The following is a 1,147,056-nucleotide window of genomic DNA, read 5'->3' as shown; positions in this document are numbered from 1 at the left end:
AGCGCAGCAGAGGAAGCCTGGCATACTCTTCCCCCGTACCTCCGAAATATAACTCAACTTGTGCCTTTGAGAACATTCGAGAAATAGCCTCCAAACAGGAATAGTACCAAGATTGCAACGTGACTCACATTTGAAAGGCCATCACTAGAATTTACTATATCCTCTACATCCCTCAATCCAGGCCCACCCCCACCCCCTGCGTATATAATGAATCCACTGTTTTCTTTGAGACATCTCCATCTTGAAACCCGCAATAATCGACAACCTGTGATTCAGAATTCCTACTGACACACTTAAAACAAGGTTAATCTCCATCCCAACCCCATCCAGATGTTTCTGTAAGGCATACATCCGAGTTATCACTTCTAATTTGTCTTCCCCAAGACCCTTCGTGGGTTCAGGCATCGTGCAGCCAAGACTTCGCAAAGCGGTCTCGCCGAAAGCTTTTTTTACTCCCAAAAAAAGGAACCAACAATCAATGGAGCCTTAATATAGGACCAGACCTTCTAGCAGCAGGTCTGCTCCCATCCACGTACAAGGCTTCGCGTGGCGCTGCACGAAAAATTTCTACCTATCTGGGGGGGGGGGGGGGGGGGGAACCAGAGAGAGGGAGAAGTTTACGTTTCTCTCCCCCCGTACAGGGATAAAGATGGGTAGTCCCAAGAGTCACAGCATTATCGCTCTCTCGGAGCACTGAAAAGGGCCCTTCCAGCCACGAGGGAACAGCAATTGGGCCCTTTCACGCAGTCGCTTTTTCCTCGTCCCATCGGAAGGGCACACAGAGTGACGGGCCTACCCTCTTCTACCTCCTCGAGCCTCCCAGAACATTCCCTCCCCTTCCTCCAGCCCGGCATTTTCCGCAACCCCGACAGACGGAACAGAATAGTGAGCCTAGCCAAGCGGTAGTCAAGCTGGAGGCATCGCGGGGGGGGAGGGGACAGAAGCGGCCTGGCCGATACCTGTGCTGTCGGCTACGTTTCCCACGGAGGCCGCCATAGTTCCTGCTCTCAGGCGCCCCACCGATTCTCTCAGCCGTCAGGGTGCACCTCCTGAAATGGCGGCTGCACGGGGAACGCTGACTCTGGGCGGGTGCCGCCGGATCTTCTTTTCACAAAGTAGTCCCTGCGATATAGAAAAATGACATCCGGACTGTAAGAAAGCCACGGCGGAGGCAAAACATTAAGTCCGGCGCGTTTGCTGCGCCTTATAATCCTGTGTCGTTATTTTGCACTGGCTCTAACAAGAATTGTTTTAATGTGAATAAACGACGATTAGTTTTTCCCCCTAATGTTCTTCCGCTAGATCGGCTCTGCGACACATTAGCGCAACACACATGCGCCTCAAAGGCCTTGTCTCTCCTCCCCCTCCAAGGCTACATCCGGGGCGTCATGGCGAGACGGCTTCGTGGAGACTGATGGGAAAGGAAACGGCGGGAATTCGACAATGGCGGGGCCTAAGGGCAGCCAGGTCCTCTCGGTGAAATGTTTACGGGACTACTGAGGAAGTGGCGAGATCTTTTTAGAGGCCTGACTAAGAGTCAGAGAGAAAACAAAATATTAAAACTGCGCTCAGTTTTGTTAGGCTCAGAAAGAGACTAAATGGTGTGTCCCCTCCCTCGGAGGAGCCATTACGTTCAGACTACGAATCTAGTTTCAGGCGGGTAGACGTATCACTTGATACTAATAGAACAAAATTCGAGTCCAGGAGCACCTTCTACCAACATTTTCCATGCTATATAAGCTTTCGTAAGTCAGCTCACTTTTTCAGATCCTTATCTGACAGTTTGATCTTTCATTCACTAAAGTTTATATTCCGGGAAATTTTGTTCATCTTTAACGTACTACTGGACACAAGTTTTTTAGTACTACTGTAACAACCAGGGCATACACAGCCAATGTTCCTTCTAAGCTGAGTTAGCGTGAGCTAGCTCACAGATTTTTAGCCTCCAGCTCACACTTTTCTTAGCTCAGGAAGGATGACCCCAGAGCACACTATAATTTATGCAGTAGCTCACAACTTTAATGCCAGTAGCTCATAAAGTAGAATTTTTGCTCACAAGACTCTGCAGTTTAGAGGGAACATTGCCCTACTGTTGCCCCCGTTGTGTATGAAAGGAGTTGGGCAGCCCAATCCAGAGAACCGCCGTGTAGCCGCACTCAAGTGCAGAACTAGCATCGGTGGCCATGGCTCCCAAAGGGGAGACAGCACAGCACGCCACGCTTGGAAGGGGAAGAGCAGCCCAATGAGTGAGAGAGAACCCGTTGCCATGGTGATTCTGCCCAGGTGCATGCCATTGGCCTGCTGCCGAGGCAGGGGTGGGGGAGGCACAGGCTCGCACGGGACCACAGGATTGGCCAGCACCTTGCACGAGACTAGGTGAGGGGGTGGAAACCCCACGACTGAGAGGCCATAAGTCCCCCCCACTCCTGTCAGAGACTGCCAATGGTGGGCAGAGGCATGCATGGACAAGCAGGAAGTCCCAATGGCTAGAATGTGTGTCTGGGAGCAAGCAGACCAAGTCCAAAAGACACCACCACCACTCGGAGCCCCCCCCCCCCCCGGTGCTGCCTTGCTGCCACCCTCTGCTTTGTGCAAGGATCACCTCCCCATGGGGCCACAGAACTCAGAGTGCGAGCCACTGGGCATGCATCCACTTCAGCAGCCCCCCCCCTTAGTGCCCTGCGCACAACAGCCCTGTGGGTCAGGTAGGCCATCAGCCCGGGCAGGCTGAGGGGTGGCACGCCCTTCCCCTGTCCAGCCACGCGGGGGGCAGCATGACAGCTCATAGCCCATTCCCCTCCCCAAGAACCAAGTCTGCCCACCCTCCCAGGCATTCCCTCAGAAAGGCCACTGACGAGGGGGGTGGATTTGCCTCGGGAACATGCAGCAAATGCCGAGCAGGAGAGACAACAGAGGGCACAGCTCAGACTATTTTTCCGGAACAGAATGCAACAGTTTCCCTGGGGCGCACTGGGCAGTCTCGCCGTGGGCGGGGCTCCATTCCGAGTGGCAGGCAGAAATAGCTGAGGGAGTGCGGGGGAGGGGGCATTGGAGCAACACACGTGGAAGCCTCTGTGTTGGAGTTACACCTGCAAACAGAGACAGAGATCAAGAGCACCTGCAGGGGCAGCAGCTGGAAGAGCAGGCTGTGTTTCAGCCAGGCGTTCTCTTAAAGGGACAGTCTCTGCCCCACCTCCCCGCATCGGGGCAGCTCCCACACATCCTGCCCCCTTCCCCCCATGCCCTTCCATGGGTTGGGAATGCGGCAGGGGGCAGGCAGCAGCACAGGGGAGTGGGCTCAGCAATGCCCCCTGCCGGAGCCCACTGCCTGGTTCAAGTGCCAGAGACGCTCGCACACCAAGCGGTCGAGAGCGAGGGAAGGGTACAGTGGAACTTACCCAGGCATGGGCGACAGTCCTCGCTCGCATGCAGAGCCTCCGCAAGCCCGGAACCTGTGGAGACCTGGAAACGAGCAGTTAGCCCCAGGGGAGAGACCTCGCTCTCCCTCGCACAAGTCAAAGATACAGTCAAAGCTACAGCATAGTACAAACCCCATCACCAACATGCTTGCCTGTTCCTCGCTCTAAGTTCGTATGGCAGGGAGCCAGCCAGCAGAGCCTTCCACCATGCTCTCCTCTCCCTAACAACTGAGTTGTGCGAGGCAGATGGAAGTATTTCTAGGAGGGGGGGACCATGATTGGGCGCCGGGGAGGGGGCTCACCAGGCCGAGGCACGAGGGGATTGGTGAGGCAATCACGCTGCTCCCTAAGGGGTTTGCGAGCTTCCACAGTGGCGGAGGCGACCTTTGTTTTTAGTTTCAACGAGTGCCTATGGGACATGCCACTGTTTTTGTAGACATAACGTTCCGCCTCTCGGGAGGGCATGTTATGGCCCAGACTGCTCAGGAAGCCGCCTAAGCCTGCCGCGCCCCCAACTCTACCCCCTTCTCGACCTGAGCGCCACGCTCCGCCTGACTTCCGCTCACTCTCGGGCTCAGCCCCCAGGTGCTGCTGCTCTCAGGCAAAGCGGCGCTGGGGCAACCCCCTCCCTACATAACTCCCCTCTACTGTGGTGGCGCCGGTCATACGTCGGCACAAATGCTTCTGGCACCCACGTAGTGGCAAGTCCGCTCTCAGAGCGCTTTCAGCACCCCCCCCCCCAATTGTGCTGTAAGGCAGCAAACCTAAATATATTTACTATTAAGTTTGTGTGCATACAGCCTGCAGTTTGACTAGTAGTGTGTGAAGAAACTCAAAGCAGCTGTCTAGTGATAAGGGGCTCCCAGGAAGGCAGAGAGTCCTGGTTCTCTTGCGAAATATACTGGCATTCCAAGTACCACTTTAAAAAAATTGATAGGTTTTGGACATATTCGGGGATTAATATTCCTTTAAGATTGGGCGATATTTTTAAGGTCAACCATCTTTTTATTAAAGACATCCTTAATCTGCAAAAGAATAAGAATTCTTCCATCATTCCCTGGAACGAAAAAATTCAGATTATTAAAACTTTTATTTTTCCCAAATTTTTGTTTTTATTTTGAGCCATTCCTATTCTTATTCCCAAGGATTTATTCACTGGTTGGTGGCGTTCGTTCTTAAGATATATTTGGAATAAGGGCCTATCTAGAATAGGGTACTCTACCCTTATTCGTTCTAAACTCTCAGGTGGCTTGGCTCTTCCCAACTTACACAAATTTTATGAAGCTGCCATTTTAGGTGGTCTTATCAGATACTATAATTTTGCTTTGTATCCAGATTGGAAGGTTCTGGAAGAAACTTATCTAGGCAACAAATCATTTCACTCTACATTATGGGAATCTCCAAAGAACAGATCACCACATATCCCATCCAATCTTTTTCTTAAAGCTATTGTTCAGATTTGGGACTAACGTTGCCTTTCTCACCTTCTTTAAAGCGGAAGGGATTGATTTCATTTAATTATAAAGGACTGCTTGAAATTGATACCATTGATTTGCTTTCTTACCAGGTGATTTGGCAACAGGATGACTTAATCAATTTTAAAGAGGAGGGTTGGCAACAAATCTGGTCTTCCCCTTCATACACTTCAAATTCATTGAATATTCAATTGCAAACACAAAAAATTTTGTTTAGGTGGTACCTAACACCCCAGAGATTGAGTCACATTGCGATAAATCAATCTTCCAAATGTTGGAAAGATTGTGGAGATGAGGGCACGTTCATTCATTGTTGGTGGTCGTGCCTGGTGGTGCATTCTTTTGGGGCAATGATTGTAGCAAAAATCAAAGATATCACGGGCTACAGTTTACCCTTAAGATGGGAACTCATTTTGTTAGACTGCTGGAAAGGTATTCCTATCACGTCACTCAACAAATCCCTGATATCTCTTACTAACTGCTGCTAAAATGGTGTTGGCTCAATTTTGGAAATCTCCCAATATTCCTTTGGTTAAAATCTGGTATGCAAAAATCTGGGAGGTTTGTGCAATGGACAAGATAGCTGACGGCTTACGTTGTACAAGTGACCCAGAAGACAACAATTCCCTGATGTACAAGTGGCTTCCGTTTCTTGAGTTCTCTTTTGGCCCAGTAGATCAAGTGCGTTCACATATACCTTATAGATACTATGATATTATCAATCTGATGTCATCTGGATATGATCAAAATAGTTATCTATTAATTCAGCTGCCAATTATGTATTTGTTTTGTTTTTATTTTGTGTATATTATTTTATTGTTTTTGCTTATTCACAAAGATTGGTGATACAGTCATTGATTGCCTTGTATTTGCTTTTATTAAGCTCAATAAAATGTTTTTGAAAATTTAAATATATATATATACTGGCAACCAGCCCAGCCAAATCATACATCCTCCTTTGGGTAACAGCAGGCTGGATCCACAAACAAAGGACACATAATACTAAGATCAAACATGAAACGGGTTAAAAGATCCCTTACCACTTTCACCTGCTGGTTACATAGGAGGAAGGGTAGTGGGTAGCAAGCAAAAACAACCACACTGGCTTTTTAAAAAAATGTTTATTTACATTTGGGTCAAGTTTTTCAACATATGTAAACAAAAACCTGTAAGCTGAAACAGTCGCAACTGGAAGTAAAAAGGCTTAGTTGGCAAGTAGTAGTAGGATCAGTATACATATCAGCCATTCAAGGCTCATTGTGGTTGCACCATTTTCAGCTACAACAGAAATAACACTAGCTACATCACACACACAGATATTGTATTTACATGTGAAATTATGCTTTCAGCAGGATGCCCTCTATGTCAAGTCATCTCATTCACTTGTAATACATGTGCACATAAAAATGAATGAACAAGAAGTCTCTTAGCAGCACTGGCTGTCCTGAATAAGGAAATCTAACTCCTAAAATGGGCTGGGGACTTCACATCATACACTGATGAGCTTATTCATCTGAATCCAAATCACTGTCTCCTGCAATAGAATGGAAGTCTTCGCTATCTTCCTCATCCTCCGAAAGATGGACTTGACTCAACACACTTGGACCACACCGCTGTTCTTCCTCCTCCTCCTCTTCCTCTTCAGAGATCTCATAACCCCCAATGCTGCTGAAACTGGTATCTCGGGTATTAGACTTTGGATCTGGTTCCTCATAACTGCCATAACTAGAAAACACAAGACTCGTGAGACTTTATTTTATAAAACAGGCCTAGCACTTTACAACATGAGGAAAAACTGCTGCATGGAATGTGGCTATCTAGCAGGATCTGTGACATTTATGTATTTATTACTTGTAAAATGAGTGGTAACAAGACAGAACTCTCTCTAATTATTATATCTTTTTACTTGTAATGTTCAGTGCAGTATGAACAACGATTCTTGTCTAATCCTGCGCAGTAATGCCAATCCTCCATTCCTGAGATGCATATATAAAACTTAATTTTCCACACTGCTATGCATGACTAAACAAAAAACTAAGAAAAAAAGATCATGACGATTACCATTACAGAACACTTGTGCATAGACCTGACCCTCAAAGGCATTACTTAAGGATCTTTAAAAATGTTTAAACTTTATTTATAATTCTACAGGCAGTACCCTGGGGAGGGAGAGAAGATCAGTGTAAAGAATATTTCAAGATCCATGCACCATCAAGTACTGCTGTGATCAACACAGCACTTACATTATAGAAGCAATGATGTTCCTTAAAATCCAGCAACATGCATTCAGGTATAGCATTACCATCTTGTATTTAAGATAACTGTGCTCTCCTTTTTGGCTTCAACAGTGTACTTGACAATAGTTACCTTGCATTGCTATCCTCCATGGCATGTGAAGTCTCTCCTCCAGCTCCCTCATAGGACATCATACTCTCTTCATTATCCATGCCCATCCGTGTGTTCTCTTGAAGGACATGAGGCTGCTTAGGTCTCATTGCACTGGATTCCACATCTGAATCACTCCCACTTTCACTAAGCTGAATAGCTGTTTTAACACAACATCAAGTCTGAAGGTTAATCATGACACAACAACCCAGTTACTATCTTCCCCTCGCTGCCCTGAGCCACTTGTGGGAAGGGCAGGATACAAATCATAAATAAATACAGAGAGGTACTATGACATGCATCTAGGGTTGCCAATACCTAGCTGGGGACAGGGGATCCCCTCATTTGGAGCCCTTCTGTCCATTTCAGGGTTATCAGAAAGCAGGGGGTGGGGAATAGCTGCTGGGTGCTCCATTATATACTTTGGAGACTCGTTCCCCATAGGGTACAATGGAGAATCAATCCACGGGTATCTGGAGCTCGGGGGGCTGTTTTTTGAGGTAGAGGCACCAAATTTTCAGCATAGTTGAAAAAACTCCTCAGGACTCAAAAAGATTGGACCAGGAGGCCCAATTTTATGAGCTCCAAAAGACAGTGCCCCAAACTCCATTATGTTCAATAGAATGCAATGGCAGCTCACCTGGAACTCACTTCAGAGTTCCCTCTCCAGGAGCCTCCCTCCCCTTTCCTGGAGCCTTCTGGTAAGTTCCTTGCCCAGTTGTTGACCTCACCTGGCAACCCTACCACTATACTGTCTCTGCAGTTTATAATTCTTTAAAAGCTTGCTAAATACCACAGATCCACAAAGACATACTAGAAAAATATTCTTATGTCAAAAAGAACAGCAATTGATATAAATTGTTTTACATTGAGCAGACATGAGAGGAAACAGAAATATTAATTTTCTGGTGGAAAGTGCCATCAAGCCACAGCCAACTTATGGTGACTCGATAGGGTTTTCAAGGCAAGAGATGAACAGAGGTGGTTTGCCATTGTCAGCCTCTGTGTAGCAGGCCTAGACTTCTTTGATGGTGTCATGCCCGAGTAATGACCAAGTCAACTCTGCTCAGCTTCCAAGATCTGATAAGATTAGGCTAGCCTGGGCCTCAATATTCTTAATACATTTTGAGTCAATATTTCTCCCAGGAGCTCAGGACAGCAAACATAGTACATTCTAAAGGGATTAAATACAGTCAAATCAGCCTTCCACAGAATGATCCATACGTGGCTGTTGTACTGCTTTTTTGCCCCTCCTTCCCCCTTTATGCTGCATCATTTACTGACTGTATGTCTCTACTTCAGTGTGCTCTAACTGCAAAATCCACTTTATGTGACATAGTATATTGTTTCTATTTCATGGGTCTTTTAGTTTGCATAATCCACATTTATTGCATTGTCTGTTGTAATTCTTGTTTTGCATTGGCTTTTAAACCTAATCAACCTTGAGTCTTTACGAGGAAGGCAAACAAGAAATGAGGGAAACAAGCACAGGCAGGTTACAATAAAGACACAAGCCAGCCTGAAACTCAATACAATACAATGCCATATTTGTCCCTTCTGTACAGTTCTACTGAGTCACACCTGCCATCAAGCTTGGGCCCCTTCTAGTTTCAAGCCCTCCTAAAATGGAAAGCAAAGGTGCCCTTCAAACCTTCTCTAGTAAGCTGCTCTAATGACCACTAACTTCCTTCTCAGTCTTAAAAGTCAAAAGAGTTACAACTTACATGAGAAAGGGTTATCACCTTCTTCATCACTGCCATCATCATCCTCTCCATCTGACATGAGCAAGTCTTCATAAAGCACACTGGCTTGTGGCTGCTGCGCTGAGCCTTCTTCTTCATCTGCAAGGTCTCCATCTCCATCTTCCACTTCCTGTCATAATAAAATGATCAGTCGTAAAATGATGAAGGATGCACAATATGGGTGTCTACCAATGACATCATTCACCAGCAAAGTCAATCTCTTTCTAAAAACTGACGGGTTTGGGTTCACATTCAGACTGCTGACATCACTCAGAAATACCCTGCACTGCCACAGCTTCTACCATGAGGGCAGAAGTTAACCAACAGACTACAGATGGGATCAAATATACTCACTGGGGCTGGAGTCTTAGGTTTCCCATCCTCATCCTCATCAAACCCTTCAATATCTACGTCAGAGTCTTCCTCGCCCAGCCTACCTCGGCCCTGCCGCATCTGAGTGAGGAACACAGAGACAACACCATTGAGGAAGATACAAGCACTTACGAGACAAAAGATCTCTCAGGCAGGCCACAGTGAAGAAATCCACAATGGATTTGTGGCGTGCCCTGCAATTTCCTGAACTGTACATCACTGATTCTTCCTCTGTCACTCAAATGCCTTTCTATACTCCTCCAAGAAAATTCCAGTGTTACATACCTTCAAGACTAGCACAAAAGCAAGTCATAAGGCTTAAAAAACAGGGGCTTCTATGACAATGTGAACAAACTTCCTTTTCCCCAGCCTCACTGCCATCTCTATAGGGACACAGCTCCCTGGAATGGCACAAGCCACCTTTTCAGGAAAACAGGTTCATACTGATATCTCATTAAATCTGCAAAAGAACACTAGCTGATCCAATAATTGACAGACTAACACAACCCTGTACTTTCTATGTCTGTTAAGTATGTAACTCCAGCCACTTCCAGTCACACCACATGTACTCTCAACATGTTAGAAAAATAATTAATCTGTAATTATTCAGGACATGTTTTCATATTTGCAACCCTTTAACTCCATGAGGTGCCTCTCCCCAATTTCTCTACAACCAAGGCACCAACATTATGGCTACTGCAACAATCACTAATTATTCTCTATATTTGTGTTGTGCATATTTTTATGCTCCACTAAAAACCCAGATAGGAATCAAACAGCAGGTTTCACTAGGGTACACAGTTGCTTGGTAAATTCTTCAGTACAGCCCTGACACAGATTTTCATTTAAATGGCTGCCTGACCACCCAAGTAGACTACAGCCTTCTGCTCCATACACAGGATAACATTTTTCTTTTTAGAAATGTTATCCTCTTTCCATTGTTTATAAAAAGAAAATAGAGCCCTTCCTGTTGTAGCAAAATCATCGCTGCACTGCCTCCATAGACACCCCAGTTTCTAGCATTTTATCAAATAGTTTGATGACAAACTCTTTTCTGAGAGCAATTCCAGTATAGCACCATAACTCCCACTTGATTTTAAAAGATGGTGCAAATGCTATATTTCCTGTTGCAAGATTTCTGCACAGGGTCTACCACTGACCGGGGAAACCAACCTACTTTTTCCCCACCCAGTCTTCTCCAATTATTTTTAATACTGCTTGCTTTCTGACCTGCATTCCCCGCTTCTCAGGGGTGGTAGTGGGAGTGTCCATAGCAGACAAATTGCTCTCATCTTGATAGACCGAGGCATCACGGGACATGCTGAGAGAGGTATTGGTGTCATACAGATCTGGTGGCTAAAGTACATTTTAAAAAAATCAATCAATTTCTCAGGAATTAATAGTCGTATGGAGTCTCTCAAGATATGGTCAGATTGTGGCTGTTTCAGAAATACGAAAACTCACTTCTTTCATCTACCTAATATTACCTATTTCTACAGCATTATACTGTGAACAACTTAAAACTGTTGCATTCACAACAACCCTGTGATTTAGGCAAGATAACCCACTGAGATGCATGACTGAGTACAACATTGTCCTTCTGCTTTGATCAGGCCTTGAATATCTTATGAAACATAAGTCTAGTTTCTTCTCAGAGTGCTGGTGGAAACTGTTGCCTTACTTGCTGAGACCAGCAACATAATGGACAAGGTCTCTATGACATGGGAAAAATGGCTTCAGTAAAAGAAAAAAACCTAACACAAAAGGTCTCAGATGAAGATGGGTAACCATGTTTGTCTGCAGCAGTAGAAAAGAGTAAGAGTCCAGCAGCACCTTAAAGACTAACAAAATTTGTGGTAGGGTATGAGCTTTCATGAATCACTGCTCACTTCTCAAATAACAGCTAGAACAGGAGTGTCAAACATGAAGTTTGGGGGCCAAATCAGGCCGCCGGAGGACTCCTATCAGGCCCTTGAGCAACTGGCTGTCATCTGCTTCCTTCTCCCTATATCTTGCTTCCTTCTGCATAACAGCTTGCTTTGCAAGGCTTGCTCAACTGCGCAGTAACAACAGAGCAAAACCTCTATTTTCTCCATTGGCTGAGGCTCCTCCCTTGGGGAAGAAGGGGCAGAGTGAGAGCTTGCTTTGCTAGACTCCTCCCACCCCCAAATACAAAGAAAGCATCTTTAAGACCAATGAGTGCTAACGTTTTAAGCATGTTTTAAGTTTTTTTAAAAAAATGTATTTGTTGTTTATCTGTGTTCTTTATAAGATTTATATCTCTGCTATGTAATCTTAAATAGGTACACACACGGCCTGGCCTATAATGGCTCGGCCCAATCCGACATGGCCCGGCCAGGTCTCATTTATGTCAGATCTGGCCCTCATAACAAATGAGTTTGACACCCCTGAGCTAGAATGTAAGTCCATCTATCCTATATATTGGGAAGTGGAGTAATTTCAGATGCCAAATAACATTAGCAGCCAAATGGCAATAGCAGAGTGTGACTGGATTAGGTGTAATATGCAGCGTGATAGTAGCCATGGAGAAATCAACATCGGTAATGAGACAGGAAACCTATGTCTCAATTCAGTCCAGGTAGATGCATTGTCTTGAGCTTCGTTATCAGTTGCAATTCAGCAGTCTGTCTAATCTCCCTTTAAAATTCCCTTGTAAGATAACTGCTGCATTTAGGTTAACAACAAAATGTCCTTGAAGGTTAAAATGTTCCCCAGTGTTGCAGTTTCTAATGTCAGATATATAGAACAGATGGACTCACACAAGAGCAGTGACTCATTGAAGCTCATACCCTGCCATAAATTTTGTTAGTCTTTAAGATGTTACTGGATGCATACACTTTTCTACTATGAAAGGTCTCTTAAGACTTGACCACCATAATCTGGTCCTGCCCATATTAAGAAATGGGTTACAAAACCTCTTTCCACCCTCACTGTCAGGGTTGGTCTCACTAGCACAGAGTCCAAAAGATTATGAATCTCCTCCAGTATAGGTCATAAAGTGTAGGTGTTAGGATGGTAAAGTTGTGTCTTCATCCTTCTTCGTGCTGCTTCACCTGATACTTCGGGAGTTATGAGCACCTCCAGGGTAGACTCCCTCAACTATTTCACTGATGAGGAGAAGAAGGGTTCATGAAAACTCCCATCTGTTGGTCTGATTGCTGATGTCTATATGATCTGTTCTCAATAAATCCTATTCTCAGTGTATTAGTACACAAGTGTCCACTTGTTAATTTTTACTCTCCTCACTTTTACTTGGTAATACTGGGCAGGAATTTGAACCTGCCTCTCACACCTAGTATTCATATTATGTTGCTGCAGTGCACTGAGCTCAGATTACATATATAGGCTTTTCAAATCACCCAAGCTTTATAGATACAAAGGGGGGTAAGGTGACTGTGTTATGCAAGGAACTGTAGAAACTGGTTCATCCCTAACTGGCCTACATGCAGTTTCCTCTGATCCAGTGAGGCTACACAGACAAAGATGCACTATCATGCTTATTTCCTCACTGTATTATAAAAGGCATAAAAGATTTTTCATCAAGGAGCAGAGATATGGGGGACCCTCTCTATAATATAGGGGAGGGGTAGCAGAGCACGCACTTGGCATACAGAAGGTCCCAGATTCAATCCCCGACATAGCCAGTTAAAAGGATCAGGTTTTAGATGATTGAAAAGACTTCCCATCTGAGATTTTGGGCAGCCTCTGCCAATCTAACTAGACAATACTGACTTTGATGGACCAATGGTCTAATTCAGTATAAGGCAGCTTCATGTGTTCAATGCTGTCTGTCTGTGTTTAAGCAAAGGTCTCTGCTCATAAAACAGACATGATTATTTGGATATACCACAATACTCTACCACCTATGTGCACGCCTGTTCTCATTCTTCCTTTGCCTCTTCAACCATTCCCCCCCCCTAATTTTTTTAATAGAATAAGTTACAGGAAAGGATCCAACAAGTACATTCCTGTTGCCAACAAGCAGGAGGAAAGTGATCTGAAAAATGAGACGTCCTTTTCTTTGGAAGTCTACATTGCTGGACTAAAAATTAGTTGGTTTCCAATACAAAAACAAACACAAATCTTTTAAGTTGATTTCAGTACAAGGAAACATACAGCAACTTTCAACACAAGAAAGAAGAGAAAACTGAATGAGGATGCAGCAATGTTTTGCTCAGCATGACTGTATCTGCCAAGCACCACCCACCTCAACATTTTGTAACATGGGGAGATTGCCGGGAAACAGGATTGAAGAGGTACCTCTGTTCAGCCTAAGTAATGTAAATGATTCTGTGAATAGGAATAAAAGCAGGACAACAAAGGTCTGTCTGCTTCAGTGGGAAACACTAAATTGAAAGCCCAGTTTGCCTTTTTATCAAATCAGCAAAGCAAACAAGCAGAACTCATTCAAATGGAAGGAGTCTGTACTCTTTAGAAGGATCCTGACATCTCTACAGAAGTTTTCATCTGGTGCAAGAAAGCCTAAATTAGAACAAAAAGGCAGCAACCCAGTGTTCAAAAAGGAGACAGAAGACAAGCACTTGGCATAATTCTGGCACAGTGGAGGAGAAAAGAAATCTCATAACCATATGCTCAGATGGGACAAGAAGTCAAAAAAGGTGTTTGGAGGTGAAATTATAGAGACCAGACAGGGCATGGTTCCAGTGGCTTAGAAAGCATGCTATGCATCTTAATGAAAGGACTCTTTCTCCCCAAACACACAACCTGTTTACTGGTGGAAGATACAGATAGGATTTAACAAGAAAGACCTCATTTCTGTGGTAAAAAAGTGTTTCCTCACTCCAAAGCACCTCCACAGTTCCTAAGGTCCAATCCTTTAAGAGCAGAAGAGGGTCAGCTGGTATTGGAAAGGCTCACCTGAGGAGTGTAGGGTCCAGGTGTCATGGGGTCAAGGCTTTCCAGATCCGCCTCTTCCAATGCTGCTTCCTTTGCAGTAGAGATATCCCTCTCAAGCTGTGTCAAATGCTCATCATACTAAGAAACCAAAAAAGAAGCATTTGGTAGAATTGCTAACCACCGCAAAAAGCTCTGGGCAGGTTCAGTACATAGTGGGCTACTCACCTCTGCCAGGGTCTGGTAACAGATATTTACTATTTCTTGAGCTGTTTTTGTGTATTGGCTGTCAGGCCCTGAAATGAAAAGCTCACCTTAGAACCAGCTAAAGACCTGACCAAAGCAATACTACCTCCTTCAAACCCTCATCAATGGTTGGGTTTTTTCCATTACTTAGAAACTGGAATTCATTTATAGGCCACCTTTCTTTCACCTGGCAATTCAAGGGGGCTTACATAAAGGGTTCTCAAGCGGTTTCCCACCCAGTCCCCGAACAAACCCAGATGAGCTTAGCTTTAACAAGGCTGCTGAACCATGGATCAGAACACAACCTCCATAATACCTGTTCTGACCAACCAAATGACATATAACAGTGTGCAAGCTTTTGAGTTTACTAGAACCCTTCATCAGCCTGGGTATTATTTAAAAAAATAAAAACTGTTTTTAAAGGTATATGCTATACTATGTACCTTCCAACCAAACCCTAGGAATAGTTTCACTTCCTTTCCTGAGAACTTTCTTCACAAAGTCTGGAAGCTTATACTAGCAAGAGCCTTAAATTCTGAGCCCCATCAACTCCCACCTCTGCCTCCACATCCCAATCAGCTTTAACAATCCTTGTAATTTAACCAAAGTCAACCCTCATCTCTGTTTAAGGGTTGAGCAATCAAGCTAGGGCAGTATGACCAAGATGCCCAGATGGGAAGGGAGAGCTTCCCTCAGTGACTACCTTTTAGGTCAAGATACTTTATCCAAGGCTACAGGTGCCACAGGATTAAGTGACAAGAGCCAAGCTCAGATCTTGCCCTGGAATTTCTTCAAGTCAAATGTACACTGTACTGAGCAAGTAACACTTCTCACCATTGTATTTTATACTGTTGGTAAGGATCAGGTTCACATCATCCAGGAAGATTTCACGGTTCTGATATTTGTGTTTAGAGATATTCTGGAATGAATAAATAGGACATAAGTGTGAAATGTTGGAGAAATCTGAAGAAGGCAACCTGATGTGTTGCCTTTGATCTGCAAAAAGCCCTAAACAGAAAAAAGACCCCAACAGACATGGGAGGGTCTTCTCTATATCCCACAGTCTCTCAGTGTGCCCTTTCATCTGTGAGAGTCCTCATCATCCCTACTGAAATGTTGAACAGAACCCAAACTGTGGCTTTCACAACCAATGTGTGCATTTGCATCAGCCACTCAGTGGACTAGGTCCCTGCACCAGTGTGGAAGTGGACAGGCCTAGAGGGCATGGCAGGAGGTAGTTGCCTTTCTTCACTGTTTCAATCTGGAAAAACCACCACCTCCAGTCAGCAGCAGAAAGTTACACCAGCAAAAAAAAAAATGTTGTAGCCCACGGTTGCCCTTACAAGCCAAAAACTCAAGTACCACCCACCCCACCCACCCCTGGTGCAGACACACCCAAACAGCCCAGAGGAAGCCAGGATGCAACTACAGACACAACAAATCATCTGCCTCCCCTGTGGTAGCCAGATCCCCTCCCCCAGCCTTACAACAACCTCGGCCTGAACTCATTAGGTACAGTATGCAACATAGGACTGTCTCAGAGCTCCCTGTGTGGACTTAGAGCGAATGCTGTGGCACTTTGGTAGTGAGAAAAGTAGAGAGGGCACTTATCACTACTGGGTGAGCCCTCAGTGCAACCATTCAATGGGGAGAGCAAAGTCCATGCTGTGTGGCTAACATGTCTCAATGTGTAATCCTATCTCACCTCCTAAGGCTCTACTCAAAGGGGTGACCATGCAGTGACTGGTAAACGAGGGTAGGGAACGCATACCTGCTTCCTTGTTCCCCTTGCATGAGGCCAGGTGCTACCCCAGTAATACCACCTCCCACAATCAAGCCCAGCACAGTGTTCACACAGGGGTGGGCATTATCCACACCCTCCTGGCACCGTGGCCCCTGCCATGCAGTGGGAAAAGATCCCAGGAAAGTATCACAGGAAAACTGCGGGGGGGAATGTTTTCAGCCCTGCATTTGACTTGTAGATCATTCTTTTGCTTGGTAACTCCCCCCCACAGCAGAGGACAAACGGGTCTGGCAGCTGCCCCACTCTACTTGATGGAGCAGTTTGCCAAGCGACCATTGCATCCATTCACTTGTAGGATCGCAGCCTGGTGTAGCTGGAGTGGATGGATCCTTAGCTGTCACTGAGCACTTCAACACAGGGCAGGCAAGTGTAGTTAGATGTTACCATCATCTAACTCAGGGGGATGTTACCATCATCTAACTACCTACCTCTTGGAGTGGGCTACAACACCACTGCACTGTCAGCTCTTGCACCTGTGATTCCACCCCACTGAGATGCATACCATGCCAGGGAAGGCTTAGTCTGTCTCCCCATGGCCCCAGAAAGATGTCAATGAGTCATGAGACCTTTCCATGATTTGCATTTCAATAAAGGTTGGGTTGTGCCACAACCATGTCTCTGTCTGGTTGTTGGTTCTGACAGCTGGACAGGAGCTCTGCTCCCCACTCCCGCCCCATCAGTGACTCCTCTTTAGGGATATCCAGTGACAAATACAAGATGGAGGGCTCTGACCCAAGGATGCCTATGCTTGGGGGGCTGTGATTGGTTGTGCAGGTGCCACTGGGCCGCCATTGTGGTCATCTGCCAACACAGCAGGGGCCCCACAGCACCTCCAAGGCAGGCCTCACAGCTTGGTCCCCTTCCTCACCTCACTGGCTGCTGTGCAAAGCGGGGATGGGCTGGTGGGTGGTCTGGGGGAGGGGGGTCCTGTCACCCTGGCAAAAGACATGTGGAGGAGGTATTGCTGAGAAGGCAGGGGATTGTAGGGTCCCCACAGTCTGGCTGTGGGGGGAGAGCCAGTGCAGCGGGCATACCTGATGTTTTTGGAGGGATCGGGCAGCAGGAAATGGAGAGGGCAGTGGCAGAGGAAGTGGACAGCTGCCTGTAGTGGAGGACTCAGAGCCATTACTGGAGTCCACATCCATCTCAGCCCATCTCCCCCCTTCTATCTTCCCTGTAAGTGGCAACAAAGCTGGAGTGGCTGGAGACACTGCCCTCAGCTAAGCAGCCAGGAGGCACCCCCCTCAGTATGCAGCAGATACCTCCGGCTGGGCATACTTCTCATCCCTCTAGGCCTCCTTCTTGATGCTTACAGGCTGTGGACCTGTTTGGGGTCGCCACCAGTGGAAGATTGTTGGGGCCCATGCCAACTCTGCCAACTGCCCTGTTATTGTTAGGCAAGTCTCTGTTCCTTTACAGGGGTGGGTGTGCTGCAAACAAGGCCCTGTTCTTCCCACCCCTTGCTTGTGATGTGTGCAGGGCTGGATCTCTGGACCGACTGGCCTGTGACTGGTTCTGTCTGCCCTGTCCATCACAGCCCTGCTGTCAAACCTCATGACCTGTACAGGACATGACAGCTTGGTTGCTGGGGACACTGACATGGTTCCAGTATGTGCAGCCCCACTTCTTGGTCTTTTCCCTGACTCCCAGTCTCTGCTGAAACTCTTTAGGGAGCAGACTAGTGGCTCCACCAGCACTCAGCTGCTGCAATGCAGGCTGCCCTTATGACTGCGCTCCTAATTTAACAGATTTTTTAAAACATAACTTCTGGTCCTCAATGGAGCCAACAAAGTGAAATTCAGGAGCTCAGGTTAGAAATGTAAAGCTTTTCCATGCTAGGTTAAATTTCTACATGGCAGTTCTACTCTTGGTATTTTACCTGATTTAAATGCATTCTCATCCATTCCTGGACCTTTTTAGTTCAGTGAGCATGCACAGGCCTTTCTTTAGCTGCAAAGCATTATGAGATGTGACATGAAGCAAAATTGCTGCACCTTTTGTATTACCCACCTTGCGAATTGTCTCCAGGTCCATTGGGTTGACGATGACTTTGTGGTAATCTGGCACAAATTTTTTGTTAACAGGATGGTGAAAGGGCCAAGACTGAAAGTAAGTAACAGCAGATGAGAAAGTAACTAAGAACCAGCTCTTTCAGAGCGAATATATCCCAGATCAAGCCAACTGAAACCACAACAAACATTCTTTGCCAGTATCTGAAAGCAAATTCTAGTGACCAGTGTGTGGATCTGTTATATGTTCTTAACAAAAGCTAAATGTGGACTAAGACAGATCCAGTACCAGGATATTATTTTTCTAAAATGTTATCTCTCCTCTTCCAAATGCTACCATCTGAAAGATGACCAACAAAATCAAATTAAAACAATACAATCCAAACTTCAACAGAAAAATCAGCTAAACTGACCAAACCAATAGAGATGAGACCAAACCAATAGAAAGCAAAAATAGCAGACAGTCTGGAGGCTACTGGCCATTTGTCAACATCTATTAAGCAGAGTTGCAGAAGTATCTGGACAGTTTTTTGGGCAAAATCCAAAGAAGAAGATGAGGCCCAGTGAGTCAAAAGACAGCCACAGCAAAAGCCAGATGCTTAATAAGGAAAGAGCCATCTCTCAGTTATACACAGGCCTCAGATTCAGCAGGAGCTCAAAGGAGCACTTCTTCTGAATCTTTCTGACTGTTCCCCCTCTTCCTCCCCACCTACCTTGTCCATTGAATAGTAGGTGCAGCTGCATACCAGTCCCTGGATTAGAAGAGCACGCAGGAAGGCAGCCACCAGGGGCTTTGCCACTCTCCCAGAAGCCCACATTAACTCCTAGAGAAGCCCATGCCACCCTTTCTCCACTTCTTATGTGATTTTGGGTGGTGGGTGGCTTGCTGGTCTTTTGACCGGGGGGGGGGGGGGGGGCGGGGTACAGGACCCAAGCAGGCCTCGCTCACCCGGGGCTCTCCTTTCTTGCATTGGGTAGCTTTTGACTGGGGGGCATGGAATATGCTAATGAGCTATGCTAATGAGCTCCACCATCTATTTGACCCCTGGTTATACAATTTGGTGTTTCAAGAAAGAGACTACAGCAACCCCCCTTACAGACTCCCTCCACCCCACCCTCCCACAGACACACTTACATCAGGAACAGCCATCATCTTCTGAGTAACAATGTTGTCCAGAATAAAGGAAAAGGCTACTTGGTCATCATCATCCAGAAGGGGGTTAATTGCCTTCTCCAATCGAGCCAGTTTATCTTCCTTCTGAAATGAAGCCACTTTAGGATAACTCCCTTAAACTGCTTCCCATTTGGCAATATCCTGTAATTTTTTGCTGCTACAGTTACTAGCTGATATTTTAACACTTTAAACTTGGTTTTCTAACCAGTATATATTCCCCATACCATGTTCTCCTATTGCCTAATTTTCCAGCTGTTTTAGCTGGTTCTGTGTAAGCCATACATTGATCAACAAAGTAACCTTATATTTCACACATACCCAACTTTTGAAAAAGTTAATTTAAAACAAAAATAAACTTTGAAAATATTACTATTTTGAAGAAGAGTTGGGTTTTATACCCCTCTTTTCTCTATGCTGAGGAGTCTTCAAAGCAGTTTACTATTGCCTTGCTTTCCTCTCCCCACAACAGGCACCTTGTGAAGTAGGTCGTGCTAAGAGAGTTCTGAAAGAAAAACAGGTTTCCTACCTGTAACTGATGATCTTCGATGGTCATCTGTGCATTCACACTCATGGGATGAAGCGCCAGCGCCGATCCCTGATCAGTAACTCCAAAGTCTGGAATTTTTTTGCAGTCCGACCCCGGTAGGCATGCGCAACAGCCCCAGTGTGCATGCCCATGCGGTGGGCGCAAATATCCCACCAGTTCCTTCCCGCCACCACCTATCAAGAGTATCATGATCGGCAGCAGAGGGGAAGGAGAACGGGTAGTGTGAATGCACAGATGACCACTCGAAGAGCATCAGTTACAGGTAGGAAACCTGTTTATCTTCTTCGTGGTCTCTGTGTTTCACACTCAAGGGAGATTAGCAAGCTAGGCTTATCTGGAGGAGGGAGCTGGCGGTTATGCAGAATTAGCTGCTTGAAGGACCAGGGTACCCAGCTGTGCTCTCTGATGCTTCCGGACATCCAGGGCATAATGTCGCATGAAGAGATGCCCAGGCTGCAGCCAAGGAGATGTCCCCCAAGGAAACACCCTTCAGAAATGCTTTGGATGTAGCCACAGCCCTAGTGGAATGCGCATGGAGCGGCCCTGGCAAGGGATGCTTAGCCAACGCTTAGCCCCCTGCCATGGCTAGGAGGACAGGAAACCAGCTCTGTCTCAGCCACCACGGAGCAACTAGGATGCACTCCGGACGCTCCTGGGCCAATTTGTGAAGCACTCTGGTGAGAAGAGGCAAGGGTGGAAACAGGTAGAGGAACTTGTTCACTCACAAAAATAGAAGACCGTCCCCTAGGGACCTTGGGTCCGTCCCTCCTCTGGAGCAGAATTGTTCGCATTTTCAATTGTTTGCCGTGGCAAATATGTCTATTCTGGGATGACCCCAATCCCGAAACAGAGGTTCGAGGTATCTCCAGTTCATCTCCCATTCATAATGGGAAACCTCCCCCCTGCTCAGGGAGTCCATTTGAACATTGAGCTCCCCTGGCAGGTGGGTGGCTACAACAAAAGGTCTGGGAGGCTATGTAGGTCTCCCAAAGCTACATTGCCAACGCACACAGCTTTCTGGACACAGTCCCCCCTTGATGGTTTATATAACTTACAGCTGTCATGTTGTCTGACATCACAGCTACGGTCTGACCAGATCAGGGATAGGAATGACCTTAAGGCCAGATGAACTGCCATGAGCTCCATGAAATTGATGTGATGGTGAGCCATTGATGGGGGCCATGGGCCACCTATGCAAAGATCTCCTAGGTGCGCTCCCCATCCCCACAGCGAGGCATCCATTGTTACCGTGACTGAGGGGAGTGAGAGATGAAATGGAGCTCCTCCGCAAAGACTGGGCTTCATACTCCACCAATCCAGAGAGCATAGCACCAGCGAAGGAATTTGCAGAATCTTGGATGGAAGATGTCTCACCGTATTGTAATTCCTAATGAATCAGAGCTGAAGGATTCACATCATCAACCTCGCAAAGCGCTGAACATTGGTAGTAGCCACCATGAGGCCCAAGAGACGTTGCAGAACAGAAGCGCATCTCATCGTCTGAAGGAGTTGAACCAGGGAGATGATATCCAACGCTCAGGAATCTGGAAGAAATGCTAGATGCTGGCTGGTGTCCAGAATCACTCCTATAAACTGAACTCTTTGTGCTGGGATCAGGTGAGACTTCTTCACATTCACCAGAAGTCCTAGTGCGCTCAAAAGGTTGAGAATCACTTGTAGATGTGTTCTGAGAGAAGCTTCAGACACAGCAACCACCAACCAATCGTCTATATAGGGAAAAAGGATGATACCATGGAGATGAAGGTAAGCCACCACAACAACCATGGTCTTTGTGAAGACCCTGGGGGCCATGGAGAGCCCAAAAGGGAGCCCCTGGTATTGGAAATGGTGCGTCCCAATGGCAAAATGAAGAAACCTCCTGTGACTGGGGAGGATGCTGATGTGGAAATAGGCATCCTTCAAGTCCAGGGTAGCCATTCAAACTCCTTTGTTGATGAGTGGAAGGATGCTTTGTAGAGTCAACATTCTGAACTTCTGATAAGCGATGAATTCGTTCAGGCCCCTCAGATCCGTGATCAGACAAAGTTCACTGTCCCGCTTGGGAACTGTGAAATATCTGAAGTAAAACCCCTGACCCTTGAGATGATCGGGAATATCTTGCTGAGAAGATTTTGAACTTCCTCCAGTAGAACAGCTGTAGGGTGTGTAATCACCAATCTGGGATGAGAAGGGGGCTGAACAAATTCTATTGCATAACCCTCCTGTATGATGGACAAGACCCACTTGTCGGTGGTGATCTGCCGCCATGCTTGCAGAAATCTGTGGAGGTGGGTTGGTGGGAAAGAAGGGGGGATGCCAAAGTCAAAGTCCCTGTTTGGGATTCCTGCTAGTCTTAGACTTTCCCATCTGAGAGGAGAAAGAAGAAACCTTGGCTTTCCCTCCTGCAGTGAAGGAACTCTTGGCCTCATGCTGTCCCATGCGCAGCTTCCACGAACTCAGGGGATTTGGTGTGGTAGGTCGGTGTGGTAGGTCGATGGCGAGGAAAAGGCGCTCTTTGCAGATGGTAAGCCTGGGGCGTCAATGGCAATCCTAGTCGAGGTTTGCTCAATGTCAGGACCATTGGAACGTGCCGGCTTCCTGACCAACTTCGGGGCCGAAGTTGGCATCGATGAATCTCAGTGACCTGGTGGAGAATGTGCCGAGACTCTGGAGTGGTGCGAGGCCTCAGAGTGCTGATCCCAGTCTGGGTTCTGAGGAGGGTACCAAGGGTATGGTGAATGACAGCAATAGCCCCCAAATGGATAAGCCCACGGTCGTGGGTCCCAGTTGGGCAGAGCATGCGGACATCTAAAAGGGTCTGAAGTCTCCCCAAACCTCTCAGGCTGGAGCATCAAGGGCATCTTCGGTGTCAAGCGGTCCCTCAGCTGCGAAACTTCTAAGTCCGATGCCGAACTAGGATCGCCGCCCTCCTTCGAGTGCCAACCATTCTGTAGAATCAACCTCCTGGTCAGAGCCGGAAAGGGAGGTGTGCGGAACATCCGTCGGACCCGAGGGGCTCTTAGGTTGAATCAGTGAAGCAAGGATTTTTTTCCAGAGGCTCCCCTGAAACGACCACCGGGTCCTTCGGTGGCAGAGAAGGGGTTTGCCAATCTTGGCGCCTATTCTTCTCCTTATGTTTCCTGGGCTCAGCGGAGTGAGAGTCCCGGGCCCCTTTGGCCTTCTTGGCTGGGGTCGATGGTTCTGACTGGGATGCCGAGCCCACGTGCTTGTGGGGGCGGTCAGCTCCCTGGAGTGGTTGGCTCGGTTGGCTCGATAACGAGACTGGAACTGATGTCAATGCCAGGGTGGCCATCAAAGCACTGGTCGATGCCGATGTCGACATCTGCGGTGTGAGAGCCGGTTTTAACAGTGCCACCGAAAGCCTTGCAACTCAGTTTTTTCTCGTCTGCTTGGAAAATTTCGAGCAGTGATAGGATTCCATCCGATGACCTTCCCCAAGGCACAGCAGACAAAGAGAATGTCCGTCTGGAGGAGGAATTTTGCTCCTGCACTTAAGGCACCGTTTGAAAAACCCCCAATGCTTTTCCATAGACAGGGATGGCAGGAGAAGGGTGGGGGGGGAAACCCCGAAGAGTTGAAACAACTAAACTAACAGTCTTTTTTTTTTTTTTACAACAGGAAACGAAGAACGAAACAAAGAAACCCAGAGAAGGAAAAGGTAAGTGATTACCAACCGGAGTGATGATGAACGTGTATATCCGACGCGGCGGTAAAGAAGGAACTGGCGGGATATTTGCACCCAACGCATGGGCATGCACACTGGGGCTGTTGCGCATGCCTACCGGGGTCGGGCTGTAAAAAATCCCGGACTTTGGAGTTACCGATCAGGGATCGGTGTTGGCTCTTCATCCCATGTGTGTGAAGCACAGAGACCACGAAGAAGATCTGTGACCGACCCAAGGTCATCCAGCAGGCTTCATGTGAAGGACTGGGGAATCAAACCCGGATCTCCAGATTAGACTCTGCCACCCTTAACCACTACACTATGCTGCCTCTCAGAAGAAGCACAGTACATACTGGTTTGAATTTTCATTGTAGTTATAAGTTGCAAGCAAGGTGATGTTCCACCATTGAATTCTGCCATTTATGGAAATAATTTAAAAATCCTAAAACCCAGCTTTGTGATCTGTACTATTAGATTCTGCTTTGGGGGGGGGAATGTTTGCAATGTGTAGTAATCTGCACTCAGCTTCTGATGCTCTTCCAAACTCCTTATCCTCTAGTCCTTCTGGAGGTACATATGCACTGTCCCTCAGAAAATTACTTCCATCCCTCCGTATGCAGCAAGCAAAAGAAGTCTAAATAAAGACATTATTCACAACCTGTATGGAAATCTATTGGGGAGAAACCCAGATGTCTGTGAAAGACAAGATGCGAACTACAAATAGCAAACAGACGTTCAACTCAGCCCTAAAAATATCCTGAACTGAAAAGCCCCAAAGCTAAAAATTTCTTCTCTCTCCTGCTGGGCTGGCCCATCACCCTCCACATTCTGTCTGGCCCAAGACTTGCCTCTTTTAGCCTTTGATCACAGAGGTCCAACATTGACTGAGAGATCTGAGTCAGAGAGTGCTTTGGCCCTGCAAAGAAATATTCATGGTGGAATAGCTGATATGATCATTACATTTTGTTGACAGATTTAAATTTTATATGTTTAAGATTTAAATTTATATGTTGCTGCTTTAATGTTGTGAGCTGCCTGGAAGGCCCTACTGGGCTGAAAGGCAGAACATAGAATCAACATTTTTCCCAGCCACAAAAGGTTTGGTCTAGACAGGAACATCTTTACACATTCACACACTTGAAACAGAACACTCCCTGCAGTTCAGGCACCTATGTGGAGCCTGAAACAAAGATGGGCAAGTGTCCCAGGGAGTCACTGAGAACCAGGTGAAAACTGAATGAATGACTCTCCAGGCAAGGCTCAGTCTAAGTGCTACACAGCTGAAAAGGAGAAAGAAGGCTGCTTGAAAACTATTCAGACAGGAGATGCAAGGTTTCTCAGCATATTGAGACAAAAAGAAGAAAATAAAGAGAGCAGGAGATGTTGGCAGATGAGAAATACTGAAAGGTCATCAAGGAAGCAACTGGGCATCCTATCCTAATGACAGCAGGGGAAGAGCTAGAGGGACAACAAGGACAGAGAGGAATGCCCTTAATATTTGGCAGCCTTACACATGAACCCTTACATACACATAAGCCCAGTCACCCCCATTCCTCGCCCCTCCTCCTTTTTCAGTGCACCCAGAGAAAGCAAAGGGTTCTGGTTCCAGCTATCCCTATCAGTATATCAAATGAGGATTTTACTACTTTTAAAGTTTTGTTGTGAGTCATCTCCAATACAGGAGAGAAAATAAATCACCACAAAAGCACACACCATTATATGTCGCACTGTTCTTCACAATCAGCTCCACGTGTTCTCGGAACTCCTCACGGGATGGATAGAGGCGTTTGCGGACATTCTCCCGCAGTGTCTGCAGGTCCATTGGTTTTGTGATGATCTTGTAATAATCTTTGACAACCTTCCCATTAACAGGTTGGTGGAAGGGGTAAGTCTGAGGAAGAGAGAAGAACTTCTAATCTATGGTGCTAACTACACTTTCATCCTGTTCATCAGCCAAATATTGACTCCCTCCCTCTGTTGGCCTCATTGATGGCAGCTAAAAGTTAGAGGGAAGGAAGGATAACTCAACTGGAGATGGGTCCAGGCATGGTGGGAAGGGTGCCTGTCTGCTTTTCCCTCCTCCTGGTGGCTTCAGCCAAGATGCTAATGACATCACCCAGAGACCATTTCAAGTACACAGTCTATATGTGATAAATGTTATATGCAGATACTTTGACATTTTCATTCATTGATATTACCTTGGTTAGCACATTTTATTCATAAGTTAGATGGTGAATCGCAGTGGAGGACAGCAAGTTCTTTATAATTTCTGGTAAAATGTTTGAGTGCATGGGTTAGGGCGGGATATAGTGGTGAGGCACTGTGTGGTACAGGAATCTCTGCTTAACTCTAGGAATACAGTTTTGGGATCTAGCCACTGTAAACCAGGGTTCAATTTCCCATAGACATGAACAACATCTGTAAAAGGGGGCCGTTGAAAGTTGCCATCTGAGGATTACTGGGAAAGAAAGAAAATCTGGGAATTCATTAAGGCTAATGGGCAGACAAATAATATCTTCCACTTTTTAAAAAAGTAACCAAAATCTTGCCCTCAAAATTCCAACCACTAGCTTTGGGAGCTAGCTTTAGCTGAGAAGAATCAAGGATTCCTCAAGGTCCTTCAGAGATCTGGACAGCATATAGCTCTATATGCCCACATACACCATGGCTGTAGCTCAAAGGACCAAGCTCTTACATTGGGAAGATCTCGCATCTCATTAATAATGCCTTCCAGGACAGAGGACAGTGTCACCATGGGGTCCGTGCGCCGCCGGTGGATGGATTTGTGAGGCCGCTGAAAAGACAAATACAGCACAGGGTTCACACATGCTGGACACTGAGCTCATCAATACTTGTAAAAAGGCACATCTGAGGTTTCACTCTTCCTTTACAGCTTTTGCTTCTATGCAGTTAACCCCAATCCTGAGGAGGGCTTAAAATGAACCAGTTCCTTCAATGGTCTGCAAGGTAGAGAGCAAGGGATACTGCAATAAGTAAAAGACTTACATTTAAGTAGTCACAGTGAACAGTGGTTCCAACTCGCCGTTTCTTCTTTGGTGGAAGCTGCTGTTTTGGAAATTTCAGAACCAAGGACTTCCTGCGAACTTCATCCGCACTTTAAGTGAAAACACATAGAGACTGCATTTTCCACTATGCTCTGGATGAGACTAGGTCAAACGCAAACTTCAGAGAAACCTCACATTTTTATGGGATTGTTCTGGAAGACAAGGAGTTATACTTGCCTTCATGTGCCCTGTAACCCAACCACCAAATGAACTATTCATCCCAACAGCATTATGAGAAATGAGTATTCTTTCTATTTTACAATGGAAAACCAAATTTGAAAGATTGATTTGCCCAAAAGATACCCAACAAAAGATCACAGCTGAGATGGGATTTCAACCCAGGTTAGAGTCCAGCACCTCTGTCAGTGGAACGCTGCTGCACCAATCCATGGCACCTCGACACTCCTCCTCACCTCTCAATCAGCTGTTTCCCCAAGACAATCTTGGTCCCTTCCACTTTGATCAGCTCCTCATTATCATTGGGAATGACAGTCTTCTCCAGTTCCTCTTCCTGCTCCTCTGTCATAGCCACAGGATTGGATGGTGGAGCATTGGTTTGGTAGTAAAGAGGGCAGAATTTGTTGGTTCTCATATGCCCAATGGCACCACAAGCACCACATTTTAACTGCAGCCAAAGACAAAATGAACAAAAAATCAAAGTTTGCACCAGAAAAGTAAAAGTACAGAACAAATGCTAACAAATGTACAGAACAAATGCTAACAAAAAAGTAACATCAGAATTAGAAACGAATTTTGTTACAAAGCACCAGTCTTAGTGACAAGTCATTCATTGCCATGCGTACTTCTAGTCAAAAGTCATTTTTAAATGTCGAACATTAAAATAAAGGCTGTATCTGCATTAAGAAAAAACTGCATGAACAGACACACATCCAGGATGTGCCAACCAGTGAACAACTTGTTTGCTTTTGGCCATGAGACTGGTACATACTTGAAGAAGTAGATTCTGATGCATGGAAGCTCATATGGAAATAAATATTAGTCTCTGAGGAGCCACTGGATTCTTGTGTTATTTTGCAAGGATGGTCTAACGATTATGAGTGTGGTTACTGCCTTATAAATGAAGCTAATGAAGCAGATATGAATGCTAATTAAGCAGATCTGAATGCTTGTTTATATGCATAATTTATATTGCTTCTCCCTGGGGAGGGGGAAGGAACGCTGTCAAGTCTTGAACCTTTGCCCACCTGAAAACATGCTTGGTTCTCAGGTTTCTGAGACTTCAAGAGCAAAAAACCTTTGAAAACTACAGCTCAAAATCATCAATATTCAGGCTGGCTGGGTGCCCAGTCACCTCTGCTCTAGGGAACAGTTGTGCCTAGGTGTCAGTTTTGCATACAGAAGGCCACAGGTTCAATCCCCAGCAGCATCTTCTTCAGTTAAAGGATTTCAGAAGTTAGGAAAGAGCTTTCTTTGCCTGAGACCTTGGACAGTTGTTTCTAGCCAGCTGACATTATGTTAGTACATGCTTATTACCTTCAAATCTGGTCGTTCCTTCATCTTCTTGGGTTTTTTTTCAGGAGGGCCCTTCAGCTTTTCCTTCTCTTGGTTTCGCTTGAGCCTCCTCAGCTGCTCCTGGATTCGGCGCCTCTCCTTCCGCATCTCCTCTCGATGCTGTTCATCAAAAAGGGCAAACTTCCGGCTGGAAAACAAAGATCTCCACACATGCTTAACTTTCCACTCCCAGTCCAGCTTCATATGGCTTTCTGTTTTTGATCTCAGAACTAAACATGTGTTGTTTTTAAAGCTGGATCTAGAACAACCCCTAAAATGAGCAAACTCCTCATCTTGCAAGGCAAAGTCATCCATTTAACATTAGTTGACCCTGTTTCTCACCAGCCAAGATTCAATCCCCAGGGATAAGCCACAATAAAGAATGAACCCCTCAAACAAATTCAGATGTGACTGTGTAAGCACAACTGGCAAATGCTTAAGAACCACAGAAAACCACCTGGCCCCATCAGCCAAGCTTGTGAGCTCTGGACAGAGATGGACATGCAATGCTAAAGCAGGAGTTTTTCCTCTTCCTGCATTTCACCTCTCCTAGAGACAGTCCCACTCCAACAACTGACCATTTTCTAACAGGCAAAGGAAATACAGCACCCCACAAAGCTCTTACATGAACTCTTCATCTTTGGTGGTCCGTATCCTGCTGTATGCATCAATGACTGAGGGCTTGCGAACTGTCTCACATCTTACATATTCCTTCCCATCCTCATCACGAAACGTGCGGTAGATTTTTAGACGCCGGCCCGTGGCAGAGGAGTTGAGGCTGGTCACTGAGGCAGTGTCATCATCTTTATGAGAGCCTCCCAGATTGCTGGGAGCAGAGGCTGAAAAGACAACATAGCAGTGTTTTCTGAGTGGAAAACCAAAGTACAAAGATGGCCAAGTCTCCTGGATACTACTGCTCAGTGCTAAGGCAGGCCTCAGCTCTGGACTTTCAGGAGCCTCAGTTGCAAGAGGCAACAAGAACCAGACTCACATCTCCCGGGCAGCTTTTCTCAATGTCATTCAGCCCTTCAGCTGTGTGTCTTGTTTATTTACCTCATGTATTTGTGGCTACTTCTGTTCCACTCCATAAGTTTCCCCTTCCTGCAATTGTCAAGCCCCCTTTATGGAATGCCTCTTCCTTTACAGTTTGCTAATTAATCCACTACTGATTAGCATTCATACACAACTGGATGCTAGAAATCCTGATTTTAAAAAGCTTAAGCTGGGGCCTATTGCACCTTCCTCCCTGGCACTGGCTGCCCTAACCAGGCAGCTAAACACTCACAGAGTCCTTTCTTGTCCCGCCTGTCTTTCTTGGTCCTTTCCTTGTCATTGCCACTATCTTCTCCAAGCAGCATCCTCTGCAGCTCCTTCCTCTCTTGCTCCTCCCTTTCCCGGGACAGTTGGGAGCTGGTCTTCTTGTTCTGAAGCATGTTTTCTATATTCTTCCCCATCTCCTCAAAGTCACTATCCTCGGCAGAGCTGCTGTCTGTGTCAGTTGATAAGATCTCAGTCGATTCCAGAACCCTGAAACAGTGATAGAATCAACTTAGTTCACAGTACAAAGGCATTGAGCCATAAACACGAGAATGAAAGAATGAGCAGGCAAGCACCAAGCCAGTATTCAAGGACTCCTATGGAGCCTTTGGGCTCCCATGCAACTAACTCTCATAAACACCTCAAACTTTTCTCTCATTGGGAAACAGAACTCCCTTGCTAGTTTGGTATCCCCCACTCCTTTTGACTCTACAGCCAATAGTCTGATTTGGAAGAGAAAAATTGGAAATGCATATTTTAAATAAGCAAACCATCCTGATCAATCCTCTTATTGGAGGATCATTAATGCAGCTTCTCCTACGCTTCCCTGGGTTTAGCAAAAGTGCAAGTTATTTAAAAGCAAAACAAGAACACATATACATGATTAAAAATAATCCCATCTACTTCTCTACCAAACCCTCGGCTTTTTCCTATTACCTAAAACATCTTAAATTTCTTCTAGAAAATACATTCACATTTGGACTTCCAAATGTCTTCAGTGGGAAGGAATTATACAGTTGTGGAGAAGGTATCAAAGTGGTCTTCCAACATATCCTGAGTGTCAGAAAGTGGTCAAGGTTGGTGAGTGATCAAGACTGGACAAACAGGAAGATGTCTCCCCTGGGTCTGTGGAATCTCAGCCATTCACAGATTACAAAACCCAAACACTGTGGTTGGAAGAAGCAGGAGCTTAAAAATCAGAACTCACTTGTTTTGCAAATCAAAGATGCGCTGGCACTCTTCTTTGTACCTCTCTTGGTGTTCTGCCACAGAGAAGCGAGACCCACGGGCAAATTTGCTCATAGGCCCCTCACCTGAGCGAGCCTGCTCTGTGGACATGGTGCGGACAACATCAATCACTTCCCAGCGGGAAAGTTTCTTAATCTATGGAGAGAGAAATTTGCTCACTGTAAAAGGCTGCTGAAATTGCTTCAGCGGAAGGGTGGATCTAAGAGAGCTTCTGTCCACACACACCTCCTCTTCAGGTACTCCAAACTTGCGAAGAAGCTGCTTTGCATTTTTGAGAGACAGGCGCCGGAGATCAGCATCTGTTCCAGTCACCGTCTTCTTAACAGGTTGTGGCTCCTTGTCATCCTGCTTGAAGAAGAACACCACCATTCCATCTATTGGCTCAGGGGAAGAGCCTCAATGAGAAACTCTGGCCCTTTGGCCACACAAGTGGCCACCCCTCAGGGGATACTTGTGAGGTCTAGAGACTCCTCTTTTGCTCAACACACATTAAGCTGCCTTATACTGAAATAAGATGATTGGTCTATCAAAGTCAACTGGTCTCCAGGGCCTCATGCAGAGGTCTTTCATATTGCTTGATCTTTTCCACTGGTGATGCCTGGGACTGAACCTGGGACCTTCTACCTGCCAAGCAGATGCTGTACCACTGAGCTACATCCCCTCTCTCCTCTTGCCTATCAATAAGTGGTAGCAGCATGTCCTTCAGTATTTGCTCAGCAAGTGCTGCTGACCAGGCCCTGTTTCTCTTGTTCCCAGCCTGGACCCCTCGCCTACCTTCTGTTGTGTTGGCTTGTTGGGGATCTTTACATAGGAGAATCCTTCTCCACAACCAGTGGGATCTGCCACTCCAGTCACTTCCAGGAGACATTTACCCTTCATTGCTGCTATGAAGGCCCGAGTGGTGTTCCAAGGGGCTGTGCGCACCTAAGGAGGGGAGGAGGAAAAAGCCACAATGCTTCAGCTGGAGTTTCATCCCCATCTGACACACTGGTCTTGCCCATTTACTGCCAAGTCCTAAATCAAACCGTCACACTCCATGGTTTGGCCTCTACCTCATCATCTATCTTCATCTGGAAATCTTCCTCATTTTCTTCTTCGGGAGCAAAAAAGGATTTCTCCCCATAGCCTGCATCCTGCAGAACAAGGCAAAAAAAGGAATTTGTTAAATCATTCAACAGTAGCTCAATCAGTTCAAGAGGACCAAGAACAGCTTAGCTCACACAGGATTTATACACAAAAGAGGACTTTCACTCAGGAAGAGACTTCTGCCCATCAATCCATTCAGATACTGAAAGACTCTACTTGCTGTTGTCAGCACCACCTTTCTGTTGGAGGACAGTAGTCCCAAAGCTAGTCACAGCTGTCTTCCACAGAGCCTACTCAGCTCCTTTTCTACCCTCCTAGGAACACACTCAAGAATGTTATGAAGCTGTTCTCCCTAACTAAAACAGAGGTTGCTCTATGGCTATGAAAACCAAATCAGATGCCAAATGTGTGCCAACTCAGCTGAGAAATACCCATCTTGAGTATTGCAAAAAGAACATGGATGCCCTCCTCCACTCAGCCTTTCTGATCACTGAACCTTGAAGCACACACAATCTGTATGAATGGACTAAAGTCTGCCTGCCCACTTCATTCCACTTTACGACAAAAGACGTCTCTAACTATGCTTGTGATGAGCTAGACTTACCTGGAGAAGTGATCATGATTGGTAGTCTTTCAGTACCACAAATCCTCCTAAAGGTGGGACTGCAGGACTGAGCTGACCTTGAGATTTTTAAGCATCTTGCAAGCACTAAGGTGACTGGTAAGGCCAAGGAAGTGGATGAACCACACAAGCTCACCTTCAAGCGCTGTTCTGCTGAGATCATGCTATAATAGGCACAACACTGCTCCGGTGACACCATCGCTCGTATCTCCTCTTCTGTCGGCAATCGGAAATCTGGTTTCAGAACCCACCAGTTGGAATCCATTCCTGAAACAAACAGCAGCCTCCACTTAGCCATTTTAGCAATGCCAGCAAACATTCTCTCTCCCCCTCCTGGTCACAGGAGGAGCAAACAACAGGCACTCCTCCAGTAGCAGACATAGTTGAAGTGAATGAGTGATTCTACACAAATGCTCATTTAATGCGGATTAGTGATCCTGAAACATTTTTTGAAATTACCCTTCTTTATTGACACGGTAGTGAATTTTTCCCCTCTCCAACTCTTGGAGGCTTAATGGTGATGCACTACATTGTGTGTGGCTTTGACCATTTGTTTTTCAAAGCCATTTTCATTACACAGGCTTTCAACAGCATGAGAGGTTCAACTATTTTGGAACCATTCTCTCTTACACCAAGCAGCCATCTCTTATGGGATTTTTTTGTAACTTGATAAAGATATATAGAGCACACATTGTGGCAGGATGTACACAGGTATCAGTTGTGGCTTTTTTCCTTTGAAACACGCAAGTGAGAAAGGAGGGTGTCACTTTTCATGCATTGTACAGGTTAAAAACTGAAATGTAAGTAAAAGTAATTTCCTGCAGGCAAGAAAAATGATGGTAGCCTCAGTAGACCCCTGTGCCTTGGCCCACCATACTGGACCTCTGCCTACCAGTGCGCTTGAAGTCTGCACAGAGCTTCAGCCGCTTCCGAATACTGCTCTCTGAGTGGGAAGGAAAGGCTTTCTTGATGTCCTCCATGCGAATCCTCCGGGGTCGATCTCTGCTTTTCCAGAACAAACGATAGATGAATACCTAGTAGGAAAGCCAAAAGGAATGGCTGAGATGCAAACTCATTACAATAATGAGGCTGGATAGGACTAGCCCTTCTCTAAAGCAGACTCCCTACCCCCACCCCATGCCTTTTCTATTTGAACATCCATGTCTTCCCAACTTAAGGAACCATTCAGTAAATATCAGTCTAGTAGCCTGAAGAAAGTGAGCCGTGCTACTCAACTGAAGTGCAGGACAAATACTCTGAACCTGCAAGCCTGTTTCAGCTTGTGGGAGGAGTGGAAAACTCCCTTTGAATCTCAAACACACTAGCTCATCCAGCAAATTAACACAAAACTCTTTTACCAGCCTGTCCTCAGACCTGCATGTCAGAGGCAAAGTTATTTCTAGTGTGTGATGAAGGTAATCCAGCTAGCATGGCTCTTTTCCCATCCTGGCTAGGGAAGACAGAGAGAAGGAAAGAGCACCTCTGTGTGAACAAACAGCAGAAGCTTGAAAAAGGATCAGAACCGATTAGTGGACATCCTTTTACCAGGAGGAACTATGTCCTGCCTAGTTTGACAAGCCCTGCCTGTGCAGTGACTGGGAAGAATAGCCTGATCTCAGGGGAACTGCATCTTGTGTAATTCCCGTCCCCGCCCCCCAACAAACCTGCAGGAAGTCTCGAATATGAGTATTGGCTCGTTTGGAATTGGGACCAGGAACTTCAAAGAGACAACACTCCTGGCCAACCACAAAGATATCCACCAGCTCCCGGATGTAGTACCCTTGCCGTGTCCGGATAATTAGGAAGTCTGTTTCAGGCATCTTGTGCAGATAGATCGGTGCCCGGAAGAGATTGTTTTCAAATGCCTGAGATGAGAGACGTGGCCATGTTAATCAAAGACACCAGTAACAAGCAAAAGGGCAAGTCTTTCAGCCCTACAGAGGTCTGTTTTTGTTGTTGCAGTGCCTTGGAATGCCCTTCCCATTTTGACAATAGAAACCAAAACTTTAAATCCACCAAGAAACTGAGACAAGGCAACCATAAAGAAGAGGAGGCAGGATCCTTTCAAGTATTTAAACTCTGGCTCCAAGCTATTAATCTTCCCTGTCTCAAAACAATGGACCTGTGAATAAGAATTTCGGTTCGCCGCTAGAGAACACATGACTAGAACTGGGAGGAGTTTCCTCCCTTGCAGAGAATCTCCTGCAAGCTAATCTGCATAGTCCTGGCAATTCAGGGCAAATGGGAGAATTAATCCATTCTTCAAGACACCTTCCTTCCATTGCTGATGGAGAAAACAGTTGGATGCCAACAGTTACTCCCAATTCATCATGGTAGATTGTTTATTCAAGGGGACTGGTTAAACATATGGAGCAAAGGTCCATCAGTGGCTATTAGCCACATGGTATAGATGGAACTCTCTGTCTGGGGAAGTGATGCTCTGTATTCTTGGTGCTGGGGGGGGGGGGCAGTGTCCTGGCCCTACTGGTGGACCTCCTGATGGCATCTGGTTTTTTGGCCACTGTGTGACAGAGTGTTGGACTAGATTGGCCATTGGCCTGATCCAACATGGCTTCTCTTATGTTCTTATGGTGCTTTCTACTGCATTCTAACCACTGATCAAAATGGCCTACCAGTGCCAAACCAACTACTCTCATTTTAGTGCTTCTGCCCCTCTAGGACTTCTGCAAAGGAGAGCACTGCTACTCCACCTCGCTTCAATTCTCTAGGACTGCAAGGGGAGAGAAACAGCCAGAAAGCAGAGCTCAAACTATTTTCATACACTACAGAACTCCCAACAGAAACAGATGTACACGTGTAGAGATTCTCCACTATTTCCTACGTGGAAGAGTACCATGAAATAGCTCTTCAGGCAACAGGGCAGTATAGGTAATTTAATTCGAGCAGAATAAGCACATGTAGTTATCCACACTCCTTCTGAACATCTTTGCCTCTCCCAGTTTGCACTGGGAATACCCCAAAGGACACCCAAGTGCAATTCCAAGTCCTCAAAGAAAAAGGCAGCTGGTATCTCACCTGAAGCAGCTGGCCTGGGTGGAGAGAGCCTAAAAAGGGAGAGGTATGGCAATACACGGTCTCCCCGTATTTACAGTCTGGGGCCCCAGGATCCTTGCCTGGCTTCTGTTAGGAGCAAGACACAGTGAGTTAGAAGCCAGCCTCATGCTGCTGAAGCTCAAACCCAGACACCAAGCAGAAGCCTTCGACTCACCCGCTTGTAGTAGTTCTTGATCTTGGTTGCCATCCCCACTTGCATCATCAGGGGGGCATTCTCCTCACTGTACTCTGCCAAGATGAGGTCCCCATCCTTGCCAGTGAGATCCTGGGGAGTGCGCATGAAGAACATCTCCCCACCTCCAGATGCCTGCCGCTCCTGTTCTCTCATCTAAGCAACGTGCAGCAGGGAAAAGTGTCAAGGAACCAGAGATAAGTCAGGACCATGCACAACAGCAGGAGTCCCTCTCTCTCAGCCCCAAAAGAAAGAAAACAGTTGGGGAGGAACGGTCAAGTGAGCGACCACAGCAGAACCAGACAGCTGGAACTTTACCTTGGCTTTCTTCTTGATGTGCTTCAGTAGTGGCTGTACCGAGTGGGCACCAGGCTGGGACAAGGCTCCGAAGGAATATTTCTTTAAGGGAGGACGATGAAACTGGCGCAACTTCATTGGGCCCATGTGGGTGGGGAAGAAGGGCTGGCGCAGCTCCACTGCAGGGATAGAATGCTACACCAAGGCAAAAGACACATGCTTGTTCAGCACAAAAAAATGGCCACCGAGACAGTGCTGTGGCTTGATAATTTAATTTTATAATTGTGGTAGGCAGGTAAGGAACTGAGGAAAGAGGAATGCACCCACCCCAAAGCTCCTCTGTTGCCCAGGTTACCACATTCTGCAGAACCCCAACAGAGCAAAATCCTAAGATTTGTGAACATCCAATTGCAAGGAGGTTTTACCAGGATGTGCTCATAGAATCTTAGCCCATTCTGAAAGGCAGGTGACACAATTTGAGGCTGTTTCCATGGCATCGTTGTCACAGCGCTGAAGTTCTGCACCCAACTCCACATTTCCTGCTTGCAGTTGCTCTCCTACTAGTCCTAACCTGGATGATGTTGCCTCCAAAGGTTCCTCGAAGCCCCTGCTGCTTTGGATAGTAAAATTCATCATTGGAGAGATTCCATGGGTCCTTCACCTCTGGCTGAGACATATTCTAAATTTAAAGCATAGAGAAGAGGCAGTGTGAGAAATCTCCTCCCTCTGACCTATTCCTACCAAAAGAAAATGAAACCCTCCCCCAGACCTGTTGAGGCTCTTCCTTAATTACTCCTGTTTTGCCCAAAAGGATCCGACTCTTCTTCAGAGAAGATTCTTTCTTGTTCTCCTTGGAAGGAGAGTTCAAGGTCATCTCTTCCTTCTCATCAGGAATTTCTAGGAAGGAATAGATGGCAAACAACATGCATTCTGAATATAGGCCTTGGAGATCTCTATCTTTGCACCTACTACACAACCAAAACTTACAAGAATGGGTTAACTGGTACAATTACTTTTAAAATAAATCTTAACTGACAATGGGAAGAGGTTCAAGGGACATTCCAAGCATAAGGCGATGCTCTCCCCACCTCACAGGCTCATTTACAAGGCAAGTTCAGCCCCCCATCGCTTGTTAGTATATCAAACTATCCTCACCAGAAACTTAACCAGGGATTGGGGGGACGGGACAGTTTAACTGTCATTACTATCTCAAAGGAACCTTAGGAACTGCAGTTTTCTGAGGCTGCTGAGAATTCTATCAGAGATCAGCCACCTCACACAACTACATTGTCCAGAATTCCTTGAAAGAAAAGTCACTTCCTGAAAGGCAAGAAGCAGGCACCTCATTCAAGTCCTCAACAGTAGGGCGCTTAGGAAAAATTTTCTTCTTTATTGGCTTCACGACTTCTCTACTGAATATAAATTCAGGAAATGACACCAGAAAGTAGCTGGAAATCCAGCCAGCTAGCTGAACCTAATTTCTCTTAGGATGACCCCACCTCCCATTCATGCTGCATGCTCCAGCAAGCACTCCATGACTTCCCTTCTCTTCCCAGCAGCAGAAGCCAGCCAAAGAAACAAGCCGGTGCTACGTGCAGACATACCCAGGATAATATTTTCATCATTAGGGTCGAGGGTCAGAACTGGTGGTACCAAGACTGTCTCCATTGCCTCATCATCCCAGATAATGTTGTCCTCCCAACGGCCATAGACCAGTTCTTCATTATCAATGGGGAAGATGGAGAACCATGGTTTATCTTCATCTAAGAATGCTGCAATGACATAATAAAAGCACACTGACAGTGTCCAAATACACTAGAGACCTTGAGAAAATTTCTATTCCAAGATGAGGCCTGGCACTCTCTCCCAAAGGCAGACTGCCCTGAAAGTTCTCTACCAGTTCCTGGGTCAGCAGAAGACAGTAGCATTACAAGACCATCTTGCTGCCCAAGATCTTGCTCCATCTACCCAAAACTACAATAAGGATGATAGTGAAAGACTTCTCCCTACCTTGCTGTTCAGGGAGCTGCTTCTCTTTGCCCTTGGCAATGCCCAGGACTGCTGCCACACTGGGCTTCTGGACCAGAGGAACAGGCAAATTGAGTAGGGAGCCGCTGCGGTTCAGCCCTGACAGTGAAAGTTAGAGGGCATTCAACAAACTCAGTAGCTGTAAACCCAAATTCAAAAGGGTTCTTAACTGACTGCAGGCAAAGATAAGACTGCATTTCCATTTAACAAGGAGTCTGCCTTACTTAAAGGCCAAGGCTGCTCAGATCAGAACCAGCTTGTCCACAACATCTTAGGCAAAATAACCCAGAATACCTTGCTGGGCATTGTAAGCAGTTGCGTTCCTGGTCATGCTGGAGGGCAGCCAACCAGCCAGACTTGCTCGCTGTGTTTTGGTCCCCTTGTGCTTGATGTCCTCTCCGTTCCAGATTACATCATCTTCCCACTGCAGCTGGGTAACCATGAGGAAGTGCTCATCCGCCAGCAGTTCATCCCTCTCACCCTCAGGGTCCTGCAAAGGCAGAATGCCACCACCTTGAAGGTTTCAGAAACTCATCCTTATACTTGCAGAGAGAAAGAAAGAAACAGCTCCCCCTTGGGGACTTCTTCCCAACTCACCACTGGCTCCTCCTCCTCCTCTTGGCACTCCTTCAGCTTGAAACCATAGTCAAAGCCACTACCATCTTCAGGGATGCCCAGCATGTCATACCAAAGCTGGGCAGGCCCATAGCGCCATTCAGCCACCTTAGGCCTGGTGTCTGCAACTTTATCTGCATCTCCAGTAGACTGAGAGAACTTGGACTCCACAGGTGCCATCATGGTGATCTGGAGGACAAGGGGGAGTCAAAGAGTCAAAAAAGGGAGCTGGAAGTATTTGCAAAGGATAACTGCACCAAGTCAAACTTAGCATTTGTCTGACTGACAACTGGAAGTTTACCACCCAGCAAAAACCAGGCCTCCTGCTAGGAAGAGAGCCACTGAGGCCTGCAGAGGAGCCTCCATCTTGCCACAAGCCAGATAGAAAACCCTGTCCTCTGTCATCTGTAAAAACTTCTCATTGGTTTCCTGGAGCAGCAAGAGATCATGCGGCATGAACCCTCCCCACTTTCAGAGACTCACCTCATCATCTGAAAGGCACTGTTCCGGGGGTGGTGGAGGAGCAAACTCATATTCCCAGGGAGATTTGCCTTCCACACCTGTCTCAGCTGTGGCTTCTCCCTCCTGGATTTGTACTTCTTGAGTTAACTCCCGGTGCTTCTTTTTACGTTTCCTACGGGCGCTACGCCAGACAGATGGGACATTTTTCCCAGGGCCAAAGAGACGCAGAAAACGCAGCACCTGAGAGGGAAGAAGAGCTCAGTATGCAAGCAACAAGGATGTCAGAGACAAGGAAGTTCTTTGTCTCTCACTGCCATTCTGGACAATTGGAAGAGACTAGCTGGGAGGGTGGCCCTTCCCTTGACAGACTAGCTGGACCTCAAGGCTAAAAAATACCCTGGCAGCCAGGGGACAGCAGATAACTCTGAAGAGGAACATAGAAGCAAGTTTCCCACTGAGCAGATGCTGAGAGAGACCTACTATTGCTCTTGGACTTCAAAGGTTCAAGGAGGCTGCATCAAGGAATGCACCTACTGATCTGAGGCCTGACTAGGACCAGCCTTGTCTAGTTTAGCTCCCCATGCTACACATTACTTATGGGTAACTCAGGTTTGTGAGAAGAACTAGGGGATCTTTTCTAATCTTTTGATAGGAACTTCCAATTATGATACCCCAGGAGACAGCAGTAGATCCCTCCCTCCCTTCCCCTAAGGACAGACTGTGGTCAAATGCTTAGAGCAAATCCCAGGAACATGACCAGGACAAAACAGGAAGGGACAGACTTCCCTACAGAGCCACCTGCAGGAACCAGGCCTAAGATTCCCTCCTCCTGAAGCCCTACCTTGCCAGGCCTGAACTCAGGGAACAGATCAGTGACACAAGGCAGTTGCTTGGTGGCATCACGCTGCATGATTCCTGCAAGCGGCAGAGTGAGTTTGCCTTCCTTGGACTCTGCCTGTCTGGCTTCCTGGGATCCAGACTCTGATTCAGAATCAGAGGAGCTGCTGAAATCCATCTTCTCTGAGGCAGCAGAGGAAGGAGCAATGATGGAGGGCAGAATGATCCCGTCCCCATCTTCGGACCCTGGAAGAGAGCAGGCCTCTCTCAGCACAGGAAGACCATCTGCACTTCACCCTCAACAGCACAGAGCCAAAACCAGGGCTGTGCAACAGGGCTGAGGCCCATGCAGCATCTTGAGAACTTTCATTTGAAAAGGAAGACAAACAAGAGTTTTCAGCCCTTGAGGTGTTTGGAAAAGATTGGGAAACTTTCCATATCCTGTTTTTACACACACTTTTTGAAAAACTATGGCAGCGTAGCCCATTGGCCAAATAATACAACCCCCATGCTGCTGCAGCTACGCCCATGAGAACCCAAGCAGCACAGGATGCCGTCCAAGTGCACATCCAATCAGCACCCTCCTCCATGCTGGCTCTGCAGTACCCAGTTTCAGGAAATTGCCCCACAACCCCTGAAGTAGGACATGTGGCACAGAATGCTGTCTGACAGCTCCCTGCCATGTAGACTTAGAGCGAGTGCACACCTACTTTGGTAGAAGGCACAACACAGACAGAGCACTCAGCACCACTGGGCCAGCACTTGGCAGGTAAACGCCATAGGGAGAGCAAAGTCCACACTCCATGGCTGACCCCAGATTTTGACCCCAAAAGGTACACCAGCTCCTCTGCCAGTATCTTAAGGGACAGCTGTGCACACACAGGTAACTACAGCATTCCTCCCCAACCCATTTGGCCAGCAACAGTGGCCACAAGCCACAGTGGCTACAGTCCCCCAACCCAGCAGCCACGGGGTTCAGATGCTGTCAATCATGAGCATATGACGTCCATGCCTCAAGCAGTCGAGAAACACCTGGGGCTGCTGTCAAGGAGAGGAGGCCATGGTGTTTGCCATGTACTGGGCTGCTCTCATTGACAGCTGCTACGCCCTGTCCCCATGCTCTGAAGCTTCTGGTGGTTGGCACGAGCCACCAGTCAGAGTGCTGGGCAATCCCACTAGATGGCCATATGAATTCATTCATATGAACAGATATCCCCAAAGGGACAGAGGACTCATTCTCATGACACACAAGGGTCCAGATGTGATGCTGACCCAGGTGGGGAAGTGCCAGATGCAACCACCCTGAGGGAACTGACAATGACACTGGAGTGCAAGATAGGGGCAGCTGGAATGGTAAGGGCAGAACCAACCCCGCCAGGACAAAAGAGCAGTTCATTACAACAACGAGCCATTGACTGCCACTCCACCTTCTTCCCCCCCCCCCCCAGAGTGCATATGCTGATGCTACAGGGAGAGTCCCCAGGAACAAGGACACTGAAAACACGAGGGGGGAGCCTTCCAACACAGTACTGTCCACACAGCAGCACACAGAGGTGGGGGGAGTAAAGGTGCCCCCCCAGCCACAGGTACATACTGCACAGCATTGAAGTGCTGGGCTGGCCAACACACCTGGGTAGAGGGGAAGCTGGGATAAAGCACCCCAACAAGTTTATGCACCAACACAAGGACACCATGAGTGGTTTCGCCAGTCCATCCAAGGGATGCAGCTCCAGGGTCCATCTGCAGCAGAAGCCAACATACTGTAATGGGCAAGTGACCAGGTCCAGTGGCATTGGGGGCCCACCCCGCATTCAGAGACATGGCCAGCAGTGCTCAGTACCATTGATCAGGCATGGACACCCCCAGAGGGCAATTCCCTAGGAAGGTTCACTGGGATCACCCATTACCCAAGTGCTCCGGTGGGGTTTTGTTTATGCAAATAAGAGGATCATTTGCCCAACAGCGGCAGCTACCAGACAACAGGAACAGCCATTGACACAAATAAAGGAAAACATGGTCAGTTCCTGCACCTGCCATCCTGGTGGCCCATCCTCAGCATGGCAACCACAATGTTAGACACCACTACATGTCCCATGCCATGTCCCTGCCACTGGTGGCATTCCTGGGCCCAGTGTCTACAGAGCTAGGAGCATCCACTGCTTTGGGTGGATGCAAGGATCCTGCACCATGGGAGGATTGCCAGTCTTCATGGATTTCTGGTTCTCCCCATGACCCTTTTCTCCATTACGTTTTCAAAAGTTACAGAATGGCTAGCCAGCTGGTTGTCTGACTGACTCAATGCCTTTCCTTCTCAAATGGTGGAAATTCCTCGCTCCGAAATCACTGTTGTCCATTCCCCTTTTCAGAGGATCACTGCTTTGTGGGGGCAGGGAGCGGCTCCCCTGGGCCACAGCTGAGGGATGTCCAGGGGTCCAAGGGCACACTACTCCATGCCATTGACCTTGCTAATCCCCCTGATTAGCAGAGGCCCCAGACACAAAGGCTCCATCCCACATTAGCCCTGTGCAGGGCCAGCTAAGCCCATGTGCAGTGCTGTGTATGCAGCACTATGGGGAAGCAGTCTGCCCTGGCAGCATATGACACACCCAGTACTCCAAAGGCATTGCTCAGGTACGGGAGGGCCCAGGTGATCCAGCATCCACTTTCTCTGTAATGGGGTGGCCTCCCACCATAAGTGGATCACTGGTGCAATGGCTAATCACCATCTGGCTTGGGGGAAAAGGCACTCCCCGAGTGCCAACACAGTCATGTGATCACCTCTGCCACAAAATGTGTGCCTGGATCATCTCCTGTGATCCTGTAGCTAAGAACCTCAAGGAGAGAAGGATCTTCTGCAAGACGGGGATGCCACTGGGAGCAGGAGCTTGACCCTGGAGGGCTGGACCCACCTTCTTGCACAGAGCCTGGATGGTGGCCCTTATGCAGTGGAAACAATCAAGGCAGATGCTGTCCAACAGACAAATGGTGCTAGGTCAAATGCCCCCAATGTAGTCACTATGACAACTAGATGTAGAGCACTGGTAGCAAATGGATGTGGCATACCTCTGGAATGGGTAGCATGGGCAGAAGGGGGCACCAGCCTGCCGGCAGCTGGCCAGGCCCTGCAGAGAGAGGGATCAACTTTGACAAATGTGACAAGAATACTGGGCTACCCAGGAGTGTTTGGCCAGAGACCCAATCACCACATTACCTACCCCATCTCTAAATGGCTTGGTGCCTGACATCCACAGACCGCTTCAGTTGGCTCATGGCCATGGTAAGGGCATGGGGGGGCAGAACAGGAAAGAGGAATATGTGTCTTTCCACAGTATGTCAGTCTGCCTCCACATTCCCCTGTGTGTGAGTGTCATGGCAGCTGCCACATCAGATGGAGGCGAAGGCCGCCACCAGCCGAACTGGACCAAGGCTGAGAAGGTGGAAGTTGGTGGTGGAACATGCAAGCATCACCCTAGCCACTAAGAGCAGTTCCACCACCTCTTGGAGCCATGTTTTCTGGCACATGGCCACAGAGCAGATTCTGTGCTTGGACATGCCATTCAAACAGAGTTGACCATCTGAAGCACTGGAATGATTCCTCCGGCCCCACACAAAGTGTGTCCAAACCCTCATAGTCAAAGTCATCCCTTATGAGTGGGCAGTGGAAGAGGGTTTGCCCGGAGCAGAGGCTGTTATGCAGGTGGTATAATCTCCCATGGTGATGGAAGGCCACTGTCTTGAGGTGCTGTGTGGAAAGTGTGTGGAGTGCTCCTCCTGCCTGGCCCAGGTGCAGGTCTTGGGACATTTCACCCACTGCCATCCGAGGCCAGCATTGTCTTCTGATGGGCTTCCTTCCTCCCCACAGGCAACTCACAGGGTAGGGATGCTGTCATGGGGCATACTGGGACAGCCAGACATGCAGACCAGAAACAGAGGAGGGTAAAGGGACCCTCCTAGAGGCATCAGCTGCTGCCAAGGTGCTTCCTTTTCCCATCTACTATGCCTACCCCGGTGCCCATATCAGTATTCCCTGATGTTTGGAGCTAATGTCATCAACCACCTATATGCCCTGATCCCAAGAATCAGCAATAGAAGCCTCTGTAGTCCTCCAATCACTGGGCATCATGGGGTCCCCAGGCCCATCAACTGAGGGAGAGCCAACTCATAGAGAGGACTCAGTTTCCTCAGATGCAGCAGCCCTGCCATGCCAGACAAAGGGGAAGAGAAAGGTGGCAGTTGTGGGACATCTCTCCCTGGGCATGGTGTCATGGTTGTTAGGGGAGGATGGGGATCCTGGACTCTTGCTTTTACCTGCTGCCAATGTTGGTGGCTACATTGCACATACTTCTGTGTTTGGTCTGGTATCAGGTATATATGCCTCTGGCCTGAGGGGTGCCAGAAATTTCAAGAGTAAGAGCAAGGAAAGATTAGACCAATTCATGGAAGACAGTTCTTTTCAAGGGGTGTTAAATGGAACCGTTATGAGCAGGATCCCAAATATTGCGGACAAACAGCAGGAGTTAGTTATCAATATCATTATGCAGTTTTGAGTATCCCAGAGGCTACAGACAGAATATCAGGAGTATAAGAATCTTAGTAAGATCCTGCAAGATATTTTTATATTCTTAAAGATGTGCATGTACATGCAAACTTACTTCTGTGAAAGCAGTCTGACACTTTTGAAGGTCAATAATGCAACTAGTGATTCAAAGGTTAAACTAGTAGCTGAGCTTCAGAATGTAACGTCAAGGGCTGCTCCTAACAGTATTTTTTTCCCTTTCAAAGTTATGGCTCAGACGATAGCTCCTCTATTACCATCACCACCCAACACGCACAGCTCTTCAGTGTAACTCATGAATTCTTAGGCTTACAGGCCATTCCTGGGGGAGAGACATACCAGAGGCAGATAGATCCTTTTCATCCTCTTTTTTTGCTGGGACTGGAGGCGGGGGTGGTGGAGGCATCAACTTGGCATCGATGTCTTCAGAGTCAGCATCATAATCATCATCATCATCATCTGAGATGGACAAAAGAAGGAACTCAGTGAGCAGTCTTAACCTCACAGCACAACTTGGGATCATCATCTTTGCTATGCTCAGATAGCATGAACATTTCTAAAAGACTAGAGCAGTTAAAATCATTCAAGATTGTTTCCATTCCATACACTGTTACCAATCCATACATTCAACTATTTGCAAAATAAAAGCTTGAAACAGCAAGAGGGGACAGTAAAACCAAGGTACATTTTCTTTTCTTTTCTTTAATACCCCATTTATGCACAGTTTACGGAGCTGAGATCTCAGTCTAAGGAAGAGGATGGTTTGGAGCTAAGATCTCAGATTAACACAGAAGCTCTGGCAGTTTCAGAGCTAGGTTCAGAGACTGGGCTGAATCAAACAGTTATAAAATACACAATGATTCACTACACAAACCTATTCCTTTTGATTCTGTGCTTCTCATATGAAAACAATTTCTAGATAGTTGTGGGAAGTTAGAAAAGGGGCAGGGTCCCTTGAAGGGAACAGAGTCTCAAGGTGCGGGGGCAGAGTATGTAAGTGGGCCTGTCAATAGCTGGAGGGTGAGAAACCAAGAAGCCAACAAGGTGGAGATTGCATGTTAAGAAAGAGAGCAAGAAGACCAACAAACGATCTTTGCAGGAACTCGGCATCCCAACCCCTTATTTCCTTATTAAAGTTAAAGGATCTTACAGGAGAAGAACAACAGAAACAGGTCAAAGACAGTGCAGCCAAACAGCAGAATAAGAGGAAGCAGATAGACTGGACACAGATCCATCCACATCGACCACCAATTACCTGTTCTCTGAACTGGCTGAAGACTGCCCATTGCCTGTCGGTACCTGCGGCTCTCATCTTCAGCCACTTCATTAATATCAGAATAATCAACAGCATCCTCAGTGCTCTTAACCCAGCCTGAGGGGGGGAAAAACACCCAGTCAAACACTTGCAGACCTAACACAGAACACCTTTCTCTCTCTGCTCATGTTTGTTCTGCTTTGCACAGAGTAACTTTACAAGCAAAATCTCAATTGTATCCACTCCTGCAAATGCTCATGATATAGAAAGTCAAGCACATTCTTCTGCTTAAGATATCGAGGTTGCGCTCTTTCCGCTGCTTAGCCAGCACCTTCCTAAAGAGGAAAGAGATAGTGGCTAATTGATGGGTGAGATGCTTAGAAAGAGCTTAATTTGTGCTCAGGCTCTCTCCCTGTTTGCAAACACTTAGGTCAAGGAAGGTAAAAAGTAAACATTTGTAGTGAAGGATAAAGTGTTCTAACCCAGGTCTATGAGACACATTTGCTCCAAAATAAGTGTTCCATGGCACACATTTGCTCTGAGGCCCTGAACAAAGGGTCCCACTAGACAATACCACTGCACCATTTTAAAGCTTTACTTTAATTTTTTTTAACTTTTCAAAACATTGTGAGTGCCTGATCATGCTATCCCTCCCCTCCGCTCCTGGAGCAATTTTCAATAACTGAAATTTCTTGCTTTGAGAGTTCAGGTTTTCAAAGTGCTATAGCAAAAGTCACCATCACACTAGTTTAAGAGGCCAAAGATACATATATATATGCTGGCCCCACAATTAGCATATATATGAGAGTCAGCATGGAGCCACCATGGACCAAAACTTTATTTTTTCCACATACATACTCAGCCAAGGAGGCCAAAGAGTTCCTCACCTTCCTCATCCAGCTGGGTTCCATCTGCCTCAGAGGAATCATCTTCACTAGCTGTGATCTCAGTGATGAGGCTCCCCAGACCCAGTGCTCCAAGTCCTGCCAAATGCTTTTTTGATTCCTGTGGGAAATCAAAGAACAAGTTTGGGGCAGGGAGAGAGGGGTCTTGGGACTTTTTTGAGTATTTTAGTTAATGGTTGGGAATACACAGGTGAATAACATATGCTAGCCATACCAGCAGATAACAAAAACTCAGAAAGTTCCATTAACAAACAAATGGAATTGAAACCTACACAAGGTGAAAGTCCATAAACAACAGTAAATGGAAATGTGCCACAATTATCCTCTTCCCAAGATTCTGGAGAGTGGCTACCACATGACAGAATGCCAAGCTAAATAAACCAGGTCAGCCACACTGGTGTAAGACAGAAATTCATTAATATTTGGGGAAGGCCCCAGCTTTGTACACACAAAAATCCAGCAGAGGTCTGGGGATCTCCAGTAAGAAATTCCAAGACAGCGCATCTCAGCAGCTGCCCCCTCAACCTGAAAGCAAGCAGGCAGCATAAAGATTTGCCAACTCCAGATTTGAAAATTAATGGAAATCTAGAGATGGAGCCTAGGGGGGGTTTAAATTGGGGAAGGGGAAAGCTCAGCAGCGATGTGATGCCATAGCGTGTATAATCTAACCGCCGTTGTCTCCAGTCTGAATTGATCTCTGAGATCTGAAGCTCAGTTGTAATTCCAGAACTCCGGGCCTCACTGGAGATTGGCAACCCTATGCAGTAATCAGGATCCGAGTCAGCATCGGGATGCTTCATATAGATCGGGAGAGGGAGACGCTCAGTCTTGCTTTTGCTTTACATCTAAGCCCCGACGACATCTGATGATGTTCTGAGATAACTTCAGGTTCCAATCACCTACCTGGTCGAGCAGCCCTTCGCCTTCTAACTGCCCCTGCTCATTGATATTGCCAAAAAGGAAGCCAGCCAAGGAAAACGGAGTAGGCCGTTGCTCGTCGCAGCCGTCCCCCGCCTCTTCCTCGCTGTCGGAATCAGACATCCTCAAGCCAGACCCGAGCAGCTCAGATAGCAGCCACCACCATATTTATACCGGAAGCAGAATGACCTTTGGCAGCAGCAACCATAGAAAGCATCTAGAATAAGGGACGGAAACCGGAAGTTACGTCACGGGGCGGCGCTACTCTGCTGCTGGGTACGGCCTTTAGGAGTACCTTATTCCGCCCTTTTAGCAACTGGCTGTCGTTCTTCTTCTGGGGGATCTTGGCGGTTCCGCCTTAGCTGCTTTCATAATCCTCTCCCTCCTTCCGTAATACATGTGAGATTTCCAAAAAGGAAAGAGCAGCACACCAGGCTTCAGTTGGCCCAATGAGAACACTCAGCTACCACTAAAAGGGCAGCAAAATACAGGTCTCCCAACACACACATCACCCACGCCGCCCTTGGGAGGCTTTCCACGGGGCCTGGAAACATGACTGGAGTCCGCTGGAGGACAAAAACCCTCACGTCCTTTAAATGCAGGCCAATTGCAACAAAGAGTGGAGCGATAGCCATAAAAACCGCGGAGACTAGGAAGGCAAATAATCCCCGCCCCCGTTATTATTGTGGGCCTTTAAGTAACTCCTGTTGCGTCAGTGAACGTTCTTGTTCGTTTTAATAGCATATTCCATCTATGTGCCCCCGGAGCAAACCCAGTTTTTAACTGCCCTAGCCTATTCCTTGCCAGGCACTAGCGTGTTAATCCCCTCCTATTTAGATATATAATCAAGTCCGTAAGACCACCAGTTTCTGATGATGAAATGGGGAGAGAGAAGCAAGGGTGTGCTTGTAAAGGAGTTGCATGGATTGCTGCTTAAAAAGGTGCTTACCCATGCTCTAAAGGGGCATATTCCACCTGTAAAAAGACCCTCTTGAAAGACCACACAATAGAACATAACAAGAAATTAAAGCATTGTCTTTGGTTTTTTCTTTGTTTATTACAATTTAATTCTGTATAATTTAAAAAATAACTTTGTTAGTTGCCATACAAATTTGTTTTTACCTATAAAATCAGTTGCCAGTGTATGTTTCAGTACCACACAGTCTCAAGTTCCCTTCACACATTAAGGCACATGAGGCCCACCCATCCCCCACTTAACAACTCAACCAGGAAAAAAAAATCTCCTCCCCCAGAGCCTGCAGCACCAAAATTTATTTCTAAAAGGCGAAGAATAAAGGCTTTGCTAGGTTTTAAGAACCATAAATTCTACACGAAGCTGAATACCAAAAGCTATCGGCCTACAAAGTTTAGTTTGTAGAACCTCTGGGGCTCAGAGCACCGCAACCTAATAAAAACAGGAATGATTCCTCTGGTAGAGAGATTAAAAAATAACTCAGTAAAAACTGGTGAGAGCAAATTGTCGCTAGCTGCATTCTTTAGTACTCAAAAACAGTATTTTCCTCCACCGTATACCCTGAGAATGGTTAGATTGAGGGCAGAGAACTCAAGCAAGAGTGGGTAGGGGTGACATTTCATTTATAGAAATTGTGGTGGAGTTGGCATCAAATCACAGAACTGCAATTTTTTTTCATCAACAACAAGAAAGATGCTGGATTTATACAAGTTATTGGGCCAACTTCATTACCCATCTGATCTGCAGCTATACAATAAGAATAGTTCATGGGTAGCAGAATTCCAAAGTGTCACATTTTGAAAAATTCAAATTTTGCTCAGCACCAACAGACATAGTGGCTGCCGCTGGAATCACTATTTCACAAGACTAATTTCATGGCAGAATCAGCTCCAAACAAAGCAGTGGCACTCTATTTCTTAACAGTTCTTTTCCCTATGGGTTGCACCACAAAAGTGATGCTCATAATACTTCTCTCTAGAACAGCCATAAACACATTTGTTCAATTAAGCAAGCTGTGGCGCAGAGTGGTATAGATGCAGTATTGCAGTTGGAACCCTCTGCTCACGACCTGAGTTCGATTCCAGCGGAAGCTGGTTCAGGTAGCCGGTTCGAGGCTGACTCAAGTCTTCCATCCTTCCGAGGTCGGTAAAATGAGTACCCAGCTCGCTGGGGGGAAAGTGTAATGACCGGGGAAGGCAATGGCAAACCACCCTGTAAAAAGGTCTGCCATGAAAACGTTGTGAAAGCAATGTCACCCCAGAAGCGGAAATGACTGGTGCTTGCATAGAGGACCTTTCCTTTTTCCTTCCCTTGGCCAGAAGAAAAAAAATATAAAGCATTTGTCAACAAAATTTTAACTCAACTGCAGGTTTCAAACTTGGTCTTGAGTTCCGTAATGCCACTAGATGAAATCATTAATGAAAAATACAGATTCATGAAACATATACTTTCATAATTATTTTTCAAAAAGGGAAAGTTAATATTTCAGTCAAGGTTAAACCTGGCTTATTATATGTATGTATGCATTTCTGTAGGTTATCCAAGTTCATGGGAAATTTAAAACCATAGTAACAAACTAGTGCAGCATTTTTAACACCATTTACACCTGAATTTTTAAAAGACAAATCCTATTTGGCAAGAAGTTACTAACCACTACCAGCAGAAAAAAATAGCAATCAATGAGCAGACATAGAAATCCTGCTATTTGCAGAATCTGTGATCCAGTGGAGGGGAAGGGAGAGAGAGCGAATGAACAATCCAGGGCATATTTTTGTTTTGTTTTTCTCCTACACTGCAGGCTGACTGATGCCACTGAAGCCACATACAAGAAGATATTTGAAGAACAAAAGCACCTGTAGTGAAGCTGGGTATGGTAAATATCCAGCAGTGCCAGGTACTATTATATGCATAATTACTTACATTCTCCAGTAGAACAGGCATGCTGTTTTTACTGAGGGGGCTAGTGACCAAGCAGGGATGCAAATTGGGACTGCTTCCTAGAGCAGGTGGGGCAGGAGTATGATCTTACAATAACTGAGAATGAAAATCTCATTCTGCTCCACAAAGAGCTTAATCTTAAAGGCTGTAAAGAATAGCTTTCATTCATTGATATGGCTCAGGGACAGCCTCCAAAAGTAAACTCACACTTAAGAACTGCCAATCTCAGATCTATTCCATTGTGATGCAACAAATGTCACAAAGAGAGACAGTGCTTGGTTGATGTTATTAAGCAAGCCTCTTTATGAGGGGCTCATCCCTCAGTGTCTGATGTCTATTATTTCACATGGTTTTAACAGTGAACTTTTCTATATCATGATCAAACTTTAGCATACCAGGATTCATATGCCATATTTGTACGGTATAACAAAATCACTCAATTATGGGAAAGGCACAGCCTTGTCTACAAAAGACAACTGTTTGGCAACTAATGGCTAGGACAAAGCAGCAACATAAAAAAAACCTGATCACTGTCTCAGTCAAGAAGGACTATTGTTTCTGGTGTGGAGAAGGTGTTTGGCTATGAAGATGTCTCCCAGCTGTAGAGATGAGAACTACATAGGCAGAGGCACTGGAAATCTGCTGGAGAGGCTGATCCTTAACCTTGAAATCAAACTGCTCATTTCAGTCTGCTGGATCTGGTACCTGAACTGCAGGAGTATTTGCTGCAAGAAATTCTCTTTAGAGCCATTAGTGCAAGATGCAATAAGATTCAGACGGAGCCTCACAAATATCCCAAGCCCTCAGTCTTTTGAGTCACAGTCCTTGGTGACTACAACAAAAGGCACTTCTTTGAGTTCTTCTTTGTCACAGGATACAACACTGCCCGCACAGATTCTGCAAACACTTCTCGCACCCCCTCCTGGTTCAGTGCAGAGCACTCTAAGTATTTGACTGCTCCAATCTGTTTGGCCAATGAAACCCCCTGCTGTGGGGTGGTGGGAGCCAGGCCCTGCTCCTTCAGCTTTTTCACCATCTCCACATTACTTCTCAAGTCCCGCTTGGTGCCAACAAGAAGGATTGGCACATTAGGGCAGTGGTGGGATACTTCAGGGTGCCACTTGTGCCGCACATTGGCAAATGAAGAAGGGCTTCCAATGGAAAAGCAGATCACAAACACATTGGTTTGAGGGTAGGAGAGGGTGCGCAGCCGGTCATACTCCTCCTGGCCTGCAGTGTCCCAGAGATTCAGACTAACCATTCTGCCGTCCATTGTCATCTGAGCACTGTAGTTGTCAAACACTGTGGGGATGTATTCCTCAGGGAAGGCATTGGTGGTATAGCTGATGAGCAAGCAGGTCTTTCCCACAGCACCGTCTCCAACAACCACACACTTTATCGTCTGCATTCTTTTGCCCTGAAGGGAAAATCCTGCACAAAGAAAGGAAAGAGTCAGAAAAGTCAGAGAAATAAAAAAGAAAAAGCAGTTTTAACAACGTTGCTGGAAGAGTTACCCATATCTTACAGAATACATACAGAAACATTCATGTCCATAAGGTAAATAAGCTCTTCTTTCAAAAGGAAGTCTGACAGGCCAACCAGGAATGAGCTATAGGCAATTTCCTGTAGATTAATCCAAAGCCATGATCTTTTCTGGACACCCGATAGGTAATCATGCTGAAAGTCATAATTTGTAGGGCTGAAATCTGCCTCAATATTTAGCCTGCTTCTGAACAAAATATTCTGGTTTCATTCATTGTATTTAGAAAACCTCAGAGCTCAGTACCTACCTATATTGTTCCAGCATCTGACTATGCTGCTAGAAAAGTATTGCTGATAATAAAGCTCAACCCCCAAACCAAGCACCAAAAGGAACAGCCTCTACACTCTATAGCAAAAGTTTCTGCAACATTCTTGGGGGGCCAGTCCTATCTCTGCGTCTCCAGCAGAGATTCTAAAAGTTCAAAGCAAGAAGTAGTATTCTATTTTGTTCAGTATCCACTGGATACAGGCTGTTCTATTCCCATTAGTGCCTCCAATCTCAGGTCTATTCCAGTATTCCAAGACTAGCAAGAGCTAAGAATGTGGTACCTGTAACGAACATTTAGTTCACTTTCTTTCAGAGCTACAACCAGGGACATGGCAGCCTTCTATGAATACACACAAAGAACTATTAGAAAGAGGCCCAGAACAGATTATTCTCAACAACTACGGGACAGGCAGGAATTAATGGGGTTTGAGCTGCAACAGAAAAAGTTCATATTAATATTTAAGGCCTAAAGTCCAGAAATGAAGCAAAGCTCAGGGCAGTTACTGGGAGAAGTTTTAGATTCACCAGCAGAATTCACTGGCCTGCAGCACTTCAAATCTAACCTCCTGTAATGCAGCTCCAAGTACTTTCAAAATGGACTTTAGAGGGCTGGATTTCACCTGTAAATATCAAGCCAAATATTACATGCTCTCAGACTGGAACTCCCAACCTAGCCCATACATGTAGGAACTTGTTCGCGTCTTTCTTGACAAGGCAATGGTTTGCTCCCAAGATACCATTTCTTGCTGAGCCAGAAACCAGCCAAGAGGAGTACATTGCCCACTCCAGGAAATTAACAACTGCACCTCCTAAAACATGTATTAGCAGGATAACTCTCCAAAGAGCAACCTATCAAGCTAATTGCTCTTTACATCAGATCCTCTCCTTTACTTAGCACTTCTTGTGGTCCACTCAATCTATAACAATTTTCTTGGACACCATGTCATGTTGCTCCTTGAGCTTTGTATTCACACAACAGTAGCCATCCACATTCAGACCTTCCCCACCCTAAATTTCCACCATTATGTCCTGAACTTCCCCAGGATCTTGGCCAGCATTTTGCACTAGCTGGAGATGACTAATCTGTACAGTATTAAATTTTGGTTAAAGTAATGAACCAACTGGGGGTGGAACGCAGCACGGTACAGCCCAATCTGTCATCTCTTGGAAGCTAAGCAGGGCTGGTACTTGGAAGGGAGACCACCAAGGAAGACTCAGCAGAGAAGACTCTACACTTTTGCTTCTCACTTTCCTGGAAAGCCCCTTGCTGGGGTCACCACAAATCAGCTGCAACTTCATGATATTTTACACAATTTGAACCAATTTATGCTGCCGCACCCAAAAAGTGCCTTCAGAAGGTAGATGTGTTAAGTCTACAGCAGAACATCTAGATTCAAGTCCAGTAGCATCCTGGAGACCCAAGAAGATTTTCAGGGTATATCTGAGAAAGGCAACTTCGACTCTGAAAAAAGTTTATACCCAGGAAATCTTGTTAGTCTCTAAGGTGCTACTGGACTCAAATCTAGGTGTTATAAGGCATGCATCTGTCAGTGAGGAGAAGCAGCCGCCAGCAAATAGAAGAGGCCATCTGTGTGATCTAACAAGCTACAAGTAGAATTTGGGAATAAGCACTGTCCAGTTGGGCCTGATCCTCATCTCAGTTCCTACTATCTACAGCTAAGAGGCCTTAGGCAGCTGGGATGGGAAACATCTTTCTCTGCCAGAGATCTTGGAGAGTTGCTGCCAGACAGGTCAAAATGGAATGACAGTCTTACTCAGATCAATTTCTGGCCTCACTTCCAGCGCCTTGCTGGATATGAATTGGACACTGGAGCTTCATGGGGATATCCATCTTTGCTGACATGAGGCATGTTTTTTTTATATCACCTTTTTTTTTACTGTTTTTATCCTTTGATGGGTCTTGTAAGCCTCCCTGAGCCCACTTGTGGGATAGGGTGGGGAATAAATTAAATATATCCCATATACTTATTTATTTCATATACACTGAGCTTTGTAGCAACAGCTTCAGATCGTGCTGGATTCCTCATCTGATGAAGTGTGCCAAGAGCACACGAAAGCTTATGTTCTAAATAAAAATTGGTTGATCTTAAAGGTGCCACTTGACTCCTGCTTTGTTCAACTGCTTCAGACCAACACAGCTGCCCGCTTGGAGCTTCAGACACGTTATGGAAAGTTTGGTAGCCTACCCTGCCTTATGGGGCAGGGTCTTAAAACTAGCACATTTTGCATAACAAGCTTTACGCTATTATTCACTTTGCCCAGCAAATGGCATCCAGCTCACAAAGCTCAAGGAGACCTCCAGCGTCCCAATGGGATACCGCAAAGAATGTGCAAAGCAAACCACTCCGAAACACCAGGCTGCATGAACAGCAGCAGTTATTTCAAAAACTACATTTGAAAGTAAATTTTTGAAAAGCATCACAAGACGTTTGCTTTCTGTTTCCTGTGAGAGGAAAGAGAGCAAAGCAGGGGGAGGGAGTAGGGCACCATAGTCTCTACTCAGGATCAAAACACTCCGGGTTTAGAACAAAACCAAAGTCTTCCTGCTAATGTCAGCATGCTCACTGAAGTCAATAGCTGAAGTTAAAAGGCTTAGAAGCACAGATCACCTGGCATCCCAAACACCCTGTCTCCCAGGCATGCAATTCTATTGTAACAGAAGCTGCCACACCCGCAGGGAAAGACAATGACAAATCCTATGAGGCAGGTTTTAGTGTAAAACCATCTCTTTACCAGCACTATACTGGGAAATAAAGGCAGCAGCTGCCAACATTTTGAAGATTTACAGACACCCTTCAGCAAAATTGTCTCTTTGTTAAGCATGGTCACCAGCTATGCTCCCCTCATAAAAACAACTTGTTTTACAAGAATCCACCCATGGAACTGCCCAGGTCTTCATATCACTTTGGAAGAATATGAAGATTGGGACAGTCATTTATAAAACACCAGGCTGAAGGAAGGTCTGCGTCACCTGCCGAAGCAGAAGTACTGTCCATTCCGCGATATTCAATAACTCTATGGAGACTATAATTCTTGTAAATGAAAATTAAATCCAGAGATGATCTGATGGTACCAGCATTTTGCAAGAGTTGCCAGTATAGGATTCCATTAATCCTCAAGATAATTATATCTGCCAGAAGGCAGAGAAGGGAATAAGTCACATAATAAAGATTGTGTAATACCATTTCATCTCCATGAGAAAAGCAAACTATAAGTGAAGTATGTAAATAAATAAATAAGGCTGCAAGAAAGCCCAAGCTTTGAGAAGAAGCCTGAAAGAGTAATCAATTCAGTTTGATATGCACAACTGTGGACTATCTCAAACTGAATTGGTTACTGCATTTGATAGTCACAGTGGACTATCAAATGCAACCTACTCAAGCCAGGCCCAGCGCCCTTCACTGATCTCACCCTCTAATACATACCCATAAAGAGGGAATCACAGGACTCATTCCCTCTATTTAAAGCAAAAAGCAATAGAAAGATACCCTCATAATGAAACAGAGCCCTGCACCAGCAGACACACAGAGTGTGGGTGGTTTTTGCCTCCTGCCCTTACACCTCCAAATACAGACTTCAGTAAGCAGCCAGTCGCAATCACCATGCACATCCAACTCCATTTCAAGGCACAGGAGCAAGCCACTCTAGTCAGTTGGCATTAGCAGCTCTAGCGGATGGAAGCCCAGCCACTCCGCTCCCCCATGCCCCATCTTAAGATAAAAACATAACGGGTCTTAGGTGGAGCTCACCAATGTAGGAAAACAAGGCGGTAGAATGCTGAGTCAGTAAGTCAGCCTAAGCCATTTTAAACAGCAGGTAGGGGATTCCTGACTTTGAGCGCTCCTTTTCTTAAGAAAATTCCCTAGAAATAACAAACGAGCACAACAGGAAGAAAGGGTCTACTCCCTCTTATCTGGGCAACACTGTAAGCAAGCAGGGAGTCTGTTAATACACAGAAGCCGTTCCAAAATGTGACCATCCCCAGCAGTCGGTTCTATTCCCCGCGACATTCTAGTCCCTCCAATCCAAGTTCCTGTACGCGGAAACCAAACCTTGATTCGGTACTTTGGGATACGCCTATAAGCCACATTTTAAAAAAATCAGGCAGCCCCCACCCTCGGCCCGCCCGTAGCCTTCAGGCGAGGCAGACTCCTACCCACAGCCGCTCCGATGGCACTACGGGGGTGGGATATGTTACCCACCCAACCCAGCCTTACCTTCGGCCCCGCGCGCGATCCCGGTTCCCGCAACCGGCCCAAGCGAAGCAGTATCCGGCAGTCAGAACCCGCCCACTCCCCCCCCCCGGCCTTCACAAAACGCATGCGCCTTCACCCCTCCCTCTCCATAAGGCTATCTACCATCCCTTACGAATGTTTCTGGGAAATGTAGTTCCCTAGGAAAGCTACGGCGGCCGAGAGCGACTCATGTTGGAAAAGCCTTTTTGTGAGTTTAATTTATTTCGAGCATCCCACGCTGTCAGTTACGAAGCCGCTTCGAGAACCTTTTATTAAAACCAGAAATAAACCAATAAAAATACATATTTAAACAAGCAAACCAATAAATCTAGAATTACAGGAATGCTGGGAATTTCCACCTTCCTTTCGCTATTAATAGGTATAATATAGTGGGTTCTATGCATGGCAGAGTCTTGAAGTGATAACAAGCTCACATAGTAATCACATAGTAAAAGGTTACAGTACAAGACTGGGGATGGGGCCTACTGGCCCAACTTATATACATCTCTGGATTCCCGTGCTAGCACATCATTGGGTCATTCAAACCAGTGGGGGGTTGTGATTGGTCTAGGGCTGCAGGGGTTTGAATTCTGCAGCCTTTGTTCCCAAGTCCCCAAGCTCAGTCCACCTGGCTCCAATGAGCCTGGCGGGAACATCCAAAGTCTCCCCACCCCCTTAGTTCACAAGCCCTAGTAAGCATAGTCTTTAAGGTACAAGGGCTTGTGGTGCTTTCGCATCGACCGCCTGAGCACTGGAGTTGGCCGTGCAGTTTCTGCGCCCAGCGTTCCTGGCGGAGGTCCTGGTTCCAAGGAGAATTCCACCAGCTGGACTGGGTCCTCTGAGGTCTCTGGCGTTGAGGGTGGTCCTGTCTGTTCTGCTGGAGCTTTCACAGGTGTAGCTGCAGGCTCTTCTGCTTCCTCCAGCTCAGGGGTTGTTTCACTTAGAGCAGGTGCTGGGGTGGTTGCGTTCTCGTCCTCGTCTCCCCCCCCCCTCCCCGGGCACCTCTCGCGCATAATTGGTCAATGTGCCACCTTATTGGGAACCCCCCTCCCCCCTCTGAGATGGCTTTGTACATTACGGCCCCTAGTACACGGGATATGGACATATGAAGCTGCCTTATACTGAATCAGACCCTTGGTCCATCAAAGTCAGTATTGCCTACTCAGACTGGCAGTGGCTCTCCAGGGTCTCAAGCTGAGGTTTTTCACATCTATTTGTCTGGACCCTTTTTTCGAGATGCCAGGGATTGAACCTGGGACCTTCTGCTTACCAAGCAGATGCTCTATCACTGAGCCACCATCCCTCCCTTGTGCTGGTATCCATGCTGGCCCTCCCCCAACGTTTTTGGCAAACACCAAGTCCCTGTGTCAAACCCCCAGGAGGCCCGGACCGCCTCTGACACCTCTTGCAGGTCAGGCACGCGGTCCGGATGCATGCGATCCAGGAGGGTTGTCAGCCACAAGCCCATGAGGAGCTCTGCTGTGCTGCAGCCGGTGACCGTACTGGGGGTGGTATGTTGTGCCAGGAGGCACTTGGCGAGGCGCGCTTCCCACTCCCCATATATGATGCAACGGAGCATTTCCTTCATAGCCCGCACCATTCTTTCCACTTGGCTGTTTGTGGCTGGGTGGAAGGGGGCTGACCTTATGTGTTTTATTACATTCCGGCCACAGAAATCCTGAAACTCGGCCAAGGGGAAGGCCGTCCCATTATCGGATACCAACGTTCCTCAACAGTTCCTCGACAGCTTCCAGGAGGTCATATAGGTTTTGGCAGCTTGGCTTGCCGATACTACCTTTCCAAGCCTTGTCCCCTGACATAGGCCCTGATTTGCATACAGAAATCCTAGGTGTGATCTTTGCTGTCTCACATTAAAGGAATTATTTTTGCAAGGTGTGGGAATATTTCACTGCCAGAGACCCTCGAGCTACTGCTGCCTGCCAGACAAGACACCAGTGAGCTAGATAAGTCTCGCTGAATAGAAGGTAACACCATATCCTGTTAACACCTCAACACCTTCAGCCATCCTCTTCCACAGAACCAAAATAAGAGAAGGGCATAAAAATCTCTCACTGCCTATTGTACTCTACTAAGGGTCAGGCCCCATTTCATGAATAGTTGCTGTTGCAGCCTTTAAGGGTGATCTGAGTCCCGTTTTGACCAAGGAGAGAGTTGCTGCTTTGGAGACTCTGCACAGAAACAGTAAAAGCACAAATCATCCAGTGCTCAGAAGGAAGTTGCACTGCATCCAGTGCAGCTTTCATTCCAGTTGTAGCAGGTGAAAAGAGAAGAGACCAGTAGCACCTTAAAGACTAACAACAATTGTGGCAGAGTATGAGCTTTCATGTGTTGTGGAACCAACAGGGTATGAGGAGGGCCTGGCATGACTTGGTCCATGGGGTCGCAAAGAGTCGGACTCAACTGCGACTGAACAACAACAACAATGAGCTTTCATGGTCTAACTCCAGTTGTAAGCTTGCTCCAGGGGTCAGTGAAACTAGCAACTTATTGTGGATTTTCTCCCCACTCACCCCTGAATTCATTGTAAGGAGCTGCCAAATGCACACCCTTGGAACAAATGCCTTGTTCTCACTCACCAAAAACACATTATCACTGGCATGTTTGCCAACCACAAGCAGAAAAGGTGTCCTGTCCATTTAATAGAGGTTTAATGGGATGTTATTTACTTCCATGCCCTGCAAAGCTTCAGCTGCCCATTTCTACATATTAAGCCTGTTAACGAGACAGGACATTTTCCTCCAGCCTTGAGGAAACCTAGTTACAGAAATAGGGAGAAAGGCTATGATTATAGTCATACTTGACTTGTGGCAATTTTTAAGTACAGATGGAAGCATATATTGGCTTATGGCATCTAGGCTCATTGAAGTAGGAGGTCATATGCTTGGCAAATCAGAGGCAATGGGCACAATTCCTGCATGGGTGTCAGGAAAATAACCATTTCAGTTTTACCTCCTGCTGGAATATGTGCTGCAAGTCTGAATTTGTGGTCCTGGATGTTCCTACTTCCACACTGGAGATGAACAAGTTCAGATTCAAATATAGTTTGAACACTTAAAATTTTTCTGGCAGGGCTGCAGACTGGATGGCAATTTAAACTTTAAAAAAAGGGATTTTAATCTTTCTCAAAGCAGCCAACCTTCCCTAGTACCACCTTTCCCATAAGTCAGAGGAAAACAGAACTTTCTATTAGCCCTTTATTTCTAGCCTGCCAGTTATCTGCTTACATTGAGGTCTCTGTAAGGCAGATAACCAGCAGGTTAGAAATAAAGGGCTAATGGTAAGTTCTGTCCTTGTGCATTTGGCAAGACTGAGACCATTGTTCATGTTTTATTATTCTTGACCAGTGGTGGTCTTCATTGTGAGAATTTTGGTTTTTCCCCTTTTTGAGCAAGTATCAGCTTGCCATTGAACCTCAGGTAGTTCCCTTTTTGTTGACTGATGTTAGTCCTGCAGTTGCATCATCTATGGCCCAGTTATCGGCTATTATAATATCTCTGAGACATTCTCCTGCTCAGTGTTAATGTGACAATCTCACAGTTTTACTAGTGGCATAATTGTCTTTTATCCTTCTGTAATTGTTATTGATACTTGGACTGTGATTTTTTTGTATGGCTTGAGACCTCTGGTAAGAGGAGCTTATTGTTGATAAAGGAAAGGGAAGTTCATCTAATGCTGAATTAGATGGGGAGGCTGAATCTCAGCATATGGCCCTAATGGGCTATATGGTCTTGTTTCCTCCATTTCTGATGGAGCTGCCCAAGAGGCAGCTATGGCATTGTCAGCATGGTAGTAGTTGTCTGATGAGATGGGAGACAAAATCCAGAAGATGCTGTCTGGGAAGAGGCCACTTGCTTTCATTGCATCAAGGCAAAAGAACAAAGAGCCAATTTGAAGGGGAAAAACAGAAGATAGATATTTATATAAATAAGAGATGAGTCAAAACACCAAGATACATATTTATAGCCAATGCAGAGCATGGCCTATGAAGAAAGCAGGATGTTGTAACAATGTTGGACATATGTGCTCAATACATTTTTAACAAAAGTTGGTTCTTTTTAAATCAGTGTGCCTATTCTGGCCCTTTTTGGTTGTGTCCACTCATGCAGACATCCACTGTAAACTTTTGGATTGTCTGTTACCAGATAATTGTATTACCTACCTGCAATATCCTTCTAGGACCTCTAAGAGCATCACACAATGCACTCTGACAAAAGGATGTCATGGACTCAATTTCTCTTGTTTCTAACCAAGCTGTTCTAATTTTCAGGGTATGTAAAGCAGCAATGTAAGCCTCACAGGGGGTCACACAACCAGTTCCCTGAATGAGCAGGTTTGTAGCTTAGGAGTGCTGCTAGATACTGGCTTATGGTTGGAGGCTCAGGTTTTTAATAATTTGTTCACTTTAATTATTTGTATGCTATTTTGTGTTTATCATGGTTCAGTTTGTGAAGCATCTTGACCCCAGTTCCCTGGAGAGGTGGCATGCATTTTCTAAATAAACACTGTCCTTTCTATTTATTTACAAGCTGATGCATTTCACTACCTCCATTTTACTACCTCCTTCCTCCATCTTGAAAACTGTTAGAACTGATGGAAATTTTCCGCAATGACATTCATAACAGCCCCTACCTCTACTCCTTCTGAATCCCCTAGAATTCTGACAACATGCCATGCAAACTTGTTTTCCAACATTTTGTTTCTATCCAAAATCAATGTAACTATGTGTTGTGTTCCTGCTGTAAGAAAGTCCAGTTATGCCAGGTAGGGAAAGAAATCAAATGGACTCTGGCAGCATGAAGTCAATCCTGCAAAGAAAAAGAGTCATGGAAAAACTAGCATGTGCACACACAGCCCAGCTGGCCAGTTTTACTCCCCATATAGTCAAGCTTGAGTAAAGAAAGTGGTAAGGATAAAGGGTTGCAGCAAGTATTCTGTGTTGTCCCATAATAAACAAAACTTTTATTTCAAGGGTAAGAAACAGCTGCACACTGAGAGGCAAAAAGGCTGAGACATTTTAGGTGACCGTTCCCACCATCCCTAGCTCTCCCCAGCCACCCCCTTCTTCAACAGGCTAGGAAGCCCTAAAGATCCAGCGAGCGGAGGAACAGTGGGTATTTCTGCCAAACAGGAACCACTCCTCCTGCACCACAGAGCTGCTTGCCCTTCTGTTTTGTTGCAGAGTAATGCCTTAAAGGGGAAATAGCCATTATCTCTTGCCCTCAGCCTCTGAATCCAGGGGCTACATGCACTCAGCTGCCATTAGAAACTGGGCTGGAAAGGGTCATGCCCTGGCCTTCCTGCCACTGCTCATCATCTTCATCTGACCAGCTCAAGCTGTCGTCTGACTCCTCCTCCTCTTCAGGAGCTCCTTTGACTTCCTGGTTTTCCAAGGCATCTGCATCCAGCTGTTGCTTGGCTTGAGATCTGCTCTGTGGGTGCTCCAGTCTGGCCCAAGTGACTGGGCTGTCCTTTTGCAAGGTAATTTCCACCTTGGAGGGCACCATTGTCACAGAGCTTTTCTCCACGTTGATGACCTGGAAGCACATAAAATGACTCCTGACCTTTTGTCAGCAAGAAAAACAAAACCTCTAAGTCGTGATCATTTGGGACAATCCTGTAATGAGACACAGTGGCCCAGCAGCTCAAGAATGACCACAACAGCAACACAAACAAGGACACTTGCATCTGCTGGGGAGCCAGCTCAAAGATTCTCACCATAGCAGAGTCTTTTCATTCTCACTCAGTGGAATTGCAACTGTTAGGGGGCTTTTGTTTCTGGCACAGCTCCAACAGCTTCATAACTGGCTCAATAGGTGAGGCTTCCTCTCCATCACTGCATGTGCTATGACCACAGCCTCTTCACAACCAAAGACATTTTTAAAGTAAGGACAGAGACAAGGAAATTAAGACTTACCCCCCAGAGATCCAACTCTGCCTGGAAAACCTTGTCTCCCTCAAAGATAATACTGATGTCAAGCTGTAAGGAGTGGGGAGAAGAACACACATGAAAACTGTCTCCTAGACCACTGGTCCATCAAGGTCAGTATTGTCTATTCTGACTAGCCAACTCTCCAAGGTCTCAGGTGAAGGTTTCTCACACTGCCTGCAACCTAATCACTTTAACTGAAGATACTGGAGATTGAACCTGGGATCTTCTGCATGCAAAACAGATCGTCTGCCACTGAGCTATTGCCTAGGAAAGAGGAAGGAACTTCAGTAATCTGGGCTATATTCTAGGCCAGACATGCTGGAAGAGCCCTTCCCCATTGCCAGTCTCATTTGGAAGAAGACTACAGTGGTTCACCAATATAAATTCCCCATGCAGATGAAGCACCACCCAGGCTTCCTCATGGCACAGCTAGCATCAGTCGGTCTCCACACTTACCACAGTATGGTTGGCCTTCACAAGGCTGAACTCTGGCAGAGGGGTCTTGGCATAGACAGTTACCACCACTTGGCTGCTGGTTTGGTGCCAGTCTTGCCGGCAAGATACCAGTTTCTTGTCCTGTTGCCAAGAAGAGTCAGTTAACAGTCTAACTCCACTGTCCAAGGATCTGGCATCCTTACTAGGTGCAATGCTACAAGAGAGAAGATCTTCTGGCCCACCAAGCTGCAAAGAATACCAGTATAGCTTTTCCACTTTCTCACCTCTGAGCCACAAAGTGTAGTAAAAGAGACCTTCTTTCCTAACTACAAGTTAACATCTGGGGCGAGCACATGGGAGTGGTCCAGCCCCAGCCTCTGGTCTTGCTCTGTTTTCCTTGACATTCCTGTCTTGATCATTTCTCTTCTGCAGCCACCACTGTTGTTCATCCTGATGCCATTTTGGCTAAAAGTGTGTGTGTGTGTGTTTGTCAGAGAGAGACTGGCCCAATGTTACCTAGCAAGCTTCCTTGGAAAGTAGGGATTTGAACCAATACCATAGCTGTCATGCAACAGTAGCTCTATAATAGGAATTTCAAAAGAGGATAGGAAGCCAATACACACACAGTGACATCCCATTCCCAAGCAACCAAAGATAGAAATGGAATAAATCCGGTAAAGTCTGTCTTAGAATACGGAGACAGCCATCCATGGGCTTTAGTAGCACATCAAACAGGTCCTCTCCCAACCCTGACCCAGAGGAGCTCATAGGGCAATTCCTCACCTGCTTCTTCAGCCAGGTGTGCTTCCCTCTGCTGCAGCCTTTCTGCTCCAGGAATGCAGTGAAGTCTGTTGTTTTAATTGCACAGCAGCTCCAGTACTTCATGCTGGGAAGGATCAAAGAACCCATATTGGAAGGAAGCACAGGAATGAGGCAGAGGGTTTGGGCTTGAGAATTAAGCCATATCAGCCAGAGGAGTAGGACTGTGTGGCAGACTGAGTACATAGGACACAGTGCAGGATAGAAAACCTTGTAGTGACTCTTGCTGTCTGCTCAGTGCTCTTACCCCAAGCAACATAAAGATTGCTTTGCCAGCTTAATGGAAGAGGCTAGGCTGGGAGAGAAATCTCTGCACTGACATAGGGGTCTGTCCTTGATAGACAGAGTCCAGAAGCTCCAAGCTTGGTCACTGACTTGGGCAAACCAGTTGGGAAAGACAGTGAAGATGAATGGAGAAGTATCTCCCTCTTACCCCTCATGGAAGACAGGGATCCCAGGGTGGAATATGCAGGTCTCTGTATTGCTCTCTTCCCCCTGATAAACCTGAAAGACCAGTGAGGAAGAAAGGTCAGTAAAGCAGTTCAAAAGGCCCCTGTGCCATCCCAGCTGAAGAAGGCCCTTCTCTCCTCCCGCACATCACAGTCTCTGCCTTGACAATGCATTTTTTAAGGCAGTCACCTGGTGCAATCAACCACCAATGCACTGACATAGGGGTCTGTCCTTGATAGACAGAGTCCAGAAAGGCTCACTTTGCTGTCTCAGAGACAAGAAGCAATGCTTTCCAGTACAAGGCTTGCCTCTCAGCCTGGAGCTAGAAGGGAGGATTCCGATGATGGAAAAGTGCAGCCTCCCTGGGGAAGCAATTCCAAGGCCAAGAGGCCACAGGCAGATCTAGAAAGAGTCTACAAGAGGAGCAGCAAAGACACAACTCACCACCTTGCAGCCAGAGTTCTTGCAGGTCGTGCCAAGGTTCACCTGAAGGATAGCACCTGTGACAGCCAGAAACAGACTTAGGCACTTTGGAAGACCCCAAATTACAGCCCCCAAACTCTAGCCAGATACAACATGCAATCCACTCATTAACGTACATCCCCAAGATTTTCAGATCCTGGACCAGGGAACTAAGCACACATTCTCTCGGTCCTAAAATAGGCAAGTACTGGGGTATGTCTGCATATGAGCCCAATCTATAATATAATCAGTATTCTATTTCTGAATCCCAATAATTTACATTTTCCTCCAGCAGGGAATATAGTTGTTGTGAAAAAACAGGTTGCTTACCTGTAACTAGTGATCTTCGAGTGGTCATAGTGTCAGTGTCAGTGGCGGCTGGAAGAAACTGAGTGGGATGGGCGCTCCTCCTCCCCCCCCCCCCCCCCGCTCCAGGCATGCGCAATCGGTGCCTGCTCCCCAGAGCGGGAGGGAAGCACGCCAAAAAGCGCTATAGGCGAGCTATTGGAGCTCCGAGGTATGGATCCGTTGCCTGCGGCAAGACCCATGTGTGGGACTGCACAGAGACCACGAAGAAGATCAGAGAGGGACCCTCAAGCAGGGGACTTATTGTGCAGTTACATTATCAGGCTGAATCCAGTCCTGGCCAGTAGAGGTGTGGGCTAGAGTCCCAACCCCTCCCTCCTCCCAGAACCAAAGGCTCTGGTTCAGCCAGCCACATTTGCACAAGTACAATGTGGAGGTTTGGTCCCTTAAGCCTGCAATCTCTCAAGTCTGCTTTCTTATCTCAGGAGGATACACCCTTCAGCTTCTCCTTGAGAGTACAGAAAATGACACACTAATCCCAAGTAGAATGCCCTTCCTTTCCCAGTCTGGCCTCTTTCTTCCCTTCTCACCGGTGCCCACAGTGCCTTGCACTGTTGGTTGCTCCTTGGATGACAAATCCAGCTTCTTTAGGGCCTCTTCTAAGGACCCAGATACCTTCACCGGCAGTAGCTTCATTGGTTCATCTGGACTGGAGAAAGTCAACAAGAGAGGTTGGGAGAGCCTTTGAAGGCTAATACCTAGTACCAGACTTCAAGCCAAAATAAGTGCCAATCGGACAGGAGCCCTGTCACTCCCCCACACTGGCTCCCTCTTCATGCAAGGTAGCATTGGCTTATGGAGCTTTCTACCACTAGCTCAGATGGCTTTTAAAAAGTAGTCAAATTCCTGGAAAATAATGGATCTATCAATAGCAATTAGCCACAACCCATAATGAAACCTTCCCAATTCAGTTTCAGAGGGGAGCTGTGTATTTTGTAGTAGAACAGTTAGATTCAAGTCCAGTAGCAGCTTAGAGACCAACAAGATATCCAATGAAGGAGGATTTAACTCTTGAAAGTTTATACCCCAAAAATATTGTTGGTCTTTAAGGTGCTACTAGACTTGAAATCTAGCTCTTCCCAACTCAGAGGCAGTCTATCCAGGATCCAGATGGTTGGACAGAGAGAAAAAGGAAGGACTCTAACCACACTCTGTCTTTGGGCTTCCCAAAAACATATGATCTCAGAGCTGGTTTTGCATGGACCATTCCTACAGGCTCACCTGGGCCTCTCACGCTCCATCATTTCTGCTGACTTTGGCCCCCGGACAATGATCTCAGAGCTGGTTTTGTTTTTTGGCTCAGGCTCCTCAGGCTCTGGGGGCTTCTCATTGCTGTGATACCCTTTTGTACAGCCCTTCAAAACAAAGTGCACAGAGTTGGACCTTTTCCTTCCAATCTCATAAAATAAGCAATCTCTGTTAAATCAGTGAGAAATGTCCTAACAAATTGACAAAATCTCTTTGCCTCATAGTACATTCACATATCAAAGTACTGCACAATATTAACATTTTCAGGATTTCAAAGCTGTGAGAGCAGGAGATCAATCTGCAAGTTCGTTAGTGACTAGATATACATGCAGGATTACTTCCCTCTGTCATGATTATATTGCAGGGAACACCAGCTCCTCTTTTGATATAGCTCTTCACCTTGCACCAGCTACTTGCTCTGCATGATTGTGGAGGCTCAGTACTTTGCCCATAGAAGATCTCAGGGCTGAACCCTGACATCTTCAGTTGCATTGTTACAGAATCACTGGCAGCTGCTTCTTCTCTGCCTGACAGGGTTGACCCCACTGGAGTACACAGACCAATGGCTTGACTTGGTAGAAGATGGCATTTTCAACACTTAAGTTAGGGGACCAGAACCATTGTGCTGTTATCCACTTCAAAGTAATATTTTTCCCCTGCAGATGGGAGTGAAGCTGAGTCAGAATATAAATAAATGTAAGTCACGTCATTAACTACGCCTGAGTTTCCAAGACGGGACACAAATTCAAAAACCTGATTACAACTGCTGATTTGGCAGAGATTAGCTCCTAACCTCAAACAGCATGTAGGAACCAGAGCAAAGCCAGGCAGATCACATGGGAGGACAATGGACCCAAACGTACCTTTATGGAGAGGAATTCGGAGAAGTCGGTGGTTCGTTTCTTGCAACAAGACCAGCCCTACAGACAACAACTCAGCATGAGCATCCCATTCCTCAATACTGAAACCACTAATATGGTCGCCAATGATGACTGGAGATGTTCTTCCGGTGACTAGCAGGGAAAGTGCTTTTGGGGAAATATACCAGCAGCTCAGGACAGCTACGAATACCTCGTTCCAAATGGTACCAGGCTGTGTTTTGTGGAGCAAAGGAGAAGCTACTACAAAAACACTCCCTACCCACGGCTTTCCCCCTGAAAAAGCCCCTTGCCAGACAGTGCTTACTTTTCCTCTAGAGACGTTTTCAGTTTTTAAAGTTGTATTAAGTTTTCATAAGAATGAGAAAAAAGAGGGTACAGGGTATAAAGAAAAACAGTGAATATATAAACAGAAAAGAAGTACATTCTGCATATCTATGCTTCGTTCACCATAAAAGAAAAAGGCCATAACGTATTTCCATAAATTCAAAACAGCATCCAAATTATTCTAAGTAATCAATATATGATATGAGTATTGTAAGTTCACACTTAAACTTATCTAAATTGGATCATGTTCTCAATAAGTACATACTAAGTAAAACTGGTTATCCATTGCATTTTAAATCAACTAGTCTTAATCTCCTTTAGGGAAGTTAGAAAGACAAGCCTCGTGTGCTACTCTAGAAACCCTAGCTGGACATCCTTGTGCAGACACTACTACAATCCCTCCCTTTCAATTCTCACAGTTATCCCTAGCCCAGCATCCATTAAATCCTACACATCCCCCCCCCCCCGAAAATTCTGCTCAGAGAGCCTCAGTGGAGTTTACAGGCCCACTCACCTTCAAGACATCATGGAAGATAGGGAAGCCTGGGTGATGGAGACAGGAATCTAAGAGCAGAAGACAAAAGAGGGGAAGCAGCAATTTCAGCAAAGCTCTGTCATTCTCACCACCTAGACTAGCCCCTTGGCTTTTCTCACTGATAAAGACTAAAAGAGTGTATGAAAAAATCCCAGGCCTCAGAGACAGGCAGATTACAGCCTTGGAGGCGCATCTACCCAGGGTTCCTTTTCATTCATAGTGCTGGAAATGGAAGCACAAAGAGCCAGCTCCAACTTCAAGCTTCCAAAAGCGGACTGAAACCCATATGCAGTGCTCAGGGTGAAGAATCCTCCTGCGGCAGGCTCTGCAGCAATTAGTGGTGGCATCTTCCTACATAACTGTTTCTTCTTCTTTGCTTACACAGCATATTAAACCAGTTTCAAATTTATTTAACTCCCACAGTTCCCAGCTAAGGACCTCTGAAACCAGGAAACCACACTTCACATTGGTTTGCATTTCTGCTGTATGCTTGCTCCCGATTTACTCTCTACAACCCTATGTTCAAGAGTGGTAGACCATCTGCTTTGTATGAAGGTTCCAGGCTCTGTCCCCAGTAAAAGGGGTAGGTGATGTGACAGTAGGTGATGTGAAAGACCTCTACCTGAAATGCTAAAAAAAACACTGCCAGCTTCAAGTATCTACATACTGATGTGACAGCTCAAAGGGGAATGTGCCAGCTTCAGCAACATGCTAAGTTTGTGGCTTTGAGCATGGAAAGAGTGTCCCTTTGTTCACCAATGAGACTCTATTCCTGCATATCTCTGCATCATTTGTTATACTCTGTCCTGTAAGCTACTTTTGGTGGTCTTGTAGCTGCTGACAACCAGAACACAGTCTGCATTCTAGATGCTCTTGGGCTTTTTCTTTTGTGTTTGATTTTTTCCCAAAAAAATATGGACCTTTACAAATGGGTATCAGCCTTACTGCAATGGCTTTTAGTGAAAAGCCTTCTACTTAAGCATTAATTATTGTGAGCAGAAGTCCTGACTCTGCCCATGTGGAGTTCCTCTGTCTGGAGCAAAGCTGAGCCAGTTAGACTTTGAGCACCTCACTTGAGTAAGGAACCTGCCAAAGAGGATCAAAGCCCATTCAAGTGTCTCTTCATCTCTTGCGCAAGCGACATTCCAAAGCTGACATGCCTTGGGTTGGGGGAAGAGTTGAAAAGCTCATGTTTAGCGCCCAGTCTATCTAATCCCCAAGCGTGAAACAGGCAGCTGCCACAACTTGCCAGCCAGCAGATCCACAGCCTTCCAGAAGCCCCAGATGTCAATGCTAGAGAGAAACCTAAAAATGCCCCCCAGTGCAAAAAATAAAGCAGAATTTTGAAATCTGAGATATTGTACAGCATACACTGCCTCTGCTACCTTTGCTATAGCGACTGCAGGTGAAATTTGTGCATGACCACACACTCCCAGCATTTCTGGAATGCAGATTTTCTGCCTTGGAGAGAACCCCCTGCCCCCCCCCCCAGATGTGTGACGACTGTGATGCTAGAAATTTTGGTTCCTCTGCGATGCTAGAAACTCTACAGATGCTCAGAAGCACTTCTTACTCTTATGGCATTGTTGTCTGCACCAGATGATATTATCACCCTATCTTAGGGCATCAGCAGATGTTGCAGTGTGTACATTTGGAACCTGGGTAACAAAACTATTTTCCTCTGGGAAAGCCTGGCAGAAGCATTAGTTGTCTCTTTTATGGTTTCCTTAGCACAAATTCCTGCTGTTTTAACTGCTGTGTGACAGGCAGAAATTTGACAGGGTAATCTCAGTGCATGTCCCAGCAGGTTGGAAGACACAGTACCTGCTGAATCTGCTACACATGCAATTACTAAAGGCACAGAAGACCTATCAGAAGAAGAAAAATGGCTACACATAACAGCCACACTTTAAGTATTAGAAACAGTAATCCAAGCATGTACACTTCTTGACAATAAATTGTAATTCCCGGCAAATTCACAGCAAGGCATTGTGGGAGTTCAGAGACCTGCCAAACAGACCAGCCGTTCCCCAGCCTTAGTCCCTGCTTACCCTGGGTGTTCTTCTCTGGGTCAAACCTCTGTCCACAGCCCTTGTTATAACACAGCAAAGCCATCTCTGATATGGTGCTCACAAAGCCAGCTCCTGTTCCCAAGCAGAATAGGCCTCACTTCAGGCAGGTAACCCTGTCAGTCAAAAGTTCTCCGTGACAGTGCAAGAAATCAGGCTTGGCTATCTTTAGCAGCAGCCAAGGGGCGGGCTTGAAACTGGAGCCTAACCCAAAAATGGGCATGCAACTGCTAGGCCTTCTAGAATCATCTGGTTGCCCCCAGGGAGAAGGAATGTCACGTGGTCACCCTCCACGTGTGACATGGAGTAGCAAGCACACTGAGAATGGATCTGTTTTTTTCCCTTTTCTCCATTAATGATTCAGAGACTGGGTTTTTGTGGTTGTTGCTTTGCCTTGCTTACATTTTTATTTTACAAATGCATCACCAGCTAAAGCCTGCATTTGATTCTGCTTTTTGTTTTTCAAGTGGGCACAGGAAGAAGATGCTGTTTTTACTTTGGCATGAAATAAAATCACAAAGCTTATTCTAAACTCATTTGGGGCATTCCTGCAGCTGCCTTCAAATTGACAGTTAGTTGGCTGTGTTACCTATCTGTAGGCCTATAGGTGCCTACATAACATTTGCAAGAGACTTAAAAGCTTTAATTGCCACATATGGAAATGTTTCAGAATCACACAGACTTGCTAGTTGAGCACCATTCCAGAGAGACCCTTTTGATTCAGTCTTCCTGCCATTTCAAGCCAACTGTGGGAATGGGCATGAGTGACACAAGAACAAGCTGTGAGTGAAAACAACCCATGCATTTTGGGGAGGGGGAGTCATCCCTACCTAAACATCACCAAGCAGAATTGGGGCAAATGGCAAACAAAAGGTGGTCGGAGAGGGACACTGGGGAATCCAGAGGCTGGCAGAAATGTTCTAATTTGTTCATTAACCATAAGGAGACAATCTTCTAAGGGAGAAGTTCTGGAGAGAGATATAACACAACTGCAGAAACCAAATCTATTTCTGCGTTTCCTAGGAACCCACACAAAGCTATACATTTCCCAGTTCACTGTGTGAACTTGAGAGAGAACAGAAAGTGAAAGCAATGAGCTAGTCCCCATTTCACAGGGGCACGTTCTGTCAGTGGCACAAAAATATTAGATATAGACCAGCAGCTGAGACACACACTTTTATTGTACTAAAAAAAAGAAGGTCAGACTCTTTCAAGACAGTCACCCATGTGATATGGAGGTAGGGAAGGCAATGGGAGAAGGATGCCTTTGGTCATTTTCCATCACATACCTCCCCCAATAAGTCCTGCTGTTCTGGGGGGCGGGGGGGGAGTCTTTGTTACTGCAGGTCTTCAGGACATATGCCAAGAGAGGAGAACTCTGGGCTTTCACCCCACTGACATGCCCTGGAATCCAAAAGGGCCTGTTCTCGCTCTCTCTCAGGCCTGGCACATCCTCTGAGAATCCATTGAAAGGGCTTGGCTGTAAGCAGTCCCATTAAAAAGGGGGAAGTTCAAGTGCTGCTCCATCCTGCACATGAGTCCCTTACTCCAGAGACAAGACACTGTTGTCAGGTTGTCCTTTCGGCCAGGCTGGTCAGCTTTTTCTGGGTCATTTCATAGGCGAGGAAGAGGGCACCGTTGGAGGGCAATGCTCGGATCACTGTGGGCATGAGCCCACAATAAAGAGCCATCACGCCTGCAACATAAATACAAGGCAAATCATTAAGACCAGGAAGAAGAGAGCAATCTTCAGAGAGAAGAAGAAAGGAGAATAATAATAAGACGATGATATTGGATTTATACCCTGCCCTACACTCCGAATCTCAAAGTCTCAGAGCAGCTTACAATCTCCTTTAACTCTGACCACCACCACAGACACCTTGTGAGATGGGTAGGGCTGAGAGAGCTTTCCTAGAAGGTGCCCTTTCAAGGACAGCCCTGCGAGAGTTATGACTGACCCAAGGCCATTCCAGCAGCTGCAAGTGGAGGAGAGCAAAATCAAACCCAGTTCTCTAGATTAGAGTCCGTGCACTTAACCACTACACCAAACTGGCATCCACAGACCCAGGTATAACCCATTCCTCTCCAAACAGACAACATTGATCATTTATTTTTATATTTATACCCCACTTTCATCTCCCAGGAGGACCAAAAGTGGCTGAAACATTGTTCTTCCCTCCTCCACCAGCCCTGTGATGTAGGTGATCTTGAGAAAAACTGATTGATCCAGTGTCACCCAGCAAGCTTCCATGGCAGAGTAGGGATATGAACCTGGGTTTCCAAGATTCCCAGTCCAAGACTAACCACTGCACCGTGCTGGCATTAAAGGAGACCAGGCTTATATATAACACTTGCCTTCAGTCCGTAAGATATGCAGGAAAGAAAGCAGAAAGCCGTCTTGCCGCCCAGCCATAGATAGCACCTGAATTCGAGACTTCACTGAATCAATGGGATAGACAGCCAGCCAGAAGGCAGCGCCACCAATTCCACCACTTACTGTGACAGGGAGAGCTCCTACAAAACAAGGTTGTCCATGCTGGTCATCAACAGTTGTCAAATGGATGCTGCAGCCACACATAAGGGCCAGATCAACTCTCAGAACTTTCTGGAAATCCCCAGACCTCACAGAATGCTCCAGACTCATAACAGTACTTAGTTCCCCACATTAGGAAGAAGTGAGAGTTTGCTTGGCTGTCCCCTAAGCACATGCTCAAGGCTTGAAATGCCTTGGAGTGGAACCCTTCCAGTGTCTTCAGGCTTCCCTACTGGTTCCTAGGGCCCAGTATTATAGGTGGAACTGCAGAAAGGCCAAGCAAAAGAGCAGAGCAAGGGAGAGAGATGTCAGTAAGAGGTCGTGAGCCTTGCAGGAAAGTATTGGCAGAACACCAGGGTTCTAGCTGTGGTTCTCAGCGTTACCAGGTTCAGCCAAGAACAGACAAGTATTTATCAAACATGCACATAACCCCTTGGGTAGACAGCCATTGTATTGCCCTGTCAGGTGGCCACGGGAGCATGACCTCAGTGCTGTACCTGAGCAGGTATGTTGGAAAGTGGTAAGGGAGTGCCAAGACCCTGCTCACCAATTGCTTCCCAAGGGGTTACCTGCAACCATAAAGCTATAATCTGGTGGTCACCATCAATACTCCCTCTAAACTATGGGGTCTTGTGAGCAAAAATTCTACTTCATGAGCTATTGGCATTAAAGTTGTGAGCTACTGCCTAAATTAGTTTGCTTTGGGGCTATTTTTCCTGAACTAAGACAAAAATGTGTGAGCTGGAGGCAAAAAACTGTGAGCTAGCTCACACTAACTCAGCTTAGAGGGAACACTGGTCACCATTCATCTAGAAACAAGCCATTGTTGGCAGATGAGAAAGCTGAGCAAACAGTGGCATCACAACCACTGTTTGCTGAAGCCTTTGATATCTAGCCAGGAGAGGACTGCTACCCCACATCATTATAGAGCTACTATGTGACCACCATCAGAAAAGAACTCGCTTATATTGCAGTGGTACAGCACCACGTAATGGTTTTAGATTGTAACTATATTTTATTAGTTTTAACTTGTAAATATGAATGTGGTTAGCCGCTCTGAGTCTGCTTGCAGAGAGGGCGAGATAGAAATTTAAAGTAAATAAATAAAATAAACCATGGCTATAACAAGATCAGGCAACTCCTAAGGAACTACTAGAGGCAAAGGGCTTGCAGCAGAGGTAGGGAGACCTTCCACTTGAAGATCCTGGGTCAAAAGACCCCAATAGGACCTTCTTGCTGAGACTGAGAAGCAAGTAGCCAGCTCCCCATCTAGATCAGTGTCCCTATATGGACCAAGTTATCTAATATTCTGATTGGGACAGGAACTGTCAGCAGAGTTCATACACTTCCTAAAATGCTGAGACTTCCAGGCAGGCAGGCAAGCAGCAGGCATGGGAGCAATAAAACTAAGTTAGAATGGAGCCTCAGAGCATTACCCAGCACCAACTAACCACACATAAGGGCCAGATTAGCTCTCAGAACTTTCTGGAAATCCGCAGACCAGCATACCATGCATAGCAGCTTCCCAAAGAAACACTCAAATACAACCCTGGCCTTGGCTTTTGAGGCAGTGCTTAGAGCTGAGATTCTCAAATGCTAAATTCAGTGTCCAGTCTATTCCCTGCTTACATGTTGCAACCGCAAAACACTTACAACCCTCCCCCCTTTTCTTAGAGCTACCATTGTCAACTCTCCAAGCAGAAGCCCAGTTTCTGTGGTTTAGTGCATTTCTTCCAATAAGAACCCCTGGCCCAGCCTTGTGTCTTTCCAACTAACTTCCTCCAATTCCTGAACAAAACAGCAACCAGGGTGCAATCATCAGCCAGACTTGCTTACCCAACTCCTCCTTTGATTGTCCAGCCTGGAGAAAGAAGCTTCGACTGACTTCATAACCCCCAAAGAAGAAGAAATAGCCAGGCACCTCCCGCAGCCATGTACTGGTTAAGCCTTGGAAGAAACCTAGGGGACCTTCTGATCGAAAGATGGCTTTAATCACGGTCCACGTAGAGCTGCAAAAATGAGGGGAATCCAGTGACTCATGAACAATGTGGAGGAAGAAAAAAGCAAAATCGAATGCAAATTTAAACAAAAAGGAAGCACTTCTGCTTGCAATGAAAGATTTATTTGGGGAACTCATCGACACAAGATGCATTGAAGGTCACAAGGTGACTCTTAAAAGTTGTACAACTTCATATAAGAACATTCTATTGACAACTTTTAGTTGCCGCGCCTAAATAGAACCTCCGTGACTTGTCTCTGAGTACCTGCGCTGTGAAAGAGCTGTCTGTCCTGTAACTTTCATTTCATGGAGAGCTTGCATCCGGCACTTCACTAACTCTGTGGGGCATAGAACCATGGAGGAGAAGACGGAGGAGAAGGAGCCAGCAATCGCACTGTGCAAGTCACTGTAATAGGAGAAAGATCCTCAAAAAGAGAAAAACAGTTGCTAAACTAACCCACCCCTGGTCCATACTAAGAGCAGCTCTGAATCAAGAGCCTTGAGCCTCCTAAGATCCCTGTTGCAGGCTGTCTTTTGCCAGCCAAAAGGAGCCAGCACTGTGAAGGATGTGCTTGGAGATACCGCCACCAGACCATTTCCCCTTCGGGTTCTGTGAAGACCACTTTACATCAGCGCTACCAAGCTCATGTGCAAGAAGCTTCCCTACCTGAGCTCCACAGTGTTGCCAAGTCCAAAGAGCTGCCTCACCAACTGCTGGCAAAACCCATAGCAGGCAAACAGCACCGCATTCTCAGCAATGTTGGCCAGTAATGCTGGGGTGGTACCCTGGTAGAGACCATACATGCCCTCCTGCTGGTAAGTCTTGACTGAGCAGTCGAAGAAGCCCCGGTACATGGCTGGAAAGGTCTGCATCTTCACCTTGATGGTGTCAAAGGGCTGCCCACTTACCACACAGGCTACACCTCCTGCAAGGAACCCTGTCAGTGCCATTTGCTTCCAAAATCCACTGCAATACATACCTTTCCAAATCTACCACCAGAAATATAACTGGATAGAAAACACCAAAAAATGAGAACCCCTGACTTCTCCACTCACCCCACATGATGGACCATTTTATAAGCAACTGTGATTGACCCTCTCCTGAATGGGTGCATTTGGGGAACAGGGACACTTAAGGGATAGTCAGCCATCAGTTTGGCCAGAAAACCAGTTTGAGAACATAAGCAGAGGTGGTGCCAGCAAATCCTGTTGTCACAAACTGTTACTGTCTCTCTGCTTCTGTCACTTACAGAGCTGACACCTGGAGGCAAGCTTTAGCCCAAGGCTGCCCGTTGCTGACCTCTAGCATGTTGCAGGCAGCACATTTAATAACGCAGATCACAGCCAGCATGGAATGAGCCTTCTTTCAGCCACTCGAGCAAAGAGGATGACAACAATGTTACCCTGGTTAGATGAAAGGTCAATGACAGCCGACTCATCCCAGACCCACAAGAGTCCCTCCCCATCCTCTACTTTGGAACTCAGTCTTCCAGCATTCTTACCCAAGTCTTATATACTTTCTGTCACCTTGCAGTCAGTGCCCAAGGTCTCCAAATCCACCATGACTGACCTGGTCTCTAATAAGCTCCATCAAAGAATGTGCTCCATTTACCAGTCCCCCACCACTAAGACTCACCAGCAGCCCCTGCAGTGAAATCAATAAGCATTTGCACCACTGGGTGGACTCTGGCTTGTTCTGAAGGCATCTCTGTGAAGGCAGTAAAAGTGCAGGGGTCCAAAGCGGATTTCCAGGCTGGATGGGATGGAAAGATAGTTAAAGCCAAGCAGGGGTTAGCAGATTCAACCAGCTTTCTCCCACTGTCTCTTAAATGGTTTGTTCCCAAATTGAAGGAAGGAGAGGGGAGAGCAGTACTGTGAGTAACAGGGCTATGAATAAAGGATGGAAGAAGACAACACCTGCGACATAAGGAAGGTGCCAGAATGTAGAGGTGAGCCAAACATCCCCCTGGGGTGGATATGCAGCTAATGGAAGAAGCCTGGGGGAAGTAAAAGGGGTGGGGCATGGCTATTCCATTCTGCTTCAGGCTCCTGATGCTATAAAGAGGTGGAGGAAATGGGGGAAAACTTGGCCTTGATCCCAGTTATTGTGGAGAAATGAGGGTGGGGAAATTTAATCAAGTATTGGTCCAGGAATGGCACTCTGCTCCCACAGCCCAGTCTTGTGGGATTGATGACTACATAACAATGCTGTCTGCAGGGTACTGGAAGAATGGAAGCAGTCAATTTCTGTCCTCAGTAGCCTAACCTCAGACCAAGAGATGCTCTTTGAGTTACCAAGGGAAAACCCAGACATCCACAGGTGGAACTTTTCATTACCTGGTGTTAGGCATGATCAGCTGCTCCTTGCAGTAGTTCAAGCTACTCTTAAAGGGCTACTTACATGGTAGGTTCAAATACAGGCACCCCTACACACTTTTTAAAGGTTTGTGTGTGTGTGTGCGCGCGCTTGCATGTTCAGAAGTCATGGTGACTTCAGGCAACCCCCAGTGGGGCTAGGATGGGTTGGCCAAACTGGGGCTCGGGAGCCACATTTGGCTCTTTCACGCATATTGTGCGGCTCTTGAAGCTCTCATTGCCCTTTCTGCTGGCTTGGAGAAGGCATTTGCTCTTTAAATCACTTCTCCAAGCCAAGCCAGCTGGTGGCTTGGATAATGCACTTATCGTTGCTTTCTTTCCATCTCTCCCTCCTATCTATTTGCTTTCCTGCCTGCCCTCAAACATCTGACATTCATGTCTTGCAGCTCTCGGACATCTGCCATTTATTCTATGTGGCTCCTACGTTAAGCAAGTATGGCCACCTCTGAATGTTTCAGAGAGGTGGCTTGGATATTTCCTGCCTCTGCATCCCAGCCCTCGTATTCCTTGGAGGTCTCCTTTCCAAGTACTTGCCAGGGTTGGCCCTGCTTAGCTTCCGAGATCTGACAAGATTGGGCTTGCCTGATCAGAGCTATCCAGATCAGGGACCCTACAGACCTCTTGAAGACTGCCATTTTCATCTAGTAAGGTTTTGGCCACTCTGTGACAGAGTATTGGACTGGATGTGTCATTGTCCTGACCCAACATGGCTTCCCTTATGCTCTTAGCAAATACTGATGGTAAAGTTGTATTGACCCATTTGCCTTGTTCATTTTTTTTTCTTTGATTCAATTTCTATCTGCCCTTCCCATGAATGGGCTCAGGGCCAGTTACAACATAGGTTTAAAACAAATCAATCAGTTTATGAAACTTTAACCTATAATGGGATGGCATTCAGAACTATTTATGCTATTTCCATGGTGTCCCAATGGTATTAAACTAAAAGAAAAGATTGTATGTGCTTTACTCTGTGGTAATAAGACAGTATAAGACTAGTAACAGATGGTAACAGGACGGGCCAGATACTATTTGATGTTCACCTCCTCACCCAAAAGCCTGGTGGAATAGCTCTTACAGGCCCTGTGGAACTGTAAAAGGTTCTACAGGGCCCTGATCTCTAGTGAGAGCTTATTCCACCAGCTGCTCCTTGCAGTAGTTCAAACTACTCCTAAAGGGCCATCTGAATGGTAGGTTAAAAATGTCCTGGTTGAGGCCAGGGGGACGTCTTTTGGGTCAGGGGTCACCAGTAAGCGCAAAGCTTGACAGGGCACATAAGGGGAGAGACGGTCCCACAGGAATGTTGGTCCCAGGCTGGCCAAAGCCTAGAAGGTTTGTACCAACAGCTTGAACTGGAGGTAGAATTCTATCAGCAGCCAGTGCAGTTCATGGAGCAAAGGATAAATGTGCACCCGCAGGGATGTTACCATCAGCACACACGCTGCCTCATTTTGCACTAACTGCAATTTCCAGGTCAGATACAAGGGTAGGCATGCATAGAGTGAGTTACAGTAGTCCAGTCTGGAAGTGACTGTTTCATGGATCACTGTAGCCCAGTTGCGGGTGAAGTATGGCACCAGCTGCTGCACCTGCCACAGGTAGAAAAAAAGCTGATTTGGCAACTGCAATGACCTGGGCTCCATAGTGAGGCATCCAGAATCACCCCAAGGCTCTTCTGCACTGGAATCAATAACATTCCACCCCCCCCCCCAGCTGGGAGCCATATTTCCACATCCAGTCCCACACGGTCCAAGTACAGGACCTCCGTCTTTGTTGGGATTCAACTTCAGCTGGCTCTGCTGCAACCAACCAGCCACAACCCCTGAAGCCCATTTGGTAACTGCCCATTTAAAAACAGATGATTTACCATGTTTGAGTACTTTATATCAAAGTTATGAAGATGGATCTCTCTCTTGCACATACACAATTACCTTTTTGAAGTGAAGGTATTTGTTTCTTTGCACGTATTCCTAATACACAGAAGTAATTGTGTCCTGATACATACTGTATGTGGTTACCAGAGAATCAGACTGAACTATTGAGAGTTTACATAAACAGAACGGGAAGCTCCACCACTCCCTTGGGAATGTTGCAAAGGGAAATCTCCTGCTTTAGTAGGCTGCGTTGTGAATCTTCATGTTCTGTCTCTGAGGTTATCTCTTTGCTCACTCCAGACAACAGGGGTCCAAGAGGAGTTGTTGAACTGTTAGAGACACATCCACTGCTGAGGTTTAACCTCTACCCTGCATTGTGATGAGATCAGACCCATGCCAGAAGACAAAAGCTATGCAGAAAGATGATGCTTCTGTGGAATTAATTCTCAAAAGTCAAGAAATCTTGGATCATATAGATCACAATAGGAGCGACAGAATATGATTTGCCCTGGAACTCTGAAGAATATGCAGCTTTTACTACAGGAAATTTAACAATAGGTTACTACTGTGAGATTAGAGACTCCACTAAGAGCTGGCAGTTGGGCAATGACAAGAATGGATGACAAGGAGTGAATGTGTATGGGGGTGGGAGTCCACTGTGGACCCAGGATCCTCTGCAGGTCAGAATCTTACCTCCTTCCCAGGAAAAAAAAGGCAGAAGTTTTTTTAATCACACTGCCATATCCAATCAGACTGACTAACGTTTCTGAATTTTAGGTCCAGCCCGCCAAAGGAATTTTGCATAACAATGCACATAGAAAACTTGGGTTATAAAAAGTGTGTAGCATATAGGCCAAATAAATATCCCTAAAGCCTGTGTTTATCCTCCTCAGAGATCCTTGGAAGGCTGAGGTTAGCCCGGCTGTAAGTCAGAAGGGGACCATGATTACCATCATGCAGCTGAACTCTGCCTGCCAAGTTTATGCATGGGTGAAATTCCAACTGTTGATTACAGCTTCCAACTGCCTCATGCCAAGTCACCTCAGCTACCCTTCCTGCTCATCACGCCTTTCTCTTTCATGCCAGCTTTGGAGAACACCAATTCAGTTTCTGTGGTGGCTCGTCAGCCAACCTCAATGTACTGGGTGGAAGCTCATTCAGATGCATTACTTGTTACTAGGGGTCATTTCACAGAAAAAGAGGTGCCAGAGCTCATTAGCACAACTCATTGTATAATTCATTTGCATATGCCACAAACCACTGACATCACCGGAAGGTGTACTAAATTTTATCAGCTTAGCATCTACCTTAAAATGCTTCTTGACATAATTGTCATAATAAAACCTTACTCCCATCGTACTTTTTAAATTACTTTCTCCTGTGTGGCCCGTGATATGAAGATTTCCATCTGTCTGCTTTATATTATTTTGGCTATTTTCCCATTTTTGTGGGGAAAAATATTAGAAAGTTTGTCAAATCTTAAGAGGGTTTGGAGCCCATAAACAAGCATTTGGGATAAGGAAGAGCACAATAAAATTTAGATGTTCTAGAGCTCCACTTCTGTGAGCTCAAAATGCCCAAAATGAGGCCAGGTTGTTACACAGATCAGGGCAAGAGGGATGTATACAAATCATCTCCATTTAGAGGAGCCAACACCCTTGTTAACAACTTGCTGCTGTACTATTAGTTTGAAATGACTGGAGTAAAAAAGACAGCCCCAAAACTTATTGGCTGCCATATTCTTGGATCTCCCCTGCTCCACAGTGCCTACAATCGAGCTATACCATATCTCAATTGTAGGCACTGAGAACTTAATATTTCCTTCTCTGTAACTGAACCGTTGACAACACTAGCCCCCGCCCCACAGCCCAGAGTCTTGAGAAAAATTAAAAGATACCTACATACCAAGTTTTAGCAGCCAGTAGCTCTGCGAAGCAAAAAACTCACAAGCTCCATAGCTGACAATGCCTGGAGGCCGTATGAACTTTGAGCAGTTCTAGTGCCCCTTCCTCTGCAACCTCCTAGCACACCCTGTTTATATAGGGCTGAGGTTCTTGCGGAAAGAAGTCATCCAGGCCGTTATCTTGGATTATGCTGTTTGCAATAACAGGTCCTGACTGGCTGATTGCAGCTTCCCAGTACATTTCTAGATAGGAGGCAAGCTGCTGTGAAGTTGCTTCAGCAGTCTACTGTGAGATCTGGCTTGCCTTACACTGACCTCTAACAGGAGGTTCTTTGTACCCAAACAGCCCAACCCCCACTATGCCCAGATAGGTCATCTCTGAAGTACCAAGCTGAGGATTGTAGAGAGACTACTGACCCAGCCAACAATGTGGCCAATGCTTGGTGCTGAGGTATACTTTAAATGGGAGGTATAGCACCAAAACTGCTTCATTTATTCAGGCCAGAGCATTTTCCCCCACTATAGCAAAGAGAGGACTTTGCAAAAGGAAGCTTGCTTCTGGCTCCAGTGGTCCCAACTCTTTATTTCACAGATGGACCAGCTCTTGTTCCTTCCAAATCAATTTATCCACCCCTAGAGAAAACCATTTGAGAAAAGGCTCCTTACACATGGGGAACTTTATTAATTCTCCGGCAGATTCTGACAGAGAGCCCTGACTCCCATGAGGGACCCATCCAGAGGGTCATGTGTGACATCTTTCTCCACCCCCATCTGGACCTTAAGGTTCCACATGCAAACTTTTCTTTTAGCTGACAGTCTATACTTCCTTTAAGCAGCTCAGTGCAGTCTAGGTGCCTTTCTCCTCCTTCACTTTTATCTGCAAGTGAAATGCGTCAGGCAGAGAGCTGCTGTCCCAAGGACACTTAGGAAACTTTAGGAACGAGAGGATTTTAACCTGGATATCCCCAGTTAGATATTAACCACCAGATGCCATACCATTTTCTCTGAACCCAACAAAATTCACAATGCAGACATCTGGTAAATACTAGAGCTACCAGCTCAGTCAGTAGTCAAGAAATCAGCTTTACAAGTGCAGGAAGAAGGCTGAAACAGGAGTGGGTACATCTTGAAAGCACAGAGCCTTAGGCCTCACGATTTGGCTGCCATTTCCAACAGGTCTAGAAAGGCAACTGCTTCGCTCCCTCTAGTGACAATAAACCAGAAGTGCACCATCCCATGAAGCAGAAGAGACCACGCACAAGATGAAAAAGGCTTAAAATCCCTTTTAATGTGCATTCCTGAAACAGTCTTCAGACAAACTCAACCTGTTAGTAGACAATTACAGCTCAGGTTCACACAAAGTCTCATACTTCTACACAAGACAGGCAAGGTTAGGTTATACAAATTGTTTCAACTGAATCTTTTTAACAGGAAACTGTAGTATTCTCTTGTCCAACAGATTTTATTTTTTCTACCAGTAAAAAATAAAGAATGGTACAACACATTGAATAATTCATCCGCAAACCACCACCACTACCTGCCCCTCCTGCCTGCACCAACCAGCTACAGTAGAGAAAAATGGTCCAGAAAAAAAAAGTAAAAAGCTACACGTTTTTTTAAAAATCCCCCCTCCCTCTACATGATAAGCCATTTGAAACTACCCACGTGTACATACCTACAGACTCTGCCCTGGCACTCTGAAGACGTGTTCAGAGGGCTGAGGTTAAACAGGGAATCCTGCAACTGCAGCTGGGAGGGCTGAATCTGTGCCGAGGTGCTTGGGAATGAGAGACAGCAAGGTCCTAGTCTGGTCTGACACTACACAGTTACTGAAGCCTCCTGGGATCCATTTTCACATTGTGGTTTGTAGGAATGCGCCTTGTGGCATATTTACTAAACCCTTTACAAAGTCTGGCTGTGTACCCCTTGCCAAGGCCAGCCTCTCTGAGGAGGTGGCTGAGGCACTGTCAACCCCCCTCCCCCCATTAGTATCGGCGACGCTTATTTGGACCAAAATCTCCCCCAGGAGCTCCTCTGTTGAATCCTGGTGCATTTCCTCCCATAGTTCCAAGTCCTTCCATTGCACTGCCCTGGCCAAAACGATCCGTAGGTGGCGGTGGAGTCTTGTGTTAAGAGAGGAGGGAAAAAAGCTTGAGTTAGAACACCCCTTGCAGCCCACTGCTACTCTACTAACTCTGGAGCCTCAAGGTTGTGAGCTCTTCCCTATCTTGAAATACCCCATTAGGAAAATTTAAGGATATAGAGGAAGCCATTAGTTCTTAATGTCTGCATTTCCCATGGACATAAAAGCAGAACATACATAGAAGCCTCTCTGTCCTACCTCTAAAGACAAGACATCATACACTAAAGCTCTGCCCGAGAAACCTTGACATTTGGAATAAATGCTCAGGATCAGGGATACCAATGCCTTGTTTCAGATAGTCAGCAGAAAGCACTAACAGGAAAATGGGAAACCTGCAGCACCCCCCTTCCTGTTCTGGGGCTGAAAAAACCACTACTTGCCCCCCCCCCCCATGGCAGAAGACAGAAGCTGCAATGATAGGGCATCTACATGTTCTGACAGCTGTGTCCCTGTTTTAGTCTGGGCATCACAAGGCATTAGTGGGACGCATCACTAGGCAAGTCTGTCCCAGAGTGCATCTGAAGTCTGCTTGAGACATTAGTTTCTGAAAGCCCATGGCAGCTGGAAAAACTGAACTGCTTTGTTGGCAGGACATGTGTAGTGGTTGGAGTGCTAGCCTAGACCTCAAGCTACCATGTAACTCATGAGATGACCATCTTTAGCCTCACCTATGTCACAGAAGAAAGAGTGAAGAGCAGACTGTAAGCTGCACCAAGTTCCTCTGAGGAAAGGTAGGATAAAACATTGTGCCTAGTTAGAAATGTACAATAGAAATAGGCACAAGCAATGCTTGCCAATACAATTGTGCAATTCTTTGTGGGTGAGAGATCAAAACTGGGCACTATCCCTGAATGATGTGATCTAACTACCTTTGTAGACTTCCACAAAGCCATTTATTCTATTATGAAGGTACCTTTGTCTGGACAACACAAATTAGTTTGTAAAAGAAAAGGTGCAGATCTTTAGTTCAGAAGTGTTTCAAATCAAATCTAATTGTAATTCTTATGAAGCCTGATTCTTTGACAACATTACCATTCCCATGGCTCCATCAGGAATCATTGGACCAGGACCAGGTGCTGGAGGTGGTCCTGCTGGAACACTGGTGCCCCCCATTGTCCCTCTGTTATTCATGCCTATAGCACCTGGAGAAAAAGCAAAGGGAATTTCTGGTATGCATGAGGTGGGCTGCTGCACACTGAACACTAAGCAAGGATCCTGCAGCAGTTTCCTTATTGCAGATGGTTACCGCCAGGGTCACCTACATCCTTTTGGCCACCTAACCACCATTATTTCAGGCACTATTTATGCCATTTTTCAAAAGCTCATAAACTGACTCCAAATTAAGCCTACCAATTAATACCACAGTTATATGATAAAGCAAAGACAGTTAAAGATTCAAGTGGGTAGCCGTGTTGTTTTGAAGCAACATAATTATGTTTGAGTCCAGTGGTACCTTTAAGACAAATACAGTTTGATTTGGGGTATAAGCTTCCGTGTGCATGCACACTTCTTCAGATAATTATATTAGCAGTTCATTCTGATAAATATGTATTCTGTCAAACCACAGATCAAATGAAAGAAGGGAACTCTTCAAAAATCATTAAAGAGAAACAGAATTTTGCACTAATTGACCAGGGTAAGTGGGTGGAGAAAATAAATCATTCTACAGCCTCAGGGCAGCATTGCAAGAGACCATAGTTTTTACCTCCCACATAGCGCCTGACTGGAAGAATACACCTGGCATAGTCGACTGATAGAAGATCTCCAACACATGCAAGTTGCAAAATGAAAAGTGTTTTAGAAATGAATTATCTGCAAACTTACTAGCATTCAATGGGAAGTCTGAGAAAGCATCTCAGCCCAAATAAAAAAGATCAAGAACTACCAGTTACAACTGTACCCTTCTTGAACATAACAGCAGCTTACCTCCCATACCCATCTGTCCCATTCGCATATCTGGAGGCTCCCTCTGAAAGACACACAAATCTAAGTGATAACTTTGTTTTACAAAGGCCTCTCTATACTCAAACCACTAGAAGGGTCTATTAAAGCTCTAAAGAATGGGCTTCATTGAACTATAGCCCTCTGCCCAGATGAGAAGCCAAGCCATACCACTTACTTTCCCCTTCCGGGGCAAGAAAGAGCATCACCTACCGCATCAGAAAAGGACCCCTTGAATCCTTCCTGCTGTCGCCTCATCATTTCCTCCTGCTGCCGCCTCATGTCCTCTTCACGGCGTCTGCGCTCCTCCTCTTGCCTGCAAGGGAAACTCCCAAATAGTCTCATGGAGTGGAGAGCCATCAAAAGTCAGCTTGCTTACACTCATTCCAGCATAGTTTTCTCTGAAGGACACCCTAGTTAGTACTCAACAACCTGTACAGTGAGATGCACCAGGCAGTTGTTCTGGCCCAGAACTCCAAACACACCAGTGGAGACAGCTTCCTCCTTCAGAAGCAAGCTACATAGGACCAGAGAAGAATCCTACAGGAGGTAGCCTGGTCCGACATGTCCAACCGCTGCTAATCACCTACATCCCAAAAACAGAAGAATGATACAGGTACTGGTCAGGTAAGCTGAAGGGTCATCCATCTGGGAGATAGGGCCACATATGTAAGCCAGCGGCATATTCCAAGCTATGCTATGAAGTAGCTGCAGAGTATTTAGCTCTGCAGGAAGTAAATTGCAAGCAACAGACCCACACTATACAGAGTAAAGACTAAAAACACCCTGCTTTCACTGCAGGACTGGCTTAGTTCCCTTCCTACTCACCTAAGTTCCAGCTGTTTACGCTTCTGCACCTCCTGATTGTGCAGCTCCTCCATTCTCCTCAGTTCTTCCTGGCGCCTCATTAAGTCTGGAAAAAGCAGCCATAAGAAAACAGTTCCATACTCTTTTGCTACTTGAACCATTTCATTTGCAAGATGTCTCCAGCAGCCAGCCAACCAGCTATGGCACGCAAGTACAAGTGGTACTCACCTTGCCTCATGAGCATGACCTGGTGCTCGTGACGAGCTGCTTCCATCTCCATCTCCAGTTTCTCCCGTGCCTCTTTGATATTTCGGTCCACTTGTTCTTGCTGCTGCTTCTCCATCTCAATTAAAGCCTTCCAACGCATGGCATACTCATATTCAAAAGAGCCTGGCTGTGCAAACCGAGGAGGTTGCTCACGCTCCCTGAAAGATGGAAGAGTCTAATTCACTTAGGGAACAATCAGCACTTAATAAGAAGCACAGGATGGGTTGATAGCAGCCAAATGCCACGTTTTGAGTGCACTACATGTTATGTGCACTTTTAGGGAGAGCAGACCAGAAGCCTGACTTTATCTGTACAATGCTTTACTATGTCTATATAACAAGCTCTTTTGTGACAAGGATGCACAGACCAGTACAGTGGAAACCTAATAAGCATGTATCTGCCAGCTAAGGACTGAGTTTGAAGAGCCACCTCTTTTATTAAGAGGATAGCTAGCTACAGGCCCCCACACCTCCCCTCTCCTCCTTTCAGCACTTACTTGTGATACTGCTGATTTTTTATTACCAGTTTTTCTGGCAAACCTTCCTCATCATCATACTGTTCCATAGGCTCTACAGTAACAGGCCGAGGGAACCTGTCCAAAAAAAAGAGTAGAAATTTCAAATGACTGCTAACTACTAGTTTTGCTGCAAGTTTAGTTAGGAGAGGGCAACCACCAACTTCCCTAAACTAGATGACTCAGGGTAGCCTGCTTATCAGATCTCAAAAAATAAGTAGGGCTGGACTCTGCTTAGTACTTGGATGGGAGACCACTAAGGAAGTCCAGGGTTGCTACACAGAGGCAGGTAATAACTAACCACCTCTGAATGTCTCTTGCCTTGAAAACCCAATGGGTCACCATAAGTCAACCGCAACTTGATGGCACTTTTTACCACTACCAACCACTCCTACCAAACTTGTAATTCTTCAGTGTGAACAAAGGCAGAGATCACATAAACACCACTGTGATTGAATAAGAGCATTTCCCTGCCCCACTTAAGTCCAAGATTCCTCACACTTCAAACTTACGTAGTTATCAAGAAGGAACCTTCACTGCATCTGTCAAGGGCTTTTCTAGCAGCTGGTTTCCCTGAAAATTCCACAATGCCTTTTCCAGAAGGCCTGCCTCTGTCATCCACAATCACAACAGCCCTCTCCACTTGGCCAAACATCGAAAAGGCCTCTTCCAGGAGCTCATTAGATACAAACTGAGGCAGGTTCTTGACAGTCAGTGAGGCACTATGGCATGCAAAGCGCACACGCAGCTGCTTCCCACGCAAAGGCATGTTGTCCAGCTCCACCTTGGCTATCTCAGCAAGGGTTCGGGTTTCCTGTAAACAAAAGGTTACCATCCATTAAAGCCCAAACCTACATTTTCCAGAGCAGGACTTTTTTTTTCAAAAGCAGGAACGCAGCTCTGGTTGCCTTGGTGTCAGGGTGTGTGGCCCAATATGCAAATGAGTTCCCATTGGGCTTTTTCTACAAAACAAACCCTGTTGCAGCTCATGTAGCAGAAAGAGCAAGCAATGTTCTTGCCATAAAAAACGTATTCCTGAAGAGGAAAAGGAAGACTTCAGAACATGCCAATAGTATACCAGGTTTGTTACAAGGTACTGGTTATTACCTTTAAAGTCCTATATGGCCGAGGACCTGCCTACCTTAGGGACCGCCTCTCTCCACATGTTCCCCAGAGAGTACTTAGACTGGGATCTCAAAATCTGTTAGTAATTCCCGGGCTGAAGGAGGCCTGATTGAAATCAACTAGAGACAGGTCCTTCTCAATCATAGCCCCCTCCTGATGGAACCAACTATCAGATGAGGTGAGGGTCTTGCGGAACCTGGTGCAGTTCCACAAGGCCTGCAAGACTGTTCCCTTCCCCTGGCATACAATTGACTGGCACCAGTATTTAAGAGCTGTGGAAGAAGGCCATCGCCATCAGAATAGCACCAACTTAATAGTCTGTTTTAATTGTTTTAATCATTGTTATTTTATTGCTGAATGTGTATTTTTAAATACCTATTAATTTTATTGTTTCTGGGATTTTATGTTGTAAACCGCCCTGAGCCTGCTTCGGTGGGGAAGGTGGGGTATAAATCAAATCAAATAAAAAATAAATAAAAACAAAAGAACAAATGACATTAAAGGTAAAGCAATTCTTTTAAGACAGTGACTAAAAGTAACCCAAAAAGTCACCAGAGTAGATGCTGGAAGATGTCTGAACTAACTAATAAGAAACACAGGAACAGGAATCCTGAGTATTTATTATTATTTATTTATTACATTAAGCTTATATCCCGCCCTCTCCGCAAGCGGACTCAGAGCGGCTCACAACATTACATTACTACCATTAAAACCAATAAAACATAATTACATATTTAAATTATTTAAAACCATTTCATGGTGCTGTATTAATACAATACAATATAGGCGGTTCTGAAAATTCGGTGGTGACCACCGGTACTCTACATTGTGCTCTATATGATGTCCAGTAGCGGCTCTCTCTCAGTTAGATATCGAAGGCCTGTCGGAACAATTCGGTCTTACAGACTCTGCGGAACGTAGCCAGATCCCGCAGGGCCCTTATGGCCTCCGGGAGAGCATTCCAGAGTTCTGGCGTTGCCACTGAGAAAGCCCTGGCTCAGCTTCTAAAATTTTCCAGACAGACATTTATTGGGATATATATTTTTGGAGAGGTTTAGCCAGAAATTAACATTAAGCTAAGGCAAGGGTGGCCAAACTGCAGGTCAGAAGCCACATGTGGCTCTTTCATGCATACTTTGTGGCTCTCGAAGCTCCCACTGCCCCATTGGCTGGCTTAGAGAAGGCATTTGTTTCTTTAAATGCATTTGCCAAGCTAGCTGGTGGCTTGGAGAATACCTTTAAAGTTAAAGTTGCTCTCTTTCCACCTCTCCTTCCCCCCACCTATTTGCCTTCCTTCTTTGCAGCTCTCTAACACCTGATATTCATGTCTTGCAGCTCTCAAACATCTGATGTTTATTCTATGTGGCTATTATGTTTAACAAATTTGGCCACCCCTGAGCTAAGGCTTCACACATGAGGGAGACACCTTTAATACTAGTATCTCATCAAGTTGCCACTTCTTTCCCTTTTTGATTCATTTCTTTAAAACAAAGTCCAGATGGGTGAAGATGTAGCGTTCTCCACAAGAAGAAACAACACTCCAGTTTGTTTCAACAGAACAAGACAATCAACATGTTCTATAGGATCTCTACTTTAGAAAAAACGAGGTAGCACTGTTTTCACAGAAGAGAGCACTATATGCTCAGAACATGCCATTCCATGCCACCAAGGTCAGGCACACATACAGTAATCTCAAGCAACCAAATCTTCCAAAGCCCACTTATAGCCACTCACCAGTCTGATAAATCCAAAGCCTTTGTCCTTATGAATGAATACTTCACCAGCTTTTCCATATTTTTCAAATAGCTTCCTCATCTCTTCCTCTGTGATATCAGGAGGCAGGTTGCCCACAAAGAGACGACTTCTCTGGGTAAAGGTTTTTTCTCCAGGCTTTCGGAAATTCTTCAAATCAATTGTCAGGCCTTCATCTGAGGGGAATAAGGTACAGAATCGCTCTACAAAACGGGGGAACAAATGCAAGTGTTAACACATTCAAGAGCACAATCAGAATAATTGCCAAGTTTTCCAACACATCAAACCTCTAAATTTTTAACAGTAGCAGCAGATTAACACGTAAGAGATCCTGAGAGAAAACTGCTAAGAACCATAATCAAGTGACTATACGCTTGCAGCCTGTCCAAAAGGGGGAAGTCTGCAGCCACCCTCACCCAACAGAGCAACTGTTCTACTTGGCCACAAATTAGTGATGCAAAGCCACCTATAGGACAGCCAGAACATTGCAACAGCTGAAAGAATAAGATCATGACAACAGACAATTAGCAGCATCCATAGGAGAATGCCAGTGGGAAGGCATTACCACTCACAGCAGGAGGTAGAGCCTGGGGCTCAAAAGTCTACAAAATTGACAACTATGAGGATGAATTCAGATACAATCAAACAACCCCATTTACAGCAACACACCATTCAGTGCCTTAGATCAATTACTGGCTAACCTAGCCCAAGGTTATTGTGCTGAATACTTGAAACTGTGTACATACTGCTGTGATGGCAGAAAAAGAGATTCATGAGGGGTGCAAGAGCTCAAAATGCCAGATGCAACATAGCAAAAAAAGAAAGAACACACGTAAGCCCTGTTTGAGAAGGAAGTCTAGAGTATTCATTAAGCCCAGAGAGAAGCAACAAATATTAAAAAGAAAATCAACTGGTTCACAGGATCCACCATACAAGCACTATTACAGCTATCCTGTACACCTCCACATGCATTCTAGCACCATTTAATTCAGCTCCTAATTTATGTGATGCAGAACTCCTCTTAATTCAACAAGATGCACATTCTTAATTACTAATAACCAAATGTGATGCCTTAACTGCTCTGGTCACAATAATCATCTAACAAATTTGTTACCCTCATCACACCCAGAAGTCAGCTTATTAACACAGCATTTCTAACTTTCATGGCTGATGAGGAACATATTCCACACTTTCAGAAACAAAATCATAATCCTTGGTAACCTGGGCCACGCAAAGTGCCTATTCAAGGCTACAGAACGTCACTTCCAATGTGTTCATTGATACTGCTGATTTAAAAGTACCACCCCACCATAACGATAAGATCACTTCCATTCAGGCTTTTTGTCTATTCTGAAATAGTGTACTGACACATTTCTCATCAACCATGCACCTTCAAACCAAAAAGCACAACCAACATATAGAAACTACAACTTCCACCAAGGTCTGGCACTATTCAAAACATCTTCTGCATCTCACACATGGAAGCAGGAAAAGGATACTCTAGGCCAGTGGTCCCCAACCTTTTTGGCACCAGGAAACGGTTTTGTGGAAGACAATTTTTCCACGGACCGGTGGGGGTGCTGGGGTTTTTGCTGCCCCAGGTTGCCCCCACACCCCATCCCTGCCACCCATGGTGGTCTTTAAATGAGGAATAGGCAAAGGTCACTGCCGCGCTGCCCCTTCCGCCCACCCAGGACCTGGGTGAACGAAAGAGGTAGTACTTTGGAGTGAGGTTGTGCTGTCTCTTTTGTCCGCCTGGTGGGCAAAAGGTGCAGTGCAGTGTGTCTGCCTCATTCTGTGAGGCAACGGATCAGGGGTTGGGGACCCCTGCTCTAGCCTACTCCTGAAGAATCTGGTCTCAAATGGTATGTCAAAAACTACTGAGAGGTCTTCTGTGATTTTCACTCCACTAGGAATGGGCAACTAAGCTTATATTGAGATCCATGGGCCCAAGAGCCACTGTACAAAATTCCAAATGATTCTATTAGCACATTAGATAACTAAAACTGGATGCATGTATATGTACATATATATATTTATGTACATTTATTTAGTATGTGTACATATGGGCACAGTGAAAAAAATTGCAATGTATACTCATGAGTCAAAAGCTTCACAGGTTCAAAAATCTATGATCACAAGATGCTAACATCAGAACATGTAAAGCAAGGAACGTCAATAGTCTATTTTTCCAACCGTGCACTCAGTAAGATATAAAGAACTACACTAACATTAATCCCACCCTCCAAAAAAGAACATTAACTGGCTACGGAGACTCTTCCTACCAAGCACCCACTCACTTTGGTTGTTGGCCTGCTGCCCATTAGCTGGGGCAGGCTGCTGCTGCTGCTGTTGTTGCTGCTGTTGTTGCTGCTGCTGGTGGTGCTGATGTTGCTTTCGGGGAGTGTGATTCTGCTTCTCCATTGCAAAGCCCTTGTTGCCCTGCATCTTTCACTCTGGTAGGAGAACAAGCATGAGAACAAGTAGTGGCTTTACAAAAGAATGAAAACTCATACCTGAGTAACGCCTGTTTGACATCAAGTAGGTTCAGGTTTAAATTTCCAGAATCTCCTATTAAAAGAACTCGGTGACCAGCACTTGAAACCCGCAAAGCCACTGACCCACTCAGTATATGAGGCAGACCTTTAACTGATTCAGTTCAAACAATTTAACCAATTCTCAAGAAAAAGCACAATTACTATTGCTTGCAGAAAAATGGACCGTTGTGGTATTATTTCTTGCAGCAAAATGGACCGTTGCGGGGAGGGATGGTAGCTGCCAACTGGTTCCATATTCGTACAGGACCCCGAAGCGCCGCTTACAAACGGATGAAACAAAGCTAGATCAACTCCGACTAGGACCATTCGATTTGTTCATAGAGGAAATTCACCGCAGCGGCAATTCCATGACCCCCACCCCCTTCCAACCCATCTCCAGAACAGGATGCTGAACAAACCCGACAGCTACTGCTAGATTAGAACAAATGCTTCTAAATAGGCTTCGTTTCTTCCAGACGCGTGGGATAGCCTAGACCGGCCATCGGCGCCTCTGCTTCTAGCAACAGCGCGGACCAAGGAACGAAGGGCGGGGCCAAGGGAGCTCCAGGCCGAGTGGCGGCGGTGGAGACGGCCGGGGATCAGCGCGGAGGAGGGAAAAATGGCTCCCCCCACGCGGCCCAGGCCTTATATCGCGAAAATGCAAGAGAACCTACCAAAGCCCACCCGCTCCTCCACAGAACCTTCCAGAGACCCCCAAAGGCCTCCTTACCTCAGAAAAGTCGCTGACTGAGAAAGAAAGCGGCGAAGCCGGGGGGAGGGGAAAGAAAAAAGGGCGCGCGCGGCCGGAAACGTCCGCTAGAGCTTGCTGCGTGCAGCTCCGCCCGCCCCTCTTACTGCCTTATTGGCCAAGAGACTTCCCCTTCCCTTTCCGTCCAGTAGCCCGGAGTAATGCCTATCAAAAGTCGACTCAGAGACGGATAGGCTTTGGCGCTCCTGATTGGCCGAATTCTCTCCTCACGGCCCGCGCAAATTCCTGCCAATCAGACGCATACAGTTAAGGTTGGGTGAGAGACGAGAAAGGGACAAAGGGGCAGGGGGGAATTGAAAAAAAAAATCTGAGACGTGACCGCATCGGTTTTCCCGCACGCGCAGTGTGCTGCGCGTTGCTTCTTAAAGAGACAGGGAGCCGAATTACGGCTGCCGAGACGCAATAGCTCTACTACTCCATCTCTGGCCGCCATGTCGGAGGAGACAAGGACATCGTGGGGAGCCTGCTTTTTCATGTGATAAATTTTTAAATAAAGCATATATGCAAATTAGTGGCACTAGTTCTGGAATAGCTTTGCTTGGTATTGGCAACAGGAAAAAGGCCCAAATCATGCAGGCCAAGCCTGTGTGTGTTGACTAAGCGCTGGTGTGTTCAATGGGATTTAGTCCCTAGTAAGTGTGCATAACCATTACAGCCCACGTATTTATCTTGCCATACCACACTGAGAGAACAAAAAGCAATGCCAGTTTGCCCATCAGCGTATGTTCAAGGTGGGGGAAATGAACTAGTCAGTTGAAATACTAAAGTTACATCGTTGGTAAAAGGAGATCCACAGAGATCCAGAAAGTTTCAGCAGGCCCAACGGGAAAAAAGCTGCATGCCATAAATCCAGACAGCAAAGGTTTGCACAATTATTTATTAGTTTTTTGTTCTGAGCACAAACCAGTTTTTCTCAAAGGAATATTCATCCCCCAGAGGCTTACAATCTAAACAAATAAGCTGCACTTACTTGGGAGTTAGCCCCATTGAACTTGGTGGAAGTAGAAATGCGTAAGGTTAGCAGGACAAGTGACTGTCTACAACAAATGTTTGTATAGGCTTTTCCTGTGTGGGAGTACAAAAACATCCTCTTGAAAAAGCCTTGACCAATTGCTTTATTTGGTTTTTTATTTTATATTTTCTAGATCTGTATAGCCCAGGCTAGCCTAATCTCATCAGCAAAAAAGGCTAATGCAATCTTGGGGTAACATCCAAATCACAATATGTCATAGTCCCACTGTGCACTGCATTGGTCAGGCCGCACCTAGAGTATTGTGTGCAGTTCTGGAGGCCTCTCTTCAAAAAGGATGTGGACAGAATGGAGTAGGTGCAGAGAGAAGCTACTAGGATGGTCAGGGTCCTGAAGACCAAGCTCTATGAGGAAAGACTTAGGAATGTTTGGCCTGGAGAAGAGGAGGTGGAGACATGATTGCTCTCTCATAAGTATTTGAAAGGCTGTCACTTAGAGGAGGGCAGCAGGGCCATAGCCAGCTGGGGGGGGGGGGCACAGGGGAAGTGCCCTCTAATCCCCACCCAAAGCTGCTCTTTGCTATAGCCCTGGACGGCAGAGAGCCATTCCTGTCAGCAGCAGAGGATACAACTCACAATAATGGGTCTAAATTAAGGGTGGGAAAGTACCAGCTGGATATTAGGAAAAACATTTGGAATCAGCTACCTAGGGAGGTGGTGAGCTCCACCTCACTAACAGTCTTTAAGCAGCAGCTGGACAAACGTCATAGATGCTCTAGGCTGATCCTGCATTGAGCAAGGGGTTGAACTAGATGGCCTTTATAGTCCCTTCCAACTCTGATTCTATCCCAGAAGCTAAGCAGACCTCAGCTAGTAGTTGGATGGGAGACCTCCAAGGAATACCAAGGTCACAGTTCAGAGGCAGGCAATGGCAAACCACCTCTGAGTGTCTCTTGCCTTGAAAACCCCAAAGAGTTGCTGTAAGTCAGCTGTGATTTGATAGTAAACAATAACAGACCAATCTAGCACCATCTGGAATCCAATGTATAATATAAGAGAGAAGTATTAGGACTGCTAACACTCTTGTTTCTCTTTGTTGCTTTTCAGAGGTCATTCCTAGTCTCCTCCATTGCCTACTTAAGATTTTATCCAAAACATGCCTGGCACAAATCTAGAATGTGGGCAGCAAACACTAAGGGTACCCAGGAAGAGGAAAGAGGGTAAGTCCAGGTCAGCGACTGTCTATATCTTCTGCCTCAGCCAAACAGCCTCGGAGGCCATAGCCATCACAAGCACATACCCTTGCTGTGCAAATATATAATGTGCCTGCAGCAAAAAGAATAGCTCCTGTATTCCATTAAAACAATGGGTTTACTGGGTCTGTATAGAACTCATGCCAGGTTAAAAGAAGATTTGTTCTCTCTTTACACACAACTGGCTACCCCCACCCCAGGCCCAGTCAAACTGTTGTTCTGAGGACCAGATTCTAGACAAAAGGCCAATTTCCTGCTCCCCAGGAAATCTACATAGTCTTGCCTTTTCCCCCTAATTGTTTATATATATGCTTCATTTTTAGTCCATTTTGTAGAATTTATTGTTTACAATAACCCCAATATGCCATATGCCATTCTGCCATGCAGTGAAGCCCTACCTAAACCCTATCCTTATATTTCACAATTCTATATTGTCCTTGTTTATCCCTGTTTCTGATTTTCCTCAATCTGTTCCCACCCAGATAGGTGTCCTAGCTGGATCACCCTCTCAAGAAAAAAACACCTACGGGGGAGCGACATGGTCTCCAATGCTGAGATCCTTGTATGATGCGTTTGGCATGAGGATAATTCCGTCTCCCCTCCCCTAGGAAACTCTGGCCTGCCTTTCTTGTAAAGCCGTTCCCCTTGCCAGAGCTCTGACCTACCCTTATTACATCTCCAGTGACAGCTGTGTAGACCTCGGTATTTCCAAAAGGGCAGTTTGCAGTGCCATTTCCCACTTGCTCGGCCTGGATGCAACATTTCCTCCTGCTGTGCATCTGCGCATGCAGCAACCCACTCCCCCCCCCCTTCTAGAGCTACCACTGAAAACAAACCTCTCTAGAGAAAGCAGCAGGAAATGCATGCCTGGAGGCCATCGCAACAGGAGGCAGGAGAGGCCCTGGCAAGGAGAAAACCTGATTGTGAGCGAAGGGGCATGTTAGATTTTCAACAGAAAAAAGGAATCATGCCTACCCTCCTCACCCCTCCCATATATAGGACAGATCTGCCTCTATCCCTATGCTATCCAGGGATACCATACCTAGCTTGTGCAGTTAGATGCAAGTCCAGTAGCACCTTAGAGATGAACAAGATTTTCAGGCTAGAAGCTTTGAATGGAGCTTTGGCTCTTGAAAATGTATACCTTGAAAACCTCTAAGGTGCTACAGGACTTGAATTTAACTGTTCTGCTGCAGACCATCATGACTGCCGTTGAACTAACAGCAGTAAGGTTATTTTTTTGGCCATCTTCTGGGCTTGAAGCAGGGGTCACTGGGGGTAGGGGGGAGGTACTTGTGAATTTTCTGCATTGTGCAGGGGTTGGACTAGATGACCCTGGAGGTACCTTCCAACTCTGATTCTAAGAGGAAAGAGGTGCAATTTGGGTGTGAAGCAAGCACCCTCAGATGAATTCTTTTCCTTGCATGCACACATCTGTCTTTCTCCTATCTTTCTGCATGCATGCTCCTGACCTGGCTGATGTTGTTTGAAGATCAGGCAGGAGTCTGGTGCCATCCCAAACTGGCCCTTAGCAATCCTAAGTGAATTTGACCATGGCTGTCCTGGCAACCTGACTCTTCCAAGCCAGTTTGGTGTAGTGGTTAAGTGTGCGGACTCTTATCTGGGAGAACCGGGTTTGATTCCCCACTCCTCCACTTGCACCTGCTGGAATGGCCTTGGTCAGCCATAGCTCTGGCAGAGGTTGTCCTTGAAAGGGCAGCTGCTGTGAGAGCCCTCTCCAGCCCCACCTACCTCACAGGGTGTCTGTTGTGGGGGAGGAAGGTAAAGGAGATTGTGAGCCGCTCTGAGACTCTTCGGAGTGGAGGGCGGGATATAAATCCAATATCTTCTTCTCCAATGTGTCTTACTCAATTTCCAATTTTTATCTTCCATAGTGTCAAAACTTCCTTTGGAATAGCTGCCAACTCCCTTCTCCAGCACTGCAAGTTCCATCTGGCTTGTATGCTTCAGGAACTTGGAAACTGAAGCAGCAGCAATGTTCAGAACATGACTTGCACCCTATTCTATAGGTTGGGTCTGCATTTGGCATATGGTTGTGATAGTCTCTCTCATGTCCTCCTCCCAACTAACAGTGGCCATTTCCAATGCTCACCAAAAGCTCCTTTTTCAAGCACGCCATGAGCTTTCTCAAGTGCCTGTGTTGTGCACAGTGTGTTCACCCACCAAACTCCATGTAAAGACTGGCTTTTTGCAACCCTTTATGCCTTTGGGAAGTATCTACATCAGTTTTAGCTAAGGAGTCTCTGAACATTTGTAACAGAAACACTACACATTGCAAGGGATGCTAAGGCATGCTGGGGGCAGGAGGTGTCTGTCTAGTCCCTTTGCCCACATTACTGCCCCATGTAAGTAGATCATACCCTAGAACACACTTGGCAGATGAGGAGATTTCCTGGGGTGACAGAGGCACTTCTCTTAAACCAAAGATTTGTCCATTTCTGATCTTCTCAGAACAACCCTGCAGTTCCTCAAAATACTAGAGTAACAACCAACGATATAGGCCTCCAGAGGTATCAAATAATAACCCCTGTACAACTATACATAATAACCCCTGGCACAACTATAATTCAGTAAATAGAATTTTCAAATATTTCATAATATATTCCTCAAAATATGGCATTAGAACTACAAGAATTATTAGAACAAAATTGTTAACAAGCTCAGACTAAACTCCAGAGCCATCCCAAGTTGACCCTGTACAACAACCTTGTAGGGGAAGACAGGATTTCCCATGCATTACGTCTGTATGATTACATGACACTGCATTATACCAAGATGGGTAGCTGTGTTAGTCTGCAACAGTGTAACAGAATAAGAGTCCAATAGCACCTTAAAGACTAACAAAATCTGTGGTAGGGCATGAGCTTTTGTGAGTCACTGTTTACTTCTTCAAAAGTGATTTTGTTAGTCTTTGAGATGCTACTGGACTCTTATTCTTTTCTACTGCCTTATACTAAGTCGAACTGTTTGTTTCATCTAGTTCCCAACCCTCCAGAGCCTTAGAGAGGGAGTAAAGAGAAGGAAAAGAGGAGAAGAGGGCTGTAGCCTCAGTGGAAGAGCGTCTGCTTTGCATGCAGAAGGTCTCAGATTCAATCCTGTGCATCTCTAGTTAAAACAGCACAAGCAGCAGGTGACATGGAAGACAACTCCCTGAGACCCTAGAAAGCTGCTGCTAGTCAGAGTGGACAAGACTGATCTTAACAGATCAAGGGTGTGTTTCAGTATAAGGTAGCTTCAACGTGTTCAACAATAAAGCTTTTCCAGGACAGCAGAGATTTGAACCAAGGATTTCCTGCTTGTAGCTCAGTGTCAGTAGCACTGAATCTGCATTAAGTGTACATTGTACATCACACTGCAACACTTCATGGCTGTTCATTGCTCTCTGTATCAGTATTTTTAATTCAGCCCTTCCCACAGGCAGCATGTATGATTCTCCCTTTTATCCTCACAACAGCCCTGTTGAGTAGCTTAAGCCAAGACTGTGTGATTGGCCCAAGGTCACCTAGCTGGAGTAATTTTAAGTGTATTCTTTCCTCCAAGGAGCTCAAAGTGTCTTACATAGGTCTCCCCTCCAGTTTATTCTCGCCACAAACCTGTGAGGTGGGTTCATGATCTGAGAAACAGATACATGGGCCAGTAGATGGCTTCTACGCTTGATAAAGACTTTTAAACTAGTTCTTTGAAAAAGAGGAAAGAAGGATTCAGACAGTTTAGCTAGGTTGTAAAAGCTAAGATTCCAAATGGAAGAGTATATCAAAAAAGGAAAATAGTTTAGTAAATCAGTGGCTCCCAACCTTTTTGGCATCAGGGACTGATTTTGTGGAAGACGATTTTTCCACAGACCGGTGTGTGTGTGGGGGGTGCTGGGGTTTTTGCCTCCCCAGACTGCCTCTGCCCCTCCCCTCCCCCCATGGGGGTTTTAAATGAGGGGTAGGCAAAGGTCACTGTTGTGCCACCCCTTCTGCCCTCCTGGGACCCAGGCGGATGAAAGAGTTGGTGCTTCGGAGTGAGGCCACGCTGCCTCTTTCATCTGCCTGCGTCCCAAGCGGAAGGGGCAGCGATGCTGCTCTGCTTTGCTCCGAGGCCGCCTCCCCTGCAAGGCTGAGCTACCTCTTTCATCCACCCAGGTCTCGGGCGGGCAAAAGGTGTGGTGGGGCTGCTTCACCTCACTCCAAGGCTGCCTCTTCTGCAGAATGAGGCAGAGCAGCCCCACCGCCCCCTCCGCCCACCTGGGACGCAGACAGACAAAAGAGGCAGTGAGGCCTCGCTCCAAAGCACCACCTCTTTCATCCACCCAGGTTCCAGATGGGCAAAAGGGGTGGTGCAGCAAGGGAAGGCAGCCTTGGAATGAGGCTGAGCTACCTCTTTTGTCCACGTGGGTCCTGGGCGGGCGAAAGGGGCAGTGCAGCGCCTCTGCCTTGCCCCATGGCCCGGTTGCTAACAGGCCACGGACTGGGACCAGTCCGCAGCGCAGGGGTTGGGGACCCCTGGTTTCATTTATTTGTATTGTGTTATTTGTATTTATTTGTTCTCTGTTTCCAGAAAAACATCTTGAAATGTATGACTGAGGGCATATGATACTTTAAAGAACAAAGCTGTAATTTTGGATATTGTGAAAAGATTAGCTGGGTTCTAGACAGAGTTGTTAAGAGTGGTCTTGCTATTAAATGTTTTTAAAAGTTTGTCTGAGTTGTCAGTACTTGTCAGAAATTAATATGTAGATGGAAAATATACTATCAACTGCAAGCTTACAGGGAAAATATTGTACAAACAACGATGCTAGGTAGTGGTATTCTTTTTTATGGGATCACATAGGGCTTAGTTTACCATAACTTACAAAGGAGGGAGGGAGGGAGGGAGAAAGCAATGGATAGCCTATTGACCCTTCATTGTGCTCTAGGGAAGTGTGAGTCTCCTGTATATTTCTATTTATTTTATGTCAAACATTTCTAAGCTGCTTTTCAACTCAAATCAGGATCCCTAAAGCAGCAAACAATAAAAACATCAAGATTAAAAATCCATATAAATACATAAAACAATTAACACAAACCACACTAACAAGAGGGTCAACAAACATCAGTGAGGGAAGAAAAATTAAGACATTCTAATTATTATTAAGGCCCACATGGCTCTCCACCCTGCCATTGTACCTGCCCTGAAAAATGCTGTGAGGAAAGGAGAGATTTCCATCCAAGTTTCAAGCAAGGGCATGGTTGGAATAAAATAAAGGAGCCATCTATAGCTTACTTTTGTGTTGCTTTACTCATTCCTCCTCTTGTGAAAAAACCTTTAGGGGTCAACCATCTCTCATTCTGAACACCAAAGCTGGGCAAGTAGCAGATTCTCCACTTGTCTTATCAAATGAGGGAGAGCTGAGTTCAAATTCCTGCTCTGCCATAAAGCTACTGGGTGGTTTTGAGCCAATCATTCTTTCAGCCTAGCCTACTTCATAGGGCTGTTACAAGCTTTAAAGGGGGGCGGGGAGAACCACATACATTTTTTCCTTGCAAATCAACCTAACATTCAACTAGTCCATTCCAATCACACATGACAAACAGTAGCATGCCAAACTATGTTGCTTGGCACACAGGGCTGGTTCTCTGCCTGTGCAACTGAGGCAAGGTCCTGAGGCACTGGCAGAGCTGCTATGACTTGGCTTATTCCCAGTGTATCTATCCAAGGACAATTCCCACATTTGCCAGCACACCAACACCTTTACTGGTAGACATCACATTTTTGTTGTCACTTGGTCCAAAAGGGCTACCTAACCCTGTGATAAATGGATTTTAAGGTAGCAAGAACCTCTGCAAGAGCAATGTTGAAAATCTGTATTTGGACTGCATTTTCATCACCAGCCTGCAACTGTAAGAAGCAGAAAACAAGAAGCCTCCATGCTTGTTGAGCCACATGCCCCATTTCTGGTTACTGGGTGTGTGTGAAGGGGGGGGGAGCTGAAGGAGCTCATATTATGCTGGAAAACGGTGGCAGCAACTGGGGCTCTGTACCTTAAGGAGTGAGTGGAGATACCTAGTGAAGGAAGGGGTTCTGGATGTGAGGGTGCTGAAGAGCGCCTCAAGAGCCGGGGAGGGGAGGCAGATGTTAAGAGCCCCAAAAGGACTTATTTGCATCCCTTGTTTCTTTGGCTCCAATGCAACATCTGCATTGGGCCGGCTGGAACGCACAACAGATCGATCTTCCCAGGTCGTCTCTGCTTCCTACCCTTGTGAACAAACAGCCAGTGCGGGGGGGGGGGCTCCAAGAGTCACGTGTAGGGGGGGAAAGGCTTGGGTGCAATTCCTGGCGTGGTGGGTGATGGCGACCGGTGGCTCTCGGAGGATCTTCGGGAGAAGAGGCTGTTGCAAAGGGTCAGATTCCAGACAGGATCTGGCGGGAGGGATTCTCTGCGTAGGAAGAGCAAAGATCTCCGCGCGTGTGCTTGGCCCGGTCTAGCAAAAGCCAGTCGGGATCGGGGAGTGTTGCGACGCGTGTACGTGTGAACGCAACTGTAGATGCTACTGTATGGTGCAGAGTAGGCTCGTTGAGAGGGGTATTGAAACTAAAAATTAATCATTCTGGCATTTCTAGGGAGGGGAGGTAAAATGTGGGGCTGGAAGGAGGAGGTGGATTTGGAAGCGATCCACGATGGGGCAGCCCCCCTCCCTGCAGAGGGAGGCGCCGCGGCGCCTTTCTAGGCGGGGGCGCTGCGAGGGGGCTTCTCCTTCCCTCCCTGCCGGGGGTCTTGGGGCGGCCCCTCTATCCCGCGCCGTCCGGGGGCGGTGCCCGTGCCCCGTGTCCGCCCCGCCCGGCCGCGCGCTCGCCTGCTCGTTCTCTCTTTCCGTCGCTTCGGCTGCTGAGGCAGACCCTCGGGGCGCGCCCCACATCGGTGGGTAGACAGGTGAGGGAACGTCGGCCCCGGGAGGGCGCACGGATTCCGTGGGGGGGGGGGGAGCTCCTTTCCCCCTTGAGTTCTCCCGGGATTTAAGAGGCAAATCGGGGAGTAGATGCCCCTCACTCGTGCCCCTTGGCCCCCACTTCCCCTCCCCCACTCCACCCGGTGGTGCTCCGGATCCATGATCCGCGACCCACGTTTTCTACCTCCCCTTTCCGATCCCTCACCCAGAAACTCCTCGCCAGGTTTTGCAGCTTGCAGAGGCGCCGAGGCGAGTCTCGCGAGCCCAGGCGCCTGCACAGCCAATGGCAGAGCTGGTCCCGGCCGCTAGGAGCTAATCGCCGTGCCGCCCTTGCTCGGCCGCAGCCAATGGAGACCCTCCCCGACCTCCCCCCTTGCTCAGGCTGCGGCGCGCTGAGGGCTCCGAGCGGCGCCTCCATTTAAAGGGGCCGCCGCCAAGTCGCGACCCGAACCAAACCTCGGGTGGGCGCCGTTCTGAGCCGGGTGGGTGGTGGGGAACTGGAAACGGTGGGAGTAGGTGGGGGAGACGTTCAGCATGGCGTCTCGTGCGGAGGGGGAGGGGGGCCGAGGCAGGTGAGGGCCGGGCGGGGCTGCGGGCTGGGGGGGGCGGCCATCGTGGGTCGGGCGGGGGAGGGGCGGAGGAGGCAGCCCCATACCGAGAAGTAGAGGGGCGGGGCCTGGCCGCGGAGGTGGGGCTGGTGGGCGGGGCTTATCAGGGGTTGGACTGCCCCCGGGGAGGAAAGGATCCTGCAGGCACTTGGTGGGAAGAGGGCGGAGTTGGGCGACGTTCCAAGGTTGGGGTCGGAACAGAGTGCTCCAGGAGTGGTCCGGCAGGCGCTCGCCGCTAGTTGGGAGGTGCTCCTGGGCTGGGCCAAGACTCGCTGGCGCCGTTGCAGCGAGATCCTGCAGGTACTTGCTGTGACGGAGGCGGAGCTCCCGAGCTCAGCCTGTCCAAGACTCGTCTGATATCTTGGCAGGGAGGGAGCATGAGCGGGAATGGGAAATCCTGCAGGTACTTGCTGTGAAGGCGAGGAAAAGATCCCTGGGGAACTGAGCCTTACACAGGGAGGAGAGCAGGACGAGTCTGCAGTGATGTGAGGGTGGATTATGTTGGAGGGAGGAGATCCCGCATGTGTTTGCTGTACGCAAATAAGCTAATTATTTGAATTGGACAGGCGGGCAAATTGTTTGCAACGTGTAGATTTTGGGGCAGGCCCATGCTGGGGAAGGATACTGCAGGAACTCACTCAAGAAGCAAGAGCTAATGGGAGAAGACAGTCTGGGCTGTGTCATTTTCTGTGGCAAAAGGGTAATCTGCAATTATAATGTTAAATCCAGAGTATCTCAAGGAGGGATTCTAAATATACTTTCAGAAAGGGGAGGATCTAATGGCTTGGCCGAAGTTGCATTACCTTCAAGAGGAGAGGATCCTGCAGTGTGATCTCTGGATTGCACCAGCGAGTGATCCTGAAAAGAAAGGATAAGGAATAGGGTATGAACTGTGCCAGGCATCAGCCTCACACCATTAACTCCTTGGAGAGAGTGACTTGCAGTGGGCACAACTAGTTTGGGGGGTTCTGTAAGGAGGGACTCATCCAGGTGCTTGCCAGTATGAGGGGGGAGTGACCTGATCTGTGCCACAGATCTTGTAACAGAAATTCTGCTTTCTTATGGGTATTCAGGAGCTGAGAAATCTTTAAAGGCAATCCTGAGTAGGGCACAACTAAACTATTAGCTCACTTCTCTTGGCACCACCCAATGGATAATGTTTGATACTGATTCTGCCTGCTGCCATGTCAGCCCATGGAGGGCTGTCTGGATCTGATCTTTGTTATACAAATGGGTACCCTGATGAAGAAGCATGTGGCTTAGATGTCATCTATTTTTTTTTAATTTCCCCCTTTCCTAGTAATAACAGCACTGGGCTTCATGTGCAGTTTGGTAGTGCCACCCTTTCCTCTATTTTGCAGATTGGGAGTTGTTGGCCTTGAGATTTAGATATAAATTGGGACACCAAGAAAATGTCAAGAAATCTGCTCCTTTACTCCTGAAAATGTCCCCCTCCCATGTAGCATCAGTGATGGACTAAACTGGGCATTGCTGTGCGATTCTGTGCAGACTTACTCCAATATGAGCTCATTAAAATGAATGGGTTGGAGTTAGTCAACACTGGATTGTTCTGCCTGTGAAATGAACTGGTATTAGTGGGTCTGCTGTATTGGTGATGTGCAGGACAAAACATTGAAGAGGACAGGAGGGCTTCTCTTGAATGTGTTGCTAAATGGAAGGGAAGGGAGGAAAGACTTGGTCATTATGGAGGCAGAGTTGGGAGGGAAATATCTTTGCAGATGTGCAGTGCAGTCTGTGTTGTGTTCCTGTAGTAAATGACTGAGTGAGCTTTCACATGATGCAGTTAAAGGACACTAAAGCAAGTTTCACAGAAGTACAGAATCTTTTTTTAAGACTGCAAACATCAGATAAAAATCTGATAATTGTAGTATATTTGAATTCCTTTTAACTGCTAGTTTATATCATTTTGCACTGCATTCTTTTGCTGCTTCTACAGTGGCCTCTGTGCATTCAAAGAGACCTCTGAAAGATTCTCTGGGGGCCAACTCCTACCTGCTTTCCTTTGTACAGGTAGCATAAACAAGTAAGCTTTTGCTGGCATTGTACATCCTGCAAACATGTTTGTGAGTCCTCAACTCTGCTTGACATTCCAGCATCCAATTGAAGTAAAGGTTCTGTGGTCTTGGGAAAGTGGTCCCCAGGACTGGACTCTGGCAAGAGGCCTGGGCTGTTGCATAGCACAAGGGTCAGATCTGCACTTGGAGGTTTGGTTGAGAATACTACCCATCTCTACATATTCCTACTTGTCCCAGGACAGGACAGTGCTATGATTATACTCCAAGGAAGTACAAACAGAATTCTTCACTTGGAAACGTTCACTAAGACAGAGGTTGACCAGAAATGCAAATCAGGTAACCCATTCATTGTTACACTTGTCTCCCTGAGAGAAAACACCATTATTCCCATTTTACAGACTGTGGAACTGTGGTTCCCCATTAACTTCATGCCAAATGAACTTTAGTCAAACCATTTATATAATGATAATTGTCCATATTCTGCATGACATGGGGCAAGTGTCCCCTATATCTCAACCAAGGCCTGAATTTGTGGTCCTTCTAGCCTCACTTTCCCTACAATACTATTCAGATTAGACTGACACGACACAAAGAAATAAAAAGCTGTAGTCTTTCTGATCATATGCAAAGGTAGCTTGCTGAACAGGTTCTCTTGTTACCTCTTAAGAACCACTTGGGCCTTCTGTGTGCTTTGTTAATTCAGGAACCAGCTTGTTAATGACCAAAGGCTGTATCAGGAACATGCTTTGAGACCACAGCTACCTGGCATATTTCAGATTTACACATTTGGGTTTTTTTCTAGCTTTCAATGGCTCAGGGCTAACAACTTCACTTACAAGCAGTCCAAATTATTTTTAAAATCATCTTCTGTTATAGGCAACCCATCAGGTTCCTGGTGATCAAAAAGTTGTCCGAAGTGCGGAGGGGTGCGTTGCATCACTTCTGGGTGGTGCTTTGGCTTGGCCCGCTATGGGCTTTGAAAGGAAATGTCACATTTTGGGAACAGTGGTTGTAAGTGCCCCTTGAACTGAGTGGAAAAGGGGTCACTAAAGTGCTCTTTTGAGTTGGCTGTCTGGATTGTGGTGGAACCCAATAATGGAAGCATCTTCAAAGGACCTTATGTGCCCATGATGAGTTCACTCTGTTCATTGCCTTTATGAGGGTGATAAGTCAAAGCTAAAAGATCTGATGTACCTTCATAGCATGTTCAGGATGAAAAAGGAAATATTCTTTTGTCTCAGCATTCCTCTGCCTTGGTATCTTGGTGGCTGTATATTTTTCCCCAGCTCTGCCTTTTCTGAAATTGTACCATGCAAATAATATTATTTAAAAACCTGGTTCAATCTGGGATGGAGGTACAGTGGGGAGGGTTCCCAACACTCTCAGAATTGCTACGTCTTTGGAACTGGTTTCAGGTGGTAGAAATGATGTCCAACTCCTTTCCTGCCTGCCTTTGATTAGGAGTTCCATTCTGGTTTGGGTTCAAAGTAATAGACTTTATGATTGACCTTCATCTGTGAATTTAATTAGGATTCAGTTTGACACCCTAATTCTAGCAGGTGATTTCCTCCAGGTTTGTATTTTCTCGGGTGGTGTAAATCTTTGAATTAGTTAAACATGCTAATGTTATTTCCTATTTCTGTCTCCTAGTCACTGGCTCTTTCTGAATGGATCCCAATGAATTTCCTGGCTCCCTGGGGCCACTTTCTCTGCCTGATAAGCCACTAATAGGTGACCTGCCTGCAGACATGGAGTTTGGAGAGGATCTGCTGGCTTCCCAGACAGCTTCTGTCCCACAAGCCTCAGCTCTTCAGCCCCAAGAGATGGAGTGGGAAGCTTCCAAGCAAGCAACCTCAGACAGCGACTTGGGCCTGGATTTAGTGAAAGCAGATGGCTTGTCAGACCTAAGTAAACCCAATAGTGTGGGAATGGGTAAATCTGATCATTTGGCTATCTTGGAGAAGCCTAGCATCTTAGCTGGCTTGAGAAAAGAGAAGGAGCTGGTGGCTCCTAATAAGTCAGAGGATCTGGACAGCTTGTATAAGGCAGGTGGTTCTGTAGATCCAGAAGATGGGACTGGGGACCCTTCTGCACCAGGGACGGAGGCCCTGGTGCCAGATGCTTGGAAAGAGGAAGGTGTGTGTAAAACTGACCCTGAAGGCCCAAAAGATGAGGGTCTGGAGAGTGCAGCTTCTGTTCCTGAGAACCATGCCATGGAATCTCCTGATGTTGTTGAATTGAGCAACACCCCACCTTCACAAGAACTAATGGCCTCACCTGTCAGCTCACCAGGAAGCCAGCGGCTGGCTAAGAAAGCCCGGTTAAAAGCCCCAAGGAAAAGCTCCCCATTGCGGAAAGAGGAGGCATCCACAGAAGAGGAGAAAGAGTCAGTGCTCAACAGTATGCCTGATCCAGCTCCTGAGCTGGTGGGAGAGAGCCCAGCTGAAGCAGAGAAGGAATGTGGCACTTCTCAGAAAGACGCTGCCAAGCCCAAAGCACAAGAGGCAGCACAGACACCATCCCTTCCAGGTGGGTATGAGTAACAGAGGTAGTCTGTAGAGCATGGCCCCTCTTCTCCTTTCTTGCTTCTCCTCTGGTGGCAAACTGGAGGAAGATGGGGGTGGAAGATGCCACTTGCTTTCCTTTTGGAAAATACTTTGCAGCTCTCTTGTTCACTGTCCCGACCTGCCTTTGATGGCCATGCAATGTGTTAAGGATCCAGCTGTTCTCCTTTCCCTCACCAACTATTTTCTCCCACTGCTGCTTCTCTAGCCACAGCTGGAGAGTCCACCTAGCTTTCCTGAGTACAAGTTGTAAAGAAGTTTCCACTCCCCCCAAGTATTTCTGTGCCGTTTGCTTCAGCACTGCAGCAGTTTCCCCCCATTTTTGTTTATGCTTTCATGTCATGATTGTCACTAGCCATAGCCCTGGCCACAATTCTTTTGGAGTCTCACAGACAGCTTTTGGGTCTCTTTTGTGCTTTTCTTGCAGGGGAAGGTGCTGGTGCAAAGGGAAGTGAGCAGCCAGTTGAAAAGGTAAGGAAGGAGGAGACACAGGTGATTGCTAGCCTCTCTACTAAGACTCTTAACACTTTCCTCAATTCCTTGCCCATATGCTGCCTTTCTAGAAAAACCAGGCCTCCCATATGCCATGCTTCTGTGTCACCAGCCATCTGCGCTGCTTCTCCTCTTCCTTTTCCTTTCCTCCCCATAGTTTAGATCATGAAGTTGTGGGCTGGATTTATCTACCTTTTTTGTTCAGTGCTTAGTATCCCTGCGTGCTCAGTAAATAATTGCAGTTTTAGGGTTTCTCTAGGCTAGGTGCCTTTGGCTAGTCTGATGGTTCATTGGTGTTTTCCAGGAGCAGAAGAGGAGTGAGCGAGCCAGGAGGTCAGAGGCATCCCGACCTGAAACAGTAAACTCCTCTGAGAGCAGTAAGTTGCCCCTCAGCCAGTAGTCTTATGTTCAGCAGGTACAGGCAGCTCACAGAGTCTGAATATTGGTTCACCAGAAGAGGAGTCACCTAAAGCTAGTATGGTATAATAGACAAATAGTTGGACTGGGGAGCTTTGAGTTCAAATCATAGATGATCGTGGTTCAACCATTGTCTCTCAGCGTAATCTACTTCACAGGGGTGATGTGAGGCTAAGTGATGGGGAAGGAACCATCTATAGAGTTCCAGACTCCTGAAGTGGAACAAAAGTACAATGCAGTTGTATTGATATATGATACTGAAGGGAAAGGCGGGATCTTTGTTGTAAAGCATCTATCCAAGGTAGGTAAAGTGAAGCCTGCCTTTATGTGGAAGTTGGTATTGATGATTCCTGATGGTTCAGGCTTCAGGAGGGCTGAAGAATGACAGGGTTTTTTTAATGGGTGTTCTGATCTCCTCTAAGGCCTCTTTCCCACCATTGTGTTTTTATTTAATTCTTGTTTATTTCATGGCTATCCCATGCTCCTTCTATCATGGGACTCCAGGCAAGTTACCACAGGGGGACCTCCCAAGAGATTTCTGAGCCAGCCCTGCTTAGCTCTAGCAGGAAGCTGTGTTCTTTGCCTTCTCGCCATACCCCAGGACCATTCTGATCCCCCATCTCTCCTGCTTCCTGCAGTCCCAGTCTCTGATGAGGATTCAGATGCCATGGTAGATGACCCCAATGATGAGGACTTTGTTCCCCATCGCACTCGGCGCACCACTCGCATGTCTCTGCGCAACCAAATGGCCCAGCGGGCTGCCCGCTCCACAGTGACCAAGATGACTTGTGCCAACTGCCGGACGCCACTGCAGAAGGGCCAGACAGCCTATCAGCGCAAGGGGCTCCCTCAGCTTTTCTGCTCCAGCACCTGCCTCACCACCTTTTCTAAGAGACCACTCAGCAAGAAGAACTGCACCTTCTGCAAAAAGTGGGTGCCATTGCTGTCTTCCCCACCCCTGCCGCCATTTGCTGCCCTTGGGCTCCTTGTTCCCTATCTGCTGCAAATACCCTGCCTCCCCTGCTTGCTATTTGTCTGGTGTCTTTGGCCTCCTTGTTGCCTTTGGTTTGCTGGGTTGGGCCAAGGTGTGGCTAGCCCTCTGTCTGATTGATGCCATTCTGTCCACAGGGAGATTTGGAACACCAAGGAGTCCGTTGTGGCCCAGGTTGGCTCAGGCAGCTCTTTCCATGAGTTCTGCACTTCTGTATGCCTCTCGCTGTATGAAGCGCAGCAGCAGAGACCAGCACCACAGACAGCAGAAGCCTCAGACACTGTCCGCTGCAGTGTGTGCTACAAAGCAGGAGAGGTAAGCATGGCTAGTTTCTGAGGTGTTGTCAGGAAATGAAGGGCTTGGCCAGTAGGAAAGCAGGAATCTGCATAAGTCTGCTGTTGCCTGTAATTCAAGACCATCACCTTGCTATTGCTTTGCTCAGTGGCAGAGTCCATGCTGTGCATGCAGAAGTTTGCAGGTTTAATCTTGGCATTTCCAGTTAAAGGTTCTGTGGTTAAGAGGACTGGGTAGCTGGAATGGAATTAAAGCTGGAATTAAAAGGACACTCTGTCAGGCAGATTGCAAAATGGTAGCTGTGGAGTAACATGTCCAGTAGCATTTGGGGGCTCTGTTGGTGAGTTGATTGCATGAGCACCAGTAGGCAGCATCCCACTTTGTCAAGGCCCTCCAAACAAGCGGGAAAGAAAGGAGCATCCAAGGACTGGAGAGAAGAGTAGGTTAGAATGGAGTTTTACATACCACATGGGAAGGAAGTAGGGCTGTTAAGAATTGGATTGCATTCAATTTTAAATTGATTATAGTTCAATTTGGGGTACATAATGCTGTCTGGGCTTTACTGATAACGGAGATTTGAAATACAGTAGGCTCGAAGAACTTGCTGCCATAGCTGCTAAGTTCCAAACATGGGATTTGATTTTTATGCTGGTTATCAAACGTTCAGCCGTTACCTGGCCTTCTCTTACTCTGCCCTGCCACTTGGATTAAAGCTTGTCATCCCTCCTGACCTACCAGCTATCATGCCTAGTACTTGGTACCCTTCAGGTGATGGAGACCCTTGCTGATGTCCCCTCTACCTGTGAATGATTCTGTCTCATCTGCAGATTCAGCATGAGGTCAGCAACGGAAATGTGGTGCACCGAATCTGCAGCGATGCTTGCTTCACCAAGTTCCGTGCCACCAAGGGCTTGAAAACTAACTGCTGCGACAACTGTGGTCTCTACCTTTACAACAAGGGGATGCCGTTGGAGTACCTCTTCCACGAGGGACAGCAGAAGCGCTTCTGTAACACCACCTGCCTCAACAGCTACAAGAAGGTGAGGCTGGGCAGAGGCAGAGAGGCACCTCCACACAGCTCTGGCCTCTGATTCAAGGTGAAAGCAGAGGGCTCTCTGAGCCAGGTCCCAGATGAACTGGCCAGTGAGCCACAAGCCCCAGTCATCTCATCATATCATCTGCTGCTAAGAGTTCTTGGGACCTGCAAAACCACACAGGCTGCATTATATTAAAAAGGTAGTCCCTTGTGCAGTCGTTTCCAACTCTGGGGTGATGTAGCATTCCATTTGGAATCCAGAGGAAAAGGCTCAGAAAGAATCCAACCCCTGCCCCCTTGTGACTCATGAAGGTCTACACATTTTCTTCTTTTAACAGTGCACTAGTGTTCTCCTGGAAAATGTTTTAGGAATGCCTTGGCTTGGCTGACAGTTTGTCCCTGTGTAGAGTTGAATATTTTGCAGGTTCAGAGCAAAATAGGCTGGAAAGGGGGCCTGGCAGCCACTCTGCTTTTTTCTCTTTGCAGAAAAATACCCGGGTATATCCATGCATGTGGTGTAAGACGCTCTGCAAGAACTTCGACATGCTGTCCCACAAGGACAGGAATGGCAAGATGGGCCTCTTCTGTTCCATCTGTTGCACCACATCCTACAAAGTCAAGCAAGCAGGCCTGACAGGTAAGAGGTAGTGGAATCCCCTAACAGTTCTGCAGTCTGTGGCAGATTTGTGTGGTGGGGGAAGAGTGTCCTGAACATGAGGAAGGAGAACAGGAGGCAGCTGGATTGCCACCTGTGCTAGAAAGGTCACTCTACAGCACATGGGTCAGGCTGGGACCTCTTCTACTGGAGCAACTTGCTCCATTTGTTAACAGTTGGAGCCATGCTTCTGGATGGGTGATTCTGGCTTAGCAGGATTGCTCACAAGGGGGCTTAGATTGAGAGGGACTGAGGAGCTGTTGTCTGGGAATTGTCGACAGGAGTCCTGACTTGGGTGGGGAGAAATTCCAAACAGAGTTTCCGGTAGTGTGTCTTGAACCAATCCTGGTCCTCCTTTCTTTGCTAGATTAGGGTCTTATGTCGAGCCTGGGGGAGGAGTACCACATGTCCTTCCTCATCAGCCTGGCCCCTCTTCCTGCCTTTCCTTTCCCCAGGACCCCCTCGACCTTGCAGCTTCTGCCGGAAGAGCCTGTCTGAGCCCTGCTACTACAACAAGAATGAGCAGGTGGTGTACCAGTTCTGCAGCCCCAGCTGCTGGACCAAATTCCAGGTACATACGGAGGCTCTGCCACCGTCACAGTGATGGGACCAAACCCAGGAACATGGGTTTTCTGCATGGCTGCGATCTGGTGCATCCATCAGACTCCTGAAAGTCTCTGCTTTCATAATCTTTTTAAAAAGGCTTCTAGCACTTATTGTTTGCTGATAAAAGCTTTGGAAGGTGAAGGTTGTGTCTGCTAAAACTCTAAGGCTAAAGAAGATGGAGAAGGGAAGAGGCGGTATCACTCTTCAAAGTTGCCCACACTCTCCCAGAGTTACCCCAGCCCCATATTGCCTTGATCTGCATTCTTGCACTTAAGACAGAGCTCCATGCCCTGTGTATAAAATTCAGCTCTTCTTGTCTGTTGGCACTATTAGTTACTAAGAGCACATACCCTTTAACTCCTCGGTGTCAGGTTTTCCTGTCTTCTTAGCCCTTTGCTGCTCTTTCTTCCAGTTGCCCCATCTGCTTGTTTTTACTCAGCCCCTCCTGCAGCTGAGTAAAGTTCCCTACCCTCATTCCACCCCAAACAACATTCTACAACCAAATCTTCTCCCTCAGAAGTTACCATGTTTGTGAACACTCTGACGTCACAGCAGTTCAGCCAATGGCTACAGATGGGTTGGGGAGGGCGAGGCTCGCTTAGCTAATTCTTAGCTTATTATATATTTATATATGATGATGTCTGATCTGTCGTGAGGGTTGTTGTCTCAAATAAACTGTTTCTGCTTCTGCTGATGCCGAAGAGAATTTGTGTCTGCTGTCCAATAAATCAGTCAAATAACATTTGTGTGATTTGCATAATTTATTCTACTCGCAGACTGTTGGTCTTTTACTTCCATTGTCCATGGCCAAACCCTGTTCCCTCCCAGGAGCAGCTGCAGCAGCTGGACGTCCCCTGGGAAGAACCTGTGTGGGGTGCCTGCCAATTACTGTTCCCCTCCTTATGGAATGGGATTCAGTCACCCCTCAGTGGTGGGGAGAGGGGAGGGCTTGGAGGGTGCTGTGGGGAGTCAGGGTAGAGCTGGGCCTGGTTGGTGGGAATAAATGTGTATGCTGTGGAGGAGGAGCAAGAACACTTTGGTGGGTGTGGGTCTGGAAACTTGGGCACTCTGAGAGCAAATGGGAGGCTGGGTAGGCAGCTCCAAGCTGGGCACAGTGGGCTTAGGTGATCCTGTGCCCCCTTCTGAATCTTTCTCCCCTTCCCCTTCCCTCACAATGCAGCGCACCAGTCCAGAAGGTGGGATCCACTTGACCTGCCATTCCTGCCACAACCTCTTCACTGGGAAGCCCGAGATCCTGGACTGGCAGGTGAGGGGGTTGCAGACAGGAGGCAAAGGAATTGCCCGGGTGGGAAGAAGGAAAAAGTTCCTGGGTTGTGCAGCTGTTTGGAAAGTCCAGGAGGTAGCTTCCCCTCAAACCTGCTCTCTGTCTCTGCGGAGAAGGGGCAGGCAGGTTTCGTTTGGGGAAATGGGTGCCCAGGCCTGCCACTGGTCCTCAGACTGAAGGAATCCAGTTGGCTCAGCAGGGCCCTGCTTCTCTGCTGCTGGAGACCCATCCTGGTGTAATCAGTTGGCTGAGCATGCTCCCTTCCCCCACCCCCACCCTGGCAGGACAAGGTCTACCAGTTCTGCTGCAGAGACTGCTGCGAGGACTTCAAGCGGCTGCGTGGGGTGGTGTCCCAGTGTGAACACTGCAAGCAGGAGAAGCTGCTGCATGAAAAGATCCGCTTCTCGGGGGTGGAGAAGAACTTTTGCAGCGAAGGTACCTGGGGAGAGCACGAGCCGGGCCTGTGACAGAGAGGAGGAAGGGGCCCGGCAGCAAAGGGGAATCAGGGATGAGAAGAGGGTGGAGGGCTATCCTGCTGGGGCCTGGCTGCCCGGAGAGTGCCGGCCACCCTGCACGGCTGCAGCCTGCCCCCAGCACCAGCTGGCCTTGCTGTGCCTTGCAGGTCCTTGCATGTGGTGGGCTTGGGCCGAAGGTCCTTTGGAGTAAACTCTGCTTAGAACCAGAGAGGTGAGCGATGGCGAGTCCCTCCCGGTTTTAGTCCCACCTTGGGGGCCAGTGCAGGATTGTTTGCTTTCAGGCTGCCTCTGCGTTGCTGTGCTCTGCTGTTTGTTCCTCAAAGCTGCTCACCTTTGGGTTCCCTGCTGTGACGAGGGGGCCCACCGTGCCCCCCTGGGAAGGTTTCACCCATGTTGTTTCTCCGCAGGGTGTGTGCTTCTTTATAAACAGGATTTCACCAAGAACCTGGGCCTCTGCTGCATCACCTGCACCTACTGCTCCCAGACATGCCAGCGGGCGGTCACCGAGCAGCTTGAGGGCAGCACCTGGGACTTTTGCAGTGAAGACTGCAAAAGCAAATACCTGCTGTGGTACTTCAAGGTCAGTCAATGGGCAGCTCTGTTCCAGCCTGGGCCAGTTGGGTAGAGGGTGCTCTCTGGCTCTGCTGTCTTGCTAGCTCTCTGCATTACAGCCCTCTGGCGGGGACTCATGTCTCCCTCATGGAGACCTTAGTTTGCACTTCAAACTCTGCCTTGTTGGAAGTCAGATTAAATTGTGCAAGTCACACATGCACAGAACAGCCAAACTTGCTTTCCACCTTGATCAGAAGTGGTAGTAGTTGGTTGAGGTGGTGCTAGGTCTGACCAGGTGGAGTGAATAATAATCCAAGGGTCATGGAGAAGGGAGAAAAAGGAGAAGTCTGGGAGTTAGCCACTGGAATCCACTTTTCCAGTCTTGGCGGGGATGGGCTATAACAGCAACTGCTTTGTCTTTTATAATTCCTCATTCCTGAAGAACTAGAATGTTTTCTCTATGTTTGCAAAGAAAGACTCACAGGGGTCCAGGAGATTCCATGCTACACCATGTCCTGAGCTGTGCAGAGGACTTTGCGGCTGACTGTCTCTTTGTCCCTCTTGTTGTGGATTTTAGGCAGCTCGGTGCCATGCTTGCAAGCGCCAAGGGAAGCTGTTGGAAACCATCCACTGGCGAGGTCAAATCAAACACTTCTGCAACCAGCAGTGTCTACTGCGCTTTTACAACCAACAGAATCAACCTAACTTAGACACACAGAAAGGGCCTGAGAGCCTGCTGAACAGTGAGTAGCCCAGTGCTTTGGCTAGCCCAGAGCGGCAGGGAGCTTGACTGCAAGGGGGTCTGCTAGAGCTGCTAGGGACTGATTCTGCACTGGCCCCTGGGGGAGGGTTGGATGGGACCGCGTAGGATTGCCCCCGCCTCTCCCTCCCTCCATTGCTAACCTCTCTGGTTCTATGACACACAGGGCCAGCCAGCCAGGATGAGCCGGTACCAGCGCTGCCTGTAACTCCCGTTCTTAACAGGGAGGCTCCGATATGGCTGCTATGGGTGGCTCCATTCTCCAGCGGAGAGTTCTGTGTGGAGGGCCAGGCTTGGCCTGGAGTGCCAGGGCCGGCTCTTCCCCTCCTGTTCCTCTCCCCAGAATCAAAAGCTAAGCAGTATTGGGCCAGGTCAGTTCTGGGATGGGAGACCCAGAGGCACCCAGGAGAGAGGGATGATGCTCCTGCAGTGGACAGGGACTGTTGTGCTGGAGGTGGCATCTAGTACCTGAGGCAGGTGCTGATGGCCCAGATGCTGCCAGAGAGCCTGGTGGGTACCATGCAGTGTCTCATGCTGGGAAATGGGCAACGCACCAGGATCGTTTGGGTTATCATGTTCAGAAGTCTTGTTTACTGTGTTGGGAATTGGTCCACACCATTCTTCTGTGCCCCCCTTTCCCCCAGTAGAACTTCTGTGCCCCAATTGGCAGTCTGTGTGTGGCATCCTCAGACCTTCTCAGCTGGTCAGGACTGGGTGTGCTCAGAAATCAAGATCTTTGCCGTAGTGAAAAAGCTGAATGCAGTGACTACAGTATAAATTACACAAAGTTTGTTAGGCACAAGTTTGGGAACTCTTTTCTTTTTTAAGGATAGCTTTGTTCTTAGAATACTGAATTCACAATTTATACTTTCTTTTCTTTTTCTTTTTGAGCTTGTGCAAAACAGCAGGGGTAGACACAATCCTGGCTGAAGATATTTCAAATGTGTAAAAGGGGTCACCCTGAGAGAGCTCAAGGCAGTGACTGGGTGAGGCACCGATGCCTTCAGCTCTTGCGTCTTTCTTGACTTAGACCACCCTGTTATCTTTTGTTTTGTTTTCTTCTCTTTTTCTGTGGCCCTACTTCCAGCCAGGATAAGGTGAGCAGCCGTGGGCTTCCCCACTTGAAATGTTGAGGATGGATGAAAAGAGGTTCACTAGACAGGAGGGTCTCCTTTTGCCTGTTTTCCCCACACTGCAAAATCAGGATTGTGAATCTGCTCCCAAGCCCTGCTAAACATCTTGCCTAGGTTTTTCCCAAATACAGGTCAGGCATCAACTCTGGGGATGGGCTGGCACATACACAGCTCCCCACCCCCCTTCAGAAGTCAGGGCCATGGTCATAGCCCCATTGTCCTGTTAGCAAGTGAAAGCTGTTCTGTAGGGTTTCCTGCCTTCCAGACTTGGGCAGGTCACGACCAGTGAAAAAGCACCTTATCTCTGAAACGTTTCCTTTCAGGTCAAACCCCTGAGCCAAAACAGCCCTCTTCCACCCCAGCAAAAGTAGAGACCAATACGGTGAGTGGGTGGTTTAGAGGGTGCAGCTGCCTGCTGGCCTGCTTCATAGTGGGAGGTTGCTGTTGGTTTAATCCAGGCTCGGAGGCTGGTGGGAGGAAAGAGCCCTGCTTGCTTTATTTGCAGTTTGCAAGTGCTGTGGCCTAGCCCATGGGAGCATGGTTTGTGGAAGAAGGTGCTGGGATCTCTCTCAGCACCAACTGCTGATGCTTGTTCTGTCTGGATCCATGTCTTTGCAGGTACCTGCAAAGAACACTTCTGCCCCGGCCACACCGGCTGCTCCACTGCCATCTCAGTTGGTCACACCACGGAAGAACAAAGCTGCTATGTGCAAGCCTCTTATGCAGAACCGGGGGGTGTCCTGCAAGATAGAAATGAAGTCCAAGGGCTGTCAGACAGGTGAGGGAGGGCAAGGAGAGGTCAGCTGGGCTTCCCAAGGGCTTTGACCTCTGCTCTGTGGGAGTGGTGGTCCTGCTGAGCCTTCAGCAGAGGCTGGCTTTCTTGAGCCCTTTTGTACACACAAGCTCCCCTTCTTTTGCTTCTGCTCTCTGCTTGCAGTACAGTTAATTGGATTGACATACAGTAGTTCAGAGGTTGAGGTGGGTAGGAGGATTTAATATCAGACATTCAGTCTGACCACATTCCCACTCTCAAGAGCAAGGATTCATTCTGCTTGGGAAAGCCATGAATGCAATACAGTCAAGCCCCACCCGGAGTACCATATCAAGTTCTGGGCAATGCACCTTAAGGAGGATGTAGCCCAACTGGAAGACGGCAACAAAGCTGGTCAGGGATTTGGAGAACATGTCCTGTGAGAAAAGGTTGAAGGAACTGGATATGCTTTTAGACCAGGGGTGTCAAACATATGGCCCAAGGGGTGCATCAGGCCCCTGGAGGGGTCCTGTCAGGGCCACAAGCAAATAAAAAGTACGTTTGCAGATACAAATCTGAACAGCATACTCAAGATTACTACTGCACAGATATTATCTCCAGTTTTTGATGCAGTCATTCAGAACAAGAGATGTCAGTTATCAGACTGTTAAATAAACAAAATATTGCAAGAGTGTTATTGTTTTAAGTTTTTAAAAAATCTTTAATTGTGTTTGTGTCTGCTACATTTCTTGACACACAAGGCCTGGCCCAATAAGGTCCCATTTATGTTAGATCCAGCTCACATAACAAATGAGTTTGACATCCCTGTTTTAGACTGTAGAAAAAAAGAACGCACTGTTCTGATAGCCGAAGGGCTGTCACATAGTAGAAGGGCTGTCACAAAGACTTGTTCCCTCCTGCTCTACATAGCAAGACTGGGTCTAGGTGTAAACTACAGGGGTGTAGGTTTTGACTGAACATTTGGAGGAACTTCCTGCTTGTAAAACAGTTTTGCTAGTGGGGGCAGATGTTGCTCCCTCAGGGGTTTTAAAGCAAAGACTGGATAAGGATGCTCTAGCTATGGATTCACTACATTTCCTAGAGACTAAATGGCTGTAAGACCTTCCAAATTCTTTGTGGGGAACGGAGTCTCCCCTCAGGGAAGACTAATGGCTTGCTATTTGATCCTGACAGAGGCTGACTGGAAGCCCCAGGTGGTTGTGCTACCCATCCCCGTGCCGATCTTTGTGCCTGTGCCTATGAACATGTACTGCCAGAAAATACCTGTGCCTTTCTCCATGCCTGTCCCGGTAAGTGTGAACCTGTCCTTTTCCTGCTCTATACAGACCATCCTTTACTGGTCCCCTGCCCCTTTGATGTGTTTTTCTTCATTTGAAGGTGCCTGTGCCAATGTTCCTGCCCACCACACTGGAGAGCACGGAGAAGATTGTGGAGACTATAGAGGAACTGAAGGTGAAAATCCCATCCAACCCCCTGGAAGCCGATATCCTGGCCATGGCTGAGATGATAGCAGAGGCAGAGGAGCTGGACAAAGCCTCGTCAGACCTTTGTGGTAGGTCCTGGGACAGTCTTGCTGATAGCCACAACTGCCTGAGCTTTTATTACCTTCAGAAGTCAAAAGGGAGAAAATGAGCAGTAGTTCTGTGCAGTATTGCCTCTGTTCAACCCACATGTTTAAAACCTTGTACCAAAGAGAGCCTTTGTGCTTTGCATGTGTTTGTTCTGTATATGTTCCTTTGATTGAGATGTTGTTGGAGAACTCTGCTATGATGATCTCTCTCCCTCACAGCATTTCTCTTTATTTTTTTCTTAGCTGAGCATCCGTTTCTTTGTTTTTCTCTGGCTGTCCCACCCAGTCATTTGAATGTATATTGGTAAATGCTGACCCAGCCTAGAAAACTGAGACAAAAATCCTTCTTTTGTCCTTGTTTGATAATGGCACACAAAATGCTGATGGTAAATTAAAACTAACAAACTGTTTTGTTTCACTTTGATGGGAAATGGTCAGGTAGGAATCAGGTTTAGGATTTATGAGGTGAACAGTCAACAGGAGTGAGGTAACTTTGTATAGAAATAGACATCAGATACTTTGTTGCAGACAAGTAGCTGTTTCTGTTATTCAGTCTTTAAAACTTGGAGAGAGAAATTTCTTGGCAGTTTCTGCTTACGTAAATCAGCATAAGCTTCTTGGTCTCACAGACTCTAAAATTGGTGAATTCAGGAACATTCACACAAGCTCGTTTCCTTCCTTATCCATTGGCTAGGGATCACCCCCATCTTCTAGGAGCTATTTTCCTCAGACTTGTGTGAGGGGAAAAGGAGTCCCTCAAAGCCTCACCTAAATCAGCCATGCAGCAAGCAAACAATTCTTCTGTTCTCAAAACAATTAACTCTGTTCTTTTCATGTTGCAAAGTGAAAGTAGCTGAGTCAGGGTGTGGTAATATACTGGCATATAATCTGCTTTCCTGAGGGGCAACTGCTTTGGGGAGTTATTACTGGGATATCTCAAATCCAATTTTTGCCAAACTTGGAGGGCAAGTGGAGGAAAGCCTGCTGAAGATGCCTTTTTTTAAAAAAAACAAAAACTGAAGATTCCTTGTGAGTTTGGTGTCTCTAACTCATGAAGGAGCTGTTCTAGCACCTCCCAAACCAAATGAACCACAATTGGTTTGGGAAAATGGTGGTTCATTTAAGTTCATGTTTTGTGCAATCAAACAATGAACCAACATGAACTACCATTTTCCCAGTTCATGCTCATCCCTCACACACATACAACCAGTGCTCCACCAGTTGAATACTGGATCAAGTTCAGGGTTATAATATAAACTTTTAAAGCTCTGTGCAGTCTGGGACCAACATATCTACAGGAGAGCCAGTTTGGAGAGCCAGCTCCCAAACCCTCTGCCAGGTTTTCAGGGGTGATGCCCAGTCGGCCATTCATAAACAGATATAGCGGGGTGTCATGTGCATACTGATGATCACCCCCCCCCCCCTTCACTAGAAGTCTGAGAGGCAATTTGATGTGGTGGTTAAGAGCGCAGACTCTTATCTGGAAGAACTGGTCTTGATTCCCCACTCCTCTACCTGCACCTGCTGGAATGACGTTGGGTCAATCATAACTCTCTCAGAGCTTTTCTGCTTGAGAGCAGTTCTCAGAGAGATTTCTCAGCCCCACCTACTTCACAGGGTGTCTGTTGTGGGGAGGGGAAGGGAAAGGGAAAGGAGGTGGTAAGCCGCTCTGAGACTCCTTCAGGTAGTGAAGGGAGGGATATAAGTCTTCTTCAATAGGGATGGGCTATGTGTCCCACTTCCCTAACTCAGGATCCTCCTTGATCCTCTCACAGTCTGCTTTGCTTTCTCACTGTTAACTGTCAACTCTCCACTGCCACTCCTAACTGCAACTTTCAACTGAAGAATTCCATTTGAATTCTCTGTTACTCAAAGTTCTCAGACTAGATTACAGCATCAACCATTTACTGTCCATCCATCTGCTTTCAAGACTCCTGTGTTCAAATAATTTTACTTAAAGCACAAGAATAAAAAGGAATAAAGATCCTGAAAAGAAGAATTAGATCATGGGTGTCAAACATATCAACCAAATCAGGCCCTCAGAGGACTCCTATCAAGCCCCTGAGCAATTGGGTATCATCTACTTCCTTCTCCCTCTCTCTTGCTTCCTTCTGCATAACAGCTTGCTTTGTAAGGCTTGCTCAATCACACAGGAGCTACTGAGCAAAGTCTCTCTTTTCTCCATTGGCTGAGGCTCCTCCTTTGGGGAGGGAGAGTTTGCTTTGCGCAGCAAAGCTACTGAGCCAAGCCTCTCTTCCTTCTATTGGTTGAGGCTTCTCCCCCTCCTGGCCCCCTGGGAAAGGAAGGAAAGAGCCAGAACTTCCTTTGCCCAGTTCCCTTGATCCCATGGGATCAATGCAAAGAAAGCACCTTTAAGACCAACGAATGCTAATGTTTTAAGCCTGTTTTATTTTAAGTTTTTTTTTTTAATCTTTAATTGTGTTTGTCTATGTCCTTTATAACAGTGGTCCCCGACCTTTGTGGTGCCAGGGACCGGCACCAGGGCCAGCCCATCCACCACGGCCCCAGGGCTGGCAGGGTGGGGGCACCAAATTTGGCCCTGCCCACGATACCGCACAGCCTCCCTGCCACCCACCCCCCGGCGGCCGTGCAGCCTCCCCGCCCTCCCCCCATGGCGCTGTGCAGCCCCATCTTTCCTTGCGTGCCTCTACCACCACTCTCCGGTAAGGCAGAAGAAAGGGCAGTGAAGCGCCGCCTTCCCCGGCTCCTTAGGGCTGACCCCCCCTTCCCGTGCCGATCTCAGTGGGAAAAACCTTTGTAGCAGCGGACAGCAACCCGCTAAAGAAGCGCCGCTGCCCTTGTCTCCATCTCACTTCCTTCCCATGCCCAGGAAGTTTCCCCAAAAGTTTATATCTCTGCTACCTAATCTTAAATAGGTACACATATGGCCCAGCCCAATATGGCTCAGTCCAACAAGGTCTCATTTATGTCAGATCTGGCCCTCATAACAAATGAGGTTGACACCCCTGGATTAGATGGTTGGCAAGAGCAGCAAGCACCTCAGTAAAAGATGTTCCTCCCTTGGTCGTAATACATTCATGCCGGTCCTTAGGAATTAGAAATGGTCTCTTCCATGCTTGCAGGGGAACTTCTCATTCATTTGTAGCTCTGTGGTTTGATGGGGCAGGAACCATTCATCTGGGGTGTATCTCTCTAACTTTTGTCTTGTCCTTGAGGACGCTTCCATAGACACTATTAAGGGGCACCCACCTGACCTATTTATGTGTTCACAGACCTGGTGAGCAACCAGAGTGCTGAGGGCCTTTTGGAGGACTGTGACCTGTTTGGGCCAGCTAGAGATGATGTGTTGGCAATGGCGGTGAAGATGGCAAATGTGCTGGATGAGCCGGGTCAGGATTTGGAAGCTGACTTCCCCAAAAGTAAGAGTAACAATAGTCTGGGGCCACTGGGCTTGAGAAGTGAATCACCGGCCTCTCCTGAAGGAGGAGGAGGTACAGTGAGGGAAATTCATGAGCCCTGGCTAGCAGCTCCCACCCTAGGAAGAGTAGGTGGCATTGCCTCTAAAGCCTTCTGCAGAAGATGGGCATGTAGCTGTGACCTGTAGAACTCACAAAAAGGAGGGAGAGTGGTCAGTGGCTGACTTAATTGCTCTCTTTCCAGTTGGTGTGGTCTGGGTCAATGCCCACCAGGGAAAGAAGGAGCAGTGGATAGGTGCATTATGGGAAGTGCTTCACTCCACTCTGTATGTATAGTAGAGCTTGTAAGCCAAGGCCTTGAGGGCCACATGCATCTGAGGAACCTATTATAACACTGACCCTCTTTCCTTGTTCCCCACCAGATCCCTTAGACATTAATCCCAGTGTGGATTTCCTCTTTGACTGTGGTCTTGTGGGTCCAGAGGACGTTTCTGCTGACCAAGATTTGCCTCGTGCCATCCGCAAGGTGAGTTTTGCCCGTCCTCCCAACCTGGTGGACCAACTGGGGAAAACAGCATTGTTTGCTATGACTCTAAAGTGGACGATGGTATTTAATATCCCACCGTTCCATTCAGAAAGGACTCTCTAGGTTGGTGTAAAGTGGCACCACATTACAATAAAACAATGCAAAGAAGTTGCAGGAAAAACCATGAATCTGTTCTTTTTCAGCCTCATTTAAAACCACTTGCATAAAAACCCAAAGCTTGCCCCTAAAAACAATCCATAAATACTCTTTGGTAGCCAGCAAAGGCTCTCCTCAAGTGTATGGTAGAAGGGCAAAGGAGGCTAGGGAATTCTGCAGCTGTGGCACAAGTCTAGAGAATTTCCCCTTCTCTCTTGTAGCTGTTGACTATACTTTGAACTGGGGGTACAGAGAAGGACCTCTACTTATGGCCTTGGTGCCTGGGCGAACCTTTGTGGGAGGAGGCAGTCTTTGAGCTCTTGTGGTCCTCCCAACATGGACAACTTCAAAGGCTACAACCAGCCATCTGCAGTGGGACACAAAATAAATGACCAGTTTAACTTGAACACAGTGGGAGTAATGTCCCCAGTGTCTTGTCCCTACCGTCAGTCTAGCATTTGGGACAAACTACTGCCTCCACATGCTTCTCAAAGGCAGCCCTCCCCCATGCAGTGTGTTAAAATTATATTATGGTGCAGTTTGCTAGTAAAGGACTGGAGAGTCCAAGGTGGTGCTGTGAAATCACCCACTGAATCTAGGATCGTGAAGCAGCCAGCAGATGGTAAACTTAAAATGAATGATGAAGAGAACGTAAGAATATTAGAGAAGCCATGTTGGATCAGGCCAGTGGCCCATTCAATCCAACACTCTGTGTCACACAGTGGCCAAAAAACCACCCAGGTGCCATCAGGAGGTCCATCAGTGGGGGCCAGGACACTAGAAGCCCTCCCACTGTTGCCCCTCCCAGGCACCAAGAAAACAGAGCATCACTGCTCCAGACAGAGTTCCAACAATACACTGTGGCTAATAGCCACTGATGGACCTCTGCTCCATATGTTTATCCAATCCCCTCTTGAAGCTGGCTATGCTTGTAGCCTCCACCACCTCCTATGGCAGTGAATTCCATGTGCTACTCACCCTTTGGGTGAAGAAGTACTTCCTTTTATCCGTTCTAACCTGACTGCTCAGAAATTTCATTGAGTGCCCACAAATTCTTGCATTGTGAGAAAGGGAGAAAAGTACCTCTTTCTCTACCTTCTCTATCCCGTGCATAATCTTGTAAACCTCTATCATGTCACCCCCTAATCAAGGTTTCTCCAAGCTAAAGATTAGCCCCAAGGAGATAATTTCTAGGTGCCTGTGATGACAGGGCATGCCAGAATCACTCTTCAGTGATGATGATTCTGGCTGCAGCCTTCATGAAAAAAAAGGCAGGTAGAGTGCATGTGAAGGGGTTGTGGCTCAGTGGTAGAGCACCAGCTTTGCACACAGAATGGTCCAAGATTCAGTCCCCAGGATCAAGCAGTAGCTTGTGTGAAATGCATTATATTGAGATCCTGCTAGAATAGATTATACTGACTTTGATAGACCAGTGGCCTGCCTGAAACTACCTTCTGTCCCCACTGTAGGGCCAGAAGCGTCTGGTTCTCTCTGAGAGCTGTTCACGGGACTCCATGAGCAGCCAGCCCAGCTGTACGGCACTGAACTATTCCTATGGTGTGAATGCCTGGAAGAGCTGGGTGCAAGCCAAGTACGCTGGAGGCGAAACGAGCAAAGGTGATGAGCTGCGCTTTGGCCGTAAGTATGGGTTGAAGGTGGCAGTGGTTGCATAAGATGGGAATGTCAGAGGTAGTGGGTGGATGCTAGGAAACTGATGTCTCTCCCTCCCAGCCTAAGGCTGCCTTTTGCTGTTTTCGCAGCCAAGCCCATGCGAATCAAGGAGGACATCCTGGCCTGCACGGCTGCAGAGCTTAATTACGGCTTAGCTCAGTTCGTCAAGGAAGTCACCCGGCCCAATGGCGAGCGCTATGAGCCCGACAGCATCTATTACCTCTGCCTTGGCATACAGCAGGTAGGAAGGCCCTGGCCCTCACCCATCAGCCCCCCACTTGCCAAGGAACAACAGGACCTTGTCGTGTATGTCAGCATCAAGCAAGGGATTTTTTTGTGGCTTTTCCAGTGGGCTCCTCTGTAACTGGGAGCACCATGTGTCGGAAGTCTGGCAATTACCACATTTGCAATTACTTTTGCTATAGCTGTGTGTCTGGGACTAAGTTTGCATTCCCTGCTTGATTCTGTACTTCTCCCCCACTCTCGCCACCAGTATCTGCTAGAGAACAATCGCATGGTGAACATCTTCACAGACCTCTACTACCTGACCTTCGTGCAGGAGCTCAACAAGACGCTCAGCGGCTGGCAGCCCACCACGATCTTGCCCAACAGTACGTCATTTGATGGGGCATAAGCCTGTTCTCCTCTTCTGGCACTCTGGGATTCTCAGAGGACCTTTGGAAAGAGAGCTAGCCTGATGCTGGGAAAGGGTTAGCAGGCAGTCAGCTGTCCACAAGAAAGAAGGTTGTGGTCCCCCACCTCCACCCCAGCTTGTGTGGAAGTCTCTAAATCAACCTTTATTCCAAGCATCCTCATTTCACACCCACACCTAAAGCTGATCCTGTTTAGGATTAACCATTGTGTGCTGTACGCTCGCTGCTCCTTTTACAGTCCTACAGTCCCACCCTCAGCAGAGTTACACCCTTCTAAAACCCCTTGAAATCAGTGGCACTGTTAATGTCTCAGGCTGTTTTCACAATAACTCCAGGAAGGGCTTTGTAATCTGCATTTTTATAGGGTGACCACTAAGGCTTAAGGATGAGCTGTTAAACTTCTGCTTAGAATATGCATACAGCATAGAAAATACAAATTTTACATGAGCCATAGAGCCAAGATAAAACATTTAGGTTGGGTTCCCCTTTCCCTGGACTGTTGAGAAATGACCCACTGGCTTCTCCCTACCTGTTTCTGGCCATGCACCTGTGCGCACACAGCCACGACCAAACAGGTGAATTGTTGGTAGTAGGGGCAGGTTAATTGCATCAGATCCAAAACGGAAGGTGTGCCCTGGCCTGGAAGAGGCTGCTGGCTTAGCCAGACTCCTCCTAATGTAGTTCAGCTCTGCAGGCTGTTCAGTGCAGTTCATCAGAGCTCTCTCGCCTTGTGGCCAGCTGTGTTCTGATGGAGGTGGTTTGGTCTGTATGTTTGCAGACACGGTCTTCTCACGTGTGGAAGAGGAGCACCTCTGGGAGTGCAAGCAGCTGGGTGTCTACTCCCCATTTGTGCTCCTCAACACTCTCATGTTCTTCAACACCAAGTTTTTTGGGCTGCAGTCGGCCGAGGAGCACATGCAACTCTCCTTCACCAACGTTGTTCGACAGTCGCGCAAGTGCACCACGGCACGGGGCACCACCAAGGTGGTGAGCATCCGCTACTATGCTCCTGTACGGCACCGGAAGGGGCGAGGTAGGGAGCGCTTTCTGCATGCGTGCTTTTTCTGCCCATCGGCCGTGGGGGCAGCCCCTGACCCAGCTGTCTCTCTCCTTGCAGATCCTGGCCTCGGCAAACGGAAGCGAGAAGAAGAAGCGCCGGTCTTAGAGCAGCGAGAGAATCGCATGAACCCACTGCGTTGCCCAGTCAAGTTCTATGAGTTCTATCTCTCCAAATGGTGAGGGGCTGTGGCCAGGAACCCCATGTTGTTGACTGGGGCCCTTAGGCAGGTTGTTGTCAGTGGAAGTGGAGCAAGGAGGCTGGAGGCAGTGCCATGGCCATCACTGCTCACCACCCTCAAAGTGGGCGTGGGCAGAAAAATAACATGTCCACAAGGGCATCGATTGTGAAGGGCGCAAAAAGTAACAGTGGCCACTTGCAGGGCATTGTGGGTGTGGAAGCATCCAGCTTGAAAACCAGCTTAGCGTGAGCAGCACTAAGCACACTAAGAAGTGTGTCCAGATAATGTTGGGAGTTGGGACCTCTGTGCTTCTGCATGGCCGTGTGGCATCCATTCCCTGACTAGGAGTTGCTTTCATAGGCTCCAGAGTCACAAAGAAAAGTGTTGTAGAATTGAAGGCTTTGGCTAAGCTCCTGCCAATGGCCACCTCTCTGTTTTCCACCCGGGTGAGTATTCTTGTCTCTCTTTTTCTGGCCGCAGCCCCGAGAGCCTTCGAAACCGCAACGACGTCTTCTACCTGCAGCCGGAGCGATCGTGCATTGCTGAGTCGCCGCTGTGGTACTCGGTCATCCCCATGGACAAAAGCATGCTTGAGAGCATGCTGAACCGTATCCTGGCCGTGCGTGAGATCTATGAGGAGCACAGCCGCGGGGGCGGCGGTCTGGATGACGATATGGACTGAGCCGGTGCCAGCCTGGCCGGAGGGAGACTGTGGGGCCCAGCGCTGCTCCAGCCAGAGGGCAGGGGATGGGGAGGTGTGACTCGCTACCCCTTCCCTGCCTGGGGGTTACAGGCATGTAGGACTCTTCAACACGCCCCACTCCATGCTAGTGACAACCTGCTCCCCTGAAGGGCCAGCGCCTCCTGCCCTTTCCCCTCTTCTTCCCATGCTGCCTAAGAGTGCCTGCTTGCCTGCTCCTTCTCCCCTGGCCAGGGTCTTCTTCTGCAGCACCAGGCTGGGAGGGGGGAGCTTAATGGATTGTTCTTTGGGGCTGAGGAGAACATGGAGAGCATCCTGGCTGGTGTTAGGCCCTTGGAGGGGAGCAGCTCTGTGGGCATGAGCCTTTCCCTGACTAGGGGAGAGGGGGCATCGGCTCCTTGTGTGCACATTCTCTTGCTTGGGGCTTTCTTCTCTCCTGTGGGTGTCAGCCCTCCCCCTTCCCCTCCCAACAGCTGGATACTCTGTGTGTATGCTGGGGGAGCAGGCCCTAAATGACATCTGGACAGTCTCCTGCCCCGCTTCCTCGAAGCGTAGCTTGCCTCACCACCCCATGGGGGGGCGGTGGCTGCCCGGCATCCCCTCTTCTTCCCCGTTTGTGTGTGTGTTGCGTTGAGCTCTGAGCTATGGCTGGTGGTGGTGCCGTCTGTCGAGCCTGTATATATTGTTCTGGCCCAGCCCCTGTCTGTATCCTTGTCACGAGTGAGCCAATTGCAGGTCTCATTGTAGTGATACCGGGGTGTTAGGACCTGCCCCGTGTCTCTCTGGAAACCATTCATTTCAAATAAAGGCACAAAACCTGCAAGCTGTCTTCGCCTCTCTTTCGGCAGTAAGGACAGCCTGCAGCTTCTGCTGATGAGGGAGTGCTGATTGGCTCCCTTTCTCACAGCATCGGAGCCTGTGAACCAGTCAACATCCAAGGGCAAGGGGAAGGGCCATGGCTCAGTGCTAGAGCATCTGCTTTGCATGCAGAAGGCCCTGGGTTTGAGACTTGGCATGTGCAGTTAGAAAAAAGGATTTGGTAATGTGAAAGACCTGAAAATGAGACCCCGCTTTTCAGATTACTGTCCCTTGATAGACCAATGATCTGATAGACTCGTGCAGATGAGAGGCAAGTTCAGTCTCTGTCATAACTATCCTTCTTTTGCTTCCCTGTTTGCAACTTTGGAGCCCATGGAGAAGTTTTCTCTTGCTGCTTGGGTGTCCCTGTCTGTTCCTGACCACTAGGTGGCAAAAGGCTCTGCAGACCTCATCCTAGACCCAGGCATGAACCACATGCCTAGCACTCTCCCCTGCTGGCTTTGCCTCTTCCTTCCAAGGGACAGAAGGGATGGCTCTTGCCACATGCTCTTAAAAAGGGGGGGGGGGTTATGGAGTGTACCAGGCAGACCATTAGTTCTGAGGTTCTGCGCTTAGCTATGAGACCAGCCCAGAAAATTCCTTTGAGTTGGGGAGACCACCACTGCAGTCTCTACTCTTGTCCCTCTACTCAGTTACTGCTTCCTGCCTTGAAAGGGGTGTGGACAGACTGAAGCAATGACAGGGCTCTTCTCCCTCCACCCCTCCACTTCACTTCTTCAAGGGTCCTGGCTTCTGCATCTCTTTTTCTCTAGTCAGGCAATGGGGAAAGGCTCAGGGGTTTGGGCTCTAGGCTGATTATGTCCATTGCACTGTCTCGCTGTCTTCTAGCACAGCATCCGGTGGGCTAAACAGCTAGATCGCTGGGCTTCCATTTGCTGCCGGTCTTGCTGTACTTGCTGTCTTGTGTCTGGCTTGCAACCCAAGCGGGGCTGTCATTCACCATTCCTGCTCCAGGGCTCTCCCCCTTAGCGGCCTTGTCACCAGCCTGCAAAGAGATACTGTGTGGTGGAGTGGGGCTGCCGTGTCTGTGGGGGTCAGGACCCATAGCCTCTTCTGCACCTGCACTGTGTCTGGCTGACTGCCTCACCCTGCATTTGGTGAAGGCCACGTGGTACATCTCTACTATGTTGAGCAGGAGTGAGAGGCAGGCCACAGCCAGCATGAAGAGGATGAAGATCGTCTTCTCAGTGGGGCGGGAGATGTAGCAATTGACTGTGTTGGGGCAGGGCCAGCGGTTGCAGGTGTAGAGAGGTTTCAGCTCAAACCCATACAGGACGTACTGGCCCAAGATGAAGCCCACCTCAAAGAGGGTCTTGAAGATGATGTTGCAAATGTATGTCCTCAGAATGGCCCCTTGGAGGCGGATCCTACCTTGAGTATCCCGAATGGAGACCTTGGTGGGATTAGGCTGTCCTGTAAAGGAGCTACCCTGAGTTTCCTGGCCTTCTTGTTCATTTTGTTCCATGCGCACCAGGTGCAGGATGTGGCCCAGGTAGATGAGACTGGGTGTGGAGACAAAGATGATCTGCAGCACCCAGAACCGGATGTGGGAGATAGGGAAAGTCTGGTCATAGCAGACACTCTGGCAGCCAGGCTGCTTGGTGTCACAGGAGAAGTTGGTCTGCTCGTCCCCCCACACCTTCTCTGCAGCAGCACCCAGGACGAGAATGCGGAAGATGAAGAGCACCGTCAGCCAGACTTTGCCCACCACTGTGGAGTGCTCTTGCACACTCTCCAGCAACCTTCCAAGCAGGTGCCAGTCCCCCATGGGCACCGGATTTGTTTGCCCTGAAAGAGAGGGATGAGCGTATGCCATTAGAGGCATTGAAGCACCTTCTGTTAACACAAAGGGAGCAAGGTGCCAGGAGGGGCAGGATCTACCTGTGCTGAGCCAGCTGACCTGGCTCATTCTGTCTTTGTTCTCTGGTTGTCCCCATTGTGTCTCTCAAAGCCTGAGTTTAACCTGACCAAAAGTAACTGAGGCCCCAGGCCTGGTTAACCAGTTACTGACCCAGGAGTAGCAGCTCCACCTCTTTCCTGTATTTAGCTCTGTTGCCCCTGCAGCATGACCAAATTGCATTACCTGCACCTAAGGGGAACATACAGGGACCATCTTGCCACTGTCCTATACAAAAACTGAAATTACTGCAGGAATGCAGCTGAAGACCAGGGCCATTGAGGCAAGGACAAGAAAATCCCTGCAGCAACTGCAGCAAAACTCACCACTTCCAGCTTCAGAAGCACCAGCAATCAAGCAGTTGTGATCCTCTCAAGCATCTCATGTCCAAAGAGCATTGGGGGGCCCCCTCAAAGGAAGCTCAAAGCAAGCACCCACAAGTGCCTGACCAGTTGTTCCTGTTCGTTGGTACCACTGCCGGAGAACTGAGCTCTTGAGTCTCTGTTCAAGGCAGGAGGCTTTGTTGCCATCAGAGCTTTGTTGCTTATTGGCTCTTGCCATGACTGACCGGCACAGTAGCCACTGGGGGTTGGGGGCAACCTTCTCTGCCTTTATTTTCGGCCTGGGCACTTTGCTAATTATAACCCCTCCTGCAGGGTGAGTGTACATGGTACAGGGGTTATATTTAGGTAAGTGCTCTCCAGCTCGCAGGACCTTGGAATGACCTGCCTCTGGCTGCATGTGTGCTGTTGGAGGGTCATCTCCTTGCTCTGGCTGGTCCAGCATGGAAGCCATGGCGGTCAGCTCTCCTTTACTGCTGAGTCCTTCCTCTTAACCTAGAGGAGCATGACATTGTGAGGTTGCACTTCCTCTAGTAAGAGCCACATAGAATAAACATCTGAGAGCCACAAGACATGAAGGAAGGAAGGAAGGCAAATAGATGGAGGAGAGGTGGAAAGAAAGCAACTTTAAATGCATTCTCCAAGCGGCTGTCTGGCTTGGCTTGGAAAAGTGATTTAAAGAGAGGAATGCCTTCTCCAATCCGGCTGACGTGGCAGTGGAGGCTTCAAGAGCCACTCAATATGTGTGAAAGAGCCACAGTTTGGCCACCCCTCCAGTTCAGTGACCATGCTGCCAGCCACTCTCCTCTGTGATCCCTCTTTTGGGCCATTAGCAGAGGTAGGTGAGTGGCTTGTGGTGAGTGGCAGTAGCAGGAACTGTGAACTCTGGCCTTTTTGTTGTTCCAAGGGGAGGTGTTTCCTGTGCCCTTGCATAGCTATTGGGCCTGCAGAAGTTAGAGACTGCTTGAAGCAAACACAGTCAAAATGTTTTAACAATGGCCACATGGGATTCTTATCCACCTGCTGTGTGAACCTGACACTGTAACTTGTCCTACTTGCATGCATACCAGCAATTTGAGTGCTGGTACCCCATCAGTCTTGCTTCAGGTGTGCTAGCCTTAAAAAGTGGCACATGTATGGATGGTAAAGACTAACAAAATTCAAAAAACATAAGTTGTGCAATACCATTTTATTACCTCTAATAAATACCTCCATGTGATACATACAAAGTGCAGATGGGGGCTTTCATCCAGCCTGATGAAGGCTCCTGGGAAACTCAAAAGGTTTGTGCACTTCTGTTACTTTAATTGGCCCTAATCTAAAGATATTACATGGCTGTTGTTTTTGGAGTGGTTCTATGGATGCATATGGCATTCTTCCATAGTGAAAATGTGAACAATTAAAATCATTTGCAAAAACAGCTGCTTGGGAGTGCGGTCAGAGATTCCTGCTGTGTGTTAGTGATGTCCCGAGCACTAGCCAATCAGGCAACTCGAGCTGGCAGCCACTTTTCTGAGTCATGTCAAAAAGCTCCCCAAAGGTACAGAATGATTTTTTTTCACCCTTTTAGTGTGCTCTCTGACAGAAAAATGTAAAATTTGGATTGTTGAGTACAGGCAGAGCATGTCCACTCAGGCCCCACTGCTCTCTAGTACTGGCTCTGCTTCCCTATATCCTATCTGAAGGTGCAACCCTAAGAAGCTTTATTCTGAAAACATTCTTTACCACAGGAAAGCAGCTTTACCACAGGAAAACATTCTTCAGACTGAAAGCCTGATTTTCATAGTCAGCTGGGAGCATTCTCCCTCCCTCCAGAGAAATTTGAATTGTGGCAAGTTTGACCAAGGAGTCCATGAAGGGAGATTTGCTCTCTTGACTTGTAGCTGAATGTGTGAACTGCCTGTGTTTGAAACATCCCGTGTTCAAGGTGCCTGTGGTGTTTGGAGTGTGTGATATGGTTCACACGTGCAAAATACCAGAGTGTTGCAGCCGTTGAGGTGTAACATGCCTGTGTGAATTCACCCAAAGCTAGAACGGAAGAGGGGGGCGCAATTATGCTCCTTGGAGGGGTGATGTGGAAAGGAGTTTGCTGGATCAGCATGTTACTGTCTCTGCTTCATTCGTTCATGTTCTAATGATTTGAACACTAAAGGGCTTTTGGAGAGGGCTGTATACACTTTTTTTTTAAACCCAAATACTTGTCTCAGTCTTCATGCAGCACCACTTTTTCCACGTAGGAGGGCTGGATGCCTCCTTTTTACCTCAATTGCAGAAAAATGGCTATTTTGCAAATGCCCAAAGCTTTGCCAGCTGTTAGGCCTTCCTAGCCTACTAGCGCACAAGATTTGCCCTGTAATTCTTGCAGATTCCTAGCCACATTGCCAAGGAAAAGAATAGCCACTGCTGCTTACAATATGTGAGTGGGACCAGCAGCTGCTAGCCTGCAACTACATATGGATGTGACAGTGTAATGAAAGTCCCAGGGGGGTAGTATGAGCACATGCTGTCCCTCCCAGACAGCAGCGCTCCTTCCCAAGCTTCAGACGGAGGATGCATGTGTGCCCACCTGCTTATTCTCTCTACTTCAGTCTCCCACTGGGAGTATAAGCTTGTCCCACTTACCACAAGTCTTTATCTCTTGGTATTTTAAGTTACAGACAAGAGCCCTAAAGACAAATGACTGAAGGCAGAATTGTAAAATCAGCCTTTAATACTGACTGCTTCGGTACAGGGATGTGTAACTTGAGAGAAGAGCTGTTTGCTCCCGCCCCCAACTTGGCAACCTCCCCACCCTTCCCTTGCCGAATGAGAGCAGCAACCAAGACATAGGATTGGCCCCTGTTTTTACACCTGCACCAATGGCAGAAATTCAAGAGGGGTTCCTTTCTGTCATTGCTACCAAGGCAAATGGCTCTTCTTGAATTTCTCCCTACCCTGCTGGGGAGAGACACAGGAGCCCTGCTGGTGGGAAAAGATTCCACAGAGACATCTTCTTTTGGTGCTTGTGCTATGCCAGCCCAGATCCAGGACATAAAAGATGGACATTAGGTGCCAGGCTAGGGCTTTTTTTTTTTTTAGCAGGAACGCAGTTCTAGCAGGCTTTTTTTTTTTTTACAAAAAAGCCCTATGTGAAACAATGGTGTTATCAGGGAGTGTAGCCTAATATGCAAATGAGTTCCTGCTGGGCTTTTTCTACCAAAAAAGCCCTGTGTCAGACTATAAACAGAGACTGAAGTAGCTGATCCATAGCCCTGTAGAAAGATGGCAGGAATCCTTGTGATTTATTTCTGTTCTGTGAAATTCCAAAATGTACAGTGTGGAAATCTAAATTTTGCTTCCTGAATTTACAAAGCAAAATTATATGCAATGTAAGATTATTCTGATTCCTCCCCCTCTTTTCCTTTTGGAGAAGATTAGGATGAGCACAAGGTGATGTGGGACACAAGGAAGAAAGGTTTCTTTGGAAGCTCTGGTTGGAAGTCAACATGCCTGCCCTATTCTCCCCAGGCAGCATGGGCTACAGAGGTTAAGTTAAAATCTCCTTGCAAATATTCTGCAGCTGGAAAGTTCTGCAACTATACAATTCTTATCAAATCCATGGAAGATTGTGCTTCTAGGCAGCTGGCAGGCTGACAGCAGGGAGCTAAAAGAATAATCAGGGCCAGTGATGGAAATGAAGGCTGGTAGAAGGGCCTAAGGCACTGCAAGGAAACTTCATAAGAAAGACCCTGCCAGCTCCCACCCACAGCAACTCACAGACGTCCCACATTTTCTTCCCAGTCTTGGTCTGCTGCAACCAATCACCACCTCCATGGTCCCAATACCCTTAGCAGGCTGAACAGCGGTCAGTTTTTTCTTGTACCCCTGAATTGCGACGGAGAATGTCCTTGAGGGAGCTGTCTTGTTCCGTCAGCAGTTGGTTGATTTCATTCTGCTTGTACTCAGACAGCTTGTGTCCCAGGAAGGAGCCCTTCCCTGAAGATGGGTTAGGGTTTTGGTGGCTGCGGCGGGCACATGCCCGCACCAACAGGTACACCAGTTCAACCAAGTTGAGGACAATACAAATACCAGAGGTGGTCAGCATGAAAACAGTGAAAATTGTCTTCTCCGTGGGCCGCGAGACAAAGCAGTCAACATAGTTGGGGCAGGGGTAATCGTTGCATTTGACCAAACGGACCATCTGATACCCAGGATAAATGACATAAAAGATGTACATGAAGGTTCCTTCAAAGATGATGCGGAAGGCCACGCTGCAAACGTAAGTCCACCATAGGGACCCTGAAATGCGCATCTTGTGTTTCTTGACCTCTTCCAGGTGCTTGGGATCTCCATGGCCTGTCATCACTAACAACTTCTTCTCCTGGTGCTGCTGGTATGCCACATGCATGGCCACAAGCAAAGCCGGAGTTGTCACCAGGATGAGCTGCAGGGCCCACAGGCGGATGTGGGAGATGGGGAAGTAGTGGTCATAGCAGACGTTCTTGCAACCAGGCTGTAGCGTGTTGCAGGTGAAAGAGGCTTGCTCATCTCCCCAGACACTCTCAGCAGCTACCACCAGCACCATGATGCGGAAGATGAACACTACAGAGAGCCAGATGCGGCCAACGGCTGTGGAGTGGCGGTTCACACCAATCACAAGGGAATAGAAGCCTTCCCACTTCATTCTTCCTCACTCCTGCAAAGAGAAGACAAAGTCTGGTCTGGTCAGAGCAGTCATGCCAGGAGAGGGGGCAGGGTCACATGCTGCTAATAGCACAAAGACAGTAGGAGCACTTGGCTTCAAAAGGAGTATCTTCCAAAATTGCCTGTTTCCCTCCTCCCACACCAATATGCCAAGTTCTAAACCTGGAATCAGCATTCATGCTAGTTTCTGTGCCTGTTTTTTGTCCTGTTTGAAACTTTCTTTTTTCCTAGGCCCTTAATAATACTGCCATATATTAGCTGTGATGTTTTCCCAACTCATACAACCATGTTTTTTGCATTGGTTTTGACACAAGCCAACTTTTGTGATTTTTTTTAAGGGGCCATAACTTTGGGGTAGAACAGCTGCTTTGCATGCAGAGGGTCCCAGATTCAATCCCCAGCACATCTAGTTAAGTGGATCATAGACAGCTGCTGCCAGCTCAAGTAGATAATGCTGATCTTGATAGATCTATGCTCTATCAGTATATGGTCAGTTGTCTGGCTCACTATAAAGCAGCTTCACGTTGGGAACTGTTTTTACCTGCCCAGCTTATATTTTGAAAAAAAATATTTTGGGGTGAGGTATTGTGCAAGGAAATGTAGAGCTGCAATTAAGATGACTGCAAGAATGTGGGGTATGTCTACTCATACTGAGTCATCCTTAACACATAAACAATGGTTTTGCCAATGCATCGTCCGGCTGCAGCCAGAATGGCATAGCAGCTTGATGAAACCAAACAACGGATCTGACAGAATCACTGCAAATGGCTCCCTACAAAGAACAGCTCCCCACATGAACCAGAGGTTCAGTTATGTTCAATGTTCCCTCTAAGCTGCAAGAGTCTTGTGAGCAAAAATTCTACTTTGTGAGCTACTGGCATTAAAGTTGTGAACTGCTGCATAAATTAGAGTGCTCTGGGGTCATCCTTCCTTAGCTAAGACAAACGTGTGTGGGCTAGAGGCTAAAAACCTGTGAGCTAGCTCACGCTAACTCAGCTTAGAGGGAACACTGGTTATATTGTACATGATCCAACCTTAGAATGGCTGGTGGGGTGGTGGTGGTTGATTATAATTCAGACTGCAGCACCATGGGAGGGACAGCATTAACATTTTTTTTTTAGGGGAGGGACAGTGGCTCAGTGGTAGAGCATCTGCTTGGTAAGCAGACGGTTCCAGGTTCAATCCCCGGCATCTCCAACTAAAACGGGTCCAGGCAAATAGGTGTGAAAAACCTCAGCTTGAGACCCTGGAAAGCCACTGCCAGTCTGAGTAGATGATACTGATTCTGATGGACCAAGGGTCTGATTCAATATAAGGCAGCTTCATATGTTCACATATTTACTCAGCAGAAATAATTCTTCCCTTCCCCAGGCTACTTTAGTTCCAGTAACAGGGCCTGTGCTTTTTCTGTAGCTGCTCCCACATTATGGGATAGAGTCCCTGACTCCCTGAGGAAGGAAGGGGGTCCTTATTCTTGAGAGCATTTGGGTGGTACTAAGGCTGTTGTAGTCACGAGAGCTTTTAATGGAGTGTCATTTGTATGCATTTTATTGCAAATTGTTAAATTTTTCTGGGTTTTCTTTTTCTTCAAGTAGGGGAGGATGGGAGATTTTAGTGTTGTTTGAGGTTTTAATTAGTACATATAAGCTACCCTGCCCTGAATAGACCAGGGTATTCCAATCTTGTCAATTCTTAGAAGCTAAGCAGGATTGGCCCTGGTCAGTATTTGGATGGGAGACTACGAAAGGTCACTCTACTGAATCAGGCAATAGCAAACCACCTCTGAACTTCTCTTGCCTTGAAAGCTGCGACTTCACAGCAAAAAAAGCCACCTTGACCCATGAGGAAATAAAAGTCTTAATAAGGGCTGTTCTTTAGGGGTAAAACAATACAGTGGGAGATCTTACAGGTCTCAGGTCTGGTTGAGCACCAATCTGACCATTCTTTCTGCCCCAAATTTTATTTAGATCCACCAGGCAGTAAACTGAAAGGCTGGTTCCAAAACCTATAGTTAGCTGCCTTTGGCAGTCTGCCACTGTTCCATTCAATGCAAAGCAATGCAGCTTCAGGGACATCTCCTCTACCTCCCACTCGCCTTTCTTACCACCTCCTACTGTTGCTATGAGAGGCACGTGCAGTGCGGAAGAGCAGGACGTTTGACGAGAGGCCCTGCATTCCACAGTGGACAAAGTGGCGCTGAGGTGGCTGCTGAGGCCTTGGGCTGGAAGCTTTTCAGGGACTCTGGATCAGCCCCTGCATCTAAGCCAGAGTCTCCCAGAGGACAGGATCTATTTGGCAGCAGTGAATCTGAAACATGCCTGCTCTACTGCAGCAGAGGCCAGCCAGAGTCCTCCCTCACTTCTGAATGGCCCTTCACTCTGGGGAGTGAGACGGCCAGTCTTGCACTTTCCCTGCCGGGAGGGTTTCTCCTCTGGGCAAAGGCACAGCAAAGTTGCAAAAGAATGATGGTCACCTGCCCTAAACATTCAAGAAAAGCCGGCTGCTGAGCAAAGCATTGTAATTCTTCACTTAGCGTGGCTGTCACAGTATAATGACCAATATGTTGAACTGTGAGACAGGAAGCTTCACCCCGCCATAAACTCATTCAATGGCCTCAGGCAGCCCTTTTCACCCTGCACATGCACATGCACCTTCCAAGTACCATAGTTGTTATTCCTAAACAGATTTCCCAGCTTCTGAGAGGTTGTACATCCCAGCAGCTGGGTCAGCACAGCTCTTGCAACTGCAGAATCAGGCCCAAAGCTAAAAGCTCTCCAGACAGAAGTCATGCATACACACACACACACACACACACACACACAGAGCTTACACAGGCCACCACTTCCATCAAACACAGGATTCCAGCAGGGGCTCCCCTACCTCACCCCCATTTTAGACTGCCACCTGCTGAGCCTTATCCACTCACCAAGAGCTCCAAGGCTGGCAGTCTGAGTGAGGTCAGACAAGGTCCCACAGCCCAGACATTACCTTGCAGTGGGGAAATGGATTGTTCCTAAAGCAGCTGCAGGCTCCCTCTATACAGGCTCATGTTGCCCGGCCGACTGTGCCCGCTCTTTGCCGCTGCTCAGCACCGGGGAGTCATATGCTGCTTTATAAACTACTTTGCATACAATGAGGCCTTTATTGGTTCCCAAACAACGCGCTTTAGAATTCAGGTCCACTGCCCGGACTTCCGCCCACCCTTGCCAAACAAAGTGTCTGTGTGTGGCATTCCAGGCTGTCATAGCCTGCACCAACACCTGGTTCCAGGCTCCACCAGGGGTGAGGAGGACCCCACACAGTGGTCTCTCTCCCTTTTGTGCCTTTTTGGGGAAGAGTGTCTAGAGGCCATTGTAGAAGGGGGTGGCTGGTGATCTTGAGCTCTTGGCAGGCCAGGCTTGGGCTGATGCCCCAGACATGCCTTGGGGAAACACAGCAGCAACCGGGGGGTGGGAAAGAAGAGTTAAGAGTCAACTGGCCTTTACAGGGCTGGGAGTTAGAGCGTTTAATACAGCGTCAGTTGCCTTGCCATGACGCTGCTGAGCAGCAGCTGGAACGTGTTTTTCCATGGAAAGGCCAACAACTTGCATCTCTTTCCGGGGTCCAGAGCAGAGTCAGTGCCGGAAGCTGGTGCCAAGCCTGACAGAGCACAATGGGACCCTCAGTTCTTTGTGTCCAGGCTGACCCTGCTCCAGTGCATCCTTCCTCCTACATGTACACACACACACACTCCATCCTTCCGTGTGGAACCAACTCCAAGTACAGGGCTGCCCAAGGGAACAGAAGGCTGGAGGTACTGGCCACAGAAACTCACATTGGGAGAAATGAGCAAACTGAAAACTTATTATGAGACAAAGGCCCCCTTCTGAGAATATCCTGCCAAGGCACAGGGAGAAGAACCAGGAGCACCCATTGGGACCAGCCAGTTCCAGGCAACTCTAAGTTACCAAAAGACGTGGAGGCTGGGTGAGTCATGGGCTGAAACCTTTTGGGGCAGAGCAGAGGAAGGGCTGGTAGCAGAGGACAGCTCCCACAGCCAGTACCTGGATGGGGCCCCAAAAGGATTGCACAAAGAACTGGTGAATCTGCCACTCACCCTGAGGACAAAAAGGGCAGGCAGAAAGCTGACCAGAAAGGTAACCATTAAGCCAGTTCAAACACAGCCAGCCCAAAGGCCCTTGGGCTTGAGAGCAAAGGTCCACAACGACCCTGTCCTATTGGTCTCTGGCCAGACCTCCCTTTCTTTCCAGAAGTAAGGAAGAGGCCACTCAGCATGTGAAGAAAACAAGGGACACTGGATGCGTGGTTTCTTTCAAGCAAACAGGGATAGCAATTGGGAGCAGAACCATTGCAGGGACATTTAACTCTTCACCCCCTGTTCTATTTCCCAGATAGAAATCCTGCCCCCAGAAAGAAGCAGCTGTGGGGGGGAAGGAGACAGCAATTATACCATACCTATCTTCTGAGGGAACATTTGCCTGTTGTTCTGGATTTTGCACTCCCATTTCTCTTACAAAGCCTGGTCCAGGTATTATGCCTGTCTTCCTCTCCCCACCCCGCATTGTGCCTAATAGCAGCCGGGTGAAAGAAATCATTCTATCTAGGAAATGAAGGATCAGCTCCCCATGACTCCCCAAATTACACACCCTGCCCAACCACCATTTAGCTGTAAAGCCAATACCTGGAGCATGGATTCCATATCCCAGGGGTGGCCAACGGTAGCTTTCCAGATGTTTTTTGTCTACAACTCCCATCAGCCCCAGCCATTGGCCATGCTGGCTGGGGCTGATGGGAGTTGTAGGCAAAAAACATCCGGAGAGCTACCGTTGGCCACCCCTGCCATATCTGATGCAAGATATGGCCCAGCCCTCAGCAGTGTATGGCCGCCCTTCTGTTCTAGATGACTGCTGCTTTGAGGTCTGGCTCAACAGATGATGATGACTGTGGGCCTCTGCCCAGCTGTCCTGCAAACAGAGGTGGAAGCAGCTGGTGGGTGTGGTGTACAAACCGAGATAGTTAATGACCATGCCACAATGAACCAAAACCACTGCAGCCCCCGCCTCCCCGATATCAAAGTTTGCTTAGTGGGAGAAGACTTAGTGGGTGTGGAGTGGCACAGCCTGACATCAAATATGGTAGCAGAAATGGTTCTCCAGCCAAGCCACCCAAGCGAAGGAGGGCACTGATGCAGAAGCAAAGGCTTCACTGGCTCCTAGTCATTGACTAGCAAGCTTAGGCCTGCTCAAGTGGTGCGAGGACCTGAACCATGCCCGCTGCAGCAACACCACAGCAATGGACTCAGCCAGCAACAGCATAAGATAAGTTGCCGAAAGCAACACAAAATTTTATTTAATTAATACATTCATTTACACCCCACCTTTCTCCTTAATAAGGACTCAAAGCATCTCATATCCTCCTCCTCTCTTCCATTTCATCCTCACAGCAACCCTGTGAGGTAGACTGGGTTGAGAATGTGTCTGGTCCAAGATCACCCAGCAAGCTTCCGAGTGGTGTTTCAAACCTAAGTCCTTCCAGATGCTAGTTTGGCACTCTTCTACCATACTGGCTCTTCATCATCATCATCATTTTATTTGTATCCCGCCCTCCCCGCCGAAGCAGGCTCAGGGCGGCTAACAACATTAAATTAATACATTGAGTACAATAATGTTCGAAGCAATAACTAATTTAACAAATTAATTAAAATTCTAAAATTAATAAAATTAGTAAAATTAATAAAATTGACATCCTGGTGCTATTAAACCAATGGTAAGTTTTTTATTTTCCTTAGCAGTCTCTCTCTTTAATCAATGCAGGCCATCATAAAAAGGATGGTCTTGCAGGCCCTGCGGAACTGCTCAAAGTCCCGCAGGGCCCGCGTTTCTTCCGGGAGCTGGTTCTTGAATGAGCTCTGCTCAGTAGTGCCATCAACAAGTCTTGGTAAAGTGGCAGAAGTCCAGGAGGAAGAGTCAGTTACCAGTAAGCAGCTCCTTAGAAGCCCCACAAGGGCTCCCATTAAAGGCTTTTAGGATACACTGGGAAAAACAGCCAGAGCTGCTAGGGCATGTGGAGCCACAGCAGGGCCTGTGGTTACAGTTGCCAATCCACAGGTGGGGGCAGGGGATTTCCCAGTTTGGAGGTCCTCCCACCGCTTCAGGGTCATCAGAAAGTGGGGGGAGGGAAATGTCTGATGGGCACTCCATTATTCCCTATTGAGACCAATTCCCATAGGGTACAATGTGAATTGATCTGTGGGTACCTGAGGCTTGGGGTGGGGCTGTTTTTTTTTTAGGTAGAGGCACCAAATTTCAGCATAGCATCTGATGCCTCTCCTCAAAACACCCTTCCAAAAAGATTGGACCAGGGGGTCCAATTCTATGAGCCCCAAAAGAAGGTGCCCCTATCCATCATTATTTCCAGTGGAGGGAAGGCATTTTAAAAGGTGTGCAGTCCCTTTAAATGTGATGGCCAGAACTCTCTTTGGAGTTCAGTTATGCTTGTCACAACCTTGCTACTGGCTTTATCCCCAAAGTCCCCAGATATTTCTTGAATTGGACTTGGCAACCCTACCTCCAGCCGCCATATTTTGAGGCCTAATTTGAGTGAAGTCTCAGCAAGAGTGTGTATGGGTTTTTAAGGAAAGAGGAGCTCTCCCTTCAGCTGCTCAGTTTCTGTCCTAGGCAAGCCAAATTCACACCCAGGAACGGGGGGAGGGGGGGATTCTGCCATTTAAACCTCTATTCCATAGATTTCTGATATTTAATCATTTATCCAATATGAAGAGCTCCTCAAAGACCTTAGCGCTGTAAATCCTGCCCACCCTTTCCCTACCTCAGGTGTTCAAGCAACTGGAATTTGTTTTCTCTTTTGAAGAAGGAGGGAAGCGGAAAGTCTCCGCTTGTTAAAATCTGGGTAGAAGCCCCAGGCCAAGCGCAGCGCCCCACTGGAGTAGCCGGAGCGAATCGCTCTCCCTGCCCCTCGCCACTTGGCTTTGAATTTGTAGAGCCGAAGTGAGCGAAAAGAAAATCTATTCCAAATGGACATTTCAGCTACCAGTTTGAAACTTGTTCTTTACTAAGAAAAAATATCGGATTGCAAGTTGCAAGCCGCTCGCCGCTCGAATTCGTTGCCCAAAGCAGCGAGGGATTTTGCAGAGCGGAAGATTTTGGAATTTACAAGAAGCACCGCTCTCCGCCCCGCCCCGGTCATGTCTTTAAACTCGCCACGTTCCCAGACAGCAGAATCCCAGTCGAGCCTGCCTGGCTGATCGCCTCCTCTCCCTTCACGCTCACCTGTACGAGAAGCGCCGATACAGCAAGAAACCACCAGTTCACCCTCCTCTTTTCGAAGACGCAGCCAGCGAGGCAGGGACCTTTATACCTGGGCTGGTCCCTCCCCGTTTCTGCGATCCAAAGAGAGGAGAGTTCGATTTGCCCACCCGCCCCCCAGCTTCTTCGCCACCTCTTGCCGATACAAACACTTCAGGAACGTAGCACCTGGGTGTGGGTTAAGAACCGGCAGCTCAGCCTACAGCCACCCCTGGAGGCAGAGGGCAACCTCGGGGCTAATTGCCTGTCTCTAGCAGTCGATGCTTCTCCCTTTCCCAGTGCTCAGCCTAGCCTATGGTCATTTGCGATTGCAGCATGATGTGCCCTCTCCTCTCTGAGTAGTGCCAGCCCCAAATAGGAGAATTTCTGAGGATTTTTTGTGCCCCCTAATCAGAATTCCACAAATCACCCCTGAAGCAAGCAAGACTGGGAAGTCTCCAAAGCCTCTTGCCAAAAGTCAACTGTGTCTTATAAACATTAACTCGTGTACTCGGACGTCCTATTCCAAGGTCCCATCAGCAGAGTGACACAAACAGCTGTGAAGCAACCCAGAGATCACAAGACCCACAGACGCCACTGCTGCAGCAGTGGCTTTGCACCACATCCCTCCCAAACACACAACCAAGGCATGGCCCACCAAATGACGCTGCCGCCACTCCCCCCAGCTGGTCAGCTACTGCTTCACATCCTTCTCAGGGCCTCCAGTTACTGAGCCCAGCAGCTGGAACCCAGTACAAAGAATGGCAAAAACAAATGCCAGGTTTCCATTGGCCAGCTACCCTTCCGCAGCATCAGTGCTTATTCCAAGACCCTGCTCTGAAATCAAAGGATTCTTCTAGGGCATTAAAAACATGACTAGGGAATGTTGCCTGAGCATGTGCAGAGTGCTTTCCCCTTGGCTTCCAGTCACATATATAGGACTGATAACAGATCTGCTCCAAAGAGTTGGGTTTCCAGTCAGCTATGGATGCATCTCTTACAGAAAGACCCCAGCCGGTCACAGCTCCCATCCAGAACTATGGATGCACATGCAGCTTTTGCTATGACCCAAAGGCATAAGGCCTTTTCAGAGCTCCAATGGACTGCACCCCAATTGCTGCTGCTTGGGAGACCACTGGGGAGTAAACCTGCCTCCTCCTGCTCCGAGATAATCAGTGATGGTTCTGAATGGACCTGCGTGGAAAAATTTCTTCCCTTCCAAGAGAGAAGAGGTTCCTCAGGGATTGCACAGATTCCTCAATCCCTTTGAGGGGTGGAAGTGCACCAGCTATTGGACATGCCCTGCAGGCAGTATCAGCAAGCCTCTCCTCTTAACACTCTACATAGCACCCTCCACCCATCTAGCGACTCCAGTTGCACAGGAGACAAAAGTGGTTCTTTGACATGCTTCACTCCGCCCTGCAGAGAACGGGTAGGGCATGCTGGGGTGGGTGCTGCCAACCCAGTTATCGCTTTGGCACAGCTCACTCTGTACTCACCGAGGCACTGGGAGAAAGTGTAAGAGCAATCAAAACACCCAGCAGCACAAAGCAACCTTGCAAGACCTGCACAAAGTGGTGGACACACTCACTGCAGGCCACAAGTCCAGCAGGAGGTGCAAAAAGGAGCAAGAAGGCAAGGCTGGAAATGGGGGGCGGGGGTGGGGTGGGGTGGGATAGAAAGAACCCACTAGTAAAACCTGTCTGAAATCCCCAAATCAGAGCAAGGCACACTCAGGAAGAGAGTGCATATTAGAATCAAAAGAGCTCAAAAGAGGGATTTTGCAATATGCATTCTCTGTGTGAAGTTACACTAATTTCCTCATGCAGAGGTTGCAACCCTTCATGCTTACCTTTGCAGCCTTACACCTGCTTTTTAAAAAAAGCTGAGATTAGGCTCATAGCATGGAATTTACCTTTTTTACACCACTGCTACACAGTGAGTCAAAGGCCACAACCCCAAGATCTCTTTCCTGGTCAGCCAGTTCAGACTCCTTCACAGTACATGTGATATTGGATCCCCCACCAGTGTATCACTTCATATTTCCTGTTAATTTGCGTTGTCTGTTTCTCCACCTTTTTGAGCACAAGGGCCTTTTTGAGATAGGAAGTCTATAACCATACTTTTGAGAGATCATTTCTGTGCTCTTCAGTATTTGTATTTCCAGGGAGTAGCTGTGGCTCAGTGGTAGACCATCTACCTGGCATGTAGAAGATCTCAGGTTCAATCCCCAACATCTCCAGTTAAAGGATCTGGCAGTAGGTGATATGACCTGAGACCCTGGAGAGCTGCTGCCAGTCTGAATTGACAGCTCATGCTGAATCAGACCCTTGGTCCATCAAGTCAAAGGGAGCTTTGTACGTGTGTGTGTTTACCTTCCTGAGTAAGAGGACGCCACCAACAACCTCACAGCTCTGTCACCAATCCCAGGTCACTGATAAGTTCAACAGCACAGGTCCCCAATACAGATCTCAAGGGAGGCTCCACTGCTTGCTTCCTTTCATTACAAGAACTCATCATTTGCTCCTGCTTTCTGTTTCCTGATTTTAAGCCCCTCATCTGTGAAAGGGACCCATCCTCTTACCCCAAGACAGTTATGTTTTCCCAAGAGGTTTTTTTAGCCAGAAGCTTTGTCAATTTTTTTTTTAAGTCTAGCCCAATCTCATCAGATCTCAGAGGCTAAGCAGGGCTGACCCTGGCAAGTACTTGGATGGGAGAGTACCCTGCACACGTGCCTGGTAACATTCTCAAAGAACGCTTAATAACTAATTGACAGTAGCCAGTGTAGTGGTTAAACTAGGATGGAAGAATGAGGCCTGGGACTGAATTCCCACTTATCTGTGAAATGCAAAACAGTCTCTCTGCTTGACCTACTCTATAGGGGATACAATGGAAGGGAACTGTATATGCCATCCTGAGTGGCTTGGAGAAAGGTGAGGTCAAACGGTGAAGAAAGAGGGATGCAGCGGGACTTCCTTTTACAGAAACCAGTTCCTGCTATGTTAACCAATTTACCTGGGACAAAGGCTGCATTAACTGGCCTATAATTTCCTGGATCCCCTTTTTAAAATGGTGGTGTATTAACTATATCCCAGTTTTCCAGTAAAGAAGCCCACCGTTTTGGAAAGTTGTGCATTTTTGTAACAGCAGCAATTACATTTTGAGTTTCTGAAAGGTTTGTGTTATCTGGACCTGATGATGTTAATTTTCAATTTATTTAGCCCTAGAACTAAATGTCACTTCTCACTTCTGTTTTGTCAGGCACCACCCCTGGTTCAGTCACAGTTATCTGATCAATGTCTTCACCAGTGAAGCTAAATGGAAATTAATTTAAACTTCTCTAGTATTCTCCCTCTTGTGCTTAACAATGCCTTTCCCACTTTCTGAACACCTCCTTGGTGCTGACTTTTAAGAAATGTCAGGCCATGTGCTCTTTAAATTATTTTTAAGTTGCATTGATTTGCGTTGGAGTCCTTTTAACATTTCCCTAGTTTTTAAAGGAAGCCTTCTTGCCTTTTATAAGTTCATGGACTTCGTTAGCCATACCAGCATCCTCTTAGGTTCCTTCATCACTTTCCTGATGCAATATAGGCTTTCTTTCTCAATTCCTACTCCAAGGGCAGAATCTGCATGATCCTGTGCACTGCCTGGAGCAGCTGCTGAGTGCATGAAAAGACACTCTGCATATATTCTGGGGGGAACTCAGTCACTACTGCACATTTGCAAGGACTTCTCAGTCTTTGAAAAGGGAAGAGATTCCAGCCAGAACCCAGATAAAACCTTTTTGGAAACAATTATAGCAAGGTCATCCATCCATCCACATGAAGGACAGCAGATCACCTCATTCTCCCCCCCCCGCCCCCAGCTGCCACTAAATGAACCCACTGATGAAAAGAATGACCAGGAGCAATGTTCCCTCTAAGCTGAGTTAGTGTGAGCAAGCTCAGATTTTTAGCCTCCAGCTCACACATTTTTCTCTTAGCTCAAGAAGGATGACCCCAGAGCACAATAATTTATGCAGGAGCTCACAACTTTAATGACACTAGCTCACTTTAATGACACTAGCCCTCCCCACTCCAACGTCACAAAAGAGAACGGCTTCCGGTGAGCCATTAAATGAGGAAATAAACCTGCCAGGAATAGGACACACCTGTAAGGCATAAATGTTATCTTCATCATGACTTAGAAGAAAGTGTTTTTTTCTTATGAACTCCTCTCTTTATCTGGGACCTTTTCAGAGATGCTTCCTGGCTTAGTCATTTTCTGTTGCTTTGCTTCCCCGGCTCTTAATCCAGGCTATAGGTGAATTTAGGGTTTCCTCACTGCTTAAGGGAAACCTGATGCAATTGAGGAAACTTATCTCCAAAATAGGCAGCATTACTGTGCACACACTTGCACAAAGTCAAGAGGTCCTGCCACACCTGCCCCCTTGTGCTCAGAGCTGCAGTCAGAAAGGCCCAACCTGGTGAAAGGAGCCTGGTTATGGTTTGCCCCCAACCTACCAGATGTTAAGGGGAGCCACACACAGGAGAATGAGTTACAAGGGGACACAGATGACTCCAAGTGGGGTCAAGTCTGACATCCTAAGAGGAAATCTTTAAGATATAACTCCTTGCCTCATTTCCAGTCATGATTTTGCAATGGAGGAGTGGGTATGCATGTGGACTAAGCATTCTTTACCCATACATTTCCTCCCCAGTCTCAGCCCAGCCCAGTCTCTAACCAGAGGCACTGATGCCACCTGCTGGTGAGCAGTACAAGAAGCAGGCAAAGCCAGTACGTCCAGTCCAAAGAGCATCCCTCCCTTTCAAGTATTATTTATTATTTCATTTAATTTCTAGCCTGCTCTCCTGAAAGCAGCTCAGAGCTTCCCTTATAGAAGATATTTAAATGGTCAATCCCCCCCCCCCTCGATTTGCTCCCTGTGCCTAGATATCAATGGGGTGCCTGTTAATGCTATGGGGCAATTGTTCCCCCACTCTGTTCCTGTAAATTACTAAATTACTTACAGATGTTTAATTTCAAGATGTTCCCCCCTCTTTTAAAAGGATAGTACCCCCATTCAACAGATGATCCACTGGCCAGCCACATAGAGAAAAACAAGATGCCAGGTGGGGAAGGGGCACACAGCAGCCTTCATTTACCCTGTGTGGCTCCAGCCCAGGGGACTCTACTGGGACTTGCCTGTTCCTGCATCTCATCCCCTTTGCAGGTTAAATAGAGCCATTTCCAGCCACTGCAAAAACAAAGTCTGTGGGAAAAGAAAGCACCTGAGCGTGCAAGAGTTGTGTAAGATGTGGGAAGTCCAAAGGTCTAGCTAGGCTTGAGCATCACTGCAACACCCACTTTGCCAAAATGCACCAGCCAAAGTCTGCTCTCCAGCCTCTACCCAATAAAACAAGTCTCACTGATGAAAAATTTAATTTCTGCAGGAAAATGCCCTTGGCACTCACTAAGCCAGACTCTGCATACCCACCCAACCCTGGAACTCAGAATCGTCCCCTCTCCAGGCCTAGTCAGTGGGATCTTTCTGTGGATCCTCTGCCTTGCAGAAGATCCTCAAAGGTGGCCTAATTCTTGTCTCTTCACCCATGGAAGCGCTGGTGTCTAAGGAAGCCAAGAGACTGGACGCCTTTGTAGTGCCTGTGTCCATAAGAAAGTCAAATGCAGAGTCAGAGGTGGCTTTTGAGAGTGAGTCGCTGTTCTTGGTGATTTCACTTGAGGATCTCCAGGGAAGCATCATCCTTCTGGCACATGAGCTGCTCCTCCTGGCGGAGAATGCCAGCATGAGCAGGAACCCACTCAGTGGGTTCAGAATAGCCTGGAGAAAAGAGACCAAATGAGCAAGGGGAGCACAAACAGCTTAGAAAGAGGCAGGTCTTCCTACTCTTTCCCTTCCCATAGAAAGTTGCTTGGCTTGCTTGCCTGAGTAATCTATGCACAAAGACATCCTGATGCAGCACAGCTGGCTCACCCCAACCCCCTCTGTATGGTGTGTTGCAGTTGTAAACTACCCAGATGGGGTTACTCTTTGGAGGATACTCTCTCAAGGCAGACAGTGGTCAGTTTTCAGCCCTGTGATTCTACAGCTGCTTGATAGCTCTGGCAGAGGTTGTCCTTGAAAGGGCAGCTGCTGTGAGAGCCCTCTCCAGCCCCACCCACCTCACAGGGTGTCTGTTGTGGGGGAGGAAGGTAAAGGAGATTGTGAGCTGCTCTGAGACTCTTTGGAGTGGAGGGCGGGATATAAATCCAATATCATCTTCTTCTTGATGGGAAGGAGAACCTATGAAGACCTAACCTTGGGGGTTCAACGCTGACTCAGAGGAGGAGGGAGAAGAGTCCTTTAGGCTGTGGGGGTGGGTGGGTGAGGGTTCAGAAGATGCACCTGCAAAATCATTTTTCTTTGCCCCATTTAGGCCAATTTTCATTCTTGTCTCAAGTATCCAAAGATCCACAGAGGCTGTACTAGAAACACTCTGCGTCATTGTTGCGGTTACTGACACCAATTGCTCTTAAGTATTCAGAACCTTGGTAGTGAGCCACTGAAGAGTTATTGGCTACCCTGATCCAGAGAAAATCTGTTCCCTGACAGGGAACACCACCACCACCACAAGAGCTCAAACAGTCAGCATGCAGTTCTGCTGCTTGGAGAACAAGCTGTTTTCTCCACTCCATCAAGCACCCACTGCCAGTGCAGCCCAGCTGAGTCCCATTGCCCTGCATGCCTCTAACCCACCATGGCAATCCAGCAGGTAAGAGCAGCTATGCACAGCAAGCACCAGGTCTCCTGTCTCCATGTGGATCCTGACTGCAGCAGTAAAAGCATCTCATGCAGTATGTTTGCTGTCCAGCTGAAAGGAGACAGGAAAGCAGGTAGCACTGAGACCCACAGGCTTCTCCTCCGCCCCTGCTTGATCTGAGCCACTAGAAATAGACACCCCCCCCCATTTTATCAACTGGTTGTCATCATGCGCAGACACAAGGTCACCAGCAGGGGGAACATTTGCTCCTCCAGTGTCCCATTTCTTCCCATTATCCACCACAAGGCAGCAGTCAGGGCAGGAACTCAGGAATTTCCCAGATGATTTAAAACACAACATACAAGTGTTTTACTCCCACCAAACACCTTTAAGGAAAGCTGTCCCCATGTATGGATAGAAAACAGCAAGCCAGCTGCCTGGATTGTTGCAACCCCCCCCCCCCACCACCACTTGTTTCTCATAGGGTTGCCAGGTCCAATTCAAGAAATATCTGGGGACTTTGGGGGTGGAGCCAGGAGCACGGTTGTGATGACAAGCATAACTGAGCTCCAAAGGGAGTTCTGGCCATCACATTTAAAGGGACTGCACACCTTTTGAATGCCTTCCCTCCATTGGAAATAAGGAAAGTTGAGGCACCATCTTTTGGGGCTCACAGAATTCGACCCCCTGGTCCAATCTTTTTGAAACTTGGAGGGTGTTTTGAGAAGAGGCACTGGATGCTATGTTGAAAATGTGGTGCCTATACTTAAAAAAAAACAGCCCCCTTCCCAAGCCTCAGATACCCACGGATCAATTCATCATTATACCCTATGGGAATTGATCTCCATAGGAAATAATGGATTGCCCAGCAGACATTTCCCTCCCCACTCCGTTTTCTTATAACCCTGAAGTGGGGGGAGGGTCTCCAAACTGGGGGATCTCCTGCCCCCACCTGGGATTAAGGACACACCCACCTGGGAATTGGCAACCCTAGTTTCCCATGGTATATTTTTCCCAAGTTTTTGATCTTCCTTAGATTCTTATAAGGTCAAACAAATACAAGGAGTTTGGCTTTTCTACAGCTATTTGGTGCAACAGCTGAGTACAGCCTCGATGGTGAGTGGCAGTGTGGGGATCACAGAATACAGCAAGAGCTTGCATACAAGTTTTGCACGAGGCCTCTAGCAGACAACTAAATGGCAGACTGGACTGGGTATTTGGGGGGAAAACAATCCTTTAAAAATTCAATAAAATGCCCAGTTAATGGAGAGGGAGAGAAATGCACTTGGCTGACAAGTGGTTATAGATTTTAACTACCTAAAGCAGGGTTGTCAAACATGCGGCCCGGGGGGCTGAACCAGGCCCTCAGAGGGCTCCCATCAGGCCCCTGAGCAATTGGCTGCCATCTGCTTCCTTCGCCTTCTCTCTTGCTTCCTTCTGCATTGCAGCTTGCTTTGGAAGGCTTGCTCAATTGCACAGGAGCTACAGAGCAAAGCCTCTATTTTCTCCATTTGCTGGGGCTTCTCCATTGGGGAGGAAGGGGGGATGGAATAGCTTGCTTTGTCAGGTTCTTTCAATTGTACAGCAAAGCTACTGAACCAAGCCTGTTTTCCTTCTGTTGGCTGAGGCTCCCCCCACTCCTGGTCCCACTGGGAAGGAAGGAAAGAGCCAGAGCTTCCTTTGCCCAGTCCTCTGGATCCCATGGGAGAGATACAAAGAAAGCACCTTTAAGACCAACAAATGCTAATGTTTAAAGCACATTTTATTTTAAGCTTTCATAAAATCTTTGTGTTTGATTGGCCCTGTTCACACAGCGTGTTGAGTCCGTGTTAAACTGACCCGGTTCTGTTCCGAATATCTTTGTTCCAGATATTATCGATCAGACTGCCATACTGCAATTTGAATCACTCCGTGGTGAAACCGTCTTCTGCCGTCCACACGGCACCATGCAGTTATTTTCCCCTCCCTCCACTATTATGTGCATGCGTGCACTATGCACATGCGCATAGGTTAAAACATTATGTGGTTATGCACACGTCGCTAAGTAGTAAAAAAATAGCGACCGTAAACTGGATGTGTGAGGCTCCTTTTGCTCTGGGACAGCCTTCAGACATCTGGAAGTTGGTTAATATCACAGCAGAACTATCCAGACAGAGAAAACTACAAGGTGAAACCGGAGAACTCAAAAAACACCGCAATGGAGCAGGTAACAAAATAATCCAGTTCTGAGAAGGACTGGGGGGGGGGGGGGGGGAGCTACCAAGAGTTAATACCGGGAGGCAGATGTTGCTGTCTGGTCAGCCACTTTAAATCCGGAAGGAAACAGCAGCGACATCTGATTATACTGTGCATCTGAACAGGGCCTCTATGTCTTTTATAAAGTTTATATCTTTGCTACCTGGCATTACATTTTATGACATACATGGCACGGCCCAACAAGGTCTCATTTATGTCAGATCCAGCCCTCATAACAAATGAGTTTGACACACCTGACCTAAAGGATTTGGCAAGGCAGTGGGAACTTTTTAAATAAATGAGGACTCCTCCTCCCCCCCACCTTTGAAACAACAACGTAGGCATGAGGAATGGGGCTGGGGAGGATCTTGATGCTGCCCTATACCTGGATCAGCTGACTTGGAGGGTGAAAGGAATCACAAACATGCACTCCTCATATAGGAGTTTGATTTTCGAAAGACACTATCCTTGAAGGAAGATGTCGTTTGGGTTTTAAAAATATATATATACATACATACTGCTGAGAGTTTGTTGCTCTGACTACTTAGGTTCTTGATTTTATTGTAACCAACTCTGGGGTATTTTTAATTGAAAAGCAGGGTGAATATATTTCCCAAGAACAAATAGACAGAAGTAACATCTGATTTCCTCACCACAACTGTCAACCACTGTACTTTTTCTGTTTAAAACATCTGGAAAGCTTTTGATTATTGGAGACAAGATCAGAAGGGTCCTTTTATACCAGGAAAAGAAGGCCATCGAGATGCCAAAAAATTTCCGGCGAAGCTGCAGCTCCTGGCTCCATTCACTGGCTGTGTACATCCCTGTACCCCTCCGCAGCAAACCAGGTACTGTGAGACAGGAACATCAAAGCAGTTATAGTTATTTCAAGGGATAGCCCACTGATGCAAAGACCAACACAACTTAAAATGCATACATCTCCTTTGGAAACACCTGAGAGAAAAATGGCAAAAAGAAAAACTCTTTTGAACTCTTCAAAAGAAAACTCCATGCAACTTTGCATATTGCCAGGAAGCAGGAAATGAAGGAACATTACTATTTTGGCAGTCCTCAGGTGCACAACCCATGGATGCTCCCTTTCACATGTTGAAGGATAAAGAGCACAGCTTCTTTTCAGTTCCTTTTGTGCAAAGTCACCATGTCCAAGTAATCCTTTTTAAAAAGATGACCAATTTGGCATACGGAGCAAGATGCTATTAACAGCAGCCAGTTCAACCACTTTCCCTTTCCTAACAATCCAAAATTATCCCCAGGCCTGCTCTATAAATCAGATAGATACCAGTGGCAAGGAAATAACCAGGGACAGGATCCTCTACATTGCAAACCTGTCTGCCTTCTAATACCTGACAGAGGCATTCTGCTATTAGTCCTATCTCTGCAGCAGCTTCAAGCCGCTGCAGCTGGTTGCTTAGTCCAGTATTAACATTCTTTACAAAAAAAGTGGCAATATTTTTGTTTGAGGAGAGGTGCATTTGTTTATCTGTATCTGGACGGGGGGATCTGGAATGTAGAAGCTTGTTTGGTGCCCTTCTTTTGTTTGTATCTTTGCAGATATTTCACTACAGTTTTAAAAATGTTTCCACTAGTTGTTGTAAGTAGTCTGGAATTGAAAATAAGGAAGGGCATAAGTAGATAAACACCACTTGCATTGCTTTTCCGTTATTGATCAAACACACAGTTCCAGAGGAGCAACGGCAAGTCTACCAGGGGAGGGGGATCTTGGAATGTCTCCACTAGCTGAGTAAGATCTGGGCTGAACTTCAGTTTCCCTTCCCATGAAAGGTATTTAAGCCTGGATCAGGACAAAGGCTGCATGGTATAACCCAATCTTGTCATATCTTGGAAGCAAAGCTGGGTTAGTACTTGAATAGGAGACTACTAAGAAAAACCCTGCAGAGCAAACCACCTTTGCTTCTGACTTGTATTGAAAGCCCCTTGCGGGAGCCATCGTAAGTTGGCTGCAACTTGATGACACTTTACACACACACACACACCCCTCACACACACATGCCTGGATGGTAGACAGAGGCACATGTCAGACCAGTTTTAACCCATTCTTTTCAGCTTGACGGCTCTGGGCCAAGTGGACCTGGAATTATATCATATATTTTTGTTTGCCTAAATTATATTTCCTTGTACGCTGCTTTGAAGTCAGAGAAAAGTGGCACAGAAACACTTAGCAAAATCCATGATTAATTACACCGCTAGGAAAATTTTTGGCAGCAGTGATTGTAGACACACTTTCTCTAAACTGGAGTTCAGAGCTGAAGTCAGCCACCCAGCAGAAGTGGGGCTTGGTCCTAGACTGAATGCTATTCCTTTATTTATCTGCTGTCTCATGCATTTATATCTTGTCTTTCACAAAACTAACAGAAGGGTAACACTAGCATGACATGCATCACACTCCTGATAACTGTTATGCAGAAGAGCTGGAACTTTCAGAAAATGTTTCTTATTGGCTGATCAAAATAGTAGCCAATTTCTCAACAAGCCACCCTGTTCTCACCATCCAGCTGCCTCTATTCCCATCACCCTCCAACTTTACAGGTTCACGCTGAACTTTGATTAGAAGGCAGCAAACCTGCCAGCCACCCTGGAGTTTCAGAAGCAGCATGTGTGATGGCAGCAGGAATAGTGGCACAAAGTGTGGCTTACCTGCCTGGAGTGTCCTGGAAAAAAGCACAGGACTTCCCAGAAACACCAAGGTGAGGGCAATGTAGGTAGCAGCATAACGGAGGACTTCCAGGACTTGTGCCAGTGGGTGAGGGGAACCGTAGCTGGGATAATAGGAGTTGAGCAGACAGTTAAAAAAAAGAAAACAGGTTATGTGGGATTTGCAATTTGCACAAGCTTGCATTTATTATAAGACTGGGTTTTGGCCCAGCAGGCCACAAGACACTTGTAATGGAAAGAGACAGGCCGTTTAACTATCACAGAGTGTGCTCCAGAAGGGTCCTTTCTCCCACAGAGCCTACAAAGAAAGCTGAAAGAATGGCAGCTCTCAGCTTTGGAGATGTACCCATATCTTTGAGAGAAGAAAGCTTCAGAGCCAAGTGTAGAGAGCTCAACTCCAGCTGCGGAGGAGGGTCATCTTGTAGCGTTACAATGTTTGGACCCTGAAAGGTGAAGAAGCAGGCACTGCAGCATGGGAGACTTCAGGTAGCAACCAAATCTGGCCAGGGCCTTCAGGAAGCTGGCTAAGGGGTCTTTAGAGTTCAAATGCGGGGAAAGAGAACACTCACTCATTGGCATAGTATCAGGCAGCTGGGCAACAAATGAATCCTCCCTATGCAAACATTTTATGTGGAAGTTAACACACACACAGGTGTTAACTATCTTTGCCAGTCCTGGAATTCCCCACCCATTACAGGTGGGTAACTAGATTTTCATAACCAATAAGTAATCTGTTCATCTTTCTTGCTGGGCTTTGAATTTTACATCATAATATTTAACTCTGTACTTTCATGGCCTATTGACTCAGCTTTTCATTCCTCCTGCATAACACAGGAACGTAAGAAGAGCTCTGTCAGATCAGACCCACGGGCCATCTAGTCCAGCATCTTATCTCACAGAGAAGATGATATTGGATTTATATCCCACCCTCCACTATGAAGAGTCTCAGAGCAGCTCACAATCTCCTTTACCTTCTTCCCCCACAACAGACACCCTGTCAGGTGGGTGGGGCTGACAGGGCTCTCACAGCAGCTGCCCTTTCAAGGACAACCTCTGCCAGAGCTATGGCTGACCCAAGGCTATGATAGCAGGCGCAAGTGGAGGAGTGGGGAATCAAACCCAGTTCTCCCAGATAAGAGTCTGCACACTTAACCACTACACCAAACTGGCTCTCCAACATGTCTGCCTACTTACCAAGGGTGCATTCATTGTATGTGAAGAAGCAGGCACAAAAGTGCACAACAGTTTATGCTGGAATAAAATTTCATGAGTTTTCATTGGGCTAAATGTTGCGCCTCTAGCTTGAGTCGTACACACTCATAGAGCACAACACTAAAATCCTAATCTAACTTGTGTTCCTACTTTACTCTTTCACATTTAATCAGCACCAATCAAAAGAAGGTTTGTAAACCACCATAAAAAGCAGAAGTAGTGGCAAACTTGTTTATGCACTTCAGGCAAGTTGAATATTCCTCTGTTCCAAATAAGTCTTATGTATAGAAAACCAGCTTGTCTGGGAGACAGGCTAGGAAACTTCTACCTAAAAAGCACAGGGAGACTTACTTGTATGGAGGAAAATTCAATCATAAAAGTAGTAGCACAGTCCACAGACATGTCTACTATCTGTTGGCAAGAAACAGGACACATACATTTACATCTTTTCCTCAGCCCTCTTGCAGAGGGTCAACCCAGTTTCTTCTCAACTTAGTGCAACCTATTTTGGCAAAAATTAGACATTTGGGTCAATAAGTTTTATCTTTGGTTTGGTCTTAGAGTGACCAAGTACCTTCTCTTTCCAGTTACATTTTGTTAATTACTGCCTGCTTATAATCTCCTGTTGCACCACACCAACCTTTGTGAAATCTGTTTGTCAACTTTTGGGAGACGGTGATGGGGGAGAGAAACACTTACCAAGCATCTGCAGGAGACATCAGCAGTTGAATACCTGGAAGACAGTGAGTGGCTGGCACACCCCAGCAAAACAGATAGTAGATTTTCAAGGACCTTGGTAAGATTGTAAGAAAAGACCAAAAATGTCAGAGCAGGGACCCAGCTAGTCTAGTAGCCTGCTGAATACACATCAACCCATGCAGATGCCTTATACCCATTCAGACCACTGGCATATTTCACGCTGAGGTCTTTCACACACCCTGTTACCTGATCCTTAAAAAAAGGTAAAAGATAGTCCCCTGTACAAGCACGTCATTTCCGACTCTGGGGTGACAGTGTTTTCACAACATTTTCATGGCAGACTTTTTTACGGGGTGGTTTGCCATTGCCTTCTCCAGTCATCTACACTTCCCCCCAGCAAGCTGGGTACTCATTTTACCAACCTCGGAAGGACTGAAGGCTGAGTCAACCTTGAGCCAGCTATCTGAACCCAGCTTCCACTGGGATCGAACTCAGGTCATGAGCAGAGTTTAGGACTGCAGTACTGCAGTGTTACCACTGCGCCACGGGGCTCTTATTACCTGATCCTTACTGAGGTCTAAATTTTAGATCTTCTGCATGCAAAGCAGATATTGTACCACTAAGCCTGACCCCCCTGCTATTTCCAACAGTGGCAACCGATGCCTCAGGGAATTCTGGAAGAAGGGCTGCTTCTGCACACAGATGATTCCCCAATGTACCTTTCATTGCTGTTGCAAACATGGCGGCATTCATGGTGGCAACACACCTTTCCCTGCACTTTCCTTGCTACCGCCATCCTGTCTGTCACCACCAGGGGGCTTCTGCCAGCTTTTTAAAAAAATCAGATTGGCAGTAGCAGCACCATAAAGACCAACCAGAAGGTGTAAGCTTCCAAAAGTCAAGATCCCTTCATTAGAAAAAAATTAGTAATAGCCAGAGCACTATAGTATCAGAATGTTGTAATGATCCATTTCAGCAATATCCTAGTTCCCAGCTTTCATTTTTAAAAAGTAAATGTTTAGCTGTTTTAATTGCAGAATTATAAGAAGAAATATGCAGCTCAAGTCTTTCCCTTTATAACTGCACAACCAGAAGGGCTAGAGTAGGGGTGACCAAACTGTGGCTCAGGGCCACATGTGGGTCTTTCACGCATATTGAGTGGCTCTCAAAGCCCCCAGTGTCCCATCAGACAGGTTGGAGAAGGCATTTCTCTTTAAATCAGCAGCTTGAAGAATGCATTTAAAGTTGTTTTCTTCCCACTTCTCCCTCCCCCATACATTTTCCTTCCTTCCTTCCGCTCTCAAACATCTGATGTTTATTCTATGTGGCCCTTCCGTTAAGCAACTTTGACCACCCCTGGGCTAGAGACCTTTATAAAAATGTAAACTGAGGACTGGTACAGTATTGCAATAGGTCACTATAAAGTAACACTATAGTGATCTATGTATTACCAATTCAAAATACTTTGAAAAAGTCTAGGCTATGTGCATGGCAACAATAGGGGCTGAGATAAGAAAATTGTCACATACATGGGCAGAACCTGAAAATCTGCATACCTTTCCATACACAATGTGTCCAAAGCATGTGCAGCTTTTCAATGTGTGCAACCTTTTCAAAAAGATCTATCAAATCAAATATGGGAAATGTCACACACCAAAGCCAGAGACAAGACATCAGGACAACAAGCGGACACCACCATCTACACGCTCTTGGCAACAGCACTGCGGCCAGGAGGCCAAGCAAAACATCCGTGTAGAAACAGACATGTACAGAAATGTAACAGCCCAGCCTTGTCATTTCTCCTCAGAGTATGTTGGTAGTGGTTGAAAGTGCTGCCAAGTCACAACTGTCTTATGACACGCTGGTGCGGTTTTCAAGGCAAGAGATGTTCAAATGGCTTGCCATTGCCTGCTGCCGCATCATGACCCCAGTATTCCATGGAGGTCTCTCATCCAAACACCAGTCAAGACTGACCCTGCTTAATGTCTGAAATCAGACTAGTCTAGGCTACCCAGGTCAGTCATATGGTAGTCAAAGCTAAACTGCCCCTGAGCATGGAGGCCCTCAGAAATGTATCCAACTTCTTTCTAAAGCCACCTGAGCCAGTAGCCCTAACCTAACCATACATCATGGTGGCAAACAATTAGGCCCAGCATGAAGGTGGGCTATAGGTCTTTTATCCCCCTAACTCCAGCTCTCAAGTCATGGGAATTAATACTAACAAAGTGATTCTGGCGGCCGTGGCCTGCCACAAATCTCCTGCAAGAAGTGGCATTTCCAGCCTGAGGCAAACTCCTGGTTGCTCCTCACCAACTTCTACAAATCCACATAGTGAAAATTCCAAGTTTCTTACCTGCGGCCTGTCGGGTTCCGCAGCAGCAGAAAAGCCTCCAGGGAGTAGCAGAAGAAGGCCCAGAAGTGGAAGGCAAACCAGTACTGCACCCAGGTCTGTTGGGACAGAAATCGTCGAGAAGAGATTACGGCCCCCCCCCCCCCCCGCCATCGCGGCCAGCATTTACCCGGCATTCAGTGCGAGCACTCTTTCTAAAACAAGCCGCGGTTGTTACCATTTTCTCGAAGAGAAACCTCGGGGGAGGGGGGCGCCCACGCAAGAGATGAGGCCTCCCCTCCTCCAAGCCCCTCCCCCCGTACCCCTTACCGAGATCCCGACGCACAGCAGAGAGGCCATCCCTGGTCCAGGAGGCACTGCCAGCCACAGCACCGAGCGGGCCAGGATTCCTAAAGGGAGAGCCACGTGGTTAGGGCTCGGCCCGGTGCTAGTTTTGGATACCCTCGTCCGCTTCTGAGCGTCACAGTTTAAGATCACAGCTCCCTTCCGCAGGCTCAAGACGCAGCAGGGACAGCTCTAGTTCATTTGTTCTTCGTAAACTAGCAGCTCCCCTTAAAGCTCAAGCCTGTTTGGAAGCGGCACCTCTTCTAACTGGCGCAGAGGGTGGGGCAGGCTTGTGCCTTTAATTTGGATCTGCCGCCCCACGGGAAATTTGCGCCTGAGCGCCCGAAGCCCCGGAAACGGCCTCTCGCTCGTTAGTCTTCAGCCGCTCACCCGCAGTGCCGAGGCAATTGCTGGCGAGGGTAGCTGCCCAGAGGGTCCGCGCAGCGATAGGTGAGCCGTCAGAAGGGCGGCAGGAGGAAGGCCGTGGGTGCCTGCTGCAGAGCGCTTTCAGCCCAGCCGCCCCGACCAGGCCCAGCGCGGCGCTGCCCAAGCACAGCCAGTCCCAAAGGAGCGGCTGGAAAGCGCGCAGCGGATCCACCCTGGACGGCGCGCAGCAGAAGAGCTGCGCCCGTGGTGAGGCCATGTAGCTGGAAGGAAGGCAAGGAAGAGCAGCTGCGGAAGGCTGGCCGGCTGGCTTTATCTGGGAGGCTGAGCGACAGACGGGAAGCTGCTGGATGGAGGCACGTCGAGGCAGGGATTCAGCGGCCCAGGGAAGGCCAGCTGTAAGCGCGAGTGGATGGGCTGCAGTTGTAGAGCCTTCTTGTATTGCCTGGTCCACCTGCTTCTGAAAAGGATTCTAAGCCTCCAACTCTTTTTTTTTTTTAATTCCTAAGAGAATGTGCTGGGATTAAAATCCTTCAGAAAGATAGCACGCGGTCTAACTTTATAGATTCATTCATTGTTGCTCACAGGAATTCATACCTATATCCTCACAACAAGGCTAGGCAGGCCGGTAGCTAGGATTTCTTTATTGGGGGGCCTTGAAAAAAGTTGGGGAGCATTAAAGGAGAGGGCGGGCAAGACAGCTGGGTCCAATCCACCCCTAGGAAAGCACTGGAAGGCATCAAACCCCCCCCCCCCCCCCCCACTATGCCCCTGCATGGAAAGCATTTAACACCTACACGGAGGTTCGGTTTTGTGTTGCATGTCCCCCCTTCTCCCTCCCAGCAAACCATCTTCCACCCATTTGGCTGGGCCATCTCATCTGTCCCCGTCGCACCAGGCAAACGCTATCGTGGAGACAACTACACTTTCAAAAAAACACGGATCATTCTGCGGGGGGAGGCATTTGAGGAAGAAAGATGGAAGCGGTGGGGAGCGAAAGTTAAAATCTGGAAGGTATTCAGCAACGGCTCCCCCCCCTCCCGCTCCCATGGCCAGGAGAGACTCTGCGGCTCCTTCTCCGGGGAGGGGGGGGGCTGCCTGCCTGGTGCGCATGCGCCAGTAGGTGGTGCCAGCCTGACTGAGCGGGAACTTCGCTCTTAACGTTCATTTTGCTTTGTGTGACTGTCGCCTGACAATTGATAACTGCCTTGCCTCAATTCCAGCAATACTGAATGATGGCGGAGTACAACGCCAAAATAAGGGAGGTGCAGAGAAGACTCAAATGGCAAGATGCCAGAATCGATCACTTGGAAGCTTGCCTCAGTGCTTTGGAAAGGAAAGGAAAGGTCCCCTGTGCAAGCACCAGTCGTTTCCGACTCTGGGGTGACGTTGCTTTCACAACGTTTTCACGGCAGACTTTTTACGGGGTGGTTTGCCATTGCCTTCCCCAGCCATCTACACTTTCCCCCCAGCAAGCTGGGTACTCATTTTACCGACCTCGGAAGGGTGGAAGGCTGAGTCAACCTCGAGCCGGCTACCTGAAAACCCAGCTTCCACCAGGGATCGAACTCAGGTCGTGAGCAGAGCTTAGGACTGCAGTACAGCAGCTTTAACACTCTGCGCCACGGGGCTCATATTCAATGCTTTGGAGTGGGGGCTAAACTCCCAGTATTACCCCCCCCCCCCGGAAACCTTTGGAGCAGGAAAATCGGGAGCACCTTCATCTAGCCATGGTTATCCCCATCACTGGCAGTCAAGACAAAATACCCCCTACCCCACTTGGGCCACCAAGGGGAGCCACCCCTGCCACCATCATGCAGTAAGCAGCACACCCCCCCTGCACAATTTGAATTGCAGGGGAGGGAGAGGATGACTGAAGTGACAGCAGGGAGGGAAGGCCATGGGTCAGGGGTTCTGCTAGAAAGTTGGGAGCAGGGCCCCCAAGGCCCCCTGTAGCTACAGGCCTGGAGGTGGGTTAGGCTGACAGCTATGTGGACTCAGTAAGCTTCTCTTTATGTGTTTTATTAATATTTTTTCTGCTTTTGTGTTTCTACCTTCACCTGGTCCATCAAGACAGCTAACAGATTTAAACCATAAATAATAAAAACGAGAACAAAAACTTTTTTGGGGGGTTGCAAATTAACAATAATCCATTTATTGTAGACTTAAATGTTGTTAGCAAAAAGGAAAGTTACCTAAAGTTGGAACTTAAGCTTGCTTGAGAGGGCTGCAGGTAGAGTTGATATAATGAGGGAGCATTTGACCTGTTTACTGACTGGTTTGAATGTTGGTCATTTGCATTTTTTGAACTCTTTTCTGTTTGAGAACTGAGTTGGGGTTTCTGTTTATTGACTGAACATTGTTGTCTGTTAGCGAAGTTATTTTTACTTTATTTTCTGCTACGTAATTACTTCTTATGTTTCTCTAGTAAAAGATAATTCTTATTGTTTTTAAGCTCAAACCACACATGGTGTCAACTTAATTTTGTTCACTCTGCTAGTATACTTCAGAATCTCCCTGTTTATTTTTAGAAATAACCAGTAAAAACATATTTAAAAATTTAAACCCATTTAAAGTACAGATATAATAAAATATGTGTAACATAAAAAACCAATTAAAAAGAGTGCAGAAAGGTGGGATAACTGAGTGAATGCCAAACGAATAAGGCAGAAGGGGACAGGTGAGTCTCTGTGGAGAGAGTTTCAGAGTTTTGGTGCCACGACTCAAAAGGTGCTCTCTTGGTTTTCCACACACTCACCTAATCTCAGAAGGCAAGGGCACCCAAAGCAGGGCCTTGGAAGTGACTGCATCAGTCGGGCTGTAAAACTTGCTCATAACAGGTATATAGAGGCCTGATTTATGAGGGTTTTTTTAACCAGCCCCAGGCTGCCCTTCCCATCTGAGAGATCCTGGAAAACTCTTGTTTGCCACTTTGAAGTAAACACATTTAAATACACATACTTGCTTTTTTTTCAGCATCAATCTTCCCTGCCTCCATTTTATCCTTATAATATCAAGACTCTGTGGGGTGGGTTAAGGTCAGGAGTGAATGGCCCAAGGTTTTCCTTCAAGGTTCCATGGTAGAGATGAAATTAAAACCTGGGTCTCCCAAATCTTAGTCTGACACTTCACTGCTACAGCATGCTGGCTCTCCAGCATGCAGGTAATGATGGAGGGCATTTGAACCTAACCTGTGCCACCTCTGTCCTGAAGCATGAAAGGCATGTGAGATTACACAATGATGAGAAAGCACTTTGCACATGCTCATATGAAGTCTTCTGTATGACTGCCTTGCGTACTTGAGTCTGAGCATTTTTGCTGCAACCACTGAGTCTGCACAGAGCCAGCTGACTGCTGCATAGGGTGGGAAGAAGCCTTTTGCAAGCTGAGCCCCAGGAACAAATGGCAGAACATCATACAGCTTATTGTTACCAATTTGGTAGTCGTTTTATGGATAAAACTGCTTGCATCAAATCCAGATCAGGCTGCATTAATGGCAGAAGCACTAAATGTACCTGAAGTTTCTGCTTTGGAGGTTCATATAGATAATTTTCAGTTAATTCAGCCAGAGGAGAGGGGAAACCTACCACCTGTCCATTAGGCCTATGCCCTTCATGGCTAGTGAAATCTGCCAGGGAGGGACTGACAAATTGGATGATGCTGGGTATTAATCATTCCCCACAGGAAGCCACTGTGCCTGCAGTGTTAAAAGAGGTTATACTCAGATCCCTCCTGAAGAAACTAATTAGTTAGCATGGAACTAAAGAGTTATAGATCAGTATCTGTCTTTTTTTTGGTGATGGGGGAGAGGTCCTGGAAAGAGTGGTGCTCAAGGCAGGCATTCTTAGATGAAATCAAGTATCAAGGGCTGCTTCCGCATGGGGGTGATTTCCCATTGTGGATTCATTGTTGCTGTGAATGCAGAGGCATTTTCAGTGGTGATGGAGCATCCACATAGGCACCATCCTGGTTTTCCCTCCCCATCCCCTCACACCTCCCCATTCCCCTTCCTCCTAGGTTCCTGGAGAGGTGTTCATTTGCTTTTTAAAAAAGATTACTGTGATATATCTACTATCAATTTTTAAATGGTAAAATGTTCTCCAGTAGCAGGGAAGAATGGCAGGTTCAAGAGGAAGGAAAATTATACTAGATTTGGATGGAGTGGTCTGGAATCTGCATCTTTCCACCCATATGGAGGCTAACCCATTTTGACTCCACTGTTTCTGGAAAAGTCAGAGCAAAGCAGGTTCCAGAAATATCAGAGCAAAGGAGGGGAAACTGAGGAAAGAGAACGGAAGGGGGGGTGTCATATATGGATGCTTTGGAGGGGAAACAACCCTGCAGTTTCTCGAGCAGATCTTCCATGTGTAAGAAGCCTGGATCCTTTTCATTCTGGATTCAGTCCTGATTATGGCACAGAACCTGGATTAGTCACTCTTAGATGACTTATGTCAGCTGACCAACAGGAGGCATATGTCTCCATTGGTCCTTCTGGATTCCTTAATACCGACTTAGCAGGAAGGAATTGGTTTATAGGATCCTGCAAGGATCAGTCTTGTCCAGGTGCTTTTTAACATGCACGAAACTGCTCGTGGAGGGAGGTCTGAAGATTTGGATCCCAGGGTTATTAGAGTGCAGTGCTACCTCTCCTTTCCATCTAGAGAGGCAGTGGGAATGTTAAAGCTGATGTTGAGAAACAATGAAGAATGAGGTTAATAAACTGAAATCCAGACAAGACTGAAGTGCTAGGGATGAGGAGGCTGATCTCAGAATGAGGGTTCTGATGCTGAATGAGATTATATTCTCCTTGAAAGATTAGCATGTGGTTTAGGAGTACTTTTTTTGCCATCAAGTCACAGTATACTTACAGGGTCAATATTGTCAGTAACTTTTTGCCTCTTACTAACTGAAGCAGCTTTGCCAGCTTGGACATTTCCTGGAGAAAGCTGGCCACCATCTCAGGTGCCTTAGTAGCATCTATACTATACTACACATGGGGCTTCTTCTGAAGATGGTTCAGGAATGCCACTTAGGCAAGCCAGATCTCAGAAGCTAAGCAAGTACATGGATGGGAGACCTCCTTGGAATACCAGGAGCAGGAGGCAGGCTATATCAAGCCACTGCTCTGAACATCCTCCATGCCCCAGTAGGGGTTGCCAGAAGTCACCATGACTTTCAGGCATGCACGCACACACACACATTTTTTTAAAACTCACTTGGTCCAAAATGGAGCATCAGGGATCCTTATGGTGACCGACCAGAGTCATTAGTGTCAAAAACATTGGCTTATTTGTTTCCCTATCTCAATACAAGGTGCTTGTTTTGTTCTTTAAAGCCCCTCATGGCTTAAGGCCGGACTACCTGAAGTACTTCCTCCACGCATATACCCGTCTGACAGGAGGCATGGATTTTCTGTCATTATCTATTGCTGCCATCCATTGTTTTATTGCTTTTATTGTTTTATGGGTTTTACATTGTAAACTGCCCTGAGCCCACTCATGGGATAGGGCAGGGTATAAATTAAATAATAATAATATTGATCAATCAGAGACTGAGATCAAACCAAGGGGACTTTCCTCTGGGTCCCAGCCTCAGTGTGGAGGTTCAGCTGGCAGGAACCCAGGCCAGGGCTTCTTCAGGTGCTCCCAGCTGTAGCACATCTTCCCTCAGCAGCTGAGAACAGCTGTTTCTATAAAAGTTTTCAAGGTGAGTCTTAAGTCTGGCCTTTTCAGGAAGACTTTTGAAGTGGATCACAGTGCTAATGGAGTGTGTTCGTGCACGCATCAGCAGATGGTTGGTGCTACTGATATATGAAGTTTAAAGTGGTTTTAAATCTATTTTGCAATGTTGTGAACTGCTTTGAGTTGTTTTTAGCTGAAAAGCAGTCTGTAAATGGATGAAATAATAATAATGGGCATTGAAAATCTGTTCCTGGGCAGAGCTATGGCCCAATTGCAAGCAGCAGATCCCACTTGGCGCACAGCCAGATCCAGGAGACCAGTTGCAGGAGGCCACTGGATTGGGTTCAGCATCACCTCAGAGTCTAGGCTTGCTGGTTAATTAGAGAGTTGCCCTTTCTACACTGGGCTTAGCACGCTCTCAATGTAACCAATTACTGCTGGGATAATTAAATTTAATGCAGTAATTTGTTATCTAAATGTCTCTAATTGCATCTAAGTGGTAAGGAAATGGGCTTTGGTGCTTTGGTCACCTGGGGGAAGGAATTGACTCCACCCCCTCCACTTATTTTCATGCCTTCCTGGGGGCTTGGGGCCAGATAGGAGATGCCACCCCAGCTGTATATACAAAGTTCTTAAAGCAGAACACACAGGGCAGGAGGGCCTGGTGGAAGGTGTGTTGCAAGGGATGGTTCATCCTGGCATCTAAAGATGCCTACAGACCACATGGACCTGGAAGTCCTCTGGGTGGTGATACTTGTTGCACCATAAAATACTGAATGTGCCTCTAGGGTTGCCAGTCCCCAGGAGATTCCCTGGTTTGGAGGCCTTCCCCCAGCTTCAGGGTTATTAGAAAGTGAGGGGTGGGGGGAGAATGTCTGCTGGGCACTCCATTATACTCTATGGCAACCAATCCCCATAAGATATAATGGAGAATCAATCTGCGGGTACCTAGGCTCGGGGAAGGGCCTGTTTTTTTGAGGTAGAGGCACCAAATTTTCAGCATAGCATCTGGTGCCCCCATATTTCAAATAGATTGGACTTGGGGGTCCAATTCTATGACCCCCAAAAGAGATGCCTCTGTACTCCATTATTTTCAGTGGAGGTAAGGCATTTAAAAGGTGTGCGGTCCCTTTAAATGTGATGTCCAGAATTCCCTTTGGAGTTCAATCATGCTTGTCACAACCTTGCTCCTGTCTCCACCCCCAAAGTCCCCAGATGTTTCTTGTGTTGGACCTGGCAACCCTACTCTAATCCACTGCTGCTCTGAAAGGCTGAACTTTTAATGTTTTGCTCAAAAGGCATACTTCTTGGCCTCATGACTGCCAAGAGAAAATCTACTGTGTGGCCAGCTTTTGTTTTATGCCACTGATTTACGGATTCTGGCACCCTGGAATTCCTCAGTAGCTCAACATGTTCATAATGTTAGGCAGTCTTCTGTGAAAGACCTCTTGCTCTGCACAAAATTGGCATATGCCCTCTTAGCAGTGCATTGCTTCAAGGCAGTGTTGTGTGTGCCCTTTTCAAGTGGGGCCAATGGGGAGGCTGATGTGGCCAACGTACCACCTGAAATAGCATATGCCTCTGTTAGGCAAAAAGGGGTCCCTGCCAGCAGCCAGTTTGGAAGCCATGGCAATATGCTGCTTGTGCTGGTAATTGGTAATGAGTTTCTCTCACTGTCTCACTCATATTTAGTGTTGCAAGGAGGAGGTTTTACTGGGTAGTATACGAAGAGGAGAGCCCAAGAGAAAGGAACCAATCTCTTTGTGCAGCTTCACGTGCAATAATCTTCCTTTTGGAAAAAAAAATATTCACAAGACATACAAACCAACATATGAGAAGAAGACACATCTTCTTTGGATTAGAAGGCTGATAAGGGACTGCCCCAAAAGGAGAGGCTTTCATTAAAAGCTATCCCTGACACACCACAGGTCCTGTGGGCAGCAAGCTTGCCACCCAGTCATAGAGTAGTCGTTTTGAATGCTGGGCTCTCGAAAGGCCTGAAAATGCCACAGGAAATCAGGCTTTCTCTTGTGTATCAGAAAAAGGTTTGCAGTAAGTTGACAGTCTCCAGCTTTCTGGCAGTTCTCAAGAACGTTGGGCTGCCCAAAGCATGTTGAATTTCAACATCTGTCAGTGCTACCCCAAAGGTCAAACTAGGTATGCTTTACCCATGTGTCAAGACTGGGGTTCTGCAGAATTCTGACAAGTTGGGGAGAGAGAGTTGATTTTTTCACTGCCTGCACTCCCCCACCCCCAACATGTGCAACCACAGCCTTTTTAGGTGCTTCCAGTAAACCTCACTAGAAGAGATATGCACAAAAAGTGTGTGTGTGTGGGGAATACAGGTGGTGGGGTGGTGGCAGCTGGTCTTTCTTTGCTCACCTATGCTGCGCATTACCATTGCCTTCCCCTCAACACACACGCACCTTCCTAGGAATTCAGCATGAAGTTGATTAGTGCTGCATCACATTGAGTTTCAGCCAAGAATGCTATTTCTTTAAGAAGCAGGGCTCTAAAGACAGCTTGATTAATGAAGCTAATTAGTCTGAGTGGGGGAGCAGGCATATGAACATATGTAACTGTCTTATCCTGAGTCAGACCACTGGGCCATCCAGCCCTGCTTTGTCTTCCCTGACTGGCAGCTGTTTTCCAGGGTGCTGGCCAGAGAAAGGCCATTCCCAGATGCTTTTGTCTACATACCACTTGGGAATTTGAGGGGGTAGGAAGAGAAAACAGACCCAGGAAGGCCTGGAATAGTGCTCAAAAAGCGTGTTCAGTTTCCATTTGTGGGTTCTGATAGTGTGTCTTTAAAAGATATGGAACAGTCAGAAATCCGGCAGATAAAGGCTTCCCTATCCCTTCACCTCCCATGGTGAAATCTTCACCTAGTGAATGGCTACCTGCCTTGCTGTCACAGCTGAAGCTAGATATCAGCAAGGTCTGTGTGCAAACTCAATTGTTAGCAATTCCATTGACTCCATTCTAGGCAAAAACTCTCAACAAATGTCAATATACTGCATTAGTGCCACCTACCTTTGAGAGCAAGGTCTCCCTGGGATTCTGTTCAGTCTAGGACAGAGAAGGAGGCTTGGATGAAACTCTGCCACATACAGATTACATCTTGGACCCCTCCCTTAATTAACTGGGGGGGATGCTGTGCTCCACTTACAGATTCTTCCATTGTATAAAATTCCTGCTTTGTCCATAAAGGCGAGAGAATATAAGTTTTTGCTAGTCTTTTAACACCTTGGATTGCAGGGTAGTTAAAGGGTAACCATCTGTAATAAAGGTCTTCAGGTAAACACCTGCCCCATTCCCTTGGTCTCTGCATAGTGGGGTTGGAAGAAGACACCATTCTGCTTCCTCTCATAGCATGGAGAAGATGGGCTGAATTAACAGCTGCCAAACATCACTGTTTCCATGGCAACTGTATCAGAAATAGACTGTCAATCTCTATTCAAGTTTGCCCTAGGGCTAGTCTACGTGTTACCTTATTATCCACATGGGAGGCCACAATTCTCTGAGACCGGTGGGGCTGTCTAGTCATGGCTTGTCGTTCAATGTACCAGTGACAGATGCTTGAGGAATGTTTGGTGTTAGTTGATGTGGACACTTGCCACTGAATTAGGGCAGAGTCTCTGGGGCAAGCTGTGGCTCAAAAATAATACAGGCCTGCTGTGGGAGAAGCAGATGTCTCATCCCTGCTGAAATAGTGGGATCTCAAGAGTTCCTTAGTGTATGACAGAAAAAGGAAACTGTCTGCTACCAAGAAAAACAAGCAGACTTGCTAAGGGAGGATTATGAGGCGAAGCAAATGGGAAAGGGGTTCACAGGGGGCTATGGGGTCGGCCACGGGGAATGCACAGAGAGGAAAAACAGCAGAGGAGTTGGAGCTAGACTAATAATGAAGCATGGGTCATCAGACAGCGAATGGCCATGCCGGGGTAACTGCACCTATCCTTCAAGAGTTCTACAAAATAAACATAGTTCAGTTCCATGCAACCACTTTTGATTTTTCCCGCAATGCACCAAGTGATGTCCTGTGCTAATTTTGCTAGTTTCCTGGTCTGCCAGACCAGCTCAGTTAAAGTAAAATTGTTTCTCTGCTTACCTCAGTTTCAAAGTAATCTAAAGTAACCTTCAATGTGATCTGTCAGTCCTGTGTTTATTTTAAAAAATTAAATGGTTTTGTTTCATATGCTGAAAGTGACTTTCAAAATGGAAAAAGAACCAAGGCTTTTAAAATCCGAGACCCATACCAATCACCAGCCAAACCCAGACTCATGTGAGATGACAAAGTTGAAAAAGAGGCTGCTTCCACAATTCTGTGTGCAGCTCACTGCGGCTGCAAATGCCTAGGCATTCATTATGACAAGGGAGCACTGCACTCACAAGACAAGAACCTCCCCCTCCCAACAGTTTCCTTGCTTTGACTTCCACAGCTGCTATTCCCCATCACCCCCACTAGAGGGAGACTTGTAAAAATCAGTAATAGTTACCATGCTACAGCAATCTCGCAATCTATTGCCATGATCTAATTGCTTTTCTGAATTCCCAGGTTTCTTTCTTTAAGTCTCTAGTTGTAGAGATGCTTCAACATGATCCATCCAAAGTGTATTGCCAAAACAGGGTTAATTATGGAGGGGATACTCAGTTGGTAACAACCACTTTGACATTTCACCTTTGGAATTTGAAACTGGATCTCACAACTTTGCAAGCACATACAGAAGTTTGAAATTCCAAAAACAAACAGACTTGCATTGTGGAAGCTAGATATGGTGTGACTGTTGTAAGATTTAAGATGAAGAAATATCCTTGCAGGATTGTTACATTTTAAAATAAATATCCCCAAGGCATGAGAACACCAGACTCTGTGGCGACAGCTGAATGATTCTGCTGCTGCCCTATGAAGCACTTGGTATGTCATTTAAAACAACAGCATTTTTTTCTCTCTGTCCAGTAAAGCTTGCCTTCTTACCCAGCTCTCCCTTGTGAGGTTTCCTAGGACAGAAAAGTTGGACACAATCCTAAATGTTCCAAAGCCTCACCTTGTTGTGCCTTTCTTGATTTCTCAGCAATGCTTAGGGTTAAAATTCTCAGATTCAAAAGCAACTACTAGGCAGGACTAGAGCAGGGGGGTGCTGGTCTTCCTGAACCAGCAGGATCTCCAGTGGCACATCTGGACATTCAGAATCTACAAAATGTTTGCCATTCACAGGTTTGTTTTACACAACATTTGGCAAAAGATGCAGCCCTCTCTGTGGGACAGCAAGCAAATGGCACCAGCAGTCTGCTTTCTCTGGGGGCTGCTCCATGGCTTGACATCCCCATAGAAGTGTTCTGGAAAATCTCCAAAATACACTTCCGCTCCAGCCCTTGCACAAATCATGGTCTTATTTCAGGTCATATTTTTAGCAATCCCAGGTCTATAGGGAATTCAGTGTATTGTAAAAGGAGAGCTCCAAATTCTACAGCTATCAGAATTTATTAATATTAGCAAAGCCATCCAGTGCAGTCCCAGAGCACGAAAGCAAGTGTTTGGGCAGCCAGATGGGTATGCCCGAGGGGGTCACTTGGTTATTATTAGGTACAGATTCAGCACACACCAGTGATTGGCACACAAAGTGAGAAAACGGATGGCGTGCGCTTCTGCAGATGGTACAGCTGCGAGAATGTCAAAGATCAAGGCAGGATCCTCCACCTCATTGCTGCTCACCCCCACTACAACCCCGGCCATGTTACTGAGCAATTTTCATGGGGGAAGAAAGAAACAGACTCTTTTTTTCAGTTCCACCAGATGCCCTTGCTATGGTGGGTTGACTCTCTCCATCCTGCCTAGCCCCAGTGCAGTCTTTTTCCTAAGTCCCCACAATCCCCCTGGTTCGTTTCTCTGAAGCTGGGTACCCAACTAGTCCTTTCCTATTTACAGCAATGGCTTATGCTCCTCCCTGTTCTACATATACATACACAGCTCCGGCCAACATCTGCATGCATGCACCGTTAGCCCAGCCTGGCTCCCTGCCCCCAGCCCCTAAGCAGGCGCAGTGGACCATGTGCTTGCTGGAAAAGGACTCAGCCCTCCATTCCTGGTTGCCATGGAAACGCCATTAGAAATTGCATTAAAAAGAAATGAAACTGGCAGCTTCTTGGCTGGACACAAAAGGAGACGGGGGAAGAGCATCTGTGTGCATACGGAGTGGGGATCCCCCACGCACCCTTGAACTGATGCAAGAACAGCAGCAAATTGAGAAGCAGCACCTGTCTGAACCCAATCCAGACTCACACACAGCAGCTCTCTCTCCCAGCATGGAGGGATCAATTTTCTCTCTTCCATCTGAAGGTCACCATTTTTTAAACAAAACATATAGAGGCTCAGTGCTTTGTCAGGTGCACAGAAGACACAGACTCAACAGGTAATGTATTTACTAGCACGACAAAAGGCTTGGCATATGGAGAGTGGGCCATAATGTGGACTGCACTGGAATCAAATTCCCTTGACTTCAGCACTATCCTTCAGACAAAAGGCATTTGGGTTCTGCTCCTGAACTAGACAGCCTCCATTTGAAGGGTTATCCCCATTTCCCCACCTCCTGCTTGCTGGTATTAGTGGTTCTTTCTAGGCAAGCAGAAGCCTCCAGCCATTTTGCTGGATATGGGGAAATGATGTGGTGGTTGCTAAGCAACTACAGGATGCAATGCATGTCAATTCCTGGAGCTTGTAAAATGAACCAAAACCTAATGGGGATTTTTTGGGGGAATAAGGAGCCACAATGAAATTTCTACACAAAAGTCACTTCTGCATAGGCATGAAGACTATGCGAACATACTCAGAACTGATTATCCTACATTCTCTTGGTTTGCACACAGCAAATTACATGCATGTGGAATCATCATGTACTTTTATCCACATACAGCAATCAGAGAGATTCCTAAAGAGAAGCAAGAATTTTGCATGCATGGGTCATCCTGAAGCATATCACATCATCTTTTTTTTTTTTAATCAACAGTATTGTATATTTTATATTGGTCAAAAAGGGACCTGTTTTATGGAACAGGGGCAGTTCTGGCTAGGATCTGCTGAGCTTTCTGAAGATGGTTTTCTGTTGGTTAGAGTGCATTTGCTGGTGCCCTTCACACTGTACTCTTGGCTCCTGCTGCAAGAAATGTGGGACGGGGGGCTGTGCTCAGGTACATCTCTGATTGTGACATGCTTGGGGGATGCAGGACCTCTGAAGGGACAGCTTGCTGCTCATCAGTGCCAGCCTCAACCATTGGGTACCTCCAAGAGGCTACCTTGGGAAGAAAGACATTGGGGGAAGCAGTACTAAAAGAGCAAATCCCTAGAAGCTGTCTTGACTGACCTTGGGAAAAGGAGGGCTTAGACTACATACTATTTCAGAACTGCTAGAGGTGGCCATCCCTTCCTGGATCAGACCCCAAGTCCATCCTCCATTGCCTGCCTAATCATCTGTGCTGCTCTTGAGCCTTACCTTAGTGCAGTTAGATCTGTGCTGTTGCTGGCTAAACAGCAGCTAAGACATTTGACCCAGGGGTATTTGGCAAGCACTAGGCTCATTCCTGAGAGCAGAATTCAGCATCCTGAAACAGTCTCTCTCTCTCAAATAGGTCTCTTGTCCTTGGGGCTGAGAAGACAGAGCAATGCTCAGCAAGAACTCAGGATCTAGTAGGGGAAGCTAAACAGGAACATAAGGGCCCTCCGTAATGAGTAGAGAACATTTTGCCAAGCTGGCACATGAAGGTTTCCTCAGTGCCAGATAATTTGTACAGATTGCAGGATCCACTTTTTAAAATGTGGCTTTGTTTTATTCACCTTTAGCAGTCTTGGCTAAGCAATGAGTCCTCATTTCCTGAAACAGTCTCCTTCCTCTTCCAAGCTGTGGTGCTGCCTTCTTATTGTCTTATGACCATTTTGCTTTATTTGCTGCCAGACTAAGAGCAGCTCTCCAAATTGGAATAATGCCATTTTTAGCGAAGGGATCATTCAGAAACTGCTCTCCATCCAACAAACAAGGTACTTTCATACCAGCTCCCTATCCCCCATTGAAGCAATGAGATTGAACATGAGATCCTGTCCTGGAGATCCTCTCTGGCTGGAAGTGATTTGGGGGATCAAGCATTGTTCCCAACAGATTCTAGAGATAGTCCTATGAAGCTGCTTTATACTGAGTCAAACCACTGGTCCATCAAAGTCAGTATTGTCTCCTCAGACTTGGCAGCAGCTCTCCAGGGTCTCAGACTGAGATCTCTCACATCACCTATTGCCTGTTCCTTGTAACAGGAGATGCCACGGGTTGAACCTGGGACCATCTGCATGCAAAGCAGATGCTCTATCATTGAGCCATGGCCCCTCCATACTAGTCAAGGCAGGCCCCTATAGCACCTCTGCACAGTCAACAGAGGGAAGTCCCTCACTTAAAGCAATATACACCATTGGTCAATGCATCCCAGTATTGTCTACTCTAACTGGCAGCACTACCTGAGACAGCTTAAATCTGAAATACCAGCAACTGAACCTGAGACCTTATGTATGCAAAACAGGTACTCTGTAAATATACCAGTACCCTTCCCCAAACTCCTTCCCAATGCTCCGCTGCTCCCTCAAGAATCAGACAGGACGGCAGATGGTTAAAAATACCCCCTCCGTTTTATTTGGAATTCTTTACTCTGTGCAGGTGATTGACAGGGCTTAAATACATTCTCAGCCAGAAACTCTCGCCTTCTGTCCTTACTTTTGTAGGTAGGATACTGCCCTCTACAGGAGGGCTGCAGCAGGGACAGGGTGGGGGGACATAGCACAGAAGGGTCCATCACAACCCCTTCTGGATACTTGGGCTGAGGGGCACAAGCTATAAGGCTTCTGACCAAGCCATAGCAAATCCTTTTGGCTCTGCCCCCACATGCTCCCACAGCTGCCCCAGAACTCCGATTTCTGCTTCTCCAACCAGACAGACCATCTCCTGGAAACTGATTCATGTGTTCTGGGCAAGTCTCATGGGGCTCCTCCTTGCTGTTTATCCAGGGCAATCTGGTACAAACCAGGCCCAATTCCTGCCCATAAAGGACTCTGCTACAAGTTTGTGACCTCTGCTCCCTTCCTTAAACTCCACCCCATATCTACCAAGCCTGATGGCTGGTTATTAGGTTGCCTGTCACTCAAAGATTAAGAGCCATCTCCACTTTTCATCTTTAACACAACTGACAGGCCCCTCCTCCATACCTTCCAGTGGACAAGACTGCCCCCTAAAGGAATGGGTTTTGCCCACGGGCCTCCTGATAAGCTTTGTGGAAGCAAAGCCCCTCTGCTTGATATCTCACGCCCCACTGCATCCACACCATGCCACTGGCCTCCTCCAGGGTTTCTCCTCATCTCCACTTGGGCCACACCCAGGTGGTACAATGAAGAAACTGCAGCACAATCCAATCCAGAAAGAGGAGGAGGAAGAGGACATGGGAGGCAGCCAGCTGGAGGTCAGAGTAGGTCATGGGCTGGCAAGGAAGCAGGAGAGGATCAGGCTGGCAGGGGAGGCTTGGACAACCTGTGAAAGGACTGAGATTTGGCACAGCAGGTGGTGAGGGTAGTGGAGTAGCATGGCCAGAGCAATGGGGGCATTGGGAGAAGGGATCCAGCTCTTCCTCAGATCCAGGTTGCTTGGGTAAGACCTACAGATATGAATGGTGGCAGATGGGCATATCAAAAATACAAAAGGATCTTATGTCCGGCTCTGGCCTGCTGCCCACCCCGAGCGAAGTCTGCTGGTTTCTCGGTTTGGCACAGGTCGATGCTGGAGGGGCTGGCAGCACAGACGTGGCTGATGTGTGTGTATGTATGTGTGCGCGTGTGTCTGTCTCACTGGCTTTATCAAGAACACTTAGTTTAAAATCTTTACAAAGGACCAAACATGGGCATCTCCGTTAGTGTTTAAAGAACTAAAGATCTGCTTTAAAAAATCTCTTTTGGAAAGAAAAAACAGACATAAATTTTCTCCGCAACACGAAGAGCGGGAGGGGGGGTTGGGGCAGGGGGAGTAGGGGACCAGACAGCATCTGCTGGACCCAGCACCAAGTCCAGGCTCTCCAGAACCCTTCACCAGTACCTCGTGAGGAGGGGCAGACCACACCTGTCCGGTGCTCCCCAGGCACAGTGCCAGCAATTCCTAGCAGCCGTCTCTCATGGTGACTCGGCCTGCAAGAGCAGTTTCCATGGCACTTTGATTGGTAAATCTCTAGCGATGACAAGGGAATGACAGCTGGATGACCATTAGGATGGTGCCTGTTAGAGCCCTGTCCCCAAACAGGGTCAACGTGACTCCAGAAGGCCCTCCTGGGAGCCTCCTCCAGGACAGAAAGCCTCCAAGACTGCAGATCTCCTCCTGGGCAGGGTATGGTTGGACTCAGGAGCAAAGGGTGGGGTAGCTCTTGGAGTGAAGTTAGCCTCCTTTGCCCTTGCTGGGCTGTACTCCATTGGGCCAGGATGAGTCCCACTGCCCCTGCTGGGCACTAGGAGAGTCAAAGCACTTGATACAAATGAAACCCCCAAAGAGCGAGCCGGAGGAGCTTGCCATGTCCGCCCCCTCCCCCCGCAGCGCCAGGTCCAGTGAGCGTGGAGTATGTGCATGGGAGTGCAGGGCGCTTGGGCAGCTATACCCGCGTTGTGGAGTGTGAGTGTGGGAGCCCCGTATTGCTGAAGCTGGCAGCAAAGGTGTTGTAAGGGTGCAGGGTCTGCAAGCCCACCAGGGAGTTGGGGATCATGGTGATCGTGTTGGGCGTCATGAGCGGAATGTCATCCGGTGAACGGCGCAGAGTGAGCGTGTAGTCAGGTAAAGCGGTGAGACGGAGGGCATCATGGGGTGGCACGGCCTCACAGTCTCCATGGTGAGTCTGGTTCGCCTGCAACGAGGGCATCTCCTCCTCCGGCGTGTGGCCAATGTCATTATTGGTGGTGGCACGCTGCGGGCTGGGCTGGCGGTGGGTGTCTTGTCGCCGTTTGTCCTTGCGGTAATAGAGCGCAGCAAAGGCCAAAACGTTGAGGAAGAGAAGCGAGGCCCCCACCGCGATGGTGACGCTCAGCTCGGTGGAATAGTCGCGGGGGTTCTCAACCAGGAGGGTGCCTGCGCCGTCCTGCTCCGGATTCCACTTCTCCTGAGAGCCCTCGCTGGTGTAGGCAGTGGAGATGGCTGGCCGCTTGGTGCTCCAAGTCTTGCCGTTGGGCCGACGCGTGATGTGCGAGTTCTGGGTGGTGTCAGGCGGCGGCACCTTGGTGGTGGTAGATGTGTAATGGAACATGTCATGCAAGTTGTACAAGTGGGGGACCAGGTGTTTCCAGAAGGCAACCTTGGTGGCCCGGTAGTGGTCGCGTACCCGTGGCTTGAGGCCAATGTGTAAGTAGAGCTGGTCACGGGGGTTATATTTGGACCAAGCCACCTCTTCAAAGCGGTTGGCCTTCGTATGGATGAATTTGGTGTCTTGGGGCACAGGCTTGTTTGGGTCCCTGAGGGAAAGAGAAACAGAGGAAGAAAACCACATGCAGCAATGTTTCATGGCCAGTGAGGTGCAGTGGCAAGATGGCTGGACTAGGAGCTGGAAGAGCCAGGTTCAAATCCCTGCTCTGCCATAGAAGCTTGCTGGATTGCCTTGGGCTAGCTACACACTTGCAGCCTCCTCCATCTCACAAAGCTGTTGTGAGGCTAAAATAGAGGAGTGGGAATGGGAAATGACATCAGCCCTCTTGAACTCCACTGGGAGAAAGGTGGTGTGTAAGTGAAGCAATATATACCAATGTGATCCTCCAGAGGGCAGAAGGCCAATACCCAGGCAGTCAAAATCCCAAAGGAAAGACAAGCATACAAGCTGTGCATATTTGGGGGAGATGGAAGCAAAACAGACACCAAGAATGCCAAATTTTTGCTGCAGCATGTGTTGCTTTCAAAACAAACTTGTGAATATAGCTAATCTGAATGACAGGCCCTGTCTTTCTTCTGAATTACCTACTGGATAGACACAAGTCTAGTTCTGGGAACAGGCATGGATGCCTGTGTAAACTCTCTAAGCATACCTTATTTTAACCCCTGAAGTGGCTTTTCTGCAACAGCAATGCTATAGCTCATCAGCCAACCATGTGATATGTACAAAGCAGGGAGGTTTAGTTTTGCTGTGGCCCATCCCTTTAAACAGACTAGGCTAGATGTGTGATTTTGCACAGGAGCTGGCAGTGGGAACCTGCTGGAGTAAACAGCCTGTGCATCTTAAAAAAAAAAATCCATGTTATTCCAACTCCTACCTCTTCCTTACTTGGATTCTGGCTAGCATAGCCAGGTGGAGGGGGGTCAGCATCCCCTATGCAGTGGTCTAGACAGGCAGAATACAGAAGAGCTGGAGGAAGAAAACCTACCCTGTCTTGGCAAAGTTAGTCCAGTAAGTCATGACCACAGCACTCAGCATGACGTCATTCTTGGAGAAGTTGCAGGGAAAGAGGTCGGTGGGGCCAATCATGGGAATCCCAAAGACGTAAGGCACCTCATCCCCATGGGCAGCATCGGACCAGGCTGGTTTCATGATGCTCTGGCAGTGGTGATAAAAGGCGTAGAAGTAAGTGGGGGAGCCATAGCGGGCATGGAGGTCAGCAGTCACCACTGATGGTTCCACCCACTGGTGATCAGTGAAGAGAGCCACCAGTGTCTTGCGGCGTGTCTCAGGGTTGTCCCGGTCAGCCCAGTCAGTGTACATAAACTTGATGGTCTCGCGCAGAGTGTCTTTGCCCTCAGGGTAGCCGTACAGGTTGTCCACAAAGTTGGAAACAGAATAGTCGAAATCACTGCCTGAGACCCCGTTCTCTTGGTCTACTACTGACTCCACAAACTTGAGGCCCTCGCCCTGATTAACGCCCAGCATAATGTCATAGTTGAGAAACTCGCCTTGCTCCATCAGGATTTCTGGGTCATCTGGGATGACATCCCCATCAATGACGGGCCCAAAGGCCACATGGTAGCGTGCTGGCTGGATGTCCTGCTCCACGAGTTCCTTGGCACTCTTCTTTCGCAAGCAGTCCACCATGTCCACTGTGTCCAGGACGTTGCAGCCCACCTTGTCGGCCAACATGCTGGTGTATTTCACAGGTTGGTAGTTCACGGCCCAGCTTGACAATGCTGAGCCACTCTGAATAATGGCTCTCTGGAAAAGGCCTGCAGGGGAAACACAGGCAAACACCAGACATGAACAGTCACCAAGCTGAGTCTAACAAGCTATCCCATAGAGTAAGGAAACCCTTAAGGCACCTCATTTTCTTACCCATCAATCCTAACCTCTGTAAGAAAAGTTAAGATATACAAAGATTAGGCTGCCTGCAGACTTGTCTTAAAGGTAAAGGTAGTCCCCTGTGCAAGCACCAGTCATTCCCGACTCTGAGGTGATGTCACATCATGACGTTTTCATAGCAGATTTTTTAAGGGGTGGTTTGCCGTTGCCTTCTCCAGTCATCTACATTTCCCCCCAAGCAAGCTGGGTACTCATTTTACCAACCTCGGAAGGATGGAAGGCTGAGTCAACCTTGAACCCAGCTTCCGCCGGGATCAAACTCAGGTCTTGATGCGAGCAGAGAGCTTGGACTGCAGTACTACAGCTTTACCACACCATGGGGCTCCTAAGACTTGTCTTACCTATGACATTTCTGAGAACCCAGGAGAGCTCCTTCTTCTGCTAAAGCATTCCAGTAATTCACCAAGACAGGGAAAGAAGAGAGCCTGAATGGAACAGCTAGACTGTCCCCTCTTAGCAGAATCAGGCCAGTGTCGCCTTTGTTCTAGGCCTTGCTGGAGGCAGTTCATTCTGGGCCTGTGGCATTAGCATAAGCCTGCTCCGATGTCCATTAATCCATCGCCAGCAACTCCTATGCTCTGGCAGAGCTGAGTCCCATTCCCACCCAAGCCACCTGCCGCTGTGAACAATCCAATGAGGGATGGCTGGCACAAGCCTAGCACTTTCATGGGAGGCTGCTGGAGACTGACAGTGAAAGGGTTAAGCCTGTGCCACTTAACCCTGCATATTCCAGTTAGCACAGTCCTCACTTCCTGCCCAGCTGGGCCCCTGCTCTGTGCCAATGTGGGCTCGGAGAGCAACACATTCCCCAGTGGCACAAAGAAGCCTTTTTGCTGGAGGGAACATGAGAGGCAGGGGACGCTGGGTCTAGGAAGCGGGCCCACAAAGGCCTTGGGGCTGGCAGAGGAATGCTGGGCCCTGCGCCAATGCCTCTTCCAGGCGGCTTGTCCTTGGAATACAAAAAGGCCCCAGGAAATGCAGCCTCTGCAGCTGAGACAGGAGGAAGGGGGCAGGGGGCACTGTTCCCCCAGCAGCAAAAGGCCTAGGATCTTGGCCTCAGCTTTTTGCACAGGGGCCTTGCACATGCAGAGAAACACGGGAATTCCTACTCATCACACCACCCAAAATGAAGGGGGGAGAAACGGCTACCCTTTTGCAGGAGTGGGAGGAATATCTATTTTTAGTTGCTTTCTGCAAAAAAACCCCCAAAAATCATCCAGCAGTGTCTTTGCTTAATGTTAACAGGTTCCCACGTATGTTCCTCTAGTTCACTAGTGAAAAATGGAGAGGGGGAATCAAGTCAAAAGGATTGCTTTTCCAGGACCTTGTCACTGAATCAGCCAGTTCTAAGTAAGATTATGCATCTGAAAAATGTAGTCAGGGCTTTCTGAGGTCTGTCGCAGCTCATCCTAGCAAGTGTGGTGTATGATGGCCAAACTGTGCTCCTATTTCAGCACTTATCTCAGCCACACTCTCACTTCAGCAAGCCATTTTCTCAACCCCACAATTTCAGTGTAGGATTAACACCACCAGCCTATTTTACAGGGCTGTTGTAAAAACTATAACATGACAATTATATAAAGTGCTTTGAGCACACACAACACTTCTGCATGTGGCCCATTCTCCTCGAAGTCTGGGTTTCTTGGTATGCACCTCCTAGATGCAAGGGGCTCAGCAGTGAAGAGAATGAGCACTGACCTGTGGAAGACCCTTGTCCCCATCTAAGTTTAGCAAGGAATTTAATGGGTGATCTTCTCCCTCATCCTCTGCTCCCCTTCCAGTATGAGAACAAGGATTTACAGAGCTTTGGTAAAAATGACCAGCATGTGCATATAGTGTTTAAACACTCAGAAACACACATATATACCTGAAATGTTACTTTATTATTCCTCATTCATATTCCTTGCCATGACTTATTCCGGCCCACTGCCCAGTTGCTCATTTTAGCTGCCTGCACAAAACTTGCCTTCCCCCCCTGCCTACCTGCTGACCCAAATGCCCCTGCTTCAGCCGCCTGCCTACTGCACATTCTTCAGTAGCTGATGCCTCACAAGTTCATACCCTTCCTAATGGCCATGACCCTGCAGGAAGTCAACAGGATCCACCTAGAGCATGACAGTTGACCAACAGGCATACAGCACCTATTCATGATGGCCCTAAGCAATGTTCCCTCTAAGCTGCAGAGTCTTCTGAGCAAAAATTCTACTTCATGAGCTACTGGCATTAAAGTTGTGAGCTACAGCATAAATTAGTATGCTCTGGGGTCAGCTTTCCTGAGCTAAGACAAAAATGTGTGAGCTGGAGGCTAAAAATCTGTGAGCTAGCTCAAGCTTAGTGTTGAGAGCCAACACAGGTTGTCTTTGTTCCATATCTTGCAAGTGCCAAGAGAACAGGTCCACTTATCCATCATCTGGACACAATCATTGCCAGTCTAGTATGATGTGGTTCATTAGCACTAACAGCAGAGAACAGCTCAGGCATTCCACCCCCTCTCCCCCACTTTCTTGCTTACCCGCCCATTCATAAGTTACGTGATGCATCCCCTCTCTTGGTGCTTGTTTGCTGTGACTCATCTTGGGCCTTTGCCTGGCTGGATTCAATCCTGACATCTTTGTGCCATTCCTGTATGCACATCTTTAGTCCCACTTATGGCACTCCATTTCCTGAAAGCTTGCCCTTTTATTTTCAGGTAGTTAAAAATCTCCTTGTGCAACTATCAGGGTCTCACAGGATTCTTCTGGATTGTCCTTTGCATCAGAATAGCATGTGGGAATGTCTCTGAAACTGTTCCTTTGAAGAACCGCCAGCTGTCTCTGGCTCCCCTCCCCTACTTTGTTTTTCTATTTACAGGACCCAATTCACCAGTTCAGTGAAAGATGTTCTAGGTCCCAACCTCACAATCATGGGAAAGTACAGAGCAACATGATTTGCACATTTGTGTGAAATTCAGCATTACAGTTTCACCTTCTCCTGCGGCTTCACTAGAGTGACATTTGCGCTTCCCAATTTCATTTTGATTGTTTTGACTTTCATATTCTGTACAAGGCATCTTTTGGGTTGTATGTTTTGCTATTTTCTCAAAAACCACACCTGCCAAAATGATCTCATGATCACCAAGTTGTCCAACTCTCTGTCAGATGCAGAATCCTACCAAAATGCTATGCTTGCCCAGGGACAGCTGCACCTTCACTGTGCTGGTGGATACTCTTGAATACACCAGTGGAAATGCTAATCTGGTCTACCTTTTGATGGGGAGACTATAACTATACTAGTCCAGCCAAATGCTTCTCTAAGCTGCTGCTGAAAGCCTGCAAGAATAAGGTTTCCTCATGCCCCTTGGTAGCCTTCTCCAGTACTTTCCTATGCTTATGTTTGGGAAATGCTTCCTGAGGTCCAACCTGTAATGTAGTCTGCTAGTAATACAATTTACTGCACAGAAATCTGCAAAACTCCCAGGTTGCTACTTTCACTGAGCTCACAGAGACGACGATTCTAGCACACAGAGGACCACATACTGGCAGCTGATACACAGTGAAATTCTCTTTACTGCTCGGTAGGATGATACATGTAAGCAGGCTACCCCAGGATAATTTGATTGCCTGTGCAAGCTCTCTGTTCACATCCTACAAAGTGGTAAGGAGAAAAAAAATATGTAGATGGGTTTAAATGGTCAGTATCTTCCCCTCCCCCCAACAACCCATATTGTTTTCCCACTACTGAACAATAAGTGGTTGTTTTAGTTCTTAATGTAGCTATTTGGCATTTTCATGGCTGGCTTATTTTGCTTCACTGCTCACAGGGACCCTTGTCCCAAACAGGCTCAAGTTTGCACCCTCCAGCCTTCTTGGTCTTTGCAGTGGCCAACAGGAGTTGGTTTTGCTAGGGTAACACCAGAAGCCAGGGTCTCTCTTTTAATGTAGTGAGACAGAAGAAAGCATTCCAGTTCTGCCCCTCTCTGCAAGGACATTCCCAGGCTACTAACAAACCCACAGCAGGTCACCTTCTCCCAGGGCCTCTTCTCCTCCCCTGCCTGGCTCAGAGGGTCTGTGTATTTATCCTAATTTAGGGGGCTGCCACATGGCATGCATCTTCCTGCCAGGTTAATTATCAAGCAAACAAAGGCTTGATCCCCATCTTTAGCTATAAGCTTCTCTCTCCCCCCCCCCCTTTAGTAGGCTGCACAAAGAACCAAGGGAAGGAGTAGCAACCTTCCTCCCACACACCGATTAACAAGGATCTATAGGGCAGCTCTAGGGGCAGGCCTCCACTCTGCAGGCAAGAATACACTTGGAGCTTTAACACATTAGAGCAATGGTGAGAGGATGCAGTCCCGGATGAGCTGAGTGCATGCAATGTCTGAGCTCCCACCTTCTCTCAGTGCACAAATATGCCACTCCCTCCCTAAGCATTCTAGATGATCCTTGATTAATATAGCCATCTGCCCTTGCTGCACACTCATCTCATTAATTCAGCTTCCATTTATATATTCCACCAACACACACAAACATGCATACCTCCGAAGATCCCCTGTAGCGAGAGACACGCTATTGGGTACAGAAACAAGAATGTGCTCATCCTCCCACTTGCAAGCCTTCTGTCAAATGTAAGACAGAGGAATGGATGAAGCTGCCTAGCGCTGAGACAACCCACGGTCTCGCCAGCCTAGGGCTGTGACTGGCAACAGCTCCTCAACGAAGGAAGGTCTCTTTCAGCCAAGCAACCCAGGAGCCTCTTAACGGGGATGGATTGAACCCAGGTCCTCATGCATGTAAAGAAGAATTCCTTGAAGCTGTAGTGGTTTCCTGATGATTTCACCATCAGTCCCTGGAATGGCCAACTTCACTAGGCAAGGGCATCATGTGAAGGTTAGCACAAGGGATGACCCACAGGCAAAGGTGGAGTCTCCCTAAGCATGCAGGGCAAAAAAAAAAGTTTTCAAATTTAAAAAGCTCCCCCTTCAGTAGCTTGATGAGGACCAAGCGAGTTCATTGTCCTTGAAAATTTGGAAGCAGCTGGGAGTTAAAGGAAAGGGGGAAACAGAGGGAGAAGAGAAAACTGGTTTGTTCAAACTTGCGGGGGGCGGGTAGGTTTCCAAATCATTTATCCCTTTGCAATATTTTGCAGGTCCCCAACTTGTATGCTCTGCTGCTAAGCCCTGGACCCTGCCCATAAAACCTCCTCTTCTGTAGCCCAGGCTTCATACATAGTAATGGCCAACATCCTGCATCCTATTCTTTTATCTTCAATTACAATCTATTTGTCATTTCAAAAAAGCATACAGACACCCAAGGCAAGGGGAAAGGAGGGGAGAGGGGAAAGGCATCTTTCGCTCTATTTCCCTATAGCTTCTGATCCACCAATCTCAATTCAGTCAAGGAAGCAATCAAATTAACAAGACTGAAGTATAAGCTAGTTTAGTCAATTTCAACCCCTAGGGAAAGGTTAAAATACTCTTGAAGGGTGAGGGGAATTGTTGAGGAAGATGCTGCTTTTTCCTAATTTTATCTAGCCTTTTAAAAAAGGTTCTACAATCTCTGATTCAGTAAGTAGAATAAATACTGAGTCTTTACTGTGTTAAATTGAACAAAGTTAATCACCAGTGGGGGACTATCACCAATGAGGTTACTGACACTGTCCAAGAGGGGCCAGTGTATACAATCCAGGGGCTGTTGTTCTGAGACAGTTCCAGCAAGGAACTGTGGTTCCCATATTGTGCCTGGTGACCCAGTCTTGAGTTCAGTTTGCCACTTTCTGGTAGTATCAGCCTCACCACATCTAGTTAACTTGAATCTCCTACTGCTTAGAAAGGAAGGGGGGCCATCCAGGACAGGATTTATATGCAGGCCAGAGAACACAACCTTTAGCCTGGGTGCAGACCTTTTATTATTAATAACAACAACAGCATGCAGGTACTTTGTTTCAGACTTCTTTAGCTATAGAGAATAAACTTCCTGCACCATTTACAAAGTCACTAGGAATGGATGGATATGACCTTCTGCTGGCAAGTGCAAAGAACCAGAAGCATCTCACAGTAGGCTTGTCCTACAGCTTGTATCCTTAGTTTTGAAAAATGCCTCTGCATCAGATTTAACCCCTCTTGGCCTTTTGCCATTTCATGGGCAATCAAGTTGCTTCTCATCATTGCAACGACTTCTCCCCTTAGGCTAGTTTCACAGCTGCCGGTTCATGGCGCTGTGCTTCTGTCCTGCTGGATACGGCTGTGGCTGCCCCTACGCCTTAAGAGTTTCTTATGTTCTTTTCAACTAATGTCTGATGGGAATTTGAACCTGTCCAACCACTCAAGCCACCCTCATGCCTGGTTTTTGTTCTGTTTTGTTTCTTGCTACATAAAAAGTCCTCTCCCTGTCCATCCATCCTTTCCTGAACACTCAGACTGGCGATGTACTATTTTGCAAGTAGAGTTTTGGCTTCAGTCTCCTAAAGAATTGTCCTTATTAAAATACATGGAAACTTTTTTTATAAGACATCTCAGAAGTGGGGTGCCCTGAAGCTGCAACTCAGTTTGGACAGAACAGAGGTTATGATAACTGGAAATGCTGAAGTTCTAAAGGGAATTAAGGAAATATTTACTGACCATGAGGAAAGCTTTGAAGCCCTTTTGGATTCTTCATCATTATTTGGAGAATGTTGGGGTATTTGCACACCTTCCTTCAGTTACATCTTATCCATAAGTTATCCTTTCTTCTGGATGCAGCCAACCTAGCCATGAAGTTGTGCTACTGTAATCCCGTGGGTGGACTACTGCAATGTGCTCACAAAGTGGCTACCCCTGAGGACAACTTGGATGCTTTAGCCAGTGCAGGCTGCAGTTTGCCCACTTACAGGTACTAGACATCGTGAGCATTTTACACTGGTATTATAGGTAACTGATGATGGCTATCAGTTTGCTTAGAGGGAAGATGTCATGGTATAGCCCAGGGGTGGGCAACGGTAGCTCTCCAGATGTTTTTTGCTTACAACTCCCAACAGCCCCAGCTATTGGCCATGCTGGCTGGGGCTGATGGGAGTTGTAGGCAAAAAAACATCTGGGGAGCTACCATTGGCCACCCCTGGTATAGCCTGATCTCATCAGAATTTGGAAGCTAAGCAGAGTCAGTACTTGGAAGAGGGACCACCAAGGAAGTCTCTGCAGAGGAAGGAAATGGAAATCCATTTCTGCTTCTCATTTGCCTTGAATGTCTCTTTCGGGGGTTACCACAAATTGCCTGTGCCTTGATGGCACTTCACACACACACACACACACACACACACACACATGAGTTTGCTTCTATTAAGTGCCAATTTTTCCTGAAAAGCACTTCATGACCTGACCCACATATACGAAGGACCACCTCTCCAGGCATCAGCCTATATGCCAGCTTAGACCTTTCCTCCAACTTTTTTTACTTCTCATCTTGGCCACAGCTGTACTATCATTGCACTGTAGCTATCACTTGCAACTGGATTTTCCTGTGTGGACAAGACAATCCATAACAACAAAATTGCTGCCTCAGGAGACAGGGCCAACCACAAAATGTCAGGGAGAGTTATGCAGAACTCTCATAATAATAACTCTTCAGTGTTTAAGGCAGAAGCTCCATTCAACCTGATGCTTTTTAGTCTGCATAGCTGACCAGATCTCCAGCAGCCAGTCAGAAGCCCTGCTGGGTGCCAGCCACACCTGGCCCTGCCCACTTTTAAAGAACATCTGCCAAGCACAAAGGAAGGTGTTGGCAGCCACCATGGCACCCACGGGCACCATGAAAGGGACTGCTGGCTAGACATAGGTAGACCAATGGTCTAACTCAGTATAAAGCAACTTCATTCTATAATTTTCAAAATAAATTATTAGTTCCTCTCTTGCCTTTCCTCTGCCTCCAAATTGGAGCCTTTTAATTTTAAAATATGCATTAAAAACAGAGTGTGTGTGGAGGGGAGGGCTTTGCACCACTGTGCTGCCTTCAACAAGATTCTTTGTTAATTTCATCTGCCATTTGGAAGATAAACTCAGACACATCATGATCCCAGAACACAGTTAATTCACAGCACTTCATTATCTCACTCCCACCCTGGGAAACACTTTTCACCAACTGATGTATGGCAAGAACATGGGTGCAGATGCACACAAGCAAACAAAAATAATTAAAAACAAAACAAAACCTTGAATCCTGAAATTCCAGGAGGACAAAATGCATCCAAATGGTAAAGGCACAAAGATAAGAGCCAGCTCTCTACCTGTGCTTATATAGCCTGGCTTTCAGTTTGGAATGGGTAGAGAAGCCCAGGAATTTGGAAGAGGGGGTTAAGCCTCTTTCCAGCCACCCTAGTAGATACAGCACTGGCAGACTGAGAGTGAGGGCTGTCTTCTTACCTTCAGAGTGGTGTGATAGGGTGAGCAGGCTGACACAGGAGGCACCAATGCCCGAGCCAAAGACAGTGATACGCAAGGGATCGCCTCCAAAGAAGACAATGTTTTCACTGATCCAACGCAGTGCCTGGATCTGGTCAAGCAGCCCATAGTTGCCCTTGGCAGCCTGGTCCCCAGTACTCAGGAACCCTGTGGGCAAGAAGATGGTGATCAGGTGAGAGGCCACTAGCTCCAAGATGACTCAGACTCATCCCCATCCTCCCTTCTCCCACATAGAGCACAGGATCACTCCCTTTGAGATAAAGGTAAAGGTAGTCCCCTGTGCAAGCACCGGTCATTTCTGACTCTGGGGTGACATCACATCATGATGTTTTCATGGCAGATTTTTATGGGGTGGTTTGCCATTGCCTTCCCCAATCATCTACGCTTTACCCCCAGCAAGCTGGGTACCTTTGAGATAGGGCCCCATAAAAATCTGTTAGCAGAAGCAACTAAAAATGCCCTCAGGAGTATATCTCATCCAGTTGGGACCCTAAAGTACAGGAAGGACTGAGGCACAGGGGGCTTTGGCAGCCTGGTGAGCTCCTTTTAAGGTCAAAGATGATGGAAGGGTCGTGCTCAGTTCAGGTTGACTTTTGGAGCCAGCTGTGAGGGAAGAAGGGTCCCTCAACCTTTGCTCTGAAGCATAATGTATAAGCTACACTACTGGTTTTGTTGGCTATTTTCTGCAACTGCCTAGTCATTTGTGGAATCAGGTCATCTTGACTGACCATCACAAGCACAATCTGCCCTCTTCCTCAGCCCATAGTCAAAAGGTTTGCAGTGGGTGAGCCATTTAAAGCATCTGTGCCAGAGGCAGGGATAGAAAGCATCTGCCTTCAAAAAAGGGGCAGAATATGCACGGGGTCCCTCCATAGGGACATCTCCTTCACATCATAGGAATTTTGATACTTGATAATGTTTGATACTTCATGCATTTTGAATTTATGCTTTGTTCCAAGCTTCTCTCAATACTGTTTAGTAGAGTGGCATATAAATTTTTAAATGCATAAACAATAATCTGAGGCCAGCTCCACCCTCCTTCCTTGTGATGTACCAGAGGGGTAGGAAGGAAATCAAAGGTCTTTTGGAGTTGGGCCATTGCAGACTGAGAACAGTATAGCAAATCATTTCCAAGCACAGCTAGGAGCACTCTGGCTCTTACCGTGCCAAAATGCATTTTCTCCTGGGAGGTTGGCAAGCAGCAGAACTCCATTTGGTGTTTTAAAAGTTCTTTTTTCCTTCTGGGCTGGGAATAGGCCAGAGGGAAGTCAGTGCAATGCAGCTTATCTGTATACCTATGTTAATAGATTTAGCTAGAGACCATGGGGTGGGTCAAGGCTTCTCCGCTCCTCCTAGTGTGGAACAAAGATTTGAAAGACTAGAATGCTAGATAGTCTCCCAGAATATTCTCCAGGCAAGAGCTGGAGGAAATGCTTTTCTGACCTGGCCTGACCAGGTCAAGTGGGAAGGGGAAACATAGATAATAACATCTTATTTCAAGAAGAAAGCAGTCTCTTTCTTTGGGATGCTGCATTGAGGGAAGAACTCCGAGGTGGGCTCTGCAAGCAGGCAGCCATTTTGACTGTGTGTTCATCTGGAGAGCTGAAAGGAGCTTCAAGGTATTAGTACTTTGTAGAGAGCTAGAATTTCTTCAAAATAAAGAGCCTGTCATGTTTTAGCAGCTGGTAGGACATGTATACAGAGAGGGACAGAGGATTTGCATTTTTTACCAAGTTCTTTTGTATTCCTTGCTCAGATCTGATGTTGTACTGGAAGTATGCTTGCAAACATTGGGCGTTTTCGCACAGGGCTTACCCCGGAGCGACGTCCCTCTTCACCGCGCAGCATCTGCGCGGATTTCGCACCAACTGCTCCGCAGAACCAGGAAGAGCCGCGAAGTGCCGCGGCTTTTGTGTCGCAAATGTAAACCGCCAAAAACCAGTTTACATTTGCGACGCAAAAGCCGCGGCTCTTCGCGGCTCTGCAGAGCAGTTGGTGCGAAATCCGCACAGACACTGCGCAGCGAAGAGGGACGTCGCTCCAGGGTAAGCCCTGTGCAAAAACGCCCATTCTCTTTTAATAAATACTTCGTAACTTTGAATGCTGACAGTGTTCCCTGTATCATATAGACCTCCACTGTCTCAAACATGTTATCTGAAGAGGGGAGGAGGGAGCAGAAAATTGGCATGGCTATTCTTCCAAGGGCACCTGAAGCAGTAATCTGTGCCTGTAGTGACCAGGTACTGGGTAGTGGGAGACACTGCAACAAGACCACTGAATGGGAAAGGGAAGTCCTGTCCCTCTCAGCAAGCAACTCCTTGAAAAGGGGCAGGTGGTGGCAGGCTACCCCAAGAATAGGAGAAAAGCCTTTTCAGGAAATTGGGAACCCCTAGGAGGCCAAAGCCAGAATAGGCACAGTTGCCCTTCTGCCACTGAGGAAGCACACCTTGCATGAGACCAGGATACAGAGGAGGGAGGAAACCGATAGTGCTGCAGGACAGAATGGCAAGAGAACCCTCCAGCAAAGCAGACTAATTCTGTCTGGGGAAGGAAAAGCCCGACCTCCCAACCCATTCTGTGGAGCATTGTCCCAGGGAATTGGCAAAGCTGCCCCATGGTGCTCGCCTATCTGTGGTGGGGCTGCACCCTTGTGGGGACACGGAATACTCCCATTGGTGCAGCTCATTAGCGGCACTCGCTGAGCAGCGCAGGAGGAGGAGATGGGTAAACATGGTTATTCAATATTTAACCGCAGATCAATATTTGCTCTTCACTGTGCCAGGATGTGCAAATGAAACAGAATTCCCAAGCAAGGACCGCAGCTCTGCTGCTCGACTGGGCTTTGGTGAGCGGGAGAATTATGCTGGAGATCAGGTACAAGTAGGTAAGAGTGGGGCCAGAAGGAGCTCTGGTGAGAAAATGATCACATACAGATTGGGGGTGGAATTAACACCCACAACCCAGCATGGGGCAATTCTCAACAAGCACAGAAATGTCTGAGTATGTCAGCAAAGGCCAAAGTCAAGAAATCAGAAAGGGGCCATGTTCTGCTACAAGGTGGACCACCCACTCTGCAGGCCAACTAAGGTCACCTGCTTTACTCATGGAGCTGTGTGTCCAAGCAGCTCCAGGACTTGTATTCCCAGCCACCTCATCCCCTGCTAGGGTTGCTGCCTCCATGTGGGGCCTGGAGATCTCCTGGTATTACAACTGATCTCCAGACTACAAAGATCAATTCCCCTGGAGAAAATGGCTGCTTTGGAGTGTAGACTCTGTGGCATAACACCTCCTTGAGATCTCCCCTCCCCAAACCCTGCCCTCCCCAAGCTCCACCCCCAAATCTTCAGGAATTCCCCAACCTGGAGTTGGCAACCATACACCACCATCTAGTGGCAACTCTGGCCCTGCACCCCCAGCCCAACAGTTGTCTTTGGCTCCATACCGAGCACTCCAACACGGTAGTTGAGGGTGATGACGATGACGTTGCCGTAGCTGGCCAACACACTGCCGTCAATCATGTTGCCTGTCCCTTCCATGTACGAACCACCATGGATGTACACCATTACTGGCTTGGCTCCACTGTCTCGGATGTCTGCAAGGGGGAGAAGCTAGAGAGAGGACTCTGACAGAACTTCCTGGGTACCTCCAGCCCACTGGGGCTATTTGTAAGGAGTGGGGGAAGAGGTGTGCTCCAGCTCCACTCCACCCCCACCCACAGAACTCAGCCAACAGAGACCCAAGGCCATTGCTCAGCCTGGGAATTTCCCATCTCTCAGGGGAAAGCACAGCTCCCTCCCCACATAGCAAGGCAGCCAATGTGAGAAGACCCTGAGGGATTGCAGGTGTCATGGGCCAGTCAATACCCCCTTTCCAAGCCAGGCCCAGGGGAAGAACACTCCCAACACTGGTCGACAGAGAATACAGAGACAGGGCCTCAGGACATTTTTGCAATTGTGTTTCCTGAGTGGCTGGAGAAACTGAGCAGAAAGATGCACCTTGTGTTCTGCCCCTCTAGATGACTGCACAGTCTTGAGATGCTTATGCCAATCACAGACGCATAAGAGGAATATAGGGGGAGTAGGTTATGGGGAATGCAGAGACATTGTCCCCTCTTGCTGGGGATGAACGGATGCACTGGGAGGGTACAAAGAGACAGGTCTCAGAAGTGGAAGGAAAGGGCTGATGTGGTTGGGCTGCCTCCTTTTGCCAAGCAAAACTCCTTTTCTGCCCAGATCCCTGCCAGCAAGGGGACCCTTTTTGGTTTGCACCAGCTAGATCCTGTCTTGCTCAGTCTTCATGTCTCTCTCTCTTTCTCTCCCTCTTAGCAGGTGCTGGCCCTGAAAAACTACACACCCCTCTAGAACAGCCTGAACTGGGAGGCGGGAGGCTTCTGTGTGCCTCCTCCACCCCAATAAGCAGCTCCAACCCCTACAGTACTAATCAGGTCTACTCCAACAGCACTGCCTAGCCATGCTGAGCCCATGCTCTCACGGTTGCCAAGGTGGGACAGGCCACCAGGCCCCATTCATACATAATTGTGCCCTGAGTGTCAGAGTGGAAAATAGCCAGGTCCACAGATCATCCCAAGGATGGAATTTTTGTCAATAGGGAGAAAGTACTTATCGTGTTTTGTATGCCAACCTAGGAAAGCACAGCAAAACCCTGAAGAAGTAGGGCAACCAAAAGAGCCCGTGCAGGTGTACCCAGACACCCATTCCTGACATGTCCAGTGCCCCAGCACAGCCACAAAGTTAGCTCTTTAGCAGAGAAGCAGTGGCAGGCATGCATCTGCCCTCACAAACAAGAACACTGGCTAAGTACACTCCTCAGTATTTAAAGAGCCAAAAGGGCTCCAGTAAGGTCATAGCTCAAGGTGGCTGGATAGCGGGAATCTGTTTTGCCTGGAAAGGCCAGGTGCTGGGAGGTAGCAGAGAGCAGGCAAATGTCAAAGCCCAATCATCACCACTCCTGACCACCAGCAACTCTTGAGGAGTTCAACCTTTGCCTTCTATTCTGCATGCTAAACTGACAAGATGTCATTTGGTTGTCAGGTACAAAAATGACAAAACCACAGGGAATCCCACTGCTCCCACGATGCTTGCTTCCAGTAATGTGGACAGGTGGTGGATTTCAAGCAAAGATGCAAGTTCAGTGAGTTCCCATCCTCCTATATCATTGCATTAAGGACTTCCCTTAAACGGCTTCTAATTCTGACCCCTCCGTGGAACAGAAAGCACCCACTTGGCTTTCCTTCCCTAGGCTCTGGGATTCTGGGGAGACAAGACACCTACACTGACCTTTCAAACTCCAGCTGATGCTTCAGTGCCCTGATAGGTGTTTGAAACACCTAGGGATTTGATCCAGGGACAAACCAGCTGTCTTGCTGCTCCCTAATGGGAGTGAATCCATCTCAAGGAAGACAGCTAGGACTTGCAAGGGTTTCTTCCTGGCATGTTCTGCATTTACAGTTTCTTGAACTCGGTCTGGATGGCATTTGCTCAAGGTTAAATAACTCTGATAAGAAATTGTTGACCTCCTAACAAAAATATGCAACTAAAATTAGCCTCCTTGAAGATCCTGAAAGATTGGTAATAAGCAAATTTAATACCATTTTTTAAAAAGGGGGTTTCAATGGAAAGCAGGAAATTATAGACTAGTTGCCCTAACATTTGTCCCAAGTAAACTGGTGCAAACCATTATCAAAGGCAGATTTGTTAATTATACAGAAGAACAAGAGGATAGAAGAAACCAATTATGCAAGGGATAATTGGTAAAGAGACTCAAAACAAAGTCTATATTGTAACGCCACTGTACAGATCTATATGCAGAAGATGCATTTGGAATGCTTGGGTGCATATCAGGTTTTCCCCCATCTGCAAAAGGATATGGTAGAACTGGACCCAATGCAGAAAAGGGAGACAAAAACAAGTAAGAGGAAAGGCTTAAAAATCTGAAGTATTCTAGTTTATATATTTTAAGATGGCCAGTGAAAGGGGAATATTAGAGGTCTACGCAATTATACAATGTGTGATGAATGTGAACACCAAGAATGTTTCTTCCAGAAACAAAATGTTTCACACAATGCATAATTAATCTATGGTTGTGGCATCTAACTTAGTCTTTAAAAAATGATTAGACAAATGAATATTCCACTGTTGACTTTTAAGACATGTTGGATAAATGGAACTTCCAGTATCCCAGTTGCTTCAGAGCAACAGCAAGGGGAGGCTTTTACTGCCTTCAGTCTCTGTGGACTTTATGGGAACATCTGAGTATCCATTGTTAGGAAACAGCAAATTCAATGAACTTCTGACTGATCCAACAAGTAGAACAAAGCAGAAGTCAAGTAGCACCTTTAGCTAGTGGGGTTTAGAATGCAAAGTGGTACAAAGTTAAAATCTAATAGCAGAACAGTAGAACTAACAAATTCAGAAAACATTTGATCTGGGTTGCATTAGCATGGGAAACCAATAAAATTCTGACATGTTACTGTTTTATTGGTCTCCCATGCTAATGAAACCCAGATCAAAGGTTTTCTGAATTTGTTAATTTTACTATTCTGCTATTGGATCTTATTTATTTGATTTGATTTATATCCCGCCCTACCCCACTGAAGCGGGCTCTTAACTTTGTACCACTTTGCATTCTAAACCCCACTAGCTATTTGTAGCTCTGCTCACTGTACCTCATTCCTCGTCTGAAGAAGTGTGCATACACACAAAAGCTTACATTCTGAATAAAAGTTTGTTGATCTTAAAGGTGCTACTTGACTTCTGCTTTGTTTTACTGCTGCAGATCAACACGGCTGCCCCCCTTGATCCAACAAGGCTCTTCTTCAGCCCAGAGGCTTTTTATCCACCTTCCAAGTAGCAGTTGATAAACTACTTCACACTATCCTGGCTGGAGCTCTCTTATTATTCAAACATGATGCCCATCAATCCAGAGAGATGCTTATCTGTGATTATAACTGATGGAGGAGGGAGGAATGAATTCTTTTGTGTTCTTTGTAGAGCAAGTTAACACACAAGGAGTGTTGATTCCATTTGGAGGCAGCTCCATGGCACAAGGGGTAACAAATCCATAATATCTGCTTACATAGCAGCTGTCTCCAGTAGGTTAATGGACTAATACTGTCAAAAAGATAATAACAAATAGATCTGAAATTATTCCACACGTGATTTCATTCTCCTAACAAGTTGGCCACTGCCCCGTACATTTTGCAATTCATAAACCTCCTGAGGGCTTAGCAGTAACTCACAGACTAGGGGGAAGCCCTGGGGCTGTCTTTGACCTCTCCAGCACCCTCAACACAGCTCACAGCCATGCTGCAGGACACCTTCACTCTGGGGTTGTCCAGTCAGCTGCACAGGCACACCTACACCAGGACTGCATCAGGGCTGCACAGAGCTGCCCATTCTCTCTTTTGGGGGGGTATTTTTGTATTTGTGTGTGTGTGAGTGTGTGCACCTGGAAGTCATAGCAACCTCTGGTGACTGACTCCTACTGGAGGCACTGAGGATATTCAGAGAGGTGGCTGAATAAATCCTGCCCCTGCCTCCTGACTCTGGTATTCTAAGGAGGTCTTCCCATCGGAAGTATTTGCCAGAGTCAGCTGTTCTTAGCTTCCAAGATCTGATGAGATCATTATGAGATGGCATATCTTCTCCTAGAGATTTTCTCTGATGGATGGACTAACTACTCTCCTATCACACCAGCCTTGGGAAGAAAAAAAGGGATGACTGCCTGCCCCACCTCTCAGGATCAACAATGCCTTGTGGGGTGTATGCAGTTGCTCCTCCAGCCAGCAATCCTGAGCAGGCACTGACTAACTCTGCCTCCAAAAGGGAACATGGTGCATACATCCAAGGGATTCAGGCTTGGCACCCAAGAACCATTGCTCGTTCTAGGGAGAGGCCAGAAAGCATAGCACAGAGCGGCACCAGCCTCCTCCCTCCCAGGATTCAGCCTAGTTCCCAAAAGTGGCAGAGAGAGAGAGAGAAAGAGAGAGAGCACGTGAGCAACAGGAAAGGCAGTGAGAGAGACATGTCACTGGCAGCAGGTTCTGGGTGCTCCTTGCCTGGGCTGTCCCCATCCCTCATGCATGCCCCCTGCAAGCCAGCAGGCCCCTTGACCTTCAGGAGCCCAGACCCACCCTGTGTGTGGTGGTGATGGTGGCAGGAAATCCAAAGGGGGAAACTTCTTTTGTCCAAATACTTTCTGTCTGATAACTAGTGGGGAAGAAGACTGGAGGAAAAGACCGAGCCGCATACCCCTTGCCTCGCTTTACAACCTGCTCCCCGTGCTACCAAAGAGCCCAGCCCATTCCCCCAAGCGAGACAAGGCCAGCAAGCCCCTGAGTGACCATACCACAGCTCCGTGCCCCCTTCCCCCTCTCCCCACCCCATGGAAGAGGAGGATGAGGGTCACCGTCCCCTTCCCATGCAGCCGCTCGGTAGCACAAGGAGACAGAAAGACACAAAGAGCTGGGGACTTCCTGGGATGGCAGCCAATGGAGAGTGCGCATGAGAGAGCGTGAAAGAGCAGGTTCATGCAGCAACAGCCACCTGGCGCACACAAATACCTTCATCTTCATCCCCGTCATTATCCGCTAAGTCCTCGCCCTGTTTCTTAGCGCTGGAGCCTGGGGACCAAACATGAGGAGACAGAACAAAAAAAGAAAGAGAAGAAAGGAAAACAAAAACAGGAAGAAAAAAAGAAAACAAAAGAGAATTCAAAAATAGCATGATTGCAGAGAAGGTGGGCACGTTACCTGGGAAGTGCTTGGGATCCGCTAAGCATAAACTTGCCCAACTGACCTCCGAAAGCAGCACTGGGAGGGGGACTGTCCACAGCAGCTTCCCTTCCCCCGTTCCTGGGGGTGCTGTGGGTAGCATGAGAAAAAGGAGGAGGCAGCCTTTCTGTTTCAGGGTGCCCATTTGGATGGCAGGTGCAAGGAAGGTGGGAGCTAGAACCCATGGGGCTCTCCAGCAGCCAGCTTGCTGTCTCCCTCTTCCTGGGCAGGAAACACCAGAACTGGCAGCCAAGGTTAGGATGGCATCTTGATAATGCCAGCCAACAGCTCCCAAGAAACTGATGCTAAGGAACTGGCAGAGTTGCCTTCGCTTAGGGAGGCAGCACAGACTGGTGATTTGTGGGCAATGGGGCATGCTGCTCCGTGGCCAGGCTGGGGAGCTAAATGCACTGAGTGACTGTTTACTGGCACACATGTGGTGGGGAGAAGACCCTTGACTGCCCATTGCTGCAGGGTTTGAACACTGTACATGCACAATTCCAATCTCTACAAGTGGACCTCTCTGGGGTGTGCATGTGTGTATGCACATCAGTGTGAACATGCTGACATGCATGTGACGATGGTAGGCTATTCTAGAAAGGGACAGAGTGTACAACATCCCACCTCTACAAGGTCTCTCTGTCCATCTCCTCGTTATTCACCCCTTGGGTGTTCATAAAGATGAGACCAGATAGCACTTAGCTTTGGGGGCAAAGAGCACATGAAATCTGCCATCAAGGAAAAGCATTTAAGTTGCTGTCCCTTCAAGGAAAGCAGATAAGTGACTGTTTAAAGGGATCAGGACAGGGCAAGCCGCTTCTCCAGACTGGCACCTGAAAAGTTACGGGGGTCGCTCTTGGCAAGTTGATGCTTGCAATGCTAAGAATGGCTTCTAGGCTTGACTGCCTCTCATCTCAACATCCCTTATCTGCTCTAGAAAGCTGTGAGAAGCAATCATACATCCTAATTAGCACAGCACCTTCATTCACTTCCTGATTGTTTTGAGGGGTCACTTTTGATTGCATCCCTAGAAGACCACCCAACACAGAGCAGTTCCCTAGCTTCCCTCTCCTGGGCTAGCCCAATCTTTCTGGATGAAGACAGCCTAGGTAGCTCTGCCTGAATTGGCAGTGAGCACAGGAAACAGCTGGAAGTGGACCTGTAGTCTTTTTCATCTGCTAGCAATTGCTTGCTTGAAAAATGCACATTGAAGGACATTCAATGAAGAGTTGTCATGACAGAAGAGCACCTGGAAGTGTAGTCCGCAAGGCTTCTGCCCAGAACTAACCTACCGTTGTCACCTTCTAGGGACCAGTGACCTCCCCCTTTCCACCAAGAAGACAGACAGATAGAAGGCAGTGCAAATATCCACACAAGAGCAGAGGCCAGCATGCCTCCCCACCCTACACACAGCGGCCATGGTGACTTCAGCCCCACTGCCCTGGCTGAAGGAGGCCACCTACGCCAAACTGCATATCGGCCTTGAAGCAAACCACAATGATTCTTCAGGCTGCTGACAGTCAGGGCCAGAAACAGGCCAGGGTAACACCAATGGCGCTTTCTCTTTCCAGAAAGCTGCAAAAGAAGGGCTGTGCATTTGCCCCCAAAGTCTGCATGATTCATCCCATGCAAGGGGACCTGCACAGGAGTGGTCACTAGGCAGGCACTAAGACTCCACAAAGTCGGAGGGAAGGAGATAGGCTGGGGTGAGAACAAAGCTTTGCCTGGACCAAACAAAGCTCTCCTGTCTCTGCTCGCTCAGATTCCAGGCCTGCATGGTAACCATGGAGACCAAGGCAGACTCTGTATTTCCCATTCAGAAGCACAGAATCTCTCCCCCCACCCCCGCCCCCAGGGCCCTCTATCCTGCCATTGCTGGGGACAACAGCACCTTCTTCCCGCCTCTGCTCCCTACCCCCACCCCAGGTTAGAACTGCAGAGGCGGTAGAGAAATTCTTGGGAGGTGTGTTTCCCTCCCCACCCCTTAACCATCCCTCCTCACATCTCCACACCCACCCACAAGCTGTGCCAGCACATGGATCTGTGTGATAGCTCCAGAAGAAGCCAAGGAATTGCAGGAATTCTCAAACCTCACCACATAGGGGGAGAGTGTGCTACTTCAGGAGACTGGCATTTTGATGGGTGGACACTGCTGTGGTGCTGCTGCCCCCCCAAGACTCAGCCAATCAGAAGTGGGCTGAAAGGAAGGAAGACAAGAGGGCAGCAGCAGTCACACAGGAGAGACAGACATGAAGGGCCCAGGCCTGTGCAACCTGGGAAAGGTGGGCTGACACCATCAGAACTTTCTGGTGTATTTTGAGCATGACATAAGAGGCGCTAGACGGGCCAAAGGAAGCTATCAGGCTCATAAAGTGGTGTGACCCACACCTGTTATCATATGGGCCCAGGGCCTCAAGAACTGATAATTCCTTGGCATTCAGAACAGTCTGTGTATATTGAAGGGTGCAAACCCTCCTTGGAAGCAGGCAGAAAGAAACAGTGTAATGTCAAAGTCCCTTGCCAAGAGCTGCAGTTAACACACTTGCTCTTCCCCAATGTGAATGCTGCATAGACAAAGAAGATGACCAACTGATTCCAGTTAATATAATGTGTCCACACCCCTCCCACATAGCTAGAAGAAGGGTATCTGTGTGTTTGAATGCAAGTCATGTAGAAGGTGACTCTTTAAACAGCTCTCCTGGGTACTTCGGTTTTGGCACACAATGGTGGGTAAGTGCAACCAGAAAGCTCTTGAGCTGGCACAGGACTTTGTTGTTTTTTCCAGCTTGCAGACTGATAAGCAAGACATGCAAATCTTAAAAAAAAAAAATTCCAGAACAGAACACATGAGAACAAAGAGTACAGGAAGCAAACTGGGAGTCTTGGACAGACCCTAGCCACCAGAAAGCTTCTGCCAGGGCCCGCAGTCAGAAAAGCTAGTTAACCAAGGTGCAAGAAATCTGTATCACATTTTTATCTTACTTTTCCTCCTGGGAGCTCAGGGTGGTTGACGCAGCTCTCCCTTCCTCTGTTCTTTCTTAACAACCACCCTGAGATTGGCAGCGAGTGTGTGACTGATTCAAGGTCATCCAGTGAGCTTCAGAGAGCCTAATGAGAATCTGAAGCTGGGTTTCCACCAGTCCTTAGTCCACTGCTAACCACTGCACTTAAAGTAGGAATGCTTACTTTTTGAAAAGTGATCTCTTCTACACCTCTACAGATAAAGAAGACCATTATTTGCAGCCACGTTGCCTCAAGATAGAGGAGGGACTGAACCAATTTGGTTCCTTTATAACTTTAACTTCCAAGCCAAGTCTTCCCCTCCCAGTCCTATCTCAGTAAGAGTCAATGGGTAATTAAACATTCTCATAATACAAATAAATCATCATATGCTGATGAGTTGTCCCTCCCCCCTCTTGTCAAAGTGTTCTCATGACTAGACTGATCATTGCAATAACAATTAGCAGTGCAGAGTAATAACCACACCATCTCTCAGATCTAGGCTGAGATGGAGCATCTCCGCATATGGGTAGCAGCATCAAAGTCCAGCAAGGGGATCACTTCTACTATGCTCTCCAGCCTCTGCACTAAGCCTACAGTTCCCCCCACTCAGCAGAGATGCCACAAGACCTGTTTTACCCCATAAATAGGATATTTCTGTGTATAATTATGCCATACATTTAAGGACCTCAAAAAGGATGCTGTATTTGTTCTGCAAAATTTGTTTCCTATACTTGCAAGTCCAAGAGCAGTAACAGTCAAGCTCAACTCTGTGCTGTGGCATCCCCTGAAGGAGACCTCTTAGGCACCTTCTCAGCTTTAAAGTTGTACCTGTCTGGTCACAGCTGGTGGGCACATCCAAAAGACTTAAAACTGTGAGTGTCCACCCTGCCTTGGTTGAAGGGTAATGGAAATATCCTGACAATATCTTTTACCCAAGCATTCTCCATCTGGAAGCTGGCACTCCATCATTAAAGCTGAGTTGAGCACTTGCCAAGTAGGAAGGAACAGGGTGTGCAACCTATTCTGGAGCTCTGTGGATCCATGCCGATTTGGCAGGTGTTTGAGGGACCAAAAATCACTCTAAGGGCCGGCACTGGAAGACTCTCAGCTCTTCCCTTCCTCACTTTCCACAGTGGGTAGAATGGAGCGTAAAGAATTTGGGAGCAAGGCAAAGTCACTGGAGCAGCTGGTTGCTAGCATCGTACAAGACAGAGTGGCCTGCCCAAAGACCATGTGGACCACTATGGGGCAGTCTTAGTGCTTGGAGAGAACCTGTAGGAATAGCTAAGACAGGAAGCAACTGGTATGGCTAACCAAGGAGCCCAGAGGAGAGGAACCAGCGAAGGGGTAGCCAGCCAGTTTTCCTCAGCGAGTCAGCCATAGAAAAGAGGAAGATGCTCATAGAAGCTCAGGACTGATCAGTGGTGGGATCCATGCTGTACATCTATCCTGTAGTAAGAATGAGGACAGGACCATTCGAAGAGACCCCAGAAGCAGGGTGGACAAGGAGAAAGTTCTCTCAGTGGTGTACATGAAAAAAAGAAAAGGCTGGTTGGTGCAGCTCAGTGTAGGGATGTCAGAGGGCATGTTCGCACACTGAAGGAACTTGAACCAATGCTCTATGAAGAAGCAACGCCAGGGCAGAGATGGCACACAGAGACAGGCAGTTCCCATGGCAACTAGAGACAGCCATGTTCTGGCCACATACCCTACATACCAAGTGGGGGGGGGATACCAGCAAGGCACCATTTTGTTTGGACAAATTTCAACAGGCCCTCAAACAAAGTTCCAGAGCCAGCTGTTCTTTCACCTCTATGGGACCTCTTCAGGATGCCACTATACAAATGGATTAGCAAAAAATGGGTTCCACTGTACAACATTTTAAAAGACAGAAGATGGAAGCTTGGCCCTGCAAGTGGGAAGGAGAACAGCAAAGGGACCTCACTTCTCTGACCACCCCAAACAGTCCAGGGATACCTGTGCCTAGCTGTGAAGGCTGGAGATCCTACAGCTTTTGCTGATTCTCGCCAGAGTGGGAAATTTCCCCTTGCACTGACAAGGGAGCAGCTCAGGAAGCTCCCGAGAGGCAGATCAGAAGACAGAGACAGACAGACCCGCAAGGAACCCCGTCGGGAGGCCCTCCACCTCCCCCCGGAGAACGAGGAGGGGGACGCTGCAGCAGCATGGGGCAGGCCAGGCGCCCCTCACTCCCACTCTCTCTCTTGCTTCTCTCTGTGCCCCTCTGCCAAGCCCCGGCTCGCTACCTACCTCCTTTCCTACATATTTTCTTGTTGGGCTTTCTGGCGCATTCCTTGGAAATCCGTTTTACTGTAAAATGAATAAAAGACTACAAAATAACAGGAGGCTCCAGGACGATGTGGGCATGCAATTCCATCCTCTTTCCCGCTTGCCCACCCGTCCATCCATCCACCCCCAATAGCCCAGCCCCCAGCCACCCTTCCCGCCCTTGGGACTGACCACAGGGAAAGGAGAGGGGGAAAGGGACTGCTGCCCTGGGAGGAAAACTCTGGAGCCAGGTGTGGGCTGGGATGGGAGGGAAGTGGTAGGCATGAAGCCCCCCCACCTGGCCTCTGGGGGAAGACGGGGAGGGGCAGGGGTTGCCAGCTCTCCCCAGTGCTGCTGTGCAGATAAGGGGCTCCCCCATGCCTCACAGTTCTCTATAAATGGGCTCCCCTCCCCCCTTGTGGTGAGTCTGGGAAGGCCTGCCTGGTGCTGCTACTTACCATGTCCAGAGGGAATCCCCTAGAAAGGAAGCATTAGAGAATGGCATCCAGCCTCACCACAAAAGGGCCAGGTCCCACTGTGCTGTCATCCAGGCAGGCCCAGAGCTGCCCCATGCATCACCTCCTCACTTATCAGGCCCCAGGGAGAGAAGGAAGACCTGCAACTTGGCCATGGGGGGGGCAACCCTGCTGTCCCAGTACGAAAGAGCATGTTCCTCCCAGCCAGTTCCTGCCCCACCAACTAGCGTTTGAATCTTCACAAAGTGAGGGGAGGGAGGGGAGACAGAGAAGGGAGAGGAAAGGACAAAACCCCAAAGCAAACTCAAGACAGAACCTGGCCCTTGGTGCCCCCAAACCAGCCACTCGCTGTGAAGGTCTGAGGTCAGCCGGAGAGTTTTCTCATCTTTTTGCAACACAAGAGAGGAGCCCCGTGATGATGCCATGGCAGGGGAGGGGCATAATGGGGAGAGGCAGCGCACATGAGAGAGAAAGAGCAGAGAGGCAGAGAAAGAGAGAAACAGATAGAGGGAGAGACAACAGGAGGGCACAGGGCACAAGCAGAGTGACCAGAGAAGCATCTCCACAAAAGACGGCATGCGTCAGGCAGGGAAGGGCAACGCTGGCATGCTGCAACCGCGTGAGACCAACCACTGAGAGAGAGAGAGCAACGTGTCCTGGCAGCACCCCGCTGGGGACTCACCATCCTCCGTGGGGATGTAGATGTTGAGATACAGGCAGTCCTCATTTGGGTCTTGTATGTAGGTGGCCACAAAATCCAGGTTCGACGTGAACCAGATGGGTAGCATGATCTCTGGCACAGCCGTGTGGATGTTTTGCGGACACACTGGGGAGAAGTGGGTGGCGTTCCGTATCCCTGACCAGGAGGATGGTGGCTCTGGGGGCATGAACCGCTTCTCCCCAACAGGAGGCGCTGCATAGGGCACCCCCAAGTACTGGTCCACAGGGCCCAGGATTTCACTGGGCAGCGGCACCCGCACTCCACGGAGCTTCCCGTAGTGCGTGTTGACAGTGGGCGAATACACCTGGCTCTCCATCTGCACCACGGAGGAGGCAAAGCTGAGAATCCACAGGGCCAGGCGCACTTCCCAGCCAGCAGTTGCCTCAGGCACTTGCAGAAAGGGGAAGAGGGGCGGGCATTGGAGGATTGACCGCCACATGGTCTGGAAAGGGCAGCACTGGCAGCCAGGCCTCAAGCAGACTCCTGGGGCTCACAGAACCCCCATGATGGAGAGGGATCGTCTTCCTCAAGGGGAGCTGGCAGGCAGAGCAATCCTAGGGGTGACGGGGAGGTTTCTCTTCAGAGCCTCTGGGCTGCCCACAACAGCTCCCTTACAGAAGGAGCAGCTCTTCTGAGATTGGCAGCTCTGTAGGAGAGGGGGGGGGAAGAGAGATAAGAGAGGGGAGGGTTAGGAGTGATGGGTTTGGTTGGGGCAGCATCCCCTCCACCAGCCAAACTAAGCCATAGTACAGAAGTCCTGAGAACATTAACACACAGCTCAAGGAACCCACAGCAGACAGACCAAGACAAGGTGCTGCATGCCATCCCCATATGGGGCTGCTCTATCACCACTTTGAGAGAGCCAGTTTGGTGTAGTGATTAAGTGCACAGACTCTTCTCTGGGAGAACTGGGCTTGATTCCCCGCTCCTCCACTTGAACCTGGTGGAGTGACCTTGGGCCAGTCACATTTCCGAAATAGCTGTTCTCTCAAGATAAGTTCTCAGAGAGCTCTCTCAGCCCCACCTACCTCACAGGGTGTCTGTTGTGGGGAGGGGAGGGAAAGGAGATTGTAAGTCACTCTGAGACTCCTTGGAGGTATAAATCCAATTCTTCTTCTTCTTCATTTTGCCCTAGAGTCTCTCTGATTGGAGCCCACAAGCAACAAATGAGTTGACCTTCCCAAGAACAATGAGAGTTTGCAGAATCAGAATAGGCACAGAACCCTTGGGAACAAAATGCCCAAGGTGCCATACAGCTGCCCTCCAAAGTAGCCCAAGACATAAGGACGTAGACACTCAGGGTACAACCCCACATGTTATGAACTTAACTTGCTTGAATAGGGACCTCCTCCACAAAGGAATTTTGGGAATTGTAGTTCTAAAGAAGGGATTTGTCTACTCAGCACCCACAATTGCAGAAACTACAATTGAGAAAGAACATAACAGTTCAAGGGACTGTAGTGTTGTGAAGGATGAGAATCCTCAGACTCAAGAGACTAGTTAGTGACCCTGCATATCAGCATCCCACTGGCATCTAGACTGCTGCTGCTAGAAGCAGGAAGCAAAGTAGATTGGGGACTGTGAACCCAGTCCTGCAAATATCTATATAAATGCTGGAAAACTGCCTGGAAATTCCCACTCTGCTCTCCCAGGGATTACATGATTTTGCAAGCATTGTACTTGGGATATTCTCAGCTAGTGATGTGGCGAGAAATGCTCAGATACTGTTAGCCTTGTTTCATATGCTACAGAGCTAATTCAGTTTAAGCCCCCTAAGGAAGATCTAAGCTAAGCCACCCAAAAACAGAATCTAAGAGACCTGGAAGGTATCAAAGAGAGGCTCCTTCTGAGAAAAAACACAACAAAGCCGCAGCTCTGAGCCAGGCAATCTGACACAAAAGCAGACCCAGGCAGGTTCTTACCCAGCTCATATCTTGTTTGCAAGTTTTACACAGAGGAGAAATCTCACTCACCCACTGATTGAATCAATATCTACCAGTCCAGCATCCTGGATCACTTTTTATAGAACAAATGGGGTTTGTTATTCAGGAGGACCACACAGCTGAAGTACTTGGCTTCTCGCTTTCAGGTGTCCAAAGACAATCAGCATTTCACCCCCTCACTTAAAACTATTCTGGCGACCCCTGACCCCAGTCCCCCCCCTCATCAAATGAAGTGGTCTCCTTCAGCATTCTGAACCAATCCAAATCAGAGGTTTGCAATTTCCATTTTCCCACATAGATTTTGGATAACAGCCTTCCCTTTTAAAGCTCTCTGCGGGCGTGAGAGGTACTATTGTGTGTCTTTTTGCATTAAAGATGTGCAGTTGGGAGACACATATTAAGAGAAATGATATATTTTAGACACCTTCACCTTAGAGGTTGGAGTTTTCATGATGCACAGGGCTCTTAAGCAGACAATGGCTTTCCTCAGGGCTCCTCTTAAACCCTGCCCCCAGTCTATAATGTGGAGCCATATTACAGAAGCCTGTACTAACTTCTCTCTCTAAAAACCCCTTTTTAATAGTTTGTTTACATTTAAATTTCATAGTGATGGTATTTTTGGAGACTGGCAGAAACTTGGGTTTCTGTTAGTTTTATCTGGGATTTGTCATCTATTCCACATGTTGTTTATTTTGCAGATTTTACAGAATACTGGCCTGCCTTGCAGGGATGTTAAAAGGTTTACTAACACAGTGGGTGTGAGGTGCTCTGATCATCAAGGGAAAAAAACTCTGTATAAATGCTGCCTTTTATTGCTTCTCCTATGACTATTACCAAGAAGGATTTCCCTGGGCCCCCCTAAGATCAACCGCAGTCTGCGGGGAATCTCTCATTTCCCACCAGTGACATGCAGCCTCCTGGTGGAAGCACTTGCCCCCTAACTGGCACATTATCCTCTTCAGCAGCTGAGAAGCAAGGGAACCAGGTCAGTGTGACACACAGAAGGAAGGTGATGCCAGAAGTCACAGGAGGTGGCCTTCACATGGCCACAGCAGCCCAGGGCATAGCAAGAGGGAGCCTCTCTGAATTGTGAAGCGCTGCTGCAGGTGACAGTCTAGAAGGGATGATGCACAGAGCAGGCAGCTAGACCACCAGGCTGCTTGGAACAGCAGGGCTTCCCCTCTCCTTGCCCAGAGTCATTCAGCAAACCTCTCCCTTCAGTACAAGTCTTGCAAGGATGCAGGTGAAAAGAAGCCTCCCCCCGCCCCCAACTTGCAGCAGTACATGCAAACTGAGCCTCCACCATGTTGGGCAAGATGGTAGCTGAGGCATGGAGCCCGCGCACCCCTCTCACTCCACTGTTTCAAAGCAAAAAGAGACTGAAAACCGACTCACGCAGGACCACTGCAACTGGGACGGCTCTGAGATGTGGGTGGGAGGGAACCTTCAACCCCCTTGAAGGAGGCAAATGACTCTTGGGAGGCGCTCAGGAGGGCTCTGCTGAGCCGGCTTCCAATTACTGGAGCATGAAACAAGGGCCTGCTGCAGAGGCAGCTCTCTGGGCAAGCTATACTTACTCACATCGAGAGCAACTCACGTGAAACAAAAAAGAGGAGGAGGGGCATAAGGGAAAGAGATGCAAGAGATGAAGGGCACCCACAAAAGCCTGTGCAACCAAGGAAGAGACAGCTAAGACTGTGCTAGCAGAGCCTGCAGAAAACCCAGAATAATATCAGGGAAGGATGCACCACCTCTTCAGCTGCCATGAGGTTGGCCAGAAAAGCTGAGGCACTTCCAAATGGGGCTGAGAAAGCACAGAGCACAGTGTTATCACTGCCTGAATACTCACAAGACACACAGCATCTGGGTCAATTCAAATGGTGTGGTCCCATCTAAATAGCTGCAGCAACATCAAACCCTCATGTCTGTGGGTACCTTTTCCTAGAAAGACTTCCCATGGGCCCACCTCTGGCTTTGAGCTGCAACTAGAAGTTTGGACAAGAGTGTGGAGGCAGAAGGGGTGATAAGCCACAAGATGCCAGCAAGCAATTCCAGCCAAGGGAAAGGGAGCTGGGCCAGCAGGACACCAGGCAGCACAAGACCCGTGATTGTTCCGCTAACTGGGCTAGACTTGCTCTTTCCCAGCAAACTACATTTCGCGGTTTGAGTGTGCAGGAAAAACCATTTCCTGGCAACAGGACTATGTCGCCTGGGTGGGTTAGTGATGGCCACACTGTCTAGTCCAAAAAACCACAGAGTCTGGAGAAGCCCTAAAATGTGGCATCGTCTGCAAATTTTACTACTTCACGGTCATTACTTAGTATCTGAAGGGCTGGGGGAGAAAGAGGTTGACTGTGAGGGCCCCTTGCAAGAAGAACCAGCTGTTCAAGCCAGGCCTTTGATTAATATCTTGGCGGCGGCAGTTGATAAACCACAGAAGGATGTTCCTCTTTTAATGCTGCTTTTCCTTAATGTTTCAGAATTAACTTCTCACTTTGCATATAATTCTCATAGGAGCACCAACACTTTCATGTGCTTCCTAGTCCCACCTGGTACCAGGTATCACAATCTAGTGTGATGTTATGATGCCCAGGTAGAAATGAGGAGACAAATCCACACTCAGTCATGATGCCCACTGCCATGACTTTGGGACAGTCAGTCTCAACCTAACCTACCTCACAGGGCTTTGTGAAGGTAAACTTGAGGAACCATGTATTCCATCCTGAGCTCCTTAATGGACATGCAGGACATGTAAGATTCTGCTTTTCAGCTACAGCTGAAAGAAGCAACCAAGCTCAAGTTTTTTTCTGGGCTGCTCAAGACAGGAACTCTCTTCTTCTGTTGCTCACATTGATCTGAGAGAATCCCAAGAAAGACGGCCAATGAAGAAGGCTGCTTCAGATTCACTGTCCTCAGTCCAGTCAAGCCCAACATACTGGTACGCCAACATGGAAAATGGCCTATTGATGCTTAATTCCCAGTTCTTGGGTGAGTTCAAGATGGCTAAGCAAAGTGCCTAGGAATAGGTCTTCGTCAGATCTTATGTTTTTACATTTAAAAAGCAGTAGACTGCAAATTTAAACATTGGCAACTGTTTGTATGAAACCATGGCCCCATTGCTGAAATTGGCCACAGGGGAAAACAGCCTCCAAGAAACAATTACTTTGTTTATTCATTATATTTATATCTTGCCCCTCTTTTTCTAAAGGAAAATGAAGCCTATTCAGTGTAGTGGTTGGACTAAGACAGGGTAGCCAAACTGTGGCTCAGAAGCCACATGTGGCTCTTTCAGACATATAGTGTGGCTTTTGAAGCCCCCACTGACCCATTGACTGGTTTGGAGAAGGCATTTGTCTCTCTAAATCACTTCTCCAAGCCAAGCCACCCAGCAGCTTGGAGAATACATTTAAAGTTGCTTTCTGTCTACCTCTTTCTCCCTCCTTCCCTCTCCCATCTATTTACCCCCTCCTTTCTTCCTTCCTTCCCTCTCTCATCTATTTTCCTCTTCCTTCCTTCCTTCCTTCCTTCCTTCCTTCCTTCCTTCCTTCCTTCCTTCCTTCCTTCCTTCCTTCCTTCCTTGTGACTCTCAGACATCTGACATTTATTCTATGTGGCTCTTATGTTAAGCAAGTTCAGCCACCCCAAGACTAGGATCTGGGAGACCCAGCTCTGAATCTCTACTCTGCCATAGACTTTCACTGGGCAACCCTGGGCCAGTCACTCTTGCTCAGCCTAAACTGCCTCATAGAGTTGTCATGAGGTTAAAATGGAGGAGAGGAAGACAATGTTGTAAGCTGCTTTGGGTCCCTATTAGGGAAAGAATTGTGGCATAAGTATTTAAACAAAAAAGAAAATTAAATTCAAGGTGTCTTATCAAAAGATATATGAAACACCAATAGCTGAATGCAATTCAAGAGAAGGGGCTTGCTGCCCGTCCCTCCCATACCTGCAGAAGTGATATTTGGCCCAGGCAAGTTGATAGAACTGCACTCTCTCTTCCTGCTAAAGCTGTGAAATTCATTTGGATGGTCAGTGATACCACCTGCATGTCACTGGGGGGCCTCTTTATGCAGCTGAGAGTCAGCTGAGGTTAGGATATCCTAAGACAGCAAAACTGTATCAGGGTTCCAAGGTGGTTCTACTACACCCCCACCAACTGCCCTGCTTGAGTCATACACTGGCCACCTGTGTTGCTTTACAAAGCAGTCAACTCCCATCATTCCTGCATCTCAATCGGGGCATCTCCCCTTACAGAGAAGAGAGAGGAAGCCTCCATTCTCCAGCGTGTACCAGCAGCCTCGAGATCCCCAGTTTCGATGAACCGGCCTGATGTACATGGAGCCGTCCAGGCCTGGGCAGGGTTTAAGGCAGCCTGACCCTAGATCTCTGTGTGTTTGCACATCAGCTGTAACCAGATCAGAGGCCGAGAAAGAAGCAGGCTGGCAGGCCAAAGGGAAGTGAGGAACTGGGATGCTGGCTTGCATGAATGGGGGACAGGGGGGATGGGACAGGCACTTCATGGAGCCGGTGTGGTGGAGTTTTCATGGCAAAGTGGGAATCTGAACCTGGGTCTCCTAGATCCTTCTCCAACATTCTAAGCACTACACCAAGCTGGCACTACAGAAACATCACATTAAAATTTGCACCCACTCATGTCTTTAAAATCCTCAAAGGCTTTCTGGGACAAACATGCTTTTACCTTTCTCACACTAGATCTCTGCCTCAGTGCTGCCGGATGGATGCAAATGGTCCCTTCTTGGTGACAGCAACAGGGCATTCCTCTGGCTCCTCTCAGCTCCATGAGGCAGGATCGCAGAGAATCCTGCCCTTGTCTCCAAGCCTTGGCACTGGCACACAGTGAGCAGCTGCTCCTCTGCCACAGCGCCAGGCCCTGCCAGGAACAAGCCTGGGCCGGGAAGCAGCTATGAGCACACGGAGGACTCTCTCTCCTTCAGCTGGGTGGCTGGAATCCTGAATGGCAGGGAAGGAGTTGCTCAAAAAAACCCACCTCAGACACCATCCTGGCTCGAAATAATCAGACAAGGCTTACCTCCCACGTGTGTAACTGTCACACCTGGGTGGCCCTGTCCTCTCTCCTTTGATGGCTTGCAGAAGAGCTGCCTCAGCGTGGCATTAGCAAAGGACCTGTGGCTAAGGACAGCCAGAGGGCTCTCCCTCCCTAAAGCAATCACAGAATCAGAGTTGGAAGGTACCTCCTGAGTCATCTAGTCCAACCCCCTGCACAATGCAGGGAAGTCACAGATACCTCCCCCCCACAAATCCTGGAGACCTTGAACCAAGTGTGCCCGGAAAATACAGGGTGAGGAATGAGCAGGAGAGCTGGGACCAGCCCAAGGATTTTTGGCACCCTGGGCAAATGACTTTGCCACACACACACCCAGTATTGTAGGGAAACCCCCACACCATCCTTCCTCCCCACACTGCAGGGAAGCTACCCCGACTCGCTCACTCTGCCTTCACTGGGGCTGGGGCTTGCTGCAGAGCCATGAATCCTCAATGGGGTGGATTGGGAGGCACTGGCAAAGTGCTCAGCCCCCCCGCCCCCCCCAATGACAGGAGAAGGAGCAGTAGGCGTGGCTGGCATGGCCATGGCAAACCTTGACACTCTGAGTGGGTGGGGCAGCAACAGGGCTGATTTGGGCACTCCTTCACCTCTGGTGTGCTAGGGGATCACCTAGGTCTGCCCAGTGAACAGCCTGCCCCAGAGGAGAACTGTACAATAAATGGAGGTAACAGTCAATACCTAACATCAGCATGGCCCCCAAGGATACAGCCTGCCTCAACCCGGAGGGGTGGATGAAAGCAAGGCTGTGCAGGGCAACCAGCAACACTTCCAGGCTCTGCTCTCAGGAAAACCCTTCTCTATCCCTATTGATGATGGCACTGCTGACAGTCTAGCCTGAGGCATGCATGAGCAGAGCCTCCAGAAAGCAGGTCCCATCTCCTCTGGGGGATGATGTATTAAGAGGCAGAGCAGCTCAGGGCTCTGGCCCTGTACTGCAGACAAGCCTATTGCACAGACTGTGGAGAGCACATTGCTGAAAAGTAGGTAAGAACCCACCATTCCCTCAGAGGCACTGGGAGCACAACCATCTACCGTGCCAGCATCTATCAATGGGTAAAAAAAATCAATTTCTCAGAGAAAATGTACTCCTCTTTCCTCCACTGAGCCATGCGTGCAACATCATACAAGAAATAAACAATTTGCAAGAAGCAACTGCAGCAGTACCTCTAGCACCCCCCCTTCTAGACAAAATTTTATCTGTGAATATCTAAGCAACATAAAGTTCTTCTTGAGGCATCATGAGACAGCCAGTAGCAGGGGTCTAAAAATAAGCACAACCACCTGGAATTCTCAGCTTTTAAACAGAGAAGCAGGTTTCTAGCTCTCAGGGTCTTAAGAGTAAAGTGTCTCACAATACAACAGCCTTGGAAGGTTTTACCATCCTAAGGCAGGATTCTATAGGCAGAGTTTCCTTCCCCACTGCCCCCATTCCACCCCAGCATTAATCCACAGAGTCCAGACTGCAAGTGGTAGAAGGAGAACACAGGCACAAGCAAAGAGCCCAAAGGGCTATACAGACAGAGTTGACTCAAATGAGTGAGCGCATGACACAATCTCCCATAAGAGAATGCAATGAAAAGTTCAGAACTGCTCAGCTAAGTCACCAGAAAGGCGAAAGGAATTGTTAAACCTTGAGTGCACCACAAAACACATCTACCAAGTCTAGCCAAGAGGAAATTTTATTAGGAAAACCCCCCAGCAGCCAAGGATATGATTCATGCTGGACCTGCTTCAAGATACTTTCAATCCAGCTTGCATTCATCTGCACCTAGGATGGATATCGTCACAGATTTGGAGTGAGCCCTGCATGCATCACTGCTGGAGTCATGTCAGAAAACCAGAGCCATATTGTCCCCAGTTAAAGAAAAAACAACAAAACCACTCCCACATTGCCTTTATGGCTGTAAGTAGCAATCCATGCAGTCCATTCTCAATTCCTATGGAGACTACAGACAAATTCTCATGAACGACAGGTGAGATGCTTAACCAGTGGTCTGAGTTTCATCATCTCAGACTTCAGATGGATGCTCCCATGAATGTATGATCCTTCATTCATGTAATCCCTCTCTCCAAAGACTGGAAAGTAGGATGTCAAAGAGGGCTCCAATCTGGTCTTCTCCCTGACACTCTACTTTTCTATCTGGGAGGGGTCTGACAAAGAGCAGTCATGTGTACCCTGCCCACTAGCAATCTGAACAGCCAGAGCCCAGATGCAGACTTGCTCAACTGCTGCCTTCAAGAACATACTGGGCTTTAGACGAAAAGCTCAGGAGCTGTTGTGCTAAGGTTGGCTTCCCTGCATAGTGAACAGGTGGTAGCTGTCCTTTCAGCACCACACCATCTTGTCTGCCCCAGAAAACACAAAGGAAGCTCTGTATAGGAGTCCCTGTATAGGAGAAGAGGTTGCGTAGCAGTGGTGTGTGTTTCTTTAACCACTGTCACCCTAACCCATATTTGTAGTAAGAGAATAAGTATTTCTGTGGCTGGCATGAATCATGCAAATCAGACATCTTTGAATGTATTTGCATTGTGTAATTTATTCTGTTCCTGCTAAATTTCCGAAATAAGTGAAGAGATGCAACAGATTACTAAAGCTGGTGCAATCTAGAAAGATTGGAGAAAAGGCTTCCATCTGGCAGCACTGCATACTATCTTGCACATTCCTTCTTGCTAATGAACCTGGATCAACCCATTGAGCAGGAGGGAGAACCTTGCAGGGTTCCCAAAATAAAACACAAAGGATCATGAAGAACACCAACTGTGATTTCTAAAGCTCTTACCAGTAGAGGAGAATGGAAACACCATAGAGACCCATAATGATGTGGGGAGAAACTGCAAAGAACCATTGTCAGACTCCAGAACTCTGAGGCTCAAATCCAGTGCCTTCACTTTCCAAAACCTGGGAGGAGGCAATTGTTCAACCACCCTCATGTATGACCCAATCACGTTACTGCATCCCATGGACAAGAGGTATGTACTTGTTAAGGTCTGGGCTCGACAGACAAGGAATCAGGAATGAGAACTTCTGGTCAATCAAGGTACTCAAAGGAACCTTCCCAGAGGCTTCCTGCAGAAGCTACTCCTCCTGTGTGACATAAGGCTCCCTGGGGGTTGTTCAGCCAGCTGGCAGGCAGGCAGGCAAATGGCATTGTGCATGCAGCCAGCAACCTGCTCAGATTTCATGTAAGAGTCTCAGCATGAGTCCTGTTCCTCACCAGCCACAGGTTGTCTACAAATTGAATTTCACACTTGTGTGACCTTGAACCAAACACAAGTGGGCCAAGGGAGCTAACATTGCAGCTTCCCAAGAAGAACCTGTCGGCATGCTTGCTCCCTACCACCTGTGCTCTCCCCTTTTGCACACCTACCAACTGCATGCGGTTCAAGACCACAAGCATGTTTTGGCCTCAGCTGACCTGCCAAGGTGGCATCAATGCTTGAGCAGAGGTTTTCCGGACTGCTTTCTTGTTCATATTCAAGGCAGGGGACAGAATCATCTCAGATGAGAGCTAACAACTTCACCTCTCTTGATCTTTAGATTCACCCATCTTCTCATCTCAGTTTACACAGCAAGGATTGCTCCCAAGCTGCTTCCTCTCCCTTCCTCGCCCCTTGATCAAACCTGAAAGAGCCAGTATTGACCCATCTCCAAGCTTTACAGTGGGAAAGGTTGCAGGGCAACCTCTTTCTGCAAAGGTTGTCTTACAGAAAGTGAGGATCTCTGGAAGTACAAAGGACTCCACCCTTGCCTGCCTTCCTGTTGTGATGCTAGGCTCCAGCCCAGAGATCCAACAGAATGGGGAGTAAGAAGTAACCACTCTTTCCGATCATGGCCCAAGGGGTATCCAGCAAACAGAACAATGAGAGCCAGGCAATGTGGACAAAGTCCAAAATGACCACCGTCAAAGTAAAAGCAAGACTAAGCTGGCACATTGTATAGCCTTGTCAGGCCAAGAGACACATAGGCTGCCAGGGTGGGCAAAGTCACCTTGGGATCTGTGAGGATGTCGTTGTCTTGAGAACCTTTCATTTTGCATCCTTGAGAGCCTTACCCAAAGCACAGATCTGTAAGTTCATGGCTTTTGCCATTCTGGCTCCTGGAACACAGAAGGCCTTTTAGCTCACCCTCTCTCTGAACTGCTGCAGGCTCTGTGTTGCAAATGCAGCTTCCAATGGACATGGGAACCCTACAGTACTTGCTACCTTTTATGCACAATGAGGGATGAGGCAGGGAGTGCGCATGCCCAAATATTACTGGCAAAAATAACAGGCAAACTGGCACTTAGACTCAGTGAAGGCTCACTTTTCCAGTGCCTCTACCAGCCTTTTCTCATGCCTTGATGATGCCAAGCCTGCTTGTTCTTCTGAACTACGGCAATTATCTCTGACATCTGGACAGCTGCCAGCCTCAGGCCCCCACTCAGGTGAGGTTTTGCTTGTTTGTTTTAAACAAGAGAAGAGCCTTCACTCCAGTGGAATCACCATCACCAACATGGAACTAAGTCCAGGCAAAGTCTCCTTTCCATATCAACAATGGTTGCTTCTTTTCCTTTTCCATCCCTCTTGCAAGAGTCTGCTACGAGCACCAACATCCAGATAATTTGTTGTTACAGCATTCCAGCTGCATGTAGGACTCGACCACACATGTGAATGAAGGGAATGCAGGAAAATAAGCAAATGATTACTATCTGTGAATATGCTCTATGTTCACAGTCTTCACATATGCAGGGACATAGGGAAGAGTTCACACATTGCATGTTCATGTCTCAATGGCGGCAACAACCAAGTGATGATTTGCACTTGCAAATGGGCTATCACACCCCAAACATCAAATATAAAGTTTCCATGTCAAGCACCAGGACTTGTGATCTGCAGAGAATGAGACACCACACAGACATTCCAAGTGACAAAGTCCTCCGACTGAGGAGCCAAGCTAAAGTAAGTGGCTTTATATGACTAGATGGGTTCCTGTTAGCCCCCCTAACTTACCTGACCACTGCTGAGTTGGTAGCTGAGCTTCAAAGGACCAATTTAATACTGTAATCCCTCTTTTGTTTAGTAGTACCACCTTCAGTAGTACCACTGTGATGGTGCTAAAGAGCAACAGTGAACAAGCCAGCAGGAACCTTCTCTGGTACATTTCCAGAGAGTGACACACTGAGTCCCTGCTGCACAGATTCATAGTCCAGGTCCAGCACCGACCAGCACAGTCGATTGAGAGCCAACAAGGAGAAGTACATGTATGTGTAGACTAGCCCTGAGCTATCATCAAGTTACCAGCTTACCTATATAGCAAAGTCTCTGGCCCTGGCAGCATTCTAAATGAAACCTGGCACAGAATTCACAAGCCTCTCAAATTTAATCCCACCCCCACAGCCCAAATAACTTGTTTTTGGCATTGCACTTAAAAGCATTTGCCCAAAGGTCCCCATATTCAAAGTGTGGGCATTGCATGCCATACAGGACCCCCTTCACCTCCCTGATGGCTTCCAGTCATATTTTACATATCATGCTGCAGTGCTGTTCCACAGTCCGTGTCTCTCCTTCAGCCTCCACATCACTTAAACTCTGCCAGAATCCTAGTAGCGGGGCAGACATGCTAACAAGCTGGTTTATATAAAGCACACAGGTAAACAGATTTTGCATGCATGCATGCATAAATGTGTATGCCCCAGAGAGGTCAGTGACTATATCATACAGCACATGAATGTATCTAGCTGGTTCTTCATATAAGGCCTAGTTTATTTGTTATGTCCAATGTATCCAGATGGGTTTTAAATCACTTCTACTTATCATCTATTCAGCACATCTTCATGTTCAAATATTTCTTTAATCCCCACAACATTCCTACAGAGTAGGCCAGTATTATTATTGCAGCTAGGAAACTGAGGCAGAGGGACAGAGAGAGAGAAAGTAGCTTGGCTAAGAATATATAGTGAGTTTGTGCTGAAGAGAGATTTCAATCAGAGACTACCAACATGCTCACCACGGAGGCTCTTCATGCCATAGGACCATTCCCGTGGAGTGCCATTCATGTGCCCATAGTTAGGGCAACTTTCCATAGAAGCATGTATTTTGGAGGGCACGCCCTGGCTGCTGCACACAGCTGCTGTGACGTGGAGCAAATTTAAAGGTGCCTCTGCATGGCGCCTTGCAACACATCAACCAGTCCTTCCCCTTCGGAGGCAAAGAGATAAGCTAAACTCTCAGGCTGAATGCTCCACAGCCATGAAGACTGTATGGAGGGAAGCTTTGCCTCTCTGGAGAGCAAGCCTGAGGGAAGAACAGTAATGCTCACTGTATCCAGCCCTCAGATATTTGAACAGGCATCAACAGCCCTTCCTGGCACATACCAGTTCAGACTGCAAACAGGCTAGAATAGAAGCTAGCAATCAGTGTGCATGACTGGTTCCTGCTACAGACTTCAGACACTCCCATACACATGGTTGCTCCAGACTCAGACTCATTTCTTCCCACAATGTCACCATCCCATGGGGAAGCAAAGACACCAAGCCCCAACAAGAGACACATCAGACACTATGAGCTCTCACTTCCGCCCTTGTTGCTCACACTGTGGCCAGTGGAGAAGGCAATAAGGGAAAGATGGAGGCCAGGCAAGCCTGTTGGAAAGGTTCAGTGGACACACTTGGTTGCCTCATGAGAGCTTATGGCACCAGCATGCCTGTGCCATTGGGCAACACAAGGTCTTTTGCTTTGATTCTCCAGAGAAGCCTGTTTTCCTGACAACACAATGGGAAGCACAGCCAAAACTACAGCTGGCATGGGACACCAAAAGATACTCCATTCACAGAGAAAGTTTGGATCAGCATCAAAGAGGCACCACTTGGCTACTGAAACTTAATGGCAGTTCTAGAACACGGCAAGCAGTAAGGAGGACTGGAATATGTCTGAGCAGGTACAGAGTCCCTTGCCTTCATCTCTGGGAATATACTGCCAATGCCTAATGTCTGTGGGGGAGGAGGACAGAAGGGATTCCAGGCAACAGGAGACCTTTCAAATAAAAGTCTGACTAAATGAGATGCTAGGAGATCAGTGGCTGAATCCTCCTGGGGATCTTGAAATGCTAATATAGACCTCAGAGGGACATGATTTGGATCAATGCCATGCAAGGCGGGGAAAAGGGGACAACTTCCCTTTGCTTTGCTGATTGAAAGTGGCCTTTTACTATAATTACTCAATAAAAAAGAAAAAAGACAGGTTGTCTGTCTTTTTCCTCCTTAAGACTAATTACAGCCCTGGGGAAGGGGTTCAGTAAAATTGTGTGGGGAGGGGGGGGAAGAAGTCCATTTTGCTCTCCACATTGCCTCATTCTAAATGAGGCTCTGTGTGGCTGACGCTGGCCTGTTAAAAACCTTGGGAGGAACCCATCTAGTATGACAGTAAAGACTGCAAAGTTACTAGATCATAAAAATGTGTTGGGCTTTTTTTGAGCAGGAACACACAGGAATGCAGTTCTAGCTGGCTTGACATCAGGGAGTGTGGCCTAATATGCAAATGAGTTCCTGCTGGGCTTTTTCTAAAAAAAAAGCCCTGTGTGAAACCATGGTGAAGTCAGGGGTGTGGCCTAATATGCAAATGAGTTCCTGGTTGGCTGGTTTGCTTACATTCCCTGTTTCAGCCTTGTTAACAGGGTAAAAGAAAGAACACAAACATAAGCAATCCTTTTCCATTTACAAGTGTTTTACCCCCTGGTCTTCTGGAGCTTATTCACGCTCACCACTGGTAACAAGTCAGTGGAGATGCCCAACTGCAGAGCATAGCTTTCACTCAGGATGGACTGAGCCCTCTTTTACTCCAAATGGATCACTGACTGGCAGGGCTTGAATACAGGACATGGGAGATGTCACTGGCATAATTAGTGGAGGTTTGGACACTTCTCCCTCCTCCCAAATGCTCAGCTTCAACTGCCTCCCAGCCAAACATATATCTGAAACTGTATATGACTTCCTGCCACCAACCAGTTGCCTCCTGGTTCTTGCTTGTTTGGACTGCTTGCTTCCATGAATTATCTTTGTGGTCTATACCACAAAACTCACTCTTGTGCCCACTCAAGGGTACTGCCCCAACCTTACACTAAAATGTTTCTTAATGAGTTATTCAAGTTCCTGGGAAATGTCAACAGCCCAGCCAAGTTAGGTGGAAAACCACAATTGGTCACAGATACCCAATTCCTGATGCTCCTGGGATAACAGGCTTCAAATGTGAAGGTAAGTGTGGCCCTTCTCCATTGTCTGTACAATTCTGCACTCCACGAGGGGCTGCAGTTGAGAAAATTCTCAAGGGGAAGAAGACACCCAGTCCTTACTTCATCCCAGAATCTGCAAGTGGCAGTAGGTGTTCCTTCTCTTTTCTACTTCATCCACTTATAGGGAACAAATGGGAAAGAAGTGTTTGAACATGAATGCATGAAGCTACTTTATACTGTCAGAACATTCTGCTATAATTAAGATCAGCACTGCCTGCTCTGAATGGCAACAGCTCTACAGGTTGAGATCCTTTGCATCACCTGCTGCTAAGCAGAGTTTCCACCACTGAGCCAAGGGCCACTCACTGTAACTAGAAAGTTTCAGAGAGTAGCCATGTTGGTTTGCAGTAGAAGAGCTGGTTTAGAGTCTAGTAGCACAACCTTAGAGACTCAATAAAATTTCAGGCGTGTCAGGCTTTGAGAGTTAAAGGTCCCTTCTTCAGCTCTGATATCTGATAACAAGAGCTTTGACTCTTGAAACCTTATACCCCAAAAAAGTTTTGTCTGTGTTAGTCTCTGAGGCGCTGCTGAATTCAAATCTGTCTCTCCCTGTAAACTGGAAACTCTCCAAAAAGGAAACTCAGAATAAGAAGCTGGCCCAGAGAGAGCAAAATAGCGTGACCCAACCTAGGCTCACCCAGGGAGATGCTACAAAGAGCATTCAGGGCTCCAAAGTGAAGGCAGAGCCAAGCCTTCCTTTGCAGATGGGCCCACCTGGGCCAGAAGCCAGCAGCTAGGGTGGGCACTGACAGCAAGACTAACACCATCTTCTTTTCTTGATTACGAGGAATACTTATGGGTGCTTTCACACAGCGGTGGTTTGCAAGTGGATTCTGCTATTCTTTCACAGTGAAAATCCAGTTGCAAAGCACATTATGTGTGAATGTGTATGTGTGAATGCACCCGATGTGTCTGCTTAGGCAAGTGAATTCCATGCAAGCTACTTTCAGAAAAAAGGGCAAAATAAATGTATGCTTAGCAAATGCACTTCCCAGAGACAAGTAGTTCTTATGGTGTCCTTGCTTCTAGAGATCCTTCAAGCTGAAGAAGCATTTTTCATCCTAAATAAAAGTGGAGAATCAAGAGCAAGTTACTAGCCCTTTAGCAGGAGTGAGGCAACAAGCTCAGCATGTGCCCAGTTTGAGAGACAGAGCACATGACCAGGCAAAACAGGCCATGCAAAAGAGCTACTAGCAGAGCTAGCCTTGGCCTTCCCTCGGTCTCTTAGGGGACAACAGAGCAATCCTCTCCACAGGCTCGACCAGATCAAACACCCAAGTGACCCGCCGCAGCCAGGAACTGCCAGGCACATGGCCAGTCTGAGGAGTTGCGGCTCCCCCAATTCGAGCGGGAATGTCAGGTCACCGTGGGAACAGCCCTGAAGCTGCTGCACAGCCCTTCTATGAAACCAGTCCTCGGAGGGCAGGGATCAAGGACCTGCCCTTCTGCTAGGGGTGCGCACGATGCCCAGTTCTTCTCCTACTCCCAGCTCCAGCCCTGCCCTTGATTCAGTCGCCAGCCGCACAGCAGCCCCCCGCCTCCGGCCCCTCTCCAAGGCACAAGCCTCAGCGCCCCGCATGCCGAGAGGCCCGCTCGCCAGTCCCGCCAGCCCCCACCTGCTGCGGCCATCCCCACCACTGGCCGCCTCCTTGGGGCAAGGGCAACCGGGCCCTCCCAGGCTGGCCTCCACGCGGCCCGCTTCGGCTTCCCCCAGCAACTCCCGGAAAGGCCCGTCGGGCTCCCTCCGAGGAGCTTCCCGCCGGCTGCGGCCGCCTGGCCCCGGGCACAAGAGGAAGCCCCCCTGCAGCTGGCGCGACGCGAGGAAAGCAGCGCCCCCCCCCCGCCCCCCGCCCCGGCGGCAGGCCTGGCCCGCACGGCGCCCCAGCCCATGCCCGCTGTCGGGGCTCGCCAAGGAGAAGCGGGGGGCGGAGGCAGCCAGCCAGGGAGGAGGGGCGCGCCGGGAAGAGGCCCGCCCCACACCCGCCCCCCCCTGCGCGCCGCCGGCGAGAGCCCCCCCCGCCCCCCCCAGCCCCCCCGCCTTCCCCCGCTCCGGCTGCCGGGAACGCGCCCCCCACCCCAGGCAGGCAGGGAGGGAGGAGGCGTGCGCGCGCCTGGCCGGGAAAAGACCCCCCCTTCCCCCCCCCGCACCTCAGCCTCCTTGTGGGGCCTTTTTTGAAAAAAGGGGGGGGCCTCTCCGTGCAATCCTCCTCCGCACCGTCTCCATGGCAACGCCACCGAGAGCGGCGGCAGCCCCCCCGCCTCCTCCGCCCCCGCCCGCCCGCCCAGCAGCCAGACAGCGGGCACCGGGGGGGGGGGGAGCCGCCTGCTGCAGCCCGAGGGAGGGGCTGCCTGACACCGGGGGGGGGCTCGCGGGAGGGGGTCGCCTCTGCCGCTCCGGCCGCGCGCGCCAGCCCCCCCCCCCCCAGCACTCACCCGGCCACAAGGCGCTGCTGCTGCTGCTGCTGCTGCCGGGGCGACGGCGGAGGAGGAGGCGTGGGCGGCAGCCGGGTGGCAGCCATGCCGGGCACCAGCCAGACCCGGGGTGCGCGGGGGGGGGGGGAGGCGAGCGAGATCCTGCAGCCGTCAGAGCCGCCCCGCCGAGCCCCGCCGGAGGCCCCGCCCCGCGCGCAGCCCCGCCTGCTCTGGGCCGCCACCAGGGCCGCGCCGCGCGCTTCTCCGCCTGCCCGGACCCGCGATCGCGCGCCGCGCCCCCGCGCCCAGCAGCAGCGCCCCAAGCCCTTCGCCGCCTCCGCCCCGCTGCCCCCCCTGGGAGAGCCCGCCGGGCCGCCCCCTCAGCTCACCTGTGTGGCTGAGCCATTGGCAGGGGGACCTCCGTGGAGCAGGAAAGCTGCCCTCCTCCCTCCCGCTTCTTCCTCCACTGAGCCCCCCCCCTCAGCCCTGGCCTCCATGCCACCCCCTCCACCCCCCCCCCCCTTCATCCCACTGGGCTGAAGAGCAGCAGCTAGGGAGCAGTGGCGGGGCTGGCGCACTCAGGAGGACCCCTGGCTGTGCCCCTCCTCTGCCAGGAAGCTGCCTTGCCACAGCTTGCCCCTCTGGGAAGGGCTCCCTCAGGGCTCACCTTTGCTTCATGCTGTCCCAGAGAGAAGCATCTCAGCAACTGAGAGGTGCCTACCAGTTGCCCCAAAACTGCGGAAACCAAAACTCTAGCTGACCAAATGCCAGCGCTTGTTCAGGGTGAGCTTTAGGTCACGCATCCCCAAGCGAGTCTCCAAGCCCTCCCTCCATTCCTGACCACATGCCTAGCAGTGCTAGGAGAAGTAGGGAGAGAGGCACTCCCAGCCAACTCCCAGACAAATGTCCCATTTGCCAAGCACATCCCCACATGGTATTGCAAAGCTTGTGGCATTTACAGTTGCTGTCTGAGCTAGCCAGCCAAGGTGCAGTCAGACATCCCCACTAACTACAGTTGGGGGACTAAAGATCTGGGAGCTACACAGCCCCTGAGACCCCCTACTGGGGGTGCCTTGGGATGAAAGATGGAGCTTCCTTCCCACTTGCCACTAGTGAGAAATGGCAAATGTAGCACTTTCACCCTCTGGTGGCTGGAAAATGGGTAGTCGGTTGCAGGCAGAGGGATGCATCTCTTCTAATGCCCTAAGTTACATTCCTAGCCACTTACTCAGCCTCTTCACTGTTTTGTTATTGACTCCAAACAAAAATGGGGACTTGCCTGTAGCAAGGGAAAGATCCAGAGACCTCCTGAATCCCACTGCCTTGTTCCAGAAACACACCAGTACTGACCCCAGGCAGGCCACCTTAGCCAAGCGGCAGGAAGAGCAACGAGGACTCTGTCATTCCATGAAAATGATTTATGAGGCAGAGGGGTGCGTGTTAATACTCTAAATCACTGTGACCAGGATGAAATTCAGGCACAAACAATCTTGCTGGGTAGGTGATGTCACCCCCTTTCCAGATAGTAGGATCAAGATTGCATTTAGGAGAAAACCAGGGTTTTAAAACCAAATGTTTAGAACAGCCAGAACAATGGATGTTCACATCCGGAGACAGCACAAAAGCAATTTCCAAATCCACAAAACACCCCTCGGTTGCTAGAAAGAATATGGGAGGGGTTTTTTGTCAGGACAGAAAGGGACTGTGCTCAGCACCCAAAAGGAAGGTGCAGGATGTGATGTGCAGGAAGGGTCACTTGGCTCAAAGTGTGGCAGATCCTAACTGCTTACAGTTGCAATTTCAGGTCAGCAAGAAGGATGTGTCGATGTCAAGATAATGAACATGGCCTAAAGTCGCTAACCCAAGAAGACTTGCTCCACCAGCGTAAGCATCTAGCTGTTGTTTCTGGTAACAACCAATTAACCTTCTCTTGTCCATTTCCTGCTCTGTGGATTGAATTTATCTGGACTTCATGTGAAGCTGTGTTCTGTGATCCACAGTTGAAAAGTGCAGGTTTCTGCCAGCAGCTGCGTTAGAAGTAATTGACTCTCTGGAGCAAAAGGTTTGCAGTCTTTTGTCCTGATGAGCCTTCCTAAGTCTGAGAAATGCCTGCCCAGCCTTGAAGAATCCAAAACTAAAATAAAGAATAAGCAGACTTCTTCATTCTCTCCCCTTCTCCATCTTACCTTAGGTCTGAAGGCAGCCGGAAAGAGAGAGAGCTAGACTGTATATGGATCCAAAGCTGTTTTCTCAGCTCTCAAAGGAGCGAAGCCAAACAAAAAGAGTGACTGGCCCAAGATCATCCAGCGAACTTTCCTAGCACCAGAGTGGGGATTCAGTCCTGCGTCTCTCGCACCCTGGTTCAACACTCTAACCACAAAGTTAGCACCTGATGCTTTTCCTGACTAGAGATCCAAGCCATTTTAGGGTAACCTCCAACCCCCAGACAACTTTTAAATCCTAGTGCCATTCTTCTTTGCTCCAGGGTCACCCGCCAGCACAATTTTCTTGCTTTCTGCTCTTTGTTGAATGAGGTATCCCCATCCAGAGTAGCTCTTGTTAGGTTCTCTCTCCTCCAATAGTAATCATAGAGGCTGAGGAATCTTTCCTGGCCACAAATGAACTCTGTTCCCTTGCAAGTTGTATCCAAAGGTAGTAGAAGGTCACAACCTCACATGGAAGCCACCAGGAAGCTGGTCTACATGACAGCATTCCAAATGGGGGCAGCACACACACACTTGTTGGTGGGAACACCATCCCCTAAGCCATATTGCAGCTCTGTGAAAGTGTGAGGTATGTGCTGCCTTGGCATGTATTTGCCAGACATTATTGGGGCAACACTTGTGTGCACCTGCAATGTGGAACTGTGCTATGTGGAAATGCTCCTAGGTAGCGTGCCTGTGGGTGCTATCAGGTTTTTAATGGCCAGAACATTTAATCTCAGATGTCTCAGAAGAAGGTGAGGGTCTAGCAAAGCTTCTCCTGGAGGTCTAGCAGCAGGCTGCTGAAATGCATTCATTTGGTTTGCAGGGCTCAGCACCAACCAGATGACTTCAAGGTCTCTGCTTGTTCCTGCTGGCTTCCTCTTTCCCCAGCACCAAGATGACATTCCTCGGCATTCCAGGTCTCTGCAGAGTCTCCTTCCTTCCCAGTACATGGGGCTGGAAAGGAAAGGCCAGGAAGGCAGTGCTATTCCCTTCCTCCCCGCATAAGCCACGGCTTGCATGGCAGGATGCAGGGGAGCAGAGGACCCTTGATCTTTCTTTCTGACCTGATAGGTTGTACTAGCCTCTGCAATCTACTGAGCCCCTTCTAGTGCTAAATATCACCAAGGCTGCCTTTGCTGTTCTGCCGGCCCGAGCTGGCTGCCCTGGGCAGACCAGGGTCTCACCTCCTTGCACTCTGCAAATAGATTCTGCCTGTGCAGCAGCAGCAGCAGCAGCATTTGCTGCCTCCACCAATCACTGGCCCTGAAGTCAAGCCCCAAGTCCCTTGCAAGGTGTGCTAGCTGGCTATCAATATCATCTCCTCCAAAACTTAGGCCACTCTGCTATAGCAGAGTTCAGGAGGCAAGTGCTCCCTTGGGGACAAAAAGCCATTCTCAGACATCAGCCACAGCATAAATTCAATGTTCGTGCAAAGCCTCCCCTCTCTTTCACAGGCGTGTAAAGACAGGAGCAGCCCAGGGCTGAGGCAGGTTCAGACCATTGCAGTTGTCTACAACCTGATCCTACCAGAAAGCTGCATTACCCAATGGATCATGCCCAGTACACAAGAGGAAGCCACTTGGTCACTTCTGCAGTGTTAGGGAGAGATCTTCTGGAATATGTGAATGTGAAACTTGGAGCTTTCAGACAAACATTGACAAATTGTAGGGCAGGGGGAGGGTGACAGAGATGTTCTGAATATATACCACTATGTGGAAAGAAAGGAACCAGCCTGCTTTAGTTTACATAAATGAAAATATGGAGGAGGGTCTTGAAGGGAATAGGCAAGCATGTGGAAATATCTAATGCCATTGCTAAGCATTTGTATAATGCTTTCAGTGATCAAAGCCATTCAGACACATTATCTTACTAGTCTGCTCTCCAGCCGTGTAAGGTTAGTCAGTATTATTATCCCCATATTGCAGATGGAGAGTGAGGAGCTGAGTCTGAAAGTGCCTGCCATAAGGCCACTAAGTAGGTTTATGGCAGAGGAAAGGAAAGGTCCCCTGTGCAAGCACTAGTTGTTTCCGACTTTGAGGTGATGTTGCTTTCACAATGTTTTCATGGCAGCCTTTTTACGGGTGGTTTGCCATTGCCTTCCCCAGTCATCTACACTTTCCCCCCAGCAAGCTAGGTACTCATTTTACTGACCTTGGAAGGATGGAAGGCTGAGACAACCTCGAGCCGGCTACCTGAAAACCCAGCTTCCGCTGGGGATCGAACTCAGGTCATGAGCAGAGCTTAGTACTGCAGTATTGCAGCTTTAACACTGCGCCACAGGGCGCAGAGGCAAGATTCAAACCAGAGAGTTCCCAGAGCTGCTACACTGTGCCAATTTCTCCCCTTAAATAAAAGCAAGACCATCTGAGCACCCATTGCCCCCTTCACCAAACAATGAACAACTCAAGTGAGGTTGAATGTTGGGGAGAGCATCCCAACAACAAGAAACGGATTTCAGATCTCAGCTGTCAGATTTCATACCTGCCTGTGGTGCTGTCCAAGGTGCTGGAGTCTTCTCCTTTCCCTTTGGCTCAAGGTGCTCCTCCTTAACCCTTCTCTTCCCAGTTGTTGCCAGAGAATGGCCTGGCTCAAGGCTTTTTTTGTAAGAGGAGGAACTCCTTTGCATATTAGGCCACACCCCTGATGTAGCCAGTACTCAAAGAGCTTACAATAGGCCCTGTAATAAGAGCCCTGTAAGCTCTTCGAGGATTGGCTACACCAGGGGTATGTGGTCTAATATGCAAAGGAGTTCCTGATACAAAAAAAATTCCTAGCCTGGCTCCTTTTGCTCATAAGCATCAGAACATGGGCAGCAGTCATGTGGACACACACACATACTCAGGAGTAAATTTCACTGGAATCCAAGAGATCTACTTTTCAGTAAACCTTTCCAGGGTTAGGATGCTGTGCGGGGCCTTGTCCCTTGGGGGAAAGTGTCACAGAAAGGCTCCTCTGGGTAAATGTAGCACTTGTTAATTGCTGTTTCCATACTCAGCTGCTCCCAGAAGTGGGTGCTTCAGTCTCATCTGACTGATGCTGTGGTTGCCACTTCACTGCTTTCCTTAAACCCAAACACAGGCACAGATTTTTCCTCTGACAGTTGTTCATACATTGACTCATTGTAACCACTAGAATGCAAGATTGAGCTGGCTTTCCAGTGAGTGTGTTTTGCCCATTTGGTTTGATCTAAGTGCAGACTAGAGATACTGCTGTGTTGGCCCCAGAGAAAGAGAGATACAGAACAAGTAAAGCAGGTGTCTTTTTACTGGATCAACTCTAGTGGTTGAGTGAAATAAAGAAAGGGATCCTGAAAGCTTTGGAGGCACTCTCAGGTTATTCAAAAGCAAAGGCAATCAGAGCAAAGAAGGCAATCAATAGGGATCAGACAGACACAGCTCTACGTGTTTTTACAATTTGCTCTCATAACGATTTCCACATTTTGCTCTGTACTTGATGAAAAAAATGACATGCAGCTTGAAAGTTGGGCAAAATGTTTCAAACGACCAGAGCCTGTATAATAAAAAGAGCCACTTTGCTTCTTCTGTCTTTCTCAGATGTGATAGGTTTTTATTCTGTTATTCATTATTCTCTGTCAAAACAAAGACTCCATGAAGCTCAAGAGGGACAGGAAAAAGAGCTATGCCAAATCTTAGAGAATCACATTTCTGGACAATGCAGGCGAGGCAGTGGTGCTTTTCATTGCATTACCTCCTAGCCCTCTCCTTGCAGGGTGCTTCCCCACCACACACACTTTAAAGCATTTGATATGTTGTCTCAGCCAACATCACCTAGCTCACTTACAGCAGAATTTAACTCTCCTAAGTCCACTGGAAGCTGACATGCCATAGTGGATAGAGTGCTGGACTAGGATCTTGGGAGACCTTGGTCCAAATCACCACTTCTACCATGGAAACTCACTGGGTGACATTGGGCCCCTCACATAATCTCAGTTTAGCCTGCTTCATAGGGCTGCTGCCGTGAGAAAATAGAGGAGTGGAGAATAATGTTCTAAGCCACTTTGTATGTCCCAGCACCTGGGGAGAAAAGTGGGCTATAAATAAATGCAGGTAAGTCAATGGATTTAAAAGGGTGTAACTCTGTAGGGCAGCATCATCATTTTACATTTCAGATAATGGAGGGTTCACTCCAGACCACACAACAAGGTTTACAAGATTATGCATGGGATAGAGCAGGGGTGGCCAACGGTAGCTCTCCAGATGTTTTTTGCCTACAACTCCTATCAGCCCCAGCCATTGGCCATGCTGGCTGGGGCTGCTGGGAGTTGTAGGCAAAAAACATCTGGAGAGCTACCGTTGGCCACCCCTGGGACAGAGAAAGAAGTACTTTTTTTCCTTTCTCATAATATGGGAACTAATGGTCATTCAATGAAATTGCTGAGCAGTCGGGTTAAAACTGATAAAAGGAAATATTTCTTCACCCAAAGGATGATTAACACATGGAATTCACTGCCACAGGAGGTGGTGGTGGCTGCAAGCATAGACAACTACGGGAGGGGATTGGATAAACATATGGAGCAGAGGTCCATCAGTGGCTATTAGTCACAGCGTATTGTTGGAACTCTCTGTCTGGGGCAAGTGATGCTCTGTATTCTTGGTGCTTGGGGGCGGGGGCAACAGTGGGAGGGCTTCTAGTGTCCTGGCCCCACTGGGGGACCTCCTGATAGTGCCTGGTTTTTTGGCCATTTTGTGACAGAGTGTTGGACTGGATGGGCCATTGGCCTGATCCAACATGGCTTCTCTTATGTTCTTATTTTCTCTTAACAATGCAGCAGTCTTTTGCATTGATACTGGCTGAGGGTGGTTGTGGGGGCAGTGGGGAGCAGCACAACAAGGCTGCCAATGACCCCAGTTTGAAATGGGAGACATTTCCCTGCTTCTTCCATTTATTTATGCAGTCCAGTGGCTGTTCTCCTTGAGCTCTGAGTGACATGCAACTGTAAAATTTAAAAGAAATCCAATAAAATCTGACAACAAACAAGAGAAGCCTAAATTTAAACATATTAAAACATAATCCTAAAGTTCAACCAAGCTGTAAACTTGCCTGCTGAAATTCTTTAAAAACCACTTTACAACATGTGCTGCATTTCAGGAAACTAACAGCTGCTTCCCTTGGTGAGGAGTTCCAGAAGCTACTGCCCTGAGAGATCTGAAGTCTCACGGATGCTTCTGTGAGTAGAACCTTCAGGACATGGAGAATGGGGCTCCTCAGAGAAGGAGAGATGCCTGTCTCTCAAATGTGAAGGGCTCAGCAGTGAAATTGAAGTTTAGAAATTCTTCCTCCTACTGCTATCCAAATGTTGCCTTCATTTTGGTTGTTTTAAGGATGGTTTGATAATCAAGCTAGCTTGGCAGGTCTTTGTGGGTTTATTAGCTACTTTTATTGCTTACGCAGCTTTATCTGAGAAGCAACCTAGATGGGAAGTGGAAAGTACCATCAAGTCACAGCCAACTTAACATCAGCCCTGGAGTGCTTTCGAGGGAGGAGACAAATGTAGGTGGATGGCCATTGCCTGCCTCTGCTTAGCAGCCCTGGTTTTCCTTGGTGGTCTATCACCCAAGGACTAACCATCTGTAGAAGAAAAAGAATGTCACGGGCTGGGGCCAGGCCAGGCGAAGTCCAGGGGCAGTCCAAGGTCTGTAGCTGGGTAGCAAGGAGGGTCCAAAGTGCCAAAACTGAATCACCGTCCAGGTATCATAGGTCAGAGGTTCAGAAGCCGAAGTCAGGGGGTCCAGAAGCCGAAGTCAGAAGCTGAAGTGGATGCTAGAACGTCAAGTAAGTGACTAGTTGCTTCCACAAAGCCTTCTCTCAAAGCCCACAGCTATATAGCCCTCTGCTGTCTGTTGCCCATTTGGGCTAATAGCCGACTCAGAGGGCAGCCAGGATCCTGTCTCTTCAAAGACATCGGCGAAATCTGCATACTTCTGAGGGAGCTGAGGACCACCACTCGGGATGCCGGCTGCTAGAGTGGTGGGAGGAGTCAGATGGGGGCATGGGTCTCGGAAGCGTAGTTCCTGCTGGGCCCAGTCCACGATGGGGTTGTGCAGCTTCAGCCAGGAAAGGCCTAGAATCAGCGGGAAGCGAGGCATGTGGGCGACATCAAACTGCAGCTGTTCTTGGTGCTGCTGGACGTGGAAGGTGATGGGACAGGTCTCCTGGGTGACGGGGCCAGAACAGAGGAGGCGCCCGTCAATAGCCTCCACCAGTGTCGGAATCTCTTTTGTCTGCACTGGGATCTGGTGCTGCTTTACAAAGGCGGCATCTACAAAACAGTGGGCCGCTCCCGAGTCCAGCATGGCATACATGAACAGCCAGCGTCCATCGGGCAGACGGAGTTTGACTGGTAGCAGGAATGGGCCCGGGGTATCAGCCTGCTGTTCGGAGGACCCAGCTAGTCGCCCCAGGCTGGAGGGTCCACTTACGCCTGGGGCTGCCCTTTTGGCGGCGGTGGCAACGAAGGTCCGGGTATCCAACGCTTAGCAGGGTAGCCAGAGGCATAGTGGCCTGCCGTGCTGCAGTAGAGGCACAGATTCTGCGTGCGGCGTCTGGCCTTTTCTTCTGGAGTCAGGCGGGGTCGAGCAGCTCCAAGCTGCATAGGCTCACCCTCGTCTCTGGTACTAGCTGGGGATGGAAGAGGAGCCAAGTGGCACGGCGCAGGGAGCTGGCGCCCTCTGGTCTTGGCTTGGCGGCGACTTTCCAGGCGGCCATCGATGCGGAGGCAGAGGGTGATAAGTCCTTGGAGCGTGGGTGGCTGCTCCACCCTGGACAGTTCGTCCAGGACTTCCTCCGCCAACCCTTCGGTAAACTGGTCTATCTGGGCAGCCTCATTCCACGCCAAGTCTTGGGCCAGGAGCTTGAATTCGGTGGCGTACTGAGCCACTGAGGATTTGCCTTGTTTCAGGGCCCTGATTTTCCGGTTGGCTGTAGCTGCTTGGACTGGGTTTGAGAAGGCAGCAGACAGGTGGGCCTCAAACCCCTGGTAATCAGTCAGCAGGGGAGAGGACTCAACCAGTAGGGGTGTGGCCCACTTGGCCGCCTGCCCCTTTAACAGACTAATGATTAAACACACCTTTGTTTTGTCATTGGGAAAGTCCCGTGCTCTTAGCTCGAAGTACAGCCGACACTGCGCCAGGAAAGCAGGAAATTCTTCCACAGCACCCCCAAATCTGTCAGGTGGGGAAACTGGGCACTTGGCTGGAGCACTGGCCGCAGGTTGTTGCTGCAAGCGCACTACTGCCTGTGTCAGCTGCTGTACCTGGGCTTGGAGAGCAGCCAGTAGTCCTGCGGTTCCACTTGCTTCAGCATCCATCCTGTGGAATGGGTGTTTGTGGTGGTGGAAGCAATCTGTCACAGGCTGGGGCCAGGCCAGACAAAGTCCAGGGGCAGTCCAAGGTCTGTAGCTGGGTAGCAAGGAGGGTCCAAAGCACCAAAACCAAATCACCATCCAGGTATCGTAGGTCAGAGGTTCAGAAGCCGAAGTCAGGCGGTCCAGAAGTCAATGCCAGAGTCACGGGGTCCAGAAGCCAAAGTGGATGCTAGAACGTCAGGTAAGTGACTAGTTGCTTCCACAAAGCCTTCTCTCAAAGACCACAGCTATATAGCCCTCTGCTGTCTGTTGCCCATTTGGGCTAATTGCTGACTCAGAGGGCAGCCAGGATCCTGCTGAGACTCAAGCACCCTCACTCCTAGAAGGGCCAGAATCCTTTCAAAACTCAGGGCTCAGGGAGCGTCTTGCTCGTGAGCGTGCCGCCCTCCTCCGATCCCTGAGGTCCTGATGAAGGCGGTCACGCACATGAGCCTCCCGAGAGGGTGAGGCAGGGGCACTGGTGCAGGTGGCAGGGGCACAGTTTCTTCTGCAGGCTCGGCTTCTTCTGCAGGGCCTCCAGCACCCATGACAAAGAAGAAGATGTTGGACTTATATTCCACCCTCCATCCTGAATCTCAGAGTGGCTCACAATCTCCTTTATCTCCCTCCCTCACAACAGACACCTTGTGAGGTGGGTGGGGCTGGAGAGGGCTCTCACAGCAGCTGCTCTTTCAAGGACAACCTCTGCCAGAGCTACGGCTGACCCAAGGCCATGCTAGCAGGTGCAAGTGGAGGAGTGAGGAATCAAACCTGGTTCTCCCAGATAAGAGTTCACCCACTTAACCACTACACCATCCGTAGTGACTGAGATCTGACAAGAGCAGGCTAGCCTGGGCCATCTAGTCAGATCAACCAAGGCTACCTCCCCCACCCTGTAGTTTCTCATATATCCATAGCAGGACCCTGATATGTGCTACACTAGTTGAACTTAACATAGGTGTGTTTCAGCCCCTTTACCTGGACTGTTTGGGAAAGGCCCTGAAAACCACTTTCTGCTGGTGGTTTCTGTTCTGGCATTGAGGAAAATGAAGCTGCAAACACAGAGGAGAGGCAGTTTGTGTATGCAGGTGGGCTCATGCTCCAGCCTGAACCCCGGGGAGGCTGCCCTCAGTGAGCTAGAGCAATTCATCCTGATTAGCGGCTGCTATTTGCAGGGATAATTGTTACATAATTATTCTGAGCGCTCAGAACCACAGCACGTATCTGGTCTCCAGGCTCTTCTTCACTGCTCTCCCTGAAGCAAGAAGGGGAAATTCTGCACAGCGCAAGGGAAGTTCCAAAACAGGGAAGCATTCTGCAGACAGTGCAACTGATGATGTGGCTGGGCCAGGGTGGCCATTCCTGCCTGCTGCTGCTTCTAAATGAAGCTGCTGGAAGGGTGAACATGAAACAGCCACTAAGGGTTCCTTCCCAAACAGCATTTTACAACAAACAGAACCTACTGGCCTTGAGCAGTATTGAAAAGAATAGAATTCAAAGCAAGGTGGCAGAGCCCACCTTGACACCCAGAAGAGTCAGAAATCCAGTTTTCCAAAGACCTAAAACAGAACTTCCTGTGAGAACCTACAAAGGCCATGTATTCAAAAAAGTAAAAGTCCAGGATGGGGCTCCAGAATCTCAACCACCCCCTCTCTGCTGGTTGCCCCTGGAAGGACAGCCCTTGCCCTGTGTGAGATAGGTGGGTGCCACTCCTGGAAGGTAGCTGCTTAAACTTCTGATGGTCACTGTGTGTAGAAAGCCCAAGCCTTGGATAAGATGGGTGTGAGTTGTGGCATAGTGGCAATGGGACATTGCTCATTTTGTCTTTGCCTTGTTCCATTGAGAGGGCAGGCCATGGGTGGTTAGTTCCGCCCCCCCCCCCACGGCCAGCATAAGGCGTGGGGAAATTGCCTCTGTTGCCCATTGGCTAAGATCATCCCCGTTGAAAGGCGATTCTTGTCTGTAAAAGAAGACAAGTCTGTAGTTCAGCTTGCAGATATAAAAAGACCTGCTAGTCTGCAGGTGGAAGGAATCCAAGGGACAACCCGCTTCTGTAGACTTTTAATGTGGGTCGCACTACATAATCATATCTTACTGTGTTCCATCAGTATGTGCAACAGTGAAGTGTGTTTTTGAAGCATTCAGTACTTTGAATTTTGACAAGTGCTTTGCATCTTGAAAATCCTTCCAAAATGGGTTTAATTGAATCACTCACAAGCCGAGTTCACTTTTGTAAATCCACTGTTCCCAAAGCCCATTAATTTTGACATCAGTGCTTCAAAACAGTCATGCGTGCAGCCTCTCCTGGCCACCTCCTGGAGAGCAAGAAAGCATCACAAAATGTGTGACTGTCCTGGGATGTGGATCCATGGTGGATCCAGGAAAGTATATTCAGAGGGCCTTGCCCAGCACTCACCAGTTGGTTTAACACTTATTTTTAAAACGTCTAGGCTGCTTTTCCAGTCAAAGAATACTTAATACAGCTTACCAAAAAATTATAGAACACAATAATGTGTTAGAAACAAAATCATAACTAATTTTTATTTAATATTTAGATAATGATGGGGACTATAGTGGCATACAATGTAATATTCCCTCCTCTATTTCATTCTCACAACAACAACCCTGGAAGATAGGTTAGACTGAGAGTGTGTAACTGGTCCAAAGTCACCCAGTGAACTTCCATGGCAGAATAAGGATTCAAGCTTGGATCTCCCAGGTCTTAGTCTTACACTCTAATGCAGTGGTATCCAGTTCTTTATGTACGGTAATTGTGGAGAAATGCCTTTGCTCCTGGAGATGTGGAAAGCCAGCTTTAAAAGGTTCTGTCGCTGAGCTCAGAGACAAGCAGGAAGGGTGGGGGAATTTAGCCCTTGGCATTACAGCAGCATCTGGGCTACCTCTAAAGAGATGCTAATGGAGGTACTTGAAGAGACAATGGCCACCCTTCTCCAGGCAGGAAACAGAGTGGGGAGAGCATTGGGGTAGAGAAGCCCCAGAGACCATCTCCAGGAATGAGCTGGAGATTTCCCAGAATGCTTGGGGTTTCCCAGAATGTCTACCAGAAAGGAGGCTTCCTGGGGACAACAGGAAAAGAAGCTTAGACCTGGGCGGACTAGGTAACAAGGGGTGGAGAGTGATGTAAAGTGGGTGGAGTCAGAGGATTAGTAAAAGTGCTTGCTCTGAAGAGCAAAGGGGGCTCTTCTCTCTTGGAGCTGGGACTGGAAGACAACAGACTGCTACTCTCCAGCCAGTGGCCAGCAGCCATATTTGACCATGTGGCTGGGCCTGGCTAGATACAGGAAGCCTGAAGCAATGAGGCATCATTAGAAGATTTTGTAACTTACTAAGCTTAGATGTGCCTGCTCTGCTTAAACATCTGGTAGGGCAAATTGTTAAACCAGGGACAGAAGGATGCATTTCAAACCAACTTTTATTTGCTCTTCTGGTTGCTGATTGTGTGCTGTGCTAAGATTATGCTTGTAACTTTTTATTTTTTTAAAATAAACCTTTTACTATTTTGAAGGCTGGCAGTAAAGCTCTGTACCACATAGTTCCCCAACCGCCTTAGACCATGCTGCTGTAAGAGGGGAGTCCTGGGAAGGGGAAAGGCATGCCATTGGCAAGGGTGCCAATCCTCCAGGGGTCTCCCAAAGAAGGACTTTGGTCTCTGTGATAACCAGGTGCTGGGTTGACAGAGGACCTTGAGGCCAGGCCTCAGAACTAGAAAGGGGGATTGGGAGTCCTGTTTCTCTCAGTCAGGAACCCCTAAATTGAGCAGGTGGTGGCAGCACATTCTAGTGGCAGGAAGAAGAATAGCTCCCTCCAGGAATTGGTAACCCAAGAGGGAGCCGATGGGACTGGGTCTGAAACTTGCACATTGGTGTGGGCAAAGGACTGGGTTCTGCTGAAGAATAAAAGAATACTGGCTATAGAGGGTGCTGATCTTTCAAGAGGATGGCACTCTTATATCTGGTACCAGGCCACCACAAAAAATAGTTGTTTCTTAGACACAAAATCAGGAAGGCTATTTATAGAACATGGCGGTGGATTAAATCACAAATCTACAAGAAGGTGCCGAAGTGGCTATCACCAGTAGAAGCATTGATTCACCCAAACCTATTTACGTAAATGGGAAGAAACACATACCTACCAAACGTTATTAGATAATCAAGGGACCTGAAGATTGAGGAAAACCCTCAGCTAGATTGGTGGACAAAGATGCAAATTCAATCTAGATATATGAAAGTTAAAGATCTAGGTTTTGCAAAGAAATGAATGTAGATGAAATATTAAGAACATAAGAGAAGCCATGTTGGATCAGGCCAATGGCCCATCCAGTCCAACACTCTGCGTCACACAGTGGCCAAAAAAACCCCGTGCCATCAGGAGGTCCACTAGTGGGGCCAGGACACTAGAAGCCTTCTCACGGTTGCCCCCCAAGCACCAAGAATACAGAGCATCACTGCCCCGGACTGATACTGATGAGAAACTAATTTTAAAAATATACAACTTACTATTAGGGATGAGAATGCAAGATGAAATTATTAAAGAAAGCATGGGCAAATGGATGCAAAACATTGGCCGTGCTATAGAGATATCAGATTGGAAATAGTTTTGGAAAACGAATATAAAAATGACTAGATCATCCACCTTTAAAGAGAATATATATAAGGTGATGTATAGGTGGTATGTCACTCCAGAGAAATTATCAAAGATATACTCGAATACCTCAAATAGATGTTGGAAATGTCAGAAGGCAGTTGGGTTGTTCTACCATATGTGGTGGCAATGTGAGAAGGCAAAGAGATATTGGATCCAAATTCATAGCTGGCTACAAAAGATACTAAAAATAAGCATAAAACATCTACCTGAGTTCTACCTACTGAACATATGTCAAACCTCCATTTCTAAATTGAAAGCTAGATGTTTAGTGCATGCAGCTATGGCTGCGAGGATTGTATATGCAAGACACTGGAAGATGCCACAGACACCTAAGAAAGAAGAATTTGTTCAAAAACTGCTCAAAGCGGAAATGGAACTACTTTCAGTAAAACTGAACGAGGGAAATATATGGGACTGTAAAGAAGCATGGCAACCTTTATATGACTGGTTGAAAATGGATTGATAGGTGAAGAATAAGAAAAAAGTAGAAATAAGAACATTGGGGTTAGGTTAAAGAAGAAACTGTAAATATGAATGATGAAATATGTGGTAAATAACAGACAAGCTCTTATTCTCCATTTTGTTGTTGTTTGTATTTTGTGTTGATTTTGTGTGTCTTTTTATGTTTCTTTATGTATTCATTGGAACTAAAAATATTTAAACAAAAAAAAGAAGAATAGCTCCCTTCGGGTGTTGGCAACCCAAGAGGGAGCTAACAGGACTGGGTCTGAAGGTTGAATTGGGCCGGTTCCGTCACAATAATGATAGCTACTTTTGAATATTGAAAAGTATCCCAGGCTACTCCACCACCACACCTTGTTATCAAGTTTTATTCTGCCTTAGAAACTATGAATAGTACCAGAAATGAAAGTATCAGCTTAGCAGATTCCCACCCCCCCCCCCCCTGGATCTTTTAGGGGCTGCACAAGCTATTCTGCAGCAGGCAATGAGCTACTGGTAGCTCACAAGCTTCCTACTGTAGACTGCCACTCTAACCACTACTTCATGCTGGCAAAGCAATAACAAAACACTTAAATCCAAGGTGCATCAACTCATATCTCAAAAATCCTCAAGGGCTTGTTGGGAGAAAAATGTTTTTACTGACTACTGGAAGTTCCAAAGAGATGATGCCAGGTAAGTCTTCTAGAGCAGAGAGTTCCAAAGGGTGTTTGGAGATGAGAGCAGAAGAAAACAGGAGAAGCAGTGGTAAGGTGACTAGATCCAAATGTAATCCTGTGGTTGTCAAGGTGGCTTTAAGGAATCCATAGCCTGTTAACACATCAATGGCTATACAATAATCTCTATGCATGTATCTGATTCCTCGGAATTACAGATTTTGCAATACTCTCAGAACCATCTGGGTTTTTTAAGAAATTGGGTAATAATCCTTGGTAAAAATAGGGACTTTGGGCAAGAAACTGTGGTTTTCTGCTATAAGATTTGCTGGCAGATTTGAAACTAAAGCTTGTTCATGCCTAGAGTGACACTGGGCAATATGTGGAAAAAACCCAACAGTTTACCCCATTAATATGTTGGCTTCTAATAACTTATACACATAACAAAAACTGAGAAGTCAAAATTTATTAACTGAACTTTATCCATTGTGGCATAACCAAACAGTGAATTGTGTTTGCGTTTTTCAGATATCACTATGTTCAATTTGAAAGTTATAGTATAAATGCTCACACATTATCTTGGATCCAAGATTGTCTCCTTTGGGAAATTCTGCATTCAACTAAAGACAGCTTTTTCATTGGTACAGACAAAAACAAGACATTCCAGGAGCATTGACTAACATGGATCGACTGTCAGGAACTGTATAAATGCCAAGTCACTATAAAAGGGCTGATTTGGACTGTGTTGATAGGGAAGAGATGTTCATATTGTTGAGCTTGTCTCCAGTCCTTCAGTTTCAGTCTTTTGTTATTATTACGATCTGAGATCAGCAGTCAAGAATATCAACAATGCATAATACACATCAAATACATAAAATAGATGTACAATCAATAGAAATAATAAAGTGACTAAAATACTAGACCATGTTCTTCTGCTGCCTTATGGATAATTTTGTTAAAACAGTCAGCGAGAAGTATAAAAATAATTTGATCTACCTAGATGTTTGGACAGAATTGTGGTAATGTATGTGTTCTGAACATCTTGGTAAAATTGGCAACGAAAGAGGACATATTCAGTTGTTTCTACCATTCCAGACTGACATGGTATATGTGCATATCTCCCTTCAGGAAGGGCAGATGGGATGACATTAAAATGGGCCAGAGTGAAAACTCTGTGGTGTTTGGGGAATTCTAACGCAGGGCAGCCCAATCCAGACATATGTGGCTGCCGGCCACTCAGGCGTGGGCGGATGTATGGCACCACTCATTGGCTTCCAAAGGGGAGACGGTACACCATGCTGGGAGAGGGAAGAGGGGCCTGATGAGCAAGAGAGAACCCATCGCCATGGTGATTCCACCCAGGTGCATGCCATTGGCCCACTGCCGAGGCGGGGGTGGGGGAAGCGCAGGCTCATGCGGGACTATGGGATTGGCCAGCCGATTGCAAGTGACCGGGTGAGGGGGCAGAAAACCTGCGCCTGTGAGGCTGTCAATCCCCCCACTCCCTCCCGCTGTCAGAGACTCTGCCAATGGCAGGCTGGCGGGCAGGGGCATGTGCGGACAAACAGGAAGTGATAAGTGCAGGAGTTCCCTATCCTAGACAGTGGCTGGAATGTGTGTCTGGAAGCAGCCAGACCAAGTCCAAAAGACACCACCACTGCCACCCAGAGCCCCCCACCCCTGGTGTTGCCCTGCTGCTGCCCCCTGCTATGTGCAAGGAACACCTCCCCTGGGGGTTGCAGAACTCAGAGTGCGAGCCGCTGGGCATGCATCCACTTCAGCAACACCCCCCCCCCAAAGTGCCCAACGCACAACAGCCCTGTGCGGTCAGGAAGGCCATCAGCCCGGGCAGGCTGAGGGGCAGCACCCCCCTCCTCTCCCCAGCCATGTGGGGGGCAGCGTGGCAGCTCATAGCCCATTCCCCGCCCCCAAGAACCAAGTCTGCCCACCCTCCCAGGCATTCCCTTGGAGAGGCCACTGACTGAGGGGGGGGGGAGGGTTGCCCCGGGAACGTGCAGCAGATGCCAAGCAGGAGAGACAACAGAGGGTACTGCTCAGACTTTATTTTTCTGGAACAGAGTGCAACAGTCTCCCTGATGTGCACTGGGCAGTCTTGCCGTGGGCGGGGCTCCATTCCAAGCGGCAGGCAGAAGCAGCTGAGGGAGTGGGGGGGGGGCAGTGGAGCAACATGCGCGGAAGCCTCTGTATTGGAGTCCCACCTGCAAAATGGAGACAGAGATCAAGAACACCTGCAGGGGCGGCGGCTGGAAGAGCAGGCTGGGTTTCAGCTGGGCGCTCTCTTAAAGGGACAGTCTCTGATGGCGGCAGCACAGGGGAGCAGGCTCAGCAAATGCCCCCTGCCGGAGCCCACTGCCTGGTTCAACTGCCAGAGACACTCGCACACCAAGCGGTCGAGAGCGAGGGGAGGGAGAGGCTGGGGGGGGACAGTGGAACTTACCCAGCCATGGGCGACAGTCCTCGCATGCAGAGCCTCTGGGAGCCCGGAACCTGTGGAGATCTGGGAACAAGAGCAGTTAGCCCCAGGGGAGAGGCCTCTCTCTCTCTCCCTCACGAGTCAAAGATACTGTCAAAGCAACCGTGGAGTGCAAAACCCATTACCAACGTGCCTGACTGTCCCTCACTCTAAATCTGTATGGCTGGGAGCTTGCCGGCAGAACTTCCCGCCAGGCGAACCTGTCCCTAACAACTGAGTTGTGTGAGACAGAGCGGAAGTATTTCTAGGAGGGGAGGGGCTGCGATTGAGCACTGGGGAAGGGGCTCGTCAGCCCGAGGTGCGAGGGGATTGGCGAGGCAATCACGCTGCTCCCTAAGGGGTTTGTGAGCTTCCGCAGCAGTGGAGGCGACCTTTGTTTTTAGTTTCAATGAGTGCCTATGGGACATGTTGCTGTTTTTGCAGGCATAAAGTTGCGCCTCTGGGGGGGGGTGTTATGGGCCAAACTGCTCAGGAAGCTACCTAAGCCTGGCCGTGCCTCCAACTCCACTCCCTCCTCTGCCTGAACACCGCGTTCCGCCTCACTTCCACCCACGCTCAGGTGCAGCCTTCAGGCGCCGTTGCCCTCAAGTGGAGTGGCTCTCGGGCAGCCCCCCCACCCACGTACGTAACTCCCCTCTGCTGTGGCAGCACCAGTCATATGTTGGTGCAAACCCTTCCTGCACCCATATAGCGGCTTGTCTGCTCCCAAAAGACTTTCCGCCCCACCCCCCTCTGGATTGTGCTGTAAAGGTAATTTGATGGAACTAAATTTTTGTACAGTTCCCCACTGCTGAAGAAGAGTGGGCTTGTGATCTGTCTTCTTGAAGGGTGGTGTCCCATAATCTCTGTTTGATTGGTGCTCCAGTTCCTGAGTGACCAAAATACAGTAAGTCTGTGCGGGAGAAACTAAATTGCTTCAGTTTGTCCTCTATGGTTCTCACCAAGGGAGAAGAGGTTTAACTTGAGCCAGAAGCACATAGCTTGGAACCAGGCACATATTTCAAGTGGAACCAACCCTGCTTCTAGCCTAAGCAGGGTACTGGGAATACAACGAGGTACTCCAAATAAGGATCTGAGAATTTGGATTGGATTGCTTCTAGTTTATGGCAGCCACTGTACAGGCATGTCTGTGAACCATACATGAGCTGGGGCACCCCCTTGCCCAGAAACCCTTTCAATGCATGCAATATGGAACCCCTTTTTGTGAAGAAGAATCTGCAGCTGCTCTTTGGGCAGACTCAGTTTCTTGAGAAAACTGAACTGTCCATGCTCCAGATGGTTGGAACACTATACCTAGGTATCGGAACACTTTAACTTGTCTGATGTTTGAAAAGCCTTTTAGGGGAAAACAAATTTTGGTCTTTAAAAATTGATTGTTAAATGTTCCTCTTTGCAGTAAGCTACAAGTGCCCTGAGGGCGACTTGGGAGTCATGACTGGATAAAGTATACACCCTGGAGTTTATATAGAAGTTAAATAATAAGGGAGCAAGGATGCAACATTGCTTCACACCCCTCCTGATTGGAACCAGTGGAACAGATGCCCTTGTGGGTTGCATCTCACTGGCAAATAGTTGTTCCCATGTATAAGGGCATGCCATCTGTGATCTATTGTGGAAGTCTCTACTTTTAGCCTTAATCTGTCACATAAGAGACTATTGAATGCCATCTTATATTCAATGAAGGCTTTGTAAAGTCCCCAAGAGGCCCGGCAGTAGTATACTTCTCCACCAGATGATGCAGAATCAGGCACTGATCCATTGTGGAGTGACTGCTTCTGAAACCTGCTTGTTCCTCAGCTAAGGTGTTCTCCCTGTCAAGCCAGTTCCAAAACTTCCACTATAGGTGTTTGGCATAAAGCTTACCCACCAGAGAGAGAGAGAATGATGATGATGACGACGACGACAGCTGGACCCTGCTCTCTGGGGTTCTGTGCAGTTTGGTCAATTTGTGTGAAAATAGTGGTGAGGTCTGGTGCCCACTATTTGATATCCATTTTGATCAGCTCTAGAGGGATCAGATCACTCCCTGGGGACTTCCTCAACCTTAGTTAGGTGGCCTTTGCAGCACAGAGTGCAGCTATGTCAATGGCAAACCCTACTAGCTAAGGATTTTAGGATGGAGTTGCCCATATATTGTATACTTGGAACTGCCAGTTGCAACAATTATTAGGAAAAAATATATGTAGTGCTGTGTGTAGCCTGTCACAGATATCCTGAGGTTTTCTGTCTGCAAATTCCCTTAAAGGTCAAGTAATCTATCTTGCCATCTGATCTTTTATATCATAAACAAAGGCCTGGATCAGAGGACCCCAGTTTGTTTTTACTCCTGTTCCTGTTCATTCAGGCAAGTGGGCGGAAGGACTTATTATCAATTCAGGCACACATCTGCAATTCTCCCCTTAACCAGCATCTGCTGCCTGGATGGGCCAGGCAGGTTTTTCTGCTGCAATGTTATGCTCTGGCATGGCTGCAGCTGGAGGCCAACCCAGCAGGGGAAGCAACTTGAAGCCCAGGTGCGCTCTCTCTCTCTCTCTCTCTCTCTCTCTTAAAACTCTTGTGAACTTCAGCAAACAAAGGTGTCTTCCTCTGTGATATGAAAGCATTTGTCCCAAATAAGGTCTGATGTTAAAAATGATTTTTAATCTAAAAATTATGTTGCAGCTAAAAAAAAAAGAATAAAAATCCCAGTGTGTTTAAGTATCCTTTTCCAAGAAAAGACCCCCTGTGTCTGATGGTGAAAATTCCCTTGAGATCCCATCAAGGGTTTGTATTACTTGCTTTGATCACAAGATAATGTTTAGATGTGATGTCACCCGTCGGTCGGTGATGACTTGGTGCTTGCACAGGGGACTACCTTTAGCTTTAAGCTTTGCTCTTGTTTTATTTTCTGCTGTTGTATATTTACTCAGATAGCAGGGAAAGGTTCTATGAACATGTACAGAAACCTCTCGTGCTTGCTTGGTAAATGGCTGGCATGGGCCACAGGCTGTGAAGCTGACCTCCCAAATTCCAGGACTGTATCAGATTTAAGCACTACTCATGTGCTCTTCACATCCATTTTTCTTGGCTGCCAGCTCTGAACATTAGCACAGTGAGATGGTGCTCCGAGTGGTTCCCTTTGCATCTAGATCTTCACTGACGTTGATACAACCAATGAGCTCTCTTGTGTGCCTTCAGTATTCTCAAACAACAGGGATCTGGGTACATTTCATAACCCAAGCTGGAGACTGATTTTTAAATACCAACATACTGAATCTAAGCTCCCCAAACTAGCAGGTGGGAAGTGCTTCTATTTTCAGACACCTCTAAGCAGAGCTCCTGGAATCCCTCCTTCTGTCCTCTTCCATAGCAGCCTATCATCTGCGGTCCTCCCAGCCTCTCCCTGTCCTGAAAGCTCACAGGCCTGGCCTAGCAAGATTACAACTGCATCCCTTCCAAGAACTCAAATGCCCCTGCCTATTGCTGAGAGCAGCTGCTTGGATTGGAAGGGCAAGGAGACGGCTCCGAAAGCAGCAGGGAACAAGATTGTTCATCCCTGCTGGCTTTGGCGCAAGCAGCATTTAGCAGCAACTTGGAGGAGCCAGGAGTTAAGAAGGAGAGGCTGGGATCTGTCATTCTGGATTAACACAGTAGCCAGCTGGTGTTAATAGGCGAGGTATCAACCTGCACAGACAGCTGAGCTGCCAGAACCTGGCCTTTGTGTGTCAACCCAGGCAGGAGATAGGACTGCTCAGTATTGTTCAAATGGACCTTGGCATAATCTTAGGGTTAGCGATTCTGTCAGAGGCATTGAATGGGATGAATGTGGCATTTCGTGAAAGCATGGATTCTGCCGGACCCTAGGAACTGGGGATAGCTGGGAAGAAATAGCTTGACATCCTGCAGCAAAGGGGAAGGAGGGCACCTGAGAACCATCTGCCTACATGGCAAGATATTCATCTGAATTATCTGCTTTGCACCCAGAACCTAACGTATCTGAATACCACAGGTAATCCTTCCCATGCGATTATCACAATATGAGAGATCAGGACATGGGCATGCCACGTCCCCTTCTGCTGGAAGGAGGGATTTTGACAGCTGGGATCTGATCAACTCAGGAGGCAGCTTTTAGGCAGTGTGGATTAGCCAGCAGGCAATAGTTAGCCTAGATTAGCTCTTACAGGTTAGCTAAATCCTGATTAGTTCATGAGGGTCACTGAAAACTGGCTTAGCTCCTGATTTAAGCTTTGTGTAGACATATCAGATACGGATGAAAAGGGCAACAAGGAGAGGCTGGGCTCTGATGGATCCTGGACTCTGCTTGGTGCTAGAGGTGTGACCATCCCCTCACCTGGCTTGTTCTGATGAACAGAGTGACATGGGACCCCACACCTAACAGGTAATATGGCCCCTGCAGGCATGTTAAGACCTGGACTGTTTCCAGTCACTCCTCCAGAGAAAACAAAGGAGAACATGTTCTGTTGCAATGAAAATGCCTTGTGGGATTAGATAAAAACCTGCACGGAGACAGCTTTGGAGGAGGTAGGGTTTACTTCAGCCCTAGGGCTATTAAGCGCTATTGCTGCTGAGGCTACCTTGTGGCTAGACTGAGCTTCTTCCCTGTGTGACTGAGTTCCACTGCACCTCTAAGGTCAGCTCCTGGCTTTTATGCCATCCAACTTTTGACTGCACTGGTATCAGAAAGCTTCCCCTCCCACTGCAACTGAGCAGCTCCAGACTCTAATAACAGCTGGGCTGTTCAGAGATGCTTGCTGATATTTAGGTCTCTTTGCACAGGCCAGTTTTAAGTGTGGCTGGCAGAAACTAATTGGATTCTTTGGACTAGAAAAGCTTGCCAGTGTGCTTGATTCTGTGCCCTTGTAAACCTCACTCAACCTATCCATTTGCACATAAATATATTTATAAAGAGACCATTAAGTCTCTGGTGCAATATCTCCAAGGGAAACTCACCTAAAGTAAGTTGTTCTGAATTTCCATTGTTCCGGGAAGGGTGAGTGCAAAATACTCTGCTCCTGTCAAAAGTTGAAGGGTATAAGCTCTCAATTTCCTTGTCTGTTTGGCAACAGCTTTTGCTGAGCCCTAGGAGGAGTTGGCAGGGACCAAAAAGCACTTAGGAGAGTCTCATGAAACATCCAGGTTTCCTATTCCCAGGCCAGGTGCTCCTCCTATACACACATCCCTGTTTTGGTTGGAGCTGGCCCCATAGCAACAGGATTGAGCAATCACAGACAAGGCTTTGGAGGAAGAGCACAGTGTGGTGGATCCCGGCAGAGGAGGATGCTCTTGGATCCAGAACGTGATTGAAAATGACGGGTGGGATATCCATAGGATGCAGACCTGCACACAGCTGCTTCCTCTCATTAGCAGAGGAATAAATCTCCATCAGCTGTGATCGGGTTCATGGGCCCAGGCAGACTTTGCATAATTCACAGAAAGGATGACCCTGAACTCAAAAGCTGCAGCACACTTGGGGCTGACATGATAGTGGGAATTAAATGGCAACTGGATCATGCTGGGAAATCCACTCCCTCGATCTAATTAGCCCACACCTGCAATCTAATTATGACAGCCGTTTAGCTGATGCCAGGGATATCTTGGGCAGCAAGAAGGCAGCTGCCTTGTACCCTGCATCCGAGTCAGACCCAGCAGGGCACTGCTTATGTTTTTAGCCTCAGAGTCATTAGATCTAATAAGGCAGTACAGAGGCATGCAAAGGGTTACTTCTTTCCCTTTTATGATGGAGCTGTGAAAACTGCAAGACCTTTGGTATCTAGTTCTGAAAAGAATCAATTAAAATTAGGGCTTAGCTTATCTCAGAAGCCCCCAAGTTACTTTTGTTAAATAATGTTGAAAATGTTTACTTGCATCTGAGCATCTGGCAGTTTGCTATTTGTTAACTGCAGCAAAAGCCATCCTGGCCAGGAAGCTGGGGTGCTAATCACCTGCCTTCTCAAGGTCAGCGGGAAGAAAAAAGTTTGGAACGTAATTTTGATGGAAAGCTGGCCCATCAAAGCTCAGCTGTAAGGCAGACACTGATGCAAGTTTGGCTCTGGGTCAGCTAAGGGGTGTGTGTCTCATTTATCTGCATGTCACAAAGCCATCTAAATTGATTGTTTTGTGCTCCTGAGCAATGACAGTTCTACGATACTCCATTTCTCTTTATCTAAAATCTTTAGATATACTAAGTCATCCGTGTGGATATTTATGACTTGAGATTTGTGATTTCTCTTTCTTCTTAAGCAAAATTTTGACTAGTGTGTTTTATATTGATCTGCCCATTAAAAGTATGATAGAACACAGAATGAGAAGTCCTGCAAAGAGGAGGTTCAAGGAGAAACATCTCTCTGTTCAAGGAAGTAGCTGAAGAATTTCCAGAGATGGGCAAGGAACTGCTGGACTCACTGGGAATGTGACTGAGAACAGCCCGTGCATCCATCCTGCATCCACTTGGGCCAGGTTCAAGTCCACATGCCCCACCACGCTCTAGAGAAGAGAGGCAAAAGCTTTGCTACTATTGGCAAGTTCATCATCTTCCCTCTGTTTGGTCACTGGCTGCCTAAGGCACAAAGAAAACTCTTTGGTAGGCCACACGAGTGTCTGGCGTATACCGGTATCATTGTCTTTTAAGTCTAATGGAAGTAGCTGAAAGAATGGCAGAGCAGAAACCTTACCGGCTATTCCTAGAGTATGGAGCAGCTCTTTCCCAAGTAGCAACAAGAAACCTGGCATACATACCAAACAGGGGCATGATAGACCATTTTGGTGGGAGCAGAGAACTGGTCCCCCCTCCACCCCCCCCCAAATCAGCCAGGGTTGGGTCTGGAGGAACTGGCAGCGCCAATGAGTTTCAGTTTGCTCCCAGCACATTTTATTTACCTTAGATTTTGTCAAGTACAACCTTTGTCTCTTCTTCACTTTTGTTTGCCAGCATGCCAATATCTTTACAGGAAGATGTGGAGCAGGTCAGTTTCAGCCTTGATCCCAAAAAGTTGGGCACTTCAGCTCCAAGGTCTTAATAGCCATTAGCAGATTATCTATTGTTTGAGCATAGCTGTAATCAGGGGTCATTTTGTAGAAAAATAGGTGGTAGAGCTCATCCAGGCACTGTTATGCAGCTGCACATACTATTCAATGGACAAGGAGGTGGAACTCTCAGAAGGAGGTGGAACTCTCAGAAAGGTTCAAGAGCTATGCTCCTGTGAGCTTCCACTGAATCTAAAGCCTGGCTGTAATTCCTTCCCCAGTAAGGGAAAAGATGCTTTCTCTATTTAAAAGGCACTTAACGGGGATCTTAAAACATGAAGAATGCCAGCGGACATAAGACAAGAATACAACTCTTGCTACCAACTCTTCTCCCAACCCCCTCACAAGTACTTCAAGAGTAGTCAAAAGAAATAGGGAAGGTTTTGTTCAACCATCCTCGTGACCATCACTGTGTACATGATGCTAACTTGCAAATATCAAACTACAAAACAGAACATTTGTGACAGCCTTAGTGTGCCCTGACAGAGTGATGGGACCAAAAGGCATGACGGACCTTGACCTGGATAGCCCAGACAAGCTTGATCTCATCAAATCTTGGAAGCTCAGAAGGGATGATTCTGGCCAGTACTTGGTTGGCAGACCAGCTTGGAATACCAGGAGAGCAGGTTAAGGCTTTATTCAGCTATCTCTCTGAATATCTTCTGTGCCCCAATAGTCACCAGATGTTGCCATGATTTCCAGGTGCATGTGCACGTGCACATGCACACACAAATATAAAAATACAAACAAAATAAAAGGCATAACAGATGACTTGTCCATCAGTCCTTGAGCTGCATTCATTTACAGGCACATACCTAGGAACTCAGGGCCAAGGGGAGTTCTCCCTGCCACCCACAGCAATTCAGACACAAAAGCTTCTGGAAAGTATGCTCTCTGTATTTGTCTCAGGACATCTGTGGTACAGGGTTTCATCCGGTATAAATAAAGTATAAAATCTTACAATTTGTTTTGTCATTATTTTAACAAAAATACTAAAAACCTATTAAAACCTGAAATCAAAGTGGGAAGGGAGACTCTAGCAATCACACGGGTTTTGGAAACACTGGTAGAAAGTGGAGATTTAAAAACACTCATTCGGCATGATGCCTCCCCCCCTCCCCCACCGTTGTCAGGGCGCTGCTGCAGTGCAGGAGCCCCAGGGAGGACGAGGCTGATCTATGGGTGGCCCCAGCCAGGCAGAGACCATCTCAAGTCCACACCGAGGCCTTTCTCCTTGCTGGGCCTCAGTACCGTCCAAAGGGGTTGCTGCTCTGCTGGGGCTGTGTATCTGTTTAGACCAAACACAGAGTTAGAATCTGAGAATGTTACCGTGCAGAGTCCATGACACGCAATGACACGGCAGGGATACATGCTGTTCTGCAGCACCCGGAGTCAGAATAAAATGCACAACTCATTTGGGGGAAGGTGAGCATTCCTTGGTGCCAGACAAACTCCTGGAATGCAATCCGTATTTCTGGTGTGCATGCTATACACAAACAGGTATGCCTCGCTGCATGTACTGGGAGTGTCTGGCAAAAGGCAACGTGAAGCAGGAGGGGGAAATTGAGGATGGCCAGATCAGGAAACAGCTAGCTACAAAACCCCCAAACACTCCTCGAGGAAAGGACTGCCATCTTGGGGCAGGGGGAGAACAGCTGATATCCACTTTTCCCCATTACATTCTCCTCTCCGATCTAGCCAAAGCAGTGATGCTCAGCTCCCTGAAACACAAGTCCCTTTGTCAAGTGGTGGAGGTGAGGGTAGTGTGGAAGCTACTCTACTTCCATCAGTATGTAGCAGAGCATACCCTTCAGCTAACGTGAAGCCTTGCTACTGATCAACTGGGGGGATCCACCAAGCGCTGCAAGATGCCACAAAGGTTGCTGCTAGCCAAAGGGGATTTTTTTTTGCTCTAACACAAGCAATTTCACCATTTATTTTTTAAATATATATATTTTGCAATCTGCCTTGAACCTCCTCAGTGGAGTCTGGCTCAAGATCCCTTTCAAGCAGTTCTGAAAGGGAAGGGACAGCATGCCAACACACCTCCTTCCCTCACACTGCTGTCCCAAGGTTCATTTTTTCTGGAGCACAGTCCAATGTCTGGGCTAGCCTTGGGGAAGAAGGGTGCCGACCACAAACAAAAGGTACTCCACAAAGCCCTTTCTGAGTTGGAATGTGAAACAATTGCATGTTGATGTCGGGGATGTCTTTTGGTGCATCTCAGCCTGTCTTGTGTGTGTGAGCCAAACAGTGTGTGTGCCCACAACTGATTGTTTGTGCAGAAAAAGCAAGAAATAGGGGGCTGACCCAGGGCTGGGTCCTGTCTTAAAACCCAGGAATGGAGTGGGGGGAGAGGCCTCACTAGGGACTCTGCTTTGGATCTCTGAAGACAGCCTTGGCTTTCATGGTACCCTTTCCCATCCAAGCCTTTTAAAGAGAGTCTTCCCGAGTGACAGCTCAACTTCTTTATCTGTGAAGAAGTCCTCACAGTCCCAGCTCCACCCCCTGCCCAGTTCACCATTAATGTGGGAAGGGGCTCTGCAGCACCCAGGGTGCTGGGGGAGATGGGACCTGGGCCTTACTGGAAAGCTGCTGCTGGAGCTGCCGGACCAAGGCAGCGGTCTGCTGCTGCTGCTGCGTCTGCTGGAGGCCCTGCCGCTGGAACTGCACAGAAAAAGGAGAAAAGCTATTAGGGGAAACCCTGGAAAACAAGGACAGCTTTGCAAAGAGGAGGGGAGCCAGGGCCCATACCTACCATAGGCTGCTGAGGAGCCAGCGCCTGCATCCCCAGCCCAGGAGGCTGGCCCTGTGCTTGTGGCTGAGGGACAGCAGGCACCTGCGGCTGCTGCTGGGGTTGCTGTGGTGGAGGTTGTGATGGCTGCTGCTGCTGCTGCTGTTGTTGCTGCTGCTGCTGTTGTTGCTGCTGCTGTTGCTGCTGCTACAAACAAAGCAAGAGGACAGCATTAGCAAGACTGCAACGGCCATGCCTCACACCGGTTGCAAGAATCCAGGAAATTACAGGATGGGGAGCAATCTCCAGACACTGGGGGAAGGTCTGTTATTGCAATGAAATGTGAACACTTTGGGGAGAGCTAAGAGCAAGCAGTGAGGCCATGCTAGATTTCCATACTGTGCTGTTATCCAAGGCATCCAACTGTATGTGATGATGGCTGCTTTTTGTTTGCAGAGATGGCTGGCTGAAACCTCTATGGACAAAGGCAGTATATTTCCAAGTACCAAATGGCAAGGGCAAACAAAAAGGGCCAGGGCTGTTGCTTTCAGGCCTGGCTTGTAAGATTCCACAGGCATCTGCCCATCCATCATTGGAAACAGAATACCAGCTTGAATGGACTGAATCTCAGTCTGATCTAGCACAGCAGGTCTCATGTACTACCTGAAGCCAAGAGAGAAATACGTTTCCTCTCACTCGAGCTCCCTTCCTCTTCCCATGTCAACCTTCATTGAATAGGGCTATGAAGAAGAAGAAGTAGGACAGAAGGCAGGTAGCAAATTAGGGGTTAACAGCTCAGCTCTACTGAGGCCACATCGCATCAAGACCCAGATTACATTTCAGGCAGCTGCCTCTCAGCTTGTGTTCAGTTCACATATAAAAATTTCTTCTGTCAGAACCAGCTCCCATTAATTCCCAAGACCATACAAATAGGGCAGACAGCCAATGGGGTTTTTTGTTTAAAAGCAAGAACAAGTACACAGGTTAATGTCTTCTCCCAGAACAGAAGAGGACAGATGAGGTCAGTACAACACCAATAATGGTCAGATACCCCTGTTGACCCACTTCTATTTTTAAACTCACTTTATTTATTTCTTTTCCGGCTTTGGAGGAACTCAATAAATAACAAGAAATCAAGACACAAAGCCTTAAGAGAAAGCTCAGCTACACCTTCAGCCTGTTCAATAACCAGGAAAATATAATAGCGCAAGAATGGGAAGAACATTATTACAGCACCTGAGCACAGAAGCCAGATCCAAATTCAGTGTCGTATGGACTTAAGTGAAACCCTCCAGATGCAGAATTTTCAGTTTGATTTCCATAAGAAAGAAAAGATTGGGAGGGACAGTGATGCCTGCTGTAAAATCGAAGCTATGCTTTCGTTTTCTCTTGTTCTGTCTCCAGACACAAATCTGCGTGTAGCTCCTTAACATGCACAGAAAGGTAAGAGCCAGAAGGGCCCATGGCTTGCACCCTGTGGCGCTGGACAAGCTGGTCTGCTCAAAGAAGGACCAGCCCACTGGTATGTTTTTCATCTATTATACTTCATCTACATTTTTCATTTTTGTTATAAGCAGCTCTGGGTTCCTTCAGAGAGAAAAGGGGCAAATAAATAAGCTAGGTAATTATTCGGGAACCAATTTCCAAAAGACTGTTAATGCTTGCTTGGAATTTTAAAGGCCCACAAATTAAGACTGTAGCTTCATCCTGAAAAATGGTTACCAAATGCCTGGGTGCAGGATTGTGGAAAATCCCTGGCAAATTACACCACTGCCTTCATAGAAGGGATCTGTGTGGATCTGCAGCACACCAAATGAGCCACACCCAAACTGTGAATCCTAGGAACGTTTTCTTTCACTGTCCTTAAAACAAAATTTCCTCTGCACATCACAAGACTGAAGAACTGAGAATCTTGTGGCATTTAAAATCTCAGGCCTCTGAGACCACTGAACAAGGAACATTGTTTTGACTATCACAAAATCCTTGTGCCAAGGCCAGAGATTCCTGGAGTTTCTGTGGGAGAATCGTAGCAAAGAAGCTGATATCTTTTCAAGGAGCCAGGCCAAAACGTTTTTGTTCACCAAGGCTTTTAATTAAGAGGTTGAGCTGTTAGTACTATTTTTAGTCTGGAAATTGTTCTTTTAGCCTGTTCTTTTAGCCTGTCAGTAGCCTGTTTTTAGGCAGGCTGGGTTTTAATTAATATCTTTTAATTGTTTGCTTTTATTATTTTTATTTTGTAAGCCACTTCAAGCAGCTTACATTTTTTTCTAAATAAATAAATGACAAAGTAAGAAAGAAGCCAACCTGACCACCCAGGGAGTCCAAGAACTGAGGCTATGCTTTGGCTTTTTCTGCCCAACTCACCCTCAGCATCTGCTGCTGTTGTTGCTGTCTCAGATATTGCTGCTGCTGCTGCTGCTGCTGTTGCTGATCTGGCAAGAGCTGGTTCGGCCGAATCCCTGATGGGACACCCTGTGCACTCATATGGTTTATCCCACCCAGCATGGGAGTTTGCTGCATTGATTGGTGAGGAAACCTGCATGTTAAGATAAGAGGGGAACATGCAAGACTGGGCCTTGGAGTGACAAAGTTAAGATAGGCCCCATCCTCCCTTGGTTCAAAATCAACTGTGCATCCCCCTCCAGCCTCTGACAGTACCTCTGTGCTGTGCTGAGGGTGTGTCCATACCCAGGGGCTTGCTGATGCACATATCCACTGGGTCTCTGCATTGGCCTGACGGGGTCAAGGAAGGCAGCATTGGCGCTTGGATGTGTGTTCTGATAGGTCTGGCTTGAGTAGGCTGGGGGGACCATGGTGCTGGACTGGGAGGGGTGTTGCTGGAGGCCAATGTGGGAGACATAAGGAGTATAGCCCTGCAGGAAAGAAAGTAGCATCCTATATCAAATCACTCTTCTTTGCCAGTACAGACCGACTGGGGGGGGGGAATCCACAACACAAAATGTAAGCTACCAATCAACTGTATTTATTTATTTACATGCATAAGCACCACTTTCTGTCCAAATAGGTACTCAAGGCAATGTCTTTCCTCCTTTTTATATGTACACATTTTATTGTTACAATCAAAGAGGCTTGTGTAATGTGGAAGGCTTGTTCATGATAATCGTGATCATCTTATTCTGAACACAAGCAGCAGCTAGAGAGCTTTGTTATTCTAAAAAGTAATGAACGAGGAACACTGAATTGGATGGAAATTGGTTCCCTCTTCTTTTGCATGTGAATAGCCAAACAAGTTATTTGCAATTTTCTGTGTTCAGAATCTCATCAACTCCTCTGTGCTCAGCTGTGAGAATTCTTGCTGCTCTGAATGTATTTATGTGACTCGTTCGATGGACTCGGTGATATTTTTGTATTCATAAAAAACAGAAACATCTAAGGTTCCAAATTCAAATTTAAACCCTCAATATGACTGTGCTAGCCAATGGGTGGTTTGACACTGCATATGATAGCTGTATGAAAAAAAGACACCCCATCCCTCTACATTTATGACTTATTCGGAGCCAAGTACACCCTTGAACAAATCCTTGCCTTGAACATTCACACTGTGGGGATGTGAACACAAGCAGGACAGACTTAGACTTGCATTTCCTCTGCAGGACCAATAACTTCTGAGGGTGGGGACTGGATGCACCCAAGAGAAATCAGAGCCAAGGAGGATGAGCATTAATCAAGTCAATGAGAACCCCCCACCCCTCCTCCCAAGCATACTTTTTGCTCCAAATCTCCAGGCATCATGGATGAGGCACATCATCCCTACACTGGTTTTATTGTCATGGCTTCCCCCAAAGAACTCTGTTGTGAATTGTTGTGTCCTAAGCATCCTGAGCATTCTTCAGAGGAAGCCAGCTCCTCCTAGGCTTCTTTGAGCTATGGCAAGTAAACAGACTGAGAACCAGGGCTTTTATGGAGCAGGAATGCACAGGAAGGCAGTTCCAGCTGGCTTGGCATCAGGGGGTGTGGCCTAATATGAGTTCCTGCTGGGCCTTTTCTACAAAAAAGCCCTGCCTGAAACACTGATGATGTCAGGGGGTGTGGTCTAATATGCAAATGAGTTCCTGCTGGGCTTGTTCTACCAAAAAAGCCCTGCTAGGAACTATAACAAGCATGTCATGTGCCTAGAAACAGACTTTGTCCAGTGAACAAGGAAACACATCATTGTAGCAACAAGAAGTTTAAGCAACTCATCTAAATGTAAAGCAAGAATGAGGGTAGTTAATAGGAATCCTAAGAAGTGTCTGCTCCCCATTTTCATATATTTGGGCAACCCTGTGCCAGTTTCCCCTGAGAAAAATGGCCGTATCTTATCTAAAGAGGCCAAAGGCCCTGGGTAGCAATTTCAGATCGGAAGGTGGTATGGAACGGACTTCCCAGGCTCTGGGGCTTGCCCATCCCCCGCCTCAGCTTACCTGTGACGGCTGCACAGCTCCATAGGCTGGGGCTGGAGTCATCTGGCGTACGGGCGGCTGCCCCAGCATCCCCTGGCTCTGCTAGAAAAACAGCAGAGAGGTATGGCTAAGTGTCGGTGGTCCTCCAGACCCTCTGTCCCCAAAACTCTTCAACCATCCCTCAAATCTCCCAGAAGCCTTGACAGAGACAACAGGAACATTTTGGTCTGCATTTCCTGCCACCGTTAGGAAGCAGCAGGACCAATGACTCTTATCCACAATATTCAGTTAGGAGTCCTCATGCTGCATCTGGGAAGGAATCCCTGTGTTCAGCATTCATCTTAGGGTGCAAGGATTCCTCTTCCACAATGGATCTTTCTGATCCACATGGCTTGCTCCCTTGGCCTCAGTGGCAGAGCAAGGCCAGAGAAAGAGTGGATTACTGTGTTCCCTTCCCTCTCTTGTGACCAGCCAGGGAATGCAACATTGAATCCTCACCAGCTTGGCCTGCAACTGTTGGCGGAGAAGCTGCCCTTGAGGAGATGGCTGTCTGTAAACACCCGGCTTGTAAGGAGGATCAATTCCCATCATGCCAGCCATGCCTGAGGGCAAGACCCCAGTGTAGGGGGGGCGGCTTGGAACCACCTTGCTCAGGGGCATGCGAATAGGCCGGTAAGAAGTATCCAGCCGAGGGCCACCTGCAAAGAGAGAGAGAGAACATCAGGAACATCTCATGTGTACAACTAACCTAATTCAGATATGTACTTTCTGTGCAAAGTTGGGGTCCAGAAAGCCCAGCTTCATTTGTTGATTTAATCCCTGTGCCCAACAGCAAACTGGCTGGCCCCTGTGTAGATGACAAAAGACATGTAAGGGGACCACCGCCAGAGAAGGCAGGAGTCTCTATTACCTGGGGGATGCTTCTGGTATGCAAAAACTCATGATTTTGTAAACTGATCAAAAGGAAATAAAAGCGAAATAGCCTAATGAGGACTGTGTGTGCCAGAAACCATGAAACTTTAAGAATTTCTACTCTCTCCAAGGACAGTTTTGCACAAAGAGGTTTTCAGTAAAAACAGATAATGCAATAAAAGTTGTTAAAAACAAGGAAACAATAAAAAACACCATAAAACACAGTGCAGAACATCACAAAAGATCAGAGGTGAACAGAAGTGTATGTCAGCATAAAATCAAGCAGCATGATATACCTAAGGCTAGCAAGAGGTCAAATAATAGAGCTACTGAAGATCCTAAACAATCTAGAGTTCACCAATACTTGGGAGAATAGCCTGAGTTTTACTTGGTGCCAGCAAGTCAACAGGTTTGCTGCCAGGCAAAGGGCAATCCCTGGCTAGTCTCTGGATGGGAGACTTCCAAGGAATACCAGGGTCATAGCACTGAGGCAGACAAAGGCAAACCACCTCTGAACATCTCCTGCCTTGAAAACCCTATGGGTCGTCATACGTCAGCTGTGAGTTGATGGCACTTTCCATCACTAGTGGGAAGTCCACAGGCAAGGTGCCATAACAGAGGAGGTCTTGTCTTTTGGGGCTACCCACTTGTTCAGAGATCCTCTGAAGAAATCCTCAGTACTCAAGCAAGTTCATGTCAGAGCTGGTGATCATTTTGATACCCTGGTCCCAGACCTTTCAGGATTTTAACTCTAAGAACCAGCACTCTGAACCAAGCCCATAGGAGTGAACAGGCAGTCTAGTGAAGTTCCTTAGGCACTGGCAAAATAGGATGCATGTAATCAGGATCCGAAGAGCCCTGTGGTGCAGAGTGTTAAAGCTGCAGTGCTGCAGTCCTAAGCTCTGCTCACGACCTGAGTTTGATCCCTAGTGGAAGCTGGGTTTTCTGGTAGCCGGCTCGAGGTTGACTCAGCCTTCCATCCTTCTGAGGTCGGTAAAATGAGTACTCAGCTTGCTGGGGGGAAAGTGTAGATGACTGGGGAAGGCAATGGCAAGCGACCCCGTAAAAAGTGTGCCATGAAAACATTGTGAAAGCAACGTCACCCCAGAGTCAGAAACAACTGGTGCTTGCACAAGGGACCTTTCCTTTCCTAATCAGGATCCACTGGCAGCTTCTGGGTTACCAAACTTGCAGTAGCATCTAGCCAGGATGTAGCCATAACAGGAACAACCACTGTCAAATCTAACTCTGCAAGCCAGTTCAGGTTGATTTAAAGGTCCTTCAGCTAACAGATGAGACTTAGGTATCCATGTGAATGTACAGATCTAGAAGCTGCAACCCAGCTCCTTTGAGGGAATACAACTCTGTCTGGAATAGGATTAAATCCTGGCTTTACCACTGCCTAACTGCACCCCAGGTTGGCTGAGCTGCAGTTTACTGGCCTTCATTTAACCAATTTCTGCCTCCCAGCACCCACTTTTGCATTATATAGACAAACCTGGCTTGCAGAACACATCAGACTAGCAGCACCTTAGAAACCAACAAGGTTTTTGAGCATAAGGTTTTGAGGGTCAGAACTCCCTTTGTCAGACAGCAGCTCTATCAGACAGACACTTCCTCAAATCCTTTATTAGCATGAAGTATTATTGTTGAAGATATGGGGACTTTGGCAACATCTGGAGTATTCTGATGCAGGCAGAAGGAAGAAAGGGAGTGTGATGCAGAAGCTGGAACAATGGGTTTGGACGCAGGCAATAAAGGTTCAAATTCTTAAGCAACCAGCCCTTTTAAGCAAACCACTGCTTCTCAGCCTCATGTGTTGATCAGAGAGAAATAAAAGAGATACAAATCAGAAAGAACCAAATGTTCTGTGGAAATAACAGGTTAGCTACAAAGAGACCGTGGACATCAAAACAGAAACCAGGATACTGGAAGCGTGAACTCTGCACAAACCAACCTAATAAATGACCACTCAAAACTCACTTAAAAAAAAAACCTTAGCTGCTTCTTTACATGTGGTTTCCCATAATGCTCCATTGCAGCAAGGAACCATAGTCTATCATGTGTTCTGTGCAACAGTGACCCAGACTGCACAAGCGTTCAGAATGCAAATGTTCCAATATAAGCATATACAACATGAACTTAAATGCAACATACAAAATACCCCTCACCATCCAGAGCTCCCTATCACTGCCTAAAAGTGGATGTGGAACACCCTCAGTCCTCGACTACCTTGCCAAGCATGCAGCTTGGTGTGGCTTCCAAGAACAAACCCAATCATGACTGTAATTGAAGCATTGATGAGATGAGCTTAGTACTCTTGAAGGAACTCTCAGGTGTTCTGACTTACCTGCTGGTAGAGGCTGGTTCTGGGCATAAAGACCTACTGGCGACTGCCCAAAGGCCAGCCGAGACATAGAGTTCCCAGTCGGATGGTGCAGGAGCTCTGTGGGCATGCCACCTGCATAGGAGACTCCTCGACTTGCGGTCATCATGTAGTCCTGCAAGGAGAAGGCTCTGTGAGAAAGCAGCACAAACAGCAGAACCAGTAGAAGTGCCCAAAGGAGCCATATCAAGAATGGAAGTGAAGGAAGAAAAGGCAAGCGAGCCAGCGAGGGGCAACTCTCATAACTGAGAGCAAGCTGGCCTAGGGATATGTACCACCCATTCAAAACTACAACTTAATTTTTTAAAAGAAGCATTCCAGGAATGAACCTGAGCCCAAGGTGAATTCAAAGAGAAAGAAAGAATGGTTGTGTGACTCAGGAGCCTTCAGATCACATCATTCTTGTCTCAGTGTGAGGTGTTTAAGTTGTCACCTTTGATATGCAGAGGTAGAGGTAAACACAGATGTGCTACAAAACACAAGTGACCTGCAAAGAACACATGCAAGTGTGCCTGGGTCCACAGCTACAGCATCATAGGATTCTGAAGCTACAAAGCAGGGGTTGCTGTTGAATGCAGTAGCCAACCAATTTGAAGCAGGGGTGGGAGGCAGGTGTTCAGCTACAATGTGGCTGCAGAGGGAAGCCATTCAAGCAGCACAACCCTTGTTGGTTCCAGCAAGATTGGGATCTGGTGTGACCCTGCCCCACCTCCCTTTTCACCTCATTCTTGCTGGCAGTTTGGGCCCTTTTCTTGTTCTTGCTTGGCTTCTTCTTGGGCTCTCCGGAGGAGCTGGCAGAGTTGGTGCTGGCTTTCTCCACCTTGACTGGCTCTAGGGCTTTCTTCTCTGGCTCCAGGGCCACAGGTGTGGGGGGCTCTTCCTCCTCAGGGGGCAGAGGCAGTGGCTCCAGGAAATAACTGCGGGGTTTAGGCTTCAAATGTGTGTGATACAGCAGCAGCCTCTGTTGCTCTTCAAAGCGGGACACCTTGCGATCCACCCGCACTGTCCCAAACCAGCCCCAAGATAGTGGGGCAGAGTGCTTCAGGCCTTCAAAAAGGTCCCAGGGAGAAATCTTCTGCTTGGTGGATACCTGCAAACCCTGGGAATGAGGAGAGGAAGAAGACACAAAGATCAGCCAGGAAAGACCACAAGAGCCTGTTCCTTCTTGCTCCTGGGGACCATCCCTTGCTCACTAGTCCATACAAATTGCTCTGCATCATCACGGAGCCTTTTTCATTCTCCTAAGGACTTTAGCACAACTCTATTTATTTCTATGATGTCTACTTACACCCAGCCAGACCCCAGGGACATTCTTCCTGCAGTTGAAAATGGAACAACGTATACAGTAAACAAGGAATGGGACTGCAAGGGCTACTTGCCTCTTTCTTGAAAATGGAGTCAAAACCAGCGATCTTGTTTCCTTTGGTGTCAATAAGGGAGCCCTGAGGCTCACAGGTGATCACATCCCGAGTTTGCTTGGGCAGAGGAAGCAGCTGGCGTACCTTCTCTAGACTGTCAGACTGACGGTCACCCAGCTCCTTCTGCAGAAGAAAAGAGGCTTTTTGTGAGGAGAAAGGTGCTTCCCTTTGTATTAAGCCAGCACATCTCCCTGCATGTGGCTTGACAAAGGGGACCAAAGAGCCATTTAATCCATGTCCTCCATTCACTCTTCTGGGCAAAAAGTGGAAGTGGGAGAAGAATCAGTTCCTTTGCCTTTGACTTGCAGAAGAGGAATAAGCATGCAAAAAAAAAAACTACATACAAAGCAGTTCAACGTGCATAATGCAAACAGATTGTAAGACCCTTCTGAACTCCTTCCCTGTGAGGGAACTTTCCCTTACCCGGAGCTTCTTGACTAGGTTCATGTAGGCACGCTTGTTCTCCTCCATGCTGCCCTGTGAGATACTGGACATGTCTGCAGCCAGCGTGCCATTGATGAGCACACTTAGCATGTCCAAGACTGTGGTGAAGAGCTCGCTGCACGATTAGAGCAAGAAAAAGCAGGAAGGAAAGGTCAGTCAAGAGCGGGCTCTGTGGTCCCTCTGCCCCAGCCCTGACCAGTTTTTTCAAATGGTGGAAAAGCTGCCAGCCCCGTGCAGTCCACCCATGTCTTATTCCCAACACAGGGCCAAACATGGCAGGGATTTCTCCAAGGACCAAGCCCTCAGCCTTTCCATCTTCAGCACCGAGATCAGCAGCTCATGTGTCCCTTTGACATAGCTCTTCTGCCCAGGATAGCTTTCACCCTCAACACCCCCACTGTCGTAGAGGACTCAAAGTGAACCTGCAGGGTTAAGGCACTTCCCATAGCCCAGCATCCCTGGGAGGTAGCCACACCAAGCAAGATCATTCCTTTTCAGCTGCTAAGAAGTGTGGGTAACTGCTATGGGGGAGACTGAGAGGGTGCAGCAGAGTGGTCCTTCCTCTCCCCAAACACTCACTTGTTGGATTGCATGTCAACAGTGCCACTGCTGATGATGTCCAGGAGAAGCACAGCCCACTCGGTGGTCTGCTGGGTGCTGCGCTGCACTGTGTCAAACATGCCCCCCACCTGGCAAGAGGGGGAGAAGAGGCCAGTGAAAGAAAGAAGAAAAAGACATTGGATTTATATTCCGCCCTCCACTCAGAATCTCAGAGCAGCTCACAATCTCCTTGATTTTCTTCCCCCACAACAAACACCCTGTGAGGTGGGTGGGGCTGAGAGGGCTCTCACAGCAGCTGCCCTTTCAAGGACAACCTCTGCCAGAGCTATGGCTGACCCAAGGCCATGCTAGCAGGTGCAAGTGGAGGAGTGGGAATCAAACCTGGTTCTCCCAGATAAGAGTCCGCACACTTAACCACTACACCAAACTGGCTCTACAGCTGAAGCCAGCTTAATGACTGCAAGTTCTGTAGGAAGCCTGGACCAATAGAGAGGGGGAGACGGGACCTCCCCTCCTTAGTGAAGGAGGCACCTTTCATGGCAGCACCCTAGAGCAGGGGATATTGACAATCCAGCTCCCCTAGTTAATCAGCTACTCACCAGATTAAGTCGCAGTTTTAGGGCTTCGTGCATCAGCTGCTTGGCCTTGCAGTCATCCTGGTATTGGTCTTCTCGCCAGTTGGTCACAATCTACAGGACAGTGAAGAGACAGAAGCCTGACAACTGACCCCTTCATGGCTGGGATCATGCCCTATGGATGCCCAGCACTACTTTCATACAAAATACAGAGATTGTGTCCAGAGAGGGTCAGAATAATACCATGTCCTTTGCACATCCCTGTAACTGGATTCAGGAAACAACACACAGATCTTCAGGGCTCTAAGCCCTGTATTCAAATAATGCCCAGGCTCAGCCCTGGTCTTAATGACCTAACAGCAGGTGAGACAATGCTTCTGAAGATAGCTGAATTATCCCTCCCACATGACCAGGTAAACACTTCACTGAACACACAACTGGAAGTTTGCAGGATCTCCAGGGCATATTCCCAGCATCTGAATTTAGAAGTCAACACCACCACCCCTTTCAGTTTACCTGCTACCCTCAGAGAGGGAACATGAGACCTCATTAAACTTTGGTCTGACCAAAGTGCCTACCTGTTGCACCTGGCTGTACAAGGAGGTGAGGAGGCCTTCCCGCTGCTCATCCTGGCCTTTCAGACACGTCAGCACCAGGGACAGGAAAGGCTGCTGGCTCAGCAGGGACATGCTGCAAGTGGGAAGTGAAGGTATGTGAGCAGTGTTGGGCATAGGCTGGGAGTCGATGCCTCCCCACTCCCCTTCCTCTGACCACCCCCTTCTCTGCATCACTCACCTTTTTTGCTTCTGGCGGTCTCGCTCTTTGCGAGATGAGGAGCCCAGATGCTGCCCTTTCTCCAGCTCATCTCCTGCAGCTTTCAGCACGTAGCCTTGCACGGAGGTGGGGAGCTTGGCAATGAGAGGAGCCACTAGCCACACGCCCGATCTCTCCAGGGAGCTGGGGGCAGGCAGACAAGAAAGACGTGTCAAACCATTCCTGAGACCCTGCAAACATCCCCCTTCTCCAGCTTTCACTCTGCGCTTCTGAACACAGACCTGAGGATGGGCTTGGCTTTGGTGCTGGGTGGCACCGCGCTGGTAGAGCTGGCGATGCTGACAATGCCATTGCTGGTGGAGTTGGTCTCGGCTGACTGCTGGAACACCTCGATGGTTGCCTTGGCAATATTCTCCAGCAGAGAATTCATTTCCTGCTACAAAAGGGCAGAGCGCATATTTGGACACTCTGACCCGCTCTTCCAAATTTGGCACTAAGTTCTGTATCCTGCCCAAGTTCTGTATCCTGAGCTGGTGCCTGAGTTGGTGCTTCTCATCAAGGCCCTTTTGGAAGAGAAACCTCCAGACAAACCAGAGAGGCAGCCCTAAAAAACTCTTAGCCCAAGTTAGCCCAAGTTTGCCCTGCCCCAAACACTGCATTTTTACTTACATTGTTTGCCGTCTGCTTGATCATGAGCTGAAGCTCAAGCAGTGACTGCCGCATCGTCCACTGGTCCAGGTTCTGCAACATGCATAGAGAAGTAGCCATCATCCATCTGCCTGCTGCAGGAACCACATCTGTCCGTGTCTCTCCTCCACTGACCAGAGTGTGAACCTGAGTTTCCTGGCACCCTTCAAGGTTTCACCCAGACCAAACCAGCCTTCCCTCATGGCCCATTCACCCACCTGGCCTTCTCCATCAATCCTCACAATAGGTACAGTGCAAAATCTATGTCTTTCATGCAAAAAAGGTTATCATCAATTAATGTAGACTTTTGAAGCATTTGGGCTGAACTGACGTCAATTTCTGTAGGTTGTATAATTTCCACATACTAGGCAAAGATGAATATATTTAATTACTTTACATGTTTATTTTTAATTCTATTTGTTTGGGGTGGGTGAAGGCAAAGAGATATGCCGGAGTGCTGAACTCCCTACACTTCCTTCATACACTACTTGATATCTTGTTCAGGGCCTTTTGCAGCTTTTGATATTTCCAAAACTACTTCCCAGTCACTGGAGGACTTGAGTCTCTCAAGAAGTTGAATTGTTTACTCATTGCGAACCCAGAACAGAGGGGCAGGCATTACAAAACACACACATTAAAACAAACCCTTCCCTACAGGATAAACTTCCCCAGAAGCCAATATCTGAAGGAGAAACTCCAGTGACTCAGGACCTGTAAAATGCGCTTGATCCTCTGCCGCTGGGGGTTCTCGCCTTCCTCGTTGTCAAGCAACCGGTGTGGGTAACAGATCAGCTGCATCAGCCTCTGGGCCTGCGTGCTGCTCAGGACGGGATCCTGCAGGTCATTGCTGTCTTCACAAAGAGATTTCAGGCATCTCTCACCTACCCACTCCTGCAGGCAAACAAGGCACATGGATAAAAAGGAACGCAGGTATAATGGTACCCAATTTAACCTGTGAGACTCTAGGCCTATGATGATCACTCTGCAAAGCCTAGAACCCACCCAGCATCTTCTGACATCTGCACTGCCAGCTGCTTCACATGCAGGGAGGCATGCTGAGATGACAGAACCCACTGAGGACTAATCTGTGGACAGGAAGATAACATACTGCGGAGATCTGTTTAAAGACATGCCAGGCCTCACTCTAACTTTGGACTACATCAATAGCTTACTCATCAACTTGCCCTACATACTTTTAGGACCAACAAAGTTTTATAGAGAATGTAAGCTTATGTGTGCTAAAAACACACTTCATCAAACAATGGAATGGTATGCAGTTAGCAGTGCTACATATAGCTATACGTAGCACTGCTAACTGTACCCCATTCCATTGCCTTATGAAGTGTGTTTTTAGCACATGAAAGCTTACATTCTCTATACCAACTTTGTTGGTCTTAAAGGTGCTACTGGACTCCAACTTTGTTCTATTGCTTCAGACCAACACGGCTGCCCACCTGGATCTATCTGCCCTATATACATCAGTGAATCAAGAAGGCTACCAAAACCATGCAGCCAGCAGCCCTGTAACATGCTCCACCTAGCCTAACTACTGCATTGGCTGGATTAAAGACAGAAAAAACCCATCTCCTCCCACTGGCCTCTCTCTCTCTAGCCATAAAAGCAGACATATTCCCTAGAAGAAGCGTTTATACAATGGAAAGCAACAGCAGGGGGTGAGGGGGAGCCCTGTTCCACTCACTTCCAGAGGTTTAACAGGTGTCCTCAGAGATGCCTAGCACAATCGAAGAGTCCCAGCTGCAGCTGTGACTTGTCATCAGTACCATCACATGAAAAGACAGAGGCACAAAGCCCAGCATGCTCACCTGCTGGCAGATGCTCCTGAGGACATACTTGGCATAAACATCCAGGCTGGCTGTCTCTATGGAAACCATCCTGCTTGCAGGCTTCTTGTCATCTTCCATGAGGTCATCCACCCCTCCCGGGTGGGAAAAACCAGAGCCCTTCAGTTCAGCATCCCCTGCAACCAGAACTCAGGCTCACTCGGAGCAATGACTCACACAAAAAAGTCCTACTCACCTGCATTGCTAGACTAGGCAGGACAGGATAGCCAAATATCACTCATCTCCATCCCCATTCCGGGCCTCCCCACACTTGCCAGTCTATCAATGCACATACCCAGCACAAAGACAGCTTTCAAGACAGCAAAGACAGCACCATCCACAATCCGGTTCTGGGAAGCGGCCAGCAAGTGCCGATCACAGGAGGAGCGGATGCCCACCGAAGGCTTGCCTACAGGGAGGTCAGAAAGAAAAGAAGTCAGGAAATGCTGACTGTGCAATGGCAGAAGGTCCAGCCAAGCAACAAAAGTATCCAATAGCAACACTCCTTGGGGGCAGCTGGTAAGCAAGGGAGCAGTCTGTACGCTGGTCAGATCCAGCTGTGGTGCTCAGCAGCCCAAGGATCTCACATGCTGAGAGCTAAGGAAAGATCTTCCGCATCGAGTCCAGCATCAGGTCCCAAAGAGCAGCCAGCCAGCTGCCCCTGGATAGTCCTCAAGCAGGGCAGGAAGGCAATGGTCCTCCTTTGTGGCTCCCTCCCTGCATCTGATATTCCCAAGCTAAACAAAGGTTTTATTTAGCTATCATGTCTCAGAGGCATTGGCAGACCTCTCCTCTGTGTGTCTGGCTTCATTTAAAGTCATCTATACCAATGGCTACCACCACATCATACAGCAGTGTATTCCATAAGCACTGAGTGGTTGTGAAGAAGCACCACATGGCAAGTCTGAAGAGAAGGCAGATCAGTGCCTGATCCTCCACTAGAGAAAGAAATTGGCTAAACTAGATTGGGAAGGAGGTTGCAACCAGTTTGGGGAAATCAACTATGGGGCAGCAGGAATGCCAGTAGCTGGAGCTCTGCCCGCACCAGGAGGTAGGACAGAAGTGTAAAATGGTGGAGGTAGGAAGAAAAGAGAGAATGCCAGAACTGAGACAGAACATGAGTGCAGGGCACATGAGGAATGCTTTGCCCTGACAAAGTGGAGAGGCAGAGAAAGTTGGGCTGGCAGCAGGAGGTCTACATATCAACTCAGCCTTAGGAAACGTCACTGGAGCCAGCAACATGAGGACAGACCCAGCAGAGCATGCTGGTAGACAGTGGCCACTTACTGCTATCCTGCTGGCATGGGTTCAGCTGGGGGGTCTTGAAAAGATGCAGCAGGATCCGACACGTCAGACGGGCTCCAGGCTCAGAGTCCTGCTCACTGCAGGCTGCAGACAGAAAGGCAAAGACACTGTCAGCAACTGAACTGAGCTATGCTGCACCTTCAGGTTGGGCCAGGCCCTTGCCAGAGGACAGCCTGTGAAGCCTGAATGAGGCCCTCTTTGGCCCTCCTTTCCCCTGCAAGGGTCCAGCATCTCAAGGCTGGCACTCACCAGCATTGAGCAGCGAGGGGATGGCAGCGCAGCGGATCAGGTCCTCAAGAAGAAGACACTGGCGAGCAATGAGGATGGCCACAAATGTGGCAAGGGAGTCATGGAAAGACAGATCACTCACCTGCCAAAAAGGAGGAAGAGAAGAAGGGCACAGCTAAAAGACTGTATTGCTCACCTGGAAGTAGCATTTTTCAGCCATGGTCCATGTATCCTGCCACAGCTTCTAGCAGGGAAACAGTTCCAAAACAACAACCCTCCTCTGGGTTCTAGAGAAGGTACCCACCATGTCATTAGAGCTTTAAGTGGTGAGAAAGGCTCTATAGAGATGAGGGAGAGAAGCTTTCCTCACCCATTTCAAGTCACCACTCACTGAAAAGTAAGCTAAAAAGGGCACTTTTTAAAGAGACACACACACCCCAGTTTAGTTCATTCTCCCCTTTTATTTTATAATCTATAATCATTTAGTTCTTCTTTCAGGGGGTTGGGAAACTCTGCTGACAGTCCCCAATAACTGCATTCATCACCAGCTGTCTTTCTTTCCTGGACATTAATTACTAGGATGAGAGAAGTTGAATACAAAGTGAGGCCTTAATGGGGGTCTGCACATGTAACAGAAGACATGGCTTATTGGAAGACTTTGATCTCTAGTAAGCAGGGAGGCTGCAAAAATTCAGGCCAAAGCGCTAGGAACACACAAGGCAGGAAAGGCTGACATTTCTGGCTGAGCCAAGGAATTTTTCAGGGGAACTAACTGTTCCTCACATGGGATCTTTCTACAAACAAACATATTGCTCCATGTTACTGTACTTTAGCAATGCACACTGCCAGTCTGGTCAACCCAATCCTTGGCTTCCTATATGCCACCTCTTCAGATTAACCCCACTTTGTCATTTGCATGCCATCCTACGCTTCCCCCTTCCACATATCCTTCTCAGAATTCCAGGTCTAGATGGCCCTTACGTCCACGTTGCAGAGGAGATCATTGAAGCCACAGGTCCCATTGTTGGAGGAGCAGCACAAAGCCTTCAGTACACCCAGCCACTCAGCACTGAGTGATTTGCAGTAGCCCGTCAGCTCAGCACACAGGATTGCAATGTCATTGACCCTGTGCACAAAAAAGAAGCATTGTCAGAGCACCTGGCCACTGGGTTGGGGCTAATTACAACCTAGGGGCCCCCTACATGTCCTCTGGGTGGTCCCCTCTGATCCCAGCTCATTCTGGCACTCACCGATCAGGGTCATGGTGCCCAACACACACGTGCATGAGTGCATTGCACACAAAGCTGTAGCGGTTGGCTGGGTTGTCTGTGAGGCTCTTGCCCAGGTTGGTGTAGGTGAAGTTGTGTGCCGACGGGTTCTCAATGGTGTCAATCATGAACAAAGGCTCCCACAGCATGTTTGAGTCGGACGGCTCCACGTTGCAGTAGATTGTGTTCTTCACCTTCGAGCAGAAGTCACTGGTATGGAAAGAAGGTGGATGAGAAGCTTCAGCAAACATGGTCCCTGCTAGGTTCCCTACACTCAACAGCAGCATCTGGACACATTCTGTTTTGGGTGATGTGGGCTAGCATGGCCTAGCATTGCTCACTTCCAGAATCTCCCTTTGAGAATCCAGCATCAGAAATAGGTGCTTGGCAACTTTGTCACCAGATGTTCATGAAAAAGAAGTAAGATCAGCAATCCTCATAGCATCTGCAGGATCTACATAAGAGAGGACTGAAACTACTATACAGGCATAGTACTTCTTGGTAACACACCCCTATGGCCCTACAGGCTTCCGTCTTCTCCTGATGCATGGGATTTGGCTGCTTACACAAGATGCCTTGAGATATTTGCTAGGGAAGGGCTTTCCTGAAGCATATCTTTTCTCTGCTTCTGGCACACTGGGGTCTACAGGCTCCTGGGACTGGAGGATGAAGGTAATGGCTAGCAGCACTGGGTCGGCTAAGATGGTCTTTGACTCCGAGCCTGCTTGAGCCTTGGAGACTGCCATGATTTAAGTGATGGTCCGATTAAATTGATAATCAAATTAAATCAGATGTATTGATATTTATGTCTGGGCATGGTTGGCTTGCAGCTTTGCATCCGGTGTGCCAGAAGAGAGGCATAGAGGTCCTGGTGTCATAGAGAGCAGATAGAGGGAGGAAGAGCGAGGTGATCAAGACAAAGGAACAGAGTAATCAAGACACATGGATGACTGCCAGTTCAGATTCAAAAAGGGAGTTGCTGACCATGCAGTTTTATTTCTTCCCCCTTTAAAAAGGACCTCCAGAGGAAGGCACAGCCTTAACAAACAGCCCTTAGCATAAATAACAGGATGTGCTGATTCTGCCACTTTGCTCAACCTCAAATTCTGCAGGGGACCTTGCTGAAGTTTGAATTTTGAAAGGATAAACAAAAACGATAGTCAACTATCATAAAAGAAAACAAGGCTAGGACTCCTTGCGGTAGGTGACCACCAGATGAGGATGTAATGGCACTGGATTGAACTACACTGTTGAGCCACATCCCCACTTTGATGGAGACCAACAGGACAAGATCAGAGGGGATGGCTGATAATCAGGACTCTTGCCTCACAAAGACAACTAGCTACTGATTAGAATGGCCATCTAATCAAGTATACTTGTGTACTAGCAAAAGGGAATCTTTATAATGTTTAAGATGTAACATTAAAAATCCTATGGTCTCTGGATTCTTTCTCTTTTTTCTTATATGTGATATTTATGGATATTATAATTAACAGAAACAATGTTAAAGAATGTTAATTTAAAAATTAACATTGAAGGGAAAACAACAATAGCTAGTGGTGTTCCAAAATACATTTGAGTGAATCAGGGAGTATTTATGTAATTACATCATACACTTAGATTGCATGGTCACTAAAATATTTAAAATACTAGGTTCTTTCTTTAACAATCCACCTACCACCAAGCAGTGGATAGATAACTCACTGGGCTTAGCGGTTCTAAACTGAGAACATCTTTGTATCAAAATTCAGCCCCACAGCCGGAACTGTGCTCACCTGAAGAGCTCTCCAAATTTACTCTTGAGGTGGCTGCAGGATGTGTACAGGTCATAGAGGTAGGCCAGAATACAGCGCTCCGCAGAAGATCCATCAGAGCGGTTCATGCCATGCTTCACCACCCCACACAGCCTGGATGGGGAAAAAAGACGTGGCAATGGAAGTAAACACAGAATCAACCCCCCGCCTTACCTCACTCCCAGTCTAATCCCTGGTGGACAGCCCTACCCCAAATTCTAAATGCTGAAACCTCCACACAGACAAAACCCCAAAGGGCAAAGAACCCTGATAGCATTTAGAAAGAAATCCCAAGCACACTAGCATTTAATAAATAATGGGGAGGCGACCACCATCTCACCACCCTGCAGCATTGACACCGAAGCCACTCAAGTACAAATTTAAAGCACCAAAGAATTATTTTATATCATCGTCAGATGCAGAGATCAACAAGAACTAAAACCCACCATATGGATCCTAGTGACTGTATTGGAAATTATACAATATTTTTAAATTGTTTTGAACTGTTAAATTGTTTTAATGATTTTATTGTATCTTGTTCTTAATATCATGTTTTGTCAATTGTTGTTAGCCACCCTGAGCCTGCTAGGGGAGGATGGGATATAAATGCAATAAAATAAAGAAATATATAATACAATTTGGGGCTCCCTTATCCCCAAGCTGCCTCATAATCTTCAGAATGACAGGCATGGCTGACAATGATCCTGCCCTGCAGCAGTAACAGCAAAGATGGCTTACCCTTCGAAGACTTGGGCCATCTGGTCCTGGTTGAGAATAAGGCAGGAATGATAATGCCGCAACACGGCCACGATGCAGAGGCACAGACTTGTGGTGTAACTTCCCACCAGGTCAGAAGATTTCAGTAGCAGCTCTGCCTCCACCACACTCAACTCATTCAGTAACTACGACCAATAACAGAGAAGATTCAGATGAAATGGGAGAGGGGTTATAAGTGACGGAGCCAGCTGGTTCGCTCCTCCCATCACTTTTGTCTATCAAAAGAGGCAATGAGGTAGGAATCTGCCAGGAAGTTGCTGCAGAGTGAAGGCAGTGAGGCTCTAAGGGATCTGAGTCAAGTCCCATGAAATATAGCTGTGAACTTATTCGAGGTCTACAATCTTTAAAATGTGAACAAACCCGTAAGACATTTTTTATACTTTTCTTGCAAGAGCACTCGAATATGCAAGCAGTTTATGAATATCATTTGACTGTGCGTTTCTACCATCTGACCACTTGGTCAGCTCTTCTTCAGCCTAGACAAGGGCATTTCAGGTATACAACAGACATCACTCTGCCTGAAGAGATGTGGAGGGCATCACCACACTCTGTCTCTCATAGCCATGGAGTTCCATGAGTTTCTGATCCAAAGGGTCTCTGTTAAAAGCTGAAGGAGTGGGCAGGGAGCTTATAGGAGGCTGCTGTGTACTTTAGGCTTTCTGTGTTTGTTGTTGCAATTAGGGTGGTAGATTTTATTGTTTTACTGCAATTGGGGTTTGCATTTGTATGCCACCTTGAGTCTTCAGAGAAATGTGAGATATAAACATTTAATTAATACACTGGCATTAATTTTTTTATTCTAATCATACTATCCCACTTTCATGTTGCTTTAGTTGAATATTTTGCTTCCGTCTGAATGTGCTGACATATAAGCTCTACTGGACAAGATAAAGAGGGACCCTTTAGACCCAATGGAACCCTTTCAGCTTCCAAAAGTGGCCATGCATAATAAATCTAACCAACCACAAACGCTAGGGCAAGTACCACAAAAGCAGACATATTTTTACTACATCTTCCACCAAGTTAGGTATATCTAAAGCTATATATCACTGTCCAGTTCCCAAGATGCATACCTGGATAGCAAAGTCAATAAGCCCACTGATGTTGAGCGAATACTCCATTAGATCAAAGATGAACTGGACGTGCTGCACCAGAGGCAGGTGGTATGACATCCCTAAGGCAAAGCTGGTGATCTGCTCCAAGACATTGCGTGATACCTGCATGGAAGAACCATGACTCACAGTTGCCTGGTAGCAAACTGCCAGAACACACGTGAACAAAGAGAGAAACACACAGCAGGGGGCAATATCTTGCCTACAAGCCACATACCTGAGAGGTGACAAGGTGCTGGTCAAAGTGAGAAAGGTGCTGGAACTTAGCAAAGATGTCCTCTGCAGTTGGGAAGGCCTCTGGCTTATTCCTCTTCCTTTTTTGGCCTTCTTCTCCCCCTGTCAAGCCAGACAAAATCCAGTAGGCCATTTGGTTTTTCCCAAAGGACAAACCACACCACCCTAACCTCCCAACCCTCCCCCACACAGATTGCCTCAAGGGTCTACATACAGGATATGGGATTTGATCAAGGCTGGAGGAAGGCATTCCACAGACCTGTCTCTGCTGTGCTCTTCCTGTTTAACACTTTCAGGATGTCTTTGGTTATCTTCTTGATAGCATGACGAGCCTCATCACGCTGCTTCCCAACACCAAAGAGGACCACCAGCCGTTGGTTACACTCATGACTACTTGACTCCTCCTGAGGATCCAAAAATGGAAAGAGAGGCAAGGGTCAGCCATTGCCACATTGGGAGATTTCCCAGCATCCAACACAAGATGCCCTTCCCTATCTCAGAAGTTCAAAGAGTGCCAAGGACAGGGCATGTAAAGCACTGGGGAGGAGGGGAAGATACCAATCTTGAGGAGTTAGCATCTGTCAAATACTTTTACCAACTTTCTACATTTCTGCATCTCGCTGATCTTAATTTGCCTCCTCACTAGAAGAAAGCAACCTGATGACACAGAGATGCAACAGGCAGTCTCCTCTTATGGCAGACAATTCCGCTGTGCATTTGCATCAAGAGTAATTAAGACAGGCAATCACATTTTATCCTGCCTTTTCTCCAAGGAGCTCAAGGTGGCACAAAGGCTTCTGCTTTCCTCACAACAAGCCTGTGAGATAGGATAGGCTGAGAGAGGACAACTGGCCCAAAGGCCATTCAGGCAAGTTTGTGGCAGAGCAGAGAACTGAAACCAGGTCTTCCAGATTCTAGTCCAATACTCTAACCACTAGATAAAACTGACTGTAATGCCCAATGCAGAGGTGCAGCAGTACACCCCACCCCCAGATGGAAGCAAAAGAGGGCAGAACAGTGAGGAACAAATTCAGGAGGCAGCTTCTTCTTTAGGTAGGTACTTGGACAGAAGAGCCTTTAATTTATTTCTCCAGGCACACTATTTTCTCCTGGCTCACAGTGATGCAAGCTCTGTCATGAAGCCAGGTGATAATACATATTAAATGCATGTCACATATCTCCAAAACTAAGAGATGGCAATGGGAAAGTGAAAGAATATAATCCCCAAGGAAACAGTGAAGAGGAACTCCTATGACATTACACACTAAGCAGACTGCCTTTGAAGCCACAATGGTTTACTATGCTTTTAGAGGCCTGAAAGGACCAACACAAAAACAGACTGAACCCAAAGTCAACAGTTCAGAAAAGGTAAGCCAACCAATTTTACTCCTATATATCACACACAAAACCCTGTTCTGATGCTAACCAGCTAACAGGCTGGTTTCTTTCCTACCTGAGGGATGGGGAAATGTGTAGAATACTGGATGTGCCGTGGCTGTTCATAGAGTGATGCCAGCAATCCATCTGCAACCCTGTCTTTCAGAAGGGAAAGAGACTTGCTGTCCTTCTCAGAATCCAATTTCTCAGGGGAAGGGCTGGCCTTGGATTCGCAGTGCATGGGAGGAGAAAACATCTAGGAACAGAGAAGCAAGAACATTTAGTGAAGTGGCACAAAAGCAACATTACCAACAAGTCAGCTCAGGAAGGAGTCCAGCACATGACCGTCAATCAGGCCCACATGCCCAAGCAAAACAGGACTTTCCTTCACAGCATGCTGAGAACCAGGGGTCACCTAAGGACAAGGCTGGCCAAGCTCTCAATGACTTGTTTTTCTGTCCATCCTGACCATTTTTGCTCTGCTGACTACAAGAGGGACACTGGCCATGCCAGGTCCTATCCTTCATCCCTGGCTTCAGCAGCCTCCTCAGAGGTGTAAATAAAAGCGCTTCAGTGATGACAGTTCTTATGGATTTTCCTTCTCCACTAGTCACACAAATCCAAAGACAGTGGCTCCCTCTCAAACACTCCTGCATATGCCTGTGAGAAAAACTGCCAGGCACTCTGCAGAGATACAACTATAGAGTCTGAAGTGCCCAGCCAAGGGGACTTTAATAAGGTTGTACCGAGAAATCCGTCTTCTCCACATCATCAAAAATCACACTGGAGCTCTGGTCAATATCCATCTGGCACTCTGACAAGCCCATGTCCTGGGAGAAAGACAGGACACAATGCAGAGTCATTCCACTGCCACAAGCAATACACAAGTTCCCAAGAGTCTGACATCATGCCTTTCCTGACATCTCACCTCCAGTTTGATGCTGCTGTTGCCCTCTCCCTCCTTCCTGTCATGTTCCTCAGTGGTGTCATCGAATGGCGAGGGGGGACGGGGCCCATGAACATCCAGGGCCAGGTCACCTCGGGAGATCAAAGTGCACATGTACATGTTGTGAGAGAAGACATCATGTCTGATCAGCTCACAGAACAGCAGGACTAGGTTGAAGAATTCCACCTTCTCGTTCTCATTGCTGGGGTCACCTGCCAAGAAAGAACGAACAGAAAACAGGTGAGCAAGGTAGCAGCCCTGCCCAGCTCAGCCCACTCCTGAGCACCGCTCCAGGCTGCCCAGCTCCCTCAAGCACTACCCTCATGAGAAGCTAAGGCAGGTAGGGCTGGCACACTTCCCCTTGGCTCAGCATAGCCCAGGAGGCCCTGAGAGGAAGCACAGAAGAACCCCTACTTAATACGGGTGCCTGGGTATCCAAGAACTGCATGAGGACGTCCTGAAAGACAGGAGCGCTGACTGCTGACAGGGAGCCTGATGAGATGGAGCCCTTCTCATCCACCACTTCAGAGTCACCACATCTCTGAGAAGAGGAAGGAAAAAGAAAGAGGGTTAGCCCCTTCTCCCACTACTGTCTGTCCCTCTTGGAACAAATTCACATGCACACACAATCTGCAATGGTCATACAGACAACATTCACCTCACCACACATAATCTCTTAGAAGAATGGTAGAGGCAGCAAGGCCCCTCTTGCCTAGTGCTTTAGCTCCAACCCCCCCCACCCCTTCACCATCATCTTCTCAAGGACGCTGAGCTCATAAGGCAGGACAGGAGGCTGCCCAGAGGCAAAGAGCAAGGGTATTCATAGCTGCTGCAGAGGATTAGCAGGTATGTTCAAAAACTGCCTCCATGTTTTAGATTAATACTTAATTTCTAGGGAACTGACTAGCAAACTAGGCTTCTTGAACAGGCTCCTCACCACAAGCTTGCTATAGAACCTCTTCCAGAAAATATTCCCACAAGGTCTAGTTCTGCTCCACACCCACAGACTTGCACTTGCCTCTGCCTCAATCTCCGATTGCCGCTTCTCCAGCAGCTTGGCCACGACCATGGCCCTGTGGCGCCCAGACCGCTTGTGGCTGACAGCCCACTCACACAACAGAGCCACCACGGCATCGTCATCAGGGGTGATCTGTCAGGAAACAGGTTGGGTGGAGACTGAGATTCCTAAGTCTCCCTTCCTCCCACCCATGCTCTTGGGAGCATGGTATTTCCCTCCCCAACCTCTATAGTCTGCAAAGAGCTCAGCCAGGCCATCTGATCAACATGCACATTCAAGAGCTGTAGCTTCACCAGTCACAAAATGGACACCGTGCAACAGGATGAAGCCGGCACTAAGAGTTTGGCTAGAGTAAAAGGGTCAAGCCCCTCTTTTCAGACATATCCACAGTTATCCAGTATTAAATCCTCAGACATCAGTTCCTATTTCTTTGCTGCTCCATGCTGTTGCTCATCAACAGAAAAGACCTGGATCATTTTTCCCTACCAACCTCAACCGATGAGCCCTTACCTCATGACTGTCTTTGTTCAGCCCCAGGCCAAATATTCTGTTGTACAAAGAATCCAAAGAGTTGCTGAAGTCTGATCTCTCAAAACTATGACTGTCTAGGACCTCTAAGGTGTGCAGCACCCGGCCAATTGTGAATCCTAAAGAACAAGAAAGCAATATCAGATACAGAGAAAAAGAGCAGAGCATCCCCCAGGTACAAGAAAAAACAACCAGGCTGCCTGGAGAGTATAAAGAAGAGTTTGTAGCTACAAAAGACAAGGAGAATGAGAGACCAACTTGCATGAACATCCACACACAAAGAGTAAGCAGGGATAATTGGAGAGCAACCTTGGAAAGACGTGTGGGCAAAATTACCTGCAGTGGTTTCTTGGCATTTGTCAAAGGACCATCGCACCTCCACTGCCTGGCCCCGCTCTTTTATCTGTTGCTCAATCTCCCGGAGCTTGGCTCGGACCTGACAAAGCAGCAACATGAGAGAGATGGTGTGAGAGGCTGTATCTTTCAAGCATGCTGTCTTAGTAAGAATGTTCAAGAACAGATGAAAGACAACATAAGTGAGGCTGGCATGAATCTCTTGCAGCTCTACTAGTCACAGGACTAGAGAGAAACATGAGGCTCTGATTTCTGCTGCTTACCTGCTGCATGAAAGCTGAATTGGCCCCAGGCATGGGCAGGTTGGAGGGGGCAATGGGCAGGTGGTCAAGTGGAGAGCCAGTCTTGATCCTGCTGTCAGTGAGGGAGTAATGCCAGACCAGGGCACTTGGGCAACACAGGACAATACTCTGCAGACAAAGCAGATACACTAAGCACACTCAAGCCTGACTGCCGGAAAGTTGGCAAGGCTTCTATCTCCCTCCCTCCTTCCAGTCCACATATAGATTTCACACCCGTTTCCCAGTCCTCCCTAACTGTTCCCGGAAAGAAAGTGTGCCTCTCTTAACTGCCTCTGATGTACCAACCATGCTAGCTCAGTCCGCAGGAAATAGTTCACTTAAGCCACTCTGCTAAAATTATCATGCCAGATGAAGTTTAGATCTTTTTAGACTTGCCTTAAAGCCAACTTCCTGTTAAGCTTATTTTGCTTATGTCTAAACTTCCTAGGACAGCATACATGTTAGCTTTTGTTTCCTGCTGAGTGGCTGTACATAACCCATGCTCACGACCCCATTCAAACTTGCCTGGAGGATGCAGCTGAGCCCAAACACCACCGGGCGGTGCTGAGGGCACAGAAGCAGGTCACTGAAAGGGCTGGGGGGTGGGTTCCCCGAAGCAGGTTGAGGGGTAGGCGTGGAAGGGAGCGCATTGCCTGCTTGTGCAGACAGATGGTGGGGAGGGTGCCCACCAGGGCCATCCAGCAGCAAGGCAAGTCGCCGGGTGCAGAAGTAGGCCAAGCGCCTGGACAAGTAAGCAGACTGCACAAACTCCCCCGAATACTGTTGGGAAGAGAGAAAAGAAATCAGATCAGTGCCAAGTTAGGACACTCTCTTGGTCCAAACCAACTCAGCACAAGTAAAGCTGTCAGAGCATCCATGGGGCAAAAACCATCCCTTCCAATGATTTTTTACTACAGCAGAAGGAACAGGCTCACCTGCAGCAACAGGGGCAAGAGAAGCTTCAGAAGTTCATCTTCCCCAGGCCGAATCTTCTCAAAGCACTCAAGCACCCAAGTTAGGAACTCATGCCGGTCCAGCATCCCATCCTGGAAGCAGAGGGGGAGAGCTGAGCAGAGAGAAGGCAGCCAATTTGTGCTGGCTCCTTTGGACTCATCTCCCACTTGAGAGAAGACTAAATTCAGCCCTGCTAAAGGAAACAGACTCCTTTTCACCTCCCCTCCCCTCCCCTCCCCATCTCACCTGGAACATGAACATAGCTAGCTTTTCATTGTAGTCCCACTGCTTCAGAGCGTGCTCCACTTCCTGGGGCATGGGACCAGAGGGGGACCCAGTGGCTTGCCCCAACAACTGCCGATAGAACTCGGCAATCTTCTGCAGCTGCTCCCACAAATACTTGGTTATAATCTGAGTCCACTCTGGAAGGAAGAACAGCTGTCAGTAGAAGACGAAGGGAAGGAGAAAGGAGAAAGGTAGGACCTGAGGAAGTGGGGAGCCAAGCACACTGACCCTTGCGACATGGTGGGAAGAGTAAAGAAAGTGAGGTGCTGGATGCCAGGTCAAGCTGCGGACTCAGGGACCAAGATGCAACGCTAGAGGCACAAGCTGGCCTCATCCTGGCAAAAGGGGGAGGAAATGCCAACAAGCACCAGATGAGATGCAGCAACTGAAAGCAGAAAGCTTCAAGAAAGCCAAATCAGCCCTGTCTGTAAAACCCTGTGCAAGCTGCAAGGAGGCAGAAGCTCTTACCACTGAATGGGTCGATGACGTGCCGTTTCTTCACCTTGGTTTCAGTGATGGCTGCATAATACGCACAGGTCATTTTAATCAGCCAGGCCGCTCTCATCACAGGCACAGTATGCTTCGCCAGGTAACCAAAGACCTCCTCTTTTTTACTGAAGATGGGCACCTGCCAGAGGATGGAGTATGAAGGCTGGAGTCAAAAGCAGACAAGAGAAACTGTCCCAAGTCAGCTGCTTCACTTGGAGGCAGCTGGTGGTTGGATGCAAACCAAAGAGAACAAAGATCACAACATCCTCTTTAGAGCTAGTGGCTCCTGGGCTGTAAGTCTTCTCATGGTTTAAAGCCACATCACTAGGTCCTTCCCAAAACTTCACAAGCCTCTCCCTCCTTTCTACATTCATACCCAATAATACAAAATTCCTGCTGCTTTTTCATTCTGCTCCAAATAGTCCTCATTTACCCTTCTCCCACTTAGCCTGCTCCTTCTTCCCCAGCTCAGCCCATGGCTCTTAACCCCTTCTGATCTTGGAAGTCCACAGATGGAGCAGAGGAAGGAAGCAACAGAACCAAGTCCTCATCCCGTTTTTATTCTGGCATTTTACTTGTTTATAGATTTGCACCCAAACTTTCCTTGTACACAAGCAGCACACACCACAATGAAAGCTCCACTCTAACAAAAAAATCTAAAAGTTAAAATCTAAACACCAAAGTAAACATCAATACTTATGAAAAAACAATAATCTTTCATGAATGTAATCATAAACATCAAAGGACACCCTTTACAGACTCAATACTTGCTTAAAAAGGTCTTATAACATGTATTAAATCTAACTTTTAAAAACTAATATCAACTTTAATATAAGAACATTATAATAAAATGTATGAAATCTAATATAGCAATGCTGCTTTTCTAATCTCTGTTGGTAGTTAATTCCATAAGGCAAACACAGTCTCAATACACTCACTCAAAAGGACTCAGCTCTCACAGTTGCAGATGTCTCAGTAGGAGGGGAGAGAAAGACTATTGGGCGAAACTTGAGAGGGACTTAGGCACACACAGCCAAGTGGATACGAGACCAACGGGAAGTCTACTTTGAGCCATTTGTTTTCCAAACTGCATAAGAGCTGCACTTTGTGAAAGGGATGGATCAACCAGCCTGAGCAGTTCAAGGACAACATTTTACTACCAGACCTCAGTTCAGTTTTTTCTACACTAGAGCATCCCCCTTTTTTTCTTAGCTTCTTATGCACCTTACCTTTTTAGCAAGGTGTGTGAGTGGCTTGGTCCCGGACAGATCATTGAACCAGTTGTTGATAGCACTCTGGGAACGTGCAGTTACCAGCCAGAAGCTATCCTTCTGGTTCACCTGTGGCTTCCGACGGCCTGTGTCAGGCAGTGTGTTGCAGCGCAGTTTCTCAGCAATAATACTGCTGAAGTTTGAACTGATCTGGAGACAAAGAAGAGACTATAAAGCTTGGGACTCTGTTTTAGCAATCCAAGATTGGCAGAGTTACTGAAATACGCTCACGTACTCCTCTCCAAACTGAAATCTCCTTGCCTGAAGCTTAAGTGTTAAAACTCATTCAGACAACACCAGAACAAGTTCCCTCTCCCACTTCAGAAAATAATTCCTAGGTTTTCCTCACATGTGAAAGATCGTCTGCCTTCCTGAGAAACACACAGGTTACATGATATGGCCATGTTGAGCACTGGCAGAGTCTGAAGACTCTGTTTGAAGACAGTAATCCAAGCTGCTAGCACCCATAACTCCCCACACCTATCCCAGCCCTGACAGCCACCCATCACATTGTTTCTCCAGCAATCATCTCACCCCTAGACCCTCAGAAACCTGGCTCCCCCAAACAATACGTGTTAAGAGAACAAAAAGAAGCAGGTAAGTTTTTGTCATGGTAAACAACTGGGAAGTTTTCGTTTAACAAGAGTTCTATTTAAACATATCCCCAGGAGAACAGGAATATTCTCGGTAGTTCATATTTCTGCAGCAATAGAGTACAAGTCTTGCACGTTGCAAAGTTAATTTCTGGGGGGGTTTTGGGTGTACATGGAGTGGGGGATGGAAAGGATACAGAACTCATAATCAGAAATATTGATTCTCTCTGTTCATAGTCAAGAAATAATTTGTGAGTTTGAGGTAGACGCACCACCAGAATGGTCAAAGCCCTCACCTTGGAAGGATTGAAGTTGACATTTTTGGCACTGCCATGTTCATCCCCAGAGACAGCCGGCTGGTTGTTGAAACCCTGCTTCACGTTCAGAGCTGTCAGTTCATCCTGCAGGAAAAAAGAAAAGAAACTCTCAAGATCAGAAGCTACTGAAAACCACAAAGGGATGGCTGTCTCCAGTGCATTGCACCCTGCTTGGGAGCATTCCAACAAGGCGGAGGTATGTAGAAGGCCACTATCAGAACACAACCCAGGAAGCTGATTCTTACATTATTATATTTGACTTCCCCCACACCCCACCCCAAAAAGGGCTAATCTACAGAAGATGGATCTATCAATTCTAATCAGCACCATAATGGCTAAGGTTTGCATTTCTGATTAAAAGAATTTTGGCCCATGAAAACACAAGCAATAATAAAATTAATATTGCATTTCTCTTCCATTATGATAAAAAGGAAAGGAAGGAAAAGTCCCCTATGCAAGCACCAGTCGTTTCCGACTCGGGGGTGACATTGCCTTCACGTTTTCACGGCAGCCTTTTCAAGGCAATAGACATGTGGAGGGAAGTCTCCTGCAAGACTGCTGAATGGGAAATGACCTATTGATCAATAACTGAAGACAACACAAGTTTCTCAGGTAGTATCTGCTGAAGTAACTGAGAATGGAACCTCCATGTCCAGGGGCAATATATCTGATATTTCAGTGGAGGGCAGGGGAAGGTCGTCAGTTTGCCACCTACTCTGGAACTGAGGAGCTGACTATTACATGGCTAGTTACTACTGGGCCTCATACCGGCTGACCCACTGCCCATAGAGGAGTTGGAGAAGTAACCTGAAGGGCGGGGGCGTGACCTTCCAAAACCTGGCCCCCTCCTCTATCTCTCCAGCACCATGGCCAAGGCCCACAAGGGCATTGACCCCTTGACCAGCGAGGACGCCCTTCCTCCTCCCAGCAGCAGGGGGCACCATGTTTCTCCTCCGTAGGGGGCGCTTCTCCCCCGAAAGGCTCTTGCCCCAACCCCCCCTCCCCCCGCGAGCTTCCAGCCCCACCTCTTTTTGCTTGGGGTCCTGTGGATACACGTCAGGAGGGCCCAGGCGCGGCCGCTTGAGAGGCCGGTGCTCGTAGCTGAGGATGCCGAAGGCCGCCATGGTGAATGGGGCGGGGCAGGCAGCAAGAGGGGCGGCGAGGCCCAGCCGGGCCCGCGCCTGGCCGCTGAGGGGGACCTCGCAGGCCCAGCCACAACAAGGGCTGGCGGAAGTAGCCGAGCCGCTCCCGAGCGCTCCCGAAAAATACCGAGCGGGGCGGGGGAAGTAGGAAAACTACCGAAGCTTTCCGAAGCTGGGCTCGGGCGGGAGATCGAGCGTTTACGGAAATTGACGAACTCGGGAGGGAGGACAGACGGAAGGGAAATCCCGGAACCAAATATCGCGGCAATGGTTGGAGGGAGCGCAATGGGAAATGGAACACCCTCTTTGTCGGAAAATGCCAAAGGCGAACGATAGAGCCGCGCAAAGCCTTCCCTCCGGATTCGCGACTCACACGGAAATCGACGAGCGAGGACAGAGTTGGCCGAGAGGGCGCTTGTTTGCAAGCCAGTATCGCCCTCTGCAGTTGGATTGGGGTCTCTGCAGCGTCATTATAGCTGGAAGATAGATCCCAGTAGTTGGTCTGAACTTGAAGCAATAGAACAAAGCAGTAGACAAGTGCACCTTTAAGACCAACTAAGTTTTATTCAGAATGTAAGTCTGCTTAAGAGCATACGAAAGCTTACATTCTGAATAAAACTTAGTTGGTCTTAAAGGTGCACTTGTCTACTGCTTTGTTTTGTAGCTGGAAGAAAATGAGCTCTCCTGTGGGACGATGGCTTTGAGGCTTTTGTATTAGCTGTGAATCAGTAGGATTTCTGGTTTTATGTATTGTTAATACTTGCTAGTATATTTTTGAATGTTCAAAAATATAGAGCAATTTCAGAAAAACAGATTCTGAATTAACGCCAAGGAAATAAATGAACACTAAATAAATAAACAGAAATAAACAATAAACAGCACCTGGTGGACAATACTAACTTTAATACATGACGAAGGTAGCCTGGGATTGCCTTATGGCTTTTCTGTGGAAAGTAGGAAGATGAATATACGTGGGGTTTAGGGTTGCCAGGTCCCTTCTAGCCACTAGTGGGGCAGTAGGGTTGCCAGCTCCTGGAGATTTGGGGATAGTGTCTGTGGAGGACAGAGACTTTGGTGGGATACAATGCCATAGAGTCCATTTCCAAAGCATTCATTTTTTCCCAAAGGAATTGAATAATTTGGGAGTTTTTTACAGGTTCTGATGGCAATTTGTGCCTAGAGTAGACTGTTTGATGAAGGTGGTATTTGGGTACAGATGGAAGTGGTGAAAGGTAGATATGGGGCTAGGAATTGTCTAAAATGGCCCCCACTAGACAAAAGTGCTTGCAAATTGCAGTTTATCTAATTCTGTAGCATTGGAGGAGACGATTACTCAAGGGCCCCCGTTACTTCTACTTCCTTTTAAATTTTATGCAGAACCAGATCAATGAAGGGCAAAATTACACTACTGTTTAGAGGAAGAGAAAATTGACTTGACTTCCATCACTGAAACTTGCTTGGTTGAAAGAAAGCAATGTGGTGTTCTGTTCCAATTGACTTTGCCTCATTATGCAGTCTTTCAATAACTCCTCATTGAAGATGGAGTGGTGGGGGGGGAGGTAGCTATCATCCTCCGCAAGTGTCCTTTTGCAGACTCCTGGAAAAAGCTATTCATGGCACTGACACTATATTAATCACATTGGGGTGTCTAAGAATAGATTATACATTCTGCTGGTTTACCAGCTGCCTCATTCTCTAGTGCTGGGGTGTCAAACATGCAGCCCAGGGGTCGAATCAGGCCCTCGGAGGGTTCCTATCAGTCGCCTGAACAACTGGCTGTCATCTGCTTCCTTCTTCCTCTCCCTTGCTTCCTTCTGTATCACAGCTCGCTTTGCCAGGCATGCTCAATCGCACAGCACAGCTACAGAGCTAAGCCTCTCTTCCTTCTGTTGGCTGAGGCTCCTCCCCCTCCTGGTCCCCTGAGGAAGGAAGGAAAGAGCCAGAGCTTCCTTTGCTCAGTTCCCTGGATTGCATGGGAGAGTTACAAAGAAAGCACCATTAAAACCAACAAGTGATAATGTTTTTAACATGTTTTATTCTAAGTTTTTTAAAAAAATCTTTAGTTGTGTTGTGTCCTCTATAAAAGATTACATCTCTGCTCTCTAGGGTTGCCAAGTCCAATTTAAGAAATATCTGGGGACTTTGGGGGTGGAGCCAGGAGTCTTTGGGGGTGGAGCCAAGAGCAAGGGTGTGACAAGCAAAATTGAACTTCAAGGGAGTTCTGGTCATCACATTTAAAGGGATGGCACAATTTTTAAAATGCCTTCCTTCCATAGGAAATAATGAAGGATAGGGGCACCTTCTTTTGGGGTTCATAGAATTGGACCCCCTGGTCCAATCTTTTTGAAACTTGGGAGGTATTTTGGGGAGAGGCACTAGATGCTATACTGAAAATTTGGTGCCTCTATCTCAAAAAACAGCCCCCCCAGAGCCCTCGATACCCACGGATCAATTCCCCATCATTCCCTATGGGAATCGTTCATAGAGGTGCATGATGGCTCTGGGGGCGGGGCCTCCCCCGCCGGCCAGCTGGCTGGGGGATGGGGGAAGCCTGTAAAACCGGGGGATCCCTCTCTGGTACCTGGGGATTGGGAAGCCTACTGCTCTCTGGCATTACATTTTATGACACACATGGCCTGGCCCAGCAAGGTCTAATTTATGGCCCTCATAATAAATGAATTCGACACCCCTGCTCTAGTGGGCATACTATCTGAACTGGCAATGCTAGTGGGTGTGGTACTGAGATACCTAGATTGATTGTACGGGGGGATTTCAACATTTATACCCAAGGGTTCCTTGCCAAGGATCTTTGGCTGCCATGGGCCTCTCTCAAATGGTGACAGGCCCAACACATTTTTGCACTGACTGTTTGAAGGAATGTACTATTGGGAGGATGGAGTCTGCCCTGTATGATGTTCTTATCACTATCTACTCAAGACAAGGATGAACATAGTTTCAACATCCCCATAGTTTAGCATCTACCGACTCTTAAATCTGAGACTTTATTGTCTCAGGAATATGCAATTAGTGGTTTTTCATAGAATAGAATTATAGAATCACAGAGTTGGAAGGGACCTCCAGGTCATCTAGTCCAACAACAACAACCTTTATTGGCATTATACACTAAGAGGTATACAGGAGATATTAACACACATCACCTTTGTGAAATTCCTGCATTGTGCAGGGGTTTGGGTCATCTAGTCCAAACCCCTGCACAATACAAGAACTTCACAAAGGTTTTTTGTTTGTTTGTTTTTGTTTGCTTGTTTTTTGCTGATCAGGTCTCTTGGAATATGTTCTGATTGCAGTGCCAGATTAAATGCCATCTGGCCTATTCATGGACCATTTTGATCCAATTACTGTGAGGGATGTTGACAGGTTCCTGGGATCCGTGAAGGTGACCACTTGTGCTTTGAATCCTTGTCCATTCTGGTTGCTGAAATAATGTAAGGACCACATTAACAAATAATTGATGGCCAGCAATGCTCCCTCTAAGCTGTGGAGTCTTGTGAGCAAAAATTCTACTTCATGGCATTAAAGTTATGAGCTACAGCATAAATTAATTTGTTCTAGGGCCATTTTTCCTGAGCTAAGACAAAAATGTGTGAACTGGAGCTAAAAAGCTGTGAACTAGCTCACACTAACTCAGTTTAGAGGGAATACTGATGGCCACCATAAATCAGTCACTGACTCAGGTAGGCTTCCCAATCCCCAGGTCCCAGTGGGGGATCCCCCGTTTTACAGGCTTCCCTCCTGCCCCCAGTCAGCTGGCCGGCGGGGGGAAGCCCCGCCCCCACAGCCACCACTTACCTCTATATTTCCCGCAGGTTAAGAATCTGGAATGTAGAACAATATTACTGGAATGTATTATTAGCACCAAATTGTTTTTAAAATGTTTTAATTGTTATATTGTTTAAGGTTTTAATTAGTTAATGTTTAATATTTGTACATGTTTTTACTGTTGTGAGCCGCCCTGAGGCTGCTTCGGCGGGGAGGGCAGGATATAAATCCAATAAAATAAATAAATAAATAAACCTGCAAACAGGTCCCCTTTCAAAATGCGTATGTGTGTATGTGCCTTTAAATTTGAGCAGGAAGTACTTCATGGAGAAGGGTCAGTAGCAGAAGCTCTTCAAAGCACAGCCCCTCCGTTTGTTTTGCTTTCATTTACAGCAGGTAAATGGGTGAGTATGAGTTTGTGTGTGTGTGAAAGAGAGAGCAGCGGTCCTCCCCCCTCTTCAGGGTCATCAGAAAGCGGGGGGAGGGGAGGGAAATGTCTGCTGGAAACTCTGTATGGTGTATTATTCCCATAGGAAATAATGGAGAATTGATCTGCGGGTATCTGGGGCTCTGGGGGGACTGTTTTTTGAGGTAGAGGCACCAAAGTTTCAGTATAGCATGCAGTGCCTCTCCCCAAAGTATCCACCAAGTTTCAAAAAGATTTGACCAGAGGACCCAATTCTGTGAGCCCCAAAAGAAGGTGCCCCTATCCTTCATTATTTCCTATAAAAGGAAGGCATTTTAAAAAGTGTGCTGTCCCTTTAAATGTGATGGCCAGAACTCCCTTGGAGTTCAATTATGCTTGTCACACCCTTGCTCCTGGCTCCACCCCCAAAGTCCCCAGATATTTCTTGAATTGGACTTGGCAACCCTAGACTCGGGGCACCTTCCCTTGGGCATTCAAAGAGTCAGTTATCCATCCACTACTTAAAACCCCATCTCTCCAGAAAAAAATGATGTGGTCAATTGTTGCCTTATCTGTAATCTGCCCGTGGGCCAGGTGATTGAGAAAGTGATGGTGAACCATCTCCAGACCTTCTGGATAGCTTGTTTTCTGGACCCCTTTTAGTTTGATTTCAGGTTGAGCTAAGGGATGGAGATGGTGCTTATGGCTTCAGTTGATGTTCTTTGTCTGAATGTTGCTCCACCTGAATTGCTCTCAATAAAGTAGACTGTGCCATCTTGCTGAAATGTTTGGAGGAAGAAATAGATATCAGAGGATGTTCTTGAATGGGTTTAAATTCTTATGGACACGACTCTAAGGGTTGCTGTTGGAAAACAATTATCATCACTGTGGGATTTATCATGTGGTGTTCCACAGGGAACAGTCTTGTTCCACATGCTATTCAATCTGGACTTCTGGGGTTGGAAAATGGCGAGCTGAGTTGCTTTCCCTAACGGGGGCAGGCTAGCACTTCTGTTCAGGGTAGTAAAAGGCAAATTAATGCCTTCTGCCTACATTGATCTTTTTTACATGTCAGTTCTGAAACAAACTCGTGCTAGGTCTGCTTCAATAGAAAAAATGCAAGTCCAATTAGATGCAATGGAAGCTAGGATAATGAAGGGGGTGAAAGAAATGATAACTGCCTCTAAAAAATAAATAAGAAAGAATATTGAGGACTCAAAAAAAGAATTAAAAAAAGAAATAGAAAATCTCAGAAATGACACTGTGGTAATAACAAAGAAAGTACAAGAAGTGGAAGAGAGAGTGAAAACACATGACTCCACCTCGTTAAAATTACAAGAAAAAGTGACAATTCATGACTGCAAACTGATGGAAACTCAGATCTGTCTGAGAGGTGTACCTGAAGATGAAGAATCAGACCTGAAAGAATACATAATAAAAACAATTGCAGAATTTTTGGAGGAAGATCCTGAAGGGAATAGAAATATGTATGACTATATGTATAGAGTAAATTCACTCTATGCAAAAAAGAACAATCTGCCAAGAGATGTGGTCATAAGATTTACGACAAAAGAAATGGTGGGAAAGATCATGAATAAAAACTTTGAAATGTCATTGATAGTGGGAGGCAGTAGAATAAGAATTATGAAAGAACTGCCAAGACAAGTGCTGATAGAAAGGCATATAAAAAATTGACAGAAAAATTATGTGACAATGGAATGAGGTACAGATGGATAATACCTGAAGGTTTGAGCTTTGAACTTCAAGGGAAAAGGATTACAATCACAAATACATAGGAACTGCGTAGATTTTATGAAGAAAATAAAGAATTTGCACCATAATGGATTACAAATTGATATCTTGGAATGTAAATGGACTAAATCCACCACAAAAAAGAAAGGCAACGTTTCATTGGATAAAAAAACAAAATTGTAATATAGTATGTTTACAAGAAGTGCATATTAGACAAAAGGATTATAAATTTCTATGGAATAAACAATTGGGACTAGAATATTTTACATTGGCTGAACAGAAGTGATGAAGTGACCTATGAGCAAATTTTATTGATGGGGGACTTTAACGGAACAATTCAGAACATGATGGATAGATCTGGGAAGAAAAAAAAATGATAAAGAAGGGAAATTGCCAAAGTCTTTTTTTGAATTGGTTAAACAGGAGAGTTTGGAATATATATGGAGGAAGTTTAATCCTGAAGTACGGCACTATACCTTCTTTTCAGCTAGACATAGCTTTTCTCTAGAATTGACATGTTGTGGGGTACTAAAGATTTGGGACTTATAACAAAGAAAATAGAGATATTACCTAAAATAGGAGCTGATCATAACCCAATAATGTGGATTACAAAACTGTCGAAAAAGTCAAGAAGATGGAGATTAAATGAAGATTTACTACAAAATAAAGAAATAGTGACATCTCTAGAAAATGAAACCAAAGCGTACTTCCAAGTAAATGACAGAGAAGATATAGAATTTCAGATGGTATGGGATGCCTGTAATGAGAGGATTACTAATGATATTGAAGGCAGTAATGAGAGGATTACTCGCTCTCTCTCGGCTTGGCTTCGCGAACGAAGATTTAAGAAGGGTGCAATAGTCCACGTCTGCTGCAGGCTCGCTGGTGTCTGACAAGACCAATGCGGGACAGGAAGGTCCGGCCACAGTGGCTGCAGGGAAAAGTCTGATTTAGAGTTGGTGCTGTAGCAGTGCGATTCTTCCTCAATCTCCTTTTGTCCTCAAGACCAGCTATTGGTGGTCTTGAGGACAAGTGGGTGGTGGATGGTGTGCCTCCATGCTTTGCGATCTGAGGCTAGGTCAGACCACTGGTGATGGTTGATGCGACAGGTGCCAAGGGATTTCTTCAAGGAGTCCTTGTACCTCTTCTTTGGTGCCCCTCTATTTCGATGGCCGGTGGAGAGTTCGCCATACAGGGCAATCTTGGGAAGGCGGTGGTTTTCCATCCTAGAAATATGCCCTGCCCAGCGCAGCTGCGTCTTCAACAGCAGTGCCTCGATGCTGGTAACCTCCGCCCGCTTGAGAACTTCAGTGTTGATCACAAAGTCACTCCAGTGGATGTTGAGGATGGTGCGAAGGCAGCGCTGATGAAAGCGCTCAAGGAGTCGCAGGTGATGACGGTATAAAACCCACGATTCGGAGCCGTAGATGAGGGTTGTCATCACAACCGCTTTGTAAACATTGGTCTTTGTGCCTTTTTTCAGATGCTTGTTGCTCCACACTCTTTTGTGCAGTCGGCCAAAGGCACGGTTTGCCTTTGCCAGCCTGTTGTCGATCTCCTTGTCGATCTTGGCATCTGAGGAGATGATGCACCCCAGGTAGCTGAACTGCTGGACTGTCTTCAGAACTGATTCACCCACAGTGATGCAGGGAGGGTGATAATCTTCCTGGGGTGCAGGCTGGTGGAGAACTTCTGTCTTCTTCAGACTAACTTCTAGGCCGAATAGCTTGGCAGCCTCTGCAAAGCAGGACGTCATATGCTGCAGAGCTGATACCGAGTGGGAGACGAGTGCAGCATCATCAGCAAACAGTAGCTCTCGGATGAGTTTTTCCATTGTCTTGGAGTGGGCCTTTAGTCGCCTCAGGTTGAACAGGCTGCCATCGGTGCGATAGCAGATGTAGACACCATCGTCATCATCTAGATCTACTGCGGCTTTTTGAAGCATCATGCTAAAGAAGATTGTAAAGAGAATTGGCGCGAGAACGCAGCCTTGCTTTACACCTGTGCCTATTGGGAAGGTCTCCGAGAGGTCGTTGCAGTGTCTGACTTGGCCTCGTTGGTCTTCGTGTAGCTGGATGAGGCAGCAGAGGATAGCAGAGGATTACTAATAACATTGAATAATAAAGACAAGAGAGCAAAAGATAAACAGATGTTGGACATTCAAAATGAAATTAAGAAAAAAGAAGATGAATTAAGGAAAAGGCCAGGGAAAAAGAAAGTTATAAGGGAGATTACAATATTGCAAGCAGAAATGAGACATCTGTTAAATAAAGAATTGGAATGGAATTTGAAGAAATTAAAACAAATATTTTGAGGGAGCGAATAAACCTGGAAAATATTTGGCCTGGCAATTGAAGAAAAAGAAAGAAAGTAAAATTGTAGCTGATGGAAGAGAGATGGTAGATCAAGAAGGAATAAAGAGAGAAGTTTTTAAATATTATGCTAAACTATTTAAAGGTGTTAAAGTAAAGAAGGAAAAGATGGAAGTGTATTTGCAGAGGGTTAAAATAGCACCCTTAACTGATTATATGGAAAAAGTTTGAATGATCCAATTGAAAAAATAGAAATTGAAGTAGCGATTAATGCAATGAAAATTGGAAAGGCACCTGGACCAGATGGATTTATGGCAAAAAATTTTAAAACGTTTAAAGAAGAATTAATACCGAAACTTCAAAAATTAATTAATGTGGAGTATAAACAAATTTATTAGTAACATATGGTAGCAGAATTATATCTACAACTTATAAAGAGCTTAAAATAAAAAAAAAATCGTTCTACCCCATATCTTACTTTCCTCCCACCCCTCCCTCCGCTACTTGACCCCCGCCAGTGTTATTTTAAAAAAAAAAACAAATATTCAAGGTACCTTTAAACTATAAAAATCTTAATCATCAAAAATTGTCCAATGTCCTTTTATTTTCCACTCTTTCTCTACGTATCTTCTGAATTTCTTCCACTCCGCATTAAAAAGTTCTAAATCATAGTCTCTTAGTTTTCTTGTTAATTTGTCCATTTCACTCCATGACATAACTTTTGTAATCCAGTCCCATTTTTCTGGTATTTTTTCTTGCTTCCATAACTGCGCATACAATGTCCTAGCAGCTGAGAGCAAGTACCATATTAAAGTTCTATCTTCTTTTGGAAATTTTTCCATTTGTAATCCCAGCAGAAAAGTCTCTGCCTCTTTGTTGAATTCATATCCCAGAATCTTAGAGATCTCTTGCTGAATCATCTGCCAAAACATTTTAGCCCTTTCACAAGTCCACCACATATGGTAGAAAGAACCTTCATGCTTTTTACATTTCCAACACCTATCTGGCATCTTGTTATTCATCTTTGCTATTTTTTTGGAGTCATATACCATCTATACATCATCTTAAAACAGTTTTCTTTAATACTATGACATGTTGCGAGTTTCATAGAGTTCTTCCACAGGTACTCCCAAGATTCCATCTTTATTTCTTTATTTACATTAATTGCCCATTTTATCATTTGAGATTTCACTACTTCATCTTCTGTAGACCATTGTAAAAGTAATTTGTATACTTTTGAGATTAATTTCTCATTGTCTCCAAGCAGAACTCTTTCCATTTCTGTTTGTTCTTTCCTTATTCCTTCGGCTTTAATATCATTCTCCATCAAGCTTTTTATTTGTTGCATTTGAAACCAATCATATTTATAACTCAGTTCTTCTGCAGTTTTCAGTTCTATTTTCCCACTTTGTATTTTTAGTAACTGGTTATATGATAGCTGTTTTTCATTAACTGTTTTAGCTGTTAACTTTATCACTTCAGCTGGCACTATCCACAAAGGTCTCCTCTCATCACCATATTTCTTATACTTTATCCACACATTTAATAGATTACTTCTTTTATAATGGTGAGAGAAAAGACCATCCATCTTCTTTTTTCTGTAATACAAATATGCATGCCAGCCGAATTTTTCAAAAATTAATTAATGTGATAAGAATAAATGGGAAAATACCAAATACATGGAAGGAAGCAGTAATTTCGTTGATTCCAAAGGAAGATAGAGATGTCACTAATGTAAAGAACTATAGACCAATCTCATTATTAAACAATGATTATAAGATATACACAAGAATCTTAGCAGAATGGCTTAAACAATATCTAATAAACTTTATAAAGGAAGACCAAGCGGGTTTTTTCCCTAAAAGGCAAATAAGAGACAATATTAGAACTGTTGTAAATATTGTAGAATACTATGAAAGACATCCGGAGAAGGAAGTTGCATTATTCTTTGCGGACGCAGAGAAAGCTTTTGATAATTTGAATTGGGACTTTATGTTTGCAGTAATGGAGAAAATAAAGTTTGGGGGAGAACTTTATAAGAATGATAAAAGCAATTTATACTGAACAACGTGCAAGGTTATGTATAAATGCAGATCTTACAGAAGAAATGAAAATCAGCAAAGGTACAAGGCAAGGTTGTCCGCTTTCACCATTGTTATTTATAATGACTCTTGAAATCTTATTGCTGCAAATACAAGATGATGAAGAAATTGAAGGAACGAGAATTAAAGGATTTTCCTATAAATATAGAGCATTTGCAGATGATATAATGTTTATAAATGAAAATCCTATGCAAGTAACACCTTTGTTTTTAGCCAAAATACAAGATTTTGGAGAATTGGTGGGATTTTATGTTAATAAAGAAAAGTCAAAAATTTTGTGTAAAAATATGCAAGTAAGTAAACAAAAGGAATTGCAGAGATTAACGGAATGTGAAGTTACCCCTAAAGTAAAATATTTGGGCATGGAAATAACAATGAAGAATATTGATCTGTTGAAAAACAATTATGAAAAGTTATGGCGTAAAATGGACGAAGATATGATAAAATGGAACAAGCTTAATTTGTCATTGCTTGGTAGAATAGCTGCAATTAAGATGAACATTTTGCTGAGAATAATGTATTTGTTTCAAACTATTCCGATTGTGAAAGACAGTAAACAATTTAATAAATGGCAAAGAAAGATTTCAGAATTTGTATGGGCCGGGAAAAAAACCAAGGATTAAAATGAAAGTTTTAACAGATGCTAAAGAAAGAGGAGGATTTCAACTACCAGATTTAAGATTATATCATGAAGCAGTTTGTCTAGTGTGGATAAAAGATTGGGTGACGCTGTTGAATAAAAAACTTTTAACGTTGGAAGGTCATGGAAACAAATTCGGCTGGCACGCTTATATGTACTATGGAAAGAAAAAGTTGGATTTTTTTCCCTCATGATTATATAAGAAATAATCTACTAAATATTTGAATGAAGTACAAGAAATATGGCGATGAGAGAAAACCACTATGGATAGTGCCAACAGAAGTAATAAGAATAACAGCTGAGACAGGAGAGGATAAAGAGATGTCATATAATCAATTACTAAAAATACAAAGTGGTAAAATAGAATTGAAAACTGCTGAAGAGTTGAATAATAAATATGATTGGTTTCAAATGCAACAAATAAAAAGTTTGGTAGAAAGCGATGTTAAAACTGAAGGAATAAGTCGAGAACAAACAGAAATGGAAAAAGTTCTGCTTGGAGATAATGAAAAATTAATTTCAAAAATCTATAAGTTAAAATGGTCTACGGAAGATGAAGTAGTAAAATCTCAAATGATTAAGTGGGCAATTAATGTAAATAAAGAAATACAGATGGACACATGGGAATATTTGTGGAAGAACTCTATGAAACTCTCAACATGTCAGAGTATTAAAGAAAATTGTTTTAAGATGATGTGCAGATGGTATATGACTCCTAAAAAGTTGGCAAAGATGAACAATAAGATGCCAGATAGATGTTGGAAATGTAAAAAACATGAAGGTTCTTTCTACCATATGTGGTGGACTTGTGAAAGAGCAAAAAAGTATTGGCAGATGATTCAACAAGAAATTTCTAAGATCTTGGGATATGAATTTAACAAAGTTACAGAGACTTTTCTGTTGGGATTACAAATGGAAAAATTTCCAAAAGAAGATAGAACTTTAATCTGGTACTTGCTCTCAGCTGCTAGGACATTGTATGCGCAGTTGTGGAAGCAAGAAAAAATACCAGAGAAATGGGATTGGATTGTAAAAGTTATGACATGGAGTGAAATGGACAAGTTAACAAGAACCTTAAGAGACTATGATTTAGAAGTATTTAAGATGGAGTGGAAAAAGTTCAGAAGATACGTAGAAAAAGAGTGGAAAATAAAAGGACATTGGACAATTTTTGATAATGACTAAGTATAAGAGGGAGGAGGATATTAATTTTGGTTCTTATTAATTAAGGGAACCTTTACTATTAAGATTTTAAGTATATAACACCGGCGGGGGTCAAGTAACGGGGGGAGGGGTGGGTAGAAAGTAATATATGGGATAGATTTTAAAAAGTAATTATTAATGATGTAAGAAATTGAAATTTATTACCATATGTTACTAATAAAATTGTTTGAAACACATGCTATTCAATCTGTTGCGTAAATCCCTTAGGAAAAATCATTCATAATTTTGGAATAGGATACCAGCAATGAGCTGCTAACACTCAACTTTATATCAAAATCTCCAGGCAGTGCAATAGGGGTCATAAGCCACTTCTTGACTGCAGTAGTCATGGACTGGAGTCCTATAAGAAGAAGAAGATATTGGATTTATATCCCGCCCTCCAGTGGTGGGATTCAAATAAATTAACAACAGGTTCTATGTCCTAATGACCATTTTAACTATATCAAAAGATATACCGAAAGGTAGTTTAATAATTCATGCATTAAATACTGCAATAAGAACAGTAAAAGAGGTAAAGACAACTAGATTATGTTTAAAGAAAGATTTATTGAAGATATTTCCATATTGGGAGTTCTGGCCCTCACATTTAAAGGGATGGCACACCTTTTCAATGCCTTCCTTTCATAGGAAATAATGAAGGATAAGGGCACCTTCTTTTGGGGCTCATAGAATTGGACCCCCTGGTCCAATCTTTTTGAAACTGGGAGGGTATTTTGGGGAGAGGCACTACCGTCCTCCACTATGAAGACTGCCCATTTATACTCACTCTCTATTTCCTATTACTCAGCCAGTTTTTGATCCACAAGAGGACCTGTCCTTTTACTCCATGACTCTCAAGCTTTCTAAGTAGCCTTTGATGAGGAACTTTATCAAAAGCTTTCTGGAAGTCAAGGTAAACAACATCTATTGGGTCCCCTTTGTCCACCCCCTCAAAGAACTGTAACAGGTTAGTGAGGCAAGATCTTCCCTTACAGAACCCACCCTGAGTCTTCCTCAATAACCCGTGTTCATCAATGTGCCTGCTCATTCTGTCCTTGATAATGGTTTCTAACAACTTTCCCGGTATTGAAGTCAGACTGACTGGCCTGTAATTTCCCGGAAATCCTCTGGAACCCTTTTTAAAGATGGGGGTGACATTTGCTACCTTCCAGTTTTCAGGAACGGGGGCAGATTTCAATGAAAGATTACATATTTTTGTCAGAAGATCAACAAGTTCAACTTTGAGTTCAGCCCCCAGGTCAGATGGTTGACACCCCGGCTTTGCAGAACGAAGTGTCACTCTGGCAATGTGAGCTTAAAAGGCTGGCCTCCCTAAAAAAGCAGTGTGCCAACCAAAGCTGGTTATACAAGCTTGAGCAAACACGGGTGGAGGACTCACATGTCCAGGCAGAGGGTTTTTTTACCATCACCTGAAAGCTACTACAGTTGGGGCTCCCAAACGCATGCCACAGAACCCATCTGAACAGATCAACCGTTGGCTGGGGAAAAGCCCAGCTATCAAGCCTTGCATACATGGCAACACGCTCCAATATTTATCTCTCTGCAAAAAGAAAAATCTGTCACCTAATTTGACTGCCATTTGCAAAAAAACCAAACAAGCCCGACGCCCCCACAAGCGTTTGCAGCCCACAGACCTTCGCCTACTCATCCTTCCAGGAATGAAAGTGGGCGGGGCTTCCTGACTCCACGAGCGCGCACGAGCGAGCGGAGCCCTTCTTTGCCGAGCGGCATGCCGGGTCTGGTAGTCTTTCGAGCCTCCTGCCTGCTGCGCTACCGAGCGCAAGGACTACGAGTCCCAGAAGGCGCCACAGTGGTTAGCTTCAGCTGCTTTTTCCTTGGCACCTGGGTTTTAATCACACGTGGGAGTGGTGAAGCTGGAAGGGGCTGGAGGGAGTGAGACGCAATTCCTGGCAGGGCGCGCGTCTAACTTGTTCGCTTGGGCTTTTTTGCAGTCTGGTGGGGAAAAGAAACTGGTGAGTTTTAGGCACTTAGAGGGGAAAGTCCCCGTTGATCTGAGGGTGCCCGACCAACAAACGGTTCTATAGAACCGATAGCGCATTAGGTAACGGTTCCATAGAAGTGGTGCGAACCTGCTGAATCCCACCACTGCTGCCCTCCACTCCGAAGAGTCTCAGAGCGGCTCACAATCTCCTTTACCTTCCTCCCCCACAACAGACACCCTGTGAGGTAGGTGAGGCTGAGAAGGCTCTCACAGCAGCTGCCCTTTCAAGGACAACCTCTGCCAGAGCTATGGCTGACCCAAGGCCATCCCAGCAGGTGCAAGTGGAGGAGTGGGGAATCAAACCCGGTTCTCCCAGATAAGAGTCCACACACTTAACCACTACACCAAACTGGCTCTCCATAAGCTCTCTATAAGCAAAAAGCTCTCTATAAGCAAAAAGTGTCTCCTGTAAAGCCACTGGCCATGGCTTTGCTTGCCTTCAATCTTTTGGGGAAGTGGAATGATATAATATAACCCAGTTTTGTGAGCTCTGGAAAGCTAAGCAAGGTTGGTATTTGGATGGGAGGTCTCAAGGAATACTTTGCAGAGAAAGGCAATGGCAAACCACCTCTGCTTTACACTTGCCTTGAAAACCCTATGGGGTCACCTCACCATGGGATGACACAGATATAGGCACTCTTTCTGGGCTTTTTTTGTATCAGGAACTCTTTTGCATATTAAGCCACACACTCCTGATGTAGCCAATCCTCCTGGAGCTTACAGTAGGCCTTGTACTAAGAGCCCTGTAAGTTTTTGGAGGATTGGCTACATCAAGGATGTGTGGCCTAATATGCAAAGGAGTTCCTGTTACAAAAAAAGCCCTGCCTCTTTTACCAATAAGTTCCTTCTCTCATTCAGGCAATTCACTCTGTTCCTTTTAGTATCAAGGGGTCTAGACTGTCCAGCAGCACACTATGGACAAACTTCTAAACACTTAAACAAGTTCTAAGATTTTAAAAGGGAGTGGAAAAAATTTAGAAGTTATGTAGAAGATGAGTGGAAAGTAAAAGGACATTGGACAATTTTTGATAATGATTAAACTTTAAAAGAAAGAAAGATATTAATTTTAGTTCTTAGGAATTAAAGGTACCTTTTAATGTTAGTATTTTGAGTAAATAACACTGGCGGGGGTCAAGTAACGGGGGGAGGGGTGATTAGAAAGAAGCATATGGGATAGATGAAAAGAAGTTATTAATGGAAATTGTTACCATATGTTATCAATAAAATTGTTTAAAACACTTAAACAAGTTCTAATTAGTAAAATAACAACTGTTTTCCTTGTAACTTATCTGCCAGTTTTCCTCATCCAGACTTTCATCTGTCTGTCTCCCACACATTAATACAGTAGGGCAGGTGTGTTGAACTTATCTATATACGGGGCTGGATCTGACATAAATAAGACCTTGTTGGGCCGAGCCATGCCGGGGCATGTGTGTACCTATTTAAGATTAGGTAGCAAAGATATAAACTTTATAAAGCAGGGGTGGCCAACGGTAGCTCTCCAGATGTTTTTTGCCTACAACTCCCATCAGCCCCAGCCATTGGCCATGCTGGCTGGGGCTGATGGGAGTTGTAGGCAAAAACATCTGGAGAGCTACCATTGGCCACCCCTGCTATAAAGGACACAGACAAACACAATTAAAGATTTTTTTTTAAAAAAAACCCTTAAAATAAAACATGCTTAAAACATTAGCATTTGTTGGTCTTAAAGGTGCTTTCTTTGTATCTCTCCCATGGAATCCAGGGAACTGAACAAAGGGAATCTGGCTTTCCTTCCTTCCCCAGGGGACCAGGAGGGGGAGGAGCCTCAGCCAATAGAAGGAAGAGAGGCTTGGCTCAGTAGCTCTGTTGTGCAATTGAGAGAGCCTGGCAAAGCAAGCTCTGCCTCCCCCCTTCCTCCTCAAGGGAGGAGCCTCAGTCAATGGAGAAAATAGAGGCTTTGCTCTGTAGCTCCTGTGCAATTGAGCAAGCTTTGCAAAGCAAGCTGTTATGCAGAAGGAAGCAAGAGAGGGAGAAGGAAGCAGGTGACAGCCAATTGCTCAGGGGCCTGATAGAAGCCCTCCAAGGGCCTGATTCGGCCCCCAGGCTGCATGTTTGACAACCCTGCAGGGGGGGGGTTGAAGTGGGGAAGATAGGAGACATTGGTGTCAAAAAAAGTTAAGCAAAGTTTCCAAATTGCAGCATATGTGGTTGACTGAAGAAGTGCTTTGTTTGCATGCGTTGCTAGGAGAGAAGAGACACTGGTTCTTTCCAAAGGATTAAGATAGGACTGTTAAACAATTGAATACATCAGACACCTTTGGTGCACTTTTGCTGGTTTCCAGGAGTGGAAGTCTCAGGGATTGTTCCATGCTGCAGACTCTGGATTATGTACATGAGCGGAAAGAAATCTCATGTAAGCAGAGTTTCTTCAGTTCAAGCATGTGCTTATATCCATCCTCTCGATAGCTCCAGAGCAGGGCAACCAGCAGATAATTCTTAGCAGCCAGCTCTTCCTCTTGTGCCCACGGATGCCAGCTTTTTTTACTGGCCTTGCTCCTATACCTCTCATAGAAGCTTCTCCCATAGTTTTCCTCTCCATGCCAGGAAAAGCTTTGCCTTCTAATAGTTTGCATTTCAGGATTCTGTTCAAGGCTAAGGAGCAAATACCAGAAGGACAACATGACAATCCCAGTCCTAGCCTGGTGTGTCACATAGTTATAATTTTAATCATATATATTCATGTTAACCTGTGTGGTCTTATGTAGTTTCATTACCTATATAAGGATAGGTTCAGTTACTGGTCGGGCAAAGTACCAAAAGTTCAGGGCTGCCTTCAGTCAGTTCATTATTGTAGCTGAAGAAATATTAGCTTTATTGTTCTCTTGATACGAACAGTACTATATTTATCCTTTTTACCTTGCTTTGAGAATTTAATGAGAACTGTGGAGATGTACCTAGTTCACCTGGTATTATTCATTAGCACAATACATTTAGGGACGATTGATAAGATTTAGAGGACAATCATGTGTTAAAGTTAGAGAAACTTATTTCTGTTCCTAATTGTCACCTTCTCTTTTTTAAAAATGTCATGTAAGGGTCTAATCAGGCTTTCTGATGGTAGCTTCCAGTAAAAGGAGACTTTATACTTGGTGAAGGTATCTTGTGTGCTGGGCTTCCCATTTTATATAACATTTTCCTTATCAATTTAAAACCTGATCTGCCATAATCTTAGGGAATTGTAATGATTATGTACCTAGCTATGTTTAAGAAATATTAAGAGATCTTATTTCTTATTACATGCATTTTATGGACATGTAGGATTAATTTGCACCTGTTTGTATTTGTCAAATTCTTGCCTGATAAAAAGAATCATGCTTTATTCTAAATAAAATCATTAGAGAAGTTCTCTGTTTGTTCTGCTGGCAAAGGATCTGGCATCCAAACTATAACATTTCATTGTAATATTTTTCTTTCAGCAGTCTTGCTTAGCAGACCCTAATTGGGGCTTCTGCAGCTGTGTACAGCTAATGAGGCTTTAATTCTCCAAGAGCTGAATTCACTGTAGAGCTGTAGATTGGGTAGAAATAAAATCATTTATCATGCTGGGAGACAGAGGTGGCAGGTGCATTTTATCATGCAGGAATGAAAAAAAAAACTCTGCAAAGAAAGTCTCCAGTTTATTTGCAGCATTCCACAATCACTCAGGTTCAGTTTGTCTGGCTCCCACCCAAACAAAGGAGAAGGATAACTGTTATGACCTCCAATTCTTGAACCCATCACTGTAACTATTCTTTGGTCTACAGTTAGCATTTCATGTTGATTTGATGCCAACCTGCTGATGATAATCAGAACAAAGAACCACCAGGAAATGAGATAATCTGATGGTTCCAGTAAGAACCGATTAAACTCATCTTGTGCTTTCTTATGGTTTATTGGAATGGTTCAGTTGGTCTTTCTAAAAATGTGGTCTTTATCCTATACATGGATGCATGTTATAATGAAACCTGGAAATAGAAAACTGTGTACCAAGAAATGGTGGGAAGGGAAGAGCTATGCTATGGAGTAGAGGTTTTTCCCATAAAGACCCCAAATGTAATGTCTGGTTGTGTATATAGCTTCTCTTGGACCAGTGGGTTGCCTGCCTCCAGGTGGGGCCTGGAGATCTCCCACTTTTAAAGCTGATCTCCAGCTGGCAGAGATCAGCTCCCCTGGAGAAAATGGCTGCTTTGAAGGGTGAACCATGCTGAGGCCCCTCCCCTTCCCAAATCCTGCCCTCTCCTGGATCTTCCAGGTATTTTCCAACACAGGCATGGCAACCCTATCTTACCAGGCTATATAGAACTCCATAAACAACAGCAGAACTGGGTGGAGAAAACTTCCACCTATTAGGATCATCTGTCTAATAGCCTGAGGACTGAATCTAATATAGATTTTAAAAAACTGCCCAATTGGGCCAGTCAAAGCTAGAATTTTTTGTTGTTGTTCATTCGCACAGTCAAGTCCGACTCATTGCGACCCCATGGACAAAGTCACACCAGACCCTCCTGTTTTCCACCATCCTCTAAAGTCTGCTCAAATTCATGTTTGTTACATCAGTAAAGCTGTCCAGTCATCTCATCTTTTGCTGTCCCCTTCTTCTTTTGCCTTCTGTCTTAATTTAGGATTTAGGAAACCTCGGGATTACAGGGGAGGGGGAATCTAACTGAGAAAGTCCCCCAGATGTATGGAAAATATTACTTGAAGACACCTCCCCTAAGTAATGGCCTAATTAAGCCTGGACATGTTCTTTGCCCTCTGTGGGGAATGAATCGAAGACAACTGAGCATAGGGTTGCCATGTGCCTGCTTATGACAGAAGGGTTCCTGCTGGTGGGCCTGACCTTGACCTCCAGACCTACCAGAGAAAAGTTCAGGGGCAGAATGACTTTGCACAATATGCAACTGAAAACCCAGATGGCTTATTGAGCAATGCTCTGACCATCCCTGAAAACTCCATGGAAAGTACAGTCAGAACCTGAGACACTTACATTCAACTGGATGTGACACCACATGTCATGTGATGTCAGTTTTACTCCTTGTCCTAAAGCTCCTGGGCCTGGCATCCTCCTGGGCCTGGCATCTGTTCAAAAGGATCAGAAGAAAGTTTAGGTCGCCCGATCTGGCCTAAGAGCTCAGAGTAACTAAAAGGGGAACATTTGGACGAGGGGGAAGATTTCTCAGTTCTTTTCTCTCCTGGCAATTCTTCATGAGCCACTAATTGATGTAATTCTTAAAGATGAATGAGGCCTCTTAGCAGTGTGGGACAAGAAGTCATAGATGCTGTAACTTGCCTGACACAATCACAAAATTGTCTGAAGCGACTTCTTTATCTGGAGGTCCTACCTCACCATTGGAATGTCTGCAGGCAGAGGAACAGAATGCAGCCAGTTCATCCCTTACTAAGTCCTTCACTCTTCTTCTTTGCCTTACTGCAGAGCAAAATTAAGAGCTCAACTGGCCTCAGTGGTCAGGAAGAGAGTGTGGACAAAACTCTCCAACAGTCAGAAAGAGACAGATTCATGTATTTATTTGCTTACCTTCCTTTCTCCCACGCATCTCTGGACCCAACAGTAAAAGAAAAAACATTAAAACAATAGATATAAGACAATGTAAAACCAATCTAGAAACACCTTGTGTTCCTAACTGCGGGATGTTTCCCCTTTGCCTAGGCTCAAGCTGCCCCAAAGTTTCTCTAGAATAACTGGGTTTTTCAATGTCATGGAACTCTAGTAGAGTAGAAACTCCACCCTGACCTATTCAAGAAGTCTATTCCAAGGCATGGGGCAGCTGATGAACAGGCCTTAGTCAAGGGCATTGCTGGGAGGGATAAAGATGGAATCCTGCAAGTTAAAGGGAGAGGAGACAGGCTCTTTGCCATGGGAGACCTTCCACCAGTAAACATTTCTTCCCACAGCTGCTCCTAGCAGTGGCTGCAGAAAATATATTGCCAGTGGTGTACATGGTTTGACAACATGCTGCTCTAGGAATCACCAGAAACTCTATGGTTTTATCACTGAGTTTTGGGAGATGCATATACCAGTGTGTCCTAACTTCTTTTTTTCTGGAAGTGATGCCCTTCATGCCCCCACAACCCAAAGACAGCCCAGGACAAGGCTGTATTCCTGCTGGAGCTCCACAGTGACAGGCCTCCTGAGATACCTGTAATATCAACAGCTGGCCCACAAGCACAGTATGGTAGTACCTAGGAGTGAGTGGGAGCAGCAGGGGGCAGGATGTTCCTCTACTCTGCCATTTGCTCTTGTTGTCTCCTGGAATAGGCTTTCAGCCTGCAGCTTGCCCAAATCTGCTGAAAGTTTCATCCGTTGACTGGGGAATATTCAGTCCCTCTAACACCACCTACTTCATCACAGCAAAGTGCTGGGGCTTTCCACAGGAAGCCATAACAGGCGGAAGTTGAGTATTGTTGGGCCCGTGATCAGCCTCAAAACCACATCCCTCCTGCTTGGTCTTCCATTCTGCATGTGAAGCTCTTCTGCACAACATCCTTCTCTCTGAGCCCAGAACAAGAGGGATGGATGTCTCCAAGGAATCCAGGATATTCCTGATACTGGCCCTGCTCTTCGCGGGTCCAGACAAGCAGACCACAGCTATTCCTAAGCCTCAAGGTAACCTTCCCTACACACACGCAGCTCACAGAAAAGGCAGAAGGGTGGGTGAAAAATGAGCCTCATGGGAAGGGCTTAGGGCTTTCTATCTGAGCATACCCACAAACTCTCAGACTTGGGCCTATTCAACTGCAGTAGTGGATGGCTTTCTTTGCATTCGTGTCTGAATTGACATATCATGAACACACAAAGCTGCCATATACTGAATCAGACCATTCGTCCAACAAGGTCAGTATTGTCTGCTCAAAGTGGCAGTAACTCTCCTGGGTGACTTGGGTTGCCAGCTCTGGGTTGGGAAATTCCTGGAGATTTGGGAATAGAGCCTGGAGAAGAAGATGGAGTTTGGGGAGGGGAAGGAACTAATCAGGGCTGTGATGTCATGGAGTCCACATGTCAAAGCTGCTGTTCTCTCCATTGGAACTGATCTCTGTGGTATGGAGACCAGCTGTAATTTCAGGAGATCTCCAGGTCCCACCTGGAGGGTGGTAACTCTCCCAAGGTCTAAGGCAGAGAGGTCTTTCATATTCCCTACTATCTGATCCTATTTTTAACTGGGGATTGAACTCGGGACCTTTTGTGTGGCAAGCAGATGTTCTACCACTGCACCACAGTCCCTCCCCAGTCCTCAACACTGCCAGCTTGGGGAATGCTCCCTGAGTTGCTGAGAAGAGGTCCTATGGAAACTATTGCCATAGCTGGCTGCAGACCCAAAGGCCTTTCTGCTGCAGGTCCCTGACTGTCTACTGTGGCTACTGAGGGAAAAAGGGAAAACAAATGTTTTCCAAAACAAAAGTTGTAAGGGAGGGAGGTTGGCAATGCTATAACTTGGGATCAGGAAGGCCCCTCTGAGCTAATCCTTTTTTCTTCCTGAGTTGACTCAGTCTAGGGCTTCCTCCGTGATATAGTAAGATTAACTGCCTTGTGTGATAAAACCCATTCATGGCACAAGCTGCCTGGAGAGAACAGGAGTCTCCCTGTTGAGGCTTTTAATAAAATGGCAGGCAAGCTCTGGGTAGCCTGAGGAAGGGCAGCTACTTTGGAGCTGTCCAGGAGGGGAGCAAGGCAAGCTAACCTGAGATGGGATGCTGCTGAGCCACCCTTGATTATTAGCCAAATCCAGAGTGCAGAAGGCTGAGCTGCTCCAAGGAATGGACAACAGCCTCTACCTTCTTGCTTGGTGTTTCCTGAGCAGGATAGGATGTGGAGGGGTAGAGAACAACATGCATCAAGCAAGATCTCTGATAAGAGTCCTCGGAAGCTCACTCAGCCCTGCTGGGCTCTCTTTTCCAGATGTGACATGCACAGTCTATAATGAAGACTACATGACCTGTGAGTGGGACAGCAGCCAGAAACCAGCCTCCAATTACTCCCTGTACTACCGGTATATTCCTTTACTATGTCATCCTTGGGGCCCCTTCACCACTGCCCGTCTTCTGGGACTGCCTTCTTCTCAGGTCCAGCCCACCCACCCCCCATCCCTTTGCTGCATTTCTTCTGCTCATGCAGCAAACTTCATCAGTAATCAACCATCAGCCACACTCCCACATCTGGGTTAGACTCTCTCTATAACACAAAGCAGGAGTCAAGTGGCACCTTTAAGACCAACCAATTTTTATTTAGAACATAGGCTTATGTTCTAAATAAAAATTGGTTGGTCTGAAAGGTGCCACTTGACTCCTTTGTTCAACTGCTTCAGACCAACACGGCTGCCCGCTTGGATCTATCTATAACACAAAGAATGCCACTGGTACAGGTGTCCTCTGGGGAAATATGGCAGCCTTTTGATAGAACATGCTATGCATCTGTGGATCACAAAGTGTCAGTGATCACAATTAGGAACCAGCAGATACATTTAAGGGACTCATCCTTGGTGGCTGTGATCATTGTTGAAGTGGAGGGGAATGTTTCAGCATTCTTTTTGCCCAGGAAGAAGAAGGAAGAAATAAAAATGCATCTGGTATGGTTGCCAGATTCAACAATGCAACAGCCAGTAAAGAATCTTATTTCTTGAAGCTTCTGTAGCTGAAGCAACTTCACCTGTCCAAATTCTATGAGCTTTGAGAGACACCCAACCATTGGAAGTCTTCTCTGCATCTCCATTGCTCCATCTCGTAATGAGAAAGATTGAGCTGAGGGTTACTCTTGTACAGTGATTCCATAAAATGGTGCCCAGATAGACACCACAGTGCCTGGTATTCTCTTCTGGCACTTGTTTGCTTCTTGACTCTTAGGAATTAAATCCAGATGGTCTAGAATTGAGCAGAAAAGAAATAAATCAGGGCATTTCAGATTACACTCTGCCAGTGGGCTGAGCCATGCCAGCCATTTTGTGGTGGTGCCTACTATCCTTTCTTAAAATTCTAAAAGTGCCTGCAGGTTTTAGCAAGGTTCATATCAGTCAGGTATATTGCAGCAGTGCACCTTCAGCTTGGCCAGAGACGCAGATTTTCTTATTAGCTTGAAAACTTGCATTAATAGTATTACTGTGGGGACAGAGAGAGAGAGTGGCTTCACCACTCTTATGCTAGCCAATTTGTGGTGGTGCCTACCAAAGTTCCCTCTAAGCGACAGAATCTTGTGAGCAAAAATTCTACTTTGTGAGTTACTGGCATTAAAGTTACTGCATAAATTAGTGTGCTCTGGGGTAATCCTTTCTGAGCTAAGACAAAAATGTGTGAGCTGGAGGCTAAAAATCTGTGAGCTAGCTCACATTAACTCAGCTTAAAGGGAATGCTGCCTACTACCCTTCCTTAACATTCTAAAAGTGCTTGCAGGTTCTGCAAGGTTATGTATGCCTGGCCTTGTTCAATGCAGAGCTGCCCATAGAGACTACTTGGAAGCTACAGTCTTCGTGGGCAAGTCTGCTTCCTTTTAGATGGGGATCCCCGTGGGTTGCCTGTAACAGAAGACTCACCCCAGCCTTCTTTCACCCCTTCCCCAGATCTGGAAAAGATCGCGTTGTAGAGTGTCAGCATTACCTCCAAAGAGATGGTGTCAACAAGGGATGCTGGTTCAATGGCAGCCAGATCGATATTTTTCCTTCCTTCTATGTTTATCTCCATATAATCAACAATGGCAGCAGCCTCTTCTACAGAAACAGCACCATTCAACTGCAAGACCGAGGTATGGTGTCCTAGATGACTAAACCACAGCATGGACCATCGTTCAAGAGGAATGAGACCCAAAATCATGTCCCTGCAGTACTGGCTTCCACTGTCAAGGCTGCAAACTCTCCTCCATGTCTTAAATGCACCACCAGTCCCTGAGGCAAATGTCCCCATTAAGTTTCCCAACTAACCCTTCTTGATTCTCACTCTTGGGTAGGAGTCCAGCAGCTGAGGTGTAGCAGTTTGCTGTTGCTGGAGATGATGGTTGATAGTCGTGGCCATTCCATGACCAGACATCCATACCAAATACAGCATATGTAGGCACAGATTCCAGAGGCTAATGGTTACTTGATTTAAAACAGTACCCCCACCAAATTGCAAATGTTTTCCCAATTGCAAAACCAAAAGCAGTAAAAGAAAGAGAATTCCCCCCCACCAAATGTTTTTTTGTGAACAAAAATTTTTATTTTGCAATATATTGAAAAGTATTCTACTATCAAAATCTAAATATAGTTCTTCAATACATTACACAATTTCTTACCCCTCCCACTCTCCAAATTGTGACCTCCATCGGTATACAAAACAAATTAAAAACCTTTTAAAAGTAAAAATTCACATATATAGAAACTTAACTAAAAGTTATTATTCACTTAACTTTATCTTAACTCCAATATAACTACTATTCTTATTATTTTACTCATTACTTACTTCTTAATCCTCAATATTACAGATTTAATCAGATAACCATAATCTATTCTTCTTTGCACTTTTAAAAATTCAATTATTACTTGTTAAACATTAAACATATATTTCATAGTCCTTAAATCATCACTAAAAATTATTCAAATCTTAATCTTATCTTAATTCACATAACTTTACTATATAAACTCAGCTACTTATAAAACAATACTCAGTAATCGCAGTCCTTTTTCTCTTTTAGAGTTCAGTTAATATTATCAAAACCCACTAAATGTCTCTTCACCTTCCATTGCATCTCCACATAGTTTTTAAATTTATTCCAATCTTCTTTAAAATTCTCCAAATTATATTATTTTAAGATTCTAGTAAGTTTGTCCATTTCACTCCAGTTAAGAACCTTTAAGACCCAGTCCCACTTATCAGGTATTTTGTCTTGCTTCCACATTTGCGCATACAATGTTCTTGCAGCTGAAAGCAAATACCACAACAATGTCCTTTCTTGCTTCGGGAAGCTTTCTATTTGTAATCCCACCAGAAAAACATCCGGTGCTCTCTTAACATTATAACCCAAGATTTTCAATATCTCTTGTTGAATCATAGACCAAAATTGTTTTGCCTTCTCACAAGTCCACTACATGTGGTAAAAAGAACCTTGCTGTTTTTTACACTTCCAACACCTATCCGAAACATTATTGTTCATTTTTGCTAGTTTTTTAGGTGTCATGTACCATCTATGCAGCATTTCAAAACAGTTCTCTTTTATGTTATAGCACGTTGATATTTTTGTAGAGTTCTTCCATAGGTGTTCCCACATCTCCATTTGTATTTCTTTGTTAAAATTTATTGCCCACTTAATCATTGAGGTTTTACCACCTCCTCTTCTGTAGACCATTTCAGTAATAGCTTATAGATCCTTGAAATCAATTTTTCATTTTCACCCAACAGCACTTTCTCCATTTCTGTTTTTTCACGTCTTATACCTGTACTCCTGATATCTTTCTCTACCAAACTTTTAATTTGTAAAAATTGAAACCAATCAAATTTATCTTTTAGCTTAGCTCTTCCACCGACTTCATTTCTATTTTGCCTCCATGAAATTTTAGCAGTTGCTCATAGGTAACCCATTTCTCTTCCTGTGAACTTTGAGACAGCTTTATGACTTCAGTTGGCTCTATCCAAAGCGGTTTCCTCTCATCACCATATTTACTATATTTTTTCCAGGTATTCAACAAAGTCCTCCTTATATAATGGTGTGAAAAAAACCCATCCAACTTTCCCTTCCCATAGTACATGTATGCATGCCAACCAAAAACATTTCCATGGCCTTCTACTACCAATAGCATTTTGTTAATCAAAGTCATCCAGTCCTTAATCCAAACCAAACAAACTGCATCATGATATAACAATAAATCAGGTACTTGAAAGCCTCCTCTTTTTTCGCCTCTGTCAGAATTTTTATCTTAATTCTTGGTTTTTTACCACCCAAATAAATTCTGAAATCTGTCTTTGTCAGAGATGGAATTGTTTCTTATCTTTCACTATTGGAATAGTCTGAAAGAAAAACATAATTCTTGGTAGAACATTCATTTTAATTACAGATATCCTCCCCAACATGGATAAGTTCAATTTATTCCACTTTAGCATATCCCCCCACCAAATGTTAATGGGTAGTAAGCTAGGACAGCTCCTGCCTCAACATTCAGATCTGTCTTCAAGGGTCCCTCTGGTGAGTACTCCTGTTGACTGAGGTGGAGCAGGGCTTTCTCTGTAGTGGCACCTCAGCTGCCAAACTGCCTCTTTCCCCTCTGTCCACCGGACACCTTACACTTCAGATGGAAACATTGCTTTCTTTTCTGGCCATTTGGTGCAGGGGTGCATGCATACACTTACATCATCTGTTGCTGTGTATTACATTTTGGCCAGGTTATTTGATGTTTAGTTGCTTCTAAATAAATTTTATGTCCCATGGATGGATGGATGGACATATGAAGCTGCCTTATACTGAATCAGACCCTTGGTACATCAAAGCCAGTATTGTCTACTCAGACTAGCAGCTGCTCTCCAGGGTCTCAAGCTCTTCTATCTATCTTCTATCCATCTTCCATCTTCCATCTTCATCTAATGTATTTTTTGCAGTGGTGCTTTTTAGGAAATTGTTGATGCTTGCTTTTATCATTTGGTACTTATACTGAAGCTGGTTTTATTGGCTTTTGATTTATTTTTTTACCATTTTTTTTTGTTTATTTCTGACCTATCAGGTTTTCAGGTTCAGGAGTTTGTTTTGATATGCAAGAGAATTTGAACACTTGAACCTGCAGCCTGAAGTGGTAAAACCCAGAAACAGCTTTACTACTTCATCTGCTGTTTTGATTAGAAGAACTGGGCTCAAATTGCATTGCTAGGCAGATCAGCTCAGTGCGAGACCTGTCAGCTTTAGGGTTGCCAAGCTCCAGATGGGGCCTGGTGTTCTCCCAGTGTTATAACTGATTTCTAAACTACAGAGATCAGTTCCCTGGGAGAAAATAGCTGCATTAGAAGGCAGGCTCTATGACATTATACCCCAGTGAGATGCCTCCCATTCCCAAACACCACACCCCAAACTCCACCCCCAAATCTCCAGGAATGTCCCAACCCAGAGTTGGCAACCTACCTACAGCAGAGCCAAAGAAAACTCAGAAGGCCAGCAGAAGCAGGACAATCTCATGCAGAAACCAACATTTTAGATCTGCTGCAATTTGGAAGGGAGTATGGATAAAAAGCTCCATAAAAAAGCAAATTGTGCTGCAGCAGAATTTGGTGGCAGGAAGGGAAACCCAGAAGTTTCCCAACATCCATACCAAGAAGCATGGTCAACAGTACGTTCAGATAGGGTTGCCAGCCTGCAGGGGATGGCTGAAGATCTCCCAAGGTTACTGATCTCCAGGTGACAAAGATCAGTTCACTTGAGCAAATGGCCACATTAGAAGGTGGACTCGCTAGCATTATACCCCTTTGAAGTCCCTCCCCTTCCCATGCCTGCCCTCTTCAGGCTCCATCCCCAAGATGCCCAGGTATTTCTCAACTTGGAGCTGGCAGCCCTACTTAAGATGTGAAACATTCTACTTTTCTCTCTTCTAGTGAAACCCAATCCACCTATTAACCTCACCATCCAGAGCTTAGGAAACAACCAGCTGCAGGTGACTTGGGGTTCAACATACAAAATCCCAGGCTGTCTGATGCATATGGTGGAGTACCAGAGCAGCACAGACACCAAACCAAAGGTACTGACTCTCCTCCCTGTCCTGCTGAGAAGAATTGTGGGGTGGCAGAGGAATGGTAGCTGGAAGCTTTCACAATGGGCAACCAAAGCCAACTGGGCCTGCAGATGGCACAATCATCTCCAGCCGGGACCTGGTGATTTTCCAGAATTACAGTTGATCTCCAAAAAAACAGAGATCTCTATTTCGGGAGCAAATAGCTGCTTTGGAGGGTATACTCCAGTTTTAGGGCTGGCTGCCTTGACTTGACCACGTTCAGAGCCTTCAGCTTTTGCCTCCATCCCAGAAAGCTTCTGAGTAGTGGCAAGCCCTGCAGTGGATGGGAAAGAATTCCCACTGACATTTTAAAAAGCCCCCCCCCCCCAACTTTTAAAATCCTGGCTATGGCCCTATGCTACTCTCCCCAAGTTCCACCCACAAATCTCCAGGAATTTTCTAACTTGGAGGTGGCAATCCTAGATTCCTCCAGCGTAGGTAATACTAATGTCAATGGGGGAAAATAAAAACCCTGAAAACTTTCAGAAAGGCAATGGATTCCCCTTTGCTTGTTTTAACTCTTTAGCTTAGTAAGAAATAATTGGAGGTTGGCTGAATCTTGGTCTTTAGAGGGAGATTGATTTTAATACAGTACAATGTATTAACTTCCCAGAAGCATCTGTGTTCTTGTTGCTGAGTCTTCTACTCAGGACCAGTAGGGGACCTGTGAATATTTGCAAGGCAAGGAACATGTGATCACACACACTAAAAATACACTTTCAATCCACTTTCAATTTACTTTCTGTGAAATGGCAAAATCCAGTTGGAAAGTGCATTGAAAGTGTATCTTCCCCTGTTAGGCCCTCGTGCTCCCGTTGTGATAAGTTGCATGCTTTCTCCTCTAAGCTCCCTTCCCCAGCCAGAGCCAACCAACTGATCAGGGATCTGGGCTTGAGGCAAAAAGTGTTCCAGATGTGCTTTCCTTCATGAGCCATCCTCTAGTTAATGAGAGAAGGCTTGCAATGGAAATACACTTTCTGCTCTAAACTAACTCTGTCCAGTTTGCAACTGAGATCTTGCAACGTAGTTCATAAGACTTCATACAGCTTATGTTTTTTTTGCTTGCGTTCCCCCCTTCTCTTTATTTTTGGGATTTTTCTGCAAACCTGGGGTTTTCCACAGGTCTGTAGAAATGTCTTGTCTTTCTGTACGTTAATGCATTGTGTAGAGGTTTTGATCTGCACTCAGAAGCCAAGTTCAGGATTAGATACCTGATGTTTCTGAGCTGAAAGGCCACAACTGAGGTTGGTATTGATCCCTAAGTCAATGCTACACGCTCTTCAGCCTTTGTCCAAATTGGAGGAGTGTTTTTCTATGTTTTAGGTGTTTCCGGAGATAAAAGTACATCTCTAATATTGCCAATCAATATCCTCCAAACAAACACAGAAATCTTGGTTTCCTTTAACATTCACATATCTCTGTTCCATATTGACCAGGCAATAATCTGGCCGTTTAGAACCTACAACACCTCATAAAGCACATGGCCCTCATACTCTTGCCTGCCTCTTGACACCTCATTACTGTCCCATAGAGCCCCTGGTGCTCTGCAAACCCAGAGCAAGTGAAGGTCAAAGAACAAGTGGGGACAGAAGCTGCTGCTTACTGGATTAGTAAAGGGAACTGCTGCTTTCCATACCTCTTCCATGTTGCCTTCCAGAACTCACCAACAGAAGAGATGAAGTTCATCTTGCCCAGTGTGGATCCAAAGAAGAACTATACCTTCTATATAAGAAGTAAATTAAATGATAAATGCGCCACCACTGACCTTTGGAGTCTGCCAGCCGGCCCTGTCTTTTGGGGGGGAAATTCCCCCAGCAAAGGTATGAATGGCTTTTTTGGAGGGCAAGGAAAAAATTGTATTAATGATATCGTAGCCTGATTTCTAAAAAGCACCAGCAGAGTTAGGCTGCTACACACCTCAGAGGGTTGCCAGATCCAGGTTGGGAAACTCCTGGAGATCTGGGGGTGAAGCCTGCAGAGTTCAGGGACCTCATTGATGCCATGAGTTCCTCCCGCCAAAGCATCCATTTTCTTCAGGGGAACTGATCGCTGGAGGCTGGAAATAAGCTGGAGGCTGGCATCCCTAGGAGTAAAGTTGCCAACAGGCCTAGAGAAAAATGTCTTGTTCCTTTAATAGAGGGTAGTGAAGCTTGTCATGGTATGGATGTAAATAACACCACCTAGAACTTGCTGCAGATCAGAGTGCTATTAAAGGGACAGGTAATGGAACCAGTTTAAAAGTTGTCAGCCTTAGTAAATACTTGCCATTTATAGCACTTTTAATGTTCTGCGCACGTCACACACTTATCATATATCTAATTTTGAACCTGGCCATAGAGTGTGGACTAATAGATTCATAAAAGGTAGGGAGATATAGGGCATTTCTTTGCAGGCAGGAGCAAAGACCAAAGATTTTTTTTTCCTGAATTTTGTTTTAAAATCAGGGCATTAAAAACCCCCACTTTTGGTTGTAATATATTTATCAATATTACCAATAAAAATATGGTTAAATAAAATTAAAAGAAATCTCTAAAACAGCAGAAACAAAGCCTATTGCTTTAGGAAAAGAATGCTCACTAAGCTCTTAGTTGCCGTTTTGGAGGCTGATAGACAATCACAATAATACTGCTAAGCCTTCCAAGCTTTGATTGCTATAAAGAAAAGCTAAAGGGAAGCAGAGGTGTATTTGGTGGGCACTCTGCAATGGCAGCTTGGTGCTGGTCCACATAGAGAAGGAGAGAACGCTGAATCGACAAACAGATAAAGTTAGATTGGCTGATGGGTTGGAAGGAAGCAGAAAAATAGAAGAAGCTATTGGACCTGACAGGGAAAGGAAAGAGGAAATAGGGAGAGGGAGGCAAAGAAAAATGAAATGTCCACTGCAAATCCTTGTGGCTCCCCCACTAGTTATCTTTCAATCCTTACAACAACCTTGTAAAGTGGGCCATTTTATTATCCCCATATTGCGGAGAATGAGGCTGAGAAAAAGTGGCTCACCTAAGGTCACCTAGGGAGTTCATCACAATGTTTAAACTGTTGACTTCCTGAATCATGGATCATTCTCCCAGCCCTGATGCTATTCGGTGTAATGTTAACATATTTATATATTGCTTTCTCCAAAATATTGCTTGCTTGGGGCTCTGCTACTCCAACTTCCAGCCTTGGCTGTTCAGGCAGTGTCCTTTCTCTACATTAAAAGTTCCTATCACTACAGTTCCTTTTTGAGGCTTCTATGTTTGTATAACATGAGGCCAAGAGAGCTGCATGCCATACACCTCAGCTTCTCATCTTATGGGTTTCCTGTACAGGACTTGTACGCTGAATATAAATTAGGAATAATTGATTCCAGAGTTAGAATTCAGCAGCTTTGTAAGTGGGTAGGAGCTAGGAGGCAGTGGAGGGAGCAGCTGTTTTTCCCTCTTAGTGAGTTCAGTGGGAATATTTTGACTTACTCCAGCATGACAATAAGCTGGAGTTGGAGGTGGAATTCAGGTTGTGAACTTAGTATGCTAAATCCTGATCCACCTCTGACCCCACCCCCTTACGTCACCCAGTTCTGGCCCCTATGCTGGCAGAATTGTGTCAGCTTCAAGGTTATGCTGCTGTAACATTTCACTTCTGTTGTGGTGGGGATACAGTGACAAATCTTCAAGATGCACTAGGTTGTGGTCTTTGGTTGCCGCTCCAGATGGTACAGAACCATTAGACTGAATGTTCATTGTGTAGGGGATGCAAAGTGTACATGCAGGGCAGATTTGCAAAGGTACCTGCTGAGGCAAACAGCAGTCAGTATTAGCTAAGGGGATTTGCTGGGTGACCTTAAGGCTGCTTGCAGTTCTCAAAGGGGCCATGCACTGCCTTGCCCTATCACTGACCTTGCAGCCATTCTTTTGGTCCTTGATGCAAGCAGCAGCAGCAGCTGCTCCGGGGCTGGTTCAGATCAGGAATGGAAATGGAGCTTGTGCAGCCAGTGTGTGGGAGTGTTGTCTGCAGGAAGGCCAGGCAGGGAAAGAACAATCTGAGTATGTGGCTAAGGGGTGGGACTTAAGAGGTTGCCAGTGTGGGTAGCCACAGCGAAAAAAGGATGACCTTTTCATGAAGGATTGCTTTTCATGCTGCTTTTTCTCATGTGGTTTTGAAGCTTTCTGATAATATCAAGCAGCCTTCCTTTGGGTTAGAGCTGGTTGCAGAACATGGTAGCAGTCTGCTGCTAAGTTTAAAAAAAATTCTCTCCTGTTCTTTAAGCTGTGATCATTTTGTACTAATATATATTTGACCACTCTGAATGTCTCCACTTATTTTGAAAATGATGGGAAGTAGAATTCTGTATCTGAAATTGCTTCTTCCGTGAGAAAAAGAAAGGGTACGTGCATCTTTGATGCCTGTGTGTGTGTGAACATCAAATACAAAGCAGAGTTGATTCCCTGGAATGTCACATTGCATGGACCCTGAATGACTTATCTGAAAGAAGCACTGTCTCCACCTGCTGGGGCTATACAGAGTGTGCAACTTTTATGATCCATCTCTGACATTCTGAATTACAGATCCCTGTTTATTTATTGTTTGCTGGCAAGCAGCAACAGGAACAACAGCAAGCTATTATCCTACCTCAGGCATGGAAAGCACCAGATTTTATGCTGTAAACAGCCAAAGTGCTCAACGGGACTTATAATATAGTGAGTTCTATGCATGGCAGAGTCTCGGAGTAAGTGATAACAAGCTCTTTAATAGGAATCACATAGTAAAAGGTCATAGTACAAGACTGGTGTTGGGGCCCACGGGCCAAACTTATATACATTTCTGGGTTCCCGTGCAAGCACATTATTGGGTCATTAAAACCGGTGGGGGCTTGTGATTGGTCCTGGGCTGCGGGGGTTTGAATCCTACAGCCCTTTGTTCCCAAGTCCCCCAGCTCAGTCCGTATGGCTCCAATGAGCCAGGCGGAAACACCAAAGTCTTCCCTTGATCCACATACATAACAGGACTGGACCGTAGTTGGACTGCATAGCTTCCAGAGCAAGCAGGGTTTCTTCCAGAAATTTTTACTACGGGGTTCCTGCCAGTGTTTTCTGCATCATTGCTTGAACTGTGGATTTAAAAAGGTTTTGGGGTTGTTGGAATGGTGGGACCAAAATTCATATTTGGTAACCCTGCGGGCTTTTTCTGAAGCAGGAACTCCTTTGCATATTAGGTCACACACCCCTGATGTAGCCAATCCTCCTGGAGCTTGCAGTAGGCCCTGTACTAAGAGCTCTGTAAACTCTCGGAGAATTGGCTGTATCAAGGGGGTGTGGCCTAATATGCAAAGGAGTTCCTGCTACAAAAAAAGCCCTGCCTGCCACAGAGATTTGGATGGAGTTTCAGGCATGCAGGCCCAGGTCTGTGGCATTTATTTGGTATGGTGAAAGGTGCTGTACAGAAAACCATAGGCTCCAATACAGCAAGCTTTAAGCTCTTTTTGCGATTGCAGAAGGCAGAAATCCCCATGTGAGGTTGGTCCTGTTTCTCATAGACCCATCTCTGGACTACTCTACTTTGCAGGCACTGAAGACAAGACCAAGTCCATGTGGTTCTGGATCCAAAATGTCCTGTTCCCTATTGGCTCCTTTTTGCTCCTGCTCCTGCTCCTCTTAATTCTGATGCGCATGGAGAGGTGAGCTGAGTAAACTGATCAGCCCAGGGGCTGATGATGTTCAAGGATTGTGCTTCTTGGCAATGGAGTAGACAGGAAGAGGAAACCAAGCCCCTCCCTTGGTCTTCAAGTCAGCTCACTAGCAAGGCCAGCTGCCTTCCCATCCCTCTTCATCCTTCATTCTCTACTACCTGACATGGCTCAAGGGATATGTTCTAAACTCCACTAGCTGTTCTTCCTAGGCCAGGGACTCCCATTTTGGTGCTTGTTAACACCATGGAGCCTGCCAACACCTTTTTTTGTGCTCTCCAAGTGCTTCTAGAAAGTGGGTAGGGCCAAGTGAGGCTCTTAACTAGTGAGGGTTCTTATTGGCCCCTGAAGATTTAATTGATTGTGCCATTTTTTTTAAAAAATGTTGCATTGGCAGCAGCTATTGCCACAGCACAAGGATTCTTGCTGCATAGTTAAAGGTAAATCACAATAGCCTTTTTGTGGTGGGTGCCACCTCCTGTGGCAGCCATTTTGTGGCAGTCATTTTGTGGTTCTGCCCACCATTCTATCTCAGAATTCCAAAAGATCTCACAGGCTCAGAAAGGCTGGGTACCCCGGCCTAGACTGACTAGTAAGGTTTCAAAATGCCCAGAATGGCCTGACTAATATATTTATTTATTCAATTATAGTCCACCTTTCTTGCTGAGATTCAAAGTGGATTACATAGAGTACAGAATGAAGAAGAAATTGGATTTATATCCCGCCCTCCACTCTGAAGAGTCTCAGAGCAGCTCACAATCTCCTTTACCTTCCTCCCCCACAACAGACACCCTGTGAGGTGGGTGGGGCTGGAGAGGGCTCTCACAGCAGCTGACCTTTCAAGGACAACCTCTGCCAGAGCTATGGCTGACCCAAGGCCACTCCAGCAGGTGCAAGTGGAGGAGTGCAGAATCAAACCCAGTTCTCCCAGATAAGAGTCCGCACACTTAACCACTACACCAAACTGGCTCTAGAATGCTACATGCAATAAAACAACACAATGGATTATAAACCAAATGGCAATGTACTAAAAACAGCACATATAATAATAAAGCAGGATCACAAAATTAGAGAACAATGCAATAGAAATACTAATCTATAGGCAATGAACAGCACAAACGAAAATTACCTAGAATTTCACCGACATCACCTCTAGGAAGTAACAACCAAGTAACATGAGTAACAACCAAGTAACATGAGTAACAACCTAGTAACAACCAAGTAACATGAGTTACAGGTAGTACAAATGGAAGACACTCAGTTTACATTTTCATTCATGAGAACAATTCCAAAAGTATTTTTTTAAATCCATATAAACAAAAAGGTGTTAAAGAGGATGCACTAATTGCAGAATGGGGGGAGATTTGGTTTTCTGGGGCAGATCAAAGGCTGGCTACAAGACCAAAAATCAGGTCCCTGCCAGCCAGGCCCTAGCATGAGGGGTCTACATTTGCTCTGCCATTCAGCCCCCCCCCCCCCCAATTTTTTATAAGTGAAGCGATAGCTTTTTCTACGTGTATCCCATCATGGGCTGAAAACTAATCTGACTTGCTACTTTGCTGAAAGGATGGAACTGATTTTTGTGAATGAGCTGTAACAAGTAATTTCTCTAGATTTACCAATAATGTGTTTTCTTGGTGAATAGCTACCCCTTTAGATCTTCAGGGAATAATCCTTCCCTTAGCCTCTGCATGGAGGATGAGGCCTTTGCAAAGAAAAGCGGAGAGGGAGTTGCAACCTATACTGTGAAAACCCTGCAGCTATGCCACCCCTAACCCACTTTCTCTTTTCCCAGGGTATGGCTGGTTCTGATGCCAAGAATCCCCAACCCTAGCAACAAATTTGAGGAGCTCTTCACAGCCTACCAAGGCAACTTCTCAGTAAGAACCTTTGGGACTCTTTCCTGCTGTTACAGGGGCCCAAAACAGAGGTCATTGCCCTGCTTAGGTGGTGGTGGAAAGTGCAGTCAGTTCATAGCTGACTTTGCCATTGCCTGCCTCCACATAGAGACCCTAGCTTTCCTTGGTGGTTTCCCATTCAAATACTACCCTGGGCCAAACCTACTTCGCTTCCAAGATTTGATGAGACCAGGCTAGCCTGAGTAGGATTGTCAGGTTCCCCCTGGCTGCCAGTGGGGGATGGGGGAGTAGGGTTTCCAGATCCAGTTTAAGAAATTCCTGGATATTTGAGAATAGAGCCTGGGGAGGACAGGGATATCAGTGGGGTACAATGTCATAGGGTCCACACTCCCAAATATCCATTTTCCCCAGGGGGACTGACCTCTGTAGTCTGGAGATGAACAGTAATTCTGGGGGATTCCCAGTTCCCACCTGAAGACTGGCATCCCTAAACCTGTGTTATCCTGGTCAGGGCATGCCTTGCTTAGGAAGGGTGCAGAACAAGCTTCAAAGAGAATTCAGTTGATTTCAGTCTCTGATGTGAGGCTATGACTGATCATGGGTGTCAAGGCAGCAGTGTGGGGTGGTGGGGTGGTGTGGTGTGGGGGGGTGGAGGGGGAGATTTAAACCCCCTGCTTCTGTACCATGGTCCTGAACTGAGTCACAGCCATGAACAACTGCTGTTTACAAAGAAAGTATGCTGGGGGGTAGGGTTGCCAGTTCTGGGTTGGGGAATTCCTGGAAGTTTTATGCTCGAGGGTGGAGCTTGGGTAGTAGAAACCCAGCAGAGATGTGTCCAGTCCCCAAGGCTGCCACTTTCTCCAGAGGACCTGACCTCTGTAGTCTGGAGGTCAGTTGTAATTCCAGGAGAACTCCAGGCCCCACCTCAAAGTTGGTGACCCTGCTTGGGGAGCTTCAAATACAGACTTCCCTCCATCCCTTCTAGTAAGGCCCTCAGTCTCCCTGTTGCCATGAATAGGCCTCATCGCAGTCTCAGGCTTCTGTGTCACATGCCATCTTAGACAGGCAAAGAGAGAAGATCTGTAGATTGGTTTATTTTTTTCCTATGTGCTAACAGAGGGAAAAAATCAATCAATCTACAGAACAGGTTCATCCAGGAAACTTCCAGGGGAGTCAGGTGGGGAAACCTCAGGGACAGGGAGAGGTGTATTCTTCTCAACAGGCCTTTTCTTTTTCTAGGAGTGGGCCGGGGTCACCAAGGATGCTGTGGAGAGTTTCATGCCAAGCTACCGTGAAAGCATCTGCCATGTCACAGAATTGCTCCCTGGTGGGGGATATTTGCCCCTGAGCAATGACATTCTGGGCAAGGCCGGGGAGTTGCCTGGAGTTTCTGTGGACCTCGTCTCCAGGATTGACATTGACTAGAGCCTGTAGGACCAGTCACTTGCAAGTCTGGGATGTTTCCTAGCTAGAGCTTCTGTTATGGTTCTCCTCAGACATGCTTTCCTCACAGTGCTACAGTCACTGTTAATGGTACAGAAGACTGGACAAAAGCAGGTCTGATAATTTCTGCAGAACATCTATTGGCTTTGTTTCACAGCAGTGTATTCACTGGTACACCCTTGAGATACGTAACTATGAATGAATGGCTTTATGCCTGGAAATAAATCTTACAATACGAAGAACAAACAGAACATAGATTTACTGCAATTATTTCTTTTATTTCAAATTAGAAGTTTTATTTAATTTCAATTATAGGGAAAGGGAAGATTTTACAGGGAAATATGGAAAAACAGGGTTGGAGGAAGAGGACAAGCACCTCTCTTAATTACATTTTCTTTCTCATTACATATACATCTGATTCAATCATCATACCATCTATATATTGTTTACGATTAGTATTTTCTATTTTGTCTCTCATAACATTTCTACCTCTCTATAATTCTTATTTTAACTTACAAATACACATTTCTTACAATTGCTTCATCTTATTCACTATATTATACAGTACTCACTCCTTATCTTATATATTCTTTATGTACACATATATTACTTCTTAGTTGTCTCAATTTCCATGATTTGCTGCAATTATTTCTGTGGGACTTTCATTCTAGGCTTTGAGGTGTTTATATCATGCTTTCAGGGGTACCATATTTCAACAGAGCAATGTGAGTTTTTATGTGATTGGGCTGGGATACAAAATTTTCACTTGATACCTGGAATAAACAAACTTCTGGTTTTTCTTCAGTCAGATAAAACTGTAGAGGTTGGTTATAGGGGTGAATAATAATTTTGGTACAAAAATATATTGCTTTAGAACAGACAAAGAGGCTTTTAGTTTCGGCATGTCTATTTTAACATTAATGTTTCTCTAAGCTCTGCTCATGACATGAGTTCAATCCCTAGTGGAAGCTGGGTTTTCAGGTATCCGGCTCCAGGTTGTCTCAGCCTTCCATCCTTCCGAGGTCGGTAAAATTAGTACCCAGCTTGCTGGGGGAAAAGCGTAGATGACTGGGGAAGGCAATGGCAAACCACCCGTAAAAAGTCTGTCGTGAAAGCAATGTCATCCCAGAGTCAGAAACGACTGGTGCTTGCACAGGGGACCTTTCCTTTCCCATGGGACTCCATCCCACTGCCTCTGTGATATCTTCCATTCCTCACAGCTGCGATTACTCCATAGATCTTTTCCTCACAAGGTTCAAAAAGATCATCTTCTGTAGGCTTGTCTCCCCTTCATGCTTGGCCTCAAAGTCCTGCCTTCTAGTCATACACTGCCATGCATCTTCTTCCCAACCCTTCATGACAAGTGGAAGTCATGAGAGATAGCTTGGAGGGAAACTGGTGATTTGGGCAATCTGGAAGCAGTTTAGCTTGTAACTGGACAATAAGCTGAGACTTATTAGCTAGGCCAGTGTCAGCAATTCTGTGAGGAAAGAGGAGACCCAACTGGCTCTTCAGGCCACCATGATTCCGCTGGGCTGAAATCTGCAATGCGTCAACAACTGTGATGCTGCCATGGTCAGGCCAGCAGTTTTCTGTATCAGCAAACTGCTATAGTAGCCCCCCGGCCAGGATTCTGGGTCAAGGCTGCTGGCACCTTATGATGGGAGATCTTTAAAGGGAGAGTTTAGGTAACTGAAGCATGATTGAATAGCAGCTAGGGAGGGAGTAGGAGTTGTACGTGTAGGGCTAGGAAGATCATTAGCTGTAACCCCTTCCTTCCCATGGGTTCCTGACTAGGGCCAACTTTGCCGTATCCATCTCCACCTTCCATTCAGTTGGCTCATTCAGGCTGTTGCTGAGACTCAGCTTGACATTTATCATGATGTCAGTGAGGGATATTGTTCCGGCACTGATTGCTTGTTTTGCTAAAATCCATGCTGGCTTTATCAAAGTGCCATACATCTGCCCTGGACATATTTCAGTGGGTTCACAACCACAACAAGAAGTAGTCTGTCTTTCCATGACATACACCCACATTCTTCTCATATTTTAAAACTTTCCTGATGTAGCCACTGTAATCTTGCCCAAATCTGCAGTATTTTTCCCCTGGAGAGAGCTGATTACAATTGCAATGTTTATTCTTCAGTTCTCTTCTGCTCTTGTGCAGCTAAGAGTCACAGATGATTGTCCCTGCCCTCCTCTGTGGCTATTTTCTCAAAAATTTAACCAGGAGGTTTGGCTTCCCAGGTACAGGGTTATGTCAAGCAATGTATAGGACTGCTGGCTCCCATTTGAATGTGTCCAAGACTTTCTGTCTTTGTGGGAGGACCTTTCCCATGTGTCCCCCACTGAGGTGAAAGACTAGTAAAAAGTAGATGGCCAAAAAAAAGAGGGGGAAAGAACTTACTCCTGAGTAGACTTAGGTTTGTCTCCACTCCAGATTTTATAAGAATGCAATATATTGACATTATAACTAAAATATGAAAGCAATCAGTTGTCTATGCAGTTTCAAGACTACAAACCCCATGATGCATTGAATTCACACATTCATCCCCTGTCTTCAATTAGAATGTTTTCTTGCCCTCTACTCCCCATCTCTACATGTTTCACCCTGTTGGGCATTCTCAACCTGATGCCCTTTTTTTCTTCCCATTTTTGCACTTGTCTGCTGGTCCTCCCAGTCCCTTGACCACAATGTCACTCAGGAGATCTTTCATCTGGATATTTACAAACTGCAAGCTGGCCTTTGTGAATAGCTTGGCCTAGTACCTTTTATTATCACCCTCCTGCTCTGCTTCCATTGCAAACCCTGTGCTTTTAAGGCCCTAATCACGGTTTGGTTTGCCCCAATAAATCTGGGACTCTTAGCATTCCTATGTAAACTTTATCAAAGTTAAGTTAATCATGACTCTGAGGCTGAGTTAATCACCCTTCTCCCAATGAAGTCCAACTGTTCCTTCCAACAGTGGCCGGATAATGGATGGCTGCAGAAATTGTGCCATTGCTGCTCTCATGGTGTTCCATATTGTGAGGTTACAAGATGTCACAATGACCCTGGGGCTGCCAAACATGCAGAGCTCTCCAGCAGTGCAACTGGAGCATGTTCATTACCATAAAACTGTGGCATGTTCATTACCATAAAGCATGGAGGTAAGGCAAGAATTGGCAACAGGACGCCATAGACATGGGTCCTTGGCTAAAATGTAAGTGAGGAAGGTATTTAGCAGGCTGCTGGGGATGGAAGTTTGGACATAAATAGGGCACCCTCTGGCAGCTGGACTGCCCCCTTCTCTTACAGAACACAGCTGGTCCTTCCTTCCCTAAATTGGTGCGTTCACAGAAGGAATTGTCAGGGCAGCCTGCAACATCCCATTTGAAGAATGTAACTGCTTACCCAGCTTCAGGTTCATTTTTAAAAAATGCTCATTAGTCATGTTATCACCACTGTACTCTCCCCCCAGCACCTTAAGATACCATGCTCTTGTGCTGATCTGAATGCTACACGTCTGGATCTGCTTCCTGAAAGACTGTTCCTTTCCATCCCACTTTCCTCCTCCATCATCACCCTCCCCACACACGCACACATTTTTTACATTTATGTAAACTTCACATTGGAAATGAATAAAATTTTTATCCTGGGAGGGAAAAAAATCTCAATGCCTACCCCGTCAATAGTAACCCAGAACATGTGACAACTGTGGACATATTGCACAGTGTGGCACTGCCTGGGAAGCTACCTCTGGCTACAGATGGAATAGCTGGGGGAAGCAGGGGCCCAGCAGCCATCTCAGCTCCTTCTCTTGCAGACAATCAACAGTTCCTGGCCAACATCAACTGCTCGTTCTTACTATTAATGCACTACATACGAGACAAGGCAGGACTCGAGAGAACAGGTGAGATGACCATAGGATTACAGAGACTTTGCAGGGTGACTGCTGGAGATCTGGACTCGGAATGTGAATTTAGAACCTAGGAACAAAGTTTCCATACAGCCCTCAGCACAGCTGTTGGTGGATCAGGTCAAGATTGTAGGTGCAGGTTGTTGGTCTACAGAAAAATTCCAGAAATTGTAATTTAAGACTTCTTTTTTAGGACCAACTGGAAATATATCACATAATAGCAAGCTTTCAAGCATCTCAGAACTCCTCATCAGACCGGATCAGTGGTGGTGGGGGGAGGATAGGGAAAACAAAATTGATTCATGGTATGATAGAGGCCTTTCCACCATGACCTGAAACATATTTTCTTCCCATCTTTTTTTTGGGGTGGGGGGAGTGGTTTGTAATGAATATCCAGTCTGATGAAGAATTCTGGGGAATTTGCAAACTGGTATTGCTGAATGATATTTTGGTTGGTCATAATGAAAAAGTTATTCAATTATACTTGGGGAAGTATCACATTTTTGCTGGTGTACAATGCCAGCACTGGTGACATCAACACACCAAAATTCTTTGGAGGATTGTACACATCTGAGGAATGTTTTATTGTTCTAAAAACTGAACATACAGAAACAGGAAGTATTGGGAGGATATAGAATTTCAAAGCTTACAGACAGACCAGGCTTCTTTTACCTGCAACTAGAAACAGCCCACGCTGGCTTTGTGTAATTGCCCATGGGGATATCTGTGGGTGGGAGAGATAACAGGTGCAGTTAGGGAAATGAAGTTAAGGGCTCTGACTGTCCATGAAAAGGCTTTCCTGAAGCTGTACTTTAATTGCTGAGATTGAGACTAATGCCAGATTGTGCTGGCTGGAGGTAACTGAAGGCATAGATCAGGGTCTGGGTCTATGGATGATGATTAGCCACTACAGCTGAATGGAACATTTGTGTGTGCAGGCAGTATACCAGATGATGAGAGTGCATAGCAGGGTAGATAAGAGCAGCCATGCTGGATTAGGCCCATGGTCTGTCTAGTCCTGCATTGTGTTTTGCACAGTGGCCAACCAAATGCTCTCTGAAGGCCTTCATGAAGAGGAAGGCTGACCTCAGCATGACCTGCTCACAATGACTACATTCTGTTGGAAACCTTGATCTGATTCAGTATGTCCAGGGCTTTTTTTTTTTCTGGAAAAAGAGGTGCCGGAACTTTCAAGAAGGAAATGAAGGAGAAACACACAGGTGCCCCTCATGAATTTTAAAACTTTTTTGGAGAATTTTGCTTCCACTAAGAGGCTCCCGAACTCCATTCCGCCACATTCCCCCAGAAAGAAAGCCCTGAGTGGCCATGGTTGGCTCATGCTCTCCCTCCCTCTTCTCTTGTACACAAAATTCCTTGATCATTTTCTCTTTGACAAAGAAGCAGAGAAGAGTTTGGTTCTCCTGCTCATTTTATGAAGTAAAAGAGGTCAGCAGTTTGACAGTTGTTCAAGGAATGTCAGTGTCATGCAGGGCTTTTTTTTTTTTTTTAGCAGGGAAGCAGTTCTAGCTGGCTTGGCATCAGCCTAATATGCAAATGAGTCCCTACTGGGCTTTTTCAACAAACAAATCCTGTGTGAAACAATGGTGCCATCAGGAGGTGTGGCCTAACATGCAAAGGAGTTCTTGCTGGGCTTTTTCTTTTATTTTTCTTTTTTTTTAAAGCAAGCCCTGGTGTCATGTAATTTGTTCTTGGCAGTTCATTTTCCAATAAGAATTGTGTTGCATTATTTCCCTGAGTGCTCCATTTTGAAATGGCTACCACTGATGGAAGGACTGATCGGCCTGCTTAGATTTTGAACTTAGCACTTGCAATTGTTTAAAGCAAAGGACTTAGCTAATCACTTTGGTCATATTTTTAACTCATTAAGGTTTCACACTTTATTTCTTATCCTTAGGTCAAGGCAGGTGGAGGTCCACTGGTGAATCACTGATCAGTTCCTGGTGGTCACCTGATTTTTGCTGGTGCCTGGATTGATAAGTCGTCTTCTGTTTACATTGTGTAGTAACCACTTCTCCACACATTACATTTGAACTGCCTTGCCATAAAATTGTAAAACTCTGTAACACAATACAATCATTTTTTCTAAAATAAACAAAATTAAATTAACAAGGCAGCAGTTAAAAACTAGCATGACATGTAAAAAGCCAGAGCAGGGTTTGAGATTTTGCTAGTACTTGGCAGTCTGGGTGATATGGGGTACTGTGAAAAATGTTGGTCTGATCCTGGAAAACATTTTGTTGATTCTTAAGCAGGTTCAGGATCTCTGAATGCAGATTAGTTGTGCCTCAAGAGATTGTGAGGATGTTCTCTCGCTTTGACAGGCCTTGGAAGCACAAGTTAAAAGAATAAAGACTGAGCAGGTGCCCTGAGAGCTTGAGGGTGGTGCAAAGTCCAGAAGAAGCAGAGAGACAGCCCAGAAGCAATAATCCACATCCACACACCATCCTTTTGATTATTTTCCAGAGCCCATTGACTTGTGTGAAGAAAATGGAACGCTGAAGCTGCTTTTCCTGGTCAAGTTTCCAGAAGACAGTGCCAGCAAGTTCCTCACCCCCCGGGGAACCTACTACATATGTAGGGTAGAACGTGGTGGCTCAGGTAATCACAAGTAGCTGGCCAGCAAATCATCATTGCCCTAGCCTCAAAGCAATTTGTATGAAACTGCCTTAGTACTTGTATTAGTCAATCTAGCGCAATAGTCTCTCCTCTGACCATGACTTTGCAGGGGTTCAGGTACATAAAGTTTTCCCCAGTACCTTCTACTAAGAGTCTTTAACTGGAGAGCAAACCTGGAACTTTCTGTATGCAATGCATGTGTGCTATTCTGAACCATAGCCCCCTTCTTCTCAAAGGAGGCATACACAGATTTCCTACCTGAGGGTTACCAACAAAGTTGTATGCACACAGGCACCCATTTTAAAATGGAAAGCTTTTCTCCTCCCTCCTGAAGTTATAAGGGGTAGAGACCACTGACCTTCCCTTGGGATTCGTGCTAAGTATGGGCAGGGGCAGATGCACAAAAAACAGATCCCAGCCTGCCTGACCAGGGTGATATCCCCCTAGCTGTTACAATAATATATGGTAGGCAGATAGACATTTTAAATATGTGCCTTCCTTAAATGACATATTCAACTTAGCAATGGTCATTCCTCCTATGCCTCCTACCCCTTGGTAACTAACACAAGATGTTCACACAGACACCTACCTACCTGTCAGCAAGAATGTGTTTGGCTAATGCATGCACACTTTTTAAAGGACTGATCATGCCACATATGTGATTGCTCATTCATAGCCAGTCCCTTTGCTCCTTTACTTGTTTTGCCTAGAGGAAACTGGTCTTGCATTTATGTCCAAGTGTCTGCAACCTCTCTCTGAGCAGCAAAGGTCATAGTTTCTAGCTTGTGATAATCTATCAGAGGCACTAATTCCTTATCTCAGTGCTTTTGCTAAGGAGAAATGTAACAGAAGTATGATCTTGACACACATGAATGCTTCCAGCAGCTTATGTGAGTCTGTTTCCCTGCAGGAACTAAACAAGAAAATGCCTACCGAGCTTTCCACCCTGTATTCAAAAACCCGCCGACGGATTTGATTGGTAGGAACCTACAGGGCTAAGTCTGTGCCAGGGTTCTGCCTTGGCATCCGTTTCTCATACTAGAGCTCATGCCTGGGGCTGATGAAGAAAGAGCAGATGCAAAATACCCTGAGCAGGTGCAAAGTGCATGTCCTTCACCAGTGAGCATGTACAGAGAGTTGCCCTGCCTCAGGAAGACAGCTTTCAGAACAGAAGTGTTTCTGGACAGATGTGAGCATCTCTGAATCTCTTCCTCAAGGAATCTGCCATTCTGGATACTGAAGGGTGAAAAGGGGACAATCAGGCCACTGAGCCTAGAGTCAGAGGGGAGCTGACACTGGATTTGACACAGCCACCAGGTCTGTCCACTAGAGTTTTTTCAGGGGGAGGTCAGAGCTAAATGAGGAGGGGCTGCATCTCATGCCAGCTCCAGGAAGTTGCTAACACTGGATAATCTTTGACTGATCCAGAACCAGCTCTACATCTTCTGTTCTCCTGAGGGCTAGACTAAACTGGAATTTGTTGCCCTCTAAGGCAAGCAACTCTCTGCCTTCCCCAGATGCAGTTCTTGGTCTGTAAAGTGGAAATAATAATGTTCTCCTGTTGTAAAAACAAACACAACGAAGACTGTCAATGTTTTGGGGAACTAAAAGTACACTATATCCATAAGAGGTCATAAAGTGATAGGCTTAGGTGCAGTAGTTAGATGGATGGACTAGAGCCTGGGAGACTTGGCTTTGAATCCCCTCTGTTGTGGAAGCGTGCTGTGTAACCTTGGCCTGGTCACTCTCTTTCAGCCTGTCTACCTGACAGGAGTGTTATGAGAATGGAAAGGTGGATGTTGTAAACTGTCCTGGATCCCTACTGGGGAGAAAAACGGTATAAATATCTAAATAAATAAGAGTTACATGCTGTTGAATATTTTTGTCTTGTTTTACTTTGTCAGCCATCTTGAGCATTCTCTGAAGCAGCAGCAAAGAAATTTCTCAAATAAATGAATGTGTGGGGGCAGGGTTTTGGTTTTTTTTATATGTAGTCAGGGTTTTGTTTCAGCATCCCTGTTCTTTTTGCAGACTCCTTGCGCAACCAGTGTGACTTTCTGGAGAAGAGCCGCCTCAAGATGCTCCGTAGCCAAGATGGCAAGAAGCCCCCCACTATGGAGTCACTCCTGTCTTCCATGGCAGGCCAGGTGGTGGTGAGAAGTTCACTGCTGTGCCTCTTCAATCCTTACAACTGAACTGGTGCTAGGGTTGCCAGGTCCAACTCAGGAAATATCTGAGGACTTTGGGGGTGGAGTCAGGAGCATGGGTATGACAAGGATGATTGAACTCCGAAGGGATGCAGTGCAAATAAATACACCAGTCTGTTTTTCCATGAGCCAGACATTGTCGAAGAGCATCCCAAAGCTCTCTAAATGGTCTGTCTGACTCATCGCATCTAGAGCTGATAGATCAGTTCCATCCAGGATATCAATCTTCCTTCTCAGAGGCTGACCAGTGCTGATACTAGGTTAAGGCTGTAGTACTGGCCTATACAGAGAGGATACATTCCCTGGCAAGTACTTGGATAAGAGACCTTCTTGGAATATCAAGACTGGGAGTCAGAGGCAGGCTGTATCAAGCCACGTCTCTCAATGTCCAAGCCTCACTTGGGGTCACCAGGAGTCAACCAGGACTTCCAGGCACACACTTGTGTGCACATACACAAAACACTAAAAAAAACCCACCCTCATATAGTAAGTAGTGTGATACTTTATTCCCTCTCCATTGTACCTCCTGTTCCTGCTAGACATGACACATGACTGCACGATGGTGACATAGAACAAAAGTGCTTGTTATTAAGAAAGCCTTTTTTTGTTCCTTCACTGAACCAATTTCTTGTGTTTTCAAATTGACACTAAAGAATTTGAAGGTGTTATTTATTTATTTCACCACAAACTTCCTTAATGTAAGTGCTATGTGTGTGTGTTCTGAAGCTAGCAAACTTGGTTGTTGAAAAGGTATGTTTGTTTCCAGAGTCTGCTGTGTGCAAATATATTTGCAATGTGATGTTTCCATCCCTTATTTTTAAAAGAAACACTGCCTAATTCAACATTAATTTATATGTATTAGAAGTGATTGCCCAAAAGTATTTGGATAAAATAATTGAATTTTTAAAAGGTGTGTAGTTAATCACTGGAATTCTCAGTACACCTTTTTACCATCCTTTTTCCCTGGGAACCACAGTTAAAGGGAACACATGCCTTTTAAATGCTTTCCCTTCATTGGAAATAGTGGAGGATGGGGGCACCTTCTTTTGGGACTCATGGAATTGGATCCCCAGTCCAATCTTTTTGAAACTTGGGGATTTTGGGGGGGGGGGCAAGGCACAGGATGCTATGCAGATAATCTGGTGCTTCTACCTTAAAAAAATAGCCCTCCCCCAAGCCCCAGATACCCACAGATTGATTCTCTATTATACTCTGGGGGACTGGTCTCCATACAGTATAATGTAGTGTCCAGCAGACATCCCTCCCCTCGCTTTCTGATAACTCTGAAGTTGGGCGGATAGTCTCCAAACCAGGGGATCCCTTGCCCCAACTGGGGACTGGCAACCCCAGGATTTGACCACTGTAAACTATGGACTACTTGCTGCTCCTACTGGAGCATAACAGAGAGGCAACCAGGCTGGCATGCCTGTGATCAGAGGGGAGACTGACTGGGAAGTTGGCTGAAGTGCAGGAGAGAGGACTGGATCTAGAAAGGCAGGAGGTCAAAAATAAGCAAGGCCTTCCTCCATTTCTGCCATTCCTTGCCCATCTATCCTGCCTGGGACTGGAAAGCACAGCCAACTTGAGATTTAGTGGGCATGTTAAGTTCTAGATAAACTCCTACCACCCCTCCTGTTCCAAATCCAAATCTCTAGGAATTTCTCAACCCAGATTTGGCAGCCCTACAGACACCATTTGCAGGGGCCTTGGGGCAGAAGGACTGGAGTCTCTGGAGAGATAGTAGATAAATTTTCTAAACAACAATTGTCCCGTCCGTTTAGTAGAAACTTATTTGGATGTTATATACCAAGTGATATTATTTGTCCCCAGGCCCTGAAAAGCTTCAGCTGCCCATTTCCACACACGAAGCCTCTATTAAATTAAGAGGATATTTTACTGTTGGCAACTTTAAAAAGGATCCAGGAGCTGCCTGTATTTTCTTGCAGGAGAACTGTCTGCTACAAATTTACACCAGTTGCCTACTAACTTGGATTCTGCAAGTGCATGCTGGGTTGCCAGCTCTAGACTAAGAAATATCTGGAGATTCTGAGGGTGGGGTTTGGGGAGGGGATATAATGCCCTAGAGTCCACCATACAAAGCAGCCGTTTTCTCCAGGTGAACTGATCTCTGTTGCCTGGAGATCACTGTAATCCCAGGAGATCTCCAGCCACCATATGAAGGTTGGCAACTTTAAATAGTGCAGTATTCCCCTATTCTAGGGTTGCCAGGTTGATGCTGGAAAATACCTGGAGAATTGGGGGGGGGGTGGATTTGGGAGAGGGCAGGGTTTGGGGAGGGGAGGGGCCTCAGCGGGGTACAAGGCCATAAAGTCCACCCTTCATAGCAGCCATTTTCTCCAGGGGAGCTGATCTCTGAAAGCTGGAGATCAGTTATAAAAGCAGGAGACCCCCAGACCCCACCTGGAGACTGGCAACCCTGCCCTACTCTGTTGCTGCTAAACTGTGGCTGTTTGTCATGCAGGCACTGTGGCCCAGCCAGTCTTCTGGTTTGTAGAGTCGCTTTCTCCTTGCCTGCCCAGCCCTGCAAAAATAATCAGGTTGTCACTATGGCCTATACAAGCCTTCCAGAATGGGTCTCCTTCTTGAACCAGCCCAAAAGAAGAACCAGGACCACACTCTCTGTTTGTGGTTCAGCCCCCATGACCTTTGCCTTGAAGAAAATGATCTAGTACCGTGGGACACTTCCATCCTACCCCCACCCCCAGGCACAATGGCTTTCTGGAGGCACTGCCTCTGAGCCCCAGCCCCACTGACGGCCCTTGTCTTTTCTGCTCAGGGAAAAAGCACTGGGAAGGCTGGAATAAGTGTGACAGGTGGCACAGATGAAGATGGCTCACCTCGTAAGTTGACTGGAGCTGCCAAGGCCAGAATAGAGGCCAGCAGAAAGGACAAGCATCGCTGATAAGAATCGAAACATGGCCAGAAGGAGCTGGGAGAGGTCTGTGGGGCACAAAGGCTGGACTGCCAGGGCTCACCGCCATCCTCTCCCATGTGCTTGAATAAAAGCACCTTTAGTTAAAAGGGTGTTGCTCAGGCTTGCCATCTTCCTAGGGATGCTGGGAAAAAGTACTTTTGGAGCTGAGAGCGGATTGCAGCTGCCTTGTCTATTGAACCCATTTTGCATTCAGAGCTGGAGCCCTTCTGTTTTTAAAGCTGATGTCACCAGGGAGGCTTCTGATTGGAAGCTCTGGAAGGAAGCTGCAGCAGAAAGTGGATTTGCCAGAACACGGTGAAAAGAAGCTCCCAGCAAATAGCACTATTGGGGGGGGGGCACACACTGATGGACAGTTGTGAGGCCTGTACAGGCTTGTGCATTCCCTCCTCCCGTTGATGCATGCCGGCTGAGCCAGTTTGGTAGCCCTTTCTCCTTGCAAAAACAGTCAGGGTAATCTAGTGGCATACTGGGTCATTATAACAAAAGTGTGTGTGGGGGGGACTGCATTTCCAGTGCCTTAGAAGTCCAGCAGTGGGGAGAGAAAACAACACAGGGATTAAGATGCAACAAAAGCAGAAATTCTCTTGGTCATTTCTTTGTTGTATTAAATCAGGCAAAGGTGCTGATTTATGGTGTCCTAAGAGGAATACTTAGATCAGAGTCTATGAATATGAGAGGCCTGTTGAAATGGAAATTAACCCCCAAGAGATACTCTAATGTTAACCATGTCAGGACTGTCTGTCTTGATTTTCATGAAACTAGAAAACAGCACAAGTGGGAAGACTGTAGTGTCCTGGCCACTTTAAAATAATGGGTGCAAGTGCTTTCGGGTTATGCAGAGCTCTTTAGCATGTCTAGATTAGGGTTACCAGTTCCAGGTTGGGAAATACCTGGAGATTTTGTGGGTGGAGCATGAGGAGGGTAGGACTTGGGAAGGGGAGGGGTTTCAACAGGGTATGATGCCATACATACAGCCCATCTTCCCAAGCGGCCATTTTCCCCAGGTGAACTGATCTCTGTTGCCTGGAGATCAGTTGTAATCCAGGAGATCTCCAGCCACCACCCAGAGGCTGGCAACCCTAGCAGTTGTGTCTGTTAAATTTACAGGAATCCTGGCTTAGCATGGGTGTGTGTCTCATAATGCAACAGAACAATTGATGCACTAGGGCCCATGACAGGATTGACAGTCTTCAAAGCTGCATTTCCATTTTTATGCTAGATTTTTTCTCCATGCTACAGTATTATGCCAAAGAAATGGGTTGTCACTCCAAAGGGATGCAAGAGTGGGGATTTATTTTTCTGCTTCTTCATAAAGTCCCTTCTCCCCTTCTTTTAAGGAACAACCCTTTAATGACTACAAGTTCAGGTGGCAAACATTGCACAGTTGTGCACAGTGCTGTGCAGCCAACCCCCTCCCAAGCAAGCTGCTACCCAATTTGAAACATGAGCTCAAATGGCACACAGGAAGGGACAGCCAAAACAAATGGCTCACAAGGCATTCCTGCAATGGCTGTTTGGTTAAGAAGTCCTCAGTCCATCCACATCTGTACAGCAAGCAGTTGCTGTGGGGAAGTTTACTGCACTGTGCTGCACCACAATTTGAATCAGGATTACATCTGTCCCAATTGCCAGATATCTTCAAATCAGGTCTTGGTGATGAGGGACATATTGCTACTAACTCCTGCATATTTTTTAAAATCTTTTAATTTTTTTAGTAGCATGTGGTTTTATGTACACAATATTTTGCATATGGATTGGAAGAGTGATTGGTGAGAGGGTATACAGTGTACTGTTCCCCCCCTCCACACCCCTTAGTTTAGATGTTTGCTTACAATGAACAGAGGGGATTGCGCAAATTGTACCTGCCTTATGTGCTGGCTTTACAATTATATGCATAATCTTTTGTAATAATTCATGTAAAGGGTTTTTGCCATGTTATAACAAACCATACTTCTGTACCTTCCATCATGTAATTCCAGTACAGAATCAAAGCTTGTTTTGCTGCTGCCCTTACTTCAAGTTGCATGGGCTAATGAGGAGGGCTCACAGTGGACAAGGACAGTGAGTTCCTGGGGGTGGAAAGTGCAATTCCCAGGTTCAGAAGCAAAGCCTGATTTGAACAGCAGGGCCTTTGTACATGTCTAGAGTGTTTCCATCCATATGCATTTGTGCTTAGAAGCTGAACTTCTAGATGAGATCTGACCTCCAGGACTGTCTGTGCTAGGTTTGCATTATTCCCCCCCCCCCATCTGAATATTTCAAGGGTTATCATCAGTGAGAGAAACGGAGGTGGTTAAAGCAGCTATGACTCTAATTTTGCTGCTGGTTACAGGATCCTGGAAACCAACCCCCCTCCCCGGAGTATTTGTACAGATGGTGGAAGTGGAAGGAAATACTTCCCGAATTGGAATTAGTAGATTGTAATAAAACTCTCAGGTTACCACTGGTATCTCGTCTCTTTTTGCAGACTACCATATACAATTACAGTAATATATACTGTAACCAAAAACAATAGCATGCATCACAATGCATAACATAAACTAGGACATATAAAATAACCAAAATACCTCTTGCTAAATTAGGGTGGTGTTTTGGTTGCTCCAGCTCTCTACAACTTGGCCCTCTCTTTGGAGGCTGCGGTCTTATGCACATTTTACTCAGTAGGAACCAAATACGCAAAAGAAATTTACCAGCGTCGTTCCGGTTAAAGAATAAATACTTCTAAAAAAATACCACACGGCTCCCTTAAGAGCTGTCAAGGGACACCACGCTGGACCCTTTGCTCCTCCCCTTTCCCTTGAAATAGGCGGAGCTCCTCCATTTGACAGGCAGGTAACTTTCCGCTCGGGCCCACGTGGTCTTACAAGAAGCCTGCCGCAAGCATCCATGAGCCCAGCCCCTCGCCCTCGATTGGTCGAGAGTCTTCTCCCGTCCCCGCCCCCTTTGAAGTGGTTGGCTGGCGGCGCGAAAGAGCCACGCCCCCTGGTGGCTTGACTCTGGCTGGGCTGTCCGGACTTGCGAGCTTCGCCGGTTAGTTGCAGCTCCGAGGTCGGTAGTTGGTGCTATCTATGTAGGGAAGGGGGGGTAACCCGGCAGGCCAGTGAAAATGATCCTCTGCCCCCAGAGCACGGAGCATCCCCGGGGAAAACAGTGCCAGAGGCTGCAGGTAAGCTCGATCTGCTGCGAAAGCACCGGGCGCTGCCAGCAAAATAGACCGCCGGGCAAGGCAGGGGCTCAATCATTCCCCTCCCCCCCCTTACTACTACAGAAAACTCCCTTTTTACCCCGGCCCCCAAATTCCAGCACGTCCATTCAATGCCTCCACCCCCCCCCCCCCCCGCACCTTAGTCTCCAGCCCTGGCACTCTTGCACGGAAGAAAGCCACGCCACTGAATTAACTGAATGGCGTTTGCTTCCCAGTGAACAAGCATCGGGTCTGGCAGCACGCCCCCTTCGCTTCTCCAGTCCTGCCAAAGGGCTCGAGGGAGCCCCCCCCCCCCCCCCGCGGTCCCGCACTGCCACTAGGAGCGCTTGCAAGTCCTGCAGCTATAGCTGCTTGTTCACCATTCCAGATTCCTGCGTGAATGGAAGGTGATTCTTTATCCCGCTGGCTGAGAGGGGGGTGCTCTAAGGTTCCGTCCCTCCCCCTTTGCTTTGCATCTCCAGAGAGGCTGCAGGGGCGGGGAGGCTGCAGTAGCTACACCGGCCCTGAGGGAAACTTTGGGGGTGAAGCCGGGGGGCGTGCACGCGCGGCTACAAGAGCTGTGCGGGCCGGCTCGGGAACGCTGCCTGTGCGCGCTCGCCCTCCGCTCCCTTTGTCCTGTCCGAGGCGGCAGCAACAGCGGGGATGCGGGATGCTCCAGCCTCCTCCTCCTCCCCGCGCTGCCAATCAAAGTTGTTTTTCTCTCTTTCCTCCTGCGCTTTGGCGGTTGCGCGGCTAGGGGGCGCTGCGGTTCGCCTGCTGCAGCTGGGGGGGGGCCGCGGGGAGACAATGGACCGGCACCGGCCTGGCTCGCTCGCCGCATTATTGGGCCAGCTGCTGCTTCTGCATGGAAGAGGGGGCGTGGCTTTCCCCTTTCTTCTCTCTCTCCTTCCTCTTTATTTTTTTTCTTTTGCTCTGGATTTCTCCCGGGACAGGGACTACCCCCCCCCCCAACATACACAAAGTCTAGGGGCTTTGGAGCATTCTTTTCCAGCTCTGTTGGATCTGCAAGGGAAATATTCTGGCTCCCACTGGATGGTGTCTTTGTCCTGTACTCCCCCTCCCAATCACATAACCAGAGAGCCACACAGAAGTAGCATAGGATAGAGCAGGCATGCCACCTCTGGATCCATTTTGCAAAGCCCAATTATAATACCTGTGTACAAAGTCAAAAAACAATTGGAACCAGGCTGCCCAGGGATGCCTCTCATTTTTTTAAAAAACTGCCCACCTTGTTTCCAATCTGCAACTGGTTTTGAAGATTCCCGTCCTTTCAAGAAGAGTGGTCACTCCAGAATTGATGTCCTTTTAAGAGAGGGAAGGTTCAAGGTGGGGAAAGTGAGTGTTTACTTCCCAGCCCTGCTTTTTTTAAAGGGTGCACCGTACTGAGTTGAGGAAACTTGCCCAGAATCGCAACAGGCATTCTTTGCTGGTGGTGTGTGTTTGCTGGAGTCAAAAGGGGGTGCAGAAATGGGAGGCAAAGTCCCCTATTGATCTCCTAGCAGATGTTGCTGCACAGCTGGAATTCCAGGGGGGGGGAAATCTCTCCTGGCTGCTATGGGGAGACGAGGTGAAGGTCTCTGAGGTACCTGACCGCTCAGGCTCTGGGGCTTCCCGAGTTTGTGTTTGTTCAGAGCTCAAGAATGTTGCTTTAAGGAGTCTTAAGGGGGGGGGGGGAAGGCAGCTTTGATAGGTGGAAGGGGGTGATTTTCCACCACCTTCCTTCTCTTTGAGAGCCCCAGCTACAGCCAATGAGCACCGTTTGTTTCAGTAGGTGCTTTCGTGAGCCAGAGCTTCTTCGGATTCCAGAAGAGGAAATAACTCTGGAAATTCTTCTAGAGTGAATTAAAGAGTGGGGAGAGGGAGAAGGAGGTGAGGCAGGTGGCGCTCTTGCCTTGGCCTCCTGCAGGCAGAGGCAGAAGAGGGCTTGGCTATCACCAGCAGTTGCCTAACTTGGATCAGCAAGGATGCCAGCAGTGTACCGGGGGTGTGGATGATAGCCATCTAGGTGTGCTCCCCCCAGTCTGTGCAAGAGGCAGAGAGCACTTTTCACGTCCCTGTGCCTTCTGCTTGTACCTGCTGGAGCCTACAATTCATGGCCTTTAGAGGGTCTGGCACGAGTCTGGCATTTTCAGATATGGGGCTTCAAGGTGGCCTTGAAACACTTGATAGGGCTTGGACCCTTCCCTGGAAACCTCTGAGTATGGTGCAGGATGGTCCCCATTCAGCTTGAGAAGACTGGCTGCAAGGATGATAAGGGGGGGAACTGGGTGCAGCCACCTGAAAATGATCCTGGGCTTTGAGGCAGGGGCTTTTGTTTATCCTCCAGTCAACTGCCTACTCTGTGTAAGAAGCCTGGTGATTTGCTTGAAGTAGCACACTGTAGGCAGGGCTTTCTTGTAGCAGGAACTCCTTTGCATATTAGGCCACACACCCCTGATGTAGCCAGTTCTCCTGGAGCTTACAGTAGGTTCTGTACTAAGAGCCCTGTAAGCTCTTGGAGGATTAGCTACATCAGGGGTGTGTGGCCTAATATCAGGACCGGATCTACATGTTTTTTGAGGGGGGGCAAAATTCAAAAATGGTGCCCCCTTATGGGCCATTCTATCTTATGGTCCCATAGAGTACAATGGACTTCATACCCAATTTGGTGCCCCCCCTCTGTCGGCGCCCGGGGCAAGCACCCTCAACCCCCTTCTAAATCTGGCCCTGCCTAATATGCAAAGGAGTTCCTGCTACAAAAAAGCCCTGACTGCAGGTATGACTCCTGTATTGCATACGGAGCCTGGCAGACCATAAAACTTAGCTTAATTTTTCTGAAAGAAGGGACAGCTAAGAACCTGCTTCAAGTAGTGCAATAAAAATCTAGTAGGTGAAGTTGCATATCGAGGGGAGAACTGAGTAGAGATTCCAGGGAGTGACTGGCAAGGGAGCTTCAGGGCTGTGTGTTATCCTTCTCCTCTCCTTAATGAACGCAGCATAGCATTAGTGCAAATGAGTGCAATTGTTTCATTTATATGCAGAACTTTTTATAATACTGCTCCAGCAACTCTTCTCAAACCTGTGTGGGCATAAATTATACCTGTGTCATTTATAACCTGCACGGGATGTAGAATCCCGGTTTTGCTAGTGCAGAATCTGGGTGTCCTGCATGCGGATTTCAGCTCAGAATTTATTCATTTCATATCTGCCTTTGTCCCAGACCTAAGGTGGGTAGCAATAATATCAAAACAATATGAAATGATTTAATGTAACACATACTAATGCACCACATTAAAAACAAAACTAAGAACAGCATGCACCAACTTAGCAGGGCATTTCCACTTTGCCCATGCTGCCCCAGAAGCTTCCTGGAGCAGCTCTGTTTTGCATCCTCTCTAGAAAGCCAGAATGTACCCTCCTCCCCACCACACTTGCCCTGGTCAGGTCTCCCTTTCAGAGGCAAATTATTCTTTGCTATCTTGAGACACTTTCAGTGATCCCAAGGCTTGCTGTATGCTGTTTTGGTTCTTGCAAACTGGCTATGCTCTGGACACTTCCCCCACACAAGAAAGAAAACTGCAAAAATATTTCTCACTCTTTTTCAACCCCCCCCCCTTCCCCCCGGGCAGGTGGCGAAGATGAGTACCAGTGACAAGGAGCGAACTCCCCAGTTGCTCTTTGTGAAAGCCTTGGCCAGCAGGGGGCGCCTTGAGGCCATCACACAGCAGATGGGCTACCACCCGCAGTATCTGGACAGTTTCCTCCGGATGCAACATTATCTGCTGCACATGGATGGCCCCTTGCCCTTTGACTGCCGCCACTACATTGCAATCATGGTGAGTGCCAAGATATTCCACCTGAGGAGCCTTTTCAAGAGCTGATCCAAAGCCTGACTGTCCACTGGGCAGGCAGCTAGCTGGGCCCCCTGGAGCTATCTGCATGGTACTGTTTTCGTTTTGCTTGCTGCAAACATTGCCCATCTTCCTCTGTTGTCATTTGGAAAGCTGTTCTGGATTGAGATCTCTTAGGCAGGCAGAGATTCCAAGGCCTGTGCTGATAGAGGGCATCACAGTTCCTGTGTAACTGGGACATGCATGCCAGCTCCCTTTTGGTCACCTCGGAAGGGGTCCACGAGGGTATTCCAAGCAGTGATAACATTTTTAATTGACATCATTTATACCCCATTTCTTTTTCCCAGTGGGGACCAAAAAGGGGTTACACTGTTCTCTTCTCCACCACTTTAGCCTCACAACAACACTGTGAGGTAGGTTAGGTTGACTGTGTGTGACTGGCCCATGATCACTCAGCAAGTTTCCATGGCAGAGTGGGGATTCGAACCTGAGTCTCCCAGATCCTAGTCCAAAAACTATGAATGCTGCACCACAGAGAAGGGGTGTGTGTGTACCTGAGAAAGAAATTGCTGAGCTAGCTCCCATGGGAAGGGTGGATGAGACTATCCTGGGCAAAGATGCTTGTTCAGGGTGCTTTTCCTCTTTGGTCACGGGCCTGGTGGGTCTTGCCTCTCTCTTGCAGGCAGCTGCCCGGCACCGGTGTCGGTATCTGGTGAATCTACATGTGCTGCAGTTCCTGCGGGTTGGCGGTGACCCTCAGTGGCTGAGGGGGCTGGATTGCATCCCCCCCAAACTCCGCAAGCTCAGCGAGATTAACAAGATCTTGGCACACCGGCCGTGGCTTGTAGGCAAGGAGCACATAGAGGTAATGGCCGTGAGCCGAGCAGGAAGGAACGGGGGTGGGGGAGCATCCCTTCCTCCATCCTGTTAGGCTGTCTGGACAGTGGGGTCAGCTGTGAGCTCAAAGGTGGCTGTTACCACCACCCCAGCCACTTAGGCAGATTTGATGTTGGAGCTGTGGTGTATCTAGACGAACTCTTACTATATAAAACGCTGAGTTAACAGGGGTAGAGTTTGCTTTAATATGCTTTGCCAGCTTTGCAGTTTTCCAGCACCTTTGCTGGGGGGCAGGGAGAGGTGGGCAGAGGGAAAGTGCCTTTTTTTGCTCAGTGCTGCAACATGTGAGTTTTATCTCAGTGCAGAATCTGGGGTGCTAGACTGGTCTGGTGGTGGTGCTCAGCACTCGTCTCTTTCCCTGTGTCTCTTTGCAGAAGCTGCTGAAGATCAGCGAACAGAGCTGGTCCCTGGCAGAGCTAGTCCACGCAGTCGTGCTTCTCGCTCACTACCACGCACTGGCCAGCTTCGCTTTTGGCTGTGGCTGTGAACAGGACATGTGTCCAGAGGGAAGGGGCTTGTTGAAGCTCACCGTCCCAGGGAGCCTCTGCTTCTGCGAAGTGGGCAACGGCTACAGCCAGGATCTGCTGCATCTCAACCGCAAGCGGGTCCGTCAGTTCAGAGAAATATTGGGGGGGTGGGGGTCTGGGAAAGGGAGGAGCTGGGGCTTGACTGACAGTCTGTGTCAGGCTGTGGGATGCAACAGTCCCCCTTGGGCTGCATGGCAGTGGCTGGAGGGGAGGGGGGAGAGCCCTTCCCAGGTTCCTAAATGAATGGTGCTTTGTCTGTTTCTCTGTCCTCCAGTCGCTGGATTCATGTGTGGAGCTGGAGTCTCTAAGAGAGCGCATTCACAGGCTGCAGGTGGAGAGTGAGACCCAGGAAGAGATGAGGCTGCCTGAGAGGGAAGAAGGTAATGCCTCACGAGGTCTTTGGAGCTAGAGATATGAAAAATTCTGGAAGTTTTGAAGCCCACCTCCACAATGATTTTTTGTTTGGTGTGTGGTGGAATCAAATATATTGAATACTTTCCTATCACAGCTAACCCTTTTTTCCTGCTTTAACAACATAAAATGTATCCTTTAATATTTAGTGTATAAAATTTTATTGGTGTATTTATTGAATTTAAAAGTATAAATGTCTTGTTTATTTCTACAAGAAAAATTGCAAATATTGCTCTGACTTATATAGCTCAGGCAAGCCTGATCTTGTCAGGTCTTGGAAACTAAGCAGGGTTGACTCTGGCAAGTACTGGGATGGGAGACCTCCTTGGAATACCAGCAGCTGGGAGGACAGGGCAAGCTTTATTCAGCCCCCTCCCTGAATATCCTCCAGGCCCCCATTAGGGATCAGTCTCCAGAGGGTGCCATGACTTCCAGGTACAGACAGACAGACACACACATACAAAATACAAAAAGAAAAATTGCAGATATATCTAATACTAGATTAAGAGAAAGAGCTCCATGGCGCAGAGTGGTAAAGCTGCAGTACTGCAGTCCTAAGCTTTGCTCACAACCTGAGTTCAATCCCGGCAGAAGCTGGGTTCAGATAGCCGGCTCATGGTTGACTCAGCCTTCCATCCTTCTGGGGTCGGTAAAATGAGTACACAGCTTGCTGTGGAGGAAGTTTAGATGACTGGGGAAGGCAATGGCAAACCACCCCATAAAAAGTCTGCCACGATAACATTATGAAAGCAACATCACCCCAGAGTCAGAAACAACTGGTGCTTGCACAGGGGACCACCTTTACCTTTTTTTTTTTTTGATTAAGAGAGAGGGCTGCAAACTGTGCTGCCTTAATACACATTTTAATTTGTGCTATCTTTGAAGTAGGGGAAATTCCCCCCCCCCCCCCGGGTTGTCACATTGTATTTGAGGCTGCAGGGCCTCAAATGTGTTGCAGGAAAATGCACAAATGCTGTGGTGTGTCTTTCTCCTTTCCAACATGCCTTTTGGTTGTGTGTGTCTTTTAGGTTTGGATGGAGAAATTTTGGGCCCTGCAGATCTCTCCTGCTACGTTCAGGACCCCAGCTTTGGATACCAGGACTTTGCTCAGCGTGACGAGAACCAGACCCAGATATTCCGTGTCCAGGTGGGTTTTGCTGCTGTTGCCTGCTTGGGAGGGGCTTGAATGGCCACAGTATGACTGGGGGAGAAGAGAGGAGGCTGAATCTGGCTTTGCTTGGACCTTTCTTCTTCCTCCTTCTCCTCCTCCTTGCTGTACTGGAGGCTGCTTGTTCCACCCTGACCTTCCCCTTCTTTGACCTCCTTCTCACTTTTCCTACCTTCCTTTCTTGGCAGGATTACTCCTGGGAAGATCATGGCTTCTCTCTGGTGAACAGGCTGTACTCGGACATTGGGTATCTGCTAGATGAGAAGTTCCGGAAGGTCGATGGCCTCCAGAGCTGTGCAATGGCCAAGCGGCAGGGCTGTGATCATGCCACATTCAAGCGTGGGATTTGGAACTATATCCACTGCATGTTTGGCATCAGGTACATGCCTCTCTGTCTTCTGAGGCCAATGTTTTGCAGTTGACAAGGGTGACAGATTTAGCTCACTAGAATTTCTGCACGTTGCCAACTTGCAAAGTTAGAAAAGGATCCCTCACACCCATCTAGGCATAAAGAGCCGCACACCCACTGTCACTATTGCCCTGCCAGTCCATGGAATACAGATCTACGGAGCTGCTGATGTGTGATAGTGTTGTGATAGTAACACTGGCTGACTCAAGAAAGCAAGTCAGTCTGCAAGCAGGGAATGGCAAAGGGTAAACTTGCCCTTCCTCCCATCTCCACCCCACTCTTCTGAGTCTTTGCTGCACCCAAATAAGAGTTTGTCTATATGCCTTGGCTGTGAGGGGACAGCCTGGCACTTTGCAGAGATGAGAAATATGGAATTCTCTCTTTTACTTAACTCAAGGGAACACTGTTCATTGATTGCCTGAGCTCTGAATGAAGAAGAGACAGGCAATATCCCTGCACTGTCTTAGCATATCAGAGTCTCGCTTGTAGCAGAGTATGTGTGCATAGGTGTGCCTTTAAAAAAAAAAAGGTGAGTGCGGGCTTCATTTTCCTGTCACTTACTCTGCAGGTATGATGATTATGACTACACAGAAGTGAATCATCTCCTGGAGCGCATTCTCAAGCTCTACATAAAAACTGTGACCTGCTCCCCAGAGAAGATGAATCCTGAGATGTTTGAACGCTTCTGGAAACAGTTCAAGCACAGTGAAAAGGTGTGTGTGTGGGGGGAGGGAGGGGGAGAAATTTGTGGTGGGCAGACCTGGGATGTGGGGCAGGGAATTTGTGGTGGGCAGAGGCCTGGGGCAAGTTGCATGGGGTGGCATGATTTGCACCTTTGCAGCTTCCAAAATATGGATGTGTTCATCGCAAAGGTGATGGAGCAGCAACAGCAAGGCAGCATCTACATTTGGACAGTTTGGCCCAGCTTGGCCATTCTTCTGTAAACTGCTGCAATCAGAATTAGGTCTGTACAGCACTTAATGTAGAAGCATATATTCCTCTTTGGAAATAAAATCCAGCAATTCCAGGGCCCGTGGGCAAAACCCATGTTTACTCTGATTACTATGTAAATATTCATTCAGAAATGCTATTCCCCTAAGGTTCTGCTCCTCCCCGCTGCTGTTCCTTCACATTTTGCTCCTCTGCTTCACTGCCACTTAACTAGTTTCTGTTCTCCCGCAAGTGGCTGCAGCAAATCCTGAAATCAATCCATAATTCGAAATCACTTGGTAATGAAGACCAGTTCTTGGTTAGGGGGATTGGGCAGGGCATTTTTTTGTAGCAGGAATTCCTTTGCCTATTAGGCCACATACCCCTGATGTAGCCAATCCTCCAAGAGCTTATAGGGCTTTTATTAGAGGGCCTACTGTAAGCTAAGAGCCCTGTGGCGCAGAGTGTTAAAGCTGCAGTACTGCAGTCCTAAGCTCTGCTCACGACCTGAGTTTGATCCCCGGTAGAAACTGGGTTTTCAGGTAGCCGGCTCAAGGTTGACTCAGCCTTCCATCCTTCCGTGATCAGTAAAATGAGTACCCAGCTTGCTGGGGGGAAAGTGTAGATGACTGGGGAAGGCAGTCTGCTGTGAAAATGTTGTGAAGTCTGCCGTGAAAATGTTGTGAAAGAAACGTCACCCCAGAGTTGGAAATGACTGGTGCTTGCACAGGGGAGCTTTCCTTTTCCATTCCTACTGTAAGCTCCAGGAGGATTGGCTACATCGGGTGTATGGCCTAATAGGCAAAAGAGTTCCTGCTACAAAAAAAGCCCTGGGGTTGGGTGGGCGAGGTACTGATTCTCTTTGCGCTCAAATTGACTGCTAAGCCTTTTCTCTCCTTAACTGTAACAGGTAAAGTTCAATTCAGGAGTGCTGCAGTTACTACAAGCAAATGGGAACTAAGGAGGGAATCAGCTGTAAATCAAAGGAGCAAAATTTCATCCGCAGTTACCTTGGCTGCAAAGAGAAAAGCAGTAATTAACCATCCCTCTCCTAAAACAGGAACTGATAAGTATTTATTTGGGAATACTGTGGCCACACTGAGTGAATAGGAACTCTAGTTAGACTAGGTGAGTGTGAGAGACGACAGAGGAGAATGAGCTGGTCCAGATATGTTGTGGGACACCATGCTGTTGCAGCAGCTGAAGAGTGCCTCTTGGCTTGTGTTGTGCATGCACAGCAATGCTAGAAGCAGAACGCCAAGCTTTGACCAAAGAATGGCTGTGATCACACACACTTAATAACGCACTTCCAATCCACTTTCCCACTATATCTTGCCAGTTCACACAGTAAAATTCAGTTGGAAAGCGCATTGAAAGTACATTATTTAGTGTGTGTGATTGCAGCCAATGCTGTCTCCTTTAAGGGTAGTATGCAGGAAGCAGTCATCTCAGAGAAGTGGACATCTGGTATCCATCCGTTTGCAGGGCATACAGTCTTGCTTTTAACTGTTAAGCATATAGGGCTTAAATACCCATCGTCCTCTGGCCTGCTTTGTTCGCCTTCCCTCCCCCCTTTCCTTCGCGACAAACTCTGCCATCTGTGGCTCTCAATATACTGCTTAGCAAAGACTAATCTGTATGCTTTTTTTCCTTAAGAGGTTGGCTTCGTTTTAAAGACCTTGGGCCAGAGTGGGGGAATTGCTGTCCATGAATATTTTTTCTTCCTTTAAATATTTTAGTCCATTTCCCCCCCGCCTAAACAAAGTGGGCCTCAACGTGCCTCTGGGTTTGAGGATGTTGAAATGGGTGATGGTACTTTTTTGCCTTGCCTGATAAAATATCATGCTTTGATCAGAGTCCTTGAAATTCTCAATGTGCTGTGATATTTTCATTGTTTCAGAACAGTACACCAGAGAAGGACATCTTACTTATTTGTACACCACTCTTAATTCTTAATGTCTGTTACTGCTGTTGAGTGAGGCAGGAGAGACTCCTAGAACAGGATTAGTGCTTGACAGGGCTTTTTTTTGTAGCAGGAACTCCTTTGCATAATAGGCCACACACCCCTGAAGTAGCCAATTTTCCAAGAGCTTACAGGACTCTTAGCACAGGGCCTACTGTGAGCTCTTGGAGGATTGGCTACATCAGGGGTGTGTGGCCTAATATGCAAAGGAGTTCCTGCTACAAAAAAAAGCCCTACTTGAAGGTGTCAAGTGTATGAATGAGTGTGTCTTCTCACAGATGGTTAGGAGGCTTCCACATTGGTGCCTTTGTCCAAGTCAGACTTCTGCCTTTCTTTCCTTCTTAGGTCCATATGAACCTTCTCATCCTGGAGGCCAGGCTTCAAGCTGAATTGCTGTATGCTCTTCGTGCGATCACTCACTACATGGTCTCCTAGAAGGGGTGCTGGTGGGACCCCTTTGGGGCTGAGGACTCATGCACCATGGCATTCACCCACCATGTTTACTTGACAGCATTCCCTTCCCTTGTGGGGTGTGAGGAGAGAGAAACTCCCCTCCATTTTCATGTGCAATTTCCAAACTGGGACTCTGGGGAAAGATAACTCTCAAAGGTTGTGTGTGCAAGACATTTGTGTCCAGTTTGGCAATGTGGGAAGTTGGGCTCCCCTCCCTTCTGTCCATCCCTATGGGCAGCTTGGTCTGCCGAAGAGAGTGGCTGGCCACAATTTGACCCCCCCCCCCTTTCTCTGCACAGGGCAAAGTAGCCAGAGCCACCTCTTCCATCCTTGATCCAGCTGCAGGAGCTCTGTCTGCTAAAACATCCATTACAGTATTAGGTGGGCCTGTCCCTGCCTCCTCATGCCATTCTTGTCCCTTCTTATTGTGCCAACTTAACCCACATTGGGAATGGCTCAGCTTGCTCTTGGGCACTCTCATGTTGGGTAAGGTGGGAGGAAAAGGTGGTGTGACTTATGGCTTCTTGGAAAGGTTCTGGTCAGCCTTCTTCTTGGTCTTTATTTTGGTCTAAAAGAGGGTATGTATATGTATGTGTGGAGGAAGTATGTAGAACTCTTTGCTTGCAGGAGCTCCTGCCTGTCACTCTGCAGTTCTCTCCCTGGTTAGAGCCTTCCCACTTGTCCTCCTCACTAGCTGTTTTCTCTGGCCAAAGTCCCCTGCCTGCTCAGCACACAGCCCTTTAACCCCTACACACCCCATTTGTGTTTGAGCTGTAGTTGGAGGGAGCAGCTTCAGGCCCCATTCTACCCTGATATCAACACAGCTCCCTATCTGACATTTTCTCTGTGGCTTCTCCATACTTCCAGTAGCCAGCAAAGGGAAAGGGGGGTGTCCAAGGGTTTGAATATGTGCCCCCAGTGACTTTTTTCTTCTTCCAAGGGTCTGTTGTGATAACATAAGCTACTTCTGTGATGGCTTCTTGTAATCTGTGCTCTCGCTAGGAACTCTCTGCCAGCAGAGAATTGGGGGGGGGGGGGGGGAGACTGGTGCTCTATTTTTAATGCTGGCATGTGCCACTCTGCAAGTCCAAGAGAATACTCCCCTGGCCGGCATGCTGCAGCGGTGACCCTTTTTGTGGGTAATTGTGCATGCACATAGCCTGGATCACAGCACAGAAGCTGCATCTCTAGGAAGGCTTGGGTTGGGGTGGGAGTTGTAGGGGCCTGGCAGAGGGATGCCAGAGGGTCACTGCAAAGCGGGGAGTGGGCTTGTCACACAGGGCATCAGCTAACCTGTTTACTGTGTAAATGTTTTTTGGGGCGGGTGGGGGTCGGAACACCGTATGGGGAAGAAAGTCAAAGCCTATTTTTGCTATAAATATAACTGTTTGACACGGAACCAGCTCAGTCTTGTCAGTCTCTGGCTGTTGTGCCTTCAGCTTGGTCAACAGAAATGCAATGGTGGGTGTTAAAGGGCTGGGCAAAGCTGATGGAGATATGACACCCCCCACGTGTTTTGTGTAGCAAAAGAGATCCTTTAACAACAACATCAGCATATAGCATTAAGGCTCATTCCTGGTATGCTGTTAAGCTAAGCAGAGCCCGAGCCCAGTGGGAAACCGCCTGGAAGACCCATCTCAGGACCAAACAGACTAATATGCAAGTGCTGTTCGTGATCACATTTCCACTCTTGGGCTTCAGAGCACCCATTTGGTGCAAAGAAGAAAGGCTCAGATAAAGATAACCAAAGATAACCTCACCTTCTGGGTAGAGATTAGAATGCTTTGTTTGTCTGAAACATTTCTTTCACCTTTCCACCCAATTCAGGGTCCCATGGTAGCAAACATTTCAGGCTCTTAAAAGACATAGAACATTTAAAACAAACACACAAGCAGGGAGAAGAGCTAGTTAGGAAGGGAATGGCAAACAGAAAAAAGAAGTGTTTGCTGCTGGTGGAATACAAGGATAGGAGGGGACAGAGAAGCCTTGCTGTGAAGGGCCTTCCAGTGGTTTGGTGGCATAGCAGAGAAGCTGCTTTCCTCAGGGTGCCATCCCCCACCCCCACCCAGCCTCAAATAGCAAAGGCACCCGAAACAGGTCCTCTGAAGATGACTGGGGTGGTCAGGTAACTTCATATAGGAATGTGTGGTCCTTTGGATGTTCTGGCCCTAAGCCATTCAGGGCTTTAATGGTCAATTCCAGCACCTTGAATAGGGCTCAGAAGAAAACTGGAAGCCAGTGTAAACGGAACAAGACTGGAATGTTATGGTTGCTATGATTCTCTGCAGTCAGCATTTTGTACCAATTGTAGCTTCAGGATAGTCTTCAAGGACAGCCCCACATAGAATGCATTGTTGTATTCTAATCCAAGTGTTTCCAGGGCCTGCAGGAGCAAGATCTTTTTTGTGCACAGGACTGTCCACAGGTCTCACCACCTAAAGCTGATGAAAGGTTTCTCTGACCACTGTTGCCACCTGTTCATCCGTATCCCGGATCCGTTAACATCCTCAAGTTACAAACCTCCTCCTTTGAGGTAGTGCAGCCTCATCTATAACAGGAAATATTCCAGTTCCTGGGTCAGCTCCTCTGTTTTGTCATGATTAGTCTTCTCATCCATCCCATAGATTTTCTGAGACCTGCTGGAAGCATGACATAGAACTGAGTGGCTACTGCATATTGGTGGCAACTTACCCCAGAGGAGTAGATCTCTACATAAGAGAAAATATTGGATTTACATCCCCCCCTATACTCTGAATCTCAGAGTGGTCACAATCTCCTTTACCCCCCCCCCCCAACAGACACCCTGTGAGGTAGGTGGAGCTGAGAGAGCTCTTACAGCAGCTGTCCTTTCAAGGACAAAGCCTGTGAGAGCTATGGCTGACCCAAGGCCATTCCAGCAGCTGCAAGTGGGGGAGTGGGGAATCAAACCCGGTTCTCCCAGATAAGAGTCTGCACACTTAACCATTACACCAAACTGGCTCTCTGTGTTGAATCCATGGCTCTCTATGTTGAAGCCATGTTGAATCAGGCCAGTGGCACATCCAATCCAATGCTCTCTGTCACATAGTGGCCAAAAAAGCCCAGGTGCCATCAGGAGGTCCACCAGTGGAGCCAGGACACTAGAAGTCCTCCCACTGTTGCCCCCCTCCCAGCACCATATCTGGATAACTTCTCACAGTGGCTTCATGGAGTTGTTAAAAGCACAGGAGACAAGATGAAACCTTATGGATCTATAGACCAAGGAACCAAGCAGTAGTCCTGCAACACCACATTCTGGAACTTATGTGTGAGGCACAACTACTCAGTACCAGTGTCATAAAGGAAGTCCATAACTGATAGTCACGAAAGCCTATGAGAGGTCCAGTAGAATCAACAGAATTGCACTCTGTCCATCTCCTGATGCAGGTCATCTGGCAGGGCAATGAGGCTGTTTCAGTCCCATAACCGGGCCTGAAACCAGACTGGAATGAATGCAAACAATCTGCCTCAATCTGGAATTCCCAAAGCTGGCCAGTCACCACCCTTTCTGTCAAGATTCTCACATTTAGCACTTAAGTTTGTGCTGGCAAACCTGGGAAACTTTTCCAGAGTCAAACAGCCTCTATTTGCTTGATGTTATCAACTGCTGTGCAGAACAGAGGTAGCTGCCAGCTAAATGGTGGGGTTTGACAGCAAAGTCCCCGTGGCCTTTCTGTCTGCTTGGTAAGAAAATGTCACTGCAAATATGCTTTGGGACTGAAATAATGCGCGAGGGTTCTGTTAGCTGTGCTTTAGTGTGTCCAATTAGCCATGATTGGGGGACTATTTTCTCTCCACTACAGCAGATACCTAAAAGCGTATGCTGGTTGACCTCATAAAAACAAATTTCAGCATCAGGTACTTAATAATAATAATAAACTTTTATTTATATCCCGCCCTCCCTGCCAAGGCAGGCTCAGGGCGGCTAACAAGACATGGTAAAACCATGATACAATAAAACAATATATAATATAATTAATAATTTAAACAGTAAAACCAATAAAGCAATATAACATTATAATATAATCAAATTGTGTATAAGATGGCTCGGTGTTATTGATGTTATCAGGGGTTCCGTCTCAAAAAGCTAGCTGGAATCTAAGTACCTGCCAGTTGCAGTCAGTGACCTTTAGCTCTTGGAGGGGGAAATGTCACTCTGTTTACTACTTTAATAATTTTATAAATCTCAATTGTACACCCCCTAAAAAACCATACACAAGTTATCTGAGGAAAACTTGAAGGAACTAGGTATATTTAACTTGGAAAAGATGGTCAAAGGGAGACATGTGAAAGTTCTTTAAATACCTGAAGGGGAAACTGGTAGAAGATGGGGAAGACCTGTTCACTGCTGTCCCAGAAGGCAAGATAAGATCGAATTGGCTTGTTACAAAAGGGCAAGTTGGTGAAAATTTATAACAGTAGTTTGACAATGGAACCAATCACAGGGGGGGGGGGGTGTGGGGAGATTTTGTCACTTTGAAGCTCTTCAAGAAGAAACTGGACAGCCATCTTTTGGAAATGCTCTGGCATAGGGTTTTGTGGGTCTCATCTTTCTCCCTGAGGCTTTGAATGCATTTCTAAACCAAGTTTAGAAAGATATCTGACCCCATGACCTCTTCCTTCTTTCTCTCTCTAGCTTTTTGCAGGGGGTTTCATGTAGCTTTCCTGGCTGGGAATGAGTGAAAGTGATAACAGGCCAAATGAAGTGTGAATATGCATTCTCTGCATGACCAGTATTTGCAAGAGAATATTCATGTTTTTCAAGTTCTAAGAGCAGCTTGACACCTCCCCACATACATTCCACGGAAGTTGCAAAGGACTGCAATGTTGCTTGAGGTTTCAGAATGAACTGCAAAGAAATGCAAGTATAGATGCAAAGTCCATTGCAACAAGATACCTAAAAGTGTATTTTACCAGTAAAATATGCTTTTTAGAAAATGTGTGCACAAACTGTTTCTCAAATCCCTCTAATGTACACCATTGTTCCCACCCCTGGTTATTTTTAATTTATATTAAGCACAGGTCTAGCTACAATTCCAAACTTTATACTCAAAACATGCATCTTCCTTTCCCAGGTAAGTCCTCTCTTCGCTTTGCACTTATATGCACGGAAAAGAGCAGGTGCACCCATTGTAGTCTAGCAAACAGTTAACATTTTAAATGGGATAAAGAAATCATGTACCAAGAATTGCCAATAGCATTTGAGGGAATCAACGGGTTTCTGCAAAGGGCATTTCCGTATTCTCAGTTCCCGCCTTTCTCTGGACAGCCACATCCTGGAGAAGGGCAATTGCAGGGCGCGGTACAGGCCTCAAGTTCAGCTCCAAGTTCCCCAGCCAGGCTCCGCCCGCCCTCCTCCATGAGATGCTCCCCTCGGGCCTTTTTACAAGGCTGCGGGGGTACCCGAGAAGAGCTGCGCTTGGCGAGCTGTGCACGGGAGCAAGTTCCCTAACTGTCCAAGGGGACATGGGAGTGGGGGGAGCTTCTCAGGTCTTTTTCTTGTATTCAACCCCTCCCCGTAACAGTGTGGAGGAACGAACCGGCTGTGCCTTGGACGAAGTGGTTGACTGCAGTTCAGGCCGTGCAAGGACGCAACACAAAAGTTCGCTTCCTTTCAAAGAGTCGCGTTCCTAGTCCTTATGCTGCCGGGGGCAGGCGAGCAAGGGCGAAGGCGGACTTGGCGCTTCGTACTTCCGTCCCCCTGGTGCGCTCCCGACTGGACTGCGAGTCTCTCCCGCCCCGAGAGGCTGAGTCCGGCCCCTTCCCCCATTGCCATCTCCGCCCTCCGGCCGGCCCGGCCCCTTCAAAGGAGCGCTGCTCGTTGGCCTCGCCGTCTGGGGGCTGGCGGCGCCCCGCCCGGGGCCATGTTCAGCCGGAGAGGTAAGGGGGCGCGGGGGAGGCATGCAGACGGCTGGCCGGGCCGCTACAGCCAACAGACGGTTCCCGGGGCAGCTCTTCTACTTTGCTCGAGTCAGGCGGTTTCTTTGCCTTCGTCAGCCACAGGCATGTGTCTGTCGCTTGTTCCTCCCTGTGGAGCGGGTGGCGCGACAAGAGGACATTCAGCAGCCGGGACAGTTTAAAACTGCTTATCCTGCAGCCGTGGTTGGTAACTTCGGCCGTCCCGTCTTGGGCCTTCCCCCGCCCCCCGGGAGGGACCCCTGCGCTGTGCAATTCAGCCGGCACAACAGCACCAGCTTGGAGATGCAGGGGCGCCTCTTGACTCCGGGAGAGAAGTTGATGCTCTCCGCGGTTAACCCTTTCTCTCTCGCTCCTTGGTCACAGTGTCGCTCCGTGCTGTTGTGCCCTTTGCAGGGACAAGGGAGCTCTGGGCAAGAAGCAGCTTCTACCCTCTTCTGACCGTTACGCTTTCACGGGCGGAACTTCTCCCCCGTGGAGCGGCGTCCTAGGCTGGCTCAGCCCAGCTAGGCAGACTCTGGAATGTAGCCTAGGCTGGCTTGTATCTGGCAGCTGCAGAAACGCTTCATGGAGGAGGCTGAGCTGTTTCGGAAGTTTAGCTGGAGTGAGGCTTCACCCGGTTACTAGAGTGTTGTTGGTCTGCAGGCCTGTCCCAGGGGCATTCTCAGGCTACCCTGGATGACTGTTCACATGGCCGCAGCATTGCATTATGCCCCAAGTCCAAGGCAGTGGTTGCTAGCAGTAGGTGGTTACTAGCAGCAGCCTGGACTTTTTTGGTAGAAAAAGCCCAGCAGGAACTAATTTGCATATTAGGCCACCCCCCCCCCCTGACATCAAGCTGGCCGGAACTGTGTTCCTGTGCGTTTCTGCTCAAAACAAGCTCTGCTGGCAGCCATGGAGACAATTCTTGCCAAATTAGACAGTTTTGAAAAGTGCTTCTCTTTCCTTTGGTCCTGGTGAGGAGGGTCTTGATAAGACCAGTTGATGATTTGGAGGCCCCTGACCAGAGCAGACACAGGATGCTTGTTTAGGAACTGGACCCCTGCTGGGAAATAGGCAGCTCTAGGGCAAGGGATGGGCCTAGCTGCCTGCCTCATTGCTTCCACCTCCCTCAGGGGGCCTTTTACAATCACCCTTTGTTTTAGGGCTGCCTCCCTCACAAAGGGAAGCCCTGGTAAATTGGTGTGAGGAGATGGGCCTTGCTGGGTCAAGCCATCTTGTTGACAGCAGAATTTAGGTTACTATGAAGCAGGGCCTGCAGTAGTTTCCTGTTCTTTTGACCCATAGCTCCTGGTGCTGATTTCAGCACTTCCCAAAAGAGAGATGCTTTGGGCTTTTTGTAATATTAAAATTAAGAAGCATGTGGGGTGAGCAAATAGCAATAAAAAGCACATTTTGTGTTAATGTTGCAGAGTAAGTAATAAGAATGTAACAGTTGTTTCCAGGTTCACTCACTGCTAGAACTGAAGGGTCATCTCATGAAATTGATTAGCAAGGTCAGGGGGTCAGGGCAGACCAAATGAAGTAACTGTTTCACAACATCCACAATTAACTCCTGGAAATCACTAGATGCAATGATGGCTGCCAGTTTTGCCCTGGAGTTCATGTAAAATCCCCTGCACAGTTTTTAAAGTGGAAATCAGACAATTGAGGCTGCATCTAGGAGGAAAAGGGTAGCTGTGAAAGAGTCACTTAACACTTCCTTGGCTGGCCCTTTTTTACATTAAAGATAGTTCCCTTTAGAATCATAGGCTGCAATTACACATACTAAATAATGCATTTTCAATCCTCTTTCAATGCACTTTCCAACTGGATTTTATTCTGTGAACTGGCAATATCGAGTTGGAAAGGGCACTGCAAGAGCATTATTTAGTGTGTGTGATCACAACACTAGAATCATAGAATTGGAAGGGACCTCCAGGGTCATCTAGTCCAATCCCCTGCACAATGCAGGAAGCCTACAAATACCTCTCCCCCACACACAGTGACCTCTGCTCCATGTCCAGAAGATGGCACAACAACAACAACAACAACAAAATAATCCTCCAGGATCCCTGGCCAATGTGGCCTGGAGAAAAATTACTGGCTGACCCCAAAGTGGTAAACAGCATTTCCCTGGGCATGCAAGAAAGGGTCACAAGAACCAAGCAGCGATGCAACCTCTCCTGCCCTCCCACTCATGATCTGCCTAAGCTCACAGAATCAGCATTGCTGTCAGATGGCCATCCAGACTCTGTTTAAAAGCCTCCTAAGAAGGTGAGCCCATCACCTCCCAAGGAAGCCTTTTCTACTGAGAAACCACTCTTTAGCTGTTTTCCTACCACAGATGAAAAGACCAGTGCCTATATTCCCTGCAGAGAGAGAAGATGTTTGTGCAGGAGAGGTTTTGGATAGGAAAAACTGCAAACAGAGGATTAAGCAACCATCCTTCATCTGCTCTGAGCTTCAGTCTTAAATTTAGTGCATTTTGCTTTTTAAAAATGCGTTGGGGAAAAGCTATACATAAACCCCTGCACTGTGTACTGTGGCTATGAGATGGCTTAAAAACATGTTTAAGACAAATTCACAGTAGAGGGGTCTATCAGTTATTAGCCAATGTAGTTAAATGGAACCTCCATATTCCAAGGTAATATTCCTCTGAATTGGCAGATGCTTGGGGGCAGACAACATGGGCGCTGCTGAGCTAAAGGATGCTGGGTGATTTGACTGCATCTGGTTATACACAAACTTTTTGCTTTCAAGCTCTGACCTTATCTTGACAGATACGCAGCGGGCTGTGGAGATCCTGGCCCGATACCAGGGGATCTTGCAGTCTCCGGAGGAACAGCCTCTGCATGAGTCAATTGGAAAAGTGGTGCACGTCTTCCAGAGTGAGCTCTTCCAGGCACTTCTGGGTAAGGGAGGCCCCCAGCTGCAGACAGCCAGAGCACCTGCAATCATTTGAGGTCATGAATGGGGTCAGGAAATCTGTCTGCCTGGTAGGACCCTAGGGAAGGATCCACCATGGCAGTCATACAAGGACTGAGCGGTTTCCATGCAATTTACCAGAATGGTTATTATTGACTAGCAATTGATCCATCAAGTTTGAGGAAGAGGAGGATAGAATATTTTCCTCACCTGGATTCCCCATTCATTGGCACATCTGCTCCCCAAGTGGAGTGGCTTGCAGTCAGGGCTTTTTTTTTTTAGAAAAAGCCCAGCGGGAACTAATTTGCATATTAGTCCACACCCCTGATGTCACCATTGTCTCACACAGGGGTTATTTTTGGTAGAAAAAGCCAAGCAGGAACTTATTTGCATATTAGGCCACACACCCTGATGCCAAGCCATCCAGAACTGCGTTCCTGCTAAAAAAAGAGAGAAAAAGCCCTGCTTGCAGTAGAAATGAACTGTGGCCGGTGTTCTCTCTAAGCTGAGTTAATGTGAGCTAGCTCACAGTTTTTTAGCTTCCAGCTCACACATTTTTGTCTTTGGTCAGGGAAAATTGGCCCCAGAGCAAACTAATTTATGCAGCAGCTCATAACTTGAATGCCAGTAACTCACAAAGCAGAGTTTTTGCTCACAAGTCTCCACAGCTTAGATTGAGTATTGTGGCCATTCATTTATTTAGTGGTGCACTTGGGAACACCAGTGGGATGGCGGCTAAAAATTTCCCTTAGTAATATTCTCCATTTACGGAATGAATTTTTGCTCCTATCTGCTTAGCCCTCCTTCTTTATCTGCATAGCCTGGCTTCTGCTTGTTAGTCATGCTGAAGCACAATGGAATGTTTGTAACTGGCTCATGCAGAGCTGCCTGTGTTCAGGATACATTACAGAGTTCCTTGACACTGAACAATAGCTCTTGGCCCTCTGGAAGCTTACAGCCTAAATTTCCAATGTAAGGAAGGCAAAAAAGATAGAAGGAAGGGCATCAAAAGAGGCGGGAGCAAACACCAATCCATGGTCTTGGGTTTCATTTACTGTTGGGGTCAAGCCAATGCCTTCATTGAAAAAAGTTTGAAGGGAGCTGAGAGTATCCCAGGAGAAAAAGGACTTGTAATTTCCCAGGTTGCATCTCTGTACTTCATTTTTCATAACACCAGGACTGAGCAGGGAGCTTCACTTAGCATAGAAGCCTTATTGGAAATGAAAGGGCCTGCCAATTGACACAGATCACCTGGAGAGAGGGTGCATCTGGGAAAGAGGCAGACTATTTTTCAGGGTGGCATGTGTGTGGGGGTCTTCTATGCAGTAACTGTGAGGCCCAGATCTGCTTAACTTCTTATGGAACCTCTTGAGTTGGCTGGGCGAGGGATGTAGCTCTGCCTGATTCAGACAGAGACATGAGCGCACGGGGGCAGGATATGTCTGGCTGGAGTGAAACAGCCCGCAGCTGCTGCTTCTGCTCAGGAATGTGAGACCCTGGCCTTGCACACAGAGGAAATGCCTGGGCCTCCACCTCCCTCCTCCTCCCAGCTTTCCCTGGCTGACTTGGTTGGGCGCCAGGCGGTTCCCTTTGCCTTGCATTAGTAACAGCAGTGGTGGGTCTGCAGACCATCCCCCCAGCCTGAAAGTGGGGGGTCTGTGTCCCCTCTGCTGGCCAGACCTGATCCTGTTCTAGGTGAGCCCCCACAAGGAAGGCCTGGCTTGCTGATTCCCACTACAGGGTTGTTGGGTGGGTGAGCTCTGCACACATATACAGGCTGACCCATTCTGGAGTGGGATCTGGCTGAATTTTATAAGGGAAAAGAGTTGTTCACCTCAGCTGAGGGTTGGAATCAGATTTTGCATCCGATTTTGATGGAAGAAATTGAGGAAGGGGGCAAGAGAATAATTTGTATAAGTTTAACAATAAATAGTGTCCTTTGCAACTGCAAACTGCAAGAGCAGGGATTTCCCTTGGAGTCCCTGCTATTTACAAATGTTGAGCAGCAGTTGTGAAGGGGGGCGGGAAATCCCAGTGAGGTACTGCTCTGGCTACTGGCTTGGCTGTTTCGCACTGTTCTCTGAAGCTTTGTGTGCAAAGCCCATCAGACTTGATCAGTCTCCCAACTGACTGTCAGGACTGTCAGGACAAGCTCCAGATCCTATATCTTTCGCTGTGTTCGTGTGTGTGAGTCCTTGTACTGTATAGGCTATAGGCAGGGAAGGGTCTATCTAGGCTGGCAGAGTGGCTTTTCTCCTATCCCATGGGTGTTTCTTGGCCTGTCTTTTCAGATATCCAGGAGTGTTACGAGCTGAGCTTGTTTTCTGCTGGTAAACAGGATGGAACGCCGAATCTGGAACCTTGTACATCTTGGAACCAGCACTATGCAGGCACCAAGGGCTCTTTGGATGACCAAAGCCATCACAAACTTGCTCTGCAGGTGAGAGGGTGGGCTTCTCCTGGGATCACCCTTGAGTTCCCCATCTCACCCCAAGCTCTGCTGAAAATGGAGCTTCTGCAATTTGGAGAAGCAACACACCGCACCACCTTCCTGCTTGGTCTCACCACCCCACCTGTACGGATTGAATGGTTTGTTTTATTCCCCAAGTAAGAGGCTGAGCTGAGCTAGGTCCCTCTTGTCTCTGGTGGTTCTGCTCCTCTCTTCTGTTATTATTTTTGCTGGCTGGCTTTTAAATGGGGAGCCTTATACCAACTCCTCTGCTTGGGTTGGTTAACATCAGGGATATGGTTGTCAACTGGTCTGGAGAAAAATGTCCTGTCTCATAGAGGCTTGTTTGCCTTAATGCCATGAAACGCTTCAACGGCTCCTTTCCTTATACTAAACCTCTATTTAGAGGGCAAGACCATCTTTCTACAGACTGACTAGTAACCCTATCTGGGGAAGCTTGAAGAGTTGTTCTGGGGATTTGGGGTGGCCCCGGTATGGCAAACTGTCCAGAAGCCCTGGAGCTGATGGCTGTTTTCCTAGGCTAGTTCAATGAGACTCTTTTCTCTGTTTGTTTTATTTATTTGCTAAGATTTATCTATAGCTGTGCTTTCTTTGGAGGTTAGAGTAAGAAGTTAAAAGTATAAACTATCCTAAAGTCACTTGCAGCATCCCAAAAAACCTGCAGTGGAAGAGTCTAACTTTTTGCAGCCTCACATCATAAAACCTCCATGAAAGAGTGGGGTCTTCATCATTTCCCATAGCTTAGTCTTTCTGGTGGCAGGATGACATCTTAGGGCAGTGAGTTCCACAGCTCTCTTGTTGACACTCACCTTCGCACATCTTGGGGAGATGTTAATATTTTCATTACTTGTGTCTGATGCTGCTCATGTTCTTGACAGCAAGTTTCTGCAGCTCGGTCTGGGTTCAAATAAACCATTTATTCCTTAAAGAGAAGCTGGGAACAGATGACAGAGTGGAAGGTGGGGTGCTGAAGTGAGTTGCTGTTGTCTTCCTGCACCAGTTCTGCAGGTTTTGTACTGCTTGAAAAAGAAAAAGAAAAAACCTGTTTGACCTGGGACAATGGCAGGATGAAAGAAATTAATGCCTTGTCTGATGCTTTTGTTACACCACTTTTAACTCTCTTGAAAAACAGTTGCCTGTTTCCAGGCAGAGTTGGTTGCAATTTGTAAACTGGTCACTGGAGGGCACCAAAGGCAACCCTCTCTTTGTTAAAAAAAACAACAAAAAACTATAGATGTCCAGGCCATGCTGAATGGACTGGCTTGCCCTTTTTCAAAGCAGTGAGAAATACTATCCCACCAGATCAGCACTTATTCTGTGTTAAAACTGGGGGGGGGCTGAGAGCCCTGCTGCTGGACCCTGGGTTTATAGTACAGCTGCCATTTCCCAGGATCCAAGTCTCCCTCCCTTGTCTCGATGTAGAAGTGGGTAAACAGCTCCTACTGGAATGCTCTGTTGTCTGGATTGGTGACACACATTCTCTAGGCGACTTCTGCCCGTTGAAAGCACTGTAGAGAGGGTGCTGACAGTCACACACTGCAGAACTCACTTTACTTCTGTGCTGAAAGAGCTGCTAGCTTGGCTACTAGCTTGGTTCTGGGTATGTCAGGGTGCTGCTGTTGACCTTTAAAGTTCTGCAGGATATCTGGAGGACATTCTTTCCTCATATGAACCTGCCCATCTTTTGTGGACAGTCCGTTCTCCTGGTGTCTCAACCTTTAAGTGGGTGGTGCCTAGTACCAGGGCCTTCTTGGTGGTGGTGCCCTGATATGAGATTTGATTGGCATCTCCTTTGTTTTTGCTTATATGAAAACTTGGTTGTTTCAGGTTGTTGCTATGGTTATGATTTGGTTGCCCTATGGATGCATCTCCTCCTGCTGGGTTTGCACACTAGTATGGCCACTGTTTATAGTTCTTCTACTAGTAAATAGTTTTACTGTGTTTTTATTTTTGCACAATGATTGCTTTTAAATAGATTTGTGAGCTACTTTGAACCTTGGAGGAAACAGCATATAAATAATCATTAGAGAACAAGCTTCATTTCCCTTTTATAGTAGAATCACCATGTTTTGTTTTGAGAAGAGCAGCTCCTTTGATCATCTGCTGGAGGTGGTGCCTACAATCTGCCTAGCACTACTTTTACCCCTGCGTAGTAGCTGTGTCAATGGCCTTTGCATTGCCTGGCCTGGGCTTTTAAAAATAAATTCAACCTTTGGCTAGGATTGTATGCATTCTGTGATTCTGCACAAGCCAAAAAAATCCACACAATTTGGTTTCTGAAGTAGAATTCAGTATCCTGAACATCTCAACATTCTTTTAAAAATATTTTTTAGATATGCTAGAAAAGATATGCTTTCAAAAGTGGGGGGGGGGGTGAAGTGTGATTAAATTTTCAAATCCAGACGAGTCAATGGAATTTCCTTTGGGGAAAGCGTTAGTGCCCTGTGTTACCTTTTCATGTGACTATCAGAAGCAGAGTAAGTTATACAAAGTAAGGAAATACATGCAAAATCCAGCTTTTCTTGGAGCTTTTTTGTTTATGTTAAAGCATGGAGTAGTCTTGCCTGTATTGCACCGCACTGAACTGGCATGGTGCTGTGGTTGAGATACAGATCCAGGAACTTCCCTGGTGCGAATCCTGCCTTTGCCATGAACTCACCAGGTGGCCGTATGGAAGACATTGTTTCTCAGCCTCTCCTTATCTGCAATAGGGGGATAAGATTGGCATACCTTACAGAGTTGTTGTAGGGGTTAACAAGATAATTATATGACTTTGTTTAAACACTTGAAAATGCTGCATAAATGCTGAGCATTGTATTATTTTTGCTCCAGGTCAAGGCTTGAATTCCCCTCTTCCCTTTCCCCGCCTAGGTCATACTTATGAATTGAATGGAGCTTTTGTATATGCAATGGGGGGGGGGGTGGAAGTTAATCCACTCAGTTAGTTCAGAGCTCAAGGGACTGATCCTCTGTGCACAGCACAAGCGTGGCTTCTTGCCTGCTGAGCCATGTGGCCATTCCTGTTGCTCATGTCCTTGAAGAGCCCTGCTCTACCAAGTCTCTAACAGCTGCCGGTGCTATGTGGGGGCAGCAATAGCCTGCAGCCTAGTCATGATACATGCTTCTTGCTTGCAGCGGAAGCCACTTCCCTCACCATGGTTTCTGGGCTTCTCCCTGTGCCTTCATCATCCTGTCTCATTTCAGGGAGAGCTACAGGGGCGAGCTGCTTGGAGCCAGGACTTGGGGCAAGCGCCACGGCTGGTGAGAGTGACCGAGAGGAGGACTGAGCCGCCAGCCAGAGTGCACAGCCTGGTGGTGGGCATCTGCAGCACTTTACCCAAGGTGAGGCTTAGGACAGAGGAGGGATGGGAGCTGGATGGGGGAGAGGTTAGTGCTCCATTTGGGGTGTTCATATTGGCCTCTCTAAATCCCTTGCCAAAGCAGCAGCACTGCTACATTGTGGGTCTTCTGCCTCCAAAGGAGCTGTCTGTGGGCTGGCATGCTGGTTAAAAGAAGAGGGCTGTTCATGGCAGTGTGTTTGTGATCGTACCCTTGCTCAGCAGCACAAATAAGCACCAGGGGCATTTCTTCAGACCGCCTCTCTCCATATGAGCCCTATAGGAATTTATGATCTATCAATCAACATCTCCTGGTGGTCCCCAGCCCTAGCTAGGGACAGGGCTTTTTCTTCCCTGGGTTCCACCTGATGAAATGAGCTTCCATTAGAGATCAGGGCCTGCAAGATGGAGCTCTTCCACCAGGCTTTTCGTTGAGGCAGTGGTTGCCCATTTTTAACTGGCCTCCCGTCCAGTGACATCAGATCCAAACAACCACCTGGGATCCAATTGATTCTTGTAGAGGTCTGCTAAGGCATCAGTCATGTGTTATGCTACTTGCTGTTTGTAGATATATTTGTTGATTTGTTTAATACTGTGAATTTTATGATGGAACCCACCTTGAGCCTCCTTGCGGGATGGGCAGGATGCAAACTGAATTAGACAGACAGACAGATATTCAACCCTAATGGAAGTGGATGGAGACTACACAAATGCTGAACATGCCTTTCAGAGCCTTGTGCAGGAGAAGTTCTAAGCAAGTGCCTATGACTACTTCAGTCTTCCTTGTCATGAATTTCTCTGGAGCAGGGGGCAAACAGGAGAAATCTCCCTGGTGCTCATACCGTTGCTCACTCCAGAGCTCCCTTTGATTCAGATCATTGATAACTTCCTGTCTGCATGGTATATGTGGGGGTAGAGGCCCAGGGTTGCCCTCAAACATGCAGTGTGCATTTTTAAAGTAGAGATCCATTTATTTCATTGATACCCCACCTTTCTCTCCTGTGGGGACCCAGAGTGGCTTATATTGTTGTCTTCTCCTCCACTTTATCCTCAGAACAACCCTGTCTTGGAGGTTAGACTGAGAGAGAGAGAGGGACTGTCCCATGGTCACTCAGCAAGCTTCCATGGCAGTGGGTACTGAAACCTGATACTGTTCTGACATTCCATTGAGAGGCTGCATCAGTATTTCTGAAGTCAGTGTTACTCAGCTCATTCGGAGACTCTTGGATTACAATTAGTATTACTACAAGAACAGCATATGCTGGATCAGATCAAGGGTCTCTTTCTCTCTCTCCCCCCCCCCTTCAGTGGTGGCCAGCCAGATGTTCCTGGAAAGCTCACAAGCAGAGAAGGGTGGAAACACAAATCCCCTTTTGCTTCTACCAACATCTGGTAGTCATAGGAACACTGGTTTCACCCCTGAAGAGAGAGTGAGAGAGGGTTGTACTGTTAAAGCAAAACACAAAGTACCTTTACGGTGGATATCCTCCCAAAGATGCACATTTTTCTTCTTGCCTCAATGCATCAAACTGTTCCAAGCATGAAAAGTTATTCATCACAGGCAAGAATTTATGGTGATCTCTGGTAAGCTACAACACAGAGTAATTGCTGACAACTTGAAAGGTCATTTGTGAATTATCTGTCAGGGCTAACAGCTACAGGGAGACTTACCCTTCCATGAATTTGTCTGATCCTTTAAAAAAAAGCCATATAAGTTAGAGGCCACCCCTCCATCTTGTGGCAGTGGATTCCACATGCTAATTATGCATGCTGTGTGGCATTTTTGGCAGCAGTGCCATGTTTTGAGTCCATTAGGGAGGTAAGGCGCTTGTACCCAGCAGGATGGATCTTTGTTCAAAGTGCTGGATTTGGAGAGGGGAGCCCAAAACTGATGGGGCACATAACCAGTCAGGTTGTCCTAACTAGGCAGAAAATTCATATACTGTTACTATGCCCACTTTACTTGATTTCGGAGCAGACACAGGCAAAGGTAGAGGGCATTGACTGGGCTAGGAGAGACCAGGGGATGCGGGGTTATGCACTTGGAGGTGGTGAGGGATTGGTTCTTAGGCAACGAATGGATCCCCAAAGCTTTGCTGAATCACGTGGGCTCATTTCCCCTTCTGACATGTTCCTGCTGCTGCCTAGCAACCCAGCTGCTGTCTGCATCAAGCCAGGAGACAGGCTGTGGCTGGGCCCAATCTGCGAGCCCAGGCTGAAGTGCGGGGGGAAGGGGGGGAAGGAGAGGGCATTTTTGTGATTTGGGTCCTGGGAATCCTTCATATGTGTCCAGCTCCTATATCCATGTTATACTGGCGGCTGGCTGAGGCAATCTAGTGTCCAGGTGAAGGAAGCAAGGGACAGCATAGCAGCCATTTTCATGAGGCTGGATAAGGATTTTCTTGTGTGCTGTCTTTGTGCCTGGAGGACTGAGGGCATAACTTGCCCCTCACCTGTTGGCACAGCCAAGCAAATAAGGCTTATGAATATGTTGCCTGATCCGTCCTTTTCTCCTTGCATACCATCTCCTGACCCTGGAGCTTACAGCTCTTGCCAATATATGGGACCTGAAATTTCCAAGATGTAGTCAGGGGTGTGCACTGATATGGTCCCTTGGTACAGAACCAAAGAGATAATTCCAGGCCACTTGCAGCCACGAATGCCTAAGTCAGGGAGGTGATAGCAATAATTGCTTGTGTGTTCTCCTATCCAAAGGCAAGGAAGAGAGTGAGAGTTCAGCTGTGTGTCCAGCCTGGATGTGCAGGGGCAAAGACAACAAGGCCCTGCCCTGTATTTCAAGGCCTGCTAGCCCCAGTGCCTTGCTGACAGATGCTTTCTGGGCCTGGTAACTGGGTGATTGGTGAACTGTGTTCCCTCTAAGCTGAGTTAGTGTGAGCTAGCTCACAGATTTTTAGCCTCCAGTTCAGACATTTTTGTCTTGGCTCAGGAAGGATGACCCCAAAGCACACTAATTTATGCAGTAGCTCACACATTTAATTCCAGTAGCTCACAACTTTAATGCCACTAGCTCACAAAGTAGAATTTTTGCTCACAAGACTCTGCAGCTTGAGGGAACATTGTTGGTGAACTGTAGTTTTGTGTTGGTTTATTACAGAGCAACTAGCAGTGGGGAGCAGGAGGCGAAGGTATCTTGAGTTCTGAGCAGGAAACAGTGTCTGTGAGAATTTGATTAGGGGAGGGACTGTGGCTCAGTGGTAGAGCCTCTGCTTGGGAAGCAGAAGGTCCCAGGTTCAATCCCCGGCATCTCCAAAAAAGGGTCCAGGCAAATAGGTGTGAAAAACCTCAGCTTGAGACCCTGGAGAGCCACTGCCAGTCTGAGAAGACAATACTGACTTTGATGGACCAAGGGTCTGATTCAGTATAAGGCAGCTTCATATGTTCATATGTTCATATGATTACCTCTTAGCAGCCATTATTCTTGCCCATGACTAGATTTACTGTTAAGCAAAGTATTCTGCATAAGAGGCTGCAGTGAAATGGGGGCTGCAGCTATGGGCTTAATTATCTTGACATTTTCCCAGTGTAGTGCAGGAGCTCAGTGAAAAAAAATACTTCTCTTCCACCTACCAGCTGCACATTGCTGGTGGAAGTATGTTGCACAGGGGGACTTGCAAATTGCCTAGGAGATGCTGTTTCATCCTGCTCAGGTGGAGCAGATATGTCCAGCTGAGGTTAACCCACAGAGAGTTTGAGAAGAGCTACTGCCTGAAATTTCCAGTAGAAGCAAGAAATGCAAGCAAGTCAAAACCAGCTAAGGAGAGCAGATTTTCTTCACTCCATTTAGTCTGTTCCCACTGAATCGGCTGTCTACGCACAGTACGTGGGCCTCTGCATTGATGCATAGCAGCCTTTAGGTTATTGAACCTTTTTGAACTGGTTCAAGATTGTCGCCAAGAACTTGGATAAGCTAGTCTAGTGCAGTAGTAAAGCCTCCAGTTCAAATCTTGACGCAGACTTACACACTTTCACACACACAATAATGCACTTTCAACCCATTTTCAATGCACTTTGCAACTGGGTTTTACTGTATAAAATGGCAAAACTCACTTGCAAATGGTTGCCAAAGTAAATTGAAACTGTAGGCAAATTTCTATGTTTCAGACTTTCATCTGCAGTAAGGGGATGATAAACCTGCTTTTTAGGGTTGTTGTAAGGATTACAGTACAATAATCATAGAATTATAAAATTGGAAGGAACCTCTAGGGTCATCTAGTCCAACCCCCTGCACAATGCAGGAAACTCACAAACACCTCCCCCTAAATTCACAGGATCTTCATTGCTGTCAGATGGCCATCTAGCCTTGTATGTGAAGCACTTCAAATGTTTAAAAGGGTAAGCATTCAGGGCTGTTGCTATCTTCAGCCAAATGTTGCTTTCATTTTAGTTGGAGTAAACAAGTTGACTTCTCCTAAGGGAAGTATCCACAATGCCATGGAAAGAGACTGAAAATAATGCTCTTATTGATGGCATCTGTGTAGCTCACAGAGCAAAACATTTTAAGAAAAGTGTGTCAGAGGATTCTTCTAAGCCTGATGGCATTTTCACCATTAATGTGTAATTCTGTGCAGATTTACTTGTGAGTAGACCCCCACTGTCCTCAGTGGGCCTCCTTCTGAGCTGTGTGAGGCAGTGCTGTATACCAAAACACATTCGCATGAAGCTGCTTTATACTGACTAGTGGTCTATCTGGATTACTGTTGTCTACCGTGGCTGGAAGCAGCTCTCCAGGGATTCAGGCAGAGGTTTTTCACTTCACCTGATCCTTTTAATAAAAGATGCCAGAGACTGAACCTGGGACCTTCTTCATGCAAAGCAGATATATTACCACTGATGCACAGCCCCCTCCCCAAGTGCCTCCCAGATGATTTGCAAACTTCTGTGTGCTTACAACTTCAACCTGCAATACAGAGCAGGTTGTTCACTATTCTGTGGCCCCACTTGATAATAACGCTTGCTGTTATATAGGTAGAATGCAATTGTTCATTGTGCTGCCTGTCTGTTAGATTATCTTGCTGTTCATGCCACCAAATCACAGCAATTGCTTTGAGATAGTGGCTGTTACTGCCTGGATGGGTTGTATTCGGCCATGGTTTAATACAGGATCCTCCCCGTATGGCATACAACAAGATGGGGTAGGAAGGGCAATATGGGCATGGATAGGACAAGGTAAAGTAGAAAGGAGGGGGCTGCATTTATCTGAAGCTGACTTTCCTTAATAATGAAGCATGGCTTGTGGGTCAGGAAGATGGGGGGGAGGGTTCTCCTGAATATTTTTGGCACAGGGCCTCCAAGCCCTTTAATTCCATCGCTATCTCTTTCTCTCTCACTTCTCTTTCCCCTCCTGCTCTTCATGAGGAGCAGAGAGCTTGCAGCTGCAGAGTTATAATTAAACTTGTACAGATGAAAGCCTTGGCCTAACACCTCCCCCCATGTATCTCTGTGGCACCCTTCCATAGCCAGTCTTCACTTCCTTAGCTGGGAAAGGAGCCCCCCACCAAAAGTCCTTGACAACCCTCCCTGAAGAAGGGGGATTAAAAACAGAGCAGTGTGAGCTTAGGCTTTATGGGGGAGGCGGGGGGAGCCACTGAAAATCAAATGGGAAGTCCATTTTTAGGATGCCGCAATTGTGGCTCACTGCTGCCTTTCATGGCATACAGAGGTCATGGGGTGGGCAATCCACCCAGTTCATCTGTCTCTGTTTTCTGGTTTGGAGGGGAGGCACCTTTTTGTGAGCAGATCCCCATCCCAGGAACTTTCTCTGACAGATTTTGGGCTTCTAGTGGCACAGCCTTGCCTGTCTGAGGCTGAATAGGCTTCTGGCACCTGCCTAAAGCTGCAGAACTATGAGTTCAAGATGCTTATTGTGACTTCCTTTCCATTCATGCTTCTGTGGTTGATTCACCAAGGCTGAAATGTGAATGAAATTCTCCTTTCAGCTCCGGGTGCATGCATCTTTGCTTTGTGTATCTGCATGCCATTTTTGTGACTCTATTAGTTCTTACATTACAAGGAGGATATTGCATGTTCTGCTGCAGGCAGCTTCTGGTTCTGAGCATTCACATCATCATGGCTTAGTTCCATGTTAGAGGGAAGCTCTGAAAATGCAGAAGCGGGGGAGCAACCTTCTATCCCTAGAACGCAGTAGCAAAAAGTTTTCCTTTTGTAAGCAAGAGAAAGCCTGAAATGGTTTCTAGGGCTGTGGTTCCTTTAAAAATCAGCAGCGAGGCTGACTGCTGCAATTCCAGTACATCAGCTGATTGGCTGGGAAGTGAGTAGGCAGGGAGGAGGGGGGGAGCAGCCATTCAGAAATCTGCGGCATTGGTTTCCCTGTTTAAAGGGGACTGAGCAGGGGTCGGGGTGAAGGAACAGCCTGATTCTCTCATTGCTTCTCCTCCCCTCCCCTTCGATTCACTCTTGGCTTGGCTGCTCCCCCAGAAGCCTTGCTGACATCGCTGCTTGGGTCTTGCCATTCTGAAGTCCTAAAAGCAGAGTACGGATGGGGATGGGGGATTCGAGATCTGTGGGGCTGCTCTGAGATTTTCAAAGCTGAGAGGCCAAGATCCAGCTGGCAATAGGAAGGGTTGGTGAAGGCAGCTGCAGCCTGAAGGCGCACACCTTTTTCTGGAGCCTGGCCAGAGATGTTTTTTTGGTATAAAGGAACCAGGATGCACTTACAACAATGAATCTGTTGGCCATTGGCTGACAAAGGCTGTGCTGCTTTTGGTATGTGCTAGCAACAGTATAGGAAGAAGGTGGTGATAGCATGGAGATACTTTTGCTTTCCCCGCTAGCTATAACCAGAGTCAGGAGGCTTCCAGATTTTCAGGCTGGCTCCTTAACATATAATGTTTATTTCCTGAAAAGGAAGACAGAACCTTTCTCTCTCTGTTTGCACTCCTTCCCCCCCCCACCCTGTGACAATGGCCACATGCCCTATGGATGGGCACAGAAAGGGTATGAAAGGGCCCTTCTTTGGGGGATCTGATGTGGAGTGAAGTTCCTCCTTTCTCTTGCTCTGTGTTGCAGTCCTTCCACCCTTCGTGGCCCCCTTTTTCCCAGCATCCCCACTGATTGCAATGTTCAGTAGTGCTGTGATGTCCATGTTGAGGAGGACCTGCAGTCTGAAGCGGCTGAATATTTTGAGCATCTAATGGGCTGGGGAGAAGCAGGCTGGTTCATTCAAAGTGGTATGATCTGGCACATGATGCAGCTGCCTTGCCAAAGCTAAGTGGGTCTGGTCTCTTCCCTCAACTTCTATTCCCCTGCTTTGGCATAGAGGACCTCTTTATGCAGTGTTGTTTTGATTTTTCCATTTTGTTACCACATCTATCTAAGAGCATTTGGGGTACAGGAGGAATTGACAGAAAGGCCTTTAGAGAAGGCCTGGCTGGTATTCTGAGAAAGGAGGTGTCCTTTTACATGGCACTTGCTGCAGTTCATAATCTTTCCACCACCACCGCTTTTCTGAAATAAAGAACACAAATGATTCAATCAAGGCATAAACGGGCTTTTCTGGCTAATGCCTCATAACCCAGCAGGAGTTAAAAGTATGGTTCACACATTACACAAAGGTGGGGGAAAGTGGAGGCATGAGTGAATCATACTTCCTCTATGCAAAGTGGGGGCTGCAGGTCTCCATCTTGGGGGATCCACAAAATCAAGGATCTGCTTATGTACCTTGATATAAATATAACTTGTCAGCCCGGCTTCTGACATTACAGTGGAACTATGTAGAACAGAAGGGAGATGCTTTGCTGGTTTAGCTGCTCTTCCTGCTTCCATGGAATGTATGAACTGGGTCTTGGGCTCTTAATATCATGCTGAATTATCCCTTCAGGAACCCTGTTTTATAGCTAGTGAAAAAAAAATCTTCAACCTGTTCATGTGGATAGGCTTCCTTATTAATCTAAAGCAAATATATAAAGTTGGCATTGTTCTCCAAATGAGAAAGACAGAACAGGCAACTGGTTGCACTAGACCCTAAACGTTTGAATCTGGGAGTTAGGGCTTTCTAAAATACTAGACCCTGTGCAGGATTGGTATCTTAAAAGGCTTGTGTTGTGGTTACAGAGACTTGAAGTATTTCTTCCAGCCCTGCCTCTTCTTGTCTTGATAGTCTGATTTTAATTGTTGAACTTGTTGTTGATGATGCATACAATAGTGTGAAAGCTGGAAAAGCCCATCTTTGTGTGTGACTAAAATGAGTACCCAGCTTGCTGGGGGGAAAGTGTAGATGACTGGGGAAGGCAATGGCAAACCACCCTGTAAAAAGTCTGCTGTGAAAACGTTGTGAAAGCAATGTCACCCCAGAGTTGGAAATGACTGGTGCTTGCACAGGGCAGCATGTGAACAAGATAGGCTGGAGTGTATGTGTATGCAAAAATATCTGTACTAAGCATAGAAATGCCTCTCCCTGATTGCGAGCAGGCAGAACTTGACCTTTGGGGGCTCAGCTGACAATTTCATTGACTCTGCATACTCACACAACAAGCTTGGACCAGATCAGAGTTCCGTCTACTCCAGCATCCTTTTTCAGAGGGGCCAACAAGCCTCTTGATAAGCCCTACATGCCAGGGCCCCACACATACACATGAAGTTGCCTTCTCCTGACTTGGACTGTGGGTCTGTCAAGGTCATTCTGACTGTTGTGTCTCTTCAGGGCCTCAGGCTGAGGTCTTCTGCTTCCTCATCCTTTTATCTGCTGGAGATGCTGAGAACTGAACCTGGAACCTTCTGAATGCAAAGCAGATATTTTACCATTGAGCCATCTTCACCCGCACCCCCGGCATCTGTAATAAACAAATAAGCAACCAAGGGTTTAGGGCTACCACAAAAGCTTCGGGTAATTGTGTGCTCTAGGACAGGATTAGAAATGAGGGTGCTTTAGGATATTGATAACCTTGCTGGATCAGACCAAAATGTCTCTGTCTCACTTGTCATCCTGTTTCAAACAGTAGCCAGCCAGATGCCTCCAGGAATCCTATAAGCATGACACCAGCTGCCCAATGTTTGCTTTCCAGTGACTGGTATTCAGAGATATATTACTTCTGAACATGGTGGCTCCATTTAGTTATTGTGACTAATGGCTGTTGATAGACTTCCTTATCCTCCACAAAGTTGTCTCCTGCCCTTTCAAAGCCATTTAAGCTATGAGCTTTAAAACCTAAATATTTGGAATGGGAATTAAACACCACCACCATGGCAGGTACCCTGGTACATGTAATCACTTCCCTTCCCTCATTTTAAAGTCAGGGTCCTGTTCTGTTAATTTTTTAGAGTCTCTAGGCCATTTGAGTGGTGGTATGCTAAGGCAAAGCTTACCTACCCTGTAACATGTAAAGTTGTAATAAAGAAGAGGAGCATTTGAACATGTGCAGAATTTTTGTCACCATTAAGTAATCAGAATCTGTCCATGATCATCTGGGGCTGCGGTGCTGGACTTCAGAGTGTGTAGCTGTTGAGGCAGCCTTCAGACTAGATAATTCTATCCATTTACCCACCCTCCCTCCAGGTAGCTCAGGGCAGTGTATTTGTGTTCTCTCTCCCTCATTTCATGTAAGGCTGAAGGAGGTTAAGTGGCCCAGAGTCACCCAGAAAGTTGCACAGCTGAATGGGGATTTGAACTCAGATCTTTGAGAGCCTAGTCCAGCACTAACTAGTACACCACATTGCCTCTCTCTCTAGCTTGCTTGCTGTACCATACTGTTTAGAACATACCCCACTGTCAGACAGTCCTGGGTTTTTAAAAGCACCCGCGGCTGAATTGCCTTGCCTTGACATAATGAAGATGTGGGATGGATGGACTTTTTTCTCTTGAGGAACTTGTGCCCCCAATACCACAGTTACACCTGAACATTTCCCAGTTTTGCATGTAATAATGAGTTGTTTCAGAGCCTGTTTCAGAGCCTGCCTCCTTAGCCATTCCCTGTCATTTGGAGAGGGTAGAAGCAAATGGAGCAGGCTCGGCCTTTCATACATCCCCGTTGCCCTCTGTAAGCTCATGCATGGGAGCAGAACTTAGTCATTAACCCCAGCTAATTCAGCAAGAATGTGGGTGGGACTGGTCACTCTCAAGCTTTTCTGTGTCTGTCCTGTGTGCACCTTCCATGGTGTGTTTGTATGAATAGGGGTGTGCTCTGAGTGTGCGTGTGCGGTGGGTATCACACTGCCTCTGTGCCTTTAAGGGCCTTCTTAACATTCTCAGTGCTGCTGCTCTGTGCTCTGATTGGCTGAGGGATGGAGAACAGGGAGGCTGGAGAGAGATGCTCTCGTCTTCTCTCTTTCCCGACTAGGGACCAAAAGCAGCAGCATCCTCTTCCTCTGGCCCTCTAGGTACAAGAAGCTTCCTTTGCCTCCCCCGCATACGCCTGCACACCAGGGAAGGGATTTGCCTTGCCGGCAAATCCATGCAGCAGCCCACAGGAGGGGGGAGGCTGCTTCTTCAGTGAGCCCCCTCCTCTTCCCTCCCTCCGCCGTGGCTACAGCTTGGCAGGGACCGAGGGGCAGGGCGATGCAGCGCGATGCGGTAACGTTTTGCCTTTGGAGATAATAGGGCTCTCGCTTGCAGTTGCCCGCACAGGGGACGGGGGTTGTCCCCCCCCCCCCCGCATTGTTTCTGGGCTGTGCGTAGGCTCTGAACACCAAGATGCACAAGCATCACCACTGCTGCCGATGCCCGGAATGCTATGAGGTGACACGCATGGCGGCCCTGCGGCGGATGGAGCCCCCCACCTATGGCGAATGGCAACATGAGCAGTATGGCTACGGGGGATACGGTTCGCAGACGCTGCCTTCCCAGGGGGGTGCCACCCCCACTGCCAGGAACAAGGGCAAGCTGATCCCCACATCTCGTGACAACGTCCCTCCTGCCCCCCCTAAACAGAGCCAAGGCAAGACTGGCACCCCCAAGATGAACGGGAACAGCCCAGGCTGGTGGCCTGAGTGCACCTGCTCGAACCGTGACTGGTATGAACAGGTGGGTGCTGCTTGTGAGGATGTGTGGGGCCACCATGCCTTGAGGGGAGGGAGGGAGGGAGACGGGAGGAAGAAGCATGCTTGGCAGAAAAGCGCTCCAGGCACGATCGGTGTCATGTTGGACAGAAGTGGCAGATGCCTCTGAGCCTTGGCTCACCAGGGCTCCTGGGCCAGTCACAAATGCTTTTATTCCAGTTTCGTTGGATCGGTGTACCTGGGCTTAATTATCTTTTGCCTTGGCAGTCAGTTGTTAGAAATGTCTGCAGGGGCCAGACGTGGTCTCTGTACCTTCTTAGTGAGGTGCCAAGCATGGCTTCCCCGCGGCAGCTGCTGAAGAGGCAAGGTACTCCAGCCCTCTCCTTACCCCTGTTCCTTGAGTTATTATATAATCCCACTGAGTTTTCTGCCCCCTTTTCTGGTACTGCCTTCCATCTTCATGGTGGGCCTGGAAGCCCTCCCTTGCCAGTCTGTCGGCTAAAACAGAGAAGACGCTCCTCCAATGAACCCCTCTCAGCCAGCTGAGAAAATGGATGGAGCCTGCATTCAAGGCAATAAAATGGAGGCTGGGTCCATCCACCTTGCCTGAGCCTGCCACGTTCCCGGCTGCCACCTCCCACTTGAGGCTGGCTTTGTGCCTCTCATCACTAGCCTAGGAGCATCACAAGAGGCAAGCAGATGGGCCAGGCAGATGCACCCCGACCCTCTCTGGCAGTGCCAGCCAGGTGTTGAGTGCTTTCCATCCAAGATCGGAGCTCAGTCCTCCTCCTCAGCTATGTGGTTCCTGAATTTCTCTGTCAGTTTAGAAGCCTGGCATTTCATTTCCACCCTACCCCCATCCCTATGTCCCTTTTTTGCAGCCTTGGGCAGCCAGAGGTGCCAGGAGGGCCACACGGGGCTGCTTGATTCTAGGCCCCTCCCCCCACCATTGCTGTCAGTCGGATGTCAGGATGTCCAAACATCCCTCTCAAGATGGCAGTAACAAGATTGGGGGGGGAGGGGGAGAAGAGAACAGCTCCTCTTGGTTTTGCTGTCCAGTAGAGCAGTGCTGGTCTGATAAGGCAGCCCTGGAAGAAGGAGGAAAAGAGGAGAGCAATGGCTAGAGAGAGAGGGAGAGACAGAGAGCCGTCATTGTCTCTTTGCAGGGCTGCAATTGCATCCGAGCGGGGTGAAGGGGGCTTTTGTGGTTTTAGAGGGAAGAGGCTGAGCTGTGTCCCAGAAGCACGGGTAGGGCCAGCAGTGCCTGCTTAGGGGGCTCGTGTGTGTGTGTGAGTGAGAGAGAAGCGAGGTTCTGCATGCAGAATCTGACATGTGAGTGTGTGTGTGAGCATGTGCTGGATCAAGGCAGGCAAAATTGCTCACTGGAGTGTAGGCAGAGCAGGCACACAGCAAGAGTGCGAGCAAGAAGGCTTTCCAGCCGGCATTGCCTTGGACAAGGAAGGAGCCAGGGCCAGGGAGCCCTCTCCTTCGCATGAAGCTGACAGGCAGTGGGGAACAGAGCCTGGGGGCAGTTGCTGACATTACCTGTAATTGTTTGTCAAGCGTCAGAAGGGCAAGAAGGGGGGTGATACCCCTCAAGCAAAGGGGGTAGGTGGAGTTTTGCCCCTTGCTGCCCCCTTTCTCCACTGGCATGCAAAAGGTGCTCCTTGGTGGAGGGACATTTCCAGGCTGTGATCTGATTGCCCTTGCATGCTGTGAGCTTTGACACAGAGCTAGAGCCCCCACAGGTTCTCTTGTGCACAGCACAGTGCATGTGCCGGGCCCCTTGCCCCACTGCTTATGCTGCCTCCTCAGTTTTCCTCCTCACTCATGCCTGGTTATCCTTCTCTCCCGCCTCACTGCCTTCTTGGCTTTCCTTTCTCATGGCGTGCTGTGATGTGGAGCTGAGACATTTGAGCAAACAGTTGAAACAATCAGAGGCGGAAGGTTCTGAAAAAGCAAGGTAGCTGCTAGAGGTCTTTATTGCCCTGAGCCTCTATTATGCTCTGGATGTTAACATGGCTTCTTCAAGGGTGGGGGGGGGGGCAGTCAACGAGGCAGAGAGAAGCTCCTTCCTGTTCTAGAGCAGTGCTTTTCAGATTGGAAGAACTTATCTCTGTAGAATTCTGCAACAAGGTTTCAAACCAGGTTACCTGGAAGGAATTATTAGAAATTAATACTAGTGGAAGGGGGAAGCTTGTCCCAGGCTCTGGTCCTTCAAGGAGCAGCTCTCATGGTAGCTTCAGGCCTTATTGGGTCTGGGATGCTGTTGCTAGGGAACGCTCAAGATTCCATTCCCCAGCCATCACCAAGCCAACCTGGGGGGTGTGGAGGCGGTTGGCAGGGAGGACTGACTGTTTCAGAAGGAAGGGGCAAAGGGATGGGTGTGTGCAGGTGCATGCAGCCCTGACCTGAACCCTGGGGCTGGTCCCACATTCCAGCCCTGAATGTGGCTGTTGGAATGGTACACCCCCATTGACATCTGCTAATGTTGTCCAAGTTAGTGGTCAGAGGGATAGCCACAAAAGGAGCAAGCTGTGTTGTTTGAAAGGCAATCCATCCAGTTTGGCCCATGACGATTTTGAGAGCTTGAGTTGCAAATGTGTGCTTGGAAAACCACCCTATAGTGGGCTCAGACTAGCAGGGGTATATACATTTTCCTCTCATTCTTAGTCTCTCCAGCAGTCTTTTATTCTCTCTTGAATCCCACATGGTAACAGGAGATGAGGCCCCAGAATCTACACTACAGGGAAGCTGCAATCTGGTGTAAGTAGTTAGGTTAGGACCAAGAAGACCCCTTTTTATCATAATCTCCTTGACAGGGTTGTTGTGAAGATAAAATGGAAAAGGTGATAATCATGTATGCCACCATGAACTGCTTGGAAGACGGGCAGGGAAAAATGCACTAGGGTTTGTTTGTTTTAAAGGATCTCATATTATAGTGCCTTTCAAAGAAGATGGAGATGGGGCAGGATATGTGCTGCGGTCATGTTGAAATTCTTGCATGATGTTCTTGGCCTCCATGCCCTTGTTTGTTTGGCCCTCCAAGGTAACTGCTTGGTTGCTGTATGAAACATTGTGAACCACTGGTCTGATCCAGCAGGATTGTCTTATGTCTTACATTAAAACCATGGGAATTTTAAAATGGAATTGGACAGCTGGTAGCCAGTTGGCAAATCTTTTAAAAGGGTGGGGAAGGAAGCATGCTGTAACACTGAATTGAGGACGTGGTGAGGGCTCAAAAAAGCTAGTTCCTGCATTGTGATAGTTGTGTGTAAATCTATGACGTTTGCTGTTGAAGCGGGGAGCACCTTGTCACTGGTTTGCCTGGTGCTCCAAGTATCAAAGGTCCTGAGAGACAGGGTGTGTGAGAGAGCAAAGAGGAACCCCGGGACTTGAGGCAGAGGAGGCCTAGTGGGGTATCTTAGGACTTCTGACAGTGACTGGCCTCTGAGGTGCCTTGAGGCAAAAGGAGTGGGTGGCAACGGAAGGAATGTGACATCAGAGACTGGGGCGGGAGGAGAAGGGGATGAGCAGAAAGGGGGATTTCTGGGATGAAGCCAAGAGCAAATGGGGAGGGGAGTGGGTGGGCAGTGAGTGGCTGGCTGATGACCTGGAGCTGGGGTGGGCTGGTGATGGTGGGCTTGCTGCTTGTGGAAGGTTACTGTGGGGATGAGAGGGAACCGTGTGCGATAGCATGGGGACAGAGAAGCTGGAGGTGGGGAGGTTGGCAGGGTGAGGTTGCTATGGCTACTTGCTGTTCTATTCAGGGGAGAAATTGAGTTTCATCCTGGCACTGGAAGGTGGAGGCGGAGGAGGTAGCTCTCAGCATAGGGAGGGGAGAGGGGGTGGTGGAGTGGAGAAAGCAGCAGTGTCTGGAGGTGGCGGTACTGGGGGTGAGTGGGTTGTGATTCCTGGCTGGCATGTGTGAAAGCCGGGTCTTGATTCTGGGGAATGTCTCCCTCCTTGGGCGTGGGATGGCAACTCTGCAGCAGACAAGATGACAAGCCAAAGGGCAATATGATGGACTATCCAGCTCTCTTTGAGATGCTCCGGCTTCTCATGTGCCGAGCGGGTGTCTGCCACGTTGAGGTTGCTCAGTACTGACAGTGAGAGAATGGAACTCCCTGACAGTTTCCTACCAGTGGCTTTTCTTTAGCTCTTTCAGTGGGACAACAACAAAGGCCTGAAGCCACCTCTCTTTTCAGGCCCTTTGGCACCCCCAACCATATCCCCCTGCTCCATATCCTTCTTTTCTGCTTGATCTGAAGGAGATACATTGGGTGGGCCTGTTATCCTCTTACCCTTTTCCTTAGGCTGGGGGTAGCATATCAACTAAGGACCCTTGCTGAATATCAGGACCTATGTCTCTCCCACCACATAGACAGGCTGTTTCCAGTTCTGTAAATCAGAAACAGACCTGGGTTGAACATTTTTCCTCACATAAGAATTTTTGTTCTCTTCTTCCCCCCTTCCCTGTGCTGTCCAAATTCTCTCAGGGTATTGACTGGGCTAGATAATCCCCTATAACCTGCCTGTCCCCCCTCCCCCACACTCTCACCTTACATGGTGCTCTCTAGGCTATCCCCAGTGCTGCTGCCATAGAGCCAAAAGCATATGTACATACAGTACAAGTTGGCTCCACTTCACCACTTCATAGCTTGCCGTCATTCCCTGTGCTTCACTTGGCTGAGAGACATAGAGAGGCTTCTTCTGTGCCATCTTTTAACCCCTTCAGATTGCAGCTATTTGTCCCAATGCTCAGTCTGACTGAAAATTGTTCATGGAGAAACATCACCAGATCATCAGCCAGTGTTTGGTACCTTTTAAAATTAATAATTGTGTAGTACTTTCAATGTGCTTGGTAACATTATTTTGAAGTAGAACAAAGTTTAAGACCAACCCTGAACTCTAACTTTGTTCTGTTGCTTCAGACCAACATGGCTACCCCCCTGAATTATTTTTGAAAAGGCATTTACCCTCATAAATTTTCTGAGAAAGAAAAGGTAGATAATCCAGTTTTTAACAGAGAGAGATCTGAAGCAGGGGACTAAGCAAGGGAGGCACAGGGTGTGAGCCCAGTCCCACAGGTTCATATCCAGACCTTGGCTTGCTGGCCTTCACAGGCTTTTGAGATCTCTCCCAACACACTATATGAATAAGTTGGCTAGGGTATCTCAGCTGAACTGCTCTTACCTTCTCACATAAGAACATAAAAGACATGCTGGATCAGACTAATGACCCATCTAGTCCATCCTGTCTTACACAGCGGCCAACCAGTTCCTCTGGAGTGCTGACAACAGGGCATAGAGGCTGAGGCCTTCCCCTGATGGTGCCTCCTGGCTGTGGGATTCAGAGGCTTAGTCCCTGTGAATGCGGAGATTCCCCTCAGTCACCACAGCTAGTAGATATTGATAGACTTATCCTCCATGAATCTAATTTCCTTTTAAAGCTCTTTATTCCTGTGGCCATCACTACATCCTCTGGCAGTGAATTCCGCATTTTAATCACTCTGTGTAAAGTAGTATTTATTTTGTCTGTTGTGATCCTACTGCCCTTCAGCTTCATTGGATACCTTCGAGTTCTAATATGTTGGCAGAGAGAAAATAATTTCTCCTCATGCATAATTTTATAAACTTCTGTCATGTCCACCCTTAGTCTTCTCTTTTTTAAATGGAAAAGTCCCAGACTCTTCAGCCTTTCCTCACAGGGAACTTACTCCAATCCCCCTAATCATCTTGGTTGCCGCCGTCTATACTTTTTTCCAGCTCTGCAATGTTCTTTAAGACATAAGGTGCCCAAAACTGTACATAGTATTCCAAAAAAGGCCACACAGACAATCTATATGGAGGCATTACAATACTGGCCGTTTAATTCTTAATATTTTTCCTGATAATCCCTAAAACAGAGTTTGTCTTTTTTACCACTGCAGCACACAGGGTTGACACTTTCATTGAGCTATCCACTGTTACACCAAGATCTTTTCCACTCTTGGTTTTAGTAAGTTCAGACCCCATTTGTCTGTACTTAAAGCTGAGGGTTTTTTGTCCTCATGTGCGTCACCTTGTATTTACCAACAGTGAACTTCATTTGCCACATTGTGGCTCACTCACCCAGTTTGTGGAGATCCTCTTGGAGCTCTTCACAGTCATCGTTGGTGTTTTCAGCATCCTGAATAATTTTGCGACATCTGCAAACTTGGACACTACACTACTCACCCCTTGTTCTACATCATTTAAAAGTAAATTAAACAGTACTGGCCCCAATACCTATCCTTGTGGAATCCCAGTGCTCCCTCCATTCTGAGAACTGTCCATTTATTCCTACTCTTTGCTTCCTATCATTTAAAGGCATCATTGAAAGTCTTCTCTGATTCGATTCTTGTTGCTCCAATAGTTGCATAGGGGTTCTATGGATCAGTTGGTAGGCCTTTGGGGTTGGGAGACAGGATATCAGAGCTGTGCTTAATCTTTCTTTCTGCATTCCTGCTGGCTGATAGTATGTCTAGGGGGAACCATTTTAAGTACCTATCATCATTATTATTCATTTACAATAAAAGTGTTGGTGTTTGATCAGGGGAAATCTCGTCACACCCACATATGACCTGATTGCAGCAAAAAACAAAACAAAAAACAACCATTTCTGCCAGTATCATTCCATAGCCTTCCAATGGGCTTTTTTTTGGCAAAAATAGTAATGGAAGAGGAATGTTCTAGGAAATCCTGGGAGAGCTGGTTATCCTGCCTAATTCTTCTGCACTGGATTCTCACTTTTCCTCAGGGGATCTCCTTTAGGGCAATGGTTATGGTATTAACCTTCAAAGCAACATGCAGCCTGGAACCAACATATCTGTGGGACTACCTCTCCCTCTATGTGGTGTGAAGAGCTCTGCTGGTAGTCCCTGGCCCAAAAGATGCCTACTTAGCTTCATACAGGGCCAGGGCATTTTCCATCCTGGCCCCAGCCTTGTGGAGCATGCTCCCACTTGAGATCAGGACCCTGTGAGATATAGTGCAGTTTCAGGGCCTGCAAGACAGAGCTGTTCTACCAGGCCTTTGGTGATGTGGTAGACCCCTGACTTTCTTTATTACTTTGTATTTCTATCCCTCCTTTCCTGAAAATGGGCTGAAAACCTTGGCTTCCCCTGACCACAGTGCCTGGGTGAACTAGGGTTGCCAATCCCCAGTTGGGGGAAGCCTAGAGTTCCACAGGACAAAGCAACTTATACAACAACACAAAAAACTGTGGAAAATAAATGAATCATGAAAATTACTTCAAAAATATAATTAATTAATTTTTAAACAGTACAACATCACATAGTATTGCATATTATCAAGAATTCATGAATACAAGGTATAAAGTGCAGAGAATAAATTTTCCAAAGTGCTTTCAGTTAATCATGTCCATTGCTGACTTACGCTTGAAGACTATTCACCCGACTCCGCAGGACAAATAAAGTGCCAGTGTCAACCGTGTTACAAATGCAGATAGTTCTTGTTTTTCAGAATTTTTTTTTATTTTAAGACGTTACTTTAGACTTTCATCCTTTAAAGAAGTTTGATATATAGTGAATAGTCATCAGCCTCTAACAGTAAAGCCTGTAATACTGTTTCAAGTGTCTTCATCTGAGAGACGTATTCCTCTTATCTGTAACCAACACAATGCATCATTCTAACATGTATTTCAACACTTCATACAATTTATCTGAATCATCCAGGGCATCACAACTCACCAGCACCCAGCATACCACATTCCTGTGACACTAGCCAAGGGGGAGGGAAATGTCTGCTGGGTACTCTATTACACCCTGTGGAGATTGATTCCCATAAGGTGTAATGGAGAACTGATCTGAAGGGGGGCTGTTTTTTGAGGTAGAAGCATCAAATTTTCAGCATCGCATCAGAACACCCCCCAAGTTTCAAAAAGATTGGAGCAGGGGTCCAATTCTATTGACCGCCAAAAGAAGGTGCCCCTATCCTTCATTATTTCTAATTGAGGGAAATCATTTAAAACGTATGTGGTCCCTTTAAATGTGATTGGCAGAACTCCCTGTGGAGTTCAGTTGCACTTGCTTCTGGCTCCACCCCCAAAGTCTTCTGGCTCCATCCCAAAGTCCCCAGATATTTCTTGAGTTGGACCTGGCAACCCTAGGATGAACTGCCCTCAAGAACCATCCTGGCATCTGCTAAATGGGCTCTCTTGTTAGTTTTTAATTACCCTGCACCATAGATAGTGTTGTACAGTATCACTTTTAAAAATTTGAATTTGTTATACATTGTGTTTATTTGTACAGTTACTTTGTTGAGACCCACCCTGAGCCCACTTGCTGGAAGGGCAGGATATAAATCCAATGATAAAATAAATAAATAAATGCTGGATGTGTGGAGAACTGGTGTGGTGGAGTTTTCTCATTTGTAGGTGGTCAGTTCCTTCATTGCTTTTGGTGGCCATGTTTTCCTAGCACTGTTACACTTGTCAGAACATGTGAATTCTGTTTAAAAGCCACAGCCTGGGGTCTAATCTGTGCTCCACAGAGCTGCATTGCATCCCTTGAAGCAATTTTTTTTAAGTCAGCAGTGCCACATGTAATGTTATGGTTGGAATGTTGGATTAAGAAAAGGGAGAGCCCTAGATTCAGATCTCCACTCTGACATAGAAGAAAGCTGGATGATTGTACCTACCTCACAGGGTGGTTGTTAGAATAAAATGGAGGAGGAAAGAATAATGCAATCCGCTTTCAGTTCCATTGGGGAGAAAAATGTGATATGAATAAATAAACATTTCTACTTGTGACCCATTATCACCTTTAGATCTTTCTGAAAAGCTTTTAGAACCTTATCATTAACAGAATACATTTAATTTCCTCTTCAACACAAATTTTATTCTGATTGGATTTCAGCTTTTTATTTTGTGAAATGTAAGTAGTCTGGCTGGGGGCTATAAAGCTTCTAGGCTTTATATAGATCCTTGATTGAACCAAATGTCCACTCTTATACAATTATGAATAAATATTTATATGATTTTATACTTTGTTTTAATATCAAAATTCCTATAATATTTCATAAATGGGCCACAAAAATCACAGTGTAAAGTGTCCCAGAAATTGATTGTACACTTGTCTTGAAAAATTCTTTTAAAGTCCCAACTTCATGTGTTGTGTATGTGGACCAAAGTGAAGACTGATATGGGTGTGCCTGCCCAGGCTTATCGGAGCCAGAAGGACTGAGCTTGGGGACTCGGGAACAATGGGCAGCAGGATCCAAATCCCTGCTGCCCTGCTCCAATCACGTGTCCCCTGCTGGTTTGAATGATTCAATAATGTGCTTGCGCGGGAACCCTGAGTTGCATATAGTTGACTCTGTGGGACCAGTTAGCCAGTTTTAGAGTGCAGCCCTATACTATGCTGTACCTAATAAAGAGCTATGATCACTACCACCTCACCTCTTCATTGCATTGAACCTACTATATTATACCATGCTTGAAAGGCAAAAAGTGCTTGTGCTGGTAATATTCAAATAGATGTTCTTCAGTGGGTAGAGAAACCCTCTATGCTTCATCCATGATTGCCCGTGATTCTCCTGTTGTGGTTTCTGTATAGATCCTAGCAGTTGTATGTCAGTAAGAACAGGAAACCATTGGTGCTTTTTTAAAAATTGTTCCAGTTTATCAAAGTTTTGGTGTAGTGGTTAAGAGTGGCAGACTCTAATCTGGAGAACTGGCTTTGATTCCCCACTCCTCCACATGTAGCCAGTTGGATGACTTTGGGTCAGTCACAGTTCTCTCACAGCTCTCTCAGCCCCACCTACCTCACAGGGTGTCTCTTTTGGGGAGAGGAAGAGAAGGAGATTGTAATGCACTCTGAGACTCCAAGTGAAGGATGGGCTATAAATCCAACTCCTCCTCCTTCCTCCTGCTGTTCTGTAAACTTCATGGGGTTTCTCCTGATTTTGTGTCTTTTTTTGCACATGATCAGCATTGAGCCCTTGAGGGGAGGGGGGGATGATGATGATGATAATAATAATAATCATCATCTCTACCTCATTAAGAAAATTTTGACTTTGATACAGACTATTGTCAAATTCCATGTTGGGAAGGACAGTGGCTCAGTGGTAGAGCATCTGCTTGGTAAGCAGAAGGTCCTAGGTTCAATCCCTGGCATCTCCAACTAAAAAGGGTCCAGGCAAATAGGCGTGAAAAACCTCAGCTTGAGACCCTGGAGAGCTGCTGCCAGTCTGAGTAAACAATACTGACTTTGATGGACTGAGGGTCTGATTCAGTATAAGGCAGCTTCATATGTTCATATGTCCAGTTATATTTTCCCACTTCGACATGATAATATTGATTGCTGTTTTCAAGCTAGCAACCCGTTCCTGTTCATATATATTCATTAAAAAATCCTGTTGATTTCAGAGGGGATCTTCAGCAATGTAAGTGTGCATCGGATAAGCCAACTGTTGCTGCTTTTTAGGTGCACTTTTGTTCCCCTACAGTTTTTGTATGGTTTTGAGAAGAGACTATCAGGATCACACCAAGAGGCCCAGCTGTCCAGCATTCTGTCTTTTGGCAGATATCTCTTGTATCTCTCACACAAAGCCTAAAGGTGATGGCTCTGCCCCCCTCCTCCCCTGCATTTTGTGATTCTGAGGTATGCTGCCCTGAATGTGGAAGCTAGTGTCTTTTGTATTGTGGCTAATAGCCACCAATATAGATATTTTGCTGATAGGTTCTGCCTTCTGCTGTTCTACCAGGGTCATCTTCAGCTAGGTTTGACACAGTTCCCTCTTCCTCACCTCTGTTGGGTTCTGTCTTATGACACAACTTCCTGGTGGCAAACATATTACAGTTTTTGTTAAGTACTGCCAAACTGGCACAGGAAGAAACATTGTGGGTCAAACAGATCCCATGTGCCGCTGGGGCTGCTATTGTGTGAAAGGAATCACAATGAGATCTAGCTAGGATGACCCCAGGCACATAATTTTGGCCTGGGAAGTGAGGTAACACCAGAAGGTCAGTCTGGTGCCACTGTTGAATAGAGTTACTGTCTTCCCACAGTGTCATTGAGACAGGCCACTAGGTCTTTCCTCTGTGCCACTGATTACTAGCCTTCAATCTCTCTCTCTCTGCCTTAAGCCCAAGATATTTGCCTACCTTTGTTTTTTTAGCTGCCAGCATCAAAACCTGAGGCACCAGCCTCATTATTCTTATCTTATTCTTGAGTTCTGGCACCCCCCCCCCAAAAAAAAATGTTTTTGACCCTTCCTCCAAGTAGCTCAGAGCAGCATGTACGGTCGCTGTTTAATTTGGTCCTCACATCATTTCTGTGAGGTAGGTTAGGCTGAGAGACAGTGACTGGCCTTGATCATCCAAGAAGTTTATGGCCAAGTGGGGATTTAAACTTGGGTGTCCATAGTTCTAATCCAGCACTTTAACCACTATCACTGGGAGAACATGAGGCTGCTGCCTTCAATCTGTTGCTCTGTCCCTTTCATTGCTCTGTTTTTGCCTTCCTGCTGACCCATGATCCCTGAACCTCTGGTCCAGATCTATGTCTTCCCCATCCCTAACAGCAAATTATCCTTGGAGCTCTTTTAGCAAGAGTCCTTGTAGAAGCTCCCTCTAGGGCCCACTTTCTTTGTGGCTCTACTGCAGACAATCTGTTCAGTAGCCTGGAAACCAGGCCCCAGTGGTGAGCTCCACAGGGTCCTGAGTGCAGCCCCGAGCTACACTTGTAGAGAATGAATGAGCAACAAGAATGGGAAGCAATGGCCTGGATGGGAAGGAATCTGACAAGCCCATTTAGCACATGGTTTGTTCCTCAGGGACCAACCTGTTCCTGTGAGGCAGCATCTCTTCCAGCTGCTGGCAGAATCCAGGGCAGCATTAATCAGCCAGCCTCTGCCATCCAGATAAGAGTTACGTCCTTTCTCGCAACCTCTTTTGCTGCTTTCTTCACACATTTGATCACCCGCATTTGATCACCCACCCTCCTGTGACTGCTGTTCATGACTCGCAGCTGCACCCTTCCCCCTCCTGTGAATGTAGCAGCAATTTCTCATTGCCCTGTGGTTTCTTTCAGCTTTGTCTTCCTTGAACAGGTTGTGGCATTGGACAGCTCCCCAAAACAAGCGGAAGGGGAGCAATAGCCTTGTATTGTGTCAAAGAGCATGTGAGTGGGGCCTAAAACACCCAAAGGTTTATAAGATATGTCAGGCTTCCCCAGCGAGGCAAGAACCTTCCCCCCCAAACCTCCCCCCCCCAACTTGCAACCTGCTGATTTAAACCTGTGTCTCTCCATTCCTAATTGGGCACTCTAGCCACAACTCCACACCAAGAGAACATGAGTTTCCTGTTTCTAGTTTGCTTTGCTTTGCCTTCCTCCTTCTGTTTGTGTCTTCATTGGATCAAGGACATACACTCACATGAGTCTGGTGCTTCTCCACAAGCATTAGTAAAGGTGCTGCTATGGGCTTCCTTACTATTGGGGACGTGGAAGGATCCTTTTGTGAATAGCATGGGCGAACTCTTGCACCTCACTGCCTCTTGAGGGGAGGAAGAAATAGTAATCTAGAGCTTGAGCGTGTGACTGCACATAGTTTTAGGAGAGCCATGACAATCTATGTAGTGTGTTTTTATCCCACCTTTCCTCTAAGGTAGCATATATTCCTTCTCTGTTTGTCCTTACAGTGGAAATATAGGGGAAAAAACCACTGTAAACCTGGCTTTCTGGAAGTGCAGGTAAAGAAATAAACAGTCAAAATGTCTATTAAAATATCAATTTAAAAAAACCACTAAAATTGCATCCAATAATATCATCAGTCAGCCGGTGAAATACAGGACAACAACAGACTCCTAAAAACAATTACACAACAAATCCCCAGTACAATTGTTATTCTGCACTCTCATGCACAGTCCCAAATGCCTTCCTGAATATTCAGTCTTGTGAATCCTCTCTGGAACAACAACATGGTAGGCCTCTTTCTCTTTGCATCCAGGAAACTATTCCATAAGACATGGGCAGTGACTGAAGATACCTGCAAATGGGTAACAGATGAGTGTGCCTTAGTACATAGTGGGACTAATTCTGCTGTGTACACAGTTGTCACATAGGTTTATACCGTCATAGAGGGGGTCTATGTATGTGGGTCCCAGGCTGTAAAACGGTTTAATGAGAAGCACTTGCATTTTGGATCCAGGAAGAAATTGGCAGTTTTTGCAAGATTGTAAAATGGAAGTAATAGGTTCCTGGCAGCTAATCTTAGATAACAAATGAGCCACTGCATTTTGTAGTAGCTAGAAGTTTCCATGTAGTCTTCCAGGGCAGCCCTATATACATTGTCAGAATAGTTGAACCTTGATGGTATTGTAATGTAGAACAGTGCAGTTGTGTCAGCTTGTCTCTGAGTAGGGGGCAGCATTCAGGCTATTTTCAGCTGGAAAAGTACATTTTTAGTCACTATCAATATATCTGATTCTCAACATGGCTAAATCTGTGAATGCTTAAATCCAGATATTGGAGCCAGAAACAGACAAGACAGACCTTTCTAGAAACCTGAAAAGGCCCTAGGTTTTTAGAAAAAAAAATCTGAATTCTGAATGAAAAGTCTATTGGGAAGTTAAAACCTGGTAAAATAACAGAAGCAACATGTAGCTTTAAGAAATGAATGTTCTCAATGCCCATTGCTAGGCAGCCGTAACAGTATTTAATTTCCATTCTTTATTTATCATCCAGAGATAAAACAAACCACAACAGTATTGCCAGCCTTCAATCCATAGTTCTGTCAGTAAAAGGCAGGGAGAGGGTGGCCACGGCCCTTTCCTGGTCTGTTTTGGCCTTTGTCGGATGATTCATCTGGGCCAAGTTCAGCAGCCACTGGGCAACTTGCTACCATGTGAGTTGTATGACTCACTCAGGCCCAACTGTTTGCTACTGTTCAACACCCCATGGAAGCCTATGTGGTATAGTGGCTAGAGTTTCAGGCTAGAATCTGGGAGACCTGGGTTTGAAACCACAATCTGCCATAGAAGCCCACTGGGTGACTGGGAGCCAGTCACACATTCTCAACTTAGCCTACCTCACAGGGTTGTTGTGAAGATAAATGGAGGAGAAGAGTTAATGTAATCCACTTTGGGTCCCTATTGTGAAGAAAGGTGAGGTATAAATTAAGCAAATAATAAATATAGCTACAGATGGAGTGTGATAAAAGTTTGATTGGTTGGTGTGAGTGAAGGAGAAAAGGAAGCAGGGAAAGGTGATGAGATGGGGGCTATCAGAAGGAAAAAAGGAAATGTTGTGGGCAGGGGGCAGGGGGAAATTGAGGTGCCCCCAAAAGTCCTTGAGGGTTTACCACCATGGACCCAGCATCCATAATCGCACAAGAATTTTCCACAGGGACAAGGAAGTAGGAAAAGGAGAGATGCATTGTGAGTTCTTTCAAGAAAGGGGAAATTGAGAGGGAGGAGAAAATAGGATGTTCCCTGCAAGTCCTTCAGATCCTCTGCTTGTACTCTTTTAATATCAAAGCAAGATTTAACAGACCTCCCAAGCTCTTTTTTGTAGAAAAAGCCCAGCAGAAACTCATTTGCATATTAGGCCACAGTCTGTGACATCAGCATTGTTTTGTACAGGGCTTTTTTGTAGAAAAGGCCCAGCAGGAACTAATTTGCCTATTAGGCCATACCCCCTGATGCCAAGCCAGTTAGAACTGTGTTCCTGTGTGTTCTTTCTAAAAAAAAAAGTCCTGCTCTTAGTTAAATCTGTCAAAGAAAGCTGCACTACATTAGTTCCTCTGAAGGACTGATGCCTTACTGACTACCATCACCTCCATCTTACCAGTTTCAGTCTCAGTTTATTGTCCTCTCAGTTAGGCTGAGTGTGTGCGTGACTGGCTCAAGGTCAACACACTAGTTTCATGGCAGAGAGGGGATTTGATCCAGGGTCTCTAGTTCCTAACCTGACACTCAAACTATACTATATTGTTTTGTCCTCCGGAAGAAAGCTCTTTTGTTTCTTCTGGTTCTTTGATCCATTGGGTATTTAGAGCTGCATTGTGCTTTTTGGAGCTGCTGTAGATACTTCTTGTTATATTAACATGCTTAATCATTTTTAAATGATGTTTTGAATTGTTTTTATTGTAAACTGCTTTAGGAACAATTGTAGAATTGGGGACAATTGTAGAAATTCGGGTAGGGTAGGAATTCAGAAATAAATAACTGAATATACTTCCCCGGAGGTTTCCTGCCTTAGCTGTAGCTCCATGGGAAAATGCATGGTTTACATGGGAAGGATTTCTAATCTAATCCTTGGCACTGACAGTTTTTCAAAACAGTCTGAGATGGATATCTGCCCTAGATCAGGAAGCTAATGAGAGAAGACCAAGGTAAGCAGACTATGGTTTGATGTGGTGTAAAGCATCTCCTTGTATCCAATGTCTAGCAAGCCCTTGGAGGTGGGGTTCATATAGTAAAGTAGGTTGGAATCCCTGCAGTTCTCTCCAATTTTGTACAAAAGATGAGCTGGGGAAATTTGTGTGTTTACTAGCAATCTGTGTGCAAGGTAGGGGTTGTGCCATTCCTAGCTTTATGGGTAGATTGGGAGAAGAAGGTGGGAGGGGATGTGGAAGAGCTTTGGATGCTGACAGAGAGAGAAGAGCTTGGATGGATGAATGAAAGACACTAGTTTCTCTTTTTTTTTCAGGCTAGCCCATCACCCATCATTGTGAATACAGACGCTCTGGAGCCAAGTCTGTCCGTAAGTACCCCCCTTGCTTTGTCCTCAAGAGTCCCTGCTTACCTCTGCAGAGCTCTGCAAATGGCAGAAGCTCTCCTTGCTCTGCTCTCGATCCTACAATAATCTTTATGGAACCCCAGACATAGCTCTATGAAATGGCAAATGGAGTGTGTACAAGTGCAGGGTGGGGTGTCTTGCCATATCTTCATTAGAGCAGATTTGGACTCTGTCAAAAATCTGCAGTAAGCCTGTGTAAGAAGAGGTGTGATCAGACTCCCTCAGGTGAAGATACTTCAGTTACACTTGCCATCAACACCAGTGTGTTATTGGGATAGGGGGGCATGGGAATGGTAAACCCCAGTTTGGCTAGCCTGTCTCCAGGATTCTGTGCATGCCACTCCCCTGCATAGGTGCATTTTACATCCCATGGCTTCTGGTCTTCATCTTCTCTTACATTCTGGTCCTCCAGTTATCAATCTAGGAAGGAGAAAAACTAAACAAGATGCAAATGTGGTTAACATGAAGTATTTTTTTCTTTTGAAGCAGAATTTGCAAGGAGTGGGGGAAGATGGGATTTATTCAGAACTCAAACAAATATGACTTTGAATGTTGTCTAGTAACCACAATCAAGGTCCCTTAAAGATGGCCCATGCAATGGTTTGCTCTTTGCTGAAATTGATTAAAAATTATTCAGACCTTACCGCTCAACCCAGTGGCACCAGGACCACTGTGCTAAAAATCCAGATTAGTCTAGCAGGAGCACTTTGATCAGCAAGTCCTGGGAAGGGTGCAGAGTGTATATGTGTGTGTGTGGGGAGGAGGATGTCTGCGGAGCAACTCAGTTGTGATTGCACCACAAATTGTGGAGCATAACAACTAATTCAGAATCTATAGAAGGAATCAAGGCTATTGTGTCTGTCAGTTTATCTAAGACATCTGTCTGCCTCCACAGGTGAATGGCAGCGACGGGATGTTCAAATACGAGGAGATTGTCTTGGAAAGGGTGAGTGAGGTGACTTAGGAGGTCCTTTTGTTGAAAAGCAGAAACATTTTCTCATCCATCCACATAAGCATGAACATTCTGGGTCTGTATATTCAAGGGAGGGCTCACAGACAGAAAGGGATTTTTCAGATAAACACATAACCATTCATTGTGGAGATTTGGAAAACTGGAGCCTATGGTCTTGAACGTTGTTCCAAAGATGTTATCTGAGACTGTGCTCTTCAGTGCATGCTGGGAGAATTGGCCTTTTCTGCCAGGATTGCTGGCTAAATGAGGCTCTATCTTTACACAGATAATCGCTTTATTTTAACAACACTTCAACATCCTTGAATTGTTGTATTACTTTCATTAAAAGAGACCTGTCTGGTCCTGTGTAATCCGCCTTTGCATATCCATCTCTTTCCAGGGTAATTCTGGCCTCGGATTTAGCATTGCTGGGGGCATCGATAATCCACACATCCCTGATGATCCTGGCATTTTCATTACCAAAATTATCCCAGGTGGAGCAGCAGCCATGGATGGGCGGTTAGGGTGAGTGCCAAGACATAGCATAAGCCCTGAGCCCAGGAAACCAGGCACAGATACCAGAAGTAAATGGTGGTGGGGAGACAGGACAAAGTGGTGGGTGGGGCTGGGATGTATCTCTGAATTTGTCACTGTTGGTTGTGTCAGCTTATCTTGATGCAGAATGCTGTAGAACCATTATGGGGTGCATGAGGGCAACTTTTTCTTTTTGCTGCCTCAAACTCCCTCACAGTCTTCTCTTTGCCTGTTCTGTATCTACCGCAGGGTGAATGACTGTGTACTGAGGGTGAATGAGGTAGATGTTTCTGAGGTAGTGCACAGCAAGGCTGTGGAGGCGCTGAAGGAGGCGGGGCCTGTGGTGCGGCTTCTTGTGCGGCGAAGGCAACCCCCACCAGAGACTATAATGGAGGTCAACTTGATGAAAGGACCTAAAGGTGATGCCTTAGACTTAGGTCTTATTTGAGGTTGTTCCTTTCTTGCATGGCTAGGGGTGGATAAACCTGACATGTCAGAGTGCTCATGGCCACCATCGTGAGATCAGACCAAAACCTTCAGAATGGAAAGGAAATAGTTTATTTATTATTTTAATTTTGAGGGAGTATGTGTGTGGTTGGTGGATGGAATGCCATATAAAGCAGGATCAAAGGTCAGAAGTAACACAGGTGTGAGACAGGTGTGAGACAGGATCAGGCTAAAGGCTATTTGAAGACAAAGGAAAGAAATCATGAGAAAACTGCTACAACTTATGTAGCCTTGGTAGCTGAGCTATCATGGGGTGGGGGGGTCAGGTTGGGCTATACGAAGCAACTCTCCAGCTGGTAATGTTGACCAGCTTCCAAGGGGATCGGCAGGTCATGTTACTGCCCTTGGGTGTGAGGCTGTTAAATATTTTCCAAACATGTTTCCAGGCCACATTGGTCTTGGTAAGACAGGACAGGGCCTGGGTGCATGTGCATAGTTGTAAGATTGGAGCATTGGTGGTAATATCAATATCAAATTGCTCCTGCTAAGAAAACCCTCCAGCCTAGCTACCAGCCTAGCTATGCCATGGTGGAGTGCTCTAATCTGATCTTTTCTTTCCAGGACTGGGTTTCAGCATTGCTGGGGGCATTGGAAACCAGCATATCCCAGGAGACAACAGCATCTATATCACCAAGATCATAGAAGGTGGGGCAGCCCAGAAAGATGGACGGCTGCAGATAGGTGACCGGCTTCTTGCGGTGAGCACATGACTGACTTCGCTGGGACTTTAGGGTAGGCAGCATTGTGGATGTTGCCTGTTGTTAGCTGGAGACTGGACATGTGTTCATCTTTGGAGACCCTTGAGGACACCCTAAAATGTTGATGGACATTTCTTTGGTCAGGCTGTTAGTAGTGCCACACCTCCAGCATCTAAATTGGCTGTTTCTTCCCCTCTTCCCTATGCCTTATTCTCTTCAGGTAAACAACACCAACCTGCAGGATGTGCGGCACGAAGAGGCAGTGGCTGCACTGAAGAACACCTCTGATATGGTGTACCTGAAGGTGGCCAAGCCGGGCAGTCCTCATCTCAATGACATGTATGCTCCACCCGACTATGCCAGCAGTATGTATCTGCCTTTTGCCTGCTCCTTGCTCAGCTGTCATTGATTTTTGCTCTCCACAATTCTCATTAGTTCTCAGCAGTGCCTGTCTAGTCCTTGAGTTATCAGCTTTACCTGCCTGGCACTAAACAGTTGCTGACCTGTCAGTTCTTCCCCTCTGCCATTGCCCATTTGGCACAAAAAGATGCCAGTATTTTCCTGGGAAATGAATAAGCTTGACTGTGCTGGAATAACCCCAATTTCTCCACTTCTTCCCACTTTCCTGTCTGTTAATTTCTGAAAAACGAAATGCTGGAGCTCCAAGCCATGTCCTTTAATTTGGAAGCCTAATCATAGATACCAGGGTCTAATTATGTTTGTTCAGTGGTGAAACAAAACCACTCACCATATGTTCAGAGTCATCCTTTCCACCCTTTCTTGTTACTTCAAAAGTTCTAGGATTGTGCAGTGGTGCTGAGAAGCTTTCGGGCTACTTGTTGAATTCTAATATGCATTAATCACCACTGCTCTTCCTTAGTTGGGCCCTCTGGCCACAACTGCTCACTTTCCTATAGCTGTAGAAGAGAATACAAGGAAGAGTTGGAGGGGCACATGGTAGCCCCTGGCCTTGGTATAACTATATGTGGCGAAAACAAGAGAGTGGAACAGGGATGAGAAGACCAAGGGACTACCTGCTCTGTCTTACCTTCCATTCTCTTTGTCTCTGTAGCTTTTTCTGCTTTGGCCGACAATCATATAAGCCATAATCCTGGTCTGGGCTACATGGGTGGCATGGAGAGCAAGCCAGCCTACCCTGCACCACCACAGGTCACACCTGCTCGATACTCACCTGTGCCACGCCATATGATTGGTGATGAAGATTTCACCAGGTGAGCCTCAATTGCAAATACCATTCCTCCATTTATGTCTCATCTCTGTAAAAGTTATAAATTCATAATTCGTGGAGTCTAGCATATTGTTTCCTTCGTGCCTTTTGGTGGGCATATGTGCCACAACTGCTGGCTTGGTTCATCTGCAAGCATTGGCATGCAGAGACCTGCCCCATGTGCTGTTTGCCCATATCTCACTGCCTCTCCCAAAGCTTGGTGTTCTGACTCATCCATTGGTGCCTCTCTCTGGCTAAACTGGCAATGTCAGAATGCAGGCAGCTGGCTGGACCTGGGAATGGCTGTGGGGATTTCAGGAGGAGATTGGGACCCTGGTGAGCTGTGAATTACAGAACATGAAAATCTAAGCATTTTGACCATTCTGTTAAAGGGGGGGGGGGAATCAATCAAAATGTGGTGTGCCCCAGATTGTTCATTAAGAGCTGGATTTTGTGGCCTTCATGTATTAATGCAAACCAAAATGTATTCATAGTCTGAGTAAAGCCCTACTCCTCTGGTCAGGAGGAAAAGAAAATGTGGTAAAGCCCCCTGCCCCTCCCACTGAGGATTCTGTGGGGCCTCTCCTCTGTGTTCTATCTGTTATTTGTAATAGTAACAATAATAATAAATATTTAAATATATATTACTGCACTAATCTTTCACAAGAATGCTGTAAAGTAGGCTACGGTTATCATTCCTAAAGGGTATCTGGGGTGCTGAATCTGAGACAGAGATCAAGCTTTCTTTGGTTCCCCTACCCCACTCACTGAGGTCATAGTTGAGGTGAGATTTGAATCAAAGAGTTCTAAATTGGCCTGTCTTGTGTTATTGGCTATAGGGATTGCTGTCATAGTATGTGAAAACAAAATGGAGTTTTATAACCATTTTAGCAGATTTCATGTAGCGAGTATAAGTTTTGAGGGCTGTTGGAGCATGAGGTACGTGAAGTGAACTCTAGCCCACTTCATCCATCTGAGAAAACAAAGTGAAGAAGATATCTATCTGTGTGATGAAGGAGGTTCTCATCCACAAAAACTTCTACTACACAGAACCTGTCAGTCTTGAAGATGCTGCAAGACTCCTTGTTTTTGCTGCAACAGGTGAACACAGCAACCCCACTAGAATTTGTGACAATGCAGGTTAAGTGTTTTGAACATATTTAGATAAATACTATGATGCTGATCATGAAATACTGCTAAGCATGTGTATGACCCAACAATATGCTAGGTGCTTTACAGAGCCCAGAGGTGTAAAGGCTCTTTCACGAAATGTTTTAGGTTCATAAGAGATGGATAAGACCAGAGGCATGTGGATAGAAGAGAACTTGGACTGCTGATGGGGATGAGCTGAGCTTTTTTTTCTGGGGGAACTCAGCAGAATGGAGTTCCAGAACCTCTTGTGGAAACAAAATTCTCAAAAAAGTGTTTAAAAGATCATGATGGGCACCTGTGTGTTGCTTCTTCATCTCCCTCTTGAGAGTTCTGGCACCTCTTTTTCCAGAAAAAAATGCCCTGGGGGTGAGACCATGGAGGAATCAGCAAGGGAGAATTCTGGAATTAGAAATGGCTCTGTTAAGAGGAAGGACCTAAAGGAGCAGGAGGAGGCAACAGATTATGTGAGGGGCAAACCCTGAAATACCAGGGCATCATGCATCCTCTTTGTGTCTCGCTGTGAGAGCCAGTTTGGTGTAGTGGTTAAGTGTGCAGACTCTTATCTGGGAGAATTGGGTTTGATTCCCCACTCCTCCACTTGGACCTTCTGGAATGGCCTTGGGTCAGCCATAGCTTTCATAGAAGTTGTCCTTGAAATGGCGGCTGCTGTAAGAGCTCTCTCAGGTCCACTTACCTCACAGGGTGTCTGTTGTAGGGGTGGGGGAAGGTAAAGGAGATTGTGAGCCGCTCTGAGACTCTGAGATATAAATCCAATATCATCTTCTCCCACAACCTGAAGACTGTATGGTAGTGCCAAGCAGTAGCCACATGGGGGCATTGTGGCACTTATTGGGGGATCCAGAGGAAAGACAGGGAGCTGAGGCATTTGCACCTTGTCATGACCCTAAAGTACCTGGGCATCTGGCCAGGTAGCTGCAGTTTGTTTTCCATTTGGAGGCAGGAGAAATTGGCCCAAGCTCCTAAGCACAAGAAAGTGGTAATCCAGGGAACCAATTCACAGTAATTGTCAGTAATTTGTGGATTGCACCAGCAGTTCTGCATGCACACCAAATCCTGGATAAGTAATGTGCCTGTTATTTGAGATTTGGTCCCCTTCAGTAGCATTAGGATAAATAAGTATTAACTGGAATGGCATGGCTTTTTCTCAGCTGCAGCAGTAGGAGTGCTGTGCTTCCAGTGGGTGGGCACAGGGCAAGGGATTTGTCAAGTTTAGTATCAGAACCTCTCCACCTGTTTTGTCTTCTCCATGGCACAAGAGCTGTTGGGGAGGGAGGGGTTAAGGTCTTCTGGCAGGTCTTTTGCAGTCCTGTCAGTGCTGAGTCTGGTTCATCTCAACATTTCCTTGACGGCTGCTGCAGCCCCACAGCGAGGCAGGGGGAGGGCCAAGAGAAGCTGAGATAAAATATCAGCTGCATAGCCCTTTCCATCCCAGTCAGGCACAGGGGAAAAGCTGCCACCATGATCACAGTCAACGTCTCGTCCTCCATGTCGTATGGGAGACGTCCTGCTGCCAGCTTTTCCAGACAGCAACCAGCTTTCAGGCACAAAAAGGAGATCAGGTATTTTGGCTCCCGTGGTTGGTCTCAAGGGGCTATGATGCCCTTCTTTTGGCAGGGTCTGGCCCAAGACTGAGTTAGTAGCCCCTGTATGAGTTTGATGCTTCTGGGGCATAATGCTATCTTCTCAGGAAGGCGTGAGACTTCCACCAGAAGAACAGGGCACCTGCAGTTTGGTGTTGGATAGCCAGAATCTCACAACTGCATGTTCTGGGAAGTTTCTCCTCTTCCACCTTCAGGTGCCCAGATGACAAAAGATACTGGGCTAGTAAGCTATGGGGATGTGAGCAGGAAAGTTTCCTGCTTTGGGACAAGGGAATGATGGTAGCATGGTATGATAGAATTGATCTTTGTGTAATACTTCCTTGGAGCAGGATGAAGGCGTGGATGGCAGTACTGAACCCATTGCTTGTGTGTGGCTTTTCCTTCACTGGAAAAGCTCAGCAAGGCCAAGGAGAGCAGGTTGTTTCTTTCAGAATCTCTTATAGGCTGATAGTGGAGGAGGTTTTCAAAACAAGGGAGCTATGGCTTTTTCCTCTTTTGCCTCCAGCTCCAAAAGGACTCCACCTAGTAGCTATTAGTCAGTAATTTCCCTCCACTTTGAAACTATCCTTAGACACAGCATCTTTCCTACCCTGTCTGGCTCCTTTCCTGCCCCTCTGGCCAGCAGAGGCAGAATTTATTCTGCAAGACAAACAACAGTTTAGAAGTTTGTGTTATGCATGCAGGGCACAGAACCCAGCTTTTCTCAGCGAATGAATATTTTGGAAGGAAGTGTAGACTGCATGCATCACAAGAGGTATGAAAATACAGGATTACAAGGTCTGTGCCCATAAAAAAGAATATTTGCCAGCTCCAGCGTGGGATCCATTCCCTAATCTTGCCTGAGGATACATAATGCCCTCTGGTCGAGGCAGAGAGATAGGATCTGGCATTGATAGGATCTGGTAGAGATGGGATCTGGTATTGATCTGATATTGATAGGATCCATCAAATGTGCAGCCCTGACCATTGCCTTGGCAAGACTTTTAACTTACCTACAGCATTCCATGGTTCATTTTCCCTACTAGAAATCTGTGTGCCATCCCAAAGCCACATTTGCCCCCATTTCAATCCAGCTTCTGCCTGAGCCACGGGACAGAGACAGTGCTGGTCACTGTCATGGATGATCTCTTGAGACATCTGGATCGGGGTGGTTTGGCGGTGCTGTTGCTATTAGATCTGTTGACTGCATTTAATACAGTCGACCACCAGCTACTGTCTTGCCGCCTCGCCAACACAGGGATTCAGGGGTCTGCCCTTCAAAAGCTTACCTCTTTTCTCCAAGGCCAGGGACAAAGGGTGCCTATAGGAGAGCAGTCATCCCAGAGGCATCCACTCATATGTGGTGTGCCTCAGGGAGCAGTTCTCTCCCTGATGTTATGCAGATGACATCCAGCTCTATCTGTTGATGGAAGGCCAGTCTGGCTGCACCCCGGAAAATCTGGACCTGGCACTGCAAGCTGTGGTGAAATGGCTCAGGTAGAGTTGACTGAAACTGAATCCATTGAAGACGGAGGTCATGTGCCTAGGTCACGGCAGTTTAGGAAGAGAGATCCCTTTGCCGACCTTTGATGGGGCACCTTTAGCACCAGCTTCGAGGGTTAAGAGCTTAGGGGTGCTCCTGGAGCCTTGACTGACAATGAAGGCCCAGGTAGCAGCCACTGCCAAATCTGCATTTTATCATCTTAGGCAGTTGGTTCCATACCTGGAGCTCAGCGACCTGGCAACAGTGATCCATGCAACAGTCACCTCAAGATTAGACTACTGCAATGCCCTCTACATAGGGCTGCCCCTGACGCAAACCCGGAAACTGCAACTGGTGCAAAACGCAGCAGCCAGGTTATTGGAGCTACCTCTACGGGAGCACATTCAACCTGCACTGGTGATGCTGCACTGGTTGTCTATAGCATTACGGGTTCGCTTCAAGGCGCTGGTTATGACCTTTAAAGCCCTATATGGTCAAGGACCTGCTTACCTCTGGGACTGCCTTTCCCCATAGAAGCCCCAGAGAGCACTAAGATCAAGTACTCAAAATCTTCTTGCAATCCCTGGGCCAAAAGACTCTCAGCTGGCTGCCCCAGAACAAGAGCTCTTTCGGTAGCAGCCCCTGCCCTCTGGAATGCTCTTCCCGAAAATATCAGGGCCCTGCGAGACTTGCCACAATTCTGCAGGGCCTGCAAAACAGAATTGTTTAAATTAGCTTTTAACAACTAATGGGGAATGTGACCACTATACCACAGCATTGAACAACACTACTGAATGCAGCGTCAAATACAAATTAATAATACTGATGCCATCTTGGATTGTAGGACAAAAACTGTATTGTATTGTATGTATATAATGAATTTTTAATGATTTTATTGTAATTTATTTTAATAGTATGTATCTTAATCTGTTGTGAGCCGCCCTGAGCCCGACAGGGGAAGGTGGGATATAAATATAATAAAATAAATAAACTGAAGCTAGGCTTACACTTATATCATTAGTTACAAAAGGCCATACAAGGAGCATCTGGGGTCCATTGTGTGTTGTGTAGGCTGTCTTGGAAGATAGATAATCCACAAGGGAAAAGTGTGTTAAGTCTCGCTGGTCACACAGCTCTGGGCCAGAGGAGCCCTCAAGTCTGCCCCAACTGTGGCTGGACTAATCTTTTCATGTCTTGTCTGTCCTTTCAGGGAACCTCGGAAGATTACCTTGCATAAAGGTTCCACGGGTTTGGGCTTCAACATTGTAGGTGGTGAGGATGGTGAGGGCATATTTGTCTCCTTTATCCTGGCTGGTGGTCCTGCTGACCTGAGTGGAGAGCTGCGGCGTGGAGACCGAATTCTCTCGGTGAGTGTGTGCATCTGTGTATCCTTGTCTCTCCACCCCAGGGACATAAGTGAGATGTTGTAATCCTTTTAAAGGCTATATATGCAGAATGAGAACATGGCCTTGATACAGCAGTGGCAGGAAGGGGGGCCCACATATGCTCAGAGTCATTCCCATTTTGCTCACTGCTGCTGCCATCTGCATCTGTCACATCTGTACAAAAAGCACAGGCATCATGGCAATTTTGGTCCCCTTCCCCATCCCCCTGGCCCTGAGCCCCACCTTTTTCCTCTGTTTCATCTTCCCTGCCGAGCTGTGAAAGTGAAAAAAGCAACATAACCTTTAAAGGGCTAAAAAATGGTGTGTGTGTGTGGGGGGGGGGTTATGTTGACACACAGATTTTAGAATGGCCATGTGCCATTCTAAAATCAGAGCTTAGTTCTGGTCCCTACCCATAGTGGCTATAGGTAGACGCTTCTCAATAGACACTCCACCTGCATCCAGCCTGCAATTTCCCCTTTCAACCAGAGAAAATGAGGTTTTTATTTTTTCTAGATTAAAGGGAGACAAAAAGGGCACAATGCGTGGATGTTCCCATTTACTGCAGGGGCTTTCCACTGCACATGTGGAAGCAACCAAGATGATTAATGTGAGTGGGGGAGTCTATTTGCAGCCATATCTCCCAGGTTTTTGGAAACAGCTCCTGTATTTGGTACAACTCAAGCTGAGGTCTCAGAATCACTTCCCCTCCCCCCTTCCTCTAGTCATTCTTGGAGGAGACTAGATCAGAGAGATTATACCCCAGGCACTAAGGTGTTAACCTGCTTTGCCTACATTGAGCAGCTCACCCAACCGGTCTGGGTAAGCCCGGCCCAGGGTGGTGGAAGCTGTTTCCTCTTTGCCAGAAAAAAAAAGCCGAATCTCCCGGCTGAATATAAACGGAGTCTGCCCCGAAGCACAGTGCTTGCCCCTTAAATGCACTGATGGAGGAAGCCAGTACAGATCCTCCCTTCCGGGAAGAAGCAGCTGCACTCTGCAATCAGGTGTGTGGCTTTTGCTTCCTGATAGGCTTTGGCAGTTCTCTGGACACCTTGGTATCTGACAGAACTTGCTCTGGTATGTGGGACCGGAGGAGCTGTGGCTTGCAACTGTGAGGCATCAACAGTTGGCATGGCCATGGTAGGATAGTGGAGAGAGAGATGATCTTTTACAGTGGGGAATAAGTGTACAATGCCATCCTAGGGAAGGTGGTGGTGGTACCTGTTCAAGGTGGCTGATGGGGTGAGGTCTGTTTGCCCAGGTGAATGGTGTCAACCTTCGGAATGCAACGCATGAACAAGCAGCAGCAGCACTGAAGAGGGCTGGGCAGACGGTCACTATCGTGGCTCAGTACAGGCCTGAAGGTATGCAACCCTACAGGGAGTCTTATGTGCTTTTCACAAGAGCTTTTCCTTCTGATCACTGGGGTTTGATGGTGGGGGGCAAGGCAAATTCTGCTGGAGTTGTGATGAGAGAGACATCCTTTTAAGGGGGGAGTGTTGTCCTTCTTGCTTGCTAAGTGGGTAGAGTTTGGGCAGATATGTGAGACAAAGTAGTCACAAGCCAGGCTCAGCATCACAGGCAGAATGAAGCTTGGCATAAGCACATTTCAGAGAAGACAAATTCCACTCTGGAACTTTGCAAAGGTCAAATACTTGACAACAGTAGTAGCAAGCAGAACTGGTTAATCACCATGGGGTGGAAACGGAAATTCAGTCTGCAACTAGGCCACTTGTTGCTGGCTTCCAAACAAGATTTTTATGCTGACCATACCGGACGCTTTGCTTATTATCATCTCCTGCCACATTCTTCTTGTCAGGAACTCTGAGACTTCCTCCTGGTGTACCTCTGCTGCACTATCAGGGAGCCTAGAGCCACTTGGAAACACATTCCATTCTGTTCGTTAGCAGTATGTATGAACTTTGTGTTATGTGAGTGAGTGGTAGAGAGGGGTCTTGCTGCCAAAGCCTAGGGTAGGATGACTGGATGGCACAGGTCCTGGAAGCAGTGGATTCAATCCCAGCTTGTTGCCATTGGGCTGTATGATGTGGCTGTTTGACACAGGTTCTTTGCCTTTTACACAGGCAAGATATTATTCCTCATTGTAGAATTGTAAAGCATTTTAATGCTAAAATGTGTATCAGAAATATGAATAAGAGCAATAATCATGCTGACTTGTTTTGGGTAGATGTTGGCAACTGAACCCACTTGTTTTGTGGGTGCTTCACAAGCTAGAGTCTGTTGCCCTTTTGCACTTGTCTTGGAAAGATCTGCAAACGATCTTTACATTTTTTTTTTGGCCACTGTGTGACACAGAGTGTTGGACTGGATGGGCCATTGGCCTGATCCAACATGGCTTCTCTTATGTTCTTAAAGGTTTTGTATGGCAGCTATCGGCTGAATAACTCCTTGTGAGGCAGAGAGAAGGGTTAACACATTTTCCCCTATCCAGGACTATTGTGCATTGACCAGCAGGCCTTAAACAAAGAGCAGCTTTCACACTGCTGCACCTGTTGCATTTGTGCTTGTGGTTTAAACTGTCCAAGACTCAGGCCTCTTATCAGGAAAAGAATTTGATAACCCTTGGTGCCCTCTGAATGTATTAACACGTTGGCATTCATTTTTCTTTCTCATGGGCGGTAGTTAAGGCGCAAGGACCGGTATGTAAATTGAGCCGGTGTGATCTGCGGTGCATTCATAGAGATAAAGAAAGGGATTATTCGCTGAGGGGCGCGCGGGGCAGGGCTAGAGGAGATGGGACTTGAAGGGAGGACCGGGTTGGACAGACGCACGGGGTGACTGGCTTAAAGGGGTATTTGTGGAGCTGCAGTGTGTGAAAGCGCAGGCTGTAGTTGGGTCACCGTGTATTTGGAGGCTGCTACTTGGCGAAGGCAATGCGGCCGCTGCTTGAAGGAGAGGCCGTGCTCCGAAAGGGAGGTGCCGGTACCGAATGGACAGAGGCGGAGCTACAGTAAAGAGTTAAGCCCGAGGCAGGGCAGACGGTGCTGATAATGGGGGTGGGAGTTTGGCTTCGTGTAGCGTGAATGCTGATTGAATAAAGGAGCCAAGAAGGCGGGCGCTTGGGTGAGGAAGCCCTGGTAGCGATTGGCCGAAGTCCGATCCTTGAGGGGCGGTGCTTGGTTTCATGAGTACGGACTCTGATTGGGTGGAGAGGAGTTAGAGGGCTGGTGGCAATTGGGCGGAGGAGGGGCTTTGGGGGCGGCTGTGCTGGAGGCGATTGGAGGGAGCCGGCTGTGGAGGTGGTATTGTGGCCTTCCCGCCCGTGTGGGCGCCGTTGCTTTGTGTGGTGAGGGTTGGGCGGCCGGCCGGCAGGATGGGTGAGGGGTGGAGTCATCAGGGTTACCCTTGAGCCGAGCAGGCGCCAGGTAAGGGGCCGAGATGCAGGTAATTGGATACGCCGCGGACGTGGATATGACCCCCCCGGCAGATCCCGAGGGGCGTCGGTAGTCCCTTCTCGGTGGGGAGTTGCTGCTGAGAGGCCGACCGGGCGCGCCCCCTTCCCTCACTCTCCGGAGTTGTGGGGAGCAACTGAGGGAGGTAGGCCGCCTGTGGATTTCGAGGATAAGGCTCTTAGTAGCGGTCATGGCAGGTCGGGCGCCTCCCCTTACGGTGGTGTGGGTTTCCTTGTGTTCCAGAGGTTCGATGGGGTAGGGGGTTGTGAGGGGGTGCAACCGCGGAGGCGGCCCTGTGGTTCAGATGCACTCTCGCGGGCCCTTGGCTGTTGGACAGAAGGGATGTTTTCGCCTTGGGTCCTGCTCTGCCTACGAAGAACCACCCTTCCTTCCGTGTATAAGGAGGACAGGTGTCGTAGGGAGAGGGGCGGCGCCGTACCGTGACCGGATTTGCACTGAGCCTGTCAGCTGCTTACGTTTCTTTCCTTCAGGGACGGTGCTGTGAGGCAGTGGTAAAGATTTGATCTAAATGATTGTCTGGCTTGAAGGTAGAAATGGGCTGCCTGTCTAGGAATAGGGGCTTGCTCACTCCAGGAAGGCACAGGTGATTGCCGTTTAGCTGCCTAACCTCCACTAGTGAAAACCAGTTACTGCTAGGTATGAGTGGTTAGGAATGGAGAGGGTGGCTGGATCAGCCAGGGAGCTGTCTGTTGCAACATAAAACGAAATGTGTGCTTTAAAGTTGCATGAGGGGATTGGGAAGGTTGGCAAACAGAACTGGCCACACTAGGCTGATTGGCAGCTGCCAAGGTAACTAAGCCAGAGAATCTCTCCTGGGGAAACTTGAACAGTTAGACTTTGCTGTTTCTAAGCTTTGCCTGTCAGTAGCTACTGTTGGTTATCTGTTGAAGGGTTCAGGGGTTTAAATTGGCATTCACTGAGAGAAGTTGCCTGGTATTAGCTTCTTGACATTGCCACAAGTAAAAGATATTCTTGCCGCTGTTGTACTTACTAGTGATATGTCTAGTATATGCAGGTCTTGCCATTTTTTGAGCCCCCCCCCCCCCCATTAAAGCATACTTTTTTGAGGGTGTGAAAGAAATTCTGCCAGAGCAGCAGGCACACCTGATAAGCACAAAAGTTGAACAGGGGAGAACCTCCAATCAGAGCCTTTGGTTGCTTCTGTGTGGGCCATCTTGTGCAATTATCAGTCAATGCAGAAAGGAAAGTTGGTCTGCACTCTTGTATTTCAGGGTCTGTTTGCAAAGTGAGATTTACAAAAAGTAACCTGAGCCATGCTGCAGGTTGAGTAGTTGCATTCATAAAAAGCAAAGCTATTGCTCTGTCAGCACCTGCTAATGTTGGACATCACAATATCTGGTCCTCTTGAACTGTTTAACATATATAAGTGACAATCCGCTAGTACTTAGGCTCAGTGTGGAAAGGAGTGGTGGTTGTTTTTAATATTACCCTGAAGGGAACAGTGCCACAGGCATCTGAGAAGAGTTAGAAGCCTCAGAACCAGGTATGCAAATATTCAGGACCTCCTTAAACTATTTGGTAAACAGTTCTGGGCTAGTGGATACCAGTCTAAATTAAAACCCCAAACTGAAAAGCCTCTAGAGCAGCTCTCCCTGTGTAGGTCAGATGGCAGAGTTCAAGCAGTTATTCATTACTTCAGACTATGTTTTTGGGACTAAGAGCAAGCTGGATAAAGTTCTGTTTGCTGGCAGCTTTCAAAGATGGGAGAGAGCAAAAATCTGAATATTAATTTTCTGTAGTTATGTGTTTTGTTTCTTTAGTGGTTTAGAGTGCCTACATTTTTCTAAACACTCAAATTAGAAAAATTAAGAGGAGCACTTAAGCAGTGACCAATATCAAAGCTGAAGATAGCTCAGAAAATAATGAAGTTACTGAGAGCAAAATAACTTGATGCATTGATTTGTGGAGTCCTTCTCCTGGTTTCTTTACTGTGTTTTGTTTTCACCTGATGTAAGACTGAATTAAACACTTTATTTTAACCTGTATCTGGCAGTAATAATATAATTGCTATAGAAATGCCAGCAATTTTATGAAGAAAGCAGAGCTTTTATAGTTCTCTTCACTTAGACTAAGCATCACGCATTTAGAAGCTTAGCTGTTTGGTACAAAATGCTCATTCTGATGCCTCTGCGGGACCATCTGCCCTTCTAGATGTGGCTGGGATTTACTTAAATGAAATTGATGTGTAATTCTGAAACTTTAAGCTTATCAGAGGATGGTCTGAGTGCCATCTCCTAACTCGACAGGCAGCCAGTATCTTGAGGATGACAGGGAAGTACAGAGGCTGTTTGAACCCATAAGCTCTTCAAGGCCTCCGTCTTTTGCTTAGTTAAGTAATTCTGTGATGGTTTTGCAGATGTAGCTGCCAATGTTTCTTGGAGATTTACCAGTTTGTAAGGAATAGGCATGATGGATAGTCTCACACTTTCTTCATCTGAATTTGTGCTTGTTTTAGTTCTTGAATTTTACCTAAACTTGCTGTCATAAAACCTAGTTTGATGCTGGTAGGCTAGTAGTTCTGCTTTTAAAGAAAATTGCCAGTATCAAGGCTCTTGATGGCAAGCAATTTCAGTCGTTGTCACTGAAATGATGTTCCATTGCAGGCAGTTCTTCTTCTGCTCACTAGTTCAGGTCTTTAATTATGACCCTGCTGAAATGCTGCAAGCTGGAGAAAGGAAGAGGGGATTAACCCTGCCAGTCAAAATGTACCTTGCCAACTCTTGAGCTGACCAAGTAAAACTGCAGTGGCTAGTGTGGGTGGGATACTGGATTCTTGCCTGTTGTGAAACATTTATGTTCTAGTGACAACATGGAGCTTAGCGTTTCTACCTAATACTGGAACTTGGCGGCTAATTAGAGGTTAATATGGCAACTGATTCCATTGCTGGTTGAGTTTACCATAGAAACAAACTCAGTAAGAGAACTGAGACTGGGCTCAATGGAAATGGAAAACCTTGTGGGATTGTATCAGGCTATTAGCATGAGGTTCATTTTATCAGTAGGGGTAGAGATGCAAACAATAGTCCCATGGATTTCAAATCTCACAGCATTCTGAACAGAGAAGTCTGAGACGTTTATAAATCTTCTAGGAAGGACTTGAAGCAGATTCCTCCTGGGTGGGATAGGAATAACAACATCCCAGTTCTTGAATTCATTGATGTTTTGACAAGAAGTTGGGCTTTTCTGATCCTTAAAGCTCTACAAAATTATTTATTTGTTTTTATTTGTATTATTTTTTGTATTATATATTCGTATTAAATATTAAATAGTCATATCCTTCCTTTTATGCCCTCATCTGGGCCACCAAAGCTGATTGGTAAAACATGCATTATAAATAAATCTTAAACTATTAAAACTGAACAAAAACACATCAATAAAACCAAAGCTAAAATACACATACAAAAAGATAAAATGTAGAGCAAAAGGAAGAATCTTTGAGGGAACAGGAGATGAAACAAAAAAATGTTCACACATTGGCAAAAGATGGTGACAGAAGGGGACATATAAGTATTCCCAGGGAGAGAGTTCCAGGCTTTTATTGCCACAACTGAAGGTGTTGTCACAGATTGCCATCCACCTAATCTGAGGAGGGAGGGGCATTTGAAACAAGGAAGATAATAGGCTCTTAAGGAAATAGGTGGTCCGATTATGTTAGTTGTCAGCGCCTTGAATTTTGCCTAGAAACAGACTGGGAGCTGCTGTAGCTGGGTGAAGATGGGAGTGATATGGTTCCTACAACATGCTCCAAGAAACATCCTGGGTGCAGCATTCTGCACCCTTGGAATTTTCTGAACACTTTTCAAGGGCAGCTTCATGTACAATAACCTAATCTAGATTAAACTAGGGCATGCACTTCAATGGTATCTTTTCTGTCCAGGAAAGGCTGCTATAGTGTACTCCTCAGTGGCATTGACTGCCACATTATTATACAACAGTATGCCTGGATCCCTGTTCATTTAAAGGGAGTGCAACCCCATCCAGAATGGATCATGCTTTTAAGTCCCAAGTCAGACCTTCTGCTCACAGATAGCAGTTCTGTCTTGTCAGAATTGAGACTGCATAATCTAATGAGAGGGGTAGATGTCAATTTTCTACCTTCTTTTCTCCATAGTTAAGGGTCGCTTTGGGAGGTCTGTGGTCTCTGTACTGGAGTTCCCAGGACCTACATTTAGTTGCTTGTGGGAAACTATAATGGGGTGCAAATTATATTTTAAAGTGTTCTGATTTTCAGTATTATTCTGTACTGGTTGAGCTTGGGGATAGAGCAGGAGGGTTTATAGATCAAAATGATCCTTTATGGTGTTGCTCCATTTGTTTGCCTTAGTTGTTTATATCCTACAGGAACTGGTTTTCAAAGCAGCTCACAAATAAAATTTCAGAATTAAAAACATCTAAATGTATAAAAACTCAGGACAAGCAAAACAGGAATTTAAAACAGTAGTAAATATTTTAAAGGACATTGCATTTAAAAGTGTACTGCATGTAGAAGGATGTGCATGTGAAGGATTCATCCCTTTTTAAAAAACTGTAGCAAGGAGCACATCACAGTGGAAACCAACAAAAATGCCCGGGGAAATTTGTCTTCACAAGGTGCCAGGCAAGCAGGTAGAGGGGAGGGTGTTCCAATGGAAAAGGCCTTGTTTTTTTCTCTTGTTTTATCTCTGAAAAAACAGAGTTGGGCACCTGAAGTTCTTAATGTTAGGCATGTTGATCAGTGTACTATAGTCACAGGTGTTAACTATTCCTGCTGGGTAGAGGGTAACCAGTCTCTACTTATTCCTGTACTGTAGCCTGCTCTTGTTGTACTGTAGCCTGCTCTTGTTGGAAGAGACTCCGTTTTGGCTTTTGAGTCTGAGTTGCCTTACCCCACTGTCATAGCATGCTGTTATTCTAATGCTCTTTAATCCTTTCTCCTTCTCTGTAGCCTGCATTGTTGCTTTTCTGTTCTTGCTTTTCTCCAAGCTTCTGCTGTCACTAGGTTCTAAGATAGGGGTGGTAAACATGAGGCCCATGGGCCACATCTGGCATGCATAGGGCTCAAATCCATCCCCTAATCAACTTCTTCTCCTGCTTCCTTTTCCAGGACTGCTGCTGTCCAATAGCTTGCTTTTTCCCAGCTCCCTCAGTGGCTGTTTGCGTCCTGATTCTTGCCTGCCCCCCCGTCTCTTACACACACTGTGGGAGGGAGCACACAGAGCTCCATAGCTGCTTCATTTGGGAGAGATACAAAGATAAGATAGCCCCCCCCCCCCTGTCTCTCTTGCATGCATGTGTGCACACGCACACAGAGCTTCTGCTTCCTTCTTCGGGGCTTCTTCTCTTTTGGGGAGGAAAGAGAGAGAAATAAAACAGCTTCAAGACCCAACATTGCATTGTTCCAGGTATAAGCATTCTCCTCCTCTTCCTTGCACAATGTACATTTTGGCTTATTCTGAAAAGTTTAAAAAAAGATTAGATTTCTCTGTTCCTATCTGGATTTTTTTTCCTTTCAAAAAGACCTGGATTAGGAATTAGAACACCTGGTTATATCTTGGAGAGTGGAGTGATTTCAGATGCCAAATGATAATGAGACAGGAAAACTAGCTCTCAATTCAGTCTAGGAGTTGTTTTGAGTTCCGTTATCAAATGCAATTCAGCAATCTTTCTTTCTAATTTCCCTTTGAAATTTCTTTGTAAGAGCTCTGCTACTGTTAGGTCAGCAACTGAATGTTGTGGTTGCTAATGTCAGACTTGTGTCTGTTTATTCTTTGCATTCTCCTGGATGGAATTGAGACCTAGGTTACCTGTCTCATCACCAATGCTGGTATCTCCATTCCTACTATCTCCCTGCATATCACACCTAATCCAGTCAAGCCTGCTATTGTCATTCACCTGCTGTTGCCATTTGACATCTGAAATCACCTTTATAATAAAGTTTATATCTCTGGTACCTTGTGTTACATTTTTTATGGCACGCATGGCTCAGCCCAACAAAATGACATTTATGTCAGATCTGACCCTTGTAGCAAATGAGTTTGACACCTGTTCTAAGGGGTTTATCTGATAGGCACTGTACCCTGCCACATGGCCTCTGCAAAGTAGATACCTGCCAAGTTACAGTGCCTGAATACACTGAATTCTTTTCGTCATTCTAGGATGGAATGAGCCAATTTGGGGCCCTTATGGAGGTTTAATGGGGGTTGATCTTGTACAGCTGGAACTCTGAAAGGACTAGTCCAAGGCTGATAGCATATGTTAAGTATGCTTCATTGCTCACCCCCTTTTCATACTGCTGTTGAAAGCCAGAAACCTGTTCTGTCCTACATGACATTGGCATGGATAGCACTTGACACATGATGTGGATCTACTAACAGTGGAGTCACTAGGAACTGTTTTACTTCAAGCAAGTGACTTGTGCTAATCTTGCCTGTGGTTAACCTATTAGTCTTCTACCTTTTTCTGGCTTTTCTGTTTCTGCTGAATATAATTAGTGCCAGTAACCAAGAGAGTCGATCGTAATTTGAAGCAGAAAGGGGGACTGAGGTCTGTTGGCTGATCTTGAAAAAGGAAACGCTCTTCCTCTCCTGCTTGTTTGAGAATGTCAAGAGAAGTCCTTGTGAGGATGCTCATGTTGCTCTTAACTTTCCTAGGGACTGGACTGTCTCTGTTAAAGTAATTGCCATACCTCCATTTTAATGTTCTGTATGTTGCTGGGGTCGCGTGGAGAAGGTATTTGTTGGGCCAAAGCACATGTCACACTTCTGGTGTACAGCCATTAAAATTTGTTTTCAGTGGTTGAAATTTGTTTTCATTGTTCTGTTGGCTTCTGTGCTGGAGCTTAGAACATTGTGTGGTCAGCAGGAAGTTAATGAGGATGAACTCTGCTAATGATACAGGAACAAGATGACCCAAACATAGGGATGGTAATGTTTTTTTCCAAGCTCTGATCTGTATCTTGGAGAATCCTTTGCAGTATTGGTCAAGTTGCTTTTCTCTTTTAGATGTGAATTGCAGAGTTTTTCTGTATCAATGAAAATATACTGCTGATCCATTTAAAATATATCATGCTATGCTTTCTTGTTGCTAGTAATCATTGACTAACTGTGTCATATCAGTAATTTTGTGTAAAGCCTGGAGCATGCAGATAACCAAGCCAAGAAATTGTAAAAGAACTCTCAATGAAGTAAATGTGTAGGGTTAATGAGGTGTGATGCTGAAACTCTGTTAAAATATATCAGTGATCCTTAAAAAAATAGGATATAAATATCCAAAGTGAAGCAAGTTTGTAAAAAGAATTTACAACTTTTATTTTGATCCTTTTCTTTTCATTTTCTCACTTGTTATATGTCTAAAGACTGAGAATTAGGTTAGTGACTAACGCTGTTTGAAGAAGTTCCACTTGTTAACAATGGACAGTCTATTCAGAGATTCCATCTGGTTAACATAAGAACATAAGAGAAGCCATGTTAGATCAGGCTAATGGCCCATCCAGTCCAACATTCTGTGTCACACACATACACACACACACACACACACACACTGTGGCTAATAGCCACTGATGGACCTCTGCTCCATATTTTTATCTAACCCCCTCTTGAAGGTGGCCATGCTTGTGGCCGCCACCACCTCCTGTGGCAGTGAATTCCACATGTTAATCGCCCTTTGGGTGAAGAAGTACTTCCTTTTATCCGTTTTAACCTGTCTGCTCAGCAATTTCATCAAATGCCCACGAGTTCTTGTATTGTGAGAAAGGGAGAAAAGTACTTCTTTCTCTACTTTCTCCATCCCATGCATTATCTTGTAAACCTCTATCATGTCACCCCTCAGTCGACGTTTCTCCAAGCTAAAGAACCCTAAGCGTTTCAACCTTTCTTCATAAGGAAGGTGTTCCAGCCCTTTAATCATTCTAGTTGCCCTTTTCTGAACTTTCTCCAATGCTATAATATCCTTTTTGAGGTGCGGCGACCAGAACTGCACACAGTACTCCAAATGAGACCGCACCATCGATTTATACAGGGGCATTATGATACTGGCTGATTTGTTTTGAATTCCCTTCCTAATAATTCCCAGCATGGCGTTGGCTTTTTTTATTGCAAACGCACACTGCCTTGACATTTTCAGTGAATTATCTACCACGACCCCAAGATCTCTCTCTTGGTCAGCCTCTGCCAGTTCACACCCCATCAACTTGTATTTGTAGCTGGGATTCTTGGCCCCAATGTGCATTACTTTGCACTTGGCCACACTGAACCGCATCTGCCACGTTGACGCCCACCCACCCAGCCTCACTTGGTTTCCAAGTGTTTAGCCAAAAGTGATGCTTCCTTTGCAGTGGTGAAGCCTGGGGCGGGGGGAAGACTTTAAAAATAAAGGCTTAGTCTGCTAGTACACCTCTGCTGGATATACCCTGTGCCAGGAAATGGACAAGGGGAGTGCAACTCTGTTAATTCTCCTGGATTTCTCAGTGGTTTTTGATACCATCAGTATCCTTCTGCCCTGACCTGGATAGCCCAGGCAAGTCTGATCTTGCCAAGATCTCGGAAGCTAAGCAGAGTCTACTCTGGCAAATACTTGGATGGGAGACCTCCATGGAATACCGGAGATGGGAGATGGGGACAGCTTTAATCAGTCACCTCTTTGAATATCCTCCATGCCCTCAGTAGGGGTCAATCACCAGAGGTTGCCATGACTTCCAGGTGCACGTGTGTGCACGCACAGATTTTTTAAAAAATCATGGTATTCTTCTGGACTGTCTTTTGAGACTGGGGCTGAGAGCCATTGTTCTGCAGTGGTTCCAGTGTGACCTCAAGGGTAACCTTCAAAGTGTGGTGCTGGGGAGACTGCTGCTTTGCCCCTTGGCCTATATGGAGTTCCCCAAGGTTCCAGCTTGTCCCTTGTGGTTTTGAACATGTATGTAAAGCCCAGTGGGAGAAATCACTCCAAGATTTGGGCTGAGCTGCCACTAATATGCAGAATGATGCTAAGCTCTATCTTACACTAGCCACAGGTCCCAGGAAGGCTGTGGAAACCGAACAGGTGCCTGGAGGCAGTTTTGGAATGACTAAAGGCTAACAAGCTGAAATGTGATCCCAACAAAATGGAGATCCTACTGGTGAGAGGAGGCTCTAATCCAGGAAGTGAATTATCTTCTGATCATCTTCTTGGTCTCTGTGCAGTCACACACTGGGTACTGCGCCTGTGCCATGCCCTTCTTTGGGAAAGTTCCAAAGCTTCACTTTTATAGCGAGCTTTTCCTCAGTGCAGATGGCAACAGTGAAGTGCGCATGCCCCAAGCTGAGGGAAAGCCGCATCCCACCTCTGTTCCTTCCTTACTGTCTGCCAGCTGGTTGGGAAAACTTTTCCTCCGGTCTTCTCACTCTTCACTCACATGCTGGGTCTTCTTTGATTGGTTTCCTTTTAGCCAGCACCCACCATCCTCGTTGTTTAGCTCGCTAGTCACCCAGTGTGTGATCTGCACAGAGACCACGAAGAAGATAAGCAGATTTGTAGCTTGGAAGTGCTTCTGGACCCAGTTTTCCTGTTGAATAAACAGATTTTAGTGGTAGCCAGGGGTGACTTTCACTAGCTTTGGCTGCTGAGGTGGTTGAGGCCATTCCTGGGCAGAAAAGATTTTGCCACTGTGGTACATGCCTTGGTAACCTAGATTACTGCAGTCTATTCTATGCCAAGCTGTCCTTGAAGACTATCCAGAAGATATAGTTGGTACAGAATGTTGTGACCAGATTGTTGACTTAGAGTCAGTCAAACCGTATCACTCCAGTCTTGTTCTGTCTGCTTCCAGGTTCAGTTCAAGGTTCTAGTATTGACCTTTAGAGCACTGTAGAGCCTTGCACCAACATACTTTAAGGACTGCCCCCCCCATATGAACATACCTGTATTCTCCAATCATCTTTGGATCTCCAGCTTTGGTTGCCCCCACCATCTGAAGCTGGGGGGGGTGGCCCAAGAAAGGGACTGTATTTTTAATAGCTTAGATGTTTTTTAAAATGTTTGCCACCTTGTGGACCCTGATGAGTTAAAGGCAGCATTAAAATGTTTTAAATAAATAAATATTTCAAAGAATGAAAAATACAATATTACATAGGAATTTACTCTTGTATTCTAGGTTTTTGACCTTGTGCAGTAAAAAATTAAGCTGCTCTGTAGCTATGAAAATCAGATTCAACAATCAACAAGCCAGAGCTTTTATACAGATACAGCAGGGCCAGGAACTGAAATGTTAATAAATGATAAATATGACAAGACTTGACAAGTGCCTATTTGTCAGCCATATTTATTTTCTTTATTATAATATACTAGAGGTTGAGCACAAATTGTTGTCATGATTGTTTCTTACTGGCATAGTATTATTGTGCTACACAGTTTCCCATTGTTTACTAAGACTTGGAATAAAACAGTAGGAGTTGGTAACACTATCTGCAACAGTGACTTCGTGTGTGAATGAATAACTCACTCATGAGGAAGCAAATGCAGAGAAAGAAGGAATGCAGTAGAACAATCTGGAAAAAACATGAGAGTGTCCAGAACTGGTCAGGTGCAAAACCATCTATGCTGGTAAAGCAGATGGTGGCCACTAAGCTTGGAGGTCCTTATCTAACATGTCATTCTTTGGTATTCCCAGAGGCAGGAAAACACTTCTGCCCTGAAAACTGCCTCTGCCTTAATGCCTCTGTATCAGCAAGATGTTGCTGTAGGATTGTTGATTGCTTTCTCAATGAAGTGTATATTTCAGGAATTGAAGGAGTTCTGAAAGCTACCTCAATTCTGTTGAAAAATTGTTCACTTGGAGAATCTTTGCTCTCTTGTCTTTGAATGCATATTCTATGACCATTCTGTCTGTCCATTCTGGTCCTTCTCAACCATAGGGTTGCTGCCAAGACGACACTGAGCATTATGTTCTGAAGCAAGTTTTTTTGCTCTTAGGATTGTCCTCTGGAAATATTTGAATTGGTCTCTGCAGAGTTTTGTCATGCTTTTGTGTCCTTTAAATTATGAGCCAGGAACTTTGGATCTGAAACAGTGTGTCTGTATCTAACAAGGTGATGGGTGGATTTTTGTATTCTCCTGTGCTAATTGATAACTTCAGCAAGCCATAAACTACTCATTCTATGTTTTGTTTTTGTCCATTCACATCTTATGTCTTCAGTGTGTATACTGAGCAGGTTGATGTTATACCTGCTAAAATTGTATTCTTTGATGTGGCTATATATGCTCTATTGCCATGTGTGTTGTTTGCTTGTAGCTCAAAGGCATTTTCGGTTAGTAGCGGTGACAATTCTATGGAATGTCCTGGGGATCAGCCAGAGTTTCATATTCTCACATTTGCAAATAAAACTTAGCTAAGGTTTCTAAACTTCTGGAAAATGATTCAGTGGTTGTGTTGTTTTCATAGAAGAGAAGAATAGGACTTGTTGAACCAGTTTCTATTAGAAGAAACAGAAATCTTGGTGTTTCAGAAAACAGTCTGTTTTCAGTTGTCACAGTGATTGCTTTATTTTTTTGAAGTTGGGCTGTGATAGAGATATGATAGAACTGTTGGTATGCTAAACAAGGGTAAGCCCCCTTCCCTTTGTACCTATGTACACATACATCTTCCTACCAAGGATAATGTGTCATACATATGACAGAGTTGACACTGATAGGCTATCGAAGTTTCTGCCACAGTAAAGCTGTTAGTCTTTAGACTACCATGATACCCTCGAGTTTTTCTAATTGCCCTTTCCTGAAGGTTAAGATAAGCAATTGTATGCTGATTTGTATAGTTGATCTTTGTGGGATTAAATATCAAGGAAGAATCACTCAGTGTGAACTCACTTAGACCTATAAGTAATTTCTGCAGAAGCTGTATGTCTTTTGCTCTTTTTTATAATGTATGAAATTGTGAAAATTGAGGATTCCCTTGCTGTGAGCTTCACTGAGCTTGGTTTTGATCCAACAGATTAGAAAAGCAGAAAATGTCTTCCCTTCCTTTACAGAGCTTTACACCCATCAGGAGATGGGTGGAGTTTCAGATAGTAGAAACATCCTGTGCAAAGCAATAAATAAAGGGTTGGAGATGGCCCCAGAGCCTGTAGCGAGCTCTTCCTTGCTGGTGATGTTCTCAGGGGATGTGATGTACATGGAGTGGGCCATTTCCCCCAAGTTTTTTCTGGCCTGTAGGGCTCTAGTGTACTAGCTGTAGACTCAAAGCTACTTGCTGTTTTGAAACCAGAAAATGAGACCCTCTTGGCTTGTTTGTGAGTGCAGTAATCTATTCTACAGAATGTTCTTGGACAGCTCGGAAAGATGCTATTATTCATAATCAGATTGTCTGTTCCATTTGAATTTCTTTGATACAGATCTTCTGATTATAGCTCTTCTAACTCATATATTTATGGTTTTGTATAATTTGGGTATATTTAGGAGGCTGGAGGATGAATATGAGGGGGAAAGAATGAAGGAGTAGAACCTATAGTAGATGCTTTTTTCAGACACTGCCTTTATTTAGATGTATTTTTTTTACAACTGAAGAGGGTACAAACTTGTAGTGGTTGTTATTAAAGGCTAAAGGTCTTAGGCATTTGCATATATTAGATACTCAGCTCTATGAAATTCTTTGCATGTAGCATCCTAGTGAGTGAGTCTCCTGTCTAAAATGTTGATCTGTTGTAGACTCACTGACCTAGTAGCAAGTACTTACTACTGCAGACCAGGCAAACACTACTGCACTGTGGAACATCTGTAGCTCTCACAGCATGGGCATTTGCTGAGGCATATTGGTTGGACCAGCTATTTTTGCTTACCCTATCTGGTTAAAATAATGTGTTCCTGAAGGAAGTCTCTCTTAATAACTGTTCTTCTGTATTTCACTGGAGCTCCCCTGCAATCAGCACCTGGTGTTCCTAGTGGTTAGCTAGTGCTTGTAAGATGCTGGATGTTTTACAAATACAGAAATAACACAGCTGTTTCACCTAGAAAGAAGCAGCTTCAGTCTCCAATTGAATGGGCAGATCACAAGGCCTACTCCCTAGAATCCCTCATGTAGTGTGGACACTTCTTTAACTCCTGTCCTTTAGGGCAGACTAAGAATGATGAGGCATTTAAATTATTTTTATGTAAAAAGTTGTTTTTACACTATTACCAGTAATATACCTTTTGTGATGTACAAATAACAACATAAGGGACGTCCTGCTGGATTGGATCTAGTCTACCATTCTATGTTTGATAGTGGCTCAGAAGCCGGGTGTTGAAGCTACAGCCCTTTCTTGTCATTTCCACCAGCAGTTGGTATCCAGAGACATACTCTATCTGAATATAAAGGATCCATTTAGCTGTTGGAACTAAAGTCATTGTTAGACCTACTTTCTGGGAATAACCTAACCCTTTAAAGTTGCCTAAACTGATGGCTATCACCACATTCTATGGCATAGTTCATAAAATTGTGAACTTCATAGATAATTGTGGGATGAGTGAAGAAATACTACTTTTGTGCTCTGCTTATTTTGCTAATCAGCATTATTGGGTAATCCTTGAGTTTGGATAAGAGAGGAAGAAAAATATTTTACTAATTTTCTCAGCCAATGTATAATTTTATTTTTATCCCACTCCATGGCTCCCTTTTTCTTAAATGAAAAGGCCCCAAACTAGTGGACTTTGATTTGCATAGGTATTGTTTTTTTATTTGATCCTTCATTTGAAGATCTTGTCATGGCATGTGATTTCCCCCATTTTTTCCTCACAACAACGTGGTGCAGTAGATTAGACTGAGCATGTGTGTGGCTTAATTTCATCCAGCAGACTTTATATTTGTGTGGGGATTTGAACTGGCAGTACCTGTTACACTGGCAATCGCTATAGTTGTTTTTTTGCACCTTTTTCAGTTGACTGTCTTTTGGGGGGGGGGGAATGGGATGATCAGAACTGTGCAGTATTCTAAATGCTACTGCACCATAGGTCTTACAGCTATTGTTACTAGTTTACTATATCTAAAGCAAAATGGGTGGCTCATGCCATTTACAAAGCGGCAAAACCAGACCATACACTACAGGGCTGGAGTTCCTGAGAATTGATGAAGGGATGTTTTGGCCTGCTCAGGCCTCTACTAACATAGTATCCTGGAAAGGGGAAGTGCATTATCCCTCCCACAATTCCCTGTTAGCCCCACAGTTCCCTTTTTGATGTAAGGTAGATGGCTACCTTCCAGTCAATAGATCAGTATACAATTGACAGCCTGGAAGATTTCTGCATACCTGATGAAACCTCTAGATATGTAGAAATTCTTCCAAGTTATGCTCCTGTCAGCACATTTTTCATATTGTGTGCACTTTCTGAGCCAGGGATGTTGTAACATAGATTAGCTTCTGCAGTATGCTGCCCATTAGGTTCAGCTCTGTTGTTCCTTGATAACAAATAATGGGTGAATTGTCTCCTTAAGGCATGTTTGTGGATGGGTTAGGGGTGAACTGCTTCCTTATACCTTGTATACCAAATGCATGTCTTTAGCTGGGTAGAAACTGGGTGGAAATGTAGGAAAGAGCAAGCATCCAGTAGCACCTTAAAGACTACCAAAATTTGTGGCAGGGTATGAGCCCCGTGGCACAGAGTGGTAAAGCTGCAGTACTGCAGTCGGAGCCCTGTACTCATGACCTGAGTTCGATCCCAGCGGAAGCTGGTTTAGGTAGCCGGCTCAAGGTTGACTCAGCCTTCCATCCTTCCAAGGTTGGTAAAATGAGTACCCAGCTTGTGGGGGGGGGGCGGAGTGTAGATGACTGGGGAGGGCAATGGCAAACCACCCCGTAAAAAGTCTGCTGTGAAAACGTGAAAGTAACGTCACCCCAGAATCAAAAACGACTGGTGCTTGTACAGGGGACTACTTTTACCATTATGAGCTTTCATGAGTCTCTGCTCACTTCTTTGGAAGTGACTCATGAAAGCTTGTACCTTGCCACAAATTTTGTTAGTCTTTAAAGTGCTACTGGACTCCTGCTCTTTTGTGCTGCTACTGATAGACTAACATAGCCACCCACCTATCTGAGTGGAAAAGAATATTGCAGGTAGGCTGCTTCCCCAGTCTAATCCTCCTGTTGATTGCAGAGTACAGCCGCTTTGAATCTAAGATCCATGACCTGAGGGAACAGATGATGAACAGCAGCATGAGCTCAGGATCTGGCTCACTCCGGACAAGTGAAAAGCGGTCTCTCTATGTCCGGTAAGTAAAATGTTATTTTCCTACAGGTGGCCACAGAAGGGCACTTTTGAAAGTTTTCCTGAATATGTCACTGGTAGATGATCAGCTTTCCAATTTGTTCATGTGTCTCCTTTCATTAATAAGGTGGCTTTGGCTTTTATATTGCCTATTTGCAGCAGTGTGACTTCTTCCTGCGGCATCTGAGCAGTGATTTGGTTATTTTGGGACGAGACGCTTACAGCCTTGCTGAAAGAGATCTTACTTTCCTGAATAGGAATTCTGTAGACTAAAGTTAACACAGATCCTGCAACCTTTTTGTGGCAGCACACCTCATTTTCAGAGTGTGATCTCTGTGTGGCTGTCCTGTGAAAGTCAAACTGAATTGAATGGATATTGTCATTTTTCTAAAAGGAGAGCACTAGTAGATGATGGAGGTGCTGTAGCCCTTAGTTTTGCTGGGGTTTCGCTATGCATGACAATCTTTTGTGAAGAGAGGAGTCTTCTCCTCCCTGGAAGAGGGATGAACTCTTAGTAAGATTAGTGCTGTGACTAAATGAACAGAGTTAACGTGTAAGGTGAGCCTGAAATTGCAGTGCTTTTCCTTTTATCTCTTTTCTTCCTCCTTGTCTGTACCATATTCAGACAAGCTTGCAAGGGGATAGGTGTGTGCCCAGAGAACAGCTTCCAAGCCAGTAAATCCATTGCTCCAGGAAGACTTTTTTGATATCATTTGACACAAGCTTGGTGATTTAAAATTTACTTTTTTATAATTTTTTTTGAGATGTCAGGCTTGGGCATTCTAACCCTTTTGCAGTAGTGTTTAAAAGCACTGGTGAGTTTTATGGCTGGGTGGTACTGGAAGATAATTTAAATAGGCTTGTACTGCTTACAGCTATTGGTAAAGCTTCCCCACATACATAGATGCCTTGACTAACTTTCTCAGTTGGGTTATCTCAAACTGGTTGCCCGTTCAGTAAAGGTTTTTCCCCTGCTGAATGTTAACATCTTGTGTAACTTGATTGTTCTTGTGGTTGAGATGGCACTTTGAAAACCCTTTTGCACTTGGAATAAGAGGCCCAGCCCTACTGGGTGGGGTAGTTTCGAGTACAATTTAACTGAAACTAATGGAATGACCTGTTGTACTGCAGGTAATGTTAATTACAAGGCTTATTACAGAATACTATTGAATTGTGAGGTAATCCCACAGTGCACATTATGACATCGACAGTGGTCTTGTCCTGGATGACTTGGCCGGAGAAGTCAATGATTTCTAAGCTTGACACAAAAATTTGCCATCAGTACTTGGAATTTCCTTGTGATTAGAGAACTGCATGTGGGTGCCTGTGTTCAGAAAACAGGGCTGAAGGTGCCCCATCTTGTGGCAGTCAGTGGAATTCTTTGAACAGAAACAGATTGAAGCATATGGGATGTAGGTGGACTGAGGATACTATGTGTGATGTGGCTTAATACGAGTGGCAAAGCCTTCAACTCTAGGATGACTAGGTTTGGCAAGGTGCAGACACTGTTAAGTCAGTGGAGTCAATCTTTTTTAATGTTTATTGGTAATGTTAACCTTTGCTGCTTCAGAAAACATGTCTCAGTCAGATTTTGAGATGCGCAGCTCTAATTCCCTTGCCTCATAACTCACTGAACCATTAAATAGAGAAGGAAACACCTTGCTTTATATCTCAGTAAAATATGGGTGTCTTCAACATAGCAAAGTTGTTGGCTTGATTGTGAGTGTTGGGTAGTTTCAGCTACACACTTCCTTTGATGGGAGATAATGTTGTGGTGACTGTTTGTGGTGACTGGGGAGATGTTTCCACATTTCTGTGGTGGGGGACCCAGTGGGCTGGGAAGTCCTTACTGGAGCAGGGAAATTCCTTCTGCCTAGGGAGTGCTTTTGCTTCTGGTGGTGGAAAGTGCCATCAAGACTTATGGTGACCCTGTAGGGTTTTCAAGGCAAGAGATATTTAGAGATAGTTTGCCATTGCTTGCCTCCACGTCATGATCCTAGTATTCCTTGAAGGTCTCCCATCCAAATACTAGCCAAGGCTGACCCTGCTTAGCTTCCAAGATCCTTCAAGATCTGGATAGCCTGGGCTGTCCAGGTCAGGACTCCCTAGCTGTTGGATAATCTGATTTCTTAGGCTATTTTTGTAAAACTCTAATATTGAGAAACCATAGTGCAGGGTTCCCCAGTGTGGTGCCCATGGGAGACATGGCATCATCTGATACCTTTCCTGGCACCTGCCAAGTGTTTTTTAAAAGGAGGTGGGCCAGGTAGGGCTTTTTGCCCAGCAAGGCTTCCAGTTGACCTCTGGAGATATGATTGGCTGTGCTGCTTTTTCCAAAATGTTGCTTTGGCAGTGGCTTCCACCACAGCACAAGGATCTTCACTGTGTGACTGAAGGCAAACAAAAGCAGGCATTTTGTGGCTAGCTTTGCCTCCTGCAGCAGCCATTTTATAATGGCCATTGTGTGGCTATCCCCACCACACTGTCAGAATTCAAAGGTACCTACAGTCCCAAAAAGGTTAGAGACCCCTGCCATAGTAGAATCCTAAAAGTGGACGTGACCAGCAGCTCATTCCCAGAATATGAGTCCAATTTGCTGCCATCCAAATTGCTGCTTGCCTTTCTGCTACAGCCAAATGTTCTAGCACTGAATGAAAGATCTTGAACAATCAAAAGGTGTAACTATCCTTTCATATGCCTGAAGGCATCCAGTTACTGGATGGATGAGAAAGTATCAAAAATGAAAGGTTGAGTTGAATGGAAGTCTTATCTCATGATCATTGCTCCTGTCCAGAGCCCTCTTTGACTATGACCGAACTCGGGACAGCTGCTTGCCCAGTCAGGGTCTCAGTTTTTCTTATGGAGACATCCTACATGTTATCAATGCCTCAGATGATGAATGGTGGCAGGCGAGACTAGTAACACCTCATGGAGAGAGTGAGCAGATTGGGGTCATCCCCAGCAAGAAGAGGTGAGTTGTTTGTTCTCCTGTCCAGGCTTTGCCAATACTTTCCCCTAGCAATACCCACTCTGACCAGGTATCTCCTTCAGGTGTGCCTGAAATGGTTGAGAGGACCTGGTAAGGGAGGTGGGAGGAGGGAGGTTTTAATTTTGCTTTGTGCTGATTTTTTTTTCTCAAGCAAGATGAGCTTTTCTTTGTGCCCTAAAGGACAGAGGAAATTCTGCCCAATAAAGAAGATTACTTGTGGCTGTGAGCTGTGCTCTATTTAATATAGAATCAGAGAACTGCAAGGAAGAGCCACCTGATGCTTTAATAAACTGAGGGTGGGGAGATCCATGTAAAATGGGATCCAGACTTGGACTATATAATCTTTATTTTTTTCTTGACTTCTGATCAGAGTGGAAAAGAAGGAAAGGGCACGGTTGAAAACAGTGAAATTCCATGCCCGGACTGGGATGATAGAATCCAACAGGGTAAGTGCTGGTCAAGGGGAAGGGGAGCAGGTGGGGGGGGGGTGAATGAGACTAAGCCAGGCAGTGTAAGCATACTCCCTCCAGGGTGGAATGTCACCTAGTCCATTTCAGGTGAGAGTGGAAGGATCTGATCTGAGGCTTTATAACTGGAATTTGTCTAGAAATCCTTCAAGATAATACCTCCAGTTGGTTTGTCTTTGGAAAAGCAACAGTACCTGTAGCCTTGTTTTTTTGCTGCCCTTCCCATTGGCCTTGCAGCAGCCTGTTTGCAGCATCTCCTTCTGGGGGGCATGGGATACTGTAGTGGTGGCTGATAATGGGAAAAGCTGAGGTTGGGTGGCAGGGAAGCCAGTGAAAGGGCAGAGTGTGAGTTACAGTTTCTGACAGCATGGGGGGGAGGCTGTTAAAACACACCTTTGTTGCTGTGGCCATGTGGATTGGTTAGTCATCTTCCACCATCCCTAAAACCCATTTTTCTCTGTGCTTAATTTTCCTCTTGCATCCCGTTCACATGTAATTTCCATGATTTCATTTAAGGGGTAGCTTCCCTGACAGTGATCATCATTGTCTTTTCATTTTAATTTTTCTTGCATGCTTTAAACTCCATTGTTTTGTTCTTTTGTTTGTTTTTATTTTTCTGCCCCTCCTTCCATCTTCCATCTTTTTCACAGTCGATCAAAACGAAACGTAAAAAGAGTTTCCGCCTCTCTCGAAAGTTCCCATTTTACAAGAGCAAAGAGAACATGGCCCAGGAGAGCAGCGGACAGGAACGTAAGTAATGGCTGCCCTGCTCGAATGCCAGCTTGGGAGGCTCCTGTGGCTGCCATAAGGTGATGAGTGACACACTGCCTCCAAGAAGGGCAATTCCAGCACATCCAGCTAGGCTTTGCTGACTCCTGCAGTACAGTGAGGCCTGTGTCTTCCCCAGGATCTTCAGGCCCTGTCTTCTGTGCCTCTCCCAAGAACAGCCTCTTGGAGTGAGCATTGCCTTCAGCCTGGCTATGCTGAGAGGATATAACAGGACGTATTCCTGCTGCCAGAATTTAGGCTAGCGTGAAAATATGCACTATGGTGAACCTTGTGGCTTCTGGCGATACTGACCACTTCTGGTACTGCTTGCTCTCCCTCTGCCTCTTCTGTACTAGTTACATTTCCAGACCACCCTTGTAACGCCTGTACTAAACTATATAGATGTCCACATTTTCTTGATGTCCTGGTATTTGCCAAACATTCTTTTTTTCTATACTGCTATAGGCCAAGGCCTGTGTAAGGCTGCACTTAATCGGGTTTCTCCCAGTTGACTTTTTGGGAGAGGCTACTCCTGTGGTCAGAACAGCACCCTTCAGTGCCCTATCTAGTTCTTTGCCTTGTTCCATAACTAATAGATGCAGACTAAACTGACACAGTATAGTCAGATATCTGCACACATGCAATATACATGTTGGTTACAGCACTTTGGCTGTCCTTGTGTTGCTAAGATGACAACAGAATTCTGAAAAGGGTGTGACTCCTAAATGCCATCATTGGTTGCATGCAGCAAAAGCATCCAAGGGTGCAAAGTGGAGTCAAACAGCAACCCATGTACAAGGCTTGCTTGCCGTTGCTTTACTTGATGGAACAAAAGGTGGAATGTCTTAAAAGCAAAGTGTGCTATCAAGTTGCAACTGACTGACAGCAATCCCATGAAGTTTCACTTCAAGGCAAGAGATGAGCCAAGATGGTTTGCCATTGCTTTCCTCTTACAAGTCTTCAAAAGGGCTCTTACAGTCATAGTCCAGAATGTCCCCACTTGAATTCTGTGGATCACAGGGCTGATCTTTGGAACTTACTTCTTTCCTTGTTTTGTGCCTTCAGTAGCGGTGTGCTCACTGCAGTCTGCAGCAAAACAGGAACCCACTAGAGAGGGGAAGACTAGGGCTTCAATTTGCAAGTGTTATTCCTTGGGTTTTGGTGCAAGTCACTGTGATCAGTGTGTCTTGTTGCCAGTTGCTCCCTGTCTAGTCAGGTCATTTAGTTTCAGAAGAAGGGATTTGATTTGCTGACACCTGAGACGGGCATTCTGGCAATTACAAGGCACAAGGTCCTTGCTTCAGTAAGTGGAGGCTCTTGTAGTTGGCTGTATGTAGGACTTTGCTGGAACAGGTATTTACCTGAGTCAGGCAGTAGATCATTTGAACAGTAGGCGGGTCTCAGATGTGCCCACAGATGGTCTGGGGCTGGCATGTTGTGGGAACTAAGGAATGTCAGGCTGTTGGACTTTGGGAGAAGGTGAACTCGGGGCTATGAGCGGGGCAGCTGCCAAGAGATGCTGCAGATGTCCTATTCAAAGGGTTTGGGACATAGAGGGCTTTAGAAGGGTTGGCCGGGAGCTTTAACTTCACTTGCTATTGCAGCTCTCAGCCATTCTGCACTCCTGTCACTAATGCTGTCCTGGCTCTGTCTCTCCTCTCTACTCCTTCCTTTCTTTCTCTCTCTCTCTCTCTCTCTCTCTCTCTTCTCTCCTTTCTCCCTTCCCCCTTCTGGCTGGCTGTGAATCAGGACTTCCCTGGGTTAAGTGACGATTATTATGGCGCAAAGAATCTGAGTAAGTGGAATTTCACTACACATGTACACTTTCCATTGATAGCATGTGTGTGACTGGGAAAGTAGTGGTGTGCTTGAAGCAACCACATGTTGTCTGAGCCCAGCTATACTATGGCTACTTTGACCTCCATAGGTTAGGCTGCCTGCTGCAGGGTGAGGGATCCCAGCCCCATTAGCTACTTCACGTTGCTGCAAGCTTTGTGAATCTTATCATCGATAGAGAGAGTGCCACCCAAGTGTAATGCGGGCATGTGGCAGAAAGGCTCAGATCGCTGACATTACTTTTGATTGGGGTCCAGTTGCAGGACGTTAGGGAGGGAGGAGGTCCCAATAGGGCAATTCATTTTCCTGTTGATATTATCTGTGAATTCCTCTTCTCTCATACTGTAGAGATGGGAATACTTCCAAGCTGTGGTATCTTAGGCAGCTCTGTAATCTGTCTTGACTTCACCTGCATGTTCTGCCAGCTCCTCCCTCCCTTTCCTCTTTTTCCTCCTCCCCACTCTGTAGTTCCCAGTGGCAGGATGGTACCTTAGAGCCTGACAAATTAAGCCAGGCTCGGAACAGGGCTTGTATTGTTTGTTCTTCAACCCTCCTGGTGCCTGGCCTCCTCTGGTTATGTGCATCTTGGACATGAGCTGCTGAGGGAGGGAAGTATGTGTTGCCCAGACAAGAGCTAGGCACCAGATATGGAAAACAAACAGGCCTAGCTGTGCATATGGCCCGGATTATCTTCTGTTAATGTCTCTAGGTGTGGAAGGGAGAAGAAGTGCCAGCTCTGTCTGAGCTGCTTGTTGCAGTCTTTGAGGAAACCCTGTCTACTGTGCTGTGGGGGCTTAGTGCATGTGTGAACTGTCTGTCCAGCTTGCCTGTGTGTGGCTTTTCTCTCCCCCATGCTGCTTGTGGTCATCAGCATTTGGTGTCTTTATTCTCCTCTTTTAATATCTTCATACTGAATTGCAGTCTCTTGGTTGCAGAGGGAGTGACGTCAAACACCAGTGACAGTGAAAGCAGTTCCAGTAAGTGTCCCTCCCCCTTGTCCCAGCCATTGTGTCCAAATATCTGGGATCCTCTGCTGGCCCCTATTCTGTTTGATGTCTGTTTGAAAGCCAGGTCTTGCTTTAGACTAGTTATGTAGGGTCATAGTGCATTCTCTACCGTGGGTCTAAGCCACAGTTGAAAGTTTCACTGCTGCTTGTGGTGGAGCATACCTTAAATCCTCAGCTATGAGAAGGTGACTAAGATAGACAAGTTTCACCCAGCAGTGGTGTTCCCAGATTACCTGCATTCTCAAGTAGTTTTACAGTCAGAAAGCTAAGCAAGGTTACTTTGGGCTTCTGTGCATGCAACCGTCTCACATACACTGGAGGAAACGGTTATTGCTATGAATCTATTCAGATAACTAGAGAAGCTTACACTGGATGTGGGGAAAAACAACCCTATTCCACCTTGACATAGGGCATGCTTGAAACTTGTTGCCCCTTTTCTGCTGCCTTGGGATGAAATGAGTGCCTGTAGTCTACTCTCCGTGCCTGAGAGAACAGCATCCCTTGGGAGCTGCACCCCTTTAAGTTTGGACAAGGTGAAATGTACATCATGAAGGGAATGGCCACTTCCTGTTGATTGTTACAGAAGAATGACTGCTGTTGCCTGGGCTGAGATGGTTGGGAGCCTGATCATCATTACATATGTCACTCTGCTGCAGGGGTCCCCAACATTTTTGAGCCTGAAGGCACCTTTGGAATCTTGAGACACAGTGGCAGGCATCACTATAAAATGTCGGTAACTGAAGGTGGAGTCAAGCACAAAAATGGCTGTCACCAAAAATGAAGCCAAGTACACATATACCAGAGGAATTGGGATGGGAGATATAAATGTACACAGAAGAAGCCCAAACAGGAATAGCAGGCACACAGAAGATAGACCAATTGGGGTGGGGAAAGGGAGGATAAAGCACACAGAGAAAAGAAGTACAAGGAGAGAAAGGGGTGCTCTGATGCTCCCCGTCCTGCACAGCTGATCTGGTGGTCTTTTTTCCAAGACACTGGCTCTTCTTTAATGAGCATTAGTATGAACGCAGTCAGTCACAAAGGTTCTGCGTTCACAATGTCCCCACTTACTGTCCTGAAACATGTGGTTGGGTGATTGGGGATATGCCTGTTGGGGAACTCTGTTCTGTTGTTAAGACAATGAGGGAAGGGGTGCTTTAGGGATAACTGATAAAAGGGCTTGACCCTCTTTCCCTCCCAACTCTTTCAGAAGGACAAGAGGACACAATTCTGTCATACGAACCTGTGACACGGCAAGAAAGTAAGTTGGGAAGTGAGGGTTTTGCTGTGCTGCCGTGGGTAGTTCTCCATTTCAACTCTGAATTACCTCTACTTCTCCCTGCATGGATAGATGGTTCTGCCTTGCAGTTGTGGAGAGGTAGCTATAGGCAGAGTTAGATGCAAACCAGAGTGCTCTTAAGAATGTTGTGGCTGTCTTTGTAGTTCACTACGCAAGACCCGTGATCATTCTGGGACCCATGAAGGATCGAGTCAATGATGACCTTATCTCAGAGTTCCCTCACAAATTTGGCTCCTGCGTACCACGTAAGTGCTGACCTTCCAACTCTTTAAATGATGTAAAAAGTAACATTGACGATTGTATGAGGAGGGTGGGACAGCTGACAACTGATTAGGTAGTCCTGGGTTTTTGTAGTTTATTCTGAATTATCAGGTTATATAGCCAAGGTCAGTCATATCTACTGATTGCTGGAAAAATTAAGAGACTTTTGATCCATAAGGGTGGAGGAAGAAGAGATATTTGACCAACAGAAAGGGCTGATGAATTGCTGGGCTGATGCTTTCCTTTCCAGACACTACCAGGCCCCGGCGTGAGAATGAAGTAGATGGTCAGGATTACCACTTTGTGGCATCCCGGGAGCAGATGGAGAAGGACATTCAAGACAGCAAGTTCATTGAGGCAGGGCAGTTCAATGACAATCTCTATGGGACCAGTATTCAGTCTGTGCGGGCAGTAGCAGAGAGGGTAAGTGTGTCTGTTATCCTAGATGTAAGATGGGTGCAGCCTGTTTAGGCCTTTTGCCATAGTCCTTTCTGCTCATGTCCTAGGTTTCCTGTAGTTGTTGCCAGAGCTGGCTGTTCACACAACCAGTTCTTACTAGCTTTGGGGACTCTAAGGCATTCCGAAATTTGTCTCAAGATTGTTAAGGATGGAAATGGACTATTTATACAAAATATTTATATACTGATCTCATAATCAAATAGTTCTTTCAGCAACTTGCAGATCTCAAACTGGTTTTGTAAAAAAGAAAAGTAGCAAGTATTAAAAAATTGTGGCATTGAGAATTAAAAACAAATTAAGAGGCAGCAGCAACAATAATTAAACCATTAGAAGCCTAGAATAAATCTTTCTGTGGTACATAAAACTCTGCAGAGCAGATAGATCTTAGGATGGTATTCTATTACTGAGATAGTTTCACAGAAAAGGCCCTGTTTTTGTAGCTATTTAGCTTGGTTTTGAAGATAGAGATCTTAACTGCCACCTCTGAGACTATAGGAGCAGTTAATTCTTAAAATATACATGTCCTAGACCATTTGAAGTTGGTTTTAAAGGTAAGAACCAAGACTTTGAATTGCATTCTTAAACTACTAACCCATGAGCTCTTTCAGAAGCAGTGAAATAGGTACTTCTGAAAACTGCCAACCGGTAACCTAGCTGCTGCATTCTGAACCCGTTAAAGTTTATGGTCAGCCTTCAAAAAGCAGCCCTGTGTACAGTATATTGCAGTAGACCAGTTTGCCTGGATGTGATTAGAACTTGAGCAACCATGGCCAGATTCTACTTTTCCAGGAAGGGACACTGCTGGCACACCAACTGAACTTGGTTGGATGCTACATTTAGTAGTTGATTCTTGGGACACTATCAGAGGTTCTGAAGCTTCTGCTTCATGGTTTAGAAATGGTCAAGCAGCTTTAGGCATATGGACAGCTCCTTGACTGGTCTTTTATCTTTGCCATACTATTGAGGTGAACAGTGTCAGACACTGTTCCCTCTTGCAGAATGGAAATTGCTATGTTGTTGAGGAGATAAATAATAAAGTGTTCTATAAATTGCAATTGCTATGCAAGGGTTCAGTGATAAAAGTTATCTTATTTCATCCTAGGGGAAACACTGCATTCTTGATGTGTCCGGCAATGCTATCAAGCGGTTGCAGCAAGCACAACTGTACCCAATTGCCATTTTCATAAAGCCAAAATCCATTGAAGCGCTTATGTGAGTAACCCAGAGGCCACAAATCTGGTTACCCTGGAAACTGCTGCCTGGGTGAAAGGGGTGGAGTCCTTGAAAGATGAACAGACTACCTTGGAGTTATGAAAAAGGGGAATGCTTGCATTCTGGGCTGTCCTCTCCTTTTTCAGGGATAAGGGGATGTTGCGTGCTCTGGCAGCAGGAAGCCTATTATAGATTAGTGTCTCATTTTGTGGCTTTTTCTAGAAGGCAGAGCCACAAAATGAGAGCTTTCTAGTAAACTTGTGTTCATTAGATGCTCTGCTGGGAGGTGAAGGAATCCAAGATCCCTATCTCCAAGCAGCTTGATCATGTTAGCTGGTATTGGTGATGTGGCTGCTGGCCAACTGTTGTTAAGCAAGTCAGAATATGACCTGGTGGTATGTTCCATGGTCCTAAGCTCCTTTCTGTTTTGGAATTTGAGTAGAAGGGGGATGAGTACAGAGTATAGGCTCCTCGGTGGCATTTTTATTGAGCTGCTTGCACAGGAGTTGCTTGTGAAGCTATAGGTGCCCTTCAGTTTCACCTCATAGATTGTCTCCTCAAATAATATTAGGCCTGTGTCAGATTGGGTGTATTTGTACTGAGGTTCTTATCTCTGCTGGCAGGGAGATGAACAGGAGGCAGACATATGAGCAAGCCAACAAGGTCTTTGACAAAGCCATGAAATTGGAACAGGAGTTTGGAGAGTATTTTACAGGTGAGAACTGACTGGTATTAGTGACTTCAGCTTGCTTGCACCTTACTGTGGGGCTTGAAAGGGGTTAAAGGAGACTCTTAAGGGAGGGCTAAAAAGGAGGAAATGTGCTAGGGCTGTGCAAGGGTTTGATGATGCTGAAGTAGTAAGGATGCCTTGAAAAGGTGGGGAAGACTGACTCTCATGCCACCATTTGCATGTAGAATATTGAATTATTGGGGGAAAATGAGGCAGAATTACCCATATGCAATCACTGAACAGTTTGGCCTGAGGCTGAGATGCCCACTGAGGCAGGAGCTAGTGGTGGTTAAAGAAGCCTGAGGAATGGAATAACCCTACATTTCAGAGCAGGGAGCAACATGGAATAATAGGGAGGCTTCCGTGTGGTGGGAAAATAATACAAGCTGAATTCATTTGGATCAATGCTAGCAGCTTCTGAAACAGGCTGTCTGGACTGTCTCCAAAGTTGAACAAATGATGATGAAGCTCAAGTTTGTGTACCATCTTAAGGCTAAGGTGCCTCCCGCAAGGAAGCTATACTTAATATGAAGTGCTTTATTGCTTGGTGTCACAATGGAATTGGTATTTTAGTTGGGGAGGGCAGGGGCTATTGTTTACAGCCTAGAACTGAAAGAGCATGTGGCTTGCTCCATTTTCCAACTTGGAACAGAATTATTATTTTTACTATTTTGCTTCTTTCAGCCATTGTACAAGGAGACTCTCTGGAGGAGATTTACAGCAAAATCAAACAGATAATAGAGGACCAATCTGGGCATTATATCTGGGTCCCATCCCCTGAGAAACTGTGAAGTTCCACCCTCCAGTCCACTTCCTTGTGAGAAGATCAGAGACCCCTCCCCCAAACCCTCTGCCCCCCAGCAGGGGAGTGTGAATACTGTTCCTCTCCCTTTTTTAGATTGTTGAGAATTCAGTTTTCTAGTCCTGTTTCTTTTTCTTGGGATGGACCAATCTCATTCATCAAGTGACTGTCCCTGCCATTCCTGCATGGACCTTCCTGCTGTTTCCTTAGAAACGGAAACAAAACCCTATTTGAGAGTTGTGTGGTTTTTTTTCCTTTTAAATTATGATTGGTAAAACCAAGAAGCAAGATGGGAGGTGGCAGCTGAGGACTAGCCTAAAGAGCTGCCAAAGCAACTGAATTGAACAGTGACTGCCCGTTAGACATACTGAGGAATGTGGCACATGGGGGCAGCTTTCCGAAGAGCATCGTGATCACCCAGCACTGTGACCGAAGGAGAGGCAACAGAATGCATATATTTATCTGTATATGTAGTTATATATATATATATATATATATATATATATATATATATATATATATATATATATATATATATATATATAATATAATATTTGGACTCAAATGTGAGGGGGTGTTTAAGTGGTACTTTGTTACTGCAAGAACCATACTGCTGCTGTGTCTCAGCCATTGGGCGTGGAAACCATTGTGGAAAAGAGCAAACATAACGGTACCAGGTGTGTATTCCGTGCTTTCCTAACCCAAGTCTGTGGAGAAGGCTGCATTTGGGAAGAACAGAGGGCTGGTGCTGTGACTGGAGCAACCAGAGGCCTAGAGCCCCAGGTGAACACAGCAGCTGATCTGGTTATGAGAAAGCAAATGGATTATGCTACATATTGATTGCACATTGTTTTATGTCACCTGATGTGTTTGCATGAGAGGCTTTTTGGGTTTTTTTAAGCTGGTGTTAAACCAAAATCAAGTTTGTGTTGGTGTGTTGGCCTTTTCATTATTCCAGGCTTTTGATTTTAATAATGAACCGAACGGGTATAAAATCCAGTTTTTTAACTTATTTTTTAAGATTGTTCCATTGTAAATAGACTCCAGATCCAACCTACAGACATGTGGAATGAGTGCACTGGCTGTTCTGTGTTGCGGTGGGGTCGTTTCCCTGTAGAAAGACTAAACTTCATCCCACTGGCTTGTTCTGTCTGGTGGAAGAACACTGAGTTCCATGCAGTTAGAAGCTGGAAAAAGTAGCAGACAATGGGAGGAGAAGCTGTGGCTTAGAAGGACACAATATCCCAACCACATGATAGAACTGAGAACAGACTTGGGGGGTGGGGGCAGAATCATGTGGCAAATTCTGGTTGCATCACTTGATGTCCTTTCCAACAAGCCTATTGGGCTGATCTTCCTGTTTTGCTCTTGTGCAGAATGCCCACAGCACGGATAGTCTCCCCTCCCCGACCTCTGCAGTTTTTCAAGACAGGAAAGGAAATTGGAATTCAGAAGGCACTCTGGTGTGAGGCACAGACTGTTAGTCTTCCATGGACTGAGACAGCTGCTTCTGGGAAGCCTTGAAATGTGCTCATCTGAGTAATGTCTATCAGTATGTAAACTACGGAGTTACAAGAATCTTATTTGATATACTGCCTCAAATCATTTGGATTGGAGACAATTTTGGGGTTTCAAGCAGTCCGAGTTTGGTACAACCCCCTATTAGTCAAAGGGGGGAGATTTTCTTTGATTTCCTAGTCTAACCCTCTTTTCCAACCTTGAAGCAGGCAATTGTACACCTGGTTTCCATGGAATGAACACAATGGCTGCTATGGGAGAAGACCCAAGCATTCATGGTCCTAATCCAGTCAGTAGGACCAATCCCCAAATTGTAGCAGGTAATGCTGCCTGCCTAGCTGGTAGGTAGCTGTGTCATTCATTCAGTGTGATTTGTGCACAGACCCTCATTGTTAAATGATGAGTGAAAATTGTCATCTTGTGGAGATTCATTCTGGTAAGTGAGAAGCTGTTTCCACATCCATTGGTGTTCCAAGAAGCTTCGAGTGGAGTTTTGGTAGGACTGAGGCTGCTACTTGCCAACAGGACTACAAAGGATAAAGACAAGGAAGCTGCTGGTCATGTATGTGCCTCTGGTGGAGGGAATTTGGATGAGGGTCTGCCACCTACTTCCTCTGCTCAGCTGGTGCTGCCAGGCACACTCATAAGAGTTGGCCTATGCTCAATAGAAGCAGCTTCTAAGGTGGCCAGTCTCCAGGTTTCAACTCTTTTCTTTTCTAATAGCCTGTCACCTTGTCTTCTAGGCACATGGAGGAAAAGCCTATGTACTCCATGGCGTAGCTGAAAGTATCAACCATGACACTAGTTGGTTTACCAGTGTTTCTTCCAAGGAGACATATATTTTTAATAAACAGAATGTTGCAATGAATTCTTGTCTGCAGAGGTTTCTTATAAATTGAAGCTTTGGCTGGATTACAAGGAGAAACAGGTGGATAGTACACTTCTAACTGGGGAGGGGGGCAGTGATTATTAAAAGTTAGGGCTAAGAATACAGGACATTGGGTTTAAGAGCAGGAAACTATGGTAAATCATTTTCTTCTGTTAGGGAATGCTGTTCTCACTCTGAAGTCTGTTTGGAGTAGGCATTCATGGTAGGCAGCCTCTGAAACATCTGTGTCTCTGGATAGCACATGGATTGTACAATTGTAATATTGTGGTAATGCTTGGTTTTGCTGAATCAGGTGGCTGCAGTTGTGGCAAATACAGCTTACCAAGAAGTCTTTGCATAATTGCTTTACAAAGTGATTGCCAGTAATAGCCAGTCCGGTTAAGTAGTTTACCACCTGATAAAGTGCTTGCAACAAATGGCTGATTAGTTGCTCAAAGTTCATTTTTTGTTAGCATCTTATGACCTAGAGAGTGTACACCCTAAGCCAAATGCTGAAGGCAGAAGCACTTATGACCAGTGGTCCCTCTAAGCTGAGTTAGCGTGAGCTAGCTCACAAATTTTTAGGCTCCAGCTCACACATTTTTGTCTTTGCTCAGGAAAGATGACCCCAGAGCACACTAATGTATGCAGTAGCTCATGCCTTTAATGCCAGTTGCTCACAAAGTAGAATTTTTGCTCACAAGACTGCAGTTTAGAGGGAACATTGCTTATGACAGGATGCTTTTAGGACAGATGATACCTATTTAAAAAGCTGTGACATGTGATGTGAGTGAAAACATCTTGAATGCTTATTACTCTCCCTGAGTTACTAGCTCTTGTTTGAGGGTTGCCTCTGAATATGTACGTTTGAGAAATTGCATTCTTGTTGTACAGAAGTGGACAAAGTTAAACAAGCCAATAAATATTTATATGGCAAGAAAAGTTTGGTGCCCAGAGGCTGCAATGCAGGCCTGGGCTGTTTTGCTCCTAGTACAACTTTTCCAAAGCAGCATTTTGCAAAACAAGTTTGCTCTCGGTCAAAGTGTGGGTTTGTATTTTCTTCCATGATACAATACCCTCTTTCTCCGGAGCGGCACCAGCTCTGCATTCCATGCTGCCTGCAGTGTCCAACATTTGGGGGGAAAGGGAGTGCTTGTGTAATGCCCGTTTTCCTCTTCTCCTGTGTGATGCCTGTAGAACTCTGATCTAGTAAGATGGGGATGAAGCTGCTGGTTTCATGCCTCCTTTGAAAGGAATCTCTTTGTGCTGTCGAGCTTGTCCAGTACCTCACTGTAAAGGCCAGTCATCTATAAGCAGAAATTACTGAGCATGATTTGAAAAATCAATGTAATGCTTTCTAGGGTCTTAAGAACATAAGAGAAGCCATGTTAGATCAGGCCAATGGCCCATCCAGTCCAACATTCTGTGTCACACAGCGGCCAAATATATATATATATATATATATATATATATATATATATATATATATATATATATATATATATATATATATATATATATATACACACACACACACACACACTGTGGCTTAATAGCCACTGATGGACCTCTGTCTTGAAGAGAAGCTGCCTCATACCATGTTTATCTCCTGCTACTTTCTAGGATAACTAGGCAAAGAATAATCCCCTTCCTATATGTTTACTGTCTCATGCTAAATTCTACCAATGCATAACACTATTTCTAAACAGAATGGGCAAACCTACATGTAGTAATTGTGCTTTTCTGAATTCAAGCAAATGCAGTTACCTCAACCTCAGTCATGCATATTTTCTAAATAGTCACAGCTAACAGGCCTTCTAGAATTACAGCAGATAATCAACTCTTGATTGTGTGAAAGCCTATAATCTCTTTCCCAAGACCTTCCAATTCTAGTCCTGCTTTTAAATCATTCCGCCCCTCCCTTAAAGACTGCTTGACGGATATGGATGGGTACTCCATACATACAAAGGATTGTCCTTGTCTAAAACAAGCAAAACAATTTGTTCAGACATATGTTTGTTTTCAGAGACTGCTGCCAGTGCCTCGGTGCATGTTGCAGTGTTTTCCAGGTCACTTTGTTCAGTGTACTGAAACATACTTAAAATGTTTCTGCATTAATTGTGTCTTACCTGGCTCTCATAGCTGCTCTTCAGAGTCCCCAGATGCCCCAGGAAGCGGATTCCTAGGCCACACCATTGCTCTGCTTCTTTGTACCTGCCAGTGCTGTAATGGTATATTCCTGTGTTCCAAGCTCTAGTCATGAGCCAGATAATCTCCACCTGTGGGTAACAGGCCTGTAACACCTGCCAGTAAACCAGGAGGATACAACAGTGGTCAGGTCCTTCAGACAAACCTGCCTGAAAAATGGCTCAGTTACTACTGTAACTATTGAGAGAACAAGTTCTAAATGTAATCTTGTGATCTATTTACAGAGGGAGCCTGTAATTGCCAAATTAGATGTTTAGGGAAATCTGACAAGAGCTTGGCCCGTCTGAAGTGGTAGACATGCTAATAGGCTAGGATTGAGGAAGAGGGAATTCTGCTTGCCCAATGTAGCCATCTACTCTTGCTGCCATCTGCAACAGTAAACATCAGCTCACACCTACAGAAACATATAACACTGAATAATCAAAATATATTGTGAAGGCTTAAATGTAGTATACAGTTGGTGGTCATGTTCAAGGCTTGTAGGAGAAATCCACTAGCTAGGGAGTCCCAACTGCCTGGGATAAAAATATTCTGTTCAAGTAACTTCAATATCATTCCACATTCAGACCTTCTGTCCAACTTACTGTGTTGCCCAAAATCCTCAGAGCATCTTCAAAGTAGCCCCATGCCTCCTCCAGCACATGTGTGTCTGCTTCTGTTATGCCCGATGGAAGTGAAAGGGAGACCAAGCTGTGCAGACATTTGCTGAATAGCAACAGAGCAAAAGGAGATGTCTTGGAAGTACAACAATAATGCTTCCCTGCCTAATCTGCAAAGCAACGAGGCCCATGGCAGACAGCTTGGTACCATGATTGTGTGTTTCTGTGTAGTTGTCAGTCTGATACCCCTTCCCCACAGCTCAGGACAACAAAGCTTCACCATCAGGAAAGCCAGTGCTCTTTTCCAGGCAATGTCCATTTTAAAGGGGTACCAATTGAAAACGAAATAGCCATGGCCCTACTTAAGAACGGCCCATTGGACTTACCGTGAGGGGTCCTTCTCCTCAGAGGTTCGGAGGACATCTCTGTGGGTTATTCCTACTATTCCTTCAGGGAGGCAGGAACACTTTTTTTTTCAACTTCCTGTTGGCGCCTTCGGAATAACCCCGCCCTCAGTTGTGGGACTCCGAAAGCAGTGTCGTCTTCCCTCTAACTAGAAGGACTATAAACACAACTAACAACTCGTTTTAACATGTAAACTGTAAACTTGAACTCCGATAATACTGAAAGTAACACAGTACAAGGGAGATAGGCTATAGAAAGAAACCTAAGCGATGAAATGAATCTGGGAGTGGCGAGATGTCCTCCGAACCTCTGAGGAGAAGGACCCCTCACGGTAAGTCCAATGGGCCGTTCTCCCTCAGAGGTTGTCGGACATCTCTGTGGGACCTATCAGAGCAGTCCCCTTTAATCGGGTGGGTCTTCATCGCTGACCTCCCCCAGAACATGCAGTAATACCTTTCTCCCAAATGCTGCATCTGCTGATGCCATGGAATGGATCTTATAATGTCTTATGAATGTAGACGGAGAGGACCAAGTAGCAGCTCTACACACCTCTTCGACTGAAGCCCTATTCAGCAGTGCCGCGTTTGTGGAGGCACTCCTAAGAGAATGTGCCGTGATTCCTCCAGGTACCTGTAACCCTGATGCCCTATATGCTTCGCTGATACAGGCCTTCAGCACTGCACTGATGGATGAATTAGACATCTTGTCTCCCACTCTTGGAGGAGAGATGTTGATGAACATGGATTCAGTTTTTCTAATTGACTCAGATCGTAGAATGAAAATCTTCAAGGCCCTGCGCACATCTAACGTATGCCAGACTACCTCCTTTGGGTGTTTGGGTTCTGGACAAAAGGTGGGTAAGTAGATTTCTTGTGAGCGGTGGAACCTAGAAGCAGCCTTAGGAATGAAGGAGGGATCCGTGCGCAGAACCACCTTTTCTTTGTGGAACACGCAAAGACCCGCCTTCACTGATAAGGCCCCCAGTTCCGAGACTCGACGTGCAGACGTGATGGCTACTAAGAAGAGAGTTTTCATTCGCACCCATTTTAAGTCCACCTCTCGAAGGGGCTCAAATGGCTTCTTGGTAAGCGCTGATAAAACGGTATGGAGCCGCCAAGACGGAAAGCGATGGACTGTCGGAGGAGATTTCGATTTTGCCCCCTGCAAAAATAATTGGATGTGTGGATGTTGAGATAGCCTATACCCTCCAACGACCGGTAAGACAGTGGACAGGGCAGCTATCTGCCTTCTCAGCGTAGCTGGTTTTAGCCTGGACTCCAGGCCCTCCTGTAAAAACGCTAGTATCTCCGCAATGGAAGGGGAAAGCGAAGGAACCTTTTTCCTACGACACCATCGGACAAAGGCCTTCCAGGTGGTGTTGTATATGCGAACTGTGGAGGGCCTTCTTGATGCTAGCATAGTGTCCATCACCTCTGGAGAGTAACCTAGATTTCTGAATGTCTCCCGCTCAATCTCCACGCGGTCAGATGAAACCACCCCGGGTCGGGGTGCCACACCGGACCCTGATGAAGCATGTCGGGAGGAACTGGAAGTGACATTGGAAGGTCTATTGATAGCTCTGTCAACATTGAGAACCACGGACGCCGTGGCCAATAGGGAGCTACCATGATGATTTCCGCCTGTAGAGCTCTCACCCTCCGCAGTACTCGAGAAACTAGAGGGACCGGAGGAAACGCATACAAGAGACCTGGAGGCCATATGGCTGTCAAGGCATCTGTCTGTTCGGCTTCTGGATGGGAGAACCTTGTGAAGTACCTTGGTAGTTGCGCATTTGTGTTTGAAGCGAAAAGATCCACCTCTGGTAGACCCCAACGCTGGCATATGAGGTCGAATATGTCTGAGCTGAGGGCCCACTCGCCCTCGCAGATTTCCTGTCTGCTTAACCAATCTGCCTGTATGTTGTCCTGGCCTCTGATGTGTTCCGCCCTTAGAGAGGCCAGATGTTTTTCTGCCCATGTCAGAATTCTTGATGCTTCCCGGTGCAACTGAGAAGACCTGGAGCCCCCCTGGTTGTTCAGATACGCCTTGGCTGTGATATTGTCCGTTCTGACAAGCACATGCTTCTGGAACAATTGGGTCCTGAATGCAACCAGGGCTAGACGAATGGCTCTGATTTCTAGCAGGTTGATGGGAAGCAGACTCTCGGACTGAGACCACCTGCCTTGGACTGGCTTGTCCTGAAGAGAAGCTCCCCAGCCCCCCAGGCTGGCATCTGTGAATACCTCCAGGTATGAGGGAGGATGGAACAACTTGCCCTGGCGAAGATGAGACAAGTCCGTCCACCATCGCAAACTCCTCTTGACTGACAACGGAATTATCAGATTTATGGCCTTTCTCTCCATTATCTGAAGTTGAAATGGTCGTAGGAACAGTTGAAGAGGCCTGGAATGGAATCTGGCCCATTGAATCATGTCTATGGTCGATATCAAAAGTCCCATTAGTTTGGCAAGCAACATCAGAGGTGATGATTTGCTCTGGATGACCCTGGAAGCCAAATCCTTGATGGCCCTGGCCTTGGACAGAGGTAGAAATAGCGAATTGCAAGTGGAGTCGATCATTGCGCCTAGGTGCTCCAACCTCTGACTCGGCTGAAGTGAACTCTTTTCTTTGTTCACCAGGAATCCGTGAGACTGAAGACACTGAATGGCCAGAGTTGTCCCCCGAAGGGATTTCTCCTTGCTGTTGGATCTGACCAAGAGGTCGTCCAGATAGGGGTGAATGTGAATACCCTGCTTCCTCAGCTGGGCTATTGGGTGAATTAACATTTTGGAAAAAACTCTGGGCGCTGTTGACAGGCCAAAGGGTAAGGCCCTGTATTGGAAGTGCTGATTCAGTACCACGAACCTTAGAAAACGACGATGAGAAGGGTGGATAGGGATGTGGAGATAAGCTTCGGTCAGGTCTATGGAAGTGAGGTACTCCCCTGACAATAGAGAGTCCATAATGAATCTCAAGGTTTCCATTCTGAAGTGACGTACTTTGACATAGCGATTTAGAAACTTGAGATCCAAGATGGCCCTCCAGTCGCCATTCTTGGGTATGGTGAAAAGGATGGAGTATACGCCTTTCCCCTTCTCCAACCCTGGGACTAGTTCGACTGCTCGAATGTCGATAAGATGCTGAATTGCTTTTGAGGTGATGAGACGTTTGTGCTTCTGCTTGGGGGAAGGTGATCTGACAAATCTGTCTGGTGGAATGCGGTGAAACTCTATTGAATACCCCTCTTTTACAATTTCTAAAGACCATTGGTCTGCCTGAGAGGCCTCCCAGGCTTCTGCAAAGTGGAGTAGTCGAGCTCCCACCGGTACGTGACCGTAGTCATGCCTGCTTGGACTTGCCCTCTCTGTCAGGCTTGTCCATTTTGGAGAAGTTATTACGATTGAATTTGGAGCCGAATGAGCCTCTTTTGAAGGAATTCTTTGGTGTTTCCCAATTAAACTTCTTTGATTCAGAACGATATCTGGCCAAGGAATGTTGGGTCCGAAAAGACTGAGGGCCCCTCTTTTCATTCCTCCGAATGGATTTGGGCATGGCCTTCTTTTTATCCCTAGTCTCTACTAGGATCTTGTCCAAAGCGTCCCCGAAGAGACGATCCCCTTGAAAGGGATAAGCTGCCACTGTGGATTTAGAGAGGAAGTCAGCTTGCCAAGCCCTAAGCCACAGGAGGCGTCTAGCCACAGTAGCGGAAGCCATTGTTTTAGAGGCAAAGGTCAGTATATCTAAGGTTGCGTCAGCTGTGAATGACGCTGCCTTAAGGATGCGTGAGGCGCCCTCTAACATGCGTCTGTTGTCCTCTGGTAACATCTGGAGTAACTTACGTACCCAAACAATGGACGCCCTGGAGACCAGGGAGGCCGCGGAGGACGCCTTGACTATCATGGCCACAGATTCGTACAATCTCTTCAAGGTTGCCTCAGCTTTTTTGTCCAGGGGATCTCTAAGAGAACCCTGGCCGTCCTCTGAAACCAGTCCCGAAGACTGTAGAGCTGCTACTGGGCCGTCCACAGTTGGAGCTTGTAACAACTCATTGGTATAGGCAGGCAGTGCATATAACTTCTTTACTAAGTGAGGAAACTGCTTAAGGGAAGCTGGCTTTTCCCATTCTGCTCTAACCTGCTTTTCAAAGTATTCTGGAAAAGGGAAGACTTGTTCAGAAGCTTCCCCCCTGGGCAAGAACTCAGAATTACCACTGGTTCTTGACTTAAACTTCTTAGATTTAGCTACCTTGATTTCCTCATCAATAGGGCCCTCCTCAATTTCTAAGGCTGAAAGCGTTTTGGCTAGAAGGAACTGGTAATCTTCCTGATGGAAGAAACGACTAGCCTGTTCAGGAATTTTAACCTCCTCCTGTTCCTCCTCAGAGAAACATTCCCCCTCTTCCCTGTCTTCCTGGTCAGAGTCAGATGCCATAGTCTCGAGCTCTAAGGATTGGGAAGACTGCACTGGGGCCTTTCGCGCTGCCTTAGTGGGCCAGGAGAAAGAGCGGGGAGGGTCTGCAGGAAAGGTTGATCCTTGAGGGAGAAGCCCCAGCCGGGCGCAAAAGGAGCCCATTTCCTCCTGCATAGCTCTTCTAATAAAAAGCATAGCCTCTGGATTCAGAGGGTTGCCCATTTGTACGTTACCCCCGTCCTGGAAGCCTTCGATGCGCGGTTGCAGGTAGTTCCGAGTCTCCGGAGTGCCTGCTCCTGGGGGTTGGAAGGTCTGAGAGCTACGCTCCGCACTTCCAAAATGGCCGCCGCTGCTTGCTGCCGCCCCGAGGGACGTAGCCTGGGCCTTCATTACGCGCCGTTTCTTGGCGCTGGCAGCTGGCTCGTCTGCGGCCGCGTCAGGAAGGGCGCGAACAAGCCGCAAAGGCAGGTCGGCTCCTTCGACGTGAGTCGGCGCTGCTAGAAGCGCGGCGCGCGACTCTCCCTCCTCGTCCGATAGGAAACCGTCCCTACTACAGGCCATTCTAAAACGACCCAGAACAAGTTTCCTCGGTAGTCTTTGATCAGCAAAGGCAGAAGGAAAAGGAGGGATAAGTAGATATGGAAAGGAAAGGATATGGAATGGAAATTGAGAAGAAGAAACAGAGAAAAAAGGCTGAGCCTAGCCTTGTGCTGCTGCTCCCTGTAGAGGCAGGAACAAAACTGAGGGCGGGGTTATTCCGAAGGCGCCAACAGGAAGTTGAAAAAAAAAGTGTTCCTGCCTCCCTGAAGGAATAGTAGGAATAACCCACAGAGATGTCCGACAACCTCTGAGGGAGAATGGAAAGGCAATTCATAGCCTGACTTGCAATCTGCTGCAAAGTAGAATCAATTAAGCTGTTGCCCGTAGAGCTGTCTCAGGTAGAATAACAGAAGAGGAACTATACTGCTGAGACCTGCTGTAAACAATACTAGGGAACGAACACTGGAATTTACTGTGAATGCTGCTTGTCAGTGGATGAGAGAAGTAACCCAGCCAGGATTCCTCCCAGTTGCTCCATAAACTGGACCATGCAAATCAGCTGGGTCTTATTCCTAGCCAGTGCAGGGATGAATCTCCTCAGCTTGGTGGCGTATTTAGATAGGTAGGCAGGAAAATTTATGGTATATGATCAAAGGCCAACATTCTATTCTGTGTCAGTGGAGGTAGGAATCCAGGCTAGGACTTTGAGTAACAGTGCATAGATCCTGAGTAGGTTGATTTCCTGTCAAATAACATAAGGAGAAGACTGGCCAGTACACTATCATTGTGAAACTTCCATCAACAGACACACAAGTGTCCAGTTTCTAATACTGAATAAAGGTAAAAACTAAGGTCCATAGAGTTGCCTTTCAAATGTATTCTGTAGAGGTGTTGAAAGTTGCCAGTGTTGTGCCTCTTGTAGAATGTATTGCTAACCTAGAGAAATGCTGATGCTGCAGGGATATCTCCAACAATAGCCACTACCATGGTTAGTAAAACGAACCTCCACATCCAGAGGAAGTAAACCTCTGAAACCCAGTGATAGGAGACCTTGGCCTCTGGCCCCTGTTTGTTGGCTCTCTAGGACAACTGTTTGGCTGATGTATAAATTAGGATGCCAGACTAGATGGACCATTGGTATGGTCCAGACTTAGCAAACCTCATGTTATAGGCCAGAGAGATCAGCAACATGATCCATCTTGTGAATGTTGACAACCACCAGATAGACCACTTTAAGGGACAAGTTATACAGAAACTTAGTATGGGTGGTTCAAAGGTTGCTTTACTGAGGGCTTTCAGGATCTTGTGAATATCTCAGGAAGGATACCTATGAACTGCAGGTGGCTAGATAAGCACCAAGCAGAAAGCTTTCTATGTGTGGAGGTGGTGAAAGAGATCTGACATCCTAGACAGACTATAGAGTTGCAATCTGGATCTTGATCCAGACCAAACAACAGGGAAGTTAATGCTACTCTAGTACCAGCAGGCTGGTGTGCAGTGTGCATGCAATACCAATGAATAAATCCTTGCTGGTTGTTAAACACATGAAATTTGTAGAATGTCTATGTAAAGCTAAGATGGTTATTATCAGTGACTTGCAATAAACACTTCTAGCAATCTCTGCTGAACTTCCAACAGAGAGCTGAATCCCAGTAAAGAACAGGGTCCTGTTGCAGAAATTTGTGGAATAAGGTGGAGGAAGAAGTAACTATATGCTTGTATTGTTTCTGTTTTCTTACTGTTTTGGCTAATTCTAAGCCAGAATTGTTTACTAGGATTCTGTTTGTTCATTCTCTGAAGTCAGGATTGAAGCAAGCATCCATAATAAGAGGTGGAGAGCGTCCTGATTATGGGCGTGCTGAGAAAACAGGGTCTCTTTTCTACCTTCTGAGGGACTTCTGAGATGCTAGTTCAAGCCAGGAGAATGAACCCATTGATTGATATATATGGCAATGATAATGGAGCAGGGAAAATGCCTATTCCTGAACAGGTAAGATTAATAAATATCCTGTTCCCAGCCTGGGGATCTGCATCTCTTAAGGACCATCTTTTCCCACTTGACCCTTTGTGGCAGCAATGCTCATCCCAGCAAATTTTTTTAGCTGGACATACTGCAGAGCCCTGAGGTCTGTCATGGTCGAAGTAGTGCATATTTTTTGTGGCTGTGTCAGTGCTGTGGAACAGCTTGCTGGAACTTGTGAGGAAAACTCCCACCCTCTTGCTATTTAGAAAACAATTTAAAACTGAATTGTTCAAGAGGGCTTTTAAGGTTACTTTGATGTGGCTGTCATTTTCTTAACATACAGTCAGAAGTTAATGTAGTTTTAATGGCATATTGTTATTTTTAAATATACTGTTTGCTTTTTGATTTTGTCATAAGCTACTCTGGATCCATGTTTAGAAGAAGGGTGGGATAAACATTTTGAATTGCAGATATTTGTCTTTGTCTTCCAGTTTTGTAGCAACAGTGGCTACAACAGTTGCTGAGATAGCCTGCCAGAGCAGTTCTTGGCACATTGCTTTATGTTGGAAGACTCCTGCTGCTTTGGTTCCTGTTCCTAACACTAGCTTATGCCTGCAAGGCTACAAAGAGGTTATCAAGGCCTCAGGAGGACACTTGGGTTTGTTGCTATGCACCTCAAGAATATGCCAGTGAGCTGCTTGCACTGTAAGACATTGCTCCCTTCATCTTACAGCAAGGAATTTTGTGGCTGGTAGTAGACCTGTTACATGCCTTAAATTGTGCCTCTTCAATAAGACAGGCTGCTGACATCTTCAAAGGATGCTGCTGTGTGAGCCATTCTTAGTGAGTAGAGTGGGTGGATCTGCTAGGAGTATGCTAGAATAACTCAGGTTCCTGTGGGAAACATTAACTAAAATCTGCTCTGGAAAAAATAGAGGCAATTGGATGAGGATAACAAGTTTCAAGAAGGATTTAAGGTAAAAAGAACTGTGCTGCAAAGCAGATATGACTGGAACAGGAACATAAGTCTCAGCAAACTTGCATGGTCTGAAGCACATGAGATGAGCAACCCAGCTTATCTTCCCTTCTTTACCAACAGAGTAGAAAAGATTTCACTACGCCAAAATTATCTCTTGCTATAAGTTCTTTGTTCTTGTAGGAGCAAATGGACATATAGCCAGGATACACTCTACAAAGCTAATGGGTCACAGAGCCATCAGCTGGCATCACTCCTTCCCTAACAGTCACTTACCTGAATGTGACTATATCAGTGGTCTGCTGTTTCTTGAGAAGAGTCAAAACCATCTTGAGGGCCCTTTTACACACAGAGGGGTAGTGAGCAGGTGACTCCATGGCCAATGCTTGAGAAACAAAAGTATAGGGTGGAAAATCACTCCTAAAGTGTAAAGTTCTTTGCATTTGCTAACTGATAGATGCCCAATGAGTAAATGGCTGAAGGTATAGCAGGAGGTTTCGGAGGCTGAAGGCATTCCCTCCCATTTCCTTCTGTAAGACTGACCTGCTGAGCATCTCTTGTCATAACTACTTGATGCCTTGAGCATCAGCTATACTCAAGATGTCCATCTACAGAACTGGGGTAGGAAGAGATTCCCTGGCAAAGCACCAGTCACTTCAATGCAATCTACCTCCTTACTTGAATGGTGTATCTCTTTTCCTCTCCTTCCTCATCAAGTCATCTTTCGGGGCCAATCTGCAATAAGGCAGGCTGTAGCCAAGTAACAGACAGGACAGCAAAATCTTTTGCACAGAAGCTGTGATATTGGGCTTGATGCAATAGTAGCTTAGGGGCTATGTGGAACACATGCGCAAAGTGCAAGTTGGCTCTTACATGCAATGGTTTCTAGTGTCTTGATCTCTACTTCTGGAAGCTCCCAAACCTGATCCAGCAAGCTGCCCACTGACAGATCATTCAGCTTGGCCCGGGCTTCGAATTCATAAAGCAGCAGCAGTGTGTCTGTTGGATCTTTGGGGAAATCACCTTTAAAGAAAAAGAGCCATATTTTGGCTGTTTCACTACATTAGCATATGCAGTTGTGAGAGAAATGCAGATTGGCCAGAATCAAGGGCTCCAAGCTTCATACTATATGGGCAGTAGGAAAAGAAAAACCCACAGGGGTACAGATTTTGCTGAGCTCATTTACGCACAAGCTTTGGATTGATATACAGCATTTGCACCAGCACAGCTTGTCCTACTAGAAAGGAAAATGAGACCACTTAAGTCAGCAGATTCTGGTTATTGTTAAGGGTCAAAAGGGGGTGTGTGTATGTATACATATTCCTGGACTGTGTGGGGAAATACACTTAACACATTTCACAGTACGGACACATCTACCTTACATGGCCTTGCAAGAGCAAATCCAAAGGCCAGAAGCTTATTAGTTGGCAGTAAGCTACCAAGCTTTCCCAGCATCAATGTACTTTCTCATCTGTCTCTGTCACATCTGCAGTCCTGGTTCTGCTATCTCAGTAGCTACAATTAATGTTGACAGCAACTGCAGATTCAATAATGTAAAATGCATTAAAATAAATTTTAATTGGATCTCTCTCTTCTGCAGAATGTACTGGCATTTACACCAATTACATTGCATTTCACTTAGTCCAGGCTGCTAATTTCTGCAATACTCTTCCATTCTCAGTGAAACTCCAGGGCACAGGTCATGCGAAAGACTGCACTAAAAAGGCAGCAGGCTTATCTAAAAACATTTTAGTGTCTCCTGTCTGAAGCAGCATCTCATCCACAGGTGCAATTTTGAAGAGAATTTTTTCAAAACAGGCATGCTGTCCTGGATTTACTACTGGCAGTTTCTTGGCAAATGTTTCAGGGTCAAATGTTTGATAGTCTCTCCTATCCCACGGCTGCCTTTCTTTTCTCTTCCTCCACCTCCTTTGGGGTGGCTGTTACAAGACAATACCAGTCACCCCATGTGCACTGCTGTTTAAGCGCAGTGAAGGGAAACTTACTTCTGAGTAACTTTCTAGAATCAGGCTCTTGATCAACACTCTCTATAAATAATTCCACACTCTTCCCTCCAATCTCATCTGTGTGCTTTCATTCTTCCAAGCTTCAGACTTCTTTGTTCCCATAGAAGACTCCATCCCCATTCTTAGCAGATAGGAGGGACTATCATCATTTCCCAAGCCTGTATACAGGTATGTGGTTCAGTCAGCATCACCTCTAATTGCAGAATTTCTGGCTCACCTGTTTGCTTCAGGACCTTCCATATCTCCCTGCATGACTGGATGTGTTTAAGAGCCTGAGTAAGCAATTCAGTCTGTTTTTGGAAATGAATACACAAGGTTAAAATATTTGCTGTCCAGGGAGACTCTCCCAATGCCCTGTGCACATAGCAAGCCCCACCTTTGAGTAATCAATGCCTATTGTATTTCTTTGATTTTGAAATGCTATCACTACACACCAAATAAGTAGAAGGAATTGCAAAATAAAAATGGGAGGAGCTAGGAGATGGCTAGGCACTTCTAGAGATGGCCTAGAGTTATCCAAGTATCATTCCAAAACTAATTTTAAGCAGGATGCTGGCAACTGTCATCTCCACATGGAATCAAATCACATCAACTCCAAGTTGCATTAACCCACTAATGTCATAAAACTGAGCAGCATAAGAGTCTCACTCATCCAAACTCTACCTGATCGATAGGCAACAAATTGTTTCGGCCCATGTCCAGATTAACGGCAGCAGCCATGAGCAGGCAGGTTCTCTGGGCAAGCAGGACAGCTTTATCAGGTGGGCAAAACTGGGAGAACTGCAACCAAAAATGGAAATGAGAATTCTGCCCATTACGACAGCAGAAAATTGGTCATTTTGATTTATCCTTTTAGTTAAAAGCCTGTGGCTTTGAGTTCAGATATTTTGCTCCAATGAATCTGTAGCTTTCTTTTCCCCTCTCCCTCCTTGTTTATGGAGCTCAATTATTTATATTGCTGCCACTGGAGCTGGCCCTCAAAGGCTTCTGGGTTTCTTGTTCTTACATAAAGATCTCAGGCTGACTGTGATGCTTGTTGATGAGGGCTCCTAAGCTCACTAAGGGATGTCCCAGTAAACCCTGTCTGTAGTAATCTCCCACATGTGGGTAAGGGTCTTGGTTTTGCTTTTCATTATTGTTGTGCTGGACTTGAGTTTAGGCACTGAGGGGGAGTGTTTCTGTGATCTAAGGGTGCTAGGGGTCTGCCTAGCACAATCTGTGATCTAAGGGATCTATGGGTCTGCCCCTGCAGCTTTTACTGTTCGTAAGAGTTTCTTTGCTGATTTAACAATGGACTTGGCTTTGTTATTACTTTGAGAATACTCAGGTGATGCTGTAATATGATCAGAATTCCACTCCTTAGTGAATTTCTGGAATTCCTTTCATACAAACTGGGTGGCACTGTCAGAGGAGACTGTATCTGGTATCCCATAGTGCATAAAGTGTACTTTTAAATTGCATATAACTGTTTTGGATGAAATAGCTGGTAAATAGGCTACTTCCCCAAAATTTGAAAAGGAATGTACTATATATAATCAGATATTCCTTGTCTGCTCCTAATTTTGCCCAAGGTCTCTCTGGAATATTAAATCAAGATGGGTCGGTACCAGTAGAAAAGAGGAAGAAGTGAGCAGTGATCACAAAAGCTCATACCCTACCAGCAGCTCTGAGACTCTTTGGAGTGGAGGGCGGGATATAAATCCAATATCTATCTAAATCTAAATTTTGTTAGTTTTTAAGGTGCTTCTGGAATACTAATGTTTCATTAGGTTGATGACTTTCTAAGACTTACACATATCACATTTTTCCATGGAAGTCTTTTAACTGCTCATTCATTCCTGGCCAATAAATGGTTTCTCTGGCCCATAACAGACATCCTTAAATTTCCAGATGGGATGAGTGTACTTTGTGCATGATTCTGCCCATGAGTTTCCAGTATTGGTGCCCTTCCTCTTTTGAAGCTAATGCCATTCTATACACAAAGCTCATACTGCATCTGGCAAAAGTTCTCTCTTTTAGAACATGGTCTTTTGTTTCTGGCCACCCTTGTGGTATCATTAGTCTTCGTCTCTGGAGTATAGTATTGTCTTCTGTTTGCTGTTGAATTTCCCTCAGCCTTTGCTGTGAAATGGGCAGGTACTATACTATATTGTTTCTACTTCTGCTCCTACTGAGCCCTCTGTGGCTGCTTCTGGTAAACATGCTCATCTTAGGGTTTCTGCTAGGACTAGGTCTCCACTAAGGCAGTAGTTAATCTGTATCTCATACTTCTGCAGACACATCATCATGTGCTGTAGACATTCCGGTGTACTGAGTAAGCGTTTTCTTATATATATTCTAGAGATTCATGGTCAGACTATATCTTCCTTGTGCTCATAAGCAATACTCCCTTTAGCTGTGGAGCCTTGTGGGCAAAAATTCTACTTTGTGAGCTACTGGCATTAAAGTTATGAGCTACTGCATAAATTAGTTTGCTCTGGGGTCATTTTTCCTGAGCTTAGACAAAAATGTGTGAGGCAGAAGCTTAAAAAGTGTGAACTAGCTCACACTAACTCAGCTTAGAGGGAACACTGCCCATAAGTATACTTTTGAAATTTCTGTTTCAAATAGCTTTTCTATTTTAGCATAGCTCTTTTTTGTTTCTGATAAGACCTTGCTTCCAAATACATCTGGAAAACTTCCTTGTAATATGGAAGTGCCTAGACCTGTCTCTCATGCACCACACCACACTTTTTGTGGGTTATAATACTTCAGAACAGGAGCAGTTGTAATTATCTCCTTTACCGTTTAGAAATTTCTTGTTGGTCAGGCCACTCCTGCATCACAATACGTCAGCTGTCTCAGATGTTTGCAGTTTTCTGAGAGTTGCTTGTAGGATATGACTAGGTAGTTGGTAGTTGGTCACCCTCAGAAACCTTTGGACTTCCTTGACATCTTGAGGTCTCGGCATATCTCGGGTAGCTGTAACTTTTTCTTGGTCTACTTTCAGGCCTCTTGAGGTCAATAAATGTCTAAAGTGCCCTGGGCTATCCAAAATGCCCTGACCTGGATAGTCCAGGCAAGCCAGATCTCATATGACCTCAGATGCTTAGCAGGGCTGACTCTGGCAAGTATTTGGATGGGAGACCTCCAAAGAATGCAAGAGTTGGGAAGCAGAGGCAGGATATCAAGCCACTTCTCTGAATGTCCTCCATGCCCCAGCAGGAGTCACCAGAAGTTGCCATGACTTCTAGGCACAGGGGCACAATACACACACGTGCACACACACACAAAATCCAAAAATATCCCCCCCCCCAAATGTCCAAAGTACAGGACTTCAGTGACACTCTGTCCCAAATCAATTTTCCTTTATCTGCATCTATTTTTTAAAAAAATTCTATTGGTTTGTGATCATGATCCTTCCCACACTATCAGCACATCATCAGCAATTGCTTTAATTCCTGTCAGCCTCTCCAAGGCCTATGTCAATCTGCTCTGAAATACTTCAGGAAACAGACTGACACCGGTTGGCATTCTCAGCTAATGGTACATCCCAAAAGGTGTGGCAAATGTTGTTAAATATCTAGATTCTTCATCCAGCTGAATATGTCAGAACCTGTTTATTACATCGTAAACAGAGAAGATTACTAAGACAAATCTGTCAAGATGTCATCTAGTAGGTAGGAGAAAATGGCTTCTTTTAAGCGCTTTTTTAAAGGGCCTTGCATTTATGCATATCCTTAATTTATTGGAAGGCTTCTGCATCACCACCATTCTGCTTATCCAGTCTGTGCTTTTCTCTTCAGTAACTTAATGGATATCACACTGCTGTCAATCTCAGTTTTATAAACACTCTCAAGTTGTCCATCTCTTTTGAACACACCATTGAATTTCTTTTGTATCTTCTGTAGACTCCATGTTCTTTGCTGTCACTCGACTGTCCTCCTTTAATATGTTGTGATATTGTACCTTTAGCAGATTCATAGCTTGTGCTGCTGTAGTGCCTAACAGTGAAATACTGTCTGGTTGGTACAACCACAAACTCTACCCTGTATTACTTGCCTGCTCTTGAGTTAGTAATTTTGAGTTAACATTGTCTCAATGGCAGGGTCTCTGAGAGGAATTTTATGAAGTGGTACAAAAACATTTTTTTTCAAATCCCCTTTCCAGCTTCATTAGTCATCATTTTTAAAAAATCCACAATGGTTTTTTAAGCATATGACCAAAAAAAGGTTAAAAACAGGCTTTGTATTTTAAAATGAGCTTTACTTGCTTTTTTTGTGAAAAATTTCTAATGACAGCATCAAAAGTAATTGTTCTGGCAATGTTTGATTCAATACGCAGCCTGGCCAAATACACAAGATGTTCTTGAGACACTGTAGACCTTTAAAAAATTCTTAAATCAGTTTAAGTTTGCTAAATGATCTCTCTGCAGTCACTATTGTTGCTGGAATTATTAAAAATAATTGGTAAGCTGATACAAAATTTGGAAACAGGTCATCAGGTCTGTATTCTGTTAATATGTTCAACAGATCCAGTGGTTTTAACTGTACATTTTCAAAATTTGCCTTATGTACTGAAGGTAAATGCTGCGTTTGTCAAAAAAATTGTGAGAATACATTTTCAATGGGTGATTTATAATTTGTTCTTTTATATCTAAAAAGGGGAAATTTCATTCCTGATCACGTCTGATGACTGCTATGTTGCTTTTAAAAAACCCTGAGCCTAAACTTATAAAGCTTTAAAAAGAATAAATCAGTGACAGTGTAGCCTATTAATTAGGGGAAAGAATGAGAACATACCTTCAATTTATCTGTCCAAAGTTGTTCTTTAAAGATGGAATTTAAATGTGTTAATACATCAAACCTTCCACTACAACAGTAGCTACCAGCTTAAACATTCTGTCTGCCTGACTGGAGAGTGGAGAGTTGCTTGATCTTCTAACTGGTACATGCTCTGCTAGTGGAGAGTCGTGAGAATGCAATGTAACAACCAGGGGTTGTTTTGTAGAAAAAAAGGTGGTGGAGCTCATCCAGGGATTGTTATGAAGCTGCACCTACTATTCAGTGGACAAGGTGGGAAGGGGAGGTGGAACTGTCAGAAAAGTTCAGGAGCTGTGCTCCTGTGAGCTCCCACTTAATCCGAGGCCTGGTAACAACAATGTAAAGGATAAAACTATGCTATGTTGGCTAACAACAGAAGATATACGGTAAATACTAGTCTTCATATGCAAAGTTTTTATGGGGCTACAGAAAACTCGTAGGCTCCCTTTGGGCCTCTTTCGGCCTTTCAGCCCCTTCGAGGTCCAAAGGCCCTGGTGTGATGCACCTACTGATTCTCTCCCCCCCAATAGGGCCTGCTCTCCTGCTTCAATGTAGTGTGGTTATGCATAGTTAACATACAGTTGGTTTCTTCCAGTGGAATGCTGGGATTCACTAGATACCTCAGGACAATGTTACAACTGGTAGCACAGTCTAATTGGAATTGTATCATTTTATCCCCCAAAACCATGGCTGCATACAAGTGCTTCTGGTGTCTTGCTAGATTTTTCTGTACCACATTCAGTGCTTTTTTTGAGCCAGAACACACTGAAATGCCATTTTGGCTGGCTTTTGTTTCCTACTCTTCTGGATCATCCTGGCCACTCTCCTGGGTTCTCGCAGGGGTAGCCAGTCATGAAGGGGCACTAGAGATTTCAACTCTTGGGATTCTGGAGACTGTCTCTCCCCCTTATAGAGGCCACTGGCAGTAGCCCTTTAGCTCCTCCCCTTTTGGCTGTAGCCCTTCCCCCCTTTTGCTATTATGGGTTCTCCCAGTGATGGCAGGAGGGTTGGCAGCCCCAAACTTGGATGTTGGCCTCTTGTCTCTATGGGGTGGGGGGGTCAAGGTCCAGAGTCAATCCCCCCAGGAAGGGGTCAAAGTGGAGCTGCATGAATGTCAGGTGGGGGTTCTCGTACCTGTGCATGCCCTGGTTGGTTGGCGGGGGGAGCTGGATGGAGGTCGCTGGCTGAGAAGTGGTTGTCAGGATACCCTGTATCAAGGCCAGTGGTCAGTAATTGCCCCCCCCCCCGCGCAGGTTGCTGTGGGCACAACCAATAGCAGCTCTGGAAGCTCCTTAAAGGGAACTTGTTGCCATGGGTGGACTATGGGGGTCTGGATCCCTGGCTTTTCAGTCCTGCAAATTTCATAGGTGTGCATAACATTTGAGGCAGCACCTTTGCAGGGAGAAATTTTTACTTCTTTCACTTCCAGCAACCCTCCCCCACCCCCATCTCTTTCTATCTTATGGTTAGTGGGTCCTTTTTAGAAATTTCCCTAATACAATCATCAAGATATCAAAGGACTGTGTGGGTTTAGATAAGAAAGGATTGCTTAGTCTGCTGCAATCATTGTATATGCAGGAGAAAAGACTTATATCTGTTTTTACCTGTGAAACAGAAAAAAACCCACACTGTTCCCCCCCGATTTAGGCACAACTTCCTGGATTTAACCCCCTTTCCCTTTTTGTATTTCTTGCTAAAGTTTGTAGCTTCATCCACCCATCTGATTTAACGCTTCTGTAAAACTGAGATGGCTGCACACAGCATAAGTAACAGCAGGATTCCTTGTGAGAAATAACCTCGCATTGAAGTTCTCAACAAAAATTCATTCATGAAGCACAGCTAGGAAAAGAATTTGTCCTAGAAAGAAATCTGCAGATCTGAGGTCACTGAATTTCCAACTGCAGTGTGATATCAGTTTCTAGAAATAAACAGGTTGCTTACCTGTAACTGATGATCTTCGAGTGGTCATCTGCGCAGTCACACACATGGGTCTTGCTGCAGGCAACGGATCCATACCTCGGAGTCTCCAATAGCTCACCTAGAGCGTTTTTTTGGTGCGCTTTCCGCTCGCCCTGGGGAGCAGGCATCGACTGTGCATGCCCAGAGAGAGCGGGAGGCGCCATTCCCACTCAGTTTCTTCCAGCCACTACTGACAGTCTACAAAGGTAAAAACCAAGGCAGAAAAAGCCAGCAGAGGGGAAGGCTGGGTGGGCGTGTGTGACTGCACAGATGACCACTCGAAGATAATCAGTTACAGGTAAGCAACCTGTTTATCTTCATCGTGGTCTCTGTGCAGTCCCACACATGGGTGACTAGCCAGCTGAAAGTCAAAGGGAAGGTGGGTACTGGCAAGAAATTTTTTTTTCATACTTACAATGTATGTATGCACTCACCTGGGGTGATTTCAGTGGAAGATGGACCTGAGGACCGCTTGGCCGAAGGAGGCGTCCCGTCTGGCATGAACGTCCAAGGCATAGTGCGAGACAAATGTGGATGGCGAGGACCATTATGCAGCAGCACAGACGTCCTCTAAGGAGACGCCCTCCAGGAAGGCCGAGGAGGTCGAGACTGCTCTAGTCGAGTGAGCCTTAAGGCCTTCAGGTAAAGGTTGCTTAGCAACTTCGTAACACAACCAGATTGCAAAGGATACCCACTTAGAGAGTTTCTGGGTAGAAATCTTGCGTCCTCTTTGAGGATTGCCATAGGCCACAAATAAGTTAGGGTCCTTACGGAATGGTTGTGTACAAGAGAGGTAAAAAGACAAAGCTCTTCTGACGTTGAGGGTGTGTAGAGCTCTTTGTCCAGAGTCCTTAGGATTAGGAAAAAATGTGGGCAACTAAGTAGAAGTTGAAAGATGAAATTTCGATACAACTTTGGGTAAGAAAGCAGGATTCGCTCTCAGGACCACTTTGTTCCTATGAAAAACTATAAAGTGGGTCAGAACCGAAGGCACACAAGTCACTGGCCCGCTTGCCAGAAGTGAGAGCAACCAACAGGGCAGTCTTCCAAGAGAGAAGATTAAGGTCCACAGTGGCCAAGGGTTCAAACGGAGGTTTCATAAGTTGTGAGAGAACTAACAACAAGCTCCAAACTGACACAATCGGTTTGATAGGAGGGTGAAGGTGTAACATGCCCTTGAGGAATGATTTGGACAGTCGATGGGAGAAAACAGTCTGACCATCAGTAGGCTCGTGGAAAGCAGAAATGGCTGAAAGGTGAACCTTTAAAGAAGAATAGCTGAGCCCCGACTCCTGTAGAGACAGCAGGTATTCCAGGATCGAAGTGAGAGGTACAGACTCTGGATCAAGTTGTTGAGAGGATGCAAAGGAGCAGAAGCGCTTCCACTTGCACTGGTATGAGCGCCTGGTAGAAGGTTTTCTAGCATTCAGGATAACTTCCGCTACTCTCGGTGGTAAAGATGTGGCCGAAGCTCCAAGCCGTAAGTCCTAGAATTTGGGGGTTGTGGTGCCATACCTGGCCGTGATCTTGGGTGAGGAGATTGTCTGCCAGGGGAAGGTGGCGGTAAGCATGATGGGACATTTGAAGGAGTCTCGTGAACCACTGTTGCCGTGGCCACCATGGCGCTATCAGTATGCAGTCTGTACCGTCCTAAGCAATTTTGAGTAGAGATCGGGTAATTAGAGGGGTTGGTGGAAAAAGATAATGAAGAGGACCCCTCCAGCTGTTGCCTCTCCTGGTATAAAAGAGAGGGCATTTCGAGTTGTCTTTCGTAGCAAAAATATCTACTTTTGGCGTCCCGAAGCATACAAAGATGCGATGCAAGTAGCGTGGATTGAGGGACCATTCATGGTCGTCTATGCGAATCCTGCTGAGAGAATCGGCCAAGACATTCTCTATCCCTGGAAGGTGAATGGCAGTCAGGTAGATGCTGTTTTTGATGCACCATTCCCAAAGAAGTGTGGCTATGCAGCACAGACGGATAGATCTGGTACCACCCCTGCTTGTTCACATAGAAAACTGTGGCCATATTGTCGGTTGTGATCTGGACATGTCGGTTGATTACAGACGGAAGGAAAGATTGAAGACCCCTGTGAATGGCTATGAGTTCTAGGCAGTTTATGTGCATAGCCCTCTCGGGCACAGTCCACAAGCCCCTGACGGTCTTGTCCTCTAAGTGGGCTCCCCATCCCCACTTGGAGGCATCTGTAGTCACGATGACAGACGGAGGAGGAAGAACAAAGGGCATTCCGCAAAGTAAATTGTCTGGTACTGTCCACCAAACAAGGGAGAGCCAAACCCTCTGAAGTACAATGAGAACGGTATTCTGTGGTTGTACGTGGGGATGGTAGGCACGAACAAACCAAAGCTGGAGATGTCGCATGTGCAGTCTTGTGAATCGAAGAACCGAGGTTGTTGCGGCCATGAGGCCCAGAAGACGTTGAATGGTGATTGCAGGTTGCATTGGGGTACGTATGACCTCCTGGGCCAGGGACAGGATGGTGTGGGCATGATCCCTGGGAAGAAAAACTAGATGAGATGTGCAGAGACGAGCACCTATGAACTGTAGGTCCTGAGTTGGGGTGAGGTGAGATTTGGTGGCATTCACACACAGGCCCAGGGAGGCAAGAAGAGAGAGTGTTGTTTTGAGATTCTTCACCAGTTGATGTGCTGTGGGAGCGATGAGCAACCAGTCGTTTATATACGGGAACACTGGAATGTTGCGAAGATGCAGAGCAGCTGTGACTTCATAAACACTCTGGGGGCGGTGGACAGCCCGAAAGGGAGGGATCGATACTGGAAGTGATGTTCTCCCATGGCAAAGCGAAGATATTTGCAGTGCTGAGGTCTGATGGTTACATGGAAATAAGAGTCCTGAAGATCCAGGGATGCCATCCAGGAATCCTACGGAATTAGGGGAAGGATGGATTGGACGGAGATCATTCTGAATTTCTTGTAGACTCTCCACTTTAGTCTCCTGAGATCCAGAATGGGTCACTTGCCCCCGTCCCTCTTGGGCACCAGGAAATATCGTGAGTAGAAACCTGTCCCCCAATGGTGAGGAGGAACAGGTTCTATGGCATTTTTTTTTGGAGCAAGTCCAGAATCTCTTGTTTGAGATGAGGGGAGGGTGGGGTAACAGTGAAGTAGTGGTGGTGAGGTGGCAAAACGAACTTGATTGCGTAACCTAGGGGGATTATGGTGAGCATCCAAGAGCCCGTGGTGATTGAGCTCCAGGTTGGATAGAACGGGAGAAGATGTGTTTGATATCAGGGATTCAGCTGTTGAGTGAGATGCAGAGGGGAGTCAAAGAGACTGCTTGGCTGGCTGAGAAGACTTCTTTGTCCGCTGAGAGCATGGCTTCTGTTGGAAGGGTTGCTTTTGTTGGGGGGGGTTCCTCTTCCAGTAATTGGATTGCTTAGGAGAGCATTGACGCCTCTGAAAAGATGGTCTCCAGGGCTTAGGTGGATTGAACTGCTGGGAGGCTGGCTGAGAGACTCCAAGACGCTTCGCCCTCTTGCGGCCGTCATCTACCGAAGTGAGGACTTCATCAGTGGATGCATGAAAGAGGCCAAGACTATCAAAAGGTAGGTCTTCGATTTTTTGTTTAATATTGGGTTGCAGGTTGGTTGACCTCAGCCAGGTGTGTCGACGCAGTGCCACTGATGAAGCAAACACTCTAGATGAGCAGGAAACGGCATGTCTGATGGTGTTAATCTGCTGTTTCAAAACTCGTGATAGCTCAGACTAAATTAGATGCAGCTCTCTGAGAAGTCTCAGGCAGAGAAGGAATGAGAGGAGTAAATTGGTTGGCGAGATTAAATGTATATGCCGCGAAATAAGCCAAGTAATTATTAAGCTTGGAATTAGTCGGATCCGAACGGGGTCGGGTTCGAGGATGTCGAACGGCACCACGTTATGGACTGAGGGCGAGCAAGATCAAACCAGTATAACCTCGACTGCAGCTGGGGAGTGAGGAGTGAGATGAGGCATATTGGAGATGACGTCGGAGGGCACCGAAAGCTCTGGTGGAACAAGAGGTTGGATCGGAGCCGAGTGTGTGGAAACCGACGCCATCGATGTCGCTATAGCAGTCGAAGTGGTGGCCCTCGGGGAAGTCGTTGGGAGTCGACCTTGTCAGATCGTGGGATTTCTTTGGGGCCAAGGTGGACGAATCGGTATAGCGAGACTTCTTCGAAGCCTTGTGGCCGGTGTCGGAGTGCTTGGATGGTCTCTTGTCAGACTTATGCTTCTTGTGAAGTTGAGGAGCAGCTGATGCAGCCAAATCTCCCGCTCGGTGTGGGGGAGGCGGTGAATCAGAGCTGAGCATAGTCCGGAGAGATTTTTCGAGCAGGAAACTTTGAAGTCTGGCCGCTCGGTTTTTTCACGCCTGTTTACCAAAGCTGGCGCAATGAGGGCAAGTATCTACCTGATGAGCTTCACCCAAGCAGAAAAGACAGTACGAATGTCCTTCCGAAGTAGGGATTTTAGATCCACACCTCTGACACTTTTTGAAAGTAATTTTCCCTTCCATACGCTCCGGACAAGGAAGGGGAGGGAGAGGAGAAAAATAGGGAAAGGAAAGCGCAGAAACAAAGGCTTAAAAAAAAAATTATAAGGACGAAAAATGATAGAAGAAAGATAAGAGAAAAAGGAGAATATGATACCAAACAGGAGAAGACGAGCTGAGGAGAGGAACGCAGCAAGGTAGGTGTTGTCTGGGCGGCGGAAAGGAAGAAACTGAGTGGGAATGGCACCTCCTGCTCGCTCCAGGCATGCGCAGTCGATGCCTGCTCCCCAGGGCGAGCGGAAAGTGCGCCAAAAAATGCTCTAGGTGAGCTATTGGAGACTCCGAGGTATGGATCCATTGCCTGCGGCAAGACCCATGTGTGGGACTGCACAGAGACCACGATGAAGATCCTTTGAAATAGCACATAATGTTCAATTACACAGGTTATGTATGCACTGTATAACACACACACAATAAGTCCAGATTTTTTTTAAAAGTCCAGAAGATTTTTTTTAAAAAAACCTTCTTGGTTTCCTCCAGGAGAAATAACAAGTATCACCAATGCTGCCAAACATTGATTTTTATTTCCCAAAATAATTTTAAAATAATAGTGCATCATTTCGTATACTATCCTATAGGGCATGAAGGCATGATCTAAATAATTCCTTCCTTCATGGAGCCTAAGAAATGCTTGTGAATAATAACAGGACATCATATTAAATTAACTTGTAAGTCTCCCATTGATTTTATTGGGGGTGTGGCCTAATAGGCTAATCAGTTCCTGCTAAGCTTTTTCTACAAAAAAAACCCTGACTGCATTTATCACTTCATCTGCTGCTCAAAACATGTCTTCATATTCACTATCAATCTCCATTAGAGAGGGGCACAAACAGGCTCATGAACCTAAATTTGTGATGAAAAATTGGCTGGTTATGGTTTGTGAGCTAAGGTTCGTGAGCCGAATCTCCCACAATTCTATGTGGTTTTTGGAGATTCAGATGGTTCATGGTGTCCATTCTGCTGTTTCATTCTTTCTGGGGTTGCAATGGGCATAAAAAAAATGACAGTATTGTAATCAGATTACACTGTGCTTGGAGAATATTTGCACACAATGTCTCACTTCTCTCCCTGTTTCTCCAATTAAGTATGAAAAGTTTCACTTTCACAGCCTCCTCTTTACTGCCATTGCAATGTCCACATACAAATTAAACTCTTCTTTTCAAGTCTTCCATGCCCGGGCTAAATTCAAGGCTTGGAGGTCCATTGTGACTGGTGGATCACACTCTCCTTTTATCTCTTGTTCTTTTCTTGTGGGGTTTTTTTCCCTCTTCCCCCAGTTCTACTTAATGATTATTGCTGGTTTTCTGTCTAGGGTTCAATCACCATGTCTCAAAGTGTGTTGTTTCTATCTTTATATTAAAACATTCTCAACCTTTGAACAAACTTTAAATTTTATATTAACAACTAATTTACAGAGCTCCCTCAGTTGTAGCCTTTTTCTCATTCTGGACAGGCTTTAACTGAAGAGAAACGGAGTGGGTGTTACATTTGCCTATTTCTGGATCCTCCCAGGAACTACAACATCACTTTTTTCCATATTGCTACAGCAGATACGATCCCTGGTCCCTCATCTGTAAGCCATGCAGTAAGTATAGTTCTGCCAAAGCACAGAAAGACTGGTATTCCTGCCAAACCATTTTTGAGGAACATCTGAATTCTAGGAAGAGATTCTAGGGTAATACCACCTTAAGAGTGAGTGTTCCAGAGTTAAGTTGCAGAGTTATCTTGGAATTATATTTTGCACAGGTTAAGAGCTAAGAGTATCCATTTACCTCCTGGAAAACTGGGTTCATTTTCAAAGTAGGGTTGTGGGCCAGACAGTGGCTTCAGTTAGAATCATAGAGTTGGAAGAGACCTCCAGGGTCATCTAGTACAACCCGCTGCACAATGCAGGAAATTCACAAATACTGCCCCCCCTTCAAATTCACAGGATCCACAGGAGTTGCCCTACTGAAGCTTCAAGATGATGCTATGAATCTCATCAATGTTACTTCAACTTTGTATCAGTGGAAGCAGGAAAGAGTCAGCTCTGTGCCATTCAAATGCAGACGTTTTTCTCAACTAGTACGAATAGAAAAAGCTTTGAATGGTATAATGAAAGCTCAAACAACTTACTGAAACTCAGTTTGCCTCTTCTGGAAGCTGTTTAACTCCAGTGAAGCTGTTTAGATTCAGCAACAATTAGACAGGATAGTGAGGGCAGCACCTTCTCTCTCCTGTTAGTGTCATTTCTTGTCTGTCTTCAGATTGCTACTCTGAAGGTAATATTGGAAGTGTCAGTCTAACCCTCTGTCTCAGCTAGAGATGCAGTTAGGAACCTATCTCTGTCTCTCCTCTTTCCTATCAAGCAGGGCTTTCTTTGTAGAAAAAGCCCAGCAGGAACTGCGCTCCTGTGTGTTCCTGCTCAAAAAAAACCCCTATCAAGTATTTTAATTCCTAAATCTTTTCCTACTCTTTAATCAGGGTGTGCACCATTGTGTTAATTACTCTGCCAACAAAAGCAAGATTTGAACTGAGCTACTACAAATATATTGGTCAGCAACCAATATTCCATTCTGTATTAAGCTACTACTTGACAATTGAGCAGTGTGAAACAAGCCCAACAACCTGACTTCTGCATTTTTGCCAGAAGCTTTTTCTACTCAAAGGGGCTTTTGGCAGTGAATCATACTGCTCATTGTGCATCCACTGAAGCAACAACAACTAAGCAATTATGACAGTTGATTAATAAATACACAAGTGATTTTTATTTCCCTCCCAGACTCCTACTTTGCATGTCTATATTCAGTCTATTTTGTTTATAACCACTCCAGGATGGCACACTGGTTACTATGTACTGATTAAAGTACCTAGTACAAAGTTAAAGCTTGGTAGAACCTCTTCACTGTATGACATAAGTTAATTTAGGTTTGCTAAAACCAGTACCAGATTTGTATCATTGGCAACCAGATTTGTATCATTGGCAAACTACTGTAAGACATCTTCCCCTTAATTACAAATAAGTTTTCTCTGACCCAGCTCTGTAACAGTGCACCATGACTGACCAACAAGCTCATACTATTGAAGTGCCAAGTGACATTTTCTAAAGAGGATTCCCTGTGAACTTTATCTGAGTTTGTAATAAAAAAAACAATCACAGTACACAGAAGAAATGTTGGCAAAAGCACATACCTTGAATGAGATCACAAAGAAATCTCTCATTGCTCTTGGGCAGTTCTCACATTGGACAGCCAAGTTCCAGGCTCATAAGGAGAGTGAGGAGAAAGTTCATAATTAAAAACCAACCAACCAGTCAATCTTTTCATAATACAGAACCTTGTCTATTCCAACAGGCAATATAAGTTCAATAGTGACTTCCAACAACATAAGGCATAAAAAGCCAACAAATGACAGCTAAGTTGCAATGTTATATCAATTATTTCCTGCCAATAGCTGATCATTTTTCAATGCACATATTCACAGTACAATGCAACATTTTAAACACCAGTGACACTCCCCCATCTATATTGTTTCTGTACAATCCATATGACCATCTTTTATCTCTTTCAATCCATGCAGATAGGGTAAATATGGAATAAATGTTCATAACACAAAGTCAGTGGCCGATTCGACTTTCATGTGCACAGATCTCACAAATCTGAAATGTGTGAGAAAATCCACAGTTTATCATACCAGATCAAGAAGTGGTTCACTGCATTTGGTCTAGGCAGGAAAGTAAGCCTGCATGCTGTGTTATTAAGACTGCCTTAAAATATTTTAGTCCTGTCAACAGAGTGGCTTCCCTATTTGGATTCCAGACTGCAAAGTGGAAACATTTCAGTCCTTTCTTTAATTGACTGTTTCCCTGTGCCTCCAATACTGCCACCTACCTATCTTCCTGAACCAGTGAGCTTCACTGACTCGTGTGTCCAGTGTCTTGCTTTCTTCTCCAATTGGTGCATCAAGCCTCTGGAGAGCTAGAGCAAGAACATGTAGCATCTAATAAACTGCATACATTATAAAAAAGAGCCAGCACGGCATAGAGGCTAGAGCACTGGACCAGAATTGGGAAGACCTGAGTTCAAATTCTCACTCTGCCATGAAGCTCAGTCACTCTGGCAATTTCCACACAGGTAATTTGCCCCCGGTTCAATGCTGATAGGAAGTGGGCTTTTTCCCTGCTTGCACACAGGTTTCCTAAACCTGCTTTGCTCTAAAGTTTTGGAGAAAACTGTAGTAATGGCAGATGTGTCAAGAAGTTTGGATTTTCCCAATCCTGCCTACATGGCAGTTTCTCTTCAGGTTCCATTTCCTCATTCTGCCAGGGATTTTTTTTAAAAATCTGTAACTGAATATCATAACATTACCCCAGTGTTTTTCTGGAAGCCCTTTTAAAAAAGATGTGAGCATGCTGAGACACCTCCAATGACACCAGCGCCCTCCTTTGAAAATGATCATTATTGAAGATGTGCAGAAGTAAATAAACTGACTCAACAACTGTGAAAACGCACAGGGACGGCAAACATGGAAGAACCATGCCCAAACTGATTGTGATTGATCAGGATTATGTCGAGTGTATAGCAAAGCCCTATGTGTAACAGATTCTCTGAATTCACAGCTTTCATTCCTTTAAAAATAATCTAGTGCTTTCATTGCAAAACTATATGGGGAAGAGACCTATTTTGTCAATAAAAGGACATAAAGACTACAAATTAAAACTCCAAGAACTTGTTGTACATCTGTTACAATGTCCCTGCCAGAGGAGCAGGGAATCTGTTATGTGGAAACCTTTTGCAGCCATGCTGTACTGGCAGTTGCAATGCAATGAAGAAACTATCCTTGCCTGCTCCTGTGTGCAAAATGCCTTTCTCAGTCAGCTTAATCTACTCCACAGTAGTAATGTGAAAAAAATGATTAAGGAAGAATTACGAGCTCTATAATTCCAAGCAGAGTAAAAATTTAGATAGGTTGCTTTCCTGAGATTTTTAAATGTAAACCAGATAAGTACCTGTAAAGGAATTAGGTGGCCCTTTTCAGCTGGCACAGGGTCAATAAGAGGCATGAAAATATAGCTACATACCTGCAGTCAAATATGTCAGAAGGATTTCCATATCGTTTATTCTAACAAATGGAGGGGGAAAATTTGAATAAGTTACTGAACTAAATGGTACATAAAAAAGAAAACTGACTTGTTTTTCCTCCCTTAATTGCTGTTAGGAAGCAGTTATGAAAGGGCTTAGCTGCCGTTAGAAATGCTTTACAATTAGATTACATCTTTAGAGCAGTCATGTGAGAAAGATCATAATTTTCACCATATGGATAAAGAGCAGAAACTGACAAATAGTGGTGTTTGCTCAAGCCCTTAGCAATGAGCCAGTGTGTAAAGTGAGGTCCAAACTTGAGTCCAAGATATAACAGATTGCTAGAACTTTAAGATGAGCGTGTTTTATAGATTGTATTATGTACACATACTTGCACACACATACCTCAGTCTGTCTTACCAATTTAAGACATAAATGTCTTCTACAAAGTGAATATCAAGAGTTCGAAGAAATGTACTTACATCTCCTCAGATTTCAGTGTGGTTTTGGACAACACAAGTCGAATTAAACATCTGTAAGCAAATAAATTACACAAATAATGCTATTACTCAAAGCACTAGCCTTTTGCCAAGATCTCTAATTTTTCTTTTGAATTTTTTATCAAGGACTCCCTTTTTGCATCATTCCAGTATGTGAATACTCTTCTAATGGTATACATCAGCAGCAAGATTCTAACTACCATTAAGTACAAATGCATGTAAATTCAGAATAGGAATCGTGTATATCTTTAAAAATTAGGTCAAAATGTATTGTAGCTTCTGCCCAGATACAAGCTAAGGAGCAAACCAGTTGTAACATCAGAGTTCCATGACTTGAATACCAGATGTTAAATTCTGCCCAGAAACAGATGTGAAGGGGTTTGATCTGGATCAAACCACAGTACAGGCAAGAGGGAGGGAGTGTCCCACACACACACACACTCTCTGCTTTATGCTCAATAGTGAAAAAGACATTCTCCGGTGGTCCCTGGTAGTGGGACGGTCCGAAACTGTTGGGAGTAGGCTCCTCCTCCGGAACAGGGTCGTTGATCGCTTGATCCGGCCTGGGGGAGGGGCCACTCCCTTAGAAACTCTCCAGCCCAAACGGCCCTGTTGAGAGACAGGACGTGTTCGCTGTGCGTTGGAGCACATTGATCCGAAAGACGAAGTTTTTTCCTAGTGAGAAAGTCTCTGCCTTCTGGTTCTTCAGCCGCAACGGCGGCGGGCAGAGAGTTTTTGTTGCCAACGTTAGGTTTTGCCTAACAAAGGCGCCTCAACCAGCGGCTGCCGTGGAGAGCGAGGTCGCCCCTCCTAAGCCTGTTGAGGCGGGGGTGGGGAGAGCGGCAAGTCCAACGGTCCGGTCCCATGCAGCGCCGGTAGGCATAGTGCAGACGACCAGGGTCCGGCTCGTCCGGCAGAGGATCTTTGGCGGTGTTATTCAGACAGCGTGTCTACTCGAGAGGTGGTAAGCTGTCTGAGAGAGAGCGGGAAGCTCTTTGTGATGCGCGGTCTGTTTTTTATTACTTGGGACGGGCTCCGCTGGAATGAGGAAAGCCCACCCGGTAGTTTGCAGCTGGCCTTTCCCGCCTTCCTGAATGGGGGCGGGAAGACCGTTGTCATAACAGGCCTCTCCTTTTCAGGCGCACTTCGCGTGGGCTGGGAGCGGGGGGGTTGGGGTTGTTTTTTACCGCGCAGTAGGGGTCGCCATTTCAGGCAGTTAGCCTGGTAACGGCAGTTCTCCCCCTCGCCTTTTTTCTTTTTTCAATTTCGTTTCAGCCTTCTGCGGTAGCTGAGATGGCTGACGGACGGGAACAGACTAGTGAGACAGGCTCAACCAGCGATTTCTCCATTCCAAAATACTCAGGATCCGCCTCCGAAAAGGATCGTGAGGATTCTGAACCGGATTTATCTGGAGAGAATGCCAAGCTTAACTTACTCGCTTGGTTAAAAAGGGAACTGAGCAAGGATTTTGCTCCTGCCCGAGGCGCTGCTGCGCCGGCTCCCTCTCAGAGGAAGAGACAAGCAGTTTTAGACATTGCCACAGCTCCTACGGACCCAAAGAAAGCAAAATTGAGTATGAGCTTGGACTCTCCTAGTGATAGTTCTCAGGAGGAAGAGGAGGCTGACTCCTCGGTAGACTCTTCTGCAAAGGAGGAGGGGGAACTCTCTGAGGAGGAGGATGCTACTCCCTCTGTGCAGTCTAGGGTTTTCCCAGTGGAGTACTATTCTAAACTCCTTCCTAAGGTCCTTAGGGAACTGGATTTCACTACCACACCCAGAGAGAAGGCAGAGTTAGACCCTGACTTGCCTGCAGGTTCAGGAAAAATGATGCCAAAAATGGGGGTTTCTCAGACGGGCGTGCCCTTGCCCGCCCCCTTTTTTAGTTTGATTAAGGCGGTACCCAGCTAAGCCAAAATCTAATCCACATTTGTTTTCTAAACTGTATGGGTTGAGCCCAGAGGCTACTAAACGTCTGAAATTGCCCCTAGTGGACGATCCTGTGAATAGTTTATTATCCACATCTGTGCTGCCCATGGATGCGGATGGGCTACCCAAGGATGCCTGTGATAGGCGGATGGAGCAGGCATTACGAAAAAACTTTGAAGCTTTGGCCTGGTCCATCCGGGCTTCTTCAGCGGGCTCGCTGTTTGCATGGGCTTCTAATTTGGCATCCGCAGATAGTGATACGCCAAAAGAGTTCAAGGATGAGCTCAAGAAAATAGCCTTGGGCACAGCATTTATCGCAGATGCGACTCTGGACGCTATGCAGTTGTCCGCTAGGGCAGTGGCTTGCAGCATGGCAGCGCGCAGGAACGTCTGGCTTCGGACCTGGGATGCCGATGCAGCTGCACAGGCTAGACTGGCAGCTGTACCATTTAAGGGCATTAGTCTCTTCGGGGACGAACTGGAACGCTTCCTGATTGAGGGGAAGGACAAGAAGAAAGTCTTGCCTTCTAAGAGGAAGGATTTTAAGTCTAAGAAACCCTTCCAGCCCTTTCGGGACTCTAAAAATTTTTCCCAGCCTGCGTCCTTTAAGCCTTTCCGAGGGAAATGGCAGTCTCGCAGTAGGGATGCCAAACCCTTCTCTAGCCGTAGCGACAAGGGAAATAAGAGTGACTCCAAAAAGGGAGGGTCACAATGACTATGCCACAAGGCCGGAGCTGCTTCCTATCGGAGGGCGGCTACACTTTTTTGCGGCTCAATGGAGGGCATCGGTTGCAGACCAATGGGTGATCGACATGGTATCCAAGGGCTACGCCTTAAAACTGGAATTCTTCCCACGCCGGAGGTTTCGTCCAGTCCTGAGGAAGCAGGATCCGATCAAGCACCAGGGGATACTGGGCGCTATCCAGCATCTACTGGACATCAGGGCTATAGAACCCGTACCCATGACCCAGAGGGGTCACGGGGTGTATTCCATTTTGTTCCTGGTGCCAAAGCAGAATGGCGATACCCGGGCCATTCTGGACCTGAAATGGGTAAACCGATTTGTCAAAACCAAAAAGTTCCGGATGGAGATGTTACGTTCCATTCTTTTGGCAGTGCAAGAGCGAGAGTATCTGACGTCCATCGATCTGTCCAAGGCCTATTTGCACATGCCCATTCAACCAAGTCACAGGCGGTTACTCAGGTTCGCCTATGATGGGAGGCACTTCCAGTACCGGGCTTTGCCGTTCGGGCTCAAGTCTTCCCCGCGGGTGTTCACGAAGATCCTGGTGGCGTTGGTTGCTCATTTACGGATGGGGTGTGTGGCTCTTCATCCGTATCTGGACGACCTCTTGGTCAGGGCCTCTTCGCACCAGCAGAGTCTGGAGGACACCGAGCGGACTGTTCAAGTTCTGCAGGACCACGGGTTTAGAACATAAGAACATAAGAGAAGCCATGTTGGATCAGGCCAACGGCCCATCCAGTCCAACACTCTGTGTCACACAGTGGCCAAAAAATTTATATACACACATACACTGTGGCTAATAGCCATTGATGGACCTCTGCTCCATATTTTTATCCAAACCCCTCTTGAAGGTGGCCATACCCGTGGCCGCCACCACCTCCTGTGGCAGTGAATTCCACATGTCAATCACCCTTTGGGTGAAGAAGTACTTCCTTTTATCCATTTGTGGTCAACAGGACAAAGAGCAACCTTATCCCTACGCAAGAGATAGTGCATCTGGGTGTCCTGATCGATACTCAGACACAGTGTTTTTGTCGGAAGGACGACAGGTGAAACTCAGATCCTTGTTGGAGGAGGTCTTGGCCCTGACTCAGGTTCCTGTGATGACTCCTGTGATGACTTTGGCAAAGTTGTTAGGGGTTCTGGTATCATGCCAGGATGTGCTGTCTTGGGCGTGTTTCCATCTACGGCCCCTGCAATGCTTTCTGCTTCCTTATCTGCTTTCTGCTTCCTTATCAGCACGTGATAGCTCGCAAGTTGCACAGGCTAGTGTTTCTTCCACCAGAACTGCGGAGGCAACTTCAGTGGTGGTTGGAACCATCCCGCTTTCAACAAGGAGTCGCTATGAAGGAACCACAGAGGATAGTGGTAACGACAGATTCCAGCCTCTCCGGCTGGGGAGCGCATTCTCAAGGGGTGATGAGTCAGGGTCAGTGGTCCCTGCTGGAGTCTCGACAGAGCATCAATCTGTTGGAGCTGCGGGCGATTCGCCTAGGGTTGTTAAGCTTTCAGACGACGCTGCAGGGGCGTCACGTGTTGGTGAAGACAGACAACGTGACAGCCAAAGCCTACGTCAATCGGCAAGGCGGGACCAGAATCAAGAAACTGTGCAGCGAGGCCAACAGCCTGCTGGATTGGGCAGAGAGGTATCTCTTATCCATAAAGGCGGTTCATGTAGCCGGGAAAGACAACGGGCTGGCGGACTGGCTCAGCAGACAGCGGCTGGATCAGACGGAATGGTCACTGGACACGGCAGTCTTCCAGTCTCTTCAGCACAGATACGGCAGAGTGGCTGTGAACTTGTTTGCAACGGCGGACAATCGTCAAGTGCGACGGTTTTTTGCCAAACAGAAGGACGATCAGGCGGAGGGCGTAGACGCTCTCAACTGCGACTGGCCGGACGGGCTTCTGTACGCCTTCCCGCCACTGCAACTGATTCCTCGATTGATGCACAAGATTCTTCAACAATCCGCGGAGCTGGTTCTGATTGCTCCCTTCTGGCCGAGATGGGGGTGGTTTCAGGATCTCTTGTGGCTGTCGACGGAGAAGCCTTGGCGTCTTCCAGTATCCGAGACGTTACTGACACAAGGGACAGTATGCCATCCTCAACCGGACATGTTGCAGTTAACTGTGTGGAGGTTGAGCAGTCGCAGTTAGTTAAGTTGGGGTTTGACTCAACCGTGATTGACACTATGCTGGCATCTAGGAAAGGTTCTACCATTCGGGTGTATAATAACACTTGGTGGGTCTTTTCCAGTTGGTGTGTAGAAAGGGGCTGGGATCCCTTAAAGTTACCAGTCCGGAAGCTGTTGCTGTTCTTGCAAGAGGGCCTGGATAAGGGGCTGGCCACTAATACCCTTCGTAGGCAGGTGGCAGCTATTTCGGTGGTGCGTGGAACTAAGAAAGGGGGTTCTTTGACACTGCATCCGCACGTTAAACGTTTTTTTAAGGGGAGTGTCCTTGTTGAATCCCCCTACAGCACATAGGTTTCCTACCTGGAAGTTAAATGTGGTGCTGAAGGCGTTGTGTCATGCACCTTTTGAGCCCATGGCCACCTGTAGTCTGAAGGATCTTACCCTTAAAACGTTGTTTTTAGTGGGGATTACTTCGGCCCGCAGAGTATCCGAGTTGCAGGCCCTGTCCGTGGATAAAGACCTTTGTACCTTCCATAAGGACAGGGTGGTGTTGAGACCTGATCCGACGTTTGTTCCTAAAGTAAATTCAGTTTTTCACCGATCCCAGGATGTGGTTTTACCCTCAATTCTGTCCTAATCCCAAGCACGAGAGGGAAGAGGAGTGGCACCAGTTAGATGTGAGGCGTGCCTTGAGTTTTTATATAGATAGAACCAAGGACTTTAGGAGGTCAGAGTCCTTGTTTGTTTCCTTTAATTCCCCCTCGTTGGGAAAACCAGTTTCTTCTTCAACCCTGAGCAGGTGGTTGGGGCAGTGTATTTCGTCTGCATATACAGCGTCAGGGTTGGAACCTCCAGGAGGAGTCACGGCGCATTCCCTACGGTGAGCGGCCACATCTGCAGTATACAAGTCCTTCTCATCTCTAGAAGGCATCTGTAGGGCAGCCACCTGGAGTTCTGTCCATTCCTTCACCAGGCATTATAGGGTGGATAGGTGGGCATCTGCTGAAGCGGCTTTTGGTCGCAGGTTGCTACAACAGGTCATACATTGAAGGTAGAGGTTCCTGCCCAGGGTACATATTGCTTTTGTATGTCCCAACAGTTTCGGACCGTCCCACTACCAGGGACCACCGGAGAACGGAAGATTGGAAGCTCTTACCGTGAAGCTTCCTTCTCGGTGGTCCTGGAGTGGGACGGTCCATCCCACCCGGTGTGGTACCTTGCTCTAGGTGGATAGCTATGAGAGCTTGGTTGTGGGAGGTACTGGGGCACTGGTAGCGGAGGTTTTCTGTCTGGTTACCGCTACTTCTGCTGTTTGCAGTTATTAAAATGGAGTTGCATCATTATGGTCTCCGCGTGGTTTGTTACCATGATGCAGAGTTTTGTCTTACAGATTTATGTCGATGGGGGAGCATGGCTGTTCTATGGGCTGGAGAGTTTCTAAGGGAGCGGCCCCTCCCCCAGGCCGGATCAAGCGATCAACAACCCTGTTCTGGAGGAGGAGCCTACTCCCAACAGTTTCGGACCGTCCCACTCCAGGACCACCGAGAAGGAAGCTTCACGGTAAGAGCTTCCAATCTTCCGTTTGCTTAATAAGACTAAGAGCAGCCCATTGAAGGGGAATTTCTGATCAGGGAATAGTGCACAGGGAATAGAAAGCCCCACCCCCCAGTGTTGATCCAAATAATATATGCATTATATGGCTGCCTTTCAGGAACATAATTTACATCTGGAGATCCAGTCAAGGATCTAGAGGTACAAGCAGCTAGAGGTACAATGAAACAGGACAGATGGAATTTCTCACATATGACTAAGCCATTCAATCAACTGCATTTGTTGCTAAAAGCAATATGAAACGAATCATTTTAACAAAAAAAAGTTATATAGTTCTACATCACTTGATAACTCTGAACTGATTAATTTCATTAATGTAAACATAAATTGTAACTCACTCTAAAGCCGTAAGTGCTTGCTGATTGTCTTGCAGGAGCTGAGATAAATACTCCAAGGCTTTGATAGCCACAGACTGTTGCTCGTTCTGAAAAGAAAACAAAACATATTTGGTACTTAAACATAAAGGACAAGTAGTCCCTGTATCATTTTAAGTATAATATAAATATCATTTAACCTACAATGGAACATAGAGGGTCCTAAAAATATTTAAATATACTCTAATTTACCAAAAACTGGATCAGGAAAGAGTATCTAGATATATTGAATTAATCTTAATTTGCCTTACCATAAAGTGTTTAAATATACTGAAATGACTATGTTACAGACAGCCATGGTGGTGCTAGAAACTGCTGTCAGGTTACATCTGACTTATGCTGACCTCATGGGGTTTTCAAGGCAAGAGACTTTCAGAGGTGATTTGCCATTGTCTGCCTCTGCATCACGACCCTGGTATTCTTTGGAGGTCTCCCATTCAAATACTAACTGGGTTTAGGCTAAATAAAATGTCTACAATTTTTTTTTTAATTTGATTTGATTTATATCCCGCCCTACCCCACCGAGGCAGGCTCAGGGCAGCTCACAGCATACAAGTTCTAACAATAACATTCAGAATTAAAATACAATAATTTACATAATTAAAACAACTAGTATATCAATATATCAGTCAATGTCAGTGTGCTATCTTATAGACTTCCTTCAGAGTATTTCAATGCCGGTCAGTTATAAGCCAACCGGAAGAGGACTGTCTTACAGGCCCTGCGGAACTGTCCAATGTCCCACAGGGCCCTGACCTCTTCCGGTAACTGGTTCCACCAGCAAGGGACTGTGATTGAGAAGGCCCTGTCCCTAGTTGACTTCAACCGGGCCTCCTTTGGCCCAGGGATTACAAGCAGATTTTGAGAGCCAGATCGCAGCACTCTCTGGGGGGGCATATGGGAAAAGACGGTCCCTAAGGTAGGCAGGTCCTAGGCCATATAGGGCTTTAAAGGTGTACATAACTCTACATAACTCATTTGTTACAAGGGCTGGATATGGCATGTATGTTACTTTGTAAGGCTGGGCTATGTATGCCATAAAATGTAATGCCAGGTACTAGAGATATAAACTTTATAAATGACATAGGCAACCCCAGTTATGTTTTACTCAAAATACAAAGTAATTGATTTACTGGGGAATTCACAGACTCCCAATAAATATAAGTAATCATGTGAAAGACTAGTTTTATTCTGAGGGATACCATAAAAGGGGGAAAGCTTACATTCCCATACAAATTAGTTACTTTTTGTATATATAGCACTCTCAGGAGATGGAGTCACCTTTGCACGTAAATAAGATGGTTTTTCAGCACTCCCCCATATACCCAGCTTCAGCAGCCAAGCATGGCTCGATCCATCTCTCACTCTTTGTTTCCTCTCTTCCCCTGTCTTACCTTTGAGGATACTGAGGAGGCACAATGGACTTCCCCCTCCACTGCCCCAACCCCCCACCAATCCTGTGAGGTGGACTAGGCTGAGCAACCAGCCTTGGGTGACCCAGACAACATGTTCCTGGGGGCGGGGAGGGGGTCATCTCTCATCCATTTCTCACAGAAACAGTGGAGCTGAGGAGAAGGTCTGATGGAGAGGCTGTTTCTGAAACCTCCAAGGAGTGCTTTTTGTCCTCCCATGGCCCCTTTTTCTTCATGAACTGAAAACAGGTGTGGAAGAGAAGGGAAGTCACCCTCCCTGACATTCACTCTGCCTCTTGATTCCACGGCTGTTCAGACGTGTGGCAGTGACAGCAGTGCCCCTTTTCCCCTTTACTTCTGAGGCTGGGACATCTTTCCCCTCAGAGCAATATGCATAAGATAATCTAGTTGCCTCCCATTCCATATGCTAGCCCTCTTCCTCCTCTCTCCCCTGCTAGCCCCGTCCCTTCATCAGCAAACCACTGCTTTGTTCACCTGCTCTTGCCACCACCCCCCTCATGGTTGCCATTTGCTACAGCAGTGGCAGCTCTGGCCTCTCAGCTCTGCCCTTTCATGTAGTGTCAATCCTTGCTGAGCTACAGCTGTAGGAGCCAGGAGGTAAAAATACACCACTCCTCCTCTTTCTCTGCCTTTGCTGTCATTCTTCCCCCCCCCCCCCCCAGTATTTTACTTCAGCCTCATAGTTTTGCCCCTAGCAATTTCCTTTTTATTTCTTGACAGCTTTGACCACACACACCACACCATGTGTGCCCACTCATCCCCCAAGCAGCCACCTTCCTTTCCCATCCTGCACCAGTTGCTTGTGGGATGGATAAGAGCTCTGAACAGGCTGGTTCTGACCCCTGGGCCATATATTTGACACCCCTGAGGTACAATGTACCAGCTCAGACCTCTTCATAAGAGATGCCTTCAGTTATAACAGTATCTCTTATTGGTCTGACTATATAGCATACAAAGGAAATCTGTGTGCAGGAGAAATGCTAGCTAGACTCCACATGAGGATAAGATTTTGTTAGGAACATACAGAATTATTCCTACCTAAATCCTCTGATTTCATTTGGTTTTGGCTGGATTAATTCTGCACAGGATTGCACTTTCAAGATGGTTATGTATATGTTTTGTTTACACACATGTACTGCAGTTTTTTCTAAGCAAACTGATACAGAAAGACCTCTTTTAAAAATCCTTGATGCTACCAGGATATCCAACTTGTTTCAAAAACAGTTACCTAGCATCAGAAAAGAACCACTGTTAAACTGAATTGTAGTGTTGCAGATTAGGAATGAAGTGGCCAGTTTGTGTACTCTGGAGTAACAAGGGCTGACAGCTACCTGCTCCTGTGATAAATCAGACCAGAGCAAATTTAGAAAGAGATACATCAAAGATACTCAAAATCTGAAAATAAGCCCATGTTGGTACCTCCAAGGCAATCTGGGCTGCTAAACTTAGAAGATTGGTAGCCATGCCGCCATCTGTTAATAGTGTATCCAGCTGCGCTGCTGACTTCCCCATTGCCACAATGGCATCAAAAGCTAAGAAAATACAAGAACAACAATAATAATAAATAATAGTCTGCTGCTGTTCCTATACAATGGATAATATAAAGCTTCTTTACGCTAAATGAGACTACAGGCCAATGTTCTCTGAATGGCACTGGCTCTTCATGATCCCTAATAAAGTTCTTTGCGAGCACCCAAGATCCTTCAATGTATGTTATTTACTTTATTTATTATTTGCCTTTCTTGTTGGGATTCCAGACAGATTACAGTTGTAACAAAATGCAATAAAGACAGTATAATATACAACAAACACTGGAATAGAACTGGTTTAAACAGAAGCCATATAATACATCACATTTTCAAAGTTGTTACACACAAAATAGGAGCTGTGCCACTGAGCTACAGTCCCTCTGATGTTTTCTGAAGTTTACAGCTGACTTTCTTAAGGCCTATGAGTACCACCACATTTTCAAAGAAATTATTCTTTATAACCAATATCTTAGTGTAAAGTTATCAGCATGATTTGAGTCAGTGATACACTAAATCCCTAATCTTATCTCTTCAAAGGACACTACTCCCTTGACTAGAGTAGGCATGCAGTACCAAAGCCATAAGAAGGTACCTAAACCATAAGAAGGTATTTTACCATTTAGCAAATGTGATGCAATATGTAACAAATTGGTATCAAAGGGACTGATATTAAGCAAGTCTACTAAGAAGCAAGCCCTATATTACTCCAGTATTCTTAGGATTGCAGCCAAAATCTCTAACACTGTGATCCTGCAATATGATGATCTTTGACACAGATGTTTCATATATTGAATGCAGGGTACCAAACGGTGACATCTAGAAATCTAGACTATATTGTCTTATAGTCTAATAGTCCCCTGTGGCCTCCATCTGTGGATAGCTAAATCCGCAGAATAGGGCCATATGGCGGCTAAACAAATCTTTCTGCACACTTGGGAAACTTCCCAGGTGTGCAGAAAAACCTGAAATATTTTTAAATTTTAAATAAATGAATATAAAATGGGGGTTAAATTCCCCCCAGAGACTCCCTCTGCCGCTGCTTTCTGCAGCTCACCTGGAGCAGCTCTAGGTGAGCCAGCACAGTCTCTCCCCCTCCAGTGAGCTTTTCTTCCCATTAATATTTCCTTGAACAGTCAAAAAACCATTTGTTAAGTAGCATCATATGGACAAAACATTAAACAAATGGAAAAATTTTGCAACAGCAAGTTTGGAAATCTGTCAGATGAAAGGAATAAAGCTAACTTGTGATAAGACAAAGATGAAAAATTATCTATGACTTGGAAAGGGGGGAAGAGATCTTGCAGGCCCCCGCTTGTTTATAAACTAATAGTAGTTGCCCAAATCTTTGGATACTTAAATCTGGTGACTGGAGCTGTGAATGAGCAAAACATATCTTTCTACAAACCTGAAAAGGGCCCCAGGTTTGTAAAAAAACCCCTGTGAAATCTAGAATTAAAAAAATAATAGTGGTTTTAAAAACCTAAAAATGATAAATGGAGCACCTGTGGTTTTAAGCCATGGGTTCCCTCAGTGGCTGTTCCTAAGCAACAGAGCATTCCAAGGGGAAGGGGACAAGGCCTTTTCCAGATCTATTTTGGCTTTGAGGGAGGACTTCCTGGGACCAGGCCTGGGGCTAGGGTTGCCAGCTCCAGGTTGGGAGATTTCTGGAGGTTTGTAGTTGAGTCTGAGGAGAGCAGGGTTTGGGGAGGGGAGAGGCCTCAGTCAGAAACAATGCCATAGAATCCACCCTCCAAAGCAGCCATTTTACCTAGGGGGCAGATCTCTGTTGTCTGGAGTTAGGCTTCCCAAATCCCCCCGCCTGGGCGGGGGACCCCCGATTTGGAGCCTCCTCCCCCCGCTTGGCAAAAATCCAGAAAGCGGGGGGAATGGCAGCCCTTCCCACGCAGCCTAGATCCCAGCAGCTTCTCCTCTTCCCTTCCCACCGATCCCTGATGCTTCTCCTCCTCCCTTCCCTTCCCTTCTCACCTCGGATTGCAGCAGCTTCTCCTTGCCCCTCCCCTTCCCACCCAGCTCCATCACAGCAGCCGGAGCTTTCCCAGACTGCTTCCTGCCCCGCCCCAAAGGACCATATGGCTTTGCACCTCCGGAGGTGGTGAAAGGCTTCAGCTTTCTGTGTCTGTGTCTTTGTTACTGTGAAGAAGCTGGCTGGTGAGTAGAGAGCCAATCCCCTACATCAGATTTGCGAGAAGGGTGTGTGTGGAGGAGAGGGAAACGTCTTCATTATTCCCTATTTGGAATATTTCTCATAGGGTATAATGGGGAATTGATCTGGAGGTTTCGGGGGCTCTGGGGAAGCTAATTTTTTAGGTAGAAGCACCAAATTTTCAGTATAGTATCTAGTGCCTCTCCCCAAAATACCCTCCAAGTTTCAAAACAATTGGACCATGGGGTCCAGTTCTATGAGCCCCAAAAGAAGGTGCCCCTATCCTTCATTATTTCCTATGGAAGAAAGACATTTAAAAAGGTGTGCTGTCCCTTTAAATGTGATGACCAGAACTCCCTTGGAGTTCAATTATGCTTGTCACACCCTTGTTCCTGGCTCCGCCCCCAATGTCTCCTGGCTCCACCCCCAAAGTCCCCAGATATTTCTTGAATTGGACTTGGCAACCCTATCTGGAGTTCAGTTGTAATTCTGGGAAATCTTTAGGTTCCACCTGGAGGTTGGCAATCCTAGGCCTGACAGCAATCTTATACCACCTGACTTACATAACTCACCTAGGTCTAGCTGCTTGCTGCTGCTCAACAACAGCCACCTATGAAAGGCAGTGTGGGGTAGCAGTTAAATTTCAGAGTAGGGTCTGGAAGACCCTGGTTTAAATCCTCATCTTGCTTTGGAAGCTCAGTGGGTAGTTCGGGGCCAATCATATACTTTCAGCCTAACTTACCTCAAAGGATCATTATGAGGAGAAAAAAGGAGAAGAGGAGAAAGGGAGAGGCTATGAGGGCTTTCAGGAAAGGGGAAGAACAACAATAAAAAATTAAAGAGAAAGAAGAAATAGAGTGGGAGGGGAAAATGAGTTGCCTCCTGTTCTAATTTGTTCTGTTCTATTTTACCTAGTTTATTATTCTCATTACTAGGGCTATAACTTTGCTTAGGAGTATTTCGGCTCAATATAGCTGACTTTGTTCATTTATATTTCAGATTCCTTCATTTTGCATAAGAACAAAAACTATTTCTCCCCCCCCCCCAATTAAATTGCTGTTGTTTCCTTTCCTAGATTTTATGCACAAATTACATATTTATTTTTGGGAAGAGATTAACTAAATCAGGTTCTGGTGGGGGGAAAAACTGTTATGTATATACATGTTATTTGCATCTCACCCTTGATTTCTACAATTTAATATGGAGCCAAGCTATATATGAGAAAGAAGACTTGTAATTAAGAAGATCTCCCATGTTGGGCTGTTTCTTAAACATCAGCCACAGAGGAACCTCCAGTTTAGATCCGGGCTGTGGAGTGAAGAGGGGGTGTTTAGCCCTCCTCCCCTCCCCATATTATTGTTATTTGCTACAGAGGGGAAAGCATAATGGTTCTCACATGGTTTGAAATGGCTATGCTCATTAGGAAAGAGAGAGAGGGGAAATGTATCATTTTCAGAGACACTAATCAAAACTAGTTTAGAGACAGGAAGTGCAATAGTTATCCAGTCATACACTTGAAGGACTTATAAATGCCCTTGTGGTGTATGTAATAACTAAAAATATACTACACCAATTCCAAATATATGTTCAAATAATAGTGGTGTAACTGAAAAGCACCCCTGTTATTCATTCCCTGATCACAGTTATTAGGATTTGTATAATGACAGTAATAACTACAATCAGGCAAGAGGGATTAACTATACTGGTAGTATACTGATACAGTGAACTCTGCTAGGATCATGGTTCTGTATATCTGCTCCAACACAAGTCCAGAAGGAGGAGTTCCCTGCTTTACTAGATGAGCATGTCATTCCCCTGGTGCTCAAAAAACCCAACAGCTGGAGGAAGCATTTCCTTCTGCCTGATTTAGGGTTGCTAGCCTCCAGGTGGGTTCTAGAGACCTCCGGCTTTTACAACTGATCTCTAGCTGACAGAGGTCAGCTTCCCTGGAGAAAATGGTGTCTTTGAAGGGTGGACTCTATGGCATTGTACCATGTTGACGTCCCTTCCTTCCCTTCCCCTCCCCATACTCCACCCACTGCTGGATCTTCCCCCAAAGCCTCCTGGTATTGTCCAATCCAGACTTGGCTGCCCTAGCCTGATTCTATGTAACATGGGTAGGCTTCCCAAATCCCCCGCCTGGGCGGGGGCCCCCCTTTTTGGAGCCTCCTCCCCCTGCTCGCCAAAAATCCGGAAAGCGGGGGGGGGGGAATGCTGGCCCTTCCCACCCAGCCCCGATCCCAGCAGCTTCTCCTTGCCCTTACCTTCCCGCCCCCAGTCAGCTGGCTGGTGGGGGGAGAGGGGAAGCCCTGCCCAGCCTGCAAAGGACCATGTGCCTTTGCACCTCCAGAGGCTTGACTTGAAAGGCTTCAATGGTGTGTCTGTGTTGCTGTGAAGAAGCTGGCAGCAACTGGTGAGTAGAGAGGCCAATCCCCTGCTTCAGACTCGCCAGAAACCGGGGGGGGGAAGAGGGAAACGTCTTCATTATTCCCTTTGTGGAGATCAATTCTCATAGGGTATAATGGGGAATTGTTCTGGAGGTTTCGGGGGCTCTGGGGGAGCTGTTTTTTGAGGTAGAGGCACCAAATTTTCAATATAGTATCTAGTGCCTCTCCCCAAAGTACCCCCAAGTTTCAAAACAATTGGACCAAGGGGTCCAATTCTATGAGCCCCAAAAGAAGGTGCCCCTATCCTTCATTATTTCCTATGGAAGGAAGGCATTTAAAAAGGTGCTGTCCCTTTAAATGTGATGGCCAGAACTCTCTTGGAGTTCAATTATGCTTGTCACACCCTTGTTCCTGGCTCCGCCCCCAATGTCTCCTGGCTCCACCCCTAAAGTTTCCAGATATTTCTTGAATTGGACTTGGCAACCCTAAACATGGGCCTGTGCAGGTGCAGGCCAGCTCTGTAGGTGAGGATTCTAAAGCTTTCTGGAAGACTTGAAGCAGTAGGAGCACTACTATCTTGCACTGGTTTTCCCACCCAAACTGCTGTTTGATGAGAGCACTCCTCCTTCAGTTCTCCTTTTGCAGCTGTGAACAAGATAGGCCCTCACAGTGATCAGGTCACAGTAGGAAAAGAGGCGTGGAGTGAGTACCCAACAAAAGACCACTCGACGAACAACAGTTAAACATAAGTGTCAACTTTGTTTTCATCTTAGTGGCTTTTGTGCAGTTCCACATGGGAAAGTACCAAGCTAATTATTGAGGAGGTGGGTGTGGGCTGGTCAGCAAAAAGGTGATTCTAGCACTGCTAGCCCCACAGCTGCATCTTTTGTGGAATCCACATCGAGTAATGACTCACAAATCTGGATGGAGTCAACCAGATAGCAGCCGTGCAAATGTCATTTACTAAGACCCTGCCAAGAAAGGTGCCTGAAGAGGCCTGAGCTCTGGTGGTGACTTTTGTCTGGAAAAGGGCAAGGCATATTAGTCCAGAATTAGGGGTTGAACTGTAACTGTTTGTCTTTGCCACCTGATTGTTTAGATTGCTGTAAAAATATTTTAGTATTTATTTTTAACCTTTTAAAATGTTTCACCATGTTGTATATAGCCCAGAGTCACACAATAGCAGAGATTGGGTAATTCATAAATCTAATACAATAAATAAATACTAAAAATATCTATAGGGCAGTTATCAAGTTAGGTTCCATTGTGGGCTGCCCACTCACTAAAACTCCAACACTTGGCTGTATAAGATTTACGTACGGCTGGTTTACAGGCAAAATGAGAAATTCTGTGACTTTATCCAACCATGCAGTGAGAGGTAGTAACCTGACATAGTGATGGAGGAGGAAACCTATGTACAGTAGGTTGTCCTCCACTGGAAGCTCCATGTGCTTTCATTGTGAGAGGTCCCATAGAGCTGAAAACCATACCCTCCTAGGCCACTATGCATATGCATGTCAACTGTTCCACTTTTAACCTGGCAGTTACTTTGTGCAGTATAGTAAAAGGGTGGAAAGCACAAAATAGGCCCCTTCCCCAACGGAGTCCTTGTCTGCTATTGTCTATGAAGGAACATTTGGCATTTTCTTTTTAAGCTAACAGCTCTGCACAAGGGTGTCTCCCCTTTTTGAAAAATCAGCTGTAAATAACAGCTATTGAGAGACCACTTGTGGTCTGCTTTTGCCTCCGCTGCTTAGTGTATCTGCTGTGACATTGTAGTTAAATACTGTGATGTTTCTTTGAATGGCCCACTGCTAAATGGAAGTGACTTCCATGCTTAAGGCTAGTTAGTCTGTCCCTCCCTGCTTGTTCAGATAGAATTTTGTTGTCATGTTGTCTGTGACCAGCAGGACCTGCCTTTTTACAAGGAGAGCTGCCAAAGAGGCAAGAGTATTTCTAATCACTCTGACTCTACTAGGTTAATATGTAACCCAGGTTCCTTCTCAGACCATAGTCCCTTGATATGGAACAAAGCAGAAGTCAAGTTGCACCTTTAAGGCCAAGTTTTATTCAGAACGTAAGCTTTCGTGTGCTAAAAACAGACAAGGGAATCAAGGACCAACACGGCTGCCCACTTGGATCGATCTTGATATCGAAGTGATCACACCTCACCTCCCAAGGAATTACAAGAGCAAACTTCTGTCTCTGGATATATATCCAACTTCAACATTAGGAATAGATAATCTAACCCACCAAAGGTTGGATTTGATCTTAAATTTGTGAAACTTGACATATGTGCAGTCTTACATGGGAACCACAGATGTTCAGGTAACAATCCCAATAACGTTTGTATACAGAGTTTCTTGAAACCTGTGTGTAGAAAACTGGGCCATAAGTAACTAGATAGCACAAGCTCTTTGCAGAGGTAAATAAGCCGATCCTCTATGAAATCTAGGAGAGCCCCCCTGCCCCCAACCCTATGGACCTAGTTAGATGTAAATCAGACTTCTCTCAATCCCAAACCTTAAAGGACCTAGTGTGTTAGTTGGACATGGGAGACCAGCAACTTAGGTGTTGTCTGCAAAAAGCCAGTTGTCCAAGTATAGGTAAATTGCATCCCTTGAGCCTCAAGTAAACCAACAACTTCTGAGACATACTTAGTGAAGACTCTTGATGCTGTAGCTAGGCTGAAGGACAACATTGTGCATTCATAGGATGTGTTCTCATTATGAAATAGTCAATATTTTCTGCGGAATTCATGAATAGAGATGTGAAAATAGACATCCTTGAGGTCTCAGATAGCAAACTACATCCCGTTATTCAACAAAGATAATACTTCAGATACTGACAACATTCTAAATTTGGAAACTTTCAGATGTTTATTAAAACCTCTAAGGTCTAAGATCAGTCTTTTACCACCAGCTTTTAAATTTATTAATAAGTAGCTCGAATAAAAACCTCTATTCATATTTGATGTAGAGACTTTCCAAATAGCCCCTTTTGAGAATAGTCCTACATGGGTAATACAGGCAATAGATCACCAATCTTCCTCTCGGGCGACTGACCTAGTGCTTTCCATGGCAGCACTGGGACTCTCCAAATATGTAACAGTGCCCACGCACCAAGTTGGGCATACATTAGACCTGATCTTTGCAGCGGGAGTTGGAGTGGATCAGATTTCTGCCAAGGCGGTGCCATGGTCTGACCACCATGCCCTGAGGGCTCTTGGGAATACACCACCTCTACCCCGTCTAGGCGGTGAGCAAGTTTTAGCTCACCCATGTGGCCAGATGGACCCCTTGCGGCTTCAAACGGCTATGCAGGATCCCTGGCCCTCTGGCGACTCATTGGATGAACTGGTGGAGAACTGGAATAGCCAGCTCTCCACAGCCATCGACAAGATCGCTCCCCAATGTCGTTCACGATCTGCTCCATGGTATATCCTGGAGCTGTGATCAATGAAACGGCAATTAAGACGACTAGAGAGACAATGGTGACATACTCGCGATGAAGCTACGAGAACATCCTATAGGTCATTTATGCGGACCTATGAGATGGCAGTCCAGGCCACAAAGAAGAATTACTTTGCATCCCGGATTGCATCTGAGACCTCGCGCCCAGCACAATTGTTTAGTATAATTCGGTCACTTTAACGATTTTACTGCATGGTAAACAAAATATTAGAGAATTGGAAATAGGCTGTGAGGCTTTTGCGAGCTTTTTCGCAGATAAAGTTTCGTCGCTCCGACACGACCTTCCCGCCATACTTGATACAGTGAAAGAACTTGGGGCACCGAGCACGTCTTCTGGTCCATTTCTGGATTCCTTCAGTCCACTCAGCCTGGATGAAGTCGACAGGATCCTTTTAGCTGCACGGCCTACGACTTGTAGGTTGGATCCGTGCCCGTCCTGGCTTATAAAAGCTAGCCAGGCGATGCTACATGAACCACTGCAAGGTATCATCAATAGATCCCTGATAGAAGGGATCTTTCCCATGCCCCTTAAAGAGGCTGTGGTCTGTCCCCTCTTGAAAAAACCATCTGCAGATCCGGCCGTATTGGTGAACTATCAGCTGGTATCAAACCTTCCCTTTTTGGGTAAGGTTATAGAGCGGGCGGTGGCAATTCAGCTACAGGGATTCCTGGAGGACACTTCCGCACTAGATCCATTCCAGTCCGGCTTTCAACCATGTCACAGGACGGAGATGGTTCTGGTCGCTCTCATGGATGACCTCCTGCGACATCTGGATCGGGGCGGCTCAGCAGTGCTGCTATTATTGGACCTGTCAGCCGCTTTTGATACGGTTGATCATCAGCTACTGACTGGCTGCCTTGCCGATGTGGGGATTCAGGGGTCCACCTTACAGTGGTTGACCTCCTTTCTCCAAGATTGGGGACAAAGGATGGTGATAGGGGAGGAGTCATCCCAGAGGCACTCACTCACATGTGGTATGCCTCAGGGTGTGGTTCTGTCCCTGATGTTATTTAACATCTATATGTGCCCCCTTGCCCAGATTGTCAGGAGATATGGACTGGGTTGTCACCAATACGGAGACAACACCCAGCTCTATCTGTTGATGGGTGGCCAGTCCAACTGTACCCCGGAAAACCTGGACCTGGTTCTTCAAGCCATAGCATCCTGGCTCAGGCTGAGTCGGCTGAAATTGAATCCGACGAAGATGGAGGTTCTCTAGCTAAGCTGGGGTGGTCCAAGGGGAGGGGTCCAGCTGCCGGCTCTAGACGGGGTGCCATTGATACAGGCCCCTAAGATCAAGAGCTTGGGCGTGCTCCTTGAGTCCTCCCTTACGATGGAGGCCCAGGTAGCAGCCACTATTAGATCCGCCTTTTTTCATCTTCGGTGGGTGCGGCAGCTGGCTCCTTTTCTGGAGCACAATGACTTACCAATGGTGATCCATGCTATGGTCACCTCAAGAATGGATCACTGTAATGCTCTCTACATGGGGCTACCCTTGACGCTGACTCGGAAACTACAGTTAGTACAGAACGCTGCGGCACGGCTGTTAATGAGGCTCCCTCAATGGGAGCACGTTCAGCCAGTGCTGAAAGAGCTGCACTGGCTACCTATTGTGTTCCGAATCCATTTCAAGGTGTTGGTATTGACCTTTAAAGCCCTTTATGGTCAGGCACCTGTTTATCTGCAGGCCCGCCTTTTCCCATATATCCCCCAGAGAGCACTGCGTTCAGGGACAAAAAATCTGCTGTCCACCCCTGGACCAAAGGAGTCCAGGTTGCGTTTGATACGAGCCAGAGCCTTTCGGTGGCAGCACCGGAGTTATGGAATGCTCTCCCGGAGGCCATAAGGGCCCTGCGGGACCTTCCTACATTCCGCAGGGCCTGTAAGACTGAATTATTTTGACAGGCCTTCGATGCTTAAACTGAGAGAGAGCTGCCACCTGACATCAGCTAGAGTTCCCGGTGACCAACCGTCTGAAAAGCAGAACTGCGAACATAGTAATGGTACAGCACCGTGGAATAGTTTTTAAATTTTAATTGTATCAATGTTTTATAGATTTTATTGACTTATTGTTTTTTGTTTTTGTTTTTTTTTTGTAACCAAACTTTATTTTGCAATATATTGGAATAAATTCATCTATTCAAATATACTTCTCCAATACATTACATATTTCCCTCCCCCCCACACTCTTATTCATGACCTCCGCCAGTACTTAAAACAAATTAAAAGCATATTAAAGGTAAATTCACAATTATAAAATCTTTAGAAAGAAAAAAAAATTATCATTCGCTAGCCTTTTCTCTAATAATCACTTAGCACTTATTAAACACAACGCTCATAATTATTAATTCAGTTCCAGAGTTCCCCCTATCTTAGTCTTATCTTAACTCTCATATATATATATTTACCAAATAGCTATGTTCTACTAATACTTTTATCACAATATCATAATACCTCTTTAACATTAAAAGTTCAATTAATGTTGAACTACTAAATATCTTTTCACCGTTATAAAATTTTTACACAAAGAGTTATCTTTCAATAGCCCTTTCTCTATAATTCACTTAGTATTTATTAAACACAAAGCTCAAAGTTATAAAGTCAACTCCGGAGTTCCAGCTGTCTTAATCTTATCTTAACTCATATATGCATAATTACCATGTAATTATATTCTACTAACTCAATAATCACGATTGTTCATTATCATTTAAAGTTCAATTGATGTTGTCATAAACTACTAAATGACTCTTCACCCTCCATTGTATTTCCATGTAACTTTGGAATTTACTCCAGTCTTCTTTAAACTTCTCCAAATTGTTGTCTTTTAAGATTCTAGTAAGTTTGTCCATTTCACTCCAGTTAAGAACCTTTAAGACCCAGTCCCATTTTTCAGGTATTCTGTCTTGCTTCCACATTTGCGCATACAATGTTCTCGCCGCTGAAAGCAAATACCACAACAATGTTCTGTCTTGCTTCGGAAAGCTTTCCATTTGTAATCCCACCAGAAAGACATCTGGTGCTCTCTTAATATTATAACCCAAGATTTGTCCAAAATTGTTTCGCCTTTTCACAAGTCCACCACATGTGGTAGAAAGAACCTTCATGTTTTTTACATTTCCAACACCTATCTGGAGCTTGATTACTCATTTTTGTTAGCTTTTTAGGTGTCATGTACCATCTGTACAGCATTTTGAAACAGTTCTCTTTTATGTTATAGCGCGTTGATATTTTCATTGAATTCTTCCATAGGTGTTCCCACGTCTCCATCTGTATTTCTTTATTAAAGTTAATCGCCCATTTAATCATTTGAGGCTTCACCACCTCTTCTTCTGTAGACCATTTCAATAACAGTTTATACATCCTTGAGATCAATTTTTCATTCTCACCCAACAGCATTTTCTCCATTTCTGTTTTCTCTCGTCTTATACCTGTGCTCTTAATGTCTTTCTCTATCAAGCTTTTAATTTGTAACAGCTGAAACCAATCAAATTTGTCCTGCAGTTCTTCAATCGATTTCATTTCAACTTTGCCCCCCTTAAACTTTAGCAGTTGTTCGTATGATACCCATTTCCCTTCCCTTACACTTTGCGGCATACTTATTACTTCTGTTGGCACAATCCAAAGTGGTTTCCTCTCATCTCCATACTTACTATATTTTTTCCAAGTATTCAGCAAACTCCTCCTTATATAGTGATGTGAAAAAACCCATCCATCTTCTCTTTCCCGTAATACATATAAGCATGCCAGCCAAAGATATTTCCATGTCCTTTTTGTTGATCAAGGTCATCCATTGCTTAATCCATACCAAACAAACTGCATCATGGTATAGCATTAAATCAGGTAATTGGAAGCCGCCTCTTTCTTTCGCATCTGTTAAGATTTTCATTTTGATTCTTGGTTTCTTGCCCGCCCAGATAAACTCTGAAATCTTTCTTTGCCACAGGTTAAATTGTTTCTTATCTTTCACTATTGGGATAGTTTGAAATAAAAACATCATCCTTGGTAGAACATTCATTTTAACTGCAGATATCCTCCCCAGCATAGATATGTTTAGTTTATTCCATTTTAACATATCACCTTCTATTTTATGCCAGAGCTTTTCATAGTTGTTCTTATATTTAGATTTTGACTTATTGTTTTAAATCATGTAAACGACTGTTGTAAGCTGCCCTGAGTCCACTTGCAGAGAGGGTGGGATAAAAGTCTAATGTAAATAAATAAATAAATGGCATCCTCTGGCAATAATATCGATGCATTCATATTCCATGTTGGATCCATGTTTGAAGCTTTCCTCCAAGTCTGATAATGGATATTCACTAGGCATCTTATGTCTAAACCCTCTCGCAGATGTCAATGGAACTGGACCTCAGAGCTGACAGTCAGGAGCGACATTAGATACAGATAAGGCAGGTAAGCAAACTATTGGACCCATTGGTTCTACTGGAGCAGATATGAGAAAGTGGGTACCAAGGATCTTGGGATGGGCACAATTGGAATAATGTGCTGAGCATGCTACTTTTGACCAATGGATGTCCAGGGACATTCTGAGACTGCTGCACCAACAATGCAGCTGGTGGTAGCACTCCAGACCTTATTGCCAGAGGACTGAGGTGACTCAGGTGGTCTCAGTGACTGAGATGGTGTTTGTGGGTAAGGAAGTTGCTCAACTACAGTCCTTGCAGTGATGCACAACATTAAGGAGATGGTGAGTCCTTAAGCTGAGGAAATGGAGATTTTTCAATGCCAAAGTGACAGATGGCTCCAGAGAGGAAACTGTAGCAATGTATTTCATCTCTCTCTTTACTTTTTTAGGTAGTGGCTCTGATACTGTCCTCAGAGACAATGCCACTTTATCTGTTAGATCCAATGCTGGGTAGATGGCACAGACATGACAGAAGGTGGTCAGGCCCTTTTCTCCAGGTGAGCTGGGCACTTATCAGGGCAAGTATCAGCCCCCCTCCCCCGCCACAGAACAGCCTTAAGTCTGGTAGCCATTTCATGCTGGGCCTTACGGATGAACAAGTTGCAAGAATCACAAGCTGTGGTCCTGTGCCCTTCCCCCAAACAGAACAGACATGAGTTGTGCTCGTTATTTTGGGCCATTTTTGTCCTGCATTTAAAATATTTTTTTAAAAGAGCCATCCTGGCTATCAGTGAGTTGTTCAAAGAAAATGTTCTGAGGCAAAGAAATAGGGTTGTCAGGTCTGACTCAGTAAATATTTGGAGACTTTGGGGGTGGAGCCAGGAGCAAGGGTGTGACAGCCACGACTGAACTCCAAATGGAGTTCTGGCAATCACATTAAAAGGGACTTTACAATTTTTAAATGCCTTCCATCCATTTGAAAATAATGAAAGATAGGGCTCATAGAATTGGACCCCCTGGTCCAATCTTTTTGAAACATGGGGGGTGTTTTGAAGAGAGGAACCAGATGCTATGCTGAAAATATGGTGCCTCTACCTCAAAAAACAGCCTCCCCGAGCTCCAGATACCCACAGATCAATTCTCCATAATGCCCCATGGAAATCAGTCTTCATAGGGTATAATGGAGTGCCCAGCAGACATTTCCCTCTCCTCCTACTTTCTGATAACCCTGAAGTGGGGGGAGGGCCTCCAAACCAAGAGATTCCCTGCCCCCAACTGGGGATTGGCAACCCTACAAAGAAAGTTTCAGAATACATCCTCTAGTCAGAGCAGCAAAGAGAGAACAGAGGGAAGAGTGCACTCTGTCTCCATCATGTGCCCATTTGGGTGGGAAAACTCCAGCATGAGACAGAAAGGAGAGTAAGTGGTCCACATGCTTTGAATCTTCCAGAAAGCTTTAGAATCCTCATCTCTGTGGCTGGCCTGTGCTTTCACAAACCCATGTCAGACTGCACAGAAGCCATGAAGATGAACCAATGTGGTGCTTTTGCCCTCTGAATCTCAGGCAGGTAGTTAAGGGATACCAAATCAGTAAAAAAAAGAAGAAAGTGACTCTTACCTTTCTGTGACGTCTTCTCTAAGACTGCTATTTTATAGACATAGAACTGAGTAAAGATGCTGTTTGGGTCACACCTCTCTGCCTCTTTCACTGACTCATGAGCCTACAGAATGAGAAAATTAGCACAATAATTAATCAACTTGTAGCAATTACACAGAGAGAGCAAAAATGCACTATAGATTTGCATCATTACATGATTACCTACAAGACACTGATACAGCATCATTCCAGCATTGTAAGCTGCTTTGTCTGTAATGCCAGGATGTTTTCAACAGCAATCATGTCAGAAAATTATGCCAACATTTTTTTAACCAAGCAAAGCAGAACTGGTTGCAACACTTGCTTGAATATGAGGTTCTTTGAGGTGCTTCAGCAGAACTCTCTGTGCTCTGCAGCAGCTAAAGCAAGTGATCAGGTTGATCTGTAAATCTACCAACTCTCTGAAGAAGTGAGCAGTGACTCACAAAAGCTCATGCCCTGCAACAAATTTTGTTAGTCTTGAAAGTGCTACTGTTGCTATTTTCTACTGCTACCAGCTGTTGCAAGAATATATTCCAGCACAAACTGTATTTTTAAATATCTTTTTATTTATTACAAAATATTAAACAATCATATAATGCAAAATATATATTAGGCAGAGAGACCACAAAGATCAGAAAGTTTAATTCTGGTAGCATGTTCATTTTGATTGCAGAGATTCTTCTCAGCCTAGGGTTGCCAATCCCTGGTTGGATTCAGGGAATCCCCTGGTTTGGAGGCCCTCCCCCTGCTTCAGGGTTATCAGGAAGCCGGGTGGGGGGAACATGTCTGCTGGGCATTCCATTATTCCCTATGAAGTCTGGTTCCCATAGGGAATAATGGAGAATCAATCCATGGATATCAGCTAAAATAAATGAATAATGGAGAATCAATCCATGGATAAATCAGCTAGAATAATAAACAAACAAATAAAAATAACTGGGACTGAGGGGTTATTTTTCGAAGTAGAGGCATCACATTTTCAGCATAGCATTTGGTGCCTCTCCTCAAAACACCTCTCAAATTTCAAAAATATTGGACCAGGGGTCCCAATTCTATGAGCCCCCAAAGAAGGTGCCCCTATCCTCCATTATTTCCAAATGGAGGGAAGGCATTTAAAAGGTGTAAAAAGGTAAAAGTAGTCCCTTGTGCAAGCACCAGTCATTTCCAACTCTGGGGTGATATCGCATCACAAAGTTTTTACGGCGAACTTTTTTACAGGGGGGTTTGCCATTGCCTTCCCCAGTCATCTACACTTTCTCCCCAGCAAGTTGGGTACTCATTTTACTGACCTTGGAAGGATGGAAGGCTGAGTCAACCTTGAGCCAGCTACCTGAACCCAGTGTGTGGGCCTTTAAATGTGGTGGTCAGAATTCCCTTTGGAGTTCAGTCATGCTTGTCACAATCTTGCTCCTGGCTCCACCCCCAAAGTCTCCTGACTCCATCCCCAAAGTCCCCAGATAATTCTTGGTTTGGACCAGGCAATTCTATCCCAGCCACATTTTTTTTCCATCTTAAAAAAATCTGTTAGTATTGATTTTCAAGTTTTCTGGTAATTATTTTTTAAAAGATTGCCATTTTGCCCAGTCACATTTATTCCCAAATATTTAATAGGATGAGTAACTACTGAGCATTCTGTGCTCTTTATAATCTCTTCTTCTTGTTGTGTTAGAAACTTTAAGATTTTTGTCTTTTTTTCTGTTACTTTTATAGCTTGATATGGCTATAATTCTTTGATACGTTCGTTGCAATGACTTCTGGGGTTTGGGGACTGTTAGAACCATGTCATCTACATAGCTTTTCATTCTGAACTCTTCATCATCCACTTTTATTCCCTGGGTTCTATTGTCTTTTCTGATCTTTGAAGCTAAAATCTCTATTGCTAGTATGACTATTAAGGGGTATTCAGGAAGTATTCTCACAAATCCACAAGGAATGCCAAAGAGGAAAGAAAAAAAACATGCTTGAATCTGAATAGAAAAAAATAGTTAAAAGAAATACCTTTTCAAGTTGCTCCAGATGAAGATAGCAAGCAGCCATATTCCTTTGCAATTTTGCCAGATTCTGGTCTATCTGCCCAGAGGAATAGAAGCTGAGGGAGTACTTGTACCATGATAGGGCCTCAGAGTATTTTTTCAACTACAAAATAAACAATGTCTTGTCTTATTGCATTTTGAATAGTTTAGGCTCTTCATGTGTTATGAACAAGTATGCAATTAGGAAAAGCGAAAGAAGCGGCTCCCTTTCCAGCCCAAATGAGGGATCTCACAGTAGCTTCTCATCTGTATTAACCCAAATGTTTGCTCTGGGTTTTTAATTGTAAATGAAGATATCAGATGAAATCATATTCTAGAAGCAGCTCAATGTTCAGAAATAACACACACTCTCAAAGTGCATTATAAGTCAGAGTGCTTAAAGTGATTTGCAAATACTAGGTGCTTTGAAATCATTTTCATAAAGATGGAGAACAGTAAACAATTATTGGCAGAAATACCAGGGAAATTGCCATGATAGTCTATTGCAGAAAAACAAGAATCTTGTGGCACCTTAAAGGCTATGACTATGTTTTTATTCTAGCATAAATTTTCATAGACTCAAGCACTGTTTGCCAGAAGCAAGATTGGAGGCTATATTACATATGATGTCATTGTTCAGAAAAAAGGGTTGCCAGGTCACAACTTGAACATGTTTCCTTGACATTTTAAAGAGCATGTTTACATAAAATTCTGTATAATAGGACCATGACAATCCTTTCTGAATGTGTTATACTCCTGTATGGAAAACTATAGACAGCCCTTGAAAAATACTGAGGCTGTGATCACACACACAATAATGGATTTTCAATCCACTTTCAGTGCACTCTCTAACTGGATTTTGCCAGTTCACAAAGTAAAATCCAGTTGGAAAGTGCACTGAAAGTGGATTGAAAGTGCGTTACTTAGTTTGTGTGACTGCACCCTGGTATAAGGATTTGAGAATCCTGAAAAGTGAGAAAATGAAGATATTGGGTTGTTTTATACTTTATTGCATGTCAGTTTATCTTACTTATCCTATCTCTGCACCCTCAATGGGTAGGAGGTTGAGGAGGGTTTAAACCTGTACCAAGAGCAATACCCCTGCAGGATTCCAAACCTCATAGTTTCTGGCAGCTCTGTCCCATAGAACATGGTGCAAACGGTTCAATATTCCAGAGGTCAGCTGTTTTCTTGTATTGTGATCTGAGGATATAAAGTTCAACATTTTATCAATTTTTAAATATAAAATTACTGGTCTGGGACAAATATGTCAGATCACAAGCATAATCTCCATTAGAGCTCTAAGCACATACTGTCACAAACCCTCAAGCTAAGTCAAAAGCAAAATTTCTACCTATTTTTCTAAAGCTGTGTTCTACAAATATACTCGTTACTCGATCTGCAATTTCTGTGTGTCCTACTAAATTCATGAAAATTTAGTTCCAAATAAGTAAGCTTCAGTTTATAGCCTTACTGAGCAAGCCTGACAATGCAGTTCTAAGCAGAGTGAAACCATCCTAAAGTTATTGTACTGTTGAACTAGTACGCTGTACAATCATAATCAAGGTTAAGATCACAGATAAATGTGGTCTGCAAGGCCATACACTCCTTTCTCAATTGAAATGAGCCCCCCCTCATGATTGCCAGACAGCATTTAGAGAAGCAAGGCACCAACTTGAAGTGATGTCTTCAATCATTTTCTTGGCAAGTGGTTCATTCATTCTCTGTAACAAGAGTTCAATGTGAAGAAGAATGGCTTTGCCAACATCTGGAGATTCTTCAAACTCCTGAGTGACTGACTTCAGTAAGTCAAAACCAATGGCCTCCCTGTATATACAAAGATCACAAGAGAAGAAGCTGAACATTCATGTTGACTTCCAACAAAATGTGAACTGAGCACAACTTAATTTCTCAGTGACAAAGAATTCAGATTCCCACCTATAAACAACATCAGTACCTGCTGATATGATACCTAAAGCTTCATGGTACTCACATCTTCATGAAAGTAGTTTCCTTAACATTACCAGCAGGAACTTATCCAAACTTCAAGCATTCTGAAAGATCTGCTTATCACTACATATAAACAAATCACAGTCCTCTGACCAGCTAGCCAGCCTATATCCCCAAATTTTACTCTTCAAATTGCTCTGAGCATCTGGGTGTTTGGGGCAAATAATCACTGCATTTTACTCCTTATTACCACAACATAGCCTTATAGAGAGATTTCTGCCCCCTAATATATCACTTATATCATTCCAATTTTTTGCTGATTGTTTCCGCCTATCAGGAAGATCACAACCACTGCACACAAGAAGGGCCAAGTGAAGCTTATGGAAGGACATAAGAAGCCCCATCAGAATAGACATTCTTTGTCCTCCTTTGCTAATATTTTTTAAAAGAATCTACTGCTGGATTGAATGAGGACTATCTGAGATTTCTGTACCTCTCATGCTCCAGAAGAAGTTTTGCTGTGTCCAGGTAGATATCCAGAGGAAACTTATGGTGCAGGAGTTCAGTAGCAGCTAGATAGGAGGAATCGCTGAAGTTAATTGAGTCATGGGGTGGGGGGTGGGTAGAGATAAAGTCAAAATATTTTGCCATGTACAAAAACATGCAATGAACAATCAACAGTTGATTTCCTTGCTTTCCAAGAAATAAAGCACATCATGGTGATAAAGCTAGTCTGAATTGTTTCAGAGGGATGGACATGATTGTCTCTTCTCACTGTCAGCAAAAACTTTGCTATATTTCCCTCGATTTTGTGCAGTCTTTCAATCAATGAGCCACTCTAATTTTTCTTAATAAGGAGATATAATTGCAAACTAGTACAAGGGCAGCTGTAAGAATTTTTCATTCTGAGCCAAGAGAAATCCCTCCCTTCTTCAGCTTCATACAATAGTATCATCTCAAAGTCCACCTCAGTCCATCAAGAAGCTTATTCTGTGACTAGGTCAAATCAAAAATGGTACCTGAACCAACATCTTCATCTGATGCACAACCCTTCAGCAGGATTTTAATTTTCAAGAAGAACCCAGCTGGATGCAAATTCTCCTGTAAATCAAGAAATCAAGACATTATTTTGACAGCCAAACTATTTTTGCTGGATTCAGGTTATTTTTAACTGGCTGCTGTCACAGCTCAGCTTATTCATAAATCTAAAGGAATGTCAGCAACCTGTCACCAGTGCCTTCTATAATATATATCCCAAAATGTCTTCTAATTTTAATTTAAAACGTTCATAACAAAGTCCTAAATGAAACAAGGTAGGAGTCCAGTAGCACCTTTAAGACCAACAAAGTTTTATTCAGAATGTAAGCTTTTGTATGCATGCATACTTCTTCAGACAATGGAATGGGGCACAGTCAGCAGAACTACATATAGCTGGTTGGCAATGTTTAAGAATGCAAAGTGATACAAAGTTAGGATCCAATGGCAAAATAGTGAAATTAACAAATTGAAAGAACATTTGGTCTGGATAGCATTTGCGAGGGAAACCAATAAAAGGTAATAAAAGCTGCCTGTTAATTGCTCCGTTGGTACGTCTGGATTAAACAAAATGAATGTTTTCCTGGTGATGTTCCTGTCCACCTAATTTAGTTTTTAACATGTAATATACATTATAAACATCATTCTAATTTGCCATTAGAAAAAAATAATACATTAGAATACAGTGAAAATGGGTTTAGTATGTGTAATGAGATAAACAGCCAATATCTTTTATTTGAGTATGTCAATACAAAACACATTATTCTGGTACACTATTCTAAAAGAGAAATACATTGGAATACTGTGGATATATAGCTATACTCAGTGAGAATGGGTTTAGCATATATCCCTGTTCAGCCCTGGGGGAGGTGTTTGTTCCAAGTTTCATAATAATTTGGAGTTTAGTAATTTTCCTCTCCTTTAGTAATTTCTGTTCTTGAAGTTCCTTTGCAGTAAAACAGCTACTTTGAGTTCACCCATTGAATGTTCTGGAAGGTTAAAGTGTTCTCCCACAGGTTTCTCAGTTTTGTAATTCCTGATGTCAGATTTGTGTCCATTTATCCTTTGGCATTGGGATTGTCCTGTTTCCCTTCAGTTCTCTACATAGGGCAAATAGACCGTTTCTGTTAATTCTGTACTGTAACAGGTTAGTGCCACTAACTTGTATGTCACTGCAGATATTTGTAGTACATGGAACTACTGAGTTGTTGTGTGTCTCTCTGCAGTGCACACACATTTAGTGATTCTACCAAACATTATTTGGTTTGATTTCTAGACATTACTTACATTTCCTATCTGAGCAATGAGTCTTTAGGAAAGTATGGAGGTTCTGCAATGCTACCTGCCTTTCTTAGGGTGCCAAACGCATGCTATTGCCTGCTGTCTTGGAATTTTGCCTGTTTTCTTGTGGTATCAACTGCCTCCTGTGCCTTCTATGGATCTGTGCCTGCTTTTCTTGGGTAACACATGCCTAATATTCTCTTCCTTCTGGAAGGTGCCAAAAGTCAGAACTTTAATTACCTGTGAATCTGATACCCTTTTTCCTATCTGCCTGAAATTTAGCAGGGAGGATACAGCCCCTGAAAAATGCCTCACAACTGAATGGAAAGTTGCATTTAAACTGTATGTGTTTCTCACTGAAACCACTGAAAAAAAATTAATGAATTAAAGGAAAATGAATGTTTTAAAACAAAAACAGCACACTCATCCAATAAAGAATGTTCACAATCCAAGACTAAAGTTTTCAAATTACACTGTACTCTTCCTTGGGTTCTTTTTCCTATCTAAATATTTAGTTTTGGATCCTATTACTGCTAGGTGGAGCTGTAACTGGTTGACAAATCGCACCCAGAGAGTACTTGTTAATGGTTTCTCATCCTCTTGGAGAGGAATGACAAGTGGAATGCCTCAGGAGTCTGTCCTGGGACCTGTTTTGTTAAACATCTTTATAAATTATTTGGATGAAGGAATAGAGGGAATGCTTATTAAATCTGAATATAATACTAAATTGGGTGGGGTAGCAATCATGGTAGACGATATAGTCAGGATATAGGGTAACCCTGACAGGCTGGAAAACTGGGCTAAAACAAATAAAATGAATTTTGACTGGGATAAATGTAAAGTTCTGCATTTAGGTAGGAAAAATCAAATGCATAATTACAGGATGAGGGAGACTTGTCTTGGCAGTAGAATGTGAAAAAGGGATCTAGAGGTCTTAGTAGGCCATACACTGAACATGAGTCAGCAGTGTGATGTGATAGCTAAAAAATCAAATGCAAATTTGGGCAGTATCAGCAGAGGAATAGTGTCCAATGTGATGATATTGCTTTGCTCTAGTCAGACCACTCCTAGAGTATTGTGTTCAGTTTTGGGCACCACAGCTCAAGAAGGATACAAACAAGCTGGAATGTGTCCAGAGAAGGGCAATGAAGATGGCGTAGGGTCTGGAGACCAAGTCCTATGAGGAAAGGAGCTGGGCATGTTTAGCCTAGAGAGGAGATGGCTAAGAGGTGATATTACAACTATCTTCAAGTACCTGAAGGGCTGTCACATAGAGGATGGTGCAGTGTTGTTTTCTGTTGCCCTAGAAGGTTGAACCAGAACTAATGGGTTGAAATTAAATCAAGAGTTTTCAGCTAAACATTAGGAAGAATTTCTCACCAGAGCACTTCCTCAGTGGAACAGGCTTCCTCTGAAGCCTCCCAACAGAGGTGGTGGGCTCTTTTTCTTTGGAGATTTTCCAACAGACGCTAGATGGCCATCTGACAGCAATGTTGATTCTGTAAATTTAGGCAGATCATGAGAGGAAGGGCAGAAAGGATTGCATCAGTGCCTAGTTCTCCTTTCTTACACTCTCAAGAAAATGCCGATCACCACTTTGGGGTCAGGAAGCACTTTTCTTCAGGCCAGTCTGGCCAGGGAACCTGGAGGGTTTTTTGCCATCTTCTGAACATGCAGCAGGGGTAACTGGGAGTGTGTGGGGGAGGTATTGTGAATTTCCTGCATTGTGCAGGGGGTTGGACTAGATGACTCTGGAGGCACATTCCAACTCTATGATTCTAAGATAAAGCTGTTAAGTCTGTATCTGCAGCCTGAGTTTTAAGATGAGATGCCTAATGGTAAGTCAATCACTCCACATGGGCTTTGGGAAGGATTCTGTTCTCGACTGAACTCAGCTGACTGGAGCATCCTTAGCAGGAAAGAATTTAGCCTATGTAATATGTAATTAGAACAAACAAATCAGGTAAATTATGAGTTGCAAGGCATTGTAAGCTACATCACCTCATTAGCCATGGTGATAGCCCTGATAGCTTTGTCTTGATATTCTTTACAGTCCCACTCCAAATAGACAGTAGCTAGTAACCGCAGCACTCTGGCCTGCAAATTAAAATAAATTAATATTTAAATTTAAAGGGCTCATGTGAATAGACCAAATTTCTAACTCTGAAGGGAAAGGGAATCCTCAATGAAAATTTTAAGAATTTATAACACTTCCTTCCGTACCTGCATTTCTTGTCCAGGAGAATATGTCTTATTCATCTTCCCAATTTCATAGCTCTGGCTGTAAAAAAGGAAAACCAGCAGAAGATTGGCTAATCATTCATGCGGCAGAGGACAAGAACCAATTAAGCATCGCAGCCTAGCTAGTCTAAGGCTATATTCACAAAGGATACTGTGCTGCATAACAATAACTATCAGTGCAATCCTTGCACTGTATATCAGGTGTTCTTCCATAGTATCAAATTTGCCATAACATGCAGGATCTCATAACTATGCCATGGATAAGCCATGCCAGGCCTGTAAAGAGAATAAAGTTTTATTTAAAAATCTCTCAGAAAAGCACTAAACACTCATTCTTTCCTCCCTGGACATGTATGGGCCGCATTCTGCCATTTGTACCATCCCAGAAGCCCACCACCACCACAAAGTTCCCACTTGAAGTGGCAGTCTAGGGCACATCAATTTATGTGTAAGCACCCACATCTTATTGTTCAATAAGAAAACTTGAAATGGCTTTCTACTTATTAACGAGTAAGTGTCCCAGCCTGCCTTTTCATCAGGAAAGGTGGAGCTTCTATTAGCAAATTTGCTTCCATGTAAGCAATAAAGGCTGCTGCTTAAACTCTAGCATTCAGCACAGCAACATTTTGGAATATGGTGGATAGGTTGTCCCAGAAAGAAATATGTAATGGAGTATTTGCATGAACATAGCTTACAAGACATTTTGGGCTAATTCAGAGGCAAACTAGATGTGACAGGTCCTCATGTCCACCTTGCAAATTGCATTGCTATTTTAAAGTGATTCAGACATTCTGTGGTTGCCCTACCCTGATTGGGCCTGCAGCATGGTGGGATGAGGTGCTCTTATTCCTTTTCCCTGGCTGAAATACTCTTGTTCCCACCCACTCTCACGTCTTTTAAAGTGCCTAAATGACCACCTGCTCCTGCAGATGTTGAAAAGGCATGGGAAAGGGAACAAGAACACCTCAGACTGCTATGCTGTGGGCCTGATTTCTTCTCAGCGTTTTAAAATCACTTTTAGATGGACGTGATGTCCCATGGCAAACACAAGAATGCTGTCACCTCTAGTCTGGCTCTCCACATTGCATGCAGATTTGTATAACAATCAGAATTGCATACAGATGTATATAACAAAAATGGTGATTGAGACAACCCTGCTGAGAAAGCAGAAGGGGCAGGGGACACTAAACATTTTCTATTGTTGCTTCTTTGCAATCCCAGCCCTTGTAGCTGCTTCACCCCCCTCTATATGCACACCCTAACTATACTAGTCCTTGTACAGCCAATGGAAACTTTAAGCCACTAGATGGTGCTAGTTCACTCAGTTCAGACAAGTGCATGTTTTGATCTCAAATAGCCTCTCACATTTCTGACAGAATTTGCGTATTTTTCTCTACAGTGTGCCAAGAAAAACATACGTTAATGTTGTTGTTCTCCCCATGACATTACCTGAGCCAAAAGGAACTCTGCTCATATCTCTTCAATTCATAAGTTTCCACTCCAAAGTTATAGCACAGGAGGGAAAGGTAACAGCTCTAAAATAAAAAAATAATTACCATTTTGCTATATTAAAAACATTAACAATAGAAACAGAAAGGTAGCACACTCCATAATTTTCAGTGCAATGGCACAGTGTACTTTAGTTCCCCATTAATAGGACAATCTCTCAGTCAATAACCTCTTTGGGCAACCTCATCAGGATGTCCTTGCAGCGCTGCACACATGTTACTGCTTTCTGAAAATCTCCTTCAGCCACAGCCTGAGAAAGCAACAGAACATACCAGTGAGCTGCTTGGGCTCTTTTAAATTAAACATAAAGTCTAGCAAACTAGATTCGCATTAGAAACAAGTTTTTAAAATTAGAGCCTTTTTCACATGGCAACATTTTCCTATGGAAGAACCCGGTGTTGCTGATGCAGCACAGTGTCAACTGGGCTTCCAAATGGCAGCTTTCACCTCATTTCCCCATCCCAGCCCCCATGCCAATCATTCCCCTCCCACACTATGTGGGGAGCTTTCCCCAAGATTTTCTTTTTAACCAGTAACATATTTATATACCAATACATTTATATGCCAACTGATGATCAAAGAAACCATCAGTAAAACCCCTTGGCGACATAGGACTGCCATGGTGACTGGGACAGATGAAACTGTATTTTTTTATTTATTTACATAATTTGTATATCCTGGATGGACTACTGTATGGGTAGGATTTGGAAAATCCAGACTTTCCTACCTAAGTCACCAGTCCAGCTTTGCTGCAGTCTTTCCTAAAACACTGCAGCAAATCAGATTTGGGAAAGATCACAGAAACATTGAGGAAAATTTGTGTGGTGCATGAAGGCACTGTCATACCGAATGGAGAGGAAAGCAGGAGGAAAAAAGCACTTTGTAACAGCACTGAATTGGGGTAAATCACACATTTGGGCTGTCAGGTTTTTAGTAATCTGGGAAACAGTTCAATGAATTAATAAATGTTGGAAGGTTGTGAACTAGGAACAACATCATTTGAAGAACAGAAAGATCAACTGTGCTCCTTAGATTATTATATTACTACAGCTATATTTTCCCACCAACATACAGATTCAGCCTGATAAGAGAGAACTTTGAAAACATCCTTTTCAACATCAGCCTTGTGTATAGGAGTATCTGCTTCACTGGTGCTTCTTTTGATTAGCTGTGCATAGAGCTTCTCCAGACTCTAAAAAACAAAACATTTGATAATATGATAAACAGCAACATCACTCACATTATTTACTGCAATACATACTTTCAGAAGTCTTCACAAACTTACATTCATGGCAATCTCAAGAAATTCATTAGCAAGGGTAAGGTTTCCTATATCCACCCACCCCTTTCCAGTCTTCATGGACATCTGGAACATACAAAAAGTAGGTGGGATTAAAATAACATGGACATTGGAAACCCTACTGAATTAGTAAATATAAACAATAACAAAGTCAGTGGGTCTTTACAATAACTCACACTCTAAATATCTGAATGGAAATATCTTCCATATAACTTGACAAAGTATTGTAGATTTGGGTCCCCAGTATGGTACTATCATGACTCACCCCAGCACCCCCCTTGTCTATTCACACTAACAGGGTTTCCTTTAAGATTTAGCACCTCTGTGCTGGGGAGGTCATGTAAGGTGTTCTTATCTGTTTCCTAGCCCCCTCTGCTTTCGGCCTCCAACACCCAGCTCAGTCAGGGAGTAATTTAGGGAAACACAGGCTGGTGTAACACACAGCCTTAGGTAGTCTGCCACCACTTCTTTATAGCTAACACCCAGGAGGGGAAAAAGAGAAACCCCACCTGGCTTCACTAGAGTTAAAAACAGCAGCCCTGCAAGGAAGACCAACTGCAGGCTGCAACCACACCCAAAGCTGGTTGGACAGAATGTAGCCATGGTTTAAGGTCACTGAATCCCTAGAGAACTCTATGCATAGCACACAGAAATAGCACTAGGAAAAGGTGCAGTACAGAAAATAAAAACATACAAATAACTAAACAGTAATTGGATGGGCAGAAATTTACCATGTGGAACGATAGCCTCATCTCTTCAGCCGACAGCACTTTGTGATCTCTGATGAATGGTCAGAGGGAGTGGCAGCAAGCCCGTTCTGTTCCACACCCCCTCTTCGCTCAAACCTTCCGATGATACCGTTATAGGATCCCTGGCCTCCATTGGTATTCCAGACTACCAATGGGACCCACGACCTAATTACCAGATGACTTGACAGATCTTAGATTTTGACAGCTCCATTAGATTACTAGCTGTCAAAGCAATTAAGGCCAAGTTGCCAATTCCACAAAGGCCCAGTTAACATATCTCTGCAGGTGAAGGGAGTCAAAGGCACTTTGTCTAGCAACCTGGATCTTAGAGGTACCCTCCCCACCTGCCAATGATCTGCACACCCTAGGCCATAGAGCCTGATTTGGGGCTCAGGGTTAATGAAAAGGCCGAGGCCAGAAGGCCTTTTCATGACAGGTATCATAGGCACTAAGGCACCTGCCAATTTTCCTGGTGCCTCTTTAGTGTGTTTAGAAAATGCATGGGGACAGGTGAAACTCCCCCCACCCCATAGTGCTTCTGATTAGCAACTGGAGATCTGCCAGCAAAAGCCAAAAAATTTTAATGCATGACTGAACATAAACTGTGTGTATGCAAAACCCATACTGATTCTGCTGAATCATAGAATGATATATCGCACTTCCAGGTTCATCTGAATTTTTGCATTATTTCAGCACCATACTGAATGGCAATAGGAGTTGAGATCTATTAGCAGGAGATCTCCCCCAATAGCTAGAGACCCAGAAACCCTATGTGGCAGCTATTTTGTGGTTGGCTGTCCTGCGGCAGCCATTTTGTAGTTGCGTCCAGCGCTTTTTTTGTAGAAAAAGCCCAGAAGAAGAAAATGATGATATTGGATTTATATCCCACCCTCCACTCCGAATCTCACAGCGGCTCACAATTTCCTTTATCTTCCTCCTCCACAACAGACACCCTGTGAGGTAGGTGGGGCTGAGAGGACTCTCACAGCAGCTGCCCTTTCAAGGACAACCTCTGCCAGAGCTATGGCTGACCCAAGGCTATTCCAGCAGGTGCAAGTGGAGGAGTGGGGAATCAAACCCGTTCTCGCCACTACACCAAACTGGCTAAACCAAAATGAGCAGGAGTTCATTTGCATATTAGGCCACACCACCTGGCCTGAAAAAAACAGGTTGCTTACCTGTAACTGATGATCTTCAAGTGGTCATCTGTGCAGTCACACACATGGGTCTTGCCGCAGGCAACGGATCCATACCTTGGAGCTCCAATAGCTCGCCTATAGCGTCTTTTGGCGCGCTCTCCTCCCGCCCTGGGGAGCAGGCAGCGACTGCGCATGCCTGGAGCGGGGGGAGAGCGCCCATTCCACTCAGTTTCTTCCAGCCGCCGTTGGCACTGACACTATACAAGGTTAAGCAACAATTACAAGAGGCCAGCAGCGGGGAAGGCTGGGTGGGCGTGTGTGACTGCACAGATGACCACTCGAAGATCATCAGTTACAGGTAAGCAACCTGTTTATCTTCTTTGTGGTCTCTGTGCAGTCCCACACATGGGTGACTAGCCAGCTAAATGTCCTGGAGGAGGGTGCTGGTAAAAGAAGAAAGTTAGTCACGTAACCCAATCACATCATATTATGCAACGTAGAGATGGAAGCGGATGCACTCACCCCTGACTTCAGTGGAAGATGGATCTGAGGACCGCTTGACCGAAGGAGGCGTCACATCTCGCACGAACGTCTAAAGCATAATGGGAGACGAACGTGGATGGTGAGGACCACGATGCAGCCGCACAAATGTCCTCTAGGGAGACGCCTTGCAGGAAAGCCGAAGACGTCGAGACCGCTCTAGTAGAGTGGGCCTTAAGACCTTCGGGCAGAGGCTGTTTAGCCAGTTCGTAACACAACCTGACGGCACTAACTACCCATTTAGATAGTCTCTGGGTAGAGATTTTGTGTCCTCTGTGAGGATTTCCGTAGACCACAAATAGATTAGGGTCCTTACGGAAAGGTTGTGTACGATCAAGGTAGAAAGATAAAGCCCTTCTAACATCCAGAGAATGCAGGGCTCGTTGACCCTGGTCGGATGGGTTGGAGAAAAACGTTGGTAGAGAAGTTGAAGTCGATAAGTGGAACTGGGAGACAACCTTAGGAAGGAACGCGGGGTCCGGTCGCAGAACAACTTTGTCCTTGTGGAAAATGGTGTAGGGAGGATCGTGGCGGAAGGCGCATAAGTCACTTGCCCGTTTGCCTGAGGTAAGGGCTACCAGCAATGCTGTCTTCCAGGAAAGAAGGTTAAGGTCTATGGTAGCCATAGGTTCAAAGGGAACTTTCATCAAGCAGGAAAGGACTAGTGACAAACTCCAAGTCGGGACGAAGGGCTTAACAGGTGGATTGAGGTGCAACATGCCCTTAAGAAAGGACTTAGACAAGGGATGGGAGAACACCGTTTTGCCATCAACAGGGTTATGGAACGCAGAAACCGCAGATAAGTGAACTTTTAAGGAGGAATAGCAGAGTCCTGATTTCTGTAGAGAAAGTAGATAATCAAGGATCAGGTTAAGGGGTGCTGATTCTGGCTGCAGATGATTAGATGTCGCGAATGAGCAGAAGCGCTTCCATTTGCGTTGGTACGAAAGTCTAGTGGAAGGCTTCCTTGCGTTGAGGATGATGTTGGCTACCTCTGTGGAGAGGCAGGCGGATGTATTCTCCAGGCTGCCAAGGCCAGAACCCGAGGGTTGTGATGTAGAACCTGACCACTGGCCTGGGATAAAAGGTCGCCCACAGGAGGAAGACGGCGGTAAGTGTGGCGGGACATTTGAAGAAGCCTCGTGAACCACGGTTGCCGAGGCCACCATGGAGCAATGAGGATGCAGTCCGTGCCATCTCGTGCTATCTTTACCAACACCCGTGTCAGAAGGGGGGTTGGTGGGAAGAAGTAGTGAAGAAGACCTGTCCAGCTGTGTAGGAAGGCGTCGTTGCCCCTCCTGGAATAAAATCGACATTTGGCATTGTCCCTGGAAGCAAAGACGTCCACCTTGGGTGTTCCGAAGCATCGGAAGATACGACGAAGGTAGGTCGGATTGATGGACCATTCGTGGTCGTCTATGCGAACCCTGCTGAGGAAGTCGGCCAGAACATTCTCCACACCCGGGAGGTGAATGGCAGTCATGTAGATGTTGTGCTTGACACACCATTCCCAGAGCAGTACGGCTATACGGCACAGGCGGAGGGATCTGGTGCCTCCCTGCTTGTTTATGTAGTAAACTGTTGCCATATTGTCCGTGGAGATCTGAACGTGCCGACCCCTTATCAGTGGGAGGAACGATTGAAGGGCCCTGTGCACAGCAATCAGTTCTAAGCAGTTTATGTGCATGGCCCTCTCGGAGGGAGTCCAAAGCCCCCTGACGGTCTTGTCCTCTAAGTGGGCTCCCCATCCCCACTTGGAGGCGTCTGTTGTCACGATGGCCATCGGAGGAGTCGGTAGAAACGGCTTGCCTGCGAGGAGATTGTTGGGTACAGTCCACCATGTGAGAGATAGAAGTGCTCTCTGCGGAACAGTAAGTAAAACGCTCTGCGGTTGCGCCTGGGGGTGGTAGGCTCGTACAAACCAGAGCTGTAGTTGTCGCATCCGTAGCCTGGCAAAGTAAAGGACAGATGTTGTGGCGGCCATGAGGCCCAGCAGGCGTTGGATTGTGAATGCAGACTGACGAGGCTGTTGTTGAACTGACTTGGCCAAGGCAATGATAGTTAGTGCCCGATCCTCGGGGAGGAAAGCACGATGGAGAGAAGTGCGTAGAAGGGCCCCTATGAAGTTGAGGTCCTGGGTAGGTGTGAGGTGCGATTTTGACGCATTCACGCGAAGGCCCAGGGATTTCAGAAGGGTGAGAGCTGTGTTGAGGTTGTGCTGCAGTTGATGTTGAGTCGGAGCTATGAAAAGCCAGTCGTCGATGTATGGGAAGACTGGGATGTTCCGAATGCGAAGCGCAGCTGCCACCACTGCCATGCACTTGGTGAAAACGCGGGGTGCAGTGGAGAGGCCAAATGGTAGGGACACATATTGGAAGTGGTCCTGGCCCATGGCAAACCGCAGATACCTCCGATGTTGAGGTCGGATGGTCACATGGAAGTAAGCGTCCTGAAGATCTAGAGAAGCCATCCAGGAATTTTTGGGAATAAGGGGCAAGATGGACTGCAGGGAGATCATTCTGAACTTCCTGTATTCGATGTGCTTGTTGAGCTTCCTCAGATCTAGAATGGGACGCTTGCCTCCATCCCTCTTGGGGACCAGAAAGTATCTTGAATAGAAGCCTGTCCCTCGATGTAGAGGAGGGACGGGTTCTATGGCGTTTTTCTGGAGCAAGTCCAGGATTTCCTGATGGAGGAGTGAAGACGGGGGGGTAGCAATGAAGTAGTGGTGGCGAGGTGGAGAAATGAACTCGATTGTGTAACCTAGGCGCACGATGGTCAGCACCCAGGAGTCGGTTGTGATCGAGTTCCAAGTGGGAAGGAACGGGGAGAGACGTGTGCGGTAAGCAGGTGGGGTTTGAAGAGAGTCAAAGAGACTGTTTGGGAGGGAGGGAAGACTTCTTGATCTGTTGTGACCGAGGTCTTTGTTGAAACTGAGGCTTCTGCTGCACACTCTTCCTCATCCAGAAGTCGTTTCGCTTGGGTGACCGTTGGCGCTTCTGGAATGATGGTCTCCAGGGTTTTGTACGGTTGAACTGTTGGGAGAACGGTTGGGAAACTCCCAAGCGTTTAGCACGCTTGCGTCCATCATCCACTGAGGCGAGAACCTCGTCGGTAGAAGCATGGAAGAGGCCCAGACCATCAAAAGGGAGGTCCTCAATTTTCTGCTTAATGTCCGGCTGTAAGTTGGTGGACCTTAGCCAGGCGTGGCGACGCAGGGCAACAGATGAAGCAAAGACCCTGGATGAGCAGGAAACAGCGTGGCGTATGGTGTTAATCTGTTGTTTCGACACTCTAGACAGTTCGGATACCAAACTAGAAGCCGTTCTCTGGGAAGGTTCGGGAAGGGAAGGGATGAGAGGCGTAAATTGGTTAGCCAAGTTGAAGACGTAAGCCGAAAAGTAGGCTAGATAGTTATTTAGCTTGGAATTTGTGGAAGCGAGGTTGAACATCTTTCTGGCCAAAGTGTCCAACTTCCTGCCCTCTCGGTCTGGAGGTGTCGGATGTCTGGAGGGCTTAGCCTTAGTGGCTGAATGCACAATGATAGAATTAGGTGCTGGATGGGAAGCAAGGAATTTGGCCTCAGGGGTGTGAACTCTGTAGAGAGATTCAAAACGTTTAGAGGTGGGTGGGACTGAAGCAGGCTTGTCCCAGGTCTCACGGAGGCCTTCGAGGTGCACAGGTAGCATTGGAAGTAGTGAACCCGGTGGGAAGTCTGCTTGCACCAAGTCATGTACAATGTCAGACACCTTTGGTGAGTCCGACGGAAGAGTAATCTTTAAGGCCTCGGCCATGGTGGTGATCAGATGGAGATAGGCCTTGGACGCGTCCGATGGGGAAAGCCGGGGCTGTGGCACCGAGTCGGAGACTACAGAGTCAGGATGGTCTTCAGAGTCTGATGATGCTGACGAGTCACCTTCGGAGTGGAAGTCCTCACCCGAAGGAGGATGTGGTGGCGGGATCGGGTCCGAAGTGCCAGTCTTAGGCTTTACAATCTGATCACGCTGGTCCGTAGGAGCGGAGACCGGGGGAGCAATCGAAGCCGAGGCTGATGGAGTGCGCGGCCTAGAGACATCGTGATGACGATAATGGTCCTGGACTCGGAGCGGCTCCGCATGGGAGTGGTATTCGTGCTCTCGAATCCGACGGTGGTCACGGAGTCGAGGAGAATCACGAGAATAATCAAGTTCTCGGGTCCGATCCTGGTCACGGGGTCGTGGAGAATCCCGAAGTCGATCGCGTCCACAGGGTCGAGGGGAGTCCTCGTACCGGATCCGAGGTGTGAGAACCTCACGGCCGAAGAATGGTGCTGAGTACGGGGAGTAACGCGATCCCTCTACAGATGGAGAGCGAGAGGGGTGGTGGTAAGACCGGCGTCTGGGCGAGGGAGACCGAGAGTAAAGGCGGTCGAACCTTCCAGGGGCATAGTAGTCGTGTTGATAGTAGCTAGAAGAGCCGGAATCGCGGCGCCTACGTGGAGATCTGGAGCGACCTCGGAATGTCGTTGACCGGGATCGGATTCGATGTGCAGGAGGATAAGCAGGCGAACGAGAGCGAGCTCGATTAGCGGGAGCCTGAGTTGCAGAGTCCTTGTACAGGGGAGAAATCCCGATATCTCAGAAGGATCCGATCCGAAGAGGTGGTCTAAGGTATGCTTGAGTCGGGTCGGTAGTCGGATCGGGCTCTAGAAACTCCGAAGGAACCACGCTATGCATCGAAGGGAACGGGATTGAATTGGTATCACCTCCACTGCTGTGGATGAGTGAGGCGTCAGTTGTGGCATGTCGGTGATGACGTCCGACGGGGCCGACAGTTCGGGCGGAAGTGACGGCTGTGCTGGAGGCGTGGGATCCATGAATGTCGAAGTCGAGGTAGGTGTCCGAGGCTTCTTGGGAATCGAATGTGACTCGTGGAGTTTTCTCGAAGCCGAATCAGCCGATTCGGAATGACGAGCTTTTTTGGGCACCGAATCCATGGATTCAGAATGGCGCGATTTCTTTGAAGTCTTACGGCCGGTATCGGCGTGTTTCGAGGGTTTCTTTTCGGACTTGTGCGGCTTCTGTTTTGAGAGAACCGCGTCCGTAGAGGCCGAATCTCCCGCTCGTTGTTGGGGAGGCGGCGAGCCCGACGCGGGCATAGCCCTCAGGGACAGTTCAATCAGGAAGCTCCGGAGCCTGGCTGCACGGTTCTTACGGGCCTGCTTGCCGAAGTTAGCACAGTGAGGGCAGGAGTCGACTCAATGGGCTTCCCCCAGGCAGAATAGGCAGTGGCTGTGGCCGTCCGAGGTGGGGATTTTGGTCCCACAGCGCGTGCACTTTTTAAAGGTAACTTTCCCTTCCATGCGCTCCGGACAGGGGAGGGGAGGGAGGGAGAAGAGGGGAAAGGATAGCGCAGAGACGGGCCTTCTTCTTTTTTTTTTTTTAATTTTTCGGGACGAAAATAGGAAATATAAGAAGGAGAGGAATACAATACCAAACGGAGATGAGAAGAAAGAGAAACGCAAAGGATGAGGTAACTGACGAGCTAAGGAGGAACGCAGCGAGGAGGGTGTTGTCCGGGCGGTGGTAGGGAAGAAACTGAGTGGAATGGGCGCTCTTCCCCCGCTCCAGGCATGCGCAGTCGCTGCCTGCTCCCCAGGGCGGGAGGAGAGCGCGCCAAAAGACGCTATAGGCGAGCTATTGGAGCTCCGAGGTATGGATCCGTTGCCTGCGGCAAGACCCATGTGTGGGACTGCACAGAGACCACGAAGAAGATCACATGGCTGCCACAAGGCAGGTCAGGCCAGCCGGAGCCCTGATCAGCCCTGGCGAAGCTCCACTCCTGTGGGCTCCAACAGAAAAAAAGCCCTGGTTGTGTCTGTGTCAGAATTTAAAAAGTGACTGCAAGCTCAAAAGGGTTGGGGATCTTCATTTTAAAATTTTGGTATGATGTTATTAAGCAAATTAAATTACTTAGCAATTACAATATCCCATTAGACCCGAAACTTATTTTGTTAGATTTATGGGAACACTCCAATGTACCTAAATTCAGGCAAGAGCTGACAGCATCTCTTTTAATGGCTACAAAACTATTAATTGCCCAACACTGGAAAACTTATTCCTTCTTTGCACTAATGGAGGGCAAATGTTTGGGATATTAAAATGTTAATATTGAAATGTTAATATTGTTTGATAAAATAACAGATTCCATTTCTATATCTGACTCGGAAACGACAAACTCTAATCTTTTCGCCAAATACTTACAAATTTTGGACAATGATTGGGATCTTCATTCTTTTCAACGTTTGCTCCCTAGATATCTACACATACTCTTATTTTAATTTCCTGGTTTATTATCTTTTAACCTTCTACAATTGTACTGTTTAAGAGTTATAGACAATATGCATGTGTCATATGGATTGCTTTTACTATCATGATGTGTATCCTTATCTTTATTTTTATGCCTTTGCATATTGTTTTGTCTGATTATAATAAAGTTTTTTTAAATTTTTTTTTAAAAGGTTGGGGATGCCTGTTCTAGATGATTACTGTTAAACCTGGCAGTCTTTTATAGATGAATTTGTCTAGCCAAGTTGATAAATTGTTTCCTCCCTGCCAGTTAAAAAGACCACACTTTAAATCTTCTTCTCTGTGCAAAACAAAATCAAGCCCTGTTTTAATCTTTTCCTCAATCAATATATGGCATAAACTGAACACCGAAAACAGGAAAATCAGTACTGTAACTTTAGAACTACTTTTTTCGGATTTTTGAAAGCAGAACTCAACTTCAAAAAGAATGTAAACATGATTGGGTAACAATTACCCAAATTTGCCTCCGCATCATCTCCTCAGGTGGATCGCTTACTTCACAAAACATCATCAGTTTGCAGGCAACATGGCGCACTATAATAATAATAATAATAATAATAATAATAATAATAATAATAATAATAATAATAATAATAATAATAATATAATAATAATAATAATAATAATAATAACAATAATAACAACAACAACAACAACTTTATATTTCTATCCCACCCTCCCCGCCAAGGCAGGCTCAGGGCGGCTCACAGCATAAAAATACATTATACATCAAGTTATACTTATAAAATCATGGTTAAAACAATTTACAGATTATATTAAAATTAACATTAACAATATGGTGCTATAAACATTAGATCTTCAATAGAATTCAGTAACTAAAAGCATTTTCAGCGGCACTTCTTAGTTTGCCATACGTTGAAAGGCTATTTTGAAGAGGTGGGTCTTACAGGCCCTACGGAATTGATCTAAGCATCGTAGGGCCCGTACCTCCTCTGGGAGTTGATTCCACAGCAGTGGAGCTGCAATAGAGAAGGCCCGATCCCGAGTGGCCTTCAATCTGGCCTCCCTTGGCCCAGGGATATTCAGCTGGTTTTTTCCAGCTGACCTCAGTGCCCTCTGGGGCTCATATGGGGAGAGACGGTCCCTCAGGTAGGCAGGTCCTCGACCATATAGGGCTTTAAAGGTGATAACCAGCACTTTGTAACGAACTCGGTACACCAGTGGTAACCAGTGCAGTCCGCGTAGCCCCGGCTGTATGTGCTCCCACCTTGGGAGCCCCAACAACAGCCTAGCCGCCGCGTTCTGCACCAGCTGCAGCCGCCGAGTTCGGCACAAGGGCAGCCCCATGTAGAGGGCATTGCAGTAATCTAGTCTCGAGGTGACTGTAGCATGGATCACCATTGCTAGGTCACGGCGCTCCAGGAAGGGGGCCAACTGCTTCGCCCGTCGAAGATGAAAGAACGCGGACTTGGCAGCGGCCGCTATCTGTGCCTCCATTGATAATGAAGGCTCCAGAAGAACCCCCAAGCTCTTGACCCTATGGGCTGCTTTCAGCAGCGCACCGTCAAAAACCGGCAAGGGGATTTCCCTTCCCAGGGCACCGCAACCCAAGCAAAGGACCTCTGTCTTCGTTGGATTCAACTTCAGCCCGCTCAGTCTGAGCCAACCTGCCACGGCTTGCAGTGCTAGGTCCAGGTTTTCTGGGACGGAGTCAGGTCGGCCGTCCATTAGTAAATAGAGCTGGGTGTCATCTGCGTATTGATGGCACCCAAGCCCAAACCTCCGGGCAATCTGGGCAAGGGGGCGCATGTAGATGTTAAACAACATCGGGGAGAGAACTGCCCCTTGCAGCACCCCACACACTAGTGGGTATCTCCGAGACCGCTCTCCCCCAATTGCCACCCTTTGTCCCCATCCATCAAGGAAGGAGGAAAGCCACTGTAAGGTTAACCCCCTAAGCCGGCGGGCCAGTAGCCGATGATCGACCGTGTCGAACGCGGCCGACAGGTCCAATAACATCAGCACCGCCACGCCGCCTCGATCCAGATGCCAGACAATGTAGATAAATGTTAGCCGCTTACCTCTAACTCCAGCCTAAGTGGAGGTTATGAGAATAAGCATCTGTATAGCAGTATAAACACACAGTATTAATGATCATAAAGATGTCAAGCATACTGAACAAGGACATCAACACACTCACCTACAGCTGGCATATGCTGCTGTCATGAAACAAGATACTTCAATGTTCATGTTCCTCTCTAGCATCCTCCCAAGTAAAAATCCACTGGATCAAGAGGCTGCCTGGGAACCCTAACTTTTTAAGATGTCTGTCTTTTCCATCTAGTACTGACATTACAAGAGAATTATCCTTTTATAACTTTCCTCTTGATCACAGAAAACATTGCAAGGCAACACTGCTTCAGAGAGCCTTTTGTAAAGTTTTCTCTAGAGTACGGTGATATGTTAGGCAGTTTCTGTTGGTAGAATGCTGAATGATACTGTAGAGTTTATTTTTAAATGTGTTATTTTATATATATATATTGAAAGCTTCATTGGACTCCTCTCTTTTTAGGAGGAAAGGGTATTAAGTATTTTAAATAAAATATAAACAAATACACTGCAAAGAACAAGTCCTGATTACAAAGTATGGATATCATGCCTGCTCACTTGCAGTGAGGCATTTGAAGACTTACACAAATGCCAAAACAAATTTTTTTTTACTTTTTTTGTTATGTAAAATCCTGGTTTATGTCAAAGAACTCAAACATACACTTAATTCTTTGCAAATCACTAATAGTGGGGCCCATTTTCCTCATCACAGTCCAGTTCCATAAGTTGACAGCGCTTTCTTCAATCTACCAAAAAAGAAAAATAGAGACATTCCTAAAAATGGTATAATATATTTATAAGGAAAACATATAAGTAACAGGAATGGAAGAAGTATGTTTATTTAACTTTAACATCAGGTAGTTTTTGAAAAGGGGAAATTGGATCTTGTTAAACATCCCATTTTTGTAGCCTCATTGTGATATCCATTATTTGAGAAAATTAGAAATAGAATAGACCATATGGCTTCACTGTCATCTTGGATTATTGCATTAACGTATGCAACTGCATCATATCAGCTCCTAATGTTATAGTATTCTACCCCTAAGTATATTTGACAATACAAAAGTGTATTTGATTATATAAGCTCCAACTTTAAGGAAGGAAAACATTAAAAGGCTATCATTACAGTTGTCACTCTTGTTGTAGCTGGACCAGGCCTCAGCCACCATGGTACAAAAGCAGCAAATCCAGCTTCTTCTCAGATAGATAAAACACAACAGAAGCTGTTGTTTCACTGCTTGAAACCCAAGGGAGATACTGACATGGGGAATCAGGCTCCAGTAACTAGAAAGAAGACCAGAATAGGCAGAGGTGGTGTCTCAGAATATGGCTACTGTGTTCTATATCACCCTAGGAGGATCATGCCCAAATCAGAAATGGGGGGGGGGGGGCAGTCAGAGTTAATCTGCTCCTGCAAAAGCAAAAGGAGTCTTAAGGCATCTTAAATTTTTATTTAAAAGGATGCTTTCTTAAGGTAGGCTACAGTCCATTATCTGCACTGAGTAGTCATAGTGATTCTGAGTCTGCTTGCAGGATAAAGCAGGATATAAATCCAAAAATTAAATTAAAAATTAAATTACATTAAATTTTGGGGCCCTAGATAAAAGTCAAGGATGTGGCCCCTGCCCAGTCTCATCAGATATTAGAAGCTAAGCAGCGATGACCCTGACAGGTATTTGGAAGGGAGACCTCCAGTGAATACCAGGAGGGAGGCAGAGGCAGGCTATCAAGCCACTTTTCTGAATGTCCTCCATGCCCCAGTAGTAGTTGTCAGAAGTCACCATAACTTCCAGGCATGGACACACACACAGAAACAGAAAAAAATGATGTGGCCCCAGAATCACTGCTACCTCCCAGTGGGAACCCCACTGAACATCCCTGCTGGGGCCAAGCAATTAGCAGTCCTTGCCCTGTGTGAGGCATGAGACAGGTCAGCTCACCATTTCCCTAATCCTTTACTCCTTCTCACCTATCTGCCAACCCTACCTTTATCTGTCTCTGGTCTTTAGCCTTCCATCCTTCCCACCTCCAGGTGGCCTATCTCTGAGAAAACTCTGTGTGTTTCAAGTTGTTGTGGTGATCGGCTCTGAGCCAGACTGCATGGTGGGAAATTCACAAGGACTTGCAGTGGGCACATCACTTTCCCCTGGATCCCCCTTCTCAAACAATTTCCTCTTTTCTTCCACCTGGCAACTCCCATATCCTCAGCTTGTAATTATTTCTTTTCTTATTCCCATCTACCTCCCAACATTTTATCCGCATCCCCATCTTGTTATATTTAATTTACTTTATTTATACTCCATCTTTCTCCATAATGTAGAGCCAAGGTGTCTTACAGAGTTCTCTTCTCCCTTCATGTTACCCTCACAATACTGTGAGGTAGGTTAGGCAGAGAATGTGTAACTGGCCCAAGCTTACTCAGTAAGCTTCCATAGCAGAATGGGAATTCAGACCTGGGTCTCCAAGATCCTAGACCAAAATTTTAACCACTACACCACACTAGTTTGCATGGAATGGCTGTCTGTAGCAAGTAGCTGGGCCTGAGTGAGTAATACAGGTCAGACTGCAAATTGTCCAGTGGCTGCTATAAAGCCTAGCTCCATGAAACAGCCCAGGAAAGGGCCCTGTCCTCTTCCCTGCCTTTTACTGTCAGAAACCAAGGTTAGCAATGGCTACTGACTGAGGCCATTTGTTTCTTAAAACTCCAAATGCTTTCTATTACTTTGGGGGTTTCTTAAAACTCCAAATACTTTCTATTACTTTGAGGTTTTTTAACGCTCCCCCCCCCCGGGTATTTTTTTTTTTTAATCAGCTTTTTGTGCAAACCTGGGGCCTTTCTCTGATTTGTAAAATGATCTCTTGTTTGTTCATAGCTCCAGTCTTGGGGTTTGAGAGCCCGTTTGTTGTAATGGTTAAGTGTGTGGACTCTTATCTGGGAGAACCGGGTTTGATTCCCCACTCCTGCACCTGCTGGAATGGCCTTGGGTCAGCCATAGCTTTCACAAGAGTTGTCCTTGAAAGGGCAGCTGCTTCCCACCTACCTCACAGGGTGTCTGTTGTGGGGGGATGGAAGTTAAAGGAGATTGTGACTGCTCTAAGATTCAGAGTACAGGGCATGATATAAATCCAATATCATCTTTTAAGTATCCACACATGGGACCATGTCAAGAATCAGAGATACTGATGAAGTGAGCTCTAGCAAAAACTCATGCTTCAATACATGTTAGATTTTAAGGTAGCACAAGGCTCTTTTTCATGTTGTCCAGATTAGGAAACATGTGCAATATTTCTTTTCAGTTTGATTGAAGATTGCTCTCCAGAAGGCTGTAACCCTCTTCCAGAACATATCATAAGTTTAGGCATTGTGCACTTGTTCTTCTTGTTCATTGTGCACTTGACAAGATTGTGCACTTGTTCAGGTTTCTCCACCTGATGCTTTGGAAGCTGTAAACACATGCAGGATGAACTCCTTTACTCTCCCACCATTCACTAATAGGTAAGGCAGAAACCCTAGGGAGACTCCATTTGCTGCTCTGATTGCTGATCTCTTTGTGTGCTATTCTCAGTAACTCCAGCTCTTAGTATAATTAGACACAACTGTACCTCTATGGCTTAATTATCACTCTATCACCCTTATGGCGGCACTATCTGAACCAGCATAACCATGAACACCAACCTATGCTAGTCAAACTGAACACCAACGCTAATCAAGCTCAAGTTTTCACTGAGGCTTTTTGTAACATTTTGGTGCCACTTAGATTTTAACAGTAATCCCCACCCCCATTTTTACCTGGCCCTTTTGACTCTCATTCCCACTTTCCTGATTAATGTTTTCTATCTCACCGAACAGTTTCTCAATGACCTCTGATACATTACATTGGGTTTCTCTCTTTATCAGTTCTTGAATGAGTCCTGAAGGAGGGAAAATAACAAAAGTGAAAGGAGGGAAAATAACAAAAGGTGAGTGAAAGATAGTATTTTATTCCAGCAGCAAAATAAACTGCAAGAGAGAAAGGAAAGTTTAACACATTGATCACCTGTTATCTTGGAAATTTCACAGCCTAAAGGCATTTTGTTTCCTTGTTATTTGCAAAAGAAACTAATACAAATATCATTGTGAGACAGACTACATGTTATGCTGACACTGAGTAATCCATACTCAAGAACTTTGTAATTCACTGGGAACATCTCCTGCATAAGCTTCCATGAAATTAACAGGAAAGCACCCCAGCACACAGAAGTTGGTGGACTGTGCCTTCAGCAATGTCCAGAACATTCCTTTGCCTAAGACATGGGATCCAAACTGCTGATTACCTTTCACTTCCATTAAATGACTTTCCTCCTCCATTCTTCTGATTCTGAATAAAGACCTTTAAAAACAAGAATGTGTAGTTATTATATTTCACACATGTTGTATCAGCTTGAATCTCTGTATTATTTTCCCCTCCAGATACTAATTGCATCTATCCCTGTAATATGTTATAAGAGGCCTGCAGCCCTCCCCCCAAAAAGGGGGGGGGATAATTAATTCAGGTAAAAATGTGAAACCTCTCTATCCTCCGTCTCCTCTATCTGTCTCTCACCTTCACCTATCCTTAGGCAGATCATGAGAAAGAGGGCAGGAAGGGTTGCATAAGTGCTTAGTTCTCATGGCCCTTTTTTACATGCCCAGGGAAACGTTGTTCACCATTTTGGGGGCAGGCAGCAATTTTTCTCCAGGCCAGTTTGACCAGGGATCCTTGAGGGTTTGGGGGTTTTTTTGGCCATCTCCTGGACATGGAGCAGGTGTCACTGTGTGTGTGTGTGTGGGGGGGTGCTATTTGTGACTTTCCTGCATTGTGCAGGGGGTTGGACTAGATGACCCTGGAGATCCCTTCCACTTATATGATTCCCTCAGATTCATGTTTAGCTCACACATGCAGGGGAGCAAGGTAAGAATGAGGTACCAAAATGTACTGTACTATTCAGATTGCAGGTGAAGGATCAAAATCATAAGGCTCTCTTATATTAAAAGAAATCCTACAAATAAAGCCACAAGCAAAGAGAAGGGGAAGCATCTGGTTGTGTGAATGTTCTATGTGCAATTAGTATTTTTAATCCAAAAGATGATCCAATGGTAATCCCTTTCCTGCAGTCTAGAATAGTGCCATGCAGGGCTTCTTTTGAGCAGGAACACACAGTAACGCAGTTCTGGCTGGCTTGGAATCAGGGGGTGTGGCCTAATATGCAAATATGTCCCTGCTGGGCTTCTTTTTAAAAAGCCGTGTGAAACAATGGTGATCCCCCAAGAGGTGTGGCCTAATATGAAAATGAGTTCCTGCTAAGCTTTTTCTACCAAAAAAACCCTGATGCCATGTGTTACCATCTCATTCTACTGCATGCATTAACCAGGCCTATTCTAATCCTGCCTTCATCCACGTTGCCTCTTCTCTTTCTCTTTAGTTTCCCATCCCCCTAGAAACTCAGCCTGGGTCAGAAAGCTGTTCACTGAGTAGCTGGAGTGTTCTGTACCTCCCCAACACCAGCTCTGTGTCAAATGTTTCAGCACCACAAACACAAAACAGCATGGATTAACTGCCCTTCCCAAACTTTATGGCACAGCAGTTATACACAGGGAGCAGAAAACAGCTACCTTAGATGCAAATGATTTTAGTGGTTTTTCCTCCCTGGGAATAGTAGACCCTTATGTGATATCAGGCTGCTGGGAAGACATACACAGCAAATGAAAGATCAGACAAATGCTTAATTTGTAAAATCAAAATAGCTAAGTTTAGATCTCCCAAGATGATACACTCTGTGACTGAGAAGTTCTGCTTGCTAACTCTCCTCTCTGTATGGACAAAGACATTCTTCCTGCAGGGATACTTTTGGTAAGATATTAACTGAATTACTGGACTAGAAATTCTCTGGGCAGTGGGCCCTCTGCATCACAGCAGTACTTTCCTCCAAATGAATACCCCACCCCTTCTTCTTGAGGTCATCTTGACTTGGCTTCTTGTGTTTTATAGATGGCTATTTATCTTTATTGTAAATGTACTGCTATGTTTGGCATATCTTTGAGCACCCTGTGGGAAGACAACTATCAAATACTCAGATTAAGGTTGCCAACTCAAGGTTGAGAAATTAATGGAGTTTGGAGGGAGGAGTTGGATCCTGGGGACACTGGGGTTGGGGGAGGAGAGGGACCCTGGCAGGGTATAATTCCATAGGGCAACCATTTTCTTCAGGCAAACGGATCTCTGCAGGCCTCACCTGGCAACCCTATTTTAAGTTAATAAACTCAAGTTTCTTGTTTGCCACCTCCCTTAGAGTTTAAGGTGAATATGAAGTACAACAGAGTACAGCTTTCTCTGAAGGGACTCAAAAAGTTCTGCAATGTAGGTAGAGTGCCTTCTCCCCAAAAGATTTCCGAAAAGTAAGATGCCTCTGATCTCAGTGGAATGGCTACAATGTGGTTTTATTTAAAAAGGAGTCTCTGATCATATGCCCTGTATTTTCCTTCAAAAGGTGGTTGATTGATTTCTAAACAGGAACCAAAGAAGCCTCTAAGTATGTGCTGAGTGCCTTTCTCCTGAGACGGGTATAATTCTTTTAATTGAATGCTTCTTCACTTGGAAAGTCTATGAAATCTGTGAAATATCAGAAAACAGTATGTCTGTTTCAGGTCCCCTAGACTTTGCTGCCTTAAATTATGTTCTGATGCTGTTTGTTACTTATCTGCTTTTTATGGCGCCTATATTTTAATTATTTCACTGAGTTATTTTTTTCACGTTTTAGTCATTATTTTTCGATTTCTTTTTCCACGTTCAATCTGACCTGTCTCGCGGCTGTTTTTAAGAAGGGCAGAAATTAATGAAAAAAATCAAAACGAAGGAGAAAATAACGAAATGAAGCGAGACACGGGTCCCTAAAAACCCCCCTTCTTCTCGCACTAGTGAAACTTCAGTCACGTAGGGACTTTCGCGTTAAGACGAGTCAGACCTCCAAAAACGCAGCTCCGCGTTCTGTGAAAAACAAAGGTTCCCGCTCAAACCGCGCCCCACCCCCTCTCCTTTCCGCATCTTAGGCAAACTGCTAAGGCAATGGAAGGTTCGGGAACACGAAAGGACCAACCGTATTGAAAAAGCTACAATCTCCAGCATTCCCAGCGACAAAGCAACCCGCCCCTGCGCTGGAAACGGCTTCTGATTGGCTTATCTTGAGCACAGAAGGTGATGTCATTCGTCCAGGTGATCAAGAGGAATATTGAGTGACAAATACTGGAGCCAATTACCTGATCAGACCCTGCTTGAAAGGGCTTGCGAATAGTTTGTGGGCTGGACATGTCAAGATGTCGGGGATCCTGAGCACGACGTTGAGGGGGCTTGACAGTGATTCGTATTGCGAAATCAGCGTCTACTGGGACAAACGCATGGTATTTTTTATTTTTATTTTGTGTGTATGTGTGTGCACCCGGAAGTTACGTCGACCTCTGGTGATTGACCCCTACTGGGTGCCTGGAGGATATTCAGAGAGGTGGCTGAATAAAGCCTGCCTCTGTCCTCTCGACTTGGTATTTCAAGGAGGCTTCCCTTCCACGTACTTGCCAGAGTCAGCCCTGCTTAGCTGACGAGATCGGGCTTGCATGGGTATCCAGGTCAGGGCGGGACCAGCGGTTTATGGTAGGAAAGGGAGAGGCTGGAGGGGATTCACTCTGAGGCACCCCTGTTGAAAATCCCGTGTGTGTGTGTGTGGAGGGGTGCTTTGCACGTCCCACGACTGAGGGGCCTTCTGCCGGTCCTCCTTACACAGAAAGGCACTTTGTACATGTTCGAAGGTGTCCGCATTGGCTGCTTTTTTAAAAAATACCCTTCAGTTCCTTGTAGAGTCTATAGGGTTGCTACCCTTCGGGTAGGGCCTGGAGGTCTCAAAAAATTATAGCTGGTCTCCAGAATATAACAATCAGTTTTCCTTGAGAAAATGGTGATTTTGAAGAGTGGACTTTGTAACATCATACCTGCCGAGATCCCACTATGTGAAACCTTGCCCTAACCAGCTCCACATCCAAATCTCCAGGAGTTTCCCTGCACAGAGTTGGCAGTGCTTTGTGGAGAGCAGCCCTAGGTCCTTAGCCTTTGGTTCATGCCATTTTTTTTGTTTGTGTATTATTATTATTTGTTCAGTGGAGAGGTGCTCTGCTATGGAGATCTTGCTTTTGGTGTCAGAGCTTTAGGAGAGCTGCTTGAATGAACTTCTGTGTAAGAGGCAGTGTAGACATTTTATAAACAAGTAATTAACCAGTGGAAGCCGACATCACTAGAAAGGAGGGATGCTCAGTGTAGACTGGGAGAAGGAAGACAGCTGAGGTGGGATAAGATGGAGAGGCCCTGTGTAGCTTGTACAGCCTGGTTATTGTGACCCGGTGGCTAAATGCTGTAAATATGGGGTAGAGTGCCAGAAGAGGGAGCTACAAATCCAAACAACTTTGCTGATCTCGAGCAGGGAAAATTAAAATTTGGGAGGCATAACATGAGAAGACAAGAGTCACTGGGAAAGACAATAATGCTAGAAAAGTTGAAGACAGCAGGAAAAGAAGGAAACCCAATGTGAGATGGATTGACTCAATCAAGGAAGCCATGGCCCTCTATTTGCAAGACCTGAGCAAGACTGTTAATGATAGGATGTTTTGGAGGACATTAATTAATATGATTACAATAAGTTGGAAGTGACTTGATGGCACTTAAAATACACAAAGCTTCCTCTTGTGCTCATGAGGGATGATGTACTGCTGCCCTTGTGACATGAAAGTATAGGACTCTAGGCAGTAGTGCACTCTGACCTATAACGTTTGATGGCACCTGGACATAGGAGTTCTATAATTAATATGCCAAATAATATTAGTACAGATTTCCACACTACAGATGTTGCTGTGGTGGGAATTCTTTGTGACAATGCATTTAATTTGGGATTATTAGCATCTTTTGCCTTACTAATAGGGATACATTAATGAAAATTTGAGTGTCAGAAAAAGTCTTGGGAAATTGTCCTCGCCACATGAAGGTGCTGGCAGTATATCTTCTATTCTGCCTATTTTGGTCCAGTGATATTGAAAGATGGATGTTACAGTTCCATATGCTTTGCTGGCAAATGCTCCCTCCCCCAGTCGTTTGCTAATACTAACCTTGTCCTCCATCTTTGTCTTACTTGGGTAGCCTTTGTATATGTAACCAGTTGCTTCTGCTTCTTGTGCAGTGCGTAACACTTTTGGTGCTAAATAATACTGTACATGGAATGTATGTGATGCTGTCCATCCCTGTTCTCTGTCCCTTTCCCAGAGTGACAGTGGCCGTGAACTGCAGATGAAGGCCCTGAAGAACTCTACCACACTTTATGTGGGCAATCTGTCCTTCTACACCACAGAGGAACAAATCCATGAGCTCTTTTCCAAGTGTGGGGATGTCAAGCGCATTGTCATGGGGCTTGACAGGGTTAAGAAAACTCCTTGTGGTTTCTGCTTTGTAGAGTATCCTTGGCCTTATGATTTAATTACTTGTTATTGTTATAATTTAAAACTTTTTAATGCTGCCTTTCCACCCAGTTGGGGTTCATAAGTTGGTGAACATAAAACGTTTAAACAATAAGAATATAATAATTAATTAAACATGCATAAGAACATAAGAAGAGCTCTGCTGGATCAGACCAGTTGTCCACTGAGAGCCAGCTTGGTGTAGAGATTAAGAGCATGAGCTCTAAACTGGGAGAACCAGGTTTGATTCCCCACTGCTCCACATGCAGGTGCTGGGTGACTTTGGGAAAGCCACAGCGCTCTCTCTCAAGAGCAGTTCTCTCAGAGCCCCACCTATCTCACGGGCACTGCTCCCTCTAAACCGTGGAGTCTTGTGAGCAAAAATTCTACTTTGTGAGCTACTGGTATTAAAGTTGTGAGCAAGTGATTTGGCTATTGTATAAATTAGTTTGCTCTGGGGTAATTCTTCCTGAGCGAAGACAAAAATGTATGAGCCGAAAGCTAAAAAACTGTGAGCTAGCTCACACTCAGCTTAGAGGGAATACTGCTCACGGTGTGTTTGTTGTGGGAAGAGGAAGGGAAGGAGATTGTAAGCTGTTCTGAGACACTGAGTGAAGGGGGGTATAAATCCAATCTCTTCTTCTTCCATCTACTCCAACATCCTGTCTTATGCCGTAGCCGACCAGTTCCTTTGGACAGCCAACAACAGGACATGAAGCCTTCCCCGATGTTGCCTCTTGGCTTTTGGATTCAGAGGCTTAGTATCTCTAAATGTGGAGGTTCTACTCAGTCACTATGGCTAGTAGCCATTGATAGCCACCATGAATCTATCTAATTTGTATTAAAGCTGTTTATTCTTGTGGCCATCATTGCATCCTCTGGCAGTGAATTCCACATTTTAATTGCTCTCACAGCACTAGAAGGAGGTCAAAAAACCATTATTGGGGTATGCTAGAAGAAACACAAATCTTCACCTGCTGGCAAAAGACAATAGAAAGAGACAAATTAATCTTCCTGGAGAGAGAGTTCCAGAGTTTTGGTACCATGGTAGAGGAGGCCCTTTTTTCATGTTACCATCTGTCTAGCCTTGAATGGCAGGGCCTCTAGGGAAGACTGGAGTCAATGGGTAGGTTTATTGGGAGAAGGCAGTCTTTGTGTGTTGGTCCCTGGCTAAACAGGGCTTTAAAGGTCAAAACCTGCATCTTGAATTGAGCCAGAAGTGCACTGAAAGCCAGTGTAGGTGGAGCAAGACTGGAGTGAAATGGTCTCTATGAACCCAATCCAGTCAACACTCCAGGCAACAATGCCAATTCAAAGTGTTGCTACTTACTGGAGAGCCAGTTTGGTGTAGTGGTTAAGTGTGCGGACTCTTATCTGGAAGAACCGGGTTTGATTCCCCACTCCTCCACTTACACCTGCTAGCATGGCCTTGGGTCAGCCGTAGCTCTGGCAGAGGTTGTCCTTGAAAGGGCAGCTGCTGTGAGAGCCCTCTTAGCCCCACCCACCTCACAGGGTGTCTGTTGTGGGGGAGGAAGGTAAAGGAGATTGTGAGCCGCTCTGAGACTCTTTGGAGTGGAGGGCGGGATATAAATCCAATATCTTCATCTTCTTACCTTTAAAGCCCTAAATGGCTTGAGACCCTCATGCCTTCAGGACCACCTCTCCCTGCATGATCCTGCCTGCCTTCTCTGATCATTTTAGCATTTATTGAAGGTCCCTGGTCCATGAACTGTCAGCTGTGTCAGCTGTCTCAGTAGTGGCCCCCATCCTCTGGAACCAGTTGCCTGAACAGGTGACTGCCTTGCGGGACCTCCCTAGGTTCTTCAGGGCATGTAATGCTGCTCTTTTTTTGTGTAGCCATTGGGTGAATGTGATCTGTCAGGCCCTGGTATGCTTCAGCTGTGTCTTCACCATCCACGCATCCTACCCTACTTGATAATGGATAGATTTTAATAGGGATAGATTTTTGATCATTTTATATTTTAAAAGTTTATTGTATCTTTTATATTGTTTTTATCAGGTGTATTTTATATGCTGTTAGCCCTCCTGAGTCCCAGTCGGGGTGGGGGGAGGGAGCAGGATATAAATTTGTTAAATAAATAAAAAATAAAATTATGTACCAACTAAAGCTTCTGGACAATCTTTAAGGGCAGCTCTACATAAAGTACATTGCAGATGTTGTCTAGATTAGTGGCAAGATCTTTTCTACCCAAGAAGGGCTGCAGTTGTCTCATCACCCAAAGCTGCAGAAAGGCATCTCTGGCCACTGCTGCCACCTGTTTATCCAACAGGAGGCTCAGATCCAGGAGCACCCCCAAGCTACTAACCTGTATTTTTAAGGGGAGTGCAACACCATCCAGTACAGGGACAACCCATTTCCTAGCTCAAAACTTCCCTCCCCCCCCCCACCAGTAGCACCTCCATTTTAACAGGATTAATTTTCAGCTTGTTAGCCCTCATCCTTTTCAAAACTGCCTCTAGGTGGCTGTTTGCAGTTTCCACAGGCTCCCTGGGATCTGCTGGTACTGTGAGATACCACCTGCACTTTACATAGATGTTGAAAAGCATGGGGAACAAGATGGAACCTTGGGGAACCCCGTAGGGCCTAGACCAAAGCTCAAGGGGTAGAACAGCACTCCTTCAGCACCACACTCTGAAACCTACCCTCGAGGTAGGACCAGAACCGCCATGGAACAGTGCCACTAAATCAAAAAAGGTGATCCAGAGGGATACCATGTTGTGTACCTTTTAGCTGAAGTCCTATTTTTCAATTTAAAAACTTGGTTCTTGGAGCAGTTAGCAGCTCTTAGAATTCAGTTTCCCTTGAGGTCACACAGCTGGTCTTTTTGTGTCTTTTGTTATGCAGAAACCTAAATGTGATTAGTAGCCTTGTGTTTCTGTAACTGGGTTGCAATGCTTCTTATTGTAGGTGAAATTGAGACCGATTCCCCACTAGACTTGTTCTGGCGTTGGAACTCTTTTTCCCCTGACACTTATGTCCATTTCGCACAAACTGCCGCAGGGCTGTGACTCACCTGGCCTCTTTCCACAGCAAGCAAGAACCTCTGAAAACCAGTTTCTGCTTGCCGCAGGAAAGAGGCAAGGCAAGTCACAGCTCCGAGGCAGCTTGTGCGAAATTGGATGGAAGCGTCGGGGGGGGGGGGGGGGGATGCCAGCGCCGGAACAAGCCTAATGGGGAATCGGTCTGAATGAACTAGCATATTTTAAACTTAAATCTAGTTACTTATTCTGGCTGCATCCTTCCTGCAAAGGTTATTTGGATGGGGCTCTGAAGTAGTTTCCTACTAACCAGGCTGAGATGTTTGCGTAGCTTTAACAGTGAAACAGCATTGTATTGTCCTTAGTATTCTCTGAATGATGATAATAAGTTGCAAACTATTTCAGTTTTGATTGATGGAGGGAAGCTTTGGGGACCTCCAGCTGAGCAGCTCTCCTCCAGTCTTCTCTTTAGCCAGCATCAGCTCTATAAATGGTCCCATGAATTTTTCCTTATAGTAACATTCCAGGTACTACACAAGAGCAGAAGCTGAACATTCTATGCGGTTCATTGACAAAACCCGGCTGGATGACCGCATCATCCGAACAGACTGGGATACTGGGTTCAAGGAAGGACGGCAGTATGGCCGTGGGAGAACAGGTGGCCAGGTAAGGAACACAAGGTTTGTGGGATTCTTGCAGACAAATCTGAGAAATCCAGCAGATATTGGGCTGGGCTGGTTCTGATTTTTATACGGATATGTACTGTGTCCCAAGTGCTTATGATGGGGCTGGCAATTAAGGTATTCCAGTAAATGTCCAGCTGGTGCAACACTTCCAGTAAGGAGGCTTACTGTAAAAAATGGTGTTAGTTCAAAATTAATTCCTTGGTTGGAAGCTGTAGCAGAGGTAGGAGTGTGAAATTGCATGGCTGTGGGTCCTAGTTCCAGGCCAACACTGTGGGTTTCAGGCCAAAGGGTAAACCCTATTCTCTGCAGAATTATCTTGCATTCTTAATAGGCTTGTCAACAGCCTGGAGAAAAATGTTCTGGTCCTTTAACAGAATCTTAATGAGATGTTCTTTACCTGCATGTCACGAAAAACTTCAGCTGCTCATTTCCACACATTAAACCTCTAAGGGCACTTTTGTCCAGCTTGGTGGGAACCCTAATTCTAAAACAATGCCAGCTTGAACTCTGGCAGATTCATTATTAAAGATTCTGGGTTATCATCCATATAAGTACCTTTGGTGAGGTTTTTAAAAGGTTCATTACACTGCCTTAGATTGATAGTTGTGGGCATGTTCCTGTATCTTTGTTCCTCTAAGTTTTTATCTAATTTTTCTTCCTGTGTAGATGCGAGATGAATACCGGACAGACTACGATGTTGGGAGAGGTGGCTTTGGCAAGCTTGTTCAGATGCAGAAGTCAATTCAACAGACAGTGATCTACTAGCAGCTTTGTGGATTAAAGGCTAGAGTAGGAGAACAGGAAGACCAGATTCTTCGAGGACTGTTGGGTGTGTGTCGTTCACGATGGCAGAACTGTCCCTGGACTCAGAGGGAAACAAGGTGATGGTTTGAGATCATTCTTGGTAACCTACAGTTTAAGCTGCCCTTGAGGGCAGGGAACTTCTTCCAGGGTTATGTGCACAGCCAAGGAATCCAGTAGTTGACAGAATCTCTGGATTAGGAGAGGACACACAGTGGTCTGTGAGATTTGAATGACTCTTTGCTGTCCTTGCTTTCCAGTGTAGTAATTTTAGTGCCCTAGTTTGTCTGTTTTGAATCCTTTATTTTATTCTTTTTAAACTGATTCTTAAATAATGCATGTCCTGTAATTTCTGCTGTAGCCTGTAATCGTATTGTGGGTAAAGAGAATAAAGAATGAGAATTCTCTCAACCAAAGGAGTTGTGATGTGTGCAAGAAGGACTTTTCTGGTTGGGACTGTTTCTTCTGCCTATAGATATTTATTTCCTGGGCCAAGAGGGAATGGCAAACTTGAGAGGGGGAGGGCTTTTTTCTTTTGCCTGCTGTTCGTCTTCAGGGAATCTCCACCAAGAACTTAAAATGCTTCTTTCCTGTAGGCTCTTTGAATCAAGTTCTACCATGCAGATGTCTCTCCATGGCAAACTCTGCACCAAGCTAGCTACTATAGATGTCTGCATAATTGCCACAAGGATGTCACTGCCATTTTAAAGTTATTTTAAAATGCCATGAGGGTACTGTTGTTCACAGCCACTTTTTCAATTGCCAAAACTTCAGGGGTGAGGTTAGCAGTTGATATGGCATAGGGTACATGAATGCCTCAGCCTGCCCAATAAGGATTGGGTTCTTGCAGAATTTTAAAATGGCAGGCAGCCACGAAGACACCATCATGTGTAGTTTGGCCCTTAGTCTAATCCAATGTTCCCTCTAAGCTGCAGAGTTTTGTGAGCAAAAATTCTACTTTGTGAGCTACTGGTATTAAAGTTGTGAGCTACTGCATAAATTATTGTGCTCTGGGGCCATTTTTCCTGAGCTAAGACAAAAATGTGTCAGCTGGAGGCTAAAAATTTGTGAGCTAGCTCACGCTAACATAGCTTAGAGGGAACAATGGTCATGTCTACAAGAGAACAATGCAGATGATGACACAAACAGTGGTTTCTAGCACTGTTCTCTTTCTTTGTTCATTTGGACAGGCTAAGGCTTAGCACTTACAGGATGACAAGAAGCCCTTAACTGAAGTGAGTGGAAGCCAAATCACAGTCAGACTAAATATATTGTTTATAAATTGGATAATGGGGGAGAGATAGATTGCCATTGATCTGCATTACACTGCAGAAATGAGATCTAAGAATTGCTGGGATATCCAGTAAGCAATGCAGGATTAGGATTTCAGAAATCTGAAACAGCTGAAACTAAGAGTAAGGTTCACATGACATGTTAAATGATGCAGAAATTACATAGGTAGTACATATAGCAATGAATACAGCACAGTAGATACAATCCATAATCTATTTCCCTAAGAATCTTTCTGAACCATTTTGTCATAGTATAGTACTGTTACTGAATAATTCAGTTTTGCATCATTTGCAGAATGCCAGGAAAGCAGACTTCCTGCCCTCATCAGGCAGGTTATTCCAGATCAAAAATTATCTGCAGACAGTAAATGTAAATACCACTGACGAATGTTACCTCTTGTTCCAAGTTGTTCTTTAGAAGTTCGGGAGCTGAGAAATAGGCAAGTGTTGAAGAATTGTTGGGGCAGCCAAGAATGTCACGTTACTTGTGGGGAGTTGAGAACAAACTCAAGGAAGAGAAATGAGGGAAGGGGTGATGATTCACCAAGGTTACTAGAAGAAGAAGAAGATGATGATATTGGATTTCTATCCCGCCCTCCACTCCGAAGAGTCTCAGAGCGGCTCACAATCTCCTTTACCTTCCTCCCCCACAACAGACACCCTGTGAGGTGGGTGGGGCTGGAGAGGGCTCTCACAGCAGCTGCCCTTTCAAGGACAACCTCTGCCAGAGCTACGGCTGACCCAAGGCCATGCTAGCAGGTGCAAGTGGAGGAGTGGGGAATCAAACTTGGTTCTCCCAGATAAGAGTCCGCACACTTAACCACTACACCAAACTGGCTCTAGAAGGATCGTATACTCACTGATTGTAATATGGCTCCTTTCAATCTGACTGAAAAGTTCTAAGTCCTAGCTCAGCCTTGCTGAGTCTTCTCAGAAGCAGCCAGTGGTTATTAAAAAAGCAAGTTCAGTCCCACAGACAAAAGAATTTTAACTATTACTCCTGGAATTTAGCAGTGCTACTCTGTTGCAGCAAAAACAAGAGTCATGAGGTACCACACTATTGTGATAAAAATATTGCTGGCCTATAGTCTGCTTAATTGTTGGGGTACAGTTTGATTGTCAGACATCATATACATACAGATCCATGTAATTTTTTTATAAACAGGAACAAAAAGCTAAATATACATACAATCTAAGATAAGCTCATTAGGAAATGGTATTTCATGATGTAGCTATGATAATATTATACCTGCAGCAGCAAGAAAAAAAAAGCAACTTTCTAAACTGAATTTGCTGCGAACTGGAATTTAGCAGTTCCATGCCAGTCTCCTATTGAATGGAGGTGAGAAGTAGAACTTTCCCATTTGCCATATTTGGATTATGTCCATTCTTAGCAATAGATATTGGCCTACTTATCTTCTGTAAACAGCAAAAGGGCATTCTGCTGGTAATGCATCCTTCTCCCCTCACCTGTTTGCTTGCTGCTCAGGTTGGCTAGATGGCCATCTGACAGCAATGCTGATTCTGTGAACTTCGGCAGATCATGAGCAGGAAGGGTTGCATCAGTGTTTAGTTCTCGTGGCCCTTTCTTACATGCCCAGGGGAATGCTGTTTGACATGTTGGGGTTAGGCGGCAGTTTTTTTCCAGGAGTTTCCAGGGATCCTGGAGGTTTTTTTTTTTTGCTGTCTTCTAGGCAGGTGTCAATGGGGTGGGCAGGGAGAAGTATTTGTGAATTTCCTGCATTGTGCAGGGGGTTGATGACCCTGGAGGTTCCTTCCATCTCTGTGATTTTAGGGTGCACTATTCTTTATGCAAGGGATCAACAGCTCACTTCTTGTAGGGCTTCTACCTAATCTGAGCAAGCTTCAGGGCAGTGAATCTCACAACTAATATTGTGATGTTTTTACTAGCTCTGACTATGGATGAATTCACTACGTATTGCATTCAGCTGGGATTTCTATACCTTTATAATAGATGTATGAGCCAGAGGTACCAAGTCTAGCATAATGGTAGGGTACTTATTCCATGGAAGCTCCCCTGGCCATTTACTGCTAGAAATGGATCCTCCTCTGGACTAACTGTAGCTTATTATTATAGCAGTCCTTAGACCAATCATACAAAAGGAAAAAACAAACTCAAAATTTCCAATATTTTAAAATACTTAAATAAAACATTAAAAAGCAGTTTAAAATTTCATCTAATTTTTAGTAACCACCTGCTATCTAACTACCAAACAATTTTTGTAAACTGAGAATTGCCATACAAAAACCAGCTACGTGGCAGGTAAGGTTGGGGTATCTATCAGATAGAAGGAACTCAAGTTAGCTTTTTCTGGAAGGTGATGATCTCCTTATGTGCCATCTTATAATTTGGGCATACGAAAAACATGTGCCTCTATACTAACTGCTAGTGTGGGCATCAATGATGCCTACTCACCTTCAGTGGTACAATTCTAACTCTACTTCTTGGAGTTGGGATCAGCTTCTCAAATCCCTCCTTTGGGCATATAAATGCATATCAATTGTTGATGTCTGTGGTTCACTCAATTTCTTAGTTCTTGGAGTTGTCAATAAGAATTCATTTTTGATTTTACTGGCCCATGTGATGTGATGTCCATTGTGGTACCAGTTGACAGTGAAGCCCCACATGCTGCTTTGAAATGAGAGTAGCAGTGCACCCCAAGGAAATCCTGACAACTGAAGTGAACAGATTTCCAACAGGTGAAAGTATCTGGTGAACAAAAAAGCACCATGACATCTTGGGAGATACTTACCACAACAGCTGCAAACTTGCAAAATGTAAAGATATTTGCAATCTTATGAGTTCAAAAGTGGTCTGCCCTCTGCCTTCATAAGTCTGGGAGGCTACAGCTTTGATCTCTTATGCCAGCCATGATCTATCCCCAGTGCCAAGGAGCATCTCTGCATTTTCATTATTAGTGAAGGAATACAGAGCCAGCAATTGCTAGAAGTGATAAAAAATCAGAAGGTGTCAGCAGGAGGCACTCAAAAGCTACAGTTGAGTCCTGTTCTGATAGCCTTTCCTATGAGCTTGGAACTGTCTTTCTCACGATAGCATTTTAAAGCATTTATTGTGCTTTCCTGGCCAGAAGGGAAGTCTGGATGTGGAAGAAGGGAATTTATTTCTCAAATGTATTTTGATATTCATTCTAACTTCATGGAAATGCTTGAGCATACTTCCCAAGTTCAGGTAATGTTTCCTTTCCCTAGCAGCTTTTATTCTCTCTTTAGAAAAATGGAGAGAATTCATAATGAAATGGAATAAATACTTTACAAGTTAAGTCTCAGATTGATTCTAGTCCCTAATATTGTTGAGTTCCTCCCAACTCTGTTACTGCCAGTCTCAATTTGAATTATCTACTTAATACAGTAGTCCCCAGCATGGTGCCTATAAGTGCCATGGTGCCCACCAGTAAATTTCCTGGCACCCACCAAGTGCTTTAGTAAGCAGGTAGAGCTTTTGCCCAGGAAGGCTTCTGCTTGGCTGCTGGAGATGTGATTTGACTGCAGGTTTTTAAAACATTGCTTTGGTAGCAGCTGTCATTACAGTGCAAGGAACTTCACTGTGTGACTGAAGGTCAATTGCAGCCATCATTATGTGGCTCGCTCCTCCTATGGCAGCCATTTTGTGGTTGTGCCCACCATTCTGTGTCAGAATCCCAAGCACAGAAATGTTGGAGACCCCTGCCATAGTAGTCTTCATTCACCCCCTCCTCAAGCGTATTTTAAACCATGTTTCCTCTCCTTGCTATGGAAGGGCACATAGCCTTTTGCCAGGTATGCTAGCTCTGGCAGAGAATGAGGAAGATCCAAAACCCCTTCATTTAGACCCAACTCCACTGTCCAACAGACACATGCAACTCTTAGTAAGACGCAGGCCTGCACATCCAAATGTCACAAAACAGGCTTGAAAGGACAGGATTTGGGTAGACAGTAGGCATCCAGCAGAGGGCAATACAGAGAAGAAGAAAAGAAGTGTAGGCTCAGAAGGGTGGACACTGAACATACTACCTTTGTAGCAAGCATGGGCAAGATTTGTGAACAGCCAGATAGCAAATTGTTCATTCTTGCCTTTATGGTCCATGAGTAAGGTTAGTAGAGACCTTTCCAAGCTCAGGAACCAAAGCTATGCTGGTGTGACAGATTGGAGTAGGATTGGCATCATTGCAAAGCATGCAGTTTCCCACCTAAGCAGCTGGAAGGTACAGTGCTTCAAACTGATATAAAAGAAAATAGTTCAATAATAAGCTGTTAGAGAATTATAATTCTAGGAAAAAATTGTCAGGTCTCAGATGTTCCGCAGGGCCTGCAAGACAGTCCTCTTCCAGCTGGCTTATAACTTACTGACACTGGAAACTTTGGAAGGCTGTAGTGTAACATTCCAACAGACCGCTGTTCTGTATGTTTTATTATCTTATTGTTTTAAATTGTTGTAAATTGATGTTTTAAAGCTAAACCTATTTTAGATTTTATATGTTGTAAGCCGCCCTGAGCCGCTTCGGTGGGAAGGGCGGGATATAAATTGAAATATAAATAAGTAAATGTGCCAGGAAGCTCACACACTGGCTTAGCTGGCAGCCCATCCCTCTAAGTCTAGGGGTATGAAGAAGACTGGCTATGCAGTAGGGAGGAAGCTTGCACTCTGCATATACTGAAAGGCAGGGTAGTGCTCTTGCACTTTTGCAGGGCTGTGCTCTGATACACTTCAAGGACCCATGGTTCAGTGGTAGAACATCTGCCTTGCAAGCAGAAATTGTCAGGTTGAGTCCCAAGTATCTCCATTAACAGGATCAGCTTGTAGATGATGTGAAAGGCCTCAGCCTGAGACCCTGGACATTTGGTGTTGGTCAGAGTAGACAATACTGATCTAGAGAGACTTACATATCTGAGAAATGTAAGTCAACTTTACGTATTCAGGAACAAAACCTTGGTTAGTGGTGGTTCAGATTTAGTCCTGAAAGGAAAGGGGGTACTCATACTGTTGAAGATGAGCTATAGGTTATCTGTACTGCCCCCCTTCTCATGCAGAAGGTCCTGCATTCAGTTTCTTACAGATTTTGTAGAAGGTTTGACTTTTATGTTGATTATCTTCATAGTTGTGCCTCTTACTAGTGTAGAACCTGGGAGTCTCCCCCCGAAAAAGTCCCTTTCCCTAAAAGATTTTAAAGAAATCTTTGACCTAATTTATATAGTAATGTCTCCTGTGTATTTCATCAGTGCAAAGGGTGGAGCATGGGGAATGTCCCTGAAGAGACAGATAGGACAGGATTGGCCCAATGAGAGCATGCAAGGTGGCTGTCTTAGGCAACAGGCTCTGGCCACCAATAAAAAATTGAAAATGTCCTGTGATCCACTATTTCAAGTGTCCAGGGCTTTTTAAAGGTGTCCAGGTCTAGATCAGAGAGCCAGTTTGGTGTAGTGGTTAAGTGCGTGGACTCTTAACTGGAAGAACCAGGTTTGATTCCCCACTCCTCCACTTGCACCTGCTGTAATGGCCTTGGGTTAGCCATTAGCTCTGGCAGAGGTTGTCCTTGAAAGGGCAGCTGTTGTGAGAGCCTTCTCAGCCCCACCCAACTCACAGGGTGTCTGTTGGGGGGGGAGAAGATATAGGAGATTGTAAGCCGCTCTGAGTCTCTGATTCAGAGATAAGGGTGGGGTATAAATCTGCAATTCTTCTTTTTAAAAGCAGGAACTCCTTTGCATATTAGGCCACACACCCCTGATGTAGCCAATCGTCCAAGAGCTTACGGGGCTCTTAGTACAGGGCCTACTGTAAGCTCTTGGAGGACTGGCTAAATCAGGGTTGTGTGGCCTAATATACAAAGGAGTTCCTGCTACAAAAAAGTCTTGCAGCTGTCCAATCCTGAGTTAGTATTCAGACTAATGTGGCTGTTCCTCCGGCCTCCACTTAACTCTTCCAGAGCTACTCCATTCAGAATGCCTTTCAGCAGCCTGTAAAAGTTTACAACAGCATGAATAACAGCTGCTAGGTCTAGATCAGAGTTTATGAAAGGTACTGCATGGAATGCTCCAAGGAAGGATATGCCAGTAAACCCCTTCTCTGGGGAAGGGAAAGCTGCAGGAGAGCAGCCCTGGTTGAGGACTGCAGGAAGCTGATTTCCATCCAACTAGTCTATCCTGTTCTGAGCAGCAGTAGCTCAACCACTTCTGGAGTCAAGGCAAGACAAGGTATACACCTGCTGGCAGTGACAGGAGCTTGGCATCTGCATGCAAGGTGCTGATGACAGCAGGTGAGAGCTTGCGTCAGTGGCAGCAGAGCATCTTGGGTAATGTAGTTTGGTACAATCTGCCCTCTGAAGCCCTCTAGGAGTGTCTTGTTGCTATCTGGGCACTCACTCAGGCAGGAATGCTATAAAATCATATTGAAAAGACAAGAGGCCAGTAGCTGCATACAGGGAGATTTCTTTGCCTTAGATGAAGGTGGCCCTTTTTCCAACACACTGTCTCTCCTATGCTGGCTCTTTCTGGATGGGTTTGCCAGCTTTCAAAAACTGGTCTTACTTCTGGACCTTTTAAATATCAGCCAGAACACAGAAATGACAGGAGAAACACTTTTCCTGGCTAGGAGATACAGTAATGATAAATTAATTTTTTGCATGAAATGCTAACGTTAAAGGCATAGGAACAAGAGCAGTAAAATGCTAGCAGCTGCTTCCTGGGTTGATTCAGTAGTGTCAGAGTTTTGCTCACAGTGCAGTTTCTCTGGGCTACCTACCAGAATTTGTAAAAGGTGTGTGTGTGGGGGGGAGCCTTGATGAGCATTGATACACCCACCCACTAATTATAATGTTCCCAGCAGCAGCATCTTCTACAGTACAGCCCTTAGGGCAGTGTTCAGGTGAGGGCAGGCCAAGCCACACTTCAAATGCCTGCATGATGCTTCATCTTGTGCAAGTTAGAAGTCCCACAGCATACTGTAACTGCATGGGAGGTGTCCATGATGGAGGCAAAGATGGTGTGTGGGCTCAGTGTTATTTTTGCTGTTGCATGGTGGTTCGTGAAATCTGTCTTCCAAGCAGTCTTACCAAAGCTGCATTCATACATGGAGGTGGTGGGCTTTCCTTCCTTGGAGGTTTTTAAACAGAGGCTAGATGGCCATCTGACAGCAATGAAGATCCTGTGAATTTAGGGGGAGGTATTTGTGAGTTTCCTGCATTGTGCAGGGGGTTGGACTAGATGACCATGGATGTCCCTTCCAACTTTATGATTCTTTGATTCATACAGATATGGCTGGATATTGCACAGTTGTTGTGCTTGAGCAATTGTTCACCTCCTGGCTGGTCTTGTCTACAAAAAAAAATCCAGTTGTGAAGGATTGCCCAAGAGTCAGAGACATGTGGATGCATTCCTGGTCTTTTTGTAATGTGCCTGTAGTTCCTTCTCTGGCTGACTTGTGCTGCCGTGGCTATTTTGCCATTGTTTGCCTCGAAAGTTCCTATCTATCTCCTTCCCCCAAGTTGACTGTCACTGACTGATTTCTTTCTCAGGGTAAAATTAATTCTGTGATCTGGCCCAATGCATGTTAACATGGAAGAAATGCCCAATAAATTATGTAAAGCTTACTTCTAGATCTGTGGATAGATCTGCACCCTTAAATCTCCAAAAATAACAGTGCAAGGGACGCAACCGATGGAGCCATAAAAACTTCCCCCAGCCTCACAATGAACCTAAGCAACTCAAGATATGAGAAAGCTCCCTACAGCTTCGGTAAAAAAGAAGTGGGGGATTGAGGGGCAGGGAACACTGGAGGAAAAACTCCAGATGGAAACATGGGAGACTAGGAAACACACACGCGTGTGTTGGGGCGCTAGATCACGTGTGAATCCCATGCCAGCGACTTTGTCTCTTTTGCTCTGGAGAAAGGCTTGGGGCTGCCCTCGCAATACCTCCCTCCCTCCAGTCCTCAGAGTGCGAGACCAATAGGCCCACTCGGAGGAGGGCGCTTTGTAGGAACGCCTTCGCAGCTTCCAGGAAGCTCAGTCCGTCTCCCCCGCTTCGCTCATTCATTTGCTTTTTAGGTGCGAGAAGCAGCGGAGCTACGCGCTTTTGGTGGGTGAGAAGAAAGCGGTGGAACTGGACTCGGTTTCGGGTTGCCGGGGAGGGGGTAACACCGATTGAGCGAGGGAGGGAGGACGCATGATCGCGGGTCCCCTTTGCCTAGCTGTTGCTTCTGGCATGCGGAGTTCTTGGTTGCGTCAGCCCTGGTCAGGCTCACGCTCCCCGCCCCCCCCCCCCAACCTTTCAGACCTCATCAGGCAGAAGTTCAGCCAGTGAAGGAAAGCTTCACCTGTAGATCTCTGAGCTGCGAACTTGTGGGTGCTTGCGGAGGCTTCTCCACTCCAGCCCAAACCGTTGCTGTTTCGCCATCCACGTGTGAAAGTAGCGGGCGTCCTGGAGCTCAGTTGCTCTTTGGGGGTTTTGGGGCCGAGTGTGGTCGACGGGGACAGGAGGCTGGCAGGGCCTGGGGCAAGGAAAAGTCGTCTGCTGGCTAAAGGGGATGGCAGAAGGTCGCTGGGAGTGCGAAGTGAGGCCGGGGTTGGAGCAAGGAAAAGATAGTGATGCTTATTGGGCAAGGAAGATTATAGTTTTGGTAGATAGATGCCCATGTCTTCTGGAGACCTGAAGCTGGAGGACTGTTGCCCTACATTTGCTCCCCGTAGGCATTTGGGGGTTTTTTGTACCCCACCTTTCTCTCTTACTTGTGACCCAAAGCAGCTCACATTATTCTCCACTTCTCCATTTTATTCTCACAACAGCCCTGTGAGGTAGGTCAGGCTCAGAGTGTGTGATTGGCCCAAGGTCACCCTGTGAACTTCCATGGCAGGAGTGGGGATTCCATCCTGTGTCTCCCAGATACTAATCTGATACTCTTAACCACTGCACCACTCTCCTATAGCCATTACCTCCAGAGAAACTGATCCCTGCTGCTTGAAAGGGAGGGACGGCAAACAGGCAAGGCGTGAATTGACAGGCTGCTGGTTGACAAAAGGATCCCATAAATTGGAGGTGAGGAGGGATGGTGTTTCTCCTCACTCCAAGCTGAGCTGGTTCCTGGAAGGGAGGCCAAGATGTATATGGCTGTGTCTCACCAAGTCAGATGCATGGGTCTCAGTCAGTCCTCCAGACTGTGCTCTTTCTTTCCTCTGTTCCCTTCTTCCCTCAGCTTGAGAATGGCTTGGGATGTTCACATCTTAGCTACCTTCCCTGATAAGCTCTTAGGCAGAGTCTGTTGACTGAGTCTCTCAGATGTACCTTGTCCAGTTTCTTGCTCCACTGAGTAAACAAAAGGGTTGGGGGAAGAACCCTGAGCTGTACCCAAAACAGTGCTTGGTGCTAATTGGTACATCCAGGGCTTTTTTTGAGCAGGAACACACAGGAACACAGTTCCAGCTGGCTTGGCATCAGGGGTGTGTGGCTTAATATGCAAATGAATTCCTGTTGGGCTTTTTCTAAAAAAACTTCCCCTCATGTGAAACAATGGTGCCATCAGGGGGTGTGGCCTAATATGCAAATGAGTTCCTACTGGGCTTTTTCTACCCAAAAATCCATGGGTACATCTGATTATAATGGTTAGTCCAGTCAGAGGCGTTTTGGTGTCTCGGAAGAAAAGCAAGTGCCAACTCTTGCTTTTTGATCCCTTCTGTGTTGCCCTCGTGCAGTCTAGATTCTGAAAAGTGGTTTCCAGCTACCTTCTCCTTCAGCCCAGAGTTGGAGTACTAGACAGAGCTGATGCGATGTTATGGGAGAGAAGTAAGAGGATTCCATCTGAGATCCTGGTCTGAATAACAGACTGAAATGCATGAGAAACTGTCTGAACCTTGAATGCCTATGCAGACTTTACCTTGCCCCTTAGCCACAGTAATGGCAGTGGTGGTATTCCTCAGATCCTACTGTTGGGAAGTACCGGTTCAGCATTTCTGTTTCCCATGTCTGTTTTTAGAAAGGGACATGGAACAAGAATAGATGCCTCCAGGATGGGGAGTGGCACAGTGGGGTGCTGGAGCCCGTTTAAAGGGAGCCCACAGTGCAAGTTGAAGGACCCCCACCCTGACTATTTCCTCCTATTGTTACCCTCAGACTCCTCAAGCTGTGGGATCCAGGAGATGGGGAATGTTGCTCCCCGCTCATGTGGAGCATATCCTCTGAATGTATGCTTGTGCATCTGTTTTTGTCTCCTCCTGTACAAGCAATGTAGGGCATGCTGGAGGTAAAAAGGAGCACTTCAGAAGTGGGGGAATGGGGCTGATTGCATCTCCACATGGTGCTGCCCAGGCACCAGTAGACTGAAGAGGAGAGCTGGTTGCTAATGCCTGCCTCTGGATAGCTTGCCTTCTGGTTTCTGCTGTCCCTAGAATGTCTCTGTAGTTAGGTGCTTGACAGTAATCAGGCAGTGGCTCTGGAAAACAGCCAGGTTCTCCTCTCTTCCGTTATCTGGCTTCCTCTGGTTTGAGGCTGCACAGTTTTTCTTGTTGCTTTGCTTTTGTTCCTACCCTGTTCTTGTAGACATAGTCTGGCTACTTCTCCTGTTGCGGGGGCAGGACCGTGTTCATGCAGACACCCTCTTGAGTTGAAGGAAGCCATCAAAGCGCTTTTGCTTCGCTGAGCACAGTTCAGCTGCTCTGTTTGTGTTCACGCCTGGGCTTCAGATGAACGCAGCTCTGTTGTTGCTGGCTGAGAAGGCTCAGCGTCCTTTCGGAGAGCATGCTGTGCCCCTCCCTGCTTCTGAACAGTGCAAATGATCTTGCCAGAGTAGGACTTGCCCCATCTCTTCCCAGGGTGCCTGGGGCCACTGTGGGTGATGAGAAGCTCTCTTTCTGTCTGCAGAGCGGCAGAAAGGGGCCTAGAGGAATCTTTGTCTGATTTACTTGTAAGCTGAGGCATGCACTACTAATAACTCCAGAAGACAGAAGGACCTGATGATGTTTTGTTCTTATGAATTTGGGCTCAGACATGAACGGGGATTAAGTTAAGGACCGGGGCAGGAGTCAGGACTTGTTTTGCCACTTTTCTGGAGGTCTGCCAAATAAAGTGTTGAGGATATTTGGATGGAGAGGGCTGCCAACTGCTCTTTGGCCCCAAATAAATGAATGATCCAGTACTGTTCCCAACTGAGAATAGTAGCATGGCATAGATGCCTTCTCATGCATTGGGAGGCTTGACATGCTTACTTTAATGATGTGCAAGCTGTTGGTCTTCCAGAGATACCATGTGGTATGCAGAGATACTCCACAGCAGAGTATCTGCTTTGAATGCCCATGGTTCCAGGTTCAATTACCAGCTGGCATCTCCAGTTAAAAGGATCCGGGAGTGGGTGATGTGAAAGTCATCTGCCTAAGTCCCTGGAGAGCTGCTGCCTGTCAGAGTAGACAATCATGATTTTAAATAGATTCAGTGTAAGGCTGTTTCATGTGTGTACTTCCTCTCACTGTGTGGCAAACTATGGTCTGCCTTCAGTAGTTTAGCCTGGTTGGGCTGATGGATAGCACCAGGAAGCAGCACTGACTTCTTGGAAGGAATGAGGGCCATTTTGGTCCTGTCTGCTAGTACTGAGCTCACTGTGAGCCTGCAGAGAGTCTTCCAGATTTTAATGGCCTAAATGATGAAAGAGAACCATGTTTTCAGGTGCAGATTATACAGACTCTTTTTCTTCCCAATTAGATTCTCAAAGCTTTTCTGTGGCACTCAAGTTTCAGATATTTTTCTACTGCACAGCTTACTTTAAAGCAGACTGCATTAGCATGGCATCCTAAATTAGTCCCTCTAGGTTTCCAGGTGTTCGGCATATTGGTCTGAAATCCTTCAAAGCTGCAAAAGAGTACACAGAGCTACATGGAGAGAGATCTCCTCCAGAAATGTGGGAGGGGAGGAGACTAATCTGTGTGATTTTTGTTTCTGTAGTGCTATGAATGTACCTAGCGCTGTACAGAGTAACATTAACAAACAAAGAAAAGGTCGGGTTCCTGTTCCAAGGAGGTTACAATTTAAGAGCTGACAGTAAGGGAAATGATAGACAGGATACTGGGGAATGGACATGCACAAATGTAGATATACACACTTAAGTTTAGTTTCGAGTTGGGGTTAAGACTAAAGCTCCACTCCCCTTGGAGGGGCTGTAAAATATTTGTAGCTTGGCTCCTGGCTCCACTAAACTTCTGGATCCTTCAGATGGGTAAGGGCAAGGTGATACCACATTTACAAGAGAGATGTAGGAAAGAGCCTGTGAGTGGGTATCCAGAGGCTTAGGATCACCCAGTGGGGTGTAATGAAAAATGGTGAAAGAAAAAACGTGTATCCCACTCTGATCTTTGGAAGAAAGGCAGGATAAAAATTCTGCTTAATACTGGGTAGACAGATAAATGAATTCTGATCTGCCTCACTGCTGCGGCCAAAGTTGCATTTAGTTCCTGTCATGCATTTGATCCCTAATGCCATGGAACCTGGAAGGTGGTGAGTCATCCCAGGGGCTTGCATGTCCAGTGTTTGAGGATCACTGAGCTTTGATATCTTGGCATATCATTAGCATGATAATTTTCTCCCCCCCTTAAACCCTTCACCTGTTAGTCAAGGCAAGGTAAGGGGGGGGAAGAGAAGAATTGGGCAGGAGTGGGGCAGCTGTGCAGGGAACAGCGACAGATGGGAGGAGGCAGTAGCTTTTCCTCTTCAGTGACTTTGCTGATGTGATTGGCCTTCTCTGCTTTTGTTGTTCTTAGCTCTCCAGGACTTTTACCCCCATCAATTCACGCATAGGTGACTCTGTCGAGGACACTTTTTGCTTCTTAACCATCATTCTGTGGAGTGCAAGTGTTTCCGTGAGTCAGTTCTGCTGTCATTTACAAAGTGTGAATTGGCAGGGTGATGTTCCAGTCTGTCACAGACACTGCAGATATATTCTGGGTGGCAAATCTTATCCTGCTGGTCATTCTTGTTATTTTGACATTCAAGCAGTGAGAAGGGTCTGGTTTTGCCTCACTGCAATGAGAGGAATTCTGCCTTCCCGTTGAGAGTATGTGGCCTAGCTGGGTGTTGAGGGGGCATCTGGAATAGACTGTGAGAGAAGAAGGAGCTGGAATGCTGAGGGCATCCTTGAAGCATCAGCTTCCCTCAGAGCAACAAGTTCTAGCTGGCATGCCCTGTTCTCCCAAAGGTACTGTCTAATGAGGTTGCCTCATGAGTGCCCACAGTTTCCCTGTTGTGTCTACTTCTCCCTCATAATGGACAGTGTGAGCAGCAAGCTGAGTGCCGTTGCTATGGCCTGCTTGTTGCTTTTGATTGTCCTCCAGAGCAAGCTTAGTTTGATGGAAAAAACCAACAAAAAAGTACTTACAAAAATAAAAAAGAAGGGCGAGGCAGGGCAGCCTGCCTTTTGTCTTTTGCTATTTGAGGGGGACTTTGAAAAATATGGAGCACCCCTGGCAGAAAGGTTTCTGCACTGGCTGTCCTCTGTGTTTCTGACTGTTCTGCTTTTGTGTGGTGACAGTTTTGTATGCTGCTCTCTTTGCAGCTGGTGAATACAGGAGCATTTGCTGTGGCAATGGAGTATCTACAAAGCAGTCTCCTGAATGCTTTTTCTTGCCTCAGCCCCCTGTGGCTGCCATCCCTCCCCATTCCCCTCCCTGTGCCACCAGAGGACTATTTTTTTTAAATGGTAACTGTTAGATCACTAGTATTATAAAATTGGTAACTGCTGGATCACTGGAGTTTTATAATCACCTGCTTTTTAAAATGAAAGCTGTGAATTCAGAGGAGCTAATAGACTGTGGTAATAGATTGCTATAACACTATAGTGAGCTAGCTGTTTGTGTGTGTGTGTCTGTTAAACCTGAAAATAGCTCTTTGGTAATGTAATGGGAAGATGCTGGCCACAAGAAGGAAAGTGGTGGCAGATAACAGCCTTTCCTTACAAGACTGCCTGATACTGTACATTGATAGCACTTTTCTCCCAAGAACTGGAGAAGAGGAGGTTTAAGAGCTCACCATCGTTAGTGCAAGGATGACTGTGGCTCGCCGACGCAGGGATTAGGGGGTTGGCCTTGCAGTGGCTTTCCTCCTTCCTTGATGGACGGGGACAAAGGGTGGCAATTGGGGGAGAGCGGTCCCGGAGGCACCCACTAGTGTGTGGGGTGCCACAAGGGGCAGTTCTCTCCCTGATGTTGTTTAACATCTACATGCGCCCCCTTGCCCAGATTGCTCGGAGGTTTGGGCTTGGGTGCCATCAATACGCAGATGACACCCAGCTCTATCTGCTAATGGACGGCCGACCTGACTCCGTCGCAGAAAACCTGGACCTAGCATTGCAAGCCGTGGCAGGTTGGCTCAGACTGAGCGGGCTGAAGTTGAATCCAACGAAGACAGAGGTCCTTTGCTTGGGTCGCGGTGCCCTGGGAAGGGAAATCCCCTTGCCAGTCTTTGACGGTGTGCTGCTGAAAGCAGCCCATAGGGTCAAGAGCTTGGGGGTTCTTCTGGAGCCTTCATTATCAATGGAGGCACAGATAGCGGCCGCTGCCAAGTCCGCGTTCTTTCATCTTCGACGGGCGAAGCAGTTGGCTCCCTTCCTGGAGCGCCGTGACCTAGCAATGGTGATCCATGCTATGGTCACCTCGAGACTGGATTACTGCAACGCCCTCTACATGGGGCTGCCCTTGTGCCGAACTCGGCGGCTGCAGCTGGTGCAGAATGCGGCAGCTAGGCTGTTGTTGGGGCTCCCAAGGTGGGAGCACATACAGCCGGGGCTACGCAGACTGCACTGGCTGCCAGTGGCGTACCGAGTTCGTTACAAAGTGCTGGTTATCACCTTTAAAGCCCTATATGGTCGAGGACCTGCCTACCTAAGGGACCGTCTCTCCCCATATGAGCCCCAGAGAGCGCTGAGGTCAGCTGGAAAAAAACAGCTGAATATCCCTGGGCCAAGGGAGGCCAGATTGAAGGCCACTCGGGATCGGGCCTTCTCTATTGCAGCTCCACTGCTGTGGAATCAACTCCCAGAGGAGGTACGGGCCCTACGATGCTTAGATCAATTCCGTAGGGCCTGTAAGACCCACCTCTTCAAAATAGCCTTTCAACTAACCACAAGCTAAGAAGTGCCGCTTAAAATGCTTTTATTTACTGAATTCTATTGAAGATCTAATGTTTATAGCACCATACTGTCAATGTTAATTTTAATATAATCTGTAATTTGTTTTAACCATGATTTTATAAGTATAACTCGATGTATAATGTATTTTTATGCTGTGAGCTGCCCTAAGCCTGCCTTGGCGGGGAGGGCGGGATAGAAATATAAAGTTATTATTATTATTATTATTATAATGTCATGCCGATGTTAAAAAAAAAAGTTTGGCCAATGAAACAGATAAACCCATCTATGGAAGCAGCCTTCTTCACAACTAAAGGGAAACCATCTTGGCTCTGCCCCAGGTTTTTTTCTTTGTGCTTCTGACCATTTTATAACAAACAGGATATCTTGGCTAAAATAACCATCACCAGCTTTCCTTTGTTGTGAGCCCTTAGTCCACCCTGGCTTCAGAGGTCTTTCAGGCAAGATATAGGTAAACTTTAAACATTTTCTTCCTGGTTTAAAAAAAAAATTACTTAATGGCATCAGCATCCTGCCTTTCTTCCATCATACAGCAGTGGCATCCATAGGGTGGGGGTGGAGGTGGTTTGCCATTCATGCACAGATAGAAGCCAGGTCTGCTTAGCTTCTGCAAGATAACTCCATCATGTGTCTTCCAACTACTGGACTGATGGTAATATTCCATTAGATTGTGGTGCTACCCAGAAGACACCACATACAGAGAGCAATGTGTAATGCATGTCATTGTCTTGACTTCCCCTTCTAGTTAAAGTTGATAGTTGTGGCCATGTTGGAGAATGTGCTAGGATAGGCCCAAACTCATATAAACTGGAGACAGCTACCTATTCTTAAGATATCCAAGAAGTTTTACAAATCCCAAGAGCACATTTTTACAACTTATGTGTCTTAAACTGGCACTCTTTGTGGCTTTTTAGTTTCTCAAAGCTATATAAATGCTATTAGCTAAACCTAACAGACATTCCAAAGGAGAGAATACATTATTTTATTGGCTGGTTGACAGTATGGTACTGCATTTTCCTCTGGCCCAGCCATTCTTCTTTTCTACACATTGGTGGGAATGCTGGGCTCTTCAGATGCTGTTTTGGAGCAGCAATCCAGTATGGCCTGTTTCCACTTCTACACAATTGTAATTCCTACAGCTGCTTAGCAGCTTCTCAGTTACCATCACACAGCTAAGCAAAACAATCAAATTGAAGTTCAGTAGCACCTTAAAGGCCAACAGCATTTTTCAGGGTATAAGCTTTTGTGAGACAAAGTTCCATTTGTCCGATCCAAATGAAATTTATGTCTGTGAAGTGCAAAAATTGCTAGGTTGGATGCTGCTGCTTTAGACAGGGGCAACTTCTCATTTTGAACAGAACATCACTCCTGAATCCACATCCTGGATGAGCAATTGAGCACCTGGCATTTAAAATCCAATTCTGTTCAAATTAAGTAACTTACATAACCTCAGGCTTTTGCAGTCCCAAATAGACTCAAAACCCCCATCCCATGTATCCTTACTTATATTCCCACTACAAATATGCTTCTCATGAATAGCAATTTGTATTTGGATGCATCTCTTTACCCTGTAAAGGGGAGACATTGGGGGTAGAATCATCCATAGGAAAACAATCCCTGCTTGTAGAAAACTGGTGTTACATTGGGTGGGGGGAGATTAATGCAGAAGAATTCAATTGTGTCATTCTCCCATCCAGGGCTTTTTTTGTAGCAGGAACTCCTTTGCATATTAGGCCACACCCCTCTTATGTAGCCAATCTTTCAAGAGCTTACAGGGTTCTTCTTACGGGGCCTACTGTAAGCTCTTGAAGGATTGGCTACATCAGGGAGGTGTGGCCTAATATGCAAACAAATTCCTGCTCCAAAAAAGCCCTCATCTGCAATCTAAATTGGTGATGGACCAAGAAAAAGTTTACTGCCCTGTCTTCTCCAGTTCAGTTGACCTGTGGGCTTTGTATCTGGCTTCCTAGGGGCTAACAGAACTGCGATTAGCTAGAGGAAGGGAAGCTGATAATGATGGGGTGGTGGTGGTGGTTTCTTGCTTCTGCCAGTTGCAAACAGTGCTTGCCCCTTCCAGGCTCCCCCTTATCCTGCAGTAACCTAGGCTACGCTGCGTAGGAGCTGGTGCAGCTTTTCAGTTGGGGCTGAGGCCAGGCAAACTTGACCTTCTCTGGCTTTCCTTCTGCTGAAGTGAGATTTATTATCTATTAATAGAATTAGATGGAGGTTCAAAGGCACCATTAGCTTCCATACTGAAGTGATAAAATGCAGGTTCAATTGCTTTCTGAAGACGGAAACGTTTAATTATATGCTTTGCCAACTTAGCTGCCAGCCTCTGTCAATTGTGATGGCAAACCCTAACATTGATTACAGTATTTGGCTGCTTGCACTTTATTCAGTGGTTTGCTGTGCCAGTTCTGTCCCACTGCTGAGATCTTGGGTGGAGGAGCTGCAAGGGTGCTTTTATTGTGAGTGGGGTCGTCTTTGTGGATTTTTAGTTTCTCAAAGCTATATAAATGCTATTAGCTAAACCTAAGAGGCATTCCAAAGGTGGGAAATACTATTGAATTTCCAAGGGCAGTGCCATAGGGTTTTGGTTCTTTTGGATGAGACCAAATTTAGGGTGCTTTTGTAATATATGCTTTATTTACAAATATATATTGAAAGGATAATAATGTACTTATAAGCAGACAGTTCAGCCACCAGTCCTTTTCTGGGACCACCGAGAAAGCAAGGATACTTCAGTCGTCAGTTCACTGTTCTGTGCTACTTTTGCGTCTTTAATTCATGCTGCAAACATGGCTCAAACTCTAAAATTATGTAAACCTTTTATATATGCAAACTGCAGACCATGTCCCTGCTTCTCCTTCCAGCTCTGAGTGCTATTAACTTCTGAAAACAGGATACTGAGCCAGTAAGAAAAATACTCCCAGTTTTTAAGGCCATTAAGGATTCTGGCCATTTATTCACAATGACTAAGATAGCTAAATGGCCACCAGCCATCTCTCCACCTAACCTACCCTTCAAAAAAACAAAAGAGTCTGGTCCTCAAACAAGTTCTCTGTAACATTTACAGCACTTCCTAGAAAAGGTAACTGGACAGGTTAACACCATAAATGATTTCAATTGTTTATGTATTTACAAAGTGTGATTTCTTCCTGTTGTCCAAGGCATCAGTTTCTCATTAACAAAATCCAATAATGTTTAGTCTTTAAATTAACAATTTACTACATCTGCAAGGGTTCCTGCTGTTTGTCATAGGACTTTCTGAAGAACAAATGCACGTTCTGATCACATTCTTCCTCAGCAAAGCTATCTCTTGCCTGGGTTTCCTGGCTTACCCAGGCCCATAAATCTCTTTGTATCTGCTGTCTCTCATTCTTATTGTGTTATTTCTGCATTGATTCCTGGCCCATGCTGTGCAAAATGCAGATGTAAAGCCCTGAGTAATTTTGCCTCTTATTGGGGTATCTTCTTCTAGGGCATTAAGGCTGTGTCACTCAGGCTGGCTAATAGCAATTCCTCAGTTAGGGTTGCCAATCTCCAGGAGGGCCCTGGAGATCTAGCACTTTTACAACTGATCCCCAGCTGGCAGAGATCAGCTCTTCTGGAGGAAATTACTGCTTTAAAGGGTGGACTCTATGGCATTGTACCAATACCTCTACTTCCCCAACCCCACCCTCTCCTGGATCCACCCCCAAAGTCTCCAGGTATTTTCCAACCCAGAGTTGGCAACACTAACCGCAATAAACCCAGTACAGGGTGTGATCTTAAACTAAGGAGAATAGGTTGTCCACTTGCTATTGCCTGCACATGTTGTTTTCTGGATTAGTCCAGTGACAAAGCCCGACTCTTTACACCAAGGCCCAATGAGGGAGGGAGAAGGCATTTTTGTGTGTATTTTGTAAGGAATAAATTGTCTATATGCCTGTCTGTTAGGAGAGATATGTTAAAACTTTAAGGGGATTCAGATAAATTATGGTTGGACTTGAAGGCCTTCATGGCGCAGGACAGCCGAAGAAGCTTATGTGGAGTTTTTGCCCTTCCTGTGCCTCCAGGAAACAGCTGATCTCCCCCCTCCCCATCCTCCTAGCTATCTGCTTCCAGTGCTGGTTCATGGTTTTTTCTGCATTTGCTCTCTCATGATCATGTGTGGGATAAATCAGAACTATGAGGATTTATTCTCCATCCATATAGCTCCAAGCCACTCCTTTTCAAGGTTAATTTCTGTTTCTCTGGCTTCAGCTCCTGCAGATTCTTTCTCATTCCTTGGCTGTCTCCTCCAGTTTGTCACTGTCACCCTGCTAGAAATACACACAGCCTGTATGTTCTCCACAGCCTCATGGGACTAATCAACCTCATCCAGCCAGGGGCTCGGCTGCTGGGCTGTTGGATCACCTTTGACCCCTTGTAGCTGCTGATCCAGGAAGTGTCTCCTTGCCTCACCTGATGTGCTGCCTCAAGGCTTTCCCCTCACAGTTGCTTAGATTTCTGCTAGAAGGGCTGCTACATTTTTCTTCCCTTCTGGAGTAATCACCGCCACAGTTTTTCTGAGGATTTTCAGTTTTTGCAGTTTTTTCTGAGGATTTTCAGTTTTTGCAGGTAGGATTCTGGGTCAAAAGGAAAAATATGCCTGTTCACCAGTGTTCTGGCCACTCATTTTCTGTGTTTAGTATTTTTCTGGACTGAGCAGTGTCTGGTGAAATGACTGGATGATTACAGTCAAGCACAGGTGTTGGAGGGAACCCTTTGAATCCTTAAGGTGGAACTTAGGCTTGGTTATGCCAGTGGGGCAGTCAGCTGATACATCTTAGACCAGAGAATGCCTTGAAAGTGTACTCCCATATGGTCTTCACAGGGCAATTTGCGATGCTGTCATATTTTATCCTATTTTGCTTCTTAAGGAACTCAGGGTATGATAAAAAATGTGGCTTTCTACCCTCTTATACTCAACATAATCTTGTGAGGTTAATTAGGCAGAGAGTGTGTGACTAGTTTAAGGTCTATCAGAGACCTTCATGATTGGAATGGGCATTTGAACCCGAGTCTTCCCTTGCTGACCACAACACTACACTTAGTGTAAGTTGTCAGAAAGGCTAGGCTCAAAAGTCTGCTTTCTTAAGCTCTCAGATGTAGCTTCCATAACCCATTCCTGTTCTTTTCTATCGATCGTCTCATTTCATGGAAGAAAGGAGAATGATGTTTGGGTCCCCACTGGGGAGAAAGGTGAGGTGTAAATGAAGTAAGTGAATAAATTTTTTCCCAGCACACTTCCAATTCAACCTGAGCAACATCTGCATTTTTAGGCTACACTTCACAGTACATGCTATTGAATGAAATTAAGGTGGTATTGGAATGTGATTACAAAATATGGGCTTTGTATAATTTCCCCCCCTAATTACACAGAATAAAGCTTCTTTTCCATCTTTAATAAACCCAGTGGGCTCAGATTTCTAAGAAGGTGGAGTTCCCTGCATCTATATGCTTTTCTTTTGTTTCTGTTACCCTCACATGGTCCTCCTGTCAAGAGCTCTTCTCTTCCTCTTTCCTTTTTCTGTCTCTCTCTTTCATAAACCCTCACTCTCTGGATGGCAGCTCAGCTCTGTTCCGCCTTGCCGTGCTTACGCCACCAGCATTGAGGGCTTGCACCTGGAGATCCTCCAAGAGCCCTCTCCAACCTCTCCATTGTACACTGCCTAAAGCAGATGAGTGGCAGCAGGCTTTCTGAGCCTTGAGACCTGCATCTCTGGTATGTAGCAAGGAACCAGTTGAATCTCTCTAGGAGTTTGAAGATGATGGTGCTTCTAATAAGACACTTATCTATGTGTCGCTCTTTTGGGGGTCTTTTTAGATAGCTTCCCTGACTGGCTGTGTTGCAAACACCGATGTCCAGTGTGATCTAGCATGTGTTCAAGCATCCCCCCTGTGTTCTGTGTTGGCCAGGAGCATGCATTTTTCAGTCCAGTATCCTAGCGTGCATGACTGGACAGTAAATCTTGAAGTGGTGTCCTGATACATTTGCAGTTGTGCTAAAAGAACTTCTAAGCAGCTTAGCCATTTTTATCACCACGTCTCTTAATGCAGAATATGCTGCTTGGCAGCTGCCCCTCCCCATAAGCCTGTTCCTGGCAGAGTGTGGTGCCCCTCGCTGACAAAGCTTCCAATCCCCTGTGACGACAGCAGGGGCCTCCGGTTTGACCGATCAACACCAGGTGGGTTCATAACGCAAGAGGTTTCCAAGTCCCAAGCAGGCAGGTTTGCCTTTTGTCCTTCTTTTTGTTGAGTGTGTGTGAGGTTGAAAGGACTACAGAAAGGTGAAAATAATTTCAAAGCTGCTGGCTTTTGAAAAATGCTGTTGCACTGGAGTGTCTAATCCCAGAGATGCTGGCTGGGCTTGATGCGGCGAAAAGAGCTGGCCTGGTGTGTGGTGGTGATGGTATTCTCTGCTTCCCTTGCTTGGTAACTCCTGGTGTTGTGTAAGGGTTTTGGTTTGTGGGAAGATGCAGCCTAGGGTAAAAGGTTCATGCTGCTGCTTGCATAGACAGTTTCTGATGGTCGTTCTCTCAACAGTTTGTTCTGCCAGGCTCCAGCATTGGTGGGGGGAAATGTCCTTCCCAGGAGAACGAGTGAGATTCTCTTCCGCTCAGCTGATAGCAGAAATTTGCTTTCCTTTGATGCTCATCCATCACTTTCCCTGTTGGTCAGGAGCCTGAGGCGGCTGTACTAGGCACTGTGCATGTGAGTTCTGGGCTGGGGGTGGGGAGTTGCTCTTTCCTGTTTCTGGAGGGAATTCTGACTCAAACGCAGGAAATTCCCACCAAAGGCCTTTGGAAATGTGGCAGAAGATTCTTGAGAAATGGCTCTGTCTGTCTGGCGATTGCAAATCAGCTCCTAGCAAAAACTTCAGCTGCTTTTTGGTTCATATCCTTTTCGTGTCTAAAGGAGGAGAGAAAGAAAGACATGCTAACTAAAAATAAATCCAAATAAATCAAGAAATGTTTCTTCCCCTGGATCGCTTTTTGAAGAGTGTTCCTGAAGTTTAATTTAATATAATGGCCGTTGCTCCTCCAATCCCATCTGCCTGTTACAGAGCTAATTAAAGACGTGGTACTACCTTTCATGGGGTCGCAAAGAATCAGACTCGACTGTGCAACTGAACAATAACAAAACTACCTTTTGGTCACAAGTTGGCCAGTTATTTTTCCCCTCTGCCCTTACAATTTTTGGCACCATCTCAGTGCACACAACCCCCTCCCCACACCCAAGGCATCTGATAGCAGGAAAAGGAGACAGCCATTAATTTTCATAGATTAATGCTGCAGAAAGAGGAAATGAGTAGGTCTTTGTGTTGCTGTGTCCCCTGACAGTGCTATCAGTCAGTTTGATAGACTGGCTGGTACCTGTATTGATTCCATGAGCCAGACTAGATGATGGAGGTCATTTGGAAGTAACAGGAGCTCTCAGTTGGGTGGTTATATAGGATTTGTATCTAATGGGAAGACATTCATTTTATTAATTAAAAATATACAGCATTAATTTAAAAAGAAATGCACATTCAAGTTTTAGCAGTCTTACAAAAACCATTCTGAATTAATTATTGTTATACATATTTTGTTTTATGTTTAATGCTTTATTTATGTTGCTTTCCTCACCATTGGGGATCTAAAGCAGCTTCTTACGTACTTCTCAATTTTATCCTCACAACAATCTTTGAGATAGGTTTGGTTGAGAGAGTGTCACAGGCTCAAGATTACCCATCAAGCTTCCATAACAGCCCAAGTCCAACACTCTAGCCCTATGCAATGCCGGCGCTCCTTGTTAAGTGTGTGGTTGCCAAGAGTAATTTGCTTATGCTGTGTAAGAACAGGCAACCATACAAGGGCAAATTGAAAAAGAGAAAGAGAATCCTTTTCTTCTTCATTCAAGGCCACAGTGCATCACAGATTAACATAGGAATATGTGGGCTAGGAACACACTTTGTAAACTAGTAAATCTGGATAAATTCTTTGTGTGGGGACCATGTGACTTAAGTTAATAGTTGAAGTCCTGCTTCTTAGGATTTGTTTTTGTTTTCACTGTGTGGCCTTTAGTTCAGGTCCTGTAGCTCAGCATGTGTGTTCTGTAGCCTTCACAGTCCATTTTCATACACTAGATACAAGACTCTCCAGTTTCTGAAGGCTCATGGCCATGGTTGCACCCTTGCTGCAGCTCCAGGATCCAGCCACCAACATTGGTATTGGAAGCAGAAATCATCCCAGTTTCCAGACTTGCCTTTCCTTCCCTTTTGAAATATCTTGTGGGAATAAAGCTAGGCTACAAGCTTTGCTTCCAGATGTCGGTGAATCCTGCCAGAGCAGAGGCTGCATGTCATTATTGGAAACTGTCATTCATTTACTTGATTGTGTCCAGTAAAAGCTCCTTGCAGACAAGCAGGTAGTGATGCTTTTCTAAATTAGATGAGAATGGACTTTCTCCCGGGTGTTGATGTGCTGTTGATGACTGACAATTGGCATGCATGACCAAGCGAGCCAGGAAAACTTTTCTTTCTCTAGCCTTTCTATTTTAGTGGATGTCGGTAAGGCTGCATCATCCTGTAATTTTTGTTTTGGTTGTTTTTACTTTGTTTTAATATTGTTGTAAACTGTATTGAAATTCTAAGAAATGGCGTGGTATCGTTAACCATAAAGTGGGTTGTGCAGTGTTATTATATCGTGGGCATTACATGTTATATTTAGTGCTGACAAAGGTGTTGCACCCTGGAACACAGCCTGGCTTTCCAGAGAATAGTTTGCTCTAGTGTCAGTCTAAAGTTTGCTTAAACTGGTTAATCGCTGAAGATGGCTTCCTGACGTTTTATCCAATGAATGACTTGTGCAAACACAGTTATCCTGAGATTTACTTTGTGCTAATATTGGTGGACATCTGCAGCAGGCGTGAAGGTAATGTATAACTCTAGTCCATTTGGTCCTAAGCTGTCTTCTTGCCACTTCTAAGGCAAAATACTTTGAGCCGACACTGTCATGTGACTGTAGACAAAACCCCACCGCAGGCCTTCTCTGAAATAAAGCCTTAGCTTGGCTGAAGCATTGTGTTATACAGTGAGAGTCTAGGTTTCTTTTTTTCATTTGTATGATGGCACTGAATCAACACTAGACTTGGCAGATCAAGCTCCAAGATTGAGATTTGAAGTCTGAAATGCTTTGATTTGTGGGAGGGCTCTAAAGCAACTCTCCCCCCCCCCCATCCTCCCCAGCTTAGAAGGTATATAGTCTTTTGGGAACCTGTATTTGACATTGTTCTTTGGAACCAGCTTGCAAGTATGCAATGCCAGTACTAAAGGTAGTATGCCACTTGGTATCAGCTGCTGGGGGAGCACAGGCAGGTTGGTACTGCTGCCTTCCCGGAGGCAGCTGTCTGGCTACTATGTGAACAGAATACTGAACTAGATGGGCCTTTGGTCTGATCTAGCAGGACTCTTCTTATGTTCTTATGCTTGCTTCTGTATGCCTGACCATTTAGCACCCTATCTTGCCCGGAAAAGTTGGCCTAACTTCCACCATTTGGGAAAAGAGAGAGAGAGACTGCACTATGGGGTTTCTTTGCAAGTATCTAAATTCCAAGCAGTAGAAGGTCTCAGATTGCTGGACCTTGCATCAGCATAACATTTGGGTGTTTAACGTTATTAACGTTGTTAAACAAAAAACTTTTAGTGTTGGAAGGTCATGGAAATAAATTTGGCTGGCACGCGTATTTGTATTATGGAAAAAAGAAGATGGATGGTTTTTTCTCTCACCCTTATATAAGAAATAATTTGCTGAATACATGGATTAAATACAAGAAATATGGAGATGAGAGAAGACCGTTATGGATAGTGCCAGCTGAAGTAATAAAAATAACGGCTGAGATAGGCGAAGAAAAGTGGTTGTCATATAATCAATTATTAAAAATACAAAGTGGCAAAATAGAACTGAAAACTGCTGAAGAGTTGAATCATAAATATGATTGGTTTCAAATGCAACAAATAAAGAGCTTGGTGGAGAAGGATATTAAAACTGAAGGAATAAGGAAAGAGCAAACAGAATTGGAAAAAGTTCTGCTTGAAGACAATGATAAATTAATTTCAAAAGTATATAAATTAGTGAAGTAGTGAAATCACAAGATGAAGTAGTGAAATCACAAATGATTAAATGGGCAATTCATGTAAATAAAGAAATACAGATGGAAACTTGGGAATATTTGTGGAAGAACTCTATGAAACTTTCAACATGTCAAAGTATTAAAGAAAACTGTTTTAAGATTATGTATAGATGGTATATAACTCCTAAAAAATTGGCAAAGATGAATAATAAGATGCCAGACAGATGTTGGAAATGTAAAAAGAATGAAGGTTCTTTCTACCATATGTGGTGAACTTGTGAAAGAGCTAAAATGTTTTGGCAGATGATTCAGCAAGAGATTTCTAAGATCTTGGGATATGAGTTTAATAAAGTTGCAGAGACTTTTCTGTTGGGACTACAAATGGAGAAATTTCCAAAAGAAGATAGAACTTTAATCTGGTACTTGCTCTCAGCCGCTAGGACATTGTATGCGCAGTTGTGGAAGCAAGAAAAAATACCAGAGAAATGTGATTGGATTATAAAAGTTATGACATGGAGTGAAATGGACAAATTAACAAGAATATTAAGAGACTATGATTTAGAAGTTTTTAAGATGGAATGGAAAAAGTTTAGAAGATATGTAGAAAAAGTGTGGAAAATAAAAGGACATTGGACAATCTTCGATAATGATTAAGTTTTAAAAAGAAGAAGAATATAAATTTTTGTTTTAATAGTTAAGGGTACCTTTAAATATTTGCATTTAAAGTAAATAACACCGGCGGGGGTCAAGTAACGGGGGGAGGGGTGGGTAGAAAGTATGGGGTAGATAAAAGAAGCTTTTTTTTTAAAGATAAAGATATAGATTTATTACCATATGTTACCAATAAAATTGTTTTAAAACGAGCATAACATTTGGGTGGACTTTCTAGATCCCAAAATCCTTGCTGCACTTTCACGGCTGTCATGCTGTAATATGCTGTCTTCTAGATATTTTGAAAAAAGTTGGGCCTTACATATGAGTAGCAAGATGCTGGAAAAAACCATGAAGAGTTTTGGCAAGAAGTTGATCCGACGACGTGTGGTAGACCTTAGCTTGGAAGATACCCGTTTTGCACGCTGCCTCTCCACCCTGGACCTGATTGCTCTTGGTGTGGGTAGCACTCTTGGGGCCGGCGTCTATGTCTTGGCTGGGGAAGTGGCCAAGGAGCAAGCTGGGCCTTCCATTGTACTCTGCTTCTTCATTGCGGCTGTCTCATCAGTTCTGGCGGGACTGTGCTATGCCGAGTTTGGGGCCAGAGTTCCAAAGGCTGGTTCTGCCTACCTCTACAGCTTTGTGACAGTTGGGGAGATCTGGGCCTTCACCACAGGATGGAACCTCATCCTCTCCTATGTGATAGGTATGTGCTATTGGATTGAAATTGGGGAGGGAGAAGCGTCTGCTTTTTTTCCTAGATCAGGACATCAGAATGTGTCCTTGACACAACGAGAGCTTGTTTGCTGTTTGATGCTGAAGAAACATCATTGTTGTATTTTTCTCAGCAGGCTGACCTCTTTAACTGGGGATCCCAGAGTGGATTTTTATTTTTAACTCCAAATAACTCCACAATCCAGTCATTGCTATATGAGATATTACACAAATATCTTGAGCAATTGTCCCCTGTTCTCTTGTTTAATTTGTTCCATTTATACCCCACTTTCTTCCTCAGTGGAGAGCCAAAGAAACTTACATTGTTCTCCTCTCCTCCATTTTATCCTCACAACAGACCTGTGAGGTAGGTTAGGTTGAAAGTGTATAACTGGCCCACGGTCCCCCAGCAGAATTTGAATCTTGATTTTCCAGATCCTTGTCCAACTGTGTACTCACAACACCACACTACTCCTTAATCACAATTCCTCAGATCAAAAAAGGCGGAAGGGGGTTATTTGGGGGTTATATATTGGTTTCATATTGGTAAAAATTATGGTTTGCAAGCTACCTTGAACCATGAGGAAAGGCAAAATGTAAATATTTTAATTAATACATAAACTTATTGTTCATATTCTTGGATTAATGAAGGATTTGTTTGTTGATAACTAGGCACTGCAAGTGTTGCTCGTGCCTGGAGCTCTGCCTTTGACAACATCATTGACAATCGCATCTCCTTTTTCTTCCGGAACAACACTGCCCTGCACTTGGAGAATGTGCTGGCTGAGTATCCTGACTTCTTTGCCCTCTTCCTGGTGCTGCTTCTCACAGGTAGGATGATCTAAGGTGGCGAATCTGCCCTCCCTTGCAAAAGCCTGCAAGTTGCAGAGCTTAAGTGGAGCCAAGCTTCCCTTGAACTTGGTTGTTCAGTGCCTGGGCTAGCCCAAGACATGTGAAACTAATAATAAGAATAAATCCAACTAGCCAGACTCGGCATCTAGGACTAGACAAATGGGCAGGCATGTTTAAGGAGGCTTGTGTTCCAATGCCACTCAGACCAGTTCCTCGCTAGCCTTTGTCTGGTCTCATGCTCCTTTCCCTTCGGCTTTTCTGCCTGGTTTTGCACATGCTGCTGTGGAGCCACGACTTGCCCTGCCTCTGGTTTTCAGGATCCTGTGGCAGCATGTGCAGAATTGGCCAGAAGAGCCGTGGGGGGAAAAAGCACGGAATTGGGACAAAGGATAAAGAGTTTTAGGGGAGCTGGTATATTCTTGTGTCTCTCCCCAAATCCTTTTTCTTCCTCCCTCTTCAGGCTTGCTAGCATTTGGCGTGAGTGAGTCTGCACTAGTGAACAAAATCTTCACTGCGATCAACCTGCTGGTCCTGGGCTTTGTCATCATCTCTGGCTTTGTGAAGGGGGATGTCAAGAACTGGAATGTGTCTAAGGAGTATTATGATAACCGGTCTGAAGAAGCTCTGAAGTCTAGAATCATGTAAGAAAAGATGCCTTTTATCCTGAATGGGCAACTGCCTGGCTTGCTGTTCCAAGCTGATTCCTCTAATTCAGCTGTGGAGCAGAGCCACCAGAAACCTTATTACCTGTAGGGATTAACACTTGACAGCTCTGGGCACCCCAGACTTTGTCACGAAGTTTGTTTGTTTTTTAAGTCGCTGCATTAGCAAAGAAGGACATGTGGCAATAGACTGGTGAAGAAAGGGAAAGCAGCAGTGCTGGAGGAGAGATACCTGTGTGGGGGAGATGACCCCTCATTAGCTTGCCTGGCTCCTCTGAGTGTGGCAGGAGACATTTTCTTTCTTCCTCCTTCCTTCTCTCTTTCAGAGCCGGTCAGTTTGGTGATGGTGGCTTTTTCCCCTTTGGCTTTGAGGGGGTCCTTTCTGGTGCTGCAACTTGTTTCTACGCCTTTGTTGGATTTGACTGCATTGCAACAACAGGTAAGGCAACTGCAGGAAGAAGGGAACCACAGGGAGAACTCTGCTTCTGTCTCCTCTCCCCCTCCCCTTTCTAACAGAGCACTAGGGTAGGTGGTTAGTCTGGGAGAGGGCAATTCATGCTGAGTGGCTGGGCATGGGGACTGTATACATAAGCTCATTCACATGGGATCCCTGCCTGAGAGAGTGGTGGCTGCTGTTCCATTCCTTGTGGAAAGCGTCTTCCTGTGGCCTGGGAAATGAGTCATTAGCTGTGCAACCCGGTGACACAGATGGCTGCTTTGCCTGGGAGCTCTGAGGACTCCTTTGTGCAGAACAGTTCTCATGCACAGTGACTGTCATCTGCCCAGGTAATAGATTCAACAGTGCAAAATAATAACAATCAAAAAATGCACTACATGTTCTTGTATTTAAATCTGCATTTCCTGCCCAGAATTAGGTTTGATCAAGTCCTTTCCTGCCTTAGGCATTGTACAGGAGTGCTGATTTCACTGGAATCAATTCCTGTCCTCAGGTGAAGAGGCTCGCAACCCTCAACGCTCCATCCCTATTGGCATCATTGTCTCCCTTCTCATCTGCTTTGTGGCCTACTTTGGGGTTTCTGCTGCCTTGACTCTAATGGTTCCCTACTTCTTGGTGAACAAGGATAGCCCCCTGCCTGCAGCCTTCAAGGATGTGGGGTGGGAGCCTGCCCGCTATGTTGTGGCTGTTGGCTCACTCTGCGCCCTCAGTGCAAGGTAAGGTCTGGAGGGGGAGGCAGAGCCAGGCAGTGAGAGATGCTGTGTGCACACTGCAGTTTGTGCCCTTGGCTACCCGAGGTTCTTCCCATGTCCAAGGGCTGACCATCTCTTTTCCTGCTCAATGCAGCTTGCTTGGCTCCATGTTCCCGATGCCACGAGTGATATACGCCATGGCTGAAGATGGACTCCTTTTTAAGTCCCTGTCCCGTGTGCATAGTCGCACCAAGACTCCCTTGGTGGCCACAGTTGTGTCAGGCATCATTTCTGGTAAAGATATGGTGGTAAAAGGTTTCTTTGCTCTCTACCCCTCCAGTGGGTGAGGCTGAGTCTTATGTAACTTGTATTCTATTGCAGCCCTGATGGCATTCCTCTTTGAGTTGAAAGACCTGGTGAACCTCATGTCAATCGGCACACTGTTGGCATACTCATTGGTAGCTGTTTGTGTACTCATCCTCAGGTGGGTACGTAAGGCCTTTGGCCTGAACAACTATAGATGTAGGGTACTCAAAGCCACATCCAAACACTGTAATGTCCTAACTATTTGCCGGGGGGGGGGGGGCGGGGAGAAGGTGCTTGATCTCTGAGACTGATAGAGGCTCTTTCTGCATAAGTGCTGATGATGAATTGTCTTAATTTCTTTGTTTTTTCTTTTAGATACCAGCCTGAGATGGGTAGCTCGTCCAAGGACTTGGAGATGTTGGAGGTGAATGGAAGCGAAGAAGAGAAGGTGATAATGAATGTCTCAATCAACAGTAATCAGACTATGCAGACTACGCTCAAAGAGAAGTTCACCTGGGGGAGCCTTTTCTGTCCTTCTGGAGGGATCCCAAATCACATTTCAGGACGCATTGTCTACATCAGCACCACAGTTGTCTGTAAGTGCTGGGGGTAGAGCTAAGGTGTTTTAGGTAACTAGAAATTTAAAGCTTGTGTTGGAAGTCCTCTTAACAATGGCACTGAGATCAGAAGTGCTTCTAAATTCCAGCTAAGTTGGGGAGGGGAATGTTCACCTGCAGGTGGTCAACTGGGCACATAGAACAACTTCATTCTGGCTTGGGCCTTTCTGGAGACCCGAAGAAGAATGGAACTAGCTCAGTAGCAGATCTGAAATGCCTCAAGCTAGTGGTGCAGTTCTGGCCCTGATATTTTCTGTTAGATGGCTCCTGGGAAACATGGAGAGGTTATGCTAGATCAAGATAATGTTCCTCTCCCACCTTCCCAATATAAAGCAGAAGGTTCATTCTCTGTCTTGCAGCTATCGCGATCACTGTCTTGTGTGGAATCCTGGCGCAGGAGTGGGAAGCGCTCATGAAAGGCAACATTGGTTGGGCTGTGGCATGTGCGCTTCTCCTATGTATTTTGCTAGTTACCACTATTATCATCTGGAGGCAGCCAGAGAGCAAGAAACACCTCACTTTCAAGGTAGGACTCATGGCCGGAAAGCTTCTCGTCGTTCTGAGATTGTATGTGGCAGAGGTTAGTGTTGCCTAGATCTGCCATGCTGCACTTGGCATTTTTTGTGCTTAGCATTTGCTGAAGGAATGATGACACTTCTGCTGTTTATTTTGAATGGTTGGATCATTCCATGCGAATAGCAATCCTGCCTTCTGCCTTTCAGAGTGGACAGTTCCTATCTCTGCCCTTCCAGTCTCTCCTTCTCACAATGCTTTTGTAATCTGATTTCTCCCATAGGCAGACTTCTACTCTGCCTTAGTAACTTCTGTACACCTTACAGGAAGGTGTCCTTTTATGCCTTTGGGCAGCCTTTTGAAATCATTATAGAAAAATTGATTGAATGCTAAGTTGGCCTGGGCAGTCCAGATGATGATCTCCTTTTATCTCTGTTGTGTGGAAACACATTTTTCAAGCATTCTGAAGCCAATTGGTTGGAAATGCAATTTCCTCATCCTCCCCAAATGTGAGTGCTCTGTGAAATAGTGATTGTGCCAATGCCATCAGCATTTATTGGACAATACCTGTGTCTTCAGAGTCTGCTACCTATGCTTGTTCAGTTTTGGAAGTATCTTTTTTTGAGGTGGAACCATTCTCTCACGCCCCCACACATGTAACATGCCTAAGCACTGCTAAAACTCTAAACAGCAAACAAAGGAATCTCCTATCTAAATAAAACTGTTAAGCAGCAAATTTACCTTATCTTGAATAGCAGTATTTCAGAAACATGGGAAACTAATAACATTAGACCGAACTGGAATTCAGTCTAATGTTACATCTGACTGAAAACTGTCTTTGCAAAATCTAATGAAACTGGCAAATGCCATTATTTCCTTCTGGTTTAAAACAGGAAATGCCTGTTGCATATTGGATATTGGTGTTGCAAGTATTCTAAGAGGTAGTCTGTGCAATGCATATAAACTCCCTCCCTGGTATTTTTTTTTCTTTGAAAGACCTGGACAATTCACTGGAATTCAGTCTAATGTTACATCTGACTGCAAATCTTGTGAGAGAGAACTAGTCTCCCAAAATCTTGTGAAATGTTTACATCTACTTGCCTTGGGGGCTTTTTCTTATTTTCCAGGTGCCTGCCCTGCCAGTACTCCCTCTCTTTAGTATCTTTGTGAATATCTATCTCATGATGCAGTTGGATGCAGGCACCTGGGCCCGCTTTGCTGTCTGGATGGTCATAGGTAAGGAGCCTGATCTGTTTGAAGCACTGTTGTGCAGGACTGTTCCTAGTAATGGTCATGGCAGAGGGAGCATTTTCTGCATGGAAATGCTATTTGGGGTGGCATTTAAGTGTTCAGGTATCTGGTGATCCCTGAAGCTGCAAACAGAGACTTGGGAGTTTCAAGAGGCATCATTCAGCCAAGCAGGAATGCAGAGAATAATCCTAAGAAGAGCCAGATGGGTAAGAATCCAAGCTTGAAATGAGTTGGAATGCTGATAGTAGCTATGGATACAGGAACCAGAGAGTACAAGAAACACAGGTCTGATTTTCCTGAGCTGGAAGAGAGATGGGGAAGTTCAGGTGAAGCTGGAAGCAAGCCTTTCTGATTAATACAGATGGAGGCTCCCAGGTGGAGAGGAGGCTGCAACCAGGAGGAGCTTTCACAGAAAGATTTCCAAAATATGAATAGGAGGAGGGTTAGAAACAAGACGGGTAAAGTCCTCAGGAGTAAAATTCATTGTTACCAGTTGAGATCTTTGTGGGCAGGGGTTGTCTTAGCCAATCGGACCGGTGCCCTGGAGCATGCATTGGGGGAGGGTGCTGATTGCCCATATCCTTGCCTCCTGACAGAGAAGGGCAAAGAAGGAAGAGCAGACTCCTGTTGCCACTTGCTTCTTGTGATGGCAGAGCCTCCCTATCCACCTTGTACAAATGAGGAATGCCCCTTGCTTGACCGCAGTAGGAGTTAGCCCCTGCAGGGAGTCAGTGGTTCTTCTGTCCCATCCTGGACCTAGCATCATGAAGACTGCCCCTGATTGTGTGTGTGTGGAGGAGCTTTTGTCAAGGATGAATAAGGCAGATGGCAGAGAATTATTCCCAAAGGCACCTTGGTTATTATTCTAAGCATTTAGATCCAATCAACAGAGCTGGTGCCTACTAATTGGGTCAGTTTCGCTCTGGGGTTTCCACTGAGCCAGTCTTTACCTTTTTTTTGTGTTTGTTTGCTTCTATGCTTAGTAATGGTTTCTTTGTGATTAAAATTAGATCACTAGAAGCTACCTTTTCTTTTACCCCCTTCTCCTCCTCTGTCCTACAGAAAGACCACGTTGGGTCTTACAGGGAAATCTTGTGACCCATATGTAGACAAGGGCTTGCTGGCATTCTCTGAGTTTTGGCGGAAAAGATTTGCTTGTTACAGGCCAAGAGATAGGGACTGATGTCAAGAAGAAGTCCTGGCACCTGGCCCTCAGTTCAAACATTGGGTTCACCTTCGCTAAAGGAATTTGTGCAGCAGGAGTTGAATGAAAGAAGAGCTGAATGAAAGCTGCTACCAGTCAGAGGAGAGCAGCTCATATTAGGGTTTAGCAGTTTACCTTTATAACTTACTCATGTTAAAATATGTTAAACGTTACTATTATTGATACCTAGATCCTGGAATTTTTACTGCTGACATACATCAGTGGCTGTCTTTCACACACTTTCTCTGAAGAGCTCCAGGAAACCTTCCTGATCCTTTTTATGATCACAGCAAACTCTTCAGGTCCTACCCAGTCCTGGTTTAGAACACTAACACTACACAACACTGACTCTTTGGTGTAAAGCAATCTAGCAGCTGAAATAAGTGTTTTTGTAATCTATGCAGGCTTTGCAATCTACTTTGGTTATGGGATCCGGCACAGCGTAGAAGCACAGACCATTCGACAGTCATCATTAACAACAAACAAGCCTCTGAATTCTGCTGGCTCTGACCTTAGTCCAGATACAGCTATCTGAGAGAAAGAAGTGATGATTCTCCACCTCTCCTGCCTTTCCCACATCATAGTTGCCCTTGAGCTCTTGCCTGCCTCCTGCCCTTCCATATAACAAGCAGGAGAAGGAAAGACCCTGGGTGGATTGTTTCCCCTTGTCCTTGCAGTAATCCCAAGCAAGGTTATCCTGCAGGGGAGACAAGGCAAGCACCAACCTCAAGGGTGGGGGGGGGGGGATCAGATGCAAGGCACTGCACCACTCTTGCCCTTGATAAAAACTGACAGGCAGGAAAACTGCCATATACCTGATGTCTGTATTTATTGTCTAGCTATACTGGCTAGAAGTTGCCTTTCTTTTTTGGAAGAAGCATGTGTGTGGGTAAGGTGGCTGGAGGGTTAAAAAATGTGTCTCAGTGCTCTTTGGTTGTAAATTTTTGTTTTCCTTCTAACTTTTTTGGGTAATTTTTTTATCAGAAATATTGTTTTTTATGATTAAAAATCCAAAGAACCTTTAAAAAAAAGCAAGGAGGGTTGATCTGTCTGACTGCCAATGTGTTGTGTGCCAATTTTACTTATTAAGCTTCTCTGCTATGTACTAGGTGATGGTTCTTCTGGAATCACAGTTGCTTGGGGTGGTCCCAGGTCTCAGCCAAGTGACACTCAGGCTGTTGGAGAATCCAGTATCAACGGTTCTCATTCCAGCCCATCTTGTCTCCCTTGAATGGCAAGAGCTAGTTGGAATCACTGTAGCTCTTGCAAACGGCTGCAGCATGGGTCATTTATTATCTAGCACACATCTCTATTCCTGTGAGTAGGCTTTCTTTTAGCTAGAGCTCAGATAGGTAAAACTACCCTAGTGGTGATGTATGTAGAGGTAATAAACATTCTGTGGCCAAAAATTGAGCATTGTGGAAACTAGACACTTTTCAGTTGTTTTGTAATGTTTCGAACTGTCGTGTGCTGTATGGTGTTTAATAATGGGGCCTGTGCCTGCTTCAAATGTAGTATGCAAGAGCCAGATGCTCTTTGCCAAAGTCATTTACTTGAAGTATTGCTAACTGTACATGTTGAAGCACACTTCCAAAATTCTGTTTGTCATATGGAGGAAAAATATCAACAGAGCATGGAAGTTCTGCCTATTTCCACTTCCTCCTGACTTTACCATGTATCTGTCTCATGCTTATTTTCAGCCTTAAAACCTAGGAACTTGTCTGTGTTGGACTTTTTTTTTTAATGTAGATTCTCAATACAGAATTCTGTACAAATGTTTGGACATGTGTGGTTTGATTTCAGGAGCAGAGGCAGCCCCTGAGCTCATGGCTCTGTTGATCTTAATGTAGATCTGTAGGGCAGCTGGATGCATGCCCATGAGCGGCTTGGTAACTGTGCTGTGTCAGCAATCTGGGTCAGATAGTTCCTGAGCAGAACAGAAGCTTAATAAATGTTCCTGTAAAAGCATGTACCATTTTTGTTCCTGTGTAGTTGCAGCACTGCATATTTCTGCAGTGGCATAGTATCTAGACCATCTTAATAGTGGGAGCCAGGCTGGCTCATGATGTTGCTAATCCACAGAGTCTTGAAGTGGCTGTCGAGTGCATTCAACATTGTTACTCCTAATTACAGCCCATCAATGGCTGCCTTTCACGACAATGTCATCTTTGGCTGAAGAGAAGCAATGACAAAAAAGGTGAACATGAATTAGGATGACACCCCCCCCCCCCCCAGCCAGCCACTTACCATAGCAGTGCAATTCTGCACCCAGGCACTTCATGGTAATAATTATATGCAGACCACTCTGCCCTTTAAAAGGACAATGTGTGAAGATCTAGTGTAAGATCCTTATCTGCTGTCAATCAATACTGACAAAGACAGTTCACAAATCAACTAATAGAAAGCCAGTCTGGGAAGGGTGCTTTTAAAGACAGCAGATTACACATCCTAGGTTATAAATAAGATCCAGGTTTTACTGCAGTTTCTATTGGCAATGATTCTAATTTCCAAAAGTTCCCATAATTGTAATTGACAAAGATGGTTCTTTCTGCCCTCCTCTCATTATGGGAAGAACAAATTACACACATTTAGGTTAGATAATTATTATTGTCCAGAATAAAGTATACATGTTAAGTATGCAACATTTGTGAAGAGGAATTCTACTGATGCTGTATACATAAAAATATTTTCTCTGTTTTTTCAGTATTATGTGCACAGGGCAGTTTTCCTTCATAAAATAAGTCACTATTGTTTTGACAAAGGATGCTCCAAAGAAAGGTCAGCAATGCCTCTTCTGCTTTTCATGCACAAACTCAAATTCAGGCATTCAAGTAGTTTTATAGAAAACCTGATTTCAGTGCTAAATAGTATAGGACAGAAACCTCTTCAGTCCATTAGTGTTCTGCTTAAATATTCAAAAGCAAAATCTAATTAGAAACCTTTACATATATTTTGAGTGCACAGATAATACAAATTAACAAGGGAAAGGACAGCTCCAAAATAAAACATATGGAATAGGGAGAAAGTAATACAGTAAAATTCAAGTTGTTAGACCAAGTTAACAACTGCCTGGATTTATATTTGAATGCCTGAAAAACAATGATGTTCAACTCATGGATTGGGACCTGGAAGAATGTTGCAGACAACCACCACCGTGTCACAAACCCCTACAGATCCAGTAACGTTTTATGTTGAACTTAACGTAATTTTAAAGGATGTGTTTCTAGCATACATGGGTAAGGGGGTATCAGAAACAAGTAGACAGCAATATGATGCCTCCATGATTGACAAGTACACCAGAGCTTGGGTTTGCAGTTCCTGAGCCTGGCCCTTTTGGTCTATCGCACACTCTTGGCTTCTACACCAGTGAAGTCTAGCTCCTCATTTTCCTGTCTCATATTACTGTATCATGTGATTTCCTGTCATGTTTACAGTTTACTAAGTCCAGTTCACTAAAACAATACTGCCAGCTGTGGTTAACATTAGATATAAGATCTTTGCATCAGAAGAAAACAATTCCATGTTACTTGAACATGGCATGCAATGTTTAAAAGAACAAGGTGGAATAAAAATATAAAAAACCTACATTAGTAGGCAGTAAGAGGATCCACCAACCTAACTTAGTCCCAAAGCCCTAAAGTGGGCCAGCTGGCAGCAGGTCACACTTAACAAGCAAGTGAGTTGGAAGGCCTGAATACTGTAATCCACTTCACTGCAGATAAAGGGATTTTTAATAGGATGAGAGGAGGCCAACCCTTCTTCATGCCTCAAGATCTTCCTGCAGCTTACAATAACCAATCTGGGCAACTGCACTAATTAGATGTACTTTGGTATACATTCTAAAGCAACAGTTGTACTGAGGGAGTTCTACGAAGAGGGTAGAAGGTATATAGCCAGTTTCATCTTTGAAGAAAATAGTGCCCAAGTCTATAGATTGCTTTAGCCTATGAAATGGCACAGGCAAGAGGCATGTTTGCTGGCCTTTGCACAACACTGCTGAAATGACAGAAACCAAGCTTATTAACAAAAGAACAGATTAAAGGGCCTGGGTTTTGTCTAGGAACATGGCTGTGCTGTCTGTAGATCTGGACTCCAGCAATTCGCCCCAAGAGAGACAAGTTCAGAACAGTAATTGTGCTATATCCTGAGAATCAGCATTGCCATGGTTTTAACCAGTTTTAAGCTCCATCCGCTGGACATGTTCCAGAGCACAGCCTCAAGGCTGCAGAACAGACAGGCACTTGATCAGTTACCGTAGTCGCCCCCGCCCCCCCCCCCCCCCGCCAAATTGGCACTCAAGTTGGGAGAGGAGGAGAGCAAAAGAGCACTCTGAATTTGCAAAAGAGCACTCTGGTATGGTCAGGCAATCCAAGCATTAGAACCAACAGATAAGGTGTAAGGGCCAGCAAAGCTCAGCAAACAGTGGATTGAAACAGGCAGGCTAAAGCCATGTTAAAGTTACCTGTTAAAGTTACTTCTATGCCTCTCTATCCACTCCTAACAGTTTACACACAATAAAACATAATTCCTGTACTTATTTTACAACAAGACTTCATTTTATTAAATTTATTACACTCTTACTGCCTACAAAGACGGGCTCTGTCCATTAGCAAATATCCATCAGTATCCTTCGTTTAAGAAGCTTCATTTGTATAGTTTGACAGAGGAACTCTGAAGAATCTTCATGTAGCTTCTGTCTGAGGGGGACAGTTTTCATTTTCTACCACACTTTGCTAGGAGAGTATGGAACAGACAGAATAAGATAAACCAAAGAACTGATTAGAATATTAAAACTGGTACATGTAATTATATATATATATATATATATATATATATAAAATTAAAACTCTATCAAGAATTGTTCATGACCAACACTTGGAAGAAAGGCATACATCTCCCCCACATAAGCAAATTGATTAAAGGCCTTTCTTCAACTCTCCAGAAGTTCTTTCACATCAGAATGTGGTTGTTTCAAGTTTGCTGCCTAAAAACTTGAGGCAACAGAACACACCTTACTCTAGACTTCTCCAGCAATGGAATCCCAAGCCCAGTGAAACACAATTAAGCTGGTCAGCCCTTTTCAGACTTACTCTGGCTGGTCCACCATCCCAGTAACTTATCACTCCACTTAAATGGCCTGACTGTCCACACCAGACATGCATCCTCTATGCACCCACTTAGGCAACCATCAAAGGCAGCACTGTGTCACCACATTGAAATTTTGGTCTATGTTTTGCCTTCCCTTGCATTTAATCTTTCTAGCCTTTTATCTGGTTAGGGGAGTAAAGATTATTTATTTTGAGAGTTTTCCTGTGTAGCAGATCAGGACTTGGGTACATAGTAGACTGCTTGGTCCCAAAGCAATTACCCCAGTGGCAGGATCTGACTCTACATATGTAGAGGACATGCTGTATATTGTACTGATTTGGATAACAAGGTCATGTGAACAGACTACTGCAATCCTTTTACTTGAACTCTTGATAAGCTCCACTCTGCTAGTGGTTTGAATCCTGAGAGCAATTCTGCTGAAGCTAACAGCTCCCTGCAACAGACTGCACTGCATTACACACACTCCATATAGAAGCCTCCAGACTCCCAAGGAGATTACCTTTCCTTCCAGAAAAGCAATAGTCTTTCGACATGTTTCTAACATGCTCTTCAAATGCTGGTTCTCTTCAGCCAGCCATTGACACTGAAATTGAAAAACAGATGTCATGTTAGACAGCACAGCACATGATTTTCACTACTTAAACCAATGGCTATATTTCTAACTAGCGGCCCCCGGGGTGCAGAGTAGTAAGGCAGCAGTGCTGCAGTACTGTGGTCTGAACTCTCTGCTCACGAACCGAGTTAGATTCCATCCTTCTGAGGTCGGTAAAATGAGTACCCAGCTTGCTGAGAGGAAAGTGTAAAAGACTGGGGAAGGCAATAGCAAAACACCCCGTAAAAAAGTCTGTTGAAAACGTTGTGAAAGCAACGTCACCCCAGTGTCGGAAACGACTGGTGCTTGCACAGGGCACCTTTCTTTTCCTATATTTCTAACTACAAAGAACCAAGGAATGTTTTGTAAATAAAAGGTCCCAGCCAGGTTCAATGCATATTACCTTCAGTTTAAGGATCTGAGACTGTGGTGTTGGAAAAGATCCTTTTCTGCTCCAAGATTGCCCAGAGAGCTGCTCTGGCCAGCCACAAAAGGCAAAACTGGGCTATGTACACCAGGGGTCTGACAAAACCTTCAACTATGTACCAACCCTTATTTCTGAAAGTTCTGGACTCTGCACTCTCAATTGATGTTCAGTTTACATATGTAGGGAGAGCCAAAAACAAAGTACGGTAGATACTACAAACTTTATCAATACAGACCTACCCACCCCCCTTGGGTGATTCGAATCTATCCAACCCTGATTGTCTTACCTGTAAGCAAGGTGCAGTGAGTTCCTTCTCCAGAGTAGCACTTGGGCTCTGTCCAACAACCATCAGACTACATATGGGTGTCTCTTTCTGATCTGAATGTAAGAGACAAGTTTTCCATCTTTGTTGACCTGCAAGCTGGAGCCTCAGAGTGTTGCTCCATGGACTCCCTAAACTGATATATACTCACCACCTACTATTTTCCGGAAGGCTGAGCCCTTCTCTCTCTTCCCTGCAGTGTCTAGCTTTGCAATCTCTTCCACTTCAGAAGACTAGTTGCGGGAAGGAGAAAAGCTTTTTTGGTCTGCTGCTGCCCTCTACTGGCAATCAACCACCTCTACACCTAATGGCATAGTTAGTCTCTTGATAACTCTAGGCAAGCATGAATTCCATTCAATGGTAGAAGACCTTAAGAACAGCTGTACCTCAAAAGGACAATGCATCTGTTGTTGCTATGACTGGATAGTACTATGCTTGAGAAGAACCTGCATTTCAGTGCACACAGCAATCTGACACAACAACAGTTTCACTAAGCATTCTCACCATCCCTAACCTGGCAGAGGAAAGTTCTCCCCCCCCCCCAAATTAATATTTACTGCTGAGGTAAAGTATTCTTCCCAACTTACTTTTGCACAGACGGGATCGTTTAGGAAATGGTTGTTTCACGGGGGATGCAGTAGCTTTCTCAGATAGATTCTTCCACGGACGCTTTTGACTTGAAGTCTTAGCTGTTACCTTGTTGCCTAAATGCCACACAATAATAAGAAAGCCAACAGAACCCTAGAGTTGTGCTTGATCGCTGTACAAATCATGGCCTAACAAAGCATGGTGTTCTGATCCCTACACTTGGTAGCATATATCTTACCACACCACTGAGCAAAGTTTCATGCCTTCCTCCAGCCTAAGAAGCCTTTTTCCAATGAAAGAGCCTCTTAAGTTAGAGGAGGGCCCCAAAGCAGCTCACATTATTAGCCTTTCCTCCATTTTATCCTCACAACAACCCTGTGAGGTAAGTTGGGATAAGAGTATGCAACTAGCTCAAAGTCACCCAGGAAACTTCCATGGCAGAGTGGGGATCTGAGCCCAGGTCTCCCACATACTAGTCCAACACTCTAACCACTGCACCATGCTGGCTCTCTAATTTTGCCATTGAACACAACTGCAACTTTAATACTAGCACTGGGCTTGACCAATTTTCTGCAGTTTTAAGGAGCCGCCCCCCCCAGTTAGGAACCAGACTAATTTTTGAACAGGGTTTTATATTTTAATGCCCATGTCTTCTAATTATTGCTACCACAAAACCTAACCCTGAACTCTTTGCAGACTCTTATAATTTTATTAACGATCTAACAAAAGTGGCACAGTGTATACATATATATGGGGTAATCCTGGTTGCCGTTACGGAAGCACAAAGCTAACCTCTAATCTAAAGTCTCCAATTTTATTAATTCTTTTAAAAACTTTAATATTGAAAAAACTGGCTAAGAAATTATTTGATTTATTGCCACTAAATGGTATGGTTAACATATAAACAAGCAATGACAATAAATTCATGCACATGTGTTTCTATGTCATGCTACAAAACATTCCAGTCTGAAATAATAGGCTTTGTATTTACAAAGGAACTCCAAGATCCACTACAATGAAGTCAATATTGAAAATGCTAGGCACCTTGGCACCTGGGATTTGCTGAGTCTCATACTAGCATGTTGCAGGTTATAATGAAGTGATGAATCCACTACAAGACCCAGTCAAGGAATGCAGAGAAGTCTTCTGATCCACTCACTTCCACCCCCTTGGGGTTCACAGGTTCCTTGGCTGGAGAGCAGCAAACTTTCACTTAATTGTAACTTTTAGAAGAAAACTTGGAACTACCCAGGCATTCCATAGTCAGAATAACACACTTCAACCCATTCTTATCAGACATACCAGCCTCCCTTTTACTCCATCTGCTCATTCAGAAACTAACCCAGCTCACCTGTAAAAACTGGAAGCCTTGTTCCCGAAGCATTATTATCTCTTGATGTACCATGAAGCTTCAGACCGAGACACGCTAGAGACCCTTGAACTCCAAATCTAACAGCAAGTTTGGAAGGAGGTTGCATGGAAATCGGGGGCTTCTTATTGCAGGGCAGTTCTGTCAGATTTGTCTTTGTTATCTCATCAGATAAGAGTTTCTACATGATACAAAGACCCAAATATTAGATGGGGCCTTAAAAGTTATTTGGTGTTAATCCATTACCCTCTTTATGCTCCCAGACATTTAATACTTCTCCACTAGATTGATTTACCGGTTCTAAGAACATTTAAGAATTTGATCATGTGTCATAATAAAGCAATAAACAACATATAAGAATGTTGAATTACAGAGCCATTTTTAATTTAACTCATTTATACCCTACTTTCCCCTTCCAGTAGGGACCCAAAGTGGCTTACAATGATTTCCTCTCCTCCATTTTATCCTTATAACAATCCTATGAGGTAGATTAGGTTGAGAAACTGTGATTGGTCCAAGGCTACCCAGAGAGGTTCCATGGCAAGAGTGGAGATTTGAACCTGGTCTCCCATATCACTCTTAACTGCTATACTACACTGGCTCTATACCATCCACTCAGTGCCAAAGGAAGTGCAGAAATGGAGCACTCGGGTTCAGTTATCCAAATAACAGCCCTTCCCTACAGATTAAAAATAATATTTCTGTATCTCCCATTCAGCATTGGTGACAACTTCTAACTAAGCCAGATAAGAGTTCTGGCAGCCAGTGACCAAACAGCCAGAACCCGTTAAGCTTCAAAGCCATGAGATCAAACCATGTAAACCGTTCCTGACAGCCAGAACAGATCCTGGCAGCCATAAAGTTTGAAGGCAGATTCTGATTGAAAATGGAGCTGAAGTTGGCTCCTTATTCAGTACAGAGCTGCACCCTAAAATTTATACAAATCAAAGTAAGGTTTGCCATCTGCCTCTTTATATGCACTTTGTTTACAAATCACTGTTAATTAGCAAAGGAGATAGTCCTGTGCTTATCAATACTAGAAAACAGGTTCTCAAAGACAAGCAGACAGTTTCAACATTCTCAGGGGACTCCTCAGCTATGAAGAAAAATATAACTTCTGTAAACTCACAAAGAAAACAGACCACCACTATTCTTTCAATCCTCAGGTAAAATAATAGTTTCTCTCTGGGCAACGCAATTACCTTAGCTTTATCACAAATTATATCAAGCAGCTCTCACAACTACTCAGAGCATCTAGCAACGTAAGTAGCCTTGTGCAACTAGTGGATGCAACAAGTTTTCAGTATATAGTAAAACCAATACTTTACATCTTGCAGGGAAAATCCACCTCTAAGGTCACCTACCTTAAGTTTAATTGTTATAATAAATTTAGCCAGAATGAGACATTGTAACTTCTCATGTGTGGGCAATTAGCCACTGATCCAGTCACAGATGTTCTAACCAACAGACTAATTCCTATATACAAAATGTTTACTAACAGAATCAATGCTATGTATTAGAATTAAAAATCCAGCAGAAAACATTGTGCATTCAGTAACAGCACTTCAGAGAAGTGATTAAGAGTGTGGGTGGGTCAAGCTGCTTTCCAGGAATCAACCCATCAATATGTTTATCTTTCTCTTTCACCAAGCAGCTGAAGGAGATCAGCTTGGTTCTACCCTTTCCATTGTACCCTAAATCCTCTGTCACTTTAGGATAAGAGTGACTGGCTAAAAGTCATTCAGTGAGCTTGGAGTGAGTGGGAATTTGAACCTGACTCCCCCCCCCCCCACTCCATCCAACTAATACACTGCATTAGTACCTCTTCTAGCATATCTTTAAGAGATACATATCTTAGAAAAAGGACAGCTTTTTAGAAGGAAGCAGAAACAATAACTCCTGGAGTTTTCCCCCCTGCAGATCCATGCACTAAATTAAATGGGTAGGAGATACTACAATACCTCCTGGCTACTACCTACCTGGGTAATGGGCTGGCTCTGCACAGCTGATCCTGATCTGGTTAGTGGTATAACAAAGTTCTGTGTGCAATTTCTTCCAGCTGGCTGTGGAATTTTCCTTGTTGTACCAGTGCCTTTGGGAAGGCCTCCTATGCCCAGAGCCCCTCGAGTTCTAAGGGCTCCAGGGCCACCAAGGGACAAACTTTTCTTGGCAAAGGGAGCCTTGCCCGACACATGAGGCACCCGGTCAGTCCCACTGTTGGCAGCAGCAGGAAGGCCTCTCTGGCTGGAAACAAAGGTGACCCCAGACTCCTGCTGCAGGTCTGCCGGCGGCTTCTGCTCGGAGGCTGCACGCTTCTGGAGACATCCTGTATCCGAAGTTGTAGGAGATGCATCTTTTGAAAGGGAAGGCGCCATCAATGGTGTTGACGTGACGAAGGGCAGTTCCCGCTTACAAACCTCAAAGGCAGGTTGGGCGGAGGCTGCGTCTGCAGGCGTCTCCTTCTCCCCCGTCGAGGGGGACCCAATGCAGATGTAAGTTGTGTTGGCAGAATTACCGGAGCCGTCGCACTCGTATGTGACATTGGCCCTAGTAGGTGGCGGCGATGCCTTCTCCAACTCAGGCCCCGATGACACCCCTGCCTGGCCCAAGGCAGGAGATGGGGCAACCGCCAGCTGGGCTACTACGCCAAGAGAAATCCCTGCTAGCCCCGTGCTCTGCTCACTGCATGAAAAGGTTGCGAAGGGATCAGGAGGGCCAGCGCTAGCAGAGGTGGACTCGGGGACAGTCAGAGGGGGGGAACGGCCGGCGGGGCTGTCTAAGAAAGAGCAGGGTAGCTCCAGCGGGGTCAGCGTCTCTTCCTGAATAGTTAAGGGGCACCGGGGCGGAACCCCCTTCGCAGCGTTGCTCAGCTGGAAGGCAACGGCCTCGCACTCCTGGGCAAAGGCGCTGTGGTAGAGAGCGCTGGGCGTAGCCGAGTCAGGAGACTTACGCGCGGCCCGGCCTAGGTCTTCCTGAAGCACCGGGCTGACGCACCACTGCAGAGACGGCTCCAGAGGCGACTCGGAGCCTTGCGGCCTAGTTAGTCGCCTCATAACGACCACAATAGTAGAGCCGCTAGTCCTCCTTCAAGCGCCTCAGGCCAGCTCGAGACACAACCGTCTCTCTTTCTCTCACGCTCTCTCGTATTCCGCGCCTGCTCCCTATTGGGTCACTTTTCACCTATCAGATTGCTCGAGGGCGCCTCCTCCAGCTTTCCTCCAACTGCCATTGGAGAACTGGCCGAAGCGCTGATCACGTGCCGGCCGCTCAGCCAAGAGGTGGGAGATGGGTCAGTTGCGTTAACAGCTATTTGTAATTTCCCTTCCTTCTTCTCTAGGCAGTAGCAACTGGTGCTTCCCTTGTCTATGGTGGGGGAGGAGCTCTGGGAGTTTCAAGGCGGTGGGGCCGGCAACCAAGGTTTCCCCAGCAGGCAGTGGCCGGAAATAAAGGAGTAGCGGGAAGCCGCGAGACCGACTGCACCAGAGAGGCGTGGGGATATACTTCGCAAATTATTTCGCGAGTCGCGGGACCTGTGAACTCCTTTATATACCCGATATGCCCTCAGTACTTTTAACACATTTGTGGAATAGACTCCGCGTTATCAGTCCCTTAACTGGCGGATTATATACAGAGCCAGTTTGGTGTAGTGGTTAAGTGTGCGGACTCTTATCTGGGAGAACCGGGTTTGATTCCCCACTCCTCCACTTGCACCTGCTAGCACGGTCAGCCATAGCTCTGACAGAGGTTGTCCTTGAAAGGGCAGCTGCTGTGAAAGCTCTCTCAGCCTCACCCAACTTAAAGGGTGTCTGTTGTGGGGGAGAAAGGTAAAGAAGATTGTGAGCCGCTCTGAGGGGCGGGATATAAATCCAATATCATCTTCTAAACTGCAAGACTAGACATCCGTGAAATGAAGGAGGGCAGTCTGATAGTGATAGTCTGAGTCAAGTTGCACCTTTTGAATAAAACTTTGTTGCTCTTAAAGGTGCACTTGATTCCTACTTTGTGTGAAAATAACAAAAAATTAAGGTTTGGGTTAGGAATCCACACTACACTGGAGCTTTCCTAAACAAGCAGGCAGCTAACCATACAGCTTGACCAAACTCCCAAAATACAACACTAGCAATCTCCTCTCTCTCCCTTGTCACAAACACACTGACCCCCCTCCTCTGGAATGCTGCCATGGAAAGGGCACAGCGGCCTGGGCCATTAGCACATCGCACAGAGACCTTCCTGACACCAGCACCTAGATTACCCCAAAACAGCAGGGAAGAACTCAATATTTCATACTCCCAACACATCACAAAGATAACAGAATGCTGTGTGAATTAAAATCCAGCAGTCTTCATTTACAATTTGTTAGAAGGAAGTGCATGTGATTCTGTTCCGGGGAACCCTCCCTATGCAATAAGTCTATGTAAATCAAAGAGTCATTCAAGATGTAATTCATGTCTTTGTGTGACCACCCAAAGTATTGATCTTTTTGGTATAAATATGGGTGCTTAAGACTCATTTGGGGCTATCAGGTCGGACCTCAGAGAGCATTACTATTCTCCTGAGAATCCACGCCTGACAGACCAAGAATTCTTGTTACAGCAGGAAGGGAGAAGGGTGCTTTTCTTTATCTTTGTAGAAGTTAACTAAGTTTCCTTTTGTAAGGTTGTAGTATCTCTTAACCTGGCAGGAGCCTGCTTGGCCTCTTGCCCAGGAATAGACAAGGTTATTTTACTGTGTTTTGTTGGAAATAAAGTAAAAGTTTGGTTTTTCTTAGATACATTGTTGTGGTTATTTTCAGACATATAGTGATAGATAGGTATAGGGAGACTCCACAACCGGGCGCACAGGGAGAAAACCATTGCACACTTGTAGTTTGGGAGGGGATGACCTGTAGAGGCATTCCTGCAACACTTTGTTCTACTGCTTCAGACCAACATGGCTGCCCACTTGGATCTATCTATAGTGATAGTCTGTGGTAGTGCTGTGGAAAAACTCAATGTATGCAAGCAGTAGTCTATGACTATTTACAACAGCAGTAGCTGTTTAACAGTCTTGACTGATTCAGTATTTATAATCTAACCTTTAACTAATTCAATTGCCATTGTAGGCCTGACAGGATAGTAACAAGCTTCTTCAGTGTACTATTTCAGCTATCTCCGGATGCACTGTCCTTTGAAGATCATTTGTTCAGGAATGGCGACACCTCCCCCCCCCATGCCCCTGGCCCTTAATGCACCAGATTAAGCAGGCTCTAGTTTTCAAAACTTCACACTACAATAAATGTTAGTATAAACAGGCCTTTTGGAGTTTGTATACTGTAACTGAGAAGACAGAAAGGCCATTATTTCAACTGTAATGCCAAACAAGAGGATATTGGCATCCTCACTACTATAACTTCCTGCTGAAGGACCAGCAGTAGACACCAGGAAAGCACCCACTTGGACCACCAAAATGTCACATCAATAAACACTTCTACACAACTCATCAAGCTAGTTCAACTACTACAAAGGAAGCAGAAAGGAAAATGTGGCCCTGAGCAAGATTATATAGGACATTACACATTAAAGTGGATTTAAAAAAAAAAATTCAGATGAAACAAAGCCTGCTACAATTTTTTAAAGGTTGCTCCCAAAATATAAAAGTCAATAGCTGTTCAGATTTTGCTTTACCCAGATAGGAACACACAATGCCCTTGTAGGGCAGAGAGGGTAGAAGAAATATGCCAGCCCTTCTGTACACACACCCAGAGATTAATTCAACCCCTCATATTAAATTCCAGTTTTGTTAACAGAAGGGATACCATGGGTCTTCATTTTCTTTTTCTGCTTTATAAGGGGGCCACATGCTTCAGCTTGTGCTGAAGTGAGAGTGGATGTGCTTTTTGCTACTTTGTTCCATGAATGCTTGGTGCAGTTTGCATCATCTAATAAAACATCCAACCCTCCCTTTCTGAAATTTAAGATTGTAACAAACAGCAGATTTGGTGATTTGCTATGGAGGTCTGAAGATTCTCCCCACCTTCAGTCAGCAGTGGGGGCATTTGAAAACTTTCTCATGGTCTTACAACAATTTTGTTCTGTTACATGACTGTATTTGTTCTCCTCTGTGACATTACCTGCAATTTTAGAAAAGTGGAAAAGTCTTACTATATGCCATTTATGCAGTTCATTTAGCCTTAAGGTGCTCTCCCTTATGACTGTCCACATAGCAACAATGGAGTCACAAGCCTTTTCGGTGCTGAGTCCCTACTTTTAGAATAGGCTGCCAAAGAGAATAAAAAACACCTTCCATTGCTACATTTAGAAAGGCATGTAAGGCAGTTCTTTTCCAGAAAGCATTTTATGGCTAGTGAACTTTGCCACCAAAACTGGCTGTGAGCTTGCTGATCCTGTGTTTTACTCTTCGATGTATTATCTGAATGCTTTAAAGTCACCATATTGTGTATTTTAATATTTTAATTTTCTTAATTTATGCCTTTGCAACTTGGTCGCTACATTAGGTATCACCTTGAGTTCAAGAAGATAATATAGGATAGGAGAAAGGCTGTGGCTCAGTGGGAACAATCCCTGGCATCTCCAGTTGAACAGATCAGGTAGTAGGTGATTTGAAAGACTGCAACCTGAGAACCTGAAGAGCCACTGCCACTCTTACTAGACAGTAGTGACCTTGATGGACCAATGGTCTGATTCAGTATAAGGCTACTTCATGTGTTAAAATATTTTAAATAAATCACCTCTAAGTGGCCCAGCAGAAGCACTGCTGTTAGAAGTTACCAGCCTAGAATTCTTTCTTTGCCACAAAGCTCACTAGGTGATCTTGGGCTAGTCAGTATGTACATTGCCCTGAGCTCACTTGCAGAGGATAAAAAAAGTCAAATGAACTGATAAGGATCAGTAATTGGTTTCTAAAAGGATGCCAGGGCCCACATTTACCTAGAAGCTATATCTCCCTTCTTCACAGATGTCTCCTAATTACATGGCAAAGGTAAGAAGAAGATGAAGAAAAAGATACTGGATTTATATCCCGCCCTCCACTCCGAAGAGTCTCAGAGCGGCTCACAATCTCCTTTACCTTCCTCCCCCACAACAGACACCCTGTGAGGTGGGTGGGGCTGGAGAGGGCTCTCACAGCAGGTGCCCTTTCAAGGACAACCTCTGCCAGAGCTATGGCTGACCCAAGGCCATTCCAGCAGGTGCAAGTGGAGGTAAAGTTCCATCAACAATTAGCACTTAATTCCAATACCATTACATTTTTCCTCAGCAACAAAAGTAAGAGGCAGTAAGTGAAACATGAGGCAACAGAGCACATTATTTACAGGGGTCATCTCCCTTGCTCATTATGATTTGTTAAACCAAATGCCAGAGACTCAGATTCATTCATTCAGGAGTCACTTGGAACACTATCGCTCAGGGGTGGCCAATGGTAGCTCTCCAGATGTTTTTTGCCTACAACTCCCATCAGCCCCAGCCATTGACCATGCTGGCTGTGGCTGATGGGAGCTGTAGGCAAAAAAAACATCCGGAGAGCTACCGTTGGCCACGCCTGCATAGCTGTATTGAGCACATGCCCTAATCGACCCTAAGGAATGATAGACTGTTCTAGAATGAATGACACAAAACTGTTTTATTACAAAGGAACTTTAAGAACAGAATGGAAAGCAAAATTGCTGAATTACAAATTATTACAACACTTGGAACAAACTCCTCTCCAGGACTTAATAGGTATATTGGTTTTTAAAATCTCATTATATATGCTAAACCCATCTCCACCAAATAGAGTTATATATCCACTGTATTTAATGTATTCTTTTTTGTATTGTCAAACTGGAATGATATTTATAATGCTATATTACATGTTAAAATGAATTTAGGTGGACAGAAACAGCTGTAGGAGAAAGATGTTATCCGTTTAACCCATGCTTGAGGAGAGACAGAGCAGCTAGCAGACTCTAAATTTATTTATGTGATGGTGGACTCTGACCTTAATTCTCCAATTCTGACATGTTTATTGCCTTTGCTGTTTTCCCACAGCAACTGATGATATCCAGACCAAACTTGTTATTCTTTTAATTTCTTAAAATTTCACTATTTTGCCATTGGATTCTAACTTTGTACTATTTTATATGCTTACTCACTGCCCACCAGCTATATGTAGGGCTACCCCCTGTATCTGTATCCCATTTCATTGTCTGATGAAGTGTGTGTGCACACAAAAGCTTACACCCCGAATAAAATTTTTTGTTGGTCTTAAAGTGCCATTGGGTTTTAACTTGTTCTATTATGAAACAGTGTTGTCATTAATGTGTCTTTTAAAGTAAGATTTGAATTACTCTTACAGTTAAATCCCACAGTAGGTATCCTAGTTTAAGCAGACCTTTATATTTGTAAATGTCAGAGCAGCAGTGACTTTCCTTATGTTTCGTTCATAATCATGCGCTCTATCATGAGAAGACAAAGTCCAATCCTATGCATACTTATTCAGACATAAAGCCTATTGAATACAATGGGGCTTCTTCACACCTAAATTACATTAAGATTTCAGCCTTAAATACCCTTTACCATGCTCATAGCATTCCATAGTTTTATTGTGGGAGTGGAATGGAAAGGAGATAGAGGATTCCGTCCCTAGGATGCTTTGATTTTACCAAGGTGTATCCAGAGACATTTAGAATAAGTGACTGCTAATTACACAGATACATATTGGCTTCACAGTGGTTTAATATGAACAAATCTTGGACATTACATTAGACAGTAAACCAAAGACAGTTTGCTGAATTATAAGCCCCACATCAGAATATATGCACAGCATTAACAGCCTTGGATCTTCAGCTCTGCGCACCAATGAAGGGTTCAAAAAACCCTTAGCTAATGCTGATCCAGGAGGAAGCAGCAGGCTGCTTCAAACAGCAAAGTTAGCAAGGTCCCACAACAGTTAACACTTCTCCAGCAACAGACAGGATTGCCCTGCACTTGGGCAGTTTTTTCCCTAGTGTTTTCTGTGGCAGCCAAGAGGAGATTCTTTTCTGCTTACCGTCATACATTAGATAGTGAGCTACTCCTTCTCTCCCTCCTCCTCCCCCCACCTAAGCATATACACAGTTTTGTACAAATGTTTTCTGCCCTCTGGTGTTTTCCTCATGCCAAGTAGTGGAAAAGGCAGAAGATACACAACTTTTGAAGTCTGTAACTTCCACCCACCCCCCTATCCACAACATCTAAAATTAAGGGGGCCCCTTTGAAGAGGCTCTTTATATGTCTTGAAGAGCAACTGCAGGGCCTACTATACATTCCTAATGAATAATAAATAGTGAAGTTTACATTGTAGCCACAGATGGAGGCAAACAAATGTAATTGAAGACACCTATCAGCAAGAGAGTCTGTTATGTTGAGCATACATCAGCTTTGGCTGCTTACTATGCCTCTAGCTTGGCAGTCCTTGGAAAAACACTGTTCTGCAGGCTTTAAGGTAAAGTTGCCCAAGAAATCAGCTGCCTTATTTACCCAGCAGGATTCTGGCATCAAAGCCAATCACAACTGGAGAGGGGGGAGGAGGGTGTCTCCCTACTATGGGAAGCAGTGGCTTTTAACAATACGCCTCATGCCTTGGATAAAAAGATTTCCCCTTGACTTCGGAGATTCAAAGCCGAAGACATTCTTCAGAGCAGGATTAGCAGCTAAAAACTCAGAGAGCCTTTCCTGATGAATAAGGAGTTTTTCAAGGTGCATCTGGTCTGCAGTGTCAGCCCAGCAGGCAGGGGAGACACTTGTTACTTTCCAGTGCCAAACTTAACTCTGGGATGAACTTTACCCATACGGGCAATGGAACACCCACAACATCTGGAGGAGGATCAGTTACTCACCAACAGAGGTCTGTGGCTGCGTGGAGAGGGGGACAGATGTCTAGACTTCAGAACTCCCCACATCTTTGCACAAGGGAGACAGGAAGATCTGATGCATGCTGCAATACCTTACACTAGTTCTTGGTTCATGTTCGACAAGCAACAGGTGCAGATTCTCACCTTTAACGTAGAGACCAAAGACCAATAGAACCAAACACTGCTGCCTGATAAGGGGATGGAATGGGACAGCATGGCAGGCAACACTGGACAAGTGGGGAGATTCAGAGAGAAAAAGCTGGTTCAGAAGGACATTGTAAAAATAAATGTCATTTTTGCAGGGGAAGAGAGAGAGAAAAATGGAAAATGCCAGACTCCCCTACTGACGAACTTTCCCTGGGACGTAATTCCTATCTATGGTCTCTTCTTGCAGGAACATATGTAAGCAGCGCTCATTTTGTGCCAACGGGTGTCCAGCGATTCTGAAGGGAACAATCAAGAAAGTGTTTAGATTTCAGTAGGTTATCATTTCTGGTTGTCCCTAATCTTGTAAATCCCAAAACTTTTTGACAAGCACAGAGACTCTTGGGGAGGGACAGAGTCTCATCTTGGACTTAACATAGCATGGGCAGAAGTTAATCCTGCATCTCCCCCAACCTCCATGAAAAAGGATGGGTAAGGGAGAAATAACTCCGACTCTACAGGCTACTCAGTGTAGTGTGAAAGAGATTAGGAAAGGGGCACTGCCATGGCAACCCTTGATATGCCCTAAATTCTGGCACCAGTAGCAATGGGAGGGAACTGCTTTTTTTTTTTAAAGTCAAGATTCTGCCAATCTCTGCCACATAGAATCAGTCCTTATTAAAATACATCCTTCGGATACAAGATAAATATTTATAGACAGCTCAGCCTTCCATCCTTCCGAGGTCGGTAAAATGAGTATCCAACTTATTGGAGGGTAAAGTGTAGATGACTGGGGAAGGCAATGGCAAACCACCCCATAAAAAGTCTGCCGTGAAAACAATGTCACCCCCAACGTTGGAAACGACTGGTGCTTGCATAGGGGACCTTTCCTTTCCCTACCATGGCCAATCCCACTAGCAAAATAGTGGCTATGCTCACATTGGCTGTGCTGTGAGACTTTGCACCCAATCTATTCCCTCAAAAATGAATATCAATCTTACTTGTTTATGAACTGTTCTAAGCCCTGTCTTCTTTCTTCTATGAAAGACTCCTCAAAGATGCCCTCATCTCCTCGGAAAGGTAGCTGGCGTTTCAAGGCTTTGCCAGGCAGTGGAGGCACTACAATCTGGAAGCAGAGAGAATGCTTAACAGGTTAGCAGAATCTTAACCCCTCAAAAGTACAGCTTGACTGATGGAAAAGAATATTTCTGTGGCAGATGGGAGGAGACTCATCTGCATCTCCTCTGTAGTAAAGGTCAGGGGCTACACAGTGTGGATGCTATCTTCTGCACTCACCTTGCTGTCACGCTCCAACTCATTCTTCAGCCACTCAAAGTCACTATATCGTCGTCTCACACAGGACTCTTTCAGTTTGAAAATGGGCAGATTTGTCTGAAAAGAAGACACACATCACTCAGTTGCTGTTTTACAAATCACTCCTTCAGCTCTACAATACATGCAGCTCTGTAGTCCAGTGGCACATATACTGTGTTCCTTGGTACAAAGGATCACAGAGTAGACACCAAGAGCAAAACACATAGACATATTAAAAAATAAATTTTCAGGTCTTTCTGGCTATGTGTTCCGCAAAGGATAAGAGCAGGGCTAAGTTATCAGTATCTGGGATCCACAGATACTATTATCACCTTAAATGCAGTTCTGGCAACCAACAGAAAAAGCTTCTGCATGTCAGATATGACAACACATGCCTTGTGACATCTAGATTAATTTTGTAGAAATTGTAGTTGGTACAGAATACAGCAGCAGAATTATTAACAAAAATCCATCATAGGGAACATAATTCTAAAGTTAATCAATTCTTCACTGGCTTGCAGTCTTTTTCTGGATCTGATTCAGAGTGATGGGGGATAATTAAAATTTCTAAAAGGCCCATGCCAGAGTAATGGATGGGCTTCCTTCATGCATGTGAACCACCCCATTGTCTTATATCTCTGTTCAGGCCATGCCCTAATGTACTAACTGAAAAAATGGATTCTGGAACTCTGCACATGGAAGCCTAGTTTGCTCATCTAGTCCTTGCCTTTAAGCATGTTATAAAGATTCCCCCCACTCTCCATTGCAGAGGATCTGGGGTTACTGTGAGCTTTGTTATGACCTATTTTATTGCCGATTGAATTAGGTTTATTATGCTGTTTTTACATGGTATCACCTGCCTTCAGTACCTTGCAGAAAAGTAGGATATAAATACAAAAAGTTTATACCACCAGGAGTAACAAGTGTTTAAAAGTACTGTAGAAACAAAGACATAAGTGCCGCTTTCAAAACTGCACCAGGCTGCATCATCAACTTGCACTGGAGTGGGGTGATTGCCACAAATGGTCTTCATGGACCAACTGCTATATATCCTCTATAAAGTCCTCTTGCTGGCCTGTAGGTGCTGAAGATAAATACTTTGCCTCCACAAAGCAGAATGCAGCGCCTCATTGGCTACTAGAAACAACTGACTACTATGTCTGGTCAGTGGGTGTGGACCTCTTGAGTTCCACTATAAATTATGTATTCTGCAAAAGTTTCACGTTTAAGATTTGCCCGCTGGTTCTTGGTACCTCCTGTTATGAACATTTAGGATAGAGATTTATACTTCTAGCAAACAAATAGCTATCACATCTGTTGGAAACTCAACCAGAATATGTGGATCAAAGACTGAGCTGCTTTGTGCAGAAGGAAATTTAGCCATAAGACATTCTGCAGTTATTCAACCAGTAGTATCAGCAAGACTAGTATCAGGTCTTGAGCAGACATGGTTGTGGAACTACTATGCAACTAACCCACTGTATAGTTGTCCATTCTCCTCCTTTATACAAGAGGGATACAATAATTCCTCTGCCAAGCTCAAGATAACCTCTAATTCCAGTCTTTTTATAGCAAGGGAGAATATTAGGGGGACGTGAAGCTACTTTGTGATCATTCAAGAATAGGCTGTTGGCCCTGAATTTTCTGGATAAAACCATTACCCGCCCCTCTTATCTGAATAACTGAGTTTAATACTCCTTGGTGTTCATCCTCAGTTATAATTAAGCTCTAGAAGAGCTGTGTTTATCCTTCATTTATGCATACATTCCCCTACCAACCCAATATAGACCAGAAACACCCTCAGCTCGGGCACCTGTGACTTGCTATTGCTACTCTAAAAATGTCATGTGTACCAATGAAAGGCACATGATAAATCACATTGTCAAAACCAAACAGGTGTGAGTCTGATCAATGATGGGATGGAAGGCCATGTGGGAAACCCTTATCTATACTGCACCAAATACAATGATGGGAGGCAAGCAATATGGCAGATGATAATAAATGACCCAGCAGAGTGCCATACACATTCATAAACATAGGGAGAGGCAAGAAACATAGGAAGGAACCAAGTCACAGCACTTCATAACGCCCTTCTCTTCATTAGAGTAACGACCCCATACCTCCCTTTTTAATGTCTACGGTATTTGTGTGTGGCATGAAGAGAGAATCTAAGAGTCGTTCACACATGCAGAAAAACAGCAACATTTTGGAACTACGCTTTCTAAAAGTCACCGAACCTAGAAAGCCAGTTCGGTAAGCAGTCTCCCTGTTGTACCAACTTCCTAACTGCACGGTGTTGTTTCCAACCAGCAAGAAAATGCCACGGCGCCCTCCATCCCAACCCCACTTTCTCCTGGGCAAGTCAGGCCACGCCCCTTACGCCATGTAGCCCCGCCCTTTGCGCCCCCCAGCCCCCCTCACGCACTCTCATGCGGAGCTCATAGCTGGTGTAGCGGGCCCGACCGACGCCCACAGTCTGCGGGTTGAAGATATCGATCTCTAGGAAGTTGCTGGGCGGCCCGTAGGCGTCCGTCAGGTCCTGCGGCTTCGAGTTGAGGCGCCGCGTGTCGGCCACCGCCGCCTCAGACATAGCGGGCGCTGCGAACGGGGACGTTGACGGTCTTTCTCACACTCAGAACCGCCTCAGCGGAACCGCCACTCTCTTCTCCCCCAGCGCCGCAATACATAGCGCCGCCCCGGAACGTGCGTGAAAAGGCGCGCCGTCGCCTCCGCCCTGCATAAGGATAGGTGGAATTCAGGGCCCTGGGTAGTTGGCCACTTCGCCACACAATCTGCATAAAGCTAAACAGTAACCTGTCTGAAGCGGTAGAGATTGTTTTATCCATAGCACGGGGTTCGAGCAGCCCTTGCTCGGAATGTGTATAGTTGAATACTATCGTTCGTTCTACGCGTAAAGAACGGAAGTATTCATGTTCCTGGGTAATGCCAGTTTCCTTTTGAACTCTGTACGGTAAGGGCTATTCTCGAAACAACTTGCATAATTGGCGGACGTGTCCACGGAGACGCCTCGAAGCGTTACATTTGCTACGCGTGCGCAATAATCTTGTTTCTAGATAACCTGTCGAAAGGGACGAGAGCGTTTCTTATAGTGGACTTCCTAATGATTGGGCGAAGGAATGCGGGGGTTTATACCTTGCAGTGAGCAAAGAAAGTGTAAAAGATTTATGCGGTAGAGGGGACTGCTTAAGACGATGCTGAATTTAATTTTGTGTGGGTGTTACTATTTCCCTGGTCTTTAGAAAGTCGGTGTTCATTGCTGTGCATGTACCTGCCTTGATTTTTAAAAAGGTCTGATTTTCATGTGTTGACCTTGTTGGTGGACCTGCTGGTTTAATGTGTTTTAAAAATACTATCCCAGCTGGCAAGGTGCGTTATAGAGCTGGAGCAGTCCTATGCACAGTTACGCCGCTCTAAGCCCATTGAAGTCAATAGACTAGAGTAACTCGGTATAGAATTGTACAGTTAGTGTGTTGCAGCCAAAATAAACAGGAATCTTGTAGAACTTAAAAGAATAAGGAACATTTTTATTGTATGATAAACATGATTTAGCGATGCATCTGACGATGTGTGCTCTAGTCTATTTAAGTTTATGCTACAATAAAACCTACAAGATTCCTATTAAATATACTGTTCTTACTGCTATTTTATGATATATATGCTGGTTTGATTAAAAATAAATAAATAAATTTTTTATTTATACCCCGCCCTCCCCGCCAAGGCAGGCTCAGGGCGGCTTACAGGACATGGCATAAGCCATGTTACAACAATAAAAACAGCATAATACAATTAAATACAATTCACAATTAAACATTAAATAATCTAAAAACAGTCTAAAACAATATAATTTAGTGGTGCTACTATCTCAGTTGTGTTAAAGATGGCGTGATGCTTAGGTTCCATCTCAGAAGGCTAGTTGGAAGAGGGCGGTTTTTCACGCCCTACGGAATTGATTAAGATCCCGTAGGGCCCACACCTCTTCCGGCAGCTGGTTCCACCATTGGGGAGCCTTTATAGAGAAGGCCTGTTCTCTAGTTGTTTTTAATTTGGCCTCCTTTGGCCCAGGTACTTCCAGAAGATTTTGTGAACTAGATCGCAGTGCTCTCTCTCTGGGGAACATATGGAGAGAGGCGGTCCCTAAGGTAGGCAGGTCCTCGGCCATATAGGGCTTTAAAGGTAATAACCAGCATCTTGTAACAAACTCGGTATACAATTGGCAGCCAGTGCAGTTCCTGCAGATTAGATATTTGCTGCTGTTTGTTCTGTTTTTGATCTGGCCTTTCTGTTAGTTATGTTAATATTTTTTCTATTGCTAATAGTTTACACTTGTAAGCCACCTTGAGAGATACATTTAACTGACAGTTTGTGGGATATTTTGTTTAAAAAGATAGATAATAACATCACTATTATGTTTATTGGTGGGACAGGAGGAAGAGTTTGTTCCCATTGGAACATTGTTCCTGATTCTTATTATTCCCATCATTTACTGCCATTAAAATGTTCTATACTTTTTGGAGTGGGAAATTTGTTTTATAACCTCTAAAATGTAGCTTTAAAAACCCATCTGAGACTCAAAAGATCTTCAGAATTTTGCTTCTGAGCAGCCCTTAATGTTCAGCATTATGTTTTTAACAATGGGAATTGTTCCAAAATGTCTAACCTAAACTCCACAGCTCACAGAGTAACCATTATACTCTCACAGCCAATAGGAACAATTTAAAGCTCATTAGAGGGAAAACTGGCTTATTTTTTAAAAAACGTGACAGCATATCATTATATGTATTTTTGCTCAAAGGGAAAACTGAAATTATTTACTTGTATGTTATCTCTGTGTTCTCCCCTTCCTGATTATGGTTATTATATATACAGAAATAAGCTGTAGCATTCACAGTTGGCCTTAGTTGGGTGTTGGAGAGTTGGTATTTTCTATGGTAGAGGTTTGCCCAGTCTTTTCAAATCTTGGAAGCTGAGCAGGGTTGGTTCTTGTTAGTATTTGGGCAGACCACCAAGGAAACCCAGATAATCATAGAATCATAGGAAGGTACCTCCAGGGTCATCTAGTCCAACCCCCTGCACATTGCAGGAAATTCACAAATACCTCCCCCTAAGTTCACAGAATCAGCATTGCCGTCAGATGGCCATCTAGGCTCTGCTTAAAAACCTCCAAAGAAGGAGAGCCCAGAGAATGCAGAGGCAGGCAGTGGCAAACCCCCTCTGAACATCTCTTGCTTTGAAAACTCCGCAGGGTTGCCATAAAAATAGATTCAGGTGGGTAGCCATGTTGGTCTAAAGCTGTTAAAGGAAACAACCGGGACCACAGGAAAAAGGAAACAAACAACTATAACCTAATGACCTGTGTATGAACTATAACCCAAAAACGTATATTTTATAAAAATACCGTAAATATTCAATGTATCAAAAATCCATATCACCATCTAATCAAGTACAAAATTCATAACATCAAAAATAGATACTCTGTTGTTTGTACAAATCATACACAGGCATGTTCCAACCACTTAAAATATGATATAATAACCCAATGGATTACCGGTCTGAATGTATTCCGTTTCAGAACAAAGTCCTTTATTAAGGGTCTAAATATTAATAATCTGATGACTCTCCATCATGTTCATATTACTGTATATGTCTCCTTTCAAAAATAGAGTAATTTCAGGTGCATAGTTCATCCTGAAGACAATGCTAGCCAGGTATTTTCTCAAATACGTTACTCACCATGGAACATCTGAAGATATTTCCATTTACAGTATAGAACACTGTGGCTCATATACTTCACCTTGCTAAGATCACATTTATTTGAGTAATCTCCCTTGATACTCTACACAGCTAGTTGTCCCAGTTTAAAGAAGAAGATGCTATAATGTCACCTCCATGCTTGAGAGGAGACAGATGGAGCGTAATGGCAGGGGCTCAGTTCATTGCTCTTAGCATTCCAGAATTAAGGATACATCTGCCTACCAATCTCCAATGTTGACATTTATTTCCTTCACTATGTTTCCCTCTGGAATTAAACCCAAACAAATAGTAACCATATAAACTAAGCTTCATTTGTGTTTGGTCCTTGAATCTGTTAAAACATCTCCAGTATGTTGTATGCTCTGTATGGATTGTAACTTTCATTTCATTGTATCTGAAGAAGTGTGTGTGCACATGAAAGCTTATACCTTGAATAATACTTTGTTGCTTTTAAAGGTGCTACAGAACTCAAACTAGGGTCACCAATAATCAGCTGTGACTTGATGGAGGGGATCTCTGTAGTTCCATTTGCAGTAGTGCAGCCTGACCCTAACACTTCAGATGCTACAAGTTCAGAATTTTAGTTGTCACACATTACTCCCTGAACTAAAATGTTGTGAGTTCTCGAAATTTCATTCATGCTAGCAACATTATCAGTTATGGCTTCCACACTGTACTCTGTTTTCAAACTACACTTGCCTGTTGAATAAGTGTCAGTACATAGATACTTTATCTGTGTATTGATTGAAACTTCTTCAGCTGGAGGGTTTGAATCTGAGATGGAAAAGGCTTTTTGCCATAAAATGTGTGGCCAAGAAGCTGCACTGTTGGTTGCATCTCAGAAGGTGGCAGCATGTGTAAAAACTAAAGAAAAACAACAAAAAAGGAGAGTTCTGGGAGCAACTGTTCTGGCTATTTTCATAAGTGAGGTTTAAAAACCACTTGTATTTCCTCTATTTGTAATTAGAATTAAAAGCACTACATTGACTAGAATGCACATTCAGTTTTTTGGGTTTCTGTGCTGCAGTAGTGTTCACAGGTGGCACATAACAAGGTGGGGTGGGGTGAACACAGACTTAAATTGGAGTATGCAGTTGTTCTCATCCAGAGTTGCCTGTTAAGCTGTTTAAGGCGCTGCTGTATGTCTTAATGTCTGAAAGGTGTATTGAAACCTTTAGTTTGAGTTTGTAAAACTTGTGATAAATCTCTGTGTGCAAGTACTTGTTGATAGGGGAGGGAGAGTACTGCAAATTCTCAATATGCGATTGTAGCTTCCCTGATTACAGAGAATTAAGCTTCAAGTCCTAAAATGATATTGTTAAATTTTTTAAAAAGTAGAAGGCAACAAGGAGCAATCAGCTCAGCAATCAGCTCAGATAAAATATATACCACAAGTCAGGAAAGGCACAAATAGGTATTTTTAAAAAGCCTGCATGGTTAACAAACAAAGTAATGGAAGCTGTAAAAGGTAAGAAGGGTTCCTTTAAGTGATGGAAAGCTAGTCCAAGTGAGGTTAATAAAAGGGAACACAGGCTGTGGCAAATCAAATGCAATACTGTGATCAGGCAGGCAAAAAGGGACTATGAGGAGCATATTGCAAAAAGCATAAAGACCAACAATAAAAATTTCTTTGAATACTTTAGAAGCAGGAAACCAGCAAGGGAGGCAGTGGGGCCCTTGGATGACCATGGGGTAAAAGGATTACTGAAGGAGGATAGGGAAATGACTGAGAAGCTGAATGCATTTTTTGCCTCGGTCTTCACTGTGGAAGATAAGCAGTGTTTGCCCACTCCAGAACCGCTAATTTTGGGAGGGGTGTTGAAAGACCTAAGTCAGATTGAGGTGATGAGAGAGGAGGTCCTACAGCTGATAGACAAATTAAAAACTGGTAAGTCACCAGGTCCGGATGGCATACATCCAAGAGTTCTGAAAGAACTCAAAGGTGAAATTGTAGATCTCCTGATAGATCTTTCATTGAAATCTGCCTCCATTCCTGAGGACTAAAAGGTAGCAAATGTCACACCCATCTTTAAAAAGGGTTCTAGAGAAGATCCAGGAAATAACAGGCCAGTCAGTCTGACTTCAATACTGGGAAAGTTGGTGGAAACCTTGATCAAAGAGAGAATTAGCAGGCACATTGATGAACACAAGTTATTGAGGAAGCATGGGTTCTGTAAGGGAAGATCTTGTCTCACTAACCTGTTAAGAGTTCTTTGAGGGGGTGAACAAACATGTGGACAAAGGGGACCCAATAGATGTTGTTTACCTTGACTTCCAGAAAGCTTTTGATAAAGTTCCTTATCAAAAACTCCTTAGTAAGCTCAAGTGTCATGGAGTAAAAGGACAAGTCCTCTTGTGGATCAAAAATTGGCTAATTAATAGGAAACAGAGTGAGTATAAATGGGCAATTTTCTCAGTGGAGGATGGTAAGTAGTGGAGTGCTGCAGGGCTCAGTACTGGGTCTGATGCTTTTTAACTTGTTCATTAATGATTTGAAGTTGGGGCTAAGCAGTGAAGTGGCTGAGTTTGTGGATGACACTAAATTGTTCGAGCTGGTGGGAACCAGAGAGGGTTGTGAGGTTCAATGTGGTGAAGTGCAAAGTAATGCACATTGGGGCCAAAAATCCTAACTATAAATACAAGTTTGATGGGGTGTGAACTGGCAGAGACTGACCAAGAGAGAGCTCTTGGGGTCATGGTAGATAACTCACAGAAAATGTCAAGACAGTGTGCGATTGCAATAAAAAAGGCCAACACCATGCTGGGAATTATTAGGAAGGGGATTGAAAACAAATCAGCCAGTGTCATAATGCCCCCGTATAAATCAATGGTGCGGCCTCATTTGGAATACTGTGTACAATTCTGGTCACCACACCTCAAAAAAGATATAGCATTGGAAAAAGTGCAGAAAAGGGCAACTAGAATGATTAAAGGGTTGGAGCACTTTCCCTATGAAGAAAGGAGAATGCTTGGGGCTCTTTAGCTTGGAGAAACCTCGAGTGAGGGGTGACATGATAGAGGTTTACAAATGCATGGGATAGAGAAGGTAGAGAAAGAAGTACTTTTCTCCCTTTTTCACAATATGAGAACTCGTAGACATTCAATGAAATTGCTGAGCAGTTGGGTTAGAACTGATAAAAGGAAGTACTTCTTCACCCAAAGGGTGATTAACACATGAAATTCACTGCCACAGGAGGTGGCGGCAGCTGTCAGCATAGACAGCTTCAAGAGGGGATTGAATACACATATGGAGCAGAAGTCCATCAGTGGCTATTAGCCGCAAGGTATAGATGGAACTCTCTGTCTGGGGCAGTGATGCTCTGTAGTTTTGGTGCTTAGGGGGACAACAGTGGGAGGGCTTCCAGTATACTGGCCCCACTGGTGGACCTCCTGATGGCACTTGGGGGTTTTGGCCACTGTGTGACACAGAGTGTTGGACTGGATGGGCCATTGGCCTGATCCAACATGGCTTCTCTTATGTTCTTCAGCCTGGAAAATTTATTTTTTCAGTTAATTTATAGGCGGCCTTTCTTTTTCATAAGAGCCACTCAGAATACCGAGTGATTTTTGAAGCAGTAAAACAATGCTTTGGAGGGAATGCCGTTCAAAATTTAGGTGCAACATTTGATAGTTAGCAAACATCAGTACACGGAGCTGGAGGGAAGGGAGTAGCGCCTCGGAGCTAGAATAGCCGACGAGTGGAAGAGCCGCGTCGCCCAGTACGGCTCGGAAGGTTTGTTTTCAAGCAAGCAGATTGGTTGGTTATGTAATGTGTAATGCCCGAGTTAGAATAAGGGAGAAGCTACTGCAGCGCTCTCTGGGACTTGCAGTTTTTTCCAACTAGCACGACTTGCCACGATTTTTTTTTTCTCGAGTTGGGCCTCGCTCCGCTCTATGGGAGTTCGAGTCCTTTCCAGGATCTGTTTCTCCACGCAGTCCATTCATAGGACTACACTTCCCAAGATACGCCGTTGCGCGCAAGCGTAGACTTCTCTTTCCCGAAGTCCGGTAAACAGAGTGTTGCCGTGCGGCTGGCTGCTGTGGTTGGCGAAGCTTATTCGGGCAAAGAGGCGGGAGGGGGAGGAAAAGGAGAAAGCGAACGCGCGCGCGCCAAGGCCGGGCGTCGAGCCTCGGAAGAGAAAGGCGAGGCGGACGGTGCCATTAATCGAAGGGGGGGGACGTTTGGTGCGGCTTTAGGGGGTTTGGGCTATACCTTCCTCCGAGGGGGGGAGGTGCTGCGGAGCGCCTGCGCGCTAGTCAGTCAGCGAGTCTGTGGCCCTGAGGAGACGGTGATGTGGCGGCGCTGAGGGAGCGCGAGAGCGGAAGGTGCGCCATGGCAGAGGCGTCCGGGAGCCCCTCGGCGGCGGGTGCGGAGGCGGCCTTGGACCCCGAGTTTCCTCCGCAGAGTCGGCCACGTTCTTGCACATGGCCTCTACCCCGGCCGGAGCTGGCAGGGCCGCCGGCGGAGCCCGACCCAGAACCCGGCGGCGGGGTAGGATCCGGGAGCGGGCTGGGGAGCCCGGAGGAGCCTGGCGGCAGTGGCGGAGTGACAACAGCCGCGGCGGCAGGAGGTCCTGGGAGCGGCGGAGCGCGGAAGAGCAGCGGCGGCGGCGGGAGCAGCGGCGGGGCGCGTCGCAATGCCTGGGGTAGCCAGTCGTACGCCGACTTAATCAGCCAGGCCATCGAGAGCGCCCCGGATAAGCGGCTCACCCTGGCGCAGATCTACGAGTGGATGGTCCGTTCCGTGCCTTATTTCCGTGACAAGGGAGACAGCAATAGCTCTGCCGGGTGGAAGGTGAGACCCGAAAGGGGGGCGGGGGGAGAACAGGGAAAGAAGAGTGAAGCATGATCTTTTTGCACTCCTTACATCAATCTTGTGAGGTAGTCCGATGGTATTGTGGCTTCCCATTCGCCTTATATGTTGCAGCTTGCGAGAGTTGCCTAAGGCCGCTCAGTAAAAGGCGAGATTCGAGCTGAGGACTTCCTGATCCGTCGTCACCGGGCTACAACAGAGCGTAGAGTTTCTACGTCTTTCTCCCTTCCTCTTTGCTTTCCTGGCAGTGTGACTGACAGCGGGGGAGGGGGGGTTGTATTGCACTGTGGGCTACCTGCAGATATGGCTTTTTCCACGCTTTTTGCCAGAAGTGGCTTCTCTCCTTCCTTTCCTGCCTCTTGAAATCGTTTGCTACTTTGTGACTTTTTAAAGCTTGTAATAAAAGTATTGCCCTTTTGCTTTTAGAGATTGCAAGCAATAAAGTTCAACAGGTGAAGTGTGTTCAGCCAGTGTTGCAGGAATGGGAGAGGAGAGTACCTGTTGATGTCACTGAAAAGACATAGGAGTTGTGTCCACAAAGGATAGGAGAATTGCATCATTTAGGCACGCTGAAGTTTGGAGGTGGGTTTTGTCTATTGTGATTGTTTAGCTCCACCAAAGGGACCAACTTTCAGCATTAGGTTTCTGGAACTAGACTGCAAGGTTTCTGGGTCATGGGGTGTGACTTATCAGCAGGTACAGCATTAAGTACTGTAGTTACTGTACTGCCATCTGACAGGACTTAATTTGAGCCACCATTAAACTAGAATTCTTTTACACTTTTGTGGCTGGTATAAACATAAAACACTTCTGATAATGAGGAAGAGCTTCTTAGAGAGCAAAGTATTGGTACCTTAGACAGATTTAGGGTGGTGATGTAGCAGTAGGCTGGATTAGATGGCTTTTTCTTTCATCTAGATCTCTGATACTGAATGCAGAGCCTTAAGAGAGACTAGAAGAGAAAGGAATACCAAACAGCCTCAATCCAGATTGCCCCGTCAGCTATCCTTGGGTTGCTGGGCACCAACAAGTTCTTGGCGCTGACCTCTGTGCTTAGGTAGGGATGCTACAGTTGCTAGACCTTAACGCTTGTATGGATCTTAGCCCACAGCATGAGGCAAGTGTAAGTGAGTAGAATTCCCTGTGCTGTGTTTTCTGTGCAGATCCTCTGGCTGTTGATTTTTGCAGGGAGTTTCTTTGTACAGGAGGCTTGTGTTGGTTCTGTGTCCTTTCTCTCTTTCTCCTGGTTTCTCTGTGTACTACAGTTTGATTCCAAGGGCAAAAGTATGGAGATCACAACTTCATCTGCATCTGTGAACAGTGCAAGCTTAGAAAATGCTTTTGCCAGGAGTGGCCAAACTTGCTTAACGTAAGAGCCACATAGAATAAATGTCAGATGTTTGAGAGCCACAAGACATGAACTTCAGATGTTTGAGAGCAGGAAGAAAAGCAGATAAATGGGGGAGGTAGAGGTAGAAAGAAAGCAACTTTAACTTTAAATGTATTCTCCATGCTTCCAGCTGGCGTGGCTTGGATAAGTGATTTAAAGAGACAAATGCCTTCTTCAAGCTGACCTATGGGATGGGGGCTTTGAGAGCTACACAATACGTGTGAAAAAGCCACTCAGGAAATCTCACATGTCTGATAATCGTAAACCCCTTCCTCATTGATGCGTTAAAAGTTGTTAGCTTCTGAACATTTAACTTTTATACTAGGAATTTTCCAGCTGTATGTTCTTTAATAATCACATTTCCTTTGAGGTGTCTGAGAGCCCCCAGGAAGCACTATTGGACTCATTTACAAGCAGGTGATTAAAAAGGAAACTGTGACTTTGGACATGTGATGAGAACAGGAGGAGCCAGAATAATGACCTCACCAGGCCAGGACAGCGGGCAGTTGAAGACAGACCTAGGTATAGCAGGAAGTATATTGTAGTGAAGAGCAAGCCAACACAGGCAGATTGAGATGTGTCTCTCTGCTGCAGAAGTGTTCTCCTGCCTTACGTTTCTCGTTTCCCTCTTCCCCCATCTCCCATGCCTTGCCATCGCTATTGCTTGTTAACTATGTGGAATGCTGTCTCCCAAAGATTAATTTTGCCAGTGAAGGGTATTTCACTCTGCAAGCAGATACACAGAATGTTGGGGTCTTGGCTAGCAGGTGTGGATCTTGGCTAGGCTGAGGAAGGGGAAAAGAAAGCAAGCAAGAATTTTTGGGAGACAGGGCTTACATGCAGGAAGAACACATACCGAACAGTGAAGATCTCACTGGCAGAGGAACAGCAGTGGTAGAGCTAAGTGGAGGGAAAAGAGAGAAGGCAACAAACTGCTTTTGTGAGGAGAGGGGCTTTGTGCAGCAAGCAGATGTGTGTGATGGAGAAATGAATTGTGGGTTGTGGTAATGGACCTGGCTGTGCTAGGCAGTGGGAGTAGACAGGAGGCAAGGGAGGGTTTGGGAGGTTGGGTGGCGTCTGAACCTGCCTGCACTAGAACAGGAGCCCTCTCCACTTCTGAGTGACCTTATCATGCTGGCCTGATGCTGAGGTGCAAGCATATTCAATGAAAGACAAGTGGCATGTTACCCGTGTTCTGTTTGCATGTGCACTTAGCTGCATGTGTAGTAGCTGCAACTCTTTCTTGAAAACAGGGGTGGATGGGTGCGGAGTAGTCTTTGTAGGGGCTGAAGGGACCACCTGAAGGTCCCAACACACAAGTTAATAACCACTGCTTTAAAGAAATTGGGAGGAGAGCGATTACAGCTGACTGCTCCCCCTACCCTAGGCTTGCTAATAAAAAGTGACCAGAATGGGGAGGGGGTGAATGCATCTCTTTTGCTTGGCCCATCAGTTCGCTTTGTTTCAGCACTTCCAAGAAAGGCCACTCCCTGCCCCCTTTGTAAATGTTCTTGAAGATTTCCTGGAAAGGCAGGAGCCCAATCAGAGACATTAGGCCAGGCTGCTGTGCAAGGCCAAGTGTCATTTGAATGAATTTCAGTACTGGGCTTCAGTTCTTTGTCACCCAGCTGCACTGATGCTCGGTATAAATAACTCCTTCATAGCATGCATTCCTGGCTCATACAGCCCTTCCTTCAGAAAGGGAGCTCTGGACAGAGAGAGAATATGTCTGCCCTCCCTTGAGGAAGCTCAAGCTGAAAAGGCACTTGGAAAGAAGACTCTTTATTTTAAAATATGAGCCTTGTTTGTTCCAAAAATGGGAAATGCCAGTGTTAAATGGAGTTGGCTCCTGTAGTGATTTCAGATGAGAGTGTTCTTCTCCCCCCTCATGCCTAGTCTGAATCTCAGAATAGCACCACCTGTGTGATTATCCACACTTTGCAAATTTGCATTTCAAGTACGTAGTTTAAAAAAAAACTTGCTTTGCTTTCCATGTTGCCTTTGCTATCTTCTGCAGGACAGGCATCTCCAAAAGGCTACCAAGCTAAGTGGGATGCTTCTCAGCTAAGTATGACTGTTGGTCCCCTTTCCTGCCCTCACTTATGTGCCATGGGGAATATTTATGGTAACATAAATGTGAGCTTGCAGAGTATGGCTAATGACCCCAAGGTTACAGTAGATCTATTTATCCTTAACATGTAGGTTAATCTGAGAGGCTGAGGTTTGCCAGAAACCACGTGAGCTTCCCAGCTTAGCAGAAGTTTTAACCCCAATTCTTGCATACAGGCCCCATGGTCTCTACCTCTCTGTGCTGGCTTGCTATTGTTTCTTCATCCACTTCTTCATTTGCTTATATTTCTCATGCTTGAATCAAGGTCCATAGTGTTGAAATTGGCAGGAATTTCTTTCAAAAACACTTATTTTATGTATAAAGAACATTTTTTTTGAGTAATCAAAAGCGATATTATTTTTGTATGTACAGGTCATTAAAGGAGAAGTCCTGTATGAGATGAAGCTGAAATGCATCGCTTGGCAGTGACGACTGTTTTGATCTAGAGCAAGCAGTGCCTGCTGCTGGCCTCTCCCATGCAGGTTTCAGGGATGCAATTGAAAGGCTCATATGTGTACTGTGACATTTGAAGATTTAGACATCCATCATTTAAAAATTACATTTTACAATTCTTTTGCAATCGCTCAGAGAAGCATTCTGTAGATACAAGTTAATGTGAACACTTAGAGGTTACTAGACACTGGCCTTGTGACTTGTCTCTTTTCTTTGCAATGCAGAAGTTAAGAATTAACTGGGATGTAAAAAGAGAGAAGTTCAAGGGTAGATTCAGTGATGGATGTCTGTAAGCTCCTGTATAATGATCCTGTTGATTCTTTATGAATAAAAGTTTAAATCCTTCTGGTCTTGCTACCTGGGTGTGGGTTAAGGTGCTTTGTATCTATTAATTGGAAGCAGAGAAGATGTCCTTCGGACTAGCCATACCATGAGAATTGAATTTTTTTTAAAGGACAGAAACATTTGAAAAGAAAAGCGCTTAAGATGTGAACTTGTCTCTCAAGTATCCAGTCTGCATACAGGGATCTGCAGAATGAAAACAGCTCCCTTGCTGTGCTGCTGCAGTTTCTTGCAGCATGCTATTCTGGAGCTGGTCTCTGCCCCTTGGAGCTGAAAGTTCATGGAAGATAGAGATAACTCAGATCAAAACTAGGGTGAGTTTCCATGTTTGCAGTTCTCTGTGACATTGATCATCCAATTGGATATTGTGGAAGAAGGCCCTCCAGCCAGCACTCTGAAATGGGAGGGAGTGATGTGGTACACACGAAGAAGCTATGCTTATTTCCTCCATGAAGTAGTAGGCTTTTGTTAGACATCTTTTCTGTAAGTTTGGGTTCCCTTTCATTTGAGTTCATCCTGGAAGTACCAAGGGAAGTGCTTTTGAGAATTGCTAAAGGCTGGCCTTGTGTTTGCTTTAGCTTTGGTACACTGTAATGAAGAAACATTCAGCTGGTTCTTTGGGGTTATGTTGTATGCCTGTATTATCCCAAAAAAGTAATGTTGAAGCAAGATGATTTGAAAAGCTTTGTCATGGGTAGAGAACAAAAGGAATAAATATGACAGTGTTAATTTTTGCTTTGTGCTTCTTCATGCTATGCACATGGCTAGAAAGAAGTGTAGTGTCCTGGAAAAGTATCTGGCTGTAATAATCCTTGTTTCTGACTTCAGAAACTCTTATGGTATTTGCATGATTGCTTGATGTTCCTGACCTACTAAAATTCCTGCTTGGCACAGGTCAGCTGGGGCATGAGCAGTAAGCTGGCAGTGGAACAGGTAGGAAAGTTAGGAAGAAGAACATATAACTCTTTTATTTCTTGCAAATATTTGTGCTTTGGGAAACATTGGTATGGGTTTGCAAAGGAGGCAAGAAGGGATTCTGGTCTGATGTTGATAGGTAATAAGGCCTGACTGTGGGTGGCCAGTGAGGATGTCAGATAGAAAGAAAAAGGAGGGGAGTAAGTCCGTTGCTCAAGAATCAGTAGGCATCCTTGCTTGAGAACCCATAGAGAGCACCTTCTTGAGGTGTTGTCAGCCTTGCCGCAGATTAAAAACAGGGTGTGCTTAACTGAACAAGAACAGAGCAGGACAAACATGCCCCACCCCAGAGCCATTTGGGTTCAGAGTCCCAGAGGGCACTTTCCTGCTCCTTCCTGACACAGTGTACTGACTGCTGTTTGTAACCCAGGTTGAATAATCTTGGACAACCTTACTGTTGTTCTTGCCAGTTTATGAAACCTATTTCTTCTGCAGAGCATATGCCAGGATTGCCCTGCAGTTGTGTTGGGCCCCAGGATATCTGCTTTAAGGATACTAATGCAGCTTCACTTGTTACCTCTGTTGATGCTTCTCCCCCCCCCCATTTCAGTCTGTTTTTTTAATGTTTTCTGTATAGCTTCAATTGGGTTAAAACATATTTTAGCGCATGCACGTTTCCATCTCTACTCTCTTCCTAGTTCCTACCCAGTTTAATTCTGTAGGAGAAGGAAATTGATTTTGGCAAAGATGAACTTGATGTGTTGCAGTTTTTGGAAGCATTGTTTATGAGGCTTGGGGTGGAGGGGGCATTAACAGTAGGAAATAGAGCCACTGGCTGTTCAGTCAACTTAACTCGGTGATACTTCCTACTTACATGTCTGAATGGTGTGGAGCAGGGGTGGCCAACGGTAGCTCTTCGGATATTTTTTTGCCTACAACTTCCATCAGCCCCAGCCAGCATGGCCAATGGCTGGGGCTGATGGGAGTTGTAGGCCAAAAACATCTGGAGAGTTACCGTTGGCCACTCCTAGTGTGGAAGATCATTGCTTACACTGCAAGGCAGGATATGTAGAAGGAAAGCTGGGACAGTGGCACTTGAATTGTCTGGTTCTATGAAGTGGAAAAATCCTTTCTAGAGTATAGCATGCTTGCAGGGAAAATGTATGAATTGTGAAGTAGGGAATAATCTGATTCTCTGTCTCTTGGAATGTCTGTGTGAAGCAGGCACTTTATGTTCACGTACTGCCTCTACCCTCAACTTTTTATGAAGCCATTGCTAAACTATTCTTTCTGATCTCAATGAAGTCAAACCACATAGAATGCAGTAGCATACGATTTTCTGTTACCTTTGCTGAGCCCCATTCGTATATCAGACTTCAGATTATAAGTTTTCTGGGGGCAGGGGCATTAGTGCTGTGCAATTAAGGAGTGGACTGATGTTCTTTGGCTATGAAACTTTCATCTGCATTGGAGAATGGTAGCTTCTTCTTGGCATGTAATAGGATCTCGCAGTTTGATAGACAAGGTGTGTTTTGTCTGAGGCAAGTCTGAGCATTTGATATATCAAAATTTATTTTTAACAAACCATAATTTCCTTTCCAATTTGCTGTCAAATCCTTGGAGTGTTTAAGGAACTCTTGGTGGTCACTAACGGGGCATTTTCAGAATGACTCCAAGTGGGAGATGGCGCATTTAATTGGAATGGACTGTGTATGGGGCAGAACCCAGAGGACCATGAGTCTTAACTTGCTTTTGATTATTTTTATGACCACTGACAGATGTTCCAAAGTAAACAGATAATTCAGAAAGCAGTAGGTTTCTTGAAGGAGGAATTTCCAGGAAAGAGAAAAAAGTAAAATGTTGAAAGGGGCTTGAGAGTGAATGCCAATGGAAGGGAATGACATTTACCTGATAAGCATTTTCTGGTACTGAGTTTTCTTAAAAGCTTGTCAAAATGCCCCTGTAGTGAAAATGGGTAAAAACAAATGAATGCACTGCTATTCACATTCACTTTTGATCAAGTATTTTTCTGTTAGCATCCCTCAGATAAAGAACAAAGTGAAAGCATATAAGGGGCTATTTTTAAAAGAGGCACATGGCTACATAAAGAACAGGGTGCTGTCACCTCTCCTCCCCACCCTACCAAGTTAAAGAGGCTTTGTGTCTGGCTTGGTGATTTCTTCTATTCATTCTTCTGTTAACTTATATTTTAGAACATTTGTTCACTGGGTTTAATAGATCTTAGGCCATTCATACAAATCATGCCAGATTTTCTTCTTCTGTGGATTGCTGCAAGTACAGGCCTGGTTGATTCATATTTACTAAATTTAGCTATTAAAGCATTCAAGACTTTGAGTTCTCTCTCTCATAAGTGTGCTGAGTTGGAAAGCTGACTTTTTTTTTGGAGGGGGGGGGGAAGCAGGAGATATATAAAATCCTAAGTGACGTGAGTTCTTTACATTTGAGACTCTCCTTCCCTGTGCCCCACTTCCGCCAATGGTTAGAATTTGTTTAGGTTTCACTAGTAGTAGCACCATGATACATATATGTAGCATATTGAAATGGCAAAGGTATGTGATAGAACATCCAAGGTAGCTGTCTTGTGACTGCGCTGCCCTGTTTCCCTGGAAGGATCACTGAAACATGAGCCCATGTATTTTCCAGAGATGGCGTGTGACCTATTCTGTTATGGAAGGGGTTGGGTAACTAACCAGGGGTTAAATCAGTAGGAAGGTATTTTGAATGACAATGCGATTTGTTTGTATTTTTTGTCTTTAAGAATAAGTGGAATATCAGAACACTTAACCTGTGTGAGAGGGAATCAGGAGGTGGGGTTACTAGGTCGGCTTTCTAAGTAACAACAGGCCTATCTTATAATTCCTTGTAGTGTGCTTTTATTTTAAAAAAATGTTGTTCAGACAGTCTTGGTCTGGGTGTAGCAGAAAGTGCTGTTGAAATCACACAGAAAATTGGGGTGGGCAGATAGTAATGAGTGCCTGTTGGATTGCAGGTTAAGCTGTCAATAACTGTAAATGCTTAATTTGGATTAAATATCACTTGGCCAAACTCAGCCCTGTTCTTAACTATGTGGCTCCGTGCTTTTTGCTAGTTCATCTTTTCCCCTTCCAGGTTTCCTCTGGATTTTCCTATGATTGCTTGCTCTGTGATGCTCATTTGCTTTGTTTGTGGTAATAGCATCTGCTTTGAGGCTGAGTAAACCTTGAACTCTAGGGGTTTTTTAATATTAAATTTTTGCCTTCACAAAGGTCCTGGGTGTTTTAACCAGCACAGTTTTAGCTCAGTTGCTAAACTATAAAGGCTACTACAGGCATCAAACTAAAAATGCTGATATGATATGGTGCATGCAGTTTCTGTGTGCTGTCATGGTGTCATTTCTGCCTTTTTATTTGTAAACCAAAAATCTTGAAAAGTGCTTTCCTTTTCGCAAGAGAAATCAAGGCTTGATGGCTCCATCCAGCAGCTCCAGTGTACCAGAACAGTTCTGCTGTTGGGCCAAGGACGCTTCTTGACGCAAGGTTTAGCACATTGTGGTTCTGGCTGAGCAGGCCTGTTACCCAGAAACAAAACCTTACTACTATTCCTAGGAAGTTACATGCTGTTCTGAACCTCTTGGTTTCAAGTCACACTGAAGTAAGCAGAGCCAAAGTCTTGTGGTTAGGCAATTAGACAGCAGCCATTCCTTGGGGGTGGGGAGGAGGCTGTTCTTGGCCGGGGAATTGGCTCATTCCCTCTGGGGCGGGGTTGTGTAGCCTCTCACAGTTTGCAAACCACTGAGATGGTAAATGAGACTCCCGTTCTAAATCAAGAGCAGCCATGAGTGGTCTGTGGTGTGCTGGATTATTTTTTTCTCGTGAACACTGTAGAGAGGTTCTCTGCAGTCAGAAGAATCCCAGGTAGGTGTGGCTGCTTCAGAGATTTCAAAACAATATTATGGGTTGAAAATTCATAAACTCCTGATTGAAGTCATAGGTTTAGAAGCCAGTTGGTATAATTGCTTCTGTTGTCACCATAAATTGGTCAGCTAGCAGTACTGGATGCTGTCCAGTTTGGAGAGCAATACAACATTTTTAGGGCCCACCATTTTTTTGAGGCAAGCCTCCTCATGTTCCATTAGAGGCCTAGGCAAAGTTGGGAAAGTGTTCCTGAACTGTCTTCTGCTTCACTTTGGCTAGGTGGGTAAGATCAATAGTGAGGCCAGTCACTTCTGAATATTGCTGTAATTTAGATGGAAGGCATAATTGCTTCTGTTTTTCACTCTTCCTTGGAATTTGGCTTTGGCCTTATTTACAGGCTGAGTTGGTACCTTGCTGCCTGACAAAAATGTAGCATGCCTCCACAAGAAGAATGTCTGCCAGTGGCTTGGAATTGTAAAAGGGTTAGCAGTGTGTCTGATTCTGACTACATGCCAGTGCATGCAAGCAAGGTATCTCTGCTGAATATTCCTTTGCATGCAGGAGAGTAGGCAGAAGAGTAGCAAGGAAACACTTGGAAAAGGAAAACAGGTGAAGGGTGCTAGAGATGCACTGAAAGGTTGAAAGAGACAGCGTATTAATGTGCTCAGCATCTCTGGCCTATTGCATTTTGGCTATCCACCCCTGCCCCCAGCTGAATGTAATCTCAAGTCTGAAATAGTACATACAGTCTGCTTGAACAAATGTTTTAAATAGATCTCACGGGGAGGTTTTTCTGAATGAGTGGTTACTGGAAAGCCAGACAAACTTGGCTATACTGATAGCCAAGAAACATCTCTAGGCTTGTGGGTCATTCTTCTTCTCAGGAGTGTTGTTTTTTGGGGGGGTTAGATTGTATGGGAATGGTGCTAATGTGCTGTTCTTTTCATTGTTTCCCCGTAGAACTCCATCCGGCATAACCTGTCTCTGCATAGCAAGTTCATTAAAGTGCACAATGAAGCTACAGGGAAGAGCTCTTGGTGGATGCTCAATCCAGAAGGTGGTAAGAGTGGGAAAGCTCCACGGAGGAGAGCTGCCTCCATGGACAACAGCAGCAAACTGGCAAAAGTCAGGGGGAAAGCTTCAAAGAAAAAGGCGGCTATGCAGGTGGCCTCAGAACCTCCTGCTGATAGTCCAGGCTCTCACTACCCCAAGTGGCCTGGCAGCCCCTCAGCAAGAAGCAACGAGGACTCTGATGTATGGACCAGTATTCGGCCTCGAACCAGTTCCAATGCCAGCACCATCAGTTTAGGACTTTCTCCAATCTTGACTGAGCAGGATGACCTTCCCGATGAGGAGCTCCTCCCTTCTCTCGTCTACTCCAGTGCATCTAGCAACGTTCCACCCACTGTGACAGAGGAGCTGGAACTCATTGATGGCCTAAACCTGATGTCACCCAGTTCATCCTTGCTATCAGCTCAGCAGCATACTTCGAGTGGTCTGGCTCAGAGAACTCCCAGTTTTCCCTTGCAGAACCAGAACTCAGCTACTCATGCACCATCATTTGGCAGCTCCCTCTTCAACCCTGTTGATATCTCGCTGCACAGCTCTGGTGGCCATTTCTCTGGTCCACAGACACTGGAAGCCCTCTTGACCTCCAACTCACCACCTCCTAGTGATGTGATGATGACGCAGGTAGATCCAATCCTCCCACAGAGTGGAGGCAGGTTGAACAGCCAGACTTTTCTGCTCTTGGGGGACCAATCCTCTAAAAGCAAGATGAGCCCAGTTAACCTGCTCAGAAAGCCTTCGGAACAGCAGTTGGATTCGGTCGGTACCACTGCTTTGACCTCTGCCCTTACCATGGTGACAGCTTCGCAAAATGCAGCAGGCCTGTCCACCTTGAAGGCATCCAGCCCAGCACAGTCTACCCAGGTGATACAGTTGGGTGCTTTGCCACCTGTATCTGCCGCCACTCTTACTCCTTTTGGAGGTAATCAGGATAGGCTGCCTAATGACTTGGATGTTGATATGTACATGGAGAACCTTGAATGTGATGTGGATTACATTATCAATACCGACCTCATGGACGGAGAAGGGCTGGACTTCAATTTTGAACCCATTCCTTCTGCTCCTGCCTACCCCAGCACCTCGCAGGCCTCCAACCACACTTGGGTACCCAGTTAACTTCAGGATTGACAAAGGTAGGTGAGTGTATCACTGCTGGAGCTGAAGTTCCAGCTTGAAGTCAGTTTGTTGGTTCTCCCAACTTTATACTTAAGCAATGCTTCCTCCTGTTTCAGGCAGTCATAGGTTTGAAAAAGACCCAGAGTGTGATCACTTTGCCCAGGGCTTTGAAAAACATTTTACGTGTCTAGGAACCAGTATCACATTTTTTGTGCCAGCCTTAAATAGGGCTGAAAATTGTTTCCAGTGCTCAGTGAGAATAAAGTAGTCTTGGATTTAATCCAATTTGCTGTTCTAGCCTAGGCTATTGTTATGTCAGGGGAACTTTGAAGAGCTGCTACCTTGGAATATATGCTTCTATTCTCAGGGATGTGAAGGTGAGTGGTAAGAGCAGAATAAAATCGCACGGCTGGTGGGCCTGTTTCTGCTTCCATAACTGTGCTGTCTTTTGGAAACTTCTTCCAGCTTCCCTTCCCAGTATTTAGTTTTGACTCCATCAAGTGAAAGTCTGTTCAGTTCCATGGCAGTCCATTAACTATTTGTAAATAGGTGTCTCTTATCATGGGAATGATAAACAGAAAGAGCAAACACAGCCTTCAAGATCTCCTTCTGTGAATGTTCTTAGACAAGATTGTGTCTTGTTAGACTGAGGTTTAATGTCCATTGCTTTAAATCTGCTTTAATGTTTCTCAGGTAACAAACAACAGCTGGTGACGCACAGATAGCTGTGTTGTGGGTAATCTGCATGCCTGCACTGGATCCTAACAAAGTACTCCTGGTTCCAGTAGGCCTCACACAGTGCTTGTCTTCATAGCCTTGTCTCTTCTTGTGAGGTGGATGTGGCATCAAACCAGCAAGGACTTTTTAATTGGAGACTGAAAACATGCTATAAACTCTTCTTCCTGTCTCCTTTGTGGACAGCAGACCTGGTTTTGCCCCAAGGATGTCTGTCATGGCACCAAGGCAGAGATATGTCTGTGGCAATGTGTCAGGAGCCAGGATCTTCACATACACACACTGTACAGGATTAGAAGCTCCTAGTTTGTTTCCTCTTTTGCTAGCCCTAGCTGGCTAATGGAAATTTCTGTCATACAAGGCGTTAGAATGGCCAGAGTCATCCTCCCTAATGAAGAGAAGCATTTGGAATTAAAGAGAAGGAAGGCACCATTCTGGCAAGTGTCTCCTTAATATTAGGAGCAAGTCCTTAGCATTTTATAGGCTACAAAATGTTTAGTAGGCTGCCTATTTGCACATACATTTATGCTTGTCATTTTTTTCCTTTATCAAAAGAGGAGCCAGCTTCTGTAAAGCTTCCCCTGCCTGGTTGTCTGGATATTATTTGCACTTGCCATGGGTAATTAGGTGACTGACTGTTTTGATAGTACGGATAAGCAGTCCTCTTCACTGTTTCTGTCCCAGTTTTAATTCTACTTTCTGAATGCTCAAAAGAATATTGCCCAGGAAACCATGTCAAGTTCTCTCCAAATTCAGATGTTTGTTCCTGCTCCAGTTATTAAAGAAAGTAGAATGATAGTTGGGGAATTACTATATAGAGTTAGGAGTTCATTCTGGTCTCTTGAGAGAGAGGAAAGTAGAGCAAAAAGACAGACCAAGGACAGAATTAGCTTGTGGAACATTTTATGGCAGGGTGTACTTGAAGCCAGAAACTGGAATGGGAAAACAGCCTGGCTTCCAAACTTGTAATTTATTGCAAAGCACACAATCTCTTGAGTTTTGAGACTAAAAGCAATCTGATACTGGAGGATTAAGATGGAGACTCGGTTGGGGGCAGATTAACCTACATTTGTCTGGTGTGGGAGAATCTTGCAAACATCTGTTAGTAAACACAGGCTCCTAGGTCAAAGGGACCCTGCGTCTGGTCTGCAAATTCTAACTTGGGAAACTGAGGTTCTGTCTAAAGGGGGATGCTGAATATATAAAAACTTGTGTTTCCTTAGTGCTTGAAGTGTTCTGAGTTTGTTTTTGTTTCTGTTGCCATCTGTACCCTGCAGACAAATAACTTGCATCTTTCTCTCTCCAGTGCCCTTCTGGTTTTGGAGCTTTGCACCCCCCAGAAGAGTCTGGAATGCGGAGAGCACCTGGAGTTGGTCTAGCTGCTCTTCAAGTCAGCTGGGAAGAAGAGCTAACTGCAACAGGAAGGAGGAGATCCTGTTAAGTGCCACGTCTCTTCCTGAGTCTACCATAAGCCCTCCAAGCCACAGCCAGACCTCCCTGCAAGGAGCCAGGGGAGCATTCCAAATATGGCCAAAGACTCTTCATGCCCTGAAGGAGCAATTCTCTGAATTCATGGGGCAGCACCAGCTGAGATGGTCAGAAGGGGAGCCACTTTGTGCTGACACCAGCCCTTCGCCTGATCTTTGCCTCAACCATCCTTTGACTCAGTACCCTTAGCCTTGATGAAAAAATGGGTGGGAAGGCGATAAACACATCACATGGCTGCTTGAGTTGCAAGGTCCTTCCCTTCTGCATTTTTCTGGTGGGAGGAAGGGGTAGGGGAGAGAAAGTTGTGCTCTGGGGAGAAACAAGGCTGTCAAGTCTGTTCTTTGTGCTAGCCATCAGGCCAATTTGGAAGCTGAGGTATGGCGTTGAAGGCAGTGCCTGAGCTATTGGTAGCACTTTCCTAAAACACTGACTGTCAGAAAGCAGACAAGCAGGTGCTAAAAGCTGTTGCTAAGAAACCAAAACTTCTCCTTGGGTTTGTTTCTGACTGTCCTGCTGCAGTCAAGAAATGGAAAACCTGGATCTGGCCTTAAGCAGAACCCTGATGTTCATGTTTTTCCTTCTTTTTTTAAAAAAAAGCCCAGAAGGGCATTTTCTACAGATGAACTATTTTGGAGGCTTTTAAAAAAGTAATCTGGACCGGGCTTTCTGTGGTAGCCCTCAAACTAGTATAAGTGTCTCCATATTGGGTGCCTTTCCTTCCCTCAAAGACAGTAGTAGGAGGTGTGCTTCTCTGAGCTGCATTAAGAACAATTTTGTACCTTCTTGGGTATATAGCTGGGGGAGCGGGGTAGGGAGAGGGGCACCAAGCAAGTCATGTTCTTTGGGACTTGGACAGGTGCAGGATTTGTACATTATAGGTAGCCTGTAAAGTTAGCTGCAGATTAAGTAGAAGCTTTTGTAAACCTTGGGTGTGGGGGACACTCTATTTTAACAGAGAACCCTATGAGATTATTGGCTAAAAGCACAAACTGTTTTATTGCAGCATTATACATTTATCAGACAAAACACTACAGTACATGAGTCTGGGGGTCTGAAGTTGGGATTAGGGGAAGCTCCTCGGGGGGGGGGGGTGAGTGTGGGGTGGACAAGGCTTGGAGGCTTTTCCTGCATAGTAGGACCCTCCAGCAATGTTATGCTTTCAGCAACTAATCATGAATTGCCAACAGGTTGCATTGCAGGGATTGGCAGTGTGTGTGTGTTGGGGGGTGGGGTGGGGTGTATCCATTAAGCCTTATAATAACTGGCTCACAGCTGTCACTTCTGAAGCTTCTTGAGCCCTGATTGCTTTATAGAACTGGGGGGAGGAGAGTAGACTTGTCACTTTGGGGCAGTCACTGGATCTGTAGCTTTGAGTTAACTTTTGCTGATGAGCCTTATAGGCAGGACTTGGAGAGAACAGTTTGGATTTGGAGGTTGGAGTTCACTTTGTCACTCTGGAGAAAGATTCTTGGGAGCCAGGGAAGCCCTGGGGCAGATCTAGTTGTTCCTTATCAGCATTGGAATATTTACTGTGGCAGAAATAGGGGGGTATGGATGGGCTACCTTCTAAAACTGGCCCTGCCATCTAATGAGGGTTGATGCTTCAAGATTATCCTTTCTTGCAGTGATGTGCTTAGAAATTTATTATTACTGGAGATGGGAAACAGTGACATTTCAACTCTCTGAATCAAGGCTAAGCACTGTCTAGAGAAGCAATTGGCACAGGCCCCCGTTTCCCCCCCACACACACACACAGTTAATTGCTAAAAACTTTCCATAGAGGACTCCACAGCTTGCCTTCTCTTCCTGTAGTTAAGTAATTTCTGGCTATGTGTAAGTCTCCTTATAGTAAAAGACTGTCTCATAGGAAGGCGTGTCTTGCAGGAAAGAAGAGACAGACCAAACACCACTTCCTAGCAGTGTCAGCACAGGCTCCTGTTACCAGGCTTTTGGCTGTAGCCTGGCCTTGCTACATTATGTGTGCGTTTTGTGACCATTACCTGTTGTACTTTCACGGGAGAGTGAAGTGGTCTGACTCAGGAAAAGCTTTTTCACACTTTGCCAGCAGAAAGGCTCCCTGTGGAGTTGTCCCTTGCCAGATAGCAGAGCTGAGTCAGCAGCACGATTAACATGAAAATGAGAAAACTGGCAGAGGTTAGTGGCCTTCAGGTGCATGAGTGTATAGTACATCAGTTTTGTTTTCTCAGTGCTTAGAAAGCTATATTTACCAGAAAGGAAGATGATCCTAATTGGAAGTTGACCTTCCCCCTTGAAAAGAAAATATTATACACAGTCTTTCTATTACTGTACATACTAGTAACTTGTGCATTAATTTAAGACATGTTATTTTTCTTGCCAGCATGACTGAGTGAAAAATTAGGTCTTCCTTTCAGGCAAATACAGTAACTGCATTTTAAAACAAATCTGTTCCAGAGGGCTGCTTAGGGAAATTCACTACCCTTCAAAATGTAAGCCAAAGCTTGAAAATCTTTGGTCAGGGCAGCACAGCTAGGCGACTGGCATTTGTGTGCTTCAAGCTATTCTTGGGAGGAGTGGCATGCTTGCAGTTACAAAATTGAATTAGGATTGATTAATTATATAAGTGCCCCACCAGTTTTCATATTCACAACTTCTTATGTGGGCTTGAAATCTGTACCTCACGCACAACGATACACCAAAAGAATGGAAAAATATCAACCGTATTTGCCACTCTAAATCAAAGGAATGTTAAAGCATGTTAAGGATTGGCTGATTTGTGTTGCGAGAGTGAATAGGCACCCTGCCACTCTTCTTCTCCTGCTACTTTGGGGTATGAATGAAAACAGAGCTGGCATGCAAAGGCTGATCTTGTTGCATGATGATGATATTTCTACCTTCACTGAATAATAAGATACTGGCTACAGGGGATCAGAACAGGTATTGATGGCATATCTCTCCATGGGACTCTTGCTAAGGTTGTTTGTAGTGTGATCTGCGGGATGTATTTGGGACTCGGGAGCATCTGAGAGTTTCCTCTTTGATTTCTATGCATGTCTCAGGATGGAGCTGTTCTTTTTAGAGCCAGGTGACCTGGGGCTGTCTACCTCCTAGGATTGTGTTGTGGAGGTGGTAGAGCTCATGCAGTGTATATACTCTTCCAGACTTCTCCGCTGGGACTGGTGAATTGTAGGAGGGCAGTTGACCTGGATAGGTTCTACCCTGTTTCTACAAAGGATTTTTTTTTTGCCCTTGCTAACTTCAGTTTTGTCCCCTGTAGCCAGAGACCCCTCTGTCCTCTTCCAGGGTTTTCCAGTATCCCCCTTTGCTAGAGAGGCTGTGTGGAATGTGCTAGAGGGCAAAATGTGACAAATAAATCTCTGTAATCCTCTGTCTGTGTCAGTGCAGTTCATACTTCTTGTCCTGCTGCTAGCCAAGACCACCTCAAGTCTGCAAGAAGGGTGCTGATGCTAGGAACTGGGGACATCTGCTGACAAACAGGCAGAAGCTTCCCTGTAATTCTTTGGGAAATATCTAGCTTGGTGTGTTGGGTTTAGGTTTTGCAAAACCCACTGATAAGTGGTAGGATGTTTTAAATTGGGGTGTGCAAATGAAAAATGTCTCCTTTCACTACGCCCAGAGTCCAACTTTTCTCTGGTAGTGTTGGAGTAATTGGACAATTCTCCAGGACTCCAGGAAAATAGTAGAGCTTGTGTGGGTTTGACCTGCTGTTGTTCTAAGGACTGCAGCCAGCTTTGAGGCAGGTCACTATCTGAAACAAGCAATGTAGTAAAAATGTGAATATCATGTGTAGAGTGTATTTTCCCTGCTAGTAAGTCTAGCCAGTTTTTTGGACATCAAGGATTATCTTGGAGGGGGTGGATTTCAGTATTCAACAAAATACTACCATTTGTTGGGAGTTTTCTTCCTGTTTTAGTGTAAGTGAATAAGAATGGCTTTACTGAGCCACATCAAAACAATCAATTCCTTCAAGCCCTCTGTCCCCATGGCCCTTTGCTGGAAAACTTAGAAGCCAGGCATGAAAGCAAAAGCAATTTTGTTTGTCCCTGGTGTCTGGTGATGAGCGGCATAGTTGGTCTGAACATGGAGGTTTTATTTTTTTTTTAACTAATGTGCCTGATTTTTAAATATGCCACAAAAACAGCTGAGCAGCAGAGAGCATCTCCCCACTCCTCAGATGTTTTTCAGGCTTTCTGCAGTATAAAATATTGAGAGAGATTAATCTTGGAGGTATGAGTTGATCTAAAAGCTGAAGAGTTAAATGGGTCTCTTATCCTTTGAGGAGGGATAAAAAACATCTGTAACTGATTCTGAGCTTCTGTTGGTCCTTTTGCTTGTCCTACCCATCTCTTTCTCTGATCAAGTTGCTGTCTCTGCCTGGCAGGGGAGAGAGACCTCCCCAATAAACTGTTGCTATCGCTGTAGGGGGGGAAAGCTGTCCCACTTTGTTAGAGGCATGGAGCAGCTTGTCCCCAATCACATTTGGTCCACTTGCTCCCTGCTTGGAGAAGTGGTTTGAGGCATTCCCAGAGAACATAAGAGAAGCCATGTTAGATCAGGCCAATGGCCCATCCAGTCCAACACTCTGTGTCACACAGTGGCCAAAAAAAATTATACACAAACACACACACATACACACTGTGGCTAATAGCCACTGATGGACCTCTGCTCCATATTTTTATCTAACCCCCTCTTGAAGGTGGCTATGCTTGTGGCCGCCACCACCTCCTGTGGCAGTGAATTCCACATGTTAATCACCCTTTGGGTGAAGAAGTACTTCCTTTTATCCCTTTTAACCTGTCTGCTCAGAGAAGCTGCTCAAAAATGTGGATGACTCTAGGAAGGGCCAAACTTACAGGGAGGGGATCCCTCTGACTTTTCAATGCAGCCCTTAATTCCTTCGAGAAGTTTTGGAAGCAACCCCCCCCCCTTGATCCCCAAATACATTTTTACAAGCAAAAACCTCACTCTTGTGACAAGATGGCATGTTCAGTTGCTTGTTTTTTTCCCCTTTTGTATTTGCAAATAAAATTAGGGAAGGAAGGGAAGGAAAAGCCAGGCAGCAACTGCAAGGAGGCGCCTCCACTTCTGGCCAGCCTTTGTGTCCTGCTCTGTGGAGAGAGCAGCCCTGCCTGCTCTGGATGACTTCTTGGGCAGGCTGCATTCCAGCACAGAGAGTTGCTCTTAGGCAGCCAGCACATTCCATTCCATTCCTCCCACCAGCAGCCTTGGGAGCAGCCCTTGCGTGTTTCTGCCAACATAACTGCCTGCTTCCAACTACATCCGAGCTTAGTGGCTGCTGTATGCACTCTTAGGAAGCAGCTTGCTCTTTTCTTCTTTGCCTAGCTGTGACATGGTGTCTGCAGTTGTGGTGTTATTAACAGCAGGGATGTGTTCGAACTAGGTGCACCCAGGGTGAATATGGGCCCAATGAAAACTAGATTCTGGCACAAATCCTTTCACTTTTTCAACCACAGAAGTTTGTTGGACTTTCAAAAGACTTTTGACAAAATACTTCACCAAAAACTCCTGAGAAAACCTAGCAATCAAGGGATAAGGACAGGTTCTCTTATAGAATAAAATTGGTTCAATGACAAGAAAGCAAAGAGTAGGAGTAAGTGGACAGTTCCTACAGTCGAGGGAAGTAAGCAGTGCAGTCCCACAAGAATCAGTATTAGGGCTAGTACTATTTAATTGTTCATAAACGATCTGAATTAGAAGAGATGTTTTTATATCCCCCCTTTCACTACCCAAAGGAACCTTGGAATGACTTCCCTTCCTTTCCTGATATTAGACACCCTGTGTGGTAGGTGGGGCTGAGAGAACTGTGACTGACCCAAGGTCAGCCAGCTGGCTTTATGTAGAGGAGTGAGGAATCAGACCTGGTTCTCCTGATTAACCACTACACCAAACTGGCTCTCTAGGGGTGAGCAGTGTAGTGGCTAAGTTTGCAGATGACAAAATTATTCAGGATAGCGAAAACCAAGGATGACTGACGAGCTCAAGGTGGATTTCCACACATTGGGTAAGTGGGTGACAATATGACAAATGACTTTTCCATTTAGAAAATAGATGATTAAGGGGGGGACATGATAGAAGTTTATAAAATTATGTATGGGGTGGAGAGAACTGGCAAAGAACTTTTTCTTCCTCTCCCAAAATACTAGAACTCAAGGGCATTGAACAAAGCTAATGCCTAGTAGATTCAGGACATATTAAAGGAAACCCTTACACAGCAAGTACGGTAATTAAACTGGCATTTGCTGCCAGAGGATGTAGCGATGGCCACAGGCACAGACATTCTGTCAGTGGTTACTAGCCATGGTGACTAAAGGAAAGTTCTGTGTTTGGAGGCAACATAAGGGCCTCTGTGATTGTGGTTGGCCCTTCAGAGGACATGGCTGGCCACTGCATGAGACAAGATGCTGGACTAGATGGACCATTAGTCTGATCCAGTAGGCTCTGAAGTTGCAGCCTTTGTTTGAAACAAAACCCCAGAGTTCTGTATCAAAAAAGCTACATGTAGCCTGTGTAAGATAGGATATACACAATCTTGACTATATTTGCATCAATGAAGGCAAAAGCTATAGCTGATACTGAACCATAGCACTGAGCAGAAGGTGGCTTGTTTCCATCCCACCTCTCCAGTGACAATGCAGATTGATTTATATAGAACAGAGCTTGTGTTCAGCTCCCTCCGAGCTTCATTTGGGACAGGCAGCCAGTTACAAGGAGAGAGTGTCACCTGCTGGTCAAGAGCTGTAGTTCCAAATGTAAGAGGATCTATAAGAGCTCATTCAGCATGTGACTGCTGTACTGTGCATTACTGAAGCTGCCCTAAAGTTTCAGTGATAGCTCACTGTACTCATGCTCCGGCTGCTTCTTGAGTTTTCTTGTCTTCCATGCATAACTGAAGGTGCTGCATTCAGACCCATAAAGTCTTGTAGATTCTGAAGATTGCCAAGTTGTGCCAGCTGCACAGCAAATTCAATCAGGGAAAGTACCTAATGTAGTCAGAGGCTGCCTAGCATACAAGAAAATGAGCCCAATGTATCTTGCTGTCAAAGAGGTTATTTCTAAATATGTAGGATGGAAATTAACTGGGATCCTCTACCGTACTCTTCAGTGACAGGCACAAAGCAAAAAAAAAATTAATCTAAAAGGGGCACTGAGACAACCACCAACAAAATAAATTGCCTCACATGCTATACAAGTGAACCTTTGTGTAAAAAGGTTCTGGGGCTGAGTGTGTTTTAAGAGGGGGGGAAGCAGTTACTGACACTGGACTGAAACAGTAGGGTGGCGCTTGGCAGCAAACATTTATTTACCAACCTCTAGGGAGCTGGAGAAGACACTGCTCCACCAAGCATTTTATATACTTCCAGCAGATGGCCCTCCAACTATAGCATGGGGTGAAAGTTGCAAGTAAATCTTTGAAGTTTAAACATCCTAGGTGGCTGTAAAGACAAAAGATACCCTCCTCCCAAGAATCAGAACCTATTTCACCTCTGACCCACAGAGGATGCTTTATTTACAATTTTTCCAGCCACAGAAGATACTTTATTTACAATTTTTTTAGCCACAGTGAAAATAATCCTGTCACTGCTCACATTGAGAGGACAGGAGGTGCCCAGCCTATGGCCCAGGTGGTATAAATAAATCCACTAGGCAGGGGAAAGAGTACCTGCACAGTCCCCCCCACTGCACCATGTAGAAGAGGGTACAGACTGAAATACAGGAGTCCAGTTTATCCTAGCTCAAGGCAACACAAATTCTGCTGCTGTTGGATTTAGGGGAGGAGAGACCGCTGCAGTACCAGTGGATTGTAGCAGCCAATGAGTCCCATGAAAACATTGTTAGAGAGGCCTCAAAGCCAGTCATAGAAGCAGCAGGTCCTGGAGCTCTCTTCAGACTACTTCCCTGTCACTCAGAGAGAAGGCTGTGGATCTTTGTCAATAGCACATCTGAGTCAGAACCTGGAAGAACAAGGAGATGGATGTCAGTACAAGAGCTGCTGCTAGGCAGTCTTGCTGCAGTGATCCTGAATACTGCTGTTCATCCTCTATTTGAGAAGAGAGCAGTTCAGTATGTGCTTCTATTTTAAATTGTGTTTGGACCAGCTGAAGGAGACCTCCATTGAAGTGAAGCAGGTTTTTCTTAAAAGGAAAATGTGGTGGGAGACTCCATGTACAATTTTGATAAATGACCAATATTGCAAATGTAACACTCCCTAAGAAAGAGTGCTGGGGAAGTTCTTATGTGTATCCCACCTTTCCAGTTCTGCAACTATCAACAATAATGCATAAAGTCCCCCTCCAACATCTAGCAGGCTTACAACACATGCAATACGCCAGGCGTGTCAAGAATTCCAAGAAACCCGCAAGCCCTCCTTTACCTGATGACTCTTTTCTCTGGGACCACTTTCTATAAGGAGACAAAGAAGAAGAATTAGTTAAAAGAAATTCATATCTTGCCACTTGTGCCTCGCATGAAGATACCCCTTTAGCTATAGCTAAAGACAAAAAAGGTCTTCTGTCCTTGTGCTAAAGAGGAATGGACTTGTGCGCTTTGCACAAGGCCAAGGCCTGTTCCAGCTTCATGAGAAGGGATCCCATGTAACCCTCAAGGTTACTTATCAGCTCTGTCTTTACCTCTGCACATTAGCAAGCCAGCTGGAAATGCCTTTCACTACTGGACTGTGTCTTTCCAAATACAGAAGAGAGCTGACATTGCATCAGGAGCCAAGGCACCAGTCAAAGGATACTCACTTCAACAGCAGGAAGGCCCAGCCAATCAGCAGTAAAGAGACACAGTCAGTAACAATCCAGATCATTTGGTATGTAGTACGAGGCTGGGTTGAGGGGAACAAAGGGAATGGTAATCAGTGGAGTAGTTGGAATGGTTGAAGTGGTAAACTGGCAGTTGTTAGTCTCCCTAAACATCCACCCGCTCTGCAAGAGGGGATGTCAATGGGTACTGGGATGGCCCTCACCAGCAGCCAGAGAGGGCGCTCCATCTTCTGCAGAACATGGCAGGCGTTAGTAGTGACTGAGCTGGTTCCTGCACACCACAAGACCGAGAAGAGCCATGGAGCGTTCACCACATACAGGTTAACAGAGATGTTGTCACGGCGGTATTCTCTAGGAAAGAATGGGGTGAGGGGGAGGCACACACTAGTACCAACACAACAGTAGGGAGTTACATAAAAGTTTTCTCAGAGAAGAAGCACCGTGGCCAGACTGCATGTCTCTAAGGTGCAGCAAGAGAAGGTTGGCCCTCAGAGGATAGAAACAGGGAAATGACATCAGGTACCAGAGTGCCACCTTCTAACATTGCTACCACATTCCAGGACTGTTCAGTACCTAGAGCTGGGTAACATCTTTTCTAAACTAACAGTCCAGACTGCAATTTGCTTAAGTTATACAAGATTTCCAGATATTTTCTAATTTACTCTGCTTTTGCCAGCATTAGGAAATGGCAATAGATATGCAGACCAATCATGTGCCCTATTTCTTGAATTCTACCAATCTTGCTTAGCCTCCTCTCTAGCTTTGAAGATTTTAACACCTTTAAACATGCCTCTGCAGCTATAAATTCTAGAAGCTTAATACACATGTAGCGATGCACAAGGTATTAACTTTTGGGCATGCAATACTTGAACACAGGTGCATGGACTATGCACAGACCTATTGTCACTGTCTAGTACCCCCTCTCCCTGGCAAACCTGATTTCTGCAGTGCTCAGATTTTGGTATGGCAGGTTAATATACAGCAACGCATCCATCTCATTATTCAGCCTCTTCCGGCCATAGACCTGCTGGAACTTGGGTGCCTTCTTCTTTACCTGCTCTCGAAACTCTTTTGGCAGCCACAGAATCTGGAGAGGAAATAAAATATGTGAGGTATGCTTCTTTATTCCTCATTCTTTTGTTGTATCTAGCTAACAGAGTCAACGTTCATGAAGTTGTGTGTTATATGTTCTTAAGGTGCCATGGTTGAGGATGAAATAGGAGACATTTACTACTCTTATCCTGAAAGGAAGGGCAGGAAAAGTGCCATTCTGTACATCATGTGGCTAATTCACTCTTATTTTGCATAGCCTTTGGAGTGAGGGAGAGACAGACTTAACCTAGATTAAGTTCCACAAGACAAGCCTGTTTGCTCCCTTTGTCAGAGAGTCTTCTCTCTCTTTGAACCCACCCCCATCCAGAATGCTAGCTTATTTTTTTGACAGGTAGATAGCTGGTTTTATTGTGTATTAGCCCTAACATATAAAGCTGTACAGGTTCCACAATGTAAATTAAAAACCAACAACAATGCAAAAACAAAGTTATGATTAACAAAGCTTCAACAGAAAAGGAATGAATATGCCCTATGTCCAATGTACAGCAGACTTCCCAAATACCAGACGTTTTGGTGGTTTTTAAAAAACTTTTTAAACAATTAAACTAGTCCATTAATAAGCAGAATTCTGCATTCTACATTCAAATATCATAAAATAACTGAGCAACAATCTTATTACAGGTAATTACCACTAACATAATATTTCATATAAAACAGTATAATATTTTAAAAGGTTGATGACTGCAATTATACTTTCCAGAATAATAGCTTACAAACCCAGTCATCACGCTTAGTCCCAGCCACACTCACCAGCTCAGGGGCAATGTCTGACTGGAAGATGGTCTCTACAGTAACATTGACAAGGTACTCATACTGGGGATCCTCCTCAGGCCGCAAGTCAAACATGATGGATACGTTGTGCCTGGCAGCCTCAGCCAGCAGCTGATTCAGCGACGGGATCTTCTGTGCCTGCACCATGGCCTGTTCTAAGCTTGAGAAGCTTTGTGCTCTGTGGAAGGGGTATCTCTGGGAAGGCAGAGGAAGTCATTGAGAGCATATCAGAAGCCAGTGCTCTAGCTTGTTCCAAGCAAGGTCTTTCTCAATCCAGCCCCACAAAGGGCTCTGTGATCCCCAGGAGCAACTCAGACTATTTGCTGAGCTCTCCCCACTCCACTTTTTGCTGTACACACCAGGTAAAGCAAATATTTCTCTTTACATGTGAATGGACCAGGAGGAGGACACGTAAGTGCTATACATTTGCTAGTAGGCAACAAGAGTAGGGGGCTACAATTAGAGATAATGGTAGGGCACAGTTACCCCCATGGGGACTTCTAGAGGCTTTGCTATGTCAGCCTGTAGCCCATAGAATCCTGTACTGGCTCTATTGGGTTGGGCATGCTGAGATGTTCTCATTCCTAGTCTGGAGTTGCTGTGGCCCCCGTGGACTCACTGGGTTCAAGAAGTTTGCTCCTGCTCACAGCCTGATGACTTCCAATATTTATGCTGCTTTTTAGTTAACTAACAGCATAGAAGTTTTATTCTACCAAGGGTCACTTTAGTTCCAAGAGTTTGCAGTGTAAATTGTAATTAAAACAAGTATTTGATAAGGGGGGGGGAAAGAGAACTTTCCCCATCCCTTTCGCATGGCTCCCATCCATAACCCAGATAACACTGTGCCACTTACAAAGGGCAGGCGCACTGCAGAAGACAGCAACTAACTTGAGGTGACTTGCGCAAAAAAGCCAAGCCACACAGAAGTGTATGAAGCTACTTCATATTGAATCAGACTGTAGGTCCATCAAATTCAGCACCTTCTACTCTGGCTGGCAGTGGCTCTCCAGCTCCATGGAATTGTTTTCAACTGGTGATTCCGTGGATCAACCTTTTTATTGGTAAAGCATGTGAGCCACATCCTTTTCTAAATCAGATTTGTACAGGCTTCATTTTGGTACCCTCTTCTGACCCTCACCTGCAGGAACCAGCTGCCAGCATCCAGTTGCTGCAGCTCTGACCAGCTGAAGGAGCTGGCATTGGAATGGGCCCGAGCAGGAAAGAACTCTTGCACATTTGTTGTCCGGGTGAGCTTCTCATCATGCATGATAAAAGGGACTCCATCAGCACTGGTAAGAAGAAAGAGAAAGAATCTGGCCAGATATTGGATAGATCTGGTTTTTAAAAAACCAGACAAAAGCAAAAGAATTTTATTATTAGGAATGAGTGAAAGATTCTGAAGGATTCCTCAAGAGTCCAAGGAAACTCCTCCTTCCTGACAAACATCTTGTTTGTCTTCCTGTTCCCTTACCTCACCAGGACATCAGTCTCTAGAACACGCACACCACAGTTGAGTGCCTTCTGGAAGGACATCAGTGTGTTCTCAGGTGCAAGCTGGAGGAAGATTAAAAGTGATGGATTTGTGATTGCAGATTTTTATGCCTCATCATCCCACTCCTAACTTGGAGGGTGTGGTCTGCAGAGTGCACTCCCAGAGTAACTGACAGGATGCAGCAGCAGCAGCAGAAGATGATATTGGATTTATATCCCGCCCTCCACTCCAAAGAGCCTCAGAGCGGCTCACAATCTCCTTTATCTCCCTCCCCCACAACAGAACCCTGTGAGGTGGGTGGGGCTAGAGAGGGCTCTCACAGCAGCTGCCCTTTCAAGGACAACCTCTGCCAGAGCTATGGCTGACCCAAGGCCATTCCAGCAGGTGCAAGTGGAGGAGTGGAGAATCAAACCAGGTTCTCCCAGATAAGAGTCCGCACACTTAACCACTACACCAAACTGGCTCTGCAGCAGTGATCTGTGAAGTGGCACAACTCAGCACTGAGTGTGTAAGGCTGTAAGTCACTAATGGAAGCAGTATGTAGCACACCATGAAGTCCCTGGTTTCCAGGGGAGGCTGCAAAAGTCCCAGAGTAGATGAATTGTAGAAGCTGTTACATCAGTTCCTGTTGCTCATCCAGGGATATGGAAACAAGTTCAGCCTCCAAGGGCTGCTACTTGGAGGGAAGCAAGCCAGAAGCCTCCAGCACATTCCTTCAGCCTCTCTGGTTGTGTTTCCTTTCTCCCAACCCCACTTTAGTAAATGTTTCAAATAAATTAAATAAACAGTCACCTTTCTACCTTGTGGAACTCAAGGTGGCTTTCAAGTTGCACTTCATGCTGTGCTTTTTTTTGGGGGGGGGGGATACTGGATTTATACCCTGCCCTTCACTCTGAATTTCAAAGCAGCTTACAATGTCCTTTACCTTCCCCCTCCTCACAGCAGACACTCAGTGAAGTAGGTAGGGCTGAGAGAGCCCTTCCAGAAGCTTCCCTTTCAAGAACAGCTCTGAGAGCGCTATGGCATACCCAAGGCCATTCCAGCAGCTGCAAGTGGAAGAGTGGGGAATCGAACCCAGTTCTCCCAGATAAGAGTCCACGCATTTAACCACTACACCAAACTGGCTCTCCTTGTGCTGCAGGAGCAAGTGGAGGTGCTAGCTACTTACCATAGGAGCCCCACGATGCCCAAACAGAGCTGGCTTGGGGGGCAGCTGGTTGTGCTCCATAAAACAGGGAGATTCAATGCCCAGTGGAGCCAGATACAAAGCCATCACTATTCCTAGGTACAGTAGTAGGAGAACTACTCCAAGGGCTATCAAGACACATAAATGGAAAAAGCACATGAGATACCATGACAAGTGTTCTTACTGCAGACATGAAGATGGATCATAAGACTTGCAGCTTCATCCCTGCAAAGGCCTCCTAAATTAGACAGCATCCATTCTGAACACTTGCCTTCCCCTGTCTAAACAGGATAGCACCAATTGTTGACAGCTAGCCCACACAGTTCACTTCAGTACACTCCACTGCTGCACCATATGATTTAACAAACTTGTGAGTAAAACCAAACATGGATTTTTTTTTGTAGATATTAAATATCTTGCTGAAGGGGCTTTAATGACTAGTACTGGGGGTGGGTGGAGGAGAGGCAAGAGGGCCCAAAGTGACTTTCCCATGACCTCGGCTAAGAGCCCCAACCTGCAAATTTTAGTCTCCCCGGTACCTGAGCGGGATGTACGATAGAAGCAGTCCGCCACTGGCCAGGCAAGCAGCGTCACACCGACCACAGCTCCAATGTGCAGGAAGGGGCCTGTGGCCTTATATGGCAGAGAAAAAGGCAGTGTCATCTGGGACTGTGGAGGAAATTCAAGCTGCATCCCTGAATGAGCCCCCAAAAAGGGTGGAGACGAGGGGTCAATGCCAGGGCATAGTCAAAGGCCATACCAGCTCCCCCCCAAAACTTGTCACTTGCCCAGAACCCTGTCTTGCATGGGGGGAAAAGGCAGTAAGGTCTGCTGTCCCCATTTACCCTGAAGGAAAGGTCATATTCCAACACACTTAGTGTAGTACATGTTACCCAGCTCTGCACATACACGGAGTTTATCAATAGATTCTTGTAGCCCTTGCTGATCAAGTCACCATCTGCAGCCTGGCTGACCTGCTTTCCACTGTGTGCACTAAATATGATCTTGACTTTCCTGGGATGATTCCTGCATTCCTTGTGATGCAGCCCAACACCCAACAGGGTACAGAAGCAACTACCAACTCAAAACATGCACCTGATAGACTGGTTTGCTAGCTTAAGAACTGCTGTGCAGAAGCTCCCGTGTTGTTACCGTAACTTGATAAATGTAGCAGCCCAGCATACATGAAGGGGCAAGAAAATATGTTGGAACCACATGGGGCACAAAAACATGGCCCAGTTCAAAGCTGCATCCCTGTAGTGGCTGTAATGTGAAACACAACTCTTATTCTCAAAGGGTCAGGGCTTTTTTTGTAACAGGAACTCCTTTGCACATTAGGCCACACACTCCTGATGTAGCCAATCCTCCAAGAGCTTACAGTGCTCTTCTTACAAGACCTACTGTAAGCTCTAGGAGGACTGGCAACATCAGGGTGTGTGTGGCCTAATATACAAAGGAGTTTCTGCTACAAAAAAAGCTTTGCAAAGGCATATGTATCAGCTGTACACTCACCTGTAAAGCAATGTGAGCACTTTCCCACTGTTCTGCCCACTGAATTTCCAGTCCCACAAAAGCAATTGCTACTACAAGCACAGTCAAGATCAGGAGGACCTGGAAGAAACAGGGAGGAAGGTTTCAAACACCTGGAAAGGGCAATGGGATTCCCAGCTGCCCCCAAAAAGCTTCCTTCTGAAAGGAAGAGAAGAAGCGTGTTTAGATGATCAAACCCTCTTAGCAAAGATACAATTATTGTACTTTGCTTTTCTCCCTAATGGGGACCCAAAGAAGCTTACAACATTCTCCTCTCCTTCATTTTATCCTCACAACAACCCAGTGAGGTAGGTTAGGTGGAGAGAGTGTAACTGGTCCAAAGTCACCCAGCAAGTGTTCACAGCAGAGTGTGGTTTCACACCTGGTGTCACACTAGATCACACTTCTGAACTTCTGGTTTCTATACAGTATCTAGTTCACTACTAGCACTCAAGCACTTCAGGATTACACTTATTCCACCCCCCCCCCCCATCAGGCATGGCGTAATGGTTGAAGTGTAACTAGGATCTGAGAGAGCTGGGTCCATATCTCCACTCTATGGTGCAACTCATTGGGAGAATTTGGGCCAGTCACTCATTCTCTCAGAATTGTAGTGGGGAGGGGAGGTCCCTGTACATTGCCCTGAAGTCCTTGGGAAAGGGATGGGATGAAACTGTTTTCAACAGATTCTGCAGCATACAGTAACACAGCTGCATCTCAGTCCTTGTCAACTCAAAGCATAGTAGGTATTCTATGTAGTAGGAGGAGGTATTGTATGGAAGAGCAGCAATACTGTGGCTAGGAAGCCATGACTGTAAGCTACAACATAGTATTGATTGCCTGCATTTTAACATGCAATATCTTGCATGCAGATTTCTTAGTATATTTTTATACTACTGTTTCTCCAAGGAACTCAGGGCAACATAAACACCTCTCATCTCTTCCATTATATTCTCACAACAACCCTGATTCTGGGAGTACATGCACTTGGAAGGTATGTGTTCTAATCATGGCTATCCACCTAGTGCACATCAAGCATCCGGAAATCTGTGGGTAGGATTACACTTTCTGTTTAGATCCAGGTGGATAGCTGTGTTGGCCTGAAGCAATAGAACAAAGTTAGAGTCCAATGGCACCTTACCAACAAAGATTTATTCAAAGTGTGAGCTTTCATGTGCAGGCACACTTCCTCTACCTTATAGGTATGTACTGTTAAGTTTAATTCCAGTATGTCTGAGGAAGTGTGTCTGCACACAAAACTTACACCCTGAATAAAACTTTGGTCAGGTCTTAAAGGTGCCATTGGACTCTAACTTTCTGTTTAGGAAATCCACAATGCAGAGCAATGCTGAGAAGTGAAAGGTACAGCCAGAATTGTGGGTACAGGTAAGGTTACCTTGTGCAGCCAATGGATCTTCAAGGGCTGGTGGCAAAGTTGAAGAGTGAGTGCCAGAACCTGGAATAAAGAAGGGGAAAGCAGTCACAGCTTAGGAGGTGGCTTCTGAATAGTTTCTTGGACAGAATGCAGGAGAGGCTGACATTTGTGTAGGGCAAAGCATGGCTGTTGGTCCTGCAGCAATCAGAATTGTACATTGAGGCAACCCAAATTCTGACCACAGAAAAGCAGAATTATGAAACTGAATACCTTTGCTTCTTCTGCATAATTAATACTACAGTCAGGCCTTGAATTCAGCAGGAGCTCACAGGAGTGCAGCTCCTGAACCTTTCTGAGGGTTCCCCCTCCTCCTCCCCACCTACTTTTTCCATTGAATAGTAGGTGCAGCTGCATAACAATCTCTGGATTAGGAGAGTGGGCAGCCAGGCAGCCATCAGGAGCTTTGCCACACCCCCAGCAGCCCTCATTAATCCCTGGAGAAGCCCACGCCACCCTTTCCCCACTTCATATGTGATTTTGGGTAGCGGGTGGCTTGCTGGCCTTTTGACGGTGGGGGGGGGGTGGCCAAGGAGAGCCCCAGGTGAGTGAGGCCTGCTTGGGATGGCTGGATTTCTAGCCAGCCCAAGCAGGCATCACTTGCCTGGGGCTCTCCTTTCTTGCATTGGGTTGCTTTTGGCTTTAGGGTGGCAGCATATGCTAATGAGTTATGCTAATGAGCTCCACCACACATTTTTGTACGAAATGACCCCTGACAACAACTGCTAGTAACATTCCCCTTTGACTATGAAGTGCACCAAAATCTTTCTTAGCATGCTCCTGAGATTTCACTAGGCATTGCCCATGCACTTTGTCTTGAGAACTAGAAGCCTGCTTTTTATTTTTATTTTTGTTGTAAGCTAGTATTCTCAGACTGATTTAAACTTGGCTTCTCTCAAGACTTGTATTTTCTGGATGTGCTGACACTTGTGCTAAATACCAGTAGCTCTCCTATGTCGGATATATTTAGCCCACTCACAAAGCTATATTCACAGTCAGGCAGGGGCCAGGCAGCTGCAGCATTTAAACTGCTTCCAGTAGGCAGACCATTAACATCAAGTAGCAGGTAGGGCAATAATGCTCTGGGAGTTCACTGCTTGGCCACTTTCCCAAAGCTGGACCAGGGAATTTCAAATGGGGCATTTTGGAAGGAAGGCTCAGAGCAAAAGTCATACCAGGAGGAGGGAAGAATAGGTGACCAGAGTTGCCGTTCCAGACAGCATCACCACTGACCAGTCAAGCCACCACTCCAACTTGTGGAAGAGGAACCTGTCAAGCAGAAAGAAAGGCAGGTAAAATCACAGCCAGTCTGGCTCAGGAAGGGGTCTGCAGTGGAGGTGGGGGAACTGTGGTGCTTCCTACTCACTCATTGAGGAGGTGGAAATCATTGAGGGTGACAAGGGCAAGATAAAGCCAGGCCAGCGTGAAAAGACACACGCAAAGGAGGAAGAAAAACCAGGCACAGTCACACTGCAAGGCAAAGAATCGCATTAGAAAAAGGGTACCAGAAGTGATACCCTCACACTGTGATTCCTAGAAGGCACTCTTTCTTACTGGGAAACCTACTGACATTGCTCAGTGGCACTCTGCACCTGCTTAGAGGCATTCTTGTATTGCATGCTGTATGCTGAGTCACAGCATCATAAACAGGACTTCAAACTAAGCTTTGTGCTAGCCCCAAGGGATACTTGGGCTGGAGACGAACAAAAGGCTTAAGGCATCCTGCAATTCCTGGGGTGATTTTAGAGGGGAAGGGGCAGGCTTAGTGGAAGAGCAGTCATATTACATGCAGGGATTCCCAGGCTCAATCCCTGGCCTCTGCAGTGAAGATGATCAGGTGGTGTCAAAGACTTCAGCCCGAGACCCCAGAGAGCTGCTGACAGTCAGAGTACAGAACCGTCTGACTATGCATAAGGCAGCTTCTTGTGTTTGCCTCTGCACGCACGTGCACACACACTCTGCTTCTGCCGCCCTGGCCTCTGGGCAAATAAACAAATGGAAACAAAGAGTCATGTTAAACCTGTTTACCAGGCACAAAAACGGGACGAAAGTCTGCCCCTTTCCCACAGCCTTCCAGCCATTGTCCAGATCCAGACTTGCATTCTTTCCAATGCTATACAGCAGAGGGACAGGAAGGAAGACGACGCAGCACCCCATGCCAATCTCCACCTTCTGTCCAGCTTGCTTCACCCATTCTGGCAGCCCATGAGAGGGACCAGATGGCGCTTTCCCTTGGTTTGGCTGCTGTATTGCCCCATATTGGAACTCAGACCCCACCTGAAGAGGACTGAGGGCATACTGGGAATGTGAGGAAGAGGAAAGAAAAGTGGGGAAGATCTTGCTGTTGCAATGGAGGGGGCCAAAGAAATCAGTATAAACATTTACTGGCCAGAGATGCGGGAGAGTAAATAAAGTCAGGCTATTTCCGAAAATGAAAGGAAGCCCGGGCTTGAAATCCTGACCTATTGCAGAGCCTGGCAATGCGATAAAGGCCTAGGGATGGTCCTGCTCATTAGTGCATTTTTTTTGGTCTAGGCCCTCCCTCCAAAGAGATCTTGGGACTAACCCAAAATCACCCAGCAAGTTTCCGTGGGAGAGTGGGATTTGAATAGGGTTGCCAATCCCCCAGTTTGAAGGCCCTCCCCTCACTTCAGGGTCATTAGGAAGGGGGGGGGGAGGGAAGGGAAATGTCTGTGGTCACTCCATTATTCCCTATGGTGACTGATTCCCATAGGGTATAATGGAGAATTGATCTGTGGGTATCTCTTTTTTTGCAGTAGAGACCAATTGCTCTCCCCAAAAGATCCTCAAAGTTTCAAAATGATTGGACCAGGGGGTCCAATTCTATAAGCCCCCCCAAAAGGTGCCCCTATCCTTCATTATTTCCAGTGAAGGTATTTAAAAAGGTGTGCAATCCCCTTAAATGTGATGGCCGGAACTCCCTTTGGAGTTCAATTATGCTTGTCACAACCTTGTTCCTGGCTCCACCCCCAAGTCCCCAGATATTTCTTGAATTGGACCTGGCAACCCTAGCTTTGAACCCAGGGTTTCCAGAACCTAACGCAGCATTTTAAACCTACACCACTAGCTGACCAAATCTGGGCAACCCTCCACTTATCCCTCAAGATGCTGCCTGGAGTCTCCCACTCACCTTGCTGGTCTTCAACCCCTTTTTGCTGTGTGACCAGCGGCAGCTGTAAAGACAGAGCAGGCAGGTGGCGCAGGCATGGCAGCAGCCCCCATCCTTTGCCATGATGGGGCAGGGGCACCAGGCCCTAAAGGAAAAAGCATGCAGACAGGAAGAAGTTTGAGAGCAGTCATTGTACTTCCTGTGGTCGTTGAGCATGCACTGTGGCCTCCTCTTGGTTTTAGTACATTAATATAGTGTGTCATAGAGTGTGGATTTCCAAGAAGAGGAAATGATGGTGGCAAAACTGGGAGAGAGCTGGAACAAGTGCTCCAGCTTGAGAGCACAATCAGTCTATCCCTCTCCCTTTTCCCATCTACCCCACCCCAGCACCAAACACAGAAGACGCTTGAGCAGGTTCCAAGTTTTCAGGTTTCTTTGAGGTTCCAAGCTCCCCAATCTCATCATCTGGCACACACTCATTGACAGATTCCCAGCACAGACTAATCCAGATCAGGCAGCAGGCCAACGGAAACCTGCGCAGTTAGTCACACCCTGGCCTTCCCGCCCCAAACAGTCAGGCCAGGGCAGGCCCACACTGTGAGGAGCCTGGGACAGCAGAAAACATCATTCTTTGAGTGGCAGGGGGGGGGGGAGAGATGCAAGTGTGTGTGTGTATGTGAAACCCACAGTTCTGGGGGGGTTGGGGGTGGGGCGGGGGTTCCCAGAAGTTGCACTGGATGGCAGCTTAAGCTTGCCAACAGCCTGGAGAAAGAATGTCCTGCTCCTTTAACAGAAACTTAAGCTGCCATCCAGTGCAACTTCTGGGAATGTTAGATTCAGGATGGTAGCTGTGTTGGTCTGAAGCAGCAGAACAAAATTTGAATCCAGTGGCACCTTGAAGACCAACAGAGTTTTTTTCAAAGTATAAGCTTTTGTGTGCAAGCTCACTTCCTCAGATTCAGTGAAACAGAATTTCGTCAACCATTACATTATAGGAAGAGGGAGGGGTGGGGTGTCCATCTCTCTTCCTATATGTAATGGTTGAGGAAATTCTGTTTCACTGTGTTTGAGGAAGTGTGCTTGCACACAAAAGCTTATACCTTGAATAAAACTCCGTTGGTCTTCAAGGTGCCACTGGACTCAAACTTTGTTTAACAAAATGTTATTTGCCTCCATGCCATGGAAAACTTCAGCTGCCTGGTTCCACACATTAAACCTCTATTAAACTGACAGGGCACTTTTCTCCAGGTTGTTGGCAATGCTAGGTAGGTGCTGCTTCCTCTACAACTAACTCTCTGCCTCATTCATACTTGACGCATAAATACTGCCTCTTTCCAGGTCCCAATGCATGCCCCTGTGCAGAATCCAGGAACATGGCTTGGAAGCTATGGGGAGGGACTACTGGCCAAGTGTTTGCTGGAGGTGGCAGAGGGTCTGTTTGCAAAAGGCGCAAAAAGTACACTAAAGTTGAAATGTGGCAGTAAACCCACTGCCTTCAGCTGAATGCAAAGCATATCACTGGACATTCAACCCACACTGAACGTTATTTGCACAAGTAGTGCAAGAAAGACACAAGGGAACCCTCTGAGCCTCAGACATGCTCTAAAGGAAGCTTTCACTCAGGATATTTTTCTCCTGCAGAGGTAACTGTGTTGAGAAAGAGCCATGTAATTGATGCACACATTTGCCAGCCTAGCCTACAGTTGCATCTCTTGGCCTTAAAGCTGCACACAAGCAGTTATGACAAGTGGAAAAAATTCACAAGTCCGTCAAGCATGATAGCATGCAAGTTTTTTCCCACATGGAGATTTATCTCCGTGAAAGAAAGTATGTCTTGTGCAAAGCAGTTTGGACAGGCAAAGGAGATCCAGCCCCACAAGGGCCTCTCAGACCTGGGGAAGATGTTTCCATGGAGACCAGAGAGACTTCGGGCTTTGGTGCACAAGGCAGAGGGGTGGGGGCAGTTGAGCTGTCCTGCTGCTCAAAAAACTCCAGTCTCCTGATGCAGTGACTGTGTCACAGTGCCAACCAAGGGAAGACAAAGGTGAGTGGCTATGGCATGGTGGAGCTGGTAAAGCATAGAAAAAGGAGCAATCGCGGGGTGCCTCTGCACATCTTGCTGATAACGCGGTTGCCGTAATTTCCATTCATTTATGCAAAACCGTGAAATTTTGTTGAGTCTGGAAAGGGGGTGGAAATCAGACTTGTTTTCTCTCTTCTAAAGAAGTTGCTCAACTTGAACAGATTTTTTTGGTTACTGTACAATAACTTTACAGGAAACATTTCAACATAATGCTACTGAGGAAGGAAGAAATTATCCTCTTCAGGCTGCAGAGCCTTCTCCCCTCTCACTTGAAACACACTTTCTCTGTGGAGCAGCATGTCACATGTGCCTTTAAAAAAAATGAAAACTGATACGTTCTTCCAGGAAACATACTCTGAACCCATTTCCATTGCAAGACATTGGAGAAGGCGTCTATAAACTAAACCTCAGCAAGTACATCCTGATTCCTGCCCAAAATGGACTGGAAACCAAAAGTGAAATGCTTCTTTCTAGCTCACCAGCATTTGTTTCTCATGCCCTGCACTCAGGCGTCTTTAGATAACTCCTTCCTTTAAACAGAGTGACTAGTTTGTTCAGAACTGCCTCCAACCCCAATTTCCATCAAGCCAGGATCATTCCAGTATTCTTCATGGTGGGCTGAGGGGGGCGGGTAAAGTCCCATCCTCCAAGAATGATTCCCCTTTGAGATAGTTTCCGAGAGTTTCCTCTTTGCTCCAAGCTGACCTGGCTCAAACGGGCTCAGTTTGATTCCTGGTCTCTGGTGCTGCTCCCAGCTCACTCACCTTGCCCAAGGGCTCAATTCCTTTGGAGGCCAGGGAGGCAGTGGCCTCACGAAGCTCCTTTGCTGACAGCTGCCCTTCTTCTTGCACGCGGAATGGCTGCTGCTACTCCTGGGAGCTCCTCCACAGGCTTGAGATCTCTCACCTGCACCGTTCCTGGCAAGGCAGCCTGTGCCACCTATGGGCAGGGCCAGGCAAGCCCAAGTGCACTTGGGAGAGGCGGAGAGGTAGGAGCGAGTGGGTTGTGATGCTGCTGCTGCAGCCGCAGGTCAGGGAAGGAGCTGCTTTTGTGCTGCTCACTCCAGCCCTGTCACTCACTCCCAGGCCTGGGCAGCTTGTTTTGTGGCTGCTTGGATACTAGAGAAGGGGCCCGGGGCGGGGGAAGTCTCTCTCACACCTCCCAGACTCAGAGTTTGCAGGCAGCCCACGGACCAACTGGATTAGACAGAGATATGAGGCAGACAAAGGGTAGGGGTGGCCAAAGAAGGAACTATTAGAAAGAGTTGAAGGTCCCTCCATTGGGGGTGTTGGTGGGTGGAACTCACCCCTGCCCTGTATCCTCAGAAATGGCCTGCGGCATTTTGGTGCTTCAGGAGTAGACTCAAATCACTTGCAGAGGAAATAAGAATATAACAGTGTTCAAGTAAATAATTGGCAACCAGCAGCTTTCCCACAGTAACCCAAAAGCTGCCATTTGAAAAGGCCTGCCTCCCCCTGACCCGGGAAAGTACAACTGGCTCTTCACCAAAATCTGGTGATGCCAGCCTCCAGGTGGGACCTGGGGATCCCCTTGGATTACAGCTCATCTCCAGGCTAAAGAGATCTGTTCCCCTGGAGAAAAACAATGCTTTGGAAGGTAGACTCTATGGCATTGCATCCCACTGAGGTCCCTGTCTTTCCCAGGCTCCACCATCAAATCTTAAGGAGTTTCCCAACCAGGACCTGGCAACCCTTCTCTCCCATCCCCTGCCAGTGGTCGGGGGGACCTGGCAACCCTAACCAAAGCAGAAGAGGGGAGTGTCCCCTTGGGCTGAAAACACACACAGATATGAGTGCACACACTTGCAGGATGCTGCAGTGTTTGCTACTCCAATGTGACTCTGTCCCTTTGTTTGTGCTGTGCTACATTGCTGACCCACTCCAGGGTCAGGAAGAGCAGTTTCTGCCCTGTGGCTTTGGGGTGTATCTGGTGTATGAGCAATCACATGTTGCCAAATAGTATCATTCATGTACCAAGGTGGTAGTGCTGTAAAGCACTCTGATTGGTCTTGACTGTGCCTCTTCATTCCTTCTTCCAGTTTTCAGTCCTGGCTCTGCTGCTGGGAAGAGTCTGCCTTTGTCTTGCACATTTCAGTTTGGTGAAGTAGCAAACATTCTATGTGCTAAATTGGAATGGAGCAGCTTTTAGTCTGCCCCTCCTAATGTTTGAGTTTAGAAATGTATTTCTGGTTAGTAAGACAAAGCCTTGTCTGACTCAGTTTGGTCTGACTAAGGCTAAACATAAATTTACATGCATGAGCATGTGAGATGAGTCAGACCATTGATCCATCAAGCCCAACCTGTCTACAGCTCCCCAAGGTCTTAGCAAAAGCATTTCCCATATAAGAGATCCTTTTAGTCACAGTTGCCACAAAAACCAGACCTGGAACTACAGAACAGGGCTTTTTTTTAAGCAGGAAAACACAGGAATGCAGTTCCAGTTGGCTTGGTGTCAGGCGGTGTGGCCTAATATACAAATGAGTTCCTGCTGGGCCTTTTCTACACAAAAAGCCCTGGTGCAGAATTCCTGTGAACACATATATTCTTCCACTGAGCTGTCACTGCATCTCCACATAACACAGATACCTGGCCCCATGTGCTTCTCAGATTTCCTCCCCCCACATTCATGTACCATGAACAACACAGGCCATGTTTATAACAATATAAGCTAAAGAGCACGTTGCAAGAAATCTTCCTTACACCTGCCCATGCAACTAGTTTGCAGACTGCTAACTTCCCCCCTTCCAAGGATTAACAGTACATGATACACCTTAAGATCCTTCAAAATTAATTATAAAATGTGCTACTTGGATATAAACGTCTTACCTAACCTTAGCATATGTAGAGACCATGGATCCCCAAATAGTACAGACAAGAAGAGTTTGTGGTTATCGTTGGCCAAAACCAGGAGGGCTCATGAGCCTAGATAGAACATCAAGTTCAGTTTGCTTTTCTTGAGTTGTGGTTCTTTCTCTTTCTCTCTTTCTTTCTTTCTGGCAAAAAGCACCCCAAGATAGTAGAACTGGGGACCTTGGGGACCTTCATATGCAGTTTGGATGCTAGCCCAAAAAGCTGACTGTCCTTGGGGTGGGTAATAAACCTAAATTGGTGACTATGTATTACAGATAATTTGTAACCCTGTGTTTTTTAATTTAATTCAGCAATTAAACAGAGATCATAAACATTATACTAAATAGGTTAAAACATAAAGCCACAGCAACATAGCAACAACATTAAGAGGAACAGATTAAAACATTGGCATAAGCAGATAGTTATAGGATCATAGTTAGGAGTAAAGCCAACTCAATCCAAAGCTGAACAAAACACTATTTTCCACCTGTCACCTAAATGAAGGCACCAAACAAACCTCATGTGACAAGATGTTCCATGAATATGGCACTGCCATTGAGAAAGACCTGTTCATGGTCACCTCACTGCAGTGGCACCCAGAGAAAGCCTCTAAGGAAGATCTTAAAAGGATGAGCAGTTTCATACAGGAAGTAGGTAGCCTGTAGGGTACTGTGGGCCCAGACACTTGAGGTGCTTTGTAGGTCAATACCAGCCTGGAAACAAGATTGTAACCAAAGCAACTCTTTCAATATCCAGTATGTCTACTTTGGCTTGTCCTGGACAACACCCTTACAGCAATATTTTGGCCCATCTGAAGATTCCAAGAGCTCTTAAAAATGCAATACAGTACTCTAACCTTGGTAAAATGAGAGGAACGGTACCAAATACTGTGGTCACTCCTTTCCTGGGAAGGGGCAATTGCTGTACCAAATTTAGCAACAGGGGGCTTTGTCCATGATGACTCTTGGGCATCCAGAGATGGCTGGCTCTATACTTTTCAGGAGAGAGCTACCCTACCTGGAATAGGAAAATGCTTTACCACCCTAGTCTGAAGAACACTCCACTAATTGTATTCACACACATCCCAATGAAAAATCCCATGTGACATTTGCCCATATGGCAGAGCATATAATTTTGTTGCGTCGAGTATATAATGTAGTTATGTCCTTATGCGATCCTTCTCATGACACATGATGCTGATTAAAAACAGTTTATTAAGAAAATACTCAGCCTCTAGGTGGCATCCTGGCCTCAAAAATATGAATGAGAACTGAACACATTTAATTCTTGCTTTGCAATAGCGGGATGGCCTTGTACTATCCAATGGCACTGGAACTTGAGATACCCATCATCCCTCTATCCTAGATGGGAAGCATGAAGTTCCTTTTTTCAGGTGTGTGAGAGAAGTGATCCTGGAACAGTTGTCAGAGCCATTTTGGACCAATTCAATTAAGCTCCCACACCATAGTTATGTTAATTGCAGTCTGTATTGTCAGGTGTGCAGTTGCAATTTTAAGAGAAGCTTTGAGATTATTGCTACTGGTGCAAAAACAAGTTTCTGTTTTATCCAGGGAAGACGGTGCCGAGGTAGTGGCAATTTAGAAGAGGAGCCATTTTCCATCATCAAAGCAGATGGATCATGTTCCTTAACCTTCCTGCTTCTCAAACATTGTCAGTTACTTCCCAGAGTTGAAAGAGGGGACAATTAGGCATATATTCATATGCTAATAGCCATCATCTCATTGAAAGTGGATTTTCTTCATTAAAAAAGAGTCGGCTGGAGTGCTAGCAGTGAGAATTGATTAAAAAGACAAATTGCATTTTCTTGAACATTTTGGCATTCCTGTGAAAACATTATAACATCCAAGATTAACAGCTATTGTTTAGTCAGATAACATGGAAAAGCAAAGATTTTGCAGCAGGCACGCAAGGCAGAAGCCTCTGCCAAATACCTGTGGGGCTCCTGGCTCTTTTCCATGATAAAGATCTGGAAAGGCTAGAAATCTTGCATTCCATGGCTGTAGAAAGAGGGACTGAAGCAAAGCCTGCAGTGGCCATCTGACTTGGAAACTGTTCTCCCTAATCCCAGGTGTGCATGGGTGTCTTGTGGCTGTTCAGTTATGAGGAAAAGGCACTCTGCACATGATCAAATACACCTGCCAGATGGTTCAAGCAATAACAAGTCAAACAAATACTCCCCAGCCTATGTGTGTTCTACAACTGTATATAAACCCAAAGTTTATGGCACCTAGAATCTTGCATCGCCCAAGAAACCTAATCTTCATTTTAAAAAACAATAAACCAATAAACTCAAGGGTGAGTTTGGAAGTGCTTAAGTGTCTGATTAAGTGCAACCAGAAGAGTGGGTGAGAAAATTCAGTAATCTGAAATCTTTAGCTCACAAACATTAAAAACAGGTTAGGCAAATAAATTAGTACAGCACCTAATTTTTATTGTTCTTTGTATAGCATTCAGCCTACTCTTTTGGCATGAGCAAATGGCAGGGGGGGATTGAGGGATCAACTACATACCACCTTCCCCTAGCTGTACCCACCTGCAGAGAAGTGGGCTGGTATAATCAATCCTCCGTGTTCTTTCCAGTCCAGCATAGCATTAGCTCAGATCAATGTAATAAAGGAGTGTGGCCTTCCACACACTTAGAACTCCCCAAAGGATAGACCTGCTTGGGTGCTCCCTGCTTGGGCCACAAGAAGGTAACCCTTAGAAAGCACTCCACAATATCTGCTTTTTACCAGTAATATACTTCTGAAGGTCATAGCTTCCCAGTGCTGCCAAGGAAGGAAAAGTGAGATTGAAAGGCCTGGTTTCTCATCAGTAAAAAAGAAAAATCCACAACCCTGCAAATACTTACTCTTGCTAGGAAGGCCAGCAGAACATCAACAGCTGCTTGCAAAACTGTTCTTCTGTTCCTTTTTGCCAAATTTAAAAGGTCAGCCCCATCCCATCACTAAGGCATTCTGGGAGATGTTCATAGCTGAGAGGAGGGTTTTGGATACAGATGTATAAGTTTTTCTCTGTGACTTTTGAAGCTTGAGAAAGCCTGTTTGTAAAAAAAAAGAAAAGAAAGAAAAAATATGTGCATTGGTCCCTGAAAAACACTTATTGAGATATTTAAGCCCTTCAATTCCAAAGGCTCTGGGTAAGCAGCAGTATCTTGAAAGCTTTGTGAAATGCTACTGTTGCCATCAAGAAAAACACACAAACCACCATCCTCCAACAGTTTCAGAAGGCTAGCAGCCTTTCCCTTGCTCCCTCCTAGCAGGACTTCTGTAGTTTTAACAGCTACCTGGCAAACAAAAATGTGTCAGAGGCACCTTATTAGCCAAGTTGCCCTCTCAGCGAGGTTGGGGAATTTAAACTGTGGGCAAAGATGGCTCAGTGGGATACAGAACCTATTTATACAGGAGATGCCGTGCAGGAATTTCCCCTTTTAAAGGCGTGTGAGACCTTTTAAATACAACCTGGTGCCTTCAGGGGGTCCGATCAGGTGACCTGTGACACAGGGTCAGGTGGTCTGTGATGCAGGGTCACATGGGGGTATGACATGGAAAGTGGGATTCTCCAGGATGACTTTTGGAAAATGTAGAAAGGTGAGGGGATTAACATTCCTAGATAAGGTTATCTAAAAGGGTCAATATAGAAACAAATTATTATCTTAGAGTGACACCCAACAAACACAATGGTGATGGTCTCCTCCTCTGGAACATCCATTGTCTTTAACACATCTGGTGTTTGCACAGTTCATTGTTTAATGGCTGGCTCAGGATGGCTGGCAGGATGCTACTCACAACAGGCTTGATGAGTTTATGCAAAGTTCGAAGTACACACTGTGTATGTGGACCTCCTGCTTCGCTCCTATGGCTTCCCAAAGAGACCGGAGGGTGACAGCTGCTGTTGCCGGCCCAAACAATGGCTTCCCTTGCATCAGGAGGCTGGAAACCATGAGGCTAGAGCAGCTACACTGAACCTGTGGAGCTGGACGGCTTAGGACAGGCGCGCTTTCCTCCTGTTTCGTGGAGCTGAGACTGGAACCTGGAATGCGATGTTGGCAGGGAGCCCGTGTAGCTGTGTTGGTTTCCAAGCTGTATGTTTGCCGCTTGAATGATTGAAACCCTAAAACAGTTGGCATAGGTCAGGCAAGGTCTATGTCTGGTGTGGATGTGTAAGAGTTCTGCACATTAAAAGCATTCTGACCGCTAAGCCAGAGATCATAAAGTCCATTATGGAATTGACGGGGTCTTTTGCTCATAACTTTACACACTAACAAGGTTGACTAAAGCAAAAGCTTTCGTGGCTTGCGGCCTTTTGCTCACTCTTGTCATAGAGGACTATAGCCTATTGAAGTTTCTGCTTCAATCAATCTGTTAGTTTGCAAGGCTGTTTTTTTTTTTTAGCGGAGGCAGTGTAGACCAGACTAATGTGGTAGTCCTGCTAGAGCAGGGGTGGCCAAACATGCTTAACATTAAAGCCCCATAGAATAGACATCAGATGTTTGAGAGCTGTAAAACAGGAGGGAAGGAAAATAGATGAGAGGAGGGAGAGAGGTGGAAAGAAAGCAACTTTAACTTTAAATGCATTCTCCAAGCTGCCAGATGGCTTGGAGAAGTGATTTAAAGAGACAAATGTATTCTCCAAGCTGGCCAATGGGGATCTCACCCTGTATGTTTCAAGAGCCATACAATATGTGTAAAAGAGCCACATGTGGCTCCCAAGCCACAGTTTGGCCACCCCTGTCCTAGAACAATATAGCAGTTGAAGTTTTCCCTCTTTCCTGCCTTTTCATGCTGAGGAAAGTAACATCTTCAGCCTGTTACCCAGATAGTAAAGGTGCAGGAGAATGGACCTAAAGGTCTTGCAATCCTGTATTTGTAGCCTGTTCTATATATACACATATGCACATGGTATTGTAGCTTGGCTCACTCACTTTGCGGTTGAGCTTTGCTCATAAAGTTGGTGGCTTAGATGAGAAGAAATCTCTCTACCAGTCAGATCAGTATTTAGTCAGGCTGAATCTTATCTTGTGATAAACTTGCGAAAGGCATTGTCATAACAATGTGCATGCTTAGGTGCACTGTGGTGAGGACAGTTGTGGGGCCAACGCCTTGCTGTGGGCAACTAATTCATAAAGCAGCCATGTTTGGGACCAAGCAGGGGTGGAAGGATCAGCAATGCAACCTTTACTCTTTGCCCACTCATCCCTCACCAAGCCCAAACCAAAATGCAGGCAACAGTTTCTTTCACAGTATGAGCAACAAAAGAGGCTGCAGGTTAGCCTTGCTTGTGAATATTAGGAGGAATGTTTTGAGGAGGACTTAAGGCTTGAATTTCCATTTTAATCAGAGAAAGAACTTTGTATTGACAATTTAATGCTCACAGCTAAAGATTACTACAAGGATATAACCTCCTTAGTCTTGTATTATGACTTCTGTAATTTTTGTCACACATGAACTATCAAGAGATTGTTGCTCTCTTGTATGGATATGGGCCTTCTTATTCAGTATTCAGAAGATACCCGAAGAATATCAAAATGGGGTTGTACCTGGGATCTCACCCTGTATGTTTCATCATACATATAAATTGTGGATCCATGATACTTTATTACAAATAACTTGGTAAAAATTCGCTTTGGTCTTGGTTTATACCTTGGTTGTTTTATCCTTTTTTCCGGAATATATACATTCCTGATAATTTTGTTTGATAATTCCTGTCTTCTGGCAGGTTCTGCCCTGGACTTTTGGTTTCCAGAGGACCTCTTCCTTCTCAGTTATTTGGTGCACAATTATTAGCAGAAGCTTCAGGGAGAACTCTGTTCACCCTGGGGGAAAGAGGCTGAAGAGGCTTTGTTTATGTCTTGGCTCTAGAGAAAGAAGCTGTGCATGGATGGGGAGGGAAGGAACTGAGGGATGGAGGGTAGGCCAGAAGCAGATTGGTAACCCCCAGTCCCCCCAACTGCATATTTATAGATTAAATGACTTTTCAGCAGGGCTTTCTTTGTAGAAAAATCTCAGCAGGGCCTCACTTGCATATTACGCCACACCCCCTGGTACCAAGCCAGCCGGAACTGTGTTCCTGCTAAAAAAAAAAAAAAAGCCCTGCTTTTCAGATCTTTTGAACAGGTGCTGCAGATTCAAAGCACAGTCAGTCCCTGAGTTCTAAGGTCCCCATCCCCTCCATTAATGGCTACAAATGATTTGTTATGAAATAACAATGGAGATGTGGACAATTGCCCACTATACCTGAGAAAACATGGATAATTTCTCACAAACTTGAGCAGCTGCCCTGGCAATTTACCAACTCTGTAAAGCAAGGTTGAAGGGTAAGCTTCCCACTTGTGGCTCAATGACAAATCAAATTAAGCAGGATTTCCCACCCTTTTTCTAAACCATCCAAAGTAGTTCTGTAGGAATGTTCCCACTTTCTGCTGTGAGAAGAGCCGTTTGGCGGCAGCAGCAGGAGGCCTCCTGGCTGTGATTGGTTCCACAATGCAACTGCCCTCAGTTGGAGAGGCTACGCTTATTTGTGGGGGTTGACAGGACAGAAGCCTTGTCTGTTCCAGCTATGTGAACTGCAGTCCCGTCTGTATTTGGTTTCAGGTAAGAGGACCATAAATACACAGCTATTTTATTTCAAAGTGGGAGGGGAGCTTTTATGTAGCATTTTATTCATCTTTGCAGCTTGTCTCCGAGGCACTGGGGAGGCTTATGAGTCTTCGACAGAATTTTTATTTTTCTGTCGGAAGAAGCTTTAGAAATGTTCCCTCTCGACTTGAGTTTGATAAGCTCCCGGTTCACATTCTTTTTCTTTTTTATTGAAAGAGCTTTGCTAACTAAGCTGTACAGTAGATGGCTTTGGAAAAATACATAATTCCTGCTCATGTCAGATCAATAATACTGCAGACTGGCATGGAATTCAAATTAATTTCTTAATGCGCATCTGTTTGTATAGAAGCTGCTGGCCAAGGGAGAAAGCTTTAGAAGCAATGAGTGTTTCTCCATCAATTTAGCAAAAAACAAAAACCTAAATAGGTTTTTACTTCCAAAGTAACAAACCCAGGGCACAGAGATTGTGCCCTTGCGGTTCAAAGTTATATGTATGATGACAGTGTTCAGAATTTATCTCGGGCTTGATTACGGATTCAGTGCTGTTCTCACACAGCAGCCAATGAGCATGAGACTCTGAGCTTTGTCATGTGATCACAGTTTCCTGGAATCTGGCTTGCCTCAGGGCCAAATCTGCTTCCTATCTTGGCTCCTCCAAAGCTGCAGCTGTCACTTGAAAACCTTTCTCTGAGGAATACTATTTTGTGCCAAAACAATGCTCCTAAAGTGACTAATGGTGAAAGCTGCCTTTCTTCACAGTTCTCTGCTGACAGCATTTTTCCCCACTTTCTTTGATTATTTGGTTTGCCATAAAGGAACTCAGTGGCTAGTCAACAATACATTCCAAAGCAGCAAAGCAGGGACAGAGAAGGAACAGTATCCTGATCTCCTCAAAAAGTGAAGAAAATCTGTGTTATTAATGTGCTGTTTTGGGGGGGAGGGGGTTGCAGCATTGTTGAGATCTCTCCCCCTCACCCCCAACATCTAGCCTGATGAAGATTTCTGGAGAACTCCAAAGCATTCACATTCTTTTCTTCGTCCTAATAAAAGTTATTTATTTGGCTTTTATTTTTTGACTGATCTCCTTGGCTCTTTAAGGAGTAATATGAGCCAAACAGACAGTTCACTCAAGAAACTTACAGTCTTAATGCTGGTTGTGGAGGAGTTAAGGGAACCAGTCACATGCGTCTTTCATGGGTCTTGTTGATAAATGTGTCCTGGGAGTTTTGGTGCTTGAAACTAAATTTACAGGCATGGGGGAGCCTTCTTCAGTTTGGATGCAGCATGCGGATTAAGCTTTCCTCCCATGTCCTTCCTTACCTGAAACAGCCCCATGGGGGAAGCCTTCATGTAGCACATCAATACATATTAAGTCTTCCTCATAGAGCAAATACTGGTTTCCCAAGGTTGTTTCAGGTTAAGAAAATGACCCAGTCTCCTGATGTACCATAGTTCTAATCTGAACTGGGCCTGCACACACTTGGGAATTAAATTCCAAGTGTGATACTTATAAAGCACATCTGATTGACTGGGCTGGAACAGACAGTTTGGGTTCATGAGCACTTTGTAATATAAATTGGTCTTCAAAGACGGAGGAGAATGGAATGAACCAGATAAAAGCGAGGGGACAGAAACACGAACATGGAATGACTCTGGTGACAAAGAGCTGCTCCACAGTTATTTATATGGAGAAGTGGGCTCTAAGTATTTTGGAGAAATTAGTTTTTCAGCTTTGCTAAGCTGCAGATGAGAATTGGGTTTGGGGGCTGAGCACAAAGCCTTTAATTGCTGAGAAGTGTTTTGATGGGCCTCCTTTATAAGTATTAGGATTGCTAGCAATGCTCCCTCAAAGCTGTGAAGTCTTGTGAGCAAAAATTCTACTTTGTGAGCTACTGGTATTTTTTGTGAGCTACTGCGTAAATTAGTTTGCTCTGAGGCCATCCTTCCTGAGCTAAGACAAAAATGTGTGAGCTGGAGGCTAAAAAACTGTGAGCTAGCTCACACTCAGCTTAGTGGGAACACTGGGGCTAGATAGTTTGATCAAAAATACTGGACACAGCTGATAAAATTTTGTTGACTAAAAACTAAATGTACATGTTATAGGATGTCTATTGATGACAATCTACTAGGCTTCCCGATCCCCAGGTCCCAACAGGGGATCCCCCGGTTTTACCGGCTTCCCCCCACTCCCAGCCAGCTGGTCAGCGGGGGAAGCCCCACCCCCACAGCCACCATGTACCTGTTGATCTCCGGCAGGTTTAGAAACCTGCAAACAGGTCCTGTTTCAAAATGTGTGTGTGTGCCTTTAAAATTTGAGCAGGAAGTACTTAATGGGGAAGGGTTAGCAGCAGAGCTTCGTCAAAGCAGAACTCCTCAGTTTGTTTTGCTTTCGTTTCACAGCAAGTAAGTGAGTGGGTGTGTGAGAGAGAGCAGCATAGTCCCTGTACTTTTCAGACCTCATTGTGGAGGCACCATAGCCAGTTAAGTGTGTGTGTGTGTGTGTGTGTGTGAGAGAGAGAGAGAGAGAGAGAGAGAAAGAAAGAAAAAGAAAGAAAGAAAGAAAGAAAGAAAGAAAGCACGTACAGAAGTTTTTGTAGAGCCAGTAAGAGGGTGTGTGTCTCTGTGCTTGTTTTGCATTGTTTTCAGAGTCTTTGTATAGGAATCTGTTTATGGGATGGAGGAAAACTCTACCTCTCTCTTTTTGTTTGCCAGTGTTAGCCTGAAGAACAGCAGTTCCTGTGAGTAAAGCCCCAGTGAAATGTGAGCTTGCAAACTCTGTGCATTTTGGCTGCTTTGTGTGTATTCACTTTCATTTACTAGAATTGCAGCTATTGGGTGATGAGGAAATGATGACTATTCAGGTGAACTGCATTGCTGCATTTTTTTGTATTTATTTTGGGAATGGGGAAGTCTGGCTCAACCCCCAAAGTCTCCTGGCTCCACCTCCAAAGTCCCCAGATATTTTCTGAATTAGACTTGGCAACCCTACAATCTAGATTATCTCTTACATTTTACATTAGATTGTGTGGAGCACAGCATCTGCCTGCCTCCCCATTGTGATTATTGGTGGTGAGCGGGGAAATACAAATGTGACGGGGCCTGTGCCACAAGTTTCACTAGGCTCAGATAATTGGTGCTTGGGTGGGCAGATCCAATACGGCTGTAAAGAAATGAGTTTTCTCTCTCAATCAGGCAACTGGCTTCTACATTCCACTATGTATGCGGGCTACACAAAATAAAAATGTTTTAATTGGGAGTGGGTTTGAAGGCACAGCAGGATGGGGGAAGGAATTAGGATTATCTACCTTCACATGGGGACTGAAGATCCCCTGAAATTAAAACTCATCTTCAGATAACAGAGATCAATCCCCCTGGAGAAACTGGCCACTTTGGAGGATGGACCAATGGAATTGTAACCCACTGAGATCTCTCCACTCCCCAAACCCTGCCCTGCCCAGACTTCACCCTTGAATCTCTGGGAATTTCCCCCATCCCTGAGTTGACACCGCTAGCGAAGGTAGGGGTGACCAATCTAGTGCCAGCCTGAGCAGCAGCCACCTCTATCTCTCCCTGTTGCTGTGCCTTGGCTCAGGCTTGGAGCTGGGGTTCTGTGTGGCATTTTATAAACTAGACAGAAGTTTGCCACACTGTCTGGTTTTAGCAATGTTACTAGGTATCCAGCAGGGAATCCTGGAACAGCAAAGGAGGACAGCATTATACAGTTAGTTGACAGTCAAGGGTCCCAGCATATTCCTGCTTTGCTTTCAACATTTGTCTTAACTATGAAGAAATGTAAAAATGCACTTGAAACCATATATCAAAGAGGCCTCTGCACAGGATGAGCAGAGCCATGAAACTGGCTGTCTCAACTTACAAATGTGCTAGTTAGCACAGTATATCTTGTGGGGGTGACTGTGCTTTACCTTCATTTATCATGAAAGGAGGCTGAAATGGAGGTTTTCCGTCTCGGTTTGAAAAATCACTGCTCCTGGGGGCTCTAGAAGGAAAACAATTCCAAGATACTGACGTTGCCACCGTGTTATTGTAAAACAGTCCTGCATTAACTTAAATATCAAAGAGCAGGAACCATCTGAATTCCCATATTGACATAGCGCCATTTTATTTGCAGCGAAAGGAAATCGCTGCTTCTGTGGGTTGAGGCTCAAAGGAGAATACAGTCATATTGCATGGTTGTGTGACTTGGCAAATCATGCTGAGTCATGCAGAATGGATGCTGTTACGCTAAGCAAATGAAGGTTTGACTCAATCATTTGACATATATGTCTGCTGCCTGTCATCTGCTGTTGCTCCCAATGTGTCCATAGAGACTGCTCATCTGGAGACAAAAGCCATTAACCATAAATTGTATGGCTGGCAGATGGAGCTCCAGGCCTTCTTATATGTTCAGCTCAGGCTGCTTCCACATGGATATTTTTCTGTATATTTGCTCTCAAACTGTAGCATTGTTTTTTCAGAGCATCATCTAATTGTCCACTTTTCAGCTTTTCCTCATCCTTGGCACATGATTAGTATTATCTTTTCTAGAAGAATGTAGTCTAAACATATGAGAACGCCATCTAGACAGGAAGTGGTATGTTTTCAAAAGTCCCATCCATATGGGCACCATTATCCTTCTGTCAGCCCCATGTGGCCACCATTTTCCCTGCTGTGCTACTGGAGGGCTTGTGCAGAGTTTTAAACAAATCTGTAGTTACTTCAGTGCTTTAAGAACACTATAGCAAATACTTATTGTTCAGGAAAAAATCCCTGAAAAAGCCCTTTTGCTGCACCCTCAGTTGGTTAGAGCTGCCTTCTTTTCTTCTCCAAGAGACTTGTCTAGGTGCAGCTTATGTATACATGTTTGTAGTTGGATGCCTGCTCAAAGTTATTTGTCGGCGAATGTGTATGAACTGTTTCTGTTGCAAAGTACTGCATTTTAGAAGGTATCTGCAGCAATGCAAAGTTGTGTCTGTAGTGTAATACCTTTCCATTTGCACAAGCAAGTTCCGATATGCTGCAGTTACTGAGTGATGAGCATGCATATGTGAACCAGTCCTGAAATCCACCTTAACATGTTTCCTTAGAAAGATGAAAATGCTTCCATTTAGTGGGTTTAGGATGACTGAGAATATTAATTATATTTGTGGTGTTGTTGTGGATTTTGTGATCTTAAATCTATTACATTTGTGTATCCCCTTCTTCCTCTAAGGAAGCAGCATACATGTTTCTCCTCTTCCCTCTGCCATGATATCTTCACAAGAACCCACTGAGGTAGCTTAGGCTGAGAGTGATTGACCCAAAGTCATGCAATAAGCTTCATAACTTCATGAGAGATTTGAGTTTGGGCTTCTCCAGGCCAAATCTGTTGCTATAGTTTACTCTACTTTCATGATAATTGGATTTTGCATATTTTGTGTGTGTGTTTGTATGTATTGTGGGGATATCATTGCGCAGTGCTGCTTCAAGCATGTTTGGGAAAAGGAATGTGTGTGGGGGAGAGAAGATCTGTTTGTTTTATATACTTATTTTTAAAACATTTGTATCCTGCTCTTCTGTAAAGTTCAAGATAGTTGACAACCCCCTTAAAATTGATTAATCTAAGCAATACCCCCAAATCTCCAGGAGTTTCCCAACCTGGATTAGGCAATTCTACACCACCATCCCCTGCCAGTGGCCATGAAGGACCTGGTAACCCTAGGGGTAAATGTGGCAAATGCCTGCACTTTGCAGAGGTCAAGCTTTGGCTTTTCTTGTGACCCGGTAGTGAGGCTTTTGTGGCCCGGTACCAGGTCACGACCCTGCAAATGAGAAACACTGCCTTATAGTAAGGTTACCAGATGTCCTCTTCTTAGAGGACATGTCCTTGTTTTTTGGTGCCTGTCCTCTTTTGGGCACTTTTTAAAAAGCTGGTAAATAAGTCCTCTTTTTGGGTTGAAAGGTTAGGAATGCTCTTTGTTGTTCAGTTGCACACTCACTTCTGACTCTTTGCAACCCCATGGACTAAGTCACGCCAGGCCCTCCTGTCTTCCACCATCCTCCGAAGTCTGCTCAAATTCGTGTTAGTTACATCAGTAATGCTGTCCAGCCATCTCATCTTTTGCCATCTCCTTCTTCTTTTGCCTTCTGTCTTTCCCAGCATCAGGATCTTCTCTAGTGAGTGCTCCCTTCTCATTTGGTGGCCAAAGTATTTGAGCTTCAGCTTCAGCATCTGACCTTCCAGGGAACAGTCAGGGTTGATTTCCCTCAGGAGTGACTGATTTGATCTTCTTGCAGTCCAAGGGACTCTCAAGATTCTTCTTCTCCAGCAGCACAGCTGGAAAACATCTATTCTTCTGCACTTGCCCTTCCTTATGGTCCAACGGTCACAGCCATACATTGCTACTGGGAATACTATCACTTTAACTATACGGACTTTTGTTGGCAGGGTGATGTCTCTACTTTTTATTATACTGCCTAGGTTCGCCATAGCTGTCCTCTCAAGGAGCAAACGAATTGTTAATTGAAATTGTTAATTAAAAGAAATACTCTTAGTTAGTAGCAATTATTACAGCTTAAATAGTAGGGGTATTTAGATTGAGATTTGTCATCACAATGATTACTTGTTTGAAGTTGTCAAGAAATGTGTCCTCTTTTTTGCTTTTTGAAATATAGTAATGGTACCATATGCAAAACTAAACAAAACTAATCTGTCTTGCACACAGTTAAGTATAAGATATCAAATACAGCAGTGGACAAGAGAGCCAGCAAGTGGAACCAAACCCAATTTTTAGAAGTATAACTCTAAGTCAGGAAAAGGTCCTGCAAAAGAGCCCTGCCTTCCTGAAGACTACTAGCAAACGTACTCTTTTACTGACAGGTGGTTCCACAAGGTAGCAGCAATTCTGGGGAAAGCAAGTGAATGACCTGAAGAGGTGTGTACCATCCAGTGAGAAGTGGCAAGAGGCCCCAAAGTCTTGTCTGTTTCTCTTGGCAATAATTTGCGTATGTTGCAATACTTAAGACAACCTGGCAGAAGATGCCTGGCCTCTGAAAGAGGGGTAAGTAGGGTTGCCAGCTTCCAGATGGGGCCTGGGGATCCTCTGGAATTACAGTTTATCTCTAGACTACAGAGATTAGTTCACCTGGAGAGAAAGGATGCTTTGGATGGTGGATTCTATGGCATGGTACGCCACTGAAGTCCCTGTCCTCTCCAGGCTCCACCCCCAAATCTCCAGGAGTTTCCCAACCTGGATTAGGCAATTCTACACCACCATCCCCTGCCAGTGGCCAGGAAGGACCTGGTAACCCTAGGGGTAAATGTGGCAAATGACTGCACTCTCTCACTCCCTGCCTGTATGGGGGTGTAGGGAAAATATATGCCTCTGTGCCTAGTAACCGTTGTCTCTAAAAGAGGAGAAGAGCAAGCAAACCGTAGCTACTGGTGCTTATAACAAATCAGATTAAAGCCCTCCCCAAGTCTGTGAAGCAGCAGTGGGAATGGTACAAACAACACATCAGGCTATGCAATACTGTCTGTGCATTACTCTGCAGTTGGTAAATGCCTTTGTTATTTATACACTGCTCTTTCCCCTGACGCAGTGTTCTTAACTCTCAGACAGAGATCAGAGTAATATCTAGATTAAATTAACAATATTATTGACCCTCATTAATTTAGCAGTTGATTGATTATAATAACAAGATTCAAAAATGGGGTACTTTCAATGAATTGTTAAATTATTTGCTTCATTTATATCCCACCCTTCTTCCCAATGGGGAGCCAAGGTGGCTTATATAATTCTCTCTGTTTTTTTATTCTCATTAGTCACCCAGCAAGCTTCCTCAGCAGAGGGAGGATTCAAACCCAGGTCTCCCAGATCCTAGTTGAACAATCTAACCACTACACTCGAGAGCCGGTTTGGTGTCATGGTTAAGTGTGCGGACTCTAATCTGGGAGAACTGGTTTGATTCCCCACTCCTCCACTTGCAGCTGCTGGAATGACCTTGGGTCAGCCATAGCTATCTCAGAGCTGTTCTTGAAAGGGCAGTTTCTGTGAGAGCTCTCAGCCCCACCCACCTTACAGGGTGTCTGTTGTGGGGGAGGAAGCTAAAGGAGATTATGAGCCACTCTGACTCTGAGATTTGGCTTGGAGGGTGGGATATAAATCCAATATCATCCCCCTCCTCCTCTTAATCCTTTTATGTTCCAGTGCACATCCTTGATTCCGACCAAGATACGTGCGCAACACAGAACAACAGTTGTTCCAAGGTGTTAAGAATATTGCCATTAATAGGTGCTGGCATGGCTTTTTTTGTAGAAAAAGTCCAGCAGGAACTCATTTGCATAGTAGGCCACACACCCTGATGTCACCATTGTTACACATAGGGCTTTTTTGTAGAAAAAGCCCAGCAGGAATCACTTGCATATTAGGCCACACCCCCTGATGCCAAGGCAGCCGGAACTGCATTCCTGTGTGTTCCTGCTCAAAAAAAGCCCTGGGTGCTGGTGTGGGAGTTAAGAAGCACCAGGACAGCCCCAAGCATGTAGATTTTCATTGCGTTAAATACTCATGTAAAGCTACTTTGTTTGGTGGCTTAATAATATGATGTGTAGGCATTGAGACATTTAACTAAATTTGACCCTGCTTTTTGATTTATAAATAACATATTGTAAGCTATTTGTCAGTTTCTTGAAATAAATGCTTTATTTTATCCTTGTTAGCATTTATACATATTTTGGATACATTGGTTATATATCCTGTTCATCCACAGCCCTATTCCTGTAACTGGGCTTTACAGTTAAGCATGCTCACCTTCTCCTCCAAGGGTTGGCAGAGATTCAGGGAAACACAGATGTATGTTCAAGAAAGAAAGAATGAGAAGAAAGCCGAGCTGTGAGGTTGTTCTCATTTCCCAGAGGGATCAGGCTGACCATATGCTCATTTGCATTTAGTTCACTTAAAAGGCTGAAATTAACAAAAAGAGACAGGAGGCATAAAAGAAAGTCAAGCTTATTTAAAGCTGGCCAGGAGGCAATGCTATGCACAAGATATTTAAATATAATTTGTTCTGCTCACTTCTAAATTTAAGTCTTGACTTGCCGACGATCTTCTGTAAAAGTTCCCCCCTCTCTCTTTTGATCATCTTGTTCAGCTTTTGTCTCAGTGCCATAAGGATGAATTCACCTGCTACAATGTTCTCCTGAGAACATGGACTTTCCTGGCAACTTTTAACAATCGCCTATAACCAGCTGTTTTTTCTCACATGAAGCCTTGCTGGTATTGATGACATCTCTGCACTTAACAGGCTGGGTGAGTGGCCAAATCACATGTTAGAGAGTACATACCTTGTGCAGCCCTCCCATCTATATCTTGTGTAGCTGTCCCATCCCAATTTTTTCCTGAGCGAAACTGTTTCTGTGGATGCTATTTGGTCTCTGTGGTTGTTATTTTGGAAACCCATATGATCCCTGGTGTATACGTGGACTTCATTGACAGGCAAGATAGTTGTCCCCCGGGACCAACAGCATGTCACAGAAATGGCACAGGTGGGAAGGATGAAGTTCCTCGTATGCTGTGGTCTTGCAAAATGGGCATCTCATGTATGGGAACCAAGGACAATCTGTAACTCATATCTGACTATTACACAGAGTGAAGACTCCAGCCACAATTATGTACTCCCTACCATGTAAATATAATGCTTGTTAGTAGCCTGATAGCCCAGTCTAGCTTTATCTTGCCAGAGCTTGAAAGCTAAGCAGGAGTGGCTGTGGTTAGTACTGGATGGGAGACTGACGAGGAAGACAGGGGTTGCTACTGCTGATAGCAAACATCCTCTGCTCATCTCTTGCCTTCACAACCCCACAGTCCTGGGGCTGCAATGAATCAGTTGTGATTTGACAGTGCACGATTATTATTTGTCCTGTGTTGGGATTTGAGCTCCCAGCAGATTCTGAGCCTGGGGCCTGAGGGCTGCTAAGAGAGCTATCCAGCCTCTTCCCCATCATTCAGCTCTGGACAAGGGAAGAACTCCAGGAAGCCGGCCATACTAGGGAGAGTCCAGTGCAAGTTGTGCTGCTTCCAGACCCTATAAGAACTTCTGAGTCAGGCATGCTAACAGGCCTGAGCAGCAAGGAGGATCTGCTGCTGTTTCCCACAGGAGAGGTTGCCCTTTGGCTTGCCACAGGGTAGAGAAATGCACAACCAGTTGGCTGCAAAATAAAAAGAAAATCCTTGCTAGAATCTCTTAATGTGTTTGAGCTGTGCAATTGAAGGGAACTGGACTGTAGTTTACCCCAAATCATTTCATGTTTGTTTTCAGGGTTAGATGGGAAAGAAGGAAGATTAACTAGGCTCAGCAATCCCAACCATTGTGTTTGGTAACTGCACAGATTTCCAAGGTTTAACAGCCACACAAAAGGCCCAAGTGCTCCTTTAGCTGTTTCAATTTCTCCTGCCTTGAGGAGGCTGCCTCACACATTTCTAATGCATCCATTGTGTTCCCCGTGTTTCCTTATTTATTTTGAGGAATGTAATTACCTCCACTTCTTCACTGATAGTGGCATAGATTAATTAGCATTAGCACAAACATTCAAAGCAGTTTGTAGCATCCTTGTCAAGGAGCAGCAGCTGACCTGCCTTCATTTGCAGCCTCCATGATCTGTCAAGGACATTTCTGCAGTACTTTGAGCTGGAGCTGCATGCACCTTGGACCTTTTCCATACTGACTCATCTGCTGAGGAGATGGGGCCACAGCCAGTCTTCTTCACTACGCGGACCTGACACATTTTCAATCTTTAAAAAAAAGGGGGGGTGCGCAGACAGTTTCCTCACAACTAAGGAAAACTCTGAGCCAAAGTGTTTTAGCATCCCTGAACTGTTAGCTTCAGAGATATACAGCTTGAATATCTGATTTGATTTATTAGCTTTATATCCCGCCCTCCCCGCTGAAGCAGGCTCAGGGCAGCTTACAAGAATAAAATCACAATAAACATTATTTATGTATTTAAAATAATACACTATTCAATAATATAGCAGTTAAAAACAGTTTGGTGCTAGGATTATTAATTTCTGATGGCATTCAGTGCTGTTAAGTATCCTTTGTATTGCAATGGCAGGAATTCAGTCAAAGGCTAGCTGGAATAATACTGTCTTGCAAGCCTTGTGGAACTGGGCGAGATCCCACAAGGCTCTAACCTCCTCTGGTAGTTGGTTCCACCAGTAGGGGGCAGTGATCAAGAAGGCTGTCTCCCTACTGATTTTTATTCTTGCCTCCCTTGGCCCAGGCAGGGATTAATAATAGATTTTGTGTTCCAGATCTGAGTACTCTGTGGGGAGAGATGGCCCCTAAGGTAGGCAGGTCCTCAGCCATATAGGGCTTTATAGGTAATAACCTATAACCTGCTCTAAACTATGAATGGCTGTGGCCAGCTGACAATGAATGCTTTTGGTAAATGAATAAGAACTTGCTTTTTTAAGTAACATACTTGCCATATTCATCATCATCAATGTAAAAAGGGAAAGCCAGCCTGGTGTAGGGGTTAGAGCTCTGGATCTCCTCTGCACCATGCTGCTGGCTGGGTGATCCTGTGCTAGCCCTTTTTTCTCAGCCTAACCTACCTTGCAGGGTTGTTATGAAGGTAAAATGGGAGAGGTGACAGGGAAACCAAGAAATGCCACCCTGAACTCTTCAGGGACACTAAATGTACTAAGTAAATTAAAATATGATCAGGGGTGTCAAACTCATTTGTTATGACGGCCAAATCTGCCATTAATGAGACCTTGTCAGGCTGGGCTATGTGTGTCATAAAATGTAATGCCATGTAGCAGACACAGACACACACAATTAAAAATTTTTTTTACAAAAACTTAAAAATAAAACATGCTTAAAACATTGGCACTCTTTCAATATTTTGTTTCTTAACAGTCTCTGAGAAGTGACACCTCTTGTTCTGAATTACTGCATCAAAAACTGGAAACAATGTCTGTGCTGTAGCAATCTTGAGTATGCTATTCAGGTGTTGTTTAAGTGTGCATCTATAAGTTGCAAGCTTTTGATTTGCTTGCAGGCCTGATAGGACCCCTCCAGGGGCCTGATCCGATCAAGTGAAGTTTAGTCCACAATGACTTTTCGGTGCTCTGCTTCTCAAAAGATTTTTTTAAAAGAATTCAACAACAAAAAACAAAACCCTAAACCAAAATTGTTCTATTCTAAAAGCAAGTTCTCATTTTCTAAAATGAAAATTGTTATGCAGTAAATTTTTACAAGGCTGTTTTGTGAAAAAGTCCTAAGTGGAGTGAAGCTTGGGGTGGGGTGGGGTGCCCTGAGAAGCAGCTCAAGCAGGAGATTCTTAGACAGATTCCAGAGAACACATTATCAGTTCTTGGCTTTCGTCTGGAGGGTCTGCCATAGAACGTGCAAAAATACTCCTCCCCATTGGCCAAGAAGCTGTGGTCTTTCAGGGATCATGTAACAGAACAACCCCAATAAGCTTCTGAGGAACATGAAGACTTCTGGCCCTTGGGCCACTGGCTGGAGAACACCATAGCTGCTGAGAATATTGTTGATCCCAGGGCTTTTTTTGAGCAGGAACGTACAGGAACACAGTTCCATCTGACTTGGGGTGTGGCCTAATATGCAAATAAGTTCATGCTGGGCTTTTTCTGCAAAAAAGCCCTGTGTGAAACAATGGTGATGTCAGGGGGTATGGCCTAATATGCAAATGAGTTCCTGCTGGGCTTTTTGTACAAAAAAAGCCCTAGTTGATCCCATCTCTCATCCACAGTGTCATCCCACTGATCAGATACTATTCAATTGAAACATTATGAAGCAAGCCTTCCAGGATGTTTTGCGAACCATTTCTAGATATTGTTGGATTATGTGGATTAGGGCTAGAACTCAACAAAATAAAGCAGTTTCTCAGAGCCTGTGAGTCAGAGCTGGCAAAGAGTAGTCAGTCAGCAGGAGTCAGAGGTCAGGATGGAACCAGAAGTTGGAGCCAGAAGCAGGGCTCTTTCTGCCCTAGGCAAAGTCCCAGTCAAAACAGGAAGTCATTATTGGCCTTCAGGGTGAAGGTGGGCCAATGATGAAGAATTGTTCTGGACCTTGGAAACCTTTGTTGAGAGCCAGTTTGGTGTAATGGTTAAATGTGCAAACTCTTATCTGGGAGAACCAAGTTTGATTCCCCACTCCTTCACGCACACCTGCTGATGTGATCTTGGGTCAGCCACAAGTTCTCTCAAAGCTGTTCTGCTCAAGAGCAGTTTCTGTTAGAGCTCTCTCAGTCCCACCTACTTCACAAGATGTCTGTTGTGGGGAGGGGAAAGGAAAGGAGATTGCAAACTGCTGTGAGTCTTCTTTGGGTAGTGAAGGATGGGGTATAAATCCAATCTCCTCCTCCTCCTCTTCTTCCTCTTCCTTCTGATCCAGCCCACGGGCCACACACTTGACACCCCTGCTCTAAACTATCACTATGTGGTACAGCACTGTGCAGATCCATGGGTTCCTAGTTGTAGCCCTGGCAGCTCTTGCCCTGCCACTAAGGATATTTGAAGAGTCCACTAAGCGTATGTGTGAATGTATGTGAATGTGTAAATGTCTTTTAAAGAATTCTTGAATCTGCAGAATGCCAGTTTTCAATGCAATTGAGAAGTTGTGGAAGAAAAAAGGATTTGTACTTACACTTCACCTTTTCCATGTTTTTGGTGTCATCTGTGAACCACTGTGCTCTGTTTGGAATACATTACTGGTCTGTCATCTTTTGTGATTACTATAGAACTATAAAATTTGAAGGACATGTTCTTGTCCTAACTGGATGAGCAAGAGCTCTCTTAAATCAGCCTTCACCTTTTGAATGGTGGTGGGGAAAAGTATGAATGAACTGGAACTGTGATGCTGATGTCCTGGGTGATTTTCAAGGCAAGTAGAAAAATGTTCTAACATTACAAGACAGCTAGAGAGCTCTTTTAAATACAAGCTGGGGGAAAAAAAATTAATACGATACTTAATGCAGGAGGGGAGTCAACAAACAAGAAGAAATATTTGTTATGCAGTAACGAGGCTTTCAGCAGGGCAACTGCAAATCCCAAGTTAATCTATCATCTGTGCAGGAGGGAGGTAAAAAGATCTCACAGCTTGATAGAACCTCTGTCTGAGAGTGTTTAGCTTTTCAATTAATCATTAAACAATGCTAATAATTCAAGCCCTCGTTCACAAGGACCTCAACTCCTGTCTGCCTCTTGGGTAGGAATCCTTAAAATGAAGAACTTCAGAGAGAGAGAGTGAGTCTGCAATGGACTGTAAATTATTCTGGAATGATGCCAGTGCCTTAAATTAGAGAGAATTAAGGAACAAACGCTGTGTGATGAGATACTTCTACTTAAGGCATCAAAAGGCAGATTGTATCAGTTTTCTCACCCCTGCCCCTGAATTTGAGAGAACATTTGTCCTTAAAGATGAAGTCAGAGTTTCTTAGACAGATATTTCAGTGCTTTGAACAAGCTACTATGTTATCGCTTGATTGCACTCTTTAGAATTGTTTTCTAAGTCAAGCACCATGCTAACATTTTCTTTGCCAATATGGATACCCCAACAGTTTGTAATGAAGATAGATATTTAAAGGTGAGAGGCAGGGTGTGCAATGAATCAGTCTAGGAAAGGAGAAAGAAATCTCCAAGGGATAGCTTAATGGTTTCTGAGTCTTTTATCTTAATAACTCACTCCAAGAGTCCACAAAGCATTATATTTCCTGTTTTGTACCTTATTGCTAAGAGTCCCTTGGCACAGAGTGGTTAAGCTGCAGTACTGCAGTTGGAGCCCTCTGCTCATGACCTGAGTTCGATCCCAGCAGAAGCTGGTTCAGGTAGCCAGCTCAAGGTTGACTCAGCCTTCCATCCTTCCGAGGTCGGTAAAATGAGTACCCAGCTTGCTGGGGGGAAAGTGTAGATGACTGGGAAAGGCATTGGCAAACCACCTCGTAAAAAGTCTGCTGTGAAAACGTTGTGAAAGCAACGTCACCCCAGAGTAAAAAATGACTGGTGCTTGCACAGGGGACTACCTTTACCTTTTACCTTATTGCTGCTCTCCCTTTTTTAGACACATGAAGCTGCCTTGTACCTGGTTGGCCACTGTGTGAGACAGGATGCTAGACTAGATGGAGAAGTGGTCTGATCAACCAGGGCTCTTCTTATGTTCTTAAGAGGGGTGTTTCTCCCCAGTTATTCATAGCCAAGCCACGGTGAGTCCATAGGAATGAATGGTAATCTCTCATGTTAATGTTCCATTTATTGATCTGTTCCTTTGTGTTAGTCCTGCTGACTGTGCAGAGGGAGTCTACCACCGACTGACGGTTTTCAAGGGATAGCAACAGAGAGATGCTTGGACCTCTCTGTCCCTTCTTGTGGATCTTTCTGGGGCACATGGCAGCCATTGAACAAGACAGAATACTGGACCTTTGCTGTGATCCCATAGGTCTCTTCATACAGACCAACAGGTAATCTGCAAATTAGGTTCCTCTGCTTTGGTGGAGAGCTCTTCACTTTCCCCTGATTACTGTATTTATCCCACAGCTGGAGAGCAGCATTATTACTACAGCATTGCCATACTGGAAAAAGGCATGGAGCCCATTCCTTCTTGGTGTTCATCTCTTGGCTTTTCTTCAGGTGCTTTTGCAGGAGGAATGTAGATGATAGGTAGATGGGTCTGGGTCACAGCTCTGAAGAAGCTGAAATTGTGTGTATATCCTTGCTTGTGTGTGCATTTGACATTGGGGTGGGGAAGGCTCTGACTGGGAGACAAATGGAGAATATCCCACCATTCAGAGCAGACATGTTTTTACCTGTTCATGATAACTAGAATATCTCCCTTCAGTGCTCCCTTCTTTTCTGCATCCTGTTCACAGAATTTATTTTTTTGTTGGGCAGTCTTCATAGAGTCACCTACTTGAATAGGCAGCACATCTGAAGTATCTTTGTATTTACAATCTGCTGTGAACTGGGTTAAGAGTGGTGCCCTTGTTGCTGCCAAAGATGAGCAAGACAGACAGGGGAAAAGGCCTTGTCTTCCTTGCCCTCATTTGCCTTGGTGCAGCTACTGCTGTATCATTACTGGTAGATGCCAGGAAGAGAAGACAGTACACCTAGATATCTACCATGGCTTCGTCACAGTGACCCTTTCACTCTGCATGCATTTTTTTTTAGAAGACAGCAGGGCACTGGGCATGGGGAATGCAATGTGACTAAGTGACAATCCAGGATCTGTCCTCTCTATATAAGATTTTGAGTTTTTTTAAAACTAACAAGTACATTGCAGCACCTTCAGACCCTTCCTTTTGCGATTAAGGTCTTTTGGTCTGGATGACTAAAGCCTTTTCTCCTTCAGAGTTATAAAAGGAATAGGAAGATGAAACTCAGCATCCTACGGGCCATTTTAATTTGTTCTAGTTATGACAGTTCCATGACTAATACTCCTTAATAATTTCAATTTCACACAGGCGTTGCTTTGTTCCTTCCTTGGAAACACAGCTACATGATTAAGTTGTTTAAGTCAAAACAAGAGAGTGCAAATCGGTCTGAGGCAAAGAACTGATGGGTTACATGTGGAATGAAAATCTGCAGATCCCATGATGTGGCATGTTTGGAGCACAGAGTCTCACTTAATGAAGCCAGGAATCCCTCTCCCTAATATCCAGATAGGAAATTCTAAGTTTTAGACAGTTGGAAGCCAGGGAATTGCCTGCATCTACTTACCCAACTTGATAACAAGCATGCTGCTCTGAGGGTTTAGGTGTGATGGACTTCTTGCATATGCGGCCAAAGTGATGATGATGATGAGGAAGATATTGGATTTATACCCTGCCCTTCACTACCTGAAGGAGTCTCAGAGCAGCTTACAATCACCTTTCCCTCTCCCTCTCCACAACAGACACCCTGAGAGGCCAGTGGGGCTGAGAGAGCAGAACAGCTCTGAGAGAGTTATGTGACTGACCCAAGGTCACTTCAGCACTTGCATGTAGAGAAGTTGGTTCATGTGAAGGAGTGGGGGATCAAACCCGGCTCTCTCAGGTAAGAGTCCACACACTTAACCACTACACCAAACTGGCTCTCAGATAAATAGAACTGGACTAGTGTGGACTGGCTGGGCAAGTCTGGTTGCATTCACCAAAAGGATTTTTTTCCTGCCTCAATTCCCAAGGTACAGCGGGCATTTTTGGAAGTGTGCTCACAATATTTTCTTTCCAGGCTGTCACTGTGCTGGCACATTCTTTACCAAACCTCTTCCCAGAAAGAGTATGTCCAAGCATTCTAGCATGGCAGCTGGAAAGAAAGGCACACATTTTTGAAGCTCACTGGATGACCTTGACCCAGTTACTCTCTTTCATCCTAACCCACCACACAGTGAGGATAAAATGGAGGAGGGGGAACCAAGTAATCCCAGCTCCTTGGAAAAACATAAAAATACAATAGGTGAAAACTGAACCCCACAGATCTCCTCTCCCACTTGGCTTCATGGCCAAGCCTGTGATCTCCCACATCCAGAAGAGAAAGCAAAATGACCTCCCTGTAACAGAGCTCCTTAAGCCAAAATTTGTGGTAGAGTATGGGCTTTCATGAGTCATTGCTCAGTATCTGAAGAAGTGAGCAGTGATTCACAAAAGCTCATACTCTACTACAAATGTTGTTGGTCTTTGCTACTGGATTTTTACTTTTCTCTGTTGCTACAGACAGACTAACATGGCCACCCATCTTGATCTATAAGTCAAATCCATCCTCTTGATAAATAACAGAAGGTGATTTCAACAGTCTGAGGAGCATTTAGGTGGATAAAGGAAAAATTCATTTCTGGGGCAGGTGATTGGTGGGAATCCAGGGGCACTCAGAGGTGAGGATCAATTTATTTGCTGAGCGCTGGAGCTATTCTAGTGCCTTGCGAATGTTTCAGACAATTAGAACCTATTTTGGTTCTTAGAAAAGCAATTTCTTACATATCAGCCACAGCCATTAGAAGCACTTCAGCACTAATTGAAAATATCTTTTGTAATAAATACTCATGAAATGTGTCCACAGCTCAGTTTGAGATGCCTTCCCTAGCCCACTTCTTCCCTCAGGTTCCTCCTTTGCAAGTAGGCACATATTTCTCCCTCAGCTTTCAAGGTCGTCTGTTGATCTTGTTTACTGAATATATGCAAGGTTGCAGCTCTTTCTCTGAAGCGCTTAACATGAAGGAGTTTTTCCCTTCATGAAAATGCAACCTGCTCATTGTTCTGTTGGGCACCAGTGAATATAGACTGGGGGTGGCCAAACTGTGGCATAGGAGCCACACATGGCTCTTTCACACATATTGTGTGGCTCTCGAAGCCCCTACTGCCCTATTGGCCAGCTTGGAGAAAGCATTTGTCTCTTGAAATCACTTTGCCAAGCCAGCCAGTGGCTTGGAGAATGTATTTAAAGTTTAAGTGGCTTTCTTTCCATCTCCACCTCCCCATATATGTCCCTCCCTCCCTCAAATTGACATTTATTCTCTGTGGTTATGTTAAGCAAGTTTGGCATAGACTGATCTTTAGCATTAAATCTGTCCTGTAGGAGCTTTCTGGCCACTGATTTTGCAGCACTGCTTCTGCAGGCCAAATGGCATGACCTGGTTGGTGTGCTGAGATTGAGGTTTGTATCTGCTGAATCTCCAGAATCTGCTGTCTTCTGGAGCAATCATCTCACAAACTACCTTATACAGACAATTGGTCTTTCTTGTCCGAGATGTCCCAGACCCTGCTACCTGAGATACTTTTAAAATGAAGTCACTGGGGATGAATGTGATGCAAAGTTAGCAATAAGAAGTCATACAAAAATAAAGTTGGTAAGACTACTGAACGACTCCATTCCTTGTTCCACATATACACAACAGTTCTAATTATTTTCAATTTAAAATAGCCTTGGTAATCTTTTCAGTCTGATGTCCCTTTTTTTAGGGAAGAATTTATACTTGAAACCTCTATATATTTTGCAAATAGACTGTTCTGTTTGACTGTGCAACTTCACTGGAGAACCTATTCCAGAAACTGTAATACAGAAAGCCCATCTCTTAGTCCCTCTTTTGGCATCAGAGTTTGGATCGGGGTTTCTCCATCTGAGCTCTCTGGGGATATATGTACGGAAGAGGTTCAACACAGAGCTCTCAGATCCTTCACAATGCAGTGAATTACTTCAGCTGAAGCCAAATGATTTGAATTGGTTTGGTCCAGAGTAGCTTTGCATTCCATAGCACTGTAAATCTACCACTGTTGGGGAAGAGAGCAGGACAGCAGGTTGTGTCTTGAAAGAGGAGGGTTATGAGATGAAGGAACCATCTGCAGCCTGGTATGATTTTTCAAGAATGATATATAGCCCTGGATTTTTATCCCAAGGAGCTCAGGGAGGCATAAATAATTCCTTTCGTGTTCCAGTACTGATGAAGGTATGGCACCCAAGATGGAGGATGACACATGGGTTGTCCTAAATCAGGAGCTTTCAAACTGGGAGTTTCTGGGGAGAACTGGAAGTTTATTAAGGGCTTCTCAACAAGGTCAGCAATGGAGGACAAGGTTCCCTGAAAGGCTGCTTGGCTACCCCTGCTGATCTTCCCTGCAATGCAGAGATGCCAAGGAGTACGGAGTGTTAGTAATGTCTTTAGATGATGCAGAGACCCAGTACTCCAAGATCCTCTGCAATTCACAGGGGTTCTTTGACAGGCAAGTTGATGAGGAAAGTGAGAGCTCTGAAACCTTTTGCAGCTCTAGTCAAAGCTGAGCAGAATCCTGAAGCAGCTTACACATGGTGTGATGAAGAAAATGTGCTTTTTTCTCCATCATAGCAAAGAGGAAACAGTGTATCATTGCCTACAATGGCAGGCAGAAACAGATCACTGCAGATCACTGAACAAAAGCAAACTCTTCTTAAAGTATGAGCATAGGAAGCTACCTTATTCTGAGTACGACCATTGTTCTATCATAGCCAGCATTGGACACTCCTACCAACTGAGGCTCTCAGTCTCAAGTAGAGATCTTTCATGTTACCTACATCCTGATTTTTAAGAACATAAGAGAAGTCATGTTGGATCAGGCCAATGGCCCATCCAGTCCAACACTCTGTGTCACACAGTAGCCAACCGCCCCCCCCCCAAGTGCCATCAGAAGGTTCACAAGTGGGTCTAGAAGCCCTTCCACTTTGCACCCCCCCCAAGCACCAAGAATACAGAGCATCACTGCCCCAGACAGTTCCAATAATATACTGTGGCTAATAGCCACTGATGGACCTCTGCTCCATATTTTTATCCAATCCCCTCTTGAAGCTGTCTATGCTTGTAGCCGCCACCACTTCCTGTGGCAGTGAATTCTTTTAACTGGGGATGCTGGGGATTGAGCCTGGGATCTTCTGCATGCAAAGCAGAGACATGGCCCTTCCTTGTGAAAAAAATGTTTTGGGATTTGCATGAAGGCAATTGGCTGCTTATGATGCAGGGGTCATTTCCATCACTGCCAGCCCATCACCCAAGAAAGAAGGGGATAATTAGCAATCAGTGGTGAGAGCTTAATCTTTTAATGTTCAGCTGTTGTGGAGAAGAACCCCAAGCCTGGATTGTTGACACAGATCCATCATAGCAAAGGAGAAATAATGCAGTGTTGCCTACAATGGCAGGCAGAAACAGATCAGTTTTCTTCTTTGTTGCCATTCATCTACAAACCTGTCAGACTGGCAGTCTTTAATCCTGGCGTGGAGGGCTTGACAGGAGAATCATGCATCAGCAGTGGAAACAGATGCTCAGAAACCCATTAGCAGAACATCTGAATCCAATCCAATATCATTATTTCCTCGTCTGGCATCTGTAAATGAAGTAGCTGTCTTTCATGTTATTTACTTCTTGATTCTTTTAATTGGGGATGCTGGAAATTGAACCTGGAGCTTTATGCCTCCATTTGAAGTACCACCCTGGACCACAATACAATATCACAGGAGAACCAGGATCCACCCAACCAAATCTCAGGCCATTCTCATTGATAACCTCATCAGTCTTCATGGAGCAGGAATGGGCAAACTCTGATGGGTCTATGGCAGTTCTACTCACAGAATACCTTATTGTTTGAAGACAGTATTCTGCTTTGCAGCAAGCAAGCTTCAGTCCAGTGGTGGAAGTCAATGCAGACAGGCAAGAATCAGGTTATGCAGGCAAACAGGAGCCAAAACAATGACAACAAACCTTATGGGAGCTGTTGACCCAGCAAAGTTTCCAAACTTCAGCAGGCTTATACAAGAGACTGGGATCTCCACCCTTCCTGATAGCCTAGTGAGAGTCCCAGCTCCTGTCAAGGACTACTACACCACATCTCCTTCATGGGGGAGGCTGGAGTGAGGCGGATTCAGGTCTGCACATTGTAGATTCCTTCGTCCTTCACTCTGGTCCTCCTTCATCTCTGATCCTGATGCTCTGACGAAGACTCTGGGTGATAAACCTCAGCAGGCAACCTGCAGTGGTTGCTGGTCTTCAGGTGGTGCTGATGGGGTGCAAGGCTTCTCAGGTGGTTCATGGTCTGCTGGCTGTCCATACATGATTGCTGAGGAAGGATCATGGGGTCTATCTGTGGAGTGTTCAGAAGATCTTGGCAATCTCAAGTTATGAAAGGGCTTCTTGTCCTCAGAAGAGTTTGCATTAGTGGAATGGGGGCAGACCATGGCAGACAGCTGTAGAGAGCTGCTCTGTTCTTCTAGAGAGATTGTGGGTGCTGTGTTCACTTGCTGCAGAGTCCACATGTGATATGTTATGTTATTTATATCATTTATACTCCACCTGTCTTCCCAGGGAAGACCCAAATAGCCTTGCAACAGTCTTCCCTCCATTTCAGCCTCACAATAACCCTGTGAGAGAACATGTGTGACTGGCACAAGGTCATCTAGCAAGCTTCTTGTGGGGATCTGAACCTGGATCACCTAGTCTGATGCTCTAACCCAGGGCTTTTTTTTTTTAAGCATATTAGGCCACATACCCCTGAAGTAGCCAATCCCCCAAGAATTTACAGGGCTCTTAGTACAGGGACTACTGTAAGCTCCAGGAGGATTGACTACATCAGGGGTTTGGCCTAATATGCAAAGAGGTTCCTGCTACAAAGAAAACCCTGCTGTAACCACTCAACCATCTGTTCCAACATGGGCAGAATGCAGTCTGCTCTCAGAATAACCTAAGGGTCGTGTGGGAACCCTACTTCCAGACCCAAACCCACCACACTGATCAGTAGTAGGCACCTATGTCTGTTGCTTCTTAGCAGTGCTATTGAGTATTTTTGAAGGCTATTATCATCTCTCCCCCCATCCCTACCCCCCAAGCTGCCAGTTAATAAATGAAGAAAGTGATGCCCTCAGATGTGTGACTGTTCTTCTTGGAGTTACAGTGTGGCTTCTACATGGATTTGCCACTAGGGGGTAGCAATCCATTAGCTTGAGATTGCTCAGGAGAAACCAGCAGTGCCCTGCTCAGTGATTTATCAAACCGCTTAAATGCAATTTGAATGGTTGCTTTCAGTTGTCACTGCTTGCAACATAGCAAAGTGGCTGTGGTTCCTTAGTGTGTTTTCAGACTGGGTTTTCCCCCCACACAGATCACAGCATTTGCCTCAGATGCCCCTAGTAAACAGCTGTGAACTCACTTTTCCAGAGCATAGGCAACCCTGTGGCCTTTGAATTGGGCTGGGCAGGTGGGTGTCAACAAAGTAATGCACATTGGAGCTAGAAATCCTAACTATATGTTGATGAGGTCCAAACTGGCAGTAACTGACTAGAAGAGAGACTTGGGAGTCCTGGTAGATAATTCACTGAAAATGTCAACTCAGTGTGTAACTGCGGTAAAAAAGGCAAATGTTGTGTTGGAGATTATTAGGAAGGGGACTGAAAACAAATCAGCCAGCATTATAATGCCCTTGTATAAATCTATGATGCAGTTTGGAATACTGTTTACAGTTCTAGTCGCTGCACCTAAAAAAAAGATATAGCATTGGAAAAAGTACAGAAAATGGCAACTAAAATGATTAATGGGATGGAGCACCTTTCTTGAAGAGGTTAGGGCTCTTTAGCCTGGAGAAATTATGATTGAGGGGTGACATGATAGTGGTTTCCAAAATTATGGCTGGAGTAGAGAAGGAACAGAAAGAAGTACTTTTCTCCCAATACAAGAACTTGTGGGCACTCAATGAAATTAATGAGCAGTAGGCTTTGAACAGATAAAAGAAGTATTTCTTCACCCAAAGAGTAATTAACACATGGAATTCACTGCTGCAGGAAGTGATGATGGCTACAAGCACAGACAGCTTCAAGAGGGGATTGGATAAACATATGGAGTGGAGATCCATGAGTGGCTATTAGCCTTAAGGTACAGATGGAAAACTGTGTCTGGATCAGTGATGCTCTGTACTCTTGTGCTTGGGGGGGCAACAGTGGGAGGGCTTCTGGAGTTCTGGCCCTGCTGATGGCACCTGGGTTTTGGCCACTATATGACACAGAGTGTTGGACTAGATGGGCCACTGGCCTGATCCAACATGACTTCTCTTATGTTCTGATGTTCTTATGGCTGTGTTATGTTCAAAATGCAGTATGCAGACTTGCGAATTAGTTACAGAGGTGGATGTTCAAGGAATGTAGAAGAGAAAGAAGGAAAAGAAGAGGGGAAAATAGATGCTTCTGTTCTATGGTATGCAAGCAAAGAGAAAAAATTACTCAGTGGACTGTTGTCCACAGAAAGTGAGAAGCTATAAAGTGTCCTACATGACTGGTATTGAGCAGTGAAAAGCCCTGCGCAGAATCCCAGACATATATGTGGGTATGCATTTCCATTTGTAACAAGGAATGGATAGGAATGTGTCCATTCGGTTTCCTATGTGTGGTAGGAGAGCTCCATTTTTAGACACATGCACATATTGGTTCCCCCTCTCCTGGAACCTACACTCTATCTGTGTGTGTTTGTTGGTTCACCTGTGCATAGCGACACCCAAAACTGACCTATCCATGTTGGAACTAAATCTGTCCTATGTACCTAGAGGGAGAGCATCCACTGCAAATTTGCATATATGGAAACAGCTATTGCTAAAGCACCAAAATCCCTCTACTACCCAGGAAAACTAATGTGCTGGAGTGGAGCAATTGTGACATGCACAGAAGATGATCTTTGAGGTGGGTCATGCCTATGGAAGATTACAGTGGAATGTTCTGTGGAGCTGTTTTGATCTTAGCAGAAGCTGTGACCACTGTTGGCTGCTGTATTTTCACAAAAGGGGCTAATAGCAATGATAGCCAGCAGTACAACTTTATTGTCCAGAACAAGAAAACTGTGGACTGCTTGACACATTGGGAGAACAAGACCAAGCTATGATCTTCATGATGATTCTCTTCTTCACCTCCTCTAGGAACCCAGTTCCAGGAATGTTGTTATCTATATCTGTCTGTCACATTTTTATTCTACTCTTAATACAATGAGTCCTGGGTAACAAACATGATTATTTGGAGGGAGGCATTTGTGAAGTTCCTGCACTGTGCAGGGGGTTGTGCTAGATGACCCTGGAGGTACCTTCCAACTCTATGATTCTATTCTTTCTGTCATTTTATCCTCATAACAACCCTATGAAGGCTGCAGGAGAATGACTGACCTTAGTTTACTCAGGGGGAATTTGAACTTGGGTCTCCCAGTTATAGTCTGACACTCTAACCACTACAGCACACTGAGAGATGTGGAGTAGCCAGCTTGAGGAGGGAAGGAAATCCATAGTCTTGTTAGGGCATGTGGAAAGATGTAATATCCATTTATTTTTCAGCAGGCATGGTTTTGTGGGTTTTGTGATCATTCTGTTGATGTTCATTTTGTGGTCAATTTAATAGAGTTTAGTAGCTAGATGAGCTAGCAGGACAGCAGTCTGTAAATATGTAAGCAGTTGATTTTTTAAAAGTAAGGCATAAGTAAGACATCTGTTTAGTGGATGCAGCAAGATCAGGGCTGGCCCAAGGTTTTTGGTACCCTAGGCAAACTCTGGAGTTTCCTCCCATCTTGTATGTTTCTGCCATGAGATGCTGTGTTAGTCCCTGAGAGAGGGTGGGAGACAACCCACCTACCCACCTGTTGCACCTTAGAAATCCAAGCAAGAGCTGCATGAATAGCTCAATGAAAGTGTCAACCCAGCGTGCTGAGCAGTGAAAAAAGCCAGCTCTATGTTAGGAATTATTAGGAAAGGGATTGAGAATAAAACAGCCAATATTGTAATCTCCCTGTATCTATGCTGCGGCCTCATTTGGAATACTGTCTATGGTTCTGGTCACCATATTTCAAAAAGGACATGGCAGAGGTGGGAATAGTATGTTGGAGGGCAACCAAGATTAATAGGGGCGTTGGAGCATCTTTCCTATGAGGAAAGGCTGAAGAGTCTGGGACTTTTCAGTTTAGAGAAGAGATGACTAAGGGGGGAAGTGATAGAGGTTTATGAAATTATGCACGAGGTGGAAGGAGTTAACAAAGATAATCCAAAATACTAGAACCAATGAAACTGATGGGCAGTAGGTTTGAGATGGACAAAAGGAAATACTACTTTACACAGAGAATTATTAGAATGTGAAATTCACTGCCAGAGGAGGTAGTGCTGGCCACAGGAATAAACAGATTTAAAAGGGGATTAGATAGATTAATGGAGGATAAATCTACCAGTGGCCACTAGCCATGATGACTCAGGGGAACCTCCACATTCAAAGGCATTAATCCTCTGAATCTCAGAGCCAGGAGACAACATCAGGGGAAGGCTTTGACCTCTATGCCCTGTTGTTGGCCTTCCGGGGAACTGATTAATCACTGCGTGAGGCAAGATGTTGGACTAGATGAACCATTGGTCTGATCCAGCAGGGCTCTTCTTATGTTATGTTTTTAAAAGAATGGCTGGCCAGTGGCTTGCTTTAGCATGCAACAGCATAACATGTTCAAATTCAAGTTATAAATATGTTTAATCAATCAGTCATTTATATCCAGCACTCTCAGCCATACATCATTCCCAAAGAGAATGACAATACAAAGTCAAATTATAATAGAATTAAAGCACCACTATACAGCAATAATGACTATAATAAATGACAAAGATCAAAACTGACAAGATCTTTTAAAAACCACAGCAAGATCAGAAACATGAAATAATTATCAATAAATAAAAAACCACTTTGAGCAGAGTACTTAAAACAAGTAGCAGGATGCTAAAGCACTTAAGAAAATAGCTGTTAACCTAGTTTAGGATGTCCTTCCACTTCTTGAATGCTGTCTCACTAAATTAAATTCAAATGTCTTGCACATATTTTTACTCACAGGCATAATGGAGGTGTTTGCAAATTGCAGCCGGAGAAAGTCAACAAACAGGGTGTTCCAGGATCACCTCCTCTGGTCTGGTTCCCTTGTGAATTTGCTTTAACTTGTGAATGAAACCCTACACATGTTTGCACATAAACTTTGTGCAGTCAGGACCCTTGGAAAATTATGGGTTATGATCTCTTATACAAGACACCTGCACATGTACACTGTATGTGCATGGACTTTTGTTCACAAGATACAATCAATGTGCATATGGGTGCAAACCTAATCCCCTCATAAGTATATTTGCTGTCCCTGGGCTGTAATTTGTGAATGGTCCTTTTGAACCCTGGGAAATATTCTTAAAGTTGCATCCATGCTCTGTGTGCATGTGTTTTGCCCTACTTAGTTTTAAAGCTGAGTGAACATTTATGTTGTCCCATGTAAGGCAGGGGTGTTGAACTCATTTGTTATGAGGGACAGATCTGGCATAAATGAGACTTTGTGGGGCCATGCCATGCATGTCATAAAATGTAATGCCAGCTAGCAAAGATATACACTTTATAAAGGACACGAACACAATTAAAATATTATTTTTTAACTTAAAATTCAAACATGCTTAAAACTCTTGCAATATTTTGTTTAGAATGGGAAGGGGGGGAATAGTGGGATCTGGCAATGCAACTTTTAAAATAAAGCACCAAGAAAAGGCATAAGGATCACAGCAGAAACTAAAAATGTAAAATACTCTGAGCCTAGGAAATCATGAAATGGCTGAGCATTGCAAGGTTCCCCACCCCAGGGCTACTCAGATTGGCAGTGGCTCCCTAATGTAATATCCCTCTTTGGATGTGAGTTCCCAGGTTAGAGTACTCACTTGGCACCAGTTCTCAGGTCCATTCAGCAGAGACAAGCTGGCTCGAAGTATCAACCCTTTATTTGCAAGGATGCAACTCCAGGAAGCAATAGCTTCAGCTGGCCATAGGAATGCTGGAAAGTGAAACTGAGCTCTACTCCATTGAGAAACATTGCAGCACAGACAAAGTTGCAAGGAAAACATGGAATGGATTTTCCATTAAGGTCTCTGGGCCCAGATAGACCAGTCTATCTGGGTGCAGAAACCTTAATGAAAAATCCATTCTACATTTTCTTTTAAGCTTTGCAAGCCCAGAGGAGGGGGGGAAGAAAAGAGCCATGGGCCTGATTAAAGCCCTGGGCAGGCCGGTTCTGTCATAAGATGCTGTCATAGGCCAGACATTTGACACCCTGATGTAAGGTATCTGCCTCTCCCCCACTCTATGTATCTCTGTGCTCTGTGCAGATTCCCATCTGCTCCTAGCACATTCCTACTCACTTCGGCTAAGTGGGGAGAATACTCTGATGCCAGTGGCTCAGTACAACATTGCTGACCCATCTATTACTTCCAAGCAATGTGAGGCAGTTCTATTGGCTATATAGGGAAGAGGGCAAGGCAAGCAAAGGTCAAGAAAGTTGCCCATCTTTAACTGCTGCCAGGCCTCTCTTTCCTCATAGGATGCAGGAGGCAGGTGATAGAAGTGAAGGGGCAAGAGAGGGAGTGGCTGCTGGTTAGTTCTTTCACCTGCAGTCAGAAACAGTAATCAGAAAGTGGCAATGTGTGGCTGTGTGAATTGGAGCCAGCCTTCAAAACAAATTCAGATGTTCAGATACAGATCTAGGCGTAGTTTCCATCAAGGTTCCAACAGACCAAATGAAGGTCGTTTTCTCAATCTGGTCTGTCTGAAAAATGCAGATTGCAACCTCAGTTTGCCTCTGGGCCATGCAATGGAGAGGTTTTTTTTTTTTTTTAACCCTTCAACCTCCACTTGGTTTCACTGTCTGAAATCATCTCCCTTGCTTTGCTGTTAGCATGTTAAGGGAGAAAAGACATGTCATTTGAAAACACCCTTCCAAATAAAGCTGCCATTAACTATCTTCCTTGGAGTCCACCAGAACCAAGGCTGCTTGAATTGCCTTCTGCCTTCTTCACATGGCCCTTTCCAGTTACTTATATTTTTTGCCTCCTGATCTTGATGGGCTGAGCTTCCAAAAATGGCTCAGCCAAAATAATTAGGATTTGTGGCAACCAGCATGGTGTGGGCAAGCTTGATGTAAACTGTTTTGCAGAAGGCAATTCAACTCTGCCCTTCTTTTAACAAGAGGGGTTGCCAGGGATGGCCATTGAACTTGCAGGGGCAATTCCCAGTAGGCTACTACCCTGACAGGCTGCTGACAACAGCTAGGAGCAAGCAGAGCCAAGCTTCAGGAGTTCTGCCAGGACTGGACTCTTCAGCAACAGCAATGATGTAAACTCATCAGTTGTCTCCTTCTGTAAAAGAAGAAGACTTCAGATTTATACCCCGCCCTTCTCTCTGAATCAGAGACTCAGAGTGGCTTACAATCTCCTATATCTTCTCCCCCCACAACAACAGACACCCTGTGAGGTAGGTGGGGCTGAGAGGGCTCTCACAGCAGCTGCCTCTTCAAGGACAACTCCTGCAATAGCTATGGCTAACCCAAGGCCATTCCAGCAGGTGCAAGTGGAGAGTGGGGAATCAAACCCGATTCTCCCATATAAGAGTCCGCACACTTAACCACTACACCAAGCTCTCTCTGTAGCACCACCGAGTGGTGGAAGTGCAGGAAGGAGGCAATGTGTGAGCCTACACACACCACTGCAGGGGCCCCCTCAGCCTGGCTTGCTCCTGGACCATTTTAACTTGCTAGTCCATGCCTGGCAGGAAGCCACTTAGGGTTAGAGAGCAGCATTTCTGTAGAGAGGTCTGATGCAGGCCTTTGTGCTCAGAGTCTGCTTGTTTCCTCCTCTGCTGCCTGTTGCCAGAAGGAAGGGCTGTGATTCTGTCCAGGAAGCCATTGGCTGACTGCTAATCAATGCCTAGGAGAAGACAACCATTCTCCAAGTGGGAGGGAGGCAGGTGCCCTGGCATGGAGGAGCGTGTGTGTGTGTGTGTATGTGTAGGAAGATGCTGCATCAATGGAATGTTTTTGTTACACAGATGCCAGAGTGATGGGAGTCTTGCTGGGAAAGCAAGGTGGCCTTTTCACTTGCAGCGTAGCTCCCTGCTTAATATTCATGACCATCAGTGCTGTCAGTGGAGGTAAAAACCCTTTCAGAGCCCAGATGCGTCTCTCCTTTTTAAGGCAAAGTTATTCAAGCCTTTGCTGCTATTACCTGATGCTGTAATAATTGCTCCTGTTGTAAGGCTGACTTACAGCCGATGGTTGTGGAGAAAAGAGGTGAGTTATGTTTCCTCACTCCAAGTTCCATTGAGGCAATTCATAACTGTTTGATTTTTATCCAACTCTTCCTCCAGGGAGTTCAGGATGGTACCTATGGTTCTACCCTTTTTCATGTTATCCTCACAGCATCTCTGTGAGGATTAGGCTGTGAGAGAGTGACTGGCCCAAATTCACCCAGGGAGCTTCATGGATAAGTGAGGATTTGAATTTGGATCTCCCTGTTCCTACTTCTGTGGACAGAGCACTGGGCATTGAAAAAAAGAAAGAGTTTGACAAGAAAATGGATCCTGGGCAGGCAGCTGCAGAGTACACCTATGAAGGCATTGTAATCTAGAATTTATACTTGTTCCAGAACTGAGTGAGTTCTATGCTGTTTATGTGGCCCTTGTTTCTGTAATGCAAAGAAGCACATTATCATATGGAGGCTCTTTAGGACATTCAGATTTTGCTCTTGCAGATTAAGCTGAGGAAAGGCACTTCGTCCACATTGTGAACTGCATTGCTGAAAAGAATTTGCATCTGGACTTTCCATATTCTTCAGCTGCATTGTACTAGCTATCTGTAGTCTTGTACAAAATCCTGCTTTCTGATTTCAAATATTCTCCAGTTAGGGTTGCCAACTTCCAGGCTGGAGATCTCCTTACAACTGATCTTCAGGAGACAGAGATCAGTTTGTTCACCTGGAGAAAATGGTTGCTTTGGAAAGTGGGCTCTTTAGCATTATACCCTATTGAACTCCCTCCACCCTCCTTGGGGCTTCCCTAAAATCTCCAGGTATTTCCCAACTCAGAGCTGGCAACCCTCATAGAGACAACCACCTGGGGCTACTAAAATTGCTGAGGCCCCTTAGCCTCTTCCTGGCTGGGTGAGCTCCCCTGCAGTTCAGGGAAGCCTTCAATTTTCACTGCTTTCCTGGCTCACGCAATCGTAAACACAGTAAAGTAAAGATGAGACAGTAATTAAAAACAAATGTAAGCAGACGCAAATAAGACCCCAGTCAAAGCTTTCCCCTCTAATCTGCTGTTATATGGCTCAGCATACAAGAAGACTCAGCAGGGTGTATCTGTCAGGGAGGCTGGGAGGAAGCAGAGTCCATCTGGGGCAGCAAAACCCCTTAGAATGACAGGCTTTCTGCATCTCCATGTGGGTGTCTGTGAGAGAGTTGGGGTCCTTGTTGGCAAATGCCAGGAGAGCTCCATTCCTTGGTGTGCTCCAATAAGGCTTTTCCAATCTGTTTGGTTGACTTCTAGGCATTTGCACCATCCATGTGGGTGTGGGTGTGTGTTTTGTTTTTTATATTTTGCATGCCACCAGTAGTCCCTTTGGGAAAACCAAAGCATGCCTTGGAGGAGTGCCCACAGCCCCTGCCTGAAGCTGCGCGAATGTTAAGCTGTAGGGGGTGTATTATTATAGGTTGCAGCACACTCTAATGTATGTACTGTTTTAAATAAAAGGAGGGTTTTGTTAAGAGCTTGCGCTGCCTAATTACGTTCCATCAGAGCCTACACTGTGTCCATACATCTCTTTCTTATCCCAAACACAAGCCGCTGCCAAGACAAATTAAAGCCTTCCAACTGAAATAAACATGCACACGGCATGGTCCATATGCTCCAACATTAAGCTCAGTTTTTTTGTTGGTAACAATACACTGCTTTCCCCCCTTTATCTTGAAGGGGAATACAAAGCAGCTCATTTTCGCGTAGAGACGAGGTGGCTGTGAATCTCTGGTGACAGGCAGCTTGTGAATACACCTCTTCCGGGATGTCTTTTTTTCAGCCCAATCCTTAAACATTCAAGGAGCTAGAGAGATTTGGTGTCATGGATTTTTTGAATGAGAATTTGAAAGGGAACTTGAAGAGACAGGATACATGCTCCAATCCATTTATTCCTATTAATATTTCTATTAGTGTGTTATTAGTGTTATTGTTAGGCTGCCTGTGTACTGTATGACAAAGTAAGAGTCCAGTATCACCTTTAAACCAACAAAGTTTTATTCAGAATGTAAGCTTTCGTATACAAGCAGACAAGGAATGAGGTACAGTGAGCAGAGCTACATACAGCTGGTGGGCAGTGGTTTAGAATGCAAAGTGGTACACTCTGTACCACTGTAGTGTGTACTGAATGTACGCTCTTCAGAATTTCACAAGCCAGGTTTCTAACCTCTATGAGTCTATTTATGAATTAGGTTTACATACTAAGGGTGGTTTCAGACTGGGAAATTGATGTGGTAGTATACCGAGGCGAAAAAACCCAATCCAGTCAGGTCTGTTTTAGAGGGATCAGACAGCTGCCATTGAAGGGGCAGGATCCCAGCAGACGTGGGTGATTGCACATTCACACAGCTAGCACTGCTCAAGTACCCACTGCTGCTGAAAGAGTGTTTTTTCTTTAAAAGTCCCCTGTGTGTGTGCGCATGCTGGGAAGTGCAGAAGCACACCTCTGAAAGGGCCTCATTAAAAAACAACAACAACCCGGCAGCGATGCAAATGCCTTGGTGCAATCACATGCTGGGGCATTCAAACAGCCGGCGATCTTGCGAGCTGAATGCAACTCAGGGGGATGATACCTGGAAGATCCAGGTAGCTTTTAAATGCGGTCGGAAGTAGGGTTGCCAAGTCCAACGCAGGAAATATCTGGGGACTTTGGGGGTGGAGCCAGGAGACTTTTTGTGATGTCATTTCCTGTGATGTCATTTCCAGGTCAAAAGTCAAGTGATATCACTTCCACCCATTCTAATGATGTCACTTCCAGCACCAAAACCCCGCCTCCTCATGTGATGTCACTTTCTGGGCACTCTCCCAAACCTGCCTGTTCCTGTGAAGCAATGTCCATTTTTACAAAATTCAAACACTGTTATATATCACTTCCCACCCCCACCTTTCCCCCATTTTACATTACTTTTAGGCATGTAGGCCTCCTTCCAGTGCAAAAATAACCAAAAGCTTTAAGAAATATAAAGTGCTTTAATTTAAACATTTAATCATTACAACCCCCCCCCCCACACACACACCAAGCAACCCGCATATGTAAAACAAGTGAATAAAACCAGTGAAACTCATAATTTAAGAAACATAAAGTGCTTTAAACATTTAACAATTACAGCAACAAAAAACAATCAAACAGCACACATCAAACAAGAGAACCTTAAACACGTGAAGCCATTCCCAAGCTGGTTAAGACTCAGTCACTGCTTTCTTCTCAGGTCACACACAATTGCAAGCTTAAGTAGCTCTTAGACAGACAGACACCAGTACTGAGTAGCTTCTTTCAAAAACTTGAGAGTCAGTTTGGTGTAGTGGTGAAGTGTGCGGACTCTTATCTGGGAGAACCGGGTTTGATTCCATGCTCCTCCACTTGCACCTGCTGGAATGGCCTTGGGTCAGCCACAGCTCTGGCAGAGGTTGTCCTTGAAAGGGCAGCTGCTGTGAGAGCCTCTCAGCCCCACCCACCTCACAGGATGTCTGTTGTGGTGGGGGGAGGGCGGAAGAGAAAGGAGATGGAAACCATTCTGAGACTCTCAGTGAAGGGCAGGATATAAATCCAATCTTCTCCTCCATGGGTCTCTTCTCCATTTAATTTTTATACCAACCTTGTGGGGCAGATTAGGATGAGCATGTGTGACTATCTAAGGTCACCCAAGCAAGCTTCCATGGCAGAGTGGAGATTTGAACCTGGATCCCACAGACCCTAGCTGGACAATCTAAGCATGACACAACACTGGTTTTAAATGTTTTGATGTTTCAGGGAGGAACACTAAAGATGCAAATAAAATCTAAATTGCTTGAGGAGTATTTAATTCTGAAATATAAGGCGATGGTTATCCAGATGGTTTGACCTGACCTGGCCTGTCTCTCTACTTTAGATGCATGTGGATTGATTGTGACCACTCCCTGGAATGGGAAAGGCACACACAATCTGTCTTTATTAAGACTAACCCTGGGACTCTCTAATATCCGGTTCTGAGACTGCATCCTGGTTTGTGACAAGATGCCAGAACTGGATGGCAGACCTGGCCTGCACCTCTCGGGCAGCAATCCTGCGCATGTTCAAACTAATTGGTATTGCATTTTTAAATGACACTTGAATGATGCATTTCTATTAAAAAGACACACAGTAATGTATGTTGATAAAAAAACTACTGATCAGACAGCATAAGACATCTAACAATGCAATAGGACTGGGATTACAAAATTAGAAAATAATGCAAACAGAGACCTGTGTAAGACATGACACACTATAAACAGTGCAACAATGTAGGAGTCTAGTAGCACCTTTAAGACCAACCAAGTTTTATTCAGAATGTAAGCTTTCATATGCAGGCATACTTCATCAGACAATGGAATGGGGTACAGTTTGATGAAGTGTGCTTGCATATGAAAGCTTACATTCTGAATAAAACTTTGTTGGTCTTAAAGGTGCTACTAGACTCCTACATTGTTCTATTGCTTCAGACCAACAGGGCTGCCCATTTGAATCTATAAACAATGCAGAAAGAGAATCACTAAGGTAAAGTGGTAAAGTGTTACTACTTTACCTTTGTAATCCACTTTCTGCATTGTTTAGACTAGAGGACAGTTAGAAGCTAGAGGACACATATATGGGTAAAGAGAGTTTTAGGTATTTAGCTGTGTTGGTCAGTCTGCAGTAGAAGAGCAAGATTTGAATCCAGAAAGACCTTAAAGACCAGCAAGATTTCCAGAGTGTAAATCAAAGCTCCCTTCGTCAGATACCTTTGCCAGATACGATGAATGCTGCACCAGACTACAATCTTCCCTGAGAACAATCTTCCCTGCGCGTTGCAAAAGAACTGGCAGAGAGAAATGAGGGGGCATCAACAAAATCGTGGCTGCACAGCCACGTGCGACTAGATTGGGAGGGCTGTGGGTTAATTCCAGTCAGTCACTGGGTCATCGGTTGAGCGGACAGCTGCTCTCGCATGTGTGCTCATCCCGTTCTGTGGCTCCCTTTTCCCCCTTCCTCCACCCTCCCCTTCTCTCATTTTACCTCAGAGGCAGAGCGGAGCAGGCAACGCCGCTGCGCTGCCACCTCTTCTCCGCTTCACCGTGGCTGCTCCTCCGAGATCAGCTCAGATTCTGAGCCCATCTCAGAGGAGCAGCTACGGTGAAGCGGAGAAGAGGCGGCAGCTGCGCAGCAGCGTCGCCTGCTCCGCTCCCCTCTGAGGTAAAATGAGAGAAGGGGAGGGTGGAGGCAGGAGTCGCCAGGAGCGTGGCGAGTCGCGAGTCTGGGTCCTTCTGTGCATAGATCTGAGAAGGGGCCTATTTGCAGAAGCACCACATTTGCATGCAGAGGGAAGTGGTTTCCTGCTGGGGTGGGGTTTGGGGCAGGGGAAAGAACAGTGTTGCTTGCTGGGAGCTCCAAGTGAGGCCTCTCTTCCTCCGGCTTCTTCACAGAAACACTCTGAGCTGGGGACTCCTGACAGCACCAACGCCTCCTTCTTCAGCTTGCAGTCCTCTGGGTCGCAGGCCAGCGCCCCCAGCCAGGAGTCCGTCAGGACCCACCTGTGTTCGGCAGCCACCTCCTCCACCCGCTCGCTGGCCAGCCTCCCTTCCCAAGAATCCCTTGCCAGGGCAGCCAGGCTCAGTGCCTCCTCCCCGAACAACGCATCAGCCCACACGGTGCTCATGAGCTTGCCCGGCTACCGACCAACCACCTGCAGTTCCATGAGGCTCAGAAGGACCCAGACTCGCGGCTCGCCATGCTCCTGGCCTGCCTCCACCCTTCCCTTCTCTGATTTTACCTCAGAGGCGGAGCGGAGCGGGCAATGCCGTTGCGCTGCCGCCGCCTCTTCTCCGCTTCATCTTAGCTGCTCCTCCGAGATGGGCTCAGCCTCAGAAGGATCCGGACTCGCGGCTCACCACGCTCCTTGGCGCTGTTTCCCCTCCTCCCCCCATTTCCAGGTTTTTGGAGAGCGGGGGAAGAGGCTGAAAATCCAGGGTCCCCCGCCAGGGCGGGAGGGTTGGGAAGCCTAGTTGGAAGCCATCTGGGGATGGGCTGGGAATGGGTTGGGCTCAGAGGGCAGATGTGATTGTGTGAACCTGCGCGTTTGAATCTAATGGGAGGTGTTCCTAGGTCAGGCCAAATCTCTTGTGTGAAACCACCCCCAATCTGTATCCCCTTGAAATGGCTGAACAGAGTTTTTCCCTAGGTGCCAAGCAACCACAATATGCTTTCTTCTAGAGCAGGGGGAGCCAAACCAGTGAAAGAGCGGCTCTTTCACATATATTGTGTGGCTTCCAGGGGTAACTTAATGCAGACTTATTCTCATGTAAATGTGCTTAACATTGGGACCTCAGTCACCCTCTGAACACTGGCCAATATGTAAGTGACTATTTCCGCTGTGCGTGAAGCAAAGAAGAAGGGGGGAAATAGGCAGGCTTGCAAGCTCTTCTCCTCCACCATAGATGTTGCCTGGGAGAGCAAGAGTAAGGTACGAGAGTGCAAGAGTTGAGGAAAACACTGAAAGGAGGGATAGAATTAAAGAGAGCGGTGCAGGGTTTTCCCTTAGTTGCATAGCTCTTGTGGGGAAAAAAAGATAAAGGTCGGAGCTTTATTTACTAACCATGGTGTCAAGGCAAAGAGAGATGCACAATGATGCAAATGGTGGTCAGTGATTTATATGGTACATGTATGTTTCCTTCTTTCACTGGTGCCAAAAAATAATTCCCTAACCTTTCCCTATGTTGGTCTTATGGGAACTGTTATTCCCAGGTTTTGTTTTTAAAAAGTCTCTTTCTAGTATGGTTGTCTTGTAAAATGCTTACACATATATATTATCTTTCTATGCAAAGAAAGTATTAAGTATTTTAATAAAGACATATGTGTAATATTTGTTCATGTCTTGTGACTTTCAAACATTTGACATTTATTCTGTTTGGCTCTTATTTTAAGCAAGGTTGGACACCCCTGTTCTAGAGCTACCTTAAAAGGGAAGTTGAGACCTCAAGTGTTGCCAGGAAAGGTGTCTATTGGTTATCCTATGTTTGCAAGTGTGTGCCTTATTCTTCAGACACTTCCTGATTAGCCACAGAGTACTGAAGGAAGGGAACACTGTACAACACCCCCTCTAGTGTTGACAGCCTCCAGCTGGGGGCTGGAGTTCTGATAATTAGAGACTACAGAGAGCAATTCCTCTGGAGAAAATGGCAGCTTCAGAGGGTGGACTGTATGGCATCATAATCCTGCTAAGCTTCCTTTCCTCCCCAAAATCCACCATCTCCAAGCTTCTCCCCCAAATCTATAGGAATTTCTTAAACCTAGAGTTGGCATCTCTATCCTGTTTGGTGTAGTGGTTAAGTGTGCGGACTCTTATCTGGGAGAACCGGGTTTGATTCCCCACTCCTCCACTTGCACCTGCTAGCATGGCCTTGGGTCAGCCATAGCTCTGGCAGAGGTTGTCCTTGAAAGGGCAGCTGCTGTGAGAGCCCTCTCCAGCCCCACCCACCTCACAGGGTGTCTGTTGTGGGGGAGGAAGGTAAAGGAGATTGTGAGCCGCTCTGAGACTCTTTGGAGTGGAGGGCGGGATATAAATCCAATATCTTCTTCTTCTTCTATCCTCTTCCTTCATAGCTATTTCACCATTTTTGGTGGATTATGGAATCTTCTAGAAGTTCCAGTTTTTTACCCAGCCATTACCAATGTGGTTGTTAGATCCTTTCCAGGGAACTGCCATTGGGGCACTCCACTCCTGAATAATGAGCTTATTCCTTCCCTCAGAACCCTAAACTCTGATCTCTTTGAGCAGAGAGATGTTCCTAATCTTTCAGGTGCCTCATTTGAACTGCATATTGCTACTTCCAACAATGCCCTGAGTTGGCACAAATGTCTTGTTTTTATCTTCCTTTCTTTGGTTGTGATGGTGAAAATGGCCTCTCCTCCTCTCAGACATACAGTACACTGCCTTTCCCTTCCTCCCCTTTAAGCAATGAGATTCTTAAGATGCATTTGAGCGAATGCCTTAAACTTCATGGATGTGTCTGTGGAGACAGCCAGGCAATTTGGGAGAGTGCTGTGGCAGCATTTTAATGTACATCTATTTATGTCACTGAGAGAAGCATAAAGAATAAATGAAAGGCCTGTTTGAAAGTTGATGGGAATTAATGTTCAGAAAGCAGTGCTTGGGATTTTTAAACAATCAATGTTTCTGCTTAAAAACACTGCTGAACAACAGGGATCTAAATAAGGAGCAGACGAGTTTAAAGGATGACTCACCTTTCATCTTATGCAGCAGGTGGGGTTGTAAGGTTGTTCTTTCTAAAAAAGAGTATCTGGTTGGAAATATAGCAAAGGGAGGCTTTTCGATACCTTCTTGTTTTCTACTTAAAATGGATGTTTGGAAAACACGAAAGCCACCTGTCTGCTTTGCGGCCCTCTAGTAAGGTTACTGATCTCCTGGCATTACAACTCATGATCTCTAGACTACAGATAACACTTCCCCTGGAGAAACTGGCTGGGGTGGAGGGTAGACTCTATGGCAGGGGTGGCCAAACTGCAGCTCAGGAGCCACATGTGACTCTTTCACATATATTGTGTGGCTCTCGAAGCCCCCACCACCCTGTCAGCCAGTGGGTTGGAGAAGGCATTTGTCTCTTTAAATCACTTATCCAAGCCAAGCCAGCCAGTGGCTTGGAGAATGCATTTAAAGTTGCTTTCTTTCCACCTCTCCCTAGAGAATGACAGAACCTTTTCAGAGGAGGAAGGATCCCTTAGGGTTGCCGGTTCCAGGTTGGGAAATTCCTGGAGATTTGAGGATACAGCTGGGAAGCTGGGGTCTGGGGAGGTGAGAGACTGTAGCTTGGTATAATGCCATAATGCCCTCTGAAACAGCCATTTTCTCCAAAGGAAGTGATCTCTTTGGTCTGGAGATCAGTTGTAATTCTGAGATGTCTCCAGGCCCCATCTAATCATGTCTCCATGTCCATCTAATCTTTGGTACCACAAATATGCATGCCAGCCCAGAGTAAGATCGTGCCCTTTTAGCAGTAGTTGTCTTCTATCTGTCAGTAACGCCCAATCTCTTACCCAAGACAGTACCAAAGCTCTATAGTACAATTGCCAGTCTGGAAGGCCCAGGCCCGCTCTTGTTTTAGCATCTTGTAGTACTTTTAATTTAATTCTAGGTTTTTTATTACACCAAATATACTCAGATACTATTTTGTTCAATTCTTGTAAAAACATGTTGGTTAAAATGACCGGAATAGTTTGAAAAAGAAATAGCAACCTTGGCAAAATATTCATTTTTATCAAAGCTATTCCCATTAGAGAGATATTCAAGTCTTGCCATTTTCCCAGGTCCTTTTTAATCTCTTTGAGCAGTTTATCATAGTTATCCATCTTTAAATCACTACACTTATTTGAAATGCATATACCCAAGTATTTCACTTTTTTCTCAAACAAAATCCTGATTTTTGCTGTAAAAGACCAATTTGATCCATTGTCATATTCTTTGTCAAAAATTTCATTTTAGTATAATTTATCTTCAGACCTGCCCAATAGCCACATTGATTAATCCTATTTATCAGATGTTCAATTGAATCTAATGGTTGCTCTAATATGAAGACCTAGTCATCAGCAAAGGCTCTCAATTTATATTGTTGACCCTTAATCGAAGCTCCTTTAATATTTGAATATTCTCGTATTTGATTATTCAATATCTCTAAACATAAGATAAAAAGAAGTGTTAATAGCGGACATCCTTGTCTAGTACCTTTCTGGATAAAAATTGCTTCTGTTAAGTCGCCATTCACCATCGCCTTTGCCATTTGGAATGAGTATATTGATTGTATCGCCCTCAAAAAGTTCTCACCACATTCCATGCCTTCCAATTGCTGTATCATAAATTGCCAACACATTGTCAAAGGCCTTCTCTACATCCAAACAGATAATTGCCAATTGCTCTTCCCAATGACTCTCATAATACTCCATTATGTTGCATATTGTTCTGACATTATCCTTCAACTGTCTTCTTGGTAAAAATACTGTTTGGTCTTGATGTATGATGACCGACAAAACTTTCTTTAAATGTTGTGCCAATATTGAAGTAAGAATTTTATAATCCACATTCAAAAGAAAGATTGGTCTAAAAATTTTTATGTCTTTCAGATCTGCACCTTCTTTTGGCATTAATGATATTATAGCTTCCTGCCATGAGTTTAAAATCATTTCCAAAAGATGTTTAAAATATAGTGTCAAGCATGCATATTTCTAAGTGCAATGGTGGATTCTTAAACAGAAAGGAGACTGTTGATCCACCGCCTCCCTCCCTTTTTCCCAAAGGTTGGGCAAATAGTAAATCCATCTAGCCAAGGATGTTTACGCTGCAGCTTGGCTGTGAGGTGCCTCTCCTCCACATTCACACAGACAGTTCTTATCAGGTCTGGATGAAGTGTGAGAAACGGAGATGTTTTTAATAATCTACATTCTTTAGTAGTAAACTAGATACTATGTACTAACCTTTGAACCCGTGACTCAAAACGCATCTGTATGTTATCTTTTGAACTAACCTTATATAGTAACAGTATAATCATTAATATGTCATTACTTCCAAGGATTCTGTCCTTGGTAAAGCTTCAGAGTTTCTACAATAAAGCAACTTTTGATTTTACAACAAAAGACTGATTATTGAGAAATATTGATTCTTGACAGGTAGCGATAAACAATCTTTAAAGGCTTTATAAAATTCTTCAGGTAGGCCGTCTGGGCCAGGAGATTTGCTATACTTTTGCGATGCTATTGCCTCTCCTGCTTCTCTTATCGTTATCGGCTCATTTAATATTTTCTGTTGTTCTTCTGTAAATTTATTAAGATTGTTCTGATTAAGGTACTGTTCCAAATCTTCCTTCTGAATTTGTTTAGTTCCATATAGTTTCTTATAAAATTGTTCCATGATCTGAGATATCTCCTGTCTTTGAAATCTTTATTATTTTCATCTCTCAGCACCATAATTGTTTTTCTCGCATTTTCTTTTCTCACTCTATATGCCAACCATCTTCCAGATTTGTTAGCATATTCAAAGTAATTTTGTCTAGCACATCTCAGTTTCCTCTCCACTTCTTCTGCAAGTATGAAATTAAGTTGATGTTGAATTCTTTGAATTTTATCTTGATATTCCTGTTTTGTAGATTGCGCCTTTAAGTCCTTTTTAGCTTGTCCTACTTGCTTCATCAATTTTTGGAAGCCCTCCGCCTTTTTTCCCCTTTTCTTGGCATTAAATCTTTTTGCTAACACTCTAAAGTACGCTTTTGCAGTGTCCCACACAACTTAATTCTCTTATGAAAAGGAGAAAGGCTTTTAAATATTTGGCCAAATTGGAGACTGATTTAATTTGTTTGCAAGAAACTCATATTTTGATAAAGGATCAACATTTTTTGAAAAATAAAAAATTTGGCAATCTATTTGTAGCATTAGACCTGACTAAAAAGAAAAGGGGTGTGCCAACCTTTGTAAAGGATAAATTTAACCCACAATTAAGATTTGCTTCAGAAGATGGAAGAATTTTATTAGTGGAAATTACCATTGAAAGTAAAAAGATCTTACTGGCAAATATTTATGCCCCGAATGTTCTTCAAGAGAATTTTTTTAATGACTTGCATCTCAAGTTGATTAGTTTGGGCTGCCCAGAGTATTGCGTGGTAGGATATTTCAATGCAGTTTTTGATAGACGACAGGAAAACACATAAATGTACTAAATCATAACTTCCAATAATTTTTTGAAATTAGTAGAAGAATTGGGCCTTGTTGATGCCTGGCAAACAAGATATCAGAGGTTGAGAGACTTCACATACTATTCTTCTAGTCATCAATCTTGGTTGAGAATCAATATGTGCTGGCTTTCTACCGACTTGATCAAAGATATCGTAGAGGTCGAAATTCAACCAAGAGTGATATCAGATCATAATCCAGTGACTATTAAATTTAAGGGACCTCAAGTGTGAAAAATTTGGAGATTGAACACACAAATCCTGAAAGATAAAAATTTTCTCCAAGAAGCCAAAACAGAAATGGAATCCTTTTTAAAAATAAATACAACTCAAGATGTGAAGGCCCAAGTTGTGTGGAACCTTCTGTTCTCATGACCTAGAGTGCTGCCTCCCTGGTCCTTGAGGGATCCAGGTTCAGTTTGTTTCTGACTTACCCCAGGCCATGCCAGCTGTCCAACTTCTTGCCTTTGTCGGCCAGCTCTCTCTGCCTCCTGCTCTGGCCTTTATTCTCCTTCCTCCTGCTACACCCATTCTCTGGCTTTTTGCTGACACTTGAGTAGGCCTTAACTCCTGAGGGGTCACTACTGTCAAGATAGCTTGTACATCTGAAGAGGCTAATCCCAGCGGTCTTTGGCCCTGTTCTGCCTTTCTGCTCTTAGCTACAATGTAGCCTCTTTGGTGGCTATTTTTGAGCTCCCCCATTGAATATGCTCCCCCATGGCGTATTAGATGACCTCAGGAACTGTGGGCCTGAGCAGGACCAGAAGAAAGAGTTTACACCTGCAGCCTGGGACATTCTTACCCAGCAGAAAGAAGCTGGGCTCTGAGACATAGCACAATCAGGGCTCACACTCAAGCTACAGAGAAGACAGGGGCAACCAAATTCTGTAAGACTTCATAGCTGAAGTCTGATCATTGGCTCCTGCTCCAGCCTGAGCAGCTCCACTGCAGACTAGATTCCCATCCCAAGGCCCTTGACTGCTCGCCAGTTTCTGATTCTTGTGGACAATTTGTGCACTGATTCTAAGCCATCAGCCATTAACCTTTGACCCTAGCATTAATGCTGAGTTAGTGCTGACCTGATTGGAAATCACTAGGGTTGATACATACCCTGGGTTGACCTGCAGCAAGAGATACACACTTGGAAGAACAGACAGATTCTATTAATTTTGCATTGACATCCAGGAAACTCTTACATCTACATTTAATAAAATGAAAAGTAAATGCTTATAGTGACAAGCACATCAATTAGGTATTTTAAAGACTAAAGAATAAAAAAGATAAAACATTTAAACCTCAGTTGAATTTTTCCAGAACTCAGCTTTAATTGCCCTGCAATGTATAAATCCATTCACATAACTCAAGAGTTTACTAGTATTACAAATGAGCAGTAAATGTGTAATGAGACACTTATGAGCACATTATGAGTACAATGGATAGCAGTGCATTTAATTAAAAGCTAAGCAGATAGCAGCGGTGTGGCAATTTGAGTGAGTGGCTCTCCTTGGTAGGTGATGGAGGCACATCAGTGGGCTTAAAGTGTGTGTGGAGACAGGGCCTAAGATATGAAAGAATCATTCCCAGCATTAACATAACTTAAAGCTAAAGGCATTGTTGTGCAGAACTAGAGTTGGAGAGGCCAAATCTCCCTTGGATCCAACCACACAACCCCAAAGCAGGATTATCCTGTTTCCTTCATTTATTATCCAGTCAAGACCACAAGCAGAGAGGACATTCTTCACAGAAAGGTACAGAAAACTGCAGCAGATGCAAACAAGAAGGGTGATTAAGAGTTCCAGAGCTTCTTCAGCAATAGATCGCAAAAACTCCCCTGACACTAAACAATTTGGCTGGTCAAATAAAGAAACAGAATTCTGTTCCGATCCCAAATGAGATGCTCTGTTTATTTCTTGGACACAGGTAAGCTCCATCTAGAGAAATTGAGTGCAATTCAAGATGTGAACTTGATTGTGCTGGTGAAAGAAAGCATTGTTGAAACCTCCTCCCAAATGCTTTGGTGATTCCAGAAGATGTCTCAAGGGATAGCTCTTCCCAGGATCTGCTAGCATAGGTGTATGTATATGAAGTTATTGTAAGTACTTTGTCAATCACCACTCTTGCTGGTGCCATTTTTTATGGGGGGGGGGGTAAAGCCTTTAAATTATTGTAATTACTCCTTTGTTAATCACTCCTGTTGCAGAGAGCCAGTTTGGTGAACTGGGTTTGATTCCCCACTCCTTCATGTATACCTTCTGATGTGGCCTTGAGTCAGTCACAAATTTTCATAGAGCAGTTCTGCTCAAGAGCAGTTTCTGTCAGAGCTCTCTCAGCTCCACCTACCTCATATGGTCTCTGCTGTGGGGAAGGGAAGGGAAGGGAAGGGAAAGGAAAGGAGATTGTGAGCTACTCTGAGACTACTTTGGGTAGTGAAGGTCAGGGTATAAATCCAGTCTCTCCTTTCTTCTTCTTCCTAGTTCCTTGGTAGTAACCCCTTGTTGTTGAAGGTAATTCCTGTACTGGGGTGGATTTTAGGGGCAATGGTACTTGCCTCTATCCAAGGACATTTTTGCCTCAGGGGCATGTTTATGATATCGCAGCAGGCTTTGTGACTTGATGAAGCCTTATCAGGAAAAAAAAAGAGCAAGGGATAAAGGTCCCAAGAGGTAACTATGTGCTTTGGTATCCAGGACGGAGGAAAAGATGTCAAATTGGGCTGCTGCCAAGAATGTTGCTGCCTGCAGGGGTTTGTCTTTAGGAATGGCATAGAATCTGGATGAGAAATCTGTGTTTTGTGATAATGCTGATGGGGAAGTTTGCTGTGAACATCTGTATGCATGCAGTTTTCTTTCTTACTAATTTCATAAGCAATATGTCTATTTGAAGTAGTCTCTGTACCTCTTGGATAAACTAATTTTTCAGGACTTGGATAGGAGAGGAAAAGGAGAGTCCGCAGAAGGGTTTTCATCTGCAAAGGACCCTCCTGTTGACAGGGAGAAAAAAAAAGAAACCACATCATTGATTCCCACCCTTGTTTTTATTACTATGAAGGAACTTTGTGGTCCCCTGATGGGAAGGAAATCAATGCAGTAAGCAATAGGTCTGACTCATCAGAGAGCCTCTGATGCTATTACCTTGTTTGACTAAACTTCTAAGCTTCCAGTGTAGCAGAGAGATGGTGATTATTGCTTCATTGATCCCAGCAGGCCACATCTGGGAGGAAAGGCCTTTAGGAATCCTTTAGGAAAGGCTAAAGAGTCTGGGACTTTTCAGCTTAGGAAAAAAACTATTAAAGGGGAATGGGATAGAGGTTTATAAAATTAAGCATGAAGTGAAGCAGATCTCCATCCCATAATGCTACAACTCAGAGGAGCTTAATGAAGTTCAGAGGCGATAAATTCAGGACAGTCAAAAGCAAGTATGAACAATGCAGTTCTAAGCATAAGAACAGGAAAGCCTGATGGATCAGACCAATGGTCCATCTGTTCCAGCATACTGTTTCACGCAGCATCCAACCAGTTGTCCTGGAAGGTCAAATGAGCAGAGCATAGAGACCCCCTAATAATCTAGGTTGCTCTCTTTTGTTCTTTTTACAGCTCTTCGGTTCTTTTTTGAGATATAGCAACCAGAACTGTGCAGGGTATCCCAAATGAGGCTGCACTACAGCTTTGTATCAGGACATTACAATTTCCCTTGCTGCTTTCAAATTTTAAAAAACCCAGAACAGTAAGCTGTGAGGGAAATTGGAGGGAGCTGCAGATCAAAATGTGCCCACACAACAACTGCTGGGGAATTGAACACTTGATCCAAGGAAAGCAGAAGCCTGGGGGCAGAGCAACTGCTAGTGAGGAATTGGTCCGAGAGTGTCTCTTCTGGTTCTTCACAATCTGCCTTCAGCACCTTTAGAAGGGTATAGCTCTGCTTAGGATTGTTTTGTAAGTTGCAGAATTCATTGCCAGTGAATGTTAGACAACTTCATGGAGGAAAGGTCCATTCAAGCCTACTAGGAAGGTATAGCTTATTGTCTATGACTAAAGGCTGTTACATCCAAGGCTAATTGTCATTACAAGGAACCTCCATAACCAAAGTCAGTAAATGTTTGAATATTAGTGCTAGGAGACAGCATCTGAGGAAGCCCTTGGCCTGAATGCCTGCTTGTTGGCCTTCCAGGGGAATGAGTTGACTGTTTCGTGAAACCGGATGCTGGACTAGATAGATCATTGGTCTGATCTAGAAGGATTGAACATAGATAGTACACATGTAGGTGCCTTATACTGAATCAGAGAATTGGTCTTTAAAGGCTGTATTTTCTCTGACTGGCAGAAGCTCTCTAATTTCTTAAGCTGATGTCTTTCACATTTGGCTACCTGATCCTTTCAAGTGGAGATGCTGAGGACTGAACCTGGAACCTTTTCCATGCAAAGCAGATGCACTACCACTGAGCTACGTCCCTTCCTATGTTCTTACATGAGTGAGTTAGTAGTACCTACTTAAGTGATGGAAATATTTACACTTGGTCCAAGCACTTTTCATGTACACACTTTTCAAGGTGTAAGACGATGTTTTGTAAACTGATAACTAGTGAATTTATTTTAAGATGAAATTATGGCTTTATTCCAACCTTTGGCTGCCCTAGATACTCTTGGCTCTTATTTGGTGAACTCACCATTGACCTCCGAATGCTTGTATTGAGGATGTTGTATTTAGAAGATGCTGTCCTTGGTCCTGATTGTAAAACTGTTGAATTCAATAGAAAATGACTGGAATTGAAAACTGACAATAGAGTTGAAAGTGTTGAAGCAAAGGCCCTTGGGTCTTCACAACATTCATTTTGTCTCTTTCTTATTTCTTGTCAAACAGGTTTTGCAGGCTTTTCGAAGACAGGAGACTCTGGGATGAGGGTTCCCTGGGGAACAATGCCTCTCTTATCACTCCGGGAATGGGGAGGGGGAAGTGTTGGGGGAGAGCAGAGCTAACCACTGCCTGTCTACAGACAAAAACTTCAGAGCTGTATAGAGACCAGGGCCAGATGCTTAACTGCTTCTGAGTTTATGCAGTGTTGTGTGCAAATATCCACAGGTATAGACTAACATATTCAGCAGGAGCATTGAAACTCCACTTGGGAGGCTTCTATGCAAACATATATTTTAAACCAGGATTTTGAAATGACTTTAACAGAAGATACCATAGTCAGAGGTGAGTCATTTGTTTTGCTTACTACCAGAGCATAAACTTCCTTCTTCCCTTACATATTGAATGCAGCACATTTTTCCTGTGAAATATTGGTGGCTATGAGTTAAATGCAGAGAGAAAAGGAAAGGACTGTTGATTTGTGTGGAGATTCTTTGGTAACCCTTTCCTCCCATTTGCTTTTAAACCAGTTAGGCACTCAGGAACCAACCAGCCTTGCTGGTGTGGAAATCAAAAAGCAAAAATAACTGTCACTTTGATGGAAACCAGAAAAGTGCTTTTATATGATGTTCTTTTCAATTGCTGTGGCAACTGTTAGTTTAGTGCATCCTGCCCTACTGAATGAGCACCAAACACAATTTGTGTCAAGGTCTTTCTGCAAACAGAGATGCTTTGATTGCCAGCATACCTCTGATTGCCTTCATCTTTTGTGGACTGCATGGAGAAATGTTGGCACCAAAAATGAATCTTAATTCCACTCCCTGAGCTGGTGAGCAATCCTCAGAGCCAACTGCTCAGTCAAAAGGAGGGGGGAATCCTCTCTTTTTGAAACAGTACAGATGTCCAAATTATAGGCACTGAGTTCTTTTTTCAGGGGATGATAATTTCCCATTACTTGTGCATCAACTTCTTTTTCTGATAGAAAAGTGTAGCTTCTCTCTCTGTAATTATAAGTTTTTGGTGATAGAGGAATTCTAAACCTGGAATTAGACACAGCTTTTGCTGGATTCATGACATAATCTGTAACACTTCAATCTCTCTGGGGAATATCTTATATTTACAGTGAAGATTAAGTTCCCCTTTTGACTGGTTCAGTCTATTGAAATCTGCAATTGAGCTACTGAAACAGCTTAATGTTATATAGCAGCCAGAGGTGCCAGCCGCACAATACACTCTTGCCTGAGAGAAAATAGGCTTTCTTGCATCCTTTCAATATTCTTTTACTTTTCTCTCTCTGAAACATAATAAAAAAACCCTGACTTTGTCGCTCAGCACTCAACACTGGACCTCTCTGCAGCAGAATGTATTTACAGACAAAATCTTATCAGGGCAAAGCAAAGGCAAGATTAATCTGGAGTCACATTTGCTTATGTCAGTAATCAAATCCCAGAATAATTTGAAATGCATTTATGTGTGCATCTGGTTGCTAAGAATTTAGCCTGGATATACATGGGGAAGGGGCTTGATCTGCAGCTTGTTGGGGAAAGCCAGAACGTGTGTGTAAGGGGGGGGGAGAGGAAACAGTGTCTGGGTCTGCATAGCTTCTGCATAGAAAGCCTTAGAATTTGTCTCCAGCGGTCTTATTGAGCCTTGGAAAGAATAAGCATCACTGCCAAATGGGAACACGAGGACAAAATGTGGACGTGTGCTTGTTTTTTGACATGACCTCCTAAGCTCAGCTGCTTGCATTACTTGATTCACAACAGTCAATATGAAAATATAAGCAGAGCCCTTTTGGATCAGACTGAGGACCCCAGTCCAGCATTCTCTTGACCAGCCAGCCAGATTTCCCTGGGGAATCCACAACGAGGGCATGAAGGAGGATGCTAAACAGGGGCTCTGTTTAGCAATCACAGCTAATAGTTGTTGGAGAATAGGCCTCATCCACTTTGAAAGATGTTAAAGAGCCACTCTACAGCCACTCTAGATATTCAACCTAAGCTGCTCATTTTCATGTAGTAAAAATAGTTGTCTAAATGCTTTCCCACCTATGGTTTTTTTTTTTTTTAAAAACTGGCTAAAATATCCCACATTTATATATTCATTTAGGGTAGTCTTCTAGGATGTAGTATATGGAAGGGATTGAATCCAATGGGTCTTTTTAATTGTATACCTGAAGGTTTATGTCGAAGCAATGGAAAGCTTTGTTGCCTGTATCACCTCAAATGCAGAATTCTCTAACTGGAACAGGGAGACAAAAGGTATGTAAATCAAGTCAGGGACTAAAACTTAAAAGAAAAGCCAAAATGAGGGAGTGGGAACACAACAGCCTATCCTTCCTAGGAGAAGAGGTGGGAAACAGATCCTGCCAAACAGAGAACAAAAAATGCCCATACAAAAAAAAAATCACCTGCAAGGAACCGATACATATGGTGACACTAATCACAATGTAAAATTACTCTTAGGTCATTATCCCCTCTTGTGCGAGCAAATTCCATGTTGATTATACATTGTATGAAGAAGTGCTTACTTTTGTCTGTCCTAAATTTATTGCCCATCATTTATTGTGTGCACCTGAGAGCTTACACAAGTCACAATGAAAGAACATCACTATGCATTTGAACAACTCACCCATATTAAGAGGTGGTTCATACAAAGGCATCTCTGCACAGGCTGCCTTTCCCTGCTGTATCACTTCCTTTGAGCTCCTACAGAGCTATACAGCCCTTTTGCCAGACAAATTGACTTTGGCACCCAACATGAAATTAATGAATTGCTTCCTCTCATCCTTACACATGCAACTGAGGGAGAATACATGCTCTCTCCCTTAGTTCACTGCAGAGTGTCATCATGGCATCGAGGACGGCAGTTTTAGGTGGTTGTAAATCAAACCAGAAGTGACACTTGAGAGTAGGGAAGAGACAGCAGAAGTGACAAGAAGGAAGGCTCTAAGGCACAAGGCTCTGGGCTTGGCAGTGTGACAGGTGCTTTGATATGTGTATGTGTGTGATTTGATCCCAGAGACACTGAGGTGCTGAAGTGACCAGAGAAGCTGAGGCAGATAGATGTCGGCTATATCTTTGGGGCATCTCAGTGGCATTGCTTTGCCGTGTGGGCTGCTTGCATGTAGCAAAGGTACTAGGGTCTTAATGGTTTTGGAATCTCTTATTCTGTGAAAGAAATGGCAGGACACAGCCTGGGCGCTGCTGGCATAAATTGTCTCCCAGTGGCTGAGTATCTTGCTCCCAGAGAATGTCATGACCTGGAAGACAAAATATGGAGGGGCATTTTTGGATTGTGCAGAGAAACTCTTTATTCAGATGAGCTGCCCTTTTAAGCTAGAAATAAACTTGTTCTCCTCTGTAAAAATGAGAATGGTTTTGTTAATAAAAGTGGAGTATCAGCTGCTAAATGGTTAGGGGAGAATCAATTGGCACAAGACCATGCTTACAGCTGTTTGATGGATAGCCGTAAGTAGTGGATATGTCCAAAAAGCTATGAAGTGATTAAATCCTATTGATTCTGAGGAACAACCTGGCTTCTGCATAACCCTCTACTATGTTTGTGTTGTTTTTGTGATGCTTATTTCAGTTCAGTGGTTTTTGAAGGAGGATAAGCATTTTAATGCATGCAGTTTGTATTTACTTGGCATGGGTTGCCATTCCCAAATTGGGGCTTTTCTAAATTGCTGTGTTTTTATTGGGAGGTGGAAGAAACTATGCAGCTTTCATCGCTGCAACCAGACAATGTCATTCTAGCAAATGCTTCTGTTGTGGGGAATCAGTTTTAGTAGGACCCAGATTAGTAGCTCAAGTTGCCCATTAAACTGTGAATCTTGTTCCAGTAAACTTAACTGGTGTGTGTGTGTGTGTGTGGAGGAGAGTGAGGACTTTCTCACCAGAAAGGCAGCATCCACTACTTTCCACTGGGGATAAGTGCCCCCCAAATATTTTATTAGAGAATGAACTCAAAAGAAAAAAAATGCACACAATAACAATATAGTACGAATACATCTTAAAAATGATATGTAGAAAAATTGACAATGTACCAAAGATAAGATACATTGGTACGTAGGAACTACAGAAACCACAAGAACCTAACAAAGCATGTTGATGGCATTTACTGTGGATTTAAATTCTTGTTTAGATTATAGGAATTTCAAAACAGGTAACCAAACAGTCCCAAAGGACAATGAATATGCATCTAATTCATTTTGTGATATAGAATCAGTTAGTTTACCCATAATACAAAACTTTTTCAATTTCATAATCCAATCTGACGCTGTGAGCCTTTTATCACACTTCCAAAATTTAGTGCTGATGGGATATGTCTACTTTCCAGACTGCAATTCCAAAGATGATAAGGGGTGGCAGAGGTCACAGGCATGACCAGCAACTGATCATGCCATATTGGTTATTTTGGTTTTGGTTCTTCTATACTGTATTTGTTTCTTGATATTATAAGCCACTTTGGGTTACCTTGGGGAAAAGAGCAGGATATAAATTATTTAAGTTATTATACTTTAATATAATATGATTAGAGTTTTGCTGTAGGAATGACAGTTGAACAAGTTGGCCATGATGGAGAAAGTCAGTGCCACCCTCTCAGCCACAAATAGAATCCACAGATAACTGGGCGGTGTGTGTGCATGTGTGTTAAAGTTCTGTATTTACTTTTGCCTCCCTTCTCTTTTTGTCCATATAACTGGGAAAACTCTCCATGCACTGAGGAGGAATGAAGGGGTTCAAAGGGTTTTGATGCCTTCCCACACCTCTCTTGTGTTTCTTCTTCAGGGACCTTCTGAGGAATCTGCAAGCAAATTAACCATTTTCCAGAGGATGCTGACTATTAACAGGATGCGGCGGAATATCTCCTGCGTACGTGCCTTCTGCCTGGGTGGCTGTCCTTCTGGGTTGAGAAGGGAAATGGGTCTGAGTGTGAACAAGCATACAAGAGGCCATCCTTCAGGGCAAGGAGATGGGAGCAGCTCCCCACTTCAAGGAGTGTTGGCCATAATCCCTTTTCAAACAAAGCTTTCAGGGCCTCCTTTGAGCATGTGGGTTACATTTCTAGGCAGTCTCTTTGGCCTTCTCCCCAACATCTCCAACAGCAGTGGACAGCTGATTGAATGGTGTTGGTGACATGCCTCCTGAATTCCTCCTTTGTGTAATTGTGCTAACTTCAAATGCCTCAGCCACTTGTCCTACTTGGATGACATAAAGTAAACATTTATGCTAGCAGATGTGCTAATTAATGAGCATGTGAAGTCACCTTACATCAGGTCAGACCTTTGGTCAATCTAGCTCATTACTGTCTACTCCAATGGGCGGTGGCTCTCCAGGCTTTTGGGCAGAGTCTATTCCTGTGCCTGCTACCTGAGGGCCAAATTAGTTTTGCCATTGGGAGAGCTGTAGGATGAATGTTCTATATATATTTTTTTCAGGTTTGATTGTAGCTGCTGAGCGTTGGTGTGGAGGAGAGGTTTATGCTGTCTGTATGCTTTCCTTGTGGGAAAACAGCAGGTCTGGGATAGGAGAATGCAGGTGGGGAAATGGCACAGCATTAATCCCCTTCTTCTGTTCCATGGCTCAGAACTGGATCATGCCCACCATAGCTGGGGGGTGGGGGGTGGGGAAAGAAAGTCTTTCTGTTCATGGATCTCCCAACACTACATCTAGTGTGGCCTTGAAACCCTTTAATTGGAGTCACTGGGGGCTGAACCAAATACATCCTCTGCCATTAGGGCTGCCAAACTCCAGGTAGTTGCTAGAGATCTTCTGGGATTACAACTGATCTCCAGGCAACAGAGATCAGTTCATCTTGAGAAAATGGCTGCTTTGGAATGAGGACTCTACTGAGGAATTGTACTCTACTGTGGTCTCTCTCCTCCCCTCTGCCCTCCTCATGTTCCACCCCCAAAATGTCCAGGTATTTCCCAACCCAGAGCTCGCACCCCTACCTGCCACTGAGACATCACTCATAAATGACCACCTGGGTTGCTATGCTCTCTAAATCTGGAGCAGTGTACAAACAATGCCTTTATTAACTTAGTGCTGCTAGTTCATGGATAGGAGGAGTTGATTCAGATAACTGCAGACAATCAGGACTTTTCAGAACGTGAAATTCAGACCAAGCAGGATATGTTTGCTGCTAATTGTGCTTAGCTTTCTTTCCATATAGCTTGGTGAGCAGCCTTTGTATTGCTGTCAGGAACATTCTTTCAGTACCTGATCAAAACCATAGCTGGAGGCAGAGGTCTCTAACAATGGTGTGAAACTTCAGGACATTTGTCCCCCAGGGCCACCTCTTGCCCTCCAAGCAGGCTTTGAGGGTGAACTGTGATGCTTGTCAACAAGAAAGTGCTCCAATTAATAACACAACACTTACATGACATTTATTTACTGATTGCATCTACTCTCCTGCCTTTTCTCCTTGGAGCTCAGGGCACCATTTTAACCTCACAAGAACCCTGTGAGGTAGGTTAAGCTGACAGAAGGACTTGCCTAAGGCTATCAAGTGAGTCTCACAGTCTAAAGAGGATTTGAAGCTGGGTTTTAGCTCCAGCAACAATCGTCCCAATTCTGCTTGCTAGGAATTGGTGGCAATGTAGTAGGGCACAAACAACAGATTGTTACGGGAACAGCTGTGGTGGGGATTTATCTAACAGTAGAAATTGGAAATAATATATAAGGTGGAAATCTGCTGGAAAATGCCTGTTGGTAGCCTGAATGTTTGTATTAGGATATCCATAATCAAAATACTTGCTCTCCCGTTGCTAATAAAATGTAGGTCTTCATACATACGGACATATTTCTAGTGAGATTTAAGACTGGTGCTGCTTACAGGATCTGCTATCTCAGGCTATAAAACAATCTTAGAGTGCTTTAAATACCAGCAGGCTCTCACATCACATTCTGTATAAACAATGGAATCACTGGCTGAACTGCTTTGGTATTCTAGAATGTTCATGAACATTCTAACTGGTGTCAGGGAAACACAGAAGAAGAAGAAATGTAAAATAATAATGTATATCCCACTTTGCAGCCACCATCAGATCCCCAAATGCCTTGAAGCAATTAAAATGAAACACAAAGGTATATTATATTAGCCACCACCAGCAACGTTGTCTAAAATACAAAGAGGGCAGATGGCGACAGTGCTGTGCCTCAAGTAGCTGCTGACCTTCCCACCCTCTGAGCCTCTCCCCTAGACAGCCGATAGGGCCAGCGTTGAACTGGGGCAGACCCCTGCCTCCCGCGCTTGGTCCTGGCCCGCTCCTCCCCCCCCCAGGAAAAGGCTACCCTCACTCTTACCCCAACCCGAGGCCCCGCAAAATGGGCTCCGGTTGAATCTGGATCCTTGCTTGTCTAAAATATAAACAGGCCAATAGAGGGAGTGATGGTTTCAGCATTTGGACCCATGACAAGTTTTCATGGTTGATAGTTACAGTTGGACTGAAAGGCTCTCCTTAGTAGTTTGTTCCTTTTGTAATTAGTGCAATTGTACTGATCTGATCAGAATTCTGACCAGAATGCTAGCAGTGGTAAAATTGGTTGAAGATTTACTTCTGCTGCTATTCAGATTTAACTGTCTAATAAGCAGAATCACCATCTTTTCTTGGAAGTTTCTTGGTGCTGCTTTTCTCATCTGTGGACAAAATGGAAAATATTGCCATTTGTCCAGGCCTGTGGCCAGAAAATTTTGGGTGGAGGGGCTCGGGACCTAAAACATTTGGTGGTGGGGCCGTGGGTGTTGCTCTCTTGTTCTCCCGCTTTCTGTCTCTCTGCCACTGTCTGTCCTCCTCTCTCTCTTATGCTGCCCTTCTGCCGCTCTCTCACTCTGTCCCCCTGTCTTTTGGGCTGATGTTCTCTCTTTCTCTGCCACTGTCCCCCTGTATTTCGCGCTGCCATTCTCTCTCACTTGGCTGCTCTCTCACTCTGTCCTGCTGTCTCTCTCTCTCTCTCTCATTCTCTCTCTTACTCTGTCCCTGTCTTTTATGCTGACTCTCTCTCTTGGCAGCGTCCACCTGTCTTTCGTGCTGGCTCTCTCTCTCTTTCTCTTGAGGAGCCCCACCCTCGCTGGGCTTTCCCACGGTGTGGGAAAGGCCAGCAGGCCCGGATGACCCCATTTGCACTGGATGGCCCCATTTGCACTGAGGGCCCCTCATGAGGAGCCCTTGGTGCAAACTCCACCCCCACCCCCCACTGGGCTTTCCCATGGCGCTGGAAAGGCCAGTGGGGGCAGATGGACCCGTTTGCACTGAGGGCTGAGGAGCCCTAGGTGCAAACTCCACCTCCTGGGTTTCCAATGGAGGGGCCCTACAGGGGGAAGGGGTTTTTTAATAGAGGGGACGTGCCCCCCGGCCCCCTCCATCACTACGGGCCTGCGTTTGTCCAAGCTCAGCTCCCTAGGGAAGGATGTAGTTAGAGGAAAGGCAACATATGGCCAGGGATCCTGAAGGGGTTTTTGCCATTTATTAGGCATGGAGCTTAGGCACGTGTGTGTGGTGGGGGAGGTATTTGTGAATTTCCTGCATTGTGCAGGGGGTTGGACTAGATGACTCTGGAGGTCCCTTCCAACTCTATGATTCTATATAGCACACAGCTTGTCTCCACCCCACCGAAGCTCTCTCTTTCTGGTCTGTGCAGCAGATTCTCTTTCATTCTGGAAGGTCTCTGTTTTACAAGCTCCAGGAAGAGTGGAATTTGGTTACAGGAAGCATGTCTGAATCAAGTTTATATTGACAAGGCAAAATCACTGTGGTCATAGTTGGCTTCCCCCTCTTTTATTTACTTTTGAAGTTGCTTCAGCAACAGAGTTATGTGACATATGACTGATTAAGAAGGCAGTTGTCATTTAGGGTAGAGCCTGGTATGGTTACTCCACAGGGGGTTCCAGAATGCACAAATACAATTGCAGTCAATCACTGCAAGAGACAGCAAGGTTGACATACCAGCACAGAGTCAGGGAACCAATGGTTAAGTCTACAGTTTGGAGGAAGAGGAGAGTCTGGAGTCCAGGGTTCAAAGCTTGAAAGTCAAGGCAGGAGATGACATATAGGTTTCTAGCTGGAAAAGCAAGCACAGGTTAGCAGGACACAGGGAGCAAGGCAAGGTAGTAATCTGTTTGCTGAGCGAGTCATCTCACAGAGGGGGGTGGCAAGCAAGTTTGCTTCCACATCAACCTTGTTCAGTGTTTTCCTTTTATATGCCTCATTGGCTGACTTGCCCCCCCCCCCAAAGACCAGGTGCTGCTACTTACCAGCTTGTCATGCATGCTCCTGTAATGACTCTGCTCCAGGTATTAGCAATGATCTCTGTTGTGCAATTAAATGGGTGAGGTTTTTTTGGGGGGGGGGATCTCTCTTGGGCTGTCAAGTGCTCTCTCTGTGTTCTGAAACTCTGCTGGGTCCCAAGAAGCCAGCAGTGATTGTTGCTCTGATCTCTGTCCCATTTCTTTCATCTCCTGCCAGAATGAGGGACTCTCACTTCCTGATGCTTCTTTTGCTGGATCTGCTTCTAGACCCAGGTGACTCAGGCAGGCATGCCGGTGGTGTTAGGCCTGATTCTTCCATTTCCTCATCCTCAGAGAAGGCAGCTGGCTGGCCCATGACAGTAATCTCTTTTTCTGTTTTAGAAAGTTGGCACTGAATAATTATGTGTAATAATTGACAGTAGTGTGTAGTAAACCCTAATTTTTCTCCATCACACCTTTGGAACAGGTTGCTTTTTTCACCAAAGGAGCCAAAAACTGCTTTCAGAAATTTCCACAACCCCAAATAACAACCCATTTAAATTAGTTCTGGATTCACTAGGCTAGCTAATCAGGCTTCAGGCAGGCTGCAATTCCATGAAGAAGAGGCCAAGACTCCTTTGGGTGTGGGTGTAGCCATGCAGCTTGCACCTCTGGCCATGCCCAGACTCAGTACCTACAAGCAGAGAGAAAACAGACTCAGTTCAGCAGGGCTGGCGCTGGGTTTTTTGCTGCTAGAGGCAGACCTCAGTTCAGCGCCCCCCCCACATCTTCTTTTAGAAAAAAAGCATTCATCAAGCAGCCCCTCTCCCCCTCAGGCTTCCTGATCGGGATGGGGCTGTGTGAGGGAAACTGACAGTTCTGTCCCACACACCTTGCAAGGCATGTGGAACGCAAGTCCTGTCCCCTGCTCAGCCTTCCTTCCTTGCAGGAAGGCTGATGGGGAGTGGGGAAGCCGATAGTCGCCTCCTGCATGATACAAGCCCCTTCCCCAGCTCAGCCTTCCTGCCTGTGGGGGTAGGGGGAGCCGACAGATGCTTCCCCAGCTCGGGGAAGCCGACAGTCACCTCCCACCCGCCTTGCAAGGCGCACAGGGCATAATTCCCTTCCCCACTCAGCCTTCCTGCAAGGCAGGAAGGCTGATGGGGTGGGGGAGCTGATGGTCATGTTATGCGCAAGCCCCAGCCCAGCTCATGGAGGGGAGGCACCCAGCAGTGCCCTCAGGCAGGGTGATGCCCTAAGCAGCCGCCTACCCAGCCTACTCCCACACGCCGGCCCTGCAGCCCAGGTAGTATTCAGCAGGGTCTTCCCAACTTCCTCCTCTGCTGTCCTTAGGAAAACCTGCAAAGCTTGTTTGATAAAAGGCAGTAAGGATTATGCCCACTTCAGATATTGATTACTTCCCTCCAGCCTATTGCAGTACTGGAGTCAAGATGCATAAGTAACTGGGTGACTATAGCTGAGATTGGATTAAGGCAGTTAGTATATGACAGTGTCATACATTCATATGATTGTGCAGGCCCATTCGATCCTCTAAGTTCACCTTCCATTCATCTCCTGTGCCTGATCTCTTGCCTTGTGTTATGGACTGTTTTGGAGTCTGTCTTGTGTTTACCTTCTTTCACTGCAGCAATGATTTCACTTTTGCACTGATGTCCTCAATACCCTTTCACCTAACCTTGCTGCTTGTGTTGGGCTTGTGTGGCTAAACTGGCTGAGATAAATCTGTATAGTTCTAAGGAAAGTGTAGACAGGCTATTCCAGATGCTTTCCTTTGTTTAAAACTGTAACAGGCATGTTGGAGAGGAAGTTAGCTGTGTCTAGTGCACCTCTTATACTTTGCAGCAGAGATGAATTTCAATTGGTCTATATGAGCCATTCTGTAAGATTTGGCTTCCTAAATAAATTCTAGCTCTCTTTCCTGCTTTTTTTCCCCCTCACAAAACTGAATCTACTTCATAAAGTGCTGAGACAGTAATTTTTTCTAATGCAGAAGCCATCAGGATATTCATGGGATGTTTCCCACACTGACAATTATTGACTACCCCCAGTTAATGGGGTTTACTTTCAGTATCTCAAATGGCCAGACTTAAACCTAATTTGGTTTGATTCGGAAGCACATGTAGCATGTCACTTTCAAAATATAAAAGGGAACCCATGGGAATACGGTTGCCAGGAATATCTGCTAGAAATAAACACCACATTGTGTCTGTCTGTTGGAGTTGGGGTGGGTGGGTAGAGGTGCAAGGCAACAGCAAATTCATGAGAATCTCACAGGTTGGGGAGAAGGTTTCTATAGCCGTGAAGTTAACTCTGGTTTTGCCATTTTCTTCCTTAGGAGGAGGGAGTTATTTCTGAGTTCCTTGTACAGCAGGGTGTGGGGAAGTGGCAGAGGGAGATTGACAGCTGAGCCACATGGCAGAGTGGCCATAGCTCAGAAATAGGCCCCATGCTTTGCATGCAGAAAGACCCAGCTGTAACCCCTGATGCTTTCTACTAATAGTGTCTTAGGAACTGGGGCACCACAAGCCTGAAAGCCTGGAGAACCACTGGATAAAGTGGACCTGTGGTCTAGTGCAAGGCACATCAGTTCACACAACTATTTCAATGGCTGGCAAATTCTGTGAATAATCACAGTGGCAGCCACAGGGTTTAAGCTAAATTGTAGCCACAATTTCATGAGCTGGATGTGGGAAAGTCAACACATGTCTGCCATGTATGAATGGTCAACATTTGGAGTGGTAAAGATCCTCTAGCAGGGAAGTACATTCATTTGAGTATGACTAGGGTGTTGCATTCAAAGAGAGAATGTAATATTAAGTAGTAGATTCTCTTTGCTCAAAAGGTCAAAGATGAACACATGTCTCAGGTTTATATTGTGACACTTTATGTTGAAAAGGAATTTTGGGAAGCAGATGCTGGGGAAGACCTTTTCTCTGCTTGGAGCAGACAACACAGGGCTTGATAGACCAACAGTCTGGTTTAATACAAAGCAGCTTCATACATTAAATGATTCCCATTTTTCCTTATGAATGAAATACTGAACTGAATCTTTAGCACACTTTAATGAAAAAGTCTGGGAACCAGATATAATTGTATTTTTGAATTGGATCTTGTCCATGAGCCACCTGTTCTTAGTTTAATTTGTCTGTCATCAAATGATGAGACATCCTGATGAGCATATGTGTGAGTTGTGTGTGCATCAGGTTTTTGGATAAGAAGTAGTGCATGTTCTCAAAATGTCTGGCACTGGAAGGAATTCCCGACATGACTTCCTCGGTCATCTCATCGTCTAAAGCACGTTCTAGTTCTTACACCTAATATCTGAAGATTCCACTGCAGCAGCTGCGTGTGGGGTTGACAGGCTTCCTTTTTTGTTTTTGTTTTCTTTAATAGGCCTATAAATTATGGATTAGTTTTGGTTGCTACCTCCTTGAAGAAAATAAATCTGGCTGAAACTCTGTGAGCTGAGAATTAAGTTATAAGTTGCAGAAAAAAGGAACACTAAAGGAAGACCCTGTGGTGGACCACTCAAAGTCTCTGACTAGGGGAGCAAAATGACTAATGTTCCTATCCTAAGCAGAGTTATCCCCTTCTATGTACATTGACTTCAGTGGATATAGAATAGGTTGCCAGGTCTGTGTTGGAAAATAACTGGAGACTTTGGGAGCGGATCTGGGAGAGGGCAGGGTTTGGGGAGGGGAGGGGCCTCAGCATGGTACAATGCCATAGAGTCCACCCTTCAAAGCAGCCATTTTCTCCAGGGGCACTGATTCTGCCAGCTGGAGATCAGTTGTAAAAGTGGGAGATCTCCACACCCAACCTGGAGGCTGGCAACCCTAATGAAAGGACAGAAGTTGGCTTTGGATTGCTCTGTAAGGTACTTCCACAACAGATGTAAGCAAGCTGGAATTTTATATGCAAGGCAGCCAGGATAGTCTGGAATTTGATATAGAGGCAGCCAGAACTGACTCCCAGGAAAGTTTGAAAATGGGACATTTGCATGGTTCTTCCCTTTCCAAAATTCTTGACATTTTAAAAAGTTGCTTTTGAACCTATAGTTCTGTGTTATGTGAGCTAGGTAATATTAGGGTTTGTAGAATCTTTCGGGATCAAGTGCTGTGTTCTACTGGAGAAAGTTTTCCTTCCAGACGTTTCGTTCTCAGCTGCGGAGAACATCCTCAGTGGCGTTGCAGCCGGAGCAGGCGCTCAGACCTTCTTGGCTGCTGTGCATTGAGTGGGGCCAGGGCTGCTGGAGAGCTGCTATTTGTAGGCTGGAGGGGGTGTGATGAAAGGGCAATTAGTTTGTGGATGTGCCCATTGTTTGGTGGGGCTTCCTGGAAGGGTAGTGATAAGGAAACTGGCTGTTGAATGTGACCATTGTTCTGTGTTAATTGCTGGGAAGGTTGGAAGGGGTTTGAAGATAAGGAAGATGGTCGTTGACTGTGCTGATTGTTCTGTGGAATTTGCTGGTTGTGCTGAGACTTTCTGCAATTTATAGTCTGTAGGGTGTTTTGCAGAGCTAGGTACCAAGATTGGTGGATGAAAATGCCTTCTTCCTTTCTGTTAAAATTGTGCTGGTGTTTGTAAATCTCAATAGCTTCTCTGTTCAGGCGGGTATGATAATGTGAGATGGTAGAAAGGACTTCAGTTCTTTCAAAGTGGATGACGTGGTCTCCTTCTTGAAGTGCATGTTCAGCTACAGCTGATTTTTCTGGCTGAAACAAGCGACAGTGTCTCTTGTGTTCGGTGAGACGGGTGTTGATACTGCGTTGGGTAGTGCCAATGTAGACTGCACCACAGGAGCAGGGTATTTTGTAGACTCCAGGGGTTGAAAGTGGATCTCTCATATCTACACCACCTCAAACAGTCACTGCAGGCCAATGGATACTCCCAACAAGAAATTAGAAGAGCCCTCCATCCCAGGAGACCATCCACACCAAATCCCGAGCCACACACAAATGTGGGTACAGCCTTCCTGCCCTACATAAAATCTGTCACCGACCGCATTGGCAAAATTCTCAAACGCCATAATGTTGACACAGTCTTCAAGCCCACACAACAGATCCGCCACATGCTGCGCTCGGCCAAAGATATGAGAGATCCACTTTCAACCCCTGGAGTCTACAAAATACCCTGCTCCTGTGGTGCAGTTTACATTGGCACTACCCAACGCAGTATCAACACCCGTCTCACCGAACACAAGAGACACTGTCGCTTGTTTCAGCCAGAAAAATCAGCTGTAGCTGAACATGCACTTCAAGGAGAGCACGTCATCCACTTTGAAAGAACTGAAGTCCTTTCTACCGTCTCACATTATCATACCCGCCTGAACAGAGAAGCTATTGAGATTTACAAACACCAGCACAATTTTAACAGAAAGGAAGAAGGCATTTTCATCCACCAATCTTGGTACCCAGCTCTGCAAAACACCCTACAGATTATAAATTGCAGAAAGTCTCAGCACAACCAGCAAATTCCACAGAACAATCAGCACAGTCAACAACCATCTTCCTTATCTTCAAACCCCTTCCAACCTTCCCAGCAATTAACACAGAACAATGGTCACATTCAACAGCCAGTTTCCTTATCACTACCCTTCCAGGAAGCCCCACCAAACAATGGGCACATCCACAAACTAATTGCCCTTTCATCACACCCCCTCCAGCCAACAAATAGCAGCTCTCCAGCAGCCCTGGCCCCACTCAATGCACAGCAGCCAAGAAGGTCAGAGCGCCTGCTCCGGCTGCAACGCCACTGAGGATGTTCTCCGCAGCTGAGAACGAAACGACTGGAAGGAAAATTTTCTCCAGTAGAACACGGCACTTGATCCCGAAAGATTCTACAAACCCTAATGATGTTACCAGCCGTGAAAACCTGAAATCTTTGATAGCTAGGTAATAGCTTATTATTTTTATTTAGTCATGTATATAGCCTTTATCCTATTTTTCTCTCCAGAGTTAGCTGCTGTCAGTCATTCTTACTTGTTTAAAATCAGAAGTCATCATGTAAATTGTTATTGGCTTAGTAATACGGAAAGAGGCAAGGACTGGGGGCTCCAGGGAAGGGAAGGCAGCATCAATCAGCCACCATTCAGATTACACTACACTGCAGATGACTTCATATTAGTACTTTTATTAAATGGACTCCCTGGATGGGAACAACAATCAATAGGACAAATTCATAATAAATCTTATGGGATGCCAAAGGTAAACAAAGATATCCTGTGTAATGTATTTGTCCAGATCACAGCTCAAAAATCAAAATCTTCATACTTCAATCTGAAGTAGCCATCAACGATACGGGTTTGGTTTTTTTTTTTGGTGGGGGGGAGGATAGCTTAGCTTTGAGAGCATTATATAAGGTACAATAAAAGACATCATATATAATACTTTCAGTTTTCCCTTGGTCACAGAGGTCACTCAGCTGGAATTCTGTTTTCTGTTAAAAGAAAGCTGAAGGCATGGTCTGAGGTCTGAGTGTCAAAAATACTTTTTGGGCTCTGACCTGGATAGCCTGGGCAAGCCTGATCTTGTCGGCTAAGCAGGGTTGACCCTGGCAAGTACTTGGATGGGAGACCTCCAGAGAATACCAGGGTTGGGAGGCAGAGGCAGGCTATCAAGCCACCTCTCTGAATGTCCTCCATGCCCAAGTAAGAGTTGCCAGAGATTGCCATGACTTCCAGGCATGGGTACATGTCTATACACACACACAAACATGCAAAATATTAAATATTGTGTATGTATTTGCTGGGCATGTTCCTGCTTAATACCATACAGAGAAGCAGGAATTCTGAATCACCCACAAATCAATACAAGAGGTTATGGAATAAGGAAAGAAAAGGTCCCCTGTGCAAGCACCAGTCGTTTCTGACTCTAGGGTGACGTTGCTTTCACGTTTTCATGGCAGACTTTTTACGGGGTGGTTTGCCATTGCCTTCCCCAGTCATCTATATTCCCACTTCCCCCAGCAAGCTGGGTACTGATTTTACTGACCTCAGAAGGCTGGAAGGCTGAGTCAACCTTGAGCCGGCTACCTGAAAACCCAGCTTCCACCGGGGATCGAACTCAGGTCGTGAGCAGAGCTTAGGACTGCAGTAAAATAGCTAATTGAGCTTGGGAGAGGCATGCTTTAAAAAATTGCCAAACATGAACATCCCATAGATAAATGATTAAATGATGGTGAATTTTCACATTGGCTAATCCACTTCATGGATATTAATTTTTTTTAGTATACATTTTGGAAGTCGGTATACCTGCACCTCTTTGCCTAGTACGTGAGCATAACTCTATGAACAGTGACTTCTCAGCAGTCATACTATAGCAAAAGGAAGGCCAACTTTGGCTCCAAGTAGAGCAGCTGCAGTTCCTTAGGGCAGATTTTAAGAGTGTATAAGAAACTGGTTTTGGATGACCTTCAGTTCATTTTTTTCTGAGCTCTTCAGTTCAATACCATCAAGAATAAACTTTGAATCTATACATTTGTATTAAAATCTTTTCACTCAGCACTTCAGTTTGTGATCATTTATCACCCTTCCCAAAAGAGCATTTTGAGAGTAGGAGTTTTCACCCTTCTTGGGAAGCAAAGACAACGATAAGTTTTCTGGAAACATAATAAAACATCCAGACAGCAAACATAATATTTCAATATTGATTCACAACAGTGCAGAGCTTTGGAAGCACTGGTCATATTGTAGCTACCAGGAAACCAAGGCTCTTAAAAAAAAAAATCTCGCGCGAATTTATCCCCAAAATGGGAATGAAACTGCATTCGAAATGTCTATAATGGGAGGGGCATTGATCAAGTCTTCAACTTTGCCAGGGATTGATGGAGCAATGAACAGCCAGGCCTAGAAGAAGCTGCCATGAGGTCATGCCAAAAGTAGAATGGACCAAAAGAGTGTAGGATCTGGCACTGACATGAAATGGGGGTGTTATGTATTGTGCTGTACTAGGGTCTTGTTGCCTGAGCTTGAGGCAGGGTCTCATTGCAAACCAGGACCCTGAAGCCTTGCTGAACTGGCCAATCAGGAAACTAGACATGTAACAACCTATAACAAGGAGATGCAAATGAAGGCTCATGGAGCCAATAAGAGTAATTGCTGCCTGCTTGGGGGCGGGGGGGGGGAGTGGTTAACCATGGCCAGATTGTATATAGTTCACCGTGTACCAGTGTTTCTCTGTGACTGTTTCTTCTTGTAATTAAGTGTTCTTGGTTGATTCAGAGCTGGCTGAACTCACTTTATTTCAGTGGGCAAGATTTCTCTATGTGTATTTTCATTGGGCAATGAAGGAACAATATCAGGAGGTCAGGATCTGGGAGACCCAGGTTCAAATGCCCACTCTGCTATGGAAGCTGGTGAAGTAACTTTGGGCCAGTCATATACTCTTGGTTTATCCTACTTCACAGCATTGTTGAGTGGTTAGAGTGGTGGAGAGAAGAACAAGCAAGCTTCCATAGCAGAATGGGGGTTCTAAGTCCGAGACAGACTCTCACCTCTACGCCTCCGTGGTAGGCCTTGAAAGTTAAGCGAAGACACCAAACCAGCTATACTACAGCTTTGAACAGGGAGAATGAGGATTAATAGGGAAGTGCTAGACTTGTGTGCTCCAACTTTCTCCTTCCATACCCAGTTGCTGCTGCTGCCTTCCTCCTTTCTTTCCCTGGACCCAGACGCAGTTTGCTTTAGCTGCTTGGGAACCAGATTAAACCTTTGTCCTTCTGACATAATCACAAAATAGCACCCAACCAGAGATTGCAGCAGCTGTAGGGAAAGCAGGTGATTTGGAAAGAAAGTGGCAGAATCATTAGTATACAGATTTGTTCAGACTCAAGGTGAGCCTTATTGGAGAAAATTCAAGTGTTAATTCAGAATATGTTTATTAAGGCACTTGAATCAGTCATCATAATACACTCCTTCCTTTATACCTTGCAATGTGTTAGGAAAAAAATATTTCTCTTTTTTTGCAATTAGTTCTTTTTAACACATATTGACAGCTATTCTGCAGCCATAGAATCATAGAGTGAGAAGGGACCTCTAGGGTCATCTAGTCCAACCCCCTGCACAATGCAGGAAACTCACAAACACTTCGCCCTAAATTCTCAGGATCTGCATTGCTGTCAGATGGCAATCTAGCCTCAGTTTAAAAACCTCCCAGGAAGGAGAGCCCACCACCTCCCGAGGAAGCCTGTTCCATTGAGGAATTGCTCTAATGGTCAGGAAGTTCTTCCTAACGTTGAGCCGGAAACTCTTTTGATTTAATTTCAGCCCATTGGTTCTAGTCCTACCTTCTGGGGCCACAGAAAGCAATTCCACACTATCCTCTATATGACAGCCCTTCAAGTACTTGAAGATGGTGATCATATCACCTCTCAGCTGCCTCCTCTCCAGGCTAAACATCCCCAGCTCCTTCAATCTTTCATCATAGGACTTCGTCTCCAGACCCCTCACCATCTTCATCGCCCTCCTCTGGACCCGTTCCAGCTTGTCTATATCCTTCTTAAAATGTGGTGCCCAAAACTGAACACAATACTCCAAGTGAGGTCTTACCAGAGCAGAGTAAAGTGATACCATCACATCACGTTATCAGGACACTATACTTCTGTTGATACAGCCCAAAATTGCATTTGCCTTTTTAGCCACCACATCACACTGTTGACTCATGTTCAACGTATGATCCACTAAGACCCCTAGATCCTTTTCACACATACTACTGCTAAGACAAGTCTCCCCCATCCTATAACCATGCATTGGATTTTTCCTACCTAAATGCAGAACTTTACATTTATCCCTGTTAAAATTCATTTTATTGGTTTTAGCCTACTTTTTCCAGCCTGTCAAGGTCATCCTGTATCTTCTTGTGTGTTTGCAACCCCTCCCAATTTAGTATCATCTGCAAATTTAATAAGCATTCCCTCTGTTCCTTCATCCAAATCATTGATAAAGATGTTGAACAAAACAGATCCCAGGACAGATCCTTGAGGCACTCCACTTGTCACTCCTCTCCAAGAGGATGAGGAACCATTCACAAGCACTCTTTGGGTGCGATCTGTCACCCAGTTACAGATCCACCTAACGGTAACAGGATCCAAACCACATTTTACCAACTTGTCAACAAGGATAGTATGTGGAACTTTATCAAAAGCCTTACTGAAATCAAGATAAACGATGTCTACAGCATTCCCCTGATCCATCAAGGTAGTCACTTTCTCAAAAAAAGAGATCAGGTTAGTCTGACATGTTCTTGAGAAAACCATGCTGGCTCTTAATAATCACATCCATTCTTTCTAAATGTTCCAGGACCGACTATTTGATGATTTGTTCTAAAACTTTTCCAGGTATAGACGTCAAGCTGATGGATCGGTAGTTACTCGGATCGTCTTTTTTCCCCTTCTTAAAGATGGGGACAACATTTGCCTGGCTCCAATCTTCTGGCACCTCTCCTGTTCTCCAAGAATTCTCAAAAATAATAGCCAGAGGCTCAGAAATTACATCTGCAAGCTCTTTTAGAACCCTTGGATGCAATTCATCTGGCCCTGAGGACTTAGTTTCATTTAAAGAAGCTAGGTGTTTATGTACTACCCCTATGCTGATCCTAGGTTGGAACTTCATACCCTCCTTATATGGTCTGTTTTTGCCAAGTTGAGCACCGTTTCCCTCAGAAGAGAAGACTGAGGAAAGATAGGAATTGAGCAGTTCTGCCCTCTCTTCATTACAATTTCACTATCGCACTTTAAGAACACCTTGCACTTTAAGAACACCTTGCACCTTAAGCACTGCAGCGTTTTTATCCAGCACCATTTAACCTGTTCTTAACTGCCAATACACAAGGGGAATTTGAATTGCTGACTGCTAAATTGATTGTTAAGTAATTGTCTTATTGGTTAATTAATTTTGGACTATTGGTTAATTGATTGGCTATCCGATGAATTTTATATTTCTGGGAGGGTAACTGGCTGGGAGGGTTTTTGCAATTAAGGAGCCATCAGAATTAATTAAATTATTTAACTAATTAATTAAAGGGGAGATTGTGGGGTTGGGGTTTTAGATTAAATTAATTATTAGATTAAATTATTAGCAGGTTAGCTTAAATTAGGAAACTGACTGATTGGCGAGAGAGGAGAGGGTTGGGGAGCTAGCTTGTGGTTTAACACCCGGAGTAGGATGCTGAGCCGGGCCTATTCACAGCTGGTCTGAGGCTGTGGCAGAGACCAGCACGGGATGACCAGCCTGGGGATTCCAGTACTCCTGGGGAGGGGAAGGTATGATGGTGGGAACAGACAGAATTATAAGGGAAGGAGGCCGAGACATGATAGCGCTCGGCCCCCTTCCAGTCTGCATCCCATCCCGACAGTGGCAGGTAGAGGGGTCAGGTTGAATTACTCGCCTCCGTCATTGGTGTTATGTAATGCCAGGTCCATAAATAATAAGACCTCAATCCTTTGGGAGTTTTTGCTTGAGCAGGATGTGGACCTGGCTTGCGTGACTGAGACCTGGGTGCAAGATGGGGAGACTGTAGCTCTCTCTCAGATGGCTCCCCCAGGATACTCAGTCTTTCACCAATCATGGACTAGCGGCGGGGGGGGGGGAGGGGTGGCTCTATTCATACGAGAGGCTTACTCCTTCCGGGCTCTCCTGTCCCCAGAGATTAATGGCATTGAATGTGCTGGTCTGGCGTGGGATGTTGGGGAGGGGTTGGCGATCTGGCTGGTGTACCGTCCGCCTAACGCACCAGCCGGCACCTTACCATCCTTGATGGAGGCTGTAACAGACTGGGCATTGGAGTACCCAAGGCTTTTGACCCTGGGTGACTTCAATATCCATGCCAATGACGTGACCTCCAGTCAGGCGATGGACCTAGTGTCATCCTTGGCGACACTGGGACTCTCCCAACTTGTTACAGCGCCCACTCATCAGGCGGGGCACATGCTTGATTTGATCTTTGCGGCAGGAGTTTTAGTGAACAGTATTACTACTGAAGCAGTGCCATGGTCTGACCACTATGCCCTCAAGGCTCATGTGGATGTCCCACCCCAAGCCCGTTTAGGCGGTGAGCGAATTTTAGCTCGCCTGCAGAGCCAGATGGACCCAGAACCCAAATGGCTCTATGGGATTCCTGGCCCCCTGGCGATTCCCTGGATGACCTGACAGACTCTCCAGAGCCATCAATGAAATCGCACCTTGGCGTCCTCTGTGCCATCGCTCTAAGCTAGCACCATGGTACAACCTGGAGTTGCAGCAGATGAAACGAGGACTCAGACGGCTAGAGAGGCAATGGCGGCGTACTCGAGACGAAGTGACTAGAACATCTTATAGAGAGTTTATGAGGTCCTATGAGATGGCAGTCAAAGCCACAAAGAAAACTTACTTTGCGGCCAAGATTGCGTCTGCAATTTTGCACCCGGCACAATTGTTTAACACAATTCAGACCCTAACAACACTGCCACAAGGCAGGCCAAATTCTAGGGAATTGGAGATCGGCTGTGAGGCCTCCCTGCCACATTGGAGACAGTGTGTGAACTTGAGGCCTCATGCCTGTCTTCTGGTTCTATTTGGACCGCTTCAATACACTCAGCCTAGAGGAAGGTGACAGGATCCTCTCTACTGTACACCCAACAACTTGTGATCTGGACCCTTGCCCCCCCTGGCTAATTAAAGCTTGCCAGAGAAAGCGCAGATATCCTATACAGGATATTGTAAATAGATCCCTTGCAGAAGGGCGTTTTCAGGCTATTTCCACTTCTTCAATCAATTCTTCCTTGTTGGTGAGAATCAAATCCAAGATAGCAGATCCCCTTGTTTCCATTTTCTGGAAAAGGAAGTTGTCAGCAAGACAAGTCAGAAATCTATTTGACTTTTCATTTTTAGCAGAGTTGGACTTCCAACAGATGTCTGGGTAATTGAAATCTCCCATGATCACTGTATCCCTTCTCTTGGAGCACTTTGCAATCTGCTTTAGAAGTATCTCATCCAAATCCTCTGATTGACTTGGTGGTCTATAGCAGACCCCCACAATAATATCACTGTTATTTCTTACTCCTTTTATTTTTACCTAGAGACTCTCAACTGAGCTGCCATGCTCAGATTCACATATTTCCTCACAAGTATATACCTCCTTCACATATACAGCTACACCTCCACCCTTTCTCATTTGCCTGTCCCTTTAAAATAAGTTGTACCCCTGAATCCTAATATTCCAGTTGTGAGTGTCATCCCACCAAGTTTCAGTAAGGTCTATTATGTCATAGTTTCCTTCCTTTATTAGAACTTCCAGTTCCTCCTGTTTGTTTCCCATACTCTGTGCATTAGTGTAGAGACATCGGAATCCATGTTTTATGCATCCTGAGGGTTTAGTTTCTGTACAAGCCTGCAAGTTAACATTACCTAGCGTATGCACCACTTTTTGCAAATCTTTAATGTTCTTATCCCCAGTTTCTGGCATCATACGAGACTTTGAATTATTGTCTTACTCCCCCATACAATTTAGTTTAAAGCCCTCCTTATTAGATTAGCAAGGCTATTACTAAACACCCTTTTCCCTACCGCCGTAAGGTGCAAACCATCTCCCGATAGAAGACCACTATCTCAAAAGCGTAAACCATGGTCCAGAAATCCAAATCTTTCCTGACGACAGCATCGACATAGCCAGTCGTTTATTTGAAGTATTCTTCTTTCTCGTCCTATTTTTCTTTACTTACATGAACACCCGTTTAAACCATTAAAGCCAATGGAGTATGTGTCTGTCTGAATCTTCAGCAGAGCTATCCCTGGATAGCCCAGGCTAGCCTGATCTCACTAGATCCCAAAAGCTATGCAGGGTTGACCTTGGCTAGTATTTGGAAGGGTGACCTCCAAGGAATACCAGGGTTGTGACCAATGTTCCCTGTAAGCTGCAGAATCTTATGAACAAAAATTTTACTTTGTGACCTACTTGCATTAAAGTTGTGAACTACTGCATAAATTATTGAGCTCTGGGGTCTTCCTTCCTGAACTAAGACAAAAATGTGTGAGCTGGAGGCTAAAAATCTGTGAGCTAGCTGACACTAACTCATCTTAGAAGGAACAAGGGTTGTGACGTGGGAGCAGGCAATGGCAAACCACCTCTGAAACATCTCTTGCTTTAAAGACAAGTCTAGCTTACCATCTAGTGGTGCATAATGCTAAAAAGAGCTAGAACTTCTGACTGTTAGACAATTTTAGGATCTACACACAATGCCATATGATAATTAATTTGCAACAGACTTTATTTTTTCCTTCTGACAATTGTTGCTGGGATAGGGAGCAGAGTGATTGGAACAGAAAGCAAGATTTCATTACTCTTCTCCTGAGATTTTTGGATGTTCTGGGTTCTACACAGCCTGATTGCTGATGCTACTTCTGTGGTTTAATAGCTATGGCATGCTTTTAAATGAGATGCATTTTTAAAGCAACTTTAGTATCTTATAACAGAGGATGTCCCAAAAGATTTAGAAGATCTCTTCTCTGGGAGCTGGGCCTAAGTGCTCTAAAACCAAAACCAAACATATCAAGGGGAGATTGTAAAAATAAACTGAAAAAAACTTTTGAATTTGGATTCAGATCATTTCTCAAGTTTGGGAATGTTTCACACACTACGGATTATGTACATGGGATGCATCATCATGACTGATGTAGTAATGCTCATGTTTCCCCATTGCATGCATGCAGTTCACACAGATAATTCCCTGTTGCATATAGACACAATAGAATAGGTTTGTATAGCCTAGTGTTTCTCAAACTGCCATAACAGGAACACTTTTTTTCTTGAATTAAAATTGATTCAATATTGAATATTCTTCAACCCTTCATTCTTACACAACCCCCCCGCCTCACCCCCAAGTTTGGTTATAGAGTGTGCTAGCTGCTTGCAAAGGAATCTATCCCCCTATTGCTGCAAGAGTTATTGATTTGGGTGTGCTGCCAGATTAGAAAGAAGCAATTTACACAGAGATGCAACATGCACCACCATCCTGTGAGTGTGGTGATTCTACTACTTCTCTGCATTGGGAATAATTGAATGATACAATGATATCCAGTCCAGTGATATAGTTGAATTTCCACTGATGACTGATTGTAAGGATTGCAAGGTCATAATACTGAATCATGCTGCGATGTGCTTTGCAGCCTCATTTTGCTTGTGGGTACTTTGGGCTCATGAGCCCCATGGCGCAGAGTGGTAAAGCTGCAGTACTGCAGTCCAAGCTTTCTGCTCACAACCTGAGTTCAATCCCGGCAGAAGCTGGGTTCAGGTAGCCAGCTCAAGGTTGACTCAGCCTTCCATCCTTCCAAGGTCGGTAAAATGAGTACTAGCTTGCTGGGTGGGGCGGGGAAGTGTAGATGACTGGGAAAGGCAATTGCAAACCACCCCATAAAAAGTCTGCCATGAAAATGTTGTGATGCGATGTCACCCCAGAGTCAGAAACGACTGGTGCATGCACAGGGGACTACCTTCACCTTTTTACTTTGGGCTCATAGAGGTCTTTAATTATCTTTTAAAAATAATTCTTTTTTTGAGAGGGGGGAATGCTCTTTTAAAGTATTTTGCCATAAGGTTGGAATGAAATCTGCAGTGAGCCTGATGCTGCTGAACCTAGAAGCCTCTTTCTCATGTTACTTTTTGAAGCTTTATTGTTGATCTTCTTAATTTATTTGATTTTTATAGGGGAGATGTAACAATGATCGGTAATGCAAATCAGTGCTACTGAAGATGCTAGCAACTTGGGGTGATTTATCGATCAATTACTGGAAACTAATCCAATAAAACCTGCCTCTTTCTGCTTTCCATCCTTGATGCAATCTGCCCTTCCTACTCTGATTTTTTTGTTTATAATTGACCTTCATGCTAGATGAGCAGTTTTTCTTTAAAGCAAAGGCATTGATTTTGGAAAGCCTTCTGATTAGCAGCAAAGTTTGTCTTTTATTGTTGAACTTGGTCAGCAGTATAAGTCTGAAAATGTATACGTAACTTAGAAGTACATTACAGTGTATTTCAATATCACATGTTTAGGTTCAGTCTTTACCTGGATAGCCCAGGATGGATGGGAGACCACCAAGGAATTTCAGGGTTGCTACACAGAGGCAGGCAATGGCAAAATAAATAAAATGTTTAGGATCATAGCCTGAAGTGTTGCATTTCATATTAGGTGTTTAATAATATACAAATGGATCAAGTTATAAGTTTTACAAACAACAAAATGGGAAACTCTATTTTCAGGTTTATAGCAATTAACAGATCCTCTTTGAGTAGAGACACTAGCAGGTAGCAAGATTTAGCCTTCCAGGATGGTCCTAATGTATCTGTCAAATGGCCCATCTGTTCCCCACAAGATCAAGGCTGGAATTAAGATTTATCATGCTTCAGCAGACCTACGAGCTCATTTGCTGATGTTTGCATTTAATATGTGACAGCTGGAACAGGAGACTGAAAACACCTTTGACCTGTATCCTTTCATCCTCTAGAGCAGGGGTGTCAAATATACAGCCCCTGTTGGGCTCATATCCAGCCACAAGCAACTGGCTCTCTCCTGCTTCCTTTTTCAGGGCTGCTGCTGCATTGCATTTGACTTTTAACCAGCTCCCAATGCTGGTTCCTGCTTCCTTCCAAGCCAAGCCTTCCTTTCCTCCAATGGCTGAGGGCTCTTCCTTTGGGAAGGAGGCAAAGAGCAGAGAGCAAAGTTTGACTCCCACAGCTCCTTTAAGACCAGCAATGTTTTATTTCACTTATAAGCTTTCTTCTTCAGGGGGACAGTGGGTAGGTAGATGGATTCTTCTGATAAGCACAGTGCTCTGCTGGTTTCTTTGAGACTTGATCTCTCTCTCACACACACATGCTTATGTGTATGTGTGTTAAAAGGAAGGGTCAAGTTGGGATAAGGGGGAAGGAGAATTAAAAGAATATTTTGGCTTATTCTGAAAAAGGGTTTTTAAAAGATGAAATTTCTCTGTGCCTTGCTGGCTGCTTTTCTTCACTTCCCCTTTGCTTTCACTAGCACTTGAGTGGATTTGGCCCAGCCTGAAATCAACAGATTATTTCACTTGGAGAGAGCCCCCTCTCCAATTTAGAAGAACAAGAAGAATCCTAATAGTACAATTTACAACCATTATTAGTGGAAAGGATCAAGAGTGCAGTAGCGCCTAACAAAATTTGTGACAGGGCATGAGCTTTCTTGAGTCACTACAAACTTCTTCAAATACAGCTAGAATGTGAGTCCATCAGATCTAGGAGAGTGTAGTAATTTCACATGCCAAATGAGAATAGCAGGCGTTGGTAATGACTCGTGAGACAGGAAACCTAGGTCTCAGTTCAGCCATGGAGGATGCATTGAGCTTCATTATCATTTGCAACTCAGCAGTCTCTCTTTCTAATCTCACTTTAAAATTCCTGTTACTCCTAGGTCGGCAATATACTGGAAGGTTAAATGTTTCCCCATTGGTTTTTGAATGCTGTGGTTTCTAATGTCAGACGTATCCATTTATTCTTTGCATCCTCCTGGACTGAATCCTCTTGGACCAAACTGAGACCTAGGTTTCCTGTCTAAGTACCAATGCTGGTATCACTATGCCTACTATCCCTCTGCATATCAGACCTAATCCAATCAAGCCTGCAGTTGTCTTTCACCTCCTATTGCCACTCAGCATCTAAAAACACCTCTATAAACTTTATATTTCTGGTACCTTGTATTACATTTTATGGTATGCATGGCCAGGCCTGACAAAATGACATTTATGTTAGATCCAGCCCTTGTAACAAAAGAGTTTTGGCACCTCTGCTCTAGAGTTTCTAATTTTTGGAAGGTAGATTTGCCAGCATGCCAGCATATGACTGGATGTCAGCTGTTTCAAAAGAAAAACATCCAAAATCTTCACAGGTGTGCACAGCCTTGGATCCAGCCTCTTATTTATTTAGTATTTACTTTCTTCATTTATAGTCTGCCTTTCTCACTGAAACTCAAAGCAGATTGCAAAACCATAACAAAGCAGATTAAAAACAATGCAGAAAAAGCAGTAGAATGCATTTACTTGTCAATGGAATAAAACTTGGTTATAAAATTAGAGGATAATGCACTAAAAAAAGTTGTACAGCAATGAAACAAAACTGTATTACAAAATTAGAAAAACAGTGCAACAGGATAACATATGCCTAACATTTGACAGGCATTAACTATTATTGTGTTCCATTTATAAAAAGGCCCTCCTGAACAATTAGAGACAGCACAACAGTCTAATGCATTCAACCCAAAAAACAATGAAAACTAACTGTAGTGCTGGGGACGGTATGCACGAATGTGGCCATCCATCCATTTCTCAGAGCCAGCAATACGCTAGCTAAACAGGTTTCCTCCTGCTGCTATTGCTCAGGGCTGCCCTTTAGTTTGGGGGAAGTCAAGCCAACACAAGCAGAAGGAGCTTTGTGTTTTCCTTCAGGAGGAAAAGATCCTGCAGGGAAATACAAAGCTGTTGCAGATTGTGAAGGGTTGTGTTCTGACAGTCTTGCCATCTCAGGGGATGGGCAAGTGAAGAAAATGCTTTGAAAGTTGGTGCTGTAGTCGAAGAAGCTCTCCTGGGGAATCATTCGATGCAGGACTCCCTTAGGAGAAGACCCCAGCACACAGCTTGCCCCATGTGTCCTGAGGCAATGCTTCAGTGATGTCTGAAGTCAGAGGAAAGATTCTCTTGACTTAATGGATCCTGGCTGCAGGCTGCAAATGTTTGAGGAGACTAGGTGTGAGTGGGAAGCTCCCTTTCCCTAACCACCTTCCAACTGCTAGAAGTCTTGTCTATTGCAAAAAAAAAAAGGTGGGGGTGGGAGTATCTAATTTTCTAAACTGATCTGAACATTCATTTTTGCTGGGGTTTTTTAAACAAATGGAAATAATTCAGTGGCTAGATTCTTCAGTTAGTTTAGCATGTTTGGCTAGCCAAAGAATTAAAATCAGAGTTAAAGAATTAAATCAGAGCGTTCCAAGATTTCTTCTTGTTTTTCCACATTGGTATGAGCTGATGGAACATTCAAATCCACCATCCTAAACAGAGAATTGAGATGTGACACCTCCTCCCTTGAACAGAACCTGTTCTTTCAACCTGTGGTACCAGGAGGAGGTTTACAAAAGGCAGTTCTAGTGGCAGGAGCCCCCTTAGACACTAGCTTGTTCATCCATGACCTCTAAAACAGAGCAGTCTATCCTACCCACCCCCAAATCATTTGGTTAGTTTTCTCTGATTTTTGACAAATCCAGCCAAACTGAAATGCTTTTGAACCAGAATGCAAATGAAATTCTGACACAGCCTTTGCATATGGTATGGAAATTATATTCTAGCCTTTGACCAGACTCTCCTTCTCCATTACCCCCTCTAATTCCCCTTTGGATGCTAAGAAACTCACATTAGTAACCATCAGGACACTTTTACTTGATCAAGATATATATGCCAGAGTTCCATTGGTTTTGGTTTGGTTTAGGTGTCAATGAAGAAAAAAAATATCAGAAAATTTATGACATGGAGGATACTGTTTTGAGCAACGCTTTTTTGTAGGAAAAACTCAGTAGGAACTCATTTGCATGTTAGGCCACACCCCTCATGGCACCATTGTTTCACACAGGGGGGTTGGGTAGTAAAAGCCCAGCAAGAACTCATTTGCATATTAGGTCACACGCTCTGACACCAAGCCAACCGGAACTGTGTTCCCATGCGTTCCTGCTCAAACAAAAGCCTTGGTTTTGCGTTCCTGCTAAAAAAAAACGCCCTGGTTTTGAGGGTCAGATTTTGGTTTCCAAAATACAAATGTGACTGAGACTCACCTGAATAGGGCCGTATTGCAGCGTGGGCTTAGAAGAAGTCTGCAGGAGGCCTCCCCCAACCTTTGTCTAATGGTTGGCAAAGGCTGGAGCCTTGGATGACCGCGCTGGCTGGCTGCATGTCATGCAAAGGGCAGTCCTGGTTGGTTGTTGAAAGTTTTGACAGGCTCTACACAGCAGAGATGCGGAGCCTGCTCAGAGCAATTTAAACCATGCTGCCTGGTAGGGATGGCAGTACAATTTTGTTGAATCCTCACCCATCCTCCCCCCTTTTTTGGTTCTCTGTGTATTTCACAGCTGGTGGTTTCCCTCATCTGGGCAGATCCTTTTTAGGGGAGCTGGGCCTGTATATCCACCTTCCCCTTTGGGGACTCCCTTAAGAGTTCGGGGGGGGGGGGTTGAGCCACCATATGATATGCTCAACTTGGGGGCTATGCCCAGGCTCACCCCAAGTGTCAAATCGGTACCACTGAAAAGCAGCCACCCTTGTGATACCAATAATAATTGTCACTCTTGGGTTTCCTCCCAGCAGGCAGACTGTGGGACATTATTATTGAGTGGCAGCTGGGTCACTTGATTTCCCAGGATCCACCCCCATGCTTTGCCAATTCTTCTTGGTCTTCAGTCAATAAAAGTTGTGGCCTGGGTATTATGCCAAAATATGGTATGGTGTGTTTTGTGTCTCTCTGCAAAACCACTTCTTACTAAGTCCTGTGCCTGCAAATGAGAGCAATGGAAAGGGCATGAATGGCTGTTAGGGAGGTCTGATATGTGACCCACTTTTGGGTTCTGGCCACAGATTGGGAAACATTGGAGTGGAGAATGATGATGTGAGGACAGCAGAAGCCTGCTTAGTGGGAGAGGGGCCCATGGGTGAGTGGGGGAATATCACCTAGGGCCCCCTGTACCCTGGCAGGAAGATTTTGAATAGCCGTTTAAAATGAGCAAATACCAGAGGCAATTCTTGTGCCATTGTAGATGCTGATTTAATGACCTATAACAAGCTGATTCCCCTTGGGTTGTCTTCAGGGCCTTTCATCATTCTCAAAATTGCTTCCATTTTGAGCAAGCGCAGTTTGGGGGCAGAGAACATTTTGTTCCGTTTCATCTGGTGGGATCTGGCTGTTTCTACACATGACAGGACTCTAAGCAAATGGCTTGATTTTGTGTGTGTGTATGAGAAACCTTGTTTCAGTCTTTCTCCCCCCCCCCTCCCATTAGCTGGGTCAGTGGATGCTTTTTTGTCAGTGGATGGCCTTATCAAAGCGCTTTCGTTCTCACTCTTCTTTTTTGCTTGCAATTGTTTTCTTAAATTACAGCACTCAGGTTGTTGTAGATGTTTTTAAGTTGTGGGAACTATTTGGGGATATATTACCTGAAGAGTACTGGAAATGGTGGTGGTCGGGAGTTGAATTTCTGGACCAATTGCTTGCTCCCCACCCCCCCCAAGCCAAACACAGCCTACTGTGGGAAAGGCTTAAGAGACTGCTTGCCAGGGCCATCTTCAGAGATGAGACTGACTGGCTGCCATCAGTCCTCAGAGAATAAGAAGTGCAATCCAGATCACAATAATGGGGGCTTTGGAAGTTTCTAGAAAGTTGGGGTTCAACTATTAAGTCTGTGCCCTGGCCTAAGATAGCTTGTATTAGCAGCACCACTCCATTTTTGCAGGGTGGATGCAAGAGAATAGAATAGATTAGAAGAAAGGCAGGCTTAAGAGAAGAAGGAAGGCAGCAGCAGGTAGGAAAATAGACACACACAGTAAAAGCCTGCTTAGTGGGAGGCTTTTAAAATGGATTTAATTCTGGGATGTCAAACTCATTTGCTATGAGGGCTGGATCTGACATAAATGAGACTTTGTTGGGCCGGGCCATGTGTGTCATGAAATGTAATGTAGGTAGCAGAGATATAAACTTTATAGGGGACACAGACAAACACAATTAAAGATTTTTTAAAAAAACATCTTAAAATAAAACATGCTTAAATGATTAGCATTCTTGCAATATTTTGTTTATTTAACAGTTTCAGATAAATGACATCTCTTGCTCTGAATTATTGAGTCAAAATCTGGAGACAATGTTTGTGCTGTAGCAATCTTGAGTACGCTGTTCAGGTGTTGTTCAGGTGTGGGTGCAAGTTGCAAACCTTTGATTACAGAAATCTCATGGACAATGCTTTGAGAACTAAGACCCAGGAGAAAACATGAAACGGCTGGGCATTATGAGCTTTTGTACATAAATTGCTTATTGTGCTGATCAGCCAATGGGGAAAACAGAGGCTTTGCTCTGTATGTCCTGTGCAATGGAGCAAGCTTGGCAAAGCAAGCTGAAATGCAGAAAGAAGCAACAGAGAGAGAAGGAAGCAGATGACAGTGAGATGCTCGCACGCCTGGTAGTAGCCCTCTGGGGCCTGATCTGGCCCTTGGGCCACATGTTTAACACCTCTGGTTTAATTCAAGAGCCTTTGCAGTGTTCCTAATTTGTATATTTAGTTCCTTTGTACCCTGCCCTTGTCCACTAAGGGGGACCCAAAGTGATTTACTTTGTTCTCCTTTTCTCCATTTTCTCTTATTTTGTTGAGAGTGTGTGTCTGGCCAAAGGTGACTCAGCAAGCCTCCATGGCAGAGTGGGGATTCAAATCTGGGCCTCTCAGATCTTAGTCCAGCCATTACAGGAAACTGACTCTATTAAGTTACGAGCCTTACCCAGAGCCAAACTATTGATCCTTCTACTTTGACAGAGCTTAGTAGGGTAGAACTGAGACAAAACTATACCTGAAAAATACTGTATCAGTGTTTTCTGGATAGATTCAGCATCCCAAATATATTTAGAATTTTGGGGGGATACCAAATAAATGGTCCTGAAAAATCCCATAAATATTCAGGATTAACTAGGAAGCTTGGGATTCAGTGCTTGCAGGCTCCTGGGACTGTTTTTTTCTCCCTCTCTCCTTTCCCTCTTTAGTTCTGTGTCTGCCTGGGGTTTCTATGAGTTTGCCAGGTTGTTTCTGTCAGTTTCACACCTGTTTGTCATTTCAAGATTGTTTTCTTTCCCCACTTTTTTGGGGGGGGTGGGGTGGGGAAGGTCTGTTCTGTTGTGATTCTTTGGTTTGACATTACTTCTATTGAGCTTCAAACTGCCACAGTGGTACAGGGTTCTGCTGGGCATCTGTACATTGTCATTGGTTCTCTTGGGCTTGCAAAAAGTGTCCATCCCATTTTCAGTTTCTGTAGTAGAGATCCTCTGGTTTGACTTTGGTTCTGTTGAGCATGCAGTGTTGTAGTGGCACTGGGTTCTGGTGGATGTCTGCACATTGCTTTTGTTTTTGTTGGGCTTGCAAAAATGCCCTCCACCTTCAGTTTCCACTGCAGAGATTTTCTGGTATGATTTTGGTTCTGTTTGGCTTGGCATATTGGCTTGTGGTTCTAGGATTGCTGGGTTCTGCAATTGTTCTTTGGGGGTTATTGGTTCTTCATGGGAGGCATTTGACCAGTGATAGCTGCTTGCAGGTATGACATTTGCTCTGAAAGCAGCTTGGAGCCCTCCTCCCCTCTATAGGATGTTAGCATATTAGAGGATGGCTGGGGGTACCCTCTTTAGGGGCCCATAGAATTGGACCCCTTGTTCCAATCTACTGGAAATGTGAGAGTTATTTAAAAGATAGGCACCAACAGTTCTGTATCTTTAAAACAGGGGTCCCCAACCCCAGGCCGTGGACCGGTCCCGGTCCCTGGCCTGTTCCCAAGTGGGCCACACAGCCGACTGCCCCCCCACGCAGCCTTGTCACCCCCCACGCAGCCTCACCATCCCCCGTTTATACCACTTTAAAGCCCGGGTAAGGTGTCATGAAGGGCTTTCCAGGCCGACCTCCCCAGCTGATCGGCGGGGGGAGGGGGGGAGGTCGATCTGGAAGGCGCTTCACCTTCCCTGGCCTTAAAGTGGTAAAAATGGAGTGGCGAGGCTGTGTGGGGGTGGGTGGCAAGGCTGCAGGAGGTGAGACAGAGGAGGGAGGAGGAAACGGGGGGAGGAGGCGGTGCCACAAGGGGGCGGGGTGGTGGTGGCCGCTGGCTCTGGCGCCATGGTGGGCCAGCCAGCCCTGGGGCCGGTCCCTGGAACAAAAAAGGTTGGGGGCCTCTGCTTTAAAATAATCCCCCAAGCCACCCAGAAAATTTTCCAACAGAGAATAATGGAACCCAAAAATTTGGAAACCCCAACAAACCCCGAATCCACATACCATACCAGTATTTGGTATTGTGAATATTGGGGATACCAATATTTCCAGGTCCAATATACCTAATCCAAAAAACACCAATTTTTATTTGTGCACCCTTAAAACTGAGAAAGAACTTTCCACCCTGTTTCATACCAGACACCCTGTAACTGAAGATACTGACATGGAGCATTCTGGATGCAAAGAGATGCTCTGCTGCAGTGAGGGTACAGAGTTCAGTCCTTTGTCAGTCATGAAGGCTGCCCACAAGGAAGTGAAGAAGATAGAAGATATTGGATTTATATCCTGCCCTCCACTCCGAAGAGTCTCAGAGCGGCTCACAATCTCCTTTACCTTCCTCCCCCACAACAGACACCCTGTGAGGTGGGTGGGGCTGGAGAGGGCTCTCACAGCAGCTGCCCTTTCAAGGACAACCCCTGCCAGAGCTATGGCTGACCCAAGGCCATGCTAGCAGGTGCAAGTGGAGGAGTGGGAGTTGGGAATCAAACCCGGATCTCCCAGATAAGAGTCCGCACACTTAACCACTACACCAAACTGGCTGAAAGTGTAGTAAGCACTTTCCCTTTTTAAAAGTTTAGAGAATTTGCAGAAATGTGTTTTTGTTCCTTTGGATTTAACTCCTTGTGTTGTTGTTCTTTTGTTAATTGTGTTGGTTATCTGTTACAGAGTTTATCCTTTTTGGAAATTTAATATTAATTGGATGTGGTACAATTTTAATTGATATTCAGTATGTTTTCTAAAAGATGAACATGTTTATTTGCTGCTGGTAGCAGCAAGGTGGTTGAGGTGGTGATGGCTATTGACAGATAGCTTGCAATAAAGATTAGATAAACTCAAGGAAGGATCATTCTATGAACAGCTCTAAGTAATGATTTGTTGCTTTCTGTGTCCTAAACTGTAATTTGATAGGAAACTGCATGATGATGAAAGATGAAAAGCACTGACGATGCAGACATACAAGCAACACATAAAATTAGAATACACCCAGCTTTAAATTGCATGTAGTGTCCCTGATCTTTGGTCATATCTGACTTTGTCAACAATTGTGAGAAAGAGCCAACAGTAGCTACTGGCAAGCTGGTCAATGTAGCGATGAATGAGAGATGTCGTTAATTGCTCAGTGCAAAAAGCAGTATATAAATAGAAAACAGCTCATTTTAAGTGGCAAAGTCAGATATTCGAGAGGATGGGGGAATGAGAAGAACGCAGGCATTGTAATGCAATATTTCATTTTTTGATCATGTTATTTGTGAGGATTGTGGCATCAGTTAGTGGACACAACAGCTCAGTGGAACCTCTGTGCACAGAAGCAGGGCAACTGGATAGAGCAGATGTTAAGGAGAAACAACTGGGGACAGCAATTGCTTTTGTGCCCTGCTTCTGAGCACCCAGAGGCATCTGTCCAGCTCCTTTGGAGAACAGAATGTTTGGCAAGATGCGCCATTGGCCTGAGCCAGCAAAGCAGTTCCTATGTCCTTCTAAATATCAAAAACAGAGTAAGTTTCAACACCAAGGATCTTTTCAGCAAAGATGTACTTGTTGTAAAGAACCGCCTGTCATTTGGATCTGTGTGCTTTCATCTCATTCTGCTTGTGAATCAGCTCTATGGCAAGAATGAGTTGATTGATGCCAGCTGAGGGGCATTGGGGTAAGAAGCTGCCCAAAAGTTGGTGTGGGCTGTGGAAGACCAGACTTAACAGTTTGTTAAGCTGCCTTGGGGGGCTGCAGAAATGATTATTTTCAACACATGCAGCCGTCCTTCTTTAGAAAGAAACTTGGCTTCCAATGCCCTCCAATTAAAATAATTGCTTATGAAATGTGGCAGGCTTGGGAGAGGCACTTTGTTGGGAGGGGAGAGTGAACTTCTGTTTAAGGCTATCTCACATTGTAATCCTAACTTACAGTTAGCGATGAACCAAGTTCTGCTGCAGGAAAAGGAGTGTGTGTCTGGGTGTGCATGCAGATTGACAGGAGAATAGGGAGTGGGTGGGAGGAGAAGAATGTTGTTTTCAACAGGATCCCAGTGCTAGACACTGCTTCAACCAAATGCTTGCCCTCAGACATCTGTCATGTTTGTATCTGAGAAACTCAGAATCGATTTGTGTAACTGTTCCAGGATATCATGAAGTGGACTGCTGAGCCTATGGGAAACCATGTGTAGCAATTCAACAAGACATCTTGATTTCTGGATATTAAACAGAGCAATGGATGCTCTCCGAGGTTGCTTCCATTTGGGGATGATTCCCCATTCTGCTTTCATTGGTTCATCGAATGCAGAGGCATTTTCAGCAGCAGAAGCATTTTCAGCAGCAATAGATCCTGCAATCAGGGATATTGTCTGTGCTTTCTCCTTGCATTCAACATTTTCTCCTTGCCATTGGTGGGATTTTTGCCTCTCTCTTTTGGAATTGGTAGCATGCATGCTGCCACAGTCGGAGGATGCTGCAGTTAGTTATACTACCTATTATAGCAAAACAACAACAGGCTTTTTGTTGTTGCTGTTGTTGTTTTGCTATAATTGGGGAATATGATTTGATTGATTTGATTTTTATTCCACCCTTCCTGCGATCAGGCTCCGGGCGGGTTACAAATATTGGTTAAAAACATAAAAACAACTTAAAATTAAAATATCTCTAACTCTAAAGATGGCCCGCGGGGTATTTAATATCATATCCCTGGTGTCCTGATATTAAGTTGATCACTTTCCAAGCAAGCTGTCAACTCAGTCCTCGGGAGGCTGTCATCTTTATAATTTATAATAATAACAGATAAGGACCGATGGTGGTAAGTAATAGCAGGAGGGGCCAGATGGTATTTTAATGTCCACTGCCTCATCCCAAAGCCTGGCAGAATAGCTCTGTCTTGCAGGCCTTGCGGAACTGTAAGAGGTCCCATGGGGCCCTGATCTCTAGTGGGACCTCATTCCACCAGACTGGGGCCAGGGTTGAAACAAGAAGTGGGAACAAGAAGCAATGGGCAGGAAAGAGCATTGGATGTAAATGGGGCAGTGAGGAAATCCACACCTCCCCATCCGCAAGGATTCCAAAGTGACTTTGAATTCAATCTTCCCAAAAAGAATGTCCCAAAGCAGGCTTGGGAGTAAGTGTAGCAAATTGGTTTGGGGAAAATTACAGTGCTTTTGGGAAGAAACCCAGAAGGTGGACTCACAGAAGTAAAACAAAAGAAATAACTTTGGTTGGGGGAATGTAGAAAAAAGACAGAAAGCAGAAAGTTGCAGGTGCTGAGCTTGCTTCCTGAATGGGACAGGAGAAAGCAAACTGGTTCAAGCTGCCCTCTTACCAATGCTGACTGGATGTTACTCTCTGGATATAGTTCAAAGTGGGGGGGGGGGGGGAGTGTGAAGCTGTAGGACCTTTTGCTTGCATCTTAAAGAGTCCTTATATTCTATAGGGGTAGCTATGTCAAACTGCTACAGTCAATAATGAAAAAGTCTTGGGGCACCTCAAAGACGGATACATTTACTCTGGCAGCAACTTCCCATGCTAATAACTCTCTGAATATTTGTGTGGGGTGAGGGGAACCAGAGGTGGAGGTTTCATCCTCTGTGCTTGTAGGCCTTCCAGGAGCATAACATCAATGACTGTGTTGCAGGATGCTGGCCTAGATGGCCCTTTGAGCAGATCCAGCACTCTTACTCAATCATAGTTGTCCCAACCTTGCTCCTGGCTCCATTGCCAAAGTCTCCTGGCTCCACTCCTAAAATCTCCAGATATTTCCTGAGTTAGACCTGGCAATCCTATATGGCTTTTTTTGTAGCAGGAACTCCTTTGCATATTAGGTCACACACCCCTGATGTAGCCAATCCTCCAAGAGCATACAGGGCTCTTCTTATTTATTTATTTATTACATTAAGCTTTTATCCCGCCCTCTCCACAAGCGGACTCAGGGCGGCTCACAACATTACATTACTACCATTAAAACCAATAAAACATATAAACATATAAAACATACAGGGCCTACTGTAAGCTCTTGGAAGATTGGCTGCATCAGAGGGGTGTGGTCTAATATGCAAAGGAGTTCCTGCTACAAAAAAGCTCTGGTAGCTGATGTGTTGGTGTAGTGGTTAACACTACAGTGATATCCTGACTACCCATAATTTTCAAAAACCTGTTGAAGATGAAGGGGGCGGGATGGCAGGCAGAAAGGGGTGTGGTACCTGATGTGGGGAGGGAAGTGTAAAAAACCACATTTACTCCTCTACTAACTTGCTTTTGGTAGATCTTTCAGCCAAGCAAGCATGGGAAACCCTCAGCAGAGGCATGATGATATCATGCAGAGAAGCCAAAATCTGCTGCAGTTTGGGGGGAATGGAACATGGAGCTCTGTACAGTAGCAAACTTGATGAGACCCACCAAGAAGTAGGGTAGCCTTTTCAGTTGTGTATAGTTGCCTTTTTGGGTTGGTGAGTTACTCAAAAAAGCTAGGGCAGGCCTGGTTTCTGTGGACCCCCTCTTTCTTCCATGACATAGTACTTTACCAGAATGCCCTTTGGGCTTCCAATATACTGCCACAATTCTGCACCTGATGGACAAAATGCTTGCAGTGTGTAGCTATCTACTTGGACATATAATGAGCTATGGTCAAATTGGGAAGTAACACCTTAAAACCATCTTACCTGTCTGTCTACAATATCTGCTCAACTAAGTTTAAACAGTCCTGTTTTGAATTTGAAAAATCGCTTGTGTTTCCTGTGTTGCATGGGGCAGCATATGACTCTACATAAAGAGACTATTGGGAGCTTGTCTTGGGAAGTTGTTCCAGGGTTTGGAGATGATTCTTTCTATTCTCTATGGAAATCCTGAAGGATTTTTAGCCTGGCTGGCTGACAATGACTGCTAAAACAATTAGCAGATAAACCCCACCAGTTACTTTGATTAATCTGTCTTCCTTTAAGCATGAAGTAAGAAATAGTATTTTAAATTCCCCAGGAGAACTGGGTGAAACAACCTATGTGGCAAAGAGGCAGGGTAGGGCGTGTACCTGGCGAGAATTTCTCCTTCAGTAGGAAAGGGGGGAAAGGCAGCAAAGAGGCAGAGACCTCTGGAAGAGAACATAAAAGCCGAGTCTGTCTGCAGCAAAGTAAAGCACTAACCACGACCCAGAGTAGCCCTTAATGAAATTACTGAATTAAATTCTGTCCACAGGGGCTGGGTTCGTGCGTGCAATGCAACTGGCTGAGCTAAAATAACTCCTCTCTCCTATGAATCACCATTGACTAAACAATTTCCCGTGGCTTCTCTGTTGACATTTCCCTGTCCTTCTTACGCCTTAGCTAAGCTGGATGGCTGCCATTGGATTCATTATGACATCTGCAGAATGCAGTGACATAACCTAGGAAAGTGATTTGAGAATTACTGAGACAATAATCAGAGTGGGAAATGGATATTTCTTAAAATGTGCTGGGTGTCAAAGTGCTTGCCAGGTGACCCTCTATTCCGGTGTTTTCTGTGCTGTCTTACTTTGAGTTATAAACCTTTCCTTTTAGGAGGAGCCAGACTGGGAACCCATTCTATGACCCCATTTTTATGAGCTGTCTGTGTTTGCTTTGCCACTTTTAATGGCTGAGAACTTTTTCCTGAAATATCTCCAGCCCAACTGTGTCTCTTCCATCTGATCCATCATGCAATCTGTTTGCGTAAGGATATTCTTTTCCCACTTCTTAAGAACTGATAATATATTCCTTATTTATCTACTAAAGGTTTTTTTCCCCCTGTGCCTTTCCTCAAATGAAAAAATCCCCTGAGGAGCCCAAATTATATAGACATCCTAATTAGTTGGCTGTGGGGGCACGGCATAATTGTAGAGCTCCACATCTTCCCGTGCAACAGGTGTTGTGTGCTTCATGCTGCAAAACGTGAGGACTTAATCACTGGTGTACATCAGAATTAGTGCAGCGAACTGAGAATTGCTTGCTGCAGGTTAATTAGGTATAATTGGAGCCACTCCAAAATACAGAGTAACTGACTCAACTGAGTGGGAAGGAGAAACTCTGCTCTGGTATGTATTAGCCCAGCAGGCAGAGAACTTGCAAGCTCGGTCTCCTGACAATGACATTAATAGGCACCCTGCTGGAGTATAGCAAAAGTCCATCCATTCCAGCATTCTGTTTCCTACAAGGCCATGTATTCTCAGTAATCTGCTGAGAAACTCCCAAAAGTGCAACAATCTTTTCTTCTATTATTTAGATGTATACTGTCTCTGAACATGGAGGCTTCATTTGGCTACCATTGCAAAGTAAGTATAATCTCTACTGGGTTTAAAATCCATCCCCCCCCCTCCACATAGCTGTTGTGCTTTAAAAACATTTTATTCACATCTTTGTCTGTGGACACCTTTTCTCTAGTGCTGGAGTACACATCTACTCTGAGCCTCTCTGCCCTCAGTGCAGCAACCAGCATCCTGTAGGGTCCTCCCAACTTTACTGTCTAGCAATAGCAGCTATTTCACAGCTTCTTGATTCTGGGGGAGAGTGAGTGTGTGCAGGAACTATGCAGAGATCACTTTCTGGTGGAACACTTTCTCTCTTTTCCTCTGTTTTTCGACGAACAGTTTTCTCCAAGCATGATTTGAATGTTTGCAGAGAGATAGGATCATAGGCAAGAGCATTCAAGCCGATTAATTGAAACACATCATGGGACAGGAGTGTAAAACAATACAGAAGCCACCCCAGTAATTAAGAGATCTTTCCTGTGTACCTTATCTTGTACTGATGGGACATATCCATACAATCATATTGCAACTTTGGTACTGTTAACTTTAATTTCCAGTTCTGTGATCCCAACTGTATATAATCAGACTGATAAGTCACTGACAGATTGTCAGCCCCGAATGTGAATTTATTTCCTCTTGTCAGTTTTAAAATGTAACCCTTCTGCTTTGGTTTTTAAAGGGGAACTAATTCTTTCTGAGTGAAGTACATTTTGGCTTAAGTAATGGCTGGCTGGGGTTTTCAGTAGTGTAAAAAGGTTAAGGATATGCACTTGGCTTCCTGTTGCTCTCTACCATTTGGACCACCGACTGTGCCTCCTTGCTGTCTCTGCTCTGCTCAAGCCATCCCTACATTCCTATTTCTGAACCTTCTGTCATGTTGCTCTGCTTTGTCAGCCTGTTTCCTAGTGCTTTTCTGCCTCCCTGTTCAGGACCTACTTGTTTGTTTAACCCTGTCTGTCTCTCCATTACAAGTTGATATCCCCAGCACAAACTCTGCTTCCCATCTTTCAGCTGGCCCATGTTGTCATCAGACTCCTGTAGATCTGCTAGCTGCAGTATTGCCCTTGACCATTCACAGTGGTGGCACTGAAGCACACCAAACAGCAGGCCAGCTGCTTTTATGCACTCATGACCAATGTATGCTGGATTTCCCCTCCTCTAGTATGTAGTGGAAACTGCCATCAAGTCACTGCTGATTTACAGCAACCCTGTAGGGTTTTCAAGGCAAGAGACTTCAGAGGTGGTTTGCCACTGCCTGTTTCCATATCACGATCCTGTTATTCTTTGAAGGTCTCCCATCCAAATACTAGCTACAACCTTGCTGAAAGGTAAAAGGTAAAGGAAGTCCCCTGTACAAGCACCACTTGTTTCCGTCTCTGGGGTGATGTTGCATCACGACGTTTTCATGGCATACTTTTTATGGGGTGGCTTGCCATTGCCTTCCCCAGTCATCTACACTTTCCCCCTATTGTAAAGGAAACACCATGCAGGAAGAAGCCTCAATTTGGGATGCATATCCAGTCTCCCTATTGCCCCACTTAGAAGACGATGGCATTGGATTTATCTTCCAACCTCCACTCAGAGTGGCTTATAATCTCCTTTATCTTCCTCCCTCACAACAAACACCCTGTGAGGTGGGTGAGGCTAAGAGAGCTCTCTCAGAAGCTGCCCTTTCAAGGACAAGCTCTGTGATAGCTATGGCTGACCCAAGGCCATTCCAGCAGCTACAAGTGGAGGAGTGGGGAATCAAACCCAGTTCTCCCGGGTAAGGGTCCATGCACTTAACCACTACACCAAACTGGCTCTCACTTAGTTTAAACATACAGGTTCTCATTGCAATGTGAATTTGTTGACGTCCTAAGTAATGCCCAAGACTTGGTGAGAGACGTAAAAGTGATTGCGCCGCTTGGGAACAGTGACCATAATGTTATTGATTTCACCATTTGTATAAATAGGGAGTTGCCCAAAAAGACCGCCACAACCACATTTAACTTTAAAAGGGGTAAATTCTCTGAGATGAGGAGGCATGTGAGGAGGAAACTGAAAGGAAAGGTAAATACGGTCAAAACCCTTGGGGAAGCTTGGAGACTATTTAAAACTATAATCCTAGAAGCTCAGATAAAATACATACCACAAGTTAGGAAAGGCACAAACAGGTATAAGAAGAGGCCAGCATGGTTAACAAACAAAGTAATGGAAGCTGTAAAAGGTAAGAAGGACTCCTTTAAGCGGTGGAAAACCAGTCCAAGTGAGATTAATAAAAGGGAACACAGGCAGTGGCAAATCAAATGCAAGACTGTGATCAGGCAGGCAAAAAGGGACTATGAGGAGCATATTGCAAAAAACATAAAGACCAACAATAAAAATTTCTTCAAATATATTAGAAGTAGGAAACCAGCCAGGGAAGCAGTGGGGCCCTTGGATGACCATGGGGTAAAAGGATTACTGAAGGAGGATGGGGAAATGGCTGAGAAGCTGAATGCATTTTTTGCCTCCGTCTTCACCGTGGAAGATGAGAAGTGTTTGCCCGCCCCAGAACCACTAATATTGGAAGGGGTGTTGAAAGACCTGAGTCAGATTGAGGTGACAAAAGAGGAGGTCCTACAACTGATAGACAAATTAAAAACTAATAAGTCACCGGGTCCGGATGGCATACATCCGAGAGTTCTGAAAGAACTCAAAGTTGAACTTGTGGATCTTCTAACAAAAATCTGTAATCTTTCATTGAAATCTGCCTCCGTTCCTGAGGACTGGAAGGTAGCAAATGTCACCCCCATCTTTAAAAAGGGTTCCAGAGGAGATCCGGGAAATTACAGGCCAGTCAGTCTGACTTCAATACCGGGAAAGTTGGTAGAAACCATTATCAAGGACAGAATGAGTAGGCACATTGATGAACACGGGTTATTGAGGAAGACTCAGCATGGGTTCTGCAAGGGAAGATCTTGCCTCACTAACCTGTTACATTTCTTTGAGGGGGTGAACAAACATGTGGACAAAGGAGACCCGATAGATGTTGTTTACCTTGACTTCCAGAAAGCTTTTGATAAAGTTCCTCATCAAAGGCTCCTTAGAAAGCTTGAGAGTCATGGAGTAAAAGGACAGGTCCTCTTGTGGATCAAAAACTGGCTGAGTAATAGGAAGCAGAGAGTGAGTATAAATGGGCAGTCTTCACAGTGGAGGACGGTAAGCAGTGGGGTGCCGCAGGGCTCGGTACTGGGTCCCATCCTCTTTAACTTGTTCATAAATGATTTAGAGTTGGGAGTGAGCAGTGAAGTGGCCAAATTTGCGGATGACACTAAATTGTTCAGGGTGGTGAGAACCAGAGAGGATTGTGAGGAACTCCAAAGGGATCTGTTGAGGCTGGGTGAGTGGGCGTCAACGTGGCAGATGCGGTTCAATGTGGCCAAGTGCAAAGTAATGCACATTGGGGCCAAGAATCCCAGCTACAAATACAAGTTGATGGGGTGTGAACTGGCAGAGACAGACCAAGAGAGAGATCTTGGGGTCATGGTAGATAATTCACTGAAAATGTCAAGACAGTGTGCATTTGCAATAAAAAAGGCCAACGCCATGCTGGGAATTATTAGGAAGGGAATTGAAAACAAATCAGCCAGTATCATAATGCCTCTGTATAAATCGATGGTGCGGTCTCATTTGGAGTACTGTGTGCAGTTCTGGTCGCCGCACCTCAAAAAGGATATTATAGCATTGGAGAAAGTTCAGAAAAGGGCAACTAAAATGATTAAAGGGCTGCAACACCTTCCCTATGAAGAAAGGTTGAAACGCTTAGGGCTCTTTAGCTTGGAGAAACGTCGACTGAGGGGTGACATGATAGAAGTTTACAAGATAATGCATGGGATGGAGAAAGTAGAGAAAGAAGTACTTTTCTCCCTTTCTCACAATACAAGAACTCGTGGGCATTCGATGAAATTGCTGAGCAGACAGGTTAAAACGGATAAAAGGAAGTACTTCTTCACCCAAAGGGTGATTAACATGTGGAATTCACTGCCACAGGAGGTGGTGGCGTCCACAAGCATAGCCACCTTCAAGAAGGGGTTAGATAAAAATATGGAGCAGAGGTCCATCAGTGGCTATTAGCCACAGTGTGTGTGTGTGTGTATATATATATATATATATATTTGGCCGCTGTGTGACACAGAATGTTGGACTGGATGGGCCATTGGCCTGATCTAACATGGCTTCTCTTATGTTCTTATGTTCTTATTCTTTCCTTAAAGTGCAAACGCAAGTTGATCAATTCGTTCCAAAAGAATCACAGCCATCCTGTCTCTCAATTAACTTAGCAATTTCTTTATTCCCAAATCAGGGTGGCAATTACAACTGAATATTCACACACAAATCAGTTAATTAAGCAGGCAAACAAGTAATTATGTTAATTTGTATATGTGGATAATATCAACACAACCCCAGGCATCTACAACAAACCAGGCTCACAAGAAGTAATTGGCATGCTCACCTTCATTGCCACTTCAAATGAGCCAAGATATGACAAATGAGGCAGAGGTTATAGGCAGAGAAAGAAAATGCAGTGTATTTGGAAACTCTCGCTGGGGCAAGAATGTCAGTTGGATGCATTAAATGATTTCTGATGAGATACCCCTGCAAAGTGAGGACACTACCACTGCCCTTTCGGGTCACTTGTGCATGTTTCTGTGCTTGTGTTTTGTGGTGTGGCTGCAGTTTCGATGTACAGGCATGCAGGAGTTACAGCCCTTCTGAGATGCTATCAAGTTGCAAGTGAGCAACTGAGACTTCTGTTTACGAGGGTGGAAATCAAGCCATAAATACATGGAGGTGTCATCACCGCTACAAGGAAACACCATAAATATGGTGTGTTAAGAACCTTGTTTGTTCTTTTCAAAACGAGGAGCATACATTCAACCAGTGGACTCCTTCACTTAAGAAAAACCAGTAAGGCAAGTTGACTGTCCCATCCTAAGGAAATTTATTTGGGGCATGCCTTAACTCTTGCTCCTGGGTTCCATTCTTGACTTAGTGTTGAACTTGCCACTGAGTGAACTTCTTTTCTTGGGGTAGACCAGGAGGTAAAAATGTCCCACCAAAAGATGGAGGGAAGGAGAAAGAGCCAGCCAACCTGCCACCATGGGCCAGCTGGGCACCTTCTTCCCACTGGCATCAGGGCAGACCATCAGCCCACCTGGAAAAAAAGTCTCTGTTGCCATAATGGCCCGGCCAATTCACCCCTGCCTTTTCTCATGCACTGTTTCACTAGTCTAAAAGTTCCTTGGAAGATGATGCTCATCCTGCTGGATTTGTTCCTTTGGGAGCCCTAGCAGCAACTCGGGAGTGAGGTTAGACCAGGAAAACAACACAGGTGGGGAAGCACTGAATACCCCCTTCCCTGCTGTCATGGTTCTCATTGAGTTAGGAGCCATTTGCACCTGTTTTCAAAAACATAGATTGTGGATCTTCTGCATCATGACTGGTTGATCCCTGCATATTCAGCTTGCATTCCCGCTCTGCTGCAAGCTTGTCGGTAACTTTGGCCCAGTCACTCTCATTCAGCCTCCCTACCTCTCAGGGTTGTTATGATAAAACTTGGAAAAGGAGAACCATGTATCCCGCCCTGAGCTCCCTGGAGGAAGGGCAGGGTTTTAAAAGTACCAGAGAGGTTACAGGCCTTTTTTTTCTGAGCAGAATTGGGATGGTTTTATAGGATTTTTAAAAAAATGTTAAGTATAAACAGCCCTGCAAGCATTTTGTTATGTCTAGCTTTTGCTAATGTGAAATTGAGGGAGGGGGGAAGATAGACTAAGACAGTGGTGCAGCCCCTCTTCTGCGGGAGGCAGTAAATGTTGCCTTTGGGAACTATTTTTAAGATTTGTGTGGGTGATCTGAGAAGCTGCTAAGCAAAGATCCGCAGTGAAGGGGGATTAAATTTGCTTTGGTAGAATCCAGACTGCTGGAACTGATGCAAAAAGACAAATGATTCTGGCAGCAGAGGCAGCTTGTTTGCCGGGGAGCACCTTGCAGGAGTTTTCTGTTTGTTTGTGCTGCAGCCGAAAATACTAGCTTGTTTTGCCGGGTTTCTTTTTTTGTGTTCGCATGGTTGAATTTTTACCATTGCTTTTTGGAACTGAAAGAACTGGAAATGGTCTACAAGCCAGAAAAAAGGATGCAACATCCAAAATTCAAAGCTTCCTCAATGGTGGTAGAAAGGAAGGTTGAGTCAGAAAAAATGCAAAATTGTTAATTGCTTATGAGTCGGTCTGTACAGCTTTAGAGACTGCACATCAAGGGGATTGAACACTATCTTTAATCATGTAGGTTTCCCTTTTTCATAAGCAAAGCATTAAGACATTTGGACCAGGGAGACCTGGGTTCAAATTCCCCCTTGAGCTATAAAGCCATAAATCTTGGACCAGTCACTCTCTTGCAACCTAACCTGCCACGTAGGGTACCTATGAGGATAAATATGGGATTGGTAAGGTTGATAAAACTATTGAAAGCATTACACCGTACAGCCTTACAACTAGCTTGCGAAGCAGGAAGCTGCTATCTCATTTTTCAGATTTGTCATTGAGGCAGACACAGAGAGAGAGATTTTAGCTAATCTAGGTTTTGATTGTGGTGCCCTCTAAGCCAGGGGTATCAAATGTCCAGCCTGCGAGCCTGATCCGTCCCCCCAGAAGGCTTCTATGTGGCCCACTATGATCTGCTCCCTTTTTTCTCTCTCCTGCTTCTGTCATCACACCTTTGTTTTTTCTCTGTGGGATTGAGGCAGCTGAGCAAAGAAGCCTCTCTTCACTCTTTCTCTCTTCCTCCTCCCCCTTCCCCAAGGGAGGGGGAGGGAGGGAGGGGGAGTCTCAGCCAGTGGAGGAGCTTGGGTCTGCAGCTCTGTTATATGATTGAGAGAGCCTGGCACAGCTAGACCTGTCTCAATAAAAGTTAGAGCTGTGCCAGGCTCTCTCAGTCACACAGCAGAGGTATGGAGCCAAGTTCCTCGAATGGCTGAGGCTCCTCTTCAGAGAAAGATGCTGCTTTACTGGGCTGCCTCAATCCCATGGGAAAAAAGCTAGAAATTAGGCCAAGCTTGTTCTTGGTCCAATCCCTGGGGTAACTTTCAGTTCAGGCCTCGTGTTCTAAAATGAGAGATCAACCCTCCATGGACAACACAACCTCTGATCTGAATCCATCCCACTTATCCTCAATGCATATTTGCTTGTTTGGAGGGGCAAAGCACTCTGCACATGCTTAGAGGTACCATCTTTTATTTCATCTCTTCTGTATCTGAGCCCTGACATTGAAAATGCTTCTGTAACTAAGCTGTAGAGAATCCTGTCCCTAAATGGCAAGAAATGTTATTATAGGTTCACCAGTTTCCTGGCCCTTTATAAAACAGCATAAGTAAAAATGGCAGGTCTCTGCCTCCAGAATGAGCAATCACACTTCTGACAGTGGCAGGAAATAGTGGGGGGAGGGAAAGAACAAAGAGGCAAAGCTGCCCCTGATTGACTGGCCAGATGCAACTTATCTAGTGTGTATTTCCATCCTTTTTTTTTTTATCTGAGGAAATACAGAGGCATTTCCTTACCTAATCTCCCCTCCTTCAATTTCTTTGTCTTAACAGGAATTAAATTTGAAAAACTCTTCATCCTAATGTGACTGTTGGGAAAGAGCTGTCATTCAACCTTCGATGCAGAGAGCATCATCCTGACCCACCTGCAACCAACATTAGTTGATGCCTGGGTCTGTCAGCCCCCCTCCCCCGAATATTACAAACTTGCTCAAAGCATCTCCCATCTGTTCCTCTTTGGAGCTTTTCATTTTCTTTTGAACTCTGCTAACAGGTCATTCTCCTACTGCATATTTTAAGTAACAGTGATTTCCTGCATCATGAACAGTTCTTTCCATATATGCTAAAAAAATATTACGAAAATGGAATGAATCTCAGTATTTAAGGTGCATGTCTGAGTGCTCCAAACATAAATAATTACTGAATAAGTGCAGCCAAATGCAATCTACTGGTTGACAAAAATGTGTCTGGTTTGGCTAGATAACACGCAGCATGATATAAAAATGTCAGTTCAGGTTTTTCTGCACTAATCCCAGGAGAAATGTGTATGCCTGTGTTAAAATGGATGGGAAATAATGGTATTTATTTGGATCAAGAGGGACTGGGAAGAATTGGGACAAATCAGGGACCACAGCATGTTAGTTGCATTGCACAGAGCCTATGTGTCATAACATTAATGATTGTGTGTTTTTTAAAAAATAAATGTTTCAGTCACCTGGAAAATGCAGGGCCAGCATCAGCATATCCCGAGGTGGGGCAGCTGACAAGGCCCCTAGGTCTTCTGATGGGACCCAGTTATGCCAGTCTCCAACCACTCACCTCTCATACTGTGCATCTGCTGCCCTCCAACCATCCATGCTCCCACCTGCACACACTGCCCAGCACAGTCAGACAGAGAAAGGTGGATGAGCACTGGGAGGATTAGAAAATGAGTGCATGGATGAGGGGGAGACAGCAGGCAGGTGAGCTGTTGGGATTTACAGATACTTTAGCAGAGTTATGTGGAGAGAACCACAAAAACAAGCCAGGCAGACGTTTTAGCTTAAGAATAAAGTAGTTTACTTTTACTATGAGGAAAGGGTTAATGGGATTTCTAGAAAAGAAAAGAAGGATTCATTATCCTATCTAGTCTCTAGACTACATCCTGACTCTCTTGAGTCCAAAAACTAACTGCATGGAGATCTGAGGGCTTTACACAAAGGGCAATAAAAACTGACCAAATGGTTTCCCCCAGATCACCTCCCAAATATATGGATTAGCCAATTAGGGCTTTGCTTCAATGGTCACTATACATATTGACACCTAGCCTTGGCGGGAAGTACATGCACACATTCTCATTGGCTATAGCTCTCACTGGCTAAACATCAGCATGCATATACATTCATTTAATTAACTCATGACAACAGGAAGTGAAATTGCAATAGAAACCCAACATGGGCACACAGGTGTGTACAGGGGCAAGCAGAGGAGGGGCACTCTCTTCTTAAGGGGGTCCACTAAAACGGAACCAGCCCTGGTCTTGTGACATCTAAAAGACTTGCAGAGCAGCACTAATGAGAGCTATACTTTCTAAACTCATTGACTCCAATGGATTTAGAAGGGTGTTAACTCTCCTGAGGAGAGCACTCTTTATTGGAGCAGGAGCTTTCATGGACTAGAGCTGACTTCCTCAGATGCATGTAGTGAAACCTCAGGCAGTAGATATGTACACTGAGGGAAAGGAATTATGAAATGCAGCATGAAAATGCCACAAAATGCCAAAGGAATAACCTCATGACATTTCTATGCAAAACTAAAAAATATACAAGATAAGAACCACTGTAACAACTGTATTGGGTGATAACGGTCTCCTTAGTTATGTTAAGCAGCTTGTAGTTGTTGGGGGGGGGGGGAATGCTGTCTCAATTTAAATGCTGGTTAATATAATTCATTGTATTGAGAAAGGATGGCACATTAAGGGCATGCCAGTAATCTGCCTGCATTCACCTACCGTATTACTAAGGGGAGAAAGGAGAACCTTAAGCAAAAATGTGGATTAGCTGAAGTAATCTCACTGTCCCATTTCAGTTGTTTAACTGTTTGCTGAAAATTTGTTTCACTGTGAAAAACAGTTCAAGATCAACTGATATAGTGTAGCATTTCTGGAACTGATAGCCATTTCTAACAGGATTAGGAAAAATGTAAATATCCTGTGATTTGTCTGTGAGTAAATTTTCCAGCTGCAAGCACTTTATATTGCCTTCAAGCCAGCATGCAGTGGCAGCATCAATCCCACCCCCACCCATTAAATATATATGTGCCAGGATCCTTCCAAGAATCACTTTTCATTCTGACCCATGGGCATCTGTACAAAACACTCGTTTGAGCAGCAAAGAAGGCCGTTGTTATGAAAACATGGAATTTGTTATATACATTAAGTACATATGCAGACAAACAGTATCTTAATCCACTGCTTTAGGATTTTAATATTTTGTGTCTGAAAGCTTGGGGAAAATTCAGGAGCAGTGTATTTGGGGGGAGTACCCCTTGCGACTCTCAAACTCATCCCTCTGCTTCTGTTTAAGATGGCCTGAGACTGGCCAACTAACTCCTTGAGTTCTTTTCTTGAGATCACAACTGGATGGATAGCTTGACTTGCTGTATATGGACCCTGTCATGTTCTGACCCTAATGGCTTGCCATACTAAGAACTTGAATTCAGCCTCTCAGCAAGAACAGTTTTGCCTTCCAGTTCTTGTTCAGTTTGACTCTTCCTAGAAGCCATTTCAGTTCAATGTTTTATCTGGATGTACCTTTATTGCCACTTTCTCAATGTCAGCACAAAATTAAGACCAAGACACCTGGAGTTTACAGGACAAAGAGCATCAGATACATGCTACAGCTTGCCAAGCAAAACCCTTCATTTTTTACTTCTTTCTCATTTGGATAATTGATTCAGAACTGCAGATATATGTTTTAAAGGTACACATTTGAGAAACACCTACAGTTGCCAACCTTGGAGGGGGGGTGGCTGAAGTTCTCTTAGGATTACCGCTGATCTCCAGATTGCCAAAATCAGTTCCTCTAGAGGAAAGGGCATCTTCAGAAAGTAGACTACAGGGTATCACATCTCTGCTGAGCTCCCCACTCCAACTCACCTGTTGCTGCCTCCAAATCTAAACGAATTTTTCAAGTCAAAATTGTACAGTTGGATATGAATATGCATGCATCCCAACAACAGTCTCCCCCCATTCATCAGCCACTCTCGTGCAGTTTTCACTTTTGCTCAATTTTTGCTGTTCTGTCTCATTTATTATGAGCAAATGAAATTGTTATGCAGTTTTATTTGGCATATTTTATATGGTCACATATTATCACTGTTCTCTTCTGTTTTTCTGCACTGCTTTAATTGGTCTTCATTGCTATCATTCATGTGTGAGTACTGTTCAGATTCGCCTTTTTGCTGGAGGGAGAGTGCTGCTCTTTTCTCCCTCATTGCGGTTAATTTCATTATGACCCCATCCCTACTGCTGTCCTTATAAGCTACCATGGGGAAATACCTAACATTGCCCCATACCGGCAGCACATCTCATTTCTCAACAATTGCCACCCCATCCCACTCCAGGTGGATTGTGCATAAAATGGTTTTGTTTATTGAAATAGCATTTCGTTGTCATGGGATGCTGTAATTTGCCACAATTTAAACCAGCAGGGTCCATTGTTTACTGCAGTCTGCCTTGTGAGCAGTGTCTGTTTTTCAAACACTTACCAGATAAGGACTGAAGCTGCTGTAGCGGAATTTCACCTGTCTGAGGTCTCTGAAGATGTCTCTCAGCTCTCTTGCAAAAGCCATGTGTTGCTACCACCAAGATCGACAGCCAAAAGTCCGGGGTTAGGGCTATACCAAACAGCAAACAGTCCCTCTCCCCCAGCACAGATGTATTTTCCTCTAGTGTAGTTTCCAGAGGTCTTCCTTTTCTCACTGTAGGTTTTTTTTCCCTTGCAGTGAAATGGGATGCAGTTGGCAGGTTTGCTGTAAGTGTGTGTTGGCTTGTTTCAAACTGAGAAAATGACTAAGGTCTTGCTCTAACCTGTACTTTCTTGCTAATGGAAATCAGAGGAAAACAGAAACTGATCCCAGCAGGCTGCAGATCTAGGATCATTTTGTGGTCCTTTTTCCTTTTGGGATCTCCTGGGCCGTTTTCCCACTCACGTTTTACTGGCGCCACGACCATCCTGACGCCGGCGAATCTGCCTGGATTTCGCATCAGAAGCTCCGGCGCTCCCAGAAGCGCCGGCTACTTCCGTCGCTAAGCCAGCGCAAACGGAAATCGCAAAGATGCAGGAAAACGTTTGCGCTGGCTTAGCGACGGAAAGCGCTGGCGCTTCTGGGAGCGCCGGCGCTTCTGTTGCGAAATCCAGGCAGATTCGCCGGCGTCAGGATGGTCGTGGCGCCAGTAAAACGTGAGTGGGAAAACGGCCCTGGACTGGCCTGACTGATAATTTCTGGTCACAGTTGATATGCTGCCTTATTAGGGTTGCCAGTCCCAGGTTAGGAAATTCCAGGGAATCTGCGGGCAGATCCTGGGGAGGGAGGGACCTCAGTGGGTTATAGTTTCATTTTCTCCAAGGGAATTAATTTCTGTAGTCTGGAGATCAGTTATAATTCTAGGAGATCTGCAGGTCCCACTTGGAGGCTGGCAACCCTACTGGTTTACCTAAGGGAAGGTACTCAGGCCTTCACTATCCTGTGGGGAGAAAGAGAGAAGGGGAATGATTGACAGGCATCCCTGTTTCCTACCCCACAAGAGATAAGAGCTTCATGCATCATTAGTGGTGGAAGGCTCAAGTTTCTATCTGTGTCTCACTTAGCCTAACAGGACAGTGTTATGCACAGGGACTCCAACTTTTCCCCATTAATTTAAATGTGCTAAAGTTGGAGTAACTCCACATAGGACCGCACTGGGAGGACTGAACGAGGAAAGGCCATACAAACTTGGTGGTCTCTTTTAATCAACAGGCAAGTTCCCTGACCCCTATAAAGGCTTCTGGGTTAGGGTTTCTGGGAGGCCTAAGCAGCTAGAAGACTCTCCCATTGCTTTGACCTGCCTGCTACACAACTAGATCCAAAGCCTGAAACCATGGGCCACTTCAGGAGAAATATCCTAGGAAGAGAGACAAACCATTAACTGGGCGGGAAAGAAGTTCACTGATGCAGAAGGAATCACATCTTTTTAAAAAAGCATCCCTCCTGGCTTGGTAGCAAGCAGTGTTTTGATAGCATCTGGCAAAAATAAAACTTCCGTCTTGGAACAGTCTTTATCAGATGGTGGCCATAGATATGAATAGAAAGTCTTCAGGGGTAAAAAAGCAAAATCCCTCAGCGCCCATCTTGCTTGCAAAGCAATAACTTCGTTTATAAATAGGGTTTTTTATTATTTATAAAAAGAGCTTTCCTCTCTTCCCTTCCTTCCAAGAACAATGCTAGGGACCAGGGCTTTTTTTTTGGTAGGACAAGCCCAGCAGGAACTAATTTGCATATTAGACCACACACCCTGATGCCAAGCCAGCTGGAACTGCATTCCTGTGCGTTCCTGCCCCAAAAACGCCCTGCTAGCGACACATTCCCCTCCAGCATTACAAAACCTCGGATCTTGGCTTTGGAAAGCTCCAGCCCCAGATTCTGAGCTTTATAACAAACACTCTGAACATTTGTCCCTAGTACTACTTTTTTGGGGGGGGAGACAGTGAGGAACAAGTTCCTTCCCCACTGTCTAATGCAATACATAGGGTGGGTAGCTAGCTTTGTAGGATTATTTGGTTAGCAAAGATTTGATTAGCAGAGAGCTCAAGGCACAACGAGCCCATCTGGTTATCTGTGCTGTGCCGAAAGTTAGTCATGGAGCCTCTTTATCTTTGCAAAAATAATAAGCAGGACCAGCCCTAGGGCGCATATCGCCCTAGGCAGACTCGTGGCCCACTACCCCCCCCCCACGGTACCAGATTTATTTCAATGCCTGGGGTGGTTGAACCCTGTACTCCTGTGCTATCTAAAGGCGCCCCCCACCCCCGATCAGCTAATCGATGGGTAAAACCATGTGGCACACTCACTGTCAGTGCCAGAGCAGGCCAGCAGCAGTGGGAAGGACCACAAAGCCTGAAAGGGCAGCCGTGGCGCTGCCTCCTCCCCACTTCCTTCCCATCCAGGAAGTGGGGAGGAGGTAGGGGCAGAGCCACAGCCACCCTTTCAGGCTTCGTGGTCCTTCCTGCTGCTGCTGGCCTGCCCCAGCACTGACAGTGAGCATGCTGTGCAGTTTTACTCATCATGATTGGCAAGGGGGCACCTTTAGATAGTCTGGGAGCACAGCGTTCAATCGTCCGTTCCTGGGCATTGAAAAAGTCCTGGTGGGGGAGTGAGGGAGGAGGAGGCTGGGGAGCAGGCAAACTAGGCGTTTGCCTAGGGGGGAGGAGGGAAGACTGAATTTGGCGCACCTGCCCTGCTGACGCCCTAGTTTGCCTAGTGGGTGAGCCGGCCTGATGATGAGAGTCCTTTATTGTAAAGAACTCCATTCTAGAAAGAATAGAGACAGGATTCTTATCTAATCCAACTAGTTAAGATGGTTAGAGATGCAGGAAAGCATGTCCTTCGTTCATGATACCAAGATGGAGAAGACTGGCATAGACTTCTTTCATACCAAGATGGAGAAGACTGTCCATCGTCCTAATCAGCCATTTTCTCCAGGGAAACTGATCTCTATAACATGGAGACCAGTTGTAATTCTGTGAGATTTCCACCCCCATCTAGAGATTGACAACACATATAGGGCTCTTTCCCTCGGGCTGAATTTCTCAGCATGGATTTTAAAGAGCCACTTTATAATTATTTAGTTTCAGAAAAAAGCAGCCTGGCTCTTAAATCCATCAGAAACCCTATATGGAAAGTGTACTTTGGGGCTGGGATTAAGAGGTAAATGAGGTGCTTTGACTGCCATCTCTTCTGACTAAAATTCTTCTGACCAATAAGAAAGCCATTACTTCTGTGGCATGTTGGAAGGGAAGGCTTAGAGGCCAACAAATGGCACCAAAGCAGTGACATCCTGATGGGAATGTTCTGCCCAGAGAGACGGTAGCCACTCTGTATCTCTACACTGATTTATAGTGTGTATATTTTGGGCTTTAAAAGTAATTGGTTTTAATGATGCATTTTTATTTAACTTTGATTTATTTCTCTTATTGCATTTTCAAATGTCACTGTAGTTAAAATGAATGCAGTTGAAAACTCCAGATTGCTTTATGGCATTCCTATAAATAGAAACTTTGAACTTCATTGGGTTTATATTGATCCCCTCCTTCTCATGAAAACTGCATTAAACATTTACATTTAGGAAAAGACAAACCCATCTCCACTGTTTAATTGAAAAGTACAGTACTACTCCCCCCCTCCTAATTAGTTCTAGCTCTCCAATGTGACCTTAAAAGCCAACAGTATATTCTGACACCTCTTGAAAATATATGTGGAGGTATTTTGTTCTTATGGGATGACCTTTTCATAAAGACAATACAGGAGAGAGCAAGAGTTCCATTAAAAAACCCCCCAGCATTTCCCCCTTAGATAATCTATTTGTCTTGTCCTTGTGCAAGCACCAGGGAATAATCGTAGCTGGACTAATTTCAGTTACTTCTAAACCTTCTGGATATTAATGCCTTTATGAACCTGAGAGGTGAGGATATTTTGAGTTCACTGTACTCATTTATTTCTAACGCTCCATTAAACACCACATTTATTCTTGCTCATTATCCCGCTTTGTAAGTGTTCCAGTAAAGATGGAAACATAACTTCCTACCTGCATGTTTATCCACAGCGGCTGGTGTGAGAAACCAGTTGTGGCTCCTCCTCTGCATATTATCCTGGTTTTAGAACAAGAAGAGTTGGTTGTATATCCTGCCCTTCACTACCTGAAGGAGTCTCAGAGAGGCTTATAATCACCTTCCTTTCCTCTTCTCACAACAGACATCCTCTGAGGTAGGTGGAACTGAGAGAGCTCTGAGGGAGCTGTGACTGACCCAAGGTCAACCAGTTGGCTTTATGTGGAGGAATGGGGAATCAAACTCTCTTTTCCAGATTAGAGTCTACTGCTGTCAACCACTATATCACACTGGCTCTAATACATTATAATAAAAATACCCATTTATCAATGAATTTGTGATCTGGCACTCTTCTGCAGAAAGTAAGCAAGCTTAGCTGAATTTGTCTAAATCCTTTTGAACCCATCTGAAATTAACGATCTATCTGATCTTTCTTTCCCAGTAAGAATTTATACACATTTTTGGTGTTCCAAGTTCACTACAAGAGCATTAGCATCAACAACCCCTTTCAAATAATCTACAACTGATCCAGTTATCTCAATGACAGCCAGTTTGTGATACCTTATAGTATATCTCAGTAGTGCCACTGAATTTTTTAAAAAAGGAGTTTCTTTCTGGTTATCAAACTGGACTGGATCCTGGTCCAACTCCCCTTCCATTCCCCAGAAGGATCCCAAAGGTTTAATCCCATTTCCTTCATAAAATTATTTGTTGATTGGTATAGCTCAAATAAATACAATGTACCATTTAAACATTTATATGAGCTTAATGCTCATTCTGTTTTATTCCTACCTGAATTATATTTTGTAATGAGAGGTGTCTAATCTGGAGAAAATAATTGAAAAATAGGGAACTTTATGCCACTAATTTTAGCAGATGCGACATCAGATAATTTTTTTTAAAAGCTACCTAAAGATTACATAGGGGTCATTATACTTATGCAATAAAGCAATATTACCCATTGTTTTTTACTAACTCTTAATTTTTTATGTCAAAGATTATATTCCAGGGCTAAAAACCTGCATTAATTTACACCATAAATAAAGATTGGTAGAAATAGGAGGTTTCCTTTTTTTATTTCCTCCTCTCCCTAGTCCATCTAGTTTTGCCTGGAGACCATTATATGTTTTCATCCAGTCACTAATTTGTGCACATTTTACTGGTAGATTTACCACTTGGCAGTATGTTCTCACTTGTTCTCTTTTTTCTTCTTTCTGTTCAATGGAGTGGATCCAACTATCTAAGTGACTTTCTTCCAGCTTGTGTCTCTTCCTCCTACACAAGTGCTGCTTAAGTTGGAAGAAGGATCCTTAGATTGGAGGAAGACTTTAAACTTAAGGTAAAAGAATTTGAGCAGACTTCGGAGGATGGTGGAAGACAGGAAGGCTTGGCATGACTTGGTCCATGGGGTCGCAAATAATTGGACTCAATTGTGTGGCTGAACAACAACAAACAGAAAAGTAAGGTATAAACATTTTAATAAACAAATGAATGAACTTTGTCCACAGGAGTGGTAGGATTGGGGTAGGATCCACTCCACTATGCTGGCAAAGATTCTTGAGAATTAATTCTGCAATATAAATTTCAGTATTGTTTTCTGTAATGTGTTTATGAGAAGATTGACTTGAAATGTTAATAAACAAAACCCATATCTCAGGTAATAAATTCATATTGACCGTGGCAGTTTGGCCTGACCAAATAATTTTTTGTCCTACAATCGCACATCTTAGCCTCTAGCACTGTTTGAAATGGTTATATATTGCCATGTAATAACTTATCCTTTATATATTTATTTCTTTATAACATTTATGAGCCTGCCTCTCTCCAGGTAAATGGGACCCAAAGTACATATCCACTTTCCTATACATTTGCTGCCATGGATTTCATAATAAGGAATTGCTCCACGCTGATTCAACTTCTGAATTACATGTTTCCAGTTGAGTGCCCATCAGGATGACAAAAATGGCATATAGACAAGTCTTAAATATGATGGCACTGCACTGTACCCCATGAATATTCATACTGTCCTTCACTACTATAGCTTTGCCTATGGATAAGATAAACTGAAGTGGCAAAAGTGGTCAGCACTGACAAGTTTGTGGATAACTGATTTTTTTTTTTGGCAATTGATTAGTGAACTGCACGCTAGCAATAGAAACATAATAAATCAAACATACCAAGTCCCCAAACAAATCTAAGACTTTAAGAGCCGGTGTGGTATAGTGGTTAAAGGGTCAGACTAGGATCTGGTAGACTTGGGTTCAAATCCCCACTTGTGCCATGGAAATTTGCTGAGTGACATCGAGCCAGTTACACTCTCTCAGCCTAACCTTCCTCACAGGGCTATTGTGAGCAGAAAATGGAGGAGAGGAGAATGCTGTAAGCCATTTGGGGTCCCTACTGGGGAGAAAAGCAGTGTAGAATTGAACAAAGCTAAATAATAAAATAAAAAGACTAGAATGCTTCAGGTCCCCCCCCCCCAATAATAACGTTAAATCCAACAGAATGCCTTCTGTACATCAAAGAATAACTAATTGCTTTAGTGTTTTTAGAGATTTCTTTTGCTCTGAATTGGGCAATATATTTCTTCTTTCACAATCAAGCTAAAAATTTGATGGCTTGATGCTGACTTGAAGAATTGCTTACTTATGTATAAAGTTGTCAGTGTAGATCCGTTTGGAAGACTTTGCTTCATGCGTGCCAGCACTGCTAGAGGAGAAGTGGGTAAATAAAGGGTCTTCTAGGTGGGTAAAGGGTGGCACCTTGGTTGTAGAACTGCTTCCCTGTGGTAGCTTCCTTGGCACTGATCTTATCTAGTTTTAGGTACCAGGCGAAGACTTTTCTTTTAATCAAGCTTTTTGACTTGTGGTGGTGTACTTCTCTTGACTGGTTGACTTTTAGGCCATACACCCTGATGTCACCATTGTTTTACACAGGGCTTAAAAAAAAAAAAAGCCCAGCAAAAATTCATTGGCATATTAGGTCACACCCCTTGATGCCAAGCCAGTCAGAACTGTGTTCCTGTGCATTCCTGCTAAAAAAAAGCCCTGTTTAGTAATGAGTGGTAAATTTGCTTTGTTTTCTGTTGGTTCTATTACATGCTGGACTTTAACTGCAGGGTTTAGTTTATATTTTTAAACTGTGGTTTTGGAGTTGTTTTAAATTGCAGTTATTGTTTTATTATGTGGTATAATCTTTATGATATTTTAGCAGACTGCCTGAGGAACAGTATCCTGAGAAATGGTATAATTTTTTTAAAATGTCTTTTTAACTAGGATCAGTCAATAATGCTTTAAGAGATTCTAAAAGAAGAACCCATAAACTCTCCAACACATAAAAATTAAACTGAGAAATACCAATTATAAGAACATGCCATTATAAAGAAAATTGCCTTTAAGATAATTAAAACAAAATTGGCATTGAATCCGTTTGTTTAAATACTATTTAATGAAAAATCTTTCCTAGTTATCATCTATGGATCAAAGGAGAATAGAACAATGCAACTCTGACCAAGAAATCCATATATTTGTTCCTCATTAATTATTACAAACTCATAGGTTTGGCTTAAAAATTAATGTACATCAGTCATTCAGATTCTTGTGAAATCAGATTACAGTGATTCAGTGACCAAATATTAATTGAAATGAAATATTGAGATTTCAGGAATTATATTGGCTAACACAGTTTCCATTGCTGTGCTTTTTATTTATTAACAGATTTTTCTTTTCTGAGATTGAAACTAATAACTCCCTCCCTCTCAGTCCTGGAGCTTTCCTGCAGTAAGCTAAGCTTTCATTTTCCAACACCAGGCTTCTCACTTAGTCAAAGGGAGTGACTGGGTTCAGTACGTTGTAGGCTATGCTTTTTAACTGTTATAATTTATTATTTAATTGTTCTTTCATATGGTATATTGCTTTTAGAGAATGGTATCCAAAGAACATAAACAAAATACTGAGTTTTCTGGAAAGGACAGGAGTTCACCAGATCTCCTAGTTCATCCAAAGACACTGAATTTTAAGTTGTGACTGAAATTCTCAGAAAACAAAAGGTGATCAAACTGCTTATTGTTCCGAAGAGCTGCTTCGTTCATTAGCTTTCCCCAGATCACCTAAAATAAGTCAGTCATGATTTCTTTACAGTAAAAATTTATTCAGAAGGTCTAAGTCCCTCTTCTGCATAGAATCCATACAATAGGAATCAGTTCCTCCCCTTAGATCTGCTATTTAGAAGTATTTTTAAAAGCAAAACAAATTCAATGAGCCCCTCAATGGTTCAGTTGATTCAATGATAACCATGTTAATCACTCAGATTCAATGATAACCATGTTAATCACTCAGATCAAAAGAACATTTTCTAACAAAGTTTAATCAATGGGTTGAGTCAGAGGCAGCATTTGTCTTAATTGATAACAATTGAGTTACTGTACTCACATTGCCTTTTGGAGAGAAAATTTTCCACTGCTGGGTCAGAGGGTTGCCTCACTCTAATCCTGCTCCAAGGACAGCTACCAAGGATGTCCTTAGCTGTTATCTTCTACTAGGATGATTATTGCATCCTTATTGCAAAGGATTAGGCCCCTCCTCTCCAATGGTGCTCCAGGACACTGGGTCCCCCTGCATTTCATTACATGAAAGCAAAGGACTGTTGTAGTTTCAGCAAGATGTGGATCCCCTCCATGAGAGGCTGCAGTTTTCCAACACACCAGTCCTGCAGCAGTTGCAGTTACCATCTGCAGCTGTGAAACTGCCTACTGCAGTTTTATAAGGTATACATTTGCTCCCTGGTGGTGCATTGAGAATACGGGTTCTTTAGGGTTGCCAAGTCCAATTAGAGAAAAATCTGGGGACTTTGGGGGCGGAGCCAGGAGACTTTGGGGGTGGAGCCAGGAGACATTGGGGGTGGAGCCAAGAACAAGGATGTGACAAGCATAATTGAACTCCAAGGGCGTTCTGGCCATCACATTTAAAGGGACAGCACACCTTTTAAAATGCCTTTCTTCCATAGGAAATAATGAAGGATAGGGGCACCATATTTTGGGGCTCATAGAATTGGACCCTCTGGTCCAATCGTTTTGAAACTTGGGGGGTATTTTGGGGAGAGGCACTAGATGCTATACTAAAAATTTGGTGCCTCTACCTCAAAAAATAGACCCCCCCAGAGCCCCCAATACCCACGGATGAATTCCCTATTATTCCCTATGGGAATCGTTCTCCATAGGGAATAATGGAGTGCCCAGTAGACATTTCCCTCCCCCCCACGCTTTCTAAAGGGGGGAGGGCCTCCAAACCAGGGAATCCCCTGCCCCCTCCCTCTCTCTCACACACAAATACTTACCAGATCTTCTTCCGAAGAACTCTTGCTGTGAAAACGAAAGCAAAAGAAAGGGAGGGTCCGTTCTCCCAAGCCCTTCCTGCTTCCTGCCCAGCCTTAAAGGGGCATACATTTTACAAACGGCTCAGGAGCTCTATAATAACATGAAGCCTACAGGTATGTTCTCCCCACCCCCCTGCTTCCCAATTTTTGAAGAGCGGGAGATGAGGCTGCGAACCCAGGGGTCTCCCGCCAGAGCGGGAGGTTTGGGAAGCCTAGGGTTCTTCTTCCCTGTATATCTGGAAGCCAGTCAGCCATTGTTGGGTGCTCCAAAGAGATGGTCTGGGAGCATTTTGTTTGTTAAATCCCCCCCATCCCTAATGACACCTACAGTCTCAATGTTGCTGGCTTCTGAATTCTAATGGTATCCATTAGTTTATTAATATAGAACAAGTGTGTGATTTCACAGCCTGTGCCTTTTTAGCAAATCACATGAGATGGAGCAGCTTCTTTGAGCTTGAAACAAATGATGTGGATATACTTTCTAAAACCCAGTTTCATCATTGAAGACATAATAAAGGCAATTTTATTATGGATCCTGACAGCTGGCTCTGATTCTTCCTTCCTGATCTCCTTCCTATTACAATGCGGCAATAAAGGTTTCTGATCAATCTACTTTGTGCTGTGAAGAGGAAATGTTTTAGCAATCAGGACGTTTCCAGTCATAAAGCCATCTGCTCTATTTTAAAACAGTTGGGAGCACTTGGGTGCACTTTTCTAAGAGGTAAACTAACACACAACAGCATAGCAAAAGATATTGGAGTGTTTGCTCTCCTTTTTTATTCCTTTAGTCTCTTCATTCCCTTGACGTTCATTTCCCCCCTCCCTGTTCCAGGAGAATTAAGTACAAACTCAAGAGCTCATGGCGTCTTGCTAGCAGATTTGTTTTCATGATGTGACATGAATCATACTCAGCAGGTATTCAGTGAGAATACTTGGGGTTCATGTCCAGATTTCCCCCGTGCATCTGCTCCCCCCCCCCCGCAATTAAACAAATTATGACTCAGATCATTATAGCCTGCTCATCAGGCCAACTTCCTGCTTCTAGTCCTGTGCAAAACAATCATGCTGAGTTTGGGTTTGGCCTGTGGTTTTAGGTCTGTTGGTGTCTTGTTGCAGCAGCTAGAAATTTATGACCTAGGCTAGTCCAGAAGAGAAAGCCTAAGAATTGCCCCTGTGCATACTTTGTATCACAAGGCAGCTACATCTATGGTGACAGCCTGCTGTGGGTGATACAGTAGCTAGATAAAGATTTGGGGCAAGGGGAAATCACCTCTGAAGGATGCTTGCATTGTCTGCAATGGATACCAGCCACTCTCTGTGCTCATCTGTAACCACTCCTGAATCAGTCGAGATCTTGTTTAATGCTGAGCTGTACGGGCCTACCTTGTTTTCTCATTAGCTGTGAATGTTGAAAGTTCAACAGCTCAGTGCCAAGACAGATCAGAAGGGCCCCCAAAACAACTAAATTTGAGGTATTCAGCTAATTAAAAGGAAATGTTTTCTACCTAAAAAAAAAGTGTTATGATAAGAATGGCTGGATGACTTAACCTGTGAGCAAAAGTGTGAAATGTTTGCCAGCCTTTGTGAAAGAGGATTATTAAAACATCTGAGAACACTGGCTCTCTGGAACATCCAGGGTGATTACAGACTGGCACTTTGGGCTGACTCAGAGATGCCTCAGAAATCGACCAGAAAAATCCTTCCACACGCAAACATCTGCCACCTGTCTGTGTCCCATACTCGCCCCATCCTCTAGCCTCTAAAGTGCAACTCAAAAAGCTACCACTTTCAAAGTGGTAGCAAATATTTGAGCCTCCTCGCCATCTGGAAGCAGAAGGGAGCAAGGGAGACACTTTAGTGTATGAAAGCACCAAGCCGCCCCAAGCTGCTTCTGTCTTTTTTCCCCTTAAAAACTGCCAAGAACACTTGAGTGCATGAGTGCTGAACTTGTTTTTGGGGAAAAAAGAGCAGTTTGGCTTCTGAGGTGCCTCCCTGTCTGGAGGCACCTGGTCACCTCACAGGCAGGATGCAGGCGCTTCACTGGGGAGCGTGTGGAGGCTTTGGGATGACTCTTTTCCAGCTGGCCTGATTTGGGACGCCTCCCAACCATCCAAAACCACCCATCTGTTAGCAGCCCCAGTCTCTTATGTTGCTGAGTAGAGGAAGTAGGAAGTGGGCCATTATGTGGTGAAACCCACCACCCTGTGTCAAAATTCCAAAAGTATCAAGAGGCTCTGCAGATTTCTGATGTAGACTCACCTATTCACTAGCTGGGTCCAAAGTCACTTGGCTGGTGGTGAAGTGAGAAGAGACAATGAGGCAGCTTATGCTTGTTTTTGTCACTGTTGATCACTCAACTCATCTTGCTTCTAGGCCATTTTAATGTCCCAGTCCAGTCTTCGAAGAAGGGAATTCTGATTCTTCATGACATTCAGAGATGCTGTTTATTTCCCACTGCCCACTTATGCTACCCTTTATCAGTTGAAAAATACTGTACCTTTCTTTTTTGCAAGGACCTTTCTAGAAGCTGTGTAAAGTAGGAAATGTAGCTTACTTCTGTTCTATATGTGGGGAAGAGAATATAAGAGAGAAGAAGAGAATTAGAAAGCAATTTTCCTAAGGCTACACAATATGCATTCATGTGTACTAGGAATTCACTGTTTTTAATCTTTGTTTAGTAATTGTGTTGTGTTTTTATCGTTTATGTGTAGCTTTACGGTTCTTGGTTTTGCACTTCATAACTGCTTTCATCCTTTCAGCAGAGAGGTAGTGTTGTTATCATGGTTTAAATAAATAGAATAACAGCATTGCATTAATAATAGGAAGACTAAATGACAACCATGAAGATTGTCAAAATAAATCCATCAGTCCAGCATCAGTACATCTTTGCGCTTGCGAAGCATAAATGTAAAGGAGGAAAAAAAGCAGCACAGATCAGACCATTCCACCTCCCTCTCTTACATGTTCTTACCCCACACTCTCAAGCTGGCTGCCTTTCACATGGCAGCAATTGACTGGCAGATGTTTTCCATTTTGCTTTCAACAGTGATGCCAGGATCTTCATTGAGCTGCAGCAACCAATTCTGAACCCAGAGGGGTGTAAGTTAACTTGGGGAGATCTCTGCTTGCCATGCATCCTTTTGAACTTACAAGCAGTGAATTTCATTGCCAGCTCTCACAACATGAGCACCTTTTGTAACTTCTTGCAATCTAAAAAGCAATGCACCATTTTGAAAATCTGGAGCTGCAGAAAGCTTCCCAAGTCCTCAAAATAATAGCACAGGTCCCTCAGTGATGAAATCTCCAGGCCTTTCCTTTGAAAGATGCTTTTCTTCTACAGGTTACTGTGGCTGTGTGCCATGATGGATGGATGGATGGATGAGACACAGATGAATAAAAACCACAAAGGAACAGCACAATTACCTTCGAACTTTTTCAGTTTGGGCTCTGGACAGTTCAATTTCTCAATAAATCTTATGGAGCAGTTGACTATATGTTCTTTCTTCTTCCTTGTCTTTTGCAAAAGAGTGCAAAAATTGAGGCCTCACTGATAACAGATGAGCTCAATCAGCTGACTTTCTATTGCCTAGCATCTTTGTAAGAAGAGGGGGGTGTCACTGCTTGGTGAACGATTGATGGATGGAGATCATTTTCTTGTCCGCATTTCATTTTCCTCTGGTGTTCTGACCTCTCTCTTGTTTGTAAGGTTTTCCATAGGATTTGGGAGCATTTGAGAATGCTTGTTACAGAATAAAAACAAGGAGCCTGAAGACAATTTAAAGACTAGCACATTTACTGTGGCATGAGAGTTAGAGCCCATTTGGTCAGAAGCTCTCATCCACTGAAGACTCTGTCACAAAAATTGTTAACCTCTATGGCTGTAGGACACTTTGGGTTGTTTTGTTTTCTGTACAACAGAAAACCGTTTTAGAATTTGCTGCAGAGTGTCTGTGTCTTCAGATTAAAGTTTGAGTCCATTGGCACTTTTAAGACCAACAAAGTTTTATTCAAGGTATGAGCTTTTGTGTGCATGCACACTTCCTTATCTACATAGAAATGCATTTCATTGTATCTGAAGAAATGGGAGTGCACATGAAAGCTCATACCTTGAATACAACCTCATCTGTCTTAAAGGTGCTGCTGGACTCAAATTTTATTCTGTTGCTTCAGACCAACACAGCCGCCCACCTGGATGTGTCACCAGATGCTTTCCCCAAAAAATAGTAACTGCAGAACTTGTGGTTTGGAACAGGTACTTAGCCTATCTAGTCCTATATGAACTTTATTGTGAGATAAATTTGGTGTCAGAGAGCCTCCACCTTTGGAAAGTACAGTGGGTAGATAAGACCTTTCAGTCATGCCTTCTGGGCTATGGAATGTCCTTGCCTTAGTGATTCGCCTGGCGTTTTATTTAATGTGCTGGTTGAAAAAGTTTTTTTTTTAAATTTCCCAGACATTTTGTTAGCTATTTTGTGGTGATGTACCCTGATTTTAGCACTTTGAGAGTCACAGATTTCCTTGTGTTCAATGTTTTTATACTATATTTAGCCTGCCAGTCATAAAGTTGACCTTGCTCTACTTTATAAAGGATTTGTTTGTGCTGGACATTTTCTATAGCATTTTCTCTCTTACTCTGCAACTTATGCATTTACTAGTTTCAGTTATTTCAGGATATAGTTTTTATGTTTCTAATCTGCTTTTGCTGTTTATAAGGAGTAACAATCAGTTTTTGAGAATGTGGCTGGTATGTTCTCCAAATAAATAAAATAAATGAACTTCTGTTTTATCCTTCTACATAGAAAGAAATTTGATTTGACCCCTTGAATTGATCCAGCTTTTAGAAAAGAAGAGAAGAGATTGGATTTATACCCTGCCCTTCCCTAACTGAAGGAGTCTCAGAGCAGTTTGCAATCTCCTTTCCTTTTCCCTCTTCATAACAGACACCCTGTTAGGTAGGTGGGGCTGAGAGAGCTCTGAGAGAACAGTGACTGACTTAAGGTCACCCAGCTGGCTGCACATGGAGAAGTGGGGATCAAACCTGGTTCTCCCAGTCTGTGCACTTAATTGCTACACCAAACTGACAAAAGATATGTCAACATTCTTAATATCTCCCCATCCCTTTGATATTTCCCAACGTTCTGCTCCTGGAAAATAATGCCCCATAACCAAATCTGAGCTCCTCTTGGGCCTCCTTTTGGGCCTTTCATTCTCCCTTGGACAATCTCCAGCTTCCTTGAGGTTATTCCACAACCTCATCTCATGTTTTTATTGCATTATTTACCAAGCACCCTCTCAGCTACTTGGGAGTGCTGATACATGGGCCATCTCCATTCATTGGTATGCAAGTCTTTTTAGGTAAGCCTGCAAGGGGGAGATGTCACTTTTGCTCCTGCCAAGTGAGCGTAACTAGTAACAACGCTATACGTTTGAGGCTCAAAGTTGTCAACGATGATGATTTCCGAAAGAAAACTATTCTCGATTGCCTCTGCAGATTCTTCGAGATAATAATTGTGATGCTCTTTTATTGCTTTCGCACCAGGCAGCTGTGGACTTGTGTGGGTGGCAGTTGCTCTGTTACTGTTGCAAAGAAGTTTCCTCATCTGATATAGAGATATTGGCTATTAGACTTTGCAGTAATTCAATTGCAGCAAGGCGATGTGCATAACTGTAACACATTGGTATGGACTGCTTGTGACTCCATCTTGGCCATAGCGTGTTCATATCTAACCATTCAAGTTCTGGGATACTGGTAAGCTTTGGGGAATATTTAAATAGACGGTTCCCCTTTGCCATTGCTCCCTCCCAAGAAATGCAGTCCAGCAGTTTCACATTTCTAACCAACAACAATAACAACAAGGAAAGTCTTTTTTCATGGGAGTGAGCATGGCTTGCATTTGCTGCAGTTATTTACTCCTTTAAAGTACAATGGAAAGCCACTATGTTTAGAAGGACTTCTTTTAAAAAGAAAATGAAAAAAAAGTTATACTTACTAAAGGGGAGTTGATACAATCAAGTTTTATGGAGAAATATCACCTCATAGTGAAGTCTCTTTGTAATTCTTCTGTGGTTCCTCATTCAGATTCATCCTCACATGTTAATGCTGAGGTGCATCATTCATTTCCCAGCTGCTGGAATTATGTGCCACTAAGGGGTACATTTATAAGAATGAACAACCTAGGATGAATTGCAGGGAGAAATGGATCTAGGGTTGTTACCCTGCAAAGAGTTGATTGTCCGAGTGTAAGCTTCCCTAAAAACACATGCCCAGGGTTGATTCTACATTGGTTGTATTCATCTCCTTTCATGGGCTATAAACGAGGTACATCTCAATGCAGACCCCACTGGGCAACAAGATCATAACAGCTGGATGTGATTGAGCTCAGGGTGTGAGTCCCTTTGGATAAAAGGTATGGAGGCACAAGGCATTAATGCTTTATGTGTGCCTGAGCCCAGTGAGTTAGAAACAAGCAAAAGTAGCTGTTGGCAGAATCTGTGCAGGAGGCAAATTTATTATGCCTGGCACATTACCACTGAAAGACACAGTCTGAGGGATGCTTGGCTAGGACTGGCTCCCAGAGGAGAAGTCTAGTACTAGAATCAGGGAATCAATCTCAGCCTGGGTGTAAGTGTCTCAGATTTGATACCTGAGGGAGCAAGAGCGCTTTGGAGAGGTGTGGATCCAGATCTGAAAGTCATAATGCCAGGGCTGCTTCATGGGTGTTAAGGATCTCAGCAATAGAGGGCTGGGGATGCATTGAGTGAAAAAGGTTTATCTCAGTAAATGAGCTTGGAAATGATGATAAACATTTTTCTGCTAAAGCTAGAGGCCTCGTAGGGGCATCACAACTCATAAACATGCTGGAGTTTGGTGGACTATTTCATTCCAATGCTAACCTTCCAGAACATTCAATTCCTGAGTTTAACATGGTATTTTGTGGCTTGTGTTGCTAAGTATGCAGTCTTGACTAAAAATGGGTGTGTGGGGAGGACAGTTTAAGGACCTCTCTGGATCACAGCAATTAATTTTACTTTACAATTTAGGAAGCCAAAATAATGTTATTACAATTATTGTGTTTTTGTAAGAACAATGCAACAACAGATGCTTCTGTGCTTATTTATTTATTTACAAGATCCAGGAAACACCAAGAACACATTTAAAAACAAACTTGTCTATGACACATTTAGGACTTTGCTCCCACCTGAGTCCTGCAGAAGACTGCAGCAAACTAATGGAAACTGATCCCCGATGGGCTGGTTGCTGCTTCATAGTGTCACAAAACTGCTGCAAGTAGGTGCTGTAATGCAACAATGCTCAACACCTGTTACCACAAGAGACTTGTATTGCAATGGATTATAGCCAGGGGTGGGGTGACAAGGAAGGAGATGAATCCTTTTGTCTTTAAAGTCTTGGAGGAGAGCCAGTATTTTCTGTCTTTTTGATAATGTTTATGGAAGTCTAATTTATTTGAAATGGGGATTCTCTATGGAATTTTTCCAGAAGCTAAAGAAACAGGACTTTGTCTTGGGAAAAAGACATGCTAGCAAAACCTCTGCATTTAAAAATTATCTTTCTGGTGCAGCTAGATATTGCTGAGAGAAACTTGTGCCTTATCAGGAAGAGAACAAAGCACATTCTTTAGGATTGTGCACAAGCCTGGAGCCAGATGCCTATGCTACTCTCTGCCACTTATGTGTCAAGACAACAGAGAAATTATTGCACATGTACACATGTACATCAACGTACGTCCCAGTTGTTCAACCATGATAATTTTTTTTTTTTGTATTTTGGGAAAAACTTGATAAAGTTTTATTAGCATGAGTTTCTTGAGCTGTTTAGCACTCTTCAGTGTCCTGCCCTCTTCCCACACCTTTGGCTTTCTAGAAGCTAAATATCTGAATGGAGAATGGAAACATATTCTAGTGCACATTCACATAAATGGCTGCACATGAGCATCAAAGCTGGCATTCTTATACAATATTTCAGCCTGACATTTCACACACTGCACCTGTTTTGGTCTGTTTAGAAACGTTGACAGATAACATATTGGAGGACAGTTTTCACATAGATCTTTAAGCAAAAGACAAACCATGCTCTTGACTTTTAAATCAATGGAGGATAAGCTATTGCAGAGGCAAGTAATACAGTATACAGCCTCAGGCAATATGTAATAGCATATTTGAGGTTTCTGCCATCCATCCTCGGTATTGTTATATACTGTTGTGCTTCAGACTGCTGAAAGTAGATTGCTGTGCCCCAGGTTCTTTCCAGGCTTTTAGGGACAGCAGGATCAACCATTTAAAACCAAGTCACTTTACTGAGCACAACGGTATACTGTACTAGAAACAGCAAACAAGCATATAAAAGCATGCCACAAACTTATTGATTTGTTTAAGTTATTTCAAGTATCACCTGCCTTTCTTACTGAGATTCAAGGTAGACTGCAAAATTATCAAAACAAAAGACCCTCCCCCCACCAGGGATCAACCATACCAATTGAAAGCTAAAAGGTGGCCAGATGTTTATCTGGGTATAGAGCACATCTGATCTTCACAGAATTGGTAAGGACAAAGTGGTCCTGCCTAGCTGTGCTCCTGCTGAGTTGGAGAGCATAGAAGCCAGCTTGGTTTCCTGGGACAATCGCTCTACCTGGTTTTCTCTGATCTGTCATTGCTCAAGTTGTCCGCATTAAAGAAAAATGTTTCTGTTGCTTTAAATGAGCATTTAAAACCTGGCTGCAGGGGGAGACTGAGGGGCAGCTGCTTCATCTTTCCTCCTCCCTGCCCTGCACTCTGCAGGCAGGCCCAGACAGATATCCTCTGGAGCAGCACCCTCAGATCTAGAGAGCAAGGCTTGGGAGCACCCACAGCATTGGCAGTTAAGGGTTGGAGGAACTGCTATACAGACTTGTACTTAGTAGACCAGGTGATCCAGCAAGCTTCCCTCCCACCAAGGCTTAGGCTTAGAGGACAGCAGTTCCACCTGCTGTGGAAGCAGCACCTGGGTCTCATCCAGGCTTAACTGGGATCAGAATCCTGCAAAGGATTACATTCACCATGCTATAACCAGGAGATGAAAGACAGGCTGCTGCCAGCCTAGCACTGCTATCTCAGCATGAGGCCACTACTTTTGCTGTTCCAGCCAGGTAGAAGCATGTTTTGGAGGACTGGCACTTAGTTGCCCCAAGATCTTGGTGGGAATAGAGGTTCTGTTTGAGGACATCCCACTGCAGGCTCCTTGGGGGCAAGTTCTGGAGGAGTTCTCACTGCAGGTTCCTCAGAGGCACATTCTAGAGCAGATGGACTAGAGCACTGTTTCCCATTTGCAGGGTCAGGACCTGGTACCGGGCCATGGAAGCCTCACTACTGGGTCACAAGAAAAGCCAAAGTTGGCCCTGCCCCCAGCAAAGCCTGAGCTCCACTTGGCTTCCTTCTTTCCCCCATCTCTGTGTTGTACAGGGAAAAGCTAGCCTTGAAGACTGACACAGGCTGCAAAGCCTGAGCTCTGTTTGGCTTCCTTCCCCTGTCTCTATGCAGAGAGGAGCTGGGCTGCCTTTCCTACCTTCTCCCCCTCTCCCAGTGTTTGAGAGAAAAGCTGGTATCCACTGGCACTTTAGATCCATGAAATGTTCTTCAAGGTATGAGTTTTCATGTGCTTTGCAGTATGTTCTTTTGGGAAGATTTCCTGGGAGGCCTGGGTGGCAAAGAAGGGTTGTTTTTTTTTTCAGCTGGGAGGGGTGAGGAGTGGGCATTCCAGTAGCTATTTTTTTTTACCAAATGACCTTGGGCAGAATTGTTGCTGGCTGGGGTAATCTGATGGTGAGTAAGGCTTTTTTCCCCTTTGTCCCCCTTCTTTTTTTTTCCTGTCTGCATGGGATGCTCTGTCTGTATTCTTGTTACTGGGGGAGAAGCAAAAGTGCGAGGGCTTCTAGTGCCCTGGCCCCACTGGTGGACATTCTGGTGTTTTTTGGGCATTGTGTAAGAGAATTTTGGATTGGATTTTCCACTGGTTTGATCCAACATGGCTTCTCTTATGTTCTTTCTTTCCATGTCTTTCTTTTCCTTTCCTTTCCTTCCATTTCATTCTTTCCCTTTCTTTCCTTTCATTTTTACTGGATGTAACTTTTCTGTTCATCATACTGTTGTTGCAGACATAGGAGCTCTGTCAATGAAAAATTGGCACCCCTAGTTGTAGCCAGCTTGCCTTTCTATGAGATTTTTGTGTGAGTGAGAGTTAAAGGTGTGGGGCAGAAAGAGATTATTGGAGATTACTGCTGTGTATCTCAACAGCACTGGAAGTGATGGTACTATGAACTTGGCACCATTTTACTGGTCCTGCTTTTAGCAGCTATCTGATACCAAAATTAAACTCCTCCTGTAGATGTTAAAAAGGATGAAAGAAGTTCACTGGCTTAATATCTGCACAACAGGTTGCTTTTGAAGGCATGGGAAACACAGCCAGTAAAAAGCGTCAAGCCTCTCATAAATATTCTTTTTGGGATAACTGCAGAAAAACTTGTATAAACTTTATATAACTTGAAATTAATTCATTAATTGCAGTACAATTCTCTGCTACCTTTCACAGCAGTTTCCCAGTGTTTCAGTCAAGAAAAAATATGAAAAATAGCAGTCAAAAGATTTTCTTGAAACCAAGCAAGCTTGGTTGTAGCTTGAGGAAGGGTTCCAGTAGTAGCAGCTGAAGGAAGGGCCTATTAAATGTGTCAGCATGTTTTGAGGTACAGCAGCTGCCAGGGCCCAGTGTGCATGGTACATAGCACTGGCATTCCTGATGGCAATGGCCACAGCATTTCCAGCTGCATACACTGGCCAGTGCTGTTGAGGAAGGGGTGTGCAGGTGGTGCAGGCAATTGAACATGGGCATTAGGAGTGCTTGCAAGCTGGAGAAGAACACACAGATAGATGCATGTAGGCGTGAGGGTGGAAAGAGAGGACCCTGCGAATGTATGAAAAAGTTGCAGACCACCCACTTTCCACCCCCATATTGGCTCAGCATGAGTTTCAGAGATTTTTTCTGAAAATGAAGTTACTTCAGAAGAAGAGGCAGATTTGGGGGAGTGCCCTGGAAGTGACATCACAGGAAAAGGTGGAATTTTGGTTTTGGTGGAGTTTTGGTTCAGTATGCCCTGGAAGTGACATCACTTGGCCTTGACCTGGAAGTGACACCACAGGAAATGACATAATTCCTGTCTTCCAGCTCCACCCCCAAAGTCTCCTGGCTCCACCCCCGAATTTTAGTGGGCCACAAAGGAGAAGTGTAAAAATAACCGGGCCACAGGAAAGAAAAGTTTGGGAAACCTTGGACTAGAGGCATCTATGCTTGCAGGGTCCCCCACAGCTTCCTGCTGTCCCCCAGGTCAAGTTTCTGCTCTTCAGGCTCCTTTTCAGAGACTTCCAAGTCAAAGTGCAGAGCCAGCTCAGTGGGCACCATGACAGTCCCCCTTTTCAGCCCTTTAATGTGCTTTGCCTTTTCCAGCTGAACCAAAGTGTAGCATCACAGTGCCCCTTAGCAGGAAAGGAAAAGGGATGGGGAAAGAGTGTGTGTGTGTGTGTTGAGACCACAGAGGAAGGTGCTGAAATCAGTGTTGTTTCTGTGCTTTCAGGCAGATGTGACAGAGAAAAGAGAGAGGAGCAAGAGATGGGGCAGTGGCAGCAGGACGCATTTGCAAGGAAGGTTGTGTGCAGAGACCATTCCCGCCTGTGTGCATGCAGCTTGTTGCTACTGCTTTGACAGGTGAGCATTTTGGCACTCCTGTGTGGAGGAAGATGTGGGGATTGGCTAGATTAACTACACCTTTCTTAACTTCTCTTGATTCTTGCCTCCAGACACTTAACCCAAGGATCTTCTAGTAAGTAACTCTTTCTGGTTTTAACTCCCACTTATCAAGTAACTTTCTCAGTGCATGGGCCTTGTTCTGTAGCTGGATATATTACTTTTTTCAGCAACAGCCTCTGGGACTTTTAAATCCTTAGCTGACTTGGTCATGAGGCAGTGAGTTCTTAGGCCCCTAGACGCAAGGGCTCCCATGTAAGTCTTCGGGTCTCAAGCATGTTCCAGTTTTCATCTTTGAAATGCTGGAGGATGCCCTGACTTGGATAGCCCAGGCAAGCCCAGTGTTGTCAGATCTCAGAAGCTAAGCAGGGCTTACCCTGGCAAGTACTTGTGGGGGAGACCTCCAAGGGATACCAGGGCTGGGTTGTGGAGACAGGCAATAGCAAGCCACCTCTCTGAATGTCCAAGCCCCATTAGGGGTCACTAGAAATCAACCATGACTTCCAGGCATGCACACGTGCACACACACAAAATGCTCACAATTTTAAAAAAATGTTGGAGGTAAATGTGCACCTGCAAAAAAGAGTTTGCCAGTGTGTAGTGAAACAAGGTATTTTGGTTTAAACTTGTATATAGGGTGTGGTTTTAAGATGTTAGAACATGCTGTCAAGTCACAGCCAACCTATGGCGACCCCATAGATAAGGTTTCCAGGCAAGAGACAAACAGAGGTAGGTTTGCCGGTGCCTGCCTCTGTGTAGCAGCCTTGGATTTCCTTGATGGTCTCCCATCCAAGAAGTAACCTGGGCCAAACCCTTCTTAGCTTTTGAGACCTGGTGAGGTTGGGCTAACCTGAATCATCTAGGTTAGGTTTTATATTGTTCTGTTTTTAGTTGTTAAGCTGGCTTGGTAGTCCTGATTGAGCTGAAAAGTGAGGTATGAATCTTCAAAACAAAAAATAAAAAGGCCTTTGTATAGGTCAGGGGTGGCCAATGGTAGCTCTCCAGATGTTTTTGCCTACAACTCCCATCAGCCCCAGCCAGCATGGCCAATGGCTGGGGCTGATGGGAGTTGTAGGCAAAAAACATCTGGAGAGATGCCGTTGGCCACCCCTGGTATAGGCAATACACAAGCAGTAACAGAACATTCTGACTCAATCAGATCAGAAGGCCCTGAGAGCTGCGGCTTCGGGAGGGGACATCCCTCCTTGGCTATAGCTATCCTAGGCTACAGCAATCTACCCTGGCAGTTTACAAGGGCCTTTAAAAGATTCTGGTCATCTTTATACCCTTTTAAACCTCTTGACATAAGTGGACTAAGAAAAGAGAGGGGTTTGTCCACTGTTCTCTCTAAGCTTAGTGTGAGCTAGCTACCTTACAATTTTTTAGCCTCCAGCTCACACATTTTTGTCTTAGCTCAGGAAAAATGGCCCTAAAGCAAACTCATTTATGCAGTAGCTCACAACTTTAATGCCAGCAGTCCACAAAGTAGAATTTTTGCTCACAAGACTTCACAGCTTAGAGGAAACATTGTTATTTCTGATTAGGATGGCACCTTGTGCTGCTAAAGAGCTGAGCGTTCATTTGAGGCCCTTCCACATTGAACCTCATAAAGACTGTCATTATTACTCCCTTGTTTTAAAAACAGATATACACATTACTGTTTTGAAAAACATATATTTTAAAATAATTTTTTGTTTTAGTCTATCATTGTAGTCTCTCTATAACGTATGGTTGCCAGCCTCCAGGTGGTGGCTGGCGATCTCCTGGGGTTACAGCTATTCTCCTGCAGTTCACCTGGAGAAAATGATGACCTTGGAAGGTGGACTCTACAGCATTACGCCCTACTGAAGCCCCTCCCTTCCCCAAAGCCCATCTTCCTCGGGCTCCATCCACAAAATCCCAAGGTGTTTCCTACCCCTGAGCTGGCAACCTTATGTCAGCTGCCCTGGGTGCCTCGAAATAGAAATGTGGTACAGAAATAAATTTTGCATCTTGAAAATGAGAATAAGATGTACCATTGGGTTGATTTGCAAATGACAGCAGTGCTTCTGCAAATGTTCTCTTTTTAGTGGAGTTTGGTTCTCAACTGAGTGGGAGTCTGAGAAAGGAGTCTGCAGTGCTGCCAGTCAGGAAGTTGGGAGCTGCACCCGTCCCTTTGACCCTGGCTGCTGGAGTAGAGTTCCACCATCCCATCCCCACACCAGGATACCCAGGAAACTCTTGGTATGCCTGGAGGCTCAGGGGAGAAGGAGGAGTGTAGGAGGAAAGGAATACATTTGCAGGTCCCAGTAAATGCAGCGCAAGGCCAGTCCTGAAATGATTCCTGGCCTTGAGGATAAGTGTCCCCTGAGCCTGGAGGAGTGACTGGAAAAACAAACAAACCCTTCCCATCATTTCAAACACTGAAACTTAAAAGCTGTTTGCCAATGCTGTGTGAGGTCTGGGGCAAATTGCTCCTTGTCCTCCTTTTATTAAATGGCCTTCACCTGTCTAGTTTTCAGTGCCCTGGGTTGGCTGTATTTCTGTTGAAAGCCTGTAGCAAATCCCATCAACTAGCAAGCAAGACAGAGCTCACCAGCCAGCCCAGCGGGGACTCAGTAATCTTGTTCTTATTAATTGCCTGGCACTGCAACAACAGAAGGGTCGCCCAACACCTGGCAGGCCACTGTACATGGCAGATGGACTGCATTCGACCTGGTTGGTCACCTGTTGTTCAGGCTGGATATATTGGGAATGAGAGATTCTCTCTCTGTCTTCTCTCCTAGGCCCAGGGAGGGAAAGGAAGCATGACCCACTCACTGGGATTGAGGAAAGAGGGAGGGAGTACAAGGTAGTCTCATATCCCAGAGAGCTTTTCCCTTGGGTGAGACAGCCACAGCCCTGTCAGGTAAATGCCCTGACACTCTCTCCTTAGAGCTGGAAAGGCCTGGGGAGCTGGTGGATTGCATTGTCAGCTACATATTGCAATCACCACAGCTCTCCGAGACCCACCTCTTTCCATTTCTAGGTGTCTTGATTTATGAGTGGGAGGCCTCTCTGATGGGATTAAAGAGAGCCTTTGGAGTGCCTTTCTAGAAAGTTACAAAAGACTAAAATGCTTTGAGAACCCTTTCAGAATGAAAGAGACCTGCTTTCATTTAAGTGCTGAGCTAGATTTTTAGAAATCTGTAAAGGTCTCAAAAAATAAGCGACCTGGCCATTCTAATTGCTTCTGGTTTTGTTTCCAATTTATCATTTGTCTGTGCTGCAGAGAGCTGCTGTTACAGGCTCTGAATTGCTTCAGCAATCCAAAGTCACTTTCAGTGGAAGTGGAAAAACCTCCCCCCCACACATGCTGTATAAACATCACTGATCGGCTCCCATTTTCATTACACAGATTATAATACTTAGGTGCTCACAAAAACATTGGTTTCTCGTTCCTCGTTCCTTTGCAGGCAGCCTTCCAGCAGCAGGCATCCAGCGGGGAAGTTAAACAATCACAGCCTTATGGATGATATTGCTTTCTTGGAAAGCAGCCTGGATTTGTGTAAGGGCTCCCAGATCACAATAACGGTTTGACATGAATTGGCCTCCTGATTACCATATTTAATACTAATTACATGGCAAATTTCCCTATCAGCAGAAGCGTCCTAGAAGAAATTCTTCATTCATTCATCTGCTTCTCATACCTCAAACTTTTCCTTACATGTGAGACAGAAAAATAGAGGATTAGAATGTGTGCAGAGTCAGACCGTTTTGGCCATCCTACCTGGCAGCAGCCCCCAGGCTAAAGATTCAGGTCTCTGCACAACTTTGCCCATAGGGAAAGCTCTGCATACTAAGCAACCTTTCTCCCAAGTCCAGGTGGCAATGCATAATAATCATGTGTTTTCCTGAGGAAGCCATTTGTATGTATTCATTTCAAGTCCAGATGGGGAAAATGCTCCCGCAAATGGCTCGGAGCAGCTTAGAACAAAATGCATTAAAGCATCAGAATAATCAATACAATAAATGCAAGACACATCACAAAATCTTACAACGTAACGCAGGTAGACAGGCTACAGTCAGTGATGTGTGTTCTCAAGTCACTTCCAACCTATGATGAAGACCCTATGAATTAACAACCTCCAAAACGCCCGTGGCTTCCTTGATTGAATCAATCCATCTCTTGTTGGGTCTTCTTCTTTTCCTGTGACCTTCAGCTTTTCCTAGCATTATTGCCTTTTCCAGTGAGTCTTCTTGTCTCAGAATTACAGGGAAATCACAATTAATAAGAAAACAACAATGCATCAACAGAAGGTATCCAGTCTTAGTGATTCTGGAACCTTAGGCAAAACCTTAGGGGGAGGATGGGGGGAGGATGGAGCTCCAGCAGTGGAGGATTAGCGACAACTCTGCAGGGACTTTGGAGCGGGGGAAGCCTCAAAGCCCCTGCATAGCTGGGGAAGCAGGTTGCAGAGCAATGGAGGCTCCCAGCAGAGGTACCCTGCCAGTGTGGGGTTCTGGGCAACTGCCGTAGATGTTCTTGTGGCTTGAGACTGCCCCTGGAGATATCCTACCTCCTAAATATCTGAATGACATAAAAATATGCACATTGACTTCTTGAACTCATCTCCACCTATGGCAGGCTCAATCCTCAGGTGCTGTGTTGTAGTTGCCGAACATTATTGTCCCTCTGTCTCATCTGGTCTTTCTAGGTAGCCCTCCAAACAGGTTCCACAGCAAACATGGCCCCTAGTCTCGTTCCAACCACAAGTCAGACTTACAGGAAGACCAGCAATGGTAGGGGCTAGTGTGCCATCAGTTGCCATGTGGGTCCCATTTCTGCCCCTGCAATTATTTCATCAGAACCAATTTCTCATTGTGGTAGGATTCCTCCAAGCCATCTTTAGTTGAGGAGACCACATGTAGGGTTTGGAACCAAGAGCTCAGACTTTCCTTACAGTCTTTTCAGTCCTGATGCATATGGATGGTTTCATAACCAGCACCAGGTGTGTGCATGCCTGGTGTATCTCCCTCCCCACCCCCCTGTGCCTCTTTTGGCTGTGTGCTTAGAAAGATGCTTTGCAGTAAATGAGGAAAAGGTTCTAAATTCTGTCTCCTGTCTGTGTTTTGCTGCTGGTTTAATTCTTGAGGTTTTGCTCCATCTTTTCCCTGGCAGGACTTAAATTCCATCTTCAGGAAACCATAGATAGGAAAGCTACATGGCTGCTAGTGGGTGCGCCACAGTAATCTGCACAGGTGAAAGTACTATGTTGTGTTTGTTTCTTCTGTATTCTTGTGTGTGTGTGTGAGAGAGGGGTAGGTGGGTGGGTCATGTTGACATCCTGGAGGCATGCAGGCATTGCCATTTGTGTATTGACTCCTTCCATGCACTACTAAACATGAAGGGGTCATCAACAAGCATGTTGCACTGTGATTGGTGGATTCTGCAGCATCACAAAGGATTCTGGGGCTGTCGTTGTGCTCTGTTTTTCTTAAATACTTTTTTCCTTTCAGTTTCTCTGGTGGGAAAGCATAGGATCCCAGTTTACTTTGCGCCAACGTTACACTGGCATCAGCAAGATGCCAATATACGGGGCTTTTTTTGTAGAAAAAGCCCAGTAGGAACTCATTTGCATATTAGGCCACACACCCTGATGCCAGGCCAGCTGGTACTGTGTTCTTGTGCTTTCCTGCTCAAAAAAAGCCCTGCCAATATAACAGGATCATAGGCTGCCTCTTCTAGCATCCCAAAGTCTCTTTTCTGGTGATTGGAAATCTTTATGCTGGGGATGGGGGGGGGGGATGTTGTAGATGCATAGACATTTTTGCACACCTGCCAGAAGTGTTACCCTTAGGGAGGAATCCCATCCTCAGGGTAGCACAGGAATTTAATCTCCCCCCCTCATCCACACACCTTGAGCAATTTGTTTAGGATAACAGATGTAAACACTGTTCTTATGGGGAGCATTGGGGGTTTAAATCCATTCCGTTCCTCGGTGCAAGATGTCTCAAGCAAGCCCAGCAAGACAGAACCGCCATGCCTGAAGTCACTCCCTGTTGTTGCTTCCACAGCTGAGTGATTTTTATTTGAGGGCCATGCCTGAAAAGCAGCTTGCAGCTGTTCAGGCAAAAGGTAGCAGAGCAGCTTGGATCTGGACCTTGTTCCTTTTCTTGCTTCAGCTGTTCTTTTCACAGTGGAAGATGGGACTAATTCCTTTGCACCCTAGAGGAGAATCTGGGATGCCCCACTGGGTGCAGTCGAATAGGAAGTGGGCATTAAGAGGGGCTGAGTGAGTCACACAAAATAACAGAATTTGCATTGCAAAGATTAATTGGCTTCCTGAAAGTTTCAGACTGAAGTGTGCTCCAGCTGTGAAAGTGGGCACTGACTGAGGGCAAATTTCTCTCTTAATTAACAGAGGGGTGAAGTGCCTGACAAGGCAAGAAGAAGCTCAACTTGCCTCTGTCGTTCCTGGGCAATATGTGCAGAGACTCCTCTGCTCCCTAAAGCTGATGGCTTGCAGTGAGGAGAGATGGGGATCTGCAGTCTGGTTTGTGCAGGAACTGGTTTGAAGGCAAAGAGAAATGCTGGCTGGCAGCTGCCCGGTCCAGACCTCTTTTTTCTTTATTAAACACTGCCTCTTCCATTTATATATATTTATACCCTGCTTACCTCCCCAGTGGTGGTTTACAACCTGTTTCTCCCCTCCTCTGTTTATCCTTACAACAACATCATAGTGGGACGGGTTAGGCCAGGGTTTTCGAACTCATTTGTTATGAGGGCCAAATCTGACATAAATGAGACCTTGTCAGGCCAGGCCATGTGTGTCATAAAATGTAATGCCAGGTAGCAGAGATATAAACTTTACAAAGGACACAGACAGACACAAATATTTTTTTAAACTTAAAATAAAACATACTTAAAACATTAGCACTTGTTGGTCTTAAAGGTGCTTTCTTTGTATCTCTCCTGTGTGATCCAGGGAACTGGGTGAAGAGAGCTGTGCAATTGAGAGAGCCCTGGTAAAGCAAACTCGCTCTTTCCCTCCTTCCTCCTCAAGGGAGGAGCCTCAGCCAACGGAGAAAATAGAGGCTTTACTCTGTAGCTCCTGTGTGAATGAGCAAGGTTGGCAAAACAAGTTGTGATACAGAAGGAAGCAAGAGAGAGGGAGAAGGAAGCAAATGGCAGCCATTTGCTTGGGGGCCTGATAGGAGCCATCTGGGGGCCTGATTTGGCCCCTGGGTTGCATGTTTGACACCTCTGGGTTAGGCTGTTTGCAGCATAAGGAAACTGAAGAATAACTGCAGCTCACACTATTCCTTTGGGTCTGAGTATCCTTTCAAGGTGTTAGGTGTGGCCATGGGTAAGCAACCACCAGCCAGCCAGAGATGTTCTCCAATGCCCACACCACCATTAACACTATTTTGACACCAGTTTTATTAAAAGTGATTTGCTGGTCAGTGTTTGTACCAGCCACGGAATATATGCCACATACTGTTGCTATTTCTTACCTTCAGCTTTTCAGCACAAGGATCTTCATGGAGGAAGTTTCTTCTCGTTTGCTGCTCTCACTATGATAAAAGTCTTAGCCTTGTGGCAGCATTCAGCCATAGCCCGTGAAAGACTTGTCCTCAGAGCAGCTGTCTGTCTTATTCATTGCTGTTTTCAAACTAGGAAAGATCTACAGTGTACTGCAAAGAAGGAGGATAATCTATTGCTCTCTTGCTGCCTGCATGATATTGGGGTGGGGGGTGGGGGTCTGTGCTGGCAGTTGCTGCCTGAGAAAAGGATTCTGAAATTATGGTGACTAAGAGACATTCAGAGTAGTTTGCCATTGCCTGGCTCTGCATTGCAACCCTGGAGTTCCTTGGTTGTCTCTCATCCAAGTATTTACCAGAGCCGGTTCTCCTTAGCTTCCAGGATCTTATGAGATTGGACTAACCTGGGCTATCCAGGTCAGAGCCGCATTAAAATTTCAATTCAGGCCCTGACCTGGACAGCCCAGGCAAGCCTGATCTCATCAGCTACTGGAAGCTAAGTAGGGTCGACCCTGGCAAGTACTGGGATGGGAGACCTCCTTGGAATACCAGAGGTGGGTAATAGAAGCCACCTCTCTAAACATCTAAGCCCCGCTAGGGGTCACCAGAAGTCAACCATGGCCTCCAGGTGCGCTCTCTCTCTCTCTGTGTGTCTCTCTCCTCTTCCCCCCAAAAAATGTTAATTCAGCATGTCAATAGTGTGGGGGGGAAGACAAATTCTATGCTAGTGATTATTAGAAAAGGGACTACAAATAAAGCAGCTAGTATGGTAATACCTCTTAAAAATTTATAGTGCAGCCCACCATTTGGTGCAGCCCACCATTTGGTTGCCTTATATGGCCTCTCCAGCATGGTGTAGTGGTTAAGAGCTGTGGATTCTGATCTGGAGAACAAGGTTTGATTCCCAATTTCTCCTCCACATGAAACCTGCTGGGTGATCCTGGACCAGTCGTAGTTCTCTCCAAACTCTCTCAATCCCACCTACCTCACAAGATGACTGTTGTGGGGAGAAGAAGGAAAGGTGATTATAAGCTGCTTTGAGACAGAAAAGCAGGGTATAAAAACAACTCTTCTTCTTCTGTGATATCTCCCTGTTGCCACCTTTTTGTTGCTTGTAACTTTAAGTATAATTATATCTGCTATGGACATAGACTGCACATGTCTAATGAAATGACTTCTGACTCACAAAAGCTTATTCTGGAACAAATGTTGTTAGTCCAAAAGCACCCATCCCAGTGGCAACCAGGAACATTCTGGGCTGGAATGGAGACTCTCCACATCAACCACACAGTGAGCATTTTTCAAATGTTATGTCTTTGCATGAATGTTTAGGTGCTTTATCTGAAGAAACTATCTAAGAAGCCTTCAGTTAAATTAAATGACAATTTAATAACTTTTGGTGCTCTGGATAAATGCTTATATCTTACATGTCTCTGCCCCCCTAATCTGAAGATACTGTTAGATGTACACCTGTTCAATTAAAGATGTTTCCCAGCCAGTCTGTTTGCATCAAGATGCGGCCATATGTTCCAGAATCATTTTGTTCTAGTCTTTGAAGGCAGTAGCAACACTTGACTACAGCAGCTGGGAAACAGACACCCAACAACTCTGATGTTTCCTCACATGTCATATTTTCAGATGGAATCATTTACCTGTTTTTGATCCTTTTAACAACACACACACACACACACACACACACACACACAGTCATTCCTTTCCTTCTCCAATGGTAAATACAGATTGTAGAAAATGTCTCAATTAAAATTTTAAAAGCTTCATAAGGGAAGAAAGGGCTTGAGTTGGCTTCCATTTTCTTGTCTAAACTGAATCTGTCAGGTTGCCTTACATCAAGATGGACAGCTTTCCTCAATGTCCACTAGTGTGATGTCTGGAGTAATACAATCTGACAGTTTTTGTATTAACCATCATCAAGCACAGGGAAACAGCAGGGCTCCAAAGTTCAAGTAGGAAGGGAAATGTGTTTGGGGGCATTTGGGTGTGAGGAGGATGCAAAAGACATGAGGCAATAGTGATATTTTGGGGTGGTCATGAAATGCTCTTGACGTTTTGGCTGAAGCTTTGTTTACAACTTAGAAAGGACTGACAGTTGAGATATGATACCTGAGCTATATGTTGTTGGTTGTTCACACTTAGTCCTCTTCTGAGAAACAAAAAGGTGGTTAATATAGTCTGTTCCCTTCCATAAGTCTAGGTGCTATCATCCATTCCTATGTTTTATTCCATGTGCAGGGCAGGATAAAAAAAATATAATAAGTAAATAAATGTGCTGGTTCCCTTACTCTTTGATTGGGCAAACTATGTTTGTGTATGAGGAGAGGACATTAGTCTTGGCAGCTGGTTTCACAGAGTAGCATTCCTCAACCCCTGACCCCCAGCTAGCCTTGTCAGTTCAACACTACTATCTGTCACCCAGCCATTCACAGTGCACTTCTAAGCAGAGACACCCTTCGAGGTTCATTGACTTCAATGGATTGCGCTGTTAGACTTGAGGGAAAGAGTGAGTATAGTGTATTTGCTGCATGGAGAAATAAGGATAAAGGGAGAAAGTTCATTTCTGGGTGAGTGAATGAGAGAGTCTGTGTACGCATGGAGTCCAGGGAGTTAGAATGACTAAACCTCACTCTGTTCTAAACTGGATTGCAAAGGTAGGCTCTGCCTTCACAAATGCTTCTGCTGCTATAAATGTAAGATGCCCTAGTGCTGCCAATGGTCTAGGGGGGGCGGGGAAAGTCCTGTCCTTTTAATTGAAGCTTAATGGGATGTTATTTACCGGGTGATATTATTTACTTCTATGCTAAGAAAAGCTTCAGTGGCCCATTTCTACACATTAAGCATCTGTTAAAGGGACAAGAACTTTCCCTAAAGCCTATTGCCAATCCTAGCTGCCAAAAGATTCCTTATTGCTTAAACTGCTATACAAAATGTAGACACAAACACTGTGGTTAAAAGCCACATTCCTGGGAAATATGACTTCAAAACCTTTTTTTTTTTTGCCATGCAAAACAGTGAATTAATTATATGCACACTTTAAGTCAGTCAAAAATTTATTGTGTATAGCCATTGGCCACTACAAAACAGAACACGAACAAATTTACACTTTAAAAGGGTGTCCTCAGGGCTTTTTTTGTAGAAAAAGTCCAGCAGGAACTCATTTGCAAATTAGGCCACACACCCGGCACCAAGCCAGCTGGAACTGTGTTCCTGTGCATTCTTGCTCAAAAAAAGCCCTGGGTGTCCTACAGACTCAGCTATTTTCTTATGGGTACTTGCAACATTGGAATAGTTTTTTCACCAACTTGGACTCCCATTTCTGCGTTGGAGCTTCAACAGTGGAACTTACTGGCAATGGTATTTAGAGGGACACGTTGAGTTTTTGCTTATCATGCAGCTATTAAAGGCACAGGTGTCCAGCCTGGAAAATCAACAGGCATTCTTAACCTAAATCTCATTAAGATTTATCTTCTGGTTTCTTTCCCCCCAAAATTTATTTGGCTGGCACATTATGGCCTAGATGCCCATGCTTCTTTCTCTCTTTCTCCTTTGGCTCCCTTCCGAAACAGATCTTGGGCATTCCTGCTTCAAGAGTGTCCCAGCTGTTATAAGAAATTATCAGGATAACTCCATCTGAGCAGACACACAGGCAGTCGCTCACACACACAGCTGTCCTTTCCCATCAAGCTCCAGGGTGTATTGATTAGTTTTCAGAGGTATCGCCTTATCCTGTGGCTCAGTAGTAATCACAGAAATAAAAAAAGAAGGATGAAGCACTATGGCATTACATATTCTGGTCATGGTATTGAAGGATTTATTTGGCTCCAAGTATATTTAAAGATCAGGAGAAAGCCTCAGGCATTTGTCAGTCAAATGAACTCAGGAAATTGTCCCTGCTTCATGCTTTCCCTCTGTCGGAATGGACTAGGAAGGGAAGCTGGTGGCCAGACCTCTGAAAGAACATTTTCATGCATTCTGTATAATGAAGAAAGGAGCACTCTTCAGAACAAAGCAAGACAGAGTTGCTGTTTTTCTTTTGGCAACTTGGCATTGAGAATAGTCCATATGGACCTCCCCATTGACTGTGGGCAGGGCTGTGATGGGAGGGAGTGGTACCCTGCTCCATCCTCCAGGTGATGGCTGATGATCTCCTGCTATTATAACCCATCTCCAGGCAACAGATATCAGTTTGCCTGGAGACAATGGCTGCCTTGGAAGGTGGACTCTACGGCATTATACCCCATTTAAATCTCTCTCCTCCTTAAACTCCAGTCACCTCAAGCTCCACCACCCAATTGTCCAGGCATTTCCCAATCCAAAGCTGGTGATCCTATCCACAACCCAGGATTCCCACTGGCTCAGGGTGGGTTTCCAAATATCACTCTCTGCCAAGGAGACACTGGGACACTAAAATGGCCTAAGAGCAAGTCAAACTGAATGGCCCTTAACAGCATGTCAGGTCAGTTCTGTGGAGGCCACTCAGCTCAGATCTGGCCAGCATATGTGTTGCCTCCCCCTCCCTCTCCTGCAAATGAGTGCCAGTGCAGGAGGAGATAATTGGTGAGCTGACACTGATCCTTGCTGCTGCTGAAGACTCCAAGTCAGATAGGCCCCCTGAGGTGCTGGAGGAGCAGCTTGGACTTGGCTCTGCTTGCTCCAGGTCAGCATGTGGTCCTTTCGAGCAGCAGCCCACCAAGAACTTTCCCTCTATTTTAAAGGCAAGTCCACCTGGCTGTTAGCCCGATTTGGTCAAAAAAATCTGGGACACTGTGGAGGAGGAATCCCTTCTCTTTTGTTGCTGTGGCCTGTATGCTTAAGGAGCAGGAGTTATTTCTGTAGGAAAGATTATCCTTATATATAGATAAAAGCTTCTGAACTCTGAAAATGAAGGTTTTTATTCATCTGATAAATTGTGCTAATTGTGCCTAGATGCCCAAATATAGGTACACTCTTGTGAAGATGTAGGTTAGGAAGAAATTACTGGTCCCCCCCCCCACACTTTCATTTTTCTGAATTGCAATCTCTGCTTAAGTTCATCATTCTATTAAGGACACTGTAGAATTGTGGGGGAGGGGGGGGCAATCTGGAACCCAGTCTGAGGCAGCATCTGGAATTACTAGAATCCACTGATGGGTTCTATAAAGGCCTTTAGGGAACTTGCAACTTGACACACCCTGTTCGAAGTTATAAAAGCATGAGAAACAGGTTGATGTAGTAGTTTAGAGCATTAGACTAGAATCTAGGAGACCAAGGCTGGAATCTCTGCTCTGCCATGGGCACTTGCTGGGGAAACCTTGGTAGGGTTACCAAGTCCTCTTTGTCCTGGAGTGGGGGACTTTTGCATGTGAAGCATGCGCGCGATGCAGTGACATCACCCGGAAGTGCCGTCATCGCGTTGGTGGCGCCACGCACGGCCGCTCTAGGCGTTTCCAAGAAAACGCTGTGGTTTTCCTGGACACTCTAGCCATTTGAGAGGGATAAAACTCTATGATACCTATTGTATCATAGAGTTTCCCCTCCCAAATTGCTAGAGTGTCCAAAAAAACCACTATAGAGTTTTCCCGGAAATGCCTAGAGCGGCTGCTGTGTGCCAGCACCGGTGCAATGACATCACTTCTGGATGATGTCATCGTGCCGGCGACATTTGGGGAGGTTACCCCACCGGCCCAATGTGGGCTGTCAGGTTGGGAACCTCTCGGGTGGGGAAATCCCTGCCTGGACCAGGGGCTTAGCAGCCTTAGATCTTGGACAAGTCACATACTCTCAACATAATCTGTTTCACAGGGTAATGGTTGTGAAGATAAAATGGCAGGGGTGAGAATGATGCAAACTACTTTGGGTTTCCACCGAGGGGAGAAGGCAGGGTATAAATGAAGAAAATAAATTAATCTTTGTCCCCCCTCCCCTCCTCCAAAGCATCCATGCAATTTCTAACTCATTTTGTATGTGCTGCTGTTTGAGTAATAAGGTTATTAAACATTGATGGATTTTCAGCTCTGTTGCCACTCTCTGCTGATAGAGAAGGCTCTCTGGAGGAGTTCTTGACAGATTTTAAGCTATCAACCATGACAAGAGCATAGAGAAAACGGCTGCTGGTGCTGGACAGTTTGATATATCCACTCTTGTGTGGTGGGTTTACCATCCCACCTCTGTTCTTCTTTGTGATTGCTTTGATTTACTCTGGTTCTGTCAGGAAGCAACATGACTTCAGGCAGAGTTGTTGGCAGTATCTGATGTAGGCTGTCAACAGTGATGGTGCAGTAGAGATACAGGACCTCCCCAAGAAATTTCACTAATTTTAGTATGAGATTCTTTGAGCCTTTTCTCAGATCTCTACAGTAGCTTTAATGGGATTGAGGCCTCCAAATTGAATGGAAATTTCCCGTTTGGTGAAACTCAGTGGCATCTCTCCTAAAGATAGGTCCTTTGGTTGGCTGTTTTTAAAGGCAAAGGGATTTTTGCCAGGTTTACAGTTCTTTCTAGTGCAAATAGCACATGTCTTTAGATGGTGAGCTGGTCGTCACTCAGCGAGGCAGTATTTGGAGATTGTTGGCAAATATGCCCCATTGAGAATGGCTGAAGCAGGTCTGCAGGCAAAGAGACATCCAGTCATCATTCCAAACTGAAACCTTAATAAAACTGGCTGTGTTGATTTGCAATGGAATGGAGCATAAATAGGAAAAACCCACCTGAACAAAGAAACCTGTTGGCTGATAACTCATTTACAAAGGTTGGAGTGTCTCTTTAAAAAAACCCACCAAGATGAACAACGTATTAATTTACTTCATTTATAGTCTGCTTTTCTGATGGAGACTCAAAGTGGATGATAACATTAGAACATATACAATAAGCAAGACAATGGAAGAGGTGGGGGACTGTCTCAATATTTTCACAGACATTAAAGCCTTTATAAAACTGCCCTCCTCCTTTTTACAACCTTATTCTCTGTTCCTGACAGGATGCAACCTGACACTAAGTATAATGTACAGATAAATTGGAAAATGTACATAGCTTTTTTTTAAAGGGCTTGAAACTGGAGGGGAGAGACAAGCCCAGCAAGTGAGCCAGTGTCCAATGTTCTGGCTTGCCATATAGCTGGTATGCATACAGGCCAATTTACCAGCTGCTACATACACCATCCCATTCTGTAATTATTATGGCTATGAAAGCTGAGCTCGTCATTAATTTGGGGACTCCAGGAAAAACCATCAAGGGTGGACAAGGATTTGTAACAACCTGAAGGAGGAATAAATGAGCATCTTGCAGAAGTAGAAAACTACAGGTTGCTTTCCTCCTTCTCTGGTCAAATTCCCATTACTATGAGGCACTGCAGCATAAAGTGTATTACTTTAATTTTTTGGTGGCAATATTCACTGAGTGAGACCATGTGGTCTCACGAGTAGCTAGCTGGGGCAGAGAATGGAACCCAGAATAATTACACCAGGCAGTGGGAATCCAAAGGCATTGCTGGATTCCCTCCATCCTTTCCCAGATTCAGTCATAGATTTAATTTTGCTTCCCTCTGAGTGGCTGAGTGCACTTCAATTGCAGTTTTTAATAATTGCACTTCAGTGTGACACTAGATTAGAGAAGGTCTGCTTTGGGAATAAGCCAGGTGTGCTGTACAAATCATGGCCCAAGGAGGTCTCTACACAGGGAAGTATTCCAGCAGCTACAAAACATTTCACATTCTTTTGCACACACTGGTAGGATTCCCAACTAACCATAAAAAATTGACATGCTCTGCTTTTATGGCTTTAATAGCAATTTGGCAGCAGGAAGCAAGAGGCAAAAGTTGCTGCGGCATAGGGATACAAATATAATCCACTAATGTCCATAGTCGAGTTACTGATAAGGCACAGGGGCAGAGACTGTAATAAAAATTGGAAACCTTCCCCCACAGTTCTAAGATGAATTGCTAAGTTGCCAAGTGGCCTGGAGAAAGATGTCCTGTCCCTTTAATAGAGGCTTAATAGGATGTTATTTACCTCCACACCAGGAAAAAGCTCATTCTCACACTTTAAGCCTCTGTTAAAAGGCCAGGATATATTTTCTCCAGACCACCTGGCATTCCCAGAACTACAACTAAGACCTTAGCAGTTTTTCCCCCATCACATATAATAAGAACCTCCTGTCTAGATCAGCTATAAAGCCAATGTTCTGGCACAATCTCCATTTCTTGCAACTATGTTTGCCCAAGAGACCTCCCTGGGTCTGTTTGTTCCTCCATGTGTGCTGTGTGCATGTAAAACATGTTATTTGTTGTGCCACAACTCACCAATCCCATATTAACAGTGACTTGGGGAACCCTGGTAAAGGTTGCTTCTGAGCAGGTACAAAGGGCAGAGTTTCCCAGTTACTTCAGCCTCTCTCCCGTGACCATGTGTTTGACCTAGTGATGTATGGTCATGTGATGAGTTGAATCACAGCCTGCTTTCTTAAGTCTTTATTACTACAGTTTAAGCTAGAGCACACAGAGAGAAAATAGCTATCATGCCCGCTGGTTACAATTCTAATTAAAAGAACAGAAATAATAATTCTAAACTAACCAGACAGCTAAGTTACCTCCCAGTGCTCCCACATCCCCTGTGGATCTCTGTGGAACAGATGCATGTCCTGACCCCCACCTGTTCCTCGCAGGCATTTGGACAAATATTAATGGATATTTCAACCTTTTAATCCTTCTGGCTTTTTGTTGGCAGGAAGTCTCTCCCAATCCAGGTTTAGGGATTTGGCCTCACATGGTAAGATGCACCCCTGTCAACCTAGAGCACAGGCTCCGCACATCTAACTAACCTCTGTGTGCAGTTTATGGCTCTCTTCCCTGGGAAAATAAATGGCTAGCAGAATTCCAAGAACTCCCTGATGCACTTTGAAGCACCTTGCATCTCTGAATTGTAACAGGTTCCTCTTATGAACTGTCACTCCCTTTGTTTGGCTTAGCTCTCACTGCACATGCCTCTGGATCCTTTGAAGGATGGGGCACTTTTTGACAAGCAAAACAGCAATTGGTGTTATGCTGGCCACTAGCTTCTCTGTCCAAGCTCCTGCGCTGTTTAACAGCAACAGCCTGCTTACTTTTATGTGTGGTGAGTAAGGACTATCTCTAGGAAAGCAGGGAGGGGGAAAATTTGTGCAGGAGTAAAGATAGGTGCTCCCTGGTAGGTGATGTTGTGTAAGCTACTAACATCTTTTGAGAGCTTATGATGCAGCAGCTTTGCATGCCAAACATCTAGATTCAATCCTGACCTCTTAAATTAAAACTAGTATTTATTATGGGAAAGGGATACAGCTCAGTGGTGAAGCACAAGCTTGACATACAGAAGTTCTTATTGTTATTCCCTAGTTCAAAGGGTCTCAGTTGTTGGCAAATGCCTTTCTTCACCTGATACTCTGCAGGTCAGATAACAGTGGTCTAGATGGACCAAAGCAGATGACTGCTTTGTCTGCTGGGTTAGGCCAAAGATGTGTTCCCATCACTTTATCACCATGCTAGGAAAAGCTTTATCAACTTGATCTCTGTGTTTCCTCAGAGGGCACTTATTATCTTCCATTTAGTTCTATATTGTCTCAGGACCCATCAGAATTTGGAGTAGGTGACTCCACTTTTCCAGCCAAGAAGAAAAGGCAAAAGAGTGTGCACTAAGAAGCACACAGACATCTCAGTGTTGGCTTAAAGATGAAGTATTCTGGGGGAGCAGAATCTCTCTCTTTTTAAGGGCCTGATGTGGATCTTCCTGCGTATCTGGACTGTGGTGCAGATGTGATCCATTGTAAAGAAAGAATGGTGTACTGGCAAGAGAGAACTGCTAAATAGGCTGAAACACCTTGAGGCACATAAGTTCTCCCCTCCCCCCCGGGTCTTTTTTTGAGCAGGAATGCACTGGAACACAGTTCCAGCTGGTTTGGTATAAGGGAGTGTGGCCTAATATACAAATGAGTTCCTGCTGGGTATTTTCTACATAAAAGCCCTGTGTGAAACAATGCTGATGTCAGGGTGTGTGGCCTAATATGCAAATGAGTTCCCACTGGGCTTTTTCTACCAAAAAAGCCCTGCTCCCCCCCCCCCAATTTAATGTGGAGAAGTGGATCTGTTACCCTGCAGGAGTGCTCTAGTGCTCTTTGCCTGGGTGTTTGGAATTCAAGCAAAGGGCACAAAGATACAGGGGTGGCCTTAGTGATTCTGGAACCCTGGGCAAAAGTCTGTGGTTTTTGTTGCCACAGCTGACTTATGGTGACCCCATGCAGCTTTCAAGACGAGAGATATTGAGGGCTGGTTTGCCATTGCCTGCCTCTGTATAGCAACCCTGGACTTCCATGGTGGTCTCCCATCCATATACTAACCAGGATTGACTCTGCTTAGCTTCTGAGATCTTATAAGATTGGGCTAGCCTGGGGTATCCAAGTCAGGGGAAAAGTCCAGGTTGGGGTCCCAGAATCCTTGCAACCTCTGCCAGCTTCCCCATCAGGGCCAAGAAAAAGTGGCCATCACCCCATGTGAAGTGGATGAGAGCCATCACAGGAAGTCAGCTGCCTGAGCCCTGGATAGAGCAGGTACAAGTGAACACATGAACACATTAAACTGTCTAATACTGAATCAGACCCTTAGTTCTCGAAGTCAGTATTGTCTACTCACACTGACAGCACCTCTCCAGGGTCTCAGGTAGAGGTCGTTTGCATTAACAACCAGATCTGGAGATACCAGGGATTTAACCAGAGACCTTCTGCATGCTAAGTAGATGTTCTATCATCGAGCCGCAGCCCACCAGAAGTGGATGTTGCTGTGAGCTGGCTACCCAAGCCCCAGACAGGGCAGGTACAAGTGGTGCTTGCTCTTTTTCTTCTTTCCACCCTCCATTGAGAGTATGTGGGCACAGGGCCCATGGCAGCTGCCCCTTGTTGTCCATTGGGTTAAGACCACCCATCCCTGCAAGGACACCATAAAGCTTCAGTGTTTTCTCATCCAATGGTATCCAGCTTGGAAAAATGCTGCCTCCTGAAGCTTCTCACCACATGGGACAGTGAGGGTGCACAAGGGTATGTTAGGTTTGCCAACTTTTAACCTGGTTCCTGTAGCTGTCCCTCTAATACCAGTTTGCAAACAATGCTCAGGTGATGTTGTTTCAACCTCTGAAAGCTTCAATGTCCTATTTCCACTTCTTAAACCTCTATGAAAGGAGTAGGATACTTCCCCCTCCCTTCCCCTTTCCAGATGGCTGCCTTAAGAAATAAGTTAGAACTGTTCCTCTTACCTTCTCCCATTGATCAAATAGTGCCTTCCCAGCCTGCATGCAGCAGCATTATGCTTTCCCTCTCACTTATAAAGCAAAATGTCCATGTATCCCAGTAAGAATGGGAAGTTTTTGGATCCAAAACAGCATTGTTCTTTTTGCCTTCACAGGAAGAGGGACTCCATTTGCAGATTGTTTTGGCATGCTTCTTAACAGTAGGCATAGTGCCACCTACCCATATGGGCAGAAACAGGAGTCAGGCCAAGTGTATACAGCATCAGCAGCAACTCTGAGTGACAAAAGTATGGATCTCATTCTTGAATACATCATGCAGCTGTTCAGCAGCCTGGAATCTTTACTCAAATTTAGCGCGGGAAGGGTTGTTTGCATTGCCTTGGGGATGGACCAACTCATGCTCAGAATGTCATGGATACTGTTTAGTGTGGCATTCATCCTGCTTTTTATGCAAAATATCCATATGGCATTTGTGTGAACTGTACATTTAACAAAGTTGTTATCTGTGAAAAGCTTCACCTGTTGGATTCTGCACATCAGGCCATTCTGGCAGGCTGCCCCCCCCTCCCCGTTTGGCTGGAAATTCTGGCAGCATTTTTGCTACATTTCAGCTGCATTTGTAAGGACATAAATTGCTCTGCAACTCCAGCCTTTAAAAACCCCATGCACTCCAGTAACTGCGGGGCTTGCAAATAATCAGGGACCATTTCATGTAGAAATCAGATTTTTAAAACCTGTAGCAATCCCATGAAAAGGGGATGAAAAAACAGCTTCCATTTGCCTTGCTGGGAAATACAATGCAGAAAAATGAGACAAGGTTGGGGTTTGGGCTGAGAAGGGCAGAAATGATAGAAAGTGTGTTTGTTATGATTCCAAAGCAAAGCAGCTGCTGTGAGTGAGGGAAACTGGGTCATGTCAAATGCAGCCTTAAAGCATTGGTCAGGCAGACCCCACCCCTGCCCATATATGAGTGCATCAGAGGCAGAGGGAAGACGCAAAGGCCTCCTAGGACCAATGGCCATTTGCTTATCCCTTCCCAGAGCTGCATGTATGAGCAGCAGTTATACCTAGCTGCTTCCATGTGGACATTTCCCCCCACATGGAAAGTGGGAAAACCCCACATTAAAGGCCAACATCCACATGGCATAGTTCTCTTTCTGGGCATCATTCATGCTATTCCCAGATGGAAGGGAAAAATACTCAGAGGGTTCTGGAGTGGCTGCAAGGGAATGTGTGTGTGAACACTCCTTCTGTTGCCACTACTGTGAGAGGGTAGAGCTAAATTGCACTTTCAAAACAGCATGCAGCAGCTTTCTGCCATATTCTGGTTTCCCTACCTCCAGGCTTTTAGAGAGCATTTTTACCCCTTTTCCCTGCTGTGCTGTAGGGAAAGAGAGAATGAAGGGGAAAGGAGGGTGGTGCTTCTGGGCTGCTTGGGGGAGGGCAGTGTTGCTGATGCATATGCACCTTTGTGCAAAGGGGGATGAGCAGAAAGTGGCATGGGAAGGGTGTGTATGAATGTTGTTCCCTGGCATTTCAGGATATATGTTTTTGTGGTCTTGTCTGGTAGCCTTAACTAATCATCACATCATCTCCTTGACATCCAGCCACGTCTTTTGATCAGGTTTTCTCCTGAAGTTTCCTACTAGGAGCTTAATTCCTAGGCAAACATGAGCTCTTTCCTTGACCTAGGGAGAAATCTGTCCCCTTGAGGAAACTCACTCATATAGATTATTACATGTAGATTTCCCCAGTTGGTCCAATAGCAATTCTTCTGGGCTATTTCAGGTCAGGAAAACAGCGTATGTGGGAGAGAAGATTTATGCCCCTTCTCCCCATATGCCATGGCCTCAGTCCTAATTGGACCCTTGGGGACCGAGTTCCAAGCACAGAACTCTCAAGGAATGGCAGATTGAAAATCCTCACTGGGGACTCAGAGAGGGTATTACCATACATGTAACATATAGTTATCTTATCTGAGGAAAAGCTGAGGTGGGATGTGAGGTCCCCACATGTGGTTCCTTCTCAGGTAGAATAGTTGCTGCCTTCTACTTGGTCATGATATAAGTTGATTTCTGTTTTACTTTCCCATCAGGGCTGTAGCCAGGACAAAGTCCCACCTAATTTTTTTAAATTGGCTTCTAAATTTGGGATATTACAGCTCACATTTAAAGAGCAGGTGCTTGTTTTAAAAGTGTGTAAAAAGGAGGGGAGGAGGCTGGAACTGCCACAGCACTCCAAATTCAACCCCCGCCCTCCCCATTTGTTCAGCTCTCTCACTTTCATTCTTAAGTTATCTGGGGAGAGGGGGAGGAACATTCTACATTTAGCTACTTGGAGTGTGAGCCTATCAGGGTGCTTAAAGGCAGTAATATAAGGAAGTCGTTTTTATGAGTCTGTAAGAGCTTCTGAATGTTGAAGAAAGCTCTCCTTCAGCTGACAGCTTGCAGATGTTAAAAGGCGCACAGGTGCTTAGCACCTGACTTACATCCATTAGTTATTGATGAGGAAATCCTTGCTTTTTCCATTTGTTTCTCTGCAGCATAACAGAGCCAGGTTGCTTGGCTTAGAGCCCATTTTCCCATCCTTTCTGTTTTAGGTAAATTGTGTTGTAAAAGTCAGAGGTCCTCAATCTTGTTGCTTCTGTGGGCACTTTTAGAATGTGGAAGATGGGAATTGGGCCTTCACAGTTCTCATTACAAATCACAACAGTTATTTATTTATTTAAAACATATATTAGCTGTTTTTCTTCCTTATGGAGTTCAAGGCGACTTATAGTATAAATCAGGGGTGGCCAAACTTGCTTAATGTAAAAGCCACATAGACTAAACATCAGATGCTTGAGAGCCGCAAGACATGAATGTCAGATGTTTGAGAGCCACAAGACATGAAAGGGAGGAAGGAAAATAGATGAAGGAGGGATGGAGAGGTAGAAAGAAAGCAACTTTAAATGCATTCTCCAAACTGTTGGCTGGCTTGGCGTAATAATATAATAATAATAATAATAAATTTTATTTATATCCTGCCCTCCCCACCTAGGCAGGCTCAGGGCGGCTAACAACAAGTTCGATAAAATTATACAATATATAATAAGTTTAAAACAGCATTTAAATTATACAATAATTTAAAACAACAATATCTAAAACCAGTTCCGATTGTCTAAGCCATTCCATAATTTAGCAGCAGCGGTGATGTTCCTGATGTTATTCTGTCCATTATATAATGGCAGGGATCACTAGATGGAATCATTTGGTGGGTTGAACAGCCATCTTTGTCAGCGGTCTACAAAGGCCTGCCTGAAAAGAATGGTCTTACAGGCCCTGCGGAATTGGTCCAGATTCCACAGGGCCCGCACCTCCTCCGGGAGCTGGTTCCAGAGGCACGGGGCTGTAACAGAGAAGGCCCGTGCACGGGTGCTCTGTGATTTTGCCTCCTTTGGCCCAGGGATAGTCAGCTTGTTCTTCCCTGCTGACCTCAGTGCTCTTTGGGGCTCATATGGGGAGAGACGGTCCCTCAGGTAGGCAGGTCCTCGGCCATATAGGGCTTTAAAGGTAATAACCAGCACTTTGTAGCGGACCCGGTATGTAACTGGCAGCCAGTGCAGTTCACGCAGCCCCGGCTGTATATGCTCCCATTTCGGGAGTCCTAATAACAGCCTGGCCGCTGCGTTCTGCACTAGCTGCAGCTTCTGGGTTCAACACAAAGGCAGCCCCATGTAGAGGGCATTACAGTAGTCCAATCTTGAGGTGACCGTCGCATGGATCACTGTTGCCAGGTCCCGGCGCTCCAGGAAAGGAGCCAACTGCCTTGCCCGCTTCAGGTGGAAAAACGCCAACTTGGCAGTGGCCGCTACCTGGGCCTCCATTGATAGTGAAGGCTCCAGTAGGACTCCCAGGCTCTTGACCCGGCCCGCCGCTTTCAGCGGCGCACCGTCAAAAACCGGGAGAGGCGTAGTGATTTAAAGAGACAAATGCCTTCACCAAACTGGCTGATGGGGCAGTGGGGGCTTTGAGAGCCACACAATATGTGCAAAAGAGCTACAAGTACCTCCCAAGCTGCAGTTTGACCACCCCTGGTATAAATGATACATAAAGCAGAGGAAATGCATGAACCAGAATTTAAAATGTCTGTTTGGTCGTGGAAAGGGCTATTGAGTTGCAGCGGATTTATAGAGACTACACAGGGTTTTGAAGCCAAGAGATGTTTAGAGGTGCTTTGCCTTTGCATCAGGACCCTGCCTTTAGGACCCTTTTAATCAAAAGCAATCCTAAATAAAACTGTCTTCAGTTGCCTCCTAAAGATTGAAAGGGGGGCAGGCATACCTCCCTGGAGAGATTGTTTAATAATTGTGGGGCTGCCACGAAAAAGGCCCTCTCTTAGGCACCCACCAAATGAGCTTCTTTGATCACTGGGACAGTCAGGACAGCCTCTCTCTCTGATCTTAATTCCTGTGCAGGAACATATGGGAGAACACAGTCCTTCAGATATACTGGTCCCAAGCCATGTAGGGCTTTAAAGTTGCAAACCAACAACTTGAACTGGGCTTGGGAACAGATCAGCAGCCAGTGTCATTGCTGTAGTATAAGAACCATGTGCTCCCAATAGCTGGCCCTGACTAGCAGTCCAGCAGCAGTGTTCTGCACTACCTGAGCACTCTTCAAGGGTAGCCCCAAGTACAGCACATTGCAGTAGTCCAGTCTAGATGTAACTAAGGCATGGGTCATTGTAACTAGATCTGACTGACCCAGGGATGGATGCAGCTGACACACCAGCTGAAGCTGGGCAAAAGCACTCTGGGCCACTGTGGGCAGCTGGGTTTCTAAGGTGACTGTTATGTTGAGTAGCATATCCAGTGCTGGAAGCTGCAGGTCTAGCAGCCATATAGGTTGGAAGCAATGTTCCCTCTTAGCTGCAGAGTCTTGTGAGCAAAAATTCTACTTTGTGAGCTACTGGCATTAAAGTTTGTTTCTAAATTTTAACTGTATCTTTTGTATTTTATGGGTAATTTTTATTCTGTATAATTTGGTAATCCTCTTACTCTGTATAATTGATTTCTTTATGTCAATAAAGGCTAATGATGATGATGAGGAGGATTAAAGTTGTGAGCTACTGCATAAATTAGTGTGCTCCAGGGTCAGACAAAAATGTGTGAGCTGGAGGCTAAAAATCTGTGTGCTAGCTCACGCTAACTCAGCTTAGAGGGAACACTGGTTAGAAGCTACTGTTTTTGAATGGGTGGTGTTCCCTACAGACAAAAAGGGAATGCTGCCAATGAAGGGGAAGAAAATCAGGATTGGTTCTTTATGTTGGGGAACAAAGAAGCAAATGAGTGCCCAGAAACCCATCAGGGGGTGCCTAAGGGGCCCACTTGTTTAGGAAGCTTTTTGAAGATGGTGACAGACAGTGTACAAGAGTAGTCAATAAATATGGGGATGAGAGTTGTACCGAGTAATCCAGGGCCAGAGGACAAGAGCCTGATAGGGAACTGTGGCTCCTCACTGTTCTATTTGTTTCTATAGTTTCTTCAGCATCTTCACAGGAAGGGCTTCTTGAAAGCATAACCTGAATCGAACTCTGCTTGGAGTCAGTAGAGTGACCCAGCTCACTGTTCTCTCTTTTCTGTCATCCTCATAAACACTGAAAACTTCCCACAACATCCCTCTCACCAGTCAGCCGTAGTTGCACGCAGGAAGGATATTTGCAAATGGTCTGGCTTTTTCTTTCTTTCTGCAAATTAAACAGAACTGCAGAAAGCAAAGCCCCGAACCAGTCGGCCAAAGGGTTTCTCTCTTGCATGCAAATGACTTGTTTCTATTGCTGAATGAGTTTTCAGCGTTCATTGATTCATTCCCTGGGCTAGGGGGAGCTCGGGTGATGCTTTTCATAGTGGCAATGGAAGGAAAGCCTCCAGGTTCTGTGTGTGTCTGAGATCGTTTATGTGCCATCATTGTTAACGACAAGTCTTGCCTCTAGCCTCCAGAGCTACGTGCAGCTCGATCCGGTGCATGTTTACTCAGAGGTAAACCTCACTGTGTTCACTGGGGCTCACTTTCGAGTGAGCATGCATAGGATTGCAGCCTTCAGGAATGCTTTTGTTCCCAGTCTGTGTTACTCTCTGCATGCATCAGAGAGAGGAATACTTTGAACACATGAAGCTGCCTTAGTCAGGCCACTGCTTTGTTAAAGTCCACTCTGGCTGACAGTGACTTTCCAGGGTCCCAGACAGAGGTCCTTCACATCTTCTACTACCTGATCTTTGTAATTAGAGATGCAGGGAGTTGAACCTGGAACTTTCTGAATGCAAAGCAGTTCTTCCAATCTCTCCAAGCACTGCGTAAGTGAAGCTTTTTCAGCATGGAAATCTTTGACCTCCTGAAGCCAGGATTTTGTTTAAAGCTCTCCATCCTAGCTGTGGCCCAGGGTGAGAGCTGGAGCCTTACCTTCAGCTTTTGATCCAGAACCACGAGCAAGCTCTTAGGCACAATGAGAGAACTTCAACATGACTGGTTGAATGCCATAGGCAGAGAGGCTTCATATCCCTTACTCGCCTCTCCATTTCCCCCTCACAACATCCCTGTGAGGTAGGGTAGGCTGAGAGTGTGTGACTGGCCTAAGGTCACCCAGCAAATTTGCCTGGCAGAGTGGAGATTTCAGCATGGGTCTCCCAGATCATAGAAGAAGAAGATGATATTGGATTTATATCCCGCCCTCCACTCCGAAGAGTCTCAGAGCGGCTCACAATCTCCTTTACCTTCCTCCCCCACAACAGACACCCTGTGAGGTGGGTGGGGCTGGAGAGGGCTCTCACAGCAGCTGCCCTTTCAAGGACAACCTCTGCCAGAGCTATGGCTGACCCAAGGCCATGCCAGCAGGTGCAAGTGGAGGAGTGGGGAATCAAACCCTGTTCTTCCAGATAAGAGTCCGCACACTTAACCACTACACCAAACTGGCTCTCTGACAAGCTTGACTTCTGTGCCACACTGGTTGTCAAACTTGCTTCTTCACAGATCCCTGGACAGAAATCATGCAGTAATCTGAAGTGTAGCACTGAAGCCTTTCTGGAGTGTAAATGAATTATGAATTAACTACACTGAGCTATTATAAAATCCTTAACTATTTAAGACACATTCATTAGATTACAAAATGTAGAATTATGTTTGCATCCATGCACAAGAGAGAAGGAAGATATCCTTTGTGCCTTTAACTGTAGTTTGCCCCCAGAAGCTTTATAGGTGAAGCTTTTCTGGCATGGAGAGTAAGTAAAGTGGTCTAGAAAACAACACCTAGGACTGATATTAGCCCCTGTAATTAAAGCAGAGGAATTGTCCTGGTAGATCAGACGAAGGTTCTTCATTTCTTCCAACATCAGGTTTCCAAAAGCTTCCTGGAAAATGCCTTCTGGAAGACCACAAACAGTACATGAAAACAATGCTTTTATTATCTGATGGCCTCTTCATCAGGTATACTGACTCTGAACATGGAGCTTCCATAGTATTTAGAGTCCTAGGTAGACCCATTCTCTCTATGTGCCATTATTGTTAATGGCAAATCTTGCCTCTAGCCTCCAGAGCTACGTGCAGTTTGGTGTAGTGGCTAAGTGCGCAAACTCTTATCTGGGAGAACCGGGTTTGATTCTTCACTCCTCCACTTGCAGCTGTTGAAATGCAAGTGGGTCAGCCATAGCTTTTGTAGGAGTTGTCCTTGAAAGGGCAGCTACTACAAGAGTTCTCTCAGCCCCACCTACCTCACAGGGTATCTGTTGTGGGGGGAGAAGGTAATGGAGATTGTGACCGCTTTGAGATTCAGAGTATAGGATGAAATATAAATCCAATTCTTCTCCTCCTCCTCCTTCTCTGAGCATCTCTCCTCCAGAGATCCTTCTTGCTTGTAAGGACTGTGATTCTTAACAAGAAATTACTTTATGGCTTCCCTGCAATGTGTCCTATAGATGATGGGTGACCCTTGGACAAAATTCCAGGGGCCCTGGTCACCTTCAGGGGGTGCATGGGGTCATGAAAACAAACCACATGGATTGCCAGCCTCCAGGTGGCACCTGGAGATCTCTTACTGTTATAATAGATCTCCAGATGTGAAAGTTCAATTCCCCTTGAGCAAACGGTTGCTTTGAAGGGTGGATTCTACACCATTCTGAGGTTTCTGTCCTCCCCTCTGGTGTGAGCGGATCTAGAAGGACTTGTTGACTGAGGGCTTGTGGTGGGTCTCAGCAGTCCTTGGCTGGGTCCAGAGCCAATTTTAGCCACTTCTCCTTTTTTTAATTAAAAAAAATTAAACAGAGAACCCTCCTACCTGCCTGACAGGAGACATCCCACTTACTAAGATTTGTTGAGGTCAGTTGCCATTATACACAGGGGCAGTAAATGCAGGCAGGCCCACCAGTGGTGAGTGAAGGGAGCATTCATTGGCAGAAACAGCAAACTTCCAAACCTTACTGTCAGAAGCAGTGGCAGGGAGGGTCTCTGACTCTGTGCCTTGTTTGTTGGACCCTCTGGGCAACTGGTGAGTTGCCTGCTGTGTGAATCAGTGTGCTGGGCTGGAGTAGACAGTAACACCTGTTGTACTTTTTAAAGGTCTCAGCTGCATGTTTGGGAGACTTGACCAGATGGGTTTTGGCCTGCCCCGCAGCTCCTGAAGGCCCACACTTGAAGCCACAGCCTTTCTTTTGCTGTAGAAATGGCCATCACGGGTTCAGCCACTCTTATGGGCCGCCTGGCTGCAGCCTCCCCTCTGGCAAAGGATGTTTGGCGAAAGTTCTTTGTGCCTTGCAGGGCAAGCCAGGCTCACTCTCCCCACCCGTCCCGCCGGTCAGTTGGCAACCTTCTTTATTCAAGGCAGGCGCATGGGAGGAAGAAGACAGGCAGGCCACGGGGGAAGCCGAAGGCGCCTCTGCCGACCCACGGGGCGGGCAGTGAGCCAACAGGTGGCGCCTTGTCGCTGTGGGCAGCCGCCTCACCTGTTGAGCTCCCGCCGGCTTCGGGGGGCAGCAGGCAGCCCTCAGTGCGGCCGAGGCGCCTTTAAGAGGAGCAGCCGCCCTCCGGCGCCCTCCTCCGTTCCGCGCCCCGCAGCCCCCTCCGCCGGCACACCGGTGCTGGCAGCGCGCGGCGGCGGCGGCAGGACGGAGGCTGGCTGGCCGGCCAGGCGGGGAGGGAGCCGCGTCTGGCCAGCTTCGCCCCGCTGCCCCAGGAGGAGAGCCGCAGCAGCAGACGCAGACGCCGCCTCCCTCCTTCCCTCCGTAGCCCGGCGAGGGCTTAGCCGCACGCGGCTGGGAGCCAACAGCGCCATGGGCAGCAGAGGAGCCCGCCACCCAGCTCGCTCGCCCGCCCGCCCGCCGCCGCCGCCGCTGCTGCTGCTGCACACCTGCCAGGTAGGCTGCTGCGGAAGAGGGGCCAGGCGCCCGGAGTCTGCCTGGGCTCGGGGGAAGGAAGCGGCGCAGCGCCTTGGCCAGGAGAGCTGCCTGCCTGCCTGCCAGGGAAACGCGGCTTCGCGGGCAGCTCTGCGGGTCCCACGGCCGGGCTGAGGCTGAGGCGCGGCGGCATCCCCCGCTGCCCCGGGGAAGGGGTGGCCCGGGCACTGCTGGCTGCGGGACAAGAGCCGGGTTAGGCGCCGGCTGCCTGAGAGCAGCGCCAGGGACTTCCCGGGGGCTCGGGCAAGCCGGCTAGAGGGGCGCGCGTTTGCGGAGGGATCGGGACGTGTCTGGCGCGTCTTTGGGGACAGGGACGGCCGTTTGGGTTCGCTCCGCCGAGAAGTCCTCCTAGGAAAGGCTAAGAACATGAAGGGGAGCTGTGGGAAGCGGGGCAACGAGGGGCGGAGGGGAGTGCTCCTCGGTGGCTCCGGCCGGTGGGCGCTGAGAAACCTGTGGCTTTTCTGCTGTCGGTTAGCCCTCGGGCCCCCAAGGGCACCCGCGGTCCTCAGCCGCTTTCCCCACCTGCTCGTCTGGTCTGAATTCTGCCTCGCCTTCGTGCCTCCCCCACACACCCGGGACACGAGGGCGCGAAGGAGAGCGGTTCGCCTCCCGTCCTGCCCAGTGGATCTTCTAGATGCCCTTGCGGGAAAGCGGGTCCAGGCTTAGCGCTTCTGGTCCGGGTTATTTTCCGCACAGTGATCCGCCTCCCAGTTAGCCCAGCCTTGCAGCTGAATTGACAAAGTGGGCTTCTTTTGTGCTGGGAAAGCCGGAGTTGAGTGCGCAACGTTTCTGCGCGACACCCAGCCCGGTCCTTTGACAGCAAATGGGTGGTATCACCAGCATGTGCGTATATGCGCCAGGTGTGATTCAGGATGATACCCTGTAAACACCGCAGGTCTTGTCACTGCCAAGCCGCCCCCCCCCCGCCAACGCGGAGTGGCATTTTCAGGGAGCTTAATTGCCTCCTTTCCCATCCGAGAAGGGACGAGTGGCGGCAGCTGTCCTCCCTGTGGAAAGCTTTAGACTGGAAAGGTTTAGACTGGGGCTGCTGCTGATCCTGATGCAGGTGTGAAGCTGCTTGGAGCAGCGTCAGGCCACCCAGACCAGAACTTCACCTGGCAGCAGCTCTCCAAGGTCATAGTAGGTATTATATTTTATTATCTAATGGGGACCTAAAGTGGCTTACAGCTCCTCTCCTCTGTTTTATCTTCACAACAACCCTGTAAGGTAGATTAATCCAAGAGAGTGTGGTTGGCTCAAGGTCACCCAGTGAATTTAGGAAGCATGAGAGGGGATTCGAACCCAGGTCTCCCAGATATCACGCTGGCATTCTTCCACCATACCACACTGGCTCTTGGTCTCTCTTGGGATTGCATCGGAGTCCATTTTGGATGTGCTTTGCCACTGAGCTAGGGCTATTCCTTGTGTCCAGAGTGTAAGATGTAACTCCGATCCTTAAGAAGAATAGCCTGACAGTGGAGAGGATCACTGAGGCCAGGGAGACTCTTTGGCAGCTCTTTAGCAAAAGGGGATGATGGACATCCTTCTTGGGGAACATGATACAGACTGGCACCAAGCGGAGAACATTTGGGAGCCAAGAAGTAGATCGGGACTGGCTGTTCTCTCTTCCTTGACCAGCACAGCAGGGTAATGATGCTGTTCTGTGACTCCTGCCGCAGCATCTCTGGCTTTCCTATAGAATGTCGACACTGCATAAAGCTCAGACACTAAGAGATGCAAATTAGGTACAGTGATTTCCTTTAATTGGACAGAGCTGTGATTGGCACAAGAATGCGCAATGCTCTGTGGCTGTTGACACACTGGCACTGCTACTGGAATTGTAAATCTGCATGGTGGGCACTACCCCACTGGTTTTTCATTGTTGAATTCAGAGGAACCGATGCTACTGGACAGGCCAACAGCAGCTCCAACCACCTAGGCGAATCCAAGAGCTGCTCTGGTTTGCAGTTAGTTTGGAGTTAACTAGTCCTCCTCACCACTGCAGAATGGGGTGCTGTGGGGGGGGGGGTAAAGGAAAAACCCTGGGTGTGTAAGCTTGCTTTATACGCTTGGTCTGCTTAGCTTAGTTTTGTGTAATCTGTCTGGCAGCTGTTCTTTGGGGTCTGGGACAGATGAATCTTGGAGAACCTTTAATTGGGGTCTTCTGCATGCAAAGCATGTGCTCTCCCCACATAAGAATTCTGATGGCTTTAATTCTGTGGCATAATTTGAACCCCCCCCCCCATCTTTTGTTTCCTATTTCAAGGATTTATCTTGCTGAATTACTGGGGAGGACAGTTTAAATTGTAGTGCAATGGTGTGTGGGTATTACAGAAATAAATGCTGCACCAGATGTGATAGGTGTAAGTGGGAGGCATGGAGGGACACCCTTGACCAGGGGTAGTCAGACTTGCTTAACAGATGTTTGAGGGAAGGATGGATGAATGGAAGGAAGGAAAATAGATGGAGGAGAGGTGGAAAGAAAGCCACTTTAAATGCATTCTCCAAGCTGCTGACTTGGCTTGGAGAAGTGATTTCAGGAGACAAATGCCTTCTTCAGAGTAGCCTATGGGGCAGTGTGGGATTCGAGAGCCACACAATATACACCACATGTGACTCCCAAGCTACAGTTTGGCCACACTTACCCTTGACTATCCTGTGGCCAGAAAGCCAATCAGTGTTAGGAAAGGAGCATTGTTTCAGGTTCAGGGTATGGGTAGGATGAACCAGGGGCCAAAGGCTTGCTCTTGGATATATTCAGAATCAGCCCCACCCCATGCCCCCAGCTGTGTGTATTTGTTAAAACAAACAAACAAATAAATATTGTACACTTCACAACAATAAGATTCTGGTGCTTCTGGAAATCAATTGTTTGTGACTTGAAATAAAGGAGTGGGGTTGTTCCCACCTTCTCTAAAAGGTACCCCTGCAGCTGGGAGTTTATGCTCCATTTTCCATCTCTTGCTGTGCTTTTTGCTGGGGGTGTACAGAAGTCAGCTGCCTAAAAGGCTTACCAAAGAACTAAAGTAACATAGTGGTTATGATTGTGGGCATTTTGTGCAAATCTTTCCTTCGCCACAGTTCCATCCAAGGCAGAGTGAGACTCTTCTAAGCATTGACTTCAATGGATTTAGAAGGATGTGTTAACTGTGCGTGGCAGGGCACTGTTAAGTGGCTTTAGGTAAGCCATTCTGCTCTCCATCCAAGGCCCTTACAGGCCTGTTGGAAAGATTAAGATAAAGTCCGTGAAACATTCTAAGCATGTGGGGTTGGGGGGGAGAACACTTTTAATATTTTATGTGTTAGAAAGGCAGAGCTTGTTCTTTTCATACAAAAGGTCTGAGGTTCAGCATGGTCCCACCTGCTGGCTGGAGGATCAACAGTAGTTGGAATCTTGTCCTTCCTTTTTGCTCTTCCTCTCTTGTCAGAGCTTATCTTGGTGTTCCTTGCTTCTCTGTAGATGGAACTTATGAGCAGGTGGCTTTTTCTTTTTTTAGGGGAGGAGGAGCTCTAATTCTTTCTTTTCCACTCCTAGACAGCATCCAGGTTTATCCATCAATTAGCTGTAGTGCTTTCTTCGTATTAGTTTTGTGCATATTGCAGGGAAGAATATTAACTCCAAAACATCTGAACACATTTACAGTGTTCTTGCTTTTTTTAAGGCAAAGATTCATGGCACTGGGGCAGCCTACAAACCATTAGAAAAAGTACACCATTGAGTTGTATACAAGTCAAATATAACCCCCTTCCTCCCTTTTATGATGCAATTACTAGTCTGAGGTACTGTGGTATGAAAGCTGTGATGCTTCATATGTTATATCCTGCAGTAAACACCCAGCATCTCATTGAACTATCCAGTAAAACTGTGAGGAATTGGAGCATGGAAAACCAATGAACTCCAGATGCTGCCATATTAGGTCTTGCTCCCCCCCCCTCATTTCTTCCTGACAGCTGGATATTTTTCAACTCAAAATATGTTAACCTCAATCAAGTGTAATGTATGTAGCATATGCCAATGTGTAAAGGCTGCCTTGATACAGATACATGCCGTTGGGGCGGAGGCTCCTGATGGGCATGCCCCTATACAGAGCGATTCACTTCATCAGTAATCATGCAAAGTTGCTTGAAGTCCTCATGTGTGTCTTTAAAGATGGCCCAGTGGTATTGCAGAACCAGGAAAGTAATTGCCAAGGTGGGAGGAAAGAATCAGTAGTACAGTTCCCAAGGCAGGGATGGGTGCCAGATTTTAGGAGAGGGTTGCTGATTTGAGAAGGGCTGCAACAGAAGGGCTGCAAAGTTATTTAAAATTCCTAGAGGCAGGTTTCACCTCTGCCATTTTAAAACGCTGATTCTGAGTAAGGCTGAAGAACATTTTCAGGCTTGAAAAAGCTTGAATTTCAAGGCATTCAGTTTTGCAGGTGTCTCTTTTTGTCCCTAGCCATGAAAAATGAAATGTGAGCACAACAATTTGTGTTTGTTTCCTTGTTCTTTAAAACATGTATTTGGTTTTGTTCATCATTAAAGTGAATCATTCCATTATTTTTTGATTGTTTGTTTTCCACTGGGTTCAATGAGAAATGCATTCTTACCTGTACATTTTCTCTCAATCCAAATGGGAGGCAATTCTCTGGGATTCTACTCCTTCTCTATTACATTTCAGGCAAATAAAGATAAACTGTCCCTGTTTTACAGACCTAGAGGGCAGAAGGAGGCATTTGTCAAAGCAATCCAAGGAAGCAGGTAGGGGGGCAGGTCTGTATTTATAGCATATAAATAAATGCCATCGGTTAGGCACTGTGTCTAGCAGGAAGGTAGTGGTTATGCAGGGAAGGTGAGGGAGTGAGGAGATAGTTTGTACTTCCAACCAGTCTTTCTGCTTGCTCTTTGACACTGTGAAGTTTTTCCACATTCTTTTTCCTCAAGGGCAAAACGAAATGTTATGTGTGGTTCCCTCTCAACTCCTATGATCTTAGCTAGAGTTTTTAAAAGAATTATTATTATTACTTAATGGAATTGTATCTTTCAGGGAACCATAGTTGCTCTGTGGTTGCTCCCATACCCACCCAGAGGCTATTTTTCTTCATGACATCATTGTGCCGTCCTTCGCCTTCTAGGTTTTTCTTAGCTTCTCTACATGGTTTACTTATTTATTTACATTATTCTCAGGGGCTATTTACATTATTCTCACAGAGACTCAAGGTGGGTTACACATAGTGAGTCAGTACAATCGACAAAATAGGACATTCAATAAACAATGCATTAGGATTGCAAAAGTCTGGGACCAATCAGAAAGAACTAAATCATAGCATAAGTATTAACATGACACATTAGGCAGTGCCAAAATTCCTGAAGCAGGTTTTTGGATTTGCATGGATGGAAAGGTGAAGATTTCTGCTGCTCACCATCCACACTCTGTATTATTTCCTTCTCATATCCTTTCCTGCTCAACATTGCTTCCTCTCTGCCAGTAGCAAGCTGTTTTCTGTTTTTAAGATAGTACGATGGTGTTCATATAGTGATATACCTACTGCTGAGTAAAAAAAAAAACTTGGCAAAAAGCAAAGGGAAAGAGGAGAGAAAATTTATATGGGACAATGCTCCCTCTAAGCTGTGGAGTATTGTAAGCAAAAACTACCTTGTGAGCTACTGGCACTAAAGTTTTGAGCGAGCAGTCTGGCTACTGCATGAATTAGTTTCCTCTGGGCTGGGCCATTTTTCCCGAGCTAAGACAAAAATGTGTGAGCTGGAGGCTAAAAAACTATGAGCTAGCTCCCACACTCAGCAGGAACACTGAGGAGGCTCCATGCCCTCAGCAAGTATTGTTTTATTCTGCAGCAGTTAGAGCAGAAATCATCCACATGGGACAGAAACCTGTGTCTTTCTGATCGTAGTGCACATAGGTGATTGAGGGAACATAGCTGATGCTGCTTGGTGTTGTGAGAGAGGGGGAAAGAGTGGCACATTTTCATCAATCTCTGCCAACCTCCCTCCCCACCTGTTGTCAAAAGGATGTAAGTAAAAAGTTTGCTTCATGCTAGCCAGCCCAGTGGCAGCACTGTCTATTGCCAGGGGCGAGGGAAGACAGAGGTATTTGTCTTTCTCTTCTCCACATGGCAGTGCTACTTGTATGCCGACACACGCAAGCCAAGCATCCCCCTTTTTGCCTGGCAGTTGCAGAGAACAGAATAGCTTGATAACTAGAAGGGACAGACTAGTTTGTACAGATAATTCTGTCTTTCCAGTCCTTTTTGGTGGCATGATCAGTGTAACTCTGCTGATGCCTCTGTCAGTTCCAAATTTGCTAAATTGCTCACCACTGCGAAATCAAAGCCAGGTGTCGGAACACCAGATCTCTGAAGGTTTTTTTTACTATTACTGACTGTCATTAATTAGTGGTGGCTACAAAGCCCATGGTTCTGTGCGGGGTCAGTAGTGACTGAGCAGCTTGGGAGCTGCATTGGGCATGCCGCCACAGCCCAGGAGATGTTTAGGCAGTGCTGCCACAGTCCGGGAGCCATGCTGGGCATGCTGCTATTGTCAGCGCAGTCCAGGACTTGCTCCAGGCCTGCAGGCAGCTGAAACAGGCTGGAAATTAAGCTGCGCAGAGGCATGGTGAGCAAGTTTGTGTGTGGAGGTGAGGGAATTGCTGCTTCCCATGAAGAACAGGAGGAGAAGATTGGATTTATATCCCACCCTTCACCTGAAATCTCAGAGTGGTTGACAATGTCCTTCCCTTCCTCTCCCCATAACAGAGGCTCTGTGAGGTAGGTGGGGCTGAGAGAGCTCTTTTGAGAACTGCTCTTGAGAGAACAGCTGTGAGAGAACTTGTGACTGACCCAAAATCATCCAGCTGGCTGCATGTAGAGAAGTGGGGAATCAAACCCAGGTGTAGAGGAGTGGGGAATCCAACCCTCCTCAGACTGCACCCACAAAATCTCCAGATATTTCCCAACACAAAGCTGAGTCCACCGCTCTTAACCACTACACTAAACTTGCTGAAGTATTGCGAGCCTAAGCTTGTGAGTTATAATAATTATATTAGCAAACAGAGATTTTCGATCTAGGTTTCTGTTTGTTAATATCCATCCCTGTTGGAAAAACAGGGGCAGACACAGAGGGAAAAATGGTCCTGGGAAAGCACCCCACCCCCAGCCTGCCTCTCCAAAGAGGGAGAAAAAACTACCCAGCTGTGACCCCCATGCTGGGCTCAGGCAGACAGCACTTCTCCTTCCCTCCTCTGCATGGACTGTAGCAGTGGCAATGACTGCCAGCCCCGCACTCAGTGGTGACAACAACTGCCCACCTCTCCAGAGGTGACAGCAGCCCCTCATGTAGGGTTGCCAACCTCCAGGTGGTAGCAATTACAACTGATCTCCAGGCAAACAGAGTTCCGTTCATCTGGAAAAAATGGCCACTGTGGATGGTGGGCACTATGACATTGAATTCCCTCCCCTCCCCAAATCCTTCCCTCCTTAGGCTGCACCCACAAAATCTCCAGATGTTGCCCAACTCAAAGCTGGCAACCTTTCCTCGCTTGGGCTAGAGGGGGTTCCAACAGGGCAGCGGGCAGCCCCTCAGTTTATTGGCCCACCTAGTGTGCCTTAATGTCCAATCCACACTACAGGAAAAGAGAGGGTTTCTGGGTAAGTATAGACAGAAGGCCAAATTTGGCATGTAGGAGAGGCGCTTCTAGGGTCTCCAAATATCTTTCACCAAAAAGTCCCTCTGTTCATATAAGAAATGGGGTTTTGCTTATATTTGCCCATTGGAGAATGTGTACACATGGCTGAGAATGAAACTGCTCACCAATTATTTCCAGTGAAATTTGCAGGCAGCTCTATTTTGGTGTAAGAGGAGCCTCTGGAAGCAGTCAAATGCTTTTATGACCACTGGTGGTCAATTTACATTGTCCAGGAAATCCTAAACAAAAGATAACCAGTGTGCACATGTTTGTGTGCAAAAGTGCAAGAGGAATGATATCAGGCATTTCTGCAAATTGTATTCCAGAAAAACCAAAGCAAGTCCCCTTTCAGGGAATTCTGTTTTTGTTTACACCAGAGCAGGAGCTGCTTTCTCCCTTGGCTGGCAAACACAGGTGACAAGAGGGGAACATTTTTTGCTACTGAAAAGAATGGAGTCTGACTTTAAAGGTGAATTAAAAGGGCAATTCCCCCTACACACAAAGCAGCAAATCGGAGGAAAGCCAGACGAGAATCTGATAATGATTCATCATTAAGGCAATCTGAGTCAAAATGGAGTGACAAAGATTCAATCAAGTGGAAAAATGGAGAGAAAAGAGCAGAGACTGATCTCAGGCATGAAAACTTAGATGGCTGCAGCGAAGGGGGAAAAAAATTGTTGTGCGAGGTATTCGTTTAACCTCTCTGATAGGATGGCAGCATCAGCCTGTTTTTGTTTTTCAATGAAGGCAGATGGATTTTGCTGCTCACATACACAAAACGATCCAGAAGCTGCATTTTGGCCCTCTGCATCCTGTTGAATGGACTGTTCCTTGTCAGGTGATTGGAAAGAAATGCGGCAGTTTCTCAGCGCAAGTCGGGCTCTGTGCAAGGAGTGTTTCTGAGGCAGATGCTGCTTCTCTGTGGGGTCAGAGATAGTGGAATCATTCCTGGATTGGGGAGGGGCAGAGTTGCTCCAAGGTATTGTTCCTCACGTGTCCCTGCTACCACTTCTATGCTGGGATTACGCGATTTGCACCGTGATATGGTTCAGCTTAATTCTGCATGAGAAGCAGGGATTTTTTTATTATTTATTAAAATACTTATACTTCACCTTTCCTTTGGGGCTTGAAGCAGCTTACAATTCCATTTAAAAAAAGACATACAGAATACAGTAACACCCATTAGCTCTCTTCCCAAGGAAATGCCTTCTGCTTTAAAGCCCATTCAGAGCCCTCACAAATAAAACAGTTTTCAATACCTCCTTACAAACTTTTAAAGGTGGGGCTCCCACTATTCCAGGAAGCCTGTTCTGTAAAGTGGGAGCCACTATAGAAAAAGAAGGGGTGGTAGTGAATGCCAAGGGGAGCACCTAGAAAGTGGCAGAGAGAAGACATTACTGGATGCAGCGGTAACCTGTCAATTGCTTGACATTTGCTGGCTTCTCTTTAAGCAAGGCTGTAGATTTTTTTTTCCTGCTTGATGTAGAACCGGAGGCCAAAGTGTTAGAGCACATGCAAGGTCCTGGGTTTAGTCTCTCACAGGTATTGTGAAAGACCTTTGCTGGTTGGAATACAAGACCTTGGAGTTTCAATGTACCAGTAGCCTTATGTGATTGATGGTCGTTTCACTTACTGAGCTTGGGATTTTCAGTATGCAGAGATGGCAGGTCTTCATTGTGCAACAGGTCTTCTCTACTACACTGAAGAAACACTTCAACAGAACAGCTTGCCAAGAAGGCTGGGCTCTCTTGCAGGCCCAAAAAACGGCTACTGGCATCCAGGTGGTGCCTGGGATCTCCTCTAATTACAACTGATCTCCAGACTACAGAGATCAATTCCCCTGGAGAAAATGGTTGCTTGGGAAGGCGGACTCCATTGCATTGCCATTACAGCCCTCCCTTCCCAGGCTTAACCCCCAAATCTCCAGGAATTTCCCCATGCAGAGTTGGCAACCTTAACTCAGCTTTCCCTTTCATACAAGAATTTTGGTCAACAGGGCTGTGAAAGAGCCTTGGAGAGGTCCACAAAGGCAGATAAACCTGGGCTAGATGGACCAGTGGCCACTATTGTAACTAGAGTTGCTAGCTCTGGGTTGGGAAATTCCTGGAGATTTTGGGAAGGAGGGTTTAATGCCAGAGAGTCCACCCACCAAAGCTGCCATTTTCTCCAGGGGGAATGGTCTCTTTTGTCTGGAAGATTAATATTCTAGGAGATCTCCAGGCACCACCTGGAGGTTGGCAGCCATAGTTGTCACTCCATATATGGCTGCTTCACTTGTTCATAAGCAAATGGTTCTGCAGCGAACGGCCCATTGCAAGTTTCTGGGCTACCTCGGGGACCAAGTGAGTTCAAGCGCACAGGACTCTGCGATGGAATTTTTGTTTTCTTCTAGTACATTGTGTTACTCATTTCTTTTGCTGTGATGCATTTCAGCAGTGCATCAAGCTTTTGGGAGGGTGTATGGCTGCTGCTGATTCACCTGTCCTCCAAGAAACTCACAAGGGAGCACTGACTCTGGAAAGCTTCTACCACAGAAATCTTGTCTTTGAGGCACTACTGGACTTGAATATAGCTCTTCTACAGGGAGACTCTGTGTTTAGTATCCCTTTCAAGTAACAGCTAGGGCTGCCAAGTCCGGCTTGGGGAAAGTCCTGAAGACTTGGGGGGTGGAGTTTTGGGGGAGGAGGGAGCTCAAGGATGTGATGCCATAGAGTTCACCCCCCTGAAGTGCCATTGCCCCCAAAGGAATAGATCCCTGTAGTCTGGTGATAGTTGTAATTCTTGGAGAACTCTGGATCCTGCCTGTGGGCTGGTGATCCTAATGTCAGCTAATGAACTGGGAGAAGGGGGAGGCAATGCAAGAAGTGTGAGAATGCCATGGGACACACTTGCCAAGGAGACTTATGGCAGAGATGTGGGTCGGTGGTAGCTCCATGATGCCTGCTTAGGACCCCTTAGTCTTGCCTGCGCTGACTTGCAGGGCTTTGCAATGCAGCTCAAATATTTATATGTTCTATGGTCAGCATGCCTGTTCCCAGCGGGGTCTATCATGGAAAAGGAGACCCACTTTTCAAGTCGTTCCAACTCTTCCCCTTCTGCTTCAGCCAGCCTATTTTCCTTCCACACATGTACATGTTGCAACTGTTATGACCCACCTTGTGAGTGGGGAGGGAATATTCCCCCATAAATGACCAATGTTTAGCTCCCTAAGCTTAGCTTTTCCAGCATAACCTGGGACCTACAGTCTTGTCCTATGCATTTTAACTCAGGTGTCATTCCCATAGATTGAATAGGATTTTACTCCTAGATAAGTGTTAATGGGATTGCAGCCTTGCTGTAAGACCTTTTCTGCCTCTCTTGGAGGAGATATGCAGTCCACATCAATTATGCCTCTTTCCTTCTTTATCACCCCTCATCAGCTGTTCTATCAGCTCTGGCTGGGACTGATGCCAGACTAAGAAGCCTATAATAATAATCTGGGTCTAAGAGTTTTGGCTTTTGAAATATTGGCACTTCCCTTTCTCCCTCCCCTCCCCTCCTCCTGTTTGCAAGGTCTAATGGAAGATTACAGTAGACTTCTGGAGATTCAAACAGCAATGCAGTGCTGACATCCTTTATCTGTCTGCTGAGGTGTGACATGAAGTGTGCCCATCACTGGCTGGTGCACCAGAGATCCTACAAGCGTTAGTGATGCTTGAATACCCACTGGTCCCACTGACATCCTGTTTGCCAGTTCTTCAATGGACTGCTCATTGAGCTGTTTGGCAGGTTGCTTCACCATATGCCTTCCTAACAGTGCAATACAGGCAACAGGATTTTTGCACACACATGTTCTCACAGAGCACAATCAAGTGCAAAACTACAGCATTCCCGTCTGTCACTGTCTTTTGCCAGTGGATGAAGACTCTCCTGTTTTGTTCAGCATTTTCCCACTGACGTGTTTATGTGCTTTGCTTAATTGCCCTCTTGGAGCCTCTAAATTCGGTGGGAAGGCAGCCTAAAATGTTTAAAATAAATAAATACTCCCCCCCAGTCTATTCTTGCTGTGCTGCTGGTCCACTCAGCACCAGGCAATTGTTTCAGTAGACAGCTAAATCAGTCACAAATCGTGTAAATGTGTGATAAACAAATTGCAGATATATTTTTTTTAAAGATCCTTGTGTTCGATGTTTGCTAAGTAGCCCTTGGTGACATTGACAGCTGCCGATCTGTTTGGACTGTGCAGTGTTGGGCAGAAAAGATGCACACCTGTTTGGCAGGCATCTGAAGCAGAACCGAGCAGACCTGGTGTTCAGTTCAAGTGTGGTCATCGCAGTTGAGCAAGGTAACTTTGACTGCTGAACATATTCAATGTGAAATTGATGGCATCCCTCCAAGAGTATACTCTAAGTTAATTAATACTGTCTTAACTATCATCCAGAGCTTCCAGTAGTCTAGGGTAGGCAAGTGGTGTTGACAGCCAAAGTACTCTGGGACTACAACCAAGGAGAACTGGGTTCTGATTCTCACACTGTTGTGGAGCTCAGTAGGTGACCTTGAGCCAGTCACTATCACTCAGCCTAGCCTACTTTAGAGGGTTGTTGTTGTAAAGAGGGATAAAAGTGGGAAAGTGAATATGCTGCCCTGAGAGGACCATGTTATGCTATCCTAAGTGCCTTGGAGAATGGTTAGGATAAAATACTAATAAAATAAATCACTGACTAACATGGCAAGGTGTTGCTTCAGAGAATTTCTGCAAATTAGAAACCTGCCATTCCTGTCTGGGAGGTGCCTTGACACCCCTCCAGGTAGGAGGTTCATGACGGGTCTTCTGAAAGCAGCTCTGATGGCAGCAACAAGATGAAGCTTATGAAGCCCCCAAGAAGTCAAATCACCTTCTTAATTCAATATTGATTTTAATGAGCAGTGCCAGGGCAAGCAAAGCAATAGAGAGGAGACTTGAGCAGCAGAAAAGGAAGGCAATGGACAGCCCACGCTCTGATGAAGCAAGCCCATGATCCAAGAGTCCTCCTCCCAGAATATCTTGTAGCATCCCTACTGCCCTCCACTAGAGAGTGGGGTGGATTGACACTGCAAGGGGTTCCTGAGTCTCTTGGATCAAATGATGTAGTTGTTCTCAGAGGAAAAACATCTGAGGCTGGGTAGGACCAGCTGCATTTTATGATGTGCTTGCAAGATTGCCACTGTACCCTTTTTTGGAGGGGATGCTGCAATTTTAGGAACAGATGTGGGGAAAACTCCACACAACCAGTGTTAAAGAGCAAGCAGAAAGACTGGTTGGAAGTACAAACTGTCCCCTCACCCCCTCATCTTCCCTGCATAACCACTGTCTTCCTTCTAAATACATTTATTTAGATACTATAAAAACAGACCTTCCTCCCTACCTACTTTTTTGGATTGCCTTGATAAATGCCTCCCTCTGCCCACTCGGCCTGTAAAACAAGGGCATTTTATCTTTATCTGTCTCATAGCCCCTGTATACACAGTACAGTGAATGCATACTTGAGTTTTCTTCATATGCCCATTGAATAATTCTTACATTATATGCAAAGCATGTGCAGTGGAAAGTCCCACTCCCTGGTTTTATTTTTTCAGTGTGCACACAATGGCTGTTTCTTACAGCCAGCTGCAGGTACATGGATGTGCACACCTAATAACTAACGTACCCCAGAGTTCGTAACAACTGGTGCTTGCACAGGGGACTACCTTTACCTTTTTAGGAACAGGGCTGCAGGATGCTTGCAAGTGTTGGTGGAGGGACCTCTCACTCCCGTGACCCCTTCCTGTTTCTTTCTCTCTGTTCCCTTGCCTGACACTTTGATGCAGTTCTCTGAAAATGGGCTGAACTGTCCATATCTGTTGGTCTCTGAAAAACAGCCAGAGGCCCTTGTCCCTTACCCTCTGCTGTGCCAATGTTTGCCCTCCACGGCGATCGTTTCTGCTGTGTTGCTTTGGCTTGTCTCTGGAAGGAAGGTAACTTCCTTGGCAGCCCACTTTCACAAGTGACTTTGGAGAGACAGGTTTCTTTCACCTCCTGCCTCATCTCTTGCTTGCTTTCTGGTGCTGCAGCAGACCGTGACAAAGGTGCAGGCCTCCAGGAGGCAGCGTCTGCCTGCAGTGCTGCTGAAGGCAGGGCTGGGAAAAGGCTTGCTGCTGGCCAGCCTGGTTGCAATGCTGCAGTCACAGCTTTGCTTTTAGTTCTGGAGGATACCTCCAGCCCAAATCTCTCCCAGCTTCCCTAAGGTTTTGAATTAATAGGGCTGTCATCCCTGTTTCTTTCTCTTCCCAACCCTGACATATCAGCACTGTGACAAATGGTGCCCCCAGGACGGGACCGCTCATCACAGTGCTGATGACTTGGGGTGGGGTGGGGAGAGAGGAGGCTTCTGGACTGAAATGAATCTAGGAGCACCTTCATGCTTCTGTCATTGGCAGCTGTGATGAGTCGCTGTCTTTGCAGGGAACAGCAGTGCTCCACCCTGATCCCTAGCCAGTTTCTCCCTAGTGCTGATTTCTTCAATGCCTTATACTGAGTCAGACTGTTGCGATTGGAAAGTCGGTATTGTCTGCTCTGACTGGCAACATGTCAAGTAGAGGTCTTTCACATCACCTCTCTGGAAATGCCAGAGATTGAACCTGGGATCTTCTGTGTAAAAAAACAGATGCTCTGCCACTGAACCATGGCTCCCTTTCTGCATTCCAAATACAGCAACTAGTTAGATCATGAGAGTAGCAACCCTGCTTTTTTGTTTTCCTTCCATACAAGTCCTTCTCTGCTAAGTTCTATCAGGATGCCACTGGCTGGTCTTCCAGAGCAGCTCTCTTGATCTTATGCAGCCAAGATGTGTATTTTCTGGTTTAGCACCAGGCACAGAGGATATCTTGGGTTTTCTTAGAATAATTAGAAGCTGTGGTGAAGCCTCCAGGTTCCTTCTGTAGGATTGATTCCAAACAAGGACTTCAGAAGGGGGTGGGGTGAAAAACAACGAAGGGACATTGTGCTAGGGCACTGCTTTTAAAAAACAATGAGGTGGGGGGATTATTTATTTTTTTGAAATATTTATACCCCATTTTTCTTCCCAGTCAATGAAGGACTTAAAGAGGCTCACAACATCATTCTGCCCTCTTCCATTTTATCCTCATAGCCCTTTAATGCGGGTCTCTCAGATCCTACTCTGAGTCTGTGACCACTACCTCACCATGTAGCAACAGTGTTCTGTTTTTGGTGTTGCTGCCAAGATTCAGTAAGAGCTCAGCTGCCGTGGACAAAGATGGACTTTGCAATATTGGGTGGGGTGGCCAACGCTTATTCTCTCTTGCATTATAAGGTGAAGAGAAGTTGGTTGAGAACCCAGCAGCAGTTCTGGGCATTCCCTAAGCTTGTATTTGCAGGAGAGGCTCCCCTGCTGTCCCCATCCCATGTGTTGTAGTAGCTAGAGGATCAGACTAGAATCTGGAAGACCTGGGTTCAAATTCCTACTCTTGCCACAGAAGCTTGCTGGGTGACCTTGGGCCAGTCACATACTCTCATCCTAACCTACCTCACAGGGTTGTTGTGAGGTGAGGAGGAGGATGTGAATAAATCAATCACAAATGCCTTTTGAATCCCCCCCCCAGTTTCTGCAGTACTTTGCTATGCTGCTTGAGAGACTGCTGTCTGTGAAACATGTGCCCAGACTTCCCTTGGTGGTCAGGACTAATTATCTGGTTATTTGGTTCTTGGCCATTGGCATCACCCTTGTGATAATAATTTCTTTGTTCTAGTTCAGAATTAAACTATGGTTCCTAAGTCCAGTGGGTTTCATTTAAAGGAGGGATCTGGAGGCAGTGAGTTTTGTGTGTTTGTTGCGTAAGAACTGCTGGATCAGTTTTTAAAATAGCTTTAGGATATTAGCATCCTAACTCTCTCTGAAAGAGATGGGTATGACTCACACTGCCATAAATTCTACTACAGTTTTGCTGAGCGTCCTAGGGAAATTATACAAAATTACAGATTTATTTTCAGGATTCTATTATTTTCATGGACAGATTTCATAGCCAGATGATGCATTCCAAACGGCTGGATGACTTCTAGTTGACCGGCTGGATGGTTTCAAATTAGGGTCCTGCAATCTAATTATAGCCCCCGTATCACTGAAAATGTGTCGTCTGGAACTTGCTGTCCATTCATTTTTGGTGTGCCCTTTGAGCTATTCTAAAATAATTAGAGGTGGCGTTCAGAATCTTAAATCTTAGGAATGATGATTGCTACATCATTGCTGAGTTGCTGGATGAATGATACGGACAAGGATATATCCCTCGCTCTCCACAGGCCTTTGATGGCCATTAAAAGTGCAGAGCGAATCTTGTAAGTGCCTGGTTTCATTAGTCACTGCCCAGAGAAGTATGAGCCTGTGGAAAGAAGGTTGTGGCTGCACAAAGTTTCCCACGGTGGTTGCAGCTGCAGTAACCTGCCTAGCCAACCTCCAGGTAGCACCTGGATATCTGCTGTTGCATTTGATCTCCAGATGATCAATATCAGTTTCCCTGGAGAAAACGGCTGCTTTGGAGGGTGGACTCTACAATACAAGCAAAAAAGCTCTCACAATCAAATTATTATACTAATGAACTATTATTGTATATTCTATATTGATATTCTCATATACAGTTCTCATAGTATTCATACAAAACATCAATTATTCATCATATGCATTGTATGAAAGTCCTTAATTGCCTTCAGGGTCCCTGCAACCTTATGTGACCCTGAGGATTGCTGATATGTAAAGAAGATTCTCTAAAAGATGAATGATGGATGTTTGTATGAATACAATGAGAATTGTATATGAGAATACCAAAATAGAATATACAATTATAAAGTTAATTAGTATAATAATTCGGTTGTGATAGCTTTTTTGGTTGTATTACATAGCTTCTTTTTGCAACTCCTCCTTTTTTTGCTCAGCCCCCAGATCCCAGCAGGGTTTCTCCGGCTTTTGGGGGCGTCGATCCACTGCTAGCTGGCTGGTAGGGAAAACCCCACCCCCAGACAAGGTTGTCACTGTGCAATGTCCCTAACACAATGACATCATTTCCAGATGATGTCATCATGTCGGGGACATCACAAACGCATCCCATCAACCCCCCAAATCCTCCCACCATGACAGGGAGGGCACCAGGCAGCCCTAATTAGGCAAACTATGCAGATCTGGGTTTCTGGCATACAGTGGCAGATCTCTGTATTCTTGGAGCAGAATGTCCTTTATCTTGGTATCAATCATTTCATGCACCCTCATGAGAGAAGAGGCTCCTACTCAGCATGTTCTGTGGCAATGGCATCCAGATCTTAAGACTGATAGCTGAAAGGCCTCCCTTCTCTGCAGTGAGCTCTCTCCACCACTGGCTTCCTCTCAGCAGGGTTAAATTTGTTTGGCAAGGAGAGTGCTAGTAGAGAGAGGGGCTGGCTGAAGAGGCAAGATGATTTTGAGCTGAGTCTGAATTTAGGAAGCGGTTTTGGCTCGGCTCATGCTGGGTTCCAAACTGGAGGAGCTTGTATTCTTGACTCCGCCCACCCACCCAGTTGATTTGTGTGGCCGTTGCTACATAGGCCATACTTTCTTGCTGCCTCTTATGGCTGGGACTTCCTCCACCAGCTTTCATACTCCTGTCTATGTAACTGTACTCCCTCTCTCTTTTCATCCCTCCAATCCTGCTTTTTCCAGGCTTGACCTCTGTGTCCTCATCCCTAATGGAAATTAAACCTATGAACTAGGATTGCCAAGTCCAATTCAAGAAATATCTGGGGACTTTGGGGATAGAGCCAGGAGCATAATTGAACTCCCAAGGGAGTTTTGGCCATCACATTTAGAGGACCACACACCTTTTGAATGCCTTCCCTCCATTGGAAATAATGAAGGATAAGGGCACATTCTTTTGGGGCTCATAGGATTGGATTCCAAATTTTTGAAATTTGGAGGGTATTTTGGGGAAAGGAACTGGGTGCTATGCTGAAAATGTGGTGCCTCTCTCTCAAAAAACACCCCCAGAGCCCCAGATACCCGCAAATCAATTCTCCATTATACCCTATGGGAATTAGTTTCCATAGGGAATAATGGAATGCCCAGCAGACATTTCCCTCCCCCCACTTTTGGATGACCCTGAAGCAGGGGGAGGGCCTCCAAACTGGGGGATCCACTGTCCCCACCTGGGGATTGGTAACCCAACTATGAACACATAACCACATGCCTCACATTTGGGTCTCTTGTTAGTCTTTTCTTCTGCCCCACTCTTGGAATGTAGGCAGCATGCCTCCTTGTGGCTGGGACACTTCCTCTTTTGACTCATCAGACACAGTGAATTGCCAGGTACACTGCTCAGTAATAACAGAGCCTGAATGTATCCCTTGAATAATTCCCTTGCTTCAAGGTAGGCAATCCTATTGTGGTACCTAAAGCCCTGTGTCAACCTTGGCTTGAAACTATATACAGAAGAGGAATCTTCAGCTTTAATCAGGAAGATAATTCCATTGCAGAGTCAGGATGTGTTCTCCTTTCCTCTAAACCTAATCCTCCCCTGTCCCCTTTTCAGCCCTGATCTGGATCCCCCAGGCTAGCCTGGTTGCATCAAATCTTGGAAGCTACAGTGTTGGTCCTGATCAGTATTTGGATGGGAGACCACCAAGGAATACCAGGGGTACTATGCAGAGGAAGGCAATGGCAAACCACCTCTGAATGTCTCTTGCTTTAACCCCCCCCAGGGGGGGGGGGGCGATCACCATCAGTTGGCTGCAACTTGACAGCAAAAACAAACAAAAAGAAAGAAAGAAAGAAAAATCCTTTTCTCCGTTGTCTAGGTCTTCCTGCACTCCTCATCACATTATTGCTTGCTCAGACCCTCCTCTGTGGTTGTCCCAGTGCTAAAGAACTCCATTCCCAGGAGGCTAGAATAGAACCAGTGCTTATTTCTTCTAAATCTTCTCCCCCCGCCCCCCTTGGGCATTTCATGTGAGCTCTTATAATTTTTTTAAAATGTTGAATCCAATTTAAACCTTTTTAATCTACTGGTATTTTTGGCAACTATTAACTGATACTTTTTATTTGATGTGTTTTATGGAGGTTACGGTAACTTACTTTACTACTATTGTACACTGTTTCTAGGATTTAATTGTGGGGATTTAAAAAATTTTTTCTGGTGAACCATCTTGAATGTGGAATATAAATCCAATGAATAAATCCCGAAAAGAAAGAAAATAACCTTAAGGCCCCCTTTATTAGATGTATATGCAGGAGACCATTTTATAATAGAGACACATTCTGGCCTCTCTCTCCATTGGTCACTAGCCCACTGAGGGCTGATGGGGGGGAAGAAGAAGAAGAAAACCACAGATTTATACCCCACCCTTCTATCTGAATCAGAGTCTCAGAGTGGCTTACAATCGCCTTTATCTCCTTCCTCCACAACAGTCACCCTGTGAGGTGGGTGGGGCTGAGAGAGCTCTCACAACAGCTGCCCTTTGAAGGACAACTCCTAAGAGAGCTATGGCTAACCCAAGGCCATTCCAGCAGCTGCAAGTGGAGGGGTGGGGAATCAAACCCAGTTCTCCCAGATAAGAGTACACACACTTAACCATTGCAATAAACTGGCTCTCTAATCACCAAACTAGTCAGTAAAGCACTAAAGCAGCGTCACTCACATCAATGGTGTGATGCCACTTCTGGTAAATTCCCAGAAGGGAAGTCATACCACCAGCATGACACCAACACAACACTCTTGAGATCAGAGGAAAAAAGGCAGTTTGGTGTAGTGGTTAAGAATGGTGGACTCTACTCTGGAGAACTGGGTTTGATTTGCCACTCTTCCACAGGCAGCCTGCTGGGTGACCTTGGGTCAGTCACAGTTCTCTCAGAGTTGTTCTCTCAAGAGCAGTTCTCAAAAGAGCTCTCTCAGCCCCACCTATCTCACAGGATGTCTGTTGCAGGGAGAGGAAGGGAAGGAGATTGGAAGCCACTCTGAGTGAACGGTGGGGTATAAATCTAGTCTCCTTGTCCTCCTGCTATGGTTTTACCATAGAATTTTATCTAAATCCTAGAGTGTCACATGAACAGCACACTGGTAACATGACATCACTTGCAAGTATTATTGTGCCACCGGTGCAGCATCGTTGCCCCTGTCCCCTCCACCCACTTGTTATCAGTCAACGGCTTTTGCCCTTTATCTGCCCTCTTTTACTCTGTAGAATACAATCTGAGAGAGGTCACTATAATGGATAACACAACAAAAAATACAAGCTAGTGACCAATTTACTAAGAAATATATAGAAACCAGTCCAAAAGTAATGTGGTGACCAGCCAATCAATTAAGTACTTGTTTCTTTCCAGTCTTCATCAGACCTGGGACCACTAACAAAAGAAAATATACAAAAATATCAGGACATTCAGACACTACCAACCCTCTTCCAGTGAAAAAATATACTTACATATTCATTCAATTATATAGATTCTTTACATAATTTTTTTTAAAAAAGGGATGCAGAGCATCTCCAAGAGCAATTTCACATTGGCTACAGCTCAGTATGAGGCTTCTTGCGCACCCTAATGGTGCAGCTAACATGTTTAAAAAGGCAAACATCTCATTTACAGCTGCCATTACATAGTGGTGCATAGCTCAGCTCTGATAAGGAGTGGTGGCATCTGCCCCTGACAGGTACCTGATTCCTTGTTCATTTTGTCCTTAGGACATAGCTAGCAGCCTCTAGAAAATCCTTCCTCCCCCCCATCCCTTCATGCTCTGCTGTCGGATCAGGACAGGGGGAGCAGCATAGGGACACCGCTCTGGAGCACGTTTACCTCTGTTAGGAGTAAGGTCTTTATTTGCTTTTGCTATATTTTGTAACACTCAACTTGCCAGTAAGTAATCTTTAATAAACACAATCTTGAACACACATGAATTGTCTCTGTCTGGGCACCCATTTCAAACCTGACAACAGTCTCTGAAAGTAAGACACTCCCCCCTTTTTTTCTGGCATCAAAGCAGGACAATGACATCCCCATCCTCAATGGCTTTGGCTGTCCTCCAACAAACCATTAAAAGGAGAAGTCCTGTGCTGTATCTTGCCTGCATCAACAGATTGAAACTTAAGCATTGTTTCACTCAAGCTACCTATACATGCATTTCTAAATGACTGGAGGCAGGGCTTTTTTCCGGGGGGAATGTGGCAGAATGGAGTTTTGGAACCTCTTTGCGGAAACAAGATTCTCAAAAAATGTTTAAAAGTTCATGAGGGACACTTATCTATTTTTCCTACATTTTCTTCTTGAGAGTTCCAGCACCTCTTTTTCCAGAAAAAAGCCCTGGTTTTTTTTTTTGCAATGGGTGCCCTGTCACTCACCTTCCTCCTTGTATCCCCCAGAAGCAATGAACCGCCAAATGCAACTTGCATAATGAGCCCCAGTTCTTCTATCTGTTTTCTGCAATGTGGTATTTGTTTTGGAGGAACTCTGTGGGTCAGATAATCAGATTTGTACTTGCTGTGCTGTTCCTGCTCAGGTAGTGAAAATTAACAAAGCAAAGTGACTTACTGTGCATTCATTTTTTCATTCATTCTTTCCCTGTATACTAGTTTGGGATATTTTTCTCTTCCAACATTCTTATTTGTGCAAGCCAACTCTTTTTGTCAAAAAACTGTACTGGACATATTAAAATATCTAATTTTCCAAAACAATGAAATTTGTGGATTTTAAAAGTTTGTATGAAAGTTAGCTGGGCTAAAAGTCTTCTCTCTATACCAGAAGTGCTCATATCCAGATGCCTTGGGAAGTTTTGACATAATGAAGTGTAATGAAGTCTTCTGTTCTGTGGGTTTGAGCTGCAGTCCCCAGAATGTTAGCATTCAGAAGGCTTTCCAGAGCAAAAGAGTTGCTGGTATCCAGGTTTCCCTCAGTAAGAGCTCCATGGCACAGAGTGAAAAGCTGCAGTACTGCAGTCCAAGCTCTGCTCACAACCTGAATTCAATTCCAGTGGAAGCTGGGTTCAGGTAGCCAGCTCAGGGTTGACTCAGCCTTCCATCCTTCTGAGGTCAGTAAAATGAGTACCCAGCTTGCTGGGGGTAAAGTCTAGATGACTGGGGAAGGCAATGGCAAACCACCCTGTAAAATGTCTGCCAAGAAAATGTTATGATGTGATGTCAGCTGGAACTACGTTCCTGTGCATTCCTGCTTTTAAGGCTGCCAGTCTGGGACTTCAAAAATACCTAGCCTATGGGTAAAGCTAGCTGTGGAGTTTCACTTGTCAGGGGCAAGTCATTTGCAATTGTTGATGTCTCACAGGGCTTTTTTCTACCAAAAAAAGCCCATTGAGACATCAGCAGGAACTCATTTGCATATTAGGCCACACACCTGACATCACCATTGTTCTGCCCAGCAGGAACTTATTTGCATATTAGGCCACACACCCTGATGCCTAGCCAGCTGGGACTGCATTCCTGTTTGTTTTGCTTAAGAACCTTGATGTCTCAGTAGATGAAATCTAGTGGATTGAATGGAGGCCCAAAGAAATTTTTCCCCCAAAACAGCACCAACTCATAATACTTGACTTGTCCACAAAATATTTAGTAAAAGATCTTAAATCCAAATGTAACTACTGGCAGATAAAGTACCTGATGGCTCTTAGCTCAGCTATGTCTGTGCTTGAAAGTAGTGGGGCATCCACAACAGAGAATGGCAGCCCAAGATGCAGACCAGCAAAGAGACTTCGAGAGAGGAGCTCCATGCCAGATGTGTCCCCATCTTAAAGACCCCTGTCATTACCATTTCCCATGGCTGAGCTACAGCCAAAGTCAATGAATGGAAGTAATTCCATCCCAGTGAGCCTCCTGAGGAGTCTGTGAGGATTACCTCACCTCTGTGATGAGTAGCCTGCCAGTAGCAAACTCAAATGGACATTAGCCTGGGGACCTCAGGATAATCTCCATGTCCTTGGGGGCATTGCATGCTGGCTGTGAACATGACATTGACTTACCTTATAGGGTTAGAAAGCTGCTGCTGCTTAGTATTTTTTGTATTTTTTTAAATGTGTGTGTTGTGTGTGTACACCTGGAAGTCATGGCAACCTCTGGTGACTGTCCCCTACTGGGGCCAGGAGAATATTTATAGAGGTGGCTGAATAAAGTCTGCCCCATCCTCCCAACTGCTGGTATTCCAAGGAAGTCTCCCATCCAAGTACTTGCCAGAGTCAACCCTGCTTAGTTTTCAAGATCTGACAAGATCAGGCTCCAGGTCAGACAGGGTTAGATTGCTTCTGCAGGCCCTGTTTGAATGGGCTGGGCACTTGGAGGTGTCTTAGAAGCTAACCCTCTCCTTGCAAAGTATGTTCCTGCCAAACACTGGCTCTTAGGATGGCTTCTGTTTGGTTCTGACTGGGGCTTCCTGTTTGTTTTCCTTCCATCACCATGTGTCTTTTTTATTTTCCCTGAAATATGGAGATGAGCATGGGACAGAAATGTTCTCTTTTGCTGCTCATTAGCTGCTCATCTGTTTTCAGAACTATTAGCAACTCATATCATATCACCTCGGCAAGGGTAAGCCTCTCCTCTCTGTTCCGCACGTCACTGATGAATCAGATGTTGTCAGATGTTTTCACCATAAGTTGGAATAATTTGCTGCATCCTCTGGTTTTGTTTTGAGGGTGTGCAGCCTGTGCCTCTCAGCAGGAAGGAGGCTCATCTGCTAAAATGAGGAGGGATGCTTCTTGAATGCTGTAAGGTAGTACTAGCTGCCAGTCCGTGAATGTGCATTTGTTGGGCAGAAGCTAGCGGCAACATGTATCCGTAACATGCATAGAGCAGCCAGTGGAGCTGTTTATGAAGAGCCCTCACAGGATGGAATGGAAACATACCTTTACCTTATCAGGGTTGAGCTCTTAAAGGGTTATGTGCATAGCACTGATTGGCTGGCTCCCATGTTGTCACTGAGAAACCACCCCAACCACAAAAACAGATCTACATCTTTTAAAATATATATATATTCAAAAATAAGATGATGAATAGATAGATGCATGAAAGTTCATATAGCACTTTTTTAAAATAAAAAGGACAGCCATCTGGAGCTTGTGGGGAATGATAGGACTCAGCCTATGTTTGATTCACTGGTTTTTGCATTTTTCATTTCACTTGCAAAGTCTGGCTCCTCATGTGGCTGAGATACATACTGTGGCTGAGATACATACTTTTTCACTCTTCATCTCCTGCCTCTGGAGAAGTCCAGGTCTTCTTTCTACCAGGAAGTGCATCCGTTCAGGCAGTGCTGTGCATTTTACAAGCGAAGAAAATGTGCAGGATTAAATATTTGGAGATCTTCAATTTTTATTTGAAAAGCGAGTTTTTAGCCCTTAAGATGACAAAGGCCACCTTGAAATGTATGTGTGGAGGAACTGGTTGATGAACTGATGAAAAGTCAGAATTCTTGGCAAGGAGTGTGGGTTACATTTCTAGGGATGGGATGCTCTGATTTCAGTGTTATGTACTCTTTCTCTAGTTGATTTTCTTTCCTTACCACTTTCCTGCTTCTTCCTTCTAGCTGAAATGTGGCTAAAACTTGTCTTCTCGTCTGGATGAGGAGGATGCAGCTAGAAGATGTGTTGTGAGCTCTCTTTTGTTACTATTTGCCGCACACTTAGCCATAGATTCAAACTGGTCCCTTTGCTGATTTCAACAGAGAAGGGGTGTCCTAAACAACATTTATTTGTGTAGCCAAATGCCCAAGAGCTCTGTCCCCGAAATTTGAGTTTTTCAGGATTGACAAGAGAGCAATGATATTACTAGGCCACAGGTGATATTACATCTGTGCCATACCCCAGAGTTGTTAAAAAGCTGTAGGGTGAAATATCTAGTTCTGAATCTCAAGAGACAGGGAGATATCGCTGTTTGACCTGGAAAGACCATTATAAAGAAATGGGAGTCATTTTTTATTATTATTTAGGTATCCATATGCCCAGGGCTTTTTTTGTAGAAATAGCCAAGGAGGAACTCATTTACATATTAGGCCACACCCCCTGACATCATCATTGTTTCACATGGGGCTTTTTTGTAGGAAAAGCCCATCAGGGCCGCATTTGCATATTAGGTCACACCCTCTGACACCAAGCCAGCCGGAACTGTGTTCCTGTGCGTTCCTGCTCAAAAAAAGCCCTGCATATGCCACTTTTTTATTCAATGGAGTTGAATAGCATTATATAGCATTATTATTCTGATTCCTGGCCCCAATTTTATCCTCACAACAACAGCCTTGTGAGGTAGACTAGGCTGAGAGACTGTTTTTGGCCCAAGGTCACTCAGAAGCTTTCAAAGCAGAGAAGGGATTTGAACTTGGATCTTCTAGATCAGGGGTGGGGAACCTTTTTTCTGCCAAGGGCCATATGGATATTTCTAACATCATTCATGGGCCATAAAAAATTATCAATTTAAAAAACAGTGCTCCGCCAAGAAAGAATGATTCAGGCCGGCAAAATTAATGCAAATAATTGTTTTTCTATTTGAAGTCATGTGGGGAGAGCCTAATCTGGCGCGCGCACACACACACACACACACACACACTCAGCCCGCTGCCCTAGGCAAATGCATAGGTCCAGGGCTTTTTTGTAGAAAAAGCCCAGCAGGAACTCAGTAGCATATTAGACCACATCCTCTAATATTAGCATTTTAGGCCACGCCACCTGGGATAATCAAGTGCAAACTGAACTGTGACAATAACTTTTCCAGGCCCTGCAGCAATTCTGGCCAGTCAGCCAGGCCCCAGGGAGGCTGCTACACAGTACATCTGGTCCCTGTGATCCCTGGGGAGGCTGCTGCATCAGTGCGGCTGGACCCCATGATCCTCGCTGGCCAGCCAGGCCCCAGAGAGGCTGCCACATGGCTCTGTTCAGCCCAGCCATCCCTGAGGCCACACCAAGCAACCTCGAGGGCCACATACGGCCCTTGGGATGGAGGTTCCCCACCCCTGTTCTAGATCTTAGGCTGGTACTCTAACCACTACACCATGCTGGCTATCATGCAGAAGGCTTTATAATAAGATCTTGCTCTTCCAAAAGTCACTGCCAGTACTGCCTGGATTGCCCAAGGAGTGCAGTAATGCAGCTGTCCATTCTCATGACAGATGAGTTCCCAGAACAAAAGGCAATGCAAACTTTGCTTGCTCCTGTTCCCCAGGATGACACAGTCACAGCTCCTTGTGCTAGAGGGATACCAGCAGGGAAGGAAATTGCTAAGTAAGACCGGATGTGTCTTCCCATAGAGCAAACACTGTGGATGAAATAGCTTCCCTAGTTGTTGTTTAAATTGATTGAAAGCAGCCAGGTGGTGTCACAGCGGATAAGCGATGGATCGATTCAAGCCTGGAGGCAGAGGATGCTCTGTGCAACAGCTAGTCTGGACAGCAGGGTCTTTGCCAGTTGTTGGGAAGGGCTGTTGTCAGGTGACTTCTCAGTTGCAGCTCTCTGGCTGGTTTGGTTCTCACACAGAAAGAACAAGAGGCTGCGTTAATGGATGCTGTGGAATTCTGTAGATGGTGGAATTCCTAAATCCCATGTGTAGTTTGCCCTGGATTGCAAACGGCAAATTTATGTGAGAGAAGGGTGACATTCCCTGGGATTTTTTCCTGCACTTGCAAGGCAGTTGCCCAGAACAGCTCCCTTTCCTTGGTCTCCCTGCACAAAGAAGGGGACGGCAAAGGATGAGATGATTAGACAGTGTTATCGATGCAATATACATGAATTTGAGCAAACTTAGGAGGATGGTGGAAGATAGATGGGCCTGACGTGATGTGGCCCATGGGGTCGCAAAGAGTCGGGCTTGACTGTGACTGAACAACAACAAGACTTCCAGCTAAAAAATAAGTGAAGCATCTCTTGTTGAGAAGGACACAGGCTAAATTTGAATAACAGAGAAGAAGGAGGAAGGGAGGAAAAATTGGATTTATACCCCACCTTTCACTCGGAGTCTTAGAGTGATTTACAATCTCCTTTCCCTTTTCCTCCCCTCCCTTCCCCTCCCTGTCCCAGCCCACCCCACCCCACCCCACCCCACTCCACCCCACAACAGACACCCTGTGGGCTAGGTGGGGCTGAGAGCTCTGACATAAACTGCTATTTCCAGAACAGCCTCTGAGAGAGTTATGACTGTCCCAAGGTAACTTCAGCAGTTACATGTGGAGCAGTGGGGAATCAAACCCAGTTTGAGTCCACACACTTAACCACTACACCAAACTGGCTCTCAATCTGGGTTTTGACCAGGGTTATTTAAAATGTCTACCTTGGACCCTTTCAGTCTTTCCTGTCCACTCCTTTCATTTTCTTTGCAGGCATCATCTCCCCTTAACCTTTGCAAGGCCATTAAAAATGTAACAGTTTCATTTTTCTACACTTATGTGATCCCAGGGATTCAAGCATCTCTTTCCAACACTCCCCCAAATCACCAAAAACGGGGGTACTGCTTGAAAAGTTGCTCCCTGGCTTGGTTAAACTGTAATTTGATGTGTTTGGTTTATAGCTGCTGTTTTAGTTGTTGGGTGATATTTTGAAAACCTATGCTGATAGGCTGGGAAATTCAGTGGGATACAGACATTTGATAAATGAAGCTTGAAAACATGGCTTATCCTCTGTTTATAAGCAGGTTTTTTTTGTGGTTGCACATCCAGACAATGTATTATTTCACCCGGCTTTTAATTATATTTGAAATTGTTGCTTCCTTGATTCTGTAGGGGGGGGGGGAATCCCCTTTCCCCTGATGAATTTGCCGTTCTTTACATTGCTGAGCTGGAAAATGAAACCTTTCACTTTGAAATTGCTACCACCAAGCAATGCAGTGTGCAATTTTTCAATTCTTTAACAACAAACTCTGGCTTTCAGATCATGTGTTTGATCTTTCTGCACTGCATCCTGTTTAGAAGAGCTTGTAAATATATCTTTTTATTCACAAGCATTTGTGAGCATGTAAGGAGAGCTCTTCCAAATTGGACTAAGATGGATCTGTTCTAATTATCTCTGCAACACTGACCAGACAAATACTTCTAGGAGCCCAGAAGCAGGGCACAAAAGGATGTTGGCCTCATTATTCTGAGGTAGACTACCTCTGTACATGGAGTTTTTATTTTACTATCATAGCTGATAGCTATTGATGGTTCTTGCCTCCATGAAACTGACTTTTAAAATGCTCAGCAAACTAGTGACAGGTACCATTAATTCATTCCTGGTGGGTTTGGGTACCTTCTGAAGTAATGACATGAGTGCTGTAGGTACAAACTGAGATCCACATAAACAACTTAGAATAATAGAATAATACGAGTTGGAAGGGGCCATACAGACCATCTAGTCCAGCCCCCTGTGTCTCCAATAAATAATCATCCAGTCGTGTTTTGAAGACTGCCAGTGAATCCTGCCAGTGACTTTGATTTCTAGAAGTTGCCAGCCAGGTTTAAAAACTCCCTTTACCCATTTGTCAATCTGAGTTGTGAATGGGCCCTATGCTAAGAGCCACTTAGATTCTGAGGTCAAGGACTCCTGCAGCACCACAACCCATGATGCTGATATTCTAAGAATGACTCAGTGTCTCCTGGATCCTGTCTTTGTGCAACTATGGAAGTGAATGTCACTGTGTCGGCCAGCGACACCACCATCTGATGCTGTTTGGCAGTCATGATGCCCTAAGTAGTGACCAGGTGTCCAATGACAAGCTGGAATGTAAGCCAAAATGCCCTCCATAGAGGTTGGGGAATTGACAGGTTGGCAGCTTTGGCTCAAAAGGATCTAGGATCTATGTATATGGATTCAACTTCCAGAAATTCTTGCTAAATTTACAGAGGTCACTAATTAAGTAAAACAATTATGCTTGTATTACAGAAAACTATAGAACACACACAAGGTAATGGATACATATAACATACAGACCTAATAAAAATAGAGATATACAGAGGTAACAGAAGGATGGACAAACAAGGTGATAATTACCAATCGTAGTCTTCGAGGAAGGCTCCAATGGCAACAAATGAAGGAGATGGGGGAAGGGACCGTCAACTGATCAGGTATTGGGGGCGTATCTAAACAGCAGGATTGGGGTACTGTAAGAGGTACATGTGCAGAATGTTGGGTCAGAGGTTATAAAGTTTACCTTGACCCCTAAGGGGGTGGATGACAAGTGGTCAGATGGTACATGATGCTGACCCACATGGTACATTATCTCAGAAAAGGGGAGGCTCCGAAGTGACCACAGGGGCTGGACTTGTGTGGTGGGCAGTGGCCAGTCTATTCTGGGTACCTGATTGGATGCCCATATCCAGCCAATGAGCGGACCTGGCCCTGGTTACCTGATTGGGTTTCCAGGTAACAATGGGCAGGGGGAGGCTCCAGTGTGACAGTTAGGGCAAGGCATGGGTGGAGGTATTGGGTGGAGGTGATTAAACAAGCTATCCAAACTTATCTATAAGTGACAATAGAGGGTCAAATTGATACCTAAAGTGACACCCGATTTATACAATAACTATGGCTCTGAGTGAAGCTGTTCTTCCTCTTCTTTACTTCTCTGCTGGCACCATCCTTTGTCTTGGGTTCTGTTGGACAAAAGCTTAGGCAGCCTGGCAGGATCCATGCCTAAGATAAGCTTGATTGCCTTATGCAGAAGTTGAAGCAGCTGTTGGACACGTGAGTCTCTTGCTTTGCTGTAATGGAGTCAGGAAAACAAGATGGATTCTGGTGGTGTTAGTCTTTGGTTCATGGAAACAGGTTGGAAACTGTTTGCCTGTACAGTTCATGGTGGTGTGGCTTCTTCCACTGCAACGGCCGAGATTGTGCATGCAAGGAGTGGCTGGAGGCTCGTCTGTAGTTCTGGCTAACACCCATCCAGAGATGTAGAATGCTGCTGCAAAGCTGAGGCTTATAGTATCCACATAAGCCTTAGAAACTGTGGGCAAAGTCCGCTTCTTAGAGCAGATATATGCGAGTCAAAACTCTAGGCACCCTGGCAACCATACTGGTGATCACGATGTCCATGTGGATGAAAAGTAGGGAGCTTTTTCTTACAGGAACAGGTCCAGAGGAGGACGATTAAGATGGTGAGGGGTCTGGAGACCAAGTCCTATGAGGAAAGGTTGAAGGAGCTGGGGATCGCCCTCCTCTGGACCCGTTCCAGCTTGTCTATATCCTTCTTAAAATGTGGTGCCCAAGACTGAACACAATACTCCAAGTGAGGCCTTACCAGAGCAGAGTAAAGCGATACCATCACATCAAGTGATCTGGAAACTCTAATCCCATGCCATATGAGTAGCTGAGGGAGGGGCTAATTTCTTTCCTTTGTCTGCTCAGAATTGCCCCTCAGTTACTTTTTGCATGGCTTTGGGGACATAACAATGGTTCCATGCATAAAAAGTCTCCATGCGTAAGAAGGGCAGGTTGCCATGATATCATTGGTGAAATGGAGGGCCAGTGTGGGCCTGAGTGCTGAGTCAAAACGAGAGGGCGCCAACAATCACTGCTCAGCAAGGGAGCTCACTGTGACCACGCGTAACTTATTACCTCTGAACCTGGTCTATCTCATAGGGTGCTTGTGAAGGTAAAATTGAATGGTTCCTTTGTTTGCTGCTGTGAGCAGAAGAGCAGGAGATTTAACATGATCAGCAGAAAGGAGATGAATCCTCTGACATACCTTTAACTAGAGGTCTGGAATTTCATCCAAAGGCTACTGAGTGGCTGGTCTGGTTGAGTGCAGTCATTTGCAAATATTTGTTCATCAGATACCCCTTCTGAGGAACCCCTGAACTTTGGTGTATTCAATGCCCACTGGATGTTAAGCATTGTGCAGCCTTGTGGCTATCCTGACACAAGGTTGTGCACAACCAGGACCCCTGCAACTTACTTTATGGGGAGGGGGGAAAGCTTGTCCAATATCCTCCACCACTGATTCTCACTGAAGAACCCAAATAAGTTTCTGAGGAACAATAAGCTTCCCAAGAGGACCAGCTTAGCCCTGGATAGTCTTTGTTCTCCATGATATGCATCAAGTACTTAGGGCAGCTAGACCTGCCCTGAGTATTTGCATGTGCCACAGATTGTTCTTCCCTTTGCTTTGCTGGCTGTTTTCTTGGCCCACTGGAACAAGTTCTATCCAAATAAGCTATATCAGCAGTCTTTCCTGCTGACTCTGCTGCCAGGATCGTGTTGTGGTTCTCTGACTCTGGCTTTGTCTTTCTCTCACCTCCCCCAAACCTGCGATTGCTTAGGTGTGCCACCATCTGCTGCTCTGAGATCGCTGGGGAGAAGAGGCAGGTTGTGAGCTGGCTTCCTTTCAAATCCTGCCAGTGACTTGCAACAGGATTCTGCAGAAATAGTCTTCTCACTCTTTCTTTCCCCGTATCAAAGTGTCTTTTAGTACCAAGATACTTGTAAGCAATGCCTGAATTGTGGAAGGCAGGCAGGTAGGTAGGAGGGAGGACCTTTAATGAAATCCATAAGACTTACCACCACTCCATTTCAGCCTAAGCCACTTCTTCCAGCTCTGATCTTCCCTTTCACTCTTCCTACACTTGTGAGACATGGAGGAGCTGTGGCTCAGTGGCAGAGCCCTTAATTTAATTCCAAGAGAAGTTTAGGTTTCACCCAATTTTGGGTCCAGATGTGGGAAATATCCTCTTTGTGATGTTCCCCAGGTAGGGGGCATCAGCTGAGTAGTAGAGTAGATGATGGTTGTGATGTGTAGTGGAATATTCCTTTCGCTGTTCAGTCTCTCCTTGGCCAGTGAAACCTGGGCACCAGTTGGACTTCTGTCTGTGGCAAAATCACACGGACATCCTTATCTTCTTCTGGGCTGGATATATCCACCTGCCTCTGTTCCTTATTTTTAGTCTCTCCTTCTGCCACTCTTACTCCTCGTAACTGTAGCTTCTAAAGCTTCTTTTTATTTTTTTTTGTAGTAGAAACAACCCAGCCACTATAGGATCACTGTCAGAAGAAAGAAAGTTATGATTCTGCCTATACAGAAGTTTTGAGCAGCACCATGAAATGTATTTTAATTGTTATTTTATTGTTTAAAATTATAAACTTAATTTTTTTTTTTAATTGACTCTTAGCCACCCTGAGTCTGCTTGTGGAGAGGGCAGGACAGAAAACTAAAATAATAAACAAACAAACAAATATCACAAGCATTTTTGAACATGTGGAGAGCAGAACTTCTGCAATGGACCAAGGTGGGTCTATTCTTGTCCAGTGACTAGCCAAATATTTCTAGGATGCTCAGAAGGAGGGTACAAAAGGATGTTGATGGCCGCAGAATTCTGAGGTAGACTACCTCTGAACAAGGAGGTTCTATATGACTATCATGGCTGATAGCTATTGATGGCTCTTGCCTCCATGAATTCAACTCTTAAAATCCCATCTAAATTAGTGATAGGCACCACCTTTTGTAGCAAGTGGTGGAATTAATTCATCCTGCATTCCTGGTGGGTTTGGTTCCACTTTCAACTGCTGTTATGCCAGTTAGCTTTCTTCAGCAAAAACCACTCCAAGATTGGATCAGTAATCTACACAAATGCTCTTCATCTACCCTCCAAGAACCAGGAGTAACTGTTGCTTCCAGTCCCCTGTGTAGTCTGCCTCCTTTCTCTGCAGGTGAATGCGGCTGGCATGTTTTGTTCCAAGGAAGCTTGAGCCAAAGAGAAGCCTCATCCCCACTGGTGAGCAAGCCAAATGGAACTCAGCCGTGGTTGAAGAGTGCACTGTGGCTGGCATCCACAAGGCCCACAAGTGGTTTCGGCTCAGGGGAAAGAAGCTCCTTGCATTAAAATGCTTCATATGTAGGACAAAGAATAATGAGACCCTGGAAACAGATGGCACAGACGGTGAAATGGTGCAGCTAGTGTGACAAATTTGTTTTGTTTCCACAAACAATTAGTGTGACTCTCTTGGCTGCAGAAGTTGTTTAAAAGCTTCCGAAGAACTAAACAAACATAAAAGTCCAGCCTCTTGGAGATGGCCAAGCCAAAAATGATTGTGTAAACCCTGTGGCTTTCCAGAGAGTTTCATAAAGTAGGATTTCCCTCTGTCCGTTAAAAATGGAAAGGACAAGTGGTCTTCCATTGAATTTATTATGTTCATTTGGAAAATTATTACAGTAGTACCATCCATTTTATTAAAGCAGTCTTTATATTCAAAATCCTTCTTTCCAGAAGTTATTTACTTGGCTATAAAAATTCAAATGGCGTTCAGACTTGCCATAAAAAATCCAGCCCAGGAATCAGTTGGCCTTATCTAAATTTTGCAAAAAAGATGCAGAGGAAACAATCGGAGGCTGCCTTCAAGCTGGGAGAGAGTTTGCTAAGCCCAGGGAGCGGCCAGCATGCTGCAGCTCTTCAGACCTTGAAATAGCTTTTCTGAAATTTTAATTTTTGCAAATTCTTCTGATTGTACCCTGAGAAACAGCCAAATTAGTTGGGGCTCAAAATGGGTCGTGATGCAGGAACAATAAGCAGGGATAGATCTGGCTTGGCTGGGATGCCTAGCTGCTATATTAACATGACAAGAAGGGATTTGCACAGCATGGGGTCAAGGCGTTGGAGGTGTACTTTAAGCTTCCCTTATGCATGGCCCTAATCAGCCTCTAAGGGGGTATTGTTGCCGCCTCTCAGCCAATTGACAAATCAATAGGAACACTTATTGCCTTTAAAAAAAACAACCATACTGTAGACAGGCATTTTTCAGGGCAATGAGATTTCACTGGTCTCCCGTCTTCCAGGTAGGGCAGGTTGCTGATCTGCAGGTGGGACTTGGAGTTATCCTGCAGTTAAAGTTTACCTCCACGCAGTGGAAATCAGCTCCTCTGGAAGAAATGGTAGCATAAGCAAGGTTCTCTTCAACATCACATCCACATGGCTCTTTCTCTCCACCCCAGACTCTGTCCTCTCTGAGCATGACCAATAGGATTCCAGAAATTTCCAAAGCCAGAGCTGGCAACTTGACTTCCAGGATTCACTGAGCTCCAATGGAGGACAGGAAGTTAGGTGGAGCTGTTGTCATGTGACAAGGGTGGAGAAATAAGAGATATGGCTTCCCTATGCTTGCCAACCTCCAGGTGGACATACCCTGAAATTCCAACTGATGTCCATTTTACAGGGATCAGTTCCCACAGAGAAAATGACTGCTTATACTCTACTCTCCACATAGGGTTGTAAACTCCAGGTCAGGAAATTCCTGGAAATTTGGGTGTGGAGCCTGAGGACAGCAGGATTCGAGGAAGGGAGGGACCTCTGTGGGGTATAATGCTCTGGAGTTCACCTTCCAAAGCAGCCATTTTCTCTGTGGGAACTCATTCCTGTAGTCTGGAGAATAGTTACTACCTGGAGGTAAGCAACCCTACTCAAATTATCAGGAATTTCCCAACCTGGAGTAATACCTGTACAGCCTGAGGTGGGTGGGATTTGGGGAGGGGTGGGACTTCAATGGGGCATAATGCCATAGAGTTCACCTTCCAAAGCTGCCATTTTCTCCAAGTGAACTGACCTTTGTTACCTGGAGATCAGTTCTAATCACAGAAGATCTCCAGCAGCTACCTGGAGGTTGGCAGCCCTAGAAAGTGGAGATTTTGGGGCAGGGCTTGGGGAAGGTGGAGTTTAGGGGCAAGAGAGGGAATGAGGCTGCACCACAGCTTTATAGAAGGGTGTATTGGCCATTTTATTTTAAATTCCTTTCCTAATCATTCCTAGCACTGTGTTTGCCTTTTCACTGTTGCATACATTCTTCCCTTTTGTGGCTGTATCCGATTTCAAGTTGAGGTGTTCCAAAGTGCGTGGCCATTGTTTCACACATAATGAGGATAACAGTACTTTTAAAAATTGTTTGTGCATGCCATAGAGTGATGCCAGGCTGAAATTACACCTCTCTTGTCCCTAAGATGTGCACAGATGGTACTGAAGAACAGTTATGTACATGCCTGTTTCTCCAACAGAGATGTCTGGGTGGGAACTCGGTAAGCAGGTGGCTCTCAGCAGAGAAACACATCTATAAGTATTCTCAAGCAACAAATATGCATGTGCTATGAGCAGGGCCTTTTGCGACATGCGTTGACTCTTTAACAGTCATTGATCTTACAAAATGGTATGTTTCTGCAAAAATTAAAAAATTGAAGCAACATTTGAGTAGCCTTGACATTTTGTACCAGATTTCAAAATGAAAGAAGTTTCTGGCTTAAAGTGTTTTAGTCCAAAAATGACACATATGGTTCTTGGAAAGACAGTCAGGATTCATGTCATTGTTAGCACTACTTTTCTGATTCTCCCTGGATTCTTTCCATTGGTAGCTCTTGACCCATTTACAACTTTGACTTCTAAATACTTTAATCAATGGGAATTCTGTGCCACGCCCCACCCCCCAAAAACTACATCTTATGTAAATTAGTTGCCTACTTTGCACAATATGTCCTATTTCATGGACCTGGGAAGGAGCAATGAATGATATGGAGCCCTGAAGTTCAGCTTCCCAATTTTTAGAGCGTTACCAAGGGCTATTTCAGCCTCTATGTTGCCTGATAACTGTCCACAACTGCTTTCAAAGTATGAGGGCTAGAAACTTGCTTTACCTTACAATGCAATTGGATAGGTTGGTGAATTCATACCAAATTTTGTGGGCTAAATTTGCTTGTGCAGCATTGCAGGAAATACACATCTGGAACTAATGACAATTATTTTCAAAAAAGGGCAGCTGGTTTCTTCGGGTGCAGGCCACATTGTTAAGTGGAAAGAAACAGGAGATTAAGTTGTTGCTGGAGTTGCAGTCCGAGAGATGCCATTGGTTACATTTTCCAGGACAGAAGCAAGAGTAAAGAGAGAGGTGGATGCTCCTGGGAATACAAAAAAGTGTAGCCATCTTGGTGATCAATGGGACCTGTCTGCTCTGGCAAAAGCTCTTTACTCGCCTGATCGTTTAATATAAAGGGACATCTCAAAGGGTCTCTTTCAAAAGGTATTGACTGGATGCTTCTTGCTAAAGCCGACTGTCAATATCTTCAGAGGCAGCTCCCAGCATTCGTTATGTGTGCATGTTTATGGACAGCTGGTGGAGGTGAATTATGAAAGGAGTGCAGCTGCTAAGAAAGGCTGGGTCAGGTATCTTTTCCCAGCTACCATTAATATTCTGATCATCATGCCATCGGAAGAAGGTGTGCAGGACTTTGTTTGGTGGGGCCACAGCATTGTTTGTTCTGGAGGGCCAGGGGGGCCACCTGGCTTGGCCCTAAACACTTCCTCTGTTTCTCAAGTAAAGCAACCCCCCCCCCATTTGTCTAACTCAGTAAATCTTCCAAGGGGATCCAGCTGCAAGTAGGCTTCTTCCCGCTTGCGGAAAGGGCGGAATATAAATCAAACGTGATAAAACAAACAAACAAACAAATAAATAAATCCCCCCCCATGCTGATCTGAAGCCCCTCCCTGCTGGTCTCTCTGGCCAGGCAAAAGCAAAGCCTCCTTCCTGCTCTTCCAGGAGGAATTGCCCCCCCCCCCTGGATTCCAAGGCCTCCACTGCCTCTGGCTGCTGAGGATCCAGCTAGCAGGGGCTTGTTTCTGTTCCAAGGAAGGCTTCCTCCCTTGGCACCCCAGCATTTGGAGGGTCTCTGTCTTTCCCAGAGCTCTTTTGTGCCGGTGTGGTGAAATGATCTCAGGACTGAGTTCCATCCCTGGGGCATGAGTGTTGGGGGAGGCCAGCCACCCAGCAGCTGCAGGAGCTTGGTTGGAGCATGCTGCACTTGTTCAGAAAGGTGGTGAGTGGAGGTGAGCAAAGGTGGCAGATTGCAGGCCCTCCAATGGAGGGGCCATACAGATGGAAGGGGGTTTGAATGGAGTGGCCTGGCCCTCCGGGCCCCACTGTAGCTATAGGCCTGCTTCTCAGCTGACATCCCAGCCCTGACATAACCATTGTTCCTTGCCTTGGGCCAATAATTTGCCAGTTCTGCTTCCACTTCATGTATCCTGTTTTCTTCCTAGATGAAACAGATTGGCAATAATCATCTTGGATAATAGAATTTAAGCCCCAGAGGAACCCGTGTAGCCCTTAAATCTCTTCTGCAGGGTAATGGCAGACCAAACAAATTCATCCAAGGAGTCAGGTGGGAAGATTGTGCCTCTTTGCTCCATGCTAAGGGCAGAGAACTTAGCCTGTCACTGAGGAAGTGTTTACGGCTTCCTGCAGGGTTCAACCTTTATGCAGATATCATGGAATTGTTTTATGATCAGAGTAAGTGTCTAGATCTCATGATGGATTGGAGAGGCATTTGAAATACACAGACAGAATAGAAGGACAGTATGCTTTCAGACATCTGGATAAACTGTGCAACAAATTTGTTTATTCTACCAGCCGCAAATAACAAATCCTGATTTTTATATAAATGAAATCAGTCTGCTTGTTACAACCTCCCACTTCTCTGTCTCTATGGGCAGGGATGGTGCTGCTCAACAAACTGGAGTTGATGAATTCAGATGCTGCCAAACCCCATGGTTATTACAAGCTGTGGTGTCAGGATCTACTGCAACCAATCTGAGTCCAGAGCTGTCTTCATTCATTCATACATTTTGTTTGGTTTGTAAGGCCGCCCTTCCCTGCAAGCAGGACTCAGGGTGGCTCACATCAAGGACAAATAAAATAAATAGTAGGATTAAAACATTAAAATACTCCAAGGTTGCTTTTTGTTGGGCAAATGTCTCAGGATACAGCAAGAGGAGGAGGGGTTCTTTTCACCCAGTGTCCCCATGCTGCTCTGCCAATTACCTACTCTCACCTGCCAGAGGATGGGTCTGCGTCTTCCTCCCTGGCTGCTCCTGGGCAGGTCTTTTAAATGCTTCCCCAAGAAAAGGCCAGCCAAGCCTCACTCCCCCACCCAGTTTTGGGAAATGACAGGCCCCTGGGCCAAGGATACTTGCCTTGGATTAGTGAGCTCACTGGCTCTCCCCCTGAACTTCTTTAAAGAGTGCCCCAACCAACCTCCTCTAAGAAGGTCAGTGCTGCCTGCTACCCCTGCCCCTTTATCAGAGCTCCCCAGATCTCAGTGCCAGGGTCATCTCTTGTAGGAGCTCAGCCGGGTTGACTTCGGCTGCTGAGAGCTGGCTGGGCTTCTTCAGTCTGGCTGACTCCTGAGTTGACTCTGTCAAGGCCATGCCCTGCTGCAACCTGGCAGACAATTTCCCCAGTTTTTGGGCTTGCTAGTGCAGTGTGCCTTCAGTGGAGCTTACAGTGCCCTAAGTAAGTGCAGGGGTGGAGGCACTGAGCCTGAATATATGGCTAATGGACTAGCTACCAACCCAGATTTGAAACCCTGATTGGTTGGACTGTCTCCACTCAGGCATCACAACTAAGCTGTCATGATGTCTGCATGCCGCAGTAGTGACAAGTAAACACACACACACTTCACATATTGGCTCTAGTTTCTGGTTGCATCTGTGTGTGATTAGCTGTGATATCTTTCTGCCTTCTCCTGTTGTGGAGACATTTTTTCAAGGTGCCCAAGTTGAGTACTGCCCCTTACTTTGTCTCAGCAGTGCCACAGAAGACTTGTAGTTGCCTTCACATTGTATAGCAGTCTTGTCCAGAGGACTGTTTTGATAGAAGCTAACAGATAAATCCTTTAGGCTATATCATAACACTACTAAAGCAATTGAATCAGATCAGGAGGAGGAGGAGTAAATTAAATGTGCCTTTGCTAATGGGTGCCAGATGTCCCCGAGAACAGACAATTCTGATAATGCCCTGGATTCTGGCAATTCCAAATTAGTGATGAAGTTGAGCAAGCCTGGAAAGCTAAATCTTTTGATTGCAAGAAATTTGCCAGACCTCTGTGTATGGGTTATTCCAGAGTGTAAGAATTTATATAGAGAGACCAGGAAGGAAGAAGAGGAGGTTGAGACAGATAAGGATGTGAAGATGAACAGCGCTTCACCAAACTAGCCCACAGACCTCCTTGTTGTGCAAAAAGCAAGGAATCATAGAGTTGGAAGAGACCTCCAGGGTCATCTAGTCCAACCCCAAGGAGGTCTGTGGGCTAGTATAGTGTAATGGTTAAGCATGTGAACTCTAATCTGAGAGAACCAGGTTTGATTTCCACTCCTCCACATGCACCTGTTAAGTGACCTTGGGTCAGTCACAGTTCCCAGAAGAGCTGTTCCTCTCAAGAGCAGTTCTCAGAGAGCTCTCTCAGCCCCACCTACCTCACAGGGTGTCTGTTATGGGGAGGGGAAAGGAAAGGAGATTGTAAGCCACTCTGAGTGAAGGGTGGGGTTTAAATCCAATCTCCTCTTCTTCTAGCTGGCTGGGGTGTTGAGCCTCCATAGATAAGAGAATGCAGGTAGAGAGGATGGTGCTGCTGTGGTGCAGTAGCTAAAAGTAGGAAATTCCTAGTTAGAGTCTTATTATGGACTCACACCTTTGATGTATCAAGTTGGTGTTGTCTACTTGGACTGGCAACCTCTCTGTAGCATCTCAGGTGGAAGTCTTTCACATCACCAGCTGCCTGATCTGTTTTTAAAATTGCAGATGTCAGGGAATGAACATTTTATATGGAAGGCAGATGCTCTACTACAGAGCCATAGCTGCTTCCCACAAAGTAGGCTTAGGTGAGCGATTATCCTCTCTGCTTCAGCACCCCAGTTGCAAAATGGGGCCTATTGTGGCATCCCGTAGTGCATATGAAGTACTCTAAGCACTTGAAATGCTTTATGTGACTCTTACATGGTATAGCCTTTCAAGGGCATGGGTTCTGAAAGCAGGAGATGATTTTTCAGAACAAGGTGAGTTCTCGTTCTCCATGAAGGCCTTGGTGGTACCCGGTGTTGGTCTGGATCTGTCCTCATCCAGCTTTTAGATCAATAAAGCCAAATACGGGACCAAGAGGGAGCTTTGACTTTCAGGGACTTATATATTGGAAGTCTCGTTGGTCTTTAAGGCGCTTTTGAACTCAAATCTAGCTCTTTTATTGGCTACATTATTAACTACTGTATGTTTTGTACAATGCTTTCCATTTGTAAGGGACTTTGCAGTCGTTGATGTATTTGCACACTGAACGACCCTGAGAGGTGGACCACTGTTATTCTTGCTGTGATGATGGGGAACTGAGGCTGGGACTTGACCACAGATCTTATGAAGCAGTAGTTCCTAGACTGGGTTGGTTATTTGCATGATTGCAATTGTTATTTGGAAGGAGCTGGGAACTCATTGTGTTCTAGTATCTTTTTGTGGGCTTGATGGAGCAAGTAGTGACCATTCTAAGGGGGGGGGGGATATGTTCTGAAATAAGGCACAGTCACAGATGATTCCCTAGGAAAGTCTGCTTAGCTCTAAGTGTCAGAATGTTTTTGGATCAAACAGTAAAAACTTTACCAAAAAAAGCAGCACACAAGTCAAAAGCAGTTTTTCTGTACAGCTGTGATCATACCTGGTGCCAGAAAGTTCCTTTGGAGTCTTACTGCATGGGATAGAAAAGACAGAAAAAGAAGTACTTTTCTCCCTTTCTCACAATACAAGAACTCATGGACATTCAATGAAATTGCTGAGCAGTCAGATTAAAACTGATAAAAGGAAGTACTTCACGCAAAGGGTGATTAACACATGGAATTCACTGCCACAGGAGATGGTGACGACTGCCAGCATAGACAGCTTTGAGAGGGGACTGGACAAACTTATGGAGCAGAGGTCCATCAGTGGGTATTAATCACAGCATATTGATGGAACTCTCTGTCTGGAGCAGTGATGCTCTGTATTCTTGGTGCTTGGGGGCGGGGGCAACAGTGGGAGGGCTTCTAGTGTCCTGCCCCCACTGGTGGACCTCCTGATGGTGCCTGGTTTTTTGGCCACTGTGTGTCACAGGGTGTTGGACTGGATGAGCCATTGGCCTGATCCAACATGGCTTCTCTTATGTTCTCTTGTGTTCTTAAGTGGCAGCTACTGCATGGAAATGATTTGGAATTGGGACCCCATGCCATGTTCCCCAGCCATTCTCTGACTCAATTGTGATGTTTGTAAATTTCTTATTAAAAGAGCCTCTGATATAAACCATTGCAGAGTAGCTCTGACTTGACAGAGTGACTGGGCAACAGCACATCATTGCATAGAAGAGCTTCTTTGTTTAAAAATCTGATCATTGGAGTGTTTTGTTTCTGAATGGTTCCTTCACATTTTAAAATAAGCTGATGGGAGGCAGGAATACCTGAGCAGCATTTAAAGCAGCTCTCCTGGCATCAGCCTGTTCTACTCATGAATTCCAGAGGAGAAAAGGAGAGTGAGATAATTGCCCAGTGCTTTGAAAAGCATTTGGAATGCTTTGTTCATCTGTGCTAGTCCGGAGTGGTATCGGGTGGATTTGTAACCTGTGAGCTGCAGACATTAACTGCGGCCAACGCAATCAGATTAAAGCTTTCCTAGATATTACTTAAAAATAGCCCTAGCTCCACTCTGTGGAGCTGTACAGAGAAAGCGACATCTGGAGCTCAGTTCTGTTGCTCTGCTGTCCTGATGAAATCAGTAGAAAAGAGCAAGAGTCCTGTAGCACCTTACAAACTAACAAAATGTGTGACTGGCTTATCAGCTTTCAGGAGTCACTGCTCACTTCTTCAGATACCTGAAGAAGTGCTGTCTGAAGAAGTGTGCAGTAACTCATGAAATCTCATACCTTGCCACAAATGCTTCTAGACTCTTGTTCGTATCTACTGCTACGGATGGACTAACATGACTACACATCTTGATCTATCTCTGATGAAATCAGTTTAGTGTTTAATGGTGCCTTTGAAGGGGGAAAGGTCAAGCAGGAGTGGCAGAACTGAGCCTTTAAGCAGCAACCTAATAATAGTATCTTGATAAAGAATTTATTAAGAAGCAGATGAATAATCTCTGTCACAAAAGTGAAGAGAGTGGGTACAAAATGACAACATTTGGTTGCCTCTTAATTATTGAAACAGTAAACTCCAATTATGTCTGGGTTCAGTCATATTCTGAATTGGGATGGCAATGTGTAGGCTGGACGTGGCCTATGAGGAAATGGCATCTAGAATCACTTAGATTAGAATCTACATGAAAGTAAATGTCACACTGACATTGGCCGCTTTATTTATCTTCAGACTCCAAATGGGTTTGACTTCCTTGACTGTTCTCCAGGGGCATCTGACACATTGAACTTCAAAGGGGATGCACATATACTCAGGATCATTTCAGGAGTGCTAGTTAGTTGATGCATTTGCAACCAGGCTGGGAAAGTGTTCGACTTTCCTCTACTATTTATTTATTTACATTATTTATAGTCTGCTTTTCTCACTAAGACTCAAGAGGCCAGTCCCATTGAGTGGCTGCAGTTCAAATCACCTAGTAGTTGATTGAATGTTGCTCGTTGAGGGTGTGTGTGTGAGAGAGAGGGAGATCTTGCACATGTGATAATTAAAAACCGACTAAAAATCCTTCCATGGGTCTTCTGCTTCCAAGAACTTGGTGGGGAAGGTCCATGTTCAAATATTCTGTGCATCTTGAAAGTTAGATCTCCCTCATTTGTAGAAGAATTGAGAGCCAGTTTGGTGTAGTGGTTAAGCATGCAGACTCTTATCTGGAAGAACCGGGTTTGATTCCCCACTCCTCCATGTGCGCCTGCTGGAATGGCCTTGGGTTAGCCATAGTTATTGCAGGAGTTGTCCTTGAAAGGGCAGCTGCTGTGAGAGCCCTCTCAGCCTCACCCATCTCACAGGGTGTCTGTTTTGGGGGGAGAAGACATAGGAGATTGTAGGCTGAAAGGAGAAAGGTGGGGTATAAATCTGCAGTCTTCTTCTCATCCAAAGGCAGTATTTTCTGCTGTACCGTGGTAGTGTTTGATCTTTATTCTCACCCCAATTCCCCGCAGTTTGTTATTATTGCATATATGAAAAGCCCTAGAACTCTTTGTTCAGAATGTTTGGTTATGGGGAGTAAAGGCAACAGATTTGGTCATTGATTGGGATATTTGAGTCCACCAAGTTGGTTAGAATAAAATCCAACCAGTTGAAACCACAGACCGGCTTCCCTAGCCAGAGATGGCAACGGCTTGGCTGAAGATCAGTGATAAGATGCCTGGTGCTGAGAGAGCGAGACTGTGAGCTGGCATGGAAGTGGCATCTCAGGCCAGTCTTCAGGCAGAGCCAAGGGTTCTGTGCTCCCATCATGGTCCTCTCCCTGGCAGCTGTCTTTGGCTGGATACTTTGGCTCTCTCTTCTCATAGCATTTGGATGGGGAGAAAAAGGGGGTCCTGTTTAAATGAGAGCAAGGTGGCCAATAAAATCTGGCAGCAACAGCACATGGTCTGTTGAGATAATTCTGCAGTCTGGCTGGAGAGAGCTCATTTTGGAGATACTGAATGGGACTGAATCTCTAGAGATCTTTCCCTCAATAGGCAAAATGAGGAAGCAGCACAGGGTTCATTGACAAAGCTTGCCCAGGTCTTCCTTTTTGCCTTTGACCTCACATGGAACAGACTTGACAGCCACTTCATCCATTTGGAATTTTTTCTGCAGACAAAATAGCTGGTGGAGAGCTAGTACCTCAGAGAGAGTTTATACCTCTGTGTGTGTGTGTTTCGGGGGGCGGGGGGCGGGGGGGAGGGTTTCTTGGGTTTTTCCCCTGGTATTTAATGTGCATGTGTGTGTCTGTGTGCACCTGGGAGTCAAGGTGACCTCTGGTGATTGACCCCTACTGGGAGCATGGAGGATATTCAGAGAGGTGGCTGAATAGAGCCTGCCCTGCCCTCCTGGCTCTGGTATTCCAAGGAGGTCTCCCATCCAGGTACTTGCCAGAGTTGACCCTAATTTGCTTGTGAGATCTGATGAAATAGGGCTTGCCTGGACTGTCCAGGTTGAGGGGGGGGGAGTGGTTTCTTGATGGAGAGCCATACAGTGCAGCTTATTGGTTCTTACCACTTACAGTTGCAGTGTATGTGGAATTGCAATATTTCCTTCCATAGAATTTGGAGGAAAGACCTCTTTTCCTACAGGATAGGGTGCTTCAAAATAGAGTGAAATTTGTAGAGGAGGAACAAAGTAGTTGGCAACCTTGGCCCTGAGGATCAGTCCTCACACTGCTAGAGATGATGTCCTTGATCAGGGCTTGCTACTGCCCATACGAAGCTCAGAAAGAAACTATTTTATGCCAAATAAAACTTTTTGATGGTCTGAGAAGATTCTGGATCCAGGCCAGAAGCCAATGCTCTTGTTGATTGTTAACAACCAATTCTTCTACAAATGGAAAAGCTTTGTGGGGTGACCTCAAGGCTGGGAGGAGGCACAAGTCCCATTATGGGTACACATTCCCAGAAAGGCCCCCTGAGCTGAGGCCATCAGTCTTAGACATGAACTGGATGTGAGAGTTATGGATCTGGGGACCCTGCTGAGCCTGTCATATTGCAACCAGCAGGAGTGATAAATTAAATTAGCTGAGTTAGAGCTAGACATACCTGTCCTGCATGCCTGCTGAACCACCATACTTCAGCTTTGTTTATTTATTTCAAGAACCCTTTCCTTCCTTCAAGGAGCCCAGGGTTCCCTTTTCAGGCACTCTGTGAGCTAAATTAGGTTGAGCAAGAATAAGTGTACCCTGTGTGCTTCTTGGCAGAGTGGGCAGTTTGAATTGGTCTCTCTAGTTCTAATAACCAGGACACTGACTCTCACCCTTCCACCCTTTTGCCTCTGCAGGGGTTCCTATTATTTTTAATAACAAAGTGAGGCTGCCCAGCTAGACTGAAATTGACATAGTCTCCAACCTTCCTTGTCAATTTTAGCCCCCTGGTAGTTCTTTCTACATCCTGAATACTTCCCTGAGTTTCACAATCTGGTATATGTGTGTGTGTGTGGAGGGAATTGTGTTGCTCATCACTGTTGATGCTACAGTCCCTATTAGGGCTTTTTTTGTGGAAAAAGCCCAGCAGGAACTCATATTAGGCCATACCCCCTGACATCACCACTGTTTTGCACAGGGCTGTTTTGTAGAAAAAGCACAGCAGGAACTCATTTGCATATTAGGCCACACCCTTGACACCAAGCCCGCCGGAAAGGTGTTCCTGTGCATTCATGTTGTTTTTTTTAAAGCCCTGGTCCCTATTTAGTAGGTGTCTGCAGAACTTTGTTATTCCACAGGATGCTTCAAATTGAAATGATCCTGGTAATTTTGCTACAAAACTGGTAACTTGCCTGAACCCTAGCATTTCAACAAAGCTGATTGCAGACTGGACCACATGCCTCAGTTGTCTGATATCTGTTGACTTATTATGTCCTTGAATGCTACATAATTTGAGCATGTGTGCCTTTGTAGTCATTCATGGTCCTTCTAGTCTAGGGCTTTTGGAGGCTGATGAAAAGGCATCCTATTCCCAGATTCATTCCTTTGTTTCTCACTGTGTGCCCATGGTTAATTGTACTCAGATCTCCTTAATAGTACTTCACTAGTTACAAGCTGGAAAGCACTTATTTTATTGTTTCTCAGGTGTGTTCAGTTGATGGCTACAGACTGAAAAAGAATCAGTACAATTGGACCACTGGAGAGCTTGAGGTGTTTTTTTTTTTAACTGCAGCTACCTGGCGAATTGGCTTTGTTATGGAAAGTTAGTGAACGTTGCTTTTGAATATCTCTTTGCAGAGTGTTTCTGCCGAACAGAATCTATAGGCTATCTGTTGTGGAATTCTCCCAGGGTGTGTGTGTGCGCGAGACTGCAGAAATCTCCCAAGCGTTTGTTTTGTAGACTTTTAAAGAAGCTTTACATGTCCTTATTTGGGAATTCAAGTTAGAATAATGTGGCTGTAATCAAGTTTGAAAGTAGTGAGTCCCTATAGAATTGCCTTTCCCTCTCCCTCTTTGGAAGGACAAGCTACTAGTGTGTATGTATGCTAAGGTCTGTCACACCTCTTGTGTCATTTTGAACACATACAGAGGAGCAATAGAATGTAAAAGTACCTTTAGCGCAGGCAGATTCATAGATTGCTTCCCTTCCTGCAAAAGCTTTACCTTCCCTTCTGTAATCCTCAACCCTGACCTGGCCCCATCTCCTCTGTCCCTACTAGCTGATCTTCAAATGCTCCATTCTTACAGTGCAGAGCCTGCTTCCCCCCCCCCCCTCCCCACAACCTTAACGAGGCCTAACTCTGGCTGCTTCTCTTCCTGTGATCTGACTCTGATGTCCTGAACCTTCCTGTCAAGCACTTGCAGTTGCAACCTAGTGGGTCACATGTTAAGTGCCTGGAAGTTAACAGTGGCACTGTACAGATTGAAGGCCACCAATCTAAACAGTGAAGGCTTATCTTAAACTGAAAATGGTGGCAAGGAAGTGGGTGTGTGTTATAAGTTTGCTTTGGTTGTTCCAGCCATGTTTCCTGGTCTGGAGAGAGCTTCCAATACAAATAATGATATGTGGCAGCTCTGTCACTGCAAAGAAATGTTTGAAATGCAATAATATTTGTTGTTTAATGTAAACTTCACCCTTGCCTTACAGTGAACATAAAATCAGATAAAGCCAAAGCTGACTGACAGTTTTGAACCAAGTAACAGGGGGGAGGGGAACGGGGGATGAGAGACATGATGTCTGTTTTTCAGCAGGGGAAGGAAGGGCAATGAAAACTAAGGAGGAGGCAGGGGAGTCAGATTCAGAGAGAGCGGCAGTTCAAAAGGTGTAAAAAGGTTGCTTAAAGGGCAAAAAAATGATCAGAGATTTGAAGACCAGAAAGCTGCTACCGGCATATGTAAAATCTCCCTGGGACTATGTGAAAAATGATGATAGCGATCTTGAGAACAAGATAGTGTCACTTAGCAGGAAGCAGAGAAAGTGCAAAGACAGGAGCAGAACACAAAGGGAGAAGAGCCTATTCAGTGCCGTTCAAAGGCAAAGCCCAGAATTGATAGGGCATTTATATATTTGTTTAAATATTTATACCCCACTTTCCTCCCCAGTGAGAACCAAAAGTCACTGATATAATTCTCCCCTCCTCCTCTATCCTCAAAAGATCAACTCTGTGAGGCAGGTTTCGCTGAGAGGGTGCTTGATCCACAGTCACCCAGTGTGCTTCCAAGGCAGAGTGGTGGTTTGAATCCAGGTCTCCTATATCCCACTCAGGCACTCTAGTCACTGCATCATGCCCTCTGTCTCTGTGGGAGTTTTTTTGAGAGAGGAATATTAAGGCATAATGCTCATGCAGCATGATGGGACTCTCTCTCAGCAGCCTCTTTCTGCTTCCTTTTGCAGGGTTGCTGTGAGGCTGAGGAGGACTTGCTGAGGGCTCAATCCATCATGGGTTCAGTTGAGTTTGCCTTCAGTGAGGGTCAAAACAGGATGAGACCTGGAAGATCTATGAACTGGTTTTCAGCACAAATGTTGAAATAGCTTCAGGAAAGGGATGTGATACTGCTTTACAGATGATGGATTTAACTATTTGCAGCTTTGATGCTTGTTGGTCTCAAATGCATTCCTCTTTCTTGTAAGGCCTGGGGTTTTTTTTGGGGGGGGGGCAGATGGATTTTCCCCTCCCAGTGGAATGAGCAGTAGCTCCAAGCCATTTGAGGTCTGTAAAACTGTGTGGAGGGCGAGAGTCATGCTCTCTCCTCTCATGCCACAGCGAGGTCTGAAGTGGGCCCAGTATGATTGCTGCTGAACAAATTAAAATGTGTTAAAGACATCCTACCCTGTATCTAACTCAGCTGTTTCACCAGTGCCCCCTCCCACTACAGACTCCCACTCTGCCCCTTATGCTGTTTCTGAGAGTCCCCTGATCTCTCTCCCCAGCAATAAAATGTCAGGGGCTCAGTGGGCTGCAGGGGGAAGGGGTAATCATAGCCAGGCCTGATTCAGGAAATATCTGGGGACTTTGGGGGTGGAGCCAGGAGCAAGGTTGTGACAAGCACAATTGAACTCGGAAGGGAGTTCTGACTATCACATTTTAAAAGGACCACATTCCTTTTAAATGCCTTCCTTCCACTGGAAATAACAAGAGGACAGGGGCACCTTCTTTAGGGGCTCTTAGAATTGGACTCCCTGGTTCAATATTTTTGAGGAGAGGTGGCAGATGCTATGCTGAAAATTTGTTGCCTCTGTATCAAAAAAACAGCCCCTAGAGCCCCAGATATCCATGGATTAATTCTCCATCATACCCTATGGAGATCAGTCTCCATAGTGAATAATTGAGAGCCCAACAGAAATTTCTCTCCCCCCCCCCCTGCTTTCTGATAGCCCTGAAGTGGAGGGAGGGCCTTCAAACCGGAGGATTCCCTGCCCCCAACTGGGGATTGGCAACCCTAGGTAATCAGCAGACAATGGTCTTTAGACCATTGAATTTTGGCCTAGACTATACATGCAGCAGAATGAGATGGTAGAATCTTAAAGTGGTAAACTGGGCTGTGACTTTAGACTGTAGATGAGGAGAGTAATCTTTTAGCATCTTCCATGTAAACATTCCTTGCAGATCAAATAGCCCATCAAACCTTGACATTGCCCTTAACAACCTGCACTAGTTTTCCTGTAGCAAGCAGAGAATTACTGCCTTAGGTGATGTTTGGAAACTGGAATCTCTCACTTGCAGTGTGAAATGGTGCCACCTGCCCTATCATTTTAGCACTCTGCTGCCTCATTACCACCTGAGTGTGAGTTGGCTCCGCTTGAGCTCTGATGGAATGGATTGGATAGAAGCTGTTCCATTCTTTTGGCCAGTTCGGGAAATTTGACTTGCTTCTTTCTAATGTTGTAAGGAATTTGAAATCTGGATAACGGCTTGGCTTGCCAACTTAGTAGAAGAATCCATGCCTGGTGAAGATGTGGTATGTGTGTATCTGTTTTTCAGTGGCCAAAAAGCAGGTTGCAAGGACTTTCCCTCTTAGCCATTTTCCTAGGGTTTTTTTTTCTTTTTTAAAGTGATAGGCTCTACATCAGCCTCCAGCTTGGCACTGTTGTAGCTTCACTCCTCAGGCTAGCTCTGGGCTCCTTCCTTTGACCAAAAGGGATCCATCCAGTATCTGATTTTTTAAAAAGTTTGAACAGTGCATCCATAATATTTACACTTTCAACAGAAATTGCATTTAAAGCTGCCAACTTTGGTTCTGGACATATTGGGACTGAAGCCTGTGGGAGGATGGATTTGGGAAGGTGCAGGAACTCAGCAGGGCATTATTTATTTATTTATTTATAAATTAAACTTTTAAATTGCCTTCTCCTGTATACACAAGGCTCGGGGTGGGGGGAGCAATAAAACTCATTCATAAATTAATAAAAAACAGTTCAGAAAAGATAAAGTAATACACATTTCCAGATATCAGTAAGAACTTCAGATTGCAACACTGCCTCCCGGGGGGGGGGCAGAAAATGAGGGGGAGTGCCAGATGGGGTGGAGCCCATTGCTGTCCTCAACCCAAAGCCTGGTGGAACATCTCTGCCTTGCAAGCCCTGTGCACTTGGTCCTGTAGGGGGCAGATGTTATTTGGCAGAAAGTTCACCAGGTCAGAGCCTGGGCTGAAAAGGCTATAGATTAGAGTAATGCTACAGAGTCTACTCTCCAGAGCAGCCATTTTCATCAGGGGAATTGATCTCTGTAGTGCAGAGATAGGGTTGCCAAATCTTACCTTGGCTCCAGTGGAGGATCAATCTCATGCACACTTTGTGTGTGTAGTGTGATGATGTCACTCAGAAGTAATGCCATCACACTGGGCATGTTGCGCCAAGGATGCTCTAGCATTCGGGGTATAAAACTGTGGTACCATAGAGTTTTAACCTGAATGCTAGAGCATCCCTGGAGCGATGTGCCCAGTGCAATGACATCACTTCTGGGTGATGTCATCACACTGGGCATGCCGCACAATGATGGAGCTCTTTAGGGGTGGGGATCCCCCCAGTGGCCAGCTCCATGCTGGCAGGTTGGAGGCCTCCAAACTGAGGAAACACCCCCACGGGAGCTTGGCAGCCCTATGCAGAGATCAGTTGTGATTCTAGGAGCACTCCACACCCCAGTTGAAATGAGATGAAATGAGACCTTATAACACAGTTGGTTTAATTAACCATGTGAGATTCTTGATTTCTAAGATTGCACACAAGTGTGTGTGTGGGGTGGGGTGGGGTGGGGGGAACAGGAGACTTGTTATTTGTTTCTTGAAAATGGGGGTATTTGTGCTTGCAGGGTTTTGTTGTTAGATTGTATGCTCTGAATGTAAAATTTTAAAGCTTAATTTCCACAAGAAATGGAGTAGGAAATCGACTGCCAAATTTCAGGCATCTGCTTCCGTAATCTGTTCCATAGCATTTTGTGAATTACCTTTTTGTGCCATCAAATAGCTCAGATGCTCTATTTCCTGCCAGTAAAAAAGAATATAATAAATGCAGGCAAACAGATTTCCATTTGCACAAAGGAGCGTACATTTTGGGATGCTGGTCTGGATTCCTGGTTTCCCTCTGTTCACATTGGTACATCTAAAAGACTGTTTAGACTGTTCCTAAATTTGTGAGTGTTTTGTTTTCTCCCTGCATGGGAAGAACGTGTTTAGAATGTGGTAAAATCTGGCCCTGGTTTGTCAGGAAATATCTACCCTAGCATTGCAGTAAGTAGACATTTGGCATCAGATACAGACGAGATTTGAATGTTTTTGAATGAAAAAGGCAAGAAGACTGCAAGAAGCAAATAGATCTGAAAATGACAGGGAGGGAATTTTTTCTTTTTGTGTGTGGGGGGGAATCTGAGAATGATGCCCATTAAGGACTTATGTGGAAATGAGTAATGCATAATGGCAAAATCTTGCAAATGAATGATCCTTTGTTCAAAAGTAATATGTTGTGGCTGAAAGACCAGGCAGTAAAATAGTCCAAAGCTCCAACTACAAACAAGGTGTGGAGGAGGTCCTCCTTTCAGTCCATTTCTCCAGGCCTGAGTCATGAATTACTGCTGAAAATTAATTTGCCCTGTCAAATTTCAAATGCTCTTACTTGCTGTATTCATTGAATTTATAATTGTGAAGGCCCTGATTTTTTCTGTGTTGCACTGCTGTGCTGGTCCATGGGGTTATACACTAATTATTTTATTTTTATTGCTTTATTGCTATAATAAAAAAGTGGGTGGTGCATGCCAATCACAAAAGCAGTGAAACCGCTTGACCCACAGACAAGGTTTCTAATACTTAGAAGCCTGACAGGTAGGCAGAAAAATATGACTGCTGATTTAGCTGAAAGAAGACTCCTTCCCACAAATGCCCTCATGAGGACCAAGAATACATCAGGAGGAGTGGAATATTTACTTACTTCAGTTATTTACTTATGACATTTATAGTCTGCCTTGCTTGTTAAGGCTCAAAGTGGATTACAGAATTAGAAGACAATGCCATAAAGACAGTATACTGTGTACAGAGAGCCAGTGTGGTGTTTTAGAGTGTTGGATTAGGATCTGGGATTCCCAGATTTGAATTGTTTAAAATATTTTTAGGATACCTCTTGAAAAATTGTTTCAACAGGTGTAGGAGAACATTCAGGCTATTCAGGCTGTTTCATTCAGGCTATTTCCAATTTTGGAACACTTTTTGAGTGTCAAATTTTGAAGAGATTTGGGATTGGACCCCTCCTCAGATTATGGTATGTGCTACTCTTTGGGTGACTTGGGCTAATTGATCTATCCCAATCCAGCCTACTTCAGAGGGATGCAGAGCTTTTTTTGTAGCAGGAACTCATAAGAACATAAGAGAAGTCATTTTGGCATGGCCCATCCAGTCCAACAATCCGTGTCACACAGTGGCCAAAAAACCCAAGTGCCATCAAGAGGTCCACCAGTGGGGCTAGAAGCCCTTCCACTGTGCCCCCACCAAGCACAAGAATACAGAGCATCACTGTCCCAGACAGAGAATTCCAACAATAAACTGTGGCTAATAACCACTGATGGACCTCTGCTCTATATGTTTATCCATTCCCCTTTTGAAGCTGTCTATGCTTGTAGCTGCCACCACCTCCTGTGGCAGTGAATTCCATATGTTAATCACCCTTTGGGTGAAGAAGTACTTCCTTTTATCCGTTCTAACCCGACTGCTCAGCAATTTCATTGAATGCCCACGAGTTCTTGTATTGTGAGAAAGGGAGAAAAGTACTTCTTTCTTTACCTTCTCTATCCCATGCATAATCTTGTAAACCTCTATCATGTTACCCCACAGTCTACATTTCTCCAAGCTAATGAGCCCCAAATGTTTTAACCTTTCTTCATAGGGAAAGTGTTCCAACCCTTTAATCATTCTAGTTGCCCTTTTCTGCACTTTTCCCAATGCTATATCTTTTTTGAGGTGCAATGACCAGAATTGTACACAGTACTCCAAATGAGGCCGCACCATCGATTTATACAGGGGCATTATGATACTGACTGATTTGTTTTCAGTTCCCTTCCTAATAATTCCCAGCATGGTGTTGCCTTTTTTTTTAAAACAAAAATGGGTACTTTATTGTAGCTTTCTAAGACGTTACATGTCATTCAAAATAAACAATAAATGATAGTTACAAGCGTATACGTTTTCAGGTTTACTTTGTAAAGTTGTAAGACTAACCATGTTGTCTATTATAGAACATTGGCCTTTTTTATTGCAACCACACGCTGTCTTGACATTTTCAGTGAGTTATCTACCATGACCTCAAGATCTCTCTCTTGGTCAGTCTCTGCCAGTTCACACCCCATCGACTTGTATTTATAGCTAGGATTTTTGGCCCCAGTGTGCATTACTTTGCACTTGGCCACATTGAACCTCATCTGCCACGTTGACGCCCACTCACCCAGCCTCAACAGATCCCTTTGGAGTGCCTCACAATCCTCTGATTTTCATCATATGCAACTCCTTTGCATATTAGGTCATACCCCTCTGATGTAGCCAATCCTCCAGAGGTTACAGGCTCTTAGTACAGAGCCTACTGTAAACTCCAGGAGGATGGGCTACATCAGGGGTGTGTGGCCTAATATGCAAAGGAGTTTCTTCTACAAAAAAAGCCCTGGATGTAAGAGATGTAATGTGAGAAACCCCATGCATGCATACCACGCTGAGCTTTTTGAAGGAGGGGTGGGGTATATAAGTGGGGAAGGAATCCTGGTGATATGTCTCAGTCTTTGTAGGGTCCTCCTTCTGTCTTGAGGCATTCCAGTACCTTATGAAATAACAAACTGGAATGATTTCAGATCATCTGTGCTCCCAAAAGGATAGATTCACACAAGCACAAGTCCTGTGAAGAGTATTTTTTTCTTCAGATCAGTGGGTTGGATTTTACTGATCATTGCTGAGATGGAAGATGTTTTTCTGCCTATTCCCCCTTATGTGTTTCCCCCTTAAGTGATCCCCAAGAACAGCATGTTGGGAGCACTTGGGGTTGCACTGGGAGGGGCAAGCTGGGTAAGTCATGCTCTGCTAAAGGAAGTTGTTCTGTCTTCAGTAAGATGATGGCAGGCACACAGAACATAAGAACATAAGAGAAGCCATGTTGGACCAGGCCAATGGCCCATCCAGTCCAACACTCTGTGTCACACAGTGGCCAGTGTGTGTGTGTGTGTATACACACACACACAAACATATATATATATACACACACACACACACACACACACACTGTGGCTAATAGCCACTGATGGACCTTTGCTCCATATTTTTATCCAATCCCCTCTTAAAGCTGGCTATGCTTGTAGCTGCCACCACCTCCTGTGACAGTGAATTCCACATGTTAATCACCCTTTGGGTGAAGAAGTACTTCCTTTTATCCATTTTAACCTGACTGCTCAGCAATTTAATTGAATGGCCACGAGTTCTTGTATTGTGAGAAAGGGAGAAAAGTACTTCTTTCTCTACTTTTTCCATCCCATGCATAATCTTGTAAACCTCTATCATGTCACCCCACAGTCGACGTTTCTCCAAGCTAAAGAGCCCCAATCGTTTTAACCTTTCTTCATAGGGAAAGTGTTCCAACTCTTTAATCATTCTAGTTGCCCTTTTCTGCACTTTTTCCAATGCTATAATATCCTTTTTGAGGTGCAGTGACCAGAAGGAACTTTAGTCTTCTTCATTGCTTGTTACTGTGGTCCTAGGTGGGGAGCTATTTGGCTCATTGAAGAAAGCCACATGCTCATCTGTAACAGGTCAAATAATTCCTTCTTCAGACAGTTTATGTTTGGATAATGGCACTGAGGTAAGACCTGTACCTCCTTCTGCATGCATGCCATGGCTCCATTCAGAGTAGGAAGAGTATTGCAGGGGAAGAGAGGAGAACACTTAGAACACCCAGGACAGTGATGGGCGTTCACAGGGTGAGTTTGGGGTCTCCACCCTGTAATCTTGTGGAGATGTACGTTAAATGCATCAAACTGAAATGATTGCTTCAATGACCCTTTTTTGGGGGGAAAGTGGACCACATCTGGTTTATTTGTGAGGAAGCTTTGTTCTAATCTAGAAGAAGGACACATTGCTGCTGGGCATCTGAAAATGCCTTTTCTCCTTTAGTATAATACAACACTTGGCCTTCTGGAATAAGAGCAACCCAGTGTGGAATGGTAGCAAGAGGAGCCTGGCAGCCGCATGCCTACTAGCTCACAACATAAGGTCGAGCTGATTAAGCTGGGCTGCTGAAAATCCAGCACCTAGACAGTTGCTTCTGCCTCTCTGCAGTAAGGGACGCTCTCTCTGCGTGCATCTTTAAGTGTGAGCTGTCACAAGTGATGCAGTTGCTGTTTGCAAAAAATGATCTACAGGTAGGAGTGGTTGGCATCACAGTGAAAAATGCTGCAGTCACCGACAATTGCAACCCAAGGCTGCATGACTCATGTCTGCATCAAAGTGCTTCCTGAGACAAGGAGAAACATTTTAGCAAGGAATACAGAGTGTCTTCCTCCTTCAGTGTCTCCTTGTAGGTCTGGTGAGGTGAGGAGATCAACCAATGTTCCTGGCATGGGAGCCTTGAAGAACAAGAGAGAAGGAGGGATTCCTGGGGGCCTTGACTATGTTAATGGAAGTTTCTTCTTTTCACTTTGACTGTACAGTTGAGGCAGGGAGGAAGAAGAGTGCAACTCTTGCCTGTTGAACTGAGCCCCGGGGAACTAGATTCCAGTAAGGAAGAAGTGCTTCAGGATCCCCATCCCCAAATGCAGACTCTTAGACAGGAGACAGGTATCTGGAAAACAACGTGGGAACAAGGATGGAATAAAAATCCACAGTCTGTCTTTGTGCTGACTTTCCTGCAAAAAAATGCTGTCAAGCTGGTTGATTGTTTTTCTTTGATTTGGGGAGGACAGGACTCAGGGGCATATGGATGGGTATCTTCAGGCATTTCAATGTATTGTTTGAAGGTATTTCCTTGCATAGCTTGGACTTGTGTGTTTAACCTGCCATAAGCCATTGAGGCAGAAATCAAGATGCATCACTGCACATCTGAAGTCCCTTTAATGATCTCTCTGATCCGCCAAGAGGTGCCGTCAGCTATTTACTCTTGGAGCCAATACTGTGTTGCGTAGAAGAGACTGAGGTATAGTCTTTGGCTGCCTTTTGCTTGGGGGGCTTCTTTTCTGTCTGTGCAGGAACGTTGCACATTATTGATGGGAAACAACACTAGAAATTAGTGTCATCAATAAATGTATAGTGCGGAGGCAGGGCCTTTGGGCACAGCTTTCCACAGTTCATTAATACTGCACTGCTCAGAGGTGAAGTGAGAAAATCAGACAGTTTTGCAGTCAAAACAAGCTGCTTCTGACCTTTCTCAAGTTGCTTTTAACCTGGGTTGATTCTGTTGGTGGTGGAGAATGGCACATGTCCTAGTTTTCTTTCTATTGTATGTCTGGCCCATGAAAGATATATTGGAAAGGGCATTGCATGTCTGATAACATCTCACTTGGCAAATGTAAATATGAATACATGAAACTGCTATATACAGAGTCAGGCCCCTGATCTACCAAGGTCAGTACTGGCTACTCTGACTGGCAGTGGCTCCGTAGGGTACCAGATTGAGGTTCTGCCATCAGCAACTGCCTGGTCCTTGGAAACAGAGGCTGAATGTGGGACTTCCTGCATGCAAAGCGGATGCTCTGCCACTGAGCTGTAGCCTTGCTTCCAAAAGGGTGGAATCAGGTGATTGTTTCCTTTTTGCTTTGTGTATTTCAGCTGTATTTTGTGTTTCAAGCTATAAGGTAAAAGCTGAATTAAAACCTGAATCTCTCAATTTAAAAATCAATATCAATGGATTCTATGGCATTATAGCTCACTGAGGCCCCTCCCATCCCCAAAACTCCAGGCATTTCCCAGTCCGGAGTTGACAACCCCATGATCAGAGTGTCAGATTATGATCATGGAGTGCAGAGTTCGTCCCTGCTTACCTGTGAACCTTATGGGATGATCTTGCACCGGTTGCTCCCTTTCATTTTCAGCCTAATGGTGTAAGACCTATACCTCCTTGTTTTGAAGGAAAAATGGAAGGAGGGACAGGTATTTGTTTGTTAGTTTATAGTCCACTGTTCTCACTGAGACCATGGCCACCGCCCTGAGTACCTTGGAGGATGGGATGGCAAGAAATGTCATAGATGTGTTCTGCCATGCCTAAAACTTTTGGACTCCTTTCCTAGCCAGTGCTGCATGCAGTGAGTTGCTTTGCTTTACAGCATGACAGCTATGCAAATGCCTTAGTGACAATAATCACACTGGTAAACAATAATAGTTTACAAGGTCTCTTGTAGTTAACGTTGTTGTCAGCATTTAGGATGGCCCTGTCTCAGAAATGCATGCAGGATCTAGGAAATGGCTTGTTTTACAAGTTTAAGATTTAAATTATTTCTCCAAGACTCCAAATGACTTTGCTTCTGTCCTGAAACCTGGAGTTGGTTCACATATGTGTGTTCCTCTTTCGGTGACCTGCCGGTGCAGTTCTAGTGCTGCAGATAGACAGCTTGTATCAACATAGCCCAACTGGCCAGGACAGCCAGTTTGCCCCACTGGCCCTTTGCCCCACAGGCCAGGACAGACAGTTTGCACGTTCAGTTACAAGCCATCCCATGTATAGTCAGTAACCACGTGCAAAATGATTCTCTGTGCATCAATTCCTGGAGATCAGCCCTGCAGCCTTGTGTGTTGTGATTAGTGAGGGGGAAGCAAGTCTCAGACAAGTCCTTCACATGCACTGCTTTTGCAACTTGCCTGTGTTCAGGATTTGTTTATTTTTAGACATTGCTTGCCTTCACAAGTGGGGTCAGCCGGAGAAGAGCGACTGAGCCTCAAGAAGAAAAAAAGTATCACTTTATTTTATACACTTATCAGACAGCTTGGCTTTTGCTCTTCTCTGTTTACTAAGAACCAGACAGGTATGAACCGTGGACTTGCATAGGCTTTGGGAGTGAATTAGATCCAGACACTGAGATGTTACAAAGGCAGCACTTGTGGGATGGGTGACCTGACCAGTGCCTGCCATCCTGTTTTTTGCACTTGACCTGTGTTCATTTAGAGACTTTACATGATAAGACAACCTGTGTAGTCTTGTGGTTAGAATGTTGGATCAGGATCTGGAAGACCCAGTTTTGAATTCCCGCCCCTTGTGCCATGGAAGCATGCTGGTTGACTGTAGATCAGTCACTCTCAGCCTAACTTTCCTGTTGTTGAGAGGATAAAATGGAGGTAAGAAGGATGTTGAATGATGTTGAAAGCCACTTCGGGTCCCCTTTGGGCAGAAAAGCAGGGTATTAAATATCCAGATATCTAGATCAAAGCCCTGTATCATTTGGAACCAATGTGCCTGAAAGACTGCTTACTCCTTTATGAACCTGCCAAACCATTCTTCAGAGGCCTTGCTTCAGGTGCCCCTTGGGCCTCCTGAGATTAGACAGGTGGCAACCCATGAAAGGGCCTTCTTAGTCATGGCACCAAAGTTCTGGCACTCTCTTCCCAGGGTTATTCGCCTGTCCCCTTCTATTGCCATTTTCTACCAGTGGATGGCATTCCTTCAAAGATCCTTCCTTCCTGACCAATGTCTTTGTGTTTTGTATGCATTTTAACTAGGGTTGCAAATTGCGTGTGTTAAGTGCCATCAAGTCACTTCTGACTTACAGCAACCCTATGAACTTATGGCCTTCAAAACCTCCTATTCTTAACAGTCTTGCTCAGGTCTTGCAAGCTGAGGGTCATAGCTTCCTTTCTTGCCTCCATCCACATTGGATCTTCCTCTCTCCCTGCTGCCTTCAACTTTTCCCAGCATTATTGTCTTTTTCACTGACTCTTGGCTTCTCACAATGTGGCCAAAGTAGGATAGCCTCAGTTTAGACATTTTAGCTTCCAGGGCTAGTTCAGGCTTGACTTGATCTAGAACCCACTGATTTGTCTTTTTGGCAGGCCATGATGTCCATGATGTTCTTCTCCAACACCACATTTCAAATGAATCCTCTTTCTTCTCATCACCTGTTTTTTACGGTCCAGCTTTCATACCTATACATATAATGGGGAATACTATGATATGAATTACCTTGATCTTGGTTGCAGCTGTATGGAAGTGCATGTCTCTGTCTCCACTTTGCCTTTGTTTCACTCACACGTTCCTCACTCGAGGGATTCCCATGTAAACAACAAAAATGAGACCAAAAAGTTTGGGGTTTGCTACCTGGATTATCCTGGTGCCATGGGAGTCCCCCCTGCATCTTGTTTCTCTTTGCAAATTGAAACTGAAGTCCTAGTCAGGCAGACCTCTGAAATGGATGGTGCCTGGCTGTGCTGCAGTACTGTAAGAAGGGAGAGAAGTCCCATGGCAAACAGTTGCTTCTGGGGAGCAAAACTGACATGGAGATGCTTGTTTTAGCCTGGTTCTCAGCCTCTAATCTGGTTTTGCTTCCAGCTGTGAAAATTGGAGTGGCTGAAATGTCCATGCTCTGTCCTTTGCCTCCAGTGATGTCAAGAAATTTTATGGCTCGCATAACAAGCTGTCTTAGCAGCATTGCACTTTTCAGAGTTAGTGGCAATTTCCTGGTTTCTAATGGCCAAAATATGTTTGTGTTTAGGGGAGAGACGGAAACTGTAAAGGTGCTTTCTGGGGATGTGTCTCGCTGCCACCCATGATCCCGATGCTCCCTAATGTAAGTCTGCTTTTTTTTTTTAAATTGAAACATTTAATTTGGGTGTGAAATGCTGCTTGTCGAGGTGGGGACAGAGTTTTCATGTCATCTGAAGCAGCAAAACCTCTCCAACCCCACCATGTTCTGTCAAGCTTTTCAGCAGGTCCCTTTAATACTAGTTTGATCTGCAGCAGTTTTCGGGCGACTTTCCTTTATCTCCATGGCAGGAAATGCTTCATTAAATCTCTATGAAAGGGACAGGCTATTGTTTTGCCCTGTCTTACCCTCCTTATGAGCAGATATCTGCACTTGTGAGAAATTGATCCATATTTGACCAAAGTAAGGTGCAAGAGATTCTAGTGCTCAAGACCCTATGGGAATACCAGCTTCCAAATGCCTGTCTCTGGTCTGCTAAGATTTGGTAATTACGCCATGGTAGGGAAGATATCTACTCTGCATGTGCTTAAGGCCTTGTTTGGCCTTGCTTTGTACATCCCAGGCTGGGCATTTGAAAATGGATGCCCGGACTGAGTCGTGAGCCTGCAATAAATTAAACCCCATGTTGATGGAGGAAGGCTGCCCGCTTTCTGCCCCAAGGGAAGGCTTTTTTCATGGAACAGCATGAAATCATACAAATTCCTCCACATCCCACAGACCAAACCAGTTCTTTACTGTTTGTAAAAGTAAGGATGCGCCTATCAGTCTTGAACAGGCCAAGTTAAGATGACCGAGGTTGCTGTGGATTAACACTGGAAGGGCAGATTGGTTTCTGTGCTTTGGTTTTTATCCTTTACTTATTGAAGGCATTTCTAACCTGTTTTTCTCCAACAGCAGACTGAAGGCAGCTAACATTATCTTAATCCCACCCCATTGCAACTTACATCAGAACAGATAAATCAAAGACCAGACAGATCATCTCTACAAATCTGATGCTTGTTGTGGTTTTGCTTCTGGTGGATCCAAGATCACTTGGGTCAGCTGCAGCTGTAGGGGTGGCCAAGGCTATTAAATCTCCCTGTAGGAGCCAGCCATGAAAACATGCAGGCCCCACTCAAACCCTTCGTAATGTTTCCGCCTCCCAAACAGAAGCCTTCCAATTCCTTTCCCAGACTGTCCCAGGACATCCAGAATCTTGTCCCCTTGAAATGCTTTTTACCGTACCTGTCTTTCCACCCCTTGGCATAGTTAAGATTAAATGTTTACCTTTTCACATCCATAATAGATGTAATTAATGATCTGAGATGCCAATTATGTGGGTGTTTAATGAGAGCTTTGGGGGTGAGCTGTGTCAATTCAATTGTGTTTTTGTAATAGTTGTAAATCAGCCAGTTAGATTCAGGGAAGCCAGAGGGTGTATGTCCAACTATTTGTGATTCTCTATAGCTTTGCTTTCTTATGGCCAGAAAGATAAAAAAACACACAGGCTGTAATTCAGAGTGCACTTTACTGAGAGCAAGCCCCACTGAATAAAATGGGACTTACTTCTGAGTAAACCAGTTTGGGATTGGTATTCAGGTCTCAGATGCTGAATAATCAATAAAAGTTTTCTCAATCAAAGATATGTTTTATAACGATGGCACAACTCTTATTGTCAGGTTTCAAATGCAGGGTCATACAAGGAGACATGGCTTCTAAAACACGGGGAGGCGCACGGTTACCTAAATGCTGGGGATCTAGCACTTTGCCACATCAGTTAATTATTTTTACTGCCCCAAAAATAAAGCAACCCAGTTTTTATAGACACAGTCCCTGCCGTATCTTAACTTCTTCAAAAAGGCACAGATTTAGATCTTGGAAGCACAGTTGCTTAAAAGATGCCGGTTATTTCTCCCTTAGGCCAGTTTACTGAACTTCAAAGGATATTTAGAGGAACAAAATCCCAGATCCTTATGGTTGCTTAAAGGTAGGAAGCCTTACAAAAGGGCTCTTCATGTTAAAGTTTAAAGAATAAGAAGAATATATTTCTGAGAGAACTTAATCGGCTTCCCATGCTGTAGCCCTGGAAGGACAGAGAAGGTTCTGGTTCAAAGATTGCTTTACAAATGAACAGCAGTGAAAGGCGGGCGGGGGGGGGGGGGGCGGGCAGCTGTACCTGAAATAAGGTTTTTATGTTACTCTTGAAATTTGTGCTGTGGTTTTCCTCTTTTTGCTCTTCAGTTCATGGACAAATTAATTGTCACATGGCAGTCTGTAGTATAGCCAGGAGATCCTAGGATTTTTTGGCAGCCAGAAGCTCTACCTCTTTTGTGGTGAGCCAGGCTTTCAGTGGCCTGAGAGAATTCTGAGAGAACTGTGATTGACCCAATGTCACTCAGCTTGGCTTTATGTGGAGGAGTGGGGAATCAAACCCAGTTTTCCAGATTAGAGTCAGCCACTCTTAACCATGACACCAAACTGGCTCTCCTAGCTCATGGACAAACATAAGACAATGACCAGAGATGTGACATATTTATTTACTTTATGCATACCTTACTTTTGTCCTCAGTAAGGTCCCCGAAGTGGCTTACAATGTTCTCCCCTTCTCCATTTTACTCTTACAACAAACCTGTGAGGTAATGTGTGACTCAGCCCTAAGGCAGGCTTCCATGGGAAAGCAGAGATTCCATCCTGGGTCTCCGAGATGCTTGTCTAATGTCCTAACTACTACATCATGCTGGAAACACCATTCATATCACTTTGGGGGGAAGCCTAACAAAACAACAGAGCCTTATACAGCTGTCCTCTCCCTGCTTCCACCCCCCCCTCCAATATTAGTCCCTGTTGCTGAGTGAAAGTTTTAACCCCTCCTGCAGGAGGAAGGGTCTTTATTCATGAAACCAAGATGCTACCCTGGTGGTGGGAATGGCAGTTGCTTGAGCGGAAAGGAATAACTGAACGTTGAAAGAGGTAATGGTTTTTCACACACTCATCTCCCCGTAATACTAGGAGAGCACACCAAATTCAAACACAGCACAAAGGCTTGAAACGTGCTTGTCAATTTCACTTTTTCTGTCCTCAGTCAATTTCCCATTTGGTCCCTTTGTCTGAAGCCTAGGAATTCATGCTGCAGGGTAGCCTTTTCAGCAGACCAAATTCTTAAAATGGGTTGGAGATTGATCAGACGAAGGAGGCTAGAGGGAGGAACTGCATGATTATGGGCATGAATGGATAATCCACCTGTTTGTCTGTGAGTGTATAAGCGTGAGAGAGTGCCTGAGGAAGACAGAGTCAGGGGACCACAGCGGCTTCCATTGCTGTGCTGTCTTTTCTTTTGCTGAACTTGCATTTTAAACCTCTTGCCCTTCTCTTCTTTTTTCTCCTTGAAAGCTCTGCAAACTACTGTTGTTGCACTGGAATCCATTATTAAGAAAGCAAAAATGTAGGGCATAGTTTTCTTACATGCCAGCTGTCAGTAATGGATGAAGTGATAGAGCACAAAGAAGCTAAATGTGAAAACAAAGTCATTTCCAATTACATTAACTGTGGGAGGTGGGGGCAGAGACCGAGCATTTCTGATGGACTTCCATTGACATGTAATACAAAAATTAAAGGGAGACTGAAATGCTAATTGTAATGAAACCTTTATGCATTGCCCAGAACTGATTTTAGAAACTTGACATGCAGGCATGTAACACTACAGTTCTGTCTTTCACACGTGGCAGAAACTATTGAGGGAAACACTAAAGCTCATTAAGTGATACCTGGGAATCCAGTCTGATAGAAAACCTCTGCAAGTTGCATTCCTATGTAGATCCCTGGTGGAGGCTGCAAAATCACCGGAAAAATTCATTTCATTTCAAATAAGATATTTACAGTATCTGCATGTATGCTGAACCTGACCTTGCTTGACTTTCTGGAATGAATGCAAGGTGAAATTCTTATTGGATCACCTTGATGGTGGCAGTGGTTGTCAGAATTAATCTCTAGCAGCTTTGTTACCTGTTCAGTCATTGTTTGTTCTACAGGGTTTGCTCAGTGCAGCTGATTGCTGCTTTTGCCCAGTGTGAGAACTTAATTTTCTCAACTGATGGTTGAGGCGTGTATCCCCCGATGAGCCATGGTCAGGTCATTAAAATGAACTGCTAGCAGGCTTTTGCTTATAGTTCATCCCTTTTTTGGGCCTGTGCAGTGGGATGCATCCTTTAAGTAACCAGTATTGGTTAGATTGCATTGTCTGCTTTTTGTGCCTGCAGTCAGGTTCATATTTTCAAGAAATGATTGCAAGATTAGCTGGGTTTACAGGCAGACACTGAAGGAATACAGAGACTCTAGTGGTAAGTCTCAGCAAAAAAAAAACAAAAAACCCTTGAATTGATTCTCTCTCCCCCTCCCTCCCTTTAACTATGTTCTTTTTAAAACTGGAGCTGGCAGCAGATGAGTCATATAGGAGGACAGGTGATGTGAAAAAGCACTGTAATCATGTGAGAAAGCAGCATACTGTGAATGGACAAATTGAGACAGCTCGCCAAACAATTGACCCCCTGCTTGTGACTGGTGAGCAGGATATGACCAGAACCAGCAGCTGCTTGATCATGCCCATTTCTACTTCTGTCAAGGAAATAAGGTATGTTCCAGTTACTGTGTTGGTTTCGTATTAGGAATTTTTCAGAGATATGAACCATAGTGAGGGGGAGTAGCCCATTTTGAAACAGTTAAATATTTTGGCTAAGGAGAGCCTCCGTATTCAGAGGCTTTGAAACCCAGTTCTAGGAGGTAGCATTGGGGACAGCCTTGGTCTCTATGCTCTCTTTCTTGGCTCTTTGGGGCAGCTGGTTATCCGCTATGTCAGGGGTGGCCAACGGTAGCTCTCCAGATGTTTTTTTTGCCTAAACTCCCATCAGCCCCAGCCAGCATGGCCAATGGCTGGGGCTGATGGGAGTTGTAGGCAAAAAACATCTGGAGAGCTACCGTTGGCCACCCCTGCACTATGTGAAACAGAGTGTCAGACTAGATGGACCACTGGTAAGGAGCCCACTTCCCCCGGGTCTGCTCCCACCAGTTCTCCCTGCTGTCTCTCACTGCTCAAATGAGCAAAAGTATTTTAATAAAATGTGCATTTAGCAAAAACAATAAGCTAACGAAGTTGCACAAATTTTGCCTTTCCTTCTGCATTGCCACTGTCTTGGCCACTCTAGCTTTGTGACATGGATTGCCTGGTTCTGATTACAGATGTGCTGGACAATACAGATGTACAAGGGTTTGTTGTTACTCTGTGTATACCAGGGTCAGATTGTGAGAGATACCAATGGAAGAAAAAGACCTTTAATTGAATACATGGAGTTTTATTCTGGATAAATGTATAAATTCCATACTATACCATACCAAACTTTTAACGGCATAACAGTACAAATTTACCCTAATTACTCAAGAAAAATAATAACCAGAGAAACAGAGAAGTGATTGATAGTGACAGGAAGGGGTTGGATATAGATTAGGGTGATATTCACCTGATCTTGAAGACCGGAATCCACATGGAGAAAGAAGGGGAAAGACGTGGCTGGCCAGTGGTTCATGTCATAGGCTCAGACAGAGTCTGAGGGTACACTTTTATGGGTGCCTCAAGAGATGTACAACTTTGGGGAGCAGAGTGCCAGTTTAAATATGCTTTGGGGAGCCAGGGATGAGCTGGCCAAAGGTGTAATGAGTAACCAGATTAAAGTTGCGTATGTGTATGATTCTTGGCTTGTGCTTCCAAGGTCTGGAAATTTGCCGGTGTATGTGTTTCTCTGTGTCAGTGGCTCAATGTTGCATGGAGGAAAGGTGCTAGATCTTAAAAATTGCTTTGCAGGAAACAGTGCAGCTGTGTCAGATAGAGGAGATGGGATTAGTAGGGAGACAAGAATGGCTATTGATGCTGATTGTATCAGTCATGGGATCCTATGTATGTGCTTGCTCTCAGTACTCATTTAGGCTCGTCTTCCCCTGGATCTGTTAGGCTACTTCAAAGATGGGAGTCTGTGATGGCTTCACATAGCTTGCCTTTGACAGACCACTTAGAGCTGGGAGGCCTGGTCTTCCTGCCTTTCTGGTTGATAGGTCCCTCCAACTCTTTGGAGAGAGTGAGCTCAGTGCAGGTAATTGGGGGAGGTAACAGTTTCTATGGATGGAAGCCAGCAAAGATCCATGGGACTGAGCAGGGTGTTTGAATGACAATGCAGTTAATTTGAGCTCTGGCTGGCTGCAATGCCAGCTGGAGATGTTTTCTGAGACTCCTAATTTGATTTCTCCTTCTTGCTCAAGTTGTTCTCTGTGTGCCTTTGCCTACCACCATGTCCTCCAGATGAATCTAATAATAATGACTATCAGATCCTCCCATTTGAACTTACTTTTTAATTTATCACAGAGAAATTTTAAGTATCTATGAGACAATTAATTGAAAACACTCAAAACACAAGCATATTTTGAAAACATCCAATTAAGTGTTTAATTAGAATCTGGGGTCAATATGTCACACAAACACAATCAAAAATAATATCAGAAATGAGCAGCTGTTTGAAGACCTCTGTACTTGCAAAAATAACCAATTCTCTTGTGGCACTTTATAGGCTAACCAGTTTTTATTCTAGGTTAAGAGTTTGCAGACCAGAGCCTAGTATATCTCATATATGGTTCCTCAATAGGTGGACATTTATTTACAAGGTTATGAAGTGTAAAAGTTGCAAAGGAGGTCAGACTTCCATGAACATGCAGGAAGGACAGTGTGAGACATAAATTATGTAAAATTCAAAAAAGCAATTTGCTGTTTTCTTGCCTCCAGACTCAATTTCTGTGTGCCAGTTTTAAAAAACAAACAAACATGCGCTCCAGCCTGGCGCACATGAATGTCACTTTCCTTTCCTCCTCAATCCAAAGCTTTTGGCATCCAGATTAGGAATTCAACATGGTGGGAGAAAGTGTGAGACAAACAACCAGATTATTGTATTATATAAAGGTTCTGCCTGTAGCTCAGCTACTATGCTTGCCAAAGCTCTGTGGGTGAGCCACTTGAAATCCACTTCTTGGTGTTTAATCTTTATTCACATGATAAAACTGCAGTGTTCTTGTGCCCTTAGCAGGTAGTGGGAAACGCTTGGCATTCCTGGAGCCTGGGCATGCCAGAGTTTAGTCCAGAGCATGCAGCACGAGCCAGCCAAGACTGTCATGGCTAAAGAGAGAGAGAGAGAGAGAGATCAGACTTCCAGGCCCCCTGACTCCTTTTCCCAAATGTTGCTGCTCTGTCCCTTTCCAAACACTGCTGTCTTGGGATAGAGACAGAAACTCTTCTTCAGGTCATCTTACCCCAGCTTGTGGAATTCAAGATGGTTATTTTAGCAAATACAGCAGACAGTGTTTGGCCCCCACAATCCATTTCCGAAGCTTAAAATGAATAGCCTGTCATTTGGTTTGAGAGTATCTGCTTTGTTTTCAGAAGATCCCAGCTTCAATTTCCAGTTAAAGGAATCAGGTAAGTATACTAGTAGGTGGTGTGAAAGATTTCTTCCTGAGACCCTGAAAAGCTGTTGCCAGTCAGAGTAGACAACAGAGATCTTGATGAATCAGTGGGCTGTTTCTGTGTAGGGCAGTTTCATGTAATCCTGGCTTCTCTTCCCCTGCAAGTTCTTTTGGTAGAGTGCCTGAAGAAAAGCTTTCCTCAGAACATGTGCAGAATGTTAGCTCCCCCACCTGCTTGTGCGCAGCATCTGCCTTTACATCTTCGAAGCAGGAGGCAGACACGGCTTCTGCCACAGGGTGGGCTCTTCCAAGTATATTTGATCCTCTGCCCTTGAAATTTTTCCTTTTATTTCTTTCCTGCAATGCTAATTCAGCTGCAACAATTCCAGGCTGTCTGTGTGCCCTTCAGAAAGATTTTTTATTTTGTAACACTCTTTGTCTCCTGTTTTTAAATATCCCATCCACCACTCCTTCCATATTTGTTAAATCCATCACAACACTGGGGTCTGCGCAAGACCCTCTGGCTATGTTTCCCAAAGTAATGGAGGACTTCTGAAGTTTGACCTGGATCACATCAGCAATTTCACTTCAATATGCTTTCGGGGGGGGGGAGGGGGGAATTCCTTGTGGGGAGACCCAGCAGATGAACCTCTTCAAAATCCATTTAAGTTTTGTAGCGCTGCTGTAGTGGCTTCTGGGAACTTTGGCCTGTAGCAGGCGCTGAGCACTGGAGAATAAGGAATTGGTCTCCCTTTCTGTTTTGTGATTTATCTCTCCTGCATCACTTGCTTCTCCTGCTGGCCTCTTAATAGTTGAAATAATACCTTGAAAGGGTGAAGATGACACTTTGGCATTGGGGTCAAGAAGTCAAGAAGGATATTATACTTGGAAGCTGCTTTCTATTGAGCCAAAACACTGGCCCAGCTAACTTATTATTTGCTCTAACTGGCAATGAATCTCCTAGGTCCTAGGCAGAGAAAAATCTTGCCCAGTCCTGGTGGGTAGCCATGCTGGTCTAACTTCCTCAGATACATAGAAATGGAAGAGAAATCCAAACTGTTGACCCTATATCTTCATGGTGTTACACGCTAATTTGCTGTTTAGCCTCTGTCTAAAAGTCTGAATGGTTAGGTTCCATTTCTATGTATCTGAGGAAGCGTGCATGCACACGAAAGCTCATACTTTGAATAAAACTTTGTTGGTCTTAAAGGTGCCACTGGATTTGCCCAGTCCTGTTATCTGAAACCTTTAAAAAGAAACTGGAGTAGCTGGGGGTTGAACTGTGGCCTTCTTTATAGAAAGCAAGTTGTCTACCACTTAGCTATGGCTTTCTCCCCAATCCTCTTGCCTAATTTTTCTTTTAAAAACTTGTCCTTGGACTTAGCTCTTGCTGATGCACAGATTTGCAGAACTGTGGGTAAAGCTGCCCAAACAGTTGTTGTCTCACTATGCATGAGAATGCCTATAAGCAATAATCTAGCCTTGTCAGAGGTTAAAAAAGACCCAGTCTGTTAATGCAATAACTTTTAATTAATGTTAGCTTAGTGGCTTTTCTTTCCCCCCAAAGGCTTGATGGGGCACAATTTCCATGGTGGCTCTTAGGTGTAGCTGATTTCTTCAAATGTGCTTTTTCACCTCTTGCTCAAAGCTTATCTCTGACAGGCATGGTTTAGATGTCATGATGAACTGTGACTTGTCATTATGGGAGCTAGACAGAGGGATCCTCAGACTGTACTCCATGTTCTCCCACGTAGCCAGGGTTTTGAGGGGTTTTTTTTGAGCAGGAATGCACAGGAATGCAGTTCTGGCTGGCTTGGTGTCAGGGGGTGTGGCCTACTATGCAAATAGATTCATGCTGGGCTTCTACAAAAAAGCCCTGTGCAAAACAATGGTGACATCAGGGGGTGTGGCCTAATATGCAAATGTGTTTCTGCTGGGCTTTTTCTACAACCCCCCTCCAAATCACCCAAATTGAGGCCAAAGTTTTTGTTTGTGAGCCCGTTTGTGCTCATCCCTATTACAGAGAGCTGAGAAAGTCCTCTCCTGAGCTGCCACCAACCTAATGTTAGGCAGAGGGGGCACTTGAAGCAAGGTCTCTGATGATAACTATACTGAACAGGTAGATTCATGTGCAGGATGAAAAAAGGAATTTGTGTCTGTGATTTTCTGTCAGATTTTATTTAGAAAATCAAGATAAAAGAGCATGAGGTGTAAGCCAAAATGCTGTCAAAATGAGGATGGGGAATTGTCAGGTGGGCACCTGGCTTAATCAGGATCTTTTATCTATGTATACAGGATCCACGTCCAGAAATTCATGCTTAAATTTATCAGGGACACTAGTTAAGTAAAAACAATTAAAATTTATTCCAGAAAAATATAGGCTTACATACAAGACAAATCACAAAACACACATACAGCCCTAAAAAAAATAGAAAAATATAGAGACAACACATGGATGGACAAACAGGGTGATAATTACCGAATGTAGTCTTCAAGGAAGGCTCCAACAGCGACGAAAGAGGATGGGGGAAATGGGACCCTCAACTGTGGCCAGAATTGGGGATGGATCTAGACAACGGAACTGGGGTACTGCTAGATGCACACATGGGGGGAGTTGGGTCACAGGTTATAAAGACTACCTTGAGCCCTTAGGAGATGGGAGGTACAAGGGTGGAAAAAGGGGAGGCTCTGCAGTGACCATAAGGGCTGGCCTTCTGCAGTAGCCAATAGCAAGTTAATTGGTGGCATCTAATTGGGTACCCATAACTGACCAATGAACAAGCTTGGGCCCGGGATACCTGATTGGACCTCCAGGTAACAATGGACCAAGGTGGGGAAGCTCCAGGATGGGAAGAAGAATGGGGAAAATCACTGGGTGGAGGTGTGCTTAAGACTATTAAACTTATCTAAAAAGATGACAATAGATGGCCAAATTGCCACCTAAGGTAACACCCGGTTTACACAAAGGAACTTGGCTCTGGCTGGTCTTCCTCTTCTTCAGTGTTCTTCTTGACACCAGTCTTTGTCCTTAGTTCCGTTGGACAAAGGCTTAGGCGGTCCGGCAGGGTCCACGCCTAGATAAGCTTGATGGCCTCGTGGATGGGTGACATCTGTTGAGTATGTGAGCCTCCCGCTTCGCTGAAATGGAGTCTTGGCACTGCTGGAAGATAGCTGGTGTTAGCCTCCCAAAGTGGATTCTATGGTCAAGGCTGAAAACTGCATGGCCTGGATAGTTCCTAGCGGTGCACTTTCTTCCGCTCCAATGATAGAGATGGTGTTCGCTCAAAGCGACTGGAAACCATCCATTCTTCTTGCTAGCGCTCCTCCAGAGACATGGAGCGTTGCTTTAGCGTTGTGGCTGCTAGTACTCACAAGTCCTTTCCAGTCTGGCAGCCAAACCCACGTTCTCCTAGCAGATGTGTGAGTTCAGTCTCCAGGCACCCTGGCAAACAGGCGGGTGACTACGATGTTCTGAATATTAGGGGTATTTTTACAGAGGTGTGTGCCCTAATGTAAATGAAGTGTATTTTAGATACACAATCTACCTCATATACTGTCTCTTCCTCTTGGCCCCATGATGAACTGTCAATAGAGGATTCAGAAGATGGCTTTTCTAGCATCACAAACAAAAATCCATGGCCTGCTCCTGGCCAAAGCTTAGCACATGGAACCATTTCTGAACTGTTAGCAGACATGAGCACCACAAATCTCCTACTGTGCCAAATGATCATAAGAATCTGTATTTTAGTCTCTCTCTCTCTGCCTGGAAAAGTTGAATGCTATATTCTTCATGACCTGGATGGCTCACTCTGCTAGCCCACCTTTCATCAGATCTTGGTTGCCAAGCTGGGTGGTCCCTGATTGGTACTTGGATAGGAGACCACCAAGAAAATCCAGGGTTGCTACTCAGGTAGGCAATGGCAAAGCACCTTTGTTCCTCTCTTACCTTGAAAACCCTGTAGGGTCAGCGGTGACTTGATGGCATTTTCCACCACCACCATATTCATCATGTCAAATACTTCTGTGCCATCATGATGAGCAGTGACACTTTCCCATGCAAAAGATCCCCCTTTCCATCTCTGATGAAAAGGAGCATGGGCAGCAGGGCTGGAGAGTCTTTGTGTGTGTGTATGTGGCTCTGCCTGAGATGTTGTAGACTTATTGCTGGTCACAGTGAGCAATATTGAGCTAGAGATAACAGAGTCCTTACCAGTTTCATTTATCCAAAGATACGTTGCAAAGATAATAAGCTTAGAATGCTGTGACTTAGCTAGGGAATTGCCTACCTCAGGGTTCCGAAAGACTCTGTTTTGTCTTGTTTGCTAATAAGCCTAATATTTACAGTTACAGTTTAGATTCCCTGGACCTTGTAATAGATCTTGATCATTTAGATTTATTGACTGTCTGCTGCTCCTCCCCTTTCCCTTCAGGGTCCCTGCTAGCCACGCTTATCAGAGTGTCATGCCTCTCAGTGTTGCCACACCAGGAGGGGAAGTCTTAGATCAGATTTCCTCTTCTGCTTAACTCCATAAGCAGCAGTGGATTAAATACTGAGTGATTTGCAGAGCATATAAGTATTCCAGGCCCAGCACAATGCAGCTCTGATAGTGTGCCTTTCCCAAACTGCATCAGAAGGAAGCTGTTTACATGCAAACCTTGAAGGCTCCCAAACAAGCACCAGGAAAATTGCTCCAGTCCTCTATAGAAGGGAAAAGCCCCATGGCACAGAGTGTTAAAGCTGCAGTACTGCAGTCCTAAGCTCTGCTCACGACCTGAGTTCGATCCCCGGCGGTAGCTGGGTTTTCAGGTTGACTCAGCCTTCCATCCTTTCGAGGTCAGTAAAATGAGTACCCAGCTTGCTGGGGGGAAAGTGTAGATGACTGGGGAAGGCAATGGCAAACCACCCCATGAAAAGTCTGCCGTGAAAACGTTGTGAAAGCAACATCACCCCAGAGTCGGAAACGACTGGTGCTTGCACAGGGGACCTTTCCTTTTTCCTCTATAGAAAGGCAGGGTTTTTGGGGGGGAATATACTCCTGCTTCAGGTCAAAAAGGGAGAGAATTTCAGATCTCATCTTAAAACACTATTGGCAAGTTACTTGATATTATGAACTAATGCAAACAGTTAAACACAGGCTGTGATGCAGTCTGTAGGGCATTTGTGGCACTCATGTCTGCTAATTCTCTAGGAAGGTATGACTTCATGTGTGAGACTTTGGCCAGGAGCAGGCCATGGAGCTACAAGGTATAATTTAGGGACTGTGATTCACTTGTAGAGTCCATGCTTTGTGCTGCAAAAGATCATAGGGGTTTTGTCCCTGGAATTGCCAGTTAACAGATCTCAGATAGCAGATGTAGGGAGACTTTTTTTTCTGGTTGAGACTTTTTCAGAGCCACAGAAAGCTGGGCCAGCTGCACCAAATGGTCTGACTCAGTTAAGAGCAGCCCCACTTGTTCCGCTTCTCTTCTCTACTTCCCAGAAGAAGATGTGGCTTGTCTAGTAATGTTGACATACTACTTTTGGATGGCTCAGAGCACGTATTTCTGCATGCTGAACTCCCAGGTTTAATCTCTGGCATCTCCAGTCTTTTTTCCCCTGAAAGGTTCTCTGACAGCAGAGCTGGGAAAGCAGTTCCTTGACACCGTGGAGAGCTGCTGCCAGTTCAGATTTCCCTAGATGGGCCAGTGATCTCAATTAATGTAGCATCTTATTTTTTGCTTGTGGAAGTGAGTGTTGGAAACAGGATGCTGGGCTAGATGGACCCCAGCAGAGCTGTTCTTATCCACCTACTGTCTTGTCTGTCTGTCTGTCTGTCTGTCTATCATCTGTCTGTCTTATCTATCTATTCTATATTCTATCACCTATCTTCTGTCTGTCGAACTTCAGTGTAAACCCTGGATTATTTTAATTATTCACATTTGTCATGTTTCATGAATAACTGAAAATAAAGAGAGTTTATATTTAAAGTAGGGTTTATGATAGCATCTTCTGGGGAATTCTGAGTTGATAGTTCATTTTTGAAGCCTTTTTCAAGGGTGCCCTTGGTGTGACTTTGATGGGGGCTTTTCAGAAGTGTGGACATACCTGCACCCTTTCCAGAACAATTCTTCCTGCACAAGATGGTGTGTGTTGAGCAGAATGCATCCCATTTATCACTTCAAACAGCTCAGAATCATTGGGAAGGAAGAAATAATTTCTTGGTACTGCACTAAACTCTTTGTTGTTGCTCTAGCCATGTTTCACCCACAACCTTTTTCTGATCAAGAGACAGCTTTCATATAAGAGAAAACTACATGTGTGAAGCAGCCCCATGAAAACCATTTGCCCCTTTTCTTTGCAATTCAAAACCTCTTACTTTCCATCCAGTAAGCATATAAGGAACATATTGAGAGCTGTTAGCAAGCCACAAGAGGTCTGTGAACCCTGTTTGGCGACGACAGCTCCAAATTGTCACGTTTGCTTAAGGAATGATTCTGGATGGTTTCCCAGACTCTACAGCTGCTCTCCTCCTTTGCAACTCCAATGGGGAAGGAAGAAGAAATTGAGGGATCCATCATGGTTTTCTGCCATTGGCAGAGGGTGTGCATCTCCACAGGGCTGATTCTTCAAGCCCTGCGTTACAATGTAGAGACAATCCTATGGAGCAAATCTGGCTTAATGTGTGCTACAACTAGGGGATGGGCCAATGGCAAACTCCCAGCCATCTTGAGTGAAAAGGATCTGAGGTGGCAGAGCTAGGGAAGGCTTTTTGCTGCCAAAAACTTAGAGGGCTGCTACAAGTCAGAGAAGACCAAGACTGGGCTGGATGGACCAGAGGTAGAAGGCAGCTTTGCATGTTCATTTTGCAGTGGTTTTTTGCAGGGAGCAATAGGAGCTGGAGAAGACAGAGCAGAGGGGCTTCACCATGAGGACTGGAGGAAGCATTATGTGCGTTAGGCTGGGTGTGGGGCTCCAGCCTGACCTGGGCATCTGCTGTGGCTCCTGCATTACCCTGTTTTGTTATCTTTCCCTCTGTAGAACTCAGAGCAGCATTGTGACCTCCCAACAAAAGGCAGGAAAGGCAGCTGGTAGGGTTTCTGGAGGCTGGAAATCTCCTGCTGTTACAACTGATCTCCAGAGGACAATGATCAGTTCATCTGGAAAATGGCAACTTTGGAGAGTGGACTCTATGACGTTACAGACCTTTGAAGTCCCTCCCCTTCCCAACCCTGCCTCCTCCCCCAGCATCTCCAAGTATTTCCCAAAGTGGAGCTGGCAACCCTAGTAGGTGACCATAGTTGAGCTTTGCTGCTGTTCAAAGGTTTGCATCTGGATTGCCCTATACTTTACCTATACTACTAATCTTGTGATACGAACACCTGGAGGCTTCTGAGTGGAGAACCCTCCTGGCTGGTGTGAATGCGCCCAATGGAAGAGAATCTAGGAAGGTGGCAGAAATGAGAGCTGGCAAGCCATTACCTGGGAAGGTCTCAGTGAGCCACTGTGGGCTGCCAGGAGCAAGCCCAGCCTTTCCCCAGACATGGTGGCATTGCTGCATGGATTGTTTCATTTGCGGACTTGACCAGTGTCATCTGTTGCCTCCTCCTGCCTTTCAGGCCAGCTCCAGAACTACAAGCCCACTCTACTCATTGCTATCATGACCTGGAGCTGAGCAGAGCAACTCTTATGACAATGTGAGCTCCTCACTGGCTGTTCAGTTTGCTCCTGGGCCATGTTAACATACCAATCTGTCCCTGCTGGCAAGGCTTGATGGAGATCAGGCTCCCTGGGGCTCCTAAGCCCAGGAACTCCAGCTTGTGGCAGGAATGCTTCTCACCAGTCTCTTGATGGGATGCTGTGCTCATAGGAGCATTTGATTTGCCTGGTGAAGAGGATTCTTAAATTGATTGCAAATGCTGCAGCTGATAGGACTTCTCAGTCTTGTGGGTTTTTCTGCTGCATGTTCTCCTTGCTGAGGAGCTCTTGTGACAGTCCAGTTTAGGCAAGCTGCCTGGATAACTGGCTTTGTGACTTTCAGCCTCTGAATGAATGGCTGGATTAGCTAAAGCTTTTTATAGAATTCTATGGCTTCAGTATATGCCGTTTAGCATGCTCCAGTAAGTTGACATAGCAAACAATGTCTGCAGCTCATTATTTGAGGAACTGGAGAGTATTATGCGATCTGCAAAACCACCTTTCTCGTCTTGTGGGGTCTGGATTGATTGTTAGGCTAAGTACACTGTAGAGCAATGGTGACCTTGGGGAGGTGCCATGGCTCAGCGGTATGGCATATGTTTTTCGTACGGAAGATCCCTCAGGTTCCATCCCTTGCATCTTTAGTTAAAAGGATCAGGTGCAGAGGATGTGAAAGGGCTTAGCCTGAGATAGTCAGGCTAAACTTGGTTAATGTAAGAGCTACATAGAATAAACATCAGATGTTTGAGAGCTGCAAGACATGAATGTCAGATGTAGGTAGGTAGGAAGGAAGGAAAATAGATGAGGAAAGGTGGAAAGAAAGCAACTTTAACTTTACATGTATTATCTAAGATGCCAGCTGACTTGGAGAAGCGATTTAAAGAGAGAAATGCCTTCTCCAAGCTTGCCAACAAGGTGGTGGGGGCTCCAAGAGCCACACAATATGTGTGAAAGAGCCACATGTGGCTCCCAAGTCTCAGTTTGGCCATCCCAGGAATAGACAATACAGTCCTAGGTAGACCAGTAGTCTGACTCAGTAAAAGGCAAAGCTATGTGTTCATGACTTTATATTTCATGGGAGTCTGAAAGTAGTGCTTGCCTTCATAAAGCAAGGGGCACTGGCCATAATTCTCTTCCTGTTTGGAGTGGTGAGGAGAAAGTCTGGAAAGTGGCCGTAGTTTATTGTTAGGTCCCATGCTTTTCATGCAGAAGATCCCAGGCTCAGGGTTGGCCCAATTAAAATTAAAGGCACTCAGGAAAGGAGGTGCTAGGGAATTTATGATTCTGGGAGCTGCTTCCAGTCCATGCAGATGATGCTGGGTGGGATATCTGCTTCCATATAAGGCAACTTCAGCAGCCCCCAAAGCAAGCTACAGAATAGCTAGGTGGGGAGGGAAGGTCCCATTTTGGGTACATCTAGGGGGAGGGCCCCGTGGCGCAGAGTATTAAAGCTACAGTACTGCAGTCCTAAGCTCTGCTCACGACCTGAGTTTGATCCCCAACCGTAGCTGGATTTTCAGGTAGCTGGCTCGACGTTGACTCAACCTTCCATCCTTCCGAGGTTGGTAAAATGAGTACCCAGCTTGCTGGGCGGAAAGTGTAGATGATTGGGGAAGGCAATGGAAAACCGCCCTGTAAAAAAGTTTGCCATGAAAACGTTGTGAAAGCAACGTCACCCCAGGGTCAGAAACGACTGGTGCTTGCACAGGGGACCTTTCCTTTTCCAGGGGGAGGGCAAAGCTCAATCAGACCCTGTGGGGCTAGGGTTCCTCTCTTCCTGGCTCATTGTTGGCTTTTGTAGCTGGTGATTTCATAGCCCAGACATGTTGCATCCCACACTTTGCATCTTCTGCCATGGCCTTGGATACTCTCTCTTGCGGCCAGAATGTGGTCTTGCAAAGCCTCTGTTTCAACTACCCAACAGTTCCTTGTCTTTGCCAAGTTGCCTTCATATGCTGTATCCACCCCTGTTTTATCCAGGAATTCCCTGGATGAATCATTTGAGGAAGACTGCATTTTGAAAGGTAGGGAGAATTGCTGGGTTTGCTATTCATCTCGTTCTGGTCCCCCCTTCTGAGTGGTTGTAACTGAAATGTCTGAGAAGGAGGTTGCATCTTGACTCTCTTGCATGGGCATAGTTGACATGACCCAAAATTCCAACACAGCTTCTCTTCTCTTCCCCTCTCCCTCCTTCATATGATCATGTATCCACATGGTGAAGGCTGCTGACTGTGTTTTGAACTGAAGCTGTTTTGTATTAAGTGCAACAAGATCTGCTGTGAGATGAAGTATTCTATTAAACGCCTAAGATTTAGAAAAGAAAAGAAAAGAAAAGAAAAGAAAAGAAAGACTAATTGTGTGTAATGTACAAACATGTGTCAGACAACCTTTTTCTGTTTTTCTTTTTCTTCTTGAAAGAAAAGCTGCTTTGGGAGATAGTAGTGAGGAGATGGGAATAATGTTTTGGAGGTGGGCAGGGCTTTTTTGTAGCAGGAACTCCTTTGCATATTAGGCCATGCCCCCCTGATGTAGCCAGTTCTCCTGGAGCTTACAGTAGTCCTGTACTAAGAGCCCTGTAAGCTCTTGGAGGATTGGCTACATCAGGGGTGTGTGACCTAATATGCAAAGGAGTTCCTGCTACAAAAAAAGCCCTGCAAGTGGGTATCCCTTCCCCACTTGCAGTTTCTCTGCTCCAGATTGTCCCAATCCCCTCTCAACCCACAGGCTTTAAACGTATGTTTAGAAAGGCAGATGCATGTTTACAACATTTGGGGGTGAGGGAAATAGTTCTGCAAGATACTTGAAGAAGAGAGACAGCAGGTGAGAAAGGATTAACTGTCCCTCCCCCCCCCCCATGGTTTCCCCAGTCTAAATTGTCGCCTTTAGAGATGCTTTTCTTGAAAATTCCCTGTTAGGGGTATCTCTTGTGCATCATATTTGGTAAGCCTTTAAAGTGACATGTCTTGGTCAGTTTACTGATGTACCAAGCATGGGACAGAGTCAGTGGAGGTGACAAAGAAGAAATGATGGGAGGTGGGGAATAAGTTCATGATTCTCAGTAAAGGGTTGGTTAAATCTGGGGGGGGGGTCTGCCTGTGGAGATCGGGGCACTTGAGGATCAGGTTGACGGCTCTTCGAGACTCCTCCTTCTAATCCACTGAAGACGGATGGATTAGACTATGGATGCTGAAATATCTCCTGGAAAATCCCTTCTGTGTCTGTTCTGCAAGTTTTCATAATTGAAAAGACTTAGCAAAACCAAGAAATGTTGTCTCCAGCTTTTGCCCCTCTAGTGGACCACTTTGCGCATCTGACAGATCTTCAGTCTCCTTTGTAGTCAGTTTCTGCCTTTGTAAGCATGAGAGGGGAATGAGGAATCCTTAAAGTATTTTCAGATGACTAGGAGCTTCAGAGTCTTGAAATAAAAACAATAACATTAATTTCAGTGCCAGGGCATGAAGCTGCCAGTGATGCTCTGTGCACTTCAAAGAGCCTCATCTGACAGCCTTCTGCTAATACCAGGCCCGGCAATTTCACAGGGGATGGGCATTTCAGCCAAATACAGGGCGGAAGTACCAGTGCCTCAGAGCTTCCTAAATACCCAAATGAGATCTTTGGAAAATGAGATAGACTTGATGTGAAGGACTGAGCATGCACACGTGACCTCCCAGTTTTTGGAAAGTTCAAGCATTATTCTACAAGTAATTACAGAGTGAATGTTGCTTTCTGCTCGAGCATTTTTGTAATGAAGAGGGCTTGAGGTTTTTTTTGGGGGGGTGGGGGTGGAATTGTCAAAACAGTACTTCTTACTGTACTGTAACTGGAAAAACTTCTCAGATACTCGACTCTGACCTTGTTCAAGGTTCCTGTTACCCCAGTGGGTTTCAGGCTTTGACTTTCCACGTCAGTTTTGGCCTCTGACAAACCTCTGCATATCTGCTGCACAATCCCTACACATTCAGAAGATTATGGACAGTGTTTAGGGTGCAGACATGGTTCCCACAGGCTCTAGCCAATCCTTTTTCTCCATGCAGGGCAACAGAGATACCTCCAGGCCCTCTTTGGTGGCCCTCAAGGGTGGACTGCATGAACCACTGGTGTCTGACCCAGTCTGGTCAGTGTCTGGATAGAAAATTCCCTGGGAACTTCCCTCTCCTGGAGTTGCCAGCTCTGGTTGGGGCCTAGAGCCTTGGGAGGGGGGAGGGTTAAAATCTAGGCAAGGGAAAGTTGCTCAGCAGAATTTGGGAAGAAGAGGCACCTTAGTGGAATATAATGCCATATAGACTATCTGCAGCAGCCATTTTTTCTACAGGAACTGATTTCTGTAGGCTGGAAATCAGCTGTCACACTGGAGTCTGGCAACCAGCATGGTGTAGTGGTTAAGAACAGTGGACTCTAAACTGGAGAACCAGGTTTGATTCCCCACTCCTCCTCCACATGCAGCCTGATGGATGACCTTGGGACAGTTACAGTTCTCTCAGAACTCTCTGAGCCTCACCAACTCACAAGGTGTCTGTTGTGGGGCGATGAAGGGAAAGATGATTGTAAGCTGTTTTGAGGCTTCTTAAGGTAGAGAAAAGCAAGGTATTAAAACCTGCTCTTCCTCTTCAACCATACTATCTACATGGCTTGATATTCCTTGATGGCAGAAAGACAGGACAAAAAGCTAATAAATAAGTCTCTGAGGAACACTGGGGTAACCTTAGCTTGGTCTCATCTTATTCCACATCTTGAAATAGATGCCAAGTGCTCAGCATCTGGCACAGAAGGTCTTGAAATAGATACACTTCCCAACTTGGATCACCTTGACTGCACGCTAGAGGAGGGGATGACTCTGTATTCCCTTCTCCCTTTCCAAATTGAATAAACCAGAGTTCTTCACCCAAGGAAGCAGGAAGTTGTGACCTGGATGCCTTATACAAATTTGGTTTTCAGAGATGCTTAGGAGAAAGTCGAGCATATAAATATTTTAAATAAAATTCAGCAGTTGCTGAATGTGCATGACGGTGTTTGTAAGTCATGGAGGTGGGAAGGGGAAAAAGAGCTTAGGCAGGGCACACAAACTCTTTTCACTGCAGGGCTGCCCTATCTTTGGGCAATCAAAGACTAGCGGTGTCAGCCTCTGCCAGGGAGGTATCCATATTTTCAGTGCTTATGGGTGCAAAGGAGATTCTAAAATGTTAGCAATAATGCCCAAGAACTGGGTGGGGGAGGAGAGAGCACAATAATGTGATAGTTCAGATTCAGTAAAAATTGGTATCCTGGTCAAGGGTTGACCATTTAAAATACTATTGTTATCTTTCCTCACATCTGATGATACACCAGGCAGAGAGAATGTAATTTGTCTAATGTCACTTAATAGCCCTCACAGCCTATTTGCTGGAAGGGGAGCAAGAGGTGAGACCAGTTCTCAGTTTTGATAGGGCTCAGAGGGTGCTTTGCTTGTGCAGCAATTTGCACTCCTACCTCACAGTTCCATTTGAAGGAGGGGATAAACTAGTAAGAAGGCAACTGTGGATTTAGTGGAGTGCTGCATGTAAGTCAGTCAGATGCCGAGGCATGAAATGTCAGTGCTGTGTTAGAAAAAGAGTGCTAGCCAAGATTCAAGAAGCAGGAGTGTACTCTGCTACTAGATGCTGGTAAGGGTTCCCCCCGAGAACTGTGCTGAGAGTGTTTTCAAATTGGCTGCCCGCGTTCAGAACCCAGATAGCTCCTGGGAATGGCATAAGGTCTAGAAGCCCAGTTATAATGAGGAATGGCCAAAGGAACTGTGTGTGTGATTTACCTAGGCGGGGTGAAAAAAGCCTCCTACCATTGTTGAACCTTCATGATTTTTTAAAAATAAAAGCAGGAGGAAAATTGTTCAGCCTATTCCCAGACAAGACACCATGACATGAGAAGACAGGAATGTGGACCTTTTGACCAGTTCCTCACTAGCGGTTGCCCTGCCCCCAAGCTTCTGCTTTTCCTGGCTCAAGTGATCAATTCCCACCAGTTGCTGCATGGGCACATTTTGATCTGTGACTCTCTCCAGTTTCCCTCACGGCTTCCTGCTCTTGTGTTTTAGAGTTCTGGAAGCTGCGAGGGAAATTGGAGGGAGCTGCAGATCAAAATGTGCCCACACATTTTGAAACATCCAGGTAAATGCTCCAGAATGCCATTTCAGAGGTATATCTATCCAGGCATGCATTAAAAATTGAGCTGTGCCCACTTTCTATGTAGTCTGAACAGCTAGCAGGTCTTAACTGTTCACTGTGAGTTACATTAGTTGCTTATCATCCTATCAACTGTTGTGAAGTTTCCATTGGCAGGCTCCTATTGGCTGTACCATGATCATCTAACTCTGTGACAGGACAGTTTTTGAATCCATCCTTTTGGTCATTAGAATGCATGAGGTGGAGCTATATGTTTTGCGGTCCCCTTGGGTTCGTTTCAGCTTGGGCAGTCTGCCAGCATAGTGGAGGCTGAAAAGCAGTGGATTCGTGCACTGTCTGAAGTTTTATAAGAAAGGAATTCAAACAGCAGTGACGTTCCAGTGTTTTTAGAAATGCACTTGCTGTTTCTGAAAGGGCCTGTTGCTTGTGCTGCATGCAAGATGCTAAGAAGATGAAGACAGCATTTCTGGATGGCCTCCCTCCAGCACTGTAATGATTTGCTCCCTTTTCTGAATGGTTATGAGCCAATCTGCTGCAAGGAAATCTCACTGGCCCAGTTTTTAAAACAATCTCAGGTGATTTGTTGGCACCCTTTGCCTCCAGTGCAAAGGTATTTTTTGCAGTAGTGTGGGAATTGGTACTGCCTGTTTACTTTGAAATTCTTTGAATGTTCGAGCTAGGCAGAAATCTTCAAGTTTGTTCCAAAATCTCACTTCAGAATCTTATCACATGAAGCTGTATTATACCAAGTCAGACCATTAGTCTGTCAAGGTCAGCATGTCTGCTCTGACTGCTCTTTAGTAGAGGTCTTTCACATTATCTAGATTCTGATCCTTTTACTGGGAAATGTCAGATATTTAACCTTTGGACTCTGAATGTGCAAAACGATGCTTTGCCACTGACCCATAGCTCCCTCCACACATCCGTAAATTATTCTTTCCCCAGGTTCTTTTCTTTCATTTGTAGCCATATCCAAACTACACGTTATGACAGAAGGCCAGTGACTCCACAACCCATATCGGCCACCTGAATCAAAAGCAGGCCACGACAAATGGTTTCTAATGCCACTTGATACCAAGGGTATCAATACGGCTACACTCATGTGTAGGAGCCCCATGGTGCAGAGTGGTAAACTGTGGTACTGCAGTCCAAGCAAAGCTCACAACCTGATCCCAGCAGAAGCTGGGTTCAGGTAGCTGGCTCAAGGCTGACTCCGCCTTCCATCCTTCTGTGGTTGGTAAAGTGAGTACCCAGCTTGCTGGGGGTAAAGTGTAGATGACTGGGGAAGGCAATAGCAAACCACCCCGTAAAAAGTCTGCCCTGAAAACATGAATGCAACGTCACCCCAGAGTCAGAAACGACTGGTGTTTGCACAGGGGGTTACTTTTACCTTTTTACACTCATGTCTCTTTTCCACTGAAGATTGTCCATCAGGATGACTGAAGCAGTTTCTGCCACCAAACGAGGTCAGAATTAGGGTTTCAAATACATCCAGGTAGAGTTCCATCCAAGAATACTAAGAGTTGCAGGAGCCTGGAGGGGGAATATTAGCTGATGAGTGATAATTGTTTAATTAACTTGGACCACAGAGGGTCTCTTCAGGAGGGACCTTACCATTCTTCAAAGTGGTATGAATCCTTCCCTTAAGGAAGCACTGACCACCTCTTCAACAAAACCCTGCAACCCTCTTCAGCTAGATGAACTTTCACCAAGTTGGGCAAGGATTGTGTATAGACTTCGTAGAACATGCTTGCCTAAGCACCTTGTCCACATTTTCAGTCTGCACCAATGCAAAGCACATTTGACTAGCCTGCACATCAGTAACATCCTGATCTTGACCCAACAGCAGAGTCAAAGTCTTGCTATAAAACACTTAGCAAAGAAATCCCAGTATGTTTTAGACCGATCTGAGTTGGTTCCATTGCAACAGATGAAAAAGCTCCCTCACCATTCAGAAAAGCTCTTCTGGACTGCATTATGCAGGTGCAGTGGTTATGATCAATGGTACCCTTTGGCTCCTTTGGCACTATAAATCAGGCGATGGACCTAGTGTCTTCCATGGCGACACTAGGACTCTCCCAAGTAGTTACGACACCCACTCACCAGGCCGGTCACATGTTAGACTTGATCTTCGCGTCGGGAGTTTTAGTGAACGATCTTGCTTCTATAGCAGTGCCATGGTCGGATCACTATGCCCTCAAGGCTCGTGTGGACGTCCCACCCCAACCCGGTTTGGGCGGCGAGCTTATTTTAGCTCGCCCGCGGAGCCTGATGGACCCAGAACGGTTCCTGACGGCTCTGCAGGATCCCTGGCCCCCTGGCGATTCCCTCGATGACCTGGTGGAGTCTTGGAATAATAGGCTCACCGGGGCCATCGATGAGATCGCGCCTAGGTGTCCTCTGCGCCCTCGTTCAAGGCCGACACCCTGGTATAACCAGGGGTTGCGGCGGTTGAAACGAGGACTCAGACGACTAGAGAGGCAATGGCGGCGTACCCGAGACGAAGCGACTCGAACATCTTATAGAGAGGTTATGAAGTCCTATGAGATGGCAGTCAAGGCCGCAAAGAAAACTTACCTTGCGGCAGAGATTGCGTCCGCAATTTCGCGCCCGGCACAACTGTTCAATACAATTCGGACCCTCACAACGCTGCCACAGGGCAGACCAAATTTTAATGAATTGGAAATTGGCTGTGAGGCTTTTGCGGATTTTTTTGCGGATAAAATCGCATCGCTCCGTTCCGACTTCCCTGCCACATTAGATACAGTTAGTGAACCTGAGGCTCCGTGCCTGTCTTCGGACTGTGTCCTGGACGGCTTCGGTGCGCTCAGCCTGGATGAAGTTGACAGGATCCTCCTATCTGCACGCCCAACAACTTGTAAATTGGACCCATGCCCCTCCTGGCTTATTAAGACCTGCCAGAGGGAGCTAAGATATCCTATACGGGATATCATAAATAGATCCCTACTGGAGGGGCATTTTCCATCAGCGCTCAAAGAGGCGGTGGTCCGTCCCCTCTTGAAGAAAACAACGTTAGATCCGACCGAATTGGCACACTATCGGCCGGTATCGAATTTGCCCTTTTTGGGCAAACTTATAGAGAGGGCAGCGGCGTTGCAGCTACAGAGCTTCCTGGAGGATGCTTCTGTCCTTGACCCCTACCAGTCTGGTTTCCGCCCGGGCCACGGGACGGAGACGGTGCTGGTCGCCCTGGTGGATGACCTTCGGCGACATCTGGATCAAGGCGGCTCGGCGGTGCTGATGTTGTTGGACCTATCGGCAGCGTTCAATATGGTCGACCATCGGCTTCTGGCGTGCCGCCTTGCCGACGCAGGGATTCAGGGGTTGGCCTTGCAATGGCTTTCCTCTTTCCTTGACGGTCGGGGACAAAGGGTGGCGATTGGGGAGGAACTGTCCCGGAGACACACGCTTGATTGCGGGGTGCCTCAAGGGGCGGTGCTTTCCCCGATGTTATTTAACATCTATATGCGCCCCCTTGCCCAGATGGCCCGAAGGTATGGGCTGGGTTGCCATCAATATGCTGATGACACCCAGCTCTATCTGCTTATGGACGGCCGGCCCGCCTGCGCCCCAGAAAATCTGGACCGGGCGTTACAGGCAGTGGCTAGGTGGCTTAGGCTGAGCGGGCTGAAGCTGAACCCGGCGAAGACAGAGGTCCTTTGCTTGGGTCGCTGCGGCCCGGGAAGGGAAATCCCCCTGCCAGTTTTTGACGGCGCTCCGCTAACAGCGTCGGGCAGGGTTAAGAGCCTGGGGGTGCTGTTGGAGCCTTCACTGACGATGGAGGCTCAGATAGCAGCCACTGCCAAGTCCGCTTTTTTTCATCTTAGGCGGGCGAGGCAGTTGGCCCCCTTCCTGGAACGTGACGACCTGGCAACAGTGATTCATGCTACGGTCACCTCGAGGCTGGATTACTGTAATGCCCTCTACATGGGGCTACCCTTGTGCCGGACCCGGAAACTGCAGTTAGTGCAGAACGCTGCTGCCCGGCTGCTATTAGGGCTCCCAAGACGGGAGCACATTCGGCCGGGGCTCCAGGGTCTGCACTGGCTGCCGGTAATATTCCGAGTCCGGTACAAGGTGTTGGTCATTACCTTTAAAGCCCTATATGGCCTAGGACCTGCCTACCTTAGGGACCATCTCTCCCCACACGTTCCCCAGAGAGTACTACGCTCAGGTTCACAAAACCTGTTGGTAGTCCCCGGGCCAAAGGAGGCCCGTCTAAAATCCACCAGGGATCGGGCCTTCTCAATAACGGCACCTTATTGGTGGAACCAGCTGCCGGAAGAGGTACGGGCCCTGCGGGATCTAGGGCAATTCCGCAGGGCCTGTAAGACAGCCCTCTTCCGGCAGGCCTATAACATTAACTGACAATGAAAATATCTTGGTTGGAACAAAATGCATCTATAGACCGCCGGTTTTATTCTATCTTGTTTTTATTAACTTATGGTTTAATTGTATTCTAATTGTATTTTTAAATGTTTTAAACTGAAGTGTTTGAATTATTATGCTGTAAGCCGCCCTGAGACACTTAGGTGAGAAGGGCGGGGTATAAATCCTAATATAAATAAATAAATAAATAAATAAAGTAGCATGAAGATCTGCTATAGCCTGAGTCTGCTGCTGTTCATTGTGAGGTTTCCTCTATGCACTTGGCATCTACAGACTCACTTCATCGCCAAATGCTTCTTAGCAAACCAGGGAGGCAGTTGAACTCTACAAGAAAGAAAAGGTGGTTTAGGAGGGATCATTCAACTGCATTAATCAGCTCCTAGTTCTAGAAAGGAACTAGAGCAACAAACAGAGTGCCAGCAGGAAACTCCCTGAGGGCTCCATTGACTCTTTGAAGCTGGATCAACATAATGGTTTCCAGAGCTTTTTCTGTAGCAGGAACTCCTTTGCATATTAGGCTACACACCTCTGATGGAGCCAATCCTCCTGCAGTGTACAGCAGGCCCTGTAATAAGACCCCTGTAAACTCTTGGAGGATTGGCTACATCAGGATGTGTGGCCTAATATGCAAATGAGTTCCTGCTACAAAAAATGCCCTGATGGTTTCCATGAATGGGGTCACCATGCTCCAACTAGGGTAGCCAGAGATGACTTTGTATGGAGTAGTGCTGGAGGCATAGTTTCCATAACTTGCTTTGGCTTTGATCTGCTTCACCACCTCTGGCATGTTATCGTAAGCAGAAACTCTCAGTTCCATATTCCCAGCACCCCCAGTAGTGTTACTCTCCTATTTGACTATGGCTTCATCAGATTCATTTCTGCAGCATGGGGAACTGAACTGCATACTGTGCTTGGTTTGGTGCCAAGCCCACTCAACTAATAAGGACTAATGCCTTGGAATAGAGCTGATTTCTGCAGCCAGTGCAGTAGCATGTGTTATAAATCACCCCAGCTGAGTTGTACTGCAGTGGATTCAGTGCTGTTCAATATTCAAGCTGTGCTGTGATATAGAGAGAAAAAATACATCCTTTGGTGTCCCCAGCTGAGAACTGGGCAATCTGTATCTTGAAGATAAATATCTGTGTTTTAGTGGAGACCCAGTATCCTCCTTCCCACCTACTGCTAAGCTCCACCTAAGCTCTTTTCTGCCATAAATTATAGGAAATGCTCTTGCAGAGTAGATTAACTTGAACATTTCAAAGCAACGTTCCATCCAGGTGAGATTTGAGAATGTTGAAGAGGCTAGAGAAGGAAGACATCAAGGACCCAGCAGGATAGATAAGAAATGTCTCCTGCCCCCCAAAAAATCAGGTCCAGAAATATTTAAAATAAGCTTATTCCCCCCTCCCATTTTCGCTCTTATGTATTTCTCTGCAGATGTTTGCAGAAAACTGGCCACAGGAGAGGGATGGAAAAGGGCTGGAAAACAGATTCTCTGTTTGGAGTGTTTACTTTGGCTTCTATCAGTGACTGCAGGACATACACCAAGGATCTTGAAGGATGAAACTGAGCCTTACGTTAGAACTGCTCCAGTTCCTAAATAATCAGATGTGATTTTAATGACATATTAAACAGGGTTCAAGTGTAGCAGGTAAATAACGAAGCCCCACACATTGCTTGGTTTGAAGCGAGGTATTTTACTTTTACATCAAAGTAGAACTTGTCAGCATAAGCTCAAAATGACTAAGTTAAAATAATCAGCCTTCTGACCATTTTTATTCATCCCCAAAACAACCAGACAAGCCCCCTGTTATCTAATTCAAATGCTCCACCTCCTGCTTTCCTTCCAGTAATTTCTTGTAGTTTTCCCCTGCTCTGTCCCTCTGTGTTATCAGCAAGAAGCTCCTTCTCTGTGGGGCCCCTGTTATCTTGGATTCACACCCTTAGCCTGTCTGGCTTTAACAGTTTAGCAGAAGCTCCTCTGAGGGGCCTCTTAACAGTCACTCTAAATGTTGCATCAGACATTCTCTTTTGAAGGCACAACCATATTTTCCATTATTATTATTATTGAGGTATTCATTAATTATTCAGGGGTCCCTCTTCACAAGCAATGGGTTTTATTATTGGTGGGACATCTGATACTTAGTAAACAGAACTTTGCTGCTGTAGGCATTAAGCTTCAATTGGAGCCCACTTCATCATATAAAAGACGTGTATCCTATATTGGCAGACTGTACACATATACACACATATATAATAGTGTTTGGGTGTGTAAAATGACAAAATTAGATATATGGTTATATAGAGATATAGCAAGAGGCACAGGTTGTGCAAACTGAGTACTTAATATAGGGAATCCTTAAGGGCTGATACAAAAGAGAACAGGGGAGTTTGGAGAATTTTAATAAATAGATGAGGAAAGCATCTTTGGCAGAAGCACTTGGCTGGAAAAAAGGTGAGAAAGGGCAAGTTTCACAGCTTGGGAGTGCTACTCAACACAACGTTCACCTTAGAAAACCACCTGGCTGTGGTGGTTTGGAGTGCTTTTGTCCAGCTGTGGCAAGTGCATCAACTACATCAGGGGTGGCCAACGGTAGCTCTCCAGATGTTTTTTGCCTACAACTCCCAACAGTCCCAGCCATTGGCCATGCTGGCTGGGGCTGATGGGAGTTGTAGGCAAAAAAATCTGGAGAGCTACCGTTGGCCACCCCTGAACTACATCTGTTCCTGGGTCAGTCAGATCTAGCCACAATGATCAATGCCTTAGTTACATTTAGACTGAACTACTGCAATGTACTCTACTTGGGGCTACCCTTGTTCAGAAGCTGCAGCCAGTGTAGAATGCTGCAGTGAGACTTCTGGTCTGGGGAAAGGGGTTATGTAACATATCCTGTTGTAATTATTATTCTGTTAGTAACAGCCAGCCAGGTATTTACTTTGCTTTAGATGAAGGTCATATTGAGGGAGGGGCAGATAGAATTTTTGTCCAGGGGTCCATGGTGACTATTAGCAGCCCTGCCTATTTCTGTTTAGCAACCTTTGGTGGTTTCCCATTCAAGTGTTAACCAGAGCTGACCCTACTCAGCTTCTGAGATCTGATGAGTTCTGGGCCATCCAGGTCAAGCCATTCCTCCTCTTCAAAAATCAAGGCACTCACAGTGCCAGAGTGCAGGTTCTATTGAGGGGAGGATGCACAGAATCTCATTGGCCTCTGATAGTAATACAGACATGTGTCCTGTTAAATTGGTCTTCTTAAGCAAGAGGCCTTTCTTTTCTTACAGGTTCAACTTCTCACCTAGGGTTGCCAATCCCCAGGTGTGGGCAGGGGATCCCCTGGTTTGGAGGCCCTTCCCCCACTTCAGGGTCATTAGAAAGTGGGGGAGGGTAATATCTGCTGGGCACTCCATTATTCCCTATGGAGACCAATTTCCATAGGGTATAATGGATAATTTATCTGCGAGTATCTGGGGCTTTGGGGGGGGGGCTGCTTTTTGAGGTAGAGGCACCAAATTTTCAGCACAGCATCCAATGTCTCTTCTCAAATGTCCCTCTGAGTTTCAAAAGAATTGGACTGGGGGGTCCAAGTCTATGTGCCCCCAAATAAGGTGCCCCTATCCTTCATTATTTCCAATGGAGGGAAGGCATTTTAAAGGCATGCTGACCCTTTAAATGTGATGGCCAGAACTCCCTTTGGAATTCAATTATGCTTGTCACAACCTTGCTTCTGGCTCCACCCCCAAAGTTCCCAGATATTTATTGAATTGGACTTGGCAACCCTATTCTCACCCCAGTGGGTACAGATATAGGACCGTCAGTAGAAAGATGTAGACAGAGGCTGCCTTCTTAAGGGAACCAAATTAATGTGTCCGGCTGCAAATTCAGCTCTCTTTACAAAGGTATATCAAACACCAGCCATCAAAGTCTCTTCTCAATCCCCAGTATAAACAGAGGGTGCTTTACAGGTCTGCGAATGTCTGTGTCCTTATATTGATAGGGTTCATTTCAATTATGTTGGACACAACACTGCAGCTGCATTAAAATGCAATTTTGCGGTAGGCAAATATCTTCCAAATGATGCATAATAGCCACTTGCTGAGATGAAGCAGATAAGAAGCCTTTTGAAGAGGCAATTTTTCAGAGAAGGCGAGGAGCACTTCAGCTTGTGAGATCTGCATCAGATTCAGAATGCTGTTGTGTCCCTAAGTGAATGGAAAGAACTGAAAGATCTTTGGGGATGAATAAAATGGTTTAGGGGTACTTCTGAGGTTGTGTTCTCTGCATCTTTATGTGTGTTTGTTTGCCTTTTTGTCTCATCCCATGTCTGTAAACTGAGTCAAACAAGAAACAAAGAGAAAGGATAGGGTGGTGGCTATACTGTGAATTAAAATTATCTGCTCCTGCATGCTTAATAATCATGATCCCTTCCTTAAAAGTCATCCCAAACCAAAAGGGTTTTTAGCCTTTTATGCAGAGTCTTGCAAAACTGGTGACCCACCTCCAGTCTGAAAATAACTTTTTACCAAGCGGCAAGGCAGCCTGCCAGGAAGCTGGCAGGATTTATTTGTGGCTGGTCTGCAGAGGGTTGCCAGCTCTGGGTTGAGAAGCACCTGGAGTGGAGCCTGGGGAGGGTGGGGTTTAAGGAGAGGAAGGATCTCAGCAGGGTCCAACCTCCAAAGCAGCCATTTTCTCCAGGGGACTGATCTTGGTTGCCTGGGGATCAATTGCAACAGCGGGAGATCTCCAGCTGCCACCTGAAAGATGGCAACCTTACATGTGCAACTGGGAAGCTGTGGGTAGGGTCTGTTAAGCACTTGGAAGAGTAGATGGTTTGTCAGGGTAGCTATGTTTGATTGGGTGTGTGTGCATGTGTGTGTCAAAAGTTAGGCAGGCCTCTTTTAAAGCATGTTGTACATGCAAGACTTGGATGCAATCTGCCTCTTCGGGCATGGAAGGCATATTTTTTTTCCAAAGCCCACGGCCAGCCCTACCACTAGGCAACTAGGCGATTGCCTAGGGTGCCAGCCTTCCGGGGTCACCAAATTGGGCTTCCCCAATTGACTCAGTGACATTATCAGTGCAGAGGGAGAGGACACCAGAACTCAACCATGCCTAGGGTCAGCATTGCCAAAGCCACCAAAGGAGCATTGGTCAGGTAGATTGGTTCTTCTTGATTCTGTTGGAAATGTATTTCTTCTGAATTGACATTGTCTTGTCAGGCTTTGTGAGCTGCCTGAGGAAGTGTCTGTGTTTGCTCACAGCTGAAACCTCCAGTGGAGCTGTGCTGCAAATTCCCCCAGAGGGTGATTGGGAAATATGTAGTTGTTGCATGGCTAGAAGTCGCACAATAAGCGCCACTCACCCCACCTTTGGAATTAAGTTTCGCCTTCTTAGTATTCCACGAGAGAGCTCTGGGAGGGTGCCATTTGTGTTGCTAAAATGTACTCAGTCCACAACCATCTGTTTAGCAGCTGAAAGAAGTTTGGGTTCAAAAGGGACGTTTTGATAGATAGATACGCAAACCCTCAGCAAATTACTTTGAGAATGGCCGTCAATTATTAATGCACCCTCATTCTTCACCAGCCAGCCTCATGTTCATCTGTCACTCTTGGCCCTGGTGTCAGATTTTCATTTAAATACTGCTTCCCTGTGATTAATTGCTAAAACATGCAAGTTTATTTTGTGAATTACAAAGGCTGCCTTTTTTTTTCTTTTTCTGCTGAGGGTGTATTTGGGATCAGTGCTTCATTAAAGATGGAGACCAATATCAGTGGTGCTGTTAAGGTTGCCAAATTCCAGGTGGTGGCTGGAGATCTCCTGAGATTACAGCTGATCTCCAGGCAACAGAGATCAGTTCTCCTGGAGAAAATGGCCGCTTTGGACGGAAGGTGGACTCTCTGGCATTATACCCCATTGAAGTCCCAAACCCCACTCTCTAAAAACTCCACCTTCCAAATCTCCAGATATTTGTCAACCAGGAACCGGCAACCCTAGGTCCTGTGGTGGCATGAAGCAGTGAGGGAACCCCCCCCCCTTTAAAAAAAAATCATCTGTGGCTGGCACTATTAACCAATCAATCAGTGATCTTTAAATGCAATAATTGTAAAATCTCAATGAAAGGGCTAAGTTGAGGGTATGGAGGATCCCCTTCTGTAAGCCTTACACATAGGATTGCCAACCTCCAGGTAGGACCTGGAGGTCTCCCAGAATTGCAACTTATCTCCAAGCAACAGAGGTCAGTTCCTCTGGAGAAAACAGCTGCTTTGGTGGGTAGGCTCTGTGGCATTATGCCCCACAGAGCTCCTCCTCCTGCTCATACTTTGCCCTCTGCACCCCAAGTCTCTAAGAATTTCCTAAGTCAGAGTTGGCAACCGTTCTTACATGGGATATGTTTGAATGCTAATTGGGTATAGATTCAGGTGGGTAGCCATGTTGGTCTGAAGCAGTTTAATTCTGGGTATAAGATTTCATGTGCATGAACAATATATCTGAAGAAGTGGGCATGCACACAAAAGCTTATATCCAGTTCTAAACTTTGTTGGTCTTAAAGGTGCCACTGGACTCAAACTGATTAAGGTATGTATTTTTAAGCATTTATCTAAATGTGTTTCACATAATACATCTTTCAAAAAACCCTTGTGGGAGAGACACTGGGTGGATGCAGTGGCCAGTCTATCAAGTGGTAACTTACCACAATGTCCCTGTTAAGCCATCTATTGACTTGCCAAAGGGTGAGGTTTCTCTTTGGCTGGATTTAAATGTGATATTAGAGAAGGGTGAAATTTCTTTTGTGGGATGTTGAGCTCTTGTTTAAAACTGAGCTGCTACCCATGCAAGACATCTGCACTGCATAGCCGCTTTGCAGGGGTAGCAGCCTGGTTTAAAAGAGATGCTGCACATGTGCAATGCTCTACAAGGAGTACTTTTGACCTCCTGGGCATCATGTTTAAATCCAGAGGTGCTGCTCTTCTGTTGCCCCTTCTGGGATTTCTGATTAGGTAGCAAAGGATGGAAAGATTTTTCTGACCTCTGGGAAGAATAATGCAACTGACTGCCTTACCAAATGCTAGTCTGCACTTTATGGTAAGCTGCCGTGTGCTAGCAGGCATGGATGTAGTTTTGAAACAGGACAGGAAGTGTGTTCTTTCAGCACCCCGCCCCCCCCCCCCCCGCTGTGGCTTGATCTAACATATTGTTTTACTTAATTATTAATTAGTAGTTGTTTACATCCAGGATTCGGCAGAGTCCTGTTTCTTAAGCACTGATAATTAAAACACTGTGAGTTTCTGAGAAAATGACAGTATTGACCCTAAGTCTTGACCCAAATTAACATGGACAGCAGACTTCTTGACTTAAAACAGAAAGGGTAAGAGAAGGACCTTTTATGTTTGCTGATCTCAGAGATAAAGCGCTATTAGTTTGATGTACTGTGACACTCTTGCGCAAAGGGCTCCATTTGCAAATCTTGTCTAAACTCCATTTTATAGGCTGTTAATAAGGAGGGAAAAGATAGCAAATCCCTCCCTGGCCCAAGCTTTGAGGTAGAGGTACGGGCAGTACCGGCTTCCAGCTTTCCGCTCCTTGACTAGGCAATGTGTATCCCTGCAACCAGAATTACCCTTTGCAAAGACAAAATGTGGCTAATGCTATGCAGGTTAGCGTCAAGAGAATTCATACGTAAAAAACCCACGCAAACACCTAGCCCTTTCGATAGAAGCTTGAAAGCATATAGGCAATGCCTAGAGGAAGAACCTGCACTGCCTTCTCCTTCATAGGAATGGAGAACAGGCAATAGCCCTGAATCTCTGTGAATTGTTCTGCAGTTTTCTTATTGTGTGGAATTGTGAGGCTGACCCAAAACCACACATAGTTGGAGTGTTGTGCATTTAAATTAAAAACATTTGGGTTGTATTTTCTGGTACTCTTATTTTAACTTGCAGAACTGGATTAGTGACCCCCCCTCAACCCCCAGTTGTTATTGAATTTATAATTTAGAGATATTTCCTTATATTTTATACTGTTAGGGAAACAGTAACTTGAGGACCTGTCCTAAGATCATACGTCTTTATTCAGTTCTAGTACAGGTTTAGAGACTATTGTATTGTTTGCGTCCTCAGCTGTTTCAAGCCATTCCTCATTCTGGGAGCCTTTATCAGTGAATCCAGTTTACTACAAGTTCCACCTTCTTTCCAAACCCACTTCCAACAACCACCCCTTCCTTTTGCCTCACCTAATCATAGCAGGTCCTCCCAGCTCCATCCTGGCTTTACAAGCTGAATCCTTTTCTACTGGCAACAGCAACTATACAGAACATCCATTTGAAGAGGCAGTCTATCTTTGGCCATCAGATGATGGAATGAAGTAACAGGGGCAGACTGTTGTTCTCTTGCCCTGCTTGTAAACTGTTAAAAGCAAAGAGCAGAACACCAGTGGCTTGCCCAAGACTACAAATGGGCTAGAAAGCAGAGATTGTATCTAAACCTCCCAAAGTCCCCAGATGATTTTTTTTTTGCCAGCATCTCTGTGCTCATTGCTGGTGGCAAGTAGAACTGGGCACCAAAGACACCACCAGTATGTGCCTATTTGCCATCAGTAAACACAAGGATCCTATGGAGACAATGCCTTTACAATTGTGACTCAGAAATATCTCTCTCCCCTGACCCCTCGTTCTGTAGAACTTGACAGCCTGCACATTGCTCTGTGTCATATTGGTTTGTTTAGTCAAAAGTATCGTGTGGTTTGTGAAGTGATACAGCCCAGACACAGAATCATGACCTCACTGAGAGCTAAACCAGACATTTATTTATTTATTATTTATTTATTTATATTGGGATTTATACCCCGCCCTTCGCACCGAAGTGTCTCAGGGCGGCTTACAACATGATAATACAAATACTACAATTTAAAACACTTACAAGTAAAATTAAAACCATAAATTAATAAAAGCAAGATAGATAAAAACCGGCGGTCTACAGATGCATTTTGTTCCATCCAAAAGATTTCCTTGTCAGTCAGTATTATAGGCCTGCCGGAAGAGGGCTGTCTTACAGGCCCTGCGGAACTGCCCTAGGTCCCGCAGGGCCCGCACCTCCTCCGGCAGCTGGTTCCACCAATAAGGTGCCGTTACTGAGAAGGCCCGATCCCTGGTGGATTTTAGACGGGCCTCCTTTGGCCCGGGGACTATCAGCAGGTTTTGTGAACCCGAGCGTAGTACTCTCTGGGGAACGTGTGGGGAAAGACGGTCCCTAAGGTAGACAGGTCCTAGGCCATATAGGGCTTTAAAGGTAATAACCAACACCTTGTACCGGACTCGGAATATTACTGGCAGCCAGTGCAGATCCCGGAGCCCTGGCCGAATGTGCTCCCGTCTTGGGAGCCCTAATAACAGCCGGGCAGCAGCGTTCTGCACCAACTGCAGTTTCCGGGTCCGGCACAAGGGTAGCCCCATGTAGAGGGCATTACAGTAGTCTAACCTCGAGGTGACCGTAGCATGAATCACTGTTGCCAGGTCGTCACGTTCCAGGAAGGGGGCCAACTGCTTCGCCCGCCGAAGGTGAAAAAACGCGGACTTGGCAGTGGCTGCTATCTGGGCCTCCATTGTCAGTGAAGGCTCCAACAGCACCCCCAGGCTCTTAACCCTGCCCGACGCTGTTAGTGGCGCGCCGTCAAAAACTGGCAGGGGGATTTCCCTTCCCGGGCCGCAGCGACCAAGGCACAGGACCTCTGTCTTCGCCGGATTCAGCTTCAGCCCGCTCAGCCTAAACCACCTAGCCACTGCCTGTAACGCTCGGTCCAAATTTTCTGGGGCGCAGGCGGGCCGGCCATCCATAAGCAGATAGAGCTGGGTGTCATCAGCATATTGGTGACACCCGAGCCCGTACCTTCGGGCAATCTGGGCAAGGGGGCGCATGTAGATGTTAAATAACATCGGGGAGAGCACCGCCCCTTGAGGCACCCCGCAATCAAGCGTGTGTCTCCGGGACAGTTCCTCCCCAATCGCCACCCTTTGTCCCCGACCGTCAAGGAAAGAGGAAAACCATTGCAAGGCCAACCCCTGAATCCCTGCGTCGGCAAGGCGGCGCGCCAGAAGCCGATGGTCGACCATATCGAACGCTGCCGATAGGTCCAACAACATCAGCACTGCCGAGCCGCCTTGATCCAGATGCCGCTGAAGGTCATCCACCAGGGCGACCAGCACCGTCTCCGTCCCGTGGCCCGGGCGAAAACCAGACTGGTAGGGGTCAAGGATAGAAGCGTCCTCCAGGAAGCTCTGTAGCTGCAACGCCACTGCCCTCTCGATAAGTTTGCCCAAAAAGGGCAAATTCGATACCGGCCGATAGTGTGCCAATTCGGTCGGATCTAACGATGTTTTCTTCAAGAGGGGACGGACCACCACCTCTCTGAGCGCTGATGGAAAATGCCCCTCCAGTAGGGATCTATTTATGATATCCCGTATAGGATATCTTAGCTCCCTCCGGCAGGTCTTAATAAGCCAGGAGGGGCATGGATCCAATTTACAAGTTGTTGGGCGTGCAGATAGGAGGATCCTGTCAACTTCTTCCAGGCTGAGCGCGCCGAAGCCGTCCAGGACGCGATCCGAAGACAGGCACGGAGCCTCAGGTTCGCTAACTGTATCTAATATGGCAGGAAAGTCGGAACGGAGCGATGCGATTTTATCCGCAAAAAAATCCGCAAAAGCCTCACAGCCAATTTCCAATTCATTAAAATTTGGTCTGCCCTGTGGCAGCGTTGTAAGGGTCCGGATTGTATTGAACAGTTGTGCCGGGCGCGAAATTGCGGACGCAATCTCCGCCGCAAAGTAAGTTTTCTTTGCGGCCTTGACTGCCATCTCATAGGACTTCATAACCTCTCTATAAGATGTTCGAGTCGCTTCGTCTCGAGTACGCCGCCATTGCCTCTCTAGTCGTCTGAGTCCCCGTTTCAGCCGACGCAGCCCCTGGTTATACCAGGGTGTCGGCCTTGCGCGAGGGCGCAGAGGACGCCTAGGCGCGATCTCGTCGATGGCTCCGGTGAGCCTATTATTCCAGGACTCCACCAGGTCATCGAGGGAATCGCCAGGGGGGCAGGGATCCCGCAGAGCCGTCAGGAACCGTTCCGGGTCCATCAGGCTCCGCGGGCGAGCTAAAATAAGCTCGCCGCCCAAACGGGGTTGGGGTGGGACGTCCACACGAGCCTTGAGGGCATAGTGATCCGACCATGGCACCGCTATAGAAGCAAGATCGTCCACTAAAACTCCCGACGCGAAGATCAAGTCTAACATGTGACCGGCCTGGTGAGTGGGTGTCGTAACTACTTGGGAGAGTCCTAGTGTCGCCATGGCATAGCAGCCATTGTGATCCTTTACGTGTCTGTTTCATTTGCATCTTAAAATGGTGGTCAGCAATCTACTTTTACCAAGCAAAAAACCATGCGCAGGTGAGGGATGATGAACCCCTCCTTCCACATCTTACCTTGCTGAGTTTTGCTGCTTTTAACATTGTTCTTTCCCTGCCTCAGATCATGTAACTGGTCAGAAGAAAAGAAGCTGAAGTGACAGAGTGTGGGGAGAGGGAGGCAGGGGCACCCTTTGCCAGCATACTTCTTCAGAGTTAAAAGGAGACCTCTGATTTAAACACAAAGAGGAGGAACATAACCAAGTGTGACATTGTGCAGCTTAACTGACAAGGTACAACTTAGTAAGGTACATGACCAAAACATACCTCAGTAGCATGCCTTAGCCTAGACCTGTTCACAGTGTATGATTCCTGTACCTCTACAAGCTGTACATGCCTGGCAATAGTGGGGGCTTGGCAGGGGGGAACATGGGGTGCACATGGCAGCATGTGTGCCAGGGTGTCACTGCCAAGAATACCCGAAAATGATGTCATGTCACTCTAGGAATCATCAGAAACTGTGGTAAAACTGCAACCACCTCAATGTCTGTGTGCCTTTAATTTCTTTTTTATTCTGCTGCTAGTCTGAGCGGTGGTGAACAGCAAGAGTTGAGGTCTGGCAACCTTAAATATGCCTACTGTTGTGGATGCTGCACTAGATGGGTCTTTTGGTCTGATCCAGTAGGGCTCTTCTGATGCTGGCAGGGAACTGAACTGTGCTTGCAATTTCAGGAAAGATACCCCCCTCCCCCCACACACCCATACTTCAGCACTGCAAAAATTGGCAGAAGCTTAAATCTGTGAAATGTTCGAGAGTTATAAATATTCCGAGTATGCTTTTGGTGTTTTAGTGCTGACATTCTTAATCGTTGGTTGTTCATTCAAGTGCACTGGTAGATACTGAATGGGGCTTATTATCATATTAATGCGGAAAATATACAGGGGTAATTATGTACTCTGTCATTCAGGGTGCGTTTTCATCTCCACACTGGGCCTCTTGATTAGGCAGAAGTTTTTTTCCTAGCTTGGACCATAAATAAGAGGGCAAGTCTGGAGATGGCAAACAGAGTCCTTTGGTAATTAAGTACCTCCTGCCTCTCAGGCAGGTCTTTCTCACAACAAGCACTTTAGGTTACCACACTAGCTCTGGTGGGAATTGCAAGACTCTCGTACCCAAACATATGTCCAAATTGGGGTTGCCTGCCAACCCCCTGGTGGTGGCTAGAGATCTCCTGGGATTACAACTGAACTCCAGGTGACAGAGATCAGTTCTTCTGGAGAACATGGCTGCTTTGGAAGGAGGACTCTCTAGCATTATTCTCCATTGAAACCCCACTTTCCCCAAACCCTGCTATCCTGAGGCTCCACTTCATTGATCTCTAGTAGGATTGCCAGTCCTCAGTTGGGGGCAGGGGATCCCCTGGTTTAGAGGTACTCCCCCTGCTTCATGGTTATCAGAAACGGGGTGGGGGGTGGGGGAGGGAGGGAAATGTCTGCTGGGCACTCCATTATATGCTATGGAGACTGATTCCCATAGGGCATAATGGAGAATTGATCTGTGGGTATCTGGGACTCTGGGAGGGGGGCTGTTTTTCTTAGAAAGAGGCACCACATTTTCAGCATAGCATCCAGTGCCTCTCCTCAAAATGCCCCTCCCCACAAGTTTAGAAAACATTGGACCAGGGGGTCCCAAAAGAAGGTGCCCCTATCCTTCATTATCTCCAAATGGAAGGCATTTAAAGGCATGCAGTCCTTTTAAATGTGATGGCCAGGACTCCCTTCGGAGTTCAATCGTGCTTGTCACAACCTTGCTTATGGCTCCACCCCCAATGTCTCCAGATATTTCTTGAGTTGGACATGGCAACCCTAATCTCTAGGTATTTTTCAACCCCAAGCTGGCAACCCTAGATCAGATGTAGTCTAGTATTCTTTTGTTCCGTGCAGTCTTCAGGAGTAGGAATGAACAAACCATTAGCTGTTTCCTTTATTCTTATATTGGTTTATATTTTTGTCAGCATGATGTTTTTCACATTCTGATTCTTGCTGCCACATTTGTAGTTTGTTTCTATTGTGTGTACATTCTGAATGTGCCTGGTGTAGTATTTATATGTACAGTTTATGCTAATTATAGGTATAATAGATGTATTGTGTATTGCAGTTTTATTGATCCACAATTAATATTGAAAAACATACAAGTTTTATGGGGAAAATCCAGCACGAGAGAGCAGAAAATGTCAAGAAAAGGAAGGCTGATTTACGTGATTCAGAAAAGCAGAAAATAATAGAAGTGGAGGGTTTGGGTTTGAAAGAGCAGGGTTGAGAATCCAGAAATGTGCATTGGTACTCTAAAGACTAATGATTTTTTATTACAGTGTAAACTTTCATGGGCTCCAGCCCACTTCCTCTGATTCTTGTAACTTACTAGGCATGCATTTATATATCAGATTATAAAAAATTCCTGCTGTTTTCACAGCAGAGGTTTTCATAATCTCATATATAAATGACTGCCAAGGGAGGATCTGCTCCAGGCATCTGACAAAATGGGCTCCAGCCCACAAGAGTTTCTGTGAGAATAAAATCTGTTAGCCTTGAAGGTGCCAAGGGGCTCTTGATTGCTTTTACTGTGGTATACTAATAAAAAGCTGTTCTCTTTTTTAAAAAAATCCAGAGGATGATTTTTAAAAAATAAAACAGCCTTTTATATACTCTGAAATTCTGAAATGCCTATTATCTTTTTCCAATAAAAGCTTCAGCTCTAAATTTTCATTTTGATACTTTTTGCATAATCTTTTTCTTCACTTTTAGTTGTGGCCAATCAAAGGAACCCACTGCCTCATTTGCTGCTGCTGCTCCTGCCTGACTCCAAATTGCCCTCATTGTACATGCTGTGTGTATTTCTGTTGGGTACACAGCGCATGCAATGTGGACAGGATGGAGATCAAGATGCACCTGAGTCAAGGAGTCGGGAGGATCGCCCCCGAGAGCATGTGACACTATGGGATTAGTGTTAAAATTTAGCAGATCTTCTCATTGCCTGAATGAGAAGAGCACCTAGGAATTTCATGACAGAAGATGGTAGTTGTAATTAGATTGTAACCACAGAATGCTTTGTATGAGATGCTGAAGCAAGTATAGTCATGATGGATAGTCTGAGACCTGAGTTCAGAATCTGAACTTCAGATGGCTAATGGTTGAAATGCTTTGCATTGTTTACACCTTCTGCTGCAGCTCCAAAAGGTGCAACCAATATACTATCTGCTCTGAGCTTCTCAGAGTGCCACAGCTTCTTTGCTTTTGCTCTCTACTTTTTACTTACTTGGTCTTTGGGTTATGTAAGGCAGCAAATGGAGGATCCTGTGTTCTACAAAAGAGGATAAAGTTCATGGAATCCCTTTTTAGCCTGGGCAATCTGGCATCTTCAGGATGTAACTGGATATAATGTTGGTCTAACCCAACTTCAGTCATGCTGAATCTTTGCAAAGCAGAGCTAGGGTGGTGGTGGTGAGAAATGAAAGTGCTGCATGAGCAAGCATTGGGAAGGCTGGATATCACCCATTAGAATAGTTTGATTTTAAAGTTGTCTTTCTTCTGCCTGGGTTTGTTTATTCAGCTGTTTTTCATTATGATCACACCAAGAGAAAAACTAGCTTAAAGATGCAACAAAGAACAAGTTTTCCTGCCACAGGGCCCAGACTGTTCCCCACCTCAATTTTGCTTTAGCAGCTTCCTGATCTTGCCACAAAGACCTTCTCTGCCATCACTTTGAGTCTGGCCCTCAACTTCAGCTGCTATTTTGTAAAGTGAGAATGATAATTACCTACCTCTCAGGGTTATTGTGTTGACAGGAACAAAGTTATAAATATGCTTTGCAGATAACAAGGGCTATTTTTAGACAAGATTTAGAGCAACATTTAAGAAATAGCTGGAGAACTCAGGTGCCAAAACCCCCCCACCAAAATTGAGTCTAGGAGATTTCAAATGCTGAACTGTGTGTTGTGGCTCCCAGATCTTTTGAGAGGGGTCCAGAGTGAAGGCAACTTTGCTCCCTGCTGAGGGCCAAAGACTGCACAAGACTATTCTCCTCCTACGGACTGTTTCTCCTTTCTTAGGGTCACCAGACTAGGAGAGTATGTGAGTTTCTTGCTGAGATGATTGATTTTTCTTCCCTATTTATATTTAGATAAAAGTTTGATTTCCCGACAAGCTGGAATGTGTTGAATCCAACAATACAACGAGGTGTTTCTATAAAAATAATGGACAGAGTGTGAGCCGCGTCTCTAGTTCTGTGGGCTCCAGACCCTGCTTCTGTTGAAGCTTGCTGCCAGGGTGCTGTACTTGTCTGTTGCAGCTTTTGTGAAAGGGTATCTAGACTTGTCTGTCTTGGCAGATGCAGATGCACTGAAGGGAGCAGGCTGAGTTTACTCTCCCACTGTGCGGGAAGTGTGGAGAATATAGGAGGGAAATAATTGACTGCCAAGTTACTGCAGGAGCAAACTATGGGGGGTGGTTGAGAAGGTATTTAGCCTGCAAAAGATTTAGAATGTTATCAGAGGGTTGCCAACTTCCAGGTGGGGCCTGGAGATCCCCCAGAATTTTTACTGATCTCTATACTATAGGAATCAAATCACCTGGAGAAAGTGGTTGCTTTGTAGCATGAACTCTGTGGCATTAAATCCACCTGAAGTCTCTCCCCAAGGTAATTTCCAGGAATTTCCCATCCTGGAGCTGGCAAATCTAGAAAGCTGCATAATGGAAACAGGAAAACTAGGTAGGGCTGCCAGCCTTCAGGCAGAACCAGAGATCTGGAATTGCACCTGATGTCCTGATGATCAATCAGCTGCCCTGGAGAAAGTGGCTACCTAGGGGGTTAGACTTTATGGTAGGGGTAGTCAACGTGTGGCTTAGGAGCCACATGTGGTTCTTTCACACATATTGTGTGTCTCCAAGCTGGTGGCTTGGAAAATGCATTTAAAGTTGCTTTCTTTCCACCTCTCCCTCCCCATCTATTTTCCATCCTTCCTTCCTCCCTCCCCGCGGCTCTCAAACATCTGATGTTTATTCTGTGTGGCTCTTACATAAAGCAAGTTTGGCCACCCCTGCTGTATGACATTAAACCTTACTGAGGCCCTGCCCCCTAATTCTCCAGGAATTTCCCAGCCTGGAGGTGACAGCCCTATACTAGAGCTAGTTTGTTTGCATTCGGAAATAGCCTCAGCCTTTTATAGGAATAATGTTTTAGAGAGTTCATTTCCTATTCAATATTATTTTCACTTTCTTGAAAAATGCTAGCTTCCCTTGACTGAAAAGAAATGAAAATGCAGCTTGTCACAGCAAGGGATGGAGGGCTACTTGGTTGTGGGGGAGGCTTGATTAATGGGGCCTAAAGAGAATGCCAAGATCCGGTTTTGATGGTAAGCACTTGGGCAATAGCTGGAAAGCATTGGTGAGATTAAAGGCTACCAGGATGCCTGCCATTCAAGAGGGTTGTGTGTGTTATTAGAGGATGCCTAGGTCATTGAGGTTGTACTGAACATTGCAGAAAGGAAACCTGTTCATAATCCAAGAAATTCAGCCATTTCTACTTTCATTTTGCACACTGACAAGTGGCTTTATAACTGGCGGTGCAGCGTGTGACCTAAAAGATAATAAAGACCTTACAAAGAGCATATTCTATGTGCTTCATCACAATTGTGAAGATCAATCATTGTGTGCCATTTTTCCTGCTCCCTGCTTGTGCCATCCAGATTAAAAGAGCATGGAGACCTGGCTTCCATGAGGATGCCCACATAATAAGGACCTTTGCATCTTCTGTCTGCATTATATGATAGCAATAGGGGCAAGTCGTTGCATAGATTTGCATTGCATATGAATTGTGCTTCACAGGAATGCAGTTTGTAAATGTGGTCAGTAACTAGATTGGTCAGGGGTCCAAACCTATCCTACCTTTTGATTGGCTAAGACCACTGCATTTTTCTATAATCCTCTCCCCCATCTGTCCTTAAGATATATGTCCTGCTGGGATGTGTCATTTCCCCCCATCCCCAGCAGAAAAGGCATGGAATAATTACATAGCAGCTACCCACCTCTGATACTTCTGAGTAGCTCTGATGTATAATAAGTCCAGGGCTTTTTTTGGAGCAGGAACACACAGGAACGCAGTTCCAGCAGCCTGGCAGCAGGGGTGTGGCCTGCAAATGAGTTCCTACTGGACTTTTTCTACAAAAAAGCCCTGGATAAGTCGCACATGTTCTCTCAACTTAAGAATGTAAGAGCGCAGCTAGATGGTACATCTAGTGTAGCTTGCTGTTTCCCACAGTGGCCAACCAGATGCTTCTGGAAGCTTTTTCTGATGGAGGCCACTGGTGAAGTAGAAAATGGACCATGGCGGAGGGGATAGAGGGTAGTAAACTAATGGACCACTGGAAGGATGGCACATTGGTTGATGATCCAGCTCTTGGGTATTCAAAGATTAGATTCAGCCCAAAAGCCTATACTAGTTGTAAATAAAGCAAATGAGTTAAAACGCAGCTGCCTCACATCTTTGTCTTCAGGTTATAGAACCATAGGAACAAAAAAAGCAGAATGGCTGGTTCAGGGGTAGGGAATGTTGGCTCTCCAGGTGTTTTTTTTTGCCTACAACTCCCATCAGCCCCAGCCTTTGGCCAAGCTGGCTGGGGCTGATGGGAGTTGTAGGCAAAAAAACCATCTGGAGAGCCAACGTTCCCTACCCCTGCTGCTGGTTGAATGAGCTCTGTCATCATCTTGTCTCTGCTGATGATAGCCTTTCCTGGAAATGGGAGATGCTTTAGGGCATTGGTGAAGAAGCAATGGGGAGCTCTTCCTCCCAGTCAAAGATATGGGCAAAGGTCTTTTGTCCAAATTGAGGTTCCTGCCAATGCCTGTGAGATGTTGATAATCAGACATGCAAGAGAAATAGACTATATTCTTTGGTGGTGTGTTCTGCTGAGAGAGTTGGCTGGGTTTGGGGGAGATTTCCACAACATTTCTGTGACTGACAGAGACAAGAGCAGTCCCCGGGAAACTCAGTCTGGATAAACTGGGCTCAGCAGCATCTCTCATGGCACTATTGCAAAAGAAGAGAAGGGGAGGAGGCTGTAGCTGAGCCCTGTCCCTTCTTAAATAGCAGAGACATTGGACTGCATCTCCTTACATGTGATAAGAGCAGTTCTGGAAATAAATGAAATGTGGGTCAGGGAAGGCAAAATCTGCACAGTGGGACTTGATCCCATTTCACTGGCCAGTGCGGGTATTACCTACGCAAACAGTGAAAATCATTTTAAATGCTTCTTCTTGGTCAACAATGCTCTTAAGATTTCTTATTGACCTCATTGCCTCTTTTTCAAATCCCTGCATATCTGTACTCATGATAAAGTGTGAGATCCAAAGATTTTTGGCATAGAGAGATCAATGTACCTAATCCAGCGGATCAAGCAGGCTGCAGAAACGGTGGCTGTCAGGCAGCTCAGGGAGATGAAGGGAGCCCTGTAATGCCTCAGCCACTATTTGGGGAGAGGGTGCCAGAGACCAGAACCGTCCTACAGGGAGTGCTTTTTGTGGCCCCTCCCTATTTGTATTGAAGGCCAGGAACAAAACTAAGCATTTCGTTCTGGTGATTCAGGACTTGAACTTGGTTTTGGAGTTCTCTTACCTTTTGAAGCAATCGTCTATTCCTCCGGGTTGTGTCAGATAGGCAAGAGACCCTTCTTAAATTCTGGAGTTATCTTAATTAAAGAGAAGCTAAATAAAAATTCTGTTGCAAGACTCAAGTCACAAATTATTTTCTATGATGCTTGTGGACTGGGAATGGTGACAGGGCATGCCATCTTTTGCTTCTGAATTCCTTAACTGGAAATGTTCCTAGTTTCAACTGGTCTGGTTTTAATTTGAATGTTGTCCTGTTCCCAGAGTTTGGAAGGAATAGCAGTTTCAGCTGTGCAGGTCTAGATAACCCGGAACATGAATTAAAACTAAGAGCTTGTAAGCAACCATTGTAGTGGCCTCCTTGTGACAGCAGAGAGCAGTTCCAGACACTTATTACCGAAAGAAACACCATTCAGGGTACATGGTGTGCCTCCATTTTGAAAGAGAACAACAACCCCTGGTCTCTCTCTCTCTCTCTCTCTCTCTCTCTCTCTCTCTCTCTCTCTCTCTCTCTCTCTCTCTCTCCCCCTCCTTCCTGAACCTTAAAGAGTTGCTGTGAGGATAAATTGGGGAGAGGGAAGAGAAAATGTAATCAATGGGGTTCATTCTGTAGTGTCTTAGAACTTTATTCTCCATTGGTCTAAATGTGTATTTATTTATTTGGTTCAGTTATATCCATTTTTGCTCCCCAGTGAGGACACAGAGTCACTTACAACATTCTCTCCTTCTTCACTTTATCCTCACAACCACGCTGTCAGGTAGCTTCAACTGAGAGTTTGTGACTTGCTCAAGCATTTCCCAGCCAACTTCTTGGGGGGCGGGGGGGGGGGGTTGAACCTGGGTTGCCCAGACCTTTATCTGCCATTCTAACAACTGCACCATCCTGGCTCTTTTGTTACAGATATATTTGAAAAATATGATTGATGATAATTTAGTGTCAATTGTTCAAAATACAGAATAGCGCTAGTGGGTGTGGAAAACTATGTTGTGGGTAGCACATCTGACTGTTCATGTGCACATGTATTGGCTTGTGTGCTCTGGAGATGAGATCCATCCATTTCCCTTTGGGAGAGGGTGGTGAACCCTGATGAATAGCAATACTAGTAACACCCATGAGCAAAATGCTATCCAGTTGTCCCCCAAAAACTAAAGCTGGAACAGGGGCAAGAATATAGGGATAGGGTTGCCAGTCTTCAAGTGGGGGCTGGAGATCTCCCGCTTTTACAACTGATTTCCAGCTGACAAAGATCAGCTCCCCTGGAGAAAATGACTGCTTTGAAGGGTGGACTCTATGGCATTGTACTAGGCTGAGGTCCCTCTCCCTCCCAAAGCCCACCCTCTCCTGGCTCCACCCCCAAGGTCTCCAGGTATTTTCCAACCCAGAACTGGCAACCCTAGTGGGTGGATCCTCCATTACTAATGACTTCTTATTCAGCAGTCCTGCATTTGTTGCTGTGAGCCTCCCACGAATGTGGAAGGAGCCGTGCATGCTTTTAGTGCCATGCGTATGATGATTGACAATTATCTATCAGACCTAACCACTCCAAGTCATCGCAGGGCATTTATGTTGGCCAGACTAAACGTGTTTCCCTCCAAAGTTTTACAAGGGAGATATCAGCGAGTCCCTTTAGCTGACAGACTTTGCTCCTGTGGAGCGAATACCCCTGACTCAATCCAGCATATATTGCTTGATTGTTCTTTTTACCATAACCTCCGTAAAGATTTATTTGGCAAGCTTTCTTTTTCTCCAGATTTGTCTATTCTGCCACCCTGTTATTATTTATTGAGTGATACTGAGGGGGTGGTTAGTGAGGCTGTGGCAAAATTTCTGGCTGACATCCTTAAATTTAATTCTGACCATGTTTGAATGTATCTGTAAGCTCGGTTTTATTTTGATTTTATCTCCAATGTTTAAATTTTTATATTCTGTGTATTTTTATCTGAATCTATTATGCCATTAAAGGTTTGGTATGATGGTATGATGATTGACAATTTATGGGTCTCTGCTGCAGTGAAGAGGTAAGGCTTTCAGCATGGAGGTGACAAGCCCATTAGCAGCTCAACTATTTCCAGTATGTTGACCAGAAGTTAGTCTTAGCTCATTTGTACAGCTAGACTAATCCTGAACATTCATCTAGAGGTGCAGTGCTGGTTGCCCAGAGCTTGCTGTGCTAGAAAGGGCTGCCACAGTGGAATAAGCAAAAACAACAAGTTGGTGATTTCCCATAAACAACAGAAATGCCCAGAAACCTCTTGCTAGGCGCAACAGTAAATGTATTGAATTATCAGAAACATATAAGACAACTAGAAAGAGTAGCTTTGAATTTCAGCTAAAATCTTCCTGAAATAAAGGATAGTCTCCTTAAGGCTTCAATTTTAAGGACACTTTCCTGGGAGTAATGTGAGGCTTACTTCTGAGTAGACCCACTTAGGGTTACTCCTTAAATCACCTTGACACCTCCCCCCAGACACAGCTAGTGGGAAGATCCCTCCCACTGCAGGGTCTTCTAAATGATGGCTCTTTTGAAAAGTTCACTGAGCTCATGGGACTCAAAGGACTGAGCTATGTGGGCCAGAGGGGCAGAATTCTGAGCACTAACCCTTGGAACTGGAATTATCTGCCTCTCATTTTCTTCCCAAACTAGGAAACTTCCTGTTTAAACCTCCCATTCGTTAAAAAAAACCCCTCCCAATCTTAAAATCAAAGTTCTTGTAGCACACATTTAAATGCCTACTTTCTTGGGGGGGGGGGGATCATGGTTGTGGAGAATCCATGCTCCAGATGGACAAATGTACCTCTTGAACCTACTCTGGCAAATGCCTGGATAACAAGCAGTCTAGGCAAAGGAACAGAGTACTGCCTTATCCCAAAGTGGAAACTAGTGTGGTGCAAAAGCACTGACCAACTGGACTTAAGGTCTGAGTCTCACTTTTCACAATACCTGCCAGGTGGTCTTTGGGGGGGGGGGCTCTGCTTATGCTGAGAAATAGCAATTAACAAACTTTTATTTGCTTGAAAGGTGTTCTAGAAGTAGTTATTAATGCTGATAATAGAAAGTTAACAAATGTTTGACTATATATAGGCAGCTCACTTACAAAATCAAGCATTTTAGTTGCTTATCATAAAATGTTTAGCACCTGAAGCATAATTAACACAGTGCATAGCCTGGCAGGTGGTGTTAGATTGTTGAAATGATGCGAAAACTTAGAAAGGCTGCATCCTGTGCAAACCCCATGCTCCATGTGAGGCTGGAATGGAACATGGTGTGAACAGGATGATGTGGCAATGTTAATGGGGCCTGGTGTGCTGACTCCCTCACCAATTTGCTGAAAGATATGAATCCAACCTTCTTCCCACCCCCTTGCGTTTTGCAGGCTAATGAGCTCTTTGCTGCAAAAGATTGGGCTGGTGCAAGAAAAGGAAGTCCCCTGGCACACTGATGGAGCATGTGCTTGCTTCGCAAGTAGAAAAACCCAGCAGGTTCAGTTCCTGGGACCCTAGTGAATGGGTATGTCAGAATCTGAATTTGGATCCTTTTTTCTACAATGTGCAGTGTATGCTATCAGAGCAGGGAGAAGCTCCTGTGCAGTCTTTTGAATAGATGTCAGTCAGAGAAGACAGTTGGGTCAGGTGTCTGTAGAAGGCAGTTTAGTGTGTTCTCTTGATGGGATCTTCTGAAAGTTGTGGCATGAAATTAGCTTTTTAAAATTAAGCCATTTGCCCTAGATGCTCAAACAGTGAGTGTGCCCCAGAAGGTACTACATTGTTATGAAGGATTTTACTATCACAGAAGTACCTGTGTGTGCTGATCTGTTATTAATATTGTTATGCTTATTAATGCTGCTGTTGAAGTGAATGTTGTTGATTAATGGTTCTTTTGCTTTTACAATTATTGTTCATGCATCCAGGGTCATGGTAAGTGTTCCAATCTAATTACAGAATCTTCAGTTATTAATTAGCAGGACAGAGAATAAAGTTGGTCCCAGTTGGGAAGCTCAGCTCAGACCAAATCATTTCAAGAGAGAAAAATAGCAGAATAGTTCTCACGCTGTGTATTTTTTGGCAGGGCTCCCATGCTTAGGGGGAAGGCAGATTTGCCAATGGTAAAAGTGACTGCGAGAGGAAATTGTGTCACATTTCCCTGTGCTACTGGCTAGCTTCAATTGAAAGCTGTGTATTTCATTTTCAGCAGGCCTAGAAACTTGGATAGTTCTCCCCAGTGACACCTGTCTTGCCCTTCTCTTGCCCAGAGACAGGGGCTCAGGAATTTTTTTTGCCCATTGGACCAAAGAGTGCAGTTTGCAGGAGACCAGTGGGGTTGCTTCCATTCTGCACCAGGAAACCTCCAGTCACAAATTCAAATGGTGCTCTTGAGGCAGGGCCAGCCTGACATAACAGACAATATAGGGTGACTGTTTCCTGGGGTGACTGAATTCAAAAGGTACTGTGTTGATCCCAAATGGGAGAGCACAGTTGCCTCACTGTCTGACACCTTTGATCTGGGGTGGTATATAGATCACAAGCTCCATCTGCATCCATGTTTCCCAGAGACAGTCCCTGTTTTTGGATTGCTGTCTGTGAAACCACTCTGTCTCTGTCTTTTGCCTTTTGAGGGATTCCTTGTTAAAATGTTGTTAGCACAATATTGCTTGGGTTGTCTTCAGTCAGGGCTCAGCTCTCTTGCTTTGGTTCTCTCTGTTCAGTCTCAAAATACAAAGGAATGGATACCTTTTCACTCTAGGTACTGTGTGTGTAGGAATGCTAAGACTCCATCCAGTACACCGTCTGTCATTTTGTGTGCTGTGTGGCCATCGAGTAGCTTCCTACTAATCCTATGAATGAATTACTTCCAAAACATCCTATCCATAGCAGCCTTGTTTGGGTCTTGCAAACTGAGGGCTGTGGCTTCCTTCATTGACTCAATCCATCTCACATTGGGTCTTCCTCTTTTCCTGCTGCATTCAGCTTTTCCTGGCATTGTCTTTTCCCATGACTGTTGCCTTCTCATGCATGCTGTACCTGCAGATGTTTTGTACATCCTGTAGGATAATTATTGCTTTGTGCTGTTATTTTTAACTGAAGGACAAAACACCCTCTTGACTTTTCAGTCAATGCTAGATTGACTGAATATAATGGATATTAACTGAATCAAATTGGATATAGTATATGGTGGGCAATTCAGAGTCTTAAACACTGGTGAACAGCCATGGAAGGCATGGGGTTTTTTAAAGTGATCCCTGGTCTGAGCATAGAGGTGTTAACAAGCAAGTCTCTGTTTTCCTCTGTGGGAGTATATGGCATGTACAGCATGTCTGATGATTCTGCAGCTACAGTCCCTTGTGGACTGAGGCTGAGAGAAGGAAATGCAGTTTCACTTGTCCCCCTGACACCCCCCACATGCAGTCTGCATGCAACATTCCTGTGCAGTGCAATGGTTAGAGTGTTGGACTAGTATCAAGAAACCCAGATTCAAGTCCCCACCCTGCCATAAAATTTCCTGGGTGAACTTGGGCCAATCACTCTCTTTCATCCTAACCTACCTCACAGGAATGTTGTGAGGGTAAAACGGAGGAGGGAGAACAATTTATGCTGTCCAGATCTCTTTGAGAAAAGGCAGGATAAAAATGTACTATAAACAAACACAGTCCAAAGGGATGCAGAATTAATTTTTCTTCAGGGCAGGAAGTGATCTTGAATTAGCCCTGGGGGTAATGTAATGGTGGTTTGAGTCTTGGTTCTTCATTTTAAAAAGAATCTTGGTAGAAAAACTACGATTGTGCATGCTGGACTGTTCTCTGCATGTGCTATGGAGGAGGGTAGGAAACAATGGTTCTGTTTTTTCAAACTACCCTACAGTTTTTACACATATGCGCAAGAGAGCCAAACAGAAAACAAACAAAAGGATGCTGCTGTCCTCTCTGCCCACCCCCTTGCCATCACGCCTAGGGGGATTTTGCTCCATGCCCAAATTATTAATGACAGCAGGAGCTGTGTGTTCAAAAGCGCTAGAATGCAAGCAACAAATATTTCTCTCCTGGCAAAGGATATTTGTGGTGTCTCTCTGAGCGGGTTAGCAAAACACAAGCAGATGGCAGAGACCATGTTCCAGCACAGGGAGGTTGCCTTGCATTGGTGGCAGGGACTGTAGCCATTGCCCGCTTTGGTGTGTAGTGCTGCTCCTGTTCCAAGGTACAGGCAGAGTGGTCTTGACAGCACTGTGGAGAACTCCTGCTTTGGGTGGAAGTGTCTTTTGTTTCCATGAAGGGAGTAGCAAATGCTGATCTGGACTGGACTCATTTGGCCATCAGTAGTTATATAAATTGAAGTTACACTATCGGTCTGTCTAGCTCAACATCATCTACTTTCCCTGGCAGTAGCAGAGAACATTCTTTCCTATCCCCACACATGAAATCCTTTACCTGAATGCCAAGGATGAGTCTTTTTGTATGCCAAGGCAGTGCTCTGCCACTGCGCCCACAGCCCCTTCTCATGAGGTTTGGCTGAGTGTACTGAAGCTGGCTTAAACGACATGAGGGCATTGGTCTATCTGGCTCAGTATTGTCTGCTTTGACTGCTTGTCCAGCGTCTCTAGAAGAGAAGGGCCTTACCCAGCATCTGCTTGTTTGAATTGGAATTGCCAAGAGCAAAACCTGGGACTTTCTCAATGCACAGCAGGTGCTCTGCCAGTGAGCCAAATGTCCAAGGTTCTGCTCAGCTTCCAAAAACAGAATGATTATTCTTCTGACAGTGTTTTGTGAGAGTTCAAAGTGTTTTGCATGTACTGTCTCTGTAATCCTTAGAACTAAGCTGTAAAGGAAGCCAATGTTGTTATATGCCAAACTGCTAATGGTGTGTTATGTGTGTGAGAGACATTGAGTGTGTCTGCCTAAAGCTACTTGGTAGTTCATGGCAGAGGTCAGATGCTGTCTTCCAATCAATGTGCTGCACTAGCCAGATGCTTTCATGTACAAGCCAAAATGGCCTGGATAAGTGGACTTTTATGTTCTCACCAGAGACTGGATGCTAAGCAGGGTCAGCCAAAGTTAGTACCAAGGAAGACCAGGGTTGTTATGCAAAGGAAGACAATGTCTCAAGCCACCTTTGCTCATCTCTTGCCTTAAACTTCATGGGGCTGTGGTTGCTATGTGTCAGTTGTGACTTTGACAGCATGCAGTTATTATAACAAGAAGTGACCAAACTCTTTTGCCTGGGGAGAGCCAGTGCTGCAGAACCAGAGGTTTCTGTATCTGTTCATTTGGAAGTTCTGCAAAGCAGGTTTGTACCTGCTCTTTAAAAGAGTGGGAAGGTTCCCCTCTAAATTTACACATGTATCTATCCTTTGACACTGGATGATGAACATATGGACATTATAGTCATTGTAGTAGACAAGTTATCTGCCCAGAATCTTGTGATTTTTTTTTTTTTACAAAGCAGGTTTGTACAGCAGTAACAAAAAAAAGTGTTGTTCCTCCCAGGGCTCTGGAGACAGCATTATAAACTTCTCATCCCCATTGCAAAAGGGAAGGCATTGCCCAGAAGGCAGCAGCATTCAGTTAGTTTGACTGGCACAGCCTCTTTTGCCCATGCTGGCACTTCTGTGGCTGCTAAGTCCATCCACACTCTCCTAGCATGGTAGGAGTTCATGCTGTGACTGGCAGCTGCTGGCTCTGAGCAAAAGTTGATGAGCATGGCTGGCAGTTGATGGGCATGGCTAATGGGCATGTCTTCTGGCGTATCTGCACTTCCAGCTGTGTTACTGTCTGGATTGTGTGCTGTCTTGTTCAGGGCTTGTTGACTTTGTGAGAAGTTGTGTGTGGCTGGAATGGGGGGGTTGTGGTTGTGAATGCTGTAAGCCTCCCATCCAGCACAGTTTGCACTGGCTTCGGAGCAGATGGAGCCTTAGCATCACTTGCAAAAGCACAGACAGTGTGTTAGAAAGTTTCTCAGTGGGTGAGATTCAAAGAATCTCTCTGTAGGGTTATTCAAAGGGAAATGCATGTATGCTTAGGGAAGGGAAATAAAATGAACTCTGCTGGATCAGATCACTGTTCAGTTTCTGTTTCCAACAGTAGTCAGCCATGTGCTTCTGGGAAGTCAGCAATCCTAGGGAGGCTCAGTGGCAGAGCATCTGCTTTACATGCAGAAAGTACCAGATTCGATAATATGGTCAGGTGTGTGAAAGACTTCCATCTGAGACCTCAGGGAATTGCTGCCAGTTACACAATGCTAACCCTCATTGACCAAAAGTCTGATTCAAGTAAGTTCATATGTTCATGTTTTTGTGACATGAAGACCAAAGACCTCCTCAGCTGTTGTTTATAATCTCCACATTGATATTCAGAAATATACTGCCTCTGAATATGGCAGTTCCATTTAACTATCAGGGCTAATAGCTATTGATGGAGCTATTCCATGGATTAACCAATGGTTTTTAAAGCCATCTAGGCTACTGGCCATTGATTCATCTTGTGGTGGTGAGTTCCACGAGTTAATTGTAGGAAGACGTATTTTTGTTGACTTGCCCTGAACCTCCTGCCAACAATAACTTTCTAACTGAATGAGAGCTGAAAGTCACCCAGTTAGTATTCCCACATATAGAATCTGTGCTGTACTTTCACATTCTTTATAGATAGGGCTCTGTGCTCTATTTTTGCATTGCAGACATTGCAAATATGTGCCTGTCACAGCAATGGGGATGCCCTCAGATGATGTGAGGCAATGCAGTCTCAGGCAAGAGGCATCTCAGAGCAGTGATCCTGTCCATGTGGGGCTGTTTGCTCACCAAGCAAGAGCTGTCAGTCATGGCTGAGGTTGCAAAGGGATTGCTATTCGGTGAAATCAATTTAAAAAGTGTACAAATCATTCAGTTTGTTCTGTTTGGGTTTTCTGATTGAGTGCTGAATCCCAGACAACAGGCAGTGGTGCGTGGGGGGAGGGCGGGGGAGAGAAACACACACTACATTATATTCCAATTGGAGAACAACTCCTGGTTGGTATCTGTTCTTGTCCCTAGAAGTGACTGTTCTCAGTTCCCCTCCTGGAGTTTCCTTTGCAGGAGCTCTGTGTGTTTTGATGAGATGATATTTATAAAGGACTGTTTACTAAGGAAGCATGAAAGGTTTAGGGAGGGAGAGAGAGAGAGACTTGACCGGGGAGATAAAAATGCTTCTTCTGAGGAGCACTGAAGTAAAAAGAATGGAGATGAGTCAAGACTGTGAGTCATTTGGATAGGTGGGGATGTTGCACAGAGCCCTCCTTGGAAGGTGGGAGGAGGAGAACCCACTATTTGCCCTGGAGCCATACTGCTAGGGCCCCTCTGGATTTCTCTTTCTGGATATTACTTCACAAGAAGTCTTGACCTGGATCTGAAATTTCTGGATCTAAAGTTTCTAAGTACTGCAATCCTCCCTCCTTCATTTCAGAACCTCAGTTTTGATTTAGTCATGTTTTGGGGTAAGAAACACCTCTGGTTAACTGGAGGCTCTTGATTCTAACCTGGTTGCAGATAAGCAAAAGATGGCAATCTTTCCAAATTCACTGGTAAATACATCATCAGTGGGGAATGTCTGTGTGACGGATGAATACAGAAGTGGGGTCGTATTTAATCTCGACTGCCCCCATCGCATATCAGCCACTTTCTCTCAAGCTTAGAAGCAGATGGAGGGCTCTATAGGCCACTGTGGCTCAGGAATCACATGCAGCTCTTTCACACATATTGTGCAGCTCCCAGAAGTCGAGGAGGAACTTAATGCAGGCTTCAAGTAAGTGTGCTTGGCATAGAGACCTCAGTCAGCATCTGATCACTGATCCATAGGTAGGTAACTATTTCTGCTTTGTGTGAAGCAGGAAAGGAAGGGGAAATAGGCAGGCTCGCAAGCGCTTCTCCTCCACCACAGAGATCACCCAGAGACCTAGAGCAGGGAAAGAGAGCACAAGAGCTGAGGGAGCCACTGGAAGGAGGGATGGAATGAAAGAGGGTGGTGCAGGGTCCCCCCTTAGTTTCATAGCTCTTGTAGAAGTTGTATTTATTAACTTTATTGTCATGGCAAAGATACTGATGCAAACGGTGATCAGCGATTTATTATACATATGTGTTTCCTTCTCCCACTGGTGCCAAAAAATAATTCCCTAACCTTTCCCTATGCTTATCTTATGGGGACTGTTATTCCCAGCTTTTGTTTTTTTAAAATTCTTCTTCTAGTATGGCCATGTTGTAAAGTGCATACATATTTATTTTATCTTTCTGTGCAACAAAAGTATTAAGAATTTTAATAAAGATATGTGTGTAATATTTCTGTGTGCACTATTTGTTCATGTGGCTCTCAACCATCTGATGTTTATTCTATGTGGCTCTTACGATAAGCAAGTTTGGCCACCCCTGCTATAAACCAAAGCTATGCCAGCAAGAGGGGCTTGGGCAGAGGCCTATCTTATGAATTATCCCTTCAAGACAGGTGCTGTCAGAGAGCTCTTGCAAGGCTTATTATGTGCATGCTAAAAGCCAAATGACACAACATCTTAACACAGGAGATTTGAAGAATCTGGATGCAACTCACTAAAAATCTAAATGTGGGGTTTGCCCCTGAGGCTGCCTTTTTTTAAAAAAACAAATTAATCATAGATTTCCAGTAAGATCATAGATGGTGAGGTGCAGCATCACTTCAAAGGTTTTATAGACCCTCCCTCTTGCCTGTGTCTTGTTTGGTTGCTTGTGTCTTGTTTGGTATGGCGAGTAGGTCAGCAGATTGAGGGAAAGTTGCTGGTGCTCCAGCTCTTGTCTGATTGAAAATATGGCCCTTGTTAGGTACCCTGGTTAGCAACTAATTTTAGAAGATAATAAGTAAAGGTGTATAAAGTAGAAAGATATCCGGGTTTGCTTCCGTTGCAAGAATTACAAGTAAGAATCCTGAACGAAGTCATTGAAGCAGTCTCTGTGATTGCATAAATAAGCTTGGAGCTCTGAAGGACAAATAAACAGAAATAGGCATTGGATGCTATTGAAGCATTTGAGCAAGGTCAGGTTTGGTGGAGACTGCCCTCCCCAGTACCAAATGTATACAATGAGCATGTTTTTTTTAAAGGAAAAGCTTAAGAAATAAGGGTGCTTAAGAGCCGTTGTGACTGACTGGTACTAATTTCTTGTCTACATTCTCTTGGGCTAGGACTGGAATTTAGTTCAAGTGCCAAGCATTAAGCTGGGGGCAGACAAGACAGACATGCAAGTGGATTGTTCATACAAACTAAAGCAAACCTTAATGGGGCAACTTCTTGTGCTGGTGCTTTGAGCACATCCTGGCTCATTTGTAGCAAGGGGGGGTGCACATGTCCTCAGCAGCTTGGTGGACTCTTTTCCATTGCAAGAATCCTACTGTGACTGAGTTTCTCCCACTGTTTTCCACGTGGAGAGAGTTTTGGTTGAGTGCATGTTGTGATGAATGCAGTTAAACAGGCCTGGCTTTCAACATGGGCAGTGTTGAAAGCTGTAATGCAAGAACCGAGATTCATTATCTGAGGAGCTGCCTAAGTGCTTCCGCTTAATTAAGTAGCCTGTTGTTAATCAGTTTGCAGAGAAACCAGGAGAGAGATTCCTCTTGAACAGAAAGGGTACATAAGGAGATTAAAAGTTTTTCCCCAGTGGACTGATGCCCAATGAAAGGAGCAGAGGAGACCACAGAAGGATAAGAGAAGACGCCTGTAGCTGCTGGTAGAAGCATGGATGAAGATATTTCTGCGTCACATTCTCAGGCTTTTATACCCACTCAGAAAGCTGCATATTTTGTTGCTTGATTGTAGCCTGGTTATGAGCTGGTATAATAAGTGAAACATTCTATTTTTCTCCCAATAGCTTCAATGCACTTGTCTGTGAAATAGCTTAGGTTCAGTCATGCTAACATCCAAGACTATCTTTATTTTTTCATGCCTGAGTAACCAAGGAGACAAAGCACTTCCATCATTTTATAGTAAGTAATAAAGAGGGCTTTTAATTGTTTCCCACACTTTGAGAGTTCCCCTGCCTGTATTTACAGAAATGTAGTGCATTGCAATCTTTTCTGTAGGTTTGTTAGGATAGAATGAGAATTTCTTGGCATGTCTAAGGCAGCTGGAGCTGTGCTGATTTTGAGCGTGTTAACTAACAAGCTTGGCAAAGAAGTTAAGGAAGCTAACCTGCTTTGCTCAAGGCTTTCAGACCTGGAAGAACTTGCATAAGTTGCTCTTGTGACTGCATGGTCCCCATTTTTTTTAGGATATGCATTCTTCATACAGTGTACACCTTTGTAATCATGCAAAAATGACAAAGCTGTAGCAATTTGTGGGAGAAGTGAGCAAAACCAGAATGGAAGGTGCAAATGTCTGTGGGAAATGCAGCTTCTGTTTTAGATTTGAGATAGTTTCATTTGCTCTGCCATTCTTTCAATACTGATGGGCAAGGTAGCAAGACTGAAGCCATTTTAAATGATTTTGAGTAGTTCAGGCCAAACAAAATCTTAACGAGTGTTGAATAATGCTTTTTCTTAATAGAGCTACCTGCAGCTTGAGTGAGCTATGTCTTGAGCAGACTAAATAGAACACAAAATATGAAACAGGATGTGGTAGATTGGGTAAGGGGGCAAGATGTCTGGAAACATAGCTGAAGGATGCCTGAGAACATAGCTGAGTAAGCAGAACTATAGTTGGAGTTGGGAGATAAGGGAACTATTTATGCAAAGCTTATAGAAAATCATAAGTTTTCTAAATAAGGGTAAAATTACTTATATGCTAGTCAAATGTACTTATATAGGTAAAAGGAAATATGCACTATGTGATCGAAAGACATTTGCTCATGTCTCAAAGTTGTTTGTCACACTGTATAAAAAGTTATTGCTGATGCCTTACTAACAGAGAAGAAGAAGACTGCAGATTTATACCCTGCCCTTCTCTCTGAATCAGAGACTCTGAGCTGCTTACAGTCTCCTATATCTTACTCCCCCACAACAGACACCTAGCAAGGTGGGTGGGGCTGAGAGAGCTCACACAAAAGCTGCCCTTTCAGGAACTACTCTTGCAAAAGCCATGGCTAACCCAAGGCCATTCCAGCAGCTGCAAGTGGAAGAGTGGGGAATAAAATCCAGTTCTCCCAGATAAGAGTCCGCACACTTAACCACCACACCAAATTGGCTCTCGAGTTTTGTTGCCAAGGTTTCCTGTACTGCAATGAAGTTCCGTCTGCTTCAGGAACCTCACTGGTTGTGTTCCTCATTGGCATTGACATACCAGGCTAAGGACCCAATTGGCCAACACTACTATCAGTTGCTCTCTTCAGCACAGGACCTCATGGATGTACATGTCTTCCCTTCTCTTTGCATGCTGCCATGGCTTTTGTGGCCTTAACATGCTAGCCATTTCTCAAATTATCCTTTTCAAGAATCATAATTCTTGCAGCTGCGTAGCCCTAACTTTCTACTTAAAGGATCACCTTGAGCTTTAACTGAAAGCAGGGTCTGAGGCTGAGCTATTTAGAAGCTGTCCAAGGTCTGACAAAGCCTATCTCTACATATCTGCTTCCTCATTGATTATCTCAGTTAAATTGTTCAGTGACAGACGTCTCCAAAAGCCTGTAGTCCCACCCCTGAAGAAGCTATAACAAGTGACATGAGACAGGAAAAAAACTCAGTAAGTCAGTGGGCTGAACTATGCCCTGAATGTGAGCGATGCTGGGTTAGATAATTGAATCTAGGAGACCTGAGGGCCTTGCTGAACCAAAAGTCCATTTACTCCACCAAGGTTGTTCCCACAGTAGCTGGCCATCTGTTTCCAAGAGCCCCTCAACTGGGTTTGAAAGTGGTAGTCCTCCTGTGCTGTTGCTCCTTCATCTTTCCCAGCAGTTGGTATTAATGGCATGCTGTCTTTCAATGTGAAGTTCCATTTAGTTATCATGGGTGATAGCTATTGACAGACCTATCCTTCCTCCATGTCTTAATCCCATTTGAAAGCTATCTAAGGCAGTGGTTATTATCATAATTTCATAAATCAATTGTGCATTGTGTGAAGAAGTTACTTTCTTTTGTCTTTCTTGAATTTACAGCTAATGAACTTCATTTGGTGTTCCCAAGTTCTAGTATTTTAGAAGAAAAAGCTCTCTCAGTCTTAGTATGTACAGCATGCATAATGTTTTGAATCTCTGTCAAGTTGGGAGAGGGCCTGCAGCTTATTAGAAGACCCCCTGCTTTGCATGCAGAAAGGTCCAAGTTCAATCTCAGCATCCCCCATAAAAAAGGACCAGGCATCTTCTTGGAAGCTAAGCAGAGTCAACTCTGGCAAGTACTTGGATGGGAGACTTCCTTGAAATATCAGTAGTCAGGAGGGCAGGGACAGGCTCTATTCAGCTACCTTTCTGAATAGGCCCCCAGCAGAGGTCAGTAATCAGAAGTCGCCATGTCTTCCAGGTGCAGACTCACACATTATATCATCTGTCTGTCTGCCTGCCTGTCTGTCTGCCTGCCTGCCATCATCATTTTATGTGTGTGTGCCTACACCTGGAAGACATAGTGACTTTTGGTGCCTGACCCCTGCTGGGGGCTTGGAAGATATTCAGAGAGGTGGCTGAATAAAACCTCAGTGGACTAAAGGGACCTTAGGTCTCCTGGATTCAATTATCTATCCCAGCATATATATAAAGGACCCGATGTCTTGATGGGCTCATGGTCTGATTCAGTACAAATCAGGTTGTGTGTTGTCCTTAGTCATTAAAAGCAACAACTTACAAGCCTCAAATTCTTTATCCTGTCCTGATAGGGAACATGTGCCAATCCCTTGATCATTTTGGTTGTCCTTTTCTGCAGCTTTCCCAGCACTGAGATATCATTTTGAGATTAGATGGTCAGAACTATGTACATATGAACATGCAAAACTATGTTATAATGACTGAGAATATTGGTTCATGCCAAGCTTGTCTGACACTTACTGTCAGTGGCTCTTCAGATAAAGAAAGGTCTTTCCCAAGCTGCTGCTTGATAGCCTTTAAATCAGGGGTCAGCAACCTATGGCTCATGCACTAAACATGGCTCTATATGGAGCCAAATATGACTATTTGATCAGCTGGGGACGCTCACCTCTTTGCAGAATGTGCTCTTCCTGCTGCCATGGCCAGCATATAACAGATGCAAAGCAGGAGCCTCCTCAGTCTGTTGTGGGAGCTCTGTCAAGAGAGCCATAACACTGCCTGGTCACTCCTGTGATAGTAGTCAGTCACTGCCTGCCTGTGAAAGACCTGGAAAGCCAGTGAGTCTAGAAAGGGGAGGAAGGAGTAGAATGAGAGGCTGACAAAGAAGGGGAAGAGAGGTTTACTAAAGGGAGGAAGCTGACAAAGGGGTCTTTACTGCCATAACAGGTTCATATTTTCATCTTATACTGTCTATTTGTTGATCTTTTGTTCTGAATTTTGGCATCATTTGGCTCTTTAATTATAAAAGGGTGCTGACCCCTGCTTTAAAGCAAGATATACTGGGCCTTTTTTGCACATGATGAACATGCTGTACCACTGAATTATGCCCATTCTCCACTAAGCAGTGTTCCAAATATGGCCATGATAAGGGTGTATATAAAGGCAAAACAAGGTTGTCAGTCTCTCTCTCTTTTTTGTTTTTGTGTGTCCATCTGCACCTGGAAGTCATGGCAACTTCAGGTGACGGACCCCTACTGGAGGCCTGGAGGATATCTAGAGAGGTGGCTGAATAAAGCTTGCCCCTGCCTGCTGGCTCTAGTATTCCAAGGAGGTGTCCCGTCTAAGTATCTGCCATAGTTGACCCTGTTTAGCTTCTGAGATCTGATGAGACAGGGCTTGGATTGTCAGTCTTTTCATTTGCTTTCCTAAAATTCCCTACCATGGAATTAGACCTTTTCATTCTGCTGCACATGGAATAGCTATTTCTGGTGAGCTTTTGGTTTCAGCTCTCTTCTTCCACTTGCATGGACTCATTGTAAAGAGCCTTGATTCCCTTACCATAAAATGGGATAGCTGTATAACTCTACCTTGCAAGGGTGTTGTTGTAGTGGTTAGAAGTTCTGTGAGGAACGTCAGTGTCTTTTAAAGTAATTTTATGCAAATTGCACAGTTAGAAAGCCAATTTTTACCTAGTTTAGAAATTATGGAAATTCCAAATTTGTCCTGAACTTTCAAAACATTGCAGACACTTTTGCTTTGTTGAGCTTTCTGTCAGTGGCTGAAATTCAGCAGGGATGTTGAGTGAGCGAAAACTCTATTGGCTTTATTCAAAAGAAGATGCCCTGCTGGTAGTTTCATTTCACAGTTGAATTTCTTTAATTATCTCCAAAGGTAGATTTTGGCTGTTCAATTTTGGCCATCAAGAGACTAAATCTGCAACACCGCAAGTAGAAAAGAAAACTCAAATTGGTGTGTGCTTGAAGTCTTCTTTTCAAAAGGAGTTACTATTTTTGTCCATGAGAAATCCATAATGATAGCAGTGGCTTCAAGATAAGATAACAGAAGACCATAAATTTACTGAGAAATCCAGGCATAGTTTTACCGCATAAAATGACACAACCACTTATAACCGCAAATGTATTATTATTATTACAAGATCTTGAAGGTGAGGATAGGCTACAGATAAGATGTAATTCATTATGGCGCTCTTTATTTCTCCCACATTCTCTCTTTTTTTAAAAGGCTGGCTGTCACAGAACCCATCCCAGGACCTATTCTAATTTAGTGTCTTGCGTCTCTAAGCAAAACCAAGTGGGTTTAAATAACAAATTCTGAATGCCTACAAAATAACTTCAGATTGAAATAATTCCTGGATCGGAAATAAGCTCTTGGAAGGTGGCTTTGAGTAGTTCAAAGAAGAGTTTGTAGCAACTGGCATGGGTTAGAGAGGGAGTTCACTTTCGAGCTGTGCCAGCTCGGGGTCTCTGCTGGGTACTTTGGTTATCTTCAAAGAACAGCTGCGTGCAGGCTTGAGAGTTTGATTTAGAAGGAAAGCAACTTAGCACTTAAGAACAAACAACATCTTTTCTCTACCAGGCACCTCCCTCCTTCTGTTTTTGCTTCTTGTCTCTGTGATTTCACATTATGTGTTACTTTCATGATGTCAGACTGATGAGTAGTTTTCTCAGCAAGTGTTTGCTTGAAGCTAACTTTGGACTGGATCCCAGCAGTTTTTCACAGGTGCAGAAGAGATGAAGGACCCATTTCGACTCCCTCCTGAATGGACTGTGATACCCATGTGAACAAAACAAAAATCTCAAATGCATTTTTGTCTATGGTCTTTTAGTTTTACTGATGTGTGTTGTGCTTACATAGGTACCTGCTGGAGCAATTGTGCTGTAATGGCTGAAGTGTTTGAGTTTGGTGGTTGGAAGGCTCTGCTTCAGTTCTCTGTTCAGCTATGAAGGTCAGTTGGTGGCCACAGGCAAGTCCCAAGCCTACTCCACAGGGTTTTTGTGTAAGGCTAAAACACCACTTGGAATTTTGGGAAAGGGTTGGTGGTAGGATCACAGAGAATGTGTGAGTTGCAATTCATGACCACCTTTGGTAAACTTTGCATGTGCATGAAGCACTTGAAAGTGTGTGAATGCTTGCAAGGAGAACTTGCCAAAAGCAAGCATAAATCAAGGCAAGAATGTTCACTATTGTGTCTCATTTTTAGACTTCTCTTTAAATTGTACGGGTTTTATGACTGAGCTTTAAAAAATGAAAAGCAAAACAGTTACACTGTCAAAAACGGAACAATTTTAGTATATTTATTTTGCTTTTCAGGCTGCTTCAGGCAACAGAAATGCCAAGCAGGCCATAAATAGCTAAGCAAATGTGTCTGAAATCATTATAAGAGAGAATACACGAAGACTGAACACAGTGTCCACCACAAGACTGGAACCAGGAGGGTAGGAGACCAGCCATGGGAAGAAATTCTACTAGGGTTGCCAACCTCCTGTTGGGGGCTGGGAATCTTCTGGAATTATAGTTAATCTTCAGACTACATAAATTGCTCATTCATTCATTCATTCATTCATTCATTCATTCATTCATTCATTCCACTTTTCCTGGAGCAAATGGCTGCTTTGGAAGCTGAAGTGTATGATATTATACCCTACCAAGATCCCTCATCTCCCTAACCCCTCCTTCCACCTCAAATCTCCAGGTATTTCTGAACTTGGAGTTGGCAACCATTATCCTACCTGAGGCTGGAGGAAGATCCACCAGTCAAAGCAACCTTTCTCCAGCTTAAGTGACTCTTCCAGTAAGATGAAAAAAGCCTTTTTTAAGGCTGGAGGGAGGCTTCAGACTTTGCTTAGCTGGAAGGTCAGGTAGGCCAGAAGTTCCCTACTGAGACAAGATGAGTGGCATCTCCAAATACTGGCAGAAGCTGTCTCTGAGTTAGAGCAAAGAAAATATACTGTTGACCAGAAATGGGGCCCTGCAAACTGTTATTCACTACATTCTGTGGCAGTGCCCAAGAACATCCTCTTTACAGTACACAGAGTTTGTTGCATTTGTAGAATCAATTCTGGCAGCCAAGAATTTGCAATCAAAGTAGCTGTTATGAGAGAGAACCAAGAGCCAGTGGTGTAAAGGTCTCAGTGGAGCAGTGTGAATCATAAGGAAGCAGGACCGGGGGAATGGGGAGTATCACAAGATGAGTGTTTGAGTGTGCCACCAGTTTTAGCATTTGTAGGAAAGTGGGACTGAACTGGAAGCATCTGTATGGTCAGCGCTGTTATCCAGGGTTGAATGTTACATTAGTGGGCATCTCTTCACATGTATCCCTATATCCCTGGCTTGTAAACATAAGGCTGTGTATACATAAGGGCATCTTTTGGGGCAAAGTTAGGAAGCAGGAGAGAGAGAGAGAGAGAGTTATTAGCTGAATAAATCTTTACAACAGTAGACCAAAAAGGCAAGAAAGAGTTCTAGAGTGGGTCTGAGAGATGGGGAGAAGATAATCATATGTTGGCTGATACTAATGCACAAGGATTATCAAGTCACAGTCTTGAAGCAAAACTGAACCTAAATTGCTATTGTAACACAGGTTCTTTTTAATCTCTAAATTTTGCACCCTTGTCTACTAGTGGCAGGAGCAATGTTGCTTTTCCTTGAGTTACTCCAAGGGAGATGGTAATTGTGGCAGGAGATTAATTTATCCTTACTGGCTGATTGATTGTTTTATCTGGTAGATATGCACTATCTGGACATTCTCTGCATAGGTTCAAATGTCAAATTATTGTACTCAATTCACTGATCATTCATTTAGTTTAGGTGGGGAGGAGTATGATCTGATGGAGCTACAAGAGAAGCCCTGGATGGAGGGAATAGAGCAGTTTCCCACAAGAACTGTTCATCTCATCATCACAAGATGTCATTTAATTGCACTTAATTCTTATGACAGTCCCTTGGTTTGACCTAAGTTGAATTTAGCCTACACATTTGGCTTCATAGGTCACTGGGGAGTATTGGTTCTGATGACAAACATGCAAACATTATCTTTTCTTCTCCAGGGTGGAACTCTGGGTAGCAACAAAAATATTCTGTACATTTGCAGCCCAACATGGCTATGGGTGGTACGAACTGGCTAGTGCTCATGCTGTTCCAAGTTACCTCTTAGGTTTGCAGCCATTTAAAGAACATTTCACTGTTTAAAAGACAGGTACATGTGGCTGTTTAAACAATGCAATGGAAAGGTAACCTACCTGAAATGTGTTGGAGGGCTAAGATCTATTGCAGACCCAGCATTCATGTTGATTGCATGTTTATCAGTTGTGTGTATTGCAAAGTCTGCTTGGCTCATGTCCTGTGCTTTCTCTTTCCATGTTATGGCTGCCTTCATCAACAAATGTCAAAATTAAAGTGCACAGCAGAATCTTAAAAGCGGCAAAAGGTGTGCAGATGTTGACCAACCACATTCCTCCATTTTGAAGCAAAACTGGGTTAGGGACTAATGTAGTCAATGCTGCCTATCTCTGTTCATCTGAACCATCTGATGATAGGAGGCTGGCACAAGGAGAGACTTGCAGCATGATGACACCATGTCATGTACCTTTGTACCAATTATGAGAGTGGAGTAGGGCCCCTGAGTCTCCCTCTAATTCCATCCCTACCTGTACAAACAGAGACTCATCCTGGAATTGCTTCCTCCGCAGCCAGTGCAAGTGCTGATTGCAAATATCCCCATTCATATATTTCTCCCGCTTTTCAGAATCCAGTATGAATGTGAATCTTGTCTGCCTTAGCTAATGTAAGCCACCTTCTATTCTGTAAAGTGAGCTTGTTTGGCTGTCTTCCCTTTTTCCTTTTCCTTTTAATTTATATCTTCTTTGTTCCTGCCATATGGAACTTCTCCAAATGCTATTGAATGCTCATGAGTTTTCCCCCCTCTCTCTCTCCAAGCCCTGGAAACATAATTTCAGAAGTTCATAGGTGACTAAAAAGCACTGCATACTAAATATCCAAACCTGAACACACTGCACACATTTTTCTGGTACATGACGTTCCATATAGCTAATTTGTTAATTTTCAGGATTTTTGAGATCATTTCTACGAAGCTGTTACATTCAGAAATAATCACAGAGCTGTGGGGAAAATTCCACTTGTTTATTTTGAAGATGGTTTTCTGCAAAACTTGGTTTGCGACTTTTTGGTGGGCTTGTGATGTGCATTAGCTTCTCAAGTGTGCCAGTGGAGACCCCTTGTTTTCCTGACTTCAGGCAGTCAGGTGGACATTAACTCCCTTCCTTGTGCAGGTTGCTTTCTTTGTTTAGGTCTTTATACATCCTTTCCTTCTCCAATGGAGACTGGAAGCAGCTTAGAACAGCATTCTCCCCTCCTCACAACAATCACCCCAACAGGGTGGTTCAGGTGCTAGAGAGAACAGGCTCAAGATCCCCAAGGAAGGTTCCATGGAAGAATGGGGATTTGAAACCTGTGTCTCCCAGATGCTACCCTGACACTCCACCCACTATGCCATGCTGTTTCCTTCTTTGCCAGAGTTCCAGCTGCTTGTCCTGGCTGTCTTCAGCAGATCTGGTGATGCTGAAATCCACGGGAGTGAAGCAAAGGATCCATCTTCTAACAAAGGATCTTGCATTGTTCTTTCATCTACTGTGCTGCTTATTTGTAAATTCTCAGCAGCAGTCCTTTGCCTTTCTGCCAGGTCATTCATTTCACCAGGTTTTCAGCTAGTTTGGATCTAAATGCTCTTTGAAGGGGCAGCGTTTCTCTCAGAGTTGTGTTTGTCCCAACCAGATCCATTATTCATATTCAGCTGGGGCTAGAAACAAGACCTTTGAGAGGATAGTGGCTGGTGGCTGGGGCCAATGACACAGAATGATAGAATTCCAAATATATTATTTGGCCCTAATTAACAGTCATGTACCCTCCTTCCCACATATAGATCAGGGCCATTTTGCCAAAGCTTGGAGATGATGGAACATAAGAGAAGCCATGTTGGATCAGGCCAATGGCCCATCCAGTCCAACACACAGTATCACACAGTGGCCAAAATTTTTTTTTGTGTGTATATATATACACACACACACACACACACATACACATATATATACACACTGTGGCTAATAGCCACGGATGGACCTCTGCTCCATATTTTTATCTAACCCCCTCTTGAAGCTGGCTATGCTTGTAGCCACCACCACCTCCTGTGGCAGTGAATTCCACATGTTTATCACCCTTTGGGTGAAGAAGTACCTCCTTTTATCCATTCTAACCCAACTGCTCAGCAATTTCATCGAATGTCCACGAGTTCTTGTATTGTGAGAAAGGGAGAAAAGTACTTCTTTCTCTACCTTCTCCATCCCATGCATAATCTTGTAAACCTCTATCATGCCACCCCGCAGTCGACATTTCTCCAAGCTAAAGAGCCCCAAGCGTTTTAACCTTTCTTCATAGGGAAAGTATTCCAAACCTTTAATCATTCTAGTTGCCCTTTTCTGCACTTTTTCCAATGCTATAATATCCTTTTTGAAGTGCGGTGACCAGAATTGTAAACAGTATTCCAAATGAGACCGCACCATCGATTTATACGGGGGCATTATGATACTGGCTGATTTGTTTTCAGTTCCCTTCCTAATAATTCCCAGGATGGCATTGGCCTTTCTTATTGCAATCGCACACTGTCTTGACATTTTCAGTGAGTTATCTACCATGACCCCAAGATCTCTCTCTTGATCAGTTTCTGCCAGTTCACACCCCATCAACTTGTATTTGTAGCTGGGATTCTTGGCCCCAATGTGCATTACTTTGCACTTGGCCACATTGAACATCATCTGCCACATTGACACCCACTCACCCAACCTCAACAGATCCCTTTGGAGTTCCTCACAATCCTGTCCGGTTCTTAACACCCTGAACAATTTAGTGTCATCTGCAAACTTGGACACTTCACTGCCTACTCTCAACTCCAAATCATTTATGAACAAGTTAAAGAGCATGGGACCCAGCCCTGCGGCACTCCACTGCTTACCATCCTCCACAGCGAAAACTGCCCACTTATACTCACTCTCTGCTTCCTGTTAATTAGCCAGTTTTTGATCCACAAGAGGACCTGTCCTTTTACTCCATGACTCTTGAGCTTACTAAGGAGCCTTTGGTGAGGGACTTTATCAAAAGCTTTCTGGAAGTGAAGGTAAACAAAATCTATCGGGTCTCCTTTGTCCACATGTTTGTTCACCCCCTCAAAGAAATGTAACAGGTTAGTGAGGCAAGATCTTCCCTTACAGAACCCATGCTGAGACTTTCTCAATAACTCATGTTCATCAATGTGCCTACTCATTCTGTCCTTGATAATGGTTTCTACCAACTTTCCTGGTATTGAAGTCAGACTGACTGGCCTGTAGTTACCCAGATCTCCTCTGGAACCCTTTTTAAAGATGGGGGTGACATTTGCTACCTTCCAGTCCTCAGGAACGGAGGCAGATTTCAATGAAAGATTACATATTTTTGTCAGAAGATCCACAAGTTCAACTTTGAGTTCTTTCAGAACTCTTGGATGTATGCCATCCAGACCTGGTGACTTATTAGTTTTTAATTTGTCTATCAGTTGTAGGACCTCCTCTCTTGTCACCTCAATCTGAATCAGGTCTTTCAACATCCCTTCCAATGTAAGTGGTTCTGGAGCAGGCAAACACTTCTCATCTTCCACAATGAAGACGGAGGCAAAAAATGCATTCAGCTTCTCAGCTATTTCCCTATCCTCCTTCAGTAATCCTTTGACTCCTTGATCATCCAAGGGCCCCACTGCCTCCCTGGCTGGTTTCCTGCTTCTAATATATTTGGTTTCAAACAATTTTTATTAGTAGCATATGGCAATATATTCAATTTCTTATATCATTAATAATTACTTTTTTCTCTATCCCATATATTACTTTCTACCTCCCCCTCCCCCCATTACTTGACCCCCGCCGGTGTACTGTAATCAAAACATAATTATAAATGGTACCCCTAATTAATAAGAACCAAAATTCATATCCTCCTCCCACTTATACTTAATCATTATCAAAGATTGTCCAATGTCCTTTTATCTTCCATTCTTTTTCTACATATCTTCTGAACTTCTTCCACTCCATCTTAAATACTTCTAAATCATAGTCTCTTAAAGTTCTTGTTAACTTATCCATTTCACTCCATGTCATAACTTTTACAATCCAGTCCCATTTCTCTGGTATTTTTTCTTGCTTCCACAACTGTGCATACAATGTTCTAGCAGCTGAGAGCAAGTACCAGATTAAAGTTCTGTCTTCTTTTGGAAATTTTTCCATTTGTAATCCCAACAGAAAAGTCTCTGCAACTTTGTTAAATTCATATCCCAAAATCTTAGAAATTTCTTGCTGAATCATCTGCCAAAACATTTTAGCTCTTTCACAAGTCCACCACATATGGTAGAAAGAACCTTCATGCTTTTTACATTTCCAACACCTGTTCGGCATCTTATTATTCGTCTTTGACAGTTTTTTAGGAGTCATATACCATCTATACATCATCTTAAAACAGTATTCTTTAATACTCTGACATATTCCTGCTTCTAATATATTTGAAGAAATTTTTATTGTTGGTCTTTATGTTTTTTGCAATATGCTCCTCATAGTCCCTTTTTGCCTGTCTGATCACAGTCTTGCATTTGATTTGCCACAGCCTGTGTTCCCTTTTATTAATTTCACTTGGAGTAGCTTTCCACCACTTAAAGGAGTCCTTCTTACCTTTTACAGCTTCCATTTCTTTGTTTGTTAACCATGCAGGCCTTCTCTTATACCTGTTTGTACCTTTCCTAACTTGTGGTATATATTTTATCTGAGCTTCTAGGATTGTAGTTTTAAATAGCCTCCAAGCTTCCCCAAGGGTTTTGACTGTATTTACCTTTCAGTTTCCTCTTCACATGCCTCCTCATCTCAGACAATTTACCCCTTTTAAAGTTAAACATAGTTGTGCCGGTCTTTTGGACAAATGGTGAAATCAATACAAATGGTGAAATCAATAACGTTATGGTCACTGCTCCCAAGTGGTGCAATCACTTTTACATCTCTCACCAAGTCTTGGGCATTACTTAGGACCAAATCCAGGATCGCCCCACACCTGGTAGGTTCAGAGACCATCTGCTCCATAGCACAGTCATTGAGAGCATCTAGAAACACAATCTCTTTCTCTCGACCAGAACACATATTGACCCACCACCTTCCTCCTGCCGCCTCGAGACTCTGGCAGGCAGTCCATTCTGTTTGTCACCATCTCAGTGGACAACTCTGATCCATTACCTGGTAGAAAAGTATCAGCTAACCCTTCATCTCTTTGAGATGAGTCTTCCCGAACCAGAGACATTTCATCTTTCCCCCAAGATTTAGTTTAAAAACTGCTCTGCCACCTTTTTGATTTTAAGCGCCAGCATCCTGGTTCCATCCGGGGACAAGTGGAGACTGTCTCTTTTGTACAGCTCCCGCTTGTTCCAGAAAGCATCCCAGTGCCTAACAAACTTAAACCCTTCCTCCTTACACCATCGTCTCATCCACACATTGAGACTTCTAATTTGTGCCTGTCTCTCCAGCCCTGCATGTGGAGCAGGTAGCACTTCTGAGAAGGCTACCTTGGAGGTCCTGGCCTTAAGTCTCCCGCCTAGCAGCCTAAATTTTTCCTCCAGGACATCACGACTGCATTTCCCCACATCGTTGGTGCCAACATGCACCACGACCACCGGCTCCTCCCCAGCACTGTCTATCAGCCTATCTACTACACGCGTAATGTCCGCTACCTTTGCACTAGGCAGGCAAGTCACCATACGGTCAGTACGCGGTTTTGCCTCCCAGCTGTCTACTTGCCTAAGGATCGAATCACCAACTACCAAGACCCGCCCCCCCCTCCCTGACCAGGGATGGTTCCTTGGCGCGAAAGAATTCCCGCTCACCAACCGAAGAAGAGGTCCCTTCTGAGGGCGCATTCCCCTTATCCTCAGCCCCGGTGCTCTGTGCCCTCTAGACCCTCATGCTCCCTGGCAGCAACGGGGCTGCCACATTCAGGGCGGGACTCATCTAATACATCCCTGAGAGTCTTCTGTGAGTGCCTAACTGACTGTCTCTGCTTCTCCAGGTCAGTCACCTCAGCCTCAAGGGTACAAACTCGTCCCCTGAGGACCAGGAGCTCCTTGCATTGAGTACACACCCAAGACTTCTGTCCTGTGGGCAGATAGTCATATATGTGACACTCAATGCAAAACACTGGAAAGCCCCCACCCCCCTGCTGGCATTCTACCTTCATGATAGCTTTTTTAAAAATATGCAGTCCCCTTTTAAACCCTGTTTGTTTATGTGGCTCCCCACCTGGAGAGTCTACTTACCTTATTGGGAACACAAGGAATCTGGGTTCCTGGTCCTTACACAGCCCCCAGGCTAAGAGCCACAGGCCAAGAGCCCTTTAGCTCTCTGGCAAGGCTCGCGCCTCTGGCAAGGCCAGCTTAATAATGTAAAGAGGGTGGGAAACACAACCACTCTAATCAAAGTGCTGCCAAGTCACAGCCAACCAGGTTTCCAAGGCAAGAGAGATGCAGAGGTGCTTTGCCATTGCCTGCCTCATTATAGCAACCCTGAACTTCCTTGCTGGTCTCCCATCCAAATACTAACCGGGGCTGATCCTGCATAATTTCTGAGATCTGATCAGATCAGGCTAGTCTGGGCCATCCAGGTCAGGGTAAGAGCTTGGGGGTTAGCTTTTTCCCCACTGCCATTCGCCTGGTCAAAAATGACCCCTGCTACTTGAAACCTCAGTAGAGGAAACAAAGACAAGCACTATATGAGTACCTGCCCCTCCCTTTGCTACTTGAGTTTAAGGTCTCTGGCAGAAGGCATTTTATGTTAGGAAAACACGAAAGCATGTTGGATCTCTATAGCAATTGCTCTTTCCCCAGCACTACAACCTCAATCCATATCATTCCCTCCCCCTGTATTTTAAGGCCAGATCTTCACAGGGATTCCAGTCACAGCATGATGGGTAGCTAGTTGCTTTGGCCCTCTTGTGAGTGAGTTTGATGCTTACATGCCATACTTTCAGGGGGCAGTTATCAGACAAGTGACTCTGATGTCATAGCCTGTGATGTCACAGACAGTGGTCTGCAGTTGGCTCAACCCAAGAACATTGAAAAGAATTGCACTTTGAATGACGCCCCCAAATACCTGTTTTCTCACAGTCTGTTTTGGTGGCTGCTGTGCAATATATTTACACCTGACAGGAACCTAACTGCAAGCTGGCATAAGATTGTCTGTCGTATTAGCAAGGGCCTCTGACAACTTTGCTAGTGAAATTCTGAAAAGTGTTGAGACTCATCTTGCTGGTTACCTGGTTTATTTCTGCAGGGTGCTGAGGCTGTAATATCTGATGCAGCTTGGCAGATTGAGTCTCTCAAATACATGGGGAGACTAGACACCGGAACACATTGGATCCATGCGGCACGTTTTGTTTGATGCTAGTAACTGAAAAGGCAGCCTTGGAGACTTGCTGGTGGAATTGGTTCCCTGTGTGTGTACAGTAATGGCATAGACAGGCTCTTTGATTTTTAACAGGCTTCGTTTAGCTTACTATGGGAAGATTTCAGTGCTGCTTTGAGGGTAGGCAAAATATTAGAATTCAGGAATGACCACCGAGGTCACGGATGGTCCTTCCGATGAGGAGAGTTCTTTTTAAAAAGAACAGTTTCTATGACTGGCAACATGTGGAAGGTCAAATGTCAGCCATTTTGCACTAGTAAATGGCTTACAAGTCTCTCCAGAATAGACTTTTTCATGTTTCAGCTTCTAAGTCTCCCTCATGTTGTACCTTGGAAAAACAGAGTTGAACTGTTTTGCTTTAAATTTCCCAGCTGCAGATGGAATCCAAAAGCAGGGTCTTGGGCTGTCAAGAGGCATCGAACCAGGTGCAGTCCAATAGAAAATAAATTGTTGAAGTAGCAAAGGGCACCCTTGTGGGATGTGCTCAGACTGAAAGCTTTCACTCTTCAGTCCAATGGCAGCTGACAGTTGTGTTACCAACCTCCAGATGGTAGCTGGAGATCTTCCACTGTTACAGCTGATCTCCAAGCAACAGAGATCAGTTCACCTGGAGAAAATGACTGCTTTGGAATGTGGACTCAATGGATTATACCTCTACCAAAGCCCACCCTCCTTAGGCTCCACCCCAGAAACTCCAGGTATTTCCCAACCTGGAGCTGGCAACCCTATGGGTTTCATATTTGAATATATTATGTGTGGGCTTAATTTTGGCACCAGCCTCCGAGCTTTGCTGCATGGAGATGTCTTCTGTTGTTTAGGCCATTGGCCCTAACCCAGTATGGGCCCTACTGGCAGCAGCTCTCTGAGGCCTCTGGCAGGGAAGGGTCTTTCCCAGCCTTGTCACCTGAGATTTTAAAAAGGAGACATTCTTGAGACTGAGTCTGTAATTGTGCCTGCAAAACTTGAGTCATATCTGGGGGTTCTATTGTTCAAGCCACCTTTAGGTACAACACAGATTCTGTAGTCATGACACGAAAGTGGTGACAAATGTCCAGTGTAGCAGATGTTGTAAAAGAGATGTTGTAAAAATCAGGTGGAGAGGCAGACTATGCCAGCTGGATTTCCTGGTGTCCAGTTTTCATAATTACCACTCGGGATGCTGCAAACTTCACGGTGGATACATTTGGTAGGTGAACATACTGCGTTTGACAGTCATGATCACCTGTGAGCCAAGCCTCCAATCTGTTTGTTGTCTGCTGTCTACCTTGAACAGCTGTTGCACAGCTTTGCAGCTGCGTGATACCTGTGGGGATTTTTGCATCTGCACGGTAGGAAGGATGATTCTATTCAGGGTCATGGATGGTCAGGTTAGGTAATTAAATGACATGAAGGGGGAACCATGTCTCCCATAAGGCTTTGCAAAAAAAAAAAAACACACGCACAAAATAATACTGGTATCAGTGACACAGAAAGCAAAACAAATACAGTGTTTGTTTATAATTGCCCTTGGGCTGATGGATTTGTTCACTGTTGGTTTTTACAATTGACTGCTGAGCCACGTACAGCAACGGCAGGTCTGAGAAGAAGAAGAAGAAGAAGAAGAAGAAGAAGAAGAAGAAGAAGAAGAAGAAGAAGAAGAAGAAGAAGAAGAAGAAGAAGAAGAAGAAGAAGAAGAAGAAGAAGAAGAAGAAGAAGAAGAAGAAGAAGAAGAAGAAGAAGAAGAAGAAGAAGAAGAAGAAGAAGAAGAAGAAGAAGAAGAAGAAGAAATTGGATTTATATCCCGCCCTCCACTCTGAAGAGTCTCAGAGCGGCTCACAATCTCCTTTACCTTCCTCCCCCACAACAAACACCTTGTGAGGTGGGTGGGGCTGGAGAAGGCTCTTACAGCAGCTGCCCTTTTAAGGACAACTTCTGCCAGAGCTATGGCTGACCCAAGGCCATTCCAGCAGGTGCAAGTGGAGGAGTGGGGAATCAAACCCGGTTCTCCCAGATAAGAGTCCACACACTTAACCACTACACCAAACTGTGGGGACCTGGTAGAGAGGAAGCAGGTCTCCCTTTGGGCTGCGTGTGGATACCCATGCCTGAAGCACTGCTGATTATACTGTATTGTTTGAAAAGGAACCCAACAAACAGGCTTGAACTGTTAAAAAAACACAGCCAAATTTATTGACAAAAATCAGGTATTTGAACATCTGTAGTTACCTTGCTGACCTGGATGGCCCTAACTCATCAGATCTCAGAAGCTAAGCAAGGTCAGCTCTGGTTAGTACTTGGATGGGAGATCACCAAGGAAGTCCAGGGTTGCTGTGCAGAGGTAGGCCATGGCAAGGCCCATAGAAACATAAAGGTCAGGCCTATTAGTGTGGGCCTTGAGCTCAGTGCACCTGTGGATTGTTGCCCAGGAAACAAAGAGGAGTCATCTGTTGCTGCCTCCCTTATCAGTATCTCATTAGTGCTATTCTGCTGAGTTTGGGTTTTGATTGGGTTATTTGAATTAACCCACGAGGGTTTCCTAGGGATAAAGGATTCCTTTTCTTTATTCTCTTGGCCCTCAATTTGGGACAACTTGACTAAACTCTGAGACCCATTCCACGCTGGGGTCTTCACTTATGGATTATTGATGGACTTTGTTGCTTTGACTACCTTGGAACCAATTAGTATTTTTAGATAAGTATATTTTATTACGTTCTTATTTTGGTTCACAGCTCCTAATGTAAATTCTTATGCTTAGTTTAAATAAACTCTTTTTATTTTAAAAAGGAGATTTTTGTTTCCTTGTTTGGAGGGTTGTAACAACTGTATGCCCAAAGCTTACCTAACCACCTCGGACTTCCCTAAACTACCAGAAAGAAAAGTGTTTTGTTCTGGGGAACTCCTGGCCACATAGCTGTGGTTTGGCTTTCCCTGGTTTAGGATTAAAAAACCCTGAGGTTTGACTGGGGGCCTCAATGTGTGAAAGTACTCAGTCTGGTGGCAGCTGTACCCCCAGGACCCTGTTTTGGGCCTGGTTTTTTGTTATTGTTTTGGCCACCATCTTAACAGCCCGCCTAAATCTCAGTCACAAGACGATGGACCGTTACACCACCTCTATTTGTCTTTTGCCTTGAAAACCTAATGGGGTCACAAGTCAGCTGCAATGTGAGGGTACTTTCCACGATGGTTCCCTTGCCATGAGAACTCACCATAAAGGTAAAGTGTGCTGTTGAGTAGCAACTAGTTCATGGAGACCTCATGGAGTTTTCAAGGCAAGAGATGAGCAGAGGTGGTCTACCATTGCCTTTCTCTGCAGGGCAGCCTCCGTAGTCTCCCAAGCCATGCACCAACTCTACTTAAGCTTCCAAGCTCTGGTGAAGTCAGGCTAGCCTGGCCTCTTAGGGCTGCTACAAACTGACCACAAGACTGAGTAAATAACAGCTACTGACAAGCATTAGTAGAGCGACAGAAGACAGTTTTGCTGTAGCTGTAGATGCCTGAGGGGTGAACTAATATTAGTTAGCGCTGCACTGCCATAACTTTGCTCTGTATAAGTGTGTTTGAGAGAAAGACTAGAATTTCCTTTTTGTAAAAACAACTTGGGAACATTTCTGACACAATTATGGGAATTTGTTATCAGTACATCAGCCTCCGAAGATGTAAAGGTTCTGTCTCCAAGCAAGACACAGTAAGTGCCTGTGAATGTGCGGAAAGAGAAGCTGAGAATATTGCTTGCCAAGCACCTGGGGACTGAAATCTGCTCTGCTTTTGTAGGGCCCAGCCGCCAGCATGGAGAACGGAGAACCTGTTATCTAAGATTCATTGTCATCTCTCTTTTGTTAATTAATAGGAGCCCTGTGCCAAATCTCAGTGGAATGGCTAAAAGCTCATTGTGGCAAAGAGAGGATCTGAACTGATAGGAAGCTTTACCGCAAGAGGAAATGGCAGGAGGGTACCGCTCAGACTCAGAGAGCCCTTTTTATCATTTAAATTTGTATGATGCATCAGCGAGGAAAAGTAGAGATGAGTGTCATTGATGTTCTATTGGAAGAGTTAAGATCAACTTTTAGTTGTTGATAGGCACTGCTTAACACCCACAGGTTGGCCTTGGAAATTACTTTGCCATCATCTTGAATAAGTAGCTGCTCCAGTTCTAATGAAGTTGCTGCAGTGCTCTTTGTTACAAGTTGGGGGCCTATGAGGAATCATGACGGGGACAGTGTTCCCTCTAAGCTGAGTTAGCGTGAGCTAGCTCACAGATTTTTAGCCTCCAGCTCACACATTTTTATCTTAGCTCAGGAAAGATGACCCCAGAGTACAATAATTTATGCAGTAGCTCTCAACTTTAATCCCAATAGCTCACAAAGTATAATTTTTGCTCACAAGTCTCTGCAGCCTAGAGGAAAAATTGGATGTGGAGGTAAATTATTAGAAAACTTCTCCCCACATTGTGCAGAACAGCCTCAATCACATTCCATTCACTGATCCCCTGAATGTAGGTTGGTGCTGAAGTGCAGTTACCCAGATCACTGAGGGTCTGGCAAGCTGAGCATGGTGGTGATCCTCAAAAGATAAACGTGAGTGGGATAGTACAAGCTGTATGAGTGTATGGGCTGTTCCTCTCTGTTTTCCCCTTGATCTCTGAGCATCAAAGTTTTAATTCCATGATCCAAAATTCACAAGAGAAGGAGGAGGAGGAGATTGGATTTATACCCCAGTTTACAATCTCCTTCTGTTCCCCACAACAGACACCCTGTGGGGAAGGTGGGGCTGAGAGAACTCCAAGAGAACAGTTTTGAGAGAACTTGTGACTGCTGCCATGTGGAGGAGTGGGAAATCAGACCTGGTTCTTCAGATTAGACTCCACCTTAAGAGGCTACACCAAACTGGCCTACGTTCCAGGATATTGGTAAAGGCTTTGCAGTTTGAGGAATCCTTGGGGATGCAGTTAATTTGGATCAGAGGAAGTACTTTTTCTCTCATGCAATTTTAAGTGCCTTCTAGGATTTTTTTTTTGCTTCAGAGTGCAAAGTTATTCATGGCGAGGCTAGTGAAGGGTCATAGGGTGCAAGTTATTTGGAGCTTGGTCAGACCAGTTTACCTTTCTCTCCCCCCTACACCCAACTGTGTGACTCTTTATGACATGTGTACAGGAAGGGAAACTGTGAGAAGATGACTGCCAGCTTGTAAGATCCAGGCTGAATATTTGTCTCTTGCCTGTTTCAGGTATTTAAGGCCTGGGCATGGTTGGAGGTGGAAGCCAAAGTATTGTAGTCATAGCATTTTGGGGCTTCAGCTTTTATCTTGAGGTTCATAGCCTGGAGCCAGCAGGGAGATCTCTTGGCACAGAGAGAGAACTGCTCTGCATTTACAAGTCTTTTGCCTTCATTCTCCTGTTCCTTTGTTTCTCCTATGTTGTTGTCCTTTATTCTTGTGTTGTGAACTGTCTTATGAACTGCAGGTTGGAATGTTCCCCGTTGTTTAATTTTTTTAAAAAGCCCCTGCAAATAGAAAACCAGTAGAGAAAGCAAAGAAGCTTTCTCCCTGCTCACATGTCAACGGGATACTAAGGCAACTGGTAAAGTCCTGGTGGGCTGATGGCTGGGAATGGGATGGTGAGTCTCTTTTGTCCTGTGCTGGGCACAGAAGGAGGTGCACCTTGAGACAGGTGGGAAAGGAAGCGCACAGCTCACCAAACCCTGCACAGGAGAGATACCGCCTGACAAACCTGTGCAGGGCTGGCAAGGCAGGCCATATCTCCCTCCCATCCTCATTTGGGGTGGGTGGGGCTCTTTTTCCAGGCTGTTTTTCCCTCCCAATCAGTCACTGCCCCAGCTGTGCCAGTTTTCTGGTTGCAGAGGCCCCATTCTTGCAGAGGCCATTGTGCTGCTATTAGGTGCCAGTGGTGCTTGTTTCTAAATAGCAGAATTCTTCCAGAGAAAGTTATGTTATTAATTTGCAAAGTTTCTTCAGGTGGGTGATCATCCGACTGTCTCCAGTTGGGTTGCTTCCAAAATGAGAAATATGAAAAGAGATGCATTTCTATGTGTGTGTTGTGGGGATGATGAGGATAATGACTTTTTTAATACAGCCCTTTACATAATGCAGGAAGATTAAATAATTGAACAAAATTCACTTATAAAAGAATTAACCCACTTTTTCAAAATAAGGGGAGAGGGGCAGACATCACCGGCAGAGCAAACAGTGGGTGTCCTAAAACAACTGCTGGGGCAGACATTTAGGCAAATGTCTATGAACTCCCTCTTCAAATATTCACAGACATGTGAAGCTTCCTCATATCAAACAATACCCAGAGATGGACTGCCTGCTAGGCAATGTAGGCTATCATCTAGGTCACTGGACAGTCCAGGGGCATAAAATTGGATGGTGCCCCCCTGTGCCTCTTGGAGACATGCATGGTGGGACTTTCTTCCTGCTCTTGCACCCTGGGGTACAAAAGCAGGAAAAAGATCTCCCTCCACAGCTCTCCAAATCTCTGAGAGGTACAGGCTGGTGGGGCTTTCTTCCTGATTTTGCACCCTAGGGTGCACCTGTGGTGTGACACTAGAGAGGGGATTTTAAACTTTAAACCCCTTCTTTGGGGTCTTGCTGCAGCGGCGGACCGATCTCTCCATTCTGTCCTTATGGGCCCATAGGATAGAATGGACTCCATTCTATCCTACAGGCACATAGGTTAGAATGAACTCCACTCTTTGGGCGGGGGGGAGTGAGCGCAAGTAGTTAACCTTGCCTCAGGTGCCTGACAATACTTTTGCTCTGTCTAGCCTTGCATTTTGTACTCAGACTGGCAGTGGGTTTCCAGGGCCTTGCATAGGGGAAGGCCTTTCCTAGCATGGTGCCCAAATTCCTTTTAACTGGAAACACCAGGCTGGTTTTGACACGGAGTCGTTTGACTTGGCTTTTCTCTCCTATCTGGAGGCTGGCAACCCTAACCTCAAAGCTGCTGCCAGCTGGTGGTGGCCAAGTCAATAACACAGGTTACCTCCTCCTAAAATAGGATTGCCAACCTCTAGATGGGGCCTGGAGATCTCCCAGAATTACAACTGAAACTCAGATTGGATCCCCCAGAGAAAATGGCTGTTTGGGAGGGTGGACAGTCCACCCTCTATGGCTTCATACTCCATTGAAGCCCTTCCCCAAACCCACTCTCCAGAGTTGCTGCTGCCCAAAGCTCCAGGAACTTGGCAACCCTGTTCTAAGAGGAACTGCACATTTAATTTTCTTATGTTTGTTTTTGAGTCACAATGCAGCACAAAGTTTTCTGGTGCACTGCCAACATAAGCAGTGCCTTGCCACTGGAATGTATACCATAAGCCACTGCTTGAGTCATAGTGGGGTATAAGCAGAGATAGTTATCTCATGGACATTGCCGAGAGGAGCCCAGAAATCAGTTTACCTGTAAGTGGTAAAGGTAGAGGCTATTGGCAAAAGTAGAGGCTACGGATAAATAGTAGACTGGTGAAAGTGCCCCTAGGAGGATCTATCCAGCATTTACTGCCATTGCTGTCTGTCAAATATTGTTGGAATAGTCATATCTGTTGCTTTTCTCCTGTAGCAGCGCGTCTCCTGCCCAAGTGTTTGTTGATGCCCTGGTGGAGCAGCCACTCTCCAGGGGAGGGAGCAGGAACAATGGAAATGAGTGTAATAACTCATTCTTATTTCCTTTGCTCCTGTGAATTCCATTAGCAGCCTCAGATATTTACAGCCTCTGTTTATCATTTTGGTTGCATTCTTAATTTTAATAGTGAACACTGTCATTTTCTTTTAGCATTGGTTTTGAAATCAGTGTCTCCAGAGGTGTCTTCAAAGATAGCATATTTCTTCCTGTCATGACAGCTGCCCTTGTTCTTCAGGGAATTATCAACTCAGAAACTTGTGGTTAGTTACAAAATGACTTGCTGTGTATCACAAGGCACTAAATTCAGCAAAGCTGTTTACAGATAACAATGTCTGCCGCTGGCTGGCTTTGACATGGCCTCCCCCCTTTCCTCTAAGGCTAAGTTTGCTTTGAGCCCTTGAGCAAAAAACCCTCTCCAAGATTCCAAATCTAGAGGCAGAGGAGAATGTGCAGAGAGTGCTGTCTTGCAACAAGGCTTGGGCCAAACTAGGCAAGACCTGACTTTCACTGCAGCCACACAATATTTGCGGGAATGTCTCTTTAAGAACGAGGGAGAACCTGATTGGAATTGAGGTGCGGGGAGAGGAGGAGCTTCTGCCTTCCCCCCATGCCATTTCCCCAAACCTTGGAAAAACTGTGGAGGAGAGGCAGCAGGAATCCTCTTCCCCACTCCATGCTGCAGTTCTAGGGTTGCCAAGTCCAATTCAAGAAATATCTGGGGACTTTGTGGGTGGAGCCAGGAGACTTTGTGGGTGGAGCCAGGAGACATTTGGGGTGGAACCAAGATCAAGACTGTGACAAGCATAATTGAACTCCAAAGGGAGTTCTGGCCATCACATTTAAAGGGACAGCCGGGAGGCTGGCAACTTTGGGACCCAGGCAGCGTGGCTTGGAGAGGGCTGGATCGCAGCTGCTAGCTGAGCATCGGAACACCTCCCCCCGCTCCCTGGCCTCCTTGTCGGGCCGCCCCAGGAGAACTGCCCTGCTGCTGCGCTCTTCATCCCGGCAGGCAGGGGCTGCATTCACCGCGCTCCCCAAATTCCATACCTCCTCCTTCTGCTGCTTTCAAGCTGGAGTCCGGCTTGCAAATGCAAAAGTGTGGGGCCCGGCTTGCAAATGCAAAGGATCGCGGGATCCTCTGCGTCACCTGGAGCCCCTCCAGCCGCCTTTCCTGCTTCCTGGTCTGGGAAGGGGCGACTTCTCCCCGCATTGGTCGGCCGGGAAGGCGGGGGCCGGCATTTGGCAAGCGCCGGGAAGGGAAGGGGAGGCTCGGTGTGCTTTTGCAAGAGGAGGCAGAGGCGGAGACGGGAGGGAGGGGAAGGACACTTGGCTTGGGATTGGTGTGGGGCAGGGCGACAGCCCAAGTGTTACCTGGAGTGCAGGAGGCCAGGCCAGGTGGCAGAAATGCCAGCAGAAAGTCTGGGCTGCAATTTTACCTCAGAGGCGGAGCCGTCCAAATGCCCCAAAAGCACTGTGAGTGGCATCAAAATTGGCGCCATTTCCCCCCTCCCCCCGCTTCCAGATTTTTGGAGAGCGAGAGAAAAGGCTGCAAATCCAGGGGTCCCCTGCCAGGGCGGGAGGGTTGGGGAAGCCTATGCGGTTCTGAGGTGAACTGGGCTGGCCCTCATTTTTAAAGAGACATTCCTCACAGCTGCTGTGTGGCTTCAGGGAGAGTGAATTAGATCTGGGAAACCACCTTTTTAAAAAATGCAGTGTCTAGTTTATCCTCTAGAAGGGTGATGACTAAAAGACCTTTCCCTTTCCCCAAGAAAACTAGTTTCTGGCCACAGCTCTGGAAAGGAAGCAGAACAGCCTACTCAGTGTTTCTGACATTTTTTGAGTCTTTTGTCATGTTTTGACAGGCACATGCCACACCAGGGACTGGAGACAAGTGGTTTCAGGGAAGCTGTTTTCTTCATTGAACACACCCTGGAAGCAAATAGAACATTTAAGCCTCATCTTAACTTATGCTGCAGAATTTGTATTTGAGACCAACTGTGGAGATTTAGAGCATAGTGTTGGTTTTCTCTCAGGAATGGGACCGACCTGTGTACCGTGAGGGAATGGATTTTTCCTTGGTTAGATATTTTTTCCCTCTCCCAAGTAGAGGGAACAATTTGTTCAAATGTTCAGTGGATGGTTTAACAGATTTTTAAAAAGCATCCTCACTTTTAGCACTGCCAGGATCTGGGCCAGCATGTCTGGGGATTGGCAAAGAGAAAGCAAAAGGACCTGAACAATAGACTTCACAATATCTGTGTGTTCCAGTGCCAACTAGGAATTCATGGCCTTCTAGCACATTATCTATTTTGATGTGTGGCTAAAAGAGAGTTTGATTTCCTAACTACTGCTGAAAAGACAGTTTTAGGGGGTTGGAATGGAAGATGCTCGTGCTTATGGGATCTTTAGACATGGCAGGTAGATGTACGATTGCCAGATCCAGCTTGGGAAATTCCTGGCGATTTGGGGGCAAACCTTGGGGACGATAGAGTTTGGAGTGGGGAAAGAGCCAATCAGGGATCCAATACAATAGGGTTGACCTTCTGAAGCTGGCATTTCCTCCATGGGAACTGATCTCTGTATTAAAACAATTTTATTCCAGTAACATATGGTAACAATCAATTCTTGCATTATTAATTACTTCTTTTTAACTATCCCATATATTACTTTTCTAACCCCTCCTCCCCCCGTTACTTGACCCCTGCCGGTGTTATATACTTAAATTCTAATATTTAAAGGTACCCTTAACTAATAAAACAAAAATTTCTATTTTTCTTTCTCTTAGGACTTAATCATTATCAAAACTTGTCCAATGTCCTTTTATTTTCTACTCTTTTTCTATATAACTTCTAAACTTCTTCCACTCCAACTTTAAAGTTTCTAGCTCATAGTCTCTTAACATTCTTGTCAATTTGTCCATTTCACTCCATGTTATAACTTTTATAATCCAATCCCATTTCTCTGGTATTCTTTCTTGCTTCCACAGCTGCGCATACAATGTCCTAGCAGCTGAGAGCAAGTACCAAATTATAGTTCTATCTTCTTTTGGAAATTTTTCCATATATAATCCCAACAGAAAAGTCTCTGCAACTTTCTTGATTTCGTATCCCAAGATCCTAGATATTTCTTGTTGAATCATCTGCCAATACTTTTTTGCTCTTTCACAAGTCCACCACATATGGTAAAAAGAACCTTCGTGTTTTTTACACTTCCAACATCTATCTGGCATCTTATTGTTCATCTTTGCCAACTTTTTAGGAGTTATATACCATCTTTACATCATTTTAAAACCGTTCTCTTTAATACTTCGACATGTTGAAAGCTTTATAGAATTCTTCCAAAGATATTCCCAAGTTTCCATCTGTATTTCTTTATTTACGTTAATTGCCCACTTAATCATTTGAGATTTCACTACTTCATCTTCTGTAGACCATTTCAAAAGCAGTTTATATAATTTTGAAATTAATTTTTCATTATCTCCAAGCAGAACTATTTCCATTTCTGTTTGTTCTTTTCTTATTCCTTCAGTTTTAATGTCTTTTTCCACCAAACTCTTTATTTGTTGCATTTGAAACCAATCATATTTATTATCCAACTCTTTCACAGTTTTCAGCTCAATTTTGCTGCCTTGTATTTTTAATAGCTGATTATATGACAACCACTTTTCTTCACCCACTTCAGCTGTTATTTTTATCACTTCTGCTGGCACTATCCATAACGGTTTCCTTTCATCACCATATTTCTTGTATTTCATACATGTATTCGACAAATTATTTTTTATATAATGGTGAGAGAAAAAACCATCCATCTTCTTTTTTCCATAGTACATATAAGCATGCCAGCCGAATTTATTTCCATGATCTTCCAATGCCAAAAGTTTTCTGTTTAGTAGCATTACCCATTCTTTTATCCACACTAAGCAGACTGCTTCATGATATAATTTTAAATCTGGTAATTGGAATCCTCCTCTCTCTTTTGCATCTGTTAAAATTTTCATTTTAATCCTTGGTTTCTTCCCCGCCCACACAAATTCTGAAATCTTCCTCTGCCATCTGTTAAACTGTTTGCTGTCCTTCACAATCAGAATAGTTTGAAATAAATATATTATTCTTGGTAAAATGTTAATTTTAATTGCAGCTATTCTTCCCAACAATGACAAATTAAGTTCATTCCATTTTCTCATGTCTTCACCCATTTTACGCCATAGCTTCTCATAATTATTTTTAAACAAATCAATATTCTTCATTGTTATCTCGACACCCAAATATTTTACCTTCGAGGTAACTTCACAACCCGTTAGCTTTTGTAACTCCTTTTGCTTACTTACTAGCATATTCTTACGTACAATTTTTGATTTTTCTTTATTTATATAAAATCCCGCCAATTCTCCATATTCTTGTATTTTAGCTAACAGCAAGGGTGTTACTTGAGTTGGATTTTCATTTATAAACATTATATCATCTGCAAATGCTCTATATTTATAGAGCATTTTATTTTTAATCCTTCTATTTCTTTGTCTTCTTGAATTTGCATCAGCAAAATTTCAAGTGTCATTATAAACAACAGTGGAGAGAGCGGACATCCTTGTCTTGTACCTTTACTAATTATCATATCTTCTGTAAGGTCTGCATTTATACATAGCCTTGCACGTTGTTCAGTATATATTGCTTTTATCATCCTTATGAATTCTTCTCCCAACTCCATTTTCTCCATTACAGCAAACATAAAGTACCAGTTTAGATTATCAAATGCTTTCGCTGCATCCGCAAAGAATAATGCTACTTCCTTTTCTGGATGTCTTTCGTAATATTCTACAATATTTACAACAGTCCTAATATTGTCTCTTATCTGTCTTTTGGGAAGAAATCCTGCTTGATCTTCTTTTATAAAGTTTATCAAATATTGCTTAAGTCATTCTGCCAGTATTCTTGTATATATTTTATAGTCATTATTCAATAATGAAATTGGTCTATAATTTTTTACATTTGTGACATCTCTATCTTCTTTTGGAATTAAAGAAATCACTGCTTCCTTCCATGTATTTGGTATTTTACCTTTTAATCTTATCAAATTCATCAATTTTTGGAGCTTTGGTATTAATTCCTCTTTAAATGTTTTTAAAAAAATTAGCTGTGCATCCATCTGGCCCAGGAGCTTTTCCAATTTTCATTGCATTGATCGCTGCTTCAATCTCTATTCTTTCAATTGGCGCATTCAAAACCTTTTTCATATTTTCTGTTAAGGGTGCTATTTTAATATTTTGTAAATAGTTCCATCTTTTTTTTCTTTATTTTAACACCCTTAAATAGTTTAGCATAATATTTAAAAAATTCTCTTTTTATTCCTTCTTGATTGACCATCTCTCTTCCTTCCACCACAATCTTACTAATAATTTTAGTTTCTCTTTTTTTTTCAATTGCCAGGCCAGGTACTTTTCAGGTTTATTTGCTCCTTCAAAAGACTTTTGCTGTAATTTTTTCAAATTCCATTCCAATTCTTTATTTAACAAATGTCTCATTTGTGTTTGTAATATTGTAATCTCCCTCATAATTTTCTTTTCCCCTGGCCTTTTCCTTAATTCTCACCAAATTAAAATTCAACTATCAAATTCAAAAGATTAGAGCTTGCTTTTTCCAACAAGCCTAATTTCGCTGTCCTCAGAGCCTTCTAGGCTGAGATATTAATTTTTGAAATTTTTATTTCTTTCAAAATGGTGGTCTTGACTTTCTGCTTCCCTTTAAAAAAATTTTCCTTTAAAAACTTCTAAAGTCCAATATTGACAATAATGTCAAATAGTATTTATCTATTCATCACCATCTCAATTGTTTCCAACAATTATTAATGTACCGAACACTTTAAAATTATTATTTTAATTTTGACCTTCTTGCAATGGTCGCTGATGTTTTTCTATGGTATTATAGTCCTAGAGTAGGCTTTTCATCTAATACTTCCTGCTTTACTTGCCACCAAATCCTGTTTTCGCTGGTAGAGAGATCTCACGATACTTGATGTAATTCCTGTGTTGACTGTGTATGCTGCAAGTCTGTGACGATGGTGCTCTTTTTTCAAAACCGCAAGTAGACCAAACAATAAATTCCTTCTGACTTTTTAGCACTGTCCTTTAAATTTAAAAAGTCCAGTTTTCACCTCTTCTTCCCTTCTTTCAAGCTTTCTAAATTTCCATTTCCCACCTTTTGAATTTATTCTGTTTAACCTTAAATAGTCCCAGAATGAAAGATAGTAATCTGTACCTTTTCTGCAAATTATCCAGATCCACACCGGTTTTGTGAAGCTTTAGATGTTTAGTAATGTCCAAGAAGGCTAGGATTCTGTTGAGCTTATGTCAAATAAATGACTCTGGAAGCTTCTGAAGATGATGCAAATGCAACTCTTCTCCGGAGACTGCTCAAAGGAGCCCCCCCCCCCCGGGACTCCCTTTTAGCCAAGGTAAATCTCCTCAAAGTTTTCTGTGCATATCTTGGACTAATCTCTGTCTGAGAAAAGTAGGCAGTAGGCATTAATTTGCCTTCCACTACCCCGAACAGAAGTTCCAGCCTGCTTCCTTTATGAAAAGCAGCTCAGCTCGGCATTTTCCTGCCCTGGAAGTCGGAAGTGATCTCTGTAGTCTGGAGATCAATTGTAATTCTAGGAGATCTCTAGGTCTTGACTGGAGGTTGGGAGCTCTAGGTAGATGGTTGTCCCTGCTTTGCCTGTTGGCTGGCTGGATCTTAAATAGTGACTGGGTGTGTGGGGAGAGATAATCCTTCTGGTATTCAGATCTCAAGCCATGAAGGGCTTTTTAGCAAACTGATCACCAGTGCAGCTGGCTCAGAACTGGTTAACTATACCATACCGCACCAGTCAACAGGAAGGCTGCTGCTGTTCTGTGCTACCTAAAGTTTCCAAGTTGTCTCCAAGGGCAGCCCTATATATATTTCAGTAGTCAAGCCAGGAGGTTACTAAAACATGCATCAGTGTGGTAGTGCAAGAGCTGCTAGAAAGGAGGGGAATCCTATGCAAACAAAGCACTCCTGGGCATCATCCCAACCAGCTGTTTCAAAAGAGTCCAGGAATAACTTGATCTCCCAAGGTCAGAGTAATCCCCTTCTAGCACAAGCAAATTTATTATATATTGATGACATTCAGCTCCACAGATACAGGTGATCTTGCTCATCAGCATCCTGTTGACATCAAACAGCACTGGTAATTACAGAAGCCCTTGTGGATCATGTAAGGGATCCCAGAGGGAAGATTCATTGTTTCCAATCATGACGCCTTTCAGGCATCTTTCCCCCTCAAAAAAAAAGAAGAAGCATAGAACCATTGGTGAGCTACCCTTCTGATTCTACTTAGATGCTCTAATCATCAAAAGCAGTGGTTTAACTTAGGGACCTACCTCTCCAGTGACACAGGCTGCCGGCTATGCAGATCCATGATACAGTGGGCATAAAGCACATCCATCGCTCCTATATTGTTGATGAATGGGAGCAAACTGAGCCCCCATAAATAAAAGGGTGAAGCAGAGGCCTGTGCCCTCTTCCTTCCCCATTGCTCAAGAGAGTGAGCCTTACAACTCACCATTCTGTTTGCGAGCTACTTATCTAAATGAATAGAATGACTGAGGGCAGCAAAAGACATCAAGAAATCTAAAAAGATCAGCATTCAGATATCCCTCTGGCTCATCTTTAGATGTAACTTCTCCACTTGATGCAGTCTTTGTTCTATAACTGGGTCTGAAAGCAGATTGAAAACTGGTCAAGGAAATCAGTATCATTCAGGAGTGCCTCTTGTTGTTCTTTCACCACTTGCTTGATCACCTTTCCTCAAAGTGAGGTTATGAAATGTCTGTATCCAGTGATGGTTTTCTTAAAAATATAGATAAGCAATGGAGTGAATGCTGCCTCCTATAATACTGGAGGGAGGTTATCCCTCTTCAAGGGAGGCATTGGTGCTTGTGGCTATCAAATCCACTAGATTTTGTGATGATTTTTCCTTCCCAGTCCCAAGTGACTTGTCTATGTTAGCCAGAGTGATCAAGCTAAAAGTGCCTCCTTCATACAGCGCTGTTATAGGAACCACAATGAATGTGGAGCCCAGGTTGGATTGATTATGTGAGTGATTTTGTTGGTGAGTAGAAATGTTACTGAAAGCATTTGATGGCTTTCCTTCCATGGGTTCAGGCCTAGGGGACCTTTTCCTGTGATGGTAATTGCTGATTCAAAGCTGTAGTAAAAGGTTTTTAAATCATTAGTCTGTCTTTCCTTTTCTTCATTTGGAGTGAAGATTTGTCTTTGGCCAAGAAGCGAACATGGCATCAAGCAGTGACAAAAGGGGCTTCCTGCCATGACTCTTTTTGCTTCTTGTTTGCTGCACAAAGAACTGTCTGCATCTGACGTCTGTCATAAGAGGCTGTCATGGGGTGGGCTGTCCTCTGTGCCCTGTTTGCAGCTGCATGCCTGTTTCAGAAGGAGGATTGAGAGGGTAGGAGCAGAGGCCATGCTGGCTCATTGAACTGGTCTCCCTCAATTGCTTTGGAAAGCATAAACAGGGCTTCATAATAAAACCCCAAGAGTCATCTGCAAGCTGTCTGTTGAAGATGAAAAGTTTTGAAAGGAGAGTTTCTAGATGTCCTGGACTGTTCTTTGAGGGTGGTCCCCCCCCCCCCCTTAAGCTGTCTCATTTGAACACTGAACATTCAGTATGTATTCATTCATGTGGCAAATGAAGGTTGGTTTCTACTTTATCTTCTGTACTCTGATATGCATAAAATACAGGAACCTCTTGCCAAGTTTAATACCAAGCACACGTCTCCTTAAGAATGATAGTTCAAGATGCTTTGCAGCCAGAAACTGAAAAGAGCCCCACAAATATAACAAGTAAACAACATAATTGTCAATTTGCTTAGCTTTAATGGCACCCTATTATTGGACACTATTGATCTGTTTCACTTATTATCCTAATTGGCAGCTGCTTTCCAGTCTCACAGGTTGCAGTCTGCATCCCCTTGGAGTCTGCAGGACCTGAACCTGCATACAAAGCTTGTGCCTGACCCCTCAGCGGTGCCTGTCCCAGTTCTGAGATTTGCATGCATTTTTGTAAACATGCCATTCTGGATTTTGGCATGAGTTCTCCCTGCTTGGGATGAGACCAAAGTCATCTTTCCCCCCTGACCATGTTAATTAAATTCTATTTTAAACAATGAGTGTTAAAATTGATGCCTGGTTCTGTACATCAATTGCATTAAAATGCTGTAAATGAAGACAAATCAGGATTGCCAGCAGCATAGTGGACAAAATGAAAAGCTCATAATGATGATGCACAAAAACAAATAGAAATGATCAAGGTCTTTTTTCTTATGTCGCTAACTTGCACCAGAAGTACCCTCTAAGTCTCCTTGCTATTTTTTTAAAAAATTATGGCACTTCTTCAGAAACCTGCTTGAAGTGGCTGTCAGCTAAAAATAATAATAATAAAACCATAGAGACATTAAAAATTAACCAATATAAATAGTCCAGAGCATAAAAACACATTAAACATAGAGGACAGTCCCAGGGACAGAACATCTTATAAAAAATATGTTCGAAGATCAACCTCTTAATTAAGAGCCTGGGTAAAAAAGAAAGGTTCTGGTCTGGCACCTAAGTATAGGGTAGGAAAAAGAAAAGCCTCAAAGTGTGACAGGGGGCACCACTAAAAAAGCCCTGCCTCTGGTTGCCACCTGCTTCACCTCTGCAAGCATGGGCACAGAGGCTTGTGTGGAAGATCCTCCTAACTCTTCCAGGCCAGCCTAATGTCTTTTGGTACCCTAGATCAGCTGCAAGCAAGGTGTCCTCCTGCAGCCCAGGAAATATATCTAACTGCCACCACCCCATAAGCCAGATGGGTGCATAGCCTGGTGAGCTTGTGGCTGTTTGCTTTTTCTCCCTCCCCTCTTAGTGTGGGTGGGGGAAGGCAGCCAGGATGAGCTGCCATGGTTTAGGCAAGCATAGACCCAGGAGGGCAAAGTGCTGTTGGCTTGCAAGCTTCTCTTGGCATTCCTGATGCCCTCTGCCATCACCTGGTTCTGCGTAGTGGGCAGGCTAGGTCTGTAAATGCTGCCTTGGGTGTAAACTCTGGGTGAGCACTGTAGGAAGTTTGGAACATTTGGGGTCGTCCCCCCCGTCCCCTGGTTTTGCTGTTGCTTCTTGGTCAGAAAGTGTAAAAGAAGGAAAGGCTAATCAGTTTCACCAGTCATAAAAGAAGGAAAACTTTCCCATCTTTGCACAGAAACCCATGTTCACACTGCATGACCAATTGGTCTGCTGTAACTGGTGTGTGAAGCAAGACTAGAGCCTGAGTCATTTTAGAACCACGCTTCCAATTTAGGAAGAGAACTGAAGGGGATGACTGGGTCAGGCAGGGCTTTTCCCAGTTGACAACAACCATCCATTTGGAGTAGCATTTCTTTATCAGCTGCTCCCCACTCCCACCCCACTCCATCCTTTATTTTTCTCTAAGGTGGCTGGCATATTTACTGTTACAGCTTTCCTAGGGCTGTGTGACTGGTGGGCTGTGGGCTGTATTTTTATTACTTCCAAATATAACCCTAGAGAGGTGCAAATGCTCTTTTCAAAAACTGGCTTGGTGTGAAGGCCAGGTGGCTATGCATAATTTTATCATTTAAAAAAAGAGAGAAGATGATGAAGTCTTTGACACCAGTGCTACAAATTCAACTTATTGGACTTCCTTGGTGGGGGTGGGGGTGTGATTTTCATGCCTGAGCATCCCTCCTCCCTATCTCCCATCTATCCTTTCAGCCATACAATTCAGCACAAACTGGAGCATCTGTACATCCCCCCCCCCCACTTGCTATCCTTTGGAATATGCTCTAGTGGCAAAAAACCAGACGTGAAAAAAAATCATATCTGCAGAGGGAGCTCAGTTATCTTCTGTGCATCAGCAAATTCCATAAACAGGAATAGCCTGGACCCAGTTCATATCTTGCTTTGCCAAAGAATTCCACAGCTGGGTTTAGCTGAGCTGGTTTTCTCTGTGAACAAATAGATCCCACCCCTCCAAATCTGTAACAGGGCCTGCAGTAATAACAAACTATTCTAACTTATAGGGCTTGATATGTGTTCCGAACTGTATGCATATATAGTAACTGTTGTGTGAATCTATGTGTATGTGCTAGGGTTACCAAACTACAGTTGGGACCTGAAGGTCTCCTGGAATTACAGCTGATCTCCAGGTTACAGAGGTCAGTTGTCCTGGAGGTAGGGTTGCCGGATCTGTGTTGAAAAATACCTGGAGACTTTGGGGGTGGATCTGGGAGAGGGCGGGTTTTGGGGAGCAGAGGGGCCTCCACATGGCACAATGCCATAGAGCAGCCATTCAACACAGCCATGTTATCCAGGGGAGCTGATCTCTGCCAGCTGGAGATCAGTTGTAAAAGTGGGAGATCTCCAGGCCCCACATGGAGGCTGGCAACCCTACAACATAAGCAATGTTTCTGAAGATTCTTCAACCCTAATCCTCAGTTTATATTTTGTGCTGCTGTTGCCAAAGGTGCACTGCTTAAACCAAGGCTCCTTTGCTTTCAGCACATTGGATAGCAGTCAATAAGATGACATCATAATACCACATAAATAATCAGATTTAGCTGTATCATGATATCATAAAATCCCTTCCAAGGTAGATCAGCAGTTCCTTTTGTCCTTTTCCATTTCCTCCTTCCCATACCCATATTAGGAAGGGAACTGAAAACAAATCAGCCAGTATCTTAATGCCCCTGTATAAATCGATGGTGCGGTCTCATTTGGAGTACTGTGTGCAGTTCTGGTCGCTGCACCTCAAAAAGGATATTATAGCATTGGAGAAAGTCCAGAAAAGGGCAACTAGAATGATTAAAGGGCTGGAACACTTTCCCTATGAAGAAAGGGACTCTTTAGCTTGGAGAAACGTCGACTGCGGGGTGACATGATAGAAGTTTACAAGATAATGCATGGGATGGAGAAAGTAGAGAAATAAGTACTTTTCTCCCTTTCTCACAATACAAGAACTCGTGGGCATTCGATGAAATTGCTGAGCAGACAGGTTAAAATGAATAAAAGGAAGTACTTCTTCACCCAAAGGGTGATTAACATGTGGAACTCACTGTCACAGGAGGTGGCGGCGGCCACAAGCATAGCCACCTTCAAGAGGGGTTTAGATAAAAATATGGAGCAGAGGTCCATCAGTGGCTATTAGCCACAGTGTGTGTGTGTGTGTATATATATAAAAAATTTTGCCGCTGTGTGACACAGAGTGTTGGACTGGATGGGCCATTGGCCTGATCTAACATGGCTTCTCTTATGTTCTTATACCTGAAAGAAGCTAGCGCTCCTTAGGGTGATGAACCTTTTGAGGAAAACATTGCCCTCTTTTAAGGCTGGCTTTAATGGCATTGGGAGAAATTGGACCTAGGTCTTTCTGTTTTGCAGTTTCTTGCTCTGTAAAATAATGCCTGGCAATCCAGTCCTAAATCACAGACACTTTAAAACAAAGTGTGGGTGACAACAATCCTTGGCCCACATAGTGCGGAGCAGTTCTTGCGTCTTTTAGTGGGATTATTCTGGAATCAGAACATTGTGTTTGAATTGCAAGCAAGAATGAAATATGACTGCTTTTTGTACCAAAATATTCTGCAGGTTTAGCTATGAGGCTCAATAAATCTATCAGTTAATCTTTTGCTATATGAGATTCTTCTCCTGATGCTGTTTCTCTCCCATAAATCTTACAAGTTTGTCTGCATTAATCTACAAGTTGACTGTCTTCACATAAACATCCAGGCGCCGTTTCTGATACTTGCCACCAATTACTGTCCAAATGCCTCTAGCATTGGGGGAGGGGGGGGGAGAGAGCAAACATGAGCCATGAGTTTTTCCTTAGAAGTCGAAGGGTTTCTGAATGAACTGTGATTAAAAACCCCTCCTCTCGTTCTCCTTCTTCATCCCCCCCATTTTGCCTAGGATCAAGTTTTCTCCACATTTTTATTTCCCTTTGTTGCTGCTTTATGATACCCCAGCCAGGATTGCCAGGTCTGTGTTGGAAAATATCTGGAGGCTTTGGGGGTGGATCTGGGAGATGGCGGGGTTTGGGGAGGGGAGGGACCTCCACATGGTACAATGCCATATAGTTCAGCCTTCAAAACAGCCATTTTCTCCAGGAGAGATTACCTCTGCCAGCTGGAGATCAGTTGTAAAAGCGGGAAATCTCCAGGTCCCACCTGGAGGCTGGCAACCCTAACCCCAACCAATTCAATGTATTTACCCCAAATAAATTTTTGTGTGAATAGTTGTACTCCACTTTTCTTCCAGAAATCTAGGACACATGTGATGCTGGAGTTCTGTGACTGGTATTCATTATACCCTTAAAATGCAGGGATGGTAAAGGGCTGCAATACTGGGGGAAGGAGGAGGTAATTGTTCTTCTCCACTCCATTTTTGCAGAGCAGAATCTCCCCTGAGATACTTTTGGTCCCAATAAGGGGAAAAAATAGCTTTGCCAACTCTGGATTGGAAGTTCCTGGAGATCTGGAGGTGGAGACTGGGGAGGGACCTCAGTGAGGTATATTGTCCTAGAGTTCACCCTCCAAAAAAGCAGCCATTTTCTCCGGGGGAACTATTCTCTGTAGCCTGGAGATCTTCAGGCCCCACTTGGAAGTTGGGAACCTTAGGTAGTTTCTGTGCCCTGTCAAACAGCTTTGCTACTGATAATGCAGTCTCCTAAACTGCCCACCTAGGAGCTGTTATTTAAAGCTCTTGTTTCTAATGCACCTCTTTAAAAATAAGAAGTTCTGAGCAAATTCTCTTTTGTATACTTTCTCCCACAATATTGCTCCCACTCTTGTAATTATCTCCACTTAAATATCTCTGCCTGGTTTCCAGTTAATTAATTAAACCTTTTGTTAAAGGTTTCAGAGATCCATTTATTGCAAAAAATATCAATCTATACCCTCTGGCTAAGGGCGGTCTGAGGTCTCTCCCTTTCCGCTTTATGTTTGGAGGTTGATTTCTGTGCAAGATTGTTGTCGTGTTCAAATTAATTAAAATGCACAAGGTGCGTGGTCCTGCCTCAGTTTAAAGGAACATGTAAACATGATGGAAAATGGCTTTTGTAAGTCAGCTGCATTGAAAAATTTGGAAATCATATATTGAGTTTGGTAAGAGATTTGCCATAGGTCAACAAGTGTGTGTGTCTGTTGGGGTGCAGGGAGATCTGCCTTTTTAATAAACTGCCAGTTTTAGGAAAACTCCTTATTTTACTTCTTCATCCATTTCAGTTTCAATTGTTTCATTACTGCATTTTTACCAGTTACTTTATGGTCACTCACTGAATCAGCACTTTCTATAGATACTGCTTTCAGTCTTAGCTAATTCCCAATGGAGCTGGGTTGCCAACTTCCAGGCAAGGCTGGAGTTATGCCAGGATTACAGCTGCTCTCCAGACTACAGGGATCATCTCTTGGAGGAAATGGCACTCCATCCTCCACAGGCTCCAGTGCCAAATCTCCAGGAATATCACAATCTGGAGTTGGCAAACCTAAATGAGCTAGGCCCCAAATGAAGTGGGAGGGGTAGAAATGTTGGTATGTACAGAGTTTCAGGGTCCCCCCCCCCCCGATCTTGGGTTAATATTGTATTGTTAATCACACAGCTTGAACTGCTATCATATTTCATTGGAAATTTGGGGACGGAGCCTGGGAAGGAAGCTAGGGTTGCCAGGTCTGACTCAGGAAATGTCTGGGAACTTTGGGGGTGGAGCCAGGAGCAAGGTTGTGACAAATACAACTGAACTCTGAAGGGAGTTCTGGCCATCACATTTAAAGGGACTGGGCTCCTAACAAATGACTTCTCTTCATTAGAAATAATGGGGGATGGGGCACCTTCTTTTGAGCTCATAGAATTGGACTTCCCAGTCCAATCTTTTTGAAACCTGTGGGGGGGGGAGGGGTTGAGAAGAGGCACCAGATGCTATGCTGAAAAGTTGGTGCCTCTACATCAAGAAACAGCCCCTGTAGCTCCAGAGAACTTGTCTCCATAGGGTATAATGGAGTGCCCATTGAATATTTCTTTCCCATCCTCCACCCCTGCTTTCTGAAAACTATGAAGCAGGGGTAGGGCCTCCAAAGCAAGGGATCTGCTGCCACCAACAGGGGATTGGCAACCCTAAACGAAGCTCAGCAGGATCATGATACCATAGAGTTTGCCCTCTGAAGCTTCCACTTCCCCCAGGGGTATTTATTGATCTCTGTAATGTGGAGATAATTTGTAACCTGGATGTTGGTAATTCTACTTTACACACAAATGTTTGTTGAGACTTAATTACATGAGTTTCCTAGGTAGGCAGCTCATTTGGAGAAGTTTGGAGCTCTGCTATGTTTGGTGATAGACTCACTGAGTATATAGTGGCCAAAGCCTCATGGACTGAGGTCACCTTTGATCCTCTGAACCTCACATAGGGCCTCTATATAACCCTCTCTCCCACATACTGTAATCTTCTGGAAACACTCTTGAGGGTGTCCTCGCTCAAAAATTCATCCAGCAGGAGAGGGTTTCACACACTGATAGTATCTGGAAACATTTTTTCCCTTGGATTAAATTGGAGGCAAACAACTTGTTTATATAGATGCTGCTCTATTTTCTTGATAAGCTCCCAGAATAGTGAGCAAACAGCCTCCTGACAATTCTGAGAGTGCCCAGTTAATATTTCGTCCCAGCATCCCACTTCCTACAAAAGAAAAATTCAGTGGTGGAACTGTGCTTTTGTAGTAGGAAAGGCTGGGTTTCTTTTTGCTACTGTATACTATCATTGTGAATAGTTTCAGTCTGCCTATTTCCATTTGCTACCAATTGAGATTTATTTGATTCTTTTATATATGTTTTACAGATTTTTAAAAAAATGCAATTTATATGGTATTTATATGCATAGCATATGTCATTTGTACATCTTTTTCTGTTTATAGTGCTGGTTTATTCATGCACAAATAGAGGGAAGAAATATGTATGAAAAAAATGTTCTGCAAGGAAATAGAAAGTGGCAAAGAACAAAGAATAATGACTGTCTGTGACTCTGTGTTGACTTGGTGACTCTCTGATCTGAGTTCCTCTTGCCATCTATGCCTCGCCACCCAAACCAGCCCCTGCCATAGTATAGGGTAGGAACTAAAGTGCTGAGCAGCAGATGCAACCCAGACTGCTTGCGGCGAGCTACATACCCTTATAATCCAGTCATAAAGCCTCAGTGTGTACCAGTGGCTGCAGTGGTGGTGTGTGTTGCAGGTGGCACATGAAGGTTACCATGTGAAGGGCCGAGGGCCTTTAGAGGGAGCCTTCAGAGTTGGGACTGAGGGATAGACTTCAAATAGGTGATATGATTAAGGTGCAAGATACGGTGGGGGTAAGAGTAAACTGAGGTGTTTGTTTTCTAATTGTGTAAATATGAACACAGGATTTCCTAAGAGGAAGTGCAGAGCTAAAGAAAGAAAGATAGAATGTTTGATGTAAATAGCAACAAGGAATTATTATACTATGAATTCTCGGTATTTGAACATAAAAGAAGTTTGAATTTGGATAATACAAAAATTTAATTTTAATGTTTAATTTTAATTTGCAACTTATACCCCACCCTGTCCCTCCAGGCAGGCTCAGAGCAGCTTACAACATTAAAACATTGCAATAACAATAAATAAAACATATCCAATTAAACACAACGGATTTAAAATCTCATAAACATAATACATAAAATAGAGGATCATAACTCCAACAGTAATACAGCCAGAAGCCACAGTTTGGCAGTTGGTACGACTTCAGCTGGTTAACACCACTTAGCGCAGCTTCAGGTCATTGATACCACTCAGATCCTGACCAACTCAAGCACAAGGATTGTAAAGTGCTGGGGGAAGAGGACGCCCAGTAAATTAAAAGCCTGAAAGAAGAGCTCCGTCTTACAGGCCCTGCGGAACTTAGGTAAGTCCTGCAGGGCCCGGATCTCCAACGGGAGCTCATTCTACCCGGTAGGGGGCCAGATTGAAAAGGCCCTGGCCCTCGTTGATGCCAACCAGGTGTCCTTAGGGCCAGGGATCACAAGAAGATGTTGTGTAGATAATCTCAAAGTCTGGGGGGGCTCATTTAGGGAGAGGCGGTCCCAAAGTTATGCACACCCCAGGCCGTATAGGGCCTTAAAGGTAAGGACCAACACCTTGAAATGGATCCAGTACTCAATAGGGTGATTATCTCAATCAGATAGGGAGATTATCTCTCTCAATTAGAGAAAAGTCTGACCAATTTAGAGGAGGTAAAATCAATACCAGTTTAGCACACAAGAGTTTGATATACAAGGAATTCAGAATACAACTAATGATATAATAAAACAAAAACAGGAAATGTTAAAAATTAAAGAAATACAAGTGAAAAATAAAGAACAGTTAGAAACCTTTGTGGATAAAATAGAAATCTTAGAATATAAGAGTAGGAGCCATAATTTGAATATGAGAGGATTAAAAGAAGTTGTCAAAGGGAAAAAATTGGTAACCATTCTTGAAGAAATATGTGCTTCTATTCTAGGTTCAGATTTTAATGAAAGCAATTGTAGCTGAGTCTATCGTTGTACTTTTTTATTTGCCAGATTAAATATTTTACCCTCCATAGTTCTAGAAGGAAGATTTTTAATAGGCCTTATTCTGACAGAATCTGCCCCTGTGGCCTTAATAAAGTTGATGTTTCATGTTCTGCTTGAATACTTTTTTTTGAGAATATTAGGAATTGCTATATTGAGCCACTTAAGGATAAGGCACTACCCTCTACTTTGGAATCTGTGTTTTATTCACTTAGACACAATGGTCCTAAGATTATTTTGGTGGTAGCAAAATTTGTTTCAGTCCTTTTAGAAAAAGAAGAAGAAGAATTGCAGATTTATACCCCACCCTTCTTTCTGAATTAGAGACTCAGAGCGGCTTACAATCTCCTTTATCTTCCTCCCTCACACCCTGTGAGGTGGTTGGGGCTGAGAGGGCTCTCACAGCAGCTGCGCTTTCAAGGACAACCTCTGTGATAGCTATGGCTAACCCAAGGCCATTCCAGCAGGTGCAAGTGGAGGAGTGGGGAATCAAACCCGTTTCTCCCAGAAGAGAGTCCACGCACTTAACCACTACACCAAACTGGCTCTTTATCCCTTCTGTCTGAAAAACGAAGAAGACATTTCCCCCACTGCTGCTCAAGATTCATAAATCAACGAGCTTCTAAGGGAACAAAAGGAAAGGATTGTAGCTGAGCAAACTTAGGTCCTAGGAAATTATCTCCATAATATTTTACTCAAGATCTAATGGCTTCATATCCAATATGTGACACACTCTCTCTCTCTCTCTCTCTCTCTCTCTCTCTCTCTCTCTCTCTCTATATATATATATATATATATATATATATATATATAGGCACAACCTACAGTAATGATTAAAGAACAGAGTGTTCAGTGGAATTATCAATCATTAGTCAGGGGGTAGGGGATCCCCTTGTTTGGAGGCCCTCCCCCCACTTCAGGGTTATCAGAAAGCGGGGGGGGGATGTCTGCTGGGCACTCATTTATATCCTATGGAGAATTGATCCATGGGTATTGAGGGGGCTGTTTTTTGAATTAGTGGCACCAAATTCCGCTTGCGGAAAGGGCGGGATATAAGTCGAACGTAATAAATAAATAAATAAAATTTTCAGTATGGCATCTGGTGCCTCTACTCAAAAAATCCTCCAAGTGTCAAAAAGATTGGATTCTATGAGCCCCAAAATAAGGTGCTCCCATCCTTTATTATTTCCAAATGCAGGGAAGACATTGAAAAGGCATGCAGTCACTTTAAAAGTGATGGCCAGAACTTCCTTTGGAGTTCAGTTGTGCTTGCTTCTGGCTCCACCCCCCTCAAATCCCCAGATATTTCTTGAGTCAGATGTGGCAACCCTAGTTTTGGGTTGATTTATATCTCTCTCTCTTGTAAAAAAAAAAAAAAGGCAAGCATTTAAGTTTATAATATCTAACTTCAACATTTTTAAGTGGGCATTTCATTCAAACTGCATGTCCAATATAAGGGGAAATGGGTGTGTAAAAACAAAACAAAAAATGAGTCTGAAGACCTACTAGACTGGATATCTCAGGTGGCAATGAGTCTGAAGACCTACTATAACCTCTCAGGATATCTCAGGTGGCAAGAGGAACTCAGATCCAAGAGTTACCAGGGTAGCATAGAAGGTAGCAGCATTCAGTCAGCACAAATAGTAGCAATATTAAAAGGCTAGCAATCCATATTTAAAGTGCAATGTGCAAAGTTCCCTATATGGCCATAAGGCCTCTGGCACATACAGAGATTTTATGACCATTTCCCCCTTACCATTCCACCACAAGACTTTTTGCATTGTTGCCATTGTGTTTTTAGATAAGCAGCTGCTATAGCACCATTGTGCTGTAGTGATCAGTTGCCACTCTTATATCTTAATAGGTTCATTACAGCACATGCGTGAAGAAAATAACAAAATGTGATGAGTTGCCTTGATGACTGAACCCCTGGGAGTCAGTGTGGAGTCACAGGATGAGAAAAGTCAGGTGAAGGGAGGGGAAAAAATGCAGAAAACTCACAGGTGTAGAAACTTTATTGCCAATATCTATGCCACCAAGAAAAGCAAAAAGTCCTCCACTATAGGTTCATATCTCCTGCCAACCTCGTGGAGATTGCTAAAGAGTTGCTCAGTTCTTCCTCTCCTTGCCATTTTATGCATAAACTGGTGTGAGTTTCTTAACATATTTTAATACATTTTAAAAATCATTTGTGCTCTTTTCCACAGTAACCTTCATGTGCTCTGTGACTGTTTACATCCCCAGGGGATATTTGGTCAAGTCTGAGCAAAACTGCTTTAACAAGCATTGAGAGAGAAAGTTGCTACCACTGGAACCAATGCTCTTCTTCCCTTACTTAAGCCCATTAGGTTTTGCACTTTGCCAGCAGAACTGTAGATCTCCCCCTCAAAAAGTTGCTTTGGAACAGGGACAGTTCTGCTTGTATTGTACAATGCCCTCCTCTTGTTTTCTGTGTGGTTAAAAAGAGTTTGCAAAGCTTTGTATTGTTTCCCAAATCTGTTACCTCTGGGATAAAATAATGGGATAAAAATAGGTGTTGGTGAAACTTTTGCTAAACTGCATTCTAGTATCCTAAAAATGATTATTGGTTTCCTCCCCTCCCCTAAACAGCTACTTCATCAGATTCATGGAATGGATCATCATTATTACTCTGGCATTTTATGTATAAAGAATGAAAGTGTATGTGTGTGAACAGGTGTTAACTATCTTGGCAAATCCAGGACTCCCTAGATGACATTTCAGAGAGTTCTGAGAGAGAGCAGAGAAGCTCTGAGAGAGAGCAGAGAATAAGTGATACAAGGGTGAGGTTTGTCTAAAGCAGCTGGGGAAGTTGCTGAGAATTTCTGAGTTTGTGTGACTGCTGAAAATTCTGAGTGTGTTGCTGGGGAACTGTTTGGTTTGAATGGGCTGAAGGTGAAGGGGATTGTTGCTGATCGATTAGGAGTGTCTGCGTTCCCCACTCACTTTGCATTATTAAGCTAAGCCTTGCCAGAGAGCTAAAGGGCTCTTGACCTGTGGCTCTTAGCCTGGGGGTTGTGTAAGGACCAGGAACCCAGATCCCTATTTTCCTTGTGTTCCCAATAAGGTAAGTTGACCCTCCAGAAGGGGAGCCACATAAACAAACAGGATTTAAAGGGGACTGTATATATTTTTAAAAAGCTATCATGAAGGTAGAATGCCAGCAGGGGAGTGGGGGCTTTCCAGTGTTGTGCACTGAGTGTCACATGTATGACTATCTGCCCACAGGACAGAAGTCTTGGGTGTGTTCTCGATGCAAGGAGCTCCTGGTCCTCAGGGAACGAGTTCGTACCCTTGAAGCCGAGGTGACTGACCTGGAGAAGCAGAGATAGTCAGTTAGGCACTTGGGGAAGACTCTCGGAGACATATTAGATGAGCCCTGCTCTGAACGTGGCAGCCCTGTTGCTGCCAGGGAGCATGAGGGTCGGGAGGGAACACGGCACCATGTTCCTCTCCAGTGGGATAGAAATTTTGTTTCAATTCTGCTTGGCAATTCATTACAGTTTTCAGTTTCTGATCTGTTATGGTGAGGTCCCACCATCAATGGTGCAGACTGTTGGCCAATCTCAGTAAGCTTGCCAACCTCCAAGTGAGGCCTGGAGTTCTCCCAGAATTACAAATGCTCTCCAGTCTATCAAGTTCTATAGAGTTCCCCTGGGGAAAATGGCAGCTTCAGAAGGCAAACTTTATGATATACCACAAATTCTAGATGAAATTCCTGCCCAAATTCCCCTTCCACAGGCTCCACCCCAAAATCTCCAGGAATCTGCCCAGCTGGAATTGGCTAGTTTACATTTCACAGAGCATGCTTCTGAGGTTTGCTGGATCATCCTAGAAACTTTACCCCCCCCCTTCCCTCTACTCCAAAAGTTCTGCGCGAAGACCGCTCATGTGGCATTTGTGCCAATCTCCCATAACGGACATTTTAATCGGGTGAAGGTTCTGGTTGCGGGTGGTTTTGAACTATAGGGCTCAATTGGATCAAAGGTAGTAATTGGATTCCTCAAAGGCAAATCTTCAGGAAAATGCAAAACATGTCGATATTGAGCCCTTGTGAAATGATCAAAGCAAAGCTGCCTCCTGCTCCAGATAGGATTATGAAACAGGCGCACAAATCTTTTTCTTCCCTCTGCAGTCCTAAAGTGTTGAGTCAGGCTTGGGAGGAAAGTTCTGTTGCTGTAGCTGCTTGTGCCTCTGGGCCTGTTTCCATCCCAGCCTGTACCTCCCAAGGTCTTATGGGACTACATGCCATCTAGGCTAATGACCCTTCTTCCCCACTTTCCACTCATTCTTTCCTGCTCCTGCTGCAGCAACTCCTGTTTCTTTTTATCATTACTTGCTGTTATGTTTCAACTGCCCTGCAAGCACTTGGCCCTGTGGCTACTTGGACTCCTCAGAAACCACATCTGGGTCCAAATGCCCATTAGCTCATGGGACAGGCTGGCCTGATCTTGTTTCTACCAGAAAATGCATGTATGATTCAGAGCTCAATAACTGAGTGTCAATACCTTTTCTGGATTTAAATGGGGTTAGTTTAAAAAAAAGGGGAATGATCAGTGGCCCGCTGAAGCTGTTGATGGGGATGAGCTGTTACTTTGTCATGGGTTTTATATGCCTTTTGTCTCTAGCTGATGAAGAGACAATTTTTAAAAGTCGCTCTGATGGGGAAAATAACACATGAGCAGTCATCCGGCCAGAGAATGAATTGGGAGCATGGAGGCAAAAGTCTCCCCCATGAATACACTCCGCTGCCTCCAGAAAAATATAGGAAGCCACAAAGAAGTTTCCAAATGTTCTGAGATCTTATCCTCTTTCTTCTTCCAGGTGGAACCTTTGTCCCATCCTGGCATCAGACAATAATACCAGAACTTGTCTTTCTGACGGAAACATTTGTGCATAAGGAACTGGGATGTGGGTGGCCTTTGGAGGATCTGTACCACAGCAAGGTAAGCTACAAGCCCAGAGGAGTGAAGCAGCTGCAGCTGGGATCCAGACAGGGGTCATTTCCCACATTTGCCCAGTATCATGAGAGCTGTTCTCTGTGGTACACAACCCAGAACACTGTGTGGTCCTTTTCAAATTGCCTTTGTATTCCGTTTTAGTAATTCATTGCTAATAGTTTCCTCCCCCCCGCCCCATCATTGCAGACAAACCTGTTTTAGTAACTGGCTGCTAGCAGAATTTATTTACCTGTTTATAGAAACCCACTTGTGTTGAGTTAGCAAAGTATGGTTGAGCTGCCTTTGAAGGAAACTGATATTTTCTATTTTCAGACCCTTCATTGTGCTTCTGAGTCACTGTGGTGTGCTGTTGAAAATGTCCACAGCATTTGCTACAATGCTGCTTCCCCCCCGTCCCCAATCCCTTTTTGCTGCATGATCTTCCTTGGTCTGTTTTTAAAAATATGTTCTGAGGTGAGTGTATAGCACTAAACTGCTTTAGCACTTCAGTGCTATAGCTGCACCACTGAAATGCATTGACTCCACTGAGTCAGTACATCTTGATGGTGCTGCTATAGTACTGAAGTATTAATTAGTTTAGCACTATAGCACTCACCTTAGAACATTTTTTTAAAAAGTCAGAGGAAGGGTTGCAAAAGGGTGGTGGGGGGGGGAGAAGTGTCACTGTTTGAAATGACTATAACATTTCAGAGACAGCTCATTAACAGAAGGAAATTCACTGTATGAAACCCCCATCCCTGTATTGCTTTACTCAGAATTGGGCCAGCAACGGATAACATCTAGTTTAGAATGGTTATATGAAAAGAGTGTGTGTGTGAGAAAATGGGAGCATGGGTTGTTCTAGGCCCCACCCACCATTCCCAGAAGAGATGGTGGGAAGTATAGGGTCCCCCATTGGAAAGGCAGGCGGGCATGCCACTAGCCCCACCCCCAGACAGCTCCAGCCCTGTGCTGCTCTCTCAGATGGGCTTCTGGGTGCTGGCAGTGAGTAGTGGTGGTGGGTAGAGACTGCTGTGTCTTGAGTAGAACTAGGAGGAGGAAAGGAATGTAGGTTAGTGGGCAGATGGTGGCTTCTCTTTGGAAGGCACATGGGAAAGGCACACAGGAAAGAGGGAGCTCTTCTTGCCCCTTTGGTGCCCCTCAAAATCTGGCAGAGTTTTACATAGCGTTTGTGTTGGGTTTGTCACAGAGGTGCAAAGGCTGTCTCTTCTTGCAACTGCCTGCATGTTCTGGGCCCCTGCTTCAACCCCAGTCTGCACCTCCAGCGTAGTCATCAAATATCAGGCTAGGATCTAAATAAACCCAGGTCTGAATCCCCCCTCTGCTATGTAAGCTTGCTGGGTGATTTTGGGCCAGTCATGCACGCTCAGCCAAACCTACCTTAGAAGATTGTTGTGAAGATAAAATGGATGAATGGAGAATGCATACGCTGCTTTGGGTTTCCTTGGGGAGAAAGGCAGAGTGTAAATGAAATAAGTAAATAAATAATAGCAATATCCATGAATGCCTATAAAGTTGCTTCCGAAACTGTCAGGATAGATCGTTATACTGAGAAACCAACCTCTGCTTTTGACAACAGAATGGAATGAATGTGTTTTGGATGGTTAACCATCCATAAAGCACATCCAATCTCTGCTTTGCAATGTGAATTTTGGGATTTGGTGCACTCGTTTTGCCTGAGTGTTTCATGCCAGAGTTGCAGCTGCCTCCAATAAGAAGCACCAAACCCATCATACTTATTTTGTTCCCAAACTGTTTTGGAAGGTGACTAAAGCTGACTGGGAGCAGTGTAAGAGGACTGGGAGCACTAGCCCAGATATAAGTTTTAATGGCGGAGTCAAGGCTGTCTATATCTGGTTGTTGCTTGGGGACTGAATTGCCAAAAATGTTGGCATCAAAAGATCAAATTGTAAATTGAAGGGTAGGCAAATCCAGAAGCCTGGATTTTCCAACCATGCAACCAGTGCAAACATAAAAGTGGCGAGGTTCCTAGTTTTAGCAGTATGGTTATGGGGAGCAGGAGGAATGTTAAGAACTTGAGAAGAGCCCTGGTGGATCAGACCAATGATCTATCTAGTCCAGCTTTCTGTTGTACACAATGGCCGACCAGTTGTTCTGGAGAATATACAGGGTATAGAGGCCAAGGCTTTCTCCTGATGTTCCCTCCTAAGCACTGATGTTCAGAGGTTTCCTGCCCCTGAATAGGGAGGTTCCCTTTAGTCACCTTGGCTAGTAGCCATTGATCTCTTCCATAAATCTTAATCTCTGTTTGAAGCCATTTGTTGTCACTACATCCACTGGCAGTGATAACTTCAGTTTAATTACTGCTTGGGTCAAGAAGTACTTCCTTTTGCCCATCCTGAATTTGTTGTCCATGTACTTCATTGGTGCTCCTGAATTCAAGTATTATGGGAAAGAGGGAAAACTTTCCTCTGTCCACTATCACAGTGTTAGGACAGGGCTTTTTTTGAGCAGGAACACATAGGAACGCAGTTCTGGCTGGCTTGGATTCAGGGAGTGTGGCCTAATATGCAAATGAGGTCTGCTGGTTTTTTTCTGCAAAAAAGCCCCATGTGAAACGATGGTGACATCAGGGAGTGTGGCCTAATATGCAAATGAGTTCCTGCTGGGCTTTTTCTACCAAAAAATCCCTGGTTAGGCATAAAAACAGAGAGAAGTCACATCAGTGGAACCAGACAAGGTAGGGTTGACTCCTAATGGTTTGACACATCTTGGGGCTGTTCAGATGCACAGTATAATGAGTTGTCGCTGCTGTTTTATACCGGATTAAAAGTGGCTGATCAGACAGCAACATCTGCCTCCCAGTATTAACTCGTAGTAGCCCTCCGCCCAGTCCTTCTCGGAACTGGAATATTTTGTTACCTGCTCCTTTGTGGTGTTTTTTGAGTTCTCTGGTTTCACCTCATAGTTTCCCCATCTGGATAGTTCTCGACCAATTTCCGGATGTCTGAAGGCTGTCCCGGAGCAAAAGGAGCCTTAGACATCTGGTTTACGGTCGCCATTTTTTTTTTACTACTTAGCGATATGCACATAACTGCATAACCACATAATGTTTTAACCTATGCACATTATGCATAATGCTCATAGAAGTGGAGAAAAAAGAACTGCATGGTGCCGTCGTGTGGATGGCAGAAGATGGTTTCACCATGGAGCGATTCGAATTGCAGTATGGCAGTCTGATCGATAATGTCCGGAAGAAAGATATTCGGAACAGAACCGGGTCAATTTAACACAGACTCAACACGCTGTGTGAACAGGGCCCTTCAGTCTTAAACTAGCCTTCCAGAGTCTCCCAATGATAACTTCATTATAATAAAGGCCTGGGTAAATGAAGTTGTGCTCATTTGGATTTCTTCTTCTAAAGGCAAATGAAATTCATGTTCAATTGAATTTCCTTAAATTGAACTAAAATGCAAATCCAGGTGCTAAAGGAAAAGTACGAAGGGCAGTCGCATTAGTTATCATCTGAAAGCCATAGTTAACATTTCCAAGAAACAGCCAGGCAGCTGTAATTGAAATTAATTTTCTGGCATTTTTCTGTAGTTGCATGCATTTTAATTTTGCAGGCTGCCATTTTGGCAGCCTCAGTCTTGGAATTAATTAATCGAACTGCTTTATTTGCAACTCCAGTTTTTGCTTTTTTGAACTGTGCATGGAATGCCTGCCAATATCCTCTTGTGACATCACCGAACATGACACCCAGGAATGAGGGAGGGTGGGAGAAGTTGAAGCTTTCGCCTTGTAAGTAGAGAACAAAGGGAATTGCATGGGAGAATTTCTGCTCAGATGATAGGTAGAGTGATAGTATTCTTAAATATGCCCCATGTGTTTATTTTAGGGTTGCCAGGTCTGACTCAGGAAATATCTGGGAACCTGGGGGTGGGGCCAGAAGCAAGGTTATGACAAGCACAATTGAACTCTGAAAAAAATTCTAGCCATAACATTTAAAGGGACCATACTCCTATCAAATGCCTTCCTTTCATTGGAAATAATGGAGGATGGGGGCACCTTATTTTGGGACTCTCAGAATTGGACCCCCTGTTCCAATGTTTTTGAAACTTGGGGTTTTTTTTTTGAGGAGAAGCAGCAGATGCTATGCTGAAAATTTGGTGCTTCTACCTCAAAAAATAGCCCCCTCAGAGCCCCAGATACCCATGGATTGATTACCCATTATACTCTATGGGGACCAGTCTCCATAGGGTATAATGGAGTGCCCAGAGGACATTCAACCCCCTCCCCTTGCTTTCTGATAACTCTGAAATGGGAGGAGTGTCTCCAGACCAGGGGATCCTCTGCCCCCAACTGGGGATTGGTAGCCATAGTTTATTTATTTAAAATATTTGTGGGACACTTTTCTCCCAATGAGGACTCAAAGTGTCTTCCATGATCATTCTCCCTTCCTCCATTTTATCCTCACAATGACCCCCATGTTGGGTAGGTTGGGTGGAGAGAGAGTGGTTGGCTTAAGGTCACCCAGTGAGCTTCCCGGGCAGAGCAAGAATTCAAACCTGGGTCTCCCAGATCCTAGTCTGACTACAGCATCATGCTGGCTCTTTAAAAAACGCTCTCTGAATGTAGAAAACTGGCATGTCACGGAAGAGGATTATAGTTTAGCCTTCAGGCCCAGGTGCTAGTTTTTGATCCAATTGTATATCTTATGGAATATTCAGAGATGTGAGTCCCACCCTGTAGCATGAGATTCTTCTGTTTTTGTGCAGCTCTGCTCAATGTGTATGCAAACAAGCCCAGAGATTAATCTGTTTAAAAGTAACCAAACACTATAGCCAGTGTGTTGTATGGGTTAGAATGTCAGACAAGGGATGGGAAGACCTGAATTCAAATCTCCACTGAGCCATGAATTTCACTGGATTATCTTTGACTAGTCACACTTTCTGCACTTGACCCACTTAACAGGGTTGTTGTGAGGATAAAATGCATAGGGAGAACTATGTGCATTCCCCTGAGTTATTCAATTTGTTATTTTTGATTTAGCAAAGCAAATCTAGTCACTACTTAGCTTTTTAATAGTGTGTATTTAAAAGAAGTGTGTGTGCATTTGTGTGTACGTACTACACACGCACAGACAAATGTATAAGAAAAGAACTGTATATTAATTTCTACATGCCTAAGGGCTCACAAAATCAGGGCACCTACTGACACCTTTCCTGCTACCTGCTAAGTGTTTTTAGGAAGTGGGTGGGGCCAGTTTGGCCTTGGCAATTCAGAAGCTTTGCATTGCCATTGGAGATTTGATTGCTTATGTAGATTTTTTAAAATGTTGCTTTGATAGCAAATGTTGAAAATGTTGCTTTGACTACACAACGATCTTCATTGTATGTCTCAAGTTAAGCTTCGGCTGCCATTTTGTGGCTGGTTGTGTCTCCTGTAGCAGCCATTTTTTAGCTGTGCTCACCACACTGTGTCAGAATCCCAAAGATGCCCACAGACTCAGCAAGACAGGTCCTATGTAGGGTTGCCATCCCCCAGGTCCTGGTGGTCCCCCCCCCACCATTTGGAAGCCCGGCCCCAAGCCCAACTGCCATTGGCATCCGCTCTGTCCCCTTTTGCAAGATTTAAAGGGCCCTCAGCTGATGGGAGGGGACCATGTGGCCCACAAATCAGCTGGAGGGCCCTTTAAATCTTGCAGGTAGGGAGGGAGAGGGGTGGGCACCATCCCCCACTTCTCAAAAGCTTTTAAAGGATCCCTATGCAATTACAGGCACATGCTCACACAACGGCATAATTACAAAAATCTGTATCCAATTGCAAGTGTTGAGTCCCAAGATCAAACAAAGGCTTCCATCCTCCAGCAATTTTAGGTGTTGATAATCTCCCCATCCCTTAATCTCATAGAATCAATGAGATTTTTTTTTATCCACCCCCTTAATTTCTACCATCTAAAAGCAATGAAAGAATCTCATAGAATGGGAGGATATTTCATTCCTGTTGCCCTTCATGCCATCAAAGTGCTTTTTATTCCTTTTGTAAATCTGTAGGTACATAGAATGGCACAGGAAAGTTGAAAAACCCCAGTCATTGTGTAGCTGGCGGTCCTTTGTTAGCAGGATTCAAATACTCAGGGAGATTTTCTGATGAGGATTAACTAAGCAAATGGAGTGGAAGGAGTAGCCGGAATGGCAGCCTGCGATCAATTAGCGCAGAAAGAGACCCGGTTGATTAATCGCTTGCTATCAGGTGTAATTGCAAAGAAAAAAAAACAAAGCAGCTTGGGCTGTGCGAAAGACCCAACCAAAAAAATGGCATTATTGATGAAGCTTGACATCAAAGTAATATGCTTATTTGGGTAGCAGAGAGAAGTTAATTTCCAATCCTGCCTTTTTGTCAGGGCTATCCATTTTTTTGTTGTTGCAATGTCAAATGAATTGACTTTCTTACTGCAGTTGTGAGTATAATTTTATTAGGTTATTAGATGATTATTAGGGATATCTTGAATATTTTGATTACATGCAACCAAGGAGGGGGTTTCCAACCTCCAGGTGGGCTTTGGAGATGCCCTAGAATTATGACTGATCTCCATACTACAGAGATTAATTCCTCTGGAGAAAATGGCTGCTTTGGAGGATAGAGTCCATGCCATTATACCCTATTGAGGTTCGTCCTTTCCCTAAACCCCACCCTGCCTAGGTTCTACACACATATCTCCAGGAATTTCCCATTATGGAATTAGCAGCCCTAAACCCAGAACTAGAGGGATGCTGACTTTAGAGATGAATCGGACACATCTTCAAGCTCTGGTGTTGCCTCTCTTGGTTAAAAAAGCAAGCTGGACAGTTTCCCTGGATTCATAGAGCATTTCTCCCCTTCTGAACATCTACAGATCTCGGAATCTTTTAAGGCCAGAGTTTAGAAATGAGGTCCCAGAAAGGTGCTGTTGTGCACCCAGGCTGCATTCTGGAGAATGGGAATGGTGAGTGTTCCGTATCCACCCGTAATTCTCTCTTTGTTGTATCACATTGTTGTATCACATCTTTGAGGTCATGAATAAAGGTTCCAAAGCAATAAGCAGTTATGTTGTGATGCATTTTAACCCTCAGAGTTCATTTGCTATGTGATTGTGCTATAGGGAATATTATTTATTTGTTTGTTTGTTCTATTCAATTTCTATCTCACTCTCCCTGCACAGCAGGGTACAACAAACAAACACAAGCAATTAATTTAACATAAATAAAATATTAAAAAACATAATACAGTCATTAAAAGCTACTTGATTAATGATACCAGTAGATGGGGATCTGTAGCACAGTTGTTGAGCCCCAACCCTACCTGTGTGCGCCATAGATTAACATATGCAAGAGAGATGGCTGCTGTAGATGGATCAGGGCATGGGAGGCCAGTGTAGATAGTTCACTGTCCCCTCAAACCTAGGCTTAGTAGAACATCTCCATTTCGGTGTAGTGGTTAAGTTTGGTGTAGTGGTTAAGTGTGCAGACTCTTATCTGGGAGAACCGGGTTTGATTCCCCACTCCTCCACTTGCACCTGCTGGAATGGCCTTGGGTCAGCCATAGCTCTGGCAGAGGTTGTCCTTGAAAGGGCAGCAGCTGTGAGAGCCCTCTCCAGCCCCACCCACCTCACAGGGTGTTTGTTGTGGGGGAGGAAGGTAAAGGAGATTGTGAGCCGCTCTGAGACTCTTCGGAGTGGAGGGCGGGATATAAATCCAATATCTTCTTCTTCTTCTTCCATTTTACAGACCCTGTGGAATCGCATTAAGTCCCACAGAGCTTAGATCTCAAGAGAGTGTTCTGCCAGGCTGGAGCCAGAGCTGAAAAAGCTCTGGCTCTGGTTGAGGCCTGGTGGACTTCTTTTGGGCTGAAGATCACCAGCAGATGTTGATCTGAAGAGCATAGAGCCCTTTGAGGGACATACTGGGAGAGATGGTCCTGTGGATATGTTGGTCCCGGTATGCATAGGGCTTTAAAGATCAAAACCAAAAGCTTAAACTTGATCCAGTATTCAACTGGAAGCCAGTGTAGTTGGCAAAGGTTGAATATGTGCTCTTGATGAAGTAATGCCACTGCATTCTGTACCAGCTGACGTTTCCAGGTCAGCCTCAAGGGTAGCCCTGCATGAAGTGAGTTACAGCAATCTAGCCTGGAGATAACTGTTGCTTGCGTTACTGTAGCTAAGTCGCTGGGAGAAAGGTAGGGAACTAGTTGAATATCCTCTGCTCACTTTTTAACAGTGCAAAATGGTTTTTAGACTTCTTTGAGCATCTTCTCAGCAACCCTGTGAGGTCACCTCATGGTGACTGAGGGGAACTTCCATGTTTAGAGGCATTAATCCACTAAATCCCAAAGCCAGAAGGCAACATCAGGGAAGGTCTGGGCTTCTATGCCCTGTTGTTGGTCATCCAGAGGAACTGGTTGGCCACTGTATGAGACAGGAGGCTGGATGGACCATTGGTCTGATCCAGCAGGGCTCTTCTTATTCAGATCAGCTTATCTGTCCCAAGCTCAGGGACACTGAATTCCCCCACTTCTCCAATGACTGTTGGTTTGGGGGAGCAAAATGTTTTGGGGGATGTGATATTGCTGGAGGAGCGGGTGAGGAAAATGGCCACTAGCTTCACTGAATTTTCAGAAGAATTTTAAATACATTCATGAAATCTAACTCCAGCAGTGGATATTAGTCATAGGTGTCAGATGGAATCTGCATGTACAGAAACAGTATACCAGGTGCTAGAGACAAATGATGAGGGCAAACCTTGTGACTTTGCTCATGAACTTGCGGAGTAGTCCACTGCTTATGCATCTGCAAGAGCTGGAAACAACACTGGAGTGGATAGACTCTGTAGAGTTTAATTTGCTGGATCAAATCGCACAAAATTTGCCTGTCTAGAAACACTCATCTTTGCATGTTTCAGTGAACTTAGTTTTTCTGAAGTCTGCCTAATGGAAGGGTATTGTATAACTTGGAAGCTGGCATACTTTGTATTCCGACTGATCTCAAGCAAACAAAATCTTGCCCTAGCTAGCTCCTGTCTCCTTGCAATGCTTTCTAGGTTTCCTGGGCAGCATATAACGTGCCTGCACCAAGGAAGCCCCTCTAGCTTTCGGCTGCATTCATGGATACTACATTCATATGCAGCCTCTGCCTTCTAGAAGCTGTCAACTGCAGCTTGCTATCCAACTTCATGACAGCACTGACTCTCTCTCTCTCTCTCTCACACACACAAACACATGCACTCCACCATCTGGGCATTGATACTGACTGCCTTGTCTCCACCCTCCGACCCCCCATCTCAGTTTGGAAACTGCAAACAGTAGGTACCATGATACGATTAATTCCTTACGGGCATTACATTACCTGCCAAATGGAGGCATGTGATGCCCTCTGCCAGCTCTGTGTTGCTCTGTGCCTGCTTTAATGGTAGCCACAGAGTGCTATATGATGCCTTGTGGATCTGAATAATTCATTGTGATTTTTAAGGGCTGGATACTGAAGTCGAATGAGAACCTGGGCCAGCAGGAGAGGGGAAGTCTGCAGCAAGACAAGGAAGGGGGTAGACCTGGGCTGCTGCCGTCTTCCACCCTCATTGGGCCCCTGCTGCCCTTTGCAAGAAGCCTTTGATTCTTTTATTTTTAAAATGTATTAAGTGGCCATTTGGAGCACACAAATATGCCCTGCTCCTTTCCCTTTTGCTGGACGGGGGACTTCACGCTGTCATTGTTGCCAACTTCTTTCACTGTCTCCTCCCCAGCCTTCAGAACCTGTGAAAGGATGTAGAACTTCATCCGCTCTCCTCCCAACCCTGCCTTTGTGTGGACTGGAAACCGGTTGGCCCAGGCCATACTGAAAATGCAGCATGGGAGCTTTTGAGTGACACCAAGCTCTTCCTAAAAATGGATGGAGTGCATGGTGGAGAGGTTTCCCCCTTTTCCTCAAGGCATGTTGTGTCCAGCTCAGGTTTAATGGAGAGGGTGAATGTTTAGTTAAAATGTGCTCCTTCAGGACACCTGGATTATGAGCATTCTGAGCTCTGACGGAGGCCCATGTGTGCAAGTGTTGCAAAAGGTGTTTGGCAGGGCCTGGTCTGCAGATTCTGTACCTATGTAGTGTTTTGCTTCTTTGTGGCTCTGGTGCAAGTTGATGGAAGTGCAGGGGGAGAGATGTGTGGAGCATAAATCTCCCCAGCCTCAGTAGTCTCTCTTGGGACTGCATCATAAGCCTAGCAAAAAATATATTCTTCTAGCTTCCAGCCAATATTCCCTAGCTTTGCTTTAATATAGAGGACTTCCCACTCCTACTCCCTTTTCCTATACAAGGTGATTTACTTTCCCATGCAGCTCCTAACGGCCCACGGTTTTAATGCCATCATAAAACATAAGCCAAACTGAGGAGTGTTATTGTGATGTGTGCATTGTGAGTTCATGGCTGCCTGGTCACTGGGACTGTTCCTCTCCAGAGCTGCATGGTACGTGTAAAGTTGCCTCCTGTCCGTTCTAGGGCTGAATGTTACTATGTTAGTGTCAGTGTGGTGTACTGGTAAAGATTGGTGGACTCTAATTGGGAGAAGAGATTCCTCACTTCTCCTGCACATGAAGCCAGCTGGGTGACCTTGGGCCATCACAGTTCTTTCAGCCCTATTTACCTCACAAGATGCTTGTTGTGTGGAGAGGAAGGGAAGGTGATTATAAGCTGCTTTGAAACTCCTTAAGGTAGAGAAAAACAGAGTATAAAAGTCAATACTTCTTCCTCCTTTTCCAAGTTAAAAACCTGGAGTTTTTTTCTAGCCAGGATTATTATTATGCATGTATTTATTTGAGGCAGTTAAGTGTTCAAGGGAATATGTTGACTGATTGCTGTTGGAAGCCTGTCCTCAAGCACATGGAGCTCAAGAGCAGTGGCAGGACCCACAGCACCATCTTTTTGATGGTTGTTTTTTATAGTGTGGCCCATCAAAAAATTGTTCCATACTAGGGCTGCCAATCCCCAGTTGGGGACAGGGAATCCCCCAGTTTGGAGGCCCTCTCCCCACTTCAGGGTCATCAGAAAGTGGGAGGGGGGGAAATGTCTGCTGAACACTCTATTATATTCTATGGAGACTGGCTCCCATAGGGTATAATGGAGAATCAATCTGTGGATATCTGGGGTTCTGTGGAGGGGGCTGTTTTTTGAGGTAGAGGCATCACATTTTTAGCATAGCATCTGGTGCCTCTCCTCAAAACACCCCTCAAGTTTCAAAAACATTGGACCAGGGTGTCTGACTCTACCTCAAAAGAAGGTGCCCCTATCCTTCATTATTTCCAAATGGAGGGAAAGTATTTAAAAGGCATTCAGTCCCTTTAAATGTGATGGCCTGAACTCCCTTTAGAGTTTGATCATGCTTGTCACACCTTGCTCCTGGCTCCACCCTCAGAGTCTCCTGGCTCCACCCTCAGAGTCTCCTGGCTCCACCCTCAAAGTCCCCAGATATTTATTGACTCAGACCTGGTAACCCTATGCCATATAAGCCAGCCTGGAACAACATGATGGAATTCCTGGACATGCCGATTCAAATGGCAGCCATCATCTTGCCTACCCCGGAAGTGTTTAGACAGCCAAGACTGACCTGGGTTCTTTGCCTTCTCTCAGAGACTGACTTGGATTTAGTACGGATCATAACTTCAGTTCAGAGTACTCTGTAGAGCATAACCTGTTATTTTCCAGTGCACACTTTTTCAGGGTTTCGTACATAATCCCACCCCCCTCCAATGTTGGGCATTGTTTTGGCAATCTCAGAATCAACCAGGTTATTTTTCCAGGAGGAAACCAAGCTTTCAAATGACTGTTCATTATGACTTTGTATTTTACTGTGTGGCAAACCAGCACAGTTCTAATTCATTATAATTGCTCTCAAATGAGCCATCAAAGTGGCTGCGGTTGGCACCTGCACGCAGCATGACTCAACATTGTGATTTCTATCAAGGAGTGTTTCTGATCTGTTTGGGATTTCTCTTCTGGATATGCCATTTTTGGAGGACTTCTGACTTTAAAGAGCTGCAGCAAGGCTTTTCAGCTGTAGATCCCTGAAACTAAGCAGCACATTTACTTGGGAGCATCTGACATATCTCAGTGGATGGAATGGAGAATTCCTGCTTCAATTTCACAGGTGCTACAAAAGAGATGGCAGCGGCTGCCCATGCTTTAGGACCAACTGAAAATCAGGCAAGCATGGTTGGAAGTCTTGCTCTGCCCATGTCACAGAATTTGGACACATTGGAACCACCTTGCTGTGCTGGTTAGACAAAAATCTGGGAGACCAAGGTTCAAATCCCCAGCCTTGCCACGCAAGCTTGCTAAGTGATATTTGGCCAGTACCTCACAGCCTCGTTGTTCTGATAAAAAGGAAGGGACAGAATGATCTTGTAAACTTTTTAGGATCCCCATTGAGGAGAAAAGTGCGGTATAAATATCTTAGTAATAAATAATAATAATGTCAGTGTATCTGTGGGGAGGGGAGCTAGATTTGAGTCCAGTAGTCCCTGAAAGATGAATAAGATTCCAGGATATAAGCTTTGGAGAGTCAATGCTCCCTTCATCTAGCTGTTCTACTGTGAAGTGACATAGAATCATAGACTTGGAGGGGACCCCCAGGGTCATCTAGTCCAGGGATGGCCAAACTTGCTTAACGTAAGAGCTACATAGAATAAACAGCAGATGTTTGAGAGCTGCAAGACATGAACATCAGATGTCTGAGAGAAGGAAGGAAGGAAGGAAGATAAATGAGGGAGGGAGAGGTGGAAAGAAATGCAACTTTTAAATTTTCCGAGCCACCAACAAATGCCTTTTCCAAGCCAACTGATGGGGAAATGAGATGCACAATATGTGTGAAAGAGCCACATGTGGCTCCCGAGCTGCAGTTTGGCCACCCCTGATCTAGTCCAACACCCTGCACAATGTAGGAAATTCACAAATACCTCCTCCTAAGTTCACAGGATCAGCATTGCTGTCAGATGGCCATCTAGTCTCTGCTTAAAAACCTCCAACGAAGGAGAGCCCACCACTTCCTGAGGAAACCTGTTCCATTGAGGAACCGCTCTGTCGGGAAGTTCTTCCTAATGTTGAGTTGGAAGCTCTTCTGATTTAATTTCATCCCATTGGTTCTGGTCCTACCTTCTGGGAAGGAGGTTACTGACATGTTTTTGCTACTACCCTCTCCCTAGATCCCAAGATTATCCAAGACATACTATACAAGGCAGCTTCCTAAAATACCAAGCAGAGATAGCTGTATATATGTATGATGTTAAGTCTACAATTAAAATCATATCGCTTGATGGCCACAAGGTCAAGAAGTCAACCAGCCTGACTTGTTTTCTTCTCCATGCATCAGCTGCATGAAAGTAACTGTGTGAAATGTTCTTTCAGTGCACATCCAAGCTGCACATAGAATTCCTGCCTGTCACACTGGGCCACAGGCCACCCTTATCAGCAAATGCATGGCTTCCTGCTCCCACTTTGACCAGGAAGAGCCGAGTTCCCTTTGAGCAGCTTCTTGAGCAGTCAAACTGTGTGCTGAAGGCAGCAGTTTCTTCTAACTCTCCAGCGGGTGGTTTGGAGACCCCACCAAGACAGTATGGTGAGTATCTTCCCTTTTTGTTCCTGTCAGACAGGTATTGCATTACTCATGTGATAACTTTATTTCTGGGTCCTATGTAGTATAATTTGCTTTGGTGAAGGAGTGGGGAGTAATGTTGGATTACAACTCAGCTTCTTGTTTGTCTGAGCAAAGTGAACTTTTTCGATCTGTGCTTTGAACATGTTCTGCCTCATCTTCAAAGCTGCCTAATGAATTGCTTGCCAAATGGAACTGTGGTTGTCTCCGACTGAGCTGTTTTGCAAGACCAGGCATGGCTCAGTTGCATACCAGAGCCATGGCTGGATTATTCTCATGACTCCTGAGCTTGATAAAGAACTAGAGGGTTGGCGGGCTGCTGGTCTCACCTGGCTTTTGGCTTCTGCCCAGGCCTAGATGGCCAAAATTGCACATGCGCTAGCACAGTGCCACATTTTGTGGGGTTAGCAGGACTGCAGGTTAACTGAGCTTGTTCATCAATGAGAATCATTTTGACAATAGTGTGTGAATTAGGGTTGTCAGCTTCTAGGTTTGGGGTGGAGATCTCCCAGAATTACAGCTGATATCCAGACTACATAGATTGCTTATTTATTATTTCTTTAAAAAAATTGTATTCCACTGCTGGAGAAAATGGTTGCTTTGGAAGGTGAACTGTACCAAGATCCCTCCCCTCCCTAAACGCCACCATCCCAGGCTCCACCCTCAAATCTCCAGGTATTTCTGACCCTGGAGTTGGCAGCCTGACTATGAATTGTTTTGTTTGTTTGTTGTTTGAAATGGAAAGGAAATGGGTTTGCTAAGATGGAAGTGTCCAATCCCCCCGTCCCATTTTCAAATTTGGTTCTGTTTCAGAGAACTTTGTTCTTTTTATGGTTACACAGATTCCTCTTTGTTTCAATGGGAAGCAATTGTCTGACTATAGAAGAAAAAGAGTTGGTTTTTATACTCCACTTTTCTGTACCTTAAGGAGTTCCAAAGCAGCTTACAACTGCTCTCCCTTCCTCTCCCCACAACAGGCGCCTTGTGATGTAGGTGGGGCTGAGAGAATTCTGAGATAACTGTGATGGCCCAAGGTTACTCAGCAGCTGCATGTGGAGGAGTGGGGAAACCAAACACCATTCTGGCTCTATAAAACTTTTGTATTTCCACCCCTATGAATAACATTTTCAGATATCCAATTTATCTCCTGTGCCAAATTTCATGCAGTCCAGAAAAAGCATCCCAGTGTTACAAGCCATTCAAGCCCAAGTGCATTTACGCAGGAACTCCCTCCTCCCAACTTGGATGAAATTTGCGGAGATGGTGCCCTGCAGCAAAGGGGTCATTAGAGCCAGCTTTCAGACAGAGAACAGAAAGGGCTATTGAAATTCTCGTAGACAGAGGAAAATACTCCCCTCAAAAGAGCCAAATAAAAGATAACATGGTAGAGCCAGCACAGTGACTTTCATTTGGCCATGCAAGAAAGGCAGCTGAAGTTATGGTGGGTACAGAAGTAGGCAGGAAGCCAAAACTTAATGGAACAAATGGGTATGAATGAAAACAAATCTCCCATTGCAATTGTATTAATCTGTCATTAGATTTTTGCACTCGTTACAAAAAGAGGTTCTCATCCTCAATTTCCAGTCACTCCTGGAAGAAAAAAGCCTGGTTCCCTTCCTTTCTGGCCTGTTTCCAGAGAAGCAAAGGATATCAGCCTTTGGCTGGACAGAGAGGAGGGCCAAATGGAACTGAGCTGTAAGGCAGAAAGGCCATAGTTCATTGGTGGAACATATGTTTTGCAAGCAAAAGGTCTCAGTCAAAAGCTCTGCCTGACCATCTCCAGTTCAAAGACTCTCAGGGAACAGACATGGAAATAAGGCCCATCTCTCCTTGTGATTTGGAGGCCTGCTGCAAAGCATAGTAGCCGACATAACCAACAATACATTGCTCCTTATTTGTTCTATGTGGTTCCCATGGATATTCATATGTTTCAGTAATTACTGGAATTAGAGAATTCTTAGTCCTTCACACAAGCAAAGAAACTGGGTCTAGATTCATTCCAGAACTCTTTCTTTTGAGGGCGAAGAGATTAATTTTTAGCAGCAGAGTGATATCAGGAGAAATCAGGGCGCTTTTTTTTTTCAGAAAAAGCCCAGTAGGAACTTATTTGGATATTAGGCCACACCCCCTGATATCACCATTGTAGAAAAGGCCTGGCAGGAACTCATTTGCATAGTATGCCACATCCTTGACATCGCCATTGTTTCACACAGGACTTTTTTTGTAGGAAAAGCTTAGCAGGAACTTCTTTGCATATTAGGCCACATCCCCAATGCCAGGCCAACTGGAACTGTGTTCCTGTGTGTTCCTGCTCAAAAACAAGCCCTGGGAGAAATACATATTACATGACTGAACAGATGGGGCAAGCTAGTTCTCAGAGGGCAGCTTGAAAATGCTACAGAAACTGGGCAGAAATATCCCAGAGGAGGAGAGCATCCCCATTGGCAAAACAATGGCAGCCACTGAGAGAGACACTGCAGGCTGCCATTTAATTCACTGATAACTAAAGGTACCAAGCTAGAAACCAAGCTGTCTGTGCTGGAGGCTGGCCCTGGCTGTGAGGGCTCAGTGAGGCGGGAAGAAGAATCCTGGAATTCTCACAGGTGTCTCATTCTCTAGCCAGCTAGCATGTTGTGACTGAATCTCAGTCAGCGAAAGCATCATTGCTGCCTTATAGATGTGGCTGCTGCACCTGTTCTGTCCCCCCTGGCCTGGAGCTGCTTGCAAGCCACCCCAAAAGGCAGCTGCCTAAGATAGTTGGGTTACAATCCACTGGGAAGTTTTCCTGCGAACAAAAGCACCAAAATGAGTGGGAGTTGCACAAGAATATTTGTATTTGCGGGCAAGAAGAACTGACTGAGAACATATTGCATGGACACAGCCAAGGCTGGCTTGGAGAGGAGGGGGGAGAATCCTGCACTATATATTTAGCATCAGTTACTAAATTTTCACCCTCTGATTCACTTTCCCACAGCAAAAGTTGACTGGGTTTCATAACAGCATTCCCCAAATTAAACGAGGTGGGCATGATTCGAATGGAACTGGGGAGATCTGAAAAGAAGATCATAATGAATTTCCAGGCTGCGTATTGATCCCCTTCAGGCTATTGCAAAAGGCCATTTCATTACATTACATTACAATTGCCTACCAAGGAGTTTTACTTTCCATGTACAAAGAAGTGCAGGCCCTATAAAACTGAAAGTGGGGCCCTGTTTTTTTCTCTGCCACTAGTACATGGTTCAGACAGCAGTGCTTTCCCCAACAGTGTAAAACAAAGTCAAGGCACAGTTTGTGTTTTTTATGTCGAGAATTATCTCCAGGAGGAAACAGCAGTGTGTCACCAGAGACTGCAAGGCTAGAACTTTGTGGTCCAAAGTTGGGATAGTTATTTACTTCATTTACAGTCCACCTTTCTCACAGATACTTGATAGATGACACAATTAAAAGCAATGCTGGAAGGACATTGTAATGCAGTTAAAACCTTGCAAACAAGGGCAATATTACACAAACAACTTGGAATATATACTTAGCTTCCTGTACCCCCAGGAACAAGTAACAACCTGGCCACTGACTCCAAAGGAGGAAAATGCATGCATTGCAGAAGCACCAGGTGCAGTTGGCAAAACTACCTCCAGCCCAATAGTAGACTTGCCAGCCTCCAGGTGGTAGCTGGAGGTCTCCTGGGATTACAACTGATCTTCAGGCAATAAATGTCAGTTAACCTGGAGAAAATTTGGAAGGTAGACTCTATGGCATTACACCCCATAGAAGTCCCTTCCCTCCCCAAACCCTGTCCTCCTCAGGTTCCCCCCCTCAAAAAAAAAACACCTTCAGCAATTTAGCAATTTGGAGCTGGCAAGCTTCCCACCACCACCCCTCTCCCGTAGCCAGGATCTCTGTGATTCAGAGGCCTCCAAGCCAAAACCCTCTGTGGCTACACTCCTCAAGCCGAATTGCATCAAGGAGTTAAGCCAACAGCCCTCAAGACCCTCTTGATCCTCAGAGCCTGCTCACCAACCAGGAATACACATGGCAAGAACTAACTTGCCAAGGGATCTTACAGATTTCCCACCCTTTAGAATGAGGGGTTTTTCCACACTTGGATTTTGCTGTAGCTCAGCTTCTTAACTGTATCATATTTTCCTCATTTGCCAGGCATTGCTCTCCTGACTGTATTTCTGACAAGATTTCTGACAGAAACCCAAGAAAGACTGAGTGAAAAAAATGGGAGAGCAAATGATACTGTGTGCAAAGAAAGAAGGAAACCAGGTTCAATTAGGAAGTCCAGCTGCTGCAGAAACCTGGGACACTTTTACACATGCTTTTTGTATATTTTAAAATTTTGCAAAGCTCCCTTTTTTCGAAAAGTTTTATTCTACTGTACCAACCATGCCTAAATGTTTGAGTACTTTGCACATTGGAGTTGAATGGATTGGCTTCTTAAACTGGTTTTATTGGTTATGTACCGTAATAATAAATAATCTGAACATGCTAAATAATGCAGTTTCAGTCCACTTCGGCAACCATTTACAAGTGGATTTTGCCATTATACACAGTAACATCCAGTTGCAAAGTGCATTGAAAATGAATGTGAATGAGAGAGAGAGAGAGAGATGTATGTGTATGTGTGCCCCTGGTGTGGAAAAACCTGAACAGAGGTAGGCAGACCAGGGAAGGATATTGGGATTCAGTTGGACCTGGGAGCTGAGCAGAATAGACATCTACTCACTGTGAAATACCAGTCTCTGACCATGTTTTTTTCTTCTCATGTAATCAGACATCCTCTTATGCTCTTGGACAAGTTAGTTTCCCAGGCTACTCTTGCTCACCACCTCAGGTTCCTTTTCAGGTCTGGTCCACCTAATCTAACCTTCCCAGGGTCTTGCAGAACCAGGCAGGGATGTGAAACCTTGTTGCCTGGTGTAAAAAAATAAGATTCTGGCCTTCCACCTATCTGGTTAGCTCAGCTGCCTGAGACTCCTGTGACGGAAAGACATTTTCTTGGTTTATTTAAATACCACATTTCACTTAATGTCCCAGAAGGAGACGCTTTAGAGAGCCTCTCACATGCACTGATAGATATGTATATTAAAGTCATTTCCATTTGTTCTTTGCAAAACAATTGCAAAATGACCCACTGTGGCCAAACATTTATGCTTCTTTTATCCTAATGACCTTTGCAGTGATGAAGTTTGCAAATCTAGACTCTAATCTTATAAGGGAACTACAGCTGGAGATCCTCTTGAGTATATTAAGTGAACTTTATCTTCAAAGGGAATGCTGTCCATGGTTAAAATGAGTTGAGGCTAAATTAACATCTTGAATAGAGAATGAGTCTCCCCACCAGCCATTTGGGCCAGTGAGAGAAAGGCCAATACTACTTTCTCAAGAGCCCCATGGAATTAGGAGATTTTTTTTTTCTTTTCCATTGTAGGGTAAAGCAGATTCTGGTTATAATTGCAACATTTCTTTTGTATTGCTAATTATCCTAGTGTTTTAGGAAATGTGGATGTATATATTGTTTGCACTCATGATTGTCTGTGTGGTGGTTCATTAATGGAGGTGAGGTGTCTATGAGGTGGTTCATAATGTGCTATTAGTGCGAGACAGTTGAAGGAGGATGTAAAATCCAGCTCTTATTGTAGGTAACTTCAGACGATGGCAGAAGGCTGAGAACGACTCCAAAACTGGAGATAGATCAAGATGGATAGCATAGCTGTGTTAGTCTGTCTTACTGTAGCAGTAGAAAAGAGTAAGAGTCTTTTAGGCAGCACCTTAAAAACTAACAAAATTTGTGATAGTGTATGAGCTTTTGTGAGTTGCTGACTCACAAAAGCTCATACCCTATTTGGAGAAACGCCATCTTAGTTAATGGTGGTACTTGGTTGGGAGGGAACATGAAACTGCTAAGGCAGGCTTTGTGGCCTAGCCTTCCCTTCATTCCCTCCTTCCTTCCGGAGTTAAACCATCACCTCTGGGGGGAAGCCTCCTAGAGGGGCAGGAAGTTCTTTTTTTTTTTGTATTGGAGTTAGGCAGGAAAAGGGCAGTTCTCGGCTGGCACTCAAGGAGAAAGGTTGTCAGTCTGTGGGTTCCTGACTGTGGGAGAGGCCTTTTCCTGAGGGGGAGGAGGAGTGGACTCCAGGCAATCAGACCGAGGAAGTCATTCACAAGGCAGGGCAAGTTTAAACCAGGGACGGGAGGATGCGTTTAAATCCACCTTTTATTTGTCCTTCTGGTTGCTGTTCAGGTGCTGTGCTAAACTTTTACATGCAACTGTTTTTGGTTTTGTTTTGTTTTGTTTTTCTCTTCTAATTAAATATTGTTACTGTTTTGAATGCTGGCAGTCAAACTTTGTACCACATAGATCTCCAACCGCTTTAGACCTTGCTGCTTTATGAAGGGGGCCCCGGGGAAGAGGGAAGGCATGTAGTTGGATAAAGGTGCCAATCCTCCAGGGGTTCCCCGAAGAAGTGCTGTGGTCTCTGGGATACCCAAATACAGGGTGGCAGAGGACCTTGAGGCCTGGCCTCAAAGCTGGAGAGGAGGATTGGGAGTCCTGTTCCTCTCAGTCCGAACCCCTGGGCTGAGCAGGTGGTGGCAGCGAGCCCAAGTGGCTGGAGGAGGGATAGCTCCCTAAAAACGAAGGGGGGGGCCTCGGGGAACAGGGTCTGGTAGGCAGACCGGGGCCATTCCGCTACACCCTACTTCAAATTTTATTAGTCTTTAAGGTGCTGCTGGAGTCTTACTCTTTCCTCGTCCTTTAAAACGGTGCAAGACTAGCTGCTGATTGGCTAACAGCCTGTTTGGTCTACTTCACACCCATTCTGGGGGCTGCTAGCCAATTTGCAGCCTTGTGCTTACATGGGTCTGATTGAGCTACCACCTCCTTCTAATGCCATCTCCTCTAAGTTGCCAGAAAAGTCATGCTTTTCCTTCTGTTTTCCACATTCAGCAGCAAGTCGTCTCACCAGACTCCATGAGACTAAGACTAAGTGCTTGGCATAACAGTCTTAACAACTAAAGCAACATCTTAAATGAAGAAGCATGATGGAGTCTGGTGCAGCAGCAGTGCTTTTCATAAGACAGAACTCAGATGAGACCTTTGTGAATTAAAGAGATTAAGTCTTACATTTTTCAGCAGCCGTAGTGGGTTTTCCCATGGGGGCCTAGACCTCACTGTTTGAGTAGAATTAGTATGCACACCACCAACCTGGCATACATTGCCCTGGACAGAAAAGGAGATTAATTATTGAAAGTGATGGGTCCAAAAACAATATTGTGTCGAAAACTTTAGGGAAAATTATATATTGTGCAGAGAGCTTATATCAGTCATACTTTATGGGGCTGTCAAGGGGGAGTGTGAGTGTGTGATCTGCCAGGCTGTTTGTTTTTTTTTGTCATGGAGGTAAATTGTAGAAACGTGTGGATCCTCATGCAAGCTGCATTGAAATGAAGAAACTGCAGTGCAGCCATTGCTAGCAGGCTGGACCCCAAGCTCTCTCTTCCTTTCTTACTTCCCAAGTATTTCTGCTGTTTGGCTATAAGCAGGTTGTTCGTATGGACCATCTTTGTAACTATGCAGTTGCTGGGATTTGGATTTAATTTGCATTTTACCAAAATTGCTATTATTTAATTGTCTGTTTGGACTATTCCACATCACCTATGTCACTAGTGACCTGAACCAGTGAAAATGAGTCTGTGCATTCATGAAAAAACACACACACCCCTCCCAGTTTTCTGGGTGGAGTTCCAATCCCCAAAGTGCTGGAATGTGGCGTTCTACTGCTTCCTTAAGGTCTGAGAACAGGCTTACTAACATAATTTATTTGGTGTGGTGACCCACCCAGGACTAGAAGGGGGAGGAGAGAATGTGAGAATTTGGCAAGAAGAAAAAGGAGAGAAAGTGAGTGACACAAGGGCAGGAGCAGCCATTAGAAAGGGCTGGCCCACAACCCACTTTCAAAGGCTTAGTGACCGACTTTTTGGTCCTGACCTACAGTTTGGGAGACATTGGTCTGGTTAAAGGCAACATAGTCCTCATGCTGCTAACTATACTGGCTTTGAAAAAAGTGGGTGTGTGGCTGTACTTGTAAGCCGTCAGTGAGGTGGGTCACTGATGGGTTTACCTATAAAATGGATCAGGGAAGAGCCTGAGCTACTTGGAGGAAGGGCAAGTTTGAAAAGTGATAGCCAGACAGATACACCACTGAGTGGGGATTTGAACCCTAAACCTCCTCACAGTACACTTAGCAGCACTTTTTTCATATATACCCTACTGAGTCTCTTTTTGCCACTGACTCTTGTATGAAAGGAAACTGCATTATCCAGAGACAAAAAGGATGTTTACAAAGTCCTTCTGGAGACACCCCTACTTTGCCATGTGGAGGGAAGACCACCCCTTGTAGGACTCTATATATAACATTTGATGTAATTATTCTGCTGTTTTTACAAAGGTGTTCTATTTCCATGGCTCCCCCTTTCTCTCCCCATTCTGGCAAAGATAATGCTGTAAACTTGGTGCTGATTGTCAAGCACTTACTTTGCTAACCTTAAGCTGTAAAAAATGAACCTCAAATTAGGCCATTCTGAAAAGACGCATCAGCAATTTTTCACAAACAGCAGCTTTAAGGGAAATCTCATCAAGATGCAAACTCTCTAATTGGCCTTTACTTTAATTAATAGGCCCATTTTCTGTCTCATTATGGCCATCTAAGAGGAGTTTGGAAATGCACCCTTCCCTTGCCCCAAGAGAGACTACATGAATCCCTACAGTGGATATTCCACTGTATGCTATGCTAATTCCTGGACCTCTGCATTTAGGCACTTCCTACTGGCTGAGAGCCTTGATCAGGCTGAACTCTGCCTTCTGACCTTTGGGGCCCCAGTGATGCACAGAGCCCTTCAGACTAGCATCATGAGCAGCCTGGGTTAATAATGGCAGTAAGCTTATCTATGAACTGTATGCAATTTTAGAAAAGTAGCAGCTTGTTGTTTTTCATTTTTTGGTCCTAGCACTTGGAGCACAGGTACTAAATCATCAAAAGTAAATTGCTTTGGATAGTGCTCAAAACCTGTGGAGCCTCACAATAAGGACATAATGTTGGAACTAATTCACAGAAACGGTTTTCAGGAGCAGCTCAAAGGACCAGCAATCCTGTCAAGGCCACAGGGATTTTTTTTTTTAAAAAAAAATAGGGATGAAGGCAGGCTGGGCAGCTTCTTTCAGGCCACGAGTTTGTGGCTGTGACAAGATCTGAACTGGGGAACTTCCAAGATCACATTTCTAACCATTTAATTCTATAAAGACCAGTGTATGCTACAAATATGCATGTGTGTGCCCAGCTGGCTGCACATGGAGGGGGTGAGGAATCCTCCAGATTAGAGTCCACACTCCTAGCCACTACACCAAATTGGCTCTCGGTCCTGCCAGAAGCCCTGGGCCCTGGCAGCTGCTCCACCGCAGGGTATGCCTAACTCTGATATGTTCCATTCATTAATTCACTCATTTTTTCAGATTTCAAGACCCCTCCCCTATTGGGCAAGGGGACACATATAGATGTTAAACAACTTTGGAGAGAGGATTGCCCCCTGAGGAACCCTGCATACTGATGAATGCCTAGTTGACACCCTCTCTTCCAGCATCACCCTCTGCCCCTGACCTTGGAGGAATGAGGCAAGCATTGCAAACATGTGTCTGTCATTTATCTTTTAAAACAGTTTCTGCCCTGCCTTTTCTCCTGAGACTCAAAGCAGCTAATAATGCGATGAAACTACCAGGTACAAAGATACAAAATATTCCAGTCAAAGCACAGATAAAAATGCACTAATTTACAAAATAAAAAGTACTCAAAAATGTTCAAGATGTGTAAAATTGATCAAAAACCAGAGAGAGAGAGAGAATAGACACACATTGCATCAGCTAGGGCCACCAACCTCCAGGTAGCACCTGGAGATCTCTCACTATTACAGTTGATCTCTGTACAATCAAGATCTGTTCCTCTGGGGGGGAAATGGCTGCTTTGCAGGGGGACTCTATGGCATTATATTCCCAATGAAGTCTGTCCCCTCCCCAAACCCCAACCTCCCAAGGCTCCTCAAATCTCCCGTTATTTTCCAACCCAGGGCTGGCCAGCCTAAATTGCTGGCTTTTCTTGCCCCTGCCCCAAATCACCATTTTAATGGACAGATACTTTTGGAATATACCTTTCACAACTGTATGACAGGCAGAAAAAAAATCAGGTAAAATTCTCAGCATGCTAGTTTGCCTTACCACAACTGCTTTAGCATTTTAGCATCCACTTCTGGCCTCCCTTTCCAAGTTTTCTCTTCTTTTCTTATCTGAGGAGCTTCCCCACAGGAAGGTCCTCAGCTTGGCTTTGACCTGTGTAAGTACCTCTCAGGGCAAGAAATGCCTTGGAGCTGGAGCCCCCTGCTACAGGTTTTGGCTTTCCAGGAATAATACTTAATTTTGACAGACATTCTAGACCTTGGAACTTCTTAAATGAAAAATTGAGACAGATTTGCCCCATTGCTGGAAGGCTAGTTTTTTGTTTGTGCGTGTGTGCGCGCATTTCCTTTCCAATTCCCAAACCACTTTATAAACATTAACTAACTGATGGTGTAAATAAAAGCTCTACATAAAACTTGGCAGGATATTGCCGCTTTTGTCAGTTAATGTCCTTCAGCAATCTCATGGAAGTCATTCCTTCCATGAAGGGCATTCCCATCCCTGCTCTTGTCCCAGATCCTGGTTTAAGAAGTCAATTCATATGGATTTATTCTAGAAAAGAAGCCATTCTAGTGCAATGCAGATGTTAGTGAACTCATGAAGCTGTTTTGGAATGAGTCAGACCACTGATCTGTCAAGGTTGGTAGACAGCTGATCTCTAGGGTCCTGGGCAGACATTTTTCACATGACCTATTTCCTAATCCTTGGATGCTGGAAATGGCTCCTGAGACATTCTGAATGCAAAGCAGATGCTCTACCACTAAGCAACAGCCCCTCTCCCTGATGTTGTAGAGTAGGAGCCACTTCCCTCTGGCTGGTTCCAGTAATGCCAGGAGACAGAACCAGATGAGACTGAAGGAAGCAAAGCCAAATACGATCATCAGAATTCTGCAGAGGATTTCACACATTTCCAAGTAACCAGTGTGCATTATGTACCATGGTACTAACCACCATTTTTAAAATTTAGAAAGCAACCCTGTTGAGGCCTTGCTGTGTACCCTCCCCCCACCCATCCACAGGGTAAGTGGGGGAACAAACTTTTAGGTGCCCAGAGAAGTTATCTAATTCTCCCAGGCCTTTTCAACCCTCTGCCCCTGTGTCAGTTTATTACTTTATTTTGTTCAAGTGTCTTGCTTTTATCATTGATTCTTTTAATAGGCTTTTCCTGGCTGAATATTAGCATTATGAACTTATTCATACAATGCCACTTAATTTTTGATTTTATGTTTCCCCTCTGGTTTTGCTGCAGTTTTTATCCCTTTGACCTTCTTTTATTGCTTTGCCTGTTTTTAGAATTCTTATTGCTGCAAGCTGCCTTGTGGGGCCAGCTCAAGGTATCAAACTGGCTCAATTACCCTCCTATGTTGCCCTGGCAGGGTGCAGAGGAACTTCAGGCAGTGTTTCCTCTGTAGCCTGCCTTGCATGCAGGAGGCAGGTGTGCCTTCCCAGACACCACCCCCAAATCTCAAGGAGTTTCCTAAACCAGAATTGGCAAGCTTAGCTCTGCCCAATTCCACTTTCACCTCCTCTGTGGTTGGGCTGTTGGAACTAATAAAGATGTTCAGGGTCACACTGTTGTTGCTGTAGCTTTTCAAGGTCATTCACTTCCTTTCTGGGAGCAGCTATGTGTTGAAGCTTCTTGCTTTGGTTTTAATCTGGAATGCAATAGGGGCAAATTACTTAATTTGTACTACTTAACCTGCAAGGTATGTTTGGGCATTAAGAATCTATCCTCACTGCAGCGGCTCCTTTCAGAAGAGGATCTTCTGCTTGCTTCCAAGGGCTGTCTGCCTTCATGTTTGGTAAACCAAGAGCCTGCATCATTGTCATGCACTGCAGAATTAAAGGAATGGAATCCTTCATTAACCTTCCTTCTTGTTGAAGTGAGAAGTGGCTGGCACTGCTAAAAATTACTGGGGGTGATGTGTGAAGTGATGGATTGGAATGCTAATTTAAAGCCAAGGCAATGTTGGAAGGGATGCATCCCCAAGGCACAGAGCCTGGGTGCCTGCTGTCTGGCCTGTTTGCTTGGCAGAAGATGGCTATAAAAACTGATGGCCAGAGTAGATTGCGACCCAGGCTGAGGATGCAGCACCGCATGGAGTGATTCTAGGAGAAGCTGGTGATTCTCTGCTCCATGGGAGTAAGCAAACACAGGTGTAGCTCTCGCTAAGAGGATGCCATGTCTATGACTAGTTAATGTGGGGGAAAACAGTTCTACATGCAGCTGCTATGAGACAAGAATTGAGGCTGTCTTAGGTGGTCAACTGGACCAAAAAATGTTCTTTCCCTTAAATGGAAGTTTAATCAGTGGACATGGGCAGTTGGAGCTTTTTGTGGCATGAAGTTAAATAACATTACCTGATTATTTTTGCAGATTGAACTGCAGAAATAACACCTAGAAGGTCCAGTTTAAAAGCTGGCAGTCCTAGCAATGTTATGGGCCCATTCTGTGGGATCTGAGTCCTAGCAGGATGAGCAGTCAGGTGATGGTAGCCAGTCCAACTCTTGGGGTGATTCTTGTTCATGGGAGAGGACTATATGGGTGGTGACTGTTCTACATATTCCAATGTACTTGGCATTCTGTATTATACTTGAGTTGGTTCTCACCCCTTCTATCCAAACCATCTAAACTGTACATAGCCAGCTTCAGAGCAACTTAAGTTACATGTGGCCTCTGTTGCCCTTGGACTACATAGGGCTGTGGTAGTGGTGAAAAGTTGGCATGAAATGTCTGCTTTGGGTCACTGGGCAAATGTAAGGCTGCATCCTTGAGTTTATCTCAGAATCAGTCTCAGTGGGGAACTCCCAAGGATCTATAGACCTCTCTCTAGAGGATGTTTTTTCTGCAATAATTGCACATCACTGCTTAGGTTGATGCAGATTACAGATGCCTTTCCTGTAGGCTGCTCTTCTGATACAGAGATAATTAGCAGATGAGCCACACAAAACTATCTCCCCCATCTCAGATAAAGTCACAGTTGCACAGCATGGGATGTAATTGTATAAATGTTAAAGGTGTTGGTTGGGCATCCCTGTGATCTTGGCAGTGATGTATGGTGCAAATCCCACCTCACCCCACTGCGCTCATGCTGTTTTTTCTTCCATTTACTCTTTTACATTCTCATCTTTCTCTTGCCCTGCATTTGAGTGTGCTGCTGATGCATTCACAACTCCTCCACCCAACATCCAGGCAAGAGAGATCAGTTTCCCTGGAGGAAACGGTTGCTTTGGAAAGTGAACTTGCTGACCTTATACCCTGTTGAGGTCCCTCTTCTCCCCAATCCCCCCCTCCCCAGGCTCAATCCCCCAAATCTCCAGGAATTTCCCAGACCAGAGCTGCCAACCCTAACCACTACCCTTGATAGAAAATAATGGCAAACTTTCATTCCTTCTCCGCAGCGGTGGTCTGCCATCTTTGAAACACCAATTGTTAATAACTTTATGTTTTAAAATGTTTCATAAACACTTTTAAAATATAAACAATGAACCAAACACAAACATATGAATATAAACTGATCAGAACAACTAAATGGATGAGAGAGGAAATGTATTTGGTTCTATAATTTTTAATATTGCTGCTGTTAGGTGCTTTGCAGATGCTCTGCTCTCCTTCTCTGGCAGAAAAAAAAATCCCTCCCCCTAGTAAAAGTATAATATGTTCTGATTTACCCCTCCCTGCTAGCAAACCAGACTCCATATTCTGCAGCAGTTGTTTCAGAGCAGTTTCATGGTGTACAATAGATTTCATAGGCTGATCTAAAGGTGATGTGGGCAAGAATTCATTTATATGAAAGAAATCAGCTGCATCTCTCTGGAGTTGTCATCTTGCTCACAGCTAGGTCATTTCTTAGTGCTGTACATAACCCGACTGTGGGGCCAGCATAGGAAGTGATGTTAATGCTTGGTTGCTAACATTGCTTAGCTTTGGGGTCTGTTGTTTCCCCAGTCCCATTTGCTTCTCTACAAACTGTAGCTATTATGTAGTATCCTTTCAGTAATTCCTGTCACTCTACTAGTGTGTTGCATTGAATAACAGCAATCTGCTGTAATAGGAGTTTCTCTCATTTTTTCTGTGCTTATTCCCAGGCTCAGGTTAGCCAGTTTGTCCCTTTCAAGCATGTTCACATTTTTACAGCATGATTTTATACATTTGATGTGTGTATATGAGATGAAGGCAGATCCTTTAGCTATAGTTTCATATTGAGGATGGAGAGAATGGCTGTGTCTTCTTACCAGCTTTTTCGTCACTCATAGGCTGCAACATCCTATGGTGACTTGTATGAATGAGCTACTCTGGATGAAGCAGCACAGCCAGAACTTCTGCATCACCCCAAGCACGGTGTTTTGCGATGGAAGCTGTTTGCATGTTCAGCTGTAAATCATAGACTGACTGAAGTCATATGAGTAATTCTCATGTTACATTCAGCTCACGTACAGCTGAATGTATGATTTAGGCACCAAACTGATGGAGGTACCAGACCCCACTTTTAATTTATAAAATGAACACATTGGCTCTTTCTTATGGACATGTGTAAATGTACATGCCAGATGTACAGGCATTGTAGCATCTGAACAAGGCTACTGAATACCATGATTGCCAAAGGTCAGTATGAACAAAGGTCTTTTCCCCCAAAGTCTTTCCCTCCACCCCCGGCAGCTTGTTCATAGACCTCCGCATTGAAGTTCTTTTGAGGTTTGAAAATCAAACAGAAGGCTCAACTCTATTAGAAAAGATTATAGGGCTCTGGGTCAGAAGGTGAAGAACCTGGGCAGACAGGGTGTTCTCGTCAGTGCTTCCTGTTGAAGGCTGTGACTTAGGACGAGAAAGAAGAATACTTCAAATAAATGACTGGCTACGTCGATGGTGTTGTCAGGAAAGTTTCGGATTTCTGGACCATGGCTTTCGCTTTCGAGATGGTGGTCTTCTATCGGGAGATGGTTTGCACCATCCTACAGCGGTAGGAAAAAGGGTGTTGGTAACAGTCTTGCTAACCTAAAAAGGAGGGCTTTAAACTAAATTGTATGGGGGGGGGGGCGAGACAATAATTCAAAGCCTCGTATGATGCCAGAAACTGGGGATAAGAACATTAAAGATTTGCAGAGAGTGGTGCATACGCTAGGTGATGTTAACTTGCAGGCTTGTACGGAAACTAAGCCCTTGGGATGCATAAATCGTGGATTCTGATGTCTCTACACTAATGGACAGAGTATGGGAAACAAACAGGAGGAACTAGAAGTCATAATAAAGGAAGGAGACTATGACATAATAGACCTTACTGAAACTTGGTGGGATGACACTCACAACTGGAATATTAGGATTCAGGGGTACAACTTATTTAAAAGGGATAGACAAATGAGAAAGGGTGGAGGCGTAGCAGTATATGTGAAGGAGGTATATACTTGTGAGGAAATATGTGAATCTGAGCATGGCAGCTCAGCTGAGAGTCTCTGGGTAAAAATAAAAGGAGTAAGAAATAACAGTGATATTATTGTGAAGGTCTGCTATAGACCACCAAGTCAGGCAGAGGACTTGGATGAGATACTTCTACAGCAGATTGCAAAGTTCTCCAAGAGAAGGGATACAGCGATCATAGGAGATTTCAATTACCCAGACCTGTTGGAAGTCCAATTCTGCTAAAAATGAAAAGTCAAATAGATTCCTGACTTGTCTTGCTGACAGCTTCCTTTTCCAGAAAGTGAAGAAGGAAACAAGGGGATCTGCTATCTTGGATTTGATTCTCACCAACAAGGGAGAATTGATTGAAGAAGTGGAAATAGTGGGCACCCTGGGCAGTAGTGACCATGTGATTTTAGAATTTACAGTCTTAGGGAAGGGAAAAGCTATACATAGTCAGACTTATAGATTGGGCTTCAGAAAGGCAAACTTCGATAAACTTAGAACTATGCTGAGTAAAATCCCATGGTCAGAAATACTTAGGAGGAAGGGGGTTCAGGAGGGGTGGAAGTTTCTTAAAAGCGAAATACTGAAAACACAATCACAGACGATTCCTATGAGAAGAAAAAATGGAAAAAGCCTAAAGAAGCTGAAGTGGCTCCATAAACAGCTCTCTAAAGACTTGAGAAATAAAAAAAACCTCCTTTAGGAATTGGAAGGAGGGCCTTATAACCAAGGATGAATATAAACAAATCACCAGTGCCTGTAAAGAAAAAGTTAGGAAAGCTAAAGCTCAGTATGAGCTTAGACTGGCCAAAGATGCTAAAAACAACAAAAAAGGGTTCTTTTCTTATGTTCAGAGTAAGAAAAAGAGTAAGGACATGGTAGGCCCATTGCGAGGGCAAGAAAGTGAAATTGTAACAGGTAATGAAGAGAGGGCGGAACTGCTCAATTCCTACTTTTCCTCAGTCTTCTCTTCTGAGGGAAACGGTGCTCAACTTGGCAAAAACAGAACATATAAGGAGGGTATGAAGTTCCAACCTAGCATCAGCATAGGGGTAGTACATAAACACCTAGTTTCTTTAAATGGAACTAAGTCCTCAGGGCCAGATGAATTGCATCCAAGGGTTCTAAAAGAGCTTGCGGATGTAATTTCTGAGCCTCTGGCTATTATTTTTGAGAATTCTTGGAGAACAGGAGTGGTGCCAGAAGATTGGAGGTGGGCGAATGTTGTCCCCGTCTTCAAGAAGAGGAAAAAAGAGGATCCGGGTAACTACTGACCCATCAGCTTGACGTCTATACCTGGAAAAGTTTTAGAACAAATCATCAAACAGTCGGTCCTGGAACATTTAGAAAGAATGGATATGATTACTAAGAGCCAGCATGGTTTTCTCAAGAACAAATAATGTCAGACTAACCTGATCTCTTTTTTTGAAAAAATGACTACTTTGATGGATCAGGGGAATGCTGTAGACATCGTTTATCTTGATTTCAGTAAGGCTTTTGATAAAGTTCCACATACTATCCTTGTTGACAAGTTGGTAAAATGTGGTTTGGATCCTGTTACCGTTAGGTGGATCTGTAACTGGGTGACACATCGCACCCAAAGAGGGCTTGTGAATGGTTCCTCATCCTCTTGGAGAGGAGTAACAAGTGGAGTGCCTCAAGGATCTGTCCTGGGATCTGTTTTGTTCAACATCTTTATCAATGATTTGGATGAAGGAATAGAGGGAATGCTTATTAAATTTGCAGATGATACTAAATTGGGAGGGGTTGCAAACACAGAAGACAGAAACAGGATACAGCAGGGGTGGCCAACGGTAGCTCTCCAGATGTTTTTTGCCTACAACTCCCTTCAGCTCAGCCAGCATGGCCAATGGCTGGGGCTGATGGGAGTTGTAGGCAAAAAACATCTGGAGAGCTACCGTTGGCCACCCCTGGAATACAGGGTGACCTTGACAGGCTGGAAAACTGGGCTAAAATCAATGAAATGAATTTTAATGGGGATAAATATAAAGTTCTGCATTTAGGTAGAAAAAATCCAATGAATGGTTATAGGATGGGGGAGACATGTCTTAGCAGTTGTATGTGCGAAAAGGATCTAGGGGTCTTAGTGGATCATACGCTGAACATGAGTCAACAGTGTGATGCGGTGGCTAAAAAGGCAAATGCAATTTCGGGCTATATCAACAGAAGTATAGTGTCCAGATCACGTGATGTGATGGTATCTCTTTACTCTGCTCTGTTAAGGCCTCACCTGGAGTATTGTGTTCAGTCTTGGGCACCACATTTTAAGAAGGATATAGACAAGCTGGAATGGGTCCAGAGGAGGGCAATGAAGATGGTGAGGGGTCTGGAGACCAAGTCCTATGAGGAAAGGTTGAAGGAGCTGGGGATGTTTAGCCTAGAGAGGAGGCGGCTAAGAGTTGATATGATCACCATCTTCAAGTACTTGAAGGGCTGTCATATAGAGGATAGTGTGGAATTGTTTTCTATGACCCCGGAAGGTAGGACCAGAACCAATGAGTTGAAATTAAATCAAAAGAGTTTCCAGCTCAACATTAGGTAGAACTTTAGAGCGATTCCTCAGTGGAACAGGCTTCCTTGGGAGGTAGTGGGCTCTCCTTCCTTGGAGGTTTTTAAACAGAGGCTAGATGGCCATCTGACAGCAGTGAAGATCCTGTGAATTTAGGGGGAGGTGTTTGTGAGTTTCCTGCACTGTGCAGGGGTTGGACTAGATGACCCTAGAGGTCCTTTCCAATTCTATGATTCTGCCAGTGACAGTAGATTAAATCCTGTGTAGTAATCAATATCAATCGCCCATTGTCTTAAATACTCTGGCTTTACCCTGAATCCAGAATGCTTTGAACGTCCACACATTTTCTTTAGAACATCATCTTAATTAAGATCACTGAGCAGATGCCGCTTATATTTAATTTAAATATTTATGGCATTTGCTTAAGCTTTTCAAAATGAATTAAAGCTCAAATGAGGAGGCCAGTATCATATGGCTTATCACTTCTGCTGTTGAGTCCAATTAAGAGACCCGTCAGGAATTCATTTAAGGGTTGCTTAGGAAGCATCATGTTGAATTGTCTGCACTGTTGGGGGAGGGGAAATAACCTCAACTGTATATTTTCATAAACAAGCCATCCTCTATCTACCCCCAAAGCCCTTTATTCCCAGTCACCTCCAAGTTAATGCAGCCTTGTGGCTAAGAGACTAGTGGTGGCCTGAAGGCAGCTCGAGGCCTCCAGTTTAAATCTTGTTTCTGCTGTGAACTCGGGTAGCTTTAGGCAAGGCATTCTCTTAGTCTCTGCGATCCATCAGCAATATGAAGATTGTAATACTTGAGTGTCTGACTGGATTATTATTAAGGGATATTCAGATAATACACACAGGGTGCTTTATTTTATTTTTATTACTCCCATTTGCTGATTTCTTCCTGTACCTAAGTTAACAGTGACCCTGGCATGCTGTGAAAGATGTCCCTCATAGACAGGCTTCCAGGAAGTACTTCTATCCCCTAAGTAGACTCTGTGTGGGGCCTTTACTTCATAATGGTAGCTCAGTTGTAACAGTTGTCAAAGCTCAGTGCTGTGTGTGTTTTTTTTAAAAAAAGATTGGCATTGGCTGCGATCAGACGGCATGCTTGGTGCAGTCTGGCCATGCCTTTAATCTCTCTGGAACAAATACCACAAGCGTTGGGTTGAATGTGGGTGGCTGAGGATGAAGCTGGTTGACATGGGGTATGATTCCTGTAGGATAAAAAGGCAGGGTGGGGCAAGGGTTCTCTAGGCAGAGCAATAAGTGGGGAAGAAACAGGAGTGATGAACTGTAGGGAGGAAAGTAAGCTGGTATGAAAAGGAGATGGAGGTAAAAGGCAAGGTCTGTGTAGCCAAAGGAAGAAGTAGAGTGAACCTAGTCCATGGCACGTCAAGTGGCTGGGCCCAGATGGACCCTTGGGGAAATCACCTACATAGCTTGGGGCTGGGCAACTGTGAAAGCAAAGCCTACCCTGAACATGAAGGGAAAGGAATGAGGGCAATTAAGTAACAAACAGCAAATGTTAAACTTAGTTCAGAAAAGTGTAGATAGCTTCCTTCAGGTTGGAGCAAAGGAGTTGTGATATGCCCCTACTTATGTTCCGGAGAGAAAGCGACTAGACATGCTACCCTTCTTTTTTCTTTTCTTTCTTTTTAAAAAATCCTTTCCTTTGTGCATGCGCAGAACTGTTTATTCACTATGGGCAAGTATGCAGTTATACACATATCACTAATTGAAAAAAAAAAATAGTGACCACGGAGCAGAAGCCATAGACTTCCAGATGTCTTGAGCATGCAACAGGGTGATAAGACAGCCAGAAATGTGTGATGGGACAATTTGAGCAGTAAATGCCAGATTTTCTCAGGTGTCAAAAAAGTCTGGGGTAAGGATTGGGTGGGGGGGGGGCTGACAACTGGGTAATGGAACGGAATGGACAGATGTTAATGCCTGGATGCGCATACTAAACCTGGTAGGGAGAAGGGACAACATTGAACCAAATAGCCTATCTGATTACAGCCCCAGATGCCAGAGATGTGGGAGGGCTTGCTGTACATTTTATTAATGCTTGAAAGGTGTTTGGGACTGACTGACAGCATCTCTCACTTAAGTTACATGCAGCAGTCAAACTGAGACTACTAACATTGTTTCCTTGTTTAGAAGACTTCTTAAATGCCTTCTGGAAAAGAAGCTCATAGTTGCAGACCAGTGGCAAAATCTGATTTTACACAATATCCCAAAATAACTGAAATCAGCAGCAGAGAAGGAGAAAAGATGCCTTAGAAATTATCACAAGAATAGCCATGTTTAGGGTTGCCAAGTCCCTCCACCGTTACAGTGGGGGGACTTCTTGATGATACCATAGAGTTTTACCACAAATCCTAGAGTGTCCCCGGCACAACATGTCCTGTGTAATGATGTCACTTCAGGTGATGTCATTGCATAGGGCAACAACAGGTCTCTTTGAGGATGAGGATCCCACCGTTGGTTTGCTCCATGCCGGTGAGTTGGGCCCCCCAAACTTGGGGATCCCCCACCCCGGCAGGAGTTTGACAGGCCTAGCCATGTTGGACCAGGTCTTTGGGCCATCCAGACCAGCATTCTGTTTCTCAGAGCCACCAGATGACATTTACCCATCCTACAGCCTAAAGGCTTGCATTAGAACACTGGAGAGATTAATGCCCAACTCCTGCAAATCTGTGGATTGAGGATCTTACAGTTTTATTAATACTTGAATGCATGGCAGATGATGGAGGAAACAAGGCCTCTGCCTCCATGATGGAGAGAATAAGATCCATGTCTCCATTATGAAGAGAGTTCAAATCGCATAGCAAATAATGTCTGTGGAAAGTCCTGCTTTCTAAGTAATGCATTTTGCAATAGAATGTTCTAGTCTTTTCTAGAAATGTGCTGCTCACCTCTTTCTTAGAAATGTACCTTGTAACAGGACACGCTTAACCACAAGGCAACCGCTAGGCCAGATAAAAACAATCTAGCTGTGCTTCACCACAATAACTGTTTTTGAGGGTATATATTAAAATTCCACTGTGTAAGAGTGGTTTTGCACATGCTCTGGAAACCCTGTACGAAGGGTCTATGTAACAATAGCCATAGGGTGTGACTCTACACTTGAATCGCCCTGTAGCCACAGTATTTGAGTGCTAATAAAGTTCCCTTTGCTTTCCATCAACCTGGCCTCTGAATTTCCACATTACTTACAGCATATGGACTTATTTTTAGATATTTTGGAAATCTTTTATAGAAGCATATGTGTAGATCTGCCACTGCTATTAATATCTCTGATTCTACTTTTTATATACCTTTTCTCTTTTAAAGTAGTTGCTGGATGTTGAGGATTCTTCCTCCTTTTCTGTTCTTTTTTCTGTTGTTTGTGAAAGAAAGGGGGGGGGAGTGTCCAGTGCTACAGAAGAAAAAAAGCCAAAGCCCTGATGCTGTAAAAAATTGCCCTGTGGGAGATCCAGTCAGCCTCAAATTGAGACAGGAGGGATTTGCTTTTGTGAACCAAGGGCCAGATCTAGCGGGGAGCTGAGGGGGCACTTGCTGCAGGCACTACCAGAGGGGGGCACCAAATTGGGTATGGATTCTATTCTATTCTATTCTATTCTATTCTATTCTATTCTATTCTATTCTATTCTATTCTATTCTATTCTATTCTATTCTATGGGACCATAAGATAGCATGGGCTGGGCCCATAAGGGGGCATCATTTTTTAATTTTGCTCTCCCCTCAAAAAAACATGTAGATCTGGTCCTGTATGAATTACACGACTTTTTCAGCTGCATGGGCCCTCAGGGCACCAAGGCACCCCAAAACTTTTAGTCTAGCCATCCATCTTGATAGCCATGGCAGAAAGTAGATGGTTGTTTTTGTAGCATGATATGATTTGAAGGTTCCAGGACTGAGCTGGGGCATTAGAATCAGAAAGCCCAGGAGCATGTTCAGAGGCTAGAGGGAAAAGAAGCGCTCTGTTGTGTTGGGATCTGACTTCAGTGGGGAGTTCCCTTCAGGTTGCAGCTGGCACTACTGAGGCCAGAAGGGAAGAGAAGCAGCAATCAGGAACCCTCCACTGTAGCCAGGATCGTCAGCCCTGCCCTGGCAAGTGCCAGGAGATTTCGGGGGTGGTGCCTGTGGATGGTGGAGTTTCAGGGGATGTGATGTCACATCCTCTGTCATGTTGTAAGAATTTTCCTAATCTCTCTGGTAAAGACCATTGAAGAAGAAGGTGCCAACTAACTCATAGTACCCCCCTCCCACCTTGCCATTCCAGGCAAGAGATGGACAGAGGTGGCTTGCCATTGCCTCCTTCTGCTTGGCAACTCAAGTCTGGACAAATTCTTCTGGATGTAGGTTTAAATAATGTCGTGTCACTTTCTGGGAGACACTCCAGAAATCCCTACAATCTCTATGACCTTTACCATAAGAACAGGGGAAATTCATAGAAGAAAACAATTGACACTATTCCCCCTCACATTTCAAATCAGTGAGGGCAAAAGAATGGGGCCCAAGGCAAATGGCAGAGGTGCCAACCTCAAGGTGGGGGCTGATGATCTTCCAGAATTACAACTTTCTCCATACTCATAGATGGTTTGTTTATTATTTATTTATTTAAAACGTTTATTCCGCTTCTTCTGGAAGGTGGATTGTATGGCATTATACCTTATCAAGTGTCTTCCTCTCACTAAATCTCACCCCACCCCCAGATTTGCCCTCAAATCTCCAGGAATTTCTGAACCGGAGTTGGCAGTCCAAAGCCTGACTTTGTGTGTACCCAGTCAGTATTAATTATATTTTATTTTTATCTGTATTTTAAATTTCTGGCAGTGGAAGCCAATTTTTGGCTACGCAGCAGAAGAATAACCCAATTAAAAGTCATCACAAAACAATGCTTTTAACGTCTCTTTTTTCTGCACCATTGTACCCCATTCCATGGTCTGAAGAAGTATGCATGCATATTAATAAAACTTTGTTGGTCTAAAGGTGAAACTTGACTCCTACTTTGTTCTACTGCTTCAGACCAACATGACTGACAACTTGGGTCTCTCTTTTTCTGTGTGTTTTCTGCCACAGAGGTCTTCTGAAGGCGTTTGGATTCGTCCCATCATCCATATGTTAGAATCTGGTGGAGAGAAGTGGCTGACGTTGGGCCATACAAGATGGTGGAATTGGTGCCTGCAACTCAGCTTCTGAGGTTTTCAGCACCGGATCCCAGTGGACCCACAAAGCAAAAGGGTGAGCCTCTCCTGCTTCTCAGCATGCCATTGATCTTCGCTTGAGTCATATCCGAAGGACAACGGAAGACTGTTGCTGAGGTAAGATCCAATTGGTGCTTTTGAAACCTGTGGCTTGCAACAGAATTGAGCTGCTCTGGCTGCGTGGCTTTCTTGGGCCACCTGGGGAAGGGTGATTGTCCCACATTTCCTCATATCTGTTTGAGCCAATTTCCTGAAATAGATTTCTGTTAAGTGGTGGTTGCAGAAATGTTTTGCCTGATTAAAGACTTCATTAGCTTTTATTGCCTTTGACTCTTTACAACTTTTAATTAACCTCACTGTCTTCCCCAACTCTTATGATTTTCAATTGACTTGGTTTTCATCCATGTGAAGTCCCTCCCTCCCCCAATATATAATTATTTTTGCTCTGCTAAAAATACCCTCTGCTCGCCTGTAGGTTTTCTGGCTCTGCAACCACAAAGCTTGTTACAGGGATAATGAAAGAATACTAGAAACAGATATAATATTTATAATGTTGCAATCAAATTAGACAACATGCATGCATAAACACACCCACCCAGCATTGTAACTTGTGCAGCTGGGGAACTGGCATCTTGGGAGCAGGGTATAAGAGGCTTACAAAAATCTAATTTTATGGTGCATTTTCTTTAAATTTCATTTCATTTCAAAAGTCCTGGAAATTAAACACATAATTTAATCTAATTGCTACCCCAAGGCAAGGGTGAGTAAACTCAATTGAATTAGGGTATTCCTCCTTCCCTGTGGCAAGTTGCTACCAGCAAATTAATCAAGTGCATTAATTAGATGCATTAAAGTGTATAACAGCAGATGGGGATGGGTTTAGTGCAGAAACAAGGTCTCTGGATGACAAAGCCTTTTGGGCAGCAGCCACCTGGCACTAACTCTAAGCAGTGGTTTTTTCTTAACACCTTCGGGGCAAGGCTTCTGTTAAATCCAGCACTTTGCCATGTGCAAACATCTCCCCCCAAGTGGTCTTGCACGAAGCCCTTTGCCAGAACGCTTTCCCTTTTTCAGTCGTGGGATCTCTCATTTTGGCATACTTCAAGCTCCACTTTGGGGAGGATCCTGACTCAGTTCTTGAAGAGAAACATGAATGATAGCAGCCCAGTTTCCGTGAAAGACTGTTTGGTCCACTGGGCTGCTGCAAGGGAGAGCCAGGGATGTCCCCGGTTCATGTAAAACAATAATGGGGGCCCATAGACATGCCTACCAGGGCAAATTGCTTGTGCATCCCTGTGCTTGTCTCCTCCCCCCCATATTTCTACAAACAGGTAAGGTAGAAAAGAGCCCCTGAAGGCAGACGGTAGGGATGAGAGCCAGTGTAGTGGTTAAGTTTGTGGACTCTTATCTGGGAGAACCTGGTTTGATTCCCCACTCCTCCACTTGCAGCTGCTGGAATGGCCTTGGGTTAGCCATAGCTCTGCAGAGGTTGTCCTTGAAAGGGCAGCTGCTGTGAGAGTCCTCTCAGCCCCACCCATCTCACAGGGTGTCTGTTGTAAGGGGAGAAGATATAGGAGATTGTAAGCCGCTCTGAGTCTCTGATTCAGAGAGAAGGGCAGGGTATAAATCTGCAATTCTTCTTCTCATTTTGCAAGCTGACTGGTTTGATATGAATTCCCCCATTTCAGTTGTATTTCTCCCTGCGAGTAATAAATCTGGGAGTCTTCATTTTCGCATCATTTCTCTTTTTTCATGCTGGATTTTCTCTGTTAAAATGAGCACATTTTTCTATGGTGGGTTTTTTTCTGCCTCAATTGCATATCTACCAGCATCAAAGAAACAAAGGCATCATCAGTGATGAGGTGTTTCAAAATCAATGACAATAAAAAAGAATCAAGAACGACTCTATAAGCTCATCACTAGTAGAAAGCACAAAAACCACTGTGCGTGAGTAATGCAACCTGTGCTTGGTTTGGCTAAGAGATGGTCCTTTGTCTTTTGGAATCCTCTGAAATGGATGGGGAGAGAGAGAGACCTGAGACAGTCTCTGTATTTTGGGATGAAGATGCTGGAGAATCAGAGGAAAGAATATCAATTTTGTTATGCGCGGGAACAGTTACCTTCATTTCCCATTATCTATGAGCTTTGGGTAGCCCATTTCTAAAACCTATTTTATACTCCCCTTCCTAACTTAACAAATGTCAAGCTTAGAATAATTTTTTTCTTGTTTTAATGTCTGTATTGTGCTAATGAAAGAGTTGGCTGTGTAGTAAAGAACATACTTGACCTGGGGACCTGTGCTTGGCTCACTCTCTGTCTATCCTCTGAACGTTCTTTCCCTGACCTCCTTTCCTTCAATAGAAGAGCCTCTGGGGTCTCACCAAAGCCAGGCAGGGCTCTGTGAGTTTAGGATTCTGTTCCCAGGCGTTTGCAGTTACTGCAAAACCCACACAAGCAGGACATTAAGGCAACAGCCCTCCCTGTGCTCTTGTACCCCACTAGATGGTGTTCATTCAAAAGAAAGCTGCCTGGACACCTTAAGGTTCCTGTTGGCTAACATGGTTAAGAGCTAAGTAGAAGTCAAGTGCACCTTTAAGACCAACAAAGTTGGTCTTTGAATAAAACTTTGTTGGTCTTAAAGGTGCACTTGACTCCTACTTTGTTCTACTGCTTCAGACCAACACAGCTGCCCACTTGGATCTATCTACATGGTTAAGAGCTGTGGGTAGACCTATCATCTATGAACAGGGCTCAATCCTTGCAAGTCTTTAATAACTCCTTGTTTGCTTATTTAAAACTATTTCCCCATTGTTATCTCACCTCTTACCTGTAAGTATCTGGAACAAACTAACAAAGAAGTGACATGAAATTTTTGTAGATTAATTCAGATCGCCAATATAGGTGAATGCCATCAGGTTATAAATTACTGCTCAAATTAATTAATCAACCCAAAGCCTAGATGAAGGGAAATGTTTTAATTGGATACTGAAAACTCTGAAGGCTGGTGTCAAGTAAATCCCTTTGGAGAGGGTGTGCAATAACCAAGGTGCCTCTGATAACTGTCTAGCTGGTCTTTAAAAGTGATGGGATGGCTTTGGCGGAGGATCTTCATCAACAGGGAGGGTTGACTGGAATAATTGTTTTGAGAAGCTGCTTGTAGCTGAGTCCCATGACTGCTTTTAAGAATTCTGGTTACATCTCAAAGCCCTATTTGGTTGTATCTTACATGGGCTGTTTCCACAAGGGACAGAAAAAACTACCCACCCCCCATGGTGGAAGCAGCAGCACATGCGGTAGAAGCAGATGGAACACCACATTTCTCAACCCCACACTTCTTGTTGGGGATTCTGTTCCTCCATGTTGTTGGTACAAAAATGACAACAAGATGAGAATCTTCCTGTTTCTCCGTGCCCCCCCCCCCCCATTTTGAGCTGAACTGCTGTCTGTAGCTAGGGTTTCCAGTGCCAGGTTGGGAAATTTCTGGAGATTTTGAAGTGGTGCATGGGAAGGGTGGAGTTTGGAGAGGGGAAGGAGTTCAGGAGGGATGTGATGCAATAAAGTCCACCCTCCAAAGTTGCCCTTCCCTCCAAAAGAAAGGATCTCTGTAGTGTGGAGATCAGTTGTAATTCCAGGTGTACTCCAGGCCCCACCTGGTGGTTGGCAAGCCTGTTTACAGCTGAACTGACAGCTGTGGCTTAAATGTGATTTTTTTTAAATAAAAAAGCCTGCTAGAAGGCTTGCCCTCTATGGGGGAATAGAGCTGAGGGAGAACAGAGCATTCTCCCTCAGTAGTGTTTGGGCCATTCTATGACTGCAGTCACACACACTAAATAGTGCAGTTTTGATTCACTTTCGATGCACTTTCCAACTGGATTTTGCTAGTTCACGCAGTAAAATCTAGTTGGAAAGTGGATTGAAAGTGCATTATTTAGTGTGACCACAGCCTATATTAGAGGCTATCAGTTCTAGCCAATATTGTTCAGTCATTCTGCATCTTGCCCACGCACAATAACTGGTTCAGCAGAGCTTAAATTTCACTGTTGGTTCTGTTTAGCCATGCTTTTCCAGGAAGCCACTAAGGTGTACTCAGGGATTTTGAGCTGGGATTTTGTGTGTGCGTGTTTTGTGTATGTGTTCAAGTGCCTGGAAGTCATGGCAACTTCTGGTGACCCCTACTGTGGCATGGAGAGCATTTAGAGAAATGGCTTCATGCAGCTTGCCTCTGCCTCCCACTCCTGGTGTTTTGTGGAGGTCTCCCATCCAAGTACTTGCCAGGGTCAGCCCTGCTTAGCTTCTGAGATCTGACGAGATCAGGCTTGCCTGAGCTATCCCAGTCAGGATTGGATTTTGAGCTGTTTTGAATGATTAGTGTTTTACTCCCAACCTGATCTCCTTTCCAAAGTGCCATTTTCTCAGTCTGGCTCAGCCAAAACTCTAGAGATAATGACACCATGGTAAAAGAGATGGTGGAAGACAGGAGGGCCTGGCGTGACTTTGTCCATGGGGTCGCAAAGAGTCGGACTCGACTGTGCGACTGAACAACAACAAAAGTGTAATGGATTTGGGCCTCTATCATGTGCTATCTAAAGCATAGTTGCTGTATCATATTAGATTGGCACATCTGCAGAAAAACTGTAAGGGTGGCATAAGGAGGCTAAGAATAGTGCACCATCCCATAGGCTAGTTCCATAGGGTGGCGGAAAGTTGCAGTGTGCTTAAAGACTGTAGCCACATGCTTTGACCTAAAGACTGTTACCAAATTTCAGGAATAACTGGAGCCCAGTGGCAGATTTAGAGTTCTAGCCAAACAGAACCCCCTCTGAGAAATCTGGGAAAGACCTTTCAAAGTCTCTCTTAGATTTCATCTGAAACTGTTACACCAGGCTTCACTAGACCATCCCAAGTGCTGTAGGCTCTGGTGTGCACCAGTGGCAATACTGATATTTGCTATGACGTTAGAAACCATATGGGGGATATCGTCATGCTCTCACAGAGTTAGACAGAACATTTTTCCTTTGCTTTGTAGAATGTAACCTCTGAGGATCTTTCCAGAGTTGTCATTCTTCTAATCTTTCAGCAGCAGCCTGAGTATAAATAGATGTTCTCCTTCTGTAAAGTAGTCTTTCAGATATTAAAAAATGACGTTATATCCATTCTTAATTCTCTTTCCTACAAGGCTTAGCATGTAAGTTAAACTCCATTTATCCTTTCCTCCAATGTCATCTTTATCAACTTGGCTGCTCTCCTTTAAATTCCATCCAATATGTTTCTATCAGTCTCCTTGAGACACAGGGACCAAAACTGGATGGAGTAAGTGGTCTAGTAGTCAATCATTGCTGATTGCTGGAGTACCATGACTTCCTACATCTCTTGCTTATGAGATTCTGGAAGCATTTATGATTGAGAGCACAGAAAGAGAATGGTGCTTATTGGCTGTACTTTAATCTGGAGTATAAAATGTGATGCTGGCTGCTTCCACATGGAGGCTATTTCTTGTTGTGCACTCATTGCTGCCACAAACACATGGGCATTTGCAGTGGCCATGGAGCAACTGCACAGTGGGAGTTCTCCATCCCCCCCCCCCCTCATCACCTTGACCCTGCTGTTTCCCACCTGCAGGCTTTTTGCCAGCTTTTAAAACAAAACAAAACAAAATCCTGGCAGTAGCTATGTTAGGGTTTGTAGAATCTTTTGGGCTCAAGTACCGTGTTCTACTGGAGAAAGTTTTCCTTCCAGACGTTTCATTCTCAGCTGCGGAGAACATCCTCAGTGGCGTTGCAGCCGGAGCAGGCGCTCTGACCTTCTTGGCTGCTGTGCATTGAGTGGGTGGGGTGGGGGGGATTCTACAAACCCTAATGATGTTACCAGCCGTGAAAACCTGAAATCTTTGAGTAGCTATGTTGCTATAGTGTTTGAATGCTATAATGATAGAGCAGCTACTGATTTAAAAAGGAAACAGCTAGCAAAAGGCTCAGTAGTGGTGCTTCGGAAATGGTGACAATAAGGGGGCTGGAAGGGAATAGTGCCAACGTGGATAGGGAGATTCAACCATCGATCCTTCCCATTCACCCAGTGACCAAACCTGCTCTCTGAGTATGATCTTTCTGGGAAGATCTTATCAAAGCAGGTTTGGGGGGAAATACAGGCAGAGGAAAACCTGAAAAGTGAATGATTACACTGCAGTGTTATATAGAAGCCTCTTCCACTGCAGCTTGGGGGAGGGCAAAGCTAAATATTTGTGTGGAAGTAGCCTTGGTCTGTAGTGTAAGTCACCTTCCATCTGCCTCACCAGTCCTTTTTCCCCCATCTTCCTTTTTTCCTTTTCCTTTCCTGTGTTCACCTTTGTGTGCTCTCTTGCTTCTGGGTTCTTTTGTCAATAACTGGATGGGAGATTTGGTTCCATATTCCTGATTTTGAACATGAAAGCTGGAACTGGAGATGATTGATTCTGGATTCATTAATATAAAGTAATTTAGAGTGGTTCCTTAGAATCTGGATGTCAAAACTCAGTTAAGGAGGGGCTTGGGTCTTTTCAGCTTATCCCTCTCAAGCAATCTTAGAGCTCTTGTTAAGGGAGGAGGCATGAATGTATGACGAGGTATGGAATTTCATAGGGGTAGCCATGTTAGTCTGCTGTAGCAAAATAAAACAAGTCTAGCAGCACCTTAAAGGCTAACAACATTTTTTCTAGCATGAGCTTTTATGAGCCAGAGCTCACTTCCTCTGCCAAAGTTAGCAATCAATTGCACAGCGATACATGCTGAACTCTCATCGATTTCAGTGCAACATAGGCATGCAGAACTGCACACTGAATGCCAGCCAAAGGTGTTCGCTTGCTTGAATGCTTCCTTGAGGCCTTTAGCTGAGACAATAAATATTATCTCCACGATTGGTTTATTGAACGGTTAGCAAGTGGCATCTGCACTGGCAGTCATTTGTAAAAATATCAGATGATACTTTTGTTGGGAAAAGAGGTACAAGTGTTTTAGCTTAATTCCTTCCAAATCTTTTCCCACCCCATGGTAATACATTTTTAAAAGGCTTTGTTTTAATCTATCCTTGAATTAAAAGGATACATCTACATTATTGCATTGAGCTTCCTTGCTAATAATATGTCATTTCTTGAACAGATTAGAGTTAGTCATCATCTTAACTCACTTAATGGTTTAATAAAGAGGGGAATTTGTTTTTGTAATTGGGCATATTGTTCTAAACAAACCTGATTTGCCTCTCTCAATCAGCAGTTGGCGTGTGTGGGGCGGGGAGGAGCAGGTTTCTTGAATAGATGCTCGCCTCTTAGCATCTGGCTTTAAAGGAGCAATTAGAGGGGGAAGAATGGAACCAGGCAGATCCCAGGGATCATGTGTGCTGTGGGGGAATGATTGCGAGTGGCATATGAGAGGGAATTCAGAGTGCCAGCAGGCTGCTACCACCACCAAAGAAGGAGCCATTCAGTTTAGAACTGCTGAAAAAGAAAACAAAATGGTGGCATCGTTTATCTGTTGCTTATGATGTCCTACGCAACTCCTGACCCCCTCCTGCTGAGCATGGCCTGCCAACTAAGTATGGCTGCCTTCCAGACACTGGGTGCCCCTCCTTTTTCTTGCCATCCCAGACAAGTTCTATTGTACTGCAGATGGGCTGCCATCCACAGTTGCCTGTGCCTTGATGGGTCATTAATTGTGCTGAGCTTGTTGTGAACAGGGTGATTCACGGATCATCCAAGTCCTGCCATAAAACTGGGACTAGGAGCTGCTCTCCACTCTCTGCTTCACCTCTCTGCTGCTCTTCATAATCTTCCTCTGTGAACAGATAATGAAAGGAAGACAGCAAAATGAAGGAGGAAGAAGTGTAGAAAAGAGTTAGCAAAATTAAGGAAAAACCAACAAACCCTTTTCAAAAATTGCTACCCCACACAGACAGGGCTGCTCCTTTACAAGATCTGGCTATTTCAACAAAACTATGAAACTGGGTGGAACTGAAGGAAGAGGAAAATCATAGACTGCTGAAGATAATGTCTTTATTGGAAGGCTTCATCCTGGCAGTGGCTGCAGCTAGTCCTGGCTCCAGTGCTGGTTTGGCTGATGGGGTTAGCATACAGTTGCCAACTTCCACGTGGGGCCTGAAAAGCTCCTGGATTTAAAATTGATCTGCAAATGACAGAGATCAGTTCCCCTGCAGGAAAATGGCTACTTTGGAGTGTGAGGTGTATGGCATTATACCTCACTTAAGGTGCCTCCCCAGGCTCTACCTCCTAAATCTCCAGGAATTTCCCATCCTACAGTTGGTAACTCTGGTTTAACAGGATCTGAGAAGCAAAAGTTTTCCTCAGTCTCCTAATAAACATTCTAGAACAGATGTGTCAAACATGGGACCCAAGGGCTGGATCAGGCCTAGGGTTGCCAAGTCCAATTTAAGAAATATCTGGGGACTTTGGGGGTGGAGCCAGGGGACATTAGGGGTGGAGCCAAGATCAAGGCTGTGACAAGCATCATGGAACTCCAAAGGGAGTTCTGGCCATCACATTTAAAGGGACGGCACACCTTTTCAATGCCTTCCTTCCATAGGAAATAATGAAGGATAGGGGCACCTTCTTTTGGGGCTCATAGAATCTTTTGAATAGATGGTCCAATCTTTTTGAAACTTGGGGGATATTTTGGGGAAAGGCACGAGATGCTGTACTGAAAATTTGGTGCCTCTACCTCAAAAAACAGCCCACCCAGAGCCCCAGATACCCACGGATCAATTCTCCATTATTTTCTATGGGAATAAATCTCCATAGGGAATAATAGAGTTCCCAGCAGACATTTCCCTCCCCTCCCCCTGCTTTCTGATGACCCTGAAGCGGGGGGAGGGTCTCCAAACCGGGGGATCCCCTGCCCCCACCTGGGGATTGGCAACCCTAATCAGGCCCCTTCTGTTAGGCCCGCAAGCAAGTCTGCTTCCTTCTCCCTCTCTCTTGCTTCCTTCTGCATCACAGCTTGCTTTGCCAGGCTTGTTCAGTCATACAGGAGCTACAGAGCAAAGCCTCTATTTTCTCCATTGGCTGAGACTTCTCCCTTGGGGAGGAAGGGGAGAGAGGGAGAGCTGGCTTTGCCAGGCTCTCTCAATCCCACAGCAGAGCTACTGAGCCAAGCCTCTCTTCCTTCTATTGGCTGAGACTCCCCCCCCCTTCTGGTCCCTGGGGAAGAAAAGAGCCAGAGCTTCCTTCAATCACACGGGACAGATACAAAAAAGCACCTTTAAAAAAAAGAAAGAATAGAAAAGAAAGCACCTCTGTGTCTTTCATAAAGTTGGTATCTCCATCTCCTGGCATTACATTTTATGACACACATGGCCTGGCCTAACAAGGTCTCATTTATGTCAGATCTGGCCCTCAAAACAAATGAGTTCGACACCCTTGAAAGTCCAGGCCAGCCGAGTCAGAAGCACAACTTCTGTTTTACAGTACTCTGCTTTCCCTGCACCCCTAGTGGCTGCAGTGGAGAACTGCATTAGAATTTATTAAAATGTAAATATGTTGCAGCATGATTGGGTGTGTGTGTGCGTGTGTGCTTCTAACTGACCTAGGCCCCAGGAATTTTGTCACCCAAGTGTCCTTCCCTTCGCTGGCTTTGCTTTTCTTCAGGGGAAAGGCAAGTCTTCAAACTCAGCCAGATGGCTTTGAGGGAACCAGCCATTCTGAGCTCCTGTGGGAGTGAGTGCAAAGTAAAGGGTGCAGGGAAGCTATAGTATAGTCAGAGGGCACCTTACAAGGGATCCCTGTAGACCTGAAGGCTTCCCTCCCCCCTGAACCACATGGGAAGGAGGAGTGTTAAGTTCTTGCTTTCTGGATCATATTAATTGAGGAGACACTTTGGAGGGACATATGGTAACACCGTGGCCCAGTCTACATGTATCACTCATTCTATTCTGTGCCATTTGTTAAGCTGAGAGAGAAGGAAATTTACCCATACATCTATGTGGTGGTTGTCATTCTCTTCACAGCAGCATGCCGCGCTCCCCCCCCCCTTTTATCTTAGTAGATCTGCTCTGTTTATCCTAGATAGGGGGGTTTTTTTGTGTGCTGAAAAGTCTTAGATTCATTCTCTATTCCATTGTCAAGGTCAGCCTGAATCATGCCTAGCCATGGTATTAAAAATAAGTGTTTATGCGGAACATTTCCTAAGCAACCAACTTATGTCATTCCTGTTCTATTTCTTGTACTAAGGTTCAAAGTTTACATGTTTCACTGACATTAAAATGGTATGTAATGGGCCTTATAGAATGTGCTCTGCAGTTCTAAGCTAGGGAACAATTTCCCAGAGGCATCCCATACATTCCAAATAGGTAGGAAACAATGGATAAGCAGAACCAATTTTATGCACAATTAAACCAACTGGCCAGGGTTAAGGACAGCAGGATGCATAATGATGCAGCTGCAGAAATATGTTGGTTGCACCTAGCCTTATTAAGGAACTTAAGGGTCATGCTGGATTCAAGTTCAGTAGCATCTTAGAGATGAACAAGATTTTTGGAGCTCCCTTTGTCAGATACAAAAGTGTTGGTAGGAGGGAGAGTCTGTGCCCAAGATGCTCTTCAAAGACAATGAGCCAATGGTTGATATTAGTTTCAGCCCATTTATACTGACTGGTTTGCATCAGACTTTCTTCCCGGCTCTTACCTTAGGGCAGCTGTGTTTGATGGACACACCTGGAATGTTTATTAAGTTTCTGATGAACAGATGAGTGTTTCTTTTTTTTCTGCAGCAGAAAATGCAGTGCTTTGACTCAAGTGGCTAATTTTTGTTTTGTAGTTCCTTTAAGACTGTCTCATTTTCCTAGATTAAGTCGAGGACTCAAATCAAATGGAAGGAAGTGGAATGATAACAGATATGGCTGAGAAATGATTTGATATGATTTTCCTTGGTGTATTGGTGAATGGATTCATCTTCTGATATTTGATATGACTGGGCACACAATCCAGACATTAGCTCAGTGTGGATGTGGAGACTTCCAAGTACAGAAATAGAACCAGAATGGTTTGATTGACTATGAAATTTATACTCTACCTTTTGACTTTGAGCCTTTAAATATATATAGATATACATACAGGGCTTTTTTCTGGGGAAATGCGGCAGAATGGAGTTCCAGAACCTCTTAGTGGAAATAAAACTCTAAAAAAAAGTTTTGAAGTTTATGAGGGGCACCCATGTGTTTCTCCTTCATTTCCCTCTTGAGAGTTCTGGCACCTCTTTTTCCACGCACACACAAAAGCCCTGTATATGTGTTTGTGTGTGTGTATGTATATGAATATACATTTATTTAATCAGTTTGTAGAGTGTCTTTCAGCTAAAAAAACTCAAGGCAGATTATAGCTCAAAAATGCAACAAAAATCAAAATGTAATTAAAATATTTAATTAAAATAAAACTGCTGCTGCCTTGTCTTACTGACATAACTCAAACACCCTCTAGAAAGACAGGTCTTTAAGCCTATCCAGAATGCCTTTAGGGAAGCAGCCATTCTCATCTTTTATGGGAATAAATTCCAAAGTTTGGGGGCCAAAAAGACCTTCCTTGCTCAGAAAGATCAGAAAGAAACTACAAGCCTGCAGAGATTTTCTTGAACACTGGGGTGACATATTTGCATTTGCTCAGGGCCAGTTTCTTGTTTTTCACCCTCTGAAGCCTTCAAACCCATTCCAAAGGCAGGAACTCCTTTGCATATGAGACTACACCCCCCCCGATGTAGCCAATCCTCCAAGGGCCTACTGTAAGCTTTTGGAGGATTGGCTACATCAGGGGGTATAGCCTAATATGCAAAGGAGTTCCTGCTACAAAAAAAAGCCTGGATATCTGAAAGAGTTGTATTGGAAGTTTATTTGAATTGAGAAAAGGAAGTTCTTACCAAGTTGATGTCCTTGTAAAATGATCATAAAATAGCTCATTAAAACTTCCATGGCTTAAAAAAAAAATCCCACAGGTCTCCTTAAGCATCAGCACTTCTGTCTTCTTATAAATCTCCCATCTAGCAAGGGCATCTCAGCAACATGCCAAGTTCCCAGCTTTGAAGCTTGCAAATGGATCACTACTTGTCAGCCAGAAGTCCATCTCCTTCATGGGTAAAGCAGTTGAGATCCAAGGAATTTTGCATTAAGCATAGAACAGAGGAGAGGAGGACCAAGAGGGAAGAGGAAGATACTTACATGTGGACTATGTGACAGTCATTTAGAAAGCAGTTGTTGGCAGGATAAAGGGAGTGACTGTATCAAAAGCAGAGGGATTCAGTTTTTCTCTCTGTAGCCTGTGGAGTTGCAAAGCTGAAGCCAGGAGCATTGGCTCCTGCCCACTGGGATTCACTCCCAGTAATTTCTGGACTGCCTCTGGACCGTAAAGGCCTTCTGGGAAGGCACAGAAGGGCCATAGTTTAGTAGCAAAGCACATGTTTGGAGTGTAGAAGGTGCCGGGTCCAATCCTTGGTGTTTTTCTATTAAAAGACTAAAGTGTGAGCCAAGATCCTCCTCTGCCTTGATAACCTGGAGGGCTGTGGTGAAGCATAAAGTGTTGCATTGAGAATACAGTTTTGGCCCTCACTGAAATAGTGTGCCAAGGTGGAGAGGGGCCCTTTCAGCATGCAGTTCTTGGTACAGAGGGCCCCTTTGCCCTTGCAATAGTAGTAATAAAAACAATAAAGTAGCAATAAGTATAGGAAGGGAGAAATGCATTCAAGACATCCTTGAGTGGTTCACAGAACTTGACCTGCATTTGATGTCACTATGGAGTACAGCACAACTTTCTCAGAGCTCTGTTGGTGTTTTAGGGAACTGTATCATGTGCCTCTCAGGTTTTTTTTTTTAAGGGGGTAATTACGAGCAAACAATGGCTGTATTAGCATGGCTGGTCCATCCACCAAAGGGTTGTCAATCATGTATGCTATGAAAAGCATGGTATTTAGAAGCTGTCAGTCACATCTGTGGAAAGAGCCAGAAAACTATTTGAGAGTTCCTCTATAGAGAACACAAATGTTTACGACAAATTGCAGTGATGTGCGTCTTAGAAGTTTCAAGAATAGTTTGCTTCTAAGGGGAAAAACTCCCTGAAGTCTTGAATATGAAGAGTCTGCAAATATTACTTCTGCCCATAGCCAAGAACATTATAGGTTAAATATGGGTTTGGTCCATCTGATGCAAATGAGCCGTGAGAATATCTGAACTCTGGGGAAATACCTGGGTTTTTCTGATTACTGATGCTGCTGTTATTGAGCAAAGAGTCCAAGAGAGCTGGCATGGTGTAGAAGTTAGCATACTAGACTAGAATCTGAAAGATCCAGGTTCAAATCCCTGCTGTGTCTTGGCACTTGCTGGGTCACCTTGGGACAGTTACTCTCTCTCAGCCTGATGTATTTCATGGGATTGTTATGAGGATAAAATGGACAAGGGGAAACTGAAATATGCCACCGTGAACTCTTTGAAGGGAGGACAAGGTTTTAAAAAACCAAATGAACATCTGAAGCTGCTTTCTAATGCATCAGATCTATTTGGCCATCGAGTCCAATATTGTTTAGTCTGGCTGGCAGCTAGGGTTGCTAGCTGTGGGTTGGGAAATACCTGGATATTTGGGGGGTAGAGCCTGAGGAGGGCAGGTTTCATGGAGGTAAGAGACTTCAGTAGGGTATAATGCTGTACAGTCCACCTTTCAAAGCGGTCATTTCCTCCAGGAGAGCTGATCTCTATTGCCTGGAGATCAGTTGAAATCCCAGGAGATCTCCAGGTACCACCTGGAGGCTGGCAACCTTACTGGCAGATGCTTTCCAGAGGCTCTGGGAGAGAGAGGATTTTCTCAGTACGCACTGCCTAAGATCATTTTAGCCGGAGATGTTACAATCACAAATTGCATCTGGGACGTTCAGTTTGCAAGATACATGTTGTAGCACTAATCTATGTCCCCTCCCCAAACTGAAGCTTTATTCTGCATAGAAAAACCAAAGGAATCCTCCTCATGTTGCGGGCCATGTTCTTGCAAAGGTTGAGGTCTTTATGCTGACTGGCTCAGGCTGAATTGGTGTTCTTTCTTCTAGCTCCCTGAAAGGATAGCCTTATTACAGGAGCAGTTTTGGTTCTCTTCATTACCATTTTCTTGGCTGAGTCAAACAAACTGTGAGTAGGCCAGGCATGTGGAATTACTGCCCCACAGGGCTTTATCAGAACTGCCAGGACAAGTGGATTCATTTCCTGTAAATATATTTAAAAGGCAGTGCTTATGAAGGAGGCGGACACAAGGCAACAAAGGGCTTAATCTAGTGATTAAAACCATTGGAGCAAAGCCAAATGGAATAGGTAAGGAGGAGAAGGAGTGCTGGGCTTTTAAATTCGCAGGGGCTTCTTCTTAAGGCAGATTTGAAGGAGATGCAGTGCGGAAAACCCTGATCTGCTGGATTTCTCCCCCTGCCCAAATAAACCTTGCATTACAGGTAAAGGTAGTCCCCAGTGCAAGCACCAGTCGTTTCCAACTGTGGGGTGACGTTGCATTACAATGTTTTCACAGCAGACTTTTTACAGGGTGGTTTGCCATTGCCTTCCTCAGTCGTCTACACTTTCCCCCCAGCAGCTGGGCATTCATTTTACCCGCCTCAGAAGGATGGAAGGCTGAGTCAACACATTACAGACTGCACCCTAATTTCAGGAATGATAGTGTCAGAATAGGCAGTACAATTCACGTGGCAGAAAACTTTTGGCATAGTATGAGTTAGATCCAACCAGGTTTTTTTTGATGATGGAAAAGAGAGGAGGGAGTTCCCTTTAGCCATGAAAAATGCTATGTTGGCAACCATGGGGCCTGCATAGGTAAAAGCCATATGCACCAGCTGCTGTAGTTATGGAGAAGAACTTGGCAAGCTTCAGCTAAAAAGCTGGTTGGATTCAACTCTATGGCACTTCTTTTATCTGTTAGGTTTCCTGCACTTCAGGTTAGCATAAAAGTGCCAGATCAAAAGCACAGGAAGCTTCTATGCAGATGTTTCTCTTAGGGCCAGTTTTGATTGGTTAAGAGGGAAAGGTCAAAGCTTAATGTTAGAGGACATGATCTGCATACAGACAGTCCTCAGTTCCATTGCTGGTATCTCATGAAAATCAATCTCAAGTAGGGTTGCAAGGTCCAACTCAGGAAATATCTGGGGACTTTGGAGGTGGAGCCAGGAGCACAGTTGTGACAGGACATTTAAAGGGACTGCACTCCTTTTAAATGTCTTCCCTTCATTGGAAATAATGGGGGATGGGGCACCTTCTTTGGGGGCTCATAGAATTGGACGCCTGTTCCAATCTTTTTGAAACATGAGAGTTTGTTTTAGGAGAGGCACCAGATGCTATGATCTACCACAAAAAACAGGTCCCCCAGAGCCCCAGACACCTACAGATCAATTCTCCATTATACCCTATGGGGACCAGTCTCCATAGGGTATAATGGATGCCCAGTGGACATTCAAACCCCACCTCCCACTTTCTGATAACCCTAAAGTGGGGTGGAGGGCCTCTAAACCAAGGGGTCCCCTGCCCCAAACAGGATATTTATTTGTTCAAGCCACTGTAGAGCAACTGCATAACAGACAAGACAGTGTTGGGTTAGATCATAGGCTAGTGGTGACATCCAGTGGTCTGCTCATGCAAGCATTAGGAACCTTACCTGCTCTCCATCTGAGCTTTCCCATCAGACCCTGGGAAAGTTGATTCCTAGAGTTATGGGACTTGCATAGAGCAATAGCCATGTGGGTCATTAGGCTACAATGGAGAGGAAGAAGGGAAAGATTTGAGTTTTGAAGGCTTTCCACCATGGGATTCAACCCCTAATATTTTTAAATCTAGATGTGCTCTTGCATTTTTGGTGCAGTCCCTTCACAAACTAGTGTTACCCCCTACTACTAGTTGGGGATAGTTTACTTAAAAACTTGCTAATATGCCACAACATGTGGAAAGGAGAAGGATTCCTGCCCAGCCTAGTTTAAAAGACAAACAGACTTGTACCTTAACTTACCTTGGAGGCTTTGATGCAAAGGACCTTTCAAGCAAATAACACTTCAAGGGAACTTGCCCTGAGTTTTATCCCAGAGTCCCCCACAGCTGTTTTGCTGGTGTCTTCATCAGGCTTTGAATGTAAATCTGTGCCATCTTGATACTGGTTTGGGGCATGAGAGCATTCCACTTAAGACTTGCCCAACACATCAGTACATGTTGTATTTCCCTAATAGTTCAATAGAGGCTCCCTGGGCTCTTTCAGATCAACAGAATGGCTTGCGAGGAGGTTTAAGACTCCTGTCCTCCCATGTCATGGTCCTGATTTGAATTGGGCCCCCACATCCCTGGAAATTGAGTTCTGAACATGAACTCCCAGACCTTGTCTGCCAACTTGCCTTGGGCATGGATCTGGGGAAAGCATAATGTGTAGTAAGGCCCCAAGTCTGTCTATTTTTTTGCCTTGAAAGCTCTGTGGGTCTCCCTAAGTTGGCTGTGACTTGATTGGCACTTTACACCCATATGCAGTTTTCTGGAGCAAAAGAGGAATGCTGATTTCAGCTTATGAATCAAGCGATGACATTCTCTATTTCATGCATGGCACGTATTCCTGTTAAAATGGCCGCTATCAATTTTATGTGAAGCAAAAATCCATTAGAAACCACTTGCAATTAAGACTCTATAATAAAATAAAGCCATTCAGAAAGAAAGAGAGAGAGAAAGAGAGAGAGAGAGAGAGAAAGAAAGAAAGAAAGAAAGAAAGAAAGAAAGAAAGAAAGAAAGAAAGAAAGAAAGAAAGAAAGAAAGAAAGAAAGAAAGAAAGAAAGAAAGAAAGGCCTGCTCAGAGCTTGGTTTAAGACTGATGGCAGGCAAGGGCTTCTTTTGTTTGAAATTGTTTTACTGGAAAATGGAAGAATGGAAAAACCATGTCTACTGCCCTGAGCTCCTCTGAAGAATGGTAGGATTTAAAAAAAAAAAATAGAATACAAAGAAAAGCCATGAAGCCTGAAGATTCTCAGGCAGTCAAGGCAGCAGGTCTTTGATTTGCACATGCACCAAAAAGAACGGAGACTTCTTGAAGCAAGGCAAAAACCCTAAAGTCAAAATCAGGGATCTCTTATCTTCCTGAGCTCAGTGGACATGGTTGCTTTGGCCCAGAGGCAGCAGGAGATTAAAGTATTTCAGTGGACTTATTCCATTGTGTGAACTCAAGTTCAGGAATTACTTTGGTCCAGTGCATGTCTCTTTCTGCTATGAAGTTGCATTTTTGGCACATAGCCCAATGAAAGACCAGCTCATCACATGAGTACACGCCATACTGGTCCATTGTGCATTATGATGAGCTCATGCATACTCAACCCCAGCATCTGTTCTGGTGCCAAAAAGCCTTTGACAAAGCATCTTTGTCAAGGGCTTCTTTACATGAGAACAGATGCTGGGGATAGGTGTGCACAAGCTCATTAGTAATGTACAATGGACCAGTTTTGGGTATGACCAGCGTCGCGATGCAGGGAAGAGAATATGTACCAGGGCAGGCAATGGACCAGTGGCGTGTGTACCCAGGGTCACAACGCAGAGCCAGGCGGTGGCAACCTACTTCTGAAAGTCTCTTGCCTTGAAAACCCTATGGGTTTATCATGTCAGCTGTGACTTGATGGCAAACACATACACACACAGAATGATATGAAGTGATGGAACTGCTCCAGAGTGAAACGGTAGCTGTGTGCCACCTGATGGTTATAATTCTTTGTGGTTCTTCTTTTGGGCTGTATCTGTCTTCTGTTTCCTTTTTAATGTTACAGACCTTTGTTACTCAGTGTCTATCCCTGTGGCTGTGAAATGCTAAGACACATGTCTGCCTTGAAGCTGAGGTGCACAAGGGGATATGATGAGCAGAGGGCATCCTTAAATAATGATGATGTATGAAATTGCCTTCTGCTGAGTCACATCTGCTAGTCCATCTTCTCCCCTGTGCAATGTCCTTTGACTGACAAATGGACTCCCAAGGTCAGAGTTCTCTCCCAGCCCACATCCTTTTAACTGGAGGTGCTGAGGATTTGAACCTGGGGGCACCTGCATGGAAAAGCAAGTACTCTGTCCCAGAGTTATGGGCCATGTACAACATGGAGGAGAGAGAAAAGACAGTGAAGCCGTCTTAGGAATCCTTTACTCTTGCAAATAGCTTCTGCTCTGCAAAGCCAGCCATGCGTTTCCTAGCTTCCCTAAGATATTTGTGGAGAAATTGCTGGAGGGAATGAGAGGAACACCAAACAGACTGCTATGTCTCTCTCAAGAGAGGCAACCCCAATGAAAATTAAGTATTTCTTTAGCTTCATCTGCTTCCAAAAAGAGCCTATCTCCTCTAGAGGCACAGGGTTCACCTGGAAGCCATCCCAGCAAATGAAGGGGAAGATCTCACTGTCATTTCAGTCTGGTGTGGAGAGGGAGAGGGAGAGAGTTTCTCCTTTAAAATCCCCCTGCAAAACCTAGAGGGAAAACTATGGGAGAAGCTCTTATCTTTATCCTTGCCTTTTCCCTTCTGGTTTTACACTTAAAACAGTCTCCACAGCTACAAAGCCTTGGGCACACCTTATGATTTCCACAGTGCTGGGGAGAAATGACTGATGAGATGTTTATTATTGACAAGTTTACTGAGCTGGAAACTGAAATGCATAATTCTTGAGGACGAGGGAGAACATAGCGCAAAGGAAGCATGTCACCGATCTTTGCAAAACTTTTGCATTCTGGCTGATGAGTGCCAGAAGGGTCATGGAGGGAGAGGTGAGAGAGGGCACCTTTTGGCCCAGTCTCCTCCTCCTCCTTCCTCAAGAAAGGTCTTTAAACTGGGGCTGTGATCACACATGCTAAATATTATAGTTTCAATCCACTTTTCAACTGGATTTTACTTTGTGAACTGGCAAAATCCAGTTTGAAAGTGCACTGAAAGTGGATTGAAACTGCATTATTTAGCATGTATGATTGCAGCCGAGGTGGTAGTGTTCCCTGGAGCAGCAGGAGGTGGAGGAAGTTTAGAAAGAGGAGACAGCACAATGTTAACTGACAGCTGATGGATTTAAACTGCAGGAAGAGAAGTTGATCTGGAACATGAAAACATTTTCTTAATAGTCTGATTCACACTTACAAATACACAACTTGATTTCCTTGTGCTTTGGTGCCTCAGATGGAATGTAGATACACAGAAGTTGGGGCCCTGGACTGAGTGAAGTCCAGGAATGGGACTGTCAAGTCTGACTTGTGGTTGACTTCTAGGGGAGGTCCATGACTTGGTGGCAGAGTACCTGCTTTGTGGGCAGGAGCTGGGAAGAGTCAAAGTAGACACTATGGAGGTAGAAGAAGCAATAACCACACCTTGCCATGATGTGGTACCTTCTCACAACCCATTCGCACATGCTACTGGCATCAAGCAAGTGAAGCTGCATGTTTACTGAGCCAGCAGTTCAGAAACAGAGGATATTTCTCATGGGAGGCTGTAGGAAACTCCATTCTTGGAGCTTTCAATACCAAGCTTCGTGTGTATGTGTGTGTTGGGAGGTGATTTTTGTCCGTTGCCGATGGTACAGCACTAGCCAGCCAGCCAGCCATGTGCCATAGCCTGCCAAAGACTGTCTACTCTTAACCCCATGAATTTGGTGCCTTCGTGGTATTTTCATAAGAGGGCAAGCTATTTGCAGCCTGATGGTGAAATGAGAAGTTTTCTTTCCCTCCATGAGTTTTTTCCTCCCTTTACAAGCACAATTTGGAGCCTCTGGAGGTGACATTTGCTCATACATACCACGTGATTTTCTGTCTTTGTGAAAGAGCAAGAGGTCACACGTGACTAGGTCTTAATAGGCCATTTGAGATGCTGGCATAGTATTTAGGCTTCTTTGTGGCGGTAACCTTTGTGCTTGCATTTCTCCTCTTGTCCGTGCCTCCCCCTCCCCCGTTAGACTTGAGTTCCTTTGGTGGCGCTTCACTGCTAAAGTCTTACTTTAATTGCTGCTGGAAAATCTGGCAGCATTTGCTGAACTTCTCAGGAAACTGTAGAGTAAAGAGAAACTGTAGATTGTTTCAGGCCAAAGATTGAACTGGTACTGTTAGGGATACAACATCTTTTCCAAATCTGGGTTGGGTGTGGGGAAATAGTCCATGCACCTTTATTTGGCACTCATCTTCTAATACTCCAACCCAACCTTTTTTGGCACCAGTGATGCCCAACCATTTTGCACCAGGAACTGGTTTTGTGGAAGAGAATTTTTCCAGGGACCGGGGAGGGGGGGTGCGCAGGCAGGCAGGAGATGGTTTTGGGATGATACAATTGTGTACTTTATTTCTATTAGTTTGGTATGGTGGTTAAGTGTGCAGACTCTTATCTGGGAGAACTGGGTTTGATTCCCCACTCCTCCACTTGCAGCTGCTGGAATGGTCTTGAGTCAGCCATAGCTCTCACACAGTTGTTCTTGAAAGGGCAGCTTCTGGGAAGAGCTCTCTCAGCCCCATCCACCTCACAGGGTGTCTGTTGTGGGAGAGGAAGGTAAAGGAGATTGTGAGCTGCTCTGACACTCTGAAATTTGGAGTGAAGAGCAGAATATAAATCCAATGTCTTATTATTATTATTAGTACTACATGGTAATATATAATGAAATAATTATACACCTCACGACCCGGTTGCTAACAGGCCATGGACTGGTACCGGTCCATGGCCCTGGGTTTGGGGACCCCTGTTCTAATACACTCAGTGCTGGAGATTATGATCCCTGAACTCTAATGGCCAATTGATTCTGGAACGGGCTGCGGCTGTTTGCTAGTAGTGTTTGTTGGCTAAATGATGTCCTATTAATGCACATTGGTGGATGGTGGCTGCTAGCTATGACACATGTCACATAATCAGGTTGGGAGGAACTATAGAGAAAACAGCATTGAGCTTGGAATACAAATAGTGAAGGAGAAAAGTCTGAGTTTTGCAGTTGACTGGGGATCTCCAAGGTTACCTGACTTCCTGTTCTGCTTATATATCTGTAAATGGATATAACCGCACTATAAATATTCAGTGGTCTCTCCTCCCAAGACCTGCTGTGGCAGCTCTTGGAGCTTATCGCCGTGTTAGGAAACACTATCACACTGGGAGTTTCAAGACATTGTGTGGCTTGTTACTATCCATTGTGCCTTAACCTAGTTACAGCTGACAGCCTCTTTCCCATCCCACTTCCAGTGTGGTTTGGTGGGGCAGGGGGGTGGGCATCAACCAGGCAACCTGGATCCAGCACAGATGAGAATTGTCAGCATGAAGAACATTGTTTCCTGAATACTGAGTGTCCCATAAGCCATTTCAGAAACAAGTTGGGGCTGAAACATGAGATGGAAATATAATATTTCACAATGGTTTCAAGGTTTGGGTACATTGTCAGCACATGTAGGGCTTGGAGGTTCTCCTGGGATTACAACTGTCCTCCAGTCTACAGTGGTCAATTTTCCTGGAGAAACTGGCAGCTTCAGAGGGTGGATTTTATGGCATCACATCCCCACTGAGCTTTGCCCCTTCCCCAAACTTTGCTCTCTCCAGGCTCCACCCCTAAATCTCCAGGAACTTCCCGACCTGGAGTTGCCAATTCTATTATGCAGCTGGCTCAGTGTGTCATCACCTGCAGCACAATTCTGGTGTAAAGAGGAGTCACCCTGAGTTCATGAGATAGGATAATGAACCCCCCCCCCCTCCCCCAACCTTCTAATGCTCAGCAGGCAGAAGGTTCTAGCTATGAGCCACACCACACAAGAACTTCAGGGAAATGTGAATGTAATTCAACTGTCACTTCTCCAGAGAGGCAGTGTGGGAGGACAGGCATTGTTGAAGCACAGAATTCAGAAGGAGGGGGGAAGCACCCCACAGAGATGATGTAACTTCATTGAGGATTCACAAGGCATTGCAGCCCTAACGGCGGGAGTTATTTTTCTGGGGGTGGGGGAGGAGGACAGTCAATGTTTTTACATTGTTAGAATCATTGCTGAGGATGGAAGGGGGAGGTTACGCTTTCAACATTAAGGTAAAGTTGGGAGCCATTATAATTTTAAGCTGCTTGAAGCCAGCCACAGCAGCATCCTGTGGAGAGAGTAAACTGGCTGTAGCCATCGAAAGCCCGACTGCTGTGCTCTGCCCATTGCTGGGAACTGGAGCCTTCCTAAGATGTCTCTTGGGCAGCTGATTCATTCAGCTTACCACATTCTAAGCTTTGCCTTGCTGTGCCAGAGTGTCTGAATTGCAGCCAATCGTATATTGGGGGAGCAATCACCTCCACCTTCCATAAATGAAAGGGAGACAAACGGGGTTCTCTCAGAGTCTAGGCAAGCAGCCAAAACTGTCTGGAACACATTTCAGTGCAGGAAGAGTAGGGTACAAATCCCTTCAGTAAATAAAAAGTAGGCTCAATTTGGGGTTGAACTGAATAGTGTAGAGGTCTCTGCTGTGCCACAGGTCACTGAAACCTGCCTGCAGAACCAGAGGCTGACACTGCCCAAGAACAATAAAAGCCACTGGCTGTTGGTTCAAGGCATTGGGTCATGCAGAAAAGAGAATCTTTCACTGGCCAGAATATCTATATGAGAGTAGTGGGCTCTAGGGAAAGTGGAACAAAATGCTTGATGATGTTGCCCAGGCAAAAAAAGGAGGAGGAGATTGGATTTATACCCCACCCTTTACTCAGAATCGCAGAGCAGCTTACAGTCCCCTTCCCTACAGACAGGTGAGGTAGGTGGAGCTGAGAAAGCTCTTTCAAGAGCAGCTCTTGAGAGAACAGCTCTGTGAGAATTGTGACTGACTCAAGGTCACCCAACAGTTGCATGTGGAGGAATGGGGAATCAAACCTGGTTCTCCCAGGTCTGCGCACTTAACCACTAAGCCAAACTGGCCAAGTTAGAAAGAATCTTGGCACACATTTTGCCCAATTCAGATTCTCAGCATTATCAGTTATACTTCCAAGGAAAAACTGCACATATCCCACATCTTTTGAATGAATCCTAAAAGGAAAGAGAGAGGAAACAGCTGGCTCACTCTTCCCCCTCCCCTTGCTGCCTTAAAATATCTGAAGGAGCTCTAACATCTTGTAGGGAACTGAATGATGCTGGCTTAGGATGAGAGAGGATGAGTGGGTGGAACTTTGACCAGGGCCCACAGATGGATTTTTTTAGTGAAGACTTGGAGTGGGTTAGCTTCTCCCCCGCTTGCTCCATCTGAGAATCCAAGCCTTGTCTGACATTTGACTATGAAACCAATGCATTTTCCCTACAAGATTTTAGTGAGAACATTCCTTATTTGAAACCATTTTGGAGAAAACCTGGGCTTTTTTAAAGCAGGAACACACAGGAATGCAGTTCTGGCTGGCTTGGCATCAGGGTGTGTGGCCTAATATGCAAATGAGTTCATGCTGGGCTTACCCCACAAAAAAGCCCTGTGTGAAACAATGGTGACATCAGGGGGTGTGGTCTAACATACAAACGAGTTCCTGCTGGGCTTTCCACACAAAAAAAAGTCCTGGAGAGAATGGTGGTATTTTCTGAGTTGAGATAGCCCCTTCTTTGTTTTGCATTATATGATGTATAATACTTTAGTAGCTCATTAACACTGGAAGCAACCCCATTGCTTGTTGCATGAACCCCACTGGGTTGAATGGCAGTGACCTGGAAGAACAGAAAGGGCACGGAGCTCAGCACCTTCTTTAACTTTAAACGGTCTCAAATCCAACCCCTGGCACTTTCAGGTTAAAAGGGTTGGGCAAAACCTCTGATTGAGACTGGAGTGGGGCCACTGCCAAACAGAGTAAGAAATTCTAGGCTAGATGGGCCAGTGGTCTGACTCAATATAAAGCAGCTTGGGCTGTATGTATCCATGGTTTTGCATGTTCCTGTATCCACCACTGAGTTACTTGAGGGACTGGAATAATGTCCACATTCTGTACTTGGAAGCCAGCTTGGCAAAGTGTAATCCTTGACGGAAGCATGCTTGGGTGACTGGCGAATGTAAATGTAAGCCTCTTTACTGCTAAGGCAAGGGAGGAACCCTTGTTTGTAGAGCCTCTTGGAGCCTCCCCCCAACCCATGATAATGTTTTTTACAGGATTTTAGAACCTCAGGTAAAAAAAAAAAAACACTCTGGGAGATAAAGATAAATACCCACTAGAGGTTTAAGTTTTAAAAATTAATTGCACTCCAAAAGGCTGGCAGCCACAAAGCAGGAGCCAACCTGGGGAGTAGCTTAAAGAGACTTTGCCACTCTGCAGATAAATGCCCCCCTTCCTTTCTCAGCCAGACGCCAAAAATATGCACATATTTCTTTGCAGAGGAGCTGAATACATGTGCCAAGGAAAGGAGGACGATCCAGAATGGAGACTTGTTGACTTAAAATGCACCACCATATTCCTTCTGCCCCCAGTAAATTGTGATCCCCCCCAAGGGTGGTCATAGAGGGCAGGCTGCATTTCTGAAGCTCTCTGTATATATTGCTGGGAAGTCATGCTCTAAAGTCTGAGCTGGCTAGAGTTCTGGATTTGCTGGTAAAGTGAAGAAAGAGGCATAGGACTTTAAAAACATTGAAAAATATCTGCCCCACCTTTCCAACATTTGAGGTAGCTTACAACCTATCCAGGATGCACGGAATCAGTGAACACTCTCAGATAGATTAAAAGCCATAATACCATCAATGGCTGGCAGCCCCTGCAGAACAACGCAGTCTTACATCATTGTATTTTTACTTCTTCCATTAGAAGAAGGAGGGCACAGTTGAGCCCTCTGATTCTGGTATGTGGCTTTATCAATCTCTGTTTCTGCCATTTGTGCTTGAGGAACTGGGCAGTGTTTCTGATTACCAGGCAAGTGCAAAGGAGATGTGCATCAAATGGTGGCTGCCTTGGATATGCTCAGTTGGCCAAGAACAGCACTGATGGGGGAGGGGGCACCAAAAATCTGGGGACAGAGATAGGGTAGCCCAATGGATCCAGCAAGCCCAGCTGAGCCAATCCAAGGAGACAGTGGTTCTCCAAAATCTCAAGCTCTCTCAAAGCTTTGCTGCTTGAAATCAGGATTGTTCAACTAGGTCCTGTGGCTACTCTAGCTGCAGAGAGGTCATCTGAGAAAGTCTCTTTGGTCCAATAAACCAAACTGGGTCAGGTGATGCTCCCTAATTTCTATATAAGCTTCTGGGTAGAACTCACACTAGCATGAGCAGCAACATGACTCTACTGCTCTATATGCTGGACAGAGGTTTCCTAGGTATTCCTCCACTTCTTTCTCAGTCTGCCCCAACTTGATGCAAGCTGGAGACAGGGGTAGATCAAAATGTTGTATTTTCCTGAAGCTAGAATTTGACTCCACTCCCCTGATAACTTTTTAAGAGAACCTGAGAATTTGACTCCACACTCCCCTGATAGCTTTTTAAGGGAACCTGAGAACCAGAGTTGTTTAAGCCTCTGAGACTTAAACAACTCTGGGAGTCAAAATTCATTTTGGCGTCGAAACTGGAGGATTCTGTGCAAATGGCCCTGGAAGGCAGGCTGCAGAATACGTGCAAAGTCAGCAAGGGAATTATACAGCAAATGTGATATTTACAAGATGATTTACTTGAGGATAATCTGCCACATAAAGCTATTTTTTATTATTTCTTGTTTAATAACAAAAACAAGTCATTTAAGGGTCCCTGCTTCTTGGCAGATTGCAAGCTTATGGGCTCCATGATCCCAATTTCCTTTCTGCAAAGCTATGGTATTAAACTTGTGCTCATTGCTGCAATTCTTAACACACACACACCTCGATATAACCTGGGTGATATGAAAAACATTTGGCATTCTCTCCATGCATGGGAAACCATCTTGCTGTTGTAGAGATGTCCTTTGCAGTCTCCCCACCCCTACTGTCTCCCCCATCAAACTGACAAGTTGGCTCCTAACTTTGCAGCTGTCATGATGCTCTCATTCCTCTGACAAAATGCGAGGCACTTTAGGAGTAATTTTTGATAGAGAAGACACCATTGTTCCTTCAGACTCTTCCTGGGCCCTACATAAATCTCTTTAAGTGTTGCTTTTCTTTGTTCTGTGCCATTCCTGTTGGCTAAAAGTGTTGCTTGGCCACCTGTCAGTCAGTGCCACAAGGTGTTTACTTCACTTTGTGCTGGAATTATTGATTCCTTTGAATCAATTGGAGAGATGATAGGATGACTGCCAACTTCAGACTCTGGTGGGAGAGGGGGGAAGTCATTTGAAAGACAGTTTCAGAATACACAGGCTCTTCTCCATCCCCAAAGTAGTTTTCTCTCCTTTTCCTTGGAGACAAACATTAAACTAAAATCATCCTTCTGATAAGTTGGGTTCTTTATTCAAAGCAATCCATGGAGACAATTGTCTCTAGAACTTTCCCCCCTTCAACTCTGCCACCTTCAGCTACTCATGCACTGGTCTCCTAAATTTCATTCAGTGTCATTTTCTGCCTGGTATGTCTAGCTCCTTGCCAGGATGACCTCATGGTGCCACTTGTTTCTCCTCTCAAAACCCACCTGACCCTTGAAGCTGATAGCTTAGCAGCAAAACCCAAAGTGCACATAATGGCATTTGCTCATGTTCAGTCTTGGTTCACACATACTTCTGTCCCATTCCACCATAACAAGAGCAATATGAGGTTCAGAATCCCTATCTGTCAACCAAGGCAGGAGCTGGAGCTGATGAGACAGAGGCATGAAACCTGCAAAATTCAGGCAGCTACTGAAGGGCTTGTAGCTATACCCTTTTCTAGTGGATCTGATCCTGGTCATATTTAAATATAAGACTTTTCCTCAGAAGCTGGGTCATGTATAGGACAGGCTCTTGCTGCAAGGTGAATAAGCCACTTTATAATCTTATGATTATGCTCATTGACATCTTTGCTCCTCATTCTTTTAATGGGTGTTGATTCCAGAAGTTCAACAATTGGTTTATCTTACCTGACTGGAGCCTCCATCAGGGTGCTGCCCTGTGTAGATGCAAGCCCTTTGACAAACAAAAGACACTGAATAGAAGAGCAATGACAGAGGGGAGGAAAGGGCAATGCAGCCATATCCCATCCTTTGCCAGAGCACAACTCAGAAGGGTCTTGGAGGAGGAAGAGGCTGAACAATTGGTGCTTTTGCAGCCCAGCAGGGAGCTCAAAGATTTGACTGTGAAGGAGGACCTCTCACACACTAAATACCTGCTGACAGTAGGGGGAGCAGTCAACAGGTGTGTTCCAAGGGTGTTCTTCTGAGATGGGCTTTGGTATGAGCTGGAACATGACATGGCCACTTTGGAACAAACTTCGGGAGTGTGGAGCAGAGGGAAGGTGTGGGAGTGGCTGGGAAGAATGGATGTGACTTATATCTCCCCCATTTCAGGGAGGAATAGCCACCTGTACAAACTAGCACATGCAATGCAAAAGCATCCCCAAGCAGAGATGGCACTTAATCATTCAGATCTGAACCATTTCCAAGGTTCTGCTGTGTGTGTGTGTTTGTGTGTGTGTGTGTATAAACAAAAAAAAACGAATTAGAGGTCATTAGGCTGGATAGTAACTAAAGGAAGGGAGGTTTAAGGTCCAGGGGATGAAACAGAACCAAGACATTCATTGCTAATACTGGCAATTCATGCATAATTCATGCTTTTATTACAAAATGTTAATATTCTTTTTTTTAATTTCCTGAGTTCAGCCTGCCCTGCTGTGTCAGTTAAGTGCCGGTTTGTTGTATTCACAGATGTAAAGGTCAAGCAGTCTGAGACTGACCCTGCCGGCACCTTAAACCTTTTCAACCATTACTGGAACAAGAGTTTCCAGGCAGGGGACTGATCTGGCATCTGAAGGCTCGGAGTGATTGGAAATCTGCTCCTTCTCTTCATCTGTTCCAGTAAAAAGGGGGGCTTCAGCACTGGCATATAAAGTTAAGGAACTGCTACTGAGGGGGGGAGGCAAGGTATCAGATCTTGGCCTGTATTTGTCACAGTTGGGCTACAAAATCAACAGAATGGTGCCTTTTTCTTAACTCTGTGATTCGGATCAGAATGGCTGCATTCACACATCTCTAGATATTGCACGGTCTATGCGCTATGGCAATCATTCACAACTGGATTATCTTATATAGACTATCTGAACAGATTGCTATAGTGCAACAGTAGCTCAATATCCAGTGTTGTGGAGATGTATCCATTGACACGCAATTTGAATTTACAGTGGATAAGAGGAAGCTACCCTTGCTCATGACCAGAGGCACTGCTGTGCCCCAAGGTCATCATAATGTATGCCTTTTTTGCTGGGCATTGTCCATTAGAATGGTGGCCATGCTGTATTTTGTGCCAGATTGCTGCCCGGGATCGCATTGGGACTGAGGGCCTGTAATCCAAACTCCGTACTGAAAGCAGAGGTTTCTTATCAGGAGAAACCTTTTATTGCAGGGGTGGCCAACGGTAGCTCTCCAGATGTTTTTTTGCCTACAACTCCCATCATCCCCAGCCAGCATGGCCAATGGCTGGGGCTGATGGGAGTTGTAGGCAAAAAACATCTGAAGAGCTACCGTTGGCCACCCCTGTTTTATTGGGATCCGCATTTCTTGTGGTTGTTGCTTATTGCTTGTACTTTTCCTGCTTGATTAAAAGGTGGAAGGACTTGGCACAGTCTCTGCTTAAACACAAATTTGTGCCTGCTCATTGGGAATCTCTGACCTGGGACTTGGTGCTTCCTTCCAGTTTCTCACCTGTTTTCTCTGGTTGACAGCCAGCATCACCCTACCATGCAATTAGAAAATTGCTGTGTGGGTTGCATCCTGGCTTGCACATACTCATGGGCTCAAAGAGCACAGGTTTTGAAGGTACATTGAGCAGAGTGCATGTTAGCCAGGGCGCATGTGCTTCAAATAAAAGTCTGTGGAATTGTCTCCTGGTGCAGTGTTGGTGCTGCTGAGGGTTAAGAGCCCTTGTGTACCAACTTTCCACAAACCAGGGCTCTTGTTTTCCCTGGCACCTGAATTGTAGCAATGCAGCATCCCAGAGGATTAGCTGTTGGGGAGGTAATGAAGGTCCAAGAAGACCCATGGACTGATCAACAAAAGAAACTTCTCACACAGAAATTCTCTGAGAAGTATTTTAGCATGCTGGAGGGGAGGGGGAGGCTGGCATTTCTGCTTTAATGCAAAATGTTCCTGTTCCGGCATTGTCTCCAAGAAGTGCTGTCACTCCTTTGCAGTGTTTTTTCCCCTCCCTCTCTCTCTCCCTCCATTTTCTTTACTCTTTCTTCCCCCAGCCCTCGCTGTTATGCAGCCCTCACAAGACTCTCTCTGGCAGCTCTCATCAGTGGCGCTGTAATTGAGCTTTAATAAACCCTCATCAGTATTATACTATTTCCTTCGGAGTTCCTTTGAGCTGAATGGCTCTCCTTCTGTTTGCCGTCATTGTCCTGCAATGTGGATCTGCGGCTCGTAATGACTCCTCCACCTGGCTTCGCTATGAATAATAGGCAGGTGGCTGTGCCAGGTTTCGGAGGAATTATTGTTCTGTTTTCCTCCACGATGCTGGAAGTAGGGAAGTGGGGTTAATTGTTTACTGTTCCCTCTCTGTTTTTGAAATTGATTTCGCCTCTGACTTTTGCAACCCGGCCATTTCTCTTCCTGTAATTATGTGCCACCACAGACCACCGGCAGGTATAATGAAACTATGACGATGCTGGCTTTGGAGACAATTGAAGAGGTGGCTTCCTTTCTGCAATTTTAGAGTCTGCCTTAGCCTTTTTTTCCCCCTGAAACCCATTTGGCATGGAAAGTGCTTCCCTCTGTGAGGTCATCTCCAGAAAGGGAGGGTTTTGTTGTTGTTTTTAAAGTAGAATCTGCACTGCTAGTGAACTCTATGTTTTGAATGCTAAAAGCAGATTGACTTCACCAGGAACAAATTGTCACCTGCGTTTGTATGAAGCTGGATCAACCCCTGGACGGTTTCTGCATTGACCCTTTCCCCCCCTGCTGCGATCTATAAGCAATGTGAACTCCAGGCTACAATCTTTACTGGAACTGGTTTTTTTTTAAGGAGAAAACATGCCTTTTTGTCATTTGTTTTACAAATGCACTGGTTGATCCAAGATTATAGGGTGCAGAAGCAAGCACACAGGATTGGTCCAGTTTCCTAAAATCCCAAATTGTTTGCTTTCCAGGCCTTCTCTCCAGATGCCCTTTGCAAGCTAAGATCCCAAACCCAAACTGCCCCTGTCAACTGAGCTCACATTCTGACTGGACAAGCCTCCTGCCATTCAAATGACTGTGGCTTCCTGCAATTTCTGTGAACTACACCCCCTTGAAAGACAGACTTCCAAACAAGCTGAAGTGATCTGCCCATTATTTAGCATCCATTGCAAGTGACTGGATAGTCTAAGCATGGGGAGAATTTTTCTGTTTTGGATAGCACCAGGAAGTTTTTTACTAGCTGCTGCTCCTTTCCTTTTAACTGTAGCTTTGCCTGCAGGTCTTAGCATTAAGAATGCTTCTGTCCCTTCCGTGAAATGCTTCAATGGTTATTCCACAGATAAAAAACCTCTTGCATATGATCCCACCCTACCCCACCTAAATTGTCTTAGCAAGGAATAAGACTGGATATTGAACATCAGGCAGCATTGATCATGCCGTCTGCTCCAAGGTTAATGTACAAAAGGCTGTTTAGAAAGAGAATGAAAAGGTGGTATAATTTTTTTAAAAAATGGGTGGAAATCACAAGCAATACACCTTAAATCTCCATTTTATCTTCCTTGCTTTTTTTGCACTGTATGACTTGCTTATTTCATGTAGTTGCCAACAGATCTGTTTTGAATTAGACCATTGTACAAATTTCTTTAGCCAAAACTATCAGTCTCAGAGAGAAGTTATGTCTGGCTTCTTAGTTTTTATAGTTTTCCTGTTTCACTTCAGGATATATTGAATGATCCCAAATGCTTCCATTTAGGGCAGTGAGTTATTTTTGACTTTATTTGAATGCTTGGAATTGCCAGCTGAATGCAGAGCGCATTCCAGTAGGGTGGCCGTGTTAATCTGTTGCAGCCAAAAAAATCCACAGGGTGTCTAAGGGCATCCTAAAGACTGACAGATAGTTGCGGGGGGAAGACTGTGCAAGACAGATAAAACTATTGGCAGGAGTCTGGAAACACCTGTGAAGCATGCATTACTATTCAGCAATACTGTTTAGAATTGTAGCCCACCAAGCTGAGAAGAGCCTACCAGCCTTAAAATGTGGTCCATTGAAGCTCCATTAATGCCTTGCCTAGGAATGTCAAGCGCAGAGCCGAGGAGATTTGTCAAGCATCACATAAGCTGGAGATTCATGGCTAGTGGTTGGCAGCGACTGTATTCTGCTTGGTGGGGTGACTCCCAGCCATTAGTCCACTCTGATGTCTATGAAAATAAAGGGCCTCTGTTCTTTCCTTTGCAGAATGCTGGCCTTGAAGGAGAGCTGGACATCGCAAAGATCCCATCACTTCTTGCTGACCGCCCCTCTCAAGTCATGGGGCACCACTTTAATGGCATTCCAGAAGAGCTGCACTCTGACATTGACAAGCTTTCATCCTCTACGGAAGGTCAAGCACTTTGGTGACCCAGGTGTCATGAGATCCAGTTGTTGCCTTCGACCTTCTTCCATTTGTGAGAGGTACTAGCGCCAAGGCGCTTTTAAAGGGCGTGGAGTATCCGTTGCATACAATGAGCGCCATCAATGGGGCTGGAGTTCTCGTTGGCCTTACAACAGTGTCTGTCACACTGGACTTTAGCTTGCACAGCGGTCTGATGGCTTGGCCACTGAGCCACAATTTGACTCTAAACCAGAGCTCCCCGACATCTGATCCTCTGAATATCTCTGAGGGGGCAGAAGTCTCACGGAAGTCCATCAGGGAGAAGAACTGGCCAGCTCTCCTCATCCTAATCATCATCCTGCTGACAATTGGGGGGAACATTTTGGTCATCTTGGCTGTTTCTTTGGAGAAGAAGCTCCAGAATGCAACTAACTACTTCCTGATGTCCTTGGCAGTGGCAGACATGTTGGTGGGAATCCTTGTCATGCCAGTGTCCCTCATCACCATTCTCTATGGTAAGTTCAGTCTGCTTGTGTTAAGTTTTGTGCTGCTTAAGTGGAAGGCAGCAACACTTCCAACAAAGCAGGGAACTGAACAGCAATTGTGTGGCTTTCTTTACTCCTACTCTGGTTTTGTTGTACAGATTGTAAGCCGCTCTGAGTCTCATTCAGAGAGAAGGGCGAGGTATAAATCTGCAATTCTTCTTCTTCTTCTACAAAGCAGATTTAGTGTTTTGAGTGATGCGCTGGTTCTGTGCCTCTGGGACAAGAAATGACATTTTGCTGTGAGCAGAGAGGCAAAACAAAAGGTGAAAAGGCAGGCCATGGCAACTGCATTCTCATGTGCACAAACAAACATACATACATGTACCAAGTCCATAAATATAAATCATGCCTCTCTGTGGGGGTGGGGGTGGATAGAGAGAGAGGGACTTGAGCGTGGAGTGGGCTTGAGAGCAGGTCTGCATGTGTCACATTAATGGCTATCTTGTGCATTACAAACTTTTGAGAGAGATGGAAAATATTTTTAGCATTCCCAAAACTTGGAGAGCTTTTTAAAAACCTTTAGTAGATCTCATGTGCTTTGGGTGGGTTTTTTTGCCTTCTGGCTTTTCCACTGTTCGATGCTGCCCTCTTGCTGTCTTTAGAACTGCAACAAAGCAGTGTAAAGGAGGCTGCAGTGGGATCCTGAAGGAGGGGTGCTGCAGACTGCGGAGCACACAGAAGGCCTCAGGTTCAGTCTCCAGCCTGAGTTGCGGGAGTTATCTGCTTGAAATCTTGAACAACCGCCACCTTGGAGAGCTCCTACAGGTTGTGGCAATGCTGGTCAAGATGAGAGAACCAACAGTACAGTTCCAGCTAGTATCTCTCTATGTGGTCTGTGCCTAATGATAGCTCCTCAGTGGCCTGAGCTGTTGCAGGCATTGGCTAGACTACAGAACCTCGTCTTTTCTGACTTTGAATTATAGAATTTCTTAGCCTCATTGTTGAATTCTGTATTCCTCTCTGCCAAAATAATGCCTTCAGTGATTCCTCAGTATTCTCTCTCCACCACCAAACACTGACCACAGTGTTCTTCTGTGTCCCTTGGGCCAAGATCCAAAGAAACGCAAAATTAGTTCCTGCACAGCCAATGGGACTCTGAATTTGTGCATCCCCATCCACAACCCTATGCTGCAAAACAGAATGTGTTTGGACATTCAAACCCCCTTTTTTATATGTTCTAGGCTTTTAAAAATCCCAGGGATGTCATTGGGGTATACCCAACCTGGCTCTGTGGATTCCAACCCATACTTCTACCCAGGGAGTTCTTGTCAGCTTTCTGCAGCTCCCAATAATGCCATTTTATAAAGGAAACCCTCTGCTTACGCAGCAGTTCCAAAAGCCAGTTACTCCAAAAGCATGAGCCTCATTACAAATTAGTCATACCCCCTTCCACTGTGAACTTTTTTCTAGGATACACCTCCAGAAATTCATTCTTTTCTTTTGGAAGCACAGTCATCCATTGCACATCTCTGGCATCCACATGGGTCAGGGATTGACTCAGGCTCAAAGACTGTTGAAGAGTTTACTGTGAATTCCTTCTGTCATTTTCCCCTGTTCATGCACACATCTGTGCACCTGTGATTTGCCATACCGGTCTTTAGTACAGTTTGCACTGCGGAGCTCATAGTAATCAGGTGGCTTTTTGTTGGTAAGAGTTGCAAGTGTAGCTCTCTGCAAGCCACTGAGTGAGCACCATTGATCAACAGGCAGCTCTTCACTATACGAAATGAGAGCAACCACCTCAAAGTACCAATAGGGATGTGCATGAACTGGCTCATGAGCTAAAGCTTGTTGCAAATTTTGGATGGTTAATGGTTTGCAAAGTGAAGTTTGTAGCAGGCCAACCAATTCTCTCTTGCAATCTGTGGTTAGTCTGTTGCCCAGTCACATAACTTCTTCCTTTACAGCAGTGCAAACATACTGTCTCTTCTATCTACCCCTCAGTGCAAACCCCGGTTCACTTCTTCTCCTACTTACTGTATCCCCCATCTCTCTGATCTTCTGCTGTCACAATTCAATCACAGGGGCAGATTGGCTATTAGTGCAACTGGGAAAAGTCCTGGTGGACCAATGGCCTGATGGATCCCCTGCTGGGGCCACCTCCCCTGGGACTACCCTTCCTCTGCCCAAAGAGAGGGGTAGGCATGAACTGTAGGCTTGGGAAAGGAGGACTCGCCATGGTGAGTGATGCACCCACCCAGCCCAGCTGTCTTGAGGGAGAGGAGGGGCACCAGACAATGCCACTCTGCCTCATTCTGCTTTGCTGCCCCTCCTGCTTGGGGCATATTCCTTCCTTGTGGGGAGAGTAGAGCCAAGGCAGATGAGGTCATGTCCCTTTTCCAATCCAGCCCTGTTCAAATCCCCCTCCCCTGTGCCCGGCATTCTGCCCCCCAAATAATTCACCTCCCTTGTCATTCTGACCATGTGATGGTCTTTTCTTCATCCCCTAACTGACTTCTTGGGTGCTCTGGACCAAGTATAATGTCTTCATTCACTCTCAAGGCATCCATGGCCTTGCTCCCCCTTATCTCTTATCCTGGGACATCTCTTCCACAGTTTCACACCACCAGCTCCAATCTCACAGCCATCCCAAGCTCTTCTGCTTCGTCAGATAACTCAGCCCATTTCCCCTTATGCCTAGCAGTGCCTTCCAGAACACCTGCCTGATGCCAAGCCTCTCTCCCTCTGCAAATCCCACCTTTTCCAAAAGCCACAACCCTTGGCACATTTAACTGGAATGAATGCTGCTGCTTCCCCTCTGTATCTCCACCTCCCTTCACTCCCTTTGCTAAATTTTAGATCACTGGCATCTCCTTGGGGCAGAGATGTCTTCGGGTTCTCTGTAAAGCCTCGTGTGCATTGACAGTGTGATCTGAATGAATACAGAGTCATAAGGAATGGTGATTAGTGTAGTGTATGAAATGGAAGGCTGTGCAGTGGTTCTCAGGCTTAGGGGTGGATCAGTGCCAGTGTTGAGATGTTTCCACCCATCTGCTGGGAGACTGAACTTTTAGAGATCCCCAGGAAGGGATCTGGGACCTGAGAAATGGCAATCTGAGCAACTTGTTTAACATTTTTTAAAGAAGGCATAAACAGAGACTGTGCCTTAAGAAAGGAAGGTACAAGTCAACCAGGCCTGACCCTGGTAATTGGGACACTTGGAGTGTGCAACATGGTGGTCAGACAGAAAAGGCTACCTGGTCCTTGCAAACATGCTTGTGAGCCCATGGTTTGTGGAGCTGTGTCTTACACTTTGGAAATTGTATTTCTTCCATTGTAAAAAAAGTTCTCCCTAAATAGACCTTTTTCATGTCCCTTCCTGCACAATACACCTTTTTGTGTGTGTGTGTCTGAGTCACAGTGCAAAAACTAGAAAAAATCTTCATGCCTAAACTGAACTTTTGCTCTGCAGGCTTTTGAAGGGAGAAGGATGTGATATTTCTGTCTGGAACAGCTGGAACAAATGTTCACAACCCAAAGGAAATGAAAGGTTTCTGCTGGAAACCTCCAAAGGCAGGACGCGCACCCACTCTGTCCCTCTGCTCACACTGCTGGGTTTTGAATGAGGAATGCTTGGAAGCTGAGCCAGGGGGCGGTGTGTTTGTAATCGTGCTGTGCCCTTGCTTTTCCAAACTACCTCCACCACCACCCCACAAGGATCGAAACAGCATCTGATTCAGGATGAACTTAACATCTTGCTTTTTGTGTTCTTACATTTTAGAGCCCTTGCAAACAGGATGGATTTTGCCTCTGGGTTGCCAATCTGGGTCAAATAAAATAAAATAATACAGGCTACCCAGGCCATGCCTAGGTCTATATAGGCAATGCTTTCTGTTTCAACGTCAGCCTGTCTCTTCCTTGTTTCCTCCAGTTCCAAATTGTGCATGCACAAGGCTAAACATTGTAGGCTGGAGTGGGGCTTGCCACTGCAATGTTGCCCATAACAAGTATACCCTGTGTATGTTCACTCACACACTTTTATATTAAAAGAGCTCCAGAATTACACCTACATTTGGCTTTTGGAAATATGTCTATTTTTCAGACTTAAATTGGCTAAATGATAGGTCATTAATCGACTTAAACTTCTCCTTTAAAATGCCCTGGAGCTCTTTGTTGAAGTTTAATTATGGATCTTTCTAAATGACCTACCATGCTGTGAGTATAATGCTTTTAATAAACCCTCTTGTAGTGGAGGAACGGCTGAAGGACAATGTCTGAGATGAGGAACATTCCAGGATGTTTTCAGTCTACATAAGGGACATCACAGAAAATGTTGCTATTGATAGTACGGGATTAGAACTGAGATCAGGTATAGAAATGACACTCCCTTTGTTGAATGATTTATCATGAAACAGATACAGATCAGTTATTGTAGATTTTCTGGGCTGTATGGTCGTGATCTTGGTATTGTGAGCCCTGATGTTTCACCAGAAACTGTGACTGGCATCCTCAGAGGTATAACCCTGAAAACTGGAATTCTCTCTGGGTCAGACAACTCCAGTTTTCTGAGTTATACCTCTGAGGATGCCAGTCACAGTTGCTGGCAAAACGTCAGGTCTCATAATGCCAAGACCATGGCCATACAGCCCAGAAAATCTAGAACAACTAATGAACTCCGACCATGAAAACCTTTGACAACCGATACAGATCATTGAAAGAATGCAGAGCATCATATCAACATGCCAAAAAGAAGCTGTCATATACAGAGCCAGCCCATTGGCCTACCAAGCTGAGCAATAAGACTGAAGTTTGCCAGGTAATTGAGCAGGTAGTCCTTTTGAGTACCTTCTACCACAACTGGAAGTGCCAAGGATTGAACCTGGGGCCTTTTGCATGCAAAGCAGGAATTCTGCCACTGAGCCACAGCTCTTTCTTGAGTTATAATGAACCACCAGACTTTTAGTAGAAGTGAATGGTCAGTGGAGTTCTGCCAGCAGGGGCTCATCTTCTGATTGTTTGTTCCTCTATGGGGAGTCTCACCGCCCTGCTTGAAAGCTATTGTTCAAGGGAAATTCCACCCCATGCCCAGAGATAAAATGCTTTGCTGAGGAAATTCAGTTTTCACTTCACTCTAATGAACCCAATTAAGCAATTTTTTTTGCATTGTACATTGCTTGGTTGCTTGGTTCCCCTCCAAAGGCTTGCCCTTCCTTTCTTAATATGCTAAAATAGTCCAATTGTGCCACGAGCCCATTACAAAGCAACTGATAATAAGTGGCACAACTCCAACCCTTGCCAATTAAGTTCCTGCTCTCTGCAGCGTTTATCAGTTAACCTTCTTTCCTTCTTTAAATGTCTTGCACTAATGGACAACTTACATCTGACAGCCTAGAATGTTTTCTGTAGCATTTAATTCCTAAAGGGCTAATTAAATAAGTGTGTTAATTAATAGATGGCAAGTTGGGTAGTGAGCAGATGAAAAATTAACTCTTGGTTTGCACTTGCTGGAATCATAGCTGAAAGCTCTAACAGCACTGAGAAATGAAGGAAGGAATTCTGGGATTAGACTAAAGTCTGGAGTCTCATTTTATTACTTTATTTTATTTACTTAAGTATTTATACGCTGCTTGGTCCCTGCAGGGACCCAACGTAGCTTCTACCCTCTAAAATGTTATGTAAATAGACCAGTACACATCAAGCCAACAACAACCACATTTCGGCCACTCATGATCTCATTGGCTGGCTCATCTGAAGACGTAGGCATATGAACCTTATATTAAGAGCTAAATGCCCAAGAGCCCTTGGTTCATATCCAGGGGCTCATGTCACTGGTCATGCCTAGAGTATTGAAATAAGAAGGGAAATGCCAGTCTTTAGCAAAGATGGTAAATATGTTCCTCCCACTCCTTTCCTCCTTACTAAAGAGCCTCTGGCTGTGTCCAGAATTTATACCTTGAGGAAGGAACCTCATGGGTCCATCAAGACAAATTCATTCCTCACGTATCATTTCTCAGGCCAAATGCAGGCTGTCAGCCCAACTAGGCTTTGTGAAGGAGTGGGCCTAGTGTTGCCAAGTCCCCTGCGTTCTCCAGCGGGGGACTTTCTCATGCATGACACTATGACGGCACCCAGAAGTGATGTCATCACACTGGCAATGTTGCACTGGGCCGCTCTAGGCGTTTCTGGGAAAACTCTATGGTTTTCCCAGACACTCTAGCCATTGTACCATAGAGTTTTTCCTCCCAAATGGCAAGAGCATCTGAGAAAACCAGAGTTTCCCCAGAAACGCCTAGAGTGCCCACCGCGTAACGGTGCGATGATGTCACTTCCGGGTGATGTCATCACACCAGTGATGTCAGGGGAGGTTCCCCTGACATTGGGCCGGTGGGTTGGGAACCTCTTGAGTGGGAAAACCCCCACCCGGACTGGGGGACTTGGCAGCCCTAAGTGGGCCTGTATGGCACATATGCATTTGTTACATTCCCGTGTTACGTTATTGGGGTACTTTCAGAACATTTTAGGTAAACATAATGTGTCAAGAGGCTCTCAGACACCTTTGAACTTTACTTGTGCTATTTATGCACATACATGAATGGTTCCAGTGCAGCCTTCAGTGTGAAAGAAACCAATTGTTAAATTGATTGAGGGAGAGAGACTTACCCTCTGTATTCTGGCCTTTGTGTATTCTGTGGTGCTTCAAGTGATTAAGTGTGCTCTACGTGAACTAGGATGCTGGTCTGTTATCCAACGGTATTAGCATTCAGCATAACTGTTCCTTCAAAGCAACAAAAACGAATGATGACAAAAATGGGAAAAAATCAGAATGCAAATTTGATTTCTTCTATTTATGATGGATTTTTAAAAAACCTAGTGTCTTAACTGCTACATAACAAACCTGACTTTACATTATATCTGAATACAATGCATATAAAGTAGATATACATTCATTACAGCAAGAAGTATGTGGCTGCCTGACCAGAAATTTTGGAGTTTACATTGTTCTCCTTTTCATAGCTCTGCAGTTTCAATCAAATATGTTTTAATTGTTATAAAAACTAATCAGAATGCATGTTTGTTGAGGTAGCATTAGGTAATGTTTGAAAACTGAGAAACTGGGGATTTCAGCAACTGAGGTTTTGAATTGAATTTGAACTGTGTCATTTGACTATGAGTTCCGATCTCACCCTTATTCATCCTGGGGCCAGCAGGAGTCTGGTTCAGTTATTTAGGTCACTTATGTTTGCAAGGTTTGCAGCCATGAAGTTGTAGGTTTGAATCCCATAGTGGCTCTGACCAAGTGAAAAAAGAAATATTTTAGGGGAAGGATTGTAGCTCAGTGATGCAGCATGCACGTGTGTGTTTCCATGCACAGCATCCCAGACTGAGTCTCTGGAATTTCCAGTGAAAAGGATTTCAAGTAGTGGGGGGGAAACCTCATCGGTCTGCTCGCTTGGAGAGCCAGCCCTGGGCTAGACATACTGATATTCTGACACTTTCAGGTGATTTATATGTTTATGTGATGTCAGGTGCCCTTCCCAGGCACAGACCTTAAGGAAATGAACCCTACTAAGGGCTGGGGAAGCCGCTCTGATTTCCCCTGGTTCCCTCCTCATGGATTGTGACATGTGGGTCCCTGGTGGTTTCCTGTCTGCCCCAGCCTAGGAAGAGACCATTAATTTAAATAGCTGTGTTTTGGCTCTGAACACTTTTCCACTGTGGTAATTTATACCATCCCTACAGTGTTTCCCATCTGTCCTCTCATTACTCTCCAGGGAAGGTGAAACTTGGCAGTTCTCAGAAGCATTTAAGGAATTCTTGTTGTGGCTGCTTGCTTCTACATGCTTCCTCCATTGCCTTTTTCTCTTTTTCTTTTTTGTGCCAAGGAAGCATCCACCAGGAACTGGAGACTGGTGGCCCAGCTGTTGACAGGTGGTCTTCCTGGCTACTTTTTGCCACCCCACTGGTCGTATTTCCTGGTCTGGAGAAGGACCTTAGCAGCTGTGCCCAATAGCTTATTGCAAAAGGGGATGATCTGGCACCCACTTCAGTGGTAGAGCTGACCCAGGCTGTTAAAGAGTGAATGGAGGAGATGAGTGCAGAGCAGAAACAGCTGCTCCTTCAAGAGCAAGCAGCATGGAAATGGCCTTGGAGGAGGAGGAGACCAGCCTGTGAATTAGAGACTGCTGCACATGCCCCTATGCAAACTTTTAAAAGGCCTCCAACAAGACACATTTGGGGCCAATTATGTTATTTGCAAAGACTGTGTGGTGACAGGTTTGGCTGGCTCTCCACCATCACAAGCTTGCACTCTGGGGTCCCATTCTGCCACCACTGGAGAGGAGAAGAGAAGGATAGAATTAAAAAAAGGCTCATGGGCATATCAGCAGGGCTTCTGCATGCCGCAGTCTGAAATGCAGATGTTCAGACAAATGGTAGCTGCTTTGATCCTGGATATTTTAGCTGTTACTTTTAAAGAAATGAAAATATGACTAGTTCTTGTGGTCAGAGGGGGGAAAAAAATCAAGACTTGAGTGTAAAGCTTCTATGTGTACTTTCCCACATAACCATTCCTGCACTCCAAGAGCTGTTAGTGTGTGGATATTTCAATCTAGTGGCATCTTGAAGACCAACAGTTTTATTTGTTGGTCTTCAAGATGCCACTAGATTGAAATATCCAATCTATTTGTTGGCCTTCAAGGTTCCACTGGACTCAGATGGCTACTCACCTGAATCCATGTATGGGTATTATTTACTTCCTTTTGATTAAAACCTGAGGGTTCTACTGTTGAGGAAGGACAGGAGAGATGGAATGATGGCCTGAGCAGGTGGCAGACAGCAGGAGAGACAGGAAATGAGCTGGGTGGGGGCAGACCGAAGGCTCCAGCCTTCACCTTGTGGAGAAGTATAGCTTTCAGAGAGCAAGGGATCTTGGCCTGAACAGATGCTGGAAAAATGATTTGTGTGCCTGGGTGTCCGATGGTAGAAAGAAAAAACTGGCCCTCAAGTGCAGAAGATGGCAAGAGGATCTAAGGATCGTTTGCCTCCTAAGATAGTGAGAGCCAGTTTGGTGTAGTGGTTAAGTGAGCAGACTCTTATCTAGGATAACTGGGTTTGATTCCCCACAAGTTCTCTCAAAGCTGTTCTGCTCAAGAGCAGTTCTGGGAGAGCTCTCTCAGCCCCACCTACCTCACAGGGTGCCTGTTGTAGGGAGGGGAAGGAAAAGGAGATTTGTAAGCCGCTCTGAGACTCCTTTGGTTAGTGAAGGGCAGGGTGTAAGTCAAGTCTCTTCTCATGCTCAATTCCTTCCTATCTTATGCTCCTTGTCCTGGAACATGTAGGGAATTCTGTACATCTGGATCTCTTCCCTCCCTGGCTGCCATTCCTTAGCAATTTGAGTCTGTACTGTGCTTGGCATCAGAATTTTTAAGATCTCCTTGTGATCCTAACGGCAAGGGAGGGAGCAAGGGTGAAGAAAATAAATCAGATGATGCATCAACTGGGGAAAAACAGGGCACAGTTTTTACTGAATGCAGTTGCAGGAGCACTGCCATAGCATAAGGTATGCATTCTAGCATTGGGCAATCTGTCAGATGATGGCACCAAGCACCCCACAGCCCACCTACTGGGAGTCCAGAGTGAGATGGCAAGTCCAGGGGTCCCACATGGGTGTAAACCACTGCATGGTTCCCTTGCCATCTGAGGGTTACAGCAAGGTGACAACCCCTGAGTTGGGGATATCCCCAAAGGCCTCACCCCCAAGACCACTTATAGGGATCTCAAAACCAAGGGAAGCTGGCATGCAGGCTCAGCCTTCCCCAAAACTGGATCCAGCCCAGTGCCCAAATCACCCACAAAATCTGCAGCAAGAACATGCAACAAAACATAATTACAATACAACTGTGAAACATGAAACTGAAGGAGTATGAGTAAGGAATCAGTAGCCAACTGATGATGCTGGCCCCAGTGGCAGTGCATTAATAGGAGGGGTGGACCAGAGTGAAAACAGGCCCAGTGCCCAGTTGGCTGCTCATGCCACCACCAGGGCCAATCACCACAGCTTACCACAGCCACTATGAAGCAAGAAGGCGAATTCTTCCCCCTCACTCACTCCCCAGCCCTGTGGCCATAGATATGGGGCCATTGCTTGTTGCAAACATTTCATGTTTCAAGAGTGAATCTTGGGCTTGTTTGTTGCATGGATGTTTCTGCCTAACCCTGTTGTGTCGCATTGTGTGTGTGGGGTGTGTGTGTGTGTGGAATACCTGAAACTGCAGAAGCATTTTTATGAGGGATGTAATCTGAATTTCATAAGCTTTCTGGTTTGAACCCCATCTCAGTTGTGCATCTTTCTTTTGAGAAACAGACCTGAGAGAATCACAGCACAGGGATTTCTGTGGCATTTCCTTCTGTTACACTTTCCCCATCTTCCTTCTTCTTCATAACGGTTGTCCCCTGTGCAAGCACCGAGTCATTACCAATCCATGGGGTGATGTCCCATCATGATGTTTTCTTGGCAGATGTTTGCCATTGCCTTCCACAGTCATCTAGACTTTACCCCAGCAAGCTGGGGACTCATTTTACTGACCTCGGAAGGATGGAAGGCTGAGTCAGCCTTGAGCAGGCTACCTGAATCCAGCTTCCACTGGAATCAAACTCAGGTTGTGAGCAGAGTTTAGGACTGCAGTACTGCAGCTTTACCACTCTGTGCCATGGGGCTGCTTTCAATGTAAGGAAGCCTCCCCAAAACACCCATGTCCAATTTCAGCATCTCTGTAATTGGGATTCGGAGTTCCATCCATGTGCTCTCAGATTTTGCTCACAAACACCAGCTGCAAATACACTTTTGAAGTGTGTTGTCAACAAGCAGCTTGTCTTTTTCCTCATTGCTCATTGTGTGTGTGTGTGTATGGATAGGTATATAGAAAAAATAAGGAAAGAGGGCTAATAATATTTAAAATTATTTATTACGATTATCAAAAATCTTAGCCAACGTATAACATTAATGCAGATTTCAAAAAAATATTCAAAGATGCTCCATGTACCTTTACTGTTACAAGTACATCAATCCTCATTGCTCATTTTTGTGGGTTTCCCCCCCTCTGAAATTATTAGCTGTAATATTCTTTGAGGTTTTTCTTAACAGGCATCTCAGGTAGTGCTGAACACTGAATTTATTGCAACCACGGCAGGAATTAAAGGGTGAACAGCAATAAGGGATGCAGAGCACTTGGTGAGGGAGGGGGAGTAAGAGAAGATTCCCAAATGTGTCACCACAGTTCAGATTAATCTTCCTGCTTCTTTCATAAGCCCTGTACAGAGAGGTGACAAAAAAGTAATAAAACCAGAGTGAATGAAGTGCTTACCTTTATATGTATGTAGCCTTTGGTATTTCAAAAGCTGGAGAGCAAACTTTCTCACCAAGCTGATTATTAAGTGGCTCAGGACTCTTTCACACATTACACAGGACAGACACATCATGTATCCTTTCCACAAGTAAGTACATTAAGTCCACTGGCTGACTTGCTTTTAGGGTGTCCAGGTCTGTATGCAGGCTTATCACATTCCAATTTTGCATTTTTTTACATGCATAGTTTCACATTTACCTGCTCATACATTTTCTCTTCCTCTCTTTTGGGCTGTTGTAAATTTTGTGCTGCGTTTTTATGTTCCTGTTTGCTATTGGACTTCTGGTTTAAAACCTTTGGTATTTTTATGCTGTTGTTTTCATCTCATTATATAACTGTTGACACTCCTTCTGTTGCACTAAATGCTCTAACTTCTTTTAACCACCTTGGAACCCTACTGAGTGACGATAGTTCCCCCCCCCCCCCGCCATTGTGACAACTAACTTATGGTGACTGTCATGGGTGCTGGGGACCCTGCAGAGGAAGTTGAGTCTGACGAGGAAACTGTGCCCCTGCCACCTGCACCAGTGCCCCTGCCTCCTGCTGGAGAAGATCCCAGCCCCCCTGCCTCGCCCTCTCGGGTGGCTCGTGTGCGTGACCGCCTCCGGCAGGACCTCAGGGATCGGAGGAGGGCGGCACGCTCACAAGCAAGACGCTCCCTGAGCCCTGAGTTCTGAGAGGATTCTGGCCCTCCTAAGAGCAAGGATGCTTGAGTTATGACAGGATCCTGGCTGCCTCCCTGAGCCAGCAATTAGCCCAAACAGGCAACAGCCAGCAGAGGGCTATATAGCTGTGGGCTTTGGGAGGAGGCTTTGTGGAAGCAACTAGTCATCTCCCTGACATCCTAGCATCCACTCTGGCTTGACTTTGGTTCCTGACTCCCTGACTTTGGCTTTTGACTTCTGGACTCCCTGACCTCGGCTTCTGGACCTCGGACCTGCGATACTTGTACACTGATTTGGATTTGGCGCCTCAGACCCTCCTGCTTACTGGCTACAGACCTCGGACTGCCTCTGGACTTTGCCTGACCCGGCCCCAGCCGTGACAGTGACCTTGTAGGGTTTTCAAGGCAAGAGATATTCAGAAATGGTTTACCATTGCTGGCCTCTACATCACAATCCTGGATTTCCTTGGTGGTCTTCCATCCAAATACTAGCTGGAGCCAACCCTGCTTAGCTTCCAAGATCGGATGAGAATAGGCTAGCCTGGGCTAACATGGTCAAGGCAAGTGGTGGTAATAAAGTACATTAAAATAAACATTTTGCAGTTAAGAGACTGTTGAAAGAGGCCTTCTCTGCTCTTGTGACATGGGCTCAGCATGCCAGGAAGGTCTCCTCCAGTATGTGCCTCTTTGAAGCAAATGCAGCTTCCTTTTCATTTCAGTGGGGGCTGTGCAGGGGAACTTCCAGATGATGGCATTATTTGGCTCTTATTGTATAACTTACTGCACCACCCCCACAAATGCCAGTGCGAGCCATTGTGGCATAGTGGTTAAAGTGTTGGACTAAGATCTGAGAGGCTCATGCTTCAAATGCCCCCTCTGCCATGGAAGCTGGCTGGCTTGGGTCAGCCATACGCTCTCAAGCCACCTACTTCTCTGTGGGTACAGCCGTGAAAAGGAGAACAATGTGAGCCACTTTAGGCCCCCAATGGAGAATAAGTTGGGGTATAAATGAAGTGAATACACAACTCTCAATTGGCTGTGGAGAGGGTCCTGTTGGCCTGTGTACTATGGTAAGCAGATAAGGCACCTTTGGAAAAAATGCTAACAGAAGTTCATATTTGGGAGACAGGAGTTAAGGAGCCCTTTGGTGCTGTCTGTGCTTACTGGGAGTCTGGGCACAATTAGATATGATGGTGTCCTTAGGTTGAACTCAGGGACAATGCCACTGTAGTACCTATCAGGGCACCCTCCACTGCTGTTTTGGCACCTGAAGATGTGGGGAGGGGGCAAGGGCACCTGGTCTTGCTGCACTGTGGGTCTAATCAGGATCAAGCCCAGGGGTGGCCAAACTGTGGCTTGGGAGCCACATGTGGCTCTTTTACACATATTGCGTGGCTCTAAGCAGGTGGCTTGGAGAATGCATTTAAAGTTGCTTTATTTCCACCTCTCCCTCCCCCATCTATCTATCTATCTTCCTTCCTTCCTTCCATCCCTTCCTCCCTTCCATCCCTCCCTCCTGCTCTCAAACATCTGATGTTCATGTCTTGCAGCTCTCAAACATCTGATGTTTATTCTCTGTGGCTCTTTACATTAAGCAAGTTTGGCCATCCCTTGTGGATTTTTAAAATTTCTCCTTTTAGGCACTAAAATGGTGATGGCATCTCAGATTCAACCCAGGAAAGCCATCTCATTTAGTTCACTCTTGAGTCAGCAGGCAACAGAGTGGAAAGCAACGGAGATGGATTGTGGAACCAGGGTGAGTCCATGGCAGCAAAGGCTGTGCTGGAAGCCAGATAGGAAGCTCTTGAGGCCTGCTTGAACCCTTATTCTGGAATTGTGTCACATTTCTGCCATGGGAGTCAGATGTTCACAGTCCTGCACATTTTTGCAGGAACATGCTCTTACATAACCCATTTCAGTGTCATCATTGCCATTCGCATCATCAGCATTGTAATTAAGCTTCTACAGCCCTGGATCGAAAAGCAATTTTTAATAACAGAAGTGTTCATGTATGCCAGCAAATCAAAGTGAAGGAAAGATCAGAATCCCAAACAAAACAAAATAATCATTTCCAAGTATTTAGTCACTATGTTAAAAAGGAACAAGGAGATGATGCTTTATGTTCCTGCCATATGTTTTGTCAAAATGCTAATTAAAATGTCCACATCCATGGTTATTTTTACTGTTCCACATGCCCTGTCTCCCATCACTGTGAAGGACTAGCAGCTAAATGGAAGTTGCTAATGTGTTTCTATAGCAGAGATTTTTAAAGGAGGTGCTGGTAGTGGGCAGGGGAAGATGGTCCAGCAGCTCCTGCATTCCTCTTTGGACCAGGTTCTGCATCCCGAAAAAAGCACATTCAGACAACTCCCAGTTTGTGCAGTGTTTTGTCTTTTCTAATCTCCACCACTCAGACATGACAGTTGCCTTCAGCCTCCACTGGACTCACGGGAGCTGCTGTTGAACCAGTATAAGTGATGCCATCCACATGTTTGGTTAACATGATCCTACCCTTCATTACAGTTACACTGCAAATTAGTTATTCTTCCAGAATAAAAAATATCCGGCACATAGAAAATCAACACATCATGGAGAAACTAAGCTAAAATCCTACAATAACTTTTTATCACCCTTTTTAGTCTGCAGAATCATTGGCCTATATTCAAGTCACACCATTTTGAAGACTTAAGGGTGCTTACATTTTTTAAAGAGAGGGTGGCAATTTTTCCCATTTCCCTGTACATGGGAAACATCCCCTGAAATTTTGTTTGCAAGGATCAATAGACCCTCTGAAACAGCATATTGAAAGGTCTACAGTGGGAGAAGGGAATTGGCAGAACTCAGTGCTTTCTTTTCAGAAGACATAAGTGTCCAAAGCATATAGCCTTCTCTTCCTATCATGTAACCAGATTCAGCATTCAAAAGTGTTATAGTCTCAAGTGCCCAAGCCATGTGACAGTTTCTGGCTATCTCCAATAGAATGTAGTGAACATAAAACTGAGTGTGGACACACAATCCTGAACCCTTGTTCAGTTACAAAATCTATTTGGGCCAATGGTCAGTGTAAGGAAACCTTAACTTTTATGCTGAACATTATGGCTGGGCTATCCCTCTTCCCTAAGAGGCTAACTGAGACTCCTAGAGGAGGACCGGCATAGCAAGAGTTCTTTGTCGTGAAAGGCAGGTGGAGAGGGAGACTGATTTCCCATTAGCCTTACCTTGCTCTCACTCTCCTCTTCTCAGCAGGGCTTCCGTCGGATTTCACACAAGCTGCTCCGAGGCTGCAACTCGCTCTGCCTCTTTCGTGCAGCAAGCAGGATCCTCTAAAAATTGGTTTCTGTTTGCTGCATGAAAGAAACAAAGCTAGTTGCAGCCCCGAGTCATCTTATGTGAAATCCGACGGAAGTCCCTCAGAGAAGAGGACAGTGAGAACAAGGCAAGGCTAGTGGGAAATTGGTTAGAATTAAGGAAGGTCTTCAGGACCTAGGAAAGCACAGGCATTATTCCACCAGCAGGCAGAGCTCAGCTGAGTCTTAATGCTACAGAATTTCATGATCATGTTTTTGTTTTGCTTAAAATTTTCCATAAGAACATAAGAACATAAGAGAAGCCATGTTAGATCAGGCCAATGGCCCATCCAGTCCAACATTCTGTGTCACACAGCGGCCAAATATATATATATATATATATATATACACACACACACACACACACACACACACACACTGTGGCTAATAGCCACTGATGGACCTCTGCTCCATATTTTTATCTAACCCCTTCTTGAAGGTGGCTATGCTTGTGGACGCCACCACCTCCTGTGGCAGTGAATTCCACATGTTAATCACCCTTTGGGTGAAGAAGTACTTCCTTTTATCCGTTTTAACCTGTCTGCTCAGCAATTTCATCGAATGCCCACGAGTTCTTGTATTGTGAGAAAGGGAGAAAAGTACTTCTTTCTCTACTTTCTCCATCCCATGCATTATCTTGTAAACCTCTATCATGTCACCCCTCAGTCGACGTTTCTCCAAGCTAAAGAGCCCTAAGCGTTTCAACCTTTCTTCATAGGGAAGGTGTTCCAGCCCTTTAATCATTTTAGTTGCCCTTTTCTGAACTTTCTGTCTTCCCTGTGTGGTCCTCTTTTCTCTGTCTTACTAACAATATTCAATGACATATTACTGTTGAAATTGATTTCCTCCCCATCAATTGGATTAAAATGTCAGTTAATATAAAAGTGGCATAAAAGAAATGTGACCCCAGAGTTCAACAAGAAGAATGGCAAAACAAAAAGACTCACAGCAACAAAACAAAACAGGAGAGGACTCGTTTGTCTATCCCTGGCTCAAATGTACCAGTAGCAAGTCTGATGGCTGCTCAAGCCTTGCCTTTCGTTGGTGTGTGGGGAGGTCCTGAGAGAAGCAGACTTTTCCCTTGGAAGCTTGAGCTTGGTTGCCTTTGACTGACCTGCCACCTCCGTGTGACTCATCATGATGCCCTTGTTGTGTCCGGAAATTCAAATGAACGATGAACGTTGTCAAAACCTTGAACTTGCAAGGAAAAAAAGTCATCGAAGGTTGGCAGCGGATGCTGATTCCTGTCTTCAGAGCATTGCTCTTTGTGGCTGTCGGGGGAACCATCAGCCCATCTCCATGACCTTTCATAAAGGCAGAGTCTGTTGTCTTCTTAACCTTGTCAGGCAAGTGAAATGCCATTAACTTTACAAAAGGCTTGGAGTTCAGTTGGAAAATTAATCCGTCATCTCTAAGAGCCTCTGAAGAGTTCAGAAGGGCATTTCAGATGCAGAAAAGCAGGTGGAACTTGCTGTGTCAGATTTTCAGGGGAAAAATCCTTAAGCAGGTGCTTAGTTTTCCACTGGCTGAAGGGTTTTTGTTGCTCCAGTGCTTTGATGGATGGCCTTAAGCTGCCAGCACTCAGTGTTTTTTGTCTTTGCCATAATTATGCAAAAGTTTGGAGTTTTACAAGATTCTTGCCAGTTTAATTGTTGTAGTTTTCAGAACATGACTAACTCTGTATTAAGCTGGAGTCTGAAATCAATTATATGTTCATTATTTCCTTCACAGAAACCTGGTGACTGCCATATGAACACATGAAACTGCTTTTTATCCTTCCAGAACATTGGTCCAGCTATCCCAGTTTTGTCTATGCTAACCCATAAGAGCTCTCACAGGCAGAGGAAGATCTTTTCCTCTCCCTGGTACCTGAATACCTTTAACTAAAGATGCTGGGGACTGAACCTGGGATCTTCTGCATGCAAAGCATATGTTTGACCACTGAGCTTTGACCCAGACTTTTTAAACTATGTTATAATGGGGGATGGTACAAAAGTCCAGCTGCCAGTTTACAGCTGGTATCTAAACTATTGTTCCTGATCTATAGTATCTTGCTTATTGGCTGGGCAGGAAGTTGCCATCTCATCCTTATTTGTGGGTCCTCCTGGTTACTAGATCCTCCTCCTGCTTCATTAATCTCTAATTGGAGGCACTCTGGAGGAAGAGATCCCGAACCAGTGGTTACAGATTAAATTGAAAGGCATCATGGGGGTGCAGTTTTGAGGAAGGATGCAAAGGAAGAGCATTTGTAAAGAGGGCTATTAGCTTTGAAGCCTTAAGGCATCCCATGCAAAACCATCCACTGTGGTGATTTCAGGACAGGAGAAAGAGATGTAGGTGAGATGCTACCAGATTATTGAGGAATGGAGTGATGCTGTGCCTGAGCAACCAATAATCCATCTGACTATGGGTGCTGAGAGGCAGGGAAAAGACTCAGCCACTCAGGAAGGCCCAAGCTGATTCCTTAGTTTCACCCAGTAGATGCTGCTGGAGCTTTTAAGCAGACAGTCCTGCTTGTTTTGCCCTACAGGCATTAGGAAGCAACTCCCTTGGGGCTGGACTCAGGGCTTTTTTGAGCAGGGATGCACAGGAACATAGTTCTGGTTGGCTTGCCATAGGAAGGGTGGTCTAATATGTAAATGAGTTCCTGTTGAGCTTTTTCTACCCGAAAAGCCCTGGTCAGACTCCGATATTTCTCCTCCCCCCACTTCTGCTGCTAGTTTAGGTTACATTTGAAGAGATTAAAGGGTTATGTTTTGTTTCCCACTGAGCTGATTATGCAGCTGATTTATCCTGTCATTTCAGCACTCTTTGCCCTTCACAGCTTTTCCAAGGGAGAACGACTCTTAGTGACTGCTGAGAGTTGGGACAATGGTGGCAGAGCATCCACAGATCCTCAGTGCACCACTCATCTCAAAGCAGAAGCATTGTTTAGAGATCCTTCAGCTTTGCTGGCTGCTGCAGAACTCCCCCTTCTCGTTGAGCTGAATAAATGGTTTGAAGACTTTCTAAGCGTACATCCTAAATCTCAGCATAGTTATCAGGAAACTAGCTTTATTAAAATGTATAGGACTGGCTTCCAAGTAAATGCAATTAAGCCAACTGTAAATTGTGGAAATAAAATAAATACATTTGTTGTGATTCATTTTTTTTTAAAGATTAAATTAGAAAGGGTGGGGGTGGTGAGCTATTAATTAAGAGCTGGAGCTCCTGTGCTGAAGGAAGCAAAGAAAACCCCAACAATCCCAACAATCCAGTGATGATTTTCAGCGATGTTCCAGTGTCTTTAGAGAAGGTTTGGGCCCTCAAGCATTTCACAGCTGAAAATGCCTGTGACATCCCTACTCTTGTACCAACAATCTCTCTTCTCATCCCCCTTTTACACATTGCTGAAGGTTTTGTTCCATCTGCTGTGTTAATGCGGCTGTGCTTTTGATTCAAGATGTATTCAGAAAATTCAGGCATGGGGTGTGAAACAGGCTATGCATTGTATGGTGCTTTAGGGTCAAACTAGATGCAAGAGTATCTGTGAGTCTGATCCATGGACATCCCCACCAGTTTAAAGAGATTTAAGGATGCCACAAGGGTCTCCACACAGTCACTCTATGCCTTTTCAGATACCAAAACATCTCTGTGTGTGTGAGTGCAACTGTTTTTGGTGCTTGAAAAGACAAATGGGGAGAAACAAGGGTGCCTCAGCCTGCTACGCTGTGGCCCTGAAAGCATGTTAAAATCTTTTAGATGGTGACAGTGTGGGCCCATGGACACCATCATGGCTAGTTTGGCTCTCAATGTTCACATATACCCATTACTACAAAGAAAAAGCCCAGCAGGAACTCATTCGGATATTAGGCCACACCCCCTGACACCAAGCCAGCCGGAACTGTGTTCCTGTACATTCCTGCTCAAAAAAATCCTGCAGATGTGTGCTAGAAACAGAACACTGAGACATTTACATTCAGAGACTTTTGGGAGAGGGTTGACCCTTGAAGGATGACTGGACTAGCAGCTCATACAATTTTAACTAAGCAAAATGATTTACCTGATTAAGGGACCAGAAAATGGGGACTATCCCTCATAAATAAGGGTTCTGTAAAGGTTCTTATCCTGTGTTTTTCTTCCCCAATTTCCTTTTTCCCTTTCCTTGTGTGTCTTCTCCACCCTTTGCCTATGTATCTCTGACTAAACTCTGCTGCCTCATGTTTTGCAAACAGTACATCCTCAGTAAACCAACCGAGCAATGTTTGACATCTTGAAGGCTCCATTTGATTAAGAAGCACCTGCTTTTGGAAAGCAAAGTGGCAGTTTTTGGCAGTGCCTCTGAGTAAATATGCTGCAGACTTGATGGGGCTCCTATGCCTGGCCATAGGCAGTTAAAATGACAATTTACCATCTCTCTTTGAAATCTAGTTGACAAACTAGCTGTAGGTTTCAGTACCAGGCCTTTTGGAAGAGAATCTGAACCAGGATATTTGCTGGAGACTTTTCATCACCACCATTCATGCCAAAGGTTGCTCAAGACAGAATTTCAGCCAACATTTTGCACTAATGGAGTTATAGTGGATATTTCAGGTAATTGTAGCAGATCTCATAGTAGATTCTGACAGGAGCTAAACTTCTCAAAATCTTAGTGAGGCCTTTCCATTGTGCTGGCCTCTGCAAAACCTGCAGTAAGGGGCTAGTTTTCATTGAGGGGGCAAAACTGCTGTGTCTGGTCTGTGCCATGTCAAAATGCAGATGGGGAGCTCTCAGGATGGATTGATCCTCAGGACTTAAAAGGCCTTTACATTTTGAAAATCAGCACAGGTGTGCAGTAATAGAGGAGCATAGCATCGTATGTCTCCCCACTTGAAGTCTGAAGTGGTGGGGTCCATGCAGATGAGAACTAGGCCAAAATCTGTCTCTGACAGGCAAATTCCAGGTGTTGTCCTAGAGAGACACTCCATGAATGCCTTTGAATCCTCTTGTACCAGCCAGTTTAGATTTGCTCATTTATGAAGATCACCAGGATGGGAACCCCAGTTGCATGCCTGCTCAAGAGGAAAGGAAGAATTTTGCAAATGGCTTGTCTGGGAATGCAGCTGAGACCTCAACAATATTGTTTCTCTCCATCTGTTATAGAGACTCTACCTTTCAAGCTACAGAGACTCTTCACTTTTGACAGGAGGGAGGGATGTGAATCACATAAACCTTGTGCTCCCAGGGGAGTAATGAAGTGCAAGAAGTTTAAAAACTGCTTGTAATTGCTTGCTATTTCTGTAGCAGTTGGGCAGAATATGCAAAGCGGAAGCGAGGGAAATAGGGTTAATATGAAGACCTTTGGGTGTAATAGCTGCATCAGTCACTCTTTGCCCTTAACATATGGCTTTGCTTGCCTTCTGGTATGCTAATGATTTTGATAGAGGATGAGAAAGATGCATGGAGAAGTGGTAGCCCTGAGGATCAGAGGTAGTACATCTCCAAATACCAGATACTGGGAGTGCAGTAACAGCGGGAGAGTTGGGCTCTGCTTGTTGATCACTGTGGGAAACAGGATGTTGGACTAGATGAGTCATTGGTCTGAGCTTTCCTGTCTGTTCTTGGTGTCTTACAAGGACTAATTGGTCCTAATCTGGATGCCCCATCCTTAAAAATACTTACTACTGATGCCACAAGGGTCTCCACATAGTCACTCTGACTGAGGACATCATGTCCCCAGAAATTTAATATTTGCTCCGTTCAAGGCATAGATGGAAGTTCCAAAGTTGTGAAAGGACAACTGTAGCAAACTGTAGATTTGTTATCAGTGCAAGTGCCATTACATTTCAGTTGGATTTGTTGACTCTGTTAGATTATAACCTAGCATAAGATTCATGAAGAAGAGTGCTGTAAACAGTTGGGGAACATGCCCACCATAAAGCATATGGAAAACTAGTTAATCATGAAGAGAAGAGCCAACACTATATGATTTTGTATTTTATGGACTATGTATTGTATTATGAATTATTATGTTTTATTAATTTGTACATGGTTTGCATGGTGGTTGTAGTTTTTTCTGATTGACTTCCAAATAATGGCAGGGGGGGGGGAGAGGGAATGCTTTGTGGGAAAACTGGCCATTGGGAGCCAAGACTGGTGGTGCTCAAGGACAGGTGGAGCTAGACCATCCTCTTTCAAAGTGTCAGACAGGCCTCCTTGCCTGGGTTGCCTGGATTGGGCCAGGAAGCAGAAGTTCAGCCTATCCTCCTCTATCTCTGCCAGATAAGAGGTCTGTTTTCTGTCCCACATTCTGATTGCCAGGGCAACCAGCCAGAGGGGCCCCGCACCTTTCTCAGGTTCCTCCTCTTGGGAACTTGGAAGTACCCTGCTGATCCATCTGGACATAGTCTTCCCTTTTTTGAAAAGATGCCTTGTTAAGTTGGACTGTGGTGATGGTGGAAAATGCTGTCAAGTCACAGCTGACCTCTGGTGATCCTTTAGGGGTTTTTTGAAGGCAAGTGACATTCGGATGTGGTTTGTCATTGCCTGCCTCCATGTCATAGCCCTGGTATTCCTTGGAGGTCTCCCTTCCAAATACTATCCAGGGCCAACCCTACTTAGCTTCTGCGATCTGACTAGATCAGGCTAGCAGGTTGGTCTGGAGTTCTGAATAAATTCAGCTTGGCTTGGGGAGGCTCCCTGTGGTGCTCCAGTGCCACATGCTTTGAGTTAACTGGTGCGGCCCATGCAGGGTTTAAGTCATGCAGATAAGAGACTTAACAACCATATTTAGAAACACTTAGGAACCATATTTAACAACCATATTTAGAAATCACAGCTGCTCACCTGTAATCCCTTTTGCATGCGATTGCTTCCAATCTTCCAGGCATGGGTTGAAAATGGATATTAAGACTGATCTTGAAATGAGCTTGAACATAAATATCAACTCCTGACTCTTACCCAGTAAGATGCATCCCTCAATTGGGTTAAGACTGTTTTTCCCTGGTAGGGCTCCTGTAGCTTAAAGCTGTATCACAGAGAGACAAAATCCAGCTGGTGCAGTTGGTGCAATTCTTGGGAAAGCTTCACCAGTTTAATTTCCTTCTATAGGGGAGGCTATCCTGACTCTGGTGAGTACTATCTTGATTGTCCAGTGTAGTACAGTTGTTAAACTGCTGAACGAGGATCTGGGAGACCCTTGTTCAAATCCCTAATCTGCCACAAAGCTCCTTGGGTCAGTCCCACTTTTCTACCATTGCTTACCTCACTGGATTGTTGTGAGGATACAATGAAGAAAAGCATACCGGGTAAGCTGCCCAAGGAGGGAAGGAATAAAAATCCACTGCATAAATAGAAACCAACAAAAGCCCAAACTGAAATAAATCTTGTTCCTCACCCCAAAAAGCAGCATCTAGAAGAAGGCTTCACAAGTGTTCCTGCTCCTTAATCCCATATTGATTATGTGACTGCTTTTGTTCTAGGCTAATGATATGGTAAGAGCAGTTAATGTTTGCTCATTCCTCATGGAGAGGTTTTTGGTACCCCTCCAGTGCTTGTCTTAGTTACAGACTGAAGCAAGCTCAGTTTCATTTAGCTGCATGTACCTGATTTAATTAAAGGGGGCTCACAGAGGCAGCCTCTGACTTCCTGCTTGCCTTGGCAGAGTGCCCACCACACCTGCTTCTTTAAACTGATGAGCCACTTTTGTCTCCTTGTCAAATTAACCAACCCCCAAACAATGACTTGATGCTAGTTTGGCCATGACATAAAGCCCTCCTTGCCTTCTGGCGCTCAGGACAGGGTGAGAGTGAGTTGCCACCTAGACATTCTGTGGTCCAGGGGAAAAGGAATACAAAGGTATGGCTTCCCGTTGGTATGTTCTGGGAAGGGACAAATGGGCAAGATCTGGTTCATGCAGCTCAGTGAAAGAGCATCTTTCACTGGGCCTGTCGTAGGTCCCAGGTTCAATCCTTGGCATCTTCAGTTTAAAAGAATCAGGCAATATGGAAAGCCTCAGCCTGAGACCCTGGAGAGCTGCTGCCAGTCTGTGCAGACACTTCTGACTTTGATGGACCAAGGATTGGATTCAGTATAAGGCAGCTGCATGTATTGTTGTCTGTTGGCTAGAACTGTGTGAATTTAAAAATCAAAATTCTACCTTTGGTAAGAAGGCCCAAGAATCTAACAAAATGAATATGTTCATTTTAAAAAGATCCCATTATCTCTATGATAAAACAGAAAAGCTAAACTGCACGTATTATGCAACTAAGAGTTAAGGGGGGAAACCGAGTTGTAGCCCTTGAATGTCTGCCCAGGTTCCTAAAGCCATCCAGGGGCTGGAGAGTGAATGCCTTCTATTGGAGCAGCTGGGAGTGGGTTCCCCCAGGAGATGAGATGTGGCTCAGCAGAAGAGCCTCTTGTTTTGCATACAGAAGGCCCCAGATTTAATCCCAGGCATAAAATGACCAGGCAGCTGGAGATGTGAAAGACCTCTGCATGAGACCCTGGAAGCTATTGCTAGTCTGAGTAGACAGTACTTACCATGATGGAACAGTGAGCTGATTCTGTATAAAGCAACCTCATGTGTGTTACCCAAATCAGTCCCTGTGTCCCATCTGTCATGAAAATGATGTCCTCTTGCACGTGAAGAACCTCAGAACAGTAAGTACTTGGGCATGTGGGACTTTAAAGCCCATGACTACAGAGCTCCTAGTTTAGTGAGGGAAAAGGCTTCACCAAAAGTAATTTTATTATCTTAATACAGACTAGAAAATGAAGAATCTGTATTCAAAAAAGAGCATGCAGTTTTATCATGAAAACCAAGAAAATTCAATCATTTTCCCCAAATCTAATGTGTAGTTGTGTTGCTGGAAACTACATACCCAATTAAACAAAGTTTGAGTCCAGTGGCATCAAAGTTTAATCCTGGGCATAAACTGTCATGTACTTGCACTCTTTATCAGATATCCAAAGTTACTGTTAATCCAATTTATGTTTTTCCCACTTGGCTAGTCCAATGAAAAGCCAAGCCAAGGAGAAAGGAGATTTTGGAATGAAAACGGAAGAAGTGAGAATGCTGTGGGGAAAGCCTCCTGTCGGTAAGACAGAGCAGTCACAAACAGAGGAGAGAAAACTTAAAGAAGAGGATGACTAGGAATACATGGAGGGTAAACTCCAGGAAGGGAAGCAGTGAAGCCTACTACACCTGTCTTGATGCAGAGGGTCCTAGTGATTTCAGCATTCAGAGGAGTGGAAGAAGGGGAGGGGAACATATGATTTCACCTTTTGGAAGTAGGTCTAAGAGCAGAACTAGCTACAAAGATAGAAGACTGGCGAAGCACATGAATTTACCTGAATGCCAGTGAGGAAAATCTGCTATCAGTGTGAGTTGGTGCAGAACAAGGGTCTGCTCTGGTATTGGATCGAAACTTTGGAGCCTAGTTTCCCATTGGTGGACTTTGAGCTGTGTTCTGTGTAAACTTAGGGTCCTGGACCTCATTGCTGCAAGTCCAGAATCCAGACTGTGACAGTATAGTGCAGTCTTCCTATAGGAGAAGAGGTACCTGAATAAAAACACCTTAAGATGTTTCGGACAAAGGGTGGATGATTTGACAATTCAGCTGTCTTAACACAGAGATGAGCAAATGGTGCTTCTTGGATTTATGGTTGTACAAGAATTGAATATTATTCTGGAACAGGTTGTGCTTTATGGTCCAAATGAGATGAGGGGCTCTGCAGTTCAAAAGAAGCTTTGATCAATGCTTTTCTGGTGTTTCCAGGATGCTGGGCTGTTCCCTGCTGGGAGTGCCTCTTATCAGTTCCTTGCTTTGATCTAAGAGTCTTTCTTTAATGTGAAAAGAGGTGCATTTTCCTATCACATCTTGCATCCTTGAGACCAAACATTTTGGAGGTATTCTGATCCCACATGTATGCTGTTTTCAAGTCAGGAGATTTGAAGAACGTGCGGCCCCATGCCTCTAGTCTGTTTAAACCAAAGGGTCCTTTTCGGGGTGCACATCAATGATGTTGATGGGGATGGGGGGGGGAGGGCTATGTAACAAATAACCCAATTGTATTCTGATGTCGAGGTGTGGAGGGATTCCCTGTTCTCAAGGAGATGCTTCTTGGAAGGAAGCAGGACCAGAGCAAAACCAAAAAATAAAGAGTCTTGTGGCTTCTTAAATTCTACAGATTTATAGAATAACAACTTGGATGAGTTGGAACCTGCTTCTCTCTTTGAGGATAAAGACCAGAGCAGTGACATCTACAGAGATGCAGCAGGCACCCGATGGCTGCTTCAGGCTCTGGTTGTTTATTTTTGTTCCTTGTGGCAAGGCAGCATTTCACTCATGCCTGCAGTTCTGGAACTGCTGACTTTGAGGCTCCCCCATGTGCAGTTCTGAGCTGCAGTGATTTATCAGTTGCAGGCAACCCTCTCCAAACTCATTTTCTTTTCTTTCTTTGCCTTTCCTTTCTCTCTCTCTCTCTTTCTCTCTGTGTTTCAGATTATGCTTGGCCTTTGCCTAAACAATTGTGTCCCATCTGGATTTCCCTAGATGTGCTCTTTTCCACTGCCTCTATCATGCATCTCTGCGCCATCTCCCTCGACCGCTATGTTGCGATCCGTAACCCCATTGAGCACAGCCGGTTTAATTCCCGCACCAAGGCAATTATGAAAATTGCTGCTGTTTGGACCATCTCCATAGGTAAGCTATTCTTACTTTTTCATCAGCTGCCAGGGCTTCTGTTGGAAGGAAGGAAGGAAGGAAGGAAGGAAGGAAGGAAGGAAGGAAGGAAGGAAGGAAGGAAGGAAGGAAGGAAGGAATTAATTCTTATTTTAACTGTTTTTATATGTTTCAACTAATTGTGTTATTTTATATGTTGTAATCTGCCCTGAGTCCACTTGCAGGGAGGGCAGAATATAAACTAGGAAGGAAGGGAGAGAAAGAGAGAAAGAAAGAAAGAAAGAAAGAAAGAAAGAAAGAAAGAAAGAAAGAAAGAAAGAAAGAAAGAAAGAAAGAAAGAAAGAAAGAAAGAAAGAAAGAAAGAAAGAAAGAGAAAAATAAATAAATAAATAAATAAATTAACATAAATTAACTTTGGTGCGAATGACAGATGGATTGTTGCTGGGAAACTGAAGGCTTTTCTTTTCCACTGCTCAGTAAGTTATTAAACATAATAATTCATCCTTGGCCATCATTTATAATATTCACACAACTATTACCCTACTGTCTTTGATTTGCCCTGCTGAAGGACTTCATTGGCTGAAGCTAGTCAAATCAAAGCCAATGGGAAAATGGATGTATGAATAGCACACATTTGCTGTCAGTACAGTGCTTGAACCTTGCAGAGAATTTTGCCCTCCTTTCCAGCAATTGTTGTTGTCCCTCCACCCCAGTTCAAAAAAGTAGTTCTTGACTTCACTCTACCACTGATTCTACAGCCTTTAATTCCATGGTACACAGCATCTTCATTCTAGTGCCAAGGGATAAGGGGTGTTTTTTGTTTATTTGCTTATTGAAACATTTTTTCTTCATTGGAGTTTTGAATTTTGCTTGGGGAGTGTCACATGAAGCTGCCTTCTACTGAATCAGGCCTTTGGTCCATCAAAGTCAGTATTGTCTACTCAGACAATGGCAGCCTCCAGGGTCTCAGGCTGGGGTCTTTCACATCACCTCCTACCTGATCTTTTAAATTGGAGATGCTGGGGATTGAACCTGGGACTTTCAACATGCCAAGCAGATGCTCTGCAACTGAGCCATGGCCCCTACCTTCAACCACTCAGGGCGTTTTCGCACTCACGTTCAGCCGGCGCGACCCCCCTCTTCACCGCGCAGGATCTGCGTGGATTTCGCACTAAATGCCGCGGAGCAGCCGGAAGAGCCGGAAACTCCCGTCGCAAAAGCCACGCAAACGGAAACTGCTTTTTGGCGGTTTACGTTTGAGCGGCTTTTGCGCCAGGAGTTTCCGGCGCAAAAGGCTGCTCCGCGGCATTTAGTGCGAAATCCGCGCAGATCCTGCGCGGTGAAGAGGGGGGTCGCGCCGGCTGAACGTGAGTGCGAAAACGCCCTCAGTCACTCAGTTCACCTTGGGTTAGTCACTGTTTCTCAACCTGGCAATAGTGATAGTGATAGCCAGTAGCTTAGATGGACATAAAAGATGATTATGATTAATGGAGGAGAGGTCCATCCTTGTCTGCCAGCCATGGTGACTAAAGGAAACCTCAGAGGCAGTAGACCTGTGGATTCCAGTGCTAGAAGGCAACATCTAAAAAGACCTTGTCTTCTATGCCTGTTTGACACTCTAAGGCAAAAAATACAAAAAACCGAGTAGCATGCACACACTATATTATTAAAGAAATACACATCAATTGCACAGTAACATTCATAAGTTACAATTCACTTCCAAAAGTCCCAGTGCACAAAATTTATACAATCCTAAGTCTTGTACTTGAGATGCCATCTTCAATTTTGCTGAAATAAATCATGGAGAAGAAAAAAAACTTGAACAAGAGACCGGTTTTGGCCATGCCTTCCTCAATCATGAATCACAACACAAATCATTCCCTGCAGCTTCTCCAATTCCACAAATGATCATTCACTAATTGGGACCCAGTCCTATTCTGTTAATGGGCAATGTCTCACATTGAATTCCCAAAGCTGGTTGTGTTCTGTGAATTCCAGTACTAGAAGGCAACATCTAAAAAGACCTTGTCTTCTATGCCTGTTTGACACTCTAAGGCAACTGATAGGGCACTTTGTGGAATAGGAATGCTGGATTAGATAGACCACTGGTGTGATCCATCAGGGTGCTTCTTGCATTCTTTTGTGCCTTACAGGGCTGATGGGAGGAAGAGAGCCCTATACACTACCTCAAACTAAGTTAAAAAAACAGTAATAAACTACAACAGAAACAACACCAAGTTATTAAGTCTAGGGAGAGAGTATCTGAACTGCAACCACATGAAAGGCCTCATATATATATAAAAATAAAAACAGCATTGGCCCCAATCCAAACCACAGATCCAGCATCATCTGTAACTGCAAACCCTTTTTTAAACCCACATTATAGGTTTGTGGTATCCATGTAGAAGAAAAGGTCATATACGGAGAGTTTCTTATCTGTTGCCCTGAGATTTAAATCTTTTGATAGGATTTGAAAAGACATTACAAGATGAAAAAGAAATCACTTTTCCCTTCTTGGCACCCTCTCCTTATGCAACTAGCAAAATGTCCAAATGACCCGTATATTTCAAACCCCCTTGAGGGAACCAGGCACAGTTCTGTGTATAGACACACACTGCACCCTTTGCGGGCACTATGAGAGTTGGGATGCCCAGTGGTAGGAGATTGCGAGAAGGTTTGCTCCCAAGTACAGCATTTTCTCCCCCCACCACCACCTTCCCAAAACAAAGGCAGCTGAAGGCAGAAAGCAGTTGTCCACTTGAAAGTTGAAACTGTCACTGAGTTGGGGATTAATCCTTCCTTCCTGCTTGGAGAAGAAGAGCCCCAGCTGGAATGAATTAATCCTGCTCCTACTTTTGTGATAGTTCTAGCCTCAGTCCTGCTTATTGGTCATATTTGAGTATCACAGAACACTGGGTTTTTTCTCTATATTGACAGTTTGCTCCTTGCCATCTGTGTTGTTCCCACAGGTTTTTGCCTAAGAAAGTTCTATCATAAATTCTATAAAAAGTTTATGAGTGCGGTTATTTTATGTGACAGGGCCTCATTTTGCCCCGTCCAATGTATGCCTTGGGAACTGTTTCCCTTCCACCCCCAGGTCTATCTCATTTGGAACTGGTTGCTAATTTATTTTACAATCTGGCCTCAGAGTGCTCTTGCATGTTGTAGTTAACTGGGAAGCAAGTTAGTTGAGGGACATCTGCTTGCAAACAGTCAGTGACCAAAGCAGCTGGTAGAGTTGCAAGTAAAGACCCAAATGCTTGAAGAGCACAGCCACAGCTATGTAAGCATTTGTGGTCTCCTGGATTTGCAGCTGGAGTTGTGAAGGAACCACTTTCTAGAACAGCAAATGGGATTGGAGGCCTCTTTGAAAGGGCCTCTCTTTATCATGCACCACTGAAAAATCTCAGAATTTCTGCAATCTAGTTATATCAAATAAGCCAAAGTGTGCCTTTTTGCTTAATTGTTTAAAGTTTGCTACTTGCATTCATTTTCTTGATGCAGACCTACTGATTTTTTTTTTTGCAGGCAGAAGTTATTAACCTCACCTATAGCTAGGAACTCTGGGAATCATTGCATATGTCTTTGTGTACAGAAGCAGGATGCATTCCCTGTCTAGGCTCCACTCAACAGAACAGTGGCCAGGCCTAATTCCTAAAAACTTTGTGGGGTGTCCTCTTATAACTTCATCCCATAGAATTAGAGTGCGTTCACACTACACTAAATAATGCATTTTGGAAGTGGATTTTTGCTATTCTTACACAGTAAAAATCCAGTTTCAAAACGAATTATTTAGTGTCATGTGAATGCACCCCTAAGGGGGCAGGACCAGTTGAAATGGAGAGTTTGCTTCCCCTGGCGTTACCAACTCTAGCTTTGGAAATTCCTGGAGATTTGGGGGTAGTGACTAGGGAAGGCAGAGTCTGGAGAGGGGAAGAAGCTCAGTGGGCCATAGAGCTCCCCTTCCAAGCTGCCATTTCCTCTAGGGCAGGGGTGCCCAACCCCTGGTCTGTGGACTGGTACCGGTCCATGGCCTGTTAGCAACCAAGCCATGAGTTATTTCATTATATATTACAATATAGTAGTAATAATAATAACAATAATATATTGGATTTATATCCTGCCCTCCACTCCGAATCTTAGAGTGTCTCACAGTCTCCTTTATCTTCCTCCCCCACAACAGACACCCTGTGAGGTGGGTGGGGCTGAGAGAGCTCTCCCAGAAGCTGCCCTTTCAAGGACAACCTCTGCAAGAGCTATGGCTGACCCAAGGCCATTCCAGCAGGTGCAAGTGGAGGAGTGGGGAATCAAACCTGGTTCCCCCAGATAACAGTCTGCACACTTAACCACCACACCAAAATAAAGTGCATGATGGTATCATTCCAAAACCATGCCCCCCCCCACCCCCCGTCCATGGAAAAATTGTCTTCCATAAGACCAGTCCCTGGTGCCAAAAAGGTTGGGGACTGCTGCTCTAGGGGAAGTGATCTCTGTAGTGTGGAGAAAAGTTGTAATTCTGGGAGAACTGCAGACACCCCTTGTGGTTGGAACCCTAGCTTCTCTGCCACAACATGCACCACCAGTACTCTGGCACCAACATTGTTTGTGCCTAGTGGTCTGTGTAGGAATGGATGGATGTCATTGGCAGTTGCTAAATTCAGGTGGGTAGCCATGTTGATTGAAGCAATAAAACAAAGTTTGAGATCAGTGGCACTTTAGTTTGGTGGCATGAAGTCCGTGCATGCACACTACAGTTTATACCTAGAATTAAACTTTGTTGGTCTTAAAGATTTCAAACTTCGCTGGATTCAAACTTCATTCTATTGGCAGTTGTTGGTCTGTGCTTGCGTGCAGCAATATTTGCATTCTGCACTGTCAATAAAAGATACGGATAAACTTGAAGGAGAAAAAAATTGGGCTGCTGGAAGAGTAGGAGGAGGAAGAGGAAAAGATTTGAGTCCTGAAATATTTGGAGTGATAGCTTCACAATGGTTGGTTTCTTGTTGTGCTTATGGAGCCCCCTAGTGGTTGGTTTCTTGTTGTGCTTATGGAGCCCCCTAGTGGAACACGTTATCAAAATGTTTTTTATACAATGTTAGTGACAAGATACTGTAATAATTCACATCACTTCCAATAAGATCTTCTAGTCTGGTTTTGTTTATCTTTGAAATTTCAGTATGGTAGACCTAGAACTTCTAAAGTAAGAGGGAAAGTAGGAAGGAACCTTCTGCTGGCAAGGTAATGGAGCAATGGTGTTCAGGACAGCAACATATGAGTGAAAGGGAAAAGTCATCATAAAGTGCAGTTGTTACCAGTGCCAGACTATGAGGCTGGGTTGCAACCAATCTAAGATAACACTTTTTTGCTTTCTGTCTTTTCTCTTGCAATGACTTGTTTAGGGATCTCCTTGCCCATCCCAGTAATTGGCTTGCAAGATGATTCTCGGGTGTTTGTGAATGGAAGCTGCGTCCTGAATGATGAAAACTTTGTCCTCATTGGCTCCTTTGTAGCATTCTTCATTCCTCTCATTATCATGGTGTTTGCGTACTGCCTGACCATTCAAGTCCTGCAGAAGCAGGCCTTGGTCTTCATGTATGGGGAGGCCCCCAAGCAGAGGCGAAGTAGCATGAACTGCCTCAAGAAAGAGAACAACACGGAGAACCTCTCCATGCTGCAGAACCATGAGGCTACGTCCCACTTAAACTCTCCCGTGAACAAAGAAGCCGTGCTTTTCCGGAAGGGCACCATGCAGTCCATCAACAACGAGCGGAGAGCCTCCAAAGTCTTGGGCATCGTCTTCTTTTTGTTCCTCATCATGTGGTGTCCATTTTTCATCACTAACATCATGTCTGTCCTCTGCAAAGAAGCTTGCGATGAGGTTCTTCTCGGGGAGCTCCTCGACGTTTTTGTTTGGGTGGGTTACATCTGCTCTGGGGTCAATCCCCTGGTATACACACTTTTCAACAAAATCTACCGCAGGGCATTCTCTAACTATATCCGCTGCCGCTATACCAGCAGCAAGAAGTCAGTACAAAGGCACAATCAGTGCCCCAACGTCTCTTCGACAGCTTTGTATGGGAAAGACCTTAATTTAAACAGTTACCGCAATGGCAATGAACTGAACAGCCTGGAGCTGGATGAGACGGAGGATGCTCTGGAAATGCACGTGGGGACCTCCGAGCTTTCCATAAATAGCTGCAGCGGCGAAAAGACCAGTAGTGTGTAAGGGGACAGGAGCGGCTCCAATGCTCTGGATTTTGCTGTGGTGCAGCTAGGGACTGCTCACATGTAAAAAAAAAAACCCAAAACAAAAAGTATGTGTATTAGTCCAAGAACAATGTAAATAATGCATTCTGAACAAAGCCTTTTTTTAATTTAAAACTTCATCTTTTGTAGCTCATTGCTTTCCATCAGTCTTAACCAGGATCTGTATTTACTGTTGGGAGCAGAGCAGAAAGGGTCTCTGCAGGAACAGTGAGTAACAGATCCGAAAATGGGGTCCCTTGTTTTGCTTTTAAAATATTGACCTCTTAATTTTTATTTTTCTGGTGCATGAACAAAATGCTGACTATTAATCTCAGGTGGTACTTTTTTGGAGTTCTCAGTGGTCCGTTATGAGTAGTCGCATATCAAATAAAAGGGGTATGGGCTTGGCCAGTTCAATATTTCTTATTCCGACGTTGATTGTAAATACTGGATAAAAATATATGAATCTTCCTGTGGTATGAGTCACAAAAGAAAATATTGTAACCAGCTAAGATTAAAAAAACCCAAAATGTTTGTGCCGGTGGGGCTGAATGGAACTTCCCAGTACCCTACTTCACTGATAGGGAAAGTATCAACAGAATTAAAAGCAAGTGGTGGAACTTGGGCTAAAAAGGAGAGTGTCATTTGTAAGGACTGTTAAGTGGAAAGAGGTGATCAGAGGAGTTCTCCAGTGAGTTTGTACCTGCTATCTAGAGCTCTTCTAGAAAAAACTGTCTGTAAAAACCATTTGGGGGCATGACGAAGAGGGGGCAGAAGACAGGAGACACAATTCACTTGCAATTTCCTATTTCCCATAATTAGACCTTGCCCAAGGGACAGATGTGCAGGCTAGGGAGAAATCCACAAGGCTGTTTTTGATGAGGCAGAAAAGTGCAGTGAAAGGAAGCACAAGTCAGTGTTGTGGGGGGTATGAGAATAGTTGTGGGGGATCAACCCCACAGGCACTCTGAGTGCTAGCTTTAGATGGCAATGATAAAGAAGAACCATTCGTGAGTATCTTGTAAAGCAGATCTAGTGCCAGGAAGAGGAGACCTGTGCCTCTGGGAGGTCTACACAGAGGTGAACATCCAAGAGCTCCTGGGTCACTGCTCATTGCCATTTTCATAAAGAAATAGGAACAAGTAGCAGAAGTTGATATGAGTCTGTGTATGAGTAGCTATTAGCCAAAAGCATTGGTTGATGAATCATACCAATATTTATAGGCTCACCATTCGAACTTATTTCATTTTTGATTATTTCATTTAAGAACATGAGAAGCCATGTTGGATCAGGCCAGTGGCCCATCCAGTCTGACACTCTGTGTCACACAGTGGCAAAAAAAACCCAGGTTCCATCAGGAGGTCCATCAATGGGGCCAGAACTCCAGAAGCCTCCCAGTGTTGCCTCCCAAGCACTAAAAATACAGAGAATCACTGCCCCAGACATAGCTTTCCATCTATACCTTTTGGCTAATAGCTACTCATACACAGAGCTAAAGCATTTTTCCTGAAATACAGAAAATCACCCCAAAATGTGTCACTTGGGACACCTCCAGAGGAAGCAGTTGCTTTGAAGGAGTTTCTCCTTCCTGTTTTTGTTGCGTGTGGTTTTTTTAAAAGTTGAGGGTTGTTGCAAACATTTGGAAGAGGCTTTGAGTTTTCTGTTTCTTCACCTATCATTCCAATGGGAGGCAGGACTGTTTCAAAGGGCAGAGCTAGTTAACTGGAAACACGAGGGCAGCAGAAGTGATTTATGTTCTGGAAATGGAAATTAAGGGCACTGAACATAAGTGGGCGGAGCTGAGAGTAGTGATCATGTATGTTTGCAAAAAAAAATTTTTTTTAAATCCTAAAATGTAGTGACTTATTACTCAGGGAAGTCAAGAGGGTCAATTTTGCCTTTATTCGCTCCAATTCAAGAAGCTTTTGCTGGCAAAAGAGCAACCAGAACTACAGCCTCTGATATTAGTAGAGGTGCCTTGATAAAAGGCAAGTGCATGAAAACATAGGATTTGGTATAGATTGCAGGGTTTGCTGTTCTGAGAATCCCAATGTTCAATTGATTTTTTTTAAAAAAAGAGATCAGGTTTCTAGTCCCTTTGTCTATGACAACAGAATTGGAAGCATGTTGGTGACTGCAAGAGGTCTAAAGGAGATTTCCCAAGGGTCTGGCCTTCAGTGTTCTTGAAAGCACCTGGACCCTTTGCATGACAAGTAGGAGCTGAATAAATTGTGTAAAATAAATATATGGACATTGGCATAATATGTATTGGTCATATCATTTATATTACCTATGTGCTGAATTTTTTTAGTGCCATCAGCAGCCATTCTCAAAATTTCAGCCAAGATGTTTTGACCTTTCAGAAACCACATTTGGGCCTGTGTTTATTAAGCGAAGGATTCATGAATGGGCTGGGTTTTGCCAATAATCTACGTTGCTCCTCTTGTATTACTGTTATCATAAAACCAGATGCCAGTTCTCTGGTGTCTAATGTTCCTTTGTTGCTCAGTTGTTCTGGTTCTTTTTTTAATGCATTCCTCAGTCTCCCCGGGGACCTTTCCTTTCTCATCCTGCATCTCTTTAGCAGAAGCAAAGAACCCAGCTATTCTGCTTCCTGTTAACCATATTGCAAAGGCAGTCACTCCAGAGTGACTGAAGGAAAGGCTTTGCAGGTGAGTAGTTCTCAGTGAAGGTATCCAAATTCAATGTGGGGAAAGGACACAATAATGGCAGTGGTTAAAGGCCAAGGCATATTCTCTTTTAGCTTTGGTGATTCAAGGGTAGACAGCTATTAACTAAGGATGCTTGAACACCCACTGCTCAGCTCATATTATATTTGCTGGTTGTGAACAGAAAGCCCATTTTTTGATGTATCGTTTGCCTTTTCCTTTGAATCAAACATGATTGTTTGACAGCCTGTTGAACCATATTCCTTTTTAACAATGCAGTAAAGCGCAACAGGCTTTTTGCATGTCCATATTCTCACATAGCCCACTTTCTGATCATCATAGTCAAACATGCTAAGTTTAATTGTCAAACATGTTTATTGTGATATTCACAGCATCCCTATTATTACCCAGATAAAGGTGGCTGCCAGGTCAGCAAATGTCACCTTGATATTCTAATGTTTTTGGGCCCATAGATAAAGATGAACAAAATGATTATTGGCCTTAAAAAAGCAACTAAAACATCCTGTACTGCAATCTCTAAGGCTTTTTTTTTTCTAGAATAAACTAAGATGGTGTAAGTTTAGGGCATGTCTTCAAATTAACAATTCCTCAGCAATGTTATATATAAGGAAATGTCTCTAAATTATACAATCTAACATAGGTATTTTCCCCTTATTGGGATATTTGATTAATGTAACAGTGTTTGCCCAGTCACAGAAGTGTGATACTGACTGCAGTACATAAAACAACCGAGTATATTGCAAAAAAGTAAAAACTTGCCTTTATTCAAATTGATTCAGTTCACAGATTATAGTCAAAGGGAGAGAGAGAAGCCTAATCTAAAGAGTACTTTCCCTATCACAAATGGCCAGCTAATCCAGCATCATGTGTATGGTAGTATGAGGACATTGTTTTTACAGGAGAACCCTGAAGAGGCATCTGACTCAATGAAAAGCCATGTGCAGAGTGGGAAGAACAAAGAACACAGGTCAAGAAGACAGGAGAGAGGTTAAGACCAAGAGTGACATCCCATTCAAGGAGATCACCTATACACAAACCAATTTCCCACTAGCCTTATGTCGCTCTCATGCTCCTCTTCTCCGCGGGGCTTCTGTTGGATTTCACACTATCTGCCCTGGGGCTGCAACTAGTTTTGCCTTTTCCACACGGCAAACAGAAACTGGTTTTTAGAGGATCTGGTTGGCTGCATGAAAAAGGTGGCGCGAGTTGCAGCCTCGGGGCAGCTTGTGCAAAATTTGGCAGAAGCCCCGTGAAGAGGAGGAGAGTGAGAGCAAGGTAAGGCTAGTGGGAAATCGGTCTTAGAGACATGTAGTGCCCCCCCCCAATGCCCAGGCATGCTGAGTTGCTCACTCCAGCCCCCCTACCTTTAGCACATATCAAGGCCAAATTTAAAGATGATGCTGGCAAAGAAAAAGCATTCACCTCTAGGACTATGCACCCAGCTGGGCTATCTATACAAAACAACTATGTGTGCTGCATATGGTTAGGCCTGCCCCACTGAGACTTTGCATAGGTAGCAGCCAGATTTAAGCAGAAGGCCATGTGAATGCAAAATCCCAAGGCTTTTCCCTAGTTGGCACAGCATTTCTATTAGGTCATGGCTGTTAGGTGGCAAGGAATAAGCAATGGGCCAGTGTCACTTAAATAACCAGCTTGTTCTTCAATATAGTTTGCTGTAATGAAGCCCAGTATTCCACTTTCCCTGGGAGAAATGGGCTGCATGCTTATGAATGCTACATTTAGGCAACTATCTTTGAGATTTTTTTACAGCACTTATTATTCATGTGGATTGTAACAGATCCCAGCCAGTGGTGTTACTGTATGTAAATAATTAGGACATGTACTCACCAAAAAACACATATTGAAGACTATGTCCATGGATGTGTAAAATCTCCTCCTTGGCTGTATATTGCCATGATAGGAAATCCTCTGGGACTCTAAAGCTGAGAGTTCAAATCTTTTCCCTCTGGCTCACATTAAAAATTTCAATGAAATGCTGCTCCAGATATGAAGCTGGGATTTGTACTCATGTCATTCTCAAGCTGTAAACTGCTAGCTATCAGAATATTGTGTTGGTTTTTCAGTTATGGACAAATTCAAGCCTGCCCCTGCCCAATAAGAGTCCTTAGGTGGGGCCTTCAATAACTGTAAGGCCCCAACAAAGAAGCCAATGCCTGGTAACAGTCCATCAACAGGGCCACTCAGAGCCCACTATTCTAGTGCCCACAACCTGGATTTCCTGTGTTGTCAGGTGTCCTAACAGTGCAATCCTAGACAGTGTTAACATCCTTCTAAGCCAATTGGCTTTCAGTGGATTTTAAAGAGTGCAGTTCTGTTTAGGATTACACTGCAAGTGTACCCTGAAACATGGCCTTGACTGTTGCAGCCCCTCAATGTTAGTTTGCCTGGAAGTTTTTATTTATTTAGCTAGTTAATTTATATTCTGCCCTTTCCCAGACGGACTCAGGGCAGATAATATTTTAAAACAGTTTTGAAGAACATCTGTCAGCATTTTAGTCACATTCATTATTGAAGGCACTGGAACAAGAGGAAAATCCAAGTCATTCCAGCCTGCAAGAAACAACTGGTGCTACTTAGTTGTTAAACCATAGACTATTTTTGTATTGTTTCTGTTCTCTTATGCAAAGGAAAGGTTGCTTATTTATTATTCCTACACGTTAAGTTGTTAAATTTGAGCTCTTATGATAGCTAGAGAAGTAAACACATCAATAAGATAAATGTTGCAGTCATGACCTAGAGCCAGGTATCTCATTAGGCTACCTGAGGAAGTGAATTCTCTTGGGCAGATGAATTGCAAAATAACACAATAGAGGAGTAAATAAAGCTTGAAGTTCTGAACCCTTCCCAGGGACCATGCAATAATTAGACAAGCATCTGATTAAAAGGCACACTTGTTATTCAGTATAAGTTTATGGAATTGCACCATGCCTATTGTAAGCGCTGCTAGATGTTACCCTAACCTCTTGTCTAATTAGAATCAGTTCATTTTCTTTGCAGCAATGTGCAGCATCAATAATACAGATGTCTAGATGCGTCTCTTGGATGTCTCATCTTTGCAAAGTATGCAAATAGCTGCTCATCAGAGACAGCTTAGATTTTGATCAAAATCTGCTAGAGGGTGCTGCTCTTGGGGATGGAGGAATTATTGTGCTAGCTTTGTAAAAATCAATGTTGCCCTGTTTCACCTTGATTTGACAAAAGGAACAGAGTTCGCAAAACTTCCAAGTGGAAAACTGTTAGAATTCTTATGTTTTCTCTATTGGATATTACAATATCAGTAACTCCATGCATGTTGCTCAGAATAAACTTTGCACAGCTCTTAAAGAACCATAGGATCAAGAGAAAGCAGGGTGATCACAGATCCGCAATGGTTGCCCACAGTCGCTGGCATTTGCCATCTCCCTCTCCCATTCCTTGTGCCCAAGCCTTCTACAACACAGAACTTCCACTGCCTTTCTCAAGTTTTATCAAACCAACCATTTTCTTGGTTGTTGAAGATATTCAGCTGTCTGGCCTTTCCCTCACTTAGAATGTTTGTGAATGTTCAATGACATTACAGCATCACAGACAAGAGCAGGAAAGAAGCTCCTCTCAACAGTCTTCTGCATAATTGTGTATAATCATCATTGAGCCAGCATTATCTGTCTGTCTAGTACATTTTTATTCCACTTTTCCTCTAAAGAGCTCAGGGTAGCATACATGGCTTTTCCTTTTCACATTTTATTATCATAACAACCCTGAGAAGAGTGTGACTTGCCCAAGATCGTTTAGTGAATTTCTTGGCAAGATGGAAAGTGGGTCTCCGCAGGGCTTTTTTTGTAGCAGGAGCTCCTTTGCATATCAGGCCACACACCTCTGATGTAGCCAATCCTCCAAGAGCTTACAGGGCTTACTGTAAGCTCCAGGAGGACTGGCTACATCAGGGGTGTGTGGCCTGATATACAAAGGAGTTCCTGCTACAGAAAAAGCCGTGGGTCACCAACATCCTAATCTGATAATCTAACCAGTATGCTACACCAACACACTGTACCATATAGTTCAACTAAGCCATGGGTCCTCTTCTCTTTTCCTTCCTGATAGTTGAGCTCCAGGCCCAGTGAAGTAACTCCCATGATTTCTGCAAAGGGCTCCTTTCTCTGCGGAAGGACTGAACCATGTGTTCCCTGCCCCTGGGAGATCCTCCATAAGAACCTTTGCAACTGCTTGCCTCCTCCCCCACTGCAGCTCTCCAAGGAAGATTGTAAGAGCTGCCTTAGACTGCTGGATGGTAGAGTGAATCACGCGGCTGTGTCAAGCCAAGTGAAGCAATTGCTTTCTGTGTAGAGTTGGCCTGGTTTAATCATTGATGATGGACACTAATGGGCAATTCAGTTGCCGTTGGACTAAAGTCACCTTGGAAAGCAACTCCAATCATGAAGATTTCCTGGGTAGGAGGTAGCCAAAACTGGTTTGCTGAAAAAGAGAAGGGGGAACGGACCACCGCGTATGTGGAAAGGATCAATTATGATGTGACTGCCGTGCTGTATTTAATAATTCAGTATACCTAACTGATGCTGCTATGAAACTACTGGGTTCAATCCAGACTAAATTTTCCAGTGGCAGAATGGAACTTTCTTGATTCCCTCCCTCCCTCCCACTGCAACCTCCCCCCCATTTCCCACAAAATGATTATCCTGAGGAACCCCAAGGAATGGCATGATGGGTCTGCAGTGGGAAGGGGGGCGGAATCTGTGGAAACTGCCAGTTTAGTTCGGATCCAACCCACAGACTGGGTAATTTCTGCACACTTTAACAGTCAGGTTACAGTGAGTTCATAATTATCCAGCGCCATGCTCAACAGGGCATGGATTCTGACTCATCCTCCCCCTCCCCATGAAGGCTGGCCAGGAGCTGTGTATCCTGGTCTCACTTCTTGAGAAAACACGCAGAACGGGTGCTCTTTGCTGAAAACTCCAGCTACTGTTCCATGGCCAAGTGAGAATGGCTGCCTCCCTCCCAATTTGAGCAGCAATTCCAATGTCAGGGCATGAGTAACTGATGCCTCCAAAGCAAGATCTCCCCTCTGACAAGGCAAGGAAATGAATATTGATTTCTGGCATGACACTCTCAGGAGGGCTGTAGCTTCTCCAAAGGCAGTTTTATGTTACAGTGCCTCTTGGTGAGTGCCTTTGGCAAGGGCTGTTGGCAGAGCACTCTTCCCAGACCTTGCTTGCGGCCCTTGGCAAGGCAAATGATTGCGCGTGTATGTGTGTGCCTGCTTTACAGCAACATGCTACTCTAGAAGCCCCTGATCCAATTAAAATTTAAGTAAACACACACATAACTATCACTCCCTTGCTGCTCCACTGCCCACTAATGTGATCAGCAACTATCTCCATCTGCCACAACAGCATTCATTATTGCCTGAATTATCATTTCCTACAATGAAGGGTAGCTCAGGCTAGCCTGATCTTATCAGATCTCAGAAGCTAAGCTAGGGCTGGCCCTGGCTAGTATTTGGATGGGAGATCTTCCAAGGAATACCAGGGTTATGAAAGCCTCTTGCTTTGAAAACCCCATAAGGGATCACCATAAGTAAGCTGACTTGATGGCACTTTCCTCCTCCACCACCACCACCACAGCAAAGGGCCTTAGCGGAGTGCCAGAGGACATGCTTAGCCCTTCCTTTCTTCCTCCTGCCTCCTGCCACCATGCCAGCCTTGGCAGGACCTCTCTCACTTCCTTCAAAACCCTCCTCATCCACTGAGTCCCCTTTCACTATGTGACATGAAGGAGATGGCTCTGGAAGGAATGCCATGCCTTGCCCTGTGTGTCCTTGGCTCCTCCTCTTCCTCTTCCCTTTACTGACTCAAATTTTAGATTGGAAGATCCTTGGGAGAAGGGATCTGAAGAAGAAGATGATATTGGATTTCTATCCCACCCTATACTCTGAATCTTAGAGTCTCAGAGTGGTCACAATCTCCTTTACCTCCCCCCCACCCCACAACAGACACCCTGGAGCTCTTACAGCAGCTGCCCTTTCAAGGACAACTCCTATGAAAGCTATGGCTGACCCAAGGCCATTCCAGCAGGTGCAAGTGGAGAGGTGGGGAATCAAACCCGGTTCTCCCAGATAAGAATCTGTGCACTTAACCACTACACCTAACTGAACTCCCCATGCTTTGTCAAGTGCCATCTTTGGGGAGCTGGGGGAGGGGGGAGTTGCATGCTCCAGGCCCTTGAGATGAGTTAAGATGGAAGTTGCAAAACTCTGAAAAACAAGGTCTCTGAATACTGTAACTCTGAAGCCTGTTAATTCAATATAAGAAGAAAATGAGTGTTTTCACATGGCAAAAAACCCTGGGAAAAAAATTACCAGGCTTTGCCTTTTGAAAAGCTGCTCAGTACTATAAAGGCATCTCCCCGCTAATCACACACAGACAAGCCTCCGCGGCCCTTAATGACATTCTATGAAATAATAATAGTAACAGAAAGTCCCAGATTCAGTCTCTGGCTTTTCCAGTTAAAAGGATTTCAGGGAAGGAGAAAACCCTGCTTTGCCTGGGACTCTGCAGTGAGTCAGACTAATCCAGTGCCCCAAGAGGCTATGATCTGATTCAGTATAGGCCCTAGGGCAATTTCATAGGAAATATTTTCAGTGACCAACTAAATTCAAGGTGTGGTGTTAAAGCAAAGGATGCATGTCCAATCTTGGGCACTGTGGCATTTCCTTCATGGTATTGCAAAGTAATAAAGGATATTGTAAATATTGACTGGCATTATAGCATTATTTTAATCACATTTTATCACTATCCAAGTTAACCCCTCCCTCCCACACACACACAACCCCCCTCTCAAATACCTTCAATACTTAGCACTGGTTAGGCTAAGTCTGTTCCTCTGAGGATAAAGAGCCCTATACAATCTTTTAGTACTGCATAAGCAGAAAGCAGATTTCCAGAACAAATAGATACTGAAGGTTTTGGAGCACTGGGTATTCATTGACTCAAGTAGCATTACACTTTCCACCCTCCTCCCCCATCTGCTCTGTTTCAAGACTCATTATTCTTCCCTTTTCCTGCAACCACATCTGCATCTTAAACAGCTCTTGGTAGTGTCATATTTTTTTGGAGCCAGATGGAGAACTATACAGGCCCCAGACCGCTCTCCAGGGTCCACTGGGAAGTGAATGTTCTTTGTTCATGGGGGTTCCCTAATTGGTTCCATTGGTGAGCTGCTCTCACTCTTGGGATGTTTCTCCAAATGTTCGGCTAAAAAGCCTAAGACTGAGTCTTGCCCTCTGAACAGCAGAAGGTCTTTGCCCTTTTCTACATGACAGCCTTTCAGGCATTTGTAGAGCATGATCATATCTTCCCTGCAGTCTTCTCTGGGCTAAACATATCCAGGTCCTTCAGCCTGTCCTCAGAGAACTCAGATCCCAATTCTCTCAGCTCCTTTCAATGTGTCTACCTTTTTCTTAAAATGGGTGCTCACACCTGGACACAGTACTCCAGCGGAGTTCCAACTAGCACAGAATAAAGTGAATCAATTACTTTTTTATGAATAGGAGTCTGTTTCTATTAATACAGTGTAAAAGCCTGCTTTGCCTGAGTGTTCCATTCACAATCAGCTGAAATCCCAGGATTCAGCCCCGACCTGTGCATTTGGCTGTTTTTGCCTAAACATTGAATGGCTAGTTTCAGCCCAGATTTTCAACCTATCAAGGTTATTTTGAATTTTGTCTTCTAAAGTATGAGCTGTTCCTCCCAGTTTAGTGTCATCTGCAAATCTGATAAGGAGTCCCTTCTGCCCGATCACTGATGAAAATGTGGAAGAGTGCTAGGCCCAGGACAAAGCCCTGTGGCACCCCACTGCCTATATGTAATGTACTGGGAGACGAGACGTGGTGAAGGCATAGGTCTTTATTGGCTGGTACATCACAAAAACTGGGAACACGCGGCCCGGTCCGCTAATATATACATGCATCCCGGAACATCCCCTTCGCTGGCCAGCCCAATCCTGGCCAGTTAAACTTCCCGCCCTTGGTCAGGATTGGCGGTGGCTTTTCCCGCGCTGCGCACGGCGACCCGAGGGTGGCTCGGGTCGCGCGGCGCTTGCGCTGAGTCCGATACACTACACTCCTCCCCTCCTAGTTTAAACTACATAGTCCTGTAGGTACGCTGGCGCCCTGCGTTCCCGTGTTGATCTCCTCGGGGTTGCCGTTGGTGTGGGGCCCGATCCCAACGTGGGTGGCGCCATTTCTGGCTGTTGCCGGCCCGGGTCGGGTGCTGGCTCCGGTTCTGGTCCCGCGGCTGCGGGGGCCTCGTACGTGGGTAGCTCCTGTATTGGCGGGGCCCCTTCTGGCGGTTCCGTTGCTGGCGGTTCCCTACTCTCTGCCTCTTCTGCCTCCTCGGGTAGGGTGCGGCGGCGCAGCTGGTCGATGTGCCGTCTCAGCACCTGGCCTCCGGCGGTGGTTACCTCGTATGACCGGGAGCCTGTCACCCTCAGAACCCTTCCCGCCAACCACTCGGGGCCGCTTGCGAAGTTTTTCGCATACACTGGGTCGCCCGGAAAGAATCCTCTCACTGCTTCCCGGACCTCGGGGGACCCGCGGACATCCGGCGCCCGGTCCGGGTGTAGCCTATCTAGACGAGTGGTCAGTTTCCTCCCCATGAGCAGTTCTGCGGGGCTGAAACCGGTTACAGGGTTTGGGGTGATCCTGTTGTGGAACAGGAATGCTGAGAGGCGGTGGTCCCAATCCCCATGTACTATACGGCCAAGGGCCTCTTTGGTGTTCCGCACCATGCGCTCCGCCTGGCCGTTGGTGGCTGGATGGAATGGTGCGGACCTTATGTGCCTTATGAGGTACCGGTCGGTGAACTCCCGGAATTCCCGGGAGGTGAATGCAGTGCCGTTGTCCGTCACCAGGGTGTCCGGGATCCCGTGTGTGCAGAGGACCCTTCTGAGTGCCCTGACTGCTGCTGCGGTGGAGGTCGAGGCCACCGGGATTACCTCTAGCCATTTTGTATATGCGTCCACAAGTATAAAGAAGATCTGGCCCTGATACGGCCCCGCGAAATCCACATGGAGGCGGGACCACGGCTGCCCGTTCGACTCCCACCTGTGGACCGGGGCGGACGGCGGATTGGGTCTGGACTCCTGGCATGGTTGGCACCTTCTTACCCACCCCTCTATTTCCTCATCCATGCCCGGCCACCACACGTAGCTCCGGGCCAGGGCTTTCATTCTCACGATGCCCGGGTGGGTCTCGTGGAGATCCTCCAATACCTGTCTGCGCAGGGGGGGGGGCACCACCACCCGGCTCCCCCAGAGTATGCACCCCTTGTGTGTCGATAGCTCGTCCTTCCTGGACGCGAACGGCCGGAATGCTTCTTCCACCTTGCCCGAGGGCCACCCCCTTCCCACCCAGTCCCTGACCCGTGCGAGGATGCGGTCTCTCCCAGTCGCCCGAGCCACCTCGTCCGCGTGCAGTGGGCGCTCGGGGAGCGACTCCATGAGCATCACCCCGTGTGCCGGGGCGGGATCTGGGTCCGTTGTGGGTAGCGGCAGGCGGCTGAGGGCATCTGCGTGTCCCATTGCTTTACCGGGGCGGTGTATCAGTGCGTAAGTGTATGAATTCAGGAACTGGTTCCACCTTAAGACCCTCTGAGACAGAATCTGGGGGGTTTGACGATCGGGGGCTAGGAGGCCGAGGAGCGGCTTGTGGTCAGTGGCGATGGTGAAACGCCTACCGTAGAGGTAGTCGTTGAACTTATGCACCCCCGCCACGATCGCCAGGGCCTCCTTATCGATCTGGGCGTAGTTCCGCTCGGCAGGGGACAGAGTCCGGGAGTAGTAAGCGATCGGCGCCTCTCTCCCGTCCGGGAGTTGGTGCCCTAAGACCGCTCCTACTCCGTAGGGGGAGGCGTCGCAAGCCAGGATCAGGGGTAGGTTTTCATCGTAGTGATGAAGTACCGCGTTAGAGACCAAGAGGTCTTTCACTGCCTGGAACGCCGCGGCTTGGCGTTTACCCCAGACCCACGGGGCCTGTTTATCTAACAAGCGGTGCAACGGTTCCGCCACGGCGGCTTTGTGTGGCAGGAATGCATGATAAAAGTTCAATAATCCTAAAAAACTCTGTAGTTCTGCCTTGCATTTGGGGGCAGGGGCCTGGACTATGGCCCTGGTCTTGTCCGCCGTCGGGTGAATTCCAGCCGCGTCCACGGCGAACCCCAGGAACTCCACTCGCGGAACACCCAACAAACATTTCTCCTTTTTGACTCTCAGCCCCGCCGCTTGGAACCGTCTGAGGACCTCTCGCAGGCGGCAGCTGAACTCTCCTTCGGTGGGGGCGGCGATTAAAACGTCGTCAAAGAAGGGTTGAACTCCGGGGATCCCTTTCAAGAGAGAGTCCATTATGCTCTGGAATATCCCCGGAGCTACACTGACCCCGAACTGCAGCCGTTTAACCCTGAACGCGCCCCTGTGGGTCACGATCGTCTGCGCCTCCGCTGTCTTAGCGTCGACCGGCAGTTGCTGGTATGCTTGTGCTAAGTCCAGCTTTCCAAAAACCCTCGCCCCGGCTAGTGCTGCTAGGACGTGGCTAACCACCGGGACTGGGTAGGGGTTGTCTTGCAGCGCCTTATTGATCGTGCACTTGTAGTCAGCGCAGATCCTAACCTCCCCGTTGGGTTTGACTGGCGTTACTATGGGGGTCTCCCATTCCGCATACGTTACAGGTTCTAGGACGCCCTGGGCTGTTAGGCGGTCCAGTTCTGCCTCTATTTTAGGCTTAAGGGCGAACGGGACGCGCCTCGCTTTAAGCCTTATGGGCCTGACCATTGGGTCTATCGGTAAGGTGATGGGCGGACCCTTGTAGCTCCCCAAGGACCCGTCGAAGACCTCGGGGAACTCCCGGCAGACCCCGTCGAAATTGCTGGCCTGCAAGTGGTCCACCCCCACCAGCTGGATCCCCAGTGGATTGAACCACGCCAACCCGAGAAGTGTGGTCAGTTGGCGCTTGACCACTAGGATGTCCAGGGGCCCCCTAAAACCCCCTCTTTCTACATGCACCCGGGCCCACCCCACGATGTGTACTGGGTTCTTCTGAAAGTCCCTCAGTACGAAGTCCGCTGGCCTCGTTTGGATGCGGCGGCGGGGACATAGTTTCTTGAGGGTTTCCTCCGAAATGATAGAGATGGAGGAACCCGAGTCTACTTCCATGATGCAGGGGGCGCCCTCGATTAGGACCGACATTTTGACCTTGTCTGGGGCCGCGAGGGGCAAGTTCAATACCTGCAGACTGGTGGATGCCGTCGTGTGTGTGTCCAGGGAGTCGTGATGCGCTGACGGTTGGCGGCGGCTGTTCTTGGCCCGGCAAGCCCGGGCGATGTGGCCTGTCTTTCCGCAGCTGTGGCAGTCCAGGTTGCGGTACGGGCAGTCCCGTCGCTCGTGGGGGTCGCCGCAGCTGGCGCACCTGGAACCGGTGGTGGCGGTGGCCCTCTCCGTCGCTCGTTGTCTCGCGGGGGCCCGTGTGTCCGTTCTCTGAGGCCGCCGGAGCTGAAACGCTTCTTCCTCTGCTCGGTCTTCCAGCTCCGTTTCTCCTTGGTGGACTGCTTCGCCGCGTGGCTGGCCGAACGCCTTGGTGGCCCTCTCGAACGCCGTCGCCTCGTTGAAGGCTTGTTGTAGCGTGAGCTCCTCCTTAGCGAAGAGCTTCTGCTGCAGTCGTTCGTCTCGGAGGCCCCAGACGAAACGGTCCCTCAGGGCTTCGTCCCTTTTGTCAAAATTGCAGTTCCCGGCGATCTGCCGAAGGGCCACCAGGTAGACTGCCGCTGTCTCCCCCGACTTTTGGTCCCTCTTGTGGAAGAGGAATCGGCGGGCGACGATGGACGGTTGGGGCGAAAAGTGGCCCGTGAGGAGTCTCACGACTTCCCGGTAGGTCCTCTCGGTCAGCTTAGCTGGAGCGGAGAGGCCTCGTGCGATCTCGAAAGTTTCTTCTCCACAGACGCTCAGCAGGACGTCTCTCTTCCTGTCGTCATCTTCGATCAGGTTCGCCCGCAGGTAGCACTCGACCCTTTCTGTGTAGGTCTCCCATCTCTCGGGGTGCTCCGGGTTGAATTCCGCAAGATGGCCCGTCGTTACCGAAGTGTTCGCCATGGTGGCGGCGGGCTGTGCGATCCTGCGGTCTCACGCCTTCCTCGTCTCCGGCCCGGTCAGGTTCCCCTCGGGGCGGCCGGACCTATCTAGATCCCATCCTCGTCGCCAGTGTAATGTACTGGAAGACGAGACGTGGTGAAGGCATAGGTCTTTATTGGCTGGTACATCACAAAAACTGGGAACACGCGGCCCGGTCCGCTAATATATACATGCATCCCGGAACATCCCCTTCGCTGGCCAGCCCAATCCTGGCCAGTTAAACTTCCCGCCCTTGGTCAGGATTGGCGGTGGCTTTTCCCGCGCTGCGCACGGCGACCCGAGGGTGGCTCGGGTCGCGCGGCGCTTGCGCTGAGTCCGATACACTACACTATAGTTGACCAGTTTGCTAACCAAAACAACACTGGGAGCCAGTGTGGCCTCTTGGTCAGAGCATCAGACTAGGATCTGGGAGACCCAGATTCAAATCCCTGCTCTGCCATGGCAGCTGGGTGGCTGGCAAATGACTCAGGGCCAGCCCCACACAATCTCAATCTCCCCTACCACTCAGGACTGGTATGAGGACAAAATGGAGAATAAACTGATGCAAACTGATTTGGTGCCCAATGCCAGGAAAGGCAGGGTATAAATGAAGCAAACAAAAAGAAATGCCATGGAAGGCTGTCACAACTTCCCTCTTAATGTATGTAACGCTTCCACCAGGAATTTAACTCAAAACACTTTAACATTCCCCACTGAATTGTGCCCAAGCTCTACAGTTTCTTTGCTGGACAGTGTAGCCCTGAGGATGAGATTCTCATTATTTAACATCATAGGACTCCAGGTTAATATAAAACAAAGCAAAATTTAATTTGTACAATAAGCATATTGGTTTCAAGATGCTTATAACTTAATTCTTCAGTGAATAATTATTTCTGAGGTGTCATTCTTTCACTTCACATACCCCTCACTCTCAAATCCCCCTTTCTCTTCCTAACTCAACTTTCTGACAGCTTCTGTCTTTCGCACTCCTACAATACTCTGACAATATTAGGTTTTGGCTCTCTATCTAGCCCCTAATATGTCCTCTTAAATATTCTTTTTTCTTCCCTAGAATCTTAATGCCTTTCATATCACTCGTATAGGATTTTTATCATATGACTGCTTCTCAGACTCTGTAGTCTGCTGACTGACCATAACTATTAAGTGCTGTCACTCTGCTGAGAGGTCAGGGCTGACTTGACTTTCTCTCTTGCCCTCCCTCCACACATTTTATTTTATTTATATCCCGCCCTCCCCGCCGAAGCAGGCTCAGGGCAGCTCACAGCATAAACATCATAGCTCTGCTTATACTTCTTAGCTCTGCCCACACTCCTTCAGTCACCGACTAATCACCTCACTCACTCATTCCCCATCTTTCTCTACTGCAATTTACCAACAATTAAAGGAACACGCGCGCACACACACACACACACACACACACACACACATAAAGGGCTTTGTAAATTGCTTTGCTGAAATCAAAGTATATCCCAACCACCTCATTCCCCTCAAGATTATAATCTGTTCAGGTAGTTCCTTGACATCAATCCGCTGCTTCTGGACTCTTCCTGTCTTCTTTTTAAAAAGAACTGGACAATGTTTAACTGTTGCTGTGTGAGACCCCGCCTCAGGCTTCACTAAAGTATGATCAAAGCTTTGAAGTAGAGGAAAGTGTGCATGTTTCCTCAATCCTCAACTGAAACCTGACTGAAGGTAGGGGAATAATTCTTCTTGCACACCATAATCTTTCCAGGCAGTTCTTTTAAAAGAGTACGATTTCCTCAGGGGCTGCAGTGGCACTAATTAGCAGAGCCTCTACTGTGGAGCTGGAAAAGAAATTGTATTGCCCCAGTATTCCAGTCTTCCTTCTGAAACCATTCCATATGAATCCTGTGCAGATATTACCAATAGGGCAGGCTTGTTTTTGAATGGTATTGCACTTTGGAAAAGGCTATTTACACACAGAGGGTTTACTTTAAGCCCTATGAAAGCTGAGCTCCTAAGCAGCCCCTTTCATCTATCAAGCCATCTGGCCATTCTATTGTGTGCATCACTGCTGCCTCCCAGTGGCTGTAGGCTGTTTAGCATGCATATTTTCACCAAATAAGAGTGTCTGTGGCCCTGAATCTGAGCCACACCCCAGATCATGACAATGGCTCTTTGTCTTGTTATGAACACTTTTCAGTTTAGTTGACAACTGGTAGGGTTGCCTGCTTTGAGTGAGAAATGCCTGGAGATTTTTTTGGGGGGGATCAAGCCTGGAGAGATAGAGGTCGGAAAGACCTCAGTGGGGTATAATGTCTTAGAGTCCACCTTCCAAAACAGCCATTTTCTCCCAGGGAACTGATCTCAGACCTGGAGACCAGTTGCAAAACCAGGAGATCTTCAACAACCACCTGAAAACTGGTAACCCTAACAACTGGTAGTGGAGCAGATCTGCCATCTTGAACAGGAGTAACCAATTTGCTGAGCACACTCCACCCATACTAGCTGCCTCTGCGTTCTGAAGTCTTGCCTTTCTGAAGAGAGCAATGGAAGCTTCCACATTTCCCCCCTTCCTACTGCAACCCTCCCATCATATTCCTCAAGGCCCCCTATCCCATCCCACCAGAGGGCTGCAATGGGAAGGGGAGGCAAGACAGTTCCACTCTGCTTGTGGAAAATTGAGTCTAACTCTACTCAATGGCCAGGGGTCCACCATTTTACAGTTTAGGGACTGAGGCAATCCCAGGGGCTGCTTTGGATCTCACAAAGAAGATTAAAGTGAGGTCTATGCCTAAAATTACAGTTGCTAACCTGCAGGTGGGGCCTGCATATCTCCCTTTTTTTAAAAAAACCTGAATTTGTAAGCCACCTTGAATCATGGGGAAAAGCAGAATATAAATGTTTTAATAAAATAAATATACATACATTTTAGGAGGTGTTGCAAGGCCATTTTATCCATTTTGCTTTTTAATGTAGTGTAGGCAGTAGGCATGGTGAGGAAGAGTGAGGTTATTTAGGGGCTAAGCCAGACAGAAAGATGTCCTCAGTAGGAAAGCAGCTGCCACCACTATGAAAAATAACTACAGACACTAATCTCATGTATCCTGAGACAAAAATCCACAGCCAGAATCATGCGAAATTAGGCTGTTAGAGAGCAGCCACCAACAAATTAAAAGGCCTTCTGTGAAATCGACTGAGTTAGTGACATCACTGCAGTTTCAACCAATAGCTGCTAAAAAGACTGATTTATACATAACTGGTGTGACCACAGCTGCAGGGCAGATCAACTATAGAAAGAAGCTGAGGTGGTGTGTGCCTCAGCAGAGATGGGAATCCAAGAACAACTGTATCCCATTGTATGCAAGATTTTTCAGCTAATTCATAGTATTTCAAACTCAGCATTTGCTTTTAATCCTTCAACTCTGGACAACTATATAAAGAAAGGTCCACTGCAACAGCTACTTAAGCATCAAATATCCTTTAAAATTGCTGTGCTGCATTAGTCCCAGATGGCGCCATCTTGTCTAGCATTCTGTCACACCAGACGGCTCTGGAGCCTCTGGACTACGATATGCTGCTCCTCTGTAGTATTTGGTGCATGATGTATATTACTTCTGACCATGGAGGTTCTATAGTGGCCACAGGAAGACCCGCCTTCCATCCATTGGTCTAACTCATCTAAGCTAGGGGCTGCTGTCACCATGACAGATGCATTTGTTCTCGTCCTCCTCCTCCCCTCAGTCAGTCTGTAATGCAATTTATGCTGAACTCCAGCAGAAGCTCATGAGAAGTCAAAACAGATGCATGTAAAGCCTGAGGCAGCTGAATCTCCTGCTCACAAAGAAAAGTGCCACTGAGGCTGTATGTGAGAAAACAGCCTAACAAAAGCCGTTTCATTTCTTTGAACTGCTGCTCTACCTGGTGTAAACAGAATGATCAATACAATGAGAAACATAATGTGCCAAAGGGGCTCTTGATCTTGGCAAGTGCTTCCCTTTTAAGAGCTCCATTTACAGGACAAATTTAATTTATTGCCTCTCTATTAGCTCAAGAACTGACTCGGGCCTCCCTGCACTGGCACACGCTTCTCTGTATGAGCCAGCAATGCCATGAAGGTGCTTTTGCCCTTGGAGGTTGCGTTAATAAGAGTGCTCTGGCAGAAAAGCCCCATTTGTGCCTTGATACACTATTCTTTACTTTGGTTCCTTCAGGTTTACTGGCTTTGTTTCAGAGCCATGGGGGTCCACAAGGGTTTGAGCTTTTCAGTACACAAGGAACAGCCCTGCTAGATCAGACCAAAGGTTCATCTAGTTCAGTATCACATTCCCCACAATGAGTTGCTACTCTACAACAGGGGTCCCCAACCTTTTGTGAGTCTGCAGGCTTCGTCTGGAATTCTAAAACCACATGAAGGATACAGCCACAAAACGGTTGCTGCAACTTACCTTGAGTTACACAGTGAAGATCCTTGTGCTGGGGTGGCAGCTGCTGCTGAGGCAACCATTTAAAAATCTGCACAGCCAATCCAATATCCAATGGAGAATCAGAAGTCCTGCTGGGCAAAAGACTCATTGTGCCCTGCCCACGGGGAGGGCTTCTAACGTCCTGGCCCCCACTGATGGACATCAGCCCCCACTGGTGGACCTGGGTTTTTGGCCAATGTGTGACAGAGTGTTGGACGGGATGAACCATTGGCCTGATCCAACATGGTGTCATCGAAAGTTCATTGAAGCTCCCAAAATAAGCAAGCTTGATTATTTGAAACAAAGTTGCATTTATTGTATACTCCAAAGTTACTTCAGCATGATAGGTATTGGAACTGATGGCAAGCAGTTTGAATCATTGGTATTTAACATTCTACATCAAAGCAATTACAACTACCCCTCCCATTTCCCAAAACAAAGGCTGCTTTTGCATGTGAGACTTTTCACACGGCTCCCCCTTATCTTCTACAGTTGGTGGTTACAGTTCCCGGCGGCAATATCCTTGCTGCCTCTAGGGAGGAGGTGAGAATCTGCCGGGCATTCTCTACTTCAAAGAATGCTTAACAACCCTTGATGTCCCTGGGAAGCTATTCTCTGGCTATTCCCTACTTGCCCCCCCCTCCTGTTCTACTAGCATATGTTAGTGAGCATATATGTGAGTTAATCAATCTGGTTAGTAATCAGCATTCAGCAATAGTATCAATGAACAGAGTCTAACACGTGGCTTCTCTTATGTTCTTAAAAACACTTGACAGCCAAGTACCAGAAAAAGTGTCATTGAATACCAGGGTGCCCACAGGCACTGTGCTGTGGATCCCTGCCCTAGAAGGACCATAAGGAGTACAGAAGCCAAAGCCTTCCTCCCCCCTGCAAACTGGCATTTAAAAAATAAACTGCTTCTGAATACGGAGGTTTCCCTTGCTGGCTCTAATCTTCTTTTAAAGCCAGCCAGTCAAAACTTTTTTGCCATATAACTGGGAACGAGATAGGGAATCTGTAGCTTTATATTCCGGGGTGAAAATAAAAGACAGGACATTCTACTCTTCCTCTGCGGCTTCATTTTGCATGACAAAGCAGACTTAATAAAAAAGCTGCTAAATGAGGTTGTGCTAGCAGAGAGGCCAGATGTAAGAAGGTGCAAAGGTGAGGCTTCCAGCAAAATACAGCAATATCAGCCCTTAGTGCTGCTTCAGCTGCTGAGCCCACTACATTGGCTTGGTTCAGCTTCAGGTTAAGCTTTCCCTGTAAGGTCAGCCAGCACACTGCTGCCCAGCATAATCAGTTTAGTATTGGTTCTTCAGTTTAATCCGATTGTTTTTTAATCTTTTGATGTATTACTTCTATTTCTACACTCACCCATCCTCATCAAGGCAGGTTGGGCAGTAATGCTTAATCCAATTAAACCTATGAAATAAGACAGCCATTAAAACAAAAATAGTCCTTACCTCAGGCCTGGCACAAAAGGCTCACGGGCAAGGGGGAAAGAACGAGATTTCAAGGCCAATAGATGAATGCACAACACCAGGGCTCCTTCACACATGTGTGCGCACAGACAGCAAGTTTAATTCAAGCACAAGACTACCTTCCTGATGAGAAATGATATTCAAGGTGGCAGAGAGTTTGAAGAGGCAGAAATAGACTGTACGGGTAGCCAAATTAATATCAGAAGCACCTTTAACCTACCAGAGAAAGGTGGGTCAAGCTGCTACCAGCTTCAGGAACACACCTAGTGAGGACCCCAAGATCTTTTTCCTCTCAGTCTTAGCATTTGAAGCTGGGATTTTTTGTCCCAATGTGCATTACCTTACACTTACCAACATTAAACTTCATTTGTCACATTGTCAGCCACTCACCCAGTGGTCCTCTTGGAGCTCTTCAGTCACCTACAAACTTGGCCAATACACTGCTCCCCCCCACCCCAGTTCCAGATCATTTATGAATAAATTAAATAGCAACCTCAATATTGATTCTTGTGGGACCCTACTGTTCACTTCCTTCCATTGTGAGAACTATTCATTGATTCCTCCTCTGCTTCCTATCATTTAAAGTTTTAAATCTGTAAGAGAATCCATCCTCTTATCACATGACTGCTAAATTACTTAGAAGTCTTTGGTGAGGTACCTTGCCAAATCCTTCTGGAAGTTCAGGTATATAATGTCTACTAAGTTACTATAGTCTACATGCTTTGTTCACTTTCTCAAAAGAACTCCAAAAGGTTGGTGAGGCAAAACTTCCCTTTGCAGAAGCCATGCTCATTCTTCCTCAGAAAGCTTTATCCTTCTATGTGCCTAACACTTCTATGTTTGATTACAGTTTCACTAATTTGCCTGGGACAGACGTTAGGCTGACTGGCCTGTAATTCCTGGTTCCACTCTGGATCTCTTTTTAAAAACTGGTGTAACATCTGCTACTCTCCAGTCTTCTGGTACAGCGACTGGTACCATCTTCTGGATCAGTAGTTCTTTACTGATTTTCCATCACCACCCACCAAGTACGCAATGCTACTGCTACCTGCCCCCAAGCCACAAGTTAAAAAACAGCACTCCAGACAAGGTAGCTTTAAGTGTATAGGTGTATTTTTGACAAGGCTTTTTTTTAGTAGGAACACACAGAAATGCATTTCGGACTGGCTGGTATCAGGGGTGTGGCCTAATATGCAAATGAGCTCTTGTTTGGCTTTTTCCTCAAAAAGCCCTGTGTGGAACAATGGTGGTGCCAGTGGGTGTGGCCTAATATGCAAATGAGTTTCTGCTGGGCTTCTTCTACAAGAAAAGCTCTGCTTTATTATATTTATGATATATGCAAGTGCATATGATGAACAGATCTCAGGGACATATTCAATGAGACACTTGATGATATATGCTTTATGGCCATCAGCCACCCCCTTGATGTTAAGTTTGATTCCTGTTGCTGTGTGCCACTTCAAGAGCAGAGGGGAGAAATATGGTCATTTATCCTCAGAGGGGAGTGAGCTGTATAGAAAAACTCTTTGCCACTGGCAGTCAGAAGCAAAACAGATGGAGGGAAGGGGTGACTAATGGACTGTTACTAGAGTGTACCTTCCATGCCATCAAACACTCTTTGATTAGCAGAAGTCTCTAACTGCTCCATAAAGGGTGGTAAAGGGCAGTAGAGGAACCAGGAGAACCCAGGCTCAAATGCCCAGTTTGCCATGAGCAATCTTGGGCCTGTAACAGGCTAGCCTACCTTAGAAGGTTTTGTAAGAATAAAACGGAGGATATCTGCTGCTTTGGATCACCATTTGGGAGAAGAGTGAGATTATAAATATCTAAAATTTAAAAAAAATGGGCCAGTTCTATCAAAATGTCTGTTTAGAAATCTAGGTAGTGACTATAAGTCTTTCCTTCTGTGGACTGGGTAACTTCTGTTGGTTGTCTAAGAATAACTAGATGTTACAAACTGCTAAGTTAACCATGGGGACCTGCAGCCATATTGCAGCTTCTAGTTCCAAGTGGCAACTTGTGAGTAAATCACACAGCAGGACCCCATTCAAATAAGGATGGCTGAGTGGGAGAAGGAATTCCTGCCTTCTGAATTGTGCTATGCTCAGTAGCTGAAAGAGTCCAAAGGTTACAGGGTGGGGATAGCATTATTATTTTCTCTGCACGCATGCTGGCTCCCAGCGGAGCAAATAATGCTCCCTCCATGGCCCCAGGGTTTTTCAGTCACCAAAAGCTACCCAGGGAGGAAGGCAGGAATTCCTCCTTCCCTTGCACAGCAGGCCTAATTTGAATCGGGCCCCACTGCATTTTCACTTATGAGTTGCTTCTGAGAACTCATAGCTACAGCTTACCTGCAAGTTCCCATGATGAACTGGATGAGGGGGTGGAAAGACCACTCATCAAATCTGCAGCTGACACCAAATTGGGAAGATTAGCAAACACACGAGAAAAGAGAGAATTTAATGACATCTGAACACAATGGAAAAGTGGGTGGATATGAATAAGATGCAATTCAACAAGGATGAGTGCTGAGTTCTACATCTGGGTAACAAAAATGAGAAGCATGCATACCAGATGAGGGACACACTTCTGGGCAGCAGTACATGTGAACAAGATATTGGGTAAGCTAAATATGAGCAGTGTGGTGCAGCAGCAAAAGAATAATGCAATCTTGGGGTTCTGGATGCCTCACTCCAAAAAAGGATGTGAACAGAAAGGGAGAGAGTACATAGGAGGGCAATAGATATAAACAGGTGCCCGGAGACCAAGCATTATGAGGAAACGCTGAGGGACTTGGGAATGTTTTGTCTTAAGAAGAGGAGGTAAGGAGGGAAATGATTGCTCTCTTTTAAGTATTTGAAAGGCTGCCACTTAGAGGAGGGGAGGGAGCTGCTCCTGTTGGCAGCAATGGATAGGACAGGTCTTGCAATAATGGCTTTAAAATTATGGGCAGAAAGGTACTGGGAAAATTGTTTTACAGTAAGAGTAGTTCAGCAGTGGAATCAGCTGTGTGTGGAGGTGGTGAGTTCCCCTTCACTGGCAGTCTTCAAGCAGTGGCTGGACGAACACTTGTCAGGGACGCTTTAGGCAGATTCTGCATTGAACCGGGGTGGGGCGGACTAAATGGCCTGTATAGCCCGTTTCAATGTTATGATTCTATGAAACTCATGCAGTTTGTAATATCTAGTTAGGCTCTAAGTAAGCATTTCACGTTTGGGGAGTTCAGGACTGGAATTAAAGGCAGTCACACAACTGCATGCCCATTCTCCCCCCTTTGTGAAAGATGTTACAGGCAAAAAGTTGAAACACACAGGAATTTGATTTGGCTCATTGTGTTCATTCGTAGGTTTGGACTAGGATCTGGGAGACCCAGGTTCAGATCCCAATTCTGACTTGGAAGCTTACTGAGTGGCCTTGGCTTCTCAACCCAACCCCACTTCACAGGGTTGTTGTGAGGATAAAATGGAAGAGACAGAACAGTGTAAGCTATTTTGGGGGTGGGAAGTAGGGTATAAATGCAGTAAAATAATCTATGACATGTTTGGGGCAGTAACTGTATGTTTTCCAAGGTTATACTGAAAACAATTTCCACCTGCAATAGTCTCCCAAGCAATTGGGATGAAATGCACAAGGATCTTTCCCAGATGTGACAAAGTCTCAGGATTACTGAGATTCTGACTTGGCATTCTTCTCTCTCAGAGAGGTATCTGATCCTTCCTCATCACTGCTGCTGGGCTTGGTTTGCTTATGATTTTTGTTGTTTACTGTAAAATCTTGTCTTTATCTTATTTTGATATTGTCTGAGCCACCTGAGCAGCTTTGCCCTGGAGAGGTGGCAAAGAAATACACACAGTGAAGAATCAAAAACAGCTTGATGTGACCTATTAGGTTCCTTAAATAATAATGAAACTAATTTTATTCAAATGAGTTAGCCTTCTGAATTTAACTAACAGGGCACATTTCTATCTCATTTGGGTTGATTACATTTCAAAATGCACATCCCTAGTATAGCGCTAGAAGCAGGCAATGGCAAACCATCTCTGCTTCTCTTTTGCCTTGAAAACCCTAAAGGGTATCTTGGAAACTAAGCAGAGCTGATGCTGGCAAGTATATGGAAGGCAGACCTTGAAATACCAGGAGCGGGAGGTGAAGGCAGGCTCTATCAAGACATTTCTCTGAATGTCCTCCATACCCCAACAGGGGTTTGCCAAAAATCAACATGAGTTTCAGGCATGCATGCACACAAATACAAAAGAAGGAAGGAAGGGAGGAAGGAAGGAAGGAAGCAAACCAACTCGCCCTACGGTGTCGCCACAAGTCAGCTTATGGTGACACTTTCCACCACCACCCATACAGACCTACATAAGGGTCTAAGCTGAAATGGCAAGCCCTTATGGGATAGAGAACAGTTAAGATGGTTATTCCTTTTACAGTTACAAGGTTTGAGACCATTTTGTAAGTCATCAGTAGAAGCAGCCCCCTGCCCAATGACTCTGGCTTGTTCAGTCCTCTCCATGACAAGGGGTTCCCTGAAAGAGAGTCCTACCAATAATTACAGGTCAATGAGGCAAAATTCAAGGCAATGAGTCGAAGCAAAACATTTCCCAATTCAAGGAATTAACTACTGCAACTACAGACCCTTTAAACAAGAAGAAGTAGTTTGTTGTGTTTGCTAAGATTTTTCTTTAGGAATTTGATGAGAAATGAAAAACCAATCATTTCGATTGAACAAGAGTCAGAAATAGCTTACGTACTCTGCAAATTCAGCTCCCAAAGAATTTGCAGTATTGTGAAAACACATTACAAACCAGGCTGCTCATTAGAGCATTACCAACTTCAACCCACAAAAGAACACAATTTGACTATGTAAGAATTATGAAAGAGTTTGAATTTTATACATAGAATATGTACATCAGTTTTGGACATGTGGGTCTTATCCATGCAGATTCAATACAAAACTATTTACAAAAGAAAATTAAACAGCAGGACCATTTTCAATGAACATATACTTGTTGGAAGCTCCAGCAATGAAGTAGTCCTGAAAGGAGTGTTGAATCATATACAAGAACATGAACAATGAGGGGAAAGCATTTTACCAAACGTGAATGCAAAGTGAATTAAAATGCAAATAGATATGGCAATATATACACAGGAAAAAGTAATAGTCCCTTGGTACTTCTGATTACTTTCCAAACTGCTGAAATTAGTTTTGCATACATTTACATAAAGCAGCTGCTGCCAATTTGGTTATAGTTATTTAATTTGAAGGAAGGAAAAATACAAAAGTGAATACAAGAGATCACACCACTTTTTTTAAAAAAAGTACCCACCCGCTCATCCTAATCCTAGTTGTTGTCTCGATTCTACTGATTAAAGAATAGGTTGCGAGTCTTCCCAGTTACCCAACCCCACCACAACAATCCTTTAACAAGTGTGCTTATTTGCATCTGATACCTCCCCCCCAAATATTGGTAGCACTGAGTGGTGTTCTTTTTTATCATTAGACACATCACTATCTGGTTCAAAGAAAAAAGACAACTCAACGTGTTGTTGTTTTTTAATAGCACACCTAAAATTTGAGCAAGGATACATTCACAAGGAGCTGGTTTTGTATGAGCTAGGATGTCTGGGAATGCTCTTTCTGAACAGCCAGTTCTGTAGGAATGAGGCAGGACACTTTTCAGACCAGCCCCTGAGAAGAAGCATCAATCTACAGAGAACCTGGCATATACAAGGCAGGTATTATAGTCTGTGCAAAGGCATTCTTGGGAAGCATGAGGGGGAGACCAAGGTGACCATGAAAACAGTCTGAGAAGCATCAGTAAATCTGTGTGCCATGAACAAAAGTCACCAAGATCAGGGTCAGGAAAGAAGTGCTGTACTTGATGATTAAAATGCAATGAAAAGGGGGAAAATCCTAACATGTATCCCCTTCTTGAATTAAATACTATGATTTTGCACAATTTCCAAAGTCTCCACAGGGGGAGCCAGGCTTTTGATACCTTTCTAAAGAGACAGGATGTCCCCTTTACAAAGTGAAACCTATCCTTCATTAAAAAGGAACACCTATAAAAACAACATTCCAAACAAAGGAACAATAAGTAGGTCTAAAATTACCAAGAAAGGGGTGTATTTCCGCACTCTTTGATTTAGCAAAACCCAAAGCTGCACTTTAATGCACAATGAACTGTGAGGGGGATTTACTCAACAGGGTTCTTTCCTGTCCCCATTTAGAATGCCAAGCACATAACATTTTTATCTGAATACTTCTTCCTAAGCGCTTCTGTATATGTACTGTTTATTCGGTCTCAAAGAGCAACTTTCCAACTTTAATTTTGGTAATAGCTATTTCACAGTTCCCTCCAAGTGCAACCTTAACCTAGCACTTCCCTTCATAAAACCCCAAGGATTCCACCTTGGGGACATCTGGACCTTGTTTCCAATGAGATCTGGTAGTAGAGCTCATGGGGCAGGATTTTCTTACTACCCCTTCTGAACTGTTGTTCTGGGGGAAGTAGAATGCCTCCGTGAACAGCACTAGGGGCAAAGTGGAGGTCTGCAGTGGGAAGAGGGAACTGGCAAAAATTGGCCTCCCTGTTCCAATGACAGAAGGGTATTTCTATCATAAGAAACGACTAGCAAGATATAAACTAAGTCTAACACAATTCCTGGCGCCCTCACTCAAGGTCTCTTGATGAAAGCCATGGCCAGCACATCTTTGAGCTGATTTTGATCTGGGGAATTGGATAAATCCTCAAAACATAGTTTTGATTTACTATCTACTCCAATGGATTACTCTAAAGACCAAAGGGAAGAATTTTAGTTTCAGAACTGCAAGCGCATATCAGGGCAGACTGCCAACACTATTCTTATGAAAAGGAAACCTTGGTCCACACAGTAGTAACTTCTGAATTTTACTAAGTCACAGGAACAACACATTTTCAAAAATAAGTTGCTGCTCAGCAAACAGCTTGCATGTTCTCATGTACACAGCTGCACATGTTAGAGGCAAGTAGGTTGCCCTAGCTGGGGACATGGGAAGGATGGCTTTATGAGGAATGAGATTGTTAGCAAGAAAAGGCCACACCTTCATTGGGAGCCTGCACCACATTCCATTCTTCTGAACCCCAAAAGAATACCATGCTTTGGCAAGGATGACTTCTAAAAACAATCTGCAGAAGCTTTTAGGGAGAACAAGCTTAGCTATATTGCTTGGTTTAGGAAGCAAAGAAAAAAGGAATGTGGGGGTGGGGAAGATGAACTTTTCTTCCTGCATAACCTGTATAATTATTTCCACAAGTCCACAGAGAGCAAAGCTGCATGCCCAGCCTCTTTTGTAGAGGAGGAATAACAGTATGAAAAAAGCCATGGGTGATTGTTCTTCAAAATGATACAAATCCTACAACACCACAGGGTTTGAGTTCAAACCGAAGGGCACACACCAAGTTCTCACCCCAACTCCTGGCTGCTCACCCACCCAGCCTCCACTCTTCAGCCATTTACAGTAAACTATAGTAGCTGTTCTGAAGTGGCATTTGTCTTGAAGGAGTAGCCAGAAGGGCTGGGGAGAAGAGAAGGAACAGGCCAACAGACCCTGCTGCCAACTTGGATCAGGGCACAATCCACACAACAGTAATCCTTAACTTTTGTTTCTTCTGCTATAAACCCAAATAAATTTTCAAAAAGACAATACTTATAGTAATACAAAATTAATGAGCAAAAGTAGGAATGTATGAGGTATCATCTAAAATAATTCACTTCTTTAAAAGCTTTTTGATATGCAGTTTGCTGTGCTTTTTCATTGGCCAAAGGAGGCCATCTACAAAACCTGCCTCACATTCACATCAAGCTATTAACCTGAGCAAGAGTTGCTGAGGTTTACTTGGCACACATCGAGCAAAGCACCCATATTTCACACATCTCACGCAAAGGGCAGCCCTCAAACCAGTCTACTGTCACTGGGTTCAGTTTGCACAACTATACACTGCCACAGCCAACAGGAATGCAAATTCTTCCAGTAGCAGAAACTAAATAGGAAGAATATTTTTCCACATCATCTGGGCAAGGAGAGCTGGAGCTTACTCTAACTAGACAGGCAAACTGCAAAAATATAAAAAAACCTTGTTCCCCTTTTAATCTGAGTAAATGTCTACAAAATAAACTAAAAGGTTAATTCAGCAATTTGTGATCCACTGTTTCCACACAGGAAGGTAACTCAAGAACTTTTTAAGTCTGCAAGGACAGCCATTGTGGAGAATGACTGTCTTAGTCCCCCACAAAGATTGCCGATAGTCCAGTATTAGAGCTTTTAAATGGTGGGAAATACAAATGCAAAATTGATGTGTTGCAAAGGGTGCTAGAAACACCGATTTGCAACATGGGATGATGACATCCAGTGCAGGAGAAACTGCTCAGGGTCCTAAACAAGCAAAATTTACAGTGGTTCAGTAGACACTGCAAAAACTGAACTATGCCTGGCTTCCATTTCATCACTTTATGGCATATCCTCTTATTTTAAAAAGAACAAAAACGTGAAGTCAGGGGCAAGATGTGAAACCCCAACAGTCACAATATAAACCTGAGAAATTTTTTTGGCAGTTTTACCCCCAAACTTGTAAGCTTCCACACAACTTATTTTACTCACTCTATACGCCATTGTTTGTCCCAGACAAGGAAAATAATTTAAAAAGTGACATCTGTTTGTCTAACAATACATTAAAAAGTGATTAAGTATCAAATTAAATAGGATAAATAAAAGTGTATTTACATTTTTTTTAAAAAAAGCAAACTTAATAAAGTCAAACTGTGCAAACTTAAGAACATCCAACACTCAGATGTTAGTCTTTTAAACTTCACTTATTACCAACCTTACAAAAAAACCTAATATTTAAAAATATGCATTGCATCTATTGAGACATAAAAAGAATTGCAAAAATGTTTAAGACTAGTAGAAGTTATCAAATACACAGGCACTTCACATGTAAACAATCTACAGTACAACTGAAAAAAAATTTGGCACCAACCTAGAATACTGAAAAAACCCACACACCTTTTCCTTTATACTGTATACTATTTTTGTTATCATCATACACCAACTAAACTTTTGGGGATGGTACAACAATAAGAAGTGCAAGAAATGAAGGACAAATATTTTGGAATATGGTAAAAATGGACAATGTGAATGATCATCCAGATTTTCACCAACCACATAGCAGCAGTCATTTGAGAGCTACTTTTCATATTACATTTTTAGCCTGGACCTGCAGTGCGCAGACAACCTGGCACAGGAGACTAATGCATGTTATAAGGAATGAATCTGTGATCACAGAGACCCAACAACTGGGCTGGATTCCCTGCCCATGCATTCCCTCTGGTCTCCTACAATATGTGCTGCAACTCTAAGAGCCTATAGCAGTGCAGCATAATAGAATCCCAGGTTGCTTTTTCATTTAAGGGGGGGAAAAAACAACATCATGAAGTGCTAATGGGAGAATTAAGACCTGGCAAGAGACTGAAGATCTCAAAATCTGATGGCTCCAAGTTCAACAAACAAGCAGTACAATTCTTTACTAAGCTGGGTCACTGTCAGTTTGACATCAGGATTCTACAAAGAGGTCCAAAAATAAGGCTCTATCTAAACCATCTGGCCTGAAAATTTTTTTGATGGCTTAAGGTGTTCCTCCAGAGGAAGCTGGACTGGTTGGCATCAATCCATTGCAACCACATTATGGCAACATTTGTTTTCCAAGAGTCCTCTTACAGACAGGAAAGCTGAGGCGCTTTAGATGAAGGTATTTCCAGAAGAGCTTGAACTGTGAGTCCAACTTTCACAAGACCGCGTTCTTCCAAAATATGATGAGGCAAGCAAAGTCTCTCCTGGGAAAGGAAAGAATACAACTCTTAGTATTAGTTAGTGCAGCTGAATGGGATTTTTAAGATCCTTACTCCCCAAATCAGACGTTCATTTATCATTCTACCACCTGTTCCTGTTTAAATATAAATCCTGGGGACAGGGAAGTTATTTCCACCACTACCACCACCATTAATAAGAAAATATAAATTTAGAATTTAAATAGCATGTTAAGATACAGGCTATGATCCAAGGGACAACCTTAGGCATCCCTACAACTGGGACCTTGCATTTTCTCTTTGTGATATTGTGTGTGGTATCTATTATTCAAACTGCTTTCCAAGCTTTCAAGAGAACCTTAGCATGTTTTATGAAATGGTATTCTGCAAGCACCAATCTGTATACAAAAATAATTGTGTGGTGTCTATCTGTATACTGCCTTCACCAACAATGAAAAGGTCACAACACAAGGTGGTGCAGTAGTTAGCATCTGGCAAGTTGGGCTTCATATCCATACTAGCATCTGGCATGTCTGGCGTCATATCCATACTATCCCACAAAGCTTTCAGGGGAAGGACTGTGGCTCAGTGGAAGAGCCTCTGCTTCATATGAAGAAAGTTCCAAGTTCAATCCCTGGCATCTCTAGTTAAAAAGGACCAGGCAACAGGTGATGTGAATGACTTCCGCCTGAGACCCTGGAAAGCCACTTCCAGTATGAGTAGACAAAACAAATTTTAATGGACCAATAGCCTGATTCAGGGTAAGGCAGCTTCATGTGACTTTGGTTCAGTTATTCTCTCAGTCTAACCTGCTGAAGTTAGTCTCACAGGTTAGTTTAAAAGGATAAAATGGGAACAGAAAACCATGTGTACTTCCCTGAGAGAGGAAAGGTAGGCAGGAATATATTAGATTGGGTAGGTTAGGCAACCACAGCAGTCTAAAATATGTATACATCACCAGCTTTATACAGCTTCGGTCAATAGCTAAGAACTAATTGCTGTTTGTTCCCATTCATCTACATTTCCCTATGAAGGGGAATTGGGGAAGGGAAAGACCCAGATGCATGACTCTAACTTCTGTACATTCTATTAGCAGAGGCAATAAAAGCAAAGTCTCACCACCCATCCATGGCAGCAGTTCACAGCTGAAGAGAGAGGCAGCTCTAAAACTATGACACACTTCCTCCATCTTACCCTGTGCAACCTGGTCAGCTCTATTGCTAAACAGGCATTTATCCCATCTACACAGAGATCTACATGGTTTCTGAAAGGTTCCTACAAAAACTGGAATGTCACCAACTTGATGATCACAATTAGAAACGTTTTTTACCATTTACCTGTGGGACGCCCAGTTTTTTGCAAGCATCAAGGAAATTTTCAACATTTCTTCGGCACTTCGCCATACTGAGTTTAGGCTGTTAAAAAGATAGATTATCACTGCCATTGTTTATCAAGGAATTTGATGGGTACAGTTTATAAATGCATAAAAGTAGAAATTCTACCAAATATATGAAAGAGTCAATATTCCTGGAAAATGTAGTTGAGTCATATTTGTATTCATAAGGATATAGGATATTTATTTTATGCACCGTGAAGGCAGGTTGAAAAAATCTGGTACATGAAGTCTGCTAGACTTAAGAATGCACAGCTTACTCACCACAGCTGGTGATGGGACGTGAATACTGGCAACAGAGCGTGGTCTTATATGATTGGCTAAATGGCACAGGACCACGCCATCCATCAGTGCTGCTCCAATGTCATCGGGCAAAATGACTTTCAAACGTGACTCAAGATTCTGTTAAAAACAAGAGTCTGTGGTAAAAATAATGCCCACTGTCACAATGCTTTTACTGCAGATCAGGATCTACATTTCCTGCACTTAGCAAAACACACATACCTTCAAATCACTATGGCCACATTCAGATATTACTTTAAAACCACAATTCAATTTGCAGTGAGGGGCACAAATGTAGCTTTTGTTATCACTTACTTCTCCACCCTTCCCTTTTTGTTGCAAAGCCAAACTACAGCTTTAAAACTTCCTTGCCCCTACAAGCCAGAATTCTAAAGCAGGGCTGTAAAGGAGGGGCACCATAACCTATTTAGGGCTTTCCATTAGAGGCTGGGGTTTTTTTGTACTATTAAAAGGAAGGTGGGAGGAACAAGGAGGATATGACATGAACAAGCCACTTTCATGCCTGTCCTAGCAAAGTGGCATTCCACTATGGCGTGGCATGATATTTAAATACATTCTGCTACTCTGCAAAGGGAGCTATGGATCTGCTTAAGAAAAAAGTTACATTGCGTAGCTGTTTTATTTGCTCTCTCTCTTCTCGCAGGTGTTCCATTTTCCTTCTCATTGTGAATCCAGGGTCTACGGTGCTGTAGTCCTGACGAGAACGGCTAAAAGCTGCAAAGTGAAAAGGGTACGTTTCATGTTATAAACAACTAAAAAAAGACAACAGTGGAAGGAGAAAAAAAACCCTGCACAACACTTCTGTTAAGTTCATGAACAATCTTGTTCCTGTATCACAACAGGAAACAAGGGGAGCCTTTCCTTAAGTACTGTCCACAAATCATTCTACCTAAGCATGATTGTGTACAAAACAAGCAAATGCAGCTGCATCATCTCAGCCCCAGCAAGTCCCATCCTTGAACTGCTCAGCGCACACAAATGCACCCATCTTGAGTTTCAATGAGAAGTAAACTACGAACAAAGTAAATAAATATTCCAAAGACATGCTTCCACCGAGCCACACCAGTGCCTGGCCAGTGTTTAAGTGCAGCCCAGAGTAGGCCAGCATTTGGGATGAAGCAGGACTCAATCAACTTCCTTTGCTTCTCCTGCCCCAGTCATACCCCCCAATGCAGGTGTAACGTTACTTTAGCTAACCCTGACGTAAGTTTTTAAAGTGCAGAGCCCTCTATGGAGGAAAAATGCAAGTTCTCTCTTCAGCCTGTCCTCAAGGTCCAGTGTATCTTTGATACCCACGTAAGTGTGCAGCCAATTGAAACTTTCTAAGTATCACATGACATGTATACCTCAGGAGATGAGTACAAAGCCCCTTGCTGTTATGTCTCAAAGCCCATGCTGTGCACACTTGGAACTCCACAGAAAAGGCAGTGTGTACAAAAAAGGACTCTGTACAGTCACAGGAGAAAACATTTTTGTAGCATTTCCATAATGTTGCTCTGCTCGAAACCTTTATTAATCCGAGGACCCCTGACTCCAATGGAAAGCCTTCCCTTGCCCAACTGGAGATACAACAACAATGCACACAGGTAAGGGGCGGGGGAGAATCCCACCTCAAACTGTGACGCTATGAATATGTATTCCTCTCCCCATACCTACTTCCTACATTGCCTGAACCACCACCTCCCAACCCTTGCTAACAGTAACTTTGCACAATACAGAGGGAACAGATCCCTTGCTGACATGCTGGCAGCGTATGACCATGGTCAACATATATTTCCAAGATACAGGAAACACAATCACAGCTCTGTGTGACACAGCCATCATCATATCCTGCATATTGCTAATGCTAGCTAAATTCTTATAATGAGGGAGGGATCACCTGTCCCAATGCCTTATCTTATTAATATCTCATTAAAAAGTGGGCTGAGCAGCACTTTAATTCTTCCTGAAAGTCTCAGCCACCATGATCACTTGACATAACATCCAGTCTTCAAGACATCTACAGCAATAGATCACTTTGTTTTCAGAGCAGTACTGCCTTTCTGCCACTTCTTGGTTTTAAATAGTCCGCTTTCCTAAACATCCCTTACAAAGTATGTCACAAGAAGTAGTGCCTCACCTGATCTGGGCTTCAATCCAAAGGGGCCATGAGAATTACCATCTGCCCTGTCATAATCCTGGGAGGAGGGAAGAGACAGAAAGGGAAAAGTTAAAATTGAGATACTCCAAAAGGACAGCCATCAATTCCCTGCATAGCAAGCCTGGAGATTTTTTGATTAACTTAGCCAGAATTATATATTTGGGAAGATGTTAGACTGTCCACTCTTAGAAGGGAGAAGCAACAGACACTGGGGACATTTCACCTGCACAAGCCCTATTTTAATGTCATGTCCAAAACAGGTGATACTGCATAAAAAAATTAAACCAATTTAGTTAGACCAAGGTTTCTGTTTCTTTTGCTTTCTTGAAGAACAGGAAGGTGGGTGGGTATCCCTTAAATACTGTCCCCCCCCCTTAAGAGATTTTCATAAAGGAAAAGGAGCATGACTTAAAAATTAGAAGCCTGAAGCTGTTTTGCTACTTCCTTCCTAAATTGAACTGTAAACCATATGTAAGATACTCCAGACAAATCTTCAAGGGAACTTATATGCTGCACTATTATCTAATTTTGCTGAGAGTGGCTTTCAAATCGGAGTCCACACTGCAACAAGTTAGCGAGTAGGGGGGAAAGCTACTTTAAGACAACATAGACACACACAGACTTGTACCTCGGATGACACAGGAGACTGTGGGGACACATTAGTATTATCACTGTCTTGCTAAAAAGAAACCAAAAAGATGGAATTATAAAATGGAAATCATGACTTTTGAAAAGAAAGTTTGGCATGAAATTACAAACATGCATGCATGCCTTTTCCTGTACACACAGAGCTATGACTAAATGTGCATGCACACACCAAAAAAGCCAGGACTATATGTACATGCTTAACTATATTACAATGTGGAACTTTCCCTATGGGAAAAGCATCAGAACACGGATCCCATCACAAGCAAAACTTCTTCCAATTACAACTGCCCCTTTTAAATATTTTTCTATTGGCACAAAGGCAACTCAACAAGGTGCCTGTTCAACTGGAATTCACGGCCAGCTAAAGATGAGCTTAGCCCAAATTGGTTCCACTTGCCAACAGTAATAACACCCAACTGCATTCCTGGTACTTCCCTTGGATTGCAGCCAACATCTATATTAACACAACTGCTGTCTTCAAAAAGATCAATTTAAAATTAAGTTTTCTTTCTAAGGAGGTTTTTTTTTTAAAGGAGATATAGTTTTTTTCAATCTTTCTAAACTGCTGTCAGATTTTATGCCTGAGACATCTAGACCTCCCTTTTATTTAAAGAAATGCTGAAGAACTATGGAAGCCTCAGCAAAACCAAGGCAAGTGGTGAACACCCCTAATCTAGATGCACTAATAGATCTACCAGTTGGTTTGCAATGGACTGTGATAGTCAAGTTGCCACTGATAATCATTTAGAGATTCTTTAAAATCTAGCAGCAAACAGAAAAAATTATGAAAATACAGCAATTCTTTAGCTATGTATTTAGCTTTTTAAAAGCTATTTTAATGTGCAGTTGCAAGAACAAGATCTCAGTACCCCAAATGCCAGCAGTTTATACTAACATGTTAAGAAAGTAAAACTTCTTTTTAAAAAAAACGGCTGTAATGTATGGGAAACCATCTTTAAAAGAAGGGATAACGTCAAGATACTTCCAAAGTGGTCTACAAAGCTGGGATAATGCTTTAATAGGCACAGGCTTCCCTTTGTGATCAATTTACTTCCTATTATAGTCCTAACTCACCTCATCATTTTCATTTCCGCTTGAACTCTTCCGGGAAGACTTATACTGAAAAAGTAAACAATTATTTTCAAGCTGTTTCAACAGGATATATTTCATTAAGCATAAATCCCAATCACAACATCTTCCAAAATGCCTCTAATTTTACAGTCTTCTCAACATATTTTTTCTTACATCTGGGCTAAATATTCTGCAATATTAAGTTTGAAAATCCAAAGATGGTAGCAAGCACTGCATCACTTCAGACTGCAAGCAATGCATACTATTTTTGATGGATAGTACTTTTTAATATTCTCCGATGTGAAAAACTCTGCAAGCAAAGAATTGGCACTTAGAGAAAAGTACTAGTCCAATCCCCTCCATACCAAACCAGTTTTCTACTAATGAGAAATTTACAAGCAGGGGAAGGTTTAAAAATGTAAAACTTGCCCCTGCTGCACTCTGAACTGGTGAAGTCCAAACTCTTCAAAAACCACTGCACTCGTGCTTACATCAGAATTCCATCATGCCAAATATATTCACAAGGCCTTGCTTTGAGAAAGGTGGTTTGAAAATAATAAAGCTTTACATCCATCACAGCTAAATCAAAACATATTTAAATTCACAAACAGAAGAGAATCCATTCCCAAGCTTGGAAAATACATTTGACATTTTAAAAAACAAACAAGCTTTGAGCCATTAGATATTGTTCGGCTGATACAAGAGAGTTCTTTTTTTTTTTTTTACAAATAACCCTCCCCCCCCCAACCCTCCCCATCTTCTCTTAGTCTTTTCCCCTCAGCCAAGGGCACAAAGTCCTGATCTTCCACTGAATGTCCTTCCTTGTTTCTCCTGAGATCCACTCTAAATAAGGGTTCCATCTGGTCTCGATTTCCTTGACTTTATCTTCCCACGTGGAATCCTTGTTGATTGTTGCCACGATGTCAGACTGTATGTAATCAAACAAATAGCTGTGCCAGATTTCTATTGACCATTTACTTTTATCTTTCCACCCCAAAGCGATGACCGCCTTCCCCGCTAGTATCATTGCCTTGACAAGGTTTTGAGTGGGTCTACTTAGTGCCGGACTTCCTATTGTGCTTAACAACATCACATTAAAGCCAATGGTTAATGGTACATTGCAGACTTTTCTAATAAATTGAATAATTTCCCCCCAAAAGGGTTTAACCTCTTCACACTCCCACCACATATGTGCAAACCAACCCTTAAATTGTTTGCAATGCCAGCACTTGGAGCTCATTCCTGGGAATAAATTGGCTATTTGTGCGGGAGTTTTGTACCATTTTGTGAAAAATTTATATTCCAGTTCTTTAAATTTGATTACTTTAATCCTTTCTAGACCTTCCAAGATTTTCCCAGCCAACCCCTCTGTTAACTGACCTTCATGACTACAAATCTTTTGTAAATGTACTATTATTTTATCTTTATTTGAAATCATTTTCCTGTATAGTAACCCCACTAGACCCTTCCTTGGTTTGGCCATTACTTTATATATCTCTTCCATTGGAGTCTCTAACCAAAGCTCTCCCTTTTCACTGATCTTCTTAACTCTCTTATGCAAGCCTGCTATGTTTAACCAGTATTGATGATACAAGAGAGTTCTTTGGCAAAGATCTAAAGACTCCCGTCCTCCCTCAAATGACAAATACAGTCTACTTCCCAGAAATCGAACTTCAGTGAATTGGCAGGTGGGATTCCTTACTGTCCCTACATGACTAAATTAAGCAGCTGAATAGGCACAGGCATGAACTGAACCATGTATCGGGACGATTCGTGGTCCGTTTCAAACGACTTCTGACCAGGGTGCTTCATTTGTTTAATCTTTGCAGTTCATTTTGCCAGCCAGCCTGGCGCTGAGTCAATTCCTAGGCAATGCTGAGGATGGACTTCCAGGAGCCCTAGAAATACCCAGAATAGTTGTCCATAGCTTGATTGGCAGCTCCAGGAGCCAATCACTGAGCTCTCATTCTGCTCTGTAGGAGCAGACACTTTGCACTGCAGCACAAAGAGAGAAGAGTTAGTGTTCATTGTGAGAGCTGAAGCTGAGCTTTCCTGGGGCACCTGCTTTGGGGGGCTATAACTCGGACATTCCAAATCCAATCTTCACCAAACTTGGAGGGTGGGTGGAGGAGAGCCTGCTGAAGACTCCTGGCGAGTTTTACACCTCGCAAACCAAACAAACCATTAATCAGGTCAGAAATCAAACAAATGAAAAAAAATGAACCATAATTTCTCTTAGTTATTGCCCATCCCTACAGCTGAGGCAATTCTAACGTCTATTCTTAGAGCTACTTTTGCTGTGAACACACATGGCGTTGCTGCACTCAGCTTGAGTCTTTGTCATGACAGAAACATCAGAATGCACCAATTTCACTATGGAGAACATTCTGTTTTTCTATTCCCTACGAAATGAATGGCACTGATGCTTCACTTATGTTCAGGGGAGGGGGGAGAGAAAACTTGTAGGTCAGAATACATACAGACAGTGCCACCCTGTGGTAAAGCCTTACTTTCAGGTTTAACTGTGTTATCATTTCCACATTAAAAGGTAATCTCAAAGACAGCTGACGAGAAATGCCAGTATTTGAGAGAACCAGGAAATGAGGTTAAATACAGGCCAAGAAACTCCCCCATTTGCAACATAATCCTGTTTAGATGAATGTCTAGGAAGGAGGGAATTGAGGAGGCACAGAGAACAGGTGCACAGCCTTACCATGTCACTGGAGTTTCCTTCCTCCCAGGCACCATCATGACACCTGTGACCACCCCCAATCCCAGGACCAAGGGAGAAGACAAAACTACCAGACACCCTTTCACTGTAGCTAGACCAAGGTACCACTAAAGTTTTATATTTATATTAGTTTTAAGTTGCTGTAAGCTGTGTTTAGGTTCTATTTGTTTTGGCTGAGAAGATAAAATAGAAATGCTACCTGGAGAAGGGTAGTGAATCAGTGGCAGAGATGCTGTTATCTGCAGCTGGACTATCTAGACTCATTTCAGTCTGGATTCAGGCCTGCCTCTGGGATAAAAACAGTTTTGGTCTTTGCCAGAAGTATGCACCCCAGAGATTTTCCTGGACTTCTTGGCAGTTTTCTTTTTTTTATTATTAATTTATAAACACAAAAATAAACATTGACATATACAACAGTATTATGATTAATTACAACCATACATATGACAGACAGTTGTTTATGATCTTCTACAACTACATCAGGAGCAATGTTCCCTCTAAGCTACGGAGTCTTGTGAGCAAAAATTCTACTTTGTAAGCTACTGGCATTAAAGTTGCAAGCTACTGCATAAATTTGTTTACTTTGGGGTCATTTTTCCTGGGTTAAGACAAATATGTGTGAGCTAGAGGCTAAAAAACTGTGAGCTATCTCACACTAACTCAGCTTAGAGGAACACTGATCAGAAGCCCTGTGGCACAGAGTGGAAAGCTGAAGTACTGCAGTCAAAGTTCTGCTCATGACCTGAGTTCGATCCTGGTGGAAGGTGGGTTCATGTAGCCAGCTCAGGGTTGACTCAGCCTTTCATCCTTCTGAGGTTGGTAAAACAAGCACCCAGCTTGCTGGGAGTAAAGCATAGATGACTGGGGAAGGCAATGGCAAACCACTCCATAACAAAAAGTCCCCCAAGAAAACGTCATGATATGACGTCACCCCATGGTTCGGTAACAACTCTGCGCTTGCAAGGGGGACTGCTTTTACCTTTTTTTACAATGACATCATCTACAATATCTAAATAATACATACACAGGACATAACCTACATACAAAAAACATAATTCATACATTTGTCAATCAAAACTTAGCTGCATAAAACATAAATACTCTTCATTTTTCACTTCTGTTCTCTTTTCCAAATTACTGCATATCTGACAAGTTAATTTTTATGAACAAATGTTGTCTATTATCTTTTTATCATTTTCTGTTTTAACAGATTTAATCCTGATTTTCAGCTATATAATTTAAAAATATTTTCATTTTCTTGAAATTCTAAGATTGGTCTACTATGTATATAAGATGTTAATTTTGCCATTGTCGCATATTTAGTTTATTCTTCCATTCCTTCAGTTCTGGGCATTTTTCTGCCTTCCATCTTGCTGCAAATATTACACTTGCCACCGTCACCATGTAATTAAATAATTCACTATGAGTGCTTGTGATATTGCTTTGTAGAATGTTTAATAAAATACTTCTAGGATCCACTACAAACTTAAGTTTTAATATATTTTGCATTTCTTCATTTCTTCAGGCATCTCAATCCAGTATTTCCTTGCTTCCTTGCATGTCCAACACATGTGATAAAATGCTGCATCTGTGCTCTGACATTTATTATATCCTTTATTAGTTTTTATAGTGTCTTTGAGCATGATATACCATCTTTAAAAATTTATACCAATTCTCCCTTAATAACAGGAATTCAGTAAATTTGATTTCTTTAGTCCATAAATTTTCCCACTGGTTCATACATATATTCTCTTCAAAATTTTGAATCCATTTTATCATACAATTTTACTTGCTCTGGTTTTGTATTATATTGCAGTAGCAATTTATAAATTTTTCCTAATAAGTGTTTTGAACCTCCAGTGACTAATGGTTTAAAGGCCATTTTATCTCTTAACCAACCCTCTTCTTTTGCTATTTGTTCTTTGCATTTAGATGTCAATTAATAATATAAAAACCACAAAACACTTTTTCTTTCATTGTGGACTTCTTCCTAGGGTTTAATTTTTCCTTGTCTTATCATCAGGGGTGGAATTCTAGGAGCGCCTTTGCATATTAGGCCACACACCCCTGATGTAGCCAATCTTCCAAGAGTTTACAAGTATCTTTTTTTGTAAGCTCTTGGAGGATTGGCTACACCAGGGGTGTGTGGCCTAATATGCAAAGGAGCTCCTGCTGGAATTCCACCCCTGCTTGTCATATATTCATAAGTTATATGGTGACTTTTCCTGCTTTTACTAGTGTCACAGTTGACATCAACTGGGGATGTCAATGGCAAGATTGACAGGCTTATTCTTTTTTTTTTTACATTGAAACCATATTCTTAATAGTCCATCCCTCAAAATAAAGTTACCATCTTGTCTTTGAATAGTTTTTAATTATTATTTCTCAAATATTTGTGAATTCCTTCTTTGGTGTCAGTTGCTTCCAGTTTGATGCTCCTATTTGGATTTATAATCCAATCTGGGATCCAAACCAAATTCTTGACTATGATTGGTGACTATCAGAAAAATATGTAAAATCTCTATCATCTGAATCGCCAGACATCTTCCATTTCTAAAGTTTCAATATATTTAAATACATTTTGGGGAGTTTTCCACCAACGTTTTTAGATCTGTCTTTTTTTAGGATCTAAAACCTTATTCATGTCTCTGAAGATTACAATCTCACCCTCTTGAAAATCTAAGTGAGAAGTTTTCAAAGAATATTTTTTCATTATAGTTTGGGGCATATACTGACAGTTTGGGGCATATACTGCCCTTCTGACAGCCTAATCTTCAAAATCAGATATCTTCCATTATGGTCTTTTACGTTCTTCAAGGACTTTGAAAATTTGATTGCTAATATACATTTCTGCACCCTTTTTCATGGTTTTTGCAGATGTAATATATACTTCACACAATCGTCTGCAATTTAATATATTTCCTTGGTCTTTTTGAAATGAGTTTCTTGGATACATAATATGCCTACTTTAAATTTCTTCAATTGATTACATTTTTTGGATCATTTAGAGAGTTGAGTTTAGTCCATTCAAATTCACAGAAATTATTTCCAGTCAATTCATTTTCCCTTCTCTTTCTTTTTTTCTAGCCTCTTTTCTTTATAACCCTTTCCTCTTCTTCCATTCTGGTCCAGAGCTTTGATAACTGTCACTCACTGTTTTGTAAGAGTGCTTTGGCTTGTTTGACTGTTATTGTTTTCTTTTCTCAAAAAGATTTCACAAGTGAAGAGAATTTTCCAACGATATCTTATTTGCTTCTGTTGCAACACTTGCTTCAAGTTTCCAAGTTCTTTTCTTTGTTATATTTGGTGGTAGATCTTGAAATTTTTGTATCACTTATCCTTCAATTTTTAGTGGTTCTTTCTATGTTGTAGTAGAATTGTATGCTTTGATTTTTTATTGTGTAAAAATGACTAGTATATCTCGTGGTAATTTACTTTGACTTGCATGCTTTGAATTGATTCTAAAAATGTGTTCAATTTCTGGGAAGTCACCTTGCATCTTCAGAGAATCTTGTATTAGTTTTTGAAATTCATTCTCTAAATCCAAATCCCAAAGAGTTTCTGGAATTCTGTGGAATCGCGGGTTGTTACTTCTAAGTTTTGTTTCCAATACTTCAGTTCATTGATTTGCTTCTGTCAAGGGATGTGCTTGCTGTTGTTGTACTGCTATACTTTTTCTTCTTTTCCTTCAAATTGTTTTTGTTTTGTCTTAATTTCTTGAATATCCTGTTTATTTTCTTGAATTTTTCTGCTTATTTGGCAGCCCAGATGAGATTTCTGCCCTTATCTTTTGTATATCTTGTTGCAATTGAGTTAATATACTTCTGTTGTCCTGTTTTAACTCTGTTGAGAGCGCTCTGATTTATCATGAAAGACATGACTATTTTCTCTGTAATTTTAAACAATATATCCATATAAATATTTTATGTAAACAATATTTGTTTTAAACTTCTGTAAACAATCACAGCAGATTAATAATTATCAGTATTTGCTACAAATATTAAAATTAGTACTCAGTATTTACTAGTGACATTTGCAAGCATAAAAGCAGCAAACAATTTATATATAAAATGTAGTAATCTATATAAAGAATAGATGAAATACATTAATAGAAAATATAAACAGAAAGGCAGCAGATGGCATCAAAGGATTACTTATGCTAGTCTTCCAGCTTCAGTAAAGTTTGTTGAAAAGAAGTTATGACTTCTTTTCTGTAGTTCAGGAAATATAAGATACAATCATGGATCCTGTCCCAGATTAATTCTTCCTTAATCACAGTAAACACAGAAGATACAGTGGTGAAGAGATATCCAGGTCTCATAAACGCATTTCACTTTAGTCAGTTTCAGTGTCTTCATAAAACAGTACAGACTTTTATATTCAAATTGTAATCTGAATTAATGTGATATTTTTAACCCAACGTATTTATAATCCACTAAGGTATAAAAGGATGAAAAGGATAAAAAACAGTCAGTGCAAAAATAGCTGTAGTCTTTTCTATCTTTTAAAAGAAAAAATCTGAAGTCCCAAAATAAAAGGAGATTAAAAAGGAGAACATAAGAAGATAAGAGAAGCCATGTTGGATCAGGCCAACGGCCCATCAAGTCCAACACTCTGTGTCACACAGTGGCAAAAAAAAATTATACACACACATACACTGTGGCTAATAGCCACTGATGGACCTGTGCTCCATATTTTTATCTAAACCCCTCTTGAAGGTGGCTATACTTGTGGCCGCCACCACCTCCTGTGGCAGTGAATTCCACATATTAATCACCCTTTGGGTGAAGAAGTACTTCCTTTTATCCGTTTTAACCTTTCTGCTCAGCAACTTCATCGAATGCCCACGAGTTCTTGTATTGTGAGAAAGGGAGAAAAGTACTTCTTTCTCTACTTTCTCCATCCCATGCATTATCTTGTAAACCTCTATCATGTCACCCCGCAGTCGACGTTTCTCCAAGCTAAAGAGTCCCAAGCGTTTCAACCTTTCTTCATAGGGAAAGTGCTCCAGCCCTTTAATCATTCTAGTTGCCCTTCTCTGGACTTTCTCCAATGCTATAATATCCTTTTTGAGGTGCGGTGACCAGAACTGCACACAGTACTCCAAATGAGACCGCACCATCGATTTATACAGGGGCATTATGATACTGGCTGATTTGTTTTCAATTCCCTTCCTAATAATTCCCAGCATGGCGTTGGCCTTTTTTATTGCAGACGCACACTGTCTTGACATTTTCAGTGAGTTATCTACCACGACCCCAAGATCTCTCTCTTGGTCAGTCTCTGCCAGTTCACACCCCATCAACTTGTATTTGTAGCTGGGATTCTTGGCCCCAATGTGCATTACTTTGCACTTGGCCACATTGAACCGCATCTGCCACGTTGACGCCCACTCACCCAGCCTCAACAGATCCCTTTGGAGTTCCTCACAATCCTCTCTGGTTCTCACCACCCTGAACAATTTAGTGTCATCCGCAAACTTGGCCACTTCACTGCTCACTCCCAACTCTAAATCATTTATTTAGCAAAAACAATTGACTAGTCTGGTAATCTGCCTCGCTGTACTTTTGAATTCTTCCTCTCTTTAATGGGTAGTCATTGAACTTATCAGGAAAAAAAAAAAGACAGTTTATCTGAGTGACTCTTTGTTGTCCAAAAGAGCTACAAGTCAAAACACAGTTCTTTGTAGGTAGAGGGTGATTAATTACAATTTTCAGAAGGCTCAGATTACTAAATTATAACCTTGCCTGTTGTAATAAAAGTCAATATAACACAGAGACACATTTTTTTCAAAAAGAGAGAACAAGGAAGAAAGAGAGCCGGAATTTTTTTTTTCCTTGTTAGCTCCGTACTGGTACCAGAAAAAACAGGGGGGAAAGTTGTTTTATATTTGATGTTATTAGTTGAAGTTTCAAAATGATTGCAGACTTAAACATTGTTCTTGCTGGCAATCCTCCACAGCAGATTCAGAGGTATCCACATTAACAGAAGACTTTAAAATCCTACAATCTACCTACACATAGATTCACTGAAGCACTTCTTAAAGAAACAGGTTGTAGCTGGCCCTGTCTGGCAGACTTCTGCCTTGATGTGGAGACTCTCAAAGGGACATATTAATATTTGCTCCATCAGGCAGTTTGGTGTAGCGCTTAAAAGCATGGACTCTATTCTGGAAGAACTGTGTTTGATTTCCCACTCCTCCACATGCACCTGCTGATGACCTTGAGTCAGTCACAAGCTCTCTCAGAGCTGTTCTCTCAAGAGCAGTTCTTAAAAGCGTTCTCTCAGCCCCACCTACCTCACTGGGTGTCTGTTGTGGAGAGAGGAAGGGAAAGGAAACTAAGTTGCTCTGAGACAGTGAAGGGCGGGGTTTAAATCCAATCTCTTCTAATGGATCACAGTATGACAGTGCTGACCATGGATATCCTTGCAGACAGGCTGGGTTGGATGAGAGAAGGGGGACCATTGTTCAGTTCTGCTATTATTTAGCCAGCCAGTTCCAGAAGATGGTATTGAAAGACTGTTGCTGAGTGATGTGGCATTTATGCTGGGGGGTCCCAGCAGGGTCCATCATGTTTCCCATGATACTTAACATCTTTATGAAACTGCAATGAGAGACCTTCCTAGGATTTAGAGTGAGGTACCACCAATATGCAACTAGCTATATTTTCTCCTAACAGATGAATCATATATATTTGTGGAAGTCCTGAACAAGTGCCTGGAGATTGTAATGGGACAAATGAGGGTCAATAAACGGACAAGACTGGGGGCTGGGGGGGTAAATGCTAAAACTACTTCACTGCTGAGGAACACACTTTTCTGAAAGAAATTGCACTCCTCTTGGAACACATAATGTATCTTGAGTTTGCCACTAGGCCTACCAGGATCTGGGTATTGGAGGTCTGGGTATATAGTGCTCTTTATCAGCTGCAATGGATACATTAGCTATGTTTTTTCCTGTAAAAACTATGCTCTGGCCATGGTGATTCATATTCTGATCACATCCAAGTAAGACTCCTGTAAGGCAACTTACGTGGGACTGTCTTTGAAAACTATCTGGAAATTAGTTGGTCCAGAATGAGGCATTACATAAATCTTTTCATACACCATTACATTTGTCTTTCATTATTCTAGCAACTCCACCCAAGCAATCTCATATGTCTACCTTCTTTAATTCTATGTTTTCACTACTGCCAGCACAAGGCTCATTGCAGAATCTTCTGCTACTCTTCTCTACTCAAGCTCCTTTAAAGACAGGGTTTGGCATTAGCCACCAGTTGAGGACAAGTCCCACTGAAGATTTTTCTTGCACTGTTTGGCCCAGGTAGAGAAAGAATTCCCTACAACTGACAGAATTTATGGTATTTTTGAAGTAGGAGCTTTTGTACTGAGCATGCACACAGAGAAAAGGCTTCATAAGAGGATGGGGGAAAGTTGTTCTTCCCACTCCAAACCATTCTTTCCATTATATGAAATCTTAAATGAAAGCCAGAAGACTTGTTTGCCCACCAGATGCATTTTCTTATTGCATTATCAATTTGTACCACCTTGGCAATATGAACTGCGTAACACTTCATAAAGTGCTTCTCAGGCTCTCACTCCACCCTTTGAAAGGTGCACTGCTTTAAAAAAAATGAAGAAGGCAATGCTGAGCCACAGTAGCTTGCTTATCAATGATTATGGGTTTAGAAATCCATGACATGAGTGGGAATTTGAACATGGGTCTTCCAGATATAAATCTGATATTCTTAACCACTAAACCATGCTGGCTTTCCTTGTTTACAGACAAGCTGCAGTCCCTTGCTTACAGGCAGATGAATCAGTCCGGACTTATGCTTCAACTGATGTTTATTTAAACAGTGGACCTATTTATGATGCAGACCAGATCAAACTTCAGGCGTATCTCCATAAAGTAGCAACATACCTTGAAATATTCTCTTCTGATCTGCTTGCTCCGTCTCCTCTCCTCATTCTGCCAGATAACTGGCTGTGTTTCTGGCCAGTGGTGCTCATCTGACTGGTCCTTCTGATATTCCAGTGACTGTGGAGGGAAGAAAATAATGTCTCCTTACAACACCATCAGTACTCTGATTTTCTAGTAAGAAGTGATTAGTTGAGAATTTATTATGTGTAATAAAATCCTAAAGGTACTCTGCCAGGATGAGCCCCGATGAATGCCAGTATGGCTTGTCCACACCAATGAGCTTAGAAGATCAGGAAAGCTCAGCATCAAGACAGCTTGCTTGCAAATGTATTTATTCTGTTTTTAGCCCACTGTTTGAACAAACTCTCTCCCAAAACAATTCATGTAAATTAAAATTCAGTGTATAGTGCTGGTGACAGGCAATGTCTGCAACCGAAAATGAGGCATAGACTCTGCCTTTCTTCAAAGAAGGCAAGAAAAGAGGCCAAAAGAGTGTGTGGAGGGGGGAAAGAAGAAAAAGGAGACCAGCTTAACAATGCCAGATCAGAAACTTAGTTGATAAGCTTTCATTTATTTACAAACTTTAAATCTGGCCTTTGTGCCTGAACAGAGCCATTAGCCAAGACAATGCTGATCTTCTACTGATGGCTGCTTTTGCTGCAGTGGAGGTGATGCAACGACCCACTGGCCCTCAGCTGTCTGGCCAGTGGCAGAGGCCTTTCACTGCTACTACCGCAGAAATACTACCGTTAATTCAGTTTACAATAAAAAGGGGGTGGATTCTTCAGAGTCATTACTACACAGAAGAAAACTACATACAAGAAAACTATAAAGTTTATTCATTTTTGATAAACAAAACCTTAGATTAAAATAAAATACAAAATAAACCTTAGATTAAAACAAAATATCAAAACAACCCAGCCCCTCTGATCCAGGATGGGTTGAAGGTAAAGAAGAAATATCTGGAATGTCTCAAGTGGTACTTGGAACGAGAGATATAATACAGTTTCTATCAGATTCAAATTTCCTTTCACCCCACCCAATTATGATATATAGATTGTGAGCCAATAACACAGGCAAGAGAAAAGTCCAACAGGAGCCCTGAGAGGAATACTGCATGTTTGCACATCATTACATTACCTGCCAGCTGTAGGGGGATGATGGAGAATTTGCTTCATCTGCTGAAAGGCTATGAGAAAAAAATAAATTATAATTTTTTCTTGTACTGGATATTATCCTCCTTTATACAAGTTTCTGACTGACAGACAGCTTATGATTAGACAGCACAGAGCCTGAAATATTTCATTATAGCTCTACGGACTAAAAATGTGTGCCACACACATGGCAAAAAGGGGGGGGCATAGGTGAAGTGGGCTGGGCACAAGTGATCCAACTCCCAGAAATCATTATTTGTAATACTCAAAGAATATAGCAGCATAGAACAGTCCTGATGTTTTGGTTGTTTAAAGATAAAAACTGCAGTGTTGTACTGTAATTACAATCAACAAAAGCCTCCAGTACAGAATTCCAGAACTATACTCCAAAAGAAGAAACATCTTTGGAGTAGAAGGATTGCATTCATACCACTGGCTTGCCTTTAGATATCCAAAACATCTGTAAATGTCTTCTTGGCAGTACCCAGAAGCGTCAGTTTTAATGAATAAAATACAGAGACTAATTGTTTTTTCAAGTACAGAGAACTATAAAGCCTCGGTTCTATTACTTGCTTCCACACATTAGCAAACAGGAGTTCAGCTTTTAACACTGAATACAGAAGATATTACTGTGCCACAACTCAAACTTGGTACTTCTGGAAGGTGTGAACATACATCTTTCAAAGGGCTATTTCTTAAATGCATGCCTGTGCCTTTATTCTCTTCCCTCCAAAATATTCTTGAAACGCTTGTACAATTAGTTTCAGGAGAGTCGCCATGTTGGTCTGCAGCAGAAGAGATAGGTATGTGTCCAGGAGTACCTTAGAGACCAACAAGGTTTTCAGGGTATAAGCTTTCAAGAGTCAAAAGTCTCAACATAGCAGATGAATCTCTCATGGTATCTGACAAAGGGAGCTTTGACTCTCGAAAGCTTACACCTTGTTGGTCTCTAAAGTGCTAAAGGACTATAATTTAACTCTTATAAAATGCAGCAGAATGTTGTATTTTGCATCTGCTACAGTGCTAACAGTACCCTAAGGCACCCTCATGCAATAGCGATAACAATTTAGAATTTATTTCTTCTATCCAAAGATTCAGGCAATTTTCAAGAAATCACATTTCTATAATTCTCCATCTTGATATGATATGCAGGGCTCACCCCAAATTACTTGAATGCAAATACCTTTTTTCAGATTCCGCAGTCTGTTTTGGTCTGTTTCTTGTGCTTACAGAGGAAGAATGATTCAGAAGTCTAAAACCAAGATAGGCACACTTGAAACAACACTGTGTGCTGAAATGACTTATCCAAGCAGAGTTTTTGCTTTTCTCAAAAAATTACATACTTTGTTTTTTTTTTCCTGAGCTAAGTGCTTTGGAAAACCAACAAATTACCTCCATGCCATACCTATTTTTAAAAATCTATTTGAAGCCCAATGCCTTCAGATAAGATATCAAAGATGAAAGGAGTATGAATTACTGTGAAGCATTCCAGCTGGGCAGAAGACTAGTGAGAATGATATTAGGGAACAAAAGGGTGTTGTGAATGGACAAGACAAGAGCAATGAAGAAGATTTGGAGCAAGAAAGGCAGGAAAAAAGGATGAAGAAAGGAGGCAGCAAGTTATTTCTCTGAGTATGTATTCGGTCCTACTGCAAAAAGCCATCAACAGATACATCAGCCCACATCACATGCTTCTGATCTAGTTGAGAGATGCAGCATGTGGGCCATGGCATGTTTAAGAATCAAACATGCAAGTATACAGAAATTCCTAAGGAGGGTGGCATGCCATGCTGTATAGAAGTATAAAACATTTCCGGTGGGAAACTTATTACTGAGGCCACTTTCAGGTGCTCTCCTCCATGGGGTAAAAACCCCCCCAAACCAAACTCTCTTGTAGAGTTCATTTTGATGCCTGTGTCTGTATACGCTTATTGCCTATCACCTGGAGGACTCCCACAAAAAGTGTGCCCTCAAAATAAGTCAATGTTACTGGAATTTTAACTCCCGTATTGTAGATGCATCCTCACCAGCACAATAATAAATACTTTGTCCTATGTGCTGCTATGTGAAATTCATGCACCATAAACACCAAATACCTTGATGCACGTCCTGCAGCCCTTGTCCTCTGGAAGAGCTTTTCACTGAATGAAGTTCTATAGCTTAAAGGCCTCCGTCTGAACCCAAAGATGGAAGAAGGAAGCGATAAAGATTGACAGGAGAGGACAGGGAAGTAATTAGTATAGTAAGCAGAAAGAAATAAGGAGGATAGTTTTTTCAGGGTTAAAAAGATAAACATGCTTCATGGTCAGAGTTATGGTTTATATTTTTGAGGATGCAAAAATTTTTTTTAGAAGACTGAGTGATCATACCTTTACAAATACACTGAAAGTATTTTGATTCCAGCATACACCTTTTCAGATTCTCATTCTTATTTCTTCTACAAAGATCATGGTAAAATACTGACAAATCTACCTGTTGATGTTCAAAGTCTAAACACATTTCTTTCACATTTTACTGAAATCTGGGTTTCTTCAAATTTTAGAAACAGAGAAGCAAGATACTTGGTTTGGTTGCATTTGGGTTTGGTTGCATTTCTTTATCTTCTCTGCATGCACAAATCATATTTTAGTGAGTATCTAGAAGGCTTTTTAAAAATGCAGCCAGGCCTCACTCACTGTTGCGATCACAGTTTAGATACCTGTTCTTCTGTTCCTGCTGCAGCAGCTGGGCAGCTATTTTCCTTAGGTCGGTCACTTCCTTCAGTTCATCATCTTCCTCTGCCAACAGCTGTTCTTTCTGACTCCTAAAAAAGCAAAACGGGAAGATGTTCAAAGCACATGTATGTCAGGACAATGGTTGGAGAAGAACCAGGAAAAACAAAAGATCTCACCAAAAGCTACTCATGGTCCCCACCCCAGTTGATCCACAATTCTTCTAGAATACCCACAAAATATATCCTAGGACTGCTCGGGACTCACCTTTTTTCATCCCCCCAATCTTCATTCCGTTCTGGTTTTTTTGGCTTCTCAGCCTGCTTTACACGCTCCTTACAAATGAAAAAAAAAGTACAGGAAGCCTTACTAAAAGGAAATACTACATAAGCTAATATATTTGAAGTATATTATCAAGTTACCTTAATGTAACAGACCGCTGGTCCAGTTTGTATACCTCCTTGGTCACAAGAAGCCACATCCTCAGAGCTGGGGTCAAGGTAATCACACACATCTGGGTCTAGTGGCACAGCATGAGGAAAGCGGAGAGAGAAAAAAGATTACATATAAAATATATTCAGCCCTCAGACTTTGGGCAGAAAATGTTTATCTAACACAGCCTCATAACCACCTTCTCTAGTGATAACCAACTCTGTTTAGAAAGTTAACTGGGATCAGGACAGAACAGCAAATAGGAATTCACAAAAATAAAAATTATCCTGTGTTGAAAAACCTTCAATGGCTTCCGCTTCAGTTTCTGGTGCTGTTTTAAATACAAGTTGTAACATGGAAAACCTTTCACAGCCTACACTCAGGTATCTGAAGGACACCATCTCCTCTTATATGAAGCTGCCAATGACTAGTTCATCACTGGTGCTCCACTTTCCAAAGTTAGGCACATGGTATTATGTCTTTGGAATGCCTTTCCCCAAGATTGCTGGCCAGCTCCAATGCAGTCATTTAGATACCAAGAGACAGATCTTTTTACTGTCTTAGGCTTATGATTATTTTGCTTGTTTCTGTACAGGTTGCTACTGTTGTTTAGTAGTATAGGTGTTCCTTGATTTTGACTCTGAGCATTAATAGGAAAATGAGATATAATCCTAACAGCAAACAATTGCATAGTGCCTATATAAACTGGAGTTATATTGTTGTTTTATACATGTTATAGAGCCTGTATAATTTTATTCCCTTGACATCAAGCAAGTGGGCAAGACAATGGTTGAGCACTCAAAGGAGTGCCAGCAATGCCATAGGTGCCCTCACAAAAGAACTATGGATTCCCAAAAGAAAGCATTTCCCTGCATTCTAGAGAGCTAGGGAATAACATTTACCTTTTTGCAATTCAGGTTTATTTCCTAGCAACTGATTGTCATTTCTGAGCGTCTGCTCCCTGGTCGATTCCGATACCTGAGAGTGAAGGCTGATTGTGTCGTCATCGGATGGCTAAAAAGAGCAGTTTCAGAATGTAATCTGCATATTCTGTATATTACATTATCCACCAGCTAAAACCTGTATCATAAAATAATCTTCACAAAATAACGCTAACAAGTCTGTTACATTTTCCCAAAATTTCAACAGGGCAGTTTGGGTTGGCTGATCTCTCACCTTTGCATACAGTATATCTCAAAGAATAAAACAAGTTGATGAGAACACATTTCAATAGGTAATTCAATAGATGAACCAGGAAACTCTTAAATTCTAACAAATGTCAAAGGACACATAAAAGCCATCAACAATCAAACGTAAGCACAGAATAACACAAAATAGCAATAGATCAGGCTGACACAGATATTATAATAATAATAATAATAATAATAATAATAATAATAATAATAAACTTTTATTTATACCCCGCCCTCCCCGCCTAGGCAGGCTCAGGGCGGCTAACAGGACATGGTAGAAACCATGATACAAATAAACAATAGATAATACAGTTAATAATGTAAAGAATAAAACCAATAAAACAGTAAGACATTAAAATACAGTCAAATGGCATACAGGATGGCTCGGTATTATTGATCTTATCAAGAGTTCTGTCTTTAAAAGCTAGCCGGAAGAGGGCAGTTTTGCAGGCCCTACGGAACTGGTTAAGATCCCGTAGGGCCCGCACCTCTTCCGGCAATTGGTTCCACCATTGGGGGGCCTTTGTAGAGAATGCCTGTTCTCTAGTAGCTTTTAATTTAGTTTCTTTTGGCCCAGGGATTTCAAGAAGAATTTTTGAGCTTGATCGCAGTGCTCTCTGGGGAACGTATGGAGAGAGGCGGTCCCTAAGGTAGGCAGGTCCTCGACCATATAGGGCTTTAAAGGTAATGACCAGCACCTTGTAACGAACCCGGTAAACAATTGGCAGCCAGTGCAACTCCCGCAGCCCAGACTGCACATGTTCCCACCGAGGCAGTCCCAGTAGCAGCCTGGCTGCTGCATTTTGCACTAGCTGCAGTTTCCGGGTTCGGTACAGGGGCAGCCATATAAATAAGTGGTCTCCAACCTTTTTGGTATGGTGGTGACCCCCACAGGTCCAAAATTACTTGATATGGGGAACCAAACAGCAGTCACAAATCATTAAGACTGCAAGTGCCTGGGATCAACTTTCACAGATTTCACAACCCAATTTTGGGTCGGGAACCAAAGATTGAGAAACATTGGTATGAATCAAATCAATCTTTACTTGTAAAATATGGATTCAGGGTTACATTAGCTACCTGAATTATTGTTTATTTTACACGAACAAAAGCTCAATAGTAATTTGTAATATCACTCTAAATACACAGAAAAAAAGACACAATATTATTGCTATGCCTTACACTTCAAAAACTGCTGCAAAGAAATTTAGCTTAAGGAATTAAAATGAAACTGAGAAATTACTTCCTTCCTACTGAAATCTCATTCACCAAGACACTATACACTTCTTAGAGGCTTAGTATGCCAATTTCCCGGTCTTCATGTTCTTTTCTCTCCTTTAACTGCCTCTCAGTATTCTAAGAGCAATGAGCATATCTACTTTTCAGGGTGGGGGGACTTTTTTTTGCTTAGAGATAACGGGTAACATGGACAAATTAAGATTTCCCAGACAATACAAAGCTAGCCTGAAGGCAAAGTCAGAAATGCTGGTACAGCTGGTACAGAAGGATGGGGTAGGAAGCCTTCTACCTCTTTGCTTTGAGTGGTTTAAAAAAAGCAGACTTACTTCTGTAGTGGATAATCTTTTATCCCCATTATCACTACCAATTCCAGAGTCTGGGCCGTGGTTTTTATTTGGATAAAAATCTTCCATACTGTAACAAAGAGGAATATTCTTAGGACGCATCATTGCAAGCCAGATTTCAATCTTCTAAATTATAAAGTCCGGTCCCTTTCGTGACCAGATTTGGTTTTTTTGCAGAGATTCATTATATAAACAACACAGACCCCATTAAGATGCTGCCAGGTGTCAAAAATAGATGTGGGAGAGACTGGTTATCTTGGCTGGCCTATACATTTCTCAAATCAATTTCAGAGCCCTTAGGTTGCCTAAATAGGTATCGCTGCACTTCTGAAATGAGTACCCAAATAACAGGTTCACTGAAAAATTTATTCCACCAACCTTGTGCACTTGATTTTATACAAAAAATTACAACCAGGTGGGGGGGTGGGGTTGGCATTCTTTCACACCCTTGTATCTGTTCAAAACACCAAAGTCTCAAGTGTTTATCAGAAACCTACCAAGGAGAGTCTATGTACAAATGGCCATATGCACAGAGCTGTTTTTTAAAGATAGTATACCATGTGGAACAAAAGGTATGCCAGAAATGTTAAAGAGTTGCCTGTTTGGCAAATGGTCCAAAGCCAGTATAGTCTTTAAGATGACCTGAACATGCTCAGTGTATCTCCTAGTGAGCCACCAGGAAGAGAGCATATAAGTTAGTTTTTTCAACAGGCAAACTATGCTTAAAGGAAACTCTCAGCAAGGCTATGTTTGGATCTTCAAATTTCTGACCAAGAGTCAAGACCACAGCCTTTCTATACATCATGCCAACTGCCCCAGAAGTCCTCTAAGGGCACTGTGACAAGTCTGGGAAAGGAATTCAGAATCAAGCTTTGTTTCTTTAACATCATCATAATCAGGATGATGACAATTTGAGTGTATACTTTAATAAAGGAATGAGTTTATGCCACTGTTTATTACATGCATTTCTTGTTTCAAGTGCATTTTTCTGTAATCCAGTTTCTGCACTTATGTTTTATACTGTTCTACGGCTTTGTTTTCTAACTTTGTAATCCAATCTTATTGTAATGTTCATTATACTTTTCCTACTGAACTGCTGAATTTTGCAATTCATCTTAACTCTCAGCAACAGAGGCAGACTATAAATAAACTTCCCCTGTTCCTTTATAATTCTGTGGGTTGGCTTTCTCCCGCAGTCTGTTCTGCCAGCCAGCCAAATGAAATGTCTACATTTTGTTGTGGAGCTAGCACATATAAAGATTACTTCAATTTTGCTTCAAGTCTCCAACACCACCATGTTATGACTGTACAACTACATCAGGATTGCTTTTTGCATTGTGATTGAACCAATATAAATATGCACTGAGCATCCTCAGCAGCTTATGGGGGATGTAAACTGCAGCAAGTTGCATGCATGACATAGTCCAGTGGGATTTTGGAAATTAACAAAAGAATAGCAGATCTCTGATGGCTCTGGAAGTAGATCATTTGGAAGCCTAAACCCAGGTAGTTTTTCAGATGGAGAGAATTCTGTAAACTTCATTAATTTATAGCATCCTTTATATAATAAACTAAAGAGCCCCATGGGGCAGAGTGTTAAAGCTGGAGTACTGCAGTCCTAAACTCTGCTCATGGCCTGAGTTCGATCCCCGGCGGTAGCTGGGTTTTCAGGTAGCCAGATCGAGGTTGACTCAGCCTTCCATCCTTCCAAGGTCGGTAAAATGAGTACCCAGCTTGCTGCGGGGGGGGGGAGTGTAAATGACTGGGGAAGGCAATGGCAAACCACCCCGTAAAAAGTCTGCTGTGAAAACGTTGTGAAAGCAACATCACCCCAGAGTCGGAAAGGGTACCTTTCTTTTCCTTATATAATAAAAGCCCTTTCGTCTTGGCAAAGCAGAGCACCCGGATTGGTTGGAACTGTGCATCAACCTTTGGCCTGTCAAACCATCAATCAACTGTTGATGCATCACACTGGTTGACTCTGCTCTCCCCCAGGATGGACAAGGATTGGCCCTCTGGGGAAACTGCTAGGCAGTAACTGCTGCTAGGCAACTAACCTTGCTTCTCTCAGTAAAAAGCAACCAAATTTGGTTCTCTCAGTAAAAGGCAGTAGAGGAGGCCCTTTCAATTCCTATTTTGGTCTTTGAGGGACAACTCACTGGTTGCATCTGTACCTCTCTCCTGCCTGAGTGGCTGTTGCTAGCCAGCCAAGCTGATTCTGTCAGTAAATGGCAGCCAAACTTGGTTCTGCCAGTTTCTGGCTCTCCCTACTCTCCAGTTGGCTAAGCTGCCTGTCGCACTGCTTTGCAGAGAAGACAAAGAAAGCCTTCCCTTGACTGGCTGAGAGATGGAAGAGGGAAACAGGCATAGAAAAAGCCTTTTCACGATTGGCTGAGGGAGGGAAAAGGAGGGAAGGCTTTCTCTCGATTGGCTGAGGACTCCTCCCTATTCTCCTCTGGAAGGGAAACAGACAGAGACAGGGGGGGAAATGGTGTCCTGTAGCACCAAGCCAGATACAGAGAGAGAAATATGGAGGGAAAGCAAGACACACAGAGAGAGTGAAGTTCTGTGCTTAAAATCAGTAACATTATCAGAGAGAGATAGTGTTGGTCTGAGGGAGAACTCATTGCGGCCAGTCCTGACTATGGCTGCCAGTTCCAGGTTGGTGGGAAATTCCTGGAGATTCTGTGGTGGAGTTTGAGGAGGGCATAAGAGTTTGGGTTTCAGAGCAAGGTTTGCCAGATACAGGTTCTTGCTGTGGAAGCTGACTGGGTGATTTTGGACCAGTCACAGACTTCCAGCCTAACTTATACCTCACAGGATTGTGATGCAGATCAAAGAGGGGGGAAGAGAATGATGTAAGCTTCTTTGGTTCCCCCCCCTCCACTGTAAAGAAATGCTATCCTTTTCCTACACAGAGGCTGCAGGGAGATGGAGGTGACAGAAAGCTGAAGTCAGAGGGGCAGATAAAGGGAAGGAGATAGGGTTGTCAGCTCCTGGAGATTTAACGGGTGGAGCCTGGAGAGGGTGGGGTGTGAGGAGGGCTGAGACCTCAGACAGGTACAATGCCATAGACTCCACTCTCCAAACTAGCCATCTCCTCCTGGGAAACCACTGTTCCAATCTCCAGGTGAGGGCTGGAGATCACTCAGAATGACAACTGGTCTCCATATGGCAGAGATCAGCTTCCCCTGGGAGGGGAGAGTGAATGCTTTCACTTGGGTGGTATGTCAGTAAGGGGGGGCCCTCACCCAGAGCCTTTTTCTAGGGCCCATTGTATTTTTCTCCACAATGGGCCTTATTCCTAGTTAAATTATAAAGGCAATGTACAAATGACCTTGTGAGGATATTAGACAGTTATCTGCTCTGGGAATGTTCTCTAACAGTACTTTAACGTTAAAGAAATGGAAGGTGTTTATCCCTGAACACCTGCAGAGCTATTAGTCACTCAACTGAGAAATAATTAAATTGCTTTTTGCACTAGGTGGCACATTTCTTGTTGAGCAAAAAAATGAAGAGCTGGGATTTATATCCTGCCTTTCATTACCCAAAGAGCAGCTTACAATCTCCATTCCCTTCCCCTCCCCACAATAGACACCCTGTGAAATAGGTGGGGCTGAGAGAGCTCTGACAGAAACTGCTCTTGAGAGAATAGTTTTGAGAGTACCTGTTGTTAATACTGTTTTAGAATTACCACCTTTGTGGACATGATAAACAATACTTTCAAAAATCATACTTAAAATATTAAAAATTCCTTGTTCAGCACTGAAGTAGCCCTCACAGGTGTAAAAGACTTGCCCAGACAAGCCCACAGTTGAGCTGGGATGCAAACCCAACCCTTCAACAGTACTCTATCCACAACTTTTTCATTATGTATAGCATTTCAAGCCCTCTTTGCTGCTGCAATAATTACCCCAACCCAACACCACCACTTTTCCCTCCATTACATATACACGATTCATTATATGGTTAACAAGATGCTTTGCATTCAAGACTGTCTATCACAAACGTCACAAGGAAAAAGAAAGGGTTGTGAAGGAAGGTGAAAGTGCAACACAGAATGGCAAAAGAAAGAGTGGTGGTTCAAAGACTTTGGTCCCTCACATGATGATGAAACATTTTTTATCACCTCTGCCACATGCTTTAAATTACTGCAGGAACCAACTTGGTAGGAGCATAAGGACTGAGGAAATAAAAAGGGGTGTTTGGACAACAGTGGCACTAGAAGGCTTGCATCCAAGGCCTGCAATAATCTAACTAAAAGCACTGAAATCACAATGAAATCGAACAGCACTTTACAAATTTTACATACAAATGTTGAAAGAAAGGAGTTTACCTGTCTGTGAGGGGCTGAGAAGGGATTCTTTTACCTAGAGATGGCAAATCCAAAGAGTCTGGCTTTTTATCTATTCTGAGGCATGCTTGAATGCTGAGGAATTTAAATATATGTACTTTGCCCTTTAAGCATACCTGTTCAGAAGCAGATGGGGAGGAATATTAACATAACCAGATAAAAGAATTTACAAGACCCCTTTTTGAACCATTCATTATCTCACCAATGCCCCTCACATGCACACTTTCCCCCATTCATCATGGGTAACATAGCAATTAGCTCTGACAAACTCCAACATGTGCTATAAATGCTATGCCTGCAGGACAAAGAAAACAAAGCAGGCCTTATTGATCTACTCCAATGGCCAGTGCTGCCGTTGACTTTTTCTACACTTATACAGCATGGACAAAGACATTAAATAGCATCATCACACAACTCGTCCTCTTGTTAGGCTGCTCAACATCTTGGTGATGAATGTGTCACATTCACTTCAGAAAATGTACAACAGTTTCCCAATTTATAAAGACAAGCATAAGACATGTTCTTTCTCTTCCAGCTATATCCCTACAAGCAGATCAAAACCAACACTGAAAAGCAGCCAGATACAAAGGGTGTTTTTCCAAATGGCTTTGGGCCAAGAATGGCCTATTTCCTTAATGCGTAGGAAGCTGGCTGAATAAGCACTCTCAAAAACCCTCTCCACTTCTGAAGAAAATAAAATGGTTTTAACGAACCTGTGCTGGTGGTATCTGCATTGGATTATTATCCAAAATTATTACTTGCAGATGACGCAGTTTCCTGTAACAGACTGGTATCTCTGTGATTTTATTACAAGAAAAGTCCAGTTTTACCAAAGGAAGATCTCCTAATTCTGTTAGAAACAAAGATCAGAAACTCAGACACTGCAAGTGATCTACATTTTTACATGAACTAATAAGCAAGCTTGGAGGGGAGGCTTACCATCAGGTAGTATATGAAGGTTATTTCTTCTTAAATTTAATTCTCTAAGTGACTGTAGTTTTCCTATTTGTTGTGGAAGGACCTGGATTTCATTGCAACTAATATCCTATGTGAAGAGACAAGGAGTTAGAATGCCAAATAGCTTGAATGCAATTTTAAGAAGCAGCCATAAGAAAATAGCCAAGTAAACCCTGTCAGAATGTGATGAAGATGCTACAATGCCCTGGTTTATCATTCCAGTTTTCATTGAGTTTACAGCAACCCTCTGCTTTGTAACAGAAGGGAGAGCTAATTTAAGGCAAACATTTTCAAATTAAAGACATTTATTCAGTACGCCAGCAGATGACAGCACGCTGCTGACAAGGGATTCCACCAGTATTGTGGAAAGCAAATGGGTACAAAGTAGGCTCCTTTATGAATATTAAGTATCAAAGATACAGCATATTACTGTCAAGTTCATTCAGAGAATTTTGAAATAGTACTGTTTTAAAAGTGGAAGTGTCAAAACAAAACCTGTCCCTTGCAGAGGAATACATTCCCTATTATAAAAGACCTCATAAATCCTCTAAGGGAGACTTGAATGTGTTAGTGATAATTCTACCTATGGATCAACAAAGTCCTCATTGCATGATTAAACTAGCACTACACCTTCAAAATATGACAGCATTTTGTTTTGGTCTCAAGTTGCTAGTTACAGCAAATGTTGAAGCAAAACTAAAAGGTGCCCTTCAAAAATGAAATGAGGCTCCCATCTCTCACTACCACCAACATGCATTCAAGTATAGTAATGGAGGTTCATCCTAGGATACTGAAGCATAGAGAGCTCAAATTGTAAAATTTCTTGAATTTACATTGGACTACCTACTAAATGAAAAGAAATTAACGCAAAAAGTTAAGTGAAGAGACTGACACTTACCAATTCCATTAAGTCTCGCAATTTCCCAATTTCTTCAGGAATGGACACAAGCTTATTATTGCTGACAACTAAAACCTTAAGTGGCAGATCAAACAGGTGTTTTGGCAAAGTTGATAAAAGATTTCGACTAAAAAGATGGAACAAAATATGTGGTTAATATCCAGCAACTATCAATTATTTAACACACACAGAGCTAGCCACAAGCAAGTTAAAACCAGAACTTTTTTCTTCTGACCTGATATTACTTCCTTATAAATCTAACTGAAGTGGCTGGCAGTTGGTAACTAAATGGCTGCTTAAATTTCTTTGTAGAAAAGCACAGTTTAAATTCTCCTTCCTTTATGAACACAGAAATCTCATCCAAATCAAGCTGTAGTCTGTGATTCAATCTGGTCCATCTATCTTGAATGCAGACTGAGGATGTTCTAATATGTATCAGTAAATCTCACACTGGGACCAAACACAGCATTTTTAATTCAAGAACATAAAGTTCTATTTGGGACCAACAATGGAATGAGGGCGGGGGACACTTACTGGGTAACAGATTTTTCCTGTGGGAGGGGCAGCAATTTTGTAGGTAGCCATAGGATATCCAACTAACACTACCACAAAGAAAAATGAGGAACTGAAGACAGCTCAAGGGGCAAAAACATTCATGAAATGCATCCCACCACACCACCACCTGACTTTTTTGGAAGAGTATTAATAAGAACAGTCTGCTTAGCATGTAACAGCTTCTTTCACTCTGTTATACAAAGTGCCTGACTTCCATAGAACCAGATGAAATCTGCTGACTTGTCAAACATTTTGATTTTGAATAAGATATCAGACACTGAATGCTCTTATTTCCACTTTTCCCCTCATTTTTTCCAAAGTATCCAGCATCCAAAACCAGATCACAGCTAAATGAACACACCAAAAGTAAACCATATGACACTTAAATAGATCTCACAGGGCACCAATCAATATCCACTACCAGCCTAAAATACGTTCAACAAATGCTTCTCTAATCTTACATCAAAGTCACCCAAATGAAGTAATTCCCTTGGCAGCCTAGTCCACTACTTGGCTAATTTAGCAGTTTTGAAGCCTTTCCTAATTTTGTCTCCAATTAAATATTTTGTACTTTTATCATGTCCTCCAAAATGTGTTTATCCTCCAACCTTGCAGCCCTCAACTATGTTTTCTCATGTTCTACTCTTTCAGCCAATCTTGCTTGTATCATTATTGTGGCTCTATCTTGTAGTCTTTTCCAGGTAACAATACTGGACCTCCAAAATGTGGAACAGGATCCACACTTTCAAACACTTCCACAAGAATAGTTAATAAAATCATTTAAATTAATTGTCACAAACCTAGTATGCATAAGGAGTTTTAAGTGGGAAGCCATGCTGGTCTGCTGTTGAAGAACAAGATTTGAGTCTAGTAGCACCTTAGGGACCAACAAGTACAGTAACACCTTAAATACCAACAAGACTCAGGGTATTCAGAACATAGATCCAGGTGGGCAGCTGTGTTGATCTTCTCTGATCTGGTCTGGGAACAAGGAAAATAACTCTACCCAGCCAATTGCCCCACTCCAAAGAAAAAAATGCTGCAAGGTCATCTCAATGCTTCACAGAAGACAGATGGAACCTATGACAGACTCTCATCACAATTAAGGATACATCAGTCTCCAATTCTGATATATTTATAACCTTCAGTATGTCCTCCCACCACAGCTGAACCCAAACAGATGATAACCATATATACTAAGCTCATTATTCTTTTAATCTGTTAAAAACACCTTAATTATTCTGTATGCTGACTGCCACATTCTATATGTTTAACTCTCATTTCTATTTTCATTCCATTGTATCTGAATTCATGTGCTTGCACATTGAAGTTCATACCATGAATAAATCTTTGCAGGTCTTAAAGGTGCCACCAAGCTCAGTGTTCAGAACAGTGGGCATCCCACCAGGGCTGAATAGGGACATAGGATTCTTATCTTATTATAGATGCTAATTTTCTCCCACCCCAAAAAAAGGAAGTATTCCCTGATTACACTTTGCATTGTACCTTTGCAACATCCCCCCCCCCCACCTTCTAACTGGAATATAAGGGTTCAAATACAGTCCTATCTGTATTTGACAATGGGAGCTTTGATTCTTGAAAGCTTATACTCCGGAAATTTTGTTGGTCTTTAAGGTGCTACTGGACTCTAATACTGCTCTCATGCATAGGGAGAACCTCTCTGGCAAATAGTTAAAGAGTAAAGCATAGCTGACAAAGCAATTACAGAGAATCACTCAATTTTCACCAGTTTACAAAAACTGGCTACTGAAACACACCCACTATAGCTAGCAGTTCCATTGTGCCTGATAACTGATTCACACAGGATGGCTTTTCCTATAAATGTATCTCTGGAACAGCAAAACAAAACAAAAAAACCCACTGTTGTGTATAATAATCCAAGACTAATTTGCCAGTTGTACATGTATTGGAAGCTGCTATGACATCTGCATGTAACAAAAGATAACTATTAATATACAACACTCATTTCTTATACCCATGTAAGAAAGGTGACATATACACATTTGCACATAGTCTAAACAAAACTAAAAATGGTATACACTGAAGGTACTGCATACACACACTACCACCAACATTCTTCAGAAAAGGTAGTTTTTCCAGTACCACAATCAGCCCAGCCATTATTCATAAGCATGCAAGATCAGCAAAGCTCTTTCAGCATTAGTTAATTCCCAAACACTGAAACTGAACAAACTTTTACCTTCACATGTATTGACATCATTACCTGAAACAGGAACACCAGGAATAAAATTAGACATTGGCAATGTCTGATTTACAGACTGGAAAACAGTCCTCCAGGAAACTCTTTCACATAGAAGCACGTGGATAACTGAAGCCCTGATTTACTGGAATATCTAACAATTAGGTTACATGGTTCGAAAAGATTACCAACCTGATATTCAGATATGTTAGCATCTGCAGATTTTTAATTGCTTCAGGGATCGATTTGATGCAGTTGTGATACAAGTTCAATGTCTCAAGTGGTGCAAACTGCCACACATCAGGAGGAATTTCAGCAAATCTGTTCTTGGAAAGGTCTAAAAAGGAGAAAAACTCTTAAGGGTCAGTATTGTACTACAGTTAAAAAAAAGTGTGTAAGAAATGTGCTACAGTATGACCAAAGCTTTAGTGTAATTGTTTAGAAATTTGATCTTATAAAGTAAACTAAGGTTAAATCCAACACTTAGCGCTGAGGATGGGAGGAAATGTGAATTCTGCCTTGTTTCTTTAGAATTCTGAAAAGGGAGGTCCTCTCTGCAAACTTTTATAACTACCAAGCAGACAGGATAGCTTTCTGGAACTGGTTTCCTAAGATTCTGGTTTAAGAGCAGCTGCTGTTTCCTTACTGTAATCCATCCTCTTCAGCAACACAAGAGTGATACAGCCTTAAAAAAAAAGGTAGTTCTCTACTCTGTCCTGATTAAACAAAGTCTCCCTTCTTAAAACCACTGTATTCTTTCTCCCTCCCCAATGAAAACAAACATGACATTTCCTCACCTTCACCCACCGTTATTCTCCCTCACTCCAGACCACTTAATTACCCCTGCGCCTCTCCCTTTTTTTTTTTTTTTGCCAAGGCTAAAACTTAAGGCCAAACTAGACATGACAGTATCCTTGTGGCCAGGGCTTTTTTTAATAGAAAAAACCCAGCAGGAATTCATTTGCATATCAGGCCACACCCCCTGATGCCAAGCCAGCTGGAACTAAACTGCGTTCCTGTGCATTCCTGCTCCAAAAAAGCCCTGCTTGTGGCTGCCACGTGGATGCAGACACCATTTTAAAGATTTAAAAATGTCACAAAGGCTCAATCCTGATTTGGACTCACAGTGCAGTAAGCTGAGAGACTCTTGTTACCCACACACATTTTATCAAGTGCTGAAATGGCTGCACCCCCATCGTGGCTGCTTCAGCATTTGAAAAGGTACAGGAGGAAATAAGAGTGGTCACTGTAGCGTTTTAATTGACTTTAGAATAGCAGAGGCATCCTTGCAGCAATCACAAGGAGGACACTGTCATGTCTAGTTTGGAGTTGGACCTCAGACTGCAAACTGCCTGAGACTTAGACTAGTTCTTTGTCTTTTAATAATGCAGTTCTAAACCAGGTTATACCATTCCAGGGCTTTTTTTGTAGCAGGAACTCCTTTGTATATTAGGCTACACCCCTCTAATGTAGCCAGTCCTCCAAGAGCTTACAGTAGGCCCTGTAAGAAGAGCCCTGTAAGCTCTTGGAGGATTGGCTACATCATGGGGGTGTAACCTAATATGCCAAGGAGTTTCTACCACAAAAAAGCCCTGCACCATTCAAAGCCAACTGACTTCAATGGACTTAGGAGGGTATAACACTGGTAAGGACTGCAGTATAAATTCTGTAAAGCTGCATGCCCCACATCAAATATAGCATTGTATGTTATTACAAAAAAACCCAGACTATATCAACAAATTATGTGTTTTTGATGATCTCATTATTGTTGGTTATTTCACTATTTATATGTAAAAAGAGCACTAAACACTATATTTCTGAACTGTGTCTCCATTGAAATTACTTTGGTTGTATTTTTGATTAGATGTGTTATTTGTTTTATTATTCTATAAAATTACAATTTAGAAAAATAAAATATTATAAATGTGAAAAAATATAGCACTGTACAATCACCATTATGAAAGTATTCTGCTGCAGCTGCTGGGTTAAAATATCTGTGATACATGTATCAATGACAAAAGAAGAGTACTGAGGCAGCTTAAACATAATAGATGCTCACTGGAATCCTATGCAGAATTACTGCAGTCCAACCTCTTTGAAATCAATGGGCTTAGACATTATTGTATTCAAAGCTTGCATGACTGCCCTTTGTCAGATGCAGACACCAATGAAGCTAGAATATACAATGCCTACATTAAGGAGATAAAATCAGCTGTGTACAGCCTTTAAAAAAAAAATCTTAAAAACAATTTGTAGATATTTTTCTACCAGGTCTTCTAATTAATAAACTCATTTGAATGAGTAACAAAGAGAGAACCAGCTAAAGGATCAAGTGTCCCCGCAACAGTAAATTTTAGATAAATTACAAATATTATATCTTTGGTTCCAGCTTCTTGCAATGCTCCTTCTAAGCTGTGGAGTCTTGTAAGCGAAAATTCTACTTTGTGAGCTGCTGGCATTAAAGCTGTGAGCGAGTGATTGCTGCATAATTTAATTCGCTCTGAGGCCATCCTTCCTGAGCTAAGACAAAAATATGTAAGCTGGAGGTTAAAAAACTGAGCTAGCTCATACTAACTCAGCTTAGAGGGAACGCTGCTTCTTGTGCTCTGTCACATGAACAGATGTGAACAAAAGCAAACCCCAAAGGCTGATTAATACTTCCCAAGGCCACAGTGTTTCCTTCCTTGTCTGCAGAATATTGTTATTACTTCATCCTACCACAAAAAGGGAAGCTGAATATAAAAGTCAGTACTTTTCTGTCTTGTATACTAAAATGCATTGCTCTGCTTAAAGTTACAAAGACTATCTGCAAGAAGCCATATCATGGAAGGAGAAACACAGTATAACAATCTGCCTGTTAAATGCAAAAAACATTAATTTCTGGTAAGGCATTAAAGAGAAATAGTGGCTAATTTGTAAACACAACCCTTATGATACAGGAAAGCAAATCCAAGAGGGATAAAATTAATCCCCCCACCCCGTTTAGAAATTCTACACTACAGTTACAATTAAACAAAGCCCCTGGGCTTGTTCACAGCCCAAGCCTACCAGTAACACACCAATATTTTTAGTATCCAGAACTTTGTGCTGGTGGCATTTAATTTCAAAAGAGGAAATTTAGGATGTCCCAAACAGATGTGAGAGAGATCCATGAACAGTTAACCCCAAGTCTTGAATTTCATGTTTAAAACAGCTGGGGCAGAAACCACAATTTAGACAAGGACCTTGACAAGGGGGGAAGAATGGGTAGCAATATTTTGTCCCTTGCTGTTTTCTGGTTCAGTAAAACCAGTTTCTAGAAAACAACAAAAAATGAAAGGATGCACGTCATGGATCCAGATCAAAAAAGCCTGCATCACTTTTAAATAAAATAAAAGGAGAAGAGAGATTCAGTCACAAATTTCCCACTTCTCTTCTAGTTATAGCCTCAAACGTCCTCAAGTTGCTTGGAAGCTGGACCACAATAATAAGCATCAGATACAATGTACAAAGATTTGGCAAGGTCTAAGAGAAGGCTACCAAGCATAGTAAATGAGCAGTCAAGAAAGTAATGAAAGGGAGGGAGGCCTTTTAAAAAGAAGAGGTACACAGCACAAATGCTGGCAACACAAAGAGCTGACAATAAGAATTTGAAGTCCATACTGCAAGGAACAAGGCAATTAAAAATTAATTTCATTCAGGAGCAGGAAACCAGCTAGACAGGTGGCAGGGCTGCTGGATAACAAAGATGAGGAAGGAGTAATAAAGGAGGAGAGCTTCAGCAATACATCTGAACCAATATATTTGAGGGCGGCATCTGAAGAAACAAAATGAGATGACAAGAGACAATTTATTAACTGGCTGATGAAGCAACAAGTCTGTATATACAAATGGCAAATGCCCAAGACTACTTAAGGTATTCAAATATGAAACAACTGATCTTGCAATAAATATATTCAACTTGCCACTATGATTAGTTTCCTTACAGGAGGACCAGAAGGTACCTGATCTAACTTCAATATTTAAAAAGTAAACCAGGTATTGGCAGACTCATTACTTCTTGAGGAAATTGGTGGAAACATTGTTAAAGCCAGAATTACTGAAGAGCAGGTGTTGCAGAAGAAAAATCAGTACAACTTGAACAAAGGAAAATTCACCCTCACCAACCATTTAGAATCTTTAACAGTCAGCAATCATGAGATAAAAAGACAAATACCCTTGTGGATCAAAAAGTTAAATAATGGGAACAGACAAATGGAGTAAACAGACAGTTCTTGCAAAAAAAATTATGAGAATAAAATGGAGGAGAGGAAAATGACGCAAGTCAGTATAAGCCCCAACTAGAAAGAAAGAAAGAAAGACAGGGTATAAATGAAGAAAAAATGGAAGACAACATGCATCCACCACGGTCCAAAAACATCTGTACTAGTATCATTTAATATTCATATACAAGAGAGAGAGGAGAAATGCAGTCTATTTGCATATGACACCAAATTACTCAAAATGGCAAGAGCAGACTGTAATAAAGCTCCAAAAAAGGGGGGGATCACATCTATACTAATGAGGTCTGATTCGGCAGTGACAAACCAGGAATGGTGTCTTGGCATCATGATGCATAGTTCAGTGAAACTGGCAGATTAGTGTACAGTGACAGTAAGAAGTAAAGTCCACAAAGACTGCCACAATTGATAATGCCTTATAGAAACCTATAGCGCAGGTCCATTTAGAAAAGTGTATCTAGTCACTGTTACTCCATCCCTAGAAAGATTATCATGGGCTACAACAAGTACAGAAGAGGCCTACTAAAGTAATAAAAAATGGCACCTTTCCTTATGAGGAGTTGTCAGCAAACAGCTCGTGAGCTACCTACAGCTCACCACGAGGAGCTGCAGACAACTTGAGCATAACCTACAAGACCCTGGGAAAAGATCTTGAAAAGATCTGCTTTAGGCTTTTTAAAAGGTTTTTTTTTTAAATCCATACCATTTTCCTCTGTATTGCTTCATTGATAACTATTTCTTGTACTCTTTCTAGTGTATGTTCTAGGACTGAACAATACTTGGTAACATGCCACGGGGTGGAGACAGGAACTCTCATTAAAGAATGGGCTGGTTACCTCTTGGCTAAAGCATCTGAAGCTTCTGCTGTTTAGGAGAAAAACGCAGGGAGGGGCAAAACTGAAGTTTATAAAATTATACATAGAGAAAGCAAAGAGTTCCACTTCTCTCACCACATTATAAGTTGACATCATCCAAAGAACTGGACTGACAGATTCAAAACAGACAAAGAACTTAGGTACACAACAATTAAAATAAGGAATTTGCTGCCACAAGATGCAGTAAGTACTAGTTTAGGACTCACTTTACACAGTCACCTTTGTATTGTGGTTAGTATCCCACATGTTTCTCTTGGAGGTAATTTAAACATTTTTACTCTGTGGGTTCTGTTTCTTCCTCTTCTGCCTAACTACTTCCTATTTCAGATTTCTTTTACATTTCAAGTCTTTTCTTGATTCACATTTTTTTTTCAACCCTCTCATTTAAGGATGTCTGCCTTTTTAGGTAGTACAAAAGAAAACTATTTTTTCCACATCTGAACATAAAGCAGCAGATAGATTATCTAGCAAAACTCCAAGTACATCCAATCCATTCCATATATCCTATCCCAGAGATGGTATCTTGAAGGAGAATCAGAAATCAGAGAACATTTCAAGGCATATCAGATGGGAAAGCGTTTACACACTCAACACAGTAAAATAAGCAGACCGAAACACCAGACCAAATATGTAAAATGGCTCTTGGATTACTGTAGAAGGTGAACTAGACAAATTCAAGGAGTTCAGGTTTATCAGTGGCCTTAATCAGAGCTTTAACAATACAGGAGTCTGTTACATGCATGACCTGCTTATAGGCTTCCCAGAAGCTTTTGACTCACCACTGATAAAACAAGGTGCTTGATGGACTTTTGTTCTGATCCAAAAGAAGTCTTTGCAAGTTTAGGTATTTAAAACATTTCTGTCACCTTTCAAGGCTCCCAAACTGACAAACATTAGAAGATTCCAACATTTCAGTGTTGTAGACAATATATTCTAAATTCAAGAACACTGCAGGGAGAGAGCAATACAAGAGCATTGCAGGGAGAGAACGTAAGAGCAGCCTGGCAAGATCAGACCCGTGGTCAATCTAGTCCAGCATCCTGTCTAATGCAGTGGCCAATTAGTTACTCTGGAAGACCAACAACAGGGTATATCAGGCCTTCCCCTAATATTGTCTCCTGGCACCGGCATCCAGACATTTACTACTTCTGAATGTGGAAGTTCCTTTTAGTCACCATAGCTAGTAGCCATTGATAGGGCTATCCTCCATGAATCTGTCAAATCTCATTTTCCACATTGTTGTCCACTCACCCAATATGTAGAGATCCTCCTGGAGCTCCTCATAGTTGAAGGAGAGGGATGGTGGCTCAGTGGCAGAGCATCTGCTTGGTAAGCAGAAGGTCCCAGGTTCAATCCCCGGCATCTCCAACTAAAAAAGGGGTCCAGGCAAATAGGCGTGAAAAACCTCAGCTTGAGACCCTGGAGAGCTGCTGCCAGTCTGAGTTGATAATACTGACTTTGATGGACCAAGGGTCTGATTCAGTATAAGGCAGCTTCATATGTTCATATGTATATGTTTATGTCCTTGGTTTTCACCATCCCAAATAATTGTCTCATTTGCAAATGTGCCTAGTATGCTGCTCACCCCCAGTAAACTGCTTCAAATCTGTTTTTTGCTCTGTCTACAAACCACCACAAACCGCTTTAAAAGTTTATGATGGTTAATTTTATCTTTGCTTACCACTTCTACTAATTTGCCTGAAACAGATGTTAGGCTAATTAACCTGTTATTTCCAGGTTCCTCTTTGGACCCTTTTTTAAAAAATCACTATAATATTTGCTCCTCTCAGACTTCTGGTACAGTAGCTGATTTTAGTGGCAAGTTACATATGGGTTAATAGATCAGTCACCTCACATCTGAGTACCCTAAGAACTTGTGGGTGTATGCCATCAGTACCTGGTGAGTTACTGGTTTTTAATTCCCCCAGTAGGTCTAGAACTCAGCTGGGGGGAGGGGGTTTAATATCAGCAACTAAGCTATATTATGTCAGACACAAATATTTACAAGATATTACAGGTTATATGGAAACAATGATGAGATCATAATAATCAAGCTACACTACAAGAAGCAACATTCTAATTTTCCGAAACGAAACGTTAAGCCTCTTGACAAAACACTAATAGAATGACATGGGATAGACAAGCCCTGCTTAATATTCACTTATTCTTGCCAGAATCCATATACTACTAAATTTTTCTTCTGTATGAGAAACCAAATGAAAGCTTCCCAAAGAATACTTTGAAGAGAGGTAAGTATGCTTATACCATCTGCTCGGTATTAAAGCATGGCAAATGGACTATAGAAGTGCAAACGAAAGAAAACATTATTTTTCCTTTAATCCTGCGATATCCTGGGATAATTAATCCCTTAGGAACAGAGGCTGAATTCCTACTCAGATATAACTGGAAGTTCTTTCCTTTCCATTCACTTGAGGAAAAACCTGCTTCAAAATCATAATCCCTTCCACACTGAGGCACTCCTGGAGCAGCAATCAAAGGTTATCTTAAAGTACTGTAATTGCAGTGTCCCCTGAAGGTCAACATAAGAACATACAAGAAGCCATGTTGGATCAGGCCAATGGCTCATCCAGTCCAACACTCTGTCACACAGTGGCCAAAAAACCAGGTGCCATCAAGAAGTCCATCAGTAGGGCCAGAAGCCCTCCCACTGTTTCCTCCCCCAAGCACCAAGAATACAGAGCATTATTGCCAAAGTGCACATTTAACTAATAAGGACAATGATGAAATTTGTGTAAACTTCAACAGTCTTCAGGGACTCCATGTAGGCCTGGGAATTCTGGCATTAGTTTATGAATTTGTTCATTTAAAAGCATCCAGGAAACACTGCTCCCATCTATCTATGTCTCTCATCACCATATACTCACAAAATAGCAAGTGCACATCTGACATTCATGTACTGCAACCTCTACATTTACAATATGAAATCCTGCACCTTTACATGGCAAAATAACTACTGTACATAAGGAGAGTTCTTTGGAGACAAAAGGACTGGAATTTCCTGGCATATGCAAAACAGGAATTATGTCAAAGATGCTCTCTCAAATCTTAAGACACATTAGGGTTCAGTGGCCTCTCATTCAAGCTGTCAAGTTCAAGCTTTTATTTCTTTGCACGCTGCCAAAGCTTCATATCACCAGGATTAGGCTCAAAAATCCATTTAAGATAAACATGCAGAAACTGAAAAGCAGCATGAAATTATCTAGCAGTATTACCATAACTAGATATCAGTATGTTCTGAACAACTGTAGGCATGAAAAGTATTCCAGTTCTTCATGGTGGAGTTAAAAGGCTGCAATAAAAAAAACTTGCATGCTTTGTTCTAAATGAGTAACATTAAATGCCAACTGATGTGTAGAATTCATTCCAATTCTGAACTACAATTCCTAGAAAAAATATTTGAATTGCCTCATTAGACAGAAAGACTGATGTAAAGTCCATCTCTTTCAGGAAGGAAGGAGTTAATGCATCAGTGTAGTTAGTTCACACTACTATCAAGTCTAAAACTGAGGCAGGAGCGTAACTACAACTTTCCCTCTTAATAAACAATATTACCATCACATGATAGATTCACTTCCAGTTAAATAAATTTCTCCTCTCTCTCTGAAACAAGGATTTTAGCTGGTTAAAACGTTTCACTAGTATCTACTGTGATGTTAACAGATGTAAAATCTGGAAATAATGTTTTAATCTAAAATGCTGTGAATTGCGTCAGTTCATGACAGGCAGTTTAAAAGATAAGGAGATTGGGCTGGGGAGGAGGAAAGTGTGTGTGTCAGAAGTAGAGTGACAGAGAGCCCATCTAATTGGGTAGGAGGATGTGACCAAGATGACACACTGGAGAGAATGAGGAGAGAAAAACAGAATAAAATACAATTTTGGAAAAGAAGATTAAAGTAGGAAGGGCCATGTTATATCAGTAAGGATTTCTGAAATGAGGTAGCTAGGAAAAGATGTTACTAATAAGTTGTTACTAATGATATTCAGAAGGGTTAGATTTATTGTTGTGCCTTTTGTCAGTAAATGAGAAAAACAGACAAAAGGCACAACAATAAATCTAACCCTTCTTAATCTCCTATAATGTTTGTGTGTGTGTGTGTATTTCAGTATTGGACTAGAGGTTGAGAGAAGTGACTGGATATTCTGAACTCTGTGATTCTTAAATGAACAATATTCTTGTTTATATTATTAATAGTGTGTCTTAACTGTTCTTTACTCAAGATAAGTGGTTTCAGAAGTGACATGCTAGTAGAGTTGTAAATTTCCAGAAATTGTAATGACAAGGGGGAGAAATACAAAAGCTGCAATTTGTTGCACCCTATCATAACGTGTCTTTTAAATGTTGACCATCTGAAAGGTCAGAAAAAAATAGAAGTTGAAGGTGGAAAACAAATTCCATAGTAAACAAAGTGTATTATTTGGACAGAAACACTCTCAAAGTCACAATAAGTAGAACAATCTATGTTTTGGCTATTAGGTTGAATTTTTTAAATATTTAAAACACTGAATTCTTAAACAATGTGTTATCATTCAACATATTACATAGAGAATATTGGCTTCCAAATCATTTATATTTAAATAAAAATTCCTGAAAATTAATATGTCTAGAACATTTTTTCCAGTACTACCCAAATTACCAAATGAAAACACAAGACAACCCTCAGTCATTTTCATGCTGTACATTTGGAATGAGTACATTTTTCTCCCTCAAAGAAAGAAAGATCTTTCTCCCTCAAAGAAAGAAAATATTGCATAGAATTTTGATTTAAGTGTAACCAGAATTGTTGTTTTTTCCCTCAGGTCTTCACATCTCTACACATTAGCTGGGTTTGTTTGGTTTCCCAAAAATGAGGATTTAAATGAATGATGATCTAGGGTGATCCTAGTTGCAGCACAGTTTTTTGGTAGAGGGAGGAAGGAAAACAGACTGTACCTCAGGTAAATAAGAGAGTGAGGGAAGGAGCCATACAAGCCACATGTATCTTTTAAGTTTCAAATTTGCATATTACCAAAATATCATATTGTATATTACTACATATTGCATAAAACATCATATTGCATATTATTCTGTGGGGTCCCTCAAGGGGCAATCATCTCTCTGATGTTATTAAAATCTATATGTGCCCCCCTTGCCCAGCTGGTATGAAAGTTTGGGCTGGGGTGCAACCAGTACACTGATAACACCCAGCTTTATCTATTGATGGGTGGCTGACCAGACACCACCAGTGTTCCCTTCAAGCTGAATTAGTGTGAGCTAGCTCACAGTTTTTTAGCCTCCGGCTCACACATTTTTGTCCTAGCTCAGGAAGGATGGTCCCAGAGCAAAACCAATGTATGCAGTAGCCAAATCGGTCACTCACAAGTTCAATACCAGTAGCTCACAAAGAAGAACTTTTGCTCACAAGACTCCACAGCTTAGAGGGAACACTGGACACCATCCAAGAAAATCTGGCAGAGGGGCTGGAGGCTGTGGTGGGATGGTTAAAGCCGAGCCAGCTGAGACTAAATCTTTCTAAGATGGAGTTCTATGACTGGGTCAAGGCGACTCTGGTGCAGAGTGCCAGCTCCCAACTCTTGATGGGGGGGGGGGGGCGCAGAGACCAGCACCTATGGTTAAGAGTCTGGGTGTGATTCTGGATGCCTCTCTGACCATGGAGACCTAGGTCACAAATATTGCCAGACTGGCATTTTTTCAATTGTGCTAGGTCAGGCAACTAGCCCCATACCTGTCGCATCCTGACCTTGCCAGTGTAATCCATGCAATGGTCACTTTTAGACGGATTACTGTAACTCGCTCTATTGTGGGACTATCTTTGAGGCAGACCTAGAAACTCCCAACTGGTACAGAATGCAGCAGTGTGGGTCCTTACAGGGACACAATGCACAGCACATATCCATTCTGTGCTGCGTAAACTGCACTGGCTTCTGGTGAATCAGGTTCAAGGTGTTGGCACTGACCTTTAAGGTACTAAACAATCAAGGACCCATGTACCTTTGGAACTGCCTCTCCTGGTATACCTCCAGAAGAGTGTTGCACTTTGCAGATCAAACATCTGTTGGTGGTCCCCAGCCCAAAAGACATCCAGCTGTCCTTGGCCAGAGCCAGGGCCTTTTCTGCTGTGCCTCCAACCTGGAGGAACTCTCTACCTTATAACATCTGTGCCCTGAAGGACCTGCTAGTTCCGCATGGCTCACAAGGCAGAAATGTTTCACCAGACATTCAGTTGACGTCAGTGACAGTTCCATCCTGGCACTCCCATCCCCTCTTGTACCTTCTTCTGCTACACTTGTTTGCTACTGACTTTTAACTTGTTTTAAAGTGAAGTTTTATGTCTATGTTGTACACTACTCTGAACCCAGCTTACCGGGGAGGGAGGCTGAAAAATCTAAATAAATAAATACAGGTCAATTTTTTAGGATGTTAAAGTGTATAATTTACTTTTACAAAGATTAACACTAGCATTCATTAAGAATGTTAAGTGTTTATTTAACAATCTGGAATATAAAACATGTGTTAAACATAGTTATAGGCTCTTCGGTCAGTAGAATGCAGATGCTGCAAGGTATCTCCTTCTATAGTCTACAGGAGAATATAAGAATATGTTGAGGAAAAGGGGACAGGCCATGGAATCTTTTTAGGAAAACATAATGGCAGGGAATGAAAAAATCTTATACCTTTATGTGGCATTTAATTATGTAGCTTTTATCTATTGCAGCAATGAACTTTTAGAAATTAAATTACAACAAAACAAAACTATGATTTTTGCCAATCTAAAAAGTTACCAACCAAAAGGTAGATAACTGGCATGCCCTCAATACAAGTGGTCAATTAATTTAGATATCTGAGGATTGTCTTCAAGTCAGATTTATCTTGGCCTAACAATATTAAGTATGTTAAACATAAAATGGAACCATCATTGTTACCACTTAAGAAATTTTTTTTATCTATGGCACTCAGTTTATACCAGTATTGTTAATGACATTACAGGTTGCTAGTTTTACCTTGCATGCTATATGGTGTTCAAATCTGGTTTTCAGGTCTAGCTGAATTAAATGACAAGCTTCAGATCTTTTTCCCCCTTGTAAAATTCTTGCTTTACCTCCATGTATGGCATCTTTGGCTATGTGTTTGGAAATGGGCCTTTCAAAAATTTCTACTTCAATTTGGAAAGCCATAATCAATTGTAAATATAGGCTACTTAATGCTGAGAACCTTCCAGCACTTACTTGATTGGCAGCTCAAAAGCACTATTGGTCCAGAGGGAATAAAACCATAGATTTCAAAACTGCACAACTGCCTCCTTTGAGGTCTCTTGACTTTGTTGGTAGAGGAGTGTTAATTATTGAGAAGCTTTTTAAACAAGACTGGTACCTTGTACTTCATGATGCCAGACAGAAATGTTCCCTGCTACATCTGGAAATCCAATACTTAGCCAAATTTGAATTCTCATCCTATGTTTATATGCTGACAATAGCTAAATTTAGAAGGCCATATATGCTTGCATGCTGTAATGCGCTACCTACAGCACAGATGAAGGGGAGGGGTTTGCTGGGATTCTTTGTGATTACTCCTTGTCAATGGTTAATAATTAGTGCATGTTTTCTTTTATTGTTCCAAATGCACTGTTACCTGGGAGAAGTTTCTTGCAAAATGGTTGCCAGAACATTCAGCCAATTCTGAAACCCATAAATTAAGATTGTTTCTGAGTGGCTTTGGTAAAGCCTGCACAGCTGATGTCGCTAAATTCTTCTTTGCTGTTGTTTTTAATTCTTTAATGGTTTTCTTGGTGCATGGCTTATGGGCTCTTAAACCTGAAAAAAGTAAAATATTCTTTATTACTACCATACTGGAGTCAGCACAGGTTCAAATCCTACTAGTACTGGGGGGAAAACCAGACCAAAACCACACAATCACTGTCTTTAGGATGAATAACTGTGCTTCAGTTATCAGTGGGTTTTATAAAGCAGAAGGAAGAGACATCTTTTTGGAAAGAGCTGTACTCGGCAGTAGAGGACATGTTTAGCATGCAAAAAGTCCTAAAGTTCAATCCCTGACAATTCCAGTAAAAATTAATTCTGATGGCAAGTGTTGGAATAGGCCAGTCCATCAGAGCAAACAGTGATCTGACTGGCCTATCTGATTTCACATGTTCAAGATTGCTTTTCAATGCATCTGACACATCTGTGCAACATACATGGTGGACTACCAAAACATCACAAATTAGTAAACAAGCTTTGATGTTCCCCAGCTCTCTTTATCAGGTTTGATTTCAAAAATTCAAGGGGGGGGTGTGTCAAAACAAACTACAACAGCTTTCAGTTACTGAACAGGAAGTTTTATTCAGACTCATCTGAGACACAAAAATATGGCAAAGTCATGCTTGGACATTATAAAGCCACAGAAATCTGGATTCCTCTCTAGTGTCAACTAAAGCGTATGGGTCTCATGTAAGGCAGAGAGAAGTCAAAGATAAACACAGCAGTCTGGGTAACTGAAATACATGCTCTCTAATCTGTGTTATTTTGGTTGTCATTTCTGTATACTGAGTGGACCAACACAAATCTCAGTATCCCACAAACAGGTAATCAATCACTGCTCAATTCTGTATTCTGGCTAAATGCCAAGTTAAGACACCATATTGGCTTAAGCCTAAGAATGCGACCTGGCAATTCTTCACAGATCTATAACTTTGTTCCAGTACTGACTTGTTTACGATCTGAAACAAGATGTCAAACAGCAGAAGCAGAAAGAAGCAAGGGACAGCAGATGTGATATTTTAAACAATGCCAAAACGGCCAGCGTTGTGCTTGTCTGATGCCTTCATATCAAGCCCTTTTGATAGGGAAAACTTTCAGCAAAGTTTGCATACCTGAAGCCTATTTCTTCATTCTTCCAAAGTTTTGGCAATTAGCCCAATGCATCTCTTTACTTAGTTCAGTATACAAGTCCTACTCAAGACTGCACAAAAGACTAATTTGTACCCAACAAGGAATGACAGACACATGCCATCAAAGTAAATTGCCTGTCATTTCCTAAACATGACATTTTAATTGTAAACAGTTACAACTCTCTTGGCTCTAATAAGATAGTTGGCTGGTACAGGGATTTTGTTGCAAAAAAAGTGTAAAAGCTGTGGAACAGGCACAAGCATCTAAACCAGTGTTCTTTGTGTATGGTGTTCTCATTTTGTATGACAATGTTCATAGTTATATAAAGTTACAAGAGAGTAAATTAAAGCTATTTTCTTCCTGCTTGTTTTTCATTTGGTCTCTGATACTTTTAATTAACTACAAGTTTTCTGCAGTGGGAAATCAGATATAAAATCACAAAAATTCTCAAAAACAAGTTCTAAACATATGCTTTGCATTCATCTTTCACTGCTCCATTCCTAAAGAGTGAGAATAGTCAAGTCTGAAGTCTCTATCGATTTCTTCTTCTTCTTCTAGTTTATTTCCCCTGAATCATAACAACAGGATCTTCAAGAGTGATCCTTTGCAGATGCCTACACTCAAACAGAAGACACAGTCGCTGGTTTGCAACATTTTCACAGTATTCAAATAATGTCAAGAGGCTAATATTAATTCATTTCCACAGAAGGAATTTTATCTTTTTGTTGCTAAGGAATGCAGCTTATGTGTCTATGTAGTAATCATGAAGAAGGGGTGGGGAGCTAGCATGCCAGTAAAGCAGCTAATCTTCAGAAAAGCAAGGTCAGGCTCATTCTTTTTCTGTTTGGGAAGGCATCGTCCTGATAATCTTGCATCTATTTTATGTAATCCGCCTTGAGTGCCAGTGAGAAAGGCAGACAGTATAAATAATGTAAATACATAAAATCTAAGTCTGGCTATGGTCAAAGACAGAGGGTACATACACCTAAAACAAATTCATTACCATGAAATGTTGTCCTACAGTATATCTGAAGCCATTTTTCCTGTGCTCATTCTCTTGAGTTCCCATCAAAATACTGCCACATTATCTTTGGGTATCCAATATAAACTGGGTGCCTACAGATTGGTCATGGACTGGGTTCTTCTATGCTGCTTCTTTATACTGTTCTGAGTGCCAAACTACAAGCTCCCCACTACCACCTTCTGTTAATTTTAAGTGGAATGTTTTAAGTGAATGTGATTTTAAAACCTGTTGTATAATTTATTGTATGTATTGAGATGTTGTTAGCCGCCCTGAGCCTGCTTCGGCGGGGAGGGCGGGATATAAATAAAATATTATTATTATTATATTACTCTTGCAAAAATATTTTCACAAGCCTTTGTAATAAGATACTGTCCATCTACAGGAATGTTTTGTTTTCCAGGATTTGAGGTGTTACCTCATTGCATCTGATACACAGAACCACCTATAGAAAACTGCACAAACAGTGCTGCTATGAACGGATTTTCTTTTATTTCAGTACAACAAGCATAATGACCAGTGCATGCAAAATGCTACACATAGGACCAGGGAGTTGGTGATGGATATGTTCTATTTATACAGATCATGAACAGAAAGGCCTAGCTTCAAAACTCAAAGCAGCATGACATACCCAATAATGAACTGCAGGAAGTCTCCTTAATAGGCAAAAGCACCAAAAGACGAAGCAGCCTAGAATGTTTGTCCTCATAATTCCTCTTTAATGAATACTGCATTAATATCTCAACCAAAGAATGACGACTTTAAACAGAAAACTATGCTCCGGCTTTGGGGAAGGCGCAGGGAGCAGGGCAGTGAAGCAACATTTCCAGCCCTTCTGTTTTACCAGTTCTGAGCAAAGACAAATAAATCTTGTCTCCAAGAGACTTTTGCCTTAATTGTCCATAAAGAGGAAGTACAATTAGAATCCAACTACAAGCCTGGCTAAAAGCAGAACTGATTTCTATTTAGGAGAAACATCTAACATAATATGAAATAGAATGAAAACACTTGGTGACTTTGCATATGAAAGAATAAGTAAAATGTACACAAAACTGAAAGTCATCTACAACACACTAAAATGCTGAATTAAGGAAGCCAATTTGAACCTTATAATCTGTCAATCAAAAACAGTGAAACCAGATTTTCTTAACATTTTCTGTAAAGACCAACACAATCTGAACAAAATAGTTTTAAAAGGGGGAAGAGACAGGAAAACAAACACAGTAAACCCAAAGGCTGAACTCTGGGGTGTGGCAGTACCCACTGCTCCCCATCCACTTGGCTGTCCTGCTGCCCATCTGCTCTCTGCTGGGGGAAGGGTGTGAAGAAGGTGAACAGAAGCAATGCTTCCATTGCCTTTCCCTCCCCTCCCTACCACTGTGCCCTCGCACTTCCCCGCCTACCTGCCTGTGTTCTTCTCCCTCACTGCCCACTCATTCATCTGTCCCTAATTCACTCATATTCTACTTCTTTTGGTCCTTACAAACCTGACTTCCCTGACTGTGGTGGGCAGTGAATCCCAACATGGCACCTGGGGCACCAACTATAGGGCCAATGGGACCATGGTAAATAGACAAGCTTAACAGCAAAACAGTATTGTGAAAACAAAATATACTTTATATATAACAGTGCAATAAGAAATTTACTCAACATATTGGTGTACATGTATAAAGACTAATATGCAGTATCTATATAGTATAAACAATACAAAACCACAGGGGAGTGAACAACAGTCTATCCCTGGTTCAAATGTCAATTTCAAAAAACAAGTCCTGAGTGGAGTCTACACAGTCCCTAAATTAGAGATCCACCAAAGGAAAACTCTTCAGAATATAAGTGGTGACTCCCAAGGAACTTTATTGGAGAAGTAATTTTAAAAAGATCCAAAACACAACAAGTAATTAATAATAGCTGTTTCGAACTCTCCATCAAGAGCTGACGATCCTTTTAAGTGTAATCAATTGCCACTGAAGTAAGAAAAAATAATGACAGAATGCTTTGCCTCCAAAAATCTAGCCCAATGAATATTGTCAGTTAACATTAGGCTGATAAACACAAGGCAACTGCCAATGTGTTTTCCAGTAACTTCCTGAGACTTGAAGATAAAATCCAAAGGGTTTTGAATGGAAGAGGAAAAAAAGGAAGCTTCAAGTTACCGGCCAACACACTAGCAAAACAACGACCTTCTTGGTTAGGTGCATCAAAGCTGTGCACTCTTAGCTATGTCATAAACACACTGCGTTTGAAACCCTTCCTGTCTTTGCACGCAAACTAAATCATCTCCTACCCAGAGCAAAGAGACAACTCTGACTTTCCTCCACTTTCTCAGTACAAGAGATATTTCAGAAAAGCACCTGCAGGGAACAGCGATTCTAAAGCAGCTGCTTATATCATAGAAGGAAACTTGGCTTGCAGCCTCTCAATGTTTCATGAAGCCTCCCAACATTAAGTTATCAGCCCTACCTTTCACAGCAACTATTTTATGACTGACTACACTTCTGTAGCAGCCTTTCTGTGGTGACACCCATTTTTTTTTTTTGCCATCAAGTCACAGCCAACTTATGGTGACCCCATGGAGTTTTCAAAGCAAGAAATGTTCAGAGATGGTGTGCAATTGCCTACCTCTGCATAGTGACCCTGGGAATTACATGCTGTTCTCCTATCCAAATACTAACCAGGGGCAACAGTTGCTTAGCTCCCAAGCTTTGACTAGTCTGGGCTGACCAAGTCAGAACTGGTACACACTAGCCTCTCTCAAATTTCCAAAAAGTGCTCAGAAGCTCAGCAAAGTTGGGGGTCCTGATTTAAGTTACAGAAAAGCATGTCAAGCCTCATAAACCTGTGTTTTATACACAGGGCCCTTAGGTGGATGGTTTGCACATGCTTAGCCTGGGAAAGCAACAGGCCATGGCATTTTTTTCAAACAAAAAAGAAATGAAAGTATAGCATCCAAAAGGAAAGTATGACATCCAAAACATACAAACTGCACAATTTAAAGTGCATTTAAATTTCTCCACTTCCTATCAAAAGCCCTCTAACAAATGGCAGCCTAAGCCAGAATTGGCTCCCTATGTCTTAAGCAGACACTGCCCTTACATTTTAAAATTTCTCTATGCAATTACTGATGAGGCAGCCTTTTTTTAAAAAAAAGTAATTTTCAGGAAAAGACATCTCATTTCTGTGAAACAAGCAAATGTACAGAACATGAATTTTCCTGTCTGCATTCCTGTCCACATAATATTCTTCACTTTGTATTTTCTTGTTCTGCTGGACCCAGCCTTGAAATATTATACTTCTTTTTAAAGAGCATATTTGTGCATTATGGGATGCCTGTAAGAACCCAGAAGAAATATGCACACTAGGGATGGGCATGAACCAAACTGTGAACCGGTCCAGTTTGTGGTTCCACAGACTCTGGGAGGGTTTATGTGGGCTCCAAAGACATTTAACCTAACCGGAAGTGAACTCTGAAAGGCATTTAAATGCCGTTGGAATCCACCACCGACCCTATGGCCCAACCCAAGTGAGCTCAAAAAGTATTTAAATGTCTTCAGATTGGTCGTCCCACCGGAAGTGAGTTCTGAAGGTGTTTAAATGCCTCTGGAGCCCATTTCTGAGTCGGGCCAGCCCAACTGAGCTCCAAAGGCTTTTAAATGCCTTCAGAACTCACCTCTGGTTGCAGCCTGCCTATTTAAGGGCATATACGGCTTATAAAGGCCTTCAGAGCTTATTCTTGGACATCAATCAGGTTGGCCCGACCTGGAAGTGAGCTCTGAAGGCATTTAAATGCCTTAGAGGCTCACTTGAGACTGAACTGACCTCCCAAACCACAAACCTCCATTTCCCGGAGTCATGCCTATCTCGAATTCACACTACTTACAGGTCATGGAGGAATTAAAGAGGCAGCCACAGTACAGTGTTCACAGGCCTCCATCCACATGAATTACCTTAAAGAATGCACTCCTAGGACAGTTGGACATCAGGAGACCAACATGAGGGAGTACAGAAAGCACTTCTCCATGTGCACTATGGTCACGAGCCATCCAAATTAGGTACCACACACAAAGAAGCTAAGGAGCATGCACGACTCATGTCTGACTGATAAATGACAGGCTGGTGGCCCCAGACTTAGCCTATCTAGTCTATAATGTGTGAATGCTTCAGTGGTTGAGGGCCACCCTTACACATTATATTTCTCAATATAATAACTCTGTCACTGCAAAGCAAAGTTAAACACCAGCAACTCACAACAATTTCATGCTTTCTTAACTTAAAAAGCCTTACAAATTCGAAGTTATCATTTACTTAAGGGCACAGCAAATGATACCAAATCCAATTTAAAATGAAATGTAAGACTGCCAAGATTTTTTTCATATAATTAATTTTTGACAATGAAGATAAAAGGCCTTGACACCATTTTATACAATTTTGATCAGTCCCAATTCTTATTAACCTTCACAAATTTTACACATTTAACAGCTGATTTGTTACTTCAAGGTTTCTAGAGCTCTAAATTGATCCAACCCATGCAAACAGAAAGACTGTCTGGTTATCCTTTAGGCCCACAAAACATGAGCTGACAGGGGACAAAAATCATGCTTTCACCTGGCTTCAGATCTATTTTACTGTTATCTCTGGACCATGTAATCAGGCTTACCTTGCTTACCCAAGATGTCATAAGGTACCATGACCTATACGTACTACAGTGATCATTATCTTTTTAGTCAAGGAATGGCTCCAGGAATTCCTATCAGCTATAAGCCAAGGCACTGACTATGCAATAGTTTCTTTTTCATCTAGGTGTGTTCAATTAAATCTCCTACAGAATATGTATCAGTTTGAAATTTAGTAATTACTTAATGCTGTGAAGTTGTAATGTATTTCTAAGGCAACTGAACCTTACTGAAGCCTGAAGATGTATAAACAAGTCCATCAACAACTATTCCAACATATTCTCCCTTTCCTCACCTGATCTTTGATTTTGTTTTGCTTTAAATACAGAGCACAATAGACAGTCCTAAATGCAGTCCACAACAGAGACTCAGCAGAGACTAAGAGTCCACATGTCACAGGCAGGCAAAAAACAGTACTCTAGCATTCATAATGATATCACAAGTATCTAGTATCACACATACTAAGCCACCTCCTCAACTTCCAGGTTAATATAATTGACATTTTTGAAAAAAGGAAAAACACCAGACTGGATTTAACACAATCATCTGAACTTGATTATCTTTCCACATTGTACTCAAAGAAACCTAACCAGAAATAATTGAGAATAACCCTAACATACCAGTATGTGCGTAAAAATCTTCCTAAATTACAGTAAAATAAAACATCCCATTAATTTCATGTCATCTAAATTAACGTCAGTGTTGAAAGACCAACTTGGGTTATTAAATGACAGCACCTACATAAAAACAGCAAAAAGCAAACTGTTTTTAACATCTGAATATTTTTCATCCTTATCCTCTCAGTATATGACACTCTGGGGGGAAAAATCTTATACCAGGATGGATCTGCAGTTACAAACAACAAAACTGCTTTATACTCAAACCGATCTTGTATACAGTATTTGAAACAACTAATGAACAGCTGCTGCCCATAATATCCATTTGTTCTCTTCCTTAGGCACAATGGCAATCCACCATCATTCCCCTAGAATGAGACCTCCAATTTCCTTTTCTCTTGCAGTCCTAACCCACTAACCTATTCCCTATTGTGCTCACTCCCCAACAGGCTCTCAACTCAGCCTTACCTTACCTCCCACAGCTTTATGCAAGGATCGCACAAAATGTCAATTTCACATCCAAGCACTCTCCAGTCCAGAATCCGTCGGCATTTACCTTAATCCCCACAGCACCTGTCCCCTTACCTCCCCCTCCCCCGCAAATCCAGCCCCTGTCACCTCCCACACAAGGGGTACTATCCACCACAAAAGAATCTCAATCCATCCCCCCTAGCCTGACAAGCGTGCAGTAACGGCCCAATTCCTCACTTTCGCATGCCAGTACAATGCAATACCCCCCAAATCCTCTGCCACACCGCAATATGACCACCAGCCAACCCGTCCTGATTTCAACCGCAACCTGAACTCCCTTTCCCCTCCCTATTCTTGACTCTTCCTTCCCCCCCGCCGCCGCCTAAACCAAATAAAACCCCACCCCGTGACACAAAGTGCAGCCCCTCGCCCCAACATCATCCCTTCTGCGACATCAGACTCCACAAAGCCTATTAACACACTGCCTCACCCCTTCCTTCCTGCACCCCAAGTCCGCCCCTTCCCACTCCTGCTTTGTAATGCCGCCGCCCCGGCAGGCATTCTTCTCCCTTCCTGTGCAGCACCGTTCAAAAGCAACCAGCCACCCAATTCCCTAATGACCCCAAAGCCCCCCCCACCCGTTCTCATACCTAATATCTTGGGAGGGGGGCTGCTATGGCCATAAAGGCGCTTAGGGAGCACTGAGTAAGGGAGGCGGAGTCCCACTCCCTCTTGCTGCCATTCTCTGTGCCCCCCCATGACAAATCCCCTTTCGACACTCTCCATAACAGCCCCCTCCCTCTCTCCCCTGGAGAAGCTGCCCCTTCCCCGCCGAGGCCAAGCCAAGCTCTTCCCCGTCCCTCACCGGCTTGCGTGGTGTCGCTGAGGTCGTAGCTGCCGTTGGCGGAGCTGGTGGCGGCAGGGAACTCGCGCAGCTTCCGACCGCTGAGGCAGAGGATGCCGGAGCTGCTGGCCTCCTCCAGGGCCTTGTCAAGGCTACGGCCGGTGTGAGGGGACGACGAGACGGCTCCGCCCGACGAGGACGCGGCGGCTGAAGAAAGGGGCGGCGAGGCGCCGACCCCACAGCCGGAGTAGCCGCCTGCCGCGCCCCAGGCCGGGCCCGTGCCAGGATACGAGAGGGTCAGGTGAGCCGGCAGGCCCAGGCCAAAGAATCCTGAGCCCGGCTCCGAGGAGGCGGAGGAGGCGGTGCTGGGGGGGACCAGGCCTGGGCCGGGGACAGGAGCCGGCCCACCGGGACCCTCGCCGCCCCCACCGGCCGTGGTGCCTCCGCCTTGCCCGGCCGCCATGGACGCCACCGCTAGGACTCCCCGACTCGCCCGCCACAATAATAATAACAGCAGCCACAGGCTTGCCCACCGCGCAGGCGCGGAGCAGAGGGAGGGGGACGAAAGGAAGGGAGGGTACAGTGAGGCTCAAAGCGCCTGCGCTTGACTCGAGAAGGGGGCGGAACCGAAGGTAGAGGAGCGGTTTCTGCTGTTCAGAGCCGACAAAAGGGAAAACCGAATTCAGAGTCCTGAGGGCAGAACTATAGGTCTGTTTTGTTTTTTCTTTAGGTACACCGCCTACCTAATATAGGTGCATTGGTGTCATGCCAATATCGTCATCATCACTATATAAATAAATATCAGTATTATTACTCTTGTTTCACTTACGTATTTAAAATGTTTTAATAAATACAATGCAATAGCTTTTGTTGTCCTTTGGATATTTGCTATTGTTTTGTTTCACATGTTAAATCATAGGTGCAATGATGCTGCAACTAATAACTTCTTAGGGGTTTTAGACTATTTAATATATTAGAAGTAGATTTGCTATTATTAGGCTGAGTTAGGCAAAAAATAGATCAAGATCGGTAGTTGCGTTAGTCTGTCTGTAGCTGTGAAAAAGAGCAAGAGTCCAATAGCACTCTAAAGGAGAGTTGAATTTCTGCTCTGCCCTTCACTCAAAGTCTCAGAACAGCTTACAATCTCTTTCCTTTTCTCTCCTCACAACAGACACCCTGTGAGCAGTGTTCCCTCTAAGCTGAGTTAGCGTGCGCTAGCTCACAGATTTTTAGCCTCCAACTCACAACTTTTTGTCTTAGCTCAGGAAAAATGGCCCCAGAGCACAGTCATTTATGCAGTAGCTCTCAACTTTAATGCCAGTAGCTCACAACTTTAACACCAGTAACTCACAAAGCAGGATTTTTACTCACAAGACTCTGCAACTTAGAGGGAACATTGCCTGTGAGGTAGGTGGGGCTAAGAAAGCTCTTGGATAACTGCTGTTGGGAGAACGCTCTGAGAGAACAGTGGCTGACCCAAGGTCACCCAGCTGGCTGCATGTGGAGGAATGGGGAATCAAACCCAGTTCTCCAAATTAGAGTCCGCTGCTCTTAACCACTACACCAAACCGGCTCTAATCTAAAAGTAACAAAATTTGTGACAGGGTATGTCACTGGAATGTGTATATCTAAAGCTGTATCTGAAGAAGTGAGCAGTGACTCACAAAAGCTGATACATACCCTGGCACAAATTTTTGTTAGTCTTTAAGGTGCTACTGCTCTTATTCTTTTCTACTTAGGCAGGGAACTAACTCCGGTTAACCCATGCATTATATTTATATTTGTACAACACAAATAGCCAGAGTTTCTAATTTTCTGCACAAAAGGGGAGAAGTCATCAGACATGTTCCTGGATCCAGCAGTAAACTGGGTGATGTTAATTCTGCTTAATGCCACTAAAAGGTGGCATCTGAATGTAGCCACAGTTTTGCAGTGGGTATGAGGTTCCTCCCACATGGACACCCACCACCTCATAACCATTCCTGCTCACCACTACCAAAGTTAAAATGACATGATTATCATTTTGCACCCTTGTTTATTATATGTATTATGTAAACAGGATCAACCCCCCAATATTTAACAGTCACACCACCAGCAGCCCTTGCATCTCATGGCCTTTGAACGCTACTGTTTTCTGTTCTTTTGTCTATACCCATCTGGGAGTATGTATATATCTGCCACCTGAGGATACACTCCATTCATCAGATGAAGAGGGTCGCAGCCTACAAAAGCTTATTCTACAATCAATGAGTCTTTATGGTGTTCTAAGACTCTTTGCTAATATTTATCCACTTCGCAAGGGGAGGGGAGAATTGCCAGAGATAGAAAAGATACAATGCAGGAAAAGTGACTTCAAAAAACAAAATCAATGTAGATGAATCTGTCAACTGGATGGAAGTAATTTAAGTGGTAAAATCTGTAGTTTCTGTAGCAAGACTTTCTAATATCCTCACATGGCACAATGGGAATGCCTTTGAAATCATCATCATGATGTGAAACCAAGTGAGAACATGTTTAGAGAAGTGCAGCTTTCCCCTGCTGCAAGGTTGTTTCTGAATGTGTCAGACAGCTGTCTGGCCTCCCCGCCCCCGCATAAATTTGGGCATTTCTTGGGAAATACAATAAACAAGGCTGCAAGCTTTGGCTTTGGTTTCAGTGGGATTTATTGGGGCTAATCTGAAGCACATATACTAATTTGTGCGTTGCAACCTGGACTTGGAAATTAAAAAAAAAAACCCTCTGGCCTACATATTACCCATTAGGTAAGTTGATAAATTGCTGTGGTGGGGGTAACTGCCACAAGGATTAATTTGATTCCTAGTTTCTTAATTGCAGTTCCTCTTGCACTGGGCATCAGCCTCGCTTTCTCTTTCTTATCTGTCATCTTATCCTACTAGGGTAAACACAGTGATTGTACACACTGTGTGTACAACAGGTCTCTGTTTTTTTTTCTTTGGGGGGGGTCTGGTTTAGGAATAATTACTGTATTCTTGTAGCTGTCACCCTTTGTTCTATGAGACAAAGAAGTTAAGCAGGTGAGTGACAACTGAATCTCAGGACACCCGTAATTAACCTGCTATGTTTCTACTATTATGGAGCAGGAGTTGCAACCATGTCTGAGCTGCAGGGCATTTTACAAAGATTCAAGAACACCTGGCAAGATAGAATGTTCATACCTGGGACTCCCCATTGGGCTTGGACCAACTGCTCAAATGGCAGCAGGACCACCACCATTCCCTTTTAGCAATAGCTATCTATGGACAGGGGGAATTATTTGGCTAAGATCTACTCACCTTCCCTACTTTTTCTACATCATTTAATAGAAAAACAGGAGAAAGTTATTACAAAGAGAAGCCTATCTGTTGTTTGCAGTTTTGAAGAGATGTATGTCTGCCTACAGGTGTGCAGTTCATACATCTGATGAAATGAACTCTCACACACGGTTTATGCTGGCATATATAGATTTTCTCTGTTAAGTGCCAGACTAGTGATGGGAGGAGGCAAAACTGGCAGCTCAAAAAATTATGAGGTACCTGCAACATGAGGAAAAGCTTGCCAGTTAGAGTGGGAGGAGAACGAAGCCATCTAAATTGATGAAGTAAATTGACAGGTGGTATGTTTGTATCTCAGGAAATCTTTAGAAGCGTTTCAGCTTGTAGCTCTCAAAACTAACTTATTTTGAGTTGACAAATACATGGATCACAGTGTGAGAGTTATAAAAATGGAACAGGGAGAACCAGTATGGTATAGTGTCTGATGCTAGACTAAAACTGAAAAGACTTGTTCCCCTCAAAGTTTGGGCCAGTCACTCCCCCCACCACCACCACCCTGGGATATTGCAAGGATACAATGGAGGAAGGGAAGAATCACAGAAGTCAATTTAATCCCCTTGGATGAAGGGGTTGATTTCAGTAGGAACCACTTCCGGCAGCGACTCTTATTTCCTACCCAGTTGGGAGGACATTCTCAGGGACTGCATAAACCCATGGAATCCTTAAAACCAAATTTCAGACAGATGGAATAAAAAGCAATTCTGCCTAGCTGGTCTGGAATCAGCCTGAGTGAGACAAAATTCAAACAAGAGGACTGTAAGCAGCACTTCTCAGTTTCAACTGAATGTTGTGTCTGATGAGGCTTTCAGGGGTCCCATTCCACATTGGAAAAGCTCTGGGCAATGATTGATGCCCTCATGGCCCACCCAAAGTGGTGGGATGTCCAAAAGATGGTTGCCTGGTTGACTGCATTTGGTGCACAGGGAAATATGGAAGGAGACAGTTCTTCTACATGTGTAACTCCTTCCAAGTTGCTGGCTGCTACTTCAGTGAAATTCATAGCTCCTTCAGAACTGCCTCAGTATTTCAAGGCCAAAGTCACTTCGCTGCCTCCAAGAGAATTCAAAAGGTATAAAGAACATGCCTCAGTCTGCTTCTGGTGTTTACATGGCACCATCAGGGCCACAGAAGTCACCTCTGCTCTTTCCAGAAATAATTATGGGAAGCCTCCCCCAGGATGAGCCGCAAACAGATTCAATGGATGAGACTAGCACCCCACCAGAGAAAAGTCTGTCTCTCTGCTTCAGGGCTGTGCCATTCAAAGTCAAGCAAAATGGAAATAATACTCTTAGATCAGCTCTAGCCTTCATTCTAGAATCCTGCTTATTTTTCCCTCCACTGTTTCAAAAGATAACTATATGGCAATGCACACCTTTCAGACGATATCAGAATTCTGTACCCAAGTTCTGCACCAAGGCATGCTGAAGACCACAGCCTGCAGACTTGTGGGGGGGGGGGTCGTTTTTCTCCTTACCCTGCAGAGGGCAAGGAGTTGGGGGGAGGGGCGGGCATTTAAGTCATATAGAGTGAAGACAAGAGCGGACGGGCAGAGGCCATTCATTTGCAAAGTGATTAAAATAGGCACCATAAGGAATAAGAAGTTGCAGGATTTTATTTATTCGATTTTTAAAGGACGTTAAAAAAAACAAAAACGCCTCTTTGTGCTGAATTCCCCGGTTCTGCCTCCAAGGATCGTCCCGCCTAAAACAAGAATCCATTTAATCATCCGGAATGGAAAAGGATTTGAAAAGTTCACAAGAGCTACACTTCTATGCGCGGGTCCCTGGAAATGCAAGCCCCGCTGCCCTCCGCAAGTCTGACTCGCCAGTACACATGAATGCATGCTAGGCTCAAGAGGAAAGTTTCCGCGGCAGCAGCCGGCCGGGTAGGAATCCGGGACGGGAGAGGCTCCTGTGCCGCTGCCAGGGGAAGGGGGTGCCGCTGAGACAGCTGGCGGAAGGCAGGCGCTTGTAGGGCGCTCTGCTAGCTTTTCTTCCCCGGTCCGCGGGGCCGCTGCGGGCGCCCACGCCACGTCCCATGGAGGCGCCGGGCGGACAGCAAGAACCGGCGGCGGCAGGATCGGGGCCCAGCGGCTCAGAGGAGATCGACCTGTCCTTGGGTAGGTGTGCCGGTGTGCGGGCGTTTTGGTGTCCAGACACTGGGGCAACGAGGGATGGATCGGGGGAGGTCGGACCCTTCGTTGTGCCAGGGGCGGGTGGGGGGGGGGGGCTGAGCCCCTTCCGTGCGTCTTCCACCAGTCCAGGAAGGAGAGGGGCTGGCACCGTTGGAAGAGGTCCTGCCCAACGAAGACCCCTCCCCCCCCCCCAGTGTCCACAATGGAGTCAGCCTCTGGTGGCCTTGGGCAGAGAGGGATTAAAGGCGGGCCAGGAAGGGCCGCCGAACCAGGCCTTGGAGCGTTCTGCGCACTTTGCAAAAGTTATTGCTGGAAACTCACCCCACCCCCAAGTGCGAGACGGACTACATCGCCCCCGTGGTGCTTTCTCTCGCCCCCCGTCCACCGCTCATGTGCAAGCTCCCAAAATAGAGCCGCCTGTCTCTCGCAGTCACTTGACCTGATGCGCGCTCGGGCTATTTATGGCAGCTGACGGGGTAGGCCAAGCCGCTCCCTGGCGGGCAATCTCGGCACCCGCCCGATGACGGAGCAAAGCCCAGCAGCCCACTCCACCCGCTCTGCGTGGGTGTCCTGAATTTGAGTCCGGCAGCGCCTTAGAGATTCGCAAGATTCAGGGTAGGAGCTTTCGACAGTTTAAAGCTCCTTCGTCAGACCAAGAGCGCTTTGACTCTGGAAAGTTTATACCCCGCCAATCTTGCTGGTTTCTTCTGGCTACTGGGCTCTTCTACTGCAGACCAACACAGCTACTACCCTCGGGAACTATCTGCAAAGCCTTCATCTGCTAATCACTGGGGGGCAATTCATCTCAGATATTCCTGTCAAAGATTCAGCTCATGGACTTTTGCCTGTATACGACGGCAGTAAATAAAATTTATGGCATTAATATCCCAAGATTCTTCCACCATGGAATTCTAGGCAGCATGCAGGTGTTCCCAAGTGTTCTCTCACCCAGTCACTGACGAGCTGCAGCATAAGCAAGATGGCTACATCTGGTGTCAGTTCCTGGTTTCTGTCTTCCTAGAGACATTGTTATCCGTTTTGCTTTTGATCTCATCTCTTTTAATTTTTAAGTGCCCTTCTTTAACACATTTGAACTTGGTACTCCAGATGTAGGTGCATCTGCTTTGAGCTCTTAGTATAATCCTGAAATTGTCAAAACCTGGATCATGACATTGACAAGCTCAGCTTTGTAGCCTGCCCTCAGTCACTGGCAAAGTATATCCCCACACACACACTTGAGAGGGGAGATGGGGTAGAAATAAGTGGTCCTTCAGTTATGATTTTCCATTTTGTTGATATTGTTGTTATTTTGATGTAATGAATTGCTGCATCCTGGCTGGCACATCAATAATATAGTGGATACAGGGCTTTCTTTTGAGCAGGAACGCACAAGAATGCCGTTCCGGCTGGTTTGGTGGCAAGGGTGTGTGGCCTAATATTCAAATGAGTTCCTGCTGGGCTTTTTCTACAAAAAAAGCCCTGAGTAAAAAACAATGGTGATGTCAGGAGGTGTGGCCTAATATACAAATAAATTCCTGCTTTTTTCTACCAAAAAAGCCCTGAGTGGATATATATATTTAAAACCAATAAAACCATTTCGGCTAAAAACAGATTATAAACTCCAATGGAGTCCTATAGATATTCTTCTGGTCCAGATTGCTGGATATTGTGTGTTGAATTTCATTCTGTGTTGAATTTTGTTATCAGGTCTCCATGCAATTGGGACTACTGAATGCAGCCTAACAGTTACAGTTCTTTCCATGTTTTTGTTAACTGCCCCCCCCCCTCGGTTGATCAGAGTATGGTACACAATGCTGCCTAGTACTTGACAATCTCCCTGTGAGGAGATTGTCAAGTACTAGGCAGCATTGTGTACCATACACATGCACTGCTTCTTTTTTTAAAGCAGGAACACACAGGAACACAGTTCCGACTGGCCTGGCATCAGGGGGTGTGACCTAATATGCAAATGAGTTCCTGCTGGGCTTTTAGCCTGGTGTGAAGCAATGGTTTCATCAGGGGTGTGGCCTAATATGCAAATGAGTTCCTGCTGGGCTTTTTCGGCCAAAAAAGTCCTGGTCACATGCCAAATGGTTTTCCCTAGGAGGTGAAGTCCCATGCAATGTGACTTCAGTGGGGTGCAGTGGTTAGATTGTTGGGCTACAATCTGGGAGAGCTAGGTTTGAATCCCCACTGTACCATGGGCCAGTCACACTCTCTCAGCCCAACATACCTCGTGGTGTAGTTGTTGGGTGGATAAAAATGAGGAAAAGAGAATGATGTTGTAAACTACTTTACTTTATTTGATTTGGGTCCTCATTGGGGGTAATTATAATTATCCTATGGCAGTGTGTGTAGTATAGCCAGGAGATCCTAAGATTGTCTGGCAGTCAGAAGTTCCAGCTGTTTTAGCATTATGCACCACTAGGCGGAGAATTAGACTTGTTTTCCCATTGAGTATAAAGGAAAGGAAAGGTCCCCTGTGCAAGCACCAGACGTTTCCAACTCTGGGGTGACGTTGCTTTCACAATGTTTTCACGGCAGACTTTTTACAGGGTGGTGTGCCATTGCCTTCCCCAGTCATCTACAAGCTGGGTACTCATTTTACTGACCTCAGAAGGATGGAAGGCTGAGTCAACCTTGAGCCAGCTACCTGAAAACCCAGTTTCTGCCAGGGATCGAACTCAGGTTGTGAGCAGAGTTTAGGACTGCAGTACTGCAGCTTTAACACTCTGCGCCACGGGGCTCTTATACTGAGTATAAAAGCTGGATATAAATATCTAAATAAACAGGAAGTTCTAATGTCAGTATAAGATTGGACCGTGCAGGGTTTGGGATAAGCTCTGCAAGCCACATTTGTCCTTGCTTTCACAAAGTTCAGCTTCTGACCCCCACCCCACCCCAATGACTGTAAACTAGCTTCTTTGATTTGTTTATTTGGGGGGTGTTTCCTAATCTAGATGACATCATAAAGCGCAACAAGAAAGGACATATAATGGCAACAGGGAACAGATGGAGGCAGCAGCTCAAGAACAGAAAACCACCCTACAGCAATGGAAGACCTCGATTTCGAATCTGGGCACCACAAAGTGCACAAGGTACATACAAAGTGGTGATCAGAAGGAAGGAAGCAGACAGGTTTTATGCACAATCAAGTTTTAGTTTTAAAGAAGCCTGGAGCCCTTATTCTGAGATATGAGCCCTCTTTTCAGGTCTTCACTAACACCCCTTTGCTGCCTATCTTCTGGCATCCTCAAGACTAATGTTCCCTCTAAGCCAGGGGTGGGGAACAGGGGCTCTCCAGATGTTTTTTGCCTACAACTCCCATTAGCCCCAGCCATTGGCCATGCTGGCTGGGGCTGATGGGAGTTGTAGGCAAAAAACATCAGGAGAGCCACTGTTCTCCACCCCTCGTCTAAGCTGTGGAGTCCTATGAGCAAAAATTCTACTTTGTTGTGAGTTACTGGCATTAAATTTGTGAGCTGCTGCATAAATCAGTTTGCTCTAGGGCTGCCACACTCCTAGGTGGGATGGGGGTTCTCCTGCTCCGGAGGTCCCCAACCAGCCGGCCCACATTGGGCCGGTGGGGGGATCCCCTCCCGATGTTGCTGGCATGATGACATCACTAGTAAGTGACATCATAGCACCGGTGATGTCACATGCCAGCCACTCTAGGAGCTTCCAGGAAAACTCTATGGTTTTCCTGGATGCCCTAGCAATTTGGGAGGAAAACTCTATGGTACTAGAAGCTGTGGGGGACTTGGGATCCCTAGTTTGCTCTGGGGCCATTTTCCCTGAGCGAAGACAAAAACGTGTGAGCCAGAGGCTAAAAACCTATGAGCTGTCTCACACTAACTCAGCTTAGAGGGAACACTGCTCAAGACCACTGTGTTTCTCTTTAAAATCATGACCTCCTCCCATGAAAGATAAGCAGCCCTGCTCTTGTTTAAAAAAATCATTATTCTTGGAAGGGGGAGGGAGCCATTAGTCAACCTGGCTTACCAAAGACCTTTCTAACACTTTACATCTTATTTTCCACCACTGATTCATCCCTTCATCAGCTAATGAAATCTGAGGCTAAACTGAGTCTAGGAGTAGGAATCCTGAAATATCATATGATCATACCACTTAAAGACAGACTCCTCTACCTCTCTGCATTCTTGTTTCTGTTAGTTTAGCAAAGTCCTTTTCTCCCTATACCCATATCACATCTAACTTTAATCTTGGCCTGAATCCAAGCTCTTCTTACTAACGTTTTCTTGCTCAATTAAATGTGGTGTTTGGAGATCTGTGAACAGATGTCCTGCTGTGTTTTTTACTGTAAATAGCAGCCAGGCAAGGAGGGAATGGGTTATACTTTTCCTTCTGTGCCATTCCCAATTCATTGGTTATTCTCCCCACCCCCTGCTTCAGCTAGGCTTCAGCTAGAAGCAGGTGTGGCCCTTCCAGAAGACAAACAGCAGCTTGGAGGAGGGGGCAATTGAAGTCAGGAAAGCATCTATTCCCCTTCTCCTGTCCCAAAGTTCCAGTGTTGGATTAGGACACTTACAGTTATGGATTCCCCATGATCATGTCATATCCAATTGTGTCTTCAGTCAGTCAAAACTATTTGACAGACCAAGAAGAAGCTTGTTTATTTATTGTTTTATTGTTCTTACTTAGTTTTAATGTATTGTTTTAACTCTGAATTGTAGCTTTTTATTGTTATTGCTGTATGTTGTAATCCACCCTGAGCCCATTTACAGGATAGGGTGGAATATAAGCCTACTAAATAAATTACTCAGAAGTAATTTGCACTGTGTTCAGTCACACATTCCCTGAGTAAGTATTTTTAGGTTAGTAGCCCTAAATGGATCTATTCTTACTCAGTCCCCTTGGGAGTTTCATGCAGATTTAGTAATTCCTAGTCTCAGTTTCCTCATTTCAGTATTGAAATAATCTAGAGGTTGTTGCCTTGACCTGGACCTGGAAACTTTCTCAAGGCCTTCATGTCAATATTTTTTTAAACACATAATGGATTAGGTTTGGCAGATTGCTTTATGCTGTTGGGAATAGTCTTCTGAAAGTCCCTTTCAAAAGGGCCCAGGACTGCTTTTGTTTTCTGGTTAAGAGGGCTCTTATTGACATGTTGAACCCCACACTGACCACAAGGAAAAGGTAACTGTGGGTTTTGTACAGTATTTTTTTTTTAAATGCAGACATTTGCACACAGGCTGAATAGTAAATAAGAATCCAATCAATAATAAATGTGGGTAAAAAAAAGAAAAGAAATTGAATGGAGAGAAAACAAACGACTGACACCAAAGAGATGTTAAGTGAGGTTTAATTGTGAGGTGATTTCATTTATTTATTACTTTAAATTTCTATCCCGCCCTCTCCGCAAGCGGACTTAGCATACCTGAGAAAAAATAATCCAACTAAATGCAGAACTAGAAAATAGATCATAACAAAGAAGCCACTTTTCTTTTTTATGTGAATCAGGAGAGCAATTTATCAAAGCTATGTACTAGTTAAGAACAGGAAGGAAGACTCTGCCACAGAGGAATTTATCATGCCATGGTTTTCCTTCAGGTAGAAGAACCTCCACTTGAATCAGTCCCTACAGACTTGCTACACTGGTCCCTAAAGATGGCATGAAAGGTTCATGCCCGTAGCTATGAGGGGGCCTGTGGGGGAACAGCCCCGACTGCTAGGCAGGGCCGCCTGCCTTGGGGCCCCTAAGCAGCCTCCAGTCCCTCGGCTGCATCCTTCTCCATTCTGCCATCGTCGTACACCGTTGCTTCTGCTTGCTTAGGGGACGTGTGATCATACACAGTTGCTTTTGCTTGCTTAGGGGCTGGAAGAAATTTCTGAACCCTCAGCAAGCAGAAACAATGGGGCACTTTGGAGCCCAGGACTGAAAGTTAAGCTCCCTGTTGCTTCTGCTTGCTTAGGGGCTGGAAGAAATTTCTGACCCCTCAGCAAGCAGAAACAAGGGGGCACTTTCAGTGCCCAGGACTGTAAGTTAAGCTCAAAGTTGCTTCTGCTTGCTTAGGGGCTGGAAGAAATCTCTGACCCCTCAGCAAGCAGAAACAACAGGTGCCCAGGACTGAAAGTTAAGCTCCACGTTGGGCTAGAGGGCACCTGCAAGAAGAGGTCGTTCTGGTCTTCAAGTGGGGCGGCGGGGGTAGGGGGTGGATGGCTCCATTGCAGACAGGGCAGGGTAGGGTAGGCTGGCGCACAGAAGTGGAGGTCCCGGCTACAGTCCTGGGCTGGGGTTCAGTGGAGAGGTGATGTTCACCTGCAGGGGTTTTCTGGCCTGGTCTCGATGGCCATCTGAGCGAGGCTGAGAGCTGTGCTTGGGCAGTCTCGGCTCGCCCTCCAACAGGAAGAAATCCAAATTGGAGGTCTTGTAGCCCTAGAAGTCAGTTGCAACTTGGTGGTGCCTTCCATCCCCCCTTGTCACGCCGGGCTTGCCTAGCTGGATTATGCTACATGTAAGGGCAGGAGACCATGCAGCACGTATCTAAACCTGTGAGTGGCTCCCCACCAGAGCTGCTGGAAGAGGGGAGGAAAGGGCTCACCTTGGGGCAGCTGTGGAGAGGGGGGGGGGCTGTGTGGCAGCGAGCTGGCAGCTTTCCTCCTCAGCAGTGGCAGGAGAGAAGGCCATGGAGGTTGGGGCCACTACGTGCCCCCTGAAAAAAATCAGGGCCCCCCAATTCTTCAAATCCTGGCTACAGGGCTGCATGAAACACATCAAGAGCTGGTTTGTTATAGCCAATGTGGGAGAAGGATTGGATTTTCCCCTGTGAGACTTGGGTTCAAACCTCCTAGTGCTGTCTCCAAGCATATCAGCCTCTCTTCATGTATGCATATACTTATATGTACACACAATCCTTGAGGAAGGAATGGATTGCTATGTTTTCATGCTATAAAACTCCAACAGATCTAGCGGTCTGTGCAGGAGCCCAAAAGAGCCATGTACTCCTTCCTCCTCCAAACACCATTCCCAGCAGCAACTGAATTGCATGGGCTACTGGTGGCTATCACGGGGCTCTCTCTCATTCCTGATGGGAGCTAATATGAGTGTATGGCTTATGAGCTTTTAAACCAAATAAATGATTGAGAGGGGAGCTAATGTGCTTAGAGTATCTGGCCAAGGGTGAGCCCCCTGCTAGACCGTGGGCAGGGCCAGCCCTGCCACTAGGCAAACTAGGCAATTGCCTAGGGTGCCGGCCTTCTGGGGATGCCAAATTGGGTGCCCCCCCATGTGACTCAGTGACATTATAAGTGTATGGGGGGTGCCAGAAATTAGCCTTGCTTAGGGTGCCAGAGAGTCTAGGGCTGGGCCTGGCCACGGGTGTCAGCAGATATCCAGCCAAGTCATGCCTTGAGGCTGACCTTTAAAACTAGTCAGCCTCAAAATTCTGTTGGCGATCTTGGCCTTGGCCTGCCTCTTAGGGTTCTTGTGAGGATAAAAATGTAGAGAATGCCGTGCATATTTCTGTGAGCTCTCTGGAGGAAGTAGTGGGTAAAGATGGGAAAAATAAAAAGCAAACATTTAAAATGCTACAGATCCATCCAAGTCTTTGTTTTCTACACAAGAAACCATAATCTCAACCATGTATTTCTTTAGGACCCTACAGGTTTCGAGGAGGGTTTAGAAAACAGCAGTATTACAGAAAACAGTTTTGGAATGGCATGACTGGTCCCAGGCAAAGATCAGCCACTGGGCCAAATGGCACAAGTCCCTTAAATCGGCCAGCATCAACTGAACAGCAGGTAAGGTCAAGTTAATATCTCATTCTTTCAAATAGCTTTCCAATGGGGAAGTTAAACTTCATATGTTATTGGTGAGTGAATGAATAATCTGTGGTTAATTCCTAGAGCCAACAAGATGAAACCATGTTGGAGGGGAACGGTGATGGAGTAGCAGCCAATCCACAGCAGGGACAGCCCACACGAGTCAAGCAGTTCAGAGGCCCAAATGCTTTCCCACCCACACAACGGTAAAAGCTTACTATATTTGTCATCTCTGGATTGCAAATGTTTTGTAAATATAGAGCATCCAGTTTGGAGAGCGAATTTCATATTATTGTGGGAGGATAACTAGCCATCAATTTGCATGACAAAAATTCAGGACAGTGGCTCAAAATCTAGAGCTTCCAAACAGTGGTTTGATTGGGTGTGAGCAGGAGCAGACAGCAAGACTGATTTTAAATATTTCTAACTTCAACATTCACTTTCAGGAAATGTATCTAGCAGTGCCACCCTAAGGAGCGTTAACACCCTTCTAAACCCATTGGCATCAATCGACTAAGAAGGGTGTAACACTGCTTAGGTTGGCACTATAAATGTTCAGTTTGTAAAGAATTTTGCTGTATTAACTTGAGATCATCCCCACCCTCCAGTAATAGGCCTTTCCAACTAAATCGAAGACCAGCTTTTATGCAGAGGCAATCCAAGTTCAACTTCAGCAGAGGGGTGAGTTACGCTACGTTGAAGATTTGGTGAAATGCAGAGTTTAATGATCTCATTCTCTGTTTTCAGCTGCCTAAGAAATCCGATTCCATTTTTAGATTAGTAGCTGTAAAACTAATTCTAATACTTCTTAGCATTTATATAGCATTTTTAGCTTTCAAAGTGCTTCAGGTTTTGGTAGGATCTGAACTAAACTGGTAATTTCCACCAATTCCCCCTTCCTACTGCACACCCAACATATCATTCCTTAGGGTCACTTATATACCACAAGCAGCGTTTTGTGGTCCGTGGGCTGCAGTGGGGGGGGGGGGCAAGATAGTTCCATTCTGCCACTGGATAATTTGGTCTGGATCCAATCCCATTATCTCTGCAATCCATATATGAATTTTACAAAGCAGGCCATTGCTATAACCATATTGTAGAAGAGAAGCTGAATATGACATTAATTCATCTAGCTTAATATTATCTGCTTTGACTAGCAACAGCTCTTCAGGGCCTCAAGTGAAAAAAAGTCTTTTCCAACATGTCCTAGCTGAGATCTTTTAACTGGAGATGCCAGAGATTGAACCTGGGATACATCAGAGCATCTGCTTTTCCACTTAGCCATGGCCCTTCCCTCAATTGAGACACAGTGCCTTGTTTGAGACCACCAATAGGGTTCAGAGTGGATGTTTCCTTTACTGCAAATATATTGACACAAGTGGGGTGGGGCATCTCATTTCCCTCCCTCCCACTATTTCCTCTTCCACTTCCCTGGCAATCCCATAGTATCTTCCTTCTTGATGCTTCCATCTCTCCTTCCTACTCACCAGCCAACCTATCTTTATCTGTCCTCCTTCCCTTTCCCTAGCAGCTTCTCTCCAGGAAAACTATGATCCAATTGTGCGATGGCTGCCACTAGGCTGGGCCCAGCTGCATGGTGGGAAACTCAAAAGGACCTGAGGGCACCTCCCTTACTGCTGTATGCACCTTCCCACACTATTTCCTCTTTCCTTCCTCCTGCCAACTCTCATATCCTCACCATTCCCAGTTTTCTTTTCTCCTCCCCATCCACCAACAATCCTACCTTTTATCTGCAACTTATCTTCAGCTATATTTATTATTTATTTACTTCACTTTTACCCTTCCTTTCTCCACAATGGGGACCTAAAGCAGCTTACATAATTATCTCAACTATTTTATCCTCCCAACAATCCTGAGAGGTAAATTAGGGAGAGAATATGTAACCGGCCCAAGATAACCTAGTGAATTTCTATGGCAGAGTGATGATTTTAACTTGGGTCTCCCAGATCCTAGTCTGAGACGCTAACAACTACACCACATGGGTTTTATGAGGTGGTTGCTGGTGAACAGTAGCAAGCAGCCAGGCCTGAGTGAATTGCGCAAGTCACACTGTAGCAAGTTGCCTAATGGTTGTTGCCAAGCCTGGCCCTGATGAATCTTCCCTCAAAGGCCAAAACAGCTCTGGAAAGGGCCCTGCCCCCTCTTCCTGCCATTTACTGACAGAAACCAAGGCTTCAAGGCTGGGAGTATTGTGCGGTTGCTAGAAACTGCCATAGAGGGCATTTGTTTCTTAAAGCGATAGGCACTACTATTTTTTTGAGGGCATTTAACCCCTCAATGTTGGGGGGGGGGGTTAGATTTCACATTTTTCTGCAAGCCTGGGACTTTTCTCTTGTGTGTAGAAAGATCTGTCCCATCTGTTGATTGCTCTAGTCCACAGATTTAAGTATCCACAGATCTGGCCACAATTAGCTATATTGATGAGAATTTGAAAATTAGCTATATTGATGAGAATTTCCTGTATGAATTTCCTGCCACTAGAGCAGCCAGTGGTTTCTAGTGGTTTTCCACTAGAGCTGGGAAACCAACAAGCAGGACACAGCAAGGATTGTAATCCCCAATTTTTGTTCCCAATTTGAGATAGATTGCCTTTAAACATGGTAGTTCCATTAACAGTTAACATATTAATGAGTAATGAACAGATGTATTAGCCCCTGCTCTGGAACTCCACTTTTTTGTGTCAGTTCTGGAAGGCTCGTGTTTTAACATGAGGTTCACTGACACCACTAAAGAATAGTTCCTGTCAGAGTTTATTCTGGGAAGGAGTCAAAGTTCATGCTTTCGTTCCCTTTCTCTTATAGCAAAAAGAGTCAAGTTCAGGCAGGAAACAGCCATGGATGAGAAGGTACACAAGGGAAGAATTCCCCCCCTTTTTAAGGAAAGTAGATTGACTAATGGCAATAATAAAACCAGATTATTTTCCTCTTGTGGTAGGTGGCAGCTTCAACCCAGCTCTGGAGCTGTCCTGACCATTTCTGTGTCTAACCTACAAGCTAATCAAATTAAAACGTAAGTCATGTACAGCTTGGATACTCTTTGCCCTTCTCTTATTTGTGTCATATTTTTGGCTTGTTATGCCAACCAGCATGTGACCTATTTTCATTTAAAAGCACATACGAATAATTCTGTTCCATAAGAGCAGCAGGAGAGGTGGTCGTATAAAAATCCTCTTGACATGCTCAAGATAGGGATTTGCAGAGTCTTCTGTTTAAAGTGGTGATGGTGGAAAGTGCCATCAAGTCACAGCTGAGTTTTCAAGGCAAGAGACATTCAAAGGTGGTTTGCCATTGTCTGCCTCTGTGTCACATCCCTGGTATTCCTTGGAGGTCTCCCATCCAAATACTAGCCAGGGGTGACCATGCTTAGATTCCAAAATCTGACAAGACTGAGCTAACCTTTGGTGTAGGAAATGGCCCAGTTTTCTGCATCCCTGTTTTATTTTCACTCAACATGGATCATGATAGATGGCTGTCTTTCCCTATAGATGGGCACAAGCTTCCTTCCTTCCTTCCTTCCTTCCTTCCTTCCTTCCTTCCTTCCTTCCTTCCTTCCTTCCTTCCTTCCTTCCTTCCTTCCTTCCTTCCTTCCTCTCTCTTTCACTGTCCCTTATTGAGGAGTAGGTGATGCTACTAGTCCATCTATTATCAAATGAGATCTAGTGGGCTAGCTTACTCCACTTTTTTCCCCTCATTAAATGAAAAAGATATCTTTACATCATGTATACATTCAACAGGCCAGGAGCCAAGCGCCCATTCTTGAGAGGGAGGAGCACCCCAACAAAGATGACGCTTCCTAAGCCCAAAGGGGTGCCTTTGAGGTTCAACTTCCGTGCCATGGCTAACCAGGTAAAGAGAATTCCTCAGGCTGTGCAAAAAATGCAACAGTTCACACAGTTGGCTGTTGCTCACTGGATGATATGCTTGCATGTGTGAATCAGTTCTGAGATCTCAAAACAGAGGATCTGGGCTTCTTTTTCTAAGCTCTGCAAAATTACTCCTGCCCCAGGAGCAACAGCCCTGTGGTGTCCAGAATGATTCAGTGCAATTTTCTGTCTCCAGAGCTGTGTGTGTTTAAGTGGAGGAATGCAAGTTAACAATTCCCTCCCTCTCCTTAGACAAGCTTGACCTTGAACGAAAGGTTCTCTGGCCTGAGGCACAAGCGTCGTTTTACAGCACTAAGAAACACAAGCCGTATGGTCACTCTGCCATAACTGTGCCCTCTTGGTGGATTCAGACCAGCTCTGGAAAAGGATCCAGTCACTGAACCCTACTGATTTTCTGCCACTTCCTTAATGATGTTTTGGGATCATCTCGACACGGTTATGGACCCATCTAACCTAACATCACTGAAGTTTCTGCACAATGGTGGCCCATGGACCAGGGTCAGACTCTTCTTTCAAGCCTCACCACTATGGCCCAGGCAATATCACCCTCAAGTTTTTGGCTTGGGGTAAATGGAGTTTGGTTTGAGGCCCTTGAGGGAGCCAGTGCCAGGCCTGATCTTGGTTATGAGAGAGTGACATGGGAAGGAAGGAAGAAGTCCTCATCTTTGTCCTTCAACACACTTAGAGGGATGAGTCAGCATTGTCTCGTTCATGATAACTTTGCAACTTCACACCTTTGATTCAGGACTCAGGAGCCACTTGTTATTAGTTCCCTTTCTGCACTGAGATCAGAAGGCAACACTGCTTGGCTGAGTAGGGAAGGAATGTTGTATGTGTGTGCTGCATAGGGAATGTGGGTGGGATTTTTGTGTGTTTTGGTGGGGAGGGTGGCCTGGAAAGCACTTTTACAGATAAGTTTGAACATTTGGTTGTGATGAGCTACTAATACACTTAATAAAACCATTTTAGAAGCTTCACAATCTTGTTATTTCTTTTGAACTACCATGGCTTCTGAGGTTCAGATTTTTTAAAAATACACCACTGACACTCCTAAGCAGAGTTACTCCCTTTTAAGCTCATTGATTTTAGCAGAATTACAACCTTCTCAGTTTAGGATCACACTGTGAAAGAGTAAGGAAATACAGGGGAGGGAGAGCTGGATTGAGCAAATGGTGGAAAAAAACCCTCCATTTGGTCATTCTTGAACAGATTTGTTAACTGCTCCAGACTACTTTTCTTCACAGCAAAAATGAGAGTTGACAGAGAATGTTTTGCTTTCTTATTTACTTGGGAAAGTACAGCTCTCCAGAGGTCTGCTCCAGGTGGCTCAAAAGGTGAAATGTAATAAAACTATCATAAAAATGAGCAAACCATAAAATATCCAGCCTTTTAAAAGACTGCCCAGGACACAAAGCAGCAGAACTAGTTTGGAAGAAAATTTGGAAAGTGGCTTTGCACTGACATATCGGTTTCACCTTGGAAATGAGGAGGAGGAGGAGGTGGTGGTGGGTGTTGCTTCTCTCTTGAGGCTCAACTGGAAAAACCATAAAACAAGCTGGTCTTTCTTTCTTTCTTTCTTTCTTTCTTTCTTTCTTTCTTTCTTTCTTTCTTTCTTTCTTTCTTTCTTTCTTTCTTTCTTTCTTTCTTTCTTTCTTTCTTTCTTTCTTTCTTTCTTTCTTCTCAACTCTGGATGCAAATGCAATTCTGTGTTTTTGTAAACCAAGTGACCAGTAGATGGCAGCAAACATCAGTCAAGTCAGCAACTGACTGCAATGCAATTGCTAGAGGCCTCCAGGAAAGGGGCTGCTTGAACTGGGATATGTTCCGCTCACAATGGTGACTTTGACCTCGCTGGCTTCAAATAACTGGTTTCCTGGCTGCCGTTGAGATTCTTGGAGAAATGATGTGTTCACAGTGCAAATGGTAGCCAAGCCAGCAGGTAGCATGGAAAACAGATCTGCCACCAAACAGCTTCTTTAATGTTTCAACCATTGCTCGATTGTAACAAACTTCCACTTCTGTTGCATAGGGACATCTAAGTTCTACAGGAAATACCTCTTGGCACACTTATAAGTAGCTCTTACTCTGAGGCTATTATTTTCTGCCCAGCTCTGGTAAACCTGAGTTTCTAAAAAACATTTCCATAAGTTATTGCATTCCAGAGCTCACCAGATATTTTGGTATCGGACATGAGAGGAAATATCTTATGCAGTCTGCATCATTTGATGCGCTGCACTTCTGGCTTCCAGCATTTTTAATGGGAAAGTAGGTGCCCCAGAGGGCTGCCAACCTCCAAGAGGGGACTGGAGTTCTAACTAGAATTACAACGGATATCCAGGCTACAAAGAAGAGTAGGTTTGTACACCTCATTTTTCTCTACCTTAAGGAGTCTCAAACTGACTTATAATCACAATCCCTTCCTATCCCCACAATATGCTCCTTGTGAGGCAGGTGGGGCTGAGAGAGTTCTGAGAGAACTGTGAATGGCCCAAGGTCACCCAACAGGCTTTAGGTGGGGGAGTGGGAAATCAAAGCCGGCTCTCCAGATTAGAGTCTGTATCTCTTAACTGCTACACTATGCTGGCTCTAGGGACTGGTTCCTCTCAAGGGAACAATGCCTTTGGAGGACTGACTCAATGGCATTATTTGAGCCATCAAACTCTGCACTCCCCAAGCACCCTCCCCCCCCCAAAAAAAAAACCCCTCCAGGAACTTCCCAAACTGAAATTGGCAACCCCAGTGCCCCTCTGGAACAAAACTAGGCCTTATTCACTGTTTTTGTGGGACACACCTTACAATACTTATCCCAATGTTCCTGCTCCACAGTTGCAGGTTCAGTTATTTCAAATCAAATTGAATATCCACACATTTAGTTTAGTTTTTGTTTTGATTAAAATGCTTTTACTTTCACAAATATCAAAATATGTTGAATCTAAAGTATTGTCAATGAAAGAGTTGCAACCACTGACAGAAAAAGATGGTAAAAAAATGTAACAAATGTGGTGTACAATCTTGGCAGTCAAGCACACTAGGCTAAACAAATTCCTTCCTGAGATTCTGAGCTGCAGAACAACTTTTATGTTGTTCTTATAGTATTGTTTCTAATTGTAGAATCCACAAAGACTATCAAAAAGAAAGGTGGCTAAAAGTGAAGTTAAGAACAGCTGTCAACATACTAAGTACACAACTAGCAAGTAACCTCGTAAGGAACTCCCCTGATCTGTTTTAACAACTGTGTTACTTCCTTGGTTAACAACAGATAAAGCATATTGAAATAACTAAGGACAGATATGTTCCTCTTCCCCCCTGCTGAAGAGCTAGCATTGTGTGGGTAGTGTCAGATAAGTATCTGCCTGTATTCAAATCCCCACTATGCCATGAAAGCTCACTGGGTGATGCTGTGCCCATCCTCTTCCTCAGTCTAACCTACCTTACTGGGTTGTTGTGAATAGAAAGTACAGGAGGGGGAAAATCACTTTGCTTCCTCAGTGGAGAGAAAAGTGGGTTATAAATTAATATCTTTAAAGTATCACACATGAATGAACACCTCTCTAGACTAGAAAACCTTTTTAATATCACCATTCAAAAACAATGGCGGCCAGTGAATGTCCTATGGTAGAAGCCATGATTCCTATGGTAAAAACCATGAATGTCCTATGGTAAAAACCATGATTCCAAGTCACAGTGTTCAGCCCAATAAGAAGTTTTAGCAGAAACAGATGAAGAGCTGACAAGACCCATACAGCCTTTCTTGTATGCTTGATGACCACTTCCTTAAGTTAACTTCCTGACAGCACAGAATTCAATTAATGCCTATTAATGAGGCTTTTCATAAGCACAATCAATCATTAATATTAATAGCCATTAATAGGCATGTGATTTTTCCTCTTCCAGACAGTCATTAGGTAAACTTCTTCCTTTTATTTTAATTCATTTTAATAAAGAAAAAGAGGAACATATCGGAATGTCCTGAAACTAATTCTCAGCTCTTAGTTGAGTAGCCAGCATACATGGTAAAAAGCTTAGCAATATTCTCAGAAACATACTTTGAGCAATCTTTCTGCCTTTGGGGATCCTGTAGTTCTTTCCAAACAGAAGAGTTATTGCAGATGACAAATGAAGCAAAATAACAGCACTTAGGGCTCTCAAAATAGAAGCTTAGATTTTTGGGTTTTTTTCAGATGTTGTAACAAAGTTGTTTGTATGCATGCACCCTTGTGCACAGACTGCATTGTTGTTATCATTGTCATAATTACTGGACCCCGTCCCACAAACAGCCCACTGTCCTGACTCCTGATGGAAAGGAACAAGTAAGGGGTGACAGGCAGACCTCAGTTTGAGACCCTGGAGAGCCACTACCAGTCTGAGTAGACTTTGATGGACCAGGGGTCCGATTCAGTATAAGGCAACTTCATGTATTCATGTGGAAGTGCAGTAAATGGACACTGTGGACAAACCAAGCCAAACTGAGGCTGAAAGAAGGCAGTTGCACACTCCTTTTGCTGCAATCCATCCCTAGGAAAACCTTGTGCAGGGCAAGATGAAAGGCCTACTGATCTGCATCACTAATAGAGACCAGATGTTACTGAAAAGTGCCAGTGGCAGGAACCATCTCCCCTTTCAGGCAGCCAGGATGCATTTGCTCAGTCCCTGCCCAATTTTTGACTGACAGGGCCTCTGTTGACTCAGCAGCTTCTCTGCCAATTCAGCCACCTCACTCTGAAGTCCTGCCTGTCTGTTGCCGCAGTTACTTTTGTTCTCTGAGTTCCAAAGCATAGGAAGCCGTGAGCTCACAAGTTGTTCCTTTCTTTAAAAAGACAGCCTAATGAACTATGGCAGACAGGCCATGAGGGAGGCTTCTCTCTGCAGCAGGGAGACCTGCTTCTTAACACTGTCCCCGCAAGCACCAACTGCTTTTAGAAACTCTGCTTTGTGTATGAATCAAAGACATAAGCTATGGTTGACTCGATCTGATCTAGTGACAGCAACGTCTATGTTAGAAGGCTACCAGATTTAGTGAGTACCTAAATGGCTTGGGCCTTGCATATCCTCATGATCACTTTGGAAAGAGGATCATGGCAGTCACTTTTGGACAAGGCAGGTCACTGTCCCCTTCTCCAAGGGCATGAATATGATACAAATATAGACTGAAAATAGAAGATGCACAGCTGCTAGATCAAAAGTCAATGAGAAATACCATGTTTTGGGCTCCCAAATTAGTAACTATATTCTATGTTCCTTTTAATAAAATATATTTATTATGAAGTTTTAAATGCTCTTTTTTGCTGTCTATTTTGTTCTATACACATCTATTATATATAAATTTCATCCATTCATAAGGTCAAAGTGATTAACAAGAAAACATTCTAATCACATCTCCAATGAGAGATTCAAGTATAATCAGTCAGTGTTCCCAATTACAAAACTTCAAAGCATAATCAGTTTCTCAAAATACAACATAGTTTTGCACTTAGTATACACTGCCCATAAGTATATCTTCTGAAGTCAGACAACAGTCCCTCCAGAACAAAACAGTCCACTATGCCATATGGTAAGCTTCTCATGCTCTGTGTTATTTTCTTTCTCCAATGAGGTCCTGGTAATTTCTCTTGTTCTGCATAATAACTTCTTCAAGGCAAATTCATACATGACTGTTTAATGGTCATAAAGAGTTTTCAAGGCTGTTATCACTAAATGGTTTTCTCCTGGCAGTGGAAGACACCAGTCACATACAATCTTTATTATGACTTCTCCGTACATTCAAATGGTTGTTGTAGGTCCTCTCTGTTAGCACTGAATGGACTTCTCCTAGCAACAGAGGACACCAATCACATACTGTCCTTATTATGGTTTATCTGTACATTCAAATGGTTGATGTAGAAGTGATTGTGCGAAATGAGAAACTACTGGGACCTCTTTTTGAGGTTTTGGATGACTTTTAAGCAGGGCTTTTGTTATAGAAAAAGCCCAGTAGGAACGCATCTGCACATTAGGATACACACCCTGACACCAAGCCAGCTGGAACTGTGTTCCTGTGGATTCCTGCTCAAAAAAAGCCCTGCTTTTAGGGTCTCTACAGGCAGTTTCTCATAACACCTGACTGGGAATTCTGTACTCCTCAGAAATAACTCTCCCTGTTTGAGTGTGTATGGAATCTCTTCTCTATCTATCCCTTCTCCTTTGGCTTGAACAGGAGTCTTCTCTACTACCCAAACTTCCTTGCCAAACTCTCCCCCAATTCTCTGTTTTTAAACTAGTCTCAGGTAATGCTAAATTCAGATTGTGTTCCATCAAGGCTGAAATCTGACTCTGATGGCACTAAGCCCTTTTTCGGTCAAGCCTATTCTCAAATGGCCTCAGTACATATCCTTTCACAGTTAAGGCAGAAATCTGACTGTCTTTTCTCAATATCCAGCATTCTCTAGACATTTTTCTGCTCAACTGATGCCAACCAATCATATTGCTTAGAGCAGCCTGTCACTCAAGGCTCTCTGGCTCTGCGAAGAATTAACCCTTCACCTTTTATTGTTGGTACAGCACTTCTAAACCTCTTAAAAACTGCAGCCCGTCACAACCAGCAACAGGAGTGGGAGGTGAACAGGATATATAAAACCAGTTACTTTAAAAGGAAACAAATTCATACAAAGATAAACCACAGAAAACTTTCAGACTAATGTTACTATTCTAACTTGTTTTAGTGTTCTGAGCAAGTGCATTGATTCATAAGTTAACACACAGGCTCCTTCTTACATTATTTCTTGACAATTTAGATTAACTGTTTCATATCTCAGCACATACCCAGAATTGTTAAATGCAAGTGTTTCTGTTTAGGGCTATCTTTTAACTCTAAAGACTTTCTTTAGTACCCTAGACTTCATAACAAATTATCCTTAGGCCTAGAAGGGTTGCCAGTCTCTAGATGGTGCCTGGAGCTCTCCCACTATTACAATTGATCTCCAGCTGACCAGGAACAGTTCCACTGGAGAAAATGACTGTATTGGAAGGTAGATTCTGTGGCATCAGAGTTTTTTTTAAAAAGCAGGAACACACAGGAACGCAGTTCCGACTGGCTTGGTACCAGGGGGTGTGGCCTAATATGCAAATGAGTCCCTACTGGACTTTTTCTGCAAAAAGCCCTGTGTGAAACAATGGTGACATCAGGGGTTGAGGTCTAATATGCAGATGAGTTCCTGCTGGGCTTTTTCTACAAAAAAAGCCCTGTGTGGCATTATATCCTGTTGTGTTCTACCTCTCCCCAAACCCCAAGGATCCACCCCCCAAGTCTCCAGGTATTTCCCAACCTTTTACTGGAAACCTTAAGATCTAGCCATCTCTCTCTCTCTCTCACTCACTCACTCCCCCCCCCCACCTACACAAATTCTCTTCCCTCCCCTTCAAGTTTAGTTTCATATTCTTGGAAATTTTTTGTTTAAAATACATCAGAATGTAGAAACTGAGTGTTAGCTTTGATCTCAGAAACAAAGTTGGCAAAGTCAATTCAAATTCTGAATGGTCTCCCTGCATTTAAGCACCCACAGAGAGAGAGAGAGAGAGAGAGAGAGAGAGAGAGAGACATAGAAAAGCATAGATGTTAAAGTGGTAGTTAGAAAGAAAAACACACGAAAGCATTAACATAAAGATGGCAGCTATGACTGAAAGGTCAGCAAGATGCCAAAGATGCAGTATTAGGGATGATGGTAATGGGAGCACAGCTGGACTCCCCTGGATGTGCTCACTCTGTTGCTAGACAGATCATCTCAACCCTACTGGAGCCTCAAACCACAGCCCATCTACTTCCTCCAGCAGTCATTGCATCATTACAGGGAATCCACTCACAATTTAAAATGTAAAGTGTCCCTGGGCAATCTGACTTTTCTATTCCATTTTCTCTTCCTTCATGCACAATTAAACATATGGGAGTGGGGGAAGGGAGACCTGACTTGGGGAGTTAATTAGATTCTTAATTTTTAATTATTTAATTAGATTTATTAGGCCACCTTTCCCTGTGAGCAGAGCTCAGACGGCTTACAACAGAAGTGTGTACAATAAATTAAGTTAAAACCAGCATTAAAAATACACAATGACACAAACTTTCCTGCAGGGGAGGAATGACAGAAATCACTAGGTGCCACTTCCTGTCAATGTGTCCTTCTGACTCTTTAAAATCTACAGTAATTCTTTATTTTAATGGGTGGAGTTGGATTTTATACATCCCTTTCTAAGATCATAACAAATACAGTGGCACTGAGGAAGGAGGAGAAGTCTGGAGAGGTCCCCTTAAAACAGAGGTTTAATTGTTTCATGGAACAAGACAGCACTGGGTGAAGCCACATGTGCAGAAGTCAAGGTAACATGTAGGGTTCAGCCAGGTTTTTTATTCAGTCACTATTCTCCTCGCTCTCCCCCCTTGTGGCTTCTGCACATGCAGGTCCCATGATCCCCAGCATAATCTTTCTTTTTTTCTCACTGATGGAAAAGCTGACTGCTTCCAACCCAATGTAAGGAGATGGAAGGTCATAGCCCAGAGACACGAGTTCATAAATTCACTATGTAATGTTGCAGGGTGTTATCAACTGTGGGCTCCCTTGAAAATGACTACGCTCCCAATGAAGTTAAGGATATGTGTAATACATGTTTTTATATAAACCATCAGAAATTGCCAGCAGCATTTTCATAGCACTTGACGGAACACAGCTCAAAACACGTTTTTCAATATAGAGTCCCTATTTCTGCTAATTTGTGTAACTTCAACAAATAAGTACCTCTGTCCTAGGGAAAAAATGCTGCATCTCATTTTTGTGTGTGTTTCTGTATTTTTACGTGTGTGTGAAGTCATGGCAACCTCTGGTGACTGACCCCTACTGGGGACATGGAGGATATTCAGAGAGGTGGCTGAATAAATTCTGCCACCACCTCCTGACTCCTGATACTCCAAGGAGGTCTCCCATCCAAGTACTTGCCAGAGTTGGCCCTGCTTAGCTTCCAAGATCTGTCCAGATTGGGCTTGCTGGTGCTATCCAGGTCAGAGCTGCATCGCCTTTTTTTAAATGGTTATTTTTGTGTGTAAAGTTAGGAAATATGCATCTGGACAACCAGACCTGGACTAAAATTGTACATTATGCAGCATTTTTGGGACTTCAGAAAGTGTGTTTGTGCACAAGTGTAATTGTGATTACAAGGCAGACATTATGAAGCAATTATGTCACACAGGCCTATGCACAGACTCTTTTCTGGGAGAACCAGGTTTGATTCCCCACTCCTCCTCTTGCACCTGCTGGAATGGCCTTGGGTCAGCCATAGCACTTGTAGTTGTCCTTGAAAGGGTAGCTGCTGTGAGAGTTCTCTCAGCCCCACCCACCTCACAGGGTGTCTGTTGTGGGGGAAGGAGATAAAGGAGATTGTAAGCTGCTCTGAGACTCTGATTCAGAGAGAAAGGCAGAGTATAAATCTGCACTTCTTCTTTTACACTGCAGTTCAATTGATAGAGCTTGTTTATTTTAGGAGGCATATAGCAACCTGAACCCCCCATTCCGTACCACTTATTGAAAGGGCAATAGGGGGAAGGCGAGACATTTGGCACTGCACTGTGGCCACAATTTCACTTCCAGCATGAATTGGAAGTGATGTCATTGCATTGGCATGATACTCTAGGATTCATCCAAAAGTCTATGAGGATTGAATGAAGATGTTGACATCATTTCAGGTTTGCATGATGATGACCAGATAGGTCCCAAACCCCTGCCATCTCCTACCAGTTGCCACCACTAGATGGTAACCCTAAGCAGGTAACCTCTGAACTAGCTTTCAAGTGCCAGATCAACTTCTTCAAGACTAGCCTTCATCCAGAGAACAATAAAACAGGTTTAAAGACGATTTAAACAGATAGTAATATAAGTGTCTGGGGGACTCAGGATTAATTCACTGCAGACACCTGTCACCTATCGCTGACTTGGAGAAGCCAAATAATGCTCACAAAGAAAGTCTGCAAGGCCTCCTTCCTTTACCCCACCCTCTTCTGAGTAGGCTATGCGGAAGTTCCTGCATTTGTGAAGCTGTGCTTTTACTGCTCATTTGACAAGCTCCCACAGCCCACTGTTTTGTAGCAATCAACATAGATGGCTCCAAACTTAATTGGTTTCCTGATTTCTCATCCATTCTCTGAGCATACCTTGATGTTAGTTTCAGCTTTTGCAAGAGCCTTCAGGGTGGGTGGGGGAATTCTGAACCTGCGGTTGGAACATTCCTCAAGGAAGAGTGTATGTAAGTCATTCTGCTCTCAAAGTTCATTAGAATCAATGTAATCAAAATGTCCCATATTGAGTGACAATGACAGATGGTACAAATTTCATGGTGATCATGTTCAGCAGGTGAACATACCATGTTCGACAGCTGTGATCACTTATGAGAGGAATGTCAGATGTCCTTTCTTTATCAAATCAAACAGCTACCAAATAGAACATAAGAGAAGCCATGTTGGATCAGGCCAATGGCCCGTCCAGTCCAACACTCTGTATCACACAGTGACCAATACACACACACACACACACACACACACTGTGGCTAATAGCCACTGATGGACCATATTTTTATCCAATCCCTTCTTGAAGCTGGCTATGCTTGTAGCCGCCACCACCTCCTGTGGCAGTGAATTCCACATGTTAATCACCCTTTGGGTGAAGAAGTACTTCCTTTTATCCGTTTTAACCTGACTGCTCAGCAATTTCATCAAATGCCCACAAGTTCTTGTATTGTGAAAAAGGGAGAAAAGGACTTCTTTCTCTACTTTCTCCATCACATGCATAATCTTGTAAACCTCTATCATGTCACCCCGCAGTCGACGTTTCTCCAAGCTAAAGAGCCCCAAGCGTTTTAACTTTTCTTCATAGGGAAAGTGTTCCAAACCTTTAATCATTCTAATTGCCCTTTTCTGCACTTTTTCCAATACTATAATATCCTTTTTGAAGTGCGGTGACCAGAATTGCACACAGTACTCCAAATGAGACCACACTATCGATTTATACAGGAGCATTATGATACTGGCTGATTTGTTTTCAGTTCCCTTCCTAATAATTCCCAGCATGACATTGGCCTTTTTTATTGCAGTTGCACACTGCCTTGACATTTTCAGTGAATTATCTACCACGACCTCAAGATCTCTCTCTTGGTCAGTCTCTGCCAGTTCACAACCCATCAACTTGTATTTGTAGCTAGGATTCTTGTCCCCAATGTGCATTACTTTGCACTTGGCCACATTGAACCTCATCTGCCACGTTGATGCCCACTCACCCAGCCTCAACAGATCCCTTTGGAGTGCCTCACAATTCTCTCTGGTTCTCACCACCCTGAACAATTGAGTGTCATCTGCAAACTTGGCCACTTCACTGCTTACTCCCAACTCCAGATCATTAATTGACAAGTTTAAGAGCATGGGATCCAGTACTGAGCCCTGTGGCACCCCACTGCTTACCGTCTTCCACTGCGAAGACTGCCCATTTATACTCACTCTCTGCTTCCTATTAATTAGCCAGTTTTTGATCCAAAGAACACCTGTCCTTTTACTCCATGACTCTCGAGCTTACTAAGGAGCCTTTGATGAGGAACTTTATCAAAAGCTTTCTGAAAGTCAAGGTAAACAACATCTATTGGGTCCCCTTTGTCCACATGCTTGTTCACCCCCTCAAAGAAATGTAACAGGTTAGTGAGGCAAGATCTTCCCTTACAGAACCCATGCTGACTCTTCCTCAATAACTTGTGTTCATCAATGTGCCTACTCATTCTGTCCTTGATAATGCTTTCTACCAACTTTCCCGGTATTGAAGTCAGACTGACTGCCCTGTAATTTCCCAGAGCTCCTCTGGAACCTTTTTTAAAGATGGGGGTGACATTTGCTACCTTCCAGTCCTCAGGAACGGAGGCAGATTTTAATGAGAGATTACATATTTTTGTCAGGAGATCCACAAGTTCAACTTTGAGTTCTTTCAGAACTCTTGATGTATGCCATCCAGACCTGGTGACTTACTAGTTTTTAATTTGTTAATCAGTTGTAGTTCTGCTCTGCTCTAGTTGCCCATGAACTTCTCAGGTTGAATATCGACATAGCAGCTCTCAGTTAGGTCAGTTTCCCTGAGGAAGGTAGTCTTCAAGAACACGGTGCTGGCTATACCCTCTACTGGTCGAGTAAGTCAAAGGCTGAGAGCCGCCTTTCTGGCGTTGGCTTCATGGTCAGGAATTCCATTGCCTCTAAACTCGAAAACCTGCCAACAGGTCACTCAGATCGCATCATGTCTATGCGCCTCCCACTTCAAAACAAGCAGCATGCAAAACTCTTCAGTGTGTATGCCCCAACCCTTCAAGCAGATTCTGCAGAAAAGAACAAGTTCTATGCTGATCTACACTACCTCATACGGAAGACCCCTACAGAGGACAAGGTGATCATCCTTGGCGACTTCAATGCCAAAGTAGGTAAAGACTCGGAAGCCTGGAAAGGAGTACTTGGCAAACACAGCATTGGCAACTGCAATGATAATGGGCGCCTCCTGCTAGAATTCTGCACGGAGCATCAGCTCACCATTACCAACACTATCTTCCAGCAGAAGAACAGTCTGAAGACAACCTGGATGCACCCACGGTCCAAGCATTGGCACCTTATTGGCTACATTCTGGTGCGCAAGAGAGACCTTCGAGATGTCTTACACACCCGAGTAATGCCCAGTGCAGAATGTCATACGGATCATCATCTTGTACGCTGCAATCTCCGTCTTCACTTTAAATCTACACCCAGGAGAGGCGGTATCCCCAAGAGGAAGTTTCAGGTTGGCAGCCTTCAGTCAGCCGAAGTTAAAGCTGCCTTCCAGGCAAAACTCCAGACAAGAATTGAGGACCCCAGTTGCCTCACAGATCCTTCTCCAGAAGCACTCTGGGAACACCTAAAAACTACCATCCTGTTGACATCTGAAGAAGTCCTTGGGTTCTCCACAAGGAAGAACAAGGACTGGTTTGACGAGAACAATCAAGAGATCCAAGAATTACTGGCGAAAAAGAGATCTGCCTACCAAGCACATCTTGCTCAGCCCTCCTGTCCCGGGAAAAAAGCAACATTTCGTGCTGTATGTAGCAACCTCCAGCGCAAGCTTCGAGACATTCAGAACGAGTGGTGGACCAAGCTTGCAGAGAGAACCCAGCTGTGTGCAGACACTGGTGATTTAAGAGGGTTCTACGAAGCCCTGAAGGCAGTATATGGTCCATCATATCAGGCTCAGAGTCCCTTGCGTAGCGCAGACAGCCAAGTGCTCCTCACAGACAAGGCATCCATACTGAACCAGTGGTCGGAGTATTTTCAGGTTCTCTTCAGTGCCAATCACGTAGTTCAAGATTCAGCAATCCACCTCACCCCACTTCAACCAGTGAAAACAGAGTTGGATGAGATCCCCACCCTAGAAGAGACTGTTAAAGCCATCAAGCAACTGAAAAGTGGCAAGGCAGCAGGAGTTGATGGAATCCCACCAGAGATCTGGAAGCATGGGGGCTTAGTACTACATAGCACACTTCACAAAGTACTTGTCACCTGCTGGGAACAAGGCAAACTACCACAGGACTTTCGCGATGCAATCATCATTACTCTACAAAAGAACAAAGGGGAAAAGTCAGATTGCTCCAACTACTGGGGGATAACCCTGCTCTCCATCACAGGCAAAATCCTTGCTAGAATACTCCTGAACAGACTGGTGCCCACCATTGCAGAAGAACTCCTCCCAGAGAGCCAGTGTGGCTTCAGAGCTAACAGGAGCACCACCGACATGGTATTTGTTCTTAGGCAGCTCCAAGAGAAATGCAGGGAACAGAACAAGGGTCTATATGTGACTTTTGTCGACCTTACCAAAGCTTTAGATACCGTTAGCAGGAACGGCCTGTGGCAAATCTTGGAACGTTTAGGATGTCCCCCAAGGTTCCTCAGTATGGTCATCCAGCTACATGAAGACCAGCGAGGCCAAGTTAGACACTGCAACCATCTCTCAGAGCCCTTCCCAATAGGCACAGGTGTAAAGCAAGGCTGTGTTCTCGCGCCAACTCTCTTTACGATCTTCTTTAGCATGATGCTTCAAAGAGCCGCAGTAGATTTAGATGATGACGATGGTGTCTACATCCGCTATCGCACTGACGGCAGCCTGTTCAACCTGAGGCGACTAAAGGCCCACTCCAAGACAATGGAAAAACTTATCCGAGAGCTACTGTTTGCTGATGATGCTGCACTTGTCTCCCACTTGGTATCAGCTCTGCAGCATATGATGTCCTGCTTTGCAGAGGCTGCCAAGCTATTCAGCCTAGAAATTAGTCTGAAGAAGACAGAAGTTCTCCATCAGCCTGCACCCCAGGAAGATTATCACCCTCCTTGCATCACTGTGGGTGAATCAGTTTTGAAGACAGTCCAGCAGTTCAGCTACCTGGGGTGCATCATCTCCTCAGACGCCAAGATCGACAAGGAGATTGACAATAGACTGGCAAAGGCAAACCGTGCATTTGGCTGACTGCATAAAAGGGTGTGGAGCAACAAGCATCTGAAAAAAGGCACAAAGATCAATGTTTACAAAGCAGTTGTGATGACAACCCTCATCTACGGCTCTGAATCGTGGGTTTTATACCGTCATCACCTGCGACTCCTTGAGCGCTTTCATCAGCGCTGCCTTCGCACCATCCTCAACATCCACTGGAGTGACTTTGTGACCAACACTGAAGTCCTCAAGCAGGCGGAGGTTACAAGCATCGAGGCATTGCTGTTGAAGACGCAGCTGTGCTGGGCAGGGCATATCTCCAGGATGGAAAACCACCGCCTTCCCAAGATTGCCCTGTATGGCAAACTTTCCACTGGCCATCGAAATAGAGGGGCACCAAAGAAGAGGTACAAGGACTCCTTGAAGCAATCCCTTGGTACCTGTTGCATTAACCATCACCAGTGGTCTGACCTAGCCTCAGATCGCAAAGCATGGAGGCACACCATCCACCAGGCTGTCTCTTCCTTAGCTGGTCTTGAGGACAAAAGGAGATTGAGGAAGAATCGTACTGCTACAGCACCAATCCCAAATCCCTGCCTGTCCCGCATTGGTCTTGTCAGCCACCAGCGAGCCTGCAGCAGACGTGGACTACTGCACCTTTCTTAAATCTTCGTTC

At 45.1% G+C, this 1,147,056-nt stretch overlaps 26 protein-coding genes and 1 long non-coding RNA gene across 81 annotated transcripts in view; 11 read left to right on the top strand and 16 right to left on the bottom strand.

Annotated features, from left to right (window-relative positions):
* Positions 1–1,279, bottom strand: part of OGT (O-linked N-acetylglucosamine (GlcNAc) transferase) — a 21,456-nt gene extending 20,177 nt beyond the window's left edge. The window contains exon 1 of one of the 2 annotated variants that reach the window (XM_060249623.1): positions 960–1,279. In XM_060249623.1, the coding sequence (XP_060105606.1) occupies positions 960–996 (37 nt within the window). In that variant the 5' untranslated portion in view covers positions 997–1,279. The remainder of the gene's footprint in view (positions 1–959) is intronic. The other variant, XM_060249621.1, reaches the window with a different exon arrangement.
* A 4,721-nt stretch (positions 1,280–6,000) lies between these two features.
* Positions 6,001–47,604, bottom strand: TAF1 (TATA-box binding protein associated factor 1). 10 transcript variants are annotated; one of them, XM_060250050.1, is made up of 40 exons: positions 47,409–47,604; positions 46,488–46,605; positions 45,601–45,717; positions 44,685–44,804; positions 39,795–40,036; positions 38,975–39,193; positions 38,474–38,680; positions 38,171–38,366; positions 37,859–37,975; positions 37,453–37,620; positions 36,618–36,745; positions 36,420–36,527; positions 35,870–36,043; positions 35,534–35,707; positions 35,341–35,445; positions 33,969–34,169; positions 33,197–33,338; positions 32,441–32,571; positions 31,649–31,729; positions 31,371–31,520; positions 30,822–30,944; positions 30,556–30,731; positions 29,596–29,837; positions 28,936–29,149; positions 28,293–28,458; positions 27,212–27,423; positions 26,740–26,848; positions 26,429–26,527; positions 25,447–25,624; positions 24,578–24,649; positions 19,463–19,578; positions 18,329–18,421; positions 15,349–15,433; positions 14,497–14,564; positions 14,293–14,409; positions 10,624–10,749; positions 9,376–9,474; positions 9,004–9,151; positions 7,262–7,439; positions 6,001–6,619 (listed from the first exon to the last, which is right to left on the bottom strand). In XM_060250050.1, exons 1-40 carry the CDS (start codon positions 47,544–47,546, stop codon positions 6,400–6,402), a joined length of 5,877 nt encoding a protein of 1,958 aa, XP_060106033.1. In that variant the 5' UTR covers positions 47,547–47,604; the 3' UTR covers positions 6,001–6,399. The 10 variants fall into 10 exon arrangements, with proteins under 10 accessions (XP_060106033.1, XP_060106035.1, XP_060106038.1 ...); XM_060250052.1 differs by having other exon boundaries at positions 30,822–30,941; positions 47,409–47,567; XM_060250055.1 differs by having other exon boundaries at positions 36,642–36,745; positions 47,409–47,567.
* Positions 47,605–48,465: 861 nt separating this feature from the next.
* LOC132579588 (rho-related GTP-binding protein RhoG-like) lies at positions 48,466–56,463 on the bottom strand. The gene is made up of 2 exons (XM_060250061.1): positions 56,383–56,463; positions 48,466–51,765 (listed from the first exon to the last, which is right to left on the bottom strand). The coding sequence occupies exon 2, from the start codon at positions 51,740–51,742 to the stop codon at positions 51,167–51,169; it is 576 nt and encodes a 191-aa protein (XP_060106044.1). The 5' UTR covers positions 51,743–51,765; positions 56,383–56,463; the 3' UTR covers positions 48,466–51,166.
* Positions 56,464–61,389: 4,926 nt separating this feature from the next.
* Positions 61,390–70,086, bottom strand: ITGB1BP2 (integrin subunit beta 1 binding protein 2). The gene is made up of 11 exons (XM_060249322.1): positions 69,922–70,086; positions 67,850–67,899; positions 66,994–67,050; positions 66,104–66,237; positions 65,413–65,531; positions 64,499–64,554; positions 64,038–64,108; positions 63,569–63,671; positions 62,807–62,926; positions 62,336–62,398; positions 61,390–61,955 (listed from the first exon to the last, which is right to left on the bottom strand). The coding sequence occupies exons 1-11, from the start codon at positions 69,983–69,985 to the stop codon at positions 61,671–61,673; spliced, it is 1,122 nt and encodes a 373-aa protein (XP_060105305.1). The 5' UTR covers positions 69,986–70,086; the 3' UTR covers positions 61,390–61,670.
* A 1,016-nt stretch (positions 70,087–71,102) lies between these two features.
* LOC132579311 (mitochondrial ornithine transporter 1-like) lies at positions 71,103–76,857 on the bottom strand. 4 transcript variants are annotated; one of them, XM_060249598.1, is made up of 7 exons: positions 76,809–76,857; positions 76,108–76,224; positions 75,139–75,397; positions 74,737–74,877; positions 74,309–74,481; positions 72,295–72,453; positions 71,103–71,635 (listed from the first exon to the last, which is right to left on the bottom strand). In XM_060249598.1, the coding sequence occupies exons 2-7, from the start codon at positions 76,175–76,177 to the stop codon at positions 71,508–71,510; spliced, it is 930 nt and encodes a 309-aa protein (XP_060105581.1). In that variant the 5' UTR covers positions 76,178–76,224; positions 76,809–76,857; the 3' UTR covers positions 71,103–71,507. The 4 variants fall into 4 exon arrangements, with proteins under 4 accessions (XP_060105581.1, XP_060105579.1, XP_060105578.1 ...); XM_060249596.1 differs by lacking the exon at positions 76,809–76,857 and adding an exon at positions 76,738–76,795; XM_060249595.1 differs by lacking the exon at positions 76,809–76,857 and adding an exon at positions 76,389–76,740.
* Positions 76,858–81,884: 5,027 nt separating this feature from the next.
* Positions 81,885–204,390, bottom strand: NONO (non-POU domain containing octamer binding). 3 transcript variants are annotated; one of them, XM_060248998.1, is made up of 11 exons: positions 204,380–204,390; positions 91,471–91,628; positions 89,153–89,373; positions 86,806–87,107; positions 86,276–86,371; positions 85,741–85,937; positions 85,534–85,618; positions 84,919–85,021; positions 84,691–84,733; positions 83,797–83,906; positions 81,885–82,744 (listed from the first exon to the last, which is right to left on the bottom strand). In XM_060248998.1, exons 2-11 carry the CDS (start codon positions 91,616–91,618, stop codon positions 82,607–82,609), a joined length of 1,443 nt encoding a protein of 480 aa, XP_060104981.1. In that variant the 5' UTR covers positions 91,619–91,628; positions 204,380–204,390; the 3' UTR covers positions 81,885–82,606. The 3 variants fall into 3 exon arrangements, with proteins under 3 accessions (XP_060104981.1, XP_060104980.1, XP_060104982.1); XM_060248997.1 differs by lacking the exon at positions 204,380–204,390 and adding an exon at positions 95,364–95,450 and having other exon boundaries at positions 91,471–91,626; XM_060248999.1 differs by lacking the exon at positions 204,380–204,390 and having other exon boundaries at positions 89,153–89,346; positions 91,471–91,626.
* On the top strand, positions 100,823–127,042 carry ZMYM3 (zinc finger MYM-type containing 3). 11 transcript variants are annotated; one of them, XM_060248980.1, is made up of 25 exons: positions 100,823–100,920; positions 105,925–106,803; positions 107,266–107,309; positions 107,635–107,707; positions 108,386–108,677; positions 108,876–109,053; positions 109,860–110,072; positions 110,555–110,705; positions 111,179–111,294; positions 112,510–112,596; positions 112,899–113,049; positions 113,498–113,670; positions 114,220–114,385; positions 115,859–115,917; positions 116,154–116,313; positions 117,481–117,596; positions 117,685–117,859; positions 121,132–121,278; positions 121,698–121,801; positions 123,427–123,595; positions 123,718–123,869; positions 124,122–124,239; positions 125,060–125,314; positions 125,399–125,516; positions 126,000–127,042. In XM_060248980.1, the coding sequence occupies exons 2-25, from the start codon at positions 105,942–105,944 to the stop codon at positions 126,199–126,201; spliced, it is 4,281 nt and encodes a 1,426-aa protein (XP_060104963.1). In that variant the 5' UTR covers positions 100,823–100,920; positions 105,925–105,941; the 3' UTR covers positions 126,202–127,042. The 11 variants fall into 11 exon arrangements, 10 of the variants coding, with proteins under 10 accessions (XP_060104963.1, XP_060104959.1, XP_060104965.1 ...); XM_060248976.1 differs by lacking the exon at positions 100,823–100,920 and adding an exon at positions 100,978–101,084; XM_060248982.1 differs by lacking the exon at positions 100,823–100,920 and adding an exon at positions 101,203–101,313.
* Positions 127,943–128,877, bottom strand: LOC132578981 (gap junction alpha-3 protein-like). The gene has a single exon (XM_060249134.1). It carries the CDS (start codon positions 128,864–128,866, stop codon positions 127,943–127,945), a length of 924 nt encoding a protein of 307 aa, XP_060105117.1. The 5' UTR covers positions 128,867–128,877.
* GJB1 (gap junction protein beta 1) lies at positions 132,029–141,705 on the bottom strand. Its single transcript, XM_060249004.1, has 2 exons — positions 141,309–141,705; positions 132,029–134,011 (listed from the first exon to the last, which is right to left on the bottom strand). The coding sequence occupies exon 2, from the start codon at positions 133,997–133,999 to the stop codon at positions 133,163–133,165; it is 837 nt and encodes a 278-aa protein (XP_060104987.1). The 5' UTR covers positions 134,000–134,011; positions 141,309–141,705; the 3' UTR covers positions 132,029–133,162.
* Positions 146,728–158,329, bottom strand: LOC132578909 (G-protein coupled receptor 143-like). 4 transcript variants are annotated; one of them, XM_060249050.1, is made up of 8 exons: positions 157,968–158,329; positions 157,563–157,642; positions 157,257–157,351; positions 154,904–154,996; positions 152,975–153,096; positions 151,041–151,149; positions 148,060–148,174; positions 146,728–147,144 (listed from the first exon to the last, which is right to left on the bottom strand). In XM_060249050.1, exons 1-8 carry the CDS (start codon positions 158,218–158,220, stop codon positions 146,836–146,838), a joined length of 1,176 nt encoding a protein of 391 aa, XP_060105033.1. In that variant the 5' UTR covers positions 158,221–158,329; the 3' UTR covers positions 146,728–146,835. The 4 variants fall into 4 exon arrangements, with proteins under 4 accessions (XP_060105033.1, XP_060105034.1, XP_060105035.1 ...); XM_060249051.1 differs by lacking the exon at positions 148,060–148,174 and having other exon boundaries at positions 150,952–151,149; positions 157,968–158,245; XM_060249052.1 differs by lacking the exon at positions 148,060–148,174 and having other exon boundaries at positions 157,968–158,238.
* On the bottom strand, positions 172,875–218,449 carry NLGN3 (neuroligin 3). Of its 4 annotated transcripts, XM_060248986.1 has the most exons (8): positions 218,390–218,449; positions 200,623–201,307; positions 199,447–199,506; positions 193,966–194,025; positions 188,827–188,976; positions 185,346–185,531; positions 176,052–176,841; positions 172,875–175,151 (listed from the first exon to the last, which is right to left on the bottom strand). In XM_060248986.1, exons 2-8 carry the CDS (start codon positions 201,098–201,100, stop codon positions 174,302–174,304), a joined length of 2,574 nt encoding a protein of 857 aa, XP_060104969.1. In that variant the 5' UTR covers positions 201,101–201,307; positions 218,390–218,449; the 3' UTR covers positions 172,875–174,301. The 4 variants fall into 4 exon arrangements, with proteins under 4 accessions (XP_060104969.1, XP_060104970.1, XP_060104971.1 ...); XM_060248987.1 differs by lacking the exon at positions 199,447–199,506; XM_060248988.1 differs by lacking the exons at positions 193,966–194,025; positions 199,447–199,506.
* Positions 218,450–244,111: 25,662 nt separating this feature from the next.
* Positions 244,112–276,362, bottom strand: MED12 (mediator complex subunit 12). Its single transcript, XM_060250279.1, has 44 exons — positions 276,126–276,362; positions 275,080–275,184; positions 274,149–274,340; positions 272,899–273,058; positions 272,392–272,567; positions 272,127–272,237; positions 271,717–271,971; positions 271,174–271,320; positions 270,893–270,992; positions 270,539–270,675; positions 270,029–270,160; positions 269,425–269,551; positions 268,993–269,222; positions 268,811–268,894; positions 268,141–268,320; positions 266,947–267,091; positions 266,671–266,789; positions 266,415–266,558; positions 265,303–265,466; positions 264,547–264,678; positions 262,754–262,981; positions 262,485–262,629; positions 261,525–261,645; positions 261,258–261,359; positions 260,266–260,379; positions 259,953–260,107; positions 258,841–259,020; positions 258,112–258,183; positions 257,724–257,878; positions 257,464–257,625; positions 257,247–257,358; positions 256,693–256,782; positions 256,112–256,221; positions 255,512–255,647; positions 255,050–255,211; positions 254,392–254,769; positions 253,635–253,785; positions 250,871–251,070; positions 250,394–250,474; positions 248,628–248,842; positions 248,334–248,505; positions 245,994–246,176; positions 245,821–245,902; positions 244,112–244,523 (listed from the first exon to the last, which is right to left on the bottom strand). Exons 1-44 carry the CDS (start codon positions 276,222–276,224, stop codon positions 244,480–244,482), a joined length of 6,489 nt encoding a protein of 2,162 aa, XP_060106262.1. The 5' UTR covers positions 276,225–276,362; the 3' UTR covers positions 244,112–244,479.
* Positions 276,363–298,400: 22,038 nt separating this feature from the next.
* Positions 298,401–313,415, top strand: IL2RG (interleukin 2 receptor subunit gamma). Its single transcript, XM_060249501.1, has 7 exons — positions 298,401–298,487; positions 300,048–300,229; positions 304,030–304,172; positions 305,863–306,025; positions 309,747–309,858; positions 311,663–311,747; positions 312,966–313,415. The coding sequence occupies exons 1-7, from the start codon at positions 298,429–298,431 to the stop codon at positions 313,149–313,151; spliced, it is 930 nt and encodes a 309-aa protein (XP_060105484.1). The 5' UTR covers positions 298,401–298,428; the 3' UTR covers positions 313,152–313,415.
* Positions 313,416–316,293: 2,878 nt separating this feature from the next.
* On the top strand, positions 316,294–324,941 carry C11HXorf65 (chromosome 11 CXorf65 homolog). Of its 3 annotated transcripts, XM_060249927.1 has the most exons (6): positions 316,294–316,319; positions 316,976–317,062; positions 319,553–319,687; positions 320,616–320,684; positions 321,737–321,858; positions 324,710–324,941. In XM_060249927.1, the coding sequence occupies exons 1-6, from the start codon at positions 316,295–316,297 to the stop codon at positions 324,833–324,835; spliced, it is 564 nt and encodes a 187-aa protein (XP_060105910.1). In that variant the 5' UTR covers position 316,294; the 3' UTR covers positions 324,836–324,941. The 3 variants fall into 3 exon arrangements, with proteins under 3 accessions (XP_060105910.1, XP_060105913.1, XP_060105911.1); XM_060249930.1 differs by lacking the exon at positions 316,976–317,062; XM_060249928.1 differs by lacking the exon at positions 320,616–320,684.
* Positions 324,942–327,850: 2,909 nt separating this feature from the next.
* LOC132579189 (sestrin-1-like) lies at positions 327,851–340,060 on the top strand. 3 transcript variants are annotated; one of them, XR_009555962.1, is made up of 10 exons: positions 327,857–328,034; positions 331,682–331,888; positions 332,586–332,768; positions 333,175–333,405; positions 333,602–333,707; positions 334,767–334,885; positions 335,095–335,285; positions 335,884–336,028; positions 337,156–337,277; positions 338,554–340,060. XR_009555962.1 is itself a non-coding variant. In XM_060249414.1 (9 exons), exons 1-9 carry the CDS (start codon positions 327,975–327,977, stop codon positions 338,641–338,643), a joined length of 1,332 nt encoding a protein of 443 aa, XP_060105397.1. In that variant the 5' UTR covers positions 327,857–327,974; the 3' UTR covers positions 338,644–340,060. The 3 variants fall into 3 exon arrangements, 2 of the variants coding, with proteins under 2 accessions (XP_060105398.1, XP_060105397.1); XM_060249414.1 differs by lacking the exon at positions 337,156–337,277; XM_060249415.1 differs by lacking the exons at positions 332,586–332,768; positions 337,156–337,277 and having other exon boundaries at positions 327,851–328,034.
* Positions 340,061–344,380: 4,320 nt separating this feature from the next.
* DLG3 (discs large MAGUK scaffold protein 3) lies at positions 344,381–422,460 on the top strand. Of its 7 annotated transcripts, none has more exons than XM_060248989.1 (24): positions 344,381–344,559; positions 347,358–347,489; positions 349,794–349,942; positions 353,177–353,314; positions 379,976–380,029; positions 380,961–381,011; positions 381,418–381,542; positions 381,801–381,970; positions 382,620–382,756; positions 382,977–383,121; positions 383,829–383,988; positions 389,431–389,587; positions 390,867–390,969; positions 408,133–408,247; positions 411,038–411,214; positions 411,603–411,678; positions 412,350–412,449; positions 415,239–415,280; positions 416,521–416,571; positions 416,754–416,855; positions 417,122–417,294; positions 418,433–418,542; positions 419,166–419,257; positions 419,957–422,460. In XM_060248989.1, exons 1-24 carry the CDS (start codon positions 344,544–344,546, stop codon positions 420,061–420,063), a joined length of 2,682 nt encoding a protein of 893 aa, XP_060104972.1. In that variant the 5' UTR covers positions 344,381–344,543; the 3' UTR covers positions 420,064–422,460. The 7 variants fall into 7 exon arrangements, with proteins under 7 accessions (XP_060104972.1, XP_060104973.1, XP_060104976.1 ...); XM_060248990.1 differs by lacking the exon at positions 412,350–412,449 and adding an exon at positions 414,217–414,262 and having other exon boundaries at positions 344,406–344,559; XM_060248993.1 differs by lacking the exons at positions 344,381–344,559; positions 347,358–347,489; positions 349,794–349,942; positions 353,177–353,314; positions 412,350–412,449 and adding exons at positions 363,607–364,306; positions 414,217–414,262.
* A 988-nt stretch (positions 422,461–423,448) lies between these two features.
* Positions 423,449–504,168, bottom strand: TEX11 (testis expressed 11). The gene is made up of 30 exons (XM_060249425.1): positions 504,065–504,168; positions 502,747–502,802; positions 502,223–502,344; positions 499,094–499,178; positions 496,817–496,896; positions 487,573–487,653; positions 487,360–487,479; positions 486,457–486,537; positions 486,228–486,313; positions 484,761–484,818; positions 484,539–484,634; positions 481,241–481,322; positions 480,715–480,793; positions 479,947–480,098; positions 479,389–479,474; positions 478,258–478,395; positions 476,239–476,341; positions 462,123–462,235; positions 459,235–459,320; positions 452,462–452,512; positions 451,979–452,019; positions 450,789–450,875; positions 450,091–450,161; positions 436,252–436,368; positions 435,806–435,878; positions 434,435–434,584; positions 433,838–433,946; positions 425,253–425,373; positions 424,590–424,763; positions 423,449–423,767 (listed from the first exon to the last, which is right to left on the bottom strand). The coding sequence occupies exons 2-30, from the start codon at positions 502,778–502,780 to the stop codon at positions 423,696–423,698; spliced, it is 2,748 nt and encodes a 915-aa protein (XP_060105408.1). The 5' UTR covers positions 502,781–502,802; positions 504,065–504,168; the 3' UTR covers positions 423,449–423,695.
* A 754-nt stretch (positions 504,169–504,922) lies between these two features.
* Positions 504,923–512,835, top strand: LOC132579607 (nuclear cap-binding protein subunit 2-like). Of its 2 annotated transcripts, none has more exons than XM_060250099.1 (4): positions 504,923–505,846; positions 507,747–507,934; positions 511,465–511,603; positions 512,290–512,835. In XM_060250099.1, the coding sequence occupies exons 1-4, from the start codon at positions 505,763–505,765 to the stop codon at positions 512,386–512,388; spliced, it is 510 nt and encodes a 169-aa protein (XP_060106082.1). In that variant the 5' UTR covers positions 504,923–505,762; the 3' UTR covers positions 512,389–512,835. The 2 variants fall into 2 exon arrangements, with proteins under 2 accessions (XP_060106082.1, XP_060106083.1); XM_060250100.1 differs by lacking the exon at positions 504,923–505,846 and adding an exon at positions 505,906–506,093.
* Positions 512,836–521,741: 8,906 nt separating this feature from the next.
* On the top strand, positions 521,742–548,680 carry SLC7A3 (solute carrier family 7 member 3). Of its 3 annotated transcripts, none has more exons than XM_060250096.1 (12): positions 521,742–521,811; positions 539,934–540,343; positions 541,024–541,182; positions 541,664–541,844; positions 542,192–542,304; positions 542,816–543,038; positions 543,169–543,308; positions 543,396–543,498; positions 543,696–543,916; positions 544,297–544,463; positions 545,578–545,686; positions 547,310–548,680. In XM_060250096.1, exons 2-12 carry the CDS (start codon positions 539,962–539,964, stop codon positions 547,438–547,440), a joined length of 1,929 nt encoding a protein of 642 aa, XP_060106079.1. In that variant the 5' UTR covers positions 521,742–521,811; positions 539,934–539,961; the 3' UTR covers positions 547,441–548,680. The 3 variants fall into 3 exon arrangements, with proteins under 3 accessions (XP_060106079.1, XP_060106081.1, XP_060106078.1); XM_060250098.1 differs by having other exon boundaries at positions 521,752–521,807; XM_060250095.1 differs by lacking the exon at positions 521,742–521,811 and adding an exon at positions 537,620–537,788.
* Positions 548,681–551,439: 2,759 nt separating this feature from the next.
* Positions 551,440–558,597, bottom strand: LOC132579327 (uncharacterized). The gene is made up of 6 exons (XM_060249620.1): positions 557,292–558,597; positions 555,295–555,493; positions 553,943–554,059; positions 553,320–553,411; positions 552,514–552,597; positions 551,440–551,638 (listed from the first exon to the last, which is right to left on the bottom strand). The coding sequence occupies exons 1-6, from the start codon at positions 558,363–558,365 to the stop codon at positions 551,588–551,590; spliced, it is 1,617 nt and encodes a 538-aa protein (XP_060105603.1). The 5' UTR covers positions 558,366–558,597; the 3' UTR covers positions 551,440–551,587.
* Positions 558,598–564,005: 5,408 nt separating this feature from the next.
* SNX12 (sorting nexin 12) lies at positions 564,006–569,418 on the bottom strand. Its single transcript, XM_060250193.1, has 4 exons — positions 569,064–569,418; positions 566,621–566,716; positions 566,326–566,450; positions 564,006–565,623 (listed from the first exon to the last, which is right to left on the bottom strand). The coding sequence occupies exons 1-4, from the start codon at positions 569,226–569,228 to the stop codon at positions 565,521–565,523; spliced, it is 489 nt and encodes a 162-aa protein (XP_060106176.1). The 5' UTR covers positions 569,229–569,418; the 3' UTR covers positions 564,006–565,520.
* Positions 569,419–576,430: 7,012 nt separating this feature from the next.
* Positions 576,431–594,121, top strand: FOXO4 (forkhead box O4). The gene is made up of 3 exons (XM_060250192.1): positions 576,431–577,205; positions 587,308–588,548; positions 590,573–594,121. Exons 1-2 carry the CDS (start codon positions 576,744–576,746, stop codon positions 588,529–588,531), a joined length of 1,686 nt encoding a protein of 561 aa, XP_060106175.1. The 5' UTR covers positions 576,431–576,743; the 3' UTR covers positions 588,532–588,548; positions 590,573–594,121.
* A 4,130-nt stretch (positions 594,122–598,251) lies between these two features.
* On the bottom strand, positions 598,252–1,042,256 carry GDPD2 (glycerophosphodiester phosphodiesterase domain containing 2). Of its 5 annotated transcripts, XM_060249918.1 has the most exons (18): positions 617,702–617,938; positions 615,124–615,219; positions 613,584–613,647; positions 610,216–610,339; positions 608,431–608,534; positions 608,240–608,333; positions 607,029–607,088; positions 605,615–605,713; positions 604,642–604,735; positions 604,085–604,230; positions 602,896–602,978; positions 602,563–602,713; positions 601,404–601,619; positions 600,476–600,627; positions 599,744–599,891; positions 599,520–599,602; positions 599,147–599,175; positions 598,252–598,727 (listed from the first exon to the last, which is right to left on the bottom strand). In XM_060249918.1, the coding sequence occupies exons 3-18, from the start codon at positions 613,616–613,618 to the stop codon at positions 598,675–598,677; spliced, it is 1,671 nt and encodes a 556-aa protein (XP_060105901.1). In that variant the 5' UTR covers positions 613,619–613,647; positions 615,124–615,219; positions 617,702–617,938; the 3' UTR covers positions 598,252–598,674. The 5 variants fall into 5 exon arrangements, with proteins under 5 accessions (XP_060105901.1, XP_060105902.1, XP_060105904.1 ...); XM_060249919.1 differs by lacking the exon at positions 615,124–615,219 and having other exon boundaries at positions 617,702–617,936; XM_060249921.1 differs by lacking the exons at positions 613,584–613,647; positions 615,124–615,219; positions 617,702–617,938 and adding an exon at positions 1,042,249–1,042,256.
* LOC132579745 (uncharacterized) lies at positions 826,834–965,790 on the top strand. Its single transcript, XR_009555987.1, has 3 exons — positions 826,834–826,910; positions 928,654–928,775; positions 965,683–965,790. It is a non-coding gene; the product is annotated as an uncharacterized LOC132579745 (long non-coding RNA).
* Positions 965,835–1,030,570, top strand: HTR2C (5-hydroxytryptamine receptor 2C). 3 transcript variants are annotated; one of them, XM_060249925.1, is made up of 4 exons: positions 965,835–965,924; positions 997,234–997,884; positions 1,023,785–1,023,934; positions 1,029,313–1,030,570. In XM_060249925.1, exons 2-4 carry the CDS (start codon positions 997,500–997,502, stop codon positions 1,030,137–1,030,139), a joined length of 1,362 nt encoding a protein of 453 aa, XP_060105908.1. In that variant the 5' UTR covers positions 965,835–965,924; positions 997,234–997,499; the 3' UTR covers positions 1,030,140–1,030,570. The 3 variants fall into 3 exon arrangements, with proteins under 3 accessions (XP_060105908.1, XP_060105906.1, XP_060105907.1); XM_060249923.1 differs by having other exon boundaries at positions 1,023,734–1,023,934; XM_060249924.1 differs by lacking the exon at positions 965,835–965,924 and adding an exon at positions 979,929–980,122 and having other exon boundaries at positions 1,023,734–1,023,934.
* Positions 1,042,257–1,055,826: 13,570 nt separating the features above from the next.
* LRCH2 (leucine rich repeats and calponin homology domain containing 2) lies at positions 1,055,827–1,115,290 on the bottom strand. 5 transcript variants are annotated; one of them, XM_060250334.1, is made up of 22 exons: positions 1,114,761–1,115,264; positions 1,093,265–1,093,409; positions 1,090,297–1,090,423; positions 1,089,381–1,089,486; positions 1,089,155–1,089,291; positions 1,088,424–1,088,557; positions 1,084,070–1,084,157; positions 1,082,214–1,082,325; positions 1,081,302–1,081,399; positions 1,081,147–1,081,214; positions 1,080,867–1,080,971; positions 1,080,265–1,080,342; positions 1,079,352–1,079,420; positions 1,078,155–1,078,203; positions 1,077,015–1,077,131; positions 1,066,363–1,066,407; positions 1,065,269–1,065,319; positions 1,064,620–1,064,677; positions 1,063,105–1,063,214; positions 1,062,462–1,062,599; positions 1,062,142–1,062,219; positions 1,055,827–1,060,831 (listed from the first exon to the last, which is right to left on the bottom strand). In XM_060250334.1, the coding sequence occupies exons 1-22, from the start codon at positions 1,115,200–1,115,202 to the stop codon at positions 1,060,712–1,060,714; spliced, it is 2,475 nt and encodes an 824-aa protein (XP_060106317.1). In that variant the 5' UTR covers positions 1,115,203–1,115,264; the 3' UTR covers positions 1,055,827–1,060,711. The 5 variants fall into 5 exon arrangements, with proteins under 5 accessions (XP_060106317.1, XP_060106319.1, XP_060106320.1 ...); XM_060250336.1 differs by lacking the exon at positions 1,080,265–1,080,342 and having other exon boundaries at positions 1,114,761–1,115,290; XM_060250337.1 differs by lacking the exon at positions 1,062,142–1,062,219 and having other exon boundaries at positions 1,114,761–1,115,265.
* A 4,707-nt stretch (positions 1,115,291–1,119,997) lies between these two features.
* LOC132579728 (UAP56-interacting factor-like) lies at positions 1,119,998–1,132,871 on the top strand. Its single transcript, XM_060250333.1, has 9 exons — positions 1,119,998–1,120,190; positions 1,123,166–1,123,303; positions 1,127,821–1,127,966; positions 1,128,072–1,128,193; positions 1,128,602–1,128,668; positions 1,130,810–1,130,853; positions 1,130,943–1,131,017; positions 1,131,742–1,131,853; positions 1,132,123–1,132,871. Exons 1-9 carry the CDS (start codon positions 1,120,109–1,120,111, stop codon positions 1,132,216–1,132,218), a joined length of 882 nt encoding a protein of 293 aa, XP_060106316.1. The 5' UTR covers positions 1,119,998–1,120,108; the 3' UTR covers positions 1,132,219–1,132,871.
* Positions 1,132,872–1,147,056: the final 14,185 nt, after the last annotated feature.

Source organism: Heteronotia binoei, chromosome 11 (assembly GCF_032191835.1).
Source record: "Heteronotia binoei isolate CCM8104 ecotype False Entrance Well chromosome 11, APGP_CSIRO_Hbin_v1, whole genome shotgun sequence".
NCBI classification, from domain to species: domain Eukaryota; kingdom Metazoa; phylum Chordata; class Lepidosauria; order Squamata; family Gekkonidae; genus Heteronotia; species Heteronotia binoei.
This window is presented reverse-complemented; position numbering and strand designations above follow the sequence as displayed.

What these genes read in the sequence shown, in the direction of transcription:
- IL2RG (XM_060249501.1), top strand. Translation starts at nt 298,429, where the DNA reads ATGACCTGTGAGTGGGACAGCAGCCAGAAACCAGCCTCCAATTACTCC. An exon ending in CATTCAACTGCAAGACCGAG is followed by an intron (nt 300,230 to 304,029) that starts GTATGGTGTCCT and finishes TCTCTCTTCTAG; the next exon opens with TGAAACCCAATCCACCTATT. An exon ending in ATTCTGATGCGCATGGAGAG is followed by an intron (nt 309,859 to 311,662) that starts GTGAGCTGAGTA and finishes CTCTTTTCCCAG; the next exon opens with GGTATGGCTGGTTCTGATGC.
- LOC132579311 (XM_060249598.1), bottom strand. Translation starts at nt 76,177, where the DNA reads ATGCCTTCAGAACAAGCCAGAGTCCACCCAGTGGTGCAAATGCTTATT. An exon ending in GGCAACACTGTGGAGCTCAG is followed by an intron (nt 74,878 to 75,138) that starts GTAGGGAAGCTT and finishes CTCCTATTACAG; the next exon opens with TGACTTGCACAGTGCGATTG. An exon ending in ACAATCAAAGGAGGAGTTGG is followed by an intron (nt 72,454 to 74,308) that starts GTAAGCAAGTCT and finishes CTTGTTTTGTAG; the next exon opens with GAGCTCTCCCTGTCACAGTA.
- SLC7A3 (XM_060250096.1), top strand. Translation starts at nt 539,962, where the DNA reads ATGAGTAGCAAGATGCTGGAAAAAACCATGAAGAGTTTTGGCAAGAAG. An exon ending in GCTCTGAAGTCTAGAATCAT is followed by an intron (nt 541,845 to 542,191) that starts GTAAGAAAAGAT and finishes TCTCTCTTTCAG; the next exon opens with AGCCGGTCAGTTTGGTGATG. An exon ending in TGCTGTCTGGATGGTCATAG is followed by an intron (nt 545,687 to 547,309) that starts GTAAGGAGCCTG and finishes TAATCTATGCAG; the next exon opens with GCTTTGCAATCTACTTTGGT.
- NLGN3 (XM_060248985.1), bottom strand. Translation starts at nt 194,794, where the DNA reads ATGTTGTACACTCTGTCCCTTTCTAGAATAGCCTACCATCGTCACATG. An exon ending in CCTATCACACCACTCTGAAG is followed by an intron (nt 176,842 to 185,345) that starts GTAAGAAGACAG and finishes TTTCCCCTGCAG; the next exon opens with GCCTTTTCCAGAGAGCCATT. An exon ending in ACTAACTTTGCCAAGACAGG is followed by an intron (nt 175,152 to 176,051) that starts GTAGGTTTTCTT and finishes TCTTTCCCTCAG; the next exon opens with GGACCCAAACAAGCCTGTGC.
- SNX12 (XM_060250193.1), bottom strand. Translation starts at nt 569,228, where the DNA reads ATGTCTGAGGCGGCGGTGGCCGACACGCGGCGCCTCAACTCGAAGCCG. An exon ending in GCTATGAGCTCCGCATGAGA is followed by an intron (nt 566,717 to 569,063) that starts GTGCGTGAGGGG and finishes TCTTCTTTTCAG; the next exon opens with ACAAATCTGCCCATTTTCAA. An exon ending in TTAGAACAGTTCATAAACAA is followed by an intron (nt 565,624 to 566,325) that starts GTAAGATTGATA and finishes TGTTCCCTTCAG; the next exon opens with AATCGCTGGACACCCGTTGG.
- LOC132578981 (XM_060249134.1), bottom strand. Translation starts at nt 128,866, where the DNA reads ATGGGGGACTGGCACCTGCTTGGAAGGTTGCTGGAGAGTGTGCAAGAG.
- DLG3 (XM_060248989.1), top strand. An exon ending in GCCATGGATGGGCGGTTAGG is followed by an intron (nt 381,543 to 381,800) that starts GTGAGTGCCAAG and finishes TATCTACCGCAG; the next exon opens with GGTGAATGACTGTGTACTGA. An exon ending in ATTTGGCTCCTGCGTACCAC is followed by an intron (nt 416,856 to 417,121) that starts GTAAGTGCTGAC and finishes TTTCCTTTCCAG; the next exon opens with ACACTACCAGGCCCCGGCGT.
- TEX11 (XM_060249425.1), bottom strand. Translation starts at nt 502,780, where the DNA reads ATGGAGGAGGAAAGTCATTTAATGGAAGTGAAAG. An exon ending in ATGAGAGTCAAAAGGGCCAG is followed by an intron (nt 499,179 to 502,222) that starts GTAAAAATGGGG and finishes CTTTTTTGGTAG; the next exon opens with ATTGAAGAAAGCGCTGTCAA. An exon ending in CAGCCCAGATTGCCTTGGAG is followed by an intron (nt 459,321 to 462,122) that starts GTACCAACATGG and finishes TTTTCTTTTCAG; the next exon opens with AACGAGCAACAGTCTGTGGC.
- LOC132578909 (XM_060249050.1), bottom strand. Translation starts at nt 158,220, where the DNA reads ATGGCCTCACCACGGGCGCAGCTCTTCTGCTGCGCGCCGTCCAGGGTG. An exon ending in CAATTGCCTCGGCACTGCGG is followed by an intron (nt 157,643 to 157,967) that starts GTGAGCGGCTGA and finishes CTCTCCCTTTAG; the next exon opens with GAATCCTGGCCCGCTCGGTG. An exon ending in ATGTCTCCTGCAGATGCTTG is followed by an intron (nt 153,097 to 154,903) that starts GTAAGTGTTTCT and finishes CTATTATCCCAG; the next exon opens with CTACGGTTCCCCTCACCCAC.
- FOXO4 (XM_060250192.1), top strand. Translation starts at nt 576,744, where the DNA reads ATGGCAGAGGCGTCCGGGAGCCCCTCGGCGGCGGGTGCGGAGGCGGCC. An exon ending in ATAGCTCTGCCGGGTGGAAG is followed by an intron (nt 577,206 to 587,307) that starts GTGAGACCCGAA and finishes GTTTCCCCGTAG; the next exon opens with AACTCCATCCGGCATAACCT.
- C11HXorf65 (XM_060249927.1), top strand. Translation starts at nt 316,295, where the DNA reads ATGTTCATTACCATAAAGCATGGAG. An exon ending in GGCAGGACTCGAGAGAACAG is followed by an intron (nt 317,063 to 319,552) that starts GTGAGATGACCA and finishes ATTATTTTCCAG; the next exon opens with AGCCCATTGACTTGTGTGAA. An exon ending in GGTAGAACGTGGTGGCTCAG is followed by an intron (nt 319,688 to 320,615) that starts GTAATCACAAGT and finishes GTTTCCCTGCAG; the next exon opens with GAACTAAACAAGAAAATGCC.
- GDPD2 (XM_060249918.1), bottom strand. Translation starts at nt 613,618, where the DNA reads ATGCCGCAGGCCATTTCTGAGGATACAGGGCAGGG. An exon ending in TCTGAGGATACAGGGCAGGG is followed by an intron (nt 610,340 to 613,583) that starts GTGAGTTCCACC and finishes TTTTTCCTTTAG; the next exon opens with GGCCTGGTGCCCCTGCCCCA. An exon ending in CCTATTCTTCCCTCCTCCTG is followed by an intron (nt 607,089 to 608,239) that starts GTATGACTTTTG and finishes TCTTTATTCCAG; the next exon opens with GTTCTGGCACTCACTCTTCA.
- MED12 (XM_060250279.1), bottom strand. Translation starts at nt 276,224, where the DNA reads ATGGCGGCCTTCGGCATCCTCAGCTACGAGCACCGGCCTCTCAAGCGG. An exon ending in TCTTGCCCCTGTTGCTGCAG is followed by an intron (nt 271,972 to 272,126) that starts GTGAGCCTGTTC and finishes TCTTCCCAACAG; the next exon opens with TATTCGGGGGAGTTTGTGCA. An exon ending in GGATCAAGCGCATTTTACAG is followed by an intron (nt 258,184 to 258,840) that starts GTCCTGAGTCAC and finishes TGCATGTTGCAG; the next exon opens with AACCTGGACCAGTGGACGAT.
- LOC132579607 (XM_060250099.1), top strand. Translation starts at nt 505,763, where the DNA reads ATGTCGGGGATCCTGAGCACGACGTTGAGGGGGCTTGACAGTGATTCG. An exon ending in TCTACTGGGACAAACGCATG is followed by an intron (nt 505,847 to 507,746) that starts GTATTTTTTATT and finishes TCCCTTTCCCAG; the next exon opens with AGTGACAGTGGCCGTGAACT. An exon ending in TGTGGTTTCTGCTTTGTAGA is followed by an intron (nt 507,935 to 511,464) that starts GTATCCTTGGCC and finishes GTAACATTCCAG; the next exon opens with GTACTACACAAGAGCAGAAG.
- GJB1 (XM_060249004.1), bottom strand. Translation starts at nt 133,999, where the DNA reads ATGAAGTGGGAAGGCTTCTATTCCCTTGTGATTGGTGTGAACCGCCAC.
- LOC132579327 (XM_060249620.1), bottom strand. Translation starts at nt 558,365, where the DNA reads ATGAGGCGACTAACTAGGCCGCAAGGCTCCGAGTCGCCTCTGGAGCCG. An exon ending in AGAGCCAGCCCATTACCCAG is followed by an intron (nt 555,494 to 557,291) that starts GTAGGTAGTAGC and finishes TGTATCATGTAG; the next exon opens with AAACTCTTATCTGATGAGAT. An exon ending in AAGGCTTCCAGTTTTTACAG is followed by an intron (nt 554,060 to 555,294) that starts GTGAGCTGGGTT and finishes TGTGGCATTTAG; the next exon opens with GCAACAAGGTAACAGCTAAG.
- LOC132579189 (XM_060249414.1), top strand. Translation starts at nt 327,975, where the DNA reads ATGATCCTCTGCCCCCAGAGCACGGAGCATCCCCGGGGAAAACAGTGC. An exon ending in GCCACTACATTGCAATCATG is followed by an intron (nt 331,889 to 332,585) that starts GTGAGTGCCAAG and finishes TCTCTCTTGCAG; the next exon opens with GCAGCTGCCCGGCACCGGTG. An exon ending in CACTGCATGTTTGGCATCAG is followed by an intron (nt 335,286 to 335,883) that starts GTACATGCCTCT and finishes CTTACTCTGCAG; the next exon opens with GTATGATGATTATGACTACA.
- LOC132579728 (XM_060250333.1), top strand. Translation starts at nt 1,120,109, where the DNA reads ATGGAGGCGCCGGGCGGACAGCAAGAACCGGCGGCGGCAGGATCGGGG. An exon ending in AAACAGCCATGGATGAGAAG is followed by an intron (nt 1,130,854 to 1,130,942) that starts GTACACAAGGGA and finishes CTCTTGTGGTAG; the next exon opens with GTGGCAGCTTCAACCCAGCT. An exon ending in CAAGCTAATCAAATTAAAAC is followed by an intron (nt 1,131,018 to 1,131,741) that starts GTAAGTCATGTA and finishes TACATTCAACAG; the next exon opens with GCCAGGAGCCAAGCGCCCAT.
- ZMYM3 (XM_060248980.1), top strand. Translation starts at nt 105,942, where the DNA reads ATGGATCCCAATGAATTTCCTGGCTCCCTGGGGCCACTTTCTCTGCCT. An exon ending in CAAAAGTAGAGACCAATACG is followed by an intron (nt 115,918 to 116,153) that starts GTGAGTGGGTGG and finishes ATGTCTTTGCAG; the next exon opens with GTACCTGCAAAGAACACTTC. An exon ending in AGCCTCGTCAGACCTTTGTG is followed by an intron (nt 117,860 to 121,131) that starts GTAGGTCCTGGG and finishes ATGTGTTCACAG; the next exon opens with ACCTGGTGAGCAACCAGAGT.
- ITGB1BP2 (XM_060249322.1), bottom strand. Translation starts at nt 69,985, where the DNA reads ATGGCTTTGCTGTGTTATAACAAGGGCTGTGGACAGAGGTTTGACCCA. An exon ending in TCTTCCATGATGTCTTGAAG is followed by an intron (nt 67,051 to 67,849) that starts GTGAGTGGGCCT and finishes TGTTGTCTGTAG; the next exon opens with GGCTGGTCTTGTTGCAAGAA. An exon ending in AGAACTCTGGCTGCAAGGTG is followed by an intron (nt 64,109 to 64,498) that starts GTGAGTTGTGTC and finishes CTGGTCTTTCAG; the next exon opens with GTTTATCAGGGGGAAGAGAG.
- LOC132579588 (XM_060250061.1), bottom strand. Translation starts at nt 51,742, where the DNA reads ATGCAGACGATAAAGTGTGTGGTTGTTGGAGACGGTGCTGTGGGAAAG.
- TAF1 (XM_060250050.1), bottom strand. Translation starts at nt 47,546, where the DNA reads ATGTCTGATTCCGACAGCGAGGAAGAGGCGGGGGACGGCTGCGACGAG. An exon ending in ATATTCGAGACTTCCTGCAG is followed by an intron (nt 33,339 to 33,968) that starts GTTTGTTGGGGG and finishes CTTTCCTACTAG; the next exon opens with GTATTCATCTATCGTTTGTT. An exon ending in AGATGAAGATAGATGATGAG is followed by an intron (nt 31,521 to 31,648) that starts GTAGAGGCCAAA and finishes TCCCCTCCTTAG; the next exon opens with GTGCGCACAGCCCCTTGGAA.
- LRCH2 (XM_060250334.1), bottom strand. Translation starts at nt 1,115,202, where the DNA reads ATGGCGGCCGGGCAAGGCGGAGGCACCACGGCCGGTGGGGGCGGCGAG. An exon ending in CTAACATATCTGAATATCAG is followed by an intron (nt 1,090,424 to 1,093,264) that starts GTTGGTAATCTT and finishes CCATCTTTTTAG; the next exon opens with TCGAAATCTTTTATCAACTT. An exon ending in CATCCCCCTACAGCTGGCAG is followed by an intron (nt 1,077,132 to 1,078,154) that starts GTAATGTAATGA and finishes TTCCCTCCACAG; the next exon opens with TCACTGGAATATCAGAAGGA.
- NONO (XM_060248998.1), bottom strand. Translation starts at nt 91,618, where the DNA reads ATGCAGGGCAACAAGGGCTTTGCAATGGAGAAGCAGAATCACACTCCC. An exon ending in GCAGCAGGCCAACAACCAAA is followed by an intron (nt 89,374 to 91,470) that starts GTGAGTGGGTGC and finishes CCCGTTTTGTAG; the next exon opens with AGCGATTCTGTACCTTATTC. An exon ending in GGGACAGATGGGTATGGGAG is followed by an intron (nt 83,907 to 84,690) that starts GTAAGCTGCTGT and finishes CTTTTTCTCCAG; the next exon opens with GTGCTATAGGCATGAATAAC.
- HTR2C (XM_060249923.1), top strand. Translation starts at nt 997,500, where the DNA reads ATGAGCGCCATCAATGGGGCTGGAGTTCTCGTTGGCCTTACAACAGTG. An exon ending in CCTCATCACCATTCTCTATG is followed by an intron (nt 997,885 to 1,023,733) that starts GTAAGTTCAGTC and finishes TCTGTGTTTCAG; the next exon opens with ATTATGCTTGGCCTTTGCCT. An exon ending in TGTTTGGACCATCTCCATAG is followed by an intron (nt 1,023,935 to 1,029,312) that starts GTAAGCTATTCT and finishes TGACTTGTTTAG; the next exon opens with GGATCTCCTTGCCCATCCCA.